General features: G+C 57.5%; 13 protein-coding genes and 1 long non-coding RNA gene across 32 annotated transcripts in view; 7 read left to right on the top strand and 7 right to left on the bottom strand.

Moving 5' to 3' along the window:
- Window positions 1-65,311: 65,311 nt before the first annotated feature.
- ERRFI1 (ERBB receptor feedback inhibitor 1) lies at window positions 65,312-78,403 on the top strand. Its single transcript, XM_045859602.1, has 4 exons — window positions 65,312-65,467; window positions 74,645-74,819; window positions 74,920-74,996; window positions 75,803-78,403. Exons 2-4 carry the CDS (start codon window positions 74,698-74,700, stop codon window positions 76,978-76,980), a joined length of 1,377 nt encoding a protein of 458 aa, XP_045715558.1. The 5' UTR covers window positions 65,312-65,467; window positions 74,645-74,697; the 3' UTR covers window positions 76,981-78,403.
- Window positions 78,404-96,442: 18,039 nt separating this feature from the next.
- On the bottom strand, window positions 96,443-112,894 carry PARK7 (Parkinsonism associated deglycase). The gene is made up of 7 exons (XM_045859732.1): window positions 112,698-112,894; window positions 111,592-111,704; window positions 110,046-110,147; window positions 108,040-108,099; window positions 107,091-107,160; window positions 102,754-102,840; window positions 96,443-96,814 (listed from the first exon to the last, which is right to left on the bottom strand). Exons 2-7 carry the CDS (start codon window positions 111,685-111,687, stop codon window positions 96,654-96,656), a joined length of 576 nt encoding a protein of 191 aa, XP_045715688.1. The 5' UTR covers window positions 111,688-111,704; window positions 112,698-112,894; the 3' UTR covers window positions 96,443-96,653.
- Window positions 112,895-127,301: 14,407 nt separating this feature from the next.
- TNFRSF9 (TNF receptor superfamily member 9) lies at window positions 127,302-139,182 on the top strand. The gene is made up of 8 exons (XM_045859481.1): window positions 127,302-127,388; window positions 128,282-128,465; window positions 129,073-129,180; window positions 129,788-129,925; window positions 130,602-130,668; window positions 132,159-132,247; window positions 132,723-132,863; window positions 138,536-139,182. Exons 2-8 carry the CDS (start codon window positions 128,366-128,368, stop codon window positions 138,625-138,627), a joined length of 735 nt encoding a protein of 244 aa, XP_045715437.1. The 5' UTR covers window positions 127,302-127,388; window positions 128,282-128,365; the 3' UTR covers window positions 138,628-139,182.
- A 33,155-nt stretch (window positions 139,183-172,337) lies between these two features.
- On the top strand, window positions 172,338-179,183 carry UTS2 (urotensin 2). Its single transcript, XM_045858746.1, has 4 exons — window positions 172,338-172,440; window positions 174,768-174,878; window positions 177,619-177,662; window positions 179,073-179,183. Exons 1-4 carry the CDS (start codon window positions 172,338-172,340, stop codon window positions 179,181-179,183), a joined length of 369 nt encoding a protein of 122 aa, XP_045714702.1.
- A 2,274-nt stretch (window positions 179,184-181,457) lies between these two features.
- PER3 (period circadian regulator 3) lies at window positions 181,458-222,348 on the bottom strand. Of its 4 annotated transcripts, XM_045859350.1 has the most exons (24): window positions 222,191-222,348; window positions 221,445-221,833; window positions 220,861-221,006; window positions 219,876-219,991; window positions 217,967-218,168; window positions 213,656-213,704; window positions 212,549-212,691; window positions 210,349-210,427; window positions 208,611-208,717; window positions 208,065-208,221; window positions 201,663-201,768; window positions 200,393-200,521; window positions 199,546-199,672; window positions 197,188-197,320; window positions 192,575-192,696; window positions 192,166-192,339; window positions 190,738-190,983; window positions 189,579-190,207; window positions 188,025-188,118; window positions 185,676-185,859; window positions 185,016-185,166; window positions 183,666-184,031; window positions 182,955-183,008; window positions 181,458-182,622 (listed from the first exon to the last, which is right to left on the bottom strand). In XM_045859350.1, the coding sequence occupies exons 2-22, from the start codon at window positions 221,618-221,620 to the stop codon at window positions 183,948-183,950; spliced, it is 3,354 nt and encodes a 1,117-aa protein (XP_045715306.1). In that variant the 5' UTR covers window positions 221,621-221,833; window positions 222,191-222,348; the 3' UTR covers window positions 181,458-182,622; window positions 182,955-183,008; window positions 183,666-183,947. The 4 variants fall into 4 exon arrangements, with proteins under 4 accessions (XP_045715306.1, XP_045715305.1, XP_045715307.1 ...); XM_045859349.1 differs by having other exon boundaries at window positions 182,955-184,031; XM_045859351.1 differs by having other exon boundaries at window positions 182,955-184,031; window positions 190,738-190,980.
- Window positions 222,349-222,737: 389 nt separating this feature from the next.
- On the top strand, window positions 222,738-225,696 carry LOC123832045. The gene is made up of 2 exons (XR_006787992.1): window positions 222,738-223,067; window positions 224,470-225,696. It is a non-coding gene; the product is annotated as an uncharacterized LOC123832045 (long non-coding RNA).
- On the bottom strand, window positions 225,008-234,948 carry VAMP3 (vesicle associated membrane protein 3). The gene is made up of 5 exons (XM_045859518.1): window positions 234,839-234,948; window positions 232,974-233,055; window positions 228,384-228,542; window positions 227,510-227,561; window positions 225,008-226,800 (listed from the first exon to the last, which is right to left on the bottom strand). Coding segments are annotated over exons 1-5 (315 nt in total). The 5' UTR covers window positions 234,841-234,948; the 3' UTR covers window positions 225,008-226,780.
- Window positions 234,949-236,432: 1,484 nt separating this feature from the next.
- Window positions 236,433-968,198, bottom strand: CAMTA1 (calmodulin binding transcription activator 1). 15 transcript variants are annotated; one of them, XM_045858544.1, is made up of 24 exons: window positions 968,069-968,198; window positions 942,097-942,166; window positions 937,076-937,194; window positions 713,473-713,540; window positions 595,579-595,714; window positions 448,844-448,915; window positions 339,152-339,305; window positions 324,005-324,145; window positions 320,433-322,291; window positions 315,315-315,441; window positions 309,303-309,437; window positions 266,369-266,523; window positions 263,121-263,317; window positions 262,620-262,698; window positions 262,062-262,377; window positions 261,106-261,626; window positions 256,626-256,813; window positions 255,941-256,187; window positions 255,044-255,115; window positions 253,583-253,603; window positions 251,792-251,985; window positions 250,965-251,039; window positions 248,400-248,430; window positions 236,433-239,630 (listed from the first exon to the last, which is right to left on the bottom strand). In XM_045858544.1, the coding sequence occupies exons 1-24, from the start codon at window positions 968,111-968,113 to the stop codon at window positions 239,598-239,600; spliced, it is 5,055 nt and encodes a 1,684-aa protein (XP_045714500.1). In that variant the 5' UTR covers window positions 968,114-968,198; the 3' UTR covers window positions 236,433-239,597. The 15 variants fall into 15 exon arrangements, 14 of the variants coding, with proteins under 14 accessions (XP_045714500.1, XP_045714509.1, XP_045714501.1 ...); XM_045858553.1 differs by having other exon boundaries at window positions 261,106-261,287; XM_045858545.1 differs by lacking the exon at window positions 248,400-248,430.
- Window positions 968,199-1,026,780: 58,582 nt separating this feature from the next.
- On the top strand, window positions 1,026,781-1,075,176 carry DNAJC11 (DnaJ heat shock protein family (Hsp40) member C11). The gene is made up of 16 exons (XM_045859862.1): window positions 1,026,781-1,026,908; window positions 1,045,775-1,045,904; window positions 1,048,340-1,048,413; window positions 1,054,012-1,054,113; window positions 1,062,203-1,062,331; window positions 1,062,983-1,063,105; window positions 1,063,906-1,063,979; window positions 1,066,645-1,066,834; window positions 1,067,480-1,067,565; window positions 1,067,908-1,068,024; window positions 1,070,370-1,070,525; window positions 1,071,683-1,071,752; window positions 1,072,406-1,072,463; window positions 1,072,648-1,072,790; window positions 1,073,469-1,073,598; window positions 1,073,878-1,075,176. The coding sequence occupies exons 1-16, from the start codon at window positions 1,026,837-1,026,839 to the stop codon at window positions 1,073,901-1,073,903; spliced, it is 1,680 nt and encodes a 559-aa protein (XP_045715818.1). The 5' UTR covers window positions 1,026,781-1,026,836; the 3' UTR covers window positions 1,073,904-1,075,176.
- Window positions 1,075,177-1,075,429: 253 nt separating this feature from the next.
- On the bottom strand, window positions 1,075,430-1,083,036 carry THAP3 (THAP domain containing 3). Its single transcript, XM_045859976.1, has 5 exons — window positions 1,082,319-1,083,036; window positions 1,079,017-1,079,209; window positions 1,076,657-1,076,719; window positions 1,076,463-1,076,567; window positions 1,075,430-1,076,193 (listed from the first exon to the last, which is right to left on the bottom strand). The coding sequence occupies exons 1-5, from the start codon at window positions 1,082,390-1,082,392 to the stop codon at window positions 1,075,933-1,075,935; spliced, it is 696 nt and encodes a 231-aa protein (XP_045715932.1). The 5' UTR covers window positions 1,082,393-1,083,036; the 3' UTR covers window positions 1,075,430-1,075,932.
- Window positions 1,083,037-1,083,370: 334 nt separating this feature from the next.
- PHF13 (PHD finger protein 13) lies at window positions 1,083,371-1,091,588 on the bottom strand. The gene is made up of 4 exons (XM_045859831.1): window positions 1,091,210-1,091,588; window positions 1,088,797-1,088,898; window positions 1,086,382-1,086,916; window positions 1,083,371-1,085,917 (listed from the first exon to the last, which is right to left on the bottom strand). The coding sequence occupies exons 1-4, from the start codon at window positions 1,091,246-1,091,248 to the stop codon at window positions 1,085,691-1,085,693; spliced, it is 903 nt and encodes a 300-aa protein (XP_045715787.1). The 5' UTR covers window positions 1,091,249-1,091,588; the 3' UTR covers window positions 1,083,371-1,085,690.
- Window positions 1,091,589-1,099,016: 7,428 nt separating this feature from the next.
- Window positions 1,099,017-1,110,337, top strand: KLHL21 (kelch like family member 21). The gene is made up of 4 exons (XM_045859230.1): window positions 1,099,017-1,100,448; window positions 1,102,932-1,103,337; window positions 1,106,359-1,106,431; window positions 1,107,460-1,110,337. The coding sequence occupies exons 1-4, from the start codon at window positions 1,099,428-1,099,430 to the stop codon at window positions 1,107,751-1,107,753; spliced, it is 1,794 nt and encodes a 597-aa protein (XP_045715186.1). The 5' UTR covers window positions 1,099,017-1,099,427; the 3' UTR covers window positions 1,107,754-1,110,337.
- A 1,574-nt stretch (window positions 1,110,338-1,111,911) lies between these two features.
- ZBTB48 (zinc finger and BTB domain containing 48) lies at window positions 1,111,912-1,118,585 on the bottom strand. Of its 2 annotated transcripts, none has more exons than XM_045859093.1 (11): window positions 1,118,449-1,118,585; window positions 1,117,249-1,117,941; window positions 1,116,510-1,116,751; window positions 1,115,330-1,115,441; window positions 1,114,630-1,114,722; window positions 1,114,173-1,114,259; window positions 1,113,855-1,114,009; window positions 1,113,249-1,113,385; window positions 1,112,999-1,113,163; window positions 1,112,546-1,112,634; window positions 1,111,912-1,112,273 (listed from the first exon to the last, which is right to left on the bottom strand). In XM_045859093.1, exons 2-11 carry the CDS (start codon window positions 1,117,936-1,117,938, stop codon window positions 1,111,977-1,111,979), a joined length of 2,067 nt encoding a protein of 688 aa, XP_045715049.1. In that variant the 5' UTR covers window positions 1,117,939-1,117,941; window positions 1,118,449-1,118,585; the 3' UTR covers window positions 1,111,912-1,111,976. The 2 variants fall into 2 exon arrangements, with proteins under 2 accessions (XP_045715049.1, XP_045715048.1); XM_045859092.1 differs by having other exon boundaries at window positions 1,117,249-1,117,945; window positions 1,118,449-1,118,582.
- Window positions 1,118,586-1,126,474: 7,889 nt separating this feature from the next.
- The window catches only part of NOL9 (nucleolar protein 9), an 18,774-nt gene continuing 15,160 nt past the window's right edge, over window positions 1,126,475-1,130,088 (top strand). The window contains exons 1-5 of the mRNA XM_045859397.1: window positions 1,126,475-1,126,877; window positions 1,127,672-1,127,891; window positions 1,128,266-1,128,393; window positions 1,129,822-1,129,957; window positions 1,130,083-1,130,088. The exon at window positions 1,130,083-1,130,088 is cut by the window's right edge and continues 91 nt beyond it. Of these exons, the coding sequence (XP_045715353.1) occupies window positions 1,126,494-1,126,877; window positions 1,127,672-1,127,891; window positions 1,128,266-1,128,393; window positions 1,129,822-1,129,957; window positions 1,130,083-1,130,088 (874 nt within the window). The 5' untranslated portion in view covers window positions 1,126,475-1,126,493. The remainder of the gene's footprint in view (window positions 1,126,878-1,127,671; window positions 1,127,892-1,128,265; window positions 1,128,394-1,129,821; window positions 1,129,958-1,130,082) is intronic.

Raw genomic sequence — 1,130,088 nt, 5'->3', positions numbered from 1 at the left:
GGGCCTGCCGTCCCCGGAGAGCTGGGGAGCCGGGGGTGGGCGGGGTGCGCAGCAGCTGTGCAGACGAGAGATCCTGGTGCAGAGCGCAGCTGAGCGCCGGCCGAACCCGGGAGTTCTCCGTGACATTCCGGGCCGGTGACTCTGAAGCCCGCCCTCGGAATGAGGCAGACTGAGAAACTGAACGCAAGGACCCCCATCCGATGACCTTCCTGCTGGCTTTCACGGCACCGCTGGCGGCGCGAGGTTTTGGAGAATGGACTCCTGCGTGCTCAGGGTTTACATGTGCGTCTTCTCCGGGAGGCCCGGCAGCTGTGGGTGCTCTCAGGATTGAGGGCGCTCACTGCCTGGGCCTCCCTGTCCCTGCATGAAGGAGACGCGGGTCCGCGTCAGGGGCTGGGGGCCCCCTGACCGTTGTCCCATGCGCGGGGCACCTGGACTGCCTTTTCTGGAATTGCCTCTTCCTCTCTGGGGCCAGTCCTGGCACCTGCCTCCCGCGGAGCAGGTAGAAGACACCCGAGCGACCAGCTCTCCGGAACTTACTGTTTCCACTTCCAAAGCCAGGGCCCCCGCCGCACACCCGTTCTGAGGGCCCCTGAGACCCTTCCCGGGAAGCCCCTTTTGCTACAACTGGCCTCTAACTGATGACCATTGGGGACCCAATGGGATCTCGCTGGTCTCTGCTCTGCTCCAGCGCCCCGGGCAGAACCTGGTTGTATCTCAAAGCTCATGTGGGTCTGTTAGACGGAGACCGGAGGTTCTTAAACTGTGTGGAACGAATTAAGTCTTACTATCCCTGTTAACTGTAATTTATTTTAACGCGTGTGAGCTGGTCTCGTTCTTACAAACCAGGCTTAAAAAGAAAGAAAAAAAAAAGTCTGTGACCTTGGACCTCTAAGATGTGTACAAGTTATCCAGTTTTTTAAAATGACATCTGGGGGCCCTGACCGGATGGCTCGGTTGGTGGGCATGTTCTCCCGTACACCAAAAGGTTGTGGGTTCGATCCCCGGTCAAGGCACATGCCTAGGCAACCACGATGTTTCTCTCTCACATTAATGTCTCTCTTTCTCTCCGTCCCTTACCCCGATTTCACTCCCTCTAAAATCAATAGACATATCCTCAGGGAGAGAGGATTAAAATATTTGGGAGACAAGGTCTCAGACATAAGTATGTACTTATTAAAAGGTACCCCCTAAAATGAACTGTAAACTATGGAATCGAGACGTAAACTTGTTTTAGGCGCTGGGTGGTCACACGTGGAGACGGCGGCGTGGGGCGAGAGCCAACCAAAGCAGAAGGCGGAGGATGGCAAGGGGCCGGCAGTTTCATTCTCGAACATTCCTTCAAGGCCAAACTTCCTGGAAAAGGGATTCGTTCATTTCTCTCTCCCCTAGCGCCACATTCGGGTCATTTCAGGGCCTCAGCTGGTGGCCACAGCTTTTGAGGGTTTTGAGCCAAAGCCTTCCGTTTAAAAAAAGGAGAACAAAGTTATTAAAAAGTTTGTTGTTGCTTTTTTTTTTTTAAGTAGGAGGATGGAAATGTTTTATGTTGAAGAAATAAATTATCAGTGTTTTTAAAATGTGTGAAGTCAGTAAATTCAGACGGAATGTGAACTTGATGGGGAAGCAAGGCCAAGAGGAAGGAGACTGCATACGGCTGTAAACCAGATAAAAGCTACTTCCAGTGCCCCTGGCTCAGAGGGAGAGGGAGGAAGTCAGGGGAGTCGGGGAGTCAGCTAACAGCTAGGCGAACGTGGAGGAGTCCCCAAGGGGAGAGAGAGGGAGGGGCGTGTGGAGAGAGGTTATTCTACACGCCAAATGCCTGCAAGCCCCTCCCCTCTCCAGAGGATGGTGGGGGGGGGGGCGTGGGGGCTGGGGGTGAGAGTTCAAGCTTCAGGTCGTGGCTTGGTCTTTCTGGTGACCAGGAGTCCCCCCATTAGAACAAAAGCTGTTCCCATCACCCAGGAAACTACAAGGGATTTAGGGGTTCTGTGTCGGGAACCAAGGTCAAGGACTAAATATGAGAAGCCAGACAGAGACCCGTGCGTGTGTACATACACCTTATGATTTCACACAGGGGCCTGGTCGCTGCTGAGCAAACGCTGGCGGAGTGAATGACAGAACAGCGTACAATGACCCCAAAGAGGTCTTTCCCTGCAGTGTTGGAACAGAAGGTCAAGGGCAAGCGCTACAGCTGCAGGATTCCCGTGCCCCTCGGCTCTGAGGGAGCCCTTGGCCCTCCTGCACGGGGCTGCATGAGGTTTTGCTGTGGGGCCCTGGAGTCTCTCTCTGTGCAAAGGAGGCTTGGAGAGGCCCGGGGCCAGTCACTGCCGCAGACCGGCGCGGCCTCGCCGCCTGCAGCGCTCGCGGCGGGGGAAGCCTAAAAAGGAAGAAACCCCAGGCGGCCAAGGCTCCCGAGCCACCACATGGGGAGCCGCAGCCCTGACCCCGCGTGCGCGGCAGACCCGGCCTGGAAGGGGCCATCGAGCGAGGCAGACACTCTCTCCCTCCCCGAGCCCCAGACCAGCGAGCCACGGGGCCTTCAGAAGCAGCCAGAACGATTTCCTTAAAAGACTAAATTCTGAGTAACCCTTGCAAATATCTGCGGACAGTCCGCAGAGCAAAGCTGGCTGGATGCTCTCTTTGCAAAGCCGGGCAGTGCGGCCGGCCCCCGACAGGGAGGTCTGCTTTCGGGTGAGACTGTCCCCCCGAAAAGAGTTCGTGTGAGAAGGAAAAGCCGCCGTCATCCCTCCACAATAGGGGCAGTTGTTCCGAGCCGCCCGCCACATTCCAGTGTGCTGTTTACCTTTTTATTTCACAATCTCCCAGGAAGTGAGGGGTCAAGGATTTTTGATCCCCTCTTTCCCTCTGACTGAAGGAGACCGGTTGCTCAAAAAAAAAAAAGGGAACAGGTAGGAAATTAGCACTCAGTCCAAGACTCCGGGTCCCAGTGTTGAATTCCCACGAAATTCCCCAGCGTTTGCGTGAGGCCCTGGCGAGTGGGCCTGAGCGTCTCAACCGTCTTTCCGTCTGACCCGCGGGACGTGGCCGGTGGCCAGGATGACGAGCTGGCCGGAGATGAGGTCCCTCACTGACCAAAGTCGGGCGGGGCTGTGGCGCACCTGGGAGGACGTGGGGTGGGGGGGTGGCCCCAGTGCTTCACGACGCTCTCCTCTCCTCCTCCCCTCTCAGGTTCAAGATGGGGCCGCTAGCCAGCTCCGGCTGCTCGCAGGCAGTGCTTGCGCACAGAGGCGCGCACGGAACGGGCCGGCCGTCCAGGAGGGACGGCAGAGACGGGACGTCAGAGACGCGGAGCCAGCCCTCCCCTGCCAACCCGGGGGTTCAGGTCTCAGTGTCCCACGCCTGGCGGGGCACGTCTACCTTTTCAAATGCCCTGGAAAACAGGAAGAGTGACTCCAAAACATTAAAAGTGTATGATGCAGTTTTCTTTTCTTTTTTTAAACAAATACTTTTTAGGAAACTTTTCAGGAAACTTTTCTTATTTATTTATTTATTTTTTAGAGAGGGAAGGGAGGGAGAGAGAGAGAGAGAGAGAGAAACATCAATGTGCGGTTGCTGGGGGTCATGGCCTGCAACCCAGGCATGTGCCCTGACTGGGAATCGAACCTGCGACACTTTGGTTCGCAGCCCGCGCTCAATCCACTGAGCTACGCCAGCCAGGGCTTTAAGACGCAGTTTTCAACGAGACGATCGTCACTAAGTAAAACTGGTGGCTTTCAATCCTTAACGCAAATGTCTGCGCGAAAAGCTTAGGCTCTGAATCTGGGATGCTTGGGTTCGCATCCTGCCTCTCCCTGAGTAGCTCTGTGCCCGGGGCAGGGGGTGGGGGCGGGGATGCTTAACCTGTCGGCGCCTCCGTCTCCACGCCTGTAAGACGAGGGTAACGACGGTACGTGTGTGCCCTGTGGGGTTCCGTGAGGGCGAAGGGAGTTAACACAGGCAGAGTCCCGCCAGTGCCTGGCGCACGGTGGGCACTCATCATCACATGCTGGAACATCTTAAGTTCTGTATTTCAGAAAGAATGTGACTGTGTTTTTAAAAAAAAATGAAAATGGACAAATTCAGAGAGTACACTTTTGAATTCCAAACCGTTCCTCGTGAACACTGACATTTAACCCGCCTTTTCGGACGACGAAGGGGAGTTCGCTATTGCCTCCCTAGTAGTGATGGCGATGGTCTTTTTCAGACTCTTCTCGGTGTGAGTGATAAAAACTGAACGCAAACCGGCTCGGGCAAGAAAAAGTCCAGGAGGGTCCAGGCGAGCACCTTGCAGGAAAGGCAAGGGCAGGGTTTGCATCAGGAGGCAGACGACCCCCGAGGCTCCCTGTGCCCCGGAACGTCCCCTCCTCCCACCCACTGGGGAGGCACAACAGGCGTGGGACCCCGGAGTTCACGCCCTCAAACACGCCCCCCTCCGCCCGCCATCCCATCTAATTACTCCCGGAGCACAGAGGAAACGGACTTGCTCTCTCTCGGCTCCAGCTTGAAACATCCTGAGGAAGAAGTGCGGTGGTGTCCTTCGGGTCCCCCAGACCCCACACCCGGGCCCCGTGGGAAAGGACAGCGGGCGGAGAGGGAGACTGGTCAGCAGGACGGCCGGGGCGGGCACCCATGCGGCGGTCACCGCTGGCCGTGGAAACCAGGCCCAGCTCCGTGGGCTTTGTGACATGGAGCGTCTGTGAACTCGGGGGGGCTTCACGGAGCGACGTCAGAGTCTCGGTCACAGCGTGTACGAGGAGGTCACGACGGCCCATCTGGTGACCGCTTGCCAGGAGGCCCACCCCACAGCCAGGCGGTGCATCTGCCCACCAGGCCCCCGGGCAGACGCCGGGCACAAACCGACCGAGTCACACCCTCCCAGGACTGACTTCCAAGAGTCAGGGACACGCCGAGGAGGCAGCCACCAGCCCGGTGCTCAGGCGTGACTTCATTACCGAGCCGGGAATTAATGAGAACCAACGAGAGGGTCCCCGAGGACCGATGTTTATGGAGTTTCCACTCTCTCTAAAGCAGTTGTAAAGTTGGGCTAAATATTTTTTTTTTAGTGTAGTTTTTACTCTGACTTCCTCACACTTGCAAGTTCATTTCGCGTCCCTCAGGTCCGTCTGGGAATTCTAAGAAAGAGCTTTTTTATACTTTGCGCTCGGCGTCGTACAGAACGGCTTGTTTTCGCGGGCCCTGTACTGACACGGGCCGGCCTCCAGGCCCCTGGGGGAGCGTGCGAGGCATTTTCCAGAGTTATTCCCAGAATAAACAAGCCTTGCAAGGCTGGCCTGACTTGACCACTGCCCACGGCCTCACGTCTCCCCGCTCCGGGCGGGAGGGGAGGCTCCGTGACCTTCTGTAAATACTGTAGCACAAGCACTTCTCTAAGGAATTAGAGCTTGTATTTTTTTTTCTTAGTCAACTCTGAAACAACCACAGAAAAGACACCCTTTTCCTTGCTGCGTGCACTTGGGTGATGTTGAAAAGTTTCAGCCTGCTATTTTTAGGGCTCTGAACAAAAGAATTTCCCGTTCCAAGGCTCTTGGGCAAGAGGGGCGCAGAGGAGAAGGCCGAGGAATCAGGTGGCGGGGGCCGCCTTCTCAAGGCCAGCGGAGCCGCAAGAGCTCAGAAACGCGCTGCGTGGCTGGGACGTGTTTCTGGCGCCCGGTGGGGCCGGCTGCCCTGGGAACACCACACACCCTGGAAACGAAACTGAAGGGGAACGGAGACTCAAGGATGGAATGCGCGTTGGAAGTATTCAGACTCCTCGATTTGTCACCGAAACACATACCAGCGAGAGGCTGTCACCTGAGCTCACGAAGGGATTCCGAGACCTTCCGTTGGTCCCCTTTCTGTCCACACACCTGGAGGGAGGGGGCCTTAGCTTGACTGCGGTGGGGAAGGAAAACCCGGGGTGTTCTGAGACTGGCAGTCCGTTCTGTGTGTTGCCAGAGGGAGGAATAGAACTCACCTCCGTTCTGTGTGTTGCCAGAGGGAGGAATAGAACTCGCCTTCCACGGTCCCCCGCTGGTGGGCACACGATGAGCCCCCAGTCACGCAAACAGGAGGGCCATTGGGCCACCGTTGGGAACCACCCTGCCCGGTATCAGAAGCCGTAACCCCCACCAAGGCTAAGGCTGAGGGAATGACCTTGGACCGTAAGCCACCAAGGAGACAAAAGCTTATCTCCCTGGCAGGAGCACCGCTTCTGCTCCTTTTACTTCACCCTGCCTGGCCCCCAATGCTTGGTCGGTTAGCCAATGACAGGTGAGATCCCCCAAGGGGGGAATGATCTAAGACAGGCACAATCATGTGAGAGGCCCCCAACAAAGGACTTTAGGGGCTACAGCAAAAGGGGGTGATGGACCCTTGCCCCTCAGCTTTGACATAGCCTGAGTCCTCATTGTCTGCGAGAAAATCTCCTTATCTCGTGGTTACTTCAGTTCCCTTGCTCCGCCTATGCCTGAAACAATGACGGAGGGTGGTGCCGCCCTGTGCTGGAAAGGGCGGGCTCCCCGGGTGATCAGGCCTCAGAAAGAATATGTAAAACCCTGTGAAACCTGCTTTGTTTGGAATGCTCTCAATTAACTGATAAGGGTCCAAAGAAGAAGTAAGTTTGTTCCTCAAAGTTTTACAGCTCTTTAGCTATCTGACCCTGACTCAGAATAGGCCCTCAGAGTTCCTTGTTATCTATTGTTTGATCCTCGCTTCCTGGCAATGATTAATGAGCTTTACCTGAATTCCTGTGCAAACGAACCCAAAAAAAGCCTGTTTGGGTGGGAGAACGGGGTGCTCTCCCCTAGGGAGGGTGGCCGAGGCGTACCCCACTAGAGAGTGGACATTCCGTCCCTATGTCCCCACAGGAACTTGGTTGTCTCTGTGTATGTTTTTCTCGTGTTTCAACGAGCCATCCGCAGCGTTCCGCGGTCACTGCAGGCCAGTGGTCGTGTCAGGCCATGCTGTCGGGAAGGCTGTGGGCATGCGGGGGACTCTGGTGAGCTGGAGGGGACGCATGTGTCCCCATGGACAGTCCTGCTCACCTCCAGGCCCTTGGTGGTGCCAGTGCATTGTTATTGTGGTCCCTTCCACTTTTTAAAGAGGAACCAGAAATCTCCGAGTTTTTAATACTGAAAGCTAAGTCAAATGAAAACTAATGTAAAAGGCCATGAGCCAACTTCAAAAGGGCATCAAGATAATCACCCAAGTCCTGATCTTGCCGTGATGACTTTTTAGGCCCTCTTCTCTGGAATCCCAAATGCGGAGTTTCTCCAGAGGGTGCCCCGGCGCCCTGCCGGTGGCCACCTGATCACCCCACACCGGGCTGGCCGTGGCATCCGCAGGGGCCCCAGAAGGATGCCTGCGGTACATTCTGAGATACGTGTGGTCCCTGTCCCGGTTCCTGGCACACGGGTCCTTGGAATTCCCTGCGGGGTCAGAGCTGTCACCCACAAGGAGCCCCTGCGGAGCCTGCCTGTGTATGCTAATGAGGGGACTTGGGGTGGGGCCCTCGGCCACCTCGATGGAGCCGGCTAGTCACCAGGATGACCGAAAGGTTCAAGGGCTGGGACCTGCCCTGCTCACCAGCCCCCAGGAAAGTAGTGGGGCTGACGCTTAACCTCTGTGAAGACTCTTGAACAGCAAGACGGGATGAGCTTCTGAGCTGGCGAAGTCGCAGAGGTGCTGGGAGCGTGCTCCGCCTGAGAGGGCGGGGAGGTCCCCGCAAGCCCCAGTCCCTCCGGACCTCCGGTCCCTTCACGCCTGCTCTGGGCCTCCTCCGTGTGCCTGGCCTGCGCTGCATCCCGTCTAGCAAACTGGTAAGCATGAGAACAGTGCCACGCTGGGTTCTGTCAGCCATTCCAGCAAATGGTCAAACCCTCAGAGAAGGTCATGGGAACCCCCGATTTATAGCCGGTGCGTCAGAAGTGTGGGTGGCCCCAGACTCACGATGAGCATCTGGTCGGGGGGTGCAGCCTTGTGGGACCGGGCTCGTCCGCTGTGGGGCCCACACGAACTCGGGGCAGCTAGCACCTGAATTGAACTGAATTGCCAGAAACCCAGCTGGTGCGGGAGAATCAGAACATCAGTGATTGGTGTTGGGAAACTCCCCAGAACATCCAGATCTCAGGGCCCGGGCCTCGGGCGCCCAGTTCTAAGTGCCATAGTGTCATCTTCTCTTGGCCCAAAGCTCTCAGCAAAGCTTCACCAGCAGCACTGGTCTGGGCTCTGCTCAGGCTGCACGGAATTGAAGGAAGGGTCTGGAAGGCCCCCGAGGCCCCTGCAGGCTCTAGCAGGAGAGGTCGGGGGGTCACCGCGGGATGGCCGCGGGCTCGCGCGGCTTTGCAGACCCGTGTCTGAGTGTTTGGCACGTGACCCGGTGTTCGGGGCGTGCTGTCCTGTGCCGTCACACTCTCTCTAGGGCTGGAACTGCAGCGCCACCTGCGTGACTGCGGGAAGTCCTGTGTGTGGCCAAGTGGCCTCGAGGCCACTTGTACCCCTGACAAAACTCCGGGTGCACACACCCCTTCTTCTGGTTATTCAGAAGAGGCTTTGCAGTTTAATCGAGGCACCAAATTAGCTGGCCTTGAAATAGGAAAACCATCCAGGTGCAGAGAACTCTCCGCCTGGCCGCAGAAAAGGACATCAGAGGGGGGTTCAGCGCGTCGCCGTGGGCGTGGAGCGGCCGGCTCCCAGTGCAGAGATCACGGGCAGCTGCCGGGTGCTGAGAACAGCCCCAGACGACAGCGAGAAAACGGGACCCCAGTCTTCCAGCCCCAGGAGCTGAATTTTGTCAACAAGAATGGGCTTAGAAGCAGAGCTTCCCACCCAGCCGCCACCACGTAAGATCTCAGGCCAGGCCACGTCTCGGTTCAGCCTTATGAGGTCCCGAGCTAATAATCTGCTACGTGGCAACAGAAAACAGATACTCCTTGCACCGGAACTGTTTTCCAGGGCATTCATGCCCACAGTGAATGGGCACAATTTCCTTTTATGAAATGAAATGTTATGGCACGTGCTATTTTATCATCAGCACATCAAAGATCCCGTTTGCCAAATTCCACCAAAACCAAACAGGCACAACTTGTCGCAATTCTCCCAGGAACCACGCTGAATCTGTAGACCAGTTGGCGGAGAACTGACATTGAGGAGGCACAGCAGTGAGTCAGAGAAAGACAAGTGCTGTATGATACAATTTGTATGTAATATAGTATCATTAAAACTTACATGCTAGCCCTGGCTGGCGTAGCTCAGTGGATTGAGCGCAGGCTGGGAACCAAAATGTCCCAGGTTCGATTCCCAGCCAGGGTACATGCCTGGGTTGCAGGCCATAACCCCCACCAACCGCACATTGATGGCTCTCTCTCTTTCTCTATCTCCTTCCCTTCCCTCTCTAAAAATAAATAAAATCTTAAAAAAAAAAAAACTTACATGCTTTCACTCTCATAAAAACAGACAGTGGTGGTTACCAGGGACTGGGGTTGGAGGAGCTGGGGTTGGGGAAAATGGGGACAAAGGTACAAACTTCCAGGTACGAGGTGAAAACTTCTGGGAGTCCCACGCACTGCACTGGGACACTGTATAACAATACTGTACCACATGCTCGGAAGTTGCTAAGGCAGTAGATCTTAGATGTTCTCACCACAAAAGGGAAGTGGTAAGTATGCGGCGTGATGGAGTGGGTAGTTGTCACTGTGGTGGTAACCAACCATGTTGCAATCCGTAAGTGCACCAGTGACACAACGTTGCACCCCAGTTACCTCGCAATACAGTTGGGGGAGGAAAAGGAAAGGTTCACTTTCAAAAGCATGATTTAACTCTCCATTTATGTAGGTCTTTCATCTATTAGGCAAATTTTATACAGTTCTCTATAAAAAAAAAGTCTTGCTCATTTTTACTGTGTTTATTCCTCAGTACTACTGCAAAATAATATCACATTTATTACCCATGTCTCACTGATGGGTGGGGCAACATTGTATCAATGTCATTGATTTTCACGTTTTGATTTTGCAGCAACTTTCCTAAAAACTCTTTATTAACCTACCTGTGTATTTCTTAGGGTATTCTAAGAAGCCTGTTAAAGCACATCTCTGAATGGTTTCTGTTGTACTTTTTTCTTTCCAATTCTGGAACTTCCTTTCCTTATTTTGCTGCCTGATGTTGTTGACACCGTCTTCATCCCCATGTGGGTGAGAAAGGGTACGATGGTGGCTTTGGGCTGTTCCTACTTTTTAAAAAATTTATTGGGCTTTTAAAGACAATGTTTTTAATGTCTCATTAAGTTTAACATTTGGTGTAAATCTGTTTGTTTTTAAAATAAATTTTCTTCATTACGTTAAGGGTATTCTCTTCTAGTTATAGTTTGCTAAGATTTTTTTTTTATGGAAAAAAAATGAATGTTAAATTTTATCATTTTCTTTTCTGCACTGCCTGAGGCAGTAACATAGTTTTTGATGTTTAATGAATGGGTTTTCCCAGGAAAAACATTTATCGTCCTTGTACATTCCTTGATTCTGTTTCCAGAGACTCCCTTAGGGGGTTTACAGCTGCACTCATGAGTGAAACTGGCCAGGAATGTTCCCTCCTGGTACCACTCCTGTCTGGGTTTGGTGCCGTGACTCTCCAAATGGACGGGAGTTTCCATGCCTGAGTTAAGGAGGGTTTCTGGTGTCTTCATTACCTGGAAGAGCCTGTGCAATGCTGGAAATCTCTCTTCCTCGAAGGTCCTCGACTTAAGTCTTATCTGCAGGATCATCCGGGCTGCGCGTCTCCTCCAAGGAGACTTTATCTAGTGTTTTCATTTCTTTAATGGGTTCAGAAGCAGTCAGGTTTATTTCTTCCTGAGTCACAGTTGATAAGTTACATTCTTCTAGGACGTTATCAGTTGATAGTCTTAAAGATGTTTATAATATCCTGTTATCATATTAAGCTCTGTTCCATCTGTGCCCTGATTTTCATCTTGATCAGTTTTCCTGGCCGGGGGGGGGGGGGGTACAGCATGGGGGAGGGGACGTTGATTTGTCCTGTGGTCTTTTCAAGGAACCAGTTTTTGTCTTTATTCCTCCTTTCTGGCAGATCTTTGTTTTCTGTTTCAGTAACCCGTTCTTATTTTGTGTCTTCCCTCCTTCCTGCTTTCTTTGCATTTTTATTCTTCGGTTCTTAACCTCACTCGTCCCCCTGAATACTGGGTCCACAGATTAACAACATTTCTTCTTTTGTAATGTAAGGACCTGAAACCGAAAGGCTTACTCTTAACTATTGCTTCGGCAACATCCTTCCAGGTCTGATAGGTAGTATTTTTATCACGCACCCCGAGGAATTCCTAATTTTGGTGGAAGGGAAATTACATTTTATTTTAAATTATATGCTAATTTTTTTTTCACGAACAAGATTGTTTCCTTGTCACCATTGAAAGTCTGAATGCTAACCAGACCCGTGGCCCGGAAGCCCATCTCCATCAGCTTGCCGGACTCTCGCTTCAGTCTCCCCCGCAGCAGCCGTTCCAGAGCTGCTCCCTCCGCCGTGAAGCTCCGTGGGTTCTCTCCGGTCAAACCTGGCCTTCGTCAGCGTCCTGGCTTTCCAACAGACACGTCACGGAGCAGAGGAACAGACTGGCAAGTCCCACTTGCTCTGCATTCCTGGCAACACTTGGTATCTCGTGTTCTTAGACTGTAGCCATTCCGGGGAATGTGTACGGTTCTTGTCTGTCCTTCCCTGATGCCTGATGACGTTCGGCGCTTTTTCGTGTGTTTATTGTGATGCAAATACTGTCTGTAAGTCTGTGGCTTGTCTTAAGAGTGTCTGGCCAGCCCTGGCTGGCGTAGCTCAGTGGATTGAGCACGGGCTGCAAACCAAAGTGTCACAGGTTCGATTCCCAGTCAGGGCACATGCCTGGGTTGTAGGCCACGGCCCCCAGCAACCACACATTGATGTTTTCTCTCTCTCTCTCTTTCTCCCTCCCTTCCCTCTCTAAAAATAAATAAATAAAGTCTTAAAAAAAAAAAAACAGAGTGTCTGGCCAAAAGTAAAAGTTTTAAACTTTAACAAAGTCCAATTTTCGACTTTTTTATGGTCTTTTCAACTTTCTAATGAATTTTTTTAGGGATCATGGCTGTTTGGTTTTTCTCTTTGTCCAGTTTAAAAATCTTTGCCTATCCCAAGGTTTCAAAGACTTTTCTCCTATGCGTTTATCTACAAGCTTTTCATGGCGGGGTGTGTCCTATTTCGAGTTGATTTTGTGTAGGGTGAGCATGAAGGTCTCTCTTCTCCACGCAGCTGTCCCGTGCTTCCCGCACCATCCGTGGGGAAGAACTTCTCCTCCCCCAGCGGAGCCGTCCCGCACATGCAGGCAGACGGGCCCGTGTCCAGTGCTGTCCGTGTTGGCCGTGGGCTCCCACGGCCGCCTCCGCGGTCACACCACTCTGTCCTGATTACCGCAGACGAGCGCGGAGTCCTGACATCAGGTGACGTGAGTCCCCCCACCTCGCTCTTCATTTTCAGAATCATTTGGCTTTTGCAGGCTCTTTGCATTCCCATCTAAATTTTAGGATCACTTCCTCTGTTTCCCCCCAAAACCCGCTGGAATTTTAACTGGGACTGCATCGAATCTGCAAATCGATTTGGAGATAATCGACGTTTTAAAAAGCTATGGAGCCTTTGCTCCCAATGACAGGGCCTATCTACCTACCTTTGCATCCCCTTCCTGTGTAGCATTCTTTCTGTGTATATAGTTATTTATATTACGTATAATTATTATTATATAAATACATATTTTGCTGTATTGTTACTTAACACAGTTTGTTAATGTGAAGCACTTTTGCTGCCAGATTAATAAGGGATACTGAGCTATCATTTTCTTTATCTGTAATGATTTTGAGTGGGTGCACCCGCAGAGGGTGGGAGGTGTCCCGGCCTGGGCTGGAGCCGGTCCTGAGTGCCAAGGAGGAGGAGCTGCGCAGACCCCACAACCTCCGCCTCTGTCACCGTAGCTGCTGCCACTATGGCCCCCGACCCCAAGGCTGAGTGGAGCTGTCGGCACCCTGCTGCCTGCACTCACCCTCCTCGGAGCAGCCCCGGGGCCACCCGCCTGCCCACGTCCAGGTTTTTAAACAATACCATGTCTAATGGTCACGAAGAGCCCGTGGCCGGAGACTGCAGGGACGACATCGTGAGCACGGATTTAGTCGTCCCCCACCCCCCTCGGAACACGACCCAGGGTGTCCGACCAGTGGCTCTGGTGAGGTAGGATCTGCAAAACGTATTCGGGGTCCAATCGCAGGGCACGGCCTGGGCTATGTGCGGCTTTGGGAGCCACGCGCCTGCGCAGCTCGGAGAGAGCAGCGGACTCGCGGCTCAGCCCGCGGCTCGGGTCTACCGTTCCGGCGTCTCGCGCTCGCCCGAGCTCAGGGGCCATCCAAACCCCAACTCGCGCGTCAGCGGGCTCCCCGGGAACACGACCCAGAAGGACATGGAGGATGCGTCCTCTCGGTTCGGTGGAATCACCAACTCCCAGGTCCTGGTGGACCAGGCGACAGGTCTGTCCGGAGGGGCTGCGTTTATCTGGTTTGACAAACGCTCGGAAGCAGAAGAGGCCATTCCCAGTGTCGGTGGCCCTAAGCCCCCAGGCTCCTCCCAGCCCACTTCGGTGCAGCTCCTGGCCAGCAGGACCAGAACGGAAACGTGGCCGGGCGCTCCCAGCTGCACCGAGGGCCAGCGAGCGGGTTGGGAGGCCCCCCGCCCCTCCTCCCTGTGGGGCGGAGACTCAGGGTCTGCCCTGCAGGGTGCAGACCACGTGAGTGGGCTGTCACGTGTCAGCGTCGCAGGCCACGCGTTTTCGGGGTGGTGCACCTGCGCCCACAGCCCTGGTCAAGGTGCGAACGACGGGGAACCCCCTCGCAGGGGTCTGGCCCCCGTGTCGCAGCCACCGACGTCAAAGGGACGTGCAACGCCAGCACCAACGGGTGCGCAGGCTCTGGTTTGGGGGCCGTGACAAACCGTGGAGAAGCCGCGAGGGCCACCTGAACGGCCGCCCGGGGGACAAACTGTCACAGGTTTCCTTCGAAACCAGCAAGTCCCACGGACAACTCACGCCCACTTTTTTTTTTGCACGGAACAGACGTGCAGAGTGAAGGAGCTGAAACGTCTGTGTTAGGGTAGCACTCGTTCCACGCCAGTTTTCACGAGTGTTTGTCTTAGTCTAAGAAAGAAGTGGAAAGGTTTTTATTCTCTGAGATGCAACCGACGTGTTCAAAGGTTGGAAATCCCACCGTGGTAGACCAACTTTAAGTTTCCTAAGTGTTTTCCTTTAAAATACACATTGAACAGGCGTCTAGGTAGCCCACACTGCCTCCCGGGGGCCCCCGGGACGAGGTGACACGGAGGTGTGCTTTCATTCCCGAGGCTGTCGCGCACCTATTTCACTCGGGGTCTCCACACACTGGGTGGGAAAACATAAAAGAAACGGCCTTGTCGGTTTCATTTTTGACCTAAAGATATTAGATGCTGAGTGTGCCTTTTCTCAACCGCTTCAACGTTTTAAGCGATTGCTGCTTTGGTTCACACAACATTGCTCCCCCAGGAAGGTCCCGTGGCCACCTCCTCCTCACTCAGCCCGGCGCCCTGTCTGCTGAGTGGCCTTAGCATTGGCCTTGGGCCCATCTGGCGTGGGCTGCCACTGGGGAGGAGGGGGGCCGCCCGCCAGGCCAGACCCCCCAGAGGACGACACAGTGCTCCCGACGGGCGGGCATCAGTGGGGACGGGCCACAGGGCTCCGGAGTCAGATCTGCGCCCCGGCCCGCGGGAAGAGGCCCTGCACGCACGCATGCGCAGCGCCCCCGCATCGGGTGCAGTGGTTCACGGCCGGTTCTCCAGTCCCCGGGGGCGTTCGCCGTAGCTCGGGTGCACGAGACGGCTCTGTTTTTCATGACACACACGTCTGAGCATCACACTCCTCGTGTCGCTTCCCGTGGGCGCTAGACTTCGTTTCTCTTTCAGTCGGGCTTTGCTTTGAAACTTTGCTTTCATAGCAACCCTCGGCAGAAAAGTACCTGCTTTTTGCCAATTGTCTATTAACGAAAAAACACTTTGAGTTGTTTTTGTTTGAAGGTTGACAACACTTTGAAGGTTGACCCTCAAAGTTCTCTCCATAATTGTTTTGACATTTTGGGTTGTACTGTTCTGTTCATTTTCTCTTGCTTTTTTGTGTGTGTTTTTAAATTTTGTTTTTACTTTTGCATTTAAGACCATTAAGTTTGATTTTGTTTTGTTAAAAAAATAATAATAATTTTGACCAATTTAGGTATCAGGGTAACACCTGCCTCATAAAATGAGTTTGAAAGTGTTCTCTCTCCTATTTTCCAAAACATCTGTGTAGGATGGGTATTATTTCGTTTTTAAATATCTTATAGAATTCTCCAATGCAGTTCTCTGAGCCTGGTATCTTCTTTGCCAGAAGTAAAATGACAAATTTAATTACCTTAATAGATATAAGACTACTAAGAGTTTCTATTTCTTCCTGAGTCAATTTCAGCAATTTGTAACTTTCATAGAATTTATCCATTTCATTCCAAAGTTGTCAAATTTATTGGCATTAATTGTTCCAAATATTCCCTTGTCATCTTTTCAGTACGGCAATGTCTTTGTTTTATCCTTGATACTGGCCATTTGTGCCTTTCCCCTTTTTTTCCTTGATCGTTTGGCTAGAGGTTTATCAATTTTATTAACCTTCTCAAAGAACCAACTATTGGGTCCATTGAATTTTCTCTACTGTTTTACTATAGTCTATTGTATTAGTGTCCACTCTTATCTTTACTTGTGCATGTGTGTGGTTTAATTTGTCCCCCCACCATTCTCTTAAGGTGGAAATTTACATCATTCATTTTAGATACTTTTTTTCTAATATATGTATTTGATACTATTCACTTTCCTCTAAGCACTGCTTTAGCCGCGTGCCACAGATCTGGATACATTATGTTTTCTTTCAGTTCAAATTATTTTCTAATTTTCACTGTGATTTCTTCTTTGACTCGTGGGTTCTTTAGAAATGTGTTCCTTTTACTAAAATTTGGAGGTTTGTCTCCAGAGGTTTTCCTGTCCTTTGTTATTATTTATTTGCTTAATTTGGGCTGCGTTCCAGGTGGCAAGGGACTGAGAATGCTTGGTGCTTGCCGCCCCTGTGCTGAAAGATCCTCAGACACTTGTAACTGTTTCCTTCACTGACAGATTTTCCTTGTATGTCTATTGCAAAGGTGAGTTCCAGACACATGTTCTGAATTAGTGAAATCTTAATACTCCCGTTGACATTTAATATGTTATGCTTTAAGCAACAATATTAATGATTTAAAACTACCATTAATGTTACGTTAAACCCTTGGGTCCTTGTGCACTTTTTTGAAGTTTTGGCTTTTAAATCATCTTGAGGTCATTTAATTTGAAACGAAAGCAAAATAAGACCGCCGACGAGGGGGAGCAGAGGGGATTTCGGGGCCGCCGCGCTGCTCTGCGTGAGAGCCTCTGGTGGCTCCGTGTCTTTCCACGGCTGCCCGGACCCACGGAACGTGAATGCCGAGAGTGAACCCTGCCGTGAGCTCTGGACTTTGGGTGGTGACAGACAGTGTGTCATGTGGGTTCACTGACTGTGACCCAGGTGCCACTCCGGTGCGGGGGTTGATAGTGGGGAGGCTGGGCCTGTGGGGGGGGGGCGGCGGGGAGGACAGGGGGACCTTTCTACACTCTGCTCAGTATCGCTGCGGACCTAGAAACATTCTAAAATAAAAACAAAGTCCACTTTTTTAAAGTAATAATAAGATCGCATGACCTCCCGCATGCTGGACTAACGTTTCATAACATGTTCACATTTGCCGCCACTACTACGTTGCTTCAGCGTCTCCCATCCCGCATGGTTTCAAGCGTGACTTTTTAAAATTCCCCCTTAAACTTTAATAAGCTGTACCAGGTGACAGTCAAGCTACTCAGATTCAGCCCCCATTGTTTTTCAAATAAAGCATTTTGAGGACTCTACCAAGTCCCTGGGACGTGAGTCAGCTATTAAATTGGTTCGATCTTAAAGGAAAAAAAAAATGCCCCTTCCCTCTTCCCGGCCCCTTCCCGGCCGCCTTCCCCGCTGAGAGCTGAGAGCGGGGGTCAGCGTTACATGTGCCGGACAGCTGCGTCTCCTAGGAGCCCGGCGGGGCTCGGTAAATACTATCAGAACTGACTCATTTATGGTCGAATGACACAGAGGGAAGAAGGGATGCCTCTCGGGCAGTTCCTGTTGCCTAATATGGAGCGTGAGGGACACGCTCTCCCGACGTGCCCCACCTGTGACCCAGAGGAGCCCTTCCCTGCAAGCGCGTCCATCGGATTTCCTGATATGGGGGCTGGGCGGGGGATCCCAAGCACTGTGAGCCGTCTGCCTGGGGCTGAAGGCAGACCTCCCTCCCCTGCCCGCTCAGAGGCCTCGGCAGCCAGCGTAGGTCTGCCCAGCTGCGTCCTTGACCAGCAGAGGCCGATCTGGGTTGTTTTGAAGAGTTCCAGGTCAGGTTGCCCTTTATCCCAGAGAAAGGCCACCCCCCACCCCCACCCCGCCCTGCGTCCGCAGTCCCTACAGGTGGCTGGAGTTCACTGCATCAGGAGGCAGAAAGCAGATCCCTAGAAACGGAGGGTTCCTCCTGAGAACTTGGAAAATGAGGGCTGGCACTGTTGTTTGTTAGGAGAGAGAGAAACATCACCTCGTTGCTCCTCTTGCTGTTGATGCATCCACTGGTCGATTTCCTGCACGCACCCTGACCAGGGATCTGACGCACAAATGTGGGGTACCACAAATGTGGGGTACCGGGGTGATGCTCTAGCCCACCGAGCCACCTGGGCAGGACGAGGGCTGGTGCTTTCACAGCGCTTCTTCCAGTAGAACTATCGGTTCTCCTGTGACGTGCAAGCCCAGGACAGTGGCATCGCAAGTCGTTTACCTTGCCGGCCCCTGAGAGCTCTCCCCTGGGAATAAAGGCGAAATGAGCACATAACCCCCTCTTTCTTCGAGAAGTTGCATTCAACTTTAAAAAGCCACAAGGAGAGGGAACCCTTTCCAAGGAAGTGACAGCAGATTCATAAACCGAGTGACTCACACGCGGCTTTCAAATGGCAGAAGTGAGGATGAATCACTGAAGAAAAGCTTCGGCTCTCACACATTCTGAGTTCTCTTTTAGGGTTCCACGCACGCGGCCCCCGCTGTTCATTAGCATGCGCTTATTCACCGACCTGAAATAACCTTTGAGCAACACCAAATCAGTCAGCTTCCCTAACAGATTACTTCGGCTCTAGGTTTCCTTTGGGTGAATCATGAGTCTGGATGATATAAATAATTGGAAAATGTATGAGATACAGGCATTGGATTAAAAATATATATATATAGAAAGTTCTCATAGGAATCTGTATTTCGGAACCCTTCTTCGGAAGGCGGTCCCTCGAAAGCAGGCTGTTGAACACCAGCCTGAGGACAGAGGGAGCGGCCTTGGCCACGTGCCTGCCAGCGAAGGACCAAGGACCCAAAGGGAAGACCCACAGGGTCGTTCATTGGTTGAAAACCACTGACCAGAGGTGGCGTTTTCTAGAGACCAGGGTCTCTGCTGGGCTGTTTAAGGATCTGCGGTCTGCTGTTCCAGGACCAGAAACTAATGGACCACCCATGGAGGTTCCCAAGAAGGGATGGATAGTGCCCCCTCCGAGATTTCAGTCGCTAGCTTCAGAACAAGCTTAGACCTCTGTGCGGTTTCAAGGACAAGGGAAGAGGAACAGGGGTGACCGACTGCAAAGTGTGGGGACGGGGCAGGTAGATAAAATTCACATCTGAGTGTTGGCGGGCTTGCTCTCTTCCTTCCTTCCTTCCTCCCCCCCCCCCCGCCCCACTTTGCAGAAGGGCAGTTTTACTGCTGGCACTTAGGGAATTGAGCTATAAATAAGCAATAAAAATGCATCTAGACCATGTAAACATGCTAGCTGGATTGCCACCGGGTAGCCTCGATGAACGTCACGCCCCAACATGGGAAGGGTCGGGGAGAAGGGGTGCTGACCCTTGTGAAGGGCATTTGATCCCCTTCACTGCAGGTTAGAGGTTAATTTTTTTCCCCGTAGGCCTAGAGCTGAGTCTGCTTTAGGTCCATGCTTTCATGGGACTACTTTGCAGAGCGGAAGGACAGGGAGTGTACAACCAGCAGACCTGGGTTGCAATCCCTCCTCTACCACGTCCTGGGACGAGGTTGGGGAAGTTATTCAGCCTCTCTGAGCCTCAGTTTCCCCCTCTGTAAAATGGGGGCAAGCAAAAGGCCTCACAAGGTGGCCGCGGGATCAGTGCAGGCATGTAAAAGCGTGACGTGGGTGCCGCGTGGATGTTGAGCCGCTGTGAATCTTAGAGCTACTGGAGCTCATTCTTTTACGGTTGAAGTATTTCACGGTTAAAGTGTTTTAAAATTCACAGTGATTCAGAGAGAAAAAAAAATACTTCCCACGTCATTATCAAGGGCACCGGTTTCGAAGGTTACGTTTGGGAAGGCCGCATCGCACGTGAGTCAGCCGCTCTCAGCACTCACCTGCGGAGCCTTCCAGCTGCCTTGGAAACTGTTCTGTCTAAATAAACACGTGTGTTACATGCAAGGGCCAGGGACTGCGTCTCTGAAAACCATCTTCCAGGCGTCGTAAAAAACACCTCGTGGCGACGGCTGTTTACAGGGACTTTAAGGGACTTGGATGTTCTCCCTCCCTCTCCGCCCCGGCTCACTCCCCCGTGGAAAACGTCACTGGTCCCGACCCCAGGCTGAGCCGTGGGCCCCGCTGCTGACAGCCTTTTCCTGTGAGTGGCTGCGCTCAGAGCCGGAGGCCGGAGGTCACGGCCATGCTTGCTTCGCTTCTCCCCTCTCGCCAGGCATCCGAACCAACCGAGATTAAGAAACCCAGATCTCCACGACGCCTTTTGGTCTTTGGCTGAAGTTCAGTGTGTCATGCATACTCCCTACCTGTGGGCCCTTTGCCCTTCTCACCTCCAGGGGTGACGTGGAGACCAGCAAGTCTGGGGGCGGAGGGGGGCAGGGGGGGGCGCGGGCAGAAGAGACTCATGTTTGGGATGCCAATGTATCCCCCTCTGAGACGAAATGTGGCATCTACATTTTTGGATTCCTTTCAAAACAGAACAAAACAGAACAAAGCAAAACCAAACGCCCAACCACCCCTGAATCTCGGCCAAGGTGAAAAAAGCGAAATGGACGAAGTGACTTCATGTTTGAACGAAAAAAGAGGCGACAGCTTCATTGGGTGGAGTTAACGAGGGCAGAGGTGAGTCACGCCGGAGCCCCGGGGCTGCGAAGGTAATTACAGCTCATTCAGACGCACGTAGATACGTGACCTTTACCCGCCACCGGAGATGCTCGGACATCCGCTTGCGTGCTGACACAGAAATTAACGCCAGCGGCAGGAGCCAGACATCTCATCACGTTCGCGGAGATTAGACAGCTCCGAGCCGTCGGGGCAGAGGAGCGCGCCGCTCAGACGCACTGCACAGCTGGAGTTCAAGGTGCCCCTCTGGCGGGAGGCTGGGCTCCACCACGCTGGGGGCTGCAGGCCGTAATGATTTGCCAGGTTGAGACTGCACCTCTGAACTTCCCTCTCCCCCGTCGCCACGGCCCGCCAGGCTGCCGATTCAACAACCCTTTAGAGAAATCTTGGCCGCCTCCTCCTTCCCCTCAATAATCCCTGATAGGTGGGTTGCCGCCCACAGTCCATAGTCCCCGAGCCGGGTTAATTTTTTTCTTTAAAACTCATCCTTGCCTGTCACTCCTGTTATATTAGGTCCCCACCGCCCCTCCCTCCCCACCTCTGTGGACTACTACTTCCTTCCTCCTTGCCTCCACCCTTCAGCGTATCCTCCGCGCCACTGCCAGACTGGTGTCCCCAGAATGCCCTGCGCCACTGTCACGGCTCAGCTCGGACGCCTCCCACACCCCTCCACGGCCTGCAAACCCTCAGCCTGACCCTCAGACGGACCGCTGGCCCAGATCTGCCTCGCCAGGCTTTTCCCCGGGACCTCCCCGGTTCGGTCGCACTGATGGCCACTCCCTCCTTACTCCCCCCCCCCGCCCCCCGTCCTGTTTCAGGCCCAGCTCTAGGGCCAGGATGTCCTCCTCTTGTTCCACCTGTGCCGTGAAAGTCCCACCTGGCAGGTGTGCCCCCTCTGAGAAGCCTCCGCCGACCATCACTTGGTTTCTTTACCCCCTCAACTTGCACGCACCGCAGACCCCCACTCAGATATCGGGTCCCCCACCATGCACCCACCCCCGGCCCTCCCAGCCGGGCTTCTCCCCCTTTGCAACCCCTGCAGCACCTTCCTGACCACTCATGACCCATATCACGAACTTGATCTTACAGCTGTGTCCCTGTTAGACTACAAACTCCTGGGCGACAGGGGTGGTGCCGTACTCAGCTTCTCATGCCCTTTAGCTCCCAACACAGCACATGCTCCAAAAAGGTCTGTTGACTATTCATTCGAAGCAGCTAAGGGGCCCCATGAGAGCGACAGGCATCTTGACCCCCTTGAGAGAGGCCGGGAGAGCCCTGCCCTTGGTCAATGTCACAGCAATCCTCCTGCGTCTTTAAGGAAGGTCCGTGTGGGTTCGCCCTGTTACTCGACAAAAGTTGTGCCAGCACATGAGAGATTTCAGGGTTTTGTTTGCTAAATCAAAGTGTGGTAGGAAAACAAATGTCACATATCTCAATGTGCCTGCCATTACCCCTTGCATTTGCGTTAGAGGTCAACCTTGCCAGCCTTTCCAACATGCTACACAGAAATGCAAGATATTCACCCCGGCTGGTGTGGTGCAGTGGGTTGGGCGTCATTCCGCAAACCGAAAGTTCACCAGTTCAATTCCCGGTCAAGGTACATGCCTGGGTTGCACATGCCTGGGTTGTGGGTCTGTCCCCACTCAGGGCGCACACAGAAGGCAACCAAACAATGTTTTTCTCCCTCTCTTTCTCCCTCCCATCCCCTCCCTCTAAAATAAAATGTTAACGAGGCAAGAGATTCGAGTTAAATACAACACGTGGATAAGACACGAGGGCGGTGTGCTGAGAGCCGGCCCCTGGGGCCAGGAGGTGACCGGCTCTAGCTCCCTCTCCTTCCCCCCCGCCCCCCCGCCCGCCCTGCTGACACGCCCACCCCGTCTGGGCAGCACTGCCTAATCCCCGCTTGAAAACAGGAACCCATCCTGAAATTAAATGTCATCTTCTTGCCACTCATCCCCTTCCAACTTCACACCAGCCTCCTCCCGGTCGCCCACGGCTTTTCCTGTCCGTGAACCTTTTGGGTGCAAAAGTGCCATGTGTTTCTCGTAATGGCGACACTAATTGGTCACCCCCACAGTGGTATGTCATGTCTCTTTCAAAGGCACTCGGAGGACTTTATGACCATTGGATTATTAGCATGTCATTAATTGACATAATAATTCCATCATGTAATGAACGATTATGCTCTCCGTGGAGGAAACTGGAGTTCAAAAAAAAAAAAAAAATGAAGTAACAGCCCTGGGACATTACAAGGTCAGCACCAGGACCGAACTGGAAACAAGGGCTTCTGATTCAGGGCTGCACTTGCAAGGCCGTCTTCCTGATCTCCCCCCTGCGTTGCGCTCGGAAAGACACAAGAAACCAGGAGCGTGGCATTAAAAAAAAAAACCACGCAGTCTTCTAAAAGCAACGTCATACATGTAATCCCCAGCTGCTCAGGGACCTGAACAACCACCAGCCATCGTTGTCTTCGTCTGGGGACCCCCGACCTGTCTCTGAGGCCCGGGAGTGGCCGTTCATGTCCGCAGAACTCCCGTGCGGCCGTCTCCTGCTCGGCAGAGCCTCCGCGAGGTCTCCGCTTCGGGCGCCCAGACGCCGTTCATCTCTATGTCCTTTCTCAGCCCAGACCCCTCCAACGGCTTCCCTGCCCCTCGGGGTCAAAGTCGGGCCTCGCTGGGAGGTCTTCCTCTGATGTGGCCCCATTTCCCCCCATTCACTGCTTTCCAGCTACAGTCCTGTGTGCTCGGGCACACTCCTGCCTCAGGGTCTTAGCACATGCTCTCCCCTCAGCCTGGAATGTTCTTTCCTGTATGTCCATATGACTCACACGCTGTGGAGGTCTTTACTCGGATACTACCTCCTCAGTGACCCCTCCCCAACCCCCACCCCTGCTCTAGCATTTTCACCACAACCCTGCCTTCATCCTAGTATGTTCGAGATCCTATTCTGGCCTAGTTTCCCCCACTTAGCATTTGACACTCCCCAGTGCAGCTTGGTTACTCCTCCTGTTTATTGTCACGACCCCGGGCGGCAGCTCAGTGAAAACAGTGGACAGAAACACACATCTGGGGGGGGGGCGGCGGGGCCCCGCGTGCAACTGTGACTAATGAGCTGTGCTTGCCTGCCGCTTCTACGGCTGCTGAGCACTATTACAAAGCCGCTTGTGGTTTGAATTACTTTACAACTCAGAATACTACTAATTTCCGGTGAGTGATTCCAAGAAACATGGTACTTGGGGAAGAATTAAGATGTTTTCGGAGGCGCAGAGAAAGCCGCCTGCTGCGGACCGCGGGGAAGGGGCCCGTCCTGCTGAAGTCGTTGCCCCGTCCCGTAAACCGCAGCAGACGCCCCGGCGGGGGCTCCGAGCCTCGCCGCACTCGGGTTCAGTGACAGCGAGATTCCACGCGACCATGGGCTTCTTTAGAGTGTTTGGGAGAAACTCATTTCCATTCCAGTTCCTTTTCTTTTTTTTTTTTTTAAAGACATTTGTCATTTTCAAGTTTGGAAGTTACGGAAGTATATCGAAGAGTTTCTTACAAGTTACACGGTAGGATTTTTAAAAGCACGAGAGAGAGAGCGATTTAAAGGTAAACGCCGGTTCAGCTGGGTGCAGCGCCCATCGCGTGCCCGCCTGGGCGCCGCTCTGGACAAGCCCTTCAGCCGTGCCCCGCCTGGCCGTGTGCACGAACTCGAGGCAAAGGGGCCCGTTTCCTTGTTCAGACACCGAGTGTGAGCCCCAGTCCGTCCCCATGAAGTCAGGGAGTGGACGGCAGGCGGCTCTGGAGGGCAGGGTGGCCGGTTCGGCTCCCGCCTCTGCCCCACTGGCACTCAGCAGCCGCCTCCAGGTGGCAGTGTTGGCGCCGGGCTGTCTGGAGATGCTTCCTGACGGCACCGTCCACCCGGCAGCCGAGCTCAGGTCCCCCGTGTCACCTCCCATCCTGTCCTGACTTCTCCCCTGCCTGTCTCTCCCCGCAGCCCCGCGCCTGGACAGCTGCAGAGACCGCGCCGTTTGCCCGGTGCACGGTTTTACCATCGGAGCCACTGATCTTGCAGATCGCCATGTTTCTCACAAGACTTGCAGGCAGGAAAAACAGAGAGGGAGAGAGGATGATTGAGATGCTTCTCAGAAAATTCTCTCTCCGGTGGCGTCCTCATGGGTCTTGGATGCACGAAAACATCCTCTGACCGGGACTCTGCCTTCTTCCTGCCTGTATTCCCAAACGCCCCATGCAGTGGCTTGTATATAATAAATGTTCAAGACATAATTACTGCCCTGGCCAGTGTGGCTCCGTTGGTTGGAGCATCATCCTGTGGACTGAAAGGTTTCAGGTTCAATCCCCAGCCAGGGCACATGCCCAGGTTGCGGGTTTGATCCCAGTCAGGGCGTGTACGGGAGGCAAATGATCAACGTTTCTCTCTCACATTGATGCTTCTCTCTCTCTCTCTCCACACCCCTCTTCCTCTCTCTCTAAAAGCAGTGAGAAGTAAAAAAAAAAAAAGAATAATTACTGAACTAAGGTTTTTGTGGGGTGGATTTCTCAACATTAACTATCTTAAAGAACATTTACCTGTCCGTACAGAGAGAGTCTAGTCGTGTCTTAACACCGAGCTTGTGGAGAGAGTGCCATGTGTCGGTGCTCGAGGCGACACGCAGAAAGCTGAGTTATTTGGAATCCTCTCCCGTGCGTGTAGCATGGCCTTGCTAATACCAGACGCAAATGATGAAATGAAGGCTAACTGTACATACACCGAAACCCTTCGCTTTTCGTCCCTGCGTTTCAAAAATGAACTACATTGTTCGTGCAATAGAAGGCGCAGACTGGTGAGTCACACCCCAACGTGGGTGCGGTTCAGAAACACTCAGCTGTGCAGAGTGAAGGGGGTTTCACCCGCACCGCACGACCCGTGCACGCGAGGTTCTGGAGAAGCCCAAACCAACTGACGCTGGGAAAAACAAGGACCGGGTCGTGGGGCGGGGGGGCGGTGGAGCGGGAGGTTGGCTGTTTAAAGGAGCCTGAGGGAACGTCACGTGGTTACGTGATGCTCTGTGTTTTGTGAGGGGCTCGCATCACACAAGGGCATACACTTGTCCACACCTACCCTATAGTACGAGTCACGCCTTTTATGGCACGTGAACTTTACCTTGGAAGAAATAAACAGGAAAAAAGATACAAAAATTGAACTCTAGTTAATGACAGGCGGGCGGAGGTGTTCAGGAGCAGCGTGCTTTCCGACAGCAGCGACTTACTGTAAGGTGCGTCAAAAACGAGACGGGTCCACGTGAGAAAGAAAGGGACACGCGGAGGAGTTCACGGGGCCGCCCAGCTGCGCGGAAGAAACAGGAGCCAGAGACTGGCGAGCTGGGTCCTGGGTGGGGCAGGCGGGGACGGGCAACCCATCCTGGAGGACGCTTCTTCCCGGCTCTGACTTCAGAAACACGGCAGGTTCACATACCGCCCCCGGCACCAAAGACAGGAGATACAAATATTTAAAATCAAGCAAGGCTCAGAGGACACTTAAAATGAAACCCAGGCAGTAACAGACGGTCCCGGTCGGTCACATGACAAGTGAGAGACGCACCGCACTGGGGGACAGCAGAACAGAGCAAGGAGCTGCGGGAAGCAGTCAGTATTTTGGCTACGTGTGGGCTTTAGTGCCTAGAAACAAACCTTTATACGGCCATTGCATTCTAGCTAACACATTTGTTTCTTACAAGGGTGTGGGTTAGCAATTTTCTTAAAGATTTTCTTTATTTTTAGAGAGAGGGGAAGGGAGGGAGAAGGGGAAGGAGGGACAAATATTGATGTAAGAAGCATCAGTAGGTCGTGCGCCCCAATCAGGGACCTGGCCCACAACCCGGGCATGTGCCCTGACGGGGAATCGAACCGGCGACGTTTCAGTTTGCCGGACGACATCCAACCAACACGACATCCAGTGGCTCTAGCCCTGGGCCACTGCAGCCAGGGCTAGACTAGCAATTCTGAAAGGACTGCGCGTGTGCACTGGGACTGCACGCGTAAGTAAATGTATTACGGCTAACGACAGCCGTGTTGTCACTGCCGGAGACAGAAACGACTCATGAAGGGCGTCATGCAGCACGGACCTGTGGTGCTGAACCGGACTCCAGGCACCCCTGACTCCACGTAGACACGAACACGCACGTGCACACATGTACTCACACACAGACGGACAAGTGTGGAAACACAGATGTGTGCACGGGGGTGCACAGGAGTCACGGACATGCATCTGTTGCCCAGCTCCCTCTGCTCAGATGTCCAGAGGCAATGCCACCCCCGTCGCCGTGAGCACACCTAGCGCCCACATCTTGATGTCTACACACCACTCTCAGAACCAAAACAAAAACAGGGCTCCTTAGAGAACAGAAAATGCAAAATGAGCTCGCAACCGTCCGTGGCGTCAGAAAGTCAAAAAGTGCTCAAAAAAGGGTGGGGCTTGTCCAAGGGGCGTGCCCAGAGGGCCTGCACTGACCCGAGGAAAGCTCCCGGTGGGCCAAGGGAGACAACTGGAGCGACGAGGTAAATGACAGTAACACTGGACGGCAACCCAAAGGGTAAAATACGTGTCCCTGGCTCCACCCTGACGTGACCAAACAGTCGCATAAGTAAATAAAAGGGGAAAGGGGGGACTTCTGCCTGGCCCCTGAACCCCAGCGAATCAATGTACGAAGAATGAGGGATGCAGGAAAGCGCCATCAGAGAGTCAGAAATAATTGTTGCAGACGAAACCCTCTAATGCTAAAACTGCTATTAAAAATTAGGCAAAACTGCCAGGTGAAAGTTTAAGGAGAAGAAGGATATTTGCCTGGTCTCAAAGTGTCTCCTCTCAAAACAAAGTAAAAAAAAAAAAAACTAAGCTAAACTCACAGTAGAGCTCCCTGGCCGGCCACCTGTTGGCCACCGACAAAAGACGGCATCGGTGGCAATTGCACATGATGAACAGAGGAGGCGCCATCCCGGCCAAACCATGAGACGACTTGAGACAAGCCCACCCTGAAGGACATTGGACAACAGAAATGGCCAGTACACTTCAAAGGGGTCAAGGTCATAAAAGACAAAAACGGAGGACCTTTCCTAGACAGGAGGAGACGGAGGAGACGCAGCAGCTGAACGCAGGGTGGGATGCAGGACCGGACCCCGCACGGAAGGAAGACCGTAGTGGGAAAATGGGTGAAACTCCACCAAGATCGGTGGTAGATTCGTTGGCGGTGTTGCAGAAACGTGGATTTGCTGATTTTGCTCATCGTGTCGATGGAATGAAGGTTTTGCGAGATGCTAACTTTAGGGGACCAGGGGAAGGGCATTTGGACTGCTCTGTGTTGTTCTTGTGACTTTCCTGTCAGTCTAAAACCATTTCAAAATTAAAAGTTAAAAAAAAAATAATACGGGCCGATGGATGGAAAGAATGTTATGGCATAAACACATATATGAAAATGCTCGTTATAGATTCTAGGTGATAGGTGTGTCCTATATTGTCGCGACCACCGACCGGCAGTGACCTCGGAACGCTGCGGATGGCTCGTCGAAACACAAGAAAAACATACACAGAGACAACCAGTTCCTGTGGGGAAGTAGGAATGGAATGGCCACCCTCCTGAGGGGAGAGCACCCCTGAGGGAGAGTGCCCCGTTCTCCCACCCGAGCAGGCTTTTATTGGGTTCGTTTGCATTGGAATTCAGGTAAAGCTCATTACTCATTGCCGGGAAGTAAGGATCAAATAACGAGGAACTCTGAGGGCCTATTTTGAGTCAGGGTCAGATAGCTAAAGAGCTGTAAAAAACTTTAAGGAACAAACTTACTTCTTCCTTGGACCCTTATCATTCAATTGAGAGCATTCTAAACAAAGCAGGTTTCACAGGATCTTACATATTCTTTCTGAGGCCTGATCACCTGGGGAACCCGCCCTTTCCAGCACAGGGCTGCACCACCCTCTGTCATTGTTTCAGGCTTAGGTGGAGCAAGGGAAGTAAGGCAGCCAAGAGATAAGGAGATTTTCTTGCAGACAGTGAGGACTCAGGCTATGTCAAAGCCGAGGGGCAAGGGTCCATCACCCCCTTTTGCTGTAGCCCCCAAAGTCCTTCCTTGGGGGCCTCCGACGTGATTGTGTCTGTCTTAGGTCGTTCCCCCCTTGGGGAATCTTACCCGTCATTGGCTAACCGACCAAGCATTGGGGTTCAGTTATGGATGAAGCAGCAGAAGCGGCGCTCCTGCCAGGGAGATAAGCTTTTGTCTCCTTGGTGGCTTACGGTCCAAGGTCATTCCCTCAGCCTTAGCCTTGGCGGGGGGTTACAGCTTCTGATACCAGGCAGGGCGGTTCCCAACAGGCTATATGAGTCTTTCAACTTTTCTGTATAATTAAAACCTTTAAAATGAAATGCTGGAAACATCCCATTAATAAACTCACGTAAACTTTAACTCTGGTGGTGACTTATTCCTAACCGAGCATAAAGAGCCCGTGTCATCAGCAACCCAACATGTGCGGTAAGTGCAATACAACGACTGCGGCTGGTCCGGGTGACACGGGGAGGAGAGCCACGTTCTAGAACAATCTGCACAACAAAGGATCGAGTAAACAAGAGCAAAAGAACCTTACCTCAAAACCCCCTCCAAACCTTAAACATGAACAAGCTGCACTAACAAGCAAAACAGAGACAGACTCGTAGATGGAAAGCAGATGACAGCCAGTGGGGGGAGGGGGGAGGGGTTGAGCAAAAAGGAAAAAGGACTCATAGCCACGGACTCAGTGTGGTGGTTGCCGGGGGTAAGGGGAGTACAAGGGGACTAAACGGTAATGGAAAATATACAATAAAGATTAAATTAAAAAAATAAAAACGACAATGAAGAAACCAATTTGCAAACTTTGAAGAAACCAACAAACCTTCACCGTGAACACGGGATTGTTAGCAGGAGAAGACGGCCGACGTTTTCACGCACACAGAGCTCCCTGGTGCTCTGCTGTCTCTCAAGGAGAGACCAGCTGCAGCAACAAGCTCAGGCTAGGTCTCCAGGGCCTGTCCCCATGGGCGCAGACCAGCCTTATCAAGCTACTGATTAGAAGAGGGAGGAGGCGGTGTGACTTGGTACAGCTGCCTTATTTAATATTATTTAATTGCTAAATAAACTGATTTAGTGATTCAGCCCTACAGTAAAGTGATGTAACAAGCAATAAATCTGTACTGGTAACCTTTGGTGTTCTGTGTGACTGCATGCACTGTAACCCACGCATGTGTCACTGGATGTGGGAAATGGTGGGATTGTAATGAGATACACACATGTTCCCGGGAGACTGGGGACCAGGGGATGATTAAGGGGAAAACTTGATCTTCACGCTCTGAAGATTCACAGATCAGGAAGTGCCGTATGAGATAGTTCAGACGGCTTCTGGTTCTCAGCACAGAACAGGAAGCGCCAAAGGTCCGATTCAGCCCTAGGAGGAGAGACAGGGAGGCGAAAGTCCAAGCGCTGGGCCCTCCTGGGGACTCGGAAAGGAACCAGACCCAGAAGGCGAAGCCTGCGTGGGCTGCTGAGCTTATCTGCTTCCACAAGTGCGGTGTGAGTGCCTGAAAACTTTGCAACACAGGAGCCGGTGTCAAAGCTGGAGGAGAACTGAAAAACATTTCCCCGTCATGAGCAGTCTCCTTTGAATGTGTCTAGTATGAACCCTGGATATTTCAGTCTGGCCCTGACAGACCATGTGTGGACAGAAGGCAGTTTTGTCTGTAGTCATGACCCTGGGAGAGGCAAGATGAATCCTAGGAAGTCAACAATTCTAAATAACAATGATTTTTTAAAAAACAATAATGATGGCCCTGGCTGGTATAGCTCAGTGGATTGAGCACGGGCTACAAACCAAAGTGTTGCCGGTTCGATTCCTAGTCAGGGCACACGCCAGGGTTGCAGGCCAGGTCCCCATCTGGGGGCGCGCAAGAGGCAACCACACATTGATGTTTCTCTCCTTCTCTTCCTTGCTCTCTAAATATAAATAAAACTAAAATCTTAAAAAAAAAACAATAATAGCTTATATTCATTAAACACTTCAATATACTTGGCCTTGTACCTGGCAGCAATTAGATGTATTATCGCAATAGTAATCTTTTCTTCCCACATGCTAACCTCCACAGGACCCAGAGCTGACCGACTATTAAGTGGCAATTCTAAGACATACCATGATGGCTAATTTGAGCCTGCAACAGTTTTTTTCCTTTTCTTTTGTTTTTTTTTTCCCTTTCTTCCTCCTTCCCTCCCTCTCTTTCTTCCTTTCTTTCTCTTCCTTCCTTCCTTCCCTCCCTCTCTCTCCTTCTCCCCCCGCCAAGTGCACTCTTTCTCTCTCTCTTTTGTACACACTGAAGGTTCACCAAGCAAGAGGTGGATCGAAAATTATTCCAGCTGCATTTATGACAAAATTCCAAACTGCCGGGCAGCGCCGAGGCCCCCGGCAAGATCCCGCCATCCATCCCTAACACAACCCGGTGCGCTCAACAGCAGCCACTCCCCTGACCCTCAAAGAGTAGGCACCTTGCAGAGAAAAGTCATCCGATGACAAACGGTCCTCGTGCCTGAAAAAGAACGGACGTGCCACAAATCCGTCGATTCGCCCCGAGGCTCTGCAATAAGCATCCGGTGTGTTGTTGGAAAGGGTCGGAGTTTCAGCGCATGCTCCATTCAAACGGGATTCCATAACCACATTTTTAAAGGAGGGAGAGATGAGCATTAACCCCTTTAGATAACTTTTTAAAAGGTCAATTAACTGCATTTCTTTTTTCTGAACTAGGACACTAAATGGACACTTTTGACTTGACGAACTTGACACTCAGTTTTCCTCTGGGTCTTTCACGTTCAACTGGAAGACAAGTGCCCATTCTCGAAGACTGGCTGACCGCACCGGACTCCTACGGCCAGACTCAACGGTTAGCGTGGAACGCAAGCCATTGGTGCACAGCTCGGCGATCCAGGTCTCCTAGGTGAGAAGCAAGTCTCGGGCACATGGGTCTCTTCCTCACTCTGCATAACCACCCAACCAACACTGTTCAGCAAACCACCCCATGAATCCAGGGAAAATAAGATTTTTTAATTGATTTTTTAGAGAGAGAAATGAAGGGGGGGGGAGAGGGGGAAAGAGGGGTGGGGGAGAGAGAGAGAGAGAGAGAGAGAGAGAGAAATATCAATCTGCCACTCCACCCATCCATGCATTCACTGGCTGATTCCTGCATTGCCCTGACTGGGGATCGAACCCACAACCTTCATGTAATGGGATGAGACTCCACCCAACCAAGCCAACCAGGCAGGGCAAAAGAAGATTTCTTAGTAGAACTCAGTGCTTTGACCTTTAGACATTTAAAACTCCTTGACTCCGTTTCCATTTATAAAACTAAGACAGGGACTTTGCAAAGCACAGTGAGGCCCGGGCAACGTGTGTGCCTTACACCAGTGGCCGCCGTGTCCCTGCTGTGCGCCATCTTGGCTTCCTGATGCTCTCCCTCCAGAGCCTGGTGCTGCCCTGTGATTGGAGGGGCCACAGTCCCACCCCAAAACACACCCAAGTCCCTCCTTGGGGGTCAAGGCTGCAAGCTTCAACCTGCCTGCTTTCTTCTGGCCGATGTACCACTGTAAACCTTTCTTCTCACTCTAGTTCCCAGGCAGGACCTGCTGGGTGCTTACTTCTTCGAGGTCTCTCTCTCTCTCTCCATCGCTCTTTCCCTCTGCCTGCAAAGAAGCTCGAGTGTTCAGCACCTGAAGGAAAAACCTGGCCTTTTGCAGGCCCGCCCCACGTCCTGGGCTCTCTCCCCTCGGCTGGCGCTGGTGTGGGGACCTACATCATTCTTACCTAAGCCCACCCGCTCTCTTCTTCCGTGCTGGACGTGGTGGAAGCCATCACTGCCTCTCACCTGGGTTCTTCCGCTTTATTTCCTCGTTGATCTTAGGCTCACACCTTGTTATCACTTATTAGAAGACTCGGCAGGGACCCTGCTCTCTCCGCACTCACTAGGCTTTGCACCTGCCGTGTCCGGTTGCCTGCGATACTCTGCGGTCTGCCCCCAACCCCAACCATCTCCCTCCTAGGCACCCTCGAGGTCCGAGCCCCAGTGTCACATCCGCAGGGACCCTTTGTGGGCCCCAGGTTAGGTCACCTGGCAGTGCCGGGAACCACGTCCCAGCGCCACCCCAGGCACTGCCCAGACTGCGATGGAACGCTCACCGGGGGGTCGTTGCCTGATTGGCTCCTCCCCCTCCCCCAAGGCCTTCCGATTGGACAGCGCCCCCACGGGCGCTACGGAGGATGCGCGAGTCCCCGCCCTCCTGGGGAGCTCAGGACTGGGTCGCTCTCGCCACAGGTCCCCGTTTCAGGAACAGCAAGCCGGCCTCCCCGTTCCTGCTCCCTGGCCCCCAGCCGCCAGCTGTCCCAACGCGCCTTCCCGGCACTCCGCCCTCCCGGAGGTCAGCACGGCCTCCTCACGGTCAGTCCCCGCGTCCTTCAGCCCTCCCCGACTTCAAGGCAGCGCTTAGTCCAGCTGGCTCCCCATCGCCCTGCGCGTTCCCCAGACCCTGGGACCGGTCTCGGCCCACCTTGTCTTTTCGGCCTCTTTCCACGCGTGGACGAAAGGGGCCGCGCGCTAAACCCGACGAGAGCCGGGAGGCCTGCGCCACCGCCATACAAACCCGGAGACCGAAAGGAACCACGCGGGAGCGTCTGACATTAGAACCTGTTTACACAAAAGCAGGTCATGGCAGGCAGTCACAGCCTGGGGCTAGCACCTTCCCCGACAAAAGTCAGCCTTCACCTCACCTGGGCCTGTTGTCTTTTTGCTTCTAGGAGAACGTAGCTTTGGGATGTCAGATTTCCCTTTCTCGGAACCCCCCAAAGCACAGGCAGGGCACCAGAGCGAGACCACAAAGCCCCTCGTCGTTATTGTTATCCTGGTCATCGCTGCCCATCAGGCATCCTGCACCCACCATTGCAGAAGTGTGTGTGTCTATTCTTTCACTTCTCATCCAGTCCCAGAGCCCGCCCCCAGGCACTTTCTCCCACCTCCCTCATCGATGCCCCATGAATTTCACGTAACCCCCTCAAGTCTTCTCCTGTGATTGTAATGGGCAAAATAAGGTGCAAACAGCCGCTCTCTGGAGCACTTCCTCTATCCCATGAGGCCTTGCTTCCCAGCAACTGTCCTCAGTCGAGCTCAAATACACTCACGAGAATTCTTGCAGGTTTGGGTGTTCCTTGCACTGACAAATGGCTCCTCTCACCTCCCCGCAAGACGCCGGTCTCCCCTCGGGCTTCTGACCTTCCTCCTCCCCCTTTCCCGGCCTGCCTCACTGATTCCTGCACCTTCAGACGCCTCCAAGTCTCTGGCTGAAGCTGTGACACACTCCACCCAGTGTGCCACGCGGAGACTCACAGAAAATATTGCTCGTGTTATCACTTCTGGTGGGTGTGCAGCCTGGGGCCGCAGGCGCCTGAGCCGCGTGGCCCCCAGGTAGGGAGCCCACAGCTCTCACGTCTGCCGGCCTCTTCCCAGATAGCCCACCTGCTGGGTCCCCGAGGACACGCCTGCATTTCCCCAGACCTGCTACTGTTCCCTGCCTCCCCTGTCACCAGACCTGCTGGGGATCTTTCTGACTGCAAAGAATTCCTGTGGCTCGTGCATGGCATCTGTGTATCGAGGTATCCCGGTTCTATCCCAAGGAAAGAGAAGGATTTTCTCCATCCAGCATTCAAACCGTCTTTCCAAACGCACACAAACTCTCTCCCTAAGACAAACCAGCTCCAGGACACACTGAACTAACAAAGAAAAGGTACGCACTCCATAAGGAGGGACAATGAAATCACAGCAGCAGCCTCGCCCGCCTGCCCTTCGCCGCCACCGCCACCGCCACCACCGTGGACGTGACAGATGTGCCGAGGGACCTACGGAGGTGACGGCGTCCTTGGCACGAGATGGGAAGGAAAATGCCGTGAACCCGGTCCCCATGCCGACCACAGCCCCGGAGCCAGGCCCTCCTGTATCCCGACTGCTCTCCAAAAACAACACCTGGGCCCACCTCCTCCCTGCCTCCTTATCTCGTCAGACTGACACTCGCTTGGCTGGACTCATCCCACCAACTGGCAGGCGTCCCTGCCCTGTTTTTGAGTTTTCAGATTCTTCCTCAAGGCCCAGGACAAATGACTCATGGGCAGGCAGCATGTCTCTCCTCTGTCCAGGAGCAGGGCCAGAGTGGCAGCTTTTCAACAGAGCTTTCCCAACGCGGTCACGTCAGCAGACGCTCACAGGCCTGTGCGACGTGCAGCGTGCTGTGTCTCGTGTGGCAGGAATGTACTAGAACAGACAAGGACGCACAGAGAGGGAAACAATGTGGCCTCTGACTCAACGTGTTTATAGTCCAGTGGAACAATTTCGAAAAAAAAAATACTAAACCTAAGTAAAACGTTGGGCTGAGAGACACGGGCATCAGAGTACAAAGTGAGTACTTTCTCTGAAGTGGCGGCCCTACTGGTACCCCGTGGCCCTGTGATGGCCGGGGGCTAACCTACGCCCACAGCTGGGGCAGAAGCTTCCTTGGGCAGGGGCTGTGTTCTGCCTGTCCCCAGTGAAGCCACGAGAACGGGCCGCTGAGTGGAGGGGAGCTTTGCAGAAGTGGCGGGAGGCCGCCCTGCTTAAGGGACATGGTCTTCCGAAGGTAGCTCAGCCCGTACTTATCCTGAAATGGCGGCGGATATTAACCAAGCCTCAAATGAACCGAAACCTTTATTCTTCAAGCAATTCGTCATTTATGCACCCAAGTGCGTGCCGTGGAATTGTCCGTTGTGTCGGCCTCCGAAAGTCCCACATTCGAAGGAAAGGCTGTGTCCGCCCAGGTGCGGGGGTTGGGAGCAATTGTCCTGAAACGTGCCACCCTGGCGCGCGGGTTCGAGCTGAAGTCTATTAAAGCCCGACAAACTCAGGAGCAGCCTTTCGCTTCAGCTTTCTCTTAAAGAGGTTCAGAGAGGAAGACCTGCATGACCACCGGGAAAGTGTGTACCCACGAAAGGGTTTGGTCAGGAAGACCGGGGTCTGTCTGCCTGGAGGGGGGGGGGCTCCGCATCCCACCGTCTCTGATCGGTCCCCCTCTCCCTGCCAGGCGTGAGCCTCTCCTCGCCACCCACCCACCAATCACCCACCCTGCTTTGGAAACCTGACGCCCCCGCCCCTCCTTTTCCCCTTCGTCCAAAACGTCATATATACCTGATGTTTCAAGCTTATGTGAATTCCCTGAGCACACGTATTGAAATATTCATTTTCTCCTGTCAATCTGCTTCTGTTGTTTGAATTGTTCAAGCAAGCAGGAGACTAAAGGGCTGAGGGGAAAAGTTTCCCCAACCCCAACAAAGGCCTTTTTGCAGCCAGTGAGAAGTGCAGTTTGGGGATAGCGAGCAGCAGCACCTGTATCTAAACCCCACCTGAGGGTCCCACCAAGGTGACAGCAACGGTCAAGGGCAAAGTGTGGAGGTCAAGTTCTGAAGCTGCCGCCGCAGCTGCTGCAGCTGCGGCCGGCCGTGGTCCGCGGCCAGCCCTTACAGTAGGTGGTTTGCTGCGGCCTGTGAGTCACCCACGAGGGAAGCGGCCGTCCTTGACCAGTACTGTAGGCGCTGAGATCCGGTGTTTGCTTTTCGACCGTGGGAGCAAAGACTAATAAGGAAAATAGAGCAGAACAGCTGGGAAACCCATTCCCTCCCGGCTGCACTCGAGCGCCCCTGCCAAGCCCTCTTCCGTCCGTCCTCGCTCAGGGGCGGCCCCCCCGCCCCCCACCCAGCGTGCGCGCGCGCCTTCGCTCCGCCCACCCCACTCAGCACCCCGCGCCCCCGCCTGCGGTGACGCTCCGTTGTGTAGCACGCGGCATGACAAAAACATGTCACTGCAGCCCCAGACATTGCATGGCGGCGGATGTCTTCCATCCTTTCCAGCGCCACTCAGGCAGCCACTCGGAGGTGCCGCGCGGACTGTGCCGGTGTTAGCTGCTGTCCTGTTCTTGCGCCTCGTTCTGTGACAGCTTCCCAACGTCCTGCAGCTGTCTGCACAGCCGAAACGCCAAGCCAGAACTCGCCAAACGCCACCGGGCTGAGAGAGTTCTAGAAGCCTAAGAGAGAGCAAACTCACACTTACCCCCTTTCTTGACTTCGAGAGAGCGTGAACAGCTTCGTCGGGAAAACGCCCGTCTTCTTGGGGAACCACCTGAACTCCAGCAAAACCCCTGAAATCAGCTGTCCGAAGAAAGCGTGCACTTTAGGAACTATGGTTTACCGTTCAATGCTTAGCGTTAAAAGGAATTTGTCGCGCAGGCCATGTGTTCTTCACGTTAGCTCCGTGATAAATCCATCTTTCTGGGTGCAAACGCCTAGCCCCGTGTCCGACTCGATCGGCGAGAACTTCCGTGGCGCAGCCTCTCCCCGTGCGCCCCTTCCTCCGCGCAGGCCCTTCCTGTGCTACCCAGTGACCGGCGACTCTCCGTGGGCGTTCCTCCGCACAGAACGCTATCCTTGCAGAGAATGCAAGCGGAATGTATAATCCAGTTGAGGAAAAGTCTACCAACTAGTGTGGGCGCTAAGAAAGTAGTAACGTTCCTCCCACCTCCCAAGTTCCTCTAGCTGAGCTAATGATCCAATTCACAGAGACCTGCGAACAGGAGAAACTCAGGTTCCAGTACATGCACGCGCACAGAGAATTCTCACAGGCATGCAAATTCCAGACCGGGAGGCGAGGTTGGGTGTGTAAGACTTTCAGACAAAGTAGAGACGCCGGGAATGAGGTCGTGGATCTCAGCAGGGAGGGTGGGCCGTTCACAGGTGGGTGAGGAAGACTGGCGCACACCTGGCCGGGAAACCCCTGCTGGGCGACTCTGAGACAAGGGACACGGGGTGGCATCTGGCTAACAGGCCCCGCCTGATGCCCTCTGTCCACCACACCGAATCCAAGTTAGACGATGGCCCTTCTGAAGCAGGTTTTCCTGTCTGAATCTCTTGGGCTGGAAAGGGAGGGGGGGAGGTCAAAGGTTCTTTCTGAGTCTTGTTTCTTAATGCACAGCTTAAAATCAGTATCCTGAAAAGGCCGGTGCAGGGTAGCAAAACGTGGGTCCCTTCACTAGTCATGCATAGAAATGAGTAATGGCTATGCTGTTTTGATTATTTGTGTCCAGTCGTGTCTGATCGACTCGGGGCTTCTCAGCCCCCCCCCCCCCAGTCCCGTGGCCTCCTTGGCCTGTATGCGTGTGAAAAGGAGACCTAGACTTCTTTGTGCAAAGCCGAGACCTGCTGACGGCCGCAGGGGGGGGAGTGCAGGGTTAGGAATGCCTCACTCAGGCAAGAATCACTCACAGGACAAGCTCAGCGAATTGGTTCTCCGCTGGGGAGAAGGGAAAGCCAAACGATATTTCGACAGTGACAACAGAAGTGCCGAAGTAAAGAATGCACTGGATGTCACTTACGGGGGGAGCAGGCACGAGGAAAACACATGTGTAACTTTCTCCGGGAGGAAAGACGGCTGCGAGTGTGGAACATGCCGGCGCGGAGGCGAGAGACCTCACGCTCCTGTCTCTGCACACGAACATCGGGCCAGACTGCGGCTCTGTTGGTTGTGAAACCAACGGAAGGTGAGGGCACCCGCTGCCCCAAGAGGAACGGAGCCTGGCCAGCTCCAGCGGGCAGTGTCGGGGGGGCGGGGGGCTGCTGCCCGAAGGGCGATGTGAACGGTCACTCCTCGGGCGAGGTATGGTATTCTTCGCGGCATGTATAAATCAAAGGGAGCTGCCCGCCTCCGTGCATTCGCTTAGAATTCAAAACCAGGCTGGATAACGAACGGTCACCTTGAGCGTGTGGGGGCTGAGCCCCTCACCTGCGACCTGAAACTTCCTCTGCCAGCAGCCTCCCCACCTTCTCCCTGGCAACCCCTCCTCCTGGTCGCCCAGGCTGGACCCTGGGGATCCTGGCTCTCCCCCCACCCCCCACCCCCCGCCTCTGCACATCCGGGCCACAGCGCACCCTCCGGGCCCTCCCTTCCAGACAGTTCTAGAACATAACCGCTTCCCTGCATCCTCCGTACTCACACTCAGAGTCAGCACCCTCTTCTGCCAGCTCTGCGCCCGCCTTCCTTGCCTCAGTTCCCCACAGGGGGGTCCCCTGGGCCTCCCTCCTCTGCCTGGACCTTCCCCTGCTCCTGCGGATAAGCCCCGAAGTGCTCACTAGTCCCCCCTCGCTGCCCCCCTCCCGCTGCCCCAGCCCACCAGCCTCCCTACTGGCCCTGCTCAGCCCTGCTGTTCCCTCCGCCTGGAAAGTTCTTCCCCAAATACCCCTCCGGCTTGGCCCCTACGGAGGACTCTCCCCCGTGACCCCTGAACACTCGCTCCAGCACGAACTCCCAGTGTGGATGCGCTTTCGTGCCTGCATCTCACACTTTCTTTCCAAAATGATGACGACACGGTATTCATGGGAAGAGCCCTAGCGGGGGGTGTCCGACCTTCTGGCATCTCTGTGCCACACTGGAAGAAGAGGAGTTGTCTTGGGCCGCACACTAAATGCACAAACACTAATGAAAAGAGGTTTTAAGTGGATTTATGATTTTGGGTTGGGTCACCTTCATAGCCATCCTGGGCTGCGGGTTGGAGACCCCTGCTAGAGCAAAGGAAGTGAATTTGCACACACCACTCCTGTGGACGCTCACAACCGTCCTGGGGACACAGGCCGCACAGGTGTGACGATTCCCACGTGACAAGGCATGAAAACGGCGACCCGAGAGACGAAGTGAAATTGCGCAGGTCAGACCCGGCAGCAGGCCGTGCTGGGAACCCCAGGGTGCTGACTCCCGGCCTCTGGCTGGTTCCGGGAGATCACAAATTTGTGGTTGATTCTACATTCCAGGTCTAACGGCCTCACTGCTCCCTCTCTCTCTGCTCCAGGACCAACTTCCCTCTCTTGCCCCTCCTTCCCTTCGGGCCCCGGGTACAGCCTGGAGGAATTCGGGGGCCGTGCACTGGGGCGAGGACGTCTACAGAATGATAGATACACAAGTGAACTCGAGTTCTGCCACCCTAAACGCAATTCCCGTGTAGGCAATTTCGGGATATTGATCTCCAAGCTAGTTATTAAGAAACAAAAGACTCAGAAAGAACCTTTGACCCACCCCTTTTCTTGCTTAAGAGGTCAGAGGGAAAGACCTACCCCTGGAAGGAAATCTTAGGGCGCTCCCCTTCGCAGCCTAATTTAAATTGAATACGGCGGATGGGAGGGGTCCAACAGGGGCCTGTTTACTAGGTTACCCCCTGTGTCTCCTCCTTTCTGAGTTAGCCAGCAACAAGCTTCCCTGCCAGGTGAGTTCAGCTCTGCCTCAGTTACCTGCCTGTCACCTGGCCTCACTTCCGGAACCTAAAACACCCCCCCCATCCTCCCTCCCTTTTCTCCTTTGTCCGAAATGCCATTTGTACCCAATGGTGCCTCGCTGTCTTTGGAATTTTCATGTGCTTGCATTAAAATTGTATTCCCTCCTGCTAATCTGTCTCTGTTCATTTTGATTATTAGCTCAGCCAGAAGAATGTAGAAGGTGGGAGGAAAAGTCTTTTTTTTTTTTTTTAGCCTGACAGTGCTTAGTAGGTAAATTCCTAAAGGAATCAATCAGTTTGATTCCAAAGAAACATTCCCCGGGCTCACTGCAGGTTAAGTAAGAACCTTCTTGCACGGCTTTGATGGTTCTGAGGGAGAGGGAGGCGTGAAGAATGACAGGAATGAACAGGGCATTCACTCCTCTCCATCAGGTCTGGAACAACGTGTCTGCTCTCCCAGACTCTAGGAGTACATGTTGTTTTTGTTGAACCAATTAGTCACAGGTTAAATAAAGCAACTCAAAAAAAAACCACACAAGAAGGAATCCACACACATAAGCTGATCTTCAGAAAAATAAGTGAATCCCAAAACATGAAAAGTAGGAAAAGGAAATCATCTGAAAAGTAAAAATGGCAACTTCAGGATGACTTCCACCGTCTGCGAGTACAGAAAGACGAACACCCAAACGTTTGTGAACAGATCCTGGTGTTTGTGATTCCCTCCTGGTGTGTGTGTGTGTGTGTGTGTGTGTGTGTGTGTGTGCATGTGTGTGGGGTGGGGTGGCGTGTGGGGTCGCGGGGCTGTGTCTCACAGCCTCAGCTGTGTTCTGGGCTGTGACTCCCGAGACCTTAGGAATCGGGACATGCTGTCCCGGGGGTTTGTGGGGTACACAGTCTGCTCCAGGCACCGCACGGCCCCACCTTACTTTCTGGTGCGGGGGAGGGTCTGGGATCCATTTTCTAGCACAGCCAGACCTAAAGCACCTTTTCTCCTGAACAAAGGAGCAGCCATTCCCGAGCCCCAGCCCCGTCCAACCTGAAATACCAGATCTCCTAATGAGCACTCAGGCCCGGAGGCTCGCCCCAGCTCCCTCCCACCGTTTTAACCCCTTCCTGCCACCTTCAAACACCACGACGCGTACTTGAATTTGTAAAATATAGATCTCTGGTGAGAATCCTCACGGCAAACCACTTTTTAGGCAGGAGTATGCATAACAGCCCTCCTTACACCCATGATCATTCCACAGAGCCCCCCGCAGGGAAACCGTACGAGGTCACAGCACTGTCACCCATCATTACAGGGTCGTGTACCGATCTTTCTAACCCATGCACCGCCTCGGATAAAGAGAAACGGAATTAGTACACCTGGCCATTTCTCAAACTCTGTCGCCACGAAACTTTGTCCACGAGCAACACACATCGGCTGTCTCTTCAGTCTCCGGGAGTCGGTCACCAGCCGGGCTCCGCACGCGGCCGCCCAGGAAATGCAAAGGTGACGCTTCGAGCTGGGTCCCTCCGAGGTCGCCTGCTGGCCTTTTCAGAGCCAGTCTGGGGATTCTGGAGTCTCGGGATTCTTCCGAATCCTGCTTAACACGGGCAATAGTCATTAAAAATAGGCTTCTTCTCCTCTTGTGCTGAAGGTATGTCGATTTTTTAAAAAAAAATGCATTAGGTATGAAAAGTTTTGGTTATTAAAAATCCTGCGATCAGAAAAACAGTGAAACCGGAGGCATAAATCTTTTATTAGGAACGAATGAAGAAAACGCCAATGAGAATGAAGGGCTTCCTCCCCTTCCAGAAGGAGGCAATACCTTCTTCGTTTCTCCTCCCCGCTCCTCTCCCTTCTGCCTCTGAAGTCAGGAAAGACTGTTTTCAAGACCAAGGCTCCTCCATGGGCTATGAACCAAAGTGTCGCAGGTTCGATTCCCAGTCAGGGCACATGCCTGGGTTGCAAGGCCATGACCCCCAGCAACTGCACATTGATGTTTCTCTCTCTCTCTCTCTCTTTCTCCCTCCCTTCCCTCTCTAAAAATAAATAAATAAAATCTTAAAAAAAAAAAAAAAAGACCAAGGCTCCTCGATGCCCAGCGCTGCTGGTGAAGGTGCGAACGCACACAACCGTTCAGAAGGCAAAGTAGCGATCAGTATCGAAGACTCATTGATTATTCACTTCATTCCGACCATCCTGCTTTGACCGGTAGAGCCTAAGGGAGCCATTGAAGGCACACAAAAGCTTGGGGCACAGGGTGCTCATTTCAGCATCGTTTCTAAGGGTGGAACTTGGGATCAGCCGCGGAAACTACACCACCGGACGGAGTTCCCGGACGACGAAGGTCTTGGAGCTCTGGCTCAGCTGTGCGCAGTGACCTTGCCCCCGGCACTTGCCTGGGCTCCGGGTTCTCCAGGAACCGAGGAAACTCGTTCAATGAATCACAGACAATGCCCCGGTGACTAAAATTACTAAAATTCAAGAATCATGTCAAACCTTTCTGCTCAAGAGTACAAAATTCCTTTAAGTTACTCACTTTCCTAAGAACTCTACCAGCAAATAACAATTTGTTACCATTGATTTTAATCGCTCCAGTCTTTGTCTCACAGATGAATGCAGCAATAACAAAAATAAAATATTTTTAGAGTATTTTTTCAAATAAAATCAGTGGAATTCACATAATGGCTCCTTCGTGGCGTGGACAAGCTGCTCATACACACCAACTCGGGGCAGCCAGGGCTCTGAGAGCCGTAGGCCACAGGCCGGCTGAACCTTCCCCGAAGTAGGCACCGCATGGTCCCCCTGTCACCAACGGGTGAACTGAAGCACAGACGGCTTAAGGAATGGCCCCATCGCCCCAGCTAAGGGTGGCAAGGCCAGACTTGGAATCCAGGCGGCCAGCACGCCGAGCCCCAGTCCCAGCCGCAGGGCCACGCCGCTGCTAAAACACGATCATTAGATACAAATGGAATAAGGCAAACGTAAGTGACGCAGATTAATACTGAAAATGCACCAGGATTTTTGGCTCAACAGAAGCAGAGGAAGGAGGCGGGAGGTTATTACGGAAGGCACAGGGAGGAGGTGAGGAGGCCAAACCTTCGCTGAGCCCCAGGGTGGGGAGGCAAGCTAGGGAAGGACATTCTAGGCCCAGTGCGGGATGTGACCAGAAGGTCAGGGCTGGGAGTCATTGCTTGTCCCCGAGGCGAGGCCAGCGGCGAGGAGGAAGGAAGGGTGGGGAGGGATGGAAAGGCAAAGGTCTCTGTGGTTTTTACCTTTTCTCTTCTTCCCATGAGAACTGCAGACGGAAGGATAGTAAGGGGCAAAATGACGTGACCAGGTTATGATTTAAAAAATGTCATCGCTCCGGCAGCCAGGCGAAAGGTGGGTGGGAGACGGAGGGTCCCGGGGTCAAAGGGACCGGTTAAAGGGCCAGAGATGGGCCTGCGGGGCAGCTGGGCTGGAGAGCCAGGGGCGGAGGGAGAGCTTCGTTTAGCGGACGGAACTCAGGCTGCGACCACCAGTCGGACATGAGGGGCCGTGGAGCGGGGACACCACCGCGGAGGGCGGACTGAAGGACACCTGCTGACTTCGCACACCTGGGGTTCAGAGGCGCCGCGCCGGGTCAGCGACTCTTCAGCGGGCCCCTCAACGTCCAGAGAGGGACACTTACTCTTTTTCCTTCCTCCCCTGTCCCCTCCTGATAACGACGTCCTGATTCATCGTGATCCTGTCTTCTCTTCCAATGACCAGAGCGCCTAAGATAAACGCACCCTGAGAGGATGCGTGTCCCCGCCACCTCTGCCGCCATCAGACTTCCTCTGACCCTGTTAGGGCGTGAAGACAGACAGCGCCTACCGACCCCGGTTCTTAACCCCCTAGAAACCGTTTTTTAAAGAATAGACCCGATTCTGATTTAGAAATTCAAACCCCGTAAAAAAAAAAAGAAAAATCTTCATTTTTACCTCTTTCAAACTTTAACCCTTGAAGTGGTCATTTTTATTTTTAAAACTGCAGCTGAAGGAATCCAATTTTAAATGTATGTTCTGGAGGACAATTAATGACCACCCTGAGTGTCTCCATCTATAATACATGTGCCTTTGTCTCATCTAAACGGCAATTCAGTTCTAACTCAGGATAGCGAGTTGTCAAAATAACTTGCAAAGACATTCTATTATGGACACATAAATACATATGTTTAAATTAAAGGATGAAAGCCTTAGAAACTACTAAAAACACTAAAAAAACGACGACCCCCGGGGCCCCCGAAAGCGGCAGCTGAAAACCCCACACCAGCAAGGGCCGGCTGACGGGGCACAGAGGCGTGGAACCACCGACCCACCGCTCTCCGCGCCAGGGCCAGACCTCTGCTGCAGCGGCCAGCCCGACCTCCCCGGCGCGGAGGCTGCGTTACAGCCTGATTACACCCAGAGAAGAAGGCTTTGTCTCTTTCTCCTCCCAAGAGACGCCAAGGTAAAAGCTGGAATTGTAATCTGCTGGGCTGAGTGTAGCTTCTGCCCCATCCCCTGCAGTAAAAGCTAAGTATATATGGGAAAAACTTTAATGGAAATATAAGACATCGAAGCAATTACAAAGAAAGCAATTTCAGGGGGAAAAAATGACAGAGTGCATTTAAAGTGTTTCCTATATCCAGTAGCATTCCCTTTTAGCACCGAGTGCCGTGACGGAGCACTAATGGGAGCGAGAAAAGGTAGGCGGGCTTTGGAGTCAGACAGACACCACTGCTTAGCGGCTGTGTGACCTTGGGCAAGTTGCACAACCTCTCTGATACCTCATCCCCTTCATCTGCGGAACGGTGATAATTATACCTCCTTTTAAGAGATGGAATAAAGATGGAATGAAATAATATGTGTAAAGCACCTACCACAACTGGTCCTTACAATAGTTCGTCTGCAGGTTCTTTATTGACTTTGTATTTCTACAAAATGAGTTATTGGAGATTTTTCTTCCTTTTTAGCACTAAGTGAGGCAAAATAGAGTCACCCCTTTCTGACTGCCCAACCCTACATCATATCCTCATCGTATCCTTTTTTTCATGGCGAGAACAAAACAAAAACAAAACCCAAACAAACAAAACCCCCCCAAACCGCAACCGCTTACTGTGCGCAGTAGCCACGCTAAATGTCATGGTAGAGGCGAGAGAGGAGGGACAGGCCCCACCGAGGCTCTGCAGTGCCAGCGAGGAGGGGAGACCCGCAGAGAAACTGCTAGAACAGAGCTAAAGTATACGAGGTCCTGCGCGAGCCCTCACAGCACGGCCTGAATCGCCACGGCGAGTCACAAGGGGAAGACACCCACGTGGGTCAGAACTGCGACTCTCAAACGTCTGTGGTGAGGGGCCACCTCCGTTTCCGCCTCCAGCCCATCGTGAGCCCGCAGGCGGCTGTCACCCAGCTCGCGCTCTAACCGAGTCACCGCGTCGGCTCCCCCGGCACCAGGCGGCCCGCGCCCTGTGTGGGAGGCCGACGCCCGCACCGCGTGCCTGGGGGTTGGGGGGATGCCAACACCAACTTGCCCAGAAGTCTCTAAACGCTAACTCCCAACATCTCTACTGGTCGCAGGTGTAACAAACGGTTTTTGCAACAGTCTTGAGCTACAAATCGGTGGATCACCTACTCTCCGAGGTGTCCTGGGCTGGACCCGCAGCAGGGGGGTGGCCATTGTCCGAGGGGACTCAGGAAGAGGGGCGGGCCCTAAGGCTGGATGACCCTGTGCACCCTGGGTAATGGTTTTATCATGACTGGGAGGAATCGGTAGAATTGGGGGCAGGGTGTGGATGTGCCTACGGGGATCCTAAATACGGACCCGCCTACTTCTCATAGTGCAAGCGAGCAAGTCTTTCAGCAGGGAGCTCAAAAGCCGTAAAGAGGAGAGGTCTTCTCGAAGTTTTCAGAAACCACCGCCTTCTCGGCTTCTCAGCTCCCCAGGGAGACAGAACCCAGAGGTGCACTCCTCGTAAGAACCGTCACATTCCATGTTTGTGCGAACACCTCGGGGATCCCCCTAGTCATCAACGGGAAGGGGGCGGCCACGAGTTCAAGGCCCGGGTCGAGCTCCACCTGTCATGGACCAGTGAGCGCAGGCTCCGCAGCCAGCAGCCACATTGCCGGGGTCCCAGTCCCGGCTCCCCCGTTCACCAGCTTTGCAGCCTCGGGCGAGCGGCTGCACCGCCCTTGGCTTCCGTTTCCTCGCTGGAGAGCGGGGACAGCACCGGCACCTTCCTCAAGGGGTCGTCGCGAGAACCGAGTGAGGGGACTCGTGTAAATCCTTCAGAACAGTGCCTGGCACGTGGCGAGTGTTAACTAGGATCATGGGTGTGCCGCCCCTACGGCCGGACTTGGCTCCTGCCGCTGGCCCATCCCCAAGGCCAAGGGCAGAGGTCATTCAGGAGTCTTCCTCCAGTGCCCCTCCCCTCAGGGGATGGGCCGCTGAGGTTCGAGTCGGAGCAAAGCGCTTTACCTGCGAGGGCTCCTTCCTTGGCCTGGTCCCCCGTCAGCTGCGACTCGTGTGCTCCAGAGCCCCGTTCCCGCGTCACCTCCTCCGTGAGCTGCTACAGGTAGGGACTGGCCCAACCACAGGTCGTAGAAACCCATCTCCCGTGGGCTTCTGCCCATCAGACAGGGGCTCGTGGTCACCCCCCGACGAGAAGTCAGGGACGGAGAATCCAGGCCGGTGCAGTAGGTCCTACAAATCATCCAGGCCCCCCCACCCCCAGCAGGCGACTGCGCTCCTCACGGCCGTCGCTGGGCACCCGAACCGCGGGGAGTGGAAGGGAGAGCCGGGGTGACCAGGGGCGGCGCCCACACCAGGGAGGCGTGGTCACCCAGCGCTCTGTGGCAGCGTAGGCCCTGCACACCCCTAGCTGAGGGGGTTGGGGGGGGGACAAAAATTGTTTTTTTTGTTGTTGTTTTTAAAGATTTTATTTATTTATTTATTTAGAGAGGGAAGGGAGGGAGAAAGAGAAAGAGAGAGAAACATCAATGTGCAGTTGCTGGGGGTCATGGCCTGCAACCCAGGCATGTACCCTGACTGGGAATCGAACCTGCGACACTTTGGTTCGCAGCCTGCGCTCAATCCACTGAGCTATGCCAGCCAGGGCCAAAGATGGGGGTTTTAAGGAGAATACTCTGCTAATCCAAACAAAGTCGGGGCTCTGTTCATAACAAAAAAGGGGAGAAGGGTTATTGGGGAGGCAACCAGCAAGGAAGCCTCCCTCAACCCCAAGATGAGCGCGGGTCCCCCAGTAAGGTGCTTTCCTCGCCTCACACGCCCTCCTTTCTGCGTCGCTGACGTGCAAACTGTAACATGAGACTTTCTCTGTTTAAGTGTTTTTAACATCCATCTTCCAACAGGACGTAAGCTTCCGGAAGGTGGGAACTGTGTCTGCCCGGCCCAGCTCACCCTGCACGGCCGGGGCCTGTTCCCATGTCCCGTATACAGTAAGCACACAATAAGTAAATGCAACATTGGTCAACAGGCCACGCAGGAAAAGCCTGCGGACGTGCTCACTCACGGGAAGCAATTCACGTCGCTTTCTTCCCCAGGTCAACTCAGACTGCAAACGTTTCTGTGCCTTTATACGGTTGACGTTGTGAAGAGCATGCGACAAGAGACACTGGGAAAATATTTGGGGTAAAAACTTGAGACGTGTGGTAAGAGGAAAACAGAGCCTCAGTATTCACCGGGGACACGCTCTAAGGTCATGGGAACCAAGAAGTGTCACGTGGGAGGGTGCCAGAAATACAACCGAGTCGCCGGCTGACAAACACGGGCGGTGGGGGCCGTGTGTACATGCGGCTGCTTTTTCCCCTCCTTCTCCTTTCTCCCTCCTCCCAGTAAAAGACAGGCAAGGTTTTATAAATTAAAACCACTCAGGGGAACGCACGTAAACTCTTGGGCTGGCCAGAAAGTTCGTGCAGTTTTTTTTCCCCCATACGACGGCTCCAGCAACGCTGAGCTGTCTGCAACTTCATTCGAGACAATTTTGTCAGGGTGCATTGTGACAGCGGTCGTATCAGCGTGCAGTTTTTTAAACACTTGTCAGATCTGGTGAATTTTTGCGCAGCCATTTAAATATTCTTGGAAGATGGAAGAAGATATGTAACATTTTTGGCATGTTCTGCTTTCGTATTTCAAGAAAGGTAAAAACGCAGCTGAAACACACACACACAGGATTGGTGCAGTGTGTGGAGAAGGCGCTGTGACTGATCAAACATGTCAAAAGCGGTTTGTGAACTTTCTGGGTCCTACCGACGTTTTGGACAAATAACTCTCTGCTGCGGGCCGTCTGGTGCATTGGAAGGTGTTCAGCAGCAGCCCGGGCCTCCACCCACTAGAAGCCGATAGACAGCGGGAGATAGTCGACAGACTCAAAATAACCAAATCAATAAAGTGATTGGTGAAAACGAAACATGTGTCTTTTATTTTACAAAAAAAAAAACTCAAGAAAAGCCCTGGCTGGTGTAGCTCAGTGAATTGAGCGCGGGCTGTGAACCAAAGCATCGCAGGTTCGATTCCCAGTCAGGGCACATGCCTGGGTTGCAGGCCATGGGCCCCAGCAACCGCACATTGATGTTTCTCTCTCTCTCTCTCTTTCTCCCTCTCTTCCCTCTCTAAAAATAAATAAATAAAATCTTAAAAAAAACCCTCAAGGACTTTTTTGGCCAACCCCACACTTAGTCCCTCACTTAACCAGCACCCTTGGGTGCGTGTGGCCACTGGGCCCCAAGAACACGATGGTGATTGAGCACACGCGGTCTTGGCCCCGTGCATCAGCTGGGGTGGTGGGGCTAGACAATGAAGAAATAAGCAGATTCACTGCTGGTGATAAATGCTGGGAGGTGCTGGGACACAGAGTGGTGAGGCGGAAGTCACATTTCAAACCCCCGCCCAGGAAAGAGAAGACGACCACCTGGAGGGGACAGGAGGGAAGAGCAGGGGCCAGAACACCACCAGGAGGGGAGAGAGCTAGCTGTGGGCCGCCTCGCTGATCCCGCCTCCGCTCCTCTCCCTCTCTCACCTGGCCACACCGAGCTGGCCAAACAGCCTCTCTGTTCCTTGGCGTTTGGGGGCCTATTTCCCTCCCACACTCAGGCAAACACTCTCCCCTACATCTCCTCCTTCCCTCTGGCTCAGGTCACTGAGGGTGGGCAGAAGACGCCCCTTTGAAGAAGTGCGTTTGGAGCAGAGAGCTCAGTGGTCTGTGGGAGCCACGAGAAGGCTGGCGGGGGGGGGGCGGGGAGCAGGGAGCAGGGGCGGGGGGAGCGGAGCAGGGGGGCAGGGCAGGGTGGAGGGGGGCAAAGGGGTCGGGCAGAGACACAGCAGATACAGAGGACCTCAGGCAAAAACCATCTTTCAAAAAACCACAAGAAGGTATCTCAACAAAGCCGTTCAAATTACAGAAACACTTTATAAAATGTGTATAAAATAATGTGAAGATGTCATGTCTCCCAGAAAGATACGCTGAAGTCCCAGCCCCCGGCACCTTAAAAGGTGACCATAGCTGGAAAAGAGTCTTGCAGACCTAATCACTTAAGGTGAGGTCCCCCTGGAGACGAGCGGGCCCTTCCCCCAAATCGGAGACGGAGCAGAAACAGAAACAACGCAGCTGCGAGTCAAGGACTGCGGGGACTGACGGCCACCACAGAAGCCGGGAAAGGTGAGGAAGGGTTCCACCTGGAGTCTCGGGGAGCAGGCCCTGCCGACACCTTGACTTTGGACTTCTGGCCTCCACAGCTGTGCGACAGTAAGTTTCTGTTGCTTCGAGCCACCCAGTCTGTGGCACATCGTCACGGCCACCCTACGAAACAGATGCGGATGCCTGCGAGACACCCGAGGCCTGGAGTCGAGGACGGAGTTCAGGGCCCAAGACGTAAATGTGGAGGAGACACAACTCCAGCGCTGTAAGGGGCGGGGCTGGACTTCACTGCCCAGCACACCCAGCGATGGTTTGCTGCCTGCAGATGTCGACGTCCGGAGTAACAGGATGGTCCACCTTCTCGGACGCCGCACACATTCGGGAAGAGCAGAGCGGGTCACCGCGGTGTTGGACTAAGTCGGTGCCACGGCAGGAAACAACAGCAGATAAAACCACAGAGCAATGGTGGACCATCAAACAACAAACACGGGGCGCTCAAGTCACGATCCAATCAATGTCGTGGAAGTGTCCTGGAGAGGAGATGCATGCAGCAAACGGACTTACATAATGGTTACTAGTCACCTCAGGAGTCACCCAAATGACGTCAGGACACGTCAAAGAATTAGACAAAGACAGTAGCCCAAGACGGTACAATAAGGAAGTCGGACACAGTTAGCTGGTATAAAAGTAAAGTGTAGAAGAACTCACTTCGTCTTCAGGTGCACGGGTTTCCCTAATAAAAAGTTATCAAATTCTAGAACAGAATGTAGTCGTGTCCTCGGATACAAAGCACATTAAAAACAACAAAAAGGAACAAAAGGACCAGGTACCTGAAGCGATTAAAACTTACAAACTGTAAGACATCAAGGATGGGAAAAGATTCAGAACACGTCAGACCATCTTTACAGTAGTACAGGTCAATGTCATTCCTCGGCTTATCAAAATCTGTCTTAAATTGAAAGGCGTGTCCCTGAGAAAGATCGGCCCGGGGCCTTCTGAGCGCAGCGCTGGCTTGGCCGCCCCGGAGGCCCAGCGCGTCCCTGCCGGCGCCGAGGGGACAGGGCTCAGCGCCCCACGGAGAGGCTGCCGCCCCTCCTGCAGGGACTGTGCCGCGTTTTCCTTTTCTCCCAAGTCTGTTAAGATGCCCCTTCTTAAAGAACTCTCATTGCATCTAAACTCCAGGTCCAAATGTTTATTCCAGGAGCCTGATCGTCACATTTAAAACTGTGTAGAATCCATTTTTAACAAGCGAGGATGCCCGGACTCCAGTGAGGTTTAAGTGGGTGTCTGGTAGCCACGGGGATTTCCTGCCTCCTCGTGTGCGATGAAATCTCTAGTTAGGACATTGTTATGTCACCAAGACGCACGGCTTGCCAAACCTCATCTCAGACATCTATGTGGGTTTTCCCGAATTCCCTACAGCAACTTAAATCCTGGATATCATTGCCAGCTCCCAGGGAAAGGAAGCAGGGAACATTCAGGAAACACACGGTGACTAACAGTTGCACAAGTCCCTCTCGCGGCATTTTCCATGGCTGGGAAGCCAGCTTCGGGGAGCCGTGGAAACCGTCAACAGGGAGCAGACGTCCCGAGGGCCAGCGTTCAGACGTGTGGAGAAATCTCTGCCCGGTTCCTGGAAGGCCCGGTGCCTTCCTCAGAAACAGCCCTGCCCGGGGCTAGCTCAGTTCTACCTCGGCGGTCGTGGTAGCACAGGCCCACTCTAAAAGTAGTTTTTCTTCTGTTGGTTTTGTTTTTTAAGTAGTATTATGGAGTTTAGAGAGGGGAAGGGAGGGAGAAAGAGAGGGAGAGAAACATGGACGTGCGAGACAAGAAGCATGCACGAGTCGTCGGTTGCACACCCCCAACCGGGGGCCGGGCCTGCAACCGGGCGTGCGCTGGGAACTGACCCATGACCTTTTGGTTTGCAGGGCAACACCCAACCCTCTGAGCCACACCGGCCAGGGCCCACTTTAAAAGTTTTATGGGTATACAATCACCTTTCTCTACTAAAAATAATTCACCACCCGAAATCCAGAACTGCCCAAAGGAACACGGACTTTCCTACTCAAGCCGAGCAGGCCACAGCCATCAGAGACCGAGTTCGCGTGCCGTGCTGCAGACAGAACACCCGCACAGGGGCTCAGGGGACGTCAGGCACAGGAGGGGGAACACGTGGAGACCTGACCACGCACAGCCAGGACTGACCAGTGCTGCTCAGCTGAGGGAGCCCAGGAGGGGGCGCAGTTCTGGGGGAGGGAGGAGGTTCTCGGGGAAGCGGGGAAGGCGGACAGTACAGCGTCTGCGTCTGCGGTCACGTTCAAGTGCGTGGAGACAGAAGAGCCGACGGCCAGAAGACACCCGTGAGCCTGCCTATGTGCCCTGAGAAGATACATTTCACAGCGTGAAAACCAGAATCTCTGGGCCAGGATACTTCGCTTCTGGAATTCCCTCTGTTTCGGGTGTAATAGGAATCAAAATTTTTACTTTTCTAATCGGCTAGTTGGATCCCAGACGTTTGAATTCAGTCATTAATTTCATTATTTGTGTGTGAAGGAGCCCAACAGAGAGAGTTCAAGAGTTAAATATAGCCCTGGCTGGCGTAGCTCAGTGGATTGAGCATGGGCTGCGAACCAGGCATCGCAGGTTCGATTCCCAGTCAGGGCACATGTCTGGGTTGTAGGCCGCGGCCCCCAGCAACCGCACATTGATGTTTCTCTCTCTCTTTCTCCCTCTCTTCCCTCTCTAAAAAATAAATAAATAAAATCTTCTTTAAAAAAGTTAAATACGTCCTCTCTGTAGATACAATAGATACACTATATATAGCAACACTTTTTAAAAGCACCCAAGAGAACATCCGCCTGTCTTCCAGGGGTCCATACACGCCTGCAGATTCCCATGTTCTCTGGAAGAGAAGGCATCTGCTATCCACCATCCGTCTTTGTGACGTTCCTTCTTATCTTAAACCACTTAAAGTGTTTGATCACAAAATAAGCGCCCTGAGCTTTCTTTGTCCCCACTCATCCTGTCACTAACAAAAAGAGGGAAAAGCCGGGACAGCCCAGGCCTGCTGTGTGAAATGCCCTGGGTGCCTCTGGCCGGGTCTCACAGACTCACAAACTGCCCAGCTCCGTCCTGGCCGCACCTCCGGGACACACAGCAGAGCCAGATGGAAATTCCACTGACTAAATTAAAACACACTAATTGGGCATCGGATTTCTCCTGAAAATGTTCCTTCCCAGCATCGCAGATGAGGTATCGTGTGGGTGTCGGATGTACGACTAAGAGGAAATTCATTCTTTCTGTACAAATAAATCATTCAGATTCACTTTTACTAAACTCCCTTATTGGCTCCTGGAAATGATCGAGTGGAGGATGTGGGAATCTCAACTGCTCAAACATTCAAGAGGTTTATTCATGGATGGAAACAAGAACAGTCAACACTGGCCAGCTAAATCGTTTCTAGATAAGACGGGCTCCTTTGCCAAACAAACCGAGAAGATCAAAGGTCACATGTGGATACAGACATGTACAGATGTTCTTCCCTCCAAACACGTGAAAACCATTTGCCGTTCACAGGAAGTTAAATGTTTTAAAGGCCTGGTCTTAAGACTTTCTGTTGTACCGTTCATGCCCAGCTTGCAGCATCACCCAAAACTCGCTGGGTGAATTTAACCTTGCAGTTGGGGAATTCCCACCCACGTGGTGCTCAGGTCCGTGAGCTGCAATGAGGACAACAGCTTCCTGGCTACTGTGCGGCTTTCGTGATCTTGAAAGGCAACGCAAACCTCCAAATGTTGCTCAGGACAGCTGGCCTGACCGGAACACCACAGACCATGCCCGTGTAGTCCTTAAAGGGCTCTGCGTTCCTCGGGTCAAGGTCAACATCGACAGTGACGGATCACGTCCGTCACCGCACGTGCCCTCGATGTGAGGTGGTGAAAATGGCACTTTATCTCCCCGGTCTTCCTCACCAGAACCAATAACATCGTGAGGAAAACGTGAAATAAATGCCAGTGCAGGGACACGCAACAGAGCACCTGGCCAGGAGCCCTCTGAGCCGTCCAGGTCGCCAGAAACAAGGAAAGGCTGACGGCCACCCATGGGGAAGAGGTGTCCTGCGTGGGCTCCTGGACCAAGGAAGGGCGTCAGGTGAAAACTGAGGATGCCTGAGCAGACAGTGGACCTTGGCGGAAGGTGACGTATCAGTACTGGAAGGTGACATGTCGGTACTGGTTCCTGAACTATGAGGACAGAGTTTGGCACGGGGACTGGGGCGGAGGGGGGGGGACCTTTAGTGTCTTCTCAGTTTTCTCAGTAAGTCTAAAACTGTCCTAAAAACAGGGTCTAGTTTTTAAACTCTTCACAGTTATTTTTATCAATGCCAAAGCTTTCTACCTACACTTATTTGTAAATGGTTCAAATAAAAATTATACCAATAGATGAAAACAGATGGGAAAGAATAAGACAGATGTAATAAAATGTTAACATTTGAAGACTCCAGGTGAAGGCATGTGAGAATTCTTTGTACTAAGATTGCAACTTTTCTGTAAGTCTGAAACTGTGTCAAAATAAAAAAGAGTAAGGTTAAAAAAAACCCCGAGATAAGCAAAAAGAAAAGATGTGTACTAAAAGGGGAAATATTTGTAACATTTAGTAGACAATGAATCAATTCATTGATATGCAAACCATACGAAAAAGACACATGCCACCACCAAAAAGAGAAACGAACACGTAGGTAACAAAAAAGTACAAGGGCTCATCAGCGTGTGTGAATGTGCACATGTATATGAATACATACACACCAGCCTCAGTATCAGGAAGAGAAACGCACATTTTCTCAAAGCTGTGGCCAAGTGTTTCCTGATCAATTGACCTTCTGCAGCAAATCAACAAAGAAAAAAAACCTGAATCTGACCCCAAAAACCCGAAGTCGAAGAGCGCGTCATCAACTGCCGGCTAGCAGTTGTTCCAACAGGCCTGACGATCCGGCTGCAATTTGGCCACAGAAGAACCTCTTTTAAAGACGTTCAGCTCCTTTGATTCAGCATCTCCTTCCCCGGACAGGAGGCATCCCGAGGAACGAAGCGGAGAAGTGGAACGTTACATCCACGGCAGCTGACTATCACGTTCTCTATAAAACCATCATGTTGCAGTCTGACACGGGGACCGGTCAGATGTGAATCACCCCGCATCCTCCGGCTGGATTCCTAAGCAGCCACGAGGAAATGAAATCATGAGGGAGGGCGCCCTGACGGGGGGAAAGGCCAGCGACGTGAGCACTGCTACCAGCAGTCACCCTCGGGTGGTGTCCCTGTTCGGCAGGCGGGGACTTCTGACAGCGGGAGAAGGGACTGGCCCCGGCCTGAGCTGTCCTCCTCTATCTGATGGAATGCAGTGGCCGCAAGGAGCGGCTGGTCAGACCACGGAAGAGCTAAAGACCCACCTCGGACAAAAGTCATGGGTTTAAAAAAAAATGCTGACCTGGCTGGCGTAGCTCAGTGGATTGAGCGCGGGCTGGGAACCAAAGTGTCCCAGGTTCGATTCCCAGCCAGGGTACATTCCTGGGTTGCAGGCCATAACCCCCAGCAACCGCACATTGATGTTTCTCTCTCTCTCTCTCTCTCTCTCCCTTCCCTCCCTAAAAATAAATAAATAAAATCTAAAAAAATAAATAAATAAATAAATAAATATACTGTCGTTTTAAAAAAAATGCTGAGTTGTCCCAGCTTTAAAAAAAAAAAAAGCTGTATATTCAAATATTTTGCAAATATTTTAGTACCTGCTATTTCCCAAATACCACGCCAGGTGCTCTGTGAAGGGAGAAGTTCTAGAAAGCTGGATAAGGGGGTGTTCCCTGAGCCCAGTGAGCGTGTGGTTTGGTGGGCGTGATCAAAATAGTCTCACAAACAGCCAGAGCACTGAGCAGGCAGAGGGCATATCCAATCATGTTGACAGGGGAGGAGACGGGGACCCCGGGACTGAAATACGTAAGGCTGTGCGGGGAGCAGCATGCGAAAGGGAGAAGAGTTGGGGGGGGGGGATAAGCATCTTCCGGAAAGTGTGCGCACGCCAATTCGGCTGAGCACGTGGCAGTTATAAGGGAGTGGGGGAGCTAAGAATTGGAAAGATGGGGGAAGGACAGAAAATAAAAAGTCTCAGACGCCCACCGGACAGCATGAACGTAATGTGTTAGGTGAGTGCGGTTCTTCAGGGTCTCTGAGCCGCTTGAGAACATCTGTATGGGTGAGATGAAGCTGCTTCCGTCGCCTGTAACGAGGGGAACGAGGCATCCAGAGAAACCCGCCTGGCACAGGCCGGCTCAGCTGCGTTTAAGACATCTGTGTAACGCATGGCAGGGCTGGCCGAATCGTCAGGAAAATGCTCAGAGCCCCGACGTAGGAAGAAAGCCTGACTCCAAATAGGTGAGAAAATGATGAAACTGGCGTCTGCTCTGAGGGCCTTTGCCAATTCCCAATGGCCAAGGGCGGGGGGGGGTGTCAGCAGGCTCTAGCCCGGGGGCCACGCAGAGCTTGCCACCTGTTTTGTCAATAAAGTTTTATTGGCACGCAGCCCCACCCATTCACTGACTCAAGCCCAGGGCTGCTTTCATGAGACAGGGGGCAGAGCTGAGCGGTTGCAACAGAGACCACGTGGCCTGAAAAGCCTAAAATGTTTACCATCTAGCCCTTCACAGAAAAGCGTGCTGAGTCCTGGCCCTGAGTGCAAGTGGGGCGAGTTTTTGGGATTTGAGAGACCAAGCCAAGAACCCGCATAGAGTGAGATGCCGCAGGAAAAACTGCATGAGGTTGGGACCCTCAAAGGTGACACCCTCAGTAGATGAACTAGGAAAGTGTCCTGAAGAGGGAGATGAAGGGCACACAGTCCTGAGCCCCTTGATGACGCTTTTGTCAACGACGGACCACGCCTATGACGGTGAGCCTGTAAGACTACAAAGGAAATGGAAATTTCTGTCGTCTGGCGACGTCGTCGCCATGGCAACTCCCTAACACAGCGTGTCCCAAGGTAGCGCTGTCGCAACCGAAGCCCCTGCGCTGCCCCTTGTGAAACCTCAAGGCCCCGCCGACAGTGCACAGTAACTGATACTTGACCATGACCGTGAACAACTATGTCACTGGTTTATGTACTTACAGTACTATACTTTTACCATTATGGTGTAGTGTACTCTTCCTGCTAATAAAAAAAAAATAAAGCTTTGCTGTGAAACAGTGCACCTGTTAATGCCGGCAGCAGCGTCGTGTATCTTCTATTCACCGCGTCTCTTGATTGTATCATTTTCTCTTGTGCTTGATGTAATCTCGCGTTGTTCTGCGCCAGGACACGCCGCAGCGGGCTTGCGGCCTGGGAGCGACCGTAGCCTTGCTGCGCCGCAGCCTGAGCCTTTGGGGTTCGAGCGAGCCCACCCCCGCGTGCGAGCGCGCAGCATCGGAACCGCCCGGCCCGCATTTCTCAGAACGCGTCCCCGTTGGCAGGGGGTGCGTGACTGTGCTTGCTTGCTCACACCTTGGCTGCGGTGGAAAGGAAGGAAAATTCCCCCCTGACAATTCAGAAGTTCACCCTCTCACTGGGTGGTGGCCCAGCACTCCTCACCAAAAACTCAGTTTACTCGAGCGAGCCCTACTCAGTGGCGTATTGAGGTGTCTGGCAAACAAACAGCGATGTTTGAATTCCCACAACAGAGACCCAAAGAATACAAGTTTCAAATCAAAAACCACACAATGCATGAGGAAAGAAGTTAGTAACAGTAAGACGAGGCAGAAAAAACTGACAGCAGTAGACCCACGGAGACTGCCGATGTCGGAATTTTTAGATACCGAACATAAAATACTATGTTTACTCCAACAAAGGAAAGTTCTAGGGAAGGACACAGAGATGACCAAAAACCAAATACGGTATAGAAACATGACAAATATAATCATCAATATCGTAAAGCCGATTAATGTTAAGTAGCAGACATAGTTAAAAGACAGGAATAACAAATTGGAAAATGAATTTGAAGAAACTGCGCACAGCCCAGCCCAGCCCAGAGGCAGACACAGAACATGCAAAGCAGTTAAGAGACACAAGGGAGGGTGTAAGCAGGTCTGGCGCTCACCCATCGAAGCTTAAAGGAGGAGACGAGAGAATGGGCAGGAGGCAGAGGAAGTAATGCCCGGCAATTTTCTAGAGCTGGTGAAACACTATAATCCTCGGATAACCCATAAATCAACTGTAAATAAACTGTAATGCGCCGACAAAGAGACAGCCTTTAGAGCAAAGACAATACCTATAAGAAAGGACAATTAGACGGCAAGCTAATTTTTCATTCAGGAATGATATTAGAAGACAGTGGAATAATAACTTTCAAAATTCGCAGGAAAAATACTTGTCAACTTAGAGTTATATATACATGAAGTTATCATCCAAGGAGGGTGAAAAAAGACGTTTTCAAGCAAAGACCGATAGAGTTTTCAAGCAACAAATCATCCTCAAACAAGCTTTCAGAAGAAATACACTGTAGAAAGAAAACGAACCCTAAAACAATCTCTGAGGGAGAAGAAGGAATGATGGACCAAAAAGATACATGGTTAAATCTAGCCCTGGCTGGTGTAGTTCAGTGGATTGAGCGTGGGCTGCGAATCAAAGTGTCGCAGGTTCAATTCCCAGTCAGGGCACATGCCTGGGTTATAGGCCACGGCCCCTAGCAACCACACACTGATGTTTCTCTTTCTCCCTCCCTTCCTTCTCTAAAAATAAATAAATAAAATCTTTTTTAAAAAAAAAAACTTAAAAAGATACATGGTTAAATCTAAATAAATATTGACTGTCTGTATAAACAACAATGATAATGTCCAGTTAGTGATGGTAAAGAGAGGTTAAAATTCTACCGGGGAACACACAGACTGGGAGGCAGTTGTGAGTTAACGTGTCCTTAGAGTCTTCCTCGTGCTTTTTCGCGAGGGCCACGCTATTAGCTTTAGACTGTGCTGCGTTGAGTACGGCTTTCCCAAGCCTCCCACAAGCACTAGGAAAAAAACAAAAAAAAAAAACAAAAAAACGGAGCATCAGCCCGGGCCCACGCTGGGCCCGCAGCGCTGCGCAGCTTTTCCCAGGGCCCGGGCCGGCCTCCTCCGCCCCGCGCGCACGGGCGCCCAGAGCGCACGCCAACCGCGTCCTCCGCCTCGAAGCCGGCTTCCGGGGGACGTGGGTCTGCGACAAGTACCCGACGGAGAAGCCCTGGTGGGAAATCCGGAACGTGGAGTTAGAGTTCGGAAAGAGGACGGCGCTGCGATCAGGTGCTGGTGCCCTTCGCCTGGAGGTGACGGTGCACGCGCCGCATCGGAACGAGACGGCCCGCTCGGCGACCACAGCCGGCGGCCTCCGAGGGCGGGCGTCTCCGGCCCAGCGTCCGTGCCAGAGAAGCCCGGGCGACCGCAGAGGACCCAGGAGGCTTCCGAGCGGCGCCACTATGCAGTGTCGGCGAGGTCAAGGGCAGAAAACTTCAAGACATTTGTTAACAGGTTTAAATGCTTATCTTACAGATAAAAAATTGTTTTCGTGGCTGCCTGATGTCTGCTGAGAACGCCCAGCGCTCCTTCTCCCCGTCTGTTCCCTGGTTCCACCGCAGGAGACTGTTGCCTAGTTTCACCGTCAGAGGCGCAGGCGCCGCGGGCCGTCTCAATCACACACACAGGCCTGTATTAGGAAAAAACTGCCGCCTTTAAAGTATCATTCACTCGTAATCATTATTTTAAGAAAAGTGTAATCGGGATTTTTAATTCTGTAGTCTTAGATTGACCAAGGAAGAGCTCAGAAGGAATTATGTGGGCAAATGTACTGGCCAAATTTAACTCATATTAACCCGCACTCGTCTAACCTTTGTAATAGATTTTGGTTCATATCTGACTTTATAAAAAGAATATTAAACCTAAAGCTGTGCCCTGGCCACGTAGCTCAGTTGGTGAGAGTGTTGTCCTGATACACCCAGGTTGCAGGTTTGATCCCCGGTCAGGACACATACAAGAATCAACCAATGAATGTGTAAAGAGGTGGAACAACAAATCTCTCTCTCTCTCCCCCCACTGCCTTCCTCTCTCTAAAACCAATAAATACGTTTAAAAATTTTTAAGCCTAAAGCCCTGAGTTGTAGTGATTTCTCCAGTGGATATTTGTAACCTTGGCAATGTTGTAGACACCAAAGGATTTACCGTACAAGACCGTGAGAGCCTCGACCTGATCCCCCAAACAAGCCACAGACTCCATTCCCGTTGCCCTAAGTGGGGAAAGACCAAGGGGCCGACCAAAAGCCTGCGTTTGTTTCTCTCGCTCCTTACCTACTTCACAGTCACCCCGAAGACTGGTGCGAGTCTGCATCCGGAGTTAGAGCCCACGCCCCAGCCAGAAACGGTAAGTCAGAGCTAAGAAAATAACTCAGCACCCCAACCGATGTTGTAACGCTTTGGTCACACAGTCAGTGTCTAACAGCCACGAGAGCGACCTCTCCCTAACACAGGAACTGGAGCAAGTCACCGCCCATGCCACATGTCGTCGGTGGTCCTCCTGAGCTCTGGCCCGGAGTGCGGACTTCCCAATACGGCTGATACAGTCCAGTAAAATCCGGCCTCCGCGTACCCTCTCCGGGCTCCTCGCTGACCTCCGAGTCAACGAAGCGGACGTGGCCTCCTCCTCTCCCTGGCTCCTCTCCCCGCTGGGAAGCATCCTTCTGCTCCCAGTGTGGACCTCACGTGGTTTGGAAAGGCTCTCCCGACCCCATCTGGGTGGGCGCCTCCCCTCGTACTCCCCGGGCAACACAGGCAGCCTGCACCCAACTCCCCGCGGGCCCGTCCACGCCCCCCCGCAGCGGCCAGTGCCCCGAGGAGCGGGGCTGGGTCTCTCCTGCTCGCTGACGGGCACCTAGCACAGACTGGCCCGTAGTGGGAGTTCAACATATACGCGTTGTTGGGTGGACGAATAAAGTTGTAAATACCAAGAAGGGTTCGCAGTCACTCAGCTCTTCTCAACACCACTGTCTCCAGTCACCGGGTGGGTCTCATTGTCTCAGCTTTCCAGAGAAATGGCGACGCTGTTCGCAGGTAAAAGTTCTGCAGGGACTTTAAGTTTATGCACAAATTAAATCTATGTTTTTAAAGGAGACATGCCAATGGATGGTGATGAGTGTGGGCTTCCAGATAAATGCTCCTCGACACAGGGCCCCTTGTCACCTGCCCTTCCTGGAAGCCAGAGGTGCTCCCTGCCTGGGGCTGTCTCCCGGGGCCTGCTGGGGCCTGAAGGTTCGTGACGACAGAGTCATTTCTTTGGCTTAAGATTTTACAGCCTCCTAAGTGGAAATAATGCAGATAAAGCAAGACATTTTATCTTACAAATCATTTATGCTGCTGGAATTTAATGAAACAACTTCCTTGACCAATCTAATCAAACATCCTAATGAGCAATAGAGAATTCTGGAATCTTGCCATGAAAGGTGTCCAATCTCTCTCAAAGAATATATAATAATAACGACGAGAAGACAATATTGATCAAAACAGCGAACAGTTATTGAACCCTGAGGGGTCAGGCTGTGCTCTGAACACTTTTACGTGTACACTCGAGTTCTCCCGCCCGGGAGCCCTCCAGAGCGAAAACCGCTGCTGCCCCATGTTACCGGCGGTGAGGTCACTGGCCGGGGTCACGCAGCGGGTGAGCTGGGACGCACACCCAAACCCCCCGACGCCAGGGCCCGGGCTCTGCATCGCAGGCCACTTCTCTGGTTCGACTTGTAGCCGGAATGAAAGAAAATACGTTGCCAAAGGACCAGTTGGGTAAAAATCGCGCCAAATTATTTGAGAGCTAATTTCCAAGGAGTAAACAGCTTCAAAGCTTCCTTTTTAAAAATATAACAACTTTCTTTTCCATGTGCGTCGGCTCAGCCGAGCTACTTGCTGGGGTCTTCCGCAAACGTAGCTCATCTGTGTCGCTGGCTACGAAGGAGGGACACATATTTCTGAAATCTCTCAATGAAGAATTTAGGCCGAATGCCATTTATTTATTTATTTATTTGGCGAGGGACTAGAGCACACCCTACCGGCCAGCTGATTGGAAATACAGCATTTACTTGGGAGAGACTGTTCACATTTGAAGATACAATCAGATGAATGTTTAAAAGAAATTTGAAAAAACTCTCTTGTAAACATCCACACATTCAATTAATGTATCTGTGAGATACTAAAAAAACAAAAACCTAATGGTTCTAAGTTCTAGACACAGGCTAGAACTAGAAATACAATAACCACCAACAGTTCCAAATGTGTATTTGGAGAGCATTAGGTAAATGAAAAGTGGCTGAATTAAAAATAAATCACTATATGAACAACCTCTCTAAAACTCCAACTAAGAAAAAGCAGTTTTAAAAAACTAGTTACACTAACACATAAAACATTAGATGGATCAATTAAAACCTGCCTGCTCGGTCCTCTCACAAGCTGAGTATACTACAGATATATTTTCTTTCTTTCTTTTTTTTTTTTTTTTTAGGGGAAAGGTCAGGAAGGAGGAGGAGAGTATCGCCAGTTACATAAGGGAAAAATGGAAACTGTAAAGAACTCTTTTTCTGTGCAACTTTTCAAATGGCTGCTAAAGCTGAACACACAGTTCATGGGTGCATCTCGGCGCTTACCAGCCTGCATGTCTCCAAGCCATCCACGAAGTTCCTCAGCTGTATAAATGTGTGTGCCTGTGCCCATAAGTGTCCGAAACATAAAGTAGCACACTAAACCAACAGATCTGTAAGAAATGCAATTCTTCATTCCTCCGTCAAGCATATTTTTTCCTGCACATTTACTTACAAATTAGTTTTTTTTAAGTGCATAGTTACATTTCATTGTAAATGGACAAAAGCAAAGGATAATGATGTCGATAGTGTGTCTCAATTTTAAAGATTTCTTTGTTTAGAAGGAGGAGCACACAAACTTTTATAATCAAGAAGAATAAACGCCAAAATGTGTATATCCCCGTGAGATTCAAATAATACCAACAGGCACGTTGGGAGGCGTGGAAAGGCCCCCCGTGAGCCCCCCACAGGGCTGCGGGGCCACTGGGGGAGGGGAGGGGAGCGGAGGGGAGGGAGGAGCAGTCCTTCCCAGAGCAGAGGCTGTGGCTCTAAGGTTTCTGAGCCAGAGCCTCCCTCTTGTTCCCGCTCCAGGGACAGCTTCTTCTTACACTGAAACAAGGGCAAGTGCAAAGTAATGATGTGGGTCAACATGACGTGAGTCTCACATTTTCGATGTTGTGTTGAGAAAGTTTTTTTTATATTAAAAACGATCAGCTAATGTAAATTCCTTGAGAAGCGGCTTCCCAATTAAATGAGAGGTGCAAAAACCACACTTTCCGACTTTGTATTCCTTTCTTCCTGCAAGCAATTGAAAGCAAGTTAGGTTCAGTAGGAAGAGTATTTCTTCCCTAAACCTCTAGACTAGTGTCCTAATGTTGAAAATCGGTGAGAATGATCATTTGATAAGTGCAGTATGCTAATATTATCTCAAGTTGCTTAGCATTTTCCTTTCCAACTCTTCCCCAAATACTCTGTTATTGACATGTCAGTGGTATAACCAAATATCCTAAGTTCTCTATTAGGTCAAAGATCAGTATAAGTCTCCTGATGTAATTCATTCACAGCTGAGAAAGCCGTACTGTACGAACATAATTGTAAGCAAAATTCAGTGAGCTGTCAGCTATACCTGCTTTCCATCCCAAATGAATACATCATCATGTTTATTTTGCAAGTTTAAAATAGAGAAGAAAAATCAGATTAACACATTACTCACGTGAATTTATGATTTTTGATTATTCACCAGCACATTAGCATATCCTACAGCTCACAACCATATAGTGGGTATCCTGTTGATCCTCTATTTCTAAAGAAGGGGTGTGTCTGATGGTTGCTTTGGTGATTATCACTGTTTTATGAATAGGGGAATGTAAAAGCATGCCAATAAGGCCAGCACGAATTACAACTGTATTGTAGCAACTTGAAATAGCGTATAACTAGGGTTCCTTTCCGACGAAACTGGAGCTCAGCAAGGCCCCCATTCAGTAAATGCTTCACTGTGAGCTCTGAAAAGCTGTTCTCTGGCAAGTTTTCCGGCTGGTCCTTTTTTTACACTGATAACGGCATGGGGGCGAGCCTCACACACAGACGGAACCAAAATGGGGAGGGGACCTCATATTCTGTGAGTCAAGAAACCTAATTTGGTAAGAAAACCAACAATCGGTTGTGACTAATTTCCATTGTCCTACAAGAATACTAAAGGAAAGGCAAAAAGTAAGAAGTTAACAAACACACGCACAAAACAAAGGTGGAATTGCTAGAACGGTCGATAAGCAGCAGAGATAGGAAAATAGCCTGAAGCCTCTGTTGTCCGGAAAGGGCTGGTCAGGAAGGAGGAGAGAGGCTATTCTGCTAAACATTCATTTATCTTGCAACTGCAAAAGGGCAAAGGGATTCTTCAGATTTTTTTGGTGTGTGCCTACGTGTGGGTGGGTGCGTGTGCTTAAGGGCCTGCATTCACAATTAAGCCTTTGAATTAAATTTAAAAGAATGTAAGCAAATAATAGGGGAGAAAAGGCAAATCTTGTCTTGGAGGGCAAAGTTAATAGTTAACCTGACAGTGAGGTGGGAATCTCTCGTTCCCTACGTGCAGCCATCCCGGTCAGGCAATGGTACAACGGCTGTCTGTCCGCGTTATTGCTGGAAGGCAGGCGGGGACTCCAGGGAGACTAGAGAGGCAGAGGAGGTCTCCAGCCTCTACTCTGTAGAGAGCACCGTTCCGGGGAGTTGCTCTAGTGAAAACTGGAGGGTTTCTGTCTGTTTGCTCTTTTTCTCACTTCAGTTACTCTTGGTTTGTTATCATTTGTATTATTTATTTTACGGTTAAACTATAAGCCTAAAGTTGCATCACCAGCGCCCCAATGAACCTCCTCCCGCGGGCTCGCTGGCGTTTGGTCCTCTGGAGCCAGCGGCTGCCCCAGGGCCAAGGGACAGGGAGGCCCGAGAGAACCTGATAGGTAACCTCGACTCGGGGACCTCAAGGGGACGCCACGTTTGGGGTTGGCGTGCTCCTTCTAGAAGCCTGTGGGTGGCCCTGGCGGGGTCCACTGCTGCCAGGTCACGTGGTCAGAGGGGCAGTGGCTGGGCAGCCCCTCTCTCAACTCTCCCATGGGAGAGGCATCAGCCGTGTGGCCTCGGGGCCCTTAAGGGTCTCATACTGTCCCACACCGCTCATTGTACCCCCCACACTGTCTCTCATTGCAGGGGTCCCCTAGGTCCCACGCTGCCCCTCACTGTCCCTTGCTCTCCCACTGCCCCATGCTGCCCTACACTGTCGTACTCTGTCCCTTGTATCCCACACTGTCGCTCGTTGTCCCAGGTGTCCCTTGCTCTCCCACACTGTCTCTTTCTGTCCCACGCTGCCCCACAATGTCCCAGTCTGTCCTTCGTTGACCCTTGCTGCCCCACACTGTGCCACACCTGGCCCTCGCTGACCCTCCCACGCTGCGGCCTGCGGGCATCGTGGAGAGTGGGGCGGCGCCCGCGGGCAGGGGAAAGCACGCAGAAACCGTCCCCGCGGCTGGAAATGATGGGAAACTCCGCGCGAGGCGCAGCGCCGCCTTGGGGTGAGGCAGGAACCGCAGCCGGAGCCGGGCCGCCCCCACTCTTGTAAGAGTCGGTAGAAGGTGTTCCCGCGCTCGGCGGCGGCCTCTCGGGTCCGCAGAGCTGAGACGCGACGCCGCGGTCGCCCAGATGCACCTCCCTGGGGAGACAAAGGCGGCTTCCACGCAGGCCGCGCGACGCCGGTGGACCCCTCGCGCGCGCCCGCCGCATTGCCCCTTTAAGGGGCCCGCGACCGGGATTGGCTGCCCGGGGAAAGTGGGCGGAGCCGTGACGTCACGCCCCGCCCACTAGTTATAAAATCAGGCGGCGGCGGCCGGGCGACGGCGGCCGAGTGCGAGAAGGGAGTGCGAACCGGGAGAGCGGCTGCGATCGGCCAGGCGCCTGCGCGGTGTCCGGGCCCCCGGAGCCCGCGGCGCTGAGCCAGCCGGGACGGACATGCGCGGGAGGGCGCCGTGGGGCTGCCGCGGCTCCACGGGGTAAGGGGCCTGCGGGCTACGGGTGGGGAGGGCGGCGCTGCGCCCCCGCCGCGGGCTGCGGGCGGCTCCGGACGCTGGGCGGGTCCCGGGGCGCGGAGAGGGTCGCCCGACGCGGAGTCTCCGCGGGACGGACGTGCGGAGGGAGGGCCGGCCGGGGCGGCGCGGCCGGGCCTGGGGGCGCCCCCGCCTCGCCGGCGGCGCACCGGGCCCCGGGACGCGCCTCGGCCCTGAGACTGCTGCGGAGGGCACGGGGCTTTGGAGCGGCGAGCCGGGTCCTGCGCCCGCGGCTGGCGGCGGCCTCGCGCGCTCTGCTTGTCCACAATGGAGCTGCCTTCTCCTGGCGCGCACCGGGTGCCCATCAGCCCTGTCCTGACAGCCGCGGTGGGCGATCGCTGTCCGCGCGCGGTCCCCTGCTCGGTCTCGGCGACCATGGTCCTCTACAGTCGGTGTTCTTTAATTCATCCCGTAGCTCTGTGCTCTGTTCCTCTCCTAGGAACGTGATTCTGCTCTTAGCGTCCTAAATACTGCTTCACAAGGGAAGGAACTGCAGAATTGTCTGTTCTAAACGGGAACGCTCTTGGGTATTTCCCGGTGTACGTGTGTATTTATGTATATATCATAGTCTTAGTGCAAATGAGATGACTCCTTAACCATGATTGGTGCTGTGTGGTGCTTGCTAAGTCTTTATTAGGGTTTCGTCATTGCTTGAAAGAAACCAGTCTCTTACCTGATAAAAATATGAATAGATTGTTAGTCATAAACTTAAGTGCAGTCAGAATAGAGACTGTAGCTTTAAAAGAGATGTGTTGGTGACTTTAGGTACACCTGCAACACAGGTAGGGCAGGACTGGTTTCTAGGCAACTGTCAGGGGTGAAGGAAGGTGAGGTTAAAACGCTTTTTTTTTTCTTCTGGAGGACGAGTGTTTTGCAAAGTTTTAAGCTTTTGTAGATCTGTAAGAATGCAGTGGCCATGTGTGTGTTGAGACTGAAACATCTATGTTCAGCATACCTAGTCTTGCCTTTTTAAAAACGGCTTTTTTTTTTTTTTGCATGTCTGTAATTACACGGTTTTAAGTGAAGTTGTATTTAAAGGGATCAAAACCAGCTAGGTACCCATTTCAGGGAATGACCAGATTTTGGTAAGACCAAAATAAAAGTTGGTTGCTTGTTAACATGCTGACTCTGATTGTTACTAGTATGTTATCGACCAAGTTTTTTTTTTCTTTTTTAAGAGAATACATACAGGTTTTAGCATGGCCTCCAGCACACAGTCCTCACCCCCCTTCACACAGGCCTGTTTTCAGCTTTGTTCCATCGGGTGCTCGCTAATGGGTGAGAGAGGTCTTGAACAAACAATTGATGAACTAACAAGCACTAGATTGTAAACCCCTTAAGGGCAGGCGCTCTGCTTTGGGATGGCTCCTGTCACATGCACCCTTGCACAGAGTTAATGATTGATAAGAGATTGCACGAAAGCATATTTTACATTTTAAAGCTCGGCAGGATTGCAGCGGTCACTGATAAGGGTCGCAAAGCAAATCTGCTTTTTAATGACTGTTAGGGAATGCCCGGATCTTTCAGACGTTGATAGTAGGCAGAACCACTGTTTGAACGGGTTGTTGATGCTACTTCCAGCTCCCAGGAGATACTGGTCAGTCTTTCTGTGAGATTTAATGTACTGCAGACTTGAGTTTTTGTGTGGAAACCGCTGCTTCTTGGCAGCTGAACCAGATAATGCTTCCTTTCTGCTAATACCGACGGTAGCTTTTAAAAGCAAGTTGCTAAATTACAGGTACAATCGAACGTGCTAGAAACTGACCTGAATGTCTACATGCCATCAGGTTGCTTTAGAAAGGTGAGCAGAGGAGGGAGGAGGTGGTGCCAGGGTTAATTCCAGGAATCTGAATATCATAGGCTCCCTCTACCAGAGAAACCACTCTTCTCGCAATCTAAATAAATTTGAATGGCTCCTTCATCATCGCGGTTCCAAGGCATCTGCTGGTACCCAAATTTGACTGTGCTCTGCAGAAGCTAATGAATAAGGCACCAGGCAAACAATGCAGTCGCGGCATCTGGGCATTGTCCGCAGAGATAAACACGTGCTTTGTGAAGGCAGAGAGGACGGGGGTTTCAGGGCTCTGGCTGTAAGGTTAACAGAGAAGGTGGTTCGGAGGTAGGGAGAAGTTAGTGTTGGCCTCAAACTTCAGGAAGGAAGCAAAAGGTTCTGTGAGTTAGAGTCACTGCTGGTACTTGAATCCAAGTCCTAACACCAGCAGTTTTCAGCTTTTTCATCTCATGGCACACATTAAACTAAGGACTAAAATTCTGCTGCACACCAAAGATACATTTTTGCCAACCTGACCAAGAAAATAGGTATAATTTTGATTCGTTCACATCAGACCACTAGCGTTGTGTTGGCTATTGTCAATTTTTTTTTATTTGACAATCTAAGGGGAAAGAGGTCAGTGCCGCTGACTAAACAGTCAAGTATTGACTGTTTTTAAAAATTCCTGCGGCACACCAGTTGAAAATCTCTGCCTCATACTGTAAAACTGGGCAATTACTAAAAGGCCAATGTATACATTTTTTAAAATATGGGTCCCTGGCTATATGGATTAGGCCTTTTCAGCTCCAAAGTGTGCCACAATTCAACAGGACACTACAGTGTAACAGAGGGAACCACAGGAAGATACGAGTTAGGAGGACAGCCCTGGCTGGTGTGGCGCAGTGGGCTGAGCACAGGCCTGCAAAGGAGAGGGTCGCCGGTCCCATTCTCAGTCAGGGCATGTGCGTGGGTTGCAGGCCAGGTCCCTGGTAGGGGACAAGTGAGAGGCAAGCACACACTGATGGTTCTCTCCCTTTCTCCCTCCCTTCCCCTCTCTCTAAAAATAAATACAATCTTTGTAAAAAATTGAAAGAAGAGAAGATAGTGTCCAGTGACTCATTAGGAAGACCCACAGGCTGGGAAACTCAAGGAGATGGGTTGTATACTACGCCCTGTGCATGGCGTGTTCTAACTCCGTGGCTGCCACCTTTCCATCCTTTGGATTTTTATACAAAAAGTCACCTGAGAGAGGCCTTCCCTAACCACCTGTTGGAGGTGACCGTGATCTGAAACTGTGACTTTGACCGCTGCAGCTCTCGCCACTAGACTGAGGCTTCAGCAGGCGGCAGCTGCATCGCTTGCACGCAGCATTGAATCTAGTCCAGGATGAGCATTTGGTCACTATTTAGGAAAGGACTTTATCCTTGCCCTCGAAGAATGTGTGAGCTCAACACTGCAAATTGAGTTTTGTTTTATCTCCAGCATTTCACGTGGCCATGCTCCGCATCAGTTTCCCCGTTTATAAACGAGGACGTCGGGAGGAGACCCGGGGCGGCCGCCTGCGAGGGCAGCGGCCGCGGAGAGGAGAGGCAGTGAGCATGTGGCGGGGAAACGCCGGTTCCGGGGCAGAAGCGCGAACAGGAAGGTGTCACTTCACTTCCTCCTGTCTCTGAAATGGAGATTATAATCCCTGCCTCTTCTCACGGGGATGTTGTGGGGATCAAGTGAGATAATGTGCTAGAAAGTGCTTTGTGATGTGTGGAGTGCTTTGCAAATACAAGATACCCTATGATGACATGCCTACGGAGCTCCACTGTGGACCTGTCCCTGAGACCCGGGCCTCCCTGAGACCCGGGCCGGGAGCTCATACGATAGCAAAGGAGGCCTGGGGTGGAGGGCGGCAGGGGGGGGCACTGGTGTATCATTAAAGACTGAGGGCTTCAAAAGAATTGTTTGAAGTAGTTGCAGAATATAAACGTAATGCCTTTTTAGAGGATAAAAGGGGCAAATCTGCAACTAATCACTTTTATAGGAGAATCTGAGGAGCTGAAGTAGAACAAGAACTTCTGTAGGCCCAGGGTTGCCCAGGAAAAACGACCTCTGAGCCGCAAACCCCCAGAAGAGCGCATCTGAGCCGCCCTACGACTTGAGCGCTGTGGTGGGTCGCAGCTCGCCCTGGCTTCGTCGCCGAGTGGCCTGAAGAGGTGGCGTGGTGGGGAGGCTTGGATACTAGGCTCCCTGGATTAAGTCTTGTCCCACTGCTTGCTGTGTCCTCCCCAGACTTGACCTTGACCCAGTAAGGTCCTGGCCTCTGCCTCCAGTTCCTCACCCGGAAATGAGGGTGGTAATAGTAACCCATCTCCCTAGAGTTGTTGAGAGGATTCCATAAGTTAGTGTATAAATAAAGCGCTTAGAACAATGCCCATCAGGTAAGCGTCCAGTGCATTCATGTTATTTTTACTGGTCCGATGTTCATTATAACAACTCAGAGCCACCCTCTGGGTGACTTAGGTGCTTATTAAGTAAATTTGAAGTTTTGAAGATACGCTTCCCATCATTAGACCACCGTGCTTGTTGTCACTCAAATTAGAGCAGAATTGACACGTCTCTTACAATTAGAGCCCGACTGCACGCGTGTCTAAAAGGAGCGATGTTTCTCCGTCCTCTGCGTGCTGCCCCTGATTAGAGTGCTCCGCAGGAAAAGGACAAAGGACAAAGGGCCAGGTCCGCGCTGTCGCACTGACATGGTGTCGGAGACCAACTGAACCAAAAGGCTATTGATAACTGTGGTGGTTGAACAGATAGGTTTTGTTAGCCTGCCATTTCTTAATACTCAGCAAGAAAAGATTCTGAATTAGTCAAGAAATCATGTCGCTTAGCTTTGATTTTCACAGTCTGGAGATAAATCACTCTCCTTGTTGCCGCAGCGTCTTCCCACACAAACGGGGCATCGGGTACCCAGCGTGCTAAGGACCAGTGTCGTCCACGCGGGGTCCGGCTGTACTTCCCCCTTTACCGAAACCATCCAGCTTAGCTTGGATCCATTCAAGAGTATTTTACTTATGTGTTACTGACATAACATAAACTGTTAAAAAGTCACCTATGTTTTTATTTTTTTTTTAAAGATTTTATTTATTTTTAGAGAGAGGGGAAGGGAGGGTGCCTCTCGCATGCCCCCAACTGGAAACCTGGCCTGCAACCCAGACATGTGCCCTGGCTGGGAATTGAACCGGCGACCTTTAGGTTCACAGCCCATGCTCAATCCACTGAGCCACCCAGCCAGGGCTAAAAGTCACTGTGCTTTTCATGTGAAGGCTGTCTTTCCTCTTCCCCCAATCAGCCCACTAGAAACCCTGGGAAGAAACCCTGGGTCAAGGCCTTGACTCTGAAGCCTGTCGCTCTCAGTAAACAACAACTGTCGTAAACACTGAGCATGGAGATAAAAACAGATCAGAACATTTTGTCATATTATTAATAAAGGTTGCGATTCTCTGAAAGAGGTCATCTGAACTTTCGGTGTGTCAACTGGCTGGGCTGCCAGTGCTTTAGACACAACTCCCAGTAAAAGTGGTGGAGTTTTGTTTGTTTGTTTCCCCAAAGGTGATTATTTGAGAGATTTTCAAAGGAAAGATAAACGAGCAGGTGTTGGTTATTTGGGGAGGATCTAAAACCATGGGATTCCTCACGTTCCTAAATCAGTTTCTTTTTCCATGTTTTGCCTCTCAGTGTAATTACCTTATATGTGCCTGGCTACGGGAATGGTTATGTAGGTAATTGTTAAATGCGGCTGAAAAGACCATTTATCACCCTGAATAAACAGAAATCAGGTTCTAAAACCAGACTGAAAGGAGGAAATTACATCACACTTTTAAACAAGGAAGCACTGGGCAGAACTGGATGAGTCGAGTGACAAAAATGTGCCCCTCCTCCTCTTGTGGGTTGCTTCTTAGATTTATTCATGAGATCTGGTGGCCAGGTAAGCAGATCTAGGTTATTGTCTTAAGGTAGCCTGGTTTTTTTTTGGTTTCAGAGAGACTGTCCTCCAGGTAAAGGCCTGGGAGTTCACCTTAATAAAGGATGTGCAGTGTGCTCGTTGGTGTCGCTTTTTTGTTTTATTGGGGGTTTTCTAACAGCAGAAACACAGCAGACGCCTTGCAGTCCCGAAGAAACCATGTGTGCGGGGAGGGGAGGGGAGGGGAGGGGGAGGGGAGGGAGGGGGAGGGGGAGGGGAGGGCCGCCCCGTTGCCTTAAGCGAATACACAGCGAGAGGAGCCAGCTCAGAAAGCCACGTTAACCGTTTACGCTTCCAGTTTTTCCCCAGGCTGCAAACTGTCCACGTTAGATTTGGGAAGTGAGTTTGAGGAACACTGGCTGCTGCCACACATCCTAAACGCATTCCTCACAGTCCTTTGCTTTTTCCCTCGGTTCTTCGCTGACTTACATTACCTGTGAATCGTCCGTGTAGTTACTTTTTCTAAAAAAAAAATGAGATGAACCTTTTCGCAATATCCATTTAGTAACCTTCAGACACGAGTGAGGCCAGGCCTTCCAGGGGAAACCTGGCCCCGTCCCAGAAGGTCTGGAGGGCGGGAAGCTAAGGGTGCCCTGCGCAGAGCCGCCCGGGCCACTGGCCCTGCCCAACGCCCTCGTGGAGGGACGTGAGCTAGGAGCTGGCCCTCAAGGGGAAGCCGAATTCTGACAGATCTGGGGGAAAGAGGAGCAGGTGCTTGACACAGCCGGATGGGGCCTCGCGGTGGAGACCCCAGCGCCAGACCGAGGGCGCTCGGGGTCCGGGCCAGAAGACCCTGAGCAGGAGCAGATCTTCTCTCGGGCGCAGTCGGGCCCGCCAGCCTACCGGACCCGCGCGCAGAAGGCAGGGGGCGCTCTGGGCGCTGCTGCGGCTCAGGTTTAAAGTGGTGCCTCTAGAAAGCGTGACCCTCCCAGACCCTGAACCGGTTGGGGAAGGGGGCTGGGGTTCTGGGGGTGCCAGAGGACCCCCCCCCCTTAGTGCAAAGACAACCACCAGACAAGGGGGTAAGTGGTGCGGGGAAGCCTGAGCCAGCGCCGGAGTCAGGGTTCGGGGCTGCCTGCACCGCGGAAGCTGTGGGCGGACGGGCACTGCGACGGGGGCGGGGCCGTGGGAGGGTCTAAGAGGACCACCGTGCGAAGCGTGGTCTTAGAGTCTTTTCCCCCTTGAATGAAAAAACAGTCATGTGATGTTCGACAAGAAAAAGTAGTTCCCATCTGGGATGGGACTTGAACAGCATTTTTAACACACTTAAAAGACTAAAGGTTAGTTCGTAGATTTTAGAAAAGTCACTATGCCTAAGGTTATGTAGATCCTGGTGCGTACCACGCCGCCGCCTGGACTAATTAACATTGGCTTTCCACATTTGCATTTCATAACAATCCCATCTTGCACTTTGACAGGCGCTGGTTTTCCTAAGAGGTGTATTTTTGCCATTGTCTTCCTAATTAATTGTGAGGCAGCGCTGGCTGCACGGCGACAAGGAAACGCCGCAGCCTCGCGGGGCCCTTGAGCAGCGTTTTCCTTTCAACCTGAGGCCCACCCCCAGGGTCGAGCCCGAGGCCCCGCCCCCCCGCGCCGGGAGCTGCGGTGCGAGCTCAGACTTCTGCGAGTGGTGCAAACGCACTCGGGTGGTTTCATGACCTCAGTTTACCCACCATCTGAGGCACACGAGTGGAAGGCTTGTGTCCAAGCCCACGGCAGGCTGCCCGCTGAGCCTGCAGTCCTGTCTTCCACGAGAAGAGCCCATACACTCAGGCTGCCCTCCTCGCGTCGCCCGTGCAGGCGAGTAGGAAGTTCCGACGGGTTTCATAACCGGCCCATTCACAATTCCCCATTGAAACGGAGAGGCAGGTCACCTCCTATGAATGCACAAAGACACTATTGTGGCCAGAAGTGAGCTGGCTCCGTGAGCACAATTCTTTTCAGACTAAAAAAAATTTTTTTCTTAAGAAAGCTAACAAGTAGGTGATGGAAACAATGAATAAAAAATAACTTTCTCTAGAACATGTAAATGATTTTAAGGGACCCCTGTAATGTAAGCTTAGGACCGAGGCGGGCCCGCAGAGGCGACCGCTGCATGCCGGTCTGTGGAAAGCTCCGGTAGGTGGCACCGGGAGGCCGGCACCTGGGCGCTGCCGGCCTGCAGACAGGTGGGGCTGGGGCCCCGGGGTCCCCGCCGCACCCGCCTGTAACCTGCACAGTCTTCAGACGTGCACTCCCTCCTTCCTCTCCCGCCGCCCGGCCCTGCCGGAGCTCTGGGGTGCTCAGCACACGCCTCTTGTCCAAGCTCCCCGGCTCGCAGGAGGTGACGGATGTGTTCCTAAAACAAAGAAAGAACCTGTGCTCCCCTGCCCTCACCGCCGCCCTGTGCGCACCAGCTCATACATTGGGCGACAATAAGAAAGTGTGACAGTGTCTGTTCTGTTCGCACCTCTGAAAGGGGTCATTGTTGCACACACAGTTGACAAATTATGTCCTAAATGTGTCCTAAGCCTGGCGTAGATGCTAATTAACATTCGAATTGATGCTCTCATGGCAGGTAAAAGTGAAATTAAAAAGAGGCTCTGGGGACGCCGGGCCGTACCCGCTGAAGAGGGAGGGGGCTCCTAAAGCCGAGGGTCAGTAGGTCAAGGAAAGGTGCTTCCCTGTCGCCCATGCTCGCAGCTGGCTCAGCAGCGGGAGACCGTGGAGAAGGCACCTTTATGTCCCTCTCTGAAGGGGAAGAGGAGGCTGTCCCAGGCCACCACCAAAGCCGGTCACCTTGCAGAGCTTGGTTTTTACAGGATAATGGAAATCAGGATCTCCCCATATTCCTTTATTCTTGAACCAGTAATCACCGGGGAACTGTCTTCCCGAGGCTGACCCTGAAACGCCGAATCCAGACAAATGTCGGCCGTGGGCTGACGAGGTGCGGGTTGTACAGCCTGTTGTCGGCTGGAGGCGCCGGGTTTCCCTGAATAGGGGCCTGCAGTAGGGGCCACGGGGGCTCCCGGAGGCTGGGGGTGGGCGCTCAGAGGCGGCCAGCGGGGCTGTTGTCGACTGCGGGCCCTGGCACGAGGGGGTCCGCTCTCGCCGGCCACAGGTTATTTCTCCCTTTGCTCCACACGTTGCAAATCTTGGATCAGGACTTCGGGGGGGAAAATTACCTTTAATGTCTACGTTTCAGTACCTTCGCAGGAAGTACGAATGAGCGTAAAAATGTCAGACTTAAGCGGAAGTCTGTAATTTTTTCCATTCGGCACCCCGGAAATTCTCCAGTAACAGCCGTTGACGGGTGATTCTGAATTGTCCCCGCACCCTCTCGCCCCTCTCTGTCCCCTAGGGACCAGAAGCTGCTGGCGGACTGACGCGCCCCGGGGTCCCGGCGTGAGCACGATGTCCACCGCGGGAGTGGCTGCTCAGGAGGTTCGAGTCCCGCTGAAGACCGGGCTGCTGCACGATGGGCAGGCCATGGGCAGCCTGAGCACCTGCTGGGGCAGCCGCCGGGAGTTCGAGAAGTGAGTGCGAGACATGGTGCCTTGGCTCGCGCGGGGCGTGAGAAGAAAACGGCAGTGACGGCTGCTCGTTTCTGAACAAGATGTCTTTGTTTCATTTCAGTCACTTTTTAAACATTGACCCGATAACCATGGCCTACAGTCTGAAGTCTACGGCTCAGGCGCACCTGATGTCTCTCGGTACGTGTCCTGCGGCCCCGGGCCCCCGCCGGGAGCGGGAGGGGAGGAGGATGCGACCCACGCTCCTCCGACAGCGGTCCGACCCCTAGTGGCAACACGCTCTGAAGAGAGCCTGCCCTTCCCGGGCTCGTCCCTGACCCGAGTCCCCGATTCCCAACCCGATCGACCTGTGGAAGCTCAAGGTTTAGGTTCTTATCCCAGCCAGGATACACACGTAACTTTCAGAGTCCTCGGGTGAGACCTCTCATCTTTCTTACCCGTATCGGGCGCCTGTTTGAAAGGGATCAAGGAGTGAGGATGTTGATAAAACCTTAGAAAGGCGTGTCAGACACCATGCAGTCCCTGTAACGCGCACATTGCATGCCCTAGGTTTCTGCAGGCAAGCCCGCCCGCTCCAGTACCACCCGGGCGCGAGCCGTGGGGCCTTCGTCCCGTCTCCCGCAGCCCCGCGCCCTGGGTACGGTGGCAGCTCGAAAACGACCGGGCTGCTGTAGTGTGGCATTCATGTAAATTGCATGCTGTTCTTCCTCTGCGGAGTTTGCCCACGTCACAGAACCTGCCGGAGAGGCGTGGGTGTGTGCCGTGCGCATGTCCGGGGGAGATGGCAGAGATAACGTGTTCTTTGAACCAGATCCTGTGCGCTAACAATCTCTCGGCTCTAATTACACCCGTGGCGGTTGCCCGGGCATCCTCAGGCTGACGGCAGCCGCCGTGGGGGCAGCAGGCCTGGGAGCCCAGGCGGCCTGGCTGGCCTCGCGCAGGGGAGGGCCCCGCTGGTCCTTGACTCACCTTCCCGTCCTTTCCAGGGCGCGCCGCGACGTCTGCTCCGACCAACGGCCACCGCCTCGCAGGGCAGGGCGCCTGTCCGAAGCCCGCCCTGCCCCCTCTTACTCTTCCCACGAGTGAGAGCCTGGGACCCCGCGACGAGGACCAAGTCGTAGGTGGTTTTAAGAAACTCTCAGTCAATGGGGGGTGTGCCCCCACCCCCCCGCACACACCCATGAAGACCACCAGCCCGTCCCCTTTCCCCTACCAGGCGCTCGAGCGGGGCTCCAGGCCCCTCCCCCCGCTGCCCATCTCGGAGGGCCCCTCCCTGGACGACACAGACGGCGAGGTGGAGTTTTTCACCTGCGCCGACACAGACTTGCTTTTGGAAGACTGCACGCCTCCTGAGTTCAAGTACGGCGTCCCCGGCAGGCGGAGCTTCCGCGGGTGTGGCCAGATCAACTATGCCTATTTCGACACCCCGACCGTCTCTGTGGTGGACCTCAGCCAGGCGTCCGACCAGAACGCAGGGGGGCAGCACCCAGACCCCCCTCCGCCTCAGAGCCACCGACGGTTAAGGAGGTCTCACTCGGGACCAGCTGGATCCTTTAACAAGCCGGCCATAAAGGTGCACAGCTACGTGCACAGAGCTTCTCCAAACTCCGATGAAGACAAACCTGAGGTTCCCCCCAGGGTCCCCATACCTCCGAGGCCCGTGAAGCCAGATTACCGAAGGTGGTCGGCCGAGGTGACTTCCAGCACCTACAGCGACGAAGACAGGCCTCCCAAAGTGCCACCGAGAGAACCTCTGTCCCGGAGCAACTCCCGCACACCGAGCCCCAAAAGCCTTCCGTCTTACCTCAACGGGGTCATGCCCCCCACGCAGAGCTTTGCCCCCGACCCCAAGTACGTCAGCAGCAAAGCTCTGCAAAGACAGAACAGTGAAGGGTCTGCCAGCAGGGTGCCCTGCATCCTGCCCATTATCGAGAATGGGAAGAAGGTGAGCTCCACACACTATTACCTACTACCTGAGAGACCGCCGTACCTGGACAAATATGAAAAGTTTTTTAGGGAAGCGGAGGAAGCGAGCGCCCCGACGCAGCCCTCACCTGCCGACGGCGGCGTGGGCTCGGCCGCGGACAGGCCGGACCCGAAGCCCAGGGCGGAGGGGGGCGGCCACGGGAAGCGCAAGCACTCGCCCTACGTGGTCTCGCCCTAGGCCCCGGCACGTGGTCTGGTCCGGTCCGGCCCGGCGGGGGTCCTCCGGCCGTTTCCCAGCTTGCCCGAGGTTGGCGGGAGAACGCCCCCGGCTGCGGAGCGAACTGTTGAACTCCGGCGAGAGGCCGAGCGGTGCTGTTGTGCGGAGGGCCCGGCTCGCCGCCGGCGCGGGAGAGGCCTGTCCGGGTGCGGAGACGCACGGGCAGGGCGGGGCGGTGCGCACGCGATCGTCACGGGCCTACGTGTACACGCGTGGCGCAGCCGTAGCCCGGGTAGCGGGTTAGCCAGCTAGCGACTCCCTTAGGGTGACTAATACATACGTGCAGGACGTGAGCACTCGCGCTGGGGGAGGACTCGGGGCAGCCCGGAAGTGGAGCACATGGAAGAAAACACAGTATTTAGATCAGAATCATAAAGATTATTTTTGCTTAGTAGTGAGTTCGAAGATTTTCTGGCTCTTCGGTCTGTTATATTTTGTTTGGTCTATTTTTGCAAGCAGTCTCTTCCTGGGGCGCGGGGTGTGCGTGCTCGCTGTGGCCGAGCCGCCCCACGCGCTTCCACGTTTCACGTGCCGTGTCGCCGAGGGCGGGGCCCGCAGTGTGTCTGGCAGCCGCGCTCTCACCTGTGCATGTCTCACGTCGTGGAAAATGAGAAGAGAATGCAGCATTTTCCTCGCCATTCCTGCTTCGCCCCACCCGCCGGACGGCCCGTGGTCGCAGGTGCCTCACGGGGCGGCGGGCCGCGGTGGACTCGGAAGGCGGACTGTTCGCCGGGGCTCGGGACGCCGCTTTTAAGCAACAACGGAACGCTTAGCTATGTGATTGAGAGTTACTGTGTGGGGGTGTGTGGTGGGGGTTTTTTGTCGTTTGTTTTTTTTTGTTTTTGTTTTTGTTTTTTAGACTATTAATAAACAAATACAACACAAGCTGGCCTTGTGTTGCAGGTTCCTACCCAGTATTTCCTGAGGATTTGTTTGCTTTGTAAGTAAAACACTTCTGACCAAGAGCGCAATATATGTCTTACTGCCAGAGGTCACATCAGCATCCTTCTGCTTTTCAATCTCACGGCTGGCCGCCCCGCTCCGCGCGCCGACACACACAGCCCTGCTCTCACTGCCACGGCTGCGGCGCGTTAGTCTCGCTCACGCACGCGGGAGGGGCGCACTGGCGCCGGCGCGCTGGCGCCGCTGCCGCGGTCTCGCAGCAGTTAACGGGCTGTTTACGGTTTAAGCTGCTGAGTGATTATTTGAGCTATTTAAAGCTGTATTTTAGTCTGAACTAAATGAAGGTTAAAACATGCTTTAGAAAAATGCACTGATTTCTGCATTATGTGTACAGTATTGGACAAAGGATTTTATTCATTTTTGTTGCATTATTTTGAATATTGTCTTTTCATTTTAATAAAGTTATACTACTTATTTATGATACCGTGAGTTATGTTTCTTGCCTAAACTCTCACCGAATCTTCCATCTCCAGAAATTTGACATCACCATTTTTTAAGCACAAAGGAAGATTTTTAATTTAATGCACTCTTGAAACTTACTGTCATTCCCTGAAATGACAAATAATCTGAGCAATTTGTATTTAAATACTGTACAAGCACATGGTGACAATGAGCTGTTTGTGTTTCCCTTTCGTGAGAAAGTGGACCTGAATTCCTGCCACGTCGCCATCAAAACAGGTGTCATCGGGGAGGGGGGCCCTTCCAGGGGCAGGAATGGGACAAAGCAGCCCTGACAGACTTGGTGACTCCTGTCTGAGAGTCAGGACTAGGTCAGGACGACGCAGTCCCTGAGAGGCCACCGAGGGTCCCAGCTTGTCCCAGCAGCGCGGAGAGAGTGGCCCCCTGGCAGCTGCGGGTGCAGGCACCTCTGCCCTTGCCCTGCCTGCTCCCCATGTTCCCCGGGTGAAGCGGGGGTGGAGGGGGTGACCTCCGGGGCCTTAACTGAGCGCCTGCATGTGCCGGAACCCTCCGGGTCCCAAGGGAGGACTGGAGGACCAAAGGTCTGGGCTGGAAGTCCAAGCCCACCTCTCTCCTGTGCCGTGGGCAGACGTAAACACAGAGGTGCCTCAGTTTCCTCATCAGTAAGATGGGGGAGGGGTGATACCTATGACAGCACAGTGTGGGCGACAACTGAATGAGCCACAGTAGCTACACGGGGGACTGTGTGGGGTCGTCTGCCCCTCGCATCACCCTGAAGCTTGGGTGTGGCTTCCAGCCTGGTCCAGGTGCAGAGGGGGCCGGGGGGGGGGGGCCCGCTCGGCGGGCGTCTGTTGCATGCCAGCCACACGCTGGACCCCGGGAGAAGAGGCGCATCCCTGCCCTGATGGCACTGAAAAGTAGTCCACGGTTACCATGCACAGTAAGGGCTACAGAGGGATGAGCAGGGACCGTGACAAAGGGGCCCGTCCCTCTCTGAGGTGTGAGATCGGCAGGGCTAGTCTTCGCCGAAGGTGGGGGGTGAATGACGGGGAGAAACGGCAGGGAGACCAGTGAGAGGCCGTTGTTAGGGCGGCGGCGGGGTGGGCCGGGGAAGGGCAGCGGAAGCTCCTCAGATCTGCGTGGGGGCTGATGAGATCTGATTTGCTTTTAAAAGGTGACGGGGCGGTCTGGAAAACAGACTGAGGGGAAGCTGAAGCAGACCTCAGGCCCAGCTGCCCTGACTCGGCTGAGGGTGGGGCGGTGGGGAAGGGGAAAGCTGTCTCTGAAACACACTCGGCGGTAGACGCTGGTAGACGCCGGGCGGGCGACCTCAGGCGGGACACAGACCACCAGCCTGCGAGGCTCCGGGGGGGCCCCGGCTGTGCGGCGCCCGGCCCTCCAAAAGGACGTCTGAGTGCGGCCTCTCCACCACCTGGTCAGCATCCCGCGTTTTCTTACCTTCCTCTGCTGCTCTTCCTCTGTACTGCATTGGAAGCTGTACAGATAGTCCTAGGTCCACGGCTGCTTCCCCCTTCCCTTGGGGACTTCCCTTGAGCTTAGGAGGATGTACGTTTTCCTTGTGCTTCCTGGCCAGGCTGATTTTTGCTCCCAGGCTAACGCCATGGGATGAGGACCCTGCCCACGGCAGCGCTGGCTAGCTCAGTCCTCAGCCAGCACCCCAAGCATGCTGCTCTGTAAAGCGCCCTCCCAGCACGGGCGTGGCTGTGCCACTGAGGAAGCCAGGGGAGGGGGGGGGCGGGCGACAGCTCCCTGGGAGCTGCCACTTGGTACACTGCAGAGTCTCGTCCTGGCAGGCGTCACCTAGAAACGCAGCGTGGTCCTTATGTCAGGGAACAAGAGGCTCCAGTCTTAACCCTCATGTCCCACGGGAATGGCTCCCAGACCCTCCCTGCCCCAGCCACGTGGGACCACGCCGGAGCAGAACGCAATACCCTGCAAGCCCACGGGCTCCACTGTTAGAAACTTTCACAGAAGGTATGGTCAAGGGGACTCCTCTGTAAGTCAACTCCAAATTTGGATGATATCACACTTTAAGTCTTCCCAGCCTGCAACAGTCAGTGTGCATCGTCCATCTGGTTTGCACTGCCTTCCCGTGCCGACGGGAGTGCAACCTCCTTACACAGCGACCGTGTCTCTCTAGGTCTCGGGGGATGTGTTCCCTAGGCTACGAAAAGAGCTGCCTTTAAGAGGATGTTTCTTCACTGCCAGGGGCCCCATTCCAAAAAAGAGGCCCGTCGATTCTTCTAGAGGGTCACATAGCTGGAGAAAAGGGAACTACCTCCATTTGTCTACTGATTCAATAATCAAAACAGGCATCGAGCTATTTTTGCTTTAGTTCTTAATTTCACCACATAATTTACAGTTTTAGGGTATATGGAGCCTTTTTCCTAGAAAATAAGCTCCTAGCATGATTATTGCACGTAGTGTTTTTTTACTTTTTATTTTGAAATAATTCTAGGCTCCCAAGGAGTTTCAAAAACAGTACAGAGAGGTCCCCTGTGCCACTGGCGAGACTCCCCCACCGGCGACATAATTACAGCCGGTTATCAAACCAGGAGACCGACGTCGTCACCACACACACGGCGTTTCATCTGGACACAGTCACCAGCAAAACGGACTTGGGTCTGACTTTCACATCTCCAAACGAATGCTGGCGATCTGTTAGGTATTGTGTGCAAAGCCAACGAAGCTTTAAAAACACGGTGCCACGTAACTCCAGGTCACGGTCACGGCAGCCGAGGAGGTCAAATGATGTTAACTTTGACCTGCCGTGGTTTTCTGCAAGATCCATCTGCCTCAGCTCTAGAGGGAGAGCACCGCGCACTGCGGACTCCCGGGCGGGGGGGGGGGGGCGTTTCCCGTGAGGGCCTGCGGGTCTGCACAGCCGGGCGGCTTCACAGCCTCACACACGTGGACCAGTCAGGGAGCGCACAAGAATCTCTAACCCAGGACTAGAGCTCGAGGTGTTCTCGTCCTTAGGAAAACGTTCTGTTCAAACTCAGACGCACTCCGACGTGGGGTTTTTTTTCCTGTTTTTCGTAGACCAGACCATTGGACCAATGTTCTGGCCCTTTTCCTCTCCACACGAGCGTCACAACCTTTAAGAGCGGTCTTGGGGACTCACTGGGGGGGGGGAGCTGAGAGAGGAGGGGAGCGCGGGGCGGAAGACGCGAGTGGGCCCTACGTGGGCTAGCCTCGCCGTTCGCCCCTGGCCGCTACGGGAGCGCGTGAGGCACGTCTGATGAAACTGGGGGTGCGGATCTGCGTGCTTTCTTCGCACTTGAATGTATCCGACTTTAAGAAGTACTTTGTGTACTTCTACCTAAGACTCAGAGAACCACTTACAAAGCGTGTTTGAACAAGCTCAGCTCAGCTCTGTGTGTGTGTGTTATCAGAGCTCGGGGGCCAGCATGCGTGGTGCGGACGCATTTCCCCGAGGAAACCCGGCCACCCGGAGCTGCCCTTCACACACCGCCTGACAGGGGCCGCGGAGGGGTGGCGTGGGGACGGGAAGAGGGCCGAGGAAGCCCGGGGAGGACGCTTCCAAGGACTAGTGCCCACCCGCCTGGAAGGGCTGCTCTCTGACCACCGGGCTGTCACCCCCCCAATCTGTGACGCCAGAAAACTGCTGGGCACCCCAGCAGGTCGGCCTGTAGCCGGTCCGCTGGAACAGTCTCCGTGAGGACACCCGTTCCTGCAGCGTCCTCCCTCCCCAAGTAAAAAGGCCGGGGGGAGGGGCCAGTTCTCGGGAGAGAGTGCGTGAGGCCCTGACTCCGTCCTCAGGAACACAGGCACCGCCTTCATTCCTTGGAAATAACTCTGGATCCACGTCAAACATCTTAATCACACGCTTGGTGCGGATTTCATCGGCCAGTGGGCGGGGTTAGCCCGGCGCCGCCCCCGGGACTGCATGGCCCGTGGACACTCCCTTCTTGTGCAAGGCTAATGAGTGTCTTTCTGGCTGAGCTGCGCTGCCTCGGGCCCGGCACGCAGGAAGCTGCATTCGCAGTGTGCCAACCCGCGGGCGGTCCCGGCGTGCTTGCGAGAGCCGGTGTCCTCGTGCGTGGCTTTCTGTTTAGTAATCGATGGAAGCAGCTGTGGACAGCTCTCCGGCTCGGCCAGGCCCAGGTCGGCAGCCGCGTGGCGGAGGGAGCTGCACACCCACGGCGGCCCGGACGCGTGACGAGACTTGTCTGCGCATCGCCCCGGCCGGGAGCCTCTAATTACACGTCTGGGCCCTGCCGGGGCCCGGGCGGCCGGCTCGCATGCTCCAGAACTGTGAAGCCGGCTCGGGCCCGGTTCTCACTGCCCGGACGCCCGCCGGGGGAGGCGCCGGGCCCGTGCGTCACGTCCCTGCACAAATTATAATAACCGCATTCCAGAGACAACAGGAGTCCATTTGCCCGGGCTGTTCCTTCTGCTCGGAGCATTGCCACAGTTTTATCTCCCCATCGATGTCCCGAGCCCCGCCTCTTTCGCTGTTTCGTCTCCACTTCCCACCTGCTCCTCGCCTGAACAGCACGGCAGGGCGCTGGCTGGCACCCCAGCGAGTCAGGGTGCGGGAACGGACAGTGCCGGCCGCCCAGGCCACTGCCGTGCGGTCCTCCGCACCGCGCGGTGTCTGGGGCGATCGGACTGGGGTGGGTTCGCCCTGCTTGCGGGTGTCTCAGTATTAACTGCCACCAGGTAGCAAGAACTCACCCTCTGCTGGGGGGAGAAACACGGCTGGGTGGTGTCAGCAGGATTGCCCTGAGAACCAAGGGGTGGGTGTCGTTCAAAGGACAGGGTGCTCGCACAGAGCCCCGGGAGGAAGCCACCGTCACTGGACCAAACCCGTGAGGGGACGGGCCAGCCAGAGGCTCCCGGAGGAGAGATGCACGTGGGAGCGTGGGGCCCGCAGCTGCTGGCCCTGCCGGCAATCAGCTGTGTGGGAGGCTGCTGAGGGCAGCAGCCAGAGTCTGTTTTTGTTTTTGTTTTCGAAGCTGCGCTTTTTTTTCTTCCCCTTCCAAGCTGAGTGGATGCTGAATCAGTTCGATTGTTCCCTTTGCGAGAATCCACAAACTTTAACAATAACAAATAGAGCACCACGGGTCACCTGGTCCTTGATAAGGATCTCAAAAAGAAACTGATTTATCGTACTGACACGCTCATTTAAAATGCTTTCCTATAAAACCTGCCGTGTCAGTCTGTGGGCAACTTGTAGCCACGTAATTTTTTCTGAAACTGTATTTTTATTTACTTATTTTCAGAAAGAGGGAAAGGAAGGGAGAAAGACAGGGGGAGAAACATCCATATTTGAGAGAAACATGGATCAGTTGCCTCTCACATGCACCCCCCCCCGCCCACTGGGGACTTGGCCCACAGCCCAGGCATGTGCCCTGACTGGGAATCGAACCGGTGACCTTTCCATTCGCAGGCTGGTGCTCAATGCACTGAGCCTCACCAGCCAGAGCCGAAACTGTATTCTTAGGGATTCTATGCATTCAGTAATCCCAAAGGACAGTCTTCTGGACACAGAGTTGTCTCTGAGCAGCCTTATGGGCCAAAAGAGGTGTCACCATCCTCCCGGCATGCACTATAATTCTGTCCTTGCTTAATCCGCACCCAGATGCCCATTCCCACCTATACACGCTCCTATTATTCTTTCTGAATCATACATACATACCACACCCTGAGTTGCACATAAAACTCTGCCACATTGTTCAGACGTCGGTGTCTGCTGCCACGCGTCGCGGCTGGCCTAGGAGAAGGCCGCTCACGTTTTCCTGGACTTAGGTTTCACTTCTCCTGAACTGGTTTCAGGTGCGAACCTCACCGACAGGTTTTCCTCTAAAACCTGTTAAATTGAGGAGATGTTTCCAACCCCTTTCCTGGTTATCAGCCCTGGCGTTGGCGGGTCCTCGCCCTTCAACTCCGAACCTCCCTCGAGACGAGCGACACGACCCGCAGTGGGGCCGGCCCCCGGGTCACGGTCCACAGCCGGCCACGCAGCGGACAGGGAGGGAGGGAGGGAGCGCCGGTCCACGCACGGGGCCCAGGGCGTGCGGGCCTCCCGCCTCCCTGCTGAGCGGCTCCCGACATCTGACATCCAGGGTAAGTCTGTAGGAAAAAGCAGAAACGCCGACCGGCACCGGGGACCACTGCAGGAGTCCAGGGCAGGCACAGCGCGGAGGGGTGGGGCCAGCGGGGAAACGGGGGGGAAAAGGCGAACGCGTTCCGGGGAGGCCTCCCGCGCAGGCCCCTCCTCCGGGAGTTCCGAGTTTGCGGACACGGATCAGGGCGCAGCCTGGCGTGGCAGTCACGGCGGCCACGGGGAGAACCGCACTTAGGGCCCCAGCCCTCCCCCACCCCGGCGCCTGCCCGTGCCAGGCTGCCTCCCTGAGCCTGCGCCCACAGGCGAGAGCCGAAACCTCTAGGTGGGACAGAGCACCCCCACCCCGGCTCACTCTGTCCCTAAGCCAGGCCCTTCCTCTCCCTGGCTCTTGGGGAGTTTGAAACACAAGTCTGAGCATGAACTTTATCGTCACGAAACATTTGAGGAAAATTAATATCAAGAAAAGCACAAAGCCCTGGCTGGCGTAGCTCCGTGGATTGAGCGTGGGCTGCGAACCAAAGCATCGCAGGTTCAATTCCCAGTCAGGGCACATGCCTGGGTTGCAGGCCATGACCCCCAGCAACCACACATTGATGTTTCTCTCTCTCTCTCTATCTCCCTCCCTTCCCTCTCTAAAAATAAATAAATTAATTTAAAAAAAGAGAAAAGCACAAAACAATAAACAGGGGCCAGCACCCATGCAAACACGTCACAAATACATGTCCAACTAATCCTCAGAGATTAGACAGAATATTTCATCCTGGAGACAAATACAGGCTTTTATGGGAAAAGAAAAGCTAAAGGACAGTAACGGTGAAGAGAAGGTAAGAGGCATTCAGCGTCGGAGTGGACAGGAACAGTCGGTCAAGGAAACAAGACGCCACAGAAGAGAAGTGTCCCGCTCCGGAGGACACACGGGTCTCCGCAGGCAAAGGACCCTCTGACGTCAAATGACTCACCTGGAAATGGGACCAACCCGGACACATTGGCCAAAGCTTCGGAACACCGGGGACAAATAGATAAGTAAATACAACCTTCCGAAGAGAAAAACGAGTAGAAAGTCAGCCTGTGGAGGAGTAAGAATGAGATGAACCCCCGGCCACAAGGGACGCAGAAGAAAGCGGAGCCCTGTTATCGAGGTTCTAAGAAAAAGCGAATTTGAACTCGGCCCAGTCAAGAGCACCCGCGTGAAAGGTCAGGATGCAAGGCTTCGGCATGCGAGCCTCAGAAAGTCTGCCCCTCCCAGGCCTGCTCTCCGAGAACGTCTCCAGGCCTGCCACGCAGCAGGACAGATGCCGAGGAGGAGGAGGCGTCCCCGGGGGCCGCAGCCCACGGAGGAGCCACTGGCAACTCCGAGTGACATGTCCGTGATTGTTCATGCAAAGTGACAAGTTAGTCATGACAGACAGATGAGACCCTGGCCGAGTCGAAGGAAGGGAATGAGGACGGAAGGGAAAGCAGACAAAGGGTTTGGGCTTTTTGGAGGAGAGGACAGAGCTGACTAATTCGGGATGGCCTTGAACGCCACGGCGTGTACACTAGAGATTTAGGGTAAGGTCCACTTCAGGCGACAGCATGGAGGTGGTTCAGGTGACCCGTCCCGCCCGTGACCGCGGCACACTGAGGATAGGGCAGAACCGCAGGAGGGTCCTGGAGAGCGGCCGGGGCCTGCCAAGAAGGCAAAGGAGCTGGCGGAGTCCTCGCGCCACCAGCTGTCCCCAAGGGCCTGCCTCCCTGTCCCAGCGCCGGCACGACAGACAGGGTTTAAACAGAACACGGCCACCTCACCGGGCTGGAAAGACAGGGCAGCCAGAGTAGCCGGCAGGGGTGGGCCCCGGAAAGGGGGAGGCCCTGACGTCTGTGTACAAATGACCCCAAAGTCCTTGGCTGAATCCGCAGCTGTCCACGTACAGGTCGCACCTCCAGGGGGCTCGGTGGACAGTGACCACCAGAGGCCGAAACACTGAGCAGAGGTTTTAGCAGCTGCTTGGCCGCAGACACAGAGTTCGGAAGTTGAGTCCGGCCAAGTTCGAGATGCTTGGTGACCCTCGTGACCTTTTCACTAACCCCACGGAAGGGCCACATTTTAGCACGGAGGGCTGCACCCCAGACGGGTGCAGGAGTAAAATGAGCCTGCCCCCACAGAGCCAAGAACCAAGCCACCGCAGGGCCACACTATCCACAGGGCATGGAACCGCCTTCTAGAACAAACGTCACCACTTTTCAGAGGACGGCGAGGAAAACCGTTGTTCTGCGGCATACCATCCGTGACGTTAAGTATCGGATCAAAACATACGAGGCAGGCCGAACAGGAGAGCGGACCCGTGATCAGGGGAAAAAGCAGTCGCAGAAGCAGAGCCACAGACAGCTCGGACGCCGGAACCAGCAGCCACTCCGACGTGACCCTAAGTACATCAAGGATTTCACAGGTTAAAGGTGGCTGTCACAGATGAAGGCACAGGGGGTTTTGGGGAGTGATACAGAAACCAAAAAAAAAGACCCAAATGGAAGTCTTAGACCTGAAAAATGATGCGTCTGAAGAAAAAAAAATTTGTTTTAGGGAATTAAAAGCAGGTTGGATACTGCAAAAGAAAGGATTATAACAGGAACATAAAGACCGAGAAGTAGAAAGCGTTCAAACTGCAAACACAAAAAGGAAAAGATCAAGAAAGGTCCCAGATGGCACGGCAGAAACTGGATGGAGAACTTCTAAGTCATTTGAAAAAAAAAAAAAGAAAGAAACTTTAAAAAATGATCAATCCAACAAATAATAAGTAAAAAGAAGAAATTTAGCATTAAAAAAACCCATGAAGTCTGGAAGTCCGTAACTGCTGTAGGGCTGGTATTTCAGCAATTCTCTTGACTTTTTCCTCACAGTCACAGGATGGCTGCCAAGGCTCCGGGTGTTACATCCGCATGGAAGGCGGGAAGGGGAAAACCCTCATCACGTTGCTTCCTTTTCCAGGAAAAGCAAAAACCTTCCCAGAGCTCTCCCTAGACTTCTGCTTGTGTTTCATTCATCAAAACCGCTGTTTCCTGGCGAGGGGCGGCCCGCCCCAGCCTCCCTAGTGAAAGAATACGAGGGAATTGGATGAGCGGCCAGTAGCCTGTGAACAGTGTCTCCCACAGGCTCAAAACGAGGGGGTGGGAAAAACGCACCCGCAAAGGCTGATAGAAGGGAAGGCCGCTCGGTCACAGTGCGAGCAACCGCTGGGCAGTTCTGTCCTGGACACGATCAGCAGGGCTGGGCACTCGCCCCCAACTGCTGCGTCGGGGTCAAGTGAGGGGTTCACTGTCAAGGCTCTTCTGCAGCTAGGCTCTAGCGGTGAGGGCGCTCCTGCCCCCGCACAGACCTGCGTGGGCATCAGTAAAGGCACCAGGGCACAGACTGTCTTTCTGCGGACCCCCAAGGGCACGGAGACGAGAGTGGGACGGTGCGTCTGGGCCGGACTCGGCAGTCCAGGCTCTGAGCAGCAGCTGCGTGGGCAGACATGGCTGAGACGGTTCCGGCCGCGGTGGCAGCAGTGGCCTCCCCAACCCAGCTTCCTGACGCCTGAGTCAAACCTGCGGAGGCGTGGCCTTCAGCTCAGCAGTCCGGGGAGACGTCCTGGTTACTGCCCCTCCCGTTCTTCCAGTGACTTTATAAACTCCCCATTCCCCAGTTTAAATCCCTTTCTGCTTCAGATGCACTGAGCCGGTTCTATTTCCTGCGCCGAACTCTGAAACCAACACCAAACACACACATCTTGGAATGACAGGGCCCCCGAGGGACTTTCTGGGGCAAATGCAAACCCTTTCTGGAAGAACCCAAACCTCAAAGAATTCCTACAGAAAAAAAAGATAGAGGAAAATAAACACGTCCTAAGCAAAACACACGAAACCCCCGAGGAGACAAAGCACGCAAGCAGAAACTGCAGGGACCACGGAAAGCAGGAATAGCACTGCCCAGACTCCGTGTTCTGGAACGACCAGACGCGGACACGGAAGCCCCGTGCCCGGCATGTGTCGGTAAGCAAACATGTATGCAGAACAAACAGACTCGAAAAGGAATAGAACGCTTAACGATAAAATGTGTGCGTGCTAATTAAAACGAATCGGTCAGTGGATGTGCCGACCACCAGACTGGGCACAGCCGGAGACTCGGGAACCGGACGACGGGTGCGGACGGGTCTGGATGGGTCTGGACGGGTCACAAGGGACGCAGGACCGAAGGCGCAGGGCGGAGGTTCAATGGGGCAGTGACAGGTGTGGAGGGCAGAATGAGAGGGAGCGGCCGTATCATCGGGAAGGAGGGGTCAGTGCTGCAACCACGCTGGTGGGGACAGTTAAAACGTCGGCCAGGAGCGAGTGTGCCAGGACACGGGACGGCCACCGTTCTCATTCCCTGCTCCTGGGCTACGGTCAGCTGGGGCCGTCGGAAGGTGGCGCAGCCCCTCCCATGCAGGGTTCTCACCCCGGGGCGCGTGGAGGTCACTGAGGGGGCCTGTGAACTCAGGTGGGGAAGGAAACCCACGTCCGTAGGTTCACTCCCCTCCTACTAGACTCGGTTCTGTCTTCTTCAGGGACCCAAACCCAGGCAGGACCAGTAGCACTGTGACCTCCGTCAAGAGAACACAGATGTTTCGCCTCTCACAGTACACTTGTTGCCGACGTCCCTGGGTTTCGGGCCAGATCCCCAGTAGGGGGTGCAGGAGAGGCAACCACATGTTGATGTTTCTCTCCTGTTCTTTCTCCCTCTCTTCCTCTCTCTCTAAAAATAAATAAAATCTTTAAAAAGTATTTAATAACAAAAAATAAAATGCATTAATATCAACAAGAAAACCCAATTTAAAAATGAACAAAGGACTAGATAGACATCTCTCCAACGAAAACATACGAATGGGCAACAAGCACAGGAAAAGATGCTCAATATCACTAATAATTAGGGACATTCCAATCAAAACCACAATGGGATACCACCTCATAATTAGGGTGGCTACTATTTAAAAAAACAAAACAAAACAACAAGTGTGATGAGGACGCACAGAAAACCGGAAACGTGTGCGTTGCTGGTGGGACGTGATGTGGCTGTGGTGGGACACCGAACGGGCGCCCCTCAAAAAGCTCAACATCCGGTTACCACGTGACCCGGCAACGGTAAGTGGAAGTGGGGACCTTCGGGGTCCACGCCCCCGAGAACTGAACTCGGGCTCTCGAAGAGAAATGTGCACGCCCCGTGCTCCCGGCAGCATTGCTCCCAACAGCTAAACGTGGAAGCCACCTGGGTGTCCGTCAGCAAAGCAGGGGACCCACAAGGTGCGGTCCGTCCGCACCGTGGAGCACCGTTCAGTCCCGGCAAGGAAGCAGGCTCTAACGCGGGCTACAGCACGGGTGGGCCTGGAGGGCGCCACGCTGAGTGAGTCAGCCACGAGAACACAAAGGCTGTGCGAGCCCACTCCTCTGAGATCCACCCCCACCCAGGGGTCTGACTCAGAGATGGTGGCGCCGGGGGCGGGGGCAGGGGGGGCAGGGGGAGTGAGTGTGCAGGGGGGGACGGAGCCTCGGTTTTGCACGACAGAAGGAAGGAGTCCTGGGGACGGACGGCGGTGGCGACTGCACAACAGGCCCCCGAACTACACATTTAAAAATGAGATGATAAGTTTGATGTCGCCTACTTTACCACAATAAATGAAATGGGGAGAGGGAAGGCATGAGCAGAGGAATGGGTAAAAGTTCCGCAGCCCAGCAGGGCTGTGGAAATCCCATTCAACTGTTACATAAACAAAGTCGACCTCACGGGGCTTTAGGTCTCTGAGACATATCGAGTGTCTGAACATTCAATTTGCAAGAAGACAGTGTCCACAGCAGGATCCTACTTACCCATTCAAAAACACTATTTAAAACGATAGCGTGCATATCTGTGAGCACGTACAACAGAGTGCAGCGCGTGTAGGTGTGGGTGTGTACGATCGCACGTTTGCAAGTTCACGAGAACAGACCGGAAGAGAGACCCCAAAGTGGGAATGTGGGCAAAGGGCGCAGAGATGAGAGGGAACAGTCTGGTGTTGCTGTACACATTCACGGACCGCGTGAGTCTTTGTCGATGAGCAGGTAGTGCCGGATCCATTGTGTAACTGAATTTTAAAAAGCACTGTAAGACACACGCAGGTGGCATTAACCCTGGTTGGTGTGGCTCAGTGGCTCGTGTATTAAAAGGTCACTGGCTCAATGCCCAATCAGGGCACGTGCCAAGGTTGCAGACTAGGTCCCCAGTTGGGGGCTGCAAGAGGCAACTGATAGATCTCTCAGGGAGGCAGGGGATTAAAAAAAAAGACGCAGGTGCTCGGAGCTCGGTGTCTCTTGGACTAATGACATAGTAGGAGTATCATCCACAATACAGCGTGGATTCGCTCTGCCGGAAGCACACTGAGTGGCAGCCATTCTTGGAGTGCGGATGGAGACACATACCAAGTTTTTAAAAAATACTTTTTAAATTTATTTTTAGAGAAGGAAGGGAGGGAGAAAGAGAGAGAGAGAGAAACATCAATGTGCGGTTGCTGGGGGCTGTGGCCTGCAACCCAGGCATGTACCCTGACTGGGAATCGAACCTGCGACACTTTGGTTCGCAGCCCGCGCTCCATCCACTGAGCCACGCCAGCCAGGGCTGTAGAGACATACCAAGTTTCAAAGAGAGAGGGTGGTCTCATCCTGCTGGCGAGCTCGCGGTTATTCTCGCGTGGACCCCCTGCTCACGGGGAGAAGCCGACGGACCGCTCAGGGTGGAAGGCTTCACTACCGGTTCCCCTGTCATCTTTTCCCCTGCCTCTCACCTGGCCAGCTGCCCACGACAAGGCTGCCACCGCGTCACCCTCCATCCCCAGGGCTGGTCAGTCAGCACTGAATGGAGAGAACGCCGCTTTCTGTCTGACCCTGACCACCCACCTCACCTCGGCGGGGCCCGGAGGCTGCAGGCCCCACGGCAAGGCCAAGGCTTCACCCTGGGACCCGGGAGCGAGGCTGTGAGCACAGGCCCTGGGGACGGGACAGCACAGGAATTCAGGGCTGACACTCTGCATTCCATCTGGGTTTAAAAACAAAACACAACTTTCTCTTTGGTAAACTCGGTGAAATATTATTCTTCTCCCTTTGAAAAAAGAAACCCGAGCCAAGCACACTCTTCGAGGCATAGTCACCCCCGCTCGGCTTTCGGAAAACCGCTCGGGCAAACCCGTGGGCTCCGCTGGGGCCGCGATCCCGCAGGCCGGCAGCCGCGCTCCCGAGGGGCGGAGCCTCAGGCCCCGCCGCCCTCCCCAGCGCCTGTGTCTGCAGATGGCTCCCGTGGCCCATGACTTTTTTTTTCTGACTTTCGAAGACAATGAACTTTTCATTCTAACGTAACTGGTAAGCCAAGCAAAAATCTCCAAGAGCAGGATGTGATCACACGCGAACACGAAAAAGCAAAACTCAGCAGCCGAGTGGAGAGGCACAGCGCGAGGCCAGCGGGACACCGGGCCAGCCCAGGACTTGTTCGGGGACCTGAAGCAGCCCCTCCTGCCGGCCGCAGGAAATGAAGATGAGGATGGTGGTGATAAGATGATAATGGTGATGGTGACATGGGTGGAAAAAGGGGTTTGTGGAAGGTAGCCTCCCAGGGTGACCTGCTCCTAGGTTCCGAGCTGGGCAGGTCGCAGTGAGCAGTCACGCCCCCGGCTGGGACCCTTTAGCGAAAGGCTGGTCTTCGGCGGACTGGCCCTGTCCTGGGTTTCCGCGGGCCTAGGTTCACGCACCAGTGAAACCACCACCTGGGGAGAGCGGAGGGTCTGGTCAAGGACCCTGGGATCCAACCCCCGCGTGCTTTCTCCCACCTCCGCGGAACCTTCCTTACTTTCCCCCCTTCGTCTCAAAGGCATCAAGAAGCTGAAACTGTTCTTCTCAGCAGCATCGGGGGGCCTACCCCCCAGCCTACGTAGTCAGTTTGGCTCAACTAAACTTGAAAAATTATCTACAGGTCTGGAGTTTTTAACAACAGCGACAGGGGCGGCGATAACAATACATTCCTCCTCCGTGGGTGGTCCCTGGAGAGCCGGCTGGGTGGGGGCCTCGAGGCTGGAGCTGGGCCCGAGGGGAAGGGCCGGTTCCGGAAGGGCCCCAGGCTAGTCACTCGTTGTGAGCAGGGTGTGTCCTGCCCGGAAGCAACAGGACTTCCTGTGGCCGCTTCCTGACACCTCCCTGGCTTCCATCCCCCACGAGGCGCCACGAGGCGGCCAGTGAGGGAGCGTGGCCCTGCCCACGGCTGCTGCGAGGGCGCGCCCAGGTCCCTTAATTAGGGCAAAGGCAGGGAATTTTCCAAAAAGGGCAACAAGCGCCCCCAGACTGTGAGATGATTCTGCGGGAAAGCATTTTGTCCCTTCCTCGGGGAACCAACACCCTAGTGTGGCCGTATTCTGCCTTTTTCATCTCGTGGTGCCTGGAGGGACCTCCTCCCCAGCTCTCCCAGCAGCCCTGGGCACGCCAAACGCGGGAGCCCCCAAAGCCGTACTGAAGTGAAAGAAGCGATGCCCGCCCTGACCGGTGTGGCTCGGGGGGCTGGACGTGGCCCCACAAACTGAAAGTTCACCTGGCCGATTCCCAGTCAGGGCACGTGCCTGGGTTGCGGGCCAGGTCCCCGGCTGGGGGTGTGTGAGAAGCAACCACACACTGATGTTTCTCTCCCCCTCTTTCTCCTTCCCTCTCTTCTCTCTCTAAAAATAAATGAAGTCTTTTTGAAAAAGAAAAGAAAGGATGCCCAAAGGCCCTTGACCTCGGCCCCCCAGGCGGAGGAGGAGGCCCAGGGCGGCAGGAGGGGCCGCAGGCCCGAACTCCAGCTCCTGGTCTCTTCCCTGTCAGCAGCCCCTCCCACTTCAGGCCCCCAGTCCTTCTCCGTACAACCCCTCACCCCCCAGCCCAGCCCCTTATCTTCCTAGAAGGAAGCGGGCAGGTGTGTTCAGCCTGGGGACAGGCAGAGAGGAAGGGAGGGGCTTTTAAATATTATAATATTCAGGCTTCGCCTGAAGCCAGTGATCCTGGACTCGGTCAGAGAGGGCCCAGGCGTCCTGGAGCCCACCCCCAAGCCCCACACCACAGGGTGCCGAAGGGTCTCCGAGAAATGCTCTCCCGTCTTGTCTTGTCCGGCCGTCCGAGATCACCTTCAGCAGGGCCTGCCTTTCTGGCAGATCTCTCCAGAACTCCAGGGCGCGTATTCAGGGGTCGGGGCTGCAGGTGAAACCGCCCGTGACTCCGGAGCGCTGCCCACGCTCACTGCGGACGCCCACGTTCCCCTCAGTGCCGGGTGGCTTTCACCGTCGCGGGTCTCGAGTTTTTCCCCTTACGAAAGGCGTATCTTAGGGACATCTCAGATCCCTCAACCCGAACCCTAAACCCGCCCCTCCCGCCCCCCACACGGCTCAGGACGGGGGCTCGTCCCGTGGCCTGGTGTTGGGGTTGGAAACGCGGGCCGCACAGCCCTCTCACACCCACGGGTGGGCGCCATCCCCGCCCGCCGCAGCCTCCCACCCTGGGCCCCCTCCTCTGCAGAGGGGCCCGTGGAGCCCAGCAGGACGGGGGCCTCCTGCACGAGGGGTTCCCATCCGCGTGCGTTCCGGTCTGGTCTCCAGCTCCCTCAGCCCAACTGCAGCCCCGCCCCCCCCAACAGCCCACGGGGCTGTTCCCTCGAGGCCCAAGCCCCCCTGCCTGGGGGCCTCGCACCCGCCGTCTCTCCGGTCTGCAGAGCTCTCAAAACCTCCGACGAGTTCTCAAGCCCTCGGAGGCCTTCCCTAACCACCCGGGTCCCCTTCCCCTCCCAGGACACAGCCGCCCTTACTTTCGTGTCTTCTCTCTCTCCCTCTCCTGCAAGCCCCTGGAGGGCAGACGCTGTCCCAGTAGCTTATATCCGGCCCCAGGGACGTGCTGGGCGCACAGCGGAGGAGAAGAGGGAGCTGCCGAGGGAAGGAAACCCAGCCCCCACCCCACCTCAGGCCTCAGCTCCGAGGCACCTGCCCCTCCACCCCGCCCCCCAGAACGGTCTCTCGCCCCGGCCTGCTCAGTTGGGCCTTCGCAGCGCTCACCCACGTGGGCCACTGCTGCTCTCGTGTCCACAGTTACCGCCTGCCCGGCCTCCCAGCCCGGGCCCAGCCGGCTGGAGCCTGAGGGCCCCCCACCGCTGCCCCCCACCCGCCCAGAGCAGCTCTGTTCACCGCCGGCCGGCCGCGTGCGCGGCTGCTCTGGGGCCAGGAGGACGCGGGGGCTGCGACCCTGACTCTGTGGCCCGCGGGTCTCCGCGTCTGCGACCCAGCCTTTCCGGAAAGCTTGTTGGCACCTGCCCTCTCCAAGGAGGGAAAGGGAACCAGAGAGGCTGCGGAGCAAAGGGCCCCCTGAGTGCTCCGTCGTCCTGCGTAGCTGCACTGTTGTCCGGGGTCTGGCCGCCGCCTCCTGCCTCTGCCGCGGCGTCTGCCGCCGGTGACTGAGGGCACAGATGGGGGAGCCAGGGAGCTGCGGCTCCTGTTGGCAGGGGCAGTGGTCGCTGGTGCTCGGGCACAGCTGGGTCCCGCCCCGGCAGTGCCAGCACCGCGCCCTGTGCTGACGCCGCGCTCGAGTGCCGGGGCTGCTGTCGGCGGCTCTGGGCTCCCTGCCTGTCCCCTCGCCCACCCAGCGCGGGGAGAGCACAGGCCGGCCGAGGCGGAGGCCCGGCGCCGAGTCGCACCAGCGGACTGCTCTCGCCTGCCTGGGCCGCACGGGCGGGGGTCGACGAGGCTCTGCCTGGCGGGGCCTGGGTCACCTGCCCAGCCTGGGGTGCGTGCCCACCGCTGCCGTGGGAGCCGGGTGGCTCCGGTGCGTGAACAGCTAGGAGGTGTCACCCGAGGAGGAAAAGCAGAGCCTGCCCCGGATTCATGGAGCTCAGCTCCGCCTGCGGCCCCTCCGAGATTGTGGGGGGAAGGGGTGGGTGCTGGTCCACACCAGCGACCGTCACGGCCCCTTACTTCTTCCTCACCCTTTTTGTCCAGGATGTGCGCGTGTGGAGGCTTCCCCACGCCAAGCAACACTCGGACGCCAGCGGGGCGTCTAAGAACTCCACTCGGCGGTGACACCCGGAGAAGCAACCGGACTCCAGACAGAAAGGGCTCAGGCCCACGGGGCTGCCCTCCACGGCAGCGCCAGGCGCCGGCCCCGGCTGCCCCGGCTGCTGACCCACCAGCTGCAGACGGGAGGGTCTGCACTCCCTGCCTCGGTCCCACCGATTTGCTGGGGCGGCCCAGGGGGCTCAAGAAAACCCGCTCACTCACTAGATCGCGGCTTCTTAAGAGAGGAACTACAGGGCCGATCAGCAGCCGGATGAAGATGACGCGCACATGGCGGGGGGGGGGGGGGTCGAAAAGGAAGGAGGAGCTCCTGTCCCTGTGGGGCTCGGGCTGAGCCGGGTGACCCACGGGACATTCTGCCTCCCCACCTGGAAGCTCTCCGAGGCAGGGACCGACGACCTGTCCTTTCGGGGGTTTGTGGTGGCTTCGTTACACAGTCCTGACTACATCACTGGTCACTGTCGACTGGTTCGACCTCCGGCCCCGCTTCCCCCCGAAAACCCAGGTGTGCCTCTGAAGGTTCCTCTGACAATGAGCAGTCCCACAGGCCACCAGCCCCCACCCTTGGGTGGGGTCCAAAAGCAGCTCCGTGAACCGAGCGAGGCACAGGATCACGCCCCCACGGAGGAAACCCCGAGGGTCTGGGAGCTCTGCGCCGGGGGCCCAGACACGCGTGTCTCACCGGAGACCCGCCACCCACACGTCACGTGGCCGCCGTGCCTGCTCCTCAGCAGCTGCGTCAGCGGTGAAGGCTGCACGGTGGGGGGGGGGGGCCCGGTCACGAGTCTGGTCCCACAGAGAGACGGGAGACGAAAGGAGGGACACTGGGGAGTTTGCTCAATGTCCTGTTTATTCTGCAATCAAGGTTCGGAAATGTGGGGACACAGCTGTGGGCGAGGGACCTGCGGAGGCCCCTTCGCGACCACACTTCACGAGGGCGGTGCGGCGGCCCCGGCCCAGGAACCGCGGCCTCTGCCAGACGCGCCCGCGGAGCCCGTGGGGGAGGCCGGCCGGTCTCCGGCCCGAGAGCTGCCGCGCCCGCCCTAATCTTTCAGCACCAGCGGAGCCTTCACCTGCTGGGCCACCTCCTTGCCGCTCAGCGCCTCCACGATGGCGAGTGCGAACTCGAAGCTGGTCCCCGGCCCCCGGCTCGTGAGGATCAGGCCGTCCTTCTCCACGCGGCTCTCGGAGTAGCTGTAGTGACCTTGGGCGCAAGAATGAGAAAGGGTCACGTCCTGCTGGGCTCTGCCGGACGAGCACGGGTACCGCTCGGCGATGCAATTCCCCGGTGCAGCCCACCACTGGTCTCCCATGCGTCAACTACAAAGAACACCGACACTGCAGCCAGCGGTTCGCAACCAGCCAGGCACCCCCAGCCCCCGAGGCACAGCAGGGAGACAGGGGAGAAGCTGTCCGGTGGGGCAGGGGCCGGGGCGGCCGGGGAACGAGACGCAAGAGGACGGGTGTGCGCGGCTGCCCGAGGCCCGCTCGGGGCGAGCGGACGCAGACATGGACCGCCCCGTTCCTGCCGCACAGCCCGCGCTCGGTGCCGGGACCCGAGGGGCCGCAGGAGTGCCCCCCGGGTGTGGCTGCAGGAGCCCAGGACACATCGCCCCCTCGCGCGCTGCGGGGACACGTGCTCTCGGGAGAGGACACCTCGTGGGACAGGGTACCGGGGCCTCCAAAGGCGATGACAGTCAGGCGGCTGGATGCTGGCAGGGAGGGAGCCCAGGACACGCCGCCCCCCCCTCGCGCGCTGCGGGGACACGTCACCCGGAGCTGCAGGCACTTGGAAAAACGGCCAGTGCGGGGGGAGGCTTTCTCCGAACCCCTCGCCTGCACGGACACGGGCCTCCGAGAGCAGCTGGCCCAGGGGCCATCGGTCCCCCCCCCCCCCCCAGAGCTCCATGACGCGGGGCAGGTGGACTCTGGTCACCGGAGAGGAGGCCGGAAGCCGACCCACACCCAGACCGATGCTGCCACTGACCACCATTCCCCGTCGTCTCCTCTCCTGAGGGCCCGTCCGTCTCCCCGAAAACCGCCTCCTCCTCGGGAGGCCGCTCCCCCATCCCGTCCGTCACTTACGATGGGGTTTGAGTCCACACTCTAAGCCGCATCGGGAAGTCTCACGTTCCCCTGGGTGGCGCCCACGTACACGAGCGAGACACGTTAGTACACCTCACTTAGTTCTCCTTTTGTTACTCAGTCTTTTGCCACAAGGCTTTGGGCCAGTGCTCAGCAAGGCCGAGGGTCAGCTGCTTCTCCTCCTCCACAAAACGCTAGAAGGGGTGGGGGGCTGAGGGGGGGGTGTGGGGACAGTGCCAAGGGCCTGTGTGGGGCACACCCTCTGTGTCCCACACCAACCGTGGCAGCGGGACACGCCGGGACGGGAGAGGCCGTGGAGGGAGACAGACGCCCCTCCTTCCCCAGGACCACGTCCCTGGTGCAGCCCTCACTGAAGGCGTCCTACGGAGCGGCAGCCGGGACCCCCTTCTCCTCCGGGCAGGCAAGACTCGGGCCACAAAGGTGGGGCTCCTCCACACGGACTCCCAGGCTCCCCCCGCAGACAGTCAGCAGACCCCACTGTGCACAGAACTAGCCTCCTGCGGAGAGCCCCCCGCCCCCGTTCCAGAGCACACCCCGACTTTCCTGCCCCAGGGAGCGCCACGCTGGCTGCTCCCCGGCCCAGACTGCCCCTCTCACCCCCTCCTCCCTCAGTCCTGGCGCTGACACTGAGAGAAGGTGTCTGTGGCCCCTCTCTGACCCAGGTCCCTTGGGTCGCAGCCCCCTCCCTGCACCGACCCAGCTACGAGCTGACCGTCAGCCTCCCTGGTCACTGTCCACCTTTTAGAAGGCCGGGCCTACAGCACCGATGGCCCCCAGGTGCCTAGAGACCCTCACGACCTTACCACGAGCTCTGTGCATCACAGCCCCCTCTGGCTCCCCCCCCCCCGCCCCGCCCCGTGCTCTGCACCACCGAAAAGGTGGCCTTTCCGAAATGCAGAGCCCCTCCGGTTCCCTCCCCTTGAGAACCTGTGCCAGCTCTCTCCAGCACCAAGGACGACTCCGCGCTCGGTGTCACCTCTGTGTCACGGGATGCAGGCCCTCTGGGTCTGGTCTGACTCAGAGACCAAACTGGAAGGAACGGAAGGGGGACAGAGAAGAACCTGCCGTGCAGGTGGGACGGTGGCAAAAGAGAGGAAAGGACGGTCTGCGACGGAGCTCCAGCTCCGAGAGCAAATGCCCGGCACCCAGTGAAGAGGTGGACGGGGAGGGAGTCCAAGACGACCCCCAGCCGTCTGTCCAGGCACCTGGGGCGGTGGTGGTGCCACGCAGCGACAGGGGACACAAAGGACACACAGATTCAGGGGCGGGGCCCGTGCTGAGCAGGGTCCTCTAAGGGGCCTTGCCACGTCCTGTCGCTGCGGCTGGAGCAGGCACGCAGGCAGCCCCCCACCCCGAGGCAGTGCAGACCACCGCCCACCTCTCCCCACCACGGGAGGGGCCGCTTCCAGAGTCCGAGGGGGCTCCCAAGGGGCCCGTCCACCGCACACACGCCGGAGCGCCGCCCGAGGACGCCGAGCGCAGCAGAGGCAGCAGAGGCGTCGCGTTGCGGCGGCTCCATCCCTTCCGAGGGGACCGGCGGGACCACCTCCGGGAGCCTGCCTTCCTCTCCTCGCTACGAACCCAGCCGCCCGCTGCAGCAACACAACACAGAACATCGGAGGTCTCCCCCTAGTGACCCCACTGCGGCGCCGAAGAGGACCCGGTCTGAGCGGAGAGGCGCTGCCCACAGCCTAACCGGCGCTGCTCGTGGTTCAGAGCAGGCCAAGGTCATTCCAACGCGGAGCCAGAAAACCGGCTGAGCTGGGCCTCCCGCAGCCGTGGGGTGAGCTGCCTGCAGGGGGCAGCGTGGGGCCCGGCTCTACAGACGCGGCTCACTGAGCAATCACTCTGCAGGTAAAATATGACACATACCGCTTGAACTAGTTCAAGATGTTCAACGCTGCTCCACGGTGCTTCTCAACACTATAACCAGGAAGACCCAGTGGTCCTGCCTGTCCACTACCGCCACCTGGTGGCACTCCGGAGAAAAACAGCGCAAGTAGTGGCTGCTGATTTGGTGCTTGGTGAAGTCACACCACATAACCGCTCCGGTGGCACAGGGCATTCATTTCCCTTCACTCAAGCAAATACCCAAAGCCAGGAGTCTCTTCAGAGACGGTGCATCTGGGGAGGCCAGGGGTACAGGGTCCGCCACTCACACAACTCCTGGGCACGTGGTCTGGCTTCTTCTGTTGCCGAAAGCCTGGAACATTTACTACTGGGCCTTTCAGGGGGAACTGGGACCAATCCCAGGCCTGCCATTTGGTAACTGTCTGACCTCTCTGAGCCTCAGTTTTCTCTCCTGTACAATGGGGATGGCACCCACCTCAGGGGGCTGTGTGGGGGCCCGGTCCAGCCAGCCACCAGTACAGAGTGGCGGCAGTCGGACTGGACAGTGGCCGGGCAGCGTTCCGAGTTAGAGATGCGACCTCGCGGAGCCGCCAGCCACCCCGAGGCAGGGGCTACTGTCAACCGCGGACGACACGAGGGGGACCCTGAGGCTCAGGGAGCCTGGCCAGCGGTCGCCTGGCTCCAGAGAGCCCGCGCCTCGTGGCTGGCACCAGGCCGCCGGCAGCCCACCGAGGCAGCAGACCAGTGGGTCAGAAAAGAAACCAAAGCCAAGACCAACTGACTTTAAAAAGACAGACATGGAAAGACTCTGCCCCCCAGATGGGACTGCGTATTTGAGTGAAATCCTCACACCGGTCTGCTGAACTCGCAGCGGTGCCCGCCCGGGGGGCGCGCCCAGGAGGCGACCCCGGCCCCACGTCTCGGGGGGTCTGGAGGAGCAGCAACCTCATGCACCTCTCTTCTCGCACCAGGGCTCACTGACGCCACCTGGCGCCGGGGAACGTGGCTGCGGGTGGGGGCCACAGGAAGAGGCTTGGCCTGAGCCCCAGCCTGACTCCGGGCAGCTGGCCGGGCCTCCCTGAGCCCGCTTCCTCCCCGGCGAGGCCGAGAGGATGGGCCGGGGCCCGGGAGGCCCCACTGGGCACCACCTCTGAACGCCCCGGAGCGCCTACATCCTCACTGGCGTTTCTACTCCGGTCGACCCCAGCGTCCTCCAGGCGTCAGGAGAAAACAGCAGCGACAGACACGACCTCCGGTCACGGAGGAGCGGGCCCCACCCGAGTCTTCCTCCCGCTGTGTCCCACCCCCACGGGAAGCCAGGCTTGGCTCTCTCCGGCCCCCGCACCCCCTCGCTGGCTCAGAGCAAGTTCAATGCCTGCGTTGGAAAAGGCCCAGAAGTGCAAGAGATGCTCAGAAACCGGTTTTCGGGAGGGAGGTATGCGAGGAGTCAGTGGTAATGAAAAAATACACAAATAAAGGTTAACTTTTTAAAAAATCAGTTCTCACACAGATAGTTCTGACAATTTAGTATCCGTCTAGCAATTACAACAAAACTGTAGTTTCCCAGAAAATACGGCCTCGGACCAAATTTCAGAACGCGCAGAACGTGCCGCGCCGAGAGGGAACCGGACGCAAACCGTGGGCTCTGGGTGATGACAACGACACGTCGATGCCGGTCCCCGACAGGGCAGACGGCCGGCCCACTGGGCGGGGAAGGAAGCGGGCGCGGAGGGAGGCTGTGCCCGTGGGGGCGTGGGGGGCAGTGTGTGGGACCTCTGTACTGTCTGCCTAATTTTGCTGTGAACCTAAAACCGCTCTAAAAAAGACAGTCTATTAATTTAAAAACACAGAATATAACGAAAAAGGCCATCGTCTTGCAGAGAAAAGGTAACACACGTTCGTGGCCGCACGTTGTGCTTTAACTCAGCACAGGCCAGAGCAGGATGCGAGGGGGGAGAGGACGCATCCGCCGCAGCTACCTGCACGTCAGCTCTGGATGCCACTGGCGTCTGGTCGTGTGCGTCTGCTCAGTGACTTCTGGCTGGTCGGTATTGTAGCTCCACCTCCGCACCAGCTACATGCCGGCTGAACCTCATTTGGCTCCTACCTGGAAATTTCTGATTCTCTTGCAATTATTCTGCACAGGTGTGATTTTCCTTTCTCTTTGCAAGTTCCAGGGTCTCTGCCTCTCTCTGACACCCGCTCAAGGGGCAGGTGACAGAGGGAGACACCACCTGTCCGACAAAAGGCACCTGGCTGGTGCTCGGAATGTCCCGCTGAGCAGCAGTAGCTGTCACCAGGGAAGCATCCGTCATCAGGCAGCCGGACACGCCGGTGCCAGGTCACACTGCTCTGCTGTTAATTAGTCACTGCCTGGCGTTTCAGAACTCTGTCTGTGCCTCTGCGAGCAGTTAACCCCTGGAGGGCAGGCTCAGCGTCCTGCTTCTTTAACAGCCTCCAAATAATAAGCGACACAGGAAATGGAAGACATAGTCGACGAATAACAAAAAAAGATGTAAGACGATGTCAGGTTACAAAAGCAAGCTGCAGAGCAATATGCTTAGCGGCTCTTAATTGAATAAAAATATTAAACTACAAAGAACAGTGCATATGTGCAGAGAAAATTCTAGAGCTACACAAGAAACTCTGAACAGAAGTTACCTCCGAAAAGGAATATGCATTTACTTTATCCCCTTCTAGCCTGTTTGCATTTCTTACCACGAAAAGAAATTCCTTTTATAAACGTAAACTGATAAAAGTTAAATATCTGGCTGGCCTTTATAAAAGAAACACGTCACTAAAGGACACGGGCCTACCACCCAGACGTTCTCTGAGGAAGAGGGCAATGTTCGTTTTACTTTGGACTGCGGGCAAAGGGCACTTTCTGAAATTGCTGTTGAGGTTTAAAATTTACCCTCCGGCTGCTGGCAAAGCACCTGGTGAAACTACTAGTTCAGCTGGCATGTCGTCATCACTCCCGCCTGTGACCGTCGGGCGCTGCCCCCCCCCCCGGCCCCAGGCCCCGCACACGGGCCCTCTGGCCCGCCGCCAGCGCCCTCTCTCCGGTGACACGCTTGCAGGCGGAGGGGCCCCGCGCACGGGTGACACCGGGCGCGCCGGCAGCCGTGCGAAGGCACAGCGCTCTGAGAAGCTCTTTTTGTGCGTCAAGCGCAAGCAGACACTTACTTCCAGCCATCATTTTGTCTTTGGCAAGTGGGTGTGTTGTCACTTTGCTTCCAAAACCTATTTCGTGAGCCAACAGAGCCGTAGGACCTAAAAAGAAGGTGAAGAGAAAGATTTAAGTGTAGACAGAAAAACCCATGTTTTAAACATTGCAAAAGTATTCTTCAAAATCAAGAGGCTCTTACCTAAAATATACTCATGATTCCGAAATTATATACTTCTTAGTATAAGAGACGAAGTATATTTATGTATTTATTTACTTTTAAAGATTTTTTTTTATTTTTAGGAATGGGAGGGAGGGAGAAAGACAGGGAGCGGAACATCAATGTGATGAGCCAGAGAAACACGGACCGGCTGCCTCTCACACGCCCCCAACCGGGGGCCTGAGCCACAACCCAGGCGTGGGGCCTGTGCCCCGACGGGGATCGAACAGGGGACCCTTCGGTTCGCAGGCCGGTGCTCAGTCCACTGAGCCGCACCAGCCAGGGCAAAAGTATATTTATAATACACTGTCCACTGAGCACTCCTGGAAAAAGTGTACCAATTCAAAATACTTCAAAAAGAGTAACCAGAGAGACAGACCGTGCTATCCAGGAGCACACAGACCAACGGACTGCGGCCCCGCCTCAGGGAACGGGCGGCGCAGGTACGGGGGGCATGAAAGTGGGGAGCCCGCCGCGGGCTCCATGTCTTGCCTCCCTCTTAGCAAATGAAAATTCAGTTGCACATTAAAGGCAGCTGGAGCTCCCTGAACTTCTGGACTTGATTGCTGTTTTACAGACCGATTTTATTTCTTTTTACTTGAAAACATTAGCACCCATCCATCCAAACATACCAGGTGGTAAAATTATTTTTAAAATGATTTTACTTACTTATTTTTAGAGAGAGGGGAAAAGAAGGAGAGAAACATCCATGTGTGGGTGCCTGTGAAGCGCCCCCTACTGGCGACCTGGCCCGCAGCCCAGACGTGTGCCCTGACTGGGAACTGAACTGCCGATGCTTTGGTTTGCAGGCCGGCGCGCAATCCACGGAGCCACACCGTCAGGGTTGGGTGGTGAAATTATTGAAAGGAAGAGAATACCGCCCAGCCCTGAAGGAGACACCTGTGAAATGTCTCCAAGTCTGAGATACGAAGACACCAGCATTTCTTTACTAAAACTAAGAACCATGAACAAGTATCAGTGTACAGTCCTCCGCGTCTTCCCTCTGAAAATAAAAATGTAAAAAATACGCAGTTGCTAGCGAGATTTATCAACATGTGCTCACTGAAACGGTCAACTTCACTGACGACCACAAACATGCTTCATGCGTAATGGCCCGCCAGCAGGGACAGACCAGAAAGGTTTCCCGACCTTCGTTACTTTATCTTAAAACCTTCCGTTGCTGCTGTTGTTCCACTCGCTGCTGTACTCACTGACCGAGTCTTGTGCGCGCCTTGACCAGGGATCGAACCCGCAACCTTGGCATGTTGGGGCAATGCTCTAACCAACCAGGGCCTCAAAACCGAGTAGTTATTCCACCTTTTTTCTCTAAGCCACACACACAAACCTTCCTAAGACCTCACGTCGCACCTAGAACAACATGCTTCAGAACTGTCTCCTGACCCCTGAGGTGACTCGGGCACTGTGGCTAGGCCACTCGGACAGTCCGTACGCTTGAGCTTCGGCAAACCCGAGCGCTGGCCCTTGCTGACCTTTCCTTCTGCAACATGACTCCAAGCGAAGGGCGGTTACACAGTAAACCGGCAGGCGCTCAGATCACGGCCGCTGCACAGGGAGAGCAAGCCAACAGCTGCGATCACACGGCTTCCTGCCGGCACCAGGTGTCGTCTCGGACCTGTCCGACATCGGTCGTGAATCACAAGCCTCAGACATTTGATGTCTCTCTCCGCCTTCCTCAAGGCCTCAATATGAGACACTATGTAGGGCAGCAACTTTTAAAACTCTATAAAACTGCACACTCAATTCTTATTTGAGTGAATTCACGAATTACCCTTCATTCTACTGTTGTAAGACTTTAAGAAACAAGAAATAATTACCTACGTTATATTTTAGAGCAAATCTCGAGAGGGTGATCGTAGCGTGACTGAGGAATTTTTAGGCTGCTCCTCTCAGGTGATAAAATTGCCGCCTACAGTAATGTTTCGACACATTTACGTTACAGTTGAACAGAGGAATTTACTCACGCCGTACTCATAGGGTAAGCTCTTCACTACTGCTGTCTGGGGCTTACAAATTCTACTCGGAAAAATGGGGGACGAGGTCTCCAACCAGTACCATCACCTCAAATTCGGCTGGGACCCGGCTCTGAGCAGGGGCAGGCGGGATGGGTGGACAGTACCCCCTTGGGCACACTGGGAGGGGAAGCCGTCAGCGCCACCGTGTGGTGGTTTACAGAAAGAACACGCCTGCTGGCTCGCACGTCCAGGCTTCCATCCCTCTCCCCACCCAGAGGGATCTTTCATCATTTCATTTTGGTTTTGATCTTCGTGACAGTCTCCCTCCCAGTTTCTGCCTCCCTCCCTCACTTAGTGTTCGGGGCTAAGCCACCACCCTTTCAGTTCAGTAAACACTTCCCCATCTGTAACCGCCACGTTCAGGAACCAGCTCAGGCTTCACCACACTTCTTCCCCTTCTTGGCAGCACCAGGAGAGCAGCGCGGGATCCTCAACGACGCGCCCGCACCGTCAGAGCACCGTCACCGTTTAACGCCCGTTTAAACAACCCTCAGATCGAGGCGTGCAAGCTCGCCTGGGCGCAGCGCATGAGCCAGAGGGGGCTGACGACCTCAACTCCGGTGGCACCGCAGGGCAAACTGCCGTGTGGTGGCCACGTTCGGCAGAGTCGTGCGGGGACGGCCCGGCCCCGGCCCCAGGCCTTCCTTTCCTCCCCTGGGGAGTCACCCGGGAACCTGGGGGTGGGGGCGACAGGCCAAGTCCTCACACGACTAAGGGGACCTCCCACCTTCTCCCCGAAGAGGGGTCCTCCTGCAGAGAGGAGCCCCGGCGCCCCAGGGCGGGCCAGGAGGCTGGTGCTGAGCCGAGCCCGGGACTTCCCGGCTGGTCCCAGTCCCTGACGCAGCGGCGGTTCTCAAACCCTGAGGTCTCAGGAACCCTTTGGCTTTTACGGGGGTCATGCATCTCAACCACTGTCCCGTTAGAAGTTAAAACCGGGAAACGCTTCCAGCACAGGAGTTCTCGAGCCCGCACGCCACGCCCGAATAGCGAGCGTTGTTGCTCCCGCGACAACAAGGAGGGACAAGGCAGACGACGTCTTCCCGGAACCCGCTCCGCCCTTTCCGACCCTCCGAAGGAAAGCTGAGAAGCACGGCTCTGACGCCGAGTCCCAGGGTCCCCAGCCACTGACCTCTTTTCACATCACCTGTACTGAACAAGACATCACTGGGCCCTTTGCCCAGTCCACCCACTTGTTCGTTTACCCCACTCTCTCCTTTCTCATCCTTGCCTGAGGACATTTTTCATGCTTAGACAGAGAGGAAGGGAGAGAGAGAAACATCGATGAGACACAAAAACATCGACTGGTTGCCTCCCGTACATGCCCTGAACAAGGATCGAACCTGCAACCTAGGTGTGCAGCCTGACTGGGAATGAACCCACGACCCTTGGGTTACGGGCCAGCACTCCACCCAACTGAGCCACACCGGCCAGGGCTATTCACTGTCTCGACAAACACCTACAACAAGGGAGGCGCTGGTCAAAATTACAGCATGGAAAAAATGCACGGTGCAGAAGATCCCCTGATGTTAGAGCAAGAAGGGACTTAAAAATGGTATCAGAAATCAAAGTATGACCGTTTCAAAAACGTGGGGACAGCTATGAAGCACCACTGGCCTCCTTCTAAATCGGGGCAGACGCATCGAGCACTCAGTGGGGCGGAGGGTCAGGCAGGAAGCGCCCGAGGCCGCAGGGCAGGCACGGGGGAGCCGCAGGGCGGGCGCGAGGCAGGCCGGCTATGTCTGTGTCTGGCCGTGGTTCGTGCTGACTGTGCCGGCACGCGGCTTCCTGGCCCAGAGATCCGCCGCGGCGAGCAGTTCACTGGATTCCAAGGGCTGCATCTCCCCCGGGGGCCGGCCAAACACGGGGCACACCAAGTGTCACAGGACGCAGACCGAAGTCGCGGAGGGGCAGAAGACAGTGGCGCTCGCTTCTGAAATGACCCCGGCGTCACGCCGCCCAAACTGGCAACGCCGCTGCGGACCCCTTCACGGTCCCCGCAGGGGAAGCAGCACGTGGAGCCGCGTCTTCCGAGCACCCGTCGCCCCCTCACGCAGGTTTCGGAGACGAGCAGCGCCACCCCGAGGCCCGGGCGGCGGCACGGTACCTGCACAGATGGCGGCTATGAGGCCCTTCCGGCTCTGCTGCTCCTTCAGGACCTCCTTCACGGCGGCGGACTGGGGGGCGGGCAGGGGAGAGCACAGGGGGTCTCGTTAAGCCACGGCATCTGCTGGCAACTTCAGCAGAATCTCATTTCAGCTTAAACCACAAGGTCTTAAATCTAACTACGTTCACAATGGTTCTAAATGCTTAATGCAAAAATTACCCAAGTCACAATGTCTCTGCACTCCTAAACCCAATCAAGGCATTTATTATACGGGGAAGGAGTCCTTTTCTTAAAATACCTGAAGGTGAGATGAGAAAAGCAACTTTCCCTGGGCAAGGGGGTCACCGCCCCCTCCCCCGGGTCGTGTACTGCAAGGAGGAGGAACTGGAAGTAAGGGGCGTGGTGGTCTTCAGGAGGCGGGGTCAGGAACAGCGGCACAGCCCTGGTTACCTGACTCCACCTGCTTCTTGAGCTCCTCTAACCCGCCCACCCTCCCTCCCTCAGCCCTCCCTCCCCCCACACTCTCACTGCGACCCTGTGACCCGTGACCCCTGGCCTCCCCATACTGTTTTCCCCTGGGGCCTGCGGCTCAGCCCCTGGAGCCCCAGCCCCCACTGCCCAGGTGCGGAGGAGACAGCTAAGCTCCTCTCTCTCCATGCACAGCGCTTCGTAGAATACAGGCTTTCCCTTCTGCTGCTGGGGGGGGCGGGGACACAAGGGAGTCTGACATTCGGACTGTATCCACCACACGTGTTCATAAATGACCGTTCACCGATTCAGCTTACTTCTGCAGTGTATGTCACTGGGAATGGTTTTTTAAATTAAGTTAGAACTGTTCATTTCACCTGTTCCTATGACATTCACAATCTCCTTCCTGAGATGTTTTAGTAACAACCACATCGACAGAACACAGGCAGACGCCGAAGAGCTTTCTGTAGACGGTCCTTACCTCACACAGATTCTGGGCGCCCACATTGCCTCCCGGCAGAACCACCACGTCATAGGGTCCCTGAAACAGTTCAAAACATAAAGCGAGAGAGTGAAAACACTTCACGTACAATATGCATTAAAGTGACCGTCAATAAAACCCTCGTATTTTAGTCCTGGCTGGTGCGGCTCAGGGGAATGAGTGCCCGCCTGAGAACCAAAGGTTCACCAGTTCGATTCCCAGTCAGGACATGTGCCCGGGCTGTGGGCCGGGTCCCCAGTGGGGGACCATGATGTTTCTCTCCTGATCTTTCTCCCTCCTTTCCCTTCTAAAATACAATATTAAAAATAAAAAAATAAAACTTCCATCTTTTCAGTATGGGTCACAGCAAAGCACACAGAGAATCCGTGCGAAGCACCCTGAGCGACACTGCGCCCCGCAGGACTGCAGTGTGGGCGACCTCACTCCCGTGGGAAACACACCTGTGTGTGCGCATACGTGCACGTGTGTGGGCAGGCCGCACTCCCGCTCCCGTGTGTGCGGTGCACGGACACACACAGACGAGGGAGACGCCCCAAGTGCCAGAGGGGCGGTGTGGGTGGAGGCGAGCGGGGAACGAGACATTTGACACTGTAACTTTATACACATCCGCACTGTACGAGTTACTGTTCAGCAAGAACGTACACAGTAATGAAATATAATAAAAAAAACAAATTTTAAGTAAAAGACAAAATATTTTTCAACTTTATAAAAAATGAAACAGGAGGAGAAATATGATGTACTGTTTTAGTATCCTAAATACCAAAACACCCTAGAAATCTAATGATTTCAAATTTGCTGAAATTACAAAACAAAAGCTGGTTTAACAATATCTTCACGTGTTTAAAAAAAAGTCTAAAAGATTTAGTCATTAAGCAAATTAGAAAATGAAAATTCAGTGTATTTAGAGCAACATCAATTATTTAGAATTACTTTTAGAGACTATAAATATCCTACTGTTGTTTTAAAACCGAAGGAAACTGAACACTAAAAAAGAACGTATGTGACGTATGGAATTTGTTACGCACAGAATTTCAGTTCCGAGTCTGAACTGACCCATAAATAGATACAAGAAGTAACAACTGTTCTAAAATACAACAGGACGCAAAAGAACAGAGAAGAAATGTTTACTTCTATTCTTCATTTTAGCACGCTATTTAGAAAGTCTCAACAGTTTGTATGTAAACAATATCCTAATGCCCCACACTTTACCACGGAAATATCTGAACTTACTGGAAAGTAATGAACTTTTTTCCATGCATTTGAGGACTGCCAAGTACGGGGACTCACTCCCCCAGGTCCCTCGGGGGGACACCGGTGGCCGTCACGAGCTGGCTCTGCCTCCTTCCCAAGAGGGCACAGCCCACACGTCGGCCACACCGGCCGGGTAGGCCAGGGCCCTGTGACAGGGCGTGCACAGGTGCCCGTGGGCACGTGGGCGGGCACGACTCTGAGGAGGGAGACCCCACCTCCGGAGGGTGCCCACATGTGTTGGCTGTCCCCAAGAGTAAGGACCCGAATCCTACCGAAACAGAAAAAGTGATGCGATTCAAGGGGAACCCGTACTCCTGCCTTAATCCAACCACTGGGCAGGCGGAGCCGCTCCACGAGAACCAGCCTGCTTCCGCGCCGCACCGCTCGGAAGCACGGGGTCAGAAACGAATGGGCCACGTGGTGGCTGACCGCCTTCTCTCAAGGAACGGAGTTACGACAGGAGGGACGGCTGCCTGGGTGCCCTGGAGAGCAGCCCTGAAGGCGTCCCATCCCTCTGCCCACTGTCCCGGCCACGCCCTGCGTACACGCGGGGTCAGGGAGCTGCCTGGTCCACTGACACGCAGCTGGGGCTTCGCGTGGGGAAGACAGTCAAGCAAAGTGACTTTCCTAAAGCAAGTCCGTGCTAACAACAGCCTTAGATACACTCACAGAGTATTTCAAGAAACAGGTAAAGAAGCCACAGGGAGCAGTGACCGCACGAATGGAGCACACACCTCTTTCCTTGCGTCTTCCAAACTGGCGTCAGGGCAAATGACGACATCTCGGCTGCACTGCACCGGCTCCTTCCCAGCCAGACCCGCAACGGTGACCTTAATCTAAGAGAAAGATGTCATCGTGATATTTAAGAACACTGAAACACAGAGTAACATTTTCACAGCTACGCTGTGTCTTAAAATAATTTGACAGGAAATAGTGCAACAAAACCATGCTGACTCAGAGCCAATAAACTGGCAATACATATTTAATATCACTAGGTCTGTCCCAGTGTGCCCGGGACAGTGCTGACCCAGAGGCTGTCCCAGCACCCTGTCTGGTGAGTGTCCTCTCCCCCACGGGTGTTCTGGTTTGGAAGATAAATTCTATGATCATCCTATTAGTAATCCACCCCGCAGAGTTACTGCTGCCAATGAAACAACAAAACGCCACTTCATCCTGCAAACATCTACAAAGTTGACAACACCGAGAGCTGGAAGCAGGAAAACGGAAGATTTCCCCCACTGCCCACGTGTTGGTTCTCTGGAGTCCTTTACCAAAAGCTAGGAACACCAGCCAGCGGCTATCCTGTGGCCTAGCTAATTCACCTTCCGACACTGAGCCTGGAAAAACGTGCACCGCACGTTTGCACAAGGGAGCCTGTACCAGAATAAGAGTACTGTCATGCCATGAAACAAGGTAACAGAAGAACGAATTTACAAAGACAGACTGCGGCATGTTCACAGAGTGTGACACCGATTGCAAACAGACAACCTGGACCCACATGTACCTCCACTGCCGAGAACCGGAGGATGCGGGGTTTCACGGGCTCTGGGGCCAGGCTGAGGGGGTCTGAGTACAAGCTCTCCGCTTCCTGACCGTGCAGGGTGGGCGCCAGATCCGGTGCCTCCTGCACCAGTTCCTTCAACTGCGAAATGACGGTGATACCTCGCAGGGTGGTTGGACGACCGAAACGGGTTTCTAGAAGTGCTTAGAATGACTCCTAACACTCAGTAAGTGCTATTTAAGCGTTCACTATGGTTCTGTAGCACATATACTGATATTGAATACAGACACTGGAAGTGAGAACTCGTCTAACGCTACTTTCCCTCTGGGGTCAGAAGGGGAACGGGGTTGGGGAAATTCACAGAGTGCTCTGCAGCGCCTTAGTTCTCTGAGAGCACGTGTTCTTCGAGAAACACTCGGAAGGAGACAGGGCAGAGTGCCAACACGCACTGGGTGTGGACAGCAAAGAAACAGGTCAGCATTACACAGTCTCTGTTACGTGTGAAAGAGCTCATCCATTATTTTCTTCCAGGTGACTTTTTAAAAATTAAACGTACTGGGGTGACCCTGCTTAAGGAGGTCACGTGGGTTTCAGGAATACAGTTCTCCCACATCGTCTGTGCATTGCACCCTGTTCACCGCCACAAGTCACGTCTCCCTCCATCACCACTCGCCCCTCCTTTGCTCTCTTTTCCTTCCCTCCATCCCCCTTGAAGTGACTTTTAAAAATCAAAACAGGTTTTCCAAGGCGGGAGAGCCAGCAAACACGGAGGGACTTACTCCGGCTCGCCTCATGATGTCCACGGGGATGACGGTCTCCATCTCCTCGGCGCCTTTAGCCAGGATGACCAGTGCTCTCTTGGAAGCCATTGTCATGGAGTATTTTGTAATGACTTAAAAAAAAAAAAAAGATTTTCAAAAAACTTTCACTGGGACAGACCCTGGGAACAGCCAAGTTATTCAAGTTCAGACATACATTAAAGCAGAGTAACTAAGTGCCTCCCGGGGGGGGGGGGGGAAGTTCTGCTAGACAAACACAACTGAGTCTGAAAATAGCATTTTAGGTGAGTATAGATAGGTTCACATAAAATTTCAACTGCTGTATTTTTGAAATGAAAGCACATTATGGTTGCTAACCCACGTTCGTATTAATTTCTCTTAATGTGTTTTTAAAAATCCAGTTTCTAATAATGTATTTCAGATGAATTTTTCTAAAACACCAGGACGTGGGCCTTGTGCTTCACACAATGCAGGGAGACGGAAAGTCTTTTTTTGAAGTGCCATTTTATAGAGCAATGACTAAATTTAATTTCATGGGCAAACACATAACTACACAGTCTTGAGCAATTAACCTTTAAGATTTTTGGAGGGGATTTTTTTTTTTCTTTAGTTCTAATAGTACTAAAAATTCGGAGCGGGGTGAGGGGTTAACAGTGTTAAACATCTGCATACTTTTTTTTTTTATTATGACGAATAAAAATGGGAATCCCCCCCTTGCTGAAAGCAACACCATACTTCGCTCATTGTAAACGATAGCTACACCAGGGCCAAAACAGATTTTAGCCGATGCTTTTTTGCAGCGTTCGTTGTGCATGCAAAACAGATTTTAATAAAACGATTTCAGCACACACAGGGTCGCCTGGCTCCCAACTGCTGGGATGCTATGCACACAATTTTGGAGTTGCTACCACGCCGGCAGTCGAAAGCCTATATGCTTCCACCAGAAGGCCACACGATCCTCAGACCGAGGGACGCCGTCGGGAGGCGGTGTAAGGGGAGGGGGTGCTTCGCGCCGAAGCCCCGCCCCGGCGGCCGGAGGCCAGGCGCCCTCTCGCCACCCGCAGCGCCCAGGCAGGCGCACGCGCCACGCTCCCCCAGGCCCAGACCTGAACCTCGCCTCTCCTCCTACAGACGCGGCTGCTCGGCCAATTCGGCGGTACCCCTGCGCCGGGCACAACCGAACCAAAACCGGACTAAACGGGACGCACGCACGGACGCACGCGTACACGCAAGCACGCACGCAGCCCTACAGGAGCCCTCAGGCTTGCACCGCGCAGACACACGCCATCCGGCTTCTTATTGTCACTTACTGCGCAGGCGCACGTTGCTCGCGCCGCGTGACGTCACGTCCGGCCGGCCGAACTCACCTCGGAGAACTACGAAGAGTGACTTCTCTTTCTGCGTCGGGTGTGCGCTTAGCTGGGTTCCGATTGGAACATCCAGCACCACGGGAATCCCGTGGCGGCACGCACCCTTACGAAGCCCCGCCCCCCGAGTGGCACGATCCCGACTATCCACAACACCTGCTAGATTTAACCCGCTGTTTTGCTGCAACCCATAGGTGCAATTCCCGACCGCAGAGCCGTGGCTTCTTAATTTAAGCTTGCATTTTCCAAAAATAGAGTTGTTCTTTCACAATTAGGTCTCTGCGCTGTTCCTCCTGGAGCGCTTTGCCAGGTCGCCGCTGCTCTGGAGGGCCGCTCATCAAGGTCATCCTGGCTTTATCAACCCCACACGCGGTCACCATTCTCCCCCCCCCCCAAAGAAAAGGTCAATCGTTCTAGTTTTAAAAAATTATTATTAAAAAGACGATTTTTAGAGAGAGGGGAAGGGGAGAAGAGGGAAAGAAGTATCAATGTGTGGTTGCCTCTCATGCGCCCCCTACTGGGGACCTAGCCTGCAACCCAGGCATGTGCCCTGAGGGGAATCGAACCAGTGACCTTGTAGTTCTCAGGCTGGCACCCAATCTACTGAGCCACACCAGCCTAGGCTCTGTCCCATTCCTGGTGACTAATTTTCGCACGGTAATTTCACGTGTATGCGTTTTTGAGTTGTTTTTAAAGTTCCCAGTGCTGCTTTTGCACCCACAGAATTAGAGCAATACTGACCACTTGTATCTAACCAGTACTTGATTATATTTATTGCAATTATAACCTCAAACTTTTTTAAAGTTTTTGAATGTTGATACTTTTACCAATGTCAAAAGCCAAGAGGATCCTGATTATATTGAACAGACAGGCTCCTACCCGTCTGCATCCAGTTCCATTCCCATCCCCAACAGATTGTTAGGTTCTTGGGCATCTTTCCAGCAGTTATGCAAGCACAAGTAAATGCAAATATATACTATTATTTTATTTTTCTACTTTCTCATAAAATACTTCCTCTACCCCGCCAATAGTTTTTTTAACTGGTGCCCTGCTAACACTTAGGTTATTTCCACCGTTTCCTCTACAGACAGCCCTGTGGGGAAACGCAGCACTGCCCTGAATGGCCTTATTCTCACATTCTGTTGTGCAGATATAACTGGAAGGTAGATTCCCAGAAATGGGAAATACACTGGAGCAACTCCATAGAAGTCGAGTCACTTAGCACTCGCATGCTGGTAATAGGTGAGGTCAAACAGTATTTTAGATGTGTTTGTAAGGTTTCCATTTAGATGTTAAAAACAGGTTTATTCTCAAGAAATAGCTATTTTTCTTGCTTGGTTTACAGAACACTTTCATATATCTCATGTGAACCTTATCATGGTGGTGAGAGTGGTTTATATTCAATTTCTAAAAATTGTAAATAGGTTCATTTATGCAACACTTTGCACTCATGCAAACATTTTAAGTGCCTGGAATCGTTGTGTCTTTCCAGAATAAAACATTTTGAGAGTTCTGGAATGACTTCGCCTTTGGCTGTTCGCAAAGAAAGCAGGCGAAAGCCACCCTCTTAGCTTGGAAGGAATGTGGGAAATAGGAGAGGCAGATGGGACGAGGAGGCAAGTGGTAGGACCCGTGCTTCAAGAACCAAGGAGGGACTTAGGTAGATGGAAAGAAAACCAGAAGAAGACGGGCTGTTTTGCTCCCCACAGGACACTCTTGGAAGGAGAAAGCGACGCTGGTGACCTGCTGCAGCATGACAGCCACGGCAGAATCAAAATGGCAACACGCTTCAGCCGTGCAAGAGAAAGAGCCTGAGTTGACACCGCTGAGACATCGGCATCACCATCGAGGCCTGCAATGGTCCCAGGGGAGCATTAATTTTAATCAAATGACTGGATTGCACAGTTTTGAAAACTCAGATGTTACTCATGGCGGACTGCATCATATTTCAAAAATACTGGCTCTCTCATCCGCATGAGTGGAAGGGACCGCCCCCGACTTTGGGTCTGCCCCCGCTTTGGCGGATTGCATGTCAGCAGACACGGCCTGATCAAAGACGTGGAAAGCGCTGACCTGGTGACCAGACTTGCTCTCTTGTCTTTTTTTCTTTTTTCAAGTTATTTCCTCTGAGCTTTATTTTTTTTAAAGATTTATTTATTTATTTTTAGAGAGGGAAGGGAGGGAGAAAGAGAGAGAGAGAGGAACATGAATGTGTGGTTGCTGGGGGCCATGGCCTGCAACCCAGGCATGTGCCCTGACTGGGAATCGAACCTGCGATGCCTGGTTCGCAGCCCGCGCTCAATCCACTGAGCTATGCCAGCCAGGGCTCTTGTCTTTTTATTGCTGCAGGAAGAGCGTTCCCCCAGGGAAGGTGCTGCTGCGCTCCCAAACCGGGTTTCAGAATGAGCACGTGGAAGAACACAGCCACTCCCGCCAGTCTGCCCGGTCTGAACCAGGGCACCACAGCCCAGCGACAGACTGGGGTGCTCGGATTTTTTTGTACGACAGTAGCTCACTGAGCATTAAAGGGCTCATCACGAAGAACAGCAGGCTTCTCACTCAGTGCTTCGTGCCCCTCAGCCGCGCTGTTCAGAGGCAAATGTTTTCAGCTCTTTAAATTATTTCATCTGATCATTATCTCAGTATTTTTAAATAATATACTAATACTGTTACTTCTCGCTTATTGGTTTTAGACGTCATATATCGACCTCCTGGCAGGTAGTGACAATTTTCATTTTACAGTTGCAGGGGTTGAGGTCCTGAAGGGTAAGATGACTGCACAAGGGTCCTGCAGAGCCTTTGCAGAAACTTCAGATATTCTGCTGCCCCATTTCACACTACCCACAGGAGATTCTATCACTATTACTGAACAAGTCAGCAATGCCCATGATATTTAACTTTATAGTTCCTACCCATTTTTCATCAGGCGTTTACAGTACAAAATAAAAAAAAATTAAACCACTTACCAAAAAAACGTTGCCCTAGGACTGCCAAATGAACACACTTCCTAGTTCAATCTCTTATTTCCCGGTAGAACAACCCATCCCATCCACCACGTTTTTTATTCAACAATTCGGCACTTCGCCAGTGTCCACGTGCTGGGGGAGGCACACACTACAGGACTCACCGGTTTCTTGCAGCACTTGCAACGCTGAATTAAGACATCCTGTTCTGCACTATGGAGCTTGGGGTCAAAGGATGGAGAAACGGTGTTGACAGTGAGTGAAGGAGTGTGGGGCATGCCACTTCCAAACACACTGCCTTGGCATAGTGATTATTCTGAGTCACAGGCATTTGGGAAACAGCGTGTGCAAACAAGTCACTGTGATTCCATTTTTTTTTTTTTCTTCCTGCAAGCCAGAAGGTGAAACTCTCCTGCAAGAACAGCCCTCCCTATTAATACCAGGTGTTAAGAAACATTTTTACCACCAGGGAGGGAGTTGAGTCTGGCAGAATTTGTTCAAAGGGATCTTGTTAAAATAAATAACTCTTATCTTCCTTTAGTCGCTTTTTATTTTACTTTCCCACAATCATCTCTCTTTGTTCAACCCAGTATATGAGCATTTGTTTTGCCTCTTCTTGGGGTCATTTCCTCATGAAGGCTCCCAGGTCACAATAAAACTTGTATTAAATAAGTATGATTTTCCCGTGTTAGTCTTTCCAGGTAAATTTAATTCTCAGGCCCAGCTAGAGACCCTAAGAAGGTATAAAGTTTTTGCCTCCCCTCCATTAGCAAGTCACCCATGGCCTTTCCCATCCCGGATCCAAAAGCAAATCTCCCTAGCATTAGCCTGATCACAGTAAATAGCAAAGAAACTGCTGCCGGGTTATTTTTTTCCATGGGTCACTTACATCTTGGATTGCATCTTACTAAATAACACAAATATTTCCTATGAATGTATCCTTTTATTTCATTGACAGCCCTTCTCTAGCATTTTGTCTTTTGTTTACTTATTTGTCTGTGTCCCCTGCTTGCTCTGAATTCCACGATGGAATCTTCCCGCCTTGGTCACTGCTGAATCCCTAGAATCTGTTGCAGACTGGCACAAAGCAGATGCCCAATAAATGCTTGCTAAGTAGCATCCCAATTTCACCCAATAAGATGCTCCTTCCTTTCTTAGCCCAGAGACAGTTGACGATGTGATTTCAAATCAATTTCTTATTCCTATATTCACCTTATTTCCCACGTCAAATTCCTCTTTACCAGACGGTGAACGTGAAGTTCTACGTGCTGCGGGAAGTTAACATTTTCACCAGTTTTCTATTCATTATAGGGGGCGGGGGTTAAACTGAAGTTACTGGGCGTAAGGAAGCCATTTGGGGCATCAAGTAAACGGCTGGTTGGGGCCTCTAGAGAGGTCCGGCAGAAACGGCGAATTTCCCCTCCGGAGCCCCCGAAAGGTTAGGTTGGCGAGACCGAGGAAGAGTGGGCGAGCCCTGACATTTGAGGCAGCGCTGGCGCAAGGGGGAAATTCTGACACCGAAGCCTGTGAGGGGCCGCGGAGGGTGGTTTAGCCCCTGCTCCCACCTAGTGTGAAATGCCCCCCAGCGTGGGCCCGCGAGCACAACCTGCACTACTCCCACTGCAGGCCGGGCGCCGGAAGTGGGCGGGCCAACCCGCAGTGACGTAGGGCCCATTCCGACCACTCGGGCGCGCGCGGTCTCCGGCGCCCGTGATTGGCCGAGCCCGGCCGCAGAGGGCGGACTGCGAGGGGGCGGAGCGCGAGGGGGCGGAGCGGGGTGCGTTCCCTGTCGCCCAACCTTCTGCAGCGAGCTGAGGTCACGTTCAGGCCTGGGGCAGCTGCCTGCGCTCGTTTGTGGGCGGTGAGAAGTATGTGAACGACCTGGTCAACCCTGCTGGGGTTTCCGTAGCACCTTGGCGACCCCGCAGACTTCCGGGGAAAGTTGCGGCCCGGGAGTGCGAAGCAGGAAATCCCACCTCCCCATCCCAGCTTAATTCTGATTTACGATGAGTGACGGAGGGAACCTCGACACCGAACCTGCTCCCGGCCCCGGGAGTCTTGGATATTTTTAAGAATCTGCATCCAGACTCAATAGCACTCAGTGTATTAACCACCTCCTGGATCGCTTAGGCACCGTTTTTTTCTCAGGTCCTCGGAAAACACTGCCATGCTCTGCTGTTACTGGCATCTTATTTCTAGAAAAAGAGAAAGATCTGATTAGTGTTTCAACAGTGGGTTATGAAAAGCTTTCAAAAACGCCTTCCCTTTGTAAAATGTGAATAGTAATGCCTGTCCATAGCTTGGCGAGGACCTAGCGAGCTCTTACATGAGACTTTTTCGCCAAACCCAAAGGAATTGAAATGAGTCCCTTCTGCTTATTTCCTATTGAGGCTTTTAATTCTTATTCTGCTTCAGTGACGTTTTTGGATTCCAGCAATGTTGGCAACAGACAATGATGCAGGAGCCGCCCAATGTCTCTGTCCATGGGCAAAGCAATCCGCATTCCATCCAGCAGGACGCATCCGCCTTTAGCAAAACGTTCCTGATGCCCCGCCCGTGCCCTTTGTACCTTATTTCCCTTCCTGTTCTTGAGGCCCCACTTACTCCGCAGAAGGTTAAACCAGGGCAGCTTTCAGGGCGAGAACAAACTATTCTGGCGACTTTCTGCGTGTCGGCGTAGTTTTGTGGGTCTGCTGACTTGACGGTGTGCTCCCATGTAGGGGTTCAGATGGTGGTAGGTATGCTGAGGACATTCAAGGCCCTCCGCACTGTGTTCAAACACCTTTTCTTCCTCATCTCCCACCTTCCTCCCGCTTCCTCTCCCTCACTCGTATTCTGCGTCCCCTGCACCTACGCTGGACTTGGCCTCCTCCGCGCCTCCGCGCAGCAGTTCCCGCTCACCGGAATGACTCCCGCTTTCACACCGCCTGTCTACGTCGTATTATCCATCCTGAAAACCCCAATGATCGTGCCAATCCCCCCAGCACACCTTTTCCATATTCCTGCAGCCCTTGGTCCTTTTTGGAATCTATAAGGCTGTGAGGTAGCTGTGTCGTAGTTATTTGTGTAAACTTCATTCTTCTCTAGGCCATGAAGCCTACTGTGATGGCTCCTCATCCGTATATGACTCACAAGACAGGAAAACTCATTCAGGAAACACTTACTAAGTGCCTGTCACATGCCCAGCACTGCTTTAAATGCCATGAGTAGGGCAGGTAGAAGCAATGTCCCCTCTCGTGGGGGTTGTGTTTTTGGGGGAGAAAATCGTACTAGGTGTTAGACTGGTGGAGTCGGAAGAGACCTTGGTTCGGCAACCTCGGTACTTGAGTTCTGGCTAAGAAAGTCTTCAGAGCCAAGACTCAATAAGAGAAAGACTACTTAGAAGATCACAGAGGCAGGAGAATTGAGCTGTAGAAGTGGGCTCAGCAAACGAGTTAAAGCAAAACAAGTGCCGTTGTTGGAGCTCAGGAGACAGAGGCAAGCAGAACACACCTGGGGGGAAGGGGCGGGAAAGAACGCCATGCTGGGGCCCCCATCTTGAAGGTGTTTAACTGGAGGTCTCAGGGAGGATCCCTATAGAACATTCATCAGCTTTCCAGGTGTGTCCCTTCTGGGTGTGGTCTCCACCTGGTTGGTGCCAGGGGGTCATTAGTCAATACAGCTGGTCCTGATGTCAGCCGTGGCATTGCTTGTCTGGTTTTGCTGCTTTCCTAGGCCTGACTGAACCACGGCCGAGGCCTGGATGCATTTGGTTCGGGCCAGAACCTCACGGTCCTGGGGGCTTAACGCTCAAGGGCTGTTCTCCGGCCCTCTTGTTTGTCCTCCCTTAAGGCGGTCCCACCTGCAGGATGAGCAACATGCCCAGAGGGGGGAGAGGTCAGCAGGGCATCCAAACCGAAAGACCAGCGACATGAAAGGTCAGGAGGTCTAAACCGCATGCCCAGCAATATGCTAGAGGAGGAAAAGCTACCCTGAGGGTGAGGTCCTTGTCTCAGTTTTGCTGTTGCTGGGCTCCTGGGGCTTTCCCAGGGCCTTGGGGACCTCCTCTACCTGACCCGTCCATCACCCTTGCTCGGCGCCTGTCTTTCTAACTGCCTACCACAACAATAAACAAGAAGCCAACGCGCGAAAACTCTGTGCCAAGTGGCGCTACGTCCCACGGAGGAGAGTAAGAGAGGGAAAAGAGATGGAGGGTGGCGGGAGAGCTGTTCTGTTGGGGTGGCCAGGGGAGGCCCTTTTCCGAGGAGAAAACCTGAATACAACGAGGGAACGCGTCACGCGGGAAGTGGGAGGAAAGGCCCCTTTGGAACCTTAGAGAACAGCAGGTGAGGCAGTCAGGCTGGAGGGGCCGGCAGGATGCAAAGTGGAAGGGACCAGGTCCGATCACGGACGCGCTTGCACGAGAGCTCCAGTGAATGCGTGTTGAACCGGATTTCCTGAATTGATAAGGGGCAGAGAAAAGTGACAGTGACAAGGAAACCTGGACATCACTTGAGTGGGAGAGACCCAGCAGGCGTATACAAAGTATTTGCAACTTACATTCTCACGTAGCGTAGCAAGGTTCGACTGAAAACAATCAATGAAAACTGGCAGTGTTGTGCGCCCCGAGTTTCCACTGACACGCAGACCCGGAAGAGGAGGCAGGCTCTGTGGGGGAAGACACGGGCTGACACACAGAGTGGGGGTATTTGGTAGGGGATGCTGAGGACGGTCCCAGAGTTCAGAAGGAGACAAAACCCATCTCCTGATGTTGTCTTGCTTTTTATTTGGGGCAACATCCTTGGCTGGTAGCTGACAAAAGCCGAGATTATGAAGTACTTGGATAAAACCGTGCATTTGTAACTTGAATGGCACTCCCCCCCCAACCCAAGGGCTAAGGTGATTCCAGGCACAGGGAGCCGCTACCCAGCAGGCAGCACCTGGCTGTCAGCACAGTCATCGGACTCAGGGCCACGTGGCTCATTAGAGTGACGTTGCGTTGATCACAGTGGTCACCCGCAGCCCAGAGAACATTTCCCCCCTTAGTGCCATGCGGCAGCTCTCTCCAGAAGAAACACAACAGAGCACTTGTTGACCTAATAGCTTTTAGTTACATGCCCTTAATTTTTTTGTTTGTTTGTTTGTTTTAGTCTGGCTCCCTCCAAAAGGTGATCCTGCTCTTCATAACATTTCTTGAAGTTTAAATTAAACGTCAGTTTCTTGGTAGTCGTGCACGTAGATGAGATCGAATGCGGTTTCGGAGTCAGCTCTCCAACCGCACTGAACTGAGAGCTGCACTCCGTCTGGGCTGCTGAGTCAACACACCCTTTGATTCATTCACAGGAACGAGTAGGTGCTCTGAGTAGCGCCTGAGTCGGCCGTAGCTCTTGGCAGAAGGTTAAGCTGGGCTTCCAATGAGAAGGCCCTGGGTTCCGTCCCTGGTTTCTCCTTTCCTTAAACGTGCGGGGTGAGTGTGTTCGCTCTGAGTCCGGCCTGTCTGGGTTTAAGGCCGGCCCTGCCCCGTGCTGGCTGCAAGAGTCTGAGCGAATCCCTTGCATTGCATGCCCCCGGGGCCCGTCCAGAACACAGGGGTAACTTCAAAGGGGTGCTGTGAGGATTAGAAGGGTTCACAGCAACAGAGCGAGAACACCGGCCTCCAGTAAACACTCAGAGGCTGCCACCAACACCTGGCTCAGCTACCTGAACTCTCTCAGCTTAGGCTTCCTTAACATCAGAAGAGTAACAACAGCCCTGGCTGGTGTGGCTCGATGGACCGAATGCCAGCCTGGAAACCAAAAGGTTGCCGGTTCGATTCCCGGTAAGGACACGTGCCTGGGTTGCGGACCAGATCCCCAGCTGGGGGTGTATGAGAGGCAACCAATCAATGTTCCCCTCACACAACGTTGTCTCTCTCCCACTCTTTCTCCCTCCCTTCCCCTCTCTCTCTAAATAAATAAATAGATAATTTTTTAAAAAGGAGGTCAACAATAGTTCTTACCCACAGACTTGAGGAGGCTAAAGAAAATGTTCCATGCGCTGCAGTGCGTGCAGCCTCTGCAGGGCAGGAAGCCACCCACACAGCTCAGCCAGGACTGCGCACGGAAACATTTCTCAGCATTATCCCATAAATTCTATATTTTAAAAATTAATACAATGCATTATTTCTGCCTTTATTTAATTTGTTGTGAGAATTACACATCATTTGTGCTTTGTTGACAGTGCTGACTTAAAAGATGAAAAAAGTAGTTGTATACTCAAAGTGTATAGAATTTGCATGTTGGTAATATAAATGTCAATATATATAATTTTCAAATTAAAATGATTTTTCCTATTTGTTTTTAGAAAGTTATTTTTCTCTGAAAAGTGCCAAAATAATCTATTAAAATGGAAAAAAACATAATTGATAAATATCAAATATTTAAAATTGCTTAAGTATATATGAAACCTTTTATTTTTAGCAATGTAATAAAATGTTACTAAGTGTTTTTTTTAAAGATTTTATTTATTTATTTTTAGAGAGGGAAGGGAGGGAAGGAGAGAGAGAGAGAAACATCAATGTGCGGTTGCTGGGGGCCGTGGCCTGCAACCCAGGCATGTGCCCTGACAGGGAATCAAACCTGCAACACTTTGGTTCGTGGCCCGCGCTCAATCCACTGAGCTACACCAGCCAGGGCTAAGTGTTTTTATAGTAAAAACTGCAACTAATTCTGGGGTTTAGTTGATTCCAGTGAGGAACCCATGTGACAGTTCTTTTTTTTGGGGGGGGGGGATCTTTTACTCTTATTTTTTTAACATTCTTTTTATTTTTAATTGTTGTTCAAGTACAGTTTTGTCTTTTACTCCCACCCCAGCCCACCCCCCAAGTGCTCCCCACCTCCCTCCCATTTCCACCCCTCGCCCCCCGTTTCTGTCCATGTGTCCTTTATGCTTGTTCCTCTAAGCCCTGCCCCCCATGTGACAGCTCTTACTCTACTTACTACCTATCGGGGGCGTGGTGGGCGGAAGCAGGTTACAGTTGTGATACAGATAAATAATACAATCATCAATACACGACAATACAAGAATAAACCGTGTCACTCACCACTGTAAACCTACTTTTGCCCACCCCTGCCTGCATACTTGAGAGGATCAGGAACTGCTCCCTGTCGCAAGGGCTTCCTCCGAGCTCCTGGGCGCCTGTTGGGGACTCCATGCTCCTCCACGAGGACTTCCGGACCACAAAAGGGGACAGAAACAGGGGCAAGGAAACGGGCACCTGGGACTGCTGGGAAACCACACTTCCTGTGCGGTGTGTCTTTCATCCGGACAGACCGTGCGGGGTCCCTTCCTCCCCAGCCACCTGAGAAGGCCTTCGCAGGCGCGCCTGTATTTCCCCTGCGCGGGGACTTCGGTGGCTCCCTTGGGTGCTCTGGGTGGCTGCACAGCACAGAGATGCCGTCCATTGCCTTGCGTTTCTGAGACACAGAACGGGAACTGTGGGATGTATCCCCGGGGACTGACAGCGCCGTGCCCGAGGGCGAGGGCTATGGAGCCGGTGGCACAGTTGTGCATCCGCTGTGCCAGCACAAGGCGCCTCGTCCCGGTCACAGAGGCACCCGCATGTGCGATGGCGGGTGCGTCTGTGACTTGTGGGCCCTGCCCTGGAGAGAACATGTTTTACAACAGTGTTGCTTAGCTGACCTGCAGCATCTACGCATCTGGACACACGGGATGGGGGCCTCCCTGTGCCCTCCCCCCCGGGGGCCGCGCGGTGTCGGAGGGAGCCGGACGCTGTATCTGCGAGCTGCGAACATCCTAGGGGGCAGAAGACAGAGACAGTGTGAGGAGGGAGGAAAGCGGGCGAATCTGACAGCTGCTCGCACCCCGCCCCCCGCCTTACAACAGGCACTGCCTTCTCTCCGCTGTTCGGCCTCCTTCCTCCTTCCCCACTCACTGTGTTTGTTCTGGTTCCTTTTGAACTTACTCGTCGTCACTGTTGGAGACAGGCGTCCTCTGTCTCCAACAGTGACGACTGCCTGGCCTGGCCAGAGGCTTGGAGTCCAGGCGGGGCCTGGCCAGAGGCTTGGGAGGGTCCATCTCTTGGGAAATAGGTATAAACAGTGGACTTTCCGTCGATGAGGTTGCCTCCGCCGTGTGCCCTGGGGCAACAGAAGTGTGTTTCACACAAAGCTTTGCTTGGAGGGGCCGTTTATCTTCCAGTTTCTAAGTATCGTTTGTCTTGTTTAGAGTTGAACCTCCACGATGCTTAGCCTCAAAGCATCCGTGCCTCAGATATTCAGCCTTACACCCACCGTCGATAACGATAAAACAAAATCGACTCCACGATTTCGGGTGAGAGGTGTAGAATGTGATGAAACATATTATTGCTAAATGTGCGAAAGTGTTGATGTTTGCTTGTTGTCGTCTCTGATTTTTGTCTGGGAAGCCTTCGTGGACGAGATGGAATTTTCGTTGCGTTTGAGAGACTGGAACTCTACGACGAAGAAAGAGACGTGCACCAGGTGTTAAAGCAAAGGAAAGGTGCGCAGAGAGGGCGCACCTTTGGCCAGCCCGGACGGCAGGTGTGTCTGGCTGGTCTGCAATTCACCTTGGCTTCCTGTGCCAGGCTTAGCAAACAGGACGGAGTCGCGGGGACGTGGGCACCACTCTTTAAACACCTGCAGAAAACTACGCATAGCCTTCAGTAGAATCATTCTGAAGTAGGTGGTTTTGTTTAACTGTAGGCTGCTGAAACTAATCTTGAGAATCTTTTAGCTCAGTAAAGACGTTTATGTCACTGGCTCAGCTTGAAAAAGTGAGCTAATTACGGTGCTGGGAAACTACATACGTCATTTTCAGGGCGAGGTAATACCTCTGCCCACAGGATATCCAAAATGTAGATTAGTAAGTAGCATTTACTTAAACAAGAGAAGAGCCCAGTCAAATGTCATGCTGCCATGGAGGACACAGAGCACCGCATGCAGAGTGAGAGGCCACTTGGTTAGGTTGTGACTTTGGAAGCAGTAGGGGGTGATCAGCCATGCCATTTTTATGGAATGGCGCAGAATTTGGGAATAAAATCTGTAGCTACTCCATGCATTTTTTTCCCCTCTCTTGCTACTTGCTCTGGGCTGTTTTACTGATGGGAGACTAGGCAAGGAAAATTTCAAAACAGTAAGTCCCGATAACAAGAACTATCGCCTGGAGAACCGTGGGCGGAGCGCTGAGGCGAGTTCACGGCGTGTTCGCTGCACGCTCACCTCCTCATCGGCTCCTCGGTAAATGAGGGGGGCGCACGGCGTCCCCGCCTCTGTAAGGCGCGGCTGGAAAAAACGGAGACTTGGGAAGCTCAGCCGTCTGCCGGAGGTCACCTGACCATCCGCGGTCACCAGCCTCGACTTGATCCGAGCCAGGCTGCGGGCAAAGCGGGTGCTATTATTACACTCCCCCGCTGCTGTTCCCGCTAGACCGGGAGGGGCCGCGGAACCGGGGCGAGGGCGCAGGTCGAAGCCACGATGAGCCAGCCCCTCACGTCCGCGAGGGTGGCTTTCCTAACTTCCTGATTAACAAAGTAACAAGTGGTGGCAAGGAAGGAGAGAAATCGGACCTGGGGGCGCACCACGGTGCGGCTGCGGTGGGAGCCAGCCCGGCAGTTTCTCGGAGAGAGAGACACACGTGCCGCGCAACACGGCACCTCCACTCCTAGGTGCACGCTCCAGAGAAGTGAACACATAGGCACACGAACACTCGCGCACAGACGATCACAGCGGCATTAACAGCTGGCCGGAAGCGGGGCGGCGCCAGCGGCCACCGGCTGTGAGCGGGTCAACCCAACGCGGCCTGGCCGCGCAGCGCAGGGTTATTGGGGGCAATCAGAAGGCGTGACTCGTGCCGCCGTGGGGGCGGGCTCCGAGATCACTCCGGGTGAGCACACCCGACACGAGACAGCAGATGTGATGACGTCATTCACGTGACGTGTCCGGAGCAGGATAAGCTATAGAAACAGAAAGTAGATTGGTGGTCACCAGGGACTGGGGGGGCGGGGCTGGGAAGTGACTGTTAATGGGTCTAGGGTTTCCTTTTGGACCGAAGAGTGTGTTCTGGAATTACGTCCTGGGAAGGGCTGTACAACCTCGTGAATACACTAAAACCCACCGACATGTACACTCTAAAACGGTGAGATGGATTGAGCGCCGCAGGCTGCGAACCGAAGCATCGCAGGTTCGATTCCCAGTCAGGGCACATGCCTGGGTTACAGGCCATGACCCCCAGCAACCGCACATTGACCTCTCTCTCTCTCTCTCTCTCCCTCCCTTCCCTCTCTAAAAATAAATAAATAAAATCTTTTTTAAAACGGTGAGATTTATGTTATGTGAACTATTACCTTCACTTTCCAAAAGGGCGACTTCGGGCCAGATCCCGGAGGCCCTCGAACACGGGGCAGCGGGGAGCCGCGGGGGCGTGTCAGGGGCTCGGTCCGCACAGAGCAAGCGCTCCGTGGACGCCAGCTCTCCCATCCTCCCCCTCCACCCACCCCCAACTCAAGACCAAGCCTCCGTGTCTCCCGTGGGGGGAAAAAATAGCTGTTTTCTGTTTAGATCCTAACGGAAAACCCGTCTGTTTTAGTCCAACCACGCTTGCTGTCAGTTCCTCCGGTCGTCTCCCCACAGACGCTGGGTGCATCCTAGCGTCTCTGGGGCATCTTTCTCCTGCGCTTCCAGCTCCCCTCTCCTCCCCCCCTCCCCCTTCCCCCCTCCTCCCCCTCCTCCCCTTCTTCCTGCACAGATCTCCCTGTATCCAACAGTGTAATCCGGCCATTAACTCCTCCACTTCCCCTTGTCTCCACCTTCCTGTTTCTCCTTCCCTCTCCCCCCAGCTCCCCCACGCAGCAAGGAGCACAGTGTCAGCAAGTCAGGGGGGCCCGGGTTCTAACCCCAGCTCCCCACCCTGCTGACTCTCTGGCTAGACACCCAGCCCCAGTGTGCTCCCCCTCACGCTGGTAACGCTGCCCCAGGAACCGTCACCTCCCTCCCGGGGCCCGTGTGAGGACAGCGCTCACGAGGGCCCCCGTGGTACGCCCGGCACGTCCGCTGCCCTCCATAAATTCCAGCCGCGGCAGCACCTGTCATCAGGGCGCAGGGGCAGCCTGTTGCACAAGGGCCGGTCCTTATTCCTCTAATCGCAAATGTTTTGGGAACTATATGAAGTGACAAAATCCTGTCCTTGGGGTCATCCGAGAAACGTCCTTACAGCAGAGAGATGATTCCAAGAAACGTCCCAAAGGCCACTTGTTGAGGGGGATTTTGGGGTCAGCAGATAGTAAGTGTGCTGCCCAGAGCCAAGGCAAGGGGTGGGGATTTCCCCCCGGGGCCCCGGCCGCCCCGCCCCCGGGGCTGAGTCACTCAGGGGGCGAGGTCTCTCCCAGCCGTTTTCAAGCTGCAGTGCTTCACCGCTCCGCACACACACACCCGAGGAGTGGAAAGTTCTTCGCCAGCCCGGGGATCTCAAGGTTTGTCCATCGGGGGGCAGGCAGGGGGAAGCTAGCTGGGCGAGGGCAGAGGCTTTGTTTCCTGGGGACATTTCTAGACTTGCCTCCTCCTAACAGCTGCTAGCATCTCTTCCATAGCCCATTCGATTAAAGGTCAGATAAAGATCTCTCAAGAGATTTTCTCTCTGCTCCTTGGTTCCGTTCCTGCGTGAGCTGCGCATCTCAGAACGGGCAAACAGGTCTACTGAAAAAACGTGCGCAGCAGAGGGAGCGGAGTCGACGGTCCTGGGGTGACTCTGCGTGGCAGAGTCACGGGTGGGTGCCAGGCTTGGGGGGGGTCACCTTGTGAGTTCTCTGAATGTCTGGCCACTCTGCTGTCCTCCTGAAACTAACAGAATGCTGAATGTCAGCTGTAACTGACATATAACAGAAGTATTTTATTGTGAGGAAGAGCTGAGCAGACAGGTGTTTCCACTTTTTGGCAAGTAGCTGTTGAAGTCTGTGCATGCCACTCAGACAGAGGGTCACAGAGACAGCGTCTCCTTCAGCTGAATTGCTAGGTGTCCCCGACAGAGCCTCTTTCTAAAGGTTATAGGTCAGGGTCAGCGGGCAACTGGCGTGGCTGAGGTCCAGATGCTGATGCCAAGTGTCCATGAAAGTCCCCAAAAGTTTTTGCCATTGTTACTTCTCTGTATTTTGGCAAACCTGGTTGGAAGCTGCGCCCTCCCGCTGAGGCGGGCGTGCACGAAGCCTTGTGCTTAGTCATGGGCATCCTGTCACAGAAGCGTCTGTGAGTCTGTCCTTCCCTTCACGGACCGTTCCTGAAACACCCGTGGACTCGGGAGCTCACGGCTGGGATAAGTCAGCCTGAAAGGAGAAGCCACCTCACTCTCGTAAACCTCGACCTTTTGCAGAGTGCTGCTTGTGAAACAGCCACTTTGATTCAAGTTTCTTCGGGGGCTGCTTTTACTAGCACCACATCCGTGCAAGACTGCACCATGGGAAGTAGCTATTACAGCCTGGTGGCCACTGCACTGCTGGTCATGAACTTTGAGAGGACGCGGTCCGTGCGGGATGCCTGCAGCAACTGTCCAGCTGGTGAGAGGCGAATGAATGTGTGTGTGCTTGAGCTCTGTCTTCACGGCCTTTTATTCACCCCTTTACAAACATTTCCTGGGTGCTACATCTTAGCTGTGGGAACGGGGCCGTGTCCCTTAATTCCTGCGCCCCCAACTTTGTCACCTAGGGACGGTAAGAGAACCCGTTCCACGTGATGGGCTCACAACACGGCGTGGTGCGTGAGCCCCTGTGCTCCGGCGGGGCCCCCAGGGGGGGTGAGTGGGAGGCAGGGGTGGGGGGCCAGGCGGGGGAAGGCAGACATTGTGCCCATGAATCTGGTCCCGTCGATCCGGCTCCATCCAGAGAAATCACTGTGTTTCCTTCCATACACGAAGGAAACCATCTTCTTCCTGCTGGCTTATTTGTTGCAACATCTGTACTTTGTGAGTCTTATTTCTGAGGTTATGCTGAGGGCAATCGGGCGGATGGTTACTTTTGAAAAGCCCACCAACAACGTCAAGTCTATCACCGAGGCACCTAGAAAACCAGTTGTTGTTTCACGTCCCAGTTTCCTTGTGAAGGTCACATGCTGCGGGTGGCAGCAACCCCCCGTCAGGCGTGTGTAGCTGTGACCTACCTTCCTCAGGTACCTTCTGCGGGAAAGACAAGGGTCAGATGTGTGTTCCCTGTCCTTCAAATAGCTTCTCCAGCACCGGCGGACAGAGGGCCTGCGACATCTGCAGGCTGTGTGAAGGTACGAGTTCTGAGACGTCTTTTTTTTTTTAAGATTTGATCAATTTATTTTTAGAGAGAGGAGAAAGGAAGTAGAAGAAGAGAGAGAGAAACATCAGCGTGTAGTTGCTTCTCACGTGCCCCCCTACTGGGGACCTGGCCCACAACCCTGGCGTGTGCCCTGACTGGGAATCGAACTGGTGACCCTTTGGTTCACAGGCTGGCACTCAATCCACTGAGCCACCCCAGCCAGGGCTCAAGATGTTTTCTTCATTCGTGTGTGTGTGTGTTGGGAAACCCAGATTTCATCCCCTTGTGTACTGGCCTCTGCTGACAGCCAGGGGTCAGGCGCTGGTTGCCTGCCCGCAGGCCAGTAAAATAATGTACAGCAACAGCAATTATTTGTGGATTGAGCTTTTTAAATATTAGAGCAAACATGCATGTTATAAGAGAGAAAATGTTCATCAGAAGATGTAAAAAGGTCTTTCACTGAGATTCAAAAGGAAACGTTATACTCTGAGGTCAGTGGGAGTTTTTTAAGTAGAGTGAGCGTGGTTTTTATTGCAGGATGTAAGTTCACTGCCTGGATTTGGAGGTCGGCTCTCCTATAACCCCGGGGGGCTTTGCAGGTGTTTTCAGGACCAAGAAGGTGTGTTCCCCCACCAGCAACACAGAGTGTGAGTGCATCTCGGGGTTCCACTGCCGGGGGGCCGGATGTACCATGTGTGAACAGGACTGCAAGAAAGGCCAAGAATTAACCAAAGACGGTAGGTGGTGGCTGTGTCCTTCGTGAGCCTCGTGTGAGCCTGTTTTCTGGACGGAGGCAATTAGCCTGGGTCTTGGTCTTTATTACCGTCTTTTGTCTTTTAAAATTTTACGTAGCACCGATTCACTGTGGCAATCTCACAAGCTCATAGCATACAGCATAATACCTCTTAGTAAGCCAAAGACAGATGTAACATACTCCCAATAAAAGGCAGGCGAATCACACTGTGGTTCCAGGCAAGGGAGGTGAAGGGATACAGTCCAAAGTGAGTATGAGGCGCACCCGTTTATGTGTGAGGGCGCTCGCTCTCCGTCTCTGAACACGGAATCGGGCACGGGCTTGTGGGACCTGACGGTAACGAGCAGCGAGCCACTGAGTCAAGTACAACACTACGACACGTACAAACTGGTTTTCCACCAATGGCAGCCACTGGAAATCACATGTGCCATTCCCCAGGACCACCCGTTTGCATCCACTCTGCACAGGCAGACACGACGCTGCGTCCGACTGGAATGAGAACCTCGCTGGTCTCAGGGCTTGCTCTCGAGAACCAGCGGCCAGCCGGTGGGGACGGGGTGACGTCGGCGGCTGTGTGGTGTGATTGCGTTCATCACGGGGAGAGTGAGGAGAGGGTGAAAATCCGCCCCTTTTGATTGTGGCTTTTATTTGTGTGCAAGGCTGCAAGGACTGTGGCTTCGGAACTTTCAATGACGGGAGATTCGGTGCCTGCCAGGCCTGGACGAAGTACGTATGACTTCCTTTTGCTTTATACAAAATGCAGAATTTGGGTTAACTCTTTAAAGACAGAGAATGTTATCGTTGAAGCTTTCACAAACCTGTCAAGTGTGGACGCAGGATGACAGGCCACCGGGCAGTGTGGGGGCAGTGCGGGCGAGAGGAACGTGACCCCCCACCCCCGTGGGCGTCCTCCCCGGAAGGGACGCCCGAGCGCCCGGGTCGGAGCTGCGGGTGGGACTCTGTTCCCGCCTGCCCCGCGTGCCCTCCTGTTTCCTCCCGGTCTCTGCGCCCTGTCCTTCTCCGCCGACCGGCTCACCTCTCCGGCGGCGATGTCCGGCACTGAGGATGAGATGCGGGTACGTGGCGGTCCTCCCGAGTGTCACGTGTCCTCGCGCAGAGGGGACCGCCGCAGGGGGTAGAGACAGCCAGCCGTGCCCATGGGAAGGTTCCCGTTGCCTCGCGTGGCCGGGGCTACTCCCAGTGTGGCCTGCGCACAGGCGGGGGCCCCAGCCTGTCCCCCGTCCACGGGGGGACCGTCCACTCACGGCGGGAGCGCACGGGCCTTAGGAGCCAGCAGCAGGCGGACGCCCTCTGGGCACGTCGGTGGCCACGCGCACGCGCCGGCTCCGCTGAACGGGGCGCAGGCCTCGCATTTCGTGTGCCTTTGCTCTCGTTTCCCTTGGTTTTCTTACTAGAAAATCCTCTTCGTGACCATTTTACATTTACACTTTTATTATGTTTTACAAAAGGACTGGTTCGTAACAGGTTGGAAAGTTTTTTTTTTAAAGCCTTTCCCCACGGAGCGCTCAGAACCGTCCAACCAGTCTGCGCGGAAAGTGGACGCGAACTGGGCTTCGGGCGGGCGGGGTTCGGCGAAGGGGCGCAGGAGAGACGTGAGGGTGGTGATGGGTAAGGATGGTGATGGTGATGATGGTGATGGTGATGGTGGCAGCCACCGTTTATTGGGAGTGAGTCAGGCACGTGGTTCACTCGTTTGCTCTTCCGCACGGCCCCGCCCCGGGAGCACGCGCGCCTTGCCCTGCAGCTGAGAAAAGGGTGTTTGGGGAGAGGTCCTCGCGTGCCCCAGGCTGCTGCGCACGGGGACCGCCCCAGGGCTCCAGCACGTCCTGGGGTTCGGACCTTCCGGCCTCATCCCAGTGGTCTGTCCCTCAGGCTCCCGAGCAGAGCAGCCGGGGTCGGGGGAGAGACTGGGACCGGGCCCCAGTCCGCGCCACCCCGGGACGACCCCCCGCGGCCGCGGAGGGAGGAGTGCAGTAGGGCCAGGCGGAGCGGGAGGGGCGAAGCGCGGAGAACCGCGAAAGCCGGGTGACCGGCTGGAGGGAGCCAGACGGTCAAGCGCGCGCGCATATCCAGGCGGACCCAGACCCGCACACCTGGGTGCCCAGGCTGCTTCAGGGGTGGGGAATGGCGGCGTTTTAACGAGCGTGGTCTGTAGCTGGATTAATCACTGGGGCTCTTCTCGTTGGACCGCCCAGCTGTTCTCTGGACGGGAAGACCGTGCTTGCCAACGGGACCAGGGAGAGCGACGCGGTGTGCGCGCCGGCCCGGGCCGACTCCTCCCCAGGTACGTCCGCGCCGCGCCCAGGCAGCCGCTCTGTCGCTGTCGGATCAACGGGACCACGGGGGCCGGACACGCCTCAGCACCCCGGGGTCCCACGTCTCCGCCGCCCACGGGCGCCTGTCGGTCTTTCAGGGGCTCGTCCTTGAGCCTGAGACACACGTTGGGACGCAGAGCCCGGGGAGACTCGGCCCAGACAGCCCTGCAGCCTCCCTCAGGCCAAGTGCGGGGACCACAGGGCCCTGTGTCTTCTGCGTGGACTCCAGGAAGGCCCAGGGTAGAAGCTGAGCACCTGGTTTCTGCAGGCCTCTAGGAAAATTATTAAGGTTTAAAGGAAAGCTTTCTTAACACGCAGGCAAGTTGACTAAGTCAGCTGACGGCAGATGCCCAAGGGACCGTCCCCCCTCGCGATTCGGGTCTGCCAGCGGAAGTGCGCGGCGCGCAAAGTGACAGGCACCTCTCCTTTTGCTCTTTCCCCAAGGCCAGCCCCCCCAGATCAGCCTCTCCACCCTCGTGCTGGTGGCGGCGACGCCGGTGGTACTGTTCCTGCTGTTGTTCCTCGTGTCCCACGCCTCTGCAGTCCAACGGGGCCGGAGGAAACTCCTGTACATCCTCAAGCAACGTAAGACCAACCTAACCGTGTCGGGCAGGAGCTCTTCCGGGGCGAGGCCTTTCCCGGGAGAAAGGAAAAGGTGGCGGTCCGTGGGGGCTCTAGACGCTGGGTGAGGATGGCACCGTGGTTACCGAAGCACAGGCAGTGTTGCCCCCAGGGGGACATGTGGCAACATCTGGAGACAGTTGTGGCTGTCACTACCTGGGGGGGTGGGGGGGATGGTGGGAGGGAGGCTTCTGGCATCCGGTGAGTGGTCCGCGATGCTGCTCAACACCCCGCAACAAACAGGCCCCACCCCCCAGCAAAGCGTTATCTGGCCCCATGTCCACAGTGCCGAGGCGAGGAGAGCTGGCCGTTAGCAGAACGTAATCCTCCGGAATTATCCAGAAAACCGATAACTGAAGTATACGCAGGCTGGGATAACTCCGTGTGAGTGCGTGGGCGTGGGGCCAGTCAGCTGCGCCCACGGGACACGGGCAGGGAGGAATCAGAACATCACGTCCGCCCCACTGAGCCGGCTCCTCAGCCCGGCTGATGGCCTTAACCCGAGCCGGACCTGCAAGGGGAGGAGGCGCAGAGAACTTGGCGGGGGCGGGGTGTCCGAAGAAGGTTTAACAGAACGGATTACGGTCTGGATGAAATGAGAGACTTTAATAGTGGGTTTCCTTCATTGAACTAAGATACGATTTTCTTATGGAATTTGGCACATGCCTGGCAAGAGTGAGCGCTCACTAAATGAAACCTATTCGTATTATTTTTTCAAAAAAAAAAAGTTTACAGACGGGGCAGCCTGGTTTTTGTCTTCATGGAGGACAGAACCAGAGATACAGGCCAGACTTGATGAGAGGGGTTCGTCTGCAGGTGGCGCGCCCCGAGAGCGCTGTGCTGGAACCCGAAATGTTAGAAGTAGAGCGGGGACAGGAAAAGTCAAGTCTCGTCTACAGATGCGCTACACTAACGTGTGTAAAGGTCTTTGGAAAGACCCTTTGAAATGAAATCTCATTACATGGTACAATGTAACACACGGGGAAAAAAAAGCAGCCACGTCAAGTGTAGCAAACTGTTGTGGAAGGAGCACCTGCACCGCCCCGCCCCACCGGGGTCAGGAAATAGAAGGGCCGCTGCCCCCCAGTGCCCCCCCCACCACACGCCCTCCCTTCCAGCTGAAAAGGGCCCCTCCCCGCCAGCGCTGGCCACACCCACAGCTCTCACTTCCTTGCTCTCTACAGTTTTGCTACCTCACCACACAGTTTAACTTAGTGACTTGTGAACTTCTACAAGTGAAATCCCATGTTCCTATTCTGTGTTTTCTCTGTTTAGTCTGTATTTTCTGTAGCTATCCTGTGTCTGCCTTCTTTCGTGCAACACTGTATCGTTATGATTCAGGCCTGAGTTGCATTTACCTGTGTTGATTTCCATTGTGAAATACTTTGTGTTGAATGACTGTATCGCTGTTGATTCTCTTCTAATGTTGAGGGACACTGCGATTATTTCCAGTGTGAGGCTGTTACAGACAATGGTGCGCCGATATTTTTTGTCTCCTTGGCTCAGCACGCCTATCGTGCATGTCTCTGTATTGTTGTTGTTGTTGTTGTTTTAACTTAGAAATAAAATCGCTGGGTCCTTAGTTAGGCCTACCAAGCTGTTTTCCGGAGTGGTGGGACCCTGTCTGTGCTGGCCCGGCAGCCCGGAAGAGCCCTCTGCACCGATCCCGGCTAACGCTCGCGCCGTCAGACTTCTTCCTTGTTATCTCTCTGGTGGGTAGACAGTAGATCTCACTGCGGTTTTCACTTGCATTTCCTTGATTTCTAGAGAGACGGGACTTTTTTTTCACATGACATTGACCATTTGGATTGCCTCTTTTGCCAAGTGCCTGATCAAGTCTCCCGAGCACTTTTCTGTTGGGCCGTCTGTCCTCCTGTCCTTCCTCCTGAACAGGAACCCTGGTCCGCTTCCCTGCACTGCAGCTCCTTCTCCGCCCTGCGGTTTGCTCACCGATTCTCTTTCTGAGGCCTGAACGTTTGATTTCAGCTTCTGGGCTCCCACCGAAACCTCTCATCTAGAGAACTAACCTTCTCATCTTCACTCAGACTGCAGCAGAGTTCTCCACCAAATGATTTTCACAAGTATTTATGAGTAATCTGTGAGTTGCAATGGAACTGTATTCCATTTAAAAAAAAATTCAGGTCATTTTTAGAAGCTTTCTATTTTGAAGTGGTTGTAGATTCACAGGAAGTTATAAAGACCACGCAGACAAGTCTCGCGGGCCATTCCCTGGGCCACATTTAATGTAACTGTAGTGCAATATCAAGGCCAGGCCAGTGATGCTGGTGCACTGTGTGTGTGTGTGCTTGTATGCCACTGTTGCCTCTGTACATTGGTGCAACCACGGGCACGACCCAAGCACCATGTCCCACGACCATAAAGATCTCTCTCCTGCTCATGCTTCAGTCACATCCACATTCTCTCCCGCTTAGGGATGGTCCCGATAACCGTCGCTGTCTTTACAATTTTGTCATTTCAAGAGTGCTATATATCAGCGGAATCACACAATAGATAGATGGACCAGGAATATAGAACCTTCTGAGACTGGCTTTTTTTTTTTCCATGCAACTAAATGCCACCGAGACGTGGCCAAGTCGCTGCGTTTCCACTGGTCACTCTCTTCCCCGCGGGCCGGGACCCCGCGCCGTGGGTGCGCCGGTCTGCGTCCCCGTCACCTCCGGAGAGATGGCGTGCTTTTTTGCAGTTTTCGACCATTGCATTTAAAGCTGCAATGGCTGGTTTTGCCCAGGTTTAGTTTGGACACAAGTTTTTGTATCTCTAAGATAGAGATGCCCAGGAGGGCAATGACTAGTCACACGGTGAGAGAATGTTTAGTGTATTTAAGAGGCCACCAGACCGCGTCCCAGAGAGCTGCACCAGCCCACGCTCCACCCGCGGCGCAGCCGTAACCCGCTCCCTCCTCGCCCCGCCAGCACCTCCACGGCTGCGGTCTCTCGCTCCGCCTCCCAAAGGGTGGCGGCTCCGCGCGGGCTCAGTCCGCCTGACCCCCGGAGCCGGACACCTCCCCTGCGCTCGTGCCCCACCTGCACGTGTGCTCAGGGCAGTGTCCCCCGGTTGCTGCCCGACTCCCGGTCGAAGCAGTGTCTGCTGGTTTTCCCACAGGCAGACATGTGAGGGTTCTGTCTCCGAGGTGTGAGTCCTGTGTCGGATATGGGGTTCGTAAGTATCTCCTCCCAGTCTGCAGCTTGCCTTTTCCTCCTCCTCACAGGGTCTTTTGCAGAAAAACAATATTTTAATTTTGATAAAGTCCAGTTTTGCTCCCCCCCCCCCCCCCATTTACGGAGTCACAGCTAGGAAGGCTCCGCCAGGTCCAAGGTCGCGAAGATTTAGATGTTCTCCTACGCTGTCTCCTGGGTGTTCCACACTGAGGTCTGCGGCCCGTCTTTAGCCAGGTTTCGTGTAAGGCACGGGAGGGTCGGACCCGGACTCCCGTGGCTGCTTTGGCCCGCGGGGGCCCGGTGGCTCCGGCTACCTTCGCTGAGAACATCGAGCGTCCTCCGTGGAATCGCTTCTGCGCCTTCGTCAAAACCCGGCCGGCTGTGCCTGTGCGCGGGCGTTTCTGCCTCCACTCCTCTGTCCCACGGACCCACACGCGTGTTCTTCCCCCAGCCCCCACGGTCTGGGTCACTGCAGCCGCAGAACGCCTTAAACTTGGGTGGAGGTTAGATTCCTCCCGCTTTCTTCTCCTTCAAAATTGTCTTAGCTCTTCCAGTTCCTTTGCATTTCTGTACATACTTTTGGATACTCTCACATGTACCTGCAAAAAGTCAGCTGGGACTCTGACTGCAACCGTGTTAAACCCGTGCAGCAACCTGGGGAGAATGGCCACCTTCGCTGCCTTAAGTATTCTGGTCCTGGAATACACAGCGTGTGTCTCCGTTTATCTGTAGTTCCTTCAGCATCGTTGTGCAGTTCTCGGGATACAAGTCCTGTACTCGTTTTGCCAAAATTTAGGTCTTAGCATTTAATTTTTTAAAACACCTCTAAGTGGTATTTATCCTAAAGTTTGGCGTCTGTGTGTTCATTGCTATAGGAACATAATTGATGCTTGTAGATTGATTCTGTATCCTGTGATTTTGCTGAATTCATTTGTTACTTCTCGGAGTTACTTGTAGATTTCTTGGAATTCTCTGTATAGGTCATAATGTCATCTGCAAATAGGGAAGTTTTGTTTTCTCTTTCTCTGTACACATGCTTTTTATTTCCTTCTCTTGGCCGACTGTGCTGGTTAAAACTTCCAGAACTATGCTGGGTAGGAGTGATGAGTGACATCCTTGTCCTGTTTCTAATTTTAGGGGGAAACATGTAGTTGTCACCAGTGAGTACGACGTGTGCCGTAGATGTTCAGATCTTTATCAGGCTGAGGAAGTTCCTCCTCTGTCTCTAGTTTTCTGAGAAGTTCTTCAAGAATCACGGACGAGTGCCGAATCTCGTCACGTGGCTTCTCTGAATCAACCGATGCGACCACGTGATTTTCTTCTTTATCCTACTAAGATGATGGATTACACAGATCCATTCTTTTTTAACCCTCACCCACGGACATGCTTACTGATTTTAGAGAGAGGGGAGGGAGGAGGGTGAGAGGAGAGAAACATCAGCTGGCTGCCTCTCACATGCGCCTCAACCGGGGACCAAACCTGCAGTGCAGGCACGTGCCCTGACTGGGAACCGAACCTACGACCTTTCAGCCCACGGGGCGGGGGGAGGGGGGGAAGGTGATGCTCCACCACCTGAGCCGCACCAGCCAGGGTCACGGGTCCGTTTTTCAGTATTGAACCAGCTTTGCATCCCCGGACTAACCTCTGCTTGCCCGTAGTATGTCATTCTTTTTCTAAGTGGCCACATGGTATTTGCTAATATTTTGTTAAGAATTGTTGTAGCCGCCTTCCTGAGAGAGACTGGTCTGCGGTGCGCCTTCCTAGCATCCGTTGTCTCTGTCTGGTCCGGGTGTCACGGCAACACTGGCACCAAAAAGTAGGTCGAGACAGGACATCCCATTGGTGTTTCTGAATAAGTCTTGCCCGTTGTTCATCAATTCTGGGAGACAACGCAGTGTTGGGGTGCAGTTGTTTTTCGTAGTTAGCGTGTGGAACGGGGGCGGGGCCTGTGGCTCCGTCAGGCTCTGGAAACATCTGGGAGGATGAGGTGTGTCTGGCAGCGGCACCGACACTGCGCCCCGACGGGGACGCGAGCCGGAAGCCGAGGCGCGGGAGTCGGCCTGCACCCACGGGCTGCGGGTGCCCCAGCACCTGCTCCGGGGGGACTGTCTGATGTGCAGCCCAAGGAGCCCTCCTTGAGGCTCCAGTTACACCTGGGACGGGATACATTTTGTGCCTTAGCGGTTCACGCTCAAGAGTACATTTTTAGCCGTTGGATAAAATAAAGAATATAGTTTTTCAGAACCAGTAAAAATGTTTGGTAAAAAGGAAAAAAATCTTCAATAACCCTGAGAAAAAAGTCCACACTTGCCATTGCCTCTTTAACTAATGAACTGGTTCACATTCCAGTGGAGAATGCGCGTTAGAGAGGTATGTCCCACGACTGTTTCTAGAGGTCGAATGTTACGTGATTCAGACAGACAACCGCAGATAAGCATCTCTGAAATTGCTTTCTAGCATTCATGAAGCCGGCGCGGACTGCCCAGGAGGAAGACGCCTACAGCTGCGGGTTTCCCGAGGAGGAGGAGGGAGAAGCGTGCAAGCTGTGAACGGAGACCCCGGGACGGCTGGGGCTCGTGTGGGAGGGATCGATGGAGAAGCAGGAGGGGTCCCACCGGCGTGGCTTTCCGGATTGAAAAACACCATCCTGGACAATACCCAGGGTTGCCCGAGTTTCTTCTACAATGTTCATTTTATTTTATTTTATTTTTTAATTTTATTTTATTTTAATTTTATTATTTGTCTCAATTCACTGACTTTAGAGAGCAAGAGGGAGGGAAAGAGGGAGAGCAGTCTGCTGTGCCACTTCCTCAGGCACTCATTGGTTGGGTTTTGTATGTGCCCTGACCGGGGATTGAACCCTTAACCTTGGCTCACTGGGAAAACGCTCTAACCAGCTGAGTTACCCTGCCAGGGCCAAGTTTCTTCTAAATGCTAGCGAGTCAGCCTTTAAAATTGTATCACTTTTGACAGGACAAGGATGGGACGGAGCTGGTGGTCAAGGGGCATTTTCTAGATAGTACTTAAAAGATTTGGGCCAGTTTTTGTGAATTTCAAAGATACTTTTTCTTTTTTTTTAAAGATTTTTATTTATTTATTTTTAGAGAGGGAAGGGAGGGAGGGGGGAGAGAGAGAGAGAGAGAGAGAGAGAGAGAGAGAGAGGGAGGGAGAGAAACATCAATGTGCGGTTGCTGGGGGTTATGGCCTGCATCCCAGGTATGAACCCTGGCTGGGAATCGAACCTGGGACACTTTGGTTCCCAGCCCGCGCTCAATCCACAGAGCTATGCTAGCCAGGCAAAGATACTTCTTCAATTATACTTTAAGTTTAATCATGAGGACAAGTGGCCCAGCTAATGTTATTCAGGCTGAGTGTGTGGGTGCGTGTCCACAGGCTGTAAGGTACAGGGGACAGCCCCAGCCGGATGTCCCTTTGGCTCTGTCACTCAGCACGATGGCCTCCTCCACTGCTGCGGGCAGGGGACGGCAGTGCCGGAGTCTGGGGAGGGTTCCGGAAAGCGTTCCAGTGTCCCAGCATGCCCAGGGGTCCCCTCCATCTTCACATCATCTGCCTCGCTTCTGTCCCCCTCTGAGCCAGCGCTTACATTTTTTTCATTCTCAGACTCTTGAGAAATAACACTTTCTGCCCATAAACTGACCCATGAAACAGAAACGAAACACACTCACGGAATGAAGGCCCGTGAGTCCAGCCGGAGAGCTGGGGCGGGGCGGGGGGGGGGGGCGAACTCCCCGGGGCCTCATGTCTCTGCGGGGCTCAGGAGCAAAGGAACAGTTTCTCCGTGTGTTTTACAATCAGAAGAAGGGCAGTGTCTCATGACACGTACAATTACCTGAGACTCCAACTTCAGAGTCTGCAAATAAAGTTTTACGGGAACACTCAGCCACATCCCTCACTGACTCACGTCTGAGGCAGCCTTTGCGAGGCTACAGCTGAACGGCTGTGACAGGGACTCTGTGGCCTACTGAGCCTGAAGTATTTCTGATCTGACCTTTTCTAGGGTCAAAGTCAAGGTCAGAGCATCCGTCTGTGTGCTGCTGCTTCTCTCCCTCATCTCCTGCCTCCCTTCCCACCCCAACCCCATGCAACCTCTCCTTGGAAGGCTGGGTTTATCACCCTGGCTTTCTTTTTTAAAAACCCACTTATTATTATTATACACTCTAAACTATTTTATCGAGTTGTGTTTGTTTTTGAGATTCCTGAAAATGATACTGTGCTGTGTGGGGACCTCAGTGACTTTGCTTTAATGACTCAAAATTATATTTATAAGATACACTCATGTTGTGGTGTGTAGCTACAAGGCATTTGTTTTGATTGCTGTATAGCTTTGCAAATTATGAATTACCCATCCCCTTCCTACCACAGGACAGGTGGACTGTTCCCCGGGTTCCGCAGCTGTGAATAATGTTGCCACGAATGTTCTTGTACACGGTTCCTACGTAAGATGGCCTCCGGGGAAACTTCCTTGGGGTTAAATTTCTGGTTAAACTTACAACTTATTTCTTATATGGTTAATATTTTTTTGTTTCCTGTTTAAAGAAACCCTTCCCTGCCCCAATGTCATGATTCGTATTTTATGCTAAGAGACTTAAGTTTTGTCTTTTGTATTTAAGTCCGACCCATCGACCCACCGGGAATGCTTACTGTGTATGTTGCAAGGTCATGACCTGATGTTGAGTGTTGCAGATGGACAGCCGCCCGCGGTCCATTCCCATCCGTGCATTTATTCCCTGGTCCGTCTTCCCCCCAGGGGTCTGCTGTGCCGTCTGTCAGTCATGCAGGCGCCAGGGACCCAAGGCGGGGCTTCCGTCCCATTGGCCTGTCTGCACTGTCTTTGTTACAGTAGCTTTAGAATAGCTCTTGACATCTGGTAGAGTAGGTCTCTAATTTAATGCCCTTCAATAAAGTGTTACAAAGTTTCTCTAGAATTTGTTTGTGTGTGTGTTTTTTTTGGTTAGGCTTCTTCCCACAGTGCATTGTTGCTTTTTACATGGTTTGGTTTGTTGCTGGAGTGTAGAGATGTTGTGATTTGCTTATGTTACCTTATAGAAGTCTCTTAACTAAATTTTTCTATGATTTCTAATATGTATATAGATTTTTTTGTTTTCTAGAACATCGTGTTAGGTGCAATAATAATATTTTCATCCTTTTCTAGTCCCTGGTGTTTTATTTCTTTTGCTTGATGCACTGCTCAACTTGTTGCTAGGATCTCCAGAACAAGTGTTATTTTTTAATTTTTTATTTATGGGGGATACTTTCAGGGTTTTTTGTTTGTTTGTTTTTGGAAATATATGATCAGCTTAAGGAAGTTCCCTTCTACTCCTGGTTTGTGAAGAGGATTCATTTTTATTTTATTTTAAAATCACGAGGGGACTTCCGGTCAAGATGGCAGCATAAGCAGACGTGCCTCGCCACTTGGCACAACCACATCAAAATTACAACTAAAATATAGAACCACCGTCACTCAGAACCATCAGAGATCAGGCTGAATGGAAGTCTGACAACTACAGAATTAAAGAAACCACCTCCATCCGGTCTGGTAGGAGGGGCACAGACGTGGAACAGGCTGGTCCCTCACCCTCAGGTGGTAGATAAAAATTCGGGAGGGATATCTTGGGAGCGAGGAGTCCCAACCCCACACCAGGCCCCCAACTTAGGGTTCCATGACAGGAAGATCAGTCCCCACAAATTTTGGCTGCAAAAACCAGCAGGGATTGAGTCAGTGGAGGGAACTTCTGAAACCCCAAGCAGTTCCCCTGAAAGAACCCACACATAGACTCACCTCCTCAGACTCCCTCCCTCTGAGCTCCAGCACCAGCGTGGCAGCTTGAAAGGCGCCAGTGGTGTGTACAGGGAGAAACCGAAGTGTCTGGCATCAAGGCGAGCAGAGGCCATGGCCCCTTTTCTGGGCCCTCCCCACAAACAGCCAGCAAGCTGGTGCCATATCCGAGACTCCATCAGCCTGGCTAACACTGATCCGCCTTGCAGATCTCCAGAGACTCCGTCCCACCCAAGCTGCTTTTCCGTATGAATGGCTGGCCTTGGCTCATGCTTCCCAGCTTTCTAAATCCTATCAAACAAGCAACAGCTGGCCTCACTGAGCCCCAGGCCCGGCACTAGCAGCAGCCAGCCCAGATTCACAGCTGGGCTTCACCTGGGAATCTCCGAGCCCAGCACAAGCAGCAGCCATCTCACATTGCTCTGGAGCTCAGGCAGGGTGGCCCCAAGTAAAACACAGGTAGGGGCTGACCTTGGTCTGTACTACCTGGGAAACCACAGGGCCAGTGCACCCAGGGGACAGCTACAGACCACACTGGAGGACCAGCACGCTGCCCCTGCACAGCTGATCCTCCACGGAGGGCGGAAGTTGGTGGAAAGTGGTCACAGCCAATTCTTAGAAGTGACTGGCCCAGGTAAATCCCTCCCATTGATCTGCCAACAGCGATCAAGAGGAGGGTGTACTCAGCCCACACAAAGGGCGCACTTCAAGTGCCCAGCTTAGGTAATAGGGGAGGCTGTGCCACCAGACCCTACAGGACACCTACTGCATTAGGCCACACTACGAGGACACGGAGTCAGAGCAGCTCTACCTAACACACAGAAACAAACACAGGGAGGCTGCCAGATTGAGGAGACAAAGAAAGATGGCCCAAATGGAAACAAAACAAAACAAAACAAAACAAAAAACAGAACAAAACTCAAGAAAAAGAACTAAATGAAATGGAGATAAGCAACCTATCAGATGCAGAGTTCAAAACACTGGTGGTCAGGATGCTCAAAGAACTCACTGAGTCTGGCAACAGCATAAAAAAGACTCAGGCAGAAATGAAGGTTGCATTAAGTGAAACAAAGGAAAAGCTACAGGGAACCAACAGTGGGGAGGATGAAGCCAAGAATCGAATCAACAACTTGGAACATAAGGAAGAAAAAAGCATTCAATCAGAACAGCAAGAAGAAAAAAGAATTTTAAAAAACAAGGACAGAATAACGAGCCTCTGGGGCACCTCCAGTGTATCAACATCCAAATCATAGGGGTGCCAGAAGGACAAGAGGAAGAGCAAGACATTGAAGCCCTATTGGAAAAAGTAATGAAAGGAAACTTCCCTAATTTGGTGAAGGAAATAGACATACAAGTCCAGGAAGCACAGAGAGTCCCAAACGAGTTAGACCCACAGAGGACCACACCAAGACACATCATAGTTAAAATGCCCAAGATTAAAGATAAAGAGAGAATCTCAAAAGCAGCAAGAGAAAAGCAGATGGTTACCTAAAAAGGAGTTCCCATAAGACTATAAGCTGATTTCTCCAAAATACTTTGCAGGCTAGAAGGGACTGGCAAGTATTCAAAATGATGAAAAGCAAGGACCTAGAGTCTAGATTACTCTATCCAGCAAAGCTATCATTTAAAATTGAAGGGCAGATAAAGTGCTTCCCAGACAAGGGAAAACTAAAGGAGTTCGTTATCATCACCAAGCCATTATTATATGAAGTGTCAAAGGGACTTATTTAAGAAAAAGAAGATCAAAACTATGAACATTAAAATGGCAACAAATTCACAACTATTAACAACTGAATCTAAAAAACAAACTAAGCAGACAAACCAGACAGGAACAAACCCATAAATATGGGGATCATTTGGAGGGTTATCAGCTGGGAGGGGGAAGGGGGAGACTGGGGGGAAAAGGTGCAGGGATTAAGAAGCATAATTGGTAGGTACAAAATAGACAGGGGGAGCTTAAGCACAGTATAGGAAATGGAGAAGCCAAAGAACTTACATGCATGACCCATGGCCATGAACTAAGGGAGGGATTGCTTGAGGGAACGGGGGTACCAGGTGGAGGGGGGCAATGGGGGAAAACTTGGGACAACGGTAATAGTATCATCAATCAAATACATTTTTTAAAAAGCATTCAATTGCAGAGGACTCTGCTGGTGATTCTGTCATGCGTGATTTAGGTTTCAACTTCAGCAAGAAAATTCCTGCCTGAGAGAAATTCAATGAAATAATAGGTGTTCCTCCCCCTTCTTTAAAGAATGTAGTTTTCTTATGCTTGGTGTATGATATAATTGTGTGTGTTCAGAACATTTTTTGTTTCATTCATTTATTGATGTGAGAGAAAGAGAGAGAAACATCCATTTGTTGTTTCGCCGATTCGCGCACTCACTGGTCGCCTCCCGCGCGTGCCCTGGCCAGGGGCCAAACCCACCACCTCGGCGCATCAGGACAGCACACCGGGCGACCGAGCGGCCCAGCCGGGGCAAACATTTGTTGTTTTCATGGAAATGAAGTACCTTCACTTGGACTTAATCCTGTGCACCTGGCATTCAGGCACGACTACCGTCACCAGAAGTCCGATCTTTTTAAATCGGGGGGCGGGGAGCAGAGCTCGGGGGGTGTGCACAGCGCCGCGGACACAGGGCCCAGTGTGTGACCCTTCTCCCCTGCCACTCCGCGGCCGGCGCTGTGAGTCCCAAGGCGGCTTCCCCTTCTGGCTTCGGACACCCGGGGCTTCACTCTCCGCTGCCCTCTGTCCCCGCACTCGTGGGGAGCGGTCCTGTCCCGGAGATGTGGGTCGCCCGAGGCAACTCACCGCGACTCCCGCGTCCCAGATGGTGAACACAGAAAATCCTGCTTGTTCTGCTTCTCTGACAGAAGCTCTCATCACCTCGACTGCGCGGACCGTGGGACGGTTTTATCTCGTGCAGCTCGGTATGATGTGTAAAAGTCATAAATGAAAAAACACGGGAATTTGGAGTATGAGTCACCTTTCCCCCCCCGAATGGCAGTTAACGAAGCAAGGACAGCAAAACAGAATAACACGACCCTCTCTGGGGGTTTCTTTAGGAAATCCAATTACGGAGCTCAATAAAGATACATGTAAATTTCTCTGATCAAAATAAACGGACACATTTAGGGATATACGTGTTGGAAATAGTCTTCTAAATGCTTAAAAACAAGCCTGGGCTACTTCTGAGATAAACCCTGATTTTCTTCTGCGGTGGAAGATATCACTCGGATGGAAACTTCTGATATGAGGGGCGTCTGGTGACAGGAGTGGGTGTTTCCCCCCCTGTGCAGAGCGGGTCTTTCCACTGTGGGTGGGCGGCACGGCTGGACCACAGTTCGGGTGGGCTGCATGCGGTGGGGCCGAGAGAGGGATCGTTATCTGTGTATTTAAAAAGGGCTCTCGCATAAAGCACAAAGCTACCGTTTTCACCAAAAAAAAAAACCCTAAGAAAAATAGTTCATTTTAAAGAAGTTCATAACATTCTTGCAGTCTCAAACCGTGGGGGCTGACAATGAAATAACGCGCCGGTCGTCCTCCGTGAGCCCCGGAAGCAGGCTTCTGTGCCGAGGTCTGCGCACGGCGCAGGGTCTGGGTTCCTTCTGCCCCCAGCAACCGACGTACTGGTCGCGCTGGTCACATGCGCACGAATCCTGTTTTCACACCGGTGCTGACCGCGATAGCTGTGTTTCGAGTTGCCTGTCATTGAAGCCTTGCAAACACGTCTCGCACAAATTCACCGAAAAGGCAGATTCTGACAAACCCACTGAGGGGCTGACTCTGAGACACAAAGACCCTCCTTGAGCTGGGTGCCCTGAACCGGACACCAGGCAGGCAAAGACACAAAGGCGAAGGACCCGCCTGCCGCCGGAGGGACAGTCCAGCACAACCCGAGAAGAGACACAGTGGTACCCGGACCACCGTGTGCCGGGAATGGCTGCGCGGCGCTCCCGGAGCTCTGGGGCTGGCGGAGGGAGCTGCGCGTGCACCTGTGCCGGCTGGCTGGGGGGCACGCTCTGGGCGGGGCGGGGGCTTCCTGGGGGCGAGCAGGAGGTATCAGGCTGTGTGCTTCCCAGGAGCAAAGGGCCAGGAAAATGGGAGGGCGGGCCGGTGGCTGGGAGGGCGGGGACATGAAGGATGCTGTGGGGTCAGCCAGGCCTGGGTATCCAGATTTCATGAGCCACGTGAAGAAGCTAGAATGATAAACTGTGGACACTGCAGAGGAGCCAGGGAAGGGCTTTGACCAGATTTGCATGTGAGGATGATTTCTCTGACTACGGTGAGGAAAAGGGGTTAAACAGACTGGGGCTCCTCCAGGTGAGGGGCGCATGGGAGTGGGGCCCTGGCTCCTGGCTGGGCACTGCGGGGTGCCCCAGGGGAGGGGCCACAGGGTGGGGCAGGAGATGGACGGGCAGGGGTGGGGAGCCTCCGAAATCCAGCAGACGAGAGTCAGGGCCATGGGAGGCCACCAAGAGGCTGGACATGTGACAACAAAATGTACACGGGGGTCACAGCCGGTCCTGCCAGCTGTCTGGCCTGGGTAAACCCCTCCCGTTGCCCTGCTGACAGCAGTCGAGACTCACCTGCAGGAGGAGGGAGCACTCAGCTCACACGAAGGCTGCAACTCGAGTACCCAGCTGGGGTGCTGGGGGGGGCCGTGCCACTGGACCCTACAGGGCACCTGTTACAATTGACCATGCTACCAAGACACAGAGGCAAAGCAGCTCTACCCAATACACAGAAACAAGCACAGCGGGGCTGCCAAAATGAGACACAGAGACAAGGCCCAAATGAAAGAACGGAACAAACTCCAGAAAAGGGATTAAACAAAATGGAGAGAAGCAATCTATCAGATGCAGAGTTCAAAACAATGGTTATAAGTCTGCTCAAGGAACTTAGTGAGGACCTCGGCAGCGTAAAAAAGATGCAGTCAGGATTCAGTCAGAAACGAAGGATACACTAACTGAAATAAAGAACGATTTACAGGGAAACAACAGTGCCGTGGATAAAGCTGAAAATCAAATTAATGATTTGGAACATGAGGAAGCAAAAAAAAATAACCAATCAAAACAACAAGAAGAAAAAAGAATCCAAAAAAACCCGAGGATGGTGTAAGCAGCCTCTGGGACAACTTCAAGCATTCCAATGTTTGCATCATCAGGGTGCCAGAAGGAGAAAAGGAAGAGCAAGAAATTGAAACTTTAGTTGAAAAAAATAATGTAAGAAAACTTCCCTAATTTGATGAAGGAAATAGACATGTAAGTCCAAGAAGCACAGAGAGTCCCAACTATAATGGACACAGAGAGGCCCACTCCAAGACACATCATAATTAAAATGCCAAAGGTTAAAGAGAAACTCTTAAAAGCAGCAGGAGAAAAGAAGTTAGTTACCCACAGGGGAGTTCCCATAAGATTGTCAGCTGATTTCTAAAAAAAAACTTTGCAGACTAGAAGGGACTGGCAAGAAACATTCAAAGTCACGAAAAGCAGGGGCCTACAGCCAAGATTGCTCTATCGCTTAGAAAGGCTGTCATTTAGAATGGAAGGGCAGATGAAGAGCTTCCCAGGCAAGAAAACAGTACAGGATTTCATCATCGCCAAGCCATTATTATATGAAATGTCAAAGGGACTTACTTAAGAAAAAGAAGATCGAAACTAGGAACAATAAAATGGCAAAAAATACATACCTATCAACAATTGAATCTAAAGAACAAAGAAAGCAAAGAACAACAACAACAGAGACAGAGTCATGGACACACAGAGGGCTGTGATGGGTGCCAGACGGGAGGGGGTGTGGGGGGTGGGTGAGGAGGGAGGGGGTTAAGAAGTACAAATAGGTTGTGGCAGGACGGCCGTGGGGATGTACAGTGCAGTGTGGGAAACGGAGCAGCCAGAGAACTTACACACGGGACCCGTGGACACAAACAACGGCGGGGGCACTGCCTGAGGGAGTGGGGGTGCTGGCTGGAGGGGGCAAAGGGGGAACAATTGGGACAACTGTAACAGCATAATCAATGAAAAAATGTACACTGGTTTGGCAGCAAGGTAGCCCACCTCCGTGGGAGCCCTTTCCTGGGAGTGCTGACCCCATGGGAAGTGACGGCCGCTGACCTCCAGCGAGTGTCCCTCAGGAGACACGCAGAGAGCGAACAGAGGGTGGGAACGGGCGGCCACAGGGGTCCGGCGGGGCGCCGGATCAAACACGGACGCCCAGTGACATTTGGCCCGCAGACTGCTGCTGACGAGTGATTTCTCAGTACGAACAGGTCCCATGCATTACTCGGGGCCTGCTTTTACTCAAAAGTATGTTTTTTTAATATCAGAAATTCAAATTTACCTGAGCATTTCCTCTTTTTTACTTTGCTAAATTTGGCAAACCTAGTTAAAGGGCGGGCTTTGGTTCTCTTTCATCGGACAGGGTTGAGCAAGGGGAGGGGCAGGCTGCAGAGAGGGTCTGGAACGGGGCGGGGGGGCAGAGAGCCAGGGGCGCCGGGGCGGGGTGCTGGGCGGACAGAAGGGCTGGGGAGGCCTGGGAGCTGCAGGGGAGGCTGGACGGTGGGGGATCAGGAGCTCATTTCACCGGAGGCCCGGTGCGCCCTGCACCCCACAGGGGCGGGGCCACACCTGCTGTGGGGCTGAGGTTCGGGCCAGGGCTCCGGAGGCCCAGGGCCTGTCCCCAGGGAGGGTTTCCCAGCAGCGGGTGCCAGGAGGTCAGCAGGACAAGGAAGTTGAAGATACGGATGAGAGAATGAAGAAAAGGATTCCGAGTTCAGAGTTCCACCTCGATTATGTGCTTATTACAAAGGCTATTTGGATACACTCTTCGGTCTTCCGGGGGGGTTTCCAAACACCTGTGCACGCCCGGGGCGGGGCGGCGCCAGGACCCCGCCCCGCTGTGTGGCCCCCAAGGGCGAATGGGAATTTCAACGGGAAATGGAGTCACAGGGGGAAGCTGTCGGCTGAAATGTGTCCCCTCCCTCCTTCCCCACCCATCTCTACGGGACAGAAGCAGCGCAGGGCCTTCTCTCCAGAAAGCGGCCTTGACAGTGACAAAGCTAAGTGCCACAGACGGCCGGTCGTGCGCAGCGTGTCCTGGAGAGGACTCCGTGCAGGCACCGGCTGACTGCACTGCCGTGGGCTGTCCCCCGCATCCTGGGAAACACCCGTGGCCCTGGCCCCGGGCTGGGTGAGGGAGGGAGGGCGTGAGGGCACCTGGATGAGGGCTCCGGGGCCCTGCAGCAGCCCGGGCTCCACAGACAGATGCGGAGCGGGGAGGTCAGGGCCTGGGGGGCGGGGGGGGCGGGTGACAGGGACAGTTTCCGTTCTGACGAGACTTCCGGGCATGGACGGCGGTGCTGGCCGCACAGTGGCGTGAAGGCAGGTGATGCCCCCGAACTGTGCGCTTAGGAGTGGTGACAACGACAAACTGTATGTTACATGTAGTTTACCACCGTTTTGAAAAACAAATGATTTGTTTTTAATGTGAAGGGCAGAGACTGTGGGCCGTTCCGTGCACTGCTGTCTCCCCAGCACCCAGCAGAGCGCCCAGCACCCAGCAGGTGCTCAACAGAAGCACAGTGAACAAGCGAGTGATTTGATGACTGAAGGGCTAGAGAGTGAAAGAAGCGAGCTGGCCACGCGGGCACTTCCCCTGCTGGTCCACTTCGTCGGTGCTTGGGAGAGACTTCTCAGAAGCATCCATCTGGACAGAGCGCTCGTTTTCCGGACCTGAGACGTGGAACTGAAGGCTCAGGGGAGCACCCGTGCAGGCAAAGGACCGCCCTGCCCTAATCTCGATGGGAGCCCGCCCTTCCTCCTGCCCCCTCCCCCCATCAACCGTTTCCCACTGTTCTGCAGCTGCACCCCCCGCCCCTGGCTCCAGCTCAGCCCTGGGCCCCGCCGGGTGGGCTCGGGGCCGCGTTTCCTGGGGTTTGCACCCAGACCAGTTCCCAGGATCGCGGGGGCGCGCCGCTGTGCTTTGTGCTTAGAGGCGCCACACTCTAAGGCCGTAGCTTCATGTTTATGCTTTATTTTTTGGTTAGACAAACAGCTTTTGAAGACGATCAGGAAATACTTCTACATTTTAAAAAACAATAAAGCCCACCGTTGGTCCCCGTGGCTCCAGGGCAGCTCCCTGTCGGCGTCCCTAGCAGAAGGGAAAAGTAGCTCTGCTGGTCTCTCTCTCTCTTTTTTTTCCCCCCTAGGGACAATCTACCTACTTAGATTAGAACTGAAATTTTCCAATCCCTATCAAAGGGAGAAAATAAACATTTCCCCTGCCCGCCCCAAGCAGGTCACACTCAGAGCAGCTTTCCTTTCCCTCCCTTCCTGCCCCTCCCTTCCCGCCTTCCTCTCGCTGTCACTGAGCGTGACACGCAGTCACTACCCAAGCGTTCGCTGCTTGCTTCTTGTACGCGCCCTGACTTACGTGCCCTGACTGGGGATCGAACCACAACCCTGGTGCATCGACAACCTTGGCGCACCAGGGACAGCACTCTCACCAGCCGAGCTACCCGGCAAGGGCAGGTGTTTGCGCTTTAACACCGGATCTTTCCGATTTCATGAGGAACGCCTGAGTCAGACAATAAACTGGAAAGAATTAAACACCTGCCACCACAAGAGGGCAGCAGATACCCCCCCAGTGTGGACGTCTGGCTGGGGATCCAGGGAGAAAGCCCTGGGCTGCAAAGGAACCACAGAACCTCCAACCGCTGCCTCTCCTTCTGTGGATGAGAAGGGGGGAGATGTCTGAGGTCACGGAGCTGGTCACTGAGTCGGAGTGTCCCTGAGGTGCCACAGTCCCCAAAGGTTAATGTGTCCCCAGATTAAAGAGAACGAAAGAGGAGCTACCCTGTTAGGGGCAGCCCTCCCCAGCAACCCAGCAACCTAACGGTGGAGTAGCAGTGGTGCCCACGGACAGGCACCAGGAACCGGGGGAGCCACACCGACGACCAGGACACAGTGTGCACGGCAACAACTTCCAAGGGCTTGGCCACAAGGGTAAAATTGTCCTGACTGACGCGACTTTCCCCGAGCCCCAGAGAACGGTCCCTTCCCTGGCAGGACCAGCGAACCGTCACCTCCACTGTTCCTCAGCCCCAGGGACAGCGTCCAGACACAGCCGTCGTCCGGACACAGTGCAGGTGGCCAACAGGGGCGCCCAAACCTCACGCTTGCAGCGCGGGCTGATGGGGCGGGCTCGCGGCGCTTTCCCTGCCTGGCCTTGGACAGCAGCAGGCGCTGGGAGAGACGGCCGGAGGCCGGTCGGCAGCCAGATCCCCGCGTCGCCGCCGGCTCCTGCAGGTACCGCAGCCTGGGAGCAGAGACGGCGCAGGAAACGGCCAGGGGACGAACAGGAGGGCTGTTCGGGAAGTGCCGCTGCGACCCTGCTGTCGAGGGAACCCTGGCGGAGAAGGGGAGCGTGGCTCACGGGTGACACGCCTTAGGTGGAGGCTGGGGCCGCGGGTCGGGGAGGGGTCAGGGGCACCGAGGCAGAGCCGGCCCGGCCCCGGGGGGGCTGGACCGACAAAGCTGAAGCTGCCAAGTGCTGTTTTGGAAATGAACTGTGTGGCGGGAAACACAGCGTAGGTGAGAGGAGAGGTTTGAGAGAGGCAGATGAGGACCATAAACACAAGACATAAAGGTTAAAGTTAGCCCTTAAATACAGCCCCCCAAGGAAAGAAGAGAATCCGGGTTTGGGGGTCGTTTTGGTCTCTTCACTTGCTGGAGAGAAGTATTTACATTTTAATTTCATCAACGTGCCCACTCTTCACCTGACATTGTGATTTACAATAAGAAACCTATGCTGGCCTCTGTTCCCAGTTCCTGACGCGAAGCTCCTGAAACCCGTGTCACTTCCTGGGTGACAGGTGCACTTCTCGTTCTAATGAGCTGCCTCTGGGTGGGGTCCCTGATGGCCGCTGGTCACTGGACAGGCCAAGTCACGACCGGAACAGTGGAATTTGCAGCCCCGCCTCCCACCCCCCAGAGAGGGGAGAAGGGCTGGAAATGGAGTTCATAACTGACCCTAAGGAAGCCTCCACAAAACCCCCACAGCACAGGGTTCGGCGAACGGCCAGGCTGGAGGGCACGTGCACACGGGGAAGGCGACACGCCCCGCCTCCACGGGACAGGGGCCCCCCCGCGCCGGGGACCCTCCCAGACCGCGCCCCATGTCTCTCCATCCGGCAGTCCTTCTGCATCCTTCATCACATCCTTTAATAAACTGGCAACGTGAGTTCCCCTGAGTTCTAGCAAACCAATCAGACCCCAGGAGGTGGTCGTGGGGACCTCAGATTGATAGCCAATCAGGCAGAAGCACAGGCGACAAGCTGGACTCGGGACGTGCCCCTGAAGTGGGGCGGAGGCAGCGGCAGCCTCCTGGGACTGAGGCCCGTGGGATCTGGCGCCCTCTCCAGGCAGACGGTGGCAGCACCGCGCGAGGCTGCGGGGCACCCAGCTGCTGTCCAAGAGAGTTCCTGGTGGGGAAGAACCCCCGCATGCCGTGGGTGTCCGCGGTGGGCGCGTGGCGGGTGTGGGAGCCGAGGAGACGCACCGGAGGGAGACACGCAGCAGGGGGGCGGGCACTGGGCTTTTCTAGCCGAGCCGGCGGGATCCCCTCCAGTCTCAGCCCCCGTAGGCAGCAGCCAGGGCACAACTCAGTGTCTTCCACACACGCCCCTGAGGCTTTGGAAAGCCACCCCCTCGCTCCTGGGGTGGATGGCTTCTGCCTTTCCACCGAACTGAAGATCGGTCCTACAAAATATCCTTCCGAGTGACTTTCTTTGTTTTTAAAATGGTCACTCCCGAGTATCCCAAGTTCATTGCTTTCAATTGAAGCTGTTTTAAAAAAATAACAATAATGCATTTATTTATTGCTACAGATAAAGATGGAAACTGACGCAATGTGTGATCACGTGCACTGTTGGAAGAATTTCGTCCTTTTACTTCCTCAGCCTCCTGAGGCTACACACGTGCCCGGGGCCAGGCGCAACACAGGCCTTCCTCCTCTGCTCACGAGCAGCCCGCTGCGGGACCCCCTGCCTGCCGAGGGGCCGCTGAGGGGTGCCCCAAATGGTAAAGGCCCCCAGAAGCTTAATTCCAGAGTAAAGCCTGAAGAACTAGAAAAAACGCAGAGTGATGACTTTGGGGATATGCCAGGGTCACACGGACAAAACCCTGCCACATGCTACTTGGCGGTAAGAACGGGGACGACGTAGGGAGAAAGAAGTACAGGGTGTCGGCGCAAGAGAATGGCCGAATGGGAACTTGCTTTTGCAGCTGTTTTCCCACAACCAGAAAACACGGCCGTCGGGGAGCCGCTGCGGCACAACGGCTGTCCTGGGGACGGGGATGAGCAGCAGGCGACGGCAGCACCGAAGGGCACAGCCAAGGTCTCGAAGACTGGACTCATCGGTGAACTGCTGGCAGCTCCCCTGCCATCAGCCCCTCCCCCACCCGCAGGACCTGCTCTCTCTCCTAAAGGCTTCCGTGAGCCCCGCCTTCCAATGAAAACACGTGTAAGCCCGGGAAAGGGCGCACCTGCGAGGAAGGGCTCCCGGTGGCCGCCTGGACTCCAGTGAACAAGGAAAAAACAAAGCGGAGCCCAGCAGCCGTTTCTACCCCGGAGCCTGCCCCACAGACGGCACTTCGGGGAGAAGTGTGCCCCAAACCACTTGCCTTCGCGCTCAGCTGCCCGCCTGCGCTGTGGTTCTGCATCCGAGCCAGCTCTTAGAAAGGAGTTCCTGCGGTCCCACGTCAACCGACAGGACGGGGGCTTACCCCAGCCGGTCGGGAATGCACAGGGACTTCCGGCCAAGGATGGAGGCGTAGGTGAGATGTACTTTGTCTCCTCGCACAACCAAAAGAAGGACAATAAGCAATTTAAAACAAAAGACAACCAGAAATGCCAGAAAAACCGAACTGTATGGAAGTCTGACAACCGAGGAGTTACAGGAGAAACATTCATCCAGACCGGTAGGAGGGGCGGAGACGGGCAGCTGGGTGGAGGACTCGCAGCGAGGCGGCAGCCGACAGAGCAGGCGGTCCCACATTCGTGAGCAGATAAACCGGGAGGAACAACTGGGGAGCGAGACAGACCGCACAACCCAGGGTTCCAGAGAGGGGAGATAAAGCCTCACAACCTCTGACTTAGAAAACCTGTGGGGGTTGTGGCAGCAGGAGAAACTCCCAGCCTCAACATAGAGTTTGTTGGAGCGACCCACAGGGTCCTAGAATGTACACAAACCCATCCACCTGGGAATCAGCACCAGAAGGGCCCAATTTCCTTGTGGGAAGCAGGGGAGGTGACCGAAAGCCAGCCAAGAGCCGAGCAAGCAGCATTATTCCCTCTTGGACCCCTCCCCCACAAACAGCACCACAACGCTGTGATGTGGGTTGCCCAGCCCTGGCGAATACCTAAGGCTCTGCCCCTTACTACATAACAGGCATACAGAGACAAAGAAATATGGCCCAAATGAAAGAACAGATGAAAGCTCCAAAAATAGAACTAAGTGATGAAGAGATAGCCAACCTATCAGATGCAGGGTTCAAAACATTGGTAATCAGGATGCTCACAAAGATGGTTGAATATGGTCACAAAATAGAGGGAGAAGTAAAGGCTACGCAAAGTGAAATAAAGGAAAATGTACAGGGAACCAACAGTGACGAGAAGGAAATTAGGATTCAAATCAATGGTTTGGAGCAAAAGGAAGAAACCTTCAACCAGAACAGTATAAAGAAATAAGAATTCAAGAAAATGAAGAGAAGCTTAGGAACCTCCAGGACATCTTTAAACGTTCCAACATCCGAATCACAGGGGCGCCAGAAGAAGAGGCAGAACAAGAAATTGAAAACTTATTTGAAAAAATAATGAAGGAAAACTTACCCAATCTGGTGAAGGAAATAGACTTCTGGGAAGTCCAGGAACCTCAGAGAGTCCCAAAGAAGTTGGACCCAAGGAAGCACACACCAAGGTACATCATAATTACATTACCTAAGATTAAAGATAAGGAAAGAATCTTAAAAGCAGCAAGAGAAAAGGAGACAGTTACCTACAAAAAAGTTCCCACAAGACTATCAGCTGATTTCTCAAAAGAAAGCTTGCAGGCAAGAAGGGGCTGGAATGAAGTATTCCAGGTCATGAAAGGCAAGGACCTACATCCAAGATGACTCTATACAGCAAACCTCTCATGTAGAATGGAAGGGCAGATAAAGTGCTTCCCAGATCAGGTCAAGTTAAAGGAGTTCATCATCACCAAGCTTTTATTATATGAAATGTTAAAGGGACTTACCTAAGAAAAAGAAGACAATAAAAAATATGAACAGTAAAATGACAACAAAGTCACAATTATCAACAACTGAACCTAAAATAAAGCCAGAAAAACTAAGCAAATAACTAAAACAGGAGCAAAATTACAGAAATGCAGATCACATGGAGGGTTAACAGGAGGGTGGCGGGGAGAATGGGGGAAAGGTACAGGGAATAAGAAGCATAAATTGCAGGTACAAAATAGACAGGGAGAGGTTAAGAATAGTATGGGAAGTGGAGAAGCCAAAGAACTTATATGTACAACCCATGGACATGAACAAAGGTGGGAGAATGCTAGTGGGAGGGGGAGTACAGGACTGAGGGGAATAAAGGGGAGAAAAAAAATGGGACAACTGTAATAGCATAATTAATAAAATATATTTTAAAAAAAGAAAGAGCACAGCTATGTCCCCACCCATCAATGTCTTTACCAACCAATCAGAACAGCTCCATTCCAACCAATCAGGAAAGTTTCTTTTGGACCAATCAAATTTTGAGGATTTGAAGTCCTCATTTACATGAGGATGGGCCAATCAGGGACCAGGGGTGGGGTCTTGTGTCTATATAAGGCAGCTCCCTGGAGGCTTTTGGGGTGCCCTTTCCCTTTCTGTAGGAATTTGAAGACTGTTTCCCCAGCTAGACTGGCTGCAGCTGGAACACAAAGTCGTCTCCTTGGGCAGAGCAGAACCTTCAGTTGCTGTATTAACCCCACAAGGGCCACTGATTCCTCACATCTTTAAGGAAACAACTACTACTGCTTTTCCTTCTTTGAAGGTAGAATGTTAACAGAGGTTCAGACTGTGTTCATGGTAGACCCAGCCCACTGCAGCTACAAATTGGTTTCCTAGGGTTCTCACCTATGAGATAGTTACATATGGGCTTTGGGGCTCCTGGAGGAGGTATATTGGTTGGTTTGTTTGCTTGTTTGTTTGTTTTTAAAAGGAGGAACTGGAGAGAAAGGAAAATTATCCTGGTTAAAAACTTTTTAACTGCTTCTAAATCTAATAAAACTCGAGTCCTTCAGGAATATTTATTCTGAGCCTGTTATATGCAGAATACCCATTTAGCTTTTATGAGATTTCTTTTTAGGGATTGTAGACGCTCGAGCCGTCATTATTTTAGATGTAACTGCTCCCCCAGAAACACACAAAGGGACAGGCGCCCAGGGAGCCGACAAACAGCTGGGGCCGTGGGAAGAGCATCCTCCGGGCCAGTCACTGAGGCTGCGACCGTGTGGACCGAAAACGGCGCTGTGTTCTGGGGACGGACGCTGGGCTTCACGAACATGTGCTCGCGAGCCTTTGCCCCCAGCAGCCCCGCTGCCAGGCCGAGTCTGATTTCCCCGCTGGGCCAGCACGTGGACAGCAGTGCTGTCACCGGGCAGTGACGGCCACCACATCAAGGGGACAGCCCTGAGAGCTGGCCCGCCTGGCGCTCACTCCACACCAGGCACCACGCTCAGCTGTTTCCCTGTGATCTCCTGTGACCGTCCGGATGACAGGGACGAGTGCAATTCCCCTCCCACAGGTGAGCAAACCGTCACACTGAGGGATAGGAAACCGTCCGGGTCACCCGGGTGGTGAGTGAGTCACCAGACCTCAGATCGTGAGCTTCCCCCATGATTCCATATGGAATTCTGCTCTCGACCCAAACAAGTTCCGTCCGTCACAGTTCTTAGAAGTGACGTTTACAGAAATAATGTGTCTCAGGTTATAAGTTATATATATAAATAAATAATATTATATATTTATAAATTATAAATTTAGAATCAGATTATAAATTATATATATGGACTTATATATAATATATATTTAAATACATATATATAGTGTGTGTGTGTGTATATGCTATTCTCACCCAAGGACATTATTTCATTGCTTTGAGAGAGAGAGAAGGGAGAGAGAAACATTGACATGAGAGAGAAACACCGAACAGTTGCCTCCCATATGCACTCCAACTGGGGATCAAACCTGCAACCTAGGCATGCGCCCTGATCAGGCGATGAACCCGCAACCCTTCAGCCGCAGGACAACTCTCCAACCAGCTCAGTCACACCGGCCCCGGGCATAAATTATATTTTTTAATGTGTGTCATACTATTAAATGGTAAGGAAGGGGAAGAAAGAGAACGAAGGACAATCGAGTCATTTTTCATAACAGGTCCAAAGTAGGCATGAAAACTCAGACCGAGATGACCCGGGGACAGCCTTTGCTGGAACTGGAAGTCCTGCGCACACTCAGAAGCTCACAGGCTCAACGACACCGTCCAGTCCCTCAGCTACACCTGACACTTCTCAGTTCAAACCAATGTGTCTGTTTTTCCCCTCTAAAAACCGTGGGCTTCGCAAACAGCACAGCCGGGCTGCACTCAGGGAGAGCGGCAGCCCGGAGGCTCACACACAAACCAGGACCGCAGACCAGGGGCTGTGTTTGATGGAGAGAGACCTCCTGCTGCAATGTAATGATATGCTAATGAGGCAAAACACTGCTCACCAAAGTGCAGCTCCATCCCTAAGCTGTTCTGCCCCCTGTACTTAGGCCAACAAAACGAGGAGGTACAGGATGCAGAATAAATGTGAGGCCGACCTTGCAAAGGTCAAAAGAACAGAAGTGTTCTCCAGGCTTAATTTTTTTCACTGTTCGAGTAAGGAAAGTGTTTTCTTAAGAACCCCCCTTCAGGGGACCTGGCCCACACACCAGGCCAAGGAGATCAGTGTGTGCGGTGTGTTCCTTTGTGCTCTGAACACAAATGTTACCACTTGAGGGTTTGCACAAAACGTGACAGCGAGACGCCTGTGAAGGCAGAGGGAGGAAACGGTCAGTTTTGAACCTAACGGGACTGTTGTTTAGGTACAGTGACTGCTCAGGCTTCTCAGCATCTTTAAGGGAAGAAAGCAGAGGACAAAGAGCAGCTGCCTGAGGACTCTGGAAAGTAAGCCCCAGGAGGGGGCTGGGAGGGAGGCAAACTCCAAGAGGCACCTTGTGTACAGGTGGTGGCGGGGATGGGGGGAGGAGTGAATTTTTCTATCTTTTTCTCTTTTCTCTCCCCTGGCTTTGACCTGGGGCAGCCCCAGCCGGAACCGTGCAGCTGTGTGGTTTGGGTCACAGGCCCAAGAAACGGGGCTCTCTTGCACCAAACTGCGCGAGAGAGCTCTTTTTTCCCTCCAGGCCCTGCCCTGAGAGCACAGGTCTGTGAGGTGGGTGGCAGGGAGAGCAGCTGTCACTCAGAGGGGAAGTCTGGATTTCTAGCCGTAGGCCTGGGGAGGAGGACCTGGGAGCCAGAGAGTGTCCAGGGAGTCACCGAGAGGAGAGACCGGAAAGGGGGAGGGGCGCATCTCCTAATTCTGTGCATAACTGGGCACACATCCACAGTTCGCCCTTGAACTCTGCACATGCAGGGCAGGCCCAGGGCAACACAGCAAAGGCTCTGAGAACTGAACTGCTGATAAAACCAGCTGCCTGCATCCCAGGCCAAGCTCTGAGTGGCCCTTGCATGAGACAGACCCGGGGCACATGGCAAGGATTTTAAAAACTTAAGTGAGGCTGGACCCACCCCTCACGGAAGGCAAAATAGAACCTGTGGTGGGAGCCTAACCAGGTGCCTGCCTGCCAAACAGTAACGTCTGCAAACCAACATCCTCCTGAGGATTTTATCAGGACACAGAGTCTCCCAACAAAATCATCAAAATGTCAAAAACTGTTCAGCCTACAAAGAACCAGGAAAATGAACAATTCTCAAGGGAAATAAAAATCAATAGCAACCCTGAGCTGACCCAGATATTGGAATTAACGGGGTTTTACTGCAGCTGTTACAGCCACGCTCTGCGGGGAAAAGGTAAACCCACATCCTATAAATGGAAAGAGGGACATTCTCAGCAGAAAATAGAAACTATAAAAAAAGAAACAGAAACTGTAGAACTGAACAATACGATGTCTGAAACAAAGGAGCAGAGTGGGGTTGACAGAGGAAAGAGTTAGTGAATGTGACGATAAACCACAGGAGATGATTCAATTTGAGGGACGCAGAGAAAGATGATTAAAAACAACGGATCAGCGCTCCGGGGACCTCTGGGACCACATCAGAATGTCTAACACGTGTGCCGTGGGGGTCCCAGAAAGGGGGGAGAGAGAAGAGAGGTCGGAGCAGGAAAACAGCAGAAGGAATAATGTCCCCAAACTCTCAGACTCGGCGGGACGAGGCAGAGCTCAGATTCAAGACGCTCAAGGACGCGCCAGACAGGAGCAAGTCCAACACTCTCGGACTCAGACGCATCGTGAAAAACGGTGAAAACCAGAGACAAGAGAAAGCTTTTGAAGCAGCCAGGTACAGTGACACGTGAGTTAGAAGGCGACGACCGGAACGGCCCTGGACTGCGCATGGGGAAGTGCGGGGGACAGAGGACAGCGGGACAACACTCTGTGATCCATGAAAGCGTTCTTCGGGAATGACAGCCAAGCGAAGGCAGGCTCGGCTGAAGGGGAACGAAGGGGATTGGCTGCCAGCGGACGGACGTGCTGAGGAAGAAATGCCCATGGAGGTGTGCAGGCTGGCGGGAGGCGAGGGCACCTTGGTGCTCCAGGGGCGGAGGAACGGCAGAAAGGGCACCTGTCTGACTGAATAGGATAGACCGTTTCCTTGGGTTCTTCCACACGTGCCCACTGCTGCAAGGAGAACTGCAGTGTCGTCTGGTGGGGCTTCTAGTGTGTAAAGGTTTCACACTGTACACAGGACGACTGTAATAGGAGGAGGAGAGTGAAGGGTTTGTACGTTTGTAAGATTTGCACACTCTACGTGAACTGGTAAAATATTACATCTAAGTGTTCCTGTGAACTGTTAGGTGTGTATGTTACAATCCCTAGGGCGACCACTATACAGTGATGACGAGAGATCTGGAGCAAAAAACCAATAGAGAAATGAAAAGAGAGGACTGAAAAATAAAATAAAAAATGTGGGAAAGAGGGGACAGAGACCAGTGGCAGCAAACAGAAAGCTAACATAACACGGGGGCCCAGGACTGACTCTCAGTAACGACGTGGGCGGTGAGTGACGCAGACCCAGCAGTGGGGAGGCAGAGTCGGCCCCATTCGATTAAACACAGGAGATGCAAACACACGTTACATTTAAAGAAGCCCACCTTAAATATAATGACAGAGACAGGTTAAAAACAGAAGGATGCCATAAGATATTCTGCAGAAGTACTAGCCAAAAGAAGCTGGAGTAGCAGCTATATTCATATAGACAAAACAGACTTCAAAACAAGAAATGTAACCAGGGAAGAAAAACACATTACCTAATGATAAAAGGATCAATTCACCACGACGCCTAACAAAAGAGCTTCAAAAGAGAGGAAGCAAGACATGAATGAGTGTCGCAGGTTTGATTCCCAGCCAGGGTACATGCCTGGGTTGCAGGCCATAACCCCCAGCAACCGCACATTGATGTTTCTCTCTATCTCCCTCCCTTCCCTCTCCAAACATAAATAAAATCTTTAAAAAAAAAAGACACGAATGAACTGTTTAGCAAAAAGTATACGTTTCACTGCATGATCATTTAAAATTTGATCGTTGAAAAACATTTTTAAAGAAACCCACACTCCTCATCTGAGTCCAACCTGGGCCACCAGTCCAGTGCAAAGCATGGTGGGATTACCAAGCAGAGTTCTAAATCGCCGAGAGGAAATTTGCTTTTGTCTTTGTTGTTTTACTTTGATAAAACAGAATAAAGAAGCGACGTAAACGTGCTATGCCATGCTATTACGGAACATAGCGACAACTGTCAATAGATTTTTAAAGTAGGAGATTTACCTTCCAAATAAAAATACTGATGAGCTCCACAAGGTGACAGCCGGCTTCCTTGTATTGCGTACACAAGCAATTTCTTCCTCTGGAATGATCCCATCTTTGGATTCTTTTCGCTATTTTCCTTTTATTCCAAGAGGGCTACGAAAATCCTTGTATCGCTCACCTGTGCTTGAAACAAAAATATAGAGAGTGAAATGCAGGTGGTCAGGAGCAGAAGTAAGACTTCCACGGTGCCAGAAACCACATGGCCACAGCAGGCGGCAACAACCACATGGACGGTATTTTAGCTGCTTTCTCTGCCACACAGGCCATTTGAACAGCAAGCACTCTGGCTTAGACCCTGTGGATTAGATTGACACGCGCTTGGTAAGGGGAGTGCTAGGCATTCGAGGCTTCCCAACAGGGAGGACCCTTCGTGGGCCTCTAGCTGTGGTCAGTTCTGCCCACAAACGGGACAGGTCCACTCGACAGAGCAGAACATTAAGCAAAAATATGTCTCAGTGCTTTGTAGAAGGGAATGTTCTGTTGAAGTACTAAAAGTTTTTAAATTACTTTTTAAAAATGCCTTTACCAAAAAGCAAAAAAAAACATACCATTTTCCTTAGCAATTTCTCAAAAAGAAATTTTATTCCCATGGAATAAATTTTTAAAAAATTTAATAAGGCAAAAAAAATACAAGTAAATGTCAAGTATAAAAAATATTAATAATGTAATAATTATGTGTGCTGCCAGCTGGGTACTGGAAGTATCCAGGGATCACTCTGTACAGGATACGATTGTCTAACCACTATACCATACCCCTGAAACTAGTACAGAATAATATTGAATGCAAACTGTAAATGGAAAATAAAATTGAAATTGAAAAAGTCTAGGCAATAACTAGGTATTATCTCTGTGTTTCTACCATTCATCAGAGTGCGTGGCACACAATTTCTAATTAGCTACATTTCTTACCTGATCATGGAAAATGGGTTAATTAATTGATTTAAATATACTGTCGTTTTAAAAAATCTTTAAAAAACAATCTCTGCTCAGACATTCTTTAATAAGATAAAAATACACCCCCCTGTAATTCCAAATGTGGAATCATTCCGTTTTTATTCACCTTTGACTGTTAGAGCCGAGTACAAGGGCGACAACAATTTAGCGTCCATCATAAAATCCAAAAACCGGCCTCAATTAGCTCGAAAGCCTCCGAGGTCCCAGAGACTGCGTGGGCGGGAAGCACTGTCTCAGACCCTCCCCGTCGTCAGTGTCCGGTGCGGGGGTGGGGGGCGCAGGTCGGACGGAGACTTACACCTGGATACCTGGGATACCTAACACTTCGGGACAGGTGCTGTGCAGGGGACGCCCGAAGCGCACAAGAGACGAGATCCCTTTTTCTAGAGATGGAGCAAGAAACAGGGCCCCGTCCGGGCCTCCCCGGTCAGGGACTCTGACCCCCAGCACGCAGCCCGGGCTCCGACTCTCCCCACACACATTCCAAGGCTCCGGCCAGAAAAGTACCCGCTGCGTGAGCCCCTCCTGGCTTCCCCACCTTGCCCCTTCGGGCTCCGCCATAACTGAACCTGGAACTTTCGCCGGGTCTCAACCAAACACCGACTAGTCCCGCCCCCAGCCCCCCGCCGGCCACGAGGCCGCGCCCCTCGCCACGCCCACCTACCTCCCAGCCTTGGTCCCGCCCTTCCCCACCTGCGCCCCGCCCCCGCCAACGGCTCTACCCCTGTCGGACCCCGCCCATCCTCCGCCCAGGCGCAGTCCCGACCGCCCCCGCGCCAACGTTGTGGACTCAGCCAAGATTCAGCCCTGCGTCGCCAGGGGTCGCCACGCCCACCCTCGCCACGCCCACCCCAGGCTCCGCCCCACCCTGGCCCCGGAGAGTAGGCGGCGGGACTCTTGGAGGCAGATGGTGCAGAAGTTGGAGCTCCCGTGTGGATACCCACGCGCGCCGCCCCGCCCCGGGCGGTCTCCTGCACCTCCAGGGCGGCAGGACCTCGTACTTTCGAGGCCCGAGGCAAGCCCAGGCTCGGGCTGGGATCCGTCCGTCCTCTGGAACCGCCAGCCCAGCCCAGGCGTTAGTTAACGAAACACCTGCCAAAGTGGCGCTAGGGACACAGTGACTGTCAAGGACTTGGACATACGGATAAGGAAGAAACGAGAAAGGAGAACTTATCTTAAGGAAACTTTCCAAAGATGTTCATTTTCCAAATGGGATTTAAGTACAGACTAGTAAAAGCTGTGGGTGGATGGATGGCGGGTGGATGATGGCTGGGTGGACGGATGGGTGAGTGGACAGATGGGTGGTAGGCGGGTAAATGGGTGAATGGACGGCGGGTGGATGAATGAGGATGAGAGGATAATGGGTGGGCCCATGGAACTACTCTTAACTATCTTTCAGAAGAGTAACTGTGGGGGCAGGACTTTGGAACATTCTACTAGAAAAAAAACCCGTGTGTGACTGGCCAGGCATGCATGCATCATACAGATGAGCCCTTTAATTAACGGTCAGCATCGTCAACAATTATTGAGCGCCAGCTGGGTGCCAGGCGATGCAGCTACCGCAGTGAGCAGAACGGGCAGCCCTGACTTTGCCGAGCTTACCAACACCAAACCAACCACCGGCAAATGAGCCCAGCACATGTCAGAGGGCTGGGGCAGGGGGGAGCCCGAGCCGGCTGAGGGGGCCAGGCAGGGGCAAGGAGGGGCCGGAGGCTGCATTTGATGAAATGAGTCCCTGTTTGTGAGTCCTCGAGTGTCCTCGAGATACAGCGTGCCACACTGCCTGTCGGGGAAGCACACAGGTGGGTGAATAGTAAGAGGAGAGAGTCCCCTGACAGCAGGGCTGGCCTGGCGCTCACGGTGGGACCTTGGGGTTCTCCCGTGGGACGTGACGACTTCACAGGACGCCATCAGACTAAGGCACCCCGTGTGCAGGCCGCACCAACACAAAAACGAGAGCACTCCGCAGTCAGGTCTGCTCAGGCAGTCGGACCACGGGCGGGGTCCACCGTCCCCTGTCCTGGCTGACGTGAGAGCCGGCTGCCTGTCCAGGGACGGGGCTGGCCACGCACGGCCTTCCACCCTCCGGCTGAGAATCGCTAAGACAGCCGAGCACGAGCCCTTCACCTCCAACCCAGAGCAAAACCTTGCTTCCCGGGGTCCAGCGCCCACCCCTGCCCACCCAACACAAACCCCCGAAGTCTTTTCAGCCCCTCCCGACTGATACACCTGGCGGTTCCCCTGGTGGACGGACGCGTTGGTGACGGGAGTGAAGCAGCCCGAGTCCCCTGGGGGGAGGTGTGTCGTGGGTGGGTTTTGGTGAAGACATTGACACCACAGAGGTGACACACATTACTTGTTCCCAGACAGGAATTCAATGTTCTGTATTTTTCGAAACTAGGGGAAAGATTCTCTTCCCCCGTCTTCACACGGGGCACGGGGGGACTTGGGGGGTGAAGTAAGTTCCGGTCTTAGAAGAGGCCTGCAGGACACCTTCTGAGAACTTTGGAGACCTCCAAGCTTAGTTCCTCTTCCGGGGACCAGCGGGCTTTCTCACCTGCGAACCGGGGACCAGCAGCGCCGCACAGCAGCTGTTTGCAGGGAAGGGTGTAGCCCCACCTCCCATTGCATACGATGTAAGGACAGGAAACGGGAGAAATTGTCGCAAAACCAAACCACCCAGCTGGCGTGGCTGGGGACCAGTCTCCTTGCAGCGCCATGGCCCGGGCACCAGCCCACTGAAACTATTCATTTCCGTTCAACCTCACGTCCAGCTCCAGCCAGGATTAATGTTCTTTAGAAGTCTCCTCCACCATCAGAACTACGGCCAAAATGCTGGCGCAAGTCCTGCAGGCCTCATTCGGGGGGACATGTGAGTCATTCCCTTGACCCTCCCCCACCCCCCAACAAGCCTCCTGGGAAACTGGATGAATCAAATCAATAAATGGGGCTGATACTTATTAGCCATGACCCTTCCGCCTCTGCCGTCGCTCGCGGGGCCTGACGCATCCCCGGGTGGCTGACGTCAGACCTGGAGTGTCATCCTTCCTTGCAAAGTGGCCTTCCAAGTCACAGGGACGGAGGGGGACATCGCTGCTAGAAAAATGTCACCTGGAGGAGAAGTGTCAGCCCTCACCTCCCCAAGGCCTGCAGAAAGGAGACCTTTTTTAAAAAATATATTTTTAAAGATTTTATTTATTTACTTTTAGAGAGCGAAGGGAGAGAGAAAGAGAGTGAGAGAAACATCAATGTGTGGTTGCTGGGGGCCATGGCCTGCAACCCAGGCATGTGCCCTGACTGGGAATCGAACCTGTGACACTTTGGTTCGCAGCCCGCGCTCAATCCACTGAGCTACGCCAGCCAGGGTGAAAGGACCCCTTTTTAAGGTCGGTGCATGGACTCGTGTGCAAAGTACTTTATAAAGACCTCAGTCCATTGCGCAGGGCTCTTACCATTAGGAATGTAGCCGTTTTCTCGTGGAGTCACCCCGTTTCAGGGAAGGAGGGGTGAGCACCCTGGGCTGCCGTTGAAAGGGGTCAGTCACACGCCTCCCACCCTCCCACAATGTCAGGGTCATCGAGGGATGTCAGTGTGGCAGGACACACGGCCCCGCCACACCTGGGTGCCCACCGCAGACCCAGCGCTGACCAGCTGCCGAGGGGCCCCCTGCCCTTGCGCTGCCCTGAGATGCCATCTGCAGGCTCCAGGGTCAGCCACCCGGGGCGGTGAGAGACCACGTGGACAGGGAGACCCACTGCCAGCCAGCACCCATGTCCAGACAGGTAGCGGTCCTCTTAGAAAGCAGGGCCACCCGAGTGAGCCCTCCACCCTGTCCCAGCTGCTGACACCCCGAACCGTGAGCCAGTACAGCGGTGGGTGCCTTCAGCCACTAAGTTTTGCGGGTGGTTCCTCACACAGCAATGGATGACTGAGGCAGTAAGCTTCGGCCGGAAAGAATACACAGAGGACCCGGGCACCAGGCTGAAGGGGTGTCCAAAAACTCATGCATTCGGCAAACAGTGTTTGAGCACCTACCACGTGCCGGCCCCGGTGCCAGTCACCCAGGGTGCCTCCGTGAGCTCCGTGGAGATGCCAGCGCCCCCAGAACAACCCCCACAGACGCAATAAGTAGATGAAATGGGGAACGTGTACAATGGGCTGGGGAACGGGGTGGGAAAGGCACAGGGAGCAGAGGGCGGGCTGCGGTTCTGACCGGAGGTTGTCCAGGCAGCCCCGTGAGCCCCGAGAGGCTTAGAGGGAGAGGAGGAGTTAGCCATGCAGCTGTCTGTCCGGGGCACAGCACTCCAGGCCGCAGGGACAGCCGGTGCGCAGGCCCCCGGGTGGGACTGTGTGAGCGCGGAGGGCAAAGGTCTGGGCGGGAACCACGGGGCGGGGGGGGGGTGGGGCGGGGGGGTGGGGCGGGGGGTGAGATGGGCCCTGGCGGCCCACGGTGAGGACTTTTCTCAGAGTGAAGAGACCTTCAGTTACAAACCGGTATTCCAGTAACAGGCACCCAGGGGATCTTGACGTCCCACGGCCAAGAGGAAGCGTGAACAGTGACTGGGCGCTGCCACCGCACGCTGCTCACACTCAGGGACCTGCCGGGGGTGGTGCACAACCATCCGAGGGCACGCGTGCTTCTGCCTGCCTGCGGCCTGGGATCGGCCCCTGCAGCAGCCTGCCCAGGCTGGGCGGGGGGCGGGGGGGGGGGGTCAGGCACCAGGCGCTCGTCTGGGCCGCACAGGCCACCCGACGGTGCCCCATGCAAAGGGCGGATCTGGCTGTGCGCCCCGCCCTCTGCGATCCCACCCTCCTCACCCGCCTCTCCGGACCCCGCGTCCTCACGCGGCTGCCGCCCCCACCTGCTCCCCTCTCGGGGTGGGGGGGGGGTCCTCAGAGAGTCGTACGATCACCGTCTCCACTTCCTCGTTTCCGTTCCTTCTCGAACCCGCTCCCATCAGCCTTGCCACCTTCTTTCTAGATGCCCCCAACACTGCCCTCGTTAGTGTCACCAGGACCCTAGGCTGCCCGGGGGAACCCACCGGTCCTTCCTCGTCTGCCACCCTTATCACAGGTGATCCCTCCTCCTAGAAACACTGTGTTCATCCGCCCTCTTCCCGGGGTTCCCCGCCGTCTCAGCCGGCCAGGCGGGGGCTGTGCTGGCTTCGGGAGCTCTGAACTTGGACCCAGGTCCTTGGATGCAGGTCCGCCTGCACAGCGGCACAGGCACTGCAGTAACGAGGCGCGTGGACACAGTCCTGAGAGGTCGTCCCAAATAATGAGACTGTCTGTCACTTAGGAAGTTCTTAACAGGCGTCGAGAACTCACCGGATTCATGTCCTGTCAATTCCCCCTCGGGGAGCCTCGCGCCTGAGGACAGTCAGTATAAATAGTGTATTCAAGTTCATGTCCCCGTGAAGGGAGGGTAGAGACGGCTGCAGAGCCCCGGCCGGTGGCTCCGTTGGTGGGAGTGTGGTCCGGCCCACCAACAGGCTGAGGGTTCAGTCCCCAGTCAGGGAGCATACAAGAGGTAATGGATGTTTCTCCGTCTCTCTCCTCTCTCTCTCTCTTCCCCCACATCTTCCTCTCTCTGAAATCAATAAAGATATCTTTGGCTAAGAATTTTAAAACCCGATGGCAGTAGAGAGGGTGAACGTAGATCAATTTCAAAGCAAGACCAAGAAGAGGTGGTGCCCTTTATACTTACGCAATGCATGCTGGTGCTTGGTGGGCACGAGTCGCCCAAATACGTCCTGTCAGCTCTTTGCTCCTTCACGACACCAACACACCTCTAGGTTTAAGGAGGTCATTTGCAACTGATTAAAGGGATCCCCTCACCAGTCAATGTGCTCTGACAGCAGCACAAAGCCGGTTCTCTGACACGGGGACCAAGGACCCAGGGACCGGTAGGGTAGGATGACGCCCTCAGGACATTTCTGGGACAAGGTGACACTGTCATTGATGGGCTGTGGCAGGGAAGAAGCTAATTTTCTTAGAAGCTTCCACCTTCAGTAGTAATTTAATTAGGCCACACTGTAAGATCATCACTAATAACTGTCAGAGCGCCCCTGAGTCACCAGGGAGTGACAAAGCTTGGCAGGCAGCCGCGGGCACAGACAGAAGTCTGGTGTCACCGCCTCGCTCTGGACCGTCCCCGCAGGGCGCCGACGGTGGTTCTCCGCCCCGCCCCACCCCCGCCCCCTGCGGCGGACTCTCCTTCAGGAGCGTTTCACACGCAGACACACACAAACACAGAAACATAACACAAACATGCAGTCACAGGGAGACACACAGACACAGAGACACACGTGCACACACAGGGAGACACGCAGAGACACACATGTACATGTATAAATAGAATTTTAAGAAAAAAATTCCTCTACCTTAACACGATTATTTTGAATTTCTAACACTACATACCAGTTCTTGCCCAGTCACCTTTTTAATACCGTGCCAGCTACCTGCAGTGTTATTCTGGGTTCCAAGTTCCCTACCACCACCTTTAGCCACCCCTCTCACGGTGACTACAGTTACAGGAGCTCCGTAAGCTACTAACTTTATCCACTGATGGGGGCCTTTTAGGCCAACAGTTGGGTGCCTGTTGGTCGAATCATGGCTTGTGGACACGTCTTGTCTGAAATACACAGAACTTGGTTGTAGCTGCTGTTTTTACTTTGAATTCGTTGCCAGCAGAATTCGTGCATGACCCTTAAAATTCCGAATTCTCACACTCCAGCAGGGCAGTCAGAGTCAGGGTCACCACTGTCTGCCTGCCTGCTGTCATTCGCCACGCCCACCTTCCTCATTCACATCCTCACCTCCAGATTCCTGCGGGCATCTGGGTTTGCAGCCCGCCTTGCCACTACGGATAAGGCTGCAGGCGGTGTCCTCCGGTAATTCTTTGCTTCTGTTGCGCTGTTTCTTTAGGGGATGTTTTGAAGGCAGGCTCGCTGGGTATATTGTGGCTCCTGCTGGATTACATACTCCATTTGGGGTGTCTGTTGGGGCCACCATAGCCCTCTCTTTCGCAGAGAGCTGCCCTTTTGCACGGGGGTCAGCAAAAGCCTTGCTGAGCTGGGCCATGGAGACTCTCTCTCCTCGGAGTTTGCAAATTGGATTTAAGGCGAAAGTGATGTGTCTGAGCTGATCGCTTACATGTTGGCAGTGGGGCATGTGTTTGGCCAAGTAGATGGGGGGGAGGGGAAGAAGGAAACCCAGATCTTGCCAAGAGGAAAAGCATGAGACATATATGGCCAGAGAGGTGGTGAGGCACGACACCTGGGAGAGAGAGACAGGCAGGCAGGGACGGAGGAGAGGAGGGAGGGGAGGCAGAGGCAGGCTCAGTGGGGAGGCAGGTCACGTAAGGCGGAGGTCAGCACGGTGTCTTGGGCTCTGGAAACTGTCTGGTGTCTTTCCGACATGCTTTATTTTCTCTCTTTCTTTCTTTCTTTCTTTCTTTCCTTCTTTCTTTCTTTCTTTCTTTCTTTCTTTCTCTCTCTCTCTCTCTCTCTCTCTCTCTCTCTCTCTCTCTCTCTTTCTCTCTTTCTCTCTCTCTTTCTTTCTTTCTTCTTTCTTTCTTTCTTTCTTTCGTTTTCCTTCCTTCCTTCCTTTTCTTGATTTTATTTATCTATTTCCAGAGAGGGAAGGGAGGGAGAAAGAGAGAGAGAGAGAAACATCAATGTGCGGTTGCTTGGGGCCGTGGCCTGCATCCCAGGCATGTGCCTTGACTGGGAATCGAACCTGCGACACTTTGGTTCGCAGCCCGCGCTCAATCCACTGAGCTACGCCGGCCAGGGCCGACATGCTTTATTTTCATAAGCTGGTTTCAGTCGGCCGCCGTCTGCCCTTGGGCTCTGGAGGGCCGCTTTCTGTCCTCACGGTCCACAGCTTATGCCCCACCAGGCTGCTGACACACTAGGAGCTGAGGTGTGTGCTGAGTGGGGGGGTCGGAAGACGACCCCCTGCCATCCCCGCAGACAGGTGTGTGTGTGAAACTCCACGCTGCTACCCCAGCGTCCGTGCTGGGCAGTTCCCCACCTGTCGGCCACGGGGGCTCCGACCCGGCAGCTTGGACGCCTCCGTTCGCACTCCTCCAGCTCCCCTGGCCATTCCGTCTCGATTTTCTCTGCGGGGTCCTCAGAACATACGCTCCCCACTTCGTCCGGGTCTCTGCTCGAAGGCTCCCTTCCCAGAGGCCTCCCACCCGCCCCGTCCGAAGCAACGCCTTCCTTGACCAGCTGCCCTGTGGCACGGTGTCCAGAAAGCCGTTCCGACTAGCTGGGGGGTGGGGGGGGGGTGGGGGGGCGGAGGGGCTGTAAGGTGAGCAGTGTTGGAAGAAGTAAAGCCTGAAATCAGGAGTCAGTGGAGATGAAAACACAGTCAACTTTATCCAGGTATCACGTACACACAGTAACATGCATCATGTTCAGTGTAGAGCGTGTCGGGTTTTCGCCAAGACAGAGGGCATTGCCATTACCCCAGAAAGTTCCCTTGTCTCCTTACTGTCAACCCCCCAACCCTCGCTGACCCTTCCTGACACTCAGCATTCGTCCCGCCTGTCCCGGAATCTCACGGAAACGGAAGCAGGCCCTACACCCTCCTCTGGGCCTGGCGTACTTTGCCCAGCGGGTAGGTCTGTGTTTATCCGTGGTCCCTTTGCGTGGCCAGGCACAACTCCACGGAGCGATTCAGCGCCGCTCCGCTATTCGCCTGCTGATGGGTGTTAGGGGTGCTGCCGGTTCACACGATTGTGAGTAAAGCTGTTATGAAGATCTGTGTACAAGTGTGTGTGGGACATCTGTGTGCATTTCACTTGGTGTGTACCTAAAGAGGGATTTCTGGGCTCCACGGGTTAGTGTGTGTTTATCTGTATACAGAAGTGTCCAGCCCTTTTCCAGAGCAGGACGTGTGCTGCGTAAGGTCCCGCCCTCTGTGTGAGAGGCCCATGCACCACACCTCTGCCAACACTTACTGTTGTCAGGTTTGCAGTGCAGCCGTGTGATGGGTGTGCACTAGCATCTGAATGTGCCCTCAATTTGCATTTCTCTGATGAAATGATGTATTTTTTTAACATTCTTATTCACTACTTGTATACCTTCTCTTGGGAATTAATTATTCGAACCTTTTGCTCATTCTTTTAATTGGGTTTTTGGCTTATTGAGTTTGTTTATTTTTAAAAATATCTTGGAGAGGTCTTTTTGCTAGGTGTGTGTTTTATGAATAGTTCTCACAGTAGTGACTGGTCTTTTCATTTTCTTGACATTGTCTTTCAAAGAATAGGTGTTTTTAATTCTGATAAAATCCAATGTATCTGTGTGTGTGTGTGTGTGTGTGTGTGTGTGTGTGTTTCCTGACATGTTTGGTCTCCTAAAAAGTGTTTGTGTACCCAAACGTTGTATGTGTGTTCATGTTTTTTTTTTTTTGCTGGTAATTCTGTAGTTTTAACTTTTCTGTTCAGGTCAGTACGGGTTTTGAGCAGAGAACTGATAGGATCTGACTTCTGTGCTGAGAGCGTCTGTGTGCTGTGCTGAGTGGAGGCTGCTGCGGCAGAAGGCAGCCTGGAGGGCTTCCAGGAGGAGGCTGCTGCCCGGATCTCAGCTTCCATCAGGCTGGGCACTGGCCCAGAGCAGTGAAAAATTCTAGAAGAACTCCCAGCAAGGCTTTCAGGCTTGCTCTTCGTCCTGGCTGAAGAGTACTGCCCGGCTTCAAGGGGGGTCCCGGCCCTGCTCTGAAGGCCCAGGTGCTGGTGGTTGTACCTGAGGCCGCGAGCACGCACGAACCCTGGGTGCTTGCTGTGCGTCTCACCGTAGCGTCACTATTTTAAATAACGGGTGTCAGTTTTAATCCACACACTGTCGCTCTGCGGGCACGGCAGCCCTGAGCCCACCACGGCGGTTCACTCTGCACGCACGAGAGAGAAGAAAGGGCAGCCCCGCACGTCCTGTGACACACGCTCCGTGTCACTTGGGCTGGGACTCGCACAGTCACCTCCATCTCGGCCCCTTCAATTAGGCCCGAATCTTCCCTTTCCCTTGTGACTCATTGCCCTAGGTCACCCTCTCGCCAGATTTATAAACCTAACTGTTCTCTCTCTGTAATATCTCCTTCGTACACTGGGCAACAGGACAGTGAATTTATGGTCTATGAGTCGTTACCTTGAAAAATTACATCAATGCAAAGTGATTGCCTTTTGGCCTCCGCAGCCAATAAATCGATCTGATTTTTTTTTGGGAGGGGATGGTGTGAGGTCACAGGATAGTATATAGGGTCGCTGATCAGAGCCCGAGAGGCACAGCTTGGAAGTTCTGGACGACAGGAGCCAGGCGGGAAGGCTCTGGGCCGTCAGTCATGTACAGGCTGGCCTCCTGCTGCCTGCTCCTCATGGGGTGCCTGCGCTCCCTCTCCTCCCTCCCGGTTCCTGACTCCAGGGACGAGCCCCTGCCGTTCCCAGGTAAGACGGATCGTCTTCCCTTCCATTAGTCGTGAAAGAGACTGGGGTCTTCAAGCTGGGGTCTTCAATGCCATGTTCGAGGGAGGAATGGGAATTCTTGCTTAAATGGCATCTCGTGACTAGTCCCAGCTATGCAAAGTTAAGGGCGGGGGGCTCACGGCGCATTTCAGATTCGGGGATGGAGACAGTTTTTTTTCTCTCTAATATGTAAGAGGAGGAGGGTGGCAGAACTGCTTATCTCGCGTCACTTCCAGGATTCCAACTTTTGGTTTTGGTCCGTTTTTTTGATGTTACAATCCGAACTAAATGAAAAGCATTATTTTAGTTTTTATCTTAAATGAACTGTTTGAATGTAGGAGTTGGTATTTCCCATGGTGGGTTTAAAATATCTTACTTTTATCCTCTGTTACTTTAAGTTGAAAAGTAATCACCCGACATGCGTTGTACGGAACAGAGCCGCACAGCACCAAGTTCCCAAGCGGCCGGCTGGGGCAGGGACGTCCCAGGTGTCTGAGCTCACACCTGGGGCTGGGATGTCCCAGGTGTCCGCGCTCGCTGCTCTTTTCCTTCTGGTGCCTTTTGCGTTCTGCTCAAGCCTGAGTTGGATTTTTTTTAATAATTTTTTTTTTTAGATTTTATTTATTTATTTTCAGAGAGGGAAGGGAGGGAGAAAGAGAGAGAAACATCAATGTGTGGTTACTGGGGGCCGTGGCCTGCAACCCAGGCATGTGCCCTGACGGGGAATCGAACCTGTGATACTTTGGTTCGCAGTCCGCGCTCAATCCACTGAGCTACGCCAGCCAGGGCGTCTGAGTTGGATTTTTAAAGAATGCATCAGCCAAGCACACACGTATTTTGCTATGGCCTCTTAATTCAGTTTAAGAAACGAAAAAGTTGATGCTTAGGTATTAGGTTCCATAGGCACTTTTAACTGGATTTGACCTTTAACTTTGGGTACTTTTGGACATGTTTCTTTAAGAGGACAAAAGCTCTTCTAAGCCACTGATTGTCACTGCCAGCCTCCAGGCTGCCTGCCCAGCAGCTGTCTGATCGCTGGCAGCACTGCCGGCCCTCGCTGCTCTGCCGTCCACTCCCGGAGCCCCCGAGCTCAGACACGCAGTCACGGTGGGGGCCGGACCAAGCGTGCGTGAACTTGACCGGCCCTCTCCTGTTTAAAACAGACCAGGGGAAAACACAAGATGAAACCGAGGATAAATATTCAGCTATTGCTGTCCTCTTCGAAAATTTCCATGTCATTATTATTGTGATTTTAACAGAAAGAGATGACATAATTCCTTTTAAAAAATAAAAATAAATAGATAAAAACCTAGATGAAATGAGTATAGCATCTCACCCAAATTCTAAGCAGGCGGCATCTTACCTTCGAGTTTTGGCCTGGATTTCTTTTTCTCATTTATCTGTTTCTCCATAAGCGATCCTTCATGGAGTAAACACTTACACGTGGCCACGTTTCTTAGATGCACACTCACTAACACTCTTCAGGAACGCCGTGCGTGTGCTCAGGCGCCCTTGTAATGGCTCGTGCGCCGCCCTCCGACGCAGGCTGGGCCGAGGGCCCGCCGGCCGTGAGCGTGCGGGGTCGTAAGAGCCCGGGCACCTCCGGTCTCAGCTGGCAGCACCGGCCACGGGAGACGCCGGGCCCAGTGTGCACCCTTACACGCGCTTCCCGTGCGCCGTGCGTGCACCTTCCCGGGGCCTCCCCGGCATCTTCCATGCGTCCTTTACGTACCAAACATCGCACATGCCTCCCATTGACCAAATTTCACACCGGAAATGCGACTATCGAGCTCTTTAAAGAGTGCGTTCAAGCTGACTCTCGTCTGGTAACCACTGCGCCTCGCTCTGGAAGGCCGGAGAGAGGCGATGCCTTCTCACCTGCGTCGCAGGAAGAGCGTGATCTTTCAGAAAACGAGTCCTTTCCTTTCCTCTCCCCTCTTACCCCCCAAGCCTCCAAAGGCAAGAGGCAGCAGCAGGTGAACAGGCTGAGGAACGGTCCCTTTTAAAAAGTGGAGACGTTTTAAGACGATCTGATGGCTCAGAGCAACCCTCTGAGTCAGGCAGCGGGCGGGTCAGCAGGTCACGCAGGACGCAGGGTCTGATGAGGGCCATTCCTCCAGGTCCACTGTCCTCTCCTGTGACCTACCACTAACGGCAAACCACCGACGGAGCATCCGAAGTTTTTCTAGTATGATCTCCTTGTCCTCGGTATCCCTGCCCATCCCCCACCCCCCATAAGACAAGAGGGAACAGAAAGAACTAACTCAAGAGTGAACTGTGTCACTAACACGCGTCACTACCCTGCGCAGCACCTGATGGAGGCGTGAGACCAGCCCTGGACAAGGCGGACGGAGCGTCCCTTCTGCGGGGGCTGCTGGAGGCGTTAGGGGCAGAGACAGGGGACGGCCTCGGGAAAGCAGGTAAGGGGTTCTGGTGGGTAGAGGTTGTCCGATTTACGGCTCCTGGATTTCCTCTCTGTTCTCTCCTCTCAGGCGAGGCCAGCCCTGCTCTGGCACATAAAGATGAGCTAATACAGTAAGTGAATTACCCAACACTCTCTCCTCCGGGCACAGGGCCTCCTGCTGCCATCTTCTTTCTTCTTTTCTCGGCCACTGCTTGCCAGCATCCTGCCGTACTTGGCGCCTGAGGGACTTCTTTTTCTGTGTGGACTTTTATTTTGGTGGGGGAGTGAGGAGGATATTATGCCAGTTTCTAATAAGCACAGTTTTAAATGCTGGTTTCCTGTGCACTAAAATCTTAAACACGGTGGTTTTTCTTTCTGTGTCTTCATCGGTACATAAGAACGATAAAGGTACCGACCTCATAGGGTTACGGTGACAAGTCAGTGAGAAAAGGGAAGTAAAAAGTCCAGCGCAGCCACGTACAAGGTAGTGGACCAAGTGTCCGCTTTTGCTCCGGGCAAACCTCCGAGACACCATGTTTTCAGGTCCAGACGCTGCAATGAAGCAGACGCTGCAATAAAACAGGTCACAAAAGAAAATGAAATTTTTGCTTTTCCAGTGCATATAAAAGTTATGTTTGGCTCTGGCTGGTGTGGCTCAGTGGACCGAGTGCCAGTCTGTGAACCAAAGGGTCGCAGGTTCGAATCCAAGTCTAGGGTACATGCCTGGGTGCCCGGGAGGGGGTGTGTGAGAGGCAACCGCACATTAATGTTTCTCTCCCTCTTTTTCTCCCTTCCTTCCTCTCTCTAAAAATGAATAAATAACATTTTTTTAAAAGTTATGTTTACACAATACTGTATTCTATTAACTGTGCAAACAAACAATGTAGATAGCTTACTTTAAAAACATTTCATTGCTAAAAAGTGCCGACCCCCATCTGAGCCTTTGGTGTGGAGCCTTACAAAATGTATTTCTCACATAATGAGACCTGAGAGTCGAAATGACTCTTTGAGCCACGGGCTGCAGCACGGGTGTTGAGCCAGCAGTCAGGAAAAAGACACAAATCTCTGTCCGTCGCCATCAGAGCTCTCGGGTGACCAGGTGCGCCGTCGGTGAGCAGTCATATTCTAGAAGGAATCTTTTTCTGAGCAGCCAGCCTCCATCGTGGGCTTCAACTATTCCGTGAACCACGTAGCGGTTCGGAACAGACGTGCAGTCATCCAGTCTTTGTCTCCCCTTTACAAAGCACAGGCAGAGGAGATGGGGCATCACTCCTAACAGCCCTAGGATTTTTGGATGGTAAATGAGCACGAGCTTTAACTTCAAGTGAATTAGCCCCTAACAAGTGAGTCAGCCCGTCCTCTGGAGTCTGGCATTGCCTTTTCCTCTCTGGCTGTGAGAGTCTTAGATGGCGTCTTCTTCCAATACAAGGCTGTTTCTTCTGCATCGAACACCTGCTGTTTAGTGTAGCCACCACCTTCATGAACCATCTTAGCTAAAGTTCTGGATGACTTGTTGCTGCTTCACCTTGCACTTGGAGGTTATGGAGAAAGCATCTCTCCTTAAACCTCACGAACCAGCCTCAGCCAGCTTCAGGCTTTTCTTCGGCAGCTTCCTCACCTCTGACAGCCATCACGGCATCGAAGAGAGTCAGGAGCTTGCTCTGGACGAGGCTGGGACTTAAGGGAATGCTGTGGCTGGTGTGATCTTCTATCCAGACTACTAAAACTCTCCAAATCGGCAATACAGCTGTTTTGCTTTCTTGTCATTCATGTGTTAACTGGGGTTATCACTATTAAGTTTCTTCAAGAACCTTCCCTTTGCATTCACAACTTGGCTGACTTTGGTGCAAGAGGTTTATCTTTTGGCCTCTCTCAGCTTTTAACATGCCTGCCTCACTAAGCTGCATCATTTCTAGCTTTTGGTTTAAAGTAGGAGACCCATGACTTCTTTTCAGCTGAATTCTCAGAGGCCACTATAGAGCTGTTAACTGGCCTAATTCAATACTGCTGTGTCTCGGGGAACGAGGAGGTCCGAGAAGGGGGGTGGGTGGGAAACGAGGGCCGGTTGGTGGAGCCGTCAAAACACAGACACATTTAAGTCACCAACATATGTGGGTGGGGCTTGTGGCTTTCCCAATGACAACAGTGACATCAGAGGTCACTGACCAATACAACGATAACAGAAAACTTTGGAATATTGGGAGAATGACCGAAATGGGACCCAAAGACCTGAAGTGAGCCAATGCCGCGGGAGAAGTAATGCCAATCGCTAGACTTGCTTAACGCAGGGTGGCCACAAACCTCCGACTTGTAAAAAAAAATGCAAGGTCGGTCAAGTGCAACAAAGCACAGCCCGATAAAACAAGGTCTGCCCGCATTTCCCCCAGCCCCCCCAGGCTGTACTCCTCTAAGCAGGGATGCAAATACCTGGGAGATTCTGGGGGGGGGAAACACAGAGTCTTTCAATAGACAGTTGAAGAGAGAGGAGTTCAGTTTGTTATAAAATATTTTTGATCGACGACTGAGCTGGTACGTGGTTGAGGAAAACGCAGCGCCCTTTGTGAGCGCTGTTGGTTAAGGACAAGGCTGCCGCTTACCAGCCTCCAGGCAAACGCCACCGCAGTGCGACAGGAGGAAGGAAGACCAGAAACCGGACACAATGTAGTGACATTCTAGTTGGTGTGTTTTCAATAAACCAAGCATGAAGTGGAAACCATAGATCTGATGATGAATGGTCTCCAAATACTGTTTTCCAGATCCCGGCACCGACGTCTCTAACCCGAGAGGGACGACGAGCAAGGTGAGTGGCCGTGAGTTGGGTGAAAGAGGGGACATGCTGCGCCTTCACTTCCGAGACCCTGTTCCCGGATTAGACCAGAGATCCTGGTAGAAGCCGCGCCTCAAAATAACTGGCCGGCCGTGGTTATTTCAAAGCAGTGAATTTTTCCAAATTCTAACTCCCATACAATGTGATGGGGAGAGAAACTGATCCAGTGCTTGTTTTGGATAAATTATTATAAAAGATAAAGTCCCTGCCCTTAAGTTTGTCGCCGCTTGCCGTCCTCACCCGCCGCCTCCGCACGTGGTCGGGGACCCGCTGCTCCGGGGAGAGGCTGAGCCTCAGACCCACCCCCAGCGCCCCAGGAACCCCAACCGGCAGCTTACCAGGGGGCCCGGGACCGTTTCAAACCGCGGGTTGAGAAGCGCGGCCGGGTAACAGCCAAGGTCAAGGGCGGGCTCGGAACCTGGAGGCGGAGCATGCGCAGGAGCGAGCAGAGCAGGAAGTTGTTTTGGGAGAAGCGAGAGGGTTGCCGCGGGGAATGGTGGATGCTATCGAATGGTTAGAAGTGAGGCACAACCAGTGGGGGACTCGGAATGCTACAAGAGAAACCTGTTCTTGCTCATCCCCCCCACCCCCACCCCACCCCACCCCGAACTCTAACTTGGGGGTTCTCTGGGTACGCCAGTCCCACGAGCTGGGCCGCGGCCGAGCGCCGTTCCAGCCTCTCCTGTCCTGGCCATGCTCCGAGCCCACGAGCGCATGGAAGCCTGGGAAGTCATGACATTAGCTTATTTAACTTCAAACCCAACATTTCCCAAACGTTTTGATGAGAAGCATGTTTTTCGGTGTAGTACCCATAATACCCTTGTAAGAATACGCTCCGGAAGCACCGTGTGCTGCAGCTGGAGCACGTGACCCGAGGTGGGGGGGGCACCCAGTCGGGGTGGTGTGGCTTCTGCCTGTGACTCATCAGCACTTATCATTCAGACATTTGTCGTCTTCTCAATAGAGGGATCGTGGTTAAAGACGCTAAAACCATACGGGTGATTAATCAGATTTGCTCATAAAATGCTAGGATTAAAAAAAAAAACCCCAACAAAACCCCAAACCAAGGTTCCAGGAAGTTAACTTCAAGACAAATGAAAGACCTATTTGATATAGAAGATAACAAATGTCCAGAACTTGTCACTGGCAGGTTATTTAAATAGAAGTAGGTTGGTGAGCATCTAGGAAAATTCGGGGCGATCCCAGGGCTGAACAGACGGGACGGACCACCGGGCGGGGTGGGCGCCCCGAGAGTCCACACCTGGGGCTCCTGGTGCGATCAGACCCCAGAGAACGGGAGGGAGGGAGTGATGTTCCTTTCCCTGTAGGACTCTGCCTCCGCGGAGAATCCATCTGTTGTTGTCTGTCTGGCTTCGGTTTCAGGCGTTCTCCGGACAGGGGCCCAACGTGCTCCTGAACCACCTTCCGGCCAGAAGCAGGAAGCACAGCCAGCGCGGGCCCCCCTCTGAATGCTTCTGGAAATACTGCGTCTGAAGTAAAGCGAACATCCACGAGTCGGCTCAAAACCCACCGTCTTAGAAAACTAAAGACGGAAAAGCTTGCACACGGTCTAGAAGAAAACGCTTGGCAAACTACACCCGGCTCGTTATTATTTGGAAAATAAATCCTCTATGTTTTGCAAATATCATTAGTGGTTGTTTTTACTTATAAACATATCCTAGAACATGTAATTCTTCCTCGCATCAATTTATTTTTAAAGAATTCTCTGAAAACTTAAAAGTAAATAACCGAAGCAAATGCTAAGGAAAAGTCATGAGTAAAATTTAGCTAAAAGAGTTAAACAGTACATCATTTATTTACTTTTAAACTGATTTAAAAAGATTTTATTTTTAGAGAGGGGAAGGGATGGAGAAAGAGGGAGACAAACATCACTGTGTGGCTGCATCTCACGGGTCCCCTTCTGGGGAGCTGACCCAGCCTGCAACCCAGGCGTGTGCCCTAGACTGAGAGTCAAACCAGCGACCCTTTGCTTTGCTGGCTGGCCCTCAACCCACTGGGCCACACCAGACAGGGCCAAATCATTTAAATAAGCTACATTATCTCAGCCCTTAAAAATGACAATGTACGTTATTACCCAAAAAAAAAAAATCAGTAACTTGGAAAAACCGCTCCAGCGAAGGATGCCGGAGGGTGGGGGACAGGCTGACTACCCCTCAGTGTCTGACGAGGCTGCTTCCCGGGCTCCGACCCCCTCCCTCGGCTAACCCCAGTGCTGAATGCGTGGGAACTTGAGCCTCCTGACATGGGACCTTGTTCAATCTCGGCTCCTGTGAGCTTGCGGGTCAGTTCACGTCTGCCAGGAAAGCACCTGCACCACCGGTTCCTTGCAGACAGCAGGCAGCGGAGGTGGGATTTAAGAACAGGCAATGGGAGAAACGGCCTGGTGTGTGCGTGCACTCCTGCACATCCTGTCCATCCATCTCTGCGAGTGTAGCTTATATACAGGCTGGGCAAAGGCAGGCGTGCAGTGGTGAGTGCACGGAACACAGTTTATTCTTGTATTATTATTAGTTACTGTACTGGCTTATGTCATGTCCTCACTGGTGACTGGTCTTTCTCCACTGGAACACTGTGAACCTACTTCTGCCCTCCCCCCATATGTACGGAACGCACAGCATGAGCAGGGAGCTTCCGGCACAGGGCCGGACTGAAATGTGAGCCTCCCCACCACACTTCGCACTCACAGCGTCGCCACTCTGGAGGGGTCCCGTGTCGGGTCTGCACCAAACTGCCGCCACGCAAATTGGCACTGACCTTGTCGACAAACATCAGAAGTCTCTGACAGAGCACAGGTTTGATAAATCTTCGCTGTCCTTCTTGGAGATACCGAGAACCAACCTGCAGACAGGGATACTGGAAACTCAGAAGACGGACGTGGCACCCTGGGGACACGCTCCCATGACGTGGCGTCTCGCACTGGCGAAGTGGAGCCTTGGAGCCGCGGGACCGCTTCGCATTCGTGACGCCGGAGAGAGCCGAGGGTGGCGTTCCTGTTCCGTGCACACAACCCCGAAACCGCTCCCTCGTTCTACGACTCGGGGCTGCTTTTCCGAGGGACAGGGCCCTGGAGCCCGATGGCTTGGTCCCGGTTCCTGCTCCCAGCGCACTCAGCCGGAGAGCCCCGGGCCAGGTTCTCCGACTCCGTCGGCCGGGCATCCCCCTCCGTAACATGGGGGTCAGGGCCCAGCTTCCCACGGGGCCACGAGCATCGCACAAGACAGCTCCCGGGAAGCACCGGGACAGCTCCTGCGAGGGGTGCACATGCCACGGACCCTGGCTGTCCTTTTCTTCTCGGCATGGTTGTCGTTTTGTTACCGAAAGGCGCAGATGATTTGAAAGGGGTTTTTACTTAATCTTACTGAATTTTACTTAAAAATTCCTGTTGGTCTTGGGATCTTGTTTCGTATTTTGAGATTTTGTTGCTACCAGTGACACAGACATTGTGTGACACAGGTTCACTACGGAATCTTGAAGAATAATTTTGATAACCGATTTTCCTAAATTCAGGATTAATATTAGTATTAAAAATATGCACGTACGTTCAGGACCCATTCAACTCTTCAGCGCTGAGGGGAGGATTCTGGAAACGCCGCGTGGCCCACGCAGGCGCTCACACACCGGTGACGCCCATGCGGAGTGCTGCTCAGCCCGCGCGCCGCCCAGCCCCTCGCCGCTGGACTCCCGAGTGACACCAGATACACGGCCTTGGCAGAGGTTTGTCGACACAGTGCGAGAGAATGTCTCGGGTCTCACATGTACATGGTTTATTTATTGTTTTTACTTAAAAAGATAGGTAATTAAAATATTAACAACCATTGAAAACAAGTGGATTCACACAGCTAATTGTATGTTCAGTTGAAACACAAACTTCATTTGATTAAGTTTACCTGGTGAATCGTAATGAAATTTCACCCAATCGCAGAAACGATTCCATTCACACAGTGTTCTGTTTTTCACAAATCCTGACCTCTTATCCAGGAAAATACAGCCTTTTGGGCAACATTTATGTAAACATTGAAGCCTACGGTACACGTTGTTATTACCAATCTCTACGGTCGTGAACACAGAAGTAAATGAACCCGAACAACCGAGGGGACGGCGGGGCGCAGCCCCCGTGGGGGGCGGCGCTGGGCCCCCTCCCCGCCGTCAGCAGGCAGGGGGGCGCAGGGGGACGTCGAGGTCCAGCCTCTTCACACAGCGCTGTCCACCTGCCCCAGCCCGAGGACGACACTGGTCTGAGGACTCTGCCTACAGCGAGCACCGGCTTCCGACGAAGCCTGGGGTGGCGTACACGCCACAGAACGTGTGCTAAGGCAAAGGAGTGAGCACATGTAGATCACACACACACCCAGAAAGAATGGAAGAGAGCATACACTGTGACAGGACATACGTTTCTCTCTCACAGACACACACACACACACACAAATGCAGAGTGACCCCTGGCAGCTACGTGTCCTTTCTGATTTGTGCAAATCCAGAATTTTATCACTACGGAAGGTCACCGTGGTTCTATCGACAGACAATATCCAGGATGATTAATTTTTAAAAATTTGATTCTTTCCCCCCCATGAGAAAAAATAAAAAAATTAGCACATAAAACAACACAAGGAGGGCTTCAGAAATCACTGAACAATCAAGGTGGAGTAGAATATGAGTTCTCTATTTGTAAAATAGCAGTATTTGTTTAATATTAAAAAAGTCCCAAGAAATGTCACAGGCAGCATCTGAAAAAGGGGTGACACCTGCAGGCGGGACTGCCTCCCAGGGAACGACTATCTCACGCGCGAGTCTGAGCTACACTGAGCAGCAGCCCCAGAGGTCACCGCGGACAGCAAGGTCGCTTCTCCGAGTCACTCTCAGGGCGCGTCTTTATAAAAAGCTATAAATCTTGAGAGGAGGAGGAAGTGTTTTCCTAAAACAAAGTGAAACACAACAACAGAACAGAAAAGTAAGTTAGCTGGTGAAGATAAGAGTTTACCGTGACCACTATTTCCTTCCGTTTCCTCTTTCTGAGCCCCGTGGGCGCAGCCCGCACACGCCACCCCAAGTCCGAGCAGGACGCGCCACCTTCTGCAGAGCGCAGGGCCTAACGGGCCGGGGAACGACCCGGCCACCCCTCACCAGTCACAAGGACGGCCATGCAGAGAGCTCGGGTCTGGGGGGTTCCGCGCCTACCCCCGCCGGCCCTGGATGGCCGGGCCCCCGCGGACCCCTTCTCACTGTGCGGCCCCGCCGGACACTTACCGGCCTAAGGGCAAACCAAGGCGGTGCCAGTCAGGCCGCGGGCAGGGTGGAGACCTTCTCGGTGTACATTGGTTGAAAAGAAACAGTTAACTATTAATTTTGGTTTAAACGCATTTAAACAGACACATAAAAAACCAGTATTAATTTTTACCAAACTTTTTATAATCATTTTAAAAACACACACATTAAAAAGGGAAATGTCGCTGGTTAAATTAGAAGCTCTTTTGCTTTAAGATGACACATGCAAAAGCTAACTTCGACTCCCCAGGGGGTAAGTTCGTTGTCAGTGGACCGATTTTTAGGACGAGACTCCAGGTTCCCGCGGAAGGTGGAGCGCCCAGGGGAAAGGCCTCTCTCTGCGAGACAGAGGCCGCGCTGCCCCCTCGGAGCGGGGCCCCGGCACCAGCGGGCTGCACGCTCTAACGCGGGTGACGCCGAGTGGCGTGCGTGCTGTGAGGAAACCGGGGCGTCTGGGGCCGACGACGGAGGGCGGGCGGCCCGCGCAGACGCCGCACAGATTCACGGGGCCGTGAGGAGCAGCGTGTGGCCCCAGGCGGGACGGACGCCCTCACCTTCCCCGACAGGGAGGTGACTTATGTGACAGCGGAGCACGATCGGGGGCTGAGGGCTGGCTGGGGCTCTTTTCGGCTCTTTTTCTCATGAGAGTGCATTTTGGGTGGCAGGTGAAACAAGGTTTTGCTGTACACGTACCTTCTTCAAGTCCATCCAATCTCTTTAGAAGACGGCTAAACTAGGAAAAAAGCCTACTGACAGCTTTAATACATCAGGAACAGGGAAAAAGAAAAGACTATGTACAAAGTCTGCTTCGGAAAAAGGGCGTCTATGAAAAAGTCAGGAGGGAAAGACCTTAACAGTCGACGGTGAGGCCCGGCTGTTTGTGAGCCGAGCGCGGGCGGGCGGACGGGGGGGCGCGGAGAGGCCCCGCGCCTGCAGGTCCCGCGGAGGCGGCACCGCCGGCCCCCCCACGGCCACTCAACTGCTGTCTTCTGCTGGGTCCTCCCCACGGGGTCCTACAGCACCAGCGACCAAATCTCCGCTTTTGCAGGTGACACAGCCCTCCGAGAGAGAACGAAAGCAGGCAGGTTACTCAAGGCGACGCCACCCACAAAGGTTCAGAGTCAGTAAAACGCTGGCCAAACCAACCACGCCCTAGTCCCCCACCGACTCCGGTCTGAGAACCTCCATTACGGCCCGTCCCGTGTTATTAAAGGCAAACAACGGCACCTTCTTAAAAGCTCTTGCTTTACGTTGTTTGGGGTTCCTTCTTCCTGTACCCCCCTACTCAAACACCAGAAAGACAGTGTTTAAAACAGAGACGCGGAGCGACCAGCCCAGCTCCTGCGCTCCGGAGAGACCGTGTCCAGCCATCCTCAAGCGACAGGCACGCATGCATTCCCGTGCCCTGTTTAGCCCACGGGTCTCACACGCCTTTTTTGGATGCCTGCCTTTCTGTCTGCTTCTTTTAACTTCACTCATCCCCTCCCATCACTGTCACAGCCATCACCGCAGACCGACCCGGGCCCGCCAGCAAAGGGGACCCTCCCTGGACGGGCTGCTTGCACCTGGGCTCCCTGTGAAGCCCTCTCAGGGGCGGGAGGCCCGCCCGGCCCCTGGGGAACCCCCGCTCCGTGCGGATGCTACCCTGGTGTGAAGTGTTCGTCCGAGTTTGAACTCTCTTCAGTCACGCATGCGGACCTGAGATGCGAACCTCCTGCACCACCCCCGCCCCGGCCCGTCTCGTCTCAGAGCAGGTGTCTTTGCCCCTTGCGGCCCCGGATACTCCCAGAGGCGGGGCCAAAACACGCCTGTAGTCCGAAAGACCGGCACTGAGAGCCGGCGACCTGTGCGACCTCACGCAAAGTCTCTAGCATCTCCGCTCCTCGCTTCGTGTTCACCGGGGAAGCCGGGGAGGCAGCACCCGGCACGGCAGGGGCTGTGCGGACTGAACTTTTCAGTGGGGCCACGCCGTGCATGTTCAGGGCCCAGGGCCCTGCCCGGCCCCAGGGGCCCGACCGGTGCCAGCTAGCGCAGCATGCTCACCTGGGTGTCCATCTCCTGAGGGAGGGTCTGGCTCCGGATCCAGGAGTGCACCCGGGCCAGCTCCTCCCTCTGTCCGGGGGAGAACTGCGGCTGCCGCTGCCTCATGCCCTCCAGCTTCTCCAGGTCTTCTCTCAGCACGACCTCTGCGACCCTGAAACCAGACGGACACACAGTCCCGAACAAGGTCCCCCTACGGACGGATGGCCGTTCTTCTTGGTCTGGGACGTGCTCTGCACCCCGTCAGCACACACGTCAGAAGCAGCCGCGTCGTCTCCCCGTGCCGCTGGTGCAGCCGGAGCTGTCTGCGGAGAGCACCGCCCGGAGCGTGCAGGGGGCCGCGGGCTCTCCCCTGCAGCACCCCCCGCCCCCCGGGGGGAAGGAGACCCGGAGCCCAGGAGGAGGAGCCCGCCCCGAGGTGCCGCCTGGGAAGGCGCCGTCCTCCTCCGCGTCCTCGCGCCTCCTGCACCCACGTGCGTGCGGCGCCCCCGCCCTGGCCACTGCCCTGAGAAGTCACTCGTCGTTGGACTTCAAGTGAGTGAATCCGAAAGTACAGTTCCCCCAGAGCATGTACGAGAACATTCAAAACTCACTTTGTGTTAAGAGACATCTAAGAGACCACTGGAAGCCCCCACCCAAGTGGGTCTCTGAAGGCCCCCCTACCTCTCAGGCAGCTGGTACGTCATGAGGACGCCCTCGGGGGTCCCCTTGATCATCCTCCAGAGGGACTCGTCCCCTGAGCAGGGGAACGCTGCGTCTGCCCGCACGTCCTGGGACTGCTGCCCCTCCCGGGTGACGTCGGAGGAACGGTCACTGCTCCCGAGGCACACGCTGCTCTCGCTGGCCCCTGTCAAGAGCCACCACCGAGATGAATCAGGAAAGGCCCGTCGGGGACTGGCGTGCCAGGCTGGCCCGTTCCTCAGGGACCACAGCCGCGACCTGACCCTCGTCACCTCCCAGCGCGGCCGTCAGCCGGGCAGCCTCCACCTGCGGTTCCTGGATCGGCCCCAGGCTGCTTCCTCGGCCCCCTGAGCTCCGCCCTCTCACAGCACCCCCAGAACGGCTCCATCTCGGCTTCCCGCCCCCCCCCAAATCGCCAGTGCCTCAGCTCCCCTTTCCCACTGGCCCGTCCACGCGTCCACCTGCAGACCCGGGTGGAGCCCTCGCCATTCGGCTCTGGGTCACCCACACCCACAAAGCCACCGTCACGAGGACGGCACACGGGACCCATTCTACGGGAAATCCCCCGTCCCCAGAAGGGGCACCAGAAAGCCTGGAACACTCCTGCTACAGGTCTCTGTCATTCAGGATCGCATCAAACACACGACACTCTCAGGGGCACCTCCAGTAAAACGTGTGTGTGTGAGGCCTGCACACAGGAAACTGCAAACGCTGCCGACAAAAACGAAAGACCCACGTGAATCAGAAACGCATCGCCAGGAGGATCAGACTCCACACCCGCAGGGCGGTGATTCCCCCGAAACCGCCAGCCGGCAGACTCAGCACAACGCTCATCGAGTCCAGCAGGGGGTCTTTTTTGTTTGTTTTGTAGAAACCAAGAACCTGATTCTACAATTTATACGGACAAAAGACCTAAAATTTTCAAAGTTTCATTAACATAAAAAACACTTTGATCTTCAAAACGAGGCCAAAACAGAAGAATAAAGCTGGAGAACTGGAGCCACCGGCGTTGGAGACTTGTCTGAAAGCTGTGTCGGAAGAGTGGGGGTTGCCCTGCCGCTGGCCGTGAGGGTGAACGGAGCGGGGCCGTGGTGACTCGGAGGGGGCAGGAGCAACCGGCTGGTTACCCCCCACTGCGCACCGCCTGCAGAAGTCACCGAGAACGGACCCCAGCCCTAACCCTGACGGCCGGCCAGCGCTGTGCAACGTCCCAGGCGGAGGCCATCCCGGTGACGTCCGGGAAGACGGAGGCTTCTCAGAGGGGCACACAGGAGAAAAACTGACCCGCTAGGTTTCATGAACACTAAAAAACACTTTGGTCTTTAAAATGAGACTAAAAATAAAAGATAATGAAAAGGCAAGCCACACACAGGGAGAGAATTTTTGCAAAAACAAATACTTGACAGAGGACTTACGTCCAGGATACGTACCGAACTCTTACCACCCAGGAGGAAACTAACTCCCCTAAACGGGCGAAAGACCAGAACGCACACGACGACAAGAAGGACGCCGTGAGACACTCAATGCCGCTGGTCACCAGGGAGATGCAAGGGGAAACCGTGGGGTGTCACCACACGCCCCGAGGGAATGGGTGAGCTTAGACGACCACGGGCGTCCCCGGCGTCGGGCGTGCCGCAGCGGGAGCGCTCCCTCGCTGCTGACAGGCATGCAGAACCAGAACGGTCTGGCCGCGTTGGAAACGGCTGGCAGCGTCTTGTTAAGTTAGCCGTACACACGACCCAGCCACTTCCTCCTGGGGCATTCGCCCCAGAGAACAGAAAACCCGTGTCCACAAAACGACTCAGACTAACATGTTCATCGCAGCACTGAGAGGCCACACTGGAGACCCGATGTGCACCACCCGGTGGGCGGCCAGCCACACGGTGTCCCTGTGCTCGGCGGGGAAAGGAGCAGGCCCCGACGGGCAGTCAGGGCGGAGCTCAGCGGCACTGTGGGCCCTGAGGGTCCCGACACAGAAGGCCGGGTGCTGGGGGACTGCATGCCGTGCGCCGCAGAAACACCCACACCCCCGTCCCGGGAGGAGAGCCAGGGCAGGGGCCGACCCCACGGTCCCGGGAGAGCGCCCCGGGGAGGGAGGCGCCCCCCCACCTAGCGACTGCCGTGGTGGGGGCCCTAGCACATTCGTTTCTCAGAGATCTTGTTTTACACGCCTGAATGTGGTGCCTCTCGCTGTAATAAACAAACAAACCCAATAAAGCTCGTGAGAAAACAAGGAGGAAAAGGGAAACCATCGGTGTGGAGACGAGGCAGGCCATCCTCACGGCGACCCCGGGCAGCAGGGCCTGAGGACGGTGTCGTTCGGACCCCTACCTGACGCCGCAGAGCCGGGTCCGGACTCCCGGGGAAGGGGCAGGGCGTCCGCGGTAAAAGGGTGGCTCCCCCTGCCACCGTGGTCTGTGACGCACTGCCAGAAAGAAAGAACACGAGAAAAAATGGTACCAAGTTACAGAGTAACAGACAGAGCTTGCACTTCACACACAGAATGCCTGTAAAACTGAGGTGCTCGACAGTGTCAGCCTGTCCCCAAGAATGTGGCCCAAGTTCCTCCGCACACGGAGTTCAGGACCCTGTTTTCATGGGCACTCACTGCGTGCTGCAGGCCCCACAGCAGTGCGCACCGATGCTCGGTCGTTCGGAACGGATGCACCGAACGATCCGTGTGTTCTAAGCAGTGTCCCCCCCTAGGAACACAACCGCAAACCAGGTTGTGAGGTCCTATGCCCCGGAACTCACACTGCTGGGGGGTGGGGGATGCCCTCCACAAAGACTAGTGCGTTTAATCCTCAGAACAAGCTGTGAAGTGTTAGTCTTTCCCTTTTTCAAGCAGGGAAACAGAGGCAAAGACAGGTTCCACAACCTGCCTACGCTGACCCGTCCGCTGCCAAGTGGCAGGGCTGGGATCTGAACCCACGTCTCCTCCGCGGCCCAGGATCTGCTCCCTGGGACACGCTGCCCGGCCTCTGGTTTCTGGCAAGCGCACTAATGGCAGGCTTTCGGAATTACACATATTTTCTTCATTTGGATGTGTTTAAAAAAAAAAAGAAGGGCAATTATACCCCGAAGGGAAGACTGAGAGTAACTCTGGGTAAGTGTTCACACTCGTCTTGGATCCTGTTCCAAAATGTAACCAGGAAACCAGAGAATGCCTTTTTAGGTAATAGGATGAAAAGTTAAAAAAAACTGACCAGGGGGTAGAAGTGGGAGGGAGGTGGGGAGGACCGGGGCAGGGGTGTGGACTGGGATGGGAGTAAAAGGCAGAAAACTATACTTGAGCAATTAAAAAAAAAAAACAACAAAAGCTGACCAAAACAATTGCCCGTTTTTGGAAACGACACGTACAAACGTGGAACTACAACCTGCCTCCCTCACCGACGAGCACTGACAAACCGCCGTCTCCTGCCCCTCCGCACAACCGCGGCCCCGCAGCCGGGCCCCAGAAAGGGAGACGGCTGGATTCCTGTCCTGTCGCTACGGCTCACTCCTGCCTCACCAGGCCACGCCCTCAGTCGCAGGTAAGGAAACGCATTTTACAGACAATGAACGCGGTAAGCGCGATGCGTGGATGTCAAAGTTGGGAGGAGGATGAAACTCAGACCACACAGAAAACGGGGGCGCGCTCTGGGAGAACCACACACAGCAGCATCTGAGAAACCGACCCGGCCGCTCTCTCCTCCTGGACCTCAGACCGGAGCTGGGAGGGCCTGGGGCCGTTCCCGTGGGGCCACGGCGGCTGGCGTGGGGACTGTCCTGCTCGCAGGCCTGCGCAGAGCCCAGCGTGAGAACCTCCTCGATTTCCGTGGTTTCCGCAGTCGCGGGCCGACAGCACGCCCCTCCCCCTCCGCTCTGGGCACCACGCCCCCTCACCTGCTCCGCAGACGCGCAGGACCCGGGCGGGTCCTCCTGCAGCAGGTCCAGCTGCAGCGGCGAGCTGCCCCTGGAGCTGGGAAACGGGGGCTCGTCGCTCTGGCTGTCCCAGGGCTGCCCGGCCCTCGGGTCAGCGACCGGAGGTGGTGCTGCTGCGTGTGGCGCCGCCGCCGACACCGAAGGTGGGGGTTCAGAAGGGCCCGCCGCTCCCGGGAGTGGACACGGAGAGAAGGCTGGTGCCAGCAGATGACAGGCCACGGGGTCAGGCAGGAAAAGGGTCACGTAAGGCAACGGGACAGCTGGGAACGGCAGCCTGGGCAGAGAGTCCAGCGCCGTCACGGAGGCTGCGTGCTCTCTTCCCAGTGAGGTCACGGCGGGCAGGGGGAATGCCGGGATGAGGTACGGGGCCTGGCCGGGGGCTGCCACCGCAGCCGGGAGCGACAGGCCAGGCGTGTGGAGGGCAGAGGCGGGGGCCGAGCACCAGGGCTGCGGGTTCTGGGCGTCCGCCCTGACGGGGGCACAGCAGGCGTCCTTAGAGCACTGGCCGTCGAGCGGCTCTCGCAGCTTCTTACGCCTGTGCTTGCCCTTCTTGCAGCCGGCCGGCCGGGCCTGCCTGGAGGCTGGGTCTCCTGGGGGGACAGAGCGGAGGCACACGGTGGAGGCCTAACCACCATGGAGGAGGGAGGCTGCCTTGGGAGGGCAGGGGTGGGGGTGACCGGGAGATTACACCACCAACTGTCTGCTCAGGGACTGCGAGCAGCTCCGGGGAGACCAACAAACTCCCTAAAAATAAATCGACGCCCTGGCCGGTGAGGCTCAGTGGATTGAGTGCTGGCCTGCAGACCAAAGGGTCGCCGGTTCAATCCCCAGTCAGGGCACAGGCCTGGGTTGCGGGCCAGGCCCCCAGCAGGGGGCGTGTGAGAGGCAACCGCATATGGACACTGCTGTCCCCTTCTTTCTCCTTCCCTTCCCCCTGCCTAAAAATAAACAAACAAAATCTTTAAAATAAAACAAAATAAAATAAAATAAAAAACTGATGCCAGCATCTCTCCGTCCGTTCCTCATCAGTTGCACAGCCCCCACCTCCTGGCACTGACAGGCGACTTATAAACCTGACGGCCACAGGCAGGAACGGGATGCAGTTCAAAGACGTAATTACCTTGAACGTAGGAATCTTTAGCCTTGCCTCTGCTTTCCTGCTGGAGATAGGAGCTGTAGGGGGACGACAGGATCTTCTCCCGGAACCTGTCCACGTAGTTCTGCTCCTCCTTCTGCGTGTGGGCCGACAGGACAGCCTTCGTGAGCCCCACGCGCCTGAAGTCTTCTGCGGTCAGCGGGGGCGCCGGTGTGGGGGGCGCCCCGGGCTCACAGGCGGCGCCGGCTTCCTCGGCTGGGGTCGATTCTGCTGGGGCGGAAGAAGAAAGATTTAACTGCAGTTGCTAACGACTGTTTGCACTTCTTCAGTTTTACCAACTTAGCAACCCTTCAGTAAGTTTTATGAAGTTATTACAACAAAACACTTCCTCAACCTAGCGCACACGTTCTAGGTAACTTTCCCACCTATCTTTATATTCTTTGTGCACCTGTCTATTCATTTTATAGAACTGTAGTTCCTGAATTCATGTATCCATTTAAATCTTGCTTTTATTGTAAATATTTTCCTATCTCCCTAAACTTTTCAAAATGTTCCTTTTTATCGTTGAATTTATTTCTTAATCTGTAATATATTCATGTGGTTCAAAACTCAACAGGCTCCCTCTGGCTCATCAGCAACACCACCCGATCTCACAGCGGCTTGTCCCTGGCCTCTCTGCCCACCAGCCTGCAGCCCGTCAGCGCTGCACTCCCCCTCAAGGGGGCGCTGTGCGGGCCACAGAAGGGCGGCTTCTGCGAGGACCACGGACAGGGAGAGGGACAGGGTGACAGCCCAGCACATGCTGACGGACAAACCGTGGAACGCAAAGGTGAAGCAGAGCTAATCTGAGAACCTGATGTAACGCATCTGTCCGTGTTTTTCCTCACCCACCAAATTGTGATGGGTAATAAGTCAAAAGAATAGGAGGCGGTAAAGAGGAATAAAAAGGAAGTGTCTGAGTTATTTACCATGTCATTATATTGTTAAATGCACAGAGTGGTCCAACACAAAAATCTGTGTGTGTGTGTGTGTGTGTGTGTGTGTGTGTGTGTGTGTGTGTCTGCAGAAACACACAGACACACACGGCACATCTGGGCCCAACCACGAAGTGCGAAGCGGACGCCCTCTCTCAGGGTCAGCCGTCCGGCGGCCTGCCCGCATGGGCTGCGGCGACACTGGCCGAGGGCTCGCCGCTGCGGGCAGGGTTCCGAGTGCTTCCCATGTGTCAGCTGATTTGACTGACAAATGACATAACTAAGAAACAGAGTCTAAAATATGTGTGTATATGCAACCAACATAACAACACGCCTCCCAAAGTACTCCAACTGAATTAGAGAGAAAGTGTTTGTAATGTGGAAGTCACTGCTCAGCCGATGGTCTGAACGACTTTCATCTCCCCACAGCGGCGCGTCCAGCGTGCAGGCTGTGTGAGGCCCACGGGCGGTGCGGTACCTGGCTCCGGCGGGGGCACGTGGACCATGGTGCTGCTGTAGCTGCACTGGCTGATGCCGGAGCCCAGGCTCAGCGCCGCGGCGGGCAGGCTCCCTGGGGCGCGCCCCTCGGCGTCGGCGGGCCGTCCATGAGCAGGTGCTTCCGGCGGAGCTGCGGCCGGGAGCTGGGAAACGGCTGGGGACAGAACCACACACAGTGAAGAGAGTAACTCCCTTGCTAAAACGCGTCTGAAAGATGCAGGCAGTGGCAACTGACCAATGACAACCTACGGACCAGAACGAGGGCTCGGAACTGGGATCGGCCGAACTACAGTGCAAGAATTAATGCCACAGAATGAGAGGGAAACCGAGAGAAATGGGGGGCTCTGTCCTAATTCTCCTCCTCTCGCGACGAGAGGCACGCCTGCTACCTTGCAAAGCCTGGGCGTCGTCTGCCCTGTGCTGCTGTCTGTCTTCCTCCGAGGACGACGTGGTGTTCGTGCAGGATATGCACTTCCTCTTCAGGGCCGGGATGTTGTAGCTCCTCAGGTACCTGCGACAACGCACTGCGGTCAGGCAGTCTCACCTGGCCCTGACTTTGTCATCAACCTGTCTGTTTTTCTTAACGCCACTTTGGTTTGGGATAGACTGTACTTCCTCTTAAAAAAAAAAAAAAAAAAAGGAGCCCTGGATGGCATAGCTCAGTGGATTGAGCACGGGCTGTGAACCACAGTGTCGCAGGTTCGATTCCCAGTCACGGCACATGCCTGGGTTGCAGGCCATGACCCCCAGCAACCGCACATTGATGATTCTCTCTCTCTTTCTCCCTCTTTTCCTTCTCAAAAAAATAAACTATTAAAAAAAAAAGGAATACCTCTGACATGTAACACTGTGTCGGTTTAAGGTGTGCAGCACGCTGACACACGGATACACGGTACCACGACTGCAGACGCAGAGACGGACCCCCTCACACAAGGCAGTGTGTCACCGTGTGTACTCGTTCTACTGTGCATCACATCTCTGCGGCTTCTTCGCCACTCGTTCTCAGTTCCTTCCCTTAAACACCATCACACTTACCCCCATGCCCAACCCCTGGTGACCCTCATTTTACTGTTTTTTTTTTTTTTTTAAACACACTTAACTTTTTTAGATTCCACATATGTGCTACCCTAAGAACAAGACTCTGTTTGACTTGTCTGGCTTATTAGCACACCGTGAAGTCCAGCCACACCGTGCCAAGTGGGCGATGTCTTCCTTCCTCGTGGCTAATACTCCACTGTGTGCAGACCGCACTTTTTAAAATCCACCTGTTGATGAGTGTCTGGGGTGTCCCCACGGCCTGGCTATCACGAATACCGCTGTGCTACACACGGGAGCACACGTGTCTCATCAAAACCCCGCTTCCGTTTCCTCTGGGTCCAACCCCGAGGTCGAGCTTCTGAAGTGTACGGTAGATTCCTTTTTGGTCTTGGATGAGCCTCCACACTGATTTCCACAGTGGCTGGACTAACTTACATTCCCACCCACACTGTGTAAGGGTCCCCTTCTCACATCCTCACCAGCACCTACTGTCTCATCTTGCTGCCGATATACCCACTCTGAAAAGGTGTGAGGTGATAGCTCGTTATTGTGGTTCTGATCAGCATTTCCATGAAGATGAGAGATGTCGAACATCATTTCGTGTGCTGATCGGCCATTTTGATGTCTTCTTTGGAAAAAATGTCTGTTCAGTTCTACCCATTTAAAAATCAGATTTTTGTTGTTGCTGTTGTTGACTGATTCCTCTGTATTTTTTGGATATTAACCCCCTACCTGCTATAGGGTTTGCAAAAATCCCCATTCTGTAGGTTGTTTTTAAATCTTGTTCTTTTGCTGCGCAAAAAGCTTTTGCGTTGGGTGGAGTTCCACTTTGGGGACTGCTGTTGTTGTCTGTGCTGCTGGCACATTAGAAATCCAAGAACGGCCTCAGCCAGCTTCTTCCCCATGCTTTGTTCCAGGAGTTTTATGGTGTCAGGTCTTATGTTTTAGTTTTTGATCTACTTCGAGTTCATTTTTCTGAGTGGTATTGGATGGGGTCGAACTTCATGGTCTTGCATGCGTTTCTCCAGTTTTCCCAGCATGGCATGTTGAAGAAACTACCCTTTTCCTACTGGGCGTTCTTGGCCCCCCCGTCAAATACCAGTTGAACACATTACAGGCGCGTCCGTATCGGCATCTGCACAGGGCACCGATGTGCAGGTCTGTGCGCACACTGTCTTTACTGCTGCAGCTTCGTAGTGTTGCTTGAAATCTGGACGTGTGGCCCCCCGGACTTGTCTTTTTTTCCCTCAGGATAGCCTCAGAGTCTTTTGTGACTCCACACAAATTTTAGGGCTGTTTCTCCCACTCCTGGGAAGAATGCCTTTGGTGTTTTGATGGGGGCCGCACTGAACCTGTAGGTAGCTTGGGCCACACTTGGCCATTTTAACAATGTTAGTTCTTCGTACCCATGGACGCGGGATGTCTACATTTGCTGGTGTCTTCTTCAATTTCTTTCAGCAAAGTCTTGTAGTTCCCACTGCACAGATCTTTCACCTCCTTGGTTAAATCCATCCGTGTGTGTGTTACGGTTCGATGCTGCTGTGAATGAGGTGACGGTCGTCATTTCCCTCCAGGGGCTTCGCCGTCGGTGCACGGGACGCGGCCGACTGCTCGGCTGCCTCTGCACCCGCCGCTGCACCTGCCGCTGCACCGCCGCCGCCAGGAAGCTCCCCTGTTCTCTGACGGGCTCCTTGGGGCCTCCCGGATGTAAGATCAGACCGTAGCAAACAGTGACAGTTTTACTTCTTCCTTTGCAGTGTGGATGCCTTTTATTTTTGGACTTTTAGTGTTATACTGAATAGGAGTGGTGAGAGTGGGCACCCTCGTTACTGATCTTGGAGAAAACATTTTTCCTCCACTGAGGATAGTGCTAGCTGCGCGTCTGCTGTTTGTGGCCTTTACTGCGTCAAGACGTGCTCCTTCTACATGCAATCTGTAAAGGTTTTATTTTTTCACATCATAAAAGGATGTTATATTTTACCAAATGCTTTTCCTACATTCTGGGGATGAACCCTTGCATTCCAGGGATAAATTCCACTTGCTCATGGGGCATAACCCTTTCAATGTGCTGTTTAATTTGCTAACGTTTTGCTGACAGCTTCTGTACCCGCATCCACCAGGACTGTGGACCTAGTGCTCTCTTCCTGTGGTGCCCTCACCTGGTTCTGGCACCAACGCAGCGCCGAACTGAACGCTCTCTTTCTGGAGCGCCCGTTATCCTCATGTTGGCCTTGTGAATGGTATCTGAGCGTTCTTGTAGGGTTCGTTCACTTTTCAAAAATGTTGGTTTTTTCTCTTCTTCAACCGTGATCATTTCTACATTTCTATCTTCCACCACGTTAATTGTTGCATCTGACCTGTTGGTCAGATGTTGTATTTCAACTGCATTCTTTTTGTTTAAAGATTTTACTTATTTTCAGAGACAGGGGAAGGACTGGAGAAAGAGAGGGAGAGAAACATTAACGTGCAAGAGACACATGGATCAGCTGCTTCTTGCACGCCCCCAACCAGGGGCCTGGCCACAACCCAGGCATGTGTCCTGACAGGAATCGAACCAGCGACCCCTTGGTCCACAGGCCGGCACTCAATCCACTGAGCCACACCAGTCAGGGCTCTGATGCATTCTTCATCTCACGTATTGAGTTCTTTGGTTCCAGAATTTGGTACTTTTTTAGAATTTCAGTCTTTTTGGTAAAGTACTCTTCTGTTCATTAGCTTCATTCCCGAGATTGTTGTGTCACCCTTCTGAGTTTCCTTGCAGCTTGCTGCATTTCTTCCCACAGCCAGTGTGCACTGTCACCAGTGAGGCAGCCATATGCCACGTCTTTGCAAACGGTTGTTGGAAAATTGCTATTTTCTGCGACCCGCCGTGCCGTGCTGTTGCCTGGTGTTTGAGGTAACGTGCCTCTCTCGCGGCCCTGGAAGCAGCAACCCCCTTTCTACTTTGGGCGAGGGCTTGTCCACTTTGTTTCTAACCGCGGAGCAGGCTGCTAATGACGAGCCTCCTCCTCCTTTTTCCAGGAAGTGGTGCTACGGTAAGAAGCCTGGGGTGGGTCTCACCGCTGCTAAGGCCGGGGGCACACCCCCTGAGAACAGCTGCCAGAAGGAAAAACCAAGTGCAGAGCAGAACGGGAGACCGGTGTGCTCAGCGCTGGGGCGTTAGGTGGGCCTGTGGCCTGAGAGAGGGGTCCTCTGGCTGGGGGTGGGCATCTCCAGAGGTTCACGGACAACCCTCTGCCAGAATCCCGGGCGGACACCTCCTGCTGTCTCTGCCTGCCTGTGTCCTCTTCCTTTCCCTCGCTGTGGCCTCTCCTCAGAGGGCAACGGGTCCCTCCAACTGCAGGACGCCGGGCTGGGCTGACCCAGCCCACCGCGCTCACTCTCCATCTGCTCTGCCAGGAAGGCCGTGTGGGGCCCCTGCCGGACCTGCTGCCGCCGGAACTGCTGCCACTGCTGCGCGCCCGCCCGCCCGCCCGCCCAGGTGCAGGTGCACGGGGCCGGGTCTCCCGGGAGGCCCGCTGTGCCGTGCAGAGGCGCTTTCTCACAGTCAAGGATGTCCAGGAAGTTGAGAATTGAAGGAGAGAGGAAAAGGGTGCTGCTGAGCGTGCACCTCCTCCCTGACGGCATCTTCCCCGCCGCCCCAGCCTGCACCGCTGGGTGGCTGCCTCGCTCGTACTGTGGGCGTGAACTGACCTGGCAACGTTAGAATTTGAAAAGCGCGGGTCTTGTCTTCTCAACTATCCAGTAGCTCCTTCAGAAAAGGAATGTATCTTCTAGTTTTTTGCAGCCCCCAAAATGCTGAGTATATTATAAACTCTATGTAGTAAGCAGGCAGTCCATAAATATCTATGGATTCATAGTGAAAAATCAAGACAACAGCTATAAAAAGTTACATGAAGGCTTCACAGACACAATGTTACGCTTTTGGAAGAACGAACATGTTACCGACACGCGTGCTTCCTACCTGATGACACTGTCGATGCAGTTGATCTGCTGGTAGGACGGGCTGTGCCGCCCCCTCCCCAAACCCTCACAGGGCTCCGCGTTCGTGCCGTTGTCCTTCAGCGTCTGCGAGGAGGGAGAGGCCTTCTGCGCACCTGGAACACAAAGGAAGTATGTGCAATTACAATCGCCGTTCTTTTTTAAAAAAGTTTTTATTCTTACTTATTTTTAGAGAGCGGGGAAGGAGGGAAGGAAGGGAGGGAGGGAAACATCAGTGTGCGAGAGACACTGATCGGCTGCCTCTCTCGCAGCCCCAACCAGGGACCTGGCTGGCGGCCCAGGCACGTGCCCTGACAGGGATCAAGCCAGCGACCTTTCGGTCTGCAGGCTGGCGCTCAATCCACAGAGCCACACCAGCCAGGGCTAAAAACATGTTATTCTTAAGAACACGTACTTATTCAGCAAAGTGAAGTCATGGTGCTTCAGAATAAATACTTTCTTTTTTTAAAGATTTTATTTATTTATTTTTTAGAGAGGGAAGGGAAGGAGAAAGAGAGAGAGAGAGAAACATCAATGTGCGGTTGCTGGGGGTTATGGCCTGCAACCCAGGCATGTACCCTGGTTGGGAATCGAACCTGGGACACTTTGGTTCCCAGCCCGCGCTCAATCCACTGAGCTACGCCAGCCAGGGCAGAATAAACACTTTCATCCCATAAAGTACCACGCAGCTATTAAAAATGAGCTCAGTTCTGAATGCACTGATAAAAAAAGATATCCATGATTATTTTTTAAAAAAGGAGTGAAACAAATACTTGAGACGAGAATTATCCAGGAATAAAGCTACTGCACGGTGGGGCCGGCCTGGCCCCATGAGGGGGCACCGGGCACGGTGCGCGTCCTGGGTGTTGCCACCGAAGTGCCCAGTGCAGCCCGTGTCGGCCTGCTGCCCGGCGGCACTTTCTGTGACGCCCAAGGGCAGATGGTTAAGAACCTGAATAAAGCGGGAGGGGACAACGGATCTCTACTCTGAGAACACACAGAGGTCAGGACGTACCATTGTGACCCTGACGCAGGGCCCTGGGCCGAGGCGGAGCACACAGCATTGACTGGACCAGGCGATAAAGAAAACACTTTGAAAATTTCGATTTTAAATCTGCCCAAAGAATTTTCTCATCCCAAGGCCTGGGATAACGATACACAGCAAGAGAGACATTTAAGATGAACTCTTGGAGAGGGAGGGAACCCAATACTTTCAAGGGACAGAGAAAGCAGTTATTTCTGCCCGGCGCCCTCACGCCACGGAAGGAACACAGAACGCTAGGCCCCCGCCGGGGTGGGAGGAGCACAGTTCAGTGCGGGTTCGCTACGTCCAAAGGGCACGCGGCCGGCCGCGGGGAGCCCCCAGGAGCGGGCCTGGCCCTTCTGCTGCGGGCGTCACACCTGGTCACGACGCGCGGCAGCGGTCACGGCCGACGCAGAGAAACTTCCCCGCTACCATGTGGACGGACAACAGGAGAGACCACGCATCACGCTCAGGTGCCCGAACCTGTTAACGACCCCCAAATTCACCCTCACACTCAGGGAGGAAAATGAAGGGGAAGTCGGCTAAATCACAAGTTAATAAAGTGGGACGTCTCCCTTGCTGAACTCTCCTCTGCCCCGTCATGCAAGCGGGTTAGATTCTCGAAAGGATGTCATTTACTGCGACTGACCCAATTCCTATGCAGTGCTGCTGAAGTCGTATTTAAAAAAAGAACATGTACATAAAGAAAAAGGCCAAGTTTTTCATTCATCTTAGGTCGTACGTGTTCCCTGTTTGTCCGAAATGACAGGAAGGGTTAGTACTTCACCCCACTTTGCCACCTGGAATGTGTTTCCAAGTGGGCGTGTGGCTTACAGATAGTTCATGAGGGGCCTAGGGACACGCTGGCTTCAGACATGTCAGTTCTTCAGGGGAAGTGTACTGCAATTATGTTTTCTCTAGCTTTAATTTAATTTTTAGAGGGGCGAAGGGAAGGAGAAAGAGAGGGACAGAAACATCAGAGTGTGGGAAAAACATCAATCAGTTGTCCCCAGCTAGGGACCCGGCCCACAACCCAGGCGTGTGCCCTGACTGGGAATCGAACCAGCAGCACTTTGATTCGCAGGCCAGTGCTCGACCCGCTGAGCCTCCCCAGCCAGGAGAGGCAGCCACGCTCTAGTGCCCTGAGTCGTGAGCACGGCCCTTGCTGCTGCCGTCGTTGCCGTCACTGTGACTACCCCGGCAGGTGACCCCGCAAGGGCAGCACGGCCTCACAGCCTCACGCTCACCTGCTCACACCCCACGTCTGTGCGGAAGGGTGCGGGGCGCGCGAGGGGCCCCGGGGCCCTGCCGACTCACCGCCAGGCTGTCCTGGGCGCGTCCGCAGTGCTTGCTTGTTGGGTGGTTTTGTCCTTGACTCGATGTACAGCTGCTGACCCAGATTTTTAATTTTGTTTACACTGGCGTAGACCTGCTGCAAAGTCAACTTAGGGGAAAGAAGAAAACATGTTTCAAATATTGTAAAAATGAACACTAAAAGGTACATAACAAAATACACTCAACTTCTGGCTCTCTGAACACCGGACGGCGAAAAGCAGGCATTGACCTGCACTCAGGGCCCTCCCGCCCTGCATGGTGCGGGCACAGCTGAGGGAGTGCATCTGCTCCCGGACCAGCAGCCGTCGGGGCGGGGACGCGGGGCTGGGGGGCGGGGAAGGGAGCAAGCCGCAAACAAACACACACACACCGCAGACCCTCATACACACGGATACCAGCATGGAGACCACCAGAGGGAGAGGGCGTGGGGGGGGCAGAGGAGGGTAAAAGGGGGTACAAATGATGACAGAAGGAGACTTGGGGTGATGAAAACAGAATACAGTGCACAGATGATGTGTTATGGAATTGTACACCTGAAACCTGCATAATTTTATTAACCAGTGTGGACCCAATAAATTCAATGAAAAATAAATAAATCTCTTTACAACGTGCTAATACTTAGCACACTATCAACCCAAATATCACTTCCTTTCCAAAGACGGTATTTTCTTTCCAGTTTCCCAAACCAGACAGGTGAGGACCTCGGCCACCAGGGAGGGTCTTCAGGCCAGGGGCATGACTGAGAGGCCGCGTGCCGGGCTGCAGAGCCGGCGCCAAGCCCCAGGTAACGAGACGGGGGTGGGGGGAGGGCGAGCGCCTGCCCACTCACCGGCTCCTTCGGGGCGTCCTCCCCGCAGGGCCCGCTGGACTCGCTGGAGGAGGCCACGCTGACGTGCTGCTCCTGGGACCCGCTGCTCCCCAGGCTGCCGTAGCCGCTGGATGCGCTCGCGTGCACTGGCTGCGGGGACAGAGGCCGACGGGGGGGTTACTGGCCACGTGGAGGTCAGGGTGAAGCACTGGCCCCTCAGAGCTTATCTACGTCAGGACAAAGTGAAGACTAACATCTCTGAAATCCCAGATTAGGGGGGTGAAGGTGGAAGCTCTTCACCGGAATGCGGACATGAGCAACATTCCCCTCTTGTTTCTGTCATTTCCGAGGGCAAAATCTAGTTTTCTAGTCTACGAAGGTATTTCTGGAACAAAAATTGTTAAAAGCCACAATGTAGTTTACCAAAATAGGCAAGTAGCCTGTTCTCTGGGCTGCGTGTAGGACAGACAGACCAATGAGACGCACGGCACGGCACGGCTCTCCCGGGGGCCCCTCCACGGGCGCCGCGTGGGCCCCGGGGGTTTCACGAGACCCCGTGACACCTTCAGCCCCCGCTGCCCAAGTGTGCTGCTTGAAGCTCTAATAGAGATCGTTTTTGGTATCTGTTTTCAACAAGTAGTTTTTCCTATTTCTGCCTTGTAATAACCAGACACTGAGACTGGCCAGCCCCCTCCCCCGCCTTGAAAACGAGCATTATTCTAAAAAACACTCAAGCCAAAACCCAGAGGCTGAGCACACCGGTTGTTCTTTGAATACTAGAAGAATTCTCTCGCTCAGAGTAACTTCTCCGTCTCACTGCTCACTGTGACTCAGTTTAGCTGTCTGAAAACAAGTTATTACAAAACGTTCTGTGTATTTAATACAGAAAAAAAAATTAATAAAATTTAATTTAAAAAACATTAAAGACGACAAAAATCTCTGGAATGCAGAGGGTAAGGACTTCTCTTCGCAGTTTATGTGTGTGAAACGACTTTACTAAGACAGAATACTGAAATAAAACACTATCGTGAGAATTTTGTGTTGTTTTTAAAAATCATTTGCTCTCTGACTGGTGTGGCTCGGTTGGCTGGGAGTCATCTGGCAAAACAAAAGGTCACCGGTTCAATCCCTGGTCAGGACAAGGCCTGGCTTGTGGGCCATGCTGGGTTGTGGGCCCGAGAGGCACCCGATCCAGGTTTGTCTTGTACTGAAGTTCCTGTTCTCTCTTCTTCCCACCCTCCCCCCATCCAAAAATAAACAAACAAAACCCTTTAAAGACCTCTCGTTTTACCTGTAACAGAAGTTTGTGAATTTGTTCTTGTAATTCTGTTATGTCCTTGTCATCGCCGTTTGTCTTTTTCGTTCTGGCAGCAAACACGTCCTCATTCAGCGGACTCCTACAAAACACCGAGTGCAGGCTGAGCCAAGCAACGTCAAGTTCACTGCCGGTGAGATCCAACGTGACTTTCAATAATCAAATAATAAACCCATGCTTCTACAAGGCAACTCTTTGACTCTGAATACAGAACATACGAAGCAAAAATTCTACTCACAGAGGCAGAGGAAACACTGATAAACACATTAACAGGTTCTTTAGTCTCTCTGTAATCGTAGTCTTTCTACCATTGCTTCAGCACTGTTTGCGTATATAAATCTACAATCAGTGGCAAGGAACCTCCTTAGCTACCGAATCATCTCCAGCAACTACTGGTCTCAAAATTTAGCAGGAACTGAGTAACCCACTGTAGGAAATCTAGGACCTTAGGGTTGCCAGGCAACACTGAATGGTTGAAGCACCGAAGACTTCAAGCCAGACAATCAACAGGTAGCAGTGTGGCTGTCAGACTCCCTCCGAGTCTCCTCTCTGTCCGAATCCCAGCGCATTCTGCATCCCCTGCCTGCACACAGTGAGGAGCAGGCGTGCCCACGGGAGAACACGGAAGAGGCCCGGCGCGTCTCTGGCCCTCCATGTGCAGGCAGCGGGCCAGCTCTACCGCACGCCACGGGAATGGCCAGCGCTTCCTAAACCCCGAGACGAGCCAGGCGCCAAGTGCTCTACCCGGTACTGTGTGCTTCACCGGAGGTGGGCGCTTGTGCCAGGCCACCGGGCCGGCGCGGGCTAAGCAGGGAGTCAGGAAGGGACCAGACGGGACCCCCACACTGACCGCCTCTCGCGATCTCGGTAAAGCAAGCACCGAGAAGGAGGCGTACAGAGTCAGATCCGGCGCGGCCGAGTCCTCGCAAGCCCCAGACGCAGGAGTGGCCCTGAGGTCCGAGTTCACATAACCGAGAGCAGCAGCGCGGGACCCAGGAGCCAGTGCGGGGCTCCCCCGCTGTGCCGTCCTGCGGCTTCTGCGCAACCGCGCAGCTCCGTGCCCTACGGACCGCAAGGCTTCCCCAGACAGAAGTCACCACCACCAGGCCACCGGGTGTCAGCACAGTCGTCAGGAGGAGCCCCGCCTCCGGCCAGTACGCCCTTCGTGTCCGTCGGCCACGGCACAGTGCGTGCCGTGCTGTGCGTGAGGAGCTGCACCGGCACGCACAGCCGGACACACGGCGGCCTCTGCGCAACCGTCGGGTGTGCGGTCCATCTCTCCCTGTGGAGTCAGGCCGTCCGGTGCACCGTGCCCTCCCCTCCTGCGCCCACAGCAGGGCCTGGCACGGGACAACGACCGTCAGGGGAGGGTCCGTCTGGGAACCGAGCACTTGGGACTCCCGATCTACACACACCCACACGCGGGGCCTGGATGTCCCCCCGAGGGGTCCGCATTTTATTTTCCAAGTAAAATTCAGAAATGGAGACAGAACAGACGGATTTGTGGTAGGAGATTTAGATGCTCCAACTTGTGAAACTTTGTACAAAACGAAGTTGACGCTTTAATCAGTAATTGTGTAACACAAGGTGACTGCCACTTGGGTGAGAGCGCACGGCTGTCACTGACCAGGGCCGGTGCAGGACAGCGACTGGCGGTGGGAGAAGACCGGCACCTGGCCCCGCTCTGTGAACAACTCCTCCGCGGGCCCAGGGCGGCGACTCCAGTTCCCCGCTACAGTTCTTCCGTGAAAGGGGCGCCACCGGCACCTAACCTGCCCGTGCACAGGGCTGCTGGGAGATGGGGACGGTCCCTGCTGACCTCTCTCAGAGCCCCCTTCCCCCTCAACTGCCACAGTGTCCTAACCCCTGCTGACCTCTCTTTACTGCCTCTCTACTGCGCTGCGGGCGTCGTGACAGTCACGAGAGCACCTGTCATCTCACTCCCAGGGTCTAGTACAGTCCCTGTAGCAGAATGGGGTCTGTAAGTGCTGATTTAAGGAATAAATGCATTAAAATAACTTATACATGCAATGGATAATGTACAAGAGAGTAATACTTACTGGACTCTTGAGTTCTTTCCCTTACTTAATTCTAAATCTTGAGATGTAAATATTGTTGTAATTTTTTAAAAACGCAGTTTTTAACTTACATAAAACTTTTAATTAACTTATTTTTTAGAGGGAGGGGAGGGGAGGGGAGGGAGAACAAGAGGGAGAGAAGCACTGATTGGTTGCTTCTCACATGCACCCTGACTGGGGACCCAACCCAAAACCCAGGCAAGTGCCCTGACTGGGAATCGAACTGGCGACCTTTGGCTTTGTGGGATGACACCCAACCACCTGAACCACCCAGGATCAGGGAACTTTTGTAATTTTTAAAAATTGTGACAGCATTGTGAGTCCTTAGACATCAAATACATTCAGTCAAAGGACTGCAAGGACGACTTGAGGAACCCAGGCCGCGTCTCCAGCACTGACTGCGGAGGGCGCCGAGACCAACCAGCAGACGCTGCTATTCATCAGTCTAAACTCACACTGAGCAAGCATCTGACTTGATGTTCATTTCCCAGTAAGTCTCCCTGCCAGGGAAAAAAGTCCTTTGTGACCAACATGCACAGCACTTACTTGGCAGTCGTATTTCTTACTGTAATTACGGGATTAGCTTTTTGGCACATGTCAGTCTCACGAGCTAGGGGGGCAAGGAGCCCGTGTGGTCCATCAAGGCTCCGGCCCTGCCCTGCTGCGGGCCGAGCCCCAGAGGACCAAGAGGCAGGTGCGCTGTGCGGCCCGTCCCTCGGCACGGCTGGCACACGCGCCCAGTCTGAGACCTGGTCACACGGGCCGTGCGGCAGGCCGGCTGCTCTCGGGCTATGCTTCTGCGCACACAGCCGCACAACGAAATTCGGGGGATGCCTCAGTCTCGGCACCACAATAAAGAGTTAAATTCAACTTCCATCCTTAAAAACAAAGACATTAACGGGAAACCCACGGCCCAGCCGAGGAACCTACGGGTCCATTTTAAATGGACCAAAAAGCGAAGGGACGAGGAGCACCCCAGGGTCCGAGGGTGGCGGGCCAGGCCGCTCCCACCCAGCTCCCAGGTCAGTCAAACGTACGGGGAAGGGCGATCAAGTAGGCCTGAACCAGCCCTGCGGGCAGGAAAACACTTTTAAGGAATCTTGAAACTTTTTTAAAAGCTTGAAGACAAAAGGCAAAACAAAGTACAACCATAATCCTACCATCCCACACAAAAACAACTTCTATTTTATTTCCTTCTAATCTTTTTCATATTTCGTAGTGTTTGCATTTTAGACAATTATAATCACATGGTATAAACCATTTTGTACGCTGCTTTTTACATCTAATACATCACTTTCCCAGGTTGTCCAATCTATGTAAGAATTTTTTAAATCGTATTTTTTACTGATTATGCTATTACAGTTGTCCCAATTTTCCCCCCTTTGCTGCCCTCCACCCAGCACCCCCTCTCCCTCAGGCAGTGCCCCCACCGTTGTTCGTGTCCACGGGTTGTGCGCGTAAGTTCTTTGGCTGCTCCATTTCTTACACTGCACTTTACACCCTCAAGGCTATTCCACAAGGACCTACTTGGATTTCTTAATCCCCTCACCTGTGCACCCATTCCCCCCTCCCATCTGGCAGCCATCAAAATGCAATCCGTGTCCATGGTTCTGTCCCTGTTCCTCTTATTGCTTGGTTTGTTTTTTTTAGATTCATTTGTTGATAGATATGTATTTGTTGCCGTTTTATTGTTCATAGTTTTTATCTTCTTCTTTTTCTTAAGTTCCTTTGACATTTCATGTAATAATGGCTTGGCGATGACGAAATCCTCTAGTTTTTTCTTGCCTGGGAAACCCTTTATCCGCCCTTCCATTCTAAACGATAGTTTTGCTGGGTAGAGCAATCTTGGCCGTAGGTCCCTGCTTTTCATGACTTGGAATATTTCTTGCCAATCCCTTCTAGCCTGCAAAGTCCTTGTTGAGAAATCAGCTGACAGTCTTATGGAAACTCCCCTATAGGTAACTAACTGTTTTTTTCTTGCTGCTTCTAAAATTCTCTCTTTACCTTTAACCTTTGGGCATTTTAATTACGATGTGTCTGGGAGTGGACCTCTTTGCATCCATCTGGTGTGGGGCTCTCTGTGCTTCCTGGGCTTGCATGTCTATTTCCTTCACCAAATTAGGGAAGTTTTCTGTCATTATGTTTTCAAATAGATTTCCAATTTCTTGCTGTTTTCCTTCTGGCACCCCTATGATGCAAATGTTGGACCTCTTGAAATTGTCCTAGAGGCTCCTTACATTATCCTTTCTTCTTTTTAAATTCTTTTTTCTTCTTGTTCTGAGCGGTTGTTTTTTGCTTCCTTATGTTCCAAATCATTGATTTGATTCTTGGCTTCATTCATTATACTGTTGTTTCTCTGCACATTGTTCTTTATTTCAATTAGTGTATCCTTTGTTTCTGACTGATCTTTATGTTGCTGAGGTCCTCATGAAGTTCCTTGACCATCCTATGAGCAGTGTTTTGAACTCTACATCTGACAGATTGCTTATCTCCATTTTTTTTAGTTCTTCTTCTGGAGTTTTTTTCTATTCTTTCATTTGGGCCATGTTTCTCTGCCTCATTTTGGCAGCCTCCCCGAGTTTGTTTCTATGTATTAGGCAGAGCTGCTAAGACTCTTGCTACTCTATCTTGGTAGTGTGGCCTAATGTAGTAGGTGCCCTGTAGGGTCCAGTGGCACAGCCTCCCCTGTCACCCAGCTGGGTACTCAAGGTATAACCTTTGTGTGGGCTAAGTATGCCTTCGTCTTATAGTTGAGCTTTGGTTACTATTGGCAGATCAATGGGAGGGATTTATCAAGGCCACACAGCTGCAAGGATTGGCTGTGACCACTGACCACCAACCTCTGTCCTCCATGGAGGATCAGCTGTTTAGCAGCGGGGTGGTGGTGCTTCAACATAGTCTGTCACTGTCCACTGGGTGCGCTGCCTCTGGGGTTTCCTGGGTGATGCAGGCCAAGGTCAGACCCCACCTGTGTTTTGCCCAGGGCTACCCTGCATGAGATGGCTACTTGTGCGGAGCTTGGAGATTCCCAGGTGAAGCCAAGCTGTGAATCTAGGCTGGCTGCTGCTAGTGCCTGCTCAGGAGCCACTTAGCAAGAGGTACAGAGACTGGGGGCTCACTGAGGTCAGCTGCTGCTTATTTGAAAAATTTAGGAAGTTTTGCCTCATGAAGCATGAGCCAAGACCAGTTATTCATACGGAAAAGCCACTGTTAAAAGTTGTAAATTGAGTGGGATGCAGCCTCAGGGACCTCCAGGGCAGGACAGTGTTAGCCTGGTGGATGGGGTCTCAGATATGACACCTGCCTGCTGCCTCTGTGGGGGGAGGGTTGAGAAAAGGCACAATGGCTTCCGCTCACCTTTCTGTCTGGGAGAAAGCTGTCCCCCCGCTCTCGCCTTGATGCCAGACACTGCAGTCCCTGCCCCCCTCTCCCCGGCCCCGTATACCACTGGTGCCTCTCGAGCTGCTACCCCAGTGCTGGAGCTCAGAGGAAGTGGGTCTGAGTAAGTCCATGTGTACATTTTTTAAGAGGAACTGGCTTGGAACTCCAGAAGTTTCTTCCACTGACTCAATTCCTGCTGGTTTTTGCAGCCAGAAGTTATGGGCACTTGTCTTCCTGGCACTGGAACCCTAGACTGGAGGGCCTGGTGTGGAGCAGGAATTCCTTGCTCCCAAGATATCCTCCTGAATTTGTATCCACCACACGTGGATGCGGGACCATCCTGTTCTGTCTCTCCACTCCTCCTACCGGTCTGGATGGGTGTGATTTCTTTAATCCCATAGTTGTCAAACTTCCATTCAACTTGATTTCTCACGGTTCTGAGTAGTAGTTGTTCTATAGTTTAGTTGTAATTTTGATGTGGTTATTAGAGGGGGTGAGCTGTGTTTACCTATGCTGCTATCTTGACCAGAATTTGTAAAAATGTTTACTGACCAATACACTAAACAGGTGAAGCAAATATTCCAGATTAGTTAACAATGTCCATTTTAGTTCCTATAAATCTGCCATTATGATTAAATCTCAAAATACATCTTTTCTTTCTATAGCTTTTCTGTGTTTACCCATTATTTTCCTTAGAATATTTACGGATGAACCATCAGGTCAAAGAGAGAAATCTCTCAAGGCCCTTGATACGTACTGCTAAACTGTCCTCCAAAAGCACACGCACACACACACCCCCTTTTGGTTTTTCCCATTTAGCTCATGTGTTAACTGACTCAAGGTGGAGTAAGCGCACAAAGGAATATTACTTGACAAAACAAGATTCTTTCAGAAAACGTAAGCGTGACGGCGGCCTTACGTTCGGACTTTGTGGCGGCCCATGATGAACGAGACCTTCCGGCTCCACGGGTTCACGAAGCTGGACCAGCTGGAGTCCAGGATGACGTAGTCGCCGTTCTGGGCACAGAACCTGACGGGCGCGTGTTCAAAGGGAGGGTGGCCCGCATACTTCAGCACTGCACAAAGTAAGAATGGAACGCAAACATTACAAATACCATTTTCCGGCATTTATTTATAAATTTTTTTATTTTAATCATTGTTCAAGTACAGTTTTCTCCCTTTTACTCCCACTCCAGCCCACCCACCCAACCCTCCCCACTTCCCTCCCATGACCACCCTCCCCCGAGTTTTTGTCCATGTGTTCTTTAAATTTGTTCCTGTAAACCCTACCCATTCTCCCCTATTTATAAATTTTTAAGAATGTCAAAGTAGGAAAATAAGTTGTCTTAGCAGTTTTAACACATCACTGACCCGATTAAAGGTTAAGCTCTAATGAAGAATGAAACGAAAAGTCAGATCGATGACTAAGAAAGCCACTTCCTCCCACGAAGACGTCCGCCCTCACCTTTCTGGTGCACGGCGACCATCAGGGCGCGGTCCTCCGGGTGCAGGTGCGTGAGGATGGACGTCCCGACCAGGTCCTGAGGCAGGTACCCCAGCAGAGGCACGGCTCTGGGCACAGACCCAGCACAGGCAACAGGTTACACGCAGTACTTTTTACCCTCTGCCCACTTTAACAAAGTAACTCGTTCGCTTAGTTTTAAATATGAAAAACAGGTGCGCAAATACTGTGGGAAAATAGTCACGTAATCTGAGAAACGTGGGTCATCTGACTCCCTGCGTCCGAGTCATCTGGGGAGCCTGCCCGCACACGGACTCGGGGGCTGGCGGGGCGGGGCTTCCGGGGGAGACCCGGAATGCACGTGTCTCCCCAGTCCCTCCGAGCTCCTACGTCCTCCACTTCGCTGCCATTTGAAGAGCACACAGAGATCACGTCCAAACACAGACAAATGCTTCTGACGTCACGTGAACGAAGCACACTCCACGTCTGTGTCATACGATGACAATGACACAAACACAACGTCCCGCGAAGGCCACACCAGATGGATGGCGGCTGGCACGCGGCCAGCCGCAGGACGACAACAACAGGTGTGCAGGGGAGGTCGTGGCGAGGCCCTCGGGACAGCTCGGGAAGAAGAACCACCCCACAGACGGTTTCTGTTACAAACTGAAAATACTGTCCAACGTGGTAAAGTCTAAGCTACTTTCAGAATACTCTTGGTTAAATTATCTTACTTTCTACAGATTATAGGAGACAAAGTACCTCACCAACTACTATTTCAGGGTATCCACTGTGAAATAAACCCATTTTCACATGTTAAGAGTTGTAAAAAATCAAAATTAACATATCATAATTATGCCAAGTTTTTAACATTTTTACTTTATGCTTATGTGTGATCATTGAGATTGCACAAGAAAAAATTTTAAATTGGGGGAAAATGGAGGGGTACTGATCAGGAGATAACATTTTATTTTTCCAAATAAAGACATTAAAAAACAACATCACTACTCTTTAAATAAAAAATATTATTTTAACACTTAAAAAAATAGGAAGGAGCTAAGTCAAAATAAATAACAATTCTTTAAGTAAATTTAGTTTCTCACACACACACGCACACAATGTCTTTTTTCCCCTCCCTTCAGACTAAAAAAAACCCACAAACCGGTTCGGGAAGCACCTGTCTGGTGGAAATAACCCCAGACCAGGTGCCGGGGCCCAGAGCTTGGGGTCACCCTGTCTTAGGGCACACTGATTATAGAGCACATCCGTTCTTGGCAAACAAGAGGATGTTCACTGTCCTCTTGCGTAAAGGGAACAGTAACTCCCGACTTACCTAAAAAGCAGACTGCTGTGAAATCAAATACAGCTTGCAAATCTTAGGAGTGTTTTATGCTTCTATTTCTTACCCGAGAAGCTCCGCCCCGCCAGCCTGCGGCGAGCCCGTGAGTCCGTGTGCAGGCAGGTTCCCCAGATGACTCTGACGCAGGGAGTCAGATGACCAACATTTCTTAGATTATGTGACTATTTTCCCACAGTATTTGTGCACCTTTTTTTATATTTAAAAGATATTTATATTAAAAATTGAGACAACACAAATAATTTCAAACTAACAAAAATCTAAAGATAATGGGCAGCTAACAGATATGTAACATATAATAAGTATTAAGCATGTGTAAGCCTTTTCATATATTTGTATTTATTTCCAGAAACAAATTTCTTTTAGGCTTGAAGAAGTACTTACCGTTCATCTATCTCAAGAAAAACACACCCTGGAGTGTGTGTTGTGGTAAAAATTCTTTTATCCACTGGGATTCGAGGAGCTATGGAAAACAGATATTCATTTAAAGGCAGATACCTAATTAACCATCCACTCAACTAAGCACTTAACACATCTGCTGCGTGAAATGGTAAAATCTCACTCTGAGCAAAGCTGCAGTGAGATGACAGTAATTTTCATCACTACCTACCTTTTAATTAGGTCAAAATGGCACGGCCACTAAAGCTAATTTCAGACAGAGAAAGCCGTGGACACTGAAGAGCTCACTCATCACAAATAATCTAACCGTCAAAGCTGCAGCACCGTGCAGCTCCCGATCAGTTTACTCATCGTTAGTGGTTGTACGGAACTGAACACAGGGGATTTAAAATGTCAGCACGACACGAGCACTTTTTGATTTGCGTGAGAAAACTGGTGTGATCAGTTCTGCCACAGCTCGCCTTGAAAATGGGGTTAATGCATTAGAGAACCACTTGAGCATAACACAAAGCCTGCATTTGCATATGCACGATTTCAGGGGCAAGCAATGAGAGGTGAATGCAGAAAACACCTAACCGAATGGGGTCACGCAGGAATACACAGGAACGTGCTCACCCCCAGACACCTCTCTGCTTCCTCCGCACGCCCTGAGCTGGGGGACATGCCTGAGTATCTGACGTCAGAACTGCCGGCCTTGTTTCAGAAAAACTCCCTCACACCCCTCACCACCACTCCAACAGCCACGCCCACAAGCAAACTGTGGGGCTTTCCTACGGTGAGGAGCCCTACTTACTGGATTGTCTGTGCATTTCTTTTTTCACTGAAAACTTTACTTTTCATTTACAGTTGACACTCAATACTATTTTACACTAGATTCAGGTACACAGCACAGTGATCAGACAATCATGTAATTTAGGAAGCGAATGCCCGCCCCCTCAGACAGCTCTGGTACCCACCTGACACCACACAGTTATTCCAGCGTTTTAGACAGTCCTCTCGAAGCTGGTCTTCGCATCCCTCACGGCTGCCGGTCTGTGCTTCTCGGTCCCCCCACCCTTCTCAGCCATCCCCCACCCCCCGCGCCTGGTCGCCGTCGGTCTGTCCTCTGTACCTGTGAGTCTGCTTCTGTTTCTGTTGCGTTCACTTGCAACCCCCTTCAGATTCCACATATAAATGATGAAGTCATGTGGCACGTCTTTTCTGTCTGTGCCTCACGTAACACAACAGCCTCCCGGTCTGTTTATGTTGTTGCAAACGGTAAGATTTCATTCTCTTTCATGGCTCATTAACATTCCGCTACCTACACAAGTGCCACCTCCTCTCCACCCAGGTGTCTGTTGACGCGCAGCCGGGTTACCTCCACGTCCTGGCTGCTGCGAACTACGCTGCAGCGGACACGGGCGCGCACATCTTTCCGGGTGACTGTCTTGGATGTCTTCTGACATATACTTGCAAGTGGAGTTGGTGGGCCACGCGGTAATTCCATGCGTAATTTTTTGAGAAACTTTCATACTGTTTTCCATAGTGGCTGCACCAATTTCATTACTTAACCATGGAATGTTCCAAACTGTCACTGTTTTGAACAGAGGCTTGTCTTACTTTTAACATGTGGTTGAGTTTTTGAGCATTGTGCCCCTAACTTCTTTTTCCCCAGGAGTCCTGTGGTCTTTCTTCTGAGTGCCTGTTTTTGCAGAGGCCCACTGTTTTTAGAGCATACGCCACGTGACAGCAGAGGCAACTGTAATCTCAAATAATAAACGGAAGCTGCTCCTGCACGGGCGTGCGGACTTTAAAACGTAGCTCTGCCACCGGCCTAAGGAGCTTCTATCTACCCACGATAAAGACCAGGGGGCTCCACAACACTTTGAAAACATAAATTCCTCCCTGTGACCTCGCTGTACGACGACTTCAATGCGCACATTTCCCACGAGGCGGAAGCAAAAGGCCAGCGGACTGTCGCCAGCAGAGAGAGCATTCAAGAACCAAGCGTGTGCATGGCAAGCCCCCGCGGCCAGGCTGTCCGTCCGTGAAGGAGAGGACCCCACAGGCATCGTGGTCAGCAAACCAGGCCGCCGGACCCCTGGCTACGCGCGCCCCAGGTCCAGCTGCAGGCCTGTATGCTCCCCCACAGGCCGCCGTCCCCCGGGCCCTCCCTGACACGCGGACGCAGACACTCCCCACTGACCTTCGTAACCAGAGTGAATCTTCTCAGCCAGCGTGAGGCAGCAGGGCTCGGGCTCCGGCTGCGCGGAGCTGTGCACGTGAACCAGGTAGGGAATGATCCGGAAGGGGTAGTACCGCCTCTCCTGCTCTCTGCTCTCGCCTCCGCTGCAAAGAACAGAAATGGCTCGAGGCTGTCCGATGCGTTCAATTGGCCCAAAATATTTTCACATGGCTGGGAAAATGTTTTATTGGTGATTTCTAAAAGAGACATAGCCTGATCTAAATTGCTTAAACTTATTTATTTTAAAGAGAGGGGAAATGTTAGCCTGAATTTTCAAGACCCAGGCAACTGCAGCCTGTCGTCATGCGACGGGGGAGAGGGCTGGTGGAGCAGTGGCCGAGCCCGCTGGGCGAGTCGAGTCAGGACGGAACGCGGTGCCCCACGAGTCCTCTCCCGCCCCCGCCCCCGCCCCCGGGACGGCTTCTCTGCTTCGCCCTGCAGCCCTGGGCGCAGTGCCCCCCACGTGCTGGAGGCCTGACCTCTGCCTCTGGCCTGGACGCCCCCCCGAATGCCACACCCACACACCAGCGCCCGATCGGCACCGCGGCATCCTGCTGTGCAGGGAGCGCGGGCGCGAGGGTGACATCCGTGCACACGGCAGCAGACTCGGTAGGAAAGACCACTAAGAAATCCTATGGGACATTAACTACCATTATAATTTTGGCCTATTTTCCTCTAGTAGTTCAGTTATCTCTGGACCTTTTGAATCCTTGTCATAGATATACGATCTTGCTTTTTTCAAGTTATTCACAATTTCAAAAGTTAATTTTAAACGTGGCTGAGCAACAGAGAGCACACGAGCGAACGGCCCCATGACGGCCACGTGAACGGGCCCCAGGTCACGAGTGGGCCCTCTGTGCTGCTTCCTGGCGCACCGCCCGTCCGCTTTTCGAACGAGGGGACGTTCCCCACCCCCAAACTACCAACTCCTTGTGGCGGGAACCAAGTCCTGTCCTGTGCGCCCACAGCAGGCCCCGGGGTGCGGGTGCGGGAGGGGGAAGGAAGCGCTGCTGGAGTCAGAGCCCAGGCTGCCGTGGTGCGTGCGCCCCCGCGAGCCCCCGCACTCACCGGATCCGGCAGAAGAAGGACTTCACCGGAGCACAGTCGTACTGCGACGCTGCGGGGACAAAGGGAAGCTGTCACTCACCCCCCGGAGACACCCGAGCAGCACTTCCTCACACAGACAATGGCACACTGGCACCACACCCACCAGGCGGCAGTTTTCAAGGGAGAGACACTCTGATTAAAGTGGGACCCCCCCCAACCCGCCCTCACTGTGAGGTCTGGCCGCGCCCAGGGCTGTCCCTTCGCACGGGAGCCCCCAGGCACGAAGACGGGAGCGCCGGCCGCAGTCGCCGCGCCCTGCTCCCGGCAGACCCTCTGCCGCGGCCCGACCCACTCCCGCAGACGTCCGCGGAAGAATCCCCCGGCACAGCGGTCTCGGTGGTAACGTTCTGTTCCACTGTGACAGCGTGGGCGAGTCTCAAGAATGGAGAATGTGACTCCTTACAACTTTTAGGTGCATGACGCACACATCTCCTCCACGGCTTCCTTTCCTGGGACAAACCCCCTAAGTCGTGCCCCTCGGTGACAGGACAGGGCCGTGTCAGGCTCTCCCCACGTGCGGGAGACCGACGCCCGGGAGACGGTCACCTACCGACGAGCGCCATTAACCACACGGCTCAGGAGTCTGATTGACCCGCGGGGCGGTGCTTCAGAGACGCCCACCCCTGCCTGTCCTGGGGGACTGCGGGCTGCGCCTGTCCCAAGGGTTTGCCGACTGCATCTCCTGGGCTTGGAGTTCCCTGAATACACCGTCTGGGTGAACTCCTTGTTCACGGGGGCAAAAAGTCCTCAGTTACGGGAACCAAGGAAACATTTAAAACCAAGGAGACGTTAAAAATATACACTGAGTAAGTATAAACAAGCAGAATTCTAAAGAACCCAAACATGGAATCTGGTCCAGGTCTCTGCACTTCTAAGGAATTTTGTCACAGGAAGAATCAGAAATGGGCTTTTGAAGGATCAAGGACAATGGACATGAGTAAAAAAACCCCCCAAAACCCCCTCCAGTTTAAAAGTGAAGGGACCAAAGACCCAACTATCAAAACTCAGGAAACGACGCAGGCAGGAGCCCCAGGGTCTGAAAGCGGAGACGGCTCCCACAGCGCGCCTGCGGGAAGCGAGTAAAGAACAACTCAGTCCGGCGAGCTTGCGGAGCTAATTACACACAGACGCGCTCCAGCCCGAGCACAGAACTGGAGGAATGGCTGCAGGATGAGGACGTTTCACCAACAGCCTTCGTTTTCTGCGAAGTTTTTACGGACAGGAACCCACCTCGGTGCCACTCCCGCCAAACGCCTTGTTAGGCGCGGTCCCCTAGTGGAGAGCAACCGTCACAGGCAGCCCTGCCGCCGGAGGGCGGGGGCAATGGCTAAGAGCGGGGGCTCCGGCCGCCCCCCCCAGGTGAAATCAGGCCCTGCAGTGTGACCCAGGGTGAGTCCCTCGGCTCTGTGCCTCAGGGCTGTGGTGGCCGAGACGGGGCAGGGCTCCAGGCTTCAAGGGGCATCGCTTCCCACAGGCTGCCCTGGCCACCGCCTGGGCACAAGGGGGCCCTGTGGCAGGCCACGCCCCGGGGACCCAGGGCTCCGCCCACGCACACACTTGCTGTGGCCTGCACTCCTGCACTCCCACACTCCCCGTGGCTGCCGGGCCCCACTGCTCTCTGAGCTGTGCCGCAGGCCAAGGCTGCCCCTCCCTCGGGGGTCTGGTCGGCCCTGAACTGGGGGCGGGGCTCCTTTCCCTAAATCCTGGGCACGGCTAATCCCACCGGACAGTTGCTTCTTCTCTGACTTCCAACTAACAGTTACCGTCTCTGTCAACTGGGGATGATGGAAGCATCCACACCTCACGAGGTTTCTGGGCAGATAAAACCCACCACCACATCAGGAAGAGTCCCTGTTCAATAAGGAGCAGCAGTTAGGACATGCTCCTTATGCTGTAGGATGCTCCCAGTCTCCAAAGAGCTTTCCAACCACTTGCCTTCTTGCCTCTTACAGCAGCTGTGTGTTAGTAGGCTGGTCAGAAATGACCACTTTTTACTGAGGAGCTGAATGGCCACCAAGGTTCATGAAGGGACAGAACTCGATTTAAAACTCAGACTTTCAGCCCTGGCCGAGTGGCTCAGCTGGCTGGAGCACTGTGCCCCATAAACCGAAAAGGTTGTGGGTTTGACTCCCAGTCAGGGCACATGCCTGGGTTGAGGGTTTGATACCCAGACGGGGGGCCTACAAGAGGCAGCCAATCGATGTCTCTCTCTCTCCCTTCGTCTCTCTCTAAAAGCAATGAAAAAATGTCCTTGGGTGAGGATAAAAGACATTAAAACTCAGACCTTCAGATTCCTAGCTTAATATTCCTTGCATGTAGAAAACAGTGCAACTCTACGCAGGCAAACTTCCTTACCCTATCTGTACCTTACAGCAGACACCAGACTCAACTGCCTTCATCTGGAGCCTCATTACACAGGGAGCTGACCGCGTGCCCTCAAACACAGACGTGGGCCCTTCTCATGTCCACACCTCAGTGGCAACATGTGACTTCTCGTTTTCTAAATGCGTTCTAAAGAAACAGGAGTCAGCTCCTTCTGAGAGGTCTGGACCACAATTGAAGTTGAAACACGCTCTAATGCAGGGCCAAAAGCCGACGACAGCTGAGGTTACAGCTTCCTGTGCCCTCGTTATGTTCTCTGAGCTCAAAGGAAGGGAGGGAAAGGAGGAGGGGCAGGGGCCCAGCCCCAGAAAGCCGCGGAGCTTGGCGGCCGCGCCCAGGAAGAGCGGGCTCTTGAGGACGAGGAGGCAGAGTGCAAGGCGAGGAGCGGCGACATGCGCATCGTCAGGTCTCCACGAAGCGAGTAAATGTTTAGGTTTAAAAGACAACAATTTCAGGTCAAAGTACGCTTCACAAGGAGAGGAAGTAGATCGGAACAAGCAGCTAGCGAAGAGAAAAAGGCTGGAAGGGTGAGACAGTGACCCCACAGGGAAGTGGGAGGAGGACACCACGGAAGGTGCGTGAACCTGCCAACTGCCACATCCGCTCCGCTCCCACTGTACCCTGGCACCTAGAACAGCGCCTGGCCCACAGGGATTGCGGGGCAAATGTTCATGGACTAAATGGTTGATAAATGCGGAGAAACACACACGGGCGGTGAAGGGCTGAACGCAGGTGCCTAGGGAAGAGGAAGAGGAACGGAATCCATGTTTCTGCGCGATGCTGGCAACAGGAGAGGGGGAGCGGGGGGGGGCCAGGGTGGACAGGTCTGTGCTCTGAAGCACAAAAGACGGGGCAACGACCTACAACTCAGAAAAGCAGCAAGGCTGTACTCTTCACTGGACCAAGCGCTGGATTACAAAATCAGAATGGATACAGAACTTTAGACTTGCAAGATGAGAACGTTCTGGAGATCTGTTTCACAGCAATGTGAACGTGCTTGGCACCACTGAGCTGTACTCTTAAAAATGGTTAGCAATTTTGTTAATGAGTTTTTTCACAACAGTAAAAACTTACCACATTTTGCCATGTATAACATGCACCTTTGGTCCAAATTTTTGAGAGGAAAACAAGGACGTGCATTACACGTGGGTGTGATGATTACACACCATGGGTGCAATAATAAGTATAATAATCCCGTGTACAATGCGCACAAAAACATGCACACGCATTATACACAGCAAAATACAGTAATTAACATTTTTTTTAAATTAGAGAAAAGGACTTGGAATCAAAGAGAAGGATGATCTATAAACTAAGTTCTTAAGAGATATTTTACGAAGAACGTGAACTAATAAAGGGCGACGTAAAAAAGAAATAATGACTCGTTTGAAGATCATGCAGGACTGAGTATCACAAGGCAAATGGAACAAACATACCCAGGTCAGGAAAAGCAGCATTTCAGAAGGAAAAGTAATGAGAGTCATAGACTTTTAGGGACAAGAGAAAGTGGAAAAGAAAGCTGACCATCAGGCGTTTATCTGCAAAGCCAAGCTAAGACATAACGAAGTCAATATAGGAGAAAAAAACATTTAATTTTATTAATTTAAAAGAAAGAGCCTTCACAGCAACTCACCTGCTACACAGCATGCCGACACTCAAACCGCATTTACAATATGTGATCTATGAAGCTAACTCGACTACATAAAAGCAAACTTACTGAATCTTTATGTTTTCAGAAGCATTTAAAATGTGGTCACCAATTCTAATTTTTGAAAGAAAAGAAACCCCAGTCGGTCCATTCTACCAGATGCACACATTTCTATGTTATCACCGGAAGAGGAAGAGTGGTCCTCGCGAGGCACGGCGGACCGCCGGGCGCAGGTGCATTACCTGTTCGGGTCCAGTCGTTCCAGAAGGGAAGCTGAGTGTGCGCGGTGTGAGTGTAGAACACCCGCACGTCTTCAGGAGCAAGCAGTTCAACAAAATGAGAGGACTCCAGGGACTCTTTCTTACAGTTCAGGATTGAAGTTGCTTGCTCGGAAATGTGCACTAGCCTTCCAGACAGAAACGAAAAAACCGCCACAAAGGTATCCTATGAAAAACATTCAAAATAAATGCAAATATTGGGATCCCAGCAATATCCCCTGAAAGGTACAAATGTCTTCTGGGTTTCTACCGTGATCGATAGCTTAGAACGAACACACACACACACACACACACACACACACACACACCCCTGCAAAGTCAACGCCGTGAAACCTGCATGGTGCCTTTCCAAGGCTCGATTTCTAGGTCAAAAAACCATAGCAGTTCTTTCTACACTGACTAATAAGCACATAGACCGTATAGATACACAGACTCCTTTTTCTTTTCCTTTTTTTTTTAAGGAGAGGCAGAGAAACATCAACATGTGGTTGCCTCTCACACACCCCCTACTGGGGACCTGGCCTGCAACCCAGGCATGTGTCCCGACTGGGAATAGAACCGGCGACCCTTCGGTTCGCAGGCCAGCACTCAGTCCACTGAGCTACACTGGCCAGGGCTAATACACAGACTTCTGAATCCTTCTCCTTTGCAAACTGTGCTTTACACCTGGAGGAACTGCCTCTCTGCACCAAAGCATATTCTAGGCTTGAAGACCAAGCTCAAGAGTCACCTTGAAGATGCTTTAACCAACATCATTACATAGGAATTCTTTCTCAATCCCTGGCCGCTGTGGCTCAGTTGGGTTGGACCATTGTCCCATAACCAAAAGGTTGCAGGTTCAATGCCCGGCCCAGGCGTGTATGATCCCTGGTCCGGGAACCTATAGAGAGAGGGCAACGGATCGATGCTTCTCTCTCATCAATGTTTCCCTCTCTCCCTTCCTCTTTCTAAAAGCAATGAAAAAATGTCCTTTGGTGAGGATGAAAAACAAGAATGATTTCTTGAATTTGTTTCATCAGACATAAGTACAACTTAATTATAAGCAACCACTGTGTCTACCTGCGAGCGTTGGCCTATGTTTTCCGCTCCAGCTGCACTCCCAGACCACCACGGGGATATGTTTTCTTTCACTTTTTGGCCCTCAAATCTCAATAGCACCCACTACCCTACTATGAACACACTGATTAGCAACGTAAAATTGTCGTAATATTAGGGAGAGCTCACATTCCAATATTATAAAACCTTCAAGTTACAGTTATGTCGAGATCTAAACATAAAGTTATCTCCATCATATCAGCAAAACCTGAGGTGAAATCACTGTCAACATGAAGAGATTCAAAAAAGATATACTAAGTGTCTCTTCCGAAATTCTGAACAAATGACAGCATCTCAACTCACCTGTTCTACCAAATCCAGTTGTTACAACCTGAAGCAGATATAAGTATATCAGATACCTTATATCGGATACCTTATATCCGATATAAGGTATGGGAACTAAGAATGGTATACGTAGAAACGAACAGCTGGGGGATCAGAGTAAGACGCAGGGACCCCTCTGCAGGGCCGCCTCTGTCTCCGGTCTGAGACAGTGCGGGGGGCTCGGGGGGCGGGGGGGGGGGGAGGCGGCGGCGCCTGGGAGCCGGGGCGGAGCAAAGGGCCGAGGCCGCCCCGCTCGCCGCCTGCAGCCCGACCCCGGCCAGGGCAGGGGCCGCCGCGCCTGGCCGGCGGTTTTCCTCCCTTGTCTACCTCACGCTGCGGCTACCGACTCTCTCCCTTACCGTCTTTGAACACCTGCCGGCGGACAGGCCGTTCCCAGACGAGGCTGTCAGGGAAAACCACCCAGGCTCACGTGGCAAAATGTGCGAGTCCTTACTGTGTTCTTCGAAGTGTGCTCTGAGGCAATGGTGGCCAGCTCCTCGAGACTGTACATGGTCACATCTGCTTGAGGTGCTCCGTTTGGGCTGAGGATCTGGAAGAACTCGCTGTTTGCTGAGAAACGCAGGGAAACAAACAGGGAGCCCAGTGAAAACAGTGCCTTGAGGGAATCATTTTTACGGCTGGTGAGCCGGCTGCTCCTTCGCGGGAGGACACGCCTCGGTGTTTCCTCGGAACCAGACCGTTTTCTTCCTTCACCTCAAGTGCTGCCAGCTGTGCAGCCCGAAGACCTCGAACTTTCTGACTCTCTGACTCCTGCGCGTTCGAGAGCACGAGGAACAGAACGTCTCCGGCACTAACTAGAGGGGGACGGACACCCCCCACTCCACGTTCTCGCAGGCGCCACCAGGGCAGCAGCGTCCCACCCGCACCTGGGGACTGTGTGCGCCTGACACACGAGGCCACAGAGTCTGCGCTCCAGACCGTGCGTCTCACGAAATCCCCCGAGACGCAAAGTCAGGGGTAAAAGGGAGAAAGTGTTTACAATCATTCATTTTCTAACTGGCTAAGTTCCTGACACATCGCAAGTGCATTTAAAAGTATGTGTATGGCAGGGAAAGGTGAAATGTTTTCGGTCAAATGTATTCCCCCCCTAGTATCCAGGGAAGACAATGCTTCTTTTAAACATGCGTCTTCAAAAAGTGCTTGTACCGAATGCCACTCTCCAGCCACAGCTTGGCAGCTTACTGCACAGCCACCAAGCTCCACACGGGCCAGGTCCTCCTGGCACCCCTAGGGCGAGAAACCGAGCCCCTCGTGGGGTCAGCTCCAGATTCCATGTTCATCTTACCTAAAACAGCACAAAAATCCCTGAACATTTCTGGGACGAAAGCCCCATGGACAAGGCATCTGGCCTGGCAGATGCTTCCGAGCAGCGAGCGGTGGCCTCTCGGGGCTGCACCCTCTCCCCCCAGCCCGTTTACCTTGGACGCTCTGCACGCAGCAGAGGGCGTAGTTGAGGGCATCGAGGGTGCTGGGTTTGCTGTGTCTCTCCGCCGGGAAGCATTTTTTCATTTCCTGGACAACCGTTACCAGCTCTTCAGAAACTCTGTTTCGATCTCGCAGTTCACTGTGAGATAAAAATAAATTCACACTTTCAGTGACTGTAACGGCCACACCAACTTGTATCGAACGGGGTACTGCGTGCCAAGCGACTTTCTAAGCTCTTGACTTCCTAAGCTCTTAACGTGTGTATCAGCTCTTTCAGTTCCCAGGTTTATCTCGTCGTTACAGGCCAGGGAACCCCAGCCAAAGACACCGGTCACCATCAAACATTTTCCACTCCCGTTCCCACTCCAGCCTCCTCAACTCAGCTCCTTAACTACTTTTTATTTACTCCTTGGGAATTTCCTTCCGTTTCCCCGGCGCATTTCATTCTAGGTTTCCTGAGTCTCCCCCTCGACTTCCTCCTAGTCTTACTTAAAAACGAACAAAACAAAGCCTGAAACCCTCCTTTCCCTTTCAGTGCTCCGGCCAAGAACAAACAGAGCAGGCTATAAAGTATCACCTGTTGCTGCTCTCCAGGTATTTGCTCTTCAGTTGGTATTTCTGGCGCCACAGCCCATCAGCTTCCTTCCCCAGGGCCCCGGTGCCGCCGGCCTGTGGTCCTTCAAGTTCATCAGGTTCAACCCCCGGGGAGTCCGATTTACCGCTCGGCATTTTTAGATCTTCACAAGCGTCCATGTTCTGCTTGGCAGTCCTGATCCGTTGCCTGCTTGTTTCTTACTTTGCAACCAGCGACGGAAACTGTCTCCTCACTGTGATCCGTGCCATTGCATGCGAGGTAAGAATCAGTCCTCGGAAACCAGCAATTACGGATCTCTGCTCATCTGGAGGCACTTTTCTCTCTAGTGTTTCCGTACAATTTTGGAGATCTTCACTCACGGGAGGTCCAGCCTTGGGGGGGGGGGGGTGAGGCGAAGGTAACAAATGTCAGAGTGAAACGGACAAATTGAAATGGGTGCGAGAAACTGGGCTGGGGCTCGCTAGCTGGGCAGTCCCGGGAAGGACCCTCAGCCCCGGCGGTCACGAAACCTCACTCGGGCTCCCCAACTTGCCCACCCGCAGCTCTGCAAAGTCGGCGTGCACCCAGAAATGGGTCCCGGCGCAGGGGGCAACTTTAAGCACAAAGTTCCGAGGACCCCAGGTTCCCGACCCGGCGCTGCCCGACCGCGGTCCCAGAGCGCACGGCGGGCTCAGGTTAACCAGCGGCCGGCCAGCTCCGAGGCCTCCCTGCCGGACCCCAGCACTCACCCGCCGTCGCCGTCGCCGCCGCCTCCGCTGCTTCCGTCGCCGCCCTTCGGCCCCTCACACAGTCGCTCGCCCAGCCCCGCGGGGCCCCGGAGTCTCGAGGCCCGCCGCGTGCGGGCGGCCACGGGCGCCGCGCCCCCCGCGTGCCGCGTGACTGGGCTCCGCCCCCTAACCGCACGATTGGCCACCGCCTCCGGCACTGAGGGCCCCCATTGGTCCGTGGGCGGGGCCCGGGAAGGGGCGCCCGGGTTACATAATCGGAGGCGAGTGGGCGGGGGCGAAGGTCCCACGGCTAGTTACATAACGCGCGCAGGGCGGAAGGCTGGCCAATCCCGACAGGCTGGCTTGTAAGCAGGAGGCGGAGGGGCCCTGGAAGAGGCTCGAGCCCCGGCCGCGCCAGTCGAATGCCCGGCCCTCTTCACGGCGTCGGGGGCGGGAGGGAGCGGTTGGGCCGCGGGGGCCTCTGCCACCAGCGCGTCCGTGATAGGGCGCTCCCGCGGTCAGTCACGGGGTGGGGGGCGGGACCGTAGTAGTGCGGGTAGGCGGGGCCGCCGGGGTCTTCCTGTGAGCGGCGGCGGGGCGGGCCGTGGCGAGCAGGGGGTCCCCAAGAAAGGGAAGGCTGTGTCGAGGAGGCGGGGCAGGTGCGTGGCGTGCCCCCTGGGGCGGTCTGAGGAAGGCGCTGGACTTCCCAGCGCTTTCTCCGTGTCTTCTCCGTTTCCCGGAGTTTCAGCTTTTCTCACCGTCGCTCTCCGTCCCGCCAGCTCTGGGAGGGGCCGGGCGGCAGAGCAGCCCCGGAAAAAAATCAAACCCTGTTATTAAAAACGGAACTCGGACGGTGGAACGGAAGCAAGTCCCTGGTCCGACAACCGGAGGAAGACAGGTGTGTGTAAAAGGGACTGTTTCGGGAAAGGAAGGTGCGGAGAAGCGGCCCTTTCAAAGACACCGGTGTGGCCGTCGGAGGCTCCGTGCAGACTGTGCGCCGGCTCCTCCGAACCCGAGGGCGCCGTGCAGGCTCCGCCCTCTCCGGTGCCGCCCTCTCCGTGCCCGCACGGCAAACATCCTCACCACTTGCTGGCCGAATGGAGGGACTTGCGTGCGGAGTGAGGGTGCCCTCTGTAGGGGGTGCTCTCCTGTAGGGGGTACACCCCCTTCTCTTCCCGCAGGGTGGCCGGCCTCACTCTCCTCCGAGGCGCCTTTGCCAGGCTGCGTTCATTCCGCGCGTGTTTAGAGAGCGTATCTGGGGAGGGCTGGCGGTGGTCCCTGGGGAGAGGGGGGACAAAAGTCCCTGCCACTCGGGGAGTCCCCGTGTTACTGGCATACGACGTATGAACAGCTCCATGAAGTGAGCTGGGAAGGCTTCTCCGAGAAGGGGGAAGGGAAACCCGAGTGTGAGAAGGGGGTGGGGCTGGGAGCAGGGGGAGCGGCAGGTAGTGTACTTTGCCTGGAGAACGGTGAGAGCGGGGGTCGGGAAGTCAGGAACGGCCCGATTGTGGGGGTGGGAGGCTTATCACTATGGAAACTGGAGTTTGTTTCTAATGGTGGTGGAAAGGAGGAGGGTTTTTTAAGCAAGCTAGGGATTTGTAGAGGCCAGACTGCTGCAAGGGAAAGTTAAAAGTTAGGAGGCTGCTGATTACAAGGAGACACTTCTGGGGCTCGGACCTGCCAGTGGGTCGAATGTGCCCTGTGGGAGGACAGTCACGGGCGACGCCCTGGCCTGGCTGAGGCCGAGCTGCAGGTGATGGAACACACAGAGATGGGCAGGTCTGGTGTGGTCTGATTTGATGGCGGACCAGGAGTTTCGTTTTCAAGTGGTGTTGAGATGGGCACGGCACTCCCCTCCCGCGGGGTCTGGAGGGCCGCTGGTCTCCCGGCCGTTCTCGGGGGCGCACGCCATCACCGCCGGGAAGAGGAGCAGAGGCAGGGGGATGCTCAGCTCTGTCTGGGGCGTGGTGGGCTCGGGAGGCCGATGTCTGGCAAGCCAGGACACTAGGAATGGAGGTACGTGGGAACGACTGGAGAGTAAGAAGGGAAGGACAAGCTGGCTGAGGACCCACCCCAAGGACCCCTGGCATCTAAGGGAGGGGGGGAGTGGTAAAGCTCGTATGTGGTCAGTTTCCCTTCCAAATCCTGAAAATGACACCGAAAGCTCACACCGACGTCACCGGAGAAAGGCCCCGAACCAAAGGCAGCTGTTCCCCAGAACACCGCAGTGTGTCAGACGAGGCAGGCAGTGGCCGCTTGTCCAGGGCAACGGGGAAAGTCTACCTCTTCTCTCCCAACAGGGTTTTATAGGAACTGACATTGTATCGTGAACAGAAGCAGAAGTCCACTTCCACCCACACTGTACCGTTTCCCAGGGCTGCGGGATGAGAGCAGTGTTTTTGATGGGAAGACACATGGAATCACGGGAGCCATGTGTCTGGAGATGCGCCTCACCCACCGGTTAAAGTCCCCACGTCCCACGCAGGCAGCCGTTGGACCACGTACGAGGCCAGCTCTGTGCGTTGCTTTTGAAAGACCGTGTATTTAAGAAATTCAAAAGCCAAATGCCGAAGACTTCGGTGTTCCTAAGAAAGCCAGTTCCCCACTCATCCACACTGGAAGCACTTCTCACAGCGGTGGTCTGCTTTGCTTCTGTTGACTATTTCTGGGGACAGGCTGGGTGACAGGGAGTTAGAGTACTCGGGGAGGGGTTTGGTGAGACAGGATCAGAATGGAGTTTAGGGTTTCTAAGGAGAGGTGGGGGAACAGCAAAAATGCCATTTTTTAGGACTGGGACCAGGCACAGCTACTCTTCTACAGGCAACACAGGTACCAGGGTGATGTTTATAAACGCTTTATTCAGTTCATTACAGTGGGCAAGTTCCCAGCTAGATGCACAGATACAAGCGAGGTATTCCTGGGTTAATGCGGGAGCTGGTGGGTTACCTGGGACTGAGCATCAAGGCCAAGGAGAGAGCACCAGAGTTTCAGCGTCACACCCCGCCGGAGACCCCAAGCCGAGGTGGGGCTGCCGCCCCGACACTGACAGCTGATTTCCTCTCCCAGGGGGGCGTGTTTTCACCATTACGTCGTTTCAGTGCTGACAGGGGAACAGATACCAAAGAACCGGAACCCGTGTCCTGGTGTGCCTCAACCACTGTTGCTTCGTAAGTCACACACTAGCACGTGAAAAACAACTTTAGACCGTTCCAGTACAATGGGCCACGGAGTGGTGAACCTCTGCGTCGCCCCCCCCCCCCCAGTGCCTCCTTGCCCGTGTCGTTCTAACTAATTCCTGCCCTTAGGCCGCACAGCCTGATGTCGGAAGTCTCCACAAAAGTCTCTCAGATGGAAACAGCTATTTGCAAAGCAGCATCTTGTGCAACAGCCCAGTGCGTCGGAGAAGGTCTCCGGTCAGCTGTTTCTGTGGAAAGTCAGCCGGCCCGACCAATGCTAATTGAAAGCATAATTTAGAAGACAGATTTAGGAAGTGGAATACGAATAAAAATAGAAACAAACTCCAAAAAGCTATAGTCCATGCATGAGGACTGGGCCAAGTAATGACCAGTTCGCAGCTGCCTTGCTCGAAGGCTACAAAGTTGTTGCTCACGTAATTCTTAGGAACATGCTGGCGCCCACAGCTGGTGTTTGTCCCGCAATCTGTCTCGAGGCACGAGCTGGGCAGAGTCTAGCCCGAGCCTTCTCTAAACCCGGGAAAATGCTGACCAGGAAGGGGAGCTGCACCGCATACGGTGTTTCACAGGCAAGAGAGGCCCGTCAGGATGCAGAAGCTCCACAAATAATGTTGCAATGTTAATTCTCAAGGGCACCTTGAGTTCCATCTGTCACTTTTCAGATTTAGCTGTCAGGTCAGGAACAGACTTAAGGGCATTTTACTGGGATTTAACTTTTTGGCAAAATGGAAACTTTGGTCATAGCCATAGTTCTATAAAAATGTTTAAAGAGGTTATTTCTGATTAAAATATTTTTAGCAAATGATACAAAACAATAACAAGGAAGTAAACATCTTTGTATCTAATGTAAGAGCAAAAATTCTTTACCACCATCTTATTTTAAATACAGCAAAAGAGTCAGTAGTGCTCATAAACAGCAGGGGGCGCTCATGGGGAAGCGGGACGGGAGCGGAGTAAGGCACAGCCTGTCACAGTCACAGACTCGAGTCAGACAGTAGTGTTTTTTCTGGCAGGCACAGACTGAAGAGCTGACTACCCAAAGGGTTCAAACGTGGTTCTGAAGATAAGGTCACATGACGAGGACAGCTCGCCTAGCGAAAATCCCCCTGGCCGGAATTAATGGCAATTGATCAGACAATGTTACTTCTAGGTTCTAACACTCCGGGGTTTCCGGAGTCCTTGTTGTCGGCCCACATGCAAATTTGTAAAGGCACTGTGCAAAACGTGGGCTCGACTCAGTGCACGTCTAGGTGGGGGTTATTTTTTTTAAAGGCACGTTTTCTAAAAATCAAACTTTACATTAACAGAAAATAAACATTTTAGATATTACAGTACGTAAGCCTGATGATAAAGCAGGTTCTAAGTCAAAAATCCCGAAGAGGTTTCTGGAACAGAAGACTGGAGCTTCACTGGTTCTTCACGGAGAAACACTCAACACTAGTAAGCAGGGAAATGCAAAAAAATCAAGGCAAACAGCAGTTTAGTCTTCAGAGCAAATCCAGAACGAACACTGAACGCTAGTTTAGATGGGGACAGACATGCCATCTGGCCTGTCTCCTCCTGGGGGCTTGTCTTAATTCTGGGGAGCTGGAGGGGACGACCCAGAGACGGGTCGAAGCGACGCTGCCTGGGCTGAGACGGCGGCGGGCTGTCCGGTGCTGTGTGCGGCCCCACTGGCACTGACCGATGACGGGGGTGTAGTTAGTTATGTAACTATTATCATCACCGCGTGCCAAGCACCATCCTAAGCACTTTTCATATATTCATCAGCTTTGTCCTCATTCCAAACATACGAAGTAGGTCCTCTCATTACCCCATTGTACAAATGAGGAAACTCGAGTGCAGAGACACGAATGTGCTTCCCAAAGCCACACGGCCGGACGGCAGTGGGGCCAGGGCGGGGCCCAGGTGGCCGTGCGTTCAGTCACTAGACTACACGGACTCTCCCAGAGGGCAGATAATCAGAGAGAAAACTGGCAGGTCCGTGAAGTGAGTGAGTTTTCTCCAATTTCAAAGCATTAATGTTTACATCAAAAACCTCAGGCTTTAATCGTACGACAATCATTATTTAAAATATCGACTAAAGAAAAAGAAAACCTTTGTAAACCCATGTAAGTGTCAACGGGTTTCGAGCAGGAGCACTCACCGATGATGATGATGATGATGATGACCACGATGCTAATGCCGATGGCCCACATCTGTAATGAAACACACACGTGCACGTCACGTTTCAGAAAGAGATTAACGTGCTCCCTCAAGAGTAGCAGACAGCATCATTCCAGTCAATGAAGGAGAACTTCAGGGCGCTCCAGTCGGAAATAATCCACAGTTTTTAACGCCTAGCTACAATGTTCTCGACTAGGACCTGAAGGTGCCCTGCGTGCTTTTCACAAGCCGCCCAGATGGTCTGCGGGCCCCAAGCAGGCATGTCTGTGTTCACAAGGCCCCCACACTGGGGGGGGGGGGGCTACCAGACACACCCGTGCCGTGTCGGGAGGTGTCACCGCTAAACCAGGACGGGCAGGACACACCGGGAACCGAGGGCAGCGCGTTTCTCTGCTAGCCGTGTGATGTCTGCTTTGGTCCGGCTCCCGTGTGGCCGCGTCCTGCCCCTCTGGAGAGAACTGGGGCTCTGGAGCAGCTCCTCCCTCGGGTGCTGGAGCCGCGGACGCGACCACACGCAGACCGACCGCCAATTCCTCCCTCTCCCGTCGGTCTGGGTTCAGGGTTCCCCTGGGGTGGACGGCTGGAAGGGGCGTTTGTCTGAGGTTGACTTTGGACCCTCCTGCGTGCTTCGTCAGGTCAGCCACAGCACGCGGAGATCCCCACCCCCTGGTTGTGGGGCGAGCGCAAGGGCGAACGGTCAGCGGTCTGCGTCCAGCGTCAGTCCGAATTTCTACGTGCGGGAAGGCCAACTCGCCTGCAGGGATGACGCAAGTCCGACCCTGGAGGGCTCTGTCACCCTCGGGGGTGCGGAGGGTGACTCACTGTGAAGACGGGCTGTGGGCTGGGAGAGTTACCTTGCAGTTCTTCCACCAGTATTTTCTCTTCAACTTGGCGGCGCTCGTCTCGAACTGGGAAGCTCCCGCCTGCAGCGCGTCTGCGCGGTCGTCCAGCTCCGAGAGCTTCTGGTCTCTCTCCAACACCTTGTCCACGTTGACTCTCATGATGTCCACCACCTGAGCGAAGACGGCCACATCAAGTTTCACGCGGAGAAAGGGAGCAACCGAAGGTCGGCACTTTATTATTTAAAGTCTAACTTCCATTAAAAGGGGGGCCGGGCCTCACCATTTCGTGAAATAAACTCAGTAAACGAGGACTAGAAGGGAACCTCTGTAACACGATAAAGGGCATTTATTAAACCCCCCACAACTGACATCCCCTCTCCGTGGTCAAAGACAGGGAGCCGAGATCAGGGAACAAGACACGGATGCCCACCGTCATACTGCTGTTCCACAGTGTGCTGGGCGTACTGGCGAGAGCAGCTAGGCAGGAAAAAGAAAGAAAAGGTATCCAAAGTAGAGAAAGTAAAATGATCCGTATTTGCAGACATTCCGTATGTACAAAATCCCAAAGAATCTACAATACAAACTCAATAGGGTTAATAAACAAATTCAGCCAAATTTCAGGGCACAAGATCAGCATCCATACGTACAGTGTTTCCATGTACTGAAATCAAACTGAAATTAATAAGACAATTCCATATACACTAGGGTCCCAGGGACAAATTGAACCAAGGAGGCAAAAACTTGGACATGGAAAACTATAAAGCACCGCTGACGATGGAACGGAAATGAGAGTCCAGAAATCAACCCAAACCTCTACGGCCGACTGATTTTCGACGGGGTGCCAAGACCAGTCAATGGGAAAGAAGTTTCTGCGACAAACGGTGCTGGGACAACGGGGCAGCCGCACGCAGAAGAATGAGCAGGATCAGCACCTCACCCCATATACGAAAATGAACCTAAGTGTAAGAGCTAAAATTATAAACTTCTAAGAGAAGAGTAAATCTTTATAACCTTGGATTTGGCCATGGATTTGAAACCAAAAGTAAAAGCAACAAAAAAGTAGACAAATGGGACTTTATAAAAATTAAAACCTTTGTGCATCAAAGGGCAATATCAAGGGTGTGAAAAGACAATTTACAGAATGGAGTATCTGCAAATCACGGATCTGAAAAGGAGTTAATACCCACGATATTTAAAGAACTCCTTTTTATGACTCTTTCTTTCTGTGTGAAGACCTTTGTGGACCGCAAGAGGAACCTCAGCTTCGGGCAGGGGCTTGCTGGACGCTCACGGAAGTGACCCTGGTCACCTGAAGAGTTTACAGACTCACGTTTACTGGGGAGGCTGCAAGCAATGGAGGGAGGAGCGGGCAGAGAAATGCTGGACGGGGGCGGGGCCTGACCGAGGAGAAGACGGCCGCACGCCATGGGCACCACTGGGTCGCTGAACCAGGGGCCACGGGCCACGGGGTTTCCCTGCAGTCTAAGTTATCTGCTGTCAGTAGGCGGTCTTCATTTTCACACTGACTGACTCTGGAATCACATTCGAGAACTGAGCCGAATCCAGTGAACTGATACCATGTCAACACCCCCTGCTGGCTTTAGTCCCAGAATCTCCTGGTCCTCCAGCAAACAGACTGGCCTGGTTCAATGGGTATGTGTCTTCTTCGCCTGCTCCAGAATGAGCACAAGTGGGTAGCTAGTGCCATAAAGTATTTGTGGTCATAAAAACTAAAAGAACTCAGTACTAATTCTCAGAATGTGACTATCCTAATATCTCAATAAAATTTGATTATTAAAAACCTGCATATGATTATACCAACTTTGTTTTTATTAAAATTTTATCATGTTTGCATATTTTATAGATTATTCTTCGCTAAAATCTAGAATGATTATATAAAGAACTCTTACTATTCAACAGCAAGAGAGAAACCACCCCGTTAACAAATGCACAGTGGCCCTGGCCGGGCTGTCGGGTTGGCTGGAGCACCGTCCCGGTGTGCGAGAAAAGGCTGTAGACCTGACTCCCGCTCAGGGTGCGCACAGGATGCAACCAATCAATGTTTCTCTCTCTCTCTCTCTCTCTAAACATCAATGAACATATCCTCAGGTAAGGATTTTTTAAAAAAGGGCAATAGACCTGAATAGCCATTTCTACAGAGTGTATGCAAGTGGCCAACAAGCACAGGAAAAGATATTCAACAGCATCGGTCATTAAGGAAATGCAAATCAAAACAACGAGATGCTATTTTACACTTACTAGGATGGCTGTAACCAAAAAGTAAAAATAAAAAAGGAAGATGACAAGTGTTGGCGAGGATGTGGAGAAACAGGAACCCGTGGGCACGCCAGTGTGAATGTCAAATGCTGCAGCCACTGTGAGAACGTCGGCCAGTTCCTCAAAAGGTCGGACAAGTTCTACTCTGAGCTACATACCCGGTAGAACATGTATGAAAACATGTGTACACACAGAAACTTGGGTGCAAGTGTTGCAGCAGCATTACTGGTAAAGCTAAAAGGTGAAAACAACCGAAAAACCACCACATGGACAAACACGGGGTGCACAAGCATTGGAAGATCACTCGGCCCTGGAAAGAAACGAGCACTGCTATTTGTTACAACCTGGACGGACACCGAAAATATTTTACCAAGTGAAAACAGGCAGACACAGAAGGCCACATAGTGCGTGATCCCTTTTCTATGGTATATCTAGCGTAAGAAAATCCACAGAGACGGAGAGCCAATGAGAAGTCAGCAGGGACTGGGAGGCGGAGGGAACAGGAGTGAGGGCTAGACCGCACAGCGTGCTCCGTGGTGCCCACAGTGTGCTCCGTGGTGCGGAGAGAACTGGGAAACCAGACGGGGCCCACGTGCCCCTGGGTGGTGCACCTGAACATGGCTTGTCATGTTATGTGAATTTCACCTCGATGAAAACACACACACACACACACACACACACACACACACACACACAACACAACTCCTTAAAATTCCCTTTGGTGAAGAAAAAGGACTCAATTTGATTTTGTAAGGAAACAAAAATCTCATGCAGGATGGAATTAGAACGGGCTTTTTAGCATGAAAATATAAAACTTTCAGACATTCATAAATAGCCATCATACCAAAATATTACCATATGTTTAACCATCCACTGCTAAACATAGCTTAACATCAGCTTTGTTTTTGTTTGTTAACTAAATGCATCGGGGCGACCTGGTTAATAAGATCACACAGGCTGCAGGTGCACAGCCCTCTGACGGCCGATCCGCATACTGCGCTGTGTGCCCGCCGCCCAAAGCCAAATCATCTCCTGGCACCATACGCTGGGCTGGCCAAAAAGTTCACCTAGTTTTCCTGTGCAGTGGCTCTAGGGGTGCTTAGCTGTCTTCAACTTCATTCGAAACAATGTGGTTAGAATGCACTGTGGCAGCTGTCACAGCAGCATGCGTTAAAAAAAAAATCAAAATTGGTGAATTTTTGTGCAGCCACTTGAATACAGAAGATGGAAAAATATGCAACATTTTTGGCATACCATGCTTTATTATTTCAAGAAAGGTAAAAACACAACTGAAATACGAGGAAAGATTTGTGCGGTGAGTGGAGAAGGTGCTGTGACTGATCATATGTGTCAAAAGTGGTTTGCCAAGTTTCTTAGTACTATTGACGTTTTGGCCAAATAATTCTCTGCTGTGGGGCCGTCTGATGCACTGGAAGATGTTTAGCAGCACCCCTGGCCTCCACCCACTAGAAGTCAATAGCAGGAGACTGCTGACATCCTTGAAATACCCAAATCAATAAAGTTATTGGTGGAAATGAAAAATACGCCTTTGTATAGAAAAAATGGACTTTTTGGCCAACCCAATATTTGGCCCCCAGTTTAACATGAGTTTAACACTGCTTTTTTGAGGCAGCTCAAGGCAGAAACACCAAGACAGCCTTGCTGGCAGCGATGGCTTTTAGGAACGTGGAAATACTGGCTTGAATTTCTCGCCCACTGTGAATCTGCACATGTAGGGCAGAGCAAAGACGCCGTGAGCGTCCTCGAACTCAAGAACTCCACAGACACAGATCCGCTGGGTTACGGCAATTTGCCGGCATCTGCCCTCCGCAGGTCAGCGGGCAGCAGCGGGAGTGCGTTCCACAGAGCCTCGCTCAGGCCAGGCGGCTGGGAAGGCCAGGCCGCCGGCAGGGCACGCGGTGAGGAGTTGGGTCAGAGCACTGGGCTGGGCTTGAACAGTCGATGGACCTAATCCTGAAAACTCTGTTACCCTGTTTTATAAAGTGGTTCTCTTTTTTCCATTTTTTTTTTTACTGTGGCAAAATGTACACGATGAAGTAGTTCTTGAAAGAACATTTGCAGGGAGGGGTATCTGTGTTTCAGGGGTGTGATGTGGTCACAGAGAGGATGCAGGAAATCAGGAGAATCTGTCTTCTGCTTAGGTGAGGGCTTCGGGGATACTGGGGGACAAAATTTTGTTACTTTCTGATACAGTCAAAATTTACTTCACGTTCACACGTTTATGACACCCTTTTCTAAACAGCTATTTCCACAGTGTACCCCTGCTGATTTAAAATTCATCTTTTCAACATTCCAGAGCAATACCTCATCCACTTGATTCTGAGTCTGCTGAAGTCTTCGGTTACTGCCAGAGGCGGCGCTCGAGCCGCCGGGTGCGCCTGCCGACCTGAAAGGCACGATCGTTAGTAGATCGTTAGTAAATCACCGTCGCATTGACATTTTGGTAGGTACAAGGACATTGGGTGCTTCAGGACCAAAGCAGGAAAAGAAACCCTTCCTGCAGCGACGAACAGTGGGTCTTGATCACATTTTTTCTAATTCTAATTCCTCTGTGATTTCCAAGATTCACCCACATGTTACAAGTGACCAAGGTCTACAGTAAAGATGCAGTAGGGTCTACCCTGTATCACCGATGGACCTGACCCTAAGATAGACAGACTCTACTTGCCAATTTTGTGTCATGTTAAAAAAGCCACACGTTTACTTAAATGCACTCAGAACTCTTCTGATCTTTTCACTGCGGCAAGAGCTATTTTCTTAGTTATGAACAGTTACGGAATGCCCTTTTTCCAGTGTAGGGGAATACAGTCATTTACAGGGGCAAGGAGCAGCGCTCCGTCTCTTAAAAGGTTACTCATCTTTTCTTTAAAAAACATTTTATTTATTTTTAGAAGGGAAGGGAGGGAGGGAGAGAAACATCAGTGTGTGGTCGTCTCTTGTACATCCCCCAGTTTCCTGACTGGGAACCAAACCCATGACCCTTTGGTTCGCAGGCCAGCACTCAGTCCACTGAGCTACCAGCCAGAGCAACATTACTCATCTTTAAAAATGTCATCAAATGCTTTATTTCTCCCCAGGCAGATCTTCCTTGACTGCTCTGGGTTTGAAATCCTTATTGTTTCCATTACTTCGTTGGCAATGCTTTGACTACTTAAATGTATGTGTGTATGTATGTTCTTGCCTTCCCTAATAGACCACAGGCTGCTGTGTCTCAGAGGTCTGCCCCATACCGAGCCAGCGCCTAGCACGTGTCTTGCACACAACAGCCCCCGATTCATTGATTCAACAGGCAGTATTCTACCATCTCGGCCCTCCAGTCTGATAGATATTCGTGTACTGGGGCCTTTTCTCATTTACATGGGGAACACTGCTATTACGCCCATCTGACAGATGACTAAGGTGAGGCGAGGAAGCCACCGCCGCGGGCTGCTGGGTTCAGACCCGCCGCTGTGTAACTCCCCGGATCTGGACCTTACCACCGGGGCCCACTGGCCCAGCAGCCTCAGTGCTAGCGCCCCGGAGTGGGGTTCCTCGGGAGACCCCCGGGGGAAGAACGCATGCCTTTCTCCTCTATAGGTGCGCCGCGAACAGGCCGGAGAGGGGACAGAGTTCTTGCGACTCTTGACAGCATTTTCTGAGCATTACCACCGGAGGTCCCCGTTTGCAAGGGCGTCTCTGTCCCACAGCCCACTCCACTCTGACCGTGGGTGCCTCGAGACAGGGCCGAGATTCTTCCCCGTGCAACCTCCGGAGCCCAGCCCAGCCTAGCCAGCACCAGGAAGAGCGCCCCAAGTCTCAGGGACCCTGGGGGTGGGGACGGGGAGGAGTGACGGCGAAGGGGCGGGGACGGAGACGGGACGGTGGCGGGGCGGGGCCGCTCCTTAATCGGAAAGCCCCCGGCCGCCCAGCCCCAGCTCCTTCCGGGTCCGCCCGGCGGCCGCGGGCCCTCCGGGGCAGTCGGCAGGGCCGCGGGGTGGCTCCGCCTGCCTGCAGCCCGCACTCCCGGGGCCGCCGCCCACCCGCAGGCCTCGGGAGCCCCGCGCAGGCCCGCGCGGCCTCGGCCCGCGTCCGAGCGGCGGCCAGCGGAACCCGGGCCTGGCGGGGCTCCCAGCAGCGTACCGCCCGCCCCCCGGGCCCGAGGGCGCCCAGCTCCGCCTCGCGTCACTCACATTTTGGCGACCTCGGCGGTGGGCGAGTGTCGGCGAAGCGGCGGAACGAATCCGGAGGCCGGGGATCTGGGTGGGGCGGTGGCGGCGGCGGCGCGGGGCCGATGACGCCACGGGGCGGGGCCGGGGTGGGCGGGGCTTGGAGGGGGCGTGCGGAGGAGGGCGGGGCCGTGTGCGTGCGCTGGGGCGGCTGATCTGCAGGGCGGGGGGAGGGGAGCGGCGGCTGCGCCGCGGGCGGGGCAGTGGCGTGCGCTCCCTCTCTCCGCAGCCGCAGGTGCGGAGGTTGGGCCAGCGGCGCTCACGCGCTGCGAAGGGACTGTGCAGGTGAACGGGGATGGGCCGTATCTCTGGCGGCGACAATACTGGAGACAGCCTGTGTGTTCCTGCGCAATTCCCCGCAGGAACCTAGTGGCCCCGCAGACACCACGTTTTCGCAAGCAGCCTGTTGAAATGGGAAGTCCTTTGGGTGTACTCGTCACAGATACTGATTGGATTAGCTTCGCTGTCTTCGTATTCGTGACAAGTATTTGTCGCATGCACAGGCCATGTTATAATCTACGCGAGCCTTGCCAGCAGGCACTAGTTTCTCCACTGCCGTATTCCTGGGCCCTGGCACAGAGCAGGGCCTCAACTTTCGACCGCATGGAGGCGGAGGCACGTATCTGAATGCAGAGGGTTACTTTGCACTGCCTTCCAGTTGTAACCGACAGTATTCCTGCCAACAGACAACTCCTGTGTTAAAAAAAAAAAACCCCGAGCACTAATGGGTCGATCGGCAAATTAGACAAAAAAAGGAAATAAACACGAACTTCTTTTTCCCAACTCTTCATGGAGTGATTTGGAAAGGGAACTGTTAGTGCACATTGGAGTGAACAGCAAGACAGGGTCACAGAGGAGATGGGATTTGAGTAGGTAAGCAACCAAAAGGAGAACGCTCCAGGTGGGGCGTGAACAAACGTCATGAGCAAAGATACCAGCGGAAACGCGCGTGGTTTGCACAAACCAGCCCGAGGGCGCGGGCTGGGGCACAGGTGAAGTACAGCTGGAATAGAGGGTGGGACAAACGTAAGAGGAAAATGTCATTTACATGCGGCGGGCTGAAGAAACCACGCGGCCCCGCGGAGGTGGGGGATCATGCGGACTGTGTCTGGCAGTGTCATTGCGACAGGGTGGGCGGAAGAGGGACCACCAGGGCGCCAGGCTCTGCCGCAAGAGGGAATGAAACGATGACAGCGGACTCAGAAAAGGAGACTGACAGTAGTCAGCTGGCAGGTGCCTTTTAACGACCTTCGGAGGGTTTTCACTGAAGAGGTGACTTGAGACTGGTGCCTAGCTTTCAGATAACTGCACGGAGACGAATGATTGACAGGAGGGGCGGCGCCGAGAGGAGAGCTGAAAAGCAAGTGACTCAGGAACAGTGGCCCCACTAAGGAATTTTCTCCTCCACGGACACGCCCCAAACCACGAACACATTCAATGTCAAAACATCGGCTCTGGTGTAAGGAAATGTTTGAGATGATTTCATATGGTTTGAAATGTGCCCATCACCTTGGCGTGTAGTTATCAGGTCCAGTTAAAGCAACACACACACATAATATGGGGAAATTTTCTTCATTTTTAATTTACAGCAGAAAGAATATAAAGCATTCAGAAAACATTTTCCATATTTTAAGGGCAATTCAAAACATTTTGCATGGTTTCCAGCAGCTGAGTTCTTCAACAGATCCATTGAGTCAACGATGCTTTACATGCACAATTACAAAAATAAAACTTACAAAAAAGAAGACGTCTAGACTAGTTTTACATGCAAGTCTCAGGGACCCCCCGTCGGGCGCCAACTACTGTGTGGGACTGCCAGAAGCGACCGTGCAGCCAGAGGGGTTCGCGTTAGTGTCTTTGTTTCGTTCACACAGTACAGCTGATTTCAAACGGGTAACAAGAACAGCAATTAAATCTTCAGGAGACAGAATAAGATTAGCTATTAATTTTTATAATGAAATCCTACTCCTGGCACTTGGGAATTCAGATTATCCAAGAAAGCTGCGCTTATCTATCATCTTATATTCAAAATTAAGATTCACAACCGAGAAAAAGCGGTCAGAAATGCTTCGTTTCAGTGGAAGTGTTTGGACCTCACTTAGGATTCACAGTTGTACTGCGACTTCCTATCCCCTCCACGAGAACCCTCCTAAGTCTATGTAAGTCTTTATGTTCCGGAATTTTCTAACTTACTCAGCTAACAATGTAGCATGTGAAACATTTAAAAAAATAAAATAAATGTGAGGGTTAACGCAAACCCACTGAGGTCATTACTCTTGTCGAAAGATCAGTTAGTTGCTTGTACCGTAATAAATGGAATGAACATCTCTCGCTTCAGTACTAACATAGGATATTCTGAGAGAGCTGGCTTTCACGTTCTATTCCCGCTGATGAATGCAACTGTGTCGGAAAGTTACTCAGTGTCCTCCTATAGGTCAAATTGTGGAAAACAATAGGTGTCCGGGGGACTGCAACAGCTGTAACACAACCCGCACATTGAAAATGACAAAGCTGAGTCAGCTCGGTTTACAAATGTACAGATGGCTCCTCGTTGTGGGGCTGTCACTGTTGTCGAAGCTGATCCCAAGCAGTGAGACGTATACTGTACAGTAATTGGAGGTTGGCAGTGAAAGGAAGGAATTAAAAAACAAGTACAATTATAGAAAAGGCACCAAGAGCACTGACCCCAGTTTTTACCACGATCTTTTTGTAGCTACCTTCCTTCTCGAGACACCAGTTTAAAAGCTTATTTGTGAATATTTTCAGGCTTCACAACAAGCCTGGAGTTTAAACTTACAGTTGGCAGCCAGAACCAAGAAAAAGAAACTATAACTTCAGCTTTACACCAACTGGTCCTGAAACTTAACCCGGGGGCTTAAACTGGCATCAGCAAACGCAAGCGTGATTCTCTCAATTGAACGTTAGTAGTTTGATTTTTAACAGCATCGGATTTCTTTGGCTCCTCATTATGTGAAATAGTAATACACCATGGCATCCTACAAGACCAGTTTGCATCTTCTTCGCTTTTAGCTATTTTTGTGCAATTTTAATTACATTTTCTGATTTCCAACAGGAGATATGAAAATGTGAGACATTTCTATGCCTTTCATACTATTTCTTTTGTCAGGTTTTGATCATTCTAAGTGTTCTTTGTTGGAGCGAGTGGATGGTGTTAAGCTGTATACTGATTTATCTTATGATTATCTGTTTAGCAAAAGTAACTTAATTTTCTTAAGCAATATTAGCATTCACATTACTTGGCACCATTGGCAAAAAAATTTTAAATAAAATAAAATAAACTCCTGGTAGCCAAAATTAAATGTAAACATATCCTTTTTTTTTTAAGTAATGTTACTCTGCCTTTTTTCCTAAGTCTAAATACAGTAGCTCTTTTTTTTTAAATTTTTTGCAGTTTAGTCATGCTTTAGCAAAATGTTCTTCTAAAGAACATTTAAAATAAAGTACTCTTATAGTGAAATAAAGTTTTTTGTTTCATTTTACAGACCATAGCCACTAATGCTTTGCTTTTGTTCATTTCTTTTTTCTTGATTTCATGCACATATCTCTTTTGTTTTACTATATACAATATATACAAACAATACATCCACATTTTTCTTGCTCATTCAGACAAAACTATACAAATAATTTTATCTTGCCATGTTATTGACTTTTGTGAATAAAATATTTAGCAATTAATATAATCCCTTTCAAATATTTCTCACTTTCCATTTCTACCTTCTATATATACACACTGCTCCGTTTAGATGAGATATAGCCAAAAATATGGAATTTACTGGCCAGAACGCAGCACCACACTGGTCTTTTAGGTGGCAAATGTCCAGGCAAGGTTTATGATTCCTTAGAATGACTAGAGTTTCCAAGGTTACTTAAAAAAGCTACGTGCTTCACCGATTCTCTAAATAATTCTCATTGCACATGAAAGTAAGGCAAAAAAATTAAAGTGCTGAACATGAGAAAAGGGACACGATGCTTACTCGCAGGTTCTGGGGAGGCGGCGGGGGCAAGGAGCCGCACTCTGGGGGCCGTCGCCCGTTCTCCCCACGCGTCACCCGCCCGCCACTCACCCGCCCCTCCGCGACTTTCCACGAGACGGGAAAACCTGCAGATTTTAAAAGTTGCATTAAGTGTGCTGTAGAGATTGAAACCAACAAAATAAATTAAACACAGTGAAGGAAATGAGAACACACGGACCCAGTAAAGATCGGTACGATCGAAGCCCTCCACTGACAACGAGTCCCCGACATTCAGCTTCTCGGACGTGACGGGCAGGTGCGGGAACAGCGTCCTCTTGTTGCTAGTGCACCCCCACCTTTCCTTAGCTATATTTTTGGTATAAATATTTGTACAGTTCCACACGATGTTTGAATACAGCCCTATGTGAGAAGGAAAACAGCTTCTTCCCAGGAAAAGGAAGCCTCTTTCGATTCCTCGTGGTGTCTTGTTTTCCCCGTGATCCAACAGAAGATTGAGTTCCAAGGTGTCTTGCTGATCAAATTAAAAGTTGTCCATGAAAGTGCAAATGCAATGACCAAAACATTCCCGTTAAAATCCTGCAGCTGATCTCCCCGAAACTGCAGAGGGATCGTGTGTGTGTGTGTGTGTGTGTGTGTGTGTGTGTGTTGTTGCATGTCTCTGCTAAAAACAGAAATGAAAACAGTCTGAGAAGCAATGTCACATTGCTAAGGGGTGCTGCTGTATGTCTTCAAGTTCCTTGGCCTTTTTCAATTCTTTCACTCTGGAAGAGAAACAAAACAAAAGCACCAGGTGATGACTACATAGTGAAACAGGGACCAAATCCAGGACAGGGCATTGCCACTCCCTCCAAAGTAAAAAAAAAAAAAAAGAAAGGAAGAAAGGAAGAAAGAAAGAAAAGAAAGAGACAAAGCCCACTTGAGGATTGCGGGCGAGAGAAATTCCCGTGCGGCTGGTGGGGGCAATTCTCCGAGGAGCAAGACGTGGCGGCCCTTCCTGAAACCTGACTCTGCCGTCACGTGCTCTGAACACGAAGCCCAACCACTAAACCAGGAGTGACAGCCACCGGCTCGTCGCAGAAAATGGGAACGGTTCAATAGCTGTCTTTGTAGCCTGCTGGGTCACCCTCAGCGCCCTATAATCCCTGTGATGCGAGTCAGGGAAACTGCGCACGCGTTTCCTTAGTTTCTGGTTCACCTAGGAAACGAACCGCTGCCGTGCTCCCAGACTGGCGATTGTTCCACGTCTTGACCCCGACCTTACGCCTGCGAACCTCCACGGCTCCACTCCCGTGATTTTCGTGTTGCCGGCTTTCCTCCTGTTCCGCGTTGCCGTGTTGAACTCCCCTCAGCGCTGCCAGAGGGGCAGCGACAGGGTTCGATGCCTGTGAGGGGCTCACGGTCACCCAACCCGGTGCGGTAACCAAATTTAAATGAAATCGTCTGACAGTCACAGAAAGTTCATAGCAGCAACTGATTCAACGGTCACTTCCGGGCTTTATTTTTTAATATAAAAAACTGCCTTGGTGTTTTAAGATGGCCTCCTGACGGAGACGGGGTGCAAGGAGGAGACTGTGGCTATAAAAAGGGTTCTCTTTACCGGCCAGTAACTCAGACCTGGCCTTAACCTCACAGAACGGTCAAATGCGCGCGTGGCTCTGGGGTCCGGCTTCTGAAGTCCGAGTGCGCGGTGCACAGCACGCATCACAGCCAGCGTGCAGCACCGCGTGCCACGTGGTGACACTGGTCTCCCAGACGTGGGTGTGGAGGGTGGCTGCAGCCAAAGAGAAGTGGCCGTTTCTCAGGACACGTTGCTCTACTTCAGCAGCGTGACAAGGAGTCTGGCTTGTTTCTCCAACACGGGCCTAGACAGAGGCTACCCCCAGACACAGTGCCAGCCCTCCACGGGCGAGGCCTATCTGTCCCCTGCGGCGACGGCGGCACATCGAAACTGTATGTAAAACGTGCTGGTTTACTCTCTTGATCGCGTCAAGCGGGAAGAAACCATTCGGAGGAGCCAGGAGCGCGTCACTGCGGCGTCACACGGGCCGGGCTTCAACGCGAGGGCGGGGGCGCTGCCGCAGCGGCTCACGAAGACCGGAGTCGCAGTGGACACCCCCACACGGACCCGTTCCTCAGTGTGCTGCCGAGCTGGCCAGTCTCTTCCAAGGGGAGGTGCTCTCACTCGGGAAGAAAGCTTCATCGTTGTATAATCGGTAACATTACAGAGAATTCTGATGTTTGAAAATTTGCTTGTCTGTCTGATTTACTTTCTAAATCGGGCAAGCCCAGAATGATCCGACTGTCTTCAAAACGGCTGCATCCTCCTTTTGTAACAGGCACATTTAGAACACACTGCTGCGTTCATGCCTGGATCCAGGCATCACTAGTTAGAAATTTTATAATTAAATATACCGTTGATTATTAAACTTTTGGCTAATTTGGATATTACCATACAGAGCTGTGCACCATTATAGGTCCCCAATTTTGGACGTGCAGACTTGACAAATAAATGGCTTTTTAAAAACTGAATGTGAGAGAGAGAGAGAGGAAGGGGGAGAGAGGGGAAAAAGAGAGGAGGAGAGAGGGAGAGAGACATCGATTTCTTGTTTCACTTATTTTACACATTCATCGGTTGATCCTTGTATGTGCCGTGACCGGGGATTGAACCCGCAACCGTGGCGTATCAACGACGCTCTAACCAGCTGAGCTACCCGGCCAGGGCTAAATGGCTTTTTAAAAATTGAAACATGCTGTATTCTGTGTTCAATTTTTAAACATGCAATATCTAAACTAGCAGCTCCTGGGCTGGAGAAATGCAAGGCATGCAGTGATGCCACGTGTCCTCGGGCATGCAATGTGTCTGCTCCGCGCAGACCTGGCTGCGGACTCAGGGCAGATGTGCATGCTGCTGCCAAGACTCCGTCTCAGCTCCGCTCCAGTACCCGGCTCAGCCACAGGTAGGCGGCAGCGACTCCGTCACTGCCGAGACTTCTGGCATCGGAACTCTTAACCCAGAATCTGATCGCGCACACGCAAAGATAGCGGTTCAAGGCTTTTCTACGGTGAAACAGGAATGCTTTAGAAATGTTAGGTTCATCCCTGAGGTGAACTAGAAGGAGAGGAAAGTATAACCGGAAATGTTTTATACTGCTTCATACTCAAGAATCTGCCATCAGCTGGTCGTGATGGGTATAACAAACATGTTTCTTCTGGTTAAAATGGTCACGCTTGTTTTTGTGGTTTCCTTCTGAACTAATTAAGAAGTCCACCAAGTTTCCCCAGGGTCTGCGAGTCACCACGTAAACCCTCTGTGACAGAACGGGGCGGCCGCACAGCAGGGAGGAGTTCGGCGAGGTGCGCGTCCGCGCACGTGGGGCGGCACCTGTCCACGAGGGCAAAGCGAGGCGCGGGCATTTTCAGATGCGTCTTCAGGTCTAAATGTAACTCCTGAGCCAAAGGGGGGACTTGACCCCGGCATTATGGCTGAGCTCGAAATGACTGAAACGGCACACTTTTTTTCCCAGAGTCATTAAAGGGGGGCTGGGGAGGGGAGGAAGAGACCCCTTCCGTTCCAACAGCCTACAGGTCCTTAGCGTTTGCTCCCTCCTCGTCCTCAGGACACCGCCGTGAGGCCCGATGCCCGACGCGCGCGCGCGCGCGCAGAGCCTGGCACCAGTGGGCGGAGCCGCCTGCCCGGGTCACGTGGCCAGCAAGCGGCAGCACTAGGACTAGAAGCCCCCGCTGCCTCTGATAGCTCATGGTAACAAAAATTTTTTTCAAGTTCTTATATTTTTTTCCCCAAAAGACTTGATGGAAACCATGCATTTGGAAAATGTCCGTGGCCTGAGGGAAGTTTGCTGTGAAACGGACAATGACACTTGCTCAACTCTAAGATGTCACCATTGATAACCCTGTTGATTTTATGGCAATGTTTTAGAGAAAAAAATGTACTTCTCTATTTTCAACACGGATTTCAGATGTGAAAACAGTGGTCTGAGAATCGAGGAAATGAAAGCTTTTAAGCCTCATTCTCCAATTTGCAACTTGTAGACCACGGCAAGCAGGACTTGCCTCCGTGAGTTCAGACGAAACCAGAGCCTTTTACAGGCGGCCCGGACAGGGGTCACAGGTGGAGTTAAGGGGCCGCGAGGGCAGGGGATTAAGGCAAAGAAGGTACCTGGTGTTTCGTTTCGTTTGGTTTTAAATCAAATGTCAATCCAATAAAAAACATGTTTGAATGTTACATGGCCTCCCAAAAAACCAGAAAACAATAATTTCTATTACTGAAGTGGTTTAAAACAATATCTGAACCTAGAATTTTCATTAACAAATTCTAAGAAGCAGGTTTTTCAAATCAGAGTGTTTCTGGTAGTTAGAGAACTTGGTTGTTGCTTTGTCTTGGTCAAGACACGAATGATCACGAAAGCGCACGTTAACTACAAGCGTGTCCACCACAATAAGGACACGCGGCAGCAGGTGAACCGTCACCGCCTCTGGGATTCTCCTCACTTGTCTGTGTTTCCAGGATGCGCCATCATGAGTACGAGCTCCATCTGTGATGATTATCTGTGCTCGTCATTCTTTGAGAAAACAACTTTATGAGATGTTTTCTAGCGACCGGTTACCACTACTATGTCTAACAAATGCTGTATTCACATGACATAAAAAAAGAGTTGGAAAAGTCAACAGAGGAAAAAAACTGTTTTATAAACCAAAACCAAAGTCATCCAATTGGACTGGTTTCACTATTATTATCTGTATTGTCAGCACATGTTTTCAGTATGTAAAGCCAGTAAATACAGACCCGAGTTTTTGAAATTGGAATTATTCTTGAAAATCCAGTACGTATGGCCACTATTTCTGCAGACCTTGGAACACAGACGTTCAGTAAACTTTCGCTGGGTCAGGCCGCACAAACTCAGCTTAGGGTTACTGAGGTCTGGTCGTCAAGGAGTTAGAACAGTTGAACTCGCTGGGCGCTAAGAAGGAACGGACCCTGACAATGTCCGGGTGACCCAAAACCACGTCCTATCAGAAGTCCACTCACTCCTGGGTTTCACCGCACAGAGGGCAGCCAAGCGGTCTTCCTGCGACTGTGAAGACGGTCAGCACGGGACGGAACCCGGGGCCGCTGGAGGCACCCGGCCGTGAGGACCGAGCACGGCTGCACGGACCACGTTTCCGAACCTCTTACTGGGAACTTGGGAAACAGCACTCACACGAGCATCTTGGAATTCAGGGAGTTAGGACAGTGGGACTTCGACCTGCGACCATTCAACTATCAAAATTAAAGACAATCAATCCCAGGACTTCCCCAAGCATGTGAGGCTGAAGACACCCTTTTGGGATACTGTTGCAGTCTCAACCAAAAAAAAGAAAGAGAAAGAAAAGGGAAAAGAAAAGTTGCATCGTAATGTACTGAAGTGATGTATAAGCAACAGCACTGAAAGCCAGCAAAAGCCCACGGGGTTTACTTCCATCAGACGTCCGGTGATAACTCATGAATCAATGAACCAGGCCTGCTTCGGAAACTTGTAGCGAGCAATGGCTCATGGGTAAAGCGTAGGCAAAGCTGCTTCATTACATCTACTCAGTAAGGCTCAGCCAGAGAAATGTGTCATGGGTCAGTGGATTTCAGCAGGTAGATTCTCGCAATGCTGGACGTCAGAAAGATACAGGGCAGCCCGATGCGGCTTTCGGGTTAGTTACCTGTTGCTCTGAGAGTTGCAATAGCTTGTGGGGGATTTAGGAAAAGAGAGGTCTTGCCATTTTCCAGAAATCTCATTTGGATTGCAAAACAAAAAAGACAGAGAGGCCCAATAAGAATGACACAGAGCATGTCGTCTGCGACTGAACACACACCACTGTGTTCCAAAAATGTTCGTTTCCTAAAAGAGGCAAGTGAGACAAAATTACTGGAGGTTTCGGTTACATCTGTGCTGACACATCCCACATTCCATCTCTCGCTCCTCCCTGAACACGTTGGGGCACTCGGAAACTGTCCCTTTGGTCAGCGGGACTCCAGAGCTGAGACATCACAGCTGCCGACCTAGAGCGCTGCTTGCTGCTCACGTTAAACAGGCTACCCTCAAGGTGTTGCTGGGGAACGGTCCTGTGGGCCAAGGCACCAGTGACAATGCAGACTGAGAGCTGAGCCTGGCGACGGGCCCGCCGGAGACAGCTCCTGGGGCCGCATGCGGTGCTGCGCCCTGAAACCACTACTTACCGAGATAAGTGGCGGCAGCTGGCAAAGCTACATGTTTGGAAACCAGTGGTCAGATAGAGAGAAAATCTTTGGTTTCAAAATTTGTGCCCAGGAAGTGTTACCTTTTCTTCCTCCAATTCCATCTCTTACTCCACTAGGATCGCCTCACCCACCTTGATTGAACGTAGGTAACCAAGCCAGCAGAGTACAAGAAATGGGGGGGGGGGTGTCAAGAGCCAGAATCCCCACCGTCTGCAGTGATGCCTGCCGTGGCTGCCGCGGCCACAAAGCGTTCCTACGGAGGTGCTGCCTCGTGCAGGGAAAGAGGACTGTGTCCACGGGTTGCTTTTCAGCGAGGGGTCTCCCTGAAGTGTGGGAACGCTTCCTAACCCCCTGCCCCACACAGACAAGAACGTCCTCAGGAGAGGAGGGGAGGCCACTCCCGACTAGAAAAAGGGGCACTGTCCTTCCTCACGTCCGTGCCTGGAGGGCAGGCCGCTGTGTGGCCCCATGAGTCACGGCTTCCCGTGCACGTGCGGTGTCTGGTGGTCTGCCACAAAGCGGGGCAACACCCCGGCACGCGCACTGAAAACCCAGCTGCTTTCAGCCGGTGCGCTTGGGACGTGTCTTCAACCTTAGAAGCCCTTCGGTCATTTGCCTGAAGCAGGATAACACCTGAATTAACCACGAAGGTAGTTCACACGGTTGACTCCAATCTCTGTGGACAACAGGTTTTCTCCTACACGGACAGCCAGTGCGTCCAGGGCACACCACCCCCCCCCCCTGCCCCGGGGCGGTGTCAAGGACGGAAGATCCGGGGTCAGGTGCTGGGGAAACTAGGGACCAAGCTGCCGGAAGCAGCAGCGGGACTCAGCGAAGAGTGTTTGGTGCTTTTTCCTGAGAAAGTGGGAAGTATTCTGACTGCCACGCAGCCCCGACCCGCCGATGGCGCCCTACTCCCCACGCCCGCTGCTGTCCACCCTCCCGGGTGGCCTCCCCGTTTCACGGCCACGGGGGCTGGGGCCGGAGAGGGTTTCACAGCCTCTGCGCCATAAGATTTAATTCTTCAAGTTCTCAAATATTTCTTTTGATGTGTAAACCTTACATGTCTCAAATGGTTTACCAATGAACAAAATAAGCACATTATCTTCTCTGACGTAAACTCCGGGAACGTAAATCCTCCTCAGAGATGCTGTGCCTCCAAGAACAGTTTCAGTGCGGGGGGGGGGGGCCCTTGCGGGGGGGCCTGGTGACAAGGAGGGACAGGGAGCCCAACGGTGGGCGGACAGAGCCAGAGGCGGCTCTTCCTCCGTTCACAGCCAGACACACATAGCCACGCGGGGAGGGCCTGCGGCATCTCGGCTCCTCGCTCCCGCGCCCCCTGGAAACTGAGAGGCACATGCATGTGGTGAAATTCTGACCATCCGGTGGGGAGGGGGCGGGCGTCTAGGGGCCGAGGACAGGATGCAACGGCACTTAAAAAAATGGAGGTCGGGGCTCCGGCTGACCTTCTGAAAATGCGGCCTCAAAAATGATTGTTAACGCGCCGGAAACGAACAAGCCTCCCAAGTGCACGAGCGACCGCTTTCGCTGCAACGTCGGTTCCTTGCAGCCGGCTCGTGTGAACCGACACTACGTGCAAGGTCGTGTGACTCCCAGTTCAGGGGGACACTGGGGCATGCACCTGTTTTCCTGGAGTCTTTCTGACTGGACAGAGACGTCATCTGTGTACGCAGAGGGTGAGAGGGAAGAGAGAGAGAAACGGGGGGGTGGGTGTCTGTCCCCCGCTTCTCCCCTCTTTTGAACACGGCCACCTCCGCCGAGCCGCGCTCCCGCAGGAGGCGCGAGCCCGTTCCAGCGCCTCGTTCCAGAGAGGACCCCCTCGCCCGCTGTCCGAGTGAGCGCAGCTGCTCCGCTGCCTTGACCAGAGTCTCCTTTGGCGACTGGCCAGTGCTTTAAATGGGCGAGACTTTAAGTCTTTTGTAAAAACAAGGTCTTGGTTCAGGAAGAACTTTAGAAACTCAGTTCTCTCACCGTCCGTGGGTAAACAGTGGCCCGTGGGCCGAGCCCCGTGCGTGTCCGCAAAACCCAGCTGTGGGGGCGCGGCCACGCCGCCTGGCTAGCAGCGGTCTGTGGCTGCTCGGGGCTGCAGGGGCAGAGCGGAGGAGCTGCCACACAGACCACACGGCCTTCTGAGAAAAAGCCTGCTGACCTTGGCTTAGTGTGGGATGAGGGGCGTGAGCATCAACATACATGTAGTTGGGGGGAACTACTGTCCCCGGAAACGTGTTTTGAAGCGTGCTGTCTTCTGGGGAACCTTACAGACGGCCGTGCAAAGTATCGGTGTGAGGCTGGGAGGGGGGCGTGGGCTGCAGCTGAGCTGGCAGGGGGAGCTCAGGACGAGGTCAAAGCTGACGAGTTCCTCTAGGTTCAAGTCTGCACTTGGTGACTTCTGTTCCTGGCGTTCAAGCCAGTTTTCTGGCGCTAAATCCTCTAGCGTCACCTAGGATGTGCTCCAGCCCCACCGGGCAGACACCCTCATGCCCTGTGTACACGGACGGGTAAGTCTCGTGTTCTAAAGTGTACTGAGCACCTACCTACCCACTGTCCTTTCCTGAACACACCAGTTACTGGCCCGTCCACTCCTAACGGCAACGTAGGACATACAGATTTAAGACTCGGCACACATTGTCTTTATTCAGCTTTGCCTTCAGACGCTGGAAGTCACGCTCAGTCACTGTGTTACCAGGGACGTCCCGGGCAGACTCTGAACGGGCAGCTGCGTGCTGACTTACCTCAGAGCACCAGGCAGGGGGAGGTTTAGGAAATTAAACTATCAGGACAGGGCAATGGTAATTCTAATCAAGAAACAGATTAGTTTAAAAAAAAAAGAAAGAAAGAAAGAAAAAGCCAGTATCACCTAGCGAGCATTCTTGGCTTGGAAATTTGGACTCAGCAGATGAGAACATTTCGAGTGGCAACTGCCTCCTGTTTCCCTACGGTGCGGCCTTGCGGAGGCTGCCCGGCCCCCGCGGCCCGACCTCTGCACCGGGGGCTGCCCCGCCAAGCCCTCAGCATGCCCGGCGGCCTGGGCGGAAGGCCTCCCTTCACTCACTCATGCACTTGTCTGTCTGCTGCTTGTGCCTGGTTTCCGGTTGCGTACAGCGGCAGTGTTAGTAGTTAGGGTTAGTTTTACTTGTATCTCATTTCATTCACAATGGATGTGAAACTCACTGGCAAACCTGGCTGCAGCCCCATGCAAGCAAGCAAAAAGCAAAATACTGAAATGGAAGAGAGAAACTGGCTAGCAGGCAGCTACACTCACCCTTTTGTACAGCCTATGGTCCACCAGGGGGCTTCAGACAGTAAAACAACACCAAAGAGCTATTAGCATGTGAGGGTCACAACAGAGGTCTTATCAACAGCTGTATTTCAACCAGGAGGGGGTTAAAGCGGTCCTTCCGTGGAGGGGGCGGCGAGCGGGGTCGGGTGTGTGCCACGAGCTCGCAGGACACGCGCCAGCGTGTCTTTGCGTCTGAACAGGTGGGGTCGTGTGCATGACAGCAAATCCTTGGGATGGGACACCCCTTACCAGTCCCCGAAGCCACGGCCTGCCCACCTTGCTAAGAGGGGGCCGTGGGGGGTTCCCATTTTAAGGCGTCTAAGGGACAAGCCGCAGAGCAGCCTCTCTCACAGCAAACACCACTCAGTGACCCCGAACGGACACGACTCCGAGGGAGACCCTGAGCTCAGCCTCCCAGGACAGGTCCTCAGGGTCCCTCCGAGTGCCGCCTCCACTGGACACGCAGGAGTGGGGAGGGACCGCTGACCGCGGGCAGCCGGGGCACAAAGGCCACGGCAATCTGCCCGCACACTCTCCTGAAACCTGAGCCAGAAGAGGGCAAGTCGCACAAGGAGCGGACACGGTCACCTGACCCCAAACAGTGAGCAGAGAGTCCACGCCACCAATCGGACCTTCGCTCCACAACACACTCTCTCGTTGGCCCAGGGGGCTGTTCCGGCTGAAGGGTGAGTGCAGAGAAGGCGAGAGCTTCCTGAACCCCTCCCCTCCAGTCTCCTCGGAGCTGGGGACATGGAGACGGGTCTGAGCCCCTGAGGGGGGTGGCCCTTTGCCACTCACCCAATGGAGACCCAGGGCAGGCTTTGGCCAAAAAGGAAAAAAAAAAAAAAAAGAAAAGGGAATGCTCCTAACCACCAAGGTTGCATTTCCCATCCATGTTTTCAAAGCCTGAGGATGAGAGTAGAAGAGGACAATTGAACGTGTGGACCTCTTGGTTTGTTCAAAAAAGGCCTAAAGAAGAGAAAAGGGAAGGCGATTTTCTGGAAAACGGAAGTCTGTGGGGAAGGTGTGCGCAGCCTCAGCGCGCTGGGAGGGCCTTCCTGCTTTCACTTCTGGGGGCGGGGGGGGGGCGGCCTGCTCCACGCGGAGGCCTCACTCTGACGCCGGGTCAGAGGCGCGCCCGCCCAGCAGAGGCTGGCGCCGGCGAGGCGGGGACCTCACCTCATCGGGACGCAGCCACGGCCCGCCCTGGGATCAGCCTTTCCCGACAGGCCTCGCCGCTGCAGGGCACCCATACTGGCGCCGCATCGGGGAGCGAATCACGTGGACACCAAACTGGCTGCAGGGGCACAGCAGGGCGACGCCACCTTCTTCCGCGGCCTGCTGGCGCACAGCACCGACCCCACCCTACAGGTGCCCTTTCTGAAGCTTCACTGTTGCTAACGGGTGGCTCTGGCATGGTCCCCTCAGCCCTCACGGAGACGAATTCCTTCATTAATTCAAGTGACAGGACCAGGGGCCAGCCAGCCCCCGGGGACGTCCGAGTTAGCAAGCGGATCGTCTCAGCAGCAAGAACAACCGAAGTAAAGTGACACCTCGGGGGGTCAAAGTGGACCTGAACGCTGGACGCTGGGGCTCTGGCGACAGCTGGCCAGGACGGGACAAGAAGACGTTGAGGAGCCTGCGTGGAGGCTGGCCTCTGTGGACGGCACAGCCCCCGACGCACAGAACACCGGACCCGGGGGACAGTCGTCTAGACGCGGCCCTGCCGCCCTGCTCCTGACGCCAGGCTGCGTTCAACTACAGCAGACGCCCCGCCAGCCTCCCCCATCTAAGGGAAGGACCTCGCCTGCCCGAGAAAGCTCCGATTCCAGGAAACAGAGCGCCGCCCCTGGCTCCGCTGCACGGGAGGTGCCACGTGGCTGCGGAGCCCGCCGGCTCGGGAGCCCCCCGGCTTCTCACAGAAAAGCTGCCTCCGCCCTCCCGGCCCTGCACGGGCCCTCGCAGGGCTCCGCATCAGCCTCCCCGCGGCCTGGCTGCCGTCGCCAACTCCAGCGCCTGCGAGCGGCGACACGTCCAGCAGAGGGCAGCAGCTGCTCGGACGCGCGCACAGCAGGCAGGCCGCGGGGAAGGCGGGAGAGTCTCTGGCCGGTCCCGAGAAGAGGAAAGGTTCCTTTGCTGTGCGGACCACACAGCAGCTTGGGGCGGGCGGAGGGGGCGGGGGGGGGGGGGCTTCGGAGTGAAGAGCAGGTGCAACGGGGCTTGGAAGCAACAGGGTCAAGAGAATCGTGGAACGAACCACACGCTTGTCCGACTCCGCTGCCCTCACACCCGAGGTCAAACGGAAGGACACCGGCAGGGGTCTCCACTGTGAAGGGCTGTGATCGGCCACCAGGGTGCCGGTGGCAGCAACCTTACCCCTAGTTGAGGAGTGCTAATGCCCTGGTGTCACTCGGGAGGTGCACCCTGATCCTTCGCGGGGTGGGAGCTGGGGGGGTTACATGGGAGTTAATGCGCGGTTCGGAACGCGGGGTTGTTTCCTTAGCTGTGACGCACGCGTACGCCGTATGCAGATGAGGGTCGACGTACCTGTGACGACAGCGTCGTAGAAACCTCATTATTTTTCGAGCAGCTTGATCCTGCTTTTTGGTTAGCAAACTGCTCCTGAAAAGAAGCCAGAAGACTAATTATTGGCACAAGAAGGGTGCCGTAGAGCTTAATATGCAGAAGTTAGCGAGTCGGCGGGGATGCGGGACTTTCCGTTGACCAGCACGTGCAGCCCAGCCAACAGCAGGGGCGTCTGCTGATTCCGGGGCTGAGTCGGCAGTGGGGCTGGGGGGGGGGGGGGGCGGAGAAGGCGGGGTGGAGGTGCACCGCCCCTGCTCGAAGGGAGACCATGCAGACCCCGAAAGTCGGATGTCACGGAACTGCTCTTGCCCCACTTGTGACGTGCCCGCTTTGCTGAGAAAGGCGTTCTGGCCTCCCGCAGGCTTTCTTAGTTTGCAAGCTGACCCGCCTGACTTCGACACTCTTCAGGCTACTATGTTCTCAGCTTCTTTTCTCAATGTGTTTTATCGCGCTAAACATTTTTTTGGTGCACTCCCTCCCTCAAATGGGACAGCTGAACTGCACTCGCCCAGGGCCTTCCGTGGAGCACCAATGCAGTTAGGAGGGTGCAGAGACCCGGGTCCTGCCCAATTCTGACACGGGCTGAACTTGGGCAGGGACATCAAAACAACTGGGTGGGAGGTAAAGCGAGAATGAGCTACATGATGAAAGCGGATGAGCCACACCGGCGTAGCCACAGGAACCCACAGCCCCCGAAGGGGTCCGGAAGGAAGGCCCTGACGTCAGCGCCGGGCGGCCTTCCCGGCGAGCCCCGGGCGCTCTCGGGCGCAGGACGCCGCCTCACCCACCTGAGCTTCTGCTGGACGATGACCGCCGTCCGGCGAGCCTGCCGCCGCTTGCCGCACTTCTTATAACTGCGGTAGTACTTCTGGATGAGCACGGCGGCGCGCCGGCTCTGCTGGAACTTCTTCTGTTCGTAGTAACTCCGGAATTTGCTCTGGATGAGTATGGCGGCCTGGGTCATCTTTTTGTAAAGTGCATACTGCAGGGGAGACAAGAGGATGCACAAGAGTAACACAGGAGCCGCCCGCGGCAGGGCCTGCGAGCTTCTGGGGACCGCCCCTTTATTCCCGCAGCCTCGGCTTAGGGTTACTCACCAAAGAGGCCAACTAGGAATCTTTTCACCTACCTTTCCAAATGCAAAGTATTACTTTAAGGGTCACCGTTAGACTATGTGTTGCTTTTCACGTGTTTCCCCTCCCCCTCGAAACATCAAAATATATTGTCCTTCTTGAAAATAATTATTTAAAAAGATTTATTTATTAATTTTTAGAGAGAAAAGGAGGAAGAGAGGGAGAGAAACATCGATGTGAGAGAGAGATACATGGAGTGGTTGCTGCTCATACACCCCCAACTGGGGACCTGGCCTGCAACCGTGGCATGTGCCCTGACTGGGAATAGAACTGGTGACCTTTCAGTTTGCAGGTCAGCACTGAATCCACTGAGCCACACCAACCAGGGAGAAAAAAAGTTTTCAATATTAATCCACTTAAGACACGTAGGAATCTTAAAAACATTTAGAGAAAATAAAATTGGAAATGTTTGATATTTGCTCTCCAATTTTGAAACCTTTTCCATTAACCCGTTATGCCTCCTAGTTCCCACCACGCACGTGTACACAGCAGTCAGCACCTGATTCCTATTGTCCCATGAACAGACTTCTGAGTTACAAAGTCCCAATTACAAGGCTTATCATGAAACGCTGACACCTTTAAGCCATTTTAATTTAACCTGCAAAAGGTTAACACTCCTGGGACCCACACAGCGGGGCGGGCAGGAGGCACAGAACCAGGACGCTGCCGCAGGCCCAGGGCAGCTCCGGGGCCGGGACCGCGGCCCTCTGCCCGCCTGCGCGGGCTCTCGAGTGAGGGATGAAGGCATGGGAGAATGAGTCTCTTCCACTTCAGTCTCTGGGGACTGAAAACACAGCTCTGTCCATGTTTAAAAAAAAGCTCTGAGTCGCCCAGGAAACAGAATTTGACTCAGGGGACAAGGAGGCCCTCTGCTTACAAGGGGGCAACTTACCGGCGGAGGGAGGGACACTGCTGAGGACACCCCTGCGCCTACGCCTGTCTCTGCATGTATGAGGTGGAATGAGGGACGGGCAGTGACGTCTCCGAGCGTGCAGGCCCCGGGGCCCTTTGGCCAGAGCCCCTTGGTCTTATCTGACCTGCTTTACACTAATGTTCATCTGTCCCGAAGTCTTTTAAAAAAGACAGGGACGCTGTACCCTGCAGAGCTGCTGTGGTTTGCGGCAACGCGCATTCGGAGCTCGCTGGGCCGCAGGGAAGCACGCTGGGCAAAAGGCTCGTTTAGGGAGTGGCTCCCTGGGCTCAGGGGGCGTGGTCTGGGCGGAGTCTTTTTAGATTGACATTGGCCGAGAAAGCGTCCAATTATTGTTTCTGTCAAAATGCACTCCAACTGAATAACCACGCGTTCCCCAGGGGACAGATCCCTGCGCTCGGGCGGCCTGGCCAGGGGGTGTGCCTGGCGCCCCGAGGGCTGCCTCGGAGCTGGGGATGGTGCAGAGTTTGTGACTCGGGCGAGATGAGCTGTGGGAGGGCTGGGCGTGGCATTACCTTCAAGGCTATCCATGTCAGCTTGGGGGAGAAACAGAGAATACAAGGTTAAGGTTAGATTGCTCGGTAGAACGCACTTAGAAAACCAGAACTGATAAAACTCCCACCACCACCAAGAAAAAAAAGGCAACCTGGCTGTAGGAATGCATTCCACCTTCCGAAGTATTTGTCTTATATCGGTATTTAAAAAAAAAAAAAAAAAGTGCCTTCCATCTTATTGGCTGTAGACAACACTTCTCTGGTGGGAGATTGAAAGGAAAACCAAACTCGTATTTTGGGATAGATACCTGTTGTGATCACGGACTTGAAACTCCGGTTCTGGGCCTCACGGGTGCTACCGTGAAGCCCGCCCACCGAAGGGAAGCCAGCGCGGAGCTGCGCCCCGCCTCGGGGCCGCAGGAGCCATGGTGTCAGCGTTTACACAATAAACCTTCGTTTTCTGGGATCATGAACTCGACTGGCTGAGAGCCCAAGGCGTCCCCCGACCCCCACCCCACCCACGAAGAGGGCGTAGTCCCCGAGAGGATGGCAACGCCTACCAGAAACCCAAGCCCTAGATCGTAGCAAGAGGACACAGCCCCGCATTTTCACGTGGCTTTTGTACGTCTTGGTGTTCAGCAACCCTCAAACACAACTGTGAAACCTAAAGCACAGCCTAGCAAAAGGTTCCCGAGCCTACTGATGGGACTGAGCTTTATCTCGTGAGCCATTCAAAACTCAATTAGGCGTGTTTTTTTATATTTTCTAACCACCTAGGTTGTTAGAAAGATCTACTGTTTCCTTAATTTCTCTGAGCCTCAGCTTCTCTGTCGGAAAAACGGAAATAAAACTTTACTTTTAGTAACGGTCAGGAGTGAGTGAGAGGCTGGGCCTGGGAGACCTGGTGCCCAGGAGGTGCTCCGTGGGCCGCGGCCCCTTTCCCTCTGATGGTGGTCCGGGGACCCCACAGGCCGTTCCGGAGACAGTCACGGTTCCGCACCCCTTAACCGCGCAAGGCGAAAGCGCTGTAAGAGTCTCAGAGACTTTTGTCATTCTCCACCCTAACGTGGGTAAGGGGCTGAAATGGAAAGTGTCTACAGCTGAGACGGCTGCCCCGCGACCGAAGGTCTGAGAGGGCGGCCGGCTCTGCCTCCCCAGTCGCCGCAGGGACCCCTGCGGCTCCTCCATCACCGCGGGGTTTGCAGGTGGAACTGGGGGACATGGACCCTCACAGACCAGCAATGAGGGGCCACAAACGGGAACAAAACCCATTTTGTGGCATCAGTTTAGCTGCAGACGGCTTTTTTTCCTACCCCGTCCCCAGCCCCGGAACAGTTTGCTCTTGTTCTGACGAGGCCACTGGAAGGCCGCCCTCGGAAGGGCGCTGGACAGGCTGCCCTGGGCCAGCCGCGCACTCCCACCCTCTGGGGCCTGTGCGGTTGGCGCGGCGCTCGTCCCGCCGCAACCCCGACCTTGGCTCACCTGCTTGTATTTCCTGTAACAACGCTGGATGACGGCGGCAGCCACTTCCTGCTGTTCTCTCAAGGGTCGGCCCTGAAGGGTCAAGTCAGGGGAAAAAAACCCACGATTTAGTGTATGAAATGTCAACTTTCCTATGACGTAAAGAGAATTATCATCCATTTAATTGGCTTCCTCCGTGCTGAGACCCCAGGTTTACCAAAACACAGTGCTAACTGCAAGTATAAACTTAAAAAAAGGAACGTACAGAACAAATCTCCAACTGCTCTTGCTTCCAGCCAGAACCACCGTGTCCGGATGTTCGGCGACCTCACAAAGGAAACCCACTCCCAAGGCGTTTAACCGAGCGGGTGCGGCACGACTGGGCCGGACCCTGCCGGGCCTCCTCTGTGCGCTGACACAGCCGTCCTCTGCACTCGCACCCGCGAGTGATGCCTCTCACGCGGTCTCGGGGCGGCGGGTTCCGGACAGTCGGCCGGAGGCTGTGGACCCTCTCCTGCTAAGTGTGCACGTACAGGAGCTTTGCCCTACACTGTCAGGGGGTCCTGGGCTGCCTGAGGTCAGGTCCCAGGCCTGCAGCCACAACCCCCCGCTTTAGGCCACAGATGCCTAGTGGCGGAGGCGGCGACGGGCTGTATAGTAACGCGATGATAGGTGTCCGTTTTCATGACCCACAGTAAGTGAGACGACAACGGCCACCACACTCTAGTCGGCTTCATTTTACTAAAGCTTCTCAAAATTACCAGTAACTTCAGGTGGCATGATTAGTAATTCAAACGAGAATCCTGCAAACTCAGAGGGATGAAGGAAATGGCCCGCGTGTTCGCGGGAAGGTTTCCGACTTCCCCCGACCCCTGCGGCCCCCAGGGCGTCGCGGCGCCAGGCCCGGACCCAACGCACCTTGTACTTCCGGAAGGCTGTCTGGACTAGCCGGGCGGCCTCATAGAGTTCCCGCTGCTCGTGGTCGGACAGAGTCAGCTGAGCGAACTCGTTCTCCACCTTCTCGCTGGTGGACGCGCTCAGGAACTCCGACCAGTCCGCTGCGGAGGGAAGGCTGGGCCTCTCGAAAGCCATTTCGCTGCCTGGGGAGCCTCCGGGGCTCAGGCTGGTGTTGGAAGAGGGGGTCAGAGGCTCGCCATACGCACTTCTGCAACAGGGGGAGACACAGGGGAGACACTGGTGATGGACGGCGTGGCGCAGCCCACGCCGGTCTGAGAGGAGGACGTGCCCCGAGCCTCGGCGGGCCACTGGGAACGCACCTTCACTCGGCTGCTACTCGCACCCCGACTCGAACTGTCCCCCGATCAGCAAGTTCACACCTGACACCCGGGGCGAGTCCCACACCGTGCGCCACACTAAACCCACCGAGCAGCTGCCGCGCCCCTAGGGAGCCCCTGGGGAGAGCAGGATGGTGTCGGCCGCCCCGCTCTGTGCTGTGGGGAGGTGCGGGCGTGAGCGGGGCCTTGAAACAGAACATGCCCCAGCGCTCTCCCCCGGCCCCAGTGGGCTCTCCCGCTACACGGCGTCCCCACACCCTCTCTGTCTGCCAGGGAAGCCCGGGACCTTCTCCTGGGGGGCGCCTCACCTGAGCTGCGCGGCACCTGGCAGGTGGTCGACATCCGCCAGGTAACTGGCCAGCCAGCTCATCGTGCTGCTGATGGTGGTGGTCTCCGTCCTTTCCAGAGCCGAGGGCTCCATGGGCACAAAGTTCTCCTGCTTGATCCGGTCAGGGGTGGCCTCGATGATGTGTTCTGCCAGGGTCATCATGTTCACCTGGGGCCCGGGGCGCACAGAACACGCAGGTGAGAACGGGGCCTGGGGCGTTCCCCAGGCGGGCCACCCACCCCGCCCGCATGGAGAGGACTAAGGGATGGGGGCTGCACCGCAGGCCGATTCACTCCAGTGTCACCGTGAGGCTCACACCACTCGCCCGAGCGGGCCGAGACCCGGTCACATCTCCGAGTCACACTCCAGACCAAACCTTTACTCAAGTCTCGGAGCTGTGCTGGCTGGTGCCCACCCTGTCCTCTCAGCGAGGGTCAACCACTCAGTGACAACGTGACTCAGGGTGACTGGGCAGGTGTCCAGCAAGTTGTCACATGCACGGGGTGACAGCAGCAGTTACCTAACCAACATCCACCCCCACTTTGCCTGGAGAACCCCAGTTCTGCAGAGAGCAGCAATGACAAACCCCAGGGGACAGCCCGGGGAATGATGAGCCAGTAACTCTGACACCCTTCTCAACGTCCCGCCTCCCGTGCACCTGGGGAGGGGACGGGACCCACTCTGGGCAACGAGACTCTACAGGAAAACAAATGACCTTTAAAAATTAAACCACTGTAGTTAGGTTGCTGATACTTGCACCCAAAATACATCCCTAACAGAGACCTCAGGCACCCCCAAGACCGCTCTGGAGAGAGACATCCGCTGTCAGAGTCAGACGCGGCCGGCTCTAAAAACGTCCTTGCGTGTGTCTTGAGAATGGGAAGTGAAACTCAGCAGCTGGAGTGTCTACGTGAATTGAAAATGTTCTGAGAGGAACGATACGAAGGTGACAGACAATGTGCTCATCTTACGACATGAAGGAACCTCAAAAAACATTCTGCTAAGTGAAAAACGCCAGACTCAGAAGACTACATATTTTATGATTCCATTTATACAACATTTCTAGAAAACGCCAAACTCTGGGGAGAGAAACCAGACCGGGGGGCTGCCTGGGGCCGAAACGGAGCGGAGACCGGAGGCGGGGGGCACCGGGGACTCTGGGGGCGAAGGAAGCGTTCTCAGCGGGGCTCTGGCGGCGGCGCACGGCTGCGCCCGCTGGCCAGACGCGCCACACGGAACACGGAAAGTGGATGGGAGTTACGGGAACTTGTATCTCCACGGAGTTGTTAAAACACTTGTCTTGGTAAGTTTCTAAATTTTCAACACAGAGCCAGAATTACTTCTGTAATGGGAATAAAAATGAAGACATTTAGGGGAAACTTGCGCGGCTTCTCTTTCCCTTTGATGCGGGCTCTCTCGATTTGAAACTCAGACAGGAAGAAGCAGGCCCTGCCTTGACGTTTGTCCCCAGGGAGGCGCCCAGATATTTTACAAAAAGCCAGGAGGACTTGCCGGAGACCGAGGCACCCGGAGACTCTCTCTGGCCACACCCAGCCCCCCACTTTGTGCGCTCGTTCCAGCGTGAGCACCCCTCGCTGCTGCAGGCGCGACACTCCCTGCCAAGTGGCTGACTTTTCATCGTGGGGGCAGCCAAGGGGCAGCGAAATGTAAATGACTTCCAACCGAGTCTGAACAGTCGGGTCTGGAAAAAGATCGTGCGGTCCGCCTCTCTTTCTCGGACTGGGGTCAGAGGAGATAGAGAGAGCCTTCCGGCGGGCAGCCTGGGGTTTTTATTTAAGTTCTCTCTCTGCCTTCGTGCACGAGCAGCACTCACACATGTGTCTTCAGTGTCTAAAAAGAGCAGTTACGTAGTTATTTGCTATGGGTATTGATGGCCTGTACCTGCGTAACTGGACGTCACCTACTAAGTCTATATTACGCACGTACAGTGCGTCAGGTCTCCCAGTCGGGCTGTTCGATGCTCCACGCCACGGTCGCGTCCACGCCGTCGGACACACGCCGAGACGGCTGCGTGTCAGCCTCACACCGCGATGACGGGGAAGGCCCCACATTCTTCGTGCTCGCTCGTTTTTGCTTTAACGTTTAGAAGCTGTGTTGTGCACGGCTGTCCTCTCTTCTTGGTAAATCTCACACACACACACTTTTCTCTTGAATTCTGCTTCTTGTCTTTTCACACATATTTGTCTGTGGTGTCTTCTCTCATCACTCCGTGTCCTCGTTTCATTTCGTTTCAGCGGTGTCGTATGGTGTCTTTTCACCCTGCCCGAGAATCTTGTAATAGAATTACCAGTTACCATAGTGTTTAAAAATATCCCTACAATCACGTGTTTTCTGTTTATTATTTCCATTGTTGCTGTTCACTTTCCCATTCCTGGGATTTTCCCAAGTGCAGCAAATGTTTTCCCTCCGTCAGCGACACCGCAGGTGTGTAGCTGGTGTCCACGCCACCCGTGACCCTGACGTTTCTGACGAGCCCGTCTCAGCCCCCACCGCTGTCGCGAGGGCCGCAGAAATCCGCCAGCTCCTGACCGCAAGGGCTGCTTTAATGCATCTTTACCTTCTTCACTTCCCTCACCTCCTAGTTTTGTGAAAACAAATTAGAATTTTAGCTCTAGGTTATCTTGAGACATGATTCCCCTTCTGGGCAAAGAGCCCTCTTAATGACTGCCTCACGCGCAACCACACCATTGATCGTCACGCAGATGGTCGGTTTTGCTGGTTGGACTGCTCGCTCCTTCGTGAACTCTGGCTTGCCGTGTCCGGAACTGTTCCATCATTTCCAATTCTTACTTTTCCACTAGCTAATGTGCTTCTTTAGAGACTGCTGCTTTATCCACAGACAAAGGACTTAATTTAGCAAAATATTAGTAGTCTCTCAAGGTTCATGTAAAATCCAAAGTGGATTTTTAAAGGTTATTTTCCCTTCCCCGCATCCACTCTGTTTCAGCGAATGCCAGCAGCTATGAAATAAACTTAGAAATTCAGTTCCTGGGTCACCCCCGCTGCATTTCAAGTGCATGGCAGCCTCCCTGTTGGGCAGTGAGATAAATAAAACATTCCCATCACTGCGGAAAGTTCTAGAGGCTCAACTCAATCCCCCTCTTTGGAGCTACTGATTTTCATAGTCTGCTGATTTACTATTACATATTTAGAAACATTATTTTAGATGGCTTAATAGTGGTAAATGATATGAGCTCCACCAGGAACTGGCAAATCATGGCACCAATCCACCTACTGCTACCTGTTTGTATAAATAAAGTTTTATTGGCACACAGCCATACTCCTTGGTTTAACATGGCGGAAGGCTGCTTTTGTGCTGTGAAGGCAGATTGAATAGTCACGCAGTCTGTATGGCCCACAAAGCTTAAAATATTTACTGCTTGGGCCTTCACAGACAAAAATCGCCAACCCTTGTCTAAAACAGGACTTCATTTCCCTGGCGGGCCTCCCCACAGCAGCAGGGGTAGGCAGATCCGAGGTGGAGCCCCACCCACCCACAAGGAACGGGAGGGCGCTGGCCAGGTGCAGGTGCTCACCTGTGCTCACCTGAGCTCACCAGGCGGCCGGCGGGATGCAATGCTCACGCAGGGGCTGCCTGGCAACAGCCCTCTGCCGATGGGCGCTGGCCGGGCGTGAGACCAACGGGCCCCCTCTCACCACGCCGGGTCTATAGGCGTGGGGGCCCTACTAAATTTCTCGTGGGAGCCTTTTCCTCTCACATTTGTTTGGGTTACGTCACCGGGAAGGTGGAAAGGGAGAGAGTCACACATGTGTCCTTGGGTTGCTCATTTGGTTCCCCTGTCAGTGTATTTTCATGAACGGACTGTGTTTGCTGAGTAGCCTGACCTCAAGTTCACTTCGGTATGTATTTTCTTCACCTGTAACAAGTTTAATGCCCTAAAGGATTCTGGATTTTCCAGATCTACTATGAGGTCACCCCATTACCGGCTGCAGGGACATTTCACTGCATGTCCTAAGAGCCTCACACTACACATGCCCTTTATGCGAGACGGTGGCCGTGCCGATCGCACCACTGAGATCGCTGAAATGCCCCCCACGGGCCTCCTGTTCCAGCTACGACCAGGCCACACCTCTGTTATAACTAATACACGAAACAGTGAAATCCGTCACCCTGGGGGGGGGGGAGGGAGGAGGGGCGCAGGGGAGCTCTGGGGGGCTGCTGCAAGCTGGTAGGCTCCACTGAGACCCAGGTAGGCTCCACTGAGACCCGGGCGCCGGGGTCCAGACCCTGTCCATAGTGCTGCCTCACGCAGTGAGCATGTGGCCCAAGTGAGGAGGTGACTCTCACACTGTCCATCAGATCGGCCTGCTAACCCTTCGCTGGTGAGGACACCACGTGACCTCTGGGAGTGGACCACAGGGATGGCGGGAGCGATGCCCCGCGGCAGCCTTGGCCGGCTTACCTTGCGCGCGCTCACCTGTATGTCATCCATGGGCTGGGAGCAGTCCTCGCTCTCCGCACTGTCCCGGTAGGGCCCCAGCTCTGCGGTCACCTCCCTGTGAGCCATCATCAGGACACTCACGGGCTCCCGTGGACGCACCTGTGCAGGTGCTGCCTCCTTTCCTACACTGGTCCCCTTCGGGTCTCCCGTCACCTGTGCTGTAGACACACCAACGTAAAGACCTTGGGGGCGCCACTTGACCACGGGCTGAGGTCCAGAGGCTCGGAGTCCGGCAGCGCCCGGAGCGGGAGGGGACAGTCCCCGGCTGCCGTCCCTCACTCCTTCACTGGGGCTGATTGTCTCGGGGGCGGACTGCTTAGAACTAGGGCTCTGCTTCCTGCTACGGGGCTGTTCCAGGCTCAGTGCAGTGGACAGCAGCTTCTCCTGCCTCGCCTGGAAGTACTCGGGGTTCAATTTATGCTTTTTGGGAGCTGGATAATCTTTGTGGCTCTCACTGCTGTAGTAATTAGAGGGTTCAGACCGAGGTCTTCTCAGCTCTGAAAAGCACAGTAGAAAGGATAGTCAGGACAGGTGGCAAAGGCAGGGACCCTACAGAGTTAACACGTTCCCTAAGCCTGAGAGACACAAAGTGCGAAGCCGGAACTCAAGACATGTATGTCCCTGGCATTTAAATATTCCCCAGAGGCACAGACTGTATTCAGATAATCCTCCTCCGTAATTTGTATTTGTTTCTTGTACGGACGCAGATTTTTTTTTTTTTTGCTACTTTCTGCATCTGGGGGCGCGGGTGGCAGGGGTGGCAGGGGAGAAGCACTAGGCACTCTTCCCAGTGAAAGGAAGATCAGAAACATAAAAACCCCCAAGCCCATACATAACACATGTGAGTATCCCACGGATTTTTCTGAGGGTCGGTGCGTGGCAGCAGCTGGGGAACCTGTCAAGTGTGAAACGTAACAATTCTGAATTCTTACCTGGATTGGTGCTTGCAATCACGGTGACTCCTTTGGGTATTTCCGGAGAGGCGATGGCTTCGCTGTGCCACTGGGTCATCCAGCTGTCCGTGCTGGGCTCTTCGCTTGGAGGACAGTGGACTCGGTGGGTCTGTCCCAGCTGAGCCTGCTCATCCCTCTGCAGGTGCTCCAGACACTCTGCCAACTTCACGTGACCCCTTGACCTGGCGATTCCCAAAGGCAGCCTCCCGAGGGAGTCGGGGATGGAGATGGCCCGGCGGTCCCACTTGTACAGCACGACCGCGGCTTCCAGGTGCCCCAGGGCGCACGCCCACATCTAAAGCACAAGCAGACAGAGCCGCCTTCTCACTGCGAGTTCGAGACTTATTTTCCTTTGTCAGAGCTGCCAGCAGAAGACAGAAGAGTCCTTGCTGGCGACCTCAAGGGGATCACGGAACATCGATGTTACGAGGGGCTGTGACGCAGGTGCCGGGGCAGCGAGGCCTGACCAGGACAGCCGGCGGGCGTCGCGCCCCAGCCTGGGGAAATGGTCCGGGGCTCAGCGAGCACACTGCTTACCAGAGGGGTGCAGGAGAAGTGGTCCACGTTCAAGGGGTCGACTTCCAGCTCCAGGTCGATGCTGTCCGCGTGCTTCGTGCTGCAAGGGAGAGCGCCAGCGGTCACTGCCCCGGCCCCCGCGTGAACGGGAGACACCAGACGGGCTACGTAACCCCGCAGAGGTGAGACCACGCCGAGCATCTAGCAGCCCCGTTGGGAAGAAACAGACTCCAAATCTCACAGGATGGCGTGGACTCTCCGTGTTGCCGGGAGCCCGGGGGGAAACACGCTGCGGCAGCATCTCGCTCAGTGTTTCCTGGGCAGTCCACAAGACGCCCTTGGAGACCGTCCTCAGAGAAAGCCCCGCGCTCCCAGGCTGGAGCGTGCCGAGTGGCCGGGCTGCTGCCCACTAATGAAACGCCCACGGGAAGCCCGTGGGTATTACGAGGAAGCTCACTTGCGTTGAAGAGTGAGCACGCCCGCTGCCCGCCGGCCCGCCCGCCCGGTGTGCCCCAGCCTCACCGCCACTTGATGAGGGTCTGGATGAGGGTGGCGTAGCCCTGGGCCGCCGCCAGGTGCAGCAGGGTCATGCCGCGGAACGTCTTCGAGTGGATCAGGTGCTTGGACTTGGCCCAGCAGGCCCGGCTCATCATCTTCTCGCACACGACCACCACCCGGCTCTCGAAGCAGCTCCCCAGCGCCCCGGGGCCCGACGCGCACTGCAACGGAAAAGCGCAGGCGGGGTCAGGGGTCAGGGCCCTGGCCCTCGCCCGGTCGGCGTTCTGGTGTAGGGAGGACAAAGGCTTTGCGGTCAGCGGCTCGGGAGACACGATAGTGAAAACGAAGGGACACTGTGAAGCAGGAGAGAATGCGCTACTGCAGCTCCGCGGCAGGTGTCAGCAGTCGTGGGGCAAGGAACCTCCCACAGCTCCGAGAACACTCGGGTCTACCTTTCACCGCTGACGCCCGGTAATGAACCTCACGCCGACCTTCTCGGGGCAAGAGTGCACGGGGGAGAGTGACCGTGGCCCGGGCCTCCCCGTTGGAGTACATGTTGCGGCGGTGAACCGCTGTGACAGAGCCGGGCTGCAACAGAGCCCGGCCGGGCCACCTCCCTGGCGCTTCCCCCTCCGACACCTGGGCCCCTGCCTCCCCCGCTCCTTCTGCAGGACACTCGTGTCACTGACATGGGGACGCGTCCCCTTAGGAGACACTGGAAAATATCCAGTGAGACATCTGGGGCAACGCTGACGCACCCTGAGGGCATCCTGCTACGTGAGATGAGGAACAGAAAGACAAATACCGTGATGTCACTTCTATGAGAAGTCTAAAGAGCAAAACCCAAAAACGAACAAACAAACAAAACCCCGGGCTCATCATCGACACAGAGGAGAGACTGGAGGTTGGCGGAGGCGGAGCTGCGGGGTGGGCAAAGTGGGTGAGGGGTCAAGGGCGCAAACTCCCAGGTACAAACTAAAAGCGCCCAGGGGACGTGCTGCGCGGTGTGGCGGTGCAGCTGACACCACAGCATGCGTCTGAGCGTGGCTGAGGGCAGATCTTCGAGGTCCTCACGGGAGGGAGACACCCGCATGCGTGTGTGAGGCCGGGCGGACGAGGCCTGTGGCGGCTGCTTCCGACTGCCCCCAGATCCTGGGGCACTGCGCTGCACCCCTGACCTGACGCAGCGTTAGGTGTCTACAACATCTCATCTACATTTTAAAACCTAATACCAATTCGGTCCGTTACACAAAGTGAAAAGGGTACTAGGGGAAGCATTCAATAAGATCTTAAAATGTAAGGGTTTTTTTTTTTTTATAGTAACAGAGGAACACAGGAAAGACAAATTCACTAATTCTAACCACGTGGCTTTCTTCCCTTGGCTCAGTTTTAAGGGAAGAAAAATAAAGTCAGAGTAACCTCTCCAGCTTATCTGAGTCTCTGTGGTAGCAATTTTATGTGTAACTCTCCTCCCAAATGAATGGCATTTCTAACAGTATTTTTCCAGTAAACCCCATAAAGTTCAGCTGCTAGAGAAATACTGTTGCTCCTCATTGTTTCTTTTTCTTTCTTTATTTATTTTTAGAGAGGGAAGGGAGGGGGAGAGAGAGAGAGAGAGAAACATCAATGTGCGGTTGCTGGGGGCCGTGGCCTGCAACCCAGGCATGTGCCCTGGCTGGGAATCGAACGTGGGACACTTTGGTTCACAGCCCGTGCTCAATCCACTGAGCTACGCCAGCCAGGGCTGTTTCTTATTTTTAAACCTGGGAAAAAATGCCTGAAAAATAAAACGGCAGATGATGAACACACTGCCGCCCCCCTCCCCCGGGCACCGCTGCCGGGACACCTGTACAAGCACAGCTGGGCAGCCCCCCCGCAGCGGAAGGACTGGGCCCCAGGGTCGGGGCTGAGCCGCTCCATGCACACCGGACGTGCCCGCGAGCGCACGGGAGCCCAGGGGGTGAACGAAGAAGGGCTTGTTTTGTTTTGGTTGCATTAACCAGCGGCAGCCACACCCCCGTCTCGTGGGGGGACACGGAGACCCACGGAAGCCAACTGAAATGGACGGGAGCGTGTTCCACAGCAGCTCGCACGGGACCAGGCTACAGCCAGCCAGCCGAGGGGGCGGGGGAGAGCTGTGAAATGACGTTGTACCCCATCCCCTTCACGCCACCTTGTCGGCTACAGGAGAGTGATTTCCTGGGGGTCTCGAGTTTTAGCCACGAGCTACATTTAACAACGATTACTTCTTTCACAACACCCAGTGGTCTCGGGTGAAGGGGGGGCCTGCCTGAGCCTCAGTCACACGACACCGCGCGCCTGGTCTTTCCCTCTCCACTGATTTCTGCAGGCAGGTGAGAAGCAAGAAGACAGGAAAAGGGGGTCAGTCCCTTAGGTGTGGTGTAGTGTGCTTTGTTTCCATCTGTTACTAAAACTATTACCGACACCTGATGTTCACGAGGACCGTAACGCTCCAGGTGTTCAGCTGAGAGTGGAGCTGTCCGAGGAAACGCATCGTCCACCTTAGAGAGACAGAGGGGGAGCTACGTGCAGTTCAGGCAACAGCTCAGCGGCAGAGGGAAGGAGCTATATCGGTCCCTGCGCGTTTATCCCCGGGTCCCCTTCTCGTTTCTTCCTCGAAGACGTTCCAAAAATGAAGCTTCGAGATGAAATTTATAGAAAGCCTTCGAGACTAACGGGACTCTAATAAAACAACACTTGGTAATTCCTCTGCAAGTAGCAACCGGATACATTTTTCCTGGAATTTACGAAAAGGCACACGTGAAAGACGAAAGGAGGTATAATGTTGTTTCGCACTGAAAAACCACAGAAACGCTTTTTCTGGGCCCTTTTCGTCCCAATCTTCCTGAGTTTATGAAAGGTTTATGAATGACTGCATTCAATCACATTTTGCATTTGCAGTTGAGATGGAGATAGAAGAGAAAATACAGAGTAGATTCTAAATGAAAGAAGCTCTGAGTCACCACCATCCAGCCTTGTCCCCACTGCCAAGTGCCAGCAGTGACTTCTGGGACCAGGGACAGGGACCTGCGGCTTAGGGAGGTAAACCACCCAGACGCCCCCCAGCCCAAGGCTTCTTCCGTGGCACAGGGACTTTCGCACTGGGAAGTGCGGGTCCTGGGAAGTGCTCCCCGGGGGGCCTCTGCCTCCTCCAGGAACAGCCCAGCACCAGAGCAGGGCCGTGCACCCAGCGCCTCACCCACTGGTCACGCACCACACGAAACCCAGGTGACTGTCGCGCAGACGGGTACCTGGGCTTGGCTCGCTCCGTTCCCGCTGCCGGCGCCCCCTCCGCTGCCGCCGCCGCCCCCGCTGCCCTGTGTGTGCTGCTGGGACCCCGTCATCTCCGCCATCCTCCGCTCCATCTGCTCCAGGCGCTCCAGGATGGACATCCTGAACTGGTTGTCTGGGGGGAGAGAGGGAGAGGGAGGTTTGTCCCCGAAGAGGAGCCGGCAGCACGGGGCCTGTTCCGGCCTGCGGGCCCGAGACCACCGCATCTCGACCGGGCCCCAGAGGCCTGTCCAGGCCGGTTTCTCCAGCGTGGCGGCGAGGCGGTCACCTCCCACGAGACCGCGGCCTCCACCGTGGCCCCACGTGCTCGGCTGCCCGAACACAGACGCCCCTTTTTGTCAAAGGCCTAGTTTCAGGTTCCCGGCACCCCATTTCTGCCAAATGCCCCGACGAACCCTTACGGCGGGGGGGGACTGGGCGGGGGCTGGGTGGAGGGGCGCTGGGAGCGACCAAACGGAACGGCCGTGGCGGAAGCGGCCGAGGTGGGGAAGGCGGCGCAGACACGCGTTCCCCAGGCAGGACTGGTTTCTCCCAAACGTCGGGGGAAACGGCTTCACTTCCTGACCCCGCCCCCGGCTTTCACAGTGTCTCTTCGGAACTGTGTCGCTCGGTGCCGGAGACCCTGACGTGTGACTCCGTCTCGTTGCGGATGGACACCACCGGGCGCCTCCCAGCGGCCGGAGGAGCGCCAGGGCGCGGCCGCGGGGGCCGCACTGCAGCTCGGGGCCGCCGGCGAGTCCGCACGCTGCTGGGATCGGAGCGCCTCTCTCCGCACGCGTGAGCACGCATGCGCACGCGTGTGGACATGCGTATAATAAAGGTGGGTGGCGTGTGTATGTGAGGAAGAAATCATTCGCACCTACGTTCATTGCACAGGTTTTCGGGAGTGCTGCGCCAGGCACCAAACAGAGAGCCGGTCGGAGGAGGCGCAAGGAGGCTGCTGACATGGGGGGTGGGGGTGGCACTGGGTTTGGCCAGAATGCCAAGGGGCCAGACCTGCCAAGGGCTGGGGAGAGGTGACTGCAAACGCCCAGGCCCGGGCCGGACATCGGAGGAGCAGGAGCCGGGGGCTGGACTGCAGCGGGCAGGAGACGGGCGATAAAGGCAGCCGCGTGGGCACGGCCCAGGCGGCACGCAGCTGAGGACCCTGGCTCTGCCACGTGATCACCGCGTGACCTCGACTAAAACCGTGGCGCCTCGGTTTCCTCGGCTCTCAGACCTGGACGGTCTCCTAGGGGTGGTTGGGAGGAAGAAACGAGTTAATCCACGCCTGTGCCGAGAACACAGTAAGTCCCAGGGGAGCGTGGTGGCTGTCGTCTTCGGGCGGAGGAAGGAAACGTCCTTGGGAACTGACAGTGTGACAATGTGTTTCTCCCCCAAACTGCTAATGGCAATACTACTGTCAAAACAGAGCCATCTGAATCATGGAGAGGAATGACCCGGAAAAGAAATACTTTATCAGGGCTCCCTGCCACCCTGAGCCTAGCCCGTGAGGCTTCCCGATTCCACAGGAGATAAAACGAGAAACAGACCGAACACTCGGGGACGCCTTCCCCGGGCCAGGCACCGCTGCAGCGCCTTTGCAAACGCTACCTCGGTCACTCGTCCCCACGACCCACGCGAGGTTGGCACTGTTACCATCCTCGGCTCACGGGGGGGCGGGGGGACTGAGGCCGGGGACGGGGCTACCCTGTCTGGCTCGAGGACCCGCAGCCGCACTGCTGTACCTACAGCCACACCAGCCAGGACAGTGGAAGGAAGAGGAGAGGCACAAGAGTCAGACCATCTTAGCCCAAGGAAGAGAGCATTTTCCTGACAGCAAAAGGGCAGCATGTGCACCTGTCTGCCATGAAAACCTCCGATACCGAAGGCCGAACGGATTGCGCTTCGCTCGACCACAGCAGCGGGAGGGGGAAGACGGCTTTCCAAGCGCCATGGTGTGTTCTCGCAGACCATTTCCAGGAACAACGCTGGAGGGAGGGCTCTCCCTCTGGGACAGTGGAAGGTAAGGCCTGCGTTCCAGTTCCGCACCCGCGGACAGACGTGACGAACCCTGGAGACCCTGCTGCCCCGAGTCTCCGTGGCACGGTCGCCATGGGACGCGACCCTGGGCAACACGCAGGGGAGGGACCGCCCGCAGCCGGAGTCTCGCGGTCACTAACGGCAAACACAGAGTGACCTCAGAGGCGGTACCGGAACCCTTGCTCCACGCCCGTTCCAGCAAAGAACGGAAAACTGGCAGGATGCGAGATGCCGGATGCCTGCGTTTGGAGCGAGCTGAAGATGGAGAATTCTACCTTCTGGTTGGAGTTAGACTCCAAGCAGCGCGGCAGTCGCCCTCCGCAGCACTTTCCGTGACCGCCGCCCCCCCCCACCCCCCGGCCGATTCACCTGCTCATGCCAGCCTGGCAGCCATCCCTGTCTGACCCTGCGCCCAGACACTCCCGCGTCCCGCTGACAGGGGCTGAGCCCCGGCCGCCGTCTAGGTATTTCCTCTGCAAGCCTACCACGCTTGCGTCCACTGTGTGAGTGTCCAGGACCCCTGTCACCTGGTTCAGGGCACGGTGTGCCGTTGCGGGGAGCCGGAGGAGGCCGATATTAACCTTCCCCGTCACGCGGAGGGGAGGGGGCAGAAGGGCGCAGAGAGGGCGCTCTGCAGGCGTGCTGCCCGGCCGCCGCGCCCTGTCCGAGGGCGGTGGCTTTGCTCGGGCCTGCGGTGCTGCAGTGCGCTGACGAGTCACCCCGCCCACCCCCCCGTGGAGACAGGCAGGCTCTCTGACCTCACGGGGCCAGGCCCTGCCCGTGGCATCTCCACCCACGGCACCCGACCGTCACCACGACTCCGTGTCGCCACCGACTGCTACTGGCTTTTGTTCCTGGGCTGTGTGCTCGGCGCCAGCGCCCCCCCCCCCCACCCCTCCTGCCTGCCTCGCCCCAGCTACCTACGCCCTGAGCTCTTGGACGTTAGTAAGCTGCCCTGAGAAGTACTTCGTGAAGACACTAAAAGCAGTTATTTGCCTCTTAACAAAATTCTATCACGCATTACGGCATCTCGGAGCCTCTCCAGTCCCGAGGGGGCAGGGAGGGATAAGTAACATGAGAAACACTCTCCCGTGGAAACGGAGGAGCTGGCATCCCAGAGGCAGGTCTGCCGACCGGACCGCGCTGACCGGGAGCCAGAGGCTCTGGCCGAGCCCCGCCCCCTCTGCTCCGGCCGGCACAGCTAGCCCCCATCTCGAAGGCTTGCTCAGGAAAGTGACGGTTGTCACGTCTCTGTCACTGCCAAGGCAAACGCAACAGCCTCATGCCTGTTTCAGCTTGACAGCTTTGTCGTCACCGTTAAAACAATATTGTAGAATCTTGGCACATTCAGAGCTATGGCCTGAGCCGTATATTGTGTGTATGTGTGAATAATGGGATGAAGGGAATATCATTTCTTAGGGGACAATTTCTTCTGATTACGTTACAGTAAAGAGTACATTGAAAGATTCATTTATTCATTCGCAGATTTCTGTGAGCGCCTCCTGCCCACCGGGCAGGGGGTTGGGGGGCTGCCTCGGGCAGGAGCGAGGCCTCCCTGCCCCTGTTTTGCAGACAGCAGGTACCTTCCGGGGCCCGAAGGGGCCAGGATGGTTACGTTAGCACGCTGGGGGCGGGAGAAAGCAAACAGTGATCCAGGGGGCAGACGCCTTCGGCCCACTTCCCACCCAGCACGACTCAAACAAAGCCCACGGTGACTCAGCCTTGAGGGGCCCCGAGCGCTGCGTCCCAGCCCAGGACCGGCCCTGAGTGAAGCCACCGGACCCCCCGGAGTGGGGGCAGACGGCCGGGGCTGCACGTCCCCACGAGCACGTGGGGGCACCCAGGGCTCCACGTGTGTGTGTGCACACGCGGCGGCCGCTGCTGGCTCTCGGTCCTCGCCCCGGAGCGGCGGCTGTACCCACCCCTCTGAAAGCACACGTCGCCGTTTGTACGGAGAGATCCTCCCACTGCCACCCCCGGGGAAGTCACGCTGGAAGCCCGGCTCCACAGACGGACGAGACAGGCTCAGGGCGCAGCCTCACTTCGGGGTCCCCGCTCTGGGGGTGCTCCTGCGCGCCCCTCTGCCGCGGAGCGCCTGCGTGCTCAGTCCTTGGCTCCCCTGGCGGCAGGCTATGCCGCCCGGTCGGGCCGCCCCTCCCCGTGGTTCTCTGACTCTGGTGGGCGGGCAGGCAGAGTCCCCCGAGGGCTCTCTCACAGACTGGCGGGCCCGTCCCCGGAGGTTTTCGTTTGTAGTAGGTCTGGGTAAGGCCCGGAGGTTGCATTTCTAACAAGTTCTTGGGTGATGAGTGACGCTGAGGCTTCTGGTCTGGGACTGCATTGCAAGACCCACAGCCCCGAGGCCCCGGGCTCCTTTCACAAGGGTAAAGCCTCTGCCCGCCCAGGTGCTCGTTAAAGGGCCGGAGAGCCGCCCGTTGGGGCAGCAGCACAGGTGCACCCACACGGACCCCGGAGACGTCCCCTCGTGAAGTCGCGCCCGGCCCCTGCACACCGGCTCGGCTGGTCCACAGCCACTGGGCGGGCACGTTCTCCTCGCGTGTGCTGGGGCGGCTCTGGCCCGGCAGCACCTGAAACCGTTTGCAGCCTCCCACCGGCGCCGCCGCCTCCATCCTTCCGCCGGATCCCACCTCTTCGGTGCCTCCTGGCTCCACAGACTAAATGGAGGTCTTGCCGGTGTCTGTCTCCGCCCCTGGCTCTTCTCTAAAGCAGACTTTTCAAGCACACAGTGTCAGGGGATAAGGACTTCCCACGGTCACCCAGCGGCTCCTCCCCAGTGCCTTCCAGGCGCCCGAGCCCCAAGCACCCTGCCCCAGACGGGAGGTCAGCACTGCTGACGGCCCTGCAGCAGGGGTCTGGCCCGGGAGCTGCCCAGAGCCTCCTGCCGCCCGTCCAGCCTGCACCCCTTCCAGCGGAAGCAGCGTTTGTGGACCGGGCAGCGTCGTGGGAGTGGGGAGGGCACTGGAGGGGAGCTGAGAGCTCCGGGTTCAATCCCGACGCTGTGCCACGTGACTTCGGAAAAGTAACGGTCACTTTGCGCCTCAGTCTTCCCATCTGTACCATGGGGTCAGCACTGTCTCTTACTGTAGATTGTGAGGGTGAAATCACCTAAGGTGGGAAATCTTGCCAGTGGGAAGTCTCTCTCACGTCTGAGCTATCACATACCTATGGGGGCATTTAAAAAAATAAGTTTAAAAGCTCTTGAGTAGTTTTAGATTTACAGATGAGTTGCAGAAGGTAGAGCTCCCATACACCCTTCACCCGGTTTCCCCTCACATTAACATCTTACGTAACCAGGGTGCATTTGTCAAAACGCAGAAACCAGCCTTGACGTATCACTGCTGTTAACCACATCGCAGACTGAACTGGAATTAGAATCCACGTGCGTGTCCTGCCCCGCGATCCAACCCGGGGCACCACGTTGTGTTTGGCTGTTACGTTGCCGTCGGCCCTGGGGCGGGTTCTCAGCAGTCCCTTCTCCTCCGTGACTCCGGCCGGGCAGAAGGACGCTGGTCGGGCGCTCTGTGGCCGTCCCTGCGCTTAAGTGGGCCTGATGCTTCCTAGTGACTGGACCGGAGGCCTGGGTTTTTAGGAGGAAGAATGTGGAGGTGAGGTGCGCTGCTCCTCACATCCCACCAGGGGTTCTGGGACCGCGTGCTGCTGCTGACCTCGAGCTTTCGGGGAAGGTGGTGTCTGCCGGACCACTCCGGACAGTCACTGCTTCCCTCGTGCCTTACTGCCCTCTCCAGAAGCAGGTCACTGAGTCCGGCCCGTACTCAGGGGGCAGGGAACTGATCTCCCCTTCACGGGGGGTGGCATCCACACAGGCTACCGGGAGTTCTCCTACAGGGGAGATGCGTCCTGCGTTTACTGATTTAGTTATTTATTTGTATCAGCGTGAACTCACGTACCTTTACTTTACATCTTGGGTCAAAATCCAGTACTAAGTCATCTCCTTGCTCCAAGTCTTCCAGCGTTGGTTACCGGGAGCTCTTCCACGCCGGCTCCTTCTCCGTCGAGCCCTTCCTTACTGTCTGACATTGTAAGGTGCTCCGGGCTCATCCCGGCCCTACGACCGGCGCTTTCTCTAAGGAGCCCTGGTTCCTTTTAGAAATCCAGCAACCTTCTCCCACCTGCGCCGGGAGCTGCGCGGGTGGGAGACTGCAAGGTTCCTTTTGGCATTTAGAACCAAGACCCAGGTGCCGGATGTGCTCACCGCTGCCGGGGTGTCACCGCTTCTGGGCTCCCGCGGCGGACAGAGCAAGGAGGAGTATGGAAGCGCAGCGGCCCGTGTGCACACATGCGTCTGCGATTACCTCCGTGTCTGGCTGTGCACACATTCCAACACACACGCGTCTGACAGAGCACCGCAGCGCTCAGCCCGGCCTTCTAGGGGCGTGCGCACAAACCCCGCAACGGCTCTGAGCATTACAAAGAGCAAGGTGAAAAAAGCACCTCCAGCCACTCACTGGCCCAGGATGCCATGAATGGTTGGGGGGGGCTTCACGCCGCCCCCTTTTCTTTGGCTGCAGTCACGGGCCATCTTGTCGTTTCTCTTTGATGGGGCTCCGTTCCCTCAAAGGGACTCCTTTTAAACATCCTAAATTAACAGTCACCTAAAAATTTAAAATCCCCATGTAACCCCAGAGTTTTCAAGAGAGAGAAGATTTCATGAAGTCAGACACCCACAGAATGTTCTAAGTTTGGAAAGTTTGGGGTTTGCTGCCGGGAGAGTGGAGAATCCCGAGCACTTGGGCGTCTGATGCAAGAAGACGTCTCCGTCAGGGAAACCAGCGCTGGCCCGGCCGCTCAGGCTCTCGGCACTCGGCGGCGCCCACCGCTCCTCCGGGTCATAAACGCCCACTTCACACCCCAAACCCAACTCGTTTTCGGGGCCATGCTGAGCGGTACAACAGGAGGCAGTTTCTGACGTGCTGTCAGATCATCCAGCTTAAGAAACCGTAAATCCCTCCCCTCTGACCCACAAAATAAAATTTAAACTCTTTCGTGTGGCACAGGGTGCTCCTTCCAACGGTCTCCAGCTCCTTTTGCGGGGGGCGGGGGGGCGCGGGGGGGGGTTCTGATCACTCGCCGTCCCCCGGGCTTGCCTGGAACCGACAAACCTTCGGGCCTCTGGTGACGCCGACCTTCCCCCGCGCCCACCTGGCGGGTCTCTCCTCCCTCCGGGTGTGGCTCAGGCTCGTCTCCGCCTGATGGCCTACAGCTGCTGCTGAGCCCCCGCGGCAGGCCGGGCGTTCCGCACGTGTTACCTCTAACCCTCAAAATGAATCCGAAAGAAAGAGTTTCCTCTTCCTTTCACAGGTAAGGAAACTGAGGCTCACGATGGGTGTGACCTGCCCAAGGTCGCGCCGCTCGTGAGGATCAGGGCAGGGATCTGAACGTGCGTGGACCCCAGACGCGTGCCCTCTCCGGTCCCTGGCAGAGGCGCGTGTGCTCCCTTTCCCTACACGTGCCGTCTCCACGGAGCGCGCTTCCCGAGAGCAGGGCCTCCGTCCCGCGGCCCTGGCGCCAGCTCTGGAGTGGGTGCTCAGTGAGTGGGAAGAAACACTCTTTTCTGCGTGAAGCTTCTCCTGGGAGCCCACTTACTGCCGAGGCCACCCGAACTCTGAGCAACCACAGCTCTCTGCACAGCGGCCTCCGGGAGGAGGTTTTATTGCTTGCCCCGGTGGAGAGCGAGTGGCCAAAATAACCAAAACCCACTGGAGTGGACTGGGAAGCATGTGAGAAGCTGTATCAGTTTACCTGGCTGGCCGCCACTTCCCGGGGACTCAGGTGAGGGAATTCTGTAACCGCCGTGTGCGGGGCGAGACTGGCAGCACGGCCCGGGCACGCCGGGCTCCCTCGCAGACACCGCCCCGCCCGCGGAGCTGCACGGCTCTCCCACGGGCCCCTGCCTCTCGAGGCCCCCGCTCCTCCCCGAAGTGAGCCAGCATTCGGAACGCAGACGGCTGGCAGCACACCTTAATGAGTGCCTATAATTAGCCACGAGCGTGCTCAACAAGTCAGTCAGGTTAGGCCGACTCGGAGACGTGGCATTTGCATTGTGTGGTACAAAAGACACGCTTTCCGGAGCGGTCTCAGGAGGTGTGCGTGCACCGGAAGGCCCGAACGCGGGCGAACGAACGGAACGTGTCCACGCGAGGACCCGTGATGACGGCCGCTCGAGCCGAGCCGCCGCGGGCCTTGCAGCCAGAGCAGAAGAACAAGTTTTGCCTTGGCAGGTAAATGAATGAAGGAGCAATCACCAGATACCATCGGCTATTTTAGAACGCGTTATTTGTGGCTCAAGTGCACATGTGCCCTCCTGTTGCTATTTGGACCAGGAGCGAGAGGCCGTCTCCCGTTCCATTTACAGCCCTTGGCCGCGCCGGCAGGAAGGGCCGCTGAGACGCAAGGAGGCATGACTCGAACTATTTCTGTAGAGGACTGTAACTGCCGCTGAGGAAGTCTCCTAAATTTTTTAGGAAGCTCGGGAAGATGGGGAAAATGAAGTCACTTAATTCCTTCCCAGAATAAACGGGGCCGCCGGAGCGCATCCAGCCGCTCGCGCCCGGCGAGCCATTTAAGATGGCCAAGTGCAGCGGAGAGGGTGAGGGCCGGCCGGAGATAAGGCACAAGCTGTACCACCCTGATTTTCCAAAGCAACGGCTAAATTTAGCCGCAGGAAAGACGGCCACACGCCACGTCTTCAAAACTCCCGGCTCCATGCACCCGGACACTAGAAGCGGGAGCCAGCCATGCTTCCCACATATCCTTCAGCTGCAGTGCTTCTGGGCTCCTGCTTCGGCGCCCCGGTCTGCATTCTGCTCTCCTCGCAAACTCGGAGCCTTAGGCACGTCGGGAGAAGTCGGGGTGCCGCCGGGACGCCTCGTGAGATCAGGAGAGCAAAGGTCACAGCACCGCAGAATCGACGGCCACCGCCCCTCTGAGGCCTCTCAGTCCTGGGCTTCGAGGGCCGCGGGGGCAGCGACTGCAGACCTGTTCTGCAAGGACACGGGGCCGACGCAAGGAGCTCCGCAGCAGCAGAGCACGGCACCGGGCACAGGTGGCCCTCCGACGAGGGACGCCGGGGCCGAGGGCACAGTCAGCGAAGCAGCCAACCCGACAGGCACACACGGCAGGGAACCTGCAGCCGGGGAGTGTGAGGGTGCAGGACGACGGGGCCCTGACATCGTCTGTCCGCCAAGGAGCAGCCTGTCCAAACGCAGCCAGTTGGGAGGACCCCGCAGTCACCGCTTCCACACACGGTGACGACGAGAAGCAGTATCAGCACGATGGAGACATTCTGGAGGAGGGACAGCGACACAGACGCGACTCGGGAAAGCAAGGGAGCGCGAGCGCGGGGGAGGGGAGGGCTTCACCAGTGCAGGAATGAGGCTCGGGGTGAAGGGCCAGACGACCTGGACATGCAGATGTGACAACGGGGTGACACTCAAGTGCAGGGAGAAAAATGGAAAAACACAGTCACGAGCCACCAGCAGGTTGGCCTGTGGGGCCAAATGGTGACCAAAAGCCAAACCACTTGACATCCATCAGGAAGAAGCACGGGGAACCAGGGCCAGACAGACTCGCTCTGCGCATGTCTCCCGAGCACCCCTGCCCGGGCACCCCTGCCTGGCACGGAGGCCACGGCTCCCAGGTGTCACTGTGACCAAGACAGCTCAAGGTGTGATCGCCACCAAGTTCAATATGAGCCTCTGTTTCAGGCACCTCCATCTAATACAAAGGTCAAGGGACACCCTGAGTTCCTTCTGTCCCCGCCACATTCCCAAGGCCTAGCACAACGCCTAGCACATAGTAGGCCCTCGGTAAATATTTACTGAAAAGTGACTTCCCTGCATCTGCTCAAAACAGGAAATGTGACTTTCAAGAAGGGCGAGGGGAAGGACGTTGGGCAGAACACACGGTTTTGCTTCCTCTGTCACTCCCGTGAGGTGCTCTTCTGGGCTGCGCTGTGAGAGCACAGCCCTCGCTCTCCCACGGCCACGCCTCCCCCGATCCTGGGGAAGGTGCCTGGGGCCGGGCACCTGGGGTCAGAGAAAACGTCTCATCGAGGCTGGTGTGCAACTCCTTCACTTGGCAGTTTTCACCCTAGAAGTGCTCTATGTCAAGGTTAGGGCAGAGATGATGGCAGAGCTCAAGAAAAAAGAAAACTGCTGGGGAGATGTGGTACATGGTACTTGGGAAAAGGTGTAAACAGAGAGAGAGCGAGAAGAACACCGGCCGCTTCTAGCCAACCCTCCTCAGTCATACGAGATGTCATCCGCCCCGAGTTCCTGGTGGTTTTCGACACCTGGCCGCAGAACCCACACGCGTTCAGGACTTGAGCTGCATCCCACTGACGCTCCGCCCGTCACCCGGACGGAGGCCGCGCTCGGCAGTGCTGTGCGGTCAGAGCTGGTGGCGGCGGCAGCGACACCTGCATAGGCTTCCCAGCTCTCTTGTGGACTCGAGAGAGAGAGAGTGAAAGTCCAAGATGTTTCAAAAATATGTATTTTTTTTTTAAATGCTGGATTCTACAGAGAGAGCCTTCAGTTCCAGAACTCAACATTTATTAAGTACAATAATATCTGTTCACAATGCTGTAAGGTTTTGTAAAACTCTGGAATAAATAAAGGTGCCCTGGCTGGCATAGCTCAGTGGACTGAGCGCGGGCTGCGAACCAAAGCATCACAGGTTTGATTCCCAGTCAGGGCACATGCCTGGGTTGCAGGCCACGGCCCCCAGCAACCGCACATTGATGTTTCTCTCTCTCTCTCTCCCTCCCTTCCCTCTCTAAAATAAATAAAATCTTTTTCAAAAATAAAAAAAAATAAAGGCAAAGTCCTTTCCAAATGCATGGGCTGAAATGTATTTTAAAAGAAATAGGCATGTTACTTTAAAATATTGGCCACTTTATATAAAGTAGGCCTTAATACAGAAAACGATTTAAGAATACTATTTTACAATTGAGCACAGGCCTCTCTGACGAGTGATGGAGGATAAACTTCTCTTTTAAAAAAATCGAAATTATACCACTTGAACTATTTTGTTGAGGAATAAAATATTTCTCCAAAGGAACCATGAGAGACTTATTAGAAAGTTTTCAGCCACGTGACTCCTTCTTGGTAGGGTCCTGGCGCCTGCCTGTAGGGGCCCTTCTGCGTCCTGGCGCCCCGGGCCGCCCAGGAACACAAGGCTGCTCTGTGCCTGCAGCCGCCCTGCCCCCGCCCCCCCCCCCCCACCCGTGGCGTCAGGGAGGAGGGCTCGCACTCACACCCACACTGGCACCCCATGCCCAGGCCAGAGCAGTCCTCGCACCTTCGCAAGTTCCGGGTCGGTGAGGCCTGGATGCATGTGTTCTCGAGGCCAGTATTCAAACGTCCCCTGGATTGGGGACAAAGCAAAAACACGTAACGGTGTCTTCCACTAAACAGGGACGCCCCCTGCCTTCATCCTGTCGTGGGGCTGTCCTGTCCTGCTGGCCCCATGGAAGTCCCCAGATTGGGCGTCTTCAATGGCCCCGCTCAGAGTGTGCTTGGCCTGAAGTTTCCGGCAGCAGTTAGGTAACGGAACACAGGATCAATAACCAACTGGAAGGACAGTGGGCGTTCTCCCTGGGAGTCGTGTGTCGCCTATCCCTAACGCATCCCAGGGGCCCCTCCCCCCCCTCCACCCCGATTTCCCTGCCCTGCCACATTCCCTCGCCGCCTGTTTCTCCCTCCCCGCCTTCACCTAATTGGAACGACCCTGGATCCAGGTCTGTGTCCGTTCCGGGTCGGCTGATGAAAGAGACGTCTGGTTAACAACAGATTAGGCAGGAGCAAGATTTTGTGGGAAGACTACAGTAAAGCGCAGGCACAGCTGTCATTCTGAAACCGTGTGCGAAACCCTCCAGCACGGTTAACCGGAAGTCCCAGATCTGGCTGGGCTGAGCAGACAAAGCCAAGGGGAAGCAATCAGTTTCAAGATCAAGGTCAGTTGCTCTGGAGAGCGTGGATTTTCTTGGTCCTAAGATCTGAAATTCCTCCTACAAATCCTAATAAGAGAGACACCCTCACCCTGACTGGGGTGGGCCCGTGGGTTGGGTGTCGTCCTGCAAACCAAAAGGCCGCTGGTTCCCGTCCTAGTTGAGGCACGTGCCTGGGACGGAGGCCAGGCCGCCAGGCTGGGGGCAAGCAGGAGGCAACCGATTGATGTTTCTCTCTCTCTCCCCACCTTCCACTCCCTCTAAAAAGAAATAACTAAAATCTTCTAAAGAAGAAAGACATCGTGACGTCAGTGTGTTTGCAACAAAGGCAATCCTGGGTTTCGAATAACTACGTCCGGCACCGTTTGTGAGCATTAAAGGCAGCGCCCAAGGACAGTAACGCAACAGAGGTCGGGTGTGGCCCGCCTTCTCCGCTCCACCACAGTTTGGTGTGAGCTAAGGGCAAATGGAAGCATTCAGAGGCATAAATACTGTTATCTACTGCTTACTCTTTCTCCACCAATATTTTATGATCCTGATTTTTAAATCTAGAAACTGGTCAGTCGAATGTTCCACATTTCTGGAAGGAAAACCCTTCCGTTCTTTAGTGGGGTCTCAGTTGTTTATCATTAAGTGACCTCCCCCCTGCAAGTCAGCGGCCCCTAACTTTCCAAAAGTCCCCTTACTGCAGGGAAATAACACGTTTCCTTCTGTCTCTGCTTGTGAACAGATGTATCTGGGAGCTCGGCGACAAGCGGTGTCCTGCACAGATCATTTCTTGCCACGATTTCTCACGGAAAGAGCGTGGCTGCTGACGTTTTGGTCCGTCTGCCAGCAAACACGACAGTCGAGCGACCAGCCGGCCCTGTGTATGCCCTGGTCCCGCCAGTGTCTCTGCGCGACCCCGGGCGGCTGCCCGCTGAGGGCGGTCCCTGCGCCGACACAGAACAGACACGCGGGAGAAACTTCGGAGACTCGACGTGGACTTCCCCGGTGAGGCGAGAAGCCCTAACAGTGACGCTTACCCTTCCGGCTGCGGCTCCTTCCCCACACAGCGCATGCGCGCGCGCGCACGCACGCACACACGTCACATACGTCACATTCAGTGTCCGGGGACTCCCAGACCCGGGGAGACGCGTGGGCTCCAGGCTCGGGACCGGCTTGCGGCGATGGCCCGCGGAGCGCTCCCAAGCTGCAGGCAGGGCCCGTTCCCCAAGAGATGTGTGCTGTTCAGCAGGCCACGCAAACCGTCAAATGTGGGGTCGGGGTGCTTCGGAAATAACGGGTTAAACAAAACTGAACACATTTACATCTCCGACGTACGGCTTTTCTGAACCTTAATACGCACGCCTGTGTTTCCTAAACCTCCTGAACGTTCTGAATGTGGGGGGCGTTCCTACACGCATTCCCTGGGACCGGTGCCCCCACAGGGGAGTTTCGGAGCTAAAACCAGCCCTGAAGATCCGCACCCCGGTGCAGACCGGCTCCGGAGTCCGGGAATTCCCGGCCCACGCTCCTCCTCGTGGTGGGCTCGGCACTGCTCCAGCTTACAAGAGCCCCCCCCAAAAGGGATGTGGGCTAACAGGGAGTACCCCCCCAGGGACCTGTACAGGACACTGCCTGACCCTCCATCTCGTCTCTTCCTTCCCAGTCTCTCCCCCGCGCCCCGCCCACGGTTCAGGCCCTTCCGCTTCAGACCGCCGCGGACACACACGAGCACCCCTCGAACCCACGTTCTCTTTCCCTTTCAACTGCTCTAACGCTCCAGAAGGACGTTTCTCACTCTCTTAACTTTGTGCCATTTGAGAATAGAAATAAGGTTGTCATTCTCATGGATAATAGGGATGCTAGGGTTCTCCAGAAACTCACATGACTCTCTCAGGGTTTAGCCTCATAAAAAGGTAGAGAGTTAGGCTTTGAAAGTTCAGAGAACCATCCAGAGTTCTAGCCATGAAATAAGATTCTTCACCAAGAAGTTTCCATTTACTGGTTGTTTTGCATATACGCTTATTTTTATTCAAGCAACATCCTTTAATATGCAAATGTGGCGCTCCTTATTTCCTTTGTTTTGTAACAGAACTGTGGGTTATATATTTACAAACCATGTAGGTTATGTGTTCTACATAATGTTTTATGGTATACAGGTAATATGTGCATGTATACATTATTTTAATTATTTTCCTCCTGCAAGCACGGATTACCCGCTAAGGGTTTGGAAAGGGTTCTGTTCTCCGGGAGCCTGGGATCCTACCTACCATTTGCTGGGCTGTTTATCTGGGAACAACTGACTTACGAGCTTTTAGAATTTCATCAGTTCTAGGCTGAGCACTTCCTACTTTTCACATTAGAGAAAACATTTTTCATAGACACACAAGAATGCCAGGGGCATCGATTCTGGCTGGAGCGGAATGAATGGTTTCTTGTGCTAGGAGAGACAAATGGCTATTTGAATACATTCCCCGCTGATTAATCCAAACCACAGAGAGTCACGTGCGGGACGTGGACCACAGTTTTGGAGACCGGTCCTGGGAACCGCTGGCCCCACGGACAGGCTCGCCGAAAGGAGACGGTCCTGGGGTCCCTGCGCTGAGGCGGGACCACAGGGACGAGACTGCGGAGTCCCCGCAGCGTGCGCACCTGCGGTTTGAGAGGGAATGGCGGCTTCTTTGGGAGTGTGACCATCGCGGTAAAGGGTACGACATGCTGGTCCCCATACAGTCCACCTGCCTAGCATCCCCCGCCCCTTCCCCGGCCCTGGTGTCTCCCACGGGGGCCAGCCCCGCCGTGGGCCCAGTTCAGGTGGTGCTGACCTCCGTCTCTGGCGCCAGGCCTTGCTAATGACAGCAGCGCCTCCTCTTATTCAAGTGACTGGACGCAGGAGTCCCGCCAGGCCGGTAAGGACACAACAGTTCCTGGAACTATGGAACTACTGGGAAAGAAGAGCCGTTTTCCCAGAGATATCTGCTAAAAATGGCAAAACGCAGACCTGGCGCTTTGACTGGGCCATCCTGCTGGCATTCTGGGAAATCCTGCCCAAGCATAAAATCAACACAGAGAGGAGAGGAGAGCCAAGGGAGGGGATGAGAGGTTCCTGTTAACATCCTTTAAGCAGCCGGAACCAGCAGTACCTGAAGACAACTCCACAGCTAGACTCCATCAGGGGCAATAAATCCCCTTGTTCAGAGGTCAGGTTCAGTTCCGACACAGCTAAATGAGGGGTCTAAGGTAAACCTATCGACTGAAATGTGGATCCTTTAGCTAAATAAATACTGGGGAAAGTCCTGCTTCCACTTACAAACTAAAAAATATCCAGCATCGTTAACTATACCTTAGTAGTAGTACACACATAGCATCCGATTTCTCTATAAAACGTGGGGTAAGTTATGGCAGAAGTAAACTCGCATGCTTATCTAGACCATTTTCATTACCCACAGAAACCAGAAACACAGGAAAAGGGGTACTGGGCTCCCGCCGGGCAGGAGACCACCCGTTGTTGAGTTGCACAAGCAGGGAAGTGCCCTAACTCATTCAGCCTTAGGTCGCTGCCACGGCGACTCGCACGGCAACAGACACGTCCGCAGCGGGCACTCAGGACAGGGCAGGGGGACGGAGAGAGGACTCAGGGACTCTCCGGCCCCAGGGGCCGTCAGCTGCCTCCGACCGGGTCCACAGAAAGCAGTAGAGCCTCGCACACACTCACGAGTATTGGAGACAGAAACTTCCCAAACGGACGCCCTTACCTGCGCAATGAGCTTTGACTTTAAAAACTGCAGAACTGATTTCCTCAACCACTACTGATCAGTGTAGAAGACAGAGCAGGTGCTGCAATTCAGAGACGTCAGGCGATTTACCTGGGACGTCTCATTCGGTTAGTGGTAGAGCTGACACACACACACAAACACAGGGCTCATCCTGCTGTACTGTATCAAAGCAGACAGCTGTTCTTTATCCACATTCCCAGACAGCAAGCTTCCGCCAGCCCCGAGATGGCCGGAAAGATGGTTCGGGTGACGGGCCGGCTATCTGCTTCGCACTGGCACAGGCCCAGACGTCCAGGGCCGCTTCCGGACCGCCTCAGCGCACACCCACGTCCACCGGGGACCTTGAACTGACCCGGACGGGACAGCCTGTGGAGTCTTGCCCCAATCCCCGACACACAACACCGAACTGAATGCACGGAGGAGGGTCAGAGGCAGGTTAGTGTTAGGCTTGAAGAAACCCATCACGTTCTTCTCACTCTGTGCAAGGAGTAACACCACCACACGGATAATCTTTTTGTCGACTGAGAGCACTGAGGAAACCCCACCTCCCAGATTTCACCACGCTGGGGCAGTAGGGGTGCCCCGCAGAGCTGCAGATCTAGTGGGGGTGGGGGCGGTGGGGGGAAAGGCTTCACTGATGGGATGAGATCTGAGTCTGGCTCAGCGGTTAAGGAGGTGGAGTTCAGGAGGGGGTGTGCAGTGGGGGTGCGCCGACCCGCCGGAGCGCACCGGAGGCGCCCTGCTGAGTGGTTGCTGGCAGGCGGGGGAGGCTGGCAGAGAGAGGAGGGTCAGGTTTGGAGGGCGGTGCAAGTCAGGTGAACGTGAAAAAAAAAAAACAAAACCCAGAGAGACTAACTGGTTAATTCGAATGTTTGCTAAATGCTAATTTAATATACTTGGAGAAACACATTTCCATTACTGGCCATCTCTTTGCACATTACACAAATGTTATGTAAGTTCAGCATCAGCAGCTTAACTCCTATAAACATTTACCCTGGTTAAATTCCTTCCGTATTTTACCTTCCTCAAATTAGTATTTAATCATTAATTACAATGTGCTTAACAACTGGCATACAGTAGGTGCTTAGCATACGTTGATCTCTCTATACACCCTGTGTCTAAAGTTACGATGCACTTTCAAGCTTACAGGACAATACAGAATCACCCGACTTGCAGGTGCCGTGACGTACTTTCCAAACTAGAGGTTTCAGTGAGAACTCGAGAGGCACTTTACTAAAATGAAGCATCCAGCAAGGCTATCCTGGCATTGCGTGTCCCCCAGCCGCCCCCGCCTCCCTCACAAAGTATCATCCTGTGGTCGCAGTGGGCCACGCTGCTACAGGCTGAGGGCTGGAGAGTACGTGTCTCCTGACGGGAGGTACAGGCGTCTCCTCGTCTGCCCGCCGTGCGTGTGCCCAAACCCAGGCACATCGGAGAGGAGCACAGAACTCGGGGTCATCTGACTTCAGGGCGACCCACTGGGGAAGGGGAGGAGCCCAGCACTGTGGATCTTCATGGTCGTGAACTCGCATATCCTCGTGATGAGGTGACGACACCCGTTCGCGTCACCCTGCGGGCTCCTAAGCACTGTCTAAACGTTCAGTGTGACTAACTGTTAACATGTAGCTTTTAATGGGATTCAGTGCATCTCATCTCTGCTGCTCCCATCACCACTTAAAATTAATTGCTGGCTGTCAGAATGTACCTGAAGACAGAAAAATTCACTGTATGCAAGGTGTCAGGAAGACTAAATTAACCCTGCATCACTGCGTTTACAATCGCAAGGAAGCCTGGGATGCAGTTTGGGGCCCGCCGCTAGGAAGCGTGGAAGGTTTTATGGAAGGAATGTTGTTGAACGAATTAACTAGTCCCCCCACTTCATTTTCCTGGACCCTCACTCCCCTCCTGCCCAATCCTCCGTCTCTCTTGATCTTGCCTCATTATGCATATGCATTTCTGTGAGCTCCCTTAGATCCCTTTTTGAAAGAAAGTTGAGGTGTACACGAATCCATTTGCATCACGTGTGGGCGCCCAGAGCTTCCTGGCGAAGGAACGCGTAAGTGAAATGAGCTCCCAGATGCCGGGCTCCCGGACTGCAGCGGGCACTACAGCTGCTGTTTACCAGCGAAGGCTCGGCATCGCTCAGAGTCTCCTTCTGAAAAGATCAATGGAATACAAATGTTGAATCATTCTAAGTGATTCAAGCGGGAGCCGAGCCCTTTCAAGGTGAGAAGACGCAGCGGGCACCCGGGGAAGGGGTGGGACAGAGCACAGAGGAAAAATAAAGAACTTCCAGCAAGCACTGCATACGCTCAAGAACTGTGCCACCTTTAAGAGAAATGTTTTTTTTTTTAAACCTTTCTGCGAGGTACCTGAAGTTGCGTCTTAAACACGTCAACGTATGAACACTTTTTCCTTAAACATTGAAAACACGGCAGCCTACAAGCACAGCTCTGCAACTTCAGGAGCTCAGGACAGCAGTGACTGAAATAGCAGAAAAATTCTGAGCATCCCCAAAAGAAACTGCACCCCCCCCCCCTCCCCCAGATGTGCACAGCAGGCCCTGCCTGAGGACCGGGACCTTGAACTGAGCATTTGACTCCTAGCAGTCAACAAGGGCCTGCCATCTTTCACTTGGGGAACTTCCCACGCCGACCAGTTCTTTAACTTCCCCCTTTCTCATGTGAGGTAGACATTCCCGGCTCCACCGGTTAGCCGTGTCCCCCGGAACGGCCGTCGTCGTGGAAGTACTGCAGCGGGGACTGCCGCCGCTATGGATAGGGAGGCCCAGAGGGTCCTGGACGGAAGCCTGAAGGAAACAATACAAGCCTGTGTGTGTTTACCACACAAACGGAAGAACTGATGGAAATCCTTAAATGATACAATGCTGTTACTGACTGCGGCCTTAAACGCTGCATTTCCACTTGGATTACGGGGACTGGAACGAGTCAGGATGGCCGCGCTGAGGTCCCTGGAAATACGCAGCGGTCCTCTTGCTTGTGTTCACTACCGGGCTACAGTTGTTTGGGAAATGCATATCCCGTAAGGAAATGCTACATTCTAGAACATTAAATATTACTGCTCCCTAAATCAAATACGAAGAGAAACACAAGCTTATTTGCTATCGTCTAATTCTGGTGTTAAAATAATAAATATCTGCCTATAGACAAACACACACCATGCAAAGTGCTACTGCTTCACGGATCTCGATCAGGTTCCCAGGCAACAGTTTTTCCCTGTGACACAGACTCTTGAAGCCGCAAGAGAAAAGAACAGCCAGACGTTTACCACGCAGGACGCAATTGGTTGGGAGCACCCATTTAAAATTTGGGGTTTGGGCCTCGCTGGTGGGAAAACGGTACCGCACTGAGCCAACTACGAGGGGCATTTCCGTGAGCACCTGTGAGCCCTCTCCCGTCACCAATGTGCACTTGACTCATCAGAGGCCCCAGGCCGACAGACATCGACCAGGCACAGTGCACAAAAAACAAGACAGTTTAAAACTGTCATCATTCCCTGCTGAAGCAGCTGCTTAAGACGATAATTTGCAAGAATACTATAGTTCCAGAAATTTATTTCCCTGCCTACTTTGTAGAGAGATTTGTTTTGAGCCTGCAGAAATCCGTGGAGATTGAAAAACACCCAGGCAGTGCCCACGGCCGCTAACGTTTGCAAGACCTAGGGAACCAGATCACGAGGTCCTATAAATGCAGGAGGGCCCGCCTGCGCTCGGCCGGGGGCAGCCAGGGTCACGGTGCCTCTCCTACCCCAGGTGTGCCGATAAGCAAGGCTCTCAGAAGTTCTTCCAAACCTTCAGTCTCTGAAGTCAACCAACTTTCCCCGCTGAGTGCTACGCACAGATTAATAAAGCGTTCATTCACTCCATTGGCCTGCGAGGAAACGCAGCCTCCAACCGCCGCGTCCTGCAGAGGCGCCCCGGCCCAGCGGCTCTCTTCCCGCGGAGGGGGCACCGTCCCGGCCCTTCTCGCTCTCCCCGCACCCCGCCAACCCGGCACCTGTTCCGGGCCGTTGCGCCGCGCCCCGCTGAGGCCGAGGGGGCACCTCTCGCCCCTCTCGCCCCTCTCTCCCCCCGTCCTGACGAAGGGGCACCTGTCCCCATCCCTCCGGCACCTCTCCCCGTCCCCGCCCGCCCGTCCTCCCGCGCCCGCAGCGGGAGGGCGTGCTCCATCCGAAAAGCCCGCCGAGCCGCGCCTCGCAGACAAAAACCAGCCGGCCGCCCACTGCCCCCAGCGGCCGCCGCGACGCGGCCACTCCCCGCACGCGCGCCCACCACAGCCACTCACCCCAACATTCCCACTGCCCCGCGCACACACTCGTGCTCTCACACCCACTCCCGCCCTCGGAGAAACACGCGCGCGCTTAGCCTCGCTCCCTAAACCCGCGTGACCTCACACCCACTCCGCGCACAACTGCAGACACACGCCCCGTCAACACACGCCCGCCCGCCCACAGTCCCTCGCGCCTCAAACGCACTCAGTCCCTCGCTCTCCACCAGTACGCGCGCTTAGGCTCCCGCTGCTTCGCGAACACGCGTGGCCGCACACTCGCTCCTCAAACTCGCGCGCCATCCGCACGCGCCCCGCACACTCATCCCAACGCCCCCCCGTCACTCGCACCCTGTCAACACATGCCGTCCCCCACGCGCACTCACGCGTCAAAACACACTCCTCCCCCGCGTAAACAGGCGCGCCCCTCACCTTCCGCACCCCCTCCTCCACACACGCGCCTGTCCTCGCACCCACTTCGAACACCCGCCTGCTCAACGTAAACACGCGCGCCCCCCGCCGCGAGCACGCGTGCTCCCCACTCCCCGGCCACGGCGCGCGCGCCCCGGGCCCCGCCCCCGCTCGCCCCGGCTGCCCCGCGCGCCCCCGCCGGCCGCCGCCCTCGACCGCACGCCCAGGGCCGACTCTCCCCTCCGCCACACGCACACTCACTGGAACTCGAGGAGCACGGCCACAGCTCCGTCGCGCTGGCGCCGAGCCGCCCAGGTCTTCCTCCTCCCGCGCGGCCCCGCCCTGCCCGGCCTCGACAACCCAGCCCGGCGCGACCCGCCGAGCTCCACACACCGCAGCTGGAACGACTCGGGCTCCGGGTACCGCTGTCTCCCCGCCACAGCCCGAGTGCGCCGCCCGGGCCAATGGCGGGGCGCGGCGGTGAGCTCACCGGCCTCGGCCCCGCCCGTGGGCCAATCCGAGGGCGCGACGTCACCTGGAGCTGGGCAGAGGCAGGTGTGGGGCGCGGAGCCACTCGGCGCGGGGACTGCGCCGGAACTGCGCCCGAGCCGCGCGGCGCCGCGCTGGACGGCGGCGGGTCGGGCCCTGAGGGTGCGGGCGGAGCGCGGCGGCGCGGCCACGGGCCCCTCAGGCGAGGTCCCAGCGGGCCACAGCCCCTCCCAGCGGCACCGCCGCGGTCCCCGCGCAGATTCCGGGAGGCGCCCGGAGGGGTGGGGTGGGGGGAGCGGCGGTGCTCCGCTCGAGGGCAGGGGCGGTTCGGAGCTCGACGGCAGCACCGGGGCCGAAGGCCCCATGAAGCCTCCCTGGGGCCCCGCGCCCTGTGGCCCGGGTGCACGGTCTGCGAGTTCCGGGCCCGCGGAGCCGCCCCGCGCCCGGCCCGGGGACTCCTGGCCCCGTGGCGCCGTCGGGTCTGCGTGAGACACTCGAGCCGCGGGGCCCCTGCGTACCGGGGCTTTGGCTTCCGGCGCGGCCCCGGCGCACCCTGCGGCGGCGGCGGCGTCTGCAATGCAGCCGCGGGAGGAGCGGCGCTGCGCTGCGCTGCGCCGAGCCGCGAGCGGGGGAGCGAGGAGGGCTGGGCGGGAAGGAGGGGCGCAGGGCGCGGCGAGCCGGCCGACAGCGGAGGAGCCCGGCAGCGCCCGGAAGAACGCGAGAGCACAGGGCGGGTCCCGGCTCCCGAAGGCGAAGGGGCCCCGGGGCGTCGGCCAGGGCGGGGCCCAGGATGGTTGGGCGGTGGCGAAGAATAGCGGCTCCCCTGGGAGTTCAAGAGCGTCCTAGGCTCCGGTTCCAAGCTCCTTAGCTGGAGTTCCAGGGCCTCCGCCCACTCCTCGGGGGTTTAACGCTGGTGTCCAAAAGTTCTGGCTTCGGCTTTCTCACTTGGGTAGTTGTGCGTAATAGCCTCCCGCCTGGCATCTGCCGCCCCCGGCTTCCCGCCCCAAGCCCTAGTCGCACCTCTCCTTTAAGGCTCACGATCTCCCAGCAGCCTTCGCAGGCATCCCGAGTGGACACCACCACCACCTCTTGTTTTCCCGATAAAATTTATAGCCCTGATATTATTATTCGATTCCCTCCGCTCCCCACCCTGGCCGTGCACAAAGAGAGGGCTTGACCCACACAGACTTGTGATGAAGCCATCTTTTTTCCTTCTTTCCTTCATATTGTCAGTTACCTTTGAAATCGATCGTCTCCTTTCTGCCATCTGGGTTCAAAGAGTCTCCCATCAAAAGACCGGGCAGAGTCTCTTTTTTCTTTTGACCCTAGCCAAGCACCCGCGAAAACAACCACAGAATTTTGCCCAGCCCTTCAGCCTGTGCAACCAAAAATGAATGTTAGAGAGCCCAAGCCAAGGACACCCCAGGCGAGGCTGGGTCCTGTCCTGTGCCACACCTCTGAGCCGGGAACGCAAGCGGGCTGCGGGAGGTCCCACTTTTGGGGACTGACCACCGATCTGAAACCTCAGAAAGTCCCTCACCAGCCCTGGCAAAGTGAGAACATCCGAAGAGACTCGCAGCCCTGCCCCACCAAGTCCTCCTGTCGCTGTCCCCATCTGCCTCTGCCCACTCTCACGGCAAAGGACCCCTGCAGCCCCGCCTCTGCGCATACACCCGCTCTCCCCTTTCTCTGCCAGACGCACTCCTTTCCGTTCATTAGGGCCCGGCCCCAAAGCGCCTCGCCCCGCCCCTCCGCCTTCCCTGATGCTCCTAGCAGAACTGCCCTGGGAGGGTTGGGTCAAAAATGCATTCCCATTACAGCACACAGTAAGTAGGTTCTGTTCGTCTCGGGGGCAGCAGCGGGCGCGCTGTGGCCAACGACAAGGGCTCTGGACGCAAGCCGCCTAGATTCAAAATTACGTTCTCCTGTTCGCTCGCCGCGCCCCACTCGCCGTGCCTTCCTGTCTGTGGGTGAGAATTAAACCAGTCAACACCTAGACGCAAGGTGCCTGGCACCTAAGTTAGCTCTTGTTGCTGTTAGAAGCCAGGGCATCTTGGGGAGGTGGGTGGTGACTGGAAAGGGTCTGACCCTGTTCTGGTTTTGCCCTGGGCACTGGTTTCAGTCTGTGACCCGTCAGTGTGGTTTGCGATCTGACGGTCACACACTTTTGAACGGGGCAATCGTCCATAAGTACATGGATACAGATGTTAATAAAAGGTGTTTTTAAAAATTAGTTCTTACTACCTAAAACTGAAACAGCTCCAACCTCCTCGAGAGCAGGAACGAGGTCACCTTCTCCTGGCACCTTGCACAGTGCCGGGCGTGCCGCGTGGACTCAGCGAGTGGTTCACCAACCACCGAGTAACCACAGAGTTACTCTGCACGGACTGTGAGCAACAGAGACCAGCTGGGGAGGCGGGGCGATGAGGAGCGCCTGGACCCCAGGTGCCGCGGCGGAGTCCCTGCAGACTTCTGTATCTGTCACGTGGGGAGGGTGTCGTTCTTGGGTTTGTTGAAAACGGCAGGGGCTCTGCCCTGGCTTCAGACCTGGGCACCCCAGCTGCCTGAGAAGGGGCTTCAGGGAACCCCTGACCCTTCTTCACCTTTCCTCCAGCAGCCCCATGCCCAAGCGGCATATGAGAAAGGCAGAGCCGTGGATGCGCCAGCCCACGGGCTGTGCCCACGTGACAGAGGCGGGCTCAGCAGCCTGGCTGTCCCCTTGCAGGCAGCCTGAGTGGCGGTTCTGCGGCCTCACTGTTGCTGGGGTGGGGCTGTCCTCCTGCTGGGAGCCCTGACACTCTGATTCCCCACCACACTCTGTCTCATGCGGGGCCACCAGAGCGAGTGCCCTCCCAGGGCCTGAGCACAGGGAGTCGGGCAGAGCTGGGTGGGGTGAGCCGGACAGTCCTGGAGCCGGCTCCAGGAGCAGAGCTCTGATGGCACGCTAGCACCGAGCACCCACAGGCTGTGTTTCCTCGTGGGTGTTCACGGTCCTTGGTTCAAGTTAGGAAACGACAGGGTAAGGCATGCGTGTGCTTCCAGCAAATCATTACGCTGGATTTCATGGGGCTTTGAGTCTACCTGGGTCATTTTCAAAAAAACAGAGAAGAGGAAAAACTGTGCCCAGTCACGAGTCCACTTGGGAGCACCCAGACCACGTGCCAGTGTCGCCCCTTAAAGCAGACACGGCGAGTCCTTACCGCAGCTCTGACCTCTGCGGGGGGCCTCGTGATGAACCGAGAGGGTGGTTGGAGGGTGCTGTTGTGGGTGAGGAAGAAGGGGGCCACAGTATCCGCCTGCGGTCACGCTACACACCCACCTACGCCGCTGCTGTTTCTCCTGTGAGCTAGGTGTTGCACAGAGGAAGGAATGAAGAATTCCAGGTTGCAAGCCTGTGCTCATTCTGCCCTACCAGGATGCTTCTCCGGGCTCCCAAACCCTTGGATCGTTTAGGTGCCATTTGTTGACGAAGGCAGTCTGGGAATTTCCGGGAGCCAGTGACCTGCCCACCACATGTTTCCCCCAGCCCCAGCAACCATGAAAGCCTGTTTACGTACAGATGTAGCCTCTGCCAGGCCAGGTCCCAGAGTGACTGGGATAAGCAGAGCCGTTCTAACCAACTGGCATTGAACTTGGAGCATGAACGAGAGGTCAACCACTGAGACTGAGCTGCGCCATAACCTTGCTGCTCCTCTCATAGGAAACCAAATATGTTTCTGCGTATGTCAACTTCTAATAAAAAATCAAATAGGATGACTCTCAAATGAAATAACAATTTAAAAATAAGGGCAGGATGCTATTTCGTGTATCTTTAAGGCACGAAGAATTTTTTTAAAAGATTGTATTTATTTATTTTTAGAGAGAGGGGAAGGCAGAGAGAAAGAGAGGGACAGAAACATCAATGTGTGGTTGCCTCTCGAGCGCCCCCTACTGGGGTCCTGGCCTGCAACCCAGGCATGTGCCCTGACTGGGAATCCAACTGGCGACCCCTTGGTTCACAGGCCAGCACTCAGAATCTACTGAACCACACCAGCCAGGGCAGAAATTTTTTTAAATGTTTTTAAAAACTATAGGTACGGGTGACAAAGCAATTCAATGGAAACAGAAGAGTGTTTTCAACAAACAGTGCCAGGACAACTGGCTGTCCCTGAGCGAAAGAATGGAGTCGGAAGTCCTACCTCACACTGTATGTAAAAATCAACTCAAAACAGATCAACGACATGAATGTAACGGCCAAACTGAAAACCCCTTGGAAAACATAAAGGTAAGCCTTCCTATCCTTGGATTCGGCCACTGTTTCTTAACTAAGACATCAAAAGCATAAGCAACCAAGGAAAAAAAGAGATAAACTGGACTTCATCAAAGTTAAACACCTCCGTGCTCAAGAGGCACCACAAAAAAAGTGAAAAATTCAACTCGATGAAGGGGAGAACACATCTGCAAATCATATCTCTGATAAGGGTCTGGTGTCTAGGACGTGAAAAGAATGTTACAGCTCACAAGTGAGAAGACAAATAACGCAGTTCAAAGGATTGGACGAAGGGTCTGAACAGACACTCCCCCGAGCAGGATGTACAAACACTCACAAGCACAGGGAAGACGCCCCACGTCACAGCCAGTAGGGGCGGGGCAGGCCCAGTGGGGCGGGGCAGGCCCAGACCGCACAGAGACACAGCCTGCAGCCCGCGGGGATGGCGGGAGCCCTCACGCCCTGCTGGGGGGCACGTCGGATGGGGCAGCTGCTCTGGATGGCGGCCAGGCAGTTCCCCGAAAGGCTAATTAATCACAGAGTTGCCATGAGACCCCACAACCCCGCTCGTAGGTATGTGCCTGAGAGAAATGAAAAGGTGTGTCCACACACACGGACATTTATTCGGCAGTAACATGGAAAGCATTGGTAAAGCCTACAACGTGGATGGACCTTGCAGATGTTACACTGAGTGGAAGAAGCCAGAGAGAAGAGATCAAATGTTCTGTGATTCCATTTGCATGCAATGTCCAGAGCAGGCAAATGCACAGGGATTGAAAGTAGATTGGTACTGGGGTGGGGGGGAGACCTGGGGGAGTAGGGCCGGACTGTTGATAAGGATGTTTTTTTGGGGGGGATAAAATGTTTTAAAACTAGATTGTGGCGATGAGTGCGCAACCCTGTGAATATATCAAAAACTCTAAACTGTACACTTATATAGGTGAATTGTGCGGCATGTTCATTATACTTCAACACGGTTCAAGTCCGTGTATCTCAACACACACAAGAAGAAGAAGAAGAGGAGGAAAAGAATGCAGTAAAACAAGAATCAGTAGGTCAACTTTAGAAAGAGCACGGGGCAGTAGGGAAAAGAGGGCCAAGGTCAGGAGGCCTGGTGACCCCTGTTCACTCACGGTGCCCGTGTCCAATCCTGCGTGGGAGGCAATGGCACGTGGAGAATCCGGGCAGACAGGCCCCGCTCAGTGGGAGACAAGACAAGCCAGGCCCAGGGGAGGCACTGAGCTGTGTGATGGTGACCCCCACCCAGGGCAGAGCGGGGCCGAAGAGGGGTCGTTTCTAACAGTGAGTCTGAAAGGTTGTGAAAAGCCAGGGGTGGTCCTCCTTGGCAGATAAGGCCCTGAACCTGGGGTTCCCCGGGGAGGACTCCCTGACATGTTGGTGTTCCCCCCGGAAACGGGAGGTTCATTAGGGGTGAAGGCGAGCTTTGCAGAGGGCATGAGACACCTCCAGCCGAGCTGCAGGCATCCCTGCCCTTGAGCTGAGCTCCAGCCTCCCTTCCACCTGAGGGAGGAGCTGAGGGGGAGGGGGAGGGGCCAGGCCTGGGGTCAGCAGCCTGGGCTCCTGGCCCGGCTCCACCAGTAACTCCCTGCGTGGCCAGCTCCCTTCCCTCCCTGTGCCTCAGCCTCCTCCCCTGCAGGTGAGGCCTCAGGCTGTGCCGACGTGGTCCTGGGGCATGCCTAGCGCGACTGACACAGCAAGCGTCCCCATGCTCGGCCGCAGGCACCCTGGATTGGACAGGCCCAGTCCCCCTGAATGTGGCTGCGTGTGTGAGCCCCGGCGAGGGCAGCAGACGAACAGCCCAGCCAACGCACGGCGCCAGAGAACGAGCACGGGCTTGTTGTTCTGAGCCGCTGAGCCCTGGGGGGGGTCTGTTCTGTAGGGGACGGCGGCGGGGGACGGCGGGAAGCACGGGTGCTTGCTGGCTGGCGTTACCCCGGGAGAAGGCTTCCAGCTCTCGTCTGCAGGGAGGAAGCCACGTGTCTGCCGCCAGCTGAGGACCTGGGGACCTCCCCGAGGGACGTACTGCCGGAGGAGGACGATGCGAAGGGGTTGGGGGAAAACCCCTGCAACTCCTCCTCCCCGGCGGCTCCCACAGGCCCACCACTCCCGCCCTGGCCCCGTACCGGACGCAGGCAAGATGATAAGACACGTGCCCGTCCCTGGGCTGGAGAGGGGTGTGCGCAGAGACACCCTGCTTGAAGGGGCCGCAGTGTCAAAGGGCAGGCCACCCAAAACGTGCCCAGGAAGGGGTGACACGCCGACGGCCCTCAGCTCGAATCCCTAGCTGTGTGGCACAGGACGAGGCCCCCCTACCCTCCAGATCAGGGGTGTCAACCTCACTTTCCCCGGGGGGCCACATCAGCCTCGCGGCTGCCTTCAAAGGGCTGAACGTAATTTAGGACTGTGTACACGTAACTGCTCCCTAACTAGGGGCAAGGAGCTCAGCGTTACTGCCGGGTAGAAACAAGGTGCAGGGCCTTGTGCCTGCCACCTGAGCTCTAGATTCAGGTGCCCCGTCGGTAAAACGGGGATGGGGACATCCTGTGGAGACGCCGAGAGGGTAAAAGTGGTGCCTCAGTGGCCGCGCCACAGAGTCGTGGGCAGGACTCAGGGAGCCGTCTGAGCACCCCAGGGCCTGGCGCCCACAGGTGTCGGCCCCTCCTCACCTCAGCTAGACAGCGGGGCAGGGGGGCGTCATCCGCGCCCCGGCCCACGTGGTCAGCAGACCTCCAGCGGCAGCCCCCTGGTCTGGGGGTCTGCGCCACGGGCCCCCCCACGGAGTCTCGCAGGGCGGGTCTGGGGCCTCGGAAAAGCCCGCACGACGGCGACCAAGCCCCTTTGGGCAGGACTGCCCACGTTCTGGAGAGAAGCCCTGGGACCGGCTGAACCGTGTCCTTGCAAAACCCCTTCTCGGGAGCCTGGCCCCCAGCACCACGGCATGTGCCTGGGGGCCGGGCTTTGTAATGAGGCGACGGGCTGGTGAGGGGGACCCTGGTCCAATCTGACTGGAGTCTTTACAGAGGAGGAGACCCGACACACACGCAGACACACTGGGGTGTGCACATGCACACGGAAACTGCGTGAGGACGGCAAGAACGTGGGCTGTCTGCGAGCCGAGGGGGGCTCTCGGGGAACCGGACCTGCTGACACCTTGATCTGGAACTTCCAGCCCCCACACCTGTCTCGGCCGCCTGGTCTGTGGCATTTTGTCAGGGTCCCCCGAGCTGATTGAGACAAATGCCTTCTTCTAAGCGTGGCTCCCCCACTAGCACGCACCCCTGCCTGCCTAGGGGCTTGCAGACCCGCATGCGCAGAACTCAAGAGCCTCTGTGGCCCCGGTTCAAGGCCGCTCCTGCCGGGTCAGGGCCCAACGCCTGCACCCCGGTCCTTCCCAGGAAGCCCCAGCGTTCAGGTCTGAGGCAGCATCAGGGCTGCTGTTGGCCTCTGCCCAAGGCGGGAACCCGGCGAGCCAACACCGCCGAATGCACTGCGGCCAGACGGAGTCACGCCCGGGGGTGGGCGTGTCGGCTGAAAAGTAGCCTCCAAAGGCCTTGACTGAGACGGCCGAGCTCGGCTGCCCTATGAAGTCAATACCATTTTTTTAAAATGTAGGAACCAGCCCTGGCTGGCGTAGCTTGGTGGATTGAGCGCGGGCTGCGAACCAAAGTGTCGCAGGTTCGATTCCCAGCCAGGGCACATGCCTGGGTTGCAGGCCATGGCCCCCAGCAACCGCACATTGATGTTTCTCTCTCTCTCTCTTTCTCCCTCCCTTCCCTCTCTAAAACTAAATAAATAAAATCTTTTAAAAAATGTGGGAACCTGCTTAAAGGTAAATGAGTGGATGCCTCGTAGGTGATGACAGTCGAATAACCCAATATTTACGCCGAAAACCGCTCTGAAGTCGCTGAACTGGCGGCTGCTGCCATCAGAGGCAGAGGCGCGTGCACCAGTGACTAGAGCTGGTCAGAAGCCACTAGCTGGGACCGGGGACTAACAGTGACTGGGGTCACAGGGGAGGGGCTCTGGTGTCCCGGCAAAGGGTGTCCCAAGCTCCCGGAAAGAAGAGCGATCGGAAGGGAGGCATGATTGGGGGCACGGGCAGGCTACACTGCAACCATCCCGGGCACCTGGGGGGCCCGAGCTGCCACACGCAGTTCAGACACCTGAGTCTGAGACACCTGGGCGCTACATGCCGTCGAGCGCCACAGGGAGCGGCCTGGGAGCCGCACGGCTGTGCTGCGTGCACACGGGTACGCCGCCCCAGCGGGTGTCTCTTTGACACCCTGGTCACGTTCCGCTGTGCGCCCTCACGGTGCAGCCGGGACCCCACACGGGACGGTAGCTCCCTGGCTTTGGGACCAACGGAGCCGAGGGACCCGAGAAACACCTCCCACTTCAAAGAGCAGCCCCCCGGGATGCCGTCACAAGAAACGTGGCCCCACCCCACGATCCTCCTGGCTTTAACTCACTTTCAAGTACCTGAGAATAATGCCGGGGCTTTCCACCAACTACCCAGCGGGCACCCACCCCCTTTCTTCCTGGGAGACAGCCCGAGGGGAGGGATGAGGGGTGCAGGCCACCTGGGGACCCGTGGGCTCTGACTTCCTGCTGCTCTGAAGCTCTCTGCTCAGAGCTCCCGCCGTCCTGCACTTTTCGGAGACAGGAGGAAAGGCCCGCCCTGAACGCACCAGCCACGTCAGGTGTGTGGGCTTCCAGTGCGTGAGGCCCACCTCCCGGCTCCGCGGCCTCTGGCCTCACTCCGCAGCACCTCCGTGCGGGCCCCGCTAGGTGCCGCACGCTGGACCTTCCTCCCGACAGCTTCAGCTGTTCCCAGCGGCCCGGGCCAGGCCTTCCGACGTTGGACAAACTTCATCGGGCTTAGAGAGGAGCGCGTGGGTGCATGTCTGTGCCCTAAGAGTCACGCTGAGTTACGTGTCAGCGTCGCAGAAGATGGCCCAGTGCGGCGTCCACACCTCTTCCCTTTCTCTTGAAGGTGAATTACTGAGCAGACACGCTCTTTGCCCAGGTCCCCGCCCTGGCCCTGAGATCCCCGGGTGCACCCGGCTGGTCACCATTTGCAAAGTCGGCTCCATTCCCATGGGTGCTGGGGGGACGGAGAGGAGGGCACTGGTTCTGGGGCTTCCTCCCCCCCGGCCCCCAACACTGGAGGCAGGGGTGGGGCAGGGGGCAGAGGGAGCAGGAGCCGGAGGGAGCCAGGGGTGCCAGCTGCAGGGAGGAGGCAGGCGGCAGGCTCACCACGCCCTGGGGCGCAGGTGAGCGCTTGAACGAGGTGATAGAAGTCGTGTGTTAGAATAATAACCTTAGCCATCAAAGGCGCCTAGAATTCTCATTTAACGTCACGTGCAGATGGACTGATTCGTAATCCAGTTCATTTCACATCTCTGCCCACAGAAGCTCGAACTTTGCACAATACTCTCCTCGGAAGACAAAGTGTTCACCCAAACCGTCTTCCATCATGAAGCGCGTTTTCTGGACTGAAAGCACTGGAGGACCACAGGAGACCCATGCAGGGCAACGCCGACAGTAACAGCAGCAACGAGACACGCCTCCTCTCTCCGCAGGCACAGCAAAACCAGTTGTCCCGCTGGGCTGAGGGGGGCATCCTTCCGCGCAGTAAAGCATTTAACCTTGACCCGGAGAGGGCTGGCCCTTGTCCCTGCCTTCTGGGGGGTGATCGGTGACTGCTAAGCCCCTGCAACGTCATGCGTCGTGAGAGTGACTTTTTTTTGCCTGGGGGCCTTGGGTCACTGGACAGTCTAACCCTGTGGTTTAAGGGGGATCATTGTAGGGGGCGTGGCCACGCTAGACGGACCAACTACGTGCCTGTGGGGTCCTGTAAAGACGCTGCACGCGGAGGCCCCGGGGCACTCCCGGGTGGACGACACCCCAGAAGCATCACCACACACAGAGGCTGGGGGCGGGGTCACGCTGCCCACGACCCGCCCCCTCCCCGAGGGGAAGACGAAGGGAGCTGGGCTCCGTCCCGGGCACCTCTCCCCCTGTGGGCTCCCATCTGTCCCGTTTCCTGGAACGAACGGTGCCTGTGGGTGCAACAGCTTCTGTGGCTCCTGTGGGGCGTCTCAGCGAGTTATCGAACCTGAGCGCGGATGGCGCTCCCTCCCCCTTGGCAGCTGGCCAGCTCTCCCACATTCTCCCATAGCTGAGGGGCACTCCTCCGGGCGAACGGTCCAGTTTTCACACAGAGTCAGCCCATCAAGGGCACTCTCTCCCTGACGGGGGCGCGGGGCCGCTCCACCTGTCCCTCCCACGTGCTCCCCAAGGTGCGGAACCCGTCCCCGCTGAGCACCCGCCGTGCCACGCGTGTGGTCCGGTTTGCCCCGTGTCCTGCACCTGGGCTCCCAGGGGCCGGGCGTGCCCAGGTGGTACACAAGCCCCAGGCCCAGCTGAGTGACCCTCAGGTGGCCGCGCTCAGCGGGTACCCGTGACCACTGGGCAGCCTTTTACCAAGGCTCCCCCTTCCACCATGGCCACGGCCCCTTTGCGGGGCGAGGCGCCTACCTAAGAATGACAACGGGAGGTCACACGCGCCCAAGCAGATGGGTCTTGTGGGGCTTCAACAGGGCCGTCACTGCAGAGCCCGTGGCGTGGGGCCTGGCTGCCTGCTGCGGCCCACGTCGCTGTCCCACCCTTGCGCCCGGGGGCAGTGGGACTCCGTGGGGGTGGGAAGGCAGGTGCCCGCGGCCCCACTCTGCTCCCGTTCCTCCCCCCTCGTTCATTCGTTCTCCAGGCCAAGGAGAGCGCGGGTCGGGCGACGAGGGAGTCGGAGGGCTGGAAGAGGCCCTCCTCCAAGCCCGGGACTGGGACGCACCACGCAGTGGCTTGCTGAGCACCCGGCTGGCACCTACCAGCCCCCCTCTTGTCTGAGGTCGGGGGGTGGGCAGGTCTGAGCAGCTCGGGGAGGAGGTTTGCTTTCCCTCCCTGCTCCACGTCCAGTGAGCTGAGGGCAGAGTCCTCTGTTCTCGGCAGCTGGGCAGCTGGCCCCGTCACGGCGGTGAGGACGGCCCTCCCCGGGCGCATGCCGTACAGGTGTCGGGGCCCCGCTCCTGCGTTCTCGTCTCGGGGCACCTGCCTGCAGCAGGGGCCGGCTGCCTTGGGACAGCCCCCCAGCCTGGTTCTGACGTCGGGAACGCCACAGCCTCTTAAAGCTTCGGTCAGTTAGCAGTGACAACAGCGGTCACGAAGTCCATCCGTCCATCCCCCTGTCCATCCGTCCATCCCTGGAAGGAGCACCTACTGAGCACTGACTGTGGCCCGGACTCTCGGGACCCGATGATAATTGAGACTAGAGTCTTTGGCCTCGGGACTTAGCACATCCTCCCCTTGGTCAGTTTCATCCACACCCCTTGACCCCGTCATCCCATGCCACCTCCGTGTACACATGTCACATGCTTCTCCCTCCTGCCCACGTGTGTCTCTGCGCTTGGGACGCGCTTGCTATTGACTTTGTGCGTGGGTGTCCCAAAGGTCCATCGAGCCCCGCCCACCTTGTGCCTGGTCCTCCCCGGGATGAGCGACCCGAAGCCCCCGCATCTGACCCACCTACAAGCCGACTGCCGCCACCTCCTAAATGCCTCTCGACTGCCCCCTTCTCTTCAGAACCTCCAAGTTCAACACCGTCTCCAGCCTGGAGGACTGAACGGTCTACCCGCACCTGCTCTGGCACTCTTTCCGTCCACCCCCCGCGGCACTTCTCCAGCTGCAAACCTGGCCTTGTCGCCGCCTCTCAGACGCCCCGTGCCTGCCCCCTGCTTGGGGATAAAGCCCCAAGTGGGGCCCACTCGAGTGCCCCCCGCCAGGCCGGTCTGCCCCTCGCCTCCCTCTCCGCCCCCATGGCCTTCCTGGGCTCCCTCCCACCACAGGCTCACTGTGCACACTGCCCCCCACGTCTGGAAGACGCCAGCCACCCCTCTTCAGGGAGTTAACCCGGCTCCTCCTGCGGTTCTGGTTCTTAGCTGAGGGGTCACTTCCTCAAGACGCTCTCCCTGACATCCCTGAGGAGTGGACCACCCCCCGCCCCGCCCCGAGTCGGTACAAGCTCCCCGGATGCTTCTCTGCACAGAGGCTTGGGGGTCAGGCCCGGTTCCCCCCCATGGATGAGCACAAGACCCCCACCTGATTTTACTCATTGGTTTTGACTCCAGCACTGAGCCCAGCGCCCGGCGCCCGGCGGGGTCTCCGCTAACCCTCGGTGAGCACACGGCCGCGAAGAGCAGGTTGCTGACGCGGGAGTTTACAAAGCGGGTACTGGAGCCGAGTCTCAAGAAGGCAGCCTGCCCCTGGGGGAGGGGGATGAGGGGGGAGGGGGATGAGGGGGGAGGTCAGCTCCGCAGTGGCGGGGGCGGGGCTCAGGGCAGGAATGTTCTGCAGGGCGGTTCTTCCACCCGTCCCAGGGAGGAGGAGGCCTGGGGCCAGAGGGAGCAGCACGTGCTCAGAGGCGAGAAACAACTCGGTTCCCTGGGGGAGGCCGAGCACTGGAGTGGGGCGGAGGGCAGGGCATCACGCAGGGGGCAGCGAGGGCCGACCACGAGCGGGGACAGGCGCGGCCGGCTTGCAGGGAGAGGGCTTGTGTCCCCTGCCGGGGAGCTAGGGTTTACCCCGACCTTCCCAAGGAGCGGGTGGCCACGCCCCTCCCAGCAGCCCTGGGTGTCCGTCTCCAACAGACCTCACCACCCCGGGCTCCAGGTGCCGGTGCCCCTGCCTGTGTCCCCCAGTGGGCAGCACCGGGCGCGGCGCCTGGCACACCCCGTGTTCCATCAGTCCTTTCTGCGCGCTCCATGACGTGTAGCGTGGGTAGCAGTGCAAGCACTGGGAGGCCCCGGCCCAGGGACGCAACGACCAAGGCCTGAGACAGGAAAGTGGCAGAGGGACCCGGGAGGAAGAAGCCCTGTGGGTTTTGCAGGTCCGACTGCAAACTGGGGAGAGGGCCCCGGGGAAGTGGGGGAAACGGGGGCAGGGGACTCTTTTAGCTCTTCCAGCACGGCTGTAGCTGGGGCAGAGGCTCAGAGGGAGACTCTCGTCACGTGGAGGTCCCGAGCAGGCGGATGGGGCCGGGCCACCTGGGGGTGACACTCTGTGTGCTGGCCGCTGCGTCCGAGTGTCCTCCTCTGCAGAGCGGGGACCTTGCAGTTTGCCGAGTCCACGCACATGCTCCTCATGTGTCTCAGACAAGTGGGCGCAGCTTGGTGCCGCTCAAGAGACACACGATGTCACCAGCTCTGCTGAACGTGGGCTCCACCGACCAGGCAGCGCTCCCCGCTCCCAGCCCAGCCCAGCCCAGCTCCGCTCGGGCGGCAGGGAGGACCCTCCTTCCCCGTCTGCCTGCCGAAGTCAGCGCTGGGCCCTCCGCCCCAGGGGCCTGGAGCGCGGGCCGGAGCCAGGTGTGGATAGCTGTCCGGTGGGTCAGGACAAGTCCTGGCTCCCGGAGCGTCGCTGGTTCTGGGCGCGCTGGGGATGGGCAGGGGGACAGGAGGGAGGCAGGCAGGCCCAGCTGGGCGTGAGGAGGTGCTCCCGTCTGTCCAGCTCTTCCCGGCGCGCAGACCCGCTCCGGGAGGACGAGGAGGCCAGAGGGTGAGACCGTGGAGCTCCCGTTCAGTCTCCAGGATCCTAAGTTTGCTTCTGGCAGGTCGGGTATTTCCATGCTGCCACTGACTTTCCAGTGTCTCCCGTGGTTCTTATGAAACACGGCGCGTGGCACACACCTGCCTGTCCCTTTCTTTCTCAGACAAAGGACTCCGAGCACACGGGGAAAGCCACAGCCGCTTCCTGCCGCCGGTCCTCGGCCCGTCTGACTCTTTGGTGGGGTGCCCTGCCCGCACAGGAGCGGGGCTGCACGGTCGCCGGGCTGCTTGGACGGGATCAGAGACGTGTGTATTTTTAGGAGCTTTTAGGAGGAGAGGCCTTGCTCTTGGCCCCAGCCAGGGGCTGCTTTGCCTTCTCAGTCCTGCCAGGAGCGGGACTGGGGGGCGGCGGTGGGCGGGGGGACCTCCAGGCCCCTGCTTCTCCTGGAGGCCGCACCAGCCCCTGCCCTGCCCCAGACTCTCTTCTTTGCTGCCCATGGGCCGGACCCCCCAGTCTCCGACTGTCGCTCCGCATCTCTGCCCACACCGGTCGGTCGGCATCTCTCCTCCTTCCCAGACGGTAGACCCTGGGGCCACATCCCAGGAAAGACTAAGCCGGCCAAACGCTGGCCTGGCCGGGCGGCATCTCCCCACCCCGCCGCTGGTCCCTCTGGGGTCTCAGGTTTGCCGGGCGGCCCTTGTCTCCCGGATCACAGCTCATCCGTGTCCAGGTGACGTGGTCGGATGACGGCAGCCCGACACCGCTGACCTCAGAGTGTGTGTCACTGCTCCGGCAGGGTTGACAGGCCGTGTCCCGGCCGCATGCGGGGTCCTCTGCCTTCCACGGAGCCAGGCGGGAGGCCGAGTGCTGTCTCCGGGGCGTCTCACGTCCACACCCCGTCTGGGGGTGACTCACAGTTTGTTCCCACGTCGGGGCTTGTCTCTGGTCCCTGCGCCCCGATGGGAACAACGGGGCGTTTCGTCCCTGGCACTCAGAAGAGGGGCGGGGTGTCGCCAAGTCTGGGGCCCAGGGAGACGTCGTCCTGCGGCCCGCAGGCCTACTGGAGGGCGAACTGGGCCGGCACCGGAGGCCAGGCAGGAACAGCAGGGCCCAGGTCCGTCCCTCTTGCTCACGAGGCGGGGAGAGGTGGTGGGGACGCGGGATCTCCTGGGCCCCGCGAGGTGTGAGGCTCCTGGCCCTTCCCGGCGGCCCAGCTGGGGGCCGGCCACAGCTCTGAGCTCCCAGACAGGCCGGGCGCCCTCTCACCCGCCGTTTCCAGCCGCCTCTCTGGGGTCTGCAAACCCACGTTGCTCCCTCCGGCCGCGACCCTTCCCGAGGGCCGTTTCCTTTACTGGGAATGCCGTGCCCGCCTCTCCCGCCCTGGATGCGGCCACCTCGACCTCCGTCCTGAAAGGCCCTCTCCCAGTCTCACCGGGATCAGGTCCTCTTTCCTCTTCTTCTGGGCTCGCGGCTGCTTCTCCTCGGCCTCCCTGCCGGCCCCTGTTCTGCTGACGCCCAGGAAGTCCCGGGGGGCCGTGGCTGACCTGCACCCTCCCACGGTGCCATCGCGTCCAGGCCTGTGACTGTGAAGTCCCCGTCCGGGCTGTGCACTCCCAGGTGTCACTGCCACCCCGGACCTCCCCCGTGGCCTGCAGGCCTCCGACCCCCACTGCGCCCCTGGCGACTCTGACGGGGCCGCCGACCCAGACAGGACCAGGACCAGCCTGCTGCTTCTCGCTCCCCCGCCTCGGGCGACGGACCGCGGACCCCAGCTGTCCACGCCCCACATCCAAACGTGGCCCGTCCTCCATCCTCATCCTCTGTGTCCCAGTCACCAGCCGGACCCTGGGCCGCACCCCCAAATGCACCCACACCGTCTCTGGGACGCATCGTTACTGCCCCCCCGCCCCGCCCCCGGAGCTGCCATCAGCTCTGCCTGTGTGACGCAGGAGTGTCCCACGGTCTTGCGGCCAGTGGGGACACAAGGCACTCCCCACACAGCAGTGGGGGCTCGACGACGGACCCCCGAGTGTGTTGGCCCCCTGCCCAGTGCCCTGCTGTGGCCCCCTGTCCTCTGGATAAACCCCCAGCTCCGGGCCTCGGCCGATGGGCCCAGGGGGCCCCTCCTCCCTCGCTGAGCCTTCTCCCGTCGACCCCACTGCCGCGGCCCCCTCAGCCCTCGGAACCCACGGGCTCCTCCTCTCTCTGGGGCCGTGTTCTCGTCCCCCCTCTGCCCGCAGTGTTCCGCCCACGGCCTCAGCCTGGCCGGCTCCTGCCTGCCACGCCACCTTCCCACCGAGGCCTCCTCTGGACCCCCGGCCCAAGGCAGCACCCTGGCACCCTCCGCCGGGCCACCCGTTTTCACAGCCCTGGCTACGTCCCTTTGTGGTTGGTTTGTCGCCATGGCAAGGCAGGCCCCGGAGCCGAGTGTGGCGTCTGGCACAGCGGACGACGGAAGGACGCACGGCCCGGTGGACGGACGGACAGAGCCTGGTTAGGGGTGCGAACGGCCCTGAGGCCGGATGAATGAGGGGGGAGCGAGGGGACAGAGAGAAGTGGGGGAAGGAGGGCTGTGGGGTGGGGGGGGGAGCGGCGGGAGGTCTCGGGGGCGGGGGCGCGGTGACGCTGGCCTTCCAGGCGGGCGGGACTGCCCCCCGGGGCTGGGGTGGGGAACGGGCGTGGGGAACGGGTCCCGCCTGGGACGGGTGGGCCTGCCCCAGAGGACTCCGGGCAGAGACGGCCTGGGGCGGCCAGACGGGCGGCCCCGCGTTGGGAAGAGGCTCGGAGGAGGAGGCAGCAGGGTGCCCCCACCTTTGCACACGGCGGCGAGGAGAGCCCCGGCGGGGACGAGCCCTCCGGGAGGGCGGGCACAGGGAGCGGTGTGGCCCAGGGGATGCTCCCCGGGGCCTGCCCGGTCCTCGGTTGGCGGGGGGACTGCCGGCACCTCCGCCCCAGCCGGCCGCCCCCTTCCCCCGGCCAGCCCTCTGACTCTGCCCTCTCCTGCGTTCCTCCGACTCCCGGGACTGCTCCTTCTCTGTCCCCATCGCTGACACCTCCTTCTAGAACATTCTGTTAATGTCCACGTAGACAGCTCTCTCCTGGGTCCCTCCCTTTGCCCCTTGCTTTGGGATGCAACCTTTGGAAACAGGGTCTTTGTCATTAATTCATCACAGATGTAACTAGTTAAGAGGGTCCCGGCTGCACTGGGTGTCCCCCACCCAGGGACCGGGGTCCCCACGAGAGAAAATGGAGACACAGAAGCACACACAGAGGGAGGATGTCGCATGGCCACAGAGGCAGGGACGGGAGTTACGCTGCCACGAGCCAGGGCAGGTCGAGGGCTGCCAGCAGCTGCCAGCAGCCGCCAGGAGCTGCGAGAGGCGAGAAGGACTGGCCCCCAGCGACTTCAGAGGCTGGCGGCCCTGCTGACACCTTGACTTCGGACTCCTAGCCTCCAGACTGCGAGAGACCAGGTCCTCGCGTTTGTAGTCGTTTGCTACAGCAGCCCCAGGGAACAACGCAAAGGTCGAGGGCCAGTCGGCGGACACTGACCGCCTGAAGGTCTCGGCCTCCCGCCTCACCCTTCCAGGTGAGCTGCCCGACCCCAGTGGCCGGGGAGTCCATCCTGCAGGAGCGGCTGTGTCTGCCAGGCTCCGGGGCTCCGCCCACGGTGCTTCCTCGGCTTCCCGCCCCCACAGGCAGGGCGAGGCCGCTGCAGACGCTGAACCCGCTCCTCGGGGCCATCCCTCTGCAGGGTGCTGCTGGTCACTGCTGCAAGGCGGCGTGAGGCAGCCCCAAGGTGACCCGCTCCCGGCCACCCTGAGCAGCTGCAGACGGATCCCGGCCTGGCGTGGCCCCAGCTGCAGACAGCGCAAGGCGGCTTCCCCGGGGCCCTCGGCCCCCGGCTCAGGCGCACTGAGGACAGACACCGCCCGGTGTGCACCGACAGGGCCAGCGGGCCACACAGGGGCTGCTCACGGGGATCCCGGGCCCAGCTGGCCGGGCTGCGGCTCTGAGAGCAGGCGCGTCCTGCCATTTGGCTTCCAGTCCCAAGGAGAAGACTGGGTCACGTCCGCTTCTTCCCCTGCCGCCGCCGTGTCTCTTCGGCCCCTGCTGGGCCCAGCAGCACCCAGAGGCCCGCGGGCTAACGGGCCCTGGTGTGGTGCCCGTGGCAGGGGAATGCCAGAAGGCAGGCTCTGGGCAGGGCCCCCTTCTCGCTGAGGGAAGTCCCCGTGTCACTGCTTCTCCCACGTGGCCTCCCACGTGCTCCGAGGCAGGGGAGGGTGGCCCCGAGGCCTTGACCGAGCGTGTACCCCGGGCAGCTCTGCCGCCCACACGGGGCGCTGCGGCTGTGGTCTTCTCTGAACACCCCCTGTGAACTCTGTGCTCGCCGCCCCCCCCCAACGCGGACCAGACCGGGCTTGTTTTCCTGGAACTGACGTGGGACACTATCTGCAACCAAACCATTTCGGTCTTTCCTCTACATCCTCTAGTCAAAGCGACGCTCTCGGAATTTGTTCCCCGGTTCTATACTCTCTCCCGTGGGGCCAGGTGCGGACACGGCGGGCCCGGGGAGGGTGGCCGGGCGAAGGGCTGGCAGGTCTGCCGGAGGGAGGGCGCAGCCCAGGGGGAGCGGGCACAGGCAGGGAAGCCCCAGGGTGTCTGGTGGCCAGAAGGTCCTCCGCTGCTGCCCCCGGGGCTGCCCCAGACCACCCGGGGTGCTGGTGCACGACGTGGCCTGGGAAAGTCTGTTCTACGTCTGGACCGCGGGGGCTGGAGGTGGTGGGAAGGGCAGCTCCCTGAAGGCCTGGGGTCTTGCTGCCCCCTCCTCCTGGGCACTCCTTCCCGTCCCCTTGGGCCTGGCTGATGCCCGCTCAGCGCTGAGGTCTCAGCAAAGGGCCCCTGACTCCGTGAAGCCTTCCTGACCACCGGGCCAAGCTAAAGTCCTTCTGTGGGTCCCTGGGCACGTGTCCGTTCATTCACACGGGCGTTCAGGACGTAAGTGCCCCGGCCCAGGACTCTGCAAGGCAGGGGCTGTGCCCCGCGGAGCTCCCACTGGAGGTGGGAGAAGGGACAAGTCCTGTGGGGGGGAGGGGGGGCCTGGGGGGAGATGTTGTAGCTCGGGAGGACCCAGAGGAACCGCCTGGAAACGCCTGGAACCGCCTGGGTGGCTGTAGAGGTCATGGAAGCACCCCCACTTCCCTTCCCCCCATTTCTAGGCTTTGTCTCCGCCTGGATGGCTGCACCCAGCTGAGATTTGGGGGATGTGGCGCCCCTGCACTTAAGCCCTTCCTCCGGGAGGAAGGTCTCCCCCGCAAGGGGCGGGCTGTCAGACAAAGCTTACCGACCTGGGGCAGCTGCGCCCCCGCCCCCGCAGGCTCGCGTTCTCTGCGCCCCGCCCCGCCCCCCCCCCCAGCCTTGAGTCTGGCAAACAAAGCCATTTAAAAACATCAAATGAAGGCAGAAATTCTCTTCTCCAAACATTCCCCCACCCGTGGGATGGGAGTGGGGGCAGGGACGGCAAAGAATGCTCCTAGGACTGAGAGCCTGGCGGCTGGCGGAGGGAAACAACCACGCAGAGCCGGTGTCGGCTGTCAGCGCGAAAGCGCGCGGCGGTGCCGTCACTGCCGCTCCCCGGGGCAGGGAAGGCCAGCCCTCCCCCGTGCCGTGCGGAGCCGCGCCGCGCCGCAGTCCTGGCGGGCGCGGGCTCTGCTGCCAGCTGGTCTGCGAAGGCCCTGCATTGCAGCTGCGCGGGGCGGGCGAGCATGCGAACGAGTGTATGTGTGTGTGTGCATGTGTGTGCATGTGTGTGTGAGCGCGCGCCCGCGTGCGCGCGCACACTACCTCCCAGCCGCTGCGTCCCGGTGTGCTCCGCGCTGCAGTCCCTCGCCCCCGCCCCTTTCCAGCCTCCCCGCCCCCCGCTCCCGCTCAACGCGCGTCTCCACCTTTCAGTGGCTCCCACGCAGAATTTGCCCAGCAACCCGGGAAGAAAGGGCTGAGGACGGGCACTGCAGAGACCAGAGCGGGGACGGGAAGGGGAAAGGAAGGTTTCCGATAGGCCCGTTGCATCATCTTCCCCAACACCAAGTTCACTGCCAGGCCGCAGGGTTGGCCAGAAGGCCGCGGATCCCCCCCTCGGGGCTGCCCCAGCTGTCCCCGTTGCTCATCGCTGCGCTTCTGCCCGGCCCTCCCCGCTGTTATTTATCAGCTGGTGAAAGGTTCAAAAGCGATCCCTGGGTGGATAAGGCACTTGTATCTTTTGTTCAGAGTCCCCTCCCCTCCCCAAAGTCCCCTCCCCAACTCCTGCCATCCCATCTCTCCTGCGCATTCTGCTGGGGCTGGGGGTGCTTATTTCACTGGAGGCCCACTGGAGGGTGGGCAGAGCTCCAAGTCCCCCTGAGGGGCTCCGGGAGAGCAGGTGGGCATGCTGCCAGGAAGCAGTCACCGTGGTGTACCCTCCCCGGGGCCGCCCGGTGCAGCGTCCCTCCCCTGCCCGCAGCCGCCTGGTACAGCCGGCTCCCTGGGCTGCGGGGCGGGGTGGCGGGGGCGGGGGGGAGCTCCGAGGCACCGCCTGTGTGATGCCTGGCTCCCCGAAGGGCTCCCTCTCCCAGACAGGCCCTACACTGGTGCCAGCGCCCCACAGGTCACGCTGGTAAGGTGACCCGGTCCCTCAGGAAGCGCCAGGGCTCTGCAGAGCTCCCAGCTCCGTCTCCCGTTTGTTCCACAAAACGGAAACCGGATTTCCTGAACGGGAGCCCCTGGTCACCCTGCCCTTCTCCGTTACACCCTGCAGGCCATCCTCGCAGCTCCCGCTGGCTCCAGCCGAAGCCAGCGTAGCTGCCAAGGCCGGCCCGGCGCTCCCGGGCAGCCACGGCCAGGGTGCAGATGCCTGCTGACCCGGCGCCACCTCTCAGAACGGCTGAGCAGCTTCAGCGGCCCAGGCGGCTGCCAGGCGCCCTGTCACTGCTGGGGCCCGCACTGGGACGGGGCTGGGGTTTGCACACTGGGTGGTGGGGGGGGGTGGGGCTGGCCAGGGCACATGCCCAAGCCCAGAAGTCCCCCAGCAGCCAGCAGCAAGGGGAGTCTGGGGTAAGAATGCACAGGACGCCGTGGGCAGGCGAGGGGCGCTTAGAAAGTGACCTCTGCAGAGGCCGCGGTCAGCTTGGCCAAGCCCCCGTGCCCCAGGCTGGCGCGGTCCGCAGCGGAGCACTGGGCACCCCTTCGGGCTTCCCTGACGGCGAGGTCGTGTGCGGCCACCCCTCCCACTCTGTCCCGGTGGGGAGACCGGGGCTTCTTTCAGGCGCGCCCAGGCCCAAAGGGCAGCCTCTGACCTTCGCGTCCCCCAGCCACTGTGGGTGGCTTTCCTGTGCAGAGTCCCTTGGGGCCGGGGGCCCTGTCCTCGGCCAGCAGGCCCGGCCTCCTCCCTTGGAGCCTACTGGGGCTCCCCGCCCCCCCCCCACCTCTGCCGTGCCTGCAGCCCCGGGCCCACTGCAGGTGCTCTCCAGGGCGGAGACTGCAGTGAGCCCCAGGGACACAGCAGGCGGCGGCTGTCTGAGGGCCTCCCCGGGAAGCCCAGCTCGCTCTCAACCAGAGGCAGAAGCACTGCACACACAGCCCCTCGGTCCGGCCTCGAGACAGGAGGGAGGCCTGGCTGTGTCCTCGCTCAAGGGGCTCAGGGCTCAGGGGTGGCCCCCGGGAGCTCCAGGGGCGCCCCAGAAACAGCCCTGGCGGCTGGCGAGCAGAGGGTGCTTGGACCCTGCTTCCCAGGGTTTGTGGAGAGAGGAGCCCCTCAGCAACCTGGGGGCTTATCTGGCCACTCAGACCCCCGCCAGGGGTGCCGGCCCCAGGCCCCCGCGCACATGCTTCACGGTCTCCCAGGGAGACGCCCAGGCGGGTGCGGGCACCGTCCCACCGTGTCCTCCCGTGGCGGACGCTCGCGCCCCTCTCCACCCGCTCTGGCCAGACACACGGAGACCTGGTGCTGCCTCCCCCTCCTCCTCCACACCTTGTCCTCCACTGCCCCGCCCCCACGGAGTCCGGCGAGGCGACCCGAGCGAGCGCTGCTCTTACCGTCCAGGGACAGCCAGTCATGCTGGGAGGAGGGGAGCGTGGGCAGGGCCCGAGCTTTGTACTCAAACACCACCGAGTTGGAGATGATCTGGTTGTTGAAGGCAACTTGTAGGGTCACGAGACCAGTGTCATGGGCTGCAAGCAAAATACAGAGAGGTCAGGCTGGGGCGGGCACCCTGCGGCCTGTGTGCCCTCCCTACGGCCCTCCCCGGCCACTCTCAGCCAGGGACCACTCATCCCTCGAGGCCCAGAAGGCCTTGCCTATTCTTCCAGGGACCGTCTCCGGCCCCCCGGCCCCGCCAGGCACCCCGGCCACTCCAGGCCCCGGACTGCAGTTGTCGCTTTGCCCCGCTGCTCCCCGGTGAGGGCGGGGGCTGGGAGCTCAGTGCAGACTGGCTGAATGAGTGAATGAGGAATGAATGAGCAGGGAATGAGCGAATGCCCCGTCCCTGCCCCCGCTCCCCCTGTCTGGCCTGGGCAGGCGGGGCTCAGACGCCTTTGAACTTATTCCTGTTTCCCCTTTTGCTACAGGCTGGTCCCGGCTCACGGGGCACGGCCTCCCCTGGGTTTTCAGCAGTTCTCCCTTCTCCCCGGGGCGACAGCGGGAGCCTCGGCCGTGCCTCTGGGCCCGGAGTGCTGGGCTGGGGGTGCTGGCACCAAGCGTGTGCCGTGTCCAGCACCCCGACAGTGAGTGCCGGGAAGGTGGCCCGCGAGGGTCTCATGAGCTGCTCTGGCCCCCACAGAGGCCCACTGAATGCTGTTGTTTGAATGAATGAATGAGTGAGTGAGTGAGTGAGTGAGTGGACGTTCTCACTGTCAGCAAGAGGAGAGCCCGGCCCTGGCAGAGAGCCGCTTCCTTCTGGGGCGGAGGCTGCTGCTGCGGCGGCAGGCTCCCATTGAAGTCTCGGGGGCTGAGGCCGCGGCGATGGCCCGGAGGCCCGTGCTGGGCGTGCAGGGGGGCCGCCCTGTCTGCCAGGCCTTGTCCCCTGGTCGGCACCGGGGCCGCGTGCTCTCTGTGCTGCTTTTCTGGAACACCAGATACCAGTGCCCGGGGCCTCCCGGGACAGATTTCCAGGGAGGCCCCGCAGGCGGATCGGGTTACTGTTTAGACTCTGGCTTTTCCGAAGCTCAGGGACTGGAGGAAGCCCAAGTCAGCTGCTCCCCAGGGCAGAGCAAAGCCCCACGTCCCCCTGAGGACGCCTCACGTACACCTCACTTCCGTGGGGACACCAGCTCGTGGGCCTGTGGCCTGGGTCCGTCCCCGGTGCGCACATTACGCCACCATCCCTGGAGCAGGTCTCCAGGAAGTCACTGCGCAAGGACAACCAGTGGGTTTTTTCCTCCTGTGCTTTCCGCCCTGGCGTGGCCCCTCGGCCCCAGGCCACGTGCTGGGTTATCCGGCTCCACGGTGGGCGCGGGCCCCGTGGGAGCTCTCGCGAAGCCTCTCTGCGCAGGGATCTCCAGCCACGTCCAGGACCTCCGGAGCCCTGACAGCCTCTCCAGGCGGACTTCCAAGCTTGCGGTTACCTGCCTGCCCCGGACAGGAGCCTGGTTTGCCAGCAGGAAGGAAGCGTGGTCAGCACACGCCGTCCGAGCCCGCTCAGCTCTGCTCCTCGACGTAGCAAGCTGGCTGCCCCTCGGCCGGCCCCGGGGAGGCTCCAGGCTCCCCTGTACCAGACGTCCCGGCCGGAGGGTCCTCCTCGGCGGCTGCTCTTCTCCCCCCCCTCCTCCTGGCGCTGGCGCAACCTGCAGCGCTGCTGGGATGGGGGCGGATTCCAAGGCGTGCCTTTCTTCCCCAGAGAGGCGGAGGGGGAGGACCTCCCGTGGGCCCCTAGGTGCCAGCCCAGCAGCCTGGCTCACACAGGCCCACCCCGCGGGATGCTGCCTGTCCCCCCCGCCCCCGACTCGGACCATCATCAGCGAGTCCCAGGTACATCGGCTTCCCTCCGTCGGCACCACCACCACATGGGTCCAGGCGGCCCCTCGTTTCTGGCTCAGGCCCCCGTGTTGGCCTCTGCTGAGCACAACTTCCGCACCCCTGAGGCCGTTCCCTGCTGGGGGCCGCAGCCCCACGCTCCCACGTCAAGCCCGTGGGAGGGCACTGCGCACAGGAGCCGGAGCCCGGCCCCGCAAGTCAGGAGAGGTGCCCCTCTGCCGCCTCCTACAGCGTCCTGCTTCCGCTCCTGCCCCTGTGATCCGCTCTCCCGCACGCCCAGACTGCTTCCACAGACGGGATTTACACCAGGGGCATCCAGCCCCCTGGTGTCTCCGCACCCCACGGGAAGAAGAGTTGCCTTGGGCCACACGTTAAAGACACTGCGACACGTAATCGCAAGAAAACCTCATGATGGTTTAAGTTTATGATTTTGTGTTGGACCGCACGGACAGCCATCCCGGGCCGCGTGGGGCCGTGGGCCGGACACGCCGGATTCACATCCAGCCACTCCCCACTCAGGACGAATGGCTTCCCGTGGCAAGTGAGACCAAACCCGGTTCTTCTCTGTGACGCAGAAGGAGGGACGCTCCTTGGTCCTTCCTGTCTTCTCCGCCTCTGTGTTCCTCCCACTTGCTAAGAAGCCTTTTCCTGCCCCGGGGCCTTTGCACGTGCTTCGCCTGCCGCCTGGGCGCCTCCCCCGCCCTTCCCACACTGGCTCCGCCCCACCATTCCGGTGTCAGCCTGGGTCCCCCTCAGTGGTCTCCCCGAAGACTGCCCGCCTCCCAAGTTCCTTTACCACGTCACCCTGTTTTTAGTGTCCGGACGGCGTTTTCTCCAGCCATCTCGGCCACTTCTGTTTCCTCGTGTGTTGCCTGCTGCAGGAGGATGTAAGTTCCGGGAGAGCGGGGGCTGGGTCCGCCCTGATCTCTTTACGCCCGGGGCCCGTGTCCGTGCCTGGCGCACTGTGGCCGCTCCATGGCCGATGAATGAACCGCTGCAAAGCACCCCTCATGTTGAAGTTCACCTTGTGCCTTCTGGTGACTGGCTGGGCATCCAGGGTGGGGCTGTCCAGGAGCCCCAAAGCGAAGTCTTCTTGTCGGTGGCTCCCCTCCCCTCTTCGGAGCCCGGCCACCTTTCCTGAGCCCCGCGTCCTCCTTGCCCGCCGCCGCTTCCCCCTTCGCTCAGGACCAGGCTCGCCCGTTTCCCTCCTGGCCTTGGAGCGCTACTGGAGTCTCGGAGGAGACGGTGCCCACGGCCGTGTGTCTTCCTCGGCTCCGGAGACCAGTGTCATCTGTCAGGGCTGGACGTTCCTCCCCCGCTGGGCTTGGGCGGGTGTGCCAGGCTGGTGGGCAGCGGTCATCATGCTCCCCGTGTCCCTCCCCCACCCCCTGCAGGCGCCCCTCCCCCACTCCCTGCAGGTGCCCCTCCCCCACCCCTGCAGGCGCCCCTCCCCCACCTCTGCAGGCGCCCTCCCCCACTCCCTGCAGGTGCCCCTCCCCCACCCCCTGCAGGTGCCCCTCCTCCCAGGCCACTCCCAGCCCCTCAGCTGGCCCACTGCGTGTGCGCAGAGGCCTCTGAACCCTTCTTCTCAGGGAGGCTGGCTGGGGGCTTCCAGTGTCCTCTGGCGTCCCCAGGCCCCTGGGGGACCCGGGGCGACCCCTCAGGCAGCCAGCACCGCCCGCTACGGTCAGGGTTAGGGGTAACCCCGGGCCTCATGCTTTGCTTCCTTCCGGGCACCAAGCCGGTACCTGGCGAACTCTCTGATGAATGAAGAAATGAATGAATGAATGAATGAGTGAGTGCACCCAGGGCCGCCCCACAGAGGGTCCCATTCCCCTTGGGGCTCAAAGCGAGAAGTCCCAGGGGGACCCCGTGTCTGCGGCGAGCCGTGGGGCAGAACAGGGCTCAGCGGCGGGGCCCAGGTCTCTGTCTGCCTTTGAGGTGGTGCCTTCTCGCCCCTTGGTGTCTGCTGGTCCGAGCTGCAGTCTGTTTGAAGAGCCCGCAGGGCGGTGGCCAGGGCAGTCCCCCCTCCCCCCCGGGGGCAGCTCGGGGTGGGGGGGACTCAGACACACAGACTCGAGCAGCCCGGCCCCCTCCCACCCGCCCCCCCGGGCGAACCGGAGCGAGGGCCTCGCTGTGGAGCGCCCGCGGGGACTGAGCCAGTGCGCCGGGCGCTCTGGGGCCTGCCCCTCATCATCCTGCACTCTCGGCCGCCTGGCAGGGTTTTCGAGATGTGGACACTGAGGCCCAGAGGTGTCCACCGCTGAGCCTGTCACACGGACGGCAGCGGGCAGACCCGGGCCGCGCTGACCTGTGCGGCTGGCCCGGCCCCAGGGTTGGCTGGGTCCTGGCCTGGGACGTCGTCCAGAGGGCGCGCAGAGGCCAGTTGTCTCTCTCTTTTTTTTTTTTTTCTGGAGGGTCAGATAGCTCAGGACGGGCAAGGTCTGGGTGCTCGGCCAGGCCGGGCCCAGGTATAGGAAGTGGCGTCTATTTATAGGCCAGGCGAGTCCCGGCCGGCAGCAGGTGATAAGTGGACAGTTTAGCAACTCGCTGCCCTCTCCCCCTCCCCCTCCCCCGCCGGCAGGGCCAGGGGGGCCCCTGTTAGCCGCACCCAGCCCCCAGCGCAATGGGCGGACCCAGCCCGCTGGCATGCGGCATGCGGGAGGGCTGCGCTCCAGGCCGGGCAGGGCTGCCAGGGGCCGTGAGGGCTGAGCGGCCCCCGCGGAGCCCCCTGCCAGGCGGCTGGTGGGGGCAGGGCCAGCAGGGACGCTGGCCGAGGCTCCCCCGGGGTGTTTGCGGTGAAAGAAGTGCTGGGTTCAAGTGGAGGCTGAGCGCGTGAGCCCAGCTAGGGCAGCACTCGGCGGGGGGGGGGGAAGATGGGGAGGTGGGGAGAGAGGAGGAAGCACCTTCCCCGCGAGCGAGCTCCGGAGCCCAAGCTGGGGGGGTGGTGAAGGCCCGGGAGGCAGGCGGCTGGGGCAGCCCGAGGCTCAGGCTGGAGCACCCGGGGGTGAGGGCGGGGGAACTGGCCCCTGGCACTGGCTGCCCCAGGGACCCCCACCCGCGCTCTTCCCTGCCCGCAGCTCTCCACAGAGACGGTTCTCTTTCTCCCGTGCAGGTCTCCTGGCTCCGGGGGCCGTGGGGCGGTGGCCTCTGCCCTGGCCACCCCACCTCCCGGCCCGAATCTCCGGTCATGGCCTGGGCACGCCGGACAGGCCACCTCCGGGGCCAGTGGGGGGTGGGAGGGGCCGGCCGAGGGGAGCCCCCAGCACGGCCCGGGGGAAGGAAAGCATGAGCTCCAGCAAGCGACTGCTGCCCGAACGCCGCTCTCCTCTGGCGTGCCGGGCCCCGTTCTGAGCCCCAGGGATATGTGGACTCCGCCCGCACGGAGCTGACGAGCCCCTGGGGAGGTGGTAGCGGCAGAGGTCAAGGGCGAGTGGTTCGGACAGGGACACCCACCAAGCAGATGGAGAAGCCCTGAGAGAGAGCCCCTGAGCCCGGCCGCAAAGTCTCTGTCCGCGCCTTCTGGGCGCGGGGCGGGCGGCTCATCACACCTCAGCGGAGTCCGTGCGACTGTTCCCAGTTTGACGCCCCCCTCCCCTGCCGCCCACCAGGCCTTCCCCATCCCTCTCTGACCTGCCCTGGGCCCCAGCGGGCCTGGCCCTGCGGACCCCACCCATGGGCTCTCTCGTTCTCACGGCTCTTGCTTGGCCCGGGCCGTGGGCGCACGGGCAGGGGCGAGGTCTGCCCTGTGGCCCCGGGGGGCCTCGGACGCCGGCGCAGCGCCTGCTGGGCCCCTCCACCAGCTCCAGCAACCCATCCGGGTCAGGGGAGGCTGGAGCTCCCTGGGGTGGCCGTCCTGGGGGTGCTGGCTCGCGACCTTACCACGCGGAGTCCCGCCGACTGCGCCCGTGCCCCGTCTGACACGGGTCCATGGGCCAGAACGGATGGTGTGACAGTGGCCGATTCGGGACGCACTTCCTCACAGCCGAGGAGAGTGAGGCCCGGAGTGATGACACCCTCGCCTCTGGGGGGCCCCCCAGACCCCCCCAGGTCCCGGGGGAGGGGCGGCACCTCACCTGGGCAGTAGCAGCGCAGCACGCCGGGCTGAATCAGGGACGCAGGCACTGAGATCTGGTCGAACAGGCAGCTGTAGTTGTTGCTGGCTTCCTGCCACGGGCCCGTGATGAGAACCTTCACTCCTCCCTGGAGGGGACAGACAGCCGCGACGTGTGTCAGTCACCCGGGGGGGGGGGGAGGGGCAGGGGACACGGGCCGCTGAGGGTGAGCCCTGACTGTTTCTGACCGCAGCGGGAAGAGGGGGACCCAGGCCTCCTCGCCTGGCCCCTTGGGGGTCCCAGTGCTCCATGCCTTCCTCGCCGGCATCCAGCACAGGGACTGGCAGCTCTGACCTCTGACCCTCTCCTGCTCAGCCGTCAGCTCTGCACACAGGGTGCACATGGTTTCTGCCCCCGGAGCACCCCTGGAAGGAGGTGGAGCAGAGGCTGCCGGTGGGCAGGTGGAGGGAGCATCTGAGTGTCGTGGGCAAGACTGGGGTCCTGGCGGGGCAGCGGGAAGAGACCCAGGATCCCCGGGGCATGGCGGGGCGAGCCAAGGAGGAGGCAGGGAAGGGGGGATGGGCGAAGGCGATCAGAAAGACAGCAGAGCTAGGAAAAGGGGGGTGCCTTGGGCCGAGAGGGGCTGAGAGCTGGGGGCTGGGTGGGTCTGAGCCCCTCTGTCTGTTCGCTGAGCCGCACTGAGGGGGGCCCCCGCCTGGCTGGGGCTGCAGCTGTTCCCTCGGGGTGGGGGTGGGGGGGGCTGGGCTGGAAGAGGGGCATGGGGGCGGGGGCCTTGGATGAAAGGCCCGCCCCCAGGGGCCCAGAGGCGCCCGCCCGGGGAGCAGGAGAGCGCAGAGCAGGCGGGCGCTCCCTGCCCTCCTGCGGGAACCTGCCGGGCCAGGCCTGGTCAGCCCTGCTCACTACGGTGCCGTCCCCGCTGTGTGACTCACAGCACCTTCTTGTGCTGTGTCGTGTCCTGTGTGGACAGGGAGGGTGGGCGCTCCACCAGGACTCAGACTGTCACCAGAGGAGGAGTCTGGCCGGGTGGGGGAGGAGGGACAGAGGGCAGGGATGCTGGCCTCCCTGGCTCTCCTTGGGTGGGCCTACCACCAGCTCCATCCCCCCTTCCCCGTGAGGGGACCGAGAGCTGCCCAGGGCAGGGCCGAAAGGGCCGCCCAGTGTCTGGGCCGGGAAGACCCAGAGGCACGCCTACGGGGTCCAGGGGGTGGAGGGGGCGCGGACTGTGGGGCCCCGGTCCCCCTTCCCCCACCTCTCCAGCCTGCAAAGGCCAGAGCCCAGCTCTCCCACCGCTGCCCCCAGGCAGTGACACCCACTCTTCCACTGGGCCACTGTTCTGGGGTGACCTGTCCTCAGTGCCGGCCCACCCCTGCGCCAGACCCCAAGCCTCAGCTCGGGGCTTGTTCCTGAGGCCCCCACAATGCTCCTGGAACCAAGACTGGGACCTGGCCCGGGGCTGGCCTTGGGCATCGGAGGCAGGAGGGGGTGCTGCGAGGGATGGGACGGAGGAGGCTCCCAGAGCCCGTGCCAGTGGCGGGGGAAGGCTCCGTGCTCCGCTCTGGAAGGGGCGGCCTGGGCCGGAAGGCACTCCTCCCGTGCCCCTCCGTGGGGCTTCCTCTGGGCAGGGCTGGCTCTGGGGACGTGGTTGTTCAGCTGGAGAACCGAGGTGTGGAGGGCAGCGGAGGGAGCACCAGACCAGGGGCCAGAAGCAGGAGGCCTGTCCCTGCCCCTCAACGGCCACGTGTTCTCAGGCCAGTGGCCCGGGCTCTGTGGGTGGCATGGACCTCCAGGGGACCCTCTGGCCTTGCATTCCTTGACTCCGATCCGTCAGAGCGGCGGGGCAGAGGGCGGGTGCCGGGCCCGCGACCCAGGCAGAACCTGACTTCGGGATGTCTGGGGGTGGCCAGAGGCCCGCTCAGGGCACCACCCTCCCCGGTTCCTGGGAAGTGGGAGAGCAGTGGCTTGAGAAGGCCACGGACAGCTACCACGCCAGAAAAAAAAGGAAAGTAACGCCAGCCGCCAGCCGCTGGCACGAAGCCAGGGCTGCTGGGGGAACAGAGGAGCAGAAATTACTGGGGACAGCGGGCCCTTCTCCATGGAAACCGCCACAGGATGGGCTCCGCATCCGCCAGTTCTGGGGGATGTTTCCATGGCAACGCTGGCCTTGCTGCCCTGGACTGGCGTGACGCAGGCACCTGAAGGCCTGCCGCTGTAGCCTCCTCTGCGGGGTGCTGCGGGAGTGGCAGGGGAGGGAGATGACGCAGGACGCTTGGGGGGGAGGAGGGGAGGGGAGGGAGCAGCCAGTGCCATCTGAGGTCACCGCGTCCCGGGACTCCGGAGACAAAGGACCCAGATTTCCCAGGCACCTAGGGCCCAGGGGTACTTGGGCACCTGTGCGTGCTGGTGACCAGCTGCTGCTGGGGGTGCAGAGCTGGGCGGAACACAGAGGCGGAAGCTGCCTGTGGGGGTGGGGGCTCCTCTGGGAAGAGATGGCAAGACGGCCCCAGCCTCGGCATTCCCGAAAAGTGGGTGCCTGGCACCATCGGACTGCAGTGTGGGGTGGGGACGCTGGGCGACGGCTCAGGGTGCCCCTGTGTTTACAGACGAGCCAGAGTCCCAGGCCTGTGTGTCTCCGCACAGAGCCCCCCGTGTGCTGGGCAGAGCCTGGCTAGAATGGCTCCGCAGCAAGCAGGCCTCTGGCCCGCGGAGGAGGGGGCAAGATGGGGGAGGGGAGGGTCAGGAGAGCAGGTGCTGTTTAGATGGGGAGAGTGGGGTGGGGGTGGGGGGATGGGAGGTGGGTAGGGCCCCTGGGACCTCTGCAGAGAGAGGTCTCACCATTCGGCCCTGTCGGCCCCAAAAAGCCCAGCTGGGTGGCATCTGCGCATTTTCCAAATCAAACTGAATTCGAGCTGCTTTTGTTCGGGGCAGCCGGAATCACGGAGCGGCTGCGCGGGGACTGGCATCCCTTTCCTGTTCCCATGGCGCCCTCTCGTGGCCAGCGGCTGAACTGACTCTCTCCAGGCGGGATTAGGGATGTGGGGGCCGGTACTCTCCAGGGAGCCTGCAAGTGGCCTGAGCACACCATCTCCCAGGTCCTGGGACTCAGAGGGCCCCGAGGACCACCCCCCCAGCTGTTTACAGAGGAGTAAATGGACCGGAGCGCCAGGTCACCGCGTCACTAAGACGGCCCTCCGACTTCTGGCCTGGTCCTCCTGCCTTACCCTCCGAACTACTCTCCCAAGCCCCCAGAGGAGGGGCGGGCACGCTGCTGGGTTGAGCGAACCTTCCACCCCGGGGCGACGTGGGGGCTGCTAGGGGAGTGACCCTGAGACCAGTGGCGCCGAGGGAGCCACACCGAGTCACCTCAGGGGGAAACCAGCTGGAAGCTTCCGGAGCCTTGGAGGGCAGTGGGGGGGCAGATGGGGGCGGACAGAAGAGACGGTGCCGCTGGAGCCCCTCACTCAGCCCTCGGGCACCCCAGGGAGGCAGGGAGCTCGGGGTCAGTCTTGGGACCCAGACCCCTCCCCGCACAGGGCGGCTGCCTCTGGACACCGGAGGGCGCTATAAACGCCCTGTCCACACAGGTGCGCCCCTGGCTGGGCCGGCGTGGTGTCTCCCAGCCGGGGGTGCTGGTGCGTGTGTCTCTGCTCCACCATAGAGGCAGGGGCGGGGTGGGTGTGCGCCTCCTGGTCCAGACTGTGACACTGAGGCCCACAGTCTGGGTGACCTCTCCAAGGCCAAACATGGCCAACCCATGGGCACCCTCTTCCCGTGGCCACGTGGGAGGCCACGGACAGGAGCACGGGGCGCTGCGGGCTGCCATGGCCAGGGAGTGATGACCAACACTCCCTGATCACGCGCTGTGGGCCCAAGGCTTTGCCGAGACTCCTGGCAGCGCCCCTGGGGCAGGGACTGTTACCGCCCCACGTCCTGGGCGAGGAAACTGAGCCACAGAGGGGCGAAGTCATGGAGAGCCGGAATCCACGCCCAGGAGGGCCCCGGGGACGTGCCCCGTGCCCCGTGCCCCTCACCAGAGCCCAGGGGGCGCTCCGGAGCAGGGACTGGCTCTGAGAGGCGCCCCACCACTCAGGGCGCCCCACCACCCAGTCCCGAGCTGGGCGTCATCTCAGGTCCCCGGCCAGCGCCTGGGTCTGGAAGGAGCCGGGCTTTGTCTGGGCAGCACCCCGCCACTGCCGGCACCTGACGCCCTCCGGCTGGGTCCGCATGGGTGCCTCAGCTAAGTGAGCCCATGAGGTTCAGGGTCATCCCTCCCTCCCTTGTCCGGGGCAGCACCCCCTGCCCTGACCTCTAGGGATCGTGGCAGTAGCACCAAGGGCGCCCTGAGCAGCCACCAAATGGGGACACAGAATCGGTCTGGGCCCCGGGCACCAGGCAGGCGGGCTGGGAGGAACCGAGCAGGAAAAGCTCAGGCCACGCCTCCTTCCTGTGCCGCTCTAGTCGGAGAAAGAGCGCAGGTGCCTTCCTTAAACAGGGCGCCGCTGTGGCCAGGCCGGTCTCGCTGGAGTCCTGGGCTCCGGGGCGGTACTTCCCCGAGTCAGACCTGAGACAGCGCGTGGGGGCTGGGGTGTGGGGGCCCGGTGGGAGGTGCTGGGTCATAACATGCTTTTGATTCTGTACAGGTCAGAGTTACCCCAAAAAGTCCTACAGGTGACGATGATTCGGAAGCCGTACCCTCCCTCTTGCTGCGCTGGGAGTTTGTCTGCGTTTCCTTTTGGGTTAGGGAAGCGGATCGAGAGCAATGGCTTTGGGGGGTCCACGGCGGTGACTTCTGAATGTTTTTCCCGCAGACCCAGTATCCCGCTCCCCGCCCGCTGCCCCCAAAGCAAAGCAAAACATAGGTGGCATCTTAAGACATGAGCCAGGGGACAGCGGACGGCTCTGGCTGGAGCCGGCAGGCCACTAGCCCTCCAAGGAGACCGGTCCCTGCAGCTGCTGTCTGTGACCGAGAACCGTCGCTGAGGCCGGCGGGGGCATTTCAAGGGGCCTGGGACAGACGGAGGGGCCAGTGTGGCCTGTGTGGCACATGCAAATGGGGACCCTCGGCTTCATGCTGGAGGGTGAGGTGAGGCAGGTGGGGGGGGGGGTGATGCAGCCGCTTACCTCCGGGTAAGACCACTCTGGGGAGTAGTCGGTCACCATGAACACCCGTCCACTCTGCTGCAGCAGCCCCAGCGCGCCGGGGGCCGAGGAGGCGGAGACCACCTCGGCGACGTGCATGTAGGCCATGGTGCCGGCGCCTCCCTCGGCGGCGCTGCTGAGTTGCAGGGCCCCCTGCTGGGGGCTGCAGCAGGGGATGCACATCTCCGCCTGCGCGAAGGGGGCGGCGCGGGCCCCGTCCTCCGACTGCGAGAGCGCCGCGCCGTCCCCCGACACCAGCTGGTGCCCGTAGATGGTGCCGCTGCCGCCCTCCACGGAGATGAAGTCGTTGATCAGGTCGGAGAACTGGTTGCTGAAGGAGAGGTCGAAGTGGTCCAGGCTGAGCTCCATGTTGGAGGGGTTGCCGAGGCCCGGCTGGGCCACGGGGTACAGTCCCTGCACCACGTTTCCGGGGAGGATGGGGACGCCGCCCGTGCTGCGGATCACCCCGGGGGTCTCGGGCTGCAGGTAGTGCTCGGAGCTGCAGGCCTGCAGCTCCCCGGACTTGATCAGGCCCTCGCCCCCCTCGGCCACCTGCGAGGTCTCCATGGTGACCTCCCCCTCCGCCGCCATGGCCTGGAAGTTGGCCTGGAACTGCATGAGGTGCAGGGAGGAGGTGGACTCTATCCGCGTCTCCACGTGGCCGCTGCAGGAGCTGGTCTGGGACGAGGCCTCCGTTTTCACCGTGGGCATCACGAAGCTGCCCCCGGAGTCGCTCAGGCTGCTGTGGGCGCTCTGCTCGACGGGGAGGGGCTTGCTGGCGTCCTGCAGGAAGAAGCTCGGGGAGGGGGTCTGGTGGACGTGCGGGCTGTGGCCCGCCTGGCTGAAGCTGGACGCGTAGTCCTTGTTGGAGTCGATCGCGCTGAAGTCCATCTGCTCCAGGGTGGTGCTGGGGCTCAGGCCGCCGCCCGAGGGCAGCAGGCTGGAGCCCGCGCTCAGGGTGAGGGAGCTGGAGGCCGCGGCCGCCGCGGCGGAGGAGGAGTACGCGTCTTTGGCCATCTGCTGCTCGAAGGAGGTGTCCTCGGTCTTGATCTCCTTGGCGAGGACGGCGGTGAAGCCGAAGCCCCTGTCCGCGGGCGGCGAGTGCCGGACGTTGGTGCCCACCATCTCGGCCTTCAGGCCTCCGCCCCCGTAGGTCTGGCCCTGCTTTGGGTTGTTGAGGAAACAGTCGGGGTCAAAGTTCATGGTGGTTTCTGGAATCTTCCGGCCACCGTCCAGGGTGGTGGAGAGGACCAGCTCTTCGGAGACGTTGCCGGGCAGCATGGACAGGCTCTCCGAGCTGCCCGCGGCGGGGAAGGCGAACTTGTGGCCGTCGGAGCTCATGGCCAGGACGAGGCCCTGAGAGGCGTCGGGCGAGAGGAGGTGGTGGTTGGGGCCGGCGGTGGGGGACATGGTGTACACAGACTCGCTGGTGACCTCGGACATGAACACCGTGGCGCTCTGGGACAAGCTCCCCATCACCGAGGCCACCGCCATGCCGGACACGCCGGTGACCACGGGGCTGTCCACCATGTCGGGGTCGCTGTTGAGCCCGCTGCTGATGGACACGGGGGAGCTCTGGGTGGTGTCGGGGACGTCCACCTGGTTGGTGGACGAGACCTCGGCGCTGCTCTGGTGCAGCAGCGCCGGCTTGGCCACCTTGCCGTTCCTCTTCTCGCGGCCGGCGCCCTTGCCGTGGCCGTGCTCGTGCTTGCCCTCCGACACGTCGTTGTGCTGCACCTCCGCGTGGCCGCCGCCGCCGCCCCCGGCCCGCGGCTCCGCCTTCGGCGAGATGATGCGGTGCTTGGCGCTGTTGCACTTGTGGTGCGCGCTGCTGCCCGCTCCTGCGGAGACCGGGGGCACCACGCACGCACGCACGCACACACACACACACGCACGCACACGAGCGGAGGGTCAGAGCCGGGCCGTGGCGGGACCCTGTCTCTGAGCGGCTGGGACCCGCGAAGCTGCACCTGGGGGACTGGGCCGGCCGCTGAGCCCCGGGGGGGATGGCGAGTGGCCGTCACTCGGGGTCTGGGGCCCGCTGACCCCGAGCCTTGGGGCTGTCACTCTCCCCCTGTCACTATCCTCCAGACCAGACGCCTTTATCCTTGACTCGCTTTTCAAATAGTGACAGTAGTGTCCTAGTATGTGGCAAGCAGGAAAGGAGAGGGTGCAGAGAATGTCACCCTCCAGAGAAATCACTGGGCGGGCTCTCGCTGGCTGGGGTGGTGGCCTGGCCCCTCTCCGCCCCCTGAAAGCTTCCACCCCTGCTGGGGCCAAGAGAGCAGCACTGCAGGGCGCCTCTCGCCTCTCGGGTGGGGACCCTCCCGGGACAGGGAGCCGGGGGTGGAGCAGGGCGTGGAGAGCCAGGCGCTCTCCCTGGGTTAGCCCTCAGGCCCCAGGACCACAGGGTGGCCCAGACTTCGCTCGGGAGGCCGAGAGGTATCGGGGGCCACCGTCTCTGTTCAGCTACCCGGACCTGCCCTCGGCTCTCTGCGGGACAGAAATCTTTCTAAAACACAGCGAGGGCAGAACCTTAAGCCCCCAGTTCGCGGTCAGGGAAGGAAAAAGGCTCCCCCGCGAGGAGTGTTTCCAAGCTCCACAGGTCAGCGCGCCCCCCGCCACGCTGCCCTGACGGCTTCTCTCCCTTCCTCTCCCGCTCCGTCCTGGCTTTCTTCCCATTTGGTGAGGGCCACTTGGCTTTTTTTTTTTTTTTTTAAATTTTTAAAGATTTTATTTATTTATTTATTTTTAGAGAGGGACGGGAGGGAGAAAGAGAGAGAGAAACATCAATGTGTGGTTGCTGGGGGTCATGGCCTGCATCCCAGGCATGTGCCCTGACTAGGAATCGAACCTGCAATGCTTTGGTTTGCAGCCTGCGCTCAGTCCACTGAGCTATGCCAGCCAGGGCTTAGGGCCACTTTGCTTTATTGATCAAAGGGTGAATCCTCCCCTGATGCCACGACAGCCTCGCCACTGGGATTCCTCAGTGCGTGAAGGTGTCTCAGGGAGGTGAGGTGCCCCCTCTAATGGGAACGCCGAATAAGGCAGCCCGGGGGGCAGGGAACGCCCATTTGAGAGAGCGAACGCCACTGTCATAGAGAGGGAGGTGCGGACGGAGAGGGCAGACGTTTCACGTCAAAGTACGGATGGGGTTTGGCCCGAGTGGTCCCCAAGACTCAGGACCGAGCTTCCCCAAAAGCCTGGCTGGGCCAGTGTCCAGGGCCCTGGGCTTCCTGCTGGTGCAGCCCAAGGGCCGTGGAGGCCCAGAGGGCACTGTGGTGGGTGGACAGGGGCCTGGAGCTCCACCCCCGGATGTACCCCCACTCCCCCTGACTCTGCTGCCCCCGCTTCTGGGGATCTGCTCTTTCCTGGCCAAAGCTGGGGCGGGACGAGAGTCAGGCTGTCCTGGGTGCCACGCTGTTGCCTGGTTCCTCGCCGACCCCTCCGCTCCCTGGAAGTCCTGACGACCCCTGAGTGGGAGAGCCGTACCCGCTGGCTGGCAGAGCACCCTCGGCCCCACCACGCCCCCGCCCGCCAGGGACCCCGCTCACCCAGGCTGCCGGTGCACAGGCAGTTGTGGGTCCGGGGCGGCGGCTTGGTCTGGTGGCTGTCGAGGATCTGCTGTACCAGCTGCTCCACCGAGAAGCCGGAGCTGCTGTTGCCATTGCTGCAGGTCCACTTGATGCCGTGGACTGGTGGGGACAGAGGCAGGGCGGTCAGAGGCCACGGGGGCGGGGAGGGGGGGCGGGGGGCGTGGGCCCCGGCACAGACCGCGGCAGCCCGTCTCTGCTGGGAGCCTGGCTCTAGGGACAGGGGAGGAGGGAGGAGGGAGCGCCAGGCTGCCCCACCGGAACCCCTGGGGAGCTCCGGGCTCTTCCTCAGTGGACTCTGCCTCCTCCCCTCCTTCCCCCACCATGCAGCCCCAGGTTGGGGGTGGGGGCCTGACTGGATATTAACTTTGGTTTCCCCTAAGCCCCAGTGCACCGGGGTGGCTCTTGGGGGGGGCTGGCGTGGAAGAGAAAGGGACCTCCCGGAGCTGCGTGTCATGGAGACCTGGAGAGGAGGTGGGGGCCGTGGCCCCCCAAGGGGGCGTGTTAGCTCCCTGCTCTCGCTGGGCCTCTCAGCCTCAGGGGGCTGCAGGGACGGGACAGAGGGCCCACGTGGCCTGGGCAGTGCTGGCCCACTAGGGACTGGCCGCCTGGATGGCTGCCCTTGGGGTTCGGCTCAACCCTCCTGGCCCTGGACCTTTGCTGCCCCTGGTATTGCAGCGGGGTCCCCCGGTAGCTGGGGGCCGTCTCCCCACCTGCCTGGGAGGATGCGGCTGGGACCCTAAAATAAACCAACTCGCTTCGAGGAGTGTGGGGACTGAGTTCCATGCCCACTCTCCCCACTCCTTCTCGGCTGGGGCAGACCCGGCCGAGCCCTGGGGGGCGTGTCGGGTACAGCGACTCCAGGAGGGACCTGCAGGCTCCAGGAGGGACCCAGGCGGCCGGGAGGGGGGAGGGTGGGCACAGGTGTCTGGGAGGAGGGGCGGGGCACAGCATCTTGCCAGGGAGGCCAGGGGCTTCACCGACGCAAAAGCAATCCCCCTCTCCCTTGGCTGAGCTCCTCTCACAGGGCTCCGGCGCGAGGAGCTGTCCTAAGTCACCCGGCCGTGTCTGGGAGGGACTCCGGCACACAGTGGCACAAGGAGACGGTCTCCATGGCAGGTAGGAGCTGGGTCACATTCACACCTGCACCGAAGTCTAGATTTTGGCCTTCACTTGCTGTGTACATTTGAGCAAGTTGCTATGCCCCCTGAGCCTCGGTTTCCTGATCTCTGTAATGGGAACACAATGGTGCCCGCCTGACATGGTGGTGGCTAAGAGGCAACCTGACCCATCTCCCTGGCACTCTGTCTGTACCCAGCAAAGAGCTGCCGGGCTCACAGCCGTTCACGGTGATGGTGGCGACGACGGTGACACGACACTCGAGCTGCGGGCCTTGCCACGGGAAAGGGGGTCCTTGCTGGGACATCCACAGACGCCACGGGAAAGGGGGTCCTTGCTGGGACATCCACAGACGCCACGGGAAAGGGGGTCCTTGCTGGGACATCCACAGACGCCACGGGAAAGGGGGTCCTTGCTGGGACATCCACAGACGGCTCGGCCTTGGAGCGCGGGGCGGGGGCGGAGCTCCGTGGCGCCCACCTCATGCCTCTGTTCCTCGTCAGCGCCTTCACGGAGGACTCCGGTGGTTGCATGGAGGAAACCCCACGTGGGAGGGTTGTGAACTCTCGGGGGGCCCCTCGGGGGCGCTGCTGCCCTCCTGTGCGCACCTGCCCTAGGTGTTTGCTCACGGGCCTCGCCCTCCGCTCCTGCCGCAGGCCCCTGGGCCGCTGCCCCCAGCGCTGCCGCCAGCTCCCGGGCCCGTGGTCCTGGTCCCCGAGGGTCTTGGATGCTGGCGTGTCATCCAGGAAACGGGGTCAGTGCTGGTGGCTTCTGGTCCGAGCTGGCTGAGCTGTCCGGATGCATTCTGGGTCTGAAGTCACGCGTGCCTGTTCGGGGCACCAGCGGTGGGCACACGCAGGGGTGGTGGTGGGTCTGCAGCCCACCTTTGCTCAGGGGCGCAGCCTCCGCCTCGGGGTCACTCGGGGAATTCGCCGCCAGCCCCAGGGGGGCCCGGGTTCCTGCTGGCCCAGGCCACCTTGTCCTTGGCAGCCAGAGGTGAAGGCCCCGGCCAGGGGTTTTGCAAACCCAACCACGGCTATGCAGCCCGTGTCTCCAGTGAGCCTGCGCCCGGCAAGCCAGCATGTAAGACAGCTGGCAGCAGAGGGGCCTGGCTGAGGCAGGAGTGAGGGCCGGGGCCCCCCGCCCGCCTGTCCCCATGTCCTGGGCCCCTTGGCAGAGGACCTTTTCTAGGGTCCTCAGTTTACGGAGGGAAAACAGAAGCTGGGTGGGGGGACAGAGCGCAGGACTCAGGGACCCTCCTTCCTTTCACTCCTGCCCAGGCGGATGGCCGGCCCCAGCGTCCGGCCCAGCCCGGAGAGTCTGATGTCCTTGGTCTGGGGCGACGCCCGGGTTTTCACAGAATCCCTGGGGTGACACTAGCTCACAGGGCCACATAGGTTTGGGGTGCCCGTGTCTATGACGCACGATCTGCACGTTGCAGTGTGCCCACGATCCAGAGTCAAATCGCCTTCCGTCCCCACAGGTGAGGACCCTCTGCCTCCCACCTGCCTCCAGGCCCTTCCCTCCGGCAACCACCAGGTTGCCGTCCGTGTCCACGGGTGTCAGCGTTACACCCCACACGTGAGTGAGGTCACACGGCTCTCCGCCGCTTCTGGCCAACTGATTCCACTCGGCACGATAGTCCCAGGTCCCCCCACTCGTCGTGAGTAGCAGCGTGTCGTCACTCCTGACGGCCGAGCCGCGCCCGCTCCGCAGAGCGCACACGCACCGCGTCGTCCTCGTCCGCTCCTCTGCCGAGGGCCACGTGGGTGGGCCCACGTCGTGGCCACCGTGAGCGGCGCCGCAGCGAACACAGGGGTGCACACATCTTTGCGAACGCGCGTTTCCCAGCGTTTCGGGGGCTCGGCTGTCCGGAAAGGCTCTCCGGGGGCTGCCCGCCCGCAGTCAGGGTGGTGCACGGGCAGCCGGGTCCCGAGCCTGCACTCTGCGGGGCTGCGGGGCTGCGGGCGGGGCCGCCTCCCGGCGGGGCCCATCACCAGGGCGTCTACGGGGGCGACTGGGGCTCGTGGCAGAACCGGACCGCATGTTCTCAGGAAAACCCCCACCAAGTCTGACCTTGGCCATCGTCTGTCTGACCTTGGCTGTCTGGAGAGAGACGAGTCCCACCGCTGGTTTCGGCTGCATGGCCACACCTCACCCAAAGGTCTTGGCGGCAGGGGGGCTTGCTAATCCCCGAGTGGGAGGCACCTCTGTCACCCCTGCCCAGGGCCCCCCCCCCGCCCCGTCATCCCTGACACTGGGCTCAGACCAGGCTTCTCCCCCACTCCCGGGCGGCCCCCGGCGGGGGGGTGCGGCGACCGAATTCTCTCTGCTCTTCCTCTCCGCCTTCTGTTGTGAAGGTTACGAGATGAAAACCCGGTGGAGGGTGACAGATTGCCAGCAGAGGATTTCTGGATGCTTCATGCAAATCACCTCCCGTCCCGCGACACCCAGCGCGCAGCTCTGCCTCCCGCCCTCTCCGGTGGCAAGGGGCCCCCTCCTCGGAGGTGGCGAGTTGTTAGTGCTGAATATCAAATACGATCAAGACGGCTTTTAAGATGTCATGCTCTGCTTCCTACCAAGTAATGAATCAGCGGGAAAGGAGATTTCCGTGGGGAAAAGAGCGCTTTGCGAAAGGAAGGTTAATACGTGCACCCCGGCCGTCCCCTCCCTAGCCCTCCCCCGCCTTCCTAAAAGCAGCAGAGGGGGCACTGCATTAGAAGTACACCCGATTGGAGGTGAGGTCATGACCTGGGGTTGGGGCACGGAGGCACGGGAGTGCCCAGAAAATAAGCTCCCGCTGGCTCCGGGGCACGCGGGTTCTCTGCTCAGTGGATCCCGGCGAAGGGCGCCAGCCAGGCCCCTCATGTCCAAGCCATGGCCAGCCACCTCGCCCAGGGACGCCTGGCGTGCTCCGGCCGGCCTGGCAGGGTGTCTGGGCTGCTCAGACGGGGGTGGGGACCCACCCGTGTGCCGGGAAGGCTGGGACGGGAAAGGTGCCGGGGAGGGCGTGCGTGGGTCCGGCTGGCTCCTCCGTGGGCTTGCACAGGAGAGGGCTTGACCAGTGCCAGCCGCTGGAAGTGGGGTGCTGCGGGGTGCTCCCTCGGCTTCCCCTGCAGTCCCACCGCCGCTGCCGCCCCAGGGCACCTGCGCCTGGGGCCCCACCCGGGCTGCGGTCAGGCCTGCGGGTGCCCTGCGGGGGGACTGGTGCCCGGAGGCGCGGCTGGGTGGCTGTCGCAGGGACCCACCAGCCCACGCCAGCGCTGACCTGGCCCTACCCAACACTTACCCTAATTACCACCCACGGCTACACGGCGGCGCCCCCACTCATACGAATAATCAGAGGGAAATCAACGGCGACAGCATGCGGCCCTGCTTGGGAGAGCATCTTCTGATGAACAATTTGCCAGAGAGACGACCGACTGCTGAGAGGGAGTAATTGAGATCTGGGGGAGGGGCGGGTGTGTGTGTGTGTGTGTGGCATGACCCCATGTGGGGCTGGCGGCCGGCCAAGGGCCTCCTGGGCACAGCTGCTCCGCCCCCGCCCCGGGGGAGAGGCGGGAAGCCTCTGCTAGGCAGACGTGGCCTGAGCCCAGGTCCAGCTCCATGGTCGCCCCCGCGTGGACAGAACTGTGCCCCCTGCAAAATCCTTAGGTGGAAGCCCCAGCCCCAAGGCGGCTGTGTTTGGAGACAGGGCCTTTCGGGAGCTTCAGGAGGTTAAATGAGGTCCCAAGGGTGGGTCCTCATCCAGCGGGACCCCTGCGTGCCCCTGTCAGGAGAGGAAGGGACGCTAGGAGTGTGCACACACGGGGGGTGGCACGGGGGGTGGCAGGGAGAGCACAGCTCTCTGGGAGCTCGGAAGAGAGGCCTTCCTGGGAACCAGTCCTGCTGACACCTTGACCTCAGACTTCCAGCCTCCAGGCTGTGAGAAAATTAATTTCTGCAAGAGAATTAATTCATTTAAGCCACCCAGTCTGTGTTATTCTGACCCCCGGGTACAGCGAGATTGCATCTCTCATCTCTCAACAATCCTTTGAAGAATTTTTGTCCCGTGTATTAATTTGAGGACCAAGACTCGGAAGTTGTGCCACTTGCCCCCGGCGGAGGGATGGGGGCGGGGCAGGGGGAGGCTGCAGAGCCAGGCTCCGTCCGCCTCCCTGGGTCTCCCGTCCTGCACCCTCTGGGGGCGCCTGGGTGGGTGAGGGGTGCCACCCCACCGGGCCGAGATGGCTTCCGCTCACGGCTGGACTCACCTTGCTCCCTGGAGAGAGAGGGAGTCTGTTTTATGGGGCTGGGGGTGGGGGGTGGGGGCTGTGTAGGAAACCCAGAAATCTGGGGCTGGGCCAGGCGCCCAGTGCCCACCCTGCTGCCTCCTGCCCTCTCAGACTACGGAGGGTGCCCGTGTCTCAGAAGTAGGCTGGGGGCGGGCAGGGAGGGGCAACAGCCCTAATGCCCCTGGCTCCTCCCTTGGGACCTTCCTCCCTGGGGCCAGGACACGGGGCAGCTGTGCAGAGAGTTTGGCCACTGAGCCATGGTGGCCACGCGGCCCAGGGCAGAGGAAACAGGCCGGGCCCCCGGGGCCGGGCCGGAGGTGGGAGGGAGGCCCGTGCCAGGAGCCAGGCTGAGTGGCTGGACCTGGGCCGCTGGGGTCCCCGGAGGCCTGGCCACGCTCATCCCGGAGACAGGGGGCATTTAGGGGGAACCCAAAGCAAGACTCCTCCCAGGGAAGGTGGGATTTGGGGGCGGGCAGCCCTTGACTCTGAGACTCTGAGATGGGGTCCTTGTCCGGATTTCCAGTCACTGGGGATGGGACGGGACCCAGTCAGAGACGGGGACCCGGGGGGAGCCTCCTCTTGGCTGCCAGCGGAAGCCACGGACGTTCATTCCCGGCGTGGCCGCCCCCCGCAGTGGGGGGACCTTACTGAGGAGCAGGGCGGACCCCCAGGCTCGTGCCGGAGCTGGCTGTGTGGGGAGACGGGGCTGCTGGGCGGACCGTGGCGGCCTTACGTGAGTACGATGTAAGGAACATCTTTGGCTCCTCCTGGCCTCAGTTTCCTCGCCTGCAAAATGGGTGCCTCTCCTTGGTTCACCTAACTACATGTCACAGTTCCCTAAGGGACTCGAACGGCACACAGACAAGTGTGAGGATTCTGACTCGGGGGTGTCCGTGGGGGACCTGAGGCAGGGCAGGGTCCAGGGCCCCGAGGAGAGACCCATTCTGCTCTGAGACATCAATCCCGCAGCGCTGGGGAAAGGAACTGGGCGAGGAGCCAGGAAGGAGAGCTCTGCAGGGCCCCCACCCCACGGGGGCCCAGGGCCCAGGGAGAGCCGGCTGCCTGCCCCCTTTGCTCCGTCGGGCAGTGACTCCTAGAAGGGTGACAGGGCATGTCAGCGGGAGCTTGGGTCGCTGCGGTAACAGCACAGGTGGTGCCTGCTGGAATCGATGTTTGTCCCTCCCTCCACAGGAAGGGGTGTCTTGGTGCCGCGTGGGCAAGTAACAAGAGCGTGTCGGTGGAGAGGATAATCCCACCCAACAGGAGCCTGCGGGTGCCCCTTCCTCCCGCCCCATCAGCCCGGGCCCATCAGCTTCCCTGCAATGTACTCAATGCTCAGGGAAGACCCACAGAAAGGGTGGCCGTTTAACTTGCTGTCCAGACAGGTCACCTTGGAGACAGACAGGGGTGCTGCGATCATGCGGCTGGACGGTGGTACAAACTGGGACACTCCCAGACAACCCCGGGCATGTGATCACCCTACTTAGGGACCACGTGATGGAGATGGGGTGGGGGGGGTGCCACGTGCCTCTCAATGCATGAATGAACCCAATTGGATTCCTCCGCGTTGTTGACATTGGAAGGCTGTCTCCATGGCAACAAGGTCAGTGGGCAATGGCAGCCGTGTTGGTTTAATTTTCACTGTATTCTTGTTGACAGGGATAAAGGCCCTGCTTCTGATTTCTTGGTTCAACTGGATAACATTTTCATTAGCTTTAACTTCTCATATCCAGACGCCCACATGCTATTCAATTTCCCGTCTCGCCCTCAACGTGTGTTCTCCCCCTGGTCCTGAGGACGTTTTCGGAAATCTCAGTTCGAGCCCGGAGGCTGACTGGGGGCAGCATGGCACACGCGCCGGGGGGCGAAGACGCTGCGACCTGCATGAGCTTGCCGTTCCTGGGTCCAGATGTTCGGGGACACGGGGCGGCAGGACCCCCCTTCCTGTCTTCCGTTCCGGTGGGGGCACAGGCTCGCTCCAGGGGTCGCCGAGGCCCGGCCCCGGTGAGGGCGGAGGCTGGGGAAGCGAACACGGCTGCTGCCCTCTTGCAGATGGGACAGACCTCAGCCCGTGGGGGGAGCCCAGGGGGAGGGGGTCCCCGGTCAGGAGCCATCACTGTTCTGACGTCAGGACACTCGGGCCCCGTGGGCACGGCGCTCCCCGCGCTTCCGCGCCCGGCTGCACGGACCGTCTCCTGGGGGCGCCGCGAGGTGGCAGGCCGGCTCGGGGCTGCGTGCCGGGCCTGCTGCCCGGACGAGACCCGGCACGTGGCACAGGGGGCTAATCCGAGGCTCTCAGACTGTCCCGATTCACCAAGTGTCGTCGTGACCAGGCCGGGAACTCTTCACACCGTCGGACGAGGGGGAACGTGCTTGAAGGTCTCCGGTTGTCTAGTGATGTCGGGGGTGCAATTCCGCCCCGAGAGGAGGAGCTTGGGCGGTTATGCCGCATCCAGGAGCCACATGGGCCCTGGAACCCTCCTCTCGTTGGGGCCAATGTGGCCCCTCCTCCCAGGCCCCGGCCAGGGCCGGAGGCGGCAGGAGCAGCCCCGCCAGGCCCCTGGCAGTGGGGACGGGGGACTGAGTGGGACTCAGATGGTGTCCATCCTGCTTCTTGTGAGACCTTGGACTCAGGTGCCTCCTCCGTGTGCCTGGAGGTGTCACCCGCAGGGAGGCAGGTGCCCCTGAACGACGTGGCCCAGAACATTTGATTTTCAAAGAGAAGCCGAAAATCTCTTTGGAGTTTTCAATGTTGGCAACGTGTTCTAAGTTTAACAAAACCACCCCCAGGGTGAGCAGGGCTGTGTCGGCTCCGGGGACAGTCGGACATAGGACGTGGGTGGGGCCGCCGTGTCCCCAGCACCAGCGCAGAGGCCCCCACGCTGGGCATTCTTCAGCAGCAGGGCCGCGAGGGCCCCGGGGCCGCCCTGAGTGGCAGGTAGCCAGGGAGCGACAGGAAATCAAAGGAGCGTTTCTCTTCTGGTTCTCCTACTTGGGGGCCAATTCCGCTAAACACGATTTAGCCAGAGGGAGAAAGGCTCATTTGCAAAACAAGCCCTGCTCCTCGCAGCCCAGCAGGAAGCAGGAGCAAGCCCCAGACTGAGCCCAGCCTGCCTCTGCTGCCCGCGGCCCACGGCCCGCTCCCTGCCCTCCCGGCCAGGCCGCAGGGAGGTGCCCGGGAGGCACTGCGGCTGGAGTGGGGACTCAAGGGGCCCGCCTGGCCTGCTCCCTGAGCCAGCAGCTCCTAACCGACGGGGCATCCGACACGGGCTCCTGGGGCCGGGCTGCCGTCCGGCTGCTGGGCCCACCACGGGGACACAGACGGGCTTCCTCTCACGGCACGCCAGGGTCTGCGTCTCATGGCGCCAAGTCGGCGAGGGTCTGGCAGGACCCCAGGGGGTGTGCCCAGCCCTCCTACCACCTGGCTTTCAACCCGAGGACACTTCAGGGCAGCGTGTCTTATCCCCGAGCTGACGGAAAGGCCCACGGTGCCCTGGAACACCCAGAGAGAAGCGCCCCGAGCTTTGCCCGGGTTCGAGGCCAGCGCTGCCCCGGCTCTGCCTCCCTTTTCGGGCTCCGAGGGCCCGCGGTAACCCGTGCAGTCAGAGCGTCTCGGGGGGGCAGCGGCCCGTCTTTTCATCAGCCTGCCCGGGGGTTTGTGACATGGAACGCCGCTCTGGGCCCTGGGCCACCGCCTCTGCCCGGGCTGGGGAGGGGGGGGCTGGGGGCTGGGGGGGGCCTCAGCTGCTCCGGCTGCCCTGAGTCCCAGGGGTGGGTGGCCTGGGCCCGCCCCAGCTCATTCCTGTCCCCTGGCCCCCAACTCCTGACCTGAGTCTCACTCCAGAGGTGCGGACACTGGAGAATGCGTCCAAGCGAACACATCGGGCCAGAGAGAAACCCTCCCACCATCTCTAACAGCTGTCTCCCCTTCCCCAGACCGACCTCCTTTCCCCGCGACCTTCACCTCCTAGCGCATGCGCCCCTGCCTGCATGCAGGGGGACGCACCTCTGGGACTCGCTTTGTCAACCGCCCCTCTGTTGCCCGCAGACTCTGGCCAAGCCTGGGGAGCACACCCTCCTTGTCCGGGGCACACGCCGGCCCCCCACCTTGCACCAGCCAGGTGAAGTCTGAGGCAGAGAGGAGAGGTGTACGTGCCTCTTCCCAGGGCGCCCCTCTGCTCCTTCCAGCCCCACCCCGGGGCCCACTGCCTCAGAACCACAGGCATCAGGTCACCGGGCTGGGGCGGGAGAGCGCCCCAAGTCTGCAGGCTCTGGAGCCAGGCTGGGGAGTCCCCCGCTCCCAGAGCCTTAGCATCTCCGACCGCTCTGCTGCCGCGGGCCACCAGGTGGCGCTGATCGACCAGGAACCGGGTTTGGTGCAGGGTCAGGAAAGGCAAGCCTTTGTTGATTTTACTTCTTGATATTTCTATAATCACCAGGATTACAATCTAAGCAAAAAAGCAAAACAAATAAACACTTCCCCTCTTACTGGATCTTTGGTCTTTGTCTGGAAAATTGTGAGAAAAGAACAGACGTGCCAACTAGACAGCCCAGGGCCGGGGCACTGAAACAGCCAGGGGCCCCGGGGCCAGCGGAGGAGGGGGGGCCGGGACCCGGGACAGGGAGGCCCTGCTGGCCCTACGTGCGGGCGGGGAGCGGCGGGGAGAGGCGGGTGCCTGCTGCCCGGCCTGCCTCCCCCCACTTCTGCCGCATCGGCCCCCTCCCTGCAACCTCCAGGTCTCTGCCTCCGGCCGCGCCGGCCTTCGCAGGCCCCCGGTGGCCCGTGGCCCAGAGGCCGGGACGTGCTCGTCCCGAGAGCCCATGGGGGGGGCGCGGCTGACGCCGGCTCCTGGAAGCCCCAGCGGCCAGGGCCAGAGGGCGGAGGGCGGCGGGGGGGGCTGAGGGGGCTGGGGGGCCGGAGAGCACACCCTAGCTCACGCTTGACACGGGCGCCACGGGCTTGCACGCGGCCTCTGCCCACCCACACTCAGCAGGGCCTCTGTCCTCACACTCAGTGTGGCCTCCGTCCTCACACTCAGTGCGGCCTCCGTGCTCACACTCAGTGTGGCCTCCGTCCTCACACTCAGTGCGGCCTCCGTGCTCACACTCAGTGTGGCCTCCGTCCGTCCTCACACTCAGCAGGGCCTCCGTGCTCACACTCAGCGCGGCTCCCAGCCGTGCTACCAACACGACCTTTCTCAATTACACTTAACACAGCCCCCCCCCGCCCCCCCCAGCACAGCCTTCACCGCCTCGCTCTCAAGCTGGCCCCCGACCCCTCCGGTTCAACGTGCGCTCCACCCTCTCGCACTCAGCTGGGCGTCCTCAGCGTGTGAGGCCTCTGCGCCCTCACACTCGGCCTGACACCTGCCTCCTCGCCTTCGCGTGACCTTCACCCTCTCACCCTCGACCTCCATCACTGCTCGTCACCTGCCCTTGAGGCCACAGACGTGACACGCTCCGTCTCCTCGGTGCCCCGCCACATGCCTGCTTTCGCGTCTGTCCCCTCCCTCACGCCGTCGCACGCGGGCCTCCCCGGGGGCGCCCACCCCTCGGCCCCCCCGCCCGTCCCCGAGTGCCGCGCCCGCACGCGTCCGGGCCAGGGCGCAGCCTGCCTCCCAGGACGCCCAGCTGACTGTTCCCATGCTCGGGTTCCCAGGTTCCTGGGTTCCCGGGTCCCTGAGGACGGAACCACCTACTTTGCCCTCCAGGTCCTTCCCCCCCCCCCCCACACCCATCTGCTGATGCGTCCTCTCCGGCTCGTCTCTCTGGGGGCGGGGCCTGGGCTTCCTCCCTCCTGGCACCGTCTCCCGGGCCAACGCAGGGCTGAGCTCAGCGCGGCTGTTCTAGAACCTTGTTCGGGCCCAGTGTTGTGGGGGCAGGAGCACCCCCCCCAAGGACTGTCCAGGGGCCTTCGGGTGCCCATCCTCGGCCCGGAGCTCGGGACGGCTCAACTGCAAGAAAGAGGGCCAGGTTTCCGCCCGTGGAGGACTCCCTGACCCCTGACCACCTGCAGCTGGCCGGCCGCAGCCCCAGCACCTGCGTGCTTTGCCATTTGACAGCCACAGGGCCACAGGGCCGGGCCACCTTCCCTGAAGGAGGACGGCGAGGCTCAGGGCGGTCGGGCGGCTCGGGCAGGGCCGCCCCACGGCAGTCACACCCCAGCCCCGCAGGGCCTCTGGCGCATCCTCCGCTCGTCCCCACTGCTGCTCGGCCCCATTCGCTCCCTCCCCGGGGGACAGGCCGGGCGCTCGCTCCAGGCCAGACGGCACCTGCCTCTCCACCCGAGCCCCCGGGCCTTTGCTCCCGGGCGCCGAGGTGAGGCGGCTGTGCGGGTGCGGGGGGTGAGGGCGTGTGTCAGCATGCGGCTGTGCACGTGCACACATGGGGAAACATGTGTGGGCGCAGACCACACGGGGAAGCGTGTGTGGGCGCAGACCCTGGGGCCGCACAGGCTCCCCAGCCCGCCCTTCTGCTCAGGCCGTGCAGGGCCGCTGCGGACACCACCTCGGAGATCTGGGGACCTCGGGGAAAGAGCTGCAGGGCCCCCAGGGAGGCCACTGTAGTGGAGCCCAGCCCAGAGGAGACTGGGGGGCCGCCTGAGGATCTCTGGGGCCATGAAAGCTGCGGGAAGACCCAGGCCTTGCCCAGCAGTGCGGGGCCATCAGGCCAGCCAGGGTGGGGACAGCGGGGGCAAGACCACCCCTAGGGGCAGGGTTGTGCACAGAGCCTAAACCTCAAGCCCCATCCCGTACTCTGGATGGCACCAGCTCACCGGCGGCTGGCTGGGAAGGGGCTGGCACGGCTGTGCCCTCCCGTGCTGCCAGGGGGTGGGGCAGGGGGAAAGCCATGGGCACCCAGAGGAGCAGGTCCACTCCGAGGGGAGGGGTCCCACCTGGCTGCCTGCTGGCTTAAACAGACCTGAGGGCGTCAGGTCCTGGCACAGCGGCCCAGAACCGCCGTGGTTCTGCGCAGCCAGAGGCAGACAAGCAAGTCCCCCGCAGGGCCGGCGGCACACAGGCCTGGAGACCATCTGACACCTGGCCCCACTCCGAGTTCGCCAGGGAGGAGGGGACCCCACCTGCCTCGCTCCTCTCCCCCGCCCTGGCAGTCTGCTGGGCCCAAAGCTGGTGCTTGCTCGGCGCAGCTGCGTTGGAACAGGCCCCAGAGCTTCCAGGACGACACACGCTGAGCTGGGGATCACACTCACTCGAGTTCTGTAAACTCCGACCCTCGGACGGGAGCCGAGTCCGTCGTCCTCCGGCCCGGAGCTGAGATGAACAGCTCTCAGCCAGGGTCCCATGGGGCACCCCGCTTGAGCTCGGCTCCCCTCGGCCCCGAATGGCTCACACACAGAACCCTGTTCCCCAGAGTATGTTAAGATGGTAGTGCTTAGCAAAGGCTACACTTCCCAGACTCCCTTGCAACCAGGGTGACTATATGATCAAAATGTGGCCAATGACATAGGAAGAGAAGTGTGTGCCCCATCTGGGCCCTGTCCTTAAAGGGAAAACAATTGCCCTCCACTTTCTCTTCTCAGCTGCCACGGGCTGGAAGGCAGTTGTGATGGCAGGCACTGGAGTAGCCATCTTGGGCCATGTACGAGAGGGCGACATCCTAGGAATGGCCGAGCAACCAGCTGGAAGGAGCCCGGAGGGCTGGCCTCTGACACTGCGGCTGCCGTGTCAACCCCGAACCGCTATGTGAAACAGAAATAACCTTCTATTTTATGTAAACCACCAGTCCTTTGGTCCTTGTCACAGCAGCAGGACCCCTATTCTAATTACTACTGAGGGGGTTGCAAAAGACAGGAAGCAAGTTGGAAACGCCTGGGGAATTCCTATCAGATATCACAGTTAAGAACCAAATCTGGTGGAGGCATCCCTCAGACTGCAGGTTGAAGGCAGGCCCCCCCACCCCACCGGGAGCAGAGGACCCGGCTGCAAGAACCAAGGCGGGGTTCCCTGGGCTCAGTCTGGCTGCCTCGGCAACGCCCGCGAGGCCCCCTCACCCCGCAGCAGGCGAGGCAGAGGCCGCAGACGGAGCTCCCCTTCACCGCGGATGAGCGCGGCATTCTGATCAGACCACTGACAACGCTGCTGTGGGGCAGCGGAATCGGGGGACTCCAGGAAATCAAACTGCGAAGTCTCTGAAGGAAGGTGATTCCTGTGAAAACGTGAGGAAGCGAATGTGTTTGACTCTGGCGCTGGGTGGCCCGCCTGGTTCTGGGACCAAATCCGATGCCTTCTGGGCCCCCCGCACCTCTGCTGTCCCCCAACCACGGTCCGCTGTGGCCCGCAGGCGTCCCAAGCCCGGGGCCGGTGGCGCCGAACGCTCTCGTGGGGGCCGCGCTTCCCGGGGCCGTTTCCAGGCGGTGCGTCTGTGACCAGAGCCGCGCTCACGCAGCAGTCCGGTCACGAGGGTTCCTTTGTTGCAGTTTTCTGGGTGCACTGCAGACTTCCGGGCAGGCCTTCGGGTCCCTCCGGGGAAGCACCTCCGGGGACCCAGTTTCCATCCCCCGGAGTTCACGGAGCTCGATCCCCTTGCCCGCCGGGAGGTGACACAGCCTGAGCCCACAGGGCCCTTGCGCCGCCCTGTTCTAGGTTCCTGGTGGCGGCAGCCGTAGGCAGCAGCAGGAGCGAGCTGGCTGGAGCCTCTCATGGTCACTTGGCAGAGGAGGGTGGCGTGAGAAGGAATTCCAGCTTGGGGCCCAGCCCCCAGGCCAGCCGGGCCATAGACCTCCCTCCTCTGCAGACTCCTCTGTCCCCGCTAATCCCCACCCCCAACCCTGGGACTAGGGGAGGGCCCCCCAGCCTGAGCACCAAGGGGCGCGAGAGATCAGGGGCTGCTGCAGGTGCTGCCCGGCCTCAGCGTGGACACGCATGCCTTCCAGGGAGGGGCGTCCCCTGCAGCTCCCTGTGTAGGATGTCCAGTGGCTTCTCCCCTGCAGCCCCCTTTCCGAGGGTGGCATGGGTTCTGAGGGTCTTCGTCCTGAGCCTGAGGTCGGTGTTCCAGGCCCCCCGGGCCCTGTGTCCAGCACCGGACGGCCCCCGAGCTCCCCTCGGACCTGGCAGATCCCTGTCTGTTCTTCCTGAGCGCAGGTGTCCCGGAGGCAGGTGAGGCCCCCTGAGACCCCCTAGAGGCCACGGGGAGCCCTGGCCCATGGAAACGAGGCACCGGCTGACGAGGCCCAGTGTTCTGGGCTCACTCGGTGCTGCCTGCAGTGATTGGTCCCTGACAGACGCCGCGGGAAGCCTCGCTTTGCCGACCAGATGAGATCCAGCGCGAGGGGATCACCATCCACGTGCCACGCAGGCCGGGCACCGGGGCCGCGTGTCCAGGCACAGACGGGCCAGGCGCAGGGGGCGGCCAGCTCCGGCCAGCGGCCCCTCCCGCGTCCCCCAGGCCTTTCCCTCCCTGGATGGGCACCACCCTCCTTCCCGTCGCCGCCCAGGAGACAGCAGCCCCCGCCCTCGCGTTGCCATGTGTCCCTGGACCTCGCTTCTCCACCGGGTGATGCGGCTTGCTGCCCTGTGCCTGCCTGTCACGCAGGGAGCTTGGGAGGATCAGGCGCAAGTGGGGGAAGGAGTGACCCCCCTCGAAGCTAGCTCCCCGTGTCGCTGTCATCTGAGTGGAAGGGGGGCTCCCGCACCGGGCCCCTCCCTGCCCTCCGCCCCCGCGCCGGGCGCCGGGCCAGGCGGCCAGGCCTACTCACACATGGGCTTCAGCTGCCCCACGAGCTCCTCCTTCGTCCACTTGGCCCACTCCTTCTTGTCGGTGTTGATGGAGCAGAGGATGGGGCCGCAGGGCTTGCCGCAGTCCTCGATGGCCGGGACGTTGAGATAGTGCACCAGGACGATGTCGGGGTTCTGGAGGCGGAGCACAGAGACCGGCAGCGTGAGGTGGCGCGGAGGCCCACCAGGGTCCTCCCCCCCCCGCGCCCGGCCCCCCGGCAGGCACGGGCGGGCTGGACGTCCCCTCCCCGGGTTCTCTTGAGCCCAGCGCCGCCGGCGCGTGTTCCGTGGCGGGGCCGTCCTGCTCTCAGCGGCAACCCCGGTGTCCACCCAAGGGGGCCATTAACCCCAGCGTGCAGTGGCGACAATGAAGTGTCTCCAGACATCGCCCAGCGTCCCCAGTTGAGAGCCACTGCTCTGCACATGGTCTGCTCTGGGTGCGACGCAGGACCGCACGTGGCATCGAACGTGTCTCCAGCCCCGTGTCCTGGACCTCGCGTCCCGGCTGCCAGGAGCGCCGGGCCCGCCCGGGGCCCCACCCACAGGTCCCGTCACAGCCCGCGGACGCGCAGACCCAGGAATCAGCACCGGTCTTCCCAGGGGCAGCGGAGCGCCCGGCGTGTGAGGCACCCGCTTCTAGGCGTGGACGCCCCTCTGCCCGGGCACGCAGCCCCGCCAGCCCGTCCCCTCCAACGTCCCCCAGACGGCAGCTGTCACTCACAGCCTCCGGGGACTCCTCCCCCAAAAACCTCCCTCCCAGAAATTCTCCGCGGGGAGACTTGGGAGGCACAGTTTGTCCCCAAACGGTCCTACTGAAACGGGTCACCCTGCTCCCGCCAGACCCCACTCAAAACGTCCCCTGTCCCCTGCCGTCCACCACCAGCTCTCACAGGGACACGCCGAGGGGCGTCTGTGGGGGCGGCAGCTTCAATGCCAAGAGCGCGGTGCCCTCTCGGGTTTTTCGTGGCCCCCAGAAGGCAAGGCCAGTTTCGGTCACGTCGGGCCCGACATGTTGGCCAGACAGCAGCCCGGCCATGGTGTGACGCCCGGGGAAACCTCCCACCCACCCACCCGACCAGAAGGCGTTCCAAGAATGGCGGGGGGGCTGAAGGCCACACACGGGGGCGGGGCTGCAGGGAGCTGCCGAAAGAGCCACGTGGAAGGTCCCTTCCTGTGCTCTTGCCCCAGACGGGTGGCCTCTGCTTCTCCCATGGGACACCTGGCCACGGGGGCTGGGTGGGCACGAGGGCCCCAGGCGTGGGGGAGGCTGGGTCCGCAATCACCTTTCTGCACGTGGTCAGAGCAAGCGTAATGAATGGACACGGGAATCAATCAATGCGTTAATAAATAGGCTCGCGATGACACATGACCAGTGCAAGAAAGTCGCCTGGTGCAATTGAAAAAGATTTTCAATAAGGTTGAAACACGGGGTTTTCTTTCTTGCCAACGCTCAGTTAACCAGGAAATTAAATCAACACGACCAGGAGCCTTCTCCTTAATGGAGGCGGTAATCACGCTCCTTAATAATGACGATGACCCCCACCCTGGGTGCGCGCCGTGCTCTCACAGAGCACTCCCTGCCTTCATCCCAGGTGGTGCCTGCGCTGGCCGCGGAGCATGCCGGGCTGGGCCAGACTGGGTGCCTTCCGCCTACGACGGGGGGAGACGGAGCCCAGAGAAGCTGCGACCTGTCCAGAGCTGTGTCCGGCGAGGGGCAGAGCCTGGGCTGGAAGCCAGGGCTCCGACTCCAAGTTCGGGTCCTCCCAAGACACCTGGTGGCCTCTTCTTGCCCGGGCTCAGTGCGTGCCCACCTCCAGTTCGCTGCACCCTCGCCACATGTCCGAGAGGGAGGTGGCCCAGGGGACCTGAGGAGGCACACCTGAGTCCCCGCTCTGAGGTTTCCCTGAAGACCAGCATGAGCCTCCCCGGGGCTGCGTCTCGGCTGGGGCTCCTGCTGGGGCCTGTGCCCAGACAGGACCAGCACTGGCTGCTGAGCAAGACAGAGGAAGGATCGAAAGTGCCGCGGGGCCCTCAGGCCACCCAAGGCTCCCTCTGATCCCAGCCCCTGGAGCAGGAGCTGGGCCCTGCGGGAGGGCGCTGGGTATCGGCTGCCCGGGAGACGAAAGTCCTGAGGTCCCCGGCCCCGGCCCCACGGAGTGCCCGGCACAGGCTGTGGGAGCCCAAGGCAGCAGGGCGGCGGGCACAGGTCTGGGGAGCCGAGGGCTGCCTGCGCCATGCACGGAAACCCCAAACCAGGAATCCCTGCACAGAGCAGCCCGGACTCTCCTACTTTGGAAAGCTCTGCCCCTTCCCTCACCGCCCAGCTCCATTCTGCAGGACCAGCCTCCACCTATTCTTTGAGGACGAGCACAAGGCTTGCCTCCTCCTCCAGGAAGCATTCCTTGATACCGCACCCTCCGTATCTCTACCGCAGTGGGGTGGAGATCGGGTTTGTGTCTTAACAGTCCGTACACCTCCTCTATCCCCTCGCACACCCGGGCGATGCCCCGGAGCCACCAGTGTCTGGGAACGAGCACTGCTCAGTTCCCAGCGGAAGAACGGAGTCAGACTGGCCTTGGGCCTCCCGTCCTTACCCTTCCCAGACTCGGGTGCAACTGACACGTGGCCTCGGTTTTCTGGGTCTGCGAGGGCAGGCAGCCCTTCTGAACACGGCACTCCTAGGGGGCTAAGAGGCAAGGCTGGTTCTCAACTGTTTCCGGGACTACGGCCTCTAAGAATTCGACGAAGCTACTGAGCCTCCGTTCCCAGCCCCCCCCAAATGCCCCAAGGCTCAGCCACACCACCTGTTGGGAGTTCGCAGGCCCACTGGTTCTGGATCCTCTACTGATGCTTTTGCATCGGGGCCCGGGCCCCTCCCTGGAGCCCCGACTCTGGACCCTGTGCTTCCCGGCGGCCTTGACAGGACTGGGAGGAAGTTCCTGTCCCCGCAGGGGGCTCTGTCGGGGTCGGGAAACGCAGAGGCAGGCAGCTTCACGCTTTCTATCTTAACCCCGGATTCCATCCCGGGGCCTGGGGTTCCCGCCGCGCAAAGTCCCCAGGTGCGTTTTAAGTCCTGACTTCCTGACGTGGGGCTGCTTCTAAGACACGGAGTGATTGAGGTATTTTGGGAAATTTGGGACACACGTTGCTTCTTGGCAACATAATCTCATCCATTAGTTGTACGTTTTATTGGGTACTTTTGGCAGGGAAATGTATCAACCGAAGGGGCCCAGTGTGTCAGTTTCCCGGAGCGCTCGTGTGTCGGATCCCACAGAGCACTGCCCTGCTGGTGGGCAGGGCGGGCTGGGGGCAGGCTCGGGTGGCGCCCGGCTCCGGGGACACGGCCGGCAGACCCTCCAGGGCTCCGGAGTCTCGGTTCTGGGTGGCTGTGGAGCCAGCTCGCCTCACCTTCCCCGGGCCGCTCAAAGGCTCCCCTGGGGTTCGCCACCCAGCACAGGTCTGTGGGTGCAGGTCGGACGAGGGAGCTGGTCCTCAGGCTCCTCCCCACGCTACGGGATTTACACGAAGATGCCAGAGGTCATCCCACCCGAAGAGAGTGTGACCTTTGAGGATGACCCCTCAGAAGTCCCAGAGGCCCGGGGGAAGGAGCCCAAGTGGGGTGGTCTGGGGCTGCGGAAAGGAAAGCTGAGGATAAATAAAAGTCTCAGAGAAGTTCCAGAACCTTCTGGAAAGAGCTATGGACAAGGAGGTCCCATCCCTTGTTTTGTGCTTCAAGCTCCTTATCTGTGAAGCCCTGCCCTTCTCAGGGGCTGCTCCGGGCAGCCGCGCCGGGGCCTCTGGGAGATGGACGTCCCGTGCGGACAGCCAGCAGTCCCGCCGGTCCAGCTACCAGCCGGTGCCAAGCCCCAGAGCGAACCAAACACTGACTTGTTCCCCGAATGGCCGGACGTCGGCTTCTGGCTGGCAGTTCACCCAGTTAAAGCACACACCTTCTCTGCGGGCAGCCCTGTCGGGCCTGGCTTCCCCCTAACTGCGTGCAGACCCTCCCTCTGTGAACACGCTGAGGACCCTCATGTCCTCACGGCTGGACCTCTGACCTCCCCCGAGCTGGCTGCCCACAGGCCAGGCCACTGACCTCGCCCCTTGCAACGGGCGTTCAGTAACCTGTTCCTAGCCCGAGACGGTGGTGGGCGGTGTTCCGGTTTGTGGGGGGGGCCTGGGTCCTGCATGTCTGTGAGCTAAGCACCCCCGCCCCCCATGGTCTGTCTGCACAACAGGCCCCGGGCCTGGGGGAAGGTGCCACCGTGTGCTTTTCGCCAGAAACCCGAGTGACCCAGAGCAGGAGTCTGGGGGACTCACGTCCTCCTCACGGCCACTGCCAGGGGCGGGTTCTGGGCAGCGGGGGCTGGGGATCCCACGGCCCGGTCCCCGCCTCTGCCGGGGAGGATGCGGCCCAGAGGCGGCACCCCTTTCTGTGGAGTAAGCAGGAGGCAACGGCAAGAAGTGGTTAAAAATGCAAAAAGCTGTTGGTTCTGATAAAGAAAAATGCAGCTGCAACATCTGTTTGACTCTTGTTTGCAGCTTCATCAACGCTAAGTGGTCGATAAATCAGAGTGGCATGGTGTTCCGTTTCTGCTGGGGCCCCGTCATTAATCTCGTGCCGGTTCTCATGAAAAATGAAGGAGAGGCTGTGCGATCGTGAAAATGTATACATTACCCGGAAAGTCATAATAGCATGTAATGGTGCCACACACCTCCCCAGTCGCCGCCGGCCGGAGCGGGGAGGGGGGCTCGGGAGCGTAAATCAGCACTGCTCACGCCGGAAGCCCGTCTATCACCGCAATCTGTCCCAGTAGCACCGGGCCCCACTGGCCCGACCATCGGAGGCGGGGCCCTCCCCGTCCCTGGGTGCTTCACAGCTGGGCGGGGGGGGATGTGCCCACAAAATGGGAGTGAAGAGCTGGCAGGAAGGAGGGTGGGCTGCATTAGGGAAGGAGGGAGGGGGGGCGCAGCGTTCTGGGTGTCACCGCGCTGCGAGGCGCGGAACCACCCCCAGCCGGGGCTCTAGCGGCCCTGGGCAGCCCGGCACCTCTCCTCTGCTCTGGGTAAAGGCAGGAGGTGGTTGGTGTCCCGTCCCCCGTCCCCCCACCCCGGTAGAGAGGCCTGTCACACAGCCCTGGCAGGCTCAGTACCCTCCCCCGGCCCCTCCCCCACTCCCGCCCCTGCTGATGGCTGCCAGCAGGCGGGGGGGGATGGTTAAGCAGGCCTGGGGAAATGGAAATGCTAGGACTGTCCCCTCCCCGCCCCGAGGGCCAGGGTGGGTGGCCTGGCTGCTCAGTTCTCTGAGGATCTGCCGCCCCCTCTCATTCCCTTTCCTGGCACTGATGCAGAGGGGAGCTTTGCGGGCTGCTAAGCGCAGACCGCCATGCGGCACGGCCATCTCTGGGGGTGTCCTGGGCGCGTCTTGGGGGCAGGACGGCGCCCGCACCCCCAGCGCGCACCTCTGAGGGGGTGCCTCTATGTGCAAAGATGACTTTCTGGGTGTTGGCTGTTGGCCTGGCCACCCCCGCCCCCTTGAAGCCCCACCTACGCCTCCCAGTTCAATCCCTCGCAGACCCAGGGTGCAGGTGCTCTCGTTACGAGTTCCGGGGACAGAGTCTCACCACTCAGGGCTCCACGGTCCAACCCCGCCTGGGGCCCCTAGCTGCCTGCCTCTCCAGCCTCCTCCCCGCAGGGACCCCGGGGCCCCGGGGGGGCCTCGCTGGATGGTGGATGAGTGCCGTGTGCCCTGGGCAGCCGCAGCCCAGCGCGAGTCTGTGCTGGAGCAAAAATGGGTCCAGGGAGCTCGGCGGGACCCGAGGGAGCAGGGAGCTGGTGGGGGCGGGGATGGGCCAGACCCTGGGCCTGGTCTGTGAGCTCCTCAGGGCATGGCCCAGACAGCAGCAGAGCCCGGTCTCCACAGCAGGGGGCTGCAGGGCGCCCTCCAGGGTCAGGGAGGGGTGTGGAGGCGGGGGGGGGGACAGCCAGGAGCTGAGTGCCTGGTGGTAGGGGCGAACCCAGGTCCCCAAAGTTGAGGGCAGTTAGAAAAGCAAAAAGAGAAAAGAAAAGAGAAAAGAGAAAAAAAGAGTGGAAACCACAAGAGGGGACCTGGCGCCCCAGCGGTAGGCAAAGCCGGCTGTCAGCCATGTGCCCCCTGGGAGCCGGGGACATGGGCAACCTCCCCACCGCCTTGCCAGCGCCCAGCAGGGTGGGGGGCTCGGGAGGACACCCGTGAGCAGCGTGGCAGGCCCGCCTGGGGCCTCCTTTCCTGCTGGATGGGGGGCAGGGGTGGTCGCCAGGGAAGCCTGGAGGCCCCTCCAGCCACCGCCCCCGTTAAGCCCGTGGGCACCGGAGTGAGTCGGGCCGCGGCCCTTCCCTGCCTCGGGGGGAGGCTGGGGGACTTAATTAGCTGGTGCGGGTAAAGTGGTCTGCAGATGAGAGGCCCTGGGTAATTGCCCAGTGGTGCCGCCGCCGCCGCTGTTATTACACAATTACCAGAATTTTCCAGTCGTGGGAACGCAGTTAAACAATTTCCACCTGGTGCGGGGGCCGGGCGCCATGCCGGCTTCGGGGCTCTGCCCTCCTCTGCCCACGGCGACGTAAGAAGAGCACACCGACTGCGGGAGAGCCTGCCTCATGCAGCCGCGGCTGCAGCCACGGCCGGGCACACGGGGAGTGTGGCCGCGGGGGCGGATGCCGGCCTTTCTGAGCCGTGAGGATGCTGCGCCCGAGGGCGGCCGTCTGCCTAGACTTTCCGGACGCCTCCGAGGCCACATGCCGCCGGGGACCTGGCTGCCCCGCCCCCCGCGGGGCAGGGACTCTCGCGGGCACGCTCTGGATGGACACGTGGAAGCCACGAGGTTCCCACAGGCTCGGGGCCAGGCCCTGCCTTACTGACGATCATTGTAAGCGATCCGGGAAGAAAGGCCCAAGGACGTCCCCATGTTTGCAAGTGACACTAAGCTTTTATGGGCAATAAGGCGTCAGGTGGTTTGTTGTGATCGGTCACGAGAGGGGCTCGCGAGGTCATAGGAATGGGTGGAGAGGGACGACGGACTCCCGCGTGGGTGAAGTGCAAGGCGGCGTGCAGACTGTCCCCAGAGGTGGGTGGGTCTGAGGGCCGGCCCGCCCGCCCAGGACAACTCCTGTCCAAAGCCACCAGTGGGACTAGAAGCGACCTACTCCGGAGAGCTGGGCGCACCTGAGCGATGAAGGCTCCTTATTACGAGCTGATCTCTGGGACAGGGCGTGCAGGGCCTGGGGCGGGCGGGCCCGGGAGAGGCGGGTGGCCACGGGAAAATGGGGAAAAGAGGTTTTTTGGCCAGAAAGACGTGGCCGAGAGGAAATGCGACTCAAGTCTTTCAGGTCAGACGGGGAGGGAGAAGGTGAAGGTGCTTTTTCTCCGGATCCCTGGACGCCAACCATGAGGGTCCCCCTTGGAGGGCAGGGAGGCAAACCCTGCACGGATGAGACGCCTTCTCCGCAAGGGGACGTGGGCTGAAAAGTAGTAATAGATTAAAAAAAAAAGGGTGGCGCCAGTTCCTGGATGGCTGGTCCCTAAGGAGCTGTGGAAAGATCAGGATCTTCCCAGGTCCGCATCCCTCTCTGGACCCCAGCTCCCCCGAGAGCAAAGTCCACACCAGAGGGAAATCCACCCCCCAGTAGGCAGCCGACCAGCACTGGCCGGCCCTGTCTGCCCCTGGGGCAGCGGTGGGCGGGGCTCGCAGCCTGGCGGGCCTCAGGGGGCTGTGCCATTGGCGGGGAGCAAGCCAGCCAGCCAGCGGTCGGCTCCTGGACTCGCGGCCCAGCCAGCACCCTCCCCCTTCATCCCCCGCCCTCGCCAGGGCCCTTTCTGGGAATTTCTGCATCTGAGCCGACGTGACTCTTCCTTTTAACCCGATGTCGCCTCTGGTTTCACCCGTGGGAACAGGGGCGTATGGGAGTACCTTGTCCTGACCTCTTGCACACAACCCCGCTCCCCACCCGGGCCCTTGGGATCTCACACGGAACCACGGTGCCTTTCCCTCTAGGCTCGGGGGGGTCCCAGAAACCTCAAAGCACAGTGCTGGGGGGCTGCTGCCGACCACTAAAACATGGCTGTCTGTCCGTGTGCTCATGCACTCGTGCACACACACACTGCACCTGCGTCCTTGCACACACATGTGGGCATGCATGTGCACATGCATATGCACATCCACACACATATGCATGTGCGCACACACGTGTGCACACCTCCCCCAGTCGCAGGCCCACAGCGCCCTCTCCTGTCTGCTTCAGGTCTCGCCAAGGCTGCCCCGAAGCCGAGGAGACAGGCACCCGGCCCAGGGCCTTGGCGCCAGCCCCCGGGTGACCGGGACACCCATGTTCGCAAGGAAAGCATTTGCAAAGTGTGAAGAAGTCAGGACCGCGCGGGTCAGAAACTGTGTTTAAATTTTGTTCAAAGTATTCTGTTTTGTGTCGGGCACAGATTCCCTTTAGGAAACCACCACTGATGCCACGGGGCTGTCCAGAGAAGGCCGTGCCCCGGGGACGGCCACTCGCTCTGGCGGCTGCAGGTTAGGGGGCGCTGGTGGGACGGGAGGAAGGTCACGGGCACACGCGGACGGAGCACCGCCTCTGGCTGCTGCGGGGTCAGACCCGCTGGGGCAGGGCACCTCTCTCCGCCGTCTCTGCAGCCCCCTCGCTGCCTGGGAGAAAGGGTGCCAGCGTGTGGGGCCCAAGCAGACAAGCCTTTGTCACCCGTGAACTTGAGCGAAGGGGCCCCAGCTCACCCACTCCCCTAGCGGGTGTCCTTGGGTGGGATTCTCAGCCTTTCAGAGGAAGTTTGCTTCTGCACAGGGCGGGAATAGCTGCAGTTCTCGCTTCATAGGGTATTAACTCACTCACTCACTCATTCATTCATTCATCCATTCGTTCATTCATTCATTCATCCATTCATTCGTTCATTCGTTCAGCAGACCCACGATGGGTCAGATCTGTCAAGAGCCGTGATATGCCGGGGCCGGTCTGCGTTCAGAGTCCATGTGATTTGCTCTCAAAAAAGCACGGAAAAGCAAAACTAGAAGTACCTGAAGAGAGAAGAAGGTGACTTTGGGCAGTGCTAGGTGCTAAGAGCATGAAAGGACTGGGTGCTGGGGGCTGGGGGCTGGTGGCGGGGCGTGGTGAGGAGTTCAGCCAGTGAGCTCAGGGACGGCCTCGGGGACAGTGGCCCGGCCTTGGCCTGAGCCTGGCAATGACAGGGATCTGGCCGTGGGCAGACCTGGGGAGCCGGGGGGTCCAGGGGTGTGTGCAGAAAGGGCCTAGGGCAGCCTCCGGCCCCCAGGGAACATTCGGGGAAAAGGCTGTGAAAAGAGGAAACAGTTCCAGCCTGAGCGCGCCGCGCTGTGGCTGCTGAGGGCATCTCTGCGTCTGCCTGCCTGCCCGGCGTCCAGCCCGGCGTCCAGCCTGGCGCCTGGCCCGGAGCTGGGCTCGCCCAGTCTTTATCGGATGAGCAACCCTGCCCAGGAGCACAGTCATGCTGCACTTCGGAGTGGAAGAAACACCTCCACCTTTTGCGATGAAATCACGGTAGGCAAGGCAGGGCATGGGGGAAAGCCCACAGTTTTGCCCGTTAGTGAGGAAGTCACTGGAGTTTAACTTGCTTAAAGCTTTTTGGGGAAGAAACAAACATTTTGTTGGCTATTGTTAAACGAAGGCATAAAAGGTGAGTTACGATTAAGTCAACTGTTTTTGGTAACTTAGGAATTAGAGTGAGACAGAAAGAGCGGGCCCGTCTGCTCCCTTGCCTGCAGCCAGAGGACGGAGCAAAGGTGGACGTGGGCTCGGACCTGGGCTCAGGCCCCATCTGGGCCGCTTTAAATGCTGTGTGATCTCGGGCAACTTACCTGACCTCTCTCAGCCTCGTATCCCTCAGCCGTAAAACGGGGAGCTTCTCGCTTACCCAACAGGGTCAGCGTGAGGGTCAGGTGAGAAGGTGACAGAGCTCCCCCAGCACAGTCCCCACAGAGCGGTGCCCCTCAGTCACTGGTGAATGAGTCCACAAACCGACCACCGAGGTCCCCCTGCGGTGGTCCCCAATATGGTGGTCCCCGTGGTGGTGACCCCGTATCTCTAGGGTCATGAACCAAAACAGCAAGGTATATTTCCTGCGCCTTTGGGGGAGAACGCCCCATCTGACGGTTGCTTCTGTAAAACCGGAGGTGTGAAGGGACCCCATGCCACAGGAAGCCACCCCGGGGAAGACACCTTGCTCTGTCCTTTGGGTCTTCTCCCTGGAGGCGCAGTGCTGAGGTGGTGCCTGGAACCTTACACCCGACCACGTGAAAATCAAAGGGACCTCAGACGCCAGCGACGGCCGTGCTGCTGGGCACCCGGCCCTGCTCTGCTAGGAAACTTCCAGAAGGGCCGGTGCAGCGCTCGGCACCCTGCCCCGCCCCCCTTGTTATTTAAACACACTCCCGGCACTGCTGTCACTGCAGGGCGGAGGCACCTGACAGGAGATTCATCTTTTAGCCTCTCGTTAACTTCGAGGGCAGTGTTTCTGCTGAGCAGCGTGCCGTGGACCGGGGCTCCCGGCGCTGCCTGAGTCGGGGACGGGCACCCGAGCCTGGCGCACGGCCTCCCCGGCTGCCTTCTCGGGCTGGCCCCTGGCTGTGCAAACGTCTCAGGGGCGGACAGAAACGTCCCGGCCACGGAGACTGCAGCTGCCAGGGAGAATCCTGCTGACACCCACGGGGGACAGTGACAAGATATCTCAGCTGCGGTGTCTCGCTGTGAAGTGGAAGGGCTGGGCTCTCTGGTCCCGGCCCTTGCGGTCCTCCCTGGGTCCTCGGTGCTCTCTCCAGGGGGCCCGTGGCTGCCCCCCTCTGGCCAGTCCCCTCTTTTCCCTTGCCAGCCCTGCCCAGCTCCCTCCCTTCCCCTCCAAGGCCCTGCTGCCTCTGGCGGCGTCAGCCTCTCCCCCCTCCCGGCACCGCTCTCCCTCTCCCCATCCGGCTGGTTCCGTTTCAGACTCGGTGACCTCCCTGCAGTGCGTGCTCTCTCCTCGCTTCACCTTCCCCGGCCCCGTTCACCTCACACCTGTCCTCCGGCCTTCTCCTCTGTCTTCCCCCCGCTCGTCTCTCTCCCAGCACCTCCTCTTGGGTGACCCTCTGGCTCAGTCTGAATGGTCAGGTTCAATTTCTCAAGCAAAGCCTTGAATCTCTCCGACCCCCTCTTGCGTCGTCTTTGTTCCCTCGCTAAGAATCGGCTGATCTCAGGCCCGGCTGAGGTCTGCCTCCGTGGCCTTGGCCTCCAGCTCGTACCTTCTTGGCGTGACCCTGACCTTCTCTGCTCAGCCCCAGCCCTCACCTCCCGCCCCCTCCGCCCTGCCCCTCTCCTGCCTCCCTCCCCCCACGTTCGTGGAGCACCTGCTGCGTGAGGGCCGGCCTGGGTGCAGGGCTGGGCAAACAGCGCTCTGCCCTCCATGGGTGCAGTTTCCTAGGGAGACACTCGTGTGGAACAGGGAAGGGCAAAGTGTGTTATGACTATTATTGCTATTATTTTCCCAGCAACAAAAGACATTTCTGTGGGAGGAGGGGAAGGAGGGACGAGGACTGGCTCTGTGTCCGCCAGCTCCTGTCTCCTCTAGTCGGGGGGCCGCCCTCTTCTCTCCTCTCCCAGGGAGCAAAGCACCATGGGAATATCCCGGTGGCAGGCCAGGCTGCAACTCAGCCTCTCGGCCTCACAACTGTAGACATTTGGGGGCTGCATAATTCTTCTTTCTTTCTTTTTAAAAGAAAGCCCAATAATTAATCTCTTTGTTGTTCTACATTCCAAAGAATCGACCCTTCCCAAATAGCTGAGGAAGGCCTAACCCCTCTCAAATGCATGCAGTTACGCGAATCACGCGTGAGGACCGGGTTTTGGTCCCCAGTAGCACTTACAACACAACCACCACCGCTTGTGACCATTTCCATTTACCACAGTTTGTTCCTTGCTGCTGCCTACTGAGGCTGTCTTTAGTGATCGCATCTCCGCAAATATTTGGGAGACTTCGTCTTCCCTGAGAACCTTGGAACTCAGGTAAAGCTCAGATTTTACACTAGTCATTACGTGATCCGATAGGTTGTCACAAAAACGGGCCCCACGCCGCCCCACAGAGAGGAGAAGCCATGACGCACGCCCACTCGCGTCCCCGTTTCAGATGGGGGTCTTTCCCGCTCTGGGGACCTCCCGGCCGCGGGTCCACACTTTCCCCGAAGGTTAAGATACACTAATCAATACGGACGAGTAACTTTTCAGAGAAAAAACAGTGGGTCCTTCCACTATAAAAACCACACCACGGTTTTAAAACTTGAGTCACTTTGGCTGAACGTTGAGTGTTTATTCCAACAGATTTGAAACTGCTTTGCGGGGTGTGGGTGTCTGTGGACTCCATGGTAACCGCGAGGAAGCCCCGTTTCCTTCAACCTGGTCTTCCCTCGTGTTTCCCCCTTTGCCTCAGACCGGCCTCACCCAGCGCGCTGGCTCCCCCACCTCCCTCTCCCCTGCACGCCCACTCCCTTGCTCAGGGCACCCTCAGGACGACGAGGCTCTGGGCAGCATCAGTCTCAGGAGCAAGGCCTCAGGTCAAGTGCCCGCAGAGGAAGGTCACACCCAGGCCTCGGCTGGGTTTTAGCTCCGGCCCAGGAACACCACGCATCCCACGGACGAGATCCTCGCGGAGCCGGGCAGAACAATGCCATGGCGGACCCCAGAGGCAGATGCGACGGTCGACGACCCTCCCCCGGCACCAGACAGTCCACGGAGATGACGCCCCCTAGCCCCCGTAGCCCCCGTGAGGAATGGCTTTCCCCCTGCAACCCCTCCCCTCAAAGCCACCGGGCAGCTGGGGTTGAGGGCTAGAGCTCACCTGCGCCCCCGGGCGCGGTGCACTTCCTCAAATAGAAACCCTTGCTGCGCCGCCGGCTCCTGTTTGCGGCTCACTGGGCTTGGAGGCCTGCGAGCAAGTGGGCCCCTTTGGTTGGTGACACCGCCAGTCGGTCCAACGTCCCCTGCCTTGCCCTCCACCCCACGCTTTAAGCTTCCGGGGAGAGGAAGCTGGGGTCTGTATGTGTGGGCTGGACTCCGGCTCTACCCACCAATCACGGGCCACCGAGAAACACCCTGGCTGGGGGTGCGGACCCTTACCCTCCAAGTCTGGAGGGTAAAGGTCCCATCTGGACCCGGGGGACAGCAAATGCTACGGAAAACCTGCAAAACCATCTTCCAGGCTTCGCAGCCCCGAGCGGCCCCCCTGGCGCCCCACCACGGGGAAGCGAAGCGATCTCACGCACTGCGGCTAGTCCTCTGCTCCGGACGGAGCTGCGCGTTGTGGAATATTTAGAAGCATCCCTGGTTTCGAATGCTAAAATGCTAGTAGCTTCTCAGAATGGCGACAACCGAAAGTATCTCCAGACATGGCCAAGGTGTCCCCTAGGGAGCAAAAGCAGCCCTGCTTGAGACCCACCGGGCTCCACAGGGACCCCGGGTCCCACGCTGTTCACCCCTCAACGCCGCGAAAGGGGCAAGGGGGGAGTCAGACTGTCCTCAGGGGAGACTTACAAGTGCTGGGTGTGGTTCTGGTCTGACCTGGGGCACGCTTTGCTGGTACTTCTCGTTCCTTACTCCTATATTCCTCCGTGTTCGACCTTTGATAAGAGTGTTTCATGGTTTCAGAGCGGATGCTGCTGGGCCACGTACACCCCCTTTCTTCCCCATCCGAAACCCTTCCTTCCCCCACAGAGCCACGAGCCTGGGGTCGGGGGACTGAGAGAATGCACGGGGTGGGGGCGGGGGGGCCCCCGCGGACCCGGCGGGCCGGGCTCTCCCACGCCCTCGGCGGCGGGGGCTACTCAGGAGCGGGTGGATGGGTGACCCGGTGCTGGCTGAGGCGGCGGGAGGTGTGTGGGGGCCGCCTGGGGAGCGTTTGTCACTGGCAGGCGCAGGGGACCGCTTGCCACTCCGTCCCCGCGGCTCAGCTGTGCGCAGACTGAGCCAGGGCTGTGCTGCCGCCGTGCTCCCAGCAGGCACTGGCGCCACCGTGAACGACGGCTGAGCGAAGACTTGGACGGCCCCCGGGTCCCTGGCGACAAGCTGAACCCCTGAGCAGGCTCGCCCCCAGCCTGCCGCCCCCGGGACCTTCCTCGTCGCGACATCACAGATCCAGCCGCCCCTGGGCGGCCACCGCCTCCTGAAAACCCGCAGCCGCTGCTCCCTGCCTTGGTTCGAGATGCACATTTCCTAACCAGGTTAGAGTAAATGTCTTATTTCCCTTCCTGAGGTCTAATCCAGGGTCAGGGCAAGAGAGAAAGGATAAAAAAAAACCCTCCTGAAGAAATGGGTGGCTCTGTGTGGAAACCCAAGTTGCACAACGGGCTTTCCAAAGGGTATCTGCACTGGGGCTGAGCGGACCTGACTCAGTGCCGAAGGACTGTGAGCGGTCGCGTCTCGTCTCGGGAGGAGAAGCCAGCTCCGCGGGAGGCCGACACCCCGAGCCACGAGGCTTCCCTGTAAATCACAGCGCTCAACTCGAGCTGACAAGGAGAGGGGACGCATCCTCCCGTTTTTTGATGGCGTCCCCCGACGTGCGGCCTTTTACTGCAGCCGTAAAAGGGCAGTAAATTAGGAGGGCGCCGTAAAATATCATCGGAACCCACCGGGACCCACCGCGGGAAGCCTCGCTCCCAGCCGAAGCCTGGGAAAAGGAGGGAGGCATAAACTGTACGTGTCCGTCCTCCAGGCTGGGAAAGCGGGGTGCAGTGTGGGGCCGCGCACAAAGCAAGGTGACGGGGCCACAGCCCTGGGAGGGGAGGGCCGCCCCCTCCTGGAAAACGGTCCTCTCTGGTAGGGGTCTGCTCGGGCTGGGTTCTGGCTCCAGAGGCGATGTGGGCCCAGGGGCCCGCTTTCCATCAGTGACTCAGTGACACGTTCTTGAGTTACCGTGTGCTGCTGAGTGACGGCTCCCGGGCATGGGGAGGTGGGACACGTCCTGCCCGCAAGGACAGAGGAGGTGCTCACTGCACGGTTGGAGGTGCTCCAGGCCTGGGGAGCCGACAACGTGGGGAGATTGTGACGACGGCCGGGGTGCAGCAGTGCCCAGCTGCTAGGGCACCCGAGCCGAGTCCATCTGCTCAGTTCAGCACCGGCGCCCCCCTGTGCGTGGGGCACGGCTGGGCTCCTGCTCCGTCGGTGCGGACAAGAGCTTATCTGGGCCAGGCCCCGGGCTGCAGGCTTGTAGTGCCTTCTTGCGTGGAGTCTTCCTGGGAAGCTGATCGGTCACTACCGTCACAATCGGCCCCACTTTGCAGCAGAGGGAACGGGCTCGGAGACGCCAGAGCAGCTGCTTCTGGTCCCCGTCTCACGCCGGAGGTGCCAGCACTGGAGGCCGGGCGACCTCGATGTGCTGTGATCGCCTGGCTCCCGGACGTGGGCCGCGGGCACGGCTGAGACTCCTGGTTCCGCCGCTGTTCGACCCGGACCCGAGAGCAAATTTCTCTGAGGGACGTGAGTCCTGGTCCTCAGGAATAGTGCCTTACACCTGCAGTGTGAGTGTGTGTGTGTGTGTGTGCCCACGCACGCTGACCAGGGTCTTCAGTGCAAACCTGCCTGGTGGGACAGCCGCCCGCTCCGTGGCCCTTCCTGGGAGCTGGAGTGTGTGGTTAGCAGGGGGAGGCGTCACTCCAAGACGGGAACGCTGGTCAGCCTCGAGGCTTTATGTGCTCTGCTGAGATGCTGGCTCAAGAATGGGGGAGAGAAGACTCAGCTGCTTCTGGAAATTTCCCCAAGCTCCTGCGGTCTTCCCGTCCTTCCCTTGGTGCCAGGGAGGGCTGTCTTGAGCCCCTTCAGCCAGAGTGATGTCTGCGCTTTCCAAAGCCAGCAGAGGGAACGACACCACCCCGGAGTTTTCTCCCGCCGCCCCGATTCTCTGCCGCTGCGCTTCTGAGCCCTGTGGCTTCCACCTCCCCTGGAAGGGGGCGGGGCCTGGCAGATGCACCCTCCCGAGGGTGACAGACAGATTGAGAGACTCCTCCACCAAGGACAGGCCTCTCATGACCCTCGTACCCCAGTCTCCTGGATTCCAGGTCACAGCACAGCGCTCCCTGCCCCTGGGCTGGCGACAGAGGTCAAGGCCATGAAAGCAGCCCAGAGCCCAGCTGCAGAAGGCAGTCTCAGGCCTGGCTCCCCCCCTTGGCTCCTCGAAGCCACCCCCCCCGGGGGAGGGGCGGCTCCTCGAAGCCACCCCCCCCGGGGGAGGGGCGGCTCCTCGAAGCCACCCCCCCCCGGGGGAGGGGCTATTCGTAAAACAGAAAGAGCAGCTGTGGGCACGCTCCGCCCTGGGCGCTCAACCCATCGTGCGTCCGAGAAGGGTGCCTTCACTGCAGGTGACACCCGCACGACGGCGAGACTTCTGCCGCAGACAGCTTTGTAACAAACAGCCTTCTTTATAGAGCCCCGGCATTTGCACAAAAATGAGCCCTTCGCCTAACTTGCCCCATTTATCTCCCTGCTGTCACCAGGTATATCTCTCTGTTTTATTACTTTATTTTCTAGTTCCTCCGGCGTCTGCTCTCGCCTCTCTCTTCCCATTTCCACGGCAGCTGTCACTCCCCGGCCTGGCTCCTCCCCCCTTCCTGCTTCTCCGCCTGCGAGTGCCCCACCCCCACCAGCTCGAGGACCGGGCCTCCCCAGCGCCTCTGCCTTCCTCCGGGATCCTCGGGAGCAGCAGGAATGATGTGTCACTGGAGAACTTGGACCTCTCTCCCAAAATCTCCCGCATCACAGCTGCGGGCTGCCTTGCCTTTTCAGCACTCTGGACAGCGACCCCAGCAGCGGCCACTCTCACAGGCGCGAGTCTTGCTCTCCTGTGTCGCCTGCAGTGAAGGTGTTCTTCTAAAGCCCTGGCTGGTGTAGCTCAGTGAATTGAGCACGGGCTGTGAACCAAAGTGTCGCAGGTTCGATTCCCAGTCAGGCCACATACCTGGGTTGCAGGCCATGGCCCCCCAGCAACTGCACATTGATGTTTCTCTCTCTCTTTCTCCCTCCCTTCCCTCTCTAAAAAATAAATAAATAAACTATTAAAAAATGCGGTGGGTTGAACGCCCAGGGTGGAGGGTGCCCACAGCTGCTTTTGCTGTTTTATAAACAGCCCCTCCCCCAGGGAGGGTGGCTGTGGCCTGGGCGACCGCCTCTGGAGCCTCCATAGAGCCTCCCTGCCTCCTCCCTCTCCACTTGACACCGTCAAGTAAACCCCCAGTGACGTCTGACTTTCCGCCACCTCCAGGCAGGCTCAGCAACAGAGAGGTGCAGGGGGGAGGAGCCGTCTTAATTTCAGAGTTCTGCCGGCTTCCGGGGGCCCCTGCGGCCGGCCGTCGGGAACAGAGGGCCCTGCCTGGAACATCCCTGCGAGTTCTGCCGGGTCAGCCGCGCCGCCGCCGTGCCGCTGTTTGGGGTTCTCTTGGCGATGGGAGCCTTTGTGTTTTAATAACATTCAGAGGCACACACGGAAGCCGGAAAATCACAGCAGGGACGCCCGGGCTCGGTTCTTCATCATCCGGGTTACATTTGGCTGAATCCAGGGAAAACATCCCTTTAAAGGGGTGGCAAACGGGAATGATGACGTCGCTCAGGCGCGGGACACTGGGTGTGTTCACAGCCGTCTCGCATGCGCCGTCTCGTCAGGCTTTCCCAGCGAGCCTGCTCGGACAGGGTCCGCAGGCGGCCACCGCTGGTGCCAGGCAGGAGTGGTGAACCCGAGGCAGCCAGCCTGGTGAGCTGGGCGGGGAAACCGAGGCAGAGGGCGTGTGACCGGCTCCAGGTTGGGCTTCGGTGGCCGAGGCGGGCAGGGCTGGGCGGGGCCGGAAAGCGGCCACACCGCCCCCTTGGAGCGGGCCGCCTCCCGCCCTTGGCCTCCGCACTCCCGGAGCGACCTTTCACCTCTTCCCCCCTCAAACACAGCTTCTCCAAACTGAGGTGCACTGTGAACCCCTCACAGGGATGTCTGCCTCTTTTTTTTAAGATTTTATTTATTGATTTTTAGAGAGGGAAGGGAGGGAGATAGAGAGAGAGAGAGAAACATCCATGTGCGGTTGCTGGGGGCCGTGGCCTGCAACCCAGGCATGTGCCCTGACTGGGAATCGAACCTGTGACACTTTGGTTCGCAGCCTGCGCTCTATCCACTAGCTACGCCAGCCAGGGCTGACTTCTGCCCTTTTAGGAGAATTACAACCCAGAGCAAAGGGGGCAAGTCTCTGAGATCAGCCAACAGTCTCCACCAACCGAGCATTTGCTTCATGCCAAGAAATGTGCTGTATCCCAACATGCACCGCTTCCCCTGGCTTTCTTAACCGTCCGGAGAACGTTTTCAGCCCCACCTTACAGCCGGGAAAGCGATGTTGGGGAGACTGCAGCTGCTCAGTGTTCGGCCGCACCCTGAGTCCCCTGACACCGCGCCATCCCTCCCGTCGTCTCTGAGGGCCCTTGTCAGCATTCGCTGCGGGGAGGGCCTCGGGGGCGTGAGGCCTGCTTGGCCTTCCCTGGGATCCGGGAGGTTCTCCGCCTCCCGAGGCTGCTCCCAGAGCAGGAGCCAGGGCACGTCGGGCTCTGGCCTCCGGGTCCTGGCTGCCCCCCTGCCTGGCACTGCTCCCCCATCCCCATGGGAGGCCCCTGGGCCACCGCGTGGGTGCGTGTGTGACTGAGCGAATGAATGAATGAATGAATACGTGGGGAGGAGGGTCTGGCCTGCAGGCGTGCAGAGCGGGGCTCTGCAGCAGGGAGACGGTGGCAGTCAGGAAATGCGACCCCCGCCCTGGCTCCGAGCCCTGGTCCCCCCAACCCGCCCCCCCCCCGGGCACCGCGGTGGCTCCTGACGGCCGAGGTGAAGCGGATGCGGCTGGGCCCAGGGCTTCCAGCGAGCATTCGAGGTGAGCGAGGGGGATGAGGGACGCAGGGGTGGCACCGCGGCCCGTCGGACCAACCTGAGCGGGTGCTGGTGGTCTGGTCGGGGCCGGGCAGGCCGATGGCGGGTTGTTTGGGGCACTGCCTGGGGGTGGTGTCGTTTACGGGTTCTTGAAATCTGTCACTGTGGATAACAGTGACGGGCCATAAGCATCTCCAAGGGAGGGGTGTTCACAACACGAGAGGCATTGTTTAAGTGGCGGCTTTGGGGGGCCTTCTGCACGCCGGCGCCCGTGGGGCGGCTCCTGTGGCTGTCACCTATCTGGGGAGTTACCCCGGGAGGGTGGAGCAGCGCCTCGATTGTCATTACGCACAAAATATTTCAATTTTCCAGAACAGAGTCGGTTCTGGCGTCAACGAATCTTCGTCTTTTATCCTTTTTATGTCTCCCTGTCTCTGGGGTCCGGTGTGAGCAGGGGAAGATGGCGGACACAGATGGCTCAGGCAGCCATGGGGTGCACCACGTCAGAGCTGTGAATGGGGAGGGCGCCAGGGGACACGGGCTGAGCCCCCCGGGCCGTCTGGAGGGGCCCCCAACTCGTCCACTCCAGTCGAACTGTTCCCGGAGGTGGCCTGAACCGGCCTTGGCTTTGGCTTCCACAGTCACTGCCCCTGCTGACGTCGCCTCTCTGCCCACCCGCCCCCAGCGTCCTGGCAGCCCCACCGCCCACGGGTGCCTCCGGCCGGGAGCCCGAGAGGCGGGTGGGATTCATCCGGCCCTCGATCACACGCTCTCCACGCGGAGCTCCCGTCACCCGCCTGGCGACGGAGCTTCAATCTTGTTCTATTTAACTCGTCCCCAATTTGTCACCGCCTCCTCGAGGGTGAAGGACCATATCATGTGAGTTTCTGCAGGTCTGGAACGGCTGCGGCTTCTGGCCACACCTCGGCTCTGGTGAGTGCGGCCCCCAGGGACCACCCTTGGCTGGGCTGGGCCCGCCTGTGGACTCCGGGCCTGGTCGCTAACCTGCAGGCCATGGGTCTGGTCGGGCACCTGCTGACGCCAGGGGTGGGGGCGGACGTGAAGATGTCTGCATTGGTCCCTGTCCTCAGGACACACACACTGGACTGGCAGCAGGAGGCCGGGCTAGCGCGTGCAGACGGGTTAACAAAGAACACAGGCCCTGGCTGTGGAGACGAGCAGCCCCAGGGTGGGGGTCCCCAAGAGCGGCAGCCCCCGAGGAAGGGGTGCCGGACTGTGGTGCTTTGCTTCTGCAGGCCCCAGGATCCCTTCCGCTGCCTTCCACGTCCCCGAACCTTTGGTCTGAGACGCCTTCTCAGCCTGCAAAGGGCAGGCGTGCCCGCAGGGCCCCGGCGGCGGCGGCTCCAGCCCTCCCCATGGTGACTTTCCTGAGTCCAAACCCTCCCGGAATGTCAGCGTGGCTGCACAAGGCAGGCGGCCCTCCGCTGGCCCGCAGAGAGCTCCGGGCGGGAGGGGCAGGCACCGCCGCAGGCCCAGGCGGGGCCTGGTAGGGCACGGGGCAGTGAGACCCTCAGAGCGGCCCTGACACAGCAGGCTGGGGGGGGGGGCCGGAGGCGGCAGCCGCCCTCCCTCCCCCCGGGCTCAGGAGTGCAGCGGGCAAAAGGCACCCGGCAGGCCGGGGCCAGGAACGGGCCTCCAGCTCTTTGCAGCGTGTCCCACTCTCCTTAGCGACTTGGCCCCTCTGAAGTCTGGCTGCCCCGGGCCACCGGTCACACTCCAGTGTCGGGCGGGCGCAGCCGGCCTCCTGCTCTCCCATGGGCACCCAGGTCGGGCTCAGGCCGCCGCCAGCCCGGGGAACCTTCCCCTCCCCTGGGGACCTGGGTCGGCACTGCCACCGGGGTTACATTTGTGGTGTCCTGTACACCGGCCATCTAGGGGGGAAATGAAAACTGTAGGCTTCCCCACCGGGACTGCGCCCCGCTCCAGGGGCGAGGCAGAGGCTGGGCGTGGTCCGCATGGGGCCCGCGGTCCCAGGTGCCTCCCCTCTGTGGGGTCAGGGCTGTGGGGTCAGGGCAAGACCCCTGCCCCCCTGCAGGCTCTCTGGGTGGGGGGGCGCACCCCATCCCTTCAAACAGCAGAAAACAGATCATCTGAGGTGTCGGGGTCTCCTGTCTGGTCTCCTGCTGGGCTCCGCAGGGGAGACGAAGGCTGAGGGGGAGCTGTGGCTGCTTGCACCAAATCCGTCTCATTCACCGTGTGTCCCCAGGAGTCAGGGCACGTCCGCAAACCCCTTCCATCTGATCTGTGTTTGCTGAGTGTTACCTCTGTGCCCAGCACCGTGTACACGCGACTGGGGCCCGTGGGAGCGATCACGGAAGACCCCCGCCCTGGGGGAGGGACGGGCACAGGACGGGTGGGGGGTGGGGGTGGGGAGACCTGGAGAAGCCTCGTTCTCCCTGGGGCACCGACCCCAAGGGCTCTCTGCGCTGCCCGAGCTGTGTGGGCGTCTGAGATGTCCTCGTGTTTGCCTGCTGCTGCTGTGGGCGACTGTGCGTGTATGCATGCATGTGAGTGTGCGTGTGCGTGTGAGGTGCCTGTCTCTGTGTGAGTGTGCACGCACGATCCCTCGCTGGGTTGTGCTTTTGTTCGGGAACCTTCCCCAGAACCCGCTGGCCAGGCTGCGGCCTCGTGGCTCCCTCCTGAAGCTCACTCCCAGGAGGCATGGCGGAGAGCCGCGCCTCGCTGCGGGGAGCAGGAGGCCCCGGGTGGGGGACCACCCGGCGCGGCCCTCTCACTCCGCGGGTGAGACGGGAAGGCCGGGACAGGTGAGGCAACAGGAACCAACGAGCCAGGAACCGCGCCCGCGGGAGCTCACCTGCGCCCCAGCCGCCTTCCCGGACACGAAAGGGAAGCTGGGAAAAGCCAGGTGACCTGCTCAAGGTCACACCGCCTGCTGGTGGTGGAGACCCAGTGCGGTCTCGGGACCTGAGCTCTGGCCTTCTCAGCAAGGTCACTGGGTCACAGCGACAGCAGCTGGACGCCACGCCCCCTCCCAGCACCGGGCTCTCCTCCCTGTTTGCGCCGCGGCCTGGCTGGTGGCTGGCTCCCTCCCGCAGGGCTGGGCTGGGGCTGGGGGTTGGGGGCTGGGAGCCCCGAGGGGGACCCAGGTCCTGAGCATCCCTGAGGGGCCGGGAGGCCAGGGCGCCCTTCCTGCCGCCTCGCTCTAGCTCCGGTGCCAAGGGGCTTTGATTTGCTGTTAACACCCCAAGTGGAGCGGAGCCTCATGAATCATTCATGAAGGTGCTCCGACGAGATCATTATTTTGAGTGTTGAGTGTCAGGGAAACCGTGTCTGACGGGTAAACACGGTGTCTGATGACAGGACAGCCGGCGGGGTGACCCGGCAGCAGGGCGCCTGCCACGCTGCTGGGAATTTTTAAACGTTAAAAAAAATCCAACCTCGGCTCAGGAAGAGCTGCAGACTCATGACTAACCCTCTCCGGTGGGCTCCGGGGGGGTGGGCAGGGCTGGGGGGCGGGCGAGGACAGCAGGGTGACTCAGCCCCACGACTCTGCCCCACGCGTCTACAACACAAAAGCAGCCTTCTCGGTCAAACCGCTCCTGCCCTCGCCTTCGAGTGGAATCCCCCGACAGACCGTCCTTCTGGCAGAGCCCCCGAGGCCTCCAGCGCCCCTCCGGCCACCTTGGAGACCCCCTGCTCACGGGGCGGGCCCCGGGGCTGCTGAGGGCTCAGGGTCCCCCCCAGGCGGCTGGCTGCATCGAGACCACTTTCGAGCAAATGACAGGTTGTCAATAGCCTCGCCACCTGCATTATTTAAGCGGAACAAGGTGAACCTTGGCCGCGCCCTTGAGCTCCGATCAAATTGATGGCTGGAGTGGACGCCACAAGCAATCAGATTGTCCAAAGAGAGAGAGGTGTGGAGGGGACCACACAGGCCGACCGTGGTCCTGCTGGGGGGGGCAGGGCTCCTTCCCCGCCTCCTGGGGACAGGCCCTCCCACCGTCCGGCCAGGGCCCCAGCTTCCGTCTCAGGCCTTCTCCTGACCCCTCGGGCCCTGGTTCTGACGAGGGGGAGGGGCTGCCAGAGACACGCCCCTGCCCCAGGAAGACAGCCTGGCTCCCAGAAGGCCCAGGCCCCAGCCGCCGCCCGTCCACCCCATCCCTGCAGGGGCTTTTCCGGCAGCCCCTTCTCACCTCCCCTCTGCCTCCCACACCCCTCCTCTCTGCCCCGCCCGGGACTGCCAGGCTGCCGAGTGCTTCTGCTCTCTCTGCCCACCGCCTTCCGGCGGGTGTGCTGAGGGCACAGACACCAGGTGCGGCGTCTGAGGCGCTGCTGGCGCGAGGGGAGAGGAGAGGGACAGGTGCACCAGGGCCACAGCCAGGACAGAGTGCCCCCCACCCCCGGGGGGCAGCGGCAGCAAGGGCCGAGTGCAGGGCCCCTGCAGGGGGTGGAGGACACGGCGCCAGAGGATCGTGTGGCTCAGAGCTGCCGAGGGCCTCTGAGGTCATCCAGTCCCGCCTCCCGCCGGCGCAGGGACACCTTGCACTACAGCCGCCAGGCTCCTGTGCTCGAACACTTCCAGGGACGGGGGGGCTCACTCCCTTGCACACCATCTACTCCACTAAAGGCAATCTCAGTCTCCACAAAGTTCTTTGTTAACCTGAGGCCGAATCTGCTACCCTAGAAATCTGTCACGATTTTTGTCTTCTGGGTCCGCAGAGAATAGGACTCTGCTCTTCAGGAGGTATTCGTCCTTTAAATATTGGAAGATAGATTTAGGTCGCCCATCCATCCGCCCATTGATTCATCCATCGATCCAGCCATCCATCCATCCACTTACCCATCCACCCATCCATCCATCCACTTACCCATCCACCCACCCACCCACGCATCCACCCATCCTTCCTTCCGCTGGGCATGTACGGAGGGCCTGTTCGATGCTGATGCCGCCGCGCATACTGGAGGGTACGGCCTCTGCCTCCAGGCGCTCCCCCCCCCCGCCCCCACCGGTGCTGCGGCAGACGTAAGCAGAAGCGTACTGCAGCCTGAGCGCTAGACTAGAGGAATGGAAATGACATCTAAGGGCCCTGCCGCTGAACACTCCCGATTAGCCCCCAGCCATCCTGAAAACTCCCTCCTCACCCGATCGGCCCGCCCCGGACGGCTCCCAGGACGGACGTGGCCCCTCGGGGGTTCAGTGCCTAGGGCTGCACGGCGCACCGTCTGGCTGGGACGGGGTCCCCTCCCACCGGTGTGCGCAGGCCGGCCCGAGGCCGGGGCGGGTTCTTGAGCTCAGCGAGGCTGGCGGGACAGCCTCCCAGGGGTGTGAGGCGAGGGGTGGGAGCCCTCTGCCCACATTCCCCCCGCCCCCCGCCCCCGGTAGAGGAGAGAATTAGCGTGAAACGCTCTCTCCGAACTCCTCGTTAGACCACGTCTGGTTGTTTCTCGATGCACCGAAGAATATTCAAAGCAGTCCCAGGCGGGCTCCGTCGGGAAGTTCTTTTGGCTGCTTAAGACCTCAGCCTCAGAGTGTGAGGCGTCCTGGCGGTAATTGTTCAAGAGAATCAAGTGGAAGCGGATACAGCCAGTTTCTGGGTATTTATCGGCCGCAGATACAGGCCGCCCTCCATCACGCTGAGCCTCGGGAAGGCACGGGGGCAGGAGAACGGGCCCGAGTCCCCTCTGTGGGGGAGCGGTGCACTGCTAGCGTCCGGGTTCCGTCCCAAAGGAGCCGTTTCCTGGCCAGTGTCTCACGGCCTGGGTGGCGGCTGCTGGGCCTCGGGCCCTTCCCCACACTCCTCTGTGGAGGTGGGGGTGGTCTTCGACCTCTGGCACCCATTTGGCTGCTTCCTGCGAGGGCCCCACAGAGGCCCCTGCCGGCCAGGCCCAGCGGGGTGGGGTCCTGCTCCAGGACCGGGGCTGGGGGCCTGTCCTGTGCCCCACTGACACCCGGCCGCTCCCTTCCCCGACCGACAGCGCACCCTCCTCGTGCTCCGCTCAGGGCCTGGCCTGCGTCCCGCGACTCAGAGGGCTGTGGGCCCTGACGTGGGGTCTGTCCTTGGCCGCAGCCCTCCCACGGGCCACCCGCAGGTCAGGGTGAGAGAGGGAAGCCCCGGCAGGGTCGGGCCACGCGCCTAAGGGACCACGGTGCCGGCGGAGGACGGCCAGGGACACCGGGCTCCTCTTCCCCGGGGTGGTTGATTTAATGTGTCAGGTCGGCTAAGCCGCAGCACCCAGATACTCGGTGACACACCAGCCTGCACGTCCTGGGGAAGGGATGTGTGAGATGCGATTCATATTTACATCCGTGGACCTGGGGTAGGTGTGGGTGAGCCGCACCCAGTTGGCGGGGAGGCCTTACAAGACGAAGGCTGAGGCGCCCCAAGGAAGAGCGCAGGAAGGACTGAGTCAGGGAGGGATTCTGCCTCCAGACCCGAGACGCCGACGTGAAGACCCGCCTGTGTCCGCAGCCTGCCTGTTCGCTCGCAGGACGTGGACTCCTAGGCCCGTGAACCTGTGAGCCGGCTCCTTGCCCAATCAGGGACCGCTCTCTGCGGACACACGTACAGCTGCAGCCGCAGGTGTGGATGCAGGTGTGGATGCGGATCTGGGTACGGGTGTGGGCGTGGGTACAGACAGACACACACACATCCTGTTGGTTCTGTTTCTCTACAGAACCCTGACTCCTATCGTCCCCACCCAGGCGACCCACGCTCTGCTCCACGGACCCCGGCAGACCCTCAGAGGCTGCCCAGCCCCGGCCCGGCCAGCAATCGACCAGTCAGGAAAAAGAGAAAGTCCAGGTGCTTCCTGCCGCACCCCGAGTGCTCATACTGCGCCAGACTCCGTGCTGGGCCATCTCCCGCGCCGGTGCCTCCCCCCACGCCCGCCCCAGGGGGCGGGTACCGCCATCGCTCCCATCAGAAGCGGAGGGCAGGGGAGCTCAGAGGGTCAGCATCTTGCTCAAGGTCAAGTGCAGCTGGTAGCTGGTGGAGCCCAATTTGAATCCAGCTTCGCTGGAGGCCCTTGCGCATGAGCTGGGTTCTGGCACTGGTGGTCTTCCCGGAAAGCCTGGGGGTCAGGAGCAAGCAGGCCAGTATTTTGGGGGCCACAGAGAGGGAGCAGATGCCAGCAAAGATGAACGCCCAGCACTGAGAGGGGATCCAAGGCGGAGAGACCTGTACGTGCGGGGACCTGGCCCCGCCTCCCTGTGCTCAGGGCCGGGGGTTCTGCTCAGGCTGGGGGTCGCAGAGGAGCGGAGCGCGGCTACCTTGCGGCCCTGTCATGCAGATAGAGACGTGGCGGGGACGGGCAGGGGGGAAATGAAATCTAAGGAGCCGTGTCAACTTGAATGATTCTCCAGCCGCTGGCTGCCCCTCACTGCTGCGGGAAAGGCAATAAAGCCAGGAGAACCCATAAAGCCGAGTGGCGTGGGGCTTGACGGATCTGGCTGTCCTCGGCAGCTGACGGCTGATTCAGCCACGGAGGAAAGTGAAGGCGGGAGTCAGCTGTCCCGGGAGGGGGTGCCCCTGAGGACCCCGACCCCTACGGCTTGTTTGAGGAAGGGACTCTCGGTGGCCTCTGTGGCGCAGGCTGCGCGTGGCCCCAGGGGGAGGGTGGGCCACCGCACCGAGCCATAAGTGGACAAGAGTCCTGGAGTCCTGTGGGTGGGGGGGCCGGGAGTGGGAGACACGTGGGAGTGTGCAGGGGCGGGGACCGGAGGAGATGCCGGTGAACCCCAGGTCGTGGGCCCCAGAGCTCCGCCGGGGCTTGCTCTGCGTCGAACTGCGTTTCCCGAGAGAGGACCCCTGCTTCCCAGGGTCGGGCCAGCACCGGCTGGGAAGCGCCCCCTGCAAACCTTCGCTATTTCTGCCCGGGCTCCGGCTGCACAGGCCTGACATGGGGTGGGCCGGCCCCTCTGCGCCGCCGTGGGCCCAGCTCTGACTGCAGCGGGTGGACTGACGGGCTGCCGGCCGCCACCATGGCAGCCTCCACCGCCGCCTGCCTCCCGCCCAGGGGGCCCCTGGGGCCGTCGGCCCCACCTGCGTCAGCTGCTTGGCTCTGCTCCGCCACCCCCGTCTGCAGGCCCCCGGGCCTCGTCGCTTACTGTGGTGGCCCCTCTTGGACTCCAGCCCCTTTCTGAGGGTAGAGGGAGGAGACAGGGCCTGGCTAGCTTGCTGCTGTTGGGGTGCAGGCCGCGGAAAGCCAGTGGGGGGAGGCTAGAACTAGGGGGTGGCCAGGCCTTTGCACTGACTTCCTGTCTTTTCCCTTGAAAAGGACACCTTTTGGGGCAGACACCTTGCCTCCCTGGGTGGCTGCCTAGAGGCTGGGCCAGGGCCAGGGCCAGGGAGGGGGGTCTGCGAGGAAAAGGCTCAGCACGGGGGGTCAGGGCCTGGAGTCTGAGGGGTTCTGGGCTGGGACCTTCCCCACTCTGGGCCTCTACCTGCTCAGCTGTGGGGGGCCTGTCATTGCACTGACACCCCCCCCCCCCACCGCCACTCTGATGCTTTGGATCTGAAACCACACTTCACTGAGAGTCAGAATCACTCTGGGGGCACCCCAAGAATCTGCTGTGGTGACCCAAGTTAGCCAGGGGAAGCTACATGCTTTCACAGGCACAGGGGTGCTGGTGTGGGGCGGGGGGGCAGGACCCCTCTGAGAACCCCTGTGGCAGCACTCCTGTGGTGGATCACAACCCGGCCCCCCACCCTGACCCCGACCCAGGGCGTGCCGGGCACCCGGGATGCCCGGGCCCCGGGGGGGGGGCGGCGCTCCCAGTGGGATTACGAGCGTGGTCTTTCAGATACAACAGATCGGGCTCTTTTGGGTCCCCCTGGGCTCTGTCACCTTGGACAAGTGTGTTTCCCTCTCTACAATGAGGCTGAGCCTACTTATCTTCCTGTTAATCTGGGCCCCAGCCCCCCCCCGCCTCTAGACTGGGGGCACTTGTACCCCGGTCTCCCCGCTGGGACTGCCGTGAAGATGAAATGACTGAGCCGCGTCCCGTGCGTGAGCCGTGCCCGCCTGTGTTCCAGGGCGTCCCCGGAAACTCCCGGGCCCTGGGGCGCAGAGCAGGAGCCGGCCCCCGCTCCCGGCAGGGCCTCCGGGGGCAGCGGCTTCCCACCTCCTCTGTTGAAAGCGGAGCCGAGTTACGGCGCTAAGTTTATACACTGATTTAGCTGCAGACGGGAGCATTTAAATAGCTTTCCGAAAGGTATTTTTAAAAACTGCCTGTCAGTGCTCTATTAAAAGGTTCTCTCCCGCGCCGGGGTGTCTCCGCAGCCACCGAAAACACTATGGAAATTAATACTGAAGTGCAGTCTATGTTGGCTCGACACGGGTTTGCCAACTTGCTTCAAAGAATCTGAAAACTGCTCCGTCTGAACGGAAACACGGGTGCTCATTTCGCTCGGCGCCCGGAGCCTCGTGGACGCGCATCCCCGCTCAGAAGCCGGCCCCGGGCCCCGGGCCCCCTTCCTGGACGGGTGGGTCCCCCCTCTTGGTGCACGGGCCCCACACCAGTCCGTTCTCTCTCGCCCCTCCTCTCACGGCGTCTGCTCGTCTGCTCGCTGGGTGTCTCTGGGCTCAGTCTCTGGTCCCCGTCTCTCCTCCCTGGCGACCCCTGGCGGCCGGAGTCTTCGCTCTCCAGTCCCCGGTGCAGGTCCCGACTCCCCCACCCGCCTGCCCCACGGCACCCCGCCCCGCCTCCCCCGGCCTGCAGACCGACAGAGACCCTGAAGCTCATGTGTTGACGCCCTGGCCCCCCATGTGAGGGGACTTGGAGGACAGGCTTTCGGGTGGGGGTCAGGGTTAGAGGAGGCCATCGGGGTGGGGGCCTGGGATGGGGCTAGTGGCCTTAGAAGCCGGGGAGGACAGCCCAGAGCCCGCTGGCCACCATGCTGGGACAGCGGGAGGGCGGCTGTCTGGGGGCCTCGGAAGGAGCTGCAGCTGCTGGCTCCCTGCACTCGGGCCTGCAGCCTCCGGGGCTGAGACAGACACACGCGTGTGGTGTCAGTGCCCCCGTCTGTGGAACGGTGACAGCAGCCTGTGTGACCGAGACGGCACGCCCACCAGGACGCCACAGGCACCTTGGTCGCAGCGTGGCCGGAGCAGCACCCGGAGTCCAGCCCTGAACCCATCGGCGCCCGGACTCCTCTCTCCGCCCGAACCTCACGTGCAAACCGTCGGCGAACGGCAAACGGCGAACGGCGAGCGGCGAACGGCGAGCGGCGAGCGGCGAGCGGCGCCCGGCTCAGCTCAGAGCGACCCCAGACCGCCGTCGCCCTCTCCCTCCCGCGGCGTCTGCCCCGCGCGGCCCGTCCTGTCTCCGGGCCCCCCAGGGCCTCCGGCGCGTCTGTCCGCCTCCATGCGCCTCCTCACGCACGCCCATTCTGCCCTTGCCGGCCAGAGGGGGCTCTGAAATAAAGCACATCACCCAGATCCTGTCACAGCCCTGCAAAAACCGTCCCCAAACTGTCAATCAGGTCCTCGTCGCCATCCTGCTAAAACCGTCCGGAAGGTGCGCCCACACTCCAGGCGAAACCCGCACCCTCTGTCCTTCCTCCGGGACCCAGGAGGTCACCCTGGTGGTCGGCCGCCCCGCCTCCTGCCCTGTGTCCCCACTTGCTCTTTCTGCCCCCCCCCCCGCCCCCAGTCTGGGCGCCCTGCACTGGCAGGTCCCTCTGCCTGGAGCGTTCCGTGTCCTTCTGTCGCCTCCTCAGAGAACCGTTTCCTGACCCCGGATCAGGGAGACCACGGACCCGACACACGTCTCACGTGTTCCTGTTCACCTGCTTGCCTTCTCTGCCTGTCCCCACCAGGGCCCCGCGTGTGAGAGCAGGACCCAGGCCTCCGGTCCCCGGAGCTGGGGCGGTGCCCGGCTTCCATGTGCGTCAATAAACGCGGCTGGGTGAACGAACGAACGAGGGCACGGACACGCTGTCCCCCCTGCACGTCACCCGTGTGCTGGACGCCCCCCGCTTCTCACCGAGTGGCAGGGCCCAGGCCTTTGCTGAGAGCCTCTGAGGCACTGGGCCCACCGGCATGACGGGGTGGCACTCAGGAGCGGTACGGTGGCACGAGTCGGGGACAGCGGTGGGCACGGCGGACCCCGGAGCGCGGGTCTGGAGGCAAGCCCCGCCCCCGCCGCTCAGGCGCCTGGACAAACGTCTCCACCTCTGAGCGTGGCTCTTCTCCCAGGCACGGCAGCCCCGGCCTGATGGCCTCACTGAGGCTCGAAGGTGATACATTTTGTGAGGTTCACGGTGCTCGATCCCGCCCAGATGCCGCCCAGGCGACTGCAGCTGCCGCTCTTACTGCTCGTACGGACGGGACGCGGAGGCGTCTGGGGCCAGGGAGAGCTCCCGGAGAACCCTCCCTGTCCAGGGGGAAGGCCCGGGGACCCGGCTGGCCGCAGGGAGGGCACTCGGGGCCCCTGTGAAGGGCACAGACAGGCGTGCTTCTGGCCTGACCCAAAGACCCGGGGGCAGCCCCCCGGTGGGCAGCTCGTAGGACAGCTGGGACCAGCACGGCCATGATCCCCGGGGGCGCTGGCCACTCCGGTGGGGCACCACCCATGACTCGGGCCTCAGAGCTGTCCCCATCTGAATGTCCTCATGCTCCACCAGGAGAGCCCAGGGATGTGCTGGGGGTGGGGTCAGGGGGGAACGGCACGGGTCCGCGGGCAGGGGAGAGGCAAGCCACAGGCGGAAACACAGGAGGGGCGAGCGAGGGGCAGGGAGTCTCCTGTGCTCAGGGCAGGTGTCCCGGGAGGGACCCCAGCAGCAGCCCCTGCCCCCCGGGAGGGCCAGCGGGGCCTCTCCCACCTTCACCAGGAGCCCTTTCTTGCCACCTGACTCACCCAAACAATGAAGAACTGATCAGCAATGTTCATCGTTTCTGGAAACTTCGAGGCCTGGGAGTGGCATGCGAGGCCACCTTCCGTGTTTTACGATAACGGCCTTTAAGGAACCCCAGGCCCGATGGCCCAGGCTCTTGTTGGGGCTCCCTCTGTGCAGGCCCCCCAAGGACGGTGCCCCGGGGCCGCTGCCTCACCAGTACGTCACAGTGGATACATCACAGTGGCCTGAGGTCGTTAGCTGCCACGTGAACGGTTTCAACTGATCTGAACTCCCTTCCAACCCGGGGACTCCCTGTCTGCCCAAGCGCCCTTCCAGGAGGTCCACGGTGACGGGACCTCCGTGGACTCCTGCCATCCTCGGGCCGGCCCTGCGGCTCGGAGGCCACGGAGGGGAGAGTCCATGGGTGGGGGCGGGGCGGGGCCCCAGCGCCATCCAGAAACACTTCAGCTGGGGCGGGGGTCCCAGTGCTGGCTGCTCTCCGTTGTAAGGGAGAGGCGGCTCACAGCACCCACCGTGCTCACGTGCTTTATGGTGACCGCCTGGCCCTCCGCGTGCGGGCTCACTCGTCTCCCACAAGCGCAGTGTGTGTGGTGACGCCAGGGCACGCGCAAGGCGGAAACATGCGAAGAGCTCGGAGAGTCTGCGTCCAGACCTGTAAACACAGGGCCCTTCCTGGTCTCCTTCCTGCCGCTGCCGGGGCCGACTCCCCACGCCCGGTAGCTCCAGGGGAGTGCACAGGTGCCGGCCGCTTTGAAAGCAGGACTCAAGTGGCCGGGGCCCGGCTTCGGGCCTCCCCGGGGTCCTTCAGAATTAGCCCTGACCCGTTGGCAGGGAGGAAAAGGGGAGGCTGGGGCGGCTGTCGGCTGCCACCTGCCCCAAGTGTGGCTGTGGGAGGAGGGTGCCTGCGGCCCTGGAGAGCCGCCTCCAAGTCGTGAGCGTCGAGGCCAGCCTGTCCCGAAGCACGGTCCTGTGTGCAGAGACCCCAGCTCAGGGGGCCGCTGCAGGGTCCCCGGACCGCCCTGCCCTTAGTTCTCTAGAGCCAGACTGGCCTGGCAGTGCCGGGGGGCTCGGGGGTCCCAGCGTCCATGCGAGCTGCCTCAGCCTGCGCCCCAGGCCCTGCTGTCCCTTTGGAACCTACTGCTTTTTCCACCTGGAACATTCCTTCCTCTTAACCCATTGTTCCCACGCGAGATGCTCAAGGGGTGCCCGCCGGGCACCCTCAGGGAGAAGCAGGCTCGATGGCTCCTACTGTGGGTGAGCCCTGCAGGGCAAGGGCTGAGGCCTCTGTTCCAGAGACCCCTTGCTCCCACGCCAGGATGCGGGAGCCCCGGGACGGTCCACACCAGCCAATGGGGACCCCAGGGTTCGGGGTGGGGACCCCCAGGAGGTCCCCCTGGACTTGCCGTTTCCAGAGCCCGCTCTGAGCAGAGCCCGAGCCAGGTGCTCCAGGCGCAGTGAGCCCCGCCCACCCGCACACAGCCCGCCAAGCACACGCGAGGGGCCAGGCTGCAGCCACACGCCAGGAGGGCGGGCGGGCAGCTGGGTGTCACTGTCACAGCAGTCCCTCTCGCCGCCTTGATGGAGGCTATGGGAGGGGGCTGCTAAGTCTACAAGAACCACTTCCATCTCGGCAAACGCCCCCTTTATTATCCTTGGAATAGAAGGAGAAGCAAGGGGTAGGGGGTCTGTCTGAGGCCTTGCCTGCCTCCCACCGTCAACGCCACAGAACAGAGGGACGCGGGGAGCCCTGCCCGGTGGGGTGGAGGGGGCTGAGCCCTGTTGGGGCACCCTCTCCCTGCGACAGACACCCCAGGGCGTGGCCAGGCCTCCACCTCCGCAGGCACAAGGCAGAAATACGGCACGGGGACAGCTTCCCAGCGGGGAGGAGGGAGGACCCAACGCCCTTCACCCTGTGGCCCTCAGGACAGAGGCACAAGGAAGGCACCTCCTCGGCCCCTCCGAGGAGGCGGGAGCAAGACGTCTTCCCAGCAACGCCCCTCCCTCGGCCAACCCCAATCTCGGAGAGGAAACAAATGTTAATGGAAAACACTTAAAATGGAAAGGGAGTCTATTTCTCCTTAACTGTCTCTGGCGGCACAAAATTCTGAGAAGCGGCTGAAGGTAAATTGCTTGGTTTTCAATTTGGGGCTGCGCTTACCCGAGCGCGATCCGTCTTCCCTGATAGCGGCGGAAAACGATAAGCACCTCGCTCGGAGCTGCCCCGGTGCCCGGGAACACGGGGCGGATCGGATCCCATTTCATTATGGGGAGACAGAGTGCGCCTTAAGCGAGTGCACTGGTGTGATAAATTGTCCCCTCTCTTCCCGTTGGGTGACCCTCCGGCCTGGAGGCCGTCGGCCCTGCCCCGGGGCGGCACCCAGCGGCCAGGCTCAGATCCCCCCCGGGCTGGCTGCAGGGGGGGTTCAAAGTCCAAATCCTGGGACTCTGCCAGGCCTGGGTCCAAACCCCACCCCCAGCCCTTGCTCCGCCACGCAGCCTCGGGCAGGCCGGCCTCAAACGGTCCTCCACTGTGCAACGCAGGTGGTGAAGGCAGCGGAGAGGGCGACGTGAGACCACCACGCAGAACCAGGAGCAGAGCGTAACAACACCTGCATCACGGGAGTCAGGAGTCAAGACCTCACCCCGCCTTGGGCCCTGGGCCACACCTCAGCCCCAGCCTCGGAGCGGAGGGCCCCCCGCCCCCGGGTCCAGCGGAGCCTGGGCCCCCCCGGCAGGACCGTGCCAGCTGTGGGTGCTGCAGGCAGCCGAACTGGGGGCGGGGGTACCAGGCCAGCCCCTCCTGCTTGGCCTCCTGACCCTAAGCTGCGTCGGGGGCCTGCCCCAGGCCTGGGCTTTCTCATGGGCGAGAGGACCGGCCGGCTCAGCACCTCCCCAGCACAGCCGCCACGACTCTAAATGTGCGCACGCACGAATGAGTGTGTGAATGAGTGAACGCCAGAGACAGGCGTGAATGGGGGCCGAGGGTGGGCCTCCCCAGGAGCTGCAGCTCCCTGGGCCGAGGGCGGAGGCTTGCGAATGTGCCGGTGCCTTTATGTTCCCCAGTGGTGCTTTCCTTCCAGGAAAAAAAAAAAAACATTTAAAACCCGAACCTGACTCTGCAGCTCTAGCTCCCCCTCTGGGGGCTCCTGTGCCGCCACCTTCCCCTGGGGCGGGGGTGCCTCCGGGCCGCCGCTGGCCTGGGAACCTGACACTGCCGGCGGCGCGGGTGACGGGAGAGGCGCCCGCCGCAGCGCGCGGGCGTCGGGAGCCCGGGTGCCGGGGAGCCGCCTGCCACGCTCATCTCCAGGCCCTTAATGTGCAGATAAATGGAGGCAAAAGGAGCTGTCCCCCCTCAACCATGTAAACACGGGGCGGCAGCTGGGGAAGTAGCATTAGGTCTGACACGGGGAAGCTGTGAGGTATTACTCACCCTGATAAGTTTAATGAATAATTTAGAAACATATCATCAAAATGGGAAAAAAGGGAAGAACCTCTTAAATAACTCTGAAAGATATTCAGCTCCGAAATCGCGGGCGCTGAGAGGCGAGGGTGAGGGGCGCACTCCCGGCAGGCAGACACGCGCCCCGAGCTCGGGAGTAATTGGATTTAGATGGATCCCCGGGCAGACTGCTCTAGGGAGGGGAGGGCGACCCTTCCTGCAGGGGGCGCTGGGGGCCCCCTCCTGACCAGGGCCTGCTTGGGCCCCTGCTGGACAGCAGGGGCGCCTGTAGGAGCCAGGAGGATGCGGACAGGCTCAGCCTTGCACCTGCAGGCCTTGTGTCCCCCCAGACAAGGGGGGGGGGGGCGGCGGGCCCGCTGAGGCTCCCCTGCCCTGCCCCTGCCCGGGTGCCTCTTCCCCTCCCCCGGACCTGGCGGTGGCTGGGGGCCATGGGCAGGCCGAGCGGCCTGGGAACAGGAGCGGTTCCCGCCATGTGTGTGCTCCTCTGCTCCTGGGAGCTGGTGTTGGGTGTGTGGGGGTCCTCAGGGAGCTAGGTGCGTGCAGGTAGTATAGAAAATGGGCTATGGGGGGAGGCTTCAGGGGCACCCCAGGCCCCAGCCCTGAAATACCTGGGCCATCGGGGTTAACAAGAGCCTCTTGGGTGATGCAACCCCCTCCCCAACAACAGGAGGGGGAGCCCGTCCAGGTCGCTGTTGTATTTATCCGCCCACCAGGCAGCCAGGCATCAGAACACCGGTCCCTGGCTCGGCCCCTCTGAACCCATGTGCCCTCCAGGGTGTCCCCTTGGGGACAGACCACTGAGTGCCTGCTGCCTGGGGCACACGGCCCGCAGCTGCAGGTCTGGGACCGCCCACACCCGGCCCGACTCCTACGACACCCCCGCTCCTGACAGTATGAGGATGGGACGGGGACCCCCGCTCAGGATACGGTGCCAGGAGGGGCAGCTTCTCTCATTTTCAGGAGCCTCTGTCTGGGGAGCCCGGGCAGGGTGCTGACCAGGGAGGGAGCCTTCAGGGCCAACGGGGGCGGGGCCGGCTGGGCCGGGCGCAGGGGCTCGAAGTCCCTGCGGCTGCAGACCTGCCCGGGGCTTTATGAACCCCCCGCCCACCCCCACCCCAGGTCCGGGGCAGGCTCTGGTGCTGCTGCTAGTGTCTGGACGCTCCTGGGTGGTTTTCATGAGGCCCCCGGGGGCAGAAGCCCAGCCTGGGGGCCGTGCAGGGCCCTGGGGCACATGAGACGGACGGGCTTGGGCTCAGGCTCCTTCTGCGAACAGGGGAGGACTCAGGTGTTTGAAGCAGGGGCATGCCCCTGACTCCTGGAGTTCTGTCTTCAGAGCGAGTCTGCAGCCACCACCTGCTTGGCTTTGACGAGCGGCTGACGCCGCAGCCCGGCCCTGAGAGGCAGCCACGGGAAGGGGCTGCCCGCGTGCGGGGACCCAGGTGTCTGAGGGGTGGACACAGAAGACGCCCGGGGAGGAGAGGGCCCTGCGGGAAACGGGGTCCTCTGCTCTCCCGCGGGCACCTCTGTCTTCATTCCGCCCCTTCCCCCCAGCCCCGGCGGCCTCCCTGGACCCGCTCCGGCCGCCCTGTCTCTGCACACGTCTCGAGGCTTGCTGGTGTGAAGGCCACGCCAGCACCTCTGAGGAGCCCGGCCTGGGCTGCGGAGACCCAGAGACCCGAGGCTCAGCCCTGCCACCAAGCAGCCAGAGCCCAGCGGGGGAACTAGACACGCTGTCATGGGCACGCCCGGGTGCAGGCTCACACCGGGGTGGGGAGCCGCCGAGCGGAGAGGCGGCAGGCGGGGTGGGGGGCGGTCTGCAGGCAGGCAGCTTGCGGTGGGTCAGGGATCTACGCGTCGTGTCTGCCTGCTTGTCTGCGGGTCAGGAGAGGGGTCTGCTTCCCTTCCCTGCCCAGCATGAGCCCCGCCCCCGGGTGCATGAACAGGGGGGCCCCTGGTTCTGGCAGTGCCCGCTTTGTCCCTTGAGGTGGTCGGCTCCCACCCCCTTGCAGCTCCTTCTCCGCCCTACAGCGGGCAAGACCCCACGCTCTCGCCCTCCCTGGCTTCCTCCTCGAGTACACAGAGCCCAATGTCCTTGTAAGGGCTCCAGGCCGGGCCCCCGGCCCCTCATCACCTCTGCAGACTTGTCGTCACCAGCCTGTCTCTTCCTTGGCCGCCCACCAGAGGGGAGCACTGGCCTGCTGGCTGTCCCTCAGACACCCCAAGCTCACTGCCCCCCTGCCCCCAACCCCAGGGCCTTTGCATGTGCTCTCCTCTCTGCTGGGGTCGCTTTCGCGGGATGTACCGCGACCCATCTCCCCCCTCACTACGGTCTCCGCTCAGATGTCACCTCCGCGGAGGCCCCTTCCCAGCCACTCAGCCTAAAACCCCGCGTGGCCGCTTCCCGGCTCCCCCTTGCTTTCCTCACAGCGTTTCCCGCTCCCTGAAATTGCGGCACAGGCCCGCGGTCCAGCTCCCAAATCCACGAAGCTCTGCGAACCAGCACCGCAGTCGTAACTCACGGGGCGGGAAACCGGGATTGGAGCTGACGTGGGGCTATTTATAGCCTCGGCCCATCCCTCTTGGTGTGAATATTCATACATTTCGCTGCAGAAATATTAATGCGTTTGATTATGGAGTGTCGCTCCATGCCCCGCTGGGGACGTTACGTAATATATGGTCTCGGTACCGGATCACGTTTCTCCAGTGCAAAGCCTGAACACCCAAACCAGGCTCCCAAACCTGGGCATTGCTGGCACTGTGGGCTCGGTAATTCTTTGCGGCAGGGGACTGTCCTGCGTGCCGTGGGACGTTCGGCAGCATCCCCGGTCTCTCAGAAGCTTCCCCCAGTTGTGACAACCGAAAATGCCTCCTCATGTTGCCAAATGGCCCCCGGCTGAGGACCACGGACTGCTGCGCATCTGGCCGAGGAGTTTCAAAGGAAGGAGGGTTTGTGGGCTTCTCTCTGTTGATTTGTGTGCTTACACGGAACCCACTGGGGACAGAACTGTCCCTGTTCTGTTCTCTGCTGAATCCCCGGTGCAGAGTTGGCACTTGATAAATAACCGTTGTGAAAGGGAATGAAGGACTCTGTGGTTCCTCCAGTGGGCACCTGGGGTCCTCACCCCATGGGTCCCCCACAATGCCCTTCGGATCCCTCCCAACAGCCTGCAGTGATGACCTGCTGTCCGTCCTGGCTCCCCCCCCCACCCCCGCCCCACGCCCGGTGAGGAGATAGGACCCCCACTGGGCAGAAGAAGCTGCCCAGCTCCTTCATCGACCCCACTGCCACTAGGAAGTCTGGACATGGCTGACCTCAGACTGTTGATCCCTAGGGTGGGGGACAATGACTCTTGCCCACTTCTTGAGAGACAGGACTTTATAAAAGGCTCAATACTCACTTCCCACACAGAGCTGAACTCCCCTGATTCTTCTTGCGAACCTGGGACAGGCCCCCGTGCGCAGAAGTCCCTTTCAGCCCAGGGCTGACTTGGGAAGGGCGACCCTCAGAGGGAGTAAGGGTCAGGGATGAGGGTCCTTGGTGAGCAGACTACACGAGGTAGGAAAGGTTACTGGGTCACAGTCACATCTCTGTCTAGTGGTAGTTCAAGCTCTGCTTGCTTACCCCTAGTTATGGGGGTCTCATCCCCTCAGGGGGCAGTGTAGTACACCAGAGAATAGCTCTCACAGCTAAGACCTTCCTTTCACTGAGCTGAAATCCGGCAGCTGTACCTGCTGGCCCACCCTGCTTTCCAGAGCTCAGAGCACTAGATGGACACCCCCGTACATGGCAATGCTTCTTGCATTCTGGGGCTCCTACGTCACATCCACATGGGCACCCCAGCGAAGTCCCAGTTTCAGTCTCTGCATTTTACTCACTCTCCCAGGAGGGCCCCCTTTCATCCTAGCTTCTGCCCCTTCCCACATTTTCCTCTGTGACGTGGAGCTGAGCCCCCTGCTCCCCAGTGCGGTGGGCAGGTCAGGAAGGAGACCCACTAAAGAGACAAGACTTCCTGCCGAAGACAGAGCCCAGCCCCTCCCCACCAAGGGCACGCCCTGTCTTCGGCCTCCCCTTCGTGTTCCTTCTTAGCCAGCCTCCACTGGAAGGTTCTGGGGAGTGTGTGCTCAAGGCCTGGGTGGAAGTCACTCACACCCTGCAGCTGGGGGCTGGCAAGACGATGCTGAGCACACAGGGGTGGGCGTGGGTGGCTCTGCCCGGAACATCGCTGTGGACCCCGAGGCAGAAGCTGCAGTTCTCCCCGGTGTCCATTTCTTTCTTCTTCCTCAGTGCCCAAACTCCTGGGCACACAGCCACCTGCACTAAAATGACACTTCCCAGCTTCCTTTGCAGCTAGGTTTGACCATGTGACTAAACTCTGGCTAATGGGATGTAAAGGAGAAGTGAGCAAGTTCCAGGAAGTGCTTTTAAAAGGAGGGTCTGTGCCTCTTCTTCCTGGTGGTTGGGATGCAGACGTGATGGCAGGAGTCAGAGCAGCCACATTGGACCAGAAGCTGCCAGAGTGGGTGGCAGAGCAAGACAGAAGGAGCCCGGGTCCCTTGGAGACTGGAGCTATTGCACCAGCTTCTTAGAGCCTCCGTTAGTGTGGGTTTTCGGCTACTGGCAGCTGACCCTACCTGATGCATCCAGAGACCATCTGCGTGGGCTTTCTCCTGCAGAGACTCACAGAAGGCTCCACTGAGGCCACACCCAAGGGTGCAGGGCAGGGGGCTGGTGGAGTAAGGGTGGTGAGGCCCTCAGGAGTTGGGGTGGGGAGGGGCACTAAGGAATCAGGAGGCCATTGCATTATCAGAAGGACAGAAATCTCCACACAAGCCAACAGGACACAGCTCCTTCTTCCGGCCCCTTCTGCTGGGTGGCCCGTGTGGGCTCCTGACTGCGGGAGTGGCCAGTGCCTGGGGAAAGTCTCTGCTTTCCCAGACACGGGCTCCCAGAGCAGGCATCCCAGCTGTGGGGGCGTCAGAGCCAGCTGCACCCCCTGCTGCGAGTTTCAGGAGCCGCAAACACTGCCTCCATCCTCTGGGAAAGGGCGTGCCCCGAGAGATCGCAGCCGGAGCTAAGGAGACTCGCTGTGCCTGTCTGCTGCCGCCGTGGGAGAGGGAGAGGGAGCTTCCCTGCTGCACCGGCCAGCACTCCCGTCCAGCTGTGATGCCCGGGACACTGAGGCACAGGCTGACGGAGCTGCTCAAGGCTATCGGGACAGACTTGGAAACTAAGGCTAAGCTGTTTTAACTCCAGAAACAGTGCTCCTTTCATTCCAGAAAATTCTCAGAGCCAAGAGGGAGGTGGAGGCCCGAGGAGTGGGGGGGGGTGCTTCCAGGGTGCAGGGCTGGTGGGATCTTATCCCTAACGGCCTGCCACAGTGCTCAGCCCGCCTGTCCCTGAGGTGCTGGCCCCAGGCACTGGCCCGGGGGGTGGGGGGGCTCGCCTCCTGTTTCCTGGTGCTGGCCCGGCCCTTGTTCCTGTACTTTCTCCAAATTAAAAACCCGTCGCTGCCCCTTCCTAGGTAAAAAGAGTTAATTTTCAATTCGAGTGTATGGGAGGGTGTCCCCGGGGAACAGAGTAATGAAGCCGCTAGTGCTAGTTGCAAAACAAATAGATAAATCAATGTTTCAATTTTCTCCATGTGAGAGAACGGCAGCGTTGCTTAGCAATTCAAAGAACATTACCCCGGTGCTCGGAGGCGGCCATAAACGCAAGGAAAGTCGCTGGGGTTTGAGCCATGTTAGAACGACAGCCGAACACACACTCCCAGGGCTGCAGCCAGCTGGAGCCCGGGAGGGGGGCTGTTTCCAAGAGGAATCCCTCCGAACCCATCCTCTCCGTCACGGGGCTCAGCCGGGTGGGGGCAGCAGCCCCCCAACCCCAGAGCCGGCAGGAGGGGCAGGGCTGAGCCCCGCTCCCATCTGTGGCACCCGCGCCGCCCAGGGGAGGGCCCTCTGACCTTTCTAAGCTGCCGGGGCGCCTCCACCCTCCGTCCCGCACCTGCAAACGCACTGCGAGCCTCCACGGGGCCCCCGGCCTCAGCTCCCGCACCCCCATGGCTCCCGGCACCCTGGGCGCCCAGGCTTCGGGAAGGACATCCCGAGAGGCTGTGCAGGGCAGGCACAGATTAGCATCTCGTTTTCTCAAAAGCCTTTCAAGGTGGCTCCTACCACTGTCCCCGTTTTACAGGTGAGGATCCTGTGGCTCAGCAAGGCCACGTGGCTTTCCCACGGCCACGCGCTCAGGGCATGGCATTTCCCACTGTACGTCCCCACTACGTATGAGGCTTGCGATGGGCGCAGGGTCGGGGGCAATCTTGGTTGGGGGAGGGATGTGCAGACCGACACTCCCAAGGGAAAAATCAAATCCCAATTTTGCCTTCAACTAGTAGCTGGATGCAGGGAGGCAAAGCACCTGGGGCGTCAGGGGTCAGGCCTCAGGCTAGGTGCCAGGGACCTTGGACCTGCAGGCCACGGCAGCCATTGGTGTTACTGAGAATGAGTGATATTATCACACCCTGACGCCACAGTCCTAAATCCCGTGTGAACCTGTGTCCTGCCAGCCCAGGCCCAGCATCAGTGCACCCGCCCCTCCCAGGCCCCACGTCAGTGCACCTGCCCCTCCCAGGCCCAGCATCACTGCACCTGCCCCCCCCAGGCCCAGCAGCATCAGTGCACCCGCCCCTCCCAGGCCCAGCATTACTGCACCCGCCCCTCCCAGGCCCAGCATCAGTGCACCTGCCCCTCCCAGGCCCAGCATCAGTGCACCCGCCCCTCCCAGGCCCAGCATCAGTGCACCCGCCCCTCCCAGGCCCAGCATCAGTGCACCCGCCCCTCCCAGGCCCAGCATCAGTGCACCTGCCCCTCCCAGGCCCAGCATCAGTGCACCCGCCCCTCCCAGGCCCAGCAGCATCACTGCACTGTGCCAAAGGCCCTTTGGAGGCTGTGGGTCTGTGATGAGACATAAGAGACAAAGCCCAGCTCCCTCTGCCTGGCATGCCCCATCAGCCACCACAGGAAAAGGGCCCCACGTCTCTGTGGTCCCCTGTGCTGAGACAGGGCATGCTGCCCGTGTGACCCCGTCACGACCCCCCACACCAGGTGCTCAGCCCCCATCCATCCCTTGCTGTCCCTGCCTCCCCCTGGCTCCCCCACACCCACAGGGCTCCCCTGGGGGGGAGGTCCCTCCCTTTCCTCCACTTGCCCCACTTGAAAGCTCCCCAGGTCCTGTCCAGGGGTCACCTCCGGCAGAACCTTCCCCATCCAATGGGCACAGACAGACTTCCGCTGGGAACTCCGGCTGCCTTGGCTCCCGTGTGTCTCCTCCCTTACACTGTGAGTCCCGGGGGCCCAGGAAGCCTCAGCTCCCGGCCTCACGCCCGGCCTGGACGTGGCCCGAGAGCTGACCGGGCCGAGAACCACCGCCTCTCGCGGGAAACGCTGTGACTTGGCTGCTGTGTCCCAGACCCCAAGAACCGCACCGAAGCCAGGGACAGAGAAAGCCCTATTTTCCTAGATTTCTGTCCAGAAATTTGAGGAAACAGACTTTGGAGCAACAGCAACCAGAACGGAGTGCTGAGAGCTTGGGGAATTCCTGACGCCCTGACCCCCTGCTGCCCCGTGTGCAGCGGGGGGTATGACTGCGCCTCTGCAGGGCCGTCGGGGGTGAGGCCAGGGAGCGCACGCTGTGATGTTGGGGCCCCAGCGGGCCACCACGACTGCTGCTGTGGGGCCCGGGCCTGCGTTCTTTCTGCAAGGTGTTCCGGCTGCTCCGGGCCAGGAGGGGTGGGGCAGGCCGAGGACGGGCGGGGCTGCCCGGACACTCATGGGGCTGGGGGGGGGGGGAGAGGCAGCTGAGGAAACGGCCCTCCCTCTCAGGAGAAATGACCCTGCTGGCTCCGGAGTTAAAAATAGAGGACTATTGATTGGGGCCGCACCTGGCGCAAGTGATCAGCGTTTCATTGGCAAAGGGACTGGTGAAGGGTCAGAACCTCGGGTCATTTACTTTTCCCCTCAGCGGGCCAGGGACTGTGTCCCCTGTGTCCCCTGGCTGTGCAGATGAGACCCGCGTGCCCCCCGACACCACTCACCAGGCCCCCGGACCCGGGGAGGAGGGCCTGCCCTTCCTCTCCGATTCTGTTCCAACACCGTAACTGTCCCCCGGTGACTGACGTCACCTGGGAGCGTCTGCTTTGACAGCCTAGTGCACGTGTTTAGGGGCCAGCTCACAGCCCCGGCCCGGGGCTCAGAGCTCCGCACTCGGCATTGCATCCCCTCCTGTCAATGCCTGGGTGGACCCGTTCCTGTCTCCTGGGCCAGCATGGGCCCTGGTGGTGGTCAGACCTGGCCTCCTGGACAGGTACCCAGGTGGTGGGGGTCGGGGTGGAGACACAGCAGTGGCTCCTGCCGTGAGGATGCTGGGACCTGCGTGGTGCCCATCCTGAGGGCCGCCCCCGCCTTGTGGGTGCGAGTTCCCTCCCTGGCTGATTCCTTCGGCTTTCCTCTCCCCGAGGGCTCTCCCCCAACGGGAGTGCAGACTCTTGTCATTTAGCTGGTACCCCAGGTGAAGTGGGGCCCCCGCAAAGTTCATGTCTACCCGGAGCCTCAGGACATGACCTTGCTTGGACGCAGGGTCTCTGCAGGGGGAGCTGGGTGAGGAGAGGCCACACTGGGCTGGGTGGGCTCCAGACCCAGTGACTGGCATCCCTGCAAGAAGGGGGGAGGGGCTGCGCAGGGACGGGCGCAGCAAGGGGAGAGATGCCGCTCCGTGCTGGGGAAACCGCAGTGGCCGGGAGCCCCCAGCAGCCGCAAGAGCCTGTGTGGAGCCTCTCCCACAGCTTCCAGAAACCACAGCTTCCAGAAAGAGCCGGCCCTGGTGACACCTTGATTTCGGACTTCTGGCGTCCTGAACTGAGAAACACTGTTTCCGCTTTAAGCCCCGGGTCTGTGGTCACCACTGTGCTACAGCCATCAGGGTCAAAGACCCCTTCCTGGAAACTCCACAGAGCCCAGGGCACAGGGCCTAGTGGTGGGGTAGCTGTTGTAACCAATCCCCCCCCTTCCTCTGGCAACGGCCACCCCCCAGGCCACAGCTGCTGAGACGGTTCACTTTCCAAAGCTGCAGTTTCCTGGACCCTCAAATGGGAAGATAAGCACCATGATCACACTCGAGGGAGGGCCATGCACGTCCCAGTGACGGCGACGGTGACACGGGAGAGTTAAGTGGGGGTGCCCTGCAGAGAGATCTTTCTGTTCAGTTTCCACCCACCTGCAAGGTACTAGCCTGTCCCTAGTTCCTGCGAGCGGCTCCATGGGGCTTGCCCGCTGCCAGGGTTTCAGGCCTGGTCCAGGGAGACCCCTCGGAACAAGACACAGGAATGCGGCGGAACATGAAGACATCTCTTCCTAGCAGAACACAGGGCAGGAGTGGGGCACGAAGAGCTCAGGCACCAGCTGCCCGGTCCACCAGGAGGGAGGGGGAGGGAGGCATCTGTACCAATAGCCAGAGCTCAGACTTGGTTTCTCATCAGACCGAGCCCTGGGCCACACCACGGTCTTTTATTTTCGCCTTTCTTTTCTCTTCTGTCTTTATCAAACGTCCCTGCCTTCCGAGATGGTAGAGTGGGGTGGGGGAGGGAGTGGGTGGCTGCTAAGCACACACAGGCCTGGATTTGCAAGGGAGTCCTTAATTAAAACCCACCATCAGAACAGTTTCCAGGGCCCTGGCTGAGGCCACCTGCAGCTGGACTCCCGCTGCTCCTGGTGACTGGTGGCGCTTGGGCCAGCCCACAGCACATGCGCAAACTGGTGAGAGTCTGCCCCTGGTTTCCTCCTCTCTGTTCTTCCTCTCCCCACCCTCCTGGTCCCTAAGCACCAAGTTTTCCCAACCCTCTTCCAGCAGGCCCTAATTCATACTACAGTGTAAGTGACTTCTGTGAACTATGGGAGCCCGGTCAAGGAGGGTTACATCTTATCAAGGATCAAAACCAGAAGCTGGGAAAAGACGCTCTCAGGGATGAATTTTAGGCCTGGGTCAGAGAAAGGAGACAGAATGAGGGGCGTCTGATCCTGGAGGGAGCCTCAGAATCCACACAGGGCCCACTGGGGGCCCTGTTCTCTCTCCTGACTAAACAAGGGGGCTTGGGGCCTATAAAATCCCTCGTTATCAAAGCCACAGTCACTTTTAATTGTTATCTTGCATTTTATAAGAGAAATGGATACATGACTTTACAAACTTTCCTGTTGTTAGTTAAAAGGGCTAGGCAGGACAGTTGGCTGACGGTGATGATGGTGATGATGATGATGATGGTAATGGTGAGGAGGGTGATGATCAACATTTATTGGTCACCTTATCATCTGTCAGCAATGTAAGAACTTTTCGAATATTAACTCACGTAACCCTGGCAACATCCCTGTGAATTAGGTGATGATGTGGAAGCAGACACTGAGACCACGGAGGCCGGGGGGCGGAGCGTGCCTGGATCCCCTCCTCACCGCCGCGCGGGCGGCAGGTGGCGGGTGAACGCACGGCATGGCCACGGGAATCCCCCGGGCCGCCCGTGAGAACACACACTCCGGGGCCCCTGCGAGCGTCTCGGCGGTGGGCGCCTGGGGATGTGCATTTTCACGGGCTCTTTCGGCGCCTCCGAGGCCGCCACCCAGGACCCCAGTGGAGAACCGCAGTGCCGGCAGCCCTGAGCCCCTGTCCCCATCTTTGAGGGAGCTGCCAGCAGCCCGGGATACAGGAAAAGCTCTATCCTTTCTTAAAAAACTGGTTTCAAGGACAAAACAGACAAGGGGAAACCACCCCCAGAGATGGGCCCTCCGGGGCGGCGCCTCGCGCCGGTGCAGTCGCCGAGCCCCCGCTCCTGGCCTCGTGATGCCATAGCGCGCGGTCTGGAGCCAGGCCGCGGGAGGCGGGGTGTCCCCGGCCCTCACCAGCCCCTCCTCCCCCATCAGGGGCCTCACCCACCCCCAGTGTCCCGCAGCCTGTCCCCACCCTGCCTGCTTCTGTGGGGAGTGAGCACAGACCGAAGGAGGCCCTGCCTTCTGCCCCCGGGATGCCCCTACGAGTGGGCGGCAGGGGGTAGGGGCCAGGCAGCGCAGTGGTGCTCGGAGACTCACCCTGCCCAGAGCCCCCGTGCCCCTGCCAGCGCCCACAGCCCCTCTCCTCCTGTCCCTCCTGGACCCTCCCACGCCGTCCGCCCGGGCCTTCCTCATCCTCACTCCTTGTCCTCTCGCTCCGGCTCTCCATCCCCTTCCTTGTCCTCCTCCTCTGTCTCCTCCTCCACTTCCCTCTCTCCCCCTCGCCCCCACCCCGTCTTTTTTCACACCCCTTTTCACTGTCGCCCTCCTTCTCGCTGCCTTAGTCCGCAGCGCCTTCCTCATCCCCCTCCCCCCTCCCCCACCCCCTTCGCCTCCGCTCCCAGGCCTTCCAAGGTGCCAGGGCACCTCTGCCACTCCGTCCCGGAGTTCTCTCCACACGAGACGTGACAGGCAGGAGTCTGGAGAGCTTTCTGGGCATGGGCCACGTGTGGGGATCACACACAGAGGCACGCATGTGCACACACATAACCCACATGCATGCACACAGGTGTGCACATACAACACACATACACACATGCACACCGGTCAGGTGCACACACACATGTGCACACATAGCACACATGCACACACACAACACACACACAACACATATGCATGCACACAGACATGCACACAGAGCATATATGCATGCATGCACACTGCTCAGGTACACACACATGTGCATGCAAGCACACTGCTCACATGTATGCACACACATGCACGCGGCACACACACGAGCACACACACACGGTCCACCCCACGCTGGCACACGGGGCCGTCTCAGGAAGCAGGAGGAGAGGAGGACACTCTCTGACAACGGCGGAGGGTCCCAGGAGCTCTGACTGAGCGCGCTCTCTGCCGGCTGCCAGGAGAAGACCTTGCCCTCTCTGATTAGTGTCCCGGAGTTCCCTGTGACCCCCGGACTTGCGGCAGCCGTCCCGCCCGGGGTGCCTTTACAGAGCCTGTCAGAGGCGCTAGTCCGGCCGTGTGCCATCTCCAGGAGGAGGACGATCAGAGGTGAGACGGAGGGGGACCCCTGCCCCGGGAGCTGGCCAGCAGGGGCCGTGACCCGGCGGGCCTGCCCTGCAGCCCGGGCTGCCCTCTGCACAGCGCCTGGGAGGGCGGCGCCCGGGTCAGCGAGGGAAGCCCCCGGCCGGCTGCCTTCGGTCCCATCCAGCACAATGCCGTTTAGGAGGAAAGGGGTTCCCTTCTCCTCGCCTCTCCTCATTGGAATTCTAAAGCCCGGGCCTGAGAGGGCCCTTGTCCATCAGTCCCGTCATGTGCACCTCTGTCTGAGAGTCCCCTTGTCCTCACCCCCGCCTGCCCCCCCGCTTTATTCTGTCTGGGGCACAAACCGCCACGGGCACCACACCTGCTGGTTAGCTCTCTCGCCCCTTGTCTCACTCCCCACGGGCTGGAGCTTTGGGTTGGCTTTGTCCTCAGTGCCAGCGCATAGTAGGTGCCCAGTAAACACGGGTTCAGTGGATGACCGAGCCCCCATTTTTCACGGCTCCGTAGCCTTCGGCCAGTCCCTGGATCTCTCTGGGCCTCAGTTTCCCTGGCGGGCATAGGAGGTGCAGATGCAGGGCACTGTGGCTCCCCGCACAACTGAGTATCACAGCTGTCCCTCCGCTCAGATGACATGGCCATGGGCAGCACACTGGACACCAGGCACTGTGGCTGCGGGCAGCGCACGAGCTGATGCCCAGCCTCAGGACGGCGGTGTGAACCACACCCAAACACCGGCTTCTGACACCCCGACCCTCTTTGGTGAAGTCACCTGCACCATTTGCTGCAGCCACGACACTGGCCCCTCTGCACACGGGACCGGCCATGGCCCGGGCAGCAGGCCCTAGGCTGGCCCCACCCGGCCTTGCTCACCCGCAGCCAGCCCACTGGACCATCACCCCCAGCAGGCCTCTGCCGGAGCAGCCTGGCCCCCATCTCCCTGTGACAGACCCTCGCGCAGACTCAGCGTCCCCCTGGGTCTGGCTGCGCTGAGGACCGGCAGGAGCACTGGCCACTGGCTCACCGGCCCCACAGGTGAGGACAGCCGGGAGGGAAGGTGCAGGGTGATGTGGGCACGGGTGCGGCCCTGGCGCCTGGGGAGGTGACGGGGCTCTCTGCCCCTGGGCTGAGGTCACGCTCAGGGGTGCGTGGGTGGGGGCAGGGGCGGGAAACATCCAAAGGCCACAGCAGGAGAGGGCAGTGGAGAGCTCTCTCTGGAAGGTGCGGAGGGCCGCCCAGACCAAAGGGGCCCGAGGGCCAGGACTCGAGGCCCAGAGGGGTGCGTGAGCCTGAGCTCTGGCTAAACCCAGACCGGGAAGCCCGGAGACCCTGGGGGGTCTCAGCAGCCGGGTGTGTACACCTGGGTGTGTACAGCAGCCGGGTGGGCAGACTTGGATGAAAGGCCGCGGCACTGGGCCGTCCGGGGAACAGAAAGCAAGCAGCTGGGGACTGGTTGGCGCGGTGGGGATGCCTGGTTGACGCGGCTGACCCCAGACCTTCCCACGGGCGCGCGCAGCCTGGGTGCCGCCTGAGCAACATCGTGCGACATCTCGGGTATCTTTGCAAAGGGCAGCAGGCGAGCACCTCCGAAAAAGAGGAGGTGACGTTCTGGGGGGCGCAGGCAGCGTGACGGCAGAGTTGGGACGGCCTGCGGGGTCCAGGTGGCCATGAAGGCGGGCGGGGGAGGCTCGGAGCAGAGGGCTCAGGCACCACAGCGGCTCCGCCAGCTGGGGGAGAGGCGGGGAGGCGGGCAGGAGTCGCAGCGTTGGCGGCAAACAGAGCTTAAATTACCCAAACTGCCGCGGCCTTTCCAGTCTGCTGCCACGGGCCGCGGGCATCAAACTGAGCGATGCCTCTCGGCGCTGCCGCAGAGCACTGCATTAAACAGCTCGGAGACTCTGCATATGCAAACCAAGGCGCAGCCATGGAATATGCTGAGTAACGGCTGTCCAAGGGCCCCGGGGGGTGGCGGGGGCGGGTGTGTGGTGGCCAGGGTGGCCTGGGCGCCTTTTCCTGGGGCACGAGCTTCCTCTGAGCAGCCCCTTCGCCGAGGCATCGTCTTGGCCGTGATCTACGACAGGAGACAGCTAAGTAGCACTGCCCTGGTGTTTCCTCCTGAGACGCTGGGCTGGCTCTTTGGAGCAGGACCGGGCCCTGGGCAGGCCAGGGCCGTGCTGGAGCCCGGGCAGCCGGGTGCGGTGGGTGACGAGAGCTTGTGGACGCTGCGCCAACCACGGCGCCTCCGCCAGGCCAGGACGCAGTCGGGGCTGACGGTCTCTGCTCCGTGACCCTCAAGGCGCTTCAGCCTTTGGGAGGTCGCTAGGAGTCATTCTGGGGCTGTGTCTGGGGCCTACAGAGGGGGCGGTGGTTTCCACGCATCCCAGAGGTCCCGCCGGCCCAGCTACTGACTACGGAGCCAGCTCCGCCTTCCGGCCCTGCTGTGTCCCCCCCACCCCGTGAACAGCCCCCTCCTGGCCTGCTGGAGCCATCAGCTCGTCCTACAGAACGAAGCCTGGACCCCGCAGGTGGTTCCAAGTGACTCCGAAGAGGAGCCCGCTGCCCGCCCCACCCGCTGCCCACTGGCCCCGCTGCCCACCCCTCTGCCCCCCCTCACCCCAGTGGGCCTCCGGAGGCTCCAGCGAGAATGCCGGCCTCAGGCTCGGTGGCTGAACAGAGGGCAGAGGGGCCTGCGGGACCGGTAATCGGATGCTGCTGGCGAGACAGGGCCGGGCGCCCCCGCCTTGGCTGGGGCCCCAGGACGGAGGCTCTTCACCCTCCCGCCAGGGCGTGGCGATAACTGGGCCGAGGGGAGAGCTACCCTCTGCCACCCAAGGTCAAACCCCACTTAGATCCACGGAGGGGGGGTGCACACTTGCGTGACGGAGAATTCCAATGACAACAACAGTCCCGTTTTCCCGTGAAAAGCAGAAAACCAAGAACCTGCACATGTTCCAAACTCGCTGGGAGTCTGACTTGTGCCTCCTTCCAGAACTCTCTTCAGCCAGGACCCCGGGTCCCGTCCGTGCCTTCACCTCCTAGAGGAGGGAAGGGCTAGCTTAGCCCCAGGGCGGGGTGTTCACGTGGATCTGCTGCGGACCCCCTGGGGCTGTGTGGCGGGGGCAGGCTCTGTGCCCACCTGGCGTCTCGGGGGGGCCTCCGGCGTAGGCCCCCGCCGCCCCAAACTGGCCGGAGGCCTCCCTCTCTGCACTCGCTCAGGCTTTGCTCGGCGTGAAGATAGGAAAGCCGGCTGCTAGGCCCCCTGCTTGCCTCTGCTCCCTGATCCTTTAATCTGAGACGATTAAAACTTCATTCCGCACCTATTGGTAAACCATCCATCACCGTCAGCGGGCAGCCCCTGGCTTCCAGAGCCCAGTGGGGGAGGACGGCCGGGAGGGGGGCGGCCACAGCCTTTGAGGGCAGGAGGCGGGAAGGGCGCCCTGCCAGCCCCCTCCCCTGGGCGGATCCCTGGGCTTGGGGACACTGGTGTGACCTTGAGAAGGACAAGGCTGGGGCCGGCAGGCAGAGACGGCGGTGGCCCTCGAGAGCGGCTGCTCAGGGCCCCCCAGCGCGCTGCTGGCAGGGCCCCCATCCCGAGGGCGCAGACAGTGCCGTCAGCAGCAGCTGCACCCCCTCCCGGGCCGCAGACAGTGGGGGGACCTTGGCCGATCTCTCAGAACAACCCCTGAGCTTCCTTCTGGCTCAGACCCGGAGCCCCTCTGCCCCCTCCCCAGAGTGACCGTGGCCTCAGGCAGGAGAGACGGGGCTTCTGGGGTCCAGCCCTTGAAGAGTAACTTATGAAAAGGCAGCACCAGGCCATGTTTGCAGGATTATGGGTCTTTTTCTTAATTAAAAAAATCCAATTAAATTAAGATATCAGAACTAAATAACGCGCCAGTCATTAGCGTGACTTTTATCGTAATGACTGCAGCTGCCGAAATCTTCTTTAATTCCGGCGTCCCCCTCCTTGTGCCGGGGAGGGGCTTTCACTGGAGATGGTGGCAGCCAACAGATGGGGGGCGCGTGCGGGTGGAGGGTGGGGGCAGGGGCCGAGTTAACCGGAGCCCCTGCTTGCCCTCCGCACCTGACCGGGGTGCAGCCCCAGCAGGCGGCAGGGGCTGGGGCTGGGGTTCCCTTCCCACCGCGTTCATTGCTGTGCCTTGACCCCACCCCCTTCCTGCCCTGCAGAGCCAGCAGGCCAGCGGGGGAAGGGGGACGGCACTCACAGGCCCCCGGTGGCCCCGCAGGTCTCCTGGGGAGTGCTCTGGGCAGTGGGAGACAAGAAGCTGCCTGAGAGTGGCGGCCTGGCAGGGCTCGGGTGCCAGGCCGGGGCCTGGGGAAGCAGGGAGCCGAACACGCAGACTCCCGGGTGTCCCTGGACCTCAGCAGTCCCAGACGGACAGAGGCAGAGAGAGAGAGTCTGGGAGCCGGAGGCCCCCCAGACACCTGGCTCCTCGGGGAGAAACGCCCCTGGGGCCCGATCAGGCGCATCCGCCCGCCCCGCCCCTCGCTGCAGCCCTCGCTGCAGCCCTCACCGGCTCTCCCCGACTCTGTCTCCTCCTTCCAGACGCTCACGCAAGGCCCAGGCCCTGGAAATACCTCTCACTCACTCTCCCCACCATGACACCAGCAGGATCTGGGGCTGCACGCACCCCGTGGGCAGTGACGCGGTCCCTGCCGTTCCCCCACGCCCCAGTCTGTGCCTGGGCCTGAGCCCGGCACACAAGAAACGTGTGGGCGACTGACTGACGGACGGCAAGGAGCCACGGTGAGAAATGGAGCAAATCTTCCCCTGCGACTCTACCGTCTTACTGGGAGTGTGTATTCGCTGGAAGGACTCGCCGATACTTTTAAGGCATGATGACAAAGGCATCTTCCATTTGCTTTTCTACTACGAGACAAAGACCTACAAAGGAAGAGGCTGTAGAACATTCTGGATCTTAGAATGTCACCGCTGGGCAACAGCTGGGGAGTCTCTGGTCCCGCCCTCACCGCCCCGCCGAGGAAGGCCCTGCTGGCGGGCAGGGCTCGGGCTCCCCATCCCGGCCTCTCCCCTGCTCCGACAGGGTGCCCCGGTTCTGGACAGGGTGGGATCGGACAGGGCCCAGGTTAGGGCCCAGGCTAGGGCCCTGTGTCCCAGGGCCCGGGACACATGGAGGAGACAGACAGGAGGAAGAGAAGATCCCCCTGGACTGGCTTGAGTTGGGTCCCCCCTAAATCCACGTGCACCCAGAATCTCAGAACGTGACCTTATTTGGAAACTGCATCTTCGCAGATCTGATCAGTCACATTGGGATGAGGTGATACTGGACAATGGCGGGCCCTAAATCCAACGTGGCTGTGGTCTTCTAAGAAGGACACGTGGACACACACACACACACTCAGACACACAGGCCGTGCAGCGATGGGGGCAGAGACTGGAGTGGTGCATCTGTGACCAAGGAGTGCCGGGGCCCCCGGAGGCTGGAAGAAGCAAGAAAGCACCCTTCCCTGGGGCCCTCGGGGACCCCTGGACGTTCAGCCTCTAGACTGACAGAATCACTTCCTGCAGGCCGAAGCCCGGCGGTCTGCGGTCCTTGCCCCGCGGCGTGAGGATGCTAATGCCCCCCCCTCCCCAACCAACCAGCATTCGGCGGGGAGAGAGCCCCTGCCCGCAGACCACTGCAAGCCCACCAACGCCGGTTCTTTGCCCAAAACAGAACACGGAGCCCAGGAGGTGGGTGGAGGGCGCGGGCGCAGTTGCTGTCTCCCTGGGGGCTGGGCCTGGGCGGTCCCCACAAGAGAAGGCCCCTGGGGGCGAGCACAGCGTGGGGGCGCTCAAGGGGAGGTTAGGAACTTGGGAGCAACACCGGCCTGGTGTGGAAACCGGGCTCTGCCCCTTTCGGACTGTGCGACCTGGAGGCCACGGAGCCTCCCGAGTCCCCACCTGCCCATCAGGCTGCAGCAGGAACGCCTCTCTCCCGGGGCCACGGGAGGCTAGGAGACCCGCCCACAAACGTCTCCTACCAGCTGCTGCTGTGAGCCGCACCCGTGACGGAGTGGGGCTGCCCTGCTGGGGCAGGTTCCCGTGGGCACACGCCCCTGGACCTAGAGCGCCACCGGCTGAGGTCCACTCTGAGACGGGAGCCTGGCTCCGGGAGCACTTGCCGCGGGGACTGCAAGGACGGGCGGGGGGGGCCCAGGCAGCTGCGTGGGGCCCTTGAGAACCTGCAGGGGGCCGGCTGTCAGGGGACGGGGAGCGGGTGCACGGCTCAGGTGAGGCTGGAGAGCTGGGAGGGCCTCAGGGGTCTTCGACCTTCCCATGGGCGTGAGGCGTGTGCACATGCGTGCGTGTGGGTTATGAAATGACCAGATCCGTGGTTTTTCTACTGCTGGGGGTTGTGCCAAGAAGAGTCTGGAAGGCCCAGGGCCTGGCGAGGGTCTGGTGCAACCTTGGCAAGGGCCGGGGAAGGAGTACCCATCCTGCCGTCTCGCCCTGGGTTTCTGAAGCTTTGACATCTGGGGCCTCCCTCACTCTGGGGAGACCACCCCTCCCAGGGCTGGTCACTTCCTAGAGACAGTAAGCAGCTAGCCAGTGGTCACACCTTTCACGTGCAAACCCGACAATGCACAGCACCCCCCGCCCCCCCCAAATGGGGCTGTCACACTCAGAGCCACTAGACACCCGCCCCCGTCACCAGCGCAGGAACCAGACGAGCGGAGGACCCCCGTGCCCCGGAGCCGGCAGACCCCGTTCGCACTGGCCCGTCCTCAGCCTGCTCACCCCGTCTTCCCCCAGAGACCACCACAGTGCAGGGTCTCCTGCCCAGGTTCCCCCGGCGGTTCCCCTCTGCCTTCTGACCAGCCCCGGTGCCCCCCTGTGGGGCCCGGAGTGGCCTGGCCTGCTCTCCAGCCCCAGGGGGTGGGGCAGCGAGCAGCAAACTGTCTGTTCAGCGGCAAGCATCTCCTGACCTGCTGGCCTCCCCATCCCCACAAATCCCTAAGACAGGCATTTTAAAGCAGAAGGCTCGGGTGGGGCTGGCGGTGGGCTGAGGGACGCTGCTGCACTTGAGTCATTAGGAGACAAGCCCACAGCAGACCTGGTGACGGAAAGTGAAAGAGGGTGGGGTAGGGAACTTCGGGGGTTCAGGCCTGGTTTGGGGGCCTCTGCTGGGTGTCTACCCATGCCCTGGGGCCCTGGCTCATCCGCCTTGGAAAGGAGGAGACAGTGGGCCTCCAGGAGGGTGCAGTCCGGGGTCGGGAAGGAAGGAGAAGAAGGCAGGGGAGTGCAGGGGCCACAGGCAGGCTGGCCCCGCCGGAGGAGGGGGGAGTGAGGGGCTGCTTGCTGGGGGACGTTCGGGCCCCAGCCGCCTCCTGAGGTCCTGCCCATGTGCACCCCCAGAAAAGTGTCACCACTTTAAAAATGGAAAACAAATGCTCCTTTGCTTTTTGTGGTGCTTTCTGTCAGTCGAAGCTGTCGGTTTCCTCTGCGTCTAAATCAGGGAGAGCTCTGTGGGTCCCATAAATAGATTCCAAGACTGCACGCCGATCCAGCCCCCGGAGCAGACCCCGCCCCCCCCCCGACCCCCGCACGCAGCCTCCCAGGGTGGGAGGGCCGCCAGGCTGCCGGTGCCTGGGGCTACGGGGAGGCGCACAGCTCACTGCCCGGTGCCAGCTTTCCCACGTCGTTGCCCAGTGCTGACAGAGGTGGCCTGTACCTCTGTGAGCCTCCTTCTCGCCTCCGTGATCAGATTTCTTGAAAAAAAATTCTGAAAACTTCCACTCGCAGATGTGGGCCCCACCAGCTGGCTTGGGAAGTCAGCTGGGTTCTGGGCTGTCCCAGAGGAGGTTTGTGTCCTGTTCCTGGGCGATGGAGCCAGTCAAGGGAAGAGGCCCCAGGGGGCCGGGGCGACTGGGGAAGGCCCCGACTGCGGTCCAAGGAGGCCGCCAAGGGGAGGCTGGAGGGGACATACCGGGCATCTGTGTGAGGCTGAAAATGGAAGAGAAAGGGCCAGGCACAAGCAGGCAGGGGACACAGGGACAGGAGGGGGCAGGAGCAGGGAGGGCCAGTTGCTTCCCTCTTTGTCACCAGCCCCTGCTGACAGTCACAGGGCCAGGCTGAGAAGGGTTCTGGGACTGCGTGTAGTTTGGGCGAGAATGGGTGCTGTGATCCATTAGTAATGTCTGCCCCAAGCAGGGGAGGGGAAGGTGGCACTGGGTGGACTTGTCACCCCTGAGTTTAGGCAGGTGGTTCGGAACTAAACTGGGGACCAGCCACGTCACCTTCCGGAGCGTCCCTTGTATGTATGGGGCACCTGGACTGTGGGGCTGCAGCGACAGAAGCCACCCGGGGGGCCTGTCGGGCTCTGTGTGTCTCCTTCACAGCACCCTCTCCTCGTGCAACTCCCTGACGGACCAGGAGCTGCCTGAGGCCAGGTCGTGTGTGTGTCCTGCTCACAGCTGTATTGACCCCTAGAACAGCACCTGGCACACAGTAGGTCTCCACAAGTGTCTGCTGAGTGACTGGCGGGACGAGCGAGGGACGCAGGGTGGACGGGAGGCGGGGCCGGGCCCTGGGCCAGCAAGGACCGTGCCAGCCTGGCAGGGGCGGGGTTCTCCCGCGTGAAGAAAGGAAGCGGGGTGACTCCGAGCCCTTCTTTGCGGCCCGGGAGGTGTGGGCTGCTGGGACCCAGCAGGTCCCCAGTGTTACGTTCCTCTCTCTCTCCTCCCAGACCCCTCCTGCGGTGAACACTGGGATGGAGCACAGAACCTGGACCGCGCAGCAGGCTGGGAGGCCCGAGGACACACCCCCGGGGACGGGGCACACGGGCGGCCACGCTGGTCTCGGGGTGCAGCTCGGGCCCCCGGTCGTGTCTCCCTGCCCTGTCTCCACGGCGCCAGCCCAGACCGGCTCTCGCACACGCCCGTGACTGCCCTTCAGAGACTGCCCCTTCCCCCGACTGCCCTGCCAGCCCCGGACGGCAGGCCCGCCTCTCTCTCTGTGTTTCCGATATTCTGTGGGCCATGCCGCGGGCCCCGAGCAGGCGAGAGGGACCCTGCGTGGCTGGGGCTGGCAGACCCACCGTTCCGAGTGAACGAGACTGGAAATGGCTGTTGGGAAGGTGGGAAATGGAACCATCCTTCTCCTGGCCCTTTGCCCAGCGTTTGCAGCGGGCGGGGTGAGGTCAGGGGTCATGTCAGGAGACATCGTTCTCCCGGCTTCAGAGCTTGGCCGGGGGCACAGGGGTGGGTGCGGTGGGGCAGGGCAGGGGTGGGCCATGACACCTTGCCAAGGCTACTCACTGAGAGTTGGGTCAGTCCCTTCGGCCTGCACCCTCCTCTGCCGCAGGAGGCTGGAGTGTACTGGGTCAGGGTTTGAACCCCAGCTCCCCCTTCTCCCGGCTGATCGACTTCTGGCAAGTCCTGGACGCTCTGACCCTCTTCCTTCACACACAGGGGAGGGATGCACAAGCCAGCTCTAGGGTCTGGGCGAGCATTAAAGGACAGGGCGCCCGGAGCCGCTCCTCTGCGTCCCGTCACAGCCCAGGGTCCCCAGGGAAGGGTCACCGTTCACCCTTCGCGTCAGGCCTCTCCTTGCCACTCTCTGGACTGGTGGGTTCGAAGGTTCCTGACCCCAAGGTCACCGTCAGCTCAGGTGTTGCCCCCAGCCCCAGGCACCCTCAGCCTGACCTCAGCCCCTTCTGGAAACTCACCCTCTGACCCTCCCGGTCTCCTCCCGGGACTCCTCCCACCTCCCACCCCTCTTCCCGCCTTCAGATTCCCCGGCAAGAAGCAGCTCCTCCTCTGAGCCGCGCCGGCTGTCTCCTCCCTGACGAGGAGCCGTGCCCTGGGACTGGCTGTGCTTTCGCTCAACCAGCGGGGCCTGGCATGCAGGAGGCGCTCCAAGGTCACGAGCAATGAAACTCGCCCACCCTCCCGCTCGTTCTTACCCTGAGCCACCCTCCCCCACCCCAGCACGTGGCACTCCCTGACACGCTAGGATTACTTGGTTTTGTTTTCTGTCTGTCTGTGCCAGCCAGAAGGGGTCTTGGTTTTAGTCACTCTGAGTGTTGTCTAGTGGATAGCGCATCCTCAACCAATATTTGTAGGGTGAACGAGTTCAAGACGAAGCTGGGCAAGCCCACACCGCATTTTCTCCGAAGCGCTTGGCTGGAGTGAACGTCCCGGAAGCCCCGAGGCATCAGAGAGGAAGTGGGTCGGCCCATGTCCGTCTGCAGGGCTCGGGTTCTGGGGGCCCCGGCAGGGGGAGTCAGGATGGAGACGGGCAGGGGGCTCTCTGGTGGCAGAAGGTGGTCCGATACTCTTAGCTTCCTGCTGCCCTCCAGGGACAGCCCAGAAGGAAATGAAAAGGGGCCCGGGAGTCCTGGCCAGAAACCGTAACAGCGCCCCACGCACGGTCACCTTCACTCTGAACAAGCCTGTGTGTCTGCACCAGGGGGGCAGCGAGCGGCGAGTGTGACTCAGTGAGGAAGGTCGGGGATGCCAAGAGCAGACTGGGGGGACACAGCTTCCCAGTACCCCCAGGGCACGGGGCGACACATGGCGTCCCAGTGCAGATCCATTTTTATTAGTTGTAATAATGAACTATTGGTTTTCTTTCAAAAAATACATGGTTGCCTGAACGATGCGGATGTTCTGGTTGATGATCCTAAGTCAGAAGTGGCTCATGCAGGGCCAGCTGTGGCTCGCGTCCTGTGCCTTTGTGCGCGGCAGACACGGCTAATCGATCCCACCCCTCTTTCCCCTGAGCCTGGAGCCCTTCCTGTGAGAGGAAGACTCCTTCTTATAGGAGCATTAAGGGCGTACTTGTGGGTGAGGGGGGGCTCCGTGTGGCAGAGGAGCTGGTGGCAGAGGGAGAGGTGGGTTACACGCAGGGAGACTGGCCAAATGGCTCGGCCCATTTAAGGATAACTGCAGGCAGGCTTCTCACTCCTGGAGAAGACAGTTACAAACAGGGAAAAGGAGGAAGCAAGCATGAGCTCTTTGGTGGCGCACTGGAATTGGCTGTATCAGCGTGAACTAATGGTTTTCAATATATCGACCTCTCTACACAGACGTATAGATGTAAGTGCGTGCATGCGTGTGTGCACACAACACACACACACACACACACACACATCAATATAATTCAGACGTTCTGCAGTTCTACCCGCTGAGAAGGCTTGGGAGCAGTCACACCCCAATGACAGTGAGCACACACACGCCCAGATCTTGGCTTCTAAATACCTCCTTCCACTCGAAAGCACCAGGCTTCTTGGAGAGATGGCTGATTGCAGGAGAGCACAACATGGGCCTGGAGCCTCCTGTCCAGAAAGCAAGGGTGCACCCGAAGAGCGACAGCCCTACATGAGACGACGCTGAGGCCAGCCTGAGTGGGCACCCACCACCCAGAGACGATTGGTGCAGCAAAATAAAGGATTAAGCCATGGATTATAACCCATGGAACAATACAATTATGAGTTCATAAAGTTATAAATAAATGCATGAACAAACTACGTTTGATGAGGAACAGCCTATTTATAATGTCTTCACATACCTCCTCACAATACACTTATCTTCAAAGGGAAAAGATCAACTGTATAGGGGAGAAGCCTTCAGACACCACCTTAACCAAGCGACCCAAGTGAGCTAGTGGGCAAAACGGGAACCCCCCCACCCCGACCTCAGCACCCCTCCCGTGAGATTCTTGCCTGAGACGCCCAGTTTAAATCTAATCACAGAGAAACTGCAGACAAACCCAAACTGTGGGACATCCCGCAAAATGACCGGCTGCGCTCTCCCGAAGTGGCACGGCCATGAGAATCACGGACAGGACGAAGAGCTGCCCCAGACTGAAGGACAGGACCTCCAAGTGTGACCTGTGATGCTGACACTTTGGGACAGCTGGCGACCCTTACCGCAGGTGAGCTGATGTTCATTTCCTGCCTTCGAGGGCTCTGCCACGGTTCCGTGGGGCAGTGGTCTTCACCTGGTGCGCCGCAAGAGTTTTCACAGCTTGCAGCACCTGACCATTTAATCGGGGACACTGACCCCCGTCCCCTGACTGTCACAGAGAAACATGACAACAGCCAGCACAACAAGAGGCGTCCAGTGTGAATGAATCAACACGATACCTGTATTTTTTTTGCTAGGTCAGCGAAAAATGTACTTTTTGGTGTGCCAGAGGATTTCAGCGCTCACTGCACGCGTGCACGAGATGGGAGAGCCCGAGCACCGCGGCTGCTGGGGGACGTCCTTGTCGGCAGGACACACGCGTGAGAGTGTTCCCGGGGGCCCGAGCACGAGGCCACGCCTCCCAATGGTTCACAAGGAAGTTTCTTTCATCAGTGCTTCCAATTGTTAAGTTAGTTTCAAAAAAAAATTTTTTAAAGACAGTAATTCCGAAAAACACAAACATAATACTGAACAAGCAACTTATGGTTCAACTAAAAAGCAAGAGAAAGGAGACACGAACGATCACAATAACACACACGTTCTGGTGCGAAGGCACGCTGCGGCTCCACAGTTCTGCGTGTGTGTGGCCCGCCGTTCTCTCACTCGGCACAGCGGGGCCCACAAGATCACCCACCGATCTCGGTTTTCACGGGAACTAGAGGCCCCTGTGGGTTCCAGATGGCCCTGACCCCACACCGGTGGGCGAGCGCCCCATAACCAGGCTTCGGGCCCAGTGGAAATGGGGGTCCCTTGTTAAAAAATGAGGAATTTCCTGAATGGGACAGCGGATGGTAAACCGAGCGTGGGGCCCCGTGTGACCTCAAAGGCCACACACCCAAGGCGGCTCCTCTGGCGATGTCCACCATGGGCTGTGGCCGTAAGCACGGCCTTTTTGCAGTACTCGGGCATGGGGTGAGAGTTTTATGAACACGGCGGATCATCAGGGTGGCATTCACCTTGCTGAACCCCGGGAGGGTCCTCACTGTCCGAAGCGAGGGAACACACACAGTATGTCCACAAGACGGAGTACTATGCAACCATCAAAAACCACGTTTTGAGGAAAACTGAATGACAGGAATAAAGGATACAACGGCAAGTGAAACGCTGAACTGCACATATATCATATTACCAATTTTGTAATTAAAAAATTCATGTCCGTGAGACCAGCATGCAGGAACACACCAACACGTAAGCAGGGATTACCAGTGGGTGATGGGATTATAGGTGAATTTTACTGCCTTTTTAATAGCGTTCTGCATCTTATAAATGTTCTACTATGTGCCTATCTAATTTTTATAATTAGAAAAATATTTTTAAATATTAAAAAATAATGTATTCATTTGTTATAATGAGCCTGTTGGCTTTTGTAATTAAAAAAATTTTAATAAAGATAAAAGTGAAAAAAAAAAGCCATTCATTCCCACTCAGCCAGTATTAATGGAGCCCCCCACCCCGCCCAGGCACGACGCTTGGTTCTGGGGGTGCCCACAGGAACCTCGAGAGAGAGAGACAGTGTCCGCCTCGCCGAGGTCCCCCTCCTGTGGGTGAGGCAGATGAGGGGAGAGAGGAGCCTTCAAGGACCTGCCGTGGACCCGTGCCTGGGGTCCGGGGGACCCACGGCGGGCAGGGCTCCCCGTGTGCGGCCACCCGTGCCTGCCAGCTGAGCCCGGGGGGCAGTCCCATGCCACCGGTGGGGGCAACACACCGTGTCACTCCCGTGTCTTCCAACAGGGCGCGTCGGGAGATTTGGTTAATGTATCACCCTTTCATAGGCTATAACTTAAAAAAGCAATGGCAGGTTCTAAGTAATCAATACCACACGGCAATAATTTCAAGCAAACAGAGATTTATATTCCATGCACCTTGGACGGCAATTACTTTATTCTTCTAATGTACTTGCAAACACTGCTTTATTTTCACTTAGAGCAATTTGCTTTATTGACCAAACCGAGTCCGGTGCCTATAATCATATCAACCTTTCTCCCGTCCTCGAACCCAGTGAGTCCAGTTGATATCAATAATTATGACGAGTGTCCCGGCCCAGACGCACGGATGAACTCTGTCTACGGGGACCTTTCCCTGTGCCCCTGCTCCGTCGAGCTCCGGGGAAAGAGGAGGGGGCTCTCCCACACAGCGGCCAGCGTCGCCCCGTGCGGACCCAGAAGGAAGGGGTGGGGAGTGCGAGCAAGAACAGAGGGCAGCGGGGTGGAGGGCGGAAACGCCCGGCCGCACCCAGCTGGGGCGGCAGGGAGGCCACCTTGTCCTGCTCGGCACAGCCCCCGCGTCCTTTCCTGGTGGGGGCCAGTTTGCGGGGGACCCTGCACCCACCCATCTCCCGGGGCGCTGCTCCGGGGCCACTGGAAGCAACTCGCTGGTCACGCCATTAGCTGCAGACCAATGACCTACTCCCTCCGTGTGGAGGTCGCGCGACTTTATGCAACTAATCAACGAATTCATTACACTTCAGAGAGCTAGGTCGAAGCCTCTGTGACTCAGTCAATTAATCAAGGACCAGAGTTTCACCTGGTATTTGGATCTCAGCAGTAGTTTTCTTCACCTTTTTTTTTTTTTTTTTTGGACTGTATAAGTATCCCTCAGAAGCCTTCGACTTTCCACATCTTTCATCCTCAACCGCACACCAGGAAGGGCCGGCAACGAGAGCGTGCGTGTGGGCTGGCGCCCATGGGAAAAAGGGAGGGCAGGGGGTGCGGACCCGGCCGCCCCGCAGAGTCAGAGCCGCAGGGATTCCCGCGGAGAGCGCACACGCCCCTTGGGGAGCGGCGGAGATCTGAACTCTGAACGCGCGGTCTGCTGGCCAGGGGGCAGGGCGACGCCTGGGAGGCAGGGCTGCTACCCGGCCGGCTGCTGCTCCCTCAGCTGGGGCCACTGTGGCGGGGTGGCGGGGTGGCGGGGTGGCAGGGTGGTAGGGTACAAGAAACTCTCAGCCAAGAGCTCAGAGATTGTGGTATAAAGTTTGGCCTGCTGGTGAAATTTGGTCCCCAAAATGAACTCACCCCAGCTAAACCCTGCCTGTACTTTAGGTCTAGTGCTGGGCCTCAGCCCAGGCTCCAGGGCTGGGGTTCTTGTATGTATGTCTTCCTCCCTCCTTTCCTTCCTTCATCCCTTCCTCTCTCCCTCCCTCCCTCCCTCCCTCTCCCCCTTCCTTCCACCCACCTAATTAACAATTACTCATCGAACCCCAGCTATACACTGGGCACCGTCCTTGGTGCTGGGGCGTACGCGTGACCCTGGCACAGGAACATGGCAGGAGGCCGGATCATATCAACAGAATCACAACACACAGAGTGGTCTGCACGGTGTCGGCCGCGTGTGTACGGGGTCCAGAGGAGTCCAGAAGGGGGCATGGCTAACTCCCCGGAAGGTGAGGTTTCTGGAGGGGGCAGCGTCCTAGTGGGGTTGTGTGGGAAGAACAGGAGTCTGCCAGGTAGCCCACGCGACAGCAGGGACCCGCCGAGGGGAGGGGCTGCGTGGTGCCCTGGCTGAGGTCTGCCTCGAGGCCGACCTCCCCTCGGCCGTCTGGCTGCACCGAGCTGGGCCTTGTCTCCCTGTCGCTTCTCACGCTGCCCCTGCAAGGCCTTGCCCTACGGGCCCCGTCCTCCCACTCAGCCCTCGCCACGCCTTGCCAGGATTCCCAGGAGACCCTGGGGGCTGCACAGCTGTGCAGACCAGGCGTGAGGAAGACAGGCCGATGATGCGCAAGAACAATGGTCATCCTGAGTGGTGTCATTTTGCACAGTCACTAAACAGAAGTCACAACAGAAGTCACACCCCCAGGAGGTGCCATTCCCACGGACTGGGAGGTGGGTGTGCCCCCCGGAATTCCCCTCAGAATGCGGGGTGCAGTGGGAGGAGCATTCTTCAGTCCCACCGAGAAACATGCTGTGCGCGTTTCTCTTGAGACGCATGGCTGCTTGCTCTATCTTTCACTCCTCACTTCTGAAAGAAACTTGGGCAGGGGGAATGTTTCTCTAAGAAAAACCGCAGTGCGGGTGCCAGGAGAGGTGGTCCGGCGCACCCCGGCCAGGGCGCTGGGGAGGTGGCGGTGGGCTGTGGCCCAGAGCCGAGGGTCCCGGTCCTCTCACGGAGGGTGGCTGTCTGGCCACGCTGCCTATTGCCACCAGGTGCAGGTGTATGCCAGCGAGGCTAGGTCTACTGGCTTTTCAAGGAAAGTCGGAGATCTGTTTTTGTGTGACACTTGCAGATTTTGATATGCTGACTCAAATCTTGATGAAACAGTTTTTAAGCCAAACACGTTGGAAAGCCCAAGGGCTTCGAGTTTGCAACCCTGGCCCTGGGCCAGCAGGGAGGGGTGTACGGGGGTGCAGGCTGTGCGCATGAGGAGGCTGTGATCACAGGAGGAGCTCTGGGCACTGTGAGGAGGTGGCGGGGCCACAAAGCAGCCTGGGACCCAGGATTCAGATCCCGCTACCAGGGCCTGGCAGCAGGGCAGGGCCTCGGTGCATTTTGGGGAGGTTCAAAACATGGGAGGCCTGGGGACCACCCCCCACCCCCCGCCCTCGGTAGAGCAGGGAGTCCGGCCCCTGCATGCACGGGCCCACACTGCCCGAGCTGAGCACGGCCTGGCGGGTGCTGTTGCCCGGGGCCAGGGGTCTCCCACACAACTTCCTTAAGAAGCCTCACCCCTACATCCCTCCCAGGGGCAGCCTTGGCTTGTTGGGGCCTGAGGTTTATGCAATTTGGGGACCCTTTGTGAAGAAAAAGAACATGTAATTCAGCATGCAAACTCAGGGGCTGGGTTCATTGGTATGAGAGCCAATCATACTTATTCCTTCCCAACCCTGCTTTCATGCTGGTGGCCTGCCGTTGGCCATGGTGCAAGCATTTACAGCTGGCCAGTGAGACGACTCGGGCTCCCCAGCCCACGAGCCGAGTGCGGCCCACTCGCCAGCACACCGCTGCCCGCCCAGGCCCCAGCTCCCCTCGCCGCGCTGTGAGTCCGACCCTGATTGGAATCCAGGGCCGGGCAGGGTCCTCTGGCGGACAGAGGGGAAAAGCCAGAGCAGTGAAACCAAAAATGGAGGGAGGGTTTTTTTTTTTTCTGAAATAGAAGAAAATAAAAAAAAGATCTTTCTTGGAGGCAGAGGTTTTCCCTTCTCAGTTGGAGCTGGGGGAAAAAAAAAACGAGAGACAAAAAAGTCTTTCTTCGATTCCCAAGGGCCTCCTCACTGAACCTGGAGTTTCCCTTTGAAAAGTGCATGGTTTGGGGGCATTTGCTGAATGAAATCATCCCAAATTAAAATCTCATTTCTTTCAAGGGGCAGGAGAATGTGTCTATTTGTCTGGGACTAAAGGATTAAAAATCTTTCAACGGGAAGAGCGTCGTAAGCAGGGACAGGCTGAGAAGCTCCCGTGTCCTGATGCAAGTCAGCAGAGAGAGGTCCCCTCTGGGAACCAGAGCTGGAGGCTGGTGACCCTGGAGTGGCCCTGGCCCAGCTCCCAGGGGATGTCTCATGGGCTCGGCGCCCCCGCCCGCCCCCCCCCGCCCCGCCTCTGAGGCTCAGCCCGGCTGCTCCAGCGGGTGGCAGCCCCGGCACACAGAGACACCGTTAGGAAAAGGCCGTCGGGTCTCTGCAGCCGTGGCCCTGCCGTGCACCTCCAGGCATGGGCCCTCTGACCATCTCCTGCCCCCGGGAGGCCGGAGGGTCCAGGGTCCGCAGGCCACTCTCCAAGGTGGCTGACGCTGTGGGAGGGGGAGGCCAGAGGGGGTTAGGGCTCAAGGCATCCCTCACTGGGCAGGGTCGGGGGGACATTCGGCTGACTGCTGGAGTGGGGGCTCTGCTGCCTTGGACCAAAGGGTGTGGGAAGGGTGTCCTCTTCCCAGAAGGCCCTGCTCCCCCATCTGCTCAATCATGCTTCGCCTCGTAGATCGAGGGGCGGTGTGTCCCTCCCGGCCAGGCCACATGGCTCCCGCTTTCCAAATGCTGTGCTCGCCAGCTGGGGGGAGAGGCCACCGTTGCAGCTGCTGCTCGGTGTCACCCGCCCCTGGGCCTCTGCCTGGCAACCCCCCCGCCGTGGACGAGCGGCCCCCTCCCGAGGGTGAAGAGGGCCCAGCACCACCCGGCCATGGCCAATGAGGAGAGGTGGCCCTAGGAAGCTCCCTAGAGGGGTCAGTATCTGAGATGGGCCCAAGGGACTCAGCAGGCCAGGGAGGGGTGAGCAGAGTACTGGGGGGACCTGGGCCCGGGGTGAAGGAGGCCCTGGGGGTGGTGGGGTCACAGGGACCAGCTCAGGGACCCCCAGGCGATAAGGGTTTCACACTACAAGCCTGGGGTGGGGGTCGAAGGCCTTGGCAGGACCCGTCGTTTAGAAAGAGCTTCCGGGCTGCTCGAAGTCTGCCCGGTGTGAGCACCTGGCCCGATACACCCCCACATCTGCCCTGGGGTCCCACAGAGACCACCCTTCACATACTTGGCCGGAGGCGCCAGCGGCCTGGGTCCCGGCCCTGCCTCAGCAGCCCTGTGCTGCTGCCGGCCCCAGTGAGACCTACCGCTGACGCGGGGCCCCACCTGCCGCTCCCAGGACGCCCGCCAGTGCCTGGCGGGGGAAGCAGGACCGAGCAGAGGCCAGCAGCCAGCAGATCCCGGACAACTCGGCCTGAAGCCCCTCCCCAGGGCCCACCCTTTTCGAGGAAAATGCAGTACGACTTATTTGCTTGAGAATCCCCCACTCTCTGCCCCCTGGGAGTCCTCGTGGGGCGGGCAGGGCGCCCGGAGTCCCGCGGCACACTTCATGGGAGCCGGAGCTCGGCGGGGAGGGGAGCTCAGCCCGCTGCTGCCGTCCTCAGCGGTCAGCTTAGTGCCAGGCGGAGGTTACTACGGGCCAAGTCTGTAACTAAAGGATTTACAGTCAAGGTTATGAGCATCAGGTGAGACCTAAACTTGGTAATCTTGCATGGCTCGAGCAGAAATCATCCTATACTGCGCTTTCTCGTTCCGATTTTAAAAACACCCACTAAAGCACAGGGGAGCTGCCCACGGAGACGTGGGGTCGGCGCCTCTGAGAATGATGCCCGTGGGTCCCAGAGAACCAGTGGCGGGCTGGGCGTCACCTCCTGGGACCCCCAAGCTGTGGCCACGGGTGGCTGCGAGGTCGGCTCCCCTAGGCACGCACTGTCTTCAGCCAAGCCTGTGGGGGGGTTGTGCATCCGTGGCCCAGCCCCAGGGTTTGTCCTGGCGGATGGCGCCGTGGTTCCCAGTCGCGCGCTGAGAAAGCATTCGGACGGACAAAACGGCGCTGACGCCTCTCACGGGTGCCCGGCCATCCCTCAGCTCCTTGTCCTGGGACAGTGTCTCCGAGGCCCTGTGCCCGCGCACTCCGATGGAAGAGCCAGCCGGCCCTGGAACACCAGCGCACTCCTGCGCACAGCAGATGGGGCTGGGGGAGCTGGGGACGCGCTCCTGGTGGGGGTGTGCTTTCTGCTAGGGCTGCCTGACCTTGGAAGTCACGTGCCAGCCTATCAGAGCCCAGTGCCGCCAGAGTCGTCCGTCCATCCGCTCACTCACTGAAATCCACGGAGCCCCTCCTTCGGCCCCAGCCCTCACCCCTGGCGTGACTGGCAGCTTTGGGGCCTCAAAGGCCTGAGTGGGGGCCTGGCCTGTGGTCCGGCCCCCCCCCGCCCCCCCCCCCCCGGCACATGACTCCTCCTCCTCGGGCAGAATTTCCTCTCCTCAGCGCCCTCTGTCTTCCATTCCCTCTCCGTCTCCCCCCCCCCCCCACCTTTCCCCCTCTCTCTTCCTTCACTTCCGCCGAAACCAGTCCGTCCTGAGCAAAGGCAGGCCTGCTCCCTGTGGCCCGGAGGCGGCCTCCAGGTCCAGGCCCAAACGACACTTTCTGCTGACCTCGCTCTAGAGCTGAGGGCTGCTGGAGCCCCAGATGGGCTCCCCCCTACCCCCACCGCCGAGTTCCCAGCTCGGCCAGCCATTGGTGGCATTTTTGGGTCTCAGGAGGGGCCCCCGCTGGAGGTTCAGCTCCTCTCTGCTGTGACTGTCCTGTGACTGTCCAGGGACCGCGAAGGGCGCGGGCCGCTGTGGTGCCCTCCAGCAGGTGGGGGCGCAGGGGGTCGGGGGCAGGCAGCGGCACCCCACAGGGCGGGGCCTCAGGCCGGCCCGGCTGCTTAGGAGGCCGGGGACTGCAGCTTGTTGGAGGGGAAACGGATTTTGCACGGAAGGTGACGCACGTTTATCCGGACAATTAATACAGCATTTGAAGGCGCTTCCCGTCCTCGGCAGCCCCCCCGCCCGGTCTGCAGTGAGCGGGCTCTCCCGACGCGGGCAGAGGAGGCCCCGGGGTGTCAGGGAAGATGTAGTTCTCCTCTCCGGAAAACGAATGCTCGGAGCGGGGTGCTGGCGCGAACTAAAAATAGCCCCTCGGCCCCCAGCCTCGGCCCCCAGCCAGCCCGGGCTTCGCGCGGAGTATTGTGATGGTTCTCACGTAAAGGGAAGACTAATGGATTTCTTCCTCGAGGCAATTAAAAAGTGATTTGTCACACACCGAGATGTATGGCTCAGGCGCTGGCAGATAGGAGGCCGCAGCGGGAGGGGCAGGGCGAGGAGGGGTGGTGGGTGGGGAGGGGCCCGGGGCCTCTGCGCCTCCGCTGAGGGGTCCCTGGGCTCGGAGGGGCTCCCAGCTACGCCATGGGGGGACAGGGACGGGGGGTGGGGGGGTGGGGGGGGGGCAGGGCACACACTAGGCCACAGGCCCGCCTCCTTCAGGTCCCTCAGGCTCAGCCACACGGCCTCTGGACATGCGCCTCCCCTGCCTTCAGCTGAGCCATCAGCTCCTCACGGCTCCTCCAGCTGGAAAGGCCCAGGAGCCCGGCAGCTCCCCATCTGTCACCCCCCCCCACATCGCTGGCCGCCCCAGGCTGTTCCTGCCGGTCTGTGCGCCTTTGGGGGGCCCTTGCTCCCTCCGGATGCTCCCCTCCTTGGAGAGGAACCCGCACAGGATGAGAGTGAGGCTGGGGCCCCCTCCTGGTCCCCCTCGCTCATGCCCCACGGGGAGTCCCCAGGCACAGGTGTTTGGGAGCAGTGCAGGTGCATGCGGGCCGCCCCACCTCCGCGGTGTGCAGAGGGCACGGCTGGCCTGCTCTCGCCCTGCTCAGAGGCCCCCAGAGGCAGGCCAGGGAAGTACCGGCTGACCCTGGGGGCCTGGGTCCAAAGCCTACTGCTGCCCCCACCTGGGTACGCCCCACTCCGGCCCCACACCTGGGCCTGTCCCACTACTGCCACACACCTGGGCACGACAGCTCTGTCAGGAGTAAGCTCTCTATGTTCAATAAGCTCCCTAAGTTCATCTCTATGCCTTACACTTCTGTTTCTCTCGACAGGTCCAGAACTCAGCGGGAGACTAAGATGTTCATTGTCCTCAACGGCCCACCCGAGCCTCCACTCCTGAGTTCTGGACGCAACCCCCCTTTCCCGACGTGCTGCCCGTCCTGGCCCCGAGGACTCCTGGGGTCTGGGGGGCAGCTTCTCCCGGCCCCTCTGCAGCGCCGCCCTGCCCGGACTGCCCCTCTCACCGTTCCGCCTTGTCTCCGGCGCGTCTCATGAGCCCGTGTGTCCCTCTTTCACTCTCCAGTTAGTGATGGGCCCGTGCCGGGCCGGCGGGGAGAGGGCACTGCCTTCCAGCGCCCCACCGAGGAGACGGGGGACGTGGAGCCCGGGCTTGTTCACAGCCGTAGGCGCCCGACGGGTAAACCTTGCCGACTGGGCAGCAGCCTGAGACAGAGGCTCAGCGGATGGTCTGGAGCGGAGGTCTCGGCCCATCCCGTCTGGGGCGGTGGCACTAGTGGGCAGGAGGCCCCTCCAGCGAGGTTCCGAAGCCGCGTGGGAAGGAGAGCGCTGGCCTCGCCGCCCAGAGTGTGGGCTCCCCGCGGCCGGCCACCCCAGCACCTCAGTGACAGCCATAAGGCCTCTACTTCGGTGCCACCTGACCCCCTGTCCTGCACACATGTCACCCCCCCCCCACGCCCCGCCAGTGCCTTCATTTCTTTTGTGGCACCAAACATCTGAACACCAGCATCATTTGCAGCTACTAGGACGCCGGCAGCCTGGGGCCTGTCGTAGGTGGATTTAAAGAATCGCTTTCATCCACTCTGAAGCCAACATCCAGCCCAAAGTTTCCGTGGCCGCTCTGGATGGACACAGTCCCCTGGCTCGTAGGGTGACCCACTCCATCAGGGTCCCCAAGTCACATTCAGTGAGTCCATGGTGTGCCTGGCATCCAGCCCACAGTGGCAGAGACACAACCCAGACACACCTGGGTCTGAGTCCCGGTTCTGCCGCTGACGAGCTGTGCAACCCGGACGACTTCCTGAGCTTCTCGGACCCTCAGCGTCGTGTGTAACCGGTTGCGGGGGGGCCCCCCACTGATGTGGGACGGTGACACTGGTGAGGCCACAGGGCTCTGTGGGGGGGGCCTGCTCTTCATAAATCATGGGGAAAAAAATGTGCATCCCTGGTTGCTAGGGACCGACCCGAGCACCACTCTGAGTTGAATCAATAGGCTCAGTATTTAATAATAATCCGCTGAAAGGCACTTCGGTCAGCTCAACGCCTCACTGCCACACTAATAACAAATTACTTCTTAAATTATGAGCCTTGCTTCCTTTCATGGAGCTCTGGATCAGTCTGTAACAAAGAGGGAGGAGGATGGGCTGCGGCCGGCTGTGGCCAGAGGGACAGAGGTGGCTGTGCCCGGCCCAGCAGTGCATGCCCGGACCCTTCCGCGGCGACGGGCGTGGGTCGGGGTGGGCTGGGCGGAGCCGCAGACCCGCCTGGCCCGGGGCCCCCACCTGTCAGAGCAGAAAGAGGCCCGATCTGGCAGACGGCCACGCCCTCTGCTGGACGCGGTGCCGGCGCATGGCCCCCCGGGACAGCCTCCCCTCTGGTCTGACCACCGTGCACACCATCCTCTCCCAGGGCGGGAGTCAGGAGCACGGGCCCTAGGTAGGCCTTTCCGAGCCAGGACAGGCCCCTGCTGGGACAAGGACAACAGTCCTGGCTGTCGTGAGGGGACTGGGGGCGCTCCTGGGAGGGAAACTCAGGGATGGGCTTTTCTCAGGCCGTGGTCAGAGAGGCAGGTGCTCCTGGGAGCCTGCCTGCATGTCCCCTCTCAGCCCTGACCTATGTAAATGCGACACTGAGCCATGGAGCCAGCACCCCCCACTCTCTGCCAGACCCTCTGCTGTCCCGTCTGCTCCAGCCCCTGCCCCCGCCCCCCCCCTCCCGGGACCTGTCCCCAGTCAGCCTGGCTCTCTGTTGCCATCGACTCCCTGCCCCCTGGCCACCAGGTCTGCACCTGGGCGAACCCCTTCCTGTCAGTGGGCCCTTGCACCTGTGACTAGGGGACAGCCTTGCTGTTACCGGGGCCCTGTCTGGGCACCACTGCTTTGCCCCACCTTTGTCCTTAGCCCCCTGTCCCTGACTCCTCCACTCTCTAGATGCTTTGGGGGCTCCATTCTGAACCTCCACGGGACCACCTAATGGCCAAGATCGGAGTACGGCGTCCACGGCCTCGGCCTCCTCCGCGGTGGGGCCCTGGAGGCAGCCCGTGTCCGGCCGTCCCTACGCCTGCTGGCCGGGGAGGCGGGCGGGCGCGGGGCTGGGGGCACAGCGCTGCGGGAGGGGCGCAGGCCCTGGAGACCCCGAGACACGGAGTCTGACTGCACAGGGCAGAGGCGGCAGGACCGGGGCCCCTCCTGCTCGGGCCGGGAGCCCCTCCCCTGCGTCCCCTCCGCCCCGCCTGCCTTCCTCCAGGGCGGAGGGGGGACGGCGGCCCTGCTCTGGCCGCCTTCCCACAGGCTCCCTTACAATTTTGATACTTTGTTCATCACGATTTTTTTGTACAGTGACTTCGATTGTTAAAAATACTGTGTTAAAGTATTAGCTGGCTGCACTATGGAGTTCTTGGTGCCCCTTACAGTTTGCGCCCAAGGCGAGTGCCTCATTAGTCTCCCTGAGTCCCAAGCCCAGGGGGGTGGCTCCCACAGGCGCTGGGCTGGTGGGGTCACAGGAGGGGCCCATATCCTGCTCTGTGCTGCCGCCCCTTCCTCTAGACTGTGAGCAGCCACCGCTAGCCCTGCCTCCGCCCGCGTGGCCTGGGCAGCCCCTGGCCCGCAGTGAGCAGGTGCTCCGAAAGTGCTGGTGGAGGCGGGGCCTGGCTCCGGGCTGCCTGCTGGCCGGGCCCATCCGACCTCGGCCTTGGCCTGAGCAGGGGGAGGGGCAGCGCAGGGAGCTGGCGGCGGTGGGGGGGCGGTTTCTCAGACCTCATCCAGAACTCAACAGCCAGGTACCTCTGGGCACCTGCTACCGTCTTCCCAGCCGGCCCTGCTCCAGGGGAAATGGGCCTCCCTGTGCTCCCAGGTACCCGCGCGATGATGCTCAGAGCCGTTTACGCTGAAAACCGTCAACTCAGCGGCTCCATCTACTCCAGCCAGACTCTGCCTGAGGCCGCACTGATCATGATATTATGATGATTATTATTATTGAGGAGATTTGCATATAGAGAAATTGGGCCCTTGATTGGGTGGGGGCGAAGCAAGAACATCAAGAGTATGTCATCCGGTGGCCGTGGGTGTAAGGTGGCTTGTGGCTCTGAAGAGCGTTCCGGGGTCAGGGCTGGGCTGGGGGGGGGGGTGTGGGGAGGCTGGGGGCTCCGCTACGTGGGGGCCGGCAGGCTGCCTCTCCTGGGCTGCGGGGCAGCCAGGACAGGGCGGGCTCCGGGGGCTGTTTGGGACACACCCTTCCTGGAAAAGGGAACAGGTAAAGCTGTCCTGGAGCCACAGCCCGGGCAGTCCCGAGGGGAAGGGGCTAGCCAGGGAGCCTCCCGCAGTGGGACGGGGCTGCGGCGGAGGGGCCGGCGGAGTCTGCACACTGGACAGAGTTCCTCTGGGGCAGGGTGTGCCTGCCCGCCCTCCTGTACTCCGGGCCTCGAGGGCTCAGAGCTTACTAATGAGTGAGGTCCTTTGTCAGAGCGCCTTCTCCTGCCTGGCTGGGAGCTGGTACGGAGGAGGGGCCTGGGCAGAGGGGAGCAGAACCACTGGGACTGGAGATATGAGTCAACAACCGGAGCCGAGAGTCCTGGACCCTTTTCCTGCCACTGCGGCCCCCAGGGATGGAACCAGAGCCTGGCCGAGCCCCAGAGCACCAGGGTTTACAGACAGCGAGGTTTAATCAACGGGGGAAGTGAAGAATAGAAATGATCTCCACCTGATAAAGAGCATCTACAACAAGCCAGCAGCTGGGGTGGGCAAAGGCAGGTTTGCGGTTGTGAGTCTATTCTCAGACACTATCATGCAAGAGCACGGTGGGCCTGTCTTGGCCCCGCCCCGCGTTCAGCGGTGGATGCAACGATCTCCCCGGATCCCGACTCTGGCGCCGCACAGCACACAGAGGCGCCTCTGGCAGCGCAGCAGGGGAAGGGAACAGGGGACGCTGAGATCGGCCAGGAGGAACTGACACGGTCCCTATTTGCAGACGACATTCTTTCTGCATAGGAAGTCCCAAGGAGTCTACAAAGTCTACACAGTACATTTCCTAAAACCGTACGCGAGTGCATTAAAATTACAGGGCACACGATGAACACGGAAAAAGCGACCGCAATTCTGTGCACTAACAACGAACACGCGGAAACCGAAATTAAAAACACTGTGCCGCGCACAGCAGCGCCAAAGAAAATTAGATTCTTTCCCGTGCGCTCCCCAAAACGCGTGCGTGATCGACATGCTGGAAATCACAACACGCTGGTCGGTGAGCCCGAAGCCGAGCTCGTGATGGAGAGGAAGGCCTTGCTCACGCATCGGAGCCCCGGCACGGTGGGGCCGTCACTCCCCGCCAAGTGCATCCACAGGCTGAGCGCGGCTCCTGTCAAAGTCAGAGCGACAGCTCGCATCGTCATAGACAAATGTGTTCCCTGATTTCTACGGAAAGGCGCGGGCCCTAGAACAGCTGGAAACTGATGGAGAAGAACAGAGCGGGAGGGACTCCCTCACCCCACGCCAAGGGCAACCCCACGCAAACACAGCCGCATGCATGCACGCACAGCAGTCAGGACGGCGCGGCGCTGCAGGAGGAGCAGACACGGAACCCAGAACCCACGGACCGGCACGGAACCCAGAAGGGGCCCCACGCCAACGTGCTGGACTGGCTTTTGGCAAAGGCACAGAAACGACGGGAGGAAGGATAGTTTTTTCAACATGTGGTGCTGCACCCCTGGACGGCCATCGGCAAATAAAATAAAATAAACCTCTACCTAACCCACACGTCTGATACAAAACCCAGCCAAGAACGAACCGTAGATTTCGACGCAGAAAGTAAAACTACAGAGCTTTTAGAAAAAAAAACACAGGAGAAGGTACTTGAGACAGAGGGCGAGGCAGAGAGTCCCTGGACTGGATACTAGAGGCATGATCCATGAAAAAAATTGATAAACTGGACCCCATCAACATGAAACACTTGTATTCTGCAAACGCCTGCTCCAGGAGGTGAAAGGTCAGCCACAGACCGGGGGAAACGTCCAGTCAGCACACGCCCCCAGGGCTCCACTGCCCAGAGTACGGGAGACCTCGCCGTTCAGCGGTCAGCGCCATTAGCCCATCCAGTTCGAAAACGGGCCGGAGACAGGCAGAGACAGTTCACCCAAGTTCACATACAGACGGCAAGTGAGCGCCCTGAAAAAAACTGCCGTTCACCGTCAGAGGTGTAACGAAATGCAAATTAAAGCACAACGAGACATCACCACACACCTGTCACGGTGGCTCAAAGGAAAGGCAGTGACAACACCAGACGCAGGTGAGGAGGTAGGTCCGGGCCCCGCACCCCTGCGGGTGGGACCTCGAAGTGGCCTGGCCCCTCGGGAAGCTAAATGCACAACTACCGTGTGACCAGCAGCGGCGCCCGTGGGCAAGGGCCCCGGGGACATAGAGACGTAGGTTCACATAAAATCTAGCACATGCTCTGCACGGCCACTTTATCCGTAGCCCCCAAAAGCGGAGACGCCCAGCGGTCCTTCAGAGGGGCGTGGCCTCAACACCGAGGGACACCACTCAGCCACGGAAAGGGGTGGCGAGCCCACGATACGCGGGACGTGGGTGCGTCTCCGGCTGCTGCCCCGACTGTGGTGGTGGCCACACCAGGGCACGTGTGAGGAAACTCCGTGGCTCCGTGGCTCCGTGCGACTAACCGCAGCCGCTCGCACCCACAAATAAGAATGCGTGAAAATGGGGGAAACGGAGAAAGACTGGGAGATTGCATCAATGTCGGTGTTCTGGTTGTAAGATTGTAGTGGCATTTTGCGAAATGTTACTAGGTAAATGGTAGTTGGCATCTCTCTGTATTGTTTTTTTTACACCTGTATATGGATCTATAATGATCCCGGTAAAAATGTTCCATTAAAGATATGGGGGGTGCTGCCTTTTAATTTTGCCAAAGAAGTCCTTAAAAACAATCCCCTTGATGACTGCCACCATCAGAGAAAGGGTGTTTTAAGTGGAAAAAAAGCAGGAAGGTCACAGTCTCAGAATAAAAGACTGCCCCTTTAAAATGAACATTGAGCTCATGAAGCGTTCCCCCGAGTATCTGCATTTCCCTGGGTTCTCCGTGGGGGGGGTGAGACCCTCATCACAAGCCGGCGAGGGCCGAAGGCACGGCTCTGGGCACCGCGGAGGTCCAGTGCTGGCAGGCGGACACTGTGTGTGTGTGTGTGTGCGTGTGTGTGTGTGTGTGCGTGTGCGCGTGCGCGGGCACATCTGTCTGTCGGGAGAGACTCTGCGCGTGGGGAGGCTGGTCTGCAGACAGGCCCTGGTGCTCCGAGGGTCCACGGGTACCTGGTAACCAGGAGTGGGAAAGGGGCCAGGACCCTCCCCAGGCTGCAGAGGTCAACACGGACACCCTCCTTCCACGTTCTGCGACAAGACACAGGCTCTCCGGGTCTTAAGCACGGGCGCCTGGGACAACTGGGGTGGGCCTCCCTCAGCTGTGGTGCACCCCAACATGGGGCCCTGAGTTCTGCGCCTCCTGTCCTCTCGGGCAGCGGCCCCAGCGAGGCTGGGGAGCCGATTCTTCGTCTCTCCCGCTGCAGGAAAAGGGTCCCCCCTGCCCTCCGCATCGACTGGGTCCACCTCCGCCCTGTGACACTCGTGACTGATAGCTCAGGGAGACTGCACCCCGACAGGCCAGGCCCCGTTCACCCACCTTCCTGCCAAGAAACGCACACTCAGCACTTCTGAGAGGGCCGCCCCCGGGTGCCTGCTGCTAACTGAGGAACTCGCAGCTCCAAGTCATTGCATGTGGCCAGGAATTAGATTTCTCCCAGCCTGCTCCAGGCACTGTGACAGCAGAACTTTCTCGGGGGGGAGAGTTCCCGGAGGAGGCCATCGCCAGCCTGCGTCTGCTCTGGGGGGGGGGGTGGTGCCGGCGGGCACCAGCCCCCACACCAGCAGCCTCCCTTGGAGCATGCCTTTGCCAGGACTCTCCTGGAGTGGGCTGCTGTGTGGCCGAGGGGCGAGGCCGGGCCCTGAAACGGCGGGAGAGGCTCAGCTCTCCCGGTCCTGCGGTGGGGCGATGGGCAGAAGGTGGAAGGCCAGCAGCGGGGACCAAGGTATCCTCAGCTGACGTGGGGCCTGCTTCCACGTCCCACATAAAACAGCCACCGTGGGGGGGACCAGTGACGCTCTGGCCCCCAGCCCCGGGCCCGAGGCTGGAGCTGAGTATGTTGACTAAACACCAGCATGCGTGCCTGCATCCAGGCAAGCGGCCCGCCCATCCACGCATCCACGCCTCATCCGTCCATCATCTGTTACATCCCGAGCACTGGGAGGGAGTCCATCAAATGTCTGAGCTCAGATTTGGAACGAGACTGCCTGGGTTCAAACCCCAGCTCCACCACCTGCCAGCTGTGGATTCAGGCAAGTCCCTAAACAGCTCAGTGCCTCGATTTCCTTGCCTGTCGAGTAGAGGAAACAAGAGTTTTACATTCTTGGGTTGTTTCGAAAGCTGCAAGTAATCCTTGAACAGCACAGAATCGAACCACATGGGCTCATTTATATGTAGATTTTTTCAATAAATACTGTAGATATATTTTCGCTTCCTTATGGTTTTCTTAATAACATTTTCTTTTCTCTAACTTATGTATATATTGTGCATATATTACAAAAACATACAAAATACGTTAATCAACTGTTTATATATGAGTAAGGCTTCTGGTCAACAGGAGGCTATTAGTAGTTTAGTTCTCAGGGAGTTAGAAGTTAAACATAACCCTGGCTGGCGTGGCTCAGTGGATTGAGCGCCGGCCTGTGAACCAAAGGGTCACCCGTTCGATTCCCAGTCAGGGCACATGCCTGGGCTGCAGGCCAGGTCCCCAGCAGCGGGTGTGGGAGAGAAAACCACACACTGATGTCTCTCTCCCTCTCTTTCTCCCTCCCTTCCCCTCTCTCTGAAAATAAAAAAATAAAATCTTTTAAAATAAATACATTATTAAACAGTTAAACACGGATTTCTGGCTTCATGAGGTGTTGGCGCCTGTAGCCCCCGCGTGGCCGAAGGGTCACCTGCCCATGGGTTCCAGGGTTTAGTGCCGTGTTCGGGAGACCAACCCCGCGAAGAAGGTAAAAACAGGGACGTGTCTGCATTGGATGCTAGGACACACAGGAGACAAAATGCCAGTCTGGCCCTAAATAGACTCACAGTCCGTTAACACCCAGCGACAGCACTGGATGGCGTTGCTGAACTTCAGTGCAGGGCCCCGGCGGCAGAAGTTCCGACCCCGCAGGCCTGCCTGGGCCCGGGACTCTGCATTGTAACGGTCCCTGAAGTGCCTCTGACGCAGCGGTCCGCTGACCCCGTGGGAGCCTGGCAGCCGGGGGTGGGGGGCCGCTGGCGGTGCAGGGGGAGTCCGCAGAGGGTGGGCGGCCCAGTGTGGCAGCTGCCTCTACTCGTGTAGGACGAGGGCCTTTGTAGACTTCCGGGTGGGGGTGGTAAGAAGTGACGTGCTGTCCGAGGACGGATGATAGCCCAGCGGGAGGAGGGCGTGGCCATGTGGATGGAGAGGAGGAGACGCCCTGGGGAGCGCTTAGGGTGGAACTGACAGGGTGAGCTGTCCGGGAGTGGGGGTGAGACAGGAAGGGGCGGTGCAGGTGGGGGGGGAGGGCGGCTGACGGTGAGCCTGGGGTCGTTCTAACGAGTGGGGGGTCTGGAGCCGCCCGAGGGGGTCCCACAGGTGGCCGGCGGTGCAGTGTGCAGCCCAGACGCGAGTCAGGGCTGGGGGCAGAGACGGGGCCATCGGTCGCCCAGGCAGTGGTACAGGTGGTTCAGGTCAGTGCACGGTGAGGTGGAGACCGGGAGGGTCCCCGGCTGAGGACCACCCAAGGGAGTCCCAGAGCCAGGGAGAAGCAGCCCTGCCTCCGGCCCCAAGGACCTCAGCCAGGCTTCCCGGCTGCCCCTGCTCACGCAGCTCCTTCTGCCACAAGGGTCCCCTTCCTCCTCCTCCTCTTCCTCCTCCCTTTCCCCTGCCTCCCCCTTTTACTCCTCCTCTCCCTGCCCCTCCTCCCCGCCTCCTCCTCCTTTTCCGAGTCAGCACAGAACTGCTGTGGGCAGGAGCCACCCTTCCCGAGGCCTGGCTGAAGACCTTGGCCGCCCCTCCCGCCGCTCCCAGCCCCTGCCCATCTGCCGAGGCCACGAGGAGACAGGTCAGGGTCCTCCCCAAACTCCTTATCAGCACAGAGCTCCACACAGGCACCAGGACACCTCCGGCATCTCACCCTGCAAATGAGCTTTTGATGATTTGAGAAGACTTCTAATTAGAGCATCTGTTTACTATCACAACTTCAATTGCATATTAACACTTTTCCTTCCTTCTCCCTTTTCATCTGGTGGCAGGTGGGGGGGGGGGGAAGGACGGCTGGAGATTTCCCTGGGGACCACACTCCTGTCACCAGTCCCAGGCCCCGCCCCCTGGCACCGGGCATCCCCGTGCTTGCCGCTGGCGGGCGTCTCGGGTCGTCCTCCTGGAGCCCCAGATGGGGGCGCTGTGGAGCCCGACCTCAGAGGGAGATTAGCATGCACCAGGCTCCCCCGAGCACGGGATGCGTGGGCCTCATGCATTTTTGTTAGGGCATCTGGCTTCCAGACAGATGGCGGCTCCGAGTGATGGGCACTTTGCGTCCCAGGAATTGTCAGTTCGACAAAGCTGTGAGCCCCGCCGTCCTCCCCGAGCAGGGCCAGCCCAGCCCCTCCCCCAGAACCAGCTCTGGGGGGCAGAGGCCCACCTCCCCGAGGGCAGGGGAGAGGGCCCAGGCTCCCCGCCCACCAGGCTGCCCCACCCCATGCTCCGGTCACTCGGCTGACTCTCGTGGCGTGGGTTCCGCCTGCAAGGACCCCTCCTCTCCACCCTGGTCACCCAGCACTGGGGCCACCACATGGACCCCTGGCGAGGATCGGGCCCAGGATGAAGAGGCGTGTGGGGAGGGGCGGTTCGGCCTCTGGGAGGTGCAGCCCCACCTCTGCAGGGGTCTCTGGGTGCCGTCCGCTTCGTGTGACCAGGCACTTTTTCCAAACTACGTAAGGAACAGTCAACAACCAGCCCCGAGGGGGGCTGACAGGGTCCCCCGCCCCTGACATGTTCTTCCTAAATACAGCTGACTCCGCGGCTGCCGGACGCCTTGACATGCCCCGCCCCCTGCCCCCGAGAAGCTTCTCCGTGCCCTGGGCCCCCTTCTCCGGGCCACGCGCCGCGGGTCGCCTGAGCTTCCCGAGCACAGGGCTCGAAGCCGCTCCCGGGTCAGACCGGCGGGCGCCCCCGGCACTCAGAGCTGGGTGCGGGAGGGGTCCCCCAGGCCGCCGTGGGGGCCTGCCCCCTCCCACGGCGGGGCTTCTTTTCACAGCATCCTGGCTCAAACCTCTGCTTGCCCCCCTCGGTCTGTCTAGGGATGGGCTTGTCACCCGAAAGTCTGTCCCAGGGCTACCTGGAGACCGTGTTTCTCTCGTGTTGGGCTGGGGCGGGGGGGGGGGGTTGGTGGCCAGACAGGCATGTGGGAGCGTGTCTGCTCGTCCTGGGAGACTCTGAGCCTGAAGGGTTAAGGACGAACCCCAGATACCCCCCCTCTGCCCAGCAGCTCGGCCGGAGTCGCCCACCCGGGAACTGAGCCAAGCCCGTCTTAGGCCTGTGTGTCCCTTTCACTTCCTCTTCCCTTCGGAGTCACGCGAGTGGAAGAGATCACGCGCACTGAGGCGCTTTGAAAACGGAGGCGGCACACGCCGACCGAGGAGAGGAGGCGACTGTGACGGCAGCGCCCACGAAGTGCCAGGCTCTGGGCCGGGCCCTGCCGTCCCCTGCGCGACTCGGGGAACAGCTTCGCGGCAATGAAAACTCTTGGCCGAGTCACGCTTGACCACGACGAGGAAGCAGCCCCCAGGGACCCGACAATCCCACCTCCAGGGACTCCTTCCGAGGGCACAGCCAGACCAACGTGAAGAGCATGATCGGGGGGCCCCGACTATCGACTAGTAGACGCGGCGGATAACCTCGTGGCCGACCGCCGGAGGCCGGTGAAGTGAATCCCAGCGCGTCGGTGCCACGGAACCGCGGTGCGGCCACTGACATGGGCCGCGCCGATTCCTGTCCGTTAGCCCGGAAAGACGCTCGCAAGATGGACTGAGGGAAGAGAAAACGGGGCTGTAAGAAGCTGCTATGTAATATGAATACATTGTAGTGAAAGTCCACACATAGTCATATGCCTAAAAATAGCGTAGGAGTTCACACGCTAAACACATGAAGAGTGAACGTATCTGGATGGTAGAACTTCACGAGATTTTGAATAGCTTTTTAGCTGCCCCATGCTGTTGGCTTTTAAACGTGGGCACGGATGATTTTCGCGGTCAGAGCCTGAAGACAGAGCGGTGTCCTTTCCGAGAAGCAGGGCCCACCCCGCGTCCCCCCGCCCGGGGCACCCTCTGCCGGCAGGCAGACAGGGCTCCCCTCGGCTGTCTAAGAGCGGGCGCTCTCTCCTTCGGGGGCCCCTTTCCGTGGACCGTGGGGAGTGGGGGACAGCTCTGTGACGGTCAGGCGGTCCTCTGCTGCCCCCAGGGGTGGGACAGCCTTAGCCCCTTCTCCTTTCCACGCGGGGTTCCCGGGATGGTGCCCTGGGGCTCCTCCCATCTCGGGGTGAGGGAACCAAGAACACAGGCTCCTCAAGCATCCAAGCAGGAAGGAGCCTTGGGGAGCCATCTGGTCTACCCTTTCCCCCCACTCCAGCTGCACCCACCATCAACCCGGGCGTCCGAAGCGTCCGTCTCTGAAGAGGCTGCTCTGCGGCCTGGAGGAAGCTCCGCCCAGGCCAGAGGAGGGGCCAGTGGGCTCTGGACCCTGGCCAGCAAGCTGCCTGGCCGCCCGCCACTGGCTGCCCCCGCGTCCCTACCGCCTCCCAGCCCTGCATGCCACAGCGTGACTTCCACGGGAGGCTTTGGGACAGCACAGATTTAATTCCTGTTACAGTATAACAATTAATAACATTAAAATGTCATGATCATCCCACACTAATTAAGCATCTAATGAATAATTAGCTGTGGACACATCTGACATTTTTGGTCATTAATTTGAGCAAGTGTTTTAAGTTCCAAACAAAACCCCTTCGGTGGTGGAGCCTGCACTGTGTGTTAGTGACAAAGCATTGCAGAGGCGACCCGGTCCACGGCGAGACGGGCGGGGAGGGGGGAGAGGCTGGCACACAGCGGGTGCTCTCGAACCCGAGAAGCTCCCCTGCGGAGGACAGGACGCAGGACGGGGGCCCATGTGACGACTCGGGGGGCCGTCGGCACGCTGGGCCGCTGCTCCAAGCCGTCAGGCTCTCCCTGCTCAGAGGCCGGCATCCGGCAGACCCGGGCAGTCTCACTGGGGACCCGTGCTCCCTGGCCGTCGCCCTCAGGGCCTGTCACACCTCAAGGAGAGACGGAGTCGCCGAGCAGTCCCGCTATCCCTGGCAAACGGAAGCCGGGGCTGGCGGAGACTCGCACGAGGTCTGCTGAGCAGGGCCGGGAGAAGAGTCACTGGTGCTCGGGAGACGGGTGGAGACCGGGCGCCCTCCGCCCTCTCCTGCTCCCACGTCGTCGAGACGAGCTGGGGGTGGGGGGCGGAGCCGGGCATTCGGGAGAAGGCCTGCTAAGAGACAGCCTGACGTCCCGGTAAGAACCTTGGACACGGTTTAAACCCAAGGGTCCGAACCAGGCTGAGTCCACTCTGACTGAGTCCTTGAGGTGGGCACCGAGCCCCGCTCAGTACTCACGAGGGTCACCCCTGGGGACCCCGGGGCACAGAGAGGTTCTGTGACTCACCCCAGGCCACACAGCTGGACAGCAGCAGCAGCGCCTGGATGAGAATCAGACGGTCTGTGTCTGAGATACTGCTTCTAAGGGCCACTTCCTAGCATCCTCAGAAAGCCTCCAAGGTCCCAGGAGCCCCCAGAGCCAGGTGAGCGGTGCTGACGAGGGGTCTCAGGCGGAGGGGGCTGCCAGGGCCCTTCCGGGCTCTCGACGCAGAAACCCACGGCCGCCCCACTCAGCTGGTGCGCTCGGCCGTGGGAACAGCCTCCGACGCCGCGGACCCACGGCTGTAGGGTCTGCGCCTGGGGCGCCCCCGTGGGAGGACGGCGCCCCTCCTCCTCCTGCCCCCCCACAGCCCCTGGTGTCTCATCGCTGGTGACAGCTCCCACGGCCTATGCCCTGCACCCCGGGCAGGGGCTCTGCCTGGCTGTGCTCCCCAAACCTGTTTCTCAGCAAAGGGTCTGTTCTTCCTCCGAGGACAGATCTCCCCTGTCCCCCCCAGTCTTCTCAGGAGGCTGTCCCCCAGTTCTGATGCACCCCTAGCTCTCCAGGGTGCACAGCGCATAGTGGGTGCTCAGTGCTGAACGGACCAGGGGGAGGACAGCAGCCTTTGTCCGCTCGTAACGTCCCCGCTGGGGCTGCTCAGCTCCTGAGATGCTGGCGCCCGGGGCTGCCCAGGGTCCTGCCGGGGGTGCGGACCAGGAAGGCTACCAGCCCCCGCCCCCCCCCCCCCGTCTCGGCCACCCAGGAGGCCCAGCGACAGGAGAGGTCTGGGGAGAGAGAAGGTCCCGGAAACATTTCTGGCCTGTTAGGGTCTGACTCCAGGGCTGGGCCCTTCCCAGGGAGCCTGGGAGGTCACCTGGGGCTTGTGGGACAAAACGGCCCAGACCAACCCAGTCCATCCTGGCGGGGGGCGGGGAAGGGGGCGCTTGTCTCCCAGGCCTCTGGGCCTGGTCTTCACTGCTCCACCCCCTGGGCGGGTGGCGGTAACCAGCACGTCAGTGCCAACTGGGATGTCAGTTCGAGCCCCGCCGACCCAGCGGTGGGGGGGCTCTCCCAGGGTGGGCTCTGGTCTGAGCGCTGTGTGCCTGTCCCCGGGCAGGGCGCTTGCCTGGAGGGCACCCACGTGACCTGGACGAGGCCTATTTCTAAGCAGCAATGACTTAACAGTGATGGTCAGAGACTGTGGGCCCAGCAGGCTCCCTGGTGGGCAGGATAGCTTTTTCTGCCGCTGGTGGCCGCCCGCCAAAAGGCACCCTGGCCTCTCCACCTGGCGACGAATCTTTACAGGCGGCGTGTGGCCCACGCAGTGGGCCAAGGGAAGGGCCCCGGGTTCACACCCCCCCACGCCGAGATGCGTGGCCCTCATACCCCAGCCCTTTGTTCTCTGCCGCGCCTGCTGACGGCCCCTCGGGAGACCGGGAGGGGACCCAGGCAGCTGTGTCTGCACCATCCAGGCCTCGGGCCTTGGAGCATTTTTATGACCAAGTTATAAACCTCTGAGAAATGGGGTTTGTAATGGAAACTCTGACACCTCCTAAAATATATCAGCACCGCTGGGTGCTCCCAGAATACAGCCCTAATTTATAAACCACTCAGGGGTCCTGGGCCATTTTGAAACTTATGGACAATAATCCAGAAATAGAGTAACCAGGAGGAGAAAAAATGGTACAAGTGTCTGTGGACTATTAAGTCTGCTGCGGCCGGCGGTGCAGAAATCAAGCCGGTGCCACAGTGTTCGGTCTCTGCCCTGAATCCTGGTCTCCCCGCCCCAGGCGGCACCAGCCCTGGCGCGGGCATGCGGCCGGGTCTTCTGGCCGGGCGCCACTCTGTTCGCCTTCCAGCTGTATTTTTAGCAGGGGGATTGGACAGAGGCGGGGAGGGAAAACACGGTCCTCCGTGTTGTCGGATGGGACGCGTGTGCCTGTCAGAAGGCCCCGCCGTGCTGTGATTTAACTGGGAAGCAGTGGAGGAAGCCGGCGGTTCCTCCCCAGAGACACAAGCTTATCACCAAACGGTGGTGGAAGCGCTGACGCACACTGGACGTGTGCCTTCGGCTCGGGGACGCGCTTCTGCGCTCCTGCCTGGGGCGGGCCCGCAGGGGACTGGAGGCAGGGAGGCCCGGGCCAGCCTCCCCCGGAGCCGTGGGCCAGGAGGGGGCCCTTCCACAGGCCCAGGATGGGTGGCCAGGCTCGGGGCTGCCCACCGCATCCAGTCCTGGTCTCGGCACGCTGCTGGCCCCTGGAGGGCCTGGCCTTCCTGCTCAGCAGCTGGGTGTGCTACAGGAATCAGGGTGGGGACACGCGCCCAGGGGTCCCCCGAGTGTAGCAACGTCCTCCTCTTCCTCAGGGGCTAGTGCTGGGTGCCCTCTGATAGTCCCACTCGCTCTCCTGCGCTGGGGCTCCTCCCAGCCCTGCCGCCTCCCTCCCCGGTCCTTCTTCATCAGCTCATTGCCCGCAGCACGCACCTGGGGGCGGGTGCCACGACACACAGGGCTCAGGGCCTGCTCCACGGGGAGTCCAGCTCATGAACGAACGGAGGCACGAGCGTGGCTTCCCCACCCACTGCAGCCCACGCCCCCTGTGCTCCTCTCCTTTGGCGTGGAATCTCAAACGAACCCCGCACTGACGATGAGCTGAAGTCACGGGCATTTGGGGAGGTGGTTTCAAACCACGGCAGCCCCATAGCCCAGTTTCCAAAGGCCTCATAGACGCCTCTCCTGATGGAGATGTGCCTCCTCTCCCCAGCACCACGGCCAGGACAGGGGTCCTGAGAAAAGGGGTCGGCAGGGGGTTCTGGGGGGGCGACTGGCCTGGCACACTGAGGGTCGCTGGGTCAGGGCCCAGCTCCACTTCCTCTGAGCGAGGGCCTTCTCTCCTCCGCACCAGCAGTGTGGCAACAGCACTGGTCCCCACCTCCTGAAAGTGTCCGGCCGATCTTGCGAGCTAAGCGACGTGCTTAGCTCCTGTGCGGAAGAGAGTACTCCACAACCTCGCTGGCATTGTCACGATTCGCTGCAGGGACGTGTGACAGGGAGCAGAGGCCCCGAGGCACGAACCAGCACTGAGTCAACCACGGGTACCCAACGTCTGCCGCGTGCGCCAGGCAGAGCTGCCGCCGCGTGCCAGCCGGAGAGACAACACAGGCCCTTCCTGGTGAAACCCGTTAGGGGGCTGGGGGCTGGGGGCTGGGACTGGGGAGGGGGTGCACCTGCCCGCTGGGAGCTTGGACGCTCTTCGTGGGTGTGCAGCCCCAGGCACACCTCCGGGGATGCCTCTGCTCGTGGGCCCCCCGGGCGTCGCCACGGCGGCTGCTCGGTGCGGCAGCTGCCGCCGCTCCCTCCACCCCCGCTCCCCTCCCGCGCTCCCACTCACGGCTCCTAGGAAAATGCAATTTGAGTCAAGCCACTTTCAATTACTGCGATGCAGTGTTCTGAGCCCATGAGGTAATAGAGGGCCTGCGCTCCCTCCTGGGAATGTTTGGGGTTTTCCAGGCGCCGGAGGAGACAGAAAAAGGAAGTGGAGCTAAGTGCTGCCTGGGGGGTGGGGGGGGCGAGCAGCTCAGATGGACCCTGGGCTGGGCCTGCGCCCTCTCCTCCCCCCCGCCGCAGGCTGTGCTGGAGCGCTTGTTGGCGAGGGTGTGAGCGCGTGGAGTGTGTGTGTGTGCAAGGGTGGGTGACGGGCGATGAGTGTGTGAGTGTGCAAGTGAGCGTGTGAACCCGAGAGGGAGGCTGGATGGGCGTGCTTGAGGGGGCAGGAGTGTGCGAGGGCGTGCCCCCGGGGAGGGTGAGCGTGGGTGCGTGAGGGAGTGCTGGGAGGCCTGGGCCTCCACCCTCGGGGGCAAGGGCCTGGCAGGGTGCCCTCGGGGTGAGCTGCTCGCCCGCCCTCCTCGGGGTCGCTGGCTCAGGACCCTCATTCTCCCCAGAGCACTTGCAATATTTCCTCCGGTTTCGGGGGCGCTTGTTCCATTGCTACCCCAAATCCTGACACTGAGGCCCTGGTCCCCCAGGAGGCCTTAGGGCACACGGGAGGGCCAGGCTCGAGGGAGGGACGCGGAAAGCCCCAGATGGATTGCACGTGCAAGGGACACGGGTGGGAGGTGTCGCTGGGGCGCTCGGAGGAGAGCGAGTCTCTTGGGAGGGCGAACTGCAGACCGTGGGCACCCCTGCTTCCTGGCGGCTGCGGATCAGAGCGAGGGTGCGCCCAGCCGGCCCGTCGGAAAGGGAAGCGGCTGCGAGGGAGGGGCTGGGACAGTTTCTCGGCGCCTGCACCCGAGGGGGAGCCTCCAGACGGCCTGCAGCTCGGGGTCCGCTCCCCCGCAAGCTCAGCTCAGACACAACCACCGGCAGGGAGCAGGAAGGGCAGCTGTGAAGGAGCTGGGGCTCCCGCCGGGCTCCCCGCTCCGTGCTTTACAGATGCGGCCCCACCCAGCGCCCCAGCGGGTGTGCGAGTGGGCTGAAGGGCCGCAGAGGCCCTTGCCGGGGGGTGCCCAGCCGTGAGTGCCGGGCCTGGGATCAGAGCCCACCTCTCCACCCTCACCGCGGGCTGTCCTCGTGGTCTGCCCCTGGGGGCCCTGAGCCCCGGTGGCCGGCGTTCCCTCCCCTGCAGGCTCCCAAGGGAGCCCCGGCCTGGTTTCCGGGCCTCCGCCTGGGCCTGCGGCACTTCTCCAGGACACGAGGCTGGGCGCGGCAAGGGCACCGCGCTGTGACCTGGAACTGGGAGCCCCTCTGGGAGTGCCCCTTCGCCCGCTCTTCCCCTTCGCCCTCTGCATTTTCTGCAGCCGGGGCCCAGGCACGGGGGCCCTCTGTGCGCCTGCGCCACTCCTGGCCCCAACCCCGGCCTGCGGGGCACTCTCATTAGGATGAAGACCGGGCCCCATTGGGGCTGCGCTGGGGTGGCCTAAGCAGCCGGAGGGAGACAGCAGCTCCTGCATCCCTCCCTCCTGTCCCTGCCACTCACTGGCCTCCCGCTCTGTGCCGGCCCGGGCTGAGGCCAGGACAGGGAGGCAAGGGAAGCTCTGACCGCCTGGACCACCGGGCTCTTCCCTCCGGGCTCCTCGGAGCCCAGCAGCCCCGGGGCTCGGGGGCGGCGCGGCAGGGGCCACGCACTTCTCCTCAGCCCCGAAAATCTTCTTCTGGGTGCAGGGCTGTGAGAAATGTCTGAAGATAGTAACTGAAACTTCACTGCACTTTGCCCACTGAATTCCGCAGTAAATTCCTTTCTACTCCGTGACCGGCTTCAGCTCTGCATATGCACCAGATCCCCACGAATGAGTGCCTGCTGTCCTCACCTCCTTACGGTTCCCTGAGCTCCCCGGGAGTCCTGGGGCTCAGCTCCTCCTCTGAGGCCCCCCCTGCTCCCCGGACCAGAGAAGCACATGGGCCCCTCCTCAGGGAAGCAGGGGCCGGAGCCAGTGCTTGCTCTCCCAACCCCCTGCGCGCCCCCACACCCACACACTGAAGAGGCCGTTTGCAGCCCGTCGCCTGGCTCCCGCCCAGGCCAGGGACCAAACAAACACTTGGAATTCGCAAGGAGCTTCTGCTGAGCTGCCGGAGCCCATCAAATTTTTATTGAATGCATTTCCTCTGGAGAACCTCTGTACTAAATCCTGCCTAGGCTGTATTAGAGGAATAAAAATTCTATGCACAGACTTGACTGCAAATGTTCCTTCCCGGAGCAGGGGACACACTTTCTCAAAGGCCGCTGCTTTGCACAGAGGCTGGGCCCGGGCTTGTCCTGGGCCAGGGACTGAGGGAAGCCGAGAGTGCGGGCCCCAGGGAGCTGGACCTCCCCTTCCATCCCCACGTGAGCCGTCGCCATGCAGGGAGGTGCTGCCTCCCAGCCCCAGGCCTTCTCGGGGACAGAGCAGTGCCCGTGACCAGTGTCAGGGACGACGCAACGGGAAAGAGCCTGACGGGGGCTCCAGCTTTGCAGGGTGGGGCGTGGGTGGCCTGACGGACCCTTCAGGGGCCATTGAGCGGGTGGCCTTGGGGGACACAGCAGACACTCCTCGTCCTGCATGTCTGGGTGACGGGTTTGATGTTCAGGGAGACACAGGGACAGTGGCCTGGGTGGGCTGGGCTCTGTGTCCCCTGGGGGTGGCACCTGGCGTGGCCTCTGGGCCTCTCTCCCCAGGCTTTTCCCAGGAAGGGAGCAGACCCCCCAGACGGAAGCTCCTGGGCCACCTCTAGCGCACGCGTGTGGACGACCAGTGGCCCTGGGGTGTGGGGCTGAGATGGGGGTGGGGTGGGGGACCTCCGTCCTTGGCTGTGCTCAGGCCCGGCCCACATGTAGGGAGGTCAGAAGGCAGCCTTCTGGGAAGCAGGATGGACAGGAGGACCACTTAAGTACCTTCCTCTAATGGGGACCACAGGATGGGGCAGGGGACATGACAATCCCTCTGCCTTTATTTTCTGAAACCCTCACTTCTTAATTACAGCCGATTCCAGGCGAGAAGGGCCTGGCTGAAATGCTGGCGATCTGTTCCCAGGGAGACGCTGCAGTGGCCTTGACGCTTCAGCGTGGTGGCGGTCACCAGGGGGCTGAGCCCGTGCTGCACCAGTGAGCTCCTGTGTGCCCTGTCTGCTGCACAGGGACATGGACACATATGTGCACACACATGTAGTCAAACACACCAGCCCATGCAGGCTGTGACGGGCTCATAGTCATACCAGCTCACACTATACCTCCCCTGCAACCCCCCACTCTTTGGGGTGGACACAGCCATAGCCACGTGCTTTCGGAGGGCCTGCCTGCAGGCCGTACCACACCCAGGAGGCCGTGCGCATGCGCCACCGCACAGGGAGCCCGGCACCGGCTCTCAGTGCCCCCTTCCGTCCCTCCCGTGCACCGGCCCACACGTGGGCTGCTTTTCAGAGACGCAGCCTATGCAGGCAGCTCAACTACTCAGACAAAGAGGGGGACAGCCATGGGGCTCAGAGCGGTCCCTCCAGGTGCAGCGGGCCAGCTCTGCTCAGGCTGCTGCGTGCTGGCTGCCGGGGGGGGGGTTCGGAGAGCTAGTCCTGCCCCAGGAGAGACGCAGGAAGTGAGTCCCCAGTGCCGAGGGCCAGGCAGGGAGCTTTCATCTACCTGGGATAAAATTACAGCCGGGAGGCACTCTGAACAAGACCAAAATAGATAACCGGAAAGACACGGCCCTACTGTAAATTCCCAGGATTTGCTGCCTTTCCTGGACTGCTTCATCCTTGAGAGGCTCCGGGAGAAGTTCTGTTTGGACGGACGAGATCCATGGGCCCCACAGGAAAGGGTACGGGCCCGTGGTTAACAGAATCCTTGTCAGCAAACCTCCCCGACAGCCACGCGTGTCTTCACGCCGCACCCGGCCGGGGGCTCCTGGACACACCAGTGTGGAGGCAGGCACAGCGTACAAGATGTGGCTCCTGGCCCTGGGATGCTAGCGGGCCCCACCAGCCCTGCGGTGACAGGCCGGATGTCAAGGGCTCAGCTTGAACTTGGACCCTGCCATGTTCCAGCATGGCGGACACTGGCAGGTGGTTGGTGAATGGAACATTGAGACCCAGAGATTGCAGAAGGGGCTCTGAGGTCAAGAGTTCATGGCTCCTTCTCCCCACTGCTCCCCACCCACCTTCTGAACTTGGCCCTCCCCCTAAAGAACCCAGAATGCAATGCAGGAAGCAAAAGAACCCTAAGAATAATGACCTAGGAATGACGAGGCCCAATGAGAAAGTGTGCTCAACTACAGCTTGTAAGCACCCGCCTGGTCCCGTCTCTCACTGGGGTGCAGGGCGCCTTCGGGTACGACCTATGACCGGAGTCTTAATGATTTGTGAGCTTACACCTCCCACTGGTCTGCAGCCCCCAAGGAAGAATCTGGTAAGTTTGAAAAGATGGGGGCTGTCCTTTGGGGGTGACAGCATGGAGCTCAGCAGAAGCTGGGATTCCTCCTGTCTTGTCAAGAAGCAGGAGTGGGGTTGGCCCACGTCACGCCCCACCCTTAGCCCCGACCCTGCTCTGAGGACATACAAGTGGGGAGGAGGGGTCAACGCGCTCTGCTCCAGGACAAAGTGAGCTTGCTGGCCAAGGCCACCAGGCTTGGGAGCCCTTGCTGTTCTCCTTCCGGCTGACCGCTCGCTTCCTGTCTGGGACCCAGGGCTCTTGACCCCTGGCCTACACCTCCCTCCGCCCCCAGAAGCCTCACTCAACTCCCCCCCCCCACCCCCCCACGCCTTCTGCACCAGGGAAAGCGTCTGAGCTCTAGTGACTGGGCCTTTCTGGTGGATGCCCGCAGCGCAGGAGATTGAATTCATTCATATTTCCAGGTGCTATACATTCAGATGAAGTTCTCTGGGTCTCCTGCCCAGAAAAGGATAAATATTTCTGATCTATAGCAAATGTGTTTTCCCTTAGCTAACATCTTGGCAGGCAAGTACACTAATCTCCCAGGAAAATCTAGGGCCTGAATAGCAAGCAGATTTTTTTTTTCCCTGAGCAAATAGAAATTCTGAGTTGCTTTTTTAATGCTGCCTTTTTTTTTTTTTTAAGCTGCAGATCTGGAGAAAAATCACAGTCCATTAAATCTGCATCTCTTGAAAGAAAAACCCAGAAGGCCACCTCCCCATCTAAGGCAAAATGCACGGAGTTTGAAAGCGTGTTTAAAACGCATCAGGGGACCAGCAGCCGCCCTGCGTTACCTCGCCGGCCAGGGCAGCGGGGGCTTCCAGCAGCCCCCGCGAGACGGGACAGGAGTCGCCAGCAGGTCCTGCTCAGCCTGGGAAGCTGGCGTGAGGAGCAAGGCCAGGTGTCCCCACTGGCCCATCTGTCACTGCCAAGGCCTCTGCTGCCCCCTGCCCCCTCCAGGTGCCATGTGACCCCACAGCTTAGCAAAGAGCACACTCAGCAAGACGGCAAGCTCCCTGGAGCACTCTGCTCTTCAAGCAATAAACCAAAGGTCGCAGGAGGACTTACGATGCGTGGGCCCACTGAAGTGTGCCAGGCACCGGGCCCCGCCGAGGGGCGGGCGCTGCCGTCTCTGTGTTACTGCCGTGGAAAGGTCTCTCCGATCCACTCTGCTGCCCCTCGAGCTGCCCTGGGCTCCGTGAGTGGGAGCCAGGCGGGTGGGGAACCCCCACCCTGCCCGAAACCTGCTCGTGTGCAGGTCTGAGCTGAGGGTCCTGGGCCTGCAAAAGGCGGAGCCAGCTCTCCCAGCCTCCACAGGCGTTACCCATGCCAGCCCTGCCCAGCCCAAACCAGGGCAGAGCAGAACCTTCTGGAACAGCACCTTCCCTCCATCGCACCCGCTCACTGGGAGGTTGGGCCCTTTCTCTGGCCCTTTCGCTCTGAGGGGGAGTCAGTTGCTCTGGCTCTGCTCACTCGGGCCACAGGGAACCGCCCGCCCCACCCAGAGGACCTGCTCAGCACATGTCCGCCCGGGCTGGCCAGCATGCTCTCTACGGGGAGGGTGTCCCTTGGCCGAGGAGGCGAGCATCCCACCGAGACAGAGCCCTCTGCTCTAGGCCCGGGCCAGCTGGTTGACCTGAGCCTGCAGGTCAGAAGCTCAGACCCCCGCCCGGTGGAAGTCCGGTGCAAACAACGTGCCCTGAAGCCTCCCAGACGCAGACTCAACCGGAGCGCGCGGTCTCCGCTCCGTGGGCCGCCCAGGGCTCCACGGAAGGGGGCCGTCGCCCCGCGCACTTGGTGGCACCCAGGAGCAGGTAAGCAGCCGGGGGAGGGGCTGCCCGTCACCGCGCCGGCTTCCCGACAGGAAGTGGTGTGAGTGACTCCGTTTTTAAACATTATTATCCTCTTGAAAGCAAAAGATAAAGGATGCCTCAGAGCAGCCAAATTGCTTTGGCTCGAAAATCATTTTAAATACCATTTCCTTTAACAAGCCTATTGCCTGGGCAACGGATCCACGCTATTCATTTTAACCTCAGTCAGTAGGAAAAAAAAATCACTGAAGTGCTTGTAATTATGTAGCCCCCTCCTCCCCTCCCCACCCAGGAATGTTAACTAAGGACCAAGACGAGTCTACCCTAATCCTATTCCAAACGGCCCAACGGTCACCCGGCCCGCTGACTAGATCGGGGGCTGCTCCCCTCGGTGTCCACTCTAAACCCAACATGGGGGTGCAGGGCTCTTTCTGGCTGTTCCCGGAAAGTGCTGGAAGCAGCCCTCCCCTCCGTGGCTTGAGTTCCGGAATGTGCCGGGTCGGCGCTGAGGGTGAGCAGGCCCGGACGTCTCCGCCTTGAGGTCTACACGAGGAGGGAGGGTGGTAGGTGGAGCCAGCCTGCCTCCGTCTGGGGCAGGGCCTTCCTCCGTCCGGGGCAGGGCAGGTGTGGGGTCGCCACTCAGGCAGAGGCAGCGGGGGGGGGGGGGTGGACAGGGTAATCTTGGGAATTACAAAGTGGAAGTGCTAAAAAAAAAGCTTGGGGAACTTGAGATAGACAGGTGGAGTGTGCTGCAGTCTCCTTGTTGTTTGGGAAAGGAGAAAGGCGTTTTCTTCGGGGGACGTGCAAACCAACCAACCAACCAAAAGGCCCGCGTGCGGCGTGGACGGCGCGCAGGAAGAGAGCCGGGCTGGAAGGGGAGCCGCGTGGCGGGCTCGCCCTTGGCCGGCGGAGACACGTGCGCGGAGCACAGAGCAGGGCTTGGCCGCTGAGCCGGGGGTACCTGCACCGCTCTGGCGCCAAACCCTCGGCCCGTAAGGCTCAAGGTCTCCCCAGGGAAGGCTACGTCCCCGGGGAGAAGGTGGCCCCTCTGGCCCGGGCGGGCTGCCCCCACGTTCTCGGGCCTGCCTGAGGCCACCAGTCCTCCTTCCTCGCAAGTGCAGGGGAGCCCCCCACAGGCAGCAGCACCTCCCAGCCCCGACCCCGGCACAGACGGGACACAGACGTGCTTGGGTGCCAGCGCTTCTGGCCCGCCGGCCCCCTCTGCTGCCTCCTCCACTGCCCGCCCCCCCCACCAAGGCAGACAGGCAGCATTTAAAGCCCCTGCAGGTGTTCACCGTTCCGCTTCCAGGAGGGCTAACTTGAGCTTCCTGGGCCAATGCGGGGACCAGCGGCCGCCCAGTTTTAACCGTGTCTATTACAGGAACAAGCTCTTAAGCTGCCCAGCGAGGAAGCTTGACGTCGGGTTTACGGGGAGAACAGGCTGATTCTGGGTCTGGGAAAGAGCCATTTATGTGGACCGCACTCGGAGACGCGGACCAGAGCGCTGGGTCTCTCTTAGAGGAGAAAGCAGCCACTCGGGGCTCGTCAGCTGCAGCCGCACAGCGGGCTGGCCAGCATCCGAACGTGAGACTTCTCCGCTGGGGCCTTTGGGGACTGCTGAGAGTCACCCCTGTGGCTGCCGAGCAGCCAGAAGCCAGCTGACGACGCTAGCACCCGTCACCCCTCCTGCTCAGGGGACCGGGCATGGGGAAGTACACAGGGACACGGCCCCACCTCATCTGGGTCACAGAGTGTTGTTGGCTGTGGGATCTCGGTGCGGAAGCCGCCCTGTCTAGCAGGGGCCCCGGCCCTGCGGGGCGGGGAGCAATGGACAGGAGGGCCGTGGGGCCGCCCTCTGCCACAGCAGCCCCGGGAGGGTGTGTCTCACTGCAGAGAGCCCTGACACGTGAGAGGACACAGAGTGGTCCCCATTCCGTGTTCCGGGACCCCCGGGGCACGCCTGAGACCACAGATAGAACTGCACCTCATAGATGCTGTGTTTTCTCCTCTCCAGACGTATCTGCGATGGAGTTTACAACTTCTCTTGGGTACACCTGAACCCCTACTCTCGTGCTTTGGGGCTGATAGTAAACAAAATAAAGGTGACCCGGATGCAAGCCCTGACAGACAGTGACAGCCGATCTGATGACCGAGACAGCCACCACGCAACTAACGGGTGGGCACAGAGGGTGGGGACCCCGGACGAGGGATGACTCACGTCCCCGGCAGGACAGCGAAGGGTTTCATTGTTTATAAGTCAGGCACAATAAGGGATGGACAACAAGGCCCTGGCTGGCATAGCTCAGTGGATTGAGCGCGGGCTGGGAACCAAAGTGTCGCAGGTTTGATTCCCACTCAGGGCACATGCCTGGGTTGCAGGCCACGGCCCCCAGCAACCGCACATTGATGTTTCTCTCTCTCTCTCTCTTTCTCCCTCCCTTCCCTCTCTAAAAATAAATAAATAAAATCTTTAAAAAAAAAAGAGATTGACAACGAGAACCAATGATGAAATAGAACGATTGTAACAATATACTGTCATAAAAGTGATGCAGATGCAGCCTCCCCTCCTCCCTGAAAGCATCTCACCGTGCTGCCCGCGCCGCACGGAGACGCTGGGCGGAGGGGTGACCCACGTCCCAGCAGGGCGCGGCTGGGCGGCGCGAGATTTCACCATGCTGCTCAGGACAGAGCACACAGTTTAAAGTTCATTCCTGGGATGTTCAGTTTCACATGTTTGGGCCGCAGTGGACCGTGGGGAGCTGAAACCACGGAGAGCAAACTGTGGGCAGGGCGGAGGGCACCGAATCTGCGGGACGGCGAACCACAGGACTGCCCCGGGCCCTGGGGACGTGTACGCCTGCCCCACCCCTGACCGGCTCCCTGAGGTCACGGACAGCATCTGCCTTGTGTGTCCCTGTGTCCTCGGCACCCAGCCTGGGGCCCAGCTGCTCATGACACACACCGATGCCTGCAGCGTGTGACCAGATCTCCAGGAGCGGGCATTCCTGCGGTCCCTTCAGTTACCTGGACACGATCCTTAGGGAGTCTGCACAAACAGTGCCAGGTGAATTTTAGGAAGGGGATAGCAGTCCCACAAGGCCACCAGGAAGGCTCCCAGCCTAGCGTCTGGGCCAGAAGCACCTCTTCTGGGCCACACCCCCTCTCTGGCCCCAAGTCTTCTGACCTTTGGGCCAAGAGTGTGGCTGTTGAGAGCTGCCACGCTCTGCGACCTGGCCTTGACACGCTCCAGGTAGCTCTTGGGTTTGTGGACTATGGAACTCACATTCAGCGGGCTTGGGGGGAGGGTGACCGGAGAAAGCAAAGGCCGTTCAGGAAAACAAGAGCAACCTGGGCCGAGGCCGGGCCCCACCGGGAGCCTGAGCAGTTCTGTTCTTTCCCCCGTCTCCCGGAGGAGGCAGGGAACCCCACAGGATGTCTGAGAGCTCATGGGGCCGGGCGCGGGCAGCGGTGCAGTGGGGGCGGGCGCCAGCCAGGGGTGGGCACTTCGGCTCCAGGCTTTGCCTGGCCGTGGGGAGACGCCGTGTGCCGCTGGGGGTCCGGCCTCTTCGGGCCCCCGTTCCCATCCTCCAGACGGGGCCTCCCACGCTCTGAGGGGCAGGAAGGGGGGAGGGGGCGTCGCCGCTTCCTCTCATCTCCCTGCTCATCTCTGCAGGCTCTGCGACTCCGCCCGCCCTTCCCAAGCCCTTTCCTGCGTCAGGAGGGACTCTGTGTCCAGTGCAGGTTTGGCGAACTCCCTCCTTTCCAAAGCTCAGAAAGAGCGTGAGGTGCGCAGTCAGGTTGTGTCTGCATGAATGTCCATCATCCCCAGGGCAGCAGGTGGCGGGCTGTCAGTTCGGACAAAGAAACCAGGGTGTGACGGGCAACCGGCAGACACCGGGCCAGGTGCCGTCCACACCGAGAACGCGCCGGGCTTCCCCGGGAACCACTTGCCGCCCCCTGCCCCCCCCTCGGAACCTGCCACCTTCCACTCACATGGCCTTTCAAGCCGGTTTCCGAGAAAAGTGTAGCCTCAGTGTTGATGAATAATGTATAAAGACGTCGGAGAGAAAGCCTTGCTCCGTGGACTGTTTTCAGTCTTTGAGGCAGGACTTCCCTGCGTGCCCACACCCCCCCCTTTAGCAGAAAGGGGGCTCCGTGCCCCCTGCCCTGCAGGCTGGGCCTCTGCGGGGTGCAGGGTGGCGAGGGCGTGTCTGGGAGTCTCTGTGTTATCTGTGTGTCTGTGTCCCGTGTTGGTCTCTGTATGTGTATGCGTGCATCTGCATGTATGTCTGCACGCACACATCTGTGTGCATCTTCGTGGAGAGATGGGCAGAAGGGCTGGGTGGATGAGCTGTGGTCCCTGACTCCACCCTCTCCCGGTCCCTTTGGTCCCGGACACCCAAGGAACGGAACTGGGGGCTGATGCGGGCGCTTTGGGGGGGTGGGTGCCGGAGACCAGGGTCTGGACCCACCGCGGGCTGCTCCGGGCCTCCGCCCCATCCTGCCAGGAGCGCGCGTGGGCCCAGCCTCCAGATGCTGCTGGCAGGATGCCCCTGGTTCCCCCAGCAGCCCAGGGCGGGGGCCAGGGGCTGACGGGCACCTGGTGAGTCACGCGGTGGCTACCAGACGAGAAGGGAGAGCTCGTTCCTACAGGCGGCGTGGTTTATCCCCCGGGGGACGTGCGGACGGTGCTGAAAGTGGCCACAGAGCGAAGGACTCGGACAGGAGGAGGCTGGGAGGCAGGGGCAGTTAACAGGGTCAAGGACGGGCTGGGCCTGAGTCCCCTCCCCGGGGGGCTCACGAGGAACGCTCCTGATGGTGCGGGCTTCAGGGTGTTCGTCCAAGTCCTTCGTGCCTTTACTGCCCGTCAAGGGTCCTGCGTGACACTTGTCACCGCAGAGAAGGCGCTGTGTCTGTCCACTGTGCAGGCCCCTGCAGGTCTGGCTCTGAATATGCGTTTTATTTCTCGTGCGTTCTCCGGGATCGTTAGGAACACTCGCATGCGCAGACTGGTTCTCGGGGGACGCCCCAGGCAGGGCTGGGGCTAGGCGAGGCCGGGGGCGGGGGACGTGCCACAGGCAGGCAGGTCAGGGGGTGTGCAAATGCTCAGCAGTGAAAACAAATGCTGTTTCAATGCAGCCTTTACACAAATCAAAATTAATGCAAAAATCCGCGATGAACCACGCGTCCACATTTCAAACACAGATGGGCCAGCAGCACCGAAGTCTCCTTGGGCTGCAGAGAGGGAGAGCGGGGGGCTCACGAGCTGCTGTGGGACAGGTAGGTGGCAGCCACAAGGGGGACGGACGAAGACCACTCTGGAAGCCAGGTTTCGGATGCACCAAAGCGGGCACGGCTCAGCCTCTAAAATCTCCATGGGGGCAGCCTGCTTGTCCCGGGGGGAGACTCTAGTGGGAGGCCCTGCTGTTCGCTCCCCAGGGGCCTGAGGTCTGTCCTGGGTGAGGAGTGGAGAGGCCCCGAGAGGTCCCGGGACGCGGGCCTGCACCTCAGTCCCCGTGTCTGGGCCACGCCGAGACAGGAGGGCGGCGCGGAGTTGGAGCTGGCCTGCGCTGGCTTGCTCGAGCCGCTGGTCCCGTTCTCAAGAATGCCGCAAGCCGAGGGACATGGGGTGGGACTCTCGGCTATGGCGGGAGTATTTGCAGCAGGGAAACCGGCAAGTGCTGCCGACCGGGCGTGTGTGTTCCCTGGCGAGCCGGATGTCAAACATTTACCCGCACACCCTGCATCGCGGGACAAGTCCTGACCCCCAGGGATCCCCGGCCACCTCTCCGTCAGCCGATGGACGAGATGGGCGTGTGTCTCTTCCCCAGAGGCCTCGTCACCCCGGGTGGGTTCTGCGCCAACGTCTCGCCAGGGGCTGAAAGCACAGTCTGTTTCTGGCGCAGGGTGGCCCGTCGTCGGGCTGCAGTTGGCACCCTCTGAGCGGGCGCCGCCGGCGGGCGGCCAAGCTGTGTGCTGGGGTGGCTGGGGCGCTGGCTGGGGATGTTAGGGTGCTGCGGCTGCCCTCGGTCCCCAGGGAAAGGGGTGCCTGGACAGAGGCCTGGCCATCAGGAAGCAGGATTCAAGCCCAGTTCTTCCTGCAGTTCTGGGCACCCGAGGTAAGTCCCCCAACCTCCCCGGGTGACAGCCTCCCAAATGGGGCTGAGCCCGCTGGTTCCTGAGGTCCCTTGGGCTCTGCCTCCAAGGCAGCTGAAACCTCCCAAGTGCAGCGGGGCCTGGCCTGGTGCGGGGGACTCAGCCTGACTTGGTGGGAGGGGCTCTCTGGGCCCCCTCCACTCAGAGCCTCCCGGGACCCTGGCAACCCACAAGCCCGCTGGTGCTGCCGACCAGGGGTGGCAGGGTGTGAGTGCTGAGCCCCCAGCCTCTGGGGGCTCGGACCCCCTTCTCCGCTGCAGCTGTCTGCCCAGCACGGCCCCAGCTGCTTCGCTTGTCGGGACCAGGGCTTGGCTGAAGCAGCGCCCTGCCACTCCGGGGCCCGGCTCCGACCTGTCTCACTGCCCGGGTTGCCACCCAAGGCACCTGCCCCCAGGAAGCAGAGAGCCCGGGGTGTCGGGGAGCACCGCGGTGGTGGCTGTCAGCACTGTGATGCCTGTCGGGAGGGCCGGCAGAGACGGGCCTCCTGCCGCCTCCCCCTAGGGCAGGGGAGCTGATGGCTCCCACACACCTGGAGGAGGGGTGTGATGGAGCCTCAGGTGACACACGGCAGACTGCAGCCGCTGATGCTTGAACGCGGGGGCTCATGGTTTCAGCGCCAGAGGTCCGTGAAGGCAGGGAGGGCACTGGCCAGGGGGGCGTGGGGCTGAGCTTCAGGGTCAGGCGGGACGCGATCTTGGGTCAGGATTTCTGAGCCCTCGCTTCCGGGAGACAGCAGAAGGAGCTGGCCCAGGTCTAGGCAGCCCAGGCGACATCGCCGGAATTAGCTGGGCCAGGCCCGCCCCAGGTGAGTGTGGCCCCGGGCTCAGCCGAGGCCTTTGGCTGTGAACGCCAGCAGCGGGGTCAGCCGAGGCAGAGGTGCTGGCCGGGCAGGGCGGGCGGAGCCTGCTGGGCGCGGTGGCCCTGCCTGGGTTGGCCGGGGTTTGTGACAGAGCAACGGGGGTGGTGACAACTGCCGCGACGTGCCGAGTGCTTGCCCGTGTGAGACCCGACGCAAAACGCTTTAGAATCTCTCGGAATCTTCACAACGTCACGGCGCCATTTTCTGGGTACAGAAACGGAGCCCCTGTTTGGGTTCATTAGCCCTAAGTGATGCGGCCCCCTGTGCCGGCGGAAACAGGACCGGAACCCAGGTCGGCCGGGCCGCGGCCTCTGCAGCCGTGCTAAAGCCGGTCAGCTGGCAGAGAGGCCTTTTCCTGGCCTCCTGGGGGCAGAGGCTCTGCGCACGGGGGGGTGGGCCGGCTCGAGGGAGCCTGGGGACCGCCCCCCCGGGGTGGGGCCTCACCTGGCTGCTGTGGGGGCTCCAGCTCCTGCCCACTCGGGCCACCAGCCCCCGCTGTCTCCCCCAGGATGATGACGCCGGGTGAGACCCGCACAGTCACAGGCAGACCACCCCCCGTGGCAGAGGGACATGAGCCCCCGCAGCGCCCGTGTGCTGCCCCTGCCCCTGACGGTCGCCCACACCAGGGGCTTGAGCTGGAGGCTCCCCTCCTCCTGGCCACAGAGAAGCGAGGAGACAGCAGAATGGCCCCACGGGAGCTCGTTTCTTTGGAACGGACAGTGTTTTTCTGAGAACTTCACCTCTAAGCGAAGAAATCTTCCAGCGACTCAGGGTCAACACACCTATCCGCGCCGGATTCCCCCCTCAGTCCTCTCAGCTAACCTCGAGTAGGTGCTCGGGCCGCGTGTCCCCGGGCCGCCCTTCCGGGGCACAGCGGGGACTCTGATGCCTTCCCCACAAACTGAGCCAGTTTCGGCTGCGTCTCTACAGGGTGAACTCGTCCCCTTGTTGGGGGGGCGGAGGAAAGAGGGGGCGTGCTTCCGGAGGAGCCCGTCCATGCTGACTTCTGCACCGAGCTCTGACTCTCCGAGCCGGGGTGGGGGTGGGGCCTCGGCCCGGCGGTGGGAGAGTCTGGGAGCACCCAGGGGTGGCCCGGCCCGGCCCTCAGGAGGCCTGCCTGGGGCACGGGGATGGATGACCACCCCGCGCCCCCGCCCAACGAACAGGGATCTGCGTGGTCCCAGGCATTCGAGACACGGCAGCGAACACAGCGAATAGCATCCCTGCTCTTACAGAGCTTCCTTCTGCGGGATGGGGGTGGGGCGAGAGGACAGACAGTAAGTAAATAACGCGGTTGACGCGGCAGCAATGTGACTGAAGCGCCTGGGGCCTCGCCCAGGGGTGCACGTTGTCGGATCCCCTTTACGTGCGGTGCCAGAACGGGAAGAGCTAACCCCTGGGGGCAACTGGACCTCTCGGGTATGGAGGCCGGGACTGCCCAGGGGGAGACGGCAGGAAGCTTTCTGGGGTGACGGTGGTATTCTGACATCCTGACGTGGGCTGGGGCCACGTGGGCTGGGGCCACGCGGGCTGGGGCCACGTGGGGACGGGCCCCGAGGAAAGCTCACCCGCGAGCACGTTCGCACGTGTGCTCTCAGCGGTGCTCATTGTGTATGCGGTTCGCCTCGAGGCAAAAACAAAATGAAAAAGAACCGTGCAGAAATACTGAACTCTGGTTAATGACATACACGCTGCGGTGCTTGGGGTGAGGTGCCCTGCTGTCTGCGACTTAGTTGGAAATGCATGAGAAGTAAGTAAGAGGGATCGCCGGAGAGACGGACACCCGGGCGATGAGACCACACGGCGAGGTGTTCCCGGCGGAGCTGGGCGGCGGGGGTAAGGGTGCTCGTCTCCGCTCTCTGCACGCGTGAACACTCGTGCTGACGTGCTGAGGGGGCACGGCGGGGTGGGTGAGGGAGCGGGGCCTTCAGTGGGGTGCCAGGCGGACCTCCCCGAGGAGCTGACGGTTGAGCCGAGACCTCCAAGGCCCAGGTGGGCCCCCGGGCAGCAGGGGGAGCGGGTGCGCTGGCCCTGAGGCTGGAGCGCTGGGCCCACCTGAGGGGCAGGAAGAAGCCAGCGAGGCTGGAGGGTGGAACAAGGTGTGCGGGCCGTGCGGGCCCCAGTGCGGGTTTGCTGTTGCTGCACGTGTCGGGGAGACGTACTGAGCTCACTGACTGACAGTGGCGTGAGGTGACGTGACCTGGGAGGCGAGGGGCCCGCCCTGACTGCTCTGTGCAGAATGGACCACAGGCAAAGGAGAGGCTGCAGCTGGTGTGGAGAGAGCCGCGGTTTCAACCTGGCGGAACACAGAGTGGGAGGAGGCCACACCTTCAGACACATTCAGGGGAGGAGGAGGGGGAGGGAGGGAGGAAAGGAAAGGAGGGAAGTCAGGAATGGCTGGCCAGAGCCCCTCGGCGGCTGGCAGTGCGTCTGCTCCAACAGGGGGATCAGAAGGGGGCGGCTCGAGAGGCAGCCGAGAGGGCTGCTCCGGCGGCGAGAGAAGCTGGGAGGTTGCTCAGCATTTGGGAGGGAAACGCCGAGGGCACGGCTGAGCCCGGCACTCCACAGGGAGGCCGGGGACCCACCCAGAGGACAACGCTGGCATAAACGGAGCTGGAGAGGGGCCCCGAGTGTAGGAGACGGTGCAGGTGGAGAAGGCCCAGGACGCCCAGGGGTGCTCCCCGGGCCGGGGATGCAGAAAGCAGCAGGGCGGGGCTGGGGAGCTGCAGAGAACAGGCAGTGCAGGAGACGGCCAGGCCCGTGGCAGCAGCAGGAGAGGAGAACATTCCAGAAGAAGGGAATGGCCAACCTTGGTAAGTGCCGCTGGGAGGCCAGGAAAGATGAGGGCAGCAACCGACCTTTGGATTTTGCAGCTCGGAGGCTGTTGGTGAGCTCATGACAGCCTCCTGGTGGCCGGGAAGACAAGGGAAGCTGGACAGCGCAAGGTAAGGGCTGGACGGGCAGGTGGGCAGGACCGGAGGTGGGCTGGGGCTGACAAGCAGACACACACCTGAGAACCCCTGCCCTGAAGGAGGGTTCGGTGTGTGCCGGCTGACGGCGAAGATCTGGCAGGACAGACAGAGGCCAGGGCGAGGAGGGAGGGCGGAGCGGCAGGAGGAGCCAAGAAGGACGCAGGCAGGACTGCAGAGGACAGACAGCATGAGACTGCGGCGAGGGCTGCTCTGCTGGCTGGAGGGGCCCCGAGCCTCGGGGCACCTGTCCCTACGTGCTCGGGCCCAGCAGGGCCTGGGGAGGGTAAACGTCAGCTCGCGGCTGCCTTCGCCCAGGAGTGAGGTGGGCCGGAAGCAGTAGATCCCTGCTACTACACGCCCCCCCCGCCAAGGGGGGCCTGGTGTGTTTGGGCAGGAGAGGGGAGCTCCCCCAGGAGGTCTTATCTGTCTTTGGAGCGGCAGTGGGGATGGCGAGAGGTCTCCTTGGGGCCTCCCGGTGCCCTTCCCTGGGCGGGGACGGGACAACCGAGTGGGGAGGCAGGAAGAGCCGGGATGCCCGCGCACGGCCGTGCTCACCTGCGCACACCTGCCCACCTGAAACCTCTGGCTGTACGTCTGGGGCGCGTGGCGCATGCTGCATGGGACTTCCTGCAGCCGGAGGGCCGCCGGGAAGGCAAGGGTGGTCAAAGCCCCTGTGACGCGGTGTCATGGCCCAGAGCCTGTCACACGCCCGAGCCGACTGATGCCAGCTGCCGTGCTGCTTGGGGGCCGGAGCCAGCGGCTGACGCCCACACGTGGGGCTTTTCACCAAAGACAGGCACGTGCCATTTTACACTCTCGGCTTACGTCTGGGTTTCGCTCGTGGCCCTTTGGGTTCTTTCAGAGGCAAAAAGGAAAGCATTTCCTTGAGGCAAACTTGTGTCTTTTCTTGGGAAATCACTCCCCCCTCTGCTCCAAAGAGGCTTCGGGTATTAAGGAGAGGACCTCCGCAGAAGATTACATGAAAAGGATAATTAAACAAAAGCCCCACATTAGAAGCCATCTAGAAGGGAAATGAAACAGCTTTTGCCTTTTTCCCGTCTCTGAAGGAGGCTCCGTCAAAGGGGAGCCAGGACTGTTTGGCTTGATAAATAAAGATAGTAACCCCACGTATCGCCCATTGTTCTGAGTCCACAGTAAAAGCCACCGCTCAGCCAGGCTGACAGCACGCACCGCGGGCGCACAGACCCCTCTGCAGATGGAGGGATTAAGAGACAGACAAGTGCAGGATAAAAAGACTAATTAATAATTCCCATCTCGAAGGGGCCGCGGCTCCGGCAGCTACGCTCCGCCTCTGCCTGCAGGCCTGGCCTCGGCAGCCCTGTCCTCTCAGGGCTGAAGGGCAGAGGCGGGGTTTGCAGGCGGCCGCGGAGAGAGAGAGACGGGGGCGGGCGCTGGGGCGATGACGAGGACGCGGAGGTTCCGTGTCCCTGACCGCGTGTCCGGTTCCTGCCCAAACCCGCGGAGCACGTTAGCCGGCGGGGCTTGTCCTCACACGGTCGCGGGGGCAGGCCTGGTGCTTTGCCATTTGAAACGTGGTCTGGACAGGACCCTCTCAGCGGTTCTCCCTTCCCGACTGTGCCCACCCAGCCAGTCCCCTGGGGCAGACGGCGACCGCAGACACCGACGCCGGCGCTGCCGTGCGCCGAGCACAACACTAAGACCTCAGTGGGTTTCAGCGCGATGCATCCTCCCAGTGGCCCCAGCAGCAGGGTGTTTGGTGCCCATTTTACAGACAGACAGAAGGAGTCATAGAGGCTAACCCCTTTGGCCAGAGCCACGCGGCCAGGAAAAGGTGGCGCTGAACAGACCGCCGGCCCAGGTGGCCCTAGAGGTAGCCAGAAGAAGCCTTCCCACTCGCCTCACGGTCTCCCCCACACTCAGTGCCCCCCACACCCACGTGGCGGGGGCAGACGGCCCCCCAGGGCTCCAGCTGTGCAGGCAGCTGTGATCTGCAAGGCAAAGGGCAAGCGGCTGCGACCTGCTCGCCGCAGACCCTCCGGGCTGGCGGTCCGCTGGAAAGGCCAACCGCAGCCTCTCCCTGGACGGCCCCCGTCCTCTGGGGAAGGGATCAGGACGCAGGAGTCTTCTGGAAAACGCCCAGTGACGTTCTTAGAGAGAATAATGGTGCTTTTAGGGAACGGCCCTGTTTTTCTGGAGGCTTTAGGTGGGTCCCGCAGAGGCCGGGCATCGTAAATTGCAATCAGGCAAAGATGTCTAGGAAGGAACTAACATTGGCTGTGCATGCAGCCTTGGCGAAGATCCCAAAATCTTAATGGAATTGAGCAATTTTTTGCATAGCGCAGTAAATTCCCAGTGTCTACCTTGTCACATTATTCAAGGCACATTAAATGGGGAAAGAAGTGGAAGCTGCCACTTGGTATAAAACCCAGTGAGAAGGCAGCTTGGGAACGGTCTGCCTGGCAGCACCGCTCGCTCTCCGGCTCTCTCTCCGACCTCCCGGTGTCCGCCTCCCCGGGCGGAAGTCGTCCGGGGGCTGCCAGCACCGCGCCGGGGGAGGGACCTGTCCTGCAGCCTCCTCCCATCACTGCCTCCCCCCCCCCCCGGGGGCCTCCTTCCACCTGGCACGCCACCGGGTGCCCTCCCGTCCCTCCTCCTTCAGTGCCAACGCTGTCCTTCAGCCCCTGTCCGGGGGTCCCACAGCCCCTCACCCTGCTTTCCTGACCTTGACCTTCTCCGTAATTAGCTAACCACACAGTGTTTCCTGGAAGTTGGTCTTTCCTGCTCAACGGTCAGTGCCCTGAGACCCGAGGTGGTGCCCGTGCAGGCAGCCCGTCCCCACCCGCCGAGGCCTTCGGATGGGCTGAGCGGCGGCCCGTCCCCCAGCACGCCAGCCCTGCTCCCACGCGCTGACGATCACAACACGGAACTGGCCCCGGTACCTGGGGCGTGGAAGCCGCTGTGGACAATGGCCACGGACACTGGGGCGGATGATGAGAATGGTGGTGACAGGCCGCCGCCAGCACCCTCAGCCCGGAGACGCTGCCACAGAGGTGCTGGACACGCAGCCTCGGCTGTCGGGCCCCGCCTCTACTGCCCCCTCCTCCTTGGCCCAAGAAAAGACTGGGGGTGCGGTGGGTGGCACGGGCCTCCCCGCGCTCCCTGCCAGTCCTTGCCTGGCGCCGGGCCCAGGACCCCCGTCCAGAGGCCTTCTCCTCCAGCAGCCCTGGCCCGAGGACCTGGAGCCCGTGGAGCTGGGAGCCCACCACACTCATTAGTGTCGCCTGTTGCTGTGCACCTGGCCCGTGTCCCCTCCCTGCTCTTACCCCCCCCCAGCTCACCCCTCCTCCTGCAGGAAGACCCCTCCGACCGCCCAGCCACATTATGTCCCCTTCTCTGGACCCACGGCATTGACTGGCCTCAGCTGCCACCTGCTAGGCACACAAGTTCAGGGTCAGAAATGACTTTGATGCCACCGGGTGCTTCACCTGCCACTCCTCATAGCCAGCCTCCCCAAATGCTCGGGGCCCAGCCACTCCCTCCCCAGTGCCACCCAGACCCTGGTCGACTGCAGGGCACCTGTGCTCGGCTGGGGGGTGGCAGCCGGGAGCGAGTAATGAAGGCCCAGCACCAGACTCCCCTGTCCTCCTTGTCCTCAGGACCCAGTCCCCATGAGGTCACATCCAGGACCCGGGAGCTGTCTCCCTTCTTAGCCCTGCTCACCCCCACGCCCGCGTCCCTTGGGCCTGGCCACCGTGGCGTGGGCTCTGGAGGACGGGACTGTGTCTGTAGGAAGAGCCTCGGCTCAGCCCTGCCCTCCCTGCCCTTTGGGGTTCCCTCACCCTCCCAGGCCCTGCTTCTTCTTCTGTGAGCATCGGGGTGAATTCGCTCAGTCCTGACTCCCTCCCTGGGCGGCTGGGAGAACAACAGACACTGGACTTAGGGTTCCGGCAAGTGCTGCGGGCTGCCCGGTGCCGCCTCGCTGTCAGGAAGACCCCCCTGCCCCAGCCCGGCCCGGCCCAGCCCATACACGCATGTGCCATGTCCTCCGTGTTTTCTGGCTGAGGGTATGACTCTGGGGCGGGGCGGGGCTCCCGACTATCATGGCGCCAGGTCGGCGGGTTTGCAGAGGTCTGGCTGCCCTGAGACGCCTTCCCTCCCGGCTGATGGGGACGGGGACCCCCGACACCAACTGGCTTCCCTTCCTCGAAACACATGGGTCAAAGGCCCCCTTTGGGGTGAGAGCCGGCTTCACGAAACATGCCCTGTCCCCCGTCTGTCCGAGCCCCATCAAAGCCTCGTCTGGGGGCTGGCCCTGCAGAACCTCGGGGTCGCGGGGACACGGGGCACCGCCCACACGCAGAGCTGGCTCCTCGGCGCTTCCCCTCCTGGCCGCTTCCGCCTCCCCCCGACGACGCACGGGACAGGCACTGCGCAAGGGGCCGGGAGTGCTGCTTGTGAGGCTGTAACGTCCTCCGTTAGAAAAATATGAGAGAAAAAAGGAATAAAGGAAAAGAAAGAGAGGGAGGCAGGCAGGAGGACAGGAAGGAAGGAAGGAGGGAGGAAGGAAGGAGGAAGGAAAGGAGAAGGAAGGAGGGAGGGAGAAGGAAGGAAGGAAAGGAGAAGGAAGGAGGGAGGGAGGAGGAAGGAAGGAAAGAAGAAGGAAGGAGGGAGGAAGGAAGAAGGGGGGGAGGAAGGAGGGAGGGAGGAAGGAAGAAGGGGGGAGGAAGGAGGGAGGAAGAAGGGGGGGAGGAAGGAGGGAGGAAGGGAGGAAGGAGGGAGGAATGAAGGAAGGAGGGAGGAGGAAGGGAGGGAGAAGGAAGGAGGGAGGAAGGAGGGAAGGAAGAGAGGGAGGGGGGAGGAAGGAAGGGAGAAGGAAGGAGGGAGAAAGGAGGAAGGAAGGAAGGAGGGAGGGAGGAGGAAGGGAGGGAGGAGGAAGGAGGGAGGAAGGAGGGAAGGAAGGAGGGAGGAGGAAGGAGGGAGGAAGGAGGGAGGAAGGAGGAAGGAATGAAGGAGGGAGGGAGGAGGGAAGGAAAGAAGAAGGGGAGGAGGGAGGGAGGGAGAAGGAAGAAGGGAGAGGAAGGAGGGAAGGAAGGAGGGAGGAGGAAGGAGGGAGGGAGGGAGGGAAGGTGAAATGGGGCCCGAGGCGAGGCCCAGTGAGCGGCCTGGCCGGGAGTCAGTGCCCAGGGAGTCAGTGCCCAGGGTGGCTCGCTGCGGTCACAGCCGCTGAGGCTCAGGGTCGTCGGGGCTACAACCCAGCTCCTCATAACCCACATGTCCTACCACTCGGGGCCCGCACATCCGCCCTTCTCCGGCGATCCAGGAACCCCGCGTCCCGGGGTCCCTGGGTGTGCACAGCAGCGTTCACGGCCCGCGGGCATCTGGGCGCGCGGCCACGGCGGGCAGGGGAGGAGCCCCCACTGCTTGCACCCCGGAGAGCTGGTCCCGGATTCCAACAGGCCCCGAAGGGCAGGGGCAGACACAGAGACGCACCCGCTCTTCATGCAGCACAGACAACGACAGGCGCGCATTCTGGAGGACGAGGCAAAGAGAAGAATACTCAGCAGCAGCTGAAACCTTCCCAGTGAGCCACCCGGAGTCCCCGGGCAGTCTGCGGGGGGCCCGCCCCCCTCTGGAGCGGCCGGGGACATGCCCAGAGGGGGAAGCCGACCTGGGAGGGGTTCGGGAGGCCCTGAGCCGAATCCCTCGAGAATCCCAAACAGCAGGGGCTGCGGAGGGAGGGACGGAGGCCGCTGGCCCTTGCCGCCCGGCTCAGCCAGGAGCGGCCCAGCGGGCAGGAGGGGCGGCACTCCCTCCAGCCCCCAACAAAGTTCGGGGCCCGACAGCTGCAGAAATGGCTCCATTCAGGCCACACAAGGCCACGGTGAGAAGGCCTGGGGAGGCCTGAGCCCGGCCCGGAGCCACCACCAACGAGCTGGGGGCCCTGGGCCCGGCCTTCCCTCTCCAGGCCACGTGGCGGCTGGGCTGGGTGCTGCTGGCCGGCCCAGAGTGGGGGCTCCGCAGGGTCGCGAGGCAGGTCTGCCAAAGGCCCTGCTCCCGCTGGGGCCGTGGCCCACGCGCAGGTCGTGTGGACTCAGAGTGGCCTGGGGTCTCGAGATGCCACTCTGGGCAGGTGGCTTCGTGGGGTGCCCACCAGTTACAGCAATGACCTTACGCACCTAAGGGCTAATCAAGTGGCCTCAGTCCACTTGAGTCTGGGGGTGGCCCTGCTCATATCCTAATAGAATATTTATTATCGAGAGAGAGAGAGAGCGAGTGAGCACGCGCGCACACGGGCGTGTTGTCCCCTGAGAGCACGGTCACGTGGAAGCTCGGAGTGCCACCTCAGCCCCCATGCACCTGCCTGACCCCTCCTCGGGCAGGCGTGGCTGGCCTCCATGCTGGTCCGGTCTGGCGTGCCCACCCAGCGCCTCGGGCCGACAGGCTGGCTGCAGCAGCACCACGGTCCTGCCCTGTCCGGCTGAGGCCCTGAGCCAGGTGCCTGGGGGGCGGGGAGCCGCCGGTGCCCCCGTGGTGAGCTCGCAGTCTGGCCCGGCTGGGCTCACAGTCTGGGCATGAGTCCCACCGGGCCGAGTGGCCTTGGGAGAGGAGGCTGTGTCAGTGTGAGGACGACAGAGGCCCGCCGGCCGGCACAGCAGCGGGGAGAGGGGCACTGCCCCTTGAGGAAACGCTCCTTTGCTAGAAGCCCACCCTCCCCGCTTCCTTCCTCCTCCAAGCCCCCTTCCTCCCTGGAAGGCCCTCTGTCCCAGCCAGCCAACCGGCCGGCCCCGGGCAGTGGGGTGTCAGTGTGTGGCGGGGCCGCCGCCCCTGTCCCCGGCAGTGCATCCCCTGCAGGGCCCCAGCTGGCTCCTTCAGCGCCTGGCTGCCCTGAGCGGCCCCCTTTCTCAGCTCCCTCTCCCCCGCTGCGCCGCCCCCTCCGCTCCCACCCGGGCCTTTCCTGTGGTCGTCGGTGTCGGAGACACACTGGGGCCAGCGTCTCAGAGCTTCTTTCCTGTTTCCTACCGCACACAGGAGCTGGCCCCGCCGTCACTGCCCTGGCGCCGCAATTAGCACCGGGACACGCCGCCCCGAGCGGCTGGCTGCCACGGGCACTCGGCTCTGCGAGGGATGCCAGCCACGCTAATGGCTTTGGCCCTCGGTCCTCAGCCTCCTGCTGCCCCGGCTGACCACGGAGAGGAGCCCCACACCTGCGCGCCTTGCTGCCTGTCACCTGCTTGCAGAATCAAGAGTGACACTTGAAAACGCAGCGGAGAGAGGGCGGACTGACAGTCACCCCGGCGACTGGGGAGAAGATAAAGAGGCCCAGATTGGCCCTGAAGAAACTGGACCCGGCGACGCCGGCCCGTGGGAGACCTGCACACCTCCACCTGCCGGGAGGCGATGAACCCCGACACACAGAACCGCCCCAGGTGTCTCTCCCGCCAGGGCTGCAGCCCCAGGGACGGGGGCTGGGGCGGACGTGCAGGACCCCTCCCGCCTCCCGCCTAGCCCCAGAAACGGGCCAGGAGCAAAAAAAGTCTAAGAGGAACCTGGCTCCAGGCGTCCGACGGGGGCGGGGGGGGGGTCCGGGGCGGGGAGTGATGAGCTCGGGCCCCATGGCTGCCTGCCTGCCGGCGTCTGAGCCCAGGAGAGTAAACCCGGTGGAATTAAAAAGCCGCAGGAGCGTGACGGAGTGCGAGGCAGGAGGCAGAGGCGTGGGTGCCAGAGGGCAGGCCCTGGCGAGCAGACCGCTGGGGCTGCTGGGAGACGAGTCGGCGGGGACGCTGCTCCGCCACTCGGGGGTGCCACTCGGCCGGGGGGGGGGCCCGCAGCGGGCAGGGACGGAGGGCTCGGGGAGGTGTTCTCATGGGGGCATGGACACCACGGAGGGAGGAAGCCCACGCAGGGGCCCCACCAGCAGTTGGGAGGCCGGGGCAGGAGTCCATGAGGGACGGAGGACACTCAGGGTGTGCGGCCACAGTGTGGCCCCGGGTCCGCGGGGCAGGTCTAACCCCGCCAGAGCCCTGCTGTCCTCACACCCACCCCTGCGGCCAAGCACAGGAACAGGCAATTCGCCAAGTCGGGGAACGCCTCGAGTCTGTCCGCATGAGCCAGGCAGGCCAAGGGTCATCCCGTGAGTGCCCCAAGGTCCCTCCCCCAAGCACGCAAGGCGGAGCAATGACAAACCCAGGTGTGGCCGGGCCGACCGCCAGGGGAGGCAGCCCCCGGGAAGCTGCGTCTCTGCGGATCAGCACGTCCTCAGACGGTCTCAGGGCTTGTCTGCCCGTGAACTTGTCTGAACCACGGACGGTGATTTCTGGGAACTTAAGAAGAGTGGGAAGAGTCTGGCGGTGGGGAAGCCTCGGCATTCGCACCGAGATGGCTCGGGGCCCTGCGGACACCCTCTGGGCGGCCTTCCCTGGGACTGGAGGCCTCCCCGTGCCCCACAGCATGTGTGGCTGTCGCCTCCCTAGACACGTGTCGCCCACCCGGGGCAGGAGACCCCTGAGCCCTGGGCCCCGGGGGCTGGTGAGCCTGAACAACAGGGACACAGACCGCGGCGCCCGCAGCAGGAAAGGCCAGCAGCGGCAATTCTGGGCGGAGGCAGGAGCAAGAATTCCAACGACGGGTTCTGAGAGCGGCTGCAACCAGAGGCTCGCTCTGCCTTGAGAAGGACCCAGACCCGGCCAGCCTGGACAACTCCCTCGCCGGGCAAGAGGACCACCAGTGACCGCCCATCCGCAAGCGGCTGGTGGCCTCTGAGCGGGCCAGGCCTGGCTCAGCGGGGCTGCGCCCAGCACCACAGACAGAGGTCTGGGAGACCCCGCCACCCTCTGCAGCAAAGACACCCAGTGGTGTCTCCACCCTCTACACGGCAGACATCAACAATGGATCACAGAGCTCTTTCCTGCGGAAGCAGGAGCTCCTCCTCTCCCGACAACCATCCCAATCAATACGAATCAATCCGACAGCAACTGGCGCGCCTCCAGAACCGATGTTCCCAGCTGCTAACGCCTGACCCACGAGAGACCAAGAAGGTGCAGCTTTCAGCCGACAGGCACTTCGCTGTCAGGGTGCCCAGCCTCCCTTCGGTCCTCACCCAGAGGACCCACAGGCATCCCGGACGCACCTGCCGGGGCCTTACGCCCGTGGGGCAGGTGAGGACTACTCTCCACCAGGCTTTCTCCACTCCCTGGCACCCACCAATGTGCCGGGCCAGCCGCACAGCTGGCCTCGGCACCACGCACCGACGTCCCCACTAGGAAAGCCGGCCAGGACCCGGGCCACGGTGACTCCGCCCAGGTCGCCTCCGCCACGCGCGGGAGCCCCGCCCCGCTCAGCGCCCTCCGCGGCCCCTGCCCCACACCAGAGGTGGAAGAAGAATGCAGCGCCAGCCACCTACCTGAAGGAGCCAGTAGCACCTCCGGTGGAAGGTGGGGATGATGGAGGAATGGACATAGCAGCCGTACAAGCACTAGGGAGAGAGGAAAAACGAGAATTCAGTTGGAAAGAGGAAAGGGAGGGAGGCAGGAAGACGGCGCAACAGAGAAGGAGCAAGAAAGGAGCACAGACTCCGCCAGCCCCAGAAGCAGACAGGGCAGGCGCCTCTGCGTCCGGCCCCGGGACCAAGGACCGGGTCTAGGGCTGAGAAGCACAGCTGGCAAACATGAGGGACAGCTGGGGGGCTTACCCTCTGGGGGGCCATGGAGGTGTGTGAGAACCCAGAAAAGCCAGGGACCACGGGAGTGCACGTATGTGCACATTTTGCCTGTAAATGGAGGGGTGAGGAGTCACTGAGCTCGCTCCCAGGACTTAGGTTAAGACCCCTCGGTGGGAGGGGCGGGGCCGAAGGTCACAAGCATGACTCAAATACACGCGTGCTCCAGACCTTTCTGACCAAGGACTGGCGCGCCAGACAGGGCAGCCCCGCGGCGGGAGCCTCTCGGCGGGTGGGGCTGGAGGGCAGCAGCCCCGGGTGCCCCCCAGAGCCTGAGTGGCCCCAATGCGCACCCCTACTCCCTGGTTCGGACGTGCAGTTTGTTTGTTCCTGTGTGTGTGTTTGTCCTCAGTATAAACCCGCACCCACCTCGTGCGGGTGGACTTGGTCTTGGGAAACACCCAGAGCCAGGGGGGATAAAAGGTGCATCTGAGCAAGGTGGGCGGGAGTTCAAGTTCAGGACCGCTGTGCGGGGGGATGTGATGTGAGGAGGGGCGCAGACCCAGGGGGTGCATCTGACTGGTGGGACGGTGGGCTGGGCCCTGCCCACGCACCCGGCACTGTGGTGACGCCACGGTGGGGACCTGCCCGCGGGCAGCGCTGCGGAAAGGGTGGGGGGAGCGGCTGCCATTGAACTCTGAGTGTCTCAGGGCAGGCGAGGGGACTGGGCCTTCCCCTCTCGCCTCCAGGTGTGAACTGGAATGTTCTCCTGGCATCTCCACGGGAGCCCCACCTCCCCAAACCACCGGGGCCAGCAGGGTGGGGCAGAAAGGGAAGGCGGGACCAGCAAGGCCTTGGGGAAGGACCCGCAAGGTCCGCCCTCCCCCGCAGCTGCCCCTTCTCCTCACTCTCGCCCCTCCACCCAACACCGGCCCTGCAGAGCTTCTCGGAGACACCCTCCCCACGCGCCACCCCCCACCCCCCACCCCCAAAGCACCCAGTGTGTGAACTGCCCCTCCGACTAAGAGCCCAGCCTGCTGGAGCCCTGCCTGTCTGATTAGCAGAGTTGAAAGAGAAATCATTCTGGACTGTGGGATTCTGGCTGCAAGAAAATCAGATTTCCAATATGTTAGAACTTTTACAGATCACCGTCAGCTGGGACTTAAGCCCCGTGCAAACCAAACAAAGTGGAAATTAATTTAAACGATTCCTTTGCAATTCTTGCCCACGGAATGTATTTATTATTAAGAAGGCAATATAGTCTTGCCTGACTTTTCCATACACTTTTTCTTTGTTTTTATTTTTAAAAAACTTCCAGTGACTCACTCCTGTCTGCCCGAAGGAGATTCATGTTTGGATATTTTTGCCCTGTAATCGTTGGCTGCAGCGAAGGAGCAGCCTACCAGCCCCTCTGATTGGCCCCTTGGCTTTGGGATTTGCATGCTGGGGGCGGGGCAGTGTGAGGACCTTTCCAACGACATCATCCGTTGCTGTGAGAAGTGTCTCCTGTCCCTTTGAGATCAAAGGCTCCACACCCGCTCCCCCCCACTGTGCCTTTCTCTTGCGAGTTCACAGCGCCTTCCCCTCTTCACCCATCTCTCTCCTTCCACGGCTGTTTCTTGAACTTGAAAAGAACACGGTTGGTTTGCAGCAACATTTCCCCCTCGACGTGCCCCGCAGCACCCTTGAACTGCTTGTGAAGGGACCCTTGAGGATTTACCGAGGCCCTGCCGTGTCCCCCTGTGTGCGTCCCCCTGTGCAGTGCACGCTGCCCGCCCCTGAGCGCGCCCCGCCCCCAGCCCCCTCCCTCCGGCACCCTCCCCGCACCGGGAACTGCCCAGAACCACCCAATAAGCAGAATGATGTTAAAGTTAAAGAGAAAAACCGCCGATTCTACATCAAGGCTCATGCATTTTAATCAGAACCCTTGGGGTCTCACTCAGAGCCCAGTTACTCTATTTTTAGATGTTACTCCAGCCGCCCCGGTGCTCCGAGGTCTCCGGTCCCCACAGAGGAGACGCACAGTATTAGGAGGGCGGGAGAGAGGAGGGGAGGCTGGCAGCGGGCCCCTGATGAGTGAGTGCCAGCCACGACGTCACAGGCCCCTAGGGAGGGGGGAGGGCGAGCTCCCCGGGGGGCCCCGAGGACCGGTACTGCCCCTGTGGGGGACATGTCTGTGTGGGCCGGTGGCCGTCAGCAAGGACAGACGGATCTGACCTGGAGGTTGGGGGGGACCCTGCTCAGGACCTCGGCTCACCAGCTGGGGGTCCTTGTCATTCCGGGCTGTAAAATGGGCACCGCCCTCCTCCTGTCCCCTGGGCGGCTAGGGGGAGGGTTGGGAGCTGATGCCCCAGGATGGGATGCCCAGGGCGGTCCCGGTGCGAGGGCGGTCAGAGGAGGCTGCGGGGGCGTTAAGATGGGCCCGGCTGGCCAAGGGAAGTGGCAGGAGAGGCAGGAGGGGGCGGGAGGTAAGACGGAGCACACGGGGCTTGAGGAGCGCCCCCCCCCCACCCCGTGAGGACGGGGGGCCCCAGCGTGGCTTTACTGATCGGGAATCAGGCACAGCCAGTGCTTTCTGTCCAGCTTGCCATGGAGTCATGTGACTCAGTGGGCTCTCCCCTCTCTCTGCCCCCCCCCTCCGACCTCGGGTCCAAGCTCAGTCCTCCTCCTGTGCCCTCCACTCCGGGGGCTTTGGCTCTGAGAACAGCTGACTCCCGGTCCCCAGGCGGTCCTTGCGCTTCCCACCTCCACGCTCTTCCTCGCCTGGTCCCGGCCCCTCGGGCCCTCCCTCCTCCGGGAAGCCGCTCCCGACCAGCCAGTGGGCAGGGTCCCTCGACATGTCCCACTGGGGTCATGGGGCACGTGAGTCCTGCCTTGGGTTCACGCACATCGGTCGTCACTGCCATTCGCCCTTCCCTGCCCGCCGTCCGGCCTCACCCGCCCAGGCACTGGCTGGGTGTCGAGAAAGGGCCTGAGTCGGTGCTTCTGTGAGTCACTCGGTCTCTGCTGTGACAGCCCAACTCGGCCTCTGAGGGGCACCAGCCGCCGCGGAGGACCAGGTAGCGAGAGCGCTTGGCTGGGTCCCAAGGAAACCTCACTCGTGCACACGGTCATTTGCATTTTGCATAATTTTCACTTGTCGTGGATACTGTTCTCCTTACGACATTTCCCCCAACCATTGAGAAATATGACAAGCATTCCGGCTCACGGGCCTGCACAAAGGGAGGCGGCCGAGGTCTGGTCCCCGGGCCGTCGCTCACCGACCCCTGGCCGTCAGAGTGGAAAGAGTGAGACGTTCATGGTCCTGCGTGGACCACCCCCCCACAGCGATTCCACGGAGCACGTGCTCAGTAAACCGCACCATTGCCGCAGGCGGCAAACACCTACGCCGGACAAGCGAGGGGCAGGCAAAACCGAGCACACGTGAGATGCAGACTGCACACTTAGTGAACACACACACGTGTGAACACTGGACAAATCAGGTCTCCCCGCAGCGGCCCCTCGCCCCGAATGGCTCCTGTGAAATCAGCCGGCACGTGGGCCCGGGGCTCGGACCAGGGACACCCCGGCCGGCGGAAACCACGCCAGCAGAGCGCGACCTCCCCCCCGCCCCCCCCACTCCCGGGCGAGCGCCTTAACGCTGGGAACTCAGCAGGACCCGGGGAGAGCGGGGGCCGGCCGCTGGCGGCAGCACCGGGGCGGTAGGTGCTTCGGCCCTTCCCTCTGAGGAGCAGCACCGCCCCACGGCCGGGGCCGCCTGTGGAATTCCCTCCCTGAGAGGTTTGCACCGTGTGTGGGGGGCCACCCCGCACAGGGGGCAGACACCTGCCACAGTCAGGGCCTGCCGTTGGCCTCCGTGCCTGGGGAAGTGTGCGCCCGGCGTCTCACCCCGCGGATCCGGGAACCAGCGTCCCCAGCGTTGTCTGGTGGGCCTCTTCACAGCGGTGACCTCCGGCGTGGGAGCCGCGAGCCATGCGTGACTGCTCAGATTCACACTCGGCAGGGTGAAGCAGGAGAAGAGAGACTTCCGCTCCTCCACCGCACCAGCCTCCTTCGTTCCAGGTGCTCAGCGGCCACGCGCGGCGGCTGGCTCCCGCCCTGGAGGGCACGGGACGTCCCGTCGTCGCAGAACGTTCTACTGGACTCGGGGGCTCTGGCCAACAGGGGCCGGGGGCGGGGTTCCGTTCAGAGGTGTCTGGCTGAGACCCTCGGAGTCTGGAAGCCCAGAGGTGGGGGTTTGGGGGAGCCGGGGTTGGGGGCAGACGACTTGGGGGGGCTGGGACTTTAGGAGGGGCTGCGCTTTGGGGAGTTGGGATGCTCGAAGGCTGGGTCAGGGTGAGTCAGTCAGTGGGTGTCTGCCTGAGCCCCCTGCGCCCCTGACTGAAAAGCTCCGTCCCCCAAGCTGCATCTAATTCGGGGATAATACCTGCTGCGTCCTCAGACTCGGGGGTCGCCATTAAATCTCCATCCATAACTCTCTCTGTGAGGGTCCCGCTGCCGCCCCCGCTGCAAACAGCCCTGCGCACGCCCAGCCCCGGGCCGCAGCCGGGGCTCGGAGCTCGGCGAGGCTGGTGGGGGCGGTGCCCCCGGTCCCCCCACGGCCTCACCTCTCTCCCACTGGGGAGGCGGCCGCACCAAGGCAATCAGTGTGAAAACAGAGTTTTAGGCGCCTGGCTTGCCTCGCACGCTAGATTTGATGTGCACATGAGAAAGATGAATAGTTTTTAAAAACGTGTTCCGGTATAAAGGTGACAGGAGAAAACAAGATAATGGAAGGGAAAGAGAAATCCACAGAGGAGATAATGATTTCAGCCTGCTCTGAAGTGATGTAGCTGCAACGGCCCTTTATGCAGCGTGGCCCAGGCAGGGTCAGGCGCAGAGACAGCCACGCCCCCGGGAGAGGCCGCGGTGGGCTGGGCTGGCTCCGGTGCAGGGGGCGGCGGTGGCAGCGGGTTTCCCGTAAACGAGCTGTTCTGCAGTCTGCTGTGAGCAGGCCTGAAGGCCTGTCCCCCCGCTCTGCCCCCCCAGGCTCCCAGCGGGAGGGAGAGAGGCCAGCACACTGATGCCAAGCTCAGAGGGCCCCAGGAGGGGGGGTGATGGAGCCCCAAGGAGGGGAGAGCCCCCTTTTTCATGGTGAAGGTCAGCCACGTCACCGAGGAGGACGTGACGTTTGTGGTGAGGCCAACAGGGCGAGGAGCGGGCCAGGCGGAGGAGGTCAGGCCGGGCGGACAAGAAGGGCGTCTGTGGGGGTGGGGGCGGTCTGCTGGACGCGGCTGCCTGCGGCTTCCCGGCCTTCCCGTCCGAACCCTCCATGTGGGACGACACGGTGTCCGAGCCCGTGAACCCACAGCTTGTCCTGCAACCCCCCCCAAGGGACCTGGGATGAGTGGCTGGAGGATGGCCTTGCACTTGAGACAAAGGCCCTGTGGTGTTTATGGCTCTGCCCCCCTCCGCTGGTCCAGGCTCTGCATGTTGAGGCCGATTCCTGCAAGGACCTTGGGAAGCCCAGAGAGTTCAAGGGGCGAGGGCGGGCGCAGGGCTGGAACTTCGGCTGACCCGCAGCTCCCCCTGCCCTTCCTCCTGTCATTGCCTGTGCGTCTCTCCCGTCCCAGCGGGGCGGGGTCCCACAGTTCACGTGTGGCTCGGGAGGCGAGAATGTCTCTCTTCCACATCTGAGATGAAAGCGCCAGGGCGGGCCTCTCCCCCACCCGGGACGCGCCGTGGGGCGGGACGGCACCGAGAGGGCAGAGCCGCAGCGCTCCCGGGTGGAGGTCAAACGTGGTCCTCGGGTGCCAACGTTCTGACAGCCCCAGGGGAAGCGGGCGACCCCCAAAGAGCAGGTGGGAGTGAGAACCATCCAGCACCTTCCAGGTCTCCCCAGACTAGCAGCAGAGGTAGATCCCAGCAACCCTGCTGCTCCCTGAGGGCACCCTGAGGGCCAAAATGGATCCGGGAAGGCCCTGGGAAGGTCTCCTGTGGGGACAGTGTGGGGATGACATGGCCTTTGTCTCGCCCCCGTCTCATCTCCACATCCGTCCCGCACAGAGGCGTCCCCGGGGAAGACCCGCACAGCCCGGCAGTCTGCCCAAGGTCACGTGTCTCGGAAGAGGCAGAGGGGGACCCCAACCCATCCCCCCAACCCACCCCTGTCCGGGCCAACACCCTGGCTCCTCCTGCCCCCACATGCCTTCCCCGGCAGCCTCGCCCGGGCGTCCACAAGGTGGCCAGGGCCAGGCTGTCCGCAGGGCCTGCCTTTGTCACAGACAGGAACGAAGTCCTGGGCTGCTCCCGGGACCGTCCTTGCCGAAGGATCTGGTTCATATTAATCTAAGATTAGACCAAATGATTCGATTCACACGCCGCCCGCGAAAGCACTGGGCCTCAGAACTTGTTAAACAGTGAATTGCTTTAAAATTAGTTTGTGCTAAATGGATTGGAGTCGGATTCGGCCTCCGGGGCCGGGTGGCGGGGGAGATCGGGAATATTAGATCACTGACCGCGAGCGCGCGGGCAGCCTCTCTCCTCTGACAGTCCGTGACGGCATCTCCCAGAGCAGCGCCGCCCTGCCCCATCCGGGCACTCTGGTCAGACGGGGGCTGTGGGGGCAGATGCCAGCCCTGGCCAGGCGCGGGCTGCCCCGGTGGGGCCAGACCCCCCCACCCCCACCCCCAGAAACAGCCCCTGAGCACTGCGCTTCCGGGGGCGGACCCCTGGGCAGGGGTGGGCGGGCTCCCAAAGGCTCCTTCTCCAGGGCCTTGGGACCTCCTCCATCTCCCTGGGAGATGGCCACCCCTGGCCGGACAGCCTGGCGGCCTGATCTGCTGTCACATCAGCTCAGTTTCTTGGCCAAGGGATCGAGTGCCCCTGTGCTCGGTGCCGTGGGTGACCCGGGGAGCCGGGGCCTCTCTACAGCCCTGGAAGGGGGGTGGTATGAGCCTCTCCCTGCGGACGTGGGAGCTGGGGCTCCGAGAGGTCCAGGCCTTGCCCAAGGTCAGCTCTGTCGGAGCTGGAATCTGACTGCACGAGTTCATCCGCACCTCGAGGGGCAGAAGGCCTGGGGGCACACAACGGAGGGGCAGCCAGGACCAGGGCCCCGCCGGGCTGCGCAGGTTGGGTGCTCCGAGCTGGGGGACTCGAGGGGCAGAGAGACGCCGGCAAAGGGCCGACCCCTCCCAGGTGGGCCGTGTGCCAGGGACAGTGCCAGGAGGCGGGGCAGCGCTGGGCAGCCCGGGACACGGGTGCACCCACCCCAGGGCCCTGCAGAAAGTGCCGGTGGGCCCCCAGCCCTGGGGCAGGGGAGCCCTGGACACCTCCCTGGGCGAGAACTCGGACGGAGCACACAGGGGAGGGCGGCTCCCTGGGCAAGCAGAAGGGCACCCCCCCCCCCCGCCCCCGCCGCACCAAGGCCCCCGGGGCTGGGTGAGGAGCAGGAGAAGCCCAGAGGAAGGCCGTGGGGTGCACCGTGGAAAGACTCTCAGTTCTCACCCCGGAGGCTCCCCCATGTCCACAGAAAGTTCCAGGCCGTTTCCATGACACAGGAAATGAGGAGCAGAGGGAAGGGGACAGGCAGAGTGGGCTCTGAACTGAGAGGGACCAGGGAGGTGGCAGTGCTGCTCCGGGGCCACCGCAGGGCGTCGCACCCACCGGGGTCGCCCGGGCCCCCCTCCCGAGGGCCGGGCCAGGCCTGCGGGAGCCCGTCCACAGCAAGCGGCTGCAGGCCTGCCACGGCGGTGCGAGGAGGCGATAAAAATCAAATGAATTTTTAGATAAAAAGGCATAAAAATCATGCTTAAAGATATAAATAAAATCCCTGGAGCCCAGCTTTATTGTTTTTGGGGGGATCCAGGATTCATAAATTAGCGGGCATAAAATGGAATGGAGGCTAAAAATTGATAATGAGGTAAATTTAGATTTAGGGAGGAAGCCGATCCAGGCCGTGAATCCGCGGCCTCCGAAGACCGGCAGCGGGGAGGGGCAGCGGGCTCACGCTCCGAGGGCGCGCCCTCCCCGGCTGTTGCCAAGGCGACCGAGGGGCGGAGCCAAGGCGACCGAGGGGCGGAGCTTCGGCTAGGGGTCCAGCCCAGGTGCTTTTTCTGCCCCTGGGCCCCTCAGCCTGGTCTACCTGGGCTCCTTCCCACCTCCCCTCCGCAGCGCAGCACGCACGGGACTGCTTCGGGGAACCGGGCCACCGGCCGCTGCGCCCTCTCAGAACTCTCCCCTGCACCTGGTCCTCCAGGGGCCCTGACGGGGGCGAGCGCCGGGCAGCCCCGCACCTCTCCTCCCGCCGCGTGCGTGCGCGTGTGCACCGTTCCCATCCGGTTACCTCCCCGCCTCAGCTCCTGGTTCCTCCAGCCTGTTCAATCTGTCCGGGCTGTGTCTACCTCAAAAACGTCCTAAAAGTACTGGGCATAAATAATAAATACCATAAATAACACGACACTTCCTTTTTCTTGAAGTCCGAGTGTATTTGCTGAGACCTGTTTCCTGGAGCCCTGCCAAGTGGCTGGAACTGATCTTGAAGTGGTTTATGCTGATCACGGACTCCCGCCCCCCTCCCCACACGCACACACTGGCAGCTCCTGAGCCCCCCCCCCAGGCGTCCCGGGCAGCCAGCACTGAGGACTCCAGGAGGGAGATGCGGCCCCACGTCACTCTTGGCCCGGAGTCCCCACGCCCACGCCCCAGCACATCTTAACAGGGCTTGGCACCCTGGAGCCGAAGAGATGGATGATGGGGAGACGCTGAGTCTCTGGGGGGGTGGGGCGGGGGCTGTGTCCTCTGGGGCTGGGGGTTTTGGGTGCACATTCCATGTAGCTGCTCCTTATCCTGACTCATCCTCTGTGTCTTGGTCCCCTGTTCCCAGAAGGAAAGGGGACTTAGGAGATTCAGACGACGCCAGGCGCCAGCCCCAGAGCCCCCAGAGGCTAGAGGCAAATTCTGCCCCCGAACCCAGCCCGCCCTGCTGTGCACCGGAGGCCTGGAGTGCCGGCATCTCTGGCCGTAGTTACTGCTTTGCTCCTGAGCCGCTACAACCCAGCCCCCAGCACCGCCCCGTCCAGGCCCCGGTGACGCCGACCAGGTACCCAGAGCACACGTCCACGGGCGCAGCTGCTGCGGCAGGGGAGTCCAGGGAAGGGACTGTTGCTCAAAACAGGCGACGGGGTTTTGTTTATGAAGAAGGCGGAGGGAACGCCAGGCCCGGGTCTGTGGCTGTGTTAATGCGAAGCCGGGCTCCCTGCCAAGACATTAAGCGGAATCGAATTTCTGAAACCAGCTTTAATCAGCAGATTTTTAAGGTTAGAATTACTCTCTCCTCTCGAAGCCTTGCCAAGGTTAATTCAGGCCCGAGCATGCAGAATTAATGGGCTGGACAGAGGCAGCCGGCCTTTTTCCGGGTTTTTCTCAAGTTCACAGAAAATCCCCGCGGAAGAGACAGGGCGACAGGGCAGAGCCTGCCCGGGAAGGAAGCGCCCGGGGTCAGGCGACCTCACGGCCAAGGGCTGGCTCTGGCCGAAGACGGAGGCCAGGATGGGCGGCCAGGATGGGCACCTTAGGGGCCTTCGGGACACACCGGGTGGGGGCTGCTTGGCCACACCCTCCCTCTAGAAATGAGCAAATGGGCCGAAAACACCTGCGGACGTGCCCCTCTGAGCTCCCACGGCCCCAGTGGCACTGAGAGGGGTGTGAACCTTGGCCAAGCCGCTCAGCCTCCCTGAGCCTCTGCTTCCCCATCTGCAGAATGGAACTAGTAGTCATGCCGATGATGACGACAGTGAGGGGCGAGGCGTAGATGACAGCCAGCTCACAGGGGGGTGTCTGTGGTTTGGCAGCAAGAAGGGCTGGCGCTGGGTCGGGGGTGGGCGAGTAACCTTGGACAAGAGGCCCTCTTCCTTTGAACAAAGGGCTACGGGGGGCTTTGAGCGCCGGCCCTCGTGGGGGGAGCAAGGGAAAAGGACCCTCCCCGAGGGCCCGTGTCCTCGGGCCCAGCACGCTGGAGCTCCCGCCCGCTCGGCTGCTGCCCAGGCCCGGGCACCTCTGCAGGGGAGCTGAGTGGGGGGCGGGATCCCTCCCCGCCCTTCCTGATCCGACCCTTGTCTTTCCTGGGGGGACAGGCATGGGCGTCGGAGCCAGACCGGGGCCGGAAGCAGACCTGCGCCTCTCACGGCACCGACGCCCAGGGCGGGGACTCGGTCTCTGACTCGCGGCACCCGTCAGGAGGAGGCGGCGGGCGCCGCCCCCGATGCTGCAGGCCCGCTGCGTTAAGGGACGGCCTGTTTTCCGTGACTGGCACGCAGGAGGTCTTCCGTCCACAGAGGCTTCCTCGGTTTCCTCAGAGGCACCCTCCTCCTGGGGTCTGAGGACGATAGTCCGCGGGGACACTGTGTCACCTGCCCCCCACCCCTGGTCACAGCTCTATTGCCCAACTGCCCCCAGGCAGGCAGCCTGGGATGGCTGCCAGGACAGACCTGGGCACAGGCTGGGCGGGGAGGGGGGCGGGGTGCCATGCCCTGTCCTACCTCTGCAGCTTTGTCAAGGCCCCGGGGCTTGCTGTAAAATAAGCAGCAACACAGGGGACCTGAGAACCTGCCACCCACAGGGGACCCAAGAACCTGCCACCATGCAACTTGCCACCATGCAGGCGGAGTGGAGGAGTCAGAGGTCCCTCCGGGACCACGGGCTATGCTCCCGGCCCTTCACCAAATGACCCAGGGACCCTCCTTTGGGAAAGAAAGTCAGATTCTCCTGGACTCTGTTCAGTTCCCCCCCGGAGTGCCTGGCTTTCCTCAGGACCAAGCAGACCGAGCCAAGCCCACCCTGACCCTGGCCTGACCGGGCTGTCGGGGCCGAGTGCAGTGAGGGGAGGAAGCACGGGGGCAAGGAGCAGGCAGCGGCTCCTGGGTGACAGGGAGGCCCCTGCCCCCCTCTCTCCGGAGACAGAAGGGAAGGCCAGTAGGGACAGTCTGCTGCCCAGGCCACACCTTGCACATCCGGGGCCCCCCGGGTGCCACCCATCAAACGCCGGCCCTCCGGGGCACGGCTCTGAGATGTAGCCCACCAAACCCTCCTCTTGCCTCACTCCCTGCCAAAGCCTGCGAGCCCCCCCTCCTGCGTGTCCCTCACTCCACCTGCCCCGCCAGGACCCCCGGCCAGGCCCTCTCCACCTCGCCCCCCAAGGAACGCCAGCAAGGACTGCGGTTTGAAGGCGAGAATCCGCTCCCGCCCCTTCCACTGTCGGTCCTGTCTGGGGCCCATTCCCTGCCCTCCAGGAGGAAGTGCAAACCGCCCCCCCGCACCGAGTGGTCCGGCTCCCGCTCGCTCTCCCCTTGTCCTCCAACGACACGACCCCCACCCCACGTCCAGTCCGGTGAGTGGGGCCCGCCCTCTCTGGGCTCGGAGCCCAGCAGCGCTGGCAGCGGGAAGGCAGGTCAGGAATCACCTGTGGACCTCACAGAGCCACTTGCAGCCTCTCCTTCAAAACGCTGAACGTAGCATTACCACGTGACCTAGCAATTCCCAAAGAGTTACAAGCAGGCACGCCACCCTGCCCGGGGGCGCAGGGGAGTAGAGCTCCGTCCTGGTGCGACAAGGTCGCGGGGGGCCATCCCCAGTCAGAGCACACTCGGGCGTCAGCCAATGAACAAGCGGCACGGATGAGCAGAACAGCAAATCGGTACTCCTCTCTCTCTCTTTCCCCCCTCCCTCCCCTCCCTCTGTCCCTTCCTCTCTCTCTCTAAAAAAAAGAAATCAATAAAAATGTAAAAGCAGGCACTCCAGCGAGCACGTGCACGCTCCTGTTCCCAGCGGCCCTCCGCACAAAAGGTGGGCACGGCCCACGTGCACGTCGGCCGGCCGTGGGGCGGGCTCGGTGCGGCCCAGCCGCACCACAGAACACCGCTCCACCGCCGTCGGAGGACGGAGGTGCTCGCAGACGCTGCAGCTCGGATGGACCTTGAAAATGGTGTGTTCCAAGAAGAGCCAGACCCAAAGGTCGCGTGCTGCAGGATCCCTCTCCCGGGAAACGCCCGGAGCAGTGCACCCAGACAGTCAGACGGGCGCAGGTGGAGAGCCCAGAGGGCAGTGACCCTGGTGGCCCTGGGTCTCCTGGGCGGGACGCAATGGTTTGGAGGCGGAGGGGAAGGCTGCACAGCCCGGGGAATGTGCTGGCTACCTCTGGATAGTTCTCCGTAAAACGGTTTACTTTGTTACATGGACCTCACCTCAACTGATAAAACGAGACAAAACCAGGGCCCAAGCATAGACAAGGGACAAGGGCCCCCTCCAAGGGCATCCCTGGAGAAGCTGCCTCGGCGTCAGGAACCTGCGGGACGCAGGAGAGCGGCCACGTGCGAGTCCCGCTGCCCAGTGGACCTACGCTGGCTGAGTGCTACGTGCTGAGCCCCTGAAGTCGCCAGGGGTTTGCCGGGGACCGAGGAAGCCAGCCCCGCCCTCTGGAGCTCGCTTCCCGGGGCAGGGGGGTGGCCCACCCCCCGCTGGCCCGGTTTCCCATCTAGCGAGCCCGCCGTCCGAACCTGAGCCCTGAAGCAGGAGCTGCGCTGCCCCTCAGCACCCCCTCTCCATCCAGTGTCTAGTGGTCTTGTCTTTACAGTGACACTGGCCGCTCCTCATGGGTGTGGGCTTGACCTTGACCTTGCCCTCAGCTGACCCACCTCCCGACCCCCGCCAGCTGGGCGGGAAGCCGGATGGCCAGCCTGGGCTTCCCCGGGAGCCTGCACGGGGACGGGACGGGGGAAGGTGCGCTGGCCTCCCTCCCCACGGAGAGCTTCTCCGGGAGGCTCGGCTTCCTGTTCCCCGACGTCTCCCCGGTCTTGACACTGAATGTTCTGGAAAAGCTCACTGGGCCAAGGGCCAAAGGAGGGAGGAAACGTCACTCAGGAGAGTCGGAGCTCCCGGGTCCCGGCAGCCCCGGTGCAGAGTGGCGCGCTTCTCGGTCAGAGCCGGTGGTGGGCGCAGCCGGTTGGGCTGCTCCCCGTTAGACCTGGAAGTGCGCCCCCCACCCCCACCCCCACCCCCGGGGTCCCCAGAGGCACAGCTGGGGGAGCAGGGAAGGCACGGGGCGGTTCCCTGGAAGGGGGTGGGTCGGACAGCGGGGACTGGCTGCGGGGACAGCAGCAGGGACAGGCGGGACCAGGAGCCTACGCGCTGTGTGTGTGTGTGTGTGCGCACGCGTGTGTGCGCGCGCGCGTGTTGGGGGAGGGCTCTCAGGGCTCAGCAACCTGTGCTGAAGGGTGGCAGCTGGTCCTGCATCCATGCAAGCTGGGCCTGCCCGGGCCGCTGCAATCACACCTGTCTCTCCCTGGCCGGCACGCACCTCGACAGCCTCCCCGGGGAAATAAATAACAGATTGTCCCGCAGCCTCCGGGGCGGGGGAGGGGAGGGGAGACAGCGGGCTGCCTCCTTAATGGGGAGATCAGGCACCCCGAATGTAGCTGCTTTGTCGGGGCTCCAGGAGAGGGGCTCTCACTCTGGGCCCCGCATTTTCTCTGCCTCGTGACGGATCGGCCGGCCCCGGGAGGAGAGACCGCAGTGTTCTGATGTGTGTACTGACATGCAGGCCGCACGCGGTGCACACTTCCTGGGTGTACGAAACGGGGAAGAAACAGGTTTCCTGTCGCCTGCAACTACTTGGCAGCGTTAAAATGTGACCCGTTGGAATCCAATACGCTGCTAACCTGCGCGGGGCGGCGTGGGGTCTTGCGGGCAGCGCGAAGCGGTGGGGCGGGCAGCCGGGGGGCACGCGGGTAATTCAATCCCACCGGTCTCCGGGTCGGCATCTGCGCTGCTTACAAGGCGGCACCCGCGGTGCCTCTCCCTCCGCACCGCCTCCTCCCCCCGAGGTGGGCTGGGGTCCTGGGCCTGCTTCCCCCTCACCGCTGCTGGAAGTAATCTCGCGTGACGCCACGCTTGCCGAGTTCAGCTTGGCCCCCTGGGTCATGTCCCCAGAGATCAGGTTCTGTCCCAGCACACGGCCCTTCCTCCAGGGCACGGAGGTTCGAGAACATTCCAGATTCACCCACGCATCACATTTCACGCCTTCCGGCCTGTCGACCCAGAGAGGCAGAGGGAGCCCGCCAGCCCCGCGGCCTTCTCCGCACCCCCGGATTTGCCCCGAAAGGAGAGGGAGCAGTGAGGGAGGCCTGGCTGTGTCACCCAGACCCTGGGCTCAGCGAACCCCAGGGCTGGCTCCAGGGTGGGGAGAGGTGGAGGCTGCTCACCTGCTGGGGGCTCAGAGACACGGGTGACTGGGGTGGACTTGACCGAGAGCATGGGCTCTGGGGTCAGAGCAAGCCTGGATTCTCGCACCGGTGACCTGGGGCAGCCCGCACAGCTTCTCCGGGCCGCAGTGTCTGCACCGAGAAAGGCAGGAGTGCCTCGCCCTCCTAGGGCCCTGAGCGCTGGCCCGGGACCCTGACGGCCATCCCTCAGGCTCCGCGCCACCTGCTCCCAGGAGGCAGGAGATCACGGGCACCCTGCCCTCTGAGTGCTGCATTTGGGCTGGGGGACACCCTCTCCCTACCACAAAGCTCCCCAAGAAGGTCGGCCCCAAACCTCTCGGGAGGCCGGGGAACTCGGGGCTCAGCAACACGTGCTTAAGTTGAGCGGCTGCTCCTACAACCGTTACAGCCGAGAACACGGACGCTAGCTCTGTGACCTGGATATCACTGCATCCTCTGAGTCTCGGTCACCGGTCAACAGGCCTGCGGCCACCCAGGCCCCTCACCACGGCGCGGCCCCCTCCGTGAGCGGGGTTCCCTGAGCCCCGGGGAGCTGAGCCCCAGACAGGTCCCCACCCTTTCTGAGCCTCTGTGCAGCCTTTGTGATCAAATATTGTTATATGTACCTAAGGATCTGTTAGGAAGCAATTTTTGAGATGATGAATATTTAATGCAATATTTAAATATTTAATAGGAACTTTTCCCAAACCTGACTTAATAATCCATGTCACGGGGAGAGGAAAAGGGGGATTGTGTTTTAACATTCTCACTTCCTCTGGTTCCCTCAATGTTTGCTGGCCTTTTTTTTTTTTTTTTTCCTGTGGCAGAGTTTTAATTATACTCAATATTCTAAGAAATGCTTTTCTCATTAAAACTTAACTGTCGCCGACAGCGAGGTGATCAGGGCTGGAAGGGGCATCGGGGAGGAGGAGGTTTGGAGTGGGAAGGGCCCCGGCCTGACTGTGCCACCTTCCAGATGAGGAAAGGGGGCCCCTGTGGCCACACCCAGGCCCGAGGGCGGGGCCGGCCTCTGTGGACACGCCCAGGCTCTGGGCCCCCCTGCGCCACCTTCCTGACTCCTGAGTATTTGTGAACATCCAGTCCCAGCCCCCACCCAGCAGGGCGGACCTCGGGGGACAGCCCAGCCTCCGTCCCTCCAGCCATTCGTAGCAGCAGCAAATTGAGACTTTCGTCACTTAGGCAGTGACCTCAGACCCTGTTGGAAGACTTGAGAAATTCAGGCCCGGTGCAAGACTCTTCTGACGGGAGGGCGGGGGTGACGGGAGGCCGGGCCCCTGCTGACGGCCAAGTCCTTGCCCCGTCCTGAGTGCTCCGCCTTCTCCCGGCTTCTCCCGATTCAGGCGGCCTTGTGCCCCCCGTCTGGGGGTCAGATACGTCCTCCCACCCTGTGCGGGGCCTCGGACAGCCCTGCCCCCTACTGGCGGGGCCTCTTCCCCGTCCAACGTCACCTCGAGCAGCTCTGCTCCGGTCAGGCGCTCAGCCCTGCAGGCCGCCCCCCGCGGGGCCTGGGCCTCACTCTACGGACCCCCCTGCACACTCGGCTGCGACCACAACGCCCACAGGCTTACCCTTCGTCACCGACTCCACCACCACCTGTGGGACCTTCCCACGGTGTGCAGCACACAGTGGGCCCTCAGAAGCTGCTTGTGTCCCTCTCGAGTGCCGGGGCAAAGGTTACCCTTGGGCAGGGGGCCTGGACACAGCCCCAGGCCACGCTGCACAGGAAGGGCGTGACGGGTGAGCTGCTATGGCTAGGGTGCCATCTCTTTTAATGAAGGGCCCGTGATTGTTCAGCAGAGCAGTGGACGAGACCAACTCAGCGAGGAGAGAAAGCTTTACTGCCACTGACCACTGCTGGGTGTCCTCCACGGGAGGGAATCGGCTTCTCCCTGCCCTCTGCCACCCCCAGACTCCCGCGGTCTCGTCCCAGGGGCCCGGAAGACAAGGCTGCTGACTCTCACAGCGTGTGAGCCCCCCCGACGGGGAGTGGTGTTTCCAGTTCTCGCATCCAGGCAGAGAGTGGGCTGCGGGCGAGGCCTCCTCCGGGCCTGGGTAGCCAGGGCCCCAGCAGCAGCTCGGCCCCCCAGAGACCCTGAACAGGAGGCCAGGGGGTCAGAACGGAGGGAAGAGGACACAGGGACCTGAGGGGCAGGGCCGGTGTGCGTGTGCCCACCCCCTGCCTCGAACCCTCTCCCCGGCCACCGCGTCTCCTGCAAACCCAGCACTGGCATCGCCCAGCCAGGAAGCAGTACGCCTGCCCTGGGGTTCCTTCACCGCCAGGACCCTCGGTCCCTGCCACAGCCTGTGTCCTTGCCTGTCTCCTGTCTCACTTGGGGCGGCCGGAACGCAGGCCCACGCTCCCAGGGCCTTCGCAGGGCGCATGCCAAGCAGGCGCTCCGTAAATGCCTGGACCTGAGGCGGTCCAGGTGCCAATACCCAGAAGATGCGACCTGGAGGCCCGGGCTGGGCAGTCCTGCCCCGCCTGCTCTCCCTGGCACACCCGCAGTCTCTGTGAGGCTCCCGGAGCCACCTTGACTCAGCCCCCAAGAACTCCGCCAGTGTCGCCCAGGCCGGCCACGTGCCAGGCTCCACGCCGGTCTGAGGATGCACGGGACCGGAGCGGCCCTGGGCCCTGCCTCCCGTGGCCTGCAGCCCACGGAGCAGGGAGCAGGCGTCCGGCAGACCATCATGCACGTGGGGGAGTCGCGCCTGTGACTGGGTCACACGAGAGGCCGCGGCACTCCGTGGGGCTGCCCGGGCCTTGGACCTGGGTGGGGAAGCAGCACCCGTGGGCATCAGGGAGCCAGGGCGAGTGCCACCGGGGGTGTGTGGGGGGGGGCGGGAGCTCCGGTGGGAAGAGGTGTGCGAAGACCAGGGACTGAAAGGACAATAGGGGTCTGGGGCCAGAAGGTCAACAGAGGACGTGGCACCTGGGAACGCTGGGGAGGGGCAGGCCCTCTGTGCCCGGGGGGGCGAGGCCCCTTCTGCTCCCCAGGCGGCTGGCAGGGAAAGCCCCCCAGGGAGTGCGGGCCTGGGAAACCCAGACAGACCCTCAGCTCGGCCAGAAGCCCCGAGGGACCGGGCTGCGGTGCCCACCTCCCGGCCCCTCCCGGATCGCAGTGGGGCCCAGCCACCCTGGCCTCCTGCTCCTTCCCGGGGCAGCACCCCTATGCTTTCCGCCCTTTCGCTCCTTCTGGAATGGTCTGTGGCCCTCCTCTCCACCCGCTGCTCACGCAGTCGGCCCTGGCTTCCCTGAGAGCTCCTTCCACAGGAAAGTCTCCTGGTCCCCGCGGGGGCCAGGCTGCGCAGTGAACACCCCTCCCGCACGCCCGAGTTCCTCACGGCCCCCACCTCTGTGGCCAGAGGTGGAGGGGGCCCACGTCTGACGTCACCTCTGCACAAGCGCAGCGGCCCCACGAGGGGCCGGGGCTGCACATCTCCCAACCCCGGGCCGGCACGGACCCCATCTAATCTGAGCGGCGCCTGACCGGGTGCCTGACCAGCACGGAGTGGCAGCTCGGGAGGCTGAGAGCTCGGTCGCCGCGAACAAGCCCCGAGTGGAGGCAGGACCCGCACCCAGGGGCGGACCGACTCCCAGGAGCGAGTGACGCCCGGTCCCTTCCCATCTCTTCCCTCGGGACTCTGCTGCCCGTCCCCTGGGTCGGGCTCGCCCGCCTGCGCCCTCCTGCGCCCTCCCTCCCGGCGGCCTGCTCCTCCGTACCGTGTCCTCACTACGTGGGGGGCACTCGAGCCGCGGCCCCGTTGGTCTTTAGGGAAGCTCGGTCCCCAGGCTGCCTCCCCCACCCAAGGCCCCGGGAGGCGGGCGCCTGCTTGTGATTCAGGCCGTGGCTGCCATCTGCCAACATGCTTGCCTCCTCTATCTGCCGCCTCTTATTTATAATCCCGCTCAGATTAATGAGTGACAGTAGTTCTCATCACAGGAAATTTGATTAATCAATTTAAGTGCTTAATCACCACAGCCTTGTTGAGCACGGGACATAAGGGATCTCGCCTTGATGGGGACGGGTTCCAGGAAGGGACAGGAGGGCAGAAACCGGGGAGTCAGCGCTTGTCCGAGGAAACGCAAGGGTGGGGGTGGTGCTGGGGGGTCCCTCCTGGGGAGCCCACAAGCCACTGGCGGGGCCCTTGAGAGGCACTGAGCAGCCCTCTGAAACTTCCAGAATTGGGGTGTCCCCAGGTCCACCCTTTGGCCGGACGATGGAGTGGGTGGCCCGAGCGGACAGCGCCCGCTGTCTAGGAGAGGGAGAAGCGTGCATGACTGGGCCACCGGGCTGCACCCCGGGACCCCACCAGCCATACGGGAGCACCCCGGGGACTTACTGCCCCGCTGCTGGGCACGGCCAGAGCGCGGAGCTGCTTCCGCCGGCTGCCTGCAGCCCAACCGTGCCCAGTCCCACCTCCGGGCCTCACTTCAGGCGCCAGCGCCAGCGGGTGCGGGTCGGGACCCCACCTTGCAGGGAGCCCACTCGCACGATGTCCTTCCCTTGACCAAGCCCGCAGCCCGCCCTGCACGCCGGTACTGCAGCGCACGCAGCCTGAGTTCTTCGTCTCTTAGCTCTTTTCTGCGCCACCAGGGACGGGGCTCTGTGAGGGCCGTTACCCTCAGGGCGGCCCAGCATGGGGCAGGGCACCCAGCCGGCGCCTCACGTGGCGCTGGCCGCTTTTCCCTCCCAAACCCAGGTGACACAGGCGCCCGCCCACCAGAGCTCTTCGAGGAGGAGTCCAGGGCACGTGCCCCCAGGGGAGCAGATTGGGGCTCGAATGTGGGGAGTGGCTTTAGTTTGGAAATGCAGAAAGGACCTACTCTTTCGAATTACCAGTGACAGAAATAAAAAAACAACAACAGGCGGTCCTGGTTGGTCGGGAAACTGAGGCGCTCGCGGAAGACGGGTGCCCATGGGGGGGGCTGGGCCCACTGGGCAGGTCCCCTTTGTTCATGGGAAGGGGATGCGGGGTAAAAACGAGGACGCAGAGCCTGGCACCCACGGGGTGAGCGCAACCGGCCGGAATCAGCTTTCCAAGCGCCCTGAGCGGGGCGGGGGCGGGGGCGGGGGCAGGGGGTGAAGCTGCCATTCCCTGGACACCCACAGAGTAACGACTACGTGTAGACTCCGCACCCATTGTCTGCTTGACCCCTAGGAGCTTCGTTACATGACCACACCCGTTTCCCTTGCACACAGGAGGGGAGCGAGGTGCAGAGAGGTGGTGTTGCCAGCCCCGGGTCCACGGGAAGGGGGCAAGAGGAGGCCCAGGTCAGGCAGGCTTGGAGCCCCCCCCGGGGGCGGGCCCGACACTGCCCTCCGGGGCGCTGGGCCCGGGACCAGCACCTCCCCTGCCGCCCTCTCGAAGGAAAACAGACACCCACCACTGACGAGCTAAAGGAGTGCGTCTGATGCTGTTGTGGTGGCTGCTATACAGAGAAGCGCTAATTTTAGAAACAGATTATTAAAAAAATATGGGCACTCTGAGCGGTGCCATCCGTCAGGCACGCAAGATGCAGATTCGAAGTGCTCCAGTTCTTCCCGGCACGGCCTGGCTCCCTCCCAGGCGGGAGTTCGGCCCCGGCCAGGCCTCCTTCCTGCCAGGGCACCGCGGCTCTGCCCCCGGGGGGCTCTGCCCCGGCCTCTCCAGGCCTCAGCCGGGATGGAGAGGAGGCCGGGGCTCCCGTGTGTGTTCCGGTCTGCAGCGTGGAGAGTCAGGACTGCAGCCACATGGGCGCCCTGCCCCAGACCCCCGACAACCTGGGGGGTGCAGCTCCTGGGCCTTGAACTGAAAACCTCCCTCCCGGGGGGTGGGTGCAGGGAGCCCGGAGGCCGGCCCTGACCCCTGTCCTCGCCTGTGCGATGTGAGCGCTGATGATGAACCGGGTGCGTGTGGCACCCGGTGGCACGTGTGGCACGTGTGGAGGGGCGGGTGTGGGCGTGGTCTCCGCCACCTGCTTTCCTGGGAGCTGCCCCCCGCCCTCGCCTCGGAGACCAGCCTGCAGGGACTCCACAGACTCTAGAGCCTCCCAGGACTCTAGAGAGGATTCCGCAGAAGGACCTCAGAGCCCCTCATCTCCTGCTCCCCAAGGCCGAGACTCCTGCCCACGTGCATCAAGCAGCGTGCATGGGTCAGGCCCCCAGTCTGTGCTCCTCCGAGCTGGACACTCGGCTCTCTCTCGCTTCCCCGATCTCACCCACACCAGGGACCCGCGGCCCCTGCACCCTGGAGGTCTCCCACTCGTGCTCCTGCCCACAATCATCACGGGCCGAGGCCAGGCCAGAAGCGGGCGTCTGAACTCGGCAGGCTCTGCAGGGTGGCTGGCCCATCTCCGCAAACCCCAGCGCTGTGCCCTTCTCCCCAGAACCGCGGCAGATGACGGCCCAGTGGGCCGCAGAGGGGGCGTCTCCGACTCCTGCTACGTGCAGTCGGTATTGAGAATTCCCTCGGTGGCCCTGGGGGGGTCCCACACACCGTGCCCCTGGAACCTAGCCTTCCAGCCAGCGCTTCCCTGGTCCTGCAGACGGGGGAGCCGCAGCACTACCCGGGGCCTTCCCGGCTTCCTGCGGCCTCCCCGCCTGTGGCATCTGCTCCCCTGCCTGGCCCCCTCTCGCCAGCTTGGAGAGCTCCTGGGCCTGGGGGATGATGGTGGGGGGGAGGGATTTCCTCAATTGGTATTCATACCAGGCTGCGGCCTGAGCCGCTGCGGAGCTGAGAATCTGCTGGATAAATAATGGGCTGAGAAGCCCAGAGCCTCCCTCTCCTGCTTGCAAATGGGGTCTGTCTGTTGCGGGTGCAGGTGGTACGGTGCTTCCCACCTCCCCCTCTCCTCCTGCGATTCCTCTACTGGGTGGGAAAGAGCCTCCTCCAGGGCCCAGCGCAGCCCGGGGGCCTGGCTGAGTGCTGGGGGCTCAGTGCCCTCTGGTCCCACCTGAGGCCAAGGTTGCAGGGGGAGGGTAGAGGAGAGGATGCTTCCAGGGGCTCAGATGCCAGGAAAAGCTGATGGACTTGGCCCTCAAAGGAGGGACCTGGGCAGTCGGAGGGATGGGGGGTGCCCTCCGTAAGGGTGCAGGGGCACAATTCTCCCAAAAGGTCCTGATGGGCAGATGGGCTGGGACCAGCTCGAGAGGCGCTGTGGCAGGGGCAGCAGAGGCCCCCGGATGGCCCAACTGCCCAGCATCCACCCCACAGCAGTGTCTGCCCCGGGAGAGCTGCTGCCCGCCCGCCCGCCCCCACATCCGCCCGGGGGGGCCGCCCGGGCCACTGCAGGGACAGGCAGGGAGCTGCGCCCAGGTGGGAACTGGAAACCCGGATGCCTGGGCCCTCTGGGGCAGGCCGCCATATCCCCCGGGAGGCAGCCGGGCTTAGCCAGAGGCCATGGCCCTGGGCGCCCCACCTGCCCCTCCAGAGCAAGCTTCCAGAGCAGGCTCCCCGGGGGGATGCGGCCGCTGGTCAGTCCTGAAGGAGGCAGCCCCAGGTCCTCAGAGACGACCCAGGGCAGGGGACGCGGCATCTCGGGAGTGATTTGCCCTCGCAAGGCCGAGATGGCCCCTCTGAGTTGGCAGAAAGCCGCTCCCCCTGAACCCCCATGAAGTGCCCTGCGCCCCCACGCACGCACTGACCCACAGGCCTTGTCAGGCCTGAAGATCTCTCAGCTGTCACCGCAGGGCTGGAGGGGCTGTGAGCTGGAAAACCGTGCAGCATATTAGAGTTGGGCTAAAATACTGCCACAGTACAGAGGAATATGTTATATTTATTCTCTTTTAGAAATTGTTATAAAGGGAATATAATGAGAACGCTGCAAACGAGCAGAATATTTTCTTCTAACCTGACAATGAAAATACGTCACAGGGATGCATGAGACTGGAGCAGGAGCCAGCCGATGGGCCCTGGAAGTGCAGGGTTTTAGCGAAGGTTTTCCTTGCTACCCCTGCTGGCCCAGAAGGCAGAAATAGAGGCTTCTAGAAGAGCCTTTCCTGAGGGCAAAGGCACAGAGGGTGTGAGGGGGAGGGGCAGGGTGGTCTGCGGGCCCCATCAGGCCTGGCACGGGTCAGGTGTCAGAAAGGCCTGCCAAGTCCTGAAGGCGTGGGCTCCCCTCCCCCGCACCCCATCATTCCCGTCACCATCGCCACCATCCTCCTCCTCATCTCCATCCCCGCGGGCCAACAGCTGTCGTTTGTTGAACACTTGTGTGCCACCGCACACGCTGCTAAGGGCTTCACATAAACGACCATGTTTCCGCCTCACAATAACCACGTGGACGACCCAGGTTTATCAAATGTCAAAGGCAATGTCAAGCTGGCTCAGAACCGACTAAAGGGCAGGCGCCCTGGAGGGGACAGAGTGCACGCTGGGACCCGCTCTGGCTCCAAGGCCCTGACAATACTTGCTTCAAGCGCAAGAAGAGCCTGCCGTGGGACCCGAGAGCACCCTGGCCGGCCAGAGGGTGGTGGGGAACCTCCCCCAGAAGTCTCTGTGCCGGGTGCGCCTTATGCCTTCACGGCCGGCAGACCCAAGGGCAGCCCGTTCAACAAACGCCCACCGAGGCCACGCAGTGTGCCCGGCCCTGGGGCTCATGAGGGAACCGGACGTGCAGGGACAGCCAGCGCGGGACCAGACGCGCGACGGCTGTGCGGCGTGAGACGCGGGGTGGGTGGTCCTGGTCCGGCACACAGTGCGTGGCGGGGAGGGCTTCCGGGAAGAGGGAGCCCTTGAGCGTGGCCCTGAAGGGCCAGTGGGAGCTGGCAGGGTGGGATGGGAGAGGAGGGGTCCTGCCCACGGAGAGGGCACCGGGAGAACGCGGAGGAGCCCGGGGCTCCAAGCGCCTTCGGAACAGGATGCCCAGGAGGTGGCTGGGGGAAGCCCTGGAGGGAAGGGAGGCCGGGCCCCTGCTGTGGAGGAGGTTTGGGCCGGACGCTGTGTGTGCCCTTGAGAGCGCCCCAGGGCAGCTGAGCAGGGCAGGGGACAGGCAGGGCCTAGGGACAGCACACACACTCCTCCTGTCTTCTCCCCCCGTCGGCGTCCCCACACGGAGGTTCTTTCGTACGACAAACACTGCGTGCCTACTCCGCGCTGGGTGCCGCACAGCGGGAGGGTGTTGGGAGGAGAGGGAGCCAGACAGGGTCCTGCCCTCGGGGGGTCCACCTCCCAGCACGGAGACGACATTCCCAGGCCAGGCCGCCCTGACCCCCTGACAGGGCCCTGTTCATCCATCCCTGGCGGCAGCAGCAGCAGAGTCCCCACGACTGCCCAGGGTCTGATGGGTGCCAGTGGCCTCCCCGCCCCCACCCTCCCCTCAACAGCACATCTGAGAGCTGGCCAGGGCCTTCCAGAGACACGGTATTTCCTGCAGACGCCCCCTCTGATGTTGGCTGTCCTGGGTCCACAGTGCGGGGAAGGGGAGCCTGTGTGGGGGAGAGGGGGGTGGGCGGTGGCAACACCCCCCCCCCCCGCTCTGCTGTGGGCCCTTTCTTTAGGTCCTGGCTCATCTCCATAATGCCAGAGGAGGACAGATGCAAGAGGAAGGATGAGCCTCTGGGGGCCTGGAGAACGTTCTGGAACCCTGAGCTAATCGTACGGCAGGGCTGATCCTGGAGAACACCCACAGTCCACGGGGCCGACCAGCCGGCAGCCGCCGCTCTCCCCTGGGGGCTCTGCTGGGATTATAACTCTTCCCCGGGCTCAGCAATGTGTGCACAGGGCAGGAGGGGCCGTCCTGGGGGAAGACTTTCTCAAATTGACATTCAATTTCCCATTACTAAAAATATATCTGAAGCCAAGCCACTCAGGATTATAAAAGAGACGCGGGATTGAACATCAAATGCGTATGTACTCAAACGCTGGGGAGGATGTGACCTTCAAAACTTCGTCTCGATGAATTCCCAAATAAAATACTATTTATACAGCTTAAAGCAGATGATTGTGTAGCCCAGTACTCAATCTTCACATTCCCATTTAGACTCGGCTCCGTGGGCCGGCCCGGCAGCGGAGGGGGGTGGTGGGGGGAGGGTGGGTGAGGAGGTCCCTCTGAACCCACTGCTGCAGAAATGCCAAGTTCGGGTCATTCACAGTCAGCTTATAAATGCTGCACGCTTGCCCCTCGACCCTGACCAGCCGCGCATTAATCTCCGAAGACTGGCGACTCCGTGTGCGGGAATCCGCGCCGCACGCCGCGGCACGGAGCTGCCCTGACATTCGTGGGCCGCTCAGAAAGCGGCCAAGAGGGCGACGCCGTCCCGGGATGAATTTTTTATCAAAGGCGGCCAAGCTCATTTTCAGGATTTTAAAAAACAGCCCTTCTCACCTCGGCCACCCCCGCCCCCGCCTGCTGGCGCCCTGGCTGTCCCGGGGAATGCGGACGGAGGCCACCTCCTCTAATCAGTGCTCTGCTTCCGGAAGGCCCACGTGGGACAGCTGGGGTGGGGGAGGGGGCACCTAAGAACGGAGAGTAAGGAAACGCGATTCTAACGCCGCTGCTGAGCAAAAAGCCCTTGGCGGTGTCCTGGTGAGGTACTAAGAACCCCGGGCCGGATTTAAGGACAAGTTTGACCCCGGCCTGCCCCCCAGGAGGACAACTGTGTGGGTCGTCCCACCTCTCGGTTTGCAGCCTCCCAACAGGCCTTGTTTGTAAGTCACGTGCAAGTGGCCCTTCAGAGCCTAAGCACCGAAATGACCCGATTCTGAGCTCCCACGTCCCCAGATCCCAGATTCCGCCCCCTCAAACGGGGCGGGTGGCGGAGCCGGGTCTTCCCTCCGCTGCTTTTTCGCGGCGTCCCCGCAGCCCCCAGTCACAGAAGCTCTGCCATGCCGATGAACTATGGATTCGCCAAACCTGGAAGCGCTCACTGAAGTTCACCTCTGAGATGCTGTCTGGGCAGCTCGGGCCCTGCCTGGCCCGCCCGGGGCCCCTGCTCTGTCCAACGACGGCTACCCGTCGAGTGGACGGCCGTGCGTAGCAGGGGGTGGGCTGTGAGCCGGAGGCCCCAGGTCGGCAACTCCTGCTGGTCTTTGTCGGCACCGGGACCGGGATCAGCCGTCAAAGACGCTGCCCCCGCCGTCCTGGCCCTCCTCCCTGGCCCCAGGCCCCCACCGGGCGGAGCTGAGTGGACAGAGGAATGTCCATTTTAGGATGGCCCCTGCGCACTTGGACAGGGCAAGGCCTGCAGGAGGTGCTGTCACCTTGGGCAACTTTGCAATGACAGGTCGGGAAGAGAACCCACCGTGAGTGCTTAGGGAGGACCAAGCGTTTGCCTGGCGAGTACAGGCGAAGACATGCAGAGCGCCTGCCCTGCCCCCCCCCCCCCCCGTCCTCCCATTCCTACTCCAGTTCACTTCTCACAGCACCTTCTCCACCTGACAAGTCACAGGTGCACTTGCCCAATGGAAGAAAGAATGAACGAATGAACGAATGAAAGAAAAAAGCCCGCACAGAATCCTGGTGCCTAAAACACCCGGCTGTGGAAGCCCCAGCCCCGGTCATCACAACGGACTCAAACGACAGCCTGTGGGCCAGGCAAGGAAGGCGGCGGCCCGTGCTGTGGATTAGGAAACCGAGGCAGTGAGGGGGGCGAGTCTGACCATGGCGGGACTCAGGTTAGGCGGTAAAAGCTGGGTGCAAAAGTGACTGCACAGTCCCACCCCCCCGAGGACAGCAGGGGCAGAGGGAGGGGAATGCCCCCCACCCCGTGTTAATGGCTGGACAGCCCCAGGGAGCGCGCAGGCCCGGTCCCCGTTTTCTCGGCTGCACTTGCGGGTGGTTTCCGCCGGAGCACATCTGGGGGAGGGGGTGGGGAGGGGCACTCAGCCCCTCTGCCTGGCACTGGCTCTCCATCCACAGGCCCCCAACCTGGGGCTCTTTCCCCGGAGACTCTGCCTAACGCACGCTGTGTTTTCATTAGCCTTGTTGGTAGTAATCGGCTTCCGATCAAGATTAATAGAGAAAATATTTTCCAAACACTTAAACATGCACTTCCATTAATCTCTGTTCTGAAAATTAATCTTGGAGGGCAACCTGTGAAAAGTGTTAATTGCAGTTTCAGACACAAATCCACGAGAAGCCTGAAGAGGGCCGCTCATAGCCGCTGGCCGGCTGGCCGGCCCCCGAGAGCCAGCGGGGATGTCTGTCCGTGGCTGGGCTCCCGCGGACCCAGGGCCCTGGGGCGACGTGCCGGACGCGGGGGCTGCAGGCAGCACGGCAGCTGGCGCCACGGGCTGTGCGCTGCCTGGCCTGGGCCCTACCCTCTCCAGCACCCACTCTCCTTGCCTAGAAGAGACGGATATTAAAACACTTATTTTTAAATGTTTGATGTTTTTAGTCCATCGTCTAAGAGGTGTCTTCATCACAGCATCCTATGACCTTCAGGCTGCAGGCGAGCAGCGGAGCCACGGGCAGAGGTCAGCGGGCCGTGGAGGTCAGCAGGCTAAGACGGCAGGACCCTCCCGGCCCACAGCGCTCCCACAGGTGGAGGGTCCCGCCTGTCCTCGGAGGCTGTTATGGACAGAACAAGTGCGTCTCTCCAAAATCTCTAGCTGAAGCTCCAACCCTCCATGTGGTGTTAGGAGGTGTGGCCTTTGTAGGTGATCGGGATGAGATGAGGTCATCAGGGTGGGGCCCCATGATGGGATTAGTGCCCTTCTAAGATGAGACACCAGATAATTCCCTCTTTCCCCCTCTCTCTCTGCCTCTCTCTGCCACGTGAAGACCAGTGAGAAGGCAGCCCTCTGCAAGCTAGGAAGAGGGCTCTCACCTGCCAGCACTGTGAGCTCAGACTTCTAGCCTCCAGAACCATAAACTTAAACCAGAGTAAATAAATGTCTCTACTGTAAGCCACCCTGTCTGTGGTATTTGTTACCGTAGCCCAAGCTGCCTAGAGACCCAGGGCAGCTGTCCCGAATGTCCTCACCTGCCAAGAGTAGGGGCCCGGCCCTCCTTGGACTCCAACGCCCCTTTGGGCCCTCTCCCCACAGGCAGTGTGGCTCCCGGTCTCCCTGGAGCCCCTGCGTGTGCACGCACGTCTGCAGCCGCCTGCAGAAGCCGGCACGGGGAGGGGCCCTCAACGCCTGAGAGCCCCCACGCGGCTCAACTCACCCACCGTTGGCACCTGGCTTTCGGCGTGTGGCCGTTCTCCCCTGGCCAACTGCAAACGCCCCCCGAGAAGGGTGCAGGAATGCTCGGGAGGGTCCCGGTGCACAGACGGGGACTTCACTCTGCACGCTCCCGACCACCTTCCCTGGTCCCGAGGAACAGGACAAGGCCCCCCCCCCCCCCGCCAGAGTACCAGGCTTCCTGCAGTGAGAGCGCGATGCTACACACCCTACTGCTGCCCCAGAAAGACACCAAGACGCACACTCATGCACGCCTTCCACGTGTGCTGGGAACCCCCGACTCCCGGAGGGCCCACAGGAACGCCCCTCCGCAAGGTCGTGGCGCGCCAGCCGAGCTCCGCCGGGGTCTGGGTCTCACGCGGCACCTGAGCTCTGAGCCCGTGACCCTGCAATCTCAGCCCGGCCTCGTGGGGGGCGGGGACGTCCAAAGTGGCCCACGGTCCAGCATGCTCAGGTCCAGAGTTCCTCAGCCCAAGCCGAGGTCAGAGCACGCAGGAGCCTGCGGCCCCGTGCGTGCGTATTTGCCAGGGCCGCCTCTTCCCCTGTGGGCGACGAAGCCTTTTTTTTTTTTTCTTCAGAGAGAGTTATCGTTTTTACAGGTGTCAGGTCTCTGGAGACACGGCTGAATCGGGGAGTGCGGTCTACCCTGTTCTAACGCGAGGCCACCTGACAGCCTGCCCCTCTGGACCCCGCACGGGCTCGTGGCTGTCGGGAGGCCTGAGCCGGGGGGCGTGGTGGCCGAGAGACTCGCTGGGCGGCCGTCAGAGGCCAGGGTACCAGGGCTTTCCCGGGGGGCTGTGTCTGGGGTCTCTGGCTCTTTCTCCTCGGTGCTGTCCCCGCGTGTCCTGGGTCCAGGCTGCATAGGCTGTACTGAAATCCCATCCCGTCCTTGTCCAGTGGCGCCTCACAAAAGACATTTGCCCACTTCCTGCTCACGGGAAAATCGATGGCAATGTATCCTTTCTGCGTCCCTTCAAGGAGGGCAGAGCCACGAGAGAAAAGACTCACGGCGCCCTCTGCCCTCTGCGGAAACACACAGCCCCCGGCCACACCCCCTCCAGAGCCCGCGGCCCTCGGCAGCGACGGAGTGCCCACCGTCACAGGGCAGCGGGTCCTTCCTGCTTGGTGACCCCGTCCCGTTTGTGACCAGGGCCAGGCCTGACTCCCAGGCCACCAGGGAAGGGTCCCTGAGCCCAGGACCCCATGTGACGATTGGGCTGGCACCGAAACAGCTGGGGTGTCCCCCCGCAAAGGTGCCCTGGAGAGAAACCTGGGCCGGGGGCTGGGGGTTTCCCCTCTGAGAGGAAAAACAGCTTATTTTTCGCCGGAAAGCTAAATGAGATGCCCCGGTCTCCTGTCCGGGACAACACACTTCGCCTCTGACTCCGGGCCCTACCTACCCCCTGACCTCGGGCAGGTGAGCCAGCCCTCCCCCGCCCCCCCAGCCTGTCCTTCCCTCGGAGACGGCGTCACAGCACCCCCACCGGGGCCGCCGGAGGGGTCGGCGCTGTCACGCACGAGCACCGAGCGCAGCGCCCGGCACAGGGACGACCCCCCCACGTCAGCCCTCAGCACTGCGGTGGCCCGGAGGCCCTTGGACCCTGCCAGGGAGGACCGGGGCGGGTGGGGTCCCACGCTCAGCCTTTCCCTCCAGGGCAGCCCGGCCAGGCCTCTGTCAGCCCGCGGGGCCGAGGGACCAGGGGCTGGGGGGCTGCAGGGACAGGGCTGGAGGCCTTTCCTCGGGAAGGACAAGGGGGGCCGACACAGTGGGCCCTCAGCCCTGCGGGCGGAACCCTTCAGACGAGCAGCACCCCCCCCTCCCGCCATCCTCGGACAGGGAGGGGGCTGGCCCCGCCCTCCCTCTCTCGGCGGCAGGTCCGCTCACTCCCCAGGGTTCCCCGCCGGGAGGGCAGAGCCACCGGCTCGAGGGCAGCTCCCTTTCCGGGCCGCCACCATCATGCCTTCCGAGGAGGCCGCGGGTGGGCGCTGGAAGGAGCTTCTGATGGCTGTCTGCAGAGAGCTGGGGGCAGCGCGCGAGAGCTGTGTGTGCCCGAGGCGGGCTCTGGCTTCTGCCGCATCCGCGGGTTCAAGAGCAGCTGGGTGGGGAGGAGGGGAGGGCTGGGTGGCCAGGCACGGAGGCACGGGCCCACGTCAGGGGCTCGTGTGTGGGAGTGGGGATCACGCAGAGCCCTCCAGGCTCTGATGCTGGACGGGGAGGGTGCGCAATGGAGGATGGGGGCCAGGGAGGCTGCCCACGGCCCAGGACGCACAGCAGACCTGGTGCCCTGAAGCCTGGGGCGGTGCGCACACACCTGAGCCGGTCACTGAAGGTCAGAGCCGGCTGTGGGGCCCTGTCTCCTGCAGGAGACGCCAGCGGCCAGAGGAGCTGCCCGGAGCGGCTGCCCCTGCCCCTCCCCCCCGTGGCCCGGATCACAGAGGCCGTGATGTGCGCACAAGCCAGGGCCGGAGAGAGCGGGGGCAGAATGAGCCTGCTCTGAGTTCCTGCTAAGCCACCTGGTTCAAATGGCACCCCAGATGGCCAAGCAGCACTGCCAGCCATGTCCCTCGGCTGGCCCCCTGGACGGGGCAGAGGGACAGAGTGGGCTTTGGCGTGTCACCAGGGGCAGCAGCCCAGCAGCGCGGGTGCCGGCCTGCTCTGACCTTCCCCGAGGGCCAGAATCTCAGGCTGTCGTTACAGGTCGTCCAGAATGAACACCCGGCTCCTCTGTGTATGAGGACAAGTCCCTCACCGGGGGGAGGGGGGGTGTGTGGCACCATCTGTCCCGAGTGCAGGGCTAGCTCAAGGCAAAAATGGGTCTCAGAACAAGACAGCCTTGTCTCTCTGCCTTCCTGGGGTGCCAATCCCGGACCCCCAAAGCCCTGTAACAGCTCTGGTGGCCGTGGTCCACACCTGGGCCGGGCCCGGGCCCAGCTCCGAGGGCATCTGTTTCCCCTCCCCCCCGAGGTACCGCGCTCGCAGCCGGAAGCCCCCGAGTCACCTCCTCCAGCGGCCCCGTGCTGACGGGCTCCGTAAGGGGCGCGGGCAGCAGCACAGTGTTGGAAACCTACTCGTGGGATCGTGCAGCGACGTCACCCAAACCCACTTCGGAAGGGTCTGCTCCACCAATCTGTCCTCACTGCATCAAACGGCGCTGGGCCACCCCGTGACGGCCGTCTCACTGAGCGCCCTCGCACACCCAGCGGCGCCGGGGGCACCTGGTTTAAAGCAAACCCCACGAGCAGGGCAGGTGGGGACCGAGATTCAAGGGCCTCCCTCCCATGCAATCCTGCCCTAACCCCCTCCCCGCCCACTCTCAGCTGCGCGTACCTGCCTGAGGGATAATTTCTGCACAAATCACTCGGAAATAAAACGGACAGAAACTTAAGTGAGGTTTCTGGAAAGCCCAAAGGTCTACGTATCCGTTGTGAGGGCAGCAGCGGGCCGTCGGGGGGGGAGGGCGGGGCACGAGGACGCGTCACTTCTGGACAGAGTGCCCACACCGGCGCTCAGTAGCATCGGAGGCGGACCCCTTGCGTGTGTGTGTGTGTGCACACGCGCACAGGAGCCCTAAGAGGGAGAGAAAAGGCGAAGCCGAGGGCACGGTGGCAACTCAGGGACAGCCTCAAAGCACCTGTTCACAGAAGCCTTTGCAAGCTCCTCCCCCGTCCTGGCCACACGCTTCGGACGTGGAGCATCGCCCCGCGCGACGGCACCTGGCCTCGCACGCCGCCTGCCGGGGATGCTCGGTGCTGCTCTGCTGCGGTGCAGGCTGCCGTCCCGAATGGTCCCTTCCTTCTCCAACAGGTTCTGGGGTTCAGGGCACCCCGGTGCCTGGATGTCGAGAATGCTGGCCCACGTTTCCTGAGACCACGTCGCTCCGCCCCTGCCATGCCCAAGGGCTTTTCAGAGACCCCTCCTTGGGGGTTCCCTTCCCACCCTCCGGGTCCCAGGGACTCTGGACGCTGGACCAGATTTCCTTGTCGAGGGAGGGGTGGGCGCCACCACACCCTGCAGCGGCGGGAGCCCCGCCCGCACGCAGACGGAAGCCCCCAGCCTCACAGCTGACCCTCTGTCCCAGCTGCTCCCCACACCCCCGTGGCAGCGCCGCGGCCTGGGCCAGGGGTGCGAGGGCTCAATCACCATCAGCAGCGCGGTGTTTCCGACAGCGAGGTGGCTGCCTACGGGATGACGCTCGCTCCCATCCTCCCAGAGCTGGGTGCTGCGGTCCAGCCAGCACCGTTTCTCACCCCACACCAGGTCAACTGGGTCTCACTGGTCGCGCCCTGGGGCCGCGGCGCTGGAGCAGTGTCATCCTAGTGTTTGTGGAGGCCTCGCACGCGCTGAGTGTGGTGTCATCCCCACTGACGGATGAGGAAACTGAGGCCTGACACACAGAGCTCACGTGTCTGCAGTCACCGCGCGCTGTCAGGGAGGCACCGGGCTCTAACACCCGTCCTGCGGAGCCCGCGTCTGGTCCTCTTTCGGGGACACCGGACCCCGCCGTGGAGCCAGGAGGATGTGCACACCGGCGTGGGAGCTCCGTGGGGGTGCACCATGCAGCCCTGCAGGAGGCGGGGAGAGGGGGGCCCGGACACTCCTCCTCCCCGGGGGCGGCCTCTGGAGGCAGCTCTGCCTCGCACCTGGTGGGAACCAGGTGCAATGGGTGTCAGGATCAATGCGGCCCCATCTTCAGGATGCCTTCACGTCAGCGCAGCCGCGAAGTTAACAGATGACTTATCGGTGCACTAAAAGGACCTTTATTTTATGCTGATCATTAACTAGGCAGGCTTCACACTCCCGTTTGCTCACGGAAAGACCTGAAATTGCTTACATCAATCGCCTCGTTCTGCGGGGACTGACTTCTTGCAAATGTGCTTGAAGCTGCTTCCCCGTCACAGGGAGGGAGGCCTGCTCTCCCCCACAGGAAGGGGCTGGCGCCCGAGGGTGGCCCTGGATGTCTCCGAGCCTGAACCCTTGCAAGAGTCCTGGGGGACCCCGTGGGGAGTCAGGGGGCCTGTGGCTCAAGCTAAGGGTAGGGCCCCCGAAAATCCTGTGCCACCAAGGTGCCCACCAGCCAGGGGGTGCAGCCCCTTCCGCCCGAGAGCTCCCACTGCCCGGCAGCTGTGTCTGCCACTGGCCGACTGCACAGGCCAGTGGCACCGAAGGGCAGTCTGTGCCTCCAGGGGGCGCTCACCGCCTGTGTGGGGACACCAGAAGGCCAGGAGCACCGGGGGTGTGATGAGCTTTAAAACTATGCAAATTTGCCCACAGGGAAGTGGGAGGCCTTGCAGGAGGTTTTGAAGCGGCTCCAGGGGAAGGGTCAGAGCCCGTAGAGAAAGCAGGGGCTGGGGGGAGGGGCGCGGGCTGAAGGGAGTTTCTGGGGAGCAACGGCCCCGGGAGGGGGCTCAGAAACGAGGCCAGGACGTGCCCAGGGGCTGCGAGGCCACAGGCCGGCTGAGAGCCGAGGGGGTGCCGGGAGAAGTAAACGTCAAACTGGGGGGTCAAAACCGTGACGTCAGGAGAGGTGGACTTCAGGTCAACAAGCGAAAAATGAGGCCAGGAGACACATAGTTACATCAACGGGTGCATCCCCAGGGAAGACACGACCAGCAGGGGCCAGGTAACGAACCGCAGCCTCCAGGAAGCAGACGGGAAAGAAGAGGAGTGGAAAAGCGGACACTGCTAACGGTGGGGGGCTCTGATTCCCTTCCTCGGTCCGAGAGAGGTAAAGGAGACAAAATCACGGGAGGATGCGGAAGATCCAAGCGAGGTAAGTCGTGATTACGGAGCGGGGGAGTCACCCTCTGACCAGCGAGCCCGTTTCTGCAGCTCACCCTGCAGGCAGACTCGTGCAGGCACCCAGCGGCCCGCGCGGAGTTACTCCCACAGTGTCTGTCGCGGCGCAGTGCTGGCGACGGCAGCACAGGACGGCGCGTCCGCACAACAGAGCGTGACACGGCATTAGACAAAGTAAAAGGGAAAAGAACACGCCAGTTCCCCATGCACAGGGGAAAACGTTTTCTGGGACACGTTAAACGGCAAGAACAACAGTTCGTAATTGTGAATAAATGGGCAAAAAGTGCGAGAAAAGGAAACTGTGGATGTATACGCGCATTTGTACAAAGAAACAATGGAATAATTAATGCAAGCTACTCAATGTAACAACATCACCCTGCGCTTTGAGTCACGTGAATACATTAACGTGCAGAGCAATGGCCATCCCGGGGTGTCTGCGTCCTGATGGCCGGAGCCGATGACTACGGCGGCCTTCCTGGCAAAGGGGACTTCACGGATGTGATCGGGTTAAGGACCCCGAGAGGGGAGATCATCCCGGGTCTCCCAGGCGCCGGAGTCATCGCATGCGCGTTGAAATGCGGTCATGCGGTCGGGGGGGGGGGGGGATGTGCCACGGAAGAGCGCAGAGCCACGCGGGACTGCTGACCCCGCAGACGGAGAGAGGAGCCCGGCGCCCAGCCAGGGAAGTGGCCTCCAGCAGCCGGGAAAGGCGGGGGATGGACTCTCCCCGGCCCCGCAGACGGAGCCGGCTCTGCCCCCTGCCTGGCCCGCAGAGCTACGATGGCAAGTGCGCGGCTTGAAGCCGCTGCGTGTTTGGTCATTGGTTACAGGAGCAGTAAGACACAAAGCCCCTAGTTACCTATTTTTAAGAGTGACATTGACAACATCAGGAGGGCACCTTTGGGCTCGTCCCGCTGGTCAGAGGGGGGCGTTGCTGACGGTCAGAGGCCCCTCAGGCAAAGCTGAGCAGGCGGGAGCACGGCTTGCTGGTACGCCCTCGCCTCCCCATCCAGAGATCACAGTCCCGGGCCACCCCAGGACTGGGGACAGGTGGAAAGCAAGGGGCCCTCCCTACGTACCCCGGAGACGTCTGTCACTAGACTTCTCCACACTGTTACTTTTATCTCTGTGTCTGCCTCCATCACCAGGCCGTGGGCTTCTTGATGGTCAACACCGTTCCCACTCATCTTAGCATCCCAGACACCTTGCGCGGTGCCTGGCGCCTAGCATTTGGTCATTTGTTCATTCATTCCTTCACCGAATGTTCTTTAAGCACTTACTCTGTGCCGGGGCGGTTTTGTGAATGAAGGAGTGATGAATGAAGCCCACCTGCTGGCCTGCTCCACCCCCCCCACCCCCCACACGGACAGGGTGTGGGCAAGGGTACTACTGTCTGAGGAGGGCCCCCTCCCGAGGCTCCCGGGATGCATCCTGGGCTTGGCTTCTCCAGTCTCAACAGTAACTCAGGGTGCGGCTCCCCACCTCCCTCCAGCTTCTGCTCCCCCCCCACCCCCAGCCGAAGTCCCTGCTGGCTCTTTCTGCTGGTGCTCACCGCCACCCCGACAGGAGCGCCTCCCAGACCGACTGCAAAACCGTGAAGAAACAAGAGGAAGGAGCTGGAGACCCCGAGAGGCACGGCACCACTCGGTGCAGTTGGGCCCCTCCCGTGACGGGGCAGCTGACGGGCCGTGACAGCGGCAGGCAGGGGCTCGATGGCCTCCTGCTGCCGCGGTCCGTCCGGGGGGTGGGGCCGATCGCCAGCCCGTGAGGACGGTGTGCCGTGGTCGCTGCCCTGGGGAGACTGGGGGGCGGTGAGGGTGTGCGTGGCACGGAAGGAGGTCAGGAGGGCAGGCTCACCTGGGTCCTCGGAAGAGAGAGGGGAGGGGAAGGTGCTCGTGGGTGGGCTGGACGGGAACAAGGGAAGTCCCCCGGGCCTGCGGAGCGCCATGACGCATCCCTCCCGCACCCACTCTCCCCAGGACACAGACGACAACAGCTGGATTAGAGAAGAAGTGAAGCGACTGGGTCTCAGCCACGTCTCGCTGTTCGTGCCAGAGTGCCGAGGGCCGCGGTGCCCCGGTCCTTTACGTTTAGGTTCCAGGGGGCGACGGAGAGCAGGCGGCTCAGTCCTCCTGCGGGGGAGGCTGGTGCCGCAGGCGCTGGGGCTGACACTCAGCCAGCAACCCAGTCCCCAGCCCCTGCTCCTGGTGCCAAGGGGACAGTCTGGGGGTGGGGCGCTAGGGGTTGGATGAGGAGCCAAAAAGACCGAACCTCGGATCAATATACGACGACCAGAAATCAATCACACTTCTGTATAATAGCAATGCACAACTGGAGATGAGAAAAATAGGACAGTATCATTTATGACAGCAACAAACAATATGAAAAAGGAATAAATCTAAGGAAACGTGCAAAATATGTGTGTAAAAACTACAAAACACCGGAGGAAGAAATAAAAGGCAGCCTGAAAAATGGAGACACATTCCCTGTTGATGAACAGCAAGACCCAAAAGTGCTAGGATGTTAATTCTCCTCCACCTGATCGACAGATCCATGTAATTCCAATCAAAACCCCAGCAGGATTTTTTTTTTTGGTAGAAATCAACAAACGAATTCTAAAATTTGTAGGGAAAGGCAAAGAAAGCAGAACTGTCCAAACAATTATGAAAAAGAAGGATTGGGGAAGACTCACACTACCTGATGTCAAGTTTTACTGTAAAGCTCCAGCGATCATGGCAGCATGGGATTGGCGGAGGGGTAGATATCAATAAAACAGAGTACAGAAATAGACTCAATTGATATTCAACAAAAGTGCAGCGGTAATTCAATGGGGGAAAGGATAGTCATTTCAATAAATGGTGCCAGAAAAATTGGATGTCCACGTGTAAAAAAAAGAACTTCGATCCACACCTCATTCCATGTGCAAATATTAATGCAAAATAGATCACAGACATAAATGTAAAACCGAAAACTAGAAGAAGCATTGAAAATCTTTATGATCTCGAGTTAGGCAAAGACTGCTCAGACACCACATCAAAAGCATGATTCATAAGAGAACAAATTGATGAATTTGACTTCATCAAAAATTGAAACATCTGTTCTTTGAAAACCACTGTTAGGAGAATAAATGATAAGCCACAGGCTGGGAGAAAATATTTGCAAATCACATGTACGATAAAGAGCTCGTTGCCAGAATACGGGGTCTGTCTGGTAAAAGTCCAGGCACTATTCATAGAACAAGGGTGGTTTGCATGACATCGGAGTAACCTGGCAGCCAAGGAGAGTGGACTGGAATGCGCATGTGTGAACAATGGCGACCTCACTGTACTGGTCAGAGGGGGAGGTAGACCCATGAGTAGAGTGAGCATACATACTGTGAGGCCGTCGCATTCAAAATGACTGAGCGAGTAGAGCAATGAATCTGCATCAGATTTTGCATTAAAGCTTGGACATTTCTCTGTGGAAATTACTCAGATGATTCAGAAGGCCACAGCTACGGGCAACTGGCAGTGGGCAGCTTCATCGCGCCCACTCATGCACCACGTCTCACGTAGAGTTTTTTGGTGAAACATCAGTTCGCCCAGGTGACTCAGCCCCCATACAGCTCAGATTGGGTGCCTTGTGACTTCTGGCTCTTCCCAAAACTAAAGTCACCTCTGAAAGAGAGGAGATTTCAGACCGTCAATGAGATTCAGGAAAATACGAGGGGGCAGCTGATGGCAATTGGGAGAAAGAATTGTGTGATCCCAAGGTGCCTACTTGGAAGGGGTCTGAGGCGTCACTGTCCTGTGCACAGTGTTTCTTGCACCTTGTAACTTCTTCAATAAATATCTCTATTTTTCATATTGCATGGCTGGATACCTTCTGGACAGACCTTGTATATACAGAACTGTCAAAACTCAATGGTAAGAAATAAGAATACAATAACCCAATGAAAAATAGTCAATAAACTTGACTATTTTGAACAGACATCCCACTAAAACAGATATACAGATGGCACGGAAGCATATGAAAAGATGCTCAACATCATTAGTCATTAGGGAAATGCAACCTTAAACTGCAACGAAATACTACGAAACACCCATCAGAACAACTTAAACACGACAATACCAAATGCCGGCCACTATGAGGAGCAACCGGATGCCTACACATGGCTGAAGGGGGAACGTGGCTCAGTCTCTTTGGAAAACAGCTGGCCATCTCTTACAAAGTTAGATAAGTTTACCATGTGACCCAGCGATTTCACTCCCAGGGATATGGGCAAGAGACATGTGAACTTCCACTTACGTAACACCCTGCATGTGACTGTCGGTGGCCCCACGCCTGTGACAGCCCAAACTGGGACCAGCACACCCGGATGACAGACGTGCTCGCCGGGACAGGGGCCTGGACCACTGATACAGGCCTCGGGGTGCTTGAACCCCACAGTCGTTCTGCCCACAAGGCCACACACAGCAGGACTCCATTAATACGACGTTCCGGAAAAGGCGAAGCTCTGGGGGCTGCAGACAGACCGAGGCCGGCCGAGGTCGGAGTGCGGGTGGGCACGACTGTGCAGGGGCGTGGGGAATCCTCTGAGCTAATGGCAAGGTTCTGCACCTTCTTTTACAGTCTGGTCAACACCCGTCACTAGTCACAGTTACAAGAAATCACTGTTTCTTGGGACGAAGACGTGGAAAGTCTGCTCCCGTGGCCCCTTTCAAACACGCGAGGCACACTGCTAACTGCAGCCGCCCTGCTGTGCGCCACGTCCCGGGACGGGCTCGCTTTGCAGCTGGAGGTCTGCACGTGTGACTCCCAAACGTCCTGGGTGTGACGGTGGTGGTGATCACATGACTACACACAGTTGCCAACGTTCTCGGAACTGGGCTCGGGAGGGGGATTTCACTGTGTGTTAAGGGTCCCTCATGACACGTCAGAGACCACGCACTTCCAGTCGCGGGGCCTGGGGCAGGTGGCTCCGGTCTCTCCGAGCAGCAGTGGCCTCCTACTCTCTACAAGGGGGTAATTAGAGAGGTACAGATGGCCAAGGGGCAACTGAAGGTGGGCCTGGGTGCTCTGGGTGAAGGGTCACGTGAAACACGCAGATGGGGGGACCCGGGACACTGCACCCAGCAACAGGGAACCAGTGGGACACGGCACCCAGCCCCTGTGACAGAAGAGAGCCCGCCTTTCCAGGAGGAAGCACAGAAATGACTATCTTGAGAGAGGCGGCCGCGCCGGCCTGGCACACCAGTGTCAGTACCCGGCCCGGGCTCGGGCAGAGTGTGCTGCCCCTGGGCTGCGGATTCACCGTTCCCATGGGAGCACGCAGGGTGGGGGGCGGGGCCTTTTTCTTTAGAGACGAGGGGGTTCCCTGGTGTCCCTCGATCTGTCTTTGGTGCCAAGTGCTTACCGGAGGGTGGTGCCCCTGCCACAAGCTTGTGATAGACTAGGCATCTGTGTTCAACACATTTCCTATTTTCTGTATTCTTGATGCCCAGGTGTCTGGGGCCCGGCCGAGCCGAGCTGGGAGGCACTGCGGGCCCCAGGGCTGGCTAGCTGCTCTGCCGGACCGTCTGAGGGGAGCCTCTGGCCTCCCTGCCTTTCACGGAGGAGCAGCTGCCCCGGGCTGGGAGGCTGGGAGCACGGCGCCGGGACGCAGCCACAGACACGGGCCCTGCCCTGGCTGCCTGCCCAGCAGGGACAGGAAGAGCAGCGCGTGCCCCACAGCCCCGGCCAGCGGAGTCTGAGCAGGAGCCCCTGCTCCGCCGGAGGGCGGCGGCTGCGCAGGCCAAGGCCCCCCATGCCGGGTGCCCTTGTCTGCGCTGGCCAAGGGACGGGCCTCTCCAGAAAGGAAATGGGGGCTGCCAATGGAGGGGACAGACAGCTCCTCTGGCCTCCCAGTCACCACCGGGGAAGTGTCCCCAGGAGGCACTTCTGCAGGGGGAGCCAGAGGAGCCCTCCCCGAGCCCGGCAGCCGAAGCAGGTCCAGCCCCCAGACTCTAAAGTCCCCCCTGGGACAGTCACCGGGGACCCTGGGACAGTGCCTCCCCCCCATGGCTGTGCTTCAAGGCAGGGCCACCTGCCCTTCCAGCTTCCTGACACCAACTGTCCCGGGCCACCCCTTGCAGGACATCAGTGCCGGTCCCATCTGATGGCACCGACCTTGGAAATCCCTGAGGGCCGCCCGCTGGACGTGTGCGTGCCTCTCTCCAGGCCAGCCTGGCCCGCTGAGTGTTCGCGGTCGGGAGGCCGCTTGGACGGACGCCCCTTCAGTCCGCCTCCCCAAGGACAGGGAGGCCCTGGGCCTCCTGTCCCTGCTGCCCAGCAGTGACGGGGCTGGGTGAGGCCAGGGCGGCAGCCGCCGAGACCATGAGCCCGAGGGGCACCCGTGTTTTCCGCTCAGTGGCTCCCATTCAAGGTCACAATGACAAGCCAGAAACGGCAACAGCTACTGAAGCTCATGTGTCCCACCTGCTTCCAGTCAATTCTCACAACAACCCCGTTTCCCAGATTTAAAACAAACAAACAAACAAACAAGCAAAAAAGAAACAACCCTGATCCTCAGGACGGCAGTTTGCCCACGGCCGCAGCCAGGGATGGGAGCTGAACCTGAGCCCCTCCGAGGCCAGCCGGGGACGGACACAGACGGGGACTGCCCAGTGGGCAGGGGACGGGCGGCAGCCCTGGGCGTGCACTCCGAGAGCCTCGCCGGCAAACGGCCGCCCCAGCGACAGAAAAGGGCTTTCTGTGTGTGCATCAGCTGCAAAAAAAAAAAAAAAAAGCCGAGTGAGGGGAAGGGAGGAGAAAGGCAATAAAAGCAAAGATCAATTGTGTTGAGGACGACATGGCAGGAAGACGGATCTCCCTGGAAATTCCTTCTGACTGGACCCTGCCAGGATCGGCACATTTTTCATTCCAAGATTAAGCAAAATTCTTTTCCGTCATAACCTCCTACCCATCTGTGTCCAATCTCCCACTATCATTTTTAGACCGTGTGCATTTTAAAGTCTAGTTTGCAGCTCTCTGTGTGCGTGAGTTGAAGGATGCCACTTCCAGCTTTGAGCTGAGCCCGGAGGCACGGGAGGTCTGGGGGGGCAGGGGAGGGGCAGCCCCCAGCTGGAGCCTTGACGGGACGGTGACAGGGGGCCTGGGGGGCTGGGACCCTGCCTGCTGGCAGGGGTGGCTGCAGGCCTGGAGCTCAGTGACCTCGTGGCCCGGCTTGGACAGAAACAGAGAGCAGATGGCAGAAGGGGACTGAAAGTTTTTAACGAGGTACAGCACTCGGGATGCGGGAGCCAGGGAGAAGTTCGGGGTAACTATGTGGACGGTGGCATTGCTGTGAACAGGGGAGGGAGGAGCCAGTGGTTTCGTGGCCTTGGCGGGGCGTGGGGGCTGGTAGGCGTGCTCCGTGAGAGACCGGGGAAGCGTGGGAAAGAAGCCTGGGGCGGGGCCTGCAGTCGTCAGAACGGGTGGAACCCCACCCCCCGCCCCGCCCCCCACCAACGCCAACACGCACACGTCGCTGGGGCAAGTACAGAGGTGCCGGGAAGGAAGACAGCCGGGGCAGGATTCTGGGAACTTGGACGATCAGGAGGAGGCAGCAAAGGAGGCTGGGAAACAAAAAATTGGCAAACTGAGTGGGACCCGAGAAGCAGCGTGATGGAAGCCACGGCAACGAGTCTGCAGGCACAAGAGTGCGGCAGCACCGCCGGTCGTCGGGGGAAGGACACCCCCCGTGAGGGCTGAGGCCACCGGCCTTGGCAGCGGGAACTAGCCAGAGGGTTTCGTGGCCCGCGTGGCTGCCGGAGGGGAGCGGGAGCCACGCTGGTGGGCGCAGCGTCTCTCACACGAACACAGGGACGCACTGCTGTCGTCGCTGAGCCCGCGGCGGAGGCCAGGAAAGGGACGGGAGTGGGCGGGGGGGGTGAGGGGACGGTCTGGAGCAGAGCTAACGACCCCCGCTGGCTGCAAACCAGGCGTTGTGATGGGGCCCTCGGCAGGGCTGGTGTCTCCGCTGCCCCGGCCCTGTCACCAGGGTGACTTAGAGGCTGAGGCTCCCCAGGGGGCACCGTATCCCTCTCCGTGCTGGCTGGAGGCCAAGGGCATCGGCCAGACACCCACTCCGGCCGGCTAACTGAGCTCTGCAGCTTGAGCCTGTGGAGTTGAATCAAAACCAAGCCGTTGGCACAAATGTGGGCAGTTCAGTGCAGACTTGTTCCAGGTGGAAAGACGGCTCGAAATGTAGCTTTTCTGACAACAGAGCCTCTTACCCCAGCCCATCACAGGACGGGCATCAGGGTCTCTGCTTGACAGTGGTCGCAGTGCGACCAGGTTTCCCCACGGGGTCTGCCCCTGACTCCCGCGGGCACTCAGGAGCGGGTGAGGACAGGCTTCCCAGACGCCCTGCAGGGCGACCTGTCAGGGCGGCACAGAGCCAAGCCGGGGGCCCAGAGACCTGCAAGGCCCAGACTGGGGAGAGGGAGCGGGGTGCGGGGACAGCAGCTCAGAGCCGCATGGGGCTGCGTGGGACCGCCAGCTGAGCCCCGGGTGCCGGTCTGACAGTCAGGGGCCCCTGGGGGGGGGATGTGGATGGGAGCGGCTGGCAGGTGGGGCCAAACCTGGCAGGCGGGGAGAGCAGAGGGGGTAGAAAGGGCACCCCAGGGTTTCCTTGGAAGTTAGGGAGCTTCACACCCAAAGGAGGGTGGCTGAGCTGTCAGCCCCGAGGGTGTCCACCTCACTGCCCCGGCCAAGCACCCCTGGGGGAATGTCCAAGAGCCCGGGCTGGCCTGGTGCTCGGTGCTTCCTGCTCTCAGTGGCTCCTCCCGCAGAGATGCCACTCAAGCCGCACGGCCAAGCGCACACACTCGGAGAGAAATGTAAAAGGCCTAGAGCGACTGCCTGCAGTCGCTTTACTTGTTCTAGAAATACTGCTTGCAGCTCTCTGGCTAAAATCCAGTGTCCTGTTACAGTAAACAGTCGAGACGGATGGGGGGACGGTAGGGAGGGGACGGAGGGCCCCACGCTCGGGGAGGCGTCCTTGCTGACGCCAGGAGGCCAGGGGCCCACCGGGCAGAGCACCGCCTGCGGCACCCCAGCTGCTGCGTCCCGAGCTCAGGGCTGGGAGCCCAGGCCAATGCCCGCTGGACCCGGCCGCATCAGCCCTGCAGGGATGCTGGGTACTGTGTGTGTGTATGGGAATGGGGGGGGGGAGAATCCCTTCGTGGCTTGAAAACAGATCAGATGTGTCCCCAGAGTCTTTCTGCCCCTTGTCACTCATGTTTTGTCAAAAGAGATCCCAGCTCCACCCTGCTCTGTTCAGCCCCTCGGGGTGAAACATCCAGAGCGAGCGGACGGGTGCAGGAGCTGGACGAGGGCGTAGTGGCAGCTGGGGCTGGCAGCCGGCCCTTCCGTGGCTCGCGTCCCAGTGCTGCCACGCTTGCCCAGGGGTGCGACCCAGCCCCGGTCGCTTCTCCTTGGACCAAGCGGCCACTGCAGACGAAGGAGCCAGGCTGGCAGACGTCCGAGGGGCTGCCCCGTGCCGGCACAGAGTGGCCTCGGCCAGCTGGCCCTGCGCTCAGCACCCAGAGCGGGGAGGGGGTGGAGGCGGGGGGTGGAGGCAGACCCTGAGTTGGAAATGGAGTCAGCAGCCTCCAAGGGAGGAGAGACAGATGCATGCCCTGGAGAGTAGGACCCCCCAATGGGGAGGAAGCCCACCCCTCAACACACAGAGGCTGCATGGCCCCAGCTCTCCTCAAGTCGCCCGAGTGGCTTTGAGAAGGGGGTGCGTCCACAGGACAGAAGGGCCCACCACACCTCCCGTGGGCGGGGGGGTGGGCAGAGAGAGAAGCAGCAGCTCTGCGGACGGACAGAAGGCTGGTCTGGGGAGGGAGGCAGGCAGGCCGGGGCGGCTGGGAACAGGAGGACGGGCTCGGGGGTCCTGCCAGCCGCTCCCAAAGCCACAGCCCTGACGCTGCTGATGGACAACCGCACCACACACTGGCCACGCACTGGGGTGATGTACAGTTTATGGCCTGTGATTCAGCACCCCTCAACTTGACTGTCTCTGTCCTAACTAAATGAACACAAAATTGAGAATGACGAAATGGCAAAGATTTCTGATTTATCTAACATGTGCACTTGCTGCTTAGACGGGCACTGACTCCTCCTAACTTTGAACGAAGGAAAGGAAAATATCTGGCATTCAAGCTACTTCTTGGCCACAAAGCTGGCCACCACAGACCCAGAGAAGGCGCTCAAGGCCCACACACCCGCCTGAGGGGGGGGGGTCGCTGCACACAGTGCCGGCCCCCGGGGGCCTGACCGGCAGTGCGGAGGGACCGCCCCGGGCTCCGGGCTAGAGCAGGCGGGGGGGCCGGCCCCGCAGCGCCCTGGCCGCTGTCCAGCTCCACGACAGGCAGTGAGCACGGAGCGCACGCACGCGGAGTGCACGCACACGGTGCTACGAGAGGGGTGAGTGGGGTCCCCCTGGCCTTTCAGCACCATCATCACCAGCAGCAGCAGCAGCAGCACCCTCCTCCTCTTCCTCTATGTCATCGTTGTCATTATCATCATCATTGTCATCATCATCATCAATGTCCTCACCCTCCCGGGCCAGCATCATCATCATCATCATCGTCCTCATCATCATCATCATCACGGATGTCCCCACCCTCCCGGGCCAGCATCATCATCATCGTCATCATCGTCATGATCATCATCATCGTCATCAATGTCCCCACCCTCCCGGGCCAGCATCATCATCACCGTCATCATCATCATCATCACGGATGTCCCCACCCTCCCGGGCCAGCGCGGACACGGGTGTACCTGCGCCGCGTGTTGTTCTTCTAGGGGCTCTGATCGCAGTAACTCCCTGCAATGCTCTCGATGGCCCCGTGTGAACTACCACTTACCCCCACTTTACAGACGGGAAGACTGAGGCACACGGGAGGCAGCTCGACTCGCCCAAGTGTAGTTGCCGGGCTACTGAGAGAGGAGCAGGACTTCGCCTGGCCCCACGGTCTGTCCCCAGAGTCCGCGGTCTCGGTCGCCGGACCACACCGCGCCGGCGGGCCGAGGGGGAGGCAGGAGCGCACAGGCACCGTCCGAGCACTCGGACGCATGCTCAGTGGCGTCAGGCAGCCTGGGGGAACCAAGGCTGGCTTCTCCACCGCTTCCGCTTGGCAGCGCCGTCCACCTTGGCCCTCCTTCTCCCTCTGCTACGACAAAGGTCTCTGTCGTTGATGTGGGCTGTCACGCTGCCTCTGCCGTGCTGTGCAAAAGTGTGCCCTCGTCTGAGAGGACGCGCTGACCTTGCTTCTTCCCCCCACAGAACACGCCGAGCCCCACACAAGCACGGGGGTGGCCCGTTGGTTCTCCGCCGCCTTCCCGTGCCTGGCCCAGGGCCTGGCCCACAGGGGGTGCGGTGCTTGGTAAACAGACACGAGTCATGAACGAACAGCGGAAAGGAAGGCATTCTGCCCGAATTTCTTGGGTTCACCCTCTGGAAGCCATAGAAATATTTATATTCCTGTTTCCACGTGTCCATGTATGTATGCATGTGTGTTTGGGCTAATAAGTCACTGCAACACAGCGGCACGTACTTTGTATCCAATACCTTTCCCCTCTGTTCCTCCTACGAGCAGGGAGGGGCGTGAGCGTGTGGAGAGGTGAACAGAGCACTGGGCTCGTCGGGGGCAAGAAGGGCCACGCACAGAATTGTTAGGGAGCTCAAACGTGGCCGGCATGTGGGCATGCTGTGTAAACTACGAAGTGCACAATAACTTGCTTGCTTTGCCGGTTCCCGGCCCCAGTAGTAACGGAGCCTGGCCTCAGACCGAGCAACGAGGGCTGTGCCTGTCCCGGGCACCCCGGGAACGCGCCCCGGCGCCCCCGCCCTCGCCGACCCTGGCTCCGCCCAGCGCACCGCAGAGTGCCCGGCTCGGGCAGTCCTCGCAACAGCGCTACCGCGCATCGGCCCGGTCCCACGGGTAAAGACGTGGTGCTCAGAAAGCAGGTCCTGACCAACCCGAGGCCAACAACTTGCTGGGTCTCTGTGACGGAGACAGCTGCCTACTCCTCTCCCACACTCCCCTCCCCTTCCTCGAGTTCTGGAAACCCTGAACTGAGCTGGGCATGTGGCCAGCCACCCAGAGTGAAGATTCCATTTCCCAGCCTCTTCCAGAGTTGAGCGTGGCTGTAACTGATTTGTGGCCAGTGGGATATAGGCAACAATTCTCTCCCTCTTCTCGCTGCGGGAATGCAGGCACTACGGCTGGAGCTCCAGCAGCCACCTTGGGTGCATGAAGCAGGGGCAAGTATTGAGGATGGAGATGCTGAAGTACGGGAAGCTGAGACTCTGATCAGCCTTGCCGCCGGCTGCCCCAGGAAATCAAAGTATCGCACTTAAGCTCCTGCTGTGGTGGGACTTCGCAGCTGAACTTCTAACTCATATGGGCTGCCCAACCCCAGAGAACGTGTTCTCGAGCACTTCCTTTAGAAAGGAGCTTATGTCCACCGTCCTTCTAAGAGCTGAGGATGTTACGATGAAGCCCCTGGCACAGTGTCCAGCCCAGAGTGAATGCTGATAACCGCTAACTAGCCGCTCTTTGTTCTGTGGCTGCCACCGCTTCCCTTTGCAGACACGTGCTGTGCCACTGGGACCCGCTCGGGCGGGCGGGCCGGCCCAAAGGGCCTGCCCCTGCCCGGCACCAGGAGGGAAGACTGTTATTTCATCTCCAGAAAGAGTCCTCCAACTATCTGTACCCATCAGGTATCTCTGCCAGAGCCTCAATGGGGTGGTAAAGAGGGAGAATTCTCAGCAGCCCCGATGGAAGGGTGGCCAGGAGCGGTGACACTGGGCCCAGTCGCAGCACCTTTTGAAGGACAATGCCCAAGGAGAGGGCCAGGCCAGGCGGACGGACGGTCACCCGCTGCGCCTGCGGGAAAAGGAGCCCAGCGGTCTCGAAGGCACTCCCTTCCAGGGAGCCCGATTTGCATATAAACAACAGACAAGTCACAGCACGGGGTGTCTGGATCCTGGTATGCATCCTAAAACCTGAATGCACAATTTAACAATTTCCTTCCGTTCTAGAGAAGCTTGTGCAGGCTCTGTCCTCAGCAGTGGCACCGGGTAATCAGTGACACCACCAGTACACTCCCAGAGCGGGTGGCCGCTGGCTGGGAATGGCCCTGCCCACCCCGCTCACCTGGGTGGTTTGATCCCAGCCGGCCCCGCCTCCTCAGGTCGCCAGGCAGACCCAGGAAGAGGGGCTTTTCGGCTTCCCCAAGGTGGGTGGGTGGGGCGTGGCTTGGAAACCAAAAGCACAAGGAAACATTTTCTCAGGGGGCGGCGGCGGCGGGGAGAGGCAACCAGGAGGATGGAGAGACCAAAGTGAGGAGGCGAAAACCCAGACAGTCAAGTTCAACGCCCTTTCCGCCCCACCTGCCAGTTCAGCCCAAGACTGCCCTTGCTTTCTAGGGGCTTCTGCTGGCTGGGGGGCTCGGCAGCTCCCGAGGGTGCCTGACGGAGACCGACAGGACGGAAAACTGCAGACAGGGAAAGCGCTTCGTTTGGCTGTGTCCCGGACACGGAGCACCGGCAGCCCTTCCTGCCCGCGGCTGAAAATACGAGACGCCGGCGCTTGTTCCCGGCGCCCTGAGTTTCAATCACATCGCCAAGGAAGAAACTTCCCGAAGGAAGCGCATCTGCAGATAACGACCCCTCACAATGGGTTGCAAATTGTAATAAAAAGATCACTCGAATGTTAAAGGTGAACTTCAATTAAGGATCCCATCACATAGCTTGCTCCAGACCACAATAAAAAAATGAAAAAAGAAAAAAAAAGCCTTCGTTTACTGCCAACGGCAAGTCTCCTGCGACATCTCTTTGAAAACCACTATTTCTGAAAGCCAAGTTAGAGAAACACACGCGCTCAAGGGCGTACAGAAAGCGGCGCCGTGTATGAAATGTAACACCGAGAGGCAGATCCTAGTGTACTGACATTATAAAAACCGGGGAGCAGTGGGAAACAATATCTTTACGGAGGTGGCACACAGAAATGCCAAGCCCGCCGGCAGATGTAGAGACCCTGTCGCGCACTGTGGCATTTCACCACCAGGGTGCTAAAGGGGGTGGGATGGGGAGGGTGCCCGCGGGCCCCCACCCAAGGCACGCGGACCACCCTGTCAGAGTGCCTCTGTGGTGGGGGGCCAGGGGCTGCAGGCCACAAGGGGCGCTGGTGGGGGAGGAGGGAGGGCTGTGCGTGACCCAAGCCCCCACCCGGGGCTCCTCTGTCAGTCTACGGAGCCCGCAAGCGTCCCCACACAGTTGAGTGCTGATGCGGGCTCTTGATCTTTGTTTCTTCATTGAGCTCAAATTCACACAGCATAGAATCTGCCATTTGAAAGCGTACAATCCTGTGCGACGCAGCACTCTGGCAGTGTTGCGGAACCACGACCACCGTCTAGTTCCAGAACATTCCCATCACCCCGGGGAAGAAACCCGTACCCATCTACTCAGTGGCTGCCCCCTGTGCCCCCCACTCCCACCCCTGGCAACCGCCCATCCACACTCCGTCTCTGTGGGTCTGCCTATTCTGGGTGCTTCACAAAAACGGAGTCCCATAAATATGCAACCTTTCGTGTCTGGCTGCATTCGCTCAGCGCCGCGGGTTCAAGGCCCACGCCTGCTGTGGCGAGTGTCAGGGCCTCATTCCCCGCTGTGAGTGAGTAACACTCCACTGTAAGGACAGACCACATCTGTCTGTGCGTCCTTCCGTGGAGGGACACTGCTCACTTCCGCCTTTTGGCTACTCTACGTAATGTGGCTTTATTTCTCTCTCTCTCTTTTTTAAAGATTTTATTTATTTATTTTTAGAGAGGGAAGGGAGGGAGAAAGAGAGAGAGAGAGAGAGAGAAACACCAATGTGCGGTTGCTGGGGGCCGTGGCCTGCAACCCAGGCAGGTGCCCTGACTGGGAATCGAACCTGCGACGCTTTGGTTTGCAGCCCGCGCTCAATCCACTGAGCTACGCCGGCCAGGGTCTAATGTGGCTTTCTCCTTTCTGTCTGCACTGGGCTCTCTCCAGGAGAGCCCGGGGGGTGGGCTCGCTGAGTCGCCAGGCTCCGCTGGCTGAGTGACGCACGAACAGGAGGAGCTGAGTCAGGCAGCGCCGCCTCTTCCCACACCCCACTCAACATGCACCACTCGCGCAAGTCGGGGGTCTTCCCTCCAACGCCCTCCCCCAGGACACACACTCAGACATCAGGGGCCAGGCGGCGGCAAACTTCCTCCGGGAGGTCGCACGGCGCGTGTCTCGGGCTTTGCAGGCAGCACAGTCTCTGTTTACCTTGTTGGGTCTGCAGTCTCACGCAATGTGTAAACACGTGCGTTTGCATTCAACTGTGTTTACAGAAACAGACACAGGCTGGATCGGGTCCACGGGCCAACCCTCCGTATTTAGAGGGATTGGAGTGGCATCCTCCCAGGCAGGCTGACGGGTTCCCGGCGGTCCGAGGACCCGTCGCAGTGCAGCCCGGGACTGTTTGTTCTGTGGTGGGGAAGAGAGCGGTCTCTCTTCTTTCGGACGTGCGGTGTGTGTGCGAGGCCTGAGGTGCCTGCAGCTGGCGGAGAATGAGGAACCCCCAGGGGGAGGGGCAGGGAGAGGAGGGAGGCCCAGAGAGAGCACGGGACCAGCCCTGCGCCTGCAGCCGCCCCGGCCTGCAACGCTACACTCCTTCCCTACCTGCCCCTCCCCCCGCACCCCGAGAACTTGCCTCACCGCCACATCCCCCACCCTGTGCCCGGCGCTTTCTCAGCCCTTGGCAAAAATGGGCCGAGTGAAGGAACTCTAGGTGATTTTCAGATCTCTTCTCTGGTGAGGGACTGCAGGGGGGAGGGGTGGGCTGGGAGGCCTGTGAGCCCCGCCAGGCTGGTGCTCCCCTCAAGCTGCAATCGGGGCCCCCCCCACAATGGACCTGCAGCAGGCCCGGCACCCCCAGACGGATCCAAAGCTGTAGTCCACTCTGCGCTCTGCTCCTCAGGAGTCTCTGGACGTGGGCTCAGGACACGGCGGCTCCTATCTGAGCAGTGGCTTTTTTCTTGTGTGTTGGGGGGGACAAATGGTAACCGATACCGGACAGACAGTGTGTTGGGTCCATCCCCAGGGCAAACACGACCCGGAGTCCAGACAGCGGAGGGCGTGTGTGCAGTCCAACAGACCTGGGGCCAAACCCTCGCCACCCCCACCCCACGCTGCAGGTCCGGGACTAGGGGCTACAAGGTTTTCCTCTCAGCCTGTGGCATAGGTGGCTCTGCCAATGCCCGCCGCTTAGGAGGGCAGGGTTATGGAGGGCGGGGAGGGAAGGGGAGAGCAGCCCACACCATCCCCTCTGGCCCCAGGAGCTCAAGGCACAGAGGGGCCAGGTCCCTCGGACACGCGGCCTGCCTCCCCGCAGGCACGGCGTCCACCCCGTCTTCGTAAACTAGTTCCGGGTGTTGGGCCGGGGTCTCTGAGGTGCAGCACCCCCTCATGCTCACAGCGGCGGCCGCCCATGCTCCTCCCGGCCCCTCCTTCTCGCCGTGGAGGTCTGGCTGCAATGCAGCCTTCCGCTCAGGCGCGCCCCGGGCAGGCAGGCCTCTGCCAGTGCCCGCGGGCACCGGCGGGGCCGACCAGAGCACGGCCGCTCGCCGGCCCCTCGTGCCCAGGCCCAGCTGGGTGATGGGGGCAGCAAAAATAAATAAATTCAGGCCCAGATAAATAAATAAATACATACATACATAAGGAGCTGCATTCCACTCCTCATGCAGCTGCAAGCGGACACATTTCTAGGCTGAGGCGGCCGAGACGCTGCAGCTAAACGAGCCCCAGGGGAGCCCCGGGTGACCCTCAATATTCACCTGGCCTCTCCGGGAGTGTTACGAAAGCGCCGGACTCACGAGGCAGCTGGGAGGCCCCTGGCCAGGGCTGCTCCCGGGGGAGGGGCCACAGGGCGCGGTCCCTGCCCTCAGCCACTCCGTTCTGTCCCTCCAGGTACCCCTCTCCCTGTGACCCTTCCCTCGAGTCCATCTTGGCCCCCAAAGTGCAGCTCAGAGGGAGCTGACCCCACACAGCTTTTCCGTTTGCGGGAGGCAGCGGAGGGCTGCTGCGGCGGGTTACGTGGTTCACAGAGTCATGAATCTGAGTCTCACATCTCTTGTCTGGAATCAAGGTCCCAGTACTCGCTGCTGCCCTCTAGCATGGGTGACCACGGGGACACGGTTCCCCCAAGTCTGACGAGACAGACCCGCCTGGGGGAAAGGCCCCGCCCCCTGGGCCCGCTCCATCGGGGACCAGGCCCGAGGTGGGTGCCCTTCCTCTACTTGCCAACACACTTACGGGGTTTGTCTCAGACCCCCCGGTGGCAGCCAGGGGACCCCTAAGGCCAGGCTGTCATAGCAACCGTCACTATTCGAGATAGGAATCTGCTTCTGCCTCGGGGGGTGACCTGAGGGCCCCGTGAGAGTCAGCAGAGTGTGGCCAGGGGCAGGCAGAGGGCTGTGGGGCCCGCACAGGATGGGACCAAGTGGCCCTGAGCTGGCTGGTTGGAGACTGAGGACAACAGGGGCCCTGCTTGCTTCTCTAAAGGTGCCCCAAACACCCTTTGTCAAAAAAGGTCATCGTGGCTCCCTCCACACCCCCGGCGGAAATGACCCAGGTCATAAGCTCGTCAGTCCTCTGCTTCCAGAACTTCTGAGTGCCCCCCGAAGGCCCGCCCCTGGAACCACACTCTGGAAAACAGAGCAGTGTTCCTCCCCCGGCCCATGGGGCTAGACTAGCGGCGACGCGCCAGCTGCTTCAGCACGAACAGAGGCCTCGACGCTGGGCCTGGACACCTGGCCCCCCGAGAACCCAGCTGTCCTGGTGCCTGATGAACGTGCACACCCACGTCAGTGTGGGGGCCCCCCCCAACACGTGCAGAGCCTCAGGGGCCGGCGCTCTGACCCAGGAAACGCCCAAGACTGCTGGACCCTCCCCCGTCTGCCCAGGCGAGGCGGAGACAGAGCAAACCGCCTCCGTGTTTGGGAGCGGCAGCCAGTCAGGGTCTCGTCCGCGGCCCCTCCTTCTCCCTCCAGACCTGCCCTTGGCACAGAGCCGGCCCCCCGAGGCCCTGAGACGGCAGCAGCCCCCTTTCACGCTGCGTGCGAGAGCCCCGTCTGCAGTCCGCAGCTCCTCCTCCGACCTGCCCCCTCGCAGCGGCCGGCCAGTGCAGTTCCCCATGGGAGAACACAGCACACGGGTACACGCGCAAGCACACGCGTCCACACGTCCCCCTCCCCAAGTTGGGTGCGGACAAAGACTCCGCTGGAACCCCACCCCCAAGGGGACGGGGCAGTGTGGGCAGGGCGCGCCCTTGCCGTCTGCGCTGAGACGGGTGGTTTTCCGCCAGGGGCCCCGCTGCTCTCTGGGCGGCTCGTCAGGGGTGTGCGCTACCTCCGGGCTCCCCCCGGAGACCGAGTTTGCCGTGTGCAGCGGGAGGCGGGCTCCGGGACTCTCCCTTAGCGGGGACCGCCCGTCAAGACCCCGGCCGCTCTCCCTGACGTTGGCGGGCCCGGAGCAGCCCGCGGCCCCTGCTTGCGCCCCCCGTGGGCGCGCTCTTCATCACCTAAGGAGATGGAGGGTGTCCAGCGGCGAGGGGGGAATAAATCATCGTTCCCGGCTAAATGGAGTGGGGCGGATCTGCTGAGGATGGTGCCTTTTGTCAGCAGGGCACGTAATGAAGATCCCATGCGCTGAGAACAATGAAATGAGCCGCTGCACTACGGGTGGGGTATTTGTACAACTCTGTGAGTTGTGTTTCAAAACCAGGCCCTATTAAAGATGCGGAACCCTTTTCAGAGGCAAAAAGACGAATGCTGCTCTCCAAATAATTTATAAGTTTCCTCACAAGGCACAAAAGCAAAGTCGCCTGAAAGCAGGGAGTCACTGTTTGGGGGTTTCCCGCTGTCCCTGGGGTCCTCTGCTCCAGGGGCCTTGACGAGTCTGTGAGTGACACTCCCCGGCCCACAGCGTGGAGGGGGGGCAGCCTGGGCAGGGGCGGGGGCCAGGTCAGCATTCCCACCTGCTGCCCGCATGGGGGGGCCAGCCCAGGCCACACTTCACCCAGCGGCGGCCAGCTCAGGGGGGCCGGGGGCGAGGAGAACCGAAATCCGCAGAAAGTCAAGCCTGGCCCTTGAGCAAACATCCCTTACACCAAAGCTTCGTCTTCAGCCCCAGAGACCCTGCTTCCCGGGGACATCGGGCGAAACCGGGAGACGTTCTCGGCTGCCATGCCTCAGGGGCATCGGGGGGTTGCTGCAGGGTGGACGCAGGCAGCGGGTGGAGGCCGGGGATGCTGCTGGCCGTCCTGCACCGTGCGGGACGCCCCACGGCAAAACCGGTCCGGTCCGGTCCGGTCCGGACGTCGACGGGGCCCATGGGGACAGTCTGGACCGGGAAGGCCTCGCTTCGCCGCCGTCTCCCGCTGGCTGAGTGTGTGGCACAGGGAGCCGGCGAGCGCCTGCTGCGTCCAGCAGGGACGTGGGGCTGGCGACAAAGCTCTGGAGCCAGAGGGCACCGCAGAAGGGCCACCACTGACCCAGGACCGTGTCGACGGGGCTGATACACAGGGCTGAGGGTGCGGCCACCGAAAACCAGACTGATTGTAGGGCATCTAGGGGCTAAAGATGCAGGAATGTTGGGAGGGATTTAAGCCAGGGGCGTGGCCACCACCAAACCCTGGGCCTGGACAGACACGAGGGTTTCTGGGTGCTTCTCGATGCTTCTGGGCCAAACCACAGCAGCAGCAGCAGCAGCAGCAGCAGGGACTTGGGGGACAGGCCAGAGCAGGGGCCCCAGCACGGAAGAGAGGTTTGCCTCCCTCGGGGACTTCCCCAGGAGGGCAGCTCCGGTCCGGCGGGAGATGGGGAAAACACCTGGGCGGACGCGGGAAGGGCCCTGCCCCGTCTCCACCACGGGCACACGCCCTTCCTGGATCTCAAATGCCACCGGATGCCAGGAGCGCCACCCCCATCCCAGGCTCGGGAATAAAAAAACAAGTCTCCAGGTGTGTCAAATACCCCGGGGCGCAAACCTCCCCGCCCGCCCCAGCCTGGCAGAGACCCGCTGAGCTAGGAGAAGTCCAGAATGCCAGCGGCCTCACATGCCGGGGTCACGGGAAGAGGGTCGTGTCCCCCAGGGCTCTGAGGATACGTGTAGCTTTCTGCAGGGGACCGTGTCACGGCTGACGGAGGAGGCAGGCGCGGCCCCGGGAGCTCAGGCCGCCGTCGCCGCAGACCCGACAGGGCAGACCGGACGAGGAGGGGAGCGAGGAACACGGAGGGGTGCAGCGTGCAGGACCCCGGGACTCGGGGCCGAGGAGAGCGGGCTGACTGGCGAGGACAGCGTGGGTGCCGGGGACGCCTGTGACCGTCGGAATACGTTTTCGGTGAAACGTAGGAATGAAAACCGACATCGTTTTTCAATCAATACATTATTAACTCACGTAGTGTGTGGTTTGAAAGGCACATGAGTAAACGCATTAATAGACACCAAGAAGGCAACGACAGGAGTGGGAAAGCCCCTCCCCCACGCTTTTCTCGCCACCCTGGCAACACGGTGACGCAGAAAAACGCAGGGCCGCCAATAAGCATTGCCAGTAAAGTGTGTCTTCCCGCAAATCCGCCGTAATGGGGTATTTCACTCCGTCTCTGCATGTGCGTGTGTCTCACGTCTGTTTTAAAACCCGTGGGTTCCAATGTACCTTATTACATTTTTAAAGTCTTTGGATGGCAGCAGGAAAATGTTCTGCGCAATAAAACATGGAGTGTACTTGAAGTTTGATGGGTTTGCTTCCATTTGCGACCCCACAAAACACTTTCTAAATGCCATTAAAATTTAGCATGCGCCGTAATAACCAAGCTGCATTTGTTCCACGTTTAAGCCAATTGGCTTCTGAGTTTTATTTCTTTCGTATACATCAACTCGAGTAAGTTGTTGCCGCAGCCAGAGGTGAGGGGCGCGGGGCCACGCTCGTGGGGGCCAGCCCCGTGGCCGTGCGGGGCTCAGGGATGCCGCTGCCTGCGGCGGGCAGGAAGCGGGGGCTCTAGCTTCTCCGAGCCCCAAAGAGGGTGGGGCTGCGAGGTTAGAGAAAGGAGATCTTGCGGTTGGTGTCAGAACGGACTGTGGTCTTGTGGGGGCCCCCCGACTGCCACGTGTGGAAATTGGGGTGTGGCGGAAGGCACTGACCAGGAGTCCCAAGTTCAAGTTTCAACTCCGTTCTGCCCTGGTCAGCCAGGTAACCTTATGATAGGACCTGGGGAGCTGCACCTGACACCATCCTGGCTTCCAACCAAGACCGGCGTAACAGATGGGGGTCCCCCCTCCACTCCTGGGCCCTTGGTTGGGGGCCCAGTCCAGACACGTCTCACCGCGGACATGACCCCTCCCTCTGCCAGGTCCCTGGGATGGGGGTCAAGGAGGGGCAGGAGGCGAGTCACCCAACCCAGGACCCGGCCGAGACCCCTTGCCTCTACGCTCTCTCCCCTCTAGTCTTGGGAAACATGTCCACTTTGAACCCCCAAAGCCAGAGGCAGAGGGGGAGGAGGCAGAGAGGAGGAGGCAGAGGGATGACACACAGAAATGCGGTGTGACGGTGCGGTGTGATAGGGGGCCAAGAAAAGGCAGCGATTATGGCACGGGCTTTGCAGAAGGGCAGCCGGACACCCAATCCGGGCTCTGGGGGTACCAGAAGGGCCTCGGGAGGAATTCGTCGCACGGCCTGCCACCCAGTCATTCACCAGAAGTGCGTGTGTGCCTGCCACGGGCCAGGCGGGGCGCCGAGCTCTGAACAGGGAGAGGCTGTGAGGTTAGAGAAAGGAGATCTGGCTGCTGGTGTCAGAACGGAGTGTGGTCTGGCAAGGACAGCACTTGTGACAGGTGCCACGCCAGGGGTAGACGGCGTGAGAGCACATGGCAGGAGCCCGTGGGGGGCAGGGGTCCGGAAGGGCCCCACCACCTGTGCCCTCGCTTTACCGGCCCCTAAAACGGGCAAATAGGGCCACTTCCTGGGCGGGGTGTCTGTGCCCGCTGGGACAACGCACTCGAGGTCGGTGACCAGGGTCTATCACAGTATTAGCATCCCTGGCCCTTGAGCCGGTCCCCTGCTCTCCTGCAAGGGCCCGGACCTGGGGAAATGGCAGGAGGGTGCAGAGAGCCACAGACCTCCGGCATTTCTCCAAAGGGGCCACCTCTGCCTGGGGCCAGGCCGGACGGAGCCCCATGAGCGGGTCACTGCAGGGCATTCAGCTGGCCCAGCTGGCCGGGCCTCCCCAGAGGGCCGGGCAGCTACCCGATGCGCCGGGACAGGAAGGAGACACAAACGCACACCATGAACCCGGCGGCTCGGTCATTATGATGCGGAGTCGGCAGCGGGGCTGGGCCCGGGGCCGTCGGGTCCCCTTTGTGTCAAGCCAGCCTCCGGCCGGCCCTTCCGCTCTACCTGCGGCTCCGCTCTCTGCGGCAAATTGGACCTGCGCTCCAAGAGAAATAATTACTCTCCGAGGAGGAGAGGGCTGGCCGTGAATGCTGATATGACACGCAATGTCACCTTGCCAGTCAGGAGAGTTCCAGCTCCGCGGCTTGAGTCCCGTCCAAGTCCCCGCTTCTGTCTCATGATGGAGGTCACCTCTCTGCAGAATTTGTTGACGGTCTCCAAAATGACAAGTCAGAAAGCTCCCGTCAGCAGGATTTTTTTTTTTTTTTTCAAGAGGAAAGAATAGCACAGAGACGAAGGAAGCAGGCAGCGTGGGGTGAGAAGGGAAGGGACCCAGAGATGAGGTCAGAGGTCAGACCTTGCAGAAGCAGAAGCCAGAGGATGGTGAGGTTCCGTCCAAAATGAGCTTCTGGGACCAGCGACCCGCACGCACGGGCTGGGTCCGGTTCAGGGAGGGCAGCCACCCATAAAGCTATGGGGCGTGCGGGAGCTGCCCATCCGCGGCCCGGGCTCCCAGGGCCTGGCCCAAAGACGGGGGTCTGAGACTCCCCCCCGACAGGGGGCTGGAAGCATCCGTGGCTGCACCGTGGGGGGTGCACCGTGGTGGGGGAAGAGCTGAACGTCACTGTCAGCTCCGGCAGGGAGAGAGAACCTATTGCACCCGCCCCAAGTCACCTGCTGAGCATGGAAACCTCGGCCTTGGTGGCTGTAAATAAACCCACTTGTCGAGAGTCCAGAAAAGAATTCTAGCCACATGTGCACCTGACCAGTGCCTCTGGGGATGCCCAGAGCGACCTGAGCTTTTGCCAAGGCAAAGAGTGGCCTCAGCAGGGCAGCCCCAGGAGAGGAAGGGCTGACTCCCCGACCAGGCCCCGGCACCCGGGGACCTGGCCGGGGCCTCCCCCGAGGCTGCCCGCCGGGGCGGTGCATCCAGGAGGGAGGGTTTAGATCCGTGGAGTCAAGCTATGAAGGAGGGCGGGCGGCTGGATCGGCCGAGTGGGATGAGTGTGGTCCGGGGGACCCAGACGGGCTGACACCCTGAGCTCTGCGCTAGGAAGCCCTCGGCGCACTCTGGGGAGAAGGATCCTTCCCCAAACCCGCTCTGCGGTCTGGGTGCTGGCGTCCGTGCGGCCGTGCCTCTGACGAGCCCTTCCTGAGTGCCGCCTGCCTGCAGCTGTGACCACTCTGAGTGTCACCTGCCTGTAGCTGTGACCAGGGGAACGGCCAACAGGCAGAGGCTGGAGGGGGCAGGACCAGAGAGGGAGCCCTGTGGGGACGACCCCGGGTGGGGAGGTCAGACTCGGGAGGCCCGGCGGTTTTGTGGGGGGTGGGAGCCACTTCTAAGGCAGAGAAGGCGTCTCCTGGGCGCCGCCCATTCCGAGGCGCCCCGCCCCCGGCGCCATCGGCCAGGGGAAAGCCCACTCCTGGAATGCATGGTCAGCCTTCCCAGAACCGTCTTGCTGGAAGCCACCCCAGAGCTGGCTCCAACCGCAAGGACGGGTGCCCTTTGGCCCCAAAGAGCAGAGAGTCTCATGTCTAATCTTCGCACGTGCTTAGAATCTTAATGAAGCGACCAAAGCAGAGGGAGAGAAGGGGAGCGCCCTCACCAAGATGGGTGCGGGGGGACCCAGCACCCCAGCCCCGGCTGGGCTGCCGAGTCTACCAGCCACACGGGCAAGGCCATACCCAGGCACCAGGCCCTGGCACAGAAGCTGCACGCATGTTTAGACTTTTAGAGGCACATAAAAACAGGTCTGAAGTTATATTTAAAAAATATGAACAGGAGGTTTTAATCAGAACAGGGGAGAGGAATTCCTTTCCAGTAATGGCCTAGCAATAGCGCTTCCTAAAGTAATGAGATTTCAGTATTCTACAATAAAATGTGATCTATTCGGGATTTGAGGAAATAAAACTCTGGAGATAATTTTTAGGGTGATTTTAAGATGCCTGAGTTGGTGTTACGGGTTCAGGCCATTAAGCCCACCTGGGGGAGGGGCCGCCGAGGGCGCGAGGCTACAAGGTCTCACAGAGGCTGGAAGGAGAGTCCACTCTTGGCCTCATCCTCTGGGGGCCATGGCCCTAGGACCCGCCAGGCTCGGGCTCCTGGAGAAAGGCGCCCTCTGGGATGGCTGGCACCCCTAGGTCATCCCCTAGAGAACCCGCCGCCCCCTGACCCGACCGACCCGAGAAGCCGGGGTCAGACACGTGGGCTCACCGCTCACTGGTTCATTCCACAAACGGACACTGGACCTCTGCTTCGTGCCGGGGCTCTGACAGGCGCCGCAAGGGCCCCACAGGATGCCGCCACTGGGCTCACCCAAGCGCCGCGGATGGGGCGCGTCTGTGGGGCCCACCGCGCACAACACGGCAGGACACCTCTCCCGGGGCCCCAAGGACACCCTACGCGTCTTTGCGGCTCGCCTTCAGCGTCCTGTCCTCGGGAAGGCCGCCCTGCGGTGCGCCCGCCCAGCACCCATGTGGGAGCAGCCTCCCCACCCCACCCCACCCCACCCCGAGCACGTCTGGGAGGACGACTGTGTGCTCCCTGGTGGAACGGGCACCTTCGGGAGGGCAGGGAACCCCGTCTGCCCTGCTGTCTGCGGTGTCCCTTCAGCACTCGATAAAAACCAAGTGACTCCAGAGCTACCCCATCGCGGCCAGCGCCGGGCACGGAGAGTCCCAGATGCAACTGGAAATCGGGCAGACCCCAGGTGACCTGGGGACGGGCCCTCAGCTCCTTCAAACCCCAGGTCCTCTCTGCAGATGGACGGGGCTGGGCCAGATCGACATTCCGGGGCTTTTCTGGGGCTGTGCCTTTGACGGGGGCTGGAGGGGCACAGAGCCTGTAGCAGAGGGCCTATCTGCAAGAGCTCATTGGAGAGACACCCACACGTGGCCACCGGCCAGGGCCTACCACAGTCCCCACGCAGAGAGCCCCCAGCGGGGCCCCATCCCTGCCCTGAGGACACAGGCCAGAGGCCCCTCCCTCCCACACTGCATGGTCCCCAGGCAGAACTGCGATGACAGGGCCCAAACCCTCCTGCGGCCACAGTGTCACCCGTCCCGTGGCAATATCCTTGCCCGTGCGAACCAGACCCCTGACCCACAAACCGCCACGCCCGGACAGCCAGCAGACAGCGCGAACAGAAGGACGCGGTGGAGTCACTGGCAGGTGCAGCACTGCAAGAGGCCACGCCTCCATTCGCTGCCGATTAACCGCCTCGGAGACGTGGGCATGGCATCGAGTGTCCGGCATCGGCATCGGGAGCACGAGGAAGTGCTATTTTATAGCTGGAGGCCTCTTAAAAGTGTTAACAAAAAGCTTACACAGTGATTTCAATGTGTTACCAAATAATTTATTAACAATTCACTGCAGCTGAGCGTGTAAAAAGATATTAATCACCGAGTGAAATGGATGTAAGAAACGCAGCCTGGCCCCCGTCCATGAGGAACACGAGCGAGCGCCACACCCGGGCTGGCCGAGTGCCGGGCCAGACACGGGGCGTCTCCAGCTCGGGGCGCGTCTGCACTCAGAGCTTCCCTGGAGCCCCCTCCGCCCGCGGACAGCCGCTGTCCGCTGGGAGGGTTGGCAAAACCACTCACATTCCAGCGACCTCCTTGGCCCCAAGCACTCCACGCCCACCTGCTCCACCAGGCGCAGGAGCACAGGACCGGGCTAGTGAGACCGAGTGCGTGTAGGTCGTAGAAGCACGTGACTAGAATGTGGAGTAGGTAGGGGGCACGCGTTATGGCCCTGTAAGGACGCCTGGTCATTTGGGAACAGGCGTGACTATTCGTGGACAGGCAAGCTGGCCTTGCGCAAACACAGAGAACAGCTTCGTGGTTGGTTGTCCACGACAGGCGGACTGCGGCCCGCGCAGTGTAGCCGCGGTGAGCTCCTCGGGGTGGGGGGCGGGGGGGGGTCTCAGGGACCCCTCCTCACGGAGGAGCGGAGGCGGAGGGCGGCCCCGGGGCGCTGGGCACGCAGAAGGCAAGGGAGGGACAGAGCGTCAGAGGTGGCCCCTGTCTGTGGGCGCTGCCCGGAAGGAAGGGGGTGCACCCCCCCCCCCCGCCACGGGAGTCCTCGCCCGGCTTCCCAACCAGTAGCACACCCTCTCTTGCATAAGAAGTCAATTGTGGTGTATAAAAGTTTAATGTGCCCCAACCTGGCAGGTTAATATTTATTGCATGAAATGAGATTCACCTTGACTTTTTAAAAAGTCAAGCTGTCGAAAGGACACTTAGGGAATTGGATACATCCGACCTGTAAATTCTGGTTCTTTCTACGCACTGAGCTAGGAGACTCCTGGAGGTCCCTGAAGGAAAGGACGCAGTTCCTTAGGGGTCCCCGGTTCCGCTTCTCTCAGCCCTGCCAGCTCCAACTGGCCCACCGAGGCCTCCCTTTCCCGAGGAGGTGACCGTCACCCCCTCCCCCTTAAGTTTCTCCGCTTGACTCGAAGTCCCGTGAGGCTGGCTGGGGACCAGATCTGTCCAGGTCACCTCTGTATCTCCGCTACTGGGGACGGACCTGGCCCCCGCCAGGAGCTCAGGGGACGTGTGTTGAACAAATGAATGAGTGTGTGTTCAGAGAGAACCGTGGGACCCACCCTGAGTGTTCAGCCCACTGGTGGCAGCAGTCCCAGCGAGGGGTCACACATTCCAAATGAGGAGTCCGTCCCCTTTTCTGCGGAAGGCAACCCCTCGGCCAGGCTGGCAGGCGGCCGCTGAGGAGCCAGACCCAGTGTCTGTCACTGAACTTCCCGTGGGCTGCATCCCTTCCCCGAGAAGAACACCCGGGGCGACGCTCCAACACCCACAGCCCTGTTTCCCAGGGCAAGTCCCAGTACCACTGGCCGGGGGCCGGGCGCCCGGGAATCTCAGCCAAGCCCGGACAGGTTCACCAGTTGCAGAGAACGACCCCATTAAGTTCAGCAGCAGACTCCCTTCCGCCGAGCCGCGGTGCCCTGCCTGCCAGGAGGCTGCACACGGCCGGTGGAAAGAGGGGGCGGGCCCGGCCTCTGGGGGGCGGCGTCTCGCTTTCACTCCCACGTTCTCCCCTCGCCGTGGGCCCTTGCACCTGCCTTGGCCGACAGTGACTGGCAACACCCCCGGGCCAGGTGAGGGGGAGGCCAAGGGGGGTGGCGCAGAAACGGCCTCAGGGATCAAACAGTTCTGGGGACAGACGCCTGCAATCTGTGAGCACCTGCCATGTTCTCTCCCGGCACAGAGTGGGAACATGGGGGCCTTCCGTCTGTCGTCTCCCTGGCCCCCAAATCAGCCCTCCAACGCGGGTGGTCGTCCTGCTGCACAGACGGGAAACTGCGTTTTGTGGAGGTCACTGGCAGAGGTCACGTGCTGGTCGGTGGCAGACCTGAGGTCTGAACTGTGGTTCACCAAGCCTACCGCATCCGCACAGGGGTCCCGGGGGTGGGGTGCCCTCAGTGGGACCCAGCTCCTGAACCCGCCCCTGGGGTGCAGTCCAGCTTCTGTGGCAACAGGCGGCATCGCCCGTTCCAGGCTGTTACACTGACAAATCAAACTGTGTTCCCGTCCCCCAGAATTTATATGAGAAAGTCCTAACCCACAGCATCTCAGAATGTGACCTTATTTGCACATGGGGTCTTCTGCAGAGGTAATCAAGGTACAGTAAGGTCGTTAGGATGGACCCTAATCCAAAGGACCAGTGTCCCTACAGAAAGGGGACACATCTGGGCCCAGGCACACAGGGAAAACACTGCATGATGACGAAGGCAGAGAGACAGTCATGCTCCGACGAGCCCAGGGACGCCGAGCATGCCACCAAGTGACCAGAGGCCAGGAGACAGGCACGGAACAGACTCTCCCTCAGGGACCTCAGGAGACACCAAGACTGCCAGCACCTTGGCCTTGGACTCCCAGCCTCCGGAACTGTGAGCGGGTGAGGTTCTGTTGTTCGGGCTGCCCACTGGAGGGTTTTGGCTACAGCAGCCCTCAACAGACCACTGTGCTAGCTCTGAAAATCTCCCCCCTGGGCCCTGGCTTGGAAGGCGGCAAGGGCTCCCTCTTCTCCGCTTTTTGCACCCTGCTCCCCTTCAGAGCGTTATTCCAGGAACACCGGGAGGACCCCAGACCCCACCCCCACATGCCCCAGCGCTGAAGAAGCCGCCCCTTCTGAGCACGGCCCACTGCGGACGGCCATATGTCTCCGCCAGTGACAATGGTCCCGAGTGGTTCTTGCCACAAAAGAGCTAAGTCACGACTGCAAAAGGGGAGCAGGGGGAGAGAGGGGACCTCGAAGCCCAGGCTGAGCACAGGGGCTGCCTGGGTCCCCACAGGGAGTCCTGGGGGGCCAGCAGAGAAGCGAGGCCCCTGTGCCGGGAGAGGCCACGCAGCCGCCCAGCTCCTCCGCACGGCCGGGACCCCCCGGAGTGCACGGTGGCCCCCGCTGTGGTGTGTCCTGCTCAGACCCTCCATGGCCTCCGCACAGGGACAGGATGAGGGCAGGCTGGCCGTCCCCAGGGTCTCACTCTGGGACGGGGTCACCTGGCCCCCACACCTGGGCTCAGGGCTACACAGAGAGAAGGGGTGCACACAAGCCCTCAGGGACAAAACCCCAGTGCACACAGGTGAGCCTGTTCCTCCCCAGGCTCTGTGGGCAGGGCAAGCCTCCCCGAACTTTCTAGAAGGGAGGCGGGCCCCCACCTCCCTGAGTGAGGCGGGCCCCCACCTCCCTGAGTGCCCCCGGGGCTGCCGAAGGGTGAGATCTGACAGCCGAGGCGGCCGGGCTGCGGAGGGAGGGACGGGCAGCCTCTCCGTCTTCCCGAACAGTTAGTGCCGATCGGAGATGCCTGCTCTCGCTGCAGGGCTGAGGAGGCGGAGCCGGGGTGCCCCGGCTGTCCATAAACAACGCCATTCGAGGCCGGGAGCCCCGTTAACAAGACCCCGAGGCCTCGTTTGGCCTGGAAACAGCCATCCTCCCCCTGACCGTGCGCCCGCCACGGCACAGAAGGGCAGCTGGCCCACACGGAGGAGGCTGCAAATCACCGCCTCTCCAAGGAGCAGGAGGGAAGCAGGTCCGTGGTCGGCACCTTCGGCTTCTTTCTGCACGCTCAGGGGCAGCTGCTGTGTCCAAAGAGGCGCGCGTGACTGTGGCAGAGGCGCAGCAGCAAAAGCAAACGGAGAGGGGGTGGCGCTGGGGCCCAGAGGGACCACGGGGGTCTCCCGGGGAGCAGACGGATACACTGCGGGGGTTCCCGCGGGGCACAGACGGACCGGGGCTCCTGGAGAAAGATGGGAACTCGGCACCATGAGCAGCCCCTTCACCACCTGACGGCTCAGCTCTCTGAGCGTGACTGCCTCAGTGAAAAACACAAACGGTGTGTAAACTCATCAAGCAGAGAGAGCTTATTACTAATTACGAGAAGCTTGACATGCTCTGACTCCTCGTAAAACAAATGGAGTCCATTTTTAATATCTGCTTCCGTGGCTTCGGGATGATGGGCAAGTTTACCTCAAGGTCACATCTCATTTATCAAGGCCAGGTTTCAGCTACAGGTTCGGAAGAGCAACCAGAGACGGAGAGCCCCCCCCACCGCCAGAGAACGAATCGCCAGGACCAGGCTGTCCGGTGTGGGCCACAGCCCTCCTTCCCGTTGCCCTTTATGGAAAAGACGGGACACCCAGGAGCCGGGAAAAGGGGGCGTTTCCTGTGTCCAGGAGCCTTCCAAATGCCTGGGCTTGGGCCCTCACTCGGAAAACGAGCCCATAATCCCCCAACAGCCTCACACAGCCCTGTTTGGAGACACCCAGAGTCACTGAAGGTGAGGGTGGCCTTCTGGAGAAGACAGTAGTCTCCCCCCTCATTCTGGAGTGACGGGGGGGGGGGTGGACGTGGGGGCCAGGGCACACTGGCACGCTGCTCAGACACTGAATGGAAGCCTGCCCAGGGCTCTTCCCCGACTGGAATGAGCGCGGGGCACAGAGGATTCCAGAAGCATCGCTCACAAGACCCTAGGAGGCAGCACATGCACTTTGAGTGGGAGGTGCCTTTGCGGGACTGGAACAGGGAGGGGCCGCGGGCCGGCCCCCTGCAGGAATCGGCCGGCGGCTGTGTGTCTTGGTGGTGGCATGGGGCACAGTCCGCCGTCATCCACGATGAAGTGTGAGTCTCACTCGGTTTGGCCACCAAGAAAAGCCACAAGCGGAGGTGGTACTCCGGACCTCCATGAAGCTTCCTGTAGGTACCACATTTACGTTTACTGAGCAAGAGCTAACGGCCAGATGTTTCACGTCGAATCCTCACGCCAAGTCCAGCAGGCGAGTATCCTCGCCGTTCCCACTGTCACAGGTGGGAACTGAGGGGCGGGGGTGACGAGTAACCGAGCTAACGGGATGCAGGGTTGTAACTCAGACCTGCGCCTGCTGGGCTCTAGCCTGGACTTAACCCCCCGGGCTACTAGAAGGAGGGAGCGAGAGGTGGCGAGAGGGAGAGAGGGCAGAGCAAAAGGAGGAAGGAGGAGAGGGAGCAAGAAGGGGGAAAAGAACGACCGGAGAAAGAGGGGGAACCCGTACCGGAGATGCACACGGTAAACGGAGCTCAGCAGCACGGGCCGGTGTCCCAGCCGAGGCCCCTGCCGGAGGCTGGAGGGGCAGGGAGCGGGGCTGGAGTGACGGAGGTGCCCCCCCACCCCGGGCCTGCCGCGGGGTCGCGTCCCCGGAAACCTAGAGCGAGCGGAGGCTATACGCGTCCACAGCGCACCTGAGCGGCGGGACACCAGGGCTTAGCCCGGCCCACCCGAAACGCGCTCAGAACACTCGTGTTCGCCTCCCGCTGGGCAGCGTCACCCAACACAGTGGGCACACCGCGGAGCGTGGGCTGCGGACCCGGGACCGTGCGGCCGGCAGCGGCTGCAGCTCACAGCCGCCGTTCGGCCCCGGGAGAGGGCGGTGTGCCACATACCTCTGGCCGGGAGAAAAAGCAAAAGTCGAAGCCTGAATCACAGTTTCTACTGAACGTGTATTGCTTTTGCATCACTGTAAATGTCAAACCATGAACTCAAATCACCGCACGTCAGGCACTGTCTGCAGTAGAAATGGGAGAAAACTGATGTCCTCAAACTAAAAACTTTTGTAAAAGTTCAGAAACTATGAGCTACGAAACAAGAAAACAAAATTCAAATTCCTTTCCTTGAATTCGAAATGCTCCAAGGTCGATCACAGGACACTGATCAACGTGAACTCACTGCTTCCAGACTCAGGGAGGGAGGGCGCAGAGAGCGGCCGCTGTGTTCTGGGCTCCAGGCAAAGCCCCACGGGTGTGGGAGGCCCCGGCCCCCAGCGGCGGTCCAGCCAGCACCTGCCCGGGGCCGCGTCCACTCCCCGGCGGGCACACAGATGCTGCAGCGCCCTGCCTCTCACCCATGTCTCATCACGTGTCACCTGGACCTCAGTCAGGGGGCACCGGGGCCCAAGGACACGCCACTAAAGGTTAAGCCCATTTCTTTGAAGCAAAATCGCCTAATCTGGTGCTCACAGCTCTGAGTACACAGCACAGCCACCCGCCCAACGCCACTCGTCATCGTCACGTGGCGATCGGAGCCAGGGTCAGCGTCGCTGAGCACCTGCTGAAGGCCGGGCACGTGCGGACGCTCAGCGTGCATCTCACTGGTCACCCGGGGGGCGGAGGGATCTTCTGAAAACACAGACTGTTTTCAGAAGATCCGAGCTTCAGAAGATTTCAAGCGAGGACAGTTGCTCGCTTGAGAGTAACGAAAACAATCGCGCAAACTGAACCGCTCGCTGCGACTGTCCAGAGCCCTTCGGAGAACAAGCTTACGCCTGCGCCTCGGAGCCTTGCCGCCGCCCTCTGACACTGTGAGTCAAAGAATGGCTGAGCACCCCTGAGCTGTGTGTGAACCGCTGTCTCCACTTCGCCAAAGGGAAACTGAGGCCCAGAGAGGTGAAGTGACCTGCCCAGCGTCGCCCAGCCGGAGGGGTAATGTCTGGACTTGAGACCTTGGTGTCCAGGCAGCTTGGCTCCGCCCCCTGGCTGCCCCCACCCCCCGTGGACCCGGTCACTCTGTCCTTCTCACCAGGGGCCCTGGACGCCCCTCATGAACCAGAGGGATAGGCGTGGGCAGGGCAGCGGCACCTTGTGCCCTTGGGCCCTGGTCTTGCTGCAGCATTCAGGGGGGAGGAAGAAGATGGGGGAGCACCCACAGACGCACCCTCTGCACCCTGGCTGGACGTTCCTCGATGCCGGACAACCTCTCGGCACCCCCCGCTTTACCCTGAGCCCCCTGCGAGCCCAGACACCCCCATGGCACGGGCGGGGTCGGCATGCACACAGCCACACCTTTCCCCTGGGCCCGCAAGACGCCAGGACGGATGGACCCTGGGGAGCCTCTGCCCCGACTGGGAGCTGGCTGGGGGGCTAGCATGTGGGAGATGTAAGCGTGAGGACAGTCACAGAGATGGTGACGTGCTGAGGGTGACGGTCACAACGGCAGCTAACGCGACCCGGGGGCTTTGCCGACGGCGTCTCAGCGGGTCCTTACCCTGCCTTGGTGGGCGGGCACCACCTGGGTGCCTGCAGGGCTGGAGGGACCCTGTGGACGGGCAGGCTGCTGGCAGACCACGGGTTGGAGGGCCCCCCTCACCCGGGTTTGGGGGTCCGAGGAGAGGACGGAGGGGTCGCCTGCGTGCACTCGCCGATTCCCTGGCACCATCTGCAGACTTCACGTGCACCCGAGGGGGGAGAGGCTCGGGGGCGCTGGGGAAACGGGTCCCCACAGCAGGTCTCTCTCAAGGTCACTGGCATGGCTGAACTTGGATGGAGCCCAACAGCACTGGCAAAAGCCCGGGAAACTCCACGGCGAGTGCCCAGGTGCCACCCTGGCCCGTCCCCCGCGGGCACGAGGACGGTGCGCTGACCTCTAAGTGGGCATGCCCGTCAGTCGTGCAGGGGAGCCCTCCCGCAGGAAGAAGGCTGAGGGGGCGGGCTCACCGCGAACCTCTGCGTCTACCTACCCGCCCCCCGAAAGCTGGCCCACCATCCCGCCAACGGCAGCCCTGACTGACACGGAGTTTCCATGGGTTCCACGGCCCCCCACTGACACTCTCTCCGGCCTTCTGGATGGTGGACGGACCTTTCTGTCCCTGGGCCATGGAGAGTGAGGCCACCCTAGATCTTCCCGGGGCATGGAGGGGACATTCGTGCTGGACGGGTAGAGCCAGTGGTGCAAGATCTGGGGTAAGACCATTCCAGGCAGAGGGCAGAGGGCAGAGGTCAGGCCCGGCAACCCTGAGCACCCGCGAGGCTGGAGCGAAGGGAGCCCGGTGTGCCAGGGGGCCGGAGTGCGGGCCGGCCGGGGAGGGGGGAGGGGGCTCCACCAGGAGTCCGGCTTTACCCCGGCCACGACGCTGCCGGGGCACTTGGACGAGGGAGGAAGCACAACCTGACGCGTGTGTGGGCTGTGGAGCAGAGCACGAGCTGCGGGAGACGTGGCAGAAGGCTTCCGCGGGCAGAGGGTGTCTGTGGGCAGGGGGGGAAAGGCGAGGGCGGGCTCGGCCACGCTGGGGGAGAGCTGCCGGGGCCGGCGGAGTGGCTGGACGCACGGCGCCTCCTTGGCGTTAGAGGAGATCCATGGGCTGATGGATGGCGAAGACTCGGAAGGAACGAGTTTGGTTTATGCTGCGTATGTTCCAGTCTGGGGGGCACGTCAGACCCACGGGGGAAGATGCAGAGTGGGCTCTGGGTACGGAAGCGTGGGGGCCCGGAGGTCAGAGCCGAAGAAGTCAGCTGGGGCGCCAGCAGCCCAGAGGCAGCTTCCGGCGCAGACGTGGGTCGGGCGTGGCGCCGGCGATGGTGACGGTGCAGCTGGGGCTTCGAGAGCTCAGGTGACTCCGTCGGGGCCACACCGCGGTCCAGGCTGACCACGCGGTCAAGGCCGGCGACTGGGAGCGCCTCACACACCACCTGGAGCCTGCAGGGGCTCCCCAAACGCACGTGGCCATCTCGACTGGCTCCATCGACCCCCGAGACGGAGAGGGGTCCCCCGGTCTCCCTCCCCGTCGCTGAGCCTTGCTCAGAGAACGAGATCGGGGCCTTGTCCACGGTCACCAGGCCGGCCGGGGAGTGGGTGTGGTTGCTCCAGGGTCCACAGGTGAGACACTTGGACGGGTGTCCCCCAGCCCCAACTTGGACACCAGTGCAAGCCCACGCCGAGACCCCACACCGCCTCCCTCCAACCAGCAAGTTCACCCCCGCTCACGGGGCCTGCCGGGGGCGGGCGGGGAGGAACAAGGCCGAGAGGCCCAGGAAATACGTGGCCCGTTGTGGCCGACTGTAAAAACTCTCTCCCCGGGAAGGGGGCCGCTCCTGACGGCAGGGAGTCTCCCTGGGGAGGAAATAATCAGCGAGGACACCTTCTGAAACAAACCCTGCAGCTCGGAACGGTCACCACCTGGGCTACTCCATCCTGTCGGTGACCCAACAAGACGGCCCCACTCGGGAGACTTCTGTGCAAGCAAACAGCAGGACAAGCGCACTTGGTGACGCCGCAGCGCGTCTGCCTGTGGAGTTCACAGCCCGGAGAACCCCCTCGATGGCCCTTTTCAGGGGGAGTCAAGGCGCACACGCGGGCAAGCGGCGTGGATGACAAAGGCGACATTCCCGTCCCCCGCAAGCCGCGGATGAGCCCAGGGCGGCAGTGCTGGAGAAACATCCATGCTGACGCGGGGACGCACGACAGCCTCCTCTCTCCTGCTGCTTCCGCTTCGGGTCTTCTCCGCCTTTCTCTCCCGCTCCCCACCTTTTCCCCCCGCCCCCCAGGCCCCCTCTGCCCTGTCCTTCCTCCTCTCCTGTCCCCCGGAACCCAGGCGACCCCTCAGAGGGGAGCCAGTCCGCTGGCTGCACCAGCGCCGGCCTCTGTCCTGGCTGCCCCGGGCCCGGAGGACACCCTCCCGGCGGCTGCAGTGTCCCCTCCTCTGCCCCCCGGCTGTGCGGCGGGGGCGGCGGCAGAGCAGGGCGCATCGCTTTGTTCACTGCTGTACGGAAGCTCCCCTCCCTTGTGTGCGCTCTTAGCACGCCGCCTCCCTCTTGGTCGGAGGCTCATGATGCCGTGGTAATAGCGCTCTGTTTATTCTTGCCATAAATGCCAAGTGCAAATGATATACGGCGATTGCATCTCTCCTGCAGCCCGGGATTTATGAACAGCTCCCCATGCGGCGTTAAGAGGCTTCCCAGATGATGATCGGTCCCTCCGCCCCACCCGTCCTGACCGGACAGGTGGGCGGGAGGGGACGAGGCCCTGCACGGAGGGTGGAATGGCTCCCCCGTTCTCAGGTGCTGCGTTCACCCCCCGGGTGGGCCTGCCTCCCCCAGAAGCTGGGCCCAGGGCACAGCCATGAGGCCAGACCTCGGACCCGCGGACCGGGCAAGGCCGCGGCAGTTCCCCTGCCGAAGGAAGACTTCCCTAGGTGGTGGGACTCGCTCCCTTTCCGGGGGCGACCTCTGAGCTTCGGGAGGGGCCACGGCCCCTTCTGACAGCGGCCCCGCCAGGCGCTCTGGGTCGGGTCAGCTGGGCCGGGAGCCCGGAGGCGTCTCCAGGCCTCATCCCGCTGGACGGTCCCCCCTGGCGGGTCCCTGCCCCCCGCCTGCCAGCACTGCACTCAGGACGGGAGGGCAGCACGGGGATGAATCTGGCGCGTTTCCCCAAGGAAAGGAATTCTGCAGGCACAAGAGTGGTGCCTGGGAAGGGTAACCCCCACCCCCGTCAAAGTCCTGCAGGTCACGCTGCCTGGCCCCCACCGCCCCCGGGTGTCCTAGCACAGTGGGGTCTGCCACCACGCAAGGGCTCAGAGGGGCTGCACAGTGAGTGTCACAGCAGGAGCGGGTCCCTCCCCGTGACAGGCCTGGTGGGCCCAGCGTGCTCATCACCCCAAGGGAGAGACACAGGGCCCCCTCCAGAACCTGGTGGAGACCGAGACCCGATTCTAAGAAGGGCTCCACCTTGCACAACGTGTGTGTGTGCTCGGGGCACGGACACACCTGCCCACACGCTCACACACGGGGACCACCCACCCTTCCGGCGGCCTCTGCAGAAAGCCCACGCTACACTGTGCCAACAGCTCCGTAAGAACGTAAAAGTCCTGGGAGATAGCTGTTGGCTCAGAATACAGGAAATAAATGAAAACCTCTGGACACGGGAGGTTTGCAGCTCCCAAAGCGGCTGCAGGTGCGGACTCAGGAACAACCCATCATGGGTGGTTTTCAGACAAAGGCCAGGGGCCGGCTTCTCACAGGTGACATCACAAGGCCGATCGGACCACACGGCGCCCACTCCAACCCTCCTTGAACAGGGGCGGCGAAATTCGAGAACGTCAATGGTCCAGGTCTCCCCAGGCTGCCATGCAAGGCTGTCTTTGCGGGGCTCCCATAACCGGCGGGACTGGGGACCCGGGGGGGCCGGGAGGACAAAGTGTGAGACAGTGTCACCATCAGTAGACCCCTGGCCCCTCCCCGACCCCAGGATGCAGAGCCGAGCACAGCACCCCCAGGTCCTGAGTCTCCCCGAGTGTGGGGAGACGGTGGGGGGAGGGCAGGGCTAGGACGGAGGGCACACAGGGCAGGGGCACCCTCCCAGGAGGCTGGAGTCCGGTCCTGGGTCCACCCAGGGAGGCGTGGTGCTTCTGAAAGATCCACGGGTGAGCCACTGGAAAAGTGTCCCCCTGCCCCCACTGAGGCCGCAGCACAAACCCACAGTGAGACCCAATACCAGTCCCCTCCGGCCAGAGTCCACCCACACCCACAGGGCCTGCGGGGGGTGGGCCTGCCGGACTGAGGCCCAGGGGCCTGGGCGGCTCCGTGGCAGGTTACAGCTGGCTTTAGGAATGAGGTCACTGCCTCTGCCTTTGGTGTTCTTAGGGGCTAACTCGTGTCCCTCCCGAAAGAGGCTGAGGTCCTAAGCCCTGTATCTGCGAATGGGACCTGATTTGAAAAGAGGGTCTTTGCAGATGACCGAGTTAACACGAGGTCATTGGGGTGGGGCTTAGCCCAGTATCACCGGTGTCTTCATGAAATGGGGACCTTTGGACACAGAGGAGGACACACATGGAGAGCAGATGATACGGAGACACCTGGAAGACACTGTCTGCAGGCCAAGGAATGCTCCAGGCAACCAGAAGCTGGGAGGGAGACCGGGCAGAGATTCCCCCTCAAGGTCCTCGGAAGGAACGGACCCGCCCACATCCCGATTAGAGACTCTGGCTCCCAAAACAGTGAGACAATAACTTCCTGTTGTTCAAGCCGCCCAGTCTGTGGTGCCTGGTTAAGGCAACCCCAGGACACTGAAATAGGGACCGACGTCACAGCCACCCAACCTGATTCTGTCACCTACGTTCAGTTTGCAGAAGGGGAAACCGAGGTAGCCCCAGACAAGACAAGGGCTTTGTCCTCACTCACTCGCGTGTCCGTGATGAGTCACATGGGTTCTGCAATGGAAAAGATCTTGAGAAGACCTTGCTGAGTGACCTTGAGCAAATCACCTGACCTCTCCGGCTTCAAGCTCCCCCGCCCAACCGCACGGGGACGACCAGAGTACACCGGCTGCGGGACCGCGGTGCACTCGCTGACGGACACACGTAGGAAGGCATCGGACAGGGCCTGGCCCACACCGGTTGGCCAGTTTGTCAGACTGAAAAAGGGCGAATCCGGTGCCCAGCCAGCGCCTGGCACAAAGTGGGGACCACTGACGTCCTCCGAACCTGCAGTGAGGCGGCCACCGCTGTGCCCCTGAGGTTTGGAGAAGTTGCCGGGGACCCTCCGGGTTTCTCCACCCGAAAGGCGAGGGCCTGGGTGATGTACCGTCCGAGCCGGAACACCTCGGGGGTGAAAGGGGTGTGGCCGACCACCAGGTAGACCACAGACACAGCCGGGAGGTTGGGTGTCCCCGGAGCCCCGCAGCGCCACGGAGCACCGTGCCTGCTCTGAAAATGTACCACCGGCGCGTCTGGGATTTGGCTGTGTGCTATGGGCCAAACGGCACCCCCAAACTCACACGTTGAGACCCTAATCCCTGTGCCACATGGTGTGACTGTACGGGGAGACAGGGTCTTTAAGGAGGTGATTGAGGTAAAATGAGGTCACCAGGGTGGACCCCAATCTCATCCGACTGGTGTCCTTACGAGAGGAGGAAAGAGGCCCACGCCACGCGAGGTCTCGACGGGAAGAGGGCCATCTGCCAGCCAAGGACAGAGGGCTCCGAAGATGCCACCGGGGCTTCCCGCCCCCAGGGCCAAGAGACCACGCGTTCCCGCTCCGAGAGCCGCCCCAGCTGCGGAGTGTTGCCGCGGGAGCCTGAGCTGACTGACGCAGACTCCTCGGTGGCTGAACCGAGCTCACACTCATGTCAGATGGGCCCTCGTTTGGGGAGGGGCCGGAGGGCGGGCCGGAGGGCGAGCGGCCTCCTGGACCCCGGAAGAGGCTGGGGGTGAGCACCGGCGCGGCGGGCGCGCGGGCAGCGGGCGGCAGCCGGCAGCCGCAGGATGGCACTCCCCGAGGGTGCCTGGGGAGGCGGCACGGGCCTCCGTTTCGCTGACTCGGGAGAAAAGCGCGGCGATAAATAAATGTAAAGCATGCTGCTGATGGTGTGAAATGATGCTTCATCTAATTATCGCTATTCCGCGGTGTCATTAACATCTACTTGAGGGGAATGATAATGACGTTCGCGTCTCCGTCTCCGCGCACACTGGCCGGCGTGCGCCCGCGGCGCGGGGACGTGGTTTTCCCCGGGACGGGGCAGGGCCGCTCGCAGGAAGCGGGAGCGTCTCGGGAGCAGGTGAGAGGGAGCGGCTCGCGGTGGCCGAGCCGCCAACGGTGTGGCGGTAACCCAGGTGTCCAGGAACCGCGGACAGGACCCAGAGAGTCAGGAATGGGGAGCAGGCGACTCTGGCGCACCCCACGGGGGTTGCTGGGAAGTCTGTCCTCCTCGCAGACGCCCCCCCACCCCCATCGAGGGCCCCCACATGGTGAACAGGTCCCCACCTCCCTTCACGCCTAAAGGGCCGGAGCGCCCTTGAAAGTCGCGGCTCTGAAGCCAAGGGGTGAGTGCGGCCCGGACGCACGCTAGATGGCTCCCCTGTGGTGTTTCTGCCTGGGCTCCTGCTGTGCAGTTCTCTGTCCTCTCCCACCGGAACGACCTGGCAATGCTCGGGTTCACTGGCCGTGCGGGCGCCCCAGCCTCCACTCCACTACGTGGCTGCCGTGCTCACGCCCCTCGGCGGCGGCCACGCCCGGGACCACAGCTCCATGCTGGTGTTGGGCCAAGAGTGGACTCACAGCCCCCGGACGGACGACCGGCCCACAGGGGGCCTGGGAGCTGGCGCCGGCGCTCAGGTGAGAGGGCGGACACCGCCGGGAGGGTGCCCTCCCGAGGAGCCAGGCCAGAGGCGGCCCAGGAAGAGAGTGGGGGAGCCAAGAAACCAGAGCGGAAACGCTGGGCAGAGGAGGCCGGAGTGCTGGCCTGGGACCCCGAGCGGCGAAGACAAGGCGTGAGGAAGCGGCAGCAGCAACCGCGGGACGGAGCAAAGAGAGACGCCGGAGAGAACCGAGATGCTGGTGGCAGCCTGACCCACGGAGGTGGGGCCCCGCGAGACAGCAAGCTGCCCACGGAGCAGGCTGGGCGAGCACGGCCCCCGCCAGAGCCCCCACCGGGGCTGCCCCGTCCCACGGCCTTGTCGCAGGGCCGAGCCTTCGTCCCAGTTCATCAAACCACGGTCCTCCTCCGGAGGTGCTGCCGGTGGGGAAAGAGACACCCACATCCTGCCCCTTGGAGCCTCTGAATGGGACCTTGTCTGGAAACAGGGTCTTTGCAACGGGAATCAAGAATCGAGATGACATCATCGTACTGGATTAGAGGGATCCCTAAGGATAACGGAGGTACCTTGTAATGGACGGAAAAGGACACGGAGACAGAGATGTCAAGTGAAGAGGGAGACAGATCGGAGCGATGTGTCTGCAAGCCAAGGAATGCCCAAACCTGCTGGCGGCCACCGGAAGCCAGGAGAGAGGCGTGGAGCAGCGCTCCCGGAAGGGACCTCACCGTGATTACAGACTCTGGGCCGGAGAGTACGCTCCTGCGTGTTTAAGCCGCCCGGCGTCGGGGGCTGTGCCGTGGACGGTAGTGCTGACGGTGCACAGGTCTTGGCTCCTTGCAGCCACACAGGGAACACTTTTTCAAAAACGTAACCGAAGGCCACAACCCAAGGGGTTGGTGTAACAGCAAAGGCCTGAGGTGGCCAGGCCCCGGACCCGCTTGGGCACCACCCTCTCTGCACTCACCCACTCACCCTGGGGGAGTCAGTCCCCACGGGAGAGCTCGGCCCCCATTTTAGAAAAGGGAGGGGCGGGCCCTGGAGCCCCCTCCAGATGGACGCGCCCAGGCCTGGCTGCAGATTTCTGAGGAACAGTGGGGACGGCAACAGGCCGGTGACAGAGGGAAAAGTCCCGAACCACTTCTCAGGCCTGTCTGCCCTGTCCTCTCCGAGGGCCGGCGCTCACACCCAGCGCGGGGACGAGGGGGCTGACCAGTCCCCGCCGTAAACGGCCAGCACCTCCCGTCTCACTCACGGAGCTGGGGCGGTGCGGTGGAGCCTTCCGGGGGCTGTCCCCAAACGGCCGAGCTGCACGGGACAGACCTCCCCGCGGAGCTGGGGACCACGCGCTGACAGGTCTGTCCAAATGGCGCTGTGCTCCCGGCCCTGACGGTCCACGGCTGCGGTTGGGACCCCGGCTCCTGCCTGCCCGGCGCAGCCCCGCCGGGAACCCCGGACAACCCGCGGGCAGCAGCCTGGCCCCCAAAGAGGAGTGGGCCTGGGTACTTCCAGGGCGGCCACGTGCCTTCAGGCACACGAACGTCCCCCAACCCCCCGGACCCCACCCCAGCACCAGGCCCCAAGGGCGTCACAAGTTCCCGCTGAGCTTCCCACGTCCTTCCTCACGGACTCCATTGAGGGAATGCTGCAGGGTGGGAGAGATGGGGAGGTGCGGCCAGCAAGCACAAACTGCCAGGGGCAAGGCGGGCGCGCCCGGGGACCTGACGCCCGGCGCTGGGCCGGGCCGCTGCGGAAGCTTGCTGAGAGAGGCGGCCCCCAGCGCTCCCCGCATCACACGCTGGAGACCGTGTGAGGGGCGGCTGTGCTGGCTGGACGGCGGCCATCATTTCATGAAATATCTTGAATACACGCATCCAACCCTCACGTTGCACAGCTTAAGCATATACCATCTTTACTTATATATTACACCCCAATAAAACTGAATGAACATAAAATAGGAAACAAAAACATATACTTCGAATTTTCGAAACAGTACCGGACCACTGTTGTGGTCAAGAGGGGGGCGGTCTCACGGCCGAGCCCCGTCCACGCCTGCGCCCTCGCGGGAGCCCGTCCCCACCAGCCCTGCGGTCTGACACCACGCGGCGCCTGTGCTCTCCCGGTGTCTGCCTGGTTGGGGGCCGGCTCTCTCAGGGGCTCCCATTTCCGGCTGTACCTCGGGCTTCTCTCGCTCTGGGTCCTTGGCCTCAGAATGAGGCAGGCAGGTGGGTGTCAGCAAGCACCTGCCTCCCCAGCGGATCTGGGGGCTGTCGTCAGGAGGAGGCCGCCGAGAGACTGGCCGGCCCCGACTGCCCCCTCCATTCTGCATAGAACCCAGGAATCAGAGAGGGACAGTGACCGGCCTGAGGTCCCACAGCAAGGCAGAGGCAGAACTGGGACCCGCATCCAGGCCTCTGGTGCCCTTTTCTCGGTCTCCGGCTTCCAAAGACACGGGTTCCAACCCTCGGGTAAGAAACAGGCTTAGGTCACCCCAGGGGTTTTCAAAGCACAGTGTGCTAAAAGCCAGCCTCACACGACCGCTACAACCGGACCTCCTTCAGCCGAACTCCCAGACACGACGCCAGCAGGGCCGGTCCGCAGATTTCTCTGGCATTTAGGGGTGCCCCATGGCTGAGGCCGAAATGGGGTTCCCACACAGAACGTCCTCGCTCACCCGAAACGCCTCTGCCGGCGAATGCTTACAGAGTCTGCCCAGAGCGGACAGCTCCCGGCATTGAGCACCTCCCGCGTGCTGGGCCCCAGACACAGCGACCTCGATCTGATCTCCACAGCGGGGTGGGGAGACCAGCAGCTCACACAGACTGGTGCGGGCCTGAGGTCCAGCAGTCAAGGGGTGGGGCTCTGGGTTCACCCCACCCAACGAGCAAGAGAGACACAGAAGGCGAACCACGTGGTTTCAAAGGAGCCTTCCCACAGAGCTGGTCTCACAAGCATCGCTCTTAAAGGCTCCGGATACAAGGACACGGCCGTCAGGAAGTGCCCACCGGCACGGACGCACCAGAGCCCGCGGCAGGCCGTAGGGAGGGAAGCCGAAGGGTCCAGAACGAAAACGGGATCCACTCCACACAGACTCAGGATTCAAAGGTCAACGTCAAAACCTTAAGAAAAATGGTGGCAAACAGCCTTTTCTGACTCTGAGATAGGAAGGGATTTCTTTCTTCAATAAGACTGAAAGTGTTAGCTGTAAACTAAAATATTGGTAAGTTTGCCTGCATTGAAAGTAAGGATTTCTGTTCATCTAAAGACGACATTTGAACGCACGTCCCGTCCGGGAAAGTGCGGCTTGCCGCCGCTGCTGAACACGGGGTGGCACTCGCGGGGTGACGCCGGCCGCCCCGGAGACCGTCCGTCGACACAGCGGGGCGATGCGAAGCAGCAGAGGGAGGTGTTCCGCGGTGAGGCAAGGACGGCAACCCCCAGTTATCCGTGGGGGAACGCTGCGGCCGCCAGCGCGGCTGGCACGTGTTCTCGGGGCAGACGGGAGATGGGTGAAAGAAACCGGAATGCTACAAACTGAAAAAAATAAAAGATACGTGGAACATACAGAAAAGACAGAGGACGGATAGCAAGAGAACACGAAGAATTCTTACAATAAGAGACACCTGAAGGAAAGAGTGGGCAGGAGGCTTGGGCAGGAAAGGGGGAAAACACGTGGATGACAACCCTACCAGCCGGCGCCCCGCCTCCCCCAGGGCCAGGGAGACGCAGAGAAGGCCGTGGCCAGATCCCCTGTTACACCAAGTGACACCAGTTATAGATCCGACATCGCGTGCAGAAGGCAGACACCTCGGCAGTCAGCACTGCTGGGGGCTGTCAAGACGCCGTCACTCCGGAAAACAGCGTGGGCTGACGTGTGGGGATGGGCGTTCTCATTCCTCAGGGGACCCCGCAAAGACAGTGCTTTCGGACTGCTGCGCCAGATGGAGGCGCAGGTGAACACGGCTCGTCTCCCTCCTCACACAACCACAGCAAAATCACAGCTAACCCACGGAACAGGTATCGTTCAGAACCATCAGGAAAGCGAGCTGTGTGCAAGGGTCACAATTAAGGAATTAAAGAAACCACATTCATCCAGACGGGCAGAAGGACGGAGGGGCGGATACGCCGCAGAACCGGCTGGTCCCAAACCCACACGCAGTGGAGATGAAACAGAGGGGTGTCCTGGGAGCGAGGAGTCCCAGCCCCACCGCAGACCATCCAGCCCCGGGTTCCAGCACCAAGAAGGTAAGCCCCCCAAATTTCTGGCTGTAAAAACCAGTGGGGGTTGCATTGGTGGGAGACACTGTGGGATTCTGAGCCTTCTCTATTAAAGAGCCTCGCACCACACACAGACTAACTCAGCCCCACTCCCTCGGGGCTCTGGCACCAGGGCGGCACCTCCAATGGCACCTGTGGCGCACAGGGGGGAACTGGAGCGTCTGGCACCAGGGCAACAGCTGGGGGACAGCGTCCTCGCAGACAGAACGGCACCGTGGCCACTGCACCTTCCCTGAGCCCCCCTCACACGGAGCCACGGTGCGGCAGCATCGCATCTGCATCTACATCAACCCGGCTCACAGGACAGGCCCCCCACTGATGACTACCTGAGGGTCTGCCCCGTCCAAACCCAGGCTGGGAACAGCGGCGTTTCCACAGGAAGGGCTGGGCTGGGTGCAGGCTCCGGAACCTTCTTCAGACCTCCCCAAATCTGCTCCGACAGACAACAGAGGGGCCCAGACCCGCACCTCTCGCTGAGTGGCCCCGGGCCTGACACTAGCAGCGGCCACCTGCAGATCCCTGCACAGCCTACGCCGAGGCCCCGAGGCAGACCACAGACAGGGGCTGACCTCGGCCTGCACCGCCCCGGGAACCTCAGAGCCCGCACACCCCGCGGACAGTTCCCGACCACACTGGAGCACTGCCCGGCCACCTCCGTGAGCCGCGGAAGTGGCTGCAGGCTAGGGGTCACGCCGGTCCTGCCAGCTGTCTGGCCTGGGTAAACCCCTCCCGTTGCCCTGCTGACGGCAGTCGAGACTCACCTGCAGGAGGAGGGAGCACTCAGCTCACACGAAGGCTGCATCTTGAGTACCCAGGTGGGGTGCTGGCGGGGGCCGTGCCACTGGACCCTACAGGGCACCTACTACATCAGGCCACAGAGTCAAAGCAGCTCTACCTAACACATAAAAACAACCACAGGGAGGCTGCCAAAATAAGGAAACAAAGAAACATGGCCCAAATGAAAGAACAGAATAAAACCCCACAAAGAGAATGATACAAAATGGAGATAAGCAATCTATCTGATGCAGAGCACAGAACACTGGTTACCAGGATGCTCAAGGAACTCAGTGGGCACTTCAACAGCAGAGAAAAGACCCAGGCAGAAATGAAGGACATACTAACTGAAGTAAAGAACAATTCATGGGGAATCAACAGCGGAGTGGACAAAGCCAAGAACCAAATCAATGATTTAGAACATAAGGAAGCAAAAAAAAACAAAACAACCAATCAAAACAACAAGAAGGAAAAAGACTTTTAAAAAATGAGGATAGTATAAGCAGCCTCTGGGACAATTTCAAGAGGTCCCAACATTCACACCGTAGGAGCAGAGGAAGAGCAAGAGATTGGAAATCTATTGGAAAAAATAACAAAAGGAAACTTCCCTCATTTGGTGAGGGAAAAAGACACACAAGTCCAGGAAGCACAGAGAGTCCCAAACAAAATGGGTGCAAAGAGGCCCACTCTAAGACACATCATAATTAAAATGCCAACAGTTAAAGATAAAGAGAGAATCTTAAAAAGAGCAGGAGAAAAGAAGTCAGTTACTTGCAGAGGAGTTCCCATAAGACTCTGAGCTGATTTCTCAAAAGAAACTGCAGGCTAGAAGGGACTGGCAAGAAATACTCAAAGTGATGAAAAGCACGGACCTACAGCCAAGACGACTCTATCCAGCAAAGATATCATTTAGAATCGAAGGGCAGATAAAGGGCTTCCCAGACAAGGTAAAGCTAAAGGAATTTATCATCACCAAACCATGAATATATGAAATGTTGAAGGGACATATTTAAGAAAAAGATCAAAACTCTGCACATTGAAATGGCAATAAATACATAACTATCAACAACTGAATCTAAAAATAAACTAAGCAAATGAGCCGAACAGAAACGGAGCCACAGATGTGGCGAACACTGGGACGGCAGGCGGCGGGGAGAGGTGCTGGGGGAACAGGGGGGCGGTGAAGGGATTAAGAAGTACAAACAGGTCGTTACAGAACAGGCAGGAGCGTGTTAAGAGCAAGTGCAGGAAATGGAGAAGCCAAAGAACTCACATGCATGACCCACGGACATGAACTAAAGGGGAGGGATTGCCAGAGGCAGTGGGGGTTCTGGGTGGAGGGGGGCACAGGGGGAAAAATCAAGACAACGGTAATGGCATAATCAATAAAAAATAACATAATAACATAGAGGAAAGAAAGTGAATGCTTCCGCTCCTCCTCCCTGCCCGACAGATGACGCCCAGGGCCCCAGCCTCAGATCCAGGCAGGTCCCAGTGACAGTCACTCAGAGAACGTGGTGGGATGGACGATCGGGGGTCCCAGGGCTGGCCAGGAGGAGCCTCGCAGGTCCAAAGGGCGTGCGGGCAAACTCGCTCTGGGAGCCCTGAGCGGCGCGCCGTAGGAACCCTCCCACGTGGGGAAGTCCTCGGCTCTGCGAGGGGAGAGGGGCCAGGCCAGCCGCAGTGCTCTGGCCCCCACTGCACAGGCCACGCTCTGAGCCCTGGGAACAGCACGTACCACGTGGTGGTGTGGGGCGGTTTTGTGTCACCGCAGTAGGTGACCAGGCCCCCGGGGGAAACTCCTAAGTACACCAGGCAGACACACAGACACACGCCGTGACTCCACAGCAGCAAAAACTAGCAACGACAGAAGGCCACACGCGGGGGGAGGGTCGGCAGAGACCCGCTGTGCGACGTTGCACAGCCACAAAAGTGAACGAGCCGAAGCTACACACCCCAATGGGAGTCGGTCTCGGTGACGTAACGCTGAGTGACAAAAACTAATCCCAGAACACCACACAGAGCGCAAGACTGTTCATCATGAAGTTCAGAGGCGGACAAGACTAAACACGGCATGATTTAGGGAGGCACCGATTAGTGATGAGACTGAAACCACAGATAATTCGGTGACGCACACGTTGAGGGTCGGGACCGCGTCCGGGAGACAGAAGGTGGGGAGGAAGGGGGCACCCCCATGGGCACAAAGGGAGGTGCCCCAGCTGTCATAATGGTTACAGAAACCCTCTCAAGTCAACAGTGAGCTCAAGAGTCATGAGTGTCACTCTAGTGAATGACATAAGCTAAAGATTATTCTAATTTTCTTCTTTTTTTGTAAATAGTTGTTATACTCTATTGTTTAGATAATTTTTAAAAAGATTTTATTTATTTTTAGAGAGAGAAGGGAGGAAGAAAGGGAGGGAGAAAGAGAGAGAGAGAGAGAAACATCAATGTGCAGTTGCTGGGTGTTGTGGCCTGCAACCCAGGCATGCACCCTGGCTGGGAATCGAACCTGAGACACTAGATTATTCTAATTTTCTACTTGAAAGCCAACTGCCGGCGGGACAGACCACGAATGTGGCAGCCTGCAGGTCTGGGGGAGGAGCAGGATGCCACTGGCCACCCTGGGGTGCCACGCACCCACAGTCCGGGAGGACTGGCAGCGAGAAACTCCCCCTGACGCGGCGGCCTTCGCGTGCACGCCGCGAGCTGCTCGGGTCCCCGAACTCCGTGTTTTATTGCCCAGCCGCGTGCCTACCACTTAAAGTGGAGAGACGCTCCTTGTGAAAGACGGTTCCTGAAAGGCAAGTCCAGGGTTTTATTACGCCGCTGGGCTGTCCTGGGCGATCTTTGAAGAAATGAGGTTGTGCCCTTTTCATTTCCTATCCACAGGACAACATTTCAGCAGCGTGCGCGGGGTCAGGGGGAAGGACCCGAGGGCCAGGAGGCGTCATGCCAGGGGCAGAGGTCCCCAGTCTCAGGCCTCCGTGAGAGCAGCAAGTCTGATGGATGCTCCCAGGGACCACGGGAAATGCCTCTCGAAGGACAGGCGTGGGCCTGCAGACACCGTCGGGGCGGGGGGAGGTGACAGTCTGCCCACCGGCCAACCAGGGCCGGAGTGCGCGGGGTCTGGCCCTGAGCCGGCGCCACCGTCAGCCACCTGAGTTTCTGGCCACGGCTGTCCAGCTCCCTTCCCTTCCTCCTCCCTGACCTCCCTGGCAGCTCCCTGACCTCCTGTTTCCAATATAGGGGTCAAATTACTTGTTTTCTGAAATGTCTCCAGCCTTATTTTCTGGGAGCTAAGTGCTGCAGGAGGTTAAGAAACAAGGAACGTTCTTCCAGAGCCCGTGCCGGGCCCTGCCGTGCGCACGGCGGGCCGTTCCTTCCCCTCTCCACCTCCCAGCCTCCCCGCCCGCCCTTCCCCACGGCCCAGGCCCTCCCGGCGCACAATGAGCTCGCTGCAAGCTGGCTTCCCTGCAGGTGACAGTTCAGCAGGGTATGACCTCAAAATCCCGCTGCCCTGTCCCCGGATGGCTCGCCAGGGCACCCCCGAGGCTGCAGTGGGAGCAGCGGACTGGGTCGGTGCTGGGAGGCTGCAGGGGGCCTGCCCCCACCCTGGGAAGCCCAGAGGACCCCCCTGACTCTGCATATGGACAGGCCGTGGAGCCCGGAGGTCACTGAAGGTCACCTTGCTGCAGCACACCCCTCCACTCTAGGCCGTTGAAGACCTGCGGCGACCACCGGAGAGGGCCCCCACGTGGCTTCGATGGCACCCTGGGGCAGGCCCAAGAGATTCCAGGCTCATTTTCCTGAAGAAACGCTGTGTGCCTCAGTTTCCTCATTCATGGGATGGAGCTGGGTGAGTGTGGGGATGCCACGAGGGAGGCACGTGAACAGCTCCAGGACACGGCAAGTGGTGCAGTGCACCCAGCAACACCGAGGACCACAGCTTCTGCCGGCCTGCTCCCCACCCAAGGGCCGCCGGTGGCTGGAGGGGGCAGCGACACGCAGGCTGGCCTGTGCCCGCCCGCTGGCCCTCACTGCTCCCCGGGGGGCCAGCCTGGAGCTCCTTCCAGAACGTGATCCCCTTCCCACCCGGGCTGCGGGCACCGCACGTCTTTTATCCCCCGAAAACAGACAGTCACGACTCGGTGCTCCGTGCGGAGTGCGCTGGACCCGGGCCAGCCCGCCAAGCCCAGCCTGCCCGCGCCAGCACACACACAGATGATGTTTATGGCAGCGCGGCCGCGCAGACGCCGGGCGGGTGGCAGCCGCGGGAACCCCGGGCTGGCAAATGCCAGCGGGGGTGCTTCCGTCGGCACTGGCAGGGGAGCCCGCGCAAGCCGGGGGACAGCTCAGTTCAGGGGAGAAGCGGACTCCCCTAATGAGAGCGCTCGGCCTGTCCTTTGCTACCCAAACCCGCCCTGGCCGGCTCTGTTCGCCCCCCGAGAACAAAGAGAAAGGAGGCATTTTCACTCCGCCGACAGGAGCAGCTGTTCCCCCCACCTCCGGGGCGGGGGGCGGGGCGGGGGGTTCCAGTGTGCTCGCCATGCCGGGCCAGCACCTGTTTCGGGGCTGGGGGAGAGGTGACTTCGATTCGATGTCTCCTGACTTCCCCCACCCGCCCCGTCACTGGCCGCTCAGCGCAGCCTCTGCGTCTTGGGAACCGGCCCCCCTCCCACGCCAAGGCACAGGCAGCTGGCAGCCCGCGCTGCTGCCCAGAGGCCCCCCGCCCAGGCCCGGCAGCCGGAGCTCGGGGTGCGGGCGGGCCTGGAGCCCTCCAGGAGAGTTCTATCTCAGAGGCCCCTTGGGGTCACGGCGGAGCTGGTGTCCTGACAAGGACAGACCCTGCACGCGCCATGAGTTAATAAGCCACCGGCCTGTAGTAGGAAGCAGAACCGCGAGCCTGCTCCCCAGGAGGCCGTGCCGAGAACAAGCCTGCGCTGAGCCCATAACCCGAGGGAGAGAATGCCGAGAGAAAGGCACGGCAGGCTGTGGCCTCGGCCGCTGGCCAGGCGCCGGTTGCCCTGGCAGCCCTTGCAGAGGGAGACGGCCACGTGGTGGCTGGGCGGCCGCCCGGCAGGGGCTGCAGAGGGGACACAAACCCTCGGTGCCCGTCCTGGTCACGCAGACAAAGGCACAGGTCAGCCAGCTCCAGGCCAGGCCCCCGGAACTGCAGTTGTCGGAGTCAGTGAGCCAGTGGTTACCTTTTAATTAGTCTGACACGTAATTATGCCTTGGAGACGCCCGATCTGCCTTACGGGCTCTTTTCCACACCACCGATAGATTAATCTTATTTAACCAGACTGCACTTCTTACGCAAACCTGTGTGTGCCTGCACTGTCAAGGTCGCGGATGTTTTGTTTTCAGCGGCGTCGAGAAACACATCTGCCCGCCCCCCCCCCCCCAAGCAGCGTCCTGGCACGTGAGCCACGGGCAGGCTCACGGGAGGACGGGCCTGTGGGCGCCACCTGCCCATCCTCTCGGCTCAAGTCCCAGCCCGGTTCCGCCTCCACAGGAGAGCCTCCCGGGCCTTGGTTCCCCCCCAGAGCGAGGCGTGTGTGACTCTCAGGAGCAGGGTCGTCTTTTTATCCAGAGCCAGCTCCGGGGCGTCGGGCTGGGAGCCGGAGGTGGCAGGGCTGAGCGCACTCAGCTGCCGTGACGGGCGTCGTCCAGGGGACCGTCGGAGGGAACGGACAGGCGGCTGCCGGCGAACTGCAGCCTCGCCTCTGTGTTTACTTGGGCAGACGCGCTGGCAGAACGTGCCGCCACCCACGCACTCCCGTCCCCGGGGGCGGGGAGAGAGCTTCCGTTCCCAACACTGTCGATTCTGGGCCTCGTGTTCCAGCTCGTCCCCAGCCCCGCAGGCCACGCCAGGACGGCTCTCAGAGCCTGCGCTCTCGCTCACGTCAAACTTACGGGAACCTTCACAGAAAAATAAAAACCAAACCAGGGCGGGTGGCGCGGGGGCCTGACTCGCCCAGGCCGCCGTGTTGGTCTCTGGTATGTACGGTGGGTGCCCAGCGGCCCTGCGGCTCCGCCGTGCCCGGGGGGCCGTCCCATCACGGCAGGCGTGGCGCCGGGCCCGGACGCAGTTTAAGAAGAGGTCCGTCCTGAAGGGAGGAGCTGCGGCGGCTGCGGCGGGCCTGGTCGCCCGTCTAAAATGCCTGCAGAGTGCAGCCGGAGCTCCCCGCTAAGTCACGCCACGACACACTCTAGTTAGAGAGCGTGCGTCCCGCACTGCGGATGCCAGGTGACAAAAATCCCTGATGCATCACTTTCCAAGCAGCTGGTTTTATGGCTCCGCGCCGGCGGTGTGGTGGGGCGGGCTCCCGGAGTCGCGGGCGGGGGGCGGGGGGGCGCCTCATCCACATTCCGAAGGACGGTGCAGCCAAAGGCCACGGGGGCCCCGGCGCGTTAGCCTCTCCCGGCCAGTTCCGGGTCACTTTAAACTAACATCTGGTGGGCGGGCTTTCGAACCACATCTGCAGCTTTAATTAGGGATCTCCCAGGAATGTCAGGGGAGGAGAAAGAGAGACATCCCCAGGGGAAGATGAAAACATCGGCAGTTCCGCCGATGCAGAGCCCCAGAAGCGGCCTCGGCCCGAGTTTATTGCACTGCACGATCCCCTGTGATGAAGGAGCCCTTTGCACGGAGAACCTTCCCATTAGCAGCGGGCTGGGACAAGCCGAAGCTCTGGTCCCGCACCCCAGGGGGCCGATCGCCTCCAGGAGGTAGCGGCTGCGCACCAAGATCAAAGCGGGGCTTCCCTCACGCAGCCACAGAAAGCAGACCTGTCCCTCAAGCGCCTCCAAGGAGGTGCGGTCCCCTTAGGACTCCCTTGCCGAGAGCACTTGTGGTGAGGAACCAGGCCACCGGCTGCTCTGTCCTTCCAGGAAGGTCGGTCCCCCTCCCCATCCTGAGTGTGAGCATGATTCTCGAATGGCGCTCCACTAAATAAAACATCGTCCTTTTCATGAAGGCCAATGAGGTTGAATATTCTCTTTACACACGTTTCTTTCTCTCGGCAACGTGTGAGATCTAAAGCGCTGGTTTAAGATTCGGGAAATAAAACCGGCCTTTTCCTGCGCTTCCTGCTGGCCCGGCCAAACTGCCCCCCCTGCCCCACCCCCAGCCCTGACGGAGGGGCAAGCCGGGGCTCTGAACACAGGCAGCCGAGCCCGAGGCCGCTCCCGCCCCCACCGCCTCTCCTGATAGATGTGAGTAATAAAAAAGGATCCTGCGTTTCTCTGGGATGCCCATTAAAATGTAAACACGGGGAGAGGATGTCGAGTAGGCTACAAAAATGCTTTATTCACGAGGCTGCAGAGGCAAAGCGAGCCTGGAGTTGATTTTTAAGCCCGGCGTGCAGGACGCAGAGAAGCCACGCTCTCTGTGCCTCCCGGGCGGGCGGTGCGGAGGCTGCCGCGCATGGGGAAAATCTGCAACACGGTGTCGGGGGGCTGCCGAGAGCTCCTGCAAAGGGGGGTCTGGCCTTCTCCCTCTGCAGGCCCTCCGCCTGAACCAGACAAAGGGCCGCTGCCGAGTCTGCCCGCGGCGGGAGCTCCGCCGCTGTTCTCAGGGACAAAACCCGGGAGCTTTCCCGGGAGCCCCCCAACGAAAAGGGGGTTTCAGGGCGGGAAGAAGGGCGTGCTGGGTCTGTGCCCACCCTGGACGCTGTGCCCCCGCGTGACCCAGGAGGCAGGCGCGCCGGTGCCGCCACTCTGAGTCGGAGGGGAGTTCGGTGTGGGGCCAGAGGGCGGTCCCAGCCAGGGTCTCTTCCTCACCCACAGGGTGACAAGTAGATTCCGCCGGCGCCGGGCGTCTCAGGCGCGGCCAGGACTGCCGGGAGCCCGGGCTCATCGTCACCGGTAGAGGGGTCTCCCGACACGCGTTTGCCAACCTGTCTGGATCTCCAAAGGGGGCCACCCTCAGGTCCCCTGTGGATTCAGCTCCTGAAGGCGAAGTAGCTGCTGGGTGCCCCACTGCAAGGACTTAGGGGCATGCTGTTGCTAGCACCAGTTTGAATGGGCGCGGGAAGCAGTGGCTGAGAAACCAGAGGGAGTGGAGGGCCAGGGTCCCCAGGCTCATGCCCCCTCCAGTGGAAGTCCTGTTCCCTCCAGCTCTTCCTAAGTCCACGGCCCTCGGAAGGGCTGGCCACACGCAGAACACCGACTGGACACGCGCAGAAGACCGCAGCAGGCTTCCCCACCCACCACGGAAAAGGAAGTCCGTGTTTCGTGCAGCCCAGGGGGCTGCACGGCTCCTCCCAGGCACCGTGTGCGCGGCTCTGCGGATGCGTGCTTATTTATGTAGTCTGTGAGCAGGCTCTTTATTCTTACTGCCTGCGCGGCTCAGACCGCAGACAGCACCACGGCCATCCGCAGTCTCCTGGATCGTCCATCGTGCCGCTGATTGCACCGTGCCACTCATTAGCCACATCATCTCGCAGCTCCGCGCAACCATAAATTAAGTAGCACCCTAGCTGCGGGAACACTAGGTGAATAATTCTCACATTATCCTGAAAAGTTCGGGACGCCTTTGGTTTCTTCCAGGCTGCTCCTGAGACAGGGCCACCGCACCACGAACAGGCAACACACGTGACTCTCAATTCCAAGGGTACAATTCTTCAGAGCAAGTTAGGTGTGGTTTACATTAAAAATAGAACAGGCTCCAGCAAACAGACTTGTATTTATATAGAATGTTGCGACAACTGTCATTTTACATTAGTCAGAGAAATCCCACAGGACCAGTGTAAGTATTAAATGTGGCAATTTTTTTTGTTTACCGACACAACATAATAAAAAGAACACAGCCTCCCGGATGATTTTTTTCCCCCTTTCCCCGAAGTCATTCATAAAATAAACATGCGTTCCCAGCCCGTGCAGGACTTCTTTATGAGGGTGTCCTGACAGCGAGCGGGGCGTGACGGGCTGAGCAGCCCCCCAGGTCCAACCCCGCGGCTCCCAGGACGACCTGGCCAGCCCCTCGCTGCATCATGGTCAGCGGCCCGGACGGAGGCCGCAGAGCCCGTCCCCGGGTCCCCCTGCACATGCTGCATGGACAGAGTTCCGGGGTTCCGGTGGGGACGCTCACAGCGTAGGGAGGGCCGGACTGTCTGCCCGGATGAGCCGGGGGCGGGGTGGGGGGGGGGCGTCCAAGTCACGGTTCCTGAATGGCTTCCTGCAGCCAGAGTACGGAGACCTCCCAAGAGCTCCCCGGAACCCCGGGGACAGGAACAGGAGGAAGGTCAGGGACAGGTGAGCGGCCCCGAGGAGGCCGGCCGCCCTTGACAGCCGACCTCCCCCTTGTCCCAGTCCGTTCCGGTGAGAGGGCCCAGGGGACCGAGAGAGGCTGCTGAGGGCAGCGCGGGGCCGGTCAGCTTGGGTCGCCTGGAACGTGGTCCTGACCGGAGCCCCTCTGGTCAGCCCCCCAGGGCTGTGGCTGGGCACCGTCACCTCCTGCAATGACTAAGGCATGACTGGCCTCGGGTGGGCGGCAGTGTGTTCCAGAGGCGGCGCGATGGGATGGTGCGGCTGCTCCGACAGCTCCCGGGCTGTGCCAGGCCTGGGCGTCCCTGTGGGTTAAGACTCTCCAGTGTGGACCCGGGGCAGCGAACAGGGGCGGGGGCAGCCCGCACAGCCTCCGGCTCTCCAGGCCCCGCTGCGGGGCAGCTGCGGTCTGCGGGGCAGCTGCGGTCTGCGGGGCAGCGGCCGAGCAGGCCAGGGCCCTGGCCTCGCGCTGCCCCAAACCTCGGGCATGAGGACCTCCCTGCATTTTAACTCTGACTTCGTGAGCCACCCTCCCCATGGCAAGGCCTCAGCCTGCCTCCGGCGGGGGCCTGTTGGCGGGACAGAGATGCTGCCCGCGCCGTGTCCCCTGGCACCCGGCCCGGGCTGTAGGGCCAGTCTCTACACCAAGGAGATAAACATGGGGAAGCCTTTGGCCCTTCATACCTTTAGAGCCTCACAGCCAATTGGTACAAATAAATGGGACCGGATGGCGGCTGTGTATTTTCTGCTACACAGTCACCGGTCACGGGCCCTGGGGAATGTCTTCACCGGGAATTCAGGTGTTGTCTCAAATTTGCACAGAAACATGTCAGTCAGTGAGACAAAACGCCTAGGTCCTGCGGGGGGCAGGGGGGTGGTTGCCGTGGTTCCTGCAGGCACCCCTGGTTCCAGCTCTGCTCTCAGCGCACGTCTGGGTCCACAAGGAGCCTCGGGGGAGAACTGGCAATTTGTCTTCCAGCCGGGGCAGAGGCCATCGAGGGACCGGGGAAGCCTGGGGCTGGAAAGAGGACCTGCCTCTTCCCAGCGTCCCTGTGGCCAAGACCAGAGGGCGCCGGGTTCAGTCCCACCCCCACTGGCCTCGCGGCCGTGGGCTGGACGTCTGCGAACAGAGCCGCCCGGGGCGCCGCTCCCAGGAGCACTGACCTCGTCGTGGGCAGGGCCCCGGATCCGCGCCGGCAAACCGCCGGGCCTCTGCCTCCCCTTCCTGGCAGCAGGGGCCGGCAGCGGAGCCTCACGACCGGTCCCCGTGCCCCCTGCCCGCCTAGGAGCCAGGAGGGAGTGGACGGGGCAGGGGCGCAGAGGGCTGCCTCCATGGTGGCCACTGTCGCCTCTGAGTGAGGGCCTGGCGGAGGCGGCACAGAGACCCCTCCGCTTGCACGCCCTTCCGGACCGGGCGCATCTGTACCAGGTGGATGTGTGCTTCCCTCACAATGAGAAAGGGACACTTTTCATGTCGGGATTTCGTCACTAAATGGGACCCCACACGGACACAACAGTGTGGGTATGGCCACAGGGGGGGCAGGGCAGGGCAGGGCCGGGGCTGGCGGGAGGTGAGCAGAGGGGGAAAAATGGGGACATTGGTAATAGTGTCAACAATACGAATCAAGGTTAAAAAGCTCTTTAAAAAGGGACTTCATTCCATTGTCTTACAAAGGGGCATTTTTGCAAGCGGCATCACAGGGCCTCAGCAGCGACGAGTCTGGGGTCGCACCCAGAGGACAGGGCGCGAGGCTCCTGTCCCTGGAGGGGCCCTGTCACCGGCCCCACAGCCCCGCACGCACGGGTGTCTGTCGGGGGCACGTTCCCTGCGTGTGCGGCTGTCAGCGTTCGGGGGGGTGTTCCCCTGAGCCCTCTGGCCCTCAGGCCCGAAGTTCGAGGCAGATTCCCCGATGGAGGGAACCTGAAAGGGGTTCCCTGCTCAGAAACTAAACCCTGAGCGCCAGCCGTCACCGATGAAGGGCGGGCGGTTCGGCGCCATAGTGAGGCAAGGTTTTCAGAAAGCAATCTGAGAATCTCCTGGCGCTAAGTCTGGGTTAAAACCTGGGGATCTCCTTTCTCACAGGAAAAAGGTCTCCAAGCAAGGGAAAAAATATGATTAATTATGAATGCAATTGCAATGCCCTAATTATTAAAAAAAACATTACATTTAATTATTTAGAAAACATTTAGCCACGATGTATGTTTATCTGGGAAAGGAAATTAAAAAAACCCCAACATAATGAGAAGTCACGTGGAGTTATTAATTTGGACTTCGGGGCTTTTCTCCCCCAAGATGTTACTCCCCCTGGTCTGACACAGCGCTCGCACCGCCCGGCGTGCCTCGGGCTCGAAAGGCACGCGCGTCAGGGAGGATGGAGAGGCGTGGGGGGGCGTTGGGGCGGTTCGGTTTCATCTCTGGTGCGGCCTGGGGAGCACGAGGTCACCAGGAAGGAAGCGCCCAGTGCAGGAGGACACCGTCCTCCGTCGGCAAGGCCGGCGCGGACCAGAGAGCCAGCCATCGGGGCTGCAGAGACTCCGACGTTGCAACGGTCAGAAAGACACCGCAAAATTGGTTTGTTTATTCCGTTTAAAGGAAGAAGAGGAGAAATGAAAGTATGGCGAAGAGACAAGAAAATCTCAGAAATGACAATGCAGATTTAGGGGGAAAAAAAAAGGAAAATAAAACTTCTAGAAACGAAAGCACAGGCAGGCCTCTGAGACCCCAGTGAGGGTCTGATTCCGGACCACAGCAGCGAAACGAGCTGCACAGTTTTTGTGTGTCTCCCAGGGCATATAAAACTGTGTTCACACTGTGCCGTCGTTTATTAGGTGCATAATATCGTTACATCTAAAGGAAAACAATGCATACACCTTATTAAAAATGCTAATTAATTAATTAATTAATCAATAATATAATTAATTAATTAATTATACTGCTGCCCTGACAAGTGTCGCTCAGTTGGTTGGGCGTCGTCCAGCAAAACACAGGCCTGGTCCCCGAATCGATTCCCGGTCAAGGGCACGTGCGCGGGTTGTGGGCCAGGTCCCCGGCCGGGGCCCGTGCAAGAGGCAGCCAGTTGATGTGTTCTCTCCCCCGCTGGTGTTTCTCCCCCTTGCTTCCTTCCTCCCTTCCCCTCTCTCTAGAAATAAATAGATAAAATCCTTTACAAAATGCCTTATTGCTGAAAAATGCTACCCGTAAGCTTCAGCGAGTCATGTCTTCCTGCTGGTGGAGGGTCTTTCTTCAAAACACATTATCGGTGAAGTGCAAGGCAGGGAGGCATAATAAAACGAGGCATGCCTGTGCAATAATGAAGAATAAAAAAACTCAATGTAAAGAAAATATTAGTCAAAATTAGAACTGTGAGCTGAATATAATTCGAAAGATGAATTAGTAACAACTAAGTAACAACTAAGCCCGGCTGGTGTGGCTCAGTGGATTGAGCGCTGGCCTGCAAACCGAGGGGTCGCTGGTTCGATTCCCAGTCAGGACACATGCCTGGGTTACGGGCCAGGCCCCCAGTAGGGGGTGCATGAGAGGCAACCACACATTGATGTTTCCCTTTCTTTCTCTTACCCTTCCCTCCTGTCTAAAAATAAATAAAATCTTAAAAGTAAAAGATGTTACTAAGAAGGCCAACACAGAGGGAAGTACTGGAACAGAGGAAACAGAGGTAAAGATGTGGGGAGTATACTACTCCTGGTCTGACTCCAAGAGGAACAGGCCAGCAGCAGTAACTGGGTTTCTCTGAGAAGTTTCTAGAACGCGAGCCATCCACAGATTCTAGTAGTCCACTGAATCCCAATCGGGGGAAAGTAGGAACGAACCCTCACCCGACACATTGTGGTGAAGACGCAGAACACGAAGAGGAAGGGACAATCTCAAAGACAGTCAGAGAAAGAAGTGACAAGTAGACCAGAGGCGGATTGCTCAGCTGCAACTGTGAGTCCCGGGAGACACTGGACTCGACTTTCAAGTAAGAGAAATAACGGTCCACCTGCAGTCGTACCTCCAGCAAAACAGTATTTCAAGAAGGAGGACAAAATGGATATATTTGCAGCAAGAAAACCTGAGCGTCCATCACCACCAAGATTCAGTTGAGGATGCGCCTCGAGGACGCACTTCCGGAACGCGGGAAACGGCCCCGGGGGGAGGCCCGAGGCGTGGGGACAGACGAGGACAAGGACGTGGTGAACCGAGGGTGAATGTAGGTCGTTCTTCCGCTCCTTCTCGGCCGAGCTGGGGCGTTTCTTTGTCAGATCTCCCCTCTGTCTCCTGCGTTACCCGTATGTCCATCTCCACTGCATCATTCCCATTTGTATGTTAACATGCTGCTGTGTCTTTGTCTTAAAAAGAAACCTTGTCCACGAGCCCGACAGCCGTCTCCTCCTCCCTCTCCTTCCCTCTGCACTCACCCCTAGTAAGAGCCATCTCTCCTTTCTGTCCCCCATGTCTCTCCCCCTAGTCTCCCCCAAACCAACCCCACATGGACGTTCACCCCCACCAGCACACCGAAGCCATCTTTGCCGATGGCCTCCTCGCCACTGAATCCCGCCGGTCACTCTCGGTCCTCCTGGGGCATGACCTGGAGGTGGCATTTTGTCCCCAGCCCCTGGACCTGCTGTGTGCAGGAGGCAGTGAGAACAGCGCCCTCCCCGGGGTTCCTTCTGCTGCGTGCGAGGCCACGTCCTCTCCACCTGCCTGCCCGGGCCTCGCCTTTCCCCGCCGAGCTTCTCAGGGCTGGCCCAGCCGCTGCTCTGGAGTACGCGTGCGCCCTCCCTTGTTGCACTAGCTTCCCAGGCTCGCCTTGACGAAGCGGCACAGACGTGGGTGCCTCTGAACAACCAGTTGTCCTGTCCTGTTCTGGAGCCGACGAGCCTGAAATCCAAGTGTCGGCGGGGCCGTGCCCTCCCTGACGGCTGAGGCAAGAACCCTTCCGGCTCCTTCCCAGCCTCTGGTGCTTTCTGGAAATCCTTGGTGTGCCTTGGATTGAAATTGCCTCCCTCCGGTCTCCGCCTCCGTCATTGTGTGCCCTTCTCCGCTGTGTGTCTGTGTTCGAGTTTTCTTCTGCTCATGCGGACACCACTCGGGCTGGGCTCTCGGGGCCCGCCCGAGTCCAGAGAAGGACCTCACCCAAATGCGATCACATCTGCAAAGGCCCTATTCCCAAACCAGGTCACGCTCACGGGTGTGGAGGCTGGGTCTCGAGCACACACAGCCTCGCGTCGAGAAGCACCACCTCTGTGCTGACAACGTGCGTGCTTACGCTTCCCGTGCGAACTTCCCCCCGGAGACAGCTTTCTTGCTGAGCTAGTAGAGCTAATGCGTCTGGGTCTCTCTTGTATCTGCTTTTTATGTGATTCCGCATTCTCTTTTCTTTCATAGGCCCTCGAGACTGTATAAGCTTCCAGCCCAGAACACTTGAATCTGCCTTTGAAGCCCCCGTACTTGGGTATCCAGCTGCCCATCAGAATTCCGAGACGTCCCGAATTCAGCAGGTCTGACGTGGAACTCCCGTCTTCCCCCCGGACCTGCACCTCCGACAGCTTCCCCACCCTGGCTGACGGCACTCCGTCCCTCCGGCTGCTCAGCACAACCCCCCTCGGCATCACGCTCGACTCCCCACCTGCCCCAGGACGAAGTCTATTTGTGCTGCCTTCAGGCTGCACCTAGTACCAGGCCCTTCTCACCCTCTGCCTGGCGCACCCGGCCCGAGTCAGTGGCACCTCTCTCCCGGACTGCTACATTAACCTCCTGACTGGCCCCTGTGCAAGGGACTGAATACTCGTGTCCCCCTCCTGAACTCGTATGTTGGAATTCCACCCCGTGGGGTGGTACTGGGAGATGGGCCTCCAGGAGGTGATGAGCTCATGAGGGCAGAGCCTCGTGAGTGGGATTAGAGTCCTTGGGACAGCGATCCCGGAGGGCCCCCTCGCTCTATTCCCCCCAACGGCACGACAAGAAGCCGGCAGTCGGCCACCTGGACGAGGACCCTCCCCGAGATGACACCCTGATAGGGAGGGGTCTCCAGCCTCCAGGACCGAGAGGAATCCCTGTTGTCTACAAGTTGCCCACCTGGGGTCCCGTTCCGGCAGCCCCAGCTGACTGAGACCCCCGCCATCGATGCTTGGTCCTCCCCCACAGCTTGTTCTCCACACGGCAGGCAGTGCGAGGGAACCTCCGAACACCTACGGCAGCTCCCCCCGCCGTGGCCAAAGCCCCCGCACACAGCCTCCTCGGGCCCTGGGGCCTCCTCGGGCCCTGGGGCCGGGGCCTCCTCCGCCCCTCCGCTCTCCGTTCCCCGCTCCCTCTGCCCCAGCCACACTGCGCCCTCCCCGTCTCTGAGCATGCCAAGCGTGCTCCCACCTTAAGACTCTGCAGGGCTGCCTTGCCACCCTCATGGCCCTCCTCCAGGCACACTGGGCTCCTACCCAGCCCCCTCCATGCTTCACTCGGCCCTGGCCCCCCCCTGGGGCCGGCCCTGGCCACCCCACGGCCCCTAACTTGCTCGACCGTTTCATCATACTGTTACCCCTTTCTGGCATCTGATATAATTTACTCATTTAATTGACATGTTTATTGCTTAGAATCTGTCAACCCTCCAGCCAGAATGGAGAGTCCACGGAGGGGGGCACCTCTGTCTGCTCCACTCGTTATGCGCCCCAGGGGCCTAGGACGGTGCCTGACACAGAGTATTCAGTGCATGTCTGCTGAAGGAAAGCATGGAAATATTAACTGTGTAGGTGACAATGATAATAGGATCTATTTTGTGGGACATAAAGAGTCAAAATGCAGTCACGATGCAGCGCGCCCACACTGGCTGGACGGGGAAGGGCTGGGCTGGCCACGGTCAAGTGCCTTGCGCCGCCTTCCTGTGTCGCCGGTTTGCACTGTTAACTGAGGTGTCTGTGTTCATCTTCCTGAGGTAGTCACTAAAAAAATGGCAATACAGAATGCAGCTTCTAAAGCACAGAAATCTTAAAAAAAATGGAAAAGTGAAAACACAAATCGCAGTCCATTGAAAACATAGAAAGGAGGAAAAAAAAAAGAATCACACACACAAAAAACCCCAGAACACATGGAAAGTTCTAGGTGGTAAAACCGAGTTCAGCAGATCAATAACTATAGCCAATATAAATAGACTCAATTCTTGGTGGAAAAGAAGCGATTGCCAGCCTGAATCAGGAATAAAACCTTGCTCTGTGCTATTTGAACCTGGCATACCTAAAAATAAAAGAGTTAAAGGTTGAAAGTAAAAAGATGGAATACTAATCAATAAAATAGATAAAATAGACTTTAAGGCCAAAGTATTACCAGAGGTAAAGGGGATCACTGCATAATGATGAAATACTCAATTCAAGAGGAAGATACAATTCCCAGGACAGGGAACTTGAAAATCTTAAAAGATAAGATTTAGTGTGGCATCAAAAGTATTAACTCCCTAAGGATAAATCCAACAGACGACGCACAGAACTTGACACTGTGTGTTAAGCTCACTGAGAGCAGGGACCTTACTGTACTCACTGCTGGAACGTGTCTGGACAAACGGGCTGCTCCCTAATTACATTCTGAATGGATGCATGTGTGTGTCTATTGTATGTTCTCTTCACCGGCTAACGCTCATGCTTCCTTCAGACCTTCACGTGAACGTCCAGTCCTCCGACAAACCCCCCCCCACCCCTGCACCACATTTAGGTAGGTCCCCATGTTCTCGTAACTTCCCTTTCGAGGTGCCCACCCCAGCTGCGCTCACGTAATGAACCGTGTAGCTATTTAATGTCCATTTCCCCCAGAGAATGTAGATTCCATGAGGAGAGGACGCAGACTTAGCATAGGGAGGTGTCCCCAAAATATTCTTTGACCGACTGATGCATCGACGTTGCCTACGATTCAGTAAGGTCTTCGAGGCCCCCCCCGCCCCCCCGCAGCCGCCCATTCCATCCAACCAGCGCACAAGACCTCGGGCTGCCTTCATCCGGCCCTAGTTCTCCCCGCCCGCCAGGCGCATCTTCCCCGGCCACCGCCATTCGCTCACTCAACAGGTAGGTTCTGAGACACGAGCACGTGCCGGGCGCCGGGCTGGGACCCAGGGCACAGCGGGAAGCAGCGCTGCACCCGAGGGTGCTGGGCAGGGCCACCACACAGCCACGGGACAGACCTTCTTGTCCGGCTGCAGAAGAGATGAGTTCTCCCTTCTCACAACGTTTTGTGTAATCCCCCCCCCCACGTAGCAGAGGAAAAAACACCCCTTTCCTAGTGGAAGCATCCAACAATCCTCTCCCGTGGCATTCAGTGCTTCTCGCGGCCGAGCAGCCATCGAAGGGAACCCCATTAATACAGTCGGAGCTTGTACCAGCAGTGATCCATTTCACACCAAAGTGGAGGGGAGAATCGATAATCCTTAGCTCTGGTCACAAGCCATTTTTCTTTAACTAAGGTAAGTGTGTCTCATAAATATCCCCCCAAACGGGTGGGAGCTCACTGCCCGCCCCTCCCCCAGTCCAGTGTGCCCCGCGGGAACTGGGCTCCACTCGGAACACGCCGGCGCCCACCTGGCAGAGGCTCCCAGCCGCCTGGTCACCACCCAGTCCGCAGGCCCCGGGGACGCCCGCGCGGGAAATGGCGCTGTGCCCCCTGTGTCCGTGCGCAGCGTGAGCCTGCCTCCCCGGCCGGAGCTGGCGGCCCTTTAAGCGTCCTGAGCCGGGGCAGGGGTCCTCCTGGGAGGAGACCCGCCCAGGAGCTTGGACTCTGACACCAGCTCGGGGCTCCCTCCCGCCCTTCAACAGGCACGGGGGCATCCGCCAGCAGGGCCTGGTGGCAGGTCGGGCCTCCGTGAACAAAGCGTCTGCCTCTCCTTGGAGCTTTGAAACGGTCAAGAAGAGTGCCCCAGGCAGGGCAGAGACAACCAAAAATCAATGATTCTCAGCTCTCGTCACATTAAGTTCCTCAGCCGAGGTTGGAGGGCCTCTCACAAATATCCCCCAAAGAGGTGTGCGACTCGCTGCCCCCCCACCCCCCTGTTAGGCGGCCCAGCGTTGTGCCCCAGTAAGGATGCACCAGCCAACCTCCCCGGCGGGGCTCCCAGCGGACCAGCTACTGGCCAAGAGTGTGGGCTCAGGATCGTCTTAGACTGACCTGCGTGACCTTGAGGAAGTCAGGTGCCCCCTCTGCGGCAACCGGCCCTCACCCGCAAAGTGGAAATGACAGCGGCATTCCCCACAGCAGCGCCCGGCCGCTGGGAGAGCCCGTCTGCCCATACTGCCGTCTAATGGGTGGCCGTGTCGGGGGGGGTTAAATGGGTGACACCGTCGTCTCTCCCACTTCGCGGATGAGGACAGGCTGCTATCGCGAGGTTAAGTGCTGTCTCAAGGCCACACAGGTGGATCTAAGAGCATCTTGCCTTTCAACAGCCCTAGCTAGCAGCCGAGCTAAGCGGCCCTGAGCTTCTCGGGCCCGGGCTAAGCGATGGGGGGAGCAAACAGAACGGCTGCTCCGAGGTCAGCTCGCGGGGGCCACACTCCTCCTCCGGAGCCCCCGAGGCCCCCTCCCCACTCTCACACACCAGGCGTTTCCCCCTTCACCTTAGGCTGCCTTCCCTGGGCTGCTGGCGAAGGAGCCCCTTCCCTTCTCCCCGGAGGGGTCCCTGGGAGAGACAGGCCCCCAGGCTCCCCCTGGGGGTGCGGTTCAGTTCCAGGAAGAGGGGCCACGCCTCAGTCCCTTGTTTCTCTCCCGCCTCTCTCACCCCCGGAGACAGGAGAGGCTTGCCCCCCGTTAGGCCCACGGACAGCAGGCGAATGAACAGGCGAAGGTCTTTAGCCGAACCCTGACTTAGACTCCAGCCCCCGGAACTGTGAGGGGACACACTACTGCTCTACCCACCCCCCTTGTTCTGATTCATTTCGGAGGCCCCGGGAAATGAGCACAGCCGCCTAGGAAGGAGGAGGCCCACGCCCGGCAGGTGAGGAACTTAAGGATCAGGAAAGCCCAGAGACGTGTCCGTGTTGACCCAGCCACTAAGCAATAAACCAAGGGCAGAGCCAGAGCCAGCCTGGCAGCTCCCAGCCCTGCTCCGAGCTGCTCCACCAGCCCACGCCAGGGGCAGGGGTGGGGAGTCTCCCCCCCCCGCCCCCCCTCAGCTCTAGGCCTCACGCTGTCTCCGGGGAAAAGAGAGAAGGAGCCACACTCTGTGTCCTCCACCCACGGGCCCAGGCCAAGCCCCGGGCTCCACACTCAGACTGTGTCCACGGCAGGCGACAGAGAAGAGGAGCCTGCAGCCCCAGCCCGAGTGCCCCTCTCCCGGGCAGCTCGGGGACCCACGGCGGGGGAGCGGGTCCGACGTGAATCCCAGCCCCAGGGCCGCTCGGAAAGTCAACAGCTGCCAACTGCTTTCCAGGAGAAGGAACAATGGAACTGAACCTTCTAGCTTGTTCTCATTCACTCTTCGTAATTGCTGACACTCGTCCCCGACCTGCAGATCCGAAAACCCCTTCAACAGTCTCACCCCCGGCTTCGCTTTCTCTGAATCTAATCACTCCGCTTATGGATGTCTCCGGGTCACGTCTGCCCTTCATCCAGGGAGTCTCGGATGATTAAAAGTTGGATATTCTCTCTGAGACTTGGGAGGAGGGCTAGGGTCCCTGGGGGTCGAGGCTGTTGCTATCAGATCTCAGACTCACAGCCAAGTACTTCAGGTTTTCTGGGGGTGCGCCTGAAGCTCAGCCTCATAAGTACAGAAGTGAGGGCAGCGGAGTTCTCTCCCAAAGGGGGAATCCGTAACTGTCAGAAATGTGAAAGATTTGTCAATAGCACACGGAACCAGCTACCTCAATGGTGGGACCGAAGTCGCAGTTTCATTTGTTACGTGATTTAAACACAGTTTAAATCTCTTTCTTTGTCACTGTTACCTCCGTCCTTCCCATCACAGCTTCTTTGCTCATTTGGCCGAGAACCACCGGGAGCCAAACCTTAGAAGACACCTGGGCCCCGTGATTTAAAGAAGCAACAATATCCTATGCATAAGGACCGCGGACAGCAGCACGAGGCTGGGCTTGGGGGCCACGACAGCCCTGTGCACACACTTCCCTTGTGCACGAACCGGTCCCTGGGCCCCCTTCCCTGGCTGGCACGGCGGGGGGGGGGGGGGTGACGCCTTCGGGACAGACGGGGGTGTGTCCACGCGGCACCGGGACCGCTGTGCGCCCCAGCGCTGCTGCGGGAAAGGTGCTGACGGAGGGCTCCGCCTTCTGGCGCCAGAACGGCCGTCATGTGTGCGGAGAGGACTGGGTTTGCGGGGACCCCGACGACACAGCAGCACCAGGGACGCGTGTACCTGGGAGGACTCGCTGGCCACCGAATCGGCGGGCCCTGGAAGCGGACCTTTCCTGAGGGAACAAGGCCCCCGCCCCTACAAATAACCACCCCCTGAGGACACTGGAGTTGGGTGCCCAGGCTGCGGGGAGTGAGTGTATTCAGACACCGGACACGAAGATGCCTTTTGAAAATAGCATCCTTCAGTTAAACGGCTGCTTGGTGCCTCCACAGCTCTCCGAGCCCACACGTGACCCTCTGGCCTGCTGCCGGACCCGACCGCCTGCCCGCGGATGAGGATGGCTACAGCTAACAGCTCAGCCTCCCGGCCCAACTTCCCGCCTTCTCCCACTTGCTGCCTTCCCACAGAGCCCGTCCCTCGTACCCCGGGTTACATTTCTAAAGGAAGATGTAAGGACATCTGAGATTTCTGAGGGCAACCTGACGACATGCATCACAAACTTGAAATGAGGCTGCCCGAACTCTGGCCGCCACACGGTGGGGTGAACACGGTGCTGCCCCTTCTCTTCTGGGAAAACGTTTGCAGACATTAAGGAGAACAAGTGAGAAACAAAGTCTGACTGGATATCTAGAAAATACCTCCGCCTTTTCTAACTGTGTCTGAAGGAGGGCGGCCCGACACAACGCGGGTCCGCCAGGGCTGCGGGAAGACGCCCACGGAGCGTGGCCACAACCGCAGGGCAGGCACAGCCCACGGAGCAGAGCCCTTCGCAGCGAGAGCACGGGCCCTGGGGTCCGAACCCAGCACCCCTGCGCCGGGAACAAGGAACCCAGGGTCCGCACCCTGGCGGCAGAGAGCAGCCGGGACTCACAGACCGGTCCGGGGAGCGGGATTTGGGAGCAGGTCCCCGAAGAGGGTAGACAGTGCAGCTGCACCCCGGGGTTGCTGACTTCTGCTGGCTGGGGAGAAGTGACGGCTCACGGGCGCAGCCGCAACTCGGTGTGATAAGGGACCTTGCCTGGGATTCGGGGACAATCATTGCTAGACAGAAACAGTGCCCTGGACCATCTGCTTTTGTAAATAATTCCTTTAAATAACAAATCCAGGGGGTGTGGGTGGGAACCCACTTCACCGAAAGACTATAAAATGACAGGAAATAAACCAAAATCAAAAGAGTATAAAAATACAGGGAAAAAATAGTAGGAACAAAATAGAAATAAGAAATCTAGAACACTCACAAGAAAAAAACGTCATGGAGCCACTAAACATTGTTTAGAACACAGTATCACAAACTCAAAAATATTAAAAAACCAATAGCTTTTTAACACAAAAAGTGAGAGCAGAGATACAGCAGCGCAGGGGAGGGATGGCACGGCATCAGTGGGAAATAGAACATGAGTTGGCAGAACTCTGGAAAGAAGCAGGAAAACAAAGTAACACCACGCTGGAAGCAGCCCCAACGGCAGTAAGTCGGCTGAAAAGGCAGCGAGGGTCAGAGAGGAGAGCATCGGGAAAACGAGCGGAAGCCAATGGAAATGCACTCTGATCTGCAAGGGACACATTCCAAGACCCCCCTCCTCGCCCACACTGGGTGCCTGAAACCACGGATAGTACCAAACCCTCCATATACCTTGTCTTTCCTATACATGCATACCTATGATAAAGTTTGACGTCTAAATTAGGCACACTGAGATATTAACGACAATAGGTGATGATAAAACAGAACAATTATAACGATACAGCCACACCCCGGTACTCGTCAGCTTCAGACTCATCAAACCCTGTCCTCACTGCATTCTGATGAGACACAAACGGCCCGCCACTGGGCACTTGCTCGGGACCCATCACACTGGCTAGAATGTGTACGGGGCACGACGCCGCCCCGCGAGAGAGAGCGCTCGGCTGCTTGCTGCTGGTCGGTGTTGGCATTCATCACGAGTTCCAGATCGAATGAATGACAAGTGCCGAGGTGCCACTGCGTACTGTAACAGAAGTTATATGGATGTGGTCTCTGTCCAAATGCCTTCCTGTTCTGCACCCACCTTTATGACTTTTCATGGGCACATCCGAATTGCTAGCTTCACTCTACTTGTTCTTTGGGGCCATGATCAAGTAAAATAAGTGTTAGTTGAATACAAGCACTGTGATACTACGACATCTGATCTGATAACCGAGACAGCTACTGTGCGACTAGTGGCGGGGGAGCACCGTACAGTGGAATGAGCTGGAGAAAGGGATGACGCGTGTCCCAGGTGGAACAGAGCAGGGTGACATGAGATTTCATCATGCTACTCAAAATGGTACACATTTAACCAAGGAGCTGTTTATTTCCAGAGTTTTCTAGTTAAGAATTTTGGACCACACTTGACTGCAGGTAACTGAAAACCACAAAAAGCAAAACCACAGGTAAGGAGGGGCTGCTGTCGTTCTGGCTCTATAATTATTAAATAAATTGAATCAATAGTTTAAAACCTGGCTCTATAATTATTAAATAAATTGAGTCAATAGTTTAAAATAGTTTCAGAATTCCTGAAAAGGAATTCTCTAGGCTCAGAAGTTTTCAGTGACAAAATTTGCCAATCATTTAAAGAAGAAATAATACTGATTCTACACAATCTCTTCCAGAAAACACAAGTGGGCAAAACACTCCATCATGAGACCAGCACTGCCTTAATGCTAAAACCAGACAAAGATAGTACAACAGAACAAAACTACAGCTCAGTACCCTTCAGTAACACAGAGGCAAAAATCCTCAATAAAAGAGTAACAAATGAAATTTAGCAATATGTAAAATAAAAATAACATACCGTGACCAAATGGATTGTATCCTAGAAATGTAATGATATCCATAAGTCAATGTAAACCACCATATTAACAGTTTATAGGAGAAAATCACATGATTCTATCAGTTGATGCGGAAAAAGCATTTGGCAAAATTCAACATCTATTTATGAGAAAAGTATCAGCAAAGTAAGAATGGAAGGGAACTTCCTCCCTTTGATGAAGGGTACTCATTAAAAAAGTCTACAACTGACACCACACTTAATGGTGAAAGACTGAAAACTTTCTCTCTGAGGCTGGGAACAGGGAAAGGAGTCTCACGACTCCTAGTCAGCATTATATGGAAGTTCCAGCCAAAGGAATAAGGCAAGAAAAAGAAACAAAAGGCATATAAATTAAAAGGAAGAAGTAAAACTACCACTATTTTCAACAACATGATTGTCTACATAGAAAATCTCCCCCCAAAAATCTATCTAAAAATTAACACAGCTAGACCTCAAGTAAACTTAGCAAGGTCACAATGACAAGGTCACGCACAAAAATCAACTCTATTCCTAGACACAAGCAACAAATAATTGGAAACAAAAACTGTTTAAATACCATTTACAATAGCTTCAAAATTTTTGAAATACTTCGGTGTAAATCTTCCAAAGTTATTATAGAATCTGTATACTGAAAACTACAAAATGCTGGTGAAAGAAATCAAAACAGGCCTAAATGAATGGAGATCCTTATACAGTCATGGATTAGAAGACTCAACATAGTATAAATTTCAACTCTCCCCAAAGTAACATGTACATTTAATGCAATATCAATCAAAATCCAGCAGGATTTTCTGTAGCTATTGACAAGCTGATTCACAAATTTATGCCAAAGCAAATAGAATACTCAAAACAATTTTGAAAAAAATCTAGAGAAATTTCTATTTTCTATTTTCAATTTTCTAGAGAAATTATATGATTTAAAGAGTTATTATAAACCTAAAATAATCAAGAGAGTGTAGTATTGGCAAAGTGACAGATATATGGATCAATAGACAGAACATAAATCCAGAAATAGACCCTAATTGATTTTTGACAAAGGTGCAAGGTCATTCAATAGAGAAAGTTGTGTTTTTTTCAACAAGTGGTGTCATAACAATTGGTCATCCACATGCAAATAAAACCAAAACAAACCAGCAACCTTGACTTAAACCTTTATATAAAAATTAACTAAAAACCGTCCATATGCCTAAATTCAGTACAGAGTCATACAATTTTTAGAAAGAAACATAGGGGATAATAATGGTGACCTAAGACGAGGCAGAGATTTCCCTGAAATGACACCAAAAGAAAGATCCATTTTCAAAACTGATAAATTGGATCTTATCAAAATTTAAAACTTGTGTTCTGTGAAAGGCTCTCTTAAGATAATGAAAAGTCAAGCTGCAGACAGGGAAAAAATATTGGCAAATGACATTCATGACTCAACAGTAAGAAAAAACCCACAATTAAAAATGGGCAACACTTTGAATAGACACTTCATTAAAAAGAATACAGAAATGAAAATAAGCACATCAAAAGTGGTACAACATTATTAGCCATTGGAGGAACCCAAATTAAAACCACAATTAAATACCCATATACACCTACTAAAAGAGCCGAACACACACACATACACACACCAAAACAATGAGCATGGTTTATCAGTTTCTTACGAAGTTAATCGAACCGTTAGTTACCACGTGACACAACAATCACAGGCCTGGGCATGCGCCGTGGAGACAGAGAAACTTACGTTCCCACGGGACATGTGCACAAATGCTCATTGTGGCTCTGTCTGTAACCACCGAGACGTTTATTCAGTGAAAGAACAAACACACAGTGGTACACGCACACAGTGGCGTGTGCATGCCCTGGGGCTGGACGGAGCCCAACGACCCGGGTGACCACACAGGCCACCTCCCAGGTTCCGCGCTGGATAAGCCCACGTGTCGGACATTGCGCAAAAGACGAACTGTGACGATGGAGAGCAAGCAGATCAGTGGTCCCCAGGGTTTCAGGGTGGGGTAAGGGTGTGACTACAGTAAAAATAACCACCAGGGTCTGCTTTGACGTCTGGACGCTTATGCTAACATTCGCTAGAAAAGTAAACCAGCAACGCAGCCTTCCGAAACAGAACAGTCAGGAGGGCTGGCTCCCTGACGGTGGAAACGTGTTCCGTAACGACCGTTGGTGAGAGGGACACGGCGGGGAGGTGGGGAGCAGACGAATCACCGGAACACTGCCAACAGTCCAAAGGTAGATGCGAACGCAGCCGGGACGGAGCACGCACGTGCCCATCAACAGATAGAAAGGTGGATTATCTGAAGAGCTCAGGGATATCGGAGCGGCTCTCTAGGAAAACACTGTGTACTAACTGTAGCCCTGCTACCTTAATAAGTTCCAAATCAATCAAAGATTTAAATTAGGAACAGAATGAAACCTTTGTAGCATTAGCATAAGTGTGTTGTGTGTAATTGTGGAGCAAGGAAAGGCTTTTTCACCATGCCACACACTTAGGAAGCCAGAAGAGAAAAACAAAACTTTGATACGTGGGACTACTTAAAATTCTTTTGAATAGGTAGAAAATAATTTTTAATAAAAAACGTAGAAATTATTTATAATACATAGCACAGAAAAAGGGCTAATTTCTATAATATAGTGAGAGCATCTCCTAATCAGTAAGACCAATAGCCTAATACAAAATTTTACAAACATGTGAATACACAGGTCACAGAAAAAGAAAATATGCTCAACTGTCTTGATAATAAAATAAAAGCAAAGTCAAACTACAAGACAGCCCGGTCCGGGGTGGCTCAGTGGACTGAGCATGGGCCTGTGAGCTGAAAAGTCGACGGTTCGGTTCCCAGTCAGGGCACATGCCTGGGTTGCAGGCCAGGTCCCCTGTGGGGGGTGCGCGAGCGGCAACCGCACACTGATGTTTCTCTCCCTCTCTTTCTTCCTCCCTCCCTTTCTCTGTCTCTAAAAATAAATTCAATATTTAAAAAAAAAACTATAAGACAACCAACCACCTTGTATATGCCAGAACCACACAAATACAGCAGTATGACAATGTTTGGGCAAGGACGTGAGGAAACAGGCACTTCTGTAAAGTGCTGGTTAGAGTGTAATTTAATTCGGCATTTACCCATCAACAGAGGGATGATTAAATTAAAGACGGTACACTCGTCGGGTTGAATACCAACCAGCTCCCAGCTCGAGGCATTCCCCGTGCTGCCGCACGCGGGGAGCTTCCCCCAGAGGCTCCCACACGGCTCTCTGCTCTCACGTCACCTTCTCAGTGGGGTCTTCTCTGACCCACCACCCCATTTACAGGTACTCGCTCCCTGTGCCTTTCAGCTGCTTTATTTTTCATAACCACCCCCACCACCCTCTGACACACTACGGCGTGCACGCGTCTGTGTCACTCACTAGCCGCCCCCTCTCCGGAACGTGCGCCAACCAGGGCTGCTGCCTCTGCAAACAGCAGCGAGAACGGCGCCAGACCCGGGGCCTCTTACTGAGAAGGAGGCGTCCTCTACGCACTCACAGAAACCAGGCCTGTGAGTTCTAGTGCCACACGGAAAAAGCCAGGCGCGGCACGTGTGCGACGTGGGCTGAACGTGCGTGAAAGCAAAGACAAGGGCAGCGTCCGTCTCTGGGAGGCCCGGTGCGGGGGAGGGGCCCGCGGCGGCCTGGGAGGAGAGGGCGGTGGCGGAGTGCGGGCGGGCGGGCGAGAGACTTTCCCTGCCTTTGGAAGCACGCACTAGTCCTTCAAAGTGTGCACGATACGCAGTTTAAAATGCTGAATTTAAAAAGCACAGAAGTCCTTAAACACCCTTTATAGAAACTTATTCTATGAAAATAATAGGACAAGTACACAGAAACATGTTCGAAAAACCTGGACACGACACAACCGACGGCCACGCTCCTACCAAGGACGCAAGGGCTCGTGCCGTGAGCTCAGCCGCAAATTCTGGTCATCGGACGGCAAGACACCAAGCCGTAAAAAGGGCGGCTGTAACAGTTAACATTTACTGCACGCTTACTTTGCGCCAAGCACTGCTTTAAGTAAACGCGTTCACACGCAGGATCTCGTATGACGTCCCCACGAGCGCCGAAAGGAAGACAGGGGTACGCCCACTCACCGAGGAGGAAACCGAGACGCAGCGTTTTCTCAAAATCACCCTGGGCCTCCCACGGCACCGGTGTGCCCTTGCCCCGGGCCGCATCGCCCCGCGCTCTCACTGCTTGGCAATCGTCTGTCTCCCCGAACAGATGTTCCCAGACGAACCCAGCTGTGGAGCGGCAGCCGCGCACCGCTCCGAAACGCGGCGGGCGCCCCCACACCTGGTTAGTGTGCATCATACAGGCAGCGGACAGAGGGAGGGCGCCGAGGGAAGCCCAGCCCTGGAGGGGGGCTCCCTGCCAGGGCTCCCCTCAGTGGGAGGGGCCCTCATGGAAGACCCCCAGGGGTGGTGCTCGGTGGGCTCTGACCAGGAAGGAGACGGAGCCCCCAGGCCGTCCCCACGCAGAGCACGCGCCAGCGGAATCACACACCGCATCCCTGCCCGTGTCACAGGTGCATCTTTCGTGGCTCCCAGCACTGCGTGTTTATGATTGAGCGGCGTGTAAAAATTTATAAAGGCACAACTAGGGGTCGGTTAGTGACAGCTGCTGCGGCAGCGCACATTCAGGGCCTTTTTCATGTCGCAGGGGTCTGGCCCGGCGCGGAACGCCACGTGCACGAAGTGGGTGGTGAGAAGGGGGGGAGACGGGCCAGGGACTTGCAGACAAGACACTCCTAGTCTCGCGAGGGCTGTGCCCTTGACTGACCGTCGATGGGAGGTGGGGGTGGGTGTGGGGGGGGGTCGGGGAGCATCTCTGACAGGCCGGATGCAGGGAGCTCACGGCCAGCCAGGCTCCAAAGAGAAAAGCTTTCTGGTGGGGAATAATTCAGGCGAGAGACCCCCCCCCTCCCCCCCGCCAGGAGAAAGCAGTCAAAGCGACTGCTGTGTTGACAAAGGCACAGTTTTATCCTGGAAACAGGAATCCCCTGCCTTCCCAGCAGTGACTCCCAGAATAACCGCCTTTCCAGGGCCAGCGTCCTAACTGGGTTTCTCTTCATCAGTGGCTGCTGGTGAGCCAGGGCAGGCCCTGGAAGTCTAGCCCCAAAGCCGTAGGTCTGGTCTCCCGGCTCATCAACCCCACGCGCTGGACACCCTGGGGCGACGGGGCGGCCCTGCGGCCAGGCGAGGCCCGGGCCCCTCGGGGGGCCCAGAGCAGCCTGGCTCCAGGTGGGGCCGGGAAGGCGGGAGCCTTGGTGCCGCAGGAGACGAGCGCTGGCTGGGCAGCCACGGTGACCAACTGGCTGCCCTTGAGTGGCGGGCGGAGGGAGTGGTGGCCCTGTAGCTCGCTTCCTAGCAGCAGCCTTCCCACTGTCCCGCATGGCCCCCCCGTCCCTGCCCTGCTCTCCAAAGACAAAGAGACTTGGCTTTTCCTGTCCTGTCCATACTGTGGGGAAGGGGGTGGGGGACTTCTAGGTAGCAGCCACGGAAGCAGTCCACTGACAGTCTCCTCGGAGGTCATCCGAGGGTCAGGCAGAGCCCCAAGAGCCACCTGTCCAAGCTCAGAGGGACTGTCCCCAGGCCTCCTCTGGTGGGCCCCCTACAGGTGCCAACCAGGCTGAGAAACCAACCCTGAGTGCCCCCGTCCCTGTCCCCCCCGGCACAGAGCCTAGAGATGTGGTGAGCGGTCAGTCGCCTCTTCTCACTCGGCGCAACAAGTACCGCAGATCCGTATTTCCAAACTGTCCCCCGGAACAAGCCAAAGCCGCCGCACAGATCAAAAAAGAATAACTAAGACCCACACTTCCCACAGTCCCACAGAGCAAGGCGATTATGAGGCACTTCTAACGAGCAATTTATGCGATGTAAAAAGTCAGCACCGTCACGTGCCAAGGGCACCTCGAGCGAGTTGCGGCCAGTGACTCACTGCACTTTGACCCCTGGGTCCGGCCCCCCGCGTGCTGTGACTCCTCCGTCGCCCTCGCCTCATATTTCTGGGCTCCTGGACGCCGGCCCTGGAAGAGTCCCCGCCCGGGCTCGGGCTGCGACTCACGGACTCGGGCTGCGACTCACGCTCAGAGAGCGCCTCCCTCCCGCGCAGACTCGCGCAGGCAGCAGCTGCTGGCCTCCAACGCGGGCGCCGCGGCTCATCTGCGATGTGCAGTTTAGAGGCTCTATTCTAGCAAGAGGACTTTATGGCTTGCTGTCATGATAAATAAAAGTTTATGGCATAATGGAATTAATATTTACTTTGAGTGCAACACGGACTATTCAAATGACGTTGCTCTGGAATAACTTTGAACCAGGAGAGTTGGAAAATGTCACCCACCGATGACAGGACTCGAATTCGCTTCCCCTTATTGCCCGCCAATTACTTTCAATCTTTCAATTTTCTGGCTCAGTCAATTCCTATGCAATTTTCTAAACAGTCACTGTAGTTAAAGCCACGGGCGTCAGATGTGCCGTGCTCAGTGTGGGCGGCCCCTGCGCAGGGTCAGGAGGAGGAGGGCGGAGAGCGAGGGCGGGGACCCGGCGCCAGGGCGGGACAGAGGCGCGGGGGACCCGGGAGAGCGAGAGAGTGGGTTCTAAATGCACCCCACAAAAGCAGCTGCTGTCGCAGGGGCATCGGTGACTGCTCGGACATTCACCCTGCTGCTTTAACGTGAAGGGAAATTTCAAAAAATAACGTTATCTCACATCTGAGCTACACAGTGCCTGCTTGATTCTAAAACAGATCTACAGCAAGCAGTTCCTACTGGACTGTGAGTTAGACCTCACGCAGGTGCTGGGGCCGTCAGCCCGGACCCTAAGCGAGGCAGAACCACGGGCGGGCAGGGTTACTGTGAAGCCGACGGCATTTGGGCCTCAGGACCCCCCGTGTGCCAGGGACCCCTTCTGAGACGCTTAGCCTGATCTTGTGTTCATTATCCTTTCGCTTATACAGGGCCCCCAAATCTTACTGACCTCGGACCCCATAAAATTGGATCTGCCCCAGATCAGAAGTAAACTTACATTTCAAAGCAAAACAAAACAATCCCGTGGCAGGGGCTGGCTGCCGTGTCCCAGGTCAGGGCAGGGGCCGCTGGGAGTCCTGGCACAGAGCGCTCTCCGTCAAGACTGTGTCTCTGTGTGCGGGGTGGTGGGGGCGGGGAGGGGGGTGCAGTTTGCTGCCTCAAGGTGACCAGGGAAGAGATGGAGACAGAGGGCCTTGTCGGACGCTTCCAGGAGACAAGACAACGGCCAGCCTCGGACTCAGGGGAGCTGCTGGCTTTGGGTGAGGCTGGAAGCTCGCCGAGTCTGAGTCACGCCACGGCAGGCGGCAGATGGCCCAGACTCCGAACAAGCGGGAGAACTCCCGAGCGAGCTCGGATTGGCGGGGCGGGCTGGCCCCCGCCTCCCTCCCCTGCCGTGGTCCCTAGAGGATTGCCACGAGGGAAGGACTGCCGCTGATGCTGTCACAAGGCCGACACCAGAGCTCCCGCTCAAAGGGCGAGATGATCTTAATAATATTTCTAGATGTCCAGAGTGCCTTTAACATGACGAAATCAAGCCGTTACTTCCTACACCGCTTCACGGCGAAGAAGCACTTTGCCACTGGCCCCCTTAGTGACAGCCAGTCCAGGAGCACGAGGAGCGTGCTGGGCGGGGAGCCAGGGTCACCGTACCTCCAGTCCGTATTTTGAATCAGAATGTTCCGACGTTCTGAAGATGAGAAGTCAGGCCAGAGAGGGGAAGGTACTTGTTTCAGGTCACACAGCAAGTCAGTGGCGAGGGGAGGTGCAGACTCCCGACACGTGACTCGATGACGGCCGCCCCTCCGTTGCAGCACGTGACGGCCTCCGCTCCCCGCTGCGGAAGGAAGGAGCCGGCGCGCACCTGGGACCGGCAGCCTGGCTGGTGAGGGAGGGAGGGGCGGGGCCAACACGCTGCTGACTGCCCAGGACGGCTCGTCTTGAAGGTCTGGTGGCCCCCATCTCGGCATCAGACCCGATTCTCCGAGACAGTTCCTGGGTGCGTTCCTAAGGCCCCGGATCAGGGGTCTGGGCGCTCCGGGACCTAGCGCAGTGCCCGGGACATGCATCTTCAGCGCTCAGTAAAAGTTGGCCTGATGAAGAATTTAGTAAGTGTCTATTATAGAACGCACTGACGAACGCAGAAATGACCCCCCGACAGAAGTGACGTATATGACAGACTTTGGTAATCCAGGGCCGCGTGGGCACCAGACTCTAGAATGTCCCCCTGACAAGCGACAACGTTTGTGAGAGGAGGGGGCTGGCGGCCCTTTCTAATCCACAGAGAAAAGACAGTCACGATGCAGGTGGCAGAAAATACATTCCCGGGGACACCAGGGGTGGGCACAGAACCTGTCAGTGACTCTTCTAGAGCAGGAGAGGGTCTCTGGTTCCAGGGAGAGGGGAGCTGTCCTGTACATGGGCACCGGGGGCCCGTGCCCCTGGGGAAGGCCGCCGCGGCATCCAGCCCCCGCTGCTGCCCCCAGGGCCTCCTCCCTGTGCTCCCCGGCCCTCCCGGCCCCGCCGCTGCAGGAGGCCCTGCCCTGTGCTCGGCCTGTGCACAGCCCCCAGTGCAGGGAGGTCCCGCCGAGTCTCCCCCCTGAGAACCCTTCCCAGGAGGCCCTGCAGGGCTGGTGCCCGAGTGCAGCTGTGGGGCCTTTGCAGGGGCTTTGCTCGTTTCCAGTTACAAATCGTCTGACTTGGTGTTATTTCAGCCAAAGGGACTGCCCCGTATCCCACTGCAAACACACACAGACCGTCCCCAGTCGGGGGAGATCTGGCGCAGGAAATAAGCAGACGTGGTCAATGCTAACTCAGAGCCACTTGGCTTCCAGCTGCAGTGAAGTGTCTGGTTCTGGGCCTGCCCTCCTTCTGGCAACAAGCACAAAGCCAGACCCAGATATCTGAGGCCCCTCTTCTCTGGCCTGGGACAATGGGCCGGTGACGGTGCAAGAACAGCGAGGACTTGCCAGTCTGGGGTCTGGTCGGAAGGGACCTGGGCCAGAGGAAGGCCCCGGAGCATGCCTGGGGGCCCCCCAGGGGCCCTGGCCGAGGCCGGAGCTGCCCGCACACAGGGTGAGGCGGGCGGCGGCCGCAGCACTGAAAGCCAAACGGGGACCCTGGAGGTCTCGCAGGGCTAAGGAGCGTGGCGCTCCGGCCCAGCTGAGCGGGAGACGCTGCACCGAGGGCTGCAGCCTTCCCTCGAGACTCCAGAAAGCCCAGGTCGGAAGAGTAAGGCCCGTGTCCCCGAGCAAGGCCGGAGCTACAACTAAGGACAAAACCCAAACAGGCCAACCCAATGAAGATTACGGCCAAGTCCGACCCGACCCAGAGGACCCGCTGGCAACTTAACCGCCTCCCAGAACAAACTCAACACCGTTCATGGAAAACCACACAATCTGCACCCCTTATACCGTATCTTCCATGGTATCCAGGAGATGCCATGTTCACGGACGGAAACTAGTCTACAGATTCAGCTTGCTAATCAAAAAGAGATTTTCTAATGGGAGGAGAAACTGCTTTTGCAAAGCCACAGGGAGTTTGCAGCCTTCCTTTCGCACTTGACCTCCAGCCCCTCCCACCGCATCTCGCCAGGTGTCTGGCAGCCGGCCGCCGCCTCCCTCCTCTTCCCCCGGCCCCCAGGTCTCCTTGTTTGCCTGGTTTCCCTTCTGCCTCACGGGCCCTGCGTCTCCCTTTCCTTGGCTGGCTCCCCGCTTCTCCGGAAAGTGCCCTGGGGCCTCAGTCCCCGGTCACCGTCTCTCCCTTGCATGCTTCCTATAGGTGGCCGCCCGCAGCGCCGCCTACCCGGCCTGCGTCTCTGGGCTGACCGCTCTGAGCTCGGGGCTTGGACAGCCAACAGCCACTCGGCACCCACCTCGGACGCTGCATTTCAGGTGGCCAACTTGTGACTCTTGATTTTCGCCCCTAAACCCCTGCCTCTCCTGTAATTCTCCGTGTCAGGTACCGGCACTGCCCTTCGCCCAGTTTCTTAGGCCCCAAGTGTGGAATCATCTTTGATGTCTGTCTTTCCCCTTACCTGCCCCCCCCATCTAAGTTACCAAGGAGTTCTGACATCAGTATCTTCAAAACGCACCCCGAGTCCGTTGCCTTCTCTCCGCCTGCGCTGCTGCTGCCGCCCTGGGCCCTTCCTTCGTCTGGCAGGCAGGTGATGGTTCACCGCGTCAGGGGGAGCGCAGGTGCAGGGGCGAGCAGGGTGGGGTCAGAGCCCGGCCCTGCCACTTGCCAGCCACACAGCCGTGGGGAAAACACTCAGTCTCTCTGTGGCTCGTCTTCCGTCATAAATCGGAGCTCCCAAGAGCCCCCGCCTCCCTCAGGAGCCTGGCACAAGAGACCCGGGGGGGGGGGGGCGAGAGGCTGAGCATCACGCTCCCTGGGGCCCCACTCACCCGCTCGCCCCGGCGCAGCAGGAGGCTGTGCTGTGCGTGTGCTCTCCAGGGACCACAGGCGGGAGCGGGTGGCACCCGACACACAGCTGGTGAAGAACTGAAGCCTCGTCCATCCACGAGCTCGTGAGACACTGGATCCTCCCAACCACGGGGTGGGCCTGGGGGAAGGCCTCGGCCCAGCCGGATGTGGGGATGACCGCAGCCCCAGCCATCACCTCGCCTGCAACCTCGAGCCCTGAGCTACTGGGCCCAGCCAGGCCGTGCCCAGACCCCGAGCCCACATGAAGGGCTAGGTGACTTTGTAAGCCACTAAGGTCAGGGGTCATTGAAAGGAGAGGTGGGCGGTTCCTACGTGTAAGGCGTCTCACCACAGAACGGGTACGAGCAGGCCACTGCCCAGACTGCCACTCGGACCCTCTCCTTCGTCCATCCCTCGGGTGCCGTCCAGTCCTGGGGCCTCAGGGCCGCAGTCACAATGAATGCCAAGAGCTGTTGGGGTTCCCTCCTCCCGTCTTGGGAGAAGCTCAGTGTGGCCCCCAACACTGACCCTGGCGAGTGGCCAACCGTATGTACAGGGATCAGACCTGGGGGGACAGAGCAGCCCCATCCGCAGACGGACGAGGTCACTGCCTACCCACCGCCTGGAGGGTCTCACCCCCACCGACCTCCCCTACCCTGCACCTCTAGGGGTAGCTCGTTCCGGGGTGACCTTCCCCAGGCACCGTGGACTGGCTGGTGTCCTCTGCACGGGCCTGAGGAAAGTGCGGCTCACTCTGGGCGTGGGGCTCCGCTGTTCTTCCCCGAGCAACACCGGCCGGCGCTCTCGTGCTCTCGCGTGAGCTCTGACGGGAGGGCAGCAGGAGGGCTGGCAGGGCGCTGAGAAGGGGCGGGAAGCACCGGGTGCTCGTGACTACGGACAGAATCGCCCCAACAGGCTCCAGAGGCCCCACTGGGCATTTCTAAGTTTTTGGAGAAAGCGGGGGTGGGGGGGAGGGCAGGGCAGAGCTTTGCTTGGGGTCTGGCTACAACATGAAAATGTGGTTTGCCCTCATCCCCAGAGGAACCCCGATACACTGAGGCATTGAGCTGGGGTAACTCGTGTCTGGACTCCCCATCGAGGGCCCTAAATGGGATGCGACCCATTTCTAGCACCCCCTCCAATCGTGGTAAAATTTCTGGAGCATCTTGTTGCAGCAGAAGGAAAGGGACCGCTGCGCTCATGGAAGCCACGGAGATGCGCCCACCTCCCAGCAGACGGTGAGCAAGCACAGGGCCAGCCACAGCGGGCAGGCGCGCCCGGGGACCACGGAAGCGCCCGGCCCCCACCCCACCACGCTCTGTGCGCTCTGCAGATCGGCTCGGTGTGACCCTTCCGTCTCGACTCACAAACCACCAGCTGGGCCCGCCCACCCGGTACCGGAGCAGCCCAGCGCACAGTGCCCTCCAGGTGCGGAGGGTGACTCTCGCAGCGGGCTCCCTGCCTGCACCCTCATCCCGCCACCACGGGCCTCGCGGCACCTCCTGGGAACGGGGTCTCGGGTCGCTGGGATGGGCTGTGCTGGTGGCTCCACCCTTCGTCTCGCCCCTGTTCTCCAGCCCCGCCCTCCCGTCCCCCAGAAGCAGCAGCAGAGCCCCTGTGGCAATGAGCTGGGCACCAGGCCCCCACAGCCCAGGGTGGTGGGCCGGACACTGCGGCGAGTGCTGGGTGCCAGGACAATGGGGCCAGGACAATGGGGCCAGCACTGGCTTTCCAAGAGCTCACCCGATGCCTCTCTGCCGGGAAAGGGACGGCGGGCTGGGGGGCAAGGGCCCTGCAGGAGGCCCTGCACCTACTTCCTAACGCGGCGAGCAGAGCCGCAGAAAGCACCTGATCTGGAATCAGGAGCCAGCCCTCTAGACGGGAGCCGGGAACAGGACCGCAGCAACCCCCGTGGGCGCGGGCCAAGGGGCCAAGCTTTCCCGGTTGCCCGTGGGCGCAGCACGGCACCCAAACACAGCCCTCGGTGGCTTCCGAAGGGCTGGGGAGAGGTCTCTCCAGAAGGAATTCACCTGGGAGTCCATTCGGAGACTCAAGCCAGCGATGAGTTCGGGCATCCCTCTCCCCCCTGCGTGCTTGGGGACTGGGGGTTCCGCGCCGTGGCTGACAGGCCCAAGGCGGAAGCAGTGGCGGCGAGGACCAGCCCTCGGAGACACGAAGTCTCAGCGTGAGCAGCGGGGCCGGGTGGCCGAGCTCCGGGGGTCTGACTCTGCCCCCAGCCTCTCGGGAGTGTTCCAGCAATCCCCGTAAGGATCCCCAAGAGACACGCGCCTGTGCCAGAGCCGGCGTGCAGGGTGCCTTCCAGAAAACACGGAGTGTTGGCTCTGTCTGCTGAATACGTTCTTTCGAAAAACTTTTTTTCCCCCTTTTTTCAAACTGCCAGCCTGTGGCAGCAGTTCCACGCTGGTCCCCGAGGCGGGCGGGGGGGAGGGCCTGGCCAGGGGGCCTTCCCCCTCGTTCACGTGCCAGGAAACCTCAGAACAGGCCACCGCTGCGGCCACTTAATCTCCACGTATTTTGTTTTTAAAAATTCCTGGCCACCCACCCTTAGATCTCCGATTTCATTTGGTTTCTGTAAATGGATTTTTCATGGTGTAGGTGGAAAGTCTATTTAATTTCAAATTCCTGCAGACTGAAACAGTCCGCCGTGTCAACGCCAGAGCGTGTTTTCGCCGCGCGCCGTCCCCGCGACGCGCGGGCTCGGCTTGGGGGGCGGGCGCGGGCACCCTTGGGCGGCGCTCTCCGATGTTCCCGCGCACGGAGCCCGGCACAACGGCGGGGGGAGCGGCCATCTGGTTTTCCTCCCCGCACCACTCTCTGTTTCCAGACAGTTGCTGGAAAGAGGAACGCGCCTCTCGGGTTCCAACTAAAGAGCCAACTTTGGGCGGCCACCAAAAACGTCTGACGGCAATGCGGCCGGCGGAACGGAACCAGGCTGGCCGCCCTGTCCCCACTGCCGCCCGCTCCCGGGCTGAGTTCTCCGCCCTCTGCCTGTGCCAGCCCAGGAGGGGAGGACAGAGCCCCGTCCAGTGGGCGTCCCTCGCTGGGAAGTAACTCGGGCCTGGGAGACAAGCGGACCGCGTTTGCTCGCTGTGACGAGGAGGGCGCACTCGGAGGAGCCGTCGGCCGGCCGGCTGGGGACAGACCTCAGCGCACACCTCCTCCCCACTGCTCCCGGGAGTGACCGTCAGTGACTCCCCTCCAGGTGAGGGCGTGAGGGCCAGAGGGGCCCGCTGCCACTGCTGCTCAGTGCCACCGCGGCAGAGCTGGGTCCTCCCTGCCAGCGAGCCGGCGCTCTCCCTGCTGCTGCGCACGGCTCTGCAGAGGTCCCCCACGGGGGTGGCCCCGTGACGGTGCGACTGCCTCTGCATCTCTGCCTGTCACTGTCCCCACCTCTCCCGGGGGTGGGCCCCGTGTCGGCCCCCAGAGTGAAGGCCCACCCGGGCCCTGAGCGGGCGCACCGTGAGTGGACCAGACCACACGTTCCCCGGCCCAGCACGGGGCTAGGTTCTGGCAGACATGGAGGACAGTGGACTTGGGAGCCTGCATTGTGCACTGGGCACCCGAGAGCCAGGGGCGAGTCCCTGTCCTGCCACCACACTCCGAGCAGTCCCGGGTGTCCGTTCACCTCCCGCACCCCGGGGAATGCCGGAGCAGCCAAGTCTACGGGAACCTCCCGGGACGCGCTGGCGAAAGCACAACCGAAAACTCCCAGAGGTTGTCCGATGACGGGAGCTTCGTGCTACCGCTGCCCCAGTCCCCGCACTGATGTGATGATGGAGATGACAATGACAAAGGTGATCACGTGGCTGTGAAGGATTTACGTGGATGCCGGCCAAGCTGAAGACAGCAGTCTGTTTAAAAGTGGAGAAAACATTTGAAATTTATCTCGGTGCGGGCTGGAAGAGCGGGGCACCCGGCGCCCTGGTGGCGTCGTTTCCACACACCTGTTTGGGGATCCAGCACGGCCTCACGGAGCGGCACCGGCACGGTGCTCCCCGAAAACGTCACGGCCCCCAGGTCCTCTCATGCAAGGACGGCGGGTGGCAGCATGCACCCCACCTGCAGCCCCGTTTCCCAACCCACAGCTGCTCCTGCTGAGGACGCGGGCACCCCAGAGGGAAGGAACCGTGGCTTACGGTCGCCTGGACCCACAGAGAGCGTGTCTGACGTGGGAGGAGGCCCCCCCGCCACGAGGAGCCGTTCAGGGGTGGAGCTCTGAGTCCCTCACCTCCGCCCTACTTCTGCCGGGCCACGTGTGGGCCACGCCGGCTGACCCCCCCTTTTGGGATGACTTTGAGGGGAATGCCACACTTCTCACGGCAACTACGCATTCCCTGCTACTTTCAAACACACCTCGTGTGTCCCCCCGTATCAGCTTCCTGGGGCGCTGGTACAAGTACTGCCAACCGGGGACCAGAAGCCCCTCGTCAAGGTGGGGTGGGCTGCTCACCCTCTGGGGGCCCACGGGCAGGACACCTCCTACGCCCCCACTTCCGCCGGCGGCCGCAGCCTGGGTGCCTGCAGCTCACAAACGTACGGCTCCGGCTCCGCCTCTGTCTCCACACAGTGCTCCCCCCACGGGCCCGTGTCCGAATTCTCTCTGCTTCTAGGGATGCCAGTCGTCAGACTAGGTTCACCCTCACCTAGAAGGACCTCATCTTGACTCGATTAATTATGTCTGCCAAGTCCCTATTTCCAAATAAGGCCACGTTCTGAGGTTCTGCGTGAACATGATTTTGGAGGGACACTATTTAAACTGAAACGCCCCTGATAACCACGGACGCTGCAGGTACAGAAGGACCCTCACTTTACAGATGGGGCAGCAGGACCATATTCCTCCTTGTCACCTGTCTCACGGGGAAGGGCGTTCCTCCCCCCAAGGTCAACCCTTCACCTGTGATCTGAACCTCACGCCTTTGTCTGTCCTCTGGGACTCGCTCTCAACACTGACCCTTTCCGCCAAGTCCCCCACTCTCGCCCCTCCCACTCGCTCCCCTCCCCCAGATGCACACAGGAGACCCCCCGACCTCAGCCCGACTTTGACCCCACCGCCCCATCTCTCCTGCACCCACCAGCGGTTCCACAGAGCAGCCCGCACCCACCACCTCTACCCCTTTCCACTCTCGCTGCAGCCCCCGGCGTGCTGGCTCTGCCCGTCACCTGTGAGCTCTCTGAGGGCACCGGCCACCTCCTGGTGACTGTCCTCTCCCGGTCTTCCCAGTCCTGCCGCATGTAACACAGTGACCCACTTCCTCCCTCGCCACCCTGGCCCCACCCTTGGTTCCCCTGCACCCAGCACGCGGCCCTTCCTCCGGGTCTTCACCCGCATTCTCCTTTTCTTGCCTCTTCCCTCCAGGCCTGTGACCTCAGACTCTCTTCTGACTTAATGACCTGCGTCACCGCTGCTCCACTCAGCTCTGTGCACTCAGCACAAGGCTAAGCACAATGCACAGATGCATATCTGACGTTGCTTCGGAGCCTGACAGTCTAACAGAGAAGACAAATCGAACAACCAACCGTAGTGCAAGACAAAGGTCAAGTGTTCTGGGGTCAAGGACGTGAGTGCGAATTTGGGAATCACACTTTCCTAATCTTGGATCCTGGCACCACCACCCACCAGAGGAAGGCGGGTAACCTCCTTGTGCTTCAGGCTCCTCGTGGCTGAACAGAGGTAATAATGGCAGCAAGTCCGTGGGGTTCTCTCGAAACCTCACGGAGATAATATTCCCAGGGCGGAGGCTGGCCGGATGTTTATCTATGTCATGTCTTCGCCTCTCTTGCTCTGAGATTGATCCTGTGACTGAGCTCTGGCCAATGAAACAAGCACAGAGCAATGGATACCACTTCCGGACCTGGCTCTTAAAGCACCTTCCCTGTCCCCTCTGTCCTGGGGGCTCCCAAGACTCCATGACGGTGGAACCATGCAACGGGAGGCGCTGGGACCCCTGAGTCACTGGCTGGAGGGGAGCCCCTCTGGAGAGGCGTCTGACTCCGCCTGGGCTGTGCCATGAGTGGGAAGGAAACTCAGATCGGATGAAGCCAGTGGTACTGCAGGGTGTATTTGTCATCGGGGTATGGACCAGTGTATCCCGACCCGTACAACATGCATAAACATCCGTTATGAAGGTGACGAAGGAGAAGGGAGAAGGGGAGAAGGGTGGACGGCCTTGGTCATAACAGCCCAGCTCGGCCTTGAGAGCCGCTTGGTACATACAAGTTAGAAATCTCGTGCGACCCGACATCCTCTGAGGTCTCTGTCCTCAGCTGACTGCGGTGCCTCAAACCTGCAGCATCGTGGTGAGACGAGACCCAGTTTGAACCCCCAAACACATTCCCAGTGAGGATCGTGCCCAGCCTCGCTCACACTAACCTGCGTTCCGCAGCCAGGTGAGTGCCCCTGGCAGGGGGCGGGGAGCCTCCCGCACCAGCACCCTCTCCCCCTGCGCCCGAGGGGCTGCTCACGGTGCCCGAGCTGCGCCTGTGTGCCGAGTCCCCCTCCGCGGCATCCGCCGCCTCCCTCCACCCCCAGAGCCTATTCTCGCTGCCAAGTGTCTCAGGATAAAAATAGCTCAGCTTTCCCTCCTTCTCTGAACTCCCCGCAAAGTCGCGGAGTTTCGGGGCAGGGCGATCTCTAGATAGAGTCAGATGAAGTCAATTTATGCCGGCGGAGGAAGTCTCAGGGTGGTAGTCACCGTCTTTGACACTCGGAGCAGAAGCAGCGGGAGCAGAAGCTCCGGCGTCTACGCACTGAGGGCCAACTTGACGGAAGGCAGGAGGCTGAACTCCCCACATGCAGCCCGGAGTCCTTAGAGCTCCGCTGCCCCCGCTTCCAGAGGAGGAAGCTGAGGCTCAGGAAGGTCACTGAACTTGCCTGGGGTCTCACCACTCATGGACGGGGAGCTGGAATTTTCACTCGGGCCGGGGTGGGCCTGCGCACCACAGGGCTCCCCACGCCTGTGTCCGAGGAACCGCCACGAACCACAGCGCGGCTCGTGGCCTTGGCTGCACAAGGGCTCTGGCCCTTGTGCCTCTGGGATGTAACCACCTGCCACGGTTCTGTCCGTCCGCTCTCAAGTGAACAGAAAACAAAGAGGAGGAAATTGGCTCTTGCTGGTCCTCATGACCTCCTTCCTCATCAGCAGCCCATGTGCCAATGGGTGACGAGGTCACGCAGCCACCGCTGGGGGCACACACCCGGCTCTGGCCTGCTCGGGTGGGCCGTGCGAAGCGCTGGGCTTCCAGGAGGGCTGCCGGATGGGCGTCCCCCACAGGCGGGGCAGGCGGGCTGAGAACCCCACTCCACCTCGCCCTCCCGCCCTGGACAAGCTCTCCGCGCTCGCTGGGAGGGAGCCCCCAGCACCAGGGCTACGGGGCCTGGCCGGGGAGGCCGGGAGGGAGCGGCGGAGCTGAGACCTGAGAACATGTTAATCTGGGAAGGGGGGATGTGTCCCAGGCAGGACAGGTGAGGGGGCACGTGGCGAGCCAGGAACTGCAGGAGCTGTGCGGAGCGCAGGACAGAGCCACACACAGCCCAGCGTGAGGATCCAGGAACGACAGCAACTGGCGCCTTCCACTGGGTGTGCCCTGCAGGTGTGGGCTTGGGGTGTGTTCCCACATGCACTCACGAGTCTCTCACCACAGTGCCTGTTCCACAAACAGCAGCAGCAAATGAGTAATAACAAGAGCGAACGCCGAATACCCTTTCTAGGTGTGAGGGCTGCCCGGGAACAGTGTCTGTGACCGACCCACCGGATCCTCGTGGAGGACGAGATAACTAGAACGCAGGGGAATGGACACAAAACACACAAGGCCTCCGGGCGGAAAAGGGGCATGGGGACCCAACCCAGGCGGAGTGGCTCTGGAGCACCCATGTCCGAGCAGATGGCTCTAAATCTCCTCCTGAGAAGCGGGGACTGGTGGGTCTTGCCCCGTGCCAGGACCCTCAGAGGCAGCGTGGAGAAAGGACTGCGGTGCGAGCTGACCCAGGCGGCCACTGGGAAGGGTCATGTTAAGTCCAGGGAGTAGCCTGGGCTAGTGCGGCGGCCGAGGGGTGGGGGCGGGGAAGGGGGTGGAGTTGTGAGCTTCGGGAGGACTGGGCTTTTCTGGACAGGGGCTGACGGAGGGGAGGGTGTGAGACCCACTCCCAGGCTCGGTTCACGCAACCGGATGGCCAGCGCCGTCTTTCACTGAAACGGAGACGCGTGAAGATGAAGGTCGTGAGTCTAGGCGGGCTCTGCTGAACCTAATGGGAGAGGCCAAGTGCACAGCGGGCTGTGCTGCCCCTGCCTGCCACTCGGAGAGGAGGTCTGGGGGCGGGGGCGCCAGGCAGTGTGAGCGGCCGGTGGGCAGGAGCCCATGCAGCCGCAGGGCTGCCTCAGACAGCCCCGGGCCAGGGCAGACGCACACCCGGCGCGCTCCGCGGCCCGGAGCGACACACGGCCGCTGGAAGCCGGGACTGCGGGGAACAGCCAGGGGTGCGGGGAACCTCGCCCCGTGCAGCGTCACGTGCAGAGTCAGCATCAAGGCCGACGGGGAGTGTCTGGTAGGCTGGGTGGTGGCATATACACCGTACTCCCTAGAGGCTGGGGAGGAAAACGCCCAAACCCTAAGAAGGGGTGATATCGAGGGGCAGGACTAGAGATGACTTATTTTCTTTGTTTCTCTTTATGCTTTTCTACGTAATCCTTTATTCAACAAATGTTTGCGGAGGACCGTGGTTTATTTAAGTAGTTCCTCACTGTGGAGAGCTCGGCGATTCCAAGTCCCACCACTGTCAACGCTGCCGTCACGAGCACGGCCGCACACAAAGTCTGTGGACTTGGTCCTGCTTCCCCCTTGTTCCCTACGGCCCAAGGCAACACCTCGCCCCCCCCCCCCCCCGCCCCGCAGCGACATCGCAACGCAGCTCATCTTCCTCTCCTGCGAGCCCTTGGCCTTCAAGTAACGCCACTCTCCAGCCTCAGCCCACATCCCGGATGGCGAAGGAGGGGCGCGAGAGAGGTCGCGAGGCCCGGGCCGCTGGGTGGAGGAGCCCAAGGAAAAGGAGTTTCGAGGACGGTGAGACTCCCGTGCTCCCAGGAGCTCCGCTGGGGCGAGAGGTGAACACCTGTCAGCTGGACAAACCGGGGGTCACTGGTCACTGCTCTTCCAGGTGGGGAGAGGGGCGGCCGTCAGACCGGTGAGAGCCATGGGGAGCGGAGCAAGACAGGAGGAGGTTTATGGGGTGGGGAGAGAAGGCCAGACTCAGGCCCGAGGCCCAGCGCCTATGGGCTGCGTGGCTCGGGCCAGCCCCGGAGCTGCGGCAGAGCCAGGAAAACGCTGTCCCTGGAGACAGGGGCCGTGGGGTGGCAGGCTCTGTGGGAGAGTGCGCGGACAGCGGCCACCCAGAGCTCTGGCACGCGGGTGCTTCCATGGCGCTCTGTGAGTCGGACAATCCAGGAGACAGAGCCCCTCTCCTGGACTGGGGCGGGGGGAGTCGTCGTCCGCCTCGACTGCACCGTGAAGGGCCGGCCTGCAGGAGGCCCGCTCCGCTCCTGGACGCTCCGCAGCGGCCGCACCCCTAGGTCGGCCGAGCGTTTGTCAGAGTGACACAGCGCTCCGGCGGGCAGGTGCGCCGCACGCGGGGAAACGCTGACTCCTGGCGCAGCCGGCAGGAGTGAGGAACTGGCTCTTACTCGTTCTACAAAGTCAGAAATTTGGCTTTAGACTCATTAAACACACACATATTTCTTTCTTATTCCTTCCATAAACAGAAAAATACGCACACGCACACACACACACAAAACCCCACGTGAATCTGGAAGATTTTGCCATGACAATTTAAAAACCACTTACTACCCCATGAAATAAATACAGGCTGGTAAATTGAATGGACAGTGATATTAAAATATTTCATTAGATGCTTTTTTATGCCAAATTAAGCTGCTGCAATTATATTGACATTCATGGTCGGCATTAATCTAAAACTATTTTAATACTTTTTCTAATTTAGCATGATTAATTCTTTCATTTAAGAACACACTCATTTTCAAGTTTTTGATTGTTTTCCTCTCCTGCTGCTTTGATTCCTCTTCGCTGGAATATTTAATTCGCCAGGGACCCGTAGGCACAGGGACGGAGTCTGATTGTTCAGGACGTTTACCTGCCTGGGGGTGACGGTTTCGCTCTCGTTCCTACAACAATCGCTTCCTCCGCGCGGCAGACCAGGCCTTTGACACACTAGCTGTAAGGGACTTCAATTTATCCTACATGTGCCTGCAACCCTGACACCCTGAGGCCGTTTTTAAAGAGATTCCTGATTTGGTTGGCTAGATGAATATTCTGCCTAGTTATAAATTTAAAAAGTTATGAGTCTGTTTTTAAAAACTAAACTAATGTCTTCAGCGTAATTTCCGCTGCCAGCAGCGGCCCAGAGGCCGAGGGGCCCCGCGGCCAGGTGCAGACACGTGAGGGCGGCATGCCGGAGCCCAGCGAATCACTTTCCTGTGGGAAATTCATCAGCAGAATCGTTAATTCCGTGTTTGCAAGGAATTTGGCTCTTGCAGTCAAAACAAAATGTGTCATATTTTGGATTCTTCTTTACGAAATATTTGTTTTCGCTTTTCAGCAGTTCTCTCCTAATTTGGTTTTAATAATAATAATAATAATAATAAAAAGTGTACAGATCACAGTGCCAATTTCTTTGTCCAAGATGCACCACGCTGTCGCAGTATCAATTACTCAGACTACTCCAGCCCATCCAGACACTAGTGTCATTAGTCCGTGGAGAACTTTTCGAGATAATTCACACAGAAACTGCGTGTACATGCTACGTGAAAAATGTGCAGCTCCAGTCAATGGGATTTGAATTACAGTCCCACCACATGCAGGTTGGCTTGATTCGTCCTATTTATTAAACGGGAAGAAGGCGAGGCAGTCAATTAGGAAGCAATTACCTGAACGGTTCCCGCAAACCCGGGCCGCACGGCAATTGGAGCGCCGCCTCCCCAGGAAGAGCGCGCCCTTGACGGCTCTTCTGGGGGTCCGCGGGGCACCGCCCCCACGAGCCCACAGAGAGGCGGCCCCTGCGGCAGCCCCCCCTCTAGAGGCGCAGGCTTCTGCATCCTGGCATGGGAAGGTCTTGCCGCGGCAGCAGCAGGGGCTGGGGGGCTGTCGCAGCGCCCACCGTGAGCCCGGAGAAGCTCTCCGGGTGCCCCCTCGGTGGTTTTCCCAGCGGGCTCCCCACGGACGTCCAGAGGGCGCGTGGTGGCTGGCCAGCAGCGGGGCAGGAAACCAGTTCACGGCCAGGACCAGTGAGCAGGAGGCCTGGCGGTGCATCAGGCTGGGGAGAGCTCAGCACGGGCTTTTGTGCTCTGTTGGCATTGCTTAAGGCCAGGCGTTTCTGACATGGACAGGAAGAAAGGTGGTCCGTGAGGGCCCAGTAGCCTTTGTAGATGCTGCGAAGTTTCCACAGCAACCAAGGGCTCCTACAATGCCATGCGCCTCCTCTGTCCTGGGCCTGCCTGGCACAGCTCGGGGGGCACCCCCTCCCTGTTCTCCCTTCCCGCCTGGGGGATCTGACGGCTAAGGATCAGGCTCAGCGAGTCCCTCCTGTCTGTCCCAGGGACCCCTCAGCTCAGCCTTCCTCTCATTCCCCGGGGCAGAGGCAGAGAGAGCGGCTCTTGGCGTCCCGCTCCTGCCTCGGCTGGTGGTTTAGCATTCAGGCTGGCGCCCCTGAGCCCCACGCAGGGGGCTTTGGAGGCACCGAAAACAGATGCTGGAGGAGACGGCCGGGCCCGTGGCGCAGCGAGGTGCGGGGCGGAGGCCAGGAGGCTATCTCTGCGGAACCCTGACCGCTCTGTTCGCAGTGCTCCGACAAGGCTCAGAGCCGCCCAGAGCAGATGCTCCCGGCGCCGGGCTGCTTGGCATTCCGCCGGGGAGGGAGCCACGGCTCTGCAAGGATGACTTGTGTGACACATGACAGCTTTCGGGGCTGCCGGTCCCCCGGCTTCGCTGCTCCAAGACCCCGGCCATCTGGAGCCTCCACTCTGAGTCTGGGGCCCAGAATGCAAAATGGAAGCAGGAGAGGAAACGACCCAAAAAAGAGACAGAAGAAATTTTAAAAAGAGAGGAAGAGAGAGAGCGAGAGGAGCCAGACCACCTGTTTTGAACAAGGAAAAGAGAGGCCCCTCCGCTTCGAACCTGCACCCCACCCTCAGCCCAGCCCCCGCGGGGCAGCCTGCTCCAGGTTTCCGGAACAGTGCCACGATGCCACACCCGCTCGAGCCCTCCCCACGGCCCCTCTTCTCCCCCAACGGCCTTAACACAGCCCAGGAGGCCCGCGAGACTCCGTCCCACCCTCCTCCACAGCCTCCCTCCGCGCCGCCCCTTGGCCATGCCCTCAGCACACCAACTGGCTGTCCTTCCTTCCTTTCTCGTGCCCCAGGGCCTTTGCACAGGCGTCTCCTGCTGGGCCGCCTTCCCCTTCCCCTCCCTGCCTGCCCAGCCCCCCTCACTCACTGGCACTCTCGTGAGACGCCACTTGTTCAGGGCTGCCCTCTCTGATCCTCACACTAGATCGGACCCTCCTGCTCCGAGGTCCTCGAGCTCCCACGTTTCCTTTATGGTCCAACCACAGCTGTTTTCGCACCATCAGGGCACGACATCATGTCTCCTCTACTAGCCTGGAGGCTCCCAGCCCTGGGTGGGGGGGCTCAAAAATAGGTCTATGCTGCGTGAACCCCAGAGCCAGGGCTGTCAGGAAGAGAAAGACCTACTTCAAGCTGAAACTCTATGGCTGGAGGTAGGGAATGCGTCTGAACCTGGGGGTGGGGCGGCCTGCGCCCCGGTCACGGCGCTGCTACTCACCGGCTGAGCCACCGGCTGTGGTTCAAGCCCCCCGAGTCTCAGGGCCCCTGCCCGAAACATCATGGAGTTGTGACGTGAAGGTCATGCATGAAGAGAACTTAGCATAACGGTAGCTACCACCAGGATTTTTACTGGGGTGCTTACTGTTATTAAAGGCTAAATAGCACATGGAAAACTTCTTACTGCAGAACCTCAAGCGCAGGCGGCTCTTCCATCCGATCTGAGCTGGGAGACGGCATTCGGCCACACACAAGCCTTGCTCAGCCGCAGATTTCACCCATCACTAAGTTGATCACACGCCCACCAGCCATGTGCCCTGTCCGTGCCCCTCCCTGCCGGGTAGGGTCCATTTGTTGAAGCAGTGGGACCCCACGAACGTTGTAGATGAACCCGACCTTTCCCAAGGACGAGCTACCGTAGGGATCGAAGCAGCAGTGCACCCACCCCTGACCCAGCACCCCTACTCCATTTCTAGGGACGCGCCCGGGGCGACAGCTGGACCAGGCTGAAGGGCCTGGGCCCAGCAGGCCCTGGCACAGACGGTGAGGGGTCACCGAACAAGCACGAGGGCGGTACGGTGCGGCTTCTAAAGGCCAACGGGGGCAGCGTCATCGACGTCTGACGGCGGTGAAGGGACTGACCCCAGGGGACCGCGCCCAGCCACGATCAGTGATGTCAGTCACCCAAAGCGGAACCCGGTGCAAACAGCACATGCAAAACAGCGTGTATGACATAACCTCCCACATGAATGAAGTGTGGGCGTGTGAAAAACACACGGAGGGGTGTGCAGCATAGGTTCAATAACGGGACTTTGGGTGAACTCTATCTCTTCCCACCGTTCTAAATTATCTGGCTGTAGGTGTTCATTCTGAAGCCACAGAAAAGGGAAAGGTGTTTGTATTTTGAGGAAACGGAGACAGAAGTGATGACACATGGTCTCTGCTGGGAGGGCTTCTTAGGAAACTAAGAAGTCTGTCTGTCTGTCCATGAGGCAATTCAAGAATGAGTCCGTCCTGTTCCTATGTTTTATTTTCTCCATAGTATGATGCTTTGATGTCTCTTTATAAAACACTTTGGTGAGGCACAGCTGACAGGTAAAGAGCTGTGCATGTTTAATGTTCACAAGCCAATGCGTGTGCAGATAAACACACACACTCCACCACCACCACCGAGGCCACAGGCACACCCATCACCTCCCCAAGCTGCTTCCCGCCATTATCACTATCATTGTCATTTTATTATTTTGTGTGTGGAGCAGGAATGTTTGACGTAAGACCTGGCCCCTTTTAAATACATGATACAGTATTGCTAGCCACAGGCACTGTGCTGTAGAGCAGAGCTCCAGAACGTACTTATCTCGCATAACTGAAACCGAAACACCGGTCTCCCGGGGGGAGCAGGTCCCTGGGAGTTGGCCAACTCACGGAGATCGGAGAGGGCTCAGCCTGGAGCAGGGCTTTGGTATGCAGACCAGCACTGCCCCCTCCACCCCCGCCCCCATCCCGGGTAGCCAGCCGCCCAGGTCCCTTACATCCCTGGGGCCATGTTCTTCTGCCTTCATAGCTCCTGAGCCAGGCGGCAGGCCACAAGGGACTGTCCCTAGGGCACCCACTGAAATTATTCAGGCTGCCTAGTCTTAAACTGCCCGCCCTAGCCTGCCTTGCCCTCCCCATGGAAACCCCAGGAGAGAACACGGCCTGGGTTCCCCTCCCCCACTGCACCTTCTGCCCCCGCTGGGCTGCTGTCCTTCCCACGGGCCCAGCACGGCCCGCCCCCAGTTCCCAGGGCCTCCGAGTACAACACAAACTGTCTTCTTGAGCCTCTCTGTGTCATGTCTAGCGGTCGAACCTCACTGACCATGAAGGCCCACAGCCATCCACCACCCCCACGTGGAGACCTGGAATCTGCGTGTCTGAGACATCGACTCAGTGAGCCCCATACCACACTGCCCTGCTCGCCGTAGCTTTAGGCAAGTATGCGCGTCAAGCAGTCTCACCCTGTTAGCTTTACAAGTTCCTTTAGCTCTGTCTTACAGGCATCTCCGCCCCAGCTTGTCGATCCCCACCCCAAGGCCGGTCCAGGGGCACCGGGACCGGAACCGCTCAGAGGCTGCAGCACCCCTCGGAGAAAACTGTGGTCCGCCCGGGCCGCCCCGAGCCCTCCGGTCCTTGCGCACGGCGGATCCCGCCACTGACTTCCGTCTTCCTCACCTCCTCCCAGCTACGTTTTACAGTTTTTCAGGGGACACGCGGTTTGCTAACTTTTCCTAAAATAGTTCAAGTTTGTATGCTACTCTAAACCTTACATTTCTCTAACGTATTTTCCAGTCGTTCGTTTCTAGTGTGGGGGAAAACGTGTTTTTTCACACGCTGACCCGGTCCCCCGTGGCCTGCTCAGCCCCACCCACTCGTCCCAGTAGGGTTCCCGAGACCCCTCGGGTGCCCCGTGCGTCGGTGCGTGTTGCCTGGTGACGGAGCGGTACTCCTCTCTCTCGCATCTGCGCACAACGTTGTTTCTCTTCCCCGCATTGCTGCTGCGCTCCGAGGGCCCCCGGCGCAACACTCGGTGCAAGTGGTAACAGTGGGTGGACGGGCCCTTTCCCTGTCACCAGTCAGACGATCCTGTCAACTGCTTGTAACAATCAGCTTCCGGTTCCACCGACTTCACGTGCTACTCTTCTGCTTCCTGTACGTTGATCTTCACCGTTCCCTTCCCTTGGCACACGTTGGTTTCGTTTGCTTGTCCTTTTCCTTGTTCCCTGAGGCGCCAGCTCGGGCCGTGGCTTGAGCTGTTCCTTCCTTCTTTGATGCAGGCAGTAAGAGCTATAACTTTGTAAGTTTGGGCCAGTTATTTTTTAAAGACACATTTAAGAACATGAGGGAGGACAGTGTATATTTACCCACATTTTTACCACTCGGCTTCTCCTCCCTTTGTGTGTGCTGGAGGTTTCATCCACTGACATTTTCCTTTGCCCGAGGAAGTTCCTTTCATGTCCTTGTAGGATAGATCTGTTAGCAGTACATCCTCTCGGCTTTTTTTGTCTGAAAATGTCTTCATTTCACCTTCATTTTTGAAGAATATGTTCAGTTAATACAGAATTTTAGGTTAAGTTTTTTTCTTTCCACAATTTGACATGTTCCATTGTCTTCGGACCTGCAGTATTTATGATTAGATATCAGTTGTAGTTTCTAGCTTTGTAATGTGTCTTTTTTTCCTTTTCCTGCCAAACTGAAAGTTTCTTTTTTGTTGCTGGCTTTCAGTAATTTGATTATTATATTCCTTGGTGTTCTTTTATTTGTATTTTTCCTGCTTTATGTTCAGGTTCATTGAGCTTGGATCTGTGATTTTATAGTTTTCATGAAATTGAAAAAAGTCTCTGCCACTATTTCTTCAAATAGTTCTCTGATGCCCTCACCCCCGTGCCACGCCGCCCCCCACCCCAGGCCCCGGGTCTCCACTCAACATTATTTCACAGTTCACTGAGTCACTGTTGCTGTTAGTCTTATCCCAGTCTTTCTTGTCTGGATGCTTCAGTCTGAGCGGTTTCTATTCTGTATCTTCAAGTTCACTCATCTTTCTTCCTAGTCTTTCATCTGCCAGTAAGCCCATTGTGATCTTAGACTCTGAGATGGCCCCGACGGTCTCAGCCTCCTGCCATTCGTGCCCCTGTGTAATCTCCACCTCTTCCTGGTGAGCATATCGGTGAGCTGCTTCCACAGGATACATCACAGACGATGGGATATTACTCCTGTGACTAGTTTGCAAGAGACCATAACTTCTGTTTTGCTAGCAAACTCTCTTTCTTGTATCTCTGGCTTACCTATTTGACAAAACAAGCTGCCACTTTGGAGACATCTATGTGGCAAGGAAATGAAGATGGCCTGTGGCTAAAAGCCGGCTAGGAACGGACGCCCTTGGTCCAACATCCAACAAGAAGCCAGATTCTTACAACCAAGAAAGCTTGGCGGCAGGTCCTCCCCGGCGGAGCTCTCAGATGAGACCTTGGCCCTGACTGACTTGCTGATCACAGCCTTGGGAAAGACTCCGAAACAGAGGAGTCGGCTGAACCGCTCCCATATTTCTGATCCTCAGGAACTGAGAGATGATAAATGGGTATTGGTTTACGCTGCTAAATTTGTGGTAATGTGTTACACATCAGTCAATAACTAGTACCCTCATCTGGTGAAATTTTCACTTTAGATATTGTATTTTCCAATGATAAAAGTTGTGTTTGGTTCCCTTTCTATCTTATGGCTCTCTCCTCACACTGTTCATCTTTTCCTTCAAATCACGGGAGATATTTATAACAGCTGTTTAAAAATCCTTATCGTCTAATTCCATATCTATGTTATGTGAGGTTCCATTTCTACTGTCTGATTTTTATCCTGGATATGGGCCATGTTTTCCAATTTCTTTATAGGTTTAATAATATTTTATTGAACATGGAGCATTGTGAATGATATATCACTGACCGTAAATTTTGCTGTCTTCTTTGAAGAATATTGAATTTTGTTTGTCGGGCACTTGCAGATCAGCTTGCTCATTTCTAGGTTTGCTTGTATGCTTTGCTGGGGGCGTGGAGGGGGAGTCTAAAGTATTCTCTACTCCAGGGAGAGTTTGGCCCTATTATTAAAGTGCGACCCTTCTGGGGCTTCTACTGGATGCGTCAGGTGTTTGATAACACTTCTTCACCCAGTCTAGTCCAAACCTGAACATCTCCCAGTCCTGTGTCAGTTCTGAGAATGTTTAGCTTATAACTGCCAGTGGTTGTTTTATCAACTGACCTTGTGGAGTTTCGTTTCATACATACTCCGCTTAGTATTTAGCCAGAGACTCAAGGGGACCCAACCACTATGCAGATTTCTGGACCTCTTTCTCTGCTTCTCTCCCTCCTCTCCAGTACTCTGCTCTGTAAGTTCCAATTGCCTTGGCCTCCCCACACTCTGGTCCCCATCTTCACTCAGCTAGGCTACTGGGCTCTGCTTGTCTGCCCACCCCCCATCTTCATGCCACTGGAAGAAGCCTCCAGCCAGAAAGCCAGGGATCACCGTGTTCATTACCCCTCTCAGATATCACAGTCCTGCGTGCCTGATGTCCCATGCCTGATGAGTTGTTTTGCATATTTTGTCCAGGGATCTAGTTGGTTCTAGTGGATCAGCAAGTCTGCTACCAGTTACTCTGCCATTGCCGTTAGGGGCCTCTGGGCATTTTTAGAGATGCACGAGGGAGTGGGATTAGCACTAGCTGCATTCTTGGGTTCCTGAGCTTCCTGCAGACACCCTACCAGCGTACTCATGGCAGGGGTATCGGGGGCGGGAGGAAGGAGCATCAGAAATGCTCTTCACGGGCTGTGTCATATCCTCAAAGTGTTCACGACAACCAACCCCTTTGCCTTCTCAGCAAATAACTTGTCCCTGTGAGACAGACACCCACCCAAAGCCCCTCAGTCTACCACGGGTTTGTTTATCCTGTGGGTTGTACCTAACTCCCTTTGTGGAAAGTGATGTGATCACGATTCATGAACTAAGACCCTTGCTCTGATGGCAGGTCTGGAAATTTGAACTTGGAGGGGTCCCAGGAGACCTCACGAGTCTCGGATATCTGGCATACTGCTAAACAAAGAACCTCTGGCCACAGGGACCCTCTTTGTCCCCTTACAGAGGTACAGTCTCCAGGGTACCTCCCACCTGGCTGATACTCAGAATGAATCACCTGGGAGGATTTCTTAGAAATTACGAATGCCCAGGTACCCAGCCTACGCATCAGAGCCCCGGCAGCCCACGGTGATTCCGCTGCATGTACAGGGATCACTCTGCAATCCTGTATTTTACAAAGCCAAGGAGCTCACGAACATGAAATCTGAAGACTCACGGAAAGGCCAGTGCCCTGTAAGCCACCCACATCAGTCCTAGAGGGATATGAACGTCACTGGCTCCAAGAAGGGGAAAGACTGAGCTCTCTGTCAACATTTGTAACAAAAAGGACCTTGCAGAACCTTCTGGCCAACCTGCCTTCCCCTCCTTGAGCCTTTCCACTTCATAGATCGAGAAAACGACTCCAGAGGGGGTTACGTGACATGTCCAGTATCGCTGGGTCCAGGGACACGTCGCTCATCCAGAATTTCCCCTACCGCCTCCTAGACTCCTCCTAAATTCCCATCGGCAGCTTCTCCGGACCTTTAGAGCAGGATCCGAAACCCTTCCCACAGCCGAGCCCCACACGACCTGGCTCCAGGCCCTTCCTGCACTCTCGCCTCTCCGTCCTGTCCCTCCCCTGCTGGCACACCGGTCCCTTCCTGTCACCAAGGCCCTCCAGCCGGGAGAGCCGTGCTGTCCTTTCTGCTCAGAATGTCCTCCAGCTCCTCACAGCAAGGCCACTTTGTTCTCTGAGTCGCAGGCAGACTGTCCCTGCCTCAGGGAGGCCCTCCCAAACCCCTGAAGCCGAGCACCCAGCCGTCACTCTCCACCTAGACGGGCCTGGTTGCCACCTGCAGCGCTTGCCTCGGAGGCCCTGAGCTGCTCACTCCTCGCCTCTGTCCTGCCCTACCCAGCGCCCAGCCAAGGGTCCAGAGGGCCTATTATAATGTGTCTTGGGTGAACAGATGGATGGAAGAATGAAATAATTCCTCAACAACCAACCAGTAGCCGAAGTCACTTTGTCTCTAACACCCCAAGTGCTGTGAGAGCGAAGAGCTTCACCGGGACCCAACAGAACTGGTGGCTGGAGGACAGACCCTGCGACCCTCAGTGGTGCACCCCCCTGGGGCTCCAGGGTCCAGGCCACGCCCATGGTATCCCCCAATGGCCCTGTAGCCAGAAGCTCCACTGGCAATGCCAATGATGGGTTCCATTCTGAACACAATGCTGTTGCAAGTGCAGACGCCCTGGCACTCAGCAGGGCCCAGGTCTCTCACACGTGAAACTGTGAGCGGCATCCCCCGCCAGCAAGCGCGCCCGGCTCCGCAGCCTGCTGCAGGGCAGCCCCATTCTCCTGCCGTTCCGGTGGGTCTGCATAGGCGAGGGAGGAGAACCTCAGACGCACCAGTGTCTGCTCTGAAATATCCTGGGAGTTGGGCTCCTCCCTCCACAGGCAACAATTTTAAGCAGAAGCACCAACCAAGCACCTTTGAGGGACCAGAGCCCGATTTTCTTACAGCACACTGGTCTCCGTGGGCCCTTCGCATCTCCAGCTGCAGCATCCGACAAGCCCTGCTTCCCGCAGCGCCGCATCCCAGCTTTCGACGAGGAGGCCGCCGGCTGCGGGGCCAGCAGAAGAACTAGAACCAGCATCTAACTATTGGCCGTGCTTGAAAGTGACCCAGGCCTCCAGCCTCGAGGTCAGCATGGCGTAGCCCCAGCCCTGTCCAGTAGAGTACCAGCCACATTTTAAATTTCCCAGTAGTAACGGTCAAAAGGTAAAAAGAAACTGGTGAAACTAATTTTAACATATTTAGCCAACATATTTAAAATATCGTTTTAACATGTAATCAATAAAAGCATCAATGGGTTCTTTAACACGGCTGCTTTTAAGTCTCAGACAAGCAGCGTGTGTGCTACACCTCCGGCAGGTCGCGTTTCAGGTGCTCCACAGTGACGTGGGTTTCCGGCAGCGCGGGAGTCCAGCTACTCAGAGGCGGCTCGTGGGCAGCAGACCCCAGCCGCCCGAGGACTTCCGCGGCAGAGGGGGCGGAACGGGGGCTTGGAAACGCTGCTCCCTGGTCCCTGCAGCCCTGCCCCGCTCGGCCGGCCCCGGGGCTGGCGGAGGAGCGGGCGAAGCTGGCGGAGGAAGCTGGGGCCCGCCGCGCAGGTGCTCTCTGGAGACTCGCAGTCACGCACTTGTACTTATCCGGCTTTTTACAAACAACAGCCGTGCAACGCATTCCATTCGGCGTGAGCAAAAGGCACTAGTCCCAAGGGAGTCTGGGCACGGACCCCCTCTCTGTAAGTAAATAAAAGGGGGGCTGTGCAAGGAAAGGGAATGACACTGAGCCAAAATCTGGGATTTCGCTTTTCCCTTTTAGATCCATAAGCCAAAATATTGCTAAAGCTTTTTATAAACAAAGATAATGAGTTGTATAATTTATGTAAATTAACTAATGCTGTTGCATTTTCTGGAAGTAACATAAACTGCATTATTTATTTGACGTGCCTTTTGGAATAAAAATAATTATAATTGGATATTATGCCTAACAGGTTTCTCCCATTGTTTTCTTATTTGCGTTTGTGCTTTTAAGTATAAAGCAGGGGCTCCCTGGATGCACTACAGGTGTGGCTCTCCTTTGGCTCACGGGAAAGTGACAATGACCTCCGGCCGGACCAGGGCCCTTGACCACAACTCGGTGCCAGAGAGAAACACGTGGGCCATGGGCCAGGCTGAGTCAGCAGGTGGTGGTGACCGTCAACCAGCACAGGCTGCTAGTCAGTCCGCAGCCCACAGGATACGTACGCCCAATGTCATTTCCACTCCCTAGTGTCATCCCGTCCTCACCACTCACAGGATGATCTGCGGCCAGCAGCACCGGCACGCTCCTCACTCGGGCACCAGCCGGCCAGCTGAGCCCGGCGGACGCGCACACACCCCTTCCAGCCAGAGAGACGCTTCCGTGGGTCATCTGCAGAGACCGGCCCTTCCCAGCCCCTCCCCGGCCCCTCCCGCAGGGACAGAGCCGCGCACAGGAAGGCCTGGGGCCGGGTCCCCCGAGTCTGTCTGTTCCCAGTTCCCGGCGTCGGCCCACGTTTCCCTTCTCATCCAGCACGTATTCAAATGAGCAATACCTAATCACACATTGTAATTCCTAATACTATAATATTAAGAGTATTAAAAATGCAAGAAAGGATAATTAAGCAAACTAAATTAAACAAGGATCTTGAAATACACAGCCTTGGAACCACTTCTGCTACCTAGACGCTTGCTAACATGCCCGCCACGGTCACGCTCGCTACCCTTTCCTGACCAGGCCTGACCCTTTTGCTATCTTTTTCTGATAGTCAAAACGCAAACTATGGTTAACCAACAAATGTGAATAGCTCTGATTCCTCGAGACCTGGTTTGTGCAGAGAAACACAGGCCCGAGGTGGTGGGGGGAACTCCGTGGAAGAACCACTGGTCTCTGGGAGGACCAACTGCTTGTGAGTGGTGGGGGGGGGGCCTGCTGCTGCCGCTGCGGGAGGAGTGAGGTCCCTGCGTTCAATAGCAGGGCAAGGAAAAACGCAGCACAAGTACCTTAGACCAAAAGGAACGGAGGGTAATTAACTGAATTTATTTCGTCTCATCTCCCTTAATCATGTAAAAACAAAACTCAGAAGTGCTCTACATTCTGGTTGGTGTCCAACACAATGTGCAAACTAATTGAGTGTAAAAAGCGTTGCTTTGCATTATATCAGTTAAAGTAAGTGTAACAATTGCTCTTCCTACCCCCAAGCTCTGTTTCATTTCTGGTTTTGTTATAATTCAGTCCATTCACAATATGTCATTGCAAACACTATTTGCAAAAGAAAGGATAAAAAAACAGATTCTTTATTTCTTAGCGCATTTATTTTCATTTCCCCTCCTCAAGCTCTCCACATTTATACGGCGCTTCCATCTGGAGGGCTTAGAAAAGTTATAGACGGAGTTACTAGACATAATGAGGCACGCTCATCTGGTATTTAGCCTGAGAATTTTATTGCCAGGTGTTGTGAAAGAAAAAAAAAAAACCACAGCCAAAAAATACTGTGCAGCATCTCATTTCCAAACATTCCGTGTCGTGGCTGAAAGGATTCATCCATTTGGAAGGGAAGCAACTTCATGGGGTGCACTTGCCCATCCCCCAGGACAAGGCAACCGCCGGGCCCCGAGCCCAGGCCCCTCAAAGCGCCTGGCGGTGCAGCCCCCGCGCCTGCGCCTGCGCAGGGAGGCCACCGTCCCCAGCAGACCCAGGGGAGGCTGCGGGCCTGCCGCCCAGTGCTCATCCAGTCGTGCGGGAAACGTAGGCTGAGGCCCTACTGCGCTCGGTGCCGCTGAGACCGAAGCTGAGGACGCCACCCCAAGCGGGCCCGGAGAACCGGGCGGGCCCGGAGAACCGTCCCGGCCGCCGCCCCTGCTCCAGGAGCCGGGAAAGCCGGGTGAGAACAAGGCCCACCCGCGGCCAGCTGGAGACACAGAGTCGGAGCCGCGGCTGTCCTTCGGCCTGTACCCGGGATCTCACGGCCGTTAACGAATTCGAGGTCAGCAGCAAACACATTCTTCCTCCCGCGCGGCGCCGGCACGTTCTGTGGGCGGGGGAGGGCCGCTGCGCCGGGCAGTCGGTGTGCGGTCGTCGGTGTGCGGTCTCCGGGGAGGCTGGGCTTCGTGTGGCCCACGCCGACAACGAGGTCTGGCTCCACGCCCGGCGGCACGCGAGCAATGAGGGGTTTGAGGAGAACACCTCTTCAGGTTGTCCGCCACGGAGAGGGGCGGCGCGCGCGTTTCAGCGGCGCTGCACGTGGGCCGGAGAGGGACCCTGGGGGAACCGAGGCATCGCGGGGCTTCCCGAGCTCGTTCCCCACAGCCTCGTACAGAAAAGGTCACGGCATTTGACCCTTTGTCCGCTGTGTTGCGAAGACGAGGAAGTCATGAAGGATTTCAAGCGCGAGCCACCAGGCGACACCGACACCTTCGAAACGTCCCCAGAAGGCGTTCATTCACACCTGTCATCCTCGCTAACCGCCACCGGGCAGGTCCCCGGCACCGCCTGTCCTCGGGTGGGCGGGCTGGACAGCCACAGCGGCCGAGTCCCCCCGGCCCCGCGTCCTCCGAGAGCGAGCACAGCCCCACAGCACTCCCACCCGGGGTCCCCGGCACCAGCGGAAGCCACCAGGTAGCCCCGGCTGCCGGCTAGCTTCTGTGCCACTGAGTTCAGGGCCGGGGCCGGCCCCCGCGTGAGCTGTCACTGCGTGACACCCCCAGTGGCGTGTTCAGCTCTGAGCCTCTCTTGCGGTCTCCCGGAGACTCTGCACAAATCTGTTCAGAAATTTCCAGGCAAAGGGACACCGCCGTGGTCTCCACCAGCATCTTGGGTGCTGAAACACGGGGATCCCAGCAGAGATCTCGGCAGGAGAAAGCGGGAATGAGAAGACGAAGGCCTGGGGATTAGAGGACCGTGAGCGCTGGACACTGGCCGCGGGCCAGAAGCGCGTCACCCAGGAGACCTGGGTGGGAGGAGCCCAGAGGCGGGGAGGGCCACGGCCACTCGCTCGGAACTGATGCGCCCGCGAGGGACACCCCGGCACGCGCGCCTGGAGGAGAAATCATTGACACGTGCTGTGCTCCCTCACGGGAGGCTTCCCGCGGGGCCCATCCGGACCCAGTAACAATCCGTATCCCTCCCCAGGAACAGCGAACCGGGCCTTCGATTCCCTTATCACCACAGGTACATGAATCATTAAGCTGCAAACCAGCAGAGGTCCAGTTTATCATACGCCACCTGGAATATTTAATAAAATGAATTCCAGATAATCAATCCGTGAGGAGTCAGCATCCCTCACACGTTCGCAGTAAACGTCTCCTCCCCGCACCCCTCACAAAGCTGCTGGCGAACCGTGGCGGCCGGGACGAAAGAGCACGGCCCGGGGTGTCTCGGGGTGCCGCACAAACACGGGAATGCGGACAAGCGGCCTCTGCGCCCTCCCTGCGGCCTGCCTGCTGGGGGCGGGCATCGTCACTCAACACGTCCAGGCTGTTTCCAAAGCCACTGCCAGCCCAGAGACACAGGTGGCTCGGCTTCTCTCTCTCCCACGACACCCTGGCCCTGTAACCCACCTTTGGCTCAGCTGTCCCGAAACACGGGAGCTCGGGGCGCCCCTTGGGGACTCACCCTGCCCTCCCCGCGGAGCCGCGGAGAGCGGAGCCCTGGGCACACGGGAGAAACGGGACACTGCCCAACCCCACTTCCAAGGTGCCCTTGGCAAAGGACGCTGCCCCTTTCTTCAGGCGGAGGACAAGGAAGCCTGTGTCCCCTGGACACGCCGCTACTGGAAGCAAGGAGAAAGAAGAGAGCCCGGCTCTCCCCGGACGGCACGACTCACAGCACTGCCTGACGTGACAGCTGGCATGTTGTGAACAAACGTGTTAATTCACTGCAGAATTATAAGCTGAGTGTGAACACCCTCAGGCTGCGAATGCAAGTTCTAGGACATACCACTGTTCAGATTTAAGTCCCTAAAAGGTCTGTGGTGCGTCCTTGGTCATCCCCCACCGGTCTCTCACCAGCTCCCAGAGTACGGTGCTCCTTCTAGAACCTGCTGCCATCATCCAGAACCGGGGTCAGCAAGCATCATCAACGGTCTGAATCCGGCCCTCAGATTGTCTTTGCAAATAAAGTTTTATTGGAACACAGTTCACACTCATTTCTTCACTAGCATCTATGACAACTACTGTGGCAGCTGAGACAGAGAGTGTCTGGCCAGTAAAACGGAAACTATGTACTGTCCAGCACTTTACAGAAGAAGTTCATCATTTCATCCGTCCATTCAGGAAACACTGTTTCCTGGGCCCCAGATGTACACCAGAGACCACGCCGAGCCCGGGCTGCAGCCGCGGCCAGCAAGGGCCCTGCTGCGTGGCGCTGCACGAGGCGGGAGGGGGCTGCTTCCTGCGGAGAAGACCGGGCCGAGGGGACCTCTCCATCACCGCCAGCGGGGGTGCTCTGCTGCCACAGCCCTGCTCATCTCTCCTTCACGGCCAAGGGCGGAAGGAGCAGTGATGGCTGGATATTTTCTCTTAAGTGCTGGGAGTGAAATCATGAATACCAGACCAACCTGTGAAATTTTCCTTTGGACTTTTCCTAAGATTAAATAAAAACAAAGCGCTCCCGCCTGGGGCTGAGCCGCCGAGGGAGGACCCTGAATGGTGTGCCAACCCTTTGCGGGGGGCCGGGCCTGTGCATCATGAGGCCCCTCCCCGACCCTTTGCTGGAGGCCGAGCCCCAGCAGACCCAGGCGCAGCCCGGGGGCCCACACCTCCAACGGGCCCGCAGGCGAGGCTGACAGTCTGACCGACGGACCGCGCCGTGGGGAGCAAGCAGCCCCAGGGCACAGGTTCCGCGTGGGTTCTGAGTGTTCTGCAGCAGGAAATCACGGGACGCCCTGAAGGGCACACAAGCATTACCAGGTGCTGGAATTAAGAAATGCAAAGAGAAATGAAAGCCATTTCATCTGTCTCGGAGAGAACCTCAGGAGCCAGCGAGGTGCTCTTTCGTGAAATCACCCGCCTTCCACCTACAGTCCCGGCCTCACACCCAGGCGGGGTGAGCGGGGAGCCGCTCAGCAGCCAGCACCCCCCTCAAGTGAGAGCCCTGCCAAAGCAGCCCCCCCACTCTCCAGCGGGAGGCTGTGTGAATAGCTGTGCCCTTCTTTCATCTGCGAAGCAGCGCCGTGAGGCCTCTCTGCCCACACCTACCGGGGGCACAAAAGCCCTTCGCTGCGCGTCTGTTTGCCCATCTTTGTTGGCGGGCCTGTGGGACAGAGCAGACAGGGCACCGTGGGCCTGGTCAGTTCGCAAAACACACCCCTCCCCTGTGTCCGCGACTGATGCCAGCTGAAGAGGGTTTGCGGGGGCGGGGGGTGACTCTTCTAGGACAAGCCTGGAGATCCGCGCCCTCTGCACACGGACCGCCCCACCCAGAGACAGCCGCGGCGCCCACGACAGGAGAAAATTTCGCCGGCCATACCAGGGAATCGAAAGATGCGGAGAAGATCAATGAGTTACTATTCAGCCAAGTGAAGGCCAGAAACACTCTTTACCCAACGCAGACAGCCGTATCTGGTCATTGACCGCGGGGGGTGGGACATCGGTCACGTCCTGAAAGGCGGCCCCAGCTGCCGGCGCGGCTGCCCGTTCCGCTCACGGAGTCAAGGCCGCGTCCCGGGGAGCATCGGACTTGGCACCTGCTGCGCGCCGGGGCCCAGCGGAGGAAGGCCCTCGGGCGAATCCTCACGGGGCTGGTCCGGGGTTCCCGCTGAGGGCGCACATGCTCAAACCCCCACTCGCGTGCTCGTGGGCTCACCAGCAGTGACGTTAGGGGGCCGTTACGGTAATAATTAAATGCAAGTTCGGCATACCAAGCTGACAGCCCGCCGCTCTACCTCTGACAGGGAGTTTCTAGCCCAATAAAGCTCAAGTTGAGTGTTTAAAAGGGGAACTGCAAGGTAGTTCACACACGGTAATCTGCCAGGGACAGAAGGAAGGCACAAACTACAAACGCATTTCCTTCGCGATCTTCCCGGCAGACCTTTCGCTCACACGCGGCTCCTCCTTTCTCGGGGTCCCAGCCCCCGCAGGGGCAGCACGCAGGGGCCCCGCGGTCCCGCCACTTCGGGACCTAAGAAGCGGGAGGGGCGCCAGGCCTGGCAGTGCGGGGTTCCCCTCGCACACTGTCTGGAGAGAAACGAACTCACTTCCTCAGGTCTCCAATAAGGACCATGCCGGAGCAGCCAACTGCCCGCAAGACGCAGAGGCAACGCACTGCTCTGACAGCCGGAGGGCTGCCAGAGGGAAATCCGGGGTGCCACGAATTGTGGGTTTCAGACACACAACAGGCACTACTTTAGTGTAAGTATATCCCGAGCACTGCATGCGACACACTGTGCTGAAAAAGTAATTCACTGTTCATCGGAGATGCAAATGTGACTGGCATCCCGTCTCACACGTGCGTGCACGCCCGTGTGGGGAGAGTGAGCTCACCGCCCTTGCGCCCAGAGGGAGCGGATCCCGGAAGCTGGAAGCTGCAGCTTCGGGCCAGTTCACAGCAGGAGGAGATGAGCACAGCTCGTTACCTTGCGTGCAGGTCGACCCGGGAATACCAAGAGCTCCCAAAAGGCTTGGATGAAGTCAGAGCTAAGGGGGCCCAGTCCCGCGGGCAGGTCCCACCGGGAGCTGGATGACGAACTCCCGGCCACTGAGAGCGTGGCGAGGGGCCTCCCTACCTCCTCCCAGCAGCCCCAGGTGGCTGCGGGAGCAGCGGGTTCCCGGGCTGGAGAAGCTGTGTGGTGGGGGCTCTCCCCCTCTGACTGGCTGGAGTCACAAGAAAGGGCGGCCTAGTGACCGGAAGGGGGCCCATCACTCCCACTAAAGACCTTCCTTTTCTCCAGTCTTACTTGAGACCTGGATTACGGTGCACAGTGCTGTACGTGAACCCTTCACTCCCCGAACTCCACGCTCTAAGGACACATCTTCTGGGATCGGGTGTTTGGAAGCCACCGTGGTATGGTGATGAGGAAGCCGGAAATCTGGAATCAGGCAGGCCTGGGTGGGATCTTGGCTCTGTTACTAACCAGCTAGGTACTGCTGCATTCACTTCTTGCCCTCCTGGAAATTCATCGCGTCTGCAAAAACGAGGACGCTGACAGTCCCTCCCCAGTAAGGACGTTGCCAGTCGCTGGGTGAGATGATGCACGTGAAGTGATGGACACGGGGCCAGGTGTCCATCAGGAGGTGCTCAGTGAGTGACACGGTCGTTGTTGCCGTTGCCGGCTGGCCGCGGTCGGGGAGGAGGGGGCCTTGGGGAGGAGCAGCGAAACCACCACGCCGGCCAGGCCTCCGGGAGCCCAGCAGCACTGCACAGGGAGGGCTGCGGCCGCCACTGAGAACTGCAGCTAGCTTAATGCTACTTATTAGTTAAAATTTTAATTTTAAGAGTTGGGTAGGGACTTGTCACCAGGGATGCCAGGCGATTAGAAATTAAGGAGAGACTACGGATTTGAGCTCCTGAATCGATTCCGCCCAAACACATCCCAGTAACAGGAAATTAAGTTTTAACGCGTTAGCGTACCAGCAGGACGCCGCACAAAACTCTGGATGAGTTCGAGTCAGAGAGAGCCCTGGGAGCTCCTCCCAGGTGCCACTGCACGACGGCCCTCTCCACTGGAGCTGCTCGTGAGGCCGGGACCCCACTGTCACCAGCGCTTGGCACCAGGCGGGAGAGGCAGCAGGACTGGGAGTCGGAGACCCGGGTTCGAGTCCCAGACGTGCGGCCACGACTGCATCGCAGGGTGGGGGAGCCCCCGATGAAGGGTGCCAATGCGGACCTGGTCAGTCTCACCGCTGGGAGCGATTCCTGTAGTGACCCGCCCCGAACCGTGCTCAGGGGAGCACGTCTATTTGAACCCCAGAACCTGTGCGTAGCCGTCGCCATGTCCTGTTGAAACGACCAGCTTCACGTTTCTGTTTTTCCAGAGTGACTCTGTCTCACTTGCCTCTCGATTGCGTACTTAACAGATCATCAGGGTCTAGGAACTAGGTTTTCCAGCAGCTGGAAAATAGCGGATAATGTGTGCGCATGGACCTGGGCAGAGCTGACAGGAAGTCGAGGGGGACACTTCCTTAAGAAGGGCACCGATGTCCTGGCGGGCACCCGCGGGGCGGGGATCCCAACTCCGCCTGCAGACGACCCAGCAGGGACCCCCGGGCGGCGCCGGGGTCACGAGGCCGGCCTGGGCTCAGGCAGACGCAGCAGAGACCAGACTCTGAGCGGGGACCGCTGACGCACAAACTGACCGACAGGCGCGCGGTGACGCTGAAAGGGAACGGCGTGAAACGACATGTCATGTCCACGGACCAGAACCACACAGTGGTGGGTTCCAGAACCAGAACTACGCGTTCTGCTTAAAACCCGCCACGGCAGCACGCAGACTCCCTGGGGGGGGGGCCTCCGCTGCAGAGCTGGTCCATCCGCCAGCTTCCTCCTTGTCTTTTCACCGCGCTCCCCCACACCGGGCTTGGGCGCCACACGGGTCGCGGCCGGCTATTTTAAATATTTTCCCACCCGCCGCAAGCGAGACACCTATTTATCTACGTCTGCAAGCAGAGCTGAGCGGGTCTGGCATTGCCACGAGGCAGACAGTTGTTTCATGCCCTGTTAATTCCTAATGCGGTAACTACAATATCATCCCCACTTCTAAAAGAGGTGCTTTTTTTTTTCCTTTTTAATATGTGGCCTCAGTGCCCAAATAAAGCACACCAGTCCTAATGAGGCCGAGTCCAAAAACATGACCTCGTTACCGCCGCCGCCGCCGCACTCACGGTGGGCTCGGGGCTCGCGAGCGCCTCCATGTCAGCAAAACCAAATGCTCTTCGCCGCCGAGAGGTCTGATTGGGGGTGACGGCTGGTGTTTCCGCCGGGCAGATGGTCCGGGCCAGGGGGGTCCCGTCCACCACGGAGCACGCTCGGTGGGGAAGGATGTCTTTGTGCAACCACAGTTGAGCCAGCGGCCTCTGCAGTGCCCGCCCACGGTCTCACCGGAAGGACGCCCGGCAAAGCCTGCCCCGCGAGCAGGGCGGAGGGAGCCCCATCCCCGCGAGGTGAACATCTGGCCCGACGGGGCTGGAAGGCACCGTCGCCGCACGCTCCCGGCACCCGCTGCTTTAAATCACACGCCTGTTTCACGGTGGCCTCCGTCACTGCCCACGGTGACTCCCCATCCGGACCCTGGTTCTGCCTGCCTCCAAACACCGCCGGGGCCCCTGCGTCTACGCCATCTCCGGAGCCCGGGGCAGCCCAGGTCCCCCTCCTCTGCACCCGCTCCACAAGGGGCCTTGTAACTCTCCACCCCAGCCCTCAACGCCCTGTGCTACAGCCGCACGCTTGGCCTTCTGCCGGCCTCCCCAAAATCACGGGGGTTCTTGCCACCACAGCACCCTCAGCACTTGTCCCAGCCCAGGTGGACAGCTGGCCGGCGGGTGGAGGGGACGTGCTGACTGGACCCGGAAAATGACAAATCCCGCCCGAGAGCCTGGGAGTGACTGGTGTGGGGGAGGGGGTGACGCCGCGTGCGCCAGGCCCGCCGGGCTCGGCCCCAGCTCCGCGCTGGCGTGTGGCGGGGAGGGGGCAAGAAACGCCCTGAGGCTCAGCCTCTCATCTGTGAAACGGGCACAACCCCCGGGGCTTTGTGCGGGTGTTTTGGTGGGGGCTGGAGGAGACGGCGTATCTGGTATCCAGGGGAACCGTCGGCCTGCGGCCCCTCTCCGCAGCGGGAGCCCAGCGGTGAGGCAGCCGGGAGGCAGGCGGCCCGCAGCTGCCCTGGGAGAGGTGCAAGGGCAGCCCGCACGCTTCCGGGGCCAGAGAAGACCCCGTGAGCTTGAGAAGGACCTTTCTATCTTGGACCCGAGAACGACACCCCCTCCAGCCGGCTTCACGCAGACCGCCAGACCCCTGGAGCGGCAATCCAGGAGGCAAGGGGACACTTTGGGGGTGCCCACTACTCTCAAGGAATCCCCCCATCAGTGCCCCCGATAAGCAGGCGCAAGTCTGTGTGCGAGGCAGGGCCGACGCCAGGCCTGCTGAGATCTCATCGCATGAGACACTGACATCGCAGCACCTGCCTGCTCCTCCCGCCGACCTTTGTCATCCCCGAAGCCTTATCGGGCCGGCGTCGCCTGGGCTCGCAGGCAGGACAACTCATCACGGACCTGGCGGCTCGTCGGCTCCAGACGCACTGCCCCGTCCTGCGCCTGCCTGAGGAAGTCAATGTGCCTTTGGGTGGCCTGTGTACTTTGGGGGGCCCCGGCCTCCGAGAACAAAGGAGCCAGACTGCTGAGCGGCTCCCAGGGCAGGGCTGGGAGCTCTGCTGACCTGGGGGAAGGCTCACGGCCAGGGGTATGTTAAGTGGTGCGTCCAAATGTCTCTATCGCGTCCTTGAACTGAGGGAGCCAGCTCGGGTGGCAGGAAATCACAGCTCCGGGGCCCACGCAGGGTGGTCTGCCTCCCCCAGGGAGGGTTGGCTGGCACGGCGCCTGGCAGGACGTGGGCGCTGCGTCACTGGGAACTGCCCGAATGAACCCACAGGAGAAAGCAGGGGCCGAACTGGGCAGCCCCTCCTCCTGCAAGATGCAACCCCCCCCACCCATGTATCCACAGCGCAGTTGCCTGGGTGGAAGGGACCACCCGCCTGCTGTCCCTGCACGACCTCAGGGCCGCCCGGCCAGCAGTCCGGACCGGGGCACCTCCAGGGGCGGCGTCAGGGGCATGCACAGTCACTCCCGCCGGCACAGTCTTTCTCTGGGGCTGTTCACGCAACACGCCCACGGCGGACAACCCACGGCGAGGGGCTTCCCTCAACACAAGAACGTGCGTGTCTGGACATGACGGAAGAAAGCCCAAATTTGAACTGAGTGGGCTCCCAGCTCTCACCCACCAGTGTGTGACAGGGTGAGGGACAAGTGGCACTTCCGAGGGCGGGTGGGCAGGTAATTGGCGCAGCCACCCCGGAGCAACTGAGCCGCGTCCAGGAAGACTGAAGCCGCTCGGCCCTCCCACCCGGCCGTCCCGGGCCCGGTCACACACATGCACACACAGACACGAAGCACTGTCGTGCACAAGACCACGACAGAACCCGCAAGTCCGCCCCCTCGACAGTGGCTCAGTGCTGCCACGGGGGAACACAGGTCAGAGCGGTCCAAAGGGACGCGGAGACCTGAGCGTCAACACTGGCACGGCTCCGCCACGATGCTGGGGGGAAGCAAGCCAGGGAACGCTCTGTAAGTCACACCCTGCCCCCCGGCTTCGGGGGCTTGGCTGGCAGTCCCCCCGCCTGGGAAGCCTCTCTGGCTACCGTGGCCGCTCTGCACCCCTCAGCACTCTCACCCCGAAAGTGCGGGCTCTGCACCCCTCAGCACCGTCTGTGACTCTGAGTTACAGACGAGGCCGTCCCCTCGGTTTGACTCTGGCTCCCGTTTCCCTGCAGCCCCCGCGGGGCCCTGTGCCGAGCGGGGCCCCGTCAGAGCTTGCCGGAGGGCGGGGTGGGACAGCGTCCTGAGCCCCGTGGGTGGGGCCGCCACACCATGCCCTCACCCGGGGGGCCCCTCCGTCCCAGGACCTGAGAGCACACCCCCGTGTCGCCGGCCAAGGCATGTCCGAGCCCACCTGCTCTTCCTACCGCTGCTGACACTTGCGCCCGGGGAGTCATGGGAACCCCTCGCGGTCCTGCGCATCCCTCCCCCACTCCTCCGTGTTCAGAGGGTCCAGATGGCCCCCACCCGCATGCCCACATGTTAGACCTCAAGTGCGGGACCCACAGTAACCCTGAACACGAACCCGGCCTAACAATAACCTTGAATCGCTCTGAGCACGCCCAGGGACATTCCGCACTCACAGCACCGGGGAGAAAGGGGACGCAGACCTCCGTCCCCCCGGGCGTCTGCGTGGCTGCCCAGGAAGAGTGCCACCTCGCTGGTACGTACAGCCAAGTTCCCGATTCACGTGCCACTGGAGCGGAACTTTCCCGGTGACCCGTGGGCCCAGGGGTCAAGTGAGTTCCCATGGACCCCACTCCTCTGGAGAGCGCCCTGGTTCTCGGCCCCCTACCCTCTCCCCCACCGTCTCCTCCACTGAGACCAGGACGGACCCGCACAGCCCTCGGGCCCGGGTAACAGAGGCTGGGCCGTGTGGCCAGTCACGGCACACCCCAGAGCTGGTCCAGACAGCACGTTCGGGGCAGTCTGCACTGTGACGTCTCTCACCGTGCGTGGACTCCACCACGCTACGCTAACATCGGGCGCAGGAGAACACAGGGAACTGGAATTCCCCATGCCAGGACTTTTCTTCGTTCGTCATCACAAAGCACTGTTATTAGGTGTTTAAAAAAACCACAGAAAACATAAACCAAAGCTCTCTCTCTCGGTGGGGTAGTAGGATAAAAGCCATTGGATGCTATTTTTAACACGCAGACAAGTGCACGATTAATCTAGAAAAGGTCATGACGGCAAGTTCGTCGAGAAGAACGTCAGCATGGAGGGGGAGCGGCCGAGCCTGCGAGGGCTCACGGTGCTGGCGAGCCACCCCGGCACTAGTGGGCTCCGGAGCCCTTCCTGTGACCGCTTTGAACGACCAGACGGAGCACAAGCCCGCTTCTTGGCTCCTGGCTGAGACAGCCCCTGCCCCTCCCAGGAAGACCCTTCACGAGGACCCACAGGACGCAGAGAAGCAGGTGCTCACTGCTGAGCCGGCTGCGAACGCACCACGGCCCCGTTCTTTCTTCTGGCGCTGTGGCGCGTGGCTTGGGCCCTGGAACCCTGGGAAGAGGAACCAGGGGACGTGCCCACGGCTGCCCGGGGGAGCATCTGTGCCATCAGAGCGGCAGGGAGACTGGACTGCACCCAGTCTTCCCTGGGACCCAGACGGAAGTTTGCATGAGATCCCGGGATACGTTCTGCAGTCTCACCGCCAGCCGCCCCAGCCTGGCAACGACAACCCCGCACACCCTCCCGGCCCATCGGGTCACCCGTGACACCTGCCAGCTCCCTGAGACCGAACCACACCGGGGGGCACAGCAGGGTGTGTTGGTAGAGGGGTGAGGCCACGCTCTACTTGGGGGTCACCAGCTCCCTGGGGGCCACCCAGGCCACCCTGGGAGGAGACCCCGGAGGCGGCTCCCCCTCCCCGGCACCTGCAACTCTCGGCGCACGTGGAGGCCCCTCTGGGATCAACACAGAGCACGATGCTGCGGGAACCCCGCCGATTCCGGCCTGCACTCCAGTGGCCCCCCGCGGGGCAGGACTGTCTCAGTGAGATGGGTTTCACGGAGAACCCGACCAGGGGACTGCGGGGTGAGAAGGGAGAAGAAGAGAAGACCAGCAGGGCCTTGGCAAACGAGAGCGCGCCCGACAGGGCCGGTGGGCCCCCAAGCCCTGGGACGGGGCAGTCCCATCCTCGGCGCGGCCCGGGAAGGGCAGCGGTGGGGCCGGCCCCCATCTTTACCTCCACTCCCTGGACCTTCAGCTTCATGTGGTCCTCGCGGGTCGTCTTCCCGTCTTTCCGCTTCTTCCAGCAATACCCGTCCTTCCGGTACTTCACCTTCTTCCTGTTGTAGAGGATCATCGAGCCATTCTGCGGCCTGGGAACAACAAAGGGTTAAGTTACCGAGAGAGCCGAGCGGGAGACAAATTTATGGAGAGAGAGAGAGGGGCCGCAGACCAGGAAAGGACTCTGCAGGAGAGCAACATTCCACAGTCGCTGGAACGTCATTTTTCACCTTTTATTGCAGCTCCCCGGATTAACCATGCTTTACGGCCGGCCAAAATTTGCTTGTGGATTTGGTGCCTAATGAATTAAATGTGTCAATGATAGGCTGAAAAACATCCCCTTAGTAATCGTCGCCATCTAATCGGGATATACGATGCCCGGGGCCTGGGCTCCGCGTCGCAAAGGAGGAAAGACAGAGCAAGCAAGGACAGCCAGGCTGTCGCGGCGGCCCCGCAATATCTTATCTCTCCCGGAAAGATTTTCCGCCTATCTTTTAATCCATCACCCAGCATTAGGAAGTAAATAAGTTCACGCGGACGCAGGACGACTATGTGAGGGACAGGCCGATGGGGAAGGCGCGTCTCGGGGCTGAGGGCTCCCGATTCGCCGCCTGCGCGGGATCAGGGCCGCGACGGGGCAGCCAGCGCGCCCTCCCCGGGAGCTAAGTGCCCGGTTCCTTCCCATCTGGGCTCCAGCTGTCGGAGGACCCAGGGGCCGCCAGGTAAATTTGTCTGTTCGGCCCACCACCTCCGTATCTCACGAAAACAGTTGCTCTCTTGCTAAATGCTGCGAGTGGGGTGGCTGCTCCGGTGCCATTTAAAAAGCACACATGAGAAGCACCTTAAATTTTCCTCCAAGAAGCCTCGCCTGCGCCACGGGGAGCAGAGGGGCTCCTGTGCCCCACCCCCCACAGTTGCAGCTGCCACGGGTTCTGGTTTGGAAGCGCCAAGGGGACGCAGAGGCACACTCCCGTGGCGGCGGTGGGTGGGTGCTGCGGGCAACCACCTCCGGACAGAGCTCTGGCAGGTGCGGGTGGGTCCGACCTTCAGGGACGACTCCCCAGGAAACGGACAGCACGCCCCCCGTCCTCCACCCCTGCCCGCGGCCACTCCGTGCCGCTCTGCACCTGGACGCTCAGCACAGAGGAAGGAACAGCACGTGGCCGTGCACGCACGAGACCCGCTCGGTGGGCGTTCCATGTCACTCCCGGCTGGTGCAGAGCAAGGGGCTTCTTCTCAGGCCAGGTGGCTCCGCCGCTCCGCCACAGCCGAGGCGAGGGGGTGACCAGCCCCCTCCCCGGGGCCCGGGTCAGGAGCCTCCGCCCCGTCCCTCTCCGCCCCTGTGGACAGCAGGGCCATTTCACAGGCAGGCACAGGACATGGGCTCCTGCTGTCTTACTCTTCTACCGTGTGGGGGGAAAGAAAACCATGCCGGGACTGCCATGCCACGACGCCGCGCCAGGGTGTCAGCGGCTAACTGCAGCTCCTCCCCAGCAGGGCTGTGCCCGTCAGCCACAGGGGAGGGACGACCGAACACCAGTTCCGCGGGAATGTTAGTCTCCCGGCCCTTCGCGGTTTGCCGCTCGCGGCGCAATCGGTTTGTGTCTGTCGGTTTCCGCCCTCAGTCGGCCCAGAGGACAGCCGTGCGGAAACAGCTCCCTGTGCCTGTCACAAGGCTGTCACCGGACGGTCCCTGTGTGGCCCTGACAACCTGACAGCCCTCTTCCATCTCTCTGCAGCAGGCAGGCGGGCTGGAACACAGCGCTGGCTGGGGCCCTGCCCCGGGCGTGGGCACCTGGCCTTCGGAGCGCGGCAAGCCCCGCCCCCGGAAGACCGGGAGGCAGGCCCCAGGTCCCACTGCTGAGCTCACGGCCGCGGCCCCAGGAGCAAGCGAAGGGCTGTGTCTGACCCGGCAGACGGCTCTGCGCTTGTCTCCACCCCCCTGAGCCTGCTGAGAGTGTGGCGGACGGGGAGGCCCCAGGCCCCCCACGCCCCGTCTGCTGCCAGAGACACGGCCTCAGCGCAATCCGGCAGCCTGTGGGCTCAGACGGCGCCCTGCCCTCTTGCCCCCCCAAACCTGGTCAAGAACCTCGGCAGTGTCTTCAGGCCACCTGTCCCCAGACCGTAACTGGTGAGACTCCCCAAAACACTGCCACAGCCACAGTCAGAGTCACAACTGCAACCTGCGCGAGGAGACCCATCTCCTTCTGGTGACCTGACCTTTATTTTTATTTTTATTTTTTAAAAGGTTTTATTTATTTATATTTAGAGAGGGAAGGGAGGGAGATAGAGAGACAGAGAGAAACATCAATGTGCGGTTGCTGGGGGTCATGGCCCACAACCCAGACATGTGCCCTGACTGGGAATCGAACCTGCGACACTTTGGTTCGCAGCCCGTGCTCAATCCACTGAGCTACGCCAGCCAGGGCTTGTAATCTGACCTTTGTATTTGCGGGGGGAGCAGACTATGTAACCCCAAAATACGCCACTTGGACATGCAGATTATTTTGAGCTGAAGGCAATCGAGGCCTAACAAATTCAAGAAGAGTCTTTTTTTTTTTTTTTACCTCTCTTCCAAGTAACGGGAAAAGCTATGTGGGGAGCCTGCACCAGGAAGAGAGCTATAAGGCTTCTTTTTCTGCGGGGCAGAGCAAGCATCTGTCTACCCTACATGGGCTCTCCCCGTCTTCCTGAGAGCTGCCTTCCTCCCCTCTGTGGTCCGGGCCCCTGCCTCCCCACCTTAGCTTAGGACGGCATAGAGGCCTCAGTTCTCGGACCCTCTGGGAGCCTCACCTTTGGAGGGCTCTCTGGTGTGTACAAAATTAGACTTGGATTTTTTTTCTGCTGCCATTCTGTCTCACGTCAATCTACTACTGCACCAGGCAAAGAACCCGGAAAGGAGAAGGGAAAAGGTTTCGCCCCTTCAGTTCCGGCACCTAACGTGGGGCTGGACACCGCTCCCTCCGGGGCCACTGCGGCTGAACGGCCCCGAGACCCAGGACAAGTGCCAGCAGGAGATGAGACTCTCACCCCCTCGGGCCCCCAGATGTCTGCCGGCGGGTCCCCTGGAGGCGAGAGTGGGGCAGGGCCTTGCCCTTTCTAATCTCAGATCAGCAGGGGAGAATACCTGGGGAGCGGTTCCCCAGGTGCGGAGACCGTTTTTCTGCCACTGTGTCATGCGTCTGAAGGAGGAGAGCCGCACGGCAGCACGCAGGCACCGGGTCCTGCACGCCCGCCGTCGGAGCCGGACTCACAGCCCAGGGAGTCCACGGCCCCGCCCCCCCCCCCCCAGACCGGCGTTAGCTTGGGCAAACGCTGCTGTGCGTCCCCCGCGGGGACACCGGGCGAGGTTACGTCCGGAGAGCTGGGCTTGGTGACCAGGGAGAATACTCTGTCTGGCCTCCACCAGCCCGCGGGGCCGGCTGGGGTATGCACCCCCATGCACTGGGCGGCCCGTCACACAGACCGGGGTCCTGAGACAGGGAGGTCACAAGGAGTATTCTCCTTGACTGTGCCAGCTCTCCGGGGAGTTTGTCAGAAGGGGGCCCGGGCCACAGGGGGCCTTCATTGTCTCGCTAGCGTCAGACAAGCCCCATGCCAGGGGCGCCTGCTGGTGTGTCTGACCAGCTGGTCTGGACTGGAGGTGCCTCGCGTCCTCGTGGGCGACCGCACCACCTGCAGTACCTGGCTCTTACCGCTCGTGACAATGACAAGGAAGGTCATTTTCTTTCGGAAGGTAAATGAGAATGAACTTTCCGGATCTTGTCAAAGGGCTGCGTCCTGGCACCCTCTCTTTGGATGCCCCTGGGGCCCACAGTTAAGACGTAAAAAGGTTTACTGGTTTGAGTCGTTACCGAGGATTTAACCTAAGATCCTACTCATCTATGATCAGATAACGGGTCCTTTGAACTGACTGTATTTAAAATCAAAATTCTCTTCAGAGAGAGCTCTCATCCCAAACAGTTGTCTCACTGGTACCAATGGCAAGACCAAGTTGCAAAGTGAATACAAAGGAACAGAGCCTTAATAAGGTAGAAAATAGAAATACACTTAAAACCAAAACTAAAGTCACATCCGACATAGAGTCCCCCTTCTTCAAATCTGGCTCCACCTCTGCAGCAAATCGTAGCCCCCCCACACCTGCACCTGCACCTGCACCTCCCACGCCTGCCCTAGGGTCCCTCTCCCCGTAAAATCAGAGAGCACTCCAGCCCGATGACCCCTGGGCACCCAGGCTGCCTGTGTAAATGCGGGAAGTGGGAAGCGAGGGAGTGGATTAGCAGAAGCCCCGGGGGTGGGGGGCAGGGGCAGACAGAGGGGCTCACTTTCCCAGCTTGTCACCGGCTTCGCCACCTTTGCAGGCAGGCAGGCAGGCAGGCACATCTCAGACACCCGCCCCAGAAACCTGTGTCCCCCGCACGGCAGCAGGCCTTTCACACTATAAAGCCCTCTCACCCTCCCTTTCAGAAGACCCAACCACATTCAAAGAGGGATTTTAAACCAGGAATGGCCATTTCACAGCCCCATTCACAGGGGCCTTCTCAGGGGGGGCTATTCCCACCCGTGGCTGACAAGCCGGAAGCCCCCAGAGGAAAACCCCCAGGGAGGAGACAGACACCACCCCCCCCCCCACCCTCCTGGGAAAGGCCGGGAAGCGGCTTAGCTGGAGGCTGGTGCTCAGGACCAAGAGCAACCCTGGTGGGGGCCGCTCCCCTGGGTAAACTGGTCTAAGGTTAACCTGAGCCCCTACGAAGGAAGAACCTGAGACCTTCGCTGAAGGCTTTACAAAGACTTTTCAAAGGCGCATTGCACTGAACCCTGAGGTCCCAGGACGCAGGCATCTTCCAGTGTCCACCTCAGCAGACAACTCCCTCCCTGGTGCAAAGAGGCAGACTCAGAATCGTGTGGTTGGGCAGGCTAGTCACCCTCGAAGCACTGTCGTGGAAAAGGCTCCCCAATTCTTTGAGGGTAGCGCGAGGAACAGAGATGAGAAAGGGGTAAGAATCCCGGTCCTTGGTTTCCAGCTTCGGTGCTCAGGGGAGGACGAGCAGAACTCCGAGAGTGACTCCCAGTCCGCGCGGACGCCGCTGCCCGAGGACGGCACAGACACTGGGGCCTCGGGACGCTGGAGCGACCCCAGACTTCTGCTAACAGACGAACAGTCCCCCAGACTCTGGGGAGAAAACTTGCTCCCTTTCCGTAAATCTTACCACATCTATGAAACACACACACTCCAGATGGTAACCAAAATACTTAAGGCTGAAGGAAAAAGGTGGGGGGGGATTTTGGGGGCAGGTCTTAAAATACAAACTGCTACAAATCTGTCTGGGCCCAAATCTAACTCAAAGCCTCCTTAAGATTACTTGTCAAGAACAAATACAAGTCTTCAAAGTATTCTCCACAAATACTAGTGCAGAGCTAAAACAAGAGCTTTAATTAGTCACTGGAGCAGATAACCTTACCTGGCCGCGTCTGCCGATGTGCATTCGCTGTCACTTGTAAACTAGTGAGTTTGATGTTGTACTGGATTCACGGCTGAAGGTTTCAGATGGAAGCTGTGTGAGGTCTGTGTGTGTGTGTGTGTGTGTGTGTTCACGCATGTCCATGGGTGTATGTTACATATGTGTAATCCTTTCCTGTCGCCGGAGGGTATTGCCAAAATTGATTTGTAAAAGAGCACTATGTAATTGTCTTTAAATTCAGCGCTTAAGAACTAAATATTCCTAAAACTCAAATATAAAAACAAACCCAGCCCTGGCTGGTATAGCTGGCATAGCTCAGTGGATTGAGCTCGGGCTGCAAACCAAAGCATCGCAGGTTCAATTCCCAGTCAGAGCACATGCCTGGGTTGCAGGCCACGGCCCCCAGCAACCGCACATTGATGTTTCTTTCTCTCTCTCTCTCTTTCTCCCTCCTTTCCCGCTTTAAAAATAAATATAATCTTTAAAAAAATAAATAAAAACAAACCCAACCTGTTTTTCAAGGTTACATGTTCTAACACGGTTTTCAGCAAATAAAAGCTAGCCTGTTGGTTGGTTTCATTACCACAGGCACATCTTTACAGTGACTAGCATTGAGCGTGATACTTGCATCCTACCTAGATTTACTGCAGTCACGTGACCTCAAGTTATCTCTACTACAAAATTTGTCGGCACAGAAAGTAATTTAAGATGATGGCTAACTGCTTTAGTGTCTCATGAAATTTTCATGAGTAATCATCTATTAAGAACAGGAGAATTAGATAGATGCAAGTGGAATAAGAGTTCGTACGTGAACTTTTCAACAATAATTATGTTTTATAGTCAGTCTATTTAAACAGTTTCCCAGATCTTTTTGGTAACTTGAAATCTCAGAGCTTTACTAAATTAAATTAAATGATGGGGCTTTAGTAACTATCTAGATCACTTCCAAATAAGATAAGACACAGAAACATCTATTAATAGACATAAGTTGATCCACTTTTGGCTTCTTATTGCAGAGACACCAAACGTATTTCGATGTGCAGTAACATGTCTTGTGCCGCATTTTAAAAAGGTACAGTAAGAAAGCGGAGGCTTTTAGAGACTATAAAATAAATATATTCATAAACTTGCCAATCTAAAAAAATGCTGGTATAACAGGCAGGTCACAACTGCTTAGTTTTCACTAGAAATTAAGGTTTCTAAGGGTTAAGACTTCTAGTTACTATATGCAATTAAAACTTGCTGAGATAGTAAGGGAAGTATCTCCACGTGCCAGGGAAGCAGAAAATGTGTTTTCAGAAAAAGCAGGTATGAGGCATGGAGCTGAATTTTTGTTGAGGGAAAAGAAAGTAATTTTGTCCTGATTTTAAACGAGTTATATCAGAATGGGAAAAAGGAAAAACACAGGACAAAATCTCAATAAAAGAAATACAGAAGCTTTGTGAGAACAGAAATCTTGGGAAAGAAATTTTAGTGTGTGGTTAAACTGGCTAAGGTTGGCATGGATACAATTGTTTTTAAAAATGAAAAAATGAATTTTAATATCACAAGCACACTGGTGCAAAGTTAGAATTTGGTTCTCTCTGTGTTAAAAGGACAACATTTTCTTGGGTTATTGATCTCCTCTGAATAAGAGATGGTGAAAGGTTGGGTTTTGGTTTTGGTTTTTAACCTTCTGGGTAAACCTGCCTAGAAAGCAAAGATTTTGTGTTTTATCAGAATAATTTCCTGTGCTTTGTGTTAACTTTATCACCAAGTCTTGTATTACATAAGTAAACCTCGTCTTTCCAATATTAAGAGCTGAGTTTTGCTCAGAACTATGTAGCCCCTGTATTTGCCTTTGAGATCTTTTGTTATCACTTCGGTTACATGGATAACTAAGTAGGGCTTCATCATAATCTTCGGTCCTGTTTAATACCGTGTCCAAACCTTTGACATTTTTGATGCCTTCCCTCCGAATTGAATTCTAAATAAAGTCCTTTTGTCCTTGAAATAACTTGGGGGTTTTTTGGGGGGGAGGGAGGGTCTCTGGAACATCTTAAAAGATTTGTTCTCTCTCCTTATAAAAAGGAAGATGTTAAACTAATAAAAAAACATTTGATATGTTAAATTACTTAGGAGTCTTCTTCAGATGAGAAGTAATACTAAACCTTCTTCTTTGCATTACGTTTACACAGGCAGATAAGTGTTCAGCAATTGTATGAAATCCTTAGAAATCAGACGTCCTGGAATAATGTTGGCACTTATAATTCTAGTAATCGTCTTAAAATGTTGTGTTGCAGAAACCAAGTTTCCTGTCATTGCATTGTAAGGAACTCTCAGCAGATTTCTGACCATGACCATTTTAAAGATTTTTGTCATTTTCAGAAAGTCATTATTTTACTCTGATGCTTTTGCAAAAAGTGTTCCTGCAAAGTGTTTCATCTTCAAAGAAAAACGTGGGAAGAACTCTGGCAAGTACCCTCAGACGCAGTGTCTGTGGACTTGCAGGTCACACCGCCGAACTGGGTAAGAAGTACAGAAGTCTAATGAAAAAAAAAAAACAAACCCGATGGCTTCATAAAATTGCTAACAAAAAAGTCAACAAGAATTCATTACATGGGACTGAATGAACTAATGAGGATGATTATAATTTTTATGACTTTGCGTTTAAAATATTGCTGCTTCTTTAATCTTTAGTTTTCCAGTTATAAGCAAACCTTTCCTCTTAAGCTATCTGTGACTTACGGCAATCGAGTAACATACATTTTTCTGGACGAGGATGAAACATTGATCGTTTTCTCTCTACCAGATCCGCCCCGAACTGGGAAACTCTTGGTGAGTATTCTCATTTCCACAACGCAGGGGAAGTGAGAGATGCAATAAGGCTCCAGCAGCTCCAGCAGCAAAGGTGCCTGGGAAATGTTGGGCTCTCGGTATAACTGTTTGTGACCCTTGAACTCTCTGTAGCCTCAGGCTTGGCTGACTACCCAGAAAACGCAGAATGCCACCCAAAGATAAACGTCAGGCCCCAAGGAAGAAGGTGAATGCAAGCACAGAGTGTGGGTAACCGCCTGATGCTATCTGTTAACTTAGAAATGCACTGTACCTCCTGGCGGTCTGCGTGACTGCCCAGCACCTGGTTTTACTGATAACCCCCTATGAACAGGCATCCTGTCCGGGGAGGCAGTGGGTCCTTCTGGGCCGGCCACCACGGGGTGCAGCTGCCTTGCCCACGAGTGGAAGTTTTTCCTGTTAAAGCTCCCATGACTTCGCACAAGGCTACGTGCCAGTTCTTCAGAACTGTTGGGGGCTTTCTCCCGACACACGGCGATATAGCTCAATAAGAATCTGCCCTCCTTCTAACCGGACACAACTGTACACACTGGTTACATGACCAAGGCTTTGCCTGGAATGTCGTCTTTGACGGGGATACACACAGACTCTGCCACAACCAGACAGCTTTGAGGAATTCAGGGTGACTTTATGGGGCCCAGAAAACCCCTCAGAAAACTCGGCTGGTACCTGGCTTACGGGGTTCCCGGCAGACTAGCCAGGTGAGCAAGAGGGGTCACTTCCTGGGTATTTGAGAGACGTTGAGAAGAGAAGGATGTACCCGAATCTATAGATGCGGTAGGTGACGCGCGGTAAGTCCTTGGTGTGGCTTCCCAGCCTGGAGAGGGTTTGAAGCATTCAATCTGAGCTTCTTCATCAAAAGTCTCAGCAATGCCAACTTAGAGTCTACAGGGTTAATCACTGTTTTTCCTGCACCTATGTAAACGAGCAGGCCAAGTTTATTAAAACTGGACTTAATTTGCAAACAAATTAGTCCTAATGCGGCTATTTCTGATAGAAGAGGGGGCAACTGTAGAAAGAAAAATAAAGTCTCAGTAACACTTTTGTGGACATCGAACTCTAGTGCCGTTCCCTGTCTTCATGGCTTTGTGTCCCGCCTGTACGTAAACCGCACTGGGCCCTGCCTTCTCCTGGTTCCCTCCAGTGCTCAGCGGCACCCTCCACACTGACGCTTCCGATTCCCCCCACCCCCTGACCTGGGTCCGGGAGAACTAAACCTGCCCTTTCGGCAGCCCTGAGAGCTGAAGGAGGACAACAGGACGTGAACTTCCGAGAAGCCCCCGCACGGCGCACAGGCAGACCCGCTGCCGCACGGCCGCTCGGAAGGCTCAGCAGAGACACGCAGACTGCACACCAGGAGCGTCTGGCGGCTGGCCGCTGCCCGCCCCCTCTCTCTCCGAAGACACTCCAGCCCGGTGCAGGAGTCCGAACTGGCCGCCCTCAGAACTCCTACTGGCCTTACGGTCAGACGCTCCAGGCACGAGCCAGTGTTCTTCCTGTCTCCATAGACATGTCTCTTATCAAGTGTCTGATTGCTGCTTGAAATGAGCTTAACTGAGCTGACGGGTCTCAGGACTGAGCTTGCAGAGCTGCACCAGCTCAACCTCTGCCCTGGAAACGCCCGGTCAAGTTTCAAAGGCAGGACTGAGGGGGACAGAGTACATGACCCCCAGATACACCACTTTGGCACACGGGTTACTTTGAGCTGAAGACTCGGAAATGGTCTTTTCCAACCTCTCCCTCAACTGCTTCGAAGACTGGGGATGGGGGCCCGGACCAGGAGGAGAGCTGCTCCACAGACAAGCCTTCGCAGCAGACAGACTCCTCTGCACGGCGGGGCCAACACCTGCTCACCGAGCACGTGCGCCTCCCACTGCGCTGTGGTGCCGGGACCCCGCCCCCGTCTGTCTGCTCGGGACGGCGCAGAGCCTCGGCGTCCGTACCGTGTGCGGGCCACCGCCTTTGGGGCTCCAGTGCACACAAAACTGAGTTTGTTTCTTCTCCTCCTGTCAATCTAATCTGCTCTGCATCGCCTCACTCAGTTACAGCGGCTGGAGAACCTAGAAGGGAGAAGGGAAGAGGTGGTTCCCTAGGCATTTTGGGAACGTGAGAATGGCCCTGTCTTCCTTCTTCGGCAGAATGTGACCCCCCCAGGGAACCAAAGTGTCCACTGTAAATGGCCTTAATAAAGGGAATCATCATTTTAACTTGTGATGAGGAGCCACCTGATCACATCTAATCCACCGCTCTTAGGCCTGAGGGGCAGCCCCCTCCACGGCTCACAGGTCCTCGGCACAGTAGAGGGAAAACCAGACCCGCTGCAGAGGGAACCGGGGCTCCCCGGCGCAAAGAAAATGAGGCTGAACTGCCATCTCAGGACGCAGTAAAGGACAAGCGGAAGCTGGTGAGAGGGGCTCTGAGGGGGGGCAGCCAGGTGCTGCTCTGGGAAGAAAGAGAGGTGGGCAAGAACCACAAAAGGGGGCCGCTCGGGGGGGACCTTTAAGGCAGCAGCCACCCGAGAAGAGCGGGGAGAAAGAAATGGAGTCGAGGACAGAGGGTGACAGCAGCTGCAGGGAGGCACGGACGTCTTGTCACTTAATAAGGTCACCAACTCCGAGTAAGTGCCTGATGCTGGGCGGAGCACGCCACGTGCACGTCTACGTGTCTACATCTACGTCTACATCGATGTTTACATGTTTGCATCGATGTCCACGTCTGCTCTACGTCCACCTCTCTCTGTGTGCGTCTGTGTGTATATTTGCATCGACATCTATATCTACGTGTACATCTATGTCTACCTCTCTGTCTACATCGATGTCTACTCTACATCCACTCTACAGCTACCTCTCGGTCTCTGTGTGCATCTGTGTGTATATCTATATCTACGTGTACATCTACGTGTACATCGATGTCTACATCCACTCTGCATCTACACCTATGTCTACGTGTGCATCTGTGTGTGTATTTATATCTATGTCTACATCTACGTGTACATATATGTCTACACCCACGTGCACACCTACACCTACACCTATGTCTAGGGGGGTGTTACTATCCTTCCCAACACACAGATCAAGAGGACATCGAGCCTTTCTAGCCGGAAAGAGTCATTTTGACTCCAGATCTGCCCCTAAGGGAACTGGTTTGTCACAGTCTGCAGGGCCAGTCCAGGTTCGACTCCCAGTTCCACTCTACCACCCGCGTGACCAGGAATGTCCCCAAAGCACCCCTCACCCAGAGGACGGGGATTTGGTGGGTGAACTGCTAGTTCTCTTGCCCTGCGGGCGGGACAACTCTGAGGCGACCCCAGCCTCCCACCCTGCAGTTAGAACAGCTCTGGCTGCTCCACACAGCGTCCCGGGGCCTGAGCTCCAGCTGCCCACCGAGGTGACTCGCTGGAAAAAAGGGACCTTTCTCAGTGCTCCTCCCTTTCCTTCCCCACCTCACACCCTCCTGCTGGTGTTTTCCGGGGCCCCCTCCCTCGTGTCAGGGCCTCCCTCTGGGAGGAGGTGACCTGAGGTCGACAGGGCAAGAGCCTTAGGGACGCAGTGCAAGAGCGCCACGCGGCGGCCAGAGGCGCGTCAAGGAAGAAAAGTGACCCGCAGGGACCTTTGTTCCCACTGGCAGCGCTCCCAGCCGAGCAGTACCTTTTCATCTCAGGAGCTGCCAGCTAGCAGAACCAGTAACACTCCGCGTAATATGGTAAAAAGGCCATGGGGTCAATGGAGAAACTACTGCAAACTTTAGAAGTAAAGAAGCAGGTATAAGATTAAGATACGCAATCAACAGTTTATACATATAATAGCTTCTATAAATGTGTGGGTCAATGCTCACCACACGAACAGAACGGGTAGAAGGAATGACAGAAGTCTCCGCTTACTACATAGAAAAAGAAGAGTAAACACCTAGGCACGAATGTAATTAAGAAACTCCCCAAACTATAAAAATCTAAAAGACACAAGAGTAATGTTCAATAAATGCAAAGATATAACATGTTCTTGGTTAGAAAAAGTATAGATTATAAAAAGTTAATTTAAAAATATATTTAATTTATAAATATAATGTAATGACAATGAGAACCTGATGAGGATATTTTTTTTCTGGATATAGACAAATTTATCATAAAATTTCTTAGGAAGGGGAAAAAAACACCAAGAACAGACAAAAACCTCCAATAAAGAATACCAAGGTGTGGGACTAGCCCTACCAGCTATTAATACCTTCTATAAAGCCTCTATATTTTAAAAAGTATAAAATCACTGACATACAAATAGATAGAACAAGAGAACAGAGTGGAAAATCCAGAAATATTCCCACTTACATACACAAATCCCCTGTACACTAAAGGAGGTACCTCAGTTCAATTTGGGGGAGGGGACTGACTCTTTAATACATAATATTGGAATAATGAAGGGCATATGGAGGAAGATAAAATTGGACCCACCCCTCCTATCATACAGCAGCATAAATTCCAATGGAACAAAGATTTAAGTGTGATAAATAAAATCGTACATCCTCTAAAAGTAAGCAGCTACATTTCTATACAACCAGAAAGCGCAGGAAACTTTCCTAACCATGACTAAGAATCATGCAGCAATATTTGAAAGACGGGTACATCATTACATAAAAAAAGTGAAAGACAAATACCATATGATCTCACCTTTAACAGGAACCTAAACAACAAAACAAAGAAACAAGCAAAATATAACCAAAGACACTGAAATAGGGGACAGGCTGACAGTGACCAGAGGGGAGAGAAGAGGGAATTTCAGGGGAGAATGGGAAGGGTTTTCAGGAACAAATTTAAAGGACACATGGACAAAAACTAGGGGGAGGGTGGTAATGGGAGGGAAGCGGGGAGGGTTGGGAGCGGGGGCTGGATTGGGAGTAAAAGGGAGAAAACTGTATTTGAACAATGATTAAAATAAAATTAAAAAAAAAAGAAAAGAAAAAAAATCAACCCGCCAGGCTGGTCTGCAACGTGCCAGCACCATTCTGCGTTCTGGCTGGAAGTGCGTGGGGGTCCCACCACGCCCGCATCCCCCCGGCAGCTGGCACTGCCTGCCCCTTGGATGACGGCCATCCTTGCGGGCGTGTGGCAGGGCTTCACTTGCATCTCCCTGATGACTGATGAGGATGAACATCTTTTCGTGTGCCTGTTAGCCATTCATGTAATTTCTTGGGTGAAATGTCTACTTGAATCCTTTGCCCATTTTTAATGAATTGTTTGTCTTCTCTTTGAGTTGTAAGAGTTATTTACATAAAATCTGGACACGAGCCCTTTATCAGACATATGATTTACAAAAAATTTTCCCCGGTGCATGGCTTTTCTTATTCTTAATAGCTTCTTTTATTTTTTTAATTGTTAATGTTTTTCCATCACTATTCCACACCCTCTTCTACCTCCTCCCACGCCCCTGCCCCCTATAACCACTACACTTAAAAACAGCAGAAGTTTTTCATGTTGGTGAAGTCAAATTGATCATTTTTTCTTTTATGAAACATGTTTTTAATGTCACGTTCAAGAATATTTTTGTCTAACCCGTGGTCACTAAAATCTTCTGTTGTGTTTTTTCCTAAGAGTTTCACAGTTTTAGCTCCTACGTTCACATCTGTGATGCACCCCGAGCTCATTGTTGTGTGAAGAGTGAGGTTTGGGTCAGAGGTGGTTTTTGGCCCATGGATACCTAATTGCCCCAGCGTCTCGTATTTTTGTTTTGGTTTTTAAAAAGGCTTTCTTTCCATCATGGAACTGCTCTTGCACCTTTGATGAAAAGAAATTGACTATAAACATAAAGCTTTATTTCTGGACTTCGTCATCTGTTCCATTTTCCAGCCTGTGATAATACTGTGCTGTCTTGATTGTTGCGGCTTTGAAATCAGGGGGTATAAGTCCTTCAACTTTGCTCTTATTTTCAAAATTATTCTGGGCATGCCAGGTCCTTTGTATGCATATTTCTGTATACATAAATTTTAAGATTAGTTTGACATTTCTGTAACAAAAACAAAAAAAACCTGCTAAAATTTTGATGGGGTTATATTGGAAATAACTGCCATTTAACTATATTATTGAATCTTCAAATTGCTTCCAATCACAGAACACGGAACGTCCCTCCATTTATGTAAATCTTTAATTTCTCTCATTTAGACTTTGTAATCCAGGTTTTACGCTTTGTAAATCAAATTTATCTAAGTACTTTGCATGCTATTATAAATTAAATTGTTTTCCTAATTTCATTTTTGGATTGTTCACTTCCACTACAATCAAAATACAATTAATTTTTGTCTACTCATATTATAAGGTGTGACCTGTTAAACCCATTTATTAGCTCTAATGATTTTTTTTGCAGATGATTTAGCATCTTGTACATATATAATCAAGTCACCTGTAAATAAGCACAGTTTCACTTCTTCATGTCCATTCTAACTGTCTTTAATATATTTATTTTCTTGCTTTATTGCACTGGCTAGAAGCTCTGGTGCAATGCTGAAAGAAGTGGTGAGAATAAACACCCTTGTCTCTCGTTCCTCATCTCACGGGAAAAACACTCAGTTTCACCATTAAGTATGAAACATTCAGTTTCACCATTAAGTATGAAACATTCAGTTTTACCATTAAGTATTAAGTAAGCCTACTTAAACTCACCTTAAGTAGGCTTAAGTAAGCCTACACGAAGAGGCTCCCATTGACCAAAGATGGGACAATTTGAGCATCAATAAAACAGTAAATACTGTGAATTAAAACACATTAAGTATGTTTAAATCCGTAAGTTCATATGATCTTGCAGTACCCAAACAAAAAACTACTTGGTCCCTGTGTGTAGGATGCTAGTGACCTAACATATTGTTCTGAAAACTAAAAAAATAAAGAAAGAAAGAATAAAGATGAATAAAGAATTAGGCATTTATCTACTTCCTATTCAGACTGCTCCTTTCGGATAGCAAGTAGAAAGAGAGGACTCGTCTGTAAGAGTATCCCAGCCAGCACATGAAGAAGTGAGAAAAGCTTTACAGTCACCTGATCAACTACAGCAGAGACTCTCAACCTTCCTCACCTCACGGCGCACACAAACTAATCACTAAAACTCTGCGACACACACAAAAAATACATTTTTTGCCCATCTGACCAAAAAAGGTATAACTGTGATTCATTCACATCAGATGACAACCACCAACACAATAATAACCATCTTTTTATTGGACAATCTAAGGGAAAAGAGGCCGGTGCCCCTGATTAAAATAGTCAGGTGTCACATGTTTTAAAAATGCTTGCCACACACTGGCTGAAAATCACTGAATTACCATTAATTAGTCATCAACAGTGACTGACATTTTGCCGTAGGAAAAAAAAAGAGCTTGAAATGACTCAGACCTCTTGACCTAACTACCACTTCGTAAGAGCCACAGAGGGCAGTGAAGGACACAGTAAAGGACACTGCAGGGTCCGGCCAGCAGCACCCAGACTGCGGGACACTGTTGGCGACAGATGTCCTGGATTCTTCAACAAATCCAGTGAGAACGTGAGCAGGAGCCTTCTGAACTGGGAATATATAGGTTAGAAGAGAGAAAGAAAAAGATACATAAACCAGTTGCAATGTGTAGACCTTACTTGAATACTGAGGGGGAAAAAAACCTTAAAAAAAATATAAGGCATTTGTGAAACAACTGGAATTTTAAACAGTGACTGGATATTTAATGTGATTTAGAGTCATTATTAATTTTAAAGAGCAATAAGTGTGGTGCAGGAGTAGTTTTTTAAAAGAGACCTTATATTTTAGAGAAATATCTACTAATAAAATCATGGAGTGTCTAAGATACGCCTCAAAATAGTGCGTGTGGCGGAGGAGGAGGTGACGAAACGCAACCAGCCACGTGCTGGCCACAGCAGGACGCGGCTGATGAGTACGTGGAAGTTCATTGTACCAGGTCATCCACAGATGCGCACAGTTGAAACTGTCCACAGTAAGTCTTCAGAAAGAAGACGGTCACGAGATGTGGAGGGCACTCAAAATCTTGGCTCAGCTCCTAAGAGCTACAGGACCCTGAACAAGTTACTTGACCTCTTCAGTGTGGCAGACGTGATGGACACACAGCGCACAGCACGCTGCCTGCCATACAGTGCGTGTCCTTTGCGGCTGATGATGACAAACGCAGTGCCTTTTGTGGGGGCCCCCTCCCGGGGACGACGGCGGGAGGACTTGGGAAGGAATGCAATGGCGCGTTGTCGGACACGGCTGGGAAGTGCGGCCGCCGCAGAGGCCGCCCCTGAGCACCTGAGGCGCGCCCGCGCTCACCCATCACTGCAGGGCAGGGCGCGCTCTCCAATTAGGTGGCTAGAAGGCAGCTGCTGGCTGAGTTCGAGGGGTCATGTGTTCCGGAGAGGTTCTGCGTATGGATATTCGACAGGAATTCGTGGAACGACAGGGGGGTGCACCCAAGACTATGTTATGTTAATCCAACGGTCTGGATTCTCCCTCCGGTGCCTGAGCTAAGTCTGGAGACCAGGTACCCACTACAGCTCAGGGTCACGGCTCCTGCCCCTAGAGCCCCTGCTCTCCCTGCCACTAACCACTCAGTGGCAAGGCCTTCACAACCACCGAAAATCCCACGCAGACAACTGCGGCCCGGCTCGCTTCTCCGATGACTGCAGGCCCCTCAGGGCTGGGCTAGCCTCGCGGCGGCCCCCACCCCGGCCCGGGCCGGAGGCCACGGAGCGGTGCACTCGGACTCGGTGGAGGAGCTACTGCGCCGCTGAATTTATACAGCCTGCCCTTGCCGCCTCCCTCTGAAAACAGACGATGTCCTTGTTCCTGTGAGTAATAGCTGGATGGCTTCTAAACGGCGAACATCTGCAAAGCATCTCCCTTTTTTCCGGCTGGAATGCAAACCCCGGGCGGGACCCTTCCCTTTCCTGTCCCTGGCCTCCGCCCCACCCCTCCCACCACCAGGCACGTGGGATGGCCTGGCCAGCGGGAAGGAGAGCCCCTGCGGTTCCAGCCGCCTCCGAGCCCTGACCCCAGAAGTAAAGAGGCCCCCGTGGCGGGCATGAACTGCCGTGCCCAAGGGCACTGGGTGCCCTCCTGGGCCGGCACCAAAGCTCTGCTGCAGGGGGCGGGCAGGAGCCGGGCGACGCCGTCCCTGGCTGCGGCTTATGTGTGTTATGTGCCCACGCTTTTCCCTCTGAGCTTCCAGCACAGAACCACCTGATTCAAATGCAGTATCAGAAGCACGGAGCCTGGTCCAAAATGTCAACAATAAGCGTGACAACAATTACTATGACAACAAGGACAGCCATCTCTCTGGCACACGGTGTGTTGGACACAGGGCAAAGCCCTTTACACCTGTCTCTGATTCTTGTCCCGTGACAATGGCCACCCTTGTTTCACAGACGAGACGGGGCACAGAGACGGAAACAACTTCCCCAAGGTCACGGAGCTGCTGAGGACAGAACCAGCGCACTAGCCCGCTGCCCCGCTTCTGGCGTCCTGCTGCGAATCCCCGGCACGGCCAAGGTGCCCTCTCCCCTCCTGCCACGGCAGCGACCCGGGGCGCTTGCAGGGCCTGTGAGAACCGCCCGCGACAGACTGCTTCTCACAAAGGGAGGATAGCTTGGGCCCGACTTAAATTGTTCCTATAGCTCTTCCTTTTGTTGCAAGGGAGGAAAGGCATCTGAAAAAGGAATGTCTCCTCTGCTTATCTCCCTCACACACAAACCCAGCGACAGCGGTAATTGATGGCCACAGCACAGCTAGGTTGATAGAGCGCCAACTGGGAACCCGGGGAGCCGCTACGGCAGCCCAGATCTCACCGGGAGGGGCTGGTTTATGAACTTTCAACCTGGCGTCTTCTTCTGACTTGTTTATGGGGTCTCCGTGATTTGGGGGACAAGGAACGAGAGAGCTGGTGGGCACCGCTGCATCCTCATCCCCCCCACCCCCCTCAACGGGGCCACTCCGAGCTATTTATGGAATGATAGGGGAGAAAGGGCTGTCAGGCCCAGCCCAGGCTGCAATCTGCCAGATATGAAAACCAATTGCTTTTCATAATAAATTCCAGCTGGAGCCATAGAAATAATAAGGACGAGGAGAAGGTAACACCAATTTGCTTGATTTGATTAGCTCCTTCTTGGGCAGCGCAACCCTGGCTCCTTTTCATTAAAATAAGGGCAAATTGAAAATTGTGAGAGAGGCTTTCTTATCAGGGAGCAAACGACGGGGCACGCTGAACGCCTGAAGCCCCCCGGAAGCCACGGGGGGCTGGCACGGTGCCTGGCTGCGCTGTGTCGGAGGACAGTGCCCCGAGCCTGCGCTCCCAGGAGGAGGCAGCCCCTTCCAGGACCTGCCGCGGGCGCATCCAGAGCGAAGGCGGCCCCCGCCCCGGCGCCATCCAGCCTCCAGTGCTGAGTTAGAGCAGTCTCGCCCCGGCCCCGCTGAGACCCCTGGGGGAAGGCCTGCCCCCCCCGCCCGCCCGCCAGCCACACGGGGCACCCCAGGAGGGGTGTGCGCCTGACTTCCTGTGCACCTACACCCTCATCACAATGGCCGGGACACGTTAGTGGGGGACTGAGAGCGGAATGAGGGGCCGCTCAAGCTTCCAGAACTTGGAGACAAAAGCCAGTTTTGTATTCCCCAGGGATCATTAAATGCGGGCTGCTGACCACAGCTCTGCTCCCTTGCATTGCCCTGGAGGTCGCTGGAAGGAAAGGGCTGCCCACACGGGGGTGCAGGAATGGCTCCGGGGCAAGTCTGCAGGGACCCTGCTCTCCCGGAGCTCCCGGGGTGCTCAGCGGGAAGTTCCAGTGGGACATTCAGAGAGGCAGTCGGCTAGTATTTGCTGGGCAGATACGACGGGCCGGACCTCTGGGTAAGGTGCTCTGGGTGCCACTGGGGACCGAGGGCCCAAGCCCTGCTTTTAGGAAGCTTGGGCCCAGTCGAGGGGGACGAAGCCCGCCGCGTGCCGGCCTGGAGCTGGAGGGGAGAGAGGACCCACACTGGGACCTTTGGCAGACAAGTCAGCGTGTCCGGTAGCAGCCAGTGACGAGGTGCCGACGGGCGGGCGGCCGGGGAGGCGTCCTCCAGGACAGAGCCCCTGGGCAGAAGCGGGGACGGAGGTGAGCGCACACCCACAGGCTCCGCGGCAGAGCCTTCCCGCAGGGACAGCCGCGGGGTCACCGGCGTGAGAAATGGGCCTGGGTGTGGCTGGAGGGCAGAGAAGTGGCGTGGCGGGGGGCGGGGGGGGGTGCGCGGCGGGTGAGAAGACGAGGCCAGAGAGCAGGGCAGGCCTGGGTGGGGGGCCTCGAACGAGAGCGGACTTCGTCCCGAACGTGCTGGCAGACACCATCGGCCCGGGAACGCGGGTGCGCTACCTGCCCCGGAGGGGGCGTGAGGGGCTGGGTTTGGACGTGACGGTGGGTGCCACGGAGAGACAGCACGGGCAGCACGAGAGGCTGCGTCTAGTTTGGGGCGGGAGGCTCGCCCCCTGCCCCCAGCCCCCCACCCCCTCTGAGATCCCAAACTTCACCCTCACAGGGACGGGGAGTGACAAGGTTAAGCAGAGAAACGGGGTGACCGTTTAGACTCGGCGTGTCCGGCTCCCCCAGACTGTGGCCTGTTCTAGCGCCTCCTCCACTCGCGTCCTAACAGCCTGTAAACACTAAACACTCCGTAAATGCTCATCAAGGGAGTGAGTTCGTGCAGCAACTCGGTGGCCGGAACACAGGAAACCCCTTCTCTTTTCCTGAACGCAGACAGGAAACGCCTCTTACGTGCCAAGAGTCTGCGCTGTGCCGAGGTAGAGGGAAGGCAGGCGGGGAGCAAATGCCGGCCCTCCCCGGGCTCAGGACCACCAGGGACGGAGGAGGTCCACTCCGAGGCCCAGTGCGGCCCGGGGGGCCGGGGGCCGAGGCCGGCGGGGCAGCGCCCAGACGCCCACTGCGCGACCCCCTGACATCTCACTTGGCCGGCGCCGTGGCCCTCGACAGAGCCTGGCACTCGCATAGGCCCTCACCTGTCACATTCCAACACCGATATTTTATTAATAATCCCATGTAAATCTGAGGGAAAATTAATGTGTCACCGCCTAGCAGGAAGGACTAAACATCTCAATGTGACGGTCTGTTAGAGTCGTCATTTATCATTAGCGCGCGACTCCAGGCGAGCTCCCCACATTCTGGCGGGAGCTCTCGGGACAATGAATCTCTGGGAATTAGCTTCGGGTCCAATTATTCCTGCCCCCCCCCACCCACCTGAGAGATAAATTCTGTCTCGGTGGGAGGGAGGAAAGAAGGAGGGAAGGGGGAGGAGGGCGTTTGCGGCGCTCCTGCCTGGCTGGCTCCATTTTTCTCCAGGAGACAAGGCAATATTCATCCTGTGAGAAGGGAACAGGGCGGCACACCAAAGGCCAATAAATGGAGCCGTTCTGATGAAAACTTCCTCAAATCAAATGTAGGGGAACCTCTTAATGGGCTTTGTTCTTCTTCCCCATAATCCATAACTATTAAGAGAAAGACGGGCAGGGAGGGGACCGCCTGCGGCCAAGGGGGGGCTGTGTAAACATCGGGCAGGGCCGCCGTCCAGGGAGACCCGAGGAGGCCGCAGCCACCCCCAGTCCCTGTGCCCCAACACATGCTTCCCGTGGCCACTCCCTGCCAGGCGCTGCCACAGGCTCGAGGGGGCGGGGGGGGGGGCAGCACGCCCCGACAGGCACACGGGGTGGGGGGGCCTCAGGGAGCTTCTCCTTCAGGCCAGGAAATCTTCCAATAAACAGATACACTAACAACAGGTAAGTGCCTCAGAGGAGATAACCCTGGATAAGAATTCTGTGCATTGAGATAGAACTGTTCTGTCCAGCAACTTTTGTTTTTAATACTAAGTGCCAAACACCAGACGGCGCTGTGGAGCAAATCAGGCTCCTGGTTGCAAAGCCGACAGGACGGCCGGGACGAAGACGTGGGTTGTCCCGGCCAGGGGGGGCCAGCCGTGAGGGCCCGGGGAGCCCCGGGTGATCGCACCGTCCAGGCGCTGCAGATGGAACCCGGGGTGCAAGGGCCATCGTCCACGCGCCGGCCTGGGGCAGCAGGGCTGGGGTCAGGGACGGAGGGCTGAGACTAGGAGGCCCCCCAACAGGCCCCGCTCCCTCGGCTGGGTCCGTCAGCCCTGGGAGGTGTCTCCCCTCGATCAGACCCCGCTGTGCCTTCCGCTAGCACGTGTGCGACCCCCTCAGGACGCTGGCAGGCGGAGCCACCCCTGCTCCCGCCGCCTCGTGAGAGCAGGCTGTTTTGTGGCGCTAAAAGGATTACATCCTTTAACCGGCACAATCCCATCAGGCAGCTGCTAGTGGCTTAGGAAACCACCCGTCAGAGGTGACAAATGTCTCAAGGTCACAAAGCAGCCAAGGGCAGGCTGAATGCAGCCCTGGCCTGTCACTGCCCCCTCCCCTGACACCTGGTCTCATGACTGTGGAGTCACACGTCGGCTTTTTGGACACTCACACCACACGCACATTAGCTGAGCGCCTGACGAGCCCTGGGACCTCACGGGGCCTGCCCGCCCCATCCTCCTCTCCCTCCTGCCGCCCCTCCCCTCCAGACCCGGCCTAAGTGACGTTTGGCCGCTTCCCAACTTGAAACCCACCGTCACTGGGGGCGGACATGGACGGGCACCTCCCCCGCCAAGAACAGTAAGCCGAGGCTGCTTGCCCCGTCCGGAGAGAGGCCCCCGAGGGGCTCTCACCCGACGCGCAGGCTCAGGTGCACCCTGAGAAGGGGGCCCCTGCTGTGAGACGGTATCTGCCTCGTCTCTGCGCATGCGGGTGCCTGGGGGCACCGTTCCACCGGCTACATCCCCGGCACCGAAGGCTCCCACCGGCGGATCGGAGCTCAGGAGAGGAACTTCCAGAGGAAAGACGCTATCTGCCCCCAGGAGGACAGGCCTGGGTGGCCACAGCCCTCGGCTCTCAGTTAGATGCGTGTCTCTCCCCACCCGGATGGCACCCAGGGGCTGTGGGATGCATCCCGGAATCATCCCAGCTGCTCTCCTGGCCGAGAAGGGGCAAGTCTGTCCCTGGCCTCTCGGACTTGGCTCCCGGGCAGAGAGCTGGAGTGACGCCTCTGCCCCAGGCCAGGACCTGCCACGGTCACCCCGTCTGACCGGAACAATGATCTCCTCCCGGCGCAGGACGCGCACCCCGGCCAATGCTGCTGGACGAGCTGCAGAAGCAGGGAAATGACCTCTGGTGCAGACGGAGGGCTGATGCGGCAGAGAGATTCAGGGACGTTCCAGATGGCAGGGGACGGGCGGGGAGGGAGCCCTTCCAGCAGGAAGGACCGGCCTGGGGAGGCAGCGGGGAGGCAGGGTCGGCCTAGAGGGGCAGGGCGAGGACGCCAGGACGGGGTGGGGGGTGGGGGGCACGGAGGGGCCGCAGCAGCCTGGGGCTGTCAGCTTCCCGCGGAGACGCCTTGTTCTCCCCCGTTGTCATCGCTCTTCCCGGACCCCAACCCCCCCTCCTGCTGCCCGGCGGCCCCCGAACCAGCAAAGGCTCACTCAGTCTCCCAGGAGGGCGCTGGGGCCACAGCCCGGAAGGTGCAGCGTGAGTCCCGAAGCCGCTGCTTCAAACCCAAGGCTTCGGGGCCTCCCCATGCAGGGAGGAGGCTGGAGCCCTCCCCTGGGCACCTGGCATCAGCCCCGGAATCTTCCACGGGCTCGTGAGCCCCAGCCCCTCCGCCTGGATGCACAGACGGGGCCATCAAGGTCCCCAGCGGTCGGACAATGTGCCCAGGTCCCCGTGGCTGACAGGGGACACCGGGGTTCCTGTGCAGACAGGCGGCGTTCCAGGCACCCTTCCTGCCCACTGTCCTGTGTCCGCTCACGCAGAGGATGGTCACACCACGCAGACTCAGCGTGCCGGCCAGGCCGCCAGCGTGCCCTGCGGGGTGGGAGTCTCCTGGGCTGGAACGCCCCCGACGCAACACGCGTGCCCCCCAGACGGAGCGCCCGCGGCGGACTTTCCCACGAGCCCTCGGCCCACCCAAGAGCCGCAGGGCAGCGTCGCCCGACGGCGCCCTCTCCGACGTTCGTTGCTGCGACGTGAGCGGCGCTCGCTGAAGGTGTCCTGATCAATAGAGACCTCTCGCTGCGCCTCCCCGGGGCTCGTAAATCAGAGCCCTACAGTCTAACAGCCATGATGTCCCCTAATCATGTTCCTGCAATATTAATAAGGCTGCTTAATGCAACCGGTTCCTTCTAAATTGTCACATAAAATTTTGGTAAATGTCAGACACATCATTTAATAGAAAAAGATGTTTTACTGCCAGGGGACTGGATGGCGGGCGGGGGCGGGGGAGTGAAAAGCCCCGCGATGACCTTAAGGCACAAGGCGCTCTGGCTTGGGGCTCCCGCCTTGGGTCCTTCTTCCCTGCAGCCAGAGGCCACCTCCGAGGCCACTGAGCGCAGGACACTGGTTGCAGGACACTGGGCAGGGACTCCTGGGGCAGGGGCGGGGCAGGGACTGGCTTACCAAGACAGGGAGGTTCCGCGGACACAAATCACAGGACTGTGTCCCCCGGCAGCACACAGTCTTGCAGCAAAGAGTCGCCGCTCCCAGGGCCCCCTGTCACAGGGCTGGCACCCCCCCCGCCGGGAAGCAGAGAAAGCCTCCAGGGCCACCGGCCCGCAGAGAAGCAAATGCACACGGACAGGGGGCTCACGGCGGAGAATCAGTGTCGCGCCAACGGCCTGCGCAGGGACGGGCCGGTCCTGCCGACGGGGGCGGTCAGCGGCACAGAGACGAGCACAGAGCGGTGCCCGTCGCAGCCTCGCCGGTGACAGGGACTCGCGGGGGGGTGGGGGCACCGGCACACGGCTTCGGGGAGCTGCCCCGGCAAATAAGCCACGAGGCGCTGACCCAGTGGGGGAGCACACAGCCATCGGGGGGAAAACGGTGCCTGTCCATCTTTATTGGCATGAAAAGAGGTCCATGATTAAAAAAAAAAAAAAAGCAAATGCCAGTGAGCGTGTACAGCAGGGCCTCACTCACAAGGGATCACGGGCGTGCCGGCCCCGCTGCGTCTGCTCGGGCACGGGGGGGCGGGTCTCTGAAATGTGGGCCTTGGCTGTCCAACAGGGTTTGAGGGGATCTGTGGGGTGTTGTTACGTCGTCCTGTGGGGCAGGGAATGTTCTCCCAGGAGCAGGGAGGGGAGACCGTGGACCTAAACAACGGTAAAGGAGCGGGATCACTGCGTTGGCGCAGCGAGCACTCAGGGAGCGCCCGCTCTGTGCCCTGAACGAGGGACGCAGGCGTGAACACACGCAATCCGGCCCGGAAGGACTCTCGGGCCGGTGGAAATCACAAAGCAGAGCAGGGACTGTAACCCCACGCGGGGCAGGCGATGACGGAGGGCACCAAGCCCTGTGCTACCCCCTTCGGCATGAACGCCCACCACCTGCCCACCCACGAGAGCGGGTTCTTCGGGGGCCAGTGCTGGCCTGGAGGAAGGTTTTCAATGAGCGGAGTAAGAAGCCCACAGACCCTCGTGGGATGTGGGGACCGTGAACTTGAAGCCGGAGAAGGAAGGAGCAGACGTGCACTGACAGCGGCCGTGGGCCGGGCGATGGGCCGCACAGAGCACGTCCCTTCTGTCCACACACCGTGTGATCGGCCCCAGGACGGACCCACGGGGGGGTGTGGGGGTCCCGACCTTGGGGGTGAGGAAGCAGCGCCTCAGAAAAGTCTGGAGCTGGCCGGGCCAGGGCAGTGGGTGAGCCCGAGCAGCAGGGCCGCACTCGGAAAGGGGAGGGAGCGGGTTCCGGTGCTCGCCGCCGCCCAGAGAGGTCCCCTCGGGGGACGGGGGACGGGGGACAGCAGACTCCGGCGCCGGACAGGACCCAGAGCCTCAGAAACGTCTGTGCGGCTGTGACCGTGACCTTCTCCAGGGAGGAGACCGAGGCAGAGAAGCGAACCCCGAGTCGGAGCTGAAAGTCCCGGCACTCTTGGCGTTTCTCCGGGTGGTCGTCAGCCACCGGCACATGGCGCTGGGGGGCCAACCTCGCCACTCCTTGGGGGCGACTTGACTTCCCGGGGTCCTCACCCCCTTGGGGATGAGAATGTCCAAGCTCCAGAAACCCAGCGCCTTAGAAAACTACTAACTCCCACTGCGGGCAGAGACACCCCAGGATGTTGCTGGGGGGCGGGCGCGGGGGCAGGGAGAAGGGGAGGGTTCTGTGGCAGAGTAACAGATTCGACCACTAGTGAGACTCTGCACCAGCCTGAGGTACCCCCTGTCTAACCGGTGCCCTGTAGCTCCCTCTCAACCCCCCTAGACTCTCTTCCAGCCCCCCTGAGGATACAGGGAGGGCCGAGGCCCGCTCTGCCCATCGCTCCGTCACTCCGCTGGCCGCAGGCCGGCGGACTTGCCCCTCGAGGGAGGCAAGGCTCATCACAGCGGCAGCCTGTGCGGAGGCGGCAAGTGAGGCTGCGGTGCGGTGGGCCGGGCGGCACGGGTCCACCCGCACGGCCCGGAGCAGCCACGATGCGGGGCGGCTGGGCCGGCAGGGCGGCGCCCCCACCCACGCCCACGCCCTGCCCTCCGCGCGCCTCCAGCCTGCCTCTGGGCAGCGGCAGGACCCCGCCATCATGGCAGGGAGCAGTGGGCAGAAAGGCCTCAGGGTTTTACAAGGATGGTGTTTAAAGACAGAACCAATACACAGCAGATTTCCTTTAAAAAATAATTTTAGCACGCGGAAAACAGTTTTGGGAAACTGTTGTGTCGTGAACCTCCTTGGGAGCGTGAACACAGTTGCTGGGACTCGGCTGCTCCCGGCCCCCCCTCTGCCTGCTGGGGGAGGCGGACATCCCCCCGCCCCCCACGGCGTCCCTGACAACGGGGCCAGCAGGCTGCTGCCAATTTTGTCCATTCAGCAGAAAGCTCACCAAGTGTCCCAGTCCCTGGCTTCCTGCCTGCCCTTGACTAGCCTGACCTTGAGCCGCCTGACCTTGAGCAGCTGTTACGTTCCCAACTAACCAACAGTCTCTCCTGCTCTAAAGTGAGGCCAGCAAGACCTAAGGCCCCGCCTCGTAGCGGGGTGGCCTGCCTCCCGCCAGGGGCGCACAAGAATGGTCTGAGTTCTCTGGCTGCACGTAGAGGCACTGCAGACATCAAGGGGCCCTAAATGCGACTGCACGTCACGATGGTTTACGGTGCTCGTGGTAATTACGACTGTTCTGTGGTCGTAGGAAGCCCAGCTGCAACCGGGTCTTCGGGGCTGATCCGGGTACCCGGGCACCGTCCACCCGGCTGGCTGGCTGCCTACCTCCCACCAACCGCCCTGAAGGCCGGACAATGCCTGCATGACGCTTCTCACAGACCCGAACAAAAAACTGGGATCTAATAAACACATGAAAATATATCTAGTAAAATCAAATTCGAGAGTAAAAGGAAGTTTGCTTGCATATGCATGAGCCAAGTGCAAACTCCGATGAGCTCTTCTAAGCCCCTTATTTACAGGGAGCCAGAGAGTCAACGTTTGCTGGGAGATTTCGTGGCAAACACAAGCCCTGCAAAGGCGCATCCACCCACAAACTTACTGAACAAGCATTTGTTAGCCATCCCTTCCCAATACTACTTCTTTGTATCCCCATCTCCCTTTGCAACCCCAGCACCTCATACAAACAGTAGGCATTCTGTTCGTTGCCCGCTGGTGATGCTGGTTTTCTAAAACCCTGAAAACACACCTCTGTCCTCAGGTTGCTTATGTATGGTCAAGGTGGCGGGAGTCACTTCCTCCATGAAGCCTTCCTGACCCGCCAGACTAGGATTGGCGATCTTGCTATTCACTTCCCAAGCAGTCCTTACTCTCTCTCCCCGCTGCCTAGCACTTGCCTCCAACACACACACACACACACACACACACACACACACACACGCAACTGTTTCATGTCTTTATCCCTCTGTCAGACTGTAAACTTAGTGAGGGCACAGGCTGGATCTGCTTTACTTCTGGCAGCCTGATATATACATGAAGGAAACATCCAATGCGTCACAAGATAAATAAAGCCAGAAAATGAGGGGAGGGATAGACAGATGGGTAGATATGTAGATGGGTGGATGATGGGTGGATGGATGGTGGGTGGATGGGTGGGTGGATGGGTGCGTGGATGGATGGATGGGTGGATGGGTGGGTGGATGGATGGGTGGGTGGGTGGGTGGATGAAGAGATGGGTGGATGGATGGGTGGGTGGATGGGTGGATGAAGAGATGGGTGGATGGGTGGAGGAACAGGTAAGAAAAGGCAAGATAAGCACCCAAGCTGTGGCCCGTGATAACATACGCTCAGGGGGTGGCCAGAAAAAGGCAGAGAGGAGTGAGAGTGTTAGCCAGCAAGGGAAACAGATCTAGAAGGAAATGGCTCAAGGACTTAAGGGAAGGATTTGCTCGAGGAGCAGGTCGATCTCTCCGAGCCCTTCTTCCGCGTGAGGCAGGCAGTGCCCTGGGCACCCCGGGAGCACCGCACGGCGCCCCCACGCCCCGTCTGAGGCTGGTCCTTCGCCCGCGCGGAAGAGGAAACTGGGTCCTGCCGTATGAGGCTGCCCAGCCGCAGGGCCGGCACGCGGCCGACCGTACGGGCTCAGGGAGTCGTGTCACTGACACGAGCCCCCTCCACGGTGGCCGGAAGCCCCGCAGCACGGGGCCAGGGAGAAAGAGGTATCCGTAAGGCACCCCTGCAGAGGGCACAGAGACGAAGCTGCTGGCGTGGCAGCCACGCCCCTCGAAACAAAGAGCAAGGGGCGGGGCCCTCCGGGGAGGGGCCCTCCGGGGAGGGGCCAGGACGCAGGACTCCCTCCAGCCCACAGAAACACGGACACTATTTCATGGGGGGAAGGGGTGGGCTAGGGAGGCAAAGCGACCTTCCCAAATGATAGTCTGCAGGGGCCAGAACCAGGCGACAGGAAGGGAGAAAAGGAGCAGACGGGGGAAGGAAGAGAACGAAGTACAGAAAAGACCAAGTGTTCCATCCAGATCAGATCTCTGTCCCGGCCTCAGGTTCGTTAGCATGAGGTCCAGGCCCCCAAAGCCAGAGGCGCCCAAGGAACTGCCCCAGCGGTAGGTCATCCACCCAGATAAGGACAGACGAGGACAGTCTCTCGGGGCCCCAGCATCTGTCCGACCTAACATTCCAGGGATTTTCCCCAAAGCATCCTCTATGTGGCTGATGGCCCTGAAATGTTTCATTTAGCTGGAAATCACGGTTGGTCCACTTCCCAGATCTAAGTGACACGATAAGAACTCCGCACAATGTGTCTGGCAGCAAAGCAGCTCAATAGCCCATCAAGGGGGGATCAGCGTCCTGCCCCCCCATCTGGGGACCCAACCGTGTATACCACTTGTGAAAGACACAGTCACGGCTGCCTCCCAGGCTGGGGTTATGGGAAGCCTGTGTGTGTGTGTGCGCGCATGCACCTGTGTGTGTGCGTGTGCACATGCACATAAACGTGTGTGTGCACACATGTACACACGTGCTTTGAGGGGGGCAGAGGCTGCCTCCTGGCACAAAGCAGTCACTGTCCGTCCTGACCGTGGGGCAAAACTTCCAGTTCTTTACCTGACACCCACACCCACCAGCACGGGAGTCGTTACCCAGACACGACCCACGAGAAAACCAAAGCCCCGCGAGGCTCGCGTGGCCCCAGTCCCTCGGCTGCAAGCAGTGGAGCTGGGACTTGAATCCAAATGTGCCTCCATGCAAGCCCGTGCTCTCAGCTGCGACTCAGGGGCCCCGGGCAGACCCGGGTGGCGCTGTGCAGCGAGGTCGTGGCTCCGGCCGCCACAGTGCAAAGGAGAGGAGAGCCCGCAGCCAGAGAAATGGACAGCGTTCTCCGTTGAACAAAGTCGGACAGGTCTGCTGCCTGGACGGACTTCCTCCTTCAAAGGCTAACGCACACTTGGACTTCCCGAAGTCACGGGAGCCGCGCGGCTCCTCAGAGCGCCCTGAAGGCGTGAGCTCTGAGCCTCGCTTTGATCTGCAGCACCCAGCAGTTTGGGGTGCAAAGCGGGAGAATGCAATATTCATTGAGCGCGTGAGCGAGTGAACGAGTGAGCGAGCGAGCAACTGCCACGAGTGGCGGTTCTGTGCACAGATTTAAGAAATAAATAAGGCTCTGGGAGAAGAGCCCGCGGCGCCGTCCGTCACAGGGCGCCTCCTGCCCCCGCAGCTTCTCCGATACTGTTCGACCTCCCGGGGCCGCCTCGGCCCGTCCGCAGGGGGCGGAGCTTTCCTGCTCACTCCGCCTCGCTCTGCTGCTCCTCTGGGGCCCAAGGGCAGACCCCTTGACCGGCTTCCCCTCCCCTTCAAGGGGGCTGGGATTTTCTGCTACACTAACTCACAGGTGCTGTGTTTTCGGAACAAAAACACTCCATTCGTTTCTCCCATAAGCACCCCTACACTCCTGCAACGTGTCGGGCACCGAGCTGCCGCCCTGTGCCGCGCAGAGCCGAATCTGCCTCCGCCTGGGCCCCGCGTGAAACTGCAGACACGGCTGGATGTGAGCGGTCTGCTCTTGACAAAGACCCACGTGGAGGCGCATCACAACAGACTGGGCCGCGCCGGCCTCTGGCGACGGCGGCAACCCTCGCTCCGGGGCGCCGCGCCAGCAGTGGCCGTCTCGCAGAGCCCGGCCCCCAAAGCGCAGAAATCAGGCACCCCCCCCCCCGTATTCACCTACAGCACCGATGTATGGCTGAACAGACGACGAGGGCGAGCGTGCTCACAGGGGAGACGCTTACCTTCCCCAGGGGAACCCGTCTTCTCATGCGTGCCTTCAAAATTCACGAGTGTGTGTGAACACGGAAATACTTCTATTATCATACTTGAAATCGAGGTAACTGCACAATCTCTTCAACTGCCACCCAGGCCTCTTCCCAGGAGCCAAGATAACGATGGCCACAGAAGTCCGAGTGTCCCAACACACGCCCCCAAAGCGACGCAGGTCGACGAGAAGGACCAATAAAACCACACACAACCCGCAACTTCAGCACTATTAGGAGAGAGAGGCGGTATAAACAGGAAATAAACACCAATTTCCGGTGAAGCGCTTTCTTGAGCTCCACCCGAAACCTGTGCAAAGAGCAAGGAGGGCAGTAGGGGCCCCAGCACCAAGTGAGGGGGGCGGAGGGGGGAGGAAAATAACCTGAAGAAAGGGAAAGCTGGCCCCCAGTGAAATATCACTGAAGGATGCAGAGGCCAGCGCGGGGGGGGGGCAGGGGGGGAGGGGCGCAGGGAGAGGGGAGGGGGGCTGCCCCAGGAGGGGTGGGCGCGTTGGAAGGCATGCTGGGAGCGGAGAGGAAGGAGGAGGGTGACGTTTAGGGACCCACCCAACAACAGTATTAAGGCGAGCTCGAGAACACGCACTTCCCCTCCCCCCCCACCCCCACAAAGCCAACCGTTGGAGAAGCTGCACTACGCTGCACTGACAGAAGAGGGGGCTCTTGAACTAAAAATCACACCAACCACACGCCCAGAGAGCCCGCCTGGCCCGTGCCACGCAGAGGTGTGAGCAGCTCCATCTGTGCAAAGCCTGCCCAAGGGAGGAAAACAAACACGCAGCTCCGCATACTCGGCGGAGGAAAAGGGCTCCAAAAATACCACCACGGAGCGGAAGAAGAAAACACGGAAACTTAGCAGTGCGAATGGAGTTGAACATCTCAGAGACACATCTGAGAAAACACCTCCCGGCCCGCGCACCGAAAGATCAAATAACTCACAAGGGCCAGAGTTCCGGCTGCCGCCGGACTCCCCCGGAGCGGCCGGCAGGGCCCGGCAGGGACGGAGCGGCGTTTCGCGAGACGCAGCAAGGTGTGAATGGAAGCGTTTGCAGCCGGCAAAGCAGACCCTCGCCAATCAAAGCTACAGAAAATGAGTTTTAAACAGGGAAGAACTGAAGGAGTAATGTAGCCATGAGCCTCTCTCAAGGAATCTGCTAGAGAATTAACGTCCTCCAACCAGGAGACGGCTCTTTGGCAGATGGACTTATGGGGAGCAGTTAATATAGTTAAATTGTGTATCTCAAGTAAATATGGAAATAGGGGTAAAATAATGTATAGATATGTTTTCTCAAAATAAAAGTACACAACTACAAAATGGTAGACAACAAAAGAAAGGAAAACAAAAGTAGAATAAACTCAATGATGGTTGTATACCAAACTATATATAATGTATATAAGGATGGTTGATAGGAAATTATAATACAATGTATCGGTTATATAGAATGATGACTGAGTAGGAGACTGTGTACAGTGCAGGGGCTGTATAGAAGGGTGGTTGAGTAGGAGACTGTGTACAGTATACAGGCTGTATAGGATGATGGTTGGGTAGGAGACTGTGTACAGTGCAGGGGCTGTATAGAAGGGTGGTTGAGTAGGAGACTGTGTACAGTGTACAGGCTGTATAGGATGATGATTGGGTAGGAAAATGTATAGTGTAGGGGCTGTATAAAATGATGGTTGGGTAGGGAGTCAAGGGATCCCATCAGCAACTGACAAACCAAATAGTAAACGTTTATAGGAGATTAAGATAATTTCTCAAAGGTAGTAAGTACAAATGTAACCATCAGAACAAAAATAAAACATATTAAAAGAAATTAAATAATAAGTGAGCAAAGAAAATACATCATGGGGAGAAAAAGTACAATAAATAGAACATAATACATAGTTTCTATTACAAAATATTAAAGCGTTGACACCAAGAGCATCAATCATATAAATACTGTACATAAAAATAATTGGGAACAAGTTTAATTTACCTATGAAAACAGATTTTTGATTTGGCTTACAGAGCGAGGTCCAACTAAACGTTGTGTACAGGAACTGCACTTCTAAAAAGGGGATTCAAAAAGTCTAAAACTGAAGAGATGGACAGAGACATATCGGGCAAATGGAAATAAAAACAAAACAATCTTGGTATCAGACATAGTAGAATAAATGTTAAAAAAATCACATTTTACAGTGAAAATGAAACAGTAATGAACACTGAGGCACCAAGCGGACTACAGCCACGTTCACGAGTGGCAACTGCGGGAGAAGGAAGGAAGTCCCTCGGACGGAAACGCACCGACACCAGAGAGGGCGCGTTACACACGGACACGTGCTGTTCGAGGGTGTGCCTTCTTCAAGGAACACAGCCTATCCACAGAGACTGTCACGTGTTAGGTGACAGATAATCAGTGTTACATTATATAGGGGAAATATTACAAAGAATATTTTCTGATCATGGCACAATAGAACTGGAAGTTAATTTTTTAAATAAAACACTAAAATAGAAATTCTAAAGACATACATATGATCATTAAAATACTACACACCAGAGTTTATGGGATGTATTTAAAGCAACAATCAGATGAAAATGCATAGCCCGAAGCACACATTTCAATAAAAATGAAAGGATCGAATTTTTATTTTATTTTTTAAGACTTTATTTATTTTTAGGCAGAGGGGAAGGGAGGGAGAAAGAGAGGGAGAGAAACATCAATGTGTAGTTGCCTCTCATGCACCCCCTACTGGGGACCTGGCCTGCAACCCAGGCATGTGCCCTGACTGGGAATCGAACCACCAACCCTTTGGTCTGTAGGCTGGTGCTCAATCCATTGAGCCACACCAGCCAGGGCAAAAGGATCAGATTTTTAAATGCCAAATGCAACAACCTGGAAGGGGAAGAGCAATAAGAAAAGCACGGGAAGGGAAAATAAAGGTAGGTGCAGCAATAATGAGGTACTCAAATTACAAATCAAAATTCTTTCAACCGAACAGGATAACCATGAGCTGACCTGAACGGAAGGAGGAGGAAGCTGGAGCAGAGCACGGAGGGGAGACAAGGGGACTGCCAGCACTGGCCGAGAAGAAGGCTCACTCGGCCACAGCGACAGTGTTAGCAAGGAAGACACACAGACACCAGTGGGACGGAACGGGCCGTGGCTGCGGGGGGCTGAAGAGAGTTCGGAGTGGGAAGGGCGTGGGTGAGACTGGGAACGGCACAGCCCGCATCCCGGGGGCGCCGGAGGTGTCCTGTGTCCTGGCTGTCCCGGCGTCACTGCCCTAGTTGTGAGATGTCACCCTCCGGGGGGCTGTTCACAGGATGCGAGGGTGTGGGTTTCTCCGTGTTGTTTCTTACAATTGTGTGTAAACAACTGCCTCAAAATAAAAAGTTTAATGTTTTTTTAAAGATTTTATTTATTTTTAGAGAGAGGGGAAGGGAAGGAGAAAGCGGATACACGTGCAATGACGTCAGCGTGGGAAAACGTGCATCACGGAATCTAGGTCATAGGTGCATGGGTGTTCACTGAAAAAAAAATCTGTTAACTTTCTGTATCGTGTAATAAATATTTTTATTACAAAAAATTCTTTATAATAAAATGTTGTGAAAAATATTGTAGGGGGTTATCAAAAGGACACAGCAGCCAAATTGAAAGGGTTCCCACTGGCCAAATAGTGGGATCATTTAACCATCAAAACAACCAGTTTATAAACCGCTGAGTACTCATACACAACCCAGCGAAAGTAGCTGAATCAGTGTAATCCAGTCAACAGAACCCATCGGCTGAAATAGGAATCTATGACTCCGCATGGGTATAAAAAGTAAATGGGTAAATTAAAAATGTAGGAAAGAAAAAGCTCTTCAAAACAGGAGAAAGGATTAAAGAATATATAAATGTAAAGGAAAAAAACACCATCTGGCAAACATTATAGTAATTGATTCAGACAAGAATTATCAATGGCTGCTGAAGCAGGTTTAATGAAACAAGGTATTTACATAAGCCTAAACTACCTCCCCGCAAAGCGCTAATTAATGACAGAGGGAAAACAGTAACTTGACGTTGGAGCAACCCCAGCAGACGCCGCCTGCCCGCCCACCCCACGATCAGAGTGACGGCCCCAGCAACGGGAGAGCCGCCTCCCTGAGACTCGCACTGCGAGTCCCGAAGAGGACCCAGCGTCGCTGCTGGGGCCGCCCTCCAGGCGCACATCCCCAGTCCAGCCGTGAGGGGACTGCAGACAGGCCCGGCTTCAAGAACTGTCTTCAGAACAACCGGCCGGTGTTCTTCAAAACACGAAAGGCAAAGACAGTTCCAAAGGAATGGGGACAGGAGAGCCACGGACACCACACGCAACGTGAGATCTTTCGAAGGGATCCGAGACCAGACGATGACAGTGGTGGCAATCACATTTCACTATAAAGACCACTGGTGGGACACAATTGGTTAGAGAACTAAAATCTGTAGACTGGATACCAATGCGTCAGTGCTGTTTTCCTGATTTTGATCACTGTACCAAGCCACGCACGGGAACGGCCCAGGCCTCGGGAATAGACGTGGAGTGCTCAGGAGCGCTGGCGCAGTGCGTCTGAGACGCATCTCCAAGCGGTTCAGCACAAAATGCACACGCACACACAACGGTTAAGGCGAAAATGATAAAATGTTAACAATTGGGGAACCTGGATGAAAAGGATATGGAATTTCTTTGTACTATTCCTACGACTTGGGCATTTTAAAATTATTTCAAAATTAAAGGTTTTTTTTTAATATAAAATAAAAATGAAATGCTATAAACTGTAGATTATTCTCTAATTGCAAGTAGTCCCTCCTGGTCGGAAAGGGCAGGACGCCGCAGACTCGGAACCCTCTGAAGACCGACAGCTGCTGCGGCCACTGGACACCCACTGTGGAGACACGACGTCCGAGGTGCGGCCTGGGAGCTACGCGCAGGGGTGACCTGCGGCCCAGGGAGGCAGTGCTCCCGGGCGGAAGAGCGAGGCTGTTTCAGACTGTACCCTGGCCGGTCCGACAGACTGCTGCTGACACAGCCCCGAGTCCTCGCCAAGACAGTGCCAAGAAACGGGCCTGGCAGCTGCCTCTCCCGCCCAGTCCTGGCACCAGCGCCCAAGTCGCAATTAATGTCCCAGGGCAGGACTCCCCTCTCTCCCGCAGCCTCGGATACAAATCAACCCTAATGTGGTAATGGATCAACAGTTATCTCTCATATCAAATACGATTTGCATTTAAGATGACATCTGCAATATTCTGAAAGCCAAAGTCTAAAACAACACACTTGGCAGTTTTTCCGAGTAGCAATTAACACAGTGGCTAATCCCACCGAGGAGACAGTAATTGGCATGGAGCTATCCCCCTCACACCAACGGCGGGCTGAAGCCCTGAATCCTAACCTCTTTGAACAGCACAGACTCTGGGCGCCTCCGCTCATCAAGGAAACAAAGGCCATCACCGAGGGCGAGGGGAAACACGCTACCACGGCAACACAAAGCAAAGTGCTCTGACAGCAGCCCCACAGGAGAAGGTAGGAGGCTTGACTCGGGGTCAGAGGCTGCGTCTGTGTCATGGCCACAGCAGGTCGAGGCTAGGGCACCGCCATGGTCCTGCCACAGCGCCGTGCCAGCCAATGCTGGCCAGCACTGGCCTGTCCAGAACATAGCTTCTTACACAACGCTCCCGAGTGCTAATCTAGGCAGGCAGGAGGTTCCCAGGATGGGGCAAATGACAGCTAACAGATTCCAGCCGGCTGGCCTCTCCGATGTCTCTGAAACCCATGCTGCCCCCCGAGCCCACTTAGGCAAGGGATCCTCCCCAAGCATCAACATGATGCGCCCCTCCAGAACCTGTCTAATGTCCCCCCATCCCTCAGGGCTCCTCAGTTCAAGTTCCGGGAAGCAGCCCTAAACCGCTCCCGTCCTCAGTGAACACCGAGCAGTTCTCGCCCTTCTCATCCAAAGCGCGACAATACAACACAGAGGTGCGCGTGTCAGCTCACGGCCTCGTGGGGGCGGCCCGATCGCAGCCTCGGCAGAACAACATGGTCCTCAAGAGTCCGGACCCTTCTTCACCTGGGCCAGACAGGTGAGGCTGTGGCAGCAACTCCACAGGCCCTGAGATGCTCTGAGACACCCCGTGCTCCGAGGGCTAAAGGGGGAGAGGCTAGGTGTGTGCGCTTTGTTCAGTGAAGCCAGTGAACAAAGTGTTTAACAAACGAACAAGTAAACGAGCAAGTGACCAAATGAAAGAACGCGCCAGCTAGCGTGAGCCTGGGCCAGCTGGCTGGGTAGGCTAGCAAGTGGACCTAGTAAGGTCAAGGCTACAGACGAGAAGTCCGGAAAAGCCAGCTGGCTTCTCCCCAGAGAACCGCTTGGCATCGACAGTGCACACCCGCAGGCCACCAGCTGTCTCGCCGGTGTGCCGCTGGCCACAGAGGTCCAGGCGATACAGAGAGAGGCTTCCGACTCTAAAGAGGTGTCGCCCTTCTGTAAAGTGAATGCGGTGACACTCGACTGAGCGGGGAAACGTCTTACCCATGTGCTGTAACCAAACCTTAGTCACGGGCGCAGCAGCCGGAGGAGACTGCCCGCTGAGGAAACGCCCGGGCCTGGCGTGTGTGCCGCTGGGCCTTGCGGAGCCCAGGAGGGTCCGCGGGGCCCCAGACCCGGGAGGAAGGGAAGATTGTGCTCAGAGATGCGGGTGAGACGGCGGTGGGCAAGGAGCCAGCCCTGGCAGTGCCAGGAGCCCAGCGACCGGCTCCTGAGCATCAAGGGTGAGGCATCCGGTACTGGGTCACACCTGGACCAGCCACCAGGTCTCCTGACACAGGCCCCTGAAGTTCACTCGCTCAGGAATAAGGCTGATCCCAGACGCATCCACTAGGGGCGCAGGTGAGCTCAAAGGCGAAGCGGAAGCTGTCGGTGACGACACGGGTTGGAGAGAGAGGGGTATCTTAGAGGACGTATACGTTTTTACAGGGTAGAGTCTGACCATTCAAAACAAGGGGAGAAATTCAGGGGCCCCTGTTCCTCCTGAATGTGTAACATAACCGTTCACTCTATGCAGCCCCTCCTGTCTGCATCGGCAGCCGGGCACTGAGCATCCGCACAGAGAGTTGCTGGTGCTGTTCGCTGCTGGTGCCTTCTCTTCCGGCTGGGCCGTGAGCCCCCGGGGGTGGGGACCGAGCCTCATTCATCACACGCCCTGCACAGAGCCCAGGAGAGTGCCAGCACGACTGCTACTCAGTAAACGCTAATTGTTGGTAAGTATATAAGTTATAACTGCAAATAACTCAACAAAAAATGCCACTTGGGGCCCTGAGCACCCCTCATCTGGTGAAGGGTGTGTTTAACATTCGTAGGGGTGCCCTTCCCTCTCGGGCACCGGTGGAAGCGGGCCAGGAGCTCCCCCTTCCCGTCAGTGGCCCGACATCGCTGAGTGAGGGGACAAGACGCAGGGGGGTGTGCAATGCAGAGTCCAGGCCTCGTGGGAGCGGACTGGCTGGTTAGTGCGGCGAAGCCACGAGAACACAAGGGGTCCCACTCGAGGACGGGAGTGAGGCTGGTATCATGACTTTGGAAAACTACCTGGTAATTTGGACGAACAGGAAGCGATCTAAATGTCCATTCACGTATGAATAAATACTGTGGCATATTCACACAATGGAATAGTATTTAGCAGTGAAAATACGTAAACTAGAGCTAGAGCTATCCACATAGGTGAATCTCATGAACATATGCTGGGAAAAAACACATTTATAGCTAAATGAAAACAAGGAATCAGTAAAGTAGCAGAATATAGAACTGACATTCAAAAATCAATACCGGAGAGAGAATACCACTTACAATAGCAGTAAAAGATAAAATATGTAGAAATAAACTCACAACACATGTACAAAACCATGATAAGAAAACTTTTCTAAACTAACACAAAATGCAAAAATATTCTAGGGTAAATGAGAAGACATAACTTGTTCTTGGATGAGACAATTCAACATCATAAGGACATCGGCTCTCCCTAAGCTAATTTATTTATAAGTTTAATGCAATTTTATGGAGACAGACAAATTGATACCAGAATTTACATGGAAAAAAATAAACCTTCATGAATAGCTGAGGAAATATTGAGAAAGAAAAGCTTCGACGACATGGGTAGATCTTGAGAATATCGAGCTAAGTAAAATAAGTCAGATGGAAAAGTCAAGAACCGTAGGATTTCCCTTACACATAGGACATAAAACTGAAAGCAATACATGGACCAACAAGAGAAACAAACAAAAACTCTACAGACACAGAAAAGAGTACGGTGTCACCGGAAGGGAAAGGGGAGGGGGAGACAGGAAAGGGTACAGCGGGTCAAACCCATGGTGACAACGGGACACGTCACTCTGGGCGGTGGACACCCAAAGCAGTACCACAGGTAATGCGTCGTAGAACTGTACGCCTGGAACTTATATAATCCTATTAACCAATGTCACCCCAATGAATTTAACTTAAAGCCTTAAAAAATAAAAATTAAATTATAAAAAGAAAATTTCAGTGGAGGAGTGAGCCCTACCAGACACTGAAAGTACTACAAAGCCCCCAGCGTTAAAACAGCATGGCGCTAGTGTACGAAGGGGCGGGGAAGCAGAGCTGACGAGGAAGACCAGCTCTGGATATGGCTAATTCAGAACTTCCGTACACGATAAAGGTGGCCTCTCAAACCACTGAGGGGAAGAAGGGCTTCTGAATGAATGTTGCTGGGACAACAGGCTAACAATTTGGAAAAAGATAAAATAACATCCGTAGTTCATGCCGGACACAACAATAAGTTCTAAATGGATCAAAGACATAAATGTAAAACAATAAAACCATACAAGAACTAGAAGAAAATGTGGGTGAATTCCTTCACAGTGTGAGTGTAAATAAGATTTTATGACTATGATTCAAAAGTAAAGATGCAGTAAAAAAAGTCATACATATGACTACATAAAATAAAAACATTTCGCAGATAAAACGCACTTTAGGTTCAAAGATACAAACATTGAAAAGATCGGAAATAAAAGGATGGACACATACAGCATGCACACAGCAACCAGAAGGTCAGAGTGGCCACGCTAACATCAGACAAAATAAGCTTTAAACAAAGAATGTTACCAAGGGTACAGAGGAACATCTAATAGTGATAAAAGGGTCAATGCATCAGGAAATATAACGATTATAAACACATATGCACCTAATAACAGAGCACCAAAATGCATGAAAAAAACCGGACAAAAATGAAGGTAGAGATAAATAATGGTACACCAGGACTCGGGCACGTCGGTACCCTACTGTCAGTAGCGGTGGAACGACGAGATAGATTATCGACAAGAACAGGGAAGACCTGGACAACGCTATAAACCAACTGACCCGGCAGCCATCCTCAGAGCACCTCACCCAGCAACGGAACGTACGCTCTTATCAAGGCCACACGGCCCATTCTCTAGGACGGACCATACGCCGAGCCATAAAATAAGGCTCAGTAAATATACATAGTTAGAAGTGATAAAAAAATATGTTCTCCAACCACATGAAATGAAATTAGAAATCAATAGCAAACAAAAGTTTAATGCAATTTTATGGAGCTAGACGAATTGATACTAAAACTTATATGGAAAAATAAACCTTCATGAATGGCTGGGGGAAACTCAGAAATATGTGCAACTTATATGAGACACCTAAATAAACCAATGGGAAGTCAGAAAATACATTGAAATGAATAAAAATAAGAATGCAAGGTACAAAACCTTATGGGAAACTGCAGGAAGCAGTCCTTATGGGGAAATATATAGAGGAAAACATATAAAACAAAAGCATCTCTAATCAATAACCTAATCTTCCTCCTTAAAACTGGAAAAAGAACAAAGAAACCCTAAAGGAAAAGAAAGAAAGGAAATAATGAACATTACAGTAGAGAATTAATGAAATAGAGAACAGAAAAACAAAGAGAAAACCAGCAAAACGAGAAGCTGCTTCTCTGAGAAGATCAACAAAATTGATAAATCTTTAGCTACACTGGCCTGTGTATGTATTTTGTGTATACATGCATGTGCATATACTGTGTGCATATAGTGTGTGCATATATGTGCATGTGTGCATGTGTTGTGTATGTGTGTGTGCTGTGCATGTGTGTGTGTGTGTGCTCTGTGTGTATATAGTGTGCATGGGTATACGTGTGTGTGTGTGTGAGAGAGAATGATTAAGCATATATAGTAGATGTTAACAACCGTGGAATCTGGTGAATGATATATGAGTGATATCTTCATCATTTTCAATATTTTACAATTGGAATAAAAAATTTAATTACAAGCGTGTTTACAGTGCATGCAGTAACTTCCACAGGAAGTCTGAAACCGCGTGGCAGAAAACTGCCCCCGTTGAAAGGCACGTGTGCCTGCAGCCAGCGGACAGCGGCACAGGAGCGCCCTGCGCAGGGCGAGCGAGCTCGGGGCGGACGCGCAGCCCGAGTGCCCGGTGCGGTGCGCGTCTCTCAGGCCAGTTCTCCGGGGCTGTGCATGTTACCGTTGTGCGTATTTTTGTGTATCTGCAATCCTGAACAACAGCTTTTCATTAAAAAAAACACTCCCCTTCCTTCATGCACCTACTCCCTTGCCATCCACGATCCTCCCTTCCTCTGAAGATGCAGGTTTTATAGAGAAGCCGCTCCCTCGTGTCCTCAGCTGTGTCTTAATAGGGATGAGAAATTCTCTCTGCACACGGGGGACGGAGTCCCTGGAGGAAGGACCAGGGAGAGAGGGCACCACGCACAGAGTGTCCGCCTCGGCGGGAAGGAGGATGTCGCGCCAGGCAGTGGCTGGATGCTCCCGCAAAGGGCTGGGGAGGGGAAGGCTCTGCACCAGGGCTGGGTGTCTGGGGCCCCAGGGAGGAGCCCGGGATGAGGGATGCCTGGGGCCGGAGGCAGGATGGGGCTCCCACGGCTGCCTTTAGAAGCGGGCATTCCCAGCGATACTGAGCCAGGACAGTGTGCTCCTTAGGCTGTGCTCCCACCACCACCATGTTTGGACGGTGAGTGACAAAAGTGGCATCTGCCTGAAACACAGCTGGCCCTCTGGGTCTGGACTGCCCCGCAGTGGCCTCCTGGCCGTCAGGCTGAAGGAGGGAGCCCGGCCTGGGTGGAGGAGGGAGGGCTGGCTGGAACCCAAGCTCCACGGCGGGGCTGGGACAGGCCCCCACCTGCCGTCTGAGCAACACTGAGTGTGGAGCCAGCAAACAAGGGAAGGTCCGTCCTTCGACAAAGATGGACAGGGCGCCTACTGCGGGCCAGGCCGTCCTCCGGGCTCTCGAGAGAGGAGTGGAAAAAACCGACAGGAGCCTCTGTCCTCCTGCGAGGACCTCTGAGCAAAGACAAGAGAAGGCCGAGTGTGTGGGGAAGGAAGAAGATGGTTCCAGGCTGTGGCGACAGTGAGTGGACAGACCCCGGGAGGAAGCTGCCTCCCACCTCCCAGTGGATCGGGGAGCAGCCAACGTGGCCAGTGGGGTGAGTGATGCTGAGAGCACCGAGGTGCTGGGGGTCCTGATGGACCATGAGTTTTGCTCAGGGCAGTGTGGGGAGTGCTGAAAGTTTCAGAGCAAAGAGTGATAGAGAGTGACAAGTTCCTAGGGACTTCCGGCCAAGATGGAGGCGTAGGTAGACACACTGTGCCTCCTCGCACAACCAAAAGAAGGACAACGACAAATTTAAAAACAAAAAACAACCAGAACTCACAGAAAACTGAACTGTATGGAAGTCCAACAACCAAGGAGTTAAAGAAGAAACATCCAGACCAGTAGGAGGGGCAGAGACGGGCAGCCGGGTGGAGAGGACTCGTGGCAAGGCAGCGGCTGGAAGACTGGGCAGTCCCACATCTGTGTGTGGGTGAACTGGGAGGAACAACTGGGGAGCGAGTCAGATCGCACAACCCAGGACCCCAGCACAGGGAAATAAAGCCTCAAAGCCTTTGACTAAAAACACCTATGAGGGTTGAGGTGGCGGGAGAAACTCCCAGCTTCACAGGAGAGTTCCCTGGAGAGACCCACAGGGTCCTGGAACATACACAGCCCACTCCCCAGGAATCAGCCCCAGAAGGGCCCCGTTCGCTTGTGGGTAGCAGGGGCAGCGACTGAAAACTGGCAGAGAGAGGAGCAAGCGACACTGTTCCCTCTCAGACTCCTCCCCCACAGACAGCGCCACAACACAGTGACGTGAGTTGCCCTGCCCTGGTGAACACCCTTTAAGGCCCCACCCCTTACTATGTAACAGGCATGCCAAGACAACAACAACAAAAATGGCCCAAATGAAAGAACAGATCAAAGCTCCAGAAAAAAATACAACTAAGCGACAAAGAGATAGCCAACCTATCAGATGCACAGTTCAAAGCACTGGTGATCAGGATGCTCCAGGAACTCACCGGGTACTTCCACAGCATAAAAAGACCAGGCAGCAATGAAGGTTGCATTATGTGAAATAAAGAAAAATGTACAGGGAACCAATAGTGACGGGAAAGAAACCAGGATTCAAATCAAGGGTTTGGAGTGGAAGGAAGAAACACTCAACCAGAACAGAATAAAGAAACAAGAATTCAAGAAAATGAGGAGAGGCTTAGGAACCTCCAGGACATCTTTAAACATTCCAACATCTGAATCATAGGGGCGCCAGAAGGAGAAAAGGAAGAGCAAGAAATTAAAAACATTTGAAAAAAATAATGAAGGACAACTTATCCAGTCTGGCAAAGGAAATAAACTTTCAGGGAGTCCAGGAAGCTCAGAGAGTCCCAAAGAAGTTGGACCCAAGGAGGAACACACCAAGGCACATCACCATTACATTTCCCAAGACTAAAGATAAGGAGAGAATCCTAGAAGCAGCAAGAGAAAAGGAGACAGTTACCTACAAAGGAGTTCCCAAAAGACTGTCAGCTGATTTCTCAAAAGAAAACTTGCAGGCAAGAAGGGGCTGGAAAGAAGTATTCCAAGTCATGAAAGGCAAGGACCTACATCTAAGATGGCTCTATCCAGCCAAGCTATCATTTAGAATGGAAGGGCAGATACAGTGCTTCTCAGATAAGGTATAGTTAAAGGAGTTCATCATCACCAAGCCCTTATTATATGAAATGTTAAAGGGACTTATCTAAGAAAAAGATCAAAACTATGAACAGTAAAATGACAACAAACTCACAGTTATTAACAACCGAGCCTAAAAAAAACAACTAAGCAAATGACTAGAACAGGAACAGAACCACAGAAATGGAGATCACATGCAGGGTTAGCAGCAGGGGAGTGGGAGGGGGAGGGAGGGGGAAAGGTACAGAGAGTAAGCAGCATAGATGGTAGGGAGGAAATAGACAAGAGGAGGTTTGGAATAGTACAGGAAATGTAGAAGCTGAAGAAGTTATATGTATGACCCATGGGCATGAAATAAAGAGGTGAATGTGGGTGGGAGGGAGCGTGCAGGGCAGAGGGGAATAAAGGGGGGGAATGGGACAACTACAATAGTATAATCAATAAAGTATATTAAAAATAATAAAAAAAACAAAAGAGAAAAGTAGTCCATAGTATAGAGATACCAATTTGCTTACCCATTTCGCTTCCAGGTTCTAGTAATTATGAATAAATCTGCTATAAACATTCAAAAAAATAAATAAAAGAAAGTCACAAGTTCCTGAAGCCTTCCCAAATGTCCACAGCCACCGCCACCTGAGGAGGACACTGGGGTGCAGGCTGGGCCAGTGCCTCGCTTTGCAAAGGGGCTCCTCACTTAGGTCTTGCCCCGTTGCCTCCCCTGAGGGTCAGGGTCAAGATGAGGGGCGGGATGCCTGGGGCGCAAACAGACTCAGCACCTGAGAGTCCCCAGCAGAGTGCCCGGAAGGGGCGTCCAGGCGAGGCCCGCACAGGTCAGCAGTTCCACCCCTCGTGCAAAAGGGGGCCACGTGCAGACACTGGGTTCCTCTGCGGGGGGCGAGGGGGCGGGGGCATCCCAATATCCTGGAGCTCACTGAGAGGACAGGCCTTGGCCTGCTGGTCTTCAAAATGCCTCCAGTGCCCCGAGAAAGGGTGTGGCCAGGACTGGAAGGCCCCCCTGCAGTCCTCTGGCGGGATGCCTGGGGGCAAGGATTCCCTGAGTCCCCATTCTCACAGCGGAGGAACAGGCACCCGGCTGTGGGAAGGGCTCAATGAGGTAAAAACAGTGCACACAGGACCCACAGAGGGGCGACACTGCAAGGGTCCTCTGTCCCTCCCTTCCTACCGTGTCCCCACCTCTCCCAAGAACATCCCACAGTCCGGTTACCACAAAGCCGGTCATCCCGCCCGTCCCTGGGTTCCTCATGAAACGAGGTTAGGCCCTTGGCTACGAGAAATGCCCGCGTCTGGCGGAGTCGGACATCTCTAGAACCCTGCGTGGGCCGCCGGGAGGACCTCGCTTTGTCTTGGGGAACCACCAAAGCTCCTTCCTGCAGGCAGTGCTGGCCACAGCGAACCCCCGCCCCGGAGGGCAGACCCTGTCCGAGCGCCGGCCAGACCGGCCAGTGCTTGTGCGGGGGACACCACGCCCCACCTCCCCCGGACGCCCTGCCAGCACCTGCCGGCCCAGGTGGCCCTTCTGTCCGCCCGCTGGGGCAGGTGCTCACGGGCCGCATCAGGGGGCCGGGGGGGTCCTCGGCTTCGTCTTCCCGTGAAACTCGATCTTCTGGAGTTCCAGAACCGTGAACGCGCTCCACTCCCCCCGCCTCCCCAGGCTCACGGCACAAAGCCGGCCTTCCAGGACGTGTATAATGGGTGCTTGTGGGCTTCAAGGTAACAAGATATATAGTCATTTAAAATCTTTAATTAGAAAAAAATGACTAAAGTTAGATAATAAAAGTTCTCCCTTGTGTACCAGATTGGAACTTTTTCTGGGAACACTTTGTTTATGGACTTTGCAGGGAACCAAGCAATTAATGCCTGTTCATTACAGCCGAGGCTGGGAGTGGAAGACCAGGACCGCCGCTCACCGGAATGTGCCGGGGATGCCGGAGTCTCCCGGTGAATAATTCCCAGTGATAATGATGTGCTGTGGGCTTAAATCTTTCTCCTAGACACACCAGAAAAAGACAGTTAAATCAACTTTGTCCATTTAAATATCATTTTAAGATATCTAGAACCCATCTCTTTATTGCTCAACAACCCTTAGCAATTTCTTTTGCCCTCATTTATTTCCAGTTCCCAAGGGAATCCTGTCTGATTTATTGGAAATTAGTTCTTACAGCTAGTAAATGCTTTAAACTGTTTTCATATCAATCACTCCAAAGTCTGCTGGTGCACTGAGGCCTGGTCAGACTGATTTCCTCCGGCAACGCCGAGCGCCGCCAGCCCGTGCCCGGCTGCGCGGGGCTTCCGGGCACCGCACAGGCGGGGGGCTCTGCGGAGCGGGCTGACAGGTCTCCGAGGGGACTTACGCTCTCTTCACACACGCATGCACACGCACGACACCCATGAGCACACGCCGTACATATACACACATGCACACGCATGACACCTGTGAGCACATGCCGTACATATACACACATGCACACGCATGACACCCGTGAGCACACGCTGTGCATACACACACATGCACACGCACGACACCTGTGAGCACATGCCGTACATATACACACATGCACACGCACGACACCTGTGAGCACATGCTGTGCATATACACACATGCACACGCATGACACCCGTGAGCACACACTGTGCATATACGCACACACAGAGAGATGCCCCACACGCCACATTCACAAATGCACACACCTCACACACCACGCACGCAGACGTCCGCACGGCACTCGTGCACACACACACTACACACACTGCCTTAATCGGACCGTCCTTTGCCTTCCAGTTTCAGTCAAGGACTGGCTATCTGTCGGCACGTTGGCAGGCAGGCCGGCCTCCGCGCGCGCAGCGGCCGCGGGCGGTGGGTGAGCACACTGTGTGCGGAGACAGCACCCCCGACCGGCACCGCGTGCTCCAGCAGACCGGGGCGACTCGGGGGGGCCTCGAGTCTCTGCAGCGGCGGCAGCGAAGGCTGGTTTCTTGCTCACGACACAGCCAGTCCAGCCCAGCCGGGGGCTGTGCTGCGCGCTGGCCTCCCCCGGGGAGCCCCGCCGGGGGGGGGGGGAGGGGGAGCCCGTCTCCACGGGGGCTTCCACGGTCACGGCCACAAACAAACCAGCGTGGTGAGTGTCTCCGGGCCTCTTCAATGTGTACCTTCGGGTGACAGTGCCGTGTCCGCTCACACTTCACTGGCCAGAGCAAGCGACACGCTCGCCCCGGACATCCAAAGCCCCGGGGGGGGGGGGGGGGGCTCACCGCGCGCGCCCGGAAGGGGGACGCGCACCGCTCACGTGACCCCGCCACCCAGCCCCGCCCCGCGCGCCGGACGGGGCGGCCCCCGCCGTCTCTGGGGCCGGTCCGTCGGTCTGTTTCCAGCAGGCGTCTTTCTCCTCCGAGAAGTCTGGCACTTGGGCACACTCCAGCCCTTGAGCTGCCTCATATGCTCTTCATAGGAATCAATCTTAAAAACAAATGGTTGTTATCTAGGTAACTCCTAGGAAGAGGGAGAGGGCTCTTCAAAGTGACTCAGACGGAGCGGGGGCAGGAAGGGAGGCCTTGGAGGCACGAGCGGAGAACCAACACCGCCGCAGTCTCGGGCTCTCCGGGGAAGACAGGACAAGGGCCCGTCTCCCCCGCAGCCCGCAGCCCGGCACGGGGGCTCGGGGGAGCTGGGGGTCGGCCCGGGCTGCCGGGCAGGCCTCCGGCCCCCTCGCAGGCCACCAGGAACATGAAACACAGCAGGCTGTCTTCCCTGCCCTCTCCCCTTTCGGTGTTCCACAAATAAAAAGCTATTTTCGGAAGAAATCCTCCAAGCGCTGCTGTAAAACAGCGGGATAGAAGGCGCACCGCAGTAACAAATGCGTGTAAGCCGCCGTCTGCAGAAATCATTTTCAAGTTCGGGGATCGTTCAAAGGCAAGAAGGATGTATACGCGGAAAGACAGTGAACGCGTGTCATTCGGAGAAATGACAGGGCCTTATTCGATGATTTAAAGGACAGCACCGCAAAAAACTAATTCCCCATATACATATTTAAATATAGTTTATTATATTCAGTACCTGGCCGAATACATCCTCCACGGAGAGCTCTCTCAGCTGCAGTCAAAGCTGCAGCGGGGGGGCGGGGGGGGGCGGGGTCTGCGAGCACCAGGCGGCACCGAACAATGCTGGAGCGGGGGGCCCTCGCCACGCTTTTGGAAGACAGGGCTGTCTTTAAAAACCAACTTACCAAAACACGCTGTATTTTGACCAGATATTGAGGACAGAAGGCAAGAGGGAAAGAACTCAGTAAAAGAGTTTTTTATTTGTTCTCAACTTCTAAAGACCACATTTCGTGAGCTAAACATGCTCCATATTCTTCGGTACAATCCTGACCTTGAAGTGCACGCTTTCAGCTTAGGCCGCACACGGCATGCGTGCGTGTGCCTCCCGCCACCAGCCGTGTGTGTCTGCCCACACGCGGGGGGGAGCCGGGGCGTGAAGGGCAGCGACGGCTGAATGCAGCGCGGGTTTCCGTGCGTGCTCCTGCCGCCTTCCAGGGCCCTGTCATGCCAGCATCGGAGACTGCGGCCATCGTGAACGGAAGTCTGACAGCCGGTGACAACTTCGGGGCGTGAGCCTCCTCCCACAAAGCCTACCGGAGCACCCGAAGGGGTGCCCGGGGAAAACCACGCACGGACGTCCTCTCCTCGCCCGCTGCCGCGATGGAGCCCCTCGTCTGAAATGTCCACCCCGCACCGAGCTCAGGACAGCTGCCGCCCGGGCTCTGCACGGGGCCCCGGCTCCTAACCGCCTCTCCCTCCGGTGTACTTCTGTGTCTGCGGGACAGTGTCCTTCACCCCCAGCCGATGTCCCTTCTACAAAACCGTCCCCACCATCAGCGAGGAAGTTCATGGGACTTACCTACAGCTATCAGAAGCGGTCACAGCTTCTGAGACACAGACGCAGCTGGGCTGCAGTAACCTACTTAAGGACCACGAATTCCAGAAGGAGCCTGGCTCTCGCGGGAGGTGCGGACTTGAACACCCACACGCTCTCAGGACAGCAGACGGTTGTTCTGAAAGGACCAGCGGGAGACGCTGGGCTCCACCAAGTTCCGGCACCCGCGAGGGTCTGTTGCTCGGTACGGAGCCCCTCCCCAGGACCGCCTGGACCCGCGCGCTCCGAGTGAGGACATCCTGAGTGACTCAGCAGGGGGCCGTCACACTGGGACTCGGGACCTCAGTCTAATGTCTGTCCAACAGAGACCCCCTCACGTTCTCAGCTCCTGCTCCCTCTGGGGACTCTGCGCTCACCGCCTGCCCCAGGGGCAATCCTAACCTGCCATCGACTCATGCTCCTGGTGTGGCGTTTAGCAAGCCACAGAACCCTGCATACCTCACGTCTGCACCTGCAGAACGGGAGTCGTGTGCCTTACCTGGAAGGGCTGTCCGGAGGCCGCACCACCAGAGAGCCCGGCACCAGACCGTGGAGGGAGCGGGCACTCGGGACCTGGTCTTCCCCACGGCCGTCACTGCTCTGGCAAGGGGTGCTGGTCTCCATGCTCAGCCAGCCATGGAGCTGCCTTTGGCCTCGGCTCCAGCCCTCACTCAGGAATCCCCAGATATGAGGCCCCAGGGGATCCTCCCTGCCGGACTCGCCGGCCTCAGCCCCTTCTCACGCTGGGGTCCGCCCACAAAGCACTGCCGTGTTCCTGGATGAAAACATACACAAGCTCCTGGAGGTTGCAGCCACTAGTGGCGAAGCAAGTGGTGCCGTCCCAGCTGAAGGCCAAGGGCCCAGGCCCTCGGCCAGGTGAGACAGCCAAACCCGGCACTGAGCGAGCTTCCGGGGCGCGTCGAACCTCAGCCTCAAAGGGAGGAAGACGCAGACAAAGGGCCTGGCTGCGCACCCAGGCCCCGCGCCCGCGTCAGCGTCTGACCGGCCCCATCCCGCAACCCGCCCCCACGAGAGGAGGAGTCAGGAGGCTGGCGGCAAAGACGTCTAGCGCGCTCCCGAGCACCCCACCTGCGCTGCTCCAAGCTACACGCCCCAGACCTGTCCAGCAGCTCCCAGCAAAAGGTGGCACCAGTTCCCTGCCAGGCCCTGAGGCGCGCTGAAGGAACGGGATCGGGGCAACAGCCCATTTTACAGACAGGGATGTCAAGGCGCAGACAAAGAGGAACATGCGCTCAGGGTGGCACGGCGAGCCCCCAGGGTTCTCAGGAGGTGAGCCCAGCCGCCTCGACGCCCAGCTGCTCGGCAGCGCCCCGCCCCCCACGGCGAGAGAACGCTCTCAGGGAACTGAGCGGGGCCCACGGCCTCACCAGAAGCCCGTCCCGGCGGCTGCAGACCGGCGGCGCAGAACCTGTCGGTGACAGAGTGTTTCCTCGCCGCCCTCCACATTTGTTCCTGCCACTCTGTCCTCCTCCCTCGTGCCTCGCAGCTGCACCAGATGTGGAGAAAATTGCATGTTCCCTGAAACTTAATGACCAAATTTAAAGCAATTTCGAGCTAATCAGGGTTCTGTTAAGCTGGTTTTATTAATTTAACAGTTTTAAGAGTTTAACAAAATGATGCACTTGGCAGTCTTTGTTGTGGAAGCTGCTCATTTAGGTGCAGAAGGCCTGGTGCCACCCAAGAAATTCTCCTTCAAAGAAGAGGACGATTTAGAAAGTAATGAAATAGTGCTTCTCAAAAATGCTCAATTATTAATAACACGGTGCGTGGTGGGATACCGTGCCCACCTCTTAGGCTACCGGGGACAATTTACACATGGTGCCTAGGCAGAGGTACATTAATAAGAGGCTTCTACCCAGACCTGGAGACTTCGACGGTAACTTTAAAACAACCTGTCAGGTCTCCATCCACGTCTGTGGTTCAGAAGAAAGCTATGCGGTTTCCCACCTAGTGATTATTTTATTTAAAATAGAAACACAGACCCTTTCAGTTCTGATGCACGCAGCTTGCAGGCTCCTGGCGCCCCTCCCACGGCCCGGGGTCTCGTACACAGACGTGCGTTTCAAATAAAGTCAAACAAGAACAGAAACAAATAAACAAACAAAAACAGACCCTTAATGGTCCTTGACTCTTGCAAACACAGACTGCAGCATCTCGTTATTTTTAAAGACAGATTAGAAATTAAAGTCCCTATTTTAAAAAGTCACCTGTGCGCCCTGTCTAGAAGAAAGTGATCTCATCATGAAAGAACTAGACATGCGCCGCTCACCGGCTGAGGGACTTCCGGTGAGGGGCGGCACCTCCCCTGCCCCCCTGCAGCTGCGGGGGCGAGGGAGTTAGCTCGCGAGGGAGCCTGGTGGTGGCGGCTGCAAGCATCCGAGTGACGTTGGCAGCCAGGAGCATGTGCGTCTCAACTGTGCCGGTGCCGTGATGGAAGGTGTGTGCTTTGTGACTGGCACATCAGAATTACTGAGTGGGGCTTTTTCTTTCATATTTTATTTTTTCTATTTTTTTTTAACCCTCACCTAAGGACATTGTTTTCTTTGCTGGTAGAGAGGAAGGAGGGAAGGGGAGGGAGAGGAAGGAAGGAAGAAAGAGAGAGAGAGAGAGAGAAACATCACTTTGAGGGAGAAACATCGGTTGATTTGCCTTCCATACATGTCCTGACCGGGGATTGAACCTGCAACCTTTTGGTGTATGGGACAACACTCCAACCAACCAAGCCACACTGGCGAGGGCTCTCTATACATTTTAAATTACAGAACTAATACATTCTTACAAAAAAACACTCAAGTGATTGGAACATAAAGTAAAAATTAAAATTTCCTTCCCCACGAACCTCCGGCTCTTTCTCAGAAGTAATCCTAATGGTTAAGGCGGCAAATGTGACATTGTCTATACTTTATCACAGCTTTTGAAAGGTACAATGGTTTATTTTAGGTCCGGTCCGACGTCCCTGCATCAGAACAGCCGTGCCAAAGCAGCAGCTCACGAAGGCCTCTGCGGAGAGCTGCCGGTCCCTGGAGTGGGGCCTGGCCCCGCCTTCCCCCGTGCCGTGCCAACAGGCTGCAGGAGGGATGAGCCGGTAAAGACATCACCACCGGCAACGAAAATAACAGCACCGGCAGGCAGGGGAGTCTCTTCTGCCGTCCAGAGGGCAGGCGAAACAGTGTTCCTCTTAGGTTCCTCTGTAACTTCTTGTACGATTAGAATAACTTATAACAACAATAGTAACTGTGTTTTTGAAAACCGGAAATCGCTACGAAACCTGCTCGGGGAAGCCAGACCGCCTAGGTTCCCAGATGTTTCCGTTTTATGATCCAGTTTTTAAAAATGCAACCGAGAGACAAATACAGGATTGAAAACTTTTTATTCTGTTAAATAAGGACATTTGTAAAAATTGCCCATCTGCTTTCAAAATTGTTTGCACACACAGGTTTTTTCATGTTTAAAAATACGAGCTTGGACGGAATGGGTTGTCCTTCCCGAGAAGGAGGGGTGGGCGACCCTCCCTGACATGAGTTCTCTGACCCCGCACCACCCCGCACTCCCGCATTTCGCCGCAGACCGACCAGTGCGGACTTCCGCAGAGGCTCCGCTGGCCAGGGTCCCCGCCTTTGGGGCACTACGGGAGCCCACATCCTCACCCGCAGCCCAGGGTCCTTTCCGATCTCAGCTCAAGAGCCCCGTGAGCGCCTCCTGCCCCAGCCCCTCCTGCCCTGAGATTCTACTGCCCTGTGGGGCTCATGACCAGGCTGCTGCTCCTCCCCCGCCCACCACTGTGCTCCAGCCACTCTCCCAGCTGCCGCCGCCAGAGGTCCGGCCCAGTCCCACCCACACTCCTCTCCAACGGGGTGGGGGGGGGGTCCTCCTTCTCTCCTCCCAGACTCACAGACATTGATTCCCTAGCGAGGCTCTGAATACAGCCACCCAGGGGAGCCCTGAAATGCACCCTCCAGGAAACATGGACGGGTCGTGTGTGTCTCTGCACTGCATCGTTTGCACATTCCCTTGAACTGCAGTGCCCGGTCCCTCAGGTGCTGGCTCGAGCAAGAAACAGGGCCTGCTGCCTCGCGCCTGTGAGTGACGTCTGCTCAGTGAGTGAGCTAGACAGCGAACGGCTGAGCCTCACTCCAGCGTACTCCTACCAGACAGATCGCCTCCCAAAACCGATGGCTTGATGGGGGCTACCCACCTGCAGGCACGCAGTGGGGGGAGGGGATCAGAGCTGAGCCATAAAGGAGGCTCTTCCATCACCTCCCAGCACCCCACCCCATCCGGCAGAGCCGCCTCTGCCCAGTGCAGCCGTGCTGCCGCCAGGCAGGGCTGACGCTGCCGGGGACCTCGGTGTCGGAGGCCGGCACTCAGCCCGCCAGTGTGTTATCTCACTCAGTCCCCACGCTCCTGGGAGCACGCTGCTGACGCCTTTCTATATGGACTGAAAACACTTTGCAAAAGTAGTGTATTCTTGCACGTGCTTCACCCAAAGTCACCGAAGGTTAATAGGCAACTCACATGCTTGCGCTCGCATGCTCTCTCTCTCTCTCTCACACACACACACACAAATACACCCACGTGTACGTGTCATTTTGAACTGTGTGAGAGAAAGATGAAGCCACGATGCCCTTTACCTCAAACACCTAGTTCTCCCTAAAACTCAGAACATTGACTCTGACATAAAACTGGTCTCTGATATGCAGACCTTGAAGTTTCACTAACTGTCCTAGAATGTCCTTGGGAGCAAAAGCAAAGCACAAAAACTTGCCTGGTGAGGATGCAACCCAGCAGCACTACCACCATGTGTTTATGTCTCCTGGTCCCTCCTCGGCCTTACCGTTCCTCACGGAGGACCGGCCAGGCACCTTGCGGAGGTCCCTCAGTGGGGGTGAGCCTGATATTTCCTCATCACTAAATGCATTTCTGGCAGGAAGACCACGAAATGATGCCGTCCCCTCTCGGTGCACTGGATCTAGAGGTGCGGGATGGCTATCGTCCCATGATTAGCGACATTAACCGTGGCCCCTTGATTAGGGTAGGGTCTGCCATATACCTCCACTGGAAGTCACCATTTCCCCGCTGACATGAACGAGAAACTGCGGGCAGATGCGTTGGGACTTTGTAAGTTCCTTCCCCATCGGCCGCCTGCTGTAAGGGAACACTTCCTCGTCTTCTCCACTTACGATCTACACTCATTTGGTTGGTGCTCAGTGACCAGGACCTGACCCCTGCGGGCCTCTGGGTCCTTGGCCACGTCCCCACCATCCCTTGAGCGCTTCCTGACGTTCTGGCCCAACCTGCCCCCACTGCAGAGTCACTGCTCTCAGGCTCCCTCAGCCACCAGAGCCACCCCGGTCCCCGCGTCCGTATTGGCACATCCGTGTGTGGGCGTTCCTGCTGCTGCCCCGAATTCCCATGCAACTCCAGCCTTCCCTCCTCCCAGACGGGTAACTTTGCTCCGCCGATTTGGAGAAAACTGCCTCCCATTCCTCACACACATTTCCGCATTTCCTCAGCCCCGACTGCAAACAAAGTGGATTCCGAGTCGCTAAGCCACAGCACTTGACGAAACAAGCCTGCCAAACGGGGCACCAGCACATCTGCTTACAGCTGGTTCTGGTCGTTGGCCGGGGCGGCATGGCCCTGGCACCGCGTCCAAACGCCACCTGGGCGTCGTCCTCCCCTCCGGACTGGTTACTGCCCATCTGAAACACAGCTGGGTCCCCTGTGACTCTGCCTCCGCTCCTCGCTGGGCTTTCTCTCTTGCCCTTGATGCTTTTTTTTTTTTGAATTGTGAGATATTGACACGATCATAAATGTCAGAAATATACAAAAAGGTGTCCCAGAGAAATTTCACTCCTCGTGCCTTCCTTCATCCTCACCACCCTAACCCCGACCCCCCCTCCCACAGGTGATCAGTCTCGCTAGATTCTAGTCCCCCTTCCTACGCACCTGTTTTGCTAAAATACACAGATGTATGTGTAGGCATTATTTTTACTTTACTATACAGCAGTAGCGTACTAAATATTTTTGTTTAGCTATACTTTTATGTGATCAAATTCATAGAAATGCAGTCTGGTAAATTTTAGGAGACGTACACAGTGTGTCACCCTCACCCCCACCCCCAAAGTGCCCTCATGTTCCTCGTCACTCACCCCCTGCCCCCTCCCCTGGGAACGATGCCCTTCTGCACGCTGCTGTGTCGCTGCCCAGCACACCCCGGAGTCTCCCCGGTCAGCTCATGGGGAGCCTCCTCTGTGTTCTTCACGGCCGCCTAGCACGCCATCGTGCGGGCGTACCGCCGGTGTTCAACCACGCCCCCCTGTCCGGACATGAGGTAGCTTCCAATATTTTGCAATTACAAATAATTCTGGAATGAGTCATCTTGTGCATGGATTTCCTCAACCTTTTTAAGTATGTCTTCAGGACTCTTGGCAACAGGATCTCTGCGTCAAATGGACACGCACAGGTGGTCGTGATAAATGTCGCCAAGACCCCCTGCACAGGGCTGGCTGCATGCACCCCTGGCTCCCCCGCCAGCCACGCAGGTGAGCACGCGTGTCCCCACAACCCGGCCAGCAGACGCGCTGTCGATCTTTTCAACGTTTGCCAGCCTGACAGGTGAAAGTGATTTCCCGGAGCCATTTTAATTTGCATTCCTCTAATTGTGAGTTTAGTTGAACGTATTTTCAATGTTTAGAGGCCATTTGTATACCTTTTATGCAAATTATCTTATGTTTTCTGTCCATTTTTCTATCAGCTTCCCTCTCTTCCAATTTTACCAGCTCTTTATACATTAAGAATATTAAGCCTTTACAACATCTGATGTATGTTGCCAATGTTTTCTCTCACTTTGTCATTTGCATTTTGACTGCACTTATGGTGGGGTTTTGGGGTTGTTTTGCTGGTTTATGAGCTCAAATTTGTCAACCTTCTACCACATCAGGATTTTGTATCATATTTACAAAACTTTTCCCTGCGCCCATGTTATAGGAAAATTCACTCAGATTGTACTATAGGAATTTAATGATATCATTTTTTTCATATTTAGGTCTCAGATCCATTTGGAGTTTATTCTTGCATACAGTGTGATATATATCAATACATCTAACTCTATCTTTTCCAGAGGGCCACGCAGTTTTCACAGCATAATGTACTGGAAAGTTCATCTCCGTTCCTGTGATCTGAGATGTCACCCTCACCGTATCTGAAATTTTCAGACGCAGTTAGGTGTACGTCTGGACTTTGTACTTGATTCTATCACTTTGTCTATTCCTGCCTCAGTGCCACACTATTGTAATTTTAGAGGCTTTACGATTCATGTTAATGTCTGGTAGAGCTATTCCCCCAAGCAGCTTTTATTTCTTCAGGATTTTCATGGTGGTTATTACATGTTTGCTTTTTCATGTCAGCTGAAGTATTAATTGTCTAGCTCCATATAAGAGCTTATTGGTATTTTCACTGGGATTGTGGTAAAGTCATAAATTAACTGGAAAAAAAACATGGTGTTTTCATGATGTTAACCATCCCATCCAAGACCAGGGATATCTTTTTGTTTGTTCAAGACTGCTTTTGTGCCTTTCAGAAGTGATCTCAAGTTCTGTCTTTCAGGCTTTGCCTGTTTCTTGCTAAGTTTATTCCTAAGTATTTTATCTTCTTTGTTGCTGTTCTGTCCTCTAACTGGCTCTGATTTATGTACAAAAGAGCTATTGATTCTGTATGTTAATTTTTTGTCCTACTACCTTAATGATTTCTTTTATTGTTTGACTTACTTTTAACGTTGAGTTTCTAGGGTTTTCCTAGTACATTATCATACCTGCAAATTGAGACGGTTTGACTCTTCTTTCCCACTTGGTTTCTTTTATCTAGTTACTAATAGCTCCAGGACAATTATAGGATCAGAGTGGAGACAATGGTCATCTTTGCCTTGGTCCCGGTCCTCCTGAAAATGCCCCTGGTGTTTTTCCATCGGACAGGATGGAACTCTGGCCTCAGAGTTCAGACATATAAAATATTTTATCACGTCCCAGCCATTCCTGTTTTCCTAACTGATGTATCAAGCATAAGTGTCAAATGCTGTGAAAGGCTTCTCAGCATCTATGGAGATCATTTCGTGATTTTTTTCCCGTAGGCACACTATTACATCGATAGATTTCCTCGTGTTGAACTAACCTTGCATTCCTGGAAAAATGGTTATTTGGTCATAGTGCATTGACTTCCTAATGTTGTGTTACATTTGGTTTACAAATAATTTGTTTAGTACTCTTGTTTCCATATTTACTCGTGATATTGCTCTGCAGTCGTTCTACTTGTTTTCTCAGATTTAGGTAGTGGTGTTATACCTCCTTTCAAAAAAGAATGAAAACCTATTTCTTTTCAATACTCTGAGACAACACATAAAAATGGGGGCTGCCTGCTCTTCGAACGCTTGCTAGAATTCACCTGCGAACCGTTCAGCTCTGGCACATTCTTGTGGCTTCGCTCCTCAACGATTTTTGTGGAAATTGCTTTAAGCTTCCTCTATCCGATGGAGCTAATTTTGGTATTATATTTTATCTAGGCTTTCATATTTATTTTTATAGATGTCTGCAGAATAGTCTCATAATGTATTCGATCTCCTCTATTTCAATGGTTATGTCCTCCTTGTCATTTCTTCTTTCATTTATTGTGTTTTCTCTACATTTTTATTGTTCGCAAGTATTTTGTCCATTTTGTTAATGTTTTTAAAATTTGATTTTTGAGTTATTAATTTGATCTACTGCTCCTCTATCCTCTACTCTGTTATTTTCTGCTTTGTCCCATGAGTTTTTCTTGGACTTTCTTTAGTTTACTTTAGAGTTCTTTTCCTAGCTTTTTGAACCGGAAATTTAGTTCATTTCTTTTCTTTTTTGTTTTTATTGATAAAAGTATTTAAGGCCGTGGATTTCCCTTTGATCAAGACTTTAAATGTATTCCATAAATTCTGATAAGGAGTATTTTCATTATTTCTTTTTTCATTTTTAATTTGTTCATTTTCCCCTTTCACCCATGTGTTGCTTAATGGAGAGTTTTTTAAATTTCCAGATTAAATTTCTTTTTTGTTTTTGTTAACAAATGTCCAGTTAATTGCATTGTGATCAGAATACTGTTTGTAATATTTCTACTTTACAGAATTTACCAAATTTTGTGACCTAATATATGGTGAATGTTTGTAAATGTTCCAGATGTACTTGAGAAGAAGTTATATTCTATGTTATTGTGGCATAAATTCATACGTACGAGGTCTGTCCCGAAAAGGTCCAACCACTGTTCATATAACGAGAACGGTTTGTGTAACATCAATGTCACCTGGCAGCCAAGGCGAGTGGACTGGAATGCGCATGCGTGAACAATGACAACTTCACTGTACTTGTCATTGAGGGTCGTAGATGCCACCGAGTGAGCATGTGCACTGCGTGGCCCTCGCACTCAAAATGACTGAGTAGAGCAATGAATCTGCATCAAATTTTGCGTTTAGCTTGAACGTCCCTCTGCGGAAACTATTCAGATGATTCAGAAGGTCACGGCTCTGGGCAACTGGTGACTGGCAGCTTCATCACGACAATGTGCCCGCTCACCCATCACGTCTCACGCAAAGATTTTTGGTGATTTGTCACCCAGGTGACTCAGTCCCCCTACAGCCCAGATTTGGCGCCCTGGGACTTCTGGCTTTTCCCAAAACTAAAATCACTTTTGAAAGGGAAGAGATTTCAGACTGTTGACGAGATTCAGGAAAATGTGACGGGGCAGCTGATGGCACTGGGAGAACCGTGTGAGACCCCAAGGTGCCTGCTTGGAAGGGGACTGAGGCATCATTGTCCTGTGTACAGTGTTTCTTGTATCTTCTTCAGTAAATGTCTCTAAATTTCATAGTATGTGGCTGGATACTTTCTAGACAGACCTCACATGTATAAATATATATATATATCCATAATATCTATCTTGTCTAATTGTTGTTACATGTTTGCCCACTCGAACTGCTTTGTGCTGAGTACAGATTGTCAAAATCTCCCATTATCAGTGTGTCTCTACCCAAATCTCCGTGTTCTGTGTAGTTCCTGCTTTAGAAAGATGGTTCCCATGTAATTTAGAGCAGTGACCTCAGAGGGACACAGAGAGGCCTTGCCTTGGTCATGAAGACACTCTAGGGCCCCAGTACGAATGCCCCTGCCTTGAGGGCACGGATTGTTCTAGAAAGAACCCACGACTCCCGGGCTATTCCCACCCGCCCACTCAGCCAGCACCCCGGAGAGCGCCTCCAGGGCCGAGCTGCGCCACCCCCTGCAGCGGACACAGGCGGCTCCGGTCCAACCGCATTTTCAGGTCACCAGAACATAAACCAAGGAAAACCCGGAGTTAGGAATCCCTGACACGACACCACGTTCTGTTTGGCTGAATCACGGCAGCCGTCCTGTGGGGAGACCGAGGATGGCTTCGCTCCGCTTGCTCCCAAGAGCGGCCGCAGCGCCGCGCGCCCCCCGGCCCCTGTCTGCAGCACCCTTCCGGGCCCGCCTAGGAAGCCAGCGCCCTCCACAGAGGTGGCGAGCAGAGCGGCACCCTTCCTGGGCACAGACAGCATCCTGGAACCGAGCTGGTCGCTCGTGGCTGAGTCAGACCAGGATGTAACTGCAGAGCGCCAGCTGGGCCCCGTGGTCAGGGAGGCACCAGGCGGGCCTCGCGTGCACGTGGGGTAACCGCGGGCAGGGAGGCGTGTGGCTTAGTCCAGCCCGTGCACCTAGGCTCCTTCTCTGCCCGTCCACGCAGTCAAAAATGCCACGCGGAACTCGCCAATCTAATTAGAAGTGCCAAGCTTTCACTGGTGGGCAATTAATAGTCACTGGAAATACAAAGCAGGCGGAGACACAGACAGGATAGGCATTCACAAGCCTTTTAAAAGTGCCTTTGAAAAACATCAGCAGAGATACATGGTGGCCTGGGGCAGGGATACAGAGGGGCAGCTCTTGTACCAGTCAAACACTGCACCAGCTCTGCAGCCCTGAGCGCAGAGCGAGAGAAGCAACGGCTATGGGAATCCCCGGGCTTTTGAAGTGCTCCAGCTTTTTCCTCACACAGGGCTTTGCAGGAAAACAGGCCTGTGCGTCTGTGAGAGGAGCCTCGGTGTGTGGGAGGAGCCCCAGTGTGTGGGAGGAGCCTTGGGGTATGGGAGGAGCCCCAGTGTGTAGGAGGAGCCCCAGTGTGTGGGAGGAGCCCCACTGTATAGGAGGAGCCTCGGTGTGTGGGAGGAGCCTAGCCTATTGGCTGGTCTGTCCCAGACACACCCTTGTGCAGGCAGGTGCTCAGCAATGTGTTTTCCTCCTCGTCTTTCTGGGCACACTACCAGATCGCACCTCCCAGCCTTTTGTCCTCTCAGGTCCTGGGACTGACCGCTGGCCAGCGGAATGTGGCATGAATGGTGTGTGCCACTTCCAGGCCTGGTCCACAACAATTTCTCCCACGGGGTGGTCCCTCTTCAATTCCCTTCTGCAGTGGGGCAGAGTCCAGCCGTTAACACAGGGCCACCAAAAGCTGGAAGGCGCCTGGGCCCCTGAATGACTGCAGAGGGCAGCGCACCGTGGCCCACGGTTTTTGTAGGTAACATTTCGCCGGAGCATGGAGACACCCATTCAGGGAGGCCCGTCCATGGCTGCCTTCACACTGCGAAGGCAGAGGACTTTCGGACACAAAGCCCAACGTATTTACTGTCTGGCCCTTCACAGAAACATTGGAGAGCCTCCGGACTCAAGAGCAAACAATGTATCTTTACAAAGCTCCTGAGGTCTGGGGGTGGCCACCACTCGTTAATGTCAGTTTCCTTTGGAAAAAGCCTTGAAGAGAGTGCAGCCCCTGGAACGGGGCGGCCCACGTGCTGGCACACCCAGGGGGGGCTGTGGGGAGGGGAACGCTGACTCGGGGCCCCAGACCCGGGTTTCTAACGCCTTTCCCAATGAAAGGGACCAGGGCTCTCCGGGGGAATGACTGATCGTAGGGCTGGCGCAGGGAGTGTACAAGAGAAGCTGGGACCTGCCGGAAAAAAGGAAGTTCTGAAACAGTCCACAGTGACGTAGACAGGTCAACACGGAGACGGGACATGGATGCAAGAGGCCCACAGTGGCAAGGTGAGCAGTCATACATCCAGAGCTCAAGTCCGTATCGACACAAATAAATGATTACATACATACGGAGGGGAGAGGAGACAAAGCTCCCGTGCAAAAAGTCCCAAGTAATTAATTTATGCAGATACTCTGCCCTGAAGGGGGTGGGGCTTACAGTCCTCCAAAACCAGGAGCCAGGACGCTGAGTGGGGGCTGCACGGAGACCCCCTCCCCAGAGGGCGGTGTGGAAGCGGGGGGAGGGGTGGGGGAGAGAGACACTTCACACTGGAGACCCTGAAAAACGCCACCTGAGCCAGGGGGTCAAGGGCATGAGCGACAGTGATGAGTCACGCTGACAGCAGGCCCCCTTGGTAAGCGGGGGCGAGAAGGGCTCTTTGCCGCTGTGGTCTCCTCCCAAAGACCCGCCAGCCTGGTCTAATCATGAGGAAAACAGCAGACAAATCCCAGCTGAGGGATATTTAAAAAAAAAAAAACACCTGACCAGGGCTCCCCAGAACGGTCAAGGTCATCAACAACAAGGACAATCTGAGAACCCGTCACAGGTGAGAAGAGCCGAAGGAGACAAGGTGACTAAACGTGACGTGATACCCTGGGTGGAATCTTGGGCAGAAAAAGGACGTTCCCCTAGTTTTCACTCGGGAAATCTGAATAAAGTGGAGACCTCGGCTAATGGTCACGTGTCGGCACCGGCTCATTAGCTGTGACAAACGCACTCCTCCGATGTAAGCTGTTAGCAGCAGGGGAGGTGGGGTCGGTGTGTGGGAACTCTGTGTGCTCTTTACGGCTTTTCTGCAGATCCCAAGCTGGTCTGAAAAATAAAGCTTATTAAAAATTTGTTTCGCCGAGTGCTCCATAGCCATCAGGCTCAGGCTAAATACCTGACGCAGGTCCCAGCCCCTCACCAACCCCACCAGGTGGGCATTTTTGCGGCGTAAGTTAGGAAGGGGCCCCTCTGTTCCTGTCCTTTGCTAGAGACGGTAGGAAACTGCTGGGTCAGTAATGCCCTCCCTAACTGTTCGGTGGAATTCACCAGCAAACCCAGCCGCGCCTGCCTCTCTGTTTTGGAAGGTTATTATTCATTCGACTTCTTCAACACCTGCAGGTCCCTTCAGAGCACTCTCTCCCCCTGTGTGAATTTGGGCAGCTTGCATCTTTCCAGGGATGGGTGCACCGCATCTGGGTGACCAAATTTTTGGTCCCAGTGTTGTTCATAATGCCCCTTATTATTCTTGGCATGTCCGCAAGATTAGTAACCATGGCCCCTCTCTCTTTTCTGACAACCGGTTATTTGAGCCTTTTTTTTTCCCCTCGCCTAGCCAGAGGTATATGAATGTTATTGATCTTTTTTAAAAAAAGTTTTTGATTTCTTTGTTTCCACTGACTTCCTATGGTTAACTTCAGGTTACGGGTATTTTTATCACTTAACCCCAGAGACTCTGGGCAGCCTGAGCGCTGCTGCCGCTCACACCCGGTCACTAGGCTGTGCTCCTCCCGGTTCGTCTCTCCAACCCTTCTCAGCCCAACGTCCTGTGCCAGGATCCGGTCTAGAATCTCAACCACTCCCCTGCCCCAGGGCAGACACCCAGACAGGGGAGTCCTGGACGGTCCCCCCAGGGACCCGTGTGTCCCCATCCCCGACCCAGGCCAGCAAAGGCAGAGAGCAGGCAGGTCAGAAGCGGCGGGCGCGCTGTCCGGAGGGGCTGCGTCCACAGGGCACGTGGACAGCGGCGCACGTGCACCCGGCCCTGCGGCCCGAGGGCAGCCTCCGCGCAACTGTGCCACGTCTCCTGAGGGGCCTGGGGACATCTCGTCTCTGGAAGCCGCCTCGGCGCTTCCAGAACACAAGAGCCCGCTCCCTGGGAAGAGGGCCCTCTTGCAGGCTCCGAGCAGGCAGCGGGAGTAGCAGGCCCCTGCGGGCCCCCAGCGCCCCCTTGGTGGCCCCAGGAGCACCTGCTCTTGGTCATGGCAGAGCCCGGGTGCCCTCCACATGGGACCTTCCTTCCTCCCTTTGCTCTGCCCCCACACCTGCCCCCCCCCAGCCGAGCAGACCCTCCCCCTCCGTGCCTACTTTCCCACGATCCCTGCAGCAACATCTGCATCTCACAGAATGCGGCGGTGGCTAACCGCGTTACAAAAGGGTTCCGTAAGTCCAATTGGAGTAGAGCTGCCCCCACCCCGCCCTGGTGTCCGGAGACAAGGGATCTGGGTCAGAGTGGGCGAAGGAGAGAGCGCGCCCAAGGCGGCGGCTGGCGGCAGGAGCCGCAGGGCCCAGCAGGCAGCGTGGAGGCCCCCCCTCGGGCCACGGGCAGCACCCTCTCCCGGGAAGCGCCCGTTCTGGCGTCCCGGGGTGTTGCCCACGGGGCATCGACTCCATACGCTTCTGGAAGCGTGAGAGCAGAGAGACTGGAGATCAGTGACTACGAAAACAACGCGTGTGTGAAAGCACAGAGTTTGTGGGTCAGAAAGAGCTTTCCCTGCCACCCCCTTTTCAGAAACCAGGACAGCAGAGAGAGAGAGCCTCTTGCGGAGAGCCCGCCAGCCCGGGCCCTGCAGGTAGCCGGAGAGGCTGAGCCCCTCCCAGCTGGCGGCAGCAGGGAGGCTGGGGCGAAGGACCCCGGCCTGGCCAGGGCTGGGCCAGGCACCACATTCCACTGACCGCAGGACACACCCTGCTTTCAGCTGCCAGCACGAGGTGGCTGCAGGGGGCACTGCAGGGGATCTCGGATGTCCTCAGAACAAATGCCATCTCACCCGGACACAACAGCAGCTCTCTGGGTAGCGCAGGGGTGGGTCCAGGGCCACCCCCCCCACCCCTCCCTCGCTCAGGCTCAGCCCCACAGCACTAGGGTGTTGCCATGGAGCCCCACGGCTCCTCGGACCCCGAGAAGAGCCCCTGCTCTGCTGTGCAAGGACCTCTGACCAGGGAAGGCGGGTCTAGGCCCAGCCTCTCCCCGGGGCGGCGTGAGCTCCAGACGCTGACGTCACCTCGGCAGGCCTCAGTCTTGGCCTCGGAAATGGGCCTGCCCCCCACACGGTGCCTCCTACGTACACGCCCCTCAGCAAGCGTTTAGTAAGCACCTGCTACGTGATGAGCCCCTGACACACTGAGATGAATACAACTCAGGCAAGCAAATGTCACTCCACGTACGAGGAGAGGCCAGCGAGCAAAGGCCACGTGAGAACCAGAAAGTCCGGGGACAGCAAGAACCAAGGAGCGGCAGGGACCAGTGAGGGGGTACTCAGGCTGAAGGAGCGCATTCTGGGGTGCACGCATACACTCAGGAGCAACCACACACGGGGATGCACGCACACACACACACACACACACACGGGGCACACTCGACCCAGAGTCGGATCCCAGCCCCCACCTGCAGCAGACTGGGGGCAGGAGGGGGGCCTCCTCGGACATTTGTGCTGAGGATAAGGAGACACTGCAGCCGAGTTCCGGGTGGGGGTCCCGCGGCCTGGCCGCAGGGCTCTGACACAGCAGTGGGGACCCCGAGAGAAGAGCGGGCAGCCCCCGGGCACCCCCTTCACGTCCAGACAGAATGCGGGCACCCACGCGGGCGAGCCCAGCAGCCCCGCGCCCCCCCCCCCCGGTGGCCCCGCGTGCCGCCCCTCCCCGGCCGCCGCCTCCGTGCGCCCACGCGCTCAGCCTCGTGAAGAGAAGCCCGTTTGGAAAGGTTGGGATTCCGCATTTTAATCCTGATTATGGCTCGATGCAACACACAGGCCGTTTGGCACCGTGCCTCCGCGCCGAATGCACGGACATTCTCATGGAACTGGGTTACCGGGCGCATGTGTGGCCAACTGTTCAAACACGGCGCGCTGTCTGCTTTCTCGAGAGCGGGGCAGGTGGCGGGGGCCCAGAGCACGGGGGGGCAGTCGTCCTGGCGCGGGGCACGGACTCGGTGAGCGACAAAAGCCCCATCACTCCGCTGACGGGCATGGCGTGTGCCGGCGCACACATGCCAGGGCGTCAGAACCGCCACTGGCACCACGGCCAGAGGCCAGTGACCCGTCCGCTGTCCTTCCCGGCGTCCCTGGGGGCGAAAGGCAGCACCTGGACATCTGAAAGGTGCCAGTATCTAGGCGTGTGTCTTGTCACCCTGCCAGTGTCTGTCTCTCTCACCTCTCCCTTACACACAGACACCGGTTTTCCTGGATTTCTAACTGCGTCAAGTATTTCTAAAAAAGAGCAACATGGTCATCCGGGGAGGGGCGAACCGGCGCCCGAAGCCTGCGGACAGGAGGCCCACGGGCTGACGCGGCCGGAGCGCCTGAGAGGACCCGTGGTCTGGCCCGATGGTCCCCACGTGCCACCCCCCACCGCCGTCGGCTGACACGCTCGTTCGGCTGACACTCGGGGGCCACGGAGAACAGGGCCCCTCCACTCGTCCCGGGAAGCCGCACGCATCACAGCTGCGGGCCCGGCTCTGGGCCTGGCTCTGGGCCCCACTGGTGTCCCCGCCCAGCAGCCACTCGAGCTCCACGGCGGGAGCAGGCTCCTGGGTGGGCAGGTCATGCCCCTCTGGCTCCAGGTCTGTGCTCACAGCCCCAGCGCTCAGCTCCTCCCCTTCTGGAACCTTCCAGTCACACAAGGGCTGTTCGGGTTGCCTCTTCCCGCGTCCACGGCCCTTGTAAACACTGACTTTTTGAAAAAGGGCCTCTGTGTTTTTATGTACCCAAGATTTATGGAAATAATTAAGAAATTTGATTACAATTCCATTGTGGCTGTTTACTTGGAGAACAAACCTTTCTCGCGAACACTTCCTCACACTGACTAATGCACTTGAGTTTCTTTTTATTTTTACGGCATAAATTTTCCTTGTTGATATTGACTTTGTATAGCGGTTGCAGCTGGAGCTGTTTTTACTAAGTTTGTAATCTAATAAGTCCTGCAGAAGAGCAATACCCGTGTTTGCACCGCCCGACAGAGCCGCCCTTCGGGGACCCGGGCCTGGAGAGCTCCCTCCCACTCCCTGTGACGGGCCGTTTGTCCTCAGGAGAGGGAGGCGGGGGGGGGGGCGGGGGGCATGGAGCGGCTCCCGTGTCGACCGGCTAGAGGGTGTGACAATCACAGTAACAAGGAAAGGGACCCAGGGACCAGGCGGAGTTCTCAAAGACACCTCAGAGCACGGGGATGGAGGAACCTCAGTGGCCGAGGTGACCCACGGTGGAGGCCGGGTGCCCCAGGGCTCCCCTGGGCTCCCCTGGGCCCCACTGGGTTCCACTGGGGTCCGTCGGGTTTTATGGAAGAAAAGTCCCCTGCTGCCTCCCCCCCGAGGCCTCGGCCCCGCGGAGGACTGCGTAAGGAAGCCTGGAGACAAACACGTTTCTGAACAACGACTCTGTCCCTCTGCCCTGCGCGGCGATCTCAAAGGGGGCCCACATCTGCGGAGCACCTGCTGGCGGGCGCTCCGCCAGGGGCCGCCCCTCCCACCGACCCTGCCTCCCAAGATTGGCCTCCGCCACTCCCTGACGCAGGGGCACGGCTCCCGGTCCGGGCGCCGGTGCCCGAGCTCAGGGCCGGGAGGCGGTAGGGCTGAGACTCAAGCGCAGCAGGCCGGCCCTCCGGGGGCCGGGGCAGGGCAACGCTGTCTCCGTGGCCTCTGAGGATAGCGGGCACTGAGGGGCCTCAGAGAACAGGGCCCGGCCGCTGGTGGCCCGGAGGCCGGCCTGGGCCTCTCCTGTGCAGGCTGTCGCTGGCCACACCTCGGCCCAGGGTGGGTGGACAACGCTGGCCCAACCCCCCAGGCCCTGGGGACAGAGTCTAGTTTTAGCTGCGGAGTCCGGAACCACCCGTGTGGAGGAAGGTCACGGAACACTCGGCAGCGCCCAACCCGGGGGGCTGCAGACAGAGTCTGAGAGACCCCACGAGCAAGGCGCCAGTGGGTCGTGTCCCTGCCCCTCACACCCCATGGCCGGGGCCCCGGGACCCCAGCTGTCCCAGGGCCCCAGTGTCCTTCCTGCTGCTGAGCACAAGCGGGGGAGGCTGGGGAGCACGAAGACGGGGGTGGGGGGGGCCGCTGGAGACGCAGCAGCCCCCTGAGATGCTGTCTGAAGGTCCCGGACAGGCCCCGAGGCCGGGCCCCTCACCAGAAACTCGGGCCCTCGTGCACCCACTAACTCCCCCAGTGCCCTCGCCTCCTCTGCTGACACCCCAGTAATTCAAGGTCCGGTGGCGCCCGCCTTCCCCGGGCCCCTCGCGCTGCCCCCTGATGCCCCCACGCCTTCCTCCCTCCCGAGCTCTCTGGGGCCGGGAGGCAGCGGGGGAAGGGTTCCGTGTCCACCGGCTTCACCTCGCCCCCCCCCCCGAGCTGGCAGAGGACGGGTGCTGCCGGGGGGGGGGTGGCAGAGTGACGGGGAAGGGAAATCGGGGGGTGGGGGGGACACCCAGCGGGGCCGCACGCGGCGTGACAAGGACAGAAGCGCCGACCCGTGCGCGATCACCAGACTGGAAAGCGTCCCGCTCGGGGGAGAAGCCAAGGTCGCCTGCTGTGCGACTCCGCTGACACGAAGTGTCCAGAGTGGGTCGGTCCGCACGGACGGGAGGCACGCGCGTGTGTTCCGGGGCCTGGGAAGGGCAGGCGGGGAGTGACTGCTTCCTAGGCCCAGGGTTTGAGCCTGGAGTGACGGAAACGGTGGTTGCGCCGCGTTGTAAATGCACTCGATGCCACTTAGTGAAGTACTTCGAAACGGTTTCTTTTATGTCGTGTGACTTTCACGTCGATAAACACACAAAAAACTCTAAGGGATGGATTTGATTTGGCGGGGAGGTAATTCACAGGAAGGAGTTCCTTGAGGCAGAAACTCTCTCAGTCCAATCAGCCCGGGGCCGGGGGGCCGAAGGGAACTGGAGGCAGGCGGGGAGCAGCGGCTGGGGGGACGACGATCACGGGCGACCGGCGTAGAGACAAGGGGCGCTGGGGGGCCCCGGGCGGAGGGAGCGCACGAGCAAAGACACGGAGCCCTGGACACACCGAGCCGCCCTTCACAGCTCACTGCTGTGGGCGGCGACAGACACGACGCCGGCCCCCGGTGCACCGGCCACTGGACACGTGAACAAGGAGCGAGTTGTGTTTTCCTCCAGTTCTGGGAGAACGGGTAGAAAACAAATTTATCAAGAAGTAAAGTGGTCGATAAAGGAAAGCTCTGACAGGAAGACAGGGAGACCCTGAGGAATCCATCGTTGCAAGCGGGGGGGAGGGGGGCGGTTAGCACAACTTTCCCAGTAATTTGTACACCAAATGAGCATGTCGGCAGCGATGAACACACTTTAAATGACACGATAAACCAGCCTGACCCGAGGGCCGTGGCTAGAACAGGGCGCCCTCCCCAAACCGAGAACGCACATTCCATGGTCCCACCCTGGGGCCCAGAAACTTCCAACGGACTAGCGTGATATGTCGTGTTCTCCAAAGGACAATTAACTAAACTATAAATCAAAAATTAAATTTAAAACCAGTGGTGAGATTTTTTTAAAAATCTCTTTGTGTGGAATAAAATATGATGGAAGTTATCCAATATTTAGAACTAAAAGATAAACAGGATACATACTAGATGTGTAGGATACGGTTAAAACAGAGAGAGAGAGAACTTTAAAAATGTAAATACTTCTATATAAAAGCTAGAGGTTTAACAATTGATGAGCCAAGTTTCCAACCTCATATATTAGAAAAGGGAAAGCAGAATAAACTCAAAGAGTGTATAAAAGAAAAACTAATGAAATAGAAAACAAATGGGAAATGGGCATGAAGAGCAAAGCCCAAAGTTGGTTCTTTGAACAGAACGATACATTCCCAAAATTCCGATGATAAAAGGTAGCGAGACTGGGGGTGAGGACGGCATCGCCAGAGAAGGTACAGAGACTGAAAAGCTGTCGAGAGGCCAGAGGACAATCTCATGACAATAAATTGGGAACTTAAATGAAGTAGACAAATTCCAAGAAAACAATTCCTAAAACTGCCTCAACGAGATACAGAGACCTGATATTCTTGCAAACACACACAAAAAAATGGAAGCAGTCGGGAATTTAAATTGTTCTGTGAAATGTTCAAGTAACAATTTTAACCTTACGCAAACTGTTCCGTAGCTTCACAGGGACACGAGGAAGACACCGACTCGGACAGAAACGTCGGAGGCAGAGGGATGTGGAGGTCGGTGTCGCTTGTGAACACGCGTGCAAAACTCAACCAAGTCGCAGAAAACCTAATCCAGCAACGCATAAAACAATGACGCCACAGATTTATTCTCAGATTACAGAGTCAGCTTCACATTATAAAATAAATAAATACACTTCACTCTATCAACAGATTTGGGGAGAAAAATTATGGGATTCTTAATAGCTGTATTAAAAGCATTCAATAATATTCAACATCCATTTGTGATTAAAACTCTTGGAAAACTAGGAGCAGAAGAAACATTTCTTGAACGTTTCTGAAAAGCATTCACATCATACCAACAACAAAAACCCCCAGCGAACATCACTATTAACCACAAACACCAGAAGAGTCTCCTTGAACACCGGACACGGAACAGGAACCCCCACTGCGGCCACAGCTGCCCCGCACTGCGCGGGCAGCCCGGCTCCTCCCAGCGGGGCGAGGACCGGGAGCAGAACCTACACGTTCGGGGAAGTAGGAAGTACCACTCCCAGTATTCACAGATGCTGTGGTCGTCCACATGGAATCCAAAAGAATCTACAGACAGGTATTAAATTAATAAAAAATTCTATCAAAGTGGCTGGGTATAAGATTAACATAAAAATCAATTACATTTCTATACAATAGTAACAACAAATATATAATTAAAAGATACCATTTACAATTGCAATTATAAGTATGAAGTTCCTAAGAATAAGTTTATTTATAACCCTAAAACTTCATGGAAATATATTATGGGAGGCCTAGATCTGTGCAAAGGTATACTGTGTTCACATACAGAAGACCTGACATTATGAAAAAGTCAATTCTCAACAAACTGATAGACTGGATGTAACTCCAATCAAAATTTCCACAGAAGTTTGATGATCTTGACGAGACTACCTTCCGGAATGTGTATAAAACAGCAAAGGCCGAGAGCAGTCAGGACACATCGGAGGAACGCCGACCACGAGAGGGAAGGGGTACCTGGCACACGCGACCCACACGGGTCGGAGCCACAGTGCATGCACCTTAGCGACCGGCACGGTGGCACTGGGGCGGGGCGAACAGGCTGGCCGCTCACACAAAACACGGCGCCCCGAAGCAGACCTGCCCACGCAGGCCCACCACACACACAGCGGGTGTCATGTATGGAAACAGCATGTGTAGCCCTTCAATCCACGGTACGGGGACAACTGGTTTTCAACATGGAAGAAAAGTAAGAATTTTCCTACACAAAATGAATTCTGGCTGGTGCGGCTCAGTGGATTGAGTGCTGGCCTGCGAACCGAAAGGTCGCCGCCGCCGGTTCGATTCCCAGTCGGGGCACACTCCTGGGTTGCGGGCCTGGTCCCCAGTTGGGTGCACTCGAGAGGCAATCAACTGATGTATCTCTCACACGTCGATATTTCTCTCCCTCTCTTTCTCCCTCCCTTGTCCTCTCTTTAAAATTAAATAAAAATAAAATCTTTAAAACTTAAATGTGAAAGTCAAAATTGTAACTCCTTTAAAAGACAGCATTCATGGTTTGGGATAGGAGAAGATTTATTAAACAAGAACAAACAGCACTAACCACAAAAAATAAGACTGACAAAATTAAACTACATCAAAATTAAGGAAATTCCTATCCATCAAACAACAACGTGAAGAACACTTTTTTTTAAAGTCCAAACTGGAGAAGACATTAGTAATACATATAACTTAGGATCAGTATGGAGAAAATACAGAGCATCCCTACAAGTTAATCAATAACTAAATTAAAGACAAGCAGTTCAATTGAAAGAAAAAAAACTGGGCAAAGGAAATGAACGAGCAATTCACGGAAGAAGCAACTGAGCTGGCCCGTAACACACGTGCAGAGGCTCCGCCTCGCTGGCAGCAGGGGAAACGGCCACCGAGACCCACTGAGGGGGCTCATGCCTCCCGGTTGGCGACGATTCGAGGTACGAAGTGGGACGCAGGGGACGGGCACTGGCACGCCCCGGGCGGCGGGAGCCCAATAAGCACGACGACAGTGGCGAGACGCTGACCTCACCTGGTGAGGCCGAAGGTGCGCGCGCCCTGCCGCCAGGCCCCCCGTTTAGGAGCGTGGGCACGCCTAAACCCACGGGCACACGGCCCGCCCCCAGAAACACACGAGCGTGTCCGTGTCGGCGCGGTGGCATCCTCCCGGCAGTCGCGGCCAGTGAGCTCGAGTCGCGCGTGCACCGGTAAGAACTTCCAGACAGTGCTGGGAGGGGACACCAGACGGTCTTGTCCACCTGAGGTCTTACGACATGCAAAGCGGCGCTAGGCGCTGCGGGTGAATTCGTGACTGTGTGACGAAAGTATAAGCACACGTCGGAGTGAAAGCCGGCACGAGAACGAAGAGCACCGTCCCTGGGGCAGGGGAGGGGACAGGGTCAAGACGTGCATGTTGTTTTAGTTCTTTCCAAAAATATCCAACGAACGGGGCAACGCGTCAGAGTGGTAAAGCCGGGCGGTATCTAGACAGGTTTAATTATGTTATTCTCCACATTTGTCCACAGTGATCACAGTGGGAGGTAGTTAATAGCCCGTTTTAAAGGAAGCACTCCGACCACTAGTTGACGGTATTTACAACTGGTGTCCCTCCTAGGGTGACCTGGTCATCTTCACCAATGGGAAGCGCTGGGACCCACTCTGATTTAGTTTTCTAGTTTAAAAAATAGATCTTTTTTTTAAGCCAGTGATGTCAGCTTTATTATCGTCATACTTTCGACACTTTCAGTGATATGGTATTGACGCTGGTTTCCAAACACTTTTTCACAAAGTGACAGTGTTTGGAAACCAGCCACACGGGACGGATGGTGGTCCCAAAGTCCCAAAAAGGGACAAAGGGACCACCATCTGAAGGCAGGGTGCGCCCGACAGACCCCAGACGGGGAGGCAGGAGCACCCGTCTGAACCACTTCTCCGGGCAGTCCCGGGCCCCTGCCCTAAATACGCTCTCAGGCAATCTCTCCTCTGGGCCCCATCCACCATCCGTTACAGAGGCAGGAAAGCCCCACTCCCGCTGAAACCCTGCAAAACCAAGGAACAATCTTCATCTTCCCTGACTTCCCAAGGAACAAATGCGAACTCAGCTCTTCCTGTGGGGTCTGCCCTCAGGCCCAGCTCAGCAGCACACGACAGCAGGGGCCGGTCCTGGGCGCGGGACCCAGCACTGGCTGCGTGGCGTTGCGGGCTCCCCAGCCTCGGGTTAAGAAAGCGCTGGCAGAGCGAGGGCTGCCAGCGCAAACAGGGCACGCTGGCAGCCGGCCGCCGGCCCATCAGAGCCCCAGCACTTCTCCAGCATCCTCAGATTAAATAAATATTTGGCAAAGGACTGCTGGCGAAAATGATAACAAATTCAACTCAGTTCCCACCACAAACTGGAAAACTCCTTCCACAACCCAGTTCAATCTGTCCGCCTCAGCTTCCAAATCGCTGGTCGTGTGGCCAGCTGGGGCCGGGGGGATGCCCGTAGTTCTAAGTCAATATCTGACGCCTTGTTACCTGCCAACGAACGCCGTGATAGAGCGCAGGGCCGAGGGGGCCTCTACACCAGAATCGGAAAGGGGGGGAACTCGGGAGTGGGGAAGGGGGGAGCCTGTAACTTCGGGCACCTTCTCCGGGGACCCCGGTGCATCGCTGTACTCGCACTGGGACCCCGTTGTGAGACGCGTCTCAACCAAACCCCCCTTCCCTCACTCGACAAATGTCACGGAGCACCTGCCACGTGCTAAGCCCTGTGCGGGCAGTGGGGACACAGCGGGGATGAGGAAGACGTGCTCCCTGTAAAACCGAAATCACAGGCTACCGGGAGGACCATTGTACCAGCACCACCCTGGGTGCCACCCGCTGTGCCCCGAGCACCCTGTCCCCTGTGGCCTCCCCAGGTGCTCCACCTTCTGCCGCCCCCAGAGTCCCAGAGCCCAGACCGGAAGCCGGTGTCCTGCTTGCTCCCTGTTACCAGCTCCTAGCCACTTTTCCTGCTTCCCCTCCAACACCCCAGTTCCCTTAGAGCTGGTGCCACCGCATGCGACCGCCAGAGCACCCCTTTCTGTCTCAGCCACGATCGACCCCCTGGCCACCTGCCCACTCTGGTCTGTGACACCTGGGCCGCTGTTCCTCTCGAAGCCCATGTCCGCCACCATCCTGAGTGACCTCAACACCCACCCACCCAGCCGCAGACACCCACAGGCACCCCCTGGAGTCGCCCCTGCGAACCTCCTTCCTCTGACCAGCGGCTCCGTCCCCTTCAGCTCTCCTGTGCCGGACGGACGCCAGACGTTCTCGGGCTAAGGGAGACCTCCGCCCACCCACTTCCTCACCCTCCAACGTGCCCCTCCCCCCCCCCGCAGCCTCACCTCTCTGCTCGCCTGGGTTCTAGGGGCCGGTGTCATGCTCCCTCCCGGACGTGCTGACCCCCGTGGCCCTCCCCCTACACTGGGCTGGAAGGCAGAGGAGGGGAAAGGGAGCGGGGAGAGAGGGAGGAAGGAACAAACTCCCGGGTGTCACCCTCCCCTGTGTCCGGACCGCAGGCCACTGCTGGGAAGGGTCCGCGCCACCCTGGGGACCAGGCTCAGGAAGAACGATCCCACGCCCTCCTTCCCTTCCCTGTGGGGCTGCTCGGCCCTCACACGCCCCACTCCCCCCGGCCCCCACTGCCCAGGCCGTGACTCGATGTTACATTGCGCTCCGGAAACAGGTATGTGTGAATCCACAAAAGCGTCGTTCAGTTTCCCTCCGGCAGTTTATTATGAAAACTGCCGAACACACTGAGGAGCTGAAAACCCGCACAGAGAACACCCCCGTTCCCAGCGCCCGGTCCTAGACCTAACAGCTGGCCGCGCTGGCACCGCCTCCTGACTGCCGTCCTCCCGGGCGGACCTCAGCCCTTTTCATCCCTGATGCATTTCGGCGTCCGCTGCAGACGTCCCCACGCTTCCGAAGCACGCCATGAGCTCGAGCTCAGTATCCGTTCGCAGGGGTCAGGCAGCATTTACGGAGAGGAATGTAAATGTGCAGATCTCGAGTGCATCACAAGACGGATTCCCGCAAATGTGCCTGTCCGTGTACCCCGGACACCTGTCACGGCACAGGGCACGGCTGTGGCCCAGGGCAGTTCCCTCGGGCCCCGCAGGCGAGAGCGGACTCCGTCACCACCCACAGCAGAGGCAGCCGCCGCCCTGATGTCGTCACCGGAGGTCGGTTTCGCCCGACCCAGAGGTTTCCGTGGACGGCACGTGACATTTGTGCTCTCGTGTCTGGCCTCTCTCACTGCGCCCATGTTCTGAGACCCACCCTCGCAGCGGCGCTTTCCACCGCCGAGCAGCAGCCCGCCTGCCGTACGAGCTCCCCTCTGCTTATCCATGCAGTCCCCTGCGGCCACACACCGGGGCTCCTTCCCATCTTCACTATGAATGAAACTACCGAGAACAGGGTTTTTTTTTAAATACACACGGAGGAGCAGAAGCAGGTTTACAGTTAGGGGTACACGGAACACAGTTTATCCTTGTACGATTTATTAGTTATTGTATTATTTTCCACATGAACAACTGTCAGCCTGCTTCTGTCCAGCCTCCCAGAGTTCACTGCTCCTGGTAAACGCCCAAGAGAGGAACTGCTGAGTCACAGGGTGGCTGCACACTGAGGTTTGTCAATAAGAACCGTCCTGATACTTTCCCGAAGTGGACATACCGTTTTTTGTTCCCGTCAGCACTGGGCGACACTTCCGTTCGGCTATGAGCTTGCCAGCCTCAGTGCCCTAGGTCCCCTTCCACTTTCACCGGTCGGTCGGGTGTGCTGTGTGTCTCGCTGCGGTTTAGGTTTCGCACTGCCCTGTGCTGTGGGTATCAGAGAGCTGCGCTCGCCTTTCATCACAGTGAGGAAGGGCTCTTCCGTGGCTACATGACTCAGTTTTATCGTTAATTGTGTGAATTTTTACCAAAGACCTTTTTCTGCATATGAATTCCTCCTGGCTCATGATTTCTCAGGGACGAGGGAGGCGACTAGGAATGTCTGTCCCCAAGTGGGTCCCTTATAGTCCCCACCATCTCTTGCCCTCACCCCGGGTGAGGGTGAGAGAGCCGTGTAAGTGGCGACAGTGGTCTTCCTGTGCAGGAACGGTGTGAGCCACAGAGCAAGACTGTGCGCAAAGTGACAAAAGCGTGACGGGGTCCCGACACCTGAAATGACGAACCACGGGCCTGCGCAGGCTCGCCCCAGGGGCCAGAGTGAGGCCTGGCACCAGCGCTTCTGAGGCCATCTCCGTCCTGGACAGGGAGAGCCGGCCGGGCCCAGCCGGGCTGCAGGCAGCTGGAGGAAATGCCCGGCAGGACTGCCGAGTCCGTGGGGGGCCGCGGGCGTCCCCCTGCGAGCACGGCGGTCCCTACGGTGCCCATGGCACGACTGACCGGTCCGTGTCGGTCGAGGGAGCCCACTCAGCCTCAAGGTCACCTCCCGGCCTCAGAGCCCTCCGTGACCCACACGGGCCAGCCGGCCGCCTCCGTCTCTGTCTCTGCTCCCATGCGTGCGTTTCCATCAGGGCCCTCCCTACACCACAGCAGCCCCATGGGCCACGTCCTCCCCTGGGCGGGGTCCCCCTGAAGACAGAGACGACCTCCCGGTACCTGCGTGTCTCCTTTTCGGCACAGAGCGCGACCTGGAAGAGGTGCCCAGCACACGAAGGACTGAATGAATGAAGAAATGAGCCGTGCGTCACTCCCTCCCAGGCACACGTCGGGAGACAGGACCTGGGAGATGTAAGGCCTGGAGTTGGGGGGGTGCGCCAGGTGGTGGAGAGTCCTGAATGAGAGTCACTACCCGGGTTCGATCCATTGGCCTTCTGACTCCAGGAAAGGGCCCCCCTGAACTGCACAAGGGGGTGAACCCCACATCTCCCTGCAGCTTCCCCAGCTCTCTCCTGCGAGGACCTCCCACAACTCTGTGCAGAGGTGCCGGGGCGGGGGGGAACAAGGGCTCCTAGGTGGGTGGCCTTCTAGCCCAGCACCCCCGGGTACACCTGGGGCACCCAGGCAGGGTCTGCCGTGCCCAGGACCACGCGGAAGGCCGGTGGCAGGATCAGGACAGGAGCCCAGGACTGGTGGCTCCTGGCCCCATGTCACACCACATTACCTTCTTCAGGGCTATGTCTCAACTCCAACCTGCCAATGGCATGTGCACTGTCACTCACCGAACGGACCCAACACCCAGGACGCCTCCCTCCCTCACTGAGGACCCCAGGCGCAGGGGACAGGGAGAGGGTCCCAGAGCCCAGGACCAAGAACCCGCCTCGTGCGGGCAGCCCACCCAGGGCGGGAGGGGGCTCCAGGCCCTGCCTCACCGAACACCTCACACGGACAGACGGCCGCTGGGGGGAGGGGAAGACGGAAGCGCTGGCCACTCACCTCCCCCACCCCGCCCAAGACCTTCCCCCTCCCCCACTTCGCTGCTTCCCTGGTTTATGTCATTTCCTCTGGGACAGCCTCACTCACAGACGCGGAGAGCTGGTGTCAGGGTGGGGCCAGCCTTCCCCGCTCCCCCCCACTGAACCACGGCCCGTGCGGTGGAAGCCGCGGCTGGACAGCGGCGTACCCCCGCAATGCTTCCGCCCCGATCTCTGACCTTCTCACACCGGGCAACAAAGACCCCCGGCTCCTCGGGTCGGCGTTCAAGTTCACACTGCACCCAACTTCCCTGAGTGGCGGGGACTTTGTCTTTTTCATGAATACAGGACATTCCCATCAGAGGGGCGTGTGTGTGAGTGTGTGTGTGAGTGTGTGAGTGTGCGCGTTTTTCACTGCAGATGCTGTGAGGGACAGACACAAGTTCGGGGCATTCGTGACACAGCTTCTCCCGGGCCTCCACGGCCCCGTCCGACGAACGAGCACGACCCGGTATCTACCGCCGCATCCCGCCTGGCCTGCTGGGGTGTCTAGGGAGCGACCTCGGGGTCCCGCTGCCGAGGCAGGACGCAGATTCTACCAACGCGATTCGGGGTCACAGCTGGTCTTCAGAGCAGCTTAGAGGCAGGGATGCAAAACCCGGAACACAGCGAATGGGTTCTTATCAAAATGTCAGAATCGATCTTGCCAGGAAACCTTGGCCGGGAACATCTGTGAAAGGTCAGGGGAGCGCGCTGCCCCCTCGGGCTCACGCAGACGCCGAGTCAATCGGGGCGAATGAAACATGACGCGGCCCAACGCAAGGCGCCCTGTTCCCCTGAGCATGCCCGCCCCCGCCCAAGAAGGAGCGAGCCCCGGGCTTTCCTTGGTCACCGGAAGGGCCGCCGGGGAGGCAGAGCGGCCGCCGGGCCCTGAGCGGGGAAGGGCGGCCCAGGCCTGCGGCGCCCGCCCCTAGAAGGTCCTGGGAAGGTCAGAGCAGGGACCGGACGTCACCACCCTGTCGGCGTCCCCTTTCTCTGCAGGACCTGGAAACGGCCTCAACCCAGGAGGAGGGGAGACGTGAGAATGCAGATCAAACAAACAAGCACCCGGATGGAAGCATTTGGACGGGTCCCCCGCCGGCTTGCATCACTTGTCCAAAATCTCCCCCCCCGGGGTGGGGGGAACCCTGGTCTGGGGGCTTCCGAGTGTCTGCCTGCCGACGGGCAGAAAGCCCGCCTGCCCTGCGTAGTTCCCGAGTGCGCGGCCTGGACGGGAGATTCTCCAGGAAAGAAGAACTTGAGCCATTGTCAGGAGAAAGGGGAAAATCAAGGTGCTGGAAAGGGGCACGGTTTTTTTTTGTCGCCGAGACAAAGGGCTCCAAGGCCTTTCCAGAAGATTCTCAAAAAGGCGGGCGCTTTGACTGCCAAGCTGGCATTGGCTCCTGCGCAGGCTGGGCCTGCGCTGGGGTCAGAGCTAATTACCGGGCCTCGTTTTTGTCACTTCAGACAGAACCATAACACTATTAAGATCTGATACATTAATGGCTGGGATTTTCAACCGGGCAGCATTAAAACTTGTGAAAGTGACTTTGCAAATTACCAAACAGTCACCAGGCTAATGAAGCAGGACTTTTAAAGTGACTGAGAAATAATTCCTATATTATAAAGACAGCAATCTGTGAAGGGAGATTTGGTTTTAAAAAAACACATTATAACTTATAATGGAAAATGCTAATCTGCGGCGAGTCCAATCAGAGGCGGCTGAGGAGAAAACAGGAGGGCGAGACGCAGACGAAGCGCCCACTGGAGCCCATGAGGAGAACCTTCCGGAAAGGAGGCTCCCTCCAGGGCCTCCTAGGGGCCCCTGGGCGCCGCGCCTGCAGCCTGTGTGTGACCTTCCCACCGGGAGGCCTCCCCGCAGCTGGGGGAGGGCGGCGGGGGGAGACTCGGCCAGGAAAGCGCCAGGGTCCCTGCGGGCCTTGGCCCCTGGGTAACGGCCTGGGTGCGGCCAGGAATGGACCCCGCCTCCGCGGCGCGCTCTGTTCCACGGCTCAGGAGCTCTGGCAGGAGAGGGGCACTCACGTCACACAGGGCAGTACTGGCCACAGGCCTGGCTCCGATCAGCAGGTGGCAGGGGCAGGGCCTGAGCCACGGAGGCAACCTAACCAGGGGGATCCCCCCGCCCCCACACCCAAGGTCCCGGCAGGCGTCCTAGGCACTCAGGGCCGCCCAGGGCCCCCCACAAAAGGAGGAGCCGGGCCTGCATCGGGGCTGACGATGAATAAGGAGGCTGGGCGCGCCCTTTCAGAAGCAGCTCTCCCGACACTGAAAACACTTTAGAAGGCACCACGTCCAAACACAGGACGGAAGAAAGCCAAGGAGATGGGCGCGCACGCGGCGCCGGACAGAAGGGAGAAGAGGCCCTCGCTTCTTGTTAGCGTCTGACAGCCGGCGCCGTGTGCTACTCAGCGAACCAAATCCTCCTTTATGCAGAAGTGCCTTTCTCTTTCTTGGCCCAGTAGTTTCAGTGCTTGCGCCCCCCAACAGATTCCAAATCCTATTATACAGTAAACATCTGTGGCATTAATTTTCACCCTGTAAACAAATGGAGGCAGCTGGGCAGAGCATTTGATGAGTCAATCAATGCATGAACAGCACCCAGCGCCTGCTCTCTTTGCTCGGGCAAAACGAAACGGTGCTTCCTCGGCCTGCCGGCAGCACCGGCCCGCAGGGAAAACCCTGGGAGAGAAGCGGACTCCCCCTTTCATGTCCGACCGGAGCCCAGGGCCTTCACCCCACAGCGTCCGGAAGCAGGACCGCTGCCCCCAGGCCCCACGTCCTGCCCTTTGGCACGTGCCAGCATTCAGCCCCCAACATGCTCAGAAGCTGCATCTCGACGCTGGGCGGAGCCGCGGTGCCGCCCCCTCGGAGAACTGAGCACCCAGGGGCTCGTCTCCCGCCCTCAGGGGGCGCCGGGGACCGGCGGGGAAACCAAGCCGGGGGTCCGGACTGATACTCCTTCGTGGACGCTGACTCGCCCGGTCCTCGAACAGCCCCCGCATGCGTGTCACTCCCCCAGTCTCACAGGGGAAGCAACTGACCCCAGACCACACGGCAGGGCATGACTTGCACGGGGGTCGGGGGCTGAAGCTGCATTTCTACAGCGAAGAAGCCACAGAGGGGGACGCATTTCTCCTGCTACATCGGGTCACAGTGGAGAGGCGGGAAGTGAGTGACTCCCTTGGGTGGGGGCCTGGGGACGACTCCTCCCTGCCCAGGCTGCCCAGAGTGGTTTTCAGCGTCGGCCCCCCCGGGTTCCACTAGCTGGTCCCTGTTGGCCCTGCAAGGGGCAACTTCTGCTGCTGAGAGGCAAAGGTCAGTGTGCTCAGACACAAACACTCGCGTCCTCTAGGGCACAGTGCTCCTTCCTTTCCGAGCCCAGCAGAAGGCACCTGGGCCCCAGCCCCCTGCGGGGAAAGCTGCCATCCCCACCACGCTGAGGCCTGGCTGGGGAATGGCCAGAAGGGACTTCACCTCACCCTGCTCCTCACGAGTCGCCCGAGCGGCCCTTGGCCCACCTCCGCCCCATCCTTGCCTCTGGGCAGCTGGCAGGGAGGGCGTCGCGAGAGTGACCGGCCACCGGGTGGCGTGCCTGAGAGCACAGGCCCTTCCCTCCATCCCCTGCCTCAGAGGTGTGCTCGTGCGCCCTGCAGCACCTGCCAACAGGGCGGCAGGCACGGCCGTGCCCTCCTCCGCTCAGACCCGAGCCGTAGCTGGGCCAGGAGCCCTCGGCAAGGCTGGGCAGAGAGGCCGGAACCAGACGTCCGACAGTGAGTGGGCGAGAGCGGAAGCTGCCCACACTCACCAGCCAGTGCCAGGCAGGGGCCATTTCTCAGTGCACTGGAAGGTGGTGGCCACGGTCAGGGGCCCCAGGGATCCCCAGATAAAAAAGCGGGGGGGGGGGGGGAGCTAGAACCTGGAGGACCTCTGGGTGTTCCATACTGAAGGGGCAGGCTGGCTGCACCCCGGACTGGAACGGGGTTGCACACCCAGAAGGCGGTGAAGCTGGGATCGGCCCCCTCCACCCGCCAGCAGGTAGAGACGTCTGGTGGTGAGTGCAGATGCCAGCCGTCTGGGCGGGGGCGGGGGTGGCTGAGGAGACCAGGAGCACACCGCCCCAGAGAGGATGCACAGGTGACAGGTGGGTGCGGAAGATGCTCTCGTCCGACATCTTCAGGGAAACGCAAACTCAAACAGCGAGACTCCGCTGCACACCTGTTAGAATGGCCAAAGTCCGGAACTCTGACAACCCCAAGTGCGGGCGAGGACACGGAGCCACAGGAGTCGCACTCGCTGCCGGAGGGAACGCAACGCGGGGCAGCCGCTTTGGGAGACAGTTTGGCAGTTTTGTACAAAACTGAACATACCCTCACCGTGCGGTCCAGCAGTCACACTTCCTGATGTCCACCCGAAGGCGCTGAAAGCTCACGTCCACACAAAGTCCCGCACACGGGTGTTTATAGCGGCTTTATTCATAATCGCCAAAACCCGGAGGCGACCGAGCTGTGCTTCGGCAGGGGAGCGGATGAGTGAACTGTGGTCCACCCAGACAATGGGACCCATTATTCAGCATTAAAAAGAAGTACACTGTGAGGCCTGGACAAGAGATGGCGGACCCTAAATGCATGTTGCTGAGCGAAAGGAGCCAGTCTGCAAAGGCTGCGCGGCGTGATTCCCACTACACGACCTTCTGGAAAGGGCAGGCGCCTGGAGGCGGTGAGAAGACCAGCAGCTGCTGGGGCGGGGGCGGGGGCGGGACAGCGGGCAGGGCACTGAGGCCGTTTAGGGCCGTGCAGTCCTCTGCGGGACACCCTACTGACGGCTACCCGTCAGCAGACGTTTGTCCAAGCCCGCAGAACAGAGTGTCCGGCCCCAGAGTGACCCCCGGCTGCAGGTTCACCAGCGGTTACACGTGCACCACCTGGACGGGGGTGTGGAGGGGGGAGGGGCTGAGCGCGTCGAGGACCTCGGGGATGCGGGGGTCTCTGTACCTTTCCTCCCCTTTTGCTCTGAACCTGAAACTGCTCTACAAAGCCAAGTCTTGATTCTTTTTTAAAAAGGCAGGGAAAGAAGCAGGACTAAGATTTTCAGAGAAAGTCCTCTAGGCCCTCGATCAGAAGTCAGCAAAAGGGGGAGAGGAAGTGCGTGTGTGCACACGTGTGCACGCGTGTGCAGGCATGTGCCGAGACCCACTGGGTCACGCCCTCCTTCCCTCCCCCAGCTGACACCCCAGGCCGCCCCTTTCCCAGCCGTCACGGTGAGAACCCAGCCGCGGGCCCCAGGGCAGATCTTTGGGCCCCAGGGGTAGGTGTCGGGGGCCCTGCTGCTCCGGAGCCCCCAGAGCAGGCTTCAGGGTGCGGTGGGCTTCCCGCGTGGAGGGCAAGGCGGACCGCGACAGCGGGCGTCCTGCGTGGAGGTGTCCACACACCGCCGAATACCACGGACTTCTGTCCCAGTACACCAGTGAGATGGCCAGTCCTAGACGAGACTCCCGGCGGAAGCAGGGCTGCCCTTCTTAACGGAAAGACGCCCTCTGACACGTTCCTCTCTCCCCACCCATTTCACACCTGCCTTCCCCTGCGCTCTGTGTGAAAAGTGACACCTGGGACTCCAGGCCAGGTCACTGCGTGGCCAAGGGTGCCACGTGCTCTGGAGCAGCGCAGGGCAGAGGGGCCTGCCGTGCGCCTTTTGCTCGGGGCACCTGGGGCAGGACCGCGGGCCCGGGGCTGCTGCTGCTGGGATAACCGACTGCCTCGTTCTCAGGGCAGGAAGAAGGAACTGGCCTTGTTACTGAGCGCCTGCCAGGGTGAGGCGCCAGGGTTTGTACAGGCCTTGAGGATGCCGGGTCTTTAGGAACTGCTTCGCACTGAAGGGAGAGGATTCGGCTCGAGCACCGGGCACGGTGCCAAGCACATAGTAAGTGCTCAGTGAACGGAAGCGGTGATTCACGTCCACCACGGCCGAGAGCGCAGGCCCCACCGCTGCTGCGGTGCCGGCCGGGAGGCTGCAGCCCAGGCAGATTGGGAAACCAGCTCATCAACAGCAGAAGCGGATTTGAACCCGGGACACGCTTTTCCAAATCCCTCTCCTCTTCACTACTAAAACCCCACTCTGGCTCCCCTGAAGGCGACCTGTCACCATTCTCAGCCTGAGACTCCACAGACCCTCCAGGACGCCCTTGTTCAACTGCCGGCTGTGCGCATCCCCGGGTGGCTGCCTGCCCGGCCCCCACGGGCTCCCAAACCCATGGATGCCCACTGTTCGGTCCCATCATCCAGGCTCCGGCCACCAGCCCAGGGCCACCAGACACTGGCTGCCAGTTCCCTGCGCCACTACCTTCCCAGGGGCCGCTGTGGGCCCAGGCGGCCTCTGCTGGGCTCGGCTCCCCCGTGTCCCCGAGCCACGCTCCTTCCCAGCCCGGCGGCCTCGCTGGTACTTCCCAGTCTCTGTTTCCACTGTTTCTTCGCGTTACAGAGCAGCCATGCTCCTCCTGCAGTAAAAGCCCAGTTTTCCCTGCACTATTAAACAAATTTCTTCAAAGACAGAACCTCACATTGAATTAAACCCTTTTTTGAAGTCTTCAGTGGTTCCCATAAATACCAAAGATGGATAGGCTGACAGCTCACTAAAATCCTCATTTAAGGGGAGAGGAAGAGGGACCCGAGTCCCACGGGAGCCACGGAGCAGCAGCAGGAGGCGTCATCCCTGCCCCGGGGCCGGATGGCTCCCGGCGAGAGGGCGCACCTCCACACTGTCAGGTTAACACGGGTTTCGGGGGGCTGCAGGGAGACGGGCCCTGGACAAAGGACTCTCTTGGCCGAAGGATCTCGGCCAGTCACCGAATCTCTCTCTTTCCTCCCACGACCACCCCCTCCCCGTCCAGCCACGCAGCAGATGGGACACCACCCCGGGAGAAAGAATCCACCCACCCAGGTTCCCGTCTAGCCGCGAGCCTCTGGGCTGGGCCCCGGACCTCCCCTTCTCTGTTTCCGCATTTGTGAAATGGGACGAAGAAGCAAGGTCGCCTCACGGTTTGGTGTGAGAGACAACGGTAACCTACCGTTGCCCGAATTATAGCGAAGAGCCTCAACGGCTCTCGTTCGATAAAGCACCCCTCAAGGACGGCAGGCCAGCCGGCTGACCGCACCGCGGCCAGTGCCGGTGTGGGAGGCTCACGGAGGTCCCCAGGCAGAACTGGGAGTCACAGCAGTCCAAGTCGTTACCTTGAGTGGGTATCACGTCACCACTGCGAGCTCTGACGTCTGCAGAGATGAGCCTTATAACAAGCTCCTGAAACAAGGGCTAAGTTCTTACAACATGGAAATCACAAGCCCGTGCCTACCGGGCACATGTTAAGATCCTGCCAGTGGCGTGTGTATTGGGGCCGGTGGCGTGGTGCCGCGGACTAAAGTGTGTGCCCTGCAAAACTCCTATCTTCCGGCCCCAACCGGCACTTTGACTGCATTTTAGTAGGTAACTAAGGTTAAATAAGGTCACATGGATGGGGTCCTCATCCCGTAGGCCTATGGCCTTGCACGGAGAGAGGTAAAGGTTGCTGAGGACACAGCAGGAAGGTGGCCGTCGGTCTATGAGCCAGGAAGGCAGTCCCGTCAGAGCCCGACCCTGCCAGCACCCGGAACATGCGAAGGTGTCTCAGGAAGGATTTTGTGTCTCCTGGAGACTAGTACTTCAGGACGCTACTGACACTCAAGATACGTAACAACTGACCAGCAGCGACACTGACACCTGTGCACCGTGTCTGGCCTGCAGCCCGAAGTCTAAGGCCTTGCTCTTCCCAACAGCCCCCTCAGCCCCAAGCTTGTCTGAGTCTGGGGCTCAGCTCACCTCGCTGCTGACACTCCTCATGCCTCCAGGGAGCCGTGGCCCCCCGTCCGAGCCAGCACCCCATGAGGCCCGCCTGCTCCCAGACGCATCTACAGGACAAGCAGCCTGGCTGCGGACGATGCATCACCTGCCCCTGATTCGTACGCGTGTGGTCTGTTCCCCAGACCGACCGACCAAGAGCCCCCGGAGGCCAGGGGGAGCTGGAGTCCCCTGAGCCCCCAGAGCGCTCCAGGCCAAGCTCCGAGCTCTGAGCTCCGAAGAGAACCCTTTGACCAAATTCCCTCCCGCACCCAACCCCACAGCGCAAACCTCCCACAGACGCCGGGTACCGACCGAGGGGCTACGGGTCCCGGAGCGGTGCTTTCAGAGCCCACCACGACCCCACCCAGTGCAGGCAGGCGCAGCGTGTCCCAGTGTGGTGTGGGCGCTACTGGGTGCCCCGCCGGGCCTGGAGAAGGCGGAGAGGCTGCCGCACACCCAAGGTTCTTTAACCCCCGAGGAGGCCCTCCTCGGCCAGCCACTCTGCCCCCGGCCTGGGAAGGGCAGCGGCCGGCAGGGCTCTCCAGGCCGCAGCAGGTGCCTGGGCGGTGGTCCCAGCAAAGTAATGCGGGGCTGCAAGCAACAGCCAGACCCTAGCAGCTCAGCCTCCGCCCTCCCGGCGCACACAAGCTGGGCCGAGGTGAAGGCGCCAGCTCCGCCGTGGCTCACTCTGTGCGCTAGGAGTCCCTTCCCCGCCAGGGGCCCCCGTTTTCTGGTCTGAAAATATGGGGGCACTAAACGAGACGACCCCTCGGGCCCCATCCTTGCCTGAATGCCGCCAGGTTTTCCCGGCCCTGTAAGGAACTGCTTGTCTCCTTGCCTTCTGCTTGTCGGCAGGTTCCAGGAGGATCCTAAAGAGGACCCACCAGGATCTGATTATAATTAGAACAATAAAATATTCATAACCTCGGTAATAGCCAATATTTACTCAGCGCTTGCTGGGTGCCGGGTTCCATCACAGGCGCCTCGTAAGACTGATCTCCCTTGAAAAGTAACAAACACTGGGTGTGTTTGCAGCGGCTAATTAGCTGGGCCAAGTGTGGGGGGGGGTTCCGCCACCCACTCTGCCCTTCCGTGTCCTTGTCTCTCCGCAAAGGCCATTTCCTGGCCACCGGTCCCACTGTCTGTGTGGTCTTGAAGGATCTGGGGGTTAATGACTGGTGAATAACCACCTGTCTGGCAGTGGTGTGTATTGTAACAGAGAATGGGACATCAACATTATCCCATTACAGGGATAACGTTCCCGGGGAAGGGGAGGGGGGATCAGTCATTAGAAAGCCAGTAAGAAAAGCTTTCAGGGCGAACATGAGGGGGGGTCCTCCCAGAGACGCTGACGTGTCACTCTGGGTGGGGGCAGACCCCTCCCGAAGGCCGTGCACACCTTGGCCAGGGCGGGAAGGGCGGGGCAGGCGTCGGCCCCCGCCTCTGCGGAGACCGTGACTCTCGCTGCTCCCGGCACCAGCTGCGAGAGGGCGGGAGCTCTGACCCACCGCGGCGTCACGGCCGGGACACCGCCACACATGTGCGGGCTGCCCTTTGGCCTGGACAGGAGCCACAAAAATGAACATTTCACTGAAAAGCGCTTTCCTCCACAAACATCCCCACGGACGCCTAGCGCAGGCGCGACCTCCTCTGCCGTCGGCGGGTCTTAAGAAAGAGGTGAAGGGGCGGCAGAGTGGGGACGGGCCACCTTTAAGGTGCGTTTTTAATTAAAAGAAAGAGATCAGAGCCGTGATGCGGCGTCGTAAAGCTGATAATTTTACAGCTGGATGGGCTCCCTCTGATGTAGCTGAAAACCATTTTCAAGCGACATAAAGTTTAACATACCGGTACATCTGCCTACCCGCTAGGTTCTACATGGAATTTAAAATTTAATTATATTAAAGCTTTGTTACAGTGCGCGCGGCGAGCCTGCTAACCAAGTGGAACTTGAGCAAAAATCTCCGCAGATAGCTTTTTGTTTGTTTGTTTCTTTTAAACTCGGTTTTGTAGAAGCCGGGGTTTGACGAACAGTTGATGACTCTGTCCAAAGGGTTTACTGCTTACATAACAAACCACTTGGGGCCTGAATGTTTATTCTCCTGGGTGTAACTCAGGAGAACATCTTCTTCTTGCTAAAGCGAAAAACAGCAGTCTGAAATCAAGTAGTCAGGGAGCGGGGTGGACCCTTTTGAAGCCACATAAGGGATATCTGGGGGCGGTTTCTTCCTTTTCGGGGGGGGTGGGGGGAGACGGAGCTAGAAAGAGAATTAGTAACTTCGGAGCTGGAGAGAATGTTTTCACTAGTAATTTTCTGTGTAAATTAAAGAATTATTTTCCTTAGGGGGGAAAAGTTGCCATATTAATCTATTAATCACAGGGTGGGTGCTTTCTACAATGAAATATGCAACCGGTCCCAACAGGAAGGAATAAGGCCAAGCACACCCGGTTCCCATGAGGAAGGGCGAGGTCGGGCTGGAGAAGCCGGGCTCCGGGTTCGAATCTGGGCTCTGCCACTACCAGCTGTGCATTCTTGAGCAAACTACTTCACCCCTCCGTGTCTCCTTTACAGAGTGAAAATGATCACAGTGTCTGATGTATACACAGTGTTGGACAATTAAGGGAGGCGATGTACACAAAGCATTTGGGCGCAATGTCCACTTAGAGTAAACTCTTAGTAAGTGGTAACTGTAACTGTTACTGTTGTCACACTGTTCTTGCTATTATTTGTTTTCTGAAACGCCCACGACTTCACCTGATGGACTAGAGTGAGAAAGCCCGAGCCCCACCCAGCACGCCTGCACGGTCTGAGTTATAAAGCCCTCTGAGGGTTGCTTGGGGGGGAACGAGAGACGCTGGTCTTCTCACTTCCCACTCAGCCATCCGCCCAGCCAGCACCTGCCGAGACCACACCTACGGAAGTCACTGAACTACAGAAGGTGCTCAATGCCTGGTCCCGGAGGAAGGTGTAAGCCAACGGATCAGAAAGAACGGAGCAATGCTGCCGGCAGCAAGCAGGCAGCGGAGAGTAGCAGGGGCAGTGCCAGAAAGGGAATGTCACCCTCGGAGAACCCAGCCTTTCCAGGGGGCGCTCTGTTTGACACAGGAGTGGGGCTCAGCCCTGACACAAGGGGGCAGGGTTAAACAACCCCCAGGGGTCTGTCACAGAAGATGGCGAGGTGCCAGCACAGAAAACTGTCTCTGGCACGGACTCGGAAGTGGGAAAAGTGGCCCGTGTGTGTGACAGAACAAGAAGCGATGTTAAAGGCGTGTGCGGGTCACCCGTCTGCAGAACCGCTGCACACGGACTGCCAACAGGGAGGAACAACTGTGGGGAGTGTGACCGGGAGACAGCGGCACGGGAGAGAATGCACAGGGGCCGTCTTGCACTTTTTCTCGCGCATTTCTGTACAAGTTGAGCCATTAAAAATTAGCATACATTTTTTATAATAGTTATTAATGGTAAAAATGCACGTTCAGATTTTAAGTAATGTATTTCTTTTCAGCCATTACATTTCATTTCTGAAATTTAGATTAATATTAAAGAAGGGCAGGGGATTTTCATGTGTATTAATCAAGGACAAGGGTTAAGATGGACCCGTTCTCAGAAGCCCGCTGCGTCCCCACGGCAAACCGCACGCTCCAGGAGGCACCGGGGGCTCGGCGGCGCGCAAAGGAGTCGGAAGGGTGCTCTCCGTGTCCCACCCGAGGGACGCAGAGAGTGACAGACACAGAGCCAGGTGACAGGCGAGGGAGGAGAAAGAGAGGAGGGACAGGTGCCGTCTTCTGGGGGGAGGTCAAGGAGAGCCTCCTGGAGGCGGTGACACGCGAGGAGACATGTGAAGGGGTCAGGGAGGGGGCCGTGAGGACGCCTGGGTGCACGGCGCCCCACGCGGCGGCTCGGCGACAGACGCACAACAGCCCGAGTCAGCGGGACGCCGGCGGACCTCAGTGAGCGGCCGAGGGGGACGCGGCCGAGGGGGACGCGGCCGAGGGGTCGCGGTCACGAGGGTGGCAAGGGGCAGACCCAGCAGGACTGCGTAGCCCTTGGATCAGACGGAGCCACTGGGGCTCTTGAGCAACGGGTCGACTCGAATGAGCGTGAGGTTAAAGGAAGTCCTGACGGAAGTCCTGAAGTCCTGGTGCGGTTCTGTTAAACGCTCGGTTCTTGGGCCTTGTGAGCGTCCTGGGAGGGGGTGCCCAGACGGGAGCAAAGAAAATCAGACGAACAGGCAGCCCGGGCGGTAAGACACTGCGGTCTAGCCTCGATGAGACGAGCAAAGCTGAGGTCAAGGAGCGGGCACAAAGGCACGCACCGGCTGAAGACCGGTCTCTGACCCCCCGGGGGCAGTTTCGAGCTCAGCGGAAACAAAAAGCAAAGCCACCCCGAATCCCCTCTGGTCTTCCCTTCACACCGCAGCCAGAGGCCCCCAGGGGAAGCCCAACAGTCAGAGAATTCCCTTGGGGTTCCCCGCAGCTATGGGGTCCCCCACATCTACCGGCTTCCACACACAGAAAGCCACCTGTCCTCAAGACCCCACTCTGGCCAGCGCCCCCCAAAGAGCGGCGGCCCCACGGGGGGCGGGGTACAGAAGACGAGCGGGTGGGGGGATTTCAAGTGTCTGCAACGCACGCGCTGGTTGGACCTCCAGCTATGAGGAGAAACAAATTTTTAAAGGCATGCCGAGTTCTAGGGATCACTCAGTCATTTTAATATAGCCAGATGCTGCATGAGCAATACGCATGCTTGTATTTTTAATGTGGATCATTATTCAAAATATGCCACTGCCCAATCAATACAAAAGTTAAAACTCACCAATATTTAAATCTTCCCAATTGACATCTTATCATTCTGTCCAGGACAGAGCTCGGCCGATCACAAAATCCATTATGGAATCTTCCCAGTTTGCAGAGTTCAGGATTAAACGCTGCTCTGCGCCGTGCGCCGCCTGAGCAGAGGGCAGCGGTCAATCGGATGGGGGGGGGAGGGGGGCAGGCGGGGAAGCCCCTGCCTGCCAGGGCCCTCGGTCGGAGGTGGCCCCCGAGGACAGGAGGGCCCTCGCCCAGTGCCTGCAGGTGACCGGGCCTCCGGAGGGAGGCGAAGGAAAGACCACCCGGAGCCTCTGCCATGGCACCCGGCTGTGGGTCCAGCTGGAATGCATCTTGGGCGACATGTGAGGCCCAACCTCCAGCCCCCTGATAGCCCGGTGCTCTGGTCCTACTGAACCCCGCGCGCGCCCCCCCAGTCACTCCAGGCTCATTCTCCTGCCTCTAGACCCGTCCGTCAGTCCAGCCCCCGAATGCCCTTTGCCCTCCTCTCCTTCCCACAGTCAGGGGAACTGGTCCTCACCACTCCTGGATCCTCGTTGCCCGGGATGGCACCTGGGACACGGGAGGCGCTCATCCGCATCAGATGGACGGACAGATGGACGGACGGATGGCACCTGACACCCGGCAGAGCCCCTCACGTCCCTGAGGGTGACTTGGAGGAGAGCGGCCAGGGGAAGGGATGGCCCTCTCTCCACAAGCAGGCGGAGGTGGACTCCCGCACCTGGCTCCGCCTTCTCAATCGGTGAACGCATGCTCCAGCCTAACGTGGCGTGGAAGCGGAGACACTGTCCCCTGGGGACCCTGCTCGGGGGCATGGGATGCCTGGGGCAGAGGGCGGCAGACAGCGGGGACGTCACACTCTGAACTCGAGCGTTGGGGGAGCGGGACTCGGCACTCCCCGCAGGCCTGCGGCCGAGAGCGCCCGGAGCGGACGGCGCTCAGGACAGGATCCGTGTACCAGGAAAAGTCCCCCCCCCCCACGCTCCCTGCCCCTCGCCCGTCCTGGCCCCGCCGCTCCGGGGTTACAGCGTGAAGAGTCGTGTCTTCAGAGCCCGGGGTGGGACGGTCTTTGCTCTCTCAGGGCTCCCCACTGAACCGCACCAAACCGGGGAAGGCAGATGTTGAATCTTCCCGGATGGCCACCTCATTCAGTCCACACGCACCCACCGAGTCCCACCGTGCTGCCTGCGCCCCGCTCCACCCCGGGGACTCACGCAGCAGGACCCACAGTGAGCTTCAGGCAGCCTGCTCGCCATTTACCAGCAAGGCGAGGCCCAAACAGTCAGTCAACAAAGCTACTGCCTGTCCCCCATTTGCAACATCAGTGTAAATCTCCCATCACCCCCGACCCCAACGAGCTCACGGCCCCGTGAGGGGCAGGCGGGGAACAAACGTGCACCGAGCACTGCGGCGGCCGGGTGTCCGCTGCAGGCCACGGCGAACTTCCTCCCGCGGGGGTGGCGGGCGTGGGAAAGGGGCAGCGAGGGGCGGGGCCACGGGTCCAGACGCAGAAGGAGGACGAATAGTGCTCCAGGCCAGGACCTGGCTCCGGCGGCAACAGGGAGCGTCAGTCAGTCAGTCGGTGTCATCGGTTGTCCCTGGGGCTGGAGAGGAGAAGGCGGCGGAGAACGGGTGGCTGGGTGGGGGGGAGGGGCTCATCCCAGGAGGAGGACCGCAGCCCAGGAAGGAGGTCAGGGCCCGGGACCGAAGCATCTGTTGCCCCGTGTGGCCTCTGGACACAGCACCCCGAGCTCTCCTGCTCCGTGGAGTCACCCGCTGGTGACAAAATGCACAGAATGACAAGGTGTCTGGCAGGCCGACCAGAGGCAAGGCAACAGATATGAAACGGGGCGCTGTGCCCCCAAACCTGCCCCCACCTCTGACCAGCACTCCCCTACAGAGGAGAAGCAGGAGCGACTGGGTGGGCACGTCCTCAGGGCTCATGGCCAAGTCCACGCTCTCAGGCTGGCCCCTGGGACACCGTCCCAGCCAAGCCCACAGCCCACGCCCTGGCTGGCCTTGCATGCAGCCTCACGGGCCTCGCCCACAGGCAGGTGGGGGTTCCCACTGTACCACCAAAGGGTCCAGCTCTGAAGGGGCTACTGTGTCCCCCAAAAGAGGCTGACAGCCTAACCCCTGCACTTGGGAATGTGCCCTTATTTGGAAATCGGATCTTCGCAAATGATCAGGTTAAGACGAAGTCACTAAGGTGGGTCCGGTCCAAGATGCCTGGTCTCCTTACAAAGAGAGGAAATGCGGACGCAGAGACGGACCCAGTCAGAGGGGAGACGAGGTGAAGACACCGGGAGGAGGAGGCCATCTGAGAGCCAAGGAGCGCCCGAGGGCCCCAGAAACCAGGCGAGAGGTGGGGAATGGGTTTTCCCTCACAGCTCCCAGAAGGAGCCAGGCTTCTCCCCCCCAGAGCCGAAACAGAGGGTTTCTGCTATTTAAGCCACTTGGCTGGCGGTGCTTTGCCACAGGAAACTAATGCGGCATCTAAGATCACATGGGGTGGGGGAGGGGGATCAGGCTGGGGCCCACCTCCAGGGCTTGCTGGCGCCCTTGCCTCTGGAGCTCCATCCCAGGAAAAGCTAGAGAGATATGGTCAGCATCACCTTGTTGAAGCGGGGACAGTGGCTGCGGCAGGGCCCACTGCAGTGTCCAGCTGGGACGGGGGCAGGGGCCGGCACGGCAGAGGACGACAGCAAGAGGACTCGGGGACGGCGCCAAGTGCCAGCCTGAGCCACAGGGAAGGAGGGGGGCCCAAGGATGAGGACGGGGCAACCCGGGCAGTCTCGCCATCGGCATCGGGCTCCAAGCCGTTCTCAAACCCGACAGCCCCTGAGGAGGGGAACCCCCTCACTGCAGAAATTTCCCTGTGAGCTCGCCTGGATGGAAAGTGGGTGGGAATTTCCCGCACCCCCACGGAGAGGGGCGTGGGGTCTCCGTGAGGAGTGCTGGGTGCAGAGGAAGAAAGGAAGCGCTCCTGTCCCCGCTGCGCCCTGACACGTGCCCTCCCTTGGCTGCGGGGGCCCGTCCCCCCCCCCTTGTCTATCCTGCCCCACAAGCCCTCTGTCTATTCCTCCACGGACCCGGAGCTCCTTGGGGACAGGGGAGCCGTGTCTGCCTGGGTGACACCGCTGTCCCCTCTAATCTGGTGCCTCCCAATTGCGGGGAGGCAGGGTGACGGGGAGGGTGGGCAGAGTTCTGGCGCCGTCAGAAGCGAGGAAAACCCGAGGGCTTCAGCTCCTGCCGGGGAAGGGGGCAGGGCAGATGCACGAGCAGCACCCACTCCCCCTCGGCCACTCTGAGGCCCGGACCACCCTCCGCGGTGTTCCCGGGAGCTTCCTGCTCCGCTGGCGGGCGCTCCCACGGGCCCCGCCCCGAAGCAATCCCGAGGAGTCGGGCAAGCGCCTGAGGAGCCCGGGGAGCCCCCGGGAGAAAGCGACAGCAGTGTCTTCCCTAAATGGGGACCCTCACCCCGTTGATCCCCGACAAGACCCAGGGGCGCAGAGTGAGTCCCGAAGAGTGACCACGCGCCCACCACATGGCCTTCCCCCCCACCGTGGGGCTGTCCCAAGCCTGAGCAACGACCCGGAACCGGGAACACGCCCCAAAGGGCCGCGGGACCTGCCGCGCCGGCCTCCCCTTGAGGCCGGGTGACCCCCGCTCTGGGGAGCACTGAGAAAGGCAGAGTCGTGTCCTCTTTCCAGCAGCACCTCAGGCCGGAGGGGGCGCAGCGTTCCGATGACAACACAGCGCGTTCGCACACTCGGAAGTGTGCCCGGCGGGAAGGACACGCCCGGCAGTGCGCATGGGCCATCGGGGAGAAGTGAGTTCTCGGCCACTCATCACAGCTCTCGTGGACACTTTCACTCGTGTGCGACACCCGGGACCCCAGGGTGTTCTAACTCTGTCACCACTGGCCATTTCCACGGGTGCAGATGGCCGCTCTCTAGTAACCGGAACATTCCACTAACAGGATCACCCAACTACCAAATTAGAGCGTCACCTAGTCCACCCGATTCGCCTACCGCACACTGAAAATCGCGGCTGATTTTCTGGCCCCTCCACAGCGTCTGTCAGGATGTCCCGGTGGGTCCCCGCGGGGTCCCTCGCACACACGGCTCAGTCCTGCTCTGTCCCACTATACACCCAGCCCCGGGCCAGCCCAGGGACAGGGCCGGCGTGACTCAGAGCCACAGGAATGCACAGAGGCCTCGGCGTCCCACTGCACTCAATTCTCCCGCCGCCGTGCCCGACTGGACTTCTCTCGGAGATGGTCCCCCCACCCCCCCGCTGGTGGCACCGGGCCCCTGGGAGGCCATCTGGATGCCCGCTCAACGCCGCTGGCAGAGTCGCAGGCTCCCGCGGCTGCCAAAAGGGAGAGAGCTTCTACAAAACAACCTGTGCCCTTGACATCTCTCCTGGAAGCAGATCCGCTTTCTTTGAAAGATAATTTTATGAAATGTGTAATATTGCATCTCATACATTAATCAAAAGTGCGGCTCAGAGATTTTAATTCTGTCCCTGATACCATCAGAGCTGCAGAAAACAATGGGATCCGTATCACCTAAAAGCAGACAGTCTAATTAAACTTCCCAGCCAGCGTGGCACGTCTCCCAACTATCACCGTGCCGGGTCCCCCCTGCTCCACAGGGGGCTGGCAGGGCCTGGGTTGTGGTGGACAGACCGAAAGGTGCCTCAGCCACCCCGCCTCCCGGCGGTCACAGCTGGCGGAATCCCCTCCCCTGGGGCGTGTGGGGAGGGGGCGCTGACCAGGACGGGACAGCAAGGGCGATGGGGCGTCACGCTGGGGTTGACTTGCACACCAGTGTAACCTCTGTCTCGCTAGAAGACTCTCCATTGCCTCCTTGACGTGCACGCTTTGAGGAAACGAGCGGCCGCGTTCGAGGGGCCCCTGTGTCAAGGAACGAGGGGCCTTGGATCCTGAAACGAGCACGTGAGCTTGGGAGCCCACCGGCCCCAGCTGAGCCTTCGTCCGGACCGCAGCCCCGGCCGACTCCGGGCTGCAGCCTCGTGAGAAACCTTGAAGCTGTGGACTCCGCGGAGGTGAGCCTGGATTCCTGCCCCGCAGAAACCGATAGATGTATCCTTCTAAGCTCCTCGGTCTGCGGCTTAAATCTCTTCCGTAGCATCAGACGGCACAGAGTCAGACCGGTCTGGGTGTCTACCCTCCTTCCGCTCCCCGGCTGTGATCCCAAGCGAGTTACTCAGTAACCTTAAGCCTCAGTTTCTCCACCTGTAAACTGGCGATGGTAGCCATCCCCATCTCCAGGGGTGACTGGCTGTAAGGATTCCATGAGACAAAGCATGAAAGGGTTTAGCGTCTTTGAGTCAACGGTTAGCCGCTAGGGCTCCCTGAGGGAGCAAGCCCTACTGCCTGCCGGCTTCTGCAGAACTAAGAGATGAGCCCCTGCCCCGTGCGTCAGAATGGCGCCAGCTACGCACCAGCCTTGAAGGGACTGGGGAGAAGCCACACACGCACACCGTTCCGGATGGCTCAGTTCCCACGGCACGGCAGGAGAGAGACGCCTCGAGTGCTCAACAGGGGCTCCGTCTCCCATCGCTGCGGGGTGTCACTACACAAATGACATCACTCCCCAGAGGCAGAATTTCAGGAGCGTGAGCTCCGGCTCCCAGGTTCCTTCTTCCTGCTACAGAAACAGTCGCCCACTCTACCCACCAGTTAGCCCAGAAGACCCCTAGCAGACAGATCTCAGGGCAATGGAAGGACCGTAGCATTCCTTGCCAATAACAAGCATGCCCCCCTAGGTTGTGGGATCGGGGACACCCACCATCACCCTCTAGAACTCAGACTCAGCAGGACGGAAATAAAGGCGACGCTGCCGCCTCTGTTGACTGCGGGCTCTCCGAGGACCACACGGGTCTGGGGAGGTCCCGGGCGCGGGGAGGTCACGGGCCCCGGGGGTTTGGTTCCTCGTGTGGAATGCTTTGGGCTCGTGCGTGCTCGCCGCTGAGAGGCTGCCCCAGCACCTGACTGGCTTCCGTCTGGGCCCCGGCCCAGGCGACAGCTGGACCTCAAGGCAGGGCCCGGGCAGCGCCGAGATGGCTCCTGATCGGTTTTGCAGGGACACTGCACCAAAGGAGTCGTTTTAATGAAACAGATCAAGTGCTAGCTGGTCTTCAGAGAAAACAGAAAGCATTGAATCCTTTAATTTCTGGAAATTGAACTGACATCAGGGGTCCTGGAAGAGCTCTGTGAAGTGAGGCCGTTTCCCGTGCGCCAGACCCCAGGCTGCGCACACGCTGTACGGGAATCTGGGAAACACAGGGGTTACTGGCTCGGCGAATCCTTTCTCTTTCCACACAAAGATGAACGCTGTGCATGACACGCGCCTCACTCTGCTCTCCGGCGTAGAAACCAGCCTCTGAAGTCGGCTCGTCTTCCAACAGACACGGCTTTCCACACAAGCGGGTCTGTAGGCAGTGCGTCTGGAGAGCGAGCTCGCCATTGCGTGAGTTCCTCGGTCGAGGCCTCGCGCCCCGGCCCGACACGCAGGCGGTTCTGGGGACGCCCGGCCGCACCCCCACTTCTGATGCTCGGTGCTCGCGTCTGCAAAGCGGGCGAAGGGCCTTTTATCTGACGCGCCAGGGCATGCGTCCCTTTCACGATGAAGAATTTCAAACAATGCGTGAAAACACAGTCACAAACATTTCTGACTCCAAAACCACCTTCTGATTAGAATCAAAAGCATCAAAGCCCGGACCAAGCGGGCTGCCAGGAATCCGAAGTCCGTAACTCTGACCCCCACTCCTCCCAAACGGGGAGGCCCTGCTTCAGTCGGAGCCCCCAGGGGGGACGGGGAGAGTGGCGCAGGGATCCCAAAGCGGCTCCCAACCCTCAGGGACGGCCGCCCCCGTCAACAGAGACAACCAGGGGCACGGGAGGGTCTGAGCAGCGCCCCGGGACCTGAACCGTGTAACGTGTCGGCCTGTCGCCCGGGCAGGGCACAGAAGCACAGGAAGCCCCCCTTAAGCTAACGCCGTGGCTGAAATGCTGATCCAATGAGCCAGGCAGCCGCCTGGGAGGACCCTCAGGGGCTGGGACACAGAACAGAGAGATTCTGCGGGAAGCGTGAAAAGCCAGACAACCTCGAAGCGCCATCTGAGGAGGGCAGGCCCAGCGGGGACCCCTGACAGCGGAAAACGGAGCGAAGGGCCCGAAGGCTGGGACAAGGGGGAGGGGGAGGGGAAGGAGCGGGTGGTGTCGGGAGGAGCCTCTCGGGAGGAGCCTCCCGGGAGGCGGAGCTGGACGCCGCGGGAAGACAATGCGGGCGAAGACACGCGGATTTCCGGTTCGGTGAGAGCTCTCTTCACTCATCCGTCCTTCACCCAGGGGCCAGGTAACCGCCCCTCTCCCCCCACCCCACCCCCCGGGGAAACCCAGCCCCTGGGCTGCTGCCTGCCCAAGACCGCAGGGGAAGAGACGGACGGGCAGCGGGCACTGGGGTCCGCGCTCACCCCTCAGGACAGCCGGCTGTAGCTTGTTGGGGAGGGGTCCGAGCTGGCTGGGGTGTGACCCTTGGAAACCAGGAATCTGCATGGTGGTGTTTGCACCGCGGAAACCGGCGCACGGTCCGGACCAGCACCCTGCCCCGTGCGGAGCACCTCCCAGCACAGCTATGGCAGGGGGTAACTGCACCCCAGGACCCCCTGCGTTTACTGATCCATGAGTTGAGTTTGCATGCGATCAAATGTCAGTGGTGGGCCCCGGCTGGGTCGCGCGGTTGGTGAGAGTGTCATCCCAATACACCAAGGTTGTGGGTTCGGTCCTCAGGCGGGACACGTACAAGAGTCAACCACTGAATGCATAAACAAGTAGGACAATGAATCGAGGTCTCTCTCTCCCTCCCTTCTCTCTCTCTCTGTCAACCCCTTCCTCTCTCTAAAATTATTTTTTTAAAAAAGGTCAGTTGTGTGTATTTCCAAAATTGTTTGTGTCGGCTGTACTTTCTATTAAAATTAGGTAACTGAATAATACACAGAACAGGGAAATACGACGATGGGAGAGGTGGCCGTTTCCGTGAGGCTGTTTCAAGCAGGCCGCCCAGGCAGAGAGGACGGGTGCAACCGCAGCATGCTGGCGGGGGGGTGGACAAAGGGCCAGACGGGTTCTGTCCCCAGCAGACCGCTTCACGACTGTCCTGGTTTCCCCTCCCCCCTGAAGAAACCATAAGCATTCCGAGGTCACCTGTGAAAAACGATGGACCTCACCCACAAAGAGCAGACCTGCGCGGGGAAAACCAAATCATCCTTGGCCCCAAGTCAGAAGACTGGTAAGTCGGCACCTACCTTGAATGATTTGTTAAAAATTAACTAAAGTCTCAGTGCGGCTGGGTCAGAGGTCGAGCGTGAAAGTATCGCCTACAGACGGCGGGTGGTGGGGGGAGGCACGGGAGTTGGGGGCAAAGAACAGAAGACGGAGGGAAAAGTGGAACTCTGAAGGTGGGATGCCCCCCCGACCCCCCCAACTGCTCCTCACCCCCTCTGCTGTGCTTCCCTCCGCCCTCCCACCACCTTCATCGCGGCCCTGCCCCACACCCCCCCACCCCGGCACTGCGGGCTGGGTGCATCCGGCCCCCTGCGGACCTGAGCTCTGGGGGTGCATGAGAGCCTGGTCCACAGCGCTTGGCACGCGTTAGGTGCCCCCCAGGTCAATGAGAGAGAATTCTGGCAATGGGTCCATCTCGTCTGTGGGGTGAAAAACCGCAGAAGGTCAAGGGGAGTGAGGACGGAGGAAAGGTCCCTTCACTGGCAGGTCGGCGGGTTACGGCCACAGTGGGAGGGGCTCTGAGGGGCGAGGACGAGCAATGAACAATCAGAAACAGCGGCTCCTGGACCGATCACAACAAATGCCCTCCCGGCCACAAGGCCCAGGGCTCCCGTGGCTATTTTCCTAATGTGCCCCCCGCCCCAGCCCGAAAGCGCTGAGAGGCGGGAACTCCTACGTCAGCGTGACTTCACTTTGGCCAGGCGTTTAGAGACAGGAAGCACTGACTTCTGTCTGTTGCATTTCTGAAGCATGAAGTATATTGCTAAAGCCAGAGAATATCATTAAAGGTTAATTATGAGAAACTGAAAGGTTATTTTTGCATATCTCACCTCTTGGACAAAAGCCACTTCCTCATTATCATGTTGGAATATAAATTAATCTGAAAACCATTTAAAATGCCACAAACTCTTTAACGTTATTATGATGTTAAATACCATGCCTGAGTCTGTGCCGCCCGGTCTGTCCGTGGTGGGAGGCATTGCCTGAGACCCTCCTTCCCGTCTCCGCACTCTCAGGCACTCTGACCTGACCACACTCCGGCCCCCAGTCCGGCACTCCGGCCCCCAGTCCGGCTCCGAACAAGGCAGGGGGGTCAGGACCCTCCTCCCCGAGGGGGCTGTGCCTCACCCCTCTCTCTCCCCGCAGCCCAGCCTGGCTGCAGGGGCCACGGAGGCTCGTCTGAGCGCAGGCCCAGGGCACACACGGGAGGCAGCGGGAGCCCCCACGCCGGGGCTCGGCCACGGCCGGCCGCGGTCCTCGGGCCCTCGAAGCCACCGGGTCCCGAGGCCTCCCGCTGAACCTGCCCTGTCTGTGGTTTCCAACAGAAAGGGATGATTCTGGCCTTAATAAAGTTAGACTGAGTGTCACTGAATAATTTATCTGCACACATTGCATTTCAGAAAGTTGCTGCTTCTCTTGCTGATGCTACACTTTCCTGGGTGAGCCGAGAGTCCAGCGGAAGAACCGGAAGAGAGGGGGCCACGAGGCTCCCTAGGGAAGCCCCCACTGATCTGATGGCACAAAGGGAGGAGGACAAGGACTGTGAACCGACACCTTCCGCAGGCGGCCTCAGGAAACCAAGAGTCCCAAACCCAGCGCACCCACCCCCCCAGCCCGCGCAAAGGAGCAAGTCCTGGAAAGCAGAGGAAACAGACCAGGGACCGCCGCCCTGCCCTGCACGCGGCGGGGACGAGCGCAAACAGGAGGCCGGCGGCCCCGGAATGGGCTGCCGCGGGGAGGCAGAGACAAGAGGGGAAGGGAGGGAGGGAGGGCCCCAAAGCGCATCAAGAGCGGCCACTGTCTGCCGGACGCCCGTCCGAGGGGAGGACGAGCGAGGAGCCATGGGAGAGGCCCTGGGTCTGGGCCAGAGGCCCTCAGGGCTGGCTGGCGTGCAGCTCCACCGCTTACCGGCCGCAGAGCCCGGGGCAGACCGTCACCTCGTCACCTTCTGTCCGTCAAACGGTGACGACCGTCCCTACCTCCACCAGCTCCGGTGAGGAAAACGTGAGCTGGCACAGCCCCAGCTCTTGGAGGACAGGACAGAATGCAAATACGGAGATTAAGATTACCCACGGGATCCTGAGAGAGACAAAGAAGAAGGTCCGTCCGTGCTTCCAACGGACACGTGGCCCCATGTCACAAAAGCCAGAGAACGGGTTTGAATGACGCCAGACTCGAGAGACGACCCTTCAGAGAAGGGCAGCCACGGCCCCGCGCCACGGCCCCGCAGCCAGTGCACCGGCTCCCGGGTCCCTCGGACGCCCCCACGCAGCCCCGCGCACCCTCCCCTACGTAGGGTCAGGTGGGTCACTAGTGAGCCGCCGCCCCCACCTCCCAACACAGCGGTGCCCACACGCGCAGCCTGGAGACAGATACGTGTGACGATCACGGCGTCTGTTAGCACGGGTTGCTTTTCTACATGTTATCTCACTTAAGCTCGGCCAAGGCGTGGAAGGCAGGTAGTCACAGGCCCGCCGTGCGGGGAAACTACCGGGGCTCGGAGCGGCAGAGCAGCGAGCCCGCTGGCCGCCTGCTGCCGTGCGTCCGGCGCCGCCCATTGTCCCAGCTCACGGAGGGCAGAGGTGAGGGGGCCCAGGTGCGTCCGTCCCCAAAGCCAGCACCTAACATCATGCCAGACCGCCTGCCCTCGGGGCTCTCAGAGGTTTTCTCCTCGGTGGAAATTTCCATACAACCAGACACAACGGAGCCAGAGCACAGAGGAGGATCATGTTCCCCAAAGATGTCCACGTCCCACTGTCTGGAAGCTATAAAAGTGTCAGGTCACCTGGCAAGGGGGAATCAAGGTTGCTTGCGAGCTGACCCAGACATGGGCCGGTGGCCCTGGTTTCTCCAGGTAGACCCAATGCAATCGTGAGGATCTTTAACAGCAGAGAGGGAGGCAGGAGAGGCGACCGGAGACGGGGCGGGGGGGGGGGGGGGGTGGGCGGCTGGGGGGGCGTCGTACTGCCTCCTGATGGAGGAGGAGGAGGCGGCGGCCGAGAGCCGAGGAGCACGGGTGCCTCTAGCAGCGGGAGGAGGCCAAGAAACGGATCCTCACCCGGCGCCTCCCGAAGGGACCGGCCTGCTGACGCCACGGTCGCAGCCCAGCGAGGCCTGTGTCACGTGTCTCACAGGCAGAACTGTAGGGTAAGAAATGCGTGCTCTTGCATGCCAGTACACTGTGTGGCGATTGGTTATGGGGGCAATGAGACGGGGGCAAGTGGGGGGAAACCAGCCACACCAGAGTCCCTAAGCTGGGAGGGACCTGGGGTCCCCATCTGCGGTCACGGGGAGAGGACCAGCTGAAAGGGAGCCTGGATAAGCCTGAGGATCCGTGCTGTCCCTCTGGGACCAGAGGCCACGCCAGCCTCCTTGAAAAGGCGGAGTCTGACCCTTTTCCGAAGAACACCGTTCATCTGCCCTGGGTCAGCAGCAGCTGTCTGTGACAGTGACGCGGGCCTCCCGGGCTGCTGATTAGATAGTACAACAAGGGCACCCACTCGCCTCAGCGGAGGGCCTGAATAATTCATAGCGGGCTGGTCTGAATGGAGCGGCAGGAGGCAGGGAGCTGCACTGGGTCGGGCTGGCCGGCCTGCATGAGTGACTCAGCTACCAGGTCATTTTAAAACTAAAGGGATGAGCTGTTGAAAGGATTAATTACTGGCTTCTCAACTCTCCCGAAGCACAGTGGCTAAAAATCATTGTAAATCGATGCCTATTAAACTGCCTCTGAACATTCCGGCCCTTCAGGAAAGGAAACTTTAAAGGGGGTGGGGGTGGGGGTGGGGGGGAGCTGAGAAGTCTAATGGGTCGGATAAAGGGCTTCACAGCCCAGACAATGCGCCCCCCCCCCGCCCCCCGCTGACAGAACGCCCCCGCAGCTACCGGAAGCACTGAACCGGTGCCGCCGAGACCTCAGAAGCGAATGGAGCCGACACCTGCAGCCCTGGAGCACGTCCCGGGAAGGACCGGAATGAATCACTTGACAGCCAGATGCACTGAACGCAGGAACACCGCGGGCCGCTGCAGCTCACTCCCAGAATGGCCCGCGCTCCCTTTTCAGGCTGCCGTGAGCAGGCGAGTCGCTGGGGTCACATCCGCCACCAGGAGGAACCAGACCAAAGCCCAGGGGAGGGCCAGGTCAAGCCAAGCCCACTCTGGGCTCCGGGCCGCACGGGCTCCTGGCCAACAGGACAGTCCATCTCCCTTTCCTGTAGCATCTCGCTGGGCTGCCTGAGGTGCCACGACCACGGGCTGTCCCTTTACAGACGGCTCAGGGGTGGCAGGTGGATGTCGGCACCAGCAGTGGTGGCCATCAGAACCCAGCGCCGTGTGTTGGCGGGCTTTCTAGGCTGCGTCCGGCCCGCGGGGGAACCACGTCGGGACTAGCGACGCCGCCCTGGGCAGGGGTGGACCACGCACGACTTCCCTCCCTGAATCCACTTCAGCTGCCGTGTTAAGGGGAAGAAAACTGAGTCTCAGGGAGGCAGCAGCACTCGGCCCACAGTCACAGAGAAAGCGAGCGTCAAGGCCGTGGTCAGCCACGCCCAGCCTTCGTTCCAGCCTCCACGCGGTACACGCCAGCGGCGGGCAGCGTGTAAGGGAGCCCCCAGGGATCTCCGCTCTGGGGCCCCTGCCACTGTGAGATCCCCTCACCCTGGTGTAGGCTGGACCACGTGGCTCGCTTCTAAGACACGGGTTTCAGCAAGGTGACAGGACGCCACTTAGAGATCGGATTCCAAAGAGACTCGGGCTCGGCCTTGCTCAGCGCCCCCCTTCCTCGCTTGCCCCCCCACCCCGCTCTGATGAAGGGAGCTGCCATGGGAACCTCCGGCCGACGGGGAGCAGGGAGCTCAGCCCTGCAACCACACCACGAGGAAGCCTGGCAAGGGCCGCGCCTCACCGCAGTCTCCAGAGGCTGCAGCCCCGCTGGCCCCGGGCGCAGTCCGGGAGAGTCTTGGGGGTGGAGGGCTCCGGGTCAGCTGTCCCGGGTCCGGACCCAAAGATTTGCTGCGTGCCACGTATTGGCGCAGTAACAGATATTTGTTCCTTTTTGCTGCTGAGTTTTGAGGCAATTTGTTGCACGGCAATAGATAACTAGCATAGCGATCAATAAGTGTTTTTTGCATGGGTAAATGAGCGAGTTCATTTATTCACAGGAACCCTGAGCTTGGCCTCCTGCGCAACTTCTGACTCTCTTGACAACCCCCTCGTAATTAGTGCTCCCCTCTGCTGGCTGTCCTGACATGGCCTCCCTCCCTTCCCCCTGCCCTCTCCTCTCTGCACCTTGCTGATCCCAGGGATCACTGACTCGTTTCTGGTAGCTGAGGATGGCATGAGGCCACCATTCTGCACGGCCACAGAAACAGGAGCAGAACACAGCTGAGCCGTGCGGCCGAGGCCCGGGCCATCGGGGGCTGCTGCTCCGAACGGATTCCTGGGGAGACAGTCCCAGGAAACTCACCGCTAACACTGTGTCCCAAGTTGCTCAGTATGAGTGACTGACGTGCTCCCACAATAATGGGTGCCATTATAATTCCCATTACACAGACGAGGAAACTGAGGCACGGAGGGTAGGTGGCTGGCTGCTAATAAGTGGTAGGACTGGGAGTGAAATGTCGAGTCTGCCCCACGACCACGCTGCTCTGCCGAACGGATTGTCCTCCTCAGCAGCAGGGCTTCTTGGCCCCGGTAGTCTGACGTCAGGGGTCAGGGGCCAGGGGCCGGCCAACTTTCCTCTCCGGGGTGAAGGGCTGTCCTGGGCACGGCAGGATGTTCGCCAGCGTGAATGGCCACTAGAGGGCAGAAGTGCGTCTGCTCCCACTGTGACGGCCACAAAGCGTCTCCAGACACCCCAAATGTCCTAGAGGTGTTGGGGGGCACATGCAGAGCGAAGTCAGGACAGCTCCAGTGGCCCATCAGGATGACCTTGCAAACAGCTCCCCGCATGGCCCTCCGCGCTGTGCGAGTGCAGAGGGACAGACAGAGGCTTTCCAGCCAGGAAGCCGGGGCCCGGAGCCCAGCGTGGGGAGGCCCCCGAGCCCCCTGCCGGCCTTTCAGGCTGGTCCTGCCTCAGGAGCAGCTCTCCAGCCCCGAGAACAGCAGCGCCTCCACGCTCAGCCCCGGCAAGGCCCCGAAGACCGGACACACGTGAGGACCTCCAGCCCACCCGTCCTCCCAACGTGGCTTCCGCGCCGTCTTCGTGCAGCCCGTGGCCTCCGGGGCCCCCGGGTCATCTATGCCGAGGCCACCGGTTAATCTGCTCCCCCTGTGGTTTCAGGATGAGAAAAGTGCAAATGCCGCCCCTCCTGCCCCTCACCAGGGACCACCGCCCTCCCTCTGAAGGTCATGGTCTTCTGACTGAAGCGCACCCTCACCGGTGCTGCCGTGCTGCTTCTCCCAATGAAGTCAATTGATCGTGGCCCTCGTTTGCATTCCTCCTACATCCGCTGTGTGTGCGCACACACACAGCCCCCGCTCCCAAGGCTCTCCTGTGTGCTGTCTGGGAATCACTCCCAGGCTACCTTGGATATGCGAGACTCGTCTCTCCAATTGGATTAGGGGCCGTGTTTTCTACCGCCCTGGGAACCGCACAGTGCCTGGTACAGACCCCTGCATGCGGCGGGCCCTCGATACAGGCCCGTTGACAATGACTAGACATTCCGGAATTGCATTGCGACGCCACCTCTCCTGGCCCCACCTGCCACCGGGCATCCCCCGATGAGACAGGCTGCCCCTGGGGATTTCCACACCACCCGCCCTGAGGCGACACCCCAGTCTTCGCATCAGTGACAGGGTCCCACTCTCCAAGTGGACACGACCACGGTCCACACGGGAGAGAACCCTGGTGCCTCCCCCAGTCACAGCCAGAGTGGAGGCATTAAGCCATCTGCCCCTTGGAAGCCATTTCTCATGCCAGTTAGGGACCATTTTCGGAAAGCAGGTTCGTGAGCCGCAGCATCAGGTGCCCCCCTCGGAGAGGAAGGCTCACCGTAGGATCAGCCTCTTCAGAGCACAAGCGTCGCCAGGAAATTATAATGAAGACTTGGTGATGCAGAGAAAACTGTTCCACTGGGTTATAAATACTCCCGAGGGCCCCACTACTCGGGGTGGTTAAAAAATTATTTTAAAGCACTAAGATACTGAAGTTGAAAAAAGCACTCAAATGGAGTCAGAAAGAGCTGGGCTCTAGTCCCAGCTTCTGAGGCTAATCACCCTGAGTGAACTTAGGGCAGGGAACATGCTCTCCAAGACTCAGTTTCCCCCACTGTGAGCTGAGGGAAGTGGCTGGACAGGAGAGAAAGGGGCTGCTTGATGTGGGGCTCTCTCTCCCCTCCTCCTGCTGCTGCTGCTCCTGCGACTGCTGTTCCTCCTCCTGCTGCTGCTCCTCTTCTCCCTCCTCCTGCTGCTGCTCCTCCTCCTCCTGCTGCTGCTCCTCCTCCTGCTGCTGCTCCTCCTCCTGCAGCTGCTCCTCCTGCAGCTGCTGCTCCTCTTCTCCCTCCTCCTGCTGCTGCTCCTCCTCCTGCTGCTGTTCCTCCTCCTGCAGCTGCTCCTCCTCCTCCTGCAGCTGCTCCTCCTGCAGCTGCTGCTCCTCTTCTCCCTCCTCCTGCAGCTGCTCCTCCTGCAGCTGCTGCTCCTCTTCTCCCTCCTCCTGCTGCTGCTCCTCCTCCTGCAGCTGCTCCTCCTGCAGCTGCTGCTCCTCTTCTCCCTCCTCCTGCTGCTGTTCCTCCTCCTGCTGCTGCTCCTCCTCCTGCAGCTGCTCCTCCTGCTGCTGCTGCTCCTCTTCTCCCTCCTCCTGCCGCTGCTCCTGCTGCTGCTGTTCCTCCTCCTGCTGCCGCTGCTCCTGCTGCTCCTCCTCCTGCTGCAGCTGCTGCTCCTGCTCCTCCTCCTCCTGCTGCTGCTCCTCCTCCCGATCCTCCTCCCCCTCCCACTGCTGCTCCTCACCCTCCTCCTCCTCATGCTGCTCATCCTCTTGTTCCTCCTGCCCCTCCTCCTCCTGTTTCTCCTCTTCCTCCTGCTCCTGCTCCTCTTCCTCCTGCTGCTGCTCCTGCTCCTCTTCCTTCTGCTGCTGCTGCTCCTCCTCCTGGTCCTCCTCCTCCTCTTCCTGTTCCTCCTCCAGGTGCTCCTCCAGGTGCTCCTCCTGCTCCTCCTGCTCCTCCTGCTGCTCCCCCTCTCTTTTTACGCCTCAGTACCCAATACCTCGCCCACTGCGCAGGGCTCATATGAGGACAGAGCCCCCAGACTCCAATGAGTTTTGCAGCCATCACCAGCCTGTGAGGCACTAGGAAACCTCAGCTCTACTCTGTGGATCACTGCTCTAAGCAGCTTTACAAATTAATATAAGCCAGATCTAAAAGAAATCAGATAGCTAGGGAAAAACGCGAATAAAAACGGATTCTACTGTTAACCCTTGGCCGATGGCGTTAATAGATAGGAAAACACAGCACGGGTCTCCTGAAACGCCCCGGGAAAGCCTGACGTTGTTTTAAAGTTGACGCTGAGGCACATGTATTCACCCTTCTCTTACCAGGACCTGTATCTTCATCGCGTTTGGTGGGGGCCAATGTTAAATTCTGCCGCAGTTCCTGAGTAAACAACAGAGAGCTCACAGCCACAGCCAGAAGCTCGCTGGAAACGGCCCCGACCTGCCCTCCTGCAGGCCAGCCGCACCGTGCTCACACCTCAGCGCCCGCAGGGACCTGGGGGCGTCGCGCAGACGCCCTCGGCAGGCTCACGGAATTTTCCTGAGCTAACGTTACCTCCGTGAGCTCAGACACTTAGCCAGACAATGAAGCCCTAACTTTCTGGCAGAGGGGGCAAACTCACAAAGCAATGACCTTAACTTAGTAAATTAATTCCAAAGCACAATTGTTTTCAATCTTCATTTAAAATCGGCCTTCGTTAATCTAGATTTAATGACATAGCAAATGGAAATTCCCTTAATAAAGTAAGTTATGAATATTTATCACCCCATTTTACCTGAAAATTGAATAATTCATCAATTAGCTTTACTATTAATTACTTAATGCAAAATTAATAAACTGCACAAGTCTTACGTATCCTTGCAGGCCCGCTGGCACTGGGCAAGGAAATTAAGCGCCAGAGGAACGGCGTAACTATGGGTAATCCCAGACGTGCGCTGATGGGAAGCAAGCAGGGGTGGAAGTTCTCTGCAGGAAGAACAAAGCACTTTCTCAGAACGTGAGAGGGGAGTTTTTTTCCCACTTTCTGTACCACAGCCAAAAAAGAACTCGGGGTTTGGCGATTGCTTCGGGAGAAGATTCCCCCCGTCACGCTCTCCGCCGTCCGTCGCCATCCGCGTCGCCGTACGTGTTTTTCTCACGCAGAGACGGGCCCACGGTGCGAAGCCCTCCCACAGCCTGCAGGGCCCCTCCCTGCAGAGACCGCGCCGTCCTGCCCCGCGGGGCCTCGGCCGGGCCCCGTCTGGCGAGCAGGGCTGAGCAGCAGCAGACGCCAGGGAGCAGGACGAGCACAGGGTGCCAGGACACAGGGGGACGGCTGGGCGGTGACGCCCGCCGAGTGCCGTGCACGTGGCGTTCCAGGAGGACCAGAGCCGTGACGGCCGAGGCCCGGTCCCCGCAGGGCCGCCAGGCGCACTGGGCGTCCTCCGACCCTCCACGCGGGGCGGGCCAGCGCTGGGGGGTCTTCCGCAGGAGAGCAGCCCGCAGGGCACGGGCGCCCTCGCACAGCGCCTCAGGCTTCCCGCCCCCGACGCGGGCATCCGCAGCAGCGCGTCAGCGCACCCTCCTGGCTGCTCTGGGCCTCCATGCTCGCCCATCCGGTCCGGAGCAACGGGGGCCAGCCTGTCCACCCCATCCGCTCGCTCAGCTGCCCTGCTCAGAACCCTCCATGGGAGTGCCCCCTGTGGCCGGCACGCCCCCTGAATCCTAAGCCTGTTCCACCCGGCCCCCACTCCCTTTGGCCTCCCCCCTCCCACCGGCTTCTCCAGCCCCACTGTTCAGGCTCCCCCCCCACCCCCCCCGCCTCGCCGTCTGCAGCTGCCGGCCTGCTGTCTAGTCTCACGCCGCCCTAGCGCCGTCCCCCTCGGGCCCGCAGGCCGCCACGGCATGGCGGGGCGTCAGGTGCTTCCCTTCACGGCATACCCGTTCACCCCACCCACACACACTCTCACACATACATTACACTCTCACACACGCACGCTCACACGGTCTCACACACTCATACACACACTCAGGAATTCATACACATGCACGTACACATTCACATGCTCATGCACACACACACTCACATACATACACACTTTTGTGCGCACGCTCATGCATACGCGTGCACGCATTTTTGGGCTCACATACAGGCACGCTAACATGCACATCCGTGCACTCACCGACGCTCGTACACACTCATGCGCACATTCACACACTCGCACGTGCACACTCAGACACATGTACACACACACAGATTCAACCTTCGGGTCTCTGCCCGAAGCTCGGCGTCTAGGGAAGGCAGCCTGCCCGTCGCAGCCCCTCCTGCCCACCCTCACCTCGAGCAGCCTCCGACGGCGCCTGTCCCTGGGGGTCTCCTCAACGTCGCCGTTATCATAGCGTGCCTGTCTCGCCCTCCACCGCACCCCCAGAGCCTAACACCGCACCGGGCACGCCCTGAGCAATTAAAAAGTGTTCGCTAAATAAGCGGACGACTGGAAGCAGGCCGACAACAGCATGGGTGGCCATCTGGTATCATCTGTCCAGAAGTGAAGGGCTCACGAGTAACCCCTGGTGAAGACCGCACCCCTCCCCAAACAGAGCACGTCCACCCAGGTCAGAGGGACAGCGCGTCCCCGAGTTGGCGGGCTGAGCTGGTTCTCCAGAGCTCGGGACCCCGGAGGCCGCAGGTCTGTGCCTGCGGAAACACGCGGAACCGGCGCATCTCACGGTGCGGGCCGCGCTCCCGGGGCCGCGCCTGGCCTGCTTTCGCTCCCCCACCGCTGCGCGTGAGGTTTGTTCTCTCCCGAATTTCATTCCTTTCCCCTGACCCTGGCAGTGGTGCGGTCTCCCAGCACCTCAGCCCGGGCACCAGCTGCCCTTGTACATGGAAACCCGTTTCTGCTGCAGTCAGAAGGTCCCGGGCCTCGGGAGTTGCCAACAAGAATAAAAAACCTTGTCCTGAACTCCTGCCGACTTCCTCGGGGCAGCACTGGGCGTCGCACAGCGGCCAGCCAGAGGGGCTTGGCAAACCCCCCCACCCTCGGCATCGCCAGGACCCGCCCCTCCCGCCGCTGCCCAGTGTGCACCAGGGCTCCCTCCGTCCCCAGGGTCGCCTCTACCTAAACAGTTCAATCAGCATTGAGCTCCCCGCCCGGTGAGGTCAGGGCAGCCAGCGCAGAACCGCTGATTTCCCCTTTCAGGAGAAGTTCTCCTCTACCCGGAATGTTTCAATGTTCCATCTTATTAAGTCACTGAATAAAAAGAAGGAAATTGTTCCCAAAAATGTTTTCCTTACAAAAGAAAGCCACAACTGAAGACAATGTGTCACGTGTGCACATGTATATTTGCATACGTTGTCTGCACGTGTACACATGTATTGTGTGTTCTGTATTGTGCGTGTGTGGTGTATGCCTTATGTGTGTATGTGTGTTATACATCTGTACATGTGTTTGTACACATGCCTGTGTGTGTCTCAGTCTATGGGGGTGTTGTGTGTGCGTGTATATGCACTTGTGTCCTATATTGCCTATGTGCATGTGTGTGCGCGTGTGTATGTTGCATATGTGCATATATGTTGCATATGTGCATATACACTTGCACCTGTGTGTGCCTATGCATGCATGTATGTGTCTGTGTGTCTATATGTGTGTACTCTGTATTTGCACATGTGTCTTGAATTTTTTTAAACCCCTAATGAAGGGTTGCGGAGAACCTAAGAATAGCACAGACAGCCATACCTCCTGGCCAGACTGGAGCAGCCCAGAATGCCCAGTGGACTTGGCAATGACTCACTGCGCAGAAAATTATGAACCGTACAAAGGGCCTGCCTCGGGAACATGGCTCCCCACCTTCCGTGCTGCTGGGCGCTCGGGCAGCTGCCTTCCCTGCAGCCAGTAACAATTAATTAGATCAGCATTGATTCAGAGGAAATACCACAGATGCCAGTCCAGCCCATTACAGAAATAACAGTCCTAATTTTCCAAGCCCAGGACAGGGGAGCGAGGATGCTACGAATAAATTCCCGGGCAACAGAAACAAAACAAGCCCGCAGCCCCTGAATGCTGACGGGCAGGCTATGCAAATGCCTATCGATCTGCGGGAGCACAGTGCCAGCGAGCCATTTCATCCTCCGTGACCGTCGCCCCGCCAGGCTGTGCTCGGAGACACCAGCAGACGTCACCCTAAGGGAACAACGGCCTCTAACCGGGGTACCCCAGCACCCCCCTTGCATCACAGGTGCCCTGATCAGAAGCACGTGGCCCCGTGGGACTTCTGTACCACCCAACGGAGGCCCCTTGGCACCACTGACACACAGAGCACAGGGGGGCCACCGTCGGGTGGTACGTGTGGCACAGCGGGTGGCCCTGGCGACCCCCAGGACCCTGAGACTCTGCCCAGGGAGGGGCCAGGCCGCTGGGCCAACACCGCGAGCGGCTCTGAAGCAAGGGCAGCGCTTGCAGCAGGTGGGGAAGCAGATGCGTGGCTGCGCCGTCAGCTGGGCTGCAGGCCTCTGGGGCCGCAGCCTCGCACGCAGGGAGCATGCGCGTCTCCGCAGCGAGGTTTCCTGGGCCCTGAGCAGCCGTGCATTTAGAAACCTCAAAACTGCATTATGAGGCATTTCTCCCACGAAAAGAGAAAGAAAGAGAAAAGAGCAAGCGAGAAAAACGGAAGTCAGGCTGAGAATGAGTGTGGTGGCGGGGGGGGGGGGCGGTGGCGGACGAGCACGCAAGAGCCAGTGCAGCAGCGGGGCCAGGCGGCGTGGAGGGCAGAGCGTGGCACCTCTGGCCCGCTGGCAGCAGAGGGATGCAAGCAGGTCTAGGCCCACAGGGACAGAGCAAGAGGGAACAGAGGTGAGCGTGGGCCAAAGGTGTGCACACATCCTAGAGAGCTGGGAAGCAGGCGTAGCCAAGTGGGAGAAGCTCAAACCCGCGTGCCCATAGGGGACGCCGGGAAGAAGCCAACGCACCTGCAGAGCCCCGGAAAGACTCGGATGCTGGAGAAGGCAGAGGTGAGGGGTGGGGGGAGGCAGGAAGAGGCTGCACCCTGTGTGGGGGACACCAGACACTCCCTGCCCTACACGGACCTGAGCAACCAGACCACTGCCTGGCCTCTGTCCCCACTGGAGACACGTGTATCCTCTGGGAGAAAGCCCCAAAGACCCTGGGCCTGCAGACCACAGAGGAGTGGCATGACACGCTCATGCGTGCCAGGGCGGTGAAGTAATTTCTGGGGAAACTCCAAGGCTCCCCCTGCCCGGTTCCCCAACCCCTGGCTGCTAAGCCAGCCCAGCCAGCAGGCAGCATGGCGACGGGTCCCTCTCTGGAGAACCCAAGTGGCGTCCCAAATGTCAGTGTCTAGAGATGCCGAAGGTCAGAACGGCCCGACGCTGGCTGCCCTGCTAACAAGCACTTCCGTCGGAAGGACAGTGAAGCAGAGGGCAGAGCAGGACTAAGCCTCCCTGAGCATAGGAGGAAGTCACGAGATAACATCTAACATGGAAAAATCAAGCAATAGCAGAATAAACACACTGAGAAATCTGGGGGCAAACATCAGAACTGAAAGTGGCCACTCCTGGGAAATAGGGTTCAGCTAGCTGCAGGGCGGAGGGATGCTGTTTTTTCTTATGAGCCTTTAGGACCATTTAACTTATTACACTATGCGCATGGCTATTTTAAGTAGAATTTAAAGTAACAAAAGAAAGTAGAGGCAGGAGCCCGCAGCTGGCAGCCGTCCAACCCAGGGAGACACAAGATGCAAACACGCCCTCCCCCCATCAGCCTCCTCCCACAAGGACACCCAGGGCCCGACGAAGGCTGGTGCGGCTGGCAGCGCCATTTCCACCAGCGGCTGAGACAGCCGAGGACACACGAACCCAGGCATGTGTGACAAAGTCCCCCTGCCCACCCAAGTACCGGCTGCACTGCCCCCGCCTCGGCCCCTCCCGTGCACGGTGGGGACTTGGGGAGGTGGCCTCTGCCAGCGCCGGCTGCTTTGCCGCCTCTGCAGTCTGCAATTCCGGATAATGACCTAGAATCTGGGACAGACCCACTTCTGCGAGGAGGCTAGGGATTTCCCCACCACCGTGGAGACACCAGACGCTCTCAGGATCCAGGTCACAGCTATCCCCGCCTCGTCCAGAAACCGCGGGACCCCTGCGGCACAAGCCGTGGGGCAGGGAGGGTCCCGGGCAGGCTGGGGCTCCTCCGGGGTCCTGAGTCAGCAGACCCGCCCGTGAACCCCCCTCACACTACGCTGGCTCTTTGGTGGACGATGATCGTTGGGGCTTCGTCAAGGATTTGCTCAATGCATTAGGCAAATGCTGAACTGGATGTAACATGACACATCATTATGTTAATTTGAGAGCAGGTCCCCAATTCAGCACAATGCAAAGGTCACCGCAGCGAGATGATTGCTGACCTAGTTTATTTTTCTTTCGCGGTTCCGCAGAGCAGAGGCCCTGAAACGAGCCGGGTGTAGAGCTGCCCTTCCAAACCCTGTCCTCGGCAGCGCCCCCTCGCCCGGCCCCACACGCACACCGAACCAATTCCCAGCCCCCACCTCTGCCCGCCTGTGCCAACGGGGCACGGAAAGACCTACAAAAGCAGCTCTGGGAATCTTCTTTGCAAGTGTCGTAAAATATACATAAGATGAAATGTTCCATCTCAACCATGTTTAAGTGTTCAGTTCAGGGGCACTAGGTGCGTTCACACCGCAGCGCGGCCAGCCCCGCCGTCGCCCCCAGACCTGCTCGTCTTCCCAAACTGAGACTCCACCCCATTCAACGCCCCCTCCCACGTTCCTTCGCCACCCCTGGCGCCCTGCATTCTGCTTTGTCGCCAAGAACTCGGCGTCTCCCGGGCCCTCCCATCTGTGCCATCGGGCAGTCCTGTCCTCCTGCTGCCGGCTTACTGCACACGGCACCGTGTCCTCAGAGTCCATCCATGCTGTGGCACGTGTCAGAGTCCCAGCCCCTTCCAGTCTGGGAAAGGTTTTAACCACCCAAATGGGATCTCTGTGAGACTTGTGCAATTCTACTCTGAGCCTCCCCAGGACTAAGGGCTTCCTTAGAAGAGTATTGTAACTTTCCCAGGGAGCAGATGCCCCAGGGGTGGCCAGCAGGTCACCCCCACATGCCACTTACAGAGGGGCTAGCCAAACACCACCACTGCATAGGAATCAGCCCAGAGCCACATCAGGTTGGCTTCTAGGGGAGCCCCCCGCCCACACGTGGGCGCCACTGCCCCGTCCCCTCGACTGGTCTGTGCCGCTGCCACCTGCCACTTGGCCAGGAGTCTGCACGGTGCCCCACCCCTGCTCCCCGCCCATCAAAGCTCCCGTCCCTCTGTACACAGCCATTCCGAAGCAAAAAAGACAGCAGGACCCAAGGCAGGGGAGCTGGCCGTCCCCCTGGGGAGGCAGGACTCGCACACCAGCACAGCCACGCTGGCAAACGACGGAAGACGAGGTGTGAAGGGCTCCCTAGGGGTGGGCGTGTTCGTGCAGGGCGCCCAGGAAGCGGGGGCCCGAGGGACGGGCAGACTGGGCTGGACAGACGCACTCGAGGGGAGGTCAACGGCCAAGTGAAGGCAAAAGCAGGGGGCACGGAAGGTGTGTTTGGAGGGCGGGAAGCAGCCCCCGAACTGAAGCAGGCACTTCGAGGGGAGTCACCGAAAAGCACTGAGGCAGGCAGGCCCAGGCAGAATAATGACCTTGACGTCAACACCAGAGTGCGGGTTTGACCTCAGGGACATCTGCAAGACTTGCAAGAGGACAACGCTGGGGTGAGGGCGTCCGGCCGGGACAGAGACGCGCAGTGGGGCGCTGCTCTGGCGCTCGGCCTGAGGTGAAGGGGCAGGGCCGAGCCTGGGGGACCCGGGAGTGAGGATGCGAATTCATCCGGACCCCGGCAGAGCTGGGGACTGATTCCATTCGGGGCACAGAAGAGACAGAGGCCAAGAAGGAGTAGAGGTGTGAGCCGGGAGTCGTTAAAGTGAGGCGGCTCTTCCAAGAAGCAGGGGAGCCAGCAGGGGCCCCGGGCGGGAGGGAGGGCTTCCCTTCCTTCCTTCTCAGGAAGAGGACGGATGGCGCATTCGAGATAACACGACCTGCAGGTGCCCGGGAGGGGGACTCGGGCTGGGGAATGGTCCACAGAGAGTGAGCCGTCACACCCCGGCGTCCTCGGAGCCCTGTGAAGCGGTCGCAGTAAGACAGAGCAGAGGAACCACCACGCAGCAGAAAGAGAGAAGAAGCTCCTACCCTTCACATCGGCGTGGAAGGGGCTGGAGAGCATTGTGCTAACTGAAACAAGCCAGCCAGAGGAAGACAAATACTGTATGACTTCACTTGTGTGTGGAATGTAATAAACAAAATAAACTAACGAACGAAATAGAAAGAGACTCACAGATACACAGAGCAGACGGACAGCCATCAAGGTGGGGCGGAGGGGGTTGGGGACTAGGTGAAAAGGGTGGAGGGATTAAGCAAAAAAAAAAAAAAACCTCGCAGACACAGACGACAGGGAAAGGGCATGAGGAGGTAGAAGAAGGTGAGATGGGATAAATGGCGATAGAAAGGGACTTGACTTGGGGGGGTGAGCACACAATACAATATACAGATGATGCGTTACAGAATTCTACACCTGAAATCTATACATTAACCAATGCCACCTCACTAAATTTTTTTAAGCTTTTTAATTTTCTCTTAGAGTCTAGTAATAAAGAATATTTTGAGCAGGCAAAAAAAAAAAAAGCACAGCGCCAGCCCACAGAGTGCTCGCTCCAGAGCCCGGTGCTGGTCCATCAGCCAGTCCTGGGGGGGAGCTCGGGACAGAAATAAAACCAAGCAAAGCAGGTCTGTTCCTTCCCAACACCCAGGGCCACGCTTTCCGCCTCCCTCTCCCTCCCGTCACACACGCAGGGTGGCGCAGCGTATGTCCTGAGCCCCCACCACGTGTCCAGCCTGCGGTGGGCGTGGGGGACACACCACCCGCCGACAAGCAGACCCAAACCCCTCTCCTCGTGGCACCTCTGCTCTGGGGAAGAGGAGGTCGGCGATGAATAAAGGATGAATAAAGGGGTTAAGCAGACGAACAGGTGAAATGCGTGGTGGGGCTGGCGATCAGCCCTCAGGAGAAACGTAAAAGAAGAGGAAGTGGGGTCTGGCGGGGGCGGGGGGCGGGGTGCAACTGTGAAGTGTGCGTTCAGGGAAAGCCTCACAGAGGATGCGCCCCCCTGAATCAGGCCAGAAGGAGGAGCTGAGAGATCGTTCTAGACAGAGGGAGACGCTCTGGACCCCAAGACTGGAAAGCCACCTCATGGGGCGGGGGGGGCAGCACGGAGCTCCCCGGGGTCCCCAAACGGCATCATCACAGCGCTGAGCGCACAGCAAGGGCCACGCGAAGACGTCCTGAAGGGGGATTTTTCAAACTGCCATTTCCAGAAGGGCCCAGTTGCCGATGCCACAAAGCGGGCTGCGTGGGCATTCGGCACTCGGCCCTGCCTCGGAGCCACGGCTGCCCCGCAGCCCCCGACCCCGGGAGCCCCCGCGTGGCATGCTTCGCTATTGCACAGGTGAGCGGGGCCCCCGGGCCTTCTCTGTAATTCGGGCGGAACCGGAGCAAGGGCTCTATTTATAACCCCCGGCCGGCGCCCGGCCACGGGGACAAGGGCCGGGTGCCGGTGCGGCTCCTGTGCCAACATCTATATGTGGGCTGATTACAACAATTAATTTAATAGGGATTCCTCCACACAAACAATGTATCATTTTATTAGGAAACTCTATAAATGTCAGTGGTGCAATTCATTTTTATTAATTTTCTAAAATGAAATTAGCAGTGGCGGCGGCAAACAGAAGTTGCATTGCCTTCGCATTCAGCAGAGTATTGGTGCCATTAATTCCTTAATACCAGGAGGCCGGTTTGTATGAACTCAGCAGTTAACTGCACCAATTAATTTCCGTCGCAGAGATGGGCGGAGGGACCCAAACTCCACTCGACAACTAATTTAGGAAGGTCCTTGAACAACCGCAGCAACTTTTCCTCCCCCCGGGACAGCAGCCTCGAGCGTGAGCGGGGAGGGGACGCTGTGACAGCGGAGGAAACGCCCCCGTCCTCGGCCCCCGCATTCGCGAGGAAGCTGCCCTTCCCACGCCCGGAGAGACTCCAGCCAGCCGGCCGGCGCACAGGGAGGCGAGGCCTCCAGGGGCCTGGGACCGCGCTCCGCCGACCAGAGGATCTGCGGCGTCCCCCACCCCGGCAGCAGCACAGACCCTGCCAGCACGCAAAGCAAGGTCACCACTATCATAACGTTCAATCCTCATAAGGGCCCAGTGAGGACAGGGTCAGTATCGGCCCCACTCCACACATGAAGAAGAAAGAAAAAGTGGGGCTTTTAAAGGGGCGAGAGTGACTTCTTAACGCCACAGAGCTAGCTGCTCAGGGACAGCCAGGTTCAAAGCCAGATGTGCCGACCTCTGATGTCCGCATGCCTTCTCTTTGCCGCGCGTCCCCCTCGTGCCTCCGGGTGGGGAGTCTCCTGGCTCTAACTAGACTCCAGAAAGTCACGTGGCTCACGCACGCCCGTGAGCGGCATTCACGCTCATCTGGAGCCCGAATTCTGAAGGCTGAAACTCGAGGCAGGACCCTCCCGCCCCCCGACCCGTTCGGCTGCCCGTCACACGGTGGCCGCCGCAGAGCTCCTGTCTGCACGTCGGAACCAGCTGGCTGGCGGACTCGCCTGGAGATCTCCCCTCCTGGCCAAACCGAAGCTCCTCCTTTCCCCCTGGACTCAAGGAGCGTTTCGCCGAGGGGGGGGGGGCACACAGCGGGGCGGGGGGCTGTGCGAGATGAGAGCTGCAGCCGGGAGACGGGGACGGTGCGGAGGCAGAAACCAGACAGGCCTCCTTCTCCCCCGAGAAGCTGGGGCAGCGGTCCTCAAAGCAAGGCCCCAAGCGGACCCCACCCCCCCATCACCTGGGACCTTGTCAGAAACATCAGATGCCCAGGCCCCGGCCAGACCTACTGAGCGAAACGCCAGGGCTGAGCCCCACGTGTTGCCCACTCAAGTCTGGGCCCAGCTGCCGTGGGAGGAAACGCCCCCAGAAGAGAGGCGAGATGAATGGGCCAGGCTCGCCACAGTCTGGGGTGCGGCTGGGCTCACCGAGTGGCAACCTGTGTCGCCCCTCACTCTCTGCCCGGCCCCCACCACACCGCACAGCCTCAGGAGGACTGCCCCTCCTGGCCCCATTCTTACTGGGCTTGGCCAGTGGGCTTGCGAGCAGATGGGACACGGACGCCCCATGCAGCAGGGCTTCCCACTGTGCCTGCACGGGCTGCCCAGGGCTTCTAAGCCTCTGCCATCCTCCAGGAGGACCAGACGTCCCAGACGGTGAACAAAAAGATGCATCCGGTGCTCCTGGACCCACCCCAAAGCCACAACCAGCCCAGACACCTGTGAGAGGGACATAAAGATCTGTTGTCACAAGCCACAAAGTTTGGAGATGTTTCTTACATGGCATTATCACAGCAAAAGCTGACTGTTACAAACCACCTGATTTCATAGCAAGGGAAAGCACGGCCCAGCAAGCTGAGAAGAGGAGGGCACCCCGTGGCATTCAGGGAAAGCTGCTCAGAGCCAACCTCTACCCTCACCCCCCGCGCCACCGGGAGATGGGGACCCTGAGAAACAATCCCCTTTCCTCAACAACCTCTGGCCCCTCTGCAGACATGGCTGTCCCAGCCGAAGGACGCCAACCTCTAAAAACCTAAGGCTGACGGAGTCGCCTTTTAAAGTGCCTGCTAGAGCAAGTTAACATTCTAGGGGACAAGCCCCTCGTCCCTCCATGTCTCGGAAAGGATGAATGGGTCAAGCTGACGGCCACGGGGGCAGAGGACACACGCCGCTCCTTTCTCTGGAGCCAGTCAACAAACTTGGAAAATCCGGGGCTTCTGCCCAAAGTGGGTCAGACTGGGCGTTCCGCCTCTTCAATTCAATGTGCAGCCCAGTGCTCCTGTGAGCCTCGCTCTGGAAACTGATAAACACCCGGCCCTGTCACCACTGACAGAAAAGCTACGGCAATCGGGAGAGGGGAGCCGCATATTTCCGAAGCGCTACGATGCAGCATACCAGCTCATAAAAGCTGAGGGCTGGAGAGGAGAGGAGAAACTGCCTTTAAAATGAACCCTAAATCTCCATTTCACCATTCTGCACAAAATAACATCACCGGCACAGGCAGAACACAAGGTGAGGTGTCTTCCCTGATTCCCTCTCCGCCCAGGTGGGGAGAGAGGCTCAGGGCTTGTGGCCATCGGCAGGTTCAAGGTCACTGACTGCGCAGTGAACTGCGGACTTAGCCAGCGCTTGTGATCGGGGAGCTCTTCTCCCCACCATCAAGAATAGCGTGACTTTCAGCCTGTAGAACACACTGGGATGGAAGTTCCCCTTTTACAAAGTAAGTTTCTAGCCAATCCTGGCGGCAGGTGGGCACGTTCCCCAAAATAAGCGCCTCCCGACATTCCCGCCCGCCAGGGCTGCCCAAGCGCCTGGCAGAGGGCTCGAGCGTGAAGCCACCGAGTTCCAAGCCCCGACCCGGGGGCCGGCAGCCGCGTGGTTTTGAATCCACCACGTGCAGCGGCTCCCACGCTCTCCAGCCACTCGGGGGGGCCTCGGTGTCACGAGCTGCCCACCAAAACGTGGCACTCTCAGCTCGCCCATGGATTGACAGGTCCAGCCGGGTAACCGGTGAAAATCAACCCGCTGGCCGCACACATGCGAAAAACCGCGAGAGCCGGGGCGTTTTACCTTGTCTTAGGGGAGGTGGTGAGCCATTCTTCGTGTTTCTCGAATGTTATCAAATAAGCTGCAATTTCCTGAAACAGAAGAATAAAGAGATAATAACAACAATTAGCTCACGCTGGATCCAGAGAGGCAGGAAAACCGTGTGGCCCCCCCCCCCAGCTGCTCTCTCCCGTCGTCGCGAGGCCGGGACCCACCTCGGCCGGCCAACGCTCGGCCCGACCGCGCTGCTGTGGTTTTGGTTTCTGTGAGCCCTGTCCGTTCCACCTGCCTCGCGACGGTGATCAAAGCGCGGGTTTCAAAAGACGCGGCAGCGGCAAGGACAAAGATATTTATTTCTCCGTGGGCGGAAAACATCAGACGCCATTTCAGGTTCTAAATGTCATTTCATTTAAGGAGGGAAAGACACATGCCAACAATAGGGCTGCACTGGTGCGAGGTCGTAATGGGAAAGTTCGGTCTGCCTTCCTCTGAAGCTGGACTAATCTTTTATCCTTGTCCCCGGAGACAGTGCATTCCCTCAGCCGGATTCCCAGCCCCCTGAGCCAAATCACACACAGATTAAAATGAACCAATAAAGCCATATTCCAGAGAGGGGGGCAGAGAGAAGGAGAGAGGGAGAGGGAGAGAAAGTTAACCTTTTGCACTGCTGATAACTTAATCTACTGAGCTGAGCTCCAGAAAGAAGAGCAATGTCAGCAGAGTTTAAGGCGAAGATGGAGAAAATGTGGGCACCTGAAGGTAAATTAAATATTTATAAACACAACATCGCTGCAGATAGAATTACTGATTTATTAATAATTTCCATGAAAAGCTAGTGGGCGACATCAACATAAGTCACCGCTCCGGCTCAGAGGCATGATACGGCCCATTACTCCCAGCCCCGCACAGACCCGCGCACGAGCAACTGGCAGGACTGTAAGTTAAATTAAGGTTGCGGCAGTGCATGTTTCCCTTGATCTTGGCGATGCCACGGCACGGAGCTGCTGCCTTCACGATCAGGAGCACGCGGAGAAGAGGCCCCGGCCTGCACGCTCCCTGCAGCCAGCGGGCCCGGGAGCAGCCCTCGGCCCAGAGGCTGGTGGCCTTCCTCCACGTCAGCCCCCCGGGGCTTGGGCACAGTGCGGTTGCCGCCCGTGACCTGAGAAGCTAAACTCGGCTTTGAAGAAAAAGCAGAGGTTGCCACCTAAAACCAGGTAAGCGAAGCAGGCTCAAGTGGAAAGTGCCAGCCCCGCCACGCCGTGTGAAGGCCCCCAGCCCCAGTGGAGATCGGCATGTGATGTGACCATGGAAACAAGCTGCTCCCCCGGGGTAGCCGGTGACCAGCAACGCAGAGCCCAGGACACCCCCGTCTGGAAGCAGGACCTGTGGCGAACGCGGGCTTGCCTCATCCAAGGAGCTGCTACCCTTCGTCACAGCTAAAGGGGCTGAGGGACCAGCACACCGTTCCCTCACGTCCCCGGGCCTTCCGTGTTCTCTCTCCTCTCCTCCAAAAACGCTCTCCCCAAGGTCTCACGAGAGAGCGGCATCGGATGGGCTGCCTGCCCATCCCGCGTGCCCCCACGGCGCCTGGCGCCCTCCACCAGTGCGAAGGGTGGGTCACCGTGTGTCCTAATTGCTTGTTTACTTGGGTAGCACCCCCCACTGGCCCATGAGCTCCTCGAGGGCAAAGAATACGTCACGACTGATGTATCCCAGGACCTAACAGTGTCCTGATACGTGTCTGTCCGGCAGATGGATGGTTGGGTGGGCAGATGGATGGGAGGGGGGAGGGGGAGAGCAGGCATTATAGGGATATATGTGCATATGTAAGTGTGTGACTGTGCACGTGTGTTCTGCATGTGCTGTATGTCTGTATATGTTTATCACTGCAGACAGATGAAGCAAGCGCTTAAATGCAGCAAAACTGCTTTCCCTGGTGTGCGCTGGCCTTCACCGAGTGGCTGTGGGGGGGGTGACGTCCCACCGCAGCGAAGCACACGTGCTCCAGAAGCACAGAGCGGCATGGTTGCTGGCTCTGCCGCCTTCCAGCTGCCAGATCTCGAGCGCATGACTCAACCGGTTTAGACCTCCGTTTGCTACGACACTGAGCTACGGAACACCTGGGCAGTTACAAGGAGTGACAGTTCTTAATACACATACTACATCTAGCAGTGCCCACAAGCATATCTACCATTATCGTCATGACAGGGTCTGCACAGGGTGAGCTGCCCGTCCAGAGGTCTGTGATGAGGTAGCGGGTGCCAGTGGTCCGTCAGAAGTTGCCAGCGCAGCTGGACTTACTTACTTTCACGGGTCCCCACCCTCCACCCTCTCCCCCCTGTGCCCACAATGAATGGTCACACTGCAGCAGCTGGTCCGGCTTAGCTGCAGCGACCCTCCCAACTGTCTGCGGTACCCACTGGGCTTCACAAAGCACTGAGGGCAGACAGCGGCTGGAGCTGGGAGTGGCTAACCCTAGCTCATGTGTGTGTCAGCCCACCTATCTGAACTTTAGGGGGTTTGGTATCCGAGAAACCGTCTGTGCCAACTGGAACCCCCTGGATCCATGCCCTTGCCCAGCAGTATGCTGAGAGCTGAGGGACCCCCCGACGCAGAGGATGGGGACACGGTGCATCCAAGCCACCTCCAGACGGATCACAGTGCCCTGAGGACCCAGACGCCCGAAGGCCTTCAGGAACACCCCTCGGCCAACCCTCACCCCAGCCCAGCAGAAGCCTCCCACTCCGACTGCCCTGTGCAGAGAAAAGCTTCCTGGACCACTTACTGCGCTCCGGGTTCCCTCTGCAAATGCACACCGAGCACCTGCGCTGTACACCGGTCAGGGAACAGGACCAGCGCGAAGGCTGCCCTGAAAGGGCTCATGGTCAAGCAGCGGGGAGACGAGCCACCGTAGCTGCTCAAGGTTAGCCCTCTGGCAGGGCCAGCCACACGGTCGGCTCTGGAACCAGAGCCAGCGGGTCACTGCAGCCTACCGGGCTGCCATGCAAGCAAGCAGAGGCCGCAGGAAGTCACGCTGACTTAGGGACTGCCTTTGAGCACTCGCTCCCACCCCCAGACTGCAGGGACACCCCCACAGAGAGCCCCCGTGGTAGGGCCCACCCCACTTCCGAGCAGCCCTTCTGAGCTAAGGAGACAGAACACCTTGAGCCAGGCCCTGCACTGTCCTGCTCGAGTTGGCCAGGCTCGGGTGCTGACCTCGGCCACCAGGGAACGCCACCACGCCGCTGCCGGGCTCCCAGCTGGCCCGGGCACGTCTCAGTTGCCCGTCTACTCCCAGACCCAGGCCTCCCAGTCCTCCCAGCCCATTCCCTTCGCCCGCACCTCGGGTCGCCTCGTCCTCAGGTGGGCGGACCACGGGCCGAACCCTGCCTTCCCGGAGCTTAGGAACAGGCTGGGGAGAGAGACGTACACATGCCCAAGAGCCACACGGAACACTTAGATGCTGGACAGTGTGGGGCCAGGTAAGAACCATCCAAATCCAGAGCAGGAAGGTGAGAAGAGCGCCCTGGGCTGGGAAGGGGATGACCGGGGGGATGAAGGACATCACTGCCCGTGGCATCACCACCACCGCCCCAACGGCTGACACTGGTGGAGGGACGCCTAAGGCCGACGGTTCTTGCTCTGGGAGCCCGTGGAGGATGACGTCACGGAATCCTCAGCAAAAACTATGAAGCAGGAACCACGCCCATTGTACAGGTGCGGAAACTGAGGCCCAAGGTCACAGGGCTGGTCTCTAGAACAAGAGCCCAAACGCATACAGAGTGGTCCCAGGGCCCACGCTCCCCACCGCTGCTCTGGATTTCCTGAAGGACGGCCACGGCGTGTCCGCACGGAGACAGGAAGAACCGCAGGCGGGAGGCCGTGCTTTCCCCAAGTGGCTGGCAGCCTCCCGCTCCCCACGGACTGGAGTCACGTCACCACCCCACTGCCCTTCGGGAGGCCAGGAGGGGCCGGACAGAGCGGCCATGGGCAGAGCCTCTCCTTCAAGCAGGATCAGGCCTATTCCTACCCCCAACTCTTGTCTGATTCATCTCCTTCGGGGAGAGGGAGTCCCTTCCATCCGAGAAGCCTTTGCTTAAGGCAGACAAAACAACAGACCAGAAGGGAGGGCTGCGTGAAAGGAAAAGAGGTTTGGAAAAGAAGGATCGCAGGCCCCTCCTGGCTGGCCTCCCTCTCGCCCCAAAGCGCCCCCAGCCTAGGGCTCCAAAGAAGGCGGTGGGAACACAAGTCCGACCCATCTCCTTCTCACGGTGCAGGACACCGAGGCAAAGAGAGCCGAAGGCACCGGCCCGAGGCCAGCATGGCGGTGGCCGACCCCAGGGCCCTTGGTACCCAGCATGTGCATGATTTTCCCACTTGCTGCCTCTCAGAGTCTGGCCCAGGAAACCCACAGGACACTCCAACAAGATGAGAGCGTGCCCCGAGAAGTAGAAACAGAGACTCAAACAGAAATGTGAACATGGAGCCCTGGCTGCCATAACTCAGTGGACTGAGCGCGGGCTGCAAACCAAGCATCGCAGGTTCGATTCCCAGTCAGGGCACATGCCTGGGTTGCAGGCCATGACCCCCAGCAACCGCACACTGATGTTTCTCTCTCTCTCTCTTTCTCTCTATCTCCCTCCCTTCCCTCGCTAAAAATAAATAAATAAAATCTTTTTAAAAAATGTGCACAGGGAAGTTCTGGCAGCTCTCATCACAACAGCCAATCGTGCACGCAGCCCGAGAGTCCGTCGGCAGGTGGGCAGATAAACAGAATAGGGCGGGTTCTTACAACGGAATGCCGTTCATCCAGAAAAGGAATAAAGTCACCATACATGCCCCACGGGTCCACCTTGAAAACACGATGCTGAGTGAAAGAAGCCAGACACAGAGGCCACACACCGTGCGACTGCATGTCCATGGCGCGTCCAGAACAGGCGACTCCACAGGGACAGAGGAGATGAGTGGCTGCCGGAGACCGGAGGGACAGGCGTGGGGGCGACGGCTCACAAGGGTGTGGTTTCCTCTGGGGCGATGCAATGTCAGGAGCTACACGGAGGTGCAGGTTACACGACATTGTGAATGTTCTAAATGCCACTCACTAGTGGCAACTCTCGCGTGTGTCTAATTGCAACACACAGGAAGGGGGGGCGGTGTGGACAGCCTGCGAGGTGGGGCTCCGAGGCGAGGAGCGTGCCAGCCCTCCCTCCTCCCTGCCTGCAGAGAGGGACCCTGGGCCTGCGGGCTCTGCCCGGCTCCCCGGCCCCCTGGGCACCTCTCCCTTCCCGGATCCGAGCCCTGCGTCAGTGCTGAGGAGAGTAACTGGACTGTCAAGATGAGGGAATTCACTGCAGGTTCCAAAGCAAAGACTGTCCAGCTTGCAGATTTTAAATGTTTAGTTTGTCCTTTGGATGCCCAACTGGAAACCCACGCCAAGCCCTGGTGTCTGTGTGCGGCGGGGGACACACTGGAGGCGGCTCCCGGGCCCCTTCGATCCACTTGGCCCCAGGGGAGCCAGGGGGCCCCTCCGGAGACACGGACAAGCCCCGGCACGCAGGGCAGGACCCCGGGGCACTCGTGCCTCGTCACACGCCGTATGGCCGCTCGTGGCCACCGCCCACAGGCACGCTGACCGCCCACCACCTGGGGCTGGGCCTGTCCGCCCCGGGCTGATGCCTTCAGGTGGAGGAATGTAAAGCCCACCGGGGTGAGCCGGCTGTGGGCGGGCAAGGCTCGGGGGGCCCACGTGGAGGCTGCCCCGGGGACCAGCAAGGGAGAATGCACCGTTGTGCTGCCTTGGCTCCTCGTGGCCTCCTCCACCTCGGCCCCCGCACACTGATTCCGCCGACACAGCCTGCCCGGCCCTGTTCTCGGACCACCTCCTCCAGGAAGTCTTCTCTGATACCTCACTCCACGGTGACCTCCAGCTTCTGGGCCCTTTGTGCCGCTAGCATCTGTGTGCATGGTGGGTGCCCTCCTCGGTTCTCGGTGTCCGGGGGGCTCCGGGTCTCAGCTCCCGCACCCCGGGGTGCCCCCGTGAGATCGTGTGTGCGGAGATGACTGCGGGCACGGATGGGGGCTGCATGAAGGAGCTCAGCGGTCTCGTCCCACGGACGCGGACACACAGAGCCTGTTTCTGAGGCAACTCCGCTGCCGTGAAGGCCGGAGCCCGCCCACGTGAAGAGGTGGGCGCCCCCGTTCAGAAGGCGGCCCCCGGCCAGGCCCGCAGCCCCCTGGGAACGTGATGTGAGCCACAGACGCCAGCCGCAGGGGTGGTTTTAACACCGCCGGGAGCTACGTTAAAACACAATTAGGTAGCCCTGGCTGGCGTAGCTCAGTGGGTTGAGCGCGGGCTGCGAACCAAAGCACCGCAGGTTCGATTCCCAGTCAGGGCACATGCCTGGGTTGCAGGCCACGGCCCCCAGCAACCACACATTGATGTTTCTCTCTCTCTCTTTCTCCCTCCCTTCCCTCTCTAAAAATAAATAAAATCTTTTTAAAAAATCAAGTAAAAAGAAGCAGGAGAAGTTAATATTTAACACATATTTTATTAGTCTATTTTCTATTTTAAACTAATGTATCCAAAATATGATTTCACTCATTAAAAAAGGAGTCACAAGCCATTTTGCATTTCCCCCCACGCCACGTTCCAAACCCTGCCACGTGCTGTCCACGAACGACCGGTCTCAGCTCAGAGCAGCCGTGTTTCGGGTCCTCGACCGACACTCACGGCAGCGATGGGGGGCAGGGTGGCTCCGGATGGGAATGATGACGGAAACTGCAGCACCGCTGTGCCCCGTGCACGCCGGCGGCTGGCGCGGGGCCCCGGTATGAGGGCAGGTGTGCGGCCGTGAAGGCTGCCCGGGACGCAGGGCTGCTGTCCCACGGGTCCGCGTCAGGGCATAGAGCGGCATCCTGTCCCCGCGTGGAGGAGCCCGCGTTCCTCCGGGAGGGGGCGTGGGCTTCTCAGAGGGACGGAACGCCCCTCCGTTTCTCAGCCCAAGCTGCCGTCACGTCCACTCCCTCTCCGGAAGGAGGGACCCCTCCCCCCAGCGGACACCCCACAGAAACACCCTCCCAGCCCTGGAGCAGGCGGCTTCCTGGCACAATGTCCCCTGCAGCCGCCCTCAGAGGACAGGAGTCCCCTTCCTGCCATCGCCCTCCATCGGCTCTCCTGGGGCAGCCCACCCTCGCCCTGTCTTCGGGGCATGGGCCCAACCTCAGGGAGAGGAGGGCCAGTCTCCAGGGGCCCGGAGTCCTTATCGGGACAAATTAAACACAGAGAACAACCACAAGCTATGTTTTGTTTTTTATTCTCCTGAGTCCAAGCAGTAAAAACAGTTTGTGGGCTACATAATCTCAGGTATTTTGCCCCCCAAAATTGGATCTCTCAACCAAGGAATCATTGTGTAAAGTTTGCTTTTTATGAGAGTTTCGTGCAAGGGTTCTATCTGGAAGGGACGAAAGCTGAGGGGGGAAAAAGCCAGGACCCCCCCAGCAGCCGGATCGCATCTGCCAGAGCCACAGGATGCGGTTGCATCACTCCCCGACGAGGGGCGAAAATATCTCGTTTCCAGTACTCCCGGTTTCAAGGCTCATACTTAATGTCCTCTGGGTGTTTCTGAGGTGCCAGATCTCTGGTTATGTACGGTATTAGGGAGGTGTGAATGTCCTATTAATGACTCCTAACCAACATGTTTACCGTGGAAGCAAGTTTTCCCAGAACTCACCACTCACTGCACTTGACACAAAATAATTGGCCTTGATTTGAGTGAGTGAGTGGCCATGCGGTACCCCGCTGCCAGCGGCCCCTCTCGCCTGCTCTCTCCCCGACCCGTGCATTTAGCTGGTGGGTCTTCTCCTCCGAGATAGATATTGCAACCCTGGGTCCAGCGGTGCAACGCCCCCTCTACACGTCCCTGCTCCCAGCCATGGACACACTTCTGAGCACCTGGCAGACCAAGACAACACCCTCTCTCTGCAAGATGCTCTGGGCCCCCACCCACAGGTCCAAACCAACGCCCAGTGCCTTCCAAATGACCAGTTGTTGATCTAAACGAGTAGCACACAAAATAACGGTCTGTGCATTTTTGCTAGGGGTAGCAGGGCTCTCCTCTGATCCACGTGTCTGGAGAACTTCCCACAAAACACGAAAGCAGTTCAGGATAAACTCCTACCAGCCTGGACGTGTGACGCAAGCCCAGCCCAGCTGGCTGGCTGTTCTTCAGACACGGTAAAGCACTCTCACGACCAACAGACCTCCAATCGGAGCAGACACAACGAGCCATCAGAAAAACGGAGTTTGGAGTAAGATTCAGGCAAGAGGCAATCCAGTTAGTCTTTCATTCATTTCATTACTCACTCATTCGTTCAATCTTCCAGTGAGTTACTGGGCATCTACTACACGCCAAGCACTGCATGAGGCCCTAACAATACAAAGAGGAGTGAGTGATGGTCCTGGGAAACACAGCTGAGAGGGCAGACAGGGTCCAGGGCCAGCGTGTCAACTGCAGAACAGACGACGGGCACTAAATTAGCGGCACGAGGGATGCGCTCGTGCCGAGAAGACCAGCAAAGGTTGCGGCAAGGAGCTGACACTTCCACTGGGTCTTGAGGGCTGAGTAGGGGGTTGCCAGGCTGACGCTCGGTCAGGGCATCGGGGGAAGGAAACAGCGCCGCAAAAGCAGGAACGTGGGAAAAGCAAACGTGTTTGGGGAGCTCTGAGTCGCGGGAAGCGGCTGGAGTCTGCAGGGCGGGGAGCGACAGGATGCGGAGCTGGAAAGGGCAGGGATTAAAGTGCGAGGGGAGGGGGCCCGAGCCACAGGAGCTGGGGGTCCTGTAAAGCTCTGAAGCGCAGGGGAGACGCAGGAGCACTGTGCTGGGGGCCCCTGGCGGAGGGGAGACCACGATGGGACACTAGGGTTACAACCCAGGAGAGAGACGATGACACCTGGACTAGGACAATGAAAATGAATTGAAAGTGGAATGTTTTTTCAAAAGTGAAATAAACGGGGCTTGCAAAGCAACGGGCTGCATAAACCGCAGGACAGCGAGGAAGTGAGAGCACCTCCAAAGCGAAGGAAGCCCAGGGCAAATCCGCCCAGAGCGGCGCTGGCTGGGTGCATACGGTGCCAGCCCCCATTCGGTTTGCTTGTCAATATGTGAAGGTTGGGAGGGGGAAATTCCTAGCTTCTCCTGAAAAGCGAGGTCTGGCACCTCGGGGCCCACACCCCTGCAGGGCACGCAACTGGCTGGAACTGTGGAGCAGCCGCCCCTTTGGGTGGCACAGGCTCCCAGGGGGCCGCCTTCCCCCCCTGGCTGGCTGGCTTCACCCGCCTCACCTGCTGGGACACTGCAGGTGCATGACCCTGGGGCTCCCACTCTGGTGTTCCCGGACTGGAAACTGAGTGCACTGCAAGACCCCAACGATCCAGGTTGTGCAGAAATACACAGTTTGGAGCAACAGACTGGGGCAGAGAGACATGTCACCAGAGCCCTCACTGCCCCTGCATGAAACATCATTTGCTAATGGAGCTGTTCCCAGGACTGCCCAGCCCGTATTCCAGAAGTGTGCCCGTTGCCAATTTACCATCTTTTCGTGCTGATCTCACCCTTCTGTGTCCCGCTTTGTGCCCCAGAAGCCGGGGCCTGGAAACATTTCTCTGGAACCGCTCAGCAGACTGGGAAGCCTCATCAACAGAGCAACAAAGTGACCCTGCAAGGCGACAGTGGCAAGAGGACACCTCCCTCCTGGTCTCCATCCTCTGTCATCCCCATCATCACCACTGTTATTTACAGCGGGTGCCCAGGGGCCGTGGAGATGGGCTCCAGGATCCTCAGGGTGCACCCCCTCCGGCCCACCCTCAAGCAACACCAAGCCCCTGCCGGACGCCCTGCTTCTGTGCCCCATGGCGGCCAGCACCCTGAGGTGGTCTGAATGCCAGCCTACGGGGCACGGGTACTATTCTGGTCCCTAGGCTATTGGCTGTCTACTCCTCCTCAACCTAGAAGAGTAGTGTTCTTAGAAATTCCTTTCACTCCTATTAGTGGTCAACCGCCTTTTACTAGTTACCAACTCCTCATGTTAAGTTTTCTCTGTTCAAACATCCAGCGTAGTCTCTGTGACCTGTCTGGGCCCTGACTGATACAAGGGTCGGCCGCAGCCCTGAGGATACTTAACATCCCAGAAAACACGCTAAGAAGTGCAGGGAGGGGATGGAAAGACCAGGAGAAGAACAAGGGAAATATCCGAACGACGCCAGGGAGGAGTCCCCGGCAAGTCTCCTCGATGCCAGCCACACAGCGGTGTGACAGGCGTCGGAACAGTGTGCGTCCCACGCTTTAATTTGTGAGAAGAAATAACCTGCCTATTTGGGGAGATAAAAAGCATTTCTTGTAGAGTGGGGGAAAAAAGAGTTACTCTATCTCTCTTCAGCTGCACGACATGGGGTAAGGCATTGCCCTCTCCTCCCCTGGAACAGGGGCAACACAGATGTCGCATGAGGTGATGTGTGCAGACTCCTGGCCCACAGAGGTCACTGGGTTAAAACTTTTTTTAATCGGCTCCACTGAGGGACCATTTGCATACAGTGAAATACAACCCACTTTGAAAGCATGGCTCGATGTAGGTGAACACACCAACCCACTGCGTCTCTACTGCCGCACCAAGACGGGGGTGTCCGAGACACTAGGAGTGCCTTTGTGCCCCTGTGCAGCCCGGCAGCCTCCAGCCACCACGGACCTGCCTCTGTCCCGGAGGACTCGTTTAGCCTGCTCTAGAGTGTCACACGAAGGAAATCTTACGGTATGTACTCTCTTGGGGTCTGCTTCACTCAAAGTCAAGTTTCTGAGACGCACCCGTGCTGCCGTGTGAATCACTAGTAGCCCATTCCTTCCCACTGCAGAGAATCATTCCACCGGATGGGCAAGTCATAATCGGTTTACTCGTTCAAATGTTGAGTAGCATCGGTGTCGTTTCCAGCTGGGGGGCTGCTACAAATGAACTACGATTAACACTCATTCACACGTCTTTCTGTGGACCTACGTTTTCACTTTTCTCTGGTGGAAATTCAGGCATGGAACTTCTTGGTCGTGTGCTAAGCATGTGCTTGACTTTATGTGAAACTGCCGAAGTGTTTCCCCAAGTGTCTGTGCTGCTTTGCAGCTCCGTCCGGAAGGTGCATGAATTCAAGTCGCTCCACCTCGCCAACGCTACGCCTTGGTCTTTGCCAACACTTGGCACTGCTGGTCTTTTCCATTTTAGCCATTTTAGCGGGTGTGCCGTTAACTCACTGAAGTTTTCATTTGCTTTCCCTTAATGACTGAAAATATGTAACATTTTTCATGTGTTTATTGACCATTATACATCCTCTTCTGTGACATCTGTTTTAATTGTTGCCTAATTTTTAACTGGGCTCCCTGTATTGTTATCGTTGAATTACAGTCGTTCTCTTCGTATTCTGGATGTGAGTCCCTCATCAGGTTTGTGCGCCATTTCCTTCCAGTCTCTCTCTGGCTTGCTGTTTCATTTTCTTCCAGTCACATTTCAAAGAGCGGAAGTTTTCCATTTTGCTTAAGTCCAGTTTATCATTTTCTCTCTTCCTCCCCAGTTTCAGAAATCTCTGTCTACTCCAAGTTCTGTGCTTTGTACTCGGGATGTTTAGACTGTTTGCACTTAGTGTAATTACTGATGGGGTCAAGTTAGTCCTGACCATCACGCCATTTGTGCCGTTTGTTCTTTGTCCCCTTTTCCTCTTTTTTTTTTTTTGCCTTCAGCTGGAATAACTGATTAATTTTTAGCGTGCCATTTTAACTCCACTGTTGGCTTAGTACGCTTGCCTCTGTTTTATGTGCGACTGCTCTAGGATTTACACTAGGCTTCTTTAACCTAAAAGGATGTACCTTCAAATAATATCACACCACTTCACGCACATCATTGGGGCGGAAAGGGTACTTTCGCGTTGCCCCCTCCATCATTCCTACTATTGCTTGTTGTCATGCACTTTACTTCTAGATATGTTACAGACCCCGATGCAGTGATGTAAGCGATTAATTGCCTCTGAAACAAATTAACAACGAAGGTGATATGTTTGCCTGCAGAGTTACCATTCTCAGCACCCCCTTGCAGTTCGGTACAGCTCCAGGTTCCCCTGGTGCCACTCTTCTTCACGTGAAACTTCCTTTAACATTCCCTGCAGCGAGGGTCCCCGAGCAGTGAAGCCTCTGACGTGTGCATGTGTTGATTTGTGTGCCTGTCTGGTTAGTGAAAACATCTTTCTCCACGTCAACTTTTCAAGGTAATTTCACTGCACATCGAATCCAAGGCTGACAGGTTTTTCTCTTCTCTGCACTTAAAACCTTTCATTCCATTGTCTTCTGGCTTGCATCACTTTCACGAGAAATCTGCAAAACTTCTTACCATTGTTATCTTCAGTGAGTCCCTTTCCCCCCTCTGCTTGATTTTAAGGTCTTCTCTTAATCGCTGATTTGATGTAATTTGATTACGGCGTGCCTTGCTGTGGTTCTCTTTGTATTTATCTTGCTCGGGGTGTGTTGAGCTTCGGGGAATCACTGGGTTTACATTTCTCGTCACATTTGGAACACTGTCGGCCATTATACCTCTAGCTATGGAGTGTCGGGCTTTGCTCAGGCTGGCATCTGCGGCACTCGTGGATCGACCTGATCCTCTCGAGACATGATTTCTAATCTCTGTAAAGGTGGGTCGAAGCCCCACTGCTACCCCTCCTCCATCTGTACTGAGTGTCCCATGTATGTGAGGGGGACTCTGCAGTCTGGCTGGTCAGAGTCTGAAGACCTCTCGGTCCTGTGTGAGCTCTGGGAATTTTGCCCCTGACAGCCCTTAGATGCTTTTAGCCCAGCCTTGTGGAGGGTCACCTTACACTTCAGCCGCTTAGGAGCCAACAGAACTCTCCAGGAGGCCCGGGCAGATTTCTGGAGCACTTTCTCTACAAGGCCCTGTCTTCTCTGATCCTCTGCCTTCTGAATCCTGGCCATCTCAACCTCCCCAGACTCTGATGTCTGTCTCCTGAATCAGCAAGATGACTGTGCTCTGCATGGGGTACATCCCCTGACACCACAGTTCTGAAATGCCACCAAGCCGAAATACAGAAGAGCGACTTCAGGGCCCACAGTCTCCTCCTGGGAACCGCAGTCCTACCCTGACTACTGCGTAACATCTGAAATTGTTTATTTCGCATATTTTGTCCGGTTTTATAATCGCTGATGGCAAGAGGACAAATCTGGTTCCAGTTAATCTGTCGGAACAGCGGCAAAAGTCTTGCCATGAATTTTGAGATTTCCACTTTATTCTTTGAGAGGTCTGCAATCTTTGATAAGCTAGCCTGAGGCCACAGGGTTAAAACTTTGCGGGTGCCCCTGCGGCCTCAGAGAGAGGCTACCACAAAGCCCATGGGGATCCAGGCTTTCTCAAGAGAGGGTGGGCAGGCAGAGACTGTCCGGGGACAACTGGACACCGATTCTGCTTCAACGCCAGCGGCCCTTCACCTCCACCCCGGCCGGATAAAGATGTACACGGGCTGATCTGACACATCCAGTTCAAGAGTCGGAAGAGCCTGAGCAAGCCCAGATTGCTGTTTAAGTCCTTCCAGGTTGTTATAAACCTGAATATAAAACAGAAGCAGCGTTGCAAGCACTTGGCTTCTTTTTCAAGCTTGGCAGGATTTTATCTGCACAGAAAGTGTCACTGACAGCTATACACTGCCAACTCCCATTAAGAACCGGGGACAAGGGACAAGCTATATAAAAATATCCTGCACCCACTTGGTCTTTGTGTAGCCACCACCCTTTGAGGTAAATTCTGAATTCCTGGCTAAACAAATCAGAAATTTATATGAGAGCGTGTGTGTGTGTTTGTTCTCTTCCTAGCAATAAATAACCCCTCCCACAATGCTAAAAATCGCCACCTCTGCTCTAATGCATCACTGAGTAGAGCCCTTCACAAGTGGGCCTTAATCACTGAAAAAGGTCAGAACAGGCTCTGAACGGAGCCAACAGGGCCCTGGAGCCTCCAGAGACTGCGTATAGGTGGGCAGTATGCCTTGCACCAGGCCCCTCCTGCCTCCAACTGAAATAGAGGCACCTGGCTCTGAATAACTAAATTTCCTTGCAGAACAAACCCAAACACTGGTCCTAGCCCCCCTCCCCCAAACATAACAAAACTAATAAAAACAGAAGCAAGCAATCTTAAAATTAGCACATCCAAGATACGACCAGAAACCATTGATCAAAACCTCCTATCTTCCTTCACAGCCGACAGTCCTGGAACAACCCTAACACCCCATCGTGGAATCCCATTATCTGCAGAGGAAACTCGTGCCAGAGGAGAGCCACGGACAGAGGGGCGCCGGAGGCTGGCAAGGGGGAGGCTCCTCAGCTCCCATAGAGGGACTTCAGCACTCCAGTGGAGGAGGGCACGAGAAATGCACCTGGGGGTGGCGCCTCCCACCGGTCACAACACTGTGAGTAGAATTAAGGACAAGTGCAGCGGGGAACTGGGGGGCTCCAGAGCCACTTGGCTCCATCTGTGCCAAAGCAGAACAGAAGCTGATCTCACGTCGGAAGAAAATAGAGTCGACAAATACCTTTCCTTCAATTCCAGAACTGCCTGAATTCGGAAAACACGGGGGTTGCAGCTAAAGTAGGCAGCAAGTAAGATTAATTAGCAAATGCCTCGAATCCTTAATTCACACTTCAAACAAACAAGTTAATTGTGTAGCTAACAGAGTGTGACTTGATTATAGGCCACTGGTGGCCATTAGTAGATGAAAGGTGTTTGGGTTTCATAACCCGCCTTCACAGGAGAAGTTCAGCTTAGTCACCATCTTCGTCTGCCAACACCTGTGATCATGAATCCCATGCGGCAAGCCAGCACCCCAGCTTTGAGCTTTTGCAATCCAAGAGTAAACACAAGGAGGACTCATGAATTTTCTGGAGGTAATTGTTCCGCCCCGCTTTGAAGAGCAGTAGCGTCTGCTCTCAGGAGACCCTAGCACATGCGGGGGCACAGCCTGCCCGGCCGGCGCACCACGCAGAGGCCCACTGCCACGCTGCTCCGCGGGCAGCCCTTGGGGAAGGCAGAACAGGGCTGGGCTTTCCCACCCACCGGCGCTGCCGCTCCACCGTGCACAGGCCCCGTTCTCAAGGACACGAGCCCGGGTGCAGCCGAGGTCTTAATAAAAGGACGAATAGGACATGCTTCGGAAAATGGCTGTGGAGGAGTCCATCTATGCCCGGTCTTCCCTTTGGCCCCTCGGGCCCCACCCTCAGAGTCTCAGATGGCTTTCAATGCAAAAAAGGAGCTCCGCCTCTTTTCTTCCGTCTCGGGCATGTCAAGCAGGAAGGTGAGCACGAGGAGCCGCAAGCATCACCTCGTGTCACCTGAAGAGCAGCGTGGGCTGCAGGGCACAGACGCAGTCCGCCGAGTACACCCTCCCGAGGGCCTTGTGGCATGCTGGTGCACGCAACGCCCCAACGTTCACGGGAGGGACCCTGCTCCCTTTCCAAGCGCCCTCGCAGGCAGCAGCAACAGGACCGAACTGGTCTTCTTCTCCGGTGAGGGAAAGAAAGAGACTCCAATAAAGGGGGCCCTCCCCATCCAACGTGGAGACGGTCCACGGAGTCAGCCCCGGGGACCCACAGCCAGCCGCAGCCCCAAGGGAGCAGCTGCAAAGCAGCCTTTTGGTCCTCACCTGTGGAGCTCCCTCCCGCTCCTGGCAGATCTGGGTCAAGCAGCAGGGGAACAAAAGCCATGGACAAGTCCTGGGCCTTCTTCTCGGGAAGACCAGGCGCCCAGGCTGCACACTGACATGAGACTCGGACGCCACTGACATCCCACAGAGGCTGGAGGAGTCAGGATGAGAAACCAACATGTGACAGTGGGGAATGCACGGCAGCAGCGGGACCGCTGTCCTTGGTCCTGAACTCGCTTCGTGCTCCAGAGTGGCTATTTATTTCTTTTTTTTTTAATATATTTTATTGATTATGCTATTACAGTTATCCCATTTCCCCCCTTCACTCCCCTCCACCCTGCACACCCCCTCCCACCCACATTCCCCCCTTTAGTTCACATCCATGCGTCATACTTACAAGTTCTTTAGCTTCTACATTTCCCATGCTATCCTTACCCTCCCCCTGTCTGTTTTCTACCTACCATCTATGCTACTTATTCTCTGTACCTTTTCCCTCCCTCTCCTCCTCCCACTCCCCTGTTGCTAACCCTCCATGTGATCTCCATTTCTGTGGTTCCTTTCCTGTTCTAGTTGTTTGCTTATTTTCTTTAGGTGTGGTTGTTAATAATTGTGCGTTTGCTGTCCTTCTACCATACATGCTTTTTCTTTATCTTCTTTCCAGAGTGGCTATTTCTCACTGCACCTTACCAGTGAGTCCTGAAACCAATCTAGGGGGGATGTTGTTGTTGCTTCTTTCTTAACGAAACTGAACGGAATGGAGTGAAGTGGCAAGTAATGCAGTGCACTACAGGTAGTAATGTTTCTTGAAACTTCTGTTCAGATACTTCATCGTAAGTACGCATATCACACATACATGCACGGGCTCCCCCATCCTTTGGTCCTCACGCTCAATGGAAAGCTTTAACCCAGTGCTGAAGGGGTTAACTGTACACTAGGAATAATGACTGTTCCTACGTCAGAGTCAGTAATGAGGATTAAATGAATTAATTTATGTAAAATACTTAAAACAGAGCCTGGCTGAACTAACGAGGAAAATGGGGACAGACTCACACAGGCAGAGCAGGGTGGCAGCCAGTGGGGGTGGGGAGGTGAGGGGGTGGAGGACTGGGCAAAGAGGAAAAAGCACTCGTGGACACGGACAGCAGTGGGGCGATTGCCGGGGGCAGGCAGTACAAGGGACTGACAGGTAATGTAAAAAAATACAGCAAACTTTTTTAAATAAAATAAAATAAAACAGGGCCTGGAACTCAGTAAATGCTATCCAAGGGTTAACTACTATTAATATTTTACTCTGATGTAGGTTTAGATGGCAAAGATTCCATGTTACCCAGCCACTTAAAAAACGGTAAGAACCGAATGCTTATCCTGCAACACTGAGAAGGAAAACCAAGAAACAAAGTAACAGCGTATAATCTAAAACAGGTTTTAAATATGTAAACAGCATAGCAGCCTCAAATGTGTGATTAAAGAGTTCCCAAAATCCTGGAAGAAACTTTACTAAAATGTTAACAGCAGTTGGATTGGGGTGTGAAGCCTCAGATAAAGTTCTCTTTCATACATTTTCTTCAACTTCCCGTTTCCCCCTACAATTAGTGTGTTTCTGTCATCCGAAGAGAAAAACCTACACTTCAAAGACTCGAACTCAAAGTCAGAGTGGCTTTCATCTTGAGATGTGCCGTCCTGCAGGGCAGGCGATAAAGCCCCTGGTAGGGACACAGGGACATGGGGACGGGGGACTCGGGGATGGGGAAAACAGCTCATTCCGTTCGCACGGTCACCCAGACGAGCCGCACACGGCGCTGGAACACGGCGTTTCCGACCTTCTGATCTTTCTGTGACCCTTCATGACCACGGAAATGGGAATCTTACCAAAACTTTTGACTTACTCCTGACCGCAGGGGGGCAGAGTAACAGAGATGACCTTCCACAACCCAGAGCCCGGACTCCCCAGCTCAGGGCCTCCCCAGCTCAGGGCCTCCTGCCCACACCTCGACCACGGAGGGCTGTGGTCACAGTGCCGGCAAATGCCAAGCACCCGTTTCCAGCAATATCTCAGGGAGTCCTCCCAATAACTCCGAGACGTAAGTAGAGTCATCCTCCTATTTGATAAGACCAGAAAACGGAAAATGTTTAAATTAAGTAATTTCATCATTCCATGTTTAGGCTCCCCTTCAGAGTAAACCTCTTTTAAAGAGGGCCAGGCTCGGGCCCTGGCTGGCGTAGCTCAGTGGATTGAGTGCGGGCTGCGAACCAAAGTGTTGCAGGTTCGATTCCCAGTCAGGGCACATGCCTGGGTTGCAGGCCATGACCCCCAGCAACCGCACATTGATGTCTCTCTCTCTCTCTCTCTCACTCCCTCCCTTCCCTCTCTAAAAATAAATAAATAAATAATTTTTTAAAAAAAGAGTGCCCAGGCTCGCTCCCTCCCACTTCTCCTCTCTCGCCCTTCATTAAGCCCATTCCCACCAGGTCTTCCCCACCGACCCCCCCACCCCCTGCACTGTTCACCCCATCAAGGCAACTCTTGCTGCGGTCACCAACGCTTCCCCATTGCCAAAGCCAATGAGAAGACCCAGTCCTGACCTCATTCACCCCATCAGCATTGTCTAGTATCCCTCCCTCCTTGCTGGAACACTCTCTTCGCTCAGCCACCACAACGGCCCCCTCCCCCCGTGTCACTGGCTGTTCCGCCACTCACTCACCCCCCCTCGCCCCCCGTGTTCTGCCCTCTTGGCAGTGGTCTGCGCAGAGCTGGGCCAGACCCCTTCTCTGTTTCCACCCGCTCCCGATGTCTCACCGGGAACCAGGCTCCGAGCACCGTCTCCGCACTGACTGCCCCCAAACTGGCACCCTCGCGTTGACCTCTCCCCTGAACCCCAGGCTCACATGTCCGCCTGGACACTAAAGAACTCCCCCGGGTGCCTGCCAGGCCCCGCGAACTGCACCTCTCACAGGTGAGCACGCGCTCAGACACAACCCCCGTCTCAGCAGATGACGGCTTCCCCTGCCCCCCAAGGGCTCTGGCCCGACGTCTGAGAGCCGCTGCTGCGGTCTCCCCTACTTCTCGTGCATCTCGTATTCTATTCTCGAGCAAATCCTGTCGCTGCACCTGCAAACTGTGTCCAAAATCCAACCCTGCTCCCACCGTCCTCGCTGTCCCCTTGCTCAAGCCACCAGCCCCTCCCACCGGGAGGACCCCACGGTCTTATCTACCTGCTCACAATCTTGCTCCCCCTCACCGGCCAGGGCGAGCCTTCCAGAAGGCTTCCAGGTCGGACTCTGGTCCGACCTCACTGGAACCAGAGTGCGGCCATCCGACCCTGCGTGTCCCGCTGCACTGCCACCCTGACCCATTGTCCCCCGCCGCTCTGCCCCTGCCGCGCTGCACCCCAAGCAGCCCCGCCTGCTGCTGTCCGGGCCTTCCCACCTGCATTCCCCGTGCCCGGAAGAGACGCTTCTCCCAGAATCCCCCTGAGTTCACTTTCTCACTTCCTCTGGGCCCAGCCCAAATGTCCCCGATCAGTGAGGCGTCTCCCTGATCACTGTACAAAAGCGGCAACGCCCCCTTTCACCCCCTGCCCTCCGCACCCACGTTGTGTTTCCCCACGGTATGCGCTCCCCCATGACACTCGGCAGCCCACCAGACGGACTGCCGTGCCGTGTCCGGTGGTCCCTCTCTGGTCCTTACCACCCCCACCCCCCACTGGGAAACAGAGACTTTCTCCATCCCCATCACTGCTGTATCCCCAGCCCCTAGCGCTTCACCGAGATTCAATAAATATTTATCGAACGAGCAAAAATAGAAACAAAGAAGCCCATTCAAGGCCATCTGGCTGGTACATTCTGGTGGCACATTTCAGACCCAGGCCTTGTGTCTCAGAGCCCACACCCCTCCCGCTGACATTGTCGGCTTCTGGTTGTCAAGACTCGTCTCCTGACGACCTTGCACAGTCAGAGACATCCAACCAGCAGGCAGCAGAGCGGAAGCTGGTGCAAACCCCCACGCAGCTAACGGGACCCAGTATTTTAAAACGAGAGGTTTGCGCTGGGAAACCGAAGGCATCTGAGCAGGACGCTAGTACCGCGCGTCCTTTAGCACAGCTTGGACGAGTTCCGGGTGGAGGGAAGGTGGGCAGGTTGCTGATCCCCGTTTTGAAAGACTGCACCCAGAGCCCCCGTGAGCACGCGATCAGGATTTGCCCTTGGCCTTGAGAAGGTTCGGGAGACACAACACCGGAGGGCCGGCATGGGCGGGCCCGTTTTCACCACTGGGGAGCCGGCTCCGAACCCCAACTCCGCCGGCAGAGCTCCCGGCCTCGGCCTCCTCCCGCACACACGCCGGAGACAGCCGCCTCGGTCCTCTCCACTCTCCGCGGCCAGGACGCCCCGGGCAGCAGGGAGCGGACACCTTCACACGTCTGGGCCCGGGCCCGAGTCCGCTGCTTTCCTCGGCCTCGGGCACTTCTGCTTCAGAGCTTCCCTCACTTAGTGGGTTTAAAAAGTCGTCTCCACTTGATCCAATGGGAGCCCAGAGAACAGATAAGATAGTAAGACTAATCTATAGCATTTGTGTTTAATGGTTAGATATTAATTGGCTTTTTAAGTGTGTAGATCGGTTCATTTTCGGTCTCTGTAATCTGTTCATTCTCATTAATGAAGGAGCAATACTCATCAACAGCTCTGCTCTACGCATCACCTTGTAAAACTATAGTCCATTTATTTAAAAAAATAAAATAGATTTATCACAATTTGAAATACAGAAAGTCATTAAAATAATAATTAAAAACACAACTACAAGCACAATAAAAGTTCCACGATAATAAACTACATTTTAATGTATATTAATTTCCCTAATGATTTACTCCATACATCTTCCAGGGTCAAATCAATGTCTGCACCAAAAAAAAAAAAAATTTTTCAATTAAATTCTATTCACTGTATCTTTCAAGTGAGTCTATTGTTTGCTCTTGTTTCCTATCAGGCCATTTGTCAGTTGTCCTGGCCCGAGATTACAAATCGCGGGGACGCGGCCTCATCAAGGTCAGAGGCAACGTGCACCCAAACCCTGCCCAATTCCACTGCCCCATCTCTGGTTCATTTGTCACGGGCGACCTTGTTGGAGGGGGGGGACCAGCCGGGAGGCACTATCCGCTCAGGCTCCAGAGCCAGCGGGGGTGGGGGGGGGGCCTGTGGGCCCTCACGGACACACTGGCCGGCACATGCGCACCCCTGCAGAGCCAGCAGGGACCCCTGGAGGCAAGTCCACCAAGAGCAGGTCAAGCTGCTTCTGCCGGAGGGGCAGACTGGCGCTCAGACGGCCCCTCTTTGAACTTGCCCTTGCTCAGAAACAGTCCCCCGCTTCTGCAGGGCCCGGCGGGGGTGCTCCCAGCCCTGCGCACCAAAGCAAGTTACTTCCCAAGTCTTTACCTGGACTCGGCGATCTTTGTAGACATCAAACACACGGAGACGTTTTCTCTCCTGGGGAAAAAACTGGCTGCTACTGACAACTTGATGAGCTGGAGGGGTGGCTGGTGGAAGCAACTGGGGCGGACTCTCCCCCCTGTCCCCTCCCTGCCGCCGACAGAGCACAGCACTGCCCAGCGAGGCACCTTGAGCCAGCGTGAAGACCTTCCTGGTGCAGGCCAGGGTCTGAGCTGACCACCCCCCGCTGCCACCACTAGGGGTCACTATGCACACCTTCAGCTCAGGGCTAAGGCCGGGCTCTCACAGGCACCTGTCTCCCAAAGGGGGGGGGGGGGGGGGGGTGTTCAGAATCCGGAAAGGGAACCCAGAGTGCCACTCTGTAGCAAAGGGCAGCTGGCAGGGACCACCGGCGGCACCAGCGGCATCACACACCCACTGTTTGATGAAAAACAAGTTGCTGGGTGAAAACTTATCTCCTTCAGGACCCGATGTGAATTCACGACGAAACTCAAATAAAGGGGAAGTGACTGTGAAGACCCAAGCTCTCGCCCGGAAGTCTAGAAAGTCCAGGACGACACATGCACCCCCTTTCTGGCCCCTTCCAGGCTGTGACGTGAGGGCCCGTGGGGCCTCCTGGGCCACCCCTCTGCCCTGAGCTGCTCCCCCTCTGCCCTGAGCTGGTCCCTCTGCCCTGAGCTGGTCCCCCTCTGCCCTGAGCTGGTCCCCCTGCCCTGAGCTGGTCCCTCTGCCCTGAGCTGGTCCCTCTGCCCCGAGCTGGTCCCCCTGCCCTGAGCTGCCCTGGCCGTGAAGTTTCCCCGTCTGACGATGGAGGGAGGGAGAACTACTGGCCGCCCCTGAGGCTTTCGCACCCGGGAGCTGGCGGCTTCAGACCCTTCCGGACACAGCGTCTTCCCTCCCCCAGCGAACAAAGGGCGCTTCCTCCCGAGCCCCCTCTCCGGGGCCCCCAGGCTGGGGGGTGGGGTGGGGGGGGGGTGGCAGGGGAGAGGGGGAAGGAGCAAAGCAGCAGAGGTTCTATTAACCAACAGCCTCCTGCTGGGGCCGGCTCTAGACGCCTTGGCTGCACAACGCTTTTTTTAAAATATGGGTGCAATTTCGGCCTGTGGTTAATGCTGTTTAATTTTATTCTGTGCTGTGTCATATTTTCCCAAGCTGGGCCAAGGGAGAGTAAGTCCGAGGTCTCAGCTCCAGAGCCGGCTGGCCCGGCACATCCGCCTGGGTGGGCCCGCGCCCAGGGCCACAGCCACGGCGGAGCGCTGCCGCCCCGGCTCCCCCGCCCACCCTGCAAAGGGGCCCAGAACAGCCCCCGGCACGAGCTCCAGCCTGTCGGCTGACGCGTGATCCAGCTCGTTCATTGATTCCTCCGACGGCCACTGGACTGCCTCCCCGCCCTGTGCCAGGTGGCCTGCATCCCGTTCTTGGCTTGAAAAGTGCCATCGCTGTGGTCCTGGTGGAAGGCGGTGCGGCTCTAGAAAGGAAACTGCAGGTTCTAGTCCTGACGCCCCCGCTTGTCAACTGTGTGGCCCTGGGCAAGTCACGCAGCAGCTCCGAGCGCGCTCAGAGCGTGAGGCCAGAGAGCCCTGCGCTCGGGGCGCAGCCGCAGCGTGGGCTCGGCAAGTGGCTGCTGGTTCACGGCCAGTGAGAGTCTCCCCCCGTTGCTCTGGGCCACAGGGGCCGTCACGAAATACAGATGTTACATGAAAGGGGACACCAGGGACCCAGTGAGGGCAAGAGTGAGGCCCGTGAGAGCGGCGAACATCCAAACCCAGCTGCCGCTCCACGCCTCCCACTGTCCCCATGACGGAGGAGGGTCCCCGTGACGAGGGAGGGTCCCCGTGATGGGGGAGGGTCCCCAACAGGGGAGGGTCCCATGACAGAGGAGGGTCCCCATGATGGGGGAGGGTCTGTGACGGATAGGGGTGCAGGCAGTTTATCGGGAGCTGTGGGCCTAGATTGGGCCGGTATCCTGTAGCCATGAATTTTTCTGAATCCCAGTGAAGTCCCTTTTATTTTATTACTCCAGATTATTTATAAATGGATTTTCCGATAAAAACAGCTCAGGACACATGATGAATGTTCCCTGGCACCTCATGCGGCGGGGCCTGTTCCTCCCGCTGCCGCCAGCACCTGGCCCAGAGCGCGGGCCTCGCCCAGCCCGCCCTCCCCTCGGGCCGCTGACTGGCCTCCGACACTTTCTCAGAAGCCCACGGAGAGCCACCGAATTTAAGCTCCTGCTCCAAAAACTCAGACTCAACCCGCTAGCACATACTGATACCCTGCCGCACGCAGGCCGTCGGGCCGGCCGGGAGCTGTGCCGGGAACGGAACGGAAGAGAAGCACCGGTCACCCCAGGCGCCCGGCAGCTCAGGAGAGAACACACCTGTGCACCACGCAGGGCGCCACACGAGGGAGCTCACGCGGGGTTAAGGCGAGGGCAGGTGTTGGCAGGATGGGCCGAGAAAGCGTCTGTCGACAGAGATCATTCTGGCTGCAAAACTACAGAGAATCCGACCTAAACCTCAGACAAGAAGGGAAATGTATGGCCTCATGTGCCCGGGGCCTGGAGGCGGGGCAGGCGGCAGCCACGCCGTCCGGGACCTGGGTGCGCTCCCCCAGCTGGGCCGGCCTCTGGCCTCGGCTGCGCCGCAAGGCTGCAGGGGAGCACTGCACCCCGATGCAAGGCTGCAGGGCAGCACTGCACCCCGCCCGCCCGTCACCGCAGCTCCCCATCCCCGCAGACGGCACTCCCACACCCCTCGGTAAAAGCTGGGCAACATCCCCAGGAGCCCCCACACAGCTCACTGGCGATCACTGAGTCACGGGCCCCCCCAAACCAACTGTGGACCCAGACTCCCTCCCCAGGACTGGAGAGGGCCCAGCCTCTCCCGAAGCATCTGCCCACTAACAACCGCTTAGCAAGAAGGAAAGGGGTTACCGCTGGGCAAACTACCCGAAGGTACTCCTGCGGAGAAGCGGACACTCCCCAAAGACGCTCTGCACGGCACTAGCAAAGCACACACCCAGTGAAAGCACGGGACTGTCCGGCGTGCTCTTTGCCGGAGCCCCTGGAAGCAGCACAGCGCCCGGCCCACAGGGCGCGCAAGGAAAAGCGAACGGAAAGGACGAACAGACGAGTGCAGGGAGTGAGCTGGGAGACCGCCCGGGAGCAGGACAGAGAACACGCAGCCCCCCGCCGGGCCTCAGAACCAGGACGGCAAACAATGCCACGTGTGTTCCCCCGGGCCCTGAGCCCCTGGGGCTTCCCGGGTGGCAGCTTAAGTCTGGCAAGGAAGCAAAACATTCTCTCTCTTAATTTCACCCCTCACTCAGGTCGGCGGCCCCCGAAGCCCACCCAGAAACATCTGGGAAGCTGCCGTCATGCGTCCCTGATGCGGTGGGCACCACAGAGTCCGAGGGGGGTGACTGCTTATTTACGCGGACAGGCGGGCCGGTGCCTGTGGTCTGACGCCAGTTCTACCTAGCCCGGCCAGACGGCGGGAACCAGGTAAGTCATCCTGCCTGCAGAGGCCGCTGGTGCTGCTAGCACAAGTACGTACGTTCGCAGCACAGTCCGGTCCATGGGTAACTAAGTCAAGGTGGTGCTCGGAGGCCTGAAAAGCCAGTCTCTACTTTTCTCAATGACACATCCTGTCCGTCATCAACACGTGGGCACACATGGGCAGATGTGCCTTTCATGCTCCATGTGCCCGGGGGGGACAGCCCAGCGAAGATGAGACACAGGGGACAGCAGGGCCGTGAGCATCAGGCAGGGCAACCAGCTGAAGCCACCGGAGCAGAGAACGGTGCTGGCGAGGCTGTCCCCACCCCAGCCCCCACCCGCCCCAGAAGAAGGACTGATCTGTGGAGCAGGAAGAGGCGAGAGAGGGAAGATCCTGGCAAGGGTGGGGCCCAGAAAACGGTGTGTGGGCGGGGGGGGTACAGGGCAGGACAGGAATTAAGCAGTCAGAACAGGAACAAGTGTGAAGTCAAGGTCAGGGAGGCTGCAACCCGGGGCCAGCCTGTCCTGTGGTCAGCACTGAAGGTCCCGTTGCTTCCGTCCGGATGTGTGATGCGGGCGCCCCGGCCAGTGGGGGCTCCCCAGGCAGGGACAAATGCTCTGTCCTTGTCCACTTCTTACTCCACCCACACACTGCTGGCTTCCAGATGCAGCAGGGGTGGACACTGATAGACGTGCGTGAGCCCACCTGCTCTCTGGGGGGGGACGACCCTTCACCAGGTGGGAAAGGAAAGCACCCCCGGATTTCTCAGTCCGCCAACACAGGGCCCGCCCCCAAGTGTGCCCCGCCCTGGATGCCCCTCCTGCCGCCATGAAGGGCACGTCCTTCCCGGCCAAGTCGACCCCTCCAGCGTGGCCCCGCCTCCCACCCCCTCCAGCTTCCCCAAGGACCTCCAGCCCCGCCTCTTTTGGTTCAATTCACCTCTCTGGGCCGTCTTTACCACGGAACTTCACGGCCGCCTTTCACTGCTAGGCCGCCAACTACAGTGACACCTCCGGGGCATCTCAGCTTCTCAGCGGCCATCCACAGAGCGGACGGCTCCCTCCCTCCCCTGCCCTCCCCTCCCGGCTTCCGTGAACCCGCAGGGACCTGCTGTCTCCTGGGGCGCCCTCCCCTCTCCCGAGCTCCGAATGTCCCCGCGCGGCGCCCCCCCCCCCCCGCCCCTCTGCTCGCCCCCGCTCCGCCCCGCTCCCGCGTGGTCCTCACTGCCTTCAACACGGCCCTTTGCTGAGCGGCCCTCGATCTCACGCCACCTGCTCGGCCTCTCCATGTGGACACACAATACAAACCTCACGCTTCACATGTCCGAAATCAACTTTTTTTTTTTGGCCTCCGTAAACCTGTTTCTCCTCAGGCTTCTCCCTCCCGATACCCTGCCCCGCAGACCGCCTGCCAACTCAGGGTGGAGCCCCACGGACTCTCGGGCTCCGGCCCTACGGGACATCCCGAAGCCGCCCACCCGCCCTCCCCATCTCCGCTGCCGGGCCCTGTCCTCTGTCACCCAGGCAACCCCCTGACCACACTCCCGCCCCCGCCACCGACGGAGACCGGAGCCCACCCTGCGCCCCCCTCCCCGAAGCGCTCCTCTCGCTCCGGTCCTCCCTTCCCCGCTGCCCACGCCTTCGCCCCGTGGGCACCAGCCCGAAGCGAGCCCTGCCCCTCTCCTCCCTGGCTCGCCTCGCCAACCACAGCCTTGGTGATTAAGTCGCCGGCTGCTGCGGACGGAGAGCTGTGTCCCCCTCACACCCCAGGCTCACGGGCTGAAGCCCCGACTCCCGACGTGACGACGCTGGGTTAGGTGAGGTCATTGGGTGAGTCCCCTGGGATGGGGCCAGTGGCTTTCTCAGACCAGGGAGACAGAGACACAGGACACGGGGAGAAGGTGGCCGTCTGCAGGTCGGGGAGAGAGCCCCTGCCCAGAACCGAACTGGCCGGCGCCTCGGTCTCGGACTTGCGGGACCGTGAGAAGTGTCTGGGTGCGGCCGCCGGCCCGAGGGGCCGTGTCACCAGGCAGAACCAAGCGGACCGCGCCCCTGATGCGTCCTCCCCCCTCCCACCGAAGGGCACACCCCGGGAGAGGCAGGAAGGGTCTCCGCCGCATTCGCCGCCGTGTCCCTTGCTTTCGGGACGCCCGACGGGTGGCAGGTGTCCCAAAGTGAGAGTGTCCGACCTGCTGTCTTGCGCCAGAAGAAAACGTCTAATACCCTAAATCCGAATACCCTAAATCCACATACAACTGCGAATCGGCACCAGGGAAGATAGTTCACATCCAGAACGCTTCCGAACCAAAAGAGGACAGGGGACCGTGAAGCAATGTCTCTGGAGAAGAAATCTTCCGTCTCAAGAGTCGGAAGGTCGTGCCCGTCCCCGCCTCCACTCTGCAACGGAGCTGACCCGGCACTTCCTGCGGTGGGGGCCCCAGGCGTCCTCTCCACGGTGCTCCCCAAACCACGGGCAGGGGGGACGGACAGGCGCTCGCAGTCCGACGAGGGGGTGAAGAGCCGAGGCCGCGCGGGAGCGCAGGGGCGTGTCTGAGACGAGCCGCAGCGCAGATGCCCTTTCAGAGTTTCCCTCCGGACCTCGCGGACCAGGCGGGGCCCGCTCGGATGGCTTCAGCCGTGTTCCCCAAACAGCTACGTTGAAGTCCCCAATGCGGTACTGTGACTGCATCTGGAAATAGGGTCTTTGCAGATGTAATCAAGTTGGGACGAGGTCTTACTATATGTGCCTGGTGTCCTCACGTGTGCGGCCTTGCAAAGACAGATGCCCAGCGAGGAGGCCACTAAGGCAGGATGCAGCGGTGAGCTAGGGACACCGGGAACCGGCGGCCACCACCAGAAGCTAATCTCAGAGCCTCCCCTGGCCGTGCCAGCGGTCTGACTTTGGACTTCGCGCCTCCGGGACGGTGAGAGAACGTGTTTCTGGTGCCTTGGGCTGCCCTGGGTGTGGCGCCGTCACGGCAGCCAGGGAAACAGGCACCCAGGGACCTCGGGGCTACAGTGCGGGCCTCCCACAGCCTCCGCCTCACCCCCGGGCCCCCACGCTGGCCACCAACCCCCGCTGGGCACCACACCCCTCGGCCGGTGCAGCCTCTCCTTGCGTCACCTTCCCAGCGCCCCCATCCGCCCCTCAGCGATCACGGGGTCCGTGCACAGGACCCTGGACACTCACGGCCACATCTGACAGATGGCCATGTGTTGCGCACTCTGTGCTCACCTCGCCTCATCTCTCCCTGGTCCTCTCCTCTCGCACCAAGAAAGAAAATGTTTGTCTGACCATGCATTATACGTTTCTTTATAACTTACTTTAAATGTATGAAGTATGGCGCAGGTATTTATTCAGCATCAGCTATGGGCTGGGTACGCTGAGTCCTTTACGGAAGGAGTCAGGATGCAAATAAATAAACATACACATTTAAAAATGTCACGGGGTCATGACACAGTCAAAGGACACCCTTTCCTCTCTCCCCTTCACAGCCCTCAGTGCAGCGGCGCGGCAGGCAGCCCCCTGCGCTGCCCGAGCCCTGCTCTCCTTTGAGCCTGCCACGTCCCCTGCTCCGTCACCGCCGCGCCAAGTGCCCCACACCATCCGCTGCCTCGGCGCCTTTGCACAGCCAAGATCCTCTGGCTCCTCGCCCCCCACACCCCCGGGTCCAGCTGCCGAACTCCTACTCCAAATCTGACCTGGCCTTGACCTCCTCCAAAAGGCCTTTCCCGACACTTCACACACCCAACCCCTCCCATCCACGTGCCCTCCACAGGGGTGAGAGTCAACATGTTTAACAGCGGGCCCGGCACGGGCACACTATCGGAGTGGGCCCAGGCCCACGTGGTGCGCACTTGGAGGGAGCTCACAGGCCCAAGCAGCGTGCACTCGGGGAGCTCAGCAGCACCTCGTTATCGCCGGTTACAAAGTGGCTGCGGCGGGTCAGCGGCGGCCTGCGGGCACAGGTGGCGGGCAGCCCGACCGGACACACACACACACACACACACACACACACACACACACACACACGTTCTGCGGCCAGCTGGCGCCTGCCTGCTGCCTGCCCGGCTCGGGACAGGACAGCGCGGGCTCACCCCGTTTCACAGCCTTGACACCCAACACTGTAACACTGTCCCTGGCACAAAAGAGCTGCTCCATCAATGTTTGCTGAACTGAACCAAACCCTCTCAGGCGAACACGAGGCGGAAAGGCCGAGGGTTCCCAGACTGCCGCAGCGCCTCGCTGAGCCAAGTAAAGCCTGCTCCCGGACCGTCTGTGTGCTCAGATGGCGGGCCTGTCAGATTTCACAGCTTCGGCGACCTCGGGAAGCTCTGGCCTGACACTACATTGAGGGGGAATAAAAAAAGGAGAAGGGAGAACAAGAGAAAATGATCTGCTCCTTCCCAGGCGTCCTCTTGGCAAGCGCACTCCAGTCCGTTCCAAGAAACAAAGGGAGATCTTCGCTGTGTCAGAAAAACCGACATAAATCTCCGACCACTCTGCGTTCCTGGCAAGGCTCGAGGTGCTCCTGGGAGACCGGAACCCTCTTCTCGAACAATTCCAGTGCAGAAGGCGTGTCTTATGTTAGACAGGAGGCCACAAAACTGTCCCCGGGACGAAGAGAACAGGCCCTGCTCTGGACGGAGCGCAGAACGAAGGGCCGAGGGGACGTGTGGCCGTGACCACCAGCTCTGGGCTCACTGGCTGCCCCGGGGGTCGGAAGACCCGCGTGCGGGTGGCAACGGGGCCGCCCCAAGGAGACCCCTCCAATGTGAAGCAGAAGACCCCTGCCATGGGCTGGGCTGTATCCCCCCGGAGTCATACGGTGAAGCCCCAGCCCCAGGTAGCTCAGAATGGGATTGTGGGGACAGAACGCATGGGGGGACAGGGCCTTCAAAGGGGCATGAGGTTAAACTGAGGCTGTGCGCTGGTGTCCTGCTGAGAAGACGAGAGATAGAGAGACACGAAGAGACAAGACAGGGTGCAAGTGCACGGAGGGAGACCACGTGAGGACACGGGAGAGAGGCAGCCTCCTGCAAGCCAGGGAGGGAGGCCACGGGAGAACCAAACCTGCCGACACCTTGATCGTGGACTTCCAGCCTCCGGGACTGTAAGAAAACGAATCTCCGTGGCCTAAGCCGGCCGCCTGTGGTGCTCCTGCAGCCCCTTAGAAGGGGAACTTGCCGGTCTGAAGGTCCCCCAACCCACCAACTGTCCACCTGAGATGCATGGGCACCGCAGGTTTGCACGTAAAAGGGATGCCAGCCGCCCCTGCGGCCCTGGGGCCTGGCCGCTGCGCAGGGCGGGCACAGACTGCGGTTCTTCAGCTTGCCCGGTGGTTGCCTGGGCCCCAGGCCGCCCCGTCGAACAGGGGAGACCGGCATCTGCCCCTCAGTGTCCTCGCACACCTTCGAGGCGCTGAGGGGGGTGCCCCGCACAGCAGAAGGCTCAATGACCTCCCCTCAGAACGCTCTGTTTTCCCTCCCTCAGCACCCAGGACCCCCCAGCTGCTCCAGGTGTAAGGGCCAGCACGTTCCCTTGAGAACAAAAGCCGGGGAACAGACGGTGCCGTCTGAACACGTGTGAACACGGGGGACGAGGGTGGGAGCCACATCCCAGGGTGTTTCAGCCTCTCCACCTCCCCGGACTTTCGGCGTCACCCCTGTGCCCCGCCCTCTGCAGACACCTGACAGCACTCCTTGACTGGGCCGGACGCCAGCCTCCGGGGCCAGGAAAGCAGCGAGGAGCTCAGTGGGGCCCTCCTCCCGGGTCCCCCTACAGAGAGACATTGGGGGGGGTGGGGGGCAATCTGAGATGGAGAGAAAGGCGAAGGGACACTGTGGGGAGCCCCAGGGAGTGGGTGAGGAGGGGAACCCGGGCACCAAGCCGCGATGCTGCACCCTCCAGCGGCCCAGGGAGGGGGAGGGCCCAAGTGTGAAACTCTGGCCCAAGCGCTCACAGAAAGAACTCAGCCCACAGAGCCCACAGACGTGGCCTGGGACACACAGCAGGAAGGGAAGAGGCAGGGCACGCGTGTGTGCACGAGTGTGCACGCCGTTCTCCGCACCAGGGGTCCCCAAGCCCCGGGGCCGCCCCTCGGAGGAGCCAGGCCCCAAGCGAGGCTCACCTGAGCTCCGCCTCCTGTCCGCGCCCCCCACCCCGTCTCCCACAGAACCGCCGCCTGGTGCCAGAGAGGCTGGGGCTGTTGTTCTGCACTCACTTAAGCCACCGGGAACTGCCTGATTCACCAGAAATGGTTTTCATCCTTCCTCGGGACCGGGGTAGCGTCTAGAATATGCTCGTTGAAGGACAGGAGGAATTTTAATAAGCTCGGGCCTCTGCGGTCAGGCCCTGAACTTGGGAGGTGCTATCAGTCCAGACGCCACCTGTGGCGGAGGTGACCCCGCTGCCGCCGATGCGGCCACACCCAGGACTCCGCCGTCCCCCGAGGCACCTCACCTTTCCAATCAGCCTTCGCTTGTTCGCTCACCCCACCGACACCCCCTGGGCCTCGCTCTGCACGGAGAGACTGCACTAACGCCCACCCTAGCTCTCCCAGCAGTGGCACTATCTCCACAGCAGTGAACTACATACATCTGGTGTCCACCCACCCAGAAACAAGGGTTCTAGGCGTCCCTGAACGCAGTATCTGGGCGTCTTTCTCCACTCTTTCCCCCAAAGGGAAATGAGAACACCTGAGCCACCCCTGGCCAAGGAAGGCACGCTGAGAAGGAAATAAGCCAGCGAGGCCAGAAAGTGCCTCCCGCCCCAGAGGAAAGAGGTGAGGAGCCCCGGACCCGGGGTGCAGGGAGACCGGCCCTGGGCGTTACAGGGGTGTCGCACACAGGGACTCTGGATAAAGAGCCCCAGGCAGGCAAAGCCGGGAGCCTGCAGGGCTGCTTCCGTCTGCTGTGAGCAGAGGCGGGGGACCCTGCCCCCACACCCTGGCCGGGGGCGCCTGCTGAGGACAGCAGCCAAGGTCATGCATGCAGTCACTCCTGGACAGCGCCAGCCGCCACCGTGCGGGCCGCCTGTGAGGAAGCCCCATCTTGCCGGCAGCGCCCCTCCCTGCCTCCAGGGTGCAAAGTGGTCCTCATTCTCCCAGTCCTGCCACCACCGAATGGCCTGGCCCGGCCGTGCCTCTGGGACCCGGGGACCAGTGAAGGGACGCCCTCAGACAGGCCATCTTCTCCCTGGGGCCGGCGCTGAGATGCCGGTGTCCATTCTGCTTAGGGGGGAAGGCTTTACGGCCAGGGCAAAGGCCTCGTCGAAGGACCAGGACACCTCGGGAGCCGGGGGACCCGCGGCGGCCAGACCTCCCCTGTGCTCCAGTCGGGGTGCCGTCAGGACCCCCTGCCGAAATGGTGTCCAGAAAGGCCTCCCACCGTGCACACAGAACCACAGCTCTGCATGTGACCTGGGCGGAATCTCACCCTCAGGTCAGGCTAGTGTGGGCAGCGAGGCACCTTCCCCGGCACCTAAGGGGGCTCCTGAAGTTCAGGACCCTTGTCCGGAGGGCGGGGGGGCAGGGCAGGGAGACGTGACCCAGGCAGAGCAGGACGGGAGCACAGCAAGAGCCATCCCGCCGCCAGAAACCAAGACTTGGCCAAACCTGCTGCATGGACGTATCGCGAAGTCCACTTCAAACCTACGTGCGAATACCTGTAAAGCTGGCTTCCTGAACACTTGTGTTCTGGCAGGGTTAGAGAAGCTCTTTCCCGGATCCATCCCAGGACCGCTCCCGTTCGACAGCCAGTGCGGGGGGCGGGGCGCGGGGGTGGTCCGTGCACACGGGCTCGGGGAGCAGGGCGGGGAGCCCTGAGCGCACCGTCCCCCCCCCCCCACTGCTGAGCTCAGAAACCCAAGGCAAAGAGGGAGGCGGCTGCCTTTGTCTTCCCACCGGGCAAGCTTCCAGAAGGACCTGGGACTGCAGAGACAGGAAGAAGGCCCCTGGACCCCCTCTGAGGCCGGAGTGGGAGAAGAACCCAGAGTTGGGGGCTCAGCCTGTGTCCACTTCCGTTCCGTGCAGGGCTGTCCACGCCCCCCCACTCCAGGCCCAGCCCTGGGCGGCGAGGGGCAGCAGGAGAAGCAGGGGAGGCCCAGGGAGCACGTGAACAGAGCCGAGGACCACGTGAGCCTGGGAGGTGGTGCCCGGCCGTAGCAGGCTCTCCCACGGGGTCTCCCTGTGGGCCTGGTGGTCGCCGCCCCCCACCCGTGTCTCTCCCCTGAAATGTCCCAGGCCCTGGGCCTCCTCAGACTTCTCGTAGCAGAGAAGGCCCACTTCCCAGCCACCCTCCCATGCGCACCTCACCATGGACACCTGCCAGGTGTTCCCCAGCCATCTCCGATCTGTCCCCAGGCCGTGAGCACCCTCCCTCGGGGGGACCCGTCCCTGCCTGTCCCTGCGTCCCAGCTCCACAGGCAGGGCCTGGGCTCAAAAGCTGTTCCGCAAACACGAGCTAGTTCACCAGTTCAGCTGTGATCCCTGCAGTGGGTACTCTGCATCTTCGTATCTGTTTTAAGAGTTCTTCATTTGCTTTTAAAGAAGAGCTGAAGAAGAAATGACTCCAAAACACCTTTCAGATAACCACACGCAGTTCAGCAGAGAGTTCCGACCGCAGCCCCCCACCCCCCGGCAGGCCCTCCCCCACCGGGCGGCAGTGTGTTCCAATGACTTTGAACACTTACTTGAAAACGGCTGTTGGTTCAGTGATTTGAGTGGTTAAAAATAAATTATTAAAGCCATACATTTAAATATTCAACAGTACCATGGTGGTAACAAAAAGGACATCAAACTCCGCGTGTCTGTGAAATGCCATCCCCGGGCTGACCCAGGTGGGGGGAGCAGACTTAAAGGTGTGGGGCCCGCAGCCCGTGGCTCTCACTGCAGCCCGGCACCCCCGCGTGTCTGTACGCACCTCCTCCCCTTACCGACGCCTTGTCTGAGCCGCCGGACCCGCGTGGGACCAGCCGAGAGAGTGGCGGGAAGCACGGAAGCCACAGGGAGGAGGAAAAGAGGGTCCTCCTTGCGCAGAGTGAGCGGCAAGGACAAGGTGTGTTCTGGACCGGATCGCACGGCACCCTCGGTCCCGCTTCGGGGACACTGCCCTTGCTGCCCCCTCCCGAATGAACGTCCTGTCCCCGATGCTCACGTGACTGGCCCCCTCCTGTCCCGAGGCTTTACCCCACCATCGACTGGGGTGGCCTCCTGACTGCCTGGCTGCCCCTTTAAAACGCTACCCCCTTGCTCTTTGTCCCCTGCCCCTCCCTTCCTTCATCTTGGGGCACAGGTCACCCCAAGACTTCCTAAAATTCACCCGCTCATCCTGTTGACTGTCTGAGCCCCTCCTCCCGCCAGGCCAAACACTCCCAGGAGGCAGAGGTCGCAGACTCTCCGACCGCTGGGTCCCAGCTCCTGGGCAGGGCCTGGTCTGCACTAAGTGCTCAGGAAATGTGCAGGACGGCTAACCACTTTGAAGAGCATCTCATCTTACTGGCTGTTCAGTGCTTCTTCGAAAACCGACATAAAGGACGGACGGACTGCATCAATACACGGAGCAGGATCATCAGAGAACCCGGTATCCGCGTGGAGGTGGGGAGCGGGTGGGCGGGCGGCCGTCGGCCCTGCCTCCGCCCAGGGCTTCCGAACCGACACCCCGGTCTTCGGGCCGGCGCGCGCTGCCCACCCCGGCCAGGCAGTCCCCCCCTCGGTTGTGCACAACGACCCCGCCGGGTCTCCAGCCTCAGCCGAGACCTCAGAACCCGCCGTGGGTGAGGGTGCGGCCCCCGCCCCCGAGATGCACTGAGCCCGCGGTCCAGAGAGGGGCTGACGCTCCGAGCCAAGGTCACCAGCAGACGTTCTGTGACACTGCCTTCAGGTTCAGTGTCGGGACAGGACGCTCCTCGTTAAAATGAAGCTCCGTGCTGGACCTTCCGGAGGCAGCCTGGGCCTAGGGGGATTTGGCTCGTCTGTGACTTCAATTCTAAACGAATTCCTAAAGCTGGAGGGGCTGTGCCACGCCAGTTCTCGGACCATCTTGAAGTCTCCAAAGTCCTACGAACGGCTCCGGTGCTTTTGGGGAAGGCCTGGTCCCAGAGCCCGGCTTTCGGTGGCCGTCCCACCCTCCTGGGAAGACACGCGGACCCTCTGAGCGCCCGCCGGGGTCCGCACACATCTGCGGCTGTGCAGGCGCGGGTGTGAGGCCAGCCCCCGCGGGCTCTGGAGCGGCGGAGAGAACGGTGAGAGCAGAGCAGGGGCCTGGCGGGAGACCGGCGGCGCCAGCGGCGGCGGGAGCGGGAGCGCCGGGAACAGGTGGCGTGAGTGCTCAGGACACTTCCCAGGGGAGACGCTGGGTTTCCGACGGAGCTCGGATGGTGGCGGAGACACCACTCACAGGTGGCGGGGACAGAGCTTCTCCAGACCACGGCTGCCAGGGGCAGGGCCCGCCACGCTGCCAGGCCCCCGCCGCTCCAACGCAAACAGCACGCGCCTTCTCCAAGGAGACCCGTTCCTACAACTCTTCACTTACTGGCTCCATCAAGGAGCCACCTCTTCACTGTATTTTGTTTTCCGAGTGACTCCCCCTGTGACGGTCTAGTTCGTGTTCACCTCACTTTAGTAATCACCTGGACGTTCCAACGGCAGGGGCCGGCTTTACCTTGGAGCGACTCTCTCCCTTCCCCTCTCCACAATCGAAACCTTCTCCTTGTCACGAAAATCAACAGGCTCTGCGCCCGCAGCGGCGGTCTTCGGCTTGCCTGGGCAGAGCAGAGCTCCGAGTGCCGTTGCGCAACAGTCCTCCCCCCTCGCAGACAGACTCCTCCCCACCCCACCCCACCATCAGAAAAACTCTGCGTGTCCCAAACCCCCAGTGGGCTGTGCAGTTGTGACCATGGCCTTCCCTGCTCTCAGGACGGCTTAGCCCGGAACTCACCGACTGGTGAAACAGGGAACTCGCTGCAAGGCAGGGGCGAGCGGCATCCTGCACTCTCTCCTTTGTCGGCGGAAGCCAGAGGCAGTCACCTGGCCCGAGAAGCCCGGGGCTCACACGGGGCCTCACCGAGCCAGGGGGCCTCTGCTCCCGGGGGTGCGCTGGACGCGGGCAGACTCCCCTCAGACATGCCTCACGCATGGCTGACACCTGACTTAAGATGGGAGCCTCGCCTTCTCGCCGAAAGGAGAAAACGCACCCTCTCCAGAGCTGAGTCGGGACACGGGAGGTTGCAGTGCGGCAGCCACCCTAACATCTCAGTGGCTGACAAGCAAACATGGCCGCTCCTTGCTCACATCACGGGTCCAGTGCGCGTGGGGAGGGCACCCTGGCGATCCGCAGGGATCCAGGCTGACAGAGGCGCAGAGCTCGGGGAAGGTCCTGGAGCAAACCGCACACTGGCTCCTAAAGCTTCTGCTCAGAAGAGACCCACGTCGCTTCTGGGCGCGGACAGCCGTACACCCACCTGTGACTTCCGAGAGGAGAGGGAACAGCAGCCCCACCAGGGGTCTCGGGAGCAGATGCAGAAATCCCGACAAGCAGCCCTGGGGCCCCTCCCTCGTCGACCAGGGGCCCGCAGCCCTGATGGGCACCCCCCACCCCCGCCGCCCCGCTCTGAGCGGCCTGAGCACCCGCTCTGATGAGCGGTCGTTACAACGAGCCTGAAGGGAAAGCATTGCTGTGCCTGTTCTCCAGGTGAAGGAACCAGGGCTCAAAGAAGTTGGATGTGTTCACTGGGGCCGGACGTCAGGTAAGTGGAAGGAGCAGTGTTCCACACTGTCCCGTGGGAGTCCCACACCCACACCCCTTCCCAGGTGGAACTACACACTCTCTCACCTCTCCCACTGCCTCTCCCGCCGGACCCTGAGGTCAAGGGGAAACAGGGCCTTCTCCGTCTGACAAGCAAAGTGCCAGGCACCCAGGAACGCCCACAGAGTGAGCACGTCAGCTCCACCCCAGGCGGGAGAAAGCCTGTGCCCCCAGGGGGCTGCTGAGCGCACTGGGCGCTGTCCCCGGGCCCCCCCAGCGGCACCGTGCAAAGCTCCTGCCTGGCCCGCGCTGGCCTCGCAGGCTGCTGCCTGGGGCGCGGCTGTCAGGGGACCAGGGCGGTCCTGCCGCCCTGCCTTCCCGCTGCTCTGGCTCGTGCTCAGACCCCAGTACGCCACCAGAAAAATCCGAGAGGTCGCTGGCTTATTAAATAAAGTAAATTAGGTCTCAATTATCTGCTTGCATACCAAGCAGGGAAAATGAAATTTCCAATACAGAAGTAATATCGCTCTTCATGTGCGGAAGCAGGTCTGCAGCTGGACTCCCCGTGCTCTCCTGCCGGAGGGGCCAGAGTGGGGGGGTTCTCGCGGAGGGGCCTCTTCTCCCCCCAACAGGGCACCCGTGGGAGAACCCCCGGGCCACTCCAGAGGAGCTGGGCTCTGGGCACCTGGCAAAGCAGCGTGGGAACCAACGGCAGCACTGAAACCACTCTTCTCTTCCATCTTATTCAGGTTTAAGCACCACGTCAGCGCCGAACGCCGTGATGAACACTGCCGTTCGGTGTCAAAAAATCTCAGCCAGGCGAATCCAAGGCCTCTGAACTCCCGCTCTGGAACGGAAAGGGGGAGCCAGCACCGGGCACAGACGGACGCGCTGACGTCAAGCCCTCGCCGGCCACACGGCTCACGAGCAGGCAGACGGTGGCGGGCTTCTTCCGAGAGCAGGCTGGAAACCCGCACCGCCGCTGCCGCTTTCGGGGCCGTCAGCACGGCGCGCCCCGCAGGCCCGTTCCCTGTCTCGAACTGGAAGACCAGGATTCAGCCGCGTGGGTCCCCCTTGGTCCCCCCTCCCCGAAACCTTTTTCCCTCAAGGGCATCTGCAAGAAGCATGTAATGGTTCTGATGGCATAAAAATAACCTCTCAAATGTGGAAATATTTAAACGTTTAAAGAGTTCCAGGCGGGCCTGGGGCAACCTGCCGACTAGTCAGGCTACAGGAAGGGGGGGGTCCTGGCGGGCGGGGGCCGGCTGGGGTCTGTTTCGGCTGAGGGTAGAATGAGCCGGGGCGGGTGTCCCGACTGCAGCGGGGTGGACTCGGACAGGCAGGGGTGGCCCGTGACTGCCGGGCCCTCCCAGGAGAGGCTGGCCGCGTGCCCGCAGGCAACGGATCACACGGCACAGAGAGCGCAGGCCCCGGGTGCGGCCACCTTTCGGCTGGGTGACCTCAGGCAAGTCATCTCTTAGATGCTCTGAATTTCGCTGTTGCACCAAAAAACGGGGGCGGCGTTAGCACTGCTGTCTTGGGGTCCCTAGGAGGACTGAAGGGGGAGCGTGTAAAACGTTTGCTCGGTATCCGCACAGTTAAAAACCAGGCGGACTCATGGCCTGCGCAGAGCGTTGGGGTGCAGGCTACCCCCTCGAGGCCCCTTCTTGCCGCCAGCAGAAGGGAGCCGCTGTTGGGCTTACATCGCGGGCTGCCCCCAAGGAACCCCAGAGCCCGGACAGAAAACCCTCACACAGTGGGTTTTGGGTTTAGGGTCTAAGTCAGGACGATGGGATGACGCGGGGAGAGGAGAGGAGCCGTGGCGGGCGGGCGGGAGGGCAGAGAACAGGAAGTCGCGGGAGGGGAGGGAGGGAGAGGGGGAGGGAGGGAGGGAGGGAGGGGGAGGCCTGGAGGCGAGGTGGCGGCGGGAGGCAGGAGGACCCCACGCAGGGATGAGCACCCTCTCCAGTGCAGGTGAGGAGCTGAGGCTCCGGGTCCCCGGAGAGGGAGAACTAAGAACTTCCTGCCTCCAGCTCATCCAGCTCTAAATGCCACGGCGTCAAGGTCGGAGCGCAGGAGCCCTCCCGGCGCCCGCTGCGGCGCCTCCGTGCTGGAGGCCCATCGCCACCTGCCACTGGGCCCGCGCCCTTTCGGCCTCAGGGCCTTCCAGACCTACCAGCGCCCCTGAAGCCCACGCCGTCCACGGCCCCAGAGGGCACAGCACGACCACCACGGGCCCCAGCTGCCCTGCTCTGTCTCCCTGGCTCTCCCCACCGACCCTGACAATCAGTCAGAGCAGCCTGCGGCCAGTCTGGACTTGGGGTCACAGCCCCGGCAGCTACAGCACCTGCTCTGCGTCCGTAGTGGTTGTCTGTGTGCGTGCGTGCGTGCGTGCGTGTGTGCGTGTGTGTGTGTGTGTGTGTCACCTCTGTAGAGACATCAGGGAAATTACCACTGAAGGCGATGGCAGCAGCGTGTCCTGTAGATCACCGCTCCCGACCTCCTCCACTGGCAGCCCGAACGGCCCCCCCGAGGACCCAGGCAATGCATCCGCCTTCCCGAGACCCTTATATCCTCCAAACGTTCCTGGTGGGCAACGCGAGCACCTGCCTGCAAGCGAAGCCGGCCTCTCCCACGCCACCCGGCCACTCGCGGAGATCCGCACGCGCCTGCGACTCCGCTGTGCGCAGGCCACTCGGGCTCTCCGGATGGCAAGGGAGACTGGCGCGTGGCAGACCGCAGGAAGGCTCCAGCCCGCCGGTCCAAGCGTTCGCTGAGTGCAGACCCCCAGCCTCCCCTCGCAGCCCTGCGGCTCCCCTGCCAGCCACCCGCCGAAGATGACAACGGCACCCTGGGGTGAGCCTGCCTCAGGAACGGCTGTCCGCAAAGACAGGCTTTTCCTCCTCCTCCCGACAGCGTCGACGTATAAAGGTGACCAAAGGTGGCAGGGAGGGGAGCGTCTTGGCTCCCCAAGAAAGAGTCCAGGACTCTTTGGGGGTGTTAATGTTTCCGCTGACCCTCCTCCTAATAAGAATATTGTTGTGGCCAACACTGACCAAGCACTGCCTGTGAGCCATGCACTCAGCGCTCAAGCCGTGCGCCGAGCCTCCTTTCTTTGTAACACCGAACCCTTCCAGGGGACAGTACTGTCACTGGCCCCCTCACACACATGCACACACATGCACACATGTTCACACATGTTTCTAAGAGAGCCTGACCCCGAGACTGCTGCAACAAATGGGTTTTGAGGATGGAGCCCAGGTGTGTGCTGGGTGAGGCCGGGAGGAGGCCCTCCTGCTGCGCCAGGGGCCCGGGGAGGCGGGTGTTCCCTGGGAGGCCACCCGCCCCGGTCCTGCCCCGGTCCCGCCCGGCGCTGCAGCCGGGCAGCCCTGCCCCAGCGCGGAGGGTGCTCGGGCTGCACGCCCACGCCCCAGGGCACACTGCAGCCCTCCGAGGCCCGTTAGAAAATGTGGGGGGTTCTCTTTGGTTTCTTTTTATTTATTTTATTTTATTGTTTTGAGCCAACTACCAACTTAAGCCTCTCCCCAAAACACCTGCTTTCTACCTTATTACAGTGACCTCTGGTGGTCAAGAGCCAGACATTACAGGCCCAAATTAGAATGAAATTGCTTAATTTCAAGCAACTCTAAGAAACAAAGGCCTTGAGGTCCTTGAAGAGTTTCCAAGAAGAGCAAAAGAAAAGGAAGCAGAGACCGGAGCAGCCGCTGCCCCATTTAAGGCATGAGGTGACTGTCACCTGACCGTGAGTCTAACCCAGCATGGGGCCTCTCACAAGGCCCTCCCTGCACAGGTGTGAGGGGCCTCTGGGCTCGGGCCTGGGGTGACACCTCAGCCTCTGCTCCCCCGCCCCCGCCCCCACCCAGGCTGGTGACATCTCAGTGCCAGGCCTAGAGGGCAAAGGCCCAAGGAGGATTTCTGGGAAAGCTTCAGTGCGCCAGGGGACCTTCTAGGAGCACGGCAGGGGACAGGGGAACGGGAGAGGGGTGGGGGAGGGTTTCTGGAAGGCTGGCATCTATCTCAGAGCTGCAGCCAGCCTGGCCCAGCTGCCTGGGACCTCTGGCCGGCAGCTGCCCTGAGGACTGCGCCCAGGAGACAAGGAAATGCTACCTCCTTCCTCCTCCTCCAGCATCACAGGCCCCAGCCACAAGAAGCAGGTCTGCCAGGAACCAGAGGGAAGGGGCTTCTTCTACCCACACCGGACCCACGCCGAGGGGCCACGCGGCTCGGCTGAGGGGCAGCATAAGGCACTTGCTGTCGGGGTCATTTTGGAGACTGGAGCGGCTGGCTTCAGGGTGGGAGGGAGAAAGGACAACATCCAGGGGGTATAACAAGTATCCATTTAGCCCTAAGCCAGGTGAGTGGGCATCTGGGGGGTCTCCCGTGGGAAACAAAGCCAAGCAGGGTCTCCTGGGGGGTATGTGGGCTACGACCCACCCGCAGCTGAAAACGATGAGGCTCAGCCCCAGATACGGGTCTCCAGCACCGTATCCCCAAGACTACCACCAAACCACCCCAGACGGGTGCTTTCCCATCCCAGAAACTCTTCAGAGAGAAAGGATCCAGCCACCTCAGTGTGACCCAACCCAGTAGCTTCTAGAAGCTTCCAGCTCAGAGCGTCCAGAAGTTAATCTGTCCACTTGTTATTGCAACTTCCTGACCCATGCACGGGGCGTAGGCGTGAGCCTGGCCCCCGGCACAGACGGCACAGCCTGCCTGCTGGGGTCCCTGCAGACACCCGCTGGGCCAGGCGGGGTTTCAGGGTGCGGACTGGGTCGCCAGCTCGGGAGTCTCTGAAATTCAAAATGGATGTAGAATATCAATATCGTCTCAATTTTCCTTTATCTACGAGGAGACGTCAGCAAGCCTTTCTGCCAAGGATTGTACAAGGATCATTAAAAGAAAAATGTCCGTGGTAATTGTGCCTCTATGCATATTTCTTCACTCCAATATTCTATAACATAATAATGTTTCACATTTCTACAGAACTGTCTTTTCAGCATGTTTTCACATTATGCTTAATTTCGTAAGAGTTTCTCAGCCCCGCATAACGACACAGTTCAATGCAAAATCAGATATAAATCCAGCTTAAGAGACTCTCAACAGGAATTTCATTTAAAACTGTAAATGTTAAAAGATTCCGGCTCTGATTTATGTTATGTTGTGTGTGTGTTTTCAGAGAGGAAGCTTAACTGGCCTCTTAAACAATGGATGGACGCGCACGTGCGTGCGGCTGTCACTGGTCTAGCCCGACCCTCCCGGCCGCCCCTACGGAAAGGGCGCAGGGAGGAGGGCAGGCACGGGCCTGGGGACGCAGAGCCCGCGCCCAGGCCAGCAGGGCCGCCAGCAGAAACGCGCAGCCCGTCTGACCCCACTGCCCGTGAGGGCCCGGGGGCCACCTCTAAGGAATCACTTTCCAGCCTCTTCTCCTCTCCCCGCCCCTCCTGACACAGGGGCAACACGTAAGGGCCCTCCAGGTCCCCGCGCCCGCTTGTCCCCGCCTTTGTAAAACACGGGGGAGGGGGTCGAAGGGAGAGGCAGCGAGTCCCGGGTCCGGGTTTTAATCTGCACTCTCCCTGGCGATGCTGGCGACCTGCACTCTTACAGGTGAACCGACAAAGCCCGACGCCTGCTCTCACACCCGTGCTGGAGAGGGGTGGGCGGACGGACAGCCGGTGCCGGTGCCGGTGCCGGTGCCGGTGCGAGAGGTCGCAGGCGGGCGCCTGCGGGAGCTGTGCACCGTCCTTCCTGATGGAGAGGACGACTCCGGGAGAGGCCGTCCCGCCCACGGTCTGAGCACATCCGAGACGATTTTAAAATGTGGAATATTTACACACTGGGCTCTGAAGCAACCCTGGAAGCCTGTCGTGTGACGCCACATCGAGGCACTCTTGCTGCAGGCCATCACACGCACACGTGTGTGGACAACTTATAACACACACGTCACCTACACCATGACAACGTCTCTGCGGCCCCGGCGCTAGGCTATCAGCAAGGGACAACGCGGCCGCGGTGGCTTGCAGTGACCCGCGCTGCCTGCGCGTGAAACCTCGAACTCGATTCCAAAATGCCAAAGGCCAAAGAATTCCGTCAGCATCCTGAAACCCACCGTGTCTGAAACGTCACTGGAAAGATGGGGTGAGCTGCGGCCCCCGAAAGAGGGGGCCGCCACTCCGCAGCGGCAGAGCCCGCGTACTGAAGGACTGAGGGAGCCGCACCCTCTCCTCGCCCTGAACGCACTGACCAGCGTGCACCGCGAGGCTCCGCGAGGCCCTGAATCCCTCCACAAAAAAGGACGTCTCCACCACTTCTGACGGACTCCACCCAGCCCCAGGCAGCATGAACAGGACCCACGCCCCCAGAAGAAAGCGACTGAAACGGCTTGACTGTATGTCTTTCCAGAAAAGTAAATTATATATAGGTCTGTGCTCACTCCCCCGCTCCCTTACAGGTTACCCATCTTCCCTTCCCACACTGAACAGCCCACGGAAACGAGGGGAAAATTATCAAGTGCGTTTGAGCGCTTGGATACCTAATTATGGCAAATCTAAGAGCCTCGTCTTTCTGCCTTTTAGAACTCTGGTTTCAGGCTTTAAATCAAGTCCCATTAGCCAAGTTGACACCTGCCAATTAGCTTCATGCATCTCAGAGAATAAAACGCCCTTGAGATAAATCACCCCACGTACCCACACACCTTCCCCTCGGCATCTCCGTCTGTGCCTCGGGGTTTCGGGAAGATCGGGCGCTGACACGGCCGTGCAGGTGTGGACAGGCGAGCTGTGAGCTGCCCCTCAGAGTCCTCGCACGAAGCCATCAGAAAGGACCCCAGACCCCGGGACGCAACAGGTGCCCCAGGAGAGCGCTCCGCACCCCCTTCGGCCGCGTGCGCGCTGTGCGCCTTCGGAACGGAGGCACAGCTTTCTGGAACTGTCTGAGGAGGAGCAGGGAGGAGGAGGAGGAGGAAAAGCCACAGCGCCATGCCCCACAACTAGATTAAGTGGCATAATTCAAACTCGATATACCTATAAAGCGGAAGGACACTGCTCAGTCACCCTGCTCCTAATGGGTCACCACCCGAGATGCTCTGCCGTGGCCTGCACAGACCCGCATGTATAAATGTCTCTGTTTTTTACAGAAGTGGCTTCCTACGCTATCCGTGTGGTTATAAAAACTAATTTTTCAAAAGAACTATAAGCAAATAATAAACTTTAATTAGTGATAGGCATGCATGCTGAAATACTCGGTGGAGAGTACTGATGCTTGCAACTTTCTCCAAAATGACATCAAAACCCTAAGATGAGTAGACAGGGGGGTGGGGGGTGGACAGGTGATAAACAAGCAGAACAAATGCTAATTGTGGAGGCTAGTTGGTGGGCACGTGGGTTTCACGGCAAAGTTCTTTCAGTTTTACTGGATGTTTAAATTTTTCCATCAGAAATGGCATAAAAAACTCATTTTTCCCTTAATAACGAGGCACTGCTCTCTCCCCACGGCAGCACATACGGACCCCGTATCCTTCTCGGAGCTGCACAGACCGCGTTTCGCGGGTGCGCCGCGGCCCGGGGAGCCGCAACCCGGGGAGCCGCGGCCTGGGGAGCCGGGCCCGCCTCGGCGGACGCGGAGGAGACTCCCCGATGGCCGCGCCACAGTGAGTGTCCGTGCAGGCATGTCTCTGAGTGTCTGCGACTCCTTTCCTACAGGACAGACCCCTCGGTGTGCAAATGCCGCCTCGTGAGGATGCGTGGCTTCACTCTGACGGAACGGCACAGCTAACACGGGCTGCGAGTCCCCACTGTGTGCCCGTTTCACGCATTGCCATTCCCCCTCCCCACAACAACCCAGTCACGCGGGAACCGATGCCCCCCCGCCCCCCGTGGCAGAGTCGGAGAAGGGGAGGCACGGAGAAGTCAGCGGACTTGCCCGAGGTCCTCCAGCCAAAGAGTGGCCGTCTGACTCCGGAGTGGGCCCTTTTAACCATCATCGCGCTTGCAAATTACGGTAAAAAAAAAAATCAAACCAATGTATATTCCCACCAACAGCGTTTGAGAGCCCCTCTTTCCCTAGGCTGTGTTGTTTTTAAATGTATCTCACACTTAGGAAAAGCACTGTCAGACTTCCGGAGACCGAGAAGACAGAGGCAGGAACCGACGCACAGAGAGAGAAAGCAGCGGAGCGTGCGCCGGGCCAGGCCGGGAGCCGGCGCCAGGTTAGCCGGAGCAAGGGCTGGACGCAGGCTCCTCTCTGAGCCCACCTCGCTGCTTCGCCGCCGAGTGAGCCCTCTCCAGGCTCCGCAGCACTGCTGGCAGGTCCACACACCTGCAGAACCCTCGAGCTTCTAGTTTTAAACCCTGTAAGCCCCCGTCCCACCCCCCCAGGGGTACTGAGGTCATCCCCAGTATGCTGCCCCCGTTTTTTTCATCCGACAGCTGCAAGAAGGAAGGACTGCAGGAGAACATGCATCATCTCTCTTCCCATCAGCCACTCCATTAATCCAAATAAATCTTTAGACAGTGCTTGATGTGTCAGTGGGATATTATCGTCAACAACCTCAAAAGGTTCTTTTGTTCTATTACCTAAAATATTATTAATGATCCATCACAAGCTGATAAAGAAGTCCTCCTTATTGCAGGCTACGGGACCAGCCCTAAACTCAGCCCTAAGCGGCCCCAACCCCGGCCTTGCCAAAACTCGGCCACGACGCTGCTGGCTTCCGAAACAAGAGCGCTGCGGCTGCCGGGAAGAGCCCTCTGCAAACCAGGGGCGTCAGCCAAGCTGAATCTCACCGCACAGCAGAGCGGTGGTAGTAACACCTGATAACACCGCCGCACTGTTGCTGGAGCGACACGCACGATGTAACTGATACGGCTGGCTCACTGAGTAGAAACATAACAAACTACAGAAAAAAAGGGGGGTTGGAGCAAGACTTAGAAGAGAAATAGAAACAGAATCACTTCAGATGAAAAGTCAATCATCTCAGACGTTAGCGGGCTAGAAAAGGCCCAGACCCTGAATCCAAAAGACCTGGGTCCCGCCTGTGACTTCAGAACGAACTAACCGCCTGACCTCGGGCGAGCTGAGCGTTCGGAATGCAGGGAGACCAGGCTGCAGAGGACAAGAATCCCCACTTCACGGGGGACCACGAAGCTCAGTGTTGAGCTCGTGAAGCCCCTGGCGGACTGCCGTCTCCCCGTAAATGGGAGCGTTGGCGCTGTGACACCACGTGAGCTCACCGACCAGAACTCGCTGGGACTCTTCACAGAGAGGTGGTGACCCATCACGCGTTGACACGTCTTCCCTTTTCGTACGTTTTGTGATGAGAATGAGGATTATGAAGGGTTTCGAGCTTCCCCAAAACTGTAACCATAAAAACCTACCTGCCAACCAATGTAACAATTCTGCTACATTCTCTCAGATTTATTGTTTAAAAATAAAAAAGTAGGAGTTGCAGCCCTGGCTGGTGTGGCTCAGGTGGTTGGGCGCCGTCCTGCAAGGCCAAGGGTCACCAGCTCAATTCCCAGTCAGGGCACGTGCCTCGGACATGGGCCCAGCCCCAGGTCGGAACGTGAGGGAGAGGTCACTGACCCATGTTTCTCCCCCTCTCTTTCTCCCTCCCTCCCCTCACACTAAAAATAAATAAATAACTATTTTTTAAAAAGTAGGATGACACATATTGCTCGAGTTCCTGTTAACTAGCCCGTCTCGCTCTCCTCCCTCCCTCTAAGAGGTAGCTGCTAGTTTCACTTAGTGTGTGTTTGCTACATACGTAGGTCTCCATAAACAACATGTTTTTTTACACTGTAAGCTTATACCGATGGTACCATACACTTCGTCTCTCTCTGCAACTTGTCCTTTCCCCCCTCAGTTCTTTTGATCTTGAGACATACAGATACACACAGCTCTAGCTTATCCGTTTTAACTACTACCAACGACGCATGGTATAAATATCCTACAATTTATCCACTCTACTACCGATGACCATTAGTTTTTCACGCCTGTGACCGTGCGAGCAATGGTACAAGGACACCTGCGCACGTGTCTCTGTGCACACGTCTGCAGGACAGCAGGTCTCCGAGTCTGGTCTGGGGGCCGTGGCGCCTCTGCGGGACTGCTAAGGGACCGTGAATCCAAAACTGTTCTTGTAAAATACTAAGTAGTTATTTCCCCCTTTTCGCCGTGTTGACATTTGCCCCGACGCAGCAAAAGTACCGGTGGGTGAAACGGCTGGGGCCTTGGCACAGAGGAGGGCGGTGGCAACCAACTATGCTAACCACCGTGCATCCCGCATCACCGTGCAGTTACGGGAACACACACCAGTTTCGCTTAAGAATTCCTTAATGAAGCAGTAAAAATTATTAATTTTAGTAGATCTCACTCTTTGCTTGCATATCTTTTCAATGTTCTGTGACAAGAATAAAGCACTCTGCCGCAAACCAAAGTCTGATGACTGTCTGGAAGCAATCACTTGTGTAACTGTTTCAGCTGCCAGCTACACCAGCCACCTTTCCCATGGAACACCACTTGCACTTAAAAAGAACAACTGACCAACGATGGTGATCCAGTCTTGGGTATTTGGCATAACCACTTCTTCTGGCCAAGGTGCAGCAACAGGGGCTGGGACGTGGCCACCTGTTTAGAACAACTAAAAAGCTGGACAGTATATGGAAAACGTCAGCTTTCTAGACATCGGACACCAGGAGATGAAGGACAGTGGTTCCCCAAGAGGTGAAAAGCAGATAAAATAAGACCTGTGATTACCCCAGCTGCTCTGTAAAGTGTCAGGCCCTGGAGCAGGAAGCGAACCCAGGCAGAGCCTCGCAACCCCCCTGAGTTGAGGAGGAGGACCCAAGGCTCCCGGGAGCCAAGGCAGCTGAAGGTACAAACACCAGAGAGAGTGGCGAAGGGAACTCCAGAGCTACCCAGAGACTCCCCCCTGAGTATTCAAATAAGTGCGGACCGGTGCCCGTGTGTGAGAAAGCCCCCTAGCGCACGCAGTGTGAACCGCTCAAAAGAACAAGAAAAATCACCTCCATCCACACCGGGGCCTGGAATAGCGCACCTGCCCCTGCCGACGAGTGGGGAAAACGAACCCCAGGCTCGGTGCTGCGCTGGGCCCGCCCGCCAAGGTGCAAAAGCAAGACCTGAGCAGGTCACACTGATTCCAAGGAATACAACCGCATCTTAGGACAAAACTCAAGGATGCTCAGAGGCCCTGGCTGGGCAGCTCGGTCGGTTAGAGTGTCCTCCCGATACACCATGGCTGTGGGTTTGAGCTCGGGCCAGGGAACAGACGAGAATCGGCCAATGAGTGCATACATAAGTGGAACAACAAATCAATGTTTCTCTCTCTCTTTTGCGTGCTCTCTCTCTCTCAAACCAATAAACTTTTTGAAAGAATATTTATAGAAATGAAAAGATATACTGTACCCAAAAGGTGGAATTCATAATGTCTCAGATCAAACACAAACTTTCCAAGCATGCAAACAAGCAAGAAAATATGACTCACCAAGAGAAAAAAATCAATACAACCAAACCAAAAATTACGCCATGATAAAATTCTAGATAAGAAAATTAATCGTGTTAAGAAGAGGCACAGAAATTTTAAACAGACCCAAGCAAACCTTTTTAAAAAGAAAACTGTGATGAAAACCTAAGATGCAGTATAAGATGCAGTATAATCCTGGTTAGAATTAACAAGAAATTAGACAGCTCAAAAGAAAGTATTAGTGAACTTAAAGATGTAGCGATAGAAAATTTCCAAAGTGAAACACAGAGAGAAAAAAGAACAAACATTAGTGATCATATATGCATCAAGTTCCCAAAAGAGAAGTGACAAAAATTTTTTAAATAGCCAAAAATGTGAAAAATTGATTAAAAAAACTATATATCCAGAGGTCCAAGAAGCTCAATGAGCCCCAAGCACAAGAAACATAAGGAAATCATAGCAAGGCACATCATAATCACCTTGCTTAAAACCAGCGATAATGACAAAATCTTAAAAGCAGCCATAGAAAAAGACAGAAACGAAGATTAGAGCACCACAGATTTCTCATCAGAAACAATGCAAGCAAGCCGGAAGACATGAAACACCACCTTCTTTTAAAGTTCTGAGAGGAAAAACTGTCAACCTACAATTCTTTACCCATTGAAAATATCTTTTAAATATAAAGACTTTTTTGCCCTGGCTGGTGTGGCTCAGTGGGTTGAGCGCCAGCCTGCAAACCGAAGGGTCACCAGTTGAATGACCAGTCAGGGCACATGCCTGGGTTGTGGGGGCACTTGAGAGGCAACCGCACAGTGATGTTTCTCTCCCTTTCTCTCCCCTTCCCCCTCTCTATAAAAAAATAAGTAAATAAAGTTTAACAATAATAAAGACTTTTTCCAGCGATATAAAAGCTGAAAGAGTTGATGGCCCACAGACATGAGCAATATGCAACGTTAAGGGGAGTCACTCCGGCCGGAGGAAAACGGTACCAGGTGGGAATCTGACCCTGCGGCGGGACATGTGGAGCGCCAGAAGGGCAAATGTGTGGGTGAAGACAAAGGTGCTTTTCTTATCTGTCTCTTTAAAAGATAATCAACTATCTAAAGCAAAAACAATAAAAACCATGGGGTTCACATATTTCTAGAAGTAAAATACAAGCGTGGAACAGGCAAAGGAAGGAAGGACGGAACTTTGCACACTGCCGTGGAGCGCCTACACTGCGGACAAAGCGGTGTGACGTCGTCTGAAGCAGACTGTGACGCGTTCAAGCGGAATGCTGCAAACTCTTCAACAACCACTAGAACAATAGAGTTACAGCTCATACGCCAATAAAGCAGATAGAATGGAATCATGAACTCTGTCAGTTAACCCCAAAAAGGGTAGGAAGGGGGGCAGGCGGATAAAATAAAAGTCAAATGGAAACATAACCACATTGATGATCACATTAGATGTAAACGGCCTAAAAACTTCAAATGAAAGACAGAGGTTTAAGATCGTCTTAAAAAGCAAGATTCAACCCCACACTGTCTGCCAGTGGCCCACTGTAAATACAGAGGCAAAAACCGGGCTGAGAGTAAAGGGGTGGGAGAAACTATGCCACGCCAAAGCTAATCAGAGGATCACCCAAGAGGATTCTGGAACAAAAACTACTACCACTGATGAAAAGGGTCATTTATAATGATAAAGTCAATTAATCAAGAGGACTTAACAATCACAAATGCATTTGTACGCCAAACAAGAGTGCTTCCACATATATGAAGCAAAACTGATATAAATACACAAATCCATAATTATAGGCAGAGATTTCTAAAACTCTCCATTAATAACTGACAAAACAAATAGACATAAAAGGTAAGAAGGAGAAGACTTCAACGGTATTATCAACCAATTTGACTTACTTGCTACTTGAGAACATTCCAACTAACAATAGCAGAAGACACGTTCTTTTCAAGTGCACAGAGAGTATTTACCAAGATAGATAATGTTCTGAGCCATAAAATAAGTTTTGATGAATTTAAAAATTTCAGTTCATATACAGTATGCTCTCTGACCACAATGGCATAAAATTAGAAATTAACACCAGGCAGGTATTGGGCAGGTATTTTTCATAGTGAACGGAGCACGACTATCACTTCAACTGACTATATTCAGTGCCAATGACAACATTTTAGGGTTTTTTTGGGTTTTTTTAAGATTTTATTTATTATTTTTAGAGAGGGAAGGGAGGGAGAAAGAGAGAGAGAGAGAGAGAAACATCAATGTGCGGTTGCTGGGGGCCGTGGCCTGCAACCCAGGCATGTGCCCTGGCTGGGAATCGAACCTGCGATGCTTTGATTTGCAGCCCGCACTCAATCCACTGAGCTACGCCAGCCAAAAATTTAAGTTTTTAAGCAACAATCAGAATTTGGGAAAACCTGTATTCGCCACTGTGAATTCAACAGCTTACGCAACTTAACAACTTCTCTGACAACATCCATTGGAAATGATATCAAAAAGGCAATTTTGTGGTGCTGCACAGTGAAATATGCCAACATTGCTAAGATGTGCACACCTCGGCAAACCAGTATTTTTGGAACGACTGATGTGATTTTACAGAACCATGACTGCGTAGAAGCTCTTCGCAAATATCCGTATTACAAGACAGTTCCCTGCCCCGGCCAGGTGGCTCATTTGGGTGGAGTGTCATCCCCTACACTAAAAGGTTGCTGGTTCAATTCCCAGTCGGGGCACATATCTAGGTTGTGGATCTGAGCCCAGCCGGTGTGCGTACAGGGGGACAACTGGCTGATGTTTCTCTCTTGCACTGATCTCTCTCTCTCTCTCTCTCCCCCACTTCCTCTCTCTCTCTCTCTAAAATTAACAAACATTCCTCATGTGAGGATTTTTAAAAATGTAATAATAAAAATAAAAGATAGCACCTCCCCCCCCCAAAAAAGAACAGGCTAACAAACTTTAACAGGGTACAAAAAAAAATTGCTAATATAGTTTCAGATTCCACATCGCAACTAACCTCTAAGAAAGTACAACCTGTTAAGTTTTGGTGTAGTATCAAAGAAGAATGCGCACAATCTCTGAAAAGGAAATTAAAAGTCTGTACTTCTTCCTTTTCCAATTACGGATCTGTGTGAGGCTAGAGTTCTTCATTTATTTCACATACTGCAACAGATGAAAGGCAGAGGCAGACATGGGGATTCAATTACCTTTCATTAAGCCAGACTTTAAGGAGAATTCCAAACATGTAAAACAATGTTACTCTCCTCACTGAATGTTGTTTTGTTCTGGAAAATACAGTTCTTTTCCATTAAACAGTAGGCTATTTATATGCACATGAAATGAATGGATTGCTGTTATGTTTCAATGAGTTAATACAGATTGTAACCATCTCTCAGTTTTCCTTTCTAAGGCAGTAAATATCGTCGCTCTCTCCCATAAACAAAACGTCTTTGGAGTCCTCAGTAACTGTCAGAGTGAGGAGAGGCCCTAAGACCGACAGTGCCAGAACCACTGCTCTGGAGAAGCTGAACTGCCCGGCTGAAGTCACAGGCTTTGCAAAACAAAGGAAGCTATTTCTTGGTATTTGCAAAATCCCTGGCAACAGACCGTGGGGTGGGGATGACTAACGGAGCCCTTTGTTTCCCAGTAGTGATACTGATGATGGTTGTAACAACAACCGAGGCTCCCACAGAGGAAAGCCTTATTGTGTGCCAGTCACACTCGAACTGAAGTCCTTGCTGTCCCCAATAGGTACCCTGGAAAATGAACATTGCCCACATACTATAAAGCAACTGAGGTTCGGCAAGCTTAAGTTAGTTGCCTCAGAGGATGAGGGAGCCAGGATCTGAACCCGGACCTGACTCCAACCAGGGACGCCTCCCACTTCGGAAAGTCTCTCCAGCTGTGCCACGAGATTCTGTCTTTTTCCTCGGCCGTAGTCTTCCTTCTTAGCACCTGCCTGACAGCACGCCACGCAGCATCTGAGGGTCGCCTCTCTCTGCCCCGTGGGAATGAGCTCAGCAGAGATCTCTGTCTGTCCCCCTGCATCCCAAGGCCCGTCGAAGTAGCTGGGCCGTCAGAGCAGGTGGTTCGCTGTTTGCTGAATGAGTGAATGAGCGAGTCACCAGGTCACACACGATTCTGCAACCCATGGTGCTCAGAACCCCGATTGCACTGACATTTCTTTTGGTCCTCATCAATGTTTTACATTAGGAAAGTTCTGTGGGGCTTAATCTATGCGAACCGCGTACTCATACAACGGATGAGAGCAGGGAGGAAGGATTTCTCCTTCCCATTTTGTGGAAGGAGGAATCCAAGTCCAGACGGCTGGTTGGCTCCGGGTCCTGCAGGCTTCGGGTTAGACTTTAGTCCCCAGACCTCGGGACAGATCTCGGGGCCGGAGGTGGACGCGTCCGCACTCTCAGCTGGATCTAGGAGGTAAGGCGAGGGACTGGGAGCTAAGCGCTCGGTCTTTAAAGTGATTGAAAACCCTAATGTCAGAACGCTCTGAGGGCCTGGTCAGAGATAACAAGAGTGTGCACTCGTTCACCTCGGACGGGCCAGACACCCACAGAGCATGTGCACGTTCCAGGTGATGCCCTGGGTAGGAAAACCGGCCGGAAGACGGACCTCAGGGCCAAGCGGCGGGGACACAGGATGATGAATGACAGTACTGAAGTGCCATGGGGACGCCGCTGGACACGCACCGCAGGGAGCCCGGTGCCGACCATGGCGGCCAAGGGCTAGCGTGACCAGAGAAACGCCGGGAGAAAGGACAGCCTTAGAGGCAGGGCTGAGGTTCACAGACGGCAGCAAGGAGGAGAAGCAGGACACGACACTGTTGTCGCAGAGAGAAATCGGGGACCCCCAGTCGCTGCTGGCTGGTCCACGTTACACACTTTTTCCCTTCGGCTGTTTCTGCCATAAACTGGGACCCAGGAAAGTGTCAGGGAGAAAACTGCTAAAGGCTGTTTCTGGGTGACAGTAAGTGCACACCCAGGCCTTACCATCCAAGGGAACAAATAAAAAGTCAAAGTCACCGCAACCACCGGGAGCACCGAGATGACTGAGTACACGGGAGACGCAGGCCCACACGAGGCCCAAGATGAAAGATCAGATAAGGCAATGCCAGCTAGCACAAACTGGCCTCTGCGTCAGTGAAACACATAACCAAGTCTCCATGCGTCCCTCCCCCCGGGTCCAGGGAGCCTCCCGGGGGCCCTGCTTTCCGGTTTTCACCGTAATTGCCGGCATTTAACTGCAGCACAGCGTCCTGCCATTGAGCCTCAGGGCGGCCTTTCCGTGCTGATATGCAGGATGTTAGCAGGAATCTCAGCACCCTGCAAGTGGTGTGGGTGTGAGAGTGTGTGAGGGTGTGTGAGAGTGTGTGTGTGTCCAAACACAAACAGGGAATGAGGGTGGGAGGGTGGAAACTTCTGGAAGCACGAACTCCAACCATGGCTTGCAGAATCCCAACCGGGAATGCACCCCAGCCCTCCTCCGCAAACGCTGGGGAAAGCCACCAGCACAAGGACAAGACCTATCGGCGTGTGTGGCCAGGAGAACTTCACGCCAGAGACGGTAGACAGTTACTGTTGCCCCCAGCACTAATATCTCTCGGTCTGTTTAGAGGAATGCCACCCCCACCTCTGTTTTCCTGAATGGGAAACTACTCATGAAGGTCTCTAAGACATTTTGAAACTGATTTCATGGTCTCAGCTTATGTCCAGATTCTGACAGGAGTCACAGTGCAGCAGCAGACCTTGAACTGCTGTCCCAAATGCTTCCTCCTCTCCCTCCGGCCTCTCCCCTCCGGGGTACATCTGCCTGGGCCACATGTTGGCCGGGCCATGTGTGCCCACCTACGTATAAGCAGAAGGGTAGCACGCTCGCAGCCCCTGGCTACGCTGGCACATCTCCGTCCCGGGCCTCTGCCCAAGCGGTCCCCTGTCACCTGCCCCGGGTCCAGTCTCCATCACTCCTTCGAGCCAGCCCAGACACTGCTTCCCCAGGAAGCCTGCCCAGACCCAGACCCAGACCCGCCCCCCGACCCTCCACCGCCGGAGTGGGCAAGCGGTGCTCGTCCTGCGCCATCAGTCAGATTCTCCACCGCTTCGCCAGGTGGCTCCGCTGAAACCATCTCTTTGGGCCTCTCCCGCCCCACGCCTCTGGGAGCATCCTGACGGCAGAGGCAAGGTCTCGGCTCCCGAGGTGTCCGCCCAGCAGACAGCCCAGCGCCTGGCCTGGCAGAGAGATGCCCCCAGATTCCTGGCGAGTGCAGCTTACACCCACCCTCCTCGACAACCCCACCCCGCTGAGGCCAGAGCAGCTGACGAGACACACCCAGAACCGGGCGGATACACTGCCAACCTGTCCCCCCCACAGTTCCTTGTGCACGTGGAGGTGTGCCCACCCCCCCTCTCCGCAGCACAGCTGCGCGGCTCGGGCCCCAAGCCTGCAGAGGCAGCTCGCGGGGCTGCTGGCCCCGGCTCCCACAGGGGAAAGTCATTGCATTCAGATCAGCTGCCTCGGCAATAGGTCAGGCTCCCAGAAGCCTCCCCCAAACTCTGATTAATGGGCAGGAGCAGCCCCTGCGCATCTCATTACGCACAGAGCTGCAATGAAACCATCTCTGCTTTACAGTTCTGTGCAGGACATAAAAGTGGGAAATATCCCAGCCTTCGGAGGGAACAGGCTATGAATACCGAAGCAGCCCCGGGTTATTAATCCAGCGCCATTAGTCTTAGGGAGTCACCCCAGCACTGACCCCCGAGAAGGAAATTTCTCTTGCTGTCCATTTCTCATTTCAAATTATCCACAGAGCCCCGGTACCTACCACCTGTGAATTATTTGATATTTTGGAGAGGAAAGTAAACAATATAAAAAATCAGCAGAACTTAGGGGATCTATAAATTCTCAGTAAGTTATTTTCGGAGCGAGGGAAGCTGATTCATATGGCACTTTACTTCCAGAGATTAATTTAGGTTGCTTTTTTCTCTTATTAATAGGAGGTAAGCACCCTGGAAAGATCACATTTTCATTCTCGGCGGCACCTGTCGAGGGGATCCCAGGCCCACAGCCCGTATCAGAAGGTTTATCCCCAAAAGGTCCTCGCGGAGCAGACGCTGCTGCGCCAGCGACCCGGCGGGCGAACAATGCCCGCGCGGCGGCGCTGGGAAGACGCACGCGGCTGCTTCTGTGCGCTGCTGGCGGCGGCGGCGGCGGCGGCGGCGGGCGGCGGCGGGCGGCGGCGCGCTGCTGGCGTGCGGGCGGACAGCGGACCGGACCGGGACGGAGCGGCACGTCTGCCCCTCGTTCGCTTTGGCGGAAGGACGCGTGAAAACGCAGAAGGCGGCGCCCACGCTGCACCCTCCCTGTTTCACGTCTGTCCAAACCGACGAGGTCTGACTGACTGGGTCGCTTGCCCGGTCGTTTCTGGAGCCAGCTCCTCCCCCCCCCCCCCCCCCCGTGTCCGTTAGCCCCGCCGCGCCATCTCCACGTGTGGGCTTTGCTCTGTGGATCCCGAGGGGGCTCTGGTGCACTCGCACTGGGCGGGCGCGTCCTCTTTGCGCCCTCAGCCGTGGTTCTCCGCAGCGCGCCGCCTGGTCCACAGCGGCCCAGGCCCTACTACACGTGTGTGCTGGGCCTTCCTCCCCGCGTGTTCCGGCCCCACCTCCTGGAGCGGCAGCCCCCGCGAGCCCCCCGATGGTTTACAAACTCCTTCTCAGCAGCGCATCTGTTCGTTTACCCCACGTGTTAGGGGTTGGTTTGGGGGACTTTTCTTCTCTTTGACTTTCAATTCTGTGTGTTTTTATTTTCAGGATAACGAATTGATCCGCTTTTTTAAACTGCCCCATCATCTCCCGGTCAGGTCTTGCGGATTTCACTTCTTATTCCACCTCTTGGAACAGCTCACGTGTTGGGCCTCACCATCTCCCGACTGCTCCGTCACGCACAGTTCCCGGCGCGTGAGCCCTCCTGGCACAGCCCCCGTCTGTCATCTCCCGTGAGGACGGGTCTCACTGTCTGACTCGTCGTTTTGGTCTGAGGGCTGAGCTACACGGAGAGTCACATGCGTGCCCTACGTTGTCGAGGAAGCCGCCCATGGGCGTGAGCTCGCACGTGCGGTTGACAAAGCCCGGAGGCCCCCACAGGTCTGGGCCAGAGCCCACGCTAGGTTCCCAGCCCAGTCTCAGCCCCGCACACACAGGGCATGATGCAGCCTCGTTCCGACGCGTGTTACAGGCTTGGTTTCCCATCTGAGAGACAACCTGGAGACCCCAAAACTCAGAAACCACGGTCTGACCAAATCTGACTTTTTCTAGGACAGGCTGCTTCGTGGCACCCCAGACTGCTCAGGGAGGCCGAGCCGAGGTAAAAATCTTGCTCCTCAAGTCCCTTCCCTGTCGCACAGGGACAACACCGTCCCCACCCCTTGTCCAACTCACAACCCTCCCTGGCCCTTCCCGTGGGTCTCTCTCGCCGGCCACCCAAAGCTGTGGAGAGGGACAGTAAGAGAGATGGCACGCTGCTGGGAACGGGGACACAGGACAGAGGCCGAGCAGCGATGCCCAAGAGCGAGAGAAGCCTCCAGCCCGATCCCAAGGGCGGGTGATGCGAGTTCCAACCCACTCCGCCGACTGTTCCGAGTGGCACTTCCGTCCCATAGGTGGCTGGCTGCGGAGGAAAGGACACGCCCTGGAGCCTGGGGCGGTGCGGAGCTCCGCTGCTGACCAGCCGGGTGGCCTCACACGGGCCGCTCCCCGTCCCCTCTCCAGGTGTCTGGGGACAAACACAAGAGCCATTTCCCAGGTTTGTCACATATACTAAACTGCTCCCCAGAGAGTGGCAGTTGACGTCGATGTCAATGTTGATAATGACCGTGGAGCACCCAGACCCCAGGAATAACCCACCCCGGCCCGAGGCGCAGCCCCCCCGCCCCCACCGCCGTACAGGGAAGCAGGGGACGGGCTCCTGTGCAAGCCAAGCGTTCAGAAACACTTCCTCGCCGCCCCCCCACTGCAAATGGGTGGGGCTTTCTCACAGACGCTCTGTTGAAGGGGAACTCAGACCAGACAAACTGGGTGCATTTAATGTGCGCAGCTGACGGGTTCTGACGCACGTCTACACCTGGGAGCATCACCAAACCAAGACAGTGAACACACCTGTCCTCCCCGAGTTCCCCCAGGCCCCTCGCCACCCTCCCTCCTGGCCCTGCTCACTCTGTCCAGTGCGCAGGGTTTCGTCATCATTGCAAATCGGACAAAAACGGAGGGAAGAGAAGGTGGAAAGGGAGAGAGGGAGACAAAGGAAAAGCGGGGAAGCAGGAAAACACGCGTGTGATGCCACGTTCCGGCCCCGAGAGGCGGGGAGAGGGCGCCAGCTGACTCACGCGCAGGGAGAGCCGAGAGAGAGGCCGGGGCAGGCACAGCTGTCCCCGTCCCCTCGGGGGGCTGGAGGGGGCACCCACCCCTCCAGTGGCTCGAGACGCCTGCTCAGGTGTGGGGCTCCGGCTCGGCAGGGACCCCACCCCGCTGGGCTCCGTCGCACGGCCCCATTTTTCACTGTCAAGGCCTTGCTAGAGCACAATCCATCACGGCCACGCTCGGAAACCACCCGTGTAAGTGCAGAGGGGTCCCACCTGGCGAGGGCTGGCGTGCCCAGAAGGGGGTTCTCAGAGCATCTCTGACACTGGTGTCTGGTCGGCCTTAGCCATGGTGGCCGCCGGCCCCTGGGCGGGTCCACAGGCTTCCTCCTCGGCCTGAGCATAGGGAAGGGTTAAGAGCAGAGGGAGAGCAGGCCCCTGAGTCCCATGCTTCTGCAGGATGCCACCACCACGGCCTGAGCCTGGAACCCAAGAGGCTGGTCCAGGGCAGGTGGGGCTCCCCGGCCCAGAGCGCGAGACCCACCCAGCTTTGGGCAGTGGCCTGTGAGAACCAGCGCCGAGCTGCAGTCCCCACGGAGGAGGCGCCAACTGCCTCCTGGGGGCCGGGGTCAGCCCTGCCCCTTCCCAGCCCTGTGGCTGGCCCTGATCACCATGCTGTCGCATGACACCGCTCCAGGCTCAACTCACACTCCTGGTTCCAGGATGAATGACTCCAGGACTCAGGACAGAACTGCGTGTTCCACGCTCGCGCCCTCACAGCCCTTGTGGACGAGCAGACGGCGGCCGTGCCTGCGTCCCTGCATAACAAACCATCACGCCGGCCGAGCTGCTGTTCGAGCCTCAGCTGTTTCTGGAACCACGAGCCACAGACTTGGGACAGAAGAGAGAGGGGAGCCCTGACTTTCAGGGCTGCGGCGCGGAACGTCTGCCCAGGAGCCGGAGTTTGGGAGCGCCCGGGGGGAACAGGGTGCCAGGACACCGCGCGACTGGGTTTCCCAGGAAGCAGTCCGGTCAGAGACGCAGGGGTCGCAGTGTTCTGCATCCTTGTTTTCCGTCTTGGCGAACATTCGTCCATGTTTACACAGCACCAAACCAAACAGACTCCGGTCTGTGGTGTTACCATGTGTGCTGCTGCTGTCTTGTTCTCCGGTGCCCTGCAGCGTTAGTGACAGCAAAGCGCTGTCCCCCCTGGGGAGCTGAGGGGGGAGCTGGAGCCTGTCCCCCCACGATATCTGGGGCTCGGTCGCTGGCACCCCACACCGCGGAAGCCGCCCTCACCCCTGCGTCTCCTCCCACACAGGGTATGGTGTTGAGTTTACACACACGGCCTTAACCCCGGCCCCAATCCGACCTTCCTCCTCCAGAAAGGCTGCCACCAACGAGCACATGGCTGTTCAGCGGGAACCGCTCCAAACGTCCCCAACACACCTGCACAGCAAAACAAAGACCTGACCACCGAATCCCCCGGGTAGCTTCCCAGGCCCAGCCCTGTCTTGAGGGAGTCCAACCCCTCCACGTGCCGGCCAGGGGACCCAACCAAGGCCGCACACTCCGGGCAGCACTGGACTGAGGCCCCGACGGTGGGCTCACGCCCACCGAGACCTTGGCCTGCACTCGGTGCACGGGCCAGGCGCACCCCGCCACTGGAGCACCAGAGTACGCGGGTGCCCCTCTGCCCACCCCAGCCCTCCGGCCAGGGCAGCAGCCCACGGAGTCGGGGGCGGACCAGACACCCTGCAGCAGGGCGGCGCAGTCTTGCCCTGTACCCAGCGCCCTCTTTTCGGGGTCCCCAGGCCGCTCCCTGGGTGCGGAGCGCAGACAGCGGAGCCGAGGCAGCAGGTCAAGCCGGCTTCTCTCCGAGCACAGCGACGCCGGAAGAGGCGAGAAGCTTTAATGGCTAGGAAGGGAAAGGATCCGCATTAAAGCTGAGAAATGATTCCAGAAATGGCTCTGACCCCAAGGACGGGAAACAAATCTCGCCTCACATACGCACGCTCTGTGATTACCATGGCTACGTGGCTGGAGGAGGCAGAGGCCACTGTTTGGTGCCGCGACCATATTGTCCGCGCTAAAAAGGCATCTATAAAAGCAGCCTTCTCTCGGAGCTTGCTTTGCTAGTCCGCATAATTGGTGGTATAAATCTGGGGGGGGTGGGGTAGGGTTTGGAAGGAGACAGAATATTTCTAAACTGACCATGGAGTTCCCAGATAGGGGAGAAGAGAGTCCTGCCTGAATCTCATCCCCTCCTGTTCTTTCTGGGGCGAAGCTAATAACGAAATGTCGTCCCTCCGTGGGGCAAGCACACGGGGGGGCACAGAACTCGGCCGCCGGGCCCGCGCCACCGGCATCACCGCAGGCCTGCCCGGCACTCCCCCGTCGCCTCCGGCCGGGTCTCATTCACTGCCCCCGTGACCCCTTGCTTGTTAACCCATGTGAGACCATAAAAAAGTGTGCCCCACAGAACCGCTCTCTGACCTGGGAGTCCACAGAGGATCCGACCCCCCAGCTCCACCCACCACCTGTGTGATCCGGACGTGACCCCTGACCCCGAAGAGCCCAACAGGACCAGCCCGTGTCCTTGCAGAGTCTGTGGGAACCACGGCGGGGGGGCCACGGGAATCCTTCACGAGGGTGCTCCCAAGACTCTCTCTGACATCGAGGCCCAGGGGGGCGCCCACGCCTGCACCAGGTGCCGCACCAGGCCCTCCGGGGAGAAGCTCCGTCGGCGCCCGCACTCCGCTCTTCTGCGGGAGGCAGAGTAAATGACGCAGAGAGCGCAGCAAGGGTCTCTGGGCCACTCGGACAGTCCCTCCTCGGGAGGCTCATCTGCAGGACGCCAGCCTGAACCCGAGGACCCCAGGGAAGGAGGCAGAAGGAAAAAGAATGACCCACAAAAATTAGATGGGACCACGTCTACTCCTCCCTGCCCTCCCTTCATTTAAAAAAAAGAAAAAGAAAGACATCAAATAGTATTCCCAGATCCCATGAACACAAACTCTCAAGTTCAAGCTGACACAGAGTGGGCACCTCACAAACACTCGCGGAGTGAGCGCGGGTGCTAATGAGCAGGGAGCTCACCCGTACTTTTCGGACTATAACACGCTCCTAGGTTTTACAGGAGGAAAAATAGGAAAAAATTTTTGAAGCAAAAAACATGGCAAAATATTTAATAGCATAAATAACATAATATTTCACCAATGTAAAGGTAAACAGAACCCAGCAACAGCATTAACAACCATCATTCCTCCCAAATGGGGGGGGGAGTGCGTCTTACAGTCCGAAACACACGGCCCGTCTCACACGGAGGGCGAGCTACTGCGGGGCGGCGCCCTCCCCACACGTGGGTGAGCGTGTGGGTTAGGTCTTACAGCTTGTCTCGGGGTTTGAGAACACCGTACAAATCACCTGTTCCGGCCTCCTCGTTTAACAAACGGGGGCAGAATCAGGTAAAGAAAATAAAGATCAGAGAGGGAGAGCAACCCAAGCAAGGCCACACGGCTGGGACTGCAGAGCCAGGCCACAACCAGGCTGAGCCTCCCTCCCCGGGGGTTCAGAGTAGTGGGGCCACGGCGGCAGGGCCTGTTGGGACCTCCTGGGAACTTGGCCTTGTCCTAGACACGGGCTGCTGAGGACTACTGATGGGGGGGTGGGGGACAGGAGAACAGGAAGGGTGAGCACGGACCCTGCAACGGAGCCCGAGAGGTGCTCGCGAACGAAGAGACAGACGGGCAGGTGGGTAAGCGGGTGGAGCGAAACCCCAGCTGTCAGGTTGCCTTGATTCCCTTCTCCAGTCTCCCTGCCCACAGAATGCAGAGGGACGGTAATTGCTTTCAACTCGGGAAATTGACCGTTATGTTTATCAGAGAATTTTCTACAACAGAAAAATGCTCGAGTTTGTGAAATTGATTCCGCGTCACTCACCACGGCTCACTCGTCCATCCGCCTGACAGCCGGGCGCCCGCTGTTCGCACGGCACTTGGAAGGTCACCGGCACGAATCGGCAGCCCTGCCCTCTCGCTCTGGCGACGCGGGGCCCGCGGAAAGGGAGGTGAAATTCGCCGGGAGGAGGTGCAAATAGCGTGCGAAGGCGACGGACCCGGCGGCCGAGAGGGACCCGCCCGGATGCACACGCTGGGGTGCGTCTCCGAGGCCCTGGGCGAGCGGAGGAGCTGGCGGTAACACGGGGCTCCCTCCCGAGGGGACCGGCCTGGGGGATTGGGGAGCTGCTGGGCGACTGCGGGGGGTTCGGCCGGGGCTGGGGGGACACACGGGGCAGCACCAGGGAGTCTGGGGCGACGGGGCGGTTCCCCACCCTGATCGTGGTGGAGGTTCCATGTGTTCATTAAGGTTCACAGACCAACTGCACACACACCCCCAAAAAGCCAATGTGACAGTATGGTATTTTAGAAACAACATTCTCTAGAGCTGAAAAAACAACACTATGTGGGTTTGGAGGGATGGCACAGTAGCGGCGGCCCCATGGACGACACCTGTTCAGACCCTGCAGGCCGCCGGGATCAGGACCCGGGGCAGCAGGACACTTCAGGCAGAGGGGGTGAGCCGGGTGCCGCAGGGGGGGCGGGGGGGGGACGCACTGCAGACCCCCAGGCTCGATGGGCTGGGAGATGAGGGACACAGTGGGGGCCGGGGCGGGCGGGGTGGGCGGCTCAGGACACACAGCAGAGACCCGGCGGTTACCAAATCGCCTTGAACGGCCTCCACCCGCCCCACTGCCGCGCGGCGAGGACCACGCAACGCGGGGCACAGGAGCCGGGGCCTCTGAAGGTCAGAGGTCGCAAACACGCCGAGGCGCCTGTTCATCTAGCGAAACCCATGGCGGCACCAGGAAGGGAAACTTCCAGATCTGTCCTGAGAGCAAATTCAGCGTTCAGACTGTCTTGACCTGGGATCAGAGGGTCTGGGACCATCGGCGCTGGACGGAAACTTGCAGACCATCTAGCTGGTGGTGCTGAGAGAGGGGCCCTTCACGGAATTGGAGAGAAAGCTCCGTACTTTCTCAGGAAAAGACACACGGACACCCAACTCTGCAGACGGTTTCCAGGTGTTCCTAAACGCCCGACGCTCACCCCGGATGCACTGGGGCCCTCACCGTCCACACGGCCCCGAAGGTCACAGACCTCCCCTAGAATGTGTAACCACTGACACGCAGAACGAGGCCAGTCCCCCCTCTCCCCAGGGGCCTGGCGATGGCTCCGAAGGGAAGGGGGCTCCCTTGGGCAGTGACTCGAGTGCCAAGCTCCTGGGAGTAACTCAAGGCAGGGAGCCAGGGGCGGCGCTCAAGGCCCCCCTGCATCAGCACAGCAGCCTCGGCATGTCGTCCTGCAGTCTGGCCGAGCCCGGCTGCAGAGGGCTGGTCCCCGCGGGCGGCCCTGTCACTGCAGTGTGTGACCGCGCTGGTGCAGGGAGCCAAGGCAGCTCACATTTCTGGAGGGCGTTGGGATCCCTGAGAAGGAGCCTGTCTCCAGCTTGTTCACAGTTGACTGAATCTCCAACCCCCTCAGGCCTCCTGGCTATTTATAGCTTCACACCCCAAACACAAACTGTTGTTTGCAGCTTTTCCAAGGCCTCGCTCAAGGCTGGCTTCCATTCAGATTTCCATATGTGCAGACGTTGAACAGACAAGGGGTGTCAGGACCAGAGGCTGGAGGGGCCACCCCAGAACCTGAGTGCCTGGCAGCAGAGCCCGGGCCTCCCCTTCCCGGTGGCAGGGAACCGGCGCCTCCCCAGGACGCACCCGCCCAGCTTGCGAGGCCCCCCCCAGTAGGCCCTGTCCCCTCCCCTCGGTACGGCGGCCCCTCAGAGCCTGCACGGTGGGCACACTCCCCTCCCGTGCAGACTGCTCTATTTTAAGAGCTGTATTTTTAGAACGAGTGCATGTGCCAGGTTTCTGTATTCCAAGATCACAGCCTCGCCTCTGGTGGCAGCGGCACGACCCGACCCCTCGTCCTCGGCTTTGGAGGATGCTTTCAGGCCCGTTGGTGGTTTGGGCTTTAAGACGCGGGAGTCTGGAGGGCCTGGGAGAGGAGACGCAGGACACGAAGGACAACCCTGCCAGCTGCTGGAAGCCGAGCGTGGAAAAGGCTCCCTTGCCCTCACGCCCAAGAACAGACACACGAAGAACCAGCGCGCTGTAAAGGGCCAGATCCCCACCTGGGAAGCAGCGAGCTGGGTGTCCCCGAGTCCAACCCCCGGTTCCAGCCTGACCTCCTGCCACCTGCAGCCGGGATCAGACCACACCTGTGAGGTCCCTAGAATAATAGACAAACTCATGGAGACATAAAGCAGAGTCGCAGCTGCCAGGGGCTAGGGCAGAGGGGAAAGGGGTGTCACCATTCGGTGGGAACACGGTTTCGGTTTGGGATGATGAAGAAGTTCCGGACACGGCCCCGTCCAGGTAGCTCGGTTGGAGCATCATCCCAACACACCAAGGTTGCAGGTTCGATCCCCAGTCAGGGCACATGCATCCAGGGATCAACCAATGAGTGCACAAATAAATGGAGAAACAAATGGGTGTTTCTCTCTCTCTCTCTCTTTCTCAATTTTAAAACATTCTGGAGACGGATGGTGGTTGATGGCCGCCCGACCATGTGAGTGCACGTAATACCACTGCAGTGCACACGTTTTGCATGTTTCAAACGGTAGATGTTCTGTTACGCGCATTACAGCACCATGTTTTAAAAGCCCACTTCGTTTCCAGTCCTACTTCAGAGCTGGGCTCGCCGGGAGCCGCAGAAGGTCCACTGCGCCCTGAAACACTCGGGGCGTCATCTCATTTCTGCTCAGGCGCGCCCTCCGCTGGGCGGGGGAGGGGAGAGGCTTCCCCTCCGTCAGTTCAGCAAATCCGTTCAAATACTTCTCGAGTACCTGAGATGCGTAAGCCAGTGACCCGGGTGCTAGGGACAGAGGGACGGGAAAAGGGACCAGACCCCCTGGGCGCACGGGACTGGGACTTCCGTTCTAACGAGGGAAAGAATCATCGGCATCATCCGCCATTTGTCAGACAGGGATGGTGCTGTGGGGAGAAACGAAACACGGGGGAGGTGGGGAGCACCTGAGGGGAGGGGTGCCTGTGTCACCGTGACCAGGAAACGCCTCGAGAGCACCGGGGGCGCAGATCGGCGGTCGCGCGGGCACGGGCACTCTCTCCGTGCTCACCGGAAACAACCGAGGGAAACGGCAGTAGCCGGAGAGGGGCGAGGTCAGAGGGAATGTTTTCTAATGGCTGACTTTTATTTTCATCTTTACGACTCCCTGAACTTTCCAAATTTCTGTATGTTCCTTTTTTTTTAAGATTTTATCTATTTATTTTTTAGAGAGGGAAGGGAGCGAGAAAGAGAGAGAGAGAGAAACATCCATTTGCAGTTGCTGGGGGCCGTGGCCTGCAACCCAGGCATGTGCCCTGACTGGGAATCGAACCTGCGACACAGCCCGAGCTCAGTCCACTGAGCTACGCCAGCCAGGGCTGTATGTTCCTTTTTAAACTTGTTTTATGGTGGTGAGACACATACACGATGGACCTCCTAACCACTGTAGGTGCCCAGAGCAGGGGCACCGAGCACAGTCGCCCTGTCGAGCGCCCGCCGCCGCCGTCCGCTTCCAGAACGCCTGTCGTCTTCTGCACACTGGAACTCGGTCCTCGCTGAACACGCCCCTCTCCCCTCCCCGCCCCCAGCACCACCCTCTGGCTCCCGTCTCTACGACCTGGGCGCCTCGGAGTCCCTCAGGTAAGCGGCATCTCACGGCGTTCCTCCTTCCGGGGACCGGCCGACCTCACTGAGCGCGGTGTTCCCGGGGCTCCTCCGCACAGCGCGCGCCCGCACGTCTTCCCTGTTCGAGGCTGCACCGCATCCCGGCGCACGGCTCCGCCACACTCTGCTCGCCCACCCACCCACCCACCCCTCGGTGGGCACCGGTGTTGTGTCCGCCGTGGGCTACTGTGAGCAACGCTGCTAAGAACACGGGTGCACAGATGATCCTCAAGGCCCCGCTTTCAGTCCTTTGGGGCGGATTCCCGGAAGTGGAATTGCTGGGTCATGTGGGAGCTCTAGTTCTGATTTTTCAAGGAACAGACATCCGGACCTGGCTGGCGTGGCTCAGTGGATTGAGCGTGGGCTGTGAACCAAAGCATCGCAGGTTCGAGTCCCAGTCAGGGCACATGCCTGGGTTGCAGGCCACGGCCCCCAGCAACCGCACATTGATGTTTCTCTCTCTCTCTCTCTCTCTCTTTCTCCCTCCCTTCCCTCTCTAAAAATAAATAAATAAAATCTAAAAAAAAAGAGTTAAAAAAAAACATTTCATCTGTTAAAAAAAAAGGAACAGACACCCTGATTTCCACAGCGACTGCACCATTTTACATTCCCACCAACAGTGCACTAGGGCTCCCAACTCTCCATGCCAAAAGGGGCGTTTTTAAGATGGGAGAAACTGTGGCATGTTCGCGTGCTGACGGGACAATCCAGGAAAAAGGGGAAAATAGATGACCGGGAAGGCGGGAGACCAGGATCAAGAGCAGCAGAGAGGACAGAGCCAGCTACCCGGTCGGCCACTTGCTCCCCAGCCCGCTCGGCCGCACGGGTGCAGGGCGGTGCTGGGCAAGCCCCGGCTTATCCAGGACCGCAGTTTTTACTGAGCCAGCACTGTGAAGTGAGAAGGGGGCCAGAGTCGGAGGGAACGCAATTCACAGCACTTAATCAAAGAGGGCAGGGCGTGAGAAGTGGGGCTGGCAGGGGTAGGGAGAGGGCCCCGAGGCACCGGAGGCTGGGAGTCCCGGGGGCATCGGGGAACTCAGGAGGTGCGGCTGCTGGTGCGGACAAGGTCACACACGACACAGACTCACGGGTGTCTCCGTCCGCCAGCCCCTGAGTGACAGGGCGCGTGCAGTCCCCACCTCGCGGAGCTTACGCTCCGACGGGGGAAACGGGCCGAAAAGGAAAGGGAGGGAAACGCAGGGGCGCAGGGCGCTCAGCGCACACAGCCCGGCCCGGGGCCCCGGGTGACACGCAGACCCAGACCCGCAGCCCCGTCAGTCGGCAGCGGCTCCAAAGCGGCGCACAAACCCCTCGCTGCTCGGCTGCGGTGGCACCGGGCACGTGCCGTGACCAAGCTCGGTCTCCCGTCACGTCTGGCCACCTCCACCGCGTCCCTCTCTCCTTCCTGGCCCGTACTCACACTGCACCGCTTCTCCTCCAGCCGCCGCGAAATCGAACATCGGCAATGCGGTGCCACAGCAAACCGGACGCGACCCGGGACCCGGGACCCGGCTCCCTTGCCAGGGGTCATGGAGAAACAGCACCCGCTGACCCAGGTGAGGGGCGCACAGGTGTGGAGCCTCCCCAGGGCTCCCAACCCAGGGGGGGTCATCTGAAGCGGCTGTCTGTTCCCCTCAGCTCCTTCCCCAGTCCTAAACGCTAACATTTATCCTTAGGTCGCTCAACACGTACAAAGCAGGCTAATTATTTCATCCACCAAATAGCTCCGATAGCCGCGGATGCTGCCAGAAGTAAGCAAAAAGGAGATTCTCTGCACTTAATCATACGAAAAAGTCACTGCACGGGAACTTTCCCCGCTTGCGCTGGTTAGCCAATCAGGTCCTTTCAGAGCCGCTTGCGAGGGGTCCCAAGGCCTCCCGAGAGTTAAACGATCAAGACAAAACCGTCCACTCATAGGGTTTCACCCACCAATTCAGCACAGGCGCGGGGCTAGGACGTGCCCACCCGGTCACCGGCCCAGGGTCTCTGGGGAGGCTGCCTGGGGCCCGGCCCCCTCGGCTCACCCACCGGGCCAGACCCGGCTCCTCCCTCCTCCAGGGACCTCCTGCTGAGGCAGATGGGGGGAAGGGGTCCTCCCCTGGCCCCACAGAGCCAGCCTCATCCCCGGCGGGTCCGTACCCTCGCACCTCGTCTCCTGCTCGCGTTCATTACAACCAGGAACCAACGAGCCGCGAAACTTCCCGTCGGCACGTGCCCTGTGCAAGGCCTCCGCCCCACGACACGGCGGTCACCACCACGGCCCAGCCCCCGGACACCCTCGTAGACGGCCCCGCTCCCGGCTCTCGCGGCCCCCTCTCGTTTCTGCACGTGCTGCTCCCCGGCGCTGCCCCGCTCCCTTCCTGCACCCCGTGTGGGGTCCGACAGAGCCTCGCTGGTGTGAGTCCGAGGCCCCGGGCAGGAACGAAGGGTTACCTAAACGTCTGGCCGCTGTGCTGTCTATCTGAAACTAATACCATAGTGGGTGTCGACTGCACTGAGACACATTTTTTTTAAATTTTAATACAGATAAAAATATAGTGCCCTGCACCCATTTTAAAGAAATAATGTGTTAACACTCGTTTTTGGAAAAAGGCTCCTTTCCCACACATCCTTCCACCGCCCAGGCTCCGGGACAGCACTGACCGCAAGGTGGGGCCTCCAGGCCCCGGCGTTCGGAACCCAGCTGCTGGGAGACCACGGGTGCTGGGGCTCCACGTCCCCCTCTCGGCTCCTCCCCGCCCGGGAAGGGCGCCCGCCCGGGCCCCCCTCTGCCCACTCTCGGGGCCCGTCCGCACTCGGGACTTCATGTGCCAGCGGTGCGGGGCACTGTGTCCCAGGCCTTGCAAACCCGAGGTGTTTCCTAGGTCAACTCCAGGACTAACCGTTGAGTATCGACAGTGTGTGAGGGTGCTGGGGTGGGGAGGGCGGGGGGTTAGAGCTAAAGGCAGGACAGCAAACTGAGTCCCGGCCGGGAGCACCCTGAAAGGCGTCCTAAGGCCTTGAACTGATCCCTGTGGGAAGGGGGACTACCGTGGGGTCTCCAGGCAAGGAGGGCCCTAGGGAGGTGTTTCGTGTCCCCAGCCGGCCCAGGAACTCCTCCCACGGGGTCTGCTTCCTCGGCTGCAGCACGAACCTACTCGCCCCGGACAGACACTCTGAACCCCGGCGTCCCAGCACAGGCCCCACGTTCGGACCCTGCACGTCCTGCATTCTCCTCCAGGAGGCCTCAGCTCCTGTTAGCAGACAGCTCTAGGAAAGGCTCCGCACCCAAAGCCACTGCTGACGGCAGGTCGGGGTTCTTCCTCCTGAGGTCAGGGTCCCTCGCGCGTGGCGCTGTGTGATAAGAGCTCCGTGAAGGGTTGGTAGCAGAGGGACCCTCTTCTCAGAGTGGGTCTGGTTCCTTCCAAACCGCTACCTGTGCCCCGACCACCAGGCCTATGCAGCTAAAGGTTAAGGCCAGTTACGACAATGTTGCAAATACCGGTGTTTACATTTACTTCTCTCTGGCAGCCTCATTGAGAAAGCAAGGGTCATTACAAGCCATCGCAGGTGCTTCATAGAAGCAAACGGGATCCAAACCAAAGTAAATACCCAAGTCCTCTGGAAAGAAAAACAAATCTAAAAACGGTACAACGATGCCAATGGTCGATTTCGTGGCGGCTGAAGGAGAAACGGCAGAGTGTGAGCGTGGGCCAGGAAGGAGAGAGGGACACGGTGGAGGTGGCCGTACATGACAGGGGACCGAGCCTGGTCACAGCAAGCGCCCTGTGCCATCGCAGCCGAGCACCAAGTCCCCCGCTCAGCACCCTCAGCCCACTCCCAGCTGCCCTCGGGTCTGGCGGGGGGAGGTGTCTTCTCCTACGTCATCTCATTCTAATCCCTGCGCTGATCTTCTGGGCCTGGGCCTCCCGGTGATTCTGACAGGAGGAACGGGCTGTTTGTTTTGCTCCGTCTTTTCGTCAAATAAACAATAAAAGGCATCAAGCCAGCTCTCTTCGGTTCAACAGGATTTCTTCAACTAATGCCGCAATCCTGTACAAGAGCCCCGTTTATTTTTTTCCTTCCTTCCTCTCTTCCGTACTTTCTGAATTTCCTATGAAAAGCATGTATTAGTAACAGGAAAAAGTAAACTCTAGTCTTACAAATCTCTGTGCTCGCGGAGCTTACTATCCAGGGTTTCGAGGACAGAGCTGGGAGACTCAGGAGACATCCCATCGCCCAAAGCAAGGCCGGACTCAAATATGGGCAGCTTCCAACCCCAAAGCCTGTGGACAGACCTAACAAGCAATTTACAGTCTCACTCCAAGTCTAGCTAAGCCACCATTGACAGCATTGGTGGAAGGCGAGACGAAAGGAGAAGAAGGAGAGAGAAGGAAGGGGGAAGAGGGAGAGAGGAGGCAATGAATGAATTCATTGGTGGGCTAACTGGTTATTTCCCCCACAGCTGACTCAGGGCCCCTTGGGAGAATAGCCCCCCCCCCATCTTTCCAGGAGCCTTCAGATGGGCACCTGGCACCGGGCAGGCCCAGCAAACTGAGCGCCCATCTGGCACACTGGCCTCAGTGTCACCAATGACCCACAAGCCTGGCGAGGCTGGCACCGGAGAATCTCTCAGGTGAGGAAAAGTAGGTGTGGCGAAGTGGCTACGGGGGCCCGCCCACGGGAAGGGGGCAGGTGCTCATCACACGCCCCTGCAACTTCTCTGAAGGTTTAAAAGTTGTCAAACTAAAAAAAAGAAAGAAAAACTACATTACAGTGTGAGACGTCAAGACTAAGTAACCGTCTTTGGGAAGGAGGGGACTGGTTGCGTCTGGACCTTTCTGCCAAGATCAGGTGCGGAGGAGGGGGACGAGCACAGCGGGGGCTTTTGGGGGGGGGGCTGGCCTATCAGATTCTGAAACTCGATGGTCTCCACACTCCCACTGGTGGCGCAGTTTTGCTAGGGACACTCCTTTGCCTATATGCTTGACATCATGAAAATGGCTTACAAGGTTTTTCAATGCAAACAACATACGCATATTCCTAAAGGCTCCGTGGGACCGCGAGAACATGCAGCCACAGTCCGGAGCCCTGCCCGGCTGACTGGCCACGCCCCCGGGCGGGCCCTCCGCAAGCCAGCCCAGGGCAGGCCCCGCCCTCCCGGCAGGTCCTGGGTCCCTAATGCAGCTTCCTCGGCTGGGGTCCCCGCTGCCGCATTCAGAAGTCGGAGCGCAAGTGACGCCCAACTCCCCATTTTGAAGGAAAAAAAAAACACGGCCTCTCTGCTCCTCGGCAATCACTCTCTCTTCAAACAGACAGTTTTTCAGCATTAACTGGACGACAGGACTTTCGTGCATAAGGTGATCCATCCAGAAAATAATGCGGTGTCCACCAGAACCCCATTTCCTAAGCGTGCTGGGCTATTTTTTATTTCAACGAAAACGAGGGAAATCGTTTACTGGAACTGGACGCATGCTTGCGCTCAGATCATCTCAGAACGGCTCACATTTTCAAGTGGAATAGATTCATTGCCTTCGAGAGACAGTACACCCAGCCCCTTCGGGGAGTTAATTTTCAAAATAAAAATAATAGCGGTGAATAATCTCGTGTCTGATGAGCAATGGGAGGCTCTGACTCACCTCTCACCACTCCCGCTACTTCCTAGGGCACAAACCAGACGCTCTGGGAAACTGGAGATTTCCCATTGTTCTCTCCTCAGCCCGTGATAACATGGGCCCATTCCTGGTGGCATACGGAAATCATTACTCCCTCTAACGGAAACAATCGCCCCTGAACAAAGTACCTGTGTGTCCTCCCCTGACCACCAGCCTACCCGAGTGAGAGGTTACTGAAGACCAAAGAAACTGCGAGATCCCCCTTCATTTGGTCCTGCTGCCCCTGACGGCAATAAAAGTCCCCAAAACGCCTTTGCTATAAGCACGCACTGGTGACACCTGAGATACTATCAACATCCCCTCCAAGAGTCAAGTCTAACAGCCACTGTTCTCATGGGGACCACCCACTTAACCCGTGACCTGCACCCCGGAATTAATCCCAATCCCCCACCCCGCCCCTACTCCCAGCCACCAGACGTGCCTCTGGATCCCAGTGTGGACGGGGCAAAGTCAAGGCAATCCAACTCGTTTTGATATTACCCTTTGCAGAGCCACGAGCCTGTGTTACTCGGAAGCCAAGTTCAGAAAAACGCGGTGGTGGTCACAGGCATTGCTGTTCCAAACGTCTCTGCCCCCTCTCCCTAGGAGACCACTGGTTCCCAGGCAGAGCCGTTTCCCCCATAAGGGGCCCTTGCCGGTGTCTGGACATATTTTTTTATTGTTACGGCTGGAGACAAGTGCTGTCGGCATCTAGTCGACAGAGGCCGGGGACGCCACTAAACATCCTACGAGGCACGGGACAGCCCCCGCCTCACTAGCCCCCGCCCCTCACAGCGAAGAATGACCCAGGTCAAAACGCCCACGGCGGCCAGGCTGAAGAGCCCCGAGCCGAACAGAGCACCAGCGATTTGCCACGGACTTTACCCCGGGCCTTCGCGGAGTTGCTGTGGCCTGCGTGCCTTGTCCTGTGGGCGCGACGCTGAGGACTACGGGTTTGGGGAGCACGTAGAAGCTGTGGCCCCCAGAGCCAACACAGCAGCCGCAGAGCGAGCTGTGTTTGGCAGGACTCGTGTTCCGTGTGTCCCAGTGCCCCTGCATTTCGGCAAGGCAGCGGCAGGGTCCCGCAGGGGCCCTGTCCTTGTGCAGCAGCGGAGCCCTTACTGGCTAGATGGTAGCGGAGTCGGGTAGAGTCACTGCTGGGTGCATAACTGACCTTGCAAATACGAAACACCAGACCCCAGCCGCCCCAGAGGGAGGCCTCCAACAGCGTGCATGGGCTTGGCCCTCAGCCCCATCCTGCAGGATGTTTCTGTCAACGGCTTGAATAAGGTCACAGAAAGGACTCTCATGAAATCCCACGAGTAACAGGTACTCTGATGGGCTGAGATGCGATTCACACAGACCTCGGTGGGTCTCGGACAGAAGAAACCAGCTCCACTGCTATCAGAGGCAGCCTTTACGGCTCTCAGAGCCCTTTCGTACGAGGCTATTTCACGTGACCGCCATCCCCGGGCCACCGTGTGGGTGGGGCTCCTGCCACCCAGCCCAGTGTCCTCTCTGTTCCGCACCTGGCTCAGTGGTCGGGAGCCTGCACCTCGGCTCAAAGCCTCTCCTGCTTGGAGTCCAGGACCAGGGAAAGAATCCACTGGAAAGGGGTTTTAGCTGAGCACAGACTCAAAAGGTGTTAACTTGGTGGCATTAACTCGAGGGCAAGGTCGAGAGAAGGGGGACGGCAAAGCCGCAGCCAGAGCTCTGCTCTGACTGGCAGCCACGCCGGTGCTGTGGTGGTGGTCTGGCCGCCACATTCCAGAGCAGTGCTGAACGCAGCAGAGGATAATTAAGATGGAGAAGAATGCCAACGTCAAGTTCTACAAAGCAGATGAAAGAAAGGGGACATGCGCTTGTTCAAGACCCCCCGGGAGCCCACAATGGCCGTCTTCAGCATCAGAGCTGCTGTCACGGGCAAGATGGGCCCAAGGTGTCCTCCGAGGTTCCGGAGGACTAATTCAAGGGGAATGATCTAGGCTCAACAGACAGGAGAACTTGCTGACCATCTGCAGCACTCAGCAATGACAGGCGGGTCGCCGTGCCAAGTGGTGAGCTTTCCAGCCTTGAAAATATTCAAGCTCAGGATGGAGCTAAGAAAAGGGATCCGGACAGCGGCCGGGGCACTAACTGTCACTGGCTCATTCGGCGAATATGGATGGAGAGCTTTGTCCTGGGTGCTGGGAGCCACAGCAGTACGCAAATGGCACAGTCTGGTGCCAGGTTCTGAGTTCCAGTTCCGGGTTCTGGTTCCGGGTTCGGGGTTCTGGGTTCCGGGGAGATTGGAAGGGTTGAGGGAAGATGAGGTCGTGGAAAGTGCTGCAAAGACATGAGTCGTTCTTGATAATTAAGAACTTCCCGTGAAAATTTCCCCTGATGCTAGGGCTCCAGTATTCAGGTCCTTAAAATGTAAAAGAAATTGTAGTGCAACAACGAATGAGCTGTAAATATTTAAGCGTGCAGCCAAAAGAAATTGTGGGGGGCTCCCGACAGCTTGGGATCTGTATTCCGTAGATGAGCAATTAGTGAGTCACTATAAAATAAGCTGAAATCAACCAGACCCGTCACCTCCGAAGTCCCCCTTCCTGTCAAAGGCACCAGAATGCTATAAAAACACGTCTGTGGCTTCCCACAAAGTCTCTTTGTAAGCCGAACCTGGCCGTTTTATACCACCAGCTGCGAACTGGGGCGTCAGCAGCCCATTAGGCGCAAGGAGAGGCAGGAACCGGGAGAGGTTAACGAGCTGGGGTGGGGAAGTGGAGACACTGAGTTTGGAAGGAAACACGTGCCGTGCACAATTAAACACTCAAGGTCAGAGCCAGGTCCCCAAGGAGAAGGTCTGCAGGACCTGCCGGAGCAGGACTGCGGCCCTCAGGCCTGGCCCGCTCCACGGGACTCGGGGAGACTTCCAGACTGTTCCACCGCTTGCTTTCCAGGCACTTCCCCATGGGACAGGCTCCTGAGTCATCAATGTCCCCGCTCTGCAACTTCTCCCCAATCAAGGCCACTGGGAGCCAGCCCCAGGCACCGGTGACCTTCAGAACAAAGACCTTCAAAGACAGAGGAAGGTCACAGGAAGTGCGCTGACGCGGGGTGCCTGCTCTCCTTGCAGAGGCTGCGAGAAGCACAAGACTAGGAGGTGGGAGAGGAGCCAACCCCACGGTGATCGGGGCTGCAAGGGAGTGTTCCGTGTCCCGAGGCCCTCCTGCGTCTTGCCCCGGAGAGTCACCTCCCATCCTGTCTCTAGGGCGAGGCCAGAGAAAGGGCAGAAGCGCCAGCCTCTCACACGGCGCCAGCTGCGGTGGCAAGGCCCAGCAAAGACGGGGAGTTTACAAGGCTGGCAACAAGCCACAGGTGGCCCCTGAGTGCACCACCCCAGGAGCCAGGACACTGCAGCGAAGGCCTGCAGCTCTTAGAACAGGACGTACCAGGGCCGGGAGGGCCGGGAGGGCCGGGGTGTCGGCAGGGACCTCCACCTGAAATCGGGAAACGAGCAAGCCCAGATGTTCCTATCACCCAAGTTCTCCACCCTGAGGGGCCCCCGACCCCTCCATTCTCCAAAACTCACCATGAAAAGCCCAAGTGCAGGTCTGGGCATCACCCCTCCCCCTGACTCTAGGGAAATACAATAAACAAGGCCTCTAGGACAGCAGCCACCCTAAAGCAAGACAGGAGACACCCTGTATGTGCCCACAGAGCAGAAATAGTAGATAAGGCACAAGAATTCACACTAAGCAAATACACATCCTCGAAGAAATCGGAGAAGACACCGGGAATGTAAAGCAGGCCCAGGCGGCTGTACGGCAGAACCGAGTGCAAACACGGGGCGAGGAACACACGAGAGCGTTCCCTGACGGTCAGAGAGCGCGTCTGGGGACGTGAAAACCGTGCCGGGGGCGGGGGGGGGGGGGCGGGGGGGCTGCGCACGGTGTGCATGTACTCAGTGCCGGTGAACTGTCCGCTGACACATGGTTAAAATGGCAAATGTGGCGTTATGCACAGTTTACCATAACCCAAAAAGGCTATACTAATGAGTAAATTAGTATTTAAATAATGCCACGCGTGAAGAGACCCTAGCATGTTTTCCAGCACACAGATATCCAATACAAGGGAGCTCTTAAAAAAACTAACAGGTAAAATGACAAGTTTGGCCTAACCGTTCACTACTTTGGCAAGTCTTGACTGAGCACCGCTAGAGAGCAGAGAATGGAAGGCAGCACATGCCGCCGCCCTGGCAGGACAGGCAGAGGACCGCTGAGACGAAGACACCGAGTGCCGTGAGCGCTGCGTGGGCACAGGGGCCCTGGGGGAGGCTCGGAGAGCGGGAGCGGATTCCCGGTGGAGGAGAGAGGACAGGCCTCCCTGAGGGTGGCGGGGGGGTGGGAGCGAGCCTGGGAGTCGGGGCCCCTCTTGGGGACTGACGGGCAGGGGCGGACAGTGGTGGTGAAGGGACGAGTGGTGCATGGCGGGGGGGGGGGGGGGCGGTGCTGGGGGGCAGGTGCCCCGCACACACGGTGCTCCGGGCCTCCCTCCGGACTCGGGTGGCGGGGTGAAGGCTGCCAGGGGCGCAGATTTATCACATTCTATTCCTAAAATAAAGCACTCAATAAACAGCCAAAGAATAATTTAGGAGCTGAAAGATCACATCAGGAAACTTTCCCGGAAAGCATCCAAAGAGAATGAAGAGATGGAAAGTGTTCTTAAAGGAAGGGAAGTACAAAGGTCAGAAGCAGCAGACCTGCCCACACCCACATTCTGTAGGGCAGGGACACACACGGAGGGGACAAGGAGGAGCCGACCACCGAGAACCTCCCAGAATTGAAGGAAGGTGTAAAACCCTCGATGGAAAGGGGGCTCTGAGCGCCGAGGGCTGGATGAGGGAGACGGAGAAACACCGGACGCGTCCAAAAGGAACACTTACTCAAGAAGACAGCGTGGTCGTGAAGGACATGCGCCCAAAACTCTGCCCCCCAAAAACAACACAGAGTAACAACTAACAGAGCTACACAGATAAATCAAAAAATTTTCTTGGAGACTTTAACATGCTTTTCTTGGAAATTAACGGCTCAGGCGGAGAAAAAGCAAATAACAAAGATAAAGAGATTTACGAAGGCTGAGCTGAGAAATACCTGGGGAATCCACCCAACGGAGAACACACATCTTTTCTGAGCGCTCACGGATCAGTCGCAAAAATTAAACATGCACTGAGCATAAAGGAAGACTCAGTAAACACAAGAGAATCAATATCAAAGAAACCATGTTTGAAAACATAACATAATAAAATTTAAAAATATTAACAAAAGGGTCACTCACAAATCCAAATATTTGAGAACTAAAAAGCACTCTATTGATCCTCGTTAAAGGAAAAACTGGAAGGGAAATCTTCATATACTTAGAACACCTCGTAAAATCCCTATCTGTCAAAATCACAAAATATACGGGCAGGACTATGTAACCCACACTCAAGAGAAAAGGCAATCAATGGAGACTGATGCTGAGATGACACAGGTGTTTACACTCAGCAAGTCTTTTTACTCCGATGCTTTGACACCCTGTGGCCTCGCCGGCACCTGGAAGAGACCGCCCCTCCCATGATGAGCTAATTCTAGGGACAGCAAGCGGCTCGGCCGGGAGTGCCCCTCCCACACCCGAGCCCACAATCCGAAGCCCACACCCCACCACCTCCCGTACTGGGAACTCACGGAGCTCACACACGCGCGCCACCATCCTCCTGCCCCAACCGCCTCAGGGCCAGGCGCCAGACAGGCGAGGACAGACCCCGCAGCCCGAAACCTGCTGGGATCATTCCCACCGGCCCACCCCACCCCTGCCGACCCTGCCTTGCCTTCCCCTTCCCATAGAAACCACCACGAAGGCTCCTGACCACATCCACCCGCCCCCTCCGTCTGCTGACCAGCCCTGGTGCAGCCCGTGCGCCCGCCACGGCGCACTGTGCCCCTTGCTCTGGCAACCGTGAGCAACAAACTGTATGTTCAAGGGCAGTTACCTTCTGATTCGCTGGCTGCACCATGCTTGAATAATAATGACCTATATTTTAAAATAATTTGAAATTAGAAGACAAATATTGTAAAGCAGTTATTACAACTCTGTGCAAATAATAAAGGAAAATATGTTTCTAATGAACAAACAGATAAGTCATCTCTGCAGAGAGGTGCAAACTACAAAAGAGGCAAATTAAAATTCTATAACCAAAAAAATAAAACATCTGAAACACAGTCATTGGATTGAAGATAACAGAAAAAAAGAGTTAGTGAACTTGAAGACTTCCGTTCACTATAATTTCTGTTGATTTATCTCGGTGATTCTTAACTAGAGTTGCTTTTGCACCCCCAGGGACATTTGGAAACGTCTGGAGACATTTTTGGTGGCCACAGCGGGGGGCTATGCCACTGGCATCTAGTGATAGAAGCCGGGGGTGCTGCTAAACATGACACATGCACGGGAAAAGCATCCCACAGACAAAAAATAACAATCTGACCCAAAATGTCAATTGTGCTGAGACTAATTTTTGTGATCTATCTGAAAAACAAAATTATTTTTAAAAAGTGAACAAACCTCAGTGATTTGTGAAAAAAATAATTCAAGATCAAATATATGTACAATTGGATCCCCACCAGAAAAGAATGAAAATAAGGCAGAAATATATTTGAAGGAATAATGAACAAAATTTTACCAAATGTGTTGAAAAATGGAGATTTTCAGATTTAAGAAGACAAAATAAACAAAACAAAGCAAAAATCCCTAAGTACATCATGGGCGGAGTAAATAACACCAAAGATAAAAAGAAAATCTGGAAAGCAACCAGAGACAAACAGCACATTTCATAAAGGAAATAAGTCACTTCTCAACAAAAATAAGAAGGCAGAAGAGAGAACATCATCTTTAATGTGCCGAAAGAAAAAAATTGTCAACCAAAAATACCCAGTAAGGGACTTCTATACCCCATAAGAAGTTCCACCAATAATAAGGACAAACAGAAACATATTCAGAAAAATAAACTATAAAAAATCACCGCCAAAAAAAGTAAAATGCATTACAAGGCTCATAGCATGTACCGATGCAGCACGTGTAACAAGTGCAGCACGAAGAAGCGAATACGCACTAACCTATACAGCTGCAGGGTTCTCACAGTCTGCATGAAGCGGTGCGAATGCTAACTCTACGCAGACTGTAACAAGTGGAGAGTATGTTTATTATCTTACCTACTGCCACCACCCCAAAAATGCAAAACATGCAAAGAGCACAGCAAAAAAGTCAACAGAGCAATTGAAGTAAAATTCTTTGTGAATATTCAACCAAAAGAGCAATAAAAAAAAGATGAGACAAACTGAAAACAAATACCAACATGACAGACAACATAACTCCAGCCACAGCGATAATTACATTACATGTAAACAGACTAAACAATCCAATTAAAAAGCAGGGATTGTCAGATGGCTGAACGGGCTACATGCAGTCTACAAGGAACACACTCTCAATCTGAAGACACTGGAAGCCACGGATGAGAAAGATACGCCACGCAAACCACAAGCACGGAGAGGCTGGGGTGGCTGTGGAAAGTGTCTTCAAGGGACAGGGTGTTACCAGAAACAGAGACATTCAAAATAATGAGTGAGGGAATTGATTAGAGAGACATTAGAATTATAAATGTAATGGGCTCAATAATAGAGCTTAAAATGGAAGAAGTAAAAATGGACAAAAATAGAGAAATGGACAAATCCATTATCTTAATTGGAGATTTTAAAAATAGTGTCCAAAACGCATAAAACACCTACGAATAAATTTGACAAATGATACGTAAAACCTTTCCACTAAATACTATAAAACAGGGAAATTAAAGAAGCCTTAAATAAATGGAGATATATATCATATTTTTGGACTGGAAGACTCGGTATTTTAAAGATGGCAATTGTTTCCAAATTGGTCTATATCCTTAGCACCATCCCATTAAAAACACCTGCAGGATTGTTTTTTGTAGAAACTTTAACACGTTGATTCTAAAATGTATACGAAAATGCAAAGAAAGTAGGCTAGCCAAAGCTATCTGGAAAAAGAACACGGTCGGAAGACTAAGTTTAAGACACATTCAATCCTACAAAGCTACAGCAGCCGAGGTTATGAGGCAGTGACATCAGGAGAGACAAACGGGTTAGTACAAGAGAGTCCAGAACAAATCCGCTCTGAATGGTCGGCTTAGACCAAGGGGCCGAAGCAGTCCAGTATGGAAAGAAAAGTCTCCAACAAATGGTGCTGACATAACTGGACGTCAGTGTGGAAAGTAACAAATGTCTCCTACTTACATCACACACAAAAAGTAATTGAAGATGAGTAATGCACATACATGTAAAAGCTAAAACTATAAAGCTTCCAGAAGGAAACACAGGAGAGTATCTTCACAATGAGATGGTAAGCAAAGATTTCTTAGGGAAGGTACAGAAAGCAATAACTATGAAAGGAAAAAAAATTAAATTTCAATGAACTTTAAAACTTCTGTCCCTGAAAAGACACCATTATAAAAAATGAATAAGCAGGCCATATACCCTTGGGGAAAATATTTACAAAACATATAGTTGACAAAGGACTTGTATCCATACTTTATAGAGTACTTCTACCGGCCAATAATAAAAAGAAAACCCAAAATCTTTATTAGGTAAAATGTTAGACACTTCGTAAAGGAAGACGTGTAAACGAATACGAACAAGCATGTGAACACTATGGTTGGAAATCAGGGAAAAGTAACACTACAGTGAGGTCCACTACTCGCCCGCCAGAGCGGCTAAAATCAGAGACTGACAGCGCTAAGTGGTGACGCGTACGTGGAGCAACTGGAATGATCAGATGTTGTTGCTGAAAATGTGAAACAGCGTGATCTCTTCAGAAAAAAAAGTCTTCCGGTTTCTTTTAAAAGAAAAAATAGCACCCAACAATTCTCTCCCAGACATTTACTCCAGAGATATAAAAAGCGCAACTCCCAGAGAGCCATGTAGGAAACGGTCACAGCGGTTTTATTCATACTAGCCCCGAACTGGAAACACCAGACGCCCACTAATGATGGATACACAGACTCGGGGACAGTCACACAGCAGAACACTGCTCATCAATAAAAAGGGAAAAACCACCGATACTTGCAACAACACACGTAAGTCTCAAAAACATGCTGAGTGAAAGAAACTTAACCCAAAAGGGCACATATTACATGAATTCATTTATAGGAAGTTCCAGAATTGGCAAAAATAATTTGTGGTTAAAACAAAATCAGAACACTGGTTGCCGGGGGCAGGGGCGGGGGAGTGCTGACTAGGAGGAATGAAGAGAAAATCTTCAGGGGTCACGGACACGTCTGCACCTTTACAGGAGTCTGGATTACACAGGTGTGCCTACTTGTCAGCAATCGGCGCACTGAAGGCTGTACCCTTCATTACATGTAAACCCCCCCTGAGAAAGTGAACAGTGCGCAATGCGCATTCTGAACCGTTCAGGAGTGACACGCACTGCCAGCGTCGGAGGGATCTCCATGAAACGCCTCGGGACCTGAGACGGACCAGCGAAGACACATGTGAACGGGGACACGGCCACGCAAACACAGTAAAACGTTGACATGGTGGACGTAAGAATGTTAGCTACAATTCTTTCGACCTGGGGGCAAAAAAAAAAAAAAGACCACACCAACCATGGGACACATGGGACAAGGCTTCAGGAGGATTTCCCGGGAATTTTATAGTTCGAATGCATCTAACAGAAGACAAAAAAAAGAGTACAAGTGCACTAAGCGTTGGTGCTCAGACCAGAGTGGCCGGCCAATACCCAGTCTGCCCTTCTTCCAAACAACACACGCTGACGGGCAGGACGGCGAGGAGAAGGTGACCTGCCCTGCCCCCTCTGCAGACAGAGCTGGCCAACGAGATGTCAGCAGAAGTGGTGGGGCGGAACCTCCGGGAAAGCTCTCTGAGAGGCCAGCGAGAGCGGGACGGCCTCCGTCCATCCCCGACCCGCCTGGGGGCCGGAAGTCGCACCGCCCCTCTCCTCTTGCCTTCCTTCCCCTGTGCTCCGATCCCGCTGCGTCCCCACATCCCTCAAGGCCAGGGCCAGCCCACCAAGCTCTGGTGGCCGTACATGACGGCAAAATAAATTTTTCAAAAAGTGTTTTAAATATCCAGGCGGTGGAATTGTTTAAATCTCTTTTAGTCGTTAGCACGCGAATGGTGTCACCTTCAGAGTCCCCAGCAGGCGGCTCTCCTCCGAGGACTCCGCGTGACACCAGTGTCCCACGCGGGCCCTGGTCGGCCAGGGGCCCTTTCAGGCCTGAGGACCCCGCCCCGACGAGGAGGCTCACTGCCTCACTTAGGAGCAGGAAGGGAGCAGCTACCTGAGCCACGGGCTCTCGTAAATCTCGTTTGGGGGTGAGAAAAACCTTCCAATTCCCTGCGGAAATATGCAAAACAGCCTCGACAGTGTAAATCTTCCTTTTCAGTTCTAAGGAGATAAGTTGGACCTATTAACCTTCCATGTTATTTCCAACTTCATTATTTGAGCTGACACGGCAGGGGAGCGGTGACGGCTCTTTCTGGCAGAGTGCATGTAAATCGCTTTCTCAAAGGAAATTACTTCTCCAGCCTGAGCGTTATTAATCTAAATTCTCCGTTAGTCAAATTGTTGCCCATAATAAATATGGAACAGCTTGTGATACTTATCGAGTGTGGCACTCCTGGTGGGGACCACAGCCGCTCCTGACCCCCTTTCCAAGGGGCCGGCCCCCGGGAAGCGGGCTGTCCCCAGCGGCTCCCTTTGCCTCGGGCCCTGAGGCCGGAAGTGGGTGACGGCTGAGGGGTGGCCCTTGGCTCTGCCCTGGTCTGCCTAAGGCCCCTGCACCCCGCTGTCTCCCTGCCTCTGCCACCTCGTCGGAGAGGAAAGCCGTTCCTGGCCTGGCGGAACCCTTCTGACGGCCTCCCCCACTGCAGCATCTTTCCAGGAAAGCGACCAGGGGGAGGCTGGAGGCACCCCCATCACAGGCTCAGCAGAGACTCTGCCAGCCCAGTCCTCGGAGCCCAGGTCTCCCTGACCCCGCAGGCAGCCGGCCCCGTCACTCACTGGTGACACCATGGCTGTGGGTCAAACGCCTCACAATACCACATTAAGCCACATTGTGCTCAGCACCGCAGTCTCTGCAAATTCCCCTCCTTTCTGAGTCTGGGGGTGGGGGATGGAGGTGGCTAATCTGCATGTGGCCCCGCCCCACCAGTTGGCCAGGCCCCAAAGACCTCTTCCTACGAAGATACTCATTTCCGACAACGCAAGCGTAAGGACAGAGAACACTGGCTGTCGTGAAGCAGGGGTGGGGGAATACAAAAAGCTTTTTTCGGTTTCTATTAGGGGTTTTTTTCCGGGATAATTACAATTTAGGATCCATTCGGGGACTTGTAGTTCATTAAATGAATTTCCATCTGTGTACCCACCACCTAAGAAGTATCACTTGGTACAATACTTGGGTTTTTATTGTGTATAAGTCAGATTGTTAATTTGCAGCATGCAGAACTGAAAGGATCATTTCAATAGTGCCTGATTATGCAAAATGAAGCTGAGTTTCCGTTAGGCTCAGCTCCTGTGCGCCTTAACCCTTGATGGGGCGCCAGGATGCGGGGTGGCGCCCTGGGCAGCATCTCGGCCCCTCCCCCCGGTGGGGCCGTCCCCCACAGCCACCCACAGGGGCCACTCCCCCAGCACAGCACAGCCCAGCACGGCCCAGCACCCACCGCTGGGAGAAATACGGCCAGAAAACAGAACTTGGGAAAGACTGGAGCTTCCAGATGCCACGCATGTCCTGGGTCTATTGATTTCAGTTCGGGGCTCCTGTTCCCAGGGAGGAGGCGTGGGGCCCAGAGCAGCCCCTGCTAACGGAGCGGCGCTGGAGTCGAACGCAGCCGGCGGAGCCCCACAGTTGCAGGGGGAGACCGAAGATGGCAGAAGCCAGCTCGCGCTGCAGAGGAGGCTTGCCCAGGGACCACGGGCTGGGGTGGGTGCCGCGTGGCACGGTCTGGGAGGATGGAGCAAAGGACGGAGGGGCAGGGAGGAAGGGGAACCTGGGTCCCTGGGACCAAGGGCAAGGTGCCCTTTTCCGTGACGACCTACAGCACTGGGGCCTGCGTACCCCATGTCACGTCTGAGAGCAACGAACAGCTCCAGGTTGCCAGAGGAGAGGGAGGGGCTCGGTAAAGGCATCTCCGTCTGCCCGCCTGTGTGTCCTGGGCAGCCCCACTGTCATCCGGCTGATCCACCCAAAGGCCCGGTCACCTGCCTGAAATGGTCTCGGGGGTCCTCAGCTGTGGTTGGGCACTGGAACCATTTGCGGAGCCTGGGCCCCACGGCAAACCATTTAAAATAAACTCCCTGAGGGTCCCGGGCACCAGCAGTTGCACAGCTCCCCCGGGTGATGATAATGCGCGGACAGGGCTCAGAACACCTGGATCGGGTCAGCTGCGACAAGTTGGCCTTAAGTCAGAGACGTAACGGAGCACTGGAGTGAACCGACCCCGGGCAGGGGGTCTCACCTGCCATCGGGAGCCCAATCACACTGCCAAATCTGCCCAAGAGTCAGTTTATGAAATAACGACCCCTGAGTCCCCAAGGGTGACTTCGTGCCCCGAAACCAAGCGGCAGGGCGACTCCAGCAGAGGCGCTGGGCTGGAACAGCGCCCTGCAGCCCGGGGGAGGCGGGGCCCACTCTGCACCAACTCCCCTCCTTGGCATTCTCCTAGCGTGGTGCTGGGTACAGACGGCACTCCAGGAGCATCCTCCTGGGGCCCCGTGCGTGCGGACTCTTCCAGGAAGCCTCCCCTGATTCACGGGGCAGCGACCATCAATGCCGTTCCCCGAATGACCCAGCGCTCTGTCCCACGCTGCAGGCGTCCGCGCTGCCTTTGCAGGCATCCGCGCAATTGCTGACAACTGCTGGTATTAAACGACCGAAGAACACCGTTGCTTCCCTCACGCTCTGGGGGTTTTTTTATTTTAATTGTTGTTCAAGTGCACTTTTCTGTCTTCTACCCCCAGCCCAGCCCGCCCCCATCTCTCTCTCTAGAGCACAAGTCCCTCCGGAGCCGGCAGTGTGGCGTCGAAGTCCTCCGAGCAGTAGCCGGCCTCCCCCAGGACGAGGCTGCACCCTCACACTCGGTCCACCTGCCCAGCGCCCACTTCCCACTCTCAGGGGGGCCCGTAAGTCCTCCCAGAACTCCCTCAGTCACAGCTTGGGCTGTGTCCCCTGCCTCGGCCGGAGACAAAAGGCCTTGTGAAGAAGAGGGCTAGACTTTGCATCAAAGGACCCTCTACCGAGGCTGAAAGGATGCCATACACCGCCTGTGACTCAGCCCCTGAGCGGGGAGTCTCGAGGGGTCTCGGAGAGTCTCAGGGAGGGGGACACCCCGCAGGGTGATGCTCGGCAGCCGCCTGGCCCAGCCTGGTCCCCTCGGACCCGACATCCTCTTCTAAGCACCTGCAGGTACCAGCCGGGAGATGCAGAGCAAGCCCCAGGAGCGACCCCTCAAAAGCATGTGTGCTAAGCCTGTGATTCCAGAACGTTCTCCCACCCCTGAAGGAAAACAGGGCGGCCCGGGAAGAGTTAATCCTCCAGCAGGCAGAGAGGCTGGGGGAGGAGGAGGCCCTGGCCAGACACAGAGGTGCAGGGAGCACCCAAGCAGGATCAATCTGGGAGCGGGGGGCCTCTCTCCTCATTTGCTAGTCAGCGATGTGTGAAAATGTTAATGACGGGAGTTATCGCCGAGAGAACCCCACCATTGGCATGGCGTGCACGTCTGAGGGCTGCTGCCTCCACGCAGGCCCTGCGCATCAACACCCCCCCCCCCCGGCGCCCCACCGATGGCACACGTAATCGCCTCGCTCTGCCTAGCCACCTTCGCCCTGGCAGGGCCAAGATTTGCTACCACTGTTACTGTAAAAATTATTTTCATGCTATTAACTTGGAGTTTTATTATATGTGTTCTTAAAGGAAAATAAAGGCAGAGAGATTGTAAGCGTGCATCGGGCCCCCGATGAAAGTATTTTTAAAAATATAACGTAATGACAAGCAGCACTGAAGGAGGGTGAAATAATGGTTCCTTCCCTTATTGAAACCTAAATTAGATTCTGCATTGTAAAAGAGCATAAAGAGGTTTCTCTCTTTCCACGGAGAAAACGTCTCCTCTGGAAGGGCAGCACGTGGCCCGTTGCAAACCGGATTAAGGCGGAAGAGCGAGGCGCATCCGAAAGGCCAGGCACGGGCTCCTTCCGGTGTCTCCATGGGTGTCTGACACACCGGGGGGTGGAGGGGAGGGAGGGCGCCTCATCTGGGCAAACCCAGAAAGCCTTTACTGGGGGGCCACGACGTCCTCTCCCCGAAACCAGGCCGGGCCCGGCCGGCTGGGCCGGCTGACCTCAGCTCTGCAGGGCGGCCCTCCGCCCCGTGCTCCCAGCTCCGGACGGGCAGCCTCCCAGGCTCGCAGGCGGGGCGAGTCTCACCGTCGGTGCAGGCCAGGCCTCGCCGGCCTCGGGCCCGACAGTCGTCAAGTGGGATACACGCACAGCAGCCGGCTGCAAATAAGACCCACTGGGTGGCCGGCGGAAAGCCCACGCGGGAGACAAAACGGCCCCTTTCTCTGGGAAGCAGCCCCACGACACGACACGTCACGTCAGTGTGCCCTCCCAGTCCCAACGCGTGGCCCTGGTCCCCCCGCAGCAGGTGACTGCGCACGCTCTTCCCCGGGAATCGGGACTGGATTCCAGGGCCTGCCAGTCACCTCGTCCCGCGGCTGACCTGATGCGGGCACCCCCGGCGCTGAGGGCGTCGCCGTCCCGCCCTGAGGACCTGAGCGGCCGGTCTGCCCAGAGGAGACAGTGCAAGGTGCGGCAGGCGGAGAGGGAGGGTCCGGTGGCCCTCCGGCCCCTGCCCCCCTTCCGACCTGAGCACGCGGCTCCCCGGACGCCCTCACAGTACGTTCCCTCTTTCCTCAAGCTGGCGGGAGCTTGTCTACAACTTAGGAGGAGGTCAGAGTACAGTTGGCTAATGTGGGACGGGCCTAGTGATCCTTTGAAATGCTTAGCTTAATTTTCATGGGATGGCCCAGAAATACTTGGTGTTGCCATTTATCCATCCACCCATCCATCCACCCATCCATCCACACCCATCCACCCTCCTGTCCAGCCCTGCATTCACCCAACCATTCACCCACCCAACTACCCATCCGCCCAGCCCGCCCCCTGCTCATCCGCACACTCACGCATGCATCCATCCAGCCGTCCTCTGACCCGTCCCTCCACCCCTCATCCATCCCTCCCACCACCCACCCCTCCAACAGATCTGTTTTCTTTCTGAGTACCTACCACCTGCCAGGCACTGAGCTAGAGCAGTACAATTATCTGCGAAACGTGCTTTCATGAAGTACTGCAGGAAAGAAAAATATAAAATATGCCCTGGCTGGCGAAGCTCAGTGGATTGAACGTGGGCTGCAAACCAAAGCATCGCAGGTTCGATTCCCAGTCAGGGCACATGCCTGGGTTGCAGGCCACGGCCCCCAGCAACCGCACATTGGTGTTTCTGTCTCTCTCTCTCTCTTTTCTTCTTTCTCCCTTCCCTCTCTAAAAATAAATAAATAAAACCTTTTAAAAAAGAATATTAAAAAAGAAAAAATATATAAAATATAACAAAATAAATAAATAAAATATATAAAGGCAGGTTGTGGTAAACATTCTGAGGAAGAACAGAGTGTGGTGATAGGTTACCCCAGGGGTGTCTGGCAGGTCTGGGACTTCGGAAGAGCTGGCAGATGAGGCGGGGAAGGGAGGGGAGGGAGGGGAGGGAGGGGAGGGAGGGGAGGGCGGGCCCCACAGGCCTGGGCCTGGAACAGTGTCGCTGCCCTGGGAACAGAAAGGCGGCCAGTACGACTGGAACGTCGTGGGGCGCAGGGTGGGATGCGGCTGCGGAAGGTTACACGGGGCTTAAAAAGTAGCTCCTTTGGAAAACAAACATGTGTTCTGAAAACTATCAAGACAGGAAGTGTGTGCAGAAGCGCAGGTTTCCCAGTGCACACTGGGATTCGCATCTTGACAAGCAGTCTCGCGGGAGAGTAACACAGGAAAAGACGGCCAACAGGACCCACGCCCGCCAGGCACCCTCCGGAAGCCCTGCCAACGGTCCCCACACCCCAGGCGGAGCTGTGCAGGATGAGCCATCTACAAAAGTGTGAACAGGGCAGCTCAGAGGTTTCCCTGCCCAGACAGGCCTCCCAGGCCGGCCATGTCATCCGGAACCCACACCCCCCCCCAGACTGGGGCAGGCCCCCAGCCTCCAGCAGCCTGCCTGGCGTCACGCCCTGGCCGCGCAGGCGGGCTGCACGGCGGGCAGAGGCCTCCCGGGCAGCGTGCTCGCCCAGGACCACTGCGGCCGGAGAGCCACGGGCGGCTCCCCGCAGGTAGAGGGGGAGGTGGCAGGGGGTTCTCTCGAGGACCAGAGGCCTCGAGCGTCTCTCCGCCACTTCCTGAAGACAGGGAGACGGCGCCAGGGTGACGCTGGCCATGACCTGGAGGAAGGACGCTGGGTCGTGGGAAAAGTACTTGGGACGTGAAGGGAGTGACGGAGGGCCTCTTGAGTGTGAACTGCAGGCAGGATACTCGTGCTCCAGGGCTGACCCTCCTTCCCATGGGGGAGGCCCGGTGAGACCCCACTGCGCCCCACTTCTGCCATCCGCATGTGCAGACAGACACAGAGCCGCCGGGCCAGGACCTGCCCCCCTTTTCCAAGCCAGCGGGACTCCCAGTTGCCCGTGGAGGAGAGACGCATTCCGGGAACACCCCCTGAGCTCTGCCCCAGAAGACTGCTCGCCCTTCTCAGCTCCCGGGAGGCCCGGCCCGGCCACTCCCAGGGGACCCCCAGAGGCCGGACAGCGGTCTTGAGGGCACTCTGCGGGCGGCCCGCTCACCAGGGAGAAGGAGCCCGGGCTACAGCGAGAACAGCTCCGGCTCCCGGCGGACACTGCGTGACCCTCAAAAAGGCTTAAGTGTTTATTATGTACAATTAAGCAAAAGAAAAAATACAAAATTGCACAGAGTAAGAACCCAGCTATGTAAAAATACACAGACAAAAGTCTAGAAATTGGTAAAATTGGGGGCGATGGCCATCACTGTCTAAAAGCACTTTTTTTTGAACCTTTCCCCTTCCCCAAGGAGCATGCGTCACTACTAGACACAGCCACGTCCTTCACTGCAAATTCCGGAATCCAAAAGCTCAGAAAATCCCGTTTGCTTCTTCAGCTCGGTGCCAGGTGGCGGCAAGACAGTCTGCACGGACACGACGTCCAGCCCTCGGTTATCCAACGCACGCAGTGTGAACGTGCTGGTGTTTCACTGCGGGATGTCGCTCCAAAAGCCACTGGGGTGGTGTCCATAGCCGCACTGCATGACTCTTCCAAAATCCAAGGGACTCCGAGTCCTGCAAACAACCAACCCGAAGCGCTGCAGGCGGGAACAGACACGGAGGACGCACACCCAGCACTGGACAGGAAGCCCGGGGGGTGGCCAGGCTGCCACTCACGCCCAGGGCGTGAGTCACATGGGTCTGGGGCCTGTTCCCAGGTTTGCACCATGAAGGAGGAAGACCTAAAGTGCGTCCCGGGTCTGCCTCTCTGCACGCCTGGGACTCCCGGCGACACCAGGCGGGATGCGATGCGAAGAGGCCTCAGAGTGGACCTGTCTCTACGGCGGACCTCACGCCCCCTCCAGCCCCGGCGGCTGCGCCCCAGGCCCGTGGAGGACGGGAAGGCCTCCGCCCGCCTGCTGTGCGCAGGACGGCACCTGCCATCAGGGAAGCCAGGGCCCGCCCCAGCCCCGCTGCAAACTGCAGGCCCTGAGGGGCAAGCCCGGTGTGGGCAGCCTGCGAGCCCGTGGACCCCTGCTCCTCCGGCTGTGCTGCTGGCACACCCCCGCAGGGGGTGGGGGGGGGCGAGCTGCCTCTCCGAGGGGCTCCTCCTTGGGGGAAAAGCCCAAGGGAGGCAAGTCCCAGGGGTGGGGTTCTAAGCACTGGCATGACAGAGGATGGGGGCGGGGGTACTCCTTTAAGCCCCCCAGGTCAGAGCCCCGCCACACCCTCCTTCCCGAGCACTCGGGGAGCCCTGCCCGCAGCGGCGGCGGTGTGCGAGGGGCGCTCTGGGGACGCGCATGACGGGGCCGGGGCAGAGCCACTGTCCCGTGCCCCACGATCCCCTCCCCCAGATGACACCGCCACCACCACAGCTTTGTGATTTTTAATTTTCTTCTAATTTTAGGGTTGTGGCAGCGTTCTAAGAACCCCTCTAAGTGTTTTAGGGAGATGGTAATGGTCCCACACTAAAATAATTCAACCAACACTATAATTTTAGTGCCACCATCAAAATGAAATAATGGCTGTTTACTATGTTACACCTTTCAAATGACCTTCATTTGAATACAAATTGTGGCTTGAAATGTGAAAAGCTGCTCTGTTCCAGAAGGCTGCGGGGGGCGGGCGCTCACGGCCGGCTCCTCTTCCAGAGCCTCCTCCCGGGCACGCGGTTTTTAAAGGCGTCCCTGGCTCTGGAGCCGCTGGAGACCCCGGGTGGGCAGGCGCCTGCTCGCAGCACAGACCGGCTCTGGCTGCACCGGAGGGGGCAGGTGGCGGAGAGGGCGGGGTCATCTGGGAAGCCCTACCGTGCTGGGACTGCGGCACCGAGGGCGAGGAGGGTTCGGGAAACGTCCTCAAGGGAGACAGACCAATGCCGCTGTGCCATGGCCGGTCCACACCTCATACCTCACACCTCTGCCCCGCTCAGTCCCACAGCTGCCCTCCCGCACCCACCTCCACCCACACCAGACTCCAAACACGGCTCTCTCTCCCGTCTCTGCTGAGACGCCCAGTCCACCAGGTGGGAGAGGGACCGCGTCTGGTCAACGGGCGTTCCCTGCAAGGCACAGAGGTGGAGAGAGCCTCTGCAAGGAGGGCCGGCGACGTGTGAGTGTCCTTGAGTGTCCCTGCTCTGCAGGACCGGGTCAGGGTGTGTCCTACTCAGCGCCACATCTCAGGTGCTCAGTCCTCAGTTGGTGCAGGCTCGAACTGAAATCCCATCTCCAGAAGCTTCCTAGACTCACCAGCAGAGAAAGTCTAGCCAACCTCAAACATGCTGTCACCCTTACCACCTTGCGTTGGCTCAGAATGAAAGCTTTTTGAGAACCCAGCGATTTTCAGACATGGGACTTACAGGGTAGGCATTTCATTTCTCTAAATCTCAGTTTCCACGTCTGTAGAGCAGTAGCAATAACACCACCTGCCCTGCAGGTTGCTGTGAAGAGCAGCCGGCGCCGGGCGCACAGAGCGCGCTGTTACCTGTGGTCGGGCGTCACCCTGCCTGCCCGGCCTGGGCTCTGTGTTCTCTGCAGGCGGCGGGCTCCAGGCCAGGGCCCGACCCACGCCCCTCTCCCAGCTCCTGCCCCCGCCCTCTGCCCAGCTTGGGTCGGGAATATGTCCTCCCCCGCTCCCGGTCCAGGCGCACTGCATCTGGCCTCCAGGGAGAGTCGGCCTCCAGGGATAGGCTGCCGCCCGCCTCCCCGAGAGTCGTCCTGGCCCATCCCGGCCTGTGCCCCCCTTCTCGGAGCACCTGGCCTGGATCCCCGATGTGCTCCCCGTCCCAGAGGCCTGTCCCTGGGGTGGATCTGCTCTCTCCCCGAGGCAATTCCTTGGGAAGGGAGGCCTGTCTCCCAGGTCCTCCCTCCCTCCCCCGCTCCGGAGCCCTGCAGCTGACCGAACACTGTCCCCGCCATCACTCCAGAGGGCAAGGTGCGAACGTAGACTCCTCTCTTTCCCACCGGTCACCACCCATGTCTGCCTCAGGCCGAAACGCCACGCCTGCCTCCTGGGCCCCGTCCACGTGCTGTGGAAGGCCCCGCTGATGCGTCCTCTGCACTGTGCCGCCCCTGCCGGTGTCTCCCTCGGTTCCCCGGTTCTGGGCCTCGTCCCTCCCTGCTGAGACTCCCAGGGCAGGCCCCACCCTCGTCTCCGCCCCCAGACGCACCCTGCTTCCCTCGATCCCGCTGTGCTCGCCAGAGCTCTGGCGTGACGAAGCCAAGGTCCTCTCCCACGGTTCCAGCCCAGGCGCGGGGCACCTGACCTCTGTCGTATCCCCGGTGCCCGAGATCAGCACTCAGCGACGGAACAGAGGAAGCCCAGACACGGCCAACACGGACGAGCCTCGAAACGTCACACTACTCAAAAGCAGCCAGGCACGAAAGGTCACATGGTGCAGGAGTCCACTTATGCGACGTGCCCACAGCAGAGACACCCGCAGAGGCAAGAGCAGACAAGAGGTTGCCAGGGGCCGGGGGGATGACCGGTAGGTAGGCGTGCGGGGCTTCTCCTCGGGGTGATGAAAACGTCCTGAAACTGGCTGTCGCGATGGGTGTGCAGCTCTGGGAGTGCACCCCAAACCACCGAATCGCGCGTCTCAAATGGGTGAACTATACCGCAGGGGAACTGTACCTCGATAAAGCTTCCCTCCGGCTCTGCCTCCCTTTTCCCCCGCCTGCCCACACTGGTGTTTGCCTTGCCTCTGAAGAGTACCCACCCTCCAAGGCCCCGCTCCTCACGCTCCTAAGGCGCTCGCTCGCTCGCTCGCTCGCTCCCGCAGGCGTCCAACAGGAACGCCGGCGCGCCCCTCGGGAGTTCGAGAGAGAGCAAGGCACACGCTCTGCTCCCGAGACGCCCACAGCGAGATGACAAGTAAGAACAGACAGCAAAGCAAGCGGAAGGGCCGGCACAGTGCGGGGGCGCTGCTCGGAACGCCCCCTCGGCCCCTAACTTGTTTACTCAGCTCGCTGGGTCTCTTGTCCCTCCTGAGAAGGTGCACGCCCCTGAACCCCTGAACCCCTGAACCCCTAAAAGGCAGGGACAGCGCCCTGTGCTCCTCCCCCCGCGCCCCCCAAAGCCCGCGCTGCCGGCGGTGGGCAAAGCGGGAACTGGCTTCAGAAGGACCGGGGTCAGCTCCCAGCCCCACGGACGGCGTGGCTCCGGGCGGCCGCCTCATCCCTGCCCAGCGGTGTCCCCCAGAGAACGGTGGCAGCCCCGCCTGCCCAACAAGAGCCAGCCGTGTGTGCCAGGGTGATTTATGGAGAATTTAATCTGGCAGGATAATCTGTTGAAAAATTAACTTGTATCTTGTAGACTCATCAGAAATGAAAAAAAAAAAAAAGGTTTTTTCCATTTTTCCCAGGGAAATGGCAAGTACCTGATAGTAGGTGGATGAATGGATACATTTTGTTGTTATTATTATTTACTTCCTGGAGAAGGAAATCACTGGCTCTGGCGTCAGGGCTGGGCAGAGGAGCTGAGCGCCGCGCCGGAAGGTCCCTGGGCAGAGGCCTTCCCGCTTCGACCTCCTGACTGCGGAGGCCGGTCCTGCGATGGGGGGGGCCTGGTCCTGGGGCGCTGGCTCCCCCTCGGTCTGGAGAGGACTCGGGGGAGGGCCTCCGGTGCAGGTTCCGAGCTTCCTCAGACACAGCCGTGCCGCGGCCGCGGGACCTCAAACGGGGGCGGGGCCGGTGACCCTGCCCGGCGGGAGGGGACCCGCCAGAGGGCTGCCCAGCCGGGATGGCCCCCACGCTGCCCGGCCGGACTCAGCGGAGCGGAGCTGGGGCAGCCATCCTCGGGGCGGGGGGTGCTTCTGGGCTCCCGCACAACCCTGGACCGGCCCCGAGAACTCCGGACTTGGGGCCCACCTCTCCTTGGGGCCGAGGGGGCCCTGCTTTGGATCTCCTTTGACCTAAATCAAAAAATGTAACCTTCCCTGCGCTCCAGCATCTTGGAACAGTCCGGTCCTGACACCGAGGGGGATTCTACGAGATGACTAACTCACAGCCACCTGGCCAGCCCAGCGCAATCCCTGGGCTGGGGGACGACGGACGTTGTGTTTTCTGAGATGACGACCAGGGAGCTGGGGCAGCCAGAAAGGGTTGTCTCTCTGAAGTCCCCACTGTCTGGGGCATCCCGGGGAAGAAATTTAAAAAAAAAAAAAGGCTTAAAAGGATGGATTCCGGAGAAGGCTCCAAAACCCCGGGACAGACAGACGTGGGGCAGAGAACAGGATGTGCGAGAAGAAAGGCTGGGGGCAGGAGCGGGCAGACACCCTGTCACTCAAGCGAGTGAAAAAGAGCCCCATGACCCTCACGGTGCCTTCGTCTGAGCAGCAGGTGAGCAGCCCGATGACGGCACGCTGGGTAACGACACCCAAACCGCAGAAGACCGAGACCCTCTTGAAGGCAGCCTGTGGCCGGGCCGTCCAGAGGGGTTGCCGGGGCTGAGGCCGGGAGCTGGGAGGCTCAGCGGGAGAGCCTTCTCGGAAACAAACAGGTCGGGACGGCCAGCGGCAGGGCTCCCAGCCCACGACAGGCGGGCCGGGAAAACTTCCACCGGGGTGTGGCTCAAAGACCGCCCGGCCCCGCCTCGAACACATCCGCAACACACAGCGTTTCCCTGCCGAGCCGGAGCCTTCCGGGCCCAGCCTCAGAGCACCGGGACGCCGCGGTCTGGGCGCCCAGGCCACGCTCCGGGACATCCAGCTGCGGGAGCGGGGTCCAGCCGCCTCAGAGCCCCTCGCTCGGGAGCCCCCCTGCCCGAGGGGCCGAGGCAGGACAAAGTGGACGGGAGGACACCGGACGAGCCTCCCATTTCCTGCTGCCCGGCTGCCACCCGGCATTTCCACGCGAGCGAGCCCTTCCCTCGGGGACAGGACCGAACACAGCGGTCGCTGCCATCGCCCCTCAGCTCGTTTCGGAAACACGGCTCACCCGCCGCTGCAGGGCGTCACGCTGTGCGCCGCCTCCTCCAGAGTTTGTTTTGCATCAAGTCTCCAAGCCAGAGATCCTCCAGTCGGTCTGCATAAAGCAGAGTTATTGGCCCTGGCGCTTTTAAAAATAGATGCAACTCCAGACCCCGAGAAACTGAAGGGATATTATGGGAATACACAGCTGCATTGTTTTGTTACTGTATGAAAAATTGGATTCTCGGCTCCTGTGTCTCCCCGCTCCCCGCCCCCGCTCCCTCGTTCCTTCCTCTCCTGGTCCCACACCTGGGCACTGCGGCTCCCAGCGCCAAAGCGATGTTTACTGTTACAAGCGAGCTCCCCATCGGAACAGCCCACCCCACGCTCCCGGGCCCCGGGCGGCTGCGTGCGCTGCGCTGGGGGCCCGGAAAGCGCCAGTTTCTGTCTTTCTTCGCGCCAGAATGCCATTCCAGGCCAAATGTTCAACAACGAGGACCCTGAAGACTGGGGGAGGAGGCAGGGGATTGGTGGGGCAGGGAAAAGGGAGGGAAATGGGGCACATCTGTAATAGTGTCAATAAAAAAAATATTTAAATGTGAACCCCACAAAAAATCAGCCACAGCATCAAGCTTCAGACTAGATTTGGGGACCACGTTTGCCCATGGGCCTCCCGAGCGGCCTGGTGCCGACGGGGCAGGTTCATCCGGCTCCGAGACGTGGGGACGGGAAGGGTGCTCTCCGGACAGACGTCCTCGGCGTGACAGGCCGTTTCTCCAGCTTGAGTCTCCCACCGCCAGCCAAAGAGGCGAGAGGACAGGGACCTTCCATCCACTCTCATGGCCACGGGGACAGCGGACACTCACGAGCAGTCGCTGGGGTCCAGGCACTGGCTGGCCGCTGGAGGTGCCGACAACCCTGCAAGCTGGCTCTGGCCCGGCAGGCGAGGAGACCGAAAGGTGCCCAATGTCAAGAAAGAATTAGGTTCAGGCTGGGTGTGAATTCAGAGAATAAACTCTACCCCAACCCCGACTTCCCTTTGCTTTCAGCCCCCGCTGCAGACTGAGTGTCTGCATCCTCAAAGCTCACCCGCGGCGACCTTAAGCTCCAATGTGATGGTACGGAGGCGGGGCTTTGGGGAGCGACTGGGCCAGGAGGGTGGGGCCCTCACAAATGGAATCAGTGCCCTTATAAAAGGGACCCCGAGACTGAACGCTGTTTGTAAGCCGCGTGGTCTATGGTACTGCCTTCCGGTGGCCGGGACGGGCTAGGACAGCCTCCTTAGTCCCAGATTTCCTGGCCAATCACCACCCCTGACGGCAGCATGGGACTTCCCTCTTCCCCTCCACAGCACTCTCCTTAGAATACAAGCTTAAGGAGGGCAGGGACCCCGCTTGCCCAGCGAGGCGCCCCAGTGCCTGGGAAGACTGGCCTGGCACCCGGCGGGCACTCCACGGAATCAGACGGAATGAGTCAAGGCTCATGGCAGACACTTGCATAAACACGGATCCTTGCTCCAAACGCAGAAAAAGTAAAAATTCAAATACTTGTCAAGCATCAGACCAACATTAATTTACTCAACTACATGAGCACGCATCTTTAACGGTGCTGTTTCGTCTTTGCTACGGACAACGCCCAGGCGTGTCGCTGACAGTACGCACAGCAGTCTAGGGTGCGTATTATCCTTCCCGGCAATTCACAGACGCTTACGGTCTGCAGACATGCTGGCAACCAAGCTCCCTCCTCCTCCACACAGGACCGTCTCGGCTTATCGAACCTCCTCCACGCACACGCTCCTTGTCAGGAAGTAGAGAGGACGCAAAGGGGACACCAACCAAGTGTCCCTCTGGAGCCTCCTGCTCTTCTCCCTCCGAACAATGCCACACGCAAAGCAGGGTCCGGGCTGCCTCTGCAGAGCCCTGCCCGACGCACGCGACGTCGAGATGACCCACCTCTCACTCACAACCTGTCCTGGACACTCGAGGTCTGCCGTCGAAAGGGCAGCTGCCAGCTCCACTTGGGGGGGGGGGACGGGGGAGAGGGCACTGAGTCACACCCAGGTGGTAGTGACGACGTCGGCGTCACCACAGACGAGCCCACCTGCTTCTCCACCACAGCCTCGTCCCCCTCCCTCCCTCTCTTCTTCGGAGAGCAGGAGTCCCTCCCCGCCTCTCACCTGACGGCGATGGGGAATGGCCACGGTGTGTTTACTCCACCACAGACACCACTGTCCTGCACCAAGGAGGCTCTAATGCAATAAGATTGCAAAGCTGTTAAGCGCCTTTTAATAAGAGGCCTGCCTGTGGGCCTGTTCTCCAGTGAGAAATCCACCCAGAAGGTGCTTCGGCCCCTGAGCACTTAAGCCACCACTGCGGCGTCTGGAGTCGGGGAGGAGGGGACAGCGCCCCCTGCTCACCTGCTGGCAGACTCTTCGGGACATCATCATTTCAGATTTCCTACTTTCTACTTATTTGTAACCCTAATTAACATTGCAGAAGAATGACTCGACTACAATTGCACATTCTGCTATTTGATTACCTTTTCATAAGCGTGGTGCCACAGAGAAGAAATTTTGACATCCCAGCAAAAGAGGCGCTGCTATAAATACTCCCACAGCCGGCACCCACGCGTGATTACTCACAAAGCCTGAGGAGGGTGAGGGAAGGGCGAGGCCCCATTGTGTGCTCTTCTTCCAGAACTTCTGCGCTCATGCTAGTCACTGCTTTCAAGGTTTTCTCCGGCCTGCTTTATGCCGGGTGACAGTCCCCAGTCCCGGGGCGACAGAGTGCCAGCAGCTGGGTGACAGAGAGCCAGACAAAGGGGCTGCTGGGCCCTCAGGAGGATGGCAGGTGTGGCTGAAGGGGGCCCATCGCCTCTTCTGTGAGGCCTGGCCTGCCCAGGCTCTCCCGCCACCCCCTGACCCCTGCCACCCCGCGATCCCCGCCACCCGGCAGTCCCTACCCCCAATGCTACTAGCGCCTCACTGCTCTGCTCCAACCAGCATGTGCAAAGAACACGGCTGGTGTGTCAGGCGGAAAGGCGGGTTATAAAACCCTGTGTGTGCATGCGTGAGGGCTGTAGAAACAGAGACTCCGCGCATACGCACCGAAGAAGGCACAGAAGATGCTCACCAACCCGACAATGGTGGCGCTTTGAGTGCGGCGAATAAGGGAAATATTTTTCATGTTACTAAAGTTTTGGGAGCACATTATGTTATTATAATAAAAACAAGTTTACAATCTAAAATAATCTTGCAGAGGCAGAGAACCAACCAGTGGCTGACCGGGGTCTGAGGCCGCCGGTGAAGGGCGGTGGGAGACCTCTGTGGTGGCAGACCAGGTCTGGGTCTGAGCGTGCTGGCAGTTACGCAAACCTGCACACACACGTGACATGAGGGAGGTAGACACGCACACGCACACCGTCTCAGCGTCAGGTTCCTGGCGGGACATGGCTCAACGGGCACGTGAGATGCTGTCTCTGCAGAGTCTGGTGAATGAATGAATCTGCCGCTCCGGACCATCCTGGCAACTTCCTACAATGTTACGGTTTCAAAGGAAGGGTGGAACAGATCTACGGCCCACATCCGATGCAGAGGGAAGCAGGTGCCGAAACAATGGACGCAAGTTGGCTTCCAAGTCCAATAAGCACCACCCCGGCCTTTATCTCGAAAACAGAGGCGGGCTCAGAGCGCCTACCCTCCCACTGTGGTTATCCTCAAATAAACCCCCTAAAAATGCACCCAGCGCTCTTTCCCCCGCGGCCTGGGCCATGACCTGGGATCCGGCGTGTGACCCCACCCTCCAGGGACCACGCGCCATGTGGCTCTGGCCCCGATCCGGGATCCCTGGCGGGGTTCCTGGGAGCCTGAGGCGGACGTGGGTGGTGGCTCGCGGAGAGGAGCCACTACCGTGGGGGCGACAGGGTAGAAAGTGTCCTCCGGCACGAGAAGACCACGTACTCGGCAGTTCACCTGAGGCTCGGCTGCTGGAAGGGCGTGGAAAGAAAGCCCAGGAGAACCTAGCAGCCTGTCGGACCACGCACAGCGACGCCAGCGGGAGCGTTCGGAGCACCGCCCCTGTGTCAGTGCACGCGGACAGCGACACAGCGAAGGGCAGCCGACACGGCCTACGCGCCCGGCTGCACGCCGTCTGTCACCTGGAGGACTCACACCTGTCGCGCCGCGGGAATTTTTAAAACACGCAACACCTGACTATACAGTCAGAGGCACTGACCTTTCCCTCTGACTGTCACATAAAAAAATGACAACAGCAATCAAAATTACACCTATTTTTTTTCATTGGCAACTGCCTCTGAATCGATTTGATTTCAGCCTAAACTGTAGCTCTATCCCACGCAGGAAAAGGGAAATCAAAGCAAAGAAAGGACCCCACAGTGGGTGCCTGCGTGAGGCAGGAGGCAGGAAGCAGGGCTGGCACCAGCCCGGCTCGCCCCCAGGCCCAGGCCGCCCGCCCACCGGCCCGCCCCCCCGGGCAAGGTCGGACACTCACGCAACGTGCTCGGCCAGACTCCAGCCGCACGACCCGCCCCGAAGGAATCGCCCTGACCACAAACCACCGAGAGGGAGAGGAACAGAAAGGCTGAGGGGCCGCCTCAGGGCCACCCAGGGCTGGCAGGAGTGCGGCTGGGGGCTCCGGCCTACCTGCCGGCCTACCACTCCAAAGCAAAGTGTCACCCGCCACAGCCCGCGCCTCCAGGTGAGGAGCCACCACGGCAGCGGCAGCTGGCAGCGGGCTCACAGCACAATTCCCCGCGGCTTCCCGCAACTCCCCTCCACTCCCTGCAACTACTGGGCAAGTCCAGCCTGTACAGAGGTATCTTGTACACAGCCCAGTTTCCTGCAGCAAACCAGACGGCCTGGCGACAGAGGACTGGAGAGTCATGGGCGCTCTCCAGGGACCGTGGGGCCCTCCAGGGCAGGAGGGCTGGGTGAGCACCCCGTGCACGCCCCAGTCCACCACCACGCAGGGGTGTAGTAATTGGAAGTAACTAGAAGTAACTGCTGGAAGAAAGGTGGAAATGAACACACATATGGGGAGACGAAACAACGTGCTACCAAACAACCAATGGACCAAAGAGGAAATCCAACAAGAAATCAAAAACTATCTTGAGATGAATGAAAACAAAAACACAACTTTACAAATTTGATGGAATGCAACAAAAGCAGTTGTAAGAGGGAGATTTCACAGCTGTGCGGGCCTACTTCATGCAACAAAGCTCAGCACCGTTTTGTGATTAAAAACTCCCAACAAAGTGCACATAGAAGGAACATATCTCAACATGATAAAGGCCATATATGACGAACCACAGCTAACATCATACTCAGTGGGGAAGAGCTAAAAACCTTTTGTCTAAAATCAGAAACAAGGATACCACTATCACCAATTCTATTCAACATCGTATTGGAAGACCTAGCCACAGCAATCGGACAAGACAAAAATAAAATAAAAGGCATCCAAATCGGAAAGGAATAAGTAAAACTATCCTTTTTTAGATGACATGATACTACATGTAGAAAACCCAAAAGACTCCACCAAAAACCTATTAGAACTAATAAGTAGTAGCATGCCTTCAGTGAAGTGACAGCATACGGAATCAATATACACAAAAAGTGTTGCATTTTTGTACATCAATAATGAAAAAAATCAGAAGAAATTAAGAAAACAACCCCTTTACAAGTGCACCAAAAAGTTTAAAACAACCTAGGAATAAAGTTGACCAAAGAGGTGAAATAACGGTACTCTGCAACCTACGAGACATTGAAGAAAAAAACTGAAGAGGATACAAAGAAATGGAAGGATGTATCTTACTTACGGATTGGAAGGATTAATATAAAAAGTCCTTATTACCGAAGCAATATACAGATTCGATACCATCCCTATTAAAATACAATGGGATCTTCTCAGAATTAGAAAACTAATCCTAAAGTTTATTTGTGACCACAAAGACCCCAAATAGCCAAAGAAATCTTGAAGAAAGAACAAAGTGAGAGGTGTCACACCCCCAATACTAAACTACAAAGCTACAATAGTCGAGAGAGTATGATGCTGACATAAAAAACAGGTAAATAGATCAATGGAACAGACGAGAGAACCCAGAAATAAATCTTCACTTACGTATACAATGGGGTAAAGACAGTTTCTTCAATAAATGATGTTGGCAGAACTGGACAGATACATACAAGGTAGAATAAAATTGAGGCATTTTCTTATACCATATACCAAAAAAAACACAAAACCTCAAGATAGATTAAAGACTTTAGTTCTGAAACCATAAAACTCCTAGAAGAAAACACAGGCTGTTTTCTTAGCAATATCTTTTTTGGATGTATCTCCACAGCAAGGGAAACAAAAGAAAAATAAATAGGACTACATCAAACTAAAAAGTTTTTGCACAGCCAAAGAAACCATCAAAACGAAAGACGACCTACTGAATGGGAGAATGTATTTCCAAATGATGCATCCCATAAAGGGTTAATAGCCAAACTGTATGAAAAACTCGTACAACTTAACACTGAAAAAAAATCCAATTTAAAATGAACGGAAGACCTGAGTAGACATTTCTCCCAAGTGGACACACAGATGGCCAACAGACATGGGAAAATGGTCAACATCACTAATTATTAGGAAAATGCACACCAAAAACACAATGAGACATCACCTCACACCTGTCAGAATGGCTGTCATCAATAAATCAACAAGTAACAAGGGCCAGTGAGGACAGAGAGAAAAGGGAACCCTAGTGCACTCTCGGTGGGATTGTAAACTGGTGCAGTCACTATGAAAAACAGTATGGATGCTTCTCAAAAAATTTAAAATAGAGTTGCCATCTAACCCGTCGATTCCACTTCTGGGTATTCATGCAAAGAAAACAAAAACACTAATATGAAAAGATACACGCACTCCTATGTTCACTGAAGCACTGTATACAACAGCCCAAACATGGCAGCGAACTAGGAGTCCGCTGGCAGAGGAATGGATAGAGAAGGGGCGGTACACGTGAGTGTGTACAGTAGAATGTGATTCAGCCATAAAAAATGATATCTTGTCATTTGCAACAGCATGAATGGATAAAGAGGGTGTTCTACTGAGTGAAATAAGTCAGAAATACGGTATCACTTATAAGTAGAATCTAAAAAAAGAAAATAAATGAATAAACAAAACAGAAACAGACCCATAAGTCCAGGGGACAAGTGGATGGCTGCCAAAGGGAAGGGGGTGGAAAGATGAGAATAAAAAAAAAAAGAAAAGGACACAGGAGCTCACCTCCTTCCAAAAGGAGCACTCTTCGAAAAGGAGCCATCCCAGGGCCCGCGAAAGATACTTTCCTTGTAAAAAATGTAAGGAACAGGAAAAACAAAAGGCTCATAAAAGCACTCAATAGAAGAAAGTCACAATGAAATATTACCCAAAACCTCAACGAAATAAACACTGTGATAAAATAAGAGAACAAAAGGACAATACAGGAGAAGATAATAAAAGATTAAAACATTAGCTTTGAGAGCTCAGAAAAGCAGCAGAGATTTTAAAAAAAAAAAAAAAAGGCCAGAGTGCAAACGAAGGCCAAACTGAAAGCAGCACAAAGAGGACACGACATTGCCGAACGCGCAGAAACGGACACGCAGGTGAGGCCAGGGAAAGCACGCACGCGGGGAGCGGCCATCGTAAAGCGTCACAACACGGTCGGAAGAAAACACTGACGGGAGATGAAGTAGGTCCAACACAAGCGTAAGTGGAAAAGAGAGGATGTGTCTCATGCACATAAATATTTTATGTGTATTTGTGTGTGTGTTTGATACACATAAAACGTACATAAATATTTTATATAGCATGTATTCTATGTACACATCACACACACACACCTCGCACGTGCCCTGGGAACAGTGCAGGAGCATGTCCGGTTGAAGGTATTACAGTGCGGCACCAGGAACTGGGCATACGGCTTGCCTCCAAGCACAGGAGCTGGGTGGCTGGGGAACGGCCTTGAGCATGCATTTGAAAAAAAACCAGCTCTTCCCCTGTGGGTACCACTTATATTTAGCACTCTGCTCAGCCTCAGCACAGTCCTGAAGCAGGTGTGATCAGGCTGTTTCCCAGCGAGGAGGCTGACCAGGTGCAGGGGCAAGTGGCTGCACAGCTCTGGTGGTGTCCAGGACCCAGCGGTACTTGCCATGCCACCCCCCCCCGACCTTGCCTCTGTAGCGTGTCCCCCACCAGACTGGCTCCACTCAGGTCGTATGCATCCCGCTGCCCCCTCCGCAGACCGCAAACGCCACCTCCTTCCTGCCCAGACTCCAAGCGCAGGCCCATAACCTACATCCTGTTCAGAAGCTGCCTAATGGAGCGCAGCCCAGGCTGCGGCGCCCTGGCCGGGGACGGGGAGGACGGAGCGGCCCGTGCCGCAGCACGCCTGCACCCTGCCTCCTTGGTCTGCTCTCTCACCACCTCTGCCGGCTCTGCTCCCGCTGCCCGGCATGCTCTTCCCCGCGCCACATTCCCGCCCCACTCGGCCCACCCACGCCCTTGGCCAGGGTGTGTCCAATTCATCCTCCGGCCTCCACTCAGACCGCACTCCCTCCAGGACACAGCCCTGACCCCCCAGGACTAGATTGTCTGCCCTAAACAGGTGCCCCGGCAGCCCGCTCTGCTTCCCGGAGGCGCGGCGACCACGTGCATCGGCACCGCCTGCGTCGTGCTCATCCGTCTCCGCCAGCAGCCCGCCACCTCCCCGGGGGCAAGGACTGTGCGCGCTGCCCAGCACAGCACCTGGCACACAATGGTATGTGGGAGGTGTGCCGTAATATTTGTTACATTAACGAACTTCAGATGCAGAAGCTGACAGGACTTCCCAAGGCCACGTTCACCGTGGGGGAGCTGGGACAGGAACTCAGGCAATGTCCACCCTGACCTCTGTGACCTCTCCGACTTATCCAAGGACGAGGAGCTGGGCAAGGGTCCTCCCTCCAGCCTTTACTTCTGATCTTGTCCCAGCAAGAGAGAGGCAGGAGGCAAGTGCACGCAGGACACAGCCCACCTCCCCAGGAGAGCCCTGGACCCTGGAGCACACGCTCGAGGCCGCAGCGAGAGCGGTCCCCCGGGCACACACGGGGGGCAGCCAGCCCCCTGCGAGGGCCACCTGGGTCAGCACGGGCAGAGGGAACTCTTGGGTTCCATGATTCAGGAGGGGGGGTCAGTCTGGGCAGCAGAGGGAACAAGCTGCCGAATGCTTTAGGCTGTTTGGCAATTTATCGGTGTTCTTTAGGTTACGGCATTAGTCCTAGTTGCACATGTGTAATGTCCCCTCCAGTTATTGATGATGTAGAATGCCAACCGAAAGGGCCAACAGACCTCAGAAATATTTACACAGCAGCACAACGAAAACGAAGAGCTGAGTCACCGACGGGTCCTCCTGGTTTTCTGGGGGGGAAAGCAGAGGACGTTCCGACTGCGCGCCCTGCCCAGATGCCCCCCCACCAACTCTGGGCCAGAGAGATGCCCACTGTGCCTCCCCGTGGCTGCCCCCCACCCCCCGACGTCAGCAGAACACCCACCGTGGAGCAGACACGTAACTGCGGGCCTCCCCAGCCGCCTCAGCCCAGGCCTTGGAAGGGAGGACTGCCCCAGGCCACTGGGGTCTGTGGGCAGGAGGGGGCCAAGGAAGGGGTAAGGAGACCCAGTCCCAGCTGCTCCAGAGCCCCGGCCACACTGGCGTCCCCCGGGGAGCCGCTGACGCACGGCCTGAGGGTCCCCTTTGGTACAGAAATCTCTCTGGTGACAAGCCGCAAACCCCCCACCCCAACATCACCTGGGGCCAGAGGCGGCCGGGCCCCCGCTGAGCCACTCAGCCGGGCCAGATGGCAAAGAATCTTAAAGAATGGGCTCTGTCTCTTCCCGAAGAAATGGCATCCCTCCACCCTCCTCCCACCCCCTGCTTCCCCCTCCCCCCAGAAACTCGGGTTTGCTCGCGTGGGCTCAACCATGACTTTTCCACGAGTATCTTTTAAAAGAAAAAAGGAAATGCGTTTCAAAAGCGGGAGAACCCCACTCGTGAAAACACAAACAACAGGCAGCCCACCCACACAGCGGGGTCCAGTCTGGCCGCAGGGGGGACTCGGCACTTGCTGCATGCGCGCCCCAGAGTGGGGCGGCCTTGACAGCGCATCCACTGAGAGACAGCAGCCACCCGCAGGGCGCACACTGTTCGAGTCCACAGGCACGAAGTGTCCAGAACAGGCAAACCCACGGGGACAGAGCGGGGGTGGTTGTCATTAGGGCAGGAAGGGGCGAGAGGGGTTTGGGGGTGACAGCGAAGGGAGGAAGGGTTCCCTCTGGGGGTGACGAAAATCTGCCATTGACTGGAGAGAATTTCTACACAAGCCTGTGAACAGACTGGATGGTTCTCTGTTCAACATACGATCGACTCACACACTGTAAATGGGTGGACGGGATGGCGTGTGAATGATATCTCAATGTTTACAAAAAAAACTGTGGGAAGAAATTCCTGCTTCTCCTGATAGGGGGCCTGACTCTTGGACGGGCAGTCACCCCCGTGACAGCCCTCCTGCAGGTGCCTAGGCAAAGTGCAACCCCGCAAAGCCTTCCCCTCCCCCCTCGGGGAGCACCCCCTCCCCCCACAGCCTCAGCCCCACCCCCAAAAGCGCTGGCTTGCTCTCGACACAGGAAGCAGCTGCCAGGAATCCCAGAAAGACCCCCAGACTGAAAATCTACATTCCGCAGGACACAACCCGCGGTGACTGATGCCAAGCACGCGGCCCCCGGCCGGCAGTACACGCCGTCCTGTTGGGCTCCGGAAAGGGCTCTGATGTGCGGTCAGCGCTGCCTCCAGCCGCCGTCCAGCCCCCGTCGCCGGCGATATGCAAACGCGGCTTTTGTCACAACCCGCGCTAACTCTAATAACTCCCCAAATGAGAATGTTCCCATAAAAACCACCATAAAAAGTCCCTGATTTTATTGCCAGCTAAGTTTTCTTTACTTGTTGTCAGGACTTTCTCCTCAGTGTTGATTAGCTAACGGGCGGCACGTCATTCTTTTCCTCCTGAGAACTCGGGGGGGGCGGTGGGGGGGCGCACAGCACCGACCTGTCCCCCCACCCATCTGCAGCGGCCTGGCTTGGGCCGCCACCGCTGCCCAGCCCACGGAGCCGGGGGACTTATAAACCACAGCCACCTTCCCCCGCAGGCAGGCGGCCGAAACGCATTACCTCTGGTCTGCTGGCTGCATCCCTGGGCGGCGGGGAGCACAGAAACCAGCCTTATTTGCACAGCACCGCCTCTGCGCCCCAGGAGAGCCCGGGCTCTGTGCTGGACACGCTGGTGCACATACACGCTCATGTGAGAGCGCACAAATACACGTGTACGCACACACGTGCACAGGCAATGGGACGCACACGCGACTGTGCACTTGCACACACAGGAGGACACACACTCACACACACCACACTGTTCTTCCAAAGCGGCACGCATATCACACGCACCCCCTAATAAAGGGCCTGGCCAGGCCCTCCCCTCTGGGCCTTGGTGCGGAAAGCTGCTTCTCCCCCACCCCAGCACTGCACACCCAGGTAGGAGAGGACTGCGCCAGCCCCAAGCCAAAACCCAGACTCTGTGTGTGAGACGACAACCAACTCTCCAAGGTCCTGAGACCCTTGGAGGAGGGCCTCGAACCCCTCCGACACAGGACAGCTGTTCCCCAGCAGCCCCGGCCTGCGCTCCCAAGCCCTTGCAGAGGGCGTCGGGGCAGAAAACCAGCCCACAGCCTCACAGCGGACTCGTCTCTGCAAGGCGCCTCCTGGTCCCCCTTCCAGAGACTTCCTGGTGGCATTCTACTAGCAAGACATGCTAACTGCTTCCCCCAAGAGGGGGCCCCTTGGCAAGGAGAACCCGGCCACTAAGCAAAACAATGGTGCAAAGTTTCCTTTAAAAATGTAGAAGGGAAGGAGCAGTCACCCTTCTATTCATGACCCTTTGCCTGGTGGTGGGGGGGCAGCAAATGTAGCCTCTTCGGTGCAGAGCACCTGTGTGGGCTCCCCAGGGGCCGCCACCCAAGACACATGCGCTGCAACACCCAGCATCACAGGGAAGCAGCCGTGACCACCCACATTCCCTGCCCCAGCAACAACGACCTGAGGTCTCCAAAGAAAGGCCGCACCGAGGTACAGGAGTCTCCCAGGTGGACGCCGGAGGGACACTCAGAGTGCACCCCAACCCGCAGCTCCCAGGAAGCTGCTGCCCCCCACCCGGGCAGCCCCAGGCTCAGGGTGGGTGCCTTCAGGGACGAAGCAGGTCTCCCCCGCACACCGCCATCAGGGCCTGGACTAGGGTGAGGGATGCTTTCTCTTGCTCCCACCCGAGCAGGGTCAGGGTGCAGTCCCCACCTCCCACCTCCCACCACCCACCTGGTGCCCCGGGCCTGGCGAGGGTGCCCCCAGTGCCTCCGGCCCCTGCACCCCAGGGGGAGCACAGCCCTGCTAGCTAGCATGCAGCCGGGCTTGGGGGGTGGGGGCTGCCGACCCCGCAGGTGGGCGGAGCGCAGTCCAGGCCCCTCCTTGCCCCACTCTTCCCGGGACGGCGCTGACCCTCGCACTCGGGGTTTTAAAGGTCAGGCTCTCAGTCAGCGGAACGTTCTGCACGACGCGCTGGAGGCAGAGGCTCCTTCAGAGGCGGTCAGTCCCAGGACAGGCACCTCTGAGGAGCAGGGCTTATAGGTCACAGCTCAGAAGGCCTGTAAATCACAGGGGCTGCTGCCCCCGCTCAGTGGGCGCAGTGCGGGGGGGTGGGAGGGGCAGACGAGGCAGGAGGGTAGAGGGGTTGAGGGGTGAGAGGCAATAGGAAGCCTGGCCGAGGAGGGGCCGGAGGGGGAAAGGCCCGGCAGGAAGGAGAAGGGCGGGACCACAGGGAGGCACCAGGGCCCCCCTGCACCCCCTCCTTGGCCTGGGATCTAGGGCATTCCCTCCCAGGCCCACCTTCCAGCAAGGGCAGGCTGACCTTGACAGCTGCAGCGAGGTGGGCTCAAAGGAGGGGCTCGAGCAGGAGCGGCACAGCAGCCGGGCACTGGGGGGGACCCAGCACCCACGTGTCTCTGGGCGGGGGCCCTGCCCGCCTCGGCCCCGCTGCACTCCGTGGCCAGCACAGAGCAGTGCTCCCGGCTCGCCTGTGTGACGAGCAGGAACAGGTGCCTCGGAGAGGCCCGCCGGCCGGCAGGCCAGCAGGCACTGGCGCTCCGGGACCGGGACCGGCCCCCACGCCCCAGACACAGTCAGGGACCCGGGCAGGGCCAGCGGATGCACGTTCATGGGACAGCGGGGAGGCCCACCTGGGGCCGGGGGCTCGGATTTGACAGGACAAGGCGAGGTGACCCCCACCCCAGACTGCCTGCCGTTTCCCCCGGCCCCGCCCTGAACCGGGGCGGCACAGCAACGTCCACTCTGTCCGCCTGTCTGTCCTGGGACACCAGCCGGACCCCACCTGCCCGTGTTTTAGGGGCTGGCACGTCCCAGCCAGAGACACAAGGCCTAACCCTCCTTTGCACCCCAGTCCCCACACCTCGGAGCTGGGCTGGCGCAGAGCAGTCGGGTCCTCCGGAGGCTGAGAATGAACAGGCCTGGATCGATGCAATCAATCCCTCAAAATGTTAAAAACCTGGGAAAGGTCACTGCCACTGCCTCTTCCTCTCAGCAAGGCTCCCCGCCCCCGCCCCCGCCTCCAGAAGGAGTCCTCCCAGAAATTCGGCCGTGAGCCTGGCGTCCACAGGCCCCTCGGCCCCAGGACCACAGGGGGCGCTGCAGAGGGTGGCCACAGGCCCACTGAAAGCCCCTGAAGGACAGGAATTCGCCGCAGCAGACCCCTTCTTGCCCACCCGGCACCCCTCCCTCCCTCGTCACAGCCAGAACAGCACCCCAATTTTGTTTGGTTCTTCCCCTCAGTCATGTTGGTGATGGGCCACCAGGCCGAGGAAGCTGAATGGGGGCCGGGGCGACACGAAGACCGAAGGGGCTGCCACCAGGGTCGCCGGGCCCCGGGGCAGCCCCCGCTCCCAGGGGGCCCATTCCGCAGGTCCCGCCCTCATGGCAGAGCCGCTTCTGCTGGGCCTGGCCAGAGCTGGTCTCTGCGGCCACAGCAAAGGAGTCTGAACCGCCTGGAAGCCCAGACGCTCTCTCCAAACCTTCCCAAATTTAGAGAAGTGTTTTAAAGGGAGAAATAAGAATGAACTCGAGAGTCCCCTAGCAAGAATCACACTGCTCATGACTGGAACGGGCTTATCTGAACAGAAGTGCCTGTCTCCCTGCCCGCGCCACTGCCCCACCCGGGACCGCGGGGGTTCGGTCCCGGCGCCGCCACATGCCAGCGGAACCACGGAACCGATCCCACGGCTCGGCCTGCAGCACAGTTACGTGGAGGGCTGCGTTCCTCCACGTCAGGGGGATGCGCTCTGGAAGGGTCCACGGAATGAAGTCAAAGTCAGCCCCCTCGCCATCATTTATGGAGCACCCTCTGTATGCACCACGGCACTGCCCCAGGCGCAAGGACACGGAGGCTGCGTGTCAGGGGACCTGCCCCCAGACGTCCCCGTCAGCTGGCGAGAGAGCTCCGTAAACACATACATCGGAGTGCGGTGCGATAAGGCTGCTCTGGAGGTACCCGCGGAGCCGTGGGAGCAGGCGAGGGGGGTGATTAATTTTGTTTCGGGGGCTGGAGGAGCCTGTGCAGAGGAGGTGACATTTGAGCTGGACTTTGAAAGACGAGCTCGCCACAGAACTAAATCTGGACCCAGTGCCAGGAGAGTCAGCCTCGAAAATCAATCCAGCCGCCCCGGGGGAGGGCCGGTCCGCCGCAGACCGGCTTCCCACAGGCTCCTGCCCGGAGGACAGACAAGGCCTGGGCTCCTGCCGGCCCTGGGAGCCCAGGCTGTCCCCGGAGGCCACACCCGGCCTCTGTGCACCACCTGCCGTCGGCTCCCCGCCCCCACTGTCCAGCTGCCCGCTCACCTCCAGATAGGAGCTCCCTGCTCCACGAGCTCCCCTGGTCTCCTTCCCCCCACCCCCCAACCCCAAAGCAACTTGCATTTGCTTTCTCCAAGAATAAAAATAACCATGATTGCTTTTAGATTACATCCTTCCTTTGCAGAACGCTTTACAGATTTCAAGAAAAGAATGCAGAGTATTGGTCAAGGGCAGAGCTTATTCTCAGCTCTGCCGCCAGCTGCGTGGTGACCTTGGGCTGGCTCTCCAGTTTCTCACACCTCAGCTTCCGCATCTGCGAAGTGGGGTAACAGGGCTGCCGCGGGGGGAGATGACTCCCAGATGGGGGTCTTCAGGGCAGGACCAGCCTGACAGTGGGCACCTGACAGCGGGTTCCGGGGGCTCCGACCTACTTCCTCCCTCCTGAGGTCTCTGCTCTGGCCATGCGCCCAGCTACTCTGTGACCCCAAGCAGGGGTCTGAAAGAGGACAGACTGGACTTGAATCCTGGCTCGGCTACCAATGTGCTGACTCCGTGACTTCGTGCCCCTGCCTGACCCTCCTCAAAGCAGAGAGACAGGGGGGCCACCCCACAGACCATGGAGAAGCCGGGCACGCAGGATGCACTCGGCAAACACGAGCCGCTGTTATTAACATCGCCTGCTTTCCAAGCACCTGACTTTCCCGTGCCTGGTGTCCCCACCGAGGCTGTGACCTTCTGGAAGTCTGGGGCGCATCTCGCTGGTCCTGGCGCGGCTGACGGTCTGATTCTCAGCCGCCCTGGGCCTGCTCTCCGCAGGTGCTCCCCACCCGCCAGGGCCACAGGGGCGAGCGGTGGTGGCTGCCACGGCTGCTTCCAACAGACCCCACCACCGCGTGTGCCCACCCCCCTGCCCCGCCGGCCTCCCCCCGCCTCCCCCAGGCACGTCATCTCCCGCCAGCGGCATCGGGGCCGCGGATGGGAGAGGGCTGGTTCTGGCCACGCTGCCCCGCCGGAGCACACGGTACACAAATCTGTGATTTCCCCTGGATATCCATCTGATTTTTTCAACGCACGGGGCCGAGGAGGAACATGTTTCCAGGACTCTCTGCAGAATTGCTGACGTTATTTTCCAATTGTTGGCAGCAAGGACTCCGCCAAAACACTCAAGGTCAAGAGACCAGCATGGTTCTAGGCAATCTGTACCTCTTAAAACAGTGACAAATATGTTATTTAATTTTAATGAGCTTTTTTGCATCTCAGATCTAATTACAGCATTATCAAGTACTGCTTTGAACTGCAGGTGGCTTCTCATTACGTGTGCGGAGCCTGCCATGAGCATTTTTCGTGAATACTAATAACTGCTTAATTTTACTATCCGCTAAAAAAAATAATAATAAAAACTTTCGGCAACTTTATAAGGGCCGGGCTGTATAAAGCATCTGTGGAGGGTGAGCGCACAGCCTCGCAGCTTAATTAAAAAAAATAAATACTGCACGCGGCCACCCCGGGGGCCGACGGCACGGGGAACTGCAGAGGCGCGCGGCGGCCGCGGGCTGGGAGAGGCGCGCGGGTCCGTGCACGTCTCGGCGGCGGCTCTGCTTTATTGCAGGCTTATTGCATCACATTCAAATTTCCCAATTTGCTTGCAGTTCAGAGAGAATGGTTCCGTCAACAGATTTTCTGGGTGAAGGACTCCGGTAATAAGCCTGGAGCTGGAGGTCCCCGAGGACACGCTCCAGAAATCTGTTGTGCGGACAGGTCCGGGGAGATGCCTGCAAATCATCTCGAAAGCTGTCCGAGAGGCCAGGATGGGACCGGAGCGGGAGGGGGCAGTGCGTCGGGCCGAGGCTGCGGGCAGAGAGATTTGCGGTCCCGGAACTGCGGAAGCTCCAGGAAGCCACGCCGGGGCTCCTGCCAGTGGGTCTGTGCAGCGTCTGGGATGTGTGTCGTGGTCACACAGTTTGAAAGTTGTTACCGCTGAGCTGAACCTTTTAGGGCCGGCTTCCGGACACATGCCTTCCCTGCGGAGGCGGTCCAGGCGGGCACGCCGCCACGGACGCTTCCATCCTGGAAGGACCGGCACCGTCTTTGATGCTGGGGGCCACGTCCGCTCCTGGGCTTTGGGTGCGCACCCCACACTCCTCTCTGAGAGGAGTTCCTGGGTCCCGTCGGCTGTCCCCTGGACAGACACGCCGCTCGGGTGACCCGGCCACACTTCCTTCTCGCTCTGACTTCCTGTAAGACCGTCATCTCCGCAATCCGTCCTCAGGTCCAAGCTCTGCCTGTGCCCAGCTCAGAGGTTACGAAGGCCCACCTGGCCGGAGGCCCTGCACCCCACCCGCCTCTGCTGGGGGGAATAACACCCCCCTAAAGATGTCCTGCCATACGTGTATTACATTCTGGGGCGAACGGGGATTAAGGCTGCGCTGTGCAGTCACACGGATCCTTAAGCAAGGATGCAGGAGAGAGAGTCAGGGAGAGAGGACACGAACAGGGCTCCACCCGCCATCGCCGGCCTGGGGGATGGGGGGAGGGCCCACAAGCCAAGGAGGGCCTGCGCCTCCAGAAGCCGCCCCGCCCGCACCTTAACTTGAGCCCCGTGCGATGCCAGTCGGACTCCCAAGTCAGAACTGGGAGACACTGAAACCCGTGGTGCTCTGTGCTGGCGGCCGCAGGAGGTGGCCGTGCTGCTGCGGGCTGGGCGCACACGGGCGGCAGGGCCCCGGGACAGCACCACTGAGCCAGGCGGCCAACCTCTGCCAGAGCGGGTGAGGCATGGACACTTCTAACCGCTGAGCCGTCTTCACCCTTCTCGGCGCACCGGGAGCGGGCCTCCATCGCCCGCCCCCCCCCCCCCGCCCCCGCCAAACCACGTGGCCTTCCGGCTCCCGCACCCTCATCCGCGGTGCCTGCGGCAGGGGCCCGGTTGGGCGTGTCCTGGTGAGCTCAGGAGCGGCGGGCCTCGCTAGCCCATCCGGAGAGACGGCAGGCGCGCCCCCCTGGGCCCCTCGAGGGCCCTGTGGCCCAGACTCCGGCCGCCGGGGCCTGCGCGTGGGGCTGACAAGGCCACGCCTGCAGGCGGGAGAGAGTCCCAGATGTCAGCCTGTCAAGCGGACGAGCCGCCGCCACGGCCCCGACGGACGGAGGGAGTTAATGGGCCAGCACGGAGCCCCTTGTCTTTCTAGGAGACCGAGTGGCTCGTGACAAAGAACCCAGCCTCCCCCCGACGGGGCCATCCTCGGAGCCCCCTCTCAAGCCCATTAAGCCCAGTTTTCGCTCGCACGGCTGCCGCACAGGTACCGTTGCCACCGACAAGTTCATTTCACAGAATTTATAGCCTAATTGTGCAGCTGTTGCCTTCTGAGTCGGTTTTAAGAGATTGTTACACAAGCAGTGTCATAATTTAGTCATGTTTTCATCTCACGACCGTACTGTAATTACTGTTGTTAACAGCGCATGGTAAACAAGAGGGTGAAGGGGACCAGACAAAGGGAGCGCTAACAAACCACGGGGCAGAGGGAGGGATGACGCCCGGGACCCTGGGAACACCCCGCAGACCCCCAAGACCTTCAGGTTGACCGTGAACTTCTAACACACGGCATGCCCCTGAGGAAGCACCTGGCGGAGGGCAGGGGCAGAGTACCCCTGCCTCCCAAATCCCTCCTGGGGCCCAAGGCACTGAGGGGCTCCAGGGCCGGAACTCAGCGGGACCCCAGGATGGTTCCGGGCTCAAGGATGGGGTGGGGGGGGGGAGCCCCAGGCAGCGCGCCTGGGAGAGAGGAGACGCTCAGGTCACATCTGCTGGGCGGAAGAGGAGAGCGCTGGCCGCCCGGCGAGGGCCTGCTACAGCGCCTTCTCGCACAGAAAATGCTGGAACGACCGCTGCAGGGGGGCACTTCCTGGGACCCGAGCGCCTCGTGCAGCTGCGCCTGGAGGCCGACAGAGGAAATCCCTCGGAGTGCTCTGAGCTTTCTCTCCGGGCTCCTGGCAGGGCCCAGGCCAGGCCCCACAGTCCTGGCAGCCGAGCCCCACCCAACCCAAACGCCTCTCCCCCAGGCAGCAAAACCAGTGAGGAGCGAGGGGTGGGAACGCAGGTGTGATCCCGGCCGGGCCCTTGGGAGAAGCCAGGTCCCACTCCCCAGCCCCAGGACGAGGATTAAACCCCCGAGCCGCCACGCTCGGCCGGGTCAGCCCCAGGTGCTTTTACCTCCCCAGCGCAGTACGCCCCAAGGCCAGGCCCCCGCCCAGGTGCACCTGACCCAGGGCCCCGGCTCCATCCAGGGGCCGTCTGTGCACCGGGCCTCTGGGCTGTACACAAGGAGGGGTCCCCTCCCCGACCCCAGGAGGTCTGACTCTGAACCTCTAACACGGGAAGGGACAGGCACCTCCGACCCCACGGCAGAGGGAGTGATGGGAGAGGGGGTGAGGCGGCAGCAGACTGTCGTCCTCCGTCCCTTGGGGGTTCCTGCGGACCTCCGGACACGCCCCCTGGCACGCCCCCCCCACCTGAAGCCCTGGCCGTGGTTAGTTGGGGGGATCAGGAGGAGGGCTAACGTTCCCAGACCCCGGGAGCTGCAGAGAAAACTGAAGGTCGGAGACGGCGATCAATGCCCACGAAGCCCTTCTGACGGAGGAGGAAGGACGCAGTGACCTGGAGAGGGCGCATGCGCACCCCGAGAGAAGTCAGGACCTAGGTCTGCACCAACCCCCCAGCCCAGGAGCCCCTGCCACAGGCCAGGAGGGGAGGACGTGTCCAAGAAGGTGGCAGAGTCTCGGCCAGCCCTGTCGTGCTCCGAGACAAGTGCCCGCCGGTGCTCCCTGTTCCTGGCCCAGCTGCTCAGGCCTGCCTGGGCTTCTGCAGCTGCTCGTCTCCTACGGGGCCCACTCCAGGCCGAGGTCCTGTGTGCGGCCTTGGGCAAGCGACTTAAGCTCTCTGGTTCTCTTATGGTCTCACTGGCAGAGGCCCCACCAGCGGGCCGCCCCGTCCCAGACGCAAGCCTGGACAAAGTGACCACACCACAAGCAGGAACTCCTACTCCTATTCTGCAGAGCAAAACTCAGACCTGGAGATCTGAATAGTTGTGTGCTATCTGAGGGTTTGAGATGTCATCTGAGAGATCCTCTGGACAATGAAATACCGGAACTCGTGGGACAAGAGGGACCATGCTTTGGTTTGGGGGGACGGAAGAGGTATGATTCGGAGGGGAAATAGACCAGAGCCCCCCCCGTACCCCGCCCCCTGGGCTGGAGCAGCAGGCGAGTTCTAACCCGCACTGGGTGCCTCCTGAGGGTAAATGCCACGACTTGGGGCCAGCTTCCCCAGGCTGGCTGACAAAAACAAGGCAAATTTCCCGTGAAATGGTGAGCACGTGGCCAAAGACAAAACAGCGTGTGCAGCTGACGCTGGAGGTCAAGGTCAGAGGTGTGGCGGCCTCACTGCCCAGGAAGGGGTTGAGCCTCCCGTCCCAGGGCCCCAACCACCAAGCCCTGCCCTCGGGGTCAGCAAGGGCACCTGCTCTGGAATCCATACCCTCCTGGGACGAGAGGCCTGCGACGTCACCCGTGCCCCCGACCCCCAGCCCCAGAAGCTGGCCCATAACTCCGCAGACGTCCACATCAACGCGGGGTTTCTACGCCAGCGTAATGTGCAGCCATTTTATGTGGGGTTATGGGCTGTGTGTACCAAAAAGCTCATAAAAAAAAGGAAAAAAAATGAACATTGTTTTTAAAAGGCCCTTAAAAGGCTATAAAGTGCACTGACTTTCATACCCTTGGGTTTTTTCCATCTTGTATTGGAGAGTTCCTCAATCAAAGCAGACTAGGCACAAGGAGGTGACAAGGAGGTGGAGTCCAAGGTCAGGGACGTGGGAAATTCCGGGGCCGGCTGGCTCCCTGAGAGCCCGGGCTGAGGTCCCGAGCCAGCCAGCCACAAGCCTGGAAGGACTTGTCACTGGGCTGGATCTGGTGCTCTGGGCACATGGTTCTGTGAAGCCACAGCCTCAGAGTGCCCGCCCCACCGGGGCCGAGAGGGGCCGCGAGCAGGGTGGGGACCGAGAGAACAGAGTCACACAGCACAGACCACTGCGGTCTTGGCCGCGGTCCCTAGGTTGGACCCTGGCCCCTCCACGTTCTTCCAGGTCTGCGCGGTCAGAGATGTGCGTGGCGAGGGGAAAATGGTCTCTAAGGTTTCTAGAATCTTCTTCTCTCTCAGGCTGGCTAGATGCCACAGAGGGACCATACGCCAAAGTCCTTGAAGCCGCAACAGCGATGGGGAGAGAAAGGGGTGGGACGGCCGCAAGACGGCTATCAGGCAACCACGGAAGACCACGTCTGCAACAGACGTTTAATGACAGGGGAAACGCTCACGACGTGTTGTTAAATGAGAAAGGACGCTATCACATCTGTGATCCCGATTTTATTAAATGAAACAGGACAGACACGTGCTGGAATCGGCAGCACAGGACTAGGAGGAAACGGCCTATGGCCTGTGACCTCTGGGCAGTGAGGTCTGGGGTGACCCCCGTTTTTCTCTCAGTTCTTGTCTGTATCCTCCAAAGCCCCTGCAATGAACCCTTATTTCCACAATTGGGATCGATCGTGGCAAAACAAATATTTAAGTATTATTTCTTCCCAAAGAAAACGCTTCACCATTTCCCCCCCCTTTCAAGCCAGAAACATCTGAACAGTCCGGTAGTCTGTTCTCCTTTTCCGCACGACTGTGGCCCTAGACAGAAGGCCCTGGAGCGTACGGACAGCAGGCAAACAAAGTAGGGACCTGGGGGACACAGGCTGGGGCGGGGGGTCCCGGGGGTTGGGCTCAAGGGAGCAGCAAGGTGCCGTGGGGGCAGGGAAGCCGGGCCAGACACAGGTAATGAAAGCCACACCCAGCGCCACTGGCCCCTCACAGATTGTGTGGCATGCTGCCCGTGTGCCCAGCGCCCCGGAGTTCACCAAGCACTCTCCCCATTGAACTACTGCACCCCGCAGTGGGCAGGGCGCACCTTGCAGTCATTAGTTCCCAACTGTAGAGAGGAGAAGGCCACAGCTCAGGGAGGGTAAGTGACTTACCCAAATGCACACAGTAAGATGCAAAGCTAGTATTCAGTAACAGATAGATGGATGGATGGATGAGTGGATGGACAGATAGGTGGATAGATGGACAGACAGATGGGTGAATGGGTGGATGGTTGGTTGGATGGATGAAAGAATGGATGAGTGGGTGGGTGGATGGATGGATGGATGGATAGATGGGTGGATGGATGGGTGGATGGATGGGTGGATGAATGGATGGGTGGATGGACAGATAGGTGGATAGATGGACAGACAGATGGGTGAATGGGTGGATGGTTGGTTGGATGTATGAAAAAATGGATGAGTGAGTGGGTGGGTGGGTGCATGGATGGGTGGGTGGGTGGATGGGTGGATGGACAAATGGACAAATAGGTGGATGGATGGACAGACAGGTGGGTGAGTGGGTGGATAGTTGGTTGGATGGATGAAAAACTGGATGGGTAAATGGATGGGTGGGTGGATGGGTGGATGGACAGATGGATGGATGGACGGATGGGTAGATGGATGGACAGACGGATGGACGGATGGGTGGTTGGATGCACAGAGTCCATCTGACCCAGATCCCAGCCCTGCAGTCTCCCTGGCAGGCAGTGTCACAGCCGGGTCTTCACTCTCTCTCACAAGCCCCCCAACTGCTTGACCCCACAGAAAAATACGCTTCCCTCCTCAGGCACCTCGTCCTTGGGCCCTTTAGGTATTTCTGACACTAAATCAGCTAAGAAAGGTTGTCTGCAACTCCCAACCTGAAACCACAAGGAAAAACTAGAAGGAGCAGACTCTGCAGCCTCCTCCTTCTGCACGAGGCCCGTTTATAGCCCCTCCGTCAGCAGAGACCTTGCAGGCCCTGCAGGAGGCCATCTGCTAGACACCTGTCCCTGCTGGGCAGCCCCATGACAAGGAACCCCTCTCCCACGTGGCATAGCCCTGTTGCAAGTTTTCTCACCGAGATTGGTGGGTCGGTCACCTAGGGCCCACCTCCCCCTTTGCCGCATGTAGTAGGACTGCCCCTCCCCCACCCTCAGTGGGAGCACCAGGTGCGAAGTAGTGCATCACCTCCGCTGGAACGTGTAATCACCAGGGGAAGACCCCCAGGGCTCTCGCAGCCCCTCCTGCACAGGGACCGCAATGCTTGAGATGGAGCTGCGCCATCGGCCCTGTCCCGAGAGGCCACCCTCAGCCCCACCCCGCCCGCCCGCCCGCAGTGGGCCTGAGGCAGGCGTGAGAATCGCCCTCTGCCGTGTAAGTCGCTGAGGCCTGGGGGCCTCTGTCCCCCCGTCTATTCTGACATGCCCCTTGGAGGCAGCCTGGTGCGGAAGGCACACGGGCTCCCTTTTCACCATTCAGAGGCCCCAGGCTCTCAGTCCTGGATGCCGGGGGAATACCCCGTCTGAAACGTAAACGTGTAACCTGTAACGCCCGGTCAGGATGGGAGCTGACGGCCTCTGGGGATCCCAGGCGCCTCTCGGCAGCGAGGCTTTTGCGCGAAGAGGAGCGTGTGGGGTCGTCTGGGAGCCGACGGCCGCCCCGCCCTCACTGCCCCCTCCCCGGCTGATCCGGACAACAATGCCCCACCCTGGACCGTGAGGCCCCGCCCGGCGTCCACGCAGCAACGGCTGGGGGCTCAGCCGAGAGCAGCCCGCGGCGAGGAGGGTCCTTCCTCGGGCGGCGTCAGGGGCCCGCCCCAGGCCTGTGGTCAGTCAGCACGCACAGCTCCTGGCCCGCCTCCGCCATGGTTCTGCTGGGTGGTCCCGGCAGAGCGACGCCCCCATGTGAGTCCCTGGGTCCTTTCCCGTCGAACAGTCCAAGGCTGGTTGTGGGGACCGGATGGGACGACGGACACAAGGAAGTGCCCGGCCAACCACAGCCACCGACCCACGTCTCCGCCCCGCCCGCCTGCCACTCACTCGTTCTGTAGCTCTGGGTGGGTTCCCAACTCCAGTGCCTTCTTTCGAAAAATGAACTTGGACTGGGCTCTACGATGAGAGAGAGAACGGAGGTGCGGAAATGCTAAACCCCGGCTGCAGGTCCTGCGGAGAGCGGCCGCCGGGGGACTGGCTCGGGCGCCCGGGCCCCACCTCCTCCGACCTCTCGGCACACAGGGAGGGCCCGGCGGGCCGGCCGGGGGTGGGCGGCTCCCTCCGGCAGCCTGCCTGCAGCACCTCCCGGCCTGGCCAACTCGGCCCCTGCCTTCGGTCAGGGCCTTCGGTCCTCCTGGGGCACAACACCGGCTCTCGGGACGGAGCAGGGAGGGCAAGGCACAAGGAGGCCAGCACCGCCTTCCCGGAACCCCCGCCCAGGGCGCCATCCACGAGGCCTGTGAAAAGGCCATGGCCCTGCACCCATCCGTCCCGACAGCGTGAGGCACTGCCCCGGGCCTCCCAGGGGAACCGCCCGTGGTGTCAGCGGGAGAGGCTGCTGCGTCCACAGGGGACCATCCGGCCCCGGCCCTGAGAATCGAGACCGGCGGTGTAGACCCTCACAGCCGCCAGGCACCGGCGCACTGGTGCTGCCCTCGTCACCTGTGTCCCCGGGGGAAGGAACACCCAGGTTGGGGGGTGAAATGGGGACGATCTGACCCATTTCAATCCACCGTCAGCTCTAAAGAGCAGGCCGGGGAGTGGACTGGTCCCGGGCACTGGGTCGGTCAGACTGCTGGCCGGAAAGGCAGGGGTCCGCGTGAACAGGGTCCTGCTCCTCCCCGGACCGTTACTCAGCCCCTCTCGCCAGCGGCTAAACCGAAGTGGGGAGTGACGCAGCGAGAGGACAGGTCCCGGGGAGTGACCGGACCTGGCAAGGCTTGCCTGCTGGGGATCAATCTTTTTCCATTTTCGTTTCCCTTCAATGAAACCCCTTAATCACCTCCAGCCGCGCGGCACAGGGACAGCAGGAGCGGGGGAGGCCAGAGCCAGGGTTTGCCCGTGATGAGTCGCGTGCACGGACGTGCTGCTTGGTGTCCTGGAGGCCACAGCCATCGGCCGAGCAGAGAGCAGACACCAGCTTTCTGAGCGGCGGCAAAGGGACAGTGGTGCTGAGTGGGGATTAAGGAGAAGGTTGTAGGTGAAGTGTCCGGCGGGTAGGAGATGTTCCGCCCACACAACCGTCTACCCCGTCTCTCTCCTGACAACACCTCCCCGAGGCCACCCCTCAGCCTCTGTGAGCGCCCGTCCCCGGTCAGTAAAACAAGGACGGCAAGGCTGACCCTCCGTGTATGCCCCGGGGCCAGAGGAGGGAATGCGACACCAAAGAGGAGGATGTGCCCCCGCAGAATGTGCGGGTGTCACAGGCTGCACGTGCCGACGCGTGTGCATATGGGGGCCACCCAACCGCACTGAGGGGCACCTAGTGCTGCTGGCAAGGCTCCCAGAGCTTGCCGTCAGACCCTCTGAGTGTCCTCAGCCGGCTGGCCGGGGCCTCTGCCAAGCTCCCATGCTGCAGAGAGAGGGCCCGGCTCCGAGAGGAAGCGCTCTGGCAAGAGCACGGCAGGCGGCGGTCCCGGGCCGCCCCACAGCCCGGTCCCCTGCCAGCCGTGTGTCCTCGGACAACCGACCCCACTTCTCTGAGCTGCAGGGTGCCTACCTGTCAAATGGGAATAAAAACCGGGATTTCTTTACTGGAATAATATAAGCATTAATTAAATCATTTATTCTTTCTATTCCCCATTGTACTTGAGGTTCTAGCCAGGACAACTGGGAAGAAAATTAATATAATAATATAATATAATAATACAATACAACATAATATAATATAACATAAATATTATAATAAAGTAGTGTCAAATAAAATAAATAAAACAAAATAAAAGGTACCTGGATTGGAAAGGAAGAAGTAAAACTATCTTCATTCGCAGGTGAGATGATCTTATCTCATGAGAAAATCCCAAGAAACCGACGCACTCACACACAGGAAACTACTGGAACTACAAGCTCGACAAGGTTGCAGGACATGACAGCAGGGTATAAAACTCAACTGCATTCCCATACACTGGTAGTGACCAAGTCCAAAAATGTAATTAGAAAAAGTGATCCCACTTACAATGGCATCAAAAAAGATAGAATATTTACAAGTAAACTGAACAAAAATAGTTAGCCCTGACTGGTGTGGCTCAGTGGGTTAGGCATCATCTGCAAAGCAAAAGGTTGCCAGTTCGATCCCCAGCCAGGGCGCATGCCTGGGCTGTGGGTTCAGTCCCTGGTCAGGGCGCTTATGGGAGGCAACCCATCGATGTTTCTCTCTCGCATTCATGTTTCTCTGCCTCTCTTTCTCCCCCCACCCTACTCCTCCCTAAAAATAAATAAATCAAATCTTTTAAAGCAAACAATAAATGAAATAGTGAAAAACTTATCCTTTGGAAACTACAAAACATTGTTCCAAGAAATTAAAGAATATCTAAATTAGAGGGAAAACACCCTATGTTCATAGTTCAGAAGAATCAATGATGTTAAGATGACATTATTCCGCCCTGGCTGGTGCGGCTCAGTGGATCGAGCACTGGCCTGTGAACCAAAGGGTTGCAGGTTTGATTCCCGGTCAGGGCACATGCCTGGGTTGCAGGCCAGGTCCCCAGTAGGGGGCACATGAGAGGCAACCACACACTGATGTTTCTCTCCCTCTTTCTCTCTCACTTCCCCTCTGTAAAAATAAATAAATAAAATATTTTTTTAAAAAGATGACAATTCCCCCAAATTGGTCAGCAAGTCCAACACAATCTCTATCAAACCCCCAGCCGACCACCTTGCAGAAACCGACAGGCTGACACTGACATGCGTGCGGAAATGCGGGGGCTCACACCTCCCAATTTCAAAGTTGACCTCGGAGTGACAGCAATCAAGACAGTGTGTTGCTGGCATAAAGACAGATCCCCAGATGAATCAATCAGGATGGAGGGTTCAGAAACAAAGCCTCACATTCAGGGCACAACACTTAACGGGGGGAAGAACAGTCTTTGCAGCGAACAGCACTGGGACGAGTGGAGAGCCAGAAAAGAAGGAAGGTGAACCCCTACCTCACACCACGTGCAAAAATACCTCAAAATGGATCACAGACCTAAGTGTAAGAGGTAAAACTATAAAACTCTTAGAAGAAAACATACAGATGAACCTTCATGAATTTGTATTTGGCAATGGTTTCTGATGTATGACATCATAAGCACAAAGAATCAGAAAAAAAATAAATAAATTGGATTTAATCAAAATTTAAAACATTCATGCTTTAAAAAACACCCTCAAGCCCGGGCTGGGGTGGCTCAGTGGGCACTTGCCCGCCCTCTGGAGTCGCTGCACGGAAGGACCTCTGGGTCAGCAGCGTCTCCGACTGTGACGGCCCCCAGGGGAGCGGTGGGAGCCCCGGGGCCAGGTGGGCTGCTCCAGGAAGGAGGGAGGGATCCGCTGTGTCAAATGATGCTCGTGGGTCTAGTGACCTGAGGACGGACCAGCCACGGGCAGGTCACTGTGACCCGGACAATGAGTAATGCCGGTAGAGTGGTCAGCCCTTTGCCTGGCACATGGGAGACCCCCAGCAGAAATCAGTGGAAGCTGGGAAGGCTGGGTCCTCTTTTGTTAATGCGGCCACTCTCCCGGGAGGCACCACCTCACACCCTGCTCACGCGGAGCGGGCTCCCAGGTGCGCACTGGTGGCGTCCCTGGCAGGGTCCAGCCGGCTGATGCCACTCGGAGTCGAGGTGTGTCCAAGGAGGTCCCACCTGCCAGCACACTCGGACCCTGCCCAGGGCGGCCTTGGGAGGGCCGGGCACGCTGGCATCGCTGGGAAGAAGGGCCGCCCCGGGCTGCTGGGCCTCAGGGCACAGGACCAGCCTGGCCCGCAGGCGGTACCCCTGCCCCCCGCAGTGCGCACCCCCTCCTCCGCTGGTCGCACAGAGACCCCAGGGCTTTCACTGCAGGGTCTATCCACCAGCCAAATTAAGAGGGATAGATTATAAGATTGTCACGCTGCACGAAATTGCTAAGTACATATATAAGGCTAATGTCATTGTAATATTAAAATACTAAATTCATATATATACTTTTTATTTAAATTGTTGGGGCAACTTCCCACAGCTGATTAAAAATTCTGAACAGGGTGTGTTGAATGGGCCAATTAAGAAACAGGGAGCAAGCGCTGCGAACGGCACTTGTGACGCGCAGGAAACCATTTGTAAAGTGAGATTTTAAGAAAGGTGGGAAGAGAATCAGGGCTTAAGGCAGGCTTGCGGGTAGCGCATGAGGTGACTGGGGACACGGGCCCCGGCACCAAGCCCCGCTAGGCACAGCTGCCCCCGAGAGAGAGAGGGCAGCTCAGCCCAGCTCGGCCCTCGGCCCTGGGGCCGCGCTGCTCCAGCAAGGCCAGCGGCCTCTGCCGCCCGTCACAGACACAGCCCTCTTGGTCTTCGGTGGCTGGGTTTACAAGACCAGAGCCCCCCACCTCTCCTTCTGGAGTCCTGGGAAGAAGCCCTGGTCATGCCTCAGTGGCCACACCTGGCGTCTGGCCCATCCGGGCACTGGCTGGCCGAACCAGGTTGCAGAGCGGGCTGGCCTGCCTGCATTGCCCCCCACCCTGGTCCAGGGGCCACCGGCAGGCGTCTCTGAGCACCTGACCACTGCTCTCAGGCACAGTCGTTCCACAGGACTGCTCAGAACTGCTGGGCCACCAACGCCCAGAAGGGACCCTCAGCCCGTGAGGGACAGGAGCTGGTGGGTCAACGCCCCGGCTGGACCCCTCCCACACCCCTGGAGGGACCACTCCGTGGTGTGCTGCCGCCGTGTCTGAGCCCACCTTCCCATGCCCGGAGCAGCTCCAGTCCTGAACCCCGACTGTGGGAGGTGCGGGGGCTCTGACACCCATCCACGCCCCGCCACGGTGACCCCCTTCTCCTGGAAAGCAAGCGTGTTTATTTGTTCTTCTCCTTTCTGGACGGAGGCCACGTGATAATCACGAAACGCAGAACCCACAATGTGTCTAAACTGCCTCTGCGTGCTCTGCGGCTTTGGAATAATACACAGAATGCTTAATAAAAATTAATGTGGGAAGGAGAGTCATCAGCCTCCCTCGGAAATGAAATCGGTATTAATCTCTCGCCCATAGTCACCCCGATGAGCTAGTCACGGCGTGTCCCGTCTTTTCGACCTTGGACACGATCCCCGTGGGAACGCCTGCTCCTCCTGCTGCAGCCTCGAGTCCCGACAGCCCCGCGGCCCGGCAACAACGCATGGGGGCGCGGGGACAGTCCTGCGAGCCGCCACGGTCCCCGAGCTTCCCCAAGCCTGGTACACAGCAGACACCTAACAAGTACTTGCTGGAAGCCGTTCTCAGGGAGACTCAGATGGGTGAGGCCCAGGGGCCGTGGGGGGCCGGTGTGAGCCCCACAACCCACTGTCGGGGGGAGCGGCAGGCAGCCCGGGAGAACGAGTGTCCTCTGTGCTCTGCGGCCCTGTCACGTGTCCAGGCCGCTCAGCCGTGAAGTCACAACCCCAGTCAGCCAATGCTGCAGTCCCGCCTGGAACCCAGAGCCCCCAGGGGCCACAGGTGACAGAGGGGGTCACGGAAAGCCGCAAACACAAAGGTCAGGCCTCCTGGAGGCCGTGTGACCCGGCCAGAGTGGGATCAGAGCGTGCGACACCCACAGGACAAGCGCCTGGAGGGCCAGGGTGGCACCGCACTGCCCGGGGGGGGGGAGGCAGGGACCGCTTGGGGGACCTGGAGGGACAGCATGGGGGCGTCTGTGTGCTCCGCCCGCCAGCTGAGCCTCCGGGAGACCCGTCCCTGCCCCTCCCGGCAGTGCCGGCTGCACCTCCCCCGGGCTCCCCGCTAGCGGCTGCGGCTCTCCCAGCTTCCTGGGGCAAGACCGCACAGCACCCAGCCGTGTCCCCTCACAGCTCTGCACCCGCCCCCCCCCCCCCGCCTGCCAGCCTTCTCGCGTGGGCCCTCGTCCCGGAGCTGAGGGGCAGCAGCAGCCCCAGGGGAGCCCCTGGAATCCCCACGCGTGAGCCCTCACACTCAACACTGTCGACGTCCTCCAGCTCTTCCCTGAAAAGAGCGGAGTTGACCTTCTCGCCCCTCCCTCATCCTGTACCACTGAACACACGGATCTAAAGCTCCTACATGGAGAGGGGCAGTCGCGAGAGCGGGCTCCGGGACCCGGCGCCAGGTCCCGCCTCTCCTCCTCACCTCAACCCGCCTCTGCCTACAGATGAGAAAACAGACCTTCGTTTTCCCGTCTGCAAAATACACAGAATGGTACTGCCTCCTGGGTATGAGAACATGATGACGGGTTTACAAGGACTCGGTCTGGCCCGTGACAAGTGGCAACAGTGATGACGACGGTGGTCAGGGTGATGACGATGGCGATGATGGGGGTGGGGTGACGGGGTGACGGGGACGGTGACGATGCTGACGGGGGTGGGGGGTGGGGCTGGAGTCACCCTAGCTCGCCGGCAGAACCAGATCGATGTGCGGAAAGAAAGCTCGGTGGCTCAGCGCCCTGCTCGCAGCCCAAACCCATAAGCCGGAGCTCGGCTTCCCCCCCCCCGGCCTCCGGGCTGCAGGCTCAGCAGATGCAATCTCGCATCCTTACTCATCAAAGAGAAGGTCAGGGGAAATGAGCCCCCGCGCCCGCCCCGTGCCAGCTCACATTCACGGAAACCTCATCCCCTGCCGCCCCCTCCGCAGGCACCCGCCCGCCCGGGCCACCCGCCCCAGCAGCACCGGCAGGGACTCTCGGCGTCACCACCCCCTGTATCTCGGCCGCTAAACCCATTATTCTGTTTTACTTTCAGTGGAAATTCCATCACTTTGTGCTAAATCCCACCGCACACAAAACATCGAGTGGCTCCTCCTGATAAGAGATGCGGCGGGGAAACTGCACAGGAGATACTACTGCCTGTGATCCGGCCATTTTTCTCGAGAACGGCGTCCCCTCGGGTGCGGGCTAATGGCATGGCCTCCCACAGCCCAGCCCCGGAGCCCCGGTCCTCCTGCCGTGAAACCTGACTCCCCACCCACGTCGGGCGCCCTGCCCAGGTTTCCTTTTCCAGAAGGTTCCAGCAGAAGGCAAACAAGAGGACAGTTCCGTGGGGTCAGGCGCGTCGCCCCAGCCCTTGGTCCTCTCACAGCCACAAGTCCCAAGGACACGGGGGCTCCACCCCACAGCCCCCCCTCCGCGCCCCCAAGCCTGCCCTCTAATCCCTGTGGGGTCCCCTCTGGTGAAGGAGAGGGTCCCACCAGGGCCCCCGGAGGGTCCTCCCCTCTGGGATGCGACCCACAGTGACCCCGGGCTTCGGGCAGGAACGAGGGCGTCCCCTGGCAGCCGGCCCTTCACAGCGCGGGAGGCAAAGCCGTTCATTTCGGCTCAGAAAGGCCACGCGGACGAGTTTGCTTCTTGCAAATGTTTTCTTTCCAGAAGCCAGATCCCCGGGCCGACGCGGTGCGGGGCGGACCCGACGACTAAAGCGGGCGCACGGAATACAGATCTGCGTTTGCTCAGCTGGATCCGGACCTCGCCGGCCCCTTCCTCCCGCCAGTCAATTTGCTCGGAGAGAGCAGCCTTCGCTCCAGATAAGCGCGCTGACTTGAGAGTGCGGCGCGTGCCGACAGCTGCAGCCCTGCGACAGAGCTGGCGGAGACGTGGCGGGGCATGATAATTAAATGTGTTCTCATCGTCCGTCATTTCTGCGCCGCAGGTGCCAGGGCAAAAAAATCTGGGCTCGCCTCCTCTGTCAGCTGGCAGTGAGCGCATGTGCACGTGAGGTCTCCTGGGAGGGACCGAGAGTCACTGGGCCCTGTGAAGGGGAGAGGGCTTTCCTCCCAAACTGCCGAGCGGGGCGCTCGCAGCGGGCGGGCCTCGTACGACCTTATTGTGTGGCAGCGTATGCGCCTCGGGCTGTATTTCAGAACGCCACACCTACGGCACAGCCAGGGCTCCGGGAGACCCGTCATCCAGTCCCAGCATGGTAACTGATTTGGGGAGATTTTCACCTCTATTTCCTTTCATGAATCCCAAATTTAATGTATTATTGACTAGGTATACTCCAGTATTTTAAACATTTCCTCCATTCTTTAAATTCCATCTGTTGCCTTCGCTGCCTGTCATCTGAGTTAAGTGCTTTCGATTGGCCTAAGGAGTTTGCGTGACTTTTTATTTTGACAGTTTAGCGGCTCCCCCTCCCCAGGGGCAGCCCACTGAAATGCACTCAGCGCCTTGCGGAGCCCCAGCCCCGGAGAGCAGGGCTGGGGGAGGGAGTGGGGGAGCGAGGACGCCTGCAGTGAGGGTTCAGACAGCTCCCGCCAGCCCCCGGCCACCGGCCACCCCGGGCGGATGGGAGGGACTCCACAGCTCACCTTATGGCCAGGGACACCCCGAGACGCGTGGCCAGCCCAGACAGGGCCACACTACCAAGCCTTCCCTTTTGTCCTCAAAGGAACATTCTAGAAAGAAAAGCCCTGCCTGGTGCCCATTCAGAGGGTCGACCGGAGGCTCCACCCAGGGTGGTCATGCTTTCACGCCTGTGCCACCTAAAGCGCTAAGCCGGAGGCAGGGGACACGGGCAGATTAGAGGAGCGGCCAGGTGCACGTTCCCGGAGGAAAGTGGTTTCTTCGCCGAGCCTTGACGCAGGCCCAGGAGCAACAGGAACTTCCACAGGCAGGTTAGAATGTCAGGTCTGCTCTGCTCAGCAGAGACCCCAGCTCAGCCAGCAACGCCCCACCCTGACCCCCTAAGCCAGGTCAATGCACAGAGCGTCCCCAGGGGCTCTGTAAACACTAACACTCTCTCTTTTCCTGGAAGGCAGGTGCTGTCCCACCCGGACGCCCGTCTGACCACCAGGTGACAACTCCGGAAGACAGGCATCTGCCGGGGGGCTCGGTCCCCCTCGACATCCCATCAGGCTCTGCTTCAGAAACAGGAGCCGGCTCTGAAATCCATACGGCGACGCAAAGGACCCGAGCAGCCGCAGCCACCGGCAGGAGAACAAAGCCGCAGAGTTGACGCTACTGCGGCCCAGAGGATTTCGGGACCGTTGTAAAGCTGCTCCACTCGAGACGGACAAGCAGCTCGCTGGACCAGAACGGAGCCCAGAAACGACCCCCATCTGCAGGGATGAGCGGCTTTTTGCAAAACTGAGTGAGATAACTCAGTGGGGAAAGGAGCCAGCTGTCCGCAAACGCTGCTGGGCTGCAGCAGAAGACTGAGCCTCACCCCACGTGCAAAAGGAACTCGGAACCGGTTATAGAGCTGGGTTTAACAGCTGTCAGACATAGGAGTGAATAGTCATGACCTTGGGTTAGGCAAAGGTTGCTCAGACGTGACACCAAAATCAAGTTCCACAAAAACAAACGAAAAACAACAATAACAACAACAAAAAAAAAAACGGGTAAATTGGATTCCATCAGAATGACCTTCTGCTCGTCCAAAGGTACTCTTATGAGGCTGGAAAGAGAAGTTGCAGACCAGAAGGAAATCTCTGCAGAGCAGGTATCTGCTAAGAGCGAGCTCTCCAAGCTCAGGAAGAAACAAGCCAATCTTTTAAAATGGACAAAAGAGCTGAACAGACATTTCCCAAGGCAGATAGAGAGAGGGCAAATAAGTGCAGGGGCGTCATCAGTTATTCAGAAACGCAAACTGAAACCTGACCAGAGACCTTGACACGCCTATTAGCACGGCCACAGTTGAAACAGGTGACCCTGGGGCGGGCCGGAGAGGGCGCGCAGGGGCGGGACCCTGCCCTACGGGTGAGGACGGAAGACGGGGGGCGGCCACTGGGGAGAAACAGCGGCGGCTGTAGTTCCCACACAGTCCGGCCATTCCACCCCTCGGTGCTCACACGGGAGGAGAGAGAGCACGTGCCCTACACAGACTCGCACACACGAGTGTGCCCCGCAGCTCCACCTGTGACAGTCACACACCGGAAGCAACCCAAACGTCCGCCGGCAGGTGAGTGGACACGCTGCCCCACAGCCGCACAACGGAGCCCGACTCCGCGATAAAATAGGATGAGCTGGTCCGTGCAGCACGGGTGAGGCACACAGTAACTGTGTGGAGCGGAAACAGGCAGACCGAAGAGAGTACGGACTGCGAGATTCCACTGATGCAAAGCGCTGGAAAATGCAAACTGAGTGCAGCTGCAGCGAGCAGCACAGCAGTGGCCTGGAGAGGGAGGCAGGGCGGCCCAGAGCAGGATTGCAGGGGCTCCCGACACTCCTGGCAGGGGGTGTTCATTCTCTTGCTTCGGTGACGCCCAGCCCCTCCAGTTGTATGTTTAAATACGTGCAGTGTATCGTGTCAACTATGTCTCAGTAAAGCTGTTTTCAGAAAAAGACTAGCATGTGAATGGTGTGTGAGAGGCTCAGGTATGTGCAGGTGCCATGAACCGGGAAGGAAGAGAAGGGTCAGCAATCTGCTCGCTGGTGGTGGGAAGGCGTGAATTAGAATTCCAGCCTTTCTCATTCATTTATTTGTTCGTCCATCCATTTGTTCATTCAATCATTCATTCATTCATTCATTCATTTGGCGTTGGAGCCCTGAGGACAGAGATATGGTTACCCTCCTGAAGAGTCAGGACAACCACCCTGACTGGTGGGCACACTCATCGCTGTGCCTTGGCCACAAATGTGTGCACACCCATGCACGCACCCACCCTATGCAGGTGTGAGCACGCTGACGGACCTCAGGCAGATGACACGGACACTTCGTGCCTGGTTTCCTCGCCTGTGAAATGAGGGCACAGTCGTGCCTGCTCACATTACGGTTTAATACATTAGCGTCTGCAGGATTCTCAGGACGGCCTGGCAGAGCGTGAGCACTCAGTAAGCGCGAGCCGCCCCGCGCTACCACGACGGCTGGCCCATCACCAAGCCCTCCGTAGAGACGGAGACGTGAAGAGGGCTCGGGCGCCGAGACGAGTGGCCGACCCCAGCCACGTTTCCGTATGTCCTCCCTCTTCCTCGCTGACTGTGACTTCCTCTGCACCGGAAGTCTTAGGGAGGGAAAGGTGAAAAGTGCAGAGGGGAAAACAAGGGGGCACTGGCCACAGCCCGGGCACGGTCAGAGCAGGCTCCCCGTGGTGCGCAGCCTGCACCTCCCCCCTTCCCCAGACCCCCTAGACGACTCCTCACAGCAGCCCAAACCAGCGCCTTCTTCCTGCAGCAAGTTCACTCGTGGGCATGTGAATAGGTTCTCTCGCCCTCTGTCCTGTAGCCTTTCATTCTAGCCTGACTGGGGACACCTGTGTCCCGGGCAGGGGCTGGAGCGTGGAGCAGAGGACGGGGGGTGTGGGTCCGCCTCCTCCCGCCCTGGTGGCAGGAATGCGAGAGCCCCAGAGAGGCCTGTGCGCCCCAGGGGGGCCCGTGGCGTTCGCCCTGCACCCAGAGCGGCTGCTGGGGCGGGGTGGTCCAAGGGCTCCTCACCCCACAAGAGGGGTGCAGAAGCAGCTGCGGAGGGCCAGGCCCCCTGAGGCCTTGCATGGGGACGAGGGAACACACTCACGGCCCACATGCGCTACAGCCGGGGACCCCAGGGAACGGCAGTCACTGAGGGCCGGGGCCCTCGCCTCCCCCGGCGGTGGGGCAGGGGCGGCTTTAAATTCACGCAGAAAGCCCAGAATTAAGTGCGATTATGTTTCTGTGGCCTGGTGGACTGAAGGGCTGAAAGAGAAACTAAATTCAGTGATCGGGAGAGAACACTCCACACCCCGTGTCCCTGAGCTGTGGCCTGAGGCCGGTCCTGCCGCGTCCTCAGGGGTGGCCAGCGGCAGGGGGTTAGGCGTGCAAGCACATGGCGAGGGCCGTGGCGTGCCGTGGCAGTAGGGGGCGGTGTCCTTGGTCCTGTCCAGGGAAACGGCCTCTGCCCCGGAGACCCGAGTGCAGACGAAGATGAAAATGTCGCAAGTCGCCGAGGAGCCAGGGGAGGCGAGCCGGGTCCTGCAAAGCACCCGCCGAGCTAGGGCGTCAGGGCAGGTCCCGAAGCATCGGGGCCCCCCAGGCCTCAAAGCAGAGGCAGCAGCGTGTGCAGAGGCCGCTTGGGTCCAAACCACAGTCCCTGACCAGGAGCCCCTGGCTCAGTGAAGGGGACATGACGGGGGGGGGGGGGATGGAGGCCAACTGATGGACGCGTGTCGTCCCATCCCCCAGGAGACAAGGAGGGGACAGCGCAGCACACACGTTTTCAAGGAAGCTGAATTTATTCCATTCACAGGCCTGTCCTTTATTCTGAGATGTGTCCTTCCAACTTTCCTTTCATGAAGTGCTGATGATCTATGGCCGCTGGAATTTTTCTAAGTCTTACTTGGCAAAATTAAGAGTTGGTGACCCTATGAATTCCTTGTATTCAAAAAAAAAAAAAAAAAAAGGCCACGGCCCTGTGAAAGCACTTCCTCATCGGGACAGGTTTACTGGGCCCGAGGAGGGCCAGGTGCCCAGCAAACACCGCTGAACCGCGGAGGAGGAGACGCGGTTTCCGCCTCGGCGAAGATCAAGTTTAAAGGGCTGTGAGGAGTAAAGGAGGGGCTGGGCTTTCTCCGGGCAGAGCGCTGGGGGCAGCCTCTTTAAGCAGCAGCATGTGAAGGGGACCCGGAAAAGGCACCGTCCCGCCACGGCAGCGGCTACCACAGGGCTGCAGGGAGGAGGGGGTGGCAGTGCAAAGGGCCTGCGGTGAGCGTGAGCTGAGGTCTTGGCCCTGGCAGAGGGCCGCGCCGCGGAGGGGGACCAGGGCCGCGGCGGGAAGCCCAGGAAGGGCCTGTCTGGGAACAGGGCAGCCAGAGGTCGCTTCCCCAGGGAGAAAATGGCGCAGAGAATGCTTCCCTGGGGGAGAGGGGGGATGGGGGAGGCAAGTGGGGGTATCCCAGTAAAGAGGAGGGGCAGTGTCGGAACCAGGGCAGTAGAAGCAAGGGCCCCGGGGTCAAGCACCCATATAACAAGGCACAGCCCTGCCTACCTGATTACAATCGGCCTGTACCTGCGGCACAGGAACATGCAGAACACCTGGCCCCTCTCTTACGTAGTGAGCACAGCACGTTAAAACCCTTCCCGGACTCCCTGTCTGACCAGTGGAATGGTGTAGGGAGCTCCCGGCCCGCGCAGCAGCAGCGTCCAGCACTTCTGGTAGAGAACCACCCAGCAGGACCACAAAGGGAACCTCAACCCTGAACGGTGAGAGTGATTTCTGCTGGTGTCAGCGGCACGGCCTCGGACTGGAAAGCATGCTGACGGGGGGGAGGGTTGTCCGAGTCGGTGCCCTAAAGACCTCGGATCAGGGGAAGGGTCTTCCCACCCTGGATGCTGGGACCACAGGACCATGCCCCAGGCAGAATGAGATGCAGAGGGAGGGAGGGGGGGCCCGGAGCACACCCCTTCCTGTCCTGAGAGAGCGGGGCGGGGAGGGGAGGAGGCGAGGAAGAAGGCGGGACACAAGCTCCTGGTCACCAGTGCAGCACCACCCCCCAGGGAGGCCCGGAGGACTCTGAGGCCCTGAGCTCCCACGAGCTGCCGCTTCCCGGGTTGCCAGGGGGAAGCCAAAAGGGTTTAGGGGCAGAGTCCCCAAACTGCGCACCAAGGCACCCGGGGAGCCCCAGCACGCTCATGAGACCTGCAGAGCATTTGACTTAGAGAGAGAGAGAGAGAGATGAGCAAGCGTTGCTGTCTGACCCCGCTGGAGCCACCAGCTACGGGCAGTTTACGGTGCCGCCACCAGAGCCGCGACAGCCCTTCTGGGGGGGATCCCGTGCTGGGGGTGCTGGGTTTGCTGCGGCCAGAGATTGGAAGCAAGCACCTCGCAAAAGTCAGTGTGGGCTCCCAGTTTGGTTCCGGATTTGAAGAGCTGCCCAGTGCTCGACGGGCACACTATCCCATTAGTAAGTAATTTGGTGATTTAAGAATGAAATAAAACATTACGTGTACTATATTTTCAAGTGGCTATTTGGTTGTTAGGACTCAGGTATTTACTAAGGCGTTTGGATCTAACTACTGAATACATGGAACTATTTAGGTGTTTCTTTGTGGCTCTGGAATATCATGGAAAAAAAAAAAGATCACCGAGGCACTCGGGGAACCAAGAAAGTTTGGAAACTTCTCTGGGGGAGTCTCGGCCCGAGGCCCCTCCCAACACGGAGCAGGGAGATCAGCGATAATGAGTGATCATCATCGCCAACAACCCTCCGCCTTTAAATGAAATCAGCGCCCACGTGGGGACACAGACGTGTAAGTGATCAGTAACTGATGACTATCACTGCTGTTACCACTTTAACATCAACAGGATACCCACAGGAGTGGGTGGGGTCTCCCAAGGCAGCCAGCAGGTGAGGGGAGGGGCCTCACTCTGACCCCACCCGCTGCCCACCTCCACGTGGATACACCAGGTGAGGGCGGATTATATTAGAGCTTTAAGGCCGAGGCCCCAGCACCTCTGCAGGGAGCCGGGAAGGCTGAGACCACTGACGGTCAGGACGAAAGGCCTCTCGGAAGCACCCTTGGAAGGACGGAGAAGATCAAAGTGGGTCGGGCTCTGTCTATTCACAAGCCCCCCACAAGGTCTAGGTGGGCCCATTGACTCCTGGGGTTCAACAGTCTGCAACAGGCACCAGGGGGGTCCCGAGGAGAGACCGAGCGCAGGGACCCTCTCCCTCAGCTACCACCAGGTCACAAGGACACACCCTCTGTACCCCAAGGTGCAGAGGGGGGCGGGGCAGGGCAGGGGCGCTCAGGAAGCCTGAGTGTGGATCCCAAACAGCCAGGCGGCGACAGCTCCCCTCCGTGGGCCCATTGGGTTACGCCCGCCGGCCTGGGCCTGACACCCGGGACCCAGCCCTCATCTCTTCAAAGCGGGGTCAGGCCCTAGCTGGAGAGAGAGAAGCTACACTTTCTCTGCACGTGGGGTGCGAGTGAGTGCACGTGACCCCACGCCACACAAGGCAAGGCCCCAGGGACAGGTGGATGCAGGAAAGTGAGCCGTGGCCGAGGGCCCACCTCAGAGCGGCCCTGCGGCCCAGTCCACGGAGGAACAGAAGTTCCCAAGGAGCCCCCCACCTCCCCAGGCTTGGGGCCCACCTCCCCTCGCCCCTGCAGCGGCCACGGGCCCCGCGTGGGTGGTCATGACATGTGCAGCAGGAGGGCAGCCCCCCACCGTGCCCGAGAAAGCTAGACCGTGTCGCATGAGGACGGTACCCAGAGTCCACCCGGGGCCCCACCTGCCGGGCTCCCCCCGCCCTCCGTGACCAGCCTCCCCTCCGCAGCGCCAGGCCCCGAGTAGTAACGGAGGGGGGTTGCAGGCGCTCGGCTGCCAATAAGATGTAAAAACTTAGCTCGCGTTTTTCTAAAGTTTATAAATAGCCTCGGAAAAGGAGCTGGAACATGCTTCTTAGTAAATACAGCTGACCCATTTTCCTCATTCTTCACCAGGAATAAAGCGACTGTTACCACAGAAAGTACAGAGGAGTCTAAATATATACCTCCTCCTCCCAGGCAGCGAGATCAGAAACGCGGCCAGCCCCAGGGGCTGAAGGAGAAGCCAGGCCAGGGTCCCTCCCGCACTTCAGAGGTGACCCCGGTGGAGCCCCGCGTCCCAGCCCAGGGAGGGGGCAGGCCCCTGCTCTCCTGCCACCCAGCCCAGCCAGGCTCTGCCACCCTGCCCCCCACCCCACCCAGCAGCTGGCTTTTCCCACCGTCTTGGTTTCTGCCGTGGTCTCCCCAGCTAGAAGGAAAGCTGGGGAAGAGCAGGTGTTTCTCGGGTTCACTGTTTACGCCCGGCCCCGGGAATGGCGGCTGCCACGTGGTGAACCAACACTTACCCCGGGAATGGCTCAGTGCCCACGTGCCCAGGCCGGCTGAGCTGTTCCTGGTTTCATTCCGGCTCCCCTCTTTTGTGGGGGCCGCAGACCACCCCCTGACAGCTTTGGAGGGGTCTCTGCTCCTGGCAGGCTCCATGCCTGGGGTCGCTGTCCTCCCCCTGCCTTTTGTCAAGAGCTGTGGTGTAAACAGTGTGTCACCCACACCCAGCAGGCCTTGGTGATCCAGAGAGAAAGAGTGTGACCTCTGGGCAGGCCCACGGCAAGGCAAGCGTCTGTCTGTCCACTACTCCGTCCCGGACACCTGGCACATGACAGGTGCTGCATCACCAGGCAGGAAGGGGCAGCTGCTTCCTGGGGGCCCTGGGACTCGGCCCCGTCCCGCACCGGGGTCTGGCACAGACACACCTGTCTGGAAGACCAGTGCTCGGGGGCGGGGGGGGGGGGGCGCCAAAGCCTCCCCCGCTCTATTTCCCTAGGAACCGCAGGAGCACGGGGAAGGGGCCGCCCACACGGCAGGGCCAGCTCGGGAGGACGTCCAGGGGGCGGGGCTTGTCCCTCCGAGGGAACTGGAGGGTCCCCCTCAGACATTTCAATGCATTACAGCCTCTGGCCACCCCAGGAGAGGGACTCGCAGAGCCAGCACAGTCAATGGCGGAGGTGGCGGCGCGGGAGCCTCCAGGCGGCTCTCCGTGGAGGCCGGGAGGTGAGGCCAGCAGAGAGAATCAGCGGGCGACTGGGGGCCGGGGTCACCGTGGAGGTGGGATGCTGGGCCAGACCCAAGCAGAGGGCACTCGGTTTTCAGCAACTGGGACACCGGGGGCCGGCAGGTACCCCCGCCCTTCTTCCTGCCCCGGTGGCCAGCGCGTCACCGCCAAGCAACACCGTGGGGCTGCCCACTCCTCGCCCAGGAGGCCCTTCCCAGGCTGCCTGGAACCCACTCCCCGCCCCATCCACCGGCCTCCACTGCACACACTGGACCTCGAAGCGACCGGGCCTGGGGCCAGAGACCAGGGGGGGCTGCCCGATAGTCCTCCCCCCTCCCGCCGGGTCCTTGAGTCCCCCGCAACAGGGGGATGCCCGGAGCGCCTGTCCCCGAGAGCCGAAAGCCGGCCAGCCCCCCAGCCCACCTCAAGCAGGGGAGTTAACCAGGGCCGGTCCTCACCCTTCCTGCACTCTGGTCCCGGCAGGGACGGGGGACACCCCCAACCTATCACGGACATGCGGAAGTGCAGGCCTGCACCCCCCTCACCTCCCCACACCACCGGAGCCCTCAGCACTATCCCAGGGCCTTGCATACAGCAGGCGCTCACCCAGGGCCGAAGGCTGGCCGCCTTCCCGTGGAACGCAGGCGAGTGCCGGGAGCCCGGTGAGCTCATGCTGCGCTCAAGTCTCTGTTCTTTCATTGGTTTTTCCCTCTAGATTGACTTTAATTCATCACGTCGGCTATGATCATAAAAGAGCTTAATTGATACTTATTTGATGGCATCTACCTTGCCCATGAAATTTATTACTTCACAGAGGAGCAAGCAGGGACCGTCTCTGGGGAGCCACCTCCTTTATCGCCCACCAGACTCTCCCGGTGCACGCGGTGGGGGGAGGGGGACCCCAGCCCCCGGGTGAACACCTGGCTCTCCAGGGGGCCCAGGAGCCGGTGGCTGGTGGGGGCAGGGGGGGCTGAAACCCATCTGCAGGCCCCTCGAGCACCTTCCCCTCGGGAGGGGGCCTGGCTCAACTCTCTGCGAACGACTCCCAGAAGTCACACTGTGAGCCCACGGGAGGCCCCACGGTGTCTCTCAGGACAGGCACTGGGCCACACGGGACGTCTGCTGTCCCGAGAGCCTCGGGGACCACGGAGGGAGAGGCTGAGGAGCCCTGCTGTGCCGCCCAGACACCGCGGGAGCAGCCCCCCGGCGGCCGTCTGCCCACCATCGCCGGGCCCCCGAGCCCAGACAGCTCAGGGCCAGCAGAGGTGCTGGTGGACGGCTGCACCACGTCTGGGGTGAAGCGTTAGGGACCCAGACACAACTAACTGGGACGGGACCCGACTTGAGCCTCGCCGCCCGTGGGGTCCCGGGCAGGCCCCTTCCCTCCTGGTGTTCGGCTGAGTGGTGGCACTGGGGCCTAGGGACAGGCTGTCACCAGCCTTTTAAGAAATGTGAAAGAGGGAGAGAACAGATACAACCGAAAAAAATCCTTCATCAGCTGAACTTACTCCATGTGAAGCAGTATCCCTGATCTTCACCTCATGTCCCTCACGCTGCTGTTAAAACGGCCTTCCGTTTGTGAAATGACGACACAGTGGCAGACCGTTGGCTTTTAATGGAATATTTTTTGCACTGACCAGTCTGTGATGTCCACGGTCAGGGGGCAGCATGGTCAGTTGGCCCCGTACCACTTCCACATCCAGAGGCTGCGGTTTGGGAACTTCCCCGCGTAATCGGGGAGCAGCCTCTTCTCCTCCCACCAAACGTGCTTGCAAAGCCCACCCCGATCCTTATATCGGGGGGGCTCTGCAGACCTAGGGCCTCCTCTCTCGGCTCCTGGGGTGCCTGCTTCTGGTGCCCCCTCCTCCCTGGGAGGCTCGGGGCCCTCGGGGCCCTCGGGGCTCCGGGACCGCTGAGCGGGTGGAGAGCTGGAGGCTCCAAGGAAACAAAATCCTCCCAACCCCAGCAAAACACGCCCTGCCTCCTAAGCCCTGGCTCCGCCAGCAGCACCTGGCTGGGCCGAGGCATGGCGCTGGCCACAGCCAGACACGCACACCCCTCCAGAAAAAGGCGTCAGCAGATCCGCACTTTCCAAAAACAGTGTTTTCAGGTCACGGAACAGGAAGACGCCGGCCAAAAAGCGCTGTGGCCTTCATTTCCAGAACAGCGACACGGCCTCACACTGCTCCGCTCCCACTTCTGGCTTGCTGGGCCTCACCTGGCCTTCACGGCCCACGGTCGGCACGCAGCCCACGCACCTGCAGCTGAGGCTGCTGTAGCTGCCGGCACGGCCGGGCCAGGGTCACACCCTTTCCTGCTCCGGGCCACGGAGAGGAAGGGCACAGACCCCTCCAGGCACGGGACGGCAGACGGCCTGGGTGGCACAATGGATGGCTGGATCTGGGGCGTTTCTCACTCCCAGGGCACCGTCCGCCTCCGTGCACGTGCCCCCCGCTGCGTGGGCCGCACCCCTGGGCCTGGGGCAGGACAGGACGTAAAAGGAGGGGCGTCCTTGGGGCGGCGGATGGGCTGGTGCGCGTGGCTTCCGGGTGCCAGATAAATACCATTCCGAAGCCCCGGTACTTCCAGAGCACCAACAGTACAGTCAAGCCGAGACATTTATATGCAATTGGGAGGCATTTATCCTGTGACAACATTCTATTCCAATGACTTTTCTATTACCGCCCATGATTAATGATGTAAATTCTGTCACTTCAGATGATGGATGCAAGGCAGCCGAGGGGCCTTTGCATAGATTACCCAGACCCCGGCTTCCCTCCCATTGGCTCTCGGGACAAATGTGGTCCTTGCTTCAGTCAAGCATAAAGGTGAAGTTTTTGCAGATTAGGAAAACATTATTCTCCTCAGGACTCGGGAGCGGCAGGCTGGGGCCCGGGCGAGAGGGTGCTCCTGCTGGAACTCGGCATGTCTTTGGGCACAGGGCGTCGGCACTCCACGTAAGGACGACAGCGTGACGCTTCGCCGACGGGGGCTGGAAAGGCCTTCACCGCTGGCGCCCTGGCAGGCAAGTCAGGGGCAGGGGAGCAGGGCCCAGGCCTAGGGCGCCGGGGCCCTCCAGGGGCCGAGCCTGCCGTAGCCCCATCCAGCCCAGACCCCAGGCAGCCCCGGCTCCTCCCTCTCACCCTGGTCACGCTGGTGCAGGGACCCGAATATCTCCCCCCAGCGCCTCCACCACCACCCATGGGGGCGTGCCGGTGTCCCCTTGACACAGACCTTCCTGATACTGCTTGGGGGGGTTCTGCCTCTGTCCCCCTCAAATGCTGGGGCTTTGCGGGCTCCCTGCATGCTCCCCTACACACACACACACACACACACACCCCCACCCCCCCCACCCCCCCCCCCCCCCGAGCACTTTCTATCTGCTCCCAAACCTGCACTTCTCGGGCCTCCTGCACGCCGTTTCGGCTCACAGACCCCACTGCACGGGGTGTCCCCGGAGCCTCCACAGCAGTCCCTGTGCTCCCCGGGGACGTGCATCTCCGGGAACGCCACCTCCTCCAGCCGCTGCCCCCCTGCAGAGAGCCAGGAGTTGCCCTGCACACCCTGTCCCACTGACGGCCAAGGCCCAGAGACTCCTTTTCTTAATCTCTGGGACCTGTCGCTTCTGTCCAGCCCCACTGCAACACTCGGGTCCAGCTGTCGCCTGGACTAGCAACAGCAAGTTCGTGGTCTGTAAACAGATCTGGCTGTCTTGCCGCCCCGGCCTTCTCTTCTGAGCGACAGAAACCTCATCGGCCGCCCCTTCCCTGTGTGCCTTCCTGGGTGCATCGTGCAAACTCGCCACCACAGCCCTGGCCGGGGGGCTCCACTGGCTGGGGCGCCGTCCCATGCACCAAGGGCTTGCGGTTTGGTCCCGGGTCGGGGCACTCGGGAGGCAGCCAATTGATCTCTCTCTATCTCTCTCTCTCTCTCTCTCTCTCTCTCTCTCTCTCAAATCAATAAACATAACCTCAGGTGTGGATTTAAATATATATGTGTTTAAATTCTCCACCACAGCCGACTGGACCTGCCATCCCCTGGCACCTGCGGCCAACTCCAACCCCACCGTAGGCCAACCTCACCCTCGCCCCCCAGGCCGCACACCTTCCGGGCTGCCTGCAGTTCCTTGGGCACACCGCGCTCCCTGGACACCGCATCCCCACAGGGCAGCCCCCACCCCCCGCCCTGCTACGACAATCTTCGTCTCCCCAGTCCCCTTCACCGGGCCAACTCCCGCTCATCCTCCCAGTCTCGGCTCACAGACCACTTGCTCAGAGACACGTTCCGTGACCCACCCGCCCACACCACACGGCTTTGCCGTGGGCCCCAGCAGTGGCCCGTGATTGTGCCTTCCCACCGCCCGCCACACCCCTGCCCTCGCACCGGGCGAGTGTAGGGTCCGCGCTGGTCTCAGGCGGCAGCCCAGCACCTCGCGCAGCGCCGACACAGACCGCGTGTCCGCTACCCGGTGCTCAGCGGCGCCCCGCACAGGGAACCTCTGTGCACAGCGGGCTCCTCCCCACTCCCCCCAGGAGGCCAACTCCCTGCAGCCCAGGACCACGGGGAGCGCACCCCCGGACCCCTGGGGAGCCTGCCGCAGACCTCCAACAGAGCCGGTGTTCAGAACGTGCTTATGGAGAAACTGGGAAGGAAGGAAGGAAGAGTAAGACCTCATAAAAGCGCGGGGCACCTAAATATTCAGTGGCCTCAGTCATGAGGCAGAGGCTTAAAAGTTTAAAGAAGGAGAGAGAATTGATGTGGAGAGCGCAGCGAGCACGCGGGCCGTAAATCAAGCTGTTGTAAACGCCACGGGGAGAGCGCCGGCCGCCCTGCAGAGGCGCGGAGAGCAGCTGTAACTCAGGGCGGGCCTTACAGGAACTCGGCACGCCTGCTCGAGGCCTGGATTCCTGGCACTCCTAACTCAATTTGGCCATCTCTCTCAGCATCCTTTCTTGGAAAACGAATGAGCTTTCTGCCCGGCGGTGCCTGGGAAAGGCCCGGCTCTGTGCTGACAGGTGGAGAAGTCCGCTCCGGTCCAGCCAGGGGAGAACCGGATTGAACCGGAGAACAAGGAGCTCGCTGTCCCGGGGATTCCCACCAGGGACCAGAGGAGGCCAAGGGGAATCACGAAGACATGGTGCCCCACCTCCCTGAGCCACCCCCGCCCGGGCAGCATGGCTGCCTCCCAGGGCACGCCCTGGAGACTCCGGGGCTCCACAGCCCGCACCCAGGGTGACAGACCCGCCAAAGAGCACCCGGCACACCCAGAGGCTCTGGACAGACACAGCCCAGGGCGGGGGGCATGCTGAGCCGGAGCCTGGGAGAAGCCAGATGGGGGAGCAGACTCTCGGGTGGAGCGTGAAGGACCCAGGAGAGCTCCCTGGGGACAGCCCACCTCCAGGCCCTGCCTGAGAGACAGGCTTGGTCAGCAGCAGGGCTGCCCGCTCGCTTCCTTAGTGACCCTGACCACCAGGGACCCCTCACCCTCCCCAGACCGACACTCCCCTGGGCCGAGGGGCCAAGGGGCCGAGGGGCTGAGGCCGCGCCAGGTCAGAGGCCAGCTGCTGCTTCCTCCACGGCCGCCACGTCGGCCTCCTGGCCCGGACTGTGACCCCTGCCCCGGGCGCCTGCCCCGGAACGCCCCTTCCTTGAAGCCACATCTCAGAGCCCCCAGGACCTCCCCCAAATTCTTCCCACCCGATGGGTCTTCTCCTCCCTGTGAAACCTCTGAAACTAGAGTTTGCACTAACGCCCCCCCCCCGCCCCCTATGAGGAGGCCGCACAGGGGGACACAGCCCGAGTCCCCAGGAGCACAGGGCAGAGGAAGGGTGAAGGGCGGGAACGCGGGGCCCTCATGGAGTGGCGGAGTGAGCACGCACGCCCACCACCGAGGCCGCTTCCCAGTTTGGCTTCTAGGTCCTTGGAGTAACAGGAGTGAAAAGTCGAATTTTTGAAACCTGTCCAAGAATATCCATTTAAAAAAAAATAAAACTAGTTAAATGAAAATCCACTTTTGCCTGACAAAGTGGAGGAATCCAAGGCTCCCGGATTTTAAAAGCTTCCATTAAAGCAGCTTGTTTCAAAAAAAGAACGAACTGAAAAACAAGTCGGAAGGCGTCGCGAAGCCCACGGCCAGCGGAGGCCGAGCGGGACCCAGGGGCCTGTCTTCCCTGCCCCCCCCGCCCCCCCCCCGCAGCTCCGCCCCCGCCCCTGCCCCCGCCCCGCACAGGATCTGAACAGGATCAGAATTCCGCCGTTTCCGCGGGAGGCGCAGTACGTCTTCATCAGCGCCGCCGCGGCAGGCTCGTAAATTAAGATAAGAAGCTGGCAAGATGGAGACAGGAATGGGTTCCCAGGGAGGGGGCGAAAGCAGCAGAACAGCGCCCCGAGTTTGTGGCTCCCGACACAAACCCCCTCCCTAACAAGGCCCCCGCATTCCCTCGGGCCGACTGAACCAAAAGCCCAGATTTCCAAACCAGCGGAGGGTCTGTGACCCCCCCGCGCCGTGCGCATGCGTCACCCCGCCCCCAGACCTGCTCGCCCCGCCCCGGTGAGGGGACACAGCGCCCCGGGCAGCTACGCCAGAGGCCGAGGTCCAAGTGGAAGATGCGGGCGGCCACCGGCCCGGGTGCCCCTGCGGCTCCGTGCGTGAAGCCGCTTCACCCCATTCAAGCGCCCACTCCTTCACTCCGGAGCCTGTGCGGCTCCTGTGAAACGTGCCAGGCGCTGTCCCAACACCGGACACAGCAGCGAACAGCCAGAGGGGGGCCTTGCCTCTCTGCACCCGCCGGTCAGCGGGGGAGAAGGGCGTCGCATGGACCCCACAGGAACCGCCAGTTGCCATGAGGCTTGGCCCCAAAGCCCTATGGGGCCGTGTCGGTGGGGACGCCCTGCACAGCGCAGACCACGTGGACTGCTCATTGGCCTCCACTCCGCCCTTGCCTGCTCCCACCCCACCCGTTCCTCCAGACACCCTGCTAAGCCCAGCCCCACGCCGCCACCACCACCACCACCGCGGTGAGCCTGCCCTGGTCTTCCCCCGCCTCCCCACCGTCAGCACGTCCCCGGCTTGGCCTCTGCCGGGAGCCCAGAGCCTGGCACGGCACAGTGGAGGGCACCACACAGCGCACGCATCCGAAAGGCAACTTGAAACTAGGTGCGAGGAAGGAGTGGACTCCGGGGCAGGAAAACAGTTTGTGGGCGGAAGCTTCCGGGGAGAGGCTGGTCAGAGTCTCTCACGGAGGAAGTTCAGGGGGTGGGAAGGGAGGCAGGAGCAGGGCCAGGGCCTGGCCACGGGCTTCCGGGGGTCACCCAGCGCGCTGGCCACCAGGGGCAAAATGCCTCCCTTCCCATGAGGGCGCTCTGCTGGCGAGGGCACCCCCCCGAGGCTGCCGGCACAGGGAGCCGAGGGGCAAGCGGCTCTGGGAGGCCCCTACGGGGCCCCTCGGCAGGGCACCGTGCTACCTGGCGAGGCAGGGGTCCTGCCACATGGGACTCACAGGAGCGTGGGCAGCCCACTCGGCCATCCCCAGCATCCAGGCCAGGGATGGGAGGGGCGCCGTGGCAGCCGGGGCAAAGAGGAGGGCACGCATCTAGAGCCCGGGGGGAGGCACCAGCCCCTGACATCCGGCCCTCTCCATCACAGACGTTGTCCCCAGGAGTGTCCACTGGTGTGAGGACGAAGGATGGCCCTCAGGCCCTTTTTCAAAGAGGGGCAGAAGCAGGGGTGAGGCGGCTGACTCCGGGTCACACACACACCGCACAGGGACAGCACCGGGGCGGGCAGGACAGGACGGGCGGTGCTGGGAAGGCAGCCCAACCGGAGCCTGACTTTGTGGTGTGTGGCCTGGATTCAGAGGCTGCCTCCGCGACTGACCGGCGTGTGCCACGGAGCAGCCCTCACAGCCGCCACGCCCAAGCTCCCCCCCCCACAAAGTGGGGGCAGAAATGCCTCCCCCCATGCCCGGCCGGGTGGGTGGGAGGATCCAGCGACATGTGCGTGGTGACGGGCAGAGGGCCTGGCAAAGTCCAGAGCGGCTGTGACAGCACATCCCACGACCCTGGGTCACGTCTGCTGCTGAGCGGGGGGCAGAGGTGGGCCCGAGCGACCTGGGAGAAGGCGGCGGCCTGGAGGCCAGGGGGACGGATGGGGCAACCAAAGGTACCTCCCCAGGTGGCACACCCCTGCTGAGAGCGCGCACCTCACCCAGCCAGACCGTCCTGACCGTCAGACCGTCACCGACGTACACCATCGACTCCTGCGCGGCAGCGGCGGAGGCTGCAAGGTCACTCAGGACAGCGCGGGGAAATGTGAGTTCCTTGGGGCTCTCCGAGGAAGGGCGGGCCACAGCAAGAAGGAGAGTGGGCCCCGGGAGGCCCGCGGGAAGAGAGATGCACTTGAATATTTCATTAGCGTCCCATTAGCTACACAACACACATCTTCACACGTGGTGGCTTCTTGGGGATAATGTCTCATTCAGAAACAAGCGGGAACCCCGCCGGCCGGCGAAGCGTCCTGAAGCGGCCAGTTGGAAAGGACTTGACCTTCAGGGTTACAGCCACCCAAGCCACTGAGCCCGAGCGCTCCTCCAGCCTGCTCGTCTGAGGCCCAGGGCCAGGCGACCGGGCCAAAACCCCGCCTTCCGCGTGCCTCAAGCCAGGCACGGCCGCTCGCCCCTCCGGCCTGTCACCGCGGAGCCGCCCACCAATCAGGGGACCCTGAACCCTGGGCCGCTGAGGCTGCTCACTCTTCAGCTACTGAGCAGGACGGGGGAGGGGAGGAGGCAGGGACTCAGAAAGGTGAGGGGCAGGGTGTCCTCAGCCATCACCGTGCAAATCGCCGTCACCTTCATGTGCTCGACAAACACATACCAGGCACCCAGTGTGCACCAGGGACAACGCGCCAGGTGCTGGGTGCTGGGCCCGGGGCAGGAGCACACGGACGGCGGAGGCGGCAGAGACGACACGGGCTTCACAGCAGACCCACGAGGCGGTCTGGGTGCCTCGTCTTCAGATGATGAGCCGCTCAGGGAAGTCCGCTGCCCTCAGCAGCTCCAGCCGCGGACTCAGCTGCCCCCGCCTTGATGCGGGGGCAGGGGCGGGGTCAGGAATAGGGAGGGCTGGGGGGGTGGGGGTTCCAGACCCGCTCTCTTCTCTGGCAGTGGCCACCCCCGTTGGAGATGAGCGTGCACACGGGAAGGCTCTGTGCAGAGGGGCCGCTTCCCGGCACCCGGACTCGCCGCCGCCTCCCTCTGGGTGGACACCTGCCAACCATGAGAGCACGGCGAGCCAAGTGAAGGGACGACAGCCAGTGCCCTTTGGGCTCAGGGGGTCGCCTCGTGCACGTGGCCCCCCGGGGCCCTGCACTCCCTCCGAGGGCCACCTCGCAGAGCCCGCCCACCGCTCCCGGCCCCGCGCAGACGCTGACGTCCACAGCCCCGAGGAGCAGAGGGCATCTGGCCTCCAGGGACACCTCCCGGTTCCCTCTGACTGGGTCTAATTCAAAGCACAGGATGCTGGCCGGGAGTGGCGGGCGCCGGGGATGTCGGAGAGGATGTAATTAATGCAGCTGTTCCAAGCGGAAGGTCACGCCTTGCGTGCTCATTAGCAGATGCACCGCGCTCTAGGGTGACATCCTGGAGGACGGCGCTGGGGACGCGTCACATGCTTCTGGGCCCACACCTCGCCCGCCGCTTCAGCGCACTCACTGCCGAGCCACCTCGAACGGAGCACCCCCGGCAGGAGGAGGTTCTGGATCCACCGGAAAGGCCGGTGGCCCAAGAGCCAGGCCCAAACACCTTGGATCCAGCAGCCACGGGCTCCCACAGAGACCAGTTAGGTGACGGGAGAACACGCCCCTTTTAAATGTTCCCCATCAAACACACCGCGTGGGTCCCTGCCCCGTCCTCCGTGCCCTGTAAACACGGGCAGCCCGGACGACCTCCCCGAGCCGTGCCGCGCTGGGGCGACCGACCACGGGGGCAGAGAGCAGCTCCCCAACGGCTCGAGCGCAGGCCGAGTCACATCAGCACTTCCCCTTCAAAGCACGAGACCAGCAGTTCTCTGGAAAGACGACTGGAGCTGGCTTTCCCCTTCAGCCTCAGACGCGGCAGGAACCCCCCAGAGGGAAGGCAGCCCCGCACGGTCAGACTCCGGCCTGGCTCGACAGAGATGCTCGGGTCTTATCTCCCCGATGGCCCTCCCCTCGCAGAGGCCGGCGGGAAACGGAGCGAGAAAGGAAAACCAGGTGCCGTGTGGGTGTCTGGAGAGCACTGCTCTCCTCTGCCACTCGCTGGTCACCCAGGGACAGCCGACGGCAGCTCCGGAGCCATCTGGATTGTGACCTTCAGCTATGACACAGCAGGAGGAAGACAAAGTGCCCTCCTCCGACAGCTGGGCAGCCACCCGGGCCGTCCAACAGGGAACACTGACTCGGGGCACGCAGCAAGCGGTTCTGCCTGGACCCCCAGACCTACTCGTCATCCATCCGGACAGAGCCAAAAGCTGTGAGGAGCCCCGCCGACCCCATGGTGGCTCATGGCGAGAATGCACGTGGCGGACGTGAGCACTGGGGACAGGACAGGGCAGGCTACGCAGAGTTCACCTGGGCTGTACTGACCTCAGGACGGGCAGCTGAAGCAGAAGCAGGAACCCTTTCTTAGCTCTAGGCGAAGGCCAGTGGGGACAGACACCCAAGGGTGGCCGTCATGTCTCGGAGCTGAGCCTGAGAAATGACACCTGGCGAGTTCACTTGTGCGCACGGGTTCACACTGCCTGGGTCGTATTCGAGAGGACAGGTCAGCCCTGGGCAGTGGGGGACCTGTTCTGGGGCCGCCCCACCTGCCCCACTCAGGTCCACGTCGCACACTGACAATCTCCCAGCCTCCCAGCTCCTTGGGACGACTGCAGCCTTCCACGCCCCTCCCCCACATATCTGCACCTCTGCTGGGCATAGCCTACCCCTTCGCTGCCTCCAGTAGCCCGCGGGTCTGCACTAGGCCCACCCACACGGGTGGGACCCATTCACCTGAGACCTGCATCTCCCCTGGGAGAGGTCCCTAGGCCCAGCAGCGCTGGCCTGGGCCTTTTCTGGCTCTGAACTTCCGGAGGACGCCTGCTCCCCACCCTCCGCCCGGGGCCGCAGCCTCTCTCTACGTGTCGTTACAGGGAGTCCTGAGAGCGACGACGACTCCGCTGGGGAAGCGCACCTGTAGGCCTCCTCCCAGGTGCGGCCGGTGCAGGGAGCCGACGCGGACGCCTCATGTACATCTTGAATTCGCAAACACTCTGTCCGAACGCAGACGACAAGGGGACTCAGCTTCGTGTGCCCTTTCACGAGTGTCACTGAAAGCCCCGAGGGTTCTGCGGCGGACGCCCAGCGGTCCGGGCGCCCAGCGCAGACAAACCAGATGCGCTTTCCCTTCCGGCACGGGGACCCCCGTTGCCCTGACGAGCAGGAGAGGGCGGGGCGAGCCAGCCCGCCGGGTCCCGCCTGCCCCACCGAAAACACGGAGAGGGGGTTAGGATGCACAGCGACCGGGATGCTCGTGGTCAGCATTGCACTCGACCATGTTCTTCTTTGAGTCAAAGCCTTTTAATTAAATTTAAGTTGATCGAGCAGTTTCAGCAATGATTCCTCAACCCTCGTGTGCGCTTCTGCGGGTGCTGGGATTGGGCTGGATGCACGCTGCACACTTACATATCGGCACGGCCCTGGCCAGAAGCCACACGCTGAGGCAGCGGGCACAGCCCATCCCACTGGGCAGTGCTGGAGAGTGAAGCGAGGGGCGCCCGGGCCAACCCCCAGGGAGCTGTAGAGTGGGGTCCTGCCACACCACACTGCCAGAGCCCCGTGAGTAGGGTGCTGTCACAGTTAAAGCTCGTTTTAAAAGTTGTCTGTCTACCCCCCAACGCTTCGCCCCAAGAAAGTAAAGTGAACCATGGCTCCAACCGTCGACTCTGACTGCCGAACCTGGGAAGGGCGACAGAGCCACAGTCCCGAGAGGCTCGGCCCCAGGGGGTGACATCAGGAGGCGAGCAAGTTCCCAACTCCCTGACACGGAAACCTTCCACGGCGAAAGCACACTGAACTCCTATTTCAAATGTCTGTCTCAAATATCCGAAGGTAGCATCTGCAGCGGGCGGGGAGCAGGGTCCCCTGTGGCGGGAAACCGAGCTATGGGTGGGGCAGATGGTGAGAGCGAGACCAAAGGCCTGGCCACCAGCCCGCCCACCACGGGGAGCGGCTGGGCCCCACGGAACTCTGGGCACCCCCCGCACCAGGCCCAGGCCCAGGCCAGCAGCCACACGGGCGGTCGGGGAGGAAAAGCCCCTTCTTCCCGGGGCCTAGCCTCCAGGGACACAGATGACACACAGAAATGCAGACGACACGGTGTCGGGCAGCTGAAACCCTGGAAGAGAGCCGGCATGCAGCGGGGCCGGGAGGAAGCCGAGCGAAGGGGGCGTCTGAGCAGAGCTGGGGGCCAGGACGCGGCAACTGGGCTCCAGGCAGGAGCAGCCGCGGGCGCGCGGGCGTGGAGAACTGGGGGACCGAGGCCTGACCACCCGGGGCCTGGCCCTCACGGAGGACTGCAAGTTCGAATGGAGGGGCGGTGGGGTCGGAGCCCCATGTGCGGGGGACCGGGCCGGCTCCTGGGCGGGGAGGGGCAGAGGGCTGCTCACCAGGGCCCCCTCTCTGAGAGTCAGGGCCACAGGGTGTGCCAGGGTGGCGGTGGCCCCGGGGATGGCCACCCACACTCCCGTCAGGCTGGCCCGGTTCCTGCTGTCACCTCCACCTTCCGTGTGTCACCAGGAAGGGACTGTCACCCCAGGGAATGGTGCAAGCTCGCTGTCTGGCAGGAGGCACACGAGCCTCAAGAAGCGCCCTGGCTCCTGAAGATCACGGAGCGGTGGTTTGGACAAAGCCCAGGACTCCTCCGTTGCCAATGGAAGCTCACCCTGAGAGCACGTTGCTCGCAAGTGCCCTGAATTAAACTGCAGCGACCCACTCTCGTCCTTTAAAATCTCTGCACCCCGTCCAGAAATACGGGAAGGCGGGGTGGGGGGGTGCCGGGCCGCAGGGAGGGCACAGCTGAGGCTGCAAGTTACTTTGTCAGGTCTCCTTCCAGCACGAGCACCTAGAGGTCAGGGACTGTGTCCCTTCGTCCGCCCCAGAGCCCAGATGTCTGGCGACTCAGCAAACAGTGAGTGTTGACGATGCTGCTCAGGCTGGAGGACGCCCGCAACTCCCGTGCCGCCAGCTCAAGGGCACGGTGGGAGCCACACGCCAGGCTTTCAGGAAGCGAACAACCTGAAAAGCAGTCGGAGTAGACAGATCACAGACACTTAAATACTGAGGCCTAGCAATGCTGTCTACTGTGGGGACAACAGACCTGCATGTCCTCCTTTAGGCCCGAGGACCTCGCTGGACGGCGGCGAGGCTGGGCCCGGGCTGCCCCGGCTCCCTGGCCCACCCGGCTCGGGCAGGACGGCTCTGAGCTTCGCCGGAGCACGCATTCCGCTTCAGCGAAGAAACCTGCTCTGGCCCCAAGAGAATCACCCCTGCATGACAACACCCGCACGGCACGTCCCCCATTACTCCCTTTGGGGAGGAGAGGCTGCCTGCCACGCTCAAAAACGAGGGGGAGGGAAAATTAAATAAAAAATGTTATTTAGGTAGCAGCCACAGAGCAGGGGTGGGAGGCACAGATTTCCGAGCCAACTTCCAAATCCATGCCACTCCGATCTGCCTTTGAAACAATCTCACCCGGCCTTCTGTTGCTCAAACAGTAATTATTAAAGGCATCAATTAAAAACGCCCCGCGCGGCTGTTCCCACGGCTGAGGGCCCTGGCACGGCTCCGGCCCCGCCTGCAGCCCCCCCCCCCCCCCGAGTCCCACCGCCCTCGTGCTGCCAGTGCAGGCAGGCCGGTCCAGACGCAAGCCTCTCCCCTGGTTCCGGGGCCACTGTACTTTAGGCCGGGAGTGCGGGGGCGGGGGGGGGGGGGCAGCCGACAGCGTGAGGCTCTCCTCCCATCTCTGGTCAGCAGCTGTGGCCCGGACGGCAGGCTCGGACTGGGCGCGGGCACTCCCTCCTCAGTGAGAGGCCTCCCCCGCCTTCTCCCACCCCGCCCCCCCAAGAGAACCACCCTGGAGAATCACATCACCAGGGCCAGTTCAGTGGGCCACAAAGGAGCAAATCCCTCTTCCTGGCATCAACTCTGGGAAGCTCCCAGAGCACAGTAGTCCTTCCTGACTTGTCAGGAGGGGGATGGCAACTCGGAGGGCCAGAGCAGAAACCTTCCAACATCACGGCCAGAAAATGCGCTGGCTCCTCACCCGGCGGGGTGTCCAGAGGGCAGGGCCAGAGCCCGTCAGGGAGGGTGTGGCTGGGGCCCCCCGGGCTGCGCTGGCAGCCACCCTGCAGCTCAGTGGCCCTTCGTTGAGCGCCTTCTGTGTCCGAGGCCCCGTGCCCGCCCCCCGCCCCAGCACACAAGTGAGAAGTGCAGGCACCATCCCCAACATGCAACAGACACAGTACAAATGACTAACACGGAAACACGCCAAGCACCACATGACGGCGGTCCACTGTGCCGGGGGAGGAGAGGATAATACCGAGGGGGGACAACGCAACTGACACCCAAAGGTGTTCCCCAAGTCCCTGGACAGGCAGACGGGACAGGCTCAAGGTTCCCCTGTCACTCTAAGGAGCTGAGCCTTTCTCCTGCAGAGTGGGGGGTCCCTGAGGGCAGGAGTGGGTTGTAGAGACAGGAAGAACAAGGCGGGGAGACCCAGGAGTGGTTTGGGGGTTCACAAGGGCCCACACTGGGGCAGCGGAGGGGGACAGGGAGAAAACAGGAAGGAATGCAAGTTGACGGGCAGAACCGATGGACCGTCCTTCACTGTCCAGGAAGCAGCAAAGGGCACAAGGAGGACCCTGGACTGTGAGCCTCAGCCACAGGCCTCAGGGACACACAGGTTGGGTGTTGCTGTTAGTGTGTTCAGTGTGAAACGGGCCAAGAGGCAGGGCCTACAGACCCAGAAGTGGGTGTTATCAGCGTGTAAACCGAAGTTTAAGCATCGGAAGGAAAGACAGCCGGGCGCTGTGCTACGGGAGAGGGGCCCAGACACACCATCGGACGCGCTGCGGCCTCCAAGGGGAGCCGGAGCTGAGGCAGGGCCTGCACTGGGAGGCAGGAGGGGACAGGCGTCAGAGCCAGCGGAGAGGACAGACACCAGGACACAGGCGGTGGAGCAGCCAGGGACGGGAAGGGGGCCCGGGATCTCAGTGTTCTGGGGGAGCCCCAGGTGGGGGGCTTTCCACTGAATGGGGTGAGGAGGCAGACGCCCGGCTCCTGGGGTCAAGGAGAAGACGGGAAGGGAAACGCAGAGAGAAACTAGTAGCCTGAAGGAGCTGAGAGAAAAGCTACATAAAACGAGAGTAACAGTACATCGGTGAGCAGAGGGGAGAGAGAGCAAGATGCACCGGATAGCCAGATACACAGTTTCAACTCAGAAGAGAAGGTGAACTGCAAACAACGTGGGAACGGCAGGCCCACTGGTGCGGGCTGACACCCCGCACGGGCAGCCCCGCCGCGGAGAGTGCAGAGAGAAACCAACGCCGAAGCAAGAAGCAAGAGCCCTGGCGCTTGAAGGGCGCAGGAGCAAGAGCTGCTTTTCCCGTCCCCGACCCACCAACACCCCCGCCCCCGCCCCCCGCCCCCGCCGGGCTCAGTCCACGCGGCTGGAGTTCGGCCACATCAGCTTCTAGAAGTGGTTGCCCCTTAGGATGGAGGCGAAGTCTTCGAGTTCTTTGCGACAATGACGTTCTATAAATGGTGAACTGGTGAAAACAAAGGCAGGTCCTGGAGGACCCAGAGTCAAAAGCACGGGTCCCTTACCGGTCCCTTTGATACTGCGGAGCTCTGTGCAGCGTCACGCGATTCTCTCGCCCCAGCAGGACACTGGGCGACGCCACCCAGATGCACAGACACGGGCTGTGCCCAAGGCGCGGGATGGTAACCAGCAACGCACGGCTGGGAAGAAGCCAGGACTCGAGTTTCAAGGACACTTTTATTGAGGTGTAACTGCCACACGGCACAAGGGACAGACCGTCGGCGAGTCTGAACAGTTATGAACACCCGGATTTTCACAGCGCCAGGTGGGATTCAGAACCTTCCGGCACCCAGAAAACTTCCTTGCTCTCTTCCCCTGCCTGCCCTCAAGAAACCACCCTTGACCTTCACGGGTCGGTTTCGTAAACATACACAGCTGACCCTGGACAACACGGGCTTGAACTGCGCGTGTCCACTTAAACGGTGTGTGGGTTTTTCTCGATAGTGCCCGCGCTGTCTGTGGTCTGCAGATGCAGAGGGCCGGCTGTATACGGAGGGAGCCACGTGCCATTCAGTACGGGGTCTCGGGCCTTCTCATGGTCTGGCACCCACGGGGTCCCGGCGCCTAACCCCACGGGCACCGACAGCTCAGTTTTGCGGGTGCCAAGTGCTGTATGTGGATTTCTGACTGTGAGGGGGCGGGGGGTTGGCGCCCCAACCCCTGTGTTTCAAGGTCAACTATACTTCTGGTTTTCAAGATCCATCCGCTGGGTTTTATCAGAAGTTCATTCTTTTCATTGCTCAGCAGCATTCCATTGGCACAGCTTCTTGATCCATTCTGCAGAGGATGGACCTTGAGACATTTCCAGGCTGGGGCTTTATACAAACGGTCTCGCTCGTACCAGTCCTTCCGTGAACACACGTTTCCGTTTCTCCGCGGCAGATACCGAAGGGAGGGCTTGCTGGGTGGCACACCACAGACGCTCAGCGTCAGAAAGGTGGCCCGCCGGGTCTCCGGAGACGCTGCACCACTCAGCGCACCCACCAGCTGCACAAACTCACCAGTACTGGGTGCTGGCGGCTTTCTGTTTCAGCCCTTCTAACAGACGGTGTCTCCTGGTGGCTTGTAACGTGTACCTCCCTGCTGAGTGAAGACGGCAAGCATCTTTGCACGTTACACCTTCTCTGGTGAAGTACCTGTTCGAAGTGTCTGCACATGCTAACACACATGCACAGCTGTGCGACATAGCAATGAAAACACAGGAAACTTCCACCATCCCATGGAGTGCCCTTGTGCCCTGCTGTTGTCAACGCTGCCTGCCTCTGGTCCCCAGCAACCACGGACCTCTTCCCACGCCGTTCCCCCGTTCCCGGCACGTCACGTGAACGGAATCGGGCGGTATGTGGCCTTCTGGTTCTCTGGAGGATTCTCCTCACGAAGCGTAGCGCGCGGGGAGGCTCACGCCTGTCGTCCGGTTTGCTTCCTTCCACTGCTGAGCAGTATTCCAGCGCCGCTCTGAGGCCCTCACCGGCTGGCGGCTCTGGGCCGGCAGCTTTGGGAGACCACGAATCAGCCCCTGGCATCGCGGCGCGCACACAAGGTTCTGCACGAACAGAACTCCTCATTCGCTTCAGCACCCGCAGGTGGGACTGCTGGGCCGTGCTGTGGTCCAGGGTGAGGGCTGTCCTCAAGGGTGCGTCTGTAGGCAACGGCTGCGCTGCTCTGGGGTCCCGCCCACCCAGGGGGCCTGGTGGTGCCAGGGCTTTGTTCTGACCGCGCCCCAGTGGGTGTGTGCTAACCAGTCCTCTCACTGCAGACTTCAGTCTCCGCCCCCTGGTGACGAATCAGGCCAAACACCTTTCGTGTGCTTAGCTGCCGTCTGTGTACCTTCAAGTGTCCATTCGAGCCTCTTGCCCATGTTTAAAGTGGGCTGTCTGCACGTTGCTGAGCTCTAAGAGTCCCCCCCACATCCCGGAGACAAGTCCTTCACTAGAGGCGCACTTGGCACGGTCCCCTCCCGCCCTGCGGCTCATCTTTTCACTACCCTAACAGTATCCTTGGAGGAACGGAATTTTTAAATTTTAATGAAGTCTGAAATTCGTTTTTTTTCTCCTACGGATTGGGCTTTTGCTATCTGGGAAATCTGTTTACCCCAGGCTCAAAGAAACTTCTCCCGTGTTTCCTTCCAGAAGTTTCTCAGTTTTTAATCTGAACGCACGCATATGACCCATCTTGAGTTACTGTCTGTACACCGTGGGGGCACGGGCTGATGTTCCTGGGGTTCTGCCTGTGACATTCCACTGTCCCACGGTGACGTGTCGGAACGACCACCCTTTCCCCCCGCAATGGCCTTCGCACCCTTGTCGAACCAACTGGCCGTCTCTGCGGGGGCCTCCTGCTGGACTCTCGACTCCACCCCACTGATCCGCGTGTCTGTTTTTTTGTTGTTTTGTTTTTTTTTTTGCAATACCACACGGTCTTGATTATTGTAACTTTACGGGAAGTCTTCGAAATCAGACAATACAATCATCTAGCTTTGTCCTTTTTCAAAATTGATTTGGCTTTTCTAGGGCCTCTGTATTTCCATATAAAGTTCACAATCAGCTTGTCTACGTTTGCACGAGGGCGGCACCGAATCCTTAAATCAATCTAGGAAGACAGGCCTCTTAACGACACTGACTCTCTCAACCCACAGCACACCCCTCGTGGGCCTGGGTTTCCTCCCACTTTTCCCAGCAGTAAACAGGTTGTCGTTTTCAGGGTAGGAGTATTACCCAGATTTACCTAGTCTGAAATACCCAATAATTCTGAAGTTACTGCAAATGATGTTTTAATTTCATCTTTTATTATTAATATGAAGAAATACAACTGATCTTGTATCTTGTAGCCTTGTTGAATTCACTCGTTCTTTCAGGTGGCACGCATATTTACATATATAAACATATATATATTCCAAAATATTTTTTGTAATTATGTTGCTTACAAGTAATGGTTAGTTAGAGTCTGGAGTTAATTTGCCTGAAACTCCGAAAGCCAGGTTCTTTTCAATGACCGGGAAGTGTCCACGATTTCAGGGGGAAAAGAACGTGGAGAGAATTCCATGCAATTGCACAGGCTGGGACAGTAACACCTTTGCCTCGGAGCGGTGTCCCTTTCCTGGTGAGACTGACCCCCTCCCACCGGGGACGCCGGTGGCCGCGGCAACGCCGCCGCAGCCCTGCAGTGAGTGGCCCCCCGCACAGCCCAGCCCCCGCTCCTCAGCAGGGCTGGAGGACACCAGCATGCCAGGGAACGGGGCAGGCGGCTCGGGGTGCCTCCGGCCTCCAGCGCCAGGGTATTTATCTTCAGCTTCTTTCTGGTAACTGGGTCTCTGCGGGCCTGGCAAACAAACTTCAGATCTCACGTGCACTTTCCAAACAGCTCTCGGCTTCATCTTTTAAAGAGCCCCAGGGAGTGGGGCTGTGAAGAACATTTTTTCCGCCAGCACAAGAGGCACGTGAAGTCTAGTTACAGGCGCCCTGCAAGCCAACAGGGACAACCACAGCAGTGTGTTCCCGCCCGGATCGGGAAGCAGCCCACGTGCCCGGCAGCAGGCGAGCGGACAGAGAAGCCGTGGACGCGTACGCAGTGGACTACCACCCATCTGTAAAAAAGGAAGAAACCTCCCCCCTTTGTGACAGCACGGACGGACTTGGAGAGCACCGTGCCGAGTGAAACAAGCCAGGCGGAGGAAGGCAAATGTCACAGGGGCTCACTTACATGTGGAATCTAATGAACACACGGAACTAACAGGCAGATTCATCCAGAGGACAGATGGACAGCTGTCAGGGGAGGGCGCTGGCAGCTGGGTGGAAAAGGTGAAGGATTAAAGGGGAAAAAAACACCTCGGTCGCAGATTAGCAGAGGGACGGGGGTGGGGGGGGGGTAGGCAGCGGGGGGGGGGGGGATGAACGGTGGTGGAAGGAGGCTCCACCTGGGGCGGTGGCCACACCACACAGCGCACCGATGACGTGCCCCAGACCTGCACACGTGAAACCTGTGTTATCTTATCAACCAAGATCACCCCAATAAACTCAACTTAAAAAAATAACAATGCAAAACAAAAAACCTCCTTGGCCACAAAAAGAAGAAAGGAATGTAAAAACCCGAGACCCTGCCAACAGGGCGCCGGCACCAGGCCCCGGCTCGGTCGCCGGAGGACGGAACCAGGGGGCAGGCGGACCAGCGAGGGGCTGGGGCTTCGAGTGCATTCTGGCCGCCGCCTGACTTCTGCCCGCCCCTCGACGTTACGTCACTTGACCAAGGTGCTCCGTCACATCCGTGGAATCAGTCCGGATCTGGCTGAAGTCAATTACTGCCTCCACCACAAAAGCCAAGTGCTTCTTCATCATGCCAGTGTTTCTGCCCCGTGGTGGCAGACACGACTTCTTTATTAGAGGACAGTGAAACTACACGTGTGTGTGTGTATGTGTGCCTGTGTGTGGTGTTATCCGTACAATTTTTTAACGGAGAAATAACTCCAGAGCACTCTGCCGCCATTCTATCAAATGCAAGGCAAGTGATTGCTGAGTTTCCAATTATGTTCAACCTTAAATCACACTGTTTGGTCTGGCTGTATATCCAGCCCTACAGGGAGTTGTGCAAAGGCATATATTTGGCAAGCTTTCAAACCACGGCTTACAAAACATGTGCTGAAGAAAATGATTCAAAATATTAAGAAAGCAGTCATTTATTTCAGAAAGCCTGTTCACGTGAGACAATAAGCTGCTTCCCAGAACAGGCTCCATCCATCAGGAAAGCACGACGAGCCAGCACACGCTGGCCGGGGCCTGCCTCGCAGCCGCCAGGCCACAGTGACGGTGACTCCCCCCCCGCCACGCGCCCCGACGGTGGGCCGCAGCCTAGGCACACGCGTGGGACGGCGCAGGCCCTGCCCACAGACACGCACGAGAGCACGCGTGGAGCTCGGGCACATGGAGGGAGGGAAGGCAGGAGCACCTCGCCGCCGTGTCTGCAGCACCCACTTTTCCATGGGGAAAAAAAAAAAAAGCAACCATCCAAACAAAACCAACCAGGGGCTCTGGGCCCACCAGGCACCTCTCTGGAGGCTCAGCTCGGAAGGCCCACCCAGGAAGCACACGAGATGGGCCCACTGGAGCAGAGGGGGGTCCCGCGCGTCTCCTGAACTCTCCCCTGGGACCCGTCTACGCCGCCCCGAGGGCCGACGCACAAGCCACGGCCGCCCAGGACTGCTCCCCGTCCCTGGCCTGTGCCCGCCCGTCCCGGAGCCTCCCCTTCCCGCTGGAAACACAGTCTGCGCCACCGCCTTCTGCCACCACGACCTGAGGAAGGCTTGCTGGGCGGATCTTGTAGCGTATTCTCAAAAGTCAGTTTTCTCTAAATCGGGACACACGAAAATTCAATATTTAAGTTTCTCGATTAACTTTAGGAAGCATTTATGGGCCAGCCACAGAACCAAGGCAAGCCGTTGAAACTGCAGGCCAGCCCCCGAGGCAGCAGAGCCCTAGCCTCCCCAGGCCACGCCTGTGGGTGCACAGGGTCTCCCAACTGTGGCGTGGGGGGCGGGGGGGGGGGGGCAGAGCCAGAAATGCCTGCAGTTACCCCAGGCAGGAGAGGACGGACTCGACAGAGAAAGCCAAGCGGTGGCAGGCAGGAAACCATCTCGGCTCTGTAAGGCCATGAAAAGCCGTGGACAGGAGTGAACGCGGGCTCTCTCTGGGCTAACACTCCACACCAGCGCAACACCACAACCCGCATGCCCATCCCAAAGGGCCGACCTCACTCCCCCAGGTCAGATCAGACGGCCCGCTCTGTTTCCTTCTGGAACCACCAATCCCCTGGGCGACAGCCACCGCGTACACCGACTGCGCGCCAGGCGGGGCCAGCCCCCGCCGCACCAATTCTAACGGCCCCTGAGGGAAGGCCCTTCGAAGACCCTTTCAGGTCCCTGACCGTTTCGTGGAATGAGCGGGAACGCGTTAAGAGGGTCCAGTTCACGGAGCCAGCGCGTCACCTTCAAAAGCAGCCAGCCACAGGGCGGCACCAGGAACGTGACACAACGCAGGGGGACGCAGCAGGTGGCGTCTCACAGTGTTTCCTGTGCGGGGAAAGTGGCTTCCAGTGACTAGAAAACTGCACGCGGCACGTGCTCCCCGCCACCCGCTGACCCTAAACACACACCACCAGCTCGCCAGCGTGGGCCAGTCACCCACTTCCCACGTGCAAGGCCCTTCGGAAGCCGGCTGAAACCCCGTGTCCAGCCCCATCCACCAGCCTTCGTGTCCGCGTCTCCTGCTGCACAGGCCAGGGGCAGGCCTCCCTCCAGCCAGGCAGTGGGGCCACACAGTCGAGGCACCCTGGCCTGGGGGACATCAGGTGCCAGCCCCACCAGCTCGAGGGCTTTGTGCCGGGCCTCAGCCCCAAACAGGTCCACGGCGCCGGGAGCTCCCCAGCAGCCACTGTGTTACTCCTGCGGCCCAGCCGCGGCCAGCACCATGGACAGCTCCCCAGGCCTTGTCAGCGCCCGGGGCCTCCCGACCTCCCCAGCTCAGCCCCAGCCGGCTCGTCTGAGGTTCAGAAGGAAGCCGCTCCAGATCCAAGGAGCTGCAGATGGAGCCCTTCCTTCCGGAGGGATGCTCCCCTCCCGGGAGGCACACCCTGAACCACTTAAGCTGAGCGCCCTCACCGACATTCCCGGTAGCAGTAACCTTGCCACGCTTCCTCCAAGAATCTGACGTGGCGCCAGGAGGAGAACCAAGGAAGCCAAACGCTGCCCACCGAAGCTCAGACTTCTGCAAACACCGACATCCTGGCAGACCTGTTCCCTAGCCCAGAATGAACACTGCGCTTAGAAAGCGGCCCCCTCGTGTTCAAAACAAAACACAGGAGAGGGATCCAGGGGTCTGGGGGTCTGGAAAGGTGTGAGTGGGTTCACACGGGAGTGCGGGTGCCCTGCCCAGCCACGGGGCAGATCACCTCTTAGGAGCTGAGACGGCTGGGAACACTGTTTCATGTGACTGGGGGCAGGGGTGGGGGGAGGGTGGGGAGGCTGTTAGAACCATGCTGACGTCCTTCCTGGGATGCAGGCTGATTCCGTGTAAGTACAGCCATCCTGTGAATCCCCAAACTTCAACTTCCAATGCCAAAAGGCACGGTTTAGAGCAATGTTTCCTCAACAGTGTCAAAAACCGCCGGGGACGACCAGGCCTTGAGGACCGCCCCTGCAGGCGCTGATACACGGGTCAGCACTCGCCTTGGACAAGCGTGGCCTCCAGGGTTCCTCTCCTGCACCCCCCTCCCCAGCGATGCCCTGGGCACTTCTGGGCCCTACCAACTGACGGGGGGGTACACCCGGAGAGGACACGGGCAGGTCCCTGCTGCCCTGAAAGAGCTTACATGGGGTGGGGGCGGTGACAAGAAAAAGGAAAATTGTCTATGCAACAATAGACAATAAATGCTATTTTTTAAAAAAAAAACAAAACCTGCTACTGTAGAGTGATAGGGGACTACGCCAGGCTGGGCTGTCCGGGGAGGGCCTCTCTGAGGAGGCGGCCTCTGAGGGGAGACCCCAGTGGCACGAAGCAGCCAGCACACGAAGCCTGGGGGGCCGGGGGGAGGGCAATGCGCGTGGAGGAAACGGCTAATGCAAACGAGAAGCGTGTGCAGTGTGCTCTGGGGATGGCCACGGTCAAGGTGCCCCAAGGATGGGTGGGTGGCGGGAGCTGAGGGCTGGAGCAGGGAGCAGGACACGCAGGCCAATGGCCCCAGGCGGGTGGAGAGTCGTCACGGGGTCTGGGCAGGCTGGTGGTGGCCTCTCCCTGGTTACAGGCAGGGCGCGAGCCTGGGGACGAGGCGTCTACACGGGAAAGGGGGAGGGCTGTCCCAGCAAAGGCTCGGGGGCAGCCCGGCGACAGGAGCACGCGCACTGCGGGTGGGCTGCGTGTTCGGGGTGCGGAGAGCCCCCCGCTGGAAGTGCTGCGGAGTCTGCACGTCAGCCCCGTCTTCGTTTCCGCAAACACCCGCCATGCGCTCCTCGCCAGCACTGAACCTCCACCTTCACCTCTCACGACAGGGGGCACCACACCCTCCCTCCCTCCCTAGCACGGAAAGGCAGGTTTAGGGATTCGAACCCACAACCACGCTTCAGCATGCAAGGCTGATGAGCTCTGGCCTCGGGACGGCTCCCGAGGGCCCCTCCAGAGCGGCCTGCCCTCCTGGCAGAACGGACCCGGGCCCCCGGCCCCGCAAACCGCCCTCTGCGCAGAGCAGCCGCTCCCCAGCACCTTCGGCTTCCCGTCACCAGGCTTTTTCAGACAGATATTTCCTCCGCCCGGAGTTTGTCACCATTTAAAATGTTGTGCTAGTTAGCAGTAATTATGGAAATGCAGCAGCCATTTCTATTTTTAAAAGGGAACCCCATTTAGCATTCTTACATCCTGAAATGTTTAAAATAGCTAGTCCAGTGCTGTTTTCACTTTATTCAAACTGTTTGCGTGGATTTAAATACAGGTTCGGCAGAAACCAAAGCAAGTCAAACATTTACTTTCTATTAAACATCTAAACCAGAAGATTAAAAAGCCGTTTCGCATTTACGGAAAGCAGCCGTCAAATCAGCTGAGCGGCAGCCTCGCCGCCCTTCCTCGGAGCAGGGCCGCTGTTTAAGAGGTGATCAATTTGGGGAGACAGGGATGGATTTCTTTAAACTCTTCAAAAAAGGAAGAATACTTTTGAGCAAATCTTTTAATTATAGTATCTTCCAAAGAACCTACAAAGCCTTTATTCTTTCCAAACCTAAGGCTTTTTAAAGGCAGCTCTTGCCCCGTAATTCCACATGAAATATTCAGTACAGCATAATTAAATTTTATTCTGTGCTATTTTTATTGGATTTTATTGGGTTCACAGAATTAGAGGGGGCATCGCCTTTACAGCAAACTTCCCAGCAACTCTGCATTCGGAATGAATGGGGGGGTTCTCAAAACTGAACTTAAAATGCAAACCCTGCTTCACACGCCTATTTTAGTCCAGGACAGACGGCGACGGGGAAGGCGGCGGGCTCGTCCCCAGGCCACGCCCACTGTCTCATGCTCACCAGCCGCGAGCCCGTGCTCTCTGCCGTGCAGGCCCCACGGCACCACTGCGCACAGACCCCTCTGGGCACAGACCGTGCTTCCCAGCACGTGACTGTGGGGCCGGTTCGTTTCCCAGTGTGGAACTACCTTGGGGGCAACGCACAGAGAAAGGAAAGAAACGGGGACAAAGCCCACGCGTGGCTGAAGAATGTAAGCTGAGCAAACATCCGAGTGACGGGATCCTCTGCGGGGCGTGGGCTCGGGGTGTGTGGTCCTCACTGTAAATCGCACGACCAGTCTTCCTTTGCTTTCTAAACAGTCGGTGCCAGGGAGCTGCCAATGAACACAGAGCACCCCCCTCTCACACGGGCGACCCCGGCCACAGGACGCCCCACGCTCAGGGACGGGCAGGAGCGACCCCCTCTCCAATGACCCACAGCCACATCCACGGGCCAATGGCAGCTGAGGGACCCATCGAGTCTAACTTCTCGGGCTCAGTCCCAGGGGCGTCCCAATGGGACGGGAGCCGATTCTGACACGCCCTCCCCCACGATGTGCACGTGAAACTGACACCTTATTTTGAGTTCTGCAAACATGTCAACAGGGACCCTCTCCGACCAATGGTTACCCAACTTCCCCGCCCAGCCACACGGCCCGTCTGCTTTGTAACTTCCTAAAAGCATCAAACCTGAAGAGGGCAACCAGAACAGTGCCAACAAAGCTTTTCCTGCGGGATGTCTGAAACTGCCATAAGGGGACAGCGCGCCCACCAAGGTGGAGGCGCTGAGAAAGCCCCCAGGCTGTTCTGGGATGCCACCCCAGAATTCCGAGGGGCCGGGCCAGGACCGGGCAAACACGAGGATGCTTTGTCAGCTTAAAAAATAGAAGAGAGAAGATGGATCTCGAATGAGACCGTCAGAACTTCAGAAGATTAAAACGCACCTTAAGTCTTACACTTGACGTTGGCTTTGTAGATTTGTCTGTGTTATTGATTGAAAAAGAAAAAACACCCCCCAGTCTCAGCCAACACGGTGAGACGGCGCAGCCCGAGACAGCTGCCACTCACGGCTTCGGGATGTGTCTCAGGATCAATGAGACGCAGCCAGACACGAAGCCAACAGGACAGCAGGCGCAGCGTGTAAACCACAGGGACGGTTCTCAGAGTTCACGGAAGAGCACCCACCCCCACCGTGCTTGCGAAAATATTTTCTTGTGACCCTCGCTTCCGTTCCTGACTAGATTCTAGTGTTTAATTAAATGAGACACCCACTGATCTTTCAAGAACCTGGCCCACTTATCCCCTCTCAGTCTCCGTCATCTTCTTAGTCAAGTGTCTCAGTGGCTCTTGGAGGAAAGATGCCGCAGGAGCCTCTCCCGTTAAGGTTTCTCTGCAGCGTGACATGCGGCCCAGAGCTCACAGACGGCACGCGCCTCCAAAGAGGCTGCAGCCACCCCCGGCCCCGGTGCGGTTCTGTTAAATCAAGTCTAGCGATGCCCATCTCCTGACATGCAGTGAGGATCTGGCTGAAACAAAATATGTAAACTGGCCATCAGGTACCAAAGAATTGTCATGCATTTTAAAAGCACAAACGGGACCACTGGGTAGAATCTGGCCAGTTTAAAGGGGGGGAAGAGGCGTTTTCGAAGCCACGTTTATGGCAGGAAAGCTGGCGGGGGCCTGGACTGGGGGCGCAGCCTGTGCCTACGGAAGGGCTCTCGTGGACCTGGGCTCTGATTCTTGCTGCATGGCTTCAGCCAGGTCCCTGCTTGGCCTCCCTCACTTCGTCTAGTACGTGCAGGGAGCGGGGGCTGTGGGAAGCGCAAGTGCTTCTACCGAGACCTAACCTGGGAGGCATGAGAAGCAGCCCCGAGGCTTCGAGCACGCCCCACCCGCCTCCCGAAACACTGCCAAGAACGGCCTGCCCTGCCCAGGCCGTCCTCCGGCTGGCGCAACTCCCTATCTGCATAAACAGGAAACGACTTAGGTGTTAGGATCCCAGGAAACCAAAGGTTATTCTTGTATCGAGGGGGCATGGACAGGGACCAAGGAAAAAGCAGAAGGATGGTCGGAGGCAAACGCCACAGCCGCAGCAGAACTAGTCAAGGCGGCCGCTTCGCCCTGAGCGAACAGCTAAGCGCCAAACCAGCACTTCGAGCTGCGTCTGACCGCAGTCCCCAGGGATATTACGTAAAAAATGCGATCAGGAAAACTCGACGGCATCCAAGTGAGGTTGGCAGAGATCAGGTGAGGGGTATATGGAAACTCTGTGCCATCTTTGCCTCTTGCTGTAAACGTGAAGTTATTCTAAAGTAAAGGTTTTCTACACGGCCTTTTAAATTTAAAAAGGGGGAGCAGCTTTTGAGGGGAGGGGGAAATTAACGTGTATTCAATAGCACTGTGAGCCATTCGGTTTGGTAAGACGTCTTCGCCTACCAACCCATTCCAACCCACACCCGCCGTGTCTTCGCAGAGGCTGGACTCGGCAGCAGCCCACCTCACGGCTGAAGGAACTCACACGAGGCCGAGGGGCGGCTGTCCCCGAGACCCACCCTCTCAGAGACGCAGATGGGACCCCGTTCCGGGGTGGACCCCAAAGCATAACTGAGTCTGTCTAAGGGACCCAAGTGGAGGAGGCGGGGCTGCCCACCGAGTGTCGGCCCACGGGGTGGGCTCCTCTCAAGCTGCACCCAAGGGCCATCACAGTCCAGGGAGCCACACGGTTCCCAACCCTTGAAAACGCAACGGAAGAGATGCACCCAAACATGGATGCCCCGGTCCCCCGTGGAAAACCTGGGCACGTGGGCGTACCTTCCTACAGCAAGTTCGCCTGAGCACTCTAGCCCACGAGTTTGCCCACAGCCTGCGCGGCAAGAGCAGGCTCACTGCAGCTCCTGGAAGGCCGGTGGACGCCAGGGCCGGGCCGCAGGGAGCCGGAAACGGGCCAGCACCAGACGTGAAGACACAGCACTCCAGATGGGCACAAACCAACCCCCACCAGGACGGAAAGAACCTCTGGGGCAGAGCCGGGGACGAGGGGCCCGTGTCCAGAACAGCTGTCTGAAGGCTCCCGGGTCAAGCCCCCTCCGCCCGATGCCCTCTGCGTGCCAGCAGAGGGCACTAACTCATGCAGCGCCCGCTCTGGGAATTCTTACGTCACACGTGTAAGCTGCAGGAACGTTGAGTGAAACCTGATTCCAAATCAATGAAGTGCCAAGTGTGCAATTTTGACAGCAGCTTTAAGCGCTGGTTGGTCGTAACTTTCCACCGAACTCTGCACACCTCAGAAGCACACACAGACAGCGCTGGGGGTGTGCTGAACAGGGCACGCTAGTCGGAGTTCCGCGCTATGGACAGGAAACCAGGCGGTGCACACTTGCTCCCACATCTTTCTGCCACTAAGGCTGTCATCTAGACTAACTGCTGTGGCACCTTTTACATGACCACCAAGAGGAGCACCAGGAAAACATTCCAGCTTCTTCGGCGCTTTAAAAAGCTACCCTTGATTGCATTACACGTGGACATTCAGCATAATAAAATTAGAGCGCACAGTTTATTATGCGCGATTAAGCCATGATCTAATCTTCCCCACTCCAACCCTTGTAAGAATAAATACGAACATTCACCAGGGTTCACGACGCCCTGTGTTGCTATTCTGAGCACATCACATGTAACACTCACAATGTCCCTCCGAGAGGCTGCAAAATGCTATTTTGGTAAAAAGTTCAACCTTGCATTTCTGGAATGCAATCAAGAATTTTTCTTTACAGTTGTATCTTCCCCTGATGATTTATTTGTCCACAAAACTATAAATGCAGATTTGTGAGTTCTGCCTCATTAACCACCTCCTGCAATTATTTCTTCACCCCAGAATTCACACTTCTGATACTTTCATGGCTGGGTAAGATCACGTGATCAAAACAATTCAGCAATAAGTTTAATGAAAAATGCATTATGCCCTGGAAGGGTTTTTGCTTTTGTTTTGCTTCGTGGTGCATAAAAATCTGATCTTTGCTTTTCACACTTTCTTTACAAGAAACTGAAACATATTACTGAGTTCATTACAAATGTTGATCAGAAATATCTCTCCTCTATGTGAAATACAATTCGAGAGCAATGAGCCTTTGTTTCTTTCTGGTTTTAGTCGATTCTTTCAGTGTGCAATGAACAACCCAAGTTGAAACTACAATGAAGAAAATCTGACGATATATGCCATACCCAAAAAAGGTGTGTTCTTCAAACAATTCATCACAAGTTAGTGCCACAAATAACCTCACCTTGAGATGATGGCCTACACCACAGGATACTGTCCCCTTGGTTTTGTTTTTGCTTTGCATTTACAAAAAAAAAAAAACCTCCTCAAAAGTTTTCAAGAACAGTATCAGCCTATCCCAATGCGCGCACTAAAGATGCAGTGACACGAAGATAAGCTGGAACAAAAGCACGCAAGCTAGTGTTACCCGAATGATCTCCTCCAGGCCATACCTCTGTGAATGCCCATTTGATCTAGAAAATATTTGGGGGGTTTTAATTGATGCCAAGATTTGTTACTTTAAATTATTAAATATCAAGGATCATTTTAAATGTCTGCCTCTTCCGTTTCTATTTCCCGATGTCCCTTTCCAGACTCCCACCGGTGGCCTCCGTTAGAGCGGTCCCGAGGCGCGACTCGCGCTTCTCCCGCCGGCCAGCCCTTCCCCTTCCTCCGCAGGAGGCACGGACGCTGGCACACAGCGTGGGTGGGCCCCTCCACTCGCTCACTCCACAGCACCGGCGTGGACTCTGCGCCGCGCCCAGCACCGCCCTGCGCGTGCTGTGGCAATGAGGGCCGCGAGGCAGAGGCCCTGCTCTCACGGAGCTCCCACTCTCACAGGTGACGGATGCCACAGCACGTAAGTGCCGAACCAGGGGCGGTGTTGAGTGCTCTCGCGAGAACAGGAGCTTGTGCAGGGGCTGGGAGTGGCCTTGGGGTGTGAGGGTGGTCACGGAGGCCTGGTGACCAGGTGGCGTGCAGACTGAGACCTGCTCTTCCAGGGCCAGGTCGGGCTCTGGGGTCCCCTTCACAATAACCCTGGGTGAAGCAAGAGGGCGTCAGCTTCAAACTACTTCATTTTTAGTAACATTCGCTTCAAATCAACTTCGGGTGTTGAGCACAAGTGATTCACTAGGAGAACTGTCTTGAAGCCAGATCCAGAGCCGGCGGGACGGCCACGCTGTCCCCGAGAGTCCCGCCAGCCGTCACTCCAGCGCGTCAGCCCTGCCGGCTCCGGCTCCGGCTCCGCCCTGCGGGGCCTCTTCTCACTGCGCCCGGGAACCAGGGAGTGGTGCGCGCCCGAAATAAACAAGTGTAAAATGGGTCGAGACCGTCACTTCTATTTCTGTGTTTAACTGAAGAAAACCTGCCCCATTTCCAGAGGCAGAGGGAACGGGATGAAGACGATCTGAAGTACATACACATTAAACACACACATGTACATGTACAGAGGCATTCCGACACACCACACACACGTATGCCCACGTGTCTGACTTATTTCCCTACAGTTACTCAAAACTGGATCTTTTATCATCTTTCTCTGCAATCATTACAAAGCTATGACAGCATAACTTTTATTGGGCTGTAGACTGTATCTTTACAAGGCCGCAAAACTTTTTAAAGGATCAAATTAAACTGAACCAAATTAAATTGAACCAAACCGCAGGTTCGCAGACGGTCCCGGCTCAGGCCCGGTGCACAATGACTTTAGAGTGATCTTCACTGACGAAGCACGCGCGGCCACCCCCTCCGTCCTCGTCCCGCTGTCCTGCCGCAGCGTCCCCGGGAGCGCCGTGCGCGGCCGGCTCCCCGCGCCAGAGGGGCGTGACGGCACCCAACGCTCCGAGGGGGGGGGGGGGCGCTCCGCTCAGACTTTGAGCTGCAGCCCAGGGCTGAGGGGTGGACATCGTAACCGCAATCCCTAGCGCTGCCTGTCGCTGCTCCCTGGGCGAGAGAACGACAGCGTTTCAGAGGGACCCCGGGTGAGGAGCAGGACCAGCGCTTCTGGCCACTTCGCGATCGCGGGGAGCGGCAGGGGGCCCCAAGCGCCGCCCCGCTGACCGCCGCGATGCACGCCCACAGAGGACCTCCCGGGACCTGTTCTCTCCGAGCTGCCTCCCACTCACCTCCCCCTACTCAAGCACCCCCGGAGGGAAAAGCCGCAACGTGAGCCGCGTGGGGAAACGCTGAACACTGCGCTAATGAGTCTTACGGGGCGAGTTGGGAGCGTGTCGGGAGGGATGCTGCCTAATTGGTTTTCCCAGTTTGGGACTTGATTCCAAACCTCAAAATGACGATGTGAGTGTCACCACCGAATTCCGGCGGGTGGAGCTCAGCAGACAGGACCCGCCACGCCACCCGGGCGCGCGTGGCCGGGGCTGGGAGGCCAGTCCCTCTCACAGCCCGGAGGTGGTGCTAACAAGGACGCGTCATGGAAAGAGCTGCGCACTTCTTACGGGGAAAGTCCCCGTGACAGTTATGATCTATTTCCCCAGGAGTTATTCAACTAATTAAGTAGTTAATTAAGGCACCAGAACAACAAATTGAAGGTTTCAAGGCAATCACATGTAAATTACATTTTTTTATATGAAACGCGATCGTCTCTGTGGAAGCAGCAGCTCCTGATCCGTCTTCCACCACTCTTTGCACATGTGCTCTCTGCCACCAAAACTTTAAGACCTACATGAACAAAAACAGGGTTCACTCTGCTGCCCCAAGACAGTCGTTAAGTTTACCTCTTTGGCTTGAAGTTACATTCCCCTTCCCGAGTTCGGGCCGCGTCCCCCATTCATCCCCTGCCGCCACACACAGGCGCCGGGCTGGGCTCTGGGGAGACAGAAACAGGTGAGGCCCAGTGCCCGCCCCCGAGGCACCCCCGCTGAGCACATTCAGGGTACCGACCACAAGGTACGTCACACGACAACACGGCAAGGGCCCTCACAGGGACAGACAGCAGTGCCCGGGATGAGAGTGGAGCGAGAGGACAGGACAGGCTGCAGAGACAGGGTGCGGGGAGAGAGAACACCCAGGCCGGCCTCCAGAAAGGCTGCCTGCCAGGGGCGACAGAATGGTGGGGGGAGGGTGGGCTGGAGGAGGAAGGAGCCTGTGTGAAAGGCCAGGACTGTGGAGGGACGGGAGGGGATGGGAGGGGACAGGAGGGGGCGGGAGGGGGCGGGGCAGGCCAGCTGGTGGGGGAGCAAGGCTGGTTTGACCAGGAAGGCCCTGGGGGTTGGCATTTCTCTACCCTGTCCTGCGTGTACACCCAGGGACGGAGTTTCGGGTTAACGAGTGCTAACTCGTGAACAGTCAGCAAAGGCAAACCCACGGCACACGGCACCACGCGGAGAGCTGGGTGTGTGTGAGTTCTAGCCCCCGAGCGCGAGGCCGGGCGAGGGCCTGTCTGTCTCGGTGAGGCTACGCTGGCCAGGCGGGCTCCAGTTTAACTTTCAGCGTGCATTTCTGAAGGAATAAATGACAAGCTTAAATGTTACAGCTTGTAATTTTTGAGGCAAAAATTGCAACAAAAGCATGCTAGTGGGCCAGCTCTACATGAGCACCATGAGCACAGGTCAAAGCGCACGCTGCCCTCCACTCGAGGACGAACCACAGCTGTGCGTGCGCCAAACTCAGTTGTCACGTCAGCCCTGCCTTCCTGAGCTCATACTTCGGTTCTCTTACATAACACGTTATAATTTAACAGTGGCAACGTGAAACAGCTCTTCTTTTGCTGGGATACATTATGATGCCACAAAGATTTATGTGGAAGGGGTGACTTTATAAGCAAAAGACCATTCAGTGGAGAGAAAAACCTCAAACCAAACAGCAATAAGGCCATTAATGTTCTTCTAATTTCTTGCTTAATTTCCAGTTCTCAGCATTCATGCTCTTCTCCATCAGATGAAAACACTTTAATTAGAATAAAGAGAGCTTGAGAAAATGGATGTAACGAGAGCGAGCACCCATTGTTACCAAATTGTGTTCTCGGGGTTTGCTGTCACGTGCGCAGAGCGGTGCGGGAAGGACGCCCCGGTCAACAGGGGCAGCAGTGGCCAGACGGGCTCCCCGCGAGCTCTCGCACGGCGGCTCCAGGCTGGACGCCGCCGGGACGCACACTACCCAGGTCTCGCGCTCTCGCGACGCTGGCTCGTGTGAAGCGCACCAGCCAGAAGATCACCCCTTCGACAGAGAGGGCGCCCGAGCGCACGCGGTGCAGAAACACGGGCCCCAGAAGGGCTCTCCCTGAGCGTGGGGGCTGCTAGGGTTTCCAGCGCTCTGTGGCCAACCTTCCCACGGCAGGAGACAAACCGAAGAGGGCACGTAGTCACCCCGTCCTGACAAAGGGACAGGATGGGGGCATCTGCCCACCTCCCCCTGGGGCTCCCCATCTGAACAGGGGGTCGCAGCCTGTGTGCTGCCGAGCTGGTCCTGCTTCTACCCTTTCCAAACACCCCCTCTTCCTGTTCCTGGGCTACACGGCTGAAAAACAGCTTTCTGACCTCGCCACCAATGTTTAGGAACCTTTCAAGACACAGCGTGGACCCAAACAGATTCCTTTTCCCTGCTTGGTGAAGGCTGGTCACACCTGCCTCTCCAAGCCCACGAGGGCGGCAGGGGCCGGGGGGCGCCGGCTGTGTGAGGAGGGCCAGCCTCGGAGAGAGAGGCGGGCGGCCACGCGGGCTGCGGAGCCACGTGCCACCGACAGAGCTCAAGGACTGTGCCAAGATAGACACGGGAATCTAAAGACTCGACCGAATGTGGATGCGGTTCTAAAGGCTACCTGTCCTGGGGAAGGAATCACAGCTGTAATGAGTTGCCTGCACTGAGTTCAAGTGTCACTAGTGAGTCAAGAAAAGATCTTACAGACACAAGTGAAAACCCAAACGAAAAGCTGCCATTTTGGGACGAGCCTGTCAAAACCACGGCCTGTGCGCCCTGAAACTTTACTCTGACTTAGAACTGTTGCCCGAAACCCACGACTCCAAGGAGGTGCCCCTTGAAATGAGGCGAGAGGCTCGCAGGTGCCTTAGGAAGTGGGGATGGGGCCGGGTCAGCGGGTGCTTTTGGTGGGCAGAGGCCGCAGAAGCGCCCCTCCCCCTCTCACCGGGGTCACGGTGGTCTGACACCCACACGGACAATCTTCATAAACCGCGGCCTCCTGTTCCTTGACCCTCTCCCCGATAACCTTGGACTCACCTCCACCGTCATCCCCAGAACCTCCGCTGCCTAGTGCGCAGCCAGGAGCCGCGTGGCTAGTGGGCACTGGAGCTGGGTCCAGTCTGAGCCGAGATGTGCTGGGGGTGTAAACCCGCCCGAGTTCAAAGACTCCGCACAAAATAACGTACAGCACTCGTATCTCGATGGATTTACACCGATGACATGCTCACCTATCTTACAAACACTGGGCTACACAAAACGTTATTGAAGTTAACCTCATTGGTGGCCGCATACTGTCTGAGAACATGGCGACTAGCACCCGCACGACGACCCGCGTGGCCCACGCTGCATGTCCACGGCACTGTGCTGCCTTAGGCCTTGATGTTCCCCTGAAATGTTCCCTTCACCAGACCAAAGGCAAGCGCCCCACCGGGCCCCTCCAACCAGCCCTGACCCGAGTCCTGGAACCCGCAGACCCCAGTGTCACTTCCACTGAGGGCCCCTCCTGCCCCCCGCGGTACTCCCGGGTGAAACCCCAACCCCCAGTGGAACCCAGCTCTGCCGCTCCCAGAAAACAGCTCCTTGAAAGCACCAGCCCCTCCCCATCCTCGCCCTCTCTGCGTGAACCAGCCCGACCCGGGCCTGTCCTCCCCATGGCACTGGAAGGACCGCTGTGCTTGCGGCCGGACCTGGGGCCGGCGCTCAGTCCGGCTCTCACTGACCTTCAGTCCAGCTCTCAGCACCTGACGCCCCCTCCGCACCTCTCCTCCTCTGGCTGTCCCCTCCCTTTCCCCTTCCTTCCTTCTCCTCCTGCCTCTCCCCACTGCAGCCCCCGACCTTCTCTGCCCACTCACACCCCCTGCAGGAAACCACCACGCCGAGAGCTCGGAGAGCACTCCACGCGCTGAAAACGCTGAGCAGCCCAGACCAGGCCCCTCCTCGCGAGCACGGACTCGCACCCTGTGACTGCCCATCCGGCACCTGCACTTGGCATCTCGGAGCTGGCGCACCCACAACACACCTCTGGCTGTGTCTGCACCCTTCCTCCGCGGGCTGCGGCCCCCGCGTCTTCCCAGTCTCAGTGAGGGCGGCTCGCGCTCCTCCAGCAGCCCAGCGCCAGACCAGGGCAGGGCCCACACCTCACGGGGCCTGGCCTGCTCCCCTCCTGAAGCACCCCCATCCCGGCAGCTGCCTGCTCCCTCCAGCCTGCTCCCAGCACCGTCGGCCCTTGCAACGGAGCTGGTCTCCTCGTGGTCTCCCTGCTTCCGCCCCCATCCCCCTGTGCCAGGGCCAGCAAACATCTCCTAAGGGGCCAGAGAGGGGGGGACTTCAGGCTCTGGGAGCCAGGTGGTCTGTCATAACTGCTCGGCTGCTGAGGCTCAAAAGCAGCCCCAGACAACACGTGAATGAATGAGCGTGGCCCTGTTCCGATAAAACTAGAGCTGAAGTGGACAGTGACTTTTGAAGTTCGTATCGTTTTCATGTGTCACAAAATATTATTATTCATCCTATTTTTTTCCAACCACTGGATAATGTAAAAAGCTTTTCAGTTTGCTGGCCGCCCAGAAGCAGACGACAGGCTGAACGTGGCCCTCGGGCCCTGCCGTGGCGACCCCTGCCGTCGACTGTTGTCTGCACTCCACTCAAAGCGGCCCTTTTAATCTCGCCCTGTCCCCGCTCCACGATTCTCAAATGGCTCCCCTCCTCGTTCAGAAGAATCAGAGACCTTCCCACAACCGACGGGCCCGCCGGGCTAGCACCCCGGCTACCTCGGCCCTCCTCCCCACCAGGCACACTCAAAGCAACCACGCCGGACCCCGCTCTGCTCCCCACTTCTCTCTGCTGTTGCCAAACCCACCTCCACCTCGGGGCCTCAGCCCCGCGATCCCCTCGCTGGGAACGCGCTTACTGCAGACACCCACAGGGTGTCACTTCCTCAAATCACCCTAGGGGGGACCCGTGCGCAAGTCACACCATCTAAACGGTGCCCGCCCTCGGCAAACAGTTTAAACAGTTAGGACCCTCTAGATGGTTTTCCTGGTTTCACTGGTCTTTGTCATGCTTACTAGCTCCTGACACTTATTTCTCTGTTTCTTCAGACAGACACAGACCAGGCCGTCTGGGACAGGAACGAGACCGCATGGTGTTCAGGAGCATGCCACCTGGAGGCGGCGACCTGGGCTGGCGTGCCGCCAGCACCACGCACGGGCTGCGTGACGCTGCGCCAGGTGGGCCTGCCCCGCTGTGCCCAGCACCCCCTCTGTGGGGCGAGGAGACGGCCCCTGCCTCCTCCCAGTGCGGGCGGGCGGGCGGGCGGGAGTGACCGCTCCCTTAGCGTCACTTGTTTTCTGCTTACCGCCCTCCCCGCCCCGCCCAGAACATAAGCTCTGGGAGGGGACCGGTCTCGTCTTGTTTACTGCTTTGTCCCGGGCACCCAGGACGGGGCCCGGTGCAGGCATCCAGTAACATTCACTGAGCAAAACGAGCAGACGTCTGAGTGCGGTCACTCCGTGGGCGAGGGCAGCACTCCCTCATCACACAAGGATCGAGGAAGCCAGCGCTTCTCCAAACCCACTGCGGAACGAGAGCACAGACCCCTCCGAGCCCAGGCGGTCTGTCGTGGTGTTTCCCTACTCGCCGCCCAAAGGGAGGCACAACGGTGACCACGTCCCCTCGAGAGAACCCCCCCACACCTGCGGCTGTGCTGTGCCCTCGCAGGTCACGTGTTCGGTCTCTAGCCGAAGTGAGGACGTGGGTTCCATAGCCAGGCGGGTTCAAGCTCCGCACGGAAAGCGCCATGCGTCCCTTGCGGCCCGGCGCGGTGTCGATCTAACAGGGCCTCCCGGACACAGCGCAGCGGACGGTTCACCCGAGCAGCTGACATCTGACTGACCTCTGAAAACAAGCGTCTCGTGAAACCACGGACGCCCTCCCCGAGCAGGAGGCGGTGAGGACACTCCCGGCGACCCGCCCTCCCCGCGTCTCCCTCGGCAAGCCGCGGCTCTCAGGGGCCCGGCACTTCTACGGGGACGGCGGGGACGGAGCTCTGACGCACAACGGCACTGAGAGCTGTGGCAGTGCTTCCCGGTCCTGCCGTTTGCGTGACAAGGTCCTTGGAGTGAAAACACTCATTCCCGGCCCTGTGTGGCACGGGCCCTTTTTGACGCAACAGCCTTCTGTCCTCTCAAAGACACGGGGGAGAGAAGGTCACCCGGAGTTAAGCAGAGCAAAAGCTACCCCCTCACCCTCCACACCAAGATGTTTCCCAGGGACACAGAAAACGACCCTCCTCAGCAGTGGCTCCGCCCGGGAGGCAGCGACCCGGCGAGGCGTGGGCGGTGGAAGCGCGTACTACCGACCGGCGCGCGCTTCGGTTGCGTGACGGCCCGCCTGCCCTGAGCACCAGCCAACCGCGGGCACGGCTAAGCGAAGGACCACGAAGGGCAGGAAACCGGGAGTGGAGGAGGCCCAAGCGGTCACGGGGAACCGGTATGGGCCCCACCAAGAGGTGCCACTGCCGGCCGGCCGGCCCGGCCCCGCCGTGAGGCGCCGGAGCAGACGGCTGTGGCTCACAGGGGCAAGGGTCTGGGGAGTAACACGTTTTTTCCTCTCATCTCCCGTGGTGGTTGTGTTTTAAAGTCTGCGCGTGGCGGGTCCTTCAGGTTGCGGTGACACAGACAGCACGGGGGACCTGCGTGAGCTGGGCGGGCACACGCCCCCGCTGAACACCGCGCTGCCACGAGGCGGCAAGAGCTGAAAACCCAGGCTGGCGCGCTGACTGAAGCCCGCATTTAGCTGCTGATCCCAAATAACACTTTGTCAGCTTTTGTGATCTAGCAAAACCACACGCCTTGTGATACACCAGCTGGCCTGCGGTAATGCCCTTGACTTGAGGCTTAAGAGCTTTGGTTGGGACATAACTTTGATGTATTGTGTTTCCATTTCAGGCTGCAATGATCATCCCTGTATTCGGCATCACACAGAATGCTCCCCAAATTAGATTATGGCTCCTTAATGGAGCGCCCCTCCCCCCGGGGAGCACCTGTACCTTCGGGGGCACCCCTTCCCCCGGGGAGCACCCCTTCCCCCGAGAGCACCTCCACAAGTGCTGCTTGCTCTCTACTTTGCTGGTTTGCAAGATGGGAAAGCGGTGGCTGTCTGGTTTACAGGGAGTGGGGGTAAGAACCATCTGCCTGGTCTGGTGTCTCTTTAATTAAAACTTTAATTACAGATACATCTCTGCGCAGATACGTGCGGTCTATCAGCTCCTGTTCTTAATTACCTGTGCTAACAAGCATGGAAGGCGGAGGAAAGCTCGCTGAGGGTCTACACCGTGCGAGCACCAGCTCGGGCGAAGGAAAGCGGAGCAAACAGCCGCAGCCAGAGCGCCGACCTCCCCGGCAGCCCTCCCGTGCGGACGGTGACCGCAGAGGAAGGGAGGGCCCCGGCTTCTCTCCGGGAAACTGAAGGGCTAAGGGGGCACAACGCTCAGAAGGACCAGCGCGGGGGAGCGAGAAAGGGCTGGATGATGAAAGCCAGAACGTCACAATGCGTGCGGGGCAGGCACGTGTGCCGCCGGGCTGCCGTGCGGCCTGTTCCTGAACCCGCCTGCAGACGGGTGTGGGCCCTGGCCGGCGGGGCTCGGTTGGTTGGAGCGTCGTCCCGTGACCAAAATGTTGAGGGTTCAATTCTCGGTCAGGGCACGTACCTAGGTTGTGGGTTCAATCCTCGATCCCCAGTCTGGGCGTGTATCAGAGGAAACCCACTGATGCTTCTCTCTTGCATCACTGTTTCTCTCCCTGCCCCTCTCACTAAAAGCATGGAAAAAATGCCCTCAGGTGAGGATTTAAAAAAAAAAAAAAAAGAAAAGGCGGGTGTGGAAGCCTGAGGGGGGTGGCGTAGCGGCACGGGGACCGCCAGCGCCGTCTCCCAGGGGCGCAGCGGGCAGTGGTCCTGCTGCTGCCGCCTCCTTCCTCTTTCTGGCCAGGGCGGGCTTTCACTGAAGAAGGCCAGAAACGCCCCTGCATCCTCCTCCCATGCCATCGACCTGGTCTCCTCACTGCACCAGAGGGGCTGAGGCCGTCAGAACTGACTCGCCCGTGCCTGCCACACAGCTGGCAGCTGCCCAGGGCCGCATCCGCCAGCCCTCGGAAACTTGCTCCTGGGGGTGGGGGGGCGGGAGTGCAGGGGAACGGTGACTCTGACCACTGCTCCCTCCCTCTCCAGGCACTCAGGGTGCCACGGCCTGCACTCCGCCCCCCCAGGGCATGTGACGGACCCAGCAGCCTCCAGGAAGGGCTGCCCCTCAGGAGCGGGTCCATCACCCCCGAGCCAGGGCTCTGGCCCAGGACCCCAGACCTCCCAGCTCTGCGGACTCTGCCGCGGGGGCTCTGGAAGCCCGAGATGCGGGCCTCCAGAACAGTCCCAACGGCCTATTGCCGGCCCTCTGCCCTGTCGGGGACTGCCACCTGGCCTGCATTCCTCAAACTAAAGCCCTCAGTTTCCATGGCACACCACCCGCGTCAGGACAGCCAGCCACAAACAAACCTGACCATTTTTAGGCTAATGAGGGGCAGTACCTACTCCTTTGAAAGCTCTGTTCTAAGACAAATCAAGAACCGTCCATCTGAACACCTACTGTACGCCAGGCCCCTAGAAGGAGTAGCTTTCCCGTCTGATGACAGACAGGCGTCCCCTAGCATCTGCGGGACAGAAGATGAGGAAGGCGAGGAGGAGATGCTGGGAGGGAGAAGAGAGGAGGGAATGGAAAAGTAACCTCACTCGCGAGGGGGAGAAAAGGGAAGGTGAAAGCGTGACAGAGGGAGAAGCGTGGTCCTCGATTTCGCGCGGCCCTGGGCTCATCTCCAGCCTGGTTTTCGTGGGGGTCCGGCGCCCGTCTGCAGGAGACTGTGTTCTACAGGGAGGGTGGCCGGGACCCTCCGCACAGACAGGGTGCTGGCGGAGGGCGGCCGAAGTGCCGACCTGGCCCACGAAGGCCCACTTCAGGTCACAGTGCAAGAGAAGGACCAGCACTGGCCCAGGCTCTGCAAACTCAGGTCTACACATGCACAAATCATCCCCTTTTCTCCGGTTTGTAATGTGCACGTCCTGGATCTCTGTGCCGATCGGCCAGCGCCCCCCTGCTCAGCAGCCGCACGAGAGTCTGGGATGGGGCCAGCGCGCCGCATTTCACAGCCGTACAAGCGGCCCGGACGTGCAGCCACGGTGGAGGAGGTCCCTACATGTACCACGTGAATGGCAGGGCCTTCCTGGAGGGCGTGTGGCGGCGGCCGGTGGCTGGAGGCCTCACGAAGTCAGAGTGCTGGCAGTGAGGGTGGGAGGGAGCACAGCTGAGGGAGGTCCCTGTAACCAGATGGCAGAACCACTGCTTGTCAGGGGTGCAACGGGGTCTGCCAGGGAGTGTCAGGCAGCAGGTGCCAGGGCCAGGGCAGCGCCGGGTCTGGGGCCCAGGTCTGCGCGGGACGAGGGGTGTGGCCTGCGAGAGCTGACTGGGTGGACCCGAACAGCAGTGTTCCTGGGTGCAGACGGGGTAACACACCGGCTCCCTCCCAGACTCAGGGAACCAAAACGTACAGAAGCCCTGGAAGGACACGGGACAGCAGACGTCCTGCCCTCTCATTTAGTAGGGCGAGCGCTGAGGCCTCTGGGTAAAAATCTTTAATCAGTTCAACGCATTCTGACTCCTTGAAAGCCAGTTAGCTTACAGAGGCCAAAAGGGACAGAGTAAGTGCTGATTCTGGGTCTCCCACGGGCCTCTTTTCTTGTGTCTCTACAGCCAAAAACAGCCAAAACAAAAGCACCTAGCAGCAAGGGTTAAGTAGCTCTTAATCACCTAAACTTTTCTTCCCAAAAGGTGAGGAGCCCAGATTTACCTCCAGGCACCAGCTCCTCACTCTAGAAGCACACATGAGTCTCCAGGGCCGTGGCAGAAACTACCAGGGGCGTCCTTCAAGTTTAACTCTGTGTGAGGCGTGTGTGCCCCCCCCACCCCACCTGCCGGAACTCCAGTTCACTGAACACCCTCCTGCCTGGGCTTCTGCTGGTGAGCGGGGCCCCACGGCCACGGCCACGCTGCACGCCCCCCTGCACACACCGTGGCCCTGAAGTAAGACTATTATGGTCTGCGCCCCTTTAACGAGGAGGAAACTGAGACTCGGAGAGGTCAGGGAATCTGTTGGGGTCAGACCGCTGCAAGGCGCCGAGGTGGGATTTGACCCAGGGCATCCTGGCCCTGAGCCCATGCCCCCAGCCCTTCCCCAGAGGGTTTAGGCCCTGCCCCTCAGCTTGTCGACTGCGCCTGTCATCGACTGCGCCTGTCATCGACCAGCCACAGGATGCAGTTTAAGTTCAAAAGCACCTCTTCTAAGTTCCCCACGTCTCCGTCATCAGTGTCTTATGTGCCTGGCCAACCACCCTAGAAAGCAAGTCGGAGACACACAAGACCCACGCTTCACACGAGTGCGAGCGAGGCAGAACCAGCGGGACGGTTCGCACCCCCTACGGAGGGGGCCAAACAACTCACTGTTTCAAATGCCAACGTGGAAGTCTCTCAATTTGGGTTTTTCAGTTTGTGGCTGACTTAAAAGACACCAATGGCTACCCAGAAACCCTGCTGGTCATAAGCAGGTTCCTTGGTTCTCACACTAAGGTTTTCTCATTGAATCCTGGTTACAAAAACTACATCCACGTGGCCAAAACCTACCAGAATTCCTAAATACTAACCACATAACCAATGATGACTGATAATAAGTAATGTGTCCATACACAAGCTATCTTAGAAAAACTAGATTACCTTAAAATGTATTAAGCAGAAAACGTTAAACAAAATCTAATTGACCTAAATGCAAAATAAAGCATCAAAATTAAAAACAAAATTTTCTCTTCTGCACCTGTTGTCTCTTCCACTCTTACTGGACTTCTGAGTAAAGGACCAGACTCTCTGATGCCAGGGGAGCCCCAGGGGACATGCACGAGGCCCTCTTCTGCCACCAGGGAGCGGTGACTCTCTAGGGACCACCAGACGGCTCGCCCTCGGGCTCTGGCGGGGTCAGGGCTGCCTGAGCACGAGGAGTGGAGCCGCCCGCTCAGCCCGCGAGTCTCAGAACCGTCGGCCCGAGCTCCGTGGCACCTGGGAGCGGGGCGGGAGGGGAAGGACAGGCTGTCAGAGGCACGGATAAAAGATGGGATGGGGAAACATCCCTACACGGTGCTAAGAGCATTTGCATTAAAAATCACCTTAAAACGCAAGGTTGGATAAATCAGTTGCTCCCAACTATTGGGACATTTACTCCATGTACTTTCTGGCTTTATTATCATAAGATGTTTCACCTATTTGCATTTCGCAGCTGATGCTTCGCGATTCTGTGGAAAGACACCCAACAGGCCAAAGGCAGTCTTCCAGCTACGGAAGCAGTGCAGACGAAAACGAGCCAGTAAGCCTGGGGAAGAGTTCGTCAGCGCTCCTATCACCATGAACAGCTCACTGCAACTAATTTTAATCTGTGATTCTAATGAATGACATAAACTTTTATAGGTACCCACAAAGCTCAGAAAGGACTTACATCCATTTCAGTGCTCATTTAGCAGCTTCAGCTGTGTGCAATTAAAGCATCAGCATTAAATGTTAGACAATAAAATAATGAGACACTTAAAAAATAATCTGTGCTTCGGTAGGCCATGCTAAGAGATCTCACACGATTTTTTTTTTAAGAACACGATTTCTTGGAGGTATCTTTCCAGTTCAAAAAATAAACTCAAGCCTGACTTTTGTTTTTAGATTCGGGTTGTTTGCTTTAGAATAAGAATTTTCTGAAAAGAAGACTATAATTTAAAAAATGCATCATCTGAAAAACAGTCCTAAAACAGCATATGGCATCAAGCAATCTGGTTACACGGACCATCACAGCTGACCAGACTTCGGCAGAGTTACAAAAGGACATTTTTGATCATGTTAGTAAAATGTTGTTTATTCTTAACTTATGCCTCAAATAAAGAAATAAAATATTAAAGGAGAAAGGTGAATTTTGGAAACGAGACAACTTTCTTATCTTCTAGCCCATACCATACATGGAATTAAAGGGCTAAACCTTCTCTCCCAACAATACTCGAGAATACAAAATGTCATCTAAGGCTGTACAATGTGGCAGCTGAGAGTAATAAATTCAAGTTGCCACGATTTCTAAAAGAAACAGGAGTTAATCTGCAAAAAGGTGGAGGGTGTGGCGATGATGAGGGTGTGCGTGCATGGGAGGGAAGGGGTTGTGGTGCCGTGTGTGTGAGGGGGGATGCGGGGGAGGAGAGAGAGAAAAGGAAGGAAGCAGGGGGGTGAGGGAGAGATCTCTGTGAACCACAAGTTAATTTAGCGATTGCAAAATATGAATAGAAATAGAGATATACTGTATGGGGAAATGTACTCATTAAACTAAAATTTTAAAAGGATGAAAACACAGATTACATTTTATTTTAAAAACTGAAATGAATTTTAATACAGAAAATGAAGACAGCATTTTGCAAATTTATCACTCAAAGGGATATCTCTATTTGAGGAAATCAGCACGTTACACTTTGAGAGATGAAATGTTACAGCTTGCACACCAAAATTAAAAAATGAAATTAAATTAAAAAATGAAATGGTTACCAAGGTAATGCAGGTCAGGGGATCAAAGGTGAAGGGTCACACATTATTAAAAAGAAATCCAAAAGGGCGGCTGCGTCATGATCTCTGCAAAACAAAGGAGCTCCAGTAAGTAAAACTGACATCTCTGAGAAATTAAAACGCAGTTCTTGAAAAGAAGGCTCCCTGGTAACTGAACACAGTCATTCCTGACTTCATGTAGAGCCATTTTATTTAGGTACAAAACCAAATTTTAATTACCTGTTACCAACAAAATCTTTGTACAAAATTAACCATTCAATCATATTAAAACCCAAAATAACCCCAATTATAAATTGAGAAGCACTGACACTTCCACCAGACCCCACACCCCGATTTCTGGGAATGACAGTGTTTGACAAGTCGCCAACATATCAGAAATCTAATTTGGTCACAGCGTGGTGAGTTTTTTTTCCTCTCCTCAAGGAATGAGTTCCAAAATTGAGTTTTGCAAATTTGTTTCATCTGAAGTAGCTGCATAAAATTTCCATTATTGGAACATTTAGTATAACAATGTTCTAGAAGACAGCAATAAAGTGATACATGATAAAATAAACTGTGCAACTATATCTATTAAGCTCTGTTCTCACATCAACTCACACAGCACAGGGGCAAAAAGACATCTGAAGCAAAATCACTTGCTAGTTCTACTGCAATTCCACGGGGCTGCCAGAAAGTTGACACCAGGGCTATCTTGCAGGGGAAAAGCATGTGACAGGCTCGGCTTCGATTCCTTCAACAAATGCTGTTACTCACTTACCTTCCCCATTAGCCAACTAAGAGAGATTATGTTTTCAGAAGAATACAGAGAGCTAAGATTTTGCTTTGCAACATACAGCAACTACCTACGTCACGCCAAACACAACTATGCGGCCACAGCAAGCATAACAATTAATAGTTACATTCATTTCCGTGTCCACTTCGCTAGCGAATAGGATGGATGCCACCGTGATGACATAATCTCTCCTCGCCTACCTTCCCTGATTCCAGCACCCTAATCCCTAGCAGGCTGTGTCGACAAGGGCTCCCTGTTTTAAGAGTAAAGGGGAGCACAACTAGCAGAAACGCACTAAGTTCCATCTCTCTCCTTCCAGCCTCCTAGTGCAGTTCCATCCCACGATACCTATCAAATTCCGAAAATACTTGGAGATTTCAATACTGACAACTACCCAGAATGATTTTATTAAAAGGAACAGTAAGTATATCCTTTCTGGTGGCTTAGAGCGATCGATAAATCCAGGCAAACCTCGTTTCACTGCGCTTCTCTTTATTTGCATTTCAGATGTTGCTTTTTTTTTTTTTTTTCAAAGACCCTCCGCCAGCAAAAAGATCACATTACCACTCACTCCGTTGAGACATCAGACCCCAACCCGCAGTATCTCCAAGATCTTGCCTGTCAACAAACTCCACGAACGTCAGGTTTCTGTTTCCCTGATTAGGTTCTGTTAAAAATCACTCACAGCAGGGCTTCCTACACTAGACACACGTGTGTTGGTGCCCTGAGGCCTTGTTTCTCAAACCATGATTTTTTTTAAGTCCCATAGCTACTGAAAAGTAAACCAGCATTTCATTTCTCGGGAATGCTCATCCCCCATAAAGCCTGTCACACATGTATTTGTTGCTGGGAGGCACGCAGGCAATTCTGCACGCTATAGACGGAATCAATACCCCATCCACACGATGCACACGCTGTTTTAGTAGCATTGTTATTCAGACCACTTCAGCATCTTTGTAAGAAAAGGCGAGAAGCCAGCGGTGTAACATTAGTCAAGTTTTGTTTTACTAAAAAATTTCCTATTAAGAATGAGAAAAAGTCTATGTATTCAGATCAAGTGTCTGTACGTACCCCTTTATTATCAAGACACATGAATTTATTAAGTACTTTCTTCTTGAAAACAAGGGTCTGGAGTACTCACAGAAGCTTTGCAAACATCTTCTAAATCATTTCTAAACTTCACCAACTCACAAAAGCATGCTAGCCCAAATTTTAGGTGGTTTAAAAACATCTGGGAAGGATTTTAGTAGCGTTTCCCAGAGGAGCTTACTCTAGGGCGGAGGACAGTTAAGGCGTCCGGGATCGCTGTGTCCCCAACAGCAAGGGTCCGGGACACGCAGCCCGTGGAGAGACGCCCGGAGGCCCGAGCGCCCTGGACGCAGCTGGCGGCTGCCATGGGGACCACAGCCGAAGCCTCCCCCCCCAGGCAGGGGTCAGGGGTGCGCACACATTCCCCACAGACACGGCGTGCCAACTGTCCGCTTCACCCCAAATCTGTTCCAGGGACATTTCTGCTCCAAACTCCAGAAGCTGTGGGGCCTAAGGAGCTTTGCATTTTTTTCCAAAGGACTTGGACACAGCACATTCCCTGGGGAACCCCGGCCAGAGAGCCCCGAGGACCACAACAGCCTGTCTTCCTCTCTCCAGAGCCCCCATCCTTCGCTGGGGCCGGGCGTGGACTGCAGACGGCCTGGCTTGATGAACACTGTGCACGCAAAGACTGCTGGGATTTCTTTAGCCTGAACCAAGTCCCTACCTGGCAACACCGACATTTTCACATCAAGGGGAAGAGAAGGTTAGTCTACTGCAAGACAGTCCCCTTCTGAAATGATGGCCAGAAACTGAAGTTAGCAGCAAACGCTCAAAACCCTACTAAGCCCTCAACACTCCCCGTGCACAACCGGCCCACGAGCTTGCCGCGGTCTGACCGGGAAACCGCGCCGCGTCCCTGGAGCGAGGAGCACGCCGAGCGTCACCCGCACAAGGCCCTCGAGTCGCCGGACCTCAGCCAAGAGTCGAAAAATGCTTTTCCAGGGAAATTCTCGCCCATACGAAGCTCTCAATGTCTGGGCAACTTTTTACATAAGTGTGTTTTCCAACACACTCCACTTGCACTCTGTGTTAAATTATGTTTGGTGCCAAGGACCAACCAGCACTTACAAGCACAGAGAATTAACTGGTTCCCATCCCAACTACACAGACACAAAACAAAGAACGCCGTTTGTAACAGGGTTAGATCATGACAGAAGTGCCGCCACTTTCACCACGAGTGTATCCGTGTCAAAACAGAGCCCGTGGAAGAGCCACAAAGAAACGGACACAAAGAGCCGGGAAGACTCGAGAGCCAGAGGAGCCAGGGACCGCTGGCGGAAGCCACGCCCACCACCCCACCCGGTTCACCCGCTCCGCACAGAAGGGCCATTACCTCAACGACACCGCGCTTCCTGCAGCAGAAACGAACATCGGCAGATGTGTTCAGAGATCAGAGAGAGGAACGTCCAGCCAAAACCTTACTACAGGCTTGGATGGAAAAAGGGGCCGCACGCCGAACCAGACCAGCTCAGGGGCAGCCTGCACCGCGGCCTCACAGACTCAGAGACCGAAGGAGCCACACAGATGGTCTGAAATGAAAACTTCCTAACTCGAAACCACGGCAGCCTGGGTCAGGGCGCGTACAAGAAGCAACCAATGAATGCATAAATAAGTGGAACAACAAATCGATATTTCTCCCTCTCCTCCCATCCCTCTTTCCTCTCTCTCTCTAAAAATCAATGAACCAATTTTTTAAAATTCCTAATTAAAATCAAGTCATGGCAGGTATTCGTGTCCTAGGCCAGTAGATTCGTTGACAAAGGTCAACCTTTACCTTAACAACCCTGTCTGCTGTCTTTCCACATCCATGAACACACGCCTTCAGAAGGTCAAGGTAACTTCCTCTGCCCTTGTGAGCCGGGCCCACGAAACACCTGGCTGTGCTCACGTAACGGTTAACCATCCTGGACCCACCGATGTAAAATACGGCGCATGCCCGTTCGTTTTACTTTCCACCCAGTCCCACAGACACCCCCCGTGCTCTCTCCCGCCTCCCCAACTGATCACCAGTGGGTTTCGCATACCCCCTGTGTCCTCTCCTGTGGTTCTAACGCAGGGTCCCCAGCCCCTGGGCGTCGGACTGGTGCTGGTCCACGGCCCGTTAGGAACCAAGACGCACAGCCGCAGGTGAGCGGCCAGCGAGTGAGCAGATCGGTCCCTGGTGCCAGAGAGGCTGGGGACGCTGTTCTCACCCACAAAATAAGGTGCCAGCTGCACTTCCTCAGTCCCAAGGGGTCTTGCTTACCAGCCACTGTCATCGGTTGGGCGCAAATAAACTCAAAAATTCTCTACACGGGGATGGAACCAGAAAAAAAATCTATAAATTGTAAATAGCAATCAGTAAGTAAATCGTCACCACGTCCTCGAACAGAACAGACAACTCCCTAGAGTAAACCGCCCTTGAGCCAAGTGTGCCTTCGAGTTGGGTGAGGGTTATGTATCTGCCTTCCTTCCGGGCTAGAACTGATGTGAGTTTTCAGCATGCTGGAAACCACCCATTGAACAGCCACGACGAAAGCATTTGGTCTTTTCAAGTCCATGGCCCCTACAGCTGGTGCACCCGCCCCCGCGACCCCCCCGCCCCCACCCCGTCAGGGCCGCCCTCTCTGTCAGCCTCTCTGAAAGGCAGCTTCCCTGCGGAGCCCCCCTACCGTGCGGAGCGCCCCCACCGGGGTCTGCCCTGCTTGTTTCCCGCGCGCGCTCTGTGAGCGACTCCGCGACGTGCACCTGCAATCCTCACATTGTTTCCGCGGCAGCCCTCAGAAAGAAAACAAAAGCTGGCACTACAAACTAAATAACTTGCCACCCAGTATTTTATCCTCGACAATGCAATCTTTCCCTGACGGCATCGGAGACGCCACGGAGCGATAAAGGAAGGAGGCACGGGGCACCGGGGGACTCTCAGAGTGCTGAGAACGCCCGCTGGGGCGGAAGGTGCCGGCTGCACGGGGCGTGCGTGTGCACGCTCGTCAGCCACTCCCTTTAAGTGTGTGCAATGTACCGGATGCCAGCGGTACTTCACAACAGCAGTCTCAGAGCGGGCGGGCGGGCACGAGGCGGACCCGGCCTCCCCGTGGCCCCACGCCGAGGACGCTGAGCCCTGGGAGAGACACCTTCCCAGGCCAGCAAGCCAACCCCGGCACCGGTCGTCTGCTGCTGGTCTCCTTGGTGGGCGACGTGAACGCACCCTCCTCGTTTGAAATGAATAAATACGTAAACACCATATCATTAAATCATTTATTAGTCACTAACTTTCATATTAGCCACCGACCTGAAATGACCCTGTTTTCTAAATCGAAACTCAGGGCAATCGGACATAGCTTCTCTAAGAAGAGACTATTCAAAATCACCTTCTGACTGGTCCTAGCTCTGCCAATGACACCTAGATTCATCAAATATTCTTAAACTTTTTCTCAGACGTGTATGTATTGTCAGCTGTGTCCCAGCCAACACCCCAGTCCTTTCTGGCACCGTCCCACCAGGGAAGAGACCAACAGAGCGTAGGCCAAAGCCCCCAAACACCAGTCTGTAAGGAACAGGACGCAAGGAAACACCCGGCCCCGGTGCTGACCCTCCCTTCTGTCCTGGTGGCCTCTGACCCGTGCTCACGGCCCGCCCTCACACGGGACCACTGCCGTCCCCCCACTTCCCATCGCCTCTGTCCGCTGCCTCTCAGACTTCAGACTGACCGGGAACCCCCTGTGGAAGCCAAGTCACTCGTGGGAACGGTCGCCGAGCCCTGCCCCTACCCTACGAGAGTACGGTTTAGTGCATCAGCAGAGGAGCCGAGCCACCTGCATTTTCAGTCAACTCCCAGATGAGCCCACAATTCTCGTTTCAAGAAAACTGCGCAGGCGGGTCCCACCCACCCCGGGCCCCCCCCCCCCGCGCCCTGCGCCCTGCCTCCTTCCGTACCCGTCACAGCTGGCAAGGCTGCCAAGGTGTAAAGTAAGAAACGAGCTACAGCTGGTGACAGCGGTGTGCGGTCCTCCCTCCCAAGACTTTCAAGAACGTTTTTAAATGCCAACACACGCCTACGAAGTCTTTCACACCCAAAAGAGTAGAGCTGCACTGACAGGCCGCGTGGCTACACAGGAAATCCGGGGTCCGCTCTGGGCTCTCCGGGCAGGCCACGCGATCCCGGGTCGAGGTGCCAGCACTAGCACTTCCTGCTTCTACAGCCTTGAACAGATTACTTAATTGTTAAACCAAGACTCACTTTCTTCACTTAGAGCAAGAAGATAACAACGTCCCCACCTCACAGGGGCGCCGAGACAATTAATGAGACCAGTGGCAAACACTGCCTAGCCTGCTGCTTGGGACCAGAGAACCAGCACCCACCAGCTCTGGTCACCGTGGCTGCGACGCTGATCGGCTCGCACTTTTCCCGTCTGCGTCCTCCCAAGCTTTACCAGCAGGGTTCCACTACCCGTTTCTGCAGATGGACAAAGTTCGAGACAAATGGTGTACATCTTACGGAGAGCAGGGCTGGAATTCAAGCTACATCTGTCCAGGTCTGCCCAGACCTGCCCACTCCACGCCTCCAGCCCTGGCGGTCAGGAAGGAGCTCACACTCCGCTGGCCGGCAGCCTGCTCGCCCGCACGCCGCCCGCACGGGGAGCTCCAGCCCATGGCGGGAGGACGAGCAGCGAATGAACAGGGAGGCCCTCCAGGGTGAGACACACTTTCCAGACCCACTGCTGCGCCTACCACAGCGCCGTACACAACACATGTAAAAGGACACGTGTGGGATTTAAATCAGTGGAGCAAGAGAAATAAAGACAAGGACTTATTTGCATGTTTGTATGCAAAGAAAGAAGAGTAATTGCTTCTCATTCTGCAGTTCTACCACTTTAATTAAGAGACAAATTCAGACTTCCGGCCAAGACAGGGGTGTAGGTAGATATGCTTCACTTCCTCTCACAACCAAAAGAAGGACAACAACCAATTTAAAAATGAACAACCAGAACTGCCAGAAAACTGAAATGCATGAAGTCCAACAAGCACGGAGTTAAAGACGAAACATTCATCCAGACTGCTAGGAGGGGCAGAGATGGACAGCCAGGACAAACAGGATACGCAGAAAGGTGGCACCTGGCGGCCAGGGTGGTCCCACATTCACGTGCAGATAATCTGGGAGGAACAGCTGGGGGGCGAGACAGACTGCGCAACCCAGGGGTCCAGCGTGGAGAAATAAAGCCTCAAAACCCCTGGCTGCAAAAACCTGTGGGGGCTGGAGTGGTGGGAGAAACTCCCTGTTTCATAGGAGAGTCTATCAGAGAAACTCACAGGGCCCTAGCATGTACACAAACCCACCAACCCGGAATCGGCACCGGAAGGGAGCAGCTCACTCGTGGGAAGCAGGGGGGGACTGAAAGTGGGCCAAGAGCACAGCAAGTGGCGCTGTTGCCTCTCTGACCCCTCCCCCACAGACAGCGACACAATGCAGCCAAGTGGGCCACCTGCCCTAGTGAACACCTAAGGCTCCGCCCCTTAACAATGTAACAGGTGCACTGAGACAAAGAACTATGGCCCAAAGGAAGGAACAGATCAAAACTCCAGAGAAACAACTAAGTGAGGAAGAGAAAGCCAACCTGTCAGATGCAGAGTCCAAAACACTGGGAATCAGGGTGCTCACAGAAATGACTGAGTACGGCCGCAAAATGAAGGAAGGAGTGAAGGCTGTGCAAAGTGAAATAGAGGAAGATGCACAGGGCACCAACAGTGACGGGAAGGAGACTGGGACTCAAATCAACAATGTGGAGAAGGAAGAAATAAACATTTAACCAGAACAGAATGAAGAAACAAGGATTCAAAAAAATAAGGAGAGGCTTAGGAACATCTGGGACAACTTTAAACATTCCAACATCAAAATCACAGGAGTGCCAGAAGGAGAAGAGCAACAGCAATAAATTGAAAACTTATTTGAAAAAATAATAAAGAAAACTTCCCCAATCTGGCAAAGGAAATAGACTTCCAGAAGTGCAGGAAGCTCAGAGTCCCAAAGAAGTTGGACCCAAGGAGGAACACACCAAGGCACATTATAATTAAGTTACCCAAGAATAAAGGAGAGAGAATCTTAAAAGCAGCAAGAGGAAAGGAGAGAGTTACCTACAAAGGAGTTCCCATAAGACTATCGGCTGATTTCTCAAAAGGAACCTTGCAGGCAAGAAGAGGCTGGAAAAAAGTATTTGAAGTCATGAAAGGCAAGGACCTACATCGAAGATTATCTATCCAGCAAAGCTATCATTCAGAATGGAAGGGCAGATACAGTGCTTCCCGGATAAGGTACAGTTGAAGGAGTTCATCATCCCCAAGCCCTTATTATATGAAATGTTAAAGGGACTTATCTAACAAAAAGAAGATCAAAACTATGAACAGTAAAATGACAACAAACTCACAACTATCAACAAATGAATCTAAAAGAAAACACAAACAATGCAAACAAAAACTAAGGAAACAACCAGACCAGGAACAGAACCAGAGAGATGGAGATCCCATGGAGGGAGTTCAGTGGGGAGCGGGAAGGGCAGAACAGAGGGGGAAGGTACCGGGAATAAGAGGCATGATTGGCAGGCATAAAATAGACGGGGAGACGCCAAAAATGGCACAGTAAACAGAGGGCTCAAAGGACTTTTATGTACAACCCATGGACATGAACTAAGGGGGAGAATGCTGGAGCATTGTGGGGTACAGAGCCGAGGGGGGATAAAGTGGGAGCAATTGGGAAAAGTGTAATAGCATAATCAATAAAATATACTTAAAAAAAAGAACAAATCATTCCCCCACAAACGTTTACTGAGCACCCGACTCTGGACAGACTCTGAGCAGGCGCTGCACTGGGCGCCAAGCCGCCCGGTGACAGCAGAGGGGTCTCGGCCTTGTCTGTCTGGGCCTGGAAGGGGAGGGTTCGCACAGGGCAGGCCGTGCAGGCCCTGGGAACAGTGGAGGCGGCGCACGCAATACCATGGAAACACATGGCAAGGGGCCTCACTGGCACTGCTGGGGACTGAGACATTTTCTCAGGGAAGGCCAAGTCAGCTGATACCTGAGGGGTGGCAAGGCAGAGGGTGACCCTCTTCCAAGCAGAGGAAATGGCGTGTCAGAGGCAGCGGGGCAGTGAGGGCCTGAGCGTGCAGAGGGACTGCAGGAAGGAACAAGGGGGCTGCACCGGGGATCCGGGGGGGGAGGGGCTCGGCAGGGGGCCGGAGGGCGGCAGACAGGAGTGCACGGGCCCTGCGCGCCATGACGAGAGGCCGACACGGCACCGAGCACGACAGGAAATCATTCAGAGGTCAGGAAAGGGGGCGCCAACATCCAACTGGCACCTCCGAAAGACCACTCTGGCATCCGAGCGGAGACTGGGCTCGGAGGGGCCAGAACGAGGGTGGCGCAGGGACAGGAGTCGGGAGACGCCCAAAGCCGCCCGGCTCGGGCCGGGGCGCTGGCTGTGAAGAGTGATTTGGACGGGATGGAAATTTGGGAACGCAGCCTACAGGCTTGGGTTCCACGTGGAGTAAAAGCAGGGGGTATCAAAAACGGCCCCTCAGAGGAAAGAGTCAGCCCTTCAAAGGGAGGAACCCGACCAACAGCAGCCAGCCAGGGGCGCGGGGCCGGCGCCGTCGTCGGTGACGAGCAGCGCACACGGGTGCGATGGGATGGGCGCTGCGGCCCTGCGGTCCTCCTCCCCGGACCCACAGCGCCGGCCTGACCGGAGAGCGGCAGCAGAGAGACCCAGAGCGAAGGACGGCACACAAAACAGCTGATCTGTCAAGGTCAACACCAACCAAGCGAGCCTGAGAAAGTGTCACAGTCCAGAAAAGCCTAAGGAGACACGATGACTAGATGGAATGCGACATCCTGGACGGGGCCCTGGACCAGAAGAGGACGCTGGGGGGAAACCGAGGAAACCCAGACAGCCCGAGTTCCGCTGATGGCAACACACGAGCGCCGGCCGACCGGCTGGGGCACAAGCACCACGGCTGTGTTCGCGGGGGGCCTGGGCGTGGGGGACACACGAACCCTGTAACGTCCCAGCAGTTTTCCCGGGACTCCAAAGCTATTCTACGCGTAAAAGCTGATCTGACACCAACCGCCAGGTCTGGCCTGGGCCCCGGGGAGCGAGCACCCCTTATGGAGACAGAGAGACCGCGAGCAAGCCAGCAGGTCCCACCGCAGGCGCCCGTAGGGGCAGCAGCCGGACCTCCCAGACGCCAGGCAGGCGGGCAGCACTGCTGTAGAGCTCAGCAGAGCACTGTGCTCGAAACACAACTTCAGGAGCGAAGGGCCTCGGTCTGGATCCTGAGAAACATCCACACAGCAGAGCAGAAGGTCTAGCGTCAGGCCCTGACAAAGCTCTGCTTCTAGATGCCAAGGAGGAACACCCAGCACGAGGGAGCAAGACCAGGGGCCAGGGAGACAGGCTTGGCCAACTGGCTCAGGTAACACCTGAAACAGCAGATGAAGTAAGCCCTGAGAAACACTCCCCGTATGTAACAGCTCTGAGACCGCTGGTGAGCTGAGGAGGAGGTTTCCGCACAACAATGGAAGCCAAGTTCAGACTGAAGCGTCTGACTACGAGGTGAGGACATGGAGGGAAAAACAACCCTCGCAAGGAGACCGGCTCTCGGATTCGCACAACCAGGCCCACGGCGACTTCAGCCACAAGACCCAGAGGTGGCAGCACCCCAGGTGTCATCGATGGATGAGTGGACAAAGAGTAGCACACACCTGATGAAATATCACTCGGCCCTGGAAAAGGGCAGGCAATCCCGGCACAGGCCACACCGTGGATGAGCCCTGAGGACACTGTGCTGCGTGGGACGCGTCCGTCCCAGGAAGACACGGAGCAGTCCTCGCAGAGCAGTAAGCCCCGTGCAGGCAGACAGCAGACTGCGGGCCGCCAGGGACCGGGGCAGCGGGGAACGGGGCGGGTGTTTAATGGGGACAGAGTTCCCCCTGGGCAGGAAGAAGAGGGTACAGGCGAGGGATGGTGGCGATAACTGCGCAACAGTGAATTTATTTCACACCAAAGACCTGCACGCTTAAAATAGTTAAAATGGTTTTACGTTACATATATTTTACCACAATTATACAATTTAAAAGAAAAAGAACTCTACCGCCCAAAAGGTGAACTCCAGACCAAGCTACAAGGCCCTGCCGAGGGGAACGGTTAAAGCCGGGGTGCTCCAACCAGACTGGCACTCCCCAAACCTGTCCCCACGACATGCATGCGACACCACGCACATGCGTTCCCCACGTCCAGCCCTCGTGCTCTGAAAAGGGGCGGGGCCGCCCAGACTGCAGACCATCGGTCTCTGACCTGAAGGGCACTCACCCACGAACCCTGTGCGCCCTCTCAGTAGTTGTATGTCTGCTGTGTTCTTGGGCGTGAGAAAAGCTGGGAAACAATGCTACAGAAAGGACGGTTGCAGATTATGACAATTCAATTTTCAGTTGCAAGAAAAGTTGCTTTAATTAGTTTTCTTCATCAACCCACAACTTCTGCTACCAAAGGAAAAAAAAAAGCTGTGGTCTCAACTGATAAAAACGAGTAACAGACCATTTAGAGAAACAAGCGAACCTCTACTACGACACCGCACTCCGTCCCCCACAGACGTTTCACAGAGAAGGCGCAGCAGTTTCTCCCCGCTACGCTGGACTGACGGGGACCAAGCCCGCGTGGACCGAGAGAGAGGGAAGGCAGGGCGGCGCCGATGCAGGCGCCGAACGAACGGATCAATGAGCGAGAACAGCCACATGAAGCACAAGGTGAAGACCACACTTCAGATCAGTAGGAAGGATAACTCATTCAATAATGAGCATCTAACGCAGGAGGGCGGAGGGGCTGGAAATCAGAGCTCTATCTCACCTTGCATGCATGTACACACACACACACACACATGCTTGTTATATATTTTATATGCTTATTATATGTGCATGTTTATACACATACACACAGTTATACATATAAAGGTTTATCTGTATCAAACACCTAAGGATAAGAATTCGAAACAGAAAAGAAAATCTAGGGAGAAAGCTTAATAACTGGTGGGAAAGGCTTTCCTGGGTATGCTATCAAGCCCAGAAAAATTCAACGTCTGATGGCATGACTCAGAGGTCTGCCAGAAGCACATAATGGTTTAAAAATTAAGATTAAAATATAGGTGGACTATGCATACATTTTTTTTTCACTTAGCGATTTTAGAGAGAGAGCCAGGGAGAAAGGGAGTGGTGGGGGGGAGAGGGAGAGAGAGAGAAACATCAATTTGTTGTTCCACTTGTTGACACACTCACTGGTTGCTTCTCACACGCGCCCTGACCTGGGATGGAACACACAACTTCGGCATACAGGATGACACCCTAACACCTGAGCACTGGCCTGCAAACCAAAGGGTCACCAGTTCGATTCCCAGTCAGGGCACATGCCTGGCTTGCAGGCCAGACCCCAGTTGGGGGCACGCAACCACACACTGATGTTTCTTTCCCTCTCTTTCTCCCTCCCTTCCCCTCCAAAAATAAAATAAATAAAATCTTTTCTTTCTTTTTTTAAGGAAGAAACAAGCCCTGAGCAGCAGGGCTCAGCTGGCTGCAGCACCGTCCCGCACACTGAACGCTGCGGGTTCCATCCCCAGTGGGGGTGCGTCCAGGACGCGACCACTGGATGTTTTTCTTCCCCCTTCCTTTCCCTCTAAAATCAATACACTTTAAAAATTTTTTAAATAAAAATCAGAAAGAAAAAGGACAAAGAACTTCTTAGGAAAAAGGGCAAAAGAATGAAATGATAATTCAAAAAAGTAATGCAAGTGGCCCAAACATGCTGCATCTCAGGAATATACAAAGAAATGCAAATTGAGAGGAGACACACATTTTTAACCTAGTAAACTGAGAAAGCTTCTTATAACGTGGCAGAACCTAGTGTCAGCTGGGGTCTGGGGCAATGGACGGTCTCCCACGTGGCTCTCGGGAGCAGGAGCTGGTACCACCTCCTAGAAGACCAAGTGCAAGTGTTTGCACTCTAACGAGCAACCCTGCGGGCAGGCCTGGCCCCTGCAGCAGTAACTGGACGAGCACGCAAAAATACCTGAACGAGAGTGGCACGTGCCTCGCTGATCGTAAGAGCAGAATACTGGGCAACCAATAAGGACTGATTTACATTTTTTCAAAGAACACCCATGCTCTAAAATTATGTGCAACCATACCCACGTATGTGCACAGGCATGGGAAGTGACCCCGGCAGCCCTGGCCGGAGCCCTCAGTGGCATGGAGTGCCGTCCCGCAAACCCTGGGTTGCAGGCCAGGTCGCGGGTTGGGGGCGTGCGAGAGGCAAACAATTGGTATTTCTCTTGTACAATAATGTTTCTCTCCCTCTTTCTCCCTCCCTTCTCCTCTCTAATAAACAAACAAACAAACGTATCTTTTCCGTGGCCACAGGAGACTGTGGTACAGGAGAAAAACAGTGTGTTGGGGCAGCGCGCTCACACACATCTATGAGTACGTGTACACATATGTGCATACACATGCGCCATTTACATATGTGGGGTTTTTTTACATAGGCATTTTTTTAAAGTCCAGGGAAGGATACAAATCAAATTTTTATTGACTATGGTTATACCAAAAGGCATACAATTTTAAGAAAAAGCTTTAAATTTTAATCTCTACACTTCTATGTTATTAGCATTTTCCAATGACCACTTATTACTTTTATAATTAAATGTTTATATACCTTTCTACAGAAAATATACTAAAGCAGTTTCTATGGGGGTAGACTACCCATGACAAAAGGATGTAGGTGATTTTGTATGGTCCCTTTCCCTCGTTAAGAGGTGAAGTCCTTCCACCATAGGCCACTCCCACCTGCGAGTGCACGGTCTCACAGCGCCTGAGACTCGAGTTCTCCCCAACAAGGAAGGCCCTGTACTTAGCAGCAGTCAGGAGACCTCAGCTCCAGAGCAATGACAGCGTTTCATACGGCACCAGAACCCGCACATAAAATGCAAGACTCGGCTAAATGAGAAGAAGGAGTTACATGAATTCAAGCAAACAAGATCTTTGTGAGGCTAAACTTAGCAAAAGCCACATGACACACTCTAGGATCAGCCCAATTAACAGATCAGAAGAGGAAGTGCAAGAAGTAGGACTTCAAACGTAATACACACATACTGCGATTGCACGCCGGCCACACTGCTGGCACTGCAGCAGAACCCCCAGCACCACCCCCTTCAGGCGATACAGTGTTTAGAGCAAGACAGGTTGTAAAACAACTTCAATATGTAAATCAATATGTAATTCCAATTTGATTTTAAAATTACTAAAAACAGTCACCTCTCAATGCTCCAGAGGGTAAGTAGATCTGTAAATTATATTAATACAACTGAGAAATACACAGTGAACAAAACCAACACCATGAAACTAAGCTGCCTCAAAGAATTCAAAATATAATTGAATAGTTAAATCCTTTAAGAGCAAATATAATTAAAGTTTGAAATGGGGACGTCGGTATCAATCCCCCTACGACAGGCAGACCGCCCACAACGTGTCTTCATCCACAGCTGACACTGCTCTGCACCCTGTGTGTGTGTAAGGAAACACGCAGTCCGCCAGGAGTGGGCTGCTCGGGTGTGGTCAGTGGGGTAACAACACGGGTGTAATCATTTCTAGTTGTAAGCTGAACATTTCGCCTACAGTGTCATATGGTATGCTTGAGTGTGGTACTGTTGTTACAGAATGCACGCTTATGATTTTGTCATAAGCAAGACTTTGTCATAAACGAGGGGCGTGATCTGTGCTGGACCCTGTATGACGGGTCTCCAGCCCTGGTTCCTGCCACAGAGCCCCTACAACCCTCTGTGACCTCCCCAGTGATGAGCGCGTCTTCTGCCCCAGTGCCCGGTCTCTGGACCTGGTTTCTCTGACACGGGGCTCCGAAAACCCCTGTGGGCTCCTAAGCAACAAGGGCACTGGGCACATCTCTCATTCTAATGAGCTGACTCTGGGTGGGGTCCCTGATGGCCGCTGGTCACTGGACAGACCAAGTCACGACCGGAACAGTGGAATTTGCAGCCCCGCCTCCACGGGACAGGAGCCCCCATGCTGGGGACCCTCCCAGACCACGCCCCGTGTCTCTCCATCCGGCCATTCGTCTGCATCCCCCTCTCTTGTCGCAGCCCCTCTCTTTCCTTCCCAGCCCTCTGTGTGATTTCTTAGTGCCCACCTGTGTTTCTGATTGTCTGCTTAATGGCTGTTTGTCTTGGAAGGTAAACTGAGTCTTGATAGCCACTCCACAGGTCCTCAGGGACTGGAACAGTAAGGAAATGAGGAATTCGGCAGACCCACAGAACGGCAGGCCGTCCTTCTAGACCATAAACTCTGCAAAGGCAGGTTCAACATCTATTCTGTCTACGCTTGTGTATCTGGTGACATACTGTCTGGCATAGAGTGTTCGACAACATTTATCAAATAAATGCTGAATTAATACAAAGAAAGAGGGACACCATGATCTATTTCCCAGGGAGAAAAATATATTGTCCCCACGGTGGCATCTTGATAACACAAGTGTACTCCAGCCTGCCAGGTGCCTTTACTCAAACGTGCTACTACTCCCCAGCGGCTCCCCCAGCAGCCGGCTCCCCCCGCCCCCCCGGGTGCGCGCTCACCAGCGCCCAGGGCCTGCAGGGCCTGCGGCTTCCCGGGCCTCCAGGGACCGCAGAGCAGCCCGAGGCCGGCAGCCCCCAGCGGCGAGCAGCTTCCGGAGCACCCCCCGCCTCAGGTGGCTTGGGAGCTTCTCTAAGACACACTCTGGTGACTCAGGGCAAGTTCCGGAGGGCAGACTTCCGTCAGGCTCCACCGGCATGACACCACGGCACCCTCTCCACCCTGCAGTGAGCCAAGGCGCCCTCGAGACAGGCCTGGGGGAGCGGGACTCGATCTCAGCCCCGCAGGGAGCCGCTGCTCCGTGCGTCTGCGGTCCTTACGTGCTCCAGCGTGCTCTTCGCCGTCTACCAGCCAACGCCCCACTACTCCAACTCCCCATTACAGTTCCAAGTTCTCCGTGTGAACCTCTTTCTTTCATTTACCACTGGAGTTTTCTTTCCTGATTGGACCCAGACCGATACAGACGTGCAACCATGTGTGTATGCGGTGTGGGCAGGGGTCACGTTTCCTCCCTTTCCACGTGAGTGCCCAGCCAGACTCCGCATGACGAGGAGACCGCTCCTTCCTTCCCCGCTGCCGCCGTCAGAGCCGCCCGTGAACCACACGGAGAGTCCGGGTGTGGGCGGGTCTGCGCCGGCCGCTCTGGTGGATCGGCTCACGGGCCTCGTCTTTCGCCAAGGCATCTTTTTCATTCAAGTGGCTTTAAAGTAAGTCTTGTTATCCAGCAGAATAAATCAGCTCCGTTTGTTGTTCTTCAAACTTCTGGCTGTTCCTTGCTGTGTACATTTCCAAGTCCAAGGTAATATCAGTTTATCAAGTTCAACACACACACACACAAATCCGCTAGCATTTCGACCAGTACACTGAAAGTACAGGTGAACTTTTTACAATATGAGTCTTCAAGTCCATGAACATGGTATACCCCTCTATTTCGATCTCTAAGTTATCTCAATAACGTCTATTGTTTTCTGTACAGATTCCTTGTACTTTTAGATTTGAAAAATCTGATTGTTGGTAATTGCAAATATTTTATTACCTTTTCTGTTTGTTGTTGTATGTAAAATTGCACTTGTGTCCAGCATTACCTTGAATCTTGCGACCTTATTTATTAATTATAATAAGTTACAAGGGGACTTTTTTGGATTGTCTACATACACAATCGTATCATCTACAAAATCAGTTTTAACCTTCCCGAGCTGATCCTTGTACCTTTATTTTTCTGATCTCTCTGAACTGGGTAGAACCTTAGTAAAAATAATGAGTAGGCACGGAGAAGAACTTACGTCTTCCTCAGTCTCAGGAGGAAAATGTTCAGCCTCTCACCATTAAACGTGACCTTTGCTGTAGGATTTTTCTAAGTAACTTCTACCAACTTAAAGAACTTACCTTTTACTTGTAATGTGTTCAGGGATTTCATTTTGAATGGATGTTCAATTTTATCAAAAGCAATTTTTGCATCTATTGACATATCATGTTATTTTTCTGCTTTACCCTATTTAGTGATTTATACTGATGGATTTTTCATAGAGTAAGCGTATCTTTGTAAGTCTGACAGTCTCCTTTCAACCTTTTCGAATTTGTCAAGACTTCCCCTACAGATCCACAGTCGTGATAAATGTTCTCTGTTGACAGGAAAAGAGTGTATCATCTATAGTTATTGGATGCAGTGTCCTATTTCTTCCCTACTTCACTGTTACACATATATTTCGTTTTTAATATTTATTATTTTCACCTTACTAGTTCTCTCTTCTGCGTCTAGCCAACTACTAAACCCGCTGAGAACAATCAGGTCGATTTTATTAAATGTTTTATTGATGTCTTTTATATCCTTGCTGACTCTTCGTTCACTGTTAGTTAATAAAGTGTATTAAAATTTACCACTATGACTGTGGATTTATCTATTCTTTGTTAGCTCTGTCGATTTCTGCCTTGTGTATTTTGAGGCCATGCTTTTAGGCGCATACAGATGCACAATTGCTGAACTGCATATTTTAACATTATAAGGTTCTCTTTATCCCTAGGAATGCTCTTCGGCCCTCAATCCCACTCTTTTAACATAGGTATACCGGTTACCTTTCGGTGAGTGTTTTGAGTAATACATCCTTTTCTACCATTTTACTTCCCACTTTTCTGCGTTCTTGAAGCAGTACAGAGTTGTGATCTACCTTGTGTTTTATCTAACCTCTCAACCTTTCTCTTTGAATTGAAAATTTAGTTCCCTTTTATTTAATACTGATTACTGACAGCCCGGATTTAAATCCGTCATCTCATACCTTACTCCCTATTTTCCCCATGTGCTCTACGCTCTGCTCTTCCGTCCGTCTTCCTGACTTCCGCCTGACGGCCACCATCACCGCCGCCACCGCGGCTGCTACCAGTGCTCCTCTTTCAGTGTGGTTCCTATGCACCCTGTGCTGGTCTTTCGGTGAATATCCTGGAGATGACAAAATGCATCCCTGGTCTACCAACGTCTTGAGTAAACTAGTATTTTAACCACCTCCTGGACAATGCGATACTGTGGGACACTAACTCGGCCTACATCCCCACAACCCACATGCTGTTGTTATGTACTTTTAATTAAACCACACAAGACATTATTGTTGTTGTTTTATATTATCAATTTAATTTGCATTTACCCTCGCTTTGCTCTTCACTTTTTCTTGCATTTTAAAGCTGTCACCTAGGACCATTTCCCTTCTGCCAAAGAAGAATCTTCATCACTCCCTTCAGTACAGGTCTGGTGTGGTTACTTCTTCCCATTCTTGTTGCTGTAAAAAGGTGTATTTTGCTTTCATTTTTGAAGGAATCTCTGCTAAATGTAGATTCTTATCTGGCAGTTTACCTTCTTGTTTACATTTGAAAGTATCATTCCTTTGTCTTTTGACTACCTCTGTTGAGAAGTCAGCTGTCATTCTTATTGCTCTTTTGGATGTAATATGTAATCTTTCTGGTTTTTTTTCTTATTATCTTGGCTTTTCCACAATCTTGTGTTTCAGGGAGATTTTACTGAATCTCTCCGTCCACTCTGGAGTCCTCATCTCTGGAGTCTGTGACCTGATGCTTTGTAACCGACAATCCTGGGCCGTTTCCTCTTCAAACGCTGCCTCTGCGCCGCTCCTCCGGCCTTTCCCACCGAGATGCCAATCACAGGTTTGTTCCAGATCATCGCTGGGCATCGCGTCTATGACATTCTTCCATGTGCTTCCCGCGCATCCTTTCCATATTTCATCATTTCACATATTTATTTTCAATTACTACTAATCTATTGTTAAACCTAATCAACTGAGATCTTAATATTGATTCATTTTCAGTCCTTCAATTCTAGAATTTTACATTTGATTCCCTGTTTTTAGTTCCAGTTTCCTGACGCTTAATCTTGTCTTCTATTTATTAAAACACAGTATATACTGTAGTCCCCCATTATCTGTGGTTTCACGCTCCATGGCTTCAGCTACCTGTGGTCAATCATAGCCCGAAATATGAAATACAAGTTTCCGGAAGCGAACAATCGGTACATGTTACAGTGCGTGCCATTCTGAGCGCTGCAGTGCGCTCTCACAGCGCCCTGCCCCACCCCGTGTCTCCGCCCTCGGTGCCCGCCCAGGAGCCAGAGCCACTGTCCCAGCATCTCAGGGCTGGCATGCACGCAACCCTCATTCTACTTAATAATGACCCCGACGCTCCAGAATAGGGATGCTGGCAATTCAGATGTGCCCAAGGGAAGCCATTAAGTGCTGCCTTTAAGTGAAAAGGTGAAGGTTCTTGACTTAATAAGGAAAGAAAAAGAAATCTCACGCTGAGGTTGCTGGTCTATGGTAAGAACAAATCCACTACCCACGGACGTGCCTCACTTATAAACTTTATCATACATAGGTATGCACGCACGTCCCGTGTGGTTGCCTCTCACGCATCCCCTACTGGTGACCTGGCCTGCAACCCAGGCATGTGCCCTGACTGGGAATCCAACTGGCGACCCTGTGGTTCACAGGCCCATGCTCAGTCCACTGAGCCCCACCGGCCAGAGCTAAGCTTATTTTTAATTGGTAAGCCAACTGTCCCAAACCCATTTAAATAACCCCCCATTTCCTCCTAGTACCTTAATCACACATAAGTCAAAAATATCTTTTTTTTTATTGGTTATCATGACTTTTACAATTAGAATTTCACAACGAGGTGGGGTTTTTTTGTTTGTTTTTTAGATTTTATTTATTTATTTTTAGAGAGGGAAGGGAGGGAGATAGAGAGAGAGAGAAACATCAATGTGCGGTTGCTGGGGGTCATGGCCTGCAACCCAGGCATGTGCCCTGACTAGGAATCAAACCTGCGACACTTTGGTTCACAGCCCGCGCTCAATCCACTGAGCTACGCCAGCCAGGACCTCAAAAATATCTTCTTAATATTTATATAATTGTACTTGCGATCTAGCACTGCCGGTTCCTGGGGTCCCTTCTCCTTGCGCCCGTCTCCCTCGGCTTCTGTACCCACAGCCCATTTCTCTCCAGCTCCTTGCTCCTTGGAGTCTTCACACGCTGGCTTCCCTTCTGCTCTCCTCGTCCTCTCCCATTTGCCAGACGGGCGCAGAGAAGCAGTTCCTTTCTAGAAACTCTCGTGTCTTATTCTCCCTACACCTCTTGGGGAATTCCACCTGCACTGCCGGCCTCTTCAGGCTCTCTCTGGAGTCCCCAGATCCACACCCAATTACCTTCTGGAGTCTCCACCCAGACATTCCCCTGGCGCTCGAAGCTCAGCTACGCAGAGAGAAGTGCAATGTGTCCTGAAACTGCGCTTCTCTCCATGTGCCATTATCCACAGCACCACTACCACTCGAGGCGGACCTCGGCACCTTCTCGGCTCCGCCCGGCACAGCTCAGAGGTCACATACATCCTACTGATGCAGCTGGCTCTCTGGTCATGCTCTCCTCTACCACCGCTGCCAAGAAAACAGGTCCTAATGATCTCTGGTGTGACTTCCAGCTTCCCTCCAGACCATTCTCAGAACTGCCCACGGAGTGACGGTGTGAAATGCAAATCTGATCCCTTCACTTTTCTGATTAAAATCTCCCGGTGGATCCGTGTGACTCAGGAGGCAAACACGTAAAAGCGTCAGCCCAGCCTGGCAGGCAAGGCTCTGTGCGCCCCGGCTACTGCCCGGCTCTGGGCTTGAGCCCGGAGCCGGCCACGCCCAACCACACAGGCAGGTCCAGCTGCCGTCTTCCGTCCTTTGCGCGAGCAGCTCCTTCAGCCTGGAGTCTCCGTGCCGACTCTCTCTGCCTCGCAAGCTGCCAGTCACCTTCTAAGTGCAATTTTCGTGTCATTTTTTATAAAACATCCGCCACTTACATGGGCCAAATGGACGTTGTCCACGCGCACTTCGTAATTCCATTACATCCCTTATGGTACCACATTGCAACTCCTCCCCATGTCTGTTTTCCCTGCACCACCGTGACCCCTTTTATTTACTTCCATGGCTAGGCTGACCTCAGGGCTTGGGGCACACAGTCGGCACTCAAGATGGTTACCGACCAAACAGATTAACACATACAATGCTTAGTAAAATGGGTATATAAAATGTATCAAGAATGTATTTCCTAATGGAAAGAAATACAAAAACTATAGAGTGACATTTCACTCAAATCATAAAACCCTCAGAACCTCATTGTGTAACAAATATATCTCTGAACTTTACAGTTCAGAGGAACTATAAGTAATAAAATATGGCTTTATATTATAAGTTTAACCCATGTGGATGGAAATAAGGGTTTGGGGGCTCCTGCCAGTTAAATTAAATCATCTCATTCTGACAGGCGTGAAGTGGTATCTCGTGGTGGTTTTACTTTGCCTCTCTCTGATGGCCAGTGATGCCGAACATTCCTGCATATGTCTGTGGGCCCTCTGTATGTCCTCCTTGGAGAAATGTCTGTTCAGGTCCTTTGCCCACTTTTTAATTGGGTTGTCTGTCTTCTTGGTGTTGAGTCGGATGAGCTCTTCATACATTTTGGAGATTAAACCCTTGTCTGATATGTCGTTGGCAAATAAGTTCTCCCACACAGTTGGTTGCCTTTCCATTTTGATGATGGTTTCTGTACCCATGCAGAAAGTTTGAATTTGATGCAAACCCATTGGTTTGTTTTTTCCTTTATTTCCCTCGCCCTAGGAGATGTATCAGCAGAAACACGCTGCATGGGATGTCTGAAATTTTACTGCCTATGTTTTCCACCAGGCCTTTGATGGTGTAAGTCCTTTATCCATTTTGAGTTTATTCTGGCGTATGGTGTTACGTTGGTGGTCTAGTTTCATTTTTTCGCATGCACCAGTCCAGTTCTCCCAACCTGATTTATTGGAGAAACTGTTTTCACTCCATTGTACGTTCATGCCCCTTCTGTCAAATATTAACTGACCATAGAGACGTGGGTTCTTTTCTGGGCTCTCTGTTATCATGAATAAACCAACAAACAACAAGTGCTGGCAAGGATGTAGAGAAAAGGGAACCCAGTGCACTGTTGGTGGGAATGCAGACTGGTGCAGCCACTATGGAAGACAGTATGGAATTTCCTCAAAAAATTAAAAATGGAACTGCCTTATGACCCAGAGACTCTACTGCTGGGAATACCCCCCAAGAATCCCGAATCACCAGTTCGAAAGGACTTGTGCACCTCTGTGATCACAGCAGCGCTATTTTCATCAGCCAACTACTGGAAACAGCCCAAGTGCCCATCAGCAGATGAGTGCATTCAAAAAGTATGGTACTTTTACACAATGGAATACTACGCAGCAGAAAGATAGAAGGAAGTCCTACCTTTCAACACGGCATGGATGGAAATGGAAACTATTATACTAAGTGAAATAAACCATTCAGCGAAAGACAAATACCGTATGACCTCACTTATAAGTGTAATCTAGTGAACAAAATTAACGAGAAAAACAGACCCAGAGACATGGAAACACGGAGCGGACTGGCAGCTGGAGGAGGGGAGGAAGGGAGGGGGGAGAGGGGGATGGTGGGAGGTGGAGGAAGGACTAGTCAAAGAGCACGTATGAATGAGTCCCGGACGTGGACAACGGGAAGGGGACTGACTGTGGGTGGGGGGGTGGGCTAGACAGAGGGGGCAAAAGGGGAAAAATTGGGACAGCTGTAACAGAATAAATAAACAAAAATAAAAAATTAAATGAACAATCAATCAAAAAATTGTCTCAAAAACATTATTTATGTTCCACACCAAAAGGAGCTATAACTGTACATAACTACAGTAAAAATACTTCCAGTCTTTGCAAATGGTTCAAAATACTCTCATTTTCAACTTTTATAAAAACGTTCACATCCTTTTCCTAACTGTGGTACAATCACAGCCCCAGCAGGAAAACTGCATACCTTTATATGGACAATGACATCCTAATTACAAAAAGAATTGAAAAAGCCGTAACAAATGTTCAAACCAAAAGTGGTTCCATGTAAGTGGAGAGCAAACACAGGCATCTTCTTAAGTTTTAGATGATGAGGATGTTTTAATTTCTCAGATTATCAAAACAGATTTGATGTCAAAGTTTTAGTGAATCTGTAAAATCTATTTTTAAATATAAAGAAATCTTATTAGTTCAAATTTTGGAGTCAAATATATACAGTAAAAAATGATAGAAATATCCCAGTAACCAATTTTTAAAACTTCCTTCCAGCAGAAAGAAAGAAGGAGCTCCTACCCTTTGCAACAGCATGGATGGAGCTGGAAAGCATTATGCTAAGCGAAACAAGCCAGGCAGTGAAAGACAAATACCATATGATCTCACCTTTAACAGGAACCTAAACAACAAAACAAACAAACAAGCAAAATGTAACCAAAGACACTGAAATAGAGGACAGGCTGACAGTGACCAGAGGGGAGAGAAGAGGGAATTTCAGGGGAGAATGGGAAGGGTTTTCAGGAACAAATTTAAAGGACACATGGACAAAAACTAGGGGGAGGGTGGTAATGGGACGGAAGTGGGGAGGGTTGGGTGGGCGGGCTGGAATGGGAGTAAAAGGGAGAAAACTGTACTTGAACAATGATTAAAATAAAATTTTTAAAAAATGGAAAAAACAAAACAAAAAAAACTTCCTTCCACACCCGTCAGGAGCCTTGGAGACCTCATTAGCAAACAGACCACAGCCGCTACCCACTAGCAGCCCTAGTAACGGATGAATAACACACATACAAACTGGAGAAGCAATCGCCACCCCTCTTCTGGATCTCAAGGAAGAGCACTTAAAGCATGCACGCTAACATCTTCTGACCACCACAGAGCCAGCCAGAAGACAGCAGCGCACCGTGCCCCCGTGACTGGGGGAGCTGCCCCGGGTTCACGCCTGCCTGCCTCGCCGGACTGGGGCGCATGGCTGTTCCGTGCTCCGCGGCGTGCACCTACAGAAGCCCGTGTGACAAAGAAGACTCTTGCGGAAGCCCCAACCAGCAAGGACGAAAGTGTTCTCACACCTGAACTCCTTTTCACAAGTCCTCCTCGCTCCCACAGGTAACCGACGTCCTGACCTTTGCACTGCTGCCTTGCTTTTCTTCAGCGGTTTCAACTTGTGGCAGTTTTTGTTGAAGTGACAGCTTCGTGGAGATATCATTCATACACCACAGAGCGCTTTCAGAGCATATTCAGTCGTACAACCATCACTGTGGCAGTTTCTACCCCTATGGGTTTGGTTAAGCGGGAATTTCCCAGGATCCCCTTCTCTGAGTCTGCCCAGCATTTAAAAGGCAGAAGTGGACCAGCCTCCGCTGAAGGCCCGTGCCGTCAGAGGTGGCGACAGAAACCGAAGTGTCACAGGGTTCCAGCTTGTCCACAGGTTTCCTTGCCTGAGATTAGCTTCGTTCCCCAACTGCTGCCCCTGCTGAGCAAGAGAACGCCTTAGTCTCCCCACGCCCCGGCACCCACGTGCCACTAGATACTGGGGGGCAAACCACAGAAAGCAGCAGCCTCCCAGAGGCGACAGACAGTGTATCCCAGGTTCTCTGTGGTCTCCGCTGGCAGAAGGTGATGCTGGCTTCCGAGACCTTCGAGACCTCGTGCAGGCTGCCCGGGCCGCCCATGCCAGTGCTTCGGGGCGCTTCGCACCTCTTCTCTGACCCCTAATTCCTCCCCCGGGCTCTATTATCTTCCACTTTTTCCACCGTTGTACACGGCCGGATTCCTGTAGTAAACAAACCCCTTGCTCCATAACACTCCCAGTGGCTCAGCTCCCCTAACCAAATCCCAACGGATACACACGCACTCCTTCTGTTTCCCTAAAGAGCAGCTTAGCGCTCACTCGTTCCAAGCTCCACAGAAACAGAACCGAACACTGGACCCCGAGAGCCTGCTCCACGCCACTGCACGCGGCTATGCGCTGTCCGTCTCTCACTGCGCTTGCACCATCCACTGCGCACCGCATGCCGCTTTCATGGAAATACCACATACAAACGGGAAAGGGAGCAAATCCTAAGTGTATCTGCGGTCTGTAACATGCATCATACTCACGACCGACAGAGAGGACATTCCCAGCCCCCAAGAGGCCTCACTTGTACAGCCACCCTGCTCTCCAAAGATACACTCTGGACTTCCCACCCATTAATGCTCTTTTCCTCTTTCTGAACGGTTTTGAACTTAGGTCCTGAATCATACACTATTTAAACCCAAGCGCCTGGTTTCCTTCACTCTACACGATGCGTGAGAGTCACGCACGTCTTGAAGGAGGCCGTCGGTTCACTGCTCTCCACGGCTGTAGTTTGGCACCATGTGGACAAACCACAGTCAGTTTCCCTATTCTGCTGCTGGTGAGCGTGGGGGCGGTTTCTGGTTTTCAGGATGTGGACGCTCGCCCCTGAGAATGTCTGTGTACCCGTCTCTAGTGTGCACGCGCAACACTGCCCACGGGAATCCCCACGAGCAGTGGGACTGCCGAGACCACGGTGTCCACTCCTCCCCCCGCCACGTGGACGCCCCAGGGCAGAGCAGGGAAGCTCCTGCTGCTCTGTTCCCCACGACACGTGACGCTACCATTTTTAATTCAGTCACCTGGGCGCATCGCGGTGCCTCGCTGTGGTGGTACCTGACAGTCCCCGCTGACTCATGAGGTTCAGCCCTGACCCCCTATGAAGTGCCTGTTCAAGTCTCTTGCCCGTTTTTCTGTTGGGCTTGTCTTTTTCTGACTTTCAGGATACCTCAAAATCTCCCGATTATAGGCCTCTGTTGGCCAGTCTCACTCTATGGCGTGACTTTTCATTCTCTTACTGGTGTCTTTTGAAAAACAGAAGTTCTTTGAATGTAATCCAATGTATCGACCTTGCACTTTATATAGGTAGTACTTTCTGTGTCTTAGTTAATATATATTTACTATACAAATGAGCAAGTGCACTAATGTTTTGCAATGTATTATGTCATGTATTGTACCTGTTCCCTCACTGAATCCTCCAAACCGTCTTTAAAAAGCACGGCCACCCCAGAGGCACAGGGTGCTGGAGGCGCGCTGGACGGGAGGGCAGCGAGCCAGGTCCCGCGGAGAGACTCTCAGAATGTCAGTGCTGCACACCAAATTGTGTGCACTGGTGTGAGTACACAACTCCCACCAAGAGTGCTCCTACAACCACACCCAATCCTCACCCACATAACACACGTGCATATGTGTACATGCACATAACATATCCACATGCATAGAACACACGCGATACATAAGTACATACAGCATTTGCAGCCCACAATTAAAAATTAAAGCAGTCGACCTGACTAAAGAGCGAACTGCGTCTCCTGTGCAGCGTCCTAAAGAACGAAAAGACGGAGGGCTCCACTGCGAAGACCGCATCAGCCCACAGAAACTCACGGGTGGGTTGCAGTGGGACAGATGAACAATGCAAAGGAAGCCCAACGGCAGGAAAACTGAAAGTCAGTAAGTGGGCTTGGAAAAAAACAACTATTTTGGTAAAAGACAGAAAGCAAAGTGGAATTAATCTCCACTACATCTGTGAAATATCTGAAAACCACACTAAGTATGCTGACATTGTGAGACTATGTCAGTGTCAGACAGGACCAGGACAGTGAGAAAAATTGAGAAATTTACAACGAGGACGGTGATAATTACTCTGCCACCAATAAAGACAATCCTCACTGAAAAGCTCACGGGAGACCATCAGCAGCCAACACCTGCTCTGAGAACTCCCTACGTGAAGTCTGAGCTAACCTCTTGATCATGTCCCCGGATCTTTCCCTGACGTAGCCAACATTCTAAATTTCCTAATACCGGAAGTTTCTCAGAAACTGATCATCTGGCAAAACACTGTCTTTCCAGACCGGATGACCATGCTATCGGGAATGCCCACTGCCCCAGTGTCCTGGGGTCGGGGGGAGGAAACACACACGTCAGAGAGCCTTGCGGTGTGCACAGAGGGGAGCAGCTAACTGACGGAGGTGACCTACGGGAAAGAGAAAAAGGTAATTCATCACAAACAGGCGCTTCATCCCATTGGGCAGAAACACTCAGAAAGGGAAGAAGAAGAAAGAAGGCTGCAGGAAAAACGGAAATGGATAACCTCCGCCCTAACAGGTCCCAGACTGACTGACTATTACCCGTGGCTTAAAGAGATGTAACCCAAATGCAGAAGTGTCGTTGGTCCCAGAGGATCTGGGTTCTAATGACGTAACTGCACATTTAATAAAGCCTGCTTGTCTGTTACAAATGTTCCCCTCCAGACTGCCTTCTGCTTACTCTTAACCACAATGTGTTTAACTGCAATTCAAACTTCTTCTGAGAGCAGTCCACAGTGGACTGAAGGTGGTGACTCTCAACCCTGGCTGCACGCCGGAATCTCCTAGGGAGATTGGTACAATCCCCCACTGGGACCCCACCCCGAGACCTCAGTGTGGTCCGTCAGGGGTGGGGCCCAGGACAGGCGTGTTCAGAAAGCTGATTCCCCTGCGGGGCCGGGGCAAGAACCACCAACACCAAGAGCCCTGGGCTGGAGCAGAGGCTGGTTCTCGCGAGTCCTCGGGGAGGGCATTTTTGCCGTTCTGCACAGAATGCCCTCCCCACGCACTCATTCACTGTGACACCCAGAAGTCCTCCCACCTTTGTCTAGAGACCCGTGCCAGGCTCGTCGCAGCACCGCTGGGGAGCCTCCCATCCAGAGGACGGAGGATTCGGTCTGCACTGACCTGTGCTAACATGTGACTCCAAGCTGCCCTGTTCACCCTGTGTCTAACCCCAGCATCTGGCACATGGTAGGAATTTTGTAAGTAACTGGAGAATAAATGAAACAAAGAAAGAAAAGGAGGAATAAGAAGAAATCTGAGAAAGTCATTTCCTCCTCTTCTCTCAACCTCCACTTGGGAAACTGCTCGTCACTGCCTTGAAGACCTCACACTTTCAGGAGGCAGACTCGGCTCCTGCATGGCCAGGGCACTCTGCCCATGAGGCTTTGCTCTGGAGAGACGCATGGCAATTCTATTCCTTCTCTCGAGGACACGTGCGAGTACAGACAGGTGCAGTGACGGGTGGAGGGGGACTAGGGTTCCAGTGTAAACCCCTCCAGAACGCGGACAGAACTGGGAGTTGATTCCAGACCATCGGAACTCAGCCAAGGGATGGGGCACCAGTGGTTCCGAGTGATCACATCACAAGACCGGAGCATCCTGCTTGCTGGGACCCCCTCTCCCGTGCTGGCTCTGCGCCAAGAAGCCCTGTCGGGAAGGCACAAGTCATGGGGAGCTAACGGCCATCTTCGGCTGATCGCCAGAGGGAGACCGAGGCTGCAACCTACCAGCAGCTCGCCCGGAGCACCGCCGACAACCGACGACCACGCACGGGGTCCTTCCGCAGTCGAGCCCTCCGCTGGGACCCCAGCCCTGCCTCACTCACCCCCTGGCTGTAGCCGGGGGGAGCCCTAAAGAAAACGGCCCAGCTCGGCCCTGCTGGACACCAGACCCGTAAAACTGTGCGACAATAAACACACGCAAGTGCACGGTGTTTAAAGCCACTGAGGCTGTAGCAGTGGGCCCCCAGCAGCAGATTACAGTGTGGGACGGGTGGAAACCGCACGTGCCGTGGTCCCGTGGTGGGGAGAACAAAGCACAACGGAAGAAGTGTGGGGGAAGCAGGGCTGGGCTCGGGGACACGGGGACGAGGAGCGGGGACAGGGCCAGACTGAGCAGGGATTCGACAGCCATCTCAACGTGTTTAAATGTAAGTCCAGAAAACAGTGGAGAGCAACTAAAGGGTGTAAAGTTGGGGGGAAACCTGATGTGATTCACACTGTACCGTTTTTAAAAGGTGCCTGGCTGGGCCCTGGTCGGTGTGGCTCAGTTGGCTGGGCATCGTCCTGCAAACACAGGGCCGGGGTCTGATCCCCAGGCAGGGCACATGCCTGGGTGGCAGGTCTGACCCACGGTCGAGGCGCAGGTGCGTGCGGCCTCTGGTCTGGACACACACCAGCCCCGGCCCAGGAGCCGACCTGGTCCAGGGGCGCACAGGAGGCTACCAGTCGATGCTCCTCTCTCACTTCGATGTTTCTGCATCTCCCTTCCTCCATCCCCCGCCCCCTAAAACGGAAAGAATGTCTTCGGGGGAGGGTTAAGAAATACATGAGAAAGAGAGATGGCTGCTGTGGGGACAGAGGAGACCCAGGGTACAGGCGAGGAGGTCACGCAGGAGGCCCCGGGGTGTCCGGGTGAGGGCAGTGACAGTGACGACGGGGAAGAAGATGGAGTACAGTGGAGACAGCACAGGGTCCGCGAACCCGGATGAAAAAAGAACTACAACCTTATTTCATTAACCTCCAACTGAAATGGAGCGGTTTTTATAAATTGTGGACACAGGCGACAGCCCTCAGCAAACAGGCGTTACCTGTGACTCTGCCACCTCAGATTCTTCTATCCCCATCATCGCTGCGGTGACAGAGGCACCGGCCGTGGGCGTACCAGTCCTCCGCTCCGTGGTGGTCACAGACCCACCCCCAGGTCCGCACTGGGCACACCGGAACCAGCCCGTGCCGTGCCCCCGTCTGGGCAGGACGTGCCTCCACACGCCTGGCCGCCTCTGCACCCCCACGAACATGGTGCGCGTGACGCACGCGTCTGGGGTGGCACCCACGGGCATCTTCGCTCCCCGTTAAAGGGCCCGAGCAGCAAAGTCGGGGCCCAGAGCGCCTGCGCGGAGTCCGAGTCCGAGTCCAAGGAGGCAGGCTGGACCCGAGACGCGGTCACGGCTCCGAGCGGCGCGGGCAGACGCGCACACGCAGGCGGGGTGCGCTGCGCGAGGAGACACAGCGGGGCGCAGGCCCCGCGCGGCTTCCCCTCCAAAGGCTGGACCGAGAAGGCAGGCTTGACCGGGGGAGGAGGCGGGCAAGGACCACCCAGAAGACGGCGCCATCGCCGAGAGGGGCATCGGGAGGGAGAAAGGGGCTCCAGAGTGTCCGCTGGGTTTGACGATTCGGGTGACACTGGCCAAGGTGGACAGGGAGCGCCGGGGGGTGACTGGGACACGTGACAGGAGAGGAAGTACGTGGACTGCTTCCTTGAGAAGTTTCGCCGTGGAAGCTTCAAGCAGTGGGGCTACCGACGGAGGGGACGCTGGCTGTCCCGGCGCGGGAAGGGCACGCCAGAGGGCCTCTGCGCGTTAACCTGATGGCCCCGGGGCACGACCGGGCGAGGGGCACGAGGGTGCAAGCCAGCCCCCGGACTGAAGTCCTTCATGGAGTGGGCTGGGCTCCAGAGCTCCCGTGAACAGGCTGGCCTCGGACAGAAGGCGGGAAGGCCCTTCACGGTTCGGCGGTGGTGACGACCAAGGGTGTCAGGGAGGAGAAGGCAGAAAGGACCGGGCGGTCCTGAGTCGGCGGAGAGCGCCATCAAGCTGTGGGCGGCAGTGTCAGCAGCCCACTTGAGGCTGGTGAGGAAGAGTTTCAAGGTGCAGGCCTGACTCATTACCCTGTGTTTCTCCAGCAGCACTGAGCTGCGTGGGAGTGGGCAGAGGAGCCAGGAGTCGGGGTTGATTCAGGACCGGGGCTGTCCGGCGGGCACGACAGGAGCAGAGTGGGCAGGGAGGGCAGGGAAGTCGGAGTACCGGGAAGGCGGGAATCATACACTGTGGACTCCTGTAGCTCCAGACAGGGCACGAGGAGTCATTAGGTAGTTAGCTGGAGACGCGAGGGGAACTGGGGGTAAGGAGCGGGACCCCTGCCAACAGCCGGAAACGCTGGCGTGCTCCCACCGGTGGCCACGGTAATGAGGCAGACAGAGGGCCCACGGCCTGGCCGGAGGACCCGGGAGCCCCGGGAGGGAGTGGAGCGAGTCCACGCGATGCCTTGCCTCCGGAGACCACCGCTTGGACGCCCCGTTAGAACTTCTGAGGCGGGTCCTCTAGAACACAAGTGCCCCAGGCCAGGGTTCTGTTCGGGTCGCCCTGTTTCGCCTGCAGCCTAGTGTGCAATAAAGAGCACTGAGCACGAATGCTGTGAAACCGTAATGAAGTAAAAACAGAAACCCGGACTCCGAGGCGGGGGAGGATGGCAGCTCTGCACCGCACACAGGATGCTGCTCCCCATGACGGCACTGAGTCGTGGCCAGACCGCAGCTGGTCCACAAGGAGTGAAAGGCTGAAGTTCTGCGCTGACCTCAGAGATTCGGCCAACCACCCGTGGGGTGCTGGCGGCATCCGACAGCAGGGGAGGAGGCCTGCAGCGGCCGCTGACAGTGGTCTGGCCACGGACCAGAGGCCACCGGAAGTGCGTTCTGCTGATTTCAACATCACCGTGCTCACTCTTTCTTCAGCTAGCCGCCCTCCAAAAACCACGCCTTGGTCTCGCTCTGGGTTCTTCACTCAGGCGATCTGTTCCAACGCACGGGCGTACACTCACGTCCCTTCCCTGGGGGTCTTCGCTGAGCCTCTGGGCTACACCGGGGCTCTCGCCCCGCTCTCTCAGAGCCGTGCTCGGCGTCTTCCCTCTGTCAGCCGTGTCTCCTTTACTCCAGTGCTTGCGGTCCCCACATCCTCACCACACTCCTCCTTCCACCCACTGCACGGGGCCTCTGCGCCGAACACTCCGCTCCCGGGTGCCTAACCCCGTGCTGACCTCTCCACCCTCACTGCACCAGCTCCCCAGCGACCTCTGTGGCAGGAAGAACAATGTCCCCGCACAGGCACCCACCTCCGCACACAGGTGTCACAAGGGCTTCCATCGTCTCTCACCGAGACTGCCGACCTCCACAAACAGCCCCCTACCAGCCTCTCTGCTTTCTCCATCAGCCACAGAGCAGCCGGAGAAAGGCTCTGGAAACTGGAACATCCATATTCTGCCACTCGGATCCACACTCCTGTCCGATGACAGCTCGGCATCCAGCGACTTCAGATTACTCTCCAAGTAAAATCCCACGTCCTCCTGCCTGCAAGGAACTCCGGGATCCAGCACCCTCCTACCTTGCCTAGGTCACCTCCCACACGTTCACTCTGCTCCAGCCACAATGTGCCTTTACCGTTCCTCGAACCAAACACATCCTGCCTCAGGGCCTCTGCACTCGCCATCTCCTCGAAACGTTCCCCCTCGACCCTCGACCCTCGACTAGCCCTCTTTTAGCATTTGGACCTCAGCTCAAATGCCCCTTCCTAAGAAAGGCCTTCCATAACCAACCTACCTAAAGCGCTCACACCTCAGGATCCTGTTCTATTTTCTTCTTAGCACTCTCTGAAATTCTTACCTACTAGTTTACTTACGTACTGTCTTCCCATCTAAACTGTAAGACCCATCAGAACCAGAGCCTATCCATCCGGTACCCTCGTCATCCGTAACCAGTGCCTGGCGCGCACTCGGCCCTCAACGATACTGCTGAACGCGTCAATGACAGCATGAAATCCAGTGGACTACGTATGCTCTGCGCGCAACGTACATGATGCCACGCATCGCTGTCAAAAAGGCCTAAGAGGCACACTAGACACTAGGAGAAGAGCCAGGTTACAAAACCACATGCACAGTAAACCTACTCTGCGTTCAATAAAATATGGGCCTTATCAGCACAGAAAAACGTCTGAGGACACATCTACCCCCGAGCCAGCTGTTTCTTTCTGTCTGACGGGGGGCTCCGGGGAGGTCTGGCCATCGTTCCACCTGTACTGTACAGTGTGACCTGGGGAGGGGTGGGGCGGGAGCTCCTCCCTCTCTGGGCTGCTTGCCTCCACAGGGCAAGGGCTTCTCCCCAGAGGCCGCCCTGGTTCCCTGCCTGCCCCACACCCCCCCCACCTCGGACAGGCGTGATTTATCTGGCTGCTGAGTTTGGGGACGAACTGAGTGTCCTCGCTTCAGCCCTCCCTTCCATAGTTTCGGGAAGCCGTGCGCGTGCCAAGAGCACACACTCCGCTCCTCTCCTCCACACCACGAGTTTGTCGAGTTTGTCGAGTTTGTCGGGGGAAGCTCCCGCGGATCCGCTTGGAGCCACCAACAACAGCTACTCAGCCGGGCTGTCTTAGCTCCGGGACAGAGTAGTGGCAGCACACTGGAGTGGCAGACCTAAACCGTATCTGTTGCTCAAGTCCTCGTGCACTCACTCGATGGCAGTCACCGAGCGCCCACTGTGTGCCAGGCACTCTCCTACGCCCCCCGGATACATCGGTAAACAGCGCAGACAGGACTCCAGTCCGCGCAGGCCTCGCTGTCCAGCGGGGCCACCAGACAACGCACGGCAAGAAGTGAGCTGCATGGTGCATCAGATGATGATAAACGCTAATTCCCAGACACTTATGTCTCACTACCCTCATTTATGAAATAAAAAACGCATAACCATCACACAGCAGGTGCTCTGAATTGCTTGAGAAATGGATTGTTAAAAGTCACTGGAAAATGCTTAAATATAAAAATTTTAATTAATAATAATTAAAGCATTTAACAAAAATGATTCTTAAATAAACCAATTAGAGTTAGGAAGTCTAAATTTTGTTCAACAGTACAATACAAAATAACACTTTAACAGGCACATTAACAATAGTCTCTGATGCCAGGAAACAGATACTGTTGCTACAGCAAAGGTGTGTCATGAAAAATGGGAAATGGCTACACTCTGACCTCAATTTTAAAGATCCAGCTTAATTTCAAGCTATTTTAATGTATCTTTTCTCAGAACTGGGAAGCAAATGGCATCTTCCCTTTCCTCCAACTCTCTCCTTATTGTTAAGAAGGTAAGTGTAGCTGAGCGTTCTTCCCCTTCTCCTTCTGAAAACGGCCCTCTCTAAATTAGCACCTCGGCTTCCAAAGGAACAGCCTGCAAGAACACCTAGCCCTCGGCCTCCTGGGGTGGGACTTTCCCCTTCCCTGCCCTGCCGCCCACTCGGACCTCTTTAAGGGGGACCTCTTCAGTCACGAGCCACACACAGAACGATGGGTTCTCCTTGCTCAATGGCTTGGCCCTCGGAAAAGCTCCTGGAACTAATCAACAATTCTGCACGGCCGGTATACCAAAGTCTAAAACTCTGTTAGAAACAGTAAACAAACACAGTGAAGTTGCAGGATACGAAATCAATATACAAAAATCCACTGCTTTCCTATATATTGACAATGAAACTTCAGAAAAAGAAATGAAAAAAAATCTTTTGCAGTTGCAACCGAAAAAAAAACCAAATACCTAGGAATAAACAAAGGATGTGAAGGACCTATATACTAAAAACTACAAAACATTATTAAAAGAGACTGAAAAAGATACAATGAAATGGAAAGACATCCTGTGTTCATAAATCGGAAGCATCAACATAGTTAAAACAGCCAGATTACCCAAAGCAATACACAGATTTAATGATACCCCCATCAAAATCCCAACATGATTTTTTAAGCCCTCACTCAAGGACATCTCCACTGATCTGGAGGTGGGGGTGGAGAGGAACGTCAATCAGTTAGCTCCCTTCCATGCCTGAACAAGGGATAGAACCCTGAACCCAGATACGAGCCCTGACTGGAGATCAAACCCACAACCTCTCGATATACAGGGTAATGCTCCGATCAACGGAGCTGCCCGGACAGGGCCCAATGTCATTTTTTAAAGAACCAGAACAAAAAAATCACCAGATTTGCATGGAACCACAAGGAGACCCCAAGTAGCCAAAGCAAATCCTGAGAAAAAAAAGAATGAAGCAGGAGGTATTCACACTACCTGACTTCAGATCACACTACAGAGCTCTGATAACCAAAGCAGCATGGTACTGACAGAAGAACAGACACGCTGCCCAACGGAACAGAACTGAAAGCCCAGAAATAAATCCACAGGAATATGGGCAAATAATTTTTGACGAAGAAGCCACAAACACATAATGGAGAAAAGACAGCCTCTCCAACAGACAGCGCTGGGAGAGCCGGAAAGCCACACGCAGAGAACGCAACCAGATTACAGTTTGTCCCCTCGTATAAGAATTGATTCAAAATGGATCAAAGACCTAAATATAAGACACGGAACTTTAACAAAGTACATAGAAGAAAACACAGGCACTGAATTTATGGATCTTGGTCACAGACAACATTTTATGAATTTGCCCCTGAAGGCAGGAGAAGTAAAGGCAAAAAGGACTGGGGGTATATCAAACAAAAAGCTTTTGCTCAGCCAAAGAAATCAACAACAAAACAAAAAGGCAACCAATTGAATGTGAGGTGTTATTTGCAAATAACAGCTCAGACAAGGGGCTAGTATCCAAATTCATTAAGAACTTACACAACTCAACACCAAACAATCCAAGTAGAAAATGGGCAAAGGCCCTGCCTGGTGTGGCTCAGTGGATTCAGTGCCCGCCTGCAAACAAAGGGCCACCAGTTTGATTCCCAGTCAGGGCACACAGCTGGGTTGCAGGCCAGGTCCCCAGTAGGGGGCGCATGAGAGGCAAGCACACATTGATGTTTCTCTCTTTCTCCTTCCCTTCCCCTCTCTAAAAATAAATAAATAAAATCTATTTTTTTTAAATGGGCAAAAAACCTGAACACTTTTCCCAAGACAATAAACAAACGGCCATCAGATATATGAAAAGATGTTCAACTTCACTAGCTATTAGGGAAATGCAAATCGAAACCACAATGAGATACTACCTCATACCTGTTGGAATGGCTACTATCAACAAGACAGGTAACAACACCTGTCGGAGAGGTTACAGAGAAAAGGGACCCTCACTCACTGCTGCTGGGAATGCAAACCGGTGCAGCCACTGTGGAAAACAGGCTGGCAGTCCCTCAAACATTAAAAACAGAGTGACCAAAAGACCCCGCAATCCCTCTTCTGGGTATCTACCTGAACACTCAAAAACATGTATTTGCAAAGATATGCAAACCGCTATGTTAACTGCAGCATTATCCACAACGGCCGAAACAAGGAGCCCCCCACAGTGCCCTTCCGCAGAGGACTGGAGAGCAACGCCGCGGGCATGTCCGCCCTGGAGCGCTACTCGGCCATCCACCAGGAGAGAGGAAACGCTGCCATTTGTGACAACATGCATGGACCTCGAGTACCACTGTAAGTGAAATGAGTCAGCCAGAAGCAGCCAAGAATCCTATGATTTCACTCACATGCGGGACATAACACTGACACTCAGGCAGACACCAGTATGGTGGTGACCAGAGAGAAGGGGGAGGAGGCCGCAGAGGACAAAGGGGCCGAGTCTACGGCAGCAGAACATGATCTGACTGTGGGTGGGGGTGCACAAGGCAGTACACAGACCGTGCGTCACAGTGATGCACATCTGAAACCTGTATGACTCTATTAACCAATGTCACCCCAATACATTTAATGTAAAAGTCTACTGTTTTCCTATATATCAGTAATGAACAAGTGGAATTTGAATTTTAAAACGCAATACTATTTACATTAGTACTGCCCCAAAAATAAAATAATTAGATATAAACCTAACAAAACATGTATACAATCCATATGAGGAAAACTATAAAACCCTAATGAATTAAATCAAAGGACTAAATAAATGGAGGGATATTGCATGTTCTTGGATGAGGAGATCTAATATTGCCAAGATATCAATTCTTCTCAACTTGATCTGTAGACTCAGTGAAATCCCACTCAAAACCCCAGCAAGGAATGTTGTGGACACCCACCGACTGATTCCAAGTTCACACGAAGAGGCAAAGGACCCCGCGCAGCCAGCCTCACACTGAACAGGAAGGAGCGACGTCAGGGCGCTGACGCTCCCTGACTCCTGCACCCACCGCGAAGCCACCCACTCGGGACAGTGTGGAGCCGTCCGAAGAGCAGACACACACGTCAGTGGGACAGAACAGAAAGCCCAAAGACGGACCCACGGACACACAGTCGACTGATCTTTGGCCAGCGGGCACAGGCAACGCAATGGAGCAGAGTCTTTTCAACAAACGGTGCTGAACAACTGGACAGCCACGTGCAGAAGAAGGGACCTGCACGCAGACCTTACTACATGCGGCACAAACATCAACTCAGCGCAAATCACAGACCTCCCTGGAAAACCAGAACTATACAACTCCTGGGAAGACAACACAGAAGAACCAGATGACCTTGGGTGTAATGTGACAACACCAATGACACGACCCGTGAAAGAAGTAAGGAATAAGCAGGACTTCGTTAAAATTAAAACTTTCTGCCTGTGAGGCGGTATCAAGAGAAGGAGACAACAAGCTGCAGGCCGGGAGCAAATGCTTGCGGAAGACGGAACCGCTGAAGGACTGTTAGCCGAGAGGGGCAGCGGGCCCCCACAACTAACACTCAGAAAACCAGCGGCCCGCTGCTCGCTTTCCTCGCGTCCCAGTCACCCCGGCTCATCGGCCAGGCCTTCTCCACCACCTGCAAACGACTTCCCTTCGTGCTTTTTCCTCTCCGTTGTTTTCAAAGCATTAAAACTGAGAAACTTAGATTATTTTTTTAGGAACTCCTTTTTAACTGTCAACAGAACTTCTAAGCACCGAGCTGACAGAATCCATCACTGGAAACACTTGGGAGGTGGTGTTACAAGGACTGGGAAAGAGGGGAGACAGACAGGTAGGTAGGTAGGTGGTTGTGAGACATTTTGCTTTAGAGTTTGGCTATTCTCAGCTATTCGGGCCAAATGGAGGTGGAAAAGAAAGGTGGGTAGAGTGTATCTTTCATGTTACTGCTTAAAAAAAAAACTGGAACATGCTTCCACACACTTCCACCACTGCCACCACGCTTCAAAGGGGCTTCCCAGATAACAAGCCTTTAATCAGTACTTTAGATAAACACCAAACATTAGTGCTGCATTCCCTTGCATCTAGGTACCTGAGGCACGATAAGACGACTCTGGAGAGCCCCCCCCGCCGGGGACCCCACACAGTCAAAGCACAGCAACGCCTTCCTCAGCACCACGGCGGTGGCAGGGCTGAGACGCAGGTCGAGAGAAGCCCGAGCGCCCTTCCCCGAGGCTGTTCCTCCACAGGGTCGCGGCAGAAATGCACACCCGCAGGCCCCACCCCGGGCCTACTGAGCACACACTCGGGGGTGGGGCCCAGCGACCTGGGTTTAACTGTCCGTCCCAGGTGACTCCGATGCCAGCTCAGCGTGAACACCACCAAGCTAAGGAAGGCCCACCTTCCCGTGCACTGCCCCCATCCGCCTCGGCGGAGCTTTCGGGGCACACCTCTCCTTAGGGGAGTCGCCGCCACCAAGATCTCCACCCGCCACTGAAGAGCGTGGGACGCTGGGCCCCACGCAGCGCCTCTGCGGAGTCTGTGCGGAACACGGCTCCGGCAGCGGAGCCCCGCTCAGGCCCTCCCTCGCCAACGGAGAACAGCAGGGCCCTGACCGCGTCCTCCCTCGCCCCTCGACGTTTCCAACAAATGACCTCAGGAAACAGCTCTCTGTGCTGAGACCTTGGCAAAAGAACATCCTGTTCGAATTTCAAGTCCAGTACTAGACAGGTTAAAGAAACTTGGGGCAGAGGCCAAGAGAGAAGAACCGGGAGCCCCTGAGGGCGCCGACCCCACCGTGGCCGGGGGACGGCAGGGGGACGGCAGCCCCGGCGGTGCCAGGGCAGAAAACGCTGCGGGATCGGAGGACGGGTGTGGCGGCTGTACAACTTTGTGTGCGCTGGATGGTACACTTGAAAAGTCCAAATAAGTTAAAGGATAATTAACAGTAAAATAAATAAACTCCGAAATTAGACCAAAGCCTATCTGTGCTCCCAAACAATTCCCGAAGCCAAAACCGCAGAACTGGGTCGAAGGCAAACCTTTAAAGGTCTCGAAGCACAATCCCCAAAGACGCGCAGAGGGCAGGCAGGCGGGCAGGCAGGCGTCTCACCCAGCAGCACTCAGCTGGCCGCGGCAGAGCCCAGACTAGCCGGCTTCTGACTGCCAGCTCTGTATCTCTTCAAGACATCAGAGACCCTGGAGTTCACCAAGAAAGTTCGAATTTCATGTCTTATCACCCGAAAAAGTAACACCTACAGCAAACAGACTCTGACACACAAAGTCACTGCTCAGGCTGACCGGTGATCACAATCGCCTCAGTCCCCAGTAGGCTCACTGAAGCTGTTCTTGGACTAATGACAAGAACCAGAAGTGAACTTGAGACTAAGTGATACATCCGTGCCAAGGCCTCGCGGCAGACTTACAGAACGCTTGCTTCGCAGGAAGGGTTTCTGCACAGCTCAGTGGGGGAGGGGCGGCATAGCCACGGGGCACAGGGCATGCCACGTGCCAAATTCAAAGGAATCTGCTTGAGAATCACTGGGTGTTATATTCACGCTGCAAGACACAATTTAATTTTGAAGCAGCATCACCCACGGTATTTAATTAATGTCGATATAAATTTTATTAACTTTGTGATTTCTTTTCATGTAATATACATATCTGAGTTTTATATTTATAGAAGAACTCCAAGAACATATACTGAGTTTTTGTGTTTTTACGTATTTCATCCATTCTGCAAATATTTCCTGAACACCAACTATGTGCCCAGTAGTCCCCTGAGTGCTACATTTTGAAGTGATACTGTAAGAAAATGAGTTACATCCAAATGGAGGTGGGTCCACAGGAATCCTCCTCCTTTATAGAACAAGTTCTGCGGCACCTTGTTCCAATTTCATGAGCATCACTGTCTTCTCCGCAGGTGACCTGTTCTTCCCTACTGCTCCTCGTAGGCAAACCTGCCTGCACTGGCCCCTCCTCACCTGTCGGCCCAACTGCTACAAAATGATGTTGAATGTGAAATCTGCTACCATATATGAAAATCAAAAATCGAATGGTGTCACTCTGAAAACTTGGCTGTCTGTGTTCACATCTGCATTTTCCTCCTCGCAGCTGGGCCAACCACAATTCCTCTGTTGAACTTAGTGTGAAGTCGGGTAGTGGATCCCGGAATCTCCTCTGGCACGTGAGCCAGAGAAGGGCCGCCTGGCCTCAGAGAAGAATCCGGGACCATCCAACAGTCAGCGCCGCCAGAATCTAAAACAAAACAAAGCGCTACCTCAGAGCTAACCACTTTCCGGGTCATCAAGGCTGAAACGGCTTTGCGTGCTTTTTAGTTTAGCTCACATTTTGGAAGTCTGAAAGTCCTCAATGATCCCCCAAAATGTGGGCCTAACTTCCAAAAGATAACATATAAATATACTAGCAAACCCAATCATTAAAAAAATTACATCCCTGCTCTGGCCAGAGTGGCTCAGTTGTGTGGGCATTGTGCAGCAAAGCAAAAGGTCGCTGGTTCGATTCCCAGTCAGGGACACATGCCCAGGGTTGCAGGTTCGGTCTCCTGTCAGGGAGCATATCGATGTTTCTCTCCCTCTCTTTCTCCCTCCCTTATCCTCTCTCTAAAAAAAATTTTTTAAATTACATCCCTAAATCTATGACTTAAAATCTATACTTTTATCAGTTATAGAAAAAGAAAAATTTAAAAATACAAAATGCCCAAAAATATGCCTACTATACAAAAGAAGTGATTAATGGAATTTTTTAAAATAAGGTGGCTTCTTGTTAAAATAGCTTAAATGAAATATAATTTAATAATTCTCATGGTCTCAGAGTTCATTTTTCTTACCTAAATATAAAAAGTTGGTAAAAATGTATTCAGAATTTAAAAGGGTAATTTTCTCCCTATAAAAGGCATTAGAGTACGAGGAGTTTTCTTCTTTGGGCTCCACGGTATGGCTGCAGGTTATCTGGTGTATGTCTGTACTGCTCTCTACACAGACATTTTTACCAGTAAAAATTGCATTTAATATGAAAATTTCTGAAGCCACCACCAACTAAAAAAAACCTTTGATGAAACTTTAAGATCAGTACAAACTAGAATTCTGTTTTATTTGCTTGTTCTAGAGAAACTTGTATTAGAAGAAAAACAAGCAAAAGTAAGAGCATTAACAGCTCAGAACTGGCAGCACACAGATCTGAGCCGACCTCAGGGGCATTTGCATCACAAAGGGTCCGCGGCTGGGCGGCTGCTGCCTCTGGAGGGGCGCGGGCCTGGCCACTGCAGCACTATTTTAAGTCAAACAGCTAATTAATGACTAAACAAAAGGAATTTCAGTCCCGACAACACACATGGAGTACTAATATGTGTAATTATGAAGTAGTCATTTGTGCAATCAGAAAGTTACATTAGCATAATTATTTCTGGCTCTGGGCCTTAAAAATATTAACTTAAAATGTAGAAACCTTGTAATAGTTCACCTAATGAAGATGTGAATACCAAACTGATTATGAAGTAAGAACTGGTTCTCTGACAAATGTGCTGTGTTTAATACACTCTTTCTCACGCCCTGAATATAAAAATCAAGCCTAACCCTCCAGTTACCCAGAGGTACAAAACTTCTACTTCTAATATATTTTCTTCATTATCCAGAGCCCATGTATTAATATTCATTATTAAGAATCAAAAGTGTTTCCCTAAAAGTGTTCGCTACTTTTAAAAAAAAATCATCATGCAGAAATACCTTAGGTTTATGTGTAATACTTAAAAATGCAAATAAAGCAGCCAAATACTTCCAAAAACAAAGATCACCGCAGAGCAGCAAGATCCCGAGAAAGTCCGTCCGACGGTCCTCTCCGGAGAGCGCACGAAATCAGGACTCCCAAGCCCACCCCTCGAACCTCCCCGCCTCCAGTGCGAGGGTAATCACAGAGCCCACCCCACAGGGCTTATCCCAGCAGGACGTGGGATGACTCGTGCCCAGGACCCCCAGTGCCCCGTCCACAGCAACCGCTCTGCAAATGTTTGTGGCCACAACCACTGCTGTCCTTTATCACCTTCAGAAGGGCACGTGTGGTGGAGAAAGTCTTATCTCAAGTTGATTTGCTTTTAGATGCGTTTACTTAAACTGCATTCAAGAAGGGAAGGAGCTTTCACCCGTGCCAGTGAGCGAGAAAGGTGACAGCAGCTTTACTCGGCCCTGGGACCGCTCTGATCTTATGACGGTCTCCCTTTTCACTGACTGTCAGCTTCACCAAACACTGGCATGTGAACCCACAGTACGAATTCTGTATTAACTCTCTTTAGTCCAAAACTGAATCACAGAATGGTTTTGCCGAGTACACCAATGTGGTTAAGAGTTCCAGGTCTTTGATTAAAAGCCTAGATAATACATAATAGAACGACTATTCCTAAGAATTAAAGCAACACACAAATTAAGGTCAGACCAAGACAGGCTCTATCAAGTGTGCTATCTTGACCCAATTATTTAACCACTTCTTTTTCTCTCACTGATTCTAGAGAGAGAGGGGAAGGGAGGGGGAAAGAGAGGAAGAGAAACACCAATGTGAGAGAGAAACATCAATCTGTCGCCTCTCGCACGTGCCCCGACCAGGGACCAAACCCACAACCCAGGCACGTGCCCTGACCGGGAATCGAACACAAGACCTTTCAGCTTGCAGGAGACGCCCAACCCACTGAGCCACAACGGCCAGAGCTTATTTAACTACTGTTAACCAACACTCCCTCATCTGTCCAAATACTACAAATCCTACAATGTTGTTATAAGGCTGAGAAATCATTATGTCCAGTGCTCTGTCACTAGAGGAGCGAAGAGCAGGTGCTCCCTAAAGGCGGCACTGACGGGCACAATCTCCCTCTCCCCCGCTCAGCAGAGGCACCACGAAGCTGGGCCTAATCACAAGCACCGCCACACAGGTGTGAGTCAGCGGTGTCTCCGCACTCCCACAGAGGAGTCACACTGCACCCGGGAATTCAACCCAGCACCCCTCGGTGGGGGGCGGGGGAGAGGATGAGAGATGAGAAGGAAGACAGCCAGTCCCGCTCCGAGGCCCCCGAGGCCCCCGAGGCCCCCGCGCTGCGCGGGCGGTGAGGTGAACGAACATGCAGTCCCCACAGGCCTCTGCAGCGGCACCGCCTGGTCGCAGTGAGCGGACCTACAGAAACGCGGCTGTGTGCGACACAGCTCCGAAACACAAGCCAACCAGTGCGCGTGGCAGGCCACCCAACACAGCCATCTACTCCAGCTCCAGGGACAGAGCCCCTGGCAGTGGCAGCACGGCCACACTTCACCCCGGAGCCGACTTCCTGAGCAATCCTGGCTAACGGGCCTCTGCCTTCCGTGGGGCCACCAGGCCCCAGCGGGACGCCCACCGGGTGTGCGGGAGTCCATCCCCTTCGGGTGCTAGCGGCAGGCCGAAGGGTGTGGGGAGACCACAATGCCTGGCCTGCTCGACGGAGCGTGCGCTCCGCGTACGGCAGTGCCCGTCTGCTGCTCCTGGTACCCAAGCAGTCAAAAAAAATGAATGGGGAGGGGCTTGGGGGGCCGGGTGAAAAAGGTCGGGTCAAAAAGCACAAACTGGCAGCTACAGAGTCGTCCCGGGAACGTGAAGTACAGCCTAGAGAACACAGTTAGTAGTGCTGTGATAACTACGCACGGTGACGGGTGGGCGCTAGACTTACGAGGGGCCACTTCGTAAGGTACATAAATGTCTAGTCACTGTGTTATACGCCTGAAACCAATATAACACTGAATGTCAACTAATTGAAAAAAATTTTAACAAATTTTTAAAGTTTTATTTTTTGTTTTTTACCAGTGCCACATGACACCCTACAGAATGAATGACTCCTAATCGGAGACTGCTGCTGCCACTCCAAGACGCTCCTATTTTCCCTAAGGCCCAGAACAAACAACAGAAAGCCAAGGTCCTCACACAGAAACACAGGCCAGCCTTCCAGCCCAGTGCTCCCATGCAGTGTGGGTCTGGGGGCTGAGCACTCGGGGCCACGGGGCAGGGTGCTCCCCAAGGCCGCTGCCAGCAGGCGCCCACTGCCCCGCCCTGCTCCCCGCACCAGCCGTGGTGAGGCTTCTGCACCGCAACCCGCATCTCTCAGACCTCAGCTTCACACTCGGCCCATCACAGACAGGAATGCGGGTCCTCTCTCTGGGCCTGGACTTTAGCAACGTGGGACCTAAACCAGCAGTTTCCAGGAAGCTATGTGCACGAGGGTCCTGGGACAAAATACGTAACTTACTTTCCCTTTAATCTCATCCTCTATAAATATTCTTTACTGGGTGTTTTATAATGCATCTAAAATATTAAAGTAAAACATGTAAATAATTTAGAGGTAAGTAAACATGTGAGCTCAGTTGAAGGGCTGTGCTCCCAAGTTCCAAAGAAGTTTTGAAATCAATCATCTAAATAATCTACCAACTAAATTTCTAACACTGTTACCTCCAGCATTATAAAATTCTTAAGGCCACTGATTTTAATTAAGCAATAGCTGGTTTCAAATATAACTTCAAATTGTAATTAAAATAAATTGCCAACTTCATATAAAATTGAAAAAATACATACCTATTATGTGTTTTAATACATGTCACTAAACTGGAGATGATATATAATAATATGATTTCAAATCCATGTTTCAGGGAATACAAAAAAATATACTAAATTTTTAAATAATTCACGGCCCAGTTGTGACCTAGTGAATGGCCCCCAAATTATACTATTTTGCTGACGGAGTAACAATCTATTATTAATGCTAATTTCCAACATATCCACTTTGTTTTCATATCTTAAATGTTTAAAATAGTTAATAAATGACCAACTAAAACAACAGGCCTCTAAACTAGCTGATGCTTCTCAAAGTGAGTTGAGGGTTCTGCCTGAAGGGGAAATATCATTTATGCAAATAATCAAAACACATGTACCTTAAAAGCTATTTAAAATCAGCTGAGATGAGGTAACAAAGCTATGAGGTCCTAGCGTTTCAATCGGTAAACCAGGATAAGTAAAGGAACTTTCATCCATATAACCTCTTACGACTCAAACGAAAGCATTCCAAATCAAGAAATCGGAGCAAAATAATCTTTAAAAAATAAGGGTGAGCAGGCACCACTGTCTCCCTGTTGTGTCTTAAAACAAACTGTGCACTCAAGACAGGGTGGGGTATTATATGTAACTGAACTTGGAAGTCAGTGTTGAGCCAGCAGCACACATCGGTTGTTAACAAACTCTGCAAAGCCAGTGACCCCAGCCATGGGAATCAAAGGAAGAGAATTCTCCAAGAGACGGGCACATACCCAATCCTCACCACCACACTGAGTGAGTATCGCCCTAAATTCAAGTATTTAGAGTCCAAACTAAGAAAGATGACAAAGCACTCTACCCCTACGAGTAAGACTGCCAGATTAAAATTCACCAAAAAAAAGGAAACATCATTCAAGAAGAAAAACTTTTATTTGTTCTAGTTCATCAAACTTCTTTCTAGTTGGATGCAAAAAACAGGGTTTGGCAAAAGTCAGTTTACAGTTGTGAACTGTACATGAAGCACAGAATTTATTCTTGTGTTGTTATTAATTACTGTATTAGTTTTCATACGAACAACTGTAAAGCTCCCTTTGCCCCACCTCACACACCGTCTGCTGTACAGCCTTCATCCTGAATAAACCGGTTAACCTGCGCGCCGCCTGGCTGCGCCCACGAGCCTGCCCCTCCCAACCCTAACGGAACTTCCCGTCGCCAAGACCCCGCACCGTGGGCACCGGGCGTATCTCGCCTGCTCGTGACAACAGAGCACTGAGGCTTCGCGGAGATGCAAGCAGAGTTAACCACCAAATGCAAGGCGCCAAAGCGCAGAGAAACACGGACAGAGGAACTCGTGCTACCTCAGCAGGTCACTCAGCGTGCACATGTCACAGTTCTCAACACACGTAGTTCAGAGACAGTTCAGGAACCACGCTGGTTTCTGCCCAATCCAGATTAAATATTCTTCTCGTTTACCATTTCCTAGTTCAGTTACTTTGAATTAAAAGCTAATACAAAGTAGTACTATGCAAAATAACCTAAGAAGTTTGCCCTTCAAGAAATTATACCCCTAAAAATAGAAATTCATCTACCTCATTAGTGTTCCAACGGTGCCTCTCTTTGGGTAAACTTGAACATTTCGGCAGACATTCAAGCAGCTTTTTCGGTAAAAAGATTTTTACATGACTACTATTGCTGTTCCCATGATCATCTATAAAGAAGAAAACAATAAATTCAGAGAAAATAATAGAGACAATCTCCTTTTAAGCACACTGGCGAGATCAGAGACCGCGCTCAGGTCAGTCGCCGAGAGCCCGGGGCCGTCAGGTCTCAGTTAAACTAACGCGCCCCTCACACGCCATCAGACGGGCGGGCGGGGTCTGGCCCACAGCCCCAAACGGGAGCGAGCTTCTGCTCCCCGCCAAGCTGGTGAGCAGGGGCTGCCCCCAGCAGCTGCCCGTGACCCGAACGTTACTTTTAAAGGTTCTTGCACCAGGTTTCTGTGAAGACCATCAAAATTGCAAAATGATTTAACCTCACCAAACCCAGAAATCTTCTATTAACCAGTTGAAAAGTTTTAAAAGTTGTTTTCAGGGAAGAAGAATTCTAATAAAATAGGACTATTTTATTCATGAACTAATACTACTTCATCCCCTAGAATACAAATGAGACTTACCCTTTCAAAAGCAAATTACCAATCTTATAGATATAAGGAATTCAAAACCACAGTTAGCTAGGTAATACAAAAGCTGGCCTTTCTAGCCTAAATGAAAAGTATACCACTTCAATTAACCCGATTTACATAGACATATCTGTGTCATTAATGTATTTCATCAAAACGTAACTGCTAAATCAGTGAAAGAAAAATCCATTACTTTCAGACCAGACAGAGGTCCCACTACCTGATCATCAGCCTCCCTGACCCTTCTGGGAGAGACCGTTCCCTTGATCGTGTCATGCGTTTATTTATTTACACGTCATTTCCTATTTCATTCCTGTAGCGAAGTCCCTTCGCCTGGCTCAAAATTTCTTGACAGTTTTGGCACATTTAGTTCCAACTTTCGAATTACCCACGCCCAATTTTTTAATTGCTAAATGGAAGCCCCAATGTCCAAAGGGCACAGTACGTAACCAGACACTAAGGAGCAACGCATTAGATACTAAACACTGAATGTGCCCCAGAAAGTCACAGGTGAAACAGCTTATTCTGGTATTAACAAGGTAGAACAGAAACAATGAACTCCAAGTCAAGAGTCCAGGATTCAGGCCCAGTTCTGCTACTTACTAATTGTGTGACCTTGGGTAAGTTACTTAATATCTTCAGTTTTCCTGAATCAAGGAGAATTAGATCATCTCCAATTCTCCTCCAGGCATAAATCCCTCCAGAACTGACTGTCATCCAGTGACTACCTATCTACCAATTAAACAGCCTTATGTGGCATCAGGTATTAACAATGGTAAAAGTGAAATACAACAACACATTTTTCCAGTCATTTACTATAATGTGGCTTAGCACAGTCTCTTTTTGGAACACGTGAAAAGCATAAAAGAATAAAAAATATTTTCTACAATCACAGTAAAATCCTCTCCAAACATTTTTCACCTGATTTACACATTTCTTCTCAAGGAAAAGATCTTAACAGGAAAATATTGGGCACAGAAATAAAGTCTAAAAAAATTTACTGCATCATATGGAAATATTTTATAGGGAGGAACCTAGCACTGAGTTTTGGCGTTGTAAATCTTGCTTGGTCCATGAACTACACAACCAGCTGAATTATAATGCCCGTCCTCTATTCCTACAAGCAGTATAAAACTCGGAAAACTTCAGAACCGACTGCTTTTAAGGATCCAAAATTTTAACTTAATAGTAAAATCAAACTAAACTTTTTAAAAAATCTTGCTGTGGAACAAAAAAAGAGTGCTCAACAAAGAGAAGTTCCTAGAAAGTTCTGTTTTAATTACAGCTGATAAAGCCTGGTAACTGCATGTGCTTACGCATGCTCCCTGCAAGCCACCCCGAGGGAGGGACTGCGGCCCATAAACCGCGGCCCATAAAGTGCAGAACACCAAAGCACCTGGGCCTCTACCTCCCTGCCCTTCTCTCTGCCTCTGCAGTGGGCTTGTCCTTATTTGTAACATCTCCCAGGATGTGCACAATTCTGAAAGTAGAGGAGAAATTCTAACACACCTATACTCAATTCAAATGCTCACCAGTTACAGGGTGCCTTTTACAATAGCAGTGCCCTGCTAGGCGGCACTCAGTCAATGGCACATCCGGAATTGTATCCATATAGTCCTATCACTGAGAAAAAGTACTTAAAATATAATTTCGAACGATAGCAAGAGAATACTAAACCTCAGCTTCTCAGGTTCTAGTCACAACCTGACGTCAATTATCTGCCCTTTTAGCCTTTTTGAGGAACCCGCTGTCTCGGTAACGTATCAAGTGTACCTATCTGTGTACAGGCATGTCTACTTGTGTGTGCATGTGTGCGCACGCATGTGGAGAGGGACAGAGAACTGTTCTCAACAGCACGGGTCCCTGCTGCAGGAGAGCCGTCCGCCTGCCACTCTGACGTGGGACTGGGGTCTCCCCCTCTGACGTGGGATCGGGCCATGAGACCCGGCCCGAAGGCTCCCGAGGAGGAGGAGGAGGAGGAGGAGGGCTGTGTAAGCACCACCTCAATCAAGGTTCTAAATACAGCGCCTTACGGCAGGCTCGGCCCTGGGTTCAAAAGGAACAGGGGTGTGACAGGCCAATGAGTTCCCCTTAATCAGTGTTTAAACTGTGCTGTTCCCGGGATTTTAGGTTCGTGCTGAATATAAAGTGGATGTTTTGAAGAAACGTAACAACGGGTAATTTTCCCACTGTGCATTATGAAGATGGCAATTTTAACACTGGGAAAAAGAACATTAGGAACTCAAATAGGCAAAATGTGAAAAGCCTTATTTTCAAACTTCAGCTTTCCCAGTTCAACGTGTGATAAAAAGGAATTCTGCTTTTCCGCTGGAAAAGCACGGCTCACACGGCCGCACTGCGCGGAGCTGCGCTGTTTACTGCAGAGCCGCTTCCTCCCGTCTGGGGCTAACCACACGTGAGGCAGCGATGAGAGAGACGCTCGCCCTGGCCCCCGGGACGGCGCCGGGCTGGCGTCAGAGGGCAGTGGGCGCTGCGCCGCGCCGCGCCGCCGTCCGCCGCGCCCGGGGCCGAGTGCAGGCAGCGAGGGGGCTCCGCACTGCGACACGGAAGTGCCAGCCGAGCGCAGTGAAACGCTTCGTCATCATCATCTGGCAGAATGTCCATGTGTGATACATGATTTTAGAAAATTATTTTCTAACCTCCTTCACAATAAAAATAACTTCGTGAAGCTCCTGAAATTGACAGATGATTGGCTTGGCTGACAGCTCTAATTCTAGAGAATGACCATCCTTTTCAGTCAACCCCCAAATATTTTCCAAATAATCGTCTCAGACACATAGTATAATTTAACTAAAACTTTCTGAAACATACAAAAATGCTCATTCACTTAATCAGGCAAAAAAGTAGAATTCTTGTTTTCCTGTTTTATTTCTAGAAACTGAGATTCGCATTGCCAAATCCTTCATTTAAATCCAGAGAAATACCTTTGACCTTTTCCTTGCAACACACTGTTGACTTCTGCAGAGTGAATTGTAACAGTAGTAACTGTAACCTGGAAATGATGCGCCATTTTAAGTCATAATTAATAAAAAATAAATAATTTTGGTTCTGTGAATAATTACAAACACTGGTACTCAGTCAAGTTGATTATGATAAATGTCTCAACCAAACTGCTCAAAAGAAGTCAGTTATAACAGTGTATCCAATTGCTGGATCTTATTGGGAATGTATTTGATCAACAACTTGGAGTGGTAAAATTAAAAGGAAGCTCTACAATTTTCTGTTTAGCTCTAATTATTATGTGCTTCGATTTAATTAGTAGGATAGGAACTGATTCAGGAAAACATAACCACACACTGTTCCCCTCAAGTCAGCACAGCGCTCGCAGGCAGCAGCCAACACTGCACCGCTAATGTGAGACCTTCAATCACCACTCGTCCAAGACAAATATCAATTAAGCACCAGCGATGTGCCAGCACTGGTATGATTTCTCCTTATCCTTTTCCAAAGAGATTCTCCAAAATGAGTTAAACTCAGCTGTAATTATCCAAAAGATATTTCAAGTTAAAAAAAACAAAATATCATTTTTTAACAGAAAAACATAACTAGTTTTGCCATTTAACAACCCCTTTCCTCCTGAGAGCGTGTGGTCATCAAATCTCGCCCTTTCTATTTTTTAGGTGGCCCAGATTTACCCTTTTTTCCTGTCAATTGTATTATCAAATCTCTGGCCCAGGTTTAGGTCAACTCATAACCCAGGTTCAGTAAACTTCTATTTATCTGCATTTACATTTCCGGTCTGAAGATGGGTGGGTGGGGGCAGAGCTTCCCAGGGGGCAGCACGGGAGCCCTGTGGTCAAGCACTTCCACCTGGATCTGGGGGCCTCTCCTGCTTCGCTCCCTTCAGTGTCCATCGGAGCTACTTCCTACAACCTCTGGGGGCGCACACGTCTGTGGGGCTCTGTGTCGGGCACCCAGGAAGGGGTTCACATGGCGCTCTCTCATTCAGTCCTCACAAGACCCCATCAGGGCGCAGCTGCCCCCATCTTACGGATGGAGAGCCAGAGGGCCAGACTAACTTGCCCGAAATCTACAGCTAGCAAGTGGCTCAAATGGGATTCACACGCGCCCTGCGGCTTCTCCCACATGGCTCCTCCTCTAAGTCCTCTGGAATCTGACACCGGAATTATAGAATCTTTGTTTTGGAATCTAACATTTGCAGAGCGCTTTGAATCCCCCGTGGGGTTAAACCTTGGCCGTTTTAATCCTCGTGGAAAGGTTATGAGGGGAGTATTACTGTGCTACCCCCAGAAGGATTAAGTAACTCATCTAAGATCACACAGCAAGTTAAAGGCAGAACCCGGGTCTTCTAAATCCTGCTCAGAGGCCACCCCCTGCGCTGCGATGACGGCAACACTCGCGCTGCCAAGCCCACCCCTTCCTGTAAGTCAAAAGCTTTTCGAATCCTACCTTCTAGAGGTGGCACGGTGTTGAGAACACAGTAGGTGCTAGTTCCGCAGAATACACTTTGGGAAACGCTCTAAGGAAACAGAAAATAAAATGTAAAACTAATCTTTGAAAAAGATACACACTGGCTCTTCTGTGGTCTTCCTGCCAAAGATGCACAACCTGGATCAAACCCCAAAGGAGAACAGTCCACGAAGCGGCTGGCCTGCACTCTTGCAGAGAGCCAAGGTCACGCGAGCCAGAGACTGAGGGGATGCCGTGCACCGGCGGAGACGGAGGAGACCACCGGTGCGCCCAGGGTCCCGGCTGGAACGCGCTCTGCGGATGTCACCACCGGGCCCAGCGCGCGCACGGCGGGAGCGGCATCTGGGGGTGAGACGGTGGGGCTGTCTCAGGGTGAGCTCCCCGGTTCTGACAACTGTTCTGTGGTTATGGAGAAGACTGTTCTGGTTTGCAGGAAATACAGAAATTCGGGGGGGAGGGGGACGTGTTGAAACACATTGGCAACTTATTCTCACATAGTTCAAGGAGGGAAAAGTTCTTTGCACCACAGTTTTCTGTAGGTTTGAGTGCTGCAAAATTTAAAATCTGTGTGTGTGAATAAAGATATATTCTGGGAACATGTATTGTGTGTAAAAAGATCAACAGGGACAGATGTGTGTGACACAGCACACTTTTATTAAGAAGAACCAACGCCATGTTCATTTTGTAGCTCGGCCCACGTCCAGTGATGTTATTAACCGTTTCCCCACGGCAACCCGAACGCCCGCCTGGCTCAGAAGGACCCATGGAGCGCCAGCCAACAGCACGGCAGGGGCCGGAGGTCAGGAAGCAGGTGAAGAACAGGTGGCTGCTTCGTGCAGACAAACTTAAAGTTTTCACACTAAAAACCTACACAATGACAACTTTAAAAAAAAGGAAAAGTTTTCTGTGAGTCTTGCCAGCCAATTATTTTCGGTCCTAAGAATATCCTTTTCTTTTGGTTACAGTAGTAAATAAATTTTTAGATTACTCATCCTGCATTACAAACCACATATTTATATACTAGAAATCCAAGGATTGTTTAGAAAGTTTGACAACCGCCTCAACATTTTATATTTACAATATAAACAGCTCACTTCTTTCACTTACTAGCTGTCCTTGGGAAAAGAATTTAACCTCTATACTACCTCATCTCGTAACTCCTAGGGCTGCTGGGGGAACTGAATGGGATAAAGCATACAATAGTGCTTTAAATCCCAAGTACCGCATCAATATAAAACGTTACCGTGGTCAGTAAGGATAATCTTCAACAACGTTACGATTTTCTAAGAACAGACTAAGGATGGCCTAAATTTTTTGCGCCAAAAAGAGAGCTGAAATCTGACTAACGCTAGCTTCCCTGAATTTTTAACTTTCCTCCTCATATCCATGATCAAATGCTTCACCATCAATAAGTCTTTCTCCACAATGTGACTCCTAGCTACCAGGATAAGTATCAGCTTCCTAATTACTTATTTTCTGTTTCTGGAAAGTTCTTGTTCCAAGACTTTTACTGGCCCTCCATGTAACTTAATCAATAATGGTAACTGCTGACGGGCAACCTGTGGCAGCATCTGCAGTAACAACCTAAGAACTACGGGCGAACCTCAGAACCGACGTTCCCCTTGGGAAGTCCAACGTGTTCCTGCCCGAGACGATGAGCGTGCGCCGATGGAGGGACACCACGAACACCGGCCCCTGAGAAGCCGGCAGCACTGACTTCACGTAACGTGTGCAAGGGCCGCCGGCCACAGCCCTCTGACCACACCGACGCAACGTCTCATCTTAGTGTGGCTTCTGAATGGGAACTTGAAATTTTGTGATGTTAACAAGAATGTCTTACATTGAAGGCTTAACATTTTCTGGTTTCCTATTACCAAAAAAAAAAGTGGCGTAAGTTTACCACTTATCAAGACATCTTAATGGCATTAACATCAAAGTTTTACAAATCACTAATGTACAGCAGTACACACCAATTAACGGCTTTGGGGTGGGGAGGACTATCACACCTGACTTCAAAGTCTGATGATAGGTAAATCAATGGTAAAATATACCAAATAACAAATCAGAGGGATTAAACACCCAAAATAACATGTAACAGAAACATCACAACCAACCAACCAACCATGATCTCTCCGCAGCACTGGCATAACAAACAATCTTAATGGTTCAGTTTAATGAGGATGGAAACTCAGACAAGTTGAGAGTGAAATCAAATGTCATTCTACCCGCAGAAAAAACAGGCTCAAAACAGGTAAGCCAAGAAACCACAAGGCAACTCACAGGAGAAATGGCTACCTTGAGTCACATGCCCAGGAGCCAGATGCTGAGGGAGGCCCTTCCTCTGGACCTCTGGAGACCTGTTTCCCAGGCAGAGAGGGGGCCACCCCCGAGCCAAGGGTCTGGAGAGCTGGGGTCCCGCACCCCAGCTCCAGCGGCCCGGCGGAGGAGTCTGGGCAAACGGCTGACCCCTCTGCCCACGGAACCGTGCGGAGGGGAAAAGCACAAGATCAATGTTGGGGAGGGCCGGTTCAAGCCTTCCCAGGCCTCCCTGGCGGCCTCTGACCTCAACTCCAACCTCTGGCCCCTTGGGCGCCTTCCTCCCACTGTCCACAGCCAGTGCCATCTAAGCGGCCGCTCCTAAGACACATGCCTCTTCATTACAACCCCTTCCACCTGTTCTTCAAACAGCAGCAAGTACGTAGCATGTGCCAGACACTGTCCTCGGAGCTGGGACCCAGCAGCCAGCAAGACAGACAAAAGCCCTTCCTACCTTAGTGGGGTGCACGCCGGGGGCAGGGGGAGTAGGGAGATGAAGGCTTTGGAGGAAAGAAAATGGGGCGGTGTGCACAGGTGAAACACCAGGTAGGGGCAGCCCTGTGTCTGAATGAACATCCGTGTCAGGGGAGGGGCCGTATGCCTGGAGCACCCAGACCCCAAGCGGCGTGGCTCCACCTTCAGGGTGCATGCGCGTCACCTGAGGCTCTGGCTAAGAGGCAGGCTCTGACTCGCAGGTCTTGGCGGGGCCTGCACTGTGCCCCAAGCACGATGTGGGCTCCGGCCTTGAGTGTCAGGAACTACGTGGTCTGCAAGATCAGGAATCTGACCTAAAAAAGACCCTTTGGGGCCCTTCTTCTGCCTCTGTAACTTTCTAAGTAAACTTTCTCTTATAAAATAAATATACAAAAAGATGCTCTCAGTCCTATCATTCCTTGACTGCACCATTCCATGAATTCCTAAACAGATGAAGTACTTCTGGCTGTTAACACAAACTGTAATATCAAGCTGTACCAGAATACCCAAACAAGATAATTAAAAGAAGCTCTAGGGATGGTTAATTAGCATAGTGTCCAGCGGCTCTGGAAGTGGTCAAGAGGGGAAAACAGACGCCCTATAAAACAGACCCCTGCCTTCAGAAAGTACAGTGTGGAGGCAGAGGTAACACGAAAGCACGGGGGCGGAGAGGTCACGTGTGACTGAGCACGGGCTAACGGGAGGGCGGCGGCGGCGGCACGGACTCCGGGCGCTGCCCGTGCACCAAGCACGCAGTCCCTGGAGACACAGACTGTTCCACTCACGCTCGCCTCCCCTCGGGACGCCGCACGCGGCCACGTTCCGTACGTACGCACACAGTCGTTGGGTGTCGGAACAAATGAAACAAAATGCTATGTAATAAGAAGTGATTACAGGCTTTTGAACACAGAAGTAGCATGATGAAAACTGTATTTACAGTGCTTTGAAATAAGGACTGAGAACATTTAAGTCTCCACAGAGTCCTTTTAAAGCTAACTGAGGACGCACGGGGCTTATTAAATCAAAGACGGAGAGCGGCCACACTGAACGCAGTAAACCACTTGTATCAATTAGAAGTGATGCACTGAAAACAACTTCCTCGTGAACTTCGCCGTGACGTGCGCGGGCTCTGCAGGTCCACTGGTCAGTACAGACTCCATGGCTCAGGCACAGCCGCGCTCGGGCCGCGTCCGGGACTCTGAGCCCCTTCGCTGCCCTGGCCAGTCTCGCGGGGCATTCCGGGGTCACCCCTGGGTCCGGGAGGGAGGCTGGCTCGCAACAACCTCGGGGCTCCAACTCCACCAGTATTCACTCCCTGCTCGTGCAGAGTCCCGAACTGGGTGCCCGTCCGTCAGCGAGCGCTCCTCCGCCGGGCAGCAGCGTGGACACGGGCACACGCGGGCACGCCCTCCGTCCCGTGGCAGGAGCCCTCCGGGGTCACCGGGGCCCTGCGCGGCCAGCAGGGAGGAGGGGAAGGGCACGACAACTGCGCCTGGAGGGTTTTACGGGCCGGCCGGCCGGAAGTGGCCCACTTCTCGGCTCTCGGCTCTCGGCTCCCCCGGCCCAAAGGCGGCCCCAGAGCCACACCTGACTGCGAGGGAGGCTGGGAAACGCAGCCTGGCTCCGCGCCCAGGAAGAGAAGATGGAGTTCACGATCGGCTGGCAGTCGCTGCCACAGTGCCATTTGTCACTGTTTTGTTTTTTTTAATTACAGAAAAGTCATTCCTTTCAGAAATGTCTTCTGTTAACCTACAACTCTACCTTTAATTCCTAAAGCCATTCAACACCTAAAACCAATCTAATAGTTTTTCTTCTCTGGTAAAGTACTTTTCTAACATCGTCGAAAGACGACTGTAACAAGGGCATCCTTAAAGAGATGTCTGGCTTTCTGTTCTGGTATCTCAGGTACTTAATGGCTGGCTAATAATAGAAGCGCAAGTATTTTTTTTAATTCACGACGTTCCCAGAAGTGCACGGGAAGAAAAAAGACTGGCCCCGCTGCTTGCCTCGGTGACAGTGACGACGGTGAGACCCGCTGAAGGCCATCGGCTGTCTGAAGGACCCTCTCCCTCACTGAAGGCCACCCGAGCTGCCTGGCACCCATCCTCTGGTCCCTGAACAACCAAACAGGAAGACAAAAGCTACCTTAGACCCACTAAAAACTGAGTGCGTAAAAACACCCACCAGTGCTCCCAGCTACCAACAAAACACAGACTCACCTTTGGGCCAAGAATACAGGCCTGCCAGACCAGAAGGGGCCCAGGCTCCGCCCCAGGCCACGCCCTGCAGACCCTCCACAGAACAGGGCAATGCCCTCTGAGCCGAGAAGACCAGCATGCACTCCCCAACAGAAGTAACTGCAACGTTTTTTCTGAACCACAGAAGTTGGGGGGCGGGGGGACGAATATGTGATACAGTACTAAAATATTTTCTGCTCACATGTTACTTCTTTTCAAAAAGTTTAAAATATAGCATAAGTGCTACTATAAAAACCCTTGCAACATTCCTACGGGATAGAGTCAAAATTGAGGCGCACGCCCAAGTTAAAAGGGAAAAGTCCGACAGGGGGCTGACTTCGCACTCTGAAGGCCAGCTGGTGAAAAAGAAAAGGAGTAACCTCCAAGGTATTTAGGGCACAAACCATTTTAGGCTCTCAAATTGAGTTCAACGCCTGGAATTGAGTTCAAAAGCAAACAAGTAGCTAAAACAGACCACAAAACTGCTGAAGTTCCAAGAGGCTTACAGAGGAATGAATGCTACAATATCTCAAGCCTGATTTATGGCCTGAGAAATCACATTAATTGATTCACTATTACCAGATTCATGTAGAGCATACTTAAAGTGATTTCAGAATGAAAAAAACTATTCTTTCTAGATATCATCAGAACTTTCATAAATTTAATTTGGCTACGAAACCAGAATACTCAATATTCTGAAAATAATCAAAGAGCACTTATTAAATGTCCACATTTGTACAAATACATTCCAGTAGGGCATATTCATAAAAAAGCCACGCAGAATTTAAAGTGTCATTGTTTTAGTAGCACTTTTCATTGCCAGTACTAATGATAATAATATCTTTAACTCCTCAAGGACAGAGCACGTGAAACACCAACAAAGCCAACCCAACAAAGAGGCACTCCACCTGAAGTTATGTATTGCAACAAGCGTTTGCCCACAGAAACTCTTGCTGTGGTCCCACGGGTAGCAGAGCAGACTTCATGCTCACATGAACCCTAGAAAAGGAGACATCAAGGCACGTGGGGACAGACTCCTGCCTAGGGCACGGCCAGGAAGGAGCAGAGCGAGAGCCAGGAGCAGGCCCCCCAAACCCCTGCCGCTCCCACAAGAACACAGGCCCTCTCCAGGCGCCAACGCTTCCCGGAGGCAACAACGCAGACGTCCGGGCAGGAAGTGCCCCAGCTGCTCTGCCAGGGAAGCCCAGCCCCCGAGAGGACACCGAGGAGCCTCAAAGGCTACCCAGTGGTTTGAGCTGGACTCCCATCCCGAAGGCAGGCGAGCACGGACCCCCTGCACACGCCCGGGTGGCGAGCGGGGGAAAAATTTCCCCTGCTTGTCTAACACTTTTTGGTCCACGAGCCACAGACTGACCCCCCGTCACCTACCGCTACTTGCTGCTGCCCAAAAAACTGAGAGCTCATCCGAGCTCCAGGAGAGTGTGGCTCTGGTTCTCACAGCAGAGCACTCGGGCAGGCGCCCAGAGAACGGCAGCCACACTCCCCAGGCGGAACTCGGCTCCACAGGAACCTCACCTAATCCACGCACAACCAGAACCGGCAAAGGAAGCCAAGATGCACGCTGAGGCCAAAGAGGTCTTTACAAAGTCCACCCGCAAAAGCTCACACACTTCGCTGCGAGAGGGCTCCCGGCCCGCATTCCTGGCTTGATTACTACTCAACAACTCCCAGTTCTAACCAGCTGAATTACCTATCAGGTCGCCAAGCCCAGAGAAGATCAGAAGCAACGAATCAGAGGCAAAAGAAGAGCTAGAAAGTGACAGAGAGGGAAAAGCAAAGGGGTGACAAGGAATAGCAAGGACCGGTTTAAAAGAGGAAAGAAGAAACAAACAATAAAAACTGGATACAAGTACTTGAAAGGTACCGCAGTTTGGGGTCATCTATCGTGAAAGCAAACACTCTACTCACAAGGCCCTGAAAACACCACAGCATTAGATGAAGGCCAGCTCAATGACTCCGTACCACACAGCGAACCCAAGTCAACAAGGGGCACGGACACCAACGTCCGCACGTTCTACTGAACGTGAGCAAAGGAGCACGGCCAACGCCACTTGCCTGCGTATCGCTTTTCGTCCTGTCAGATGCTTCACGCGAACTGCCTTCCGTGACCCTCGGCATCCTCCGAAGGCGTGCCGCACGGACACCCCCACTAGCCGGGCGCGTGCTGGTGAATCACTCGGCTTCGGCGAGGCAGAGAGCTGTTGACTCGTCCCGCAGGAGAGGCGCCTGTCCCCCTCGCTGGGGTGGAGACGGCAGGGAAGGCTTCCTGACGAAGGCCGCCAACACCAACAGAGCTGTATCTGAACCTTCCCTGCAACTCCACCCCCCAACTCCCCTCTCTCAAAGCTCCCATCATGCCATCTGCAGCCCCTGGGGCCTCTCTCAGAAGAACTGCTCTGGCGTCTTCCAGTGCCAGCATCCCTCCTTACTTGTGCACAAGCCTCACGGTGGGCCACCTGGGACCACGGGCTCTGAGTCAGCACGCAGCTCTGCGTGACACCCCCCCTCGAGAGCACGCCCGAGCTAGTGACCTGCTCCTAACAACAGAATGTGGCGCAGGCGAGGAGACCTCACTTCCGTGCTCAGGCGACACTGATGATCCTTCCGTCCTACCGGCAGGCTTCCTCGCGGGCTCTGATGAGGCGAGCTGCCACGTGGCAAGGAAGTGAGGGTGGCCAACAGCCCACGAGACAGAACCCTTGGTTCTGCGGGAGGCTGGCCCAGGATCCTTCCCCAGCTGAGCCTTCAGATGAAACCGAGCCCAACCAGCCCCTGCAGGCGTGTGAGGCCCTGAAGCGGCAGACCTGGCAAAGCCCTGTCCGAAGTCCTACCCACAGGATCAGATGACAAACGTGCCCTCTTCTAAATCACTAAGTTTGTGGTGATGTGTCACCGCGGTGACAGGTACCTAACACACCCACAGTCCATCGGGTCCCGGGGATTTCTCTTCTCAACTTGGACGTGATCCGTCATTTCACTATCGTTTTTACTAGCACTCCGTACTTACCGCAAAACCCTTGAAAGAACTACCTGCCTTCTTGCTACCGCTCTCATTCTCTCCACTCACCATCAAATCGACCACCTCACGACCTTTCTCGCAGCCTTCGTTTTATTCAAGCTCTGCAGCCCTGCAGCCAGCACACTCCTCACGACCCTCCGCACTCAGCGACGCTGACTTGACGTTCTCGCTCTGCCACCTCGCTGACCACCCCTTCTCGGTCCCCACCGCGGCTCGCCCCGCTGGCGGCATTTAAATGGAAGCGAGGCCTGAAGCTGCGAGAAGGCATGGCGCCCGGCACAGTCAGGAGTCTGAAAGAACCGAGCACGGCTGCCGGGCAGGGAGGGAGCGGAGAGGTGAGCACGTGGCCCTCACCAGGCCCCTCACGGAGAGCGGACCGTTCCCCACCCAGTGCCCCCCGTCTACCCACACACGTGCACCCGGAACTCCAGCCACGCCCCGCGCCTGCCCGGCTCTTCGCCTCTGCTCTGCTTTCCCCTGTGGGAGGAACTTCTTCTGCAACCCGTCGATGGTGCCGGCTCGGATCCCATCTCCTTCGAGAAGGCTCCCCGGTTCCTCCCAGCGCGTCATCACGGCGCGCACGTGGGCAGCCCGGAACCTGCCACGTCCGCCCCTGCCCCGCCACACACCGGAGGCTTCTAGAGGATGTAGGACTGGAGTGGATCTTAACCTCAAAGAGCGGGGAAAACGCTCAGGAAAACACTCAGTTTACCAGAACTGCACTTCCAAGAAACAAGCCTGGAAAATCACAAAAATTATTTTGACATTATACTAATGCACTCTAATACAATCGATCCAAAGCCTAGATTTGTGTATGTCTTCATATATATATATTTTATTTATCTCTAAATAAAAACAGGCACACAATGCCTTTACTAAGATTAAAAAACAGTAAGTAAATAAGCTCAGAAAGGTTGAGTTACTTGCTGGAAGTCACAGGCATTGAAGGGGCAGAATGAAGACCAGAGTCAAACCTTGAGATCCTCTTTCTCAGAAAGAACAAATGGCCAGAATAGAACCAGAGTATCCCCACGCATCTCACTAACCAGCTCATCCAATTAACTGGAATTTCTTTCCCTCATTTCCCCCACAATCAATTCCCATGTTCCTTCAAAGCTTAATTCAAGAATATCCTCCACAGCCCCTCAGGCCAGTCAAACCCCTTTATGATGCACTGTTCTTCCCTTCATCGTACCTGTGTCTTCCCAGCACCGTGTAGTTGTGACTTCTCACGGCGCCGTGATTAACGTCCGTGTCCCCGTCAGCTCCGTGAGGACAGGGACCAGGTCCTGCTCTGCACCTGGCACTTCATGATTATTTGTTGAGTAAATGAACTGACTTGGGAGCACGACAGTAACTGATACCCACCGGGCCCCCACAGGCCTACGGGATCCTAAAATACCCGACACCTCCAATAATAACAACAATAACAATGACATCAGTTTTAATGTCAGTTTTGTTGTAACACATTCTAAGTCTTTGATAATTGAACGTTCATACAAAGTATCTGTTAATTCTCTATTAACCAGAATACCACATTTTTTATAAACATTCAAGACATCAGCAAACGTTCACATCAAGAGAACACGTTACCAAAAGAAGCCAACCTACAGGCCGTATGAAAGGCCGTATGGATTAGCTATTTGCTCTCCTGCAACATGAAAAGTCCAATTCCAGCCTATCAGTGAATCACAGTGTCTCACCAAAGCAGCCGACAGTAGTAATAAATTAAAACAATAATTTTTTTAAGACAAGAAGCTTGGGGGCTTCAGTTAGCCAGTAGTTCCCAAGCAAACTGTAGCTCCATAAAGAGGCTTTAGACTCCTGAAAACATAATCCACAAAACGTAATCCCCATCAATATCAAAACTGTCTGTTTTGTAGAAACTGACAAGCTGATCCTAATATTCATGTGGAAATTCAAGAGACTTAAAACAGTCAAAAAGTTCTTAAAAAAAAAAAAAAAAAGAACACAGTGGGAGGACAGGCACCTCCCGGTGTCAAAACTCACTACAAAACTACAATGATCGAGACAGTGTGGTACTGGCATAAGGACAGCTGTGCGGACCAACAGATCAGCCCTGAGACTGCACACACTTACGTCCCACCGACTGACCAAGGTGCCAGGTACTCCAACAGGCAAAGAACGGTCTCTGCTACAAATGGGGCCGGGATGACCAGGTAGCCGCATGCAAAGAAGAATGATGTTGAAAGCCTACCTACTTCAAAACATATACAAAAATTAACTCAAAATGAATCAGAGACCTAGATGCAAAAGCTAAAACTATAAACATTGTTTTTGAAAAAAGATGACTATAAATCCTCATGGCCTTAGACTAGGCAACGGTTTCTTCCGAGATCAGCCGAGACGGGGCTGGTTGAGTGCGGTGTGGCCACAGACAGCAGCTCCTTAATGGTGACACCAAAAACCTAAGCAACAGAAGAAAACACAAATCAACTGAACTTGGCTGAAACCGAAAACTTCTGTGCTTCGAAAGACATTATCAAGAAAGTGAAGCCCTGGCTGGCATAGCTCAGTGGATTGACCACGGGCTGGGAACTGAAGTGTCCCAGGTTCGATTCCCAGCCAAGGTACATGGCTGGGTGGCAGGCCAGAACCCCCAGCAACCACACATTGATGTTTCTCTCTCTCTCTCTCTCTCTCTCTCTCTCCCTCTCCCCGCCCCTCATCCCTTCCCTCTCTAAAAATAAATAAATAAAATCTTAAAAAAAAAAAAAAAAAGAAAGTGAAAAGGCGGCCCACAGAATGGGAGAGAATATTCACAAATCATGTCTGATGAGGCACAGATAACCAGAACGTACAAGGAACACCTGCGACGAGTAGCCACTTGGAAAACAGTTCGGCGGTTCCTCCACGAAACACTGAGTCACCGTACGACCCAGCAATTCCCACGCCAGGTGTGCACCGGGGGAACTGGACGCGTGTTCACACACAAACGGGTGTGCGGTGCTCACAGCGGCATTACTCATGACGGCCGGAAAGTGACAACGATTCAAGTGTCCATCAACTGATGAAGAGAGAAATCTGTATCTACAGAGTACTGTTTCACTTTAAAAAGAATGAAGTTCTGATAGATGCTACCACATGGATGAACCTTGAAAACATTATGCTAAAGGAAAGAAGCCGGTCACAAAAGGCCACATATTGTCAGAGTCCATTCATATCAGATGTCCAGACCAGGCAAACCCATGAAGGCGGAAGAGAGTACTGACTGCCCAGAGCTCGGAGGAAGGGAGAAGGGCCCCTGGCAGACAGAGGTCCCTCCTTGGCTGAGGATGTCCTGGGATTAGACAGTGGGCAGAGTTGTGCCACTGTGCAAATATATTAAATGCCACTGAGTTTTATATTTTAAAAGAATGAGTTTTATGGTATATGAATTATATCTCAATAAAGTTGTTATTAAAAAAGGAATCAAATCCCTTAAGCACTAAAAACTTCTTTGATGGTTTTTTTTTTTTATTTTTTATCCTCACCCAAGGACGTTTTCCCATTGCTTTTAAAAAGGGGCAGGGGGAGGGAGGGAAGCCAAAACACCGACTGGTTGCCTCTCCTGGGGTGCCTGACCACGGGAACCAACCAGCCCGCAACCCCATCGGTGGACAGGAAGACGCCCCAGCCGACGGGGCCACGCAGGCCAGGGCAGACAGCTGTGGCGGTGGTGGTGTTTCCTTAGCATGACATGCTCCCCTCTGTTGGTAAGCAGGACACACTAAGCGTTGCTTCTCTGAATACATCCAAGGTCATCAGCATGAGACATCGGTGACTAAGCAGCTGTGCGTTCAGAAGATTCAGTGGTGCACAAGTTACTGGCCTTACTCAGTGCCTCCACGCTGCGGCTCTTTCAGCCCCCACCTGTCCACTGCAGTTCCGCGTCCCCCTCTGCCGTGAGAAATCAAGGGAACACGGGGTGAGAGCCAGGAAGGGGGGCCGAGGAGAAGTCAGACCAGTGCGCGCACCAGCGGCCACACGGGCACCAACAGAGGAGGTTTCCTGTGTTCTTGCCCATACTCTCTTTCCCAAGGCAACGTCTCTCTTTCCTACTTTGGATGCCCGTCCCCAGCCCCTCGGGTTTAGTGGACTACAACAAGGGAACAGCGAGGAGGCCCACCCAAGTACCCAAACTGTGGGAAACCTCAGGTGGCACTGACATCCCCCAGAGGGCCGGAGAACCCGCCCAGGACAGGGCGGCACAGACCAGCGTGCCCCCGTCCCAGTGTGCCCTGCCTGCTTCACCGCCGCTCGGAGCGGAAGCCTGGGGACGGGGACGTGCTGGCTGAGGACGCCGGGCCTCACGCGTGCGCCTACAGCGCGCGGGTTCTCTGCAGCGAGCTCACCCACTCCAGCAACTGCACAGAGGACGTGCAGCTGGGAGCGAACAGCCTTCCTTTCACATGCGTGGTGGGGACAGTCTCAGGGCCCAGGGCCCCCTGCTACGGCCTCTTTGTCACCCCGCCTTTCACCCTACGCCCCTCGAAACGATCGGCAGGCAAACGGATCCGCCAGCTCTCCTTAGCGTTGACTGGAACAGGGCAAACGCCAGCCTATGGGAACAGAGTGAAGCAACTGGCCGAAGGTCCACCTCGAGTCTTTCAAGCGCGAGCCCTGGGGACCAGCGTCCAGTGACGGCCAGCACGGGAATGGAGTGGGACGCGCAGGAGCCACCGCTGGGCCGTGGCAGGTCGCAGGGACGTGTGGCTACGGGGGAGCAAGGAAGCTCCCCGTGCGTGGAGAAGTCCTGTCTGTGCAGAGAAATGAGGAACGGCCGAGACGGAGGCCGTGGTGCCCCAGAAGAGACCCCAGCCCAGTCTGGGGCTCCCGCGCAAGACCCGCCCCCCGACTCTGCAGGCCCAGCTCCGGACCGGTCCCTCCAGTTCTGGTGCTGGGAGACCGAGACCGCTCCTGCTCTTCTGATCCAGAACCCGCCCCCGCTGAACCTAACCTGACAGCCTGTGTTCCCTCCACCCAAAATGCCCCAGCTACAGCACGGCCTGCGGACCGTCCCTGTGTCCGCTGCCTGCATAAATGAGCCTCAGAGCCTGCGCGCCGCCACGCGTGAGACAGACGGGGGGGAGGGCCCAAGAGACAGGCGGCGGTGGGGAGGGGGATTCTGATACTTTAAGGCACAACCCCCCCCTTGGGGTAATGAAAACATTGCCATGTATTTACTGTCGGGGCCTCACTGCTATTTTTCTCATTCGATTTTGAATGCACTTGGAGTCTGTTTTTTAACTGTGGCAGAACATTCGTCACATAAACTCACCATTCTCACCCTTCTGAAGTACCCCGTTTCGTGGCATTAAGCACATCCACGTTGTTGTGCGCCATCACCACTAACCACTGTTTATTTTTGAAAGCACTCTGAAAACCACGACTTTCATTCTTACTACACAAACGCCTGGTGTGCCTGCTCTTGCACCCGGGGACAAGGACGAAGGGCCCCGCCAGAGCGAGCGGGGCTGTGAGGACGGCGGCTGCGGAGAGGGAGCGGAGAGCGGCCACCACAACCCGGACTGGCACCAGCGCGGCCCAACTGCCCCCCAGTCCCTCCGGACGCAGCTGCGGAGGCTGGAGACTGCAGACGCCTGGAGAGGACCGATAACAGCTGTCAAGGCTGTTCCGCCCAGTCAGAAAGGTTGCCACTGTCACCAGATTTGCATCGGAAGACACCCATCCAGGCAGCGTGGGTCAGATGCAGGATAATCAGACGCAGCAGAGAAAGACTGATGTGCCTCGCCTCCCAGGACGCCTGGGATAAATCTCCGGGCCTTGAATTTGGTCAAGTAGCCTGTGATCAATTTCCGGAGGACCCCCAGGAAGGACAAGTGCTTCAAAATGCTGAGCACCCACTCGCCACCTCTGCCTGGCATCCTCTCCTTTTAAGCTCAGCGGCCTCTATCAACAAAATTAAGCGAAGAGACCTGCATCAGAAGCATTGTCAGAGCAAATAATTCAGCCGGCACCCTCATAAAGCAGAGACAGAAAGGATCAGGCGGAGAACCTTGGCAAGAACACTGGGAACATTAACTTGCCCCTCAGTCGCTTTAAATATGAACAAAACTTTCAAAAAAATAAATTATATCCAAAGCCTCTCCAAATGCCAGGCTTGCAGCAGCCCAGGGAGGACACCCAAGTGAAGACCCTGTGTGATCGATCACTGCAGACCCACCCACCGAAACTCCCCGTGTTTCTTAGAAGGAAATTAGTTACTGAAGTACTAGCAATCGATACATTTTAATAACAGTTATATTCATCAACTCCAGGGGAAAAAAAAACTCAATACACATAAATAATACACCCTTAAACACAAAAAGTCTGGGGTTAGCAGACACTTTTCCATCTGTAATTGTGTGTTATTTAAGTGTATTTTTCCAAAACTATGAATGCTCATCCATACCAGAGTAAAGGGCTTCAATGTGTCATAGGGAATAACTAAGCAGAATGAACATTCTGTGCTGTTCATCTTTTCAACAACTTTAACGAATTTTTACATTTTTCTAGGTAAATGCCTGTGACGCGTCAGCCCTGACAATCCAGGCCCGCTGAGGGCCACCAGAAGGAGGCCCTGCGGTGACCACAGCGCAAACCCTCCTCCACGGCTCCAGCCCACGTGGCCACACTTGACCCGAGGCAGGCGCCGCCGCACAAGAGAAAGACAGGCTTGTGCGGACACCAGCGAAGCTGGCTGGGAAGTGCGGTTCCGGACGGCCAGCCTCACGTCTCATAACCCCGGCCCGGGATGCACAGGGTTTGGGAGGCCGTCGCTAGCCCAGCCATTCACCAACCCGTGAATCCCCGCACCTTAGTACCTCCCTTCGCGGGCACCCGGGTCCAGGGACAGCAGGGGAGAGGCGGCAGTGCCAGAAGCAAGGGCGGGGAAGTGCTATCTGGTAAGGAGCAAGGCAGGGGCTCCGGCACCTGGCCTCCACGGTGGCACAGGGACAGCAGAAAACCACACCTAGCCGAGGCCCACGGTCCCGGCCCTGGTCCCAAGAGCTCCCGGAGACCGAAGGAGAAGCGTCCAGGCTGCAGACCGCAGGGGGCTTGGTCAAGAGGCCGCGTGGGCAAGCTACGCCTTCTCAGCCAGGGGACGCATCCTGCGTCGTGTGGTTCGGAGCAAGACAAAATGAGGTGCTGACACTGCAGCTGGTGACCCCAGTCCTCGGAAATCCGACGTTAAAACCCCAAACCTGTCATAAACCCTAGGGATACGTGGTTTTACAGTTAGGGAGCGTTTATAGACATCCTCCACCATTAACTATTCCTTCCTTCATTACTTACAATCAAAATCAGTCCCAGAAATTGCATTTAAATAATTTTAAAATGATTCGGTTCTTAGAGAAAGTAACAAATGCCGTTTACGTCATCTTCAAATGCTTCTTTGTGTCTCCGAGCTCCGATGTGTCTTTCTTGGCGCGCCCACCAGAAGGAGGGCGCCAAGTAACGCCGCCCAGGTCTGCCCCCGGCCAGATGAGGCTCTCACTTCATTAAGGCTGGGAGGAGCCGGCATTCGAGTTGCCGTGAGCTCAGAAGTCATTCCAGGACTAACACTGGGTGTCAGTCAAAACGGTTGCAGTTTGAATCATCTACTCTCACCATAAATTGTAACTGAGCTACCATGATTTCTAAATAGAACACGTTCTAAATAGAAACATCTAGATGTTTCTTGGCAATTAAATGTACAGAAAGTCAACAGACCCCCGAGAAAGCAGGGAAAACGAACTTCTGTACAGCTCGGCCTTCATCAACTACAGGAGGCTAGGCAGAGGCCCCGCGCGCCAGAGGCCCAGCCGCACACGCGGCCCCGCAGAGGAGAACTCCAGATAAGACTGCTTCCGGCACGGCTCTCCCGCAGCGCCATCCCTGGAGGAGAAACTGGAGTCCACAGCTCCACGCACGAGCATGCAGCCTAGGGGAGACGAAACCCAAGCCCAACGCAAGGCCCGCTCGCCCCTTCCAGAATAAGCACCATGACACACGGAAAGCATCAGTACCGAGCAAAGCCATTTAAAATGTTTCAAGAGCAACACGGACTGCCCCCGCACAAGTCCAAATGCATTCCGAAAGTAATCTGAGTAGAAGCTAATTTAATCTCCAGGCCCAAGCTCCCTGAAACAAAGCAGAACGCTCCGGTTTAGTCGAATCACCACAGAAAGGCTCCTGCCTGACAAAGAAGCTACAGCGCAGCCCTCTGAACTCCACGGGAACACAAAAACATGGTATCGGCATGTTCACAACACGGCTCAACCCACAAAACCATGAGATTATTAAGCGGACTGTTTCCAGGTTTCACTCTGTTTCACCAGAACCCTTGTCCAAACTGCACTGATGCCATCGACGTGAGCAACTGTAGCTCCATCGAAACAACCCCAGCATCTTATCTGTTGTTTTACCTTTTATCTCTGATTTACGGGCTGACTGATGGTAAACTGATTTGTGCAATGTGCCAGAAGGCAGCTCAGGAATACAAAACAAGAAAAGAGACTCAGAAAAATCAAATCAGTGAATGGGCATGTGGGCGTCACAGTTCAGCTCCCGGCAGAGCTCAGGGCAGTGCATGAAGACACTGCGTCTTTGGGGATGTTAAGTCCCCAGTCCTGTATTTACTAAAGGAGATAAAAAAAAAAAAAAAAAAAAGCCCTTGCTCAGACCAAGGGAATGGGGGGAAAAAAGAGAAAGAGGTAAAAGCGGTATCAACAGTCTTTTCCCTAAACCCAAAATGAAAAATACACTAAGTAGATGCCACAAACAAGCATAACTTCTAAACCATGGAGCTATTTCACAGTATTGTTAAAAACTGTATTTTGAAAGACAGGGTTAGCTGCCACTAAATCAGTAGAAAACAGTCCCACCCCCACCTTAAACCCTTCGCCCACCACGTGCCCCCCCTTTCAGAAAACAGCGCACAGCACACCCAGGTTCCGTTCTCCACTCGCAACTGCCCAGCCCTGACACTTGCGCCCTGACTTTAAGCAATTCTGAATATAACGGGACGGGGCTCATGACCTCCGGCAAGCTACTGGGATCTTTCTGTGAGAGGGAAAAAAATGCTCTTATCTAATGATGTAGTATAAACTAATAAAAAAGATTACAAAAATCTGATTTACTTACAACTATTAAAAGCAGCTAGTGGTGTGGGTTATTCACATTTTTCATCTCTTGGCAGAACTGAAATACAGCCAGTCATACAAACTTCTGTGAAGTCTAGACACCAGTCACTCAAGTCCCTTTATTCGGGACACTTAAATAACTGACTTCTAGATCCCTAATGTTTCCCAGGAAATGTAAGATTATTCCTCTCTTAGAAAATAAGTGACCCTCGGATCCTTGGTAATGTCTCCAAGGCACACAACCGCAAGGACATTCTCTCTTCCTTACCATTCAGATGGCTTAAAATAGCCATTGTCCCAAAATAAATTTTTCAGAAGTTTAAGCAATAAAAACTTTTGCCAATTTTGCCAAAGATTTGAAAAAGAAGATCTTATTAAGTTAAAATGCAAAGAGACCAGTTTAATCTCTAAATCTAAAATGTTCAAGGAGATCAGCTCACATTTCCACCACAAACATCTTCGATAGAACATCACTACCCCCTTGTGGATTCGCAATAAAAATTCCTTATCTTCCATCTCCACGTCGTAAATGCTTCCTTCTGCGGAACTTCCATTAGAGTTTGCATTTTCTTCACGAAGAAGGGTTATTTTATTTCAATTACTTTTTAAAAAGAGAAAAAACACTTAACATTTTAAAATAACCAATCCCATCAACTTCTTTATCTTCTAAGCACCCCCATTTCGGGGGGTGTTCTTTGGACGACGGGAGTATCTGCCGATTTCAACAGGGTGCGCACATGGACACTCCATTTCTCCTTAGAATATCTGAGCTGACACTTCCAATCATCACTTGGAGATTATTTTTAACGATAAATGGGTAATTCCTTCACTACTGCATCTTTCTTCTCCTATTTGATAATTTCACACTCTGTACCAATTTCTCTTTATCTCTTCCAAATGGTCTGATACCCAAATGCCCCAGAAAACCAATGGCACACAGACACCCTCAGAAACAACTTTTCAGACAAGGATTAAAAGCCAAATCTAGGTTTTAAAAAGATGAATTCTTGATTGTACTACTATACCTTCAAAAAATGCTTCGTAGCATTTGAAGTCAACCTGATGAAGGAAAAAAATACCTATTTTTCAAAACTAGAACAAAAGGATTTGTTTTTTTCTTTTTCACTGCCAGAGTACTTCTGCTTGCACGTATGTATCGTTCTAACATAACACACAGATACGTCTCGTCGAAGGTGCGGTGTGAAAACAGATGAACTACACGCAACTACCTGGGGCCTCCTCACTTGTTGCAGCTGCCGCGTGGAGCTGACAGCACACACCGTCCCCACGGCCGTGCGCGGGCTGCAGAGAGGCAGACGCCCGGGTTCCGACTGTCAGCCTGCACCCCTGGGAGCGGGGTCCCACTTCCTCCCAGGTGTTGAACACGGAAGGAAGACACAGTTATCTACTATTGTTAGGAGAAGCCAAATCCCAGTATTCATTCCAGCGGTTAGGTGGCAACAAAGGAGGAAAAATGATCTACTTTGCAAGTGTTTTCAGAGGCTAAACACGTAATGTTACCTGTGGTAACTGACAAGGAAAAACGGGAGAGACAATGCCTGGCCGAGTCAACGCTGGAGCGCTCCGTGTTCCAAAAGGCTTTCCACGTGCCAGCCACCGAAGACCGCAGGTACGGCAAGCAGCACCTCAGCAGCACGTCCACAGCCGGTGGCTGCACCGCAGAGCGCTCCGGGCTGGCCTTCGGTGTGCTCTGCTGGGGTTTGGGGAGGGCTGTTGTTTTCGGATAGGTTTCTGTGTTTGAGAGAGCAGGGAGCGACTTCGGATGACACCGGGAAGGGAGATGAGTGGCGAGAGGAATGCCCCTTAGTGTCCAGGTGCTAACAGGTTTAAAACTAAAGGAACTCGGCCCCAAATATTCTTCCAAGGAAGGCCACTGTGGGCCCCTGTGACCACACACCCGCCCTGCCGGGGGCAGGGGGGGCAGGAAGGGCCGAGGGCACCGCCGCCCCGAACCTGCACAGCTCCCCCGCCGGCGCCCTCCGCCGAGAGTCTCGGGAAGGCAGACAGTGCGCGACCGAAAGGCCTGGCCAAGTCTGAGAAAATAAACAGAATGAAACTGCACTGCTGCCCATGAGCAGAGGACGTGCGTGTAAGCGAGCACGCAACCCCACCGGGGGAAAAACAGGGTAAACGCAGGAGAACCGTTCTCCAAATACCTCTGCTCGTTCCGTCTTACGGTGTGTCAATCAGCTGGGAGTAAATGAACGCTCCTCTGGAAAAAAGCGTGAAGAGGGAGCAGTGTGGCTGACACTTGGCCTCTGCTTGCAGTGGGGTGCATAATGTTTCTTTTCTAGTCCAGGGTAATGAGCTAAAAAATGCTCAGGAAGCATTACCAATCTTTATACAAGGAGGCCCATGACCTTCTACAAGCAATGGCGTTCAGAGCAGAAGGATGCAATACAACCTTAGGAACACACAGCCAGCATACTGATGGGAAACAAGAAAAGAGAAAACCATGTCTTACTTTGCCCCACAGTGTAGGAAATTGGGACTGCTGTCCAACGTGAATATGTACAGAAGAACATTCTCCTTGCAAGTACATGACAAGTGTCACTGCGTGGAAGACCATCGACGTGTACACCGGGCAGCCCCTCTCCTATGACGGACGGTAATACATCCTCACGCAGGACCGACGGGCGCACACCCTCTGCTGGCGCAGAATGCAGGGCATCTGATCACAAAATCTGATGGCACCTGGTCCATCTGCATCCTGACGCCAGCAAGGTAGGCATTCCAAAGCAAGAAGAAAAACTAGACTGTTACACACTACGACCTGAAACAGGGTGAAAGACTGTGTCCTCTCATTCATGTTATCTGGACACGGAAGTGGGGAGCACGAACGCTCCTTACACAGACACACGGAGACCGGCGACAGTACTGTAACAGGCAAAGTCACGCTGGAAGACCCCCCACGTCCTTGTGAATGAAGGCCCCGAATGAGTATACACTTGTTGGCTGTGCCCAAAGAAATTTACCATTACCGAGCCAAAGAGACAGAAGGAAGACTAAACACAGCAAAAACAAATTTCCAGAATCCCACAGTGGGGGACGCCCAGCTGCCTGAAGGACACGGGGTTTCACCAGGGACACTATCCAGTTACAAATGCTCCTCCCACCCCTTGCCATGTGGCTCAGCCCTCATCCCATCCCCGACCCTCCAGGAACCAAGAAGTAACACTACTGCCCACTACAGGACAAAAGGAACGGGGCCCCTCTTCCCTGGATGATAGGCTACGGATACAGCAGAGCCACAAATACTGTTTTATAATAATGATGGCAATAAAAAAGACTCTTTACGTGGGAGACGGAAGTAGGACTGAAGTCACCTAGAACATCAGAAAGAGGGCACTGTAAGTGATTCTAGAAGATAGAGAACATTTTAGGAAATGATCTGTTTTAGTGGCAATGCAAAAGAAACACATATTGCCTGTCACCACAAGAAATATTCGGTCACATGTCCACACGAATAAAGCACTACCAAACCACAGACGACAACACCCCTCTGCAAGAGTTCTTATGAGGGAACACTAGCAGTAGTGGTTTCCACAGACGTAGAAGGAAACCTGACTTAACACAGAAGCAAAGGAAAAAGTGCATTTCAGGTCAATTCTTTACTATTATTACCATCAATATATATACCCTACCTACAACTAAAAATAAGCTGAGGCTGTTACAAAAATAAAAAAAAGACAAGACACAAATAACAGTACCATTAAAAAGTATAGAGAATTAAGAGTCACATAAGAAACAAAAGCAAAGATGATTACATCAGACCCCTAGCCTAAGAATGGTCAGCCCACTATGCCCTGGCCGGCGTGGCTCAGTGGGCTGAGCGCCAGCCCGCAAACCAAAATGTCTCCAGTTCGAGTCCCAGTCAGGGCCAGGAGCAGCCGATGGATGTTTCCCTCTCACATCGATGTTAAGCTCATGTAGTTCCTACCCTCCGATACTGTGAGACGTACCAGGTAATGGTGAGAGAACACTATCTCCCTACCACCTCCTTCTGTAGAGGATGCCCCGACTGTGGGTTCTACACAATACCCAGTATGCTGCTGCTGTTCAAATGTCAAACGGGCATTCCAGCCGACCACGTACCTCAATGACCTCACAGTTATGCCTAGACATTTAAAAAGAAGGTTGACTTTACTTTTCTACACACACACACACAAACACACACTCACACACTCGCACGGTCTGAGGGAGAGATGCCAGATGCCTCTCCCGGTGTGGCCTCCACCCTCTCCACGTCCCCAGTCCTGCAGGGCTCGGGGAAGCTCCGTGGAATAGTGCACTGTTAGAGTATATTTTTGTAAGATGATAATCCAAACGATTAAATTCAGAAAAAATTCCCTACAAAGACATAGAGAAAGACAAGCAGGAGACACACTGAAGTGCTCTTCGCACTCAAAGACTAACGAGACCCCGGCAGTCTCGCGCACAGCCACGGAACCCCCCAGATGCCCGCGCGTCACTGCAGCAGCTCTGGACTGACGTGTGCGCAGTGACGGACTGCGGATCAGAAACGCCTTCCCTCCAAGGTAACAGATTCAAGGGTCCCACAAAGGAGGCAACAGGCACGATGCAGGGAAAGGGAGAGAACACGAGAATCACCTTCCATTGCTTTTCCCAGAAGGAAACCGGACAGAGGTACCACTGCACACAAAGAGGTCTTTCCCCCAGACCTCAGGAATCGGGAGACGAAGGGTAGCCCCAAGGAGTGGAGAAGGTGCGGGGAACAGCGTGGGGCCGCCACACGGGCCCCTCGCAGTCGGAAAGTCGAAATCCCGCGAGCACAGGGGCCACACCCCGCATCAACAGAGAACTAAAATAATGCCAGTTGACCCCAAAGAACAGGCTATTTTAGGGGGAAAGCTAAAGAAATGGAAAAACGCGGATAAGCAGGATATATAAATACGTCTCGAAGAGCAAGCAAAAGCAACCCTCGCCTTTTGCAAAGGAAAACCTGGCCCCATCAGAGCCCAGGGAGAGGCTGCTGGGACCACGTGAACATTCTGAACCCACGGAAGACCAAGACGGAGAAGCCTGACACTTCCCAGAGGCAGGGTGTCAGGACTTCAGGAAGACAAGGGAAGTCCTGGGGTCACCCAACCTTGTCCAAAAAGCTGGGGGCTTAGGGGTCAAGGGGACGAGACAGGGATGGAGGTCAAGAACGCCGATGCAGCCTGACCAGCTACAGGAAAACACATCACGCTGGAGGAGCGGGAGGAAGGTGACCTCCGACACTCTGTGGGGACAGGCGGCGCGAGAGCACAGCAGCGTCGCACTCAAGGGGGAGAGCCTAACTTGACACACTAACCTCAGGTGTGTTCTTCTGACCTGTACCACTGCCCGCCACGGCCCACTGGATGGAGCACCCGCTTAGCAGGGGACACTCCCAAGGCATCGCCGGGACGGCGCCGGCAGGCAGAGGTGCCCGGCGGGAGGGGCCTCTGCCGGGAAAGCACCGACATCTCCGGCAGGCTGTCGTCTCTTGTTCTCCGAGGGTGAGTGATACTACAACCTAAAATACACGATTCTGTCAAGCTGAGAAGAGACACAGAATAAAAAATATGCAAACTTTTTAAAAACCTACAGAAAAGAAAACTGAGGTCAAAAGTGCTACTTTGAAGTGGTGGATATTACACTCATAGATAACCCAGTATTAAATGAAGGGCAAAGCCTGCAGGTCGGCCTAAGCTGACCAGTCCTCCAGATGACCCTGTCTCCTTCCTCGGCAACCCAGGTGGGGAGTCTCCTTGGTAGAAAAGCGCTTAAAGGTCCAAATGCACCCCGGCTGGTGTGGCTCAGTGGACTGAGCACCGGCCTGCAAACCCAAAGGTCACCAGTTCGATTCCCAGTCAGGGCACATGCCTGGGTTGCAGACCAGATCCCCAGGTGGGGGCCTGAGAGAGGAAACCGATCGATGTTTCTCTTGCTTCCCTTGAACAATGATGTTTCCCTCTCCTTCTCCCTCCCCTCCTCTCTAAAAATAAATAAATAAAATCTAAAATCTAAAATCTAAAACCAAAAAAAAAAGTCCAAATCCTTCCGAGTCCGTCAGAGCTTGCTGGGGAGGATGAAGCTCCAAACTCAGCCCGTCAGAAAGTCAGTGACAGCAGCTAACACCCGTTCCAAGCTCTGGGAGGGAAGGAAGTGAGGGGACCAGAGGAGATTCCCATCACTGCCCCTGCCCCAGAGCCAAGGGCAGTCAGCCAAACACACAGAACGTGCCGCTCAGGAAAAACCTGGAGAACGATGCCTCCCGCCCCGTCACCAAGTGTCACGGGCCCTCCCAGAGGTACCTCTTCCTGATGCGCACAACCTCTCTCGATTATCTAAATAGCCAAAATAAAACGGCGACATATTTATGGCCGTTCACTTCCAGTTCTGTCACAGAAACACATATTCTTCTCACCCACTCCTCGTTTGCCCCAAATACATGAAAATCTCTTCCCCCTGCGCGGCAGGGAGGAAGGGAAGATGAGCACGGTTAACCCTGTGAGGAACCCAGCCGAGAACACCGGGCCCCGGCTCAGGATGCCTAAGTCTGGGGGAGCCTCGGCAAGCCGTCCACGCTGCGTGTGAACGTCCAGGACGTCATCCGCTCACTCAGTGCCGTGCGAATGACAAATGAAAGAGTGGTGAGAACTGGCCCTTTATCAATGAGCCTTCTGATTCTCCTGAGCCTGAAGAGTCACCAACAACAGTGAGATATATATACACGTGTGTATGCGTGTGTGTGTGTGTACCTATCTCAAAGTGCCCACAGACACCCAAAATGTAGAGACAGTCATCTAACCCTCGCAGATCTCTGCACATATGTAATGGATGTGATTTCATCGATGAATACAATCCTACATGCGTGTATATATAAACATATGCACAGCGTCATGATCATCTTTTTTGCCAGAAGAGAATCAGAGCAGCCAAAAATAATGAGCGTCCAAATTTCCCCTTCACCTGGAAGTTGCAGGATCGGAAGAGATGTTTGGGTCCCACGAGGGACAGCACCGGGGCCAAGGGACGTACTAGTACAAGGAGCACACTAGCAACCCCTTCCCGAAAGGCATGTGGGCGACATGGGTGTCTACACTCCCTTTTCTGGATGGAAAGGCATATGGCTTCTTCTTACCCAGCCAACACGAATACAATTTAAGAAAATTAGAAAAAGTCAAGGTAACAGGCTCACTAAATATGGCTGACGGGGAAACAGAAGCCAGAAGGAGGATATGAGTTCTCCTAAAAAAGAAATGGGAAGTTTATTTCCAGGGAGGGTTCAAAGACTCTTGAATGCAGGGTGCACGGAGTCTGGTTCTCACTGCAAGGAAGGCAGTAATTGGAACACCAAAACCAAGGGCCCGTGCCCCGTCCTCCTGCTGGGGTAGTGTCAACTGGTGAACACTGCCACCACCTAAGACGGAAAAGTGAACTGGAAGCAAAACGATAACCTGGTTCTCCTGCGACACCGGAGTAACTACGGTGGTCCCTCCTCACTCCAGTAGGAGGCACAATGGAAGCCCTGCCCTACATCTGACGGGGCGCCCACCCTCCTCCAGACCAGAGGTGCGAGGAGCGAGAACATGTCCAGGGAGACAGACCAACGGGGAAGGCAGCCCTGGCACGCTCAGCCTCTCCCGAAAGGAAAGGAGGGCAAGTCGAGGGGCAGTCAGGAAATGAGCTCGCCCTAACCCGGGAAAGTGTGCAGGGAGTGTGCACAACCTGTACCGAGTATCTGCTTTCCCATTTAGAATGACTTCAGCGCTGCCCAGACCCCCCACTAACCACTGGGTGAGGGGACGTGGGTAGCCCGAGTCCCCTGGCTAAAGGGTCAGTAGACGGTGTGCGGAGGCCCCAAAGAGTCCACGGAAGATGAGAGGATGAGACAGACCCCGGTGCCAAAGAAGGATCAGGGTCACAGAAGGTAAAGGGCAAGGGAGTATGGAGATCCTCACTTGCCATAGAAACGGAGACCCCACCCTCCGAGCGGCAAGGGGTGCAAGGGCAAGAGTAGGATGGGAAAGACTGCTACGGGTGGGGATGCTGCGCAGGCCCCCTCCCAGGAAGGGGAGGGGGAGGGGTCACACGAGGCCCATCTGCCCGGGGACGCTCAGCGGGACGGGGTCCCCCTGGTGGGGAGAAGCGCGGGGACCCCGCCGGCTCTGGGAGGCGCCCACGGGGCCGGAGGGTGATGCTGGACAGAGTCCGCCCGGCCCTGCCGCTCGAAAGCCAGCGGCGGCGAGGGTGAACGCCGGCCGTGCCCCGACGGGGACTGGCCCGGGGCAGTGGGGCGCGGGGCCGGAGGGGGCCCGAGGCGGATAAACTTTCCGCCCCGCGGCCCCCACCAGGCCGGCGCGAGGGGCGGGAGGCGGGGGCCGCGCCGCGGGCCCGGGAGCGGCGGGGATGCCCGGTCCGGGTGGGGGAGGCGCCGGCCCTCCCTCCGCCGGCTCCTCCTCCTCACTGGGCCCGGCCCCCGCCCGCCGGCCCCCCGCCCCTCCGGCCCCAGCCCGCCCCCGGGTGGGGGTGTGCGGCGCCGCGCTCCGCCGCCCCGCGAGTCACCTCAGGACCGGCCGCGCTCCGCCCCCCACCCGCCACCCCCTTCCCGACTGGGGCGCCCGCCGCCCGCCGCCGCCGCGCCCCCGCGCTCCCTCCCGGCGCCGCCGATGCCCGGGATGTCCGGCGGGGCCGGGTCCCGCCGCCCGCCGCGCCGCCCCCGGCCCTCATGCTCCGGCTCTTACCTTCCGGCTTGTTTTCGGCAGCCATTTCCCCTCCGCGCGCCACATCCTCCTCCTCCTCGCGACCGGGACCCCGAGCGCGCGCCTCGTACCGCCGCCGCCGCCGGCCCAGCCACCCCGCCGCCGCCGCGCACCCGCCCTGGCCCCGCCCCGCGGCCCACGCACTGCGCCTGTTGGGCTGTTCAGCTGCCACTCATCGCTCCCACCACCAATCGCCCCTCACCAGGGGTCTCACTACTCTCCGGGAGGAGCGTCCTATTCATCTGGCCCATTGGCTAGTCACCACCCAACGGAATGAAAGGATTGGTCAAGGGTCAACGCCCCCTCCCCACCCACTTTGAGGAAAGCCCGCCTTTCAGACCTAAACAAAGCTTCCCAGTAGCCAGAGCCCGAAGGGACTGCCCAATCAGGAAGGGTTCCACACGGAATATTTCCTCGAGGCCGAGACGTGGCGTTTTGATTGGGCGCTACTACAGTGTTTCCCAGGCCGTCCAGACCAATCAAAGGGGGTTCCCGGAACTTGGGAGCGGCGAAGAGAAGCCCCGCCCCCGAGCGTGACCGTCACGAGGAAGGCGCTTGTTCATTGGTGCGCCGGGGCTTTTCCCGCGTGCTCCCGGGGCTGAAGGACGTTCCCGGGGAAGCCGCTGCTAGCGCGTGGGGTCCCGACGGCCCTGGAGAACGCGGCAGGGCCTCTGGGTTATCGCAGTCTGTCGCATCCAGGGGACACAGCTGGGGGACCAAGGGGCTTCGGGGCAGAGGTCAGGCGGGCGCCCCTCTCCCGAGCCGATCAGCCGGGAGTCCTGGCGTCGCTACCAGCCGTGGGGGGAGGGGAGCGCCTCCCACCAGGACCCGCCCCTTCCCCCTCCTCCCAGTTAACCGGCGCCCCGCCCCCTCGGCCGGTGACGCCGCAGCCCCACTCGCCGGTACCCGACCCAACCGGTGCCCGCCTTCTGCTCCCCACCCCTGGTGTGCTCCGTTGTCCCCTTTTCTAGCTGCTTAAAATACTGAAACTTTATTTTGGTCACGTTGGCCATGTGACCCACAGAGCCGATGACTCATAAATGCCTGTCCCAGGGTGAGGCCGCTGAACAAAATCTTAGAAAAAAGATAAACCTCGGCGCGCCTGCTCGGAGGGCTCAGCGAGCCAAGTTTCCTTCAATCCTAGGCTTATATTCGTGGCTTTTCCAAACAAATATTACAGCGTCCACTTCACTAGCGCTCCGTGAGAGGTGGGGAGACCAGCTAGGTGACAGTCGAGAAGAGCCCAGAAACAGATTAGGCAGGACCCATCCTGTGGGGGACAGACACGGCTGCGGCTTTTCTGGAAATCCGTCCACACCTGGTGGACCAGCACACACTGTGCAGAGAAGCCTAAGCCAGATGCGGTGGCAACGATGAAATGCTCCCTCCTAGAGAAATTCAGAAATTGTGCACGTGGGCAGGTAATAACGGAAACAAAGGAGAGGGCTGAAATCTCAAAGTTGAAAGAAAAGGAAGAAAAGTTGAGTGAAAAGCAGAGCTCCAGCCCTTCTGTGGCTCTCGTATGGTTTGCACTGAGAACGTTTCATTCCTTTACGTTTTTTTTTTCCTTTGCGACCGTTGATGACAACTAGCAGAATCAGCAAAAGGTCCTCGCTGAAGTGTTTTGGCATCAAGATTGGCTGTCAGAGTGAATTTTGTGCCAATCTCAACATGTGTTCTTTTTTCTAGTGTTCACAAGCAAAAATTTCTTAAGTTTTCCAGAAATGAAGATGTTCCGAAAGAATGTCTTGTACTACACACTCATTCTTCAAGAAACTTCAATTTTATGAGCTTCAAAATATACAAAATTTTAACAACTAGGGTACAATATTTTATCGATTAGCATTCTTAATAGCACCTATGTCGACAATTTGTGTGGTGAAACATATTCTTAAAAGTGCTGGTGGCAATGAAAATTAGTATAACCTTTTGAAAAGCAATTTTACAGTATGTATTAAAAGCCATAAAAAATGTCTGCATCCTTTGACCCAGTAATCTTACTTCTGGGAATCTATTTTAAGGAAATAACACTAAATGCCAAAAAAGCTGTATGTGTGAAGGTCTTCTGCACAGGACCACTGTATTTATTACAACAAAAACACTGAAAGCATCCCAAATGTGCTAATGTTGGATATTTAGTAAGTAAACTGTGTGATATCACTACAATGAAACATTAGGCTAGTTGCAGACATCAGAACAAAGAAAAGCATGCCCATTGCTAGGTGGGGAGAAAAAGGTATTCAAACTCATGGTGTTCATTTATTTTCTATGGTATGACTCTAGGTCTTAAAAAACAGCATTTTGTTAAAAAGACTGATATAAAATAGTACACCCTCTGGGTGATTATGAGTGGGTTTTTTTCAATTGTCCCTATTTTTTGTAATTACAGTCATAATATAACAATAGCTGTTAAAATTAAAATGTGTACTTAACTTTAAAAATAATTGTATCTGGTGCCTACTGCAGACTAGACACTGTTAGACCCTGAAGCTGTGAAGGGGAATGAAGTTGTCTCCCTCCGAGGGGCTCGTACCCCAGCAGAGGTTAACACACGCAAACAGCAGCAGGTCAAGGTGCAGTGGGGACACGGGAGGTAATGAGTGTCGCGGGGGCCTCCAGCAAGCGTCCCCATCATTGTTGAAATCACCTTTGGAGAGCACCATAGACTCAGGCAGTCTAAGGCAGTTCTCACTTTCTGTGAATCCACAAGGTCAAGACTGCTTCCCTAATTATACTACGGCAATCTCTCATGCGTGCATGGTAACGTTTTTCAGAGGCTACGCAATACATGATATCAAAACAGACTGAAAACAGAAGGAGACGGGAAAATCCGACACTCTTCCACTGAGTAAGATATTAAAAAGATGAGCAGCTCTATAAATGATGCCACGCTTATCATGAATTGTGTTGTGAGATTTTTCGTTATTAAAAATATAATGTGCATTAACATGTAATGGCTGTATTATTTTTTAATGGACTCATACATATTTTTAAATTTCTATACAGTACATAAACTATAGATAAATCACATAAACAAAAGGTCTCTGGGGTCCTCCCTGATTTTTAAGAGTTTGAAGGGATCCCGGGATCAATGAGTCTGGGAACCACTGGGCAGCGGATGAGATGGCTGCTGTAACAAAGCACCCTCTGCTGGGTGACCATAGCAACAGAGATTTCTTTCTCACAGTTCCGGAGCCTGGGAGTCTGTGACCAGGGTGTACCCTCACATGTCCAGGAGCAGAGAAGGGCGCCAAGTTCTCTCCTGACTCTTGCAAGGGCACTAATCCCCAACTGGGGCCCCATCCACTTGACCTCAACTACTGATAATCACCTCCAAATGCCCTGCCTCCCACTACCATCCTTATGTGATGGGTAGGGTTTCATCTGTGAATGAGAGAAAGCCCCAAAGACTTCGTCCATAATAGCTGTTGTTTGTCTTTGCATGGGCGGGAGGACAAGAGGTGGGCCTTTCAAGGGGCCCCCACTCTGGACAGCCCCCACTCTGAGTCCTTGCCCACCTGGGTCTCCTGTTCTTCCAGGGAAGAAGGCTGCTGTCGAGGAACAGATGAGAATAGGTGAATACTTGGAATACTAAATGGTTAGCTTTTAACCTCAAACATATCTTTTAAAGAGCATTCTTTCCTGATAAGCTTTCTGAGGTACTGACAGTGACTGTTTATTATTACCGGTGATGATGATAATAAAAGTGGTTGGACTTGCTTTCACAGATGGAGAGTTAGTGAAGTCCCACATTGCTGGATTGAGAAGAGAAATCTTTGGACTGAACCCATTGCAGAGGCTTAAAGACTCCTTAAACGGCCCTGACCATTGTAGCTTAGGTGTCATCCAGCAAAGCAAAGGGTCACTGTTTCGATTCCCTGTCAGGACTCATACTTGTGTTATAGGTTCGGTCCCAGGTCAGGGCACTTACAGAAGGCAACTAATCAATGTTTCTCTTCCTCTCTTTCTCCCTCCCTACCCCTCTCTCTAGAAATTTTTTTTTTAATATTTTTTAAGACTTCTTAAAGTACAACTGGTAATACCAGGCTCACGTCCACCCAACACGGGACAGGGAAAAAACGAATCATTCTCCCTCTGCCTTTGGCTGCCTTCCTCAGCTTTGAAAGTCTGCATTGTTAAACATAATGATATCCCAAAGTCCTGCTTCCAAAGAGTTTCTCCCCCTGCCTTTTCTGTAATTAAATTTTTATTTGGAGATAATTGTAGATTCACATACAGGTGTAAGAAATGACACAGAGAAATCCTGTATCCCCTTGCCTTTTCAAGATAAAATGTACTGAACACTGGGGCTTTGTTAGAACGAGCTTTTCACGACCCTGTAAACCTTCTTCTTTCCTCCTGTCTGCACGCACCCACGTCTGTCCATACCTGTAATATCTTGGGGTGTCCACTCTGAGTGTGCCAGGGGGAAGCTTTGCCAGGCACTCCTAATGTAACGAGATCTCTGGGCCTCATAGGGCTGAATTCCAACTCCAGTGAGAGAGCGTTTGAACATAGAAGATCTGATCTGGGGACCAGGAATAGGTTGAAACTTAGAAATGAATAAATAGTTCCATGTATTCAACATGTACTAAAGGGTAGCCAAGCCAGAATGGACAGTAGAAGGCCCAGCGACCCACCACACCACGTATGGTATCGAAACCCAGAACACAACATTGTTCTTCCTGATGGGGGTCTTAAGGGACATTACTTAAACAATAGGTACAATCGTAAAACCTTTCCCACATGGTTCAACTATTGCATAAAAAAAACCCTGAGTGCACCCGAACTCCAAGCAGCCTTGGAGGTAGGGCTAAATGCCTTCGGCGGGATGTCTCTCACCCGTACCCCCCACTACAGTAGTCAGTTCCACTGTTTTCTGGACTTGCCCTTCAGAACTGGAGTCTCTCTCCCCTCTCTCTCAAGCCTTCTGGTATTACAGCCGCATAGGTTTTTCTGTTGGATTTGAACTCAGGACCAAAGAAATGGCTTATTTTTCTAAAAAGGGGAAAAGGTTAAAGAGATGCGGTCTTCCCGGTAGGCAGAGAGCTTCTTGGGTTCACAAGGCGACAGACACAGGAGACCCAGATGCCACCTCCGCTCCCTGAGACCCGGAGAGACATGGGTGCACTGGCTCCAGGAGGCCCTCGGGGGTGAGGCGTTGGCTCGGGTCAGCCCCTGGCCAGCACCGAGAGCTGGCGAGACCATCTGGAGCGCTCATCAGCTTCGCTCCGTCTTCTTACTTGCTTGCCTTCACGTTTCACAGCACATTTTATTTTGACGCTCAGTCTCCCCAGGAAACTTTGTTTAGTGGTTGAAAGTAAAAGGACCTGCTAAAACACCCGGAGGAAAAGCCGCTGGTGGGCGGCGCTGCCGTCCGTGACGGCCGTGAGGAGCCCGAAGAGAAAGCCCGCCACCGTCTCCCGGCGTAAATAAAAAGTGTGTGGTCTTGGAGGCATGCCATTGTCATCAGCTGTTCCGTACCGCAAACGAAGTGAGCGGTTCCTTCTTCTCTAAGTATTAAGCTGTGGGTTGTTATGCAGCCGTTAAAAAGGGGGCGAATGAGTCTGTGCTGCTATGGAAGGTTCTCCAGCCTGGGTGTTCACCTGAAAAAAGGGGGGGCGCAGGCATGACGTGCTATTCTCATGTGTGTGTGGATGACACGTTTACTGCACATGTAGATTTCCTTGTGCCCACGGAAAACGTTTCTGCAAGAATAACAGGAAATTTAACTAGTACCTATAGAGACCTTGGAGGGTGGAACAGAATGTAAATAAGGCTTATTCTTCATGGGATACGGTTTGACTTCTTCACCTCGTGCGTTCATCCAACAGATATTTACTGGGCGCCTGCCGTGGACGGGATACTGGTTCCAGGTGTCGAGGATCCAGCAGGAAACAAAACAGACGGACAGCCCCGCCCTCACGAAGCTGACGTGGAGCTGGGAAACGCAGATGGTGAACAAATACAGGGTCGAAGGTTAGAGAACGTTTGGAGAAAAATGAAGCAAGAGGAGAGGGCGGAGTGAGGAGGGCACTGTGCCATGCAGGATGGGGTCCCGGAGGCTGAAGGCGTGACGTGTGAGCAAGCCATGCAGTCACGGGGGACGGGGGGTGAGAAGGGGACGGGGAGAACATCATAGGCCGAGGAAACAGCACACGCAGAAGCTGCGAGGTGAATGCACAGCTGGGGTGTCGTGGGTTCTGCAGTAAGGCCATGCGGAAAGAGACACGAATGCGGAGAGAAATCTAAGGACGGATCGCCAGGACTTGAATTCCATGCTGAAATCTTCGGATGTCATGCCGAGGCTCCTAACCAGCCGGTGGAGGGCACCAAGCCGGGAGTGTGGTCCTGCTGGGGTTTGAGAGGGTCACTCGGCCGTGGTGCAGACACTAGAGGGCGAGGGGGCCAGAGAGGAAGCAGAGGGCCTCCCTAGGAGATCACTGCAGTCAGGCCCTGGCGGTGGTTCACACCATGTGTGTTTGTTTCCTGCGGCTGCTGTCACAAATTACCTTAGTAGCTTAAAACAAAAGACATGTATTCTCTCACAGTCCTGGAAGCCAGATCCAGAACCAGTGCCACTGGGCCAAAGTCAAGGTGTTGCCAGGACTGTGCTCTCTCCCCAGAGGCTCCAGGGAAAATCCATTTCTCTCCTCGTCCAGCTTCTGGTAGCCGCCGGCATTCCTTGGCTTGTGGCCACGCCCGCCTTCCAGGCCAGCCCCTCCGCGCTGCCCTCTGACCCACCTTCCCATCACCCTCTCAAATGTGTGTGTGTGTGAGCCGAGTCTCCCTCTCCTCTCCTCTCAGAAGGACTTCGTGGTGGCATTCAGAGACCACCCAGATAAACCAGGATACTCCCCGCACCTCGAGATCCCTTCCTTAATCCCACCGGCAGGGACTTATTTTCCCAGTAAGGTAACATTCACAGGTTCCAGGGGTGACAACCTGGTATCTTTGGGCGGGAGCGGGGGGACGATTCAGTCTACCACACCAGGACCTGGCTCCAGGAAAGGACTAGATAGTAAATATGTAAGCTTTGCAGACTCTGTGGTCCCTGTCACAACTACGCAACTGTCACAAGTGCCACGACAGTGGAAAGGCAACCAGGGACCAAACAGAAGCAAATGAGCATAACTGTATTTCCCTCTCCCCCTGCGAAAAAAAAAAAAAAACACCTTTCTTTATAAAACAGGCAGCAGGTCTGAGACCAAAGCGGAGGCTCGAAGAGGCATGTGCACTTGGAACATGTTTGGAATGTGGAGCTATTGCTCAGGTTTAGCTGGATCATCCAGTGTGAAGAATAAAGAAATGCTCTGGACCAGGTTTGATGACAAAGATTTTGCCCTGAGCAATTGAGTTCATGGTGTCGCCACTTAAAAATTGGGGAGCCAGGGGAGCAAGGTCAGGACAGGCACCCAGAGTCCCATTTAAGACACACTAATTCTGACGTGTACGAGACACCGAGTGGAGACATCGAGGAGACACCTGGACAGACGGACGCCTCTGCGGGCCGGAGAGGTCGTGACTGGAGGGACAGATGGGGGCGGGGCGGGGGGGCAGTCATCGGCATCCACCAGTGTGTGAAACCATGGGGCTAGACAAGGTCTCCAGGGGAGGGAGTGCAATTCATTTTTTCACACCATCATGATTTTCAAAGAGTTTCTTTAAAAATCACGACAATGCCCTGGCCAGATGACTGAGACGGTTGGAGTGTCATTCCTACCCCAAAAGTTCGAGGATTCCATCCTCATTCAGGGCATGTAACTAGGTTGTGGGTTCAATCCCTAGTCAGGGTGTGTACCAGGGGCAACTGATCAATATCTCTCTCTCTCTCCCCTCCCCCCCATCAGTAAACATATCCTCAGGTAAGGATTTTTTAAAAATCACGACACTCCTACAAATATAAAGCAAGTACACGTGTCAAGAATTTTCCTTAGCTCTTATATTAGTGAGGGAACCAGTAAGATGTTAAAACTGCTTCAAGGGAGAAGTCGAAAAACAGAGGTATACCTCCAGGCAAGCGAGAAAGCTTGCGGAGAGGCAACCTTGGTTCCTAGCTCCAGGGTAATAAAGCGTCCCGTTTAAGGTCGTCTCTCCTACAGGTTAAAACGCAGCAGCACGTGCGGGCAAGTGTCATTCGCCTGGCTCTGCTGCCGGCTTCTCCCAAGTCCGCAGGAAGGCGGTCAGAGGTGCTCCCTCCTGTGCAATCAGATCCTCCCAGTCAGGCCCCCAGAGGGTCCCCCAGGCAATACCCAGAGCTTGGCCACAAGGACAGTCTTGCTCGTTTCCGAACCTTGGACAATTTCCCCAACACCGTCGTTCAGCATTTATTGAACAACTGCTAGGTGATCGCAACGCTCTCTGCAATAAAAGGACGTGGCTGCCCGAAGCACAGAGCCCTGGGCGCTGGCCTTCCAGTGGGGGCGGGAAAGAGAACGGACAAATTTTAAAGCACAAAAAAGCAGGCCATGGAGAGAGAGAGAGAAGAATTAGAAACGGCGCAGGTTAAAGGGGAATTAGGAATGCTGCTGTCTGAAAGACGCATTTCATTTCATTTCTTTTTTTAATTATTATTATTATTATTTTTTTTTTTTTACAAACCTTTGTGTGAAGGCTGACTTTCTGTAGATCGCAGCGATGGCGCTGCTCAGCCACCTGCAAAACCCGGCCCCAGACGCAGGTGACCTGGGAACGGTGTCTCGCCAGGTTCCCAGCAAGCTGGGAACGCTGGCTGTCTGGCTGGCTAGGGGGCGCTCCTGCTCCCACTGGGCGGAGCCGCGGCCCTGGGTCTCCATCCTGGCCAACCCGGTCCCTACGCGGGGCGCTGTCCCACGGCTCCGCCTGGGCGGGGTTCTGACTTAGAGGCGTGCGTCCCAGCCCCACAGGTGGTCGCTTAGCCCCAGCGGCCAAGCCCAGGCACCAGTGGTCCGCCCCTGCGGCGGGAAGATGCAGGCCGTCAGGAAACGGACACTCGGGCCAAGACGGCAAGGCGAGGCAGTTGGCCGTGTGGCCATAGGAGAAGATGGTCTAAAAATGTAAAAAGAGTTCAGAATGTTCTAAAAGAAGGTTAATTTGGCGTTTAATTAGTGAAGGGAAAAAAAGGAAGGCAGTAAAATTTGAACCCTAGATGTAGTCAAAACCGTCCGTTTTCCTGCTGCGGCGTGTTTCCTTCCAGGTCTGAGCAGGCGGTGATGCTGGGAGCCCAAGATGAACGTGACCTTGGAAGAGGAGCTGCAACCCACCCGCCCTTCGCCCCTCTCGGAAGGAGCGTGGGCTCTCCTTTCCTTCCGCAGTGGGAGACGGCTCCATCCGCCCGGCCTTCCCACCCACAAAGAATTCAACTGTGCGTGTGACCATACTTACAGGCAGGGATGAACTTGAGTAGCCAGCGGCACTTCCAAAGGAGGTTCCGTGCAGGAGTGGGTGGTAGCTGATGACGGTGCTGCTCTGGCATTTACCTGACACTCCGGATCCGACGCCTGAAACTCCGCCGCAGGAGATGCAGGCGAACGGTCTCTCCCCTGCTCCTGATCTGGGGGGGATGGGAGGCTGGAATGGCGTTCATTTTCATTCCAACCGTGTAAAGCAGAGCCCAAAGGCGCGTGCCACGATTCCTCAAAGCACGCTTTTCCTCGGTGACAAAAGGTTTCTTTCTTTTTCATCCTGTCGAACACAATCACTCACGGGTAAAGTCAATTTGCTCTTTCTGCCGCTGGGTTGGGCCCTCTCCTTCGGCCAGCTGACGAACGTTCTCCTAGGGCGGGTTGGAATGCATTGTTCAGCACCCCGACATTTTTCAGGCCAGCCAGGGTTTAGGACTGTAAAAAATCAAGCCTCCGCTCACCCCCCGACAGAGCTCCTCGCGCCGGGCAAGGAGTGGACCAGCAACTTCAGAAGAGCAGCCATGGATGTTCACCAAACAGTCCCACTCGATTCTCCAGATCCGGAGACACATGCTCATTTGTCTGCCTAACTAGAAGGCACTTGCGCCCTGGCTGGCGTAGCTCAGCGGATTGAGCGTGGGCTGCGAACCAGGCATTGCAGGTTCAATTCCCAGTCCGGGCACATGCCTGGGTTGCAGGCCATGGCCCCCAGCAACCGCACATTGATGTTTCTCTCTCTCTCTCTCTCTTTCTCTCTCTCTCTCTCCCCCTTCCCTCTCTAAGAATAAATAAGTAAAATCTTTAAAAAAAAAAAAAAGAAGGCACTTGTGCTAATTATTCTCGAACTGGGGGCCCTTTTCCTCCTTCCCAAGAAGTGTCACCATTAAGTGCGTGCACACGTCATCGTTGTTACCCCTGAATCCCCTTGGGCCTCCCTGGGGCTCCGCTGAGCAACCCCAAGCCCCTCTTGCACGTTCTGCTCTACGGCCCTAGTGTTGACGCTCCACTGAGCATCGTCAGGGCACCTGAAACACTATACTCTTTCATGTGATGTCATGTGATGTCTAGAGTGGTGTCTTCACGGGCCCCTCTGGCAGACCCGACCTCAGTCTGTCTGTGCTCAAAAACAGGCCACTTGCCCTTCTCACGTCTGGAGCTTCGAGACCAAAAGGCAGAACGTGGCGCCCAGCACCCGCAGGAGCAGCAGGCTGGGACCAGCCAGGCACTCTCAGGCCGGCCGGCCAGTCGGCCGGGGTACGAGAACAAATGTCAAGGGATATTTGCTGCAAAGAAGCTCCAGAAATAATGTAAAATTGCTCTGTCCTTTTAAAAATGGAAAATGCCTTGGCAGGATGATATATTATTTGCCTGGCTGCATTTTCTCTCCGTCTCCGTCAAGGCTTGAAAAGTACTGGCACTTCTGCCTTTTCAAGCGGAGCTCGGTGTAACTGGACCACATCTAATGCCTGTACAATGCAAATGAAGATTGAAGCTGTTGTTTCCTTTGATGTGTGTGACTAAATGCTCAAAGGTGATATTTTCTTTCCAACCCTCCTGTGGAAAGAGCCTCTTTAAAAATACCTGTTGGCTACCTCTTCCCATTGGCAATTGAAGTAATTCCGGCGCTGGAGACGAAGGTTGGTCGGGGTGCGGTGGTGATGAATGACTTTCTCCGGAAAGAATCCCCTGCCTGCATTTGCCGTGATTGTTAAACTTCTGGAGGGAATTAAGGAGCGTGAAAGGCACGTTAATGATGGGTATCTGCAATGAGCCGCTCAGGCTCGCCCGGAAAAGGCTGGGGAATGCATTTCGAGAGCAAAGCTGGGGAGGCGGACCCGTCGTGGCGGGGATTCGCCGGGGCTCCGGCTCTTCCTGGAACCGGCTGCACGAGGGGCCTGGGAAGCGGGTGGGGCCGCTGGACGGGAGAGAAGGAAGCCCACGTGTTGGCCATTTGGTCTAACCCTTCTACGGTCTTCCGTGCCAAGACAAGAACCGATTCCAAACGGCACTGGTAGAAACCAAGCCCTTCTCCGAGCCCGGGCTGTCTCTGGCAGCAGACACACGCGAGGAAATCAATAGCTCTGAGCACTGTCAGGGCCGCCAGCCTCCAAATTGACTGGGCCAGGCTCTCTGACCCGCCTTCGTGACGAGGAGCAGAATTACAATCCACCCCGGCTACTTTGTCTCACATGTGCCTGTTCCGCAAAGCAACCTGTAAAAGAAGCTTCTATGGAAGAGCAAAACAAAGAAACAAACAACGAAACACTCAAACGAACATCTGGAACCATCTATAAATCACGATTTGGGTCACTTCACTTTTGGCGTCTCTTCGTTCCCCTTTTGCCCTGGGAAACGTCTGCAGAGTCTCACTCGGGTCGCTTTGGGTGGGGTATCAGATGGAGGTCCCAGGACAATGGGACTGCGTCACCTTTCCTGCTGTGCGCCCGGCACCTAGAGTAGACCAGACACAAGGCAGTGTGCAACAAATGCTGAATGAATGAATGAATGAATGAACGAACAAACAAACGAGTGCTCAGCAGGAAATTCACGTGGAGGAGAATTGAAAGCAGCCCTCGGAAGGAGACTGCAGTACTCGGCTCGGGCCGCCATGACAAAGCGCCAGGGGCAGGGCGGCTTAGACAACAGACACGTGTTTTCCTCCAGGGCTGGAGACTGCAAGTCCGAGCTGAAGGCGTCAGCAGGGCTGGTTTCTCCCGAGGCCGCTTTCCTCGGCTCGCAGACAGCCATCTTTCCTCTGTGTCCTCCTCATACGGGCTTTCCTCTGGACACAAGTATTCACAGCGTCTCTCTCTGTGTCCAAATCTCCCCTTCTTAGAAGGCCACCGGTCACATTGGATTAAGGCCCACCCTAGTGGCCTCCTTTAACACAATCACCTCTTGCAAGGCCCCATCTCCAAATACAGTCCCATTCTAAGGCGCCCAGAGTTAAGGCGTCACCACACGCCTGTGGGGGAACGCAAGTCAGATCACAACTTACATGAATGAAGCTCAGTCCTCTGGTTCTTCTGGAAACAAAAGCAGGGGGCCCTGGCCAGGTAGGTCAGTGGTTAGAGTGTCATCCTGATCAGTCCCAGGTCAGGTTCAATCCCAGGGCAGGGCACATGCAAGAGTCAACCAATGAATGCATAAAGTAAGTGGAACAGCAAATCGATGTCTCTCTCTTGATCCCTCTCTCCCTTCCTCTTTCTCTAAAATCAATAATATTTTAAAAATATTTCATTTATTTATTTTTAGAGAGGGAAGGGAGGGAGATAGAGAGAGAGAGAGAGAAACATCAATGTGCGGTTGCTAGGGGTCATGGCCTGCAACCCAGGCATGTGCCCTGACCGGGAATCGAACCTGCGACGCTTTGGTTTGCAGCCCACGCTCAATCCACTGAGCTACGCCAGCCAGGGCTCTTTCTTTTGTATTTTTCCATTACCGTGTATCCCCCTCGTGCCTCTTCTGCCTCCCTCCATCCCTGTTGCCTCCAACCCCACACTGCAGTCCACGTCCGTCCATGAGTCCTTCCTCTTTTGGGCTCGACCCCTCCATCCCCAACCACCCGTCTCCCGGAGCCGTCACGTGCTCTCTCCTCTCTGTGAGTCTGTCTCTATTTGGCTACTAGTCCAGTTTGTTCACTAGATCCCGCCCATGAGTGAACTCCTACGGTATTCATCTTTCTCTGGCCGGCTTATTTCACTTAGCGTGATGCTCTCCTGGTCCATCCATGCTGTCGCCAATGGTAACATTTTCTTCTTTTTTTTACAGCCAAATAGTATTCCACTGTGTAAATGTACCATAAAATGCATTGTTTTTGAAAGCAGGGGTCCTGATTTTAAAATGTATTCATTATCCTTATTCAAATGATAGTGATCTTCTGAAGAAAGACACAAAAGACTGGACAATAATTATTAAATACGAGTTCCTTAATAGTGAAATTAAATGTTTAACTTCCCTCTCTTATGGACATCAACAAGTTATGTCTCTACCCAACCTGCCTTGTCCAGAAAAAAATAAAGGCGCCTGACCTCACACCCTGTGAGATTCCCCCTACAATCACATTTAGTCATGAAATTTTAATTGCAAGTCAACAAAGGTAGAACGACATTCATTTCTTTAGCAGAAGCCCGTGTGTGCGTGTGTAGCAGGGATGTCGGCACCGGGCGGTCACGAATAAATTCGGCCCAAGGTGCGGGCTGCCTACGCCCAAGTTCATCTATTAAACCCGCGCTAATTGGGCCTATACTCTGATGCCAAGCACACAGTGGGGCCTGTGACTACAGAACTAGATAAAAATGTCAAATGAAAAATGTGTCCCTGTCCTCAGACATTCCAGTCGAGAGAGAGAGAGAGAGAGAGAAAGGAAAAGAAAGATAGACAAAAACACATACTTGCAACTCCAGGTGAGGAGCGCTTAACCTAAGGCGTCTGAACGGCAGGTCCCGGCCCTCTGAGGGCGTGGCGAGGGCGTGGGCTTTGTAGTACAGTGACCTTGAGCAAGTTCCTTGTCTAAGCCTCAGTGTCCCCAGTGGTGACATGGGATCGGTAAGGGGACTGGTGAGTGTGTCAAATGACTAAAATCAAAGTGTTTGCACACCACTCATCCTAGTGCCTGGCATAAGCATACGATTTTTCAAATGTTTTTTACCTTCTGTTTTTAGTAGACAGTGGAAGGTACAAATCCAGGACTCGGGGTAATGGTCTGGATTGGGGATATGCATTTGACAATCCACACCATCCGGGCAGGAGGTAGAGTCAGGGTACCAGTGAGGTTATAGCAGGGTGTGTGAGTATGTGGGGTATCCGAGTATATGGAGTATAGGGCACCCGCGCATTGAAGCATAGAGAACATGTGAGCACGCAGAGACCTTGAGTGTGTGAGCACATGAGCGTGGAGAGTGTGGGAGTACACGGAGTACAAGAGCGTGTGGGGTACACAAGCACATAAAGTACACGTGTCTGTGGAGTACACAACTACACGGAGTGCATGCGTATGTCGGGTACCTGGGTGTGTACAGAGTACACGAGCATATGAGTGAGAGACCCTGGATGCAGCCCTGGGCATTGCTGACATCCATGAGGTGGTGGGACACGGAGGGGAAAAGATCAGAAAAGTAAAGGAGAGAGAGAGAGAGAGCGGGGGGAGGGGATGTGGAATGTCAAGGAAAGGGGGTTTGAAAAGGAAGTGTCCACAGAGTCAAATGCCACAAGAAAGTTAAGTCAGAGCCACTTCACACCCCCTGGAATAAAAGGAGAAAAGAAAACCTAGAGAAACAAGCGTTGGCAAGTACATGGGAGAACGGGGCCCTTGCGCGCCGCTGAGGGGAATGTAAACCGGTGCTGCGACGATCCCTCCAAGTTCAACATAAGTTCGCCGTTTGATCCAGCAGCGCTGTCCCAGACGTGCACTCGCAAGGTCTAACAGCAGGGACCCGAACGGACGTTTGTGCCCCTGTGTTCACAGCAGCACTGTTCACACGGCCGCAAGGTGCGAGGACCCACGTGCCCGTCGATGGAGGAATGAACGGCGCGGTGCGGTCTGCCCGGGCGACGGAATGCTGCTCGTCTGTGCAGACGAGTGGACCCCTGACAACGCCCGGCGAGGTCTACACCCGTGAAGGTGTTTTGCTGAGTTCCACACCAGCCAGTCGCGAAAGGACAAGCGCTGTGTGGTTCCACTAGGGAGCCCCGAGGACTCAAGCTCACAGAGACAGGAGGTAGGACAGTGGATGCCAAGGGTGGGGGGAGCCACGGGGAGTTAGTGTCCCACAGGGACGGAGTCTCAGTCTGGGGAACGGCCGACAGGGGTGGTTGCACAACAGTGTGAATGTCCTGAATGGCACCTGACCGTACACCTAAAAATGGTTAACATGGCCAATGTTGTGTTATGTATATTTTACCACCACTTTTTAAAATTTTTTAAAAGATTTTATTTACTTATTTTTAGAGAGGGGAAGGGAGAGAGAAAGAGAGAGAGAGAGAAACATCCATGTGTGGTTGCCTCTCATGTGGCCCCCACTAGGGACCCGGCCTGCAACCCAGGCATGTGCTCTGACTGGGAATCGAACCTGCAATGCTTTGGTTGGCAGCCTGTGCTCAATCCACTGAGCTACGCCAGCCAGGGCTTACCACCACTTTTTAAAAAGATTGTATTTATTTTTAGAGAGAGGAGAAGGGAAGGAGAAAGAGAGAGAGACTATGTGTGATTGCTTCTCACGCGCCCCCTACTGGGGACCTGGCCCCCAACCCAGGCATGTGCCCTGACTGGGAATCAAACCAGCGACCCTTTGGCTCGCAGGCTGGCACTCAATCCACTGAGCCACACCAGCCAGGGCCCTTTTTTTTTCTTTTAATCAAATTAAAAGATGTCTGGGAATCCAACCAGAAATTACTAGGGATCGGATGACCACAGTTTCTGTGAAGCTGAAAGGGCAGGAGCCGAACTCCAGGCAGGTCAGGAGTGACAGAAGAAAGGGGTAAGAAGGGATGACTCTGACACAGGTGGCCACAGAAGGCAGGGGAAAGGTGGGGTGGCAGCTGACAGGCAGGGAGCCCGTTTTCAGCCACCCCTCAGTCAGGCCTGGGCCCCAGGATCAGGGCCGCTGCCCAGGCACGAAGGGGAGGCACCCAGGCCACTCCATGGGGGGCCCTCTTGCTTCGTCCAAGCCTCCCTGCTCCCCCCTCTCTCCTCCGCTGTGAACATCCTTCCGTTCCCTGCGGCTCTAGGCTTTCCAACACAAGACCCAGGAGGGACTCGCAGCCGCCCCCACCGCCTGCCAGCCCCGGGCTTGTTGGGACAAAGACAAGCAGAGCCAGCACCTCCCTGGAGGAGGGGAGGGAAAGGGGGAAAGCACGAGCATCGCCTACTGTGCGCGCGCCTTGCGTTCTGGAGCCCGGGACACTTCATGGCGGGCCTCTTTGCTGCCGAGCCCAACAAGTCCGGGGTGCTTTCCATCTGCCCTGATGCGCAGACCTGACCCCCCATCCTCCCCACCCCCCCACCCCCACCCCCACCCCCCTACATCCCCCCCAATGCGTTGTGGCGCTCCCAAGGCTCTCACTCCTTGGCCTTCCTACCCTTGCACTTGGCACTGGAATCCACTCAGCAAACATTAATCAGCACCTACCTACCAGGTGGCAGGCCCTGCAAGCAAGAGAGAGGGCAATTCCTGTCTTGGTGGATTTTCACATGCGCAAAGGAGCGGGAGATAGATCATCAAGTTTAAAAGTTAAATCCATCGGTCAGAGAGCGGTGAGTGCTGTGGGGGAGCAATAAGGCAGGAAATGGGGGTGAAGGGAGCAAGAGGGAGGGGTGGGATTGCTGTCTCCAAAAGGGCAGGCAGGGCAGGCAGGGGAGCACCGTTTGATACATGAGCAAAGGCTGGAGCAGGGGCAGGGGTTTCTGGGGGAGGAGCAGAGGAGAGGGCAGTGCGAGGGCCCTGAGGCAAGCGCTCCCTCGGGGGCTGAGGAACAGCCAAGAGGCTACAGGGCTGCAGCTGAGCGAGCACAGGAGCGCAGGGCGGGCGTTGTGCTGAGTGCAAGGAGGGAGCCAGCGGGCCTGGGGAGGACTCCAGCCCTCATTCCGAGGGCGTTGGGAAGCTGGCAGATGGGACAGGACCAGAATCATCAGTCTAACCGTAGTGTGGTCCTTATAGCAGAGAGTAGACAGTGCAGGGGGCTGGCAAGGTGACAAGCGGGGACACCAGTCACAAAGCCATTGCACCCTCATGGCAAGAGGTGCTGGTTGGTGAGTTGTACCAGAGTGGGAGCGGTGGGGGTGAGCGGCGAGGAGTCAGGCTGTGGATCGACTTTGAACAAGGCAGAGCAGTCAGGACCTGCTGGCGGGTTGCACGTGGAGAGCAGGAGAAAGGGAGAGTGAAGAATGATCCCAAGAAGGAAAGCGCACTGGCGGTGGGGGGGATGAAGCTCGCCCCGGGGGTCACACTGTCCTCTGCGCCAGTCCTCTCCCTGGGCCGGCTGACTCCTCCCCAGCCCCAGGCGTCCAGCCCCTCTCGAGAGGGAGAGGTGAGCCTAGAGTTTCTCTGCCATGTCACAAAGCTCGGAACTAAGAATTTTCCTTCCTGGCCTTCCGCCATCGGTACACGGAGAATAGACCTGGTGAGTGTTGATAGCCTGGTAGCCGGTCCCTTTTAGCACAGAACCAGACGCAGCCATGACACGGCTCTGTCGTCTCCTGATTACCAAAGTCAGTGTCAATGTGGTCTAGGTGCCAGGAGAGGGCGGAGGCTAGACTTCAGCTTTTCTTCATTAAACGTGAGCAGTTCTGCAAACACCTGTCTACGCCTGGAATATTGAGGAGTCAGATACGCCACAGCGGGGGAGCCCCTGAGTGGGGTGGGGGGGGGGAATGCACGCTCGGCTCAGGCGGGATACGCCCCTAGGGCAGTGGTTCTCACACAGGGGTCCCTAAGTTGGCTGCGTGAACGTTTCTGGGAAACTGTTACGCTGCGGGTCCTGGGGTCCCACTCCAGACCCACCGAATCAGCGACTCCTGGAGGCGAGACCAGCGGAGCGATCTGGGTTTGAACGAATCCTCCGGGTGGTTCCCACACCCGCTTCTGTCTGGCTGCTCCAGACCCGCGGCGCCCGCACCCGCCGGGAGGGGCAAACCCCCGGGGGGCTGGGTGCAAGGGGAGCTTTGAGGTGCCTTTACCTTCCAGGCTCCCTGTCCGGAGATTTCTTAATTTATAGATGGTCTCTGCTCTTTTTTTAACCCTCACCTGAGGATGTGTTTATTAATTTTTAGAGAGGAAGGAGGAGAGAAAGAGAGAGAGAGAGAGGGAGGGAGGGAGAAATATTGATAGGAAAGAAACATCGACAGATCGCCTCCCCCACACACCCCAACTGGGGATCAAACCTGCAACCTAGGTATGTGCCCTGACGGGGGATCAAACCCACGACCTTTTAGTGTATGGGCGTGATGCTCCAACCCACTGAGCCACCCAGCCAGGGCGCCTCTGCTTGTTTAATGTGCACACATGTGAGCTTCAGGGACCACATCCAAGCCTCCCGTCGTGGGCTCTCAACCAGTTCCAGGCAGGCACGGCCAATGGCCTGGCAGGCAGCGCACACCCGAATGACTCACAATTTCTAATATAAGAATGGCGATGGTGAAACCGCTTCACTCTGTGCCCATCACAGAGCTCCTCAGCAAACCTTGGTAAAAACTCCGAGTGCGGTTTGGCAGACACTCGTCCGACCCAAAGCTCCCTTTCTCCGTGTCCGTGGATCCCGATGAAACCCACCGCTCTTTCGGCGTGGGGTCTCTTCACGGCTCCCTGTCCAAACGGGGATCGGGGACCCTCTTCCTCACCAGCCTACCTTCCAGTTCAAAAGCCCAAGAACTCAGTCCTTTTTCTTCTTTGTGATAAAACTCGGAGTCCTTACGGCAGTCCAGCCGCGCGCTCAACAAGACAGGCTGACCTACCGTGTGCAGAGCCTCACGGAATCGTTCCTGCCTGCCGCCCCACAGGCAGGTGGCCCCGTCCCTCCAGCGTGACCGTCTTGCTGGTCGCGGCTGTGTCCCTGGGATTCGAAGGGAAAGGCTACGCCAGGAATTCCACGGGAGCGCGGGTGCTGAGTCAGCACTGAGTGGGCACAGATTTTCTCGCCGGCCTGATGAGACAGCTCACCAGGCTACTCCCCGCCCCCCGGAGCTGGAAACCCCGGATCGCAGCACGAGGCTGCGAGTTCCCGTGCACACAGCCGTCTGCCTCAAGAGCAGGGAGAACTGCCACTCTTGCACCGCTCCTCAGGGGCCACTTCCTCCAGGTGAGAATCGCCCCGCGTTGTGAGGACGGGCTCTGGGAAGGGGAAGAGACTCCTCTGTCAGAGCTCTGCCTCCTCGGGGGGACACGCTGAGTCCTCTCTCGGACACAGGGTGGGGTGGGGGCTTGAGCATAAGGAAAAAAGAGAGACCGCCCCGTGGAGGGGCAATGTCGGGGAACCACCAGGGCCCAAAGTGATGACGTGCACACATTCCTCTCCCTCAAAGCATGCCCCGGCCCAAAAGCAGCAGGCTTTGTGCACACCGGGTCCCAGGGCCAGGATGAGGGGGAGGCAAGAGGGGTGCCGCGTGTCCAGAGGGGCCCGCCCTCAGGTGCCCACCTGCACGTGCACGGCCCTGGGAGCTCGCGCCTTTCAGCTGGGATGGAAGGAGCTGGCCCCGTGGCCTGGATCCTTGTCCTGCCTCTGCTGCGGTCACCCAGCTTCTGTGAGCTTCGGTCTCCTCGTCTGAAAAGGTGCGTTACACCTACCGTGGCAGGTCACGGGTTGTCGTGAATGTCAGAGAACACCCGTGCAAGTTTTCGTGGGAATGCACGATGCCCTAGAGCGGATGGCACAGCAGGTGCGACTGGCTCTTCGGCCGGCCCGTCCTTCTCGTTTGACAGTGTCCCTGCCCCCTTGTCTGAGGTTGTAGGACTTAAACAGGCACGCCCTGCAGGCTTCTGGGGAGACTTCCAAAATACATTTCGTTTGTTTACTCTTTTCTCTGCTGCGTACGTCCTGATTTACAAAGCCTATTTAACCCACCACGCTAAACCAATAAACGAGGCTGCCCCCATTCTGGCTTCAGAAATCGAGAAGGAAATAAGTGCTCCTCGCGTATTACCTTTTGAGTAAAGGGCGGGTCACACGAGAGCCACTGGCGATGCGCTCAGGATGTGTGAGGGGAAATGCTTTCTGCGAATTCTGAAGACTCGGCTCCCCTCATTCAGCTACCTTTGTTCATCCACCAACCTCCCACAAACACTCTCCCCGCCAGAGCCCCAGGAAAGCTGACGAGTTGATTCCGTCCGAGTCCAAAGGCCTGAGGAGCAGAGTGCCGGGTGGCTGGGGAGGACGAGATGAGATGCCCCCCCACCCCCCCCACCCCCCCTCCCTGGCTGGAGCAGACAGGCAGGAAGCGAAAGGAGGCACATTCTTCCTTCCTCCGCCTTTTGTCAGTTCAGGCTGTAGGTGGACTGGACAACGCCCACCTACACACATCGATTTTACTGAGTCCACGGATTCAAACGCCACCTTCGCTCACACGCACCCCCCGGAACCAGTTGTTTAGTCTGGGCGTCCCACGGCCCGCCCGGTCAGGTTGACACATGCAATTAACCATGTCAGTAACCGAGCAGTTGCATGGTGAGTATTCCAACAAATGTCACACTGGCGCGCAGGAGAACAAAGAAGAGATGCTTTCAGGTAAGGACCCCGGGCAGCTCCACAGGGGAGGGCTGAGCAGGGTGCACCTCGCCGGCCTGAGGGGCAGAGCCATCCCGTAGCACTGCGGTGGCCTGTTCATTCACCCGCAGATCCCAGGCACAGGCGTGGCCCTGAGGATGTGGTGGGAAAGCACAGAGACGAGGGCCTGCCCTTAGAGAGCTGAGGAGATGGACAGCAAGAGAGAAAACACATAAACAGGTGCCCAAAGGCAACAAAGCAGGGAAATGAGGTGGAGAATTCCTTTCTGGGTGCGTGGGGTGGTGGGTGAAGGTACCGTTTTAGCTGGCACTGTGGGATGAGCTGGGGGAAATATATACATCTGGCCCTGGGAGCAGCCTGTATCATGGCCCCGAGGATGGAAGGAACTTGGTTTAAGGAGCTGACGGGACCAGCAGACAGGGAAGGTGGGAGCCAGGACTCAAGGGCACATGTTGGCCCTGATGAGGAGTTTGGGCCCTGATAAACGCAGCTGGCCCTGGCCAGGCGGCTCAGTTGGTTGGAGCGTCGACCAGCGCACCAAAAGGTTGTGAGTTTAATTCCTAATCAGGGCACATACCTAGGCTGTGGTTTCAGTCCCTGGCTGGGGTGCATACTGGAGGCAACTGATCAATGTTTCTCTCTCAAATCGAAGTTTCTCTCTCTCTCTCTCCCCTTCCCTCCCTCCTTTCCTCTCTCTGTAAAATCAATAAACGTATTCTTGGGTGAGGATTAAACATGTACACACACACACACACGTAGCAACAGTTGAAGTCCATTTGTAGGATTTGCATCAGGGGAAATCTATGGTCTAAACTTCATGAGATCCAGGACCCTGTTTCTCAAGCGCGTCCAACCGTTTATTGAATCAAATTGACGTTCATCCACTCCTCCAGTGTTAGCCAGATGACCTTGGCCCACGCCCATCACCAACGACTCCTCCGCAGGGTCTTCTCCTCTGCAGTCGGCAGGCCTGAGCCGGGTATTGGCTGGACGGAGACTTCCAGTTGCCTCACAGTAGGGGGAAGGCGGGGGATGGCTGCCGGTGCGTTCCAGCGCCCGCATTTGCATGCGTCTGTGACCTCAAACAGCTGAAATGGCCGTAGTTACCCAAGCTTCTCCAAGTGCTCGGTTCCAATTGGATTATTACAGCCCATTTCTCTCCAGAATGACCCAAACCCTCCCTCAACTCCCAGCCACAAAGGGGAAATTAACAGTCCCATAAAAAGTTAAGAAGGTGCGAGAACATTATCACTCTTGTCAACAATAAAATCAGCTGCCGATCTCCGGTTGCGAAGACGGGCACATCTTTTATTTATAGATACAGATTGTTAAATATTAAATACTGGAGCCCGGGACAGTGCGAGGGTAAAACCAGGAGTGTGAACTGGTCCAAATCATAAAAATGGTAACTCTTTGCAAGGGTGGAATGCACCTGCATTTATTACTGCCTTTATTGCACTATAAATTAAGAGGGGAAACCTGTGGTGTGTCAATTTCAAGTTCTAAGGGATAGGCATTATCTTTGGGATGGCATCTGTTTAACTCTGCTTCGCAAATAGCTACGAGTCCACTTGCCTGGGACAATTAACTATTTCGGCTGGGAAGGGGCTAAAAGACAAGGTTTTCCTGCTTGTTTACTTACTGCGTGAGGGAACAGCGGGTGAGTAAAATATTTTTTTATGAGCTGGCGATTTTCCTTGTCCTCACTTGCACGTCTGACCTCACGTTGGTCCAGAGGTTTGTGTTGCTGAAGGCAAAAAAAGACTTCTTAAAAATCTGACACTTCACACGTGATGCCAAACGTCTTCGTGTTTATGTGATTTTGACATCCTTCCATTTACCCAAGCACAGGTCTGGCCTCCACTTCTCACACAAATTTAAAAACTTGAATCACCGTCCTTTGCTGCGTAATTTGAAGTGAGGCCCCAGTAGATCTGTCAGGATCTAAGCATCTACTCAGCCTGGCCCTAGAGCTCACGGTCGTAAAAGCTTGATTTCTTGATTTACTGCTTATAATAAAACGATTTTTCCCTCTTCTTGCAAAGATGATTTGCACATCCAATTTATTTTCCCCTTTTAAAAAAAAATGTGTTGAGGTTAACCAAAACATTTCCAATGAAGCACTCGACTCAAATACAAATTCTGCCCATTCACACGGGCAGCCCTTATGCTTCATCAGTGCTCAGCAAAGATTGTGCATTAAATTATCTTCCTCAAAAACTTGCCGATAGACTTATCAATATTTGGATTAATTTTAATGTGAAAGAAGTAAACTCTTAACATCTCCCTTTGAAGAGGCAAAGAAGCCCTGTGACTTAATTCTGTAACAATTTTAACCTTGATGATTCCTTTTCCTGATTGAATGCTATACAATGATATTAAATTCAAAAGTTAATCTAGCCTGCAGGATGGATAATTAGTCAAAACCAGGGGAAAGTCACAAGAAATTAACAATGAAATCAATTCCTTGATTTTGTGTCACACCCCTTCCTCCTGGGCATTGGGAGGCAGATTTTCAATAGACACTTACTGCCTTCTTTTAAATTCTGCTGAAGTTATGTTCTGGAAGGATCGAGACGTTTCCTTTTAGAGATGGGAAAACTACGGTAAGGCAAAGTCCCATGATGACAGGAGGAAAAACCTGAAGAAGAAATGATTCAGAAAGAGACGTACGAGGGAGGAGGGGAAAGCCAGAGCTCAGAGGAGCTGAGATGACCTCTCCGAGGAGACGGTGGGGACGCTCAGTGGTTAGTGGTGGCTCGGGGAGACTTGCTTTCAAAAGCCGCTGGAATCCTGCAGGAGAACGTCCAGTCTCGAGCAGGAGAGCAGAGAACTCCAGGAGAAAGTGCTCTGGTGAAAACAGATGGCGGAGTGGAGAGCCTGAGAAAGAACAGAACAGGATTAAGGCAAATCACACACACACACACACACACACACACACACACACACACACACACACGGAGAAGGAGAAGGAAGAGAAAAGAAAGCCGATTAGACCCTCTCCAGGCAAAACAATGAAAAGTTTGTAGAAATAATGGTCCAACGAAATGTGTACCATTTTAAGGGATCGATGTAATATAATTATTTTTTTTTTTTTTGCATTTGGAAAAATAACACAGTTTGCTCTTGGATCAGGTGTGAGTCACCGCTGGTGATGTCATTATAATCTGAAGCCATGTATTGGTTTTTAACTTTTCCATTTAAACTGCAGATATAGCGCCCAAGACTGGTGTGTGTGGTCAGGACAGAATACAAATGTCACCAACCGTGAAGTCATGGCAGTGTAAACAGCAGAGATTATCACGAGAGCGGCAGGAAGAAAGATGGAGTGTGTATCTCCTTATCTGACAGGGTGAAGAACAAATGAAATCATGGATAATTGGTGTTCAAAAAAGTCAAGAGATAAGCCCATTATTTAAAGTTAGGAAACTGACAGAAGAATTTAAAATAATGTAAATATCAGAAAATGAAAAGAAAAAGGAAAACTCATAGAGAGACTCAAAAAGAGAGGGTGGGATGTGGGGGTGGGTGGGGGGAAGTGGGGGTGGGAATATGGAGACAGCTGTATTTGAACAACAATAAAAAGTTATTTTTTTAAAAAAGAGAAAACATGAATAGGCCTATAACAAGTAAAGATATTGAATTAGTAATCAAAATCTCCCCTTCCCTAATACACACACAAAAGCCCAGGCTTAGATGGCTTTGCTGGTGAATTCTACCAAATGTTTAAAGAAGAATTAATACCAATCCTTCACAAACTCCTCTTAAAAATAAAGCAAGAGTAAACATTTCCCACCTCACTCTATGAGGCCAGCATTCCCTGGTGCTGAAACTGATTTAAAACATCACTGAAAAGAAAATCACATACTGATATCCCTTTGGCATAGAGAAGGAAAAAATCCTAAACAAAATGATAGCAAATCAAACCCAGCTACATATGCAAAGGATTATATGGACTTCCGGTCAAAATGGCAGAGTAGGTAAACACTGTGGTCACCTCCTCCCACAACCACATCCAAATTACCACTAAATTATGGAACGCCCTTGAGAACCACGTAACGACTAGCTGAGCAGAACTCCTCTAACTAGAGATGTGCAGAAGAGGCCACCTTGAGAATGATTCATGTAATCAAAAAGGATTATATGACTAAATGGGATTTATCCCAGGAATGCAATGTTGGTTTAAAATGTGAAAAATTAATGTAATTTATCATATTAATAGAATAAAGGACAAAAACTACATAATCATCACAAAACACACAGAAAAGCATGTGACAAAATTCAATGTTCTTTTACATTAACAGTAAATAACAAGCTAGGAATGCAAGGGAACTTCCTCAACCTGATAAAGGCCCACAGTTAACATTGATTTAATGGTGAAAGACTGAGTACTCTCCCCCTAAGATCAGGAGTAAGACAAAGCTACCTACTCTCACCACTTCCATTCCACACGGCACTGGAAGTTCTAGCCAAGGCAATTAAGCAAGAAAAAAAAAGGTATCTAAATTGGGAAAGAAAAAGTAAAACAATTTTTTTATATTCACAGATGGCACCATCTTGGGAAATCCTAGAGAATACACGCATGCAGATACATCATTAGAACAAATAAATGAGTTCAACGAGGCTGAAGGATATAAAATCAATATATAAAAATCAGTTATATTTTATACACTAGCAATGGACAATGTAAAAGTGAAATTGAGAAAATAATTTCACTTACATCAGTATCAAACACTGAAAAATACAAAATATTGTTGAAAAAATTAAAAAGACTTAAATAAATGGAATCCACGTTCATTGACTGAAAGTCTTAATATTACTAAGATGGCAACTCCCCAGATTTGCTCACAGATTCAATATAATCTCTACCAGAGACCTAAATGTAAGAGCTAAAACTATATAAATCTATAAAAAAAAAGGTATAAATCTTCATGACCTTGGACTAGGCAATGATCTCCTAGACATACTACCAAAAGCATAAACAACAAAAGAAAAAGTAATTAGACTTTGTCAAAATCTAAAACATGATTCAAAGGACACCATCAAGAAAGTGAAGTGAAAATCCATTGAAAGGGAGAAAATGTTTATAATTATTTTAAAATATATTTTAGTATCTAGAACATATAAAGAACACATATATAAGTTAAAATGTATCCTGGTGTCTAGGTCTAGACATTAGAATATATAAAGACCTCTTATACCTCGATAATTAATAAGCAATCTAACTGAAAAAGACAAAAGACTTACATAGACATTTCTCTAGAGAAATCTGTAAGTGACCAATAAGCTCACGAAAAGATGCTCAAAATCATTAGGAGTTAGGGAAATGCAAGTCAAAACCACAATCAGGAACCACTTCACATTCACTAGAATGACTATTTTGGAAAAAAAAAAAAAAAGGCAGTAAGTGCTGGTGAAGATGCAAGGACACGGGCAGTTGCCAGAGGCTGGGAGGAAGGACGACTGAGGACTGCCTGCTGACGGGCGTGGGGTTCCTTAGGACGTGGGGTTCCTTAGGACGTGGGGTTCTGGATTTAGAGAACGGCGCCCCCTGGATTTAGACATAGCTACACGACTCTGTGAACACACTGAAAAAATCACCGAAGATACACACTAACGGGGAATTTACAGCATGCGCATTCTAGCTCCGTAAAGCAGTTGTAAAAATGAGAAGAGAAAACAGGGTATTGACATTTAAAAACAAGTCACATTTTTTTTTTTTGCCAGAAGAATGGTTTTATTTTCGGAATAACACAGGAATTGCAATTTGGGACAAGCGAAGCCATGGGGAACCATCAGCAAGTCTGAGGAACAGCAGAGAGGGGCCGGCTTTACACGCAATATATTTTATTGACAACGCTGTTACAGTTGTCTCAATCTTTTGCCCTTTTCCCTCTTCCACCCAGTACCCCCATTCCCTCTAGCATTCCCCCCTCCTGTCCCCACCCCCCCTGTTTTATGTCCATGGGTCGTGTGTGTAAGTTCTTTGGCTTCTCCATTTCCTACGCTATTCTTAACCTCCCCCTGTCTATTTTGTACCTACCGATTATGCATGCATCTTGGTCCCTGTTCCATTTCAGGGGGCGCTGTTTCAAACAGTTGGGGGGGGTGGTAGGGGCTTCTCTTCGCTGAGCAGCAGTTTCTCATTGGCTGGGCCGCCCCCACCAGCCCAAACCTGGAGGCGGCTGGCTGAAGGGGTTCAGGTGATGACTGGCAGAGGTGGGTGCGGAGTTTGCGGAGCAAGGAGAAGCTCTTCCTCGATGTCTGTTCTGTTTGGGGTCTGCGGGGTGCTGGGTGACTGAGGGCGCCCCCTTCAGGGCGTCCTCCCTCCACGTTAAAGGTTTCCTTTATTTTAAGACGGGCAAAGTGGGAAGGTTGGGGTATGTGAGCTGTGGGGGGGGGCGGGAGGGATCCTTATCTGTCCACTTAGAAATCAAAAGATAGTGCCCGAAACTGATAAACCGAACAACAAGGGTATAACCACAGCCTCTCAGAGGATGTGCCCGAAGAATTCAAGCGAGGAACAGGACAAGTCACTTTCGGAGCGGGCCCGAGAAGGACTGCTCCATGGTAACATTCCCTGTTGTCTGCTTCCTTATCTGTTACTCTGTGTGTGTTACTCTGACACAAGAGTTTTTTTTTTTAATTATCTATCTTAAACATGCAAGCGTTGTCTTCAAAGCTCCTAGAGATCAAGGCCAGAGGAAGGGGGGGAGCTTTCAAAGGGATGCGTGGGGCACGGAGATGGAGTTTCTGGACCGAGCTTCTTCCAGGAAACTGTCCTGGCTCTGAAATCCTGTCTCAGCTCCGCGCTGCCTCCCGCTGCGGCCAAGATGACCCTGCCTGGGCTGGGGCGGGGGTAATGGCTGAGACCGAGTTTTTGCCAAGCAACGGGGAGATCAGACGGTGACACTGTCGGAAAAGGCGCGGCGCGAAGAATTAACTGTAAAATTAATTAAATGTCAGGCACTCAAAATCTCAGCAAGATCGGAACGCGGCTGGGAGCTGCGGCGTGAGCAGCCAGCGCTCAGCGTTCACACGCCTCTTTAATGTTTCCCGCAAGGGGGCCGGGGAAACGGGGTTCCCACGGCCGTCGGTGGTCTCCGCGGCCTCCATTCCAACCAAACCGCTTCTTCTGCGCTGACGCTGTCGTTCCGCTGGCACGCAGCGTGCAGGGCTCTCCGGCGGATCCCATACTCAGGAAAAAAAAAAATGTTCGGAAAACAGCGCACAAGGTAATGTTGTCCCAGATCTTCCCCTCCAAGTCACGAACGTAATAGATTTGACTTTTTACACCGGGTGCCCCCTAAGAAGCATAAAAGAAAGGTTACCCGGGCAGGCAGCTAGAAAGGAGTTTAATTAATCCCAAAGTGTGCGCTTCATTTGGAGAGCGCGTCACGAAAGAATCCTGTGTTTACTGAACTGGATCCTTAGGGCCATTATCCCCCCACCGCCGGCGAGGATTTTCGGAGGGAGCCCCTGTCCCCTGTGGTCCGGAAGGTACGGCCATTAAAACCAAGATCCACACTGGGAACCAGAATGGAAGATGCTGAGGATGCAGGCAATCTCCCCTTGGCAGAGGGAATTGGCATCTCGGCCTTTGTGGAGAGATGTCTAAGCCCTAATCCCGTGGACCTCACTCTCCGGCTGCCGGTGCCAAGCCGGCTCCCCCAGACTGTTCCCACGAGGGCACGGAGGAGCGGCCTGGCCCCGGCCCTCTCCTCGTCGGCCCCCCTTTTTTTTGAGAGCAGGCGCCACTCTGCCTTAGCAGACAGACGTGCCCTAGAGCGGATTGCAAGCGACTTGCCTGACACGGAAGATGGGCTTGCACGTCAATGTGCCGTTACTTTTCTCAATTAGAGGAGTGGTAAAAAAAAAAAATGCTTAGGGTGAAACCTTGGACCCGTTCGGCTAAGTGAAGTGTGCCAGATGCAAAGGACAGCTCCCGGACGAGCCCACACGTGAGACAGACCTGGAGGAGTCAAGTTTACGAAGACAGGAGCGGGGAGCGGCGGAGCCAGGACCCGGGCGCGAGGGGGTGCGGGTCAGTGTTGGACGGGACGGGGCTGCGGTGTGGGAAGGTGGAAGACTTCCGAAAAAGGACGGTGGTGACGGCCCCACCGCCACGCGAGTGTGTGCTTGATGCCCCTGAACGGGGGCGCTTAAAAATGGTTAAAATGGGAACGTTTACGTTCTATATATTTGACTACCATTTTAAAAATTAATTTTCTAAAAAAGCCTAGGGCTGAGTCTATAAAAAGAACACAGTGCGTTGCGGTGCGGTAGGTGTTGCCACCACGCTGAGCTCAGACGCGGCTCCGAAGCCCAGGGCGGCAGCCCCTCGGTGGGCATCCGAGGGCGAACCTGGACTCTTCCGGAGACGGGGAGGGGGAGGCCTGCCCCGCTCATGAGTAATGACTGTGGTTTTCTGGCAAACACTAAGGAGGAAGGAACTAAAAATACTTATTGGCCACTCTGCCAAAACTCCACAGTGCTCAGAACGTACCAGGCCAACATGTGGAGGCACTTTCAGAGTGAGAGGGGTCGGGCGGAACACCAAGGTCAAAGTCATTTCCCACTTTCCCCTTGCCTCTGGTTGGTACACAGGAGGAGGGACCGGGCGCCCAGCACTGCCCCGAACAGCTGTCCAGCTGCTGGCCAGGAGAGAGGCAGCAGCAGGAGGAGGAACTGGTGGGGTCCCCAGGCGTGCTGGCCACAGACTCGCCGCCCCCACCCAGCTGCAGGGCTCAAGGAGCACAGCCAGGCGGTGCCTCTGCCGCTGCCAACTCGCGGAAGCTAAGACAGAAAGAGCAGCATAGCCATTTCCCTCCTGCTCCTCCCAGGCTGCTGGAGCCAAAGCCCCAGGCGCCGACGGAGGGGCTGGGAGAGGAAATAGGTGCGGAGAGAAGTCGGTCCTTGTTGCAGAGCATCCTCCAGACCCGTGGTTCTCAAACTTTAATGTGCATGTGTATCTCCAGGGGAGCTGGCTAAAGTACAGGCGCTGACTCGGTGCAGTGGGTCTGGGGGAGGTGGGGGCGGAGGCAGAGACTCTGTATTTCCAACAAGGTCCCAGGAACGCAGGCGTGAATGGCAGCCGACCACTCAGGTGTGGTGAGGTTTGGAAGATGGAGAACGGTTTTTGGATGCTCCTGGCCTCGCAGGTCAGCGTCGGAGCCGGCAGCCATGGGTTTGTACCTGACACGTGGGAGATCTTACTCATCGTGGGCACGGCCCAGGACCCGCTGTGGGTTTGGGGGGCTCGGGGACATAGTGACTACTCGGGGGGAAGTGTTCCGTTGCAGAAAGGGCACACGCACGCCGAGCCGAACAGGTAAGCCAGGGAGTCTGGCACACTGGGGTTCAAAGGCCGGGTGTTCCACATCAGCCACGGACCTTGGGCGAGTCCTTCTCAGTCTCAGTATCCTTACTGGTAAAGTGGGACTCGTAACAGCACCTTTCTGTGGCGGACAGAATCACGGCTCCTGGAGAGGCGCATCTCCGGAAGCTGAGACTCTGTGAGCTTACGCGGCCCAAGGTTCTTTGCAGGTGTGACTAAATTAAAGACCTTGACTTAGGAAGATGAGCCTGGATTATCTGGGTAACCCAATGTCATCACAAGAGTCTTTTGAAAAAAGAATTTTGCTTATCTTTAGAGAGAGAAGAAGGGAGGGAGAAAGAGAAACATAAATGTGCAGTTGTCTCTCATGCATCCCCTGCTGGGGACCTTGCCTGCAACCCAGGCATGTGCCCTGACTGGGAATTGAACTGGTAACCCTTTGGTTCGCAGGCCAGCACTCAACCCACTGAGCCACACCAGCCAGGGCACAAGAGTCTTTATAAGAGGAAGACAGGAGGACCAGAGTGAGGCAAGGAGATGTGACGATGAAATCAAAAGTCAGAGAGAGCCCTGGCTGGTGTGGCTCAGTGGGTTGAGCACAGGCTTGCGAACCAAAACATTGCCGGTTTCATTCCCTGTCTGGGCACATGCCTGGGTTGCGGGCCATATCCCCAGTAGGGGGTGTGCAAGAGGCAGCCACACATTGATGTTTCACCCCCTCTCTTTCAAAAAACAGAAAAAAAAGAGAGAGATTTGAAGATGCCGTGCTACCGGCTTAGAAGACGGAAGAAGGGCCCACAAGCCAAGGAACAGAGCAGCCTCTAGAAGCTGGAAGGGAAAGGAAGCAGATTCTCCCCAGGAGCCTCCAGAAAGCACGCCAGTCTGCACGTGCCTTGATTTTAACCCCACCTGGCCCATTTCCTCCAGAACCATAAGGTAATCAATTTGTGCTATTTTAAGCCACTGAATACATGGTAATTTGTTATTGCAGTTACAGGAAACAAGCATCCTTTCCCACAGGATGGTCGCAAAGATTCGTGAAACAGCATGTAGATACGGCTGCCAGCGCGGTGCCCAGCACTCGGTGGCGGCAACCGTCAGCAGGGCGCACAGCAGGGACGTGCGTGTTTTGTTGCTGTTTGGGCGTTTTTTGCTGTCGTTAGCACGGGTGCAACCCTATGAGGTAGCACCCTCGCCCCCGCCCTGCGCCAGGAGCCCGTCCCCGAAGGATGACCAGAGGGTTCCTGCTCCCAAGCACTGCTGGCGCCTCTGAGGTTACACGAGCTCAGGGAGGGGGGCCCTGTGAGTGGAAAAGGGGGCTATGCAATGAACCTAACAAGGTCGGGGAGGCCGCGTGGCAAGCTGGACAGGCTTAGTGACCAAAGTAACTGACCACGCAGGGCGTTCCGATCAGAGATTCTCCCTGCAAATCCCTGCAGCTCCGCAGTCGCTCCACAAAGCAGCGCCGCTTTAGGGGCGGGAGGGCAGCGTGGGAAACGGAGGATCTGCGGCCTGGGCTTCAGGGGGACGCGGAACGGACCGGACACGGAGCCGAGCCCCTCGAGAAGACGCGCCTGCGGAGCCCCGGCCGGCTGAGATCTCGCCCTCGGCTCCGGGGTCACCGCGCCTGGAGCTGCGCCAGGGCGGTAACGCGTGGGAACTGCAGAGAGCGAGTTATTCAAATTATGATCATTTCAGAAGCCATCTTTTATGAGAAAATAAATTTTTTTAATAATGGCATTTTAAACATTTTACGGTTACATTTGTCATGTGACCCGGGGCAGGGCGTAGTTTCGCACTAAAACGGGGCGCATTCATTATGTCCTGAGAACAACGTCAGCGGGGAGAAATGACAGGCTGAATCGGAGCGCCGTTCTTTCCACCTGAGACGCGTCAACACACTCACACACACACACACACACACACAGAAGTAGGTGCAAGGGAGGACAGCGTGGCCCGTGGGCCGGACACAGGTCCCGGAAGGGCAGAGGAAGGTTGCAAAGAGGGCAGCAGATTCCATTCTCTACCACGGAGCGTGCGTGCATGTCTCTGTACGTCTGTACCTGTGAGTGTCTGCACTGGCTTCGCTGGTTTGCCTAGTGGTTAAACAACCCATCAGTTAAACTTCTACTTGGGCCGTATGCTTCCCCCACCCCCAGAAACGGAAAAGGAGTTTCTATCGGCAGTGATTCCCCACCCCTCTCTCCACGTTCCCACGAGAGCCCGGGGGGTCCGTGCAGGCTACTGAGGGTCCCGCAGCAGACAGTGGGATTGAAACTTCTTAGGCAGGAACACTGGTGACGGTAGACCTAGGAGGTCCCCACAGTATCTTTTGTCCCTGTGGGGAGGGATAAGAGGCTTATAAATAATAACAAACAATGCTTTGTGTAACACTTTACAGTTCACAATTCCTTTTCCACCCGTTATATCACCTGCCTGGGACCGGCTATATAATTTGCGAGGCCAGCACGAGATAAAAATGCTGGCTGTCGATGTTAAATGGTGAGGAATTTCAGGAGGCAGCCGCCGGGCATTAAGGTAAGCACAGGGCGCAGTGTGAAGCCGGCCCTGCCCCCGCAGACACCCAGGACTAACCACGTGAAGCTCCGATACCACCCATCACCCCCCAGGCCCAAACACGCCCCCACCTCCTGCCCCATTCATTCGGCGCTTTCAGTGGCAGATTCCCACAAACTGACTTAGACAATCAGGAAATGTATTTGATCCCACGACTGGAGGTCAGGAGAAAGGGTGGACTTCCAGACCTACTTAATGCGCGGGCTCCGGCTCAGTGTCCCTGCCTTGCCTGGGTTCTGCCCTCTCAGGCGGTGACCTCGTCCTCGAGGTGGACGCAGGGAAGGCTCAGCAGCTCGGAGCCCAATGACTGTGCACAGCAGAGTCTCCAGGAAAGAGGCCACCTTCCCCCACGGCTCCTCCCCGAGAGCAAAGGCGTGTCGGCATCCGGCGTGTCTCCCCCGCATCTCCCCCAGTGCAACGCAGCACTGGTTCGTAAGCCACCCCTGGGCCAGTCCCAGCACGGAGAAGCCTGGGTTCTCTGACCCAGAACGAGCAAGGAGGCGGGAGGGAAACCTGCCTGGACTGGCTTCTGCAGCCCCTTTTACCACCAGCCTGCTGAGGTTCGGCCCCACCCACGTGCACTGCCGCTTCGCCATGGAGGGCGCGGCTGAGACGCCTCCAACGGACCCGCCCAAGGCCCCGCCTACATCCCCTGGGGAGAGCTGTCACCGGAAGCCAGCCGTTGTTTCTAGCACATGACATTGACCCCTAGCCACACTTCACTGAACCTCAGTACCCCGACCGGGGGACTGCCAATTCACTCACTAAGGAGACAGAGGAGCGGACTAGATTATTATTGCGCTAGGTATGGGAAGAAAGAAACTGCAGGATGGAGGGAATGGGGCAGTTAATGATCAAAGTTGACCTTTAAACATGACCACGCAGAAAGAAGTCAGAGAGGCCTCAGTGGACCTTCCTTGGGCAACTAAAGTTACGAAGGAGAGGAGCCCGTGGGCAGGCAGGCAGGCGCGACAGAGGAGAGGAAAGGTGTGGATACTGGCGGTGAGAAACGGGAGGGGGGAACATAGAGGCGCAGAGTAGCCCTCCTTGGCTGACTTGGGTTCATGGCAGAGCACAGGAGAATCCCCGCGCTCCTGCGCCTGAGGTCCCTGGGGCAGCCCGGGACCCAGAGCAGTGCCCCCCCCCCCACCCCCGGCTGCTGCGGTCCTGGCTTCTGCACACCCGGCGCTCCCCAGGCTCCTTGCCGGCAAGAGGCCACGCCCTCCGCCCCTACTCCGCGAGTGTTGTCGTTGGGGTTTTTTTTTTTACAACCGGTAGAGCCCTGGCTTCAACAAGGGATTTTAGATTTCATTGCACTCTTCAGTTGAGTAAGAGGAGAGAAGGATAAGAAAATAACCATTCATTCATTCAACGCATATGGAGAACTACGTGCCCTGAGCCATAACCCCACACTCTGGGGGTGTGACAATGAACTTCAGTCCCCCTCGAGGACTTCCCTGGAGGGTTAGGGGAGAGGAGAAGAAAGACGGATGATTAACGAGTCATCATGCCCTGATGTAGTGAGCATGATAGGGAGAGGAAGGAAATGATTGAAAATGTCCCCAAAACTCAGCCCCCTCGGAGGGAAGTGTCTCCAAAGCTTAAACCGTATTCAGAACTTCCAGTCCAGATGGCAGCATAGGCTGACATTGCTCGCCTTTTTGACAGCCACATCGCAATTACAACTAAGCCATAGCACCATCACTCAGAACCATCGGGAATCGAGTCGGATGGGAGTCTGACAACTACGGGATTAAAGAAACTACATCCATCCAGACGGGTTGGAGGGGCACAGATACAGCACAGGCTGGTCCCTCACCCACGTGTGCTGGGTAAAAATTCAGGAGGGATATCTCAGGGGCGAGGAGTCCCAGCCCCAAACCAGAACCCACACATGGGCCCACCTACTAAAACTCACTCCCTCTGAGCTCCACCACTGGGGTGGCAGCTTGAAAGGCACCGGCAGCACATGGGGAGAAACTGAAGTGTGTGGCATCAAGGCGAGTAGAGGTCACTGTCCCTTTTCTAAACCTTCCCCCCACAGAGCCGACAACCTGGTGCCATATCTGAGACTCCATCAGTGCGCTGACACTCTCTGGCCTGCCCTGGAGATCCCCGGAGACTCTGCCCCACCCAACTTACAGCCCCACCCAAGCTGCTTTTCCATAGGAATGGCTGGTCTTGGCTCTCGCTTCACAACTTCCTAAATCTTCCCAAACAAGCAAAGCTGGCCTCACCAAGCCCTAGGTCCAGCACTAGCAGCAGCCGGCCTAGATTCACAGCTTGACTTCACCTGAGAATCTCCAAGTCCAGCACAAGTAGCAGCCATCTCAGATTGCTTTATAGCTCAGGAAGGGTGGCCCAGGAAAAACACAGATGGGGTCTGACCTTGGCCTGCACCACCCAGTGGACAGCTACAGACCACATCAGAGCACCACCACGTTGCCCCTGCACAGCTGATCCTCCATGGAGGGCAGAGGTTGGTGTTCAGTGGTCACAGCCAGTCCTTGCAGCTGACTGGCCTGAGTAAATCCCTCCCACTGACCTGCCAACAGCAACCACGGCTCAACTACAAGAGGAGGGTGTACTCAGCCCACACAAAGGGTGCACCTCGAGTACGCGGCCTGGGTGATCGGGAGGCTGGACTCTACAGGATACTTACTACATTAGGCCACACAACCAAGAGTAAGAGTCAAAGCAGCTCTACCAAACATGTAGAAACAAACACAGGGAGGCTGCCAACATGAGGAGACAAAGAAACATGGCCCAAACGAAAGAACAGATCAAAACTCCAGAAAAAGAGCTAAAGGAAATGGAGATAAGCAATGGATCAGATGCAGAGTTCAAAACACTGGTTATAAGGATACTCAAGGAACTTAGTGAGGACCTTAGCAGTCAGAAATAAAGGATACACTATATGAAATAAAGAGCAATTCACAAGGAAACAACAGTAGAGTGGATGAACCAAAAATCAAATCAATGATTTGGAACATAAGGAAGCAAAAAACAACCAGTCAGAACAAGAAGAAAAAGAATCCAAAAAATAAGGATACTATAAGCAGCCTCTGAGACAACCTCAAGAGTTCCAACATTTGCATCACAGGGATACCAGAAGGAGAAGAGAAAAAGCAAGAAATTGGAGATATATTATTTGAAAAAAATAATGAAAGAAAACTTCCCTAATCTGGTGAAGGAAATAGACGTGCAAGTCCAGGAAGCACAGAGAATCCCAAACAAGTGGATGCAAAGAGACCCACTCCCAGACACATCATAATTAAAATGCCAAAGGTTGCCCTGGCTGGTGTGGCTCAGTGGACTGAGTGCCAGCCTGTGAACCAAAGGGTCACTGGTTTGATTCCCAGTCAGGGCACATGCCTGGGTTGTGGGCCTGGTCCTTAGTAGGAGGCATGTGAGAGGCAACCACACACTGATGTTTCTCTCCCTCTCTTTCTTCCTCTCTGTCTCTAAAAATAAGTAAATAAAAATTTTTTTAATGCCAAAGGTTAAGGAGAGAATCTTAAAAGCATTAAGAGTAAAGAAGTTAGTTACCTACAGGGGAGTTCCCATAAGACTGTCAGCCAACTTCCCAAAAGAAACTTTGCAGGCTGGAAGGGGTTGGCAAGAAACATTCAAAGTCATGAAAAGCAGGGACCTATAGCCAAGATTGTTCTACTCAACAAAGCTGTGTTTTAGAATCACACAGCAGATAAAGAGCTTCCCAAACAAGTAGTTCATCATCACCAAACCATTATTATATGAAATGTTAAAGGGACGTATTTAAGAAAAAGAAGATCAAAACTATAAACAATAAAATGGCAAAAAAAATACAAAAGTATCAACAATTGAATCTAAAAAGCAAACTAAGCAAACAAAGACAGAGACAGAATCATGGATACCCAGAGAGTGCTGATGGTTGCCGGATGGGAGGGGAGTGTGGGAGTGGGTGAGGAGGTGAGAGGGTTAGAAAGCACAAACAGGCAGTCACAGAACAGCCGTGGGGATGTACAGTCTAGGAAACGGAGCAGCCGAAGAACATACACACATGACCCATGGACACGAACAATGGTGGGGGGATTGCCTGAGGGAGTGGGGGGGTGCTGGGAGGTGGGGAGGGGCAAAGGGAAAAAAATCAGAACAAGTGTAATAGCACAATCAATAAAATATAATGTAAAAAAATAAATCATATTCAAAATTCATGCTCGGCACGAGGATGAGATGGAAATGTTTGATAGTAAACAGCCATATGGCAAATCTGTTCCAGCTCCCCTCCCCACCCCACCCTGTCCCTTGGATCTGTAGTCCTTCCGCTCCCGTGAAAAAGAATTAAAACCCAACAAGGTTTATCGCGAGAGCTGCGTACAGGTTGGTTCTCCCAGCGAGTGCAGCCCACAAAAGTACAGCTTGTGGTTGCTGAGCACTGTGATAACCAAAGCCATATCCATGGAAACTGGTCAGAAACATAGGAAATCTATGACACGGGGATCTCTGCGGAAACAGAGCAATCGGGGTAGCTGATCCTGACTTATGAATCCAGTTACGGAATTTTATGAGAAAAAGAATTACGCCCTCCGAGAGAAGGAAGGGGTTCGCATCTCAACGTAACATCCATCTGCGTCAGAATAAATAACCTCACCTGGTTCGGAGGGAATTGCCTTTCTCTCTGAAAATATCCAAGACTCAAAGCGGTGTGTGTCTTGGCAGGTTGGTGGAGAGCTGGGAAAGAGGAAAATCATGTGTATTCCATGGGGAAGATTTGGCCACACTTGCCTGAGTCGCTGACCCCACGGGCATTCAATAAATCCGTGGGTTCACCGATTGACATTTGATACTGAAGGGGTAGTGTAAGAAAGCGTTCCGTCCTTGGGGTGGGGGATCTGACCAAGCCTCTGAAGCAAAAAGGTGCCAGGAAATTGGCCCCAAACTTGGGAGAGAGGCCTTAGCTGGACTGTCAGAGGACATGATCAGAGACGCTCCCCTCCGGGACGCATGGGGACCTCGATAACCTAGGACGTGTGCTGCTACCTTCTGATGGAAATAACACTGCATAAGTCATAAAGACTGGAATTTAATGTTATGTTACAAGAGAGAAAGGCGAGCCTGGGGGAGGCGGCCCCGAGGTCAACGGAAGGCAGGCGGAATTGGTTTCTTCGTGAAGCCGTCGTTCGGCAAACCCCTGGCCAGATGTGACCCGGCAAATGCCCACACCTGTATCAGAGACTCCAAACGGCCCCCCTCCCAGACTTCGAAAATAGATTAATAACGCAGCAGGCCGGGATTGCATTAACGGCGTAACAGCTGCCTGTCTGATAAATTGGAATGGGCAGGAGTATATGAAACTTACATTTTCGGAGTCAATGAGTTTTGATAATTGAGTTTATCCCTCGCAATGAGTACAGTTCTAGGAAATCTGGATAAAAGCGTTACGGGCTTTGTTTGCTTAAGTGTTTCCTGAGCAAGGACCATTAGCTCCCTATGACTTTTTTGGACATTTTGTTGTCATTACATCCTGGGGAGGATGTTCAGCGCGCTCTCCAGCACGGCTTCCACCCCGCAGAACCCTTTTTAAAGTAATACATCGAAAAACAAACATATCCCCTAGGAAACAAGCCAGGCAGCTCTGCTTGGTGGACGGCCAGGAGGCTGGTCGCCCCTGTCACACACAGTGGCTCCCCAGGGAGGGTCCTGGGGGCACAGTTTGAAAACCGCTGTGCGATCCACGGTACACCCCTGGGTCTCTTTCCAAGCTAGTGAAATATCATGAAGCTACAGGGAAGAGCTGGACTTGGGTCGGCCTTGGTCTGGGGCCACGTGGCTGAGGGAGGAGGGAGGGCCGTCCAGGAAGAGAAGGTACCAAGGGCAAAGGGGATGGGAGGGTATGTGGGATGGGAGGAGCCTGGGAGTCCACCACAGCAGCGTTGGAGGGGGGTGGGGGCAGGGCGGGGCAGCGGAGGGCTTCAATTCAGAAGGAAGAAGAGGAAGACAGATTGGGAATGTGGGATGGGACAAGGACCTAGAGGGGCTTGAATATCAAGCTGAGAAATTTGGCCTTTGTCTTTTGTCCCTGGGCTCTGGGACCAGTGGCTTTATTGGTTTCCTAGGACCACCAGTACAAAGCACCACAGAGAGGGCAGCTTAAACAAGAGACACTTATTTCCCCACAGTTTGGGAAGCTAGAAGTCCAAGATCAAGGTGTTGGCAGGTTGATTTCTCCGGAGACCTCTCTTCTTGGCGTGTAGATGGCCGTCTTCGCACTGTGTCCGCGCGTGGTGGTCCCCCTCGGCGTGTGTGTGCGTGTGTGTCTGTGTCCTCACCTCCTCTTCGTCTAAGGACACCCATCGTTTGCATGAGGGCCCGCCCTAATGACCTCATCTTACCTTGATCCCCTCTTTAAAGATGCTGTCTCCCCATACAGTCACATTCTGGGGTGCTGGGGGTTAGTGCTTCAACATACAAATTTGGGGGGCGTCACACTGGGGCCCATGACATTCAGACTTCCATTTGTTGTGTATATATTCATGTATGTGTGCTTTTTATTTTATATACATATATGCTTTTTTAAAAAAAACCTGGCGATAGCGCACAATGAATTGGCTGGCTGCGGGCAGAGAGTGGAGGTAGCGAGAGTGAGAACCGAGTGCGCATGCGGCGTGAAGACGCGGGGCAGCGGCAGAGCCGGAACGGCGCGTGCACCAGCGGAGAGAACGCACCCACCGTGGCGGCGGTCACCTGCTGGCTGGGTCGGTGCAATCCATGCGCACGGCGGGAGTTCAGGGACCGGAGAGAAAGCTGTGGAGAGGAACTCACGCAGGGGGCCGCCGCTGGAAGGGTGGGGCGGTTTGGTACAGGGGCATTGAGGGCGGGGGGGGGGGGGGCGGTCTGCAGGAGTCAACGGTGAAGGCAGGACCACCGGGCAGCAGTCCGCAGACCTGATGGGTCAGGGCTGGGCCATACCGTGTTGCTGGGCTCTCCTCGGCCACGTGTCGGCGCTTAGGGAGCCACTGCTCGGAGTGTGGTGTTTGAATAGGAAGGACTTCGCCCTTGGATCTTAATTGATCCTGAAGAAAGGCCCGGAGGGCATGCTGAGAACCCCTGCCTTCCTTGCTCGATTCGGTTTCCTGCATTTTTGTCCTCTTGTCCACTAGGCGACCTCTCCGTCGCCTCAGTGCCCTGCTGGCCACTCCCGCCCAGTGGAGGATGAAGGAGGGGGCGCACCCTCGGAGCAAGTCCACCACCGTGGGTGTGTCGCAACGGCACTGGCTTACAAAGACTTTTCAGACAAGCTCAAATAACACTCTAGAAAAGCCAGACTCCAGAGAACAATGAGAATGTGGCGAAGCCAAACATAAAAACACTGCACATGCAAAAAAAGAAAATCAATTCACTTCCACAGATTACAACCAGAAATTCCCAGAAGGACGGGCAGATTTTGGAAGAGAAAAGGAGATTATATTTTATGGGAAGAGATACAATAACCATTCTCTTCCCATAAAGCGGGTGATGGAAGATTGTCTCTGCTCCACAGATACACACTGCACATTTTCGGGGTAATTCTAACAGGAAATCAATAGCATCTTTTATATGTGAAAAGACATTATCTCTGCGGAATCCCCGCACAGCTAATCGGGCTACAGATCTTCACACAAACTTGCCCCTCACCATTAATCTCGGTCCCGAGACAGTAAGTAGCCTTTCAATCCAGACCTTTGTTTATTTTTAAATTATCCTCATTATGTTTTGCTTCTTTTAGAAACAAGCACAGTGAAGTCTTTACCCTTCACTAAAGCCTAAGGACCATCAGACGACACTCCGTGACAAGTGTCCCCACCGTCAGCCAGACGCCCCCTGTCCAGCGTCCTCCCCACCCACGCTGGGCGAGCGGCCGGATCATGAGCCACCGAGAGCTTTGTCAGGGTGTAATTTGGCAGCTATGACAGGCTCAGTGGGACTGATGGCATCTCCTGGCTTCTGCCTCCATTGATCTGAAATAGAACCAAAGTTAATATTAGCAAAAACCACTTTACGCTGGGGGTCATTTTCCCAGGAAAGGCTCAGGCGACCGGTGGTTTCGAGCATCTATTAGAGAAACGGCCTTGGCCGACTCCGGGCGTGAGTTTTGTCTGGCCCAAAAGACTCAGTGCCCTGTCTCTCCTCCCTCGTGAGCATCTACCCAGCACCCCGGTAAACCTCTCGTTTCTCCGAGAGACTGATTTAACTGTCACGGGGCACAGGCCCCACCAGCATCGATTTGGATTGAACACTGGCTCTGCCCTTGGGTCGCTTTCCTGGGGCTGTCCTAGCAAAGCGCCCGGAACTGGGTGGCTTTACCGCCACAGAACGTTCGTCTCTCACAGTGTGGAGGCCAGAGCTTCACAATCGAGGCGTCGGCAGGGCCAGGCCATCTGAGGACTCTATGGGAGGACCCTTCCTGCCGCGTCCAGCTTTGGTGGCTACCGGCAATCCGTGGTGCTCCTCGGCTTGTGGCCGCATCTCTCCCGTCACGTGGCCGTCGTGTCCCTGTGTCTTCACATGGCTTTTCTCCACGCACTTGTGCCCAGATTTCCCTTTTTATAAGGACACCAGCCACATTGGCTTCGGGTCCATCCTAATGACCTCATTTTAACTCGACTACCTCTATGAAGACACTATTTTCGCCCTGGCTGGCATAGCTCAGTGGATTGAGTGCGGGCTGCAAACCAGGCATCGCAGGTTCGATTCCCACTCAGGGCACATGCCTGGGTTGCAGGCCATTGCCCCCACAATCGCACATTGATGTTTCTCTCTCTCTCTTTTTCCTTCCCTTCCCTCTCTAAAAATAAATAAATCTTTTTTTTTTTTTAAAGACACTGTGACTGAGAAGGTCACCTTGTGAGGTACTGGGGGCTAGGACTTCTATATGCCTTTGCTTTGGAAGACACGATTCAACCTAAAACAGCCCTTAAGGAACCCTGAGGACGAGGGAACTCCTAGTATGATTCAGGACCATTGACATTTTGTCAGGAAAATTCTTTGCTGCAGGGAGCACTGTAGGAGACTTAGCAAGCTCTCTGGCCTCTACCCACCAGAGATGCCAGTACATGCCTCTTCCCTCTCGCCACAACCAAAGCCGCCTGCAGATACTGCTAAGTGTGCCCTGAGGGGGTGGTATTGCCCCTGACTGAGAACTGCTGGCTCACAGGAAATGTGGGCCAGACTTCCAAAGGTGCTTCAAGTAGACTGAACACGTACAAAGAGGTTAAGGCGGTTAGACGTCCATCAAAGTTTTCCTGAAAGGGTGGGTCCTGAGTAGCTTCCTTTCCCTGAACGTGGGGACTACCCCTGGAATTTCACAAATGTTGACTGAGTGCCCACCATATGCAGGGTACTGATCTGGGCACTGTGGGAAAAGCAGAGAACAAAAGAGATTTTAAAACCCCAGCCTCAAACATCATACATTTCAGTGGGGAAGATCGGAAACAAATAAACGTTAGTGATACACATGAGCGCAAAAGATCTAAAGCAAGCAAGGAGAGGACGTTTGGGGGGTGCTGCAGTTTTCCACAGAGGGGCGGGTGAAGGGCTCCCTGTGCTGTGGGTACACACCTGAGCAGCGGGAGGAGCGTGCAGGTGTGGGGGAAAGGGCACTGCAGGCAGAGGGAACAGCAAGAACCATGGCCCTGAGGCCCCAGGAACACCCCTGGGCTGTCTGGGCACAGAGGAGGTTTGTGCGGCCCAGGCAGCCGGGCAGCAGGGCACAGGTGGGCCATGCGGACAGCAAGGTGACGGAGGGGCACAGGGCTTGTGACTCACAGGAAGGACAGGCTGCCGCCGTGAAGGAGGTGAGAGGCCAGCGGAGGTGTGTGCGGAGTCGGGGGGGGGGGGGGTGGTGGTGATCGGAGGACCATGGGTCGGGCGGCTGAGATGTGGAGAGGTCGCACCTGCAAGCATTGGAAGGAAGAGTCGAGAAGATGTGCTGATGCTCTGGACAAGAACCGGAAGAGGAAGCAGGGGGTCTTGACTTCACCAAATGGAGACCTAGAACTGGTGTTCCTTGAGATGGGTAGTGGGCGGGAGCAGCAGACGTGGGGGGAATGGCAGAAGGGTTTTTCAATTATTATTATTGTGGCAAAATACACACGACAAAATTTACCATTTTAATGTGCACAGTTCTGTGACGTTTAATGTGTTCACATTGTTTGCCACCACCACCACCAGCTGTTTCTAGAGCTTTCCATCTTCGCCAACTGCTACTGTGTCCTCACCAAACGCCCCCCCCCCCAGCCCCTGGAGACCACCACTCTGCTTTGCCTCTAGGAATTGTTTCTCTCCGTGAGGTTCCGGAGGAGGAGTCGGCCTGTGTCCTTTTGTGACTGGCTTGCTGCCCCGAGCTCAGTGTCCCCAGGAAATGCGCAGGGCAGCACGTCCGAATGACCTTCCTTTTAAGGCTGAATGGTATTGCACCACGTGAGGGGACCACATTTTGGTTATCCATCCACCCACTGAGGGACACTTGGGTGGCCTCCACCTTTGGCTGTTGTGAACAACGCTGCTGTGAACGTGGGTGTGCAAATGTCTGTTTCAGTCCCTGTTTTCGACTCTTCTGGGTGTGCACCTTGGAGCGGAGTGACTGGGCCGTACAGTAATTCTGCTTAAGTGTTTGAAGAACTACTTCGCCCTTCTGCACAGCAGCCGCACCATTTCACACTCCCATGAGCACTGCCCAAGGGTCCGATTTTGCCAAATCCTCACCAACACTCATTATTTCCTATTTATTTTATCACGGCCATTAGAAGGTGTTTGGAGTGGAATCTTGTTGTGATCAGAAGGTTAGCTTTGACTATGCTAAGTTTGAAGTGCCTATTAGACATTTGAGCTAAGGTATCGATGAGAAATTAGCTACACGGCCTGGGTTTCTAGGGAAGAGACTGGGAAGGCGAGACAAATTCAGGAGTCAGGGCCGAGAGATGGTATTTCAAGCCATAGGATGACATCATCTAGGCCTGTGCTGTCCAACATGGCCACTGGTTACATGTGGCCGTTGAAATGTGTGTTAATTAAAATTAAGTAAATCTGAGTCCTGGCTGGTGTGGCTCGGTGGATTGAGCGCCAGACTGTGAACCAAAGGGTTGCAGGTTCAATTCCCAATCAGGACACGTGCCTGGGTTGTGGGCCAGGTCCCCAGCATGGGCAGGAGGCAACCACACACTGATGTTTCCCTCACTTTCTCCTTCCCTTCCCCTCTCTGTAAAAATAAATAAATAAAATCCTTAAAAAAAAAGAACAAAAATAGTCGTTTTTAAAATATTAAATTTAATTGAAATTTGACCGCCTTAGGCACACTAGCCACACTGCAATTACTCAATAGTCACACTTGACCTGTGGCTGCCGCCCGGGACAGCACAGATACGGGGCATTTCCATCGTCACAGAACCTCCCCTTGGACAGCGAGGGTCTGGGGAACGGGGGGACATAACAAGGAAAGGAGCCAAGCGCCGAGGCCCAGGGCACTTCAACACCGCAATCTGGAGTGGAGCCGGCTACAGGCTGGCCTAGAGCTGGGCTTGCCCGATGTCCCTCTCTTCCAGGGATGGCCCAGGCTCTGCCTGTGTGCCTGGTTACGATGAATAGTGGCTCCTCTTGCTCTGAAAAGTGTGGGTGATAGTAGGGGCGCCCCACCTGCTCTGCAGGAACAGTGACCAGGTGGCATCTCCTGTAAACAAGGGTGCAGCTTCCTTCAGTGACTCAGCCTCCCTACCTGGGCCCGTACCCCCACAGGTGCACGCCTCAGCTCCCGGGAGCCAGTTAGAGGCCACGTCTCCCCACGCCCCCACGGCTAAAGTGTCTTGGAGGAGCCTGTGCGAGTTAGGAGGCCGTGCGTTTGGTACTGGCGGGAAGCAGGAGTCAACTCCCAGCCCCGGGGCCCAGGGCCAGGAGGGCAAGCACACAGGCTCAGGTCTGCACGCGTCCACCGGTTCTGATGCACTGAACAAAGAATTACCAGGTGGCATCTCTTGCTAGAATGTTCATCTCAATGACAGCCTGCCCTGGGCGGGGGGCAGGGGGGCATCTGCTGATTTGCAACAAATCTCACCTCACCTGTTGACATGGACACAGGCATGCCGAAACTAAGAGAAAGCCGGAAGAGTAAGGGACTGAAGGTCTGAGGTGTCCCCTGCCCCGTCTCTCCCTGCTCACCAGCCAGGTGGGCTGCGCGGTGGAAGAAGACCAGGATGTTACAGGGACACAGTCCAAATCCCCTCTGCATCTTGAGAATGAGCGAGGCGCCCGGGCAAAACAATAGCCCTTGTTTAATCCTGAAGTTGACTTGCACATTGGCACTATTTCATCGCAACCTTTCATTGCCATGGAAACCATTTATGATGCCACAAAAGAGGAGTCTGACCAGAGTGAGACAGGGGTAGCAGCGATGAAACTAGCTTTCACGTGAGCTTCTGGCAGTGGGGAGCACCAAAGGGAAAACCAAGGAGCTGGGCCTGGAGCTACTGTTGGAAGAGCCCTCGGAGCCCAGGCAGAGCCCAGAGTCGCTGCCGCTGCCCCGGCTGGCTGGGCGGCCCATTCAGATGCTGCTTTACTGTTTTGTTTTGCTCTGCTAAGAAAAAAGCATGTGTTCTTCAGTCCATGGTAAGGGCTCTGTGCTGCAATTCAAGCAGAGAGAAGCACGGGATGGGGGAGCAGAAGTATACCGCCCCAGGTATTATTTTCCTGCGGCTTTGATACCAACTATCAAAAGCTGGGTGGCTTATAAAACAGACATTGGTTCTCTGGCGGTTCTGGAGGCCAGAGTCTGAAACCTGGGTGTCGGCGGGGCCACGCGCCCCGCTGAGGTCTCGAGGGGAAAATCCCTTCTTGCCTCAGCCAGCTCCTGGGGGCGCCCGGCATTCCTTGGCTGGTGGCCGCATCACTCCCACCCCTGCCTCCGTCGTCCCCTGGCCTCCTTCCCTGGGTGTCTGTGTCTCAGCTCTCCCTCTGCCTCTTGTATCAGGACATCTGTCATTGGACATAGGGGCCACCCTTCATCCAGGATGATGTGCTCATGACCGCCTTTACGTCTGCAAAGACCTTGTACCCCCCAGAAAGGTCACACTCACAGGATCCAGGACTTGGACTCGGATTAGCCCTTGGACGTGTCATTGGGTGAGGGGGACGCCCTTCCGCCCGGCACACCCACGAAACAGGAGGGTTTGCCCCGGGAGCTGCGGGGTTTCACGCATTGAGCACCGGGCAGGCGGCCCCAGGGGACCCTGAGGCTTTGGCTAATTTCAGAGACGGCGTGTCCAGCTCCCATCACTCTGAGACAGGGGCCTGGCAGAGCACCTGAGACGTTGCCATGGTGATTCCATCCCTGACGCTTTTGTCCCTTTGTATTGTTTACAAGAAACTAATTACTCCGACATCACAGGAAACGCGTGGATCCATTGTGGGGGGGCCGTTTCTGAAGAAAACTCATTGCGCAGAACTTCCTTCTCCTCTTGTGAAACAAATGGGATCTGTGACATTCTTAAGACTTGTCCCAAAGGACCATTGTCCTGGGCTCAGCCGCGGCCTGAAACCAGACACATTTGGGAGGAGGACAGAAGAGTTGGAAGAGAAAAGCAACACTTCGAACGCTTACCACCCTCCACCACCCCAACTCAGAAGAGGTATTGAACAATCTCAACTCTACAGAAATGCTGGCGGTCACGTGGCCAGGGCAGGGGCAGCCGCGGCGGCGGCAGCTTCTCGTGAAGAGCGTGGGTCCGTCCGGCGCGTGTGCGGTAGGAGCGGGTAGCAGGGCCGGGCCCCGGGGAGCATCTGCTTCCCTAGGAAACGGCACCAACTCGGAGAAGTTTTTTGTTCATCCTTCCTGCGATTTGCCTGCAAGTAAGCCTGTGAAAATGAAGGTCTGAGTAAATTTATCAGCGTTTCAGCCTGGACAGAATTTTGGCTGAAAAGTTGTGTCGGTGATTTCCTTCTTGGTGACGTCAAGACCGGTGCGACTGGCCTGTTTTAACCCACCCGTCACCTGTGGATTCGCGTCCTGCCTTCGGGAGCACGGTGAGGCCGGAGCAGCGGCCCCCACACTGCGGGCGCTACTCCGAGCCTGAGACCCTGCCGAAAAGGCAGGGGCAGAGGGAAACCTCTCCTTTTTTTCCTTGTTAAAGATTTTATTTATGTTTAGAGTGAGGGGGAGGGAGGGAGAAAGAGAGAAAGAGAAGCATCAGTGTGTGGTTGCCTGACACAGGCCCTCAACTGGGGACCCGGCCCACAATCCAGGCCTGTGCCCTGACCGGGAATCGAACCAGTGACCTTTTGGTTCACAGGCTGGCCCTCAATCCACTGAGCCACACCAGCCAGGGCGGGAAACTGCTTATTCTTATGCATGGTTCACCATGAAGGTTTTCTTTTCATTCCTGCAATGCTTGCAGCTCAAGGTCAGTTCAACAGTGAAAAGTCAGGAATGGGAGAGCAAAGCTTAGGTGGTCTTTTAACTTCCTATTATCTGTATGGAAGGAGGCTATGCCCTTTGAAAGAAGCAGCTCATTAAGTACACCGTCCGCAGAAACGTAAAAACCGGCCCCATCACCGGACACCCAAGCGAAACCCCTGCCGGTATCCCGAAACCGTCCCCCTCTCGGTTCCAAACCTCCAAGAACAATCGTCCTCGCCCACCTCCGTGGATTGGGACACAGGTCTGCCCTCTGCTGGTGAAGGGACGCTGGAGCAGTGTCACAACCAGGAAGGGCATGGCTGCGGGTGGGGGGAGGGCCCCCAAAACCAGCCGTCTCCCGGGGGATGCAGACACTCCTCGCCTCCTGGTTCAGACTTTCTCTCATACTCGGAGCTGGTGAGTGGGCCACGGCACGCTGTCCGCCTGTGGGGTCCCCGCCGGCGTCTTTGTACACCGCGTGCGTGCCCGCCCGAGGGAGTCCTAAAATGACGCTGGCGTGGTCACACGGACTGCTGAAAGTTCTCTGAAACGTCCTCATACAAATTAACCTGGAAGAGAAAAAACAAGTAAGCGTAAAGGCAGCCGTAGGAGGGGACAGACGAGTGCCGGAACCCTGCTTCCGCTGCTCACGAGCTCGTCCCACGAGCTGCAACGAGCAAGCACTTAACTTCTCCAAACCCGGTTTCTTCACCGGGACGTGAGGCTCCTAGCGATTCCGACAGAGAGCCGTCAGAAAGGTTAAACGAGGCAGCGAATCAGGGAGCATGGTGTCTGGCGCCCAGGAAACATTCCACGAATGGAGGCTGAAATAGTTTTCTTCTTCAGTTCGTTTTATTCTAGCAGCTAGAAAATGCTGCCCAGCGTGCCCACCGTACAAGCCAACGCAAGGAGAAGGAAAGTGGTCGTCGGGGTCCTTGTGGCTTGGGAGCAGTGGCATCGCCTCTAGCCCCGCCGTTGTCAAACGGGGCCGTTGGGTCCCCGGGGTGGGTGGGAGGGGACTTTCAGCAATGTGTGCAGATGTTTTGGGTTGTCACAGTCTAGTGGGTAGAGGCCAGCGTGCTGCTCAGCACTGGACACCGCCCAGCACAGCCCCACACAAGGGCGTAGCCGGGGCCCGATGTCAATAGCGCTGAGGCTGGAAGCCCTGTTCTGGCCTTTCTAGAAGCTTCTTCAGCTTGGACACGGAAGCACTAAAGCCTCAGCTGGCCGCCGTCTACAACGGAAGCAGAAGCTGCGCTTCCCTCGGGTGGAAAGCACAGTCACACCTGCGAGCGACCCGCCCCCACTCCGTGTCCAGCGGGTGCGGAGAAGCCGTGGGGACTCTGCTGAGGTCCGGGCGTGTCCTCCCCCAAGCCACAGGCAGCCCTTCCGCCTGCCGCTCGGCTTCCCGGAGGACAGTGAGCGCAGGAACCGGGCCTCGGGATTCAAAAGCCACCTAAGAGGTCCAGACGCCCAACACAGTTTTGTGTTCATTTTTAAAACTGGGATAAAATACGCATAACATGCAAGTCACCGCCTCAGCCGCGCTGAGCGTGCAGCTCAGTCGTGCGAAGGGCACGGTGGCTGGCCCCAACCTTCAGAACCCTTTCCGTCTGGCCAGACCGAGACTCCACACCCATTAAACAGCAGCTCCTCCGTCCCCTCCCTCCAAGGACTCGCCTCGAATTTATCTTTTTTATTCCATAAAATACAGATGTTCTTTTTCAATGACCTGCAGCAGCCACCTGGGCACCGAAACAGGGTCCAGTCCAAGCAGGCGCAACTCCCGAAAGTGAAAGGAGGCAGCGTGGAAAGGACCTCCACCTGGGCGGTGCAGTGGAGCCGCTGACCTGTGTCCACCTCTGCAGCCCCCCGGCTCTGGGGCTCGTGTTGTGTGAGATACTAGACTCCTTACCGCTTGAAAGGAAAGCAAAGCAACCATGTAAAAGCAAATGAAAGCTGAATGAAAAGCCCAGAGGTTTTCTTTTGCGCTGACGCTTGCAGGGAGCCATTTCTTCCGACCCGGCCTGCCTCTGTGGTCGAGGCTCGTCACCCTCCGCCACCCCCTGGGACAGCCACCTTCCCTCGTCTCTTCACGGGACTCCCGCCGGATGGGGACGGGAAATGGGCAGTTCACCGAACTACAGCACCACGGGCTTTGTCAGACCAGGGGTGCTGGAGACGGGGCTGGTCTGCCCCAGGTCAGGGGACCTGGGCCTTTCCTGGTCACGTTCTGCTCCTGGGCGTCCGGCCTGAACTCTGTCCCTCTGCCCAGCGGTGGGGAAAAGCACCTCTCCGCTCCTCCACTTCCATCATCTCTCTCTCTCTCTCCCCTCTCATTGTTAGCAAACATTAAACACGTGCACGGCCTTAAGTACCTGTGTGCCAGGCACGCGATGCTGTGGGAAGCAAAGACACGAAGCACTCTTCAGGCACCTGCTTCAAGGGGCTTACAGTCTACCAGAGGCACCAGCTGTGCCGGCAGCGACGCAGACCTGTTGGTGCGCATCGGGGTGCGTTCGGACGGGCGCGTGCCGGAACGTGGCGTTGTGCGATGGACGTACATTGCACCCGACGAAACACATGCAACAGCGGCTCTTTGCTCCCTCCAGAGACCCCAGTAAAGTGATCAAGGTTGTCACAGGTGCACACGCAAGTGGAGAGAATGAATGGGAGAGGAGATGACGTCAGACAAAGCGTGTCAACATTTTGGAAAGTGTAAAACAGAGGGGGACGCCCTGGGGGAAGCAGACTTAGGTGACAGCTTCCTTGCACTGCTGCGTGCCTGTGGGGTACGGGAAGGCAACTGGAAACGGGACCAGTTTGTGCCTCGGGGTTCAGACGTGGATCGGGAGCTGGAAGGGGGACAGGGGTGTTGGTGACCTATACAAGGAATAGCTGTGAACCCCATATCCCTTTCCGCAGCCTACTCAGCCAGGCAACTACGCCACGCCTCCCCATAGGAGGCTTATTACAGGTGAGGCTCAAGGCTTTGGAGAACAGACATCAGAGCACAGGGAGACACCAAGTGTACGAAAACTGGGAATTTTGTGAATGCCTCGCTACCAAAATGTTATTCCCATCCCTCTCCCCTGCAAGGCCTTTACCCACTGCAAGCAGGAGAAAGGAGGAGGACTCTCGGGAAACCAATCCACCCAAAGGGGAAGACCTGCAGGTCTGAAATCCGGGGGGAGTTACCCGACAGCTGGCCAAGAGGCCCACCGGAAGGCTGGCCTTGACCGTGTACGTGGAACGCCCATGAGGAGACAGCCAAGGATCGCCAGAGCTACGAGGGAAGTCCCTCACGAAAAAGCAGTCCAGACACACAGGGCAAAAACAACTAGGAGGGCACAGGAGCAGCGAGGAAGTGGAATAAAACGTAAGGACACCCTCAGAGACAGGAGACAACACGTTGCACCCATGAAACTATTTTTTTTAAAGTTTGGACCTTTTTTTAAAGATTTTATTTATTTATTTTTAGAGAGGGAAGGGAGGGAGAAAGAGAGAGAGAGAGAAACATCAATGTGCGGTTGCTGGGGGCCACGGTCTGCAACCCAGGCATGTGCCCTGACTGGGAATTGAACCTGCGACACTTTGGTTCGCAGCCCGCGCTCAATCCACTGAGCTACACCGGCCAGGGCCCATGAAACTATTTGACAGAAAAAAAAAATCAGAGAACAAGAAGGAGCTCTGGAAAATTTCAAAATATGATGCATTTTTGAAAACTCAAAAGGAATGCTAGATAGACTTGAGATCGCCAACAAAAACTAAAAAGGCAAAAGGACAAATAAAAAAGGAAGCCACATCAGAATCAGCCCAGGAGCTCGAGTGTCACAACACACAGGTCCGGGAAGAATGAACCAAGAAAGTTAACTCACCAAACATAAATTTCCGCAGAAGGCGTGGGCAGAAGTTTCCTGCTTGAAAGAGTCCACTGCTAGGGGTGGGGGTGGGAGTGGAGGCGGAAGAGGTTATAAGGGGGATACGTGGTCATGGGAAAAAATGCAATAAAAGTTTTACAAGAGCCCACTGAGTGGAAAGCACAATAAATTTTAAGAGACCCATGCAAGACATGTTGGAATGGAATTTCAGGACACCAGGAATGAAAACAATATTTCCAGAGAACAAAATAAGACAGTTTCATAGCCTCAGGGATTAGAGTAAAATCATTCATATGGCCAGCAATACTGGAAATTGAAGATGGTAAAACAATGCCTTCAAAATTCTGAGGAAATATGGGGTACAACCTACTCTTTTATACCCAAACAAACTACCTATCAAACTAGCCATCAAACATAAAGGTGGGATCCACGTTCTCAAAAAACGGTGGGAAGGTTTGCTCCATCAAAACCATGGGGTAAAACAGCAACAAGGAAAAGAAACCAGGGCATCTGGGGGTCAGGGGTGTCCACGCTGGAGAGGGGAAAAGGGTCCCCCACAATGTGGTGCAGGGGAGATGCAGGGTGACTACTGTGAAGCAGGCTGTGTGGCCCCATACATAAAATTCTAGAAAATGCAAACTAATCCATGATAGATTGTGGATAGGTGGTCGCCTAGAGGTAGGAGTAAAAAGAGGGATCAATTATAAAAAGGCATGAGGAAACTTTGGGGGCAATAGAAATGTTCATTTTCTTTTCATGTTTTAAAATACATATTATTGGTTATGCTATTACAATTGTCCCATTTCTCCCCCTTTATTCCCCTCTGTCCTGCATACCCCCTCCCATCCACATTCCCCAGCTTAAGTTCATGTCCATAGTTCATACATATAAGGTCTCTGGCTTCTACATTTCCTATACTATTCTTAACCTTCCCCTGTCTATTTTCTACCTACCATCTATGCTACTTATTCTCTGTACCTTTTCCCTCTCTCTCCCCCTCCAACTCCCCCGCTGATAACCCTGCATGTGATCTCCATTTCTGTGGTTCCTTTCCTGTTCTAGTTGTTTGCCTAGTTTTTGTTTTTGTTTTTGTTTTAGGTGTGGTCGTTAATAACTTTGAGTTTGTTGTAATTTTACTGTTCATATTTTTTATTTTCCTTTTCTTAGATAAGTCCCTTTAACATTTCATATAATAAGGGCTTGGTGATGATGAACTCCTTTAACTTGACCTTATCTGGGAAGCACTTGATTGGTCCTTCCATTCTAAATGACAGTTTTGCTGGATAGAGTAATCTTGGATGTAGGTCCTTGCCTTTCATGACTTCAAATACTTCTTTCCAGCCCCTTCTTGCCTGCAAGTTTTCTTTTGAGAAATCAGCTGATAGTCCTGTGGGAACTCCTTTGTAGGTAACTGTTTCCTTTCCTCCTGCTGCTTTTAAGACTCTCTCCTTATCTTTAATCTTGGGTAAAGTAATTATAATGTGCCTTGGTGTGTGCTTCCTTGGGTCCAACTTCTTTGGGACTCTCTGAGCTTCCTGGACTTCCTGAAAGTCTATTTCCTTTGTCAGATGGAGGAAGTTCTCCTTTATTATTTGTTCAAATAAGTTTTCAATTTTTTGCTTTTCCTCTTCTCCTTCTGGTACCCCTATGATTCAGATGTTGGAAAGTTTAAAGATGTCCTAGAGGTCCCTAACCCTCTCGTCATTTTTTTTTAATTCTTATTTCTTCATTCTGTTCTGGCTGAATGTTTATTTCTCCTGGTCCAAACCATTGATTTGAGTCCTGATTTCCTTCCTGTCACTGTTGGTTCTCTATACATTTTCCTTTATTTCATTTAGCATAGCCTTCATTTTTCCATCTAATTTGTAACCATATTCAACCAGTTCTGTGAGCATCCTGATTACCAGTGTTTTGAACTGTGCATCTGATAGGTTGGCTATCTCTTCATCGCTTAGTTGTATTTTTTTTTTTCTGTAGCTTTGATCTGTTCTTTCATTTGGGCCATTTTCTTTTTTGTCTTGGTGCACCTGTTACATAGTGAGGGACGGAGCCTTAGGTGTTCACCAGGGCGGGGCAACCCACATCACTGCATTGTGACGCTGTATGTAGGGGTGGGGTCTGAGAGGGAACGAAGCCACTTGCTCAGCTTTCTGCCGGTTTTCAGTCACTTCCCCTGCTATCCACAATCAAATCTGGCCTTTCTGGTGCTGGTCCCTGGGTGAGTGGGTTTGTGTACATTCTAGAACCCTTTGGGTCTCTCCAACAAAGTCTCCTGTGAGGTTGGGAGTTTCTCCCACTGCCTCAATCCCCACCAGTGTTTTCAATCAGAAGTTTGAGGCTTTGTTTCCCTGCCCTGGAACCCTGTGTTGTGTGGTCTGTTTCATTCCCCAGTTGTTCCTCCTGGTTTATCTGCACGAGAATGTGGGACCGCCCAGTCTGCAATCCCCTGCCTCTCTGGCTCCGCCAGCTGCTGCCTTGCCACGAGTCCTCTCCACCCGGCTGCCTGTCTCTGCCCCTCCTACTGGTCTGGATGAATGTTCCTTCTTTAACTCCTTGGTTGTCGGACTTCCATACAGTTCAGTTTTCTGTCAGTTCTGGTTGGGTTTTTTTTTGTTTGTTTGTTTTAATTTGTTGTTGTCCTTCTTTCGGTTGTGTGAGGAGGCACAGTGTGTCTACCTACGCCTCCATCTTGGCCGGAAGCCCCCCATTATTTGAACTAGACTAATGGATTCATGGGTGCACGCAGTGCCCAAACTCAGAAGTGCGTGCATTAGATGGCCCATGAGCTCTACCTTAGCGTAGTTTCAGTAGGGGAAGTCAGAGCCATGGAGATAAAAGGGAGGAAGGTAAAAAAGAGAGAATGAGAAGCACGCAGGAGGCACTGAGAAGGATGAAGGTGTGCGACTGGGGTCCCCCAAAAAGGACAAGAGAATCACTCCCCGGCAGCAATGGCAGAAGTCTCCAGGAAGTGGAATGCTATCGCCCAAGTGCTGGGAAACACAAAATAACTAGCGAACGAAATTTCTCTACCCTGAGAAAATACTCTTTAATATCAACGAAGGCAGACAGAGACATTCTCAGATAAACAAAAGCCGAGAGTTCTTCAACAGCAGGCTCACGCTGGGAGAAATGCCACGGGGCGTTTTTCAGGCTGACGGTCAGGGCCCTCCACGGAAGCTCAGAGGTGCAGCAAAGAGTGAAGAACAGAGACGTTCAAGGGATGTTTCAAGAAGAATAATTTGTCTTCCCGGGGAGACCAAAAGACCCTTTCCAGAAAGTCAAGGGCTGTGAGCCTGAAAGATGCATGAATGCAGATGACGAAAGGTCCCGGATGCCCGCAGGAGGAAGAATGGTGGGAACCCACCCAGAGACACACAGGGGCGAAGAGGGAGAGGAAGAGAAGCGGTCAAGGACAGAGAGGTCGCAGGGAACAAGGTAGATGACGTTGAAGTAGTGCCGAGAGTCCGGGCAGCCAGCAGCTAAGCAAACGCCGTCGGATTCGGGGTTTATGGAGTCACTGGAAACGAAGGGAATGTTAAGGAAATGATGGGGGTGAGCACCTGCCCGCAAGAGGTGCGTGAGTGGCAAGGGAAGCAGAAGCAGCAGGCGCCATGTCCCCCTGGATGTCGAAGGAGGACCTCACTCTGCTTCCCCAGAGCAGAATTCGGGGTCACCCACCTCCCAAGCCTGCCTCTTCCTCGCCTTGCTCGGCTGCACAAGTGGCCTTACCTCCTAGCGGTCCGAGCCCCAGCGCCGGAGTAACTGCCGGTCCTCCTGCCCCCGCGGCCCAGACCCGATCTGGCGGCAGTTTCTGCTGACTCCATCCCAACCTGCATTCCACGTCTTCCCATCCCCATGGCTCAGCCCAAGTCCCGGGCACCGTCCCCTCTTCCCTGGCCCACGGCAGAACCCTCCCATGGTGTAGGGCCGAGAGGGAGCTTTCATTCTTGCTCCCTCTAACCCAGTCTCCTTGGAGCGACGCTTTGGGGGAAAAGACAACCAAACTGCGTCCCTTCCTGCTGAGAATCCCTCAGTGGCTCCCCGTGCCTGACCCCTGCCTTTCAGGCCCCGCAGGAGACCACCCCGCTGAGGGTTCCAACACCTCTTCCTGCGGCTCTCCCCACCACGTCACCCTCAGGCCCACTGGCCTCCTCCCCGTTCTTGGAGGACCCCAGACTTGTCCCTGTCACCAAGGCTTTGCACAAGAAGCTCCCCCCTCCAGGTCGTGCAAAGCTGTGTCCTTTCAGTCATTCGTTCAGTTCAAAATTACCTCCTCAGCCAGATCTTCCGTAACCCGCCAGCTCAAGGGGAGCTCCCCGCACCCGAGACGTTCCGCCCTCACACCCCTGGGTTGTGCTTTAGTTGCAGCGGGGAGCACCTGCAAGTGTCTTGTTTATTAACAAACTGGCTTATCGTGTGTGCCCTCCCTCCTCGGCGGAGTGCGAGTTCCGCGAGAGCGGACGAATCCATCGCCCCCCTGTGAATTGCTGAAATGCCAGCGCCCATTCCCGGGCATTGTTCTCCAACCTGAAGCCGGGGGGGGGGGGGGGGGTGTCTTGCAGGGTGTGTGTAAGAGGCGACTATAAGAGGACTGCCAGGTCGCACTGGGCACCAGTTGAAGTCAGGTAGCATCAACTTGGAATGTTCCAAGCCTTCCCCTGACCACTCTGACCGCCTGGGAGGGTGCCGAAAGGCAGGTAAGGGACACGCATCAAACCGGGAATGGACAGAGCCAAAGGTCAAAGGATTACGCTCTCACGGAGTGGCTGAGAAAGCAGACAGGAGTGGGACCCCAGCTGGGAGCTGACGGATTAAGATGGATTAACACGTAAAAACCGTAAAAACCGAGGACCTGAAGTCAAACACAGCAGGGAGAACCAGTACCTCTGGCACCAGGAGGGGACGGCATTATGGCATTACAGATTGAACGCAGAGTCCCAAAGGCACGAGCTCTGAATGGGAGATTTGGGGGTTCGTGCTTCACGGGAGTGGGGGGGTGTAAAACGGGGGAGGCCAGAGGCCACTAGTCTATCCCTGCGCTGGCTGCCCCGTCTCCCGTGCCCCCCAAGGCTGCCTCTGGGGGGAGCTCTCCAGCCTCTCTGGGCAGCTAGCTCAGCAGGAGCCGCTGTGGCCCTTCTGGGTGACTGGAACCTTCCGCAGTCACCGTCTTGGCTATCGACGTCCGAGACGAGTCACTGAAAGGCTGAGAGAGGAAAGGACATCAAGACAATCTAATACTTGAGTGCCTGCACATTCTCTTTGCTTCAGCTGTGAGTTGTTTTTTCCTAACTCCTCTTCACGGGGTTGTCAGGGCTGCTGAGGGGCAGGGAGACCAGGCTGTGAACGACCAGCAAGCACGAAACCCCCTTCTGGGCTCCGAGACCGAGAGCGCACGAAGGAGAACCCAGGTGAGCTCTCCTTCTGAGTTATACAGGGCAGGCGCGGGGACCGCGGCCGGCCGGCCGCAGCGGGCTCCCCTCCCTCTCAGGAGCGGCCCTCACGGAGAGGGGAAGGGCGCAGGGGGCTCCAGGTGGAGCCGCCAGATGCAGCAAATAAAAACACAGGATGCCCAGTGAAATTTGAATTTCAGATAAACAATGAATTTTAGTATATGTATATGCCCTGTGCAATATTAGGACCCTTATACTAATGATCATTCATCGTTTATTTGAAATTCGAATGTAACCGGGCATCTGGCAACCCAGGTTCCACATTTTGGAGGAAGGGCCCCAGCCCCGAAACAGAGCAAACTTCCGGAGTGGCTATCCTGGGAGGGCCAGTGACAGTGAGGAGAGGAGAGGAGAGAGTGACCCTGGGGTCACTCTGAACGTGGATGACGGTGGAGGTAGATGCCCTCACAGTTACTACTAAGATAAGAGAATTGATGAGTTATATGTACCTATATAAAAGATACATACCTGTGTATATATAGTTATAGAACTACATTACATAAGTATATGAGGCTTTACTTTACAGCTGAGTTTCCGATTGTTTTCTGGCTACATCGGATAGGAAGAAAACAAGAAGGTGAGGCGGTGAGGTACCGCGGGGAGTGTCATCAGATGCTCTGGTATGTATGGGTGGTCTGTCGCATGCAAGCGTTTACCTGTCTATTCGTGCCGCTCCTGATTTTCATCTTTCCCACCCTAGGTTAAAATTTGGGAGGAAAGAAATGCAAAGAGCCAACCCCTGAAGTAACTGTCTTCTCAGGCGTGTGGTGTGTCTAAGTTTGTTTTCCATTTGTCACAGCCACTCTCCCAGTAACCACAGACCGAAATGTCGTGGGCCCAAGGGAGGACAGATGCACAGCACCCCTGAGTCACTGTTTACTCCGTCGGAGTGGTGATGACAACCAGGCCCTTCTCCACCAGAGAAACCCAGACCTGGGCGTTCGGAAACATATGTTCTGTTCCGTTTATGGAATTCCTAGAGGCAGTTTCCAAAGCAGAAGAAGGATGGCAAAGAACTCCTCCACCCAACTGAGCATTATGGCCCAATTACTGTCTACAAACCTAAGGAAAAAAGGAATGTCTCAACATTGTCGTTTTTCTCCCCCTCAGCCTCTCTGTAAGAAATTCCTAAAGACCAGCAAATGCCATCATGCAGCCGAGCCCTAATCACTGCTCTTCAAAGGAGAGAGAGAGAGAGAGAGAGAGAGAAGACCGTTAAACAAAATTGCTGGAATAGCTGATGGAACATGAATATTTGAGAAAGCCATTGTGGGGAAGCCTCACACAGCTAAAGAAATAGCTCTTAATTTACAGCCCGGACTGACAGCCTGCTCCACGCTGACTCAACGCTCCCGAACACGCCGTCTCAGCTCACCTACGCGCCTCGGGCCAGAAGAGCCAAAGAGACCAGGCGACCGGGAAGGGAGGACACAGAGGCCCAGATGGCACACATCTGGCCAAAAATTAGAAGAGAAAGAAATCAACCTCTCAAACCCACGGGCAGGTGTTGGAGGCTTCCCAGGAGGCCTGTTTAGGAAGGGCAACAGGGATGGTTCTGAACTCGTGGCTGGTTAAGGAACAGCAAACGTTCTGGAGAAATAACGGAGCATTGGTCCAGGTCAGCATGAACCAAACAGGTGGCGAGAGCAGGGGAGCCCCAGGGTCCACCCTCTCTTGATAACTGCATCATTTCGAAGACATTTCAATTATTTAGGTGATTGTAACCGAGACATCTTTAATAATGCACCAAACAGCAGGCACCAGGTTGAAATCAATTAGGCTCCACCGCTAAATTATAAGGTAGAAATTGACAAGAGAACGGCTCTGGGACGGGGGTTGCAGGTAAACGTGCCTGCCAGAGACAATTAGATTAGGAACCAAATGGGTATTGCCTCCTCATTTAAGCAGCAGGAAAACGGCCTGGTGCTCCTAAATATAGAGCAATAATAAAAAAAGGAAACGCGGAGGCCCACCCTCCCATCAAGGTTCTGGGCGGTCAAGACAAATGGCGAAGAACGATGGCAGCAGGACAGACCCCATTCTGGAGGTGTCCTGTGCAAGTGGAGCCTAGAGGAGCCTCTGGCCGCGGTGGGCTCGCACGTCGGCCCAGGTGGCGCTAGCAGGAAACCGGGTACGCCCCACACGGGGGGTCGTAGGGTAGACAGGGAGTTAGTTGTTGCAGGGGCCTTTCTCTGCGGCACCCAGGGGGTCGCGGCCACCAAGCCGCCCTTCCTGCCCAGACACGTCCCTAGCGCTGCCCGCCGGGCTGGAGCGCGCGGGCAGCACGCGGTGGGGGCCCGGCCCCCATGCTACCCTCGGCCGCGCGGGGGAGCCGGGCGCAGGCGCACCGGTACGGGGCTCGGACGGCGGCGGCGGCGGCGAGACTCCCGGCCACCAGGGGCCGCTGTGGCGCCGCCGGGCCGGCCCACGCCCTGCGCGCGCCGGCCGCGGTCCCTCTTGAGCACCGCCTTGCCGGTTTGGCGGGGTGAAAGGTTGCGAAGATGGCGACGGCCTTGAGCGAAGAGGAGCTGGACAATGAAGACTATTACTCGTTGCTGAACGTGCGCAGGGAGGTGAGGCCTGCGGCGCAATGCCGTCGGGGCCGAGGCCGGGCGCGGTCGTTGGGGAGGGCCGGACTGGCGGCGACTGCCCCGTTCCCGCCGCGGGTGGCCGGGGAAGGTGGGGAGGCCGCGTGACCCCGCCAGACGTGCACCGCCGCGGCCCCGCGGGCGGCCCCGAGCGCCCAGACCCTCGTGCTGGGGGTGTCCCAGGTGGTCTGTGCCCCTGCTCTTGGCGACCACTGCGCCGCATGCGCTGGGTCCAGGCGAGGCCGGAGTCCTCGCACCCACAGGAGGGCACAGGGTTCCCCTGGTGGAGACGGCAGTGGCGTTCCCAGGCCCCCAGGACCTGGTGCCACGCTCGGGTCACACACCTGCCCTGGCCGAGGGGATGTGTCTACGTCCCCGACTGGCAGGATGGGAAACTGAGTATCGGGTATCAAGGTCAAAGCCATCAGGCGACCTCTCCAGGGGTCTGTCCGGCCCCCGAAGTGACTCCAGGCTCAAAGGCGTTTGTCTTGTGCCCTTCTTTCCCCCGGGCGGAAGGAAGTGGAAGGAAGAGCTTCCCGGACTTAAGCGCCAACTCTGAGGCTGCAGATAAGGACGAAGCTCCAAAGCCGGAAGCAAAGTGGCACCCCAAGCACGGCCTCTGCGTGCGCGTCTGTGTCCACACTAGCGCTTATACCCGGTTCTGTCTCCGAATAAAACACAGTAAGAGAGAGTCTCACACTGTGTCTGGCGCTTAGCAGGGGCCCGGTTCGTTTCCTTGTTGACTTGCCCAGTCGGGATCACTGTGAAGGACAGGAAGGCTTCCAAGGTCAGGTCAGAAAGTGGAATATTTATCTCGAAGCTGCTGGGTCCGTTCTTCCCAGGCCTGCCCGGGAACCCCTAATTCCAGCCCAGGTTTTCCAGTGACCAGAACTATCCAGGTTTGGCTCTCCTAGGCCAAGCTGGTCAAGTCTGCGTTGTCAGTCGTAGCTGATCTGCGTGATACTTAATAGCTAACGTTTGGGGGTTTCGTTTTCAGTGGTTTCTTTGAGTGCCCGCTTGGTGCCGTGCTGAGTGAACACTTGGTATTCACCGTTACATTATCTCATTCAGCTGTCAGGTCAGCCCTTAAGGTAGGTGTTGGGATAGTTCTTGATCCAAGGCTGAGAAAACGGAGGCAACCACTAGGAAGTGCAAGAACCTAAATTCAGCCTGGGCAGCCTCAATGGAGAGCCCCAGCCCTTGACCTCTCTGCTGTCACCCTGGCTTACCTGCCCTGGGACGGTGGGGCTGCTGCTCCTGGTGCCGGGTTCTTCGGCGCCTCATGTACAAACCTCTCACCTGCATTAGCAACCGTTTACTGTGAAAATGTCTAAGGAATTATCTTGGAGAATTGGGATTCATGTTAAGGCTGCTATAGAGCACCTGGAGGTTTCCATAACTAATCAGTAGTAAGGTTTTGGGTAAATCACTTTGGCCTTCGGTTTCTTTCCCTTTCGGTGAAGTTACGGGGTCTGACAGAAGTAAGGCCTGCTTGAGTGTGGGTGGCAGGGTAATAATATGGGTGTGATAATGTATAGTTTTAGTTTGAACATGTCACCGAAAATAGTATATGGTGTGCTTGGGTGTGATATTGTTACATTACATGCTTATGACTTTTGCAGAATTACACGCTTATGATTTTTGTAATAAAAAATTTATAATACAAAAGGGGCATTATTTGTGCTGGACCCTGTACTTGGCTAGTTATTCTGTAAGCTTTCTTCGGTTCTTAGGAGCAGAGCAGTAAAGGAAACCAGCTTTTCTGAAGCCAGCCAGCCTTTCTTGTAACTTCTTTATAGTTAGTCTGGGTCATCAGTGATGGACCAGCCGCCGACCTGTTCTCCAGGCTTACTGAATCTTGGCTGCAAATTATCAAAAAGATCTATGATAATGGGCTTAGCCAGAGTCCTAGGTAAACATGTGTCTCTTGAAGCTTCTGGCATCTGAGGACTTGTCATTGTTACTGGACTGATTGATGGGTGAGAGCCAAAGAATTATTTCTTTAAAGAATTTTTTTCCTAGTCCCATTGAGTGAAGGCACTCCCCATATGTATGGCTGTAAGTAAAATCCCTGTAAACATGTCCTCTAGCAAAGTGCCAACTTCGTCAGAAAAGCTCTGTAAAAGGTGTGCTTTGCAGGTTTCATCTCTTGATGCCATAAGAGAAGCTCTAAAGGTGGACTTGATCTTTTTACTGGGGTGTGTGTGTGTGAGAGAGAGAAATCAGAAAGTAACCAGAAGTTAAAACACCATTTAGTTGGAGAATGAGAGAAAAAGTAGAAGTAATCTCACATGTGTGGTGGAAAGGGGGTAGTAGCACCTGTTGGTACATTTGCTGTCAGTTCTACAGCTTGATGCCATTTCAGTGTAACTGGAGGAGATCAGATCTTCTTCCCACCAACACGTGGGACTACCTTCAAAACAGTATCTTTCAAACACCGCGTTCAGGAAGTTCAGAGACTTTCCCCTAGAAATCTCAAATGGAAGCAACCTGATACAAACCTAGCGAATTGTATTTAAAAATTAGAGTCAGAATACAGAGTTACAATTGGAGTAATCAGCTTAGGAGTCTCCCTTCCCAGCACTGGCCAGTGCGGCTCAGTTGTTTGGAGCCTCCTCCCATGAGCCAAAGGGTCGCAGGTTCAACTCCCGGTCGCAGCACATGCCTGGGTTGCAGATTTGGTAGGCAACCAATGTTTCTCTCCCTCCTTCCTCTCTCTAAAATCAATGGGTATGTCCTTGGGTAAGGAGTTAAAAAAAAAATTCCCAGGTTTTAAATTTTAAAATGTCCCCCTAAATCAGGTCCCAGATAGTGAAGCAGGCAGGCAGCTAGACAGGACCGCCCAGTTCTGTTATAAAGAAGACTTCCCTGATCTTTAATGATTCCCGTTCTCTAGTGTTCTGATTTCTTGTTTACAGAGTAGAGCCACTGGCTGCCCCACACGGAGGGGAGGAGTTATTTGCTGTCACCTGAGTGCACTGAAGTCTGTCCAGCATTTCTGGCTTCGCGTGGTCGGATGCACCACAGGTGCCTAAAATCTACCCGAGCTGAGATTTCTGAGACAGGTTTCCCGAAATTCATTTGGAAAAAGGATTCCTGAACAGTAGTAAAATTTTCTTGATCCTTGTATTTTTTAGACATTTTAATTGGTGCTTTTTAAACCTAATTTATTCCTAAATAATTGACAGTTCCTACTTTATCAATGTTGAATTACCTTTGAAAGAGTTTCAGTTTGCACCTGTTGTTCAGCAGGGCTGATGCCTGGTTTTAAGATCTCTGATCCCAGCCTGTTTAATCTTGAAGTTGCCAATCTCCTTTTGAAGTCTGTTTGTTTTTTTTTTTTTAAGATTACTTAACTTTTTTTAAAAGATTTTATTTGTTTATTTTTAGAGAGGGAAGGGAGGGAGAAAGAGAGCGAGAGAAACATCAGTGTGCGGTTGCTGGGGGCCGTGGCCTGCCACCCAGGCATGTGCCCTGACTGGGAATCGAACCTGCAACACTTTGGTTCACATTCGCAGCCCGCGCTCAATCCACTGAGCTGCGCCAGCCAGGGCTCCTTTTGAAGTTTTAAACAACAAAAAAACACAGTTAAGTTAAAAAGTACACTTAAGTAAAAAGGTTTTCTTCTTGCGGTACTTGTATGAAGGTCCATGTTCTGTGATCTTCACCCTTCCTCAATTAACAGCCGTGAAACTAGAATCATCACCGGCCAGTAGAAGGTTTTCCCAAAGTCCCTGCACTTGCATCCCTCCCCTGGTATAGGGTGCATCGTTCTTTCCACAGTTTGTGGTCGTCTGGGTTTCCCTAGCTTCAGCCCGCACCAAAGGGCTGGGGGGTGGGGGCGGTGCTGAACCTTCGAGCTGGGGCTGCCGGTGGGAGGAAAGGGCCATTTCACAAAGTGACCCAACCCCCGCCCCAGCCAGCAGAGGGTGGTCGCCTGCAGAAAGGGGGTTCAGAGGGGCAGCTATGCCCTGGGCACACTCGGGCCCTCTGCCTACAGCAGGGAGGTGCTGTGTGTGTTCCCTCGTTGCTTATCTAACCTCATGGTGGGTCTTAAGGAGCCCTGCAGAGACGGGTGTGAGAGGGCCTTCGCGTTTCCCATCTACAGCGTTATGTTCCGAGTTTCCCATTTCAACCGTGACTGAGGTCAGAGTGCACGGGGCGAGCAGTGTTGAGCCTTGGGGGTTCAAAGACCCGACTTACCCAGGTGATCACATTCTCTCAGCTGAAGAGGCCAAGGGGCTTGGTCGTCACCAGGAGCAGGAGTTTCAGCGCACGCTGCCACTTGGGTGACCTTGAACACGTCCTTGCAAAGTCTCCATTGGATGGTGGACCACAGTCCGCAGAGCCGTTGAGAGCCCGAGGAAGCTGCACTGGAGCGCCGGGGCCGGCCTGCGAGTGCACCGTCTCACGGCGGGGGGGGGGGGGAGGCCGTGCCTCTGGGCCGCTCAGCTGGACCACTTGGCCCTCCCTTTGACTTCCAAGTGCCGGCTAACGTGGGATGACGTGTTAAGCACTTCCTGTGGCGGGGTGCTGTACGCCGGAGTACGGCAGTGAAGTGAGGGGTAGCGAAATGCCTGGTGGAAGCACATATTCAGATAACGTTTATTGTTACTTCTTGAATTTTGATAAGCATGAGGCTTCGCTGAATTTGAAAAGATGTGCGTGCCCCTAGAAAGCGGCGGCGTGCTTCCTCCTGGCCAGACCTGCTGCCTGTCTCGTGTGCTGATAAAAAATGTCGTGCCGGAGCTCAGGGTTAGCGCTAGGTTATGACTCCCCAAAGCCTTCTTTGCTCTTTCTGTTCAAAATCCTGAGGGGTTTTTTTTTTCTTTTTCTTTTTCTTTTCAAAAGACAGTTATCTCTCGGAACTCTGCTTCCTGCACGGTCATGGCTTTGACTTGGAGGGTAGAAGGGAGGGGTTCCCAGAAGTGGGGGCTCACGGGATGTGGGAGCGGGGAACAGGCATCGTCCCTAAAGGGTCTGGACGAAGGCAGAGTGGGACCCAGAGGAACGGTTGGGAGCCGTCGGCTCTGCCGGGGCCGGCAGGGAGGGGAGGACCTGCCCAGAGGCCGAGGCCCCGCCAGCCAGTGACAACGGGCCTGGGCGCTGCTGGCCGGGAGCGAGCCAGGCCCGGGCCAGGGAGGCGTCCGGCGGTCTTGACGCGGGGTGGGGAGGGAGCTGTAGGGACACACGGCCAGTTACGCTGATGGCTCAGCGTGGTCAGCAAGCACCATGCGGTTAAATTTTAAAACGTGTTTTCTTTAATGAACTGTAAGCTAGTTACCACCTTTCTGCTCTGGGCATTTCCGTCGATTGCTTCCTGAAAGTTTAATGCTCCGGTTGCGCGCTGTCTACCCAAATACCTTCCTTCTCTTTTTGCTTCCTCTCCAAGAATCCAATTGAAAGCTTTTCTGCTTGCTGTGAGTTCAGTAATGAGACAACAGAGGAGAAAATATGGGCACACAAGTAGCACGTTTTGCTGTCTCTGGAATTTTTGTTTACTTTTTATTAAATGTTCTTTTTTTTTTTTCTTTTAATCCCCACCTGAGGACATTTTTTCATTGCTTTTTAGAGAGGGGGAGAAACATCAATCAGTTGCCTTTTTGTACCTGTCAAAATGAGCCGGGACTGGGGACCAAACCCGCAACCCAAGCACGTGTCCTGACCGGGAATTGAACCCTAGACCTTTCGGTTTGCAGGATGACGCCCGACCAACTGAGCCACACTGGCCAGGGCTTAAATTCTTATTTTAATTTTACTTGTATATTTTATTTATGTCCTGCCTTGTTCGAGGAAGGATTTAAGGCAATTAACAGATGAGTGAATCCAATAACAGAAGTGTTGAAAAGGGTGACAGAAAAGGAAAAGGCCACTGGGAATCGTGTGGCCCTGTTGCCGCCGTCACCGTGCACGCAGCGGCCAGGCCCTGCCCCTCTGAAGAGGCTCAGAGCCCAGAGCGGAACCCCCTCCTGGGCGAGAACCTGCCGGCTGGGGCCCGCTTGGATCCCGGCCTGCACGCAGTGAGTGCACGGCGTTCCCTCCTCGGCCGGCAGGAGCCAGAACATTCCTCAGCAGTAGAATGCCAGCAGGCCTCGGCCGCAAGAAGTGTGCACGAGTGGGCGGGGCGTAACAGATGGACACGGATGAGAGAAAGTATAAGGTCAGGCTTTCAGGGAAAAATAAGCCAAGCTCTGGATATGAAGATAGGATCCGAACCATTAATTTTGACCCAGAAAGGAACCTGAGCTCATTTCTCTAAGATACTGGCCCTTTTTTTTTAAACTGTTGTGTCTCAAGGGCACCAGAGAAATATGGATGTGAGCAGGGAGAGAAGTGAAACAAAACTGTACAGTGGTAGGAAGACATTTCCTAAGCCCTTGGAATGACCTCCGGCCAGGAGTCGGAATGGCTGCAGGCCCGGCCCACCCGTAGCCACACGGGCCCACCCACACCCACACCCCCGGTCAGCAGAGACTCCCTCTGCCCTAGAAACCTTGAAGGTCACGTGGGCCCAGCCTTTCTTTCTGGTGTTTAGAGTTCTGTTGGTGCTGGTTGCCTAATACTTTTTGGAACTTATATTGCCTTGTAGGGGTTCATGCGTCCAACAGATTCTGGGATTTTTTTTTCCTGACTTCCGGTCAAAGATTATTCCTAGTTGTGGAAACTGGGACTTGTTTGAGCAGTCTCCGGTTCTGCTTTTCCGACTCACCCACGCCGTGATTGCTTCTCTCCTGAGCCCGCCTCTCCGGACTGAAGAGTCTGGAAGCGGCCGCCAGGGGCCGGCTGCCTCCCAAACAGCGTGAGACGCAGGGGGCCCGCCCGGCGGCGTGGCGCTGCTCGGACGTGCTGGAGAGGGCCGGCTGGAACCCCCAGCCCGGCGCCTGCACAGCAGGCGCCTGCGAGCTTTCGCTGGTGGCCTTGGGGGAGGCCAGAGATGGCCGTGGAGCCTGGAAACTGGTCATCGGCCTGAACAGCAAGGCCCTCGAAGTCGGGTGTGAGCTCGACTTTCTGGCGGCCTGGTCTGGGGCCGGTTGCTTCACCTCCCTGGGCCCGTTTCTTTGTCCGTAAAATCCAGACAGTGATTTTATTGTCATGGGGCTCCTGGGAGGGTTGAGCAGGAATGCAGGTGTGATGGGCCCGTTATCGCGGAGAGTGAACGCCAGTATGTTTTCATTGCCACCGTGAGCCTAAAGGTTGGTGAAGAAGGAAGGCCCTTGTCGACCTGTTGGAGCCCTCTGCCGGCGGGGGGGGGGGGGGGCACTTGGTAAACACCTGGTCCCCCTCTGCGGGTTGCCTGTCACTCTCCCAGAGCCGCCTGTTGTGTGGACCGACGTTCCGTGTGAGCCGGGCTGCCGTGTTACGCATTTCTCGGCGGCTTTTGGGTCAGGGGTCCGGCTCCTGTGCCGCCCTCCTGTGCCCCCTTCACCACCTGGCCAGGTGCTCGTCCTCTGTCCCCTCGGACGTTGCCCAGGTTCAGGCCTCACCAGCACCGCTCCCCCTGCCGTGCTTTCTCGCCCAGCACCCCTGTCTGCCCCCCACCCCCACCCCGGGCACCGTGCCGCGGCACCCAATTCACCGCTCCGAAGCCCGACAGCCTCCCGCCGCCCCCCCAACCCGAGGGTCCCAGCCGGAAGCTGGGGTGCCCGTCACTCTCTTCTCCACGTCCCGTGGGCCCCTTGCGGTCGTCCCACGGGTCACTCGGTCGGTCGGGAACCCGCTCGCTCCAGCCCGCCCCTCCCCTCGCCTTTTTGACTTCCAGGCTGCCGCCCCGCCCGCGCCCCCGCAGCCCTGCATTTCCGAGGCGGTTTCCTTCTGGCCCCTCTGGTTCGACTTCTGTCGGTTTTAGCCAGGCTGCACGGTCACTATTAACAAACCATCCTGACCACGGGGTTTCCCTGCCCAGACAGTCCCCTTTGTGCCTCCCTGTTGGGTGGGGGTCAGACTCTCGGCTCCCTTTTCACAGCTCTGCGCATGAGACGTTTTGTGCACTTCCTGCCGGCTCCAAGACGGTGTCCCCCCCCCCTTCTCCCACGTAAGCTCCGTGGGGTTGGACAGTGGCCATCTCGTTCGCTGTCACACCCCCAGCACAGCATGGTACGTGCTGATGTTTGTTTGCTGAATGAGCGAGCAGGTAGATGGGTCTCTTGCCTCCTTCCCGCCTCCTTAAACTGCTTTCTCTCGGGCATTTGCTTCCCCGGGAAAGGCCCAGCCTGTCTTGGACACCTTAGCAAATCACAGCCCGTGTTCTGCGTTCCCATCTGGACCCACCGTCTCCGCGGAGTTCTCTTTGCGTCCCCACTGCCCTGAACTAACGCCCACACCAGTGGTGGTTCTTGTGAACTGTTCACTTGAACTTGTGTGTGAGTTTTTAGGGGAAACACATACACGGACACACACACACCCCTAGTTTGTGATCTCCTTGAGGGCAGGGACTAGCTCCTTCCTGCCACACCTAGGCCAGGCTGACACTCCGCAGACGTTTCGCCACCCTGGCCTCGCCTCTCCTGGCCGGGCCTGGGCGCGTCTTACATAGTGGTTGCGGAACCCGTTGTATTCTTGAGGATCACATTGCAATGCTGGCAGCAGATCATTCTGGAGGAACTCCTTGGAGTCACTGAAAGGAGTTCATCAATTATCAGTTGGAAAAATCTGAATTTCCCCTTTTAAAAATTGCTCAAAGTCAGGTGCAAGAGTAAGACAGCACATTCAGACACACTGGCCCTTCGGCCAGAGCCCAGGTAAGCCAAGGCGTGTGGGGCCTCCGTGCGTGCGAGACCGCAGCCCTGCCGGGGTGGGGGCGGGGGTGCGGCCTCCCCTGCGGGCCCGCCCTCCTCCTGCCTGGCCGACAGCGACCGTCCTCCCCCTGTAGTTCCAACACCAGGAATGATCCTCGTAGGAGCGAGGAAGTTTTGGGTGCATCCGGTTTATTCTTGTCCGGTTTTTGCTTTTGTCTGTTGAGTAGAGCTGAATTGTTGCTGTAGACCCGGGTTAGCCCCACCTGCAGTTCTGTTCTAGTTGGGAAGCTCCCTGCACGGGTGGGTCAGGCAGAGCGAGCTGGTCCGTCTGCGCTGGGCACGGCGCGGAAGGCGAGGCCCACGTGTGGGCACTTATCTGCAGGCCCCCCCACCCCCCAAGGGGTTCTGCGTGGCGGCAGAGGACGGCAGGGCGGTTTTGCTGTGCGAGGCTTCAGACTGTGTGGCGGGGACCTTTACAAAGTGAAGGTGGAAGGTCGTCCAAGGCCCGCTCCGTGGCTGCGTCGCAGCGCCCCATGAGCAGTGGCCGCGTCTCCCGTGGGAGCAGTGCCCGCCCAGGGGTGCCAGATGCTCTTAAGCGCCCTCTCTCTCCACGAAGAGCTCTTACTCAGCACAAAGCACCATGCTCTCTGGGTGGGGGTTAGCTCTGAAATCTGTTTTTTCCTTAAATTCTGTGAGTGCCGAGTATCATTTAAAATGACAGGTTTTTATTAGCTGACACCATCTATTTCAGATTTTCGTGGAACATAGGGATGGGAGTGAATCTTCAATGGTGGTAATCGGGCAGACGTCCCCGAATCCAGTTGAATGTAGTTTGTGGAGACTGAGCTGCTGAAACGCCGCAGCGCAGAGACAGCCTGGAAGTCGGAGCTTTTGGAGTCACAGGCGTCAGGCGCAGAGGTCGCGGGGCGGGGGGCGTCCCCGCCCTGCGGTGTCCGGAGGAGGCTGCTGCTCACGTGCTCTGTCCGGTCTTCCAAGTGCTGAACGGCCCAGTGCCTTGGCGGTGGCCGCGGGCTCCACGCCTGCCCAGCACGCGGTGGGCTGCACGTCCAGTCCCCCCCTGGCGGCATGCGGCCCTGCGACTAGCCCCAGCCAGTGCTGGGAGCGGAATGTGTGTCGTCCTCACGCTGGGGTGTGTCCACGCCATTGTGCGCCCAGGGGTCTCTGCCCTTCCCTCAGCCCCGGTGACCTTGGCGGTGGCAAGGGTGGCTTCTCTGGCAGCCAGGGACCTGAGGACACGGCCAAGCAGGCGACTCGCTGACCTGAGCTGGGCGTGTAACTCGAGGGAGAGAGAAACCTTTGGGATGGTTGGATGGCTCGCCACCCCCAGATCCTGCAACCCAGCAGCCCCCCGACTTTCTGCTCTCGGGACCCCGTGACAGCCCGAAGCTCTCGTGGGCCCCTGGGAGCTTCACTTCACGTGGGTTACAGCTCAGGAAACCGGATAGCTGATAAAATGTTGTGAAACAAGACACAAAGTATACTTCTTGTATGCCGGCATAATAAGCACAAGGATGACTCAAGGGTTTGAAAACAGCTATACATCGAGCACTAACGAGTGTGTGCAGATGTCCACCATACACGGGCGCCGCAGCAGACAGAACGAGGGGGAGCTGGTGAGGCCACAGCAGAGTAGCCGAGAGCCCACTGAGTTACTCTCTGAAGACTTGCATATTTATACCCTGGAATTGGCACCTTAGAAATGTCTGGAAAACATAAGAATGAATAGGTACACATTCTGTTAACCATCAAGACAGTGATGTTGTCACACATCGTGTGGCCTCATCAGAAAACGAGGAAAGGGGAAAACCAGCTGAGTCTTAACCACCAACGTAGTTTTGACCGAGGCCCCATAAAAGGGTCTCAGGGACTCCGCAGGGACTCCCCAGGGGCCCGCACACGCTTGGGCAGCCGTGACCTAGCCTGCCTGCCGGCCCAGGCCTGGTGCAGCCGCGTGCTCCCCGCGGCTGTGGCCGGCGCTGTCGGGTGGGGCTGGGGAGTCAGCGCAGCGGGGCCTCCTCCCAGGGCCCGGCGTCCCGTCGACTCCGGAGAGGGTCTCCCGCACTTGAACCCACGTGAGAGAAAATGGAACAACTTCTTCGGTTGCTTAATTATTTAAGGGAAGCGAATATGGCGAGATTGGAGTCAGGAGACATTTCTAAGCATGATGCACAAATCAGAAAAGACACAATTGATAGCTTTGATTTTGTAAAAATGAGAAACTTTGGAGTTTGTTACAGGGAAAAAAAAGTAAAACCTAGGAAAAAATCAAACACAAAAGACTCCGAGGAATCTGTACTATATTTATTTGATAAAAGATTCATGTGTCTAATACATATAAAGAACCCTTGGAAATCAGAAGGGAAGCTGAGCGGACGCCCCGGCGGGAAAGCGGCACAGAGGAAACACACAGGTTATCCCGAAGAAGAAACGGAGTGTTTGGGAGAGGCGCACCCTCACCAGTAAACAAACAAGTGCAGTTTAGAAACGGGTGCCCTTTTCTTCTTTTGGCTACCCTTTGGTTGACAGGTTTTTCCGTTTCCTATAGTTCTTTTTCAATCCTCACCCGAGGACGTTTCTCCGTTGCTCTAGAGAGAGAAGGGGAGGGGGAGCACCGTGGGTGTGAGAGAGGCATCAGTGGCGTTGCCTGTCCTAGCGCCCCGACCAGGGACCACACCCACAACCCTCCTGTTGCTGGACGACACCACAGCCCGCCGCGCCGCGCCAGCCTGGGCGGGTCGTCCCTTTTCGTGACGGTCTCCATGCTGGTTCTTCGTGCCGGTGAGATGAGATGCGTGAGCTGCCCGTGCAGGAGACGGGAGGGTTCTTCCCTGGAGAAGCGAGCAAGGGTCTTTGGGGCCCAGACGTAGGCGCAGCAGAGGGCGGGAGGGGTGCCCCAGCCAAAGCAGGACGTCCAGGGGTGGCCTGGGCGCCTCCCTGGAGGAGGAACCTATCTCGGGGAAAAGGCTGCCCCGAGAAGCTCCCGGGGCCCCGCCCAGGCTCCCCCGGTTCTCTGACCACAGGGGCTGGCCGCACAGAGCTCCCGGAGGGCGGCGTCAGATCTGACCGCCCCAGGTGACCTGGTTGGGGAGAGCCGGGGGTGTTGCGGGAGGAAGGCTCCAGGGCCGGTCCTGGCATCGCACACACAGTGTGGGGAACTGCAGGGCGCGGACGGGGCGGGGCGGGGGGGTCGGAGAACTCGGGTGTCCTAGGGGGAGGGGCACGTGTAAGAAGTGACGGTGTGGTGACCCTTCGGACAGGTTGTATTTAAAGGGAGCGCTTGGAAGGTAAAATATAACAAAAAATTCTATAGAGAGGCTGGAAGATAAAGATGAGGCAATTTCCAAAGAAGTAAACATTTTACATTAGAAGACCAATTCTTACATATTAAACTAAGCAAGATGAAGGAGGGAGACATTACTCAAACAATTAATATGAGAAAAATTACTCAGAGTGAAGACATAGGAGGGTTCTGGCCAGGATGGAGGTGTAGGTGGAAATCCTTGGCTTCCTCACACAACCAAAAGGAGGATCACAACCAATCTAAAATCAGTAAACAACCAGAAGTGCCAGGAAACCAAACTGCATGGAACTCCGACAACCACAGAGTTAAAGAAACAGTCAAGCAGACCAACCAGACCGGGGGGCGGATGGAGAGAACTCCAGGGCAAGGCAGCGGGGCAGGGGGACAGGGCTGGGCCAACGGGAAACGGAGACTCAGAGCTCACTGTGGGCTCGGGCCCGGGTTGCCGCGGTGGGAGAGACCTCCGGTCTCACTGGGGAGTTGAGAAGTGGGGCTGGAGCTGAAGGTGAGCCACGTGGTTCCCTCTCTGGCCCCTCCCCCACAGACAGCACCACAGCACAGCCAGGAGGGTGGCCCCGCCCTGGGAATACCTAAGGCTCTGCCCCTTACAACATAATAGGCGTGCCAAGACAGAGAAATATGGCCCAAAGGAAAGAACAGATCAAAACTCCAGAAAAAGAACAAAGAAGATAGCCAACCTATCTGATGCAGAGCTCAAAACACTGGGAATCAGGGTGCTCACAGAAATGATGGAGTTCCGTCACAAAATGAAGGAAGAAGTGAAGGCTATGCAACGTGAAAGAAAGGAAAATGCACAGGGAACCAACCGGGAAGTGAAGGGAAGGAAACGGGGACTCAGACCAAGGATTTGAAACAAAATGAAGAAATAAACATCCAACCAGAACAGAATGAAGAAACAAGAATCCAAAAAAATGAAGAGAGGCTCAGAAAGCTCTGGGACAACTTTAAACGCTCCAACATTCAAATCACAGGGGCGCCAGAGGAGAAGAGGAAGAGCAAGAAATTCAAAACTTATTTGAACTAATAAGAAGGAAAACTTCACCAATCTGGCTAAGGAAATACACTTCCGGGAAGCCCAGAGAGTCCCAAAGAAATTGGGCCCAAGCAGGAACTCACCAAGACACATAATTAAGTTACCCAAGATTAAAGATAAGGAGAGAATCTTAAAAGCAGCAAGAGAAGAGGAGACAGTTAACTATAAAGGAGTTCCCATAAAACTATCGGCTGATTTCTCAAAAGGAACCTTACAGGCAAGAAGGGACTAGAAAGAAGTATTCCAAGTCATAAAAGGCAAGGACCTACATCCAAGATTGCTCTATCTAGCAAAGCTGTCATTTAGAATGGAAGGACAGATACAGTGCTTCCCAGATAAGGTCAAGTTGAAGGAGTATCATCATCACCAAGCCCTTATTATATGAAATGTTAAAGGGACTTACCTAAGAAAAAAGAAGATCAAAACTATGAACAGTAAAATGACGACAAACTCACAACTGCCAACAACTGAACCTAAAAAACCAACAACTAAACAAATAAGTAGAACAGGAACAGAATCACAGGAATGGATTATATGGACAACCCATGAACATGAACTAAGGGGGGATGCTGGAGGGTTGGGGGGCACAGGGCGGAGGGGGATAAAGGGGGGAAACTGGGAAAACTGTACTAGCATAATCAATAAAATATACTTAATTTTTTAAAAGGAAGAAAAAAAAGATTCATTTCCACAAATTCGTGCATTTTCTGGTCTTCTTTCTGTTGCTGGTTTCTGACCGCATCCCACGGTACTCAGAGAAGGTGCCTCGTGGGTCTGCATTTTTAAACCTGCTGAGACTGAATTTGTGGCTTAGCAGACGGTCTCTCCTGGAGAATGTTCGCATGCAAATAAGATGACCGTGTCCTCTTGTGGGGAAGAGCGTTTTACGTACGTAATGTTTGTTAGACCCAGTTGATGTGTGTGGTTCAAGTGTCCGGCTGTTGTCACCGTCACCGAGTAGGACACCGAAGTCTCCGACCACCTGTCCCGCCCTTCGCATCTGTCAGTTTTTGCTTCCTTCTGCCTGCCATTGGGTACGTTCTGTCTTCTTGCTGCATTGAGCCTTCTGTGCTATAGCGTGCCCTTCGTGTCCGGCCACGTTTTTTGAGGTGAAGCCTATGTTGTCTGATAGCAGCGCGGGCTCCCCTGCTCTTGTCCGGGTACGAGCTGCAGGCCGTGTCTTTGTTCATTCAGCCTGTCCGTGTTTTCAGGGCTACGGCGGGTCCCTGTAGCCGGCAAATAGCTGGTCTGTTTTCTTCGTATCCGTTCTGCCAGGTCTGCCTTTTGACTGAAGAATCTGACCCACTCAAAGTAATTTAAAGCGTTTAAAGTCATGAATAGGATGGTCCTATTTCTGCCACTTTGGTCTTTGTCTTCAGTGTGCTTTGTAGCTTTTCGTCCCTCCTTCCCCTCATTACTGCCGTTTGTGCGCGGCTGATTTCTTGTAGCGAAACGCTCTAATTCCCTCCTCATTTCCTTTCACGCGTATTTTTTTAACCATTTTCTTTGTGGTTGCATTTACATCCTGAAGTTACAACACTCTGATCTGAGTTTACACCAGCTTAACTGGAGTAACATTCAATCTCTGCCCTGCCCTCCTCCTCCTGCCGTTGATGCTGGGATCCCGGCTGGATTGTACTGAACCTGTCCGCCGCTTTGGGAAAGTTTGGCGTCTTAGAAACACTGAACCTTCTGGTGCACGAAGACGGTTTCTCTCCCCATCCTCCCCAGTCCTGTTTAACCTCCGTCCGCGGTGCGGTCTGCTGTGCGCAGGCTCTGCGCGTGCTTGTTAAGCTTCGCTCCGAGGAGCGCATGCGTGTGGGTGGTGCTGCGGACCGTGCTGTCCTTGTACACTGCTTCAGTTCTGTGTTGATGCTTGCCTGGCTGAAATTACTTAGCGGTAGCTTTTTTGTAGATTCTTGATGACTTTCTACATAGATGACATCTGCAAATACAACTCTACTTTCTATTCTGTATACCTTTTTATCTTTTGTGTGCCTTATTGCAGAAATTTTGTTTTTACACGGTACAGCCAACAGTCCGACAATTTTAACAGACCGATAACCGCTAAGCTCGACAGCCAGCTCGCCGAGGACCTTTTCATTAGGAATTTATGGTCTGCGCAGGTTGAACTTATATTTACTTTTTATTGAAAATAGAACCAGAGGATTGAGACGAAACTCTTCATGCTTAAATCATGATACATCTCTTAATTTTATTATAGAATGTTAGAAGTGTGTAACTTTAGGTATCATTTTTAATGATGGCACATTTTGAAATGATAATAGGTATTTTTATGGTAATGGTAGAGTTTATCGCTTAGGAAATACTGAGCCGGTGACCTTGGCTATTCAGTAATGATGAAAGGCCCGGTCTAACCTTTTCTTGAATGTGATATTTATTAAAAATGAAACTTCTCGTCTCTAGTACTTAATCAATAGCACATTAAGCCATTTATTACTGTGATTAAAGAAGGCCTGGCAGACTGGATATTCTACTTCCTCGTCATCTAGTTTAATTTTATTTTTTTATTCTGTTGAATTTATCGGGGTGACATTGGTTAGTAAAATTATACAGGGTTTCGGGTGCACAGTTCTGTAACACATCCTCTCTGTGTGGTGCTGTGCGTTCACCACCCCCAGTCACGTCTCCCTGCATCGCCACTCGCTTCCCCTTTATCTCGTTTAACGTTTTAATAGTCAGGGAGTAGCCACTTCACCCAGGTGCCTCAGATCCGTCCAGCCCTGCACTTGGAACTCGCCGAGGTTCTGCGGTCGGTGGGGCTCTCCGGAAGGAGCCATTGACACCGGCAGAAGGCAGATAGTCTGTAATGGCTCTCCAGGAGGGAACAGGCCCCTCTCACATTCCTCATGGTCAGCCCCGCCTGGAGAAGGTGCGTTTCGCTTGTCAGTAGTTAACGGTTGTTTGTTCGTCTAACACAGTGGGGGTTGGTGTCGGTAAGGGAGGCAAAGAGTGCGTGGTGTGGTTGGCCTTGGCAGGGAAGGAGGACTGTGGTGGGGAGAGAGAAAGGAACCGCAGGCGGGAGCGCTGAGGCCCGTCTCTTCTGTGGAGCCGTGTCTTCCCCCACGGGGGATGCACCCGGGGAACAGGGCACGTGCCACGAGGAGGCGGCTCAGTGCACTGTCACCAGCGGGGACTGCGACACGGGTGGATGCCCCTGCCTCCCTTGCACCCGGGCAGTGCCCTCTCCGAGCGGTTCCAGGTTCGGTGTGCGTCCTGTCCCGCCAGGGAACTGTCGGAATGGGAGTGTGAGCGGAAGGGTAGCCGAGTGGCTACATCCCCACTGCGCGCAAGGCCTGGCGAAGCCCTCGTCCGTTCGTCACAGACCTCGGGGGGGGGGGGGGGCTCTGCTGCGCACGGGGCCAGGAGGCGAAGGCGGAAGGGAGGCTAGAAAGGGCTCCGGTGTGCGTTTCTGCTGCTGAACGCCGGGCACCGGATGGAGCACTGGATGGAGCACCGCGAGGCACCGGCTCCGCGCCCTCGCACCGCCCCCGGCGGTTGTCACGGGCCCTTTGCCCGCCAGGGAGCCCGGGGTCGGGAAGCTCAGTTGCCTGACGCGCACACCGCTTGGAAGTGGCCGGTCCAGTCTCCACCCACAGGCCACTCGACGCCACCGTCTGCGTGCCTGACCCCTAAACGCGGAGCGGATCACGCAGGTGGACCGAGCGGGGACAAAGGAGGCGGGCAGTGGGCTAGGGATGAGTCCGGAGTGTGGTTCCCGACGGCCACACCGCAGAGAGGGCGGGAGAGCGGGCTCAGAGCCTGACGGGCGTCCACCTCGTCCTGGAGGCCAGCGACGCGCGGCAAGAGCCTCGGCCCTTCCCCAGCGAAGAGTCACGGGAACCTTCGGGGCCGCCGGTCTAACACCAGCGCGTGCGTGGGAGCCTGAGTCTGAAACAGCGGCGGGGGCGGCCTCCGTGTCGGGTGTGAAGGGCAGGCCGAGGGGCGCGGCCCAGCTGTTTCTTTCTGAGTGACGGTCGGGTGAAGGTGGACAGGCTCTGAGCGGCCGCCCCCCAACCACCCACCCCTCGGACGGAGGAACCAGCCCGGGGCCCGGGCCTCCCCGCCGCCGCTCCTCGGCGACACCGCGACGTGCCTCCCTTCCCGTTCATGGTCTTCCTCCTGGAGATCCTCAGACTCCCTCGTGGAAGGCCTCTGGGGAGCCTGCACAGGCTGCCCGGCGTTCTCACGTCTGAGTAAGTTAGTCCACTACAAAATATTTCAATGACATGCCAACAATTTTACTAAGAAGTGAAGTTTTACCATTTTTTAAAGATTTTATGTATTTATTTTTAGAGGAGAAAGGAGGGAGGGAGAGAGAGAGAGAAACATCCATGTGTGGTTGACTCTCCAGCACCCCCTACTGGGCACCTGGCCCGAAACCCAGGATGTGCCCTGACTGGGAATTGAACCGGCAACCCTTCGGTTCACAGACTGGTGCTCAATCCACTGAGCCACACCAGCCAGTGTAGTTTTGCCTTTTTTCACCGGTGAAAAACCTCATTAGTCCTGGAATTGGAAGATACTGGAAAACTAGAAATTATAGAAAGACATAATTCACCATTTTCCTTCACAACCTTGATCCCTTGCCTGTGTCCCTGTGGCTGCCCTTGTGTGGACCTGTGTCCCGGGACGGGGTCCCAGAGCACCGCCCACCCCCGGCTTCCTCACCGTCCGCCTGCCCCGGGCTGGTCCTCCAGGCCCCTGCGGCACGTTGTCAGGGACCCAGGAGTGTGCGTCTGTTGTCAGAATGGCAGGGTTGCCCCCCCACGTAAAATGTGTTCTACTTGACAGACCCTCTGGGGGGAGCTGGCCATTCCGCACCACCTCCCATAGTCCAGAACGGTTCCTGAGACTGGTGCAAAATCAGACCCAGTCTGCCCACGAGCAGGCCTCGCGGGCCAGCCAGAGGAACGGGGACAGCGCGCCTGGCCCGTGAGCGAGCCTTTCTGGGAGTGCCTCAGTGGCCGGAGGTGGGCTGGGCAGGACGAGGACTTCTGTCCTCACGCTCCTCCTCCCTCCCTCCCGCGTGGCTGAAACATTGTCCTCTTCTTCCCCCCCACTAACTGCCCAGGCCACTGCAGGGCCGTGGGGCGGGGGCGGGGCTTGTTCTACCTGCAGGGCGGCGAAGCCCTTCCGCCTGGCCTGCGGGGTGCCCTGCGGAGCTCCAGGCTGAGTCGGACCTGGGTGTTGGCGTGACAGTTCTACTGGTTTGTCTTCGACTTTCAAGGGTGGTGCTCACTGGGTTTCCTTTGACAGGAGGCCGGCGGGGCACGGGGCGTCTCTGTCTGCGGGTGGGTGGTTCCCCTGGCGGATAGACCACCCGCCCGTGGGGAGCACGCTGGCAGGACTGACGGCACGTGGCTTAGGTGCCGGGGTGGGCGGGATCCACGGGCTTTCCCGTGTCGGCCCAGACCCCACGGAACCCGGGCAGAGAGACGCAGCTCCCGTTCCTTCCGAAAGCAGCCTGTCCCCGAGAAACACGCCCGCCATCGATTTGCACGTAACCGATCACTTATTCACGGCGAGAAGGAGGCTCATCGGCGTGATGGAGCCCGGCACTTCCTTGTGTCCTGTGCGGAGGGGCCAGCTCGTCGGAGAGGGCTCGCGGGGCCCGGTTTCGGGGCTGCGGGTGGTGGTGGTGGTGGCGATGATGCTGATGCTGATGCTGATGATTAAGGAGCCCGACGGCTCTCTGACTGGGTCTCTCTCCCCGCAGGCCTCTTCGGAAGAGCTGAAAGCCGCCTACCGCAGGCTGTGCATGCTGTACCACCCCGACAAGCACCGAGACCCCGAGCTCAAGTCCCAAGCCGAGCGGCTGTTTAACCTCGTCCACCAGGCGTATGAAGGTCAGTTGGAGGCCTGCGCTTTGTGGCGGTGCCCCGGCCGCAGGCCTTGGATTTCTGAGAGACTTGATTTGCAGAGAACAGCCAGAGGGAGTCCTTAGAGGTGCATGAAAGGGGCGGCTAGTTTAGTCCTTTCTACTGACAGGGTCCTCTGAAGGAGAAGCGTTTTCTTTGGAGATCAATACGTGTCTGGTCGGTAGACAGCGAGGGCGCAGGTGAGGTCGCGGAGCGGGGGCCGAGCTGCGGGGGGCACTCGAGTTTCACAGCGTCGGCCGCCTCCTTCTGAAGGGGGCCCTTGGAGGTGAAGGCCGATCGTTACGGACGAGCTTGCTTTGTTCTGGTTTTTTTTGTGAGCAGATAGAAGGACGTTTTTTCCTCTGAAAGTGATTTTATTGGCTCTGTAGTATTCAGTTAAGGAAAGGTTCTAACAAAAGAAAGAAAAGGATGGTAAGCAGGTTAACAGGAAATAGAATCAAGTAATTCAGGTTTTTATACTTGCGTATTTCGAAAAACTATTCTGTTAACACTTAGACTTTATTGGCCTATTTTTAGAGAGAGGGGAGGAAGGGAGAGAAACATCAGTGTGAGAGACAAGCATCGATCAGTTGGCGCCGGCCACCCAGGCATGTGCCGACCGGGACTCGAACCGGAAACCTTTCCGTTCGCAGGCCAGCGCTCAGTCCGCTGAGCCACACCAGCCAGGGCTCAGAAAGACTGTTTTGTGATATATTTGTTTATAAAATATGAAAGCCATTAATAGTTAGAGTTTCTGTTTGTGATGATGAAAAAGTTCTAGAGATGGTGATGGTTACACAACATCATTAATACTTAATGCCTCCCTGGCTGGCGTAGCTCAGTGGATTGAGCGTGGGCTGCGAACCAAAGCATCGCAGGTTCGATTCCCAGTCAGGGCACATGCCTGGGTTGCAGGCCATGGCCCCCAGCAACCGCACATTGATGTTTCTCTCTCTCTCCCTCTCTTTCTCTCTTTCTCCCTCCCTTCCCTCTCTAAAAATAAAATAAATAATAATGAAAAATCTTTCTTTAAAAAAATACTTAATGCCACCGAACCGTGCACTTAAAATGATTGGAAGGGTCAGTTCTATGTATGTATCACCACAGCTTTAAAGAAACGACCTTTTTAAAATAGTAAATCACTCTTAGGATGTATATCAGATAAAATAAGTTATTTATTCCAGAGCCATTTGGTGATTTGCTCCTTCATTAGACCAAAAATTAGATAATGTGTTTACAAAACAAAGACTTCTCACTGTTGGTGTAAAACCTGTGCTCTGCTTCACTGTATAGTTCTACCAAAAAGTAAGATTTAAGTGACCAGGGACGCTCGGGCTGTGGCTCATGACATCCGTGCGGCCCGCACTGTGTCCTTCCCGGACTTAACCCTGCCCGGGCCACTTCTGTGCTGGTCCTGACCGCAGCCTGGGCCCTCACTGGACGCGGGCGTCCGGACGGCCGCCTTCACACTCTCCCGTTGTCCGAATCACCCACCTCCTCGGTGCGTGCTGTCGGAGACCTGGGGCGGAGTCAGCAGGGAAGCCCCCGGGGCTCCTGCAAGTGCTGCAGTGGGGGTCCTGGCCGGGCTCGGCCTGGAGGGGGACTGGGGCCACGCACGGAAGACTCCTCCCCGCAGTGCGCTCCGCCCCCTCCCCCTTTCCACGGGGTCAGCATTGCTTTCTCCCCCGTTAGGTGGACCTGTTTCCATCGCTTTTTAATTAGACCTAAAAATATACGGGGCGTCTCAGGGGAGCGAAGGCTCAGAGGTCTCAGGCCGGAAGTGGCAGAGCAGGCGAGGAAGTTAAGGACCCCGAGCCTCCCTGGCGTTGGGCTTGGGTCTGGCCGCCTCTGAACAGCTCTCGGCCGCACCGAAAGTCTCCCTCTGGCGCTCTGTGGGTGCTGTGCCAGCGTCAGAGTGGCAGGCCTTTGCGTCTCCGTTACGTGGTTTGCCAGAAAGGAGAGGCATAGAGGAAACCAACGGACACCTTAGGAGTGAGACTCTACGGAGTAAAGAATAAATCAGATTTTTCTGGAAACCTGCCCCTAGTTTTGCACTGCACTCCCTCAGAACTGGAATTAGCTCTCTCGTGCCAGGGCACTCGACAGACTGTGGCAGAAACTTGCTAAATTCTTTATAAACTCCGGTCCTTTGGTGAGCCAGGTGCACCGCCCAGCTCGGAGTAGCTCAGACTCACAACTCCGGCGTTTCCCACGGGCGGCCGCCGCCGTCCACGGCGTCCCAGCTGGGACCTGGGAGCAGTGAGGAGGGAGGCCGCTGGGGGGGGGGGGGGTGCGGGGGGGGTGAAGAGCGTCTCTGCGGGGGCGGGGGAAGACAGGGCGGGGTGCGGCCTGGGGGCACCGCTGCTGTAGCGGCTACCGGGGGGGTTCTGTGCTCTCTCAACGTGTCCGGTTCTCGTTGGCAGTGCTCAGTGACCCGCAGACCCGGGCCATCTATGACATCTATGGGAAGAGAGGACTGGAGATGGAAGGATGGGAGGTAAGAGAGAGCGTGTGTCTGGCACCCCAGGAGGGTCCCCGAACCCCTGCAAACAGCCACCCCAGGCCCCCGCCCTGCGGTGGCGTCTGTGGGTGCGCACGTGAAGACAGGGGCGTCCCCCCCTCACCTGTGTTTTGGTTTGAGAGGTTGAGGGCTGGGCCCGGGCAAGTCACTGGCCCACCGTGTCCTCTGCTCCCTGACCCGCCGAGGGAGCAGAGAGGGGGGGGTGGGCTCGCCCGGAATTCTAACCCAGGGGAGCCCGCGGGGTCCGAAAGGGTGCGGTCCTGTCTCCAGCCCTCCCGGCCTCTGCGCCCCTCCCCCTCGGTGAGCCTGCGTCCCCGAGGGGGCGTTCCCGTCGGGGAAGCGCTGTGCTCGTGAATGACGTGCGGGCCGAGGGACGCCGGGGACCCGTGGGCTCACTCGCCTGTGACGGCCCTCCCGGCCGTAACGTGCTCCGGCTCCGGGGCGTTGTCAAGGGCGAGGCAGACACAGCGGTGCGGAGAGAGCGCACATGTGGGAAGCGGGGCGGCCCCGGCTGCACGAACAGCCCCCCAGAGTCTGGGAGCCCTTGTGTTCTGGCCCGGACGGCTGGGCAGCCGCGTTCCCCTGTGACACATGGAGGCGGACATCAGTTGTGAAACCCCAGGTTGCTGTAACACACAGGTGTTGCTCCTTAATTTCATGAGAGGAACTTGGTCGGGACAGACGCCTAAGAAATTTCGGGCAACTGTTGACTATCACTGAGTTACTTTTTCATCGTCCTGTGAGATTTCCCTTGAGGTGCCTTTGGTGTTTCCTCTCCAGCCTGTGTGCCTGTCCCGTGACTCTAGCACGCAGACCCCCCAACGGCCTTCGGGTGAGAAGATGAGCAGGCGGGCTCTCGTCCTCTTCCCGCTGCCGCTCGGCGTCGGCGGCCTGGGGGCCGCGTCCCGTCCGTGGCTGTGCTTTGGCTGCCCGCTTTGATGCATTGCAGTTGCCAGTATTTAAAGCCTGGGAGGTTTTGCATAAAAATCCAGCCTTCTGGCTCCTCTTTAAAAATCAGGAAATCTGCCCTGACTGGTGTGGCTCAGTGGACGGAGTGCTGGCCTGCAAACCAGAGGGTCGGTGGTTCAATTCCCAGTCAGGGCACATGCCTGGGTGGCGGGACCACCTGGTCATGCAACCTGGGCACATGAGAGGCAACCACACAAGGATGTTTGTCTTCCTCTCTTTCTCCATCCCTTACCCTTTCTCTAAAAGTAAATAAATAAAATCTTTTAAAAAATAAATTAAAGAAAAAAACACAAGATCTGGTGACACTGTGTCTGAATTCCCCTGAGACAGCAGTGACCTCAGTCCCTGGCGACTCTGCCTGTTCCTGCTGCCCAGCTGGTCCCGTGTCCCGTCCCCCACCCGCACCCCCCCAGCTCTCGAGTCTGGCCCTGTGCTCGCCCACACGTCCCCTCCGGCTCCAGCGGGCACTTGGTCCACGGCCTCTGGCTCGATGGGAGGAGCAGTGCTTCGCGTCACATGAGTGCAGCGTAGCTCAGCGGTGAGTCTGATAGCTCAGGATTTTCCCCCACAAAGAGAATAAAATCCTGGATGCACGCGGGGTCTCTGCTCGCAGTGAGGTGGCAGCCACACAGTCCAGGCAGTCACAGGTGGGGGCTGGGTACCCTTGCTCCCTCGTTCAAAGCAACCGGCTGTAAGGAAGTCAAGTTCTTGTCGACCCGAACTGGCTTTTTGGCAAGGAAGCTAGGCCTTCGCTGCAGGTAAAAGTGCCCCCCCGGGAAGGCCGTGCAGACACGTCCCCAGGTGTCACGCGGAGGCCCCGGGGCCGACGGGCGGCAGGGAAGCAGGCCCACTGTGCGCGCTGCCGGGGGGACGAGCCTCAGGGGCCCGAGTGCGTCTCCGGAGCCGGTGGTACCCTCGTTCCTCCAGGACCCCTCCAGCCGGCGGCTCCTTTGGTTTAACCGGCCGGCGGCCTCTCCTCTCCTCGTCGGAGCTCCCACCCCGTCCAGCGCAGTCTGTCCGTCCGAGCGCACAGGTGGTCCGTGAGGGGTGGGCGGCCCTGTGCACACCTAGTGTCGGGGTGCTGGGGCCCCGCGCCTGCAGCCTCCCGCCCGGCCCGGCCCTGGCTCGCCTCTTCCTGTTGGTGGGCGCGGGGGATGAAGTGGCACTTTTTTAGGCCGTGAAGTGTTGCCCTGTTTTCCGTCTTTTTTTCTTTCTTTTCTTTCTTTCTTTTTTTTTTTTAAAACCTTCAGGAGACTCATTTTCTGGCAGGACTCCCAAGGAAGGAGAGGCCGCCATTTCCCAGCCTGTAAAACGAGCCACGCTGGTGCTGGAAGGTGGCTCCCGGTGTGTGCGCGGACGCACGGGGTGACGAAGAACCGTCTCTCCTGCAGAGCGGCAGGAGCCCAGCTGAGAGCCGGGCCTGTGCCGCCGGGGCCGCCTCCCCCGGCCGGCGGGTGGCGTGGACGCCGTGCCTGTCACTGCACGCTCGGAGGCCGGGCTGCCGCGGGAGGAGCAGCCCTGGCCCGCGTCCCCCGCGGGCGCCGCCTGCGGCCCCGTGCCCGTGTTTCGTTTTCCCCGTGACTCTGACATGGCCTCACAGAGGCTAAGGAGGGCGGTCTGCTCGCGTGCTCGCGGTCATGAGAACAGAGGCCCTCGAGAGTTAGAGGAGGCTGCGGAGACGTGATGACCGAGCGCGGCCCGGACCCTAGGTTGGGCTCCGGGACTTGGAGGGAACGTTAGCGGGAAACCAGTGAAATCCAGATTGCCGGGGTCCGGTGCGCGGTCGTGCGCCTGCTGGCAGTCCCGCGAGTCTGAGAGCTCGGCCGTGGTGTTGGGCGATGACAACAGGAAGGGCACGCGGGAGTGTTCCGTGCTCTCTCGCAGCTGTGCTGAGCTCTAAGGAATTGCGTGAATGCCTACAGACGTTGCCTGGCGAGAACAGACGACACCTCGGGCTTTGCGGTGTAACCCGCCTCATTTACAGCCGGGTCCGACGGGGGCGGGGCGGGGCTGGGCCGGGCTGGGGGGCCCAGGTCAGGAGCCTGGCCCCCATCCTTTCTCCCACAGGCCTCCTCCCTTTCGGAAACCCTCCTGCTCTCCCACGAGGCCGGCGCATCCTGCCGGCCAGCACGGGGGTAGCTGGAGCCTGGGCAGGGCAGGCAGCACAGGTGTGTAGGTTCGCGGGCGGCATTTGCTGCACCGCCGATGGGAAACACGGCACGTGTGTGGTGCAGTGTAGGGCGCCGTGTGCCTAGGTGCTGACCTCTGAGGGCGACCGGGATGGGACACCGATGGCCTGCCGCTGGCTGGGCGCCCTCCCGTGCTCCGCCAGAGGGCTCTGGGGGGGAAAGGAAGCGAGTCGCCAGACTAGGAAGGAAACAGCAGCTTTGCAGCGTTCGCCTCTTTAGCTTATCACAGTGTGGCAGGAGCAGTTCGCAGCTGTTAATGAAGTCGGTCAAGGTCAGGCAGCTCCAGTTCCTGCAAACAGATGTTGCTCTGCTCTAGCCTCTGAGGCCCGGCGCTTTACAGTCTTTTAGTTCCTGGATCTTACCCATCTGTCTGTCTGTCTGTCTGTCTGTTCATTTGTTTGTTTGTTTAATCAGTACGGAGCATGTTCATGGAGTCTGTGTCACTGGCTAATCAGACTCGTCTAAATCTGCATCCTCCACACTAGTGTCCTGCAGCCTAGACTGTTCCGGGTGGCACCTGCCCTGCAGGTAGAGCGCCGGCGCCGGCGGGCCCTGTGGGGGAAGCGCTTCCCATGCAGATGAGCCGCGAGCCGATGGGCCCAGATGTACCGGGCTTCCACGGTCACAGCGCCACCGGGTTGGGGGTTGGGGGGAACGGACAAGTTCTAAGGGATTTTAAATCTTTTTTTCTTGGCCTTTTTTGATCTTCAAGGTCAAATGTAATCATTGACTGCATTTCCGGGAAATTCTTTTATTTCTCTTTTCTTTTGATGAAGGGTGAGGCTGACAGATTGAGAAGATAATGCAAAGTTTGCCAAACTGCACCTTGTTTTTTGCCCGAGCAGGGGTAACCCGGAGAAGCTCAAGTGCACCCCTGGGCGGGGGTGCACGCCCTCCCGCCTGTAAGCCCCAGCGGAGCGGCCGGCGCCCTCGCAGCCGGATCAGCCGCGTGCGGCTGTGTGGGGCCACGGAGCAGGCGCAGCACGGTGTGTGTGCGGGCCATTCGTTTGTCCTTGGGCAGCCGCACCAGTGGTTTCATTGTAAAGCTGCCTTTGAAAGGACCAGCCCCCACTTTTCATTAGTGGGCGATTCCTACGTGTCGTTAGAGGAGAAAACACGGTCTCAATGGGTTTTCTGTGCACGTTTCTCAGAAATGGCCTCAGCTAGGCCAGCTTTGGGGTTTATTTTTCTGTGTTGTGAATAGTAAAATCGAGTTGCACGAAGCCTGTAATGGGACTACATTGTTCTTAAAATATATGTTCGCACACACGTAACGTATATGCACACATACGCATATACGTGTACACGCCCACGAGATTTTTAGGAAGATGAATAAAAACTTAAGTGTCAGCCCGTGGGAAGAGAGAGGGTGGTACTGCAGCAGTTTGTACTTTGGGTCCTTCTGGGCTGTTCTGGGTTTTTTGCTATAAGCATGTATTTTTAAAAATAATTTTTAAACTTGTGATTTCCAAGATAGCTTTTTCTCACGTCACCCACCTTCGTAGATGTTCTCCGAGCAGCCTCTCAGACACCCTGCGCCCCCCACCGGTGCAGGGACAGGCTGTTAGGTCTTCCTCCCTCCCCTTCATCCGGCGCCTTCAGTCCCGGGCATTCCGCTCCCGCCCTCTGCGCCGCGCACGGGCTGTAGGGCTCGGGGCCCTTAGCAAGCACGCGGCCCAGTTCCCTCGTCCACAGATGTGGCACCTGAGGTCCCCAGTGGCCTTTCCCTGCCCCTCCGAAGTCTCAGCCAGATGGTCTTCCCGGCGAGCCAGGAACAGCCAGGATGAGACGCCTCGTTCTCACGCAGACTCAGAGACCTCGGGCGGCCCAGGCATCCGTCTTATCTCGGTCTGCTCTTCACCGCCCCAGTGCTGCTCGCACTCAGGTGTAACTGCTGTCGTCCTCTGAGGTTCTTGCCCTACTGGAGCGGGGAGAGTCCCCTCATTGAGAAGCACCCAGACCTGATTGATGGCTTGATTCCTCGGTCTGAGAAGCGCAGGGGCCTCTCAGTGATGGCTCAGCACACGGGGGCGCGGTGGCCCCTTCACCTTTGTCCTGACGTTGAACACTTGTTATCTGGAACTTGTTGGGACGTTTAAACTGTGAGACTTCAGGTGATGTTTTCTTGATAAGATTCCTGCAGCCTCAGAGACAAGTTACTAAAACGAAGGGAATCATGCTTAAGGCTCCCTGGAGACCATGGCCTTGGGAACGGCTGGGGCACAGAGCTAGGCGGCTGCGCCAGTGAGCCTCGCCTGGCCAGGGTCTGGGGCTCTGTGGCGTAAAACTGGCCCCAGGGTTTTGACATCCCAGTCCTGGGCACCATGCGCACGCCCAGTCAATGCCCGTCGGCCCCCGGGTGTGTGTCCCCCACTTCCTGTCCCTAACCGCGCTCTCCCCTCGGCTCTGCCCCCAGGTCGTGGAGAGGAGGAGGACCCCAGCCGAGATCCGAGAAGAGTTTGAGCGGCTGCAGAGAGAGCGGGAGGAGAGGCGACTGCAGCAGCGAACCAATCCCAAGGTGAGCCGCCGGCCTGCCCCACCGCTGCGGCACGGCTGTCCTGCCGGAAGGCCGGTCGCCGGTGGTGTCAGGTTCAGACTCACTAGGTGCTGGTGGTGTCGGAAAGGAGTCACGTGCCAAACTGAACCAGCCCCGTGGTTTTCCCGGAACCCAGGGAGACCCAGCGCGGGCTCGCCCTCAGGCATTTCCCCAGGCCGCCCCGTGCAGAGCCTTGCCGGGTGGAGGCCTGGGGGAGGACGGTGTCTCGGAGGGGCAGCCCCCCCCCCCAGCACACACTGAGGCAGAGGGCTCCTCGCACTGGCCGGGGAGGGCTGGGTAACGCGGAGGGTTTGGGACGTTTCCAACCGCACTAAGCAGGGGGCCCGGCCCGACATCCCAGGACAGCGGCACCACGCACGCCGGCCACCAGGCTGCTGCGGCAGTGGTGCGGTGACCCCCTTGTACTCGGTCAGGTCCCCGATGGGGTCCACGTCGGTAATCAGTGACGCCCCTGAGTCTGGGAGTTGCTTTTCAGTCCTGCAAACGAGGCCTTCTTTCTTTAGTTTGTCGGGGAAGCAGATTGTTCTGATGCGTGCCCCAGCCCTGTGGCAGGTAGGCCGTCTCGGTCCGTCTGAGGTGCCAGCTGTACCGAATGCCTCATTGAACGCAGCCCGGTGTTCAGTCAGGGGACTCAGTGGCCGGGCTGGCCTAGCAGGCAGCTTGAAACTCTTCTAAAAGACTTTTGGTTTTACATTTCCATAGACTGGGGAAGGGAGAGGGAGAGGGAGGGAGAGAAACATCGGTCGGTTGCCTCTAGCATGCCTTCAATTTGGGACCTGGCCCACAACCCCAGGCATGCGCCCTGCCTGGGAATCGAACCTGTGACCTTCCCATTCACAGGCTGGCACTCAGTCTTCTGAGCCACACCAGCCAGGCTCTGAAAACCTTCTGAAGAAAAGAACAGGTGCTAGCTCACAGCTGGAAAACATGATAACACGGACTTCCGATCAAACACATTCTGGAAAGTAGAAGACCGCCCCCCCCCCCGACAGTGTTTAGAGGACTGGATGTCTAGAAACCTCCTGTCTGTCTGAATCTTGCATTTCAGAGCCTTTCTGTGCGTGCCAGCACCTCGCCTCCCCACCCACCCTCCCCTGCAGCAGATGACGGCCTCAGCCGTGCACGGCTGTCTTGGTCAGACGGAGGTAGAGAAGTGAATCACTGCAGACGCCAGCCTGGGGAGTAGGCGATAATTAACGCTGAAAATCTCCGAGGCGCCCTGAACTTGAGGGTTCCCTCCTTGGCTTTCCCGGCTGGTGCTGGGGCAGGTCTGGCTTGAAAGGTCGACACTGGCAGGTGGCGGCGAGGGTGGCGGGGGTGGGCAGGAGCGTGGCCGGAACAGGCTCTGGCTCTGGTGCCTTCGCCATTCTGGCTGGAGTGTTGCTGCGTTTGGAATGGCAAAGGGGAAAAAGAGAGCGTCGCGGCAGCCCGAGCCGGCGGCCGAAGCGCCGTCTGGGTGTGCGCAGCGACCAGGACTCCACGGAAGTGCGTCTCCGGCCACGTTTGTGCAGTGGGTGGCGGGGGGGTGGGGCGCAGCTGCGACCCTTCCGTGCAGGCTTGCGAGACGGGGCTGAGTCCCAGCACCTCGCCCCGCCACCGACTGCCTGCGAGCGGGGAAGACGCTCTGTGGCCAGAGAGACCGCGCGGCACCCCGGCGTTGGCTCTGCGGCGTTTTGAGGAGAGGTTTGGGGCCGGACCTTCTGTTCCATTTCCGAGTGTTTTGCTTTTCACGATGAGCAGAAAGATTGAGAACGTCCTTATCCTAAGAAGAAAGGGGTGGTCTCCTGCTTGAAGAAGGCCACAGGGAGGAGGACCCTTGTGATGACCATCGGGCTCAGCGCTGGCCTGTCCCCCGGGCCCCAGAGAGGATCGCAGCTCGTGGGGGTCGGTGGATGAGACACCGTCTGGGATACCGCCGCCCGAAACCGGGGCGGATATCTCTGTGCATTTTCGTCAACGAGAGGCCGTTGGCGGGGGTTTCTAGGAGGAGTGTGTGCCCGGAACAGGCAGAAAGGTCAAGGGGGAAAGTCGTGGGTCGGAAAGTCTGGCTCTGGCAGGGGCACGGACCAGACCGCTTGACGAACGTACAGTTTCTCGTGTATAAACCAGGGGTGTAAGTCCTGACTGCCACCCCCATGGTTAAATGGCTGAAAAAGGTAGGAGGTAGATACTAAATTGTTAGGGAACGGCGGGCCTGCTGGACAGACGCAGCGTGGTCTGTGTCAGTGCCTCACTCAACCGTCACCTGCGTGCGAGCTCGGTGTCCGAACCGCGGGCCCCCTGTCACACGGAGGGAGACGCGGGGCCACCGGACGGGCAGGGGCGGGGGCTGGGGCCGAGGGGCTCCCAGAGACCCTCGGGATCTGGAGTCGGGTCCTCGGGAACGCTGGGGACTACAGTCCGACGCGGCTCTCGGAACGAGTCGGTGAGCGAGTTCCTTGTCGCCTGCCCACGCCATGCGCCCGCCCCCCACCATTGCGGAATTTTCAGCGAGCGAGTAGCTGCCGTGGAGATGACACGTGACAGGAATGCTGCCCCCCCCCCCGCCCCCCATTGCCCTTGTGGCCGCATCACGGAACGTGAGCACAGAAGTGGCTCGGGATGGAATGTCCCTGACGGAAGGAGGACTGACTCGACTGCAGGAGGGGCGATGAACGCATCATCTCCCCCCCCCCCCCCAAGTGGGAGCTGCTCATCCGGGGCAGGGGCTCCAGTGTGTGTGCTCAGAATTTCTGAGTGAAGTCAGAACAGCTGTGTTTGTCACGCTGACGGGCAAACCATGGTGGAGGGACAAGACCGAGGTTCCAAGGTCCCGGCTGGAGGGGCTAGACTGGAGGGGCGGATAGACGCAAGGGGGGAGGCGGGAAGCGGCGGCACGGCCAGCAACCAGGGGGACCGGCCAGGAGAAGACCTGGCCCCGTGTGCAGAGCCCCAGCAGACCCAGGGCTTCCTGGAGACGGCGCTTTCGTTTCCCTCCTCGCTGGCGGGCTCCCGGGAGTGTCGTCGCCGCACGTGAGGGGCTGTGCACGCAACTCGCCGTGGCTGCCCTCCCCACGGCTGAGCGCGGGGTTGGGCGCGCGCCTTGGAGCAAGGGCAGCCGCTGGGACCCGCTGCCTGTTTTTGTCCAGCCCACGAGCTAATAAGAGTGGTTCTTGCTACATTTTTAGTGGTTGTTAAGAAATCAGTATTTTGTGACACCCCCAAAACGATCTGAAACTCAGCTTTCCACGTCCATAAATAAAGTCTTATCTGAGCCCAGTGAAGCCGGTTCGGTGTATGTGTGTTGCCGTGGCGTTCCGCACACGGCAGCTGCCCGCCGGCCCCTGACAGAGCAGGGTGGACGGCGCCGCCCAGGGAGAGAAGGGCAAACTGTGCTCCAGGCAGGGGAACAAGATGCTTCCAAAGTGTCACGATTGGGACTTGGGGGCAGAGATTACTTCCAAGCACTTTCCTCTGTAAACGCGCTTTATTTGGAAAATGTGATTTAATAACAATTTAATAATAAAAGGACATGAGCATGTGTATTAGAAGTTGTTGAAAAAAACCTAACCCATTAATGTATTCAATGTCAGAATTCAGTTTATCTTTTTTTTTTTTCCATATTCTTTTTGATCCTCTGTGGAAATTCAAATCTGGCTTTCGTCCCCCTCAAAGGTGTGACTTCTCCCCGTGTAAAAAAGTAGACTATCTCGAAACAGAAAGTGAGCTGCCAGCTGCCAGCCAGCCCCTCTCTGGTGTGCAGAGAAGAGCCTTTTGCGTCTGCTGCTGTGGCCGTCCATTTTCAAAGGGCGTTTGCTTGGGGTGGAAGAAGAGCAGAGGGCAGCCACCCACCCCACTCTCGGAGGTACTGAAAGTTGTGTCCTTGTCCACTCCGAGCGACCAGACCAGCCCTTCCCGGGGGCAGTCGGCCCCTCCGCACGCCCCCCGCCAGGTAGCCCTCCCTAGACACGGGCCGGCGCCAGAGGCTGCCGAGCCCCAGAAGCCAGCGGCGCGTGAGGGGGCTCGGGTGGGTGGGGCTCGCCGGAAGGAGGAAGGACGGACGGTTGGAAAGGGATGGCCTGAGCAGTGTTTCTAGACCTCTCAAGGCCACTCCGCCCTCTGGTGAAAATCTGTTGTCGGTGTGGCGTTGCCATAGACATTTATCATTTTCACAGTTTTTTTCAGTGAGAAAAGGAAAGGAAATAAAACCCTGTTTTACATTCTGTACATTTTAGTCAGCCCAGTTAGACAAATGATAAAAGACGCAAACGTTGAAAGAGCCACCACGACCTGTGTGGGACACGGCTGGTTGCCTGTCTTTAAAGAGCCCGCTGACGCCGGGCCGCCGCCGAGCTGCACGAGGCGGCCGGTCGCAGAGTGCAGGGACACGCGTCAGGGGTCCTGCCCTCGGTGCCTTGTGGCCTCGGGGACGGTGGCGCGGCCTCCCCGGACCGCTTCCCTCCGCGCCCAGCACGGCAGCCAGCCAGCGTGAGCCTGCAGCACGCTGGTCCCACTGGTCGTCCCACTTGGAGAGCTCCGGGGGCCTTGCCGCCGTCGGTCGTAAGCCAGCGTCCTCGGAGCGGCCTGTGGACAAGGTGGCCCCGCAGCTCACCATGCAGACCAGGACATTTTGAGAGCAAAAGAGGGTGCTTAAAATAATAATTATTTAGAATATTTATCGGCCAACCCTGGTTTTATTCTATTGAGGGACCTGTAAGAAGGTTTATTCAAAACCGTTGTCAGGCCCTGGCTGGGTAGCTCATCTGGTTAGACCATTGTCCCGACGCTCCAAGGTTGCAGGTTCGATCTCCAGGCAGGGCACACACAGGAATCAACCAGCGGCCATCAGTAAGTGGAACAACACACCAATGTTTCTCTCTCTGTATACATCTGTCTCTGTTCCTCTCCCCCCTCTCTCTATACAATCAATCAGTAAATACTATTTTCAAAAATAAAATCTTTCTCGGACAGGCTGCACATCTCTGTTCAGAATCAGCTTCATGAAAATTATTCTGTTGCTGTGAACACACAAGAACAGCTGCTCAGTTTAACACCTACAGCTCTGTTTTCCATGGGAGGGCTGCCGCAGCTGGTTGTGAGACAGCCATCCATTCCTGCACTGCAGCTAGTTCGAGAGCATCCCGACCCCCGGTTCTCGGTTCAGTGCAAACACTCTCACCGTGACGCTGCACCTCACCCCAGCCGGTGCTGGAGTGTCACCACAAACCAGTCTTACGTTCAGTGCGGCGCTTTCTGACCCAGCTGATCAGACCAGCCAGTCGCAGCCTGTCACCCTTGACAAACCAGTGGGTGTCAGGGCCGCCTGGCTGACGCTCTGCTGGGAGCCTCTGGCTGGCACCCACGGAGCCCTGGCATCACTCACCCGCAGCCGGGGGGGGGGGCCTCCTGCTCACAGGACCCGCACCCAACACCCCTTGCTTCATCTTTCCTTGGGCGCTGTGGTCTTCAAATGGACACGTGAGTGGAATTAACAGAGGAACTACCATTTGGCGCAAATGAAGTCATTTTTATAGTTAGGTGCAGATCCACTGCAGTGCTGCCCACTTTAGGCGCTTAAAAGAACAACTGACTATCGAAGAAGGTGCTAGAGCTTCTTTAGCAAATCTAAGACTTGATTTTCAGCCCTGCGCAGGTAGCTCAGTTGGTTCGAGTGTAGTCCCAATGCACCAAGGTTACGGGTTCCGTCTCTGGTCAAGGCACACACAAGAAGCAGCCAGTGAGTGGGTAACTAAGTGGAACAACAAACTGCTGTTTCTCTCTCCCTTTTTCTCTCTAAAAAGACGTGATTTTCACATGTTTGCAGTTAACACTACAGATGGTCAGTGTTGAAAAACATTCAAGTTACAGAAGTTCATTAACTTTCCGGGGAAGTGAAAATGTAGTACCTTTTATTTTTAACCTACAGCATGTTTAATCTCATTGCTGCCTGAAGAGTTCGCCCAAAGAGAAAGCCTTGGTCACATCCCCCCGTCCCCCCCACCCCCGAGAAAGAGGCCCTGTAGGTTCTAGCAGGCGGTGCCTGGTTTGCCCCCTGTTTGTTCTTTGTGTGAGCTGCGGGGCAAGAACGTTTCTCCCGTTTTTAAATGCTCGAAAACAAAAGAACAGCAGTGTTTTGAGACGTGAAAAGTACATGAAAATCAGGTTTCAGAATCAGTGGGTGAGGCGGTGCTGGGAGGCAGGCCCCGGTCCTTGACTGGGCCGTCTGGCTGCTCTCCCTACGACAGCAAAGTCAGGTTGCGACAGAAACTACGGTCTATGGTTCACGGCACCTAAAACATATTTTTAGTTTTTACTTATTGGTTTGAGAGAGAAACACTGATTTGTTGTTTGTTCCATTACTGATGCACCCATTGGCTGATCTGGTGTGTGCCCTGAACGGGGGCTGAACCTGCAGCCTGGGCGGACCAGGACGGCGTGCCGACCCACTGGGCTACCCGACCTAGGCTAAGTCAAGTCTTCCCTGGGGCCCCACAGAGCAGCGCCACCCTGATGCCCGTGCATGTTCGATGACAAAGCACTGGCGAGGGTGTTGGGGCTGCTCTCGCGCGTGCTGCAGGACTGGCCCGCCGCTGTTTCCCACACGTGTCCTCGTCCCCCTGGAGTTTCCAGTGGATGTGGCCGGACGGCGGCTGGACAGCTGTATACACGTCACAGGCCAAAGCACTGGCCACCTGGGTGCCCGATGCGCCAAGTGGGCAGCAGCATCTAATTCCTCTCCCACCACCAACAGACTGGCAGGCATTAGCTCTGCAGAGCCCCCGACCAGCAGGAGGCACCTGCAAGCAGGTCCTAGGGTGGGAGGGGCTGCACCTTTCACCTGGAAAGAGATGGGAGAAGAGTGACGGGCAGTCCTGGTCATCTCCCAGAGTCACCGTGCATCTCATGCAGCATCAGATGGGACGGTGGCTGGTGCCAGAGGTGCAAGGTGAAGGCCTGTCCACCAAAGCCCCTCTGTCTTCTCAGTCTAAGGCACCCGTCGGCCGTGTCTTCGATGATGACAATAGTAATACTTTAAAAATGGAAATCTGGTGTTACTGCTCTACCAGCCTAAACAAGAGGGTTGACTGGTATTGTCCCCCAAGCTTTCCCCATGTGCGACACCCCCTCCGAGTTCCTCGCTGGCCGCCTCCTTCTGCTCCAGCCCCACTGGCCTGCTCACGCCCCTGGATGCCTGCAGGCTCATCCCTGGTTCCCCTCACATCTGCTCACGTGCCCCTTCTCAGGGAGAAAACCCCCCCCGGGGCCACTTGTGGGGTGGTAGGAGGGGTGGGAGAAGTGCTCTGTGTCGTGGGTTCGGAAGTGGTTGCACACACGTAGATGAATCTGTGGAAGTTCATTGCGCACTTCAGATGGGTGCCGTTTATATCGCATGTGGACCCAATCTGGTTTTTAAAAACAGGCCACAGAAAACGTAATAAAAATATGTGCGGTCATGGTTTTACATGTTAGGTTAAGATACACCCCCATCTGCAAAGTCTTAAGGAAATAATGCACATTGGTTTTCTGAGTAAGCGGTATTTTTATCAGTCAGCAAAATTTTAACTTAGTAATTCTTAAGAATATTGGGTTCTGTTTCTCAAAGCTCAATTCTCAAATTAATTTTAGCAGGTGGAACAATTTTCCAGTCTCCCAATTGTTCATAATTCGTTTTGCTTGCAGTTCTTTGCCTTAGAAAGCATTTTTATGTTTTAAACAATTTCCAGGTAGTTTTGTGATGTAAGGGTATTTACAGGAAAATGTTTAATTCATGCAGCTCATTTTGAGGTTGTTTTCTATGTTCATGGGCTAAGTCTGGACACCATCTGTTTATAGAGCCATGAAATGTGTCCTGTTCGGCATGCCCTTCGCCACCAGCACGACTGGTTTTCAGACTCAAGGTCGGCGGCGCTCTGCAGTGGCTTGATCTGAACCGTGACCTTCGGGCTCTATCGGCTCCTGGCCGAGCCCTGCCTGGACCCAGCGGCCCCGCCCGCCCACTGCCGCTGGTGGGGCGCGCCGTCTCACTGCGCAGGGCCCTCCGCTCGTGCTGACTGCTTGTTTCTCCGCCCAGGGGACCATCAGCGTGGGCATCGATGCCACTGACCTCTTTGATCGCTACGAGGAGGAGTACGAAGATGTGTCCGGAAGCAGCTTTCCGCAGATTGAAATTAACAAGATGCACATATCGCAGTCTATCGAGGTACGTGCAGTGCGCAGGCGCACCCCCCAACCACCACGGCAGTGGGCGGGGCCACCAGGCACAGCGCCCCACGCAGCTGGGACGGGGGCTTGTGCTCAGGGTCTCTCCCATTGTATCTGGGAAAGGGTGCGGCGAGCCACTGAGGGAAGAGCCCCCGGCACAACCTGTGGGTCACTGCTTTGCCCCGCGTTAGCAGCACGAGTGCGGAGGCAGGGGCTTAGCTTCCAGAGTCCGGACGTGGCAATGCCAGGCCACTCTGCTGAGGGGCCCCGCGACCTGTTTCTTCTCCAGTGCGTCCTCCGGGGCCTGAGGCCCTGGCTCAGCCGGCCCAGGCAGGGGAGGCCCATAGTGAAGCTGCCCTGCAGGCGGACGCTGTTGGCACGCGGGGAACCAGCGCTTGGCCCTGTTGTTGCTTCTCCTGGGCTTTTGACATTTTGCAGTTAAGGCTCTTAGAAAACATGGCCTTGGTGGCCACATGCCCCTCAGACGGCGAAGCATGGGGGAAGGGCTGCCACTGAAGTAACTGCTTCCCAACTCCCTCAGCTGTGGAAGCGCCTGCACTTAGGGCCTTGCTCCTCGGGGTTCATTGGGCCGCTGTGCTTGGCACTTCCTGTTGCTTCGACGGTGTTACCAGCGAATGTCGTTTCCTAGGCACCGCTGACGGCCACGGACACGGCCATCCTGTCGGGGAGCCTCTCGACCCAGAACGGGAACGGAGGGGGCTCCATCAACTTCGCGCTCAGACGGGTCACCTCCGCCAAGGGATGGGGCGAGGTGAGAACGCCTGAAGGCCGGCCCTCAGAATCCGTAACGGGGTGCCGGGGGTCAGACTTCACAGGTTCACTCCCCCCGGGAGAAAAACGCCTCCCGCCCACCCGAGAGCTCCCCTCAGCCTGCCCGACAGCTCGGAGTCAGGCCAGAGCCCCAGACTGTCCCCGGAGGTGCCAGCTTCCGGAAATCTCACCTCCGGAAACTCGGCAAAAACCGAGAAGGCTCTCCATCTTCCTGGACAACTCAGAGGGCAGTGCCTCTGCCTGGGTGCCCTGGTCCACTGATCAGCGGCCACTGAACAGCCGGTTCTGCCGCGCGGATCGAGCTGCATCTCATTAGCACCGAGGAGTTGCCCAGAGAGTCCCCCGGACTAGTCAGTGAGGCCGCCGGGCCTGGCAGGGCGCCCAAGGCTGGTGCGGAACTGCTGATGGGCCTAACATTGGGCCCCCGAGAGCCGTCTCCAGTCTCCTGGGATACCTGCGGGCGGCGAAGCAGGGCCGGCGGGGAAAGGCAGAAATGAGGGCCTTGCAAGGGGGGCAGGGGGTGGGGACCCACACCTGGCTGCTCGGGCAGGCGCTCTGCGGACACAGGGGGCCGGGGAGGACTGTTTCCTTGGGGCGGGGGGGGCTCCTTTCAGGGGCAGGGAGCTGCCTCCTGTGGGTCGGCGAGCCCAGTGCGCTCTGGCAGAGTGGGAACACACAGCAGGCCTCTGCCCGCCCCTCCTCCAGAGTGCCGGCCTGGGACCGGGCCACCGCCGGGAGATAAGACACCGTTAATGCTTCTCCTTTTCCTGTTTTGAACAGTTAGAGTTTGGAGCTGGGGACCTGCAGGGGCCTCTCTTTGGTCTAAAGCTGTTCCGCAATCTCACACCAAGATGGTAAATATAAAGAGATACCCCTCTCTGCGGGTCCTTGTGGATGTAGGACGCTGGAGGCTGTGCACTCTCTCTGTCGAGGTCATCTGGAGCGGCCCGTCTGCCCTGCCGGGTCCCCAGGGCAGGGCGCAGGGGCACACGGGTGGGTTCTACTTCTGCCCGGCGCTCCGCCCCGCCGGGTCACCATGGGCTGTGAGGAGCCTGCGGGGGGGCGGGGGGGGCGGGGCCTTCACAATGGGGACGTCGGTCCGCAGTCGGACATGTGTGAGCTCGCGCACGGTTTCTTTGTCCCGAGAACGCGCAGAAAGCTCTGAAAGGGGGCTCCATGGGCAGTGGGCAGCTTGTGAGACCTCCCGGCGTCAGGGAGTGGCTGTGCGGACCTCCGACCCCTCCGGCAGTGATGTCAAACTCCGGTCCCTCCCAGAGCAGCAGGGGTGGCCCCCAGCCCCATGTGGGGCACCAGAGTGAGCTTTGGTGAAATGCAGCGCGGGGCAGCCTGGGATGGGGCAGCTCGCGTCCCATTGGCTGTGTGTCCGTGCGGGGCAGCCTGGGATGGGGCAGCTCGCAATCCCATTGGCTGTGTGTCCGTGCGGGGCAGTCTGGGATGGGGCAGCTTGAGTCCCATTGGCTGTGCTTGCCTGCCGCTGTCTGGCAGTGAGAGCAAGTCCGCGGGGTCCATGGGATGTACGGAGCGTAAGGGGAGTGTTGGAGACACGGCGCGTGCGATGACCGCAGCCTGGGCAGAGACCGCAGGGAGGGGCTGCTCCAGGCTCCGATGTCGGGTCGAGCCCGGCCTCTCCAGCTCTGCTCTGGGGTGTGGGCTGGTGGTTCGGGGAGAGGGACACGGATTTGTGCTTGTTGCCAGCACGTCGGGTGAACAGTGTGTCCCCTGCGCGTCAGCGTTGCCCTGCCCCTGTCTGCTCGGGGTCATCACCTCGGATGCTGGCGGAGGGCCCAGCTCCTTGTCCCCCCCAAGAGCGGGCCCTCCTGGGGAGGGGCCCGCGCCTCCCTGGTTTGAGCAAGCAGAGCAGGTCATTCTGAAGATCGGACGCGTGAGGAAATGCGTCTTTGAGGAAAATCCGTTGGCCTTTTCGTTCTGGTTGAGCCTCAAAGCGTGTGTCCACAGAGGGGGTCACCTGGCTCCAGGGCCGCTGGTCGTCAGCTTTTGCAGGTGTGGAATTTCCCCCAGAGTCTCCAGCTCATCAGACTTGAGTGAAGATTCACAAACAAGGACTCCGGTCTGCTAATTTGCCGTGTCTCAGGGCGCCCGCACCCCAGGTCCCGCTGCTCCCTGCACGTCTGAACTGGTGGGCAGAGTTGGTGCGGAGCCGGCCTGGAGAAAGGAAGGCAGAGGTGGTCTGCGGCGTGCGTGGTGGTGTCTCGGGCTGCCTGTGCGGCGCCCGCGCTGCCGGTCTCTCCCCGAAGTGTGTCTGTCTCTCTAGGACACGCTGGATAAAAATGTACAGGGGTCTCACTCTTCATATTTTGGTTCGTTAAATGTCCCTGTGTCCCTTGTCTTAAAATTCTAGGGGCGACTTTTGTCCCTCTTCCGGCTTGCGCCCCTGACCCCAGTAAAGCCGCGGGGTGCAGCTCCATGGCGCACTGACGGCGAGGTCGGGGTGGGGCCTGAGGAGCGTGAGGAGCTCCTGCGTGTGGCCGTGGGAAGCTACTGGAAGCCTGCGAGTGAGGAGGGACTACGGTCAGGGTTACCCCACTTGTTACCATTTCAAAGGCAGAAGCGACGCCTCCGGGCTTCGGAAGAGGAGAAGGGGACTGGACAGGAGCTGCTGGCTGCAGGCTCGGTTGCTCACTTGAGACACCTGAGTCGAACCGTGTGCGGTGCTTTGTTAGCGAGATGAAATACCCCTTTCTAACCAGAAGGTGGGGCTGCCTCCCCGGAAACCAGCTTCCGAGGAGGCCTTTCCCGGGAATGGTCAGCCGCGCGACAGGCACCAAGGAGGAGAAGAGAGGGCGTGGCCTTGACCCCGGTTTCGCTGCTGGCCGATGAGATGCAGGAGCTTCACTCCTGGCGCTAGCCAGCCTGTGGGACAGTTGGTTTTGTTGCATTTCGTGTGACTTAAAGCACAGGACCTGTCAAGGACACGGAGGACTTCCCGTACCAGCTGTGCAAGTGGCTTCCATCCACAGCTGTCCATCCGAACCCTGTGGGCAGCCTCGTGGTGCCCGGGCCTCGCCTGGAAACCCCGGCCGCACCGGTCCGGGCGGGCTCTGGCTGGTTCTCGGGCTCTGCTGCGCCTCCCGTCACCTGGCGGGCTTTCCCCACTCTCGGACCAGAGTCCCTCGGGCAGGGCCCGTGGGCAGTGCTTTCTAGATCGGCAGGGGATCTAGCGTGCGGCCAGTTGGGGAGCCTCCCATGTGCCTGATGGGGACCCGCAGTCGGACTGGCCCTCTGGCAGGTGCCTCTGTGGTTGCGGCTGAAGCGGGAATGGACGGGGTGGGCAGAGCAGGGGAGCCAGGCAGTTGCTGGGACGGTTCCACCGAGTCGCCCTCGTCTCCCTCTTGTGCTAGAGGCTTGGTCTCCTGCTCTCCGTGCCAGAGCCAGCCCCGGGGTGGGGGGAAGGGGGTGAGCCGGGTTTCAGCCGAGAGGACGGGGCCGGGAACAGCTGAGAGCCAGGCGTCACCCAGGATCCCCTGTCTGTCCCCCCAGCTTCGTGACGACCAACTGTGCTCTGCAGTTTTCATCCCGCGGCGTCCGGCCCGGCCTCACCACTGTCCTGGCTCGGAATCTGGACAAGAACACCGTGGGCTACCTGCAGTGGCGATGGGGCATCCAGTCGGCCATGAACACGAGCATCGTCCGGGACACCAAAACCAGCCACTTCACCGTGGCCCTGCAGGTGGGGGCCGCATGCGCTCGTGCCCTCCCTCGGCCCGCGGCCCGCACCTGCTCGCCCCGCCGGAATCCGAGCGCCTGCGGCCTGGTGGGGCAGGTGTCGACCCCCGCTCGGGTGCTGGCACGCCGTGGTTCTCAGGCTCCCGGGGAGCTGCGTTCAGTCACCCTAACGCCGCGTGCCTCTTTCACGTCTCCCGGCGGGAGGAGCCCACAGAACCAGGGTGCGGGCAGCCTGGCGGAGCTGAGCGCACAGATGCCACTCCGGCCGGCGGGGGCACGGGAGCTGCTGGCGTGACGGACTGCAGGCTCGGTGGTGCAGACATTTTTATTTATTTTATTTTTTTTTATTTATTTTTTAATATTTTATTTATTTATTTTTTAGAGAGGGAAGGGAGAGAGAGAGAAACATCAATGTGCGGTTGCTGGGGGTTATGGCCTGCAACCCAGGAATGTTCCCTGGCTGGGAATCGAACCTGGGACACTTGACATTTTTGTTTTTAACACGATGAGATAGAAGACTGGGTTTCACGTGCAGTCTCCCAGTGTTTTAAATATCAGCGGCAGGGAGGTGTCCACACACGTCGTGCTGTGTGCGCGGGGGCCCCGGCGCCCCGGCCTCCAGCCCCGGTTTCCTGCCCTGTCTTCTCAGCTGGGAATCCCTCACTCCTTTGCACTGATCAGCTACCAGCACAAGTTCCAGGATGACGACCAGACTCGTGTGAAAGGGTCGCTTAAGTGAGTCCTGGCCTGGCTGACAGGGAGCGTGCCGGTGAGGGTTCTGGCGGTGGAACCGGTTGGTGGAACGTGCACACCCATGTTCCTCTGTCGTGCGAGACGTTCTCAAGCGCCTCCCACCGAGGGGCGGCGGGAGTTACTGCTGTGCGGTCCCAGGGGTCGGGAGACTGGGGATCGAATGGACGACTGGACCGTCGGGGTCCTGGCTTTGTTCTGTTCACGGGCCGCGAGTGGCGGGGAGGGCCAGGCGGAGGGTGGCGGCAGACCCAGTGCTGCTCTGAGTGGCTGTGCCCGGGCGTGGGGGCCGGGGGCCTGCTCGCTCACCGCCGTCCGCTCCCGCAGGGCCGGCTTCTTCGGGACGGTGGTGGAGTACGGGGCCGAGAGGAAAATCTCCAGGCACAGCGTTCTCGGGGCCGCGGTCAGCATCGGGGTTCCCCAGGGCGTCTCTCTCAAAGTCAAGTAAGTCGCGTCGGAGATCTGTGGCCACGACAGGTTATTGGGCTTCCTGTGACCCGCCTGGGCCTCACCTGTGCTGGGGGACGAAGCAGGTGTCACTGCACAGTGTCCTCAGAGGGGTGTTCAAACAAACGTCGGGACCCGTGGGCCCACCTTCCGCTGGTGAGGTCTGCTCCCCGGCCGTCGTCCACCGGCCTGTGTCTCCTCTGCCCTCTGCCGCCCTCATGGCCCTGGACCCAGCCCAGGTGCTGGCTCCCCCCGCCCGCTCAGCGACACGGCTCACCACGGCACGCGTGTACCCAGCGCCCTTGGCGGCACAGGCAGGGCCAGGTCACCCTCCACTCAGGTCCCTCCCACCCTCGTCTGTCCGGGCTCACTCCCCGGGGGTCTCACCGAGCCTCAGCCTCGTGGCTTCAGGTGCCCTCACGCGCTGAAGGCTCGCGTTTGAGTCCCAGTGGGCCCTCCCCGCGCCTGGTCTCCAGCTCACGCGTCTGACTTCCTTCCCCCTCTCGGGCATGCTTCGCACAACCTGCTGTGCCCAAGAGAGGGGGAAGGAAGACCTCCAAGGTCTTTCCCTCTCAGTGAGGGTGACCCCGTCCTGCCAGTGTTCTGCTCCAGCCCTCGGAGTTAGCCTTGACCGTGCTTTTCCCACACACTGCCTTGAATGCTCCTGGGAGCCACCTCAGCACCGCAGCAACCACAGAGCCCGAGGGGCCACAGCCCCACCCCTCCCCTGCCTGTGTCTGAGTCACTGCCGTGTCCCCACTGGTCTTGCGCACAGGCAGGGTCTCGTGAAAGTGTAAGTTAGCTGCGTTCCACTTCACCCTTCTGCTGAAGCCCGCAGGGTCTGCCTCAGTGCAGGGCCGCCTTTGGGGCCCCATGCAACTTGGCCCCTCGCCGTCCTTCTGAGCTCCTCCCCTCCCATGCACCCCCGCGCTCCCACCGGGCTGGCCCCCACACTGCTTCTGGGACACACAACTGACTGCCCTCGGCATCCGCAGTTCCCTGGTCCCCGGACAACTACACGGTTGGGCCCTTGGACCCCTCAGGTCTCTGCTGAGGTATCACCAAACCGCCAAGACCGCCCCTCGCCTTGCCACAGGCAGTCCCTTTTCTGGTCCTCTGTTCATTCTTCTCCATCGCACCGACCTCTGCCAGTGCTCCGGAGCCTAGAGCACTGCCTGGCCCCGCGGCTGTGCCAAGACCCCAGGAGGGGAGAGAGGATGCAGAGCGCACCTCTGTGTTGGAGATGAGCGTCGAGGCAGGTCCCCGGGGTCAGCTCAGGTTGGAGAGCAGAGTGCGCTCCTTCCCTCCACTGTTAGCTTGTTGGGGGCAGTGACTGGGACCCGGCGTCTACTCCTGTTGCCCGCGGGCCCGCTGACCCGTAGCCATGTGGGCAGTCACGTCCATCCACGTTGGCCAGGGCGGCAGTGCCTGCTGGGAGCCGGGCCGCAGGCCCAGTGCCAAGGGGCAAGGCCGTCGTTGGGGGGTTGGGGGGAAACGACTCCTTCAGCGCCTCCAGCGAGACAGGCGCTGGCGAGCACGTGCCCAGGGCGGGGTTTGCAGACTCGGACCCCCCCCCAGGGGTGGATGAAGTTCCCCCTGCACCCACCCCAGGCCCTTTCCCCTGAGCGGCTGGTCACCGGCAGGGAGGACGGCACCAATAATGGTGCCCACAGGCGCCACACGGCTGGCGAGGGGAGTTCTGGGGACAGGAGTGCCATTCAGATCGTGTCGCGTGACAGCCGTGTTGGAGAAGTATTTAAAACAGACGCCGAGTCACAATGCTCTGCGCCTAGTTGGTGGCCCAGCGTGGGAGGGGGCGGGAAAGGACTAGAATGCAGAAAGTCTGACAGCTCTCTGCGGCTTTTATGAGACCTCGGCCGTCCTCTGGCCCGAGGCAGGCATGGCGGCCGGTGGAAGTCAGGACGACGGTCTGACCAGAGGGCCGTAGTGCCTGTCAGCCGCTGACCCTGCGGTCCTCAGTGCGGCATCCTCGTCCGCTTCCTTCGAACACGTCAGCCGAGGGCTGAGGCGGGACTGTCCCCTGGCCCCCGGGGGCGAGTCCTCTCCCGTCTTCTAAGGCCACGTTGGCCCTGGTCTGGCGCCGGTCCGTTGCTCTGCCCTCGGCCATCAGCAGGACCAGGGCTGACTGCTGTCGCGCACATCAGACGCAGCAGCTGAACTCGGAACAGGGGCGCCCAGCGGAGTGGGCCGAGAGCGGGCCGCGGGGGTCCTTCCGGCCGGCGTCCCGGGTCCCTGAGAGGCACTCTTCCCGGGCGGGGACCTGCCACCCTTCACCAGGCACCTGCCTCGGCGTGGACGTCCACTTTGGGTTTGGTTTTCAGGCTGAACAGGGCCAGTCAGACGTACTTCTTCCCCATCCATCTGACGGACCAGCTCCTCCCCAGCGCCGTGTTCTACGCCACCGTGGGGCCCCTCGTGGTCTACTTCGCGATGCACCGCCTCCTCATCAAGCCGTACCTGCGGGCGCAGAAGGAGAGGTGAGCCCGGTGCGGGCGGCGCCGACCGCCTCTGTGCCCCGGCGTCCTCGTCCTTTGGGGGGGGGAGCGCCACGACGGGAGCCCCCGGGGGTCACCGGGAAACTCACATTCCCTGGTGCCTGCGGAGCGTGCCCGGGGGCGTGTCGTCCGGCCCTGTGCTCGGGAAGGGCCGGCGAGGGTTCACCGACCTGCCGGAGCTTCACGCCAGGACGACGACAGACGAACAGTGGTGGGGTTTTCCCTCACACCGACCACTCGCGCTCCAGGCGCCGAGTCTACGTGGTTTCCGTGGGGGACCCGTCATGGCGCAGTGATCGCAGTTCGTAAATCACGGAGCTCCGGCTGCCGTCTCCACCCGGTGCGCCGCGGGCGTCTGTGAAGCACGCGGTCCTGGCTGGGCAGCCGGGAGCACGGCCCCTTGTCCCCCCGACTGTCAGATAAGCTGGAAACGACAGCCACCAATGACACAGCAGTGGCCGTCCAGTGTGAATGAGTCAGAATGGTCAGCAAAAACGACACGTTTTTTGGTGTGCCACAGAGTTTTAGTAGCTGTGTGTGCCATGGGACGGGCAGGGTTGGACGTGGCCGAGTTCAGCAAGTCTGAGCGGAGGAGTGAGCCTCCGGTTTGGGCCGCTGCCGCCTTTGAATCCCTGGGGTTCAGGGTCCTGGTTGCCCAGGAGGCTTGAGGCGGGAAACAAAGGGTGTGCTGCGTCGCTTCTTCCCGCGGGGCCGGCGTGTGCCGACCCTGTCTCCGCGCTTTCCCCGGGGGCGGGGCGGGGGGGGGTGTATTCCTGCTCCTGCGTCCCAGGTCTCGTGCGTGTGGCGGCCTTCCTGGAAGGTGGGTGGCCTCTCCCGGAGTCTCCTCTTCCTCTGGGAGTCCCTCCCACCTCCCTGGGAGCCCGGTCAGTGGGGGCTTCTCTCCGCAGGGACTGGCAGAGGCTTCCCCGCCGCTGCGTTGCGGAGGCGGGGAGAGCCCTCGAGGGGCGAGGAGAAAGCCGCACGGGCCCTTCACAAACAGATTTGCTGGGGATTGCCTGGGAGATACTTTTTAAAGTTCCAGATCCAGGAACGCAAGCGGACCCACAGGCTATTGGCCGGACGCAGGTCCAGCGCGGGTGAGAGCGTGCTAACGCGAGGCTGTGCTTTTCTCGCACAAGGGAGCTGGAGAAGCAGAGGGAAAGCACCGCCACCGACATCCTGCAGAAGAAGCAGGAGGCCGAGGCAGCGGTAAGTGCTGCGTCGGGTCACCCGTGCTCTGCGTGGGTCTGCGAGCGCCCACCGTGGGCCGAGCTCATGCTGCTGCTCCCCCCCCTCCCTCCGGGACACACTTCTCCCTGCAGTCCCCGGCCCCAGCCCGGGCCTCACTGAGACGTCTTCCCGGGCAGCTGCGCTGGTCCCCGTGGTCTTGACCTTGCCCCTGGCGTGCTATGCTGGGACGTGAGTCCTGGTTCTGGAGATTCAGTGAACCCCGCGAGGCATGGCGAGGTTGTTTCGAAAGTGGCGGGGCCCTGACCCTGGCCTGTGCGGATCAGTGGGTGGGGCATCCTCCCGCAAACTGAACGGTGGGGGTTCCATTCCTGGTCAGGGCAGGTGCCTGGGCTACAGGTTCAGCCCCCAGTCGGGGCACGTACAAAAGGCAGCTGGTCAGTGTTTCTCTCCCTCTCTTTCTCCCTCCCTTCCCCCTCTCTAAACAATAGTGCTGGGTGTTGCCCTTTTATTCTTTCCCTTAAGTGAGTTGTCTTTGAGCGGCAGAACGGAGGCTCCCGGCACTGTCGGGTCCTCTGCGGGGCGCCGCAGCCACGCCAGGCGCTGCTGTGGCTCAGCAGCAAGGCGGGGCCCGGCGAGGGGGCCCTCATGGCCGCCGGCCTCGTTCTTTGCAGGTTCGGTTGATGCAGGAGTCCGTCCGAAGGATCATCGAGGCAGAAGAATCTAGAATGGGTGAGAAGGCACGGCCTCTCCTGGGAAAGGGTGGGCGAGGGGGTCTCCACGGAGCTCGCTGCTCCTGCCGCCCAGCGGCGGGGGGCGGGCGGGGGGCAGAGGGTGCCGGCGGGGCCCCACCCCTAATGACGGAGCCCCGCCCCTAATGACTGAGCCCCGCCCCTAATGACTGAGCGGTCCTCAGGCCTCATCATCGTCAACGCCTGGTACGGGAAGTTTGTCAACGACAAGAGCAAGAAGAGCGAGAAGGTGAAGGTGATCGACGTGACGGTGCCCCTGCAGTGCCTGGTGAAGGACTCGAAGCTCATCCTCACGGAGGCCTCCAAGGTACAGCGCCCCGCCCCCACGGGGGTCGGACGGACGAGGCCTCTGGGGACAGCCCCTTGGAACGGCCGGGTCATCGCAGCGGAGCCCGCCCCGCCGCCAGCATGCGCCGTGCGGGATGCTGCCCGGCACCTCGGTGGCGTCCGCAGTGGACCGGTGTGCTCCACGCATCACTCACTCATTCTCTCCCAAGTACTTGTCAGGCACCTACTGTGCGCCAGGTGCAGCAGCAAACGCACGCGCGCACGTGCATCCTGCCTTTGTGGGGCTCACCTGCCGCTCACCGCTCGCCTTGCTCCGGGTGTGAGAGGTGGCCTGGCACACCCGGGGCCTCGCTGGAGCCTGGGGCGCGGACGTCAGCGCCAGACGCGAGTGCTCGCTCGCTCAGGCCCAGCAGCGCCCGGCTCCCCGGGAAGCCTTGCAGTGTCTGCGTCGTGGTGGGGCTTCTGTGAAGATGGGGTGCCCTGAGGCGGGGGGGAGCTCTGTTGAGAGGGAGGTCTAGGACTAAATAGGCCCTTTTTTCAAATGTTCGTTTCTGTCTCAAGTGGCCAAGTGTGCTGCTCCCGGGGGATGTCAAGGCCCCGCAGAGGGCGCTGTGCCCGCACGTGGCCGCAGACGGTGGCCGTGCGGGGGAGACGGCCGCCTCGAATCCCGTTGCAAATGGGAATCCGTCTGTTGCAGGCTGGGCTGCCCGGCTTCTACGACCCCTGCGTGGGCGAGGAGAAGAGCCTGAAGGTGCTGTACCAGTTCCGGGGCGTGCTGCACCAGGTGATGGCGCAGGACGGCGAGGCGCTCAGGATACCAAAGCAGTGTGAGTAGCGCCCTCCGCCGTCGCCTGCCCGCTGCAGGGACCGGGAGAGACCCTGCGCCACCGGCCGGGACCGGGGACATCGGTGTGGACTCTGTCACCTGCCTGGGTGCAGTCGTGTTTGGGGCTCGCTCGGGGCCCCTGGTGTGCGGTCCTGAGGGGGGCAGCTCCCGCGGCAGGAGCAACCCCGCTGCCCCTTCACGCTCCAGAGGCACCCACTGGCCAGGCCGCCTCCGGTCCCCTGAGGGCGGAGCCCCACTGAGTCTGCCTTCTCTTTCACAGCCCACAGGATTGACACGGACGGATAAGCTGCCCAAGAAACCAGATTAAAAGAGGCTGCAAAAAATCTTTTCCTGGGAGTCAACAAATTTGGAAGCAGGGAAAAAACCCAGACATAAGATATGTTTATTTTATATTATTCCTATAGAAGGTGGTCCCGAATCAATTATGTGAAGGGACGGAGACAGCCCGCTTCCCCGGGTGCTGCGGGTCGGAGTGCAGCAGCCCCGCCAGGACCAGGACCAGGGCGCAGCTGTGTCTTTGTCCCCCAGGATCATGTCCCCGAGGCCAGGGCCCCGGCCCCGGGACACCCCGGGGTCCCTCCCCGAGGTCTCCGGCACCTGCTGGCCGCAGCCACCCCGCAGCCCCTGGCCTGCCTCGGGGTCCTCGTGGGACGCCCGGCCCCGCCCGGCAGAGGAGGGGAGAGCGGGAGTCTCCGGCCGAGTGAGCATGTGTGGTCAGCCTCCCGACAACCGCCTTTCCCTGATGAAATGTGGAGAGGAGCGTGGGTTTATAAATCTGCTTTTTATCTGACAAGTGATGTTGGAAATTAGTCCTTCTTTCCCTCCCAGAACTTCTCAAGTCATTCCACTGGCACCTGGCTTGGGACAGAGAATTGTGACCGGTTCCCAGGACCGTTCCTGTCATAGGTCACTTCCTTCCAGGACCCCTGTCCCTGTGGGAAGAGGCGGCTGTCCGTCCTTCTCACCACGTCTCTCTCGGCTGGGCCCGGCCCGCCTGTGCCCACGCCACAGTGCGGAGTTGGAACGAGGGGTCACAGGAGGAGGGGAAGCACAGAGGGGCCCCCGGACCATGCCGTGGGCCCAGGGCAGTGCTCACTTGCGGCCAGCAGGTGGCACTGCGGCTCCCCGCACCTGACCCGGCCCAGCTCCTTCTGCACAGGGGACTAAGGCCTTCCTTCCTTGGCCTCGGGTGGGTGCAGGGTACTTTGGGGGCTGTCAGCTGCGATGAGCGCAGACCCGCCAGTCTGGTTCTGACAGCCCCCACGCTGGTGCCAGCGGAATTGCTGATGGCCACTCCCTCCAGTTTTTTAAAAGCAGCTCAGGTGGTCCAGTCCTGTAGTATTTATTTCTGTCCCCCTGCAACATAGTCTGAGTTCTCCGGGCTGCTGCCCTGAACGCGCACTGTGCAGTGGGCACCGTGTTTGACGAGTCCGACCGCGGGCACAGCCCTGCCCCGTCCGCGGCCGGTGGCTCCAGCAGCGCCCGGCTCCCTCCTGGGCCTGACGTGGATGTACAGGAGGCACGCTCACCACAATAAACCTTTCCTGAAAGCCGGGGACCGCGTCTCGGTGCGTCTGTGCGGTGTCAGGAGTGAGCAGAGTGAAGCAGGGGCCCCCACCCGGGGCCTCGCCCGCCCCTGCCCCTTCACGGCTGGGGCTGCGTGTAGCCGCGAGGGTCGCTGGAAGCTGCGGGCGAGGCCACAGCCCGGCGTCTCATAGGCTAGGCTGTTGCTCGTTCTCACTAAAGGCACCTTTTCCTTGTGGTCACGCCCTCAAATCAGTGCTTGATTTTAAAGAAAGGAGGGAAGCCTGCAGTGTAGGAAAACACTTTATTCCGAAGTTCCAGCAAACCAGCCCAGGAAGGGGCCGTCCTAGAACACAGGCCAGTCTCGGCCAGAGAGCCAGCTGTCCAGGCCACGGAGGGGCCACTGCTGCTGCCCGAGAGCTGGCTGTCACCCCGTCTGCTGTGGGTGGGAGCAACCGACCCTCCTGGGGGCGACCCAGCTGCCCCACTGGGGGAGTGTCTGCCACTCTGGCCCAGCAGCTGTAGTTCCAAGAACACCGGCTGGTGGAGAGAGGGCAGCTGGGGCTGTCACCCCCGGAAGACCAGGGGGTTCTCGGGCTCACAGCCCCTGGCCCCTCGCAGCCTGATGCCAAGCTCCACCTGAGGCTGCACTGGGCTCCTCGCCAGGGTCCTGGCCCGGCGTGCCTCTCTGCCACTCAGTGTCGGCCTCAGGGCGGAAGGGCTCACAGCCAGAGCCCCGAAACTGCGGCCCCGTCTCCCGGGCCTCGGGCGAGAGAGCCGGGCGGCCGGCTCAGCTCCGCGGCTCCCGCGGCGGCCCAGCCCGGGGGCCCAGACGCCCGGCGTGCAGGGCTCGCAGGCGGCTGCACATCCTCCGCATCGCCAGCCGCTGGGCCTTGAGGCGCTTCCGCAGCCGCTCATTGTCCTTCAGCGCCACAAAGAGTTTCCTTTTCAAGGCGTCTAAGTCCAACAGGGCGTAGCTGTGGTCCGAGGGGTGCGGGGGGCCGGCCCGCTGCGCCGGGGTCTCCGCTGCTTCTGGTCTTGGGGGCGGGGCCTGCAGAAGGCACGTGGAAGGTAGGCGGTGCCAGAGGCAAAGCTCCTTCCTGGAGAGACAGGTGGGAGGCCCCGGGGTCCCTTCTCGTCGCTCACCTGACCCACGTGTGCCCGCACTGTGGCTCTTACTGCTGGGGGGAAGCCTGCAGCCGGGCCACGCCCTGTGGTGCTCACGGTTTGCCGACCAGTTTTCCTTCCTTCGAGGCAAATCCCCCCCCGCGCCCCCGCAAACACCAACCTGCCATGTGCCACCTTGCTGCCTGGGCTTACCTGTCCTGCAGGGGCTCTGGCGCTGGGGGGCGGCTGCAGTGCTTCCGAGGCAGAGTCCGTCTTCCTCCCCAGGCCCCGATCTCTGGCGCCCTCCTCAGGAAGAACCTGGAAGCGCAGGCATGGCTGCAGGGCAGACCCGCCACAGTGCAGACCGGCCGGGCCCCCAGCGCGGACTGGCCACGGCGCAGACTCACCTTGTCCTTCTCGGAGTCAGCACTTCCGCCCTCAGCGGCCGGGTCTGTGTCCTCCCTCTCCAGCTGCAGGGAACACGGGGCTACTGTGCATGGGCAGCCCAAGGCTTGGCCCAGTCGGGGGGTGAGAGAGAGGCCTGCGCCGCGAGAACCTCACGCTGGTCCCCGTTCTCAGCCCAGGTTTACCCAGTTAGACTGGGCCCTGAAACCCCACCTGGCTCCACCTCCGCCCACCGTTATCTTCTCGCCAAAGATGGTCCCAAATCTTGGGCCAAAGGACCCAATCTGTCCTGTCACCCCCGGGCTTGGCGTTCTCCTAGACGCGGAGTTCGCTCACAGGGGCGGCCCAGTGGTAGGACACGCCCACCTCGGAGCCGGCCGCCCCGCCACTGGGGCGCAGGTCAGAAACGCGCCCCCAGGGGTTACCCAGAACCCTCTGGGGCAGCCGCGGCCACCAACGCATCAGCGATCAAACTGCTGTATCAGCAGGCGTGCGCTGAGCAGAGGGGCTTCGGGGGGAGTTGCTAGCCGTGGGCACGAAGCTTCATCTAAGCAGAACGGTGACCCTCGAGAGCCCCGTTGTACGTGGGGCCTGCAGGTCACAGCGCCGTACCGCGCGTTCAGAAGCTTGAGGGCCGCTGGCGCGGGGGGCTCAGTGGATCGAGTGCCGGCCTGTGAGTCCCAGGGCGCACGCCTGGGTGGTGGGCCAAGCCCCCAGTAGGGGGCGTGTGAGAGGCAGCCCATCAGTGTTTCTCTTCCTCGCTTCCCTCTAAAAATATATACAACTCTTTTTTTAATTTTGAGGGTAGGTCTCATGTTAGCGTTCCTCCCACAATAAAATTTCACTCGTGTATAAATAAAAATAAACAGCCTTCCGTAGCGCAGAGAACAGCCAGACAGGCCCGGACTGCGCCGGGCAGCGTTCTGCTGTCGGTCCGAGGCGGTGAGAGGAGCCGGTGCCCTGGAGGCCGCTGGCGGGCAGGAGACCAAGGACAGGGAACCCACGGTGTGGCGGTCGGGGGCAGGTGCTAGAAAGCCCAGCGGACAGGAGAGGCAGGAACGGCCCGCCTGCAGAACCCTGAACTTGAACGTGGACCTGCACAAGAGGGCAGCCGCCTGCGCGAGGACCTCTGGGGGAAATCACTGGGCGAGGGGGAGATGGCGGGCAGAGGCCGCGCGGGTTCGCCCGCAGCTGGCGCCTGTTCTGCCCACAGCCCGGGACTCCCGGTCCCACGGCCCCCTCTGCTCTCCTTCCCAATAAAATCACACTGGCAACAGGCGTCCGCCAGCCTTCGGTCTGTCCCACCACTTCTCCGCCTTCCAGGCTCAAGCAGGTGCCCCGTGGGGCCCACCCTCTGGGACCCTGTACACCTCTAAGATTGATGGAATTCAGTATAATCCCCCTCATGGCTTCAGCAGCCCCTGGTCCGTGAGCTCCCGTCGGAGCACCCCCACACACCCCACCCCACCAAGACATGTCCCCTCCGTGCCCACTCCACCAGGACATCAGACTCAACGTGCAGGCAGGCCTGGTCCCCAGGGGTTCGGCGAGCTCGCTCCCTGGCCTCCGCCCTCTCTGCCCACGGGCTCTGCCGAGTCCTTCCACGCAGTCCTCTCATCACGGACCCACCTGCAGCTCAGGCGGCCGTAACCACACTCACCTGGGCCACGGCAGGGGCCCCTGAACAGCTTCCAGCCGGATGGAGGCTTCCGAAGCCCCGCCCCAACACCGAGCTCACCCGAAAACCTGTAACAGCGGCTCCAAGCCATTGCCGTCCACAGCCCTCCAAGCAGCCAGAGCCCGTGCTGCTCCCGACTGTCCCCGAAGCCCGCCCCGCCGCCGGCCGGTCCGTGCTGTGCACACCCTCCCTCCCGCGCGGCCCCGGCCTCCCGGGCTGGACAGCGCTCTCAGCCGGCGCACATGGCGCACTGTGGGACCCGGGCAGAGGCGTGCTGAATGGCAGTGGCACAGCCTCTGGCTTCCCGATGGGAGGCGTCCGAGCCCCAGCAGACTCCCTGGAGGAGGATGAGGCCTGAACGAGGCTCAGCAGCTGCCTTCTGCTGGGAAGCCGTCACCGTGAGGCCCCGAGCCCACGCAGGACCTGGCAGAAGTGAGCTGCAGGAGGAAGGGCCGGGCTCTCGCCACATTCGCCGGCGGCTGCTCCAACAGCACCCGGTCGTGAAAGCATGACTCACTCTACATCGGCTTTACGTTGGGGACCCCCTCAACCGAAGGTCATGGCCAGCAGGGCCGGCTGGGCTTGCTGCAGCCTCCGTCCCTGCCACCGCCACCCCTGCCCACCGCTGCCGAGGGGGGCTCCAGGCAGGCCGGCTCTGCAGAGAAAGGACAGAAGTGTGTTCACCTGCGCGGCGTCCTGGAAGGCGAACACCGTGGGCACCGCGTTGTGCTTCAGGTTCTTGCGGTTCCCGAAGGCGCTGAAGCACTCGGGGCGGAAGTGCTCCGAGCAGATGACCGTGTGCTGCTTGGGCTCGAAGTCGCCCCGACCGATGTTGAGCACCCACTCCTTCAGGAGCTCGGGCCGGCTGAACGGGAACCTGAGGGGCGAGGGAAGAGCGTGCGCGGGCGAGTGAGGCCGGGGTCAGCACGTCAGAGCTTCCCGGCGTTCCCCCACCACCACACCGCGCTCTGGGCTGCGTGCATCATCCAGGCACCTCTGTCTGTTAAACCGCGTCCGACGCCTGGAAGGTAAGGCATCCTCGGCGGGAAACGAGGCCATGAGCACGGCCCAAGAGCTGTCTCCGAAGCTACATGCACCAAGTAAGCCTCCCCTCGTCCCCTCGGGAGCCTGCGAGGAGGGGCCCGTTCAGGGTGCTGGGGGTGGGGGAGCGAGGGGGCTGCCTCGCTCCCCCACCCTCATCAAACCCACATTCCAGACAGGGCAGACGGACAGCAAGCCAAGGTTGCGGGTTCAGTCCCCAGTCAGGGCACACACAGGAATCAACCAGTGAACCCACGAATGCACGGAGCAACAAATCGGTGTTTTTCTCTCTCATCCTCCCTCCCTCCCCGCTTTCTCTCTCTCTAAAAAATCAATAAATTAAAAAGAAAAACAGTCAAGGTTAAAAAACAAAGGGAGATTAGTGACAGGCGTGTGCCTGGCGTGTCTGAGTAGTGATCAAGGCAGGTTCTTGCTGAAGCGGAGGAGTGGGGACTGAAGGACATGGGTCTCGGGCAGACGGGGGGCTCCCTGGAGGCTCTGGACAGGGCTAGGGGGCTGGGAGGGACATCCGAGCCCACCCTGGCTGCTGCAGGAAGGTACGAGAGGTGGCTGGGGCGTCGGCAGGAGGAGGGATGCGTGGGCAGATGTGGGATGTGTCTCAAAAGCCACGCGACAAGGGTTGCCAGTGGGCCGTGAAACGGAGAAGCATTGCATGTTCAAGTGGAAGGAGGCAGGAGGAGGGGCAGCTCTGGGACCTGGGAACTTCGGTCTTACGTGTTAGATGTTACGTGTGAGGTGCCTTTCAGACACCCACATGCCGACCTGGGTGGCGGGTGGACACCGGTCTGGAGACGGCCATGTCGGGGGGCTACCCCACACCAAGGGAGGCAAAGTCCTGGGTGCAGTCGGTGCCCTGCAGAGCGGTGTGGGCAGGGACGGCCCCGCCCCAAAGCACCGCAGCGTCTAGTGTTGACAAGAGGACCCAGCAGAGGAGGCTGAGCAGGGACACTGTGACAAGGGAAAAGGCTGAAAGGTATCCTAGAAGGGAGCGTCTCAAGGGGTCAGAGATCAGTTGTGTCAAATGCCGCAGAGAGACCGCCTCAATCCACAATGAGACCCTGCGCCTGCCATCCTGAGGGCCACTGGGGATGTGCCAGAGCCCGTCTGTGGGAGCGGCGGGGGCACGAGTCTGACGGCAGCGGGCTTGAGAGCGAATCGAGGGCAACCCCGCCCTCAGGCCTGCGCCTGACGGAAGCATACAAACGCGTCCCGGCAAACACGCCAGCAAAAATGTCGAGCCATGCGCTTGCTATGGCCAAACACGGGGGCACCCAAATGCCCGTGAGATCTACAACAACAAATTAATGCTGGTTTGTGCGGTCGGTGGAATACCACGCAGCAACGAAAAGGGATGAACAGCCGCCAAGTGAAACAAAAATGACTCCCAACTGCAGACGAAAACAAGGGGGTTCAAGCCCTGGCTGGCGTAGCTCAGTGGATTGAGCTCAGGCTGCGAACCAAAGCATCACAGGTTCAATTCCCAGGCAGGGCACATGCCTGGGTTGCAGGCCATGACCCCCAGCAACTGCACATTGATGTTTCTCTCTCTCTTCCTCCCTCCCTTCCCTCTCTAAAAATAAATAAATAAAATATTTTTTAAAAAGGGGGTATTCTATGGAAAGCAGCCCCCGGGGTGACCTGATCAGAAATTCCTAATGAGGCAGGTCATGCTGGGTAGTCACACCCCAGGCCTATAACTTCTTGAGTAAAAGGTTTGTCTTTGCCTTGTCTACTGCCTTCGTGCATCTATGTTAACTCTCCCACAAGCTGATCCCCACTTCGCTTTCTCCCACCCTCCCATAATCTCTGCATTCCCGCCGTAGTTTCACACGCATAAAAGAAATTTGGAAGCCTATAAAATTCTCTACAGGTTCGGACGTTTCTATCGATGACACAAACACAGTGGCGAGAAAAAAACCAGGAGGAAAGTGCACTGTGTGAGTCCACTCCTCAAGTTCAACACAGGCCAGAGCAACCCCTGAGGAAAGGCAGGGTGTGTGGGGGCCACCCTGGGGGACGTGGGAAGAGGAGGGACAGGAAGGGGGTGCTGTTGAGGGCCTCCTGGGGGCTGGCGATGGGCCATTTCTCCGCAGTCACCCAGGGTGTTCATTTACTTTGTTAACTTGGTTGAGCTGTGTACTTGTGATTTGTGCACTTTTCTGTATGTGTTATATTTCAAGAAAAGCACTTACGCTGAAATAGAAAATGTTAATAGAAATAAAGACGAGTGCAGCAGCCCTTTGGAGCCCAGCTCTGAAGGAACAGAAACGGGCGCTGTGAGGGCGGGCTCTCTGGCAGGGACCTACCTGTTCCAGGGCCAGGCCCCGCCCAGGGCTCCGCCACCACCACCACTCCCCCACCCCCCACCCCCGCGGACTCCCGCCAAATCAGTGTCCCACACCACCCCCCCCCAGGACGCTCTCCCGCCCTCCAGCCTTCCTCCTTCCGGATGCGGGGCCTGCTCCTGGCTCTGCATAGGCAAGACGCACCGCAAAGCAAGGCGGCAGCAGCTTCGTAGTGAACGCCTACGGCATCAAGCCCGCGGGACGTGGGGAGCACCACCGCCCAAATGGCTGCAGCGGGTGCCGAGGGCTGCGGAGGTACCGCCCGCATGGACCTGAGCTCGCAGCAGGCCCGCCCTCGGCCTTCCGCGACAGGTTGGCGCGAGGCTGCGCGCCCAGCGTTCCGACCGCATTCCAGCGCGCCCAAGCTGTCCGAGGCAGCGCGGGGCCCTGGGCCCTTGACTGCTCCAGTCCCCAGGCCGCAGGCCACTCTGCCTCCGAGGCAGCGGGGTAGTGACCCTGACATCCCGGTACCCCCCAGCGCCCCAGGCCTCGGGCTCAGTGGAGTCCGCGGCCCCCTGGCCCGGGCGAGGCGGGCCCAGCAGCAAGGCCCCTGGACCCCCGGGTGCCCCCGCCCCTCACCGGTGGAAGGTGAGCTGCTTCCTGCGGTTGCTGTAGCGGTTGCAACACTGCCGGGCTGCGCAGGACTTGGGCATCTCCAGACCCAAGGCCCGGCTGCCCCTAACAAAGATGGCGGCGGCGAGGTCTTCGGGCGCAAGCAGGCCAGAGGCAGGACTGGTCGGTGTGGATGGGCGTGGCCTGTGGGAGGGAGGGGGCGGGGCTGCCTGGAGGTGCTGGAGTGTCTGGCTCTGCTTCTTGGTCAACTCCCCACGCTGTGCCCGCCACCCGTGTCGCGCGGAGTTTGGAAGGGCTCTGGGGTTTTTTCGCTGAAGCCCAGCGCCCTCACTTCGTTTTGGGGTCCCCCAAACTTACACCCAGAAACAGCGTTGGACAACTGGAAACCGGAGAAAGGCCCAGTGCCCAACTTGGCCAGCATTGTCAAAATTTTAGGTGCTGAGACGCATTTTGGCCGCTGGAACCAGGCGGCCCCAGATTGGGGTGGGGCACAGAGGACAGAACAGGCTCCAGCACTGCGAACCCCAGGTGTAAAGGGGCTGGATATGCACCCCCAGGAGACCCCAGACCTGCCTGCAGAACCTCAGAGGCTGCAGCTTTTACAAAGCAGGGTAACCTCTCAGTGGGGTTTAAGCTCAGTTTGATGAAGCAATTGTGAAAGCAGCCCTGGCTGGCGTAGCTCAGTGGATGGAGCGCGGGCTGCGAACCAAAGTGTGGCAGGTTCGATTCCCAGCCAGGGTACATGCCTGGGTTGCAGGCTATAACCCCCAGCAACTGCACATTGATGTTTCTATCTCCTTCCCTTCCCTCTCTAAAAATAAATAAAATCTTAAAAAAAAAATTGTGAAAGCTACTCCTGTCTATTCATACAATGGTTTGCTTTTGGAGAATCTACTAGGAAAGTAGATCAAGGCTGTGGATGTTCTTCATGCTGCTAAACCAAACCCGACTTGTACTTCCCAAGTGTTTTCTTGTCGTCATGGTTTGGGGAGGCGGTGAGGGGAGGACACAATTGTCCTCGGGTACAGAACGCAAACACCTGAAGGTGGACACGAACCTCAAAGTAGCAATATCTTTATTTACAAAATATACAGTTTCACAGAAACAGCTTCGTTTTTACACATAAACTTTATAATTACACAGAACCACGTAAACGATGTTAAGTGTCTGGCCGGGCCAAAGCCAACGAGAGGGGCTTGCTTTTGGGGTGACACCTTTCCCTCCCCTCACTCCATCAGCCACCAACCAGGAGCCCCTAGATGGGCCATGCCTAAAATTTGCATAAAGCTGATTGCAGCTGCCAGCTCAACCAACACAAAACCGAGGTGTCTTGACTTCGTAGACACTGCCCACAGGGACACAGCTGTCAGGAGAACAAAAAGGAAATGAAGCAACAGAGTGAGGTGAGTGTCAAAGCCTTCCAGGGGTCGCTGGGCATCGAACCTTCTGAGAGCACATCACAGAGCAACTGCCAGTGCCGGCCGCTCGCTGGAAAACCACACGTACTCTTACATGCACTTTTAAAACTCTGGAGTTTAAAAACAAAAATGAAAAAGAAAGAAACACACTGGACCTTTGGCTACTCTCACGGTGAAGACACTGGACAGGCAACGTCCTGGGGCAGATCTTTGGCAAATTCCTCCCCCGACTTCTGCGCGGCTGCCCTCGTCGGAGCCAGGGTCAGCTGTCTGAGGACAAGTCTGTTTCTGACCCGGCTTACTCTCTCTCTCCACAGCACGACTTCCCCCTTGGGGACCTCTACAATAAACGGGGTTTCAAAAGCTACGTCTATTTTTGTGTTAATAGTAAAAGCAACAGAACTGAACACAACAAAGGCAGTTAGTTGGCTGGTCAAGCATGAATGACACTAGGACAACATGCGGGCTCTGCTGAGCCGGTCACAGCTCAAGCCCCAGGTGCTTCTTCGGTGAGAAGGTGGAGGGAGCCCCCCTGCTGGCCCGCGCAGGGTGCCCCGTGGAGAAGCCCCCGGCGGGGAGACTGGGCTCCCTCCTGCTGTAAACACACATGACCAACTTGGGCATTCTTCCCTTTTCATGCTTTTACAAGAAACAGTATTCGTGAAAACACACCCATCCATTTAAAAAGAAGTTTTCTGAGAACATGTATCGGAACTGCTAAAACACTGTCAGTCTGAGACCAAGCTGAAGCCCTCCCCCGCAGGGCCCCAGGGCTCACTGGGGCAGAGCCTGGCAGGCCTCTGGGACTCCCCGGCTTCTCAGAGCTGGGCCCTCCCAGGCCCCCTGCGAGCAACTCTGCACAGTTCAATGGCATGTAACTGGAGGCCAACGTTACCGTATCACTCACTCACTCATTCACCAAAAAGGCTCCGGGTCCTAACCTTGGCCTGTGGAGCCAGCAGGCCCACCTGCACTAGGGACACTGAGAACCACGCGGGGAGAGGCCCGTCTCCCATCTCCCTTCACCCATTAAGCCAGGAACGCCGTTCCCGAGGGACTGCCTAACTCTTATGCTGCTACTGGAAGGAACAAGGGGAGGGGAAGAGGTGAGGAAGGCCCCCAAGTGCCCCCTTGCTTCAAAACACCCTGCCTGGGCACCCACTGGCTCCCACAGGCCAAGTGGAGAAAAATGGCACCCAGGCAAAAATCTGCCAATACTTTTGGCTACATCGTGCAAATAGACAGGATTTTTACATCGTGCAAAACAGGAAACTGAGTTATGAACATGGGCCACCTCCATCCCCCAAGAAGCAACCCTCTTTCTACAGCGAAGCGGCCACACACTATCCTTTTTAACGAACGGAAGGAAACCTAAGGACCACCGGCCTGCCCGCGCCCCCAGCTGCTCTCGGAGGGAGACAGAGTCCAGCAGGCAGAGGGGCAGAGGCGGCGCGGAGGCAGTGGGGAGAGTGAGCCACTGAGGGGGGGGGCGGCTTTGATGGTTGCTGTACAGACATTTACGGTAAAAGACTTACACTTGAGAAAAACTTTGCACGTATGGCTGTTTGTTAACAGGCCGGGGAAACACTTGTCCCCAACACAGCGGAAGCAGGAGTAACAGCACTTGTTCTAACCGGTGGGAGTTTAACAATAGCAAGAACTCACAACTACCACGGACCTTCCTTTTCAGCCGAAGCAAACCCGCCGCGCTGGAGCGCGGAGCCCGCCTCCAGGGCAGAGACCACAGCTCCGGCGGCAGCGGCTTCGGCCTGCGAGGACCCTCCTCAGTTACCGGCTATGTACAGATGAGACCTTGGACAGCCTGTCCTTTTGCTTAGGCACCTGAATGGCAGGGTCTGCCTGCACCAGAGCTGAGAGTTCTGTGCTCAACTAAGAAAGGGGCCCGAGAGCCCACCGTCCCTTCCGACTCTTCCCCCGCAGTCTCCGCCCTCGCCCGCGGTCAGTCCAGGAACAGCTTCCGGGAGCCCATGCGGGAGCGGTTGGAGCGGCGGATGTCGAACTTGGAGTCCCGGCACTTTTGGCAGACGAACACTTCCGGAACGTTGGACTTCCGGATTTTGGCACAGGACAGGTGAATCCAGGTGTGGCACTCGTTACACTCGATCATCGGGCGGCCGGCGAAGGGCTTCATGCAGAAGCAGGTGACGAGGTCCCACGAGTCGTCGTCTGAAGGAGACAAACACGTAAGGGCAAGGAAAACACATCTGGAGACCCCTCCTCCGCACGGGGAACTCCTCTCCGTCAGCGAAGCCGAGCCCCGGGGGCGGCGGCGGGGGGCAGAGCAGCCGACTCTCAGCGACCGACCAGGTTGCCACTCCCCCTCAAGGGAGCCACCACTGCCCTCCCTCAGAACGCAGTGCGTGCCCGGGACCCGCAATCCGGGGCCCCGCAGCTCACCGTGGGGTGTGTCCTTAGGGGCCGCGTCGTTTCTATATTTTAAGGTCTGGCTTGGGGGCTCAGCCACCTCTAGCTGCGACCGCCCCCACTCCCCGCACCTCGGCACCCACCTCCCGCACCCTTCTCCTTGCAGGTGGCGGGCGCAGTCTGCGGAGGGGACGGCCCGGGACTCCGGGTCACGCCCCCTCCCGTCCGCCCACCGGCCGCCAGGTGGCCGACCCCGGCCCACTCACCCGAATCCACCATGATGTCCTCGTCGTTGCCGGTGCTGTCCTCGTCGCGGAACACCACCTGCTTCCCCTGCCGGACGATAGTCCGTTTGCCTTCAGTCTTTATCTCCTTGGCCTGGTCGGGGGTGGCGGCGGCACAGGACCCGCTGGAAGGGGTGTCGGAGTCCCAGCCCGAGCAGGGGTCGCCGGGGGCCTGGGGGACGCCCTGCAAGGCGGGACTCGTGGGGGTCTCCGCGTACGGGTCGGCGGCCTCCAGCTTCAGCAGGCTGCCCATGTACCCCTCCTTCACAGGCACGTCGCTGTCCCTTCGCTTCCTCTTCTTCTTCTTCTTCAGCTTGTCGGTCTTCTTTCTGTCCAGCAGGAAGTTGCTGGGCTTGGCCCGCTGAAGGAGGGCGGGCTGCAGGTGGCCGAAGCAGCGATCCGAGACCGGCAAGGGCACCCCCGACGAGATGTCAGTGAAGCCGGCGTCCCAGCCGTCGCTGTCGATGGTGCCCGCCGTGCTGTTGGCGGGGCTTGGGCTGCTCCGCAAGGGCAGTTCCTGAAAGGGCAGAGGCAGAGGTGGCGGGTTCCCGTTATCTCGCCCAGCCCCCGGCAACAAGAGCGGACCCGAGCAGAGCTCCCCTGGCCCGCTCGGGCCCGCAGACACGTGCCCTCACAACCTGAGCCTCCCAGCTCTCGTCAGCATCCCTCTTTCGGAACAGCGGCATTCGCGGTCAGTGCGACCTTCCAGACAGAACGTGAGCCCGTGAGAGGGGACCTCCTGCCCTGGCCGGACCCCCTGGAACCGGGCTGACGCTCCGTCAGTCTCCGTGAAGGGAGTGAAGATCACTCTCCAACACACGTATTCTTCTAGCCATACTATCTCCCTCTGTCTGTCCTCCCACAGGATGGGTTTTTTTTAATTAAGTGAATTTAAATTAGTTTTGAGAATTTCCCAATACTTTTTAAAAAAAAACTAGAGACGAGCCCTGGCTGGCGTAGCTCAGTGGGTTGAGCATGGGCTGCGAACCAAAGTGTCGCAGGTTCGATTCCCAGTCAGAGTACATGCCTGGGTTGCAGGCTATGACCCCCAGCAACAGCACATTGATGATTCTCTCTCTCTCTCCCCCCTCCCTTCCCTCTCTAAAAAAATTAAATAAATAAATAAATAAATAAATAAAATCTTAAAAAAAAAAAACCCCACAAAAAACCTAGAAATGTCCCAAAATACTGCAAAAATCAAAGCGGGCAATCATTGCACTAAAGCAGTGAGTGCGCTGCAGTCCAGCCCCTCCAGACCCCCGAGCGCTTTCCTTCCGGCGATGACAGTCTGCGTGGCACAGGGCAGGCGCAGAGCAGGCGCAGCCTGTCCAGAGGCAGCGCCAGGCTACCCTGGGATGTGGCCCCTACGAACATCAGGCCCCTTCTCTTTAGCCTCAGTCGGCGCAAACGCGGTCTCTGAAGGTTGAGGACCACGGCAGTGCTGGTCTACGGCTCTGCCCATGTCTTGCCCCCCCCCAACCCCTGGAACTAAGAGAGATTTCAGCCACCGGCCCTGCAGACTCTGTAACGTGCGCACAGCAGCTGGGAGGCTGCTCGCAAGGCAGGTTGCCGTCTGGACAGGTGGCCGTCTGGCTAAAGCCCGGCCCCACCCCTCATTAGCCCATGACCCAGAGCAAGGAGTTCCCTATCTGTGCCCATGGGGACAAACAGCCCTGGCTGTGGCTCACTGGATCGAGCGCCAGCCTGCAAACCAGAAGGTCACAGGTTCAATTCCCAGTCAGGGCACATGCCTGGGTTGTGGGCCAGGTCCCCAGCAGGGGCCAGAAGAGAGGCAACCACACATGGATGTTTCTCTCCCTCTCTTTCTCCCTCCCTTCCCCTTTCTCTAATAAATAAATAAAGTCTTTAAGTGGGGACAAACAATATCACCCACCTCATCCCATTCTAAGGGCCAAAAACAGTGGCCGGCCGTAGACACCAAGCACTCAGTAACGGCCAGCCACCGAGGCGGGCAGAGGGGAAGGCGGGCCCTGACGCTGCGGGCACCGTGTGCGGCGCCGGGCAGGCATGAGCACACTGGGAGCAACACTTGTGAGGTGAGGGATGGGCGGTCTGACCACTAGGCCGCACACTGAAACCAGTAAAAAACCGTGTACTGAACGTAAACTGTAACTGAAAAATACAAATTTTTAAAGAGCAGGCAGATAGCAAATGGTTCTTTTCAAGCAAACTTTGAACGTTTACTAGTCATTTCTAGACAAGCCTTCGTTTCATGCCCCACCAGGGTCTGAGGAACCATTCCCCAGGCTGGCCCAAGGCCCCAGGAACGACTCCTGCCCAACTACAGTCTGCAGCCCTCCCGCGCCACCCCTTCCCGGCGGCTCCCCGGCCTCCCTGCCAGCCGGAACGGGCGCGCGAGTGCCGAAGACTCCTTACCTCCTTCGGGTAGGGGATGTAGCCCGCGTAGGCCAAGACAAAGGTGCAGAATTTGTTGAAGTCCTCCACGGTCCTGCGCCTCTTGTAGCCGGGGGAGTACTCCTGCCGGCAAACCAGAAAGGGGCGTGTTTGAAGGCGGGCAGTTGCAGGTGGACCCGCAGAGACAAACCAGGCAAGCCGGAGCTTATGTCACGGCCAGCCACGCAAAAACACGCGGAGAGATTTACAAACACGCAGACGAGATACGGCAGGCGCGGGTCAGGAAACAGCACTGCGTCCAGAGGGCTGAGAGCGGGAGTGCCGTGACTTTATGCCAAGAATACCGGGAAGCTGGTCAGGAGATAAAAGCCTGTGCACAAGCCTACTTCTTAGCACGCACGGGCTTTTTCTGGCATTATCTGTGTGCTGCTACAGGCCTATCAGCTCTAATAACTACTTTTTTTGCTACAGATTTTCCATCTTGAAAACCGAGTGCGGCTGCAGCTGTAACTGAAGCATTCAGTGATTTCAAAAGTCAACCTCTTCTTATCCTTTCCAGCTAAGCTCCTCAGGCCCGACCCCTCCCCAGCCGGGCTGCCTGCGGAGGGCCCCACCACCGGGTCTCCGGAGGAGGTGTTTCCTTCTGGTCCCTCTGCTGCGCCAGCACCCCGGGGGCCAAGCACCCCAATGTTTCTCGACTGAGAGAATATACCGGAATCACCCCTGCTAGCCTTATTTGCACGGTGAAGATAAAGTATTAGCGGTTCTGGCTTGCGAGTTGCATCCCCATTCAACCTAGAAATGCCCTCAACAAAAATGGACTTTCTTCTGAAAAGAAGAGCAGCTCAAGGAGAAAAAGCCTTTATTTGCTACTGAGCAAAACAACTGCACTTTATTCTGGTTTATTTGACTAGCGCATCTACTGAGATTTTCTTTAAGCGTTTCATCAGCCACCCCGACCCCATCCTGAGGTGCCCAGCTGACATGTGCAGAGCCTAGGGGCCCAGTGCCTCGTTGAGGTGAAGGCGGGGGGATTGGGGGTGGACTCCACAGCACACCCCACCCCAGGGCAGGGCCGAGAAAGAGGCGCCGCACGACCGTGGTGCCGGCAGGCTTCCTTCCAAGAGCGCCACTTCGTATTTTTTCAACTTGGTTCCCGCGAGCCGCCTTCTCCCCCCCCTCCACCCCTCGACCACCGGACCCCGGGAGGCGCGCAGGTTCGCGGAGCACGGGCTCGGCGGCCCCGGGCCGGGCGCAGGAAGCCAGGAGATCCTGCCTCCCCCCACCCCAGGCGCGACTGACCGCCCTCCCTCCGGCTGCGGTGGGAGGGCCGCAGCCCTTGGCCCTCAAACTCTCGGCAAGAACAACTATTTCGGCGGGGAACGTGCCGAAGTGGGTCAGGGGCCGGGGCGCCGAGTGGCAGGCGGCAGCGCCCTCGGGCGCGGGGCGGGGGACCTGCACCGCCCCCACCCAGGCCGCCCCGCCCGCCCCGCCGCCGACTTTAGGAAAAGCAGATGGCGGTGCGGCCCCCTCCCACCCTCCCGCGGAAGCCGCCCCCCGCCGACACTCGGCCCCGGAAGGTGCGGGGCCCTTCCCGCTGGGGAGGGGGCGCGAGGAGCCGGCAGGACCGGGGCTCCGGGGCTGATAGGGCCCGCGAACCCCGGAGGCGTCAGCTTGGCGGGAGATACCCAGCAGAGCCTCCAGCGGCCCGACCCGCATCCCGGACTCCGGGCCTCCGGCGGGGAGAAGGGACCGCGTCAGGGGCGCCAACCGGGAGAACCGAGAGCCGATCCCCGGAAGGAGGAATGGGAGGCGGGGCGAGCAGAGCCCGCGGGCGGGGGGCGGGGGCCCCGAAGGGGGATGAGAGCGCCCTGGAGGGAGGGGGGGGGACTCGGCTCGGGCCCCCGCTCCGGTGAGAACCCCAAAAGACAAGGCTCCCCCGAGCCGGAGGGGCGGGGGCCGGCGGGAGCCAGGGGGCGGGGCGCGGGCCACTGGGCCTGGGGATTAGGGAAGCCGGCGGGGGCGCGCCGGGCAGAGTCCGCGTCCGAGGGGGCCGCGAACCCCTCCGGGAGGGGGGCGGGGGAGTCCTCCGAGCAGCGAGAGCGCGGGGCGGCGGCCCACGGGCCGAGTCCCCGGGGGCGGGGAAGCGGCGAGTGAGGCCGGCGGGGCGGAGCCGGGAGCAAGGACAGGTCCCGAGGCCACCGAGGCCCGGGAAGGGTCGGCGCTGACGCCCGTGGAAGAGACGCCGAGGCAGGGGCCGGCAGGGAGGACCGGGCGCGGGCCCCAGTGGGGGGCGGGGTTGGGCACGGAGGGGGGGCGACGACGAGAAGCTGGGGGAGGGGAGGGTGGAGCTCGATAGCGGGGGTCCGGCTCCGGGGAACGAGGGAGCGGGGTGGGGGTGGTCGGGGGCGAACCGAGAGCAGCCCTCACTCACCTCAGGGTGGAAGGCGGCGGCGCAGGAGTCGGAGTCCATGTTCAGGGTGGGGGGCGGCGGCTGTGGGAGTGCAGGAACCGGAATGCCGCCACCGAACCGTGGGGTCTCTCGGAGCTGGGGGCTCCGGCGGCCGCGTAGGACCGGGGAGGACCGGGGAGGGGTCGCCCCGGCTAGAGGTGATGGGGGGCTCGGCGCGACGCGTCGGGTCCAGAACTCTGTGCTCCCGGGCCAGCGACTCCACGGCCGAGCAGAGTTAGCGATGCAGCTCCCGCGGCGGGAGAGGCGGGAGAGTCACTGCGGGAGGGGGGCGGCGGCGGCGGCAGCGGCGGCGGCAGCGAGCGGGAACCCGACCGGCTCCCCGACCTGACGCCCAGTTCGGCTCGTGTCTCAGGAGGGAGGGCGGGAGATCTGCGAGGCATGTCGGGAAATGTAGTCTGAGGGGGACGGAAAGCCGATAGGGAGGGGGCGTGGCGCGGGGGCGGGCGCTGGGCATTGTGGGAGTTGCAGTCCCAGGCTTCGCCGCTGCGGCACGCAGAGGCCGTCTCGAGGACTCCAACCCCCATAGAGCGCCGCGGCGACTGCGGAGGCTGGTCTCCGGACTGGAGACTGCCGGAGCGGGGGCCGTGCGGGGGCTCGCGCCGGCTCGGCGGTGGGGGAGGGGCGGTGCGAGCGGTAGCGCCTCGGTCTCTGCGGGGGCGGGGTGGGCCAGGGTCCCTGGGCGGGTGGGGGCGGGGCTGGCCGCCTCGGTCGCGGAGCGCGGACACAGACAGCTCCTTTTTATCCTTGCGGACTAAGGGTTCGTTCCCCTTTGTGGGGTCGGGGTCCCCGCAGCCCGGGCGAGAGTGGGGGCGGTGGCGCTGACGTCGAGGCCACCCCCGGACTCGGCTTCCGGCGCGGGGGTGGGGGGGCGAACCTTCTTTCGCGGATGTATGTTCTCTGGCCGGGCCCTCCCTGCGCTGGCGATCCGAAACCACGGGACCGAGACTCTTGGTCTCCGTAAGGTCCAGTCCGAGGTGTCGGGCGACCGCATCTGAACGTCTCGCCCGGCGTCATCGAGGTTTTAGAAGATGTCTGCTTAGCTTCGCTTTTCTCCCCGCTTCGCCCAACCTTGGTTTTCTCACTTCATTTCCTGAGTGTATCCTTCACAGGATTATAACAGTGAGGCCAAAACGTGATCGAGACGGGGGGCGGGGGGGATTGCCATTGACTTTGGGTATCGATATGTAATTGGGGAGTTCGCGGTGTGGACGCGCTGCTCCGCGGCGTATTTTACAACTTCGTGTCGAAGGCTGGTTGACTCTGAACACCTGGTTGAAGACGAGCTGCTCTGCTCGGGTTACCAGGGGGAGGCCTGACCGTCTTTAACATTTTCTAAAGAAAAGCCTAGATGCAAAATGCAAATGGCTCCGTCGCATATTCTGTACCTTCGCAGACAAAAACTGTTGAAGACGAGTAACGTAGCATTGTAAATTCAAATCATAAAGGAAACTGATATGCTGAATCAAAGGGACGGTGGGAAGAACCCCTGAAAGATAAGCTTATTTCCAAGGGGGTGAAGGCTACTCGGGTTAGCTGTTGCTCTTTAGGTGGTTAAGGGACTGGGCGTATCTTAGAACTACAGGGTCCGGCAGAAGTAACGCTACTGAAGTGTGGTCGGTCGGGTAATAGGGTGGGTGTAATGATTTCATAGTTTTAATTCGAACGTTTCACCTACAATGCCATGTGGTGTGCTTGAGTGTGATATTGCTATTTTACATGCTTATGCTTTTGTAATTAAAAAAAGGGGGCGATATTTGAGCTGGACCCCTTGCACTTTTCTGAGCCTCCGTTTTCTAACCTGTAAAAGTTTTAGCGTAGTAGCGGCCCCAATAAATGAGAGTTTACTGTTAATATTTTTAAATATTATTTCAGCAATATCTTCGAGGATTGGAAGACTCCCCAGCTGTGATAACAGACTGAGGTGCATTACAAAGCTAGTAAGATGAAAATAGACATTGGGCTTCATTAACAACGCCTTAACAGAGTGGTCTTTTTCCGGTGATTTAGCCGGATCTGAATGTTCCCTGACCACTGTGGCCTGGACCATGTCCTGAGCACAGCCCGTGTTGCCCTCCCCTCGGGCCAGATTCAGGAGGAGCCACTTGGTTTGCGGGAGTGAGGAAGGGACCGAAAAGATTATCCTGTTGGCGGTTTAAAGGTATAAACATCAAAGAATAGTTATTAGAGGTGGAATCCTAAGGAAGAAAAATGGATTTTTTAATTGATCATTATTCCCTATGGTATGATTTTTCACAATATAAACATTAACACCCGCCCTCTATTAACAAACTGAAATACTGACCCTGGCCAGGTAACTCAGTTGGTTAGAGTATTGCCCCCGATACACCAGGTTGAGGGTTCGATCCCTGGTCAGGACACATACAAGAATCAACTGATGAATACATAAGTAAGTGGGGCAGCAAATTGAGGTTCCTCTTTCTCTCTCTACCTTTCTCCCTCCCTACTCTGTCTCTAAAATCAACAAATAGAAAATTTACCAAAAAAAAAAGAACTTCATAATAATAATGGACTAGATGACATAAAAAAAAGCCTAGAATTCAGGAATGACTCAGTCACCCTAGAAAGAAAACCACAAATTTGTATTGGGATCACTCTTTTGTATTTGTATTGGGATCATGTGACAGTGATCACTCTTGCTTGATAGATATCCAAGAGACATTTTCTTAATTTTTTTATTTACTGATTTGAGAGAGAGAAACATTGGTCCTTTGCCTCACCTTCCGACGCATTCACTGGCAGACTCCTGTGTGTGCCCTGCCTGGGGATGGAACCCACAACCTTGACATGTCCACAGCTGAGCCACCAGCCAGGGCTAGCAGGCATTTTTGAAGAAGTTCTTAGTAGACTGTAGCTCTTAATGCACGGGTGTGACCAAGACCGCCTGCTTGTCTCCCTGCCTGACACTCCAGAGCAGCAATTTCCAACTTTTTTCTGTTGTTTAAAGATTTTGTTCGTTTATTTTTAGACAGAGGGGAGGGAGGGAGAAAGAGAGGGAGAGAAACATCAATGTGTGGTTTCTGCTCATACACCTCCAACTGGGGACCTGGCCTGCAACCCAGGCATGTGCCCTGACTGGGAATCGAACCGGCAACCCTTTGGTTGGCTGAAGGCTGGGGTTCAATCCGCTGAGCCACACCAGCCAGGGGCACAATTTTCAACTTTTCATCTCATGACACACATAAGCTAATTACTAAAATTCTGCGACACACCAAAAAAACTATATGTTTTGCCAATGGAAAAAAAGAGGTATAATTTCGATTCGTTCACACTGGACAGCCGTGGTGGCTGGTGCCACTTTCTGTTCAACAGTCTGAAGGAAAGCAGGTTGGCGGTCCAGACTCAGTAGTCAGGTATCACGCTTTAAAAATTCTTGCTGTAGCCCTGGCTGGCGTAGCTCAGTGGATTGAGCGCGGGCTGCAAACCAAAGTGTCGCAGGTTCAATTCCCAGCCAGGGCACATGCCTGGGTTGCAGGCCATGACCCTCAGCAACCGCACATTGATGTCTCTCTCTCTCCCTCCCTTCCCTCTCTAAAAATAAATAAATAAAATCTTTTTTTTTTTTAAGATTTTATTTATTTATTTATTTTTAGAGAGGGAAGAGAGGAAGATAGAGAGAGAGAGAGACATCAATGTGCGGTTGCTGAGGGTCATGGCCTGCAACCCAGGCATGTGCCCTGGCTGGGAATTGAACCTGCGACACTTTGGTTTGCAGCCCGCGCTCAATCCACTGAGCTACGCCAGCCAGGAATAAATAAAATCTTTAAAAAATAAAATAAAAATTCTTGTAGCTTATCACTTGAAAACCACTGCTCTAGGGAATAGAAAACTTCATGAAGAGGACCTTCTTTGTCTCTTCTTCCTTCGATATCCCTTCGAAATTTCGCCCTTTGGAGCAAGTGTAGAATCAATACTGACCATCCACTCCCTAGTCTCAAAACAGGACTATCACTGAGAATGGACCGCAGCTCAGCCATGACGTGTCGCTGTGGGGTGACAGAGCTGACTCTGTGTGGCAGGTTTGGGTGTCTTCAGTGTGTTGTCCGTTTCCCAGGTGTGCTGCGGTGCCCCTGAGCTCCAGGGACCAGATCCAGAACTTCGTGATTAACGCAAGAACATTCGCCACGGTAGCCAGATGACTGGGGTTTATGATTTTTTTGTTTTCTGCTTTAAAAACATAAATTATGCCTGCTGCTGAATGCTAATTCTCAGATGGTTATAATGATTACAGTGACTTAGGAAAGAGGAAGAAAAAAAGCCAACACTCACACAGGTTGTGACAAGTTTAAAAATACTAAGAATACCATGGTTTCCCAGTAAGTAACTTGAGAATGTAGTTATTTTAATTGGGTTACCAAATATAGCTTCACCTTCCTCAGTGTCTCTGGCGAGGTTCGTGGGGGAACATTCGGGAAGGGCTCTGCCTCCGCTCCAACTCTGTGCTCGAGTGTGGGTACGAGCATGACTGAGGGTTTTGTGTGTTTTGTTTTTTCTGAAGTTACTTTCTCGTGTTTCACCTTTTCAGTGTATTCTTAGGGCTTTTTCCTTCCCTCAGTTTTCTGCCAGTCACACTTCCATTTGGACCGGAAGAGGAAAAAAATGAAAACCCCCTCAAAATACTATTTCAACGTTTAGTACCCTGACTACTGTATTAATATGTGTGTGTGGATAACTCATTAATAAAGAATCTCTGCAGCATGCACTTTGGACATTTCATAGGCTGAGCAAAGCCACCTGTGCACAGAAGCACCAAGTGCATTTCTTTTTTTTTTTTTTAAGATTTTATTTATTTATTTTTAGGCGGGGGGGGCGGCGAGAGAGAGAGAAACATCAATGTGCGGTTGCTGGGGGTTATGGCCTGCAACCCAGGAATGTACCCTGGCTGGGAATCGAACCTGGGACACTTTGGTTCCCAGCCCGCGCTCAATCCACTGAGCTATACCAGCCAGGGCATCCAAGTGCATTTCTTGTGTCATGGTTCTTGCAGGAAAACTGAGGGGTAACCCAGCACCATGTGCGGAACACTGGGCATATTTTCACTTACACTACCGTTTACGTACAGTGTTCTCTGTCCATCAAGTGCATTATTATAACATTCCTTAAAGAAAAAGGCTCGTATACAGCAGGCGCATTACAATCCACACCTCAGGCAGCCCGGAATCAGAAAAAAATCACAGTCCAATAGGAAAAAAAAGGCGCAGTCTCTGTTCGACTGAGTGCTAAGGTGTGTGGTCCCAAGTGTTCCCAGGAGGAAAGGGAAAGACAAGTAACAGCAGCTTTTAAAACTATCTCAGTCACCTCTTGTCCTATCTGCCAAAGGTTAGGATTTAAATATCAAAATTAAGTAGTTTGAATTTTTTTCAAATTAGAAGGTACCATTTCATTGTTAAGTTGCACTATCATAAAGAAGTCACTTCGGCAAAGATGATTCTCGTGATTTCAGAAAGGGTAAACTGCTCAAGCTTTCATGGCTGAGGTTTAACCTTTAAATACGTTTTCCCACAGACTGCTACATTATTTTTCAATAAAACTGGAGAAAACAAAACTATTGCTTGTTTGGGGAGAGCTGGCATCTTCCTCACAGAACAGTCTCATTTCCACCAGGCCGGGGTGCTAGGTGGTAGCCGAGAACCTAACTAACACAGTTTGCTGACTGCCTGTCATTTTGTCCTAATGCAATGAATGAAGTTCTCACATTCCCATTTTCAACTCAGGAGGCTGATAAGGAAAAAAAAAAAAAAAAACTACCGTGCCTGGGTTAGTAGGTTATTCACAATTCCAAACAGCTGGTGGGTCTAAATCTGTTCTTTTTCTCGCCACGTTCATTTATGGACTTACATACAAACACGTGGTTTCCAATGCTCGCCTCTTAGGTCCAAGACATTAATCATACAGCTTTTCTCCCAACAACTGAATATTTTTATTTTTAACTGGCATTATTTGTGCAATACACAGTTTATATGTTTGGTACCTTGAGAGAAAATTAAAGACGTCTTGAGGCAAGCAGAAAGAAGCCTAAACACCCGGAGCAAGTGTCGCCTTCACAACTCTTCTGTCAGCATATACACACATACATGGGTCACATTGTGAGTAACCAGATTTTTCACTTGATCGAACATCTTTCCATTTCAATAAATATCTACATTATTCTTCACGGCTTCCCAGGAAGACTCAGACAGGATTTGCTGAAATAAGCCCTTGTTAGGAACACACAGTCAGTTCTTAGCTATAGAAACCTTACCGACTTCCGGAAGATTGCATGTATGCAAGGTGGGTGAGTTCTGACCCGAGGGACCCTAGTACTTTTCCCTGCAGAAGTCCCACTTCCTGGCTCCTCAGACTCTCCTTGTCACAAAGCCTGTGCAGCTGAGCTGTTGGCCGGGCTCCTGGGCCCAGGAATGCCGCTGCTGCCGCTGCTGCTGCACAGAGCTGTGTGAACACTCCATCTATGGGCAACAGGCGGCCCGCCTGGTACCTGACTGTTTTCTTACTCAGGCCTGGGCTTCCCGTGCTGAAATTTAGACCAGATACGTGCTCGGGGCAGGCTGATGAGAGACGCAGGAGAAGAGAAGGCCTCCAGTTTTCATCTCCGATAGGCAATGAGAACAAGATGTCGTCGGCAAGGGCTGTGCAGACTTGGCTGGAACTGACTCCCCCGTGCGGACCTAGGTTGGGACACTCCTGGGGCGGGAGGGTTCTTCAGGAATGTCTCTGCCAGGCCCACAGGGCACAGAGGTGGGAAACTGTTAAATAACAACAAAAACAAGCGCGGATTTCATCTGCAAAGCAGGAGATTTGGAGGCTAAATAGGAGTCTTCTAAAACTCAACGCAGCGTTGTGTTCAAGGAAAAAGAAATGGCTCCCAAGCGCAGGAGTTCTTGCATGTGCTTACGTTGAAAATGCAGTCCTGCCTGTACTGTGTTTTTTGGAACCAAAATAAGACATTCTTTTCTTAAGGCAGATTTCTCTTTCTGTCACCCCACAAGTGACTGGGACATTTCTGAACGGCCACATTCCCTGGTTTTTAAAGCAGTCCCTTATCTGACCTTGAGCTGAATGTCCCTGACATTCCCTTGAGGGGACACTGAATGTCCCTTGAGCAGCGTCCCCTTTAAGAATACAAAAACCTGCTTTTCCTGGAATTATTTTCTGGTGCTTTAGCTTTTTGTCCAGCTTAATAGTATATTCTCAGGAATTTTTCCTACCCCCTGTTTTCCGCCTTTCTCACGTCCATCGCCAGGACAGGAGGCAAGGAGCCCTTGATCACCAGGGTTACCCAACCCAGAGCAGGCCTGCCCCCCTCGGAAGACGGCCCGGGAGCCTAAAAGAGTCTTTGCATCGGAAATGGAAACTGCGCCTCGGATACTGACGAAAGTTAATGACCGAGTTAGTCAAGTCTGAAACTCCTGCAGGAACACAGAGGGACGAATTCCTGGCACCTGGCCCCATCACTTATAAATGAGCGCGGGGGGGGGGTCACTTAAAACCTTTATACTTGCTCATACGTTGGTCCTGAATTGTAAAGATCCTGTTTGAAAACTTGCCAGTGATGGGGTTAATCAGCATCCCTTAAAACTAGAGAAACAACAACAAAAAAAGCTGTTGTACGGAGCAACCGTAGGAGTTGGGCGTGGGGCGGGGGGTGGGGGGGTGGCGCGGACGCAGTTAGGAAATCTGGCGCGAAAGGGGTGACTACCCTTTCGGGCGCCGCGCTCGCCCCCGCCCGGTTTTGTTCAGCAGCTGGGTCCGGGTAGGTCGTGGGCAGGCCCTGAAGGCCTCGAATCCAGGCGCAGGGTAGGGCCTCCCCTTAGAACACTTGTCACCCAGCGTCCCGGCCCGGGCTTCTGCGGGAGGCCGCAGGAAGCCCCGGAAGAACGGCGGGAGGGAGCGGGCGAGGGCGGCGGTGACTCAGCCGCGAGCGTGGGACGGGCGCGCGAGGGGTGATGGAGCGGCGCGCTCCGCCGGGCGGCGGCGCCGGGCCCGGAGGGGTTAAGGGGGCGGTGCCGGCGGCGCCCCACCCCCCGCCGGCCTCAAGGAGGCCGCGGCGCTCGGCGGTATTTATAGCGGCTGCGCCGGACGCGCCGCGTCTCTCCCGCTGGCCCCGGCCGCGGCTTTTCCCGGTCGAACGCTTCCCTGCCCCGCGCCCCGCAGCGAAGGCGCCATGGAGCGGCCGGCGCCCCTGGCCGTGCTGCCCTTCTCGGACCCTGCGCACGCGCTGAGCCTGCTGCGCGGCCTGAGCCAGCTCCGCGCCGAGCGCAAGTTCCTGGACGTGACCCTGGAGGCGGCGGGCGGGCGCGACTTCCCGGCGCACCGAGCTGTGCTGGCCGCCGCCAGCCCCTACTTCCGCGCCATGTTCGCCGGGCAGCTGCGCGAGAGCCGTGCCGAACGGGTGCGCCTACACGGCGTGCCGCCAGACATGCTGCAGCTACTGCTGGACTTCAGCTACACCGGCCGCGTGGCCGTGAGCGGCGACAACGCCGAGCCGTTGCTGCGCGCCGCCGACTTGCTGCAGTTCCCGGCGGTGAAGGAGGCGTGCGGCGCCTTCCTGCAACAGCAGCTAGACCTGGCTAACTGCCTGGACATGCAGGACTTCGCCGAGGCCTTCAGCTGCTCCGGGCTGGCGAACGCGGCACAGCGCTTCATTCTGCGCCACGTGGGCGAGCTGGGCGCCGAGCAGCTGGAACGCCTGCCGCTGGCGCGCCTGCTGCGCTACCTGCGCGACGACGGATTGTGCGTGCCCAAGGAGGAGGCCGCCTACCAGCTGGCGCTGCGCTGGGTGCGCGCCGACCCGCCGCGCCGCGCAGCTCACTGGCCGCAGCTGCTCGAGGCCGTGCGCCTCCCCTTCGTGCGCCGCTTCTATCTGCTGGCGCACGTCGAGGCCGAGCCGCTGGTGGCGCGCTGCCCTCCCTGTCTTCGCCTCCTGCGCGAGGCGCGCGACTTCCAGGCGGCGCGCTACGACCGCCACGACCGCGGGCCCTGTCCCCGAATGCGCCCGCGCCCTTCTACCGGCCTCGCTGAGATCCTCGTGCTCGTGGGCGGCTGCGACCAGGACTGCGACGAGTTGGTCACTGTCGACTGCTATAACCCGCAGACAGGCCAATGGCGCTACCTGGCCGAGTTTCCTGACCACCTGGGCGGGGGCTACAGCATCGTAGCGCTTGGCAACGACATTTACGTGACGGGTGAGTGGACTCGTCGGGAGGAACCTGGGCCTGCCACCCTCAGGCAGGAGTTTCTGGGGTTGGCTTCCTGCACCCCTTTGGGAGGGAACATGTCCACCTTACCAAGAAACCCACAGAATGCAGAGTCTGGGACAGCACCTGAGTACCAGCGGTCACTTCCCTTTCCCTCAAGCTGGCGGGTGGGTAAGGTTCTAGGGTCAATACTTGGGACCTAGAAGAAGAGCTGTGGGTTTCTTTCAGGAGCTGCGGGGCGTGCCTGGGTAGTCCACTCCTTCCAGGGAGGCGCCACTCCCCCCGCCCTGTGGTTGGAAGATACTGGGGCATTCACCCTGCACAATGGGTGCTTTCTTTTTATCCCTATGAGATCCAGCGTCGGGCCTGGGGGTTACGCCCTGTGACACATCCATTCTCCCCTCCCGGGGATTTCTCCCAGCTGAGCCACCAGGGCCTCCAGATGCCCGACTTGTGTCACCACTGACTAGGTTCCCTTGGGCTTGCACTTGGGATGCAAGCTGTGAGTCACATGGTGTTTAGGCTGCTCCCTTCCCGGCGACTGTAAACATAGTCACATGTTTAGGAGGTTTTCTTCCAGTTACTTGGCTCAAACCCCAAAACACTGCCGAGTCATGCTGGGCGGGCCCCAGCCCGCCCCAGTTCTGGGCTTCTCCCACATTTTTTATTAAGGATAAATCCTGGTGCAGACAGGAGGCTGCCAGCTTCTGTGGGGTGAGACGGGGCGTTCCCTGTGGCGGCTATATAAGGAAAGAAGGCCTACCGAGTGGGGAGTGTGCATTCGGGGCCCTGCGTGGGGCTGTAATCAGGCAGGGAGCCTCGGGGATGTGCGGGGGGCCTGGCACATCCGGGAGAAAGCCAGATCTGAGACTCGCTCCCGTGTTTCCCCGGGACTCGGAGCTGACAAGTGGGAGGCATCCCAGCCTAAGGACACGCTCCACTCTGTGGCCGTAGCTTCCTGGGCCGAGGGCTCCAGGTCCAGCCTCTGCTGACATGTCCCAGAACCCCAGCCCCTTTGCAATCTGAGGTCGGCCCCATGTTGTTGGGGAACCATGCCCCTGCCCCCAAGTCTGGCCAAGGAATCCCCTTCCCAAAACTGGTCGCACTGGCCCCAACTCGGCACACGCCTCCATAAATGTCTCAGCCGAGCAGCTAATGGGTTTAGACAGGTGGCTGGGCCGTTCCAAACAGCTGCCCGTAGGGAATGTCGCTGGGGAGAGCAGGGTCTCAGCCGCCCCGGACCCGGTTCTCCCGTAGAAGGAAGCAGGCCCGCAGCGCAGACTTCACCCAACTGGCGTTCTCCCTTTAAAAAGCTCGGGGCCGCGAGCCGGATGGGATGGAATGGAATGTCCTCTTGGCTTTGCCGTGGCGCCATCCTCGGAGCAGGGAATGCAACCCGGGGGTCCTGGGGACCCTTCACGGGGTGACAGGGTTCAAGCTCCCTGGCAGACTGGTTAAACTCACGATCACAGTCCAAGCCATTAGGCTTTGATTTTTTTTTTTTTTTAGTTCTTTTTTAAAACATGGACAGAAGCGTATACAGGGGTGGGCCAAGGTAGATTTACAGTTATGAGGACACAAAACAGTTTACCTTTGTATTATTATCCATTCATTGTATTTGAAAGTGGACCACTGATTTTGCTCCGTTCCGTATTTGTACAACTTGGTGAGTTTTCCCAGACAGGACACGTGGATAACCTGCACCTGATTTAAATCAAGAACTAGAGCCCAGAAGTCCACTCAGGGCAGCACCTTCTGGGTTGGGTCTCACTTGCAGTGCAAAGTAGACTTCTTCTCAGCTGTTCCTGGCACGGCCCGGGTCAGGGGATGGCCAGGAAGCCTAGGGTTTGGTGGACAAGGCCTTGTGCATCCCACTCCCGTGCTTCGCGTGCCTCGGAGAACTGACTCTAAGACCCGAGGTCCCGGCTTGGTTCGGGCATGCGACGGCGCATTGCCCGAGGCATTGCAGCCCCGGGGCCTTTGCTTGGCCTGCAGAGATCGGGAGGTTTACTTTTTTATTTTTATCCTCCATTGCAGACAGGCTCACTAATTTTAGAGAGGGGGGAAGGGAGAGAGAGAAACTTTAATGTTTAGAGAGAGAGAAACACTGACCCGTTGCCTCTCGCACTCCCACGGCCCGGGGACCAAACCTGCAACCCAGGCCTGTGCCCTGACGGGGAATCAAACCCGAGACCTATTGGTTGGCGGGAAGACGCTCCAGCCAACCGAGTCAGGACTGACGTGGAGGTGTTATCATGGCATGAAGCGTGGCCAAGGGGCGTCTGCCTTGCCTTAGCCCCGGCAGGGAGCCCCTGGCCTGGGCATTGGGGAGAGAGGACGTGTTTCCACCCAGGCCCCAGGAGGTCTGCCGTCCCCTGGAGGCGCCCTCTGGGAAGTTCCGGGGGAAGTGTGGGCCGGCGACCCGCCCTGGCCGGCACGGACTGACGTGTGCACTGTGCGTGCCCCGGCAGGCGGGTCCGACGGCTCCAGGCTGTACGACTGCGTGTGGAGGTACAACTCGAGCGTGAACGAGTGGACGGAGGTGGCGCCCATGCTGAAGGCCCGCGAGTACCACAGCTCCTCGGTGCTGGACGGGCTGCTGTACGTGGTGGCGGCGGACAGCACGGAGCGCTACGACCACACCACCGACTCCTGGGAGGCCCTGCAGCCCATGACCTACCCCATGGACAACTGCTCCACCACCGCCTGCCGAGGCCGGCTCTACGCCGTCGGCTCCCTGGCCGGCAAGGAGACCATGGTGATGCAGTGCTACCACCCGGACACCGATCTCTGGTCGCTGGTGGACTGCGGCCAGCTCCCGCCCTGGTCCTTTGCCCCCAAGACGGTGACTCTGAACGGACTCATGTACTTCATCAGGTGAGTCCCCGTGGGTCACGGCCACCGCGCCATCCCTCTGACCAGGCCCTCGTGCCAGGCGCACCAGCCCTGTTCTTCCCTCCACGGACAAGGAGCCTGTGGCCCGCCTGGGTCTTCGTGGCCTGCGGCCTCTGTCCTGCTAGTTCTCAGGGCGCTTTCCATGGGCTTCTGGGTTTTCCTAACCAGGGGATCCCGAGTGTGGTGCGGTCAGGTCCTTTCCAGGAACTTCCCTAGATGCTAAGTAGAACGTGCCCCTTCGGCTGGACCCACACCTGGAGGGCCCCCTGAGGCGCTGGCGGCTCGCACGTGGCCTTTGTTGTTGGACAGGACCCGGTCCTCTCTCCGGGGCTCTGAGCCTGGAAGAGACCAGGGGAGACCTTTTCTGGACACTCGGGCCTTTGGGCGAGGTGCGGCTGCGGCAGAGGGACCCTTTGCTCTCCTCGCAGAGTGCCCACCACACTCAGGCCGGGGGCGGGGGGCCCTGCCTCCAGGCACGAGAGGCCAGGAGGCTGGATCAGCCCCGCCCGCTCTGTTTGAAGCGCTGGTGTGTCCCTTCCGTCCCCACCTGGCCTGGCACCGAGAAGGCCCGTGTGTCTTGCCCACACATGCCGTTGTCCGAGGTCCCCCGGCCGCTCCGGACCGGGAGAGAGCTGGTGCTGAGCCAGCCCCAAAGCCACCTGCGGGGTGATGACACTAGCCGGCTCGCACTGGGGCCTGGACGGGCCAAATGCTGTGTCGCCTGCGTCCCAGGCGTTTCCATCGCTGGCCTCCCTGACCGTGGTCCCTGTCTCACGGACAGCAGAACGGGCCGAGGGGGGTAGGGGACTTCCAGCCACGGGCTCCAAGGGGTGGTCCGAGGTTTGAAGGGAGGACATCCATCCAGGTCGCTGTGTGGTGTCACTGCGTCACCGCCTCCCTGGTGGGCAGGCTGCGGCCCTGGCAGCGTGGAGTGGAGTTGGGCAGCCGCAGGGTCACCAAGCATCTGCCCAGTCAGAGCCACACGCCGCCTCCCGGTGGGCCCGTGGGCACCCAGGGAGCCAGGAGCCCCCACCTGCCATGCCCACCTGCCGTTCTCCTCCCTGGCCCGGAGCCTGCCTAAGGCACAGCCCGGGAGGGGAGGGGAGGGGAGGGGAGGGGATGAACAGTACTCTCCCCCCTGTCCCCTTCCGGTCTGGGGCTTTGAATTGGGAGCCTCAGAAGAAGGGTGCACTTTGCTTCTCAGCACCCCTGGACCCCCACCGTCCGAGCTTCCCCTCCCCTCCCCTCTCCAGGCTCTCTGGGGGGCACCTTCAGACAGAGGTGGTGTCGCTTGCACGTGGCCGAGGGGCCAGGCATCACCGCAGGCCAGCCACTGCGTGCGGTCTGCTCCGAGCCCCTGGTCCTGTCACAGACGTCATCTGGCCCTTCCCCCAGCTCTCCTGCCCTGAGTCCTGGTAGCTGTCTTCAGGGCGGGGGTGGGGACAGCTATAAATACAGCCCGTCGGAGTGCCAGCCCCTTGGCCGCGTCCCAGTGTCTTTGAGAATGTCCTTCCTCCCCGTGGTCCCGGAGCCAGGTGTGCCCAAGGGCCAGTCTGCCGTCCCGAGGCCCCAGGACCTCCTGGTCTCAGTCGTTGGTCATTGCTAGGCCAGTCCACGTGGAAGCATTGGGGTGCCCCCCGCACCCATCCTTAGCCTTCGGGAGGATTTCCCTAAGCTACGGGGGGCCAGAGGAGGTGGGCTCAGCTCTGCCCGTCCCCCCGCCCAGCTGAGCGAGTGCACAGTCAGGAAAGAAAGCCCCCCCGCCACCCCCACCCCTGTTGGTCCTCTGGTGGCCAGTGCAGGCCCAGCCCTGCCTCCCTCGAGTGCAGCGGATGCCTGTGTCCGATGCGCTTCTGTGTTCGTCCCAGCACCGCCCTGTGCGTGCTCGCTGGTGCCTGCCGGCCCACAGAGCCCCCTGCCTGGACCGCCCACCGTGGGGCCGCTCCCGTCGGGAAGGTGTCCGCCAGCACCCCGGCCCTGCTTCTGTCCTGGGAGCAGCCGTGCCCTCCTCCCCCAGCCTTGCCCACCCTGGTCCCCACGTAAGGCCCCTGCAGAGGGATGGGTTGGCCACACTGGCCACCTTTGCACGTCTGGTGGCAGTTTGTACTGCCTCTGCTTGGGGCAGGCGGCCCCCTGGCTTCTGGCCGTATTCATCACAGCGTGGGCCTTGACGTGGTGGCGTGATTGGAGGGAAAAGTCAAAGCAAGAGTGAGGTCGTACGACGTGTGAGAAGTTGTGTGAGATTCAGATTTCCGCACTCCTTACATAAGGCTTGTTTGGGGGTGCCGGTGGCTGCTCTTGTCCCTAGAGAGCGCCCCAAATATTTACTCTCAGGCCCTCTTGCTGAGCCCTGGTCTGCAAGTATTCTGTCTTGGGGGAACAGCCCTTGCTTTTCAAGGCTGTGCCTCGGAGCCTGTGGTCGCAGGGACCAGGGCCCTGCAGACAAGGTCAGCCCCAAGAGAATAGCTGTGTGGGGGCGCCTTCCTTCCTGTAGCCGCCGTTACCCCGCCGGGCACCAAGGACGCAGCAGTGGACAGGGTGGGGTTGGGGGGCTGACAGTGGGGGTACAGGCAGAGGCGGAGGATCAGTCTGGGGCACATGGCAGTGTGCAACGGTTGCGGGGAGCCGGCCCGGCCCGGCCCGGCCAGCTCTGAAAGGCTGTCTCGCACAGGGGGCCAAGTCCCAGGTGAAAGGCTGAGCAGGAGACGGGTGGCAAGGACCCTGGTGCATTCTGGATCTGCAGCCAGTGTGGCCGCAGAGAGGGGGCTGGGTGGTAGGGAAAGGGTTAAGCACCTTGAGGGTGGGCTCTTTGACTTTAGGGACCAAGGCTGGGTTCCAGCTCTGGAAGCCAGGCCAGAGGTAGGTGCAGGGCCTAAAATCGGGGGTGGGGTCCCGCTGGGTGCTGGGCTGTCGGGCGGCACCAAAGACGACGAGCTTGGAGGACCCTCCTCTTCTGACCCCTTCAGTACTCTCGCTCTGACCCCCGCCTCCCCACCCCCACAGGGACGACTCTGCCGAGGTGGACGTGTACAACCCCACGAAGAACGAATGGGACAAGATCCCATCTATGAATCAGGTAAATGGGCGCGTGTCGGGAGCATGAGCCGCCGCGGGGCAGGGAGTGTGCTAGGGAAGAGTGTGCCACAGCGGGGGGGAGGAGTGGGGAGTGGGGCACCCACACGCAAAGGCCCTGGAGCGGGTGTGCCTGGTGTGTTGGTAGAACGAGTCCTCAGCCCAGTGTGGCTGGTGCAGGTGGACAAGCAGACAGCCAAGCGGACCAGGTCACACAAAGAGCTCTCCAGAGGCTGCTCTTGGGAACAGAGCATTTATTGAGCACCTGCTGTGTGCTCTGAGCAGGACACCCACGCTGCTGCTGTTGCTGGATCGGGGGGTCTCACCCTCTCTCTGCCTGTTGAGGAGAGGGGGGCAGAGCTGGACGGTGTCAGGGGACTGGGAAGCCTGGGCAGTGGTTGGCCACGAGGGCGACCCCCTTAGCCCCGGCTCCACCTACATGCACCACCATCTTTTTTTTCTTTTCTCCCCCCGCCCCCCCACCCCAGTCTTCCTTAAAATTTCCAAACCTCCTCTATGGCCAGTGTCAGAAGTCACAGCATCACAGCTTAGCATCTTTATTTACCCTTCATACATGTAATGTGCTCCCCCCCCCATCACCTGCACACACTCGTTACAGCAAGTCTGGGAAAGGTGGGGTGGTCCAGCCCTGTGGCTCGGAGCCCAGGCTTTGGGTCAGGTCCCAGCTCTGTGATCCTCGCGGCACAAGGCTCCATTCTCCTATCATGAAGGTGGGGAGGACAGTCGTGCCTGTCTTAAAGGGCCAGGGACACTCACAGGGAGACTCGGTGCCCCTGTAGCCCCCTCACCACCATGGGGACTGGGCGTGGGGCCCGTGTTCCTGGGTGGGGCGTAGCGAGGGCGTCGGCCTGCCTGGGGCGTGTGCGGAACAGGGCTCACGGCGCCAAGGCCAGAGGTGGTGAGGCCGCCTCGCCTGGGGGCCGCAGGCACCCTCCCCATGGAGAGGGGCTGGGGCAGCTCCGCCACACCCTGGCTGCCAGCCACCACTCACCTGTCCCCCTTGGCCCACAGGTGCACGTGGGGGGCAGCCTGGCCGTCCTCGGAGGGAAGCTGTACGTTTCGGGGGGCTACGACAACACGTTTGAACTCTCGGACGTGGTGGAGGCCTACGACCCTGAGACCCGGGCGTGGAGCGTGGTGGGCCGGCTCCCGGAGCCCACCTTCTGGCACGGGAGCGTCAGCATCTTCCGCCAGTTCATGCCCCAGACGCCCTCGGGTGGGCGCGGCTTCGCGCTGGACAGCGGCACCGTTGACATGGACCTGGGCCAGCCCCGGCCACCCCAGAACCCGCAGGAGCTGCACTAGCCCCGGCCTGGCCCGGGGAGGGCCTCGGTGCAGGTAACCCGGCACCTCGGGGGGCGACGACCCCCCGCCTTCGTGCCCAAGGACAGGTCGGGCTCACCCGGTGGAACGGGGGCTGTTGGGGTGCTGAGTGAGCCTCGGGGTCCGGCGCCCAGGTTGTTCCGTGCGCCAAGAACCTAAGTCACAGCTGCTGGGGCCGGGGCCAGTTGTGAGCGCCCCTCCCTCGGTCCAGGAAGAGCTGTCTCGCTGCCGGCACATGGCTCTCGCTCCAACAGGTCACCCCCCCCCCCACACACACACACACACACCCCGTAGTCTGTCTCCCAGCATCGACTGACTGGCTCCCGCCTCGGGAGAGGAGAACCCCACTTGGGGCGTGAGCGGAGGGGGACAGGTCCTCCCTGGAGAGCCCAAGAATGGCCGAGGCCTACCTTCCCACAGGCCCTGCTGCCTTGGGCACTAGGAATCAGGCTGGCCATGGCTGCAGCAGGGCCCCAGACTTCACGTCCAGTGCCGGGTATCCTAGCAAACCGTCTCCGCAGATGAAGGGGCTCACACACCAAAACACCCCTCATAGGGGTGGGCCTCCAGCAGGGGAGGACCTCAGACCCAGGGGCTCAGGGCGGTGGGACCTCGAGGGGGGCCCAGAGGGGCCTGCCAAGTGTGTGCTGTCCGCAGGGGACCTGGGCTGAGGCAGGCACTGGCCGTCCGTGCCCACCCCCCACCAGCTGGTCTGTGGCCGTGCTGCACTTGGCCTCTGCAAGGCCCCTGCAGGACCCCTCCGGACTCGGGGTGTGAGAGCCTGCAGGTGCAAGGTCGCGGCCCGCTCCTTCCCGGGAGGCCCCGGGAGCTCGCCTTTGAAGCCCGGCAGGGCAGGCAGCTGCAGGCGCCCTTGCCGGCCTGCGGTCCAGAACCCCACCTCCTCTGGGGGTGGCGGGCCCCGGGCAGCGCGGCCTTGGGGTTGGTTCCAGGGTTCGAATCTCAGTTTGGCCTTCACTCCTCGAGTGAAGGGGCCTCGGAAGCAGGGTCCAGTGTGGTCGGGGATGTGGTGCAGAGGCCTGGGGGCAGGGCTCCGGGAGCACCCGGGGAGCCCCGCAGTGCGGGGGGCCCTTTTCTCTGGGAGTGGGAGTGGGTTCGGGATTGGGCGGTCCTGTCCCCTCAAGGCCCCCGGTGTAGCTTTGCTTTAGTTCGCCTTCCCTCCGAAGAGGAGGGTGTTTGCATGTTCCTCGTCAGGTGTGTTGAGAGTAGGTGCTCGCCCAGCAGCCTTTCCCGGTGAACTGGGTGAAGATGCGTGTCTCCGCCCCCCCGCCCCGGGAGGAGCCAGGGCCAGCAGTGTCGCGTCCCCAAGTGCCACCTAAGACCCCTTCTGGCCACGTGGCCGTGGTTCTGGGGAGGAAGCCTTACGGTCTTGAGGCCATCGGGTGGGTCCTCCAGTGTGGTGTCGTCACTTCAGGTTAGACGGTGTGGTCCGGACACCCTGCCGGAGCGGCCCCAGCTCACAGCTGTCCCTTCCCATCCCCTGGGGCTCGCTGCTCACCTGGCCCCTCTGCACCCTCTGTGCGCCAGGCACTGCTGGAGGGCAGGTGGGGTCGGCCCCCGCAGTGCTGCAGCCTGCCCTGGGCCTCTGTGCCCTGGGCACCCTCCCCTGGGTCTCTGCCTTCACCCCAGTTAGTGCGGGGACTTTGCCACACGGGCAATGTGGTGACTGCCGTGACAGGTCATCTCGGGGCTGTCTGCACAGAGGGCCTTTCGGCAGCTCGAGGAGGTGTGACTTCTGCAGAGGGTGGCCTGTGCTGTGGTCACTGGAGCTGAGCTCTCCTCCCCTCCCTCCAGCTAGGCTGGGCAAGCGAGGTGTCATATAAAGCTTTGTGGTTGAGACGGGGCTGCTCACGCTCTCGTTTTTCTTGCAAAACCAGCCTTCCTCCGGCACTCCCCGTAGAGGCTCTCGGGGCAGGGGGCCGGTGCTCCGGGCTCTCTCTCCTCAGTTCTTCACTGTGACTGCCCTCGCGGGCCTGACCACCCCACCGGCTGGCGACGGCCCAGGTGACGGAGAGGGCTGGGTTTGCGTCCTTCTCCACGTCTCCACCACCCAGACTCTGTCTTTGGTTTCAAAGACTAAGGATGGGAAGGGGACGCAGCAGCCTTAGCAACAGCCAGCCCCTCCCGACTCCAGCAGGGGGTCCGGGATCGGGGACGCCCTCTGGCTCGTCGGCTCCCTGGCTCCCCCGGCACGGGTTCCAGGTTGCAAGCTGCACCCCTTACCAACTTTCATATACTGGCCGGGGTCAGAGGGCCGGACCAGCTGGGGGTGGGACTGTGCCCGTGTGTGTGGAATGCACACACCTTTATCTGTCTACAAGTCAAATTAAGTTATGAGAGTTTGGTGGTAGTATTTAATGCTCATCTAGGACGTATTGTGTATTTATGGCTCAGAGACCCCTCCTGTGTCCCGCACCCAGGTTCAACCCCAGCAGGTGGGCAGGTTTGCGTATTTATTTGTCTGTTCTGTAGGCTTCCACGTCCAGAACCCTGTAAGGTTTTCGGATGCCTCCAATATGTACTTTTTGAAATAAAAATGTTTCCTATACACGTGGTGTCATTGCCTTTGTCCTGCTGCAGCGGCGTCTGGGACACCTGGCCGAGTCCGGGACACCTGGCCGAGTCCAAACACTCGGGGCCACCCCCGTGCCCGGCGGGGCCGGGCCAGGTGCAGTGGCCGGGACGCCTGCTCACAGCCCTGGGACGCAGCTTTCCAGGTCCTTGCGCCACCTGAATCGTTACAAGGTGCAACGGGGAGGAAGAGGGCGGCCAAGCCCGAGACGTGAGGGACTGGGTGGCCGAGTCCGGGCCTCGCTGTTCCCCGCCTCCCCGGCCCCACCTGATAGCACCCAGCCCCTCCTCCAGGTGTCGTCCCTCCCGCGGACCCTCCCTCTCCGGCCCATCCTGAGAGTTGGCAGGGTCGGGCGCAGGACCCTTCCACTGGAGGGGCCCGGAAGAGGCCGTGGGGCTCAGGAAGGCTCCCCACATTCGCAGAGCAGCAGGCCTGCCCGAGCCCACGGAACAGGCTGCTGCTCACGGCGGGGGGCACTTTGAGACCTGCACTTGGCTCCGTTAACACTTCTGCCAACCAGCCCCAGGCAGCTCACCACCTGGGTGTCGGTCATTGATTGCACCTGAGCTTGTTATCACGGAGCTAGTAGTGGTCAAGGAGTAAAAGGAAGGACAGAGGGGCTCCTCCTCAACCTCCGGGAGGGACTCGGCACAGCTCAGGGCTGGTGTCTTGGGGGACCTCCTGTGATGGGACTCAAGTCGGGCCTGGCCCGGGTTCTCAGGGTCATGACTGTTGTCCCTCTGGGGGGCCAGCTGGGTATCTGTGCCGATTCCAACATCCCTCCCACTGGGGGCCCCTGGCAGGAGCAACGCTGACTTCCGGGGCTGCGTCACAAGGCACCCACAGGCTCAGCCTGTGGGGGCTTCTGCCCTGGGCCCCCAGCTGCAGTGCCAGAGGGGAGCAGTCCTCAGAGCGGCCCCCACCCCAGGGGAGGTCGGGGGTGGCTCACCGGGCAGCCGGCGCTCACTCAACCCTCACCTATTGGAGCCGCACTGTTACAGGATCCATTAAAAGAGGGGAAATGGGGCTTGCCCCCCCCGGCCAGACTACAAATGGGCGGAGGAAGGATTCGGATGCAGCCTGCCTCCAGCACCCGTGACAAACAGCGCCCCACCCCCCATGGGTCCCGGTATCACAGAGGCAGGGGACCTGGCCTCGCCTGTGCCCAGGTTTCCTGGGCTAGCTACCCACGCTCAGTGCCCCTGCCCCCAGGGGAAGGGTCTCACCTGCAGGCCAGCAGCCCCCGGGGTCCAGAGCTCACTGACCCACCAGCCTGACCCTCCTCAGCCCCCAGGAGTGCTCAGAATGTTACTGCTGAGTGCAGCTCTGCGCCCAGTCCTGACACCCTGACGACAGGAGGGCTGGGAGACAGGGGACAGCCTCCTGGACCGGAGGTTTGGCTCCCTTAACTCACGCCCCGGTGTCACTTTGCAGAGAGCTTCCAACGAGGGGGAAGGGGGTGGCTGAGGTTGGGAGCAGCCAGGGCACCGTTTCTTGGGGGGTGGGGCGGAAAGCAGCAGGCCCCTGGAGGGACCCAGGGAACAAGACAGTCCAGTCCAAAGCCACGTGGTTTATTGGGGGCCGGAGCCACGCGGGTGCGGTGGGTCGGGGGGGGCTACGTGTCGCAGTCTTCGGGGATGGCGGCCTCGATGAGCAGCGAGGGCTCCACGACGCCCGGGCCCGCGAAGCCCTCCTCCGCGCACAGTCTCTGGGCCGGCAGCTGGGGCGCCAGGCCGCCCTGGGCCAGGGACTCCACGATGACCTCGGCAGAGCCCACCTCCAGCTCGGCGGGCGGCTGGAGCGCCACCACCACCATCTTCTCGTCCTCGATGACCAGGTTGCGGAGCTTTCGCTGCCGGGGGTTGTAGTTCTCCACGCGGTCGTGGATCTCCATGTGCCTCCGCAGGTGCGCCTGGGGGGCAGGGGGCTCAGGGCTGGGCTGGCAGGTGGGCCTGGGGGGCAGGGGGCTCAGGGCTGGGCTGACAGGTGGGCCTGGGGGGCAGGGGGCTCAGGGCTGGGCTGGCAGGTGCGCCTGGGGGGCAGGGGGCTCAGGGCTGGGCTGGCAGGTGGGCCTGGGGGGCAGGGGGCTCAGGGCTGGGCTGGCAGGTGGGCCTGGGGGGCAGGGGGGCTCAGAGCTGGGCGGGGAGGGGTGGGGGGGGCAGGAGGAGGCGACCCCAGGCCCACCTGCCGGGTGAACTTGTAGCCACACTCCGTGCACTCGAACTTCCTCACGCCCTTGTGCCTCCTGACGTGTACGCGCAGCTGCTCCACCGCTGCGGAGGGCGGGGGGGGGGGGCGGTCAGGAAGGGCAGGAACCGGGCAGAGGGCAGGACCTGCCCTAAGCCAGGTCCTCTGGGTTCCAGCTGCTGCTTGGCGGCCCCCCACCCAGACTACAGTGCCGACCCTGGGGAGCGTCCCCCATCCCCCGGGAGGGGAAGCAGACCGCCACGGGGAATGGGCGAGATCGCCGGGGTGCCCTGCTGAGGAGGGGCCCAAGGAAGCCGCGGCCACGGGCGGCCTCGCCCAGGGGGGACCCTCCCACCCTGGGGAGCAGGAAGTGGGGGTGGCCCGGCCCTCCCCTCTGCCCAGGGCCTAGAAAGAAGCGCAAGGGGCGAGGGCCTGGGAGCGCCCAGGCACCTTTGAAGGTCTTCCCGCAGATCTGGCAGAAGTGGGGCCGGCCCTCCTGGTGGCGGCTGGCCACGTGCCTCAGCAGCGGCCCCTTCTCGGTGAAGCGCTGCTCGCAGAACTCGCAGCTGAAGGGCCTCTCGCCCGTGTGCGTGCGGTTGTGCTTGTCCAGGCTGGCTGCGGGGACAGACGGGGGTCCAGTCTCCGGGCCTCGGCCCTGAGGCGGGGGCGGGGGCGGGGGCGGGGGACGGGTCGGCCTCACCTTGGGTGCGAAAGGTCTTGCCGCAGAGGTGGCACTGGAAAGGCTTCTCGCCCGTGTGCGTGCGCAGGTGCATGTTGAGGTTGGCCTTCTGCGTGAAGGCGTGGCTGCAGAACTCGCAGACGAAAGGCCTCTCGTTCCTGTCCGGGTGGGGGCCCAGGCGGAGGCCTTGACCGAGGGAAGGGCACCCTTCGCCCCACGGCAACCAGGAGCCCTCCCGGCCTGAGCTAAGGAGCTGCACGGAGCCCTCAAGGGCAAGGCCGGCAAGGCCAGCAAGGCCGAGGCGAGCCTGCCTGAGCCGCTGGAGGGGCCTAGGTGTTGACGAGCTGCCTGGCGGGGGCAGGGCTTGGGCAGCGCCAGGGAAGGGGCACCTGCTCCAGCTTGCAGCGCCAGAAACTGAGAATCTGCCCAGGGGAGCACAGCCTCGTCTTAGCCTGGAGTGCCCTCCCCCAGCCCGACTGGCACACTTGCTCATCCCTCCGATGCCCCTGCAGGGGCCACACTCAGGGTGGGAAAAACTCTGTCCCGTGTGGCAGCAAGCAGACTCCTGGGCCCCCTCGCTGGCCCGGAGCCAGCCCAGGCCCTGGGGGGAGACGGGCCAGCCCCCACCTGTGCTTGGCTTTGATGTGCATTTGCAGGCCATTGCGGCTCGAGGCCCGGTGCCCGCACTCCTCGCACACGAACAGCTTCTCCCCGCGGTGCTTGAACGCCTCGTGCAGCTGCAGCTCCGTTCGGGACAGGAAGCACTTGGCGCAGGTGGGACACTGCGGGAGCAGGGCCAGAGTCAGGGCGAGGCTGCCCGGAGCCCTGCCCCGCCCCGGCCCGAACACCTCGCACGGCAGGAACCGCAAGGCCGCCCTGCCGGAGCAGCTCCGGAGCTGGCATCACAGTGTGCTGGCCCCGCCCCCGGCATGGCCTGGCACTTACAGCGTGGGGCTTGGGGGCTCCGTGCAGCTTGATCATGTGACTCTGCAAGTCCTTCTTCTGCATGAACTGCTGGGAGCAGGAGGAGCACTGGAAGACAGGCCCACAGGCACCTGAGGCAACCTATCCCCAAAACCCCAAAACCCTGGGCACACCCAGCCACCCCCAAGCTCTGCAGGGGCCACAGGGCAGTGCCCAGCCTGAGGTGCTGGAGGCCCCCTGACCTGGGTGAAGGATGCACTGGCAAAAGGCTGCCCCCCCCAACCCGTGGAAATAAACAAGGGCCCGGAAAGGACCGGTGGCCCAGCCTGAAGGTGCAGGGGCACCGGAGGGGTGGGAAAGGCTGGGTTCCTTGAAGCTGGCGAGGGAGGCGCCTGACACCATCCCAATAAAGGGCTCAGTGGGAGGGACCCTGAGGCTGGCCCGTGGCCCGCGGCCCCAGGGACAGGGGGAGCCTGACCTTGTAGGGCATCTCCCCCGTGTGGGACACCATGTGCACCCGCAGCTCCGTCCTCCGGCGGAAGGCCTCCTGGCACACGGAGCACGTGAAGACCTGGCAGTGTGGGGGGCAAGCAGGGCCGGCGTCAGCGGGGGCCTCTGCCTGCGACGGCGGCCTCTGCCCGGGCTTCCGCTCGCTGCTGGGAGGCGTCTGCCCGAGGAGGGGGCCGCTAGGGTGGGAGAGGGCGACACGTAACCTGCCTGCCCGGACCCTGACTGCTGCAGACCCACCGCGCCAGGCCCTTCCCAGGCCCGGCGGGCTGGGGGCAGGGGCCCAGCGGCCTCACCCGTAGCCCCCGCCCGGGCAGCAGGCCTCACAAGGGCAGGATCTGGCCGGCCCCGCTACACAGGCCAGCCAGCTGGGGGAAGGGAGTAGCCAGATGGCCTTTCCCAGCAACCCCCACCCCCCGCAACCACGGTGCCCCTTCTCCAAAGCCCAGGGGCCGGGCAGCCAAACCCAAGAGGCCTCTTGGGCTGTCCCTTGCACTCTCGGGACCTGTGTCCCCACCTGTAATACCAGGGAGCCCACCCGACGACCTCCGAGGACCCTGCAGCTCTCTCGAGGTCACAGTCCCACCTACGTCTCCCGGGGGCCCTCCCAGCAGCAGGAGCACACAGGCCAGCAGGCCCCTGCCCGCGGGGCCTGGGCTGGCCCGAAGTACCTGCTCTGAGCGGTTCATACAGTTCCGGGCTTCGTGCTCCAGGAGGTTCTCCTTCCGAAAGTAGCACTTCCCACATTTGGGGCACTCGAAGGGCTTCTCGCCGGTGTGCTTCCTGCCGGGAGGAGCCACAGAGGGCGTGGGGGCTGAGCGACTTCCAGCCCCACCCTCGCCCAGTGCCCCTCTGGCTCCCAGTGGCTCACCGTGTGGGTGGTGAGCCTGCAGGGGGCGGGGGAGCCTCGCTCCAGGCTGAGGGGCCACCCTGGAGCTCTGCCCATCCCTCTGGAGGCAGGAACAACCCCTGGGTCCAGACTCACTGGAGAAACCACTCAACCTGCCCGTAAACTTCCGTGGACGCCACCAACAACACTGCGGCCAGAGCCGACCCCTCCGCCTGGCCTCCAGCTACCCCCTCATGCGGCCGCCCAGCCCCTCGGCCGCTGCCCGAGCCTCCCACCTGTCGGCCCCACACCTGCCTCCTGGCAGCTTTCAGCGGCCAAAGGAACTCGTACACAGTCGGCTCTTATCACTGCTTGGCACGGGACCCTCCCGGGCCACCCACGTGCACCGAGAGAGGGCCTGGGGGCCTGGGAGGGCACGGCGGGCCCGCCCCCTCCCTTGCGGGCCTCATTCCCAGGTCTCTCCAGCTCAATGTTCACACCCCCCGCCCCGCCCACGGCCTGCAGCCCAGCCCAGGCGTACACTGGGGAGGGGCCGGGCAGACGAGGACCGCCCCGGGGCGCCCCCCACACCGGGCCCTCCCCAAAGCAGGGGGAGTACACGGGTTCCACTCGGCTCCAGCTCCGGTCGGCCGCCGGGGGCGTCCCAGACTGTCGTACTGAGAAAACACACGTGGCCCCGACCTGGCAAGAACAGCGCACCACGGTGGACCGGTGATGTCCTGGGCTACAGAGAGGTGGGGCTGGAAGCCTCGTCACCCAGCTGCCACCGCTAGAGACCCCGCAGGAGCTCTGGCGCAGCCCCCTCCTCGGCAACAGTGGAACCCCTGTGCCTGCGCCGTCCCATTGGGCAGCCAGCCACGTGTGGCTGCTGAGCACTTGCCCACACCAAGCACTCTGTGGGTCCGAGAGGGGCCCCCGGCCCAGAAGTGGGGAGAACGGGCCCCCTGCCCCCAAACGGGAACGGCAGACAGGAAAAGCAAGTAGAAAAGCAGGGCGTTTACCTGTTGTGGACTTTCAGGTAATATTTGCTGAGGAACTTCTTATGGCACGTGGGGCACTCGACGGGCGCCGCTGGGCCTTTCCTGCTCTCAGGGGGCTCGGCCGCTGCGGCCGCCGTGCCCAGAGCGGGGTCGGCGGCACAGGGCTTTCTGAGCGCGTTGGATCTCCTCCGGGCCGGCGGCGCCTCCGTCTCAGAGACACAGTCGCCGTCCCTGTCGTCCTCGACTTGAACCACCACTTCCCACTAGAGCAGAGGCAGCGGGAGGGGGCCTCGTCAGCAAACGCATCAGCAGGGCTGCTGGGGCCGGGGGCCACCTACGGGGCAGCCAGCTCCATCCGGGCCCATCCCAAGGCCCAAGCCCCGCACATCCAGGACGAGTCCCGTAACTGTTCTGTTCCCTGCGGGACCCCAGGGCAGACGCCTCGGAATCTCGCATTCGGAGGCCAGTGGCCGTCTGTGAGGAACTGCAAGTGTGGCTGGAGCTCACTGCTCTGGGGAAACGAACACCGCAACCCTGATTCCGCCCACTCCGCCCCACGCAGCTGGCAACTGCCGGCAGCTGAGCCTTGCGAAAAGTCAGCCTGAGGCTGTGGGACAGGGCCGGTTTCCTCCGTTTGGCGAAAGCCTGTTTCAAACCCGCATAACACACGTTCTATCTGGGGGTCCGGCTCATGCCAGAAAAGTGTCCCTCTCTTCCCCCTAGGCCCGCCTCCCCATTCCCAGCACCCAGGGCACGGCACCTCGTTACTCCTGCCCTGCAGCTGGGCACCTTCCGCCTCAAAGGGCCTTGGGGGCACTTTGCAATCCTCAGGCTCCTTGTCCTCTGGGGCACAGAGCTTCAGGGCCTGCTTGAGTTTCCCGCGCAGGAAGGAGGGGCTCTCCACCTGAGCGGGGAGGCCAAGCTGGACCCTCTGCGGGCTGTGACTGCCACCGAGCTCCGGGCCTCTGGGCACTTGAGCCGCAGTCCTTGAACCTTCCTCGCCCTCCAGGCCTGCCAGCTCCTTGAGGTGGCTGTTCACGTCCCGGGGGACAGGCTTCGCTGGCACACTCTGGCCACCAGGTGCCTGTCCCACTGAGGCTTTGGGTTTGAAGCTCTGGCACAGCTCAACGGCCTCCGGGACTCGCAGCTCCCTGGCTGCCAGGAGCACCTGATCCCTGTTCCCCGACGTGAGGGCGAGGTGACCGGTGTAGAAAAAGTCCAACAAGAGGCCAAAGATCTCGGCGAAGCCAGCGGGGAGGACCACGCTGCCGCCCGAGCCATCGCCGTAGAGGCTCTGGAAGAAGTGGCTGCAGCAGGCAAGGACACTCCAGTGCGCCTTGAACACCAGGCCTCCCACGTCCAGCGTGGCGTCGCAGTACTGGCCCTTCTCCCGCTGCTTGTTGAGCTCCTGCAGGACCCTCACACTGTGCTGGATGAAGGAGCCGTCCATGGTCTGTCTGCAGGGGAGGAAGGCATAAGTGACACCCTGGCCAGCCCAGGGAAAAGAAAAGTGACCTCTACTCAGTCCCATTGACCACGACGAGGGCTCAGGTCGAGAGTAGAGTGTGCATGCTGAGACAGAAACAGACGCAAAGCCTCCCTGGGGGCCGGGGTGTGGTCAGCAGTCCACAGTCCGGTTGGCCAGCGAGTGGGTGGCAGGGGCGCAAAGGGACTAGGTGGGGGGAGGCTGCATGGCTTGGCGGGAGATAAGACAGGTTCCTAAAGGGGAGCAGATGGAAAGAACACAGTTCAGGGAAAGAGGCAGGGGATCAGCACGAACTGATAGGCCTGGCAAAGGGAGAGGACCCATGGGAGGAGAGGGCGGCGGCTGAGGACAGGTGAGCGAAGCCCACGCCGCGCCCACAGGTCCGGAGCGGCCGTGCGAAAAGCGGCTGCGGCCGAACTCCGGCAGCGCACGCAGCGGCGGCAGCCCTTCCCTCTCTCGCCCCGCCCTTCTCACCCGGGCCAGTCCTGCCCGCGCCGGCCCCTCTGGTTCCAGGCGGCGTCCACTCTACAGCTCCGCCGACCAACTGCTCAGACTGTACGTGCCCAGGACTCCGTACGGAGACGCTGTCGCCGTCGCCGCCGTCGTCGCCGGACGTGACGTCAGGGCGCGTCCGCTCTTACGTCAGGGAGCGCCAGCCGGGGCGGAGCAATTCGAAGGCGCAGGGCTTCCAGGTGCCAGCTTGGGGGTGGGGCCAAGAAGAAAACGGCCAATGGGGTGTGGAAGAGGAGGGGCAAAACCCCGTTCTCTCTGCGTTGGGCCCGTCTCCCGGAGTTGCCTAGCAACGCCAAGCTGGGACCCTAGTCCTCATCAGGCTCCCCGCCGAGGTTCAGGTTGTGGTTTGTCCGCTATGATGCTTTCAGGGTTGACCAGGCAGCTCTCTACTCTCGCCCAGTCGGGAAGCGCAACAAAGACGTATAGGTCACCTCTTTATTGGCAGCCGGGAGTCTGGATTGGGCTCTCCTGTGCCCTTACATTTCCCAAGCCCAGAATGAAAAACTTGAGAGGTCCCTAGGAAGGGCCTTACTGACCCTGGTAGCTCTGTCCACGGGCCAGTCAAGCTTTGATGAAGGGGAGCAACCAGCCCCCAGGAAAAGCCATTTGCATCTCTCTCCCCAGCATTTGCACTACACAAATCCACCTTTTTGAGCTCCCGCTCTGCGTTTTCTCTGAATTGACTCTCTGCAGGACAGGAGAGATGCACTCCCACAGGGGTAGTAACAGGAAATCACGCGGCCCCTGGATCCAGCTCTGAGCTGAGCCCTAGTTACCTCGGTTTGCTTTCTGATCTTGGCCTCACATCTCTGGGTGGCTCATGCTCTTGTTTTTTCTGAGGCAGACGTGCTAGTACATGCATTCCGGCCAAGTTTTGTTTCAAGGTACTAGCGGTCTAGTGTCTTGAATCTAGTATCTAGCTGCCTATTGGCACGGACAAAAGAGGGATATCATGGGAAGGTGCATTGAGAACAGAGCTCTGTCCATTGGGATAAAGAGGTGACATTTAGAATGAGACTGCATCTGTAGGAGTCGGTTGGGAGCTGTCTAGTAAAGAGCAAGGTTGGTCTGAAGCTTTCAACTGGTTGTTTCTTTCTGATTGATCAGAGTGGTCTGGGCCGATGTCCTCCAGCCTGTACCTACCTGGGAGCTAAGTGACTGGGGCCCTGGTCCTGGGGTCAGGTGTGCACACATGTAGCCCCAGGGATGTCCCTTCACCTGCTGTGCAGTTGTTCACCCATCACTTGGGCTCTCCCCACTCTTGTTGAGGAAGACCCCGGCTTCACAGGGCATGCGCTCGAAGCAACAGTGGGGGAAGCCCACAATCCCTTGCTGGCACCCTTCGAGACAGTCAGGGGGGCACAAAGACATAGACCCCGGCAAGAAGCCACACTGGTTCTGTAACTGCACGGAGGGTCCCACGTCAAGGGACACTCACACGTGGAACGGAAAACAGAACCTGTGCTTCCACACCCCTGGCTCACTCACAGGGCCAGGCCCCTGTTTGTGTGAACCAACGGCAGCTGGGCCTCTGTCTCGTGGTCTGTGGAGTTTCCCTGGAAGGGGCCGGGCAGAGCCATGGTGGCCTGGGATCCGAGAGCCCCTCCCGCTCATGTGAGCTGCGTCAGCATCGCCCCCAAGCCCCGGGCTGCCCCTAAGGCAATCACTGGTGAGTACACGTCCTCATTACCTGGCTGTCCTTTCCAGGCCACTGGGTTTGCTCTTTTCTTTTTTCCTAAATATTTTATGTATTTATTTTTAGAGAGGGGGAGGGAGGGGGAAAGGCAGGGAGGGAAATATCAGTGTGTGGTTGCCTCGCATGCGCTGCCCACTGGGGACCTGGCCTGCATCCCAGACATGTGCCCTAACTGGGAATCGAACCAGAGACCTCAACAGGTCCAGCCCAGTGCTCAATCCACTGAGCCACAGCAGCCAGGGCTAGGTTTGGTCTTATTTATGTCCAGCCAGACTGGAGGCCACGTGGGGGAGTCAGTGACCTTGTGAAGGTCCACTTGGGGCCACTCCAGTCCAGGGCAGTTATGTTGTAGCTGCTGAGGGGGTGCAATGACAACTTAAGGACATTGTCGTTAAGTGCCACAGTGTCCTCATGCAGAGGGAAATTCACCTTGCAGATCCGCTCCAGAAGCCAAAGTAGAAAGTGATGGTGGTGTGACATGATGACACAGACTGCTCCTCCTTGACCCTCCTTGACCTTCCCAGACCCTGATAGCTCAGGGAGCAAGTGCCCAGGGCCTTGCTGGGGCCTGTCTGGTGGCTTCCACCCGCCTGGGAGTTCCGATCCCTTTCTGAGAGCCCCCTCCCATCCTAGGGTGCCCACTGACCCTTCAGCCAGCCTCCTGACTGAGAGGAGGCTTCTAACAAAGGACCCTTTCACTAAGGAGCCTTTCACAAAGGCTAAAAATGGGGCCAAGGATAAGAGAAGAAAAGCCTAAGAGAAGGGACCAGCTTTCTACTTGGTCTCCTTTGTCCGCCACCCCCAGCACTTAGACTGGCCGAGGAGTGGCCCCCTGCTTCCCTCAGGAAAGCACCTGATAGGGGTGCCAGGAGCTGGGCAGCCTTAGCCGCCAGGGATAGACTCAGTCTCTAGAACAGGCTTTGGAGGCACAGCCTAGGAGCTGGTGGAGGCCGTGAGCCACCGGGACAGCCCCATACAAGTTGTAGGCGGAGCTCACAGGGACTGCTCAGGGCACGGGCATCTTCTGTGCCGTGAAAGCCCAGCGCTCTCTGCAACACTGGCTGCTGCCGCCCCAGGAGCCCCTGGGGCATGCCTTCTGGGCCCTGTTGTCTGTCAAATTCCTTCAGGCCAGGGACAAGCCTCGGCCAGAGGGCCACACCCAGCACCGTGCTGGTGCCCCTGATCCCAGGCACCTTGATGTGTGTGGGGAGATGGCCCAGTTTTCTGGGGCGACCCCCACCTTGGCTGTCAGGGTGGCCAGCACCACGGACTCAGACAACAGTCCATCTAGCTGCCTGCAGAGAAAATGACCACGATGGTGGTCCTCATTCAGGCCAGGCAGAGGACAGTGCTCTGCATCCTCTGGCTGCCTGGCCGGGCAGAGAAGGGCACGATGGCCCTGAAGGGGAGGCAGATGCCCCTCCGGTGTCCCAGTCCTCCAGTGCCTGCACCCCCAGGTGCCCATAGTTACTGTCGCTGCTCACCAGTGAGATACAGACCCACGCAAAACTCTGTCGCAGCAGCACCACGATCTCCACCTGGTGCATGTGACTGAGAATGATGCGCAGAAAAGAGGGTACTGCCACCTCCCAGTCATCCGCACGCCTGTGGCCTCGCACCTGACCTGTAGGGGTTAGGTTCAGCAAGTTCTGCGGCCGCACACTTGACTGAGGGCCCCCTAGTGCCCTATGCTCGGTGTGGAGACAGGATGGAGACAGGTCCCCGCCCTGTTTCTCAAAGATAGCACTGCTTGACATGTGAGTCTGACAAGTTATATATGGAAAAGGGGGCAGGCCTCAGGGGAGGCTTTGGGGACAGGAATGGGACTCTGCCTGGTGGACGGAGGGGAGGGGTCACGCAGGCTAAGCAGGGGGAGCCAAACCTGCGCAGGGAGTGAGGTAGGGTAGTCCATCCGGGACCCAATGGGAGCTTCCGCTGGGCTGGCGGGAGGTCAGACTCCAGGACGAAGGAGAGCGTGAGTGGGCGTGTCCAGTCAGGGCAGGGGGCCTCAGCTGTCGCCACGGCGGGCCTCTAGGGTTTAGGCGGAGAAGTGACATGTTCAGACTTGTGGTTCAGGAATGTGTCTCTGAGTCCAGGAAGGAACATGTTAGAAAAGGCTCAAGACCAAGTCAGGGAGAGCCCCTAGGAGGCCGATGGAATCATCCAGAGGAGGGAGGGTGGTGGGGTGCGTTACAGCCGTGGCGGTGGCGATGGGGAACAGGTTCAAACCTCATCGTGTTTAGAAGGGAAAAGCCGAGGCCGTGGTGACAGCTAACCACGGGGGCAGAAGTTTCAAAGGAGAATGGGTTTCCCCAGGTGTGCGGAGGCAGGAAGATGGGGAAGCAGCCCTTACAGAAGAGGAACACTGGGCCGGGGATCCCCAGGGACAGGGACCGCTGCAATGTGGCCGAGGAGCTGCGTGCGGCCACCCAGGAGATCGGGGCCAGACTGTGCACCTGCCCCAGTGCACACTGGACTCCAGAAGGGGAGAAGGGCGAGCTGCTGGGGCTCCTGCTCACCGGGGGGCACCAGGGGGGCCTCACTCAGCAGGGCTGCAGTCGCGGCAGTGTGGGGGGTGGGGTGGGACCCAGCCGCCACCACGGCTGTGGGGGAGTAGTGGGAAGGGTTTCCTGGGAGCCTTCTGTGGGGTGTCCCCAGCGGGGAGAGCATGCTCAGAGGGCATGCACATCGGCTGACTCTGAGTACACACATCGTACATCTCGCATCCCAGAGTGACACAGGACAGCAGGGCCTGGAGATGTTTATCTCCACAATGCCAGAGCACGTGGCCCAGAAAAAGCGGCAGCCGTGGCTGCTGAGGCTGCTGGGTGTGAAGGGAAAGCCCAGGCGAGGGCTGGGAAGAGTTCCGGGCCTGGGAGAGAGAAAGGAGTCTCTGAGGTTCTCTGTCCAGCCCCTCCAACCATGACCTCCTGTGGCCTTTGTCGCATACCCACAGTTCTGAAGATAGGCCTTTGGACAGATGGGGAACAACCTGGAGAAATGCACATACCAGGCCCCACCTGGAAAAGCATATTAGCATTGAAAGGCTCATGGACCTGGCCGGTAGCTCAGTTGGTTAGAGCATTGTCCCAGTACGCCAAGGTTGTGGGTTCCAATCCCGGTCAGGGCCTGTGGGAGAATCAACCAATGAATGCATAAATAAGTGGAACGATGTATTGATGTTTCTTTCTCTCTCTCTCCCTTCTTCTCTCTCTCTCTAAAATTAATAAATTAGAAAGAGGGGGAAGGAGGTATAAGACTAAATGATAATGGAAAAAAAACAACTAAAAAGAAGGCTCACAAAAGCGTGTAAGCAGAGAAACCTGCTGTGTTCACAGGCTTCTCCGGAAAAACAGAACCAATCGGATGTAGAGAGGAGGTTATGTTACGGGATTGGCTCACCATCGTGGGGACTGGCAAGTCCGAAGTTTGCTGGGAAGCTGGGCATTCCCATAAAGTTGATGCTGTATTTTGAGTCCAAAGGCTGATTTCCTTCCTTTTTGGAGGACTCCAGTCTTTTCTCTTACGGTCTTCAACTTTATGAGTTTATTGATTTAAATGTTAACCATGTCTAGAAAGACCTTCACAGGGATGCCGATGGCTGTTGGGTCAAATAACTGGGCACCACACCCGAGCCCAGCTGACACTCAGCATGAACCGTCACGCCTGCCGACACTGCTCAACACGTGCCTCTCACCAGCACACCCGCGCGTGCAGCAGGAGCCCGGCTTCCCGTGGCCTGTTGGGGAACTGCTGGCTGGACCCCAACAGGGCTGCCCTGGGGACGTGACTCAGTCCTGCCCGAAGAGTGTGCTAGCCCGGTCTGCTTTGCTGTCTCTCTGACTTCCCAAAGGGCCTTCCATCATCCCTGTCACTCCTGCCCTTCAGTCATTTGGAGGAAGCACAGTGCCTCCTGCTCCTGGCAGCCCTTGGGTCATCTGAAGCCAGTTTTTATGTTTCTCCCCGTCCCCAGTCTTCTCTTCCCAGGCTCTACCTGCAGCTCTTTTGGACCAGTGTTCATGAGCCAGAACCTTCCAGAACCTTCCAGAACCTTCCCCCTGGGCCAGCTGTCAGGGGTGCTTCATGTTTAGGGCATCCTGCTGCCAAGCACTGGTAGCACCCTCCAGGCCCCCACATCTGTGGTTTGCACAGACTATAAGCAACTATCTTTTTTTTTTTTTTTTACCAGAAAAGCACCGGTTTGCCTCTGCCCGGGCTGTGGACGTAATGAAGGCACCAACCCAGTGTAGGTTCGCTAAGCTCCTGAAGCACCTCCTGCCACGTGTCTCCACTTCCCTCCCCGAGGAGAACCCCACCGGTCATCTGGGACAGCAAGAAGTCTGGACGTGGGGAGAATGGGGAGGAGGTGGCACAGTGGAGAGGCTACATTTGCTTTGGTCCTTGCTGTTGAGTTATGTCATGAAGCCAGGGAGTAACTGCAAGGGAACTGTAACACAGAGCATTTTAATCGCCAGGACAAAAGCATGAATTACAGAGTGGAAGCTGGCCAGAGTGCCTGGGAAGGCCCGGGCGGGGCAAGACGGGAGGAAGTTCACGTGGGTACCCCAGAGACAGAACCGGTGAGGTCCTGGCTGAGGAGGGCAGGGGAGGACCCTGGAGGCACAGGTTCTACTGAGGGACAGTTCCGCTGAGCCCTCGCTGCCCCGTCACGGAGGGTCACTGTGGGCCTGTGTCTGCCCTGGAGACAGTCAATGTGGAGAGAGAACAGGCCTGCACCAAGGCGATCCTCCAGGAGGCTGGAGTCGGGGGGCAGCTGAAAGCCCAGCAGCAGGAAAGGGGGAGCTGCAGGCCAGCCAGGTGAGCCACCCCAATGACATGCTGGCCAGACAGTCCTGGGCCTGCACGGCAGCGCCTTGCCCCCTGAACAGGTCAGCCTAGACAAAAGTGGATGGGACTGGAACCCGGGTGTTGCTGGTACCAGGCTCTCTGCCTTGGCTTCCAGCTGGTGGTCGGTCACACTCAGGAGCTGGGCTGGGCCATGAAAACCTGGCAGCACCTACCGGCCCCTCTGGAGCCGGAGGGTTCTGGTCCAGCCCTTGTGCTGCACCTGGCTCAGGCAGGGAACCCTCACGTTTCGGGGGACTGGGGTGGGTGCAGTGGGAGGCAGGAACGCGCCTTCTCTGGGGAGCCCGAGGGACAGGGTATGGAGGGTTGTCATCTAGAGCTGCCGTCACAGGTGGGCACGAGTACCCAGGTTCTAATCAGGTTCTGACTGGGGACAGAGACTTAAAGCGAACACACAGAGAGTCTACAGCAGAAAAAGAGAGAGCAGATTTATTAAGCGATAGCACACTCCACGGAATGTGGGAGCAGGCCAACTCTGAGCAGAGATTGACCTCAGGGGCTGGAGGGATTCTACTCTTACAGGGCGGATATTTTCCGGCTAGTTTTGGCGGAGTTTTATTGCGCACGTACATTACTTTAAAGCTACTGCGCATGTGGTCTCCGATTTTCCTCGATTGGCCAACCCGGAAGGGGGTCCCACAATGTTAATTTATTATAATACTATTATAATGAAGCAGGGGTCAGTAGCATCTTCTGCGCAGGTGCGCTCGTGATTCACCGTGATTCAGCGCTTTTCCAGAAAGCGGGAACAACCGGTCTTAGGCAGGGGGGGTCTCTGTCTTGTGTCATCGTCCCTTATCTTAGCCCTGGGGCACCTCCAGAGTGTCCTCTTTCCTGAATATTTCCTGCCTCACTGCCAGTCCTAGAGCCTTTCACCTGGGCCTCAGTTTACGAAATGAACCATGTCTTTGAGTTGACCTCCCTGCCCCCTAGTCCTCAGTTTTCTGACAGGTTTTTGCCTTCTTATCCAGGGGTGCCCCCCTTCAACCCAAAGACAAATGCATGCAGACAGAGAGTACGCAAATGGCCGGATTTGTTTAAACCGCCCGTCCTGCAGCTTCTGTTTTGTTTTGTTGCAGGAAAAAAAAAAAATTATCCCACTGGATGGATTTCCGGAGAGGTGGCCCGGGACTCGGGGTGGTCGATCTGGCGGTCCCTCTCCGGGCGCCCGGGTGGGCTTTTGCATAATGTCAACGCAGGCCATCATGTGGGATCGCCGGGTCGGTGGTCGCCGAAATGCCAACCCCGGAGGCCCCGCAGGCCCGCGGGAGCCTTGGAGGGCACAGCCGCGGCTCGGGAGCGCCGCGGGGGGTGATCGGCAGCCGCCGCCCACGTCGCCGCGGGCGCCCGCGACTCCCAGGCCTCACCTTCCGGCCGTTCCCGGCCGCGGGGCGGGGCGACGAGATCTCGCGAGCTTCCGGGGCCGCCCGCGCCGGCGCCCAGCATGGCGGACTCGTCGCAGGTGCAGAAGCGGGGCTCCTTGCGTTCCACGTGGGCTCGAGCCCGCAAGACCCGGCCCCAGCTCCTCCTGAGCCGTCGGCCCCGCCGCCGGCTCCGGATCCTGCGCTGGTGCGGCCGCAGGCGCCTGCGGCGGCGGCTGCTGCAGGCCCAGGCGGCCGGCGCCGACTGGCGGGCGGGCACCTGCCTGGTGTCGCGCGCGGGGGCGGCCCCGAGGCCCAAGACCGCAGCCCCCAGCCCGGCCCCCAGCCCGGCCCCCAGCGCGGCCTCGGACGAGGAACCTGCCCCGAGTGTCCCCGCGCCCCTCCCAATCCCCCCGCTGCGGCCCGCCGGCCCCGGCCGTGCGTTGCTGCTGCTGCCGCGGGATCAGGTGAGTCGCGCCAGGGGAGAGGGGGGACGCCGCCCCGGGGGGTCGCAGGCCGGGAGGAGACCGTGTCCCCTCTGCGTGTCGTCCGGCCTCCGTTCCTCCTGGCGGCGGTGCTGAGCAGAGGGTAGTAAGAAGGCCTCTGCCGAGGTTCATCGAGAGGTTCAGAGCAGAAAGGGACTTCAATAGTAATAGTTATTACTAATAAAAGGGTGTGTAGTAATGCGAATCTCTGAGTGTTATGTGTTTTGGGTGTACGAACCCATTCAGTTACTCCCAGCTCACGTGGAGTCGTTACGGCTGTTACTTTGAGTGTTTGTTTACAGAGGAAGAGTCTGAGGTTTAGTCGAGGTAACTTGCCGAAAGGAACGCAGTAGAGGTAGAGCCAGGATCCGAACCCACAAAGCCTGATCGTAGCCCCCCTTCCTGCTCTTCACTTGGATTCTGGTGTGGGAGATCTCCCTCCAATGCGGGAGGAAAGTGAAAAAACCCCCGAAGGCGGAGACCTGGCAGGCAGTGCTCTTCTGAAAGGCAAGAGCCAGGAGAACAGCGGAGCAGGGTTCACTGGCCCCCTTGTTTTCCGTGTGTCCGTCTTCTCCCGCTGTATGGGTAGCTGCCGTGGGGTATGATCTTAGGTCCAAAACAGCCAGTGCCTCCTAGTCACCTACTACAATCTATTGTTACTTAGAAATGTGCCCCCTTTTGACATGTGAATAGTAATTAGGGTCTCAGAAAATGTCAGTCCTTGCTAACAGAGTCTGCAATGTTACTTGTTCCTTTCTTTTTTCTTTCCCTGCTAGGGTTTCACCTTTAGCGGCGTCTGCCGCGTGACTTGCCTTTACGGCCAGGTGCAGGTGTTGGGTTTTACCATCGGCCAAGGCCAGCCTGCCCGGGATGTCTTCTCCACCTACACCCACTCCCGCCTCGCCATCAGCGCGGTTCACTACTCGATGCCGGAGAAGAGCAAGAAGGAGATGAAAAGGGAAGCCCGAGCCTTGCTCCGGGCTCATCTTAACCGGGGTAATGAGGGGAGCTGGGTAACGCACGGAGGGTGTACCGGGACGAGGCTGAAAACTCTCAGACGTGTTCTGTGGCCTAGATGGTGCCTCTAAACCCTCCCCAGGGTCCTGAGCGTGAAACTCTTGTCTTCACCATTTTCCAGACGAGAGGAGCTGCCCACGGCCCCACAGCTAGTAGGTGGCAAACCTGGCTTGACTTCTCAGCCCAGGTGTGTTCCCGCTACACAGTGTGGCCTCCTGAAAAAGACTCAGGCACAAGTCTGTCCACAAAGAGTTTGCAGTGTAGCCAAGGGAACGGCAGCCCAAAGGGGCGCCGAGTTCAGTGGCATTGCTGTCCCACTGACACAGTCAGGTGGCTGGATTTTCCCTTTACAGATGACAGGTGCTGGCTGATGAAGAACTTCTCCCCTCTGTGTTCCATCGTGATGCTGGAGAGGCTGAAGACCTCCACGGTGAACTTCATAACCAGCCATCCCGGGTTATCCTACGTTTTCCTGCAGGAGGTAAACCAGTTTTCGTTCAGAGTTCCACCGATTATTTTCACCAAAACAGTCACATTAGACGACTGCGTAGGGTGTTCCTTTCGAAGACCAGTCTGCCCGGTTGTGCTGCGGGTCATGCCGGTGGTAATACGTGTGTGTCCAGCAGAAGTAATCAGCACAGGAAGGTATTTCATGAGGAATGCTCCCCTCCCCCCTTAGTTCCGTTCCCCAGCAAAAGCCGTCATTTCACACTGTCGTTGAGGAAATGGCTCTTGGCATTTTTGTAAATGGTTTTCTTTGTGTCTTGGTTTATTAACTTGAGACACTGTAAGTTGTTTCTAAACTGTGCGTGAGTGATTTCAGTGCACTTCTACTTTCTCCCGTCTCTTCTCACCTGCATATTCTGCTGGCCATGTTGTTAACTTCCTGAAGTCAAGTTGTTACTGTAATTGCCTCCCGTGAGCCAATAAATTGAGTCTGACCCGTAGCATTATTGAACAGACTGGACGGTGAGGTATGAGGAAGAATCAAGGACTAACTAGGCTTTTTGGGCTGCACCCCTGGGTGCTCGGGGTTGCCGTTCGCTGAGAGGGGGCAGCTGTAGGAGGAGGGGCTGTAGGTGAGTCGACTTCGCCATGCCCACCAGCTGTGGAGTCGGGAGCTGGAGAAGGGGGTTCCAGAGCCTCCAGGGGCGATGATAACAGCAAGCAAGGCACCGCCCCCCACTGGGCTGCAGGAGCCGGAGGAAGTGTGGGCGTTGAGGTGGAAACGGAGGGCCCACCCCTTTGTGTTCTAGACTCCAGAGTTGCTGCCAGGACGTCTTAATGCCAGGCGGGTCTCATTCCTTTTGTGACAACAGTGTCCTTGGGCCTGATGAGTTGTGATCCTGGAGGGGTCTCTTCCTGGGGCCTCTTCCACATGTGGGTGGCCTCGTGCTGTCCAAGCCCCACCCCCTTCCGCTGGGACGGGGCTCTTCCAGCCCTCGGGCCGCTTTCCCGCGGTTTCCTGGCGCTCCTGCTGGAGCGGCGTTGCACTGCGTGGCCCTGCCTTCCGCATCCTCTGGGCCCCGTCTGCACAGTTCTTTGTCCCGGTGCTTTGTTTGGGGTATTGCCCCGACTTTCTTCCAGATCGCCGGCCTGCTCTGTGACTGGTCATCGGTTGCATTTTTCTTTCGGCGCTCGCCTTTAAATTTCCACACACTTTCTTCTTCCCGGGAGTGTCCTGCACAGGAAGTAGCATCGGCCATGAAAACGGACCTCGGGTGACTTTAGGAAGAGCAGTGGCAGGCCGTAGCTACTGAAGGGCTGGATTCGGGGTTGAGGAGACGGGGGCTGGGGTCAGATTTACCTTCTGTGGCTCACAGCTGCATCAGGCGTATTCACTCAGAACTGAAGAAGAGAAGATGTGTTTGTTTTCACCTTTTCTAAACGCTCACACTGTTCATTGCAGAGCCCCACCTTCCAGATTAACACTGAGTACTTCGCCCTGAGGTCTGTGGGCATTCGAAGGGAGAAGAAGAAAGCCGGCCTCCGTTTAACCGAGAGTGGCCTCGCCGCCCTGGAAGAGCTGGTGAACGTCTCCTGCGGTGAGTGACGCGGTGGCAGATTCGGTGTTTTCCGCCAGAGCCCCAGGTGGTCCCCGTGTGCGGTGGTGGGGGTCCTGAAGCGGGTGGGTGGCTCACTCTGGGGTCCGCGTGTGTCTCACCCCCAGAGGAAG

This window comes from Phyllostomus hastatus, unplaced genomic scaffold, assembly GCF_019186645.2.
Source record: "Phyllostomus hastatus isolate PE091 unplaced genomic scaffold, TTU_PhHast_1.1 phas_scaffold_182, whole genome shotgun sequence".
NCBI lineage: Eukaryota > Metazoa > Chordata > Mammalia > Chiroptera > Phyllostomidae > Phyllostomus > Phyllostomus hastatus.
Note: the sequence above shows the minus strand (reverse complement) of the source record. Positions and strands in the feature narration are given on the sequence as shown.

Excerpts from the sequence above, each read along its gene's own strand:
- ERRFI1 (XM_045859602.1), top strand. The coding sequence starts at position 74,698 with ATGTCCACCGCGGGAGTGGCTGCTCAGGAGGTTCGAGTCCCGCTGAAG. Across the intron at positions 74,820-74,919 it reads AGCCGCCGGGAGTTCGAGAA|TCACTTTTTAAACATTGACC; the intron begins GTGAGTGCGAGA and ends GTTTCATTTCAG. Across the intron at positions 74,997-75,802 it reads GGCGCACCTGATGTCTCTCG|GGCGCGCCGCGACGTCTGCT; the intron begins GTACGTGTCCTG and ends CGTCCTTTCCAG.
- PARK7 (XM_045859732.1), bottom strand. The coding sequence starts at position 111,687 with ATGACAATGGCTTCCAAGAGAGCACTGGTCATCCTGGCTAAAGGCGCC. Across the intron at positions 108,100-110,045 it reads TGGAAGACGCAAGGAAAGAG|GGACCCTATGACGTGGTGGT; the intron begins GTGTGTGCTCCA and ends GAACTGTTTCAG. Across the intron at positions 107,161-108,039 it reads GCGCCCAGAATCTGTGTGAG|TCCGCCGCCGTGAAGGAGGT; the intron begins GTAAGGACCGTC and ends CCCGCCCCCCAG.
- TNFRSF9 (XM_045859481.1), top strand. The coding sequence starts at position 128,366 with ATGGGAAGTAGCTATTACAGCCTGGTGGCCACTGCACTGCTGGTCATG. Across the intron at positions 130,669-132,158 it reads GCCTGCCAGGCCTGGACGAA|CTGTTCTCTGGACGGGAAGA; the intron begins GTACGTATGACT and ends TGGACCGCCCAG. Across the intron at positions 132,248-132,722 it reads CCGGGCCGACTCCTCCCCAG|GCCAGCCCCCCCAGATCAGC; the intron begins GTACGTCCGCGC and ends TCTTTCCCCAAG.
- UTS2 (XM_045858746.1), top strand. The coding sequence starts at position 172,338 with ATGTACAGGCTGGCCTCCTGCTGCCTGCTCCTCATGGGGTGCCTGCGC. Across the intron at positions 174,879-177,618 it reads GGACGGCCTCGGGAAAGCAG|ATCCCGGCACCGACGTCTCT; the intron begins GTAAGGGGTTCT and ends ACTGTTTTCCAG. Across the intron at positions 177,663-179,072 it reads CGAGAGGGACGACGAGCAAG|GCGTTCTCCGGACAGGGGCC; the intron begins GTGAGTGGCCGT and ends CTTCGGTTTCAG.
- PER3 (XM_045859349.1), bottom strand. The coding sequence starts at position 221,620 with ATGGACGCTTGTGAAGATCTAAAAATGCCGAGCGGTAAATCGGACTCC. Across the intron at positions 208,222-208,610 it reads GGTCGCCGTGCACCAGAAAG|TGCTGAAGTATGCGGGCCAC; the intron begins GTGAGGGCGGAC and ends TACTTTGTGCAG. Across the intron at positions 192,340-192,574 it reads CGACGCCCAGGCTTTGCAAG|CCGTTTCCCAGCTCCCGGCC; the intron begins GTAGCAGGCGTG and ends TTCTGTCCCCAG.
- VAMP3 (XM_045859518.1), bottom strand. Across the intron at positions 228,543-232,973 it reads CTCAGAATCAAGTGGATGAG|GTGGTGGACATCATGAGAGT; the intron begins GTATTGCTCTGG and ends GTCTTCGCTCAG. Across the intron at positions 226,801-227,509 it reads CATCATCATCATCATCATCG|TGTTGAGTGTTTCTCCGTGA; the intron begins GTGAGTGCTCCT and ends CCTGCTTACTAG.
- CAMTA1 (XM_045858544.1), bottom strand. The coding sequence starts at position 968,113 with ATGTGGCGCGCGGAGGGGAAATGGCTGCCGAAAACAAGCCGGAAG. Across the intron at positions 595,715-713,472 it reads ACCACCTCCCCTAAGACAAG|GCCGCAGAATGGCTCGATGA; the intron begins GTAAAACGCCCC and ends TGTTGTTCCCAG. Across the intron at positions 239,631-248,399 it reads ACCATAGGCTGTACAAAAGG|AGTGAAAGAATTGAAAAAGG; the intron begins GTGAGTGTAGCT and ends TTTCTCTTCCAG.
- DNAJC11 (XM_045859862.1), top strand. The coding sequence starts at position 1,026,837 with ATGGCGACGGCCTTGAGCGAAGAGGAGCTGGACAATGAAGACTATTAC. Across the intron at positions 1,063,106-1,063,905 it reads CCGCCAAGGGATGGGGCGAG|TTAGAGTTTGGAGCTGGGGA; the intron begins GTGAGAACGCCT and ends TGTTTTGAACAG. Across the intron at positions 1,073,599-1,073,877 it reads GCTCAGGATACCAAAGCAGT|CCCACAGGATTGACACGGAC; the intron begins GTGAGTAGCGCC and ends TCTCTTTCACAG.
- THAP3 (XM_045859976.1), bottom strand. The coding sequence starts at position 1,082,392 with ATGCCCAAGTCCTGCGCAGCCCGGCAGTGTTGCAACCGCTACAGCAAC. Across the intron at positions 1,079,210-1,082,318 it reads AAGCAGCTCACCTTCCACCG|GTTCCCGTTCAGCCGGCCCG; the intron begins GTGAGGGGCGGG and ends CTCGCCCCTCAG. Across the intron at positions 1,076,568-1,076,656 it reads CTGACTCCGAGAAGGACAAG|GTTCTTCCTGAGGAGGGCGC; the intron begins GTGAGTCTGCGC and ends CTGCGCTTCCAG.
- PHF13 (XM_045859831.1), bottom strand. The coding sequence starts at position 1,091,248 with ATGGACTCCGACTCCTGCGCCGCCGCCTTCCACCCTGAG. Across the intron at positions 1,086,917-1,088,796 it reads ACATCCCCTACCCGAAGGAG|GAACTGCCCTTGCGGAGCAG; the intron begins GTAAGGAGTCTT and ends CTGCCCTTTCAG. Across the intron at positions 1,085,918-1,086,381 it reads GGACATCATGGTGGATTCGG|ACGACGACTCGTGGGACCTC; the intron begins GTGAGTGGGCCG and ends TGTCTCCTTCAG.
- KLHL21 (XM_045859230.1), top strand. The coding sequence starts at position 1,099,428 with ATGGAGCGGCCGGCGCCCCTGGCCGTGCTGCCCTTCTCGGACCCTGCG. Across the intron at positions 1,103,338-1,106,358 it reads GGACTCATGTACTTCATCAG|GGACGACTCTGCCGAGGTGG; the intron begins GTGAGTCCCCGT and ends CCACCCCCACAG. Across the intron at positions 1,106,432-1,107,459 it reads AGATCCCATCTATGAATCAG|GTGCACGTGGGGGGCAGCCT; the intron begins GTAAATGGGCGC and ends CTTGGCCCACAG.
- ZBTB48 (XM_045859093.1), bottom strand. The coding sequence starts at position 1,117,938 with ATGGACGGCTCCTTCATCCAGCACAGTGTGAGGGTCCTGCAGGAGCTC. Across the intron at positions 1,116,752-1,117,248 it reads TGCAGGGCAGGAGTAACGAG|TGGGAAGTGGTGGTTCAAGT; the intron begins GTGCCGTGCCCT and ends CCTCTGCTCTAG. Across the intron at positions 1,112,635-1,112,998 it reads CTGCGGGAAGACCTTCAAAG|CGGTGGAGCAGCTGCGCGTA; the intron begins GTGCCTGGGCGC and ends CGCCCTCCGCAG.